We start from the raw sequence: 1,099,908 nt of genomic DNA, 5'->3' as shown, positions 1-1,099,908 counted from the left end.
TGAAACACAGGCATCCTTTGGACATCACAGAAAACTGGTGCACAAGTCCTGCAATATCTGTAGCAGTACTACCTGGGCTGCAAGTACACCTTGCCTGTGATGTCAGAAGGATGTCAGGAGATACTGACATTGGATTCTACACTGTTTCCTTGGCACCAGCCAGCAAGGGCCTTGGATCTCTGCTGTTGCAAGGGATCCTGGAGTGCGTCTTATGGCCCGTGTGACATGCTCAGCCTCTTATCAGCAAAGTGTTCCACAAAGCAAAATCCCATGGAAGAACCAGCCACTGTAGTGAAGAAGTGGGCATGTCTACCCATGGGTGGGTTTATATTTAGTAGCTCTGTCCCCTCTTTACCTACCAAGCCGAGATATCTCATATGGTTGGTTCTTCTCTAAAACCCATGGGAAGTTCTTAATATTTAGGTCTTTGTAAAGGGTCAAGAAATATAAGGGAAGCAGGGGTACCGATCTCTGGAATGCAGAGGCTGCTTTAGTAAAAAAAGGTAGACACATCTGTTTCTTGAAAGAATAAACCAGATGAAAAGGAATGATAAGCCGTGGATATAGCAGACAGCTATCCCTGGAGGTAAAGGACTTGGCTAGGCCAAATCGCACCACGGCTCCATGAATAAATGATGCGCTGTGCTGCGTTACCCAGGTAACCAGCTGTTTCTGGTGCTAATGCCATTTAGAGGCCTTTCAGCATTGGTGTTTTTTCTCCAACATGTTTATTTTCTGCTGACCACATTTACTGCAGTGGTCCCATAGGGGGGTGGAAAGAGGCCATGTGGTTGGGTAGATCCCATAGGCCAGATCTGCCTTTTGAGAACACCGGATATTGATTTAATATGCTTTGCAGCTCAGCGATGGGGATTCATGAACATTATATTCTAGCTGGCCTATCTAGTATGTTTGTTGATCACTCATTTAAGATCCATAGAGGAAGTGTTAACAAGCTGGGACCCAGGTCCCTTAAGGATTTCCCACTCCCATATGAGCTTGCCCCATAAATTTAAGAATCACAAAAGATCCTTCTCCAGGTCCCAATTGCTATCAGAGGTGAAGCAAGTGGTGGACTGATATAGGGCCTTTTTTGGTTGTGGCACCTCAGCTTTGGAAATCTCTCCCTAGGAAGGATTAGGCCAGGCATCGAATTTGATTTCATGATGCTCGCCACACTTCTCTGAGCAGGCAGACGTTCCAGTGTGAAAGTAGCTACCCAACAACAGCCAAGGTCCCTTGCTCTCACATCAGATCTTCAGGGTGACAGTGAGGACTCTAAGATACAGAGCTAAACTTAGCTGAACTAGATGGGTCATTGCATGATTGTAGCAGTGTGGGGAGAGGCACATCTGGAAAGCAGCAGTCCCTCTGATGTCGGTGTTTGTTTGTGGGTAATTCTTTGTTACCACCACAACCACCTATCCTTCTGTTGTTTTCCTGCTAGCTCAAAAGCTAGTTTCAACCAGTAGCATCTGCTAATGGTGTTATTTCCCCATAGTTTTGATTGTATAGAGATGATGTATAGAGATTTGATTGTATACGCTGCTTAGGAACTGGTAGCAATTCCTATACAGTAGGTGTGCCCTTAATCTGTAACACAAGGATCTGATAAGCTATTATAAGATTATTGCTACCAACAAAGAGCCCCATCTACAAAGCTCAGGGTCCAATTAGGTTTTGCATTTCTGTTTGCATAACAAATGGCCTCAAAGCTGGCAAGTATAGCTTGACAAGGAGTGAGATGCATCTATTAAAGCAAGTGCCAGAGCATATCGTCATGCAATTCGGCAAGAACATGTGTGAGAGTGTTACTAGGGAAACGATAGAACATATGAAACAGTATAAAACCTGTTTCATATTACAGCACATAAGACACAGATATTCAGGGCAGTTAACTGCTTTTTCTTTCTATATCAGTAAGGGGTCTGTTTGTATGAGGGGGTGGAATCATCATAAAGTCCTGTTCCTTCAGCATGGGCTCATATTTAGGATTGTGCTAACCATTCAAAGAGGGACGCGGGTGGTGCTGTGGGTTAAACCACAGAGCCCAGGACTTGCTGATCAGAAGGTCGGCAGTTCGAATCCCCGCGACGGGGTGAGCTCCCGTTGCTCGGTCCCTGCTCCTGCCAACCTAGCAGTTTGAAAGCACGTCAAAGTGCAAGTAGATAAATAGGTACCACTCCAGCAGGAAGGTAAACGGTGTTTCCGTGTGCTGCTCTGGTTCGCCAGAAGCGGCTTAGTCATTCTGGCCACATGACCTGGAAGCTGTATGCCGGCTCCCTCGGCCAATAAAGCGAGATGAGTGCCGCAACCCCAGAGTCAGCCACGACTGGACCTAATGGTCAGGGGTCCCTTTACCTTTACCTAACCATTCAAAGTGCATTCAAGTGACCAGATTATGGTCCCCAGGCTAACTTTACACAGGATATTTGTCAGGGAGACACCAGTATGGCAGCTGGTTCCCACTGGGGCTGGTGAGGTAGAATGCAAGGTAGGCAACAGTAGGTGTAGGTGAAGCTAGAGCCAATGGCAGGCAGAGTCAATTAATTCTAGCTTTGTCCCCACCCTCCTCCTTCTGAGTTCTACATATATTTAAAGCACATGGCTTCTCCCAAAGAACTGTAGTTTAACCCTCATAGAGCCAACAAACGATGGGTAATTGCAATGGCATTTCCACTTTCGCTGTGTTTTCAGACACAAAGCATGTTTCCCCAAGCCACCGAAACTGAAACAGTACAATATTTCAATAACAACAAATCCATTTTTTTAAAATGCACACAAACAAATGTGAATTATTTAAAATATGGAGATTCTAGGGAAGCATCTCATGCAGGCAGCTTAGCAAATGAACCCTGCCCAGCTGTCCTCATTTCTCAGTCTCAGTTTGTGCGCAAGTGATTTCATCTCAGGGTGCTTAAGGACAAAGCCTGTCCCTCTTTCTTGCAGAGGATCCAGGCTGCGTCTGCCTAGGTGAAGCAGAGCAGCTTTGTGGCAGGCTGTGAAATTCAGAATATGCTCCTCCAGCTTGCTATTGTTCCCATGGAAACGCTGGGAAGGCAGAGATGAAGTCAAGCCCCTCCTTCCTTTTAATGGTGAGATTGCCTGTAAAGGGAACAAAAATGCAGAAGGTTACATTGGTTGATTTGAAGGGACATTGTCATTACACTTTTAGTAAGACTCTTTTTTTAAAAAAAAAAAAGATCCCAGTGAGCTAGCTTCTGAGTTTCACAGGACTCTATTCCTCAGGCTTCCTGTTAAAAAAAAAAGTAGTACACAAGAGGGAGAGAGAGAAAAAGATATTGCTGGTGTAGGGCATGGCAGAAACCCTGCCTACCATCTGCAACAATCCTGAAATGATACTTCTGGAAGCTCTTGGCTGCATTTTGTTAGCTTGCAATCAGTGGGAAAGATCTCAGGTTGCTGTGGAGGAAGGAGAGAAGGAAAAAAACCCCTCCCTGTTGCTGGGTAACTGGATTGACACTCCCTCACTTCGGGATTCACACCCCTTTTAAAAAGAATGCTGTGCAGAGGAACAGTATTTACATCCAGACGTGCCCCGGTCTCCCCCGCCATCTCCATCCCAGACCCCTTGCAATGTGCTTCCTTTTTAACCAAAAGAGCCCCCTGGCAGTTAGGTCCAGTTGTGGATGACTCTGGGGTTGCGTTGCTCATCTCGCTTTACTGGCCGAGGGAGCCGGCATACAGCTTCTGGGTCATGTGGCCAGCATGACTAAGCTGCTTCTGGCGAACCAGAGCAGCGCACAGAAATGCCGTTTACCTTCCCGCCGGAGCGGTACCTATTTATCTACTTGCACTGCATGCTTTCAAACTGCTAGGTTGGCAGGAGCAGGGACCGAGCAATGGGAGCTCAGCCCGTCACGGGGATTCGAATTGCCGACCTTCTGATTGGCAAGCCCTAGGCTCTGTGGTTTAATCCACAGCGCCACCCATGTCTCTTAGCGGCACCTTAGAGACCAACTAAGTTTGTTCTGGGTATAAGCTTTTGTGTGCATGCACACTTCTTCAGATACACTGAAACAGAAGTCACCAGACCCTTATATATAATGGGAGGATGGGTTTTTTCCTCAGGAGGATAGTAGGAGATGGGTGATTGATTCAGTGGGTATGGTAAACCTGTTGACGATTGTTAATGACTGCAATTAGTCCTACAGGAAAAAGTAAGGGATAGTATGCAGAGGATTAGCATATGTAATGAGATAGGAAGAAGAGCCCTGCCGCTGCTGCAACAACCAACCAGCTGCATACATGGGGAATTGCAAAATAGGGTGAGACTGGTTTCATTGGGGGTGGGGGTGAGGGATGTTCATGAAACAGAAACCACCACTACTCCATTTATGGCACAGTACATCTTAAGTAACACTAGAACAACTTCAGACATTACATGAGACCAGTGGTGCCATCATGGCAGAACTTGGGGGCACAAGTCCAGGGCTGCACTAGAGGGAATAAGTTGGAGGTCCCCAAATACAGAAGTGGAATCTGGCTTACCCCATTTTGGAGTAAGACTCATTCACCTTTAAAATAGGGAGACCCTTAAGACCGTTCCAAGCCTAAAATTGCCTAACTGCTTGATACATGGGAAAATAATATGCAAGGAACCCACTCTTCCTATTGCTTTGTGACGACTTATCACCAGAAACACAGCCTTTGCATCCTGCCAACTTGGGAGACGTTCAAGCTGGACAGGAAGTGCAGGGAATCTGCTTATCCACTTCCTCAATGCGGAGCTTACATTCGAAGCCACCGTAATAAAATTTTACGCTGATGTGCTTATGTCAAAATAGCACTGGTTGAGTGGTGGCCATTGGGGCTGGCAGGGCAGAAGACAGGGAGCCCAACAGTAGGTGGAGCCAGAGCCAAGGACAGGCAGAGCCAACTAATTCTTGTTTTCTCCCCATCCTCTTCCCTGCTGAGGGCTACAAGGGCAATGCTGAAGCTAAGGAGGAAGCTGACAGCTGGCACCACCCTGGACAGATGGTAGGTAAGAAGGCAGGCAGGTGGGAGCTGGCTGAAGGCAGGTGGTGGTGCGTGGACTAGCCCCCGCTGCAGAGTAGTTGCTACAGCTCTACCACACATTAATGAGTAATATCCAAATAAATAGGATCCCAGGGCCTACTCAGCCCATAGAGGAAACTAAGCTTGTACTCTGCCTTTGAGAGAAAACTGCTGCCCACAGTTTTGGAGAAAATGCACAGTAGCATTTTAGAAGCTCATGGAGGGAGATGGGATTCCTTACATTCCAGGGGAGAACCTTTTGACGTCTACCAGCTGCTCAGGACACACACCAATATACCGTATTTTTTGCACCATAACACTCACTTTTTTCCTCCTAGAAAGTAAGGGGAAATGTCTGTGCGTGTTATGGAGCGAATGCCTGCGGGTGGCAGGGGGGGATCTGCTGCAGTCGTGAGCAGAGGATCCATGGTTCCCCTTCCTTCCCTCCTCCGTGGTTACAAAGCATGGATCCACATGGATCCTCAGGATTTTTGCATTGGGCTACTCCAAACTCACTGTCAGATCACATGTCTGTGGCCACAGCATGAACCACAAAAATCATATATCCACTATTTCGTTTAGAATTCCCCCCCCCCTTGTTTTCCTCCTCTAAAAACTACGTGCGTGTTATGGTCTGGTGCGTGCTATAGAGCGAAAAATACGGTATATATATTGTGGAAGAAGAAGGGGAAGGAAAGATGTGGCAGACATAAAAAAATGAAAGTAATATTACAGTCTTAATAATTCAATATGCTATTACTATGCTGTTCAGTATACAATAAAGCACAGCATTGTGGAGATAGGCTGCAAATCTTAACTTTGGCAGCAGAAAACAAACTTGAACTAGCCCTGGGCAGAAAAATACAATGAACTCAAGCAAAAGTAAAGCTGATATGATGTCTATGCCTGGGGTTTCCAGCATAGTGCAAATGGGAGCAACCGTGCCCACAGTGACTTACTTGGTAACTGCAAAGTGCCTGAGCTCCATTCCTGCCCCCTGCTCCCTTCTTGACTTCATCATGAAAACTGCATAGAACTGAAGGAGGGATTTTGAACACGGCCAAACATGGGTGTAGCCAAGGGGGGCAGGGAGGGACAGCTGCTCCCCAATCAATAAAAACACACAGCAAACTGAGATTCTGCCGCAACCCCAATGAAAGGTCTGTCTCCCCCCAACAAAAATCCTGGCTACACCCATGCTGCCAAGTGCAAGTTCCATTCAAACAAGCAACCAAGAGCACATACTTAGCTATGCACTCACGATTGTTCCTTTGCAGCAGGGCTTGGGTATGGTGCTGTTGAAATTTGGCTTTCAGCAGGGATCAGCTCCACTCAGGAGAACCCAAGTTGATTCCAGTGGGGCTTGGATTTAAATTCAGCGGCAAATGCATTTGACAGAGATGGGCTTTACTCAGGAGTTCCTGTGAACTCCCAAGTGGAACCAGTCCCAAAAGAGCTTGTATTGGGTGCCAAATTTAAAAGGTGCCAAATGCACAGTGCAAATAGATGCAATTGTGCTCGCAGGGACTTGCTTGGTATCTGCTGGTTGAAAAGGGACAATCAGGAATGCACTCGAGTTCCAAATTGCTCCTTTGCAGCTACAGATTTACCTCTTACACCATATGACATCAGGTGTGGGACAGGTGGGCACAGCCAGGAAAGATGGTCTCATGAGCCATTTGAGGAATTCTGGTGGTTTGGCTCATGGATTGGGGGTTCCTCATGTCCTGCCTTTTGGCTCCACCCCAAGAAGACAACATCCCTGCTTTCTGCCAGACATGAAAGGTGCCTCTGTATGTACAGCTGTATGCATATAGAGCTTCCATATGTCTAGTAACCCTGTGTGATGTGGAGGCATCACCAGCGTGCCATTCCTTAGCTGGTGTATGCTGGGAATATTGCCCTGTGGATGCTGGAGAGTGGCTGTCAGAATTGTTACATTCTCTGTAGTTAGTAGTGCTGTCATTTTACACTCAACTTTTCTGCTGGGGGTACATAGTCTGCTGACATTATGCTTAGCTGGACCATTGGACTGATTGGCTATTAGGTTACTTAGAAACCTGCCAGGTTTGATAGATGGAAAGGGGACTATTTTGCGCTAAGGGCTCATGTGGCAGCGTAGTTACCTAGGTTCCTTCAAAGGAAATGAAAATGATATGATGGGGAGAATTTATCGATCTCACTCAGGGTTATAAAACATTCTGGTTGAAAAGGCAAGTGCTGAGCTTTTAGATACAGCCTACCGAATTTTTGCTCCTTCAGTCTGTTACTGCAAATTCCTGCTCTTTCAGTGTCTACTTATGGACTGTACTAAGCCCCATAGGACTTCTACATAAGTGCAACCTGGGGCAAGTTGTCCCTAATTGTCCTCAACACTTTCTGGGTAGATCTACTACTTGTTGGACTGTGTTGGCCCAATGTGATCAAGTCCCAATGTGATCAAGGGGATTTATTTCTTAGTGCATAGGATTAGAAAAATAAACAAACCCTTGGTTGTTTTTTTTTTCTTTTCTTTTCTTTTTTTTTTTTTGCATATCAGGCTGCTGCTAAAATCATAGGAACAGAGCCAGTAAAAAGAAAGCTGGCAATTATGCTGCTGTCATGAAGTCTAGAAAGGTGCCTTAGGTTGTACATTTGCTGGGACAATAAGGTAAATGAGCATAAGCCAGGTCCTACCTTCAGCTTGGGAAAACTGGAACTCCTAGTGCTGATTTTAATTGGATTTACTTTCTCCTTCCTACCTCCTAAAAAGCCAAATCTCAAACTGTTCCAAACAAGTTCATCGAAAATGCCATGTTTTTCTTTCCCCCTCCTAAAACAACCCTGTGATTTAGGTTAGACTGAGAGATAGCAGTTTGAGAAGGTCACCAATGAGCTTCATGGCTGTAGAAACTGGAACATGAGTCCTTCGAGTCCTGATTCAGAAAAGGAACAGGAACCTGTGGTCCTCCATATGTTATCGGACTACAACTCCCATAATTCCTGACCACTGGCCATGCTGTCTGGAGAGCCGCAGGTTCCCCATTCCTGAAGTCTTAGGACACGTCCTTTTCTTTCAGCATTTTCCACCATCACGTTTTTGAACATATCTCTGCAAATGTGACAACTACAAACTTTCTCTTTATTTTGAATAGAATATGAGGTTTTCTAATAAGCTACAACAATAGTGGTTATACATGACCCACACATTACTCTTTCATGTTTTACAGGATAAGTTAAATTGATCGCTTCCAGCATACAAATTGACCATTCTAGACCAAAGGAAAGTCTTTATAGCAGGATGCCTGCCTGGCCCGGACCACTTTCATTCATAACCACATATCTGAGAGGGAGACTTTGAAATGCTCTAGAGAAGGATGCCCAGCCACGAGCTTCTGATATCTGTGAAAAACATTTCCAAGTGCAGAAGCCCTAGTAACACGGAACAATTCGTTCCAAGTTTTCCTTCTAAGGTATACTTTCTCCAGAACTTCTTCGACGTCCTCCTGTGGGGGCAGTTATTTATCCCCCCCCCCCCATCATCCCGCACTAGTTCCATCTTGTACGTATTTACATCTGGGCACCATGATGGCTATTCATCTTGGCCACTAATGGAGCCTTCGAGACTCATCCTCTCATCCCGTTGACAGGCACGTTAATTGTCTGCCGCGAGCCGGAGACATTGATTTAGCATGCGAGCTAATTCTGCGGGACGAGACATGCTTCTGGCTTGCGTGGCTCGGCTGCCTCGCGCTTAGGACTTCTTCTTCTTCGGAAAGTCTAACCTGAATATTTGACAGGTGCAGCAGAGGGGGGCCGACCGCGTTGCACCCAGAAATAAAAGACCGCCACGTTCGGAGCTCTCCCTTTATTGTCGCAGAAACAAGGCCTCTCTTCCCTCGCCTTCTCCCTTCCCAGGAGGCTTTGTGGTTTCGGAGGAGAAGCCTGGATCTTTCCCGCGCTGCTGCTGCTGCGGGAGCGAAGAGCACGTCTCTTTCTTTCTCGCGCGCCTGGAAGGGGGCTCCACTTTCCCGGTGGATCTGAATGCGGAGAGGGGGAGGCGGCGGCGGCAGGAGGAGGAGGAGGGCGCAGAGAGGAAGGGAGCGCGAGGGACTGGCTGCTGCCGCTTCTCCTCCTCCTCCTCCTCGCCTACCGCGCACAGAGCCGGGCAGACAAAGGGGGGCGCGAGAGGGAGAGCGAGGGAGCTCCGCAGCCTCAAGGTCACTCGCTCCCCTCCCTGGCACAGCAGAGGGAAAAGAGGCGCGCGAGGGAACGAAGCTGCCCTCCTCCTCCTCCGCCGCCGAGCCCCCCATTCCCAGTGCTGCCCTCTCCTCCTCCTCCTCCCCACACCCCTCGCCCCTCGCCTTGCCAGCCTTCTCGGTTTCCCGCCCCTTTCCCCACCCTGCCCGTTCCCGCTCGCTGCGTGCGCGCCCGGCGGGCTGCGTGAGGTTTGCCGGGAGCCCTTCAGGCGCGAAGCCACCACCAGCTCCTCAGCCCGCCGTCGCCGGCACTTGGGCGGCAGCGGCAGCCCGCCGTGGAGGGTCCCCTCGCGGCGCTGCTCGGCTCTTTCCTCGCCCGCCAACCCCCTTCCCTCAGCCGGGGTGCTCCGGGCTTTTGGGCGACACCATGCCGGGGGCGCCGACGGCTCCCGGGTCCCCACCGCCGCCCGGCCACCGCCAGCCCCGGCGCGACCGCGCGGGGGGCGCTCGTCGGCTCTCGGTGGCGGGATAATGTGCCGTCTTCGCCGCCGCGCCTGCTGGTCGCCCACCCGAGAGGCCCCGAGTCGCCGCCATGTCCCCCCCAGCCTCGGCGGCCGCGGCCAGCAGCAGCGAGAGAGGCAGCAGCGCCTCGGTGCCTCCGGAGGAGGCGGAGGGGGCCCGAGAGGAGGTGAGGACAGAGCCGAGCTACCTGCCCTCGCCGGGCGGCCCTTTGCAAAACACATTGTAACCGTCTGCATGTGACCGGCTTTGCATGGCACGCTCATTGCATCGCGATGAGGCTCCCTCCGCTCCGGCACGGGGCTTGGCTTGCACCCCGGCTCTAAGCGGGCCAGGGCGCTTTGCATACACAGGTACGCAATCTTTCGCTCGCACCGTCGCCTTCCCTGTCCGACGCCGCGCTCGGGGGTCCCTGGGAGCAGAGCAGGATGGCCCCCGTCGCCTTCCTTGCAAAACCCTAACGCCTGGGAGCTGGTGGGGTGGGGGGGATGTGGGGCGGGCGGGTGTCTGGGTCGTTCTTTTCGCCTTGGCTCATTTGACTGTTTAGGATGAACTCATTTGGAACACTGTGCCCTTTCGGTCCTGCGCTGCCAGTTGCTAACAGTTCAGAATATACACTTTGTATGTTCCCTCCAACCTTTAGGAATCTCTGGGCGCAGATTTATATATTGCCTCTTGACACACTTTAGCCGCTGAAAGGGTGCATTTGTGCCACCTTTTCATGCCAGTGAGGGATTTGGGGGTTTTCATCCCCTAGTTGAGTCTTGAACCAATCAGAGGATGGTAACTGATGGTCTAGATACCGTTAAATTAACCTGGGATGATTTGTGTGTGAGTCTGCAAACGGCAAATTTATCTGCAAAAGGATAGCTGAAGTGTTTGAAGAAGGGACTAAACCTATCTGGAGTAGGCAAGCCTTACTCGCTGTGAGGTGGTGATTGTGCTGCTTCTTGGTGAGAATTGCAGGACTGAGTTATCTAGGACTCTGGCTGCAAAGGGGTATAGAAGGAGGCATGGTTGCTCAGAGTGTGGGATGTTGCATGTGCTATTTGGTCACTTCCTTGCACTGTTCATGTAGAAATGTTAGTGATCTCCCACCCCCAATGAATGCCTATTGCAGTGATCCAATCCTCACATATCTGTAAGCATGCTGGTGTGTTTTTAACATATGTATATAAATATGCAACAGGTTAATGGAAATGCATAAGAGAAACTGGGAACAGAGCCAGTTCAGGTGAAGCCAAGTGGATGCTGTAGAAATGGAGAGCTAGGAAGTAAGGGGTGTGGCTTTCCACATAAGTGTTTCAGGCAAATATTACACTGACTTTGTCATCAGATCATCTGTTACTGGATCTTTTTCTTTTTTTTTAATTGGAGATGGCAGGGATTGGACCTGGGACATTCTGCATACAAGGCATTGGTTCTACCACTGAACAGAAGTTTCTCTCCCTAACTGTTTCTATGAACTTCGTGTTAAGATAGGTAGCAGGTACACCACAGTGTCAGAGGCAGTGGGTGTTTTCTATCATCCCTTGTACTATGGAGTCTATGCGTGGGAACAGCTGTCAATGGTGTATCTTGTCAGCATTCCTGCTTTCACTGGAACGAGAAGGAAAACCACACGTCTCCTTTGACCTCCTTTTCTTACATCTTTGCATGCATCACAGATAGTTGGCGGCAGCGCTTGTATGTGTAGATGTAGCTAATTAGTGCTATGGTTTCTATCCCCACATTTTATGTATCTTTGGTGGAGGGGGAGAGAAAAAAACTCAAGTATTAACAGCTCACCGAAGTTCAGGATTTCTGAATCATTCGCATTATCACTTAGCAGTCTTAGTTATGATGCTCTAATTGCTTTGCCCTTCAAGATAGTTAAATGGATTATTTCCTCCAGTTTTTTAAAATAGGAAAGGTATCTTTACTGAGGGATGGTAGTTCTCATCTGCTTTAAGGATCATTGGAACACCCCAGGGTGATTAATCTATAATAATGATGATGATGAAAAGGTTTGATATAAGAATTCCAGGATTTTTGCCTGGGAATGAAGTCCCCAGGAAAGATGTGTGTGTCTGAAGCAGTGCAGTGAATATTGCTTTGCTACTGTAGTAGGAAGTATGTGTAAGGCCATAGCAGTTCTATGGACAGAGCTAGTAGCTGATGTTCCTAGTGAATTGACGCTACCTAATATTTATAGTGAAGGTTTGATGTATTTGAGGAAATGTCTGTGACTGAGTTACTTTTTCTATCTAGTAGCTCCATTAATACATCTCTATACAAACTTCCTGTGTTAATGTAGACCTGTCCTTCATCATTCCCCATCACTCTTTAAATGTGTATTGATCAGTTGGTGTTGGACTTCACACAAGCAGTTCTCTTTCAGTGCACACATACACCTGTTTGCTGTTTCATGCCTAGCACTGCCAGCCCCCTTCTCATCTAGCTCTGCCATTTGGATCCAAAATTGACCAGCATCTTCCCTCCAGTGCTGTTCCACTAGAAATTTTCTAGTAAGGCTTTCGACACATCTCCCAATTCTGATCAGGGTCAGTGGTGATGGGAGTCCCAACAACATCTGGAAGGCCCAATTCCCCCCCCCCCAAACTCTGGCATAGCAAGACATATGGAAGAGTTGGCGGTTTGTTAAAGAGAGCAGGAGACTTTTGCACAACTGTGGTAGAATTGGAGAAGTGAAGGTGATTGGCAAAGATGTAATGGCAGATAAGGGCATAAAGATCAGGTGGGACAGAGTCATTGTGAGCTTTCTATGTAAGGCAAGGCAAATGTGCTGGATGCCCAAGGGGGCAGGAAACAGAGTAAGGATTAGAATTTGGGTAGGCAAATTAAGGCCCGGGGGCTGGATCACCTTCTAAATCTGGCCCGTGGACGGTCCAGGAACCAGCGTGTTTTTACATGAGTAGAATGTGTCCTTTTATTTAGAATGCATCTCTGGGTTATTTGTGGGGCATAGGAATTTGTTCTTTTCTTTTTTCTTTTTCAAAATATAGTCCAGCCCCCCACAAGGTCTGAGGGACAGTGGATTGGCCCCCCCTGCTGAAAAAGTTTGCTGACCCCTGAATTAGAAGGAATGTCGCACAGATTGAACAGTGGGAAAGATGAATGATTTTGTCATTTTGGACAAAGATAAGAGGACGCAAGGCTCGAGTAGGGTAGAATTAGAGGAGTGGAGGTGGCTGGTAAAAATATAATGGAAAATGAGGGTGGTTAAGGTCAGAGATGATCACTTGATAGTTAAACACTACTACTCAGCCTTGAGCCGTTCTACTCTTAACAGTGTGGTCAGAGTTAGGCATTCCTTAGCCCATTGAGATCTATTTTGTTTTGCCTAGTTTGAGTTGTAAGTCTTTTGCCTCTCCTGAAAAGGAACTGCTTTCCCCCCAGCTAAATTATGACATCATTTTGTAATGTAGGCTAATGCTTACTCTGGGACTGAGGCAAGAACTTGACCTCCTTTGACCTGAGCAGTATATGACACTGTAGGTCTGCAAAAGACAAAGTCACTCAGTGTGACTGCCTTAGGAGAAAGAAAGGAAAAAAGATTTCTGGCTGAATTGTATTTACTATTCAGTTTTCTATTTTCAGATAAATGCAGTGGCTGGTGAAAAGGCTTTGGATTGAAAGCCAGCCTGTGGTTACTGAATAGGGACATGGTGCGCCAACTTTGCAGTTCTCTGTTAATGTGTTTTACAGTGCAGTCACACACACGACTACTCGGAAGTAAGTCCCACTGAGTTCAGTGAGACTTATTCCCAGGTATGTTTAATAGGATTACAGTCTTTGATGGACTTTCTCAACATAGTCCAGCATTTTATTTTATTTTGCTGTGCTGGGATGGAGTTGAATTCAGGTCATGCAAAGGAGAGAGAGGAGGGCTTCTCAAAGGCATCACTGTCAGTTTTCTTAAGAAAAATGGAAAGAGCATGAACCTGCTCAGATGTAACACAAAACAAGGAAAGATGGCTTAGGTGCTGGCTGGAGTTCCATGGTCCTTGAGACGTGAACTTGAGGAAGGTGCTTAAAATACTGGCCTGGAGTGGTTAGGAGGAGATTGGGGCTTTACTACTGAATACTGTTCGGGAGTTCTGCCATTCCATTTGAGAAACATGGAGGTACAGAACAGTCCTTTGCTGGCATTAAATAATCATGCAGATATTCAAATCTGCTTTGCAGGGCATAAATCCCATTAACTTCAACACAAGACGCAAGATGCGCAGTATTGCTACCTAAATGTTATGAATAGTGAAGAAAACTCCCCCAAGTTGAGAAGTCCTTCCAGTGTTGCCTCTGTACAAGACAGTTCTGAGATCAAATGTTCCTCAGCACTCTCATTTCCTTTGGGCTTTGCAGGGAAAGCTGCTTGACTCGGTGCTTTAGTAACTAGGGCTGGAGTCCCTCATGGTCAAAGCCTACAGGGAGGCACTGAAAAATAACATTAGGAAGTTGGAAAATAGGAAAATGAAGCCGAGAGGGAGCTGCTGTGATGTCCTAGGAGGCACCTTGCATTTTCAACATCACCTAGCAAGACACTGGTTTTCATGAACTTTTTAAACAGTCCTCAGTGAGATTAATAGGATGTCTAAGCCATTGCATTGCCAGGCAAGATGTGATTCCAATGCATAGTTCACTTTTCCTTTTTACTGGCTAACAATGTGACACAGATACATAAGTGCTGATTCTGCACCTCAGTGCTCCTTTACTTAGGCTATTGAGGAGAAGCTTAGATTACTTCTCTCCCCCACACCCCGAAACACATTCTGCTGTTCCTGATAACAACCAGGACCAGATACCTGGAATGAGCTGTGGGTTTTCAAAACAGAAACATAGGAACTTCCTTTTACAGAGTTAGACCATTGGTCCATCTATCCCTGTACAGTGGTACCTTGGGTTACATATGCTTCAGGTTACACACTCTGCTAACCCAGAAATACTGCTTCAGGTCAAGAACTTTGCTTCAGGATAAGAACAGAAATTGGGCTCCGGCAGCAGCAGGAGGCCCTATTAGCTAAAGTGGTGCTTCAGGTTAAGAACAGTTTCAGGTTAAGAACGGACCTCCGGAACGAATTAAGTACTTAACCCGAGGTACCACTGTATTGTCTAATCAATTGGTAGCAACTCTCTGTAGTCTCAGACAGGAGCCTTCCCCAGCCTTATGTGTGGACAGAACCTGGAGCTTTTTGCCTGCAAAGTTCATGCTCTGAGCAACAGCCTTTCCCTTAAAAATCACATTAACATAAAATCCTTTTTGTACTATTAATGCAAAAAGTGCTTTGCTTGTCCTAACAATAACCATGTGAAGTAGACCACCCTTATTCCCATTTTATAGATGGGGAACTGAGGTCAATGCCAAAGGCCACAAGGAAATTTACGTCTAATTTAAATCCAGTTCCAATTGCTACGTCCAACACAACAGTCAATGAACCCCCTGCTTTGCATGCTGCCCCTTGGTTGTACTTTTATTTTCTTCTGTGCAAGGATGGAACAAACAGTATCTGAATTAGAGACATACCTCATCCCCAGCAGAAGCCCAGCAGGTCATGCTTTATTTTCCTCCTGCACTTAGTAGCACCACTTTGCAATGAAGTAGGCGTTACCTTTGGGGACCATTGATGTAATGCGATTTTCTTAGACAGAGCCCGGCTCTCACAACAGTTCCAGTGTTTACAAGCCTGCTGAAAGTGCAGAAATTTTCTAGAGGTGATTTAAGGAAAAGGTGAAGCTGTTGTGTGCCTAGTCTGACATTTCATTACTGAAGGGGAAGAACATGCCAGATTATGTCTTCCCCTTCACCAAATGAATTTGAAAGTAGAAGGACTGTAGTTTAGTGGAAGGTCCCAAGGTTCAATTCCTAACAACTCCGGGCTCAGAAAGATTCTTGGCTAAAACCAATTAGTGTGAACCAGTGCTTCCCAACTAGTGGTCTGTGGACCCCAGGGGATCCATGACTTGGCTCTTGAAAAACAGGGGGTCTGCTAATTGGGAACCACTGGTGTAAACAGTTCTCATCTCAGAGGGACCAGTGATCTGACTTGGTATAAGGCAGCCCTCTGTGTAAATCAGAACCCTAGAAAGCACCAGTTGGTGCCTCTGAATCCAGTGCTTTGCTGGGAAGGACAAGCCCCTCTTAAGATGTGAATGCTCTGCAATGCCTCCATCTGGGTGCAGGTTGTATATATATGTAAATAAGGCATATATCAGGGATGCGGGTGGCGCTGTGGGTTAAACCACAGAGCCTAGGACTTGCCAATCAGAAGGTCAGCGGTTTGAATCCCCGCGACGGGGTGAGCTCCCGTTGCTCGGTCCCAGCTCCTGCCAACCTAGTAGTTAGAAAGCACGTCAAAGTGCAAGTAGATAAATAGGTACCGCTCCGGTGGGAAGGTAAACAGCGTTTCTGTGCGCTGCTCTGGTTCGCCAGAAACAGCTTAGTCATGCTGGCCACATGACCCGGAAGCTGTCTCTGGACAAACGCCAGATCCCTCGGCCAATAAAGCAAGATGAGCGCCGCAACCCCAGAGTCGGCCACGACTGGACCTAATGGTCAGGGGTCCCTTTGCCCTTTACCTTTTTAAGGCATATATTATAAAGACATCATAGTCACTGATGTACCTCATAAGCGAACACAGACCCTGCTAAGCACTCCTGATACCCCAGGAATCTTTCACTGCTCATGCAGATTGAGGTGGCGTGTAGCAATACTATACTAACTACCCACAGCTCTCCAGTGTTTAAGAGTCTTTCCCAGCCCTGCCTAGCGATACTGTACTAGGCATTGAAACTGGGGTCTTCTGCATGCAGATATATGCTGTACCACTGAGCTATGGTCCCTCCTACTTACCTACTTCATGATTTGTTAACCTCTCTGCTGGAGGTTTTAACTTTACCAAGCCTGTGCTTATTATGTCAGGGGTGGGTTGGTGCATTGATCTGTTTCTGTGCTAAGAAATCGGGTGCAGTTCTGAGCCAGGCAGACAAGGGTATCAGGGAATTTTTATTGTGGATCAGACCATTCTTTTTGTTATTATTATTACTTATTTATTACATTTATTTATATACCACCTTTATCTTCCAAGGATCTCAAGGTGGGGGTGCATGGTTCTCCTTCCCAGTTTATCCTCACAACAACACTGTGAGGCAGGTTAAGCTAAGAGATAGTGACTGGCTCAAGGTCACCCAGTGGCTAAGTGGGGATTCAAACCCTGCTCTCTCTCAGGGTCGAGTCCAACATTCTAACCACTACGCCACACTGACTCTTGCAACAACAACTTGCAACAAGGGTCTGAAAAAATGTGAATCTTCCAGTGAGAATGTATACCAGCATCTGTACTCTCCCAGTTGTGCTTCTCTTGGAATACAGATGGGAAAGCCCAAACTGGGGACCGGTCGCTGCCCTCAGAAACACAGGAGCAGAAACAGAGAATCAGGAAAGCCCAAGGAAGACAGTAGCAGTTTTGCTTGGCATCCAGTTGTGATTGAGAGGAGTAGCCAAACCTAGCTGTGTTTACTGTTCTAAATCGGTTGGCTAGATTTGGTACCGTAGGTGGACTGAGCCAGCCAGGAATGCTCAGCACAGATCTGCTCAGCCACTCGAACGAAGTGCTCTTTCGCCTTTTCCATCTGCTTCGTTCTCTCGGTGCTCTTTCTGGTGTGAAGAAAGTCCCCATCTGACACAGAGCCAACCACTTGCTTTCTGGGAGCAGGATGTTGCCTGGAGACATAATTAACTCAACCCAAGAGGCTGATCTTATTTTGTGTTGATATGGAGGGTTAATGATGGTCTCAACACCTGGCAATCCGGCTTGCTAAGAAGCACTAGATACTTTCCATTCTTAACAAACAAAAAATAAAAAACACAACTGAACAAAACTAGAAATTTGGAGACCTAGGGAAACAGAGTGTTTATATTATTATTATTATTATTATTATTATTATTATTATTATTATTATTTCTACTATCTTTCTGTTGGATAGAAGCATCACTTAAAATAATATTCCCAACAGATAGCCAAACATCAGAACTCCAGAGAGAGGCTCTTTCCTTGAACTTCCAGAGCATGGAAACTCATTTCTCTGTGTCTCACTTGAAAGCTGTTATGTGTCCTTCCATTGTTATCTAGATTACATCACTCTAAGGTACTGGGGAAGAAGACCTGCTTTTGCTCCATTCAAAAAGACTTAAAGAAAGTTTAGCTGTCAAGAGCAAACTGCCTAATAAAAGGAACTAATATGAAACATTTATACTCAAATCTTGCCCCACTAACCCTCTCAGGTCTAACCCCCAGCCTTACAACAGTAGAACAGATGTTCTCAGCATTCCTCCAGCCACCTTACAGAGGCCCTTCTTACTTAAAAAAAATTATATAACCAAAGTACAAAATACATTGCAGTAAAAGAGATACATCCCCGCCCTTTGGTTTCACAATCATTTTTGGATTCACAGTACATATGGAAAAATTAAAAGAAAATGCTAGGCATTTCTGAGTCCAAGAGATGAAACTTACCATCATGTTGTGTGTTGTGATGTTCTCGGGTTTTTGTTATACTTCTGGGCAGATTTATAGTGCTTCAGGGAGGTCCAGCAGCTGTAGTTTCTCATAAGATGTCCCCATCCTTCAATCTCACCTATCAGACTTCTCACACTTTTCTCTGTGGTGAAGCCCCACCTCTTGGATTTGCACTCTTTAGAGGTACAGTTGATGCCAACACTCCATTCTTTTCAGTGCCAGCTTAAAACTCATTTATTTATTTGCTGTGGCTTTTGTTGGTTTCTGTTTAGGTAACTCTAGCCAGCCCTGTGCATGAATTTCCCGACCTCGTTCTGTGGGTGTAGAAATTGGTGTCTTAACTATTTTATTGGGATTGTTTGTGTATTTTCATGACATTATGCTTTTAGGGATGTACTCTGCCCTGAGACCATTTGATGAAGGTCAGTCTAAAAAGGCTTTAAATGAACAAAAATGTCAAATACCATGGTGTGGACCTAATTTCAAAAGCCCCTTACAGGCAAGCCATCCAGACCTCTGAGAAGAGCTATTTGTCCCTCTCTCAGCAGCCAGCTAGGTGGGGGGGGGGGGGAGATGACGTGTGAGAAAGTGTATGAGAGAAACATGGTGGTTCCACCCACTTCTGTGCCACTTACCTGCTGTCCCTCCCACATAGATTAGCCCCAGAGGAATGCAGATGTCCACAGAAAAAGGGGTGGTCAGAGTCAGGGGTGTTCATTTGAATGACTCAGTTTAAAATACTACAGTGAAAAAATATATGGAGACATGCTTTTTGATGTCTGTCTCTCCCCTCCCACAGGAAATCAAGGGTATAAAAGCAGATTTATATTTTGTGTTTTGGAATGTTTCATCCTTTAATATAAATACGAACAGCTCCTTCTAGAGAAATCTGGCTAATAACCCTGAAGATGACAGCCATTCCAATGAGAAGGCTGCTTCTTGCATCCTGTTAACATGGAAGATTTATACATCAGGGCTGGCTAGTCTAGAGTCACTCTCAGAAAATGTGAGATATACAAAAATAGAACAAGCAGCTTTGAAGCAGGAGAGAAACTGTGGTTTGTAAATGCATTTCCATTTCAGTCACCTGCAATTCTATAAGCAGCACATGGATGGTGCTGAAAACAAATCAGTCTTATTTTATTTGTAACCACATCTTTACTGTTTCACCCATCCAGGATTGAAGATGTGGTAGAAATGCAAGTGCAGGAATTTGACCTGTAGCATCAGGAATTATTTATACCACTGGAACATTGTGAGTTTAAAGGGCATGATTTGCGCCCATCTAAGGTACAAAGGTTGGGAGCTCTTTTGAGGGGACAGTACTCTCCAGTATAAAGTACCATCACCTCTTTTTGATGCCCATGGTAGCCATTTTGTGCTGTTGCCAAAGCACTTTTATCAAGATAGGAGTACCAGCATCTCATTTTTCTTCGAAAAAAAGTACTGGAGATAGAATCAAAATGTTTTGGATTGCAACTCCCATCTTCCCTGACCATTGGCCATGCTGGCTAGGGCTCATGGGAAGTATAGTCCAAATTTTCTGGAGGGTAACGCATTAGTTGTCTCTGGAGAGAGTCTTCAGTTCATCTCTTCAGATATCCCCAGTACTAGAAAATAACATGGGGTTGTACTGGGCAGAAAAAAGGGCATGGATATAAACATTCTCAGCCTTCTTTCGCTTTCCAGCAACAGTGTAAACAGAGTTCCTGAAGCATTTGATTACAGGTCTCTCATCTCCTAGTGCACAGGGCATGCACCTCCTGCATTTGTGCATACAGAACATCCCTCTATACTTAGCAGGGGTTCCCAGTACCCTGAGTAGGGCAAAGGGGAGCTTCCCTTCCTGTCTCTGTACAGGAACATCAGGCACTGGAGAATGGTGGAACAATGCAAGCTATTATCTTCTCTTTAGTGTGAGATTCCAGTCCCTTTATTGTGTGCATGATCAAATGGATGAATGCATAAAGAAATGCTTTCAAAATGAATCCTAGACTGGAGGTCCAAAAAGCTTGGTTATTTCCAGGTTGGCTATGTTGATTTTGCTTCTGTTGTAGGCGATACAGAAATATGTGTGCTTAATACTCACCTGACTGCCTTCCTCTCATAGAAGGGCAAGGAGCCATAACTAGGTCTGTCAGGTGAACATAATGGATCCCATCACCATTAATTTTTGTTACTGACTCTTGAGTAGATTTCACTGGACAAGGAGGTAGCTGGCTGGCTGGCCTGCATTTGCAGCAAGGAGTGGCAGTGGATTGCAAGCAGCATTCCCATTTTTCAAGAAAGACTTCAAATGATGGAAAATGTCTGAAGGGAGAGAGGGAGAAGAATGGGGCAATCTTTCCCATACTGTGTTGTAGTATGAGTTAAATAATGGAACAGTCATCCAGCTGCTCCTTTCAGATTCGAAGAGAATCGTAGCTTCCAGACCAGGTCAACATGCCCCAAGGCCACATTTCATGAGCACTTTTGAGGGGAATGTGCAGTGGCAGCCCAAGGATGGCAAGAAGTGGGTACAGGTTTCTTATTACAACAACTGGAGGACATACTATATGGGTCCTAGGAAAGGATGACACATGAGGCAGGCCTCCTTCTCTCGCCTGCCAAATGAGAGGAGTAGCCTTTAAGTGAGATTTCATGCCTCTGGGGATGCCCATCTGTGACTTCTTCTCTAGCTGGTTAGTTGCCAATGCTAATCAAGGCGCCGGTGCAGCTCTGTAGCAATTCTTCTTTCCCTTCACTGTATAGTAATTTCTCTTTCTGTTCTCTCTTTCCCCCGCCCTGGAGAAGCAACGGCCTGTGAAGCAGTCGCTCAGCAAGTCGCTCTGTAGGGAGTCACACTGGAAGTGCCTGGTGCTCTCCCTCCTCATGTACGGCTGCATGGGAGCCATGACCTGGTGCCATGTGACGAAGGTGACCCGGCTGACCTTTGACAGCGCCTACAAGGGAAAGTCCATGATGTACCATGACAGCCCCTGCTCCAATGGCTACATCTACATCCCCTTGGCCTTCCTGGTGATGCTCTACGTTGTCTACCTGGTGGAATGCTGGCACTGCTACACCCGCAATGAGCTCCAGTACAAGGTGGATGTGGAGAGCGTTCACGAGCGTGTCCAGAGGATGCAGCAAGCCACCCCCTGCATCTGGTGGAAAGCCATCAGCTACCACTACGTCAGGAGGACTCGCCAAGTCACCCGCTACCGCAACGGGGACGCGTATACCACCACCCAAGTGTACCACGAAAGGGTCAACACCCACGTGGCAGAAGCAGAGTTTGACTACTCCAATTGCGGGGTGAAGGACATCTCGAAGGACCTGATTGATCTGGAGAACTTCCCGGCCACCCGGCTCCGCTTCACGAAGTGCTTCAGCTTTGCCAACGTGGAATCTGAGAACTCCTATCTGACCCAGAGGGCCCGCTTCTTCACAGAGAACGAGGGACTGGATGACTATATGGAGGCAAGGGAAGGCATGCATCTTAAGAATGTGGACTTCAAAGAGTACATGGTGGCCTTCTCAGACCCAGACAACCTACCTTGGTACGTCTCCCACTATGTCTTCTGGGTTGCTGCTCTCTTGACTTTGTCTTGGCCCTTGCGGGTCTTGAATGAGTTCCGCACTTCCTACGTACACTACCATGTAGAGAAACTCTTTGGGTTTGATTATGTGGCAGTAACACCGGCTGAAGAGCGCCCTTTCTGCCGGAGGATGCCCCGGGTCAACACAGTGGACAGCACTGAGCTGGAGTGGCATATCCGGTCCAACCAGCAGCTGGTGCCCAGCTACTCTGAGGCTGTCCTCATGGACTTGGTGGGACTGTCTAGCTGCACTACCTACTCCTCCTGCCGCTATGGGAGCTACAGACAGAACTGTGAGCAGTGCCACAGGACTATAAGCAGTTCTTCCATCTTCTCCCGCAGCGCCCTCAGCATCTGCAACGGCAGCCCCAGAATCCCCTTCAGCAGCAGCCGCTTCTCACTGAGCCGCCTCTACGGCTCACGGCGCAGCTGCCTTTGGCAGAGCCGGAGTGGGAGCCTGAACGAGCAGAGCTGCCCAACTGAGCAGACCCGCCTGTCCAGCCAAGTCACGGTGGAGGAGGAAGACCCTCCTCCTTACCAGGACGCCCTCTACTTCCCCATCCTCATCGTGCACCGAAACGAGGGCTGCCTCAACCACGACCACCGCCATCTCCATCGGAATGGGTCCTGCGTGGAGACCTCGCTGTGAGGGCATGAAAAGTACCTACAGGAGAAGTGCCATGTGCCCAGAGGTGTGTTTTTTTTGGGGGGGGGGAGCAGAGAAAAAGAGAGGTCCCAACACATCCCATGTGAATCAGAGAGAATGGCTCCCTCTTATCATCCCACAAAGGACTCAACAGCTCCTGAGCTCCGTTCTGGCTCTGTAATGGCTTTGATGTGAGGTGGGCAGCTAACACCACCATCAAAACACTGACAGCCACATGCAAAAAACAAAAAAATCTGAAGGGAAGGGCAGTAACAGCCCAAGTATTGGGTGTGTGTGTCTTTCTTCCTAGCCTCTAGCTAATCAGGCCACCCTGACAATATCTGTCTAGCAGGAGCAGTCCCTGCCCCATAATTAGGATTATTATTGTGGGGAGGGGACATCATCCAATCTTTGTAGAGTCACACACTTTGGCACTTGAATTCATGGCAGTGTAGCGTGTTTCCTTCAGAGGCAAGGCAATTAACTGCACTGGTTTCCCAGGCAAAAGGAGCTGAGAAATAACTGAGAAGCAACTACAAGCCAGGCCGCCTTCCTTTTTCTAAACCATGCTCCGACTGTTACGCTGTTCTCAGCTGCTGGGGACGTGAGATCTTAGGATGTCTCCTTGGAAAGCCTTGATGTTTCACGTCTGAGAATCAGCATCCCATAGGTAAAGCTCAAAGCATTCAAATTACTTACTTCATTGTGGTAGCAGAAAGCAGAAATGAACAGGGAATTTGCAAAGGAAACCCCACACAGTCTTCTTTCCGAACCCAGAAGAAGGGCCAGTACACAAAGGAAAGCAGTTGCATTTGCTAGGCATCTGCTGGTGTTGGGAGAGATGTCATGGGGAGGTGAGGATGAACTGGGAAGCTGGGAGCTCTGAAGTGAATGAAAATGTGTTGTAATGAACGCAGGCAGGGAGGAAGTCTGGTATCAAGGGAGGTTCTGATAGGTTCAGCTGCAGTTTATCTATTCATACAGGAAAAGGTTGGTATGCAAGGCTGAGGAGTGGTGTGCTTGTGCAAGGCTGAATTTTTTACTTAAAAGTCAAGCTTGTCTGCTTGATGGTGTTCTCTGGAATGTGAAAGGAGGCAGTTATACAGAGCATAAAAGAGAAATTGTGTTAGAGAAAGCGTGTACAGTGGTGCCTCGCAAGACGAAATTAATTTGTTCCGCGAGTTTTCTCGTCTAGCAAATTTTTCGTCTTGCGAAGCACGGTGTCGGAAAAGTTTTGGAAAAGCTTCAAAAATCACCAAAAACCTCAAAAAAGGCTACCACACCGCGTTCTATGAGTTGCTCCTCGAAGTCAAGTCGCAAGTGTATTAACAGTGTTAAGAAAAAGGAAACAAACTTGCAAAAAATGCAAGATGTTTTCGTCTTGCGAAGCAAGCCCATAGGGAAATTCGTCTTGTGAAGCAGCTCAAAAACTGCAAAACCCTTTCGGCTAGCGAGTTTTTCATCTTGCGAGGCATTCGTCTTGTGGGGCACCACTGTATATGTGAGAGTGAGAGAGATTCCTGAAACCTGCTTTCTTTCTGGTGGAAGAATGAGGCAATAGCAAGAGAAGTAACTTGTTATAATTCATATCCCTTAAGACAGGTGGCTCCAAGGCGTTTTGAGCCCCTTTGTAATGGGAAGACACTTTCACCCCCCCTAATTAATGGACAGTATAAGGAACCACTAAATAGTTTTCTGAGGTTCCTGGAACCATCCAAACCCTTGACAATACAAACAACACAATCCTATGCACAGTACCTGGGACTAAGCCTCATTACATTCAATGGGACTTCCTTCTGGGTAGACACATACAGGATTGCAGTGTTAGTCAAAGAACAGAAACATGCAAATGGATCCTTTTGCATTCCAGTGAGATTAAGTCCTGTCTATAGTAGGGCATTAGCAGGCAGATCAATTCCTTCTTCACTGGAGGAGAACAACTGTTCCTTTCATTTTCTACTCTGACATTATTTAGCATAAGAAAGATAGGCACTGATCTCCGAACTCTATCATGCTGAACTTGCTTTTAAAAATAGAGTTTTGCTCACATTCTGGCTTATTTGCATTTTGTGTTACATTACTTCATCTAGCAAATAAGGCCTCTGCACTTTTGAGTAATTTTGGTATAATATTGAAACACGTCACCCCAATTTCCACAAGCGGTGCAAGATTCCAGGGGTGCCAGATATACTTACCAGGGTCTGTGTTTCCTTTTGGACAAGGAGGCGCAGCGGAGACTGTAGTGCCCTTATAATATAGGATTAATTTGCACAAAACTTGAGTTTTCCGGAACTGTTATTTGAGCTGGATATTCTGTAAAAAAGGAAAGGGGAAGTGTGAGAGAAAACTGGCTGTTTCGAACACAGTTGCTTGCAGGGAAATCAAGGCTGGCGTCAGATGCAGGTCAGCACAAAGAAGCAGAGTCAGTTGTCAGTGAAGTTAACTCTTTATTCAAGGAAATGGCATACAATTCAGCAACACTTCCCTGTAGGTATTGGCCCCATAGAGCAGATGCCAGGACTGAAGGTCCCTGCATTCTACCCTTTCTAAGACTCCTCCTCTCCCGTATGTTTCCCAAGCAGTCTCAAACTGTGGCTGCCTACCTACCTCTGGCCTCTGTTCTTGGAGACCAGCAGGGAGGGGAGCTTGTCACAGCAGGAGAGGGAGATTCCTGGGATTCTTCAGCAGCCTCTTGCCCCCTCTCCTCTGCTTCAGCCTTGGAGTCTGAACTGCTCTGTCACTGGCTCTTCCTGCTCACTAAACCCTGTTGCCCCTTCGGCATCCAGCCCCTCCTTCCAATCATCTCCCTCTGACCTCTCCACCACCAATCCCCAGACTCTGAGCCATCCTCCTCTGGAACTTCCCTTGGGGGTTCCTTGGCGGGTGCCTCCCACTACGCCTCATTGTCCAGCCAGTCCTTGACACTGTGATGTCATTTAGGATCAGAATGCTAAAATACATGAATGTGGGATTTGGGGCTGAGCATGAAGATAACCTGTATCGAAGTCTACTGTTTGCATAAAGCAGCAGTTGTTATGTCTCTTGTGTGACCGTAAACATTATTTTTTGAAGAGTGTAGCATCTGGAATTGCCGGTCTCGCATTCATTCCACTTTAGAGTAATGTCTGATCTCCAGGTTATTTACGCCTGAGATGACAATTTATTTGGCAACAGGTTTGATGGCCTGATCTGCTCTTAGAGTGACAGCCTGTTCCCTCATATGTAACCTGAGTTCTCTCAGCTGCGTCTTAATCTCATTATTTCTCATTCATTGACCAAATAGCACAACTGACCCTGCTCCTCTGTTCAGCTTCTGGGTCTGGCAGTGCACAACTTTTCCTTGTCTTTCCAGACTTTCCCCCCCACCATACTGTGTTGGACCATCCTGAGCTAGAGGGCTACCAGCATTGGGAAGCTATTTAGGGGTCAGCAAACTTTTTCAGCAGGAGCCCGGTCCACTGTCCCTCAGACCTTTTGCTGGGCCGGACTATATTTTGAAAAAAAATACGAACGAATTCCTATGCCCCACAAATAACCCAGAGGTGCGTTTTAAATAAAAGCACACATTCTACTCATGTAAAAACAGACTGATTCGCGGACCATCCGCGGGCTGGATTTAGAAGACGATTGGGTTGGATCCGGCCCCTGGGCCTTAGTTTGCCTACCCATGAGTTACAGGCTCAGAGGTGTGAGGATTGGCCTGAGGGATGTCTCTTTTTTTAGAACTCTGGTGCACCACTTCAGTGCTTGTTAAGCCATATGGTACCCATACCCAGCTCATGTTCGCCTAATAGCCCATACAGAGGAATCCTGAAGTAATCTGCCCCAGGAAAGGATGCATAAGATCTTGCTTAACATTATACGGGCATTACTTCCTGTTACTTATTTATTTATTTGGGACTTCAATGCCAGACCAGGAGCACAGGATGATCTGCTGCGAGCGGCTTTTCTTGCATACAGTTGCAACATGGCTCAAAGTAACCCATGGTGCAACTAGACAACAAAGTACTGGGAGAACTCGTCATACAGATCTCCCCTTACTGTCGGGTAGCCGATGTCGTGCTCTCCAGATGTGGTTGGACTACAACTCCCATCAGCCCAATTCCGCATGACCAGCGGTGAGGGATGATGGAAGTTGTAGTCCAGCAACATCTAGTGGACATTTTGCTGACTGCCCCTCAGTGTAGTTGTCATGAGCATCACCCACCAATCTGGAAAAAAATGGACATTCAGAAGTTTGAATGTAGTCTTAGTTTTGTTGTTTAAAGAGGTGCGCGTGCATGCACGTGTAAGAGAGAAGTATATTCTTTTAATTTTTTGTTTTTCCTGTGCTGATTGCCTTGAATAATTTGATGTTAGGGCACTGAATTATCTATTGAAATTGTACAACTTGTGAGATAATAACCTCCACTATTACCACGAAAATGTGGCTTTTTCACAATGATGCAACTTTTTCAGTGTTCTTCACCTGATATCTTCACAGCACCTGCTACTGCGTTGCTTCATGTTGTAGATCTATGAAAAGCTTGCAAGACTGTCCTGAGTTCATGTTACCATGCCTAGTCCTAAATGCTGATGCAGAATGCATATTTGCTCATTTTTCACATGTGTTGAAAGTGATCTTTCATTGCAAGAAAGAAATGTGCTACTAGCATGGTTTTGTGACACAAAGAAGAACCCCTGTGAAACCAGGCCAGTTACAAAGGCACATACTATAGTATAAAAAGTGCAAAATAGTCTCTCCTTGCAGTTACAAGTGCCATGCAGCAAGCTTTTAATTGGTTACCATGTGTTTCCTGATGGTCTGTATCCTCTCCTGTAGCCTGATCCTATATATGCTTACTCAGAAGTAAGTACCACTGTGTTCAGTGGTGCCTACTCACAAGTAAGTGGACTTAGGGTTGCACCATTATTTATTTGTTTATTTCATAAAATTTATATACTGCTTGATTGTAGGGGGGAGGACTTCCCAAGTGGTTTACAGAAAAGAATAGTTGCAAAAAGCAATAATATACGTTGGAGATGCAATAATCTAATTCATCCTTCTGTTCTGTTTTTCCTTCTCCCACAATGGAGTCTGTGACCACACTATATGAAGAAAGGAGGTGTGCTGTGCCCATGAATTTAATCTTCCCAGTGCCATCAGAAAGAATACAGTTCTGAAGGTTTGAGGCATCTCTGAAAGATAGGTCTTCCTAGCCAAGATGTGGCTTTGCCACAATCCAAGATCTGAAACAAGTCACTGTTTCTCATAGCTTTCTCTTCTCTTCTTCTGCTCACATTGCCTGTGGAGTTGCATCATTAAGGAGTCCCACGGGGGGTGGGGGGTGGAATCTGCAATCAGTAACAGTTTCTTCTGACTAAATAACATTTAGCCACCTATACAACACTTCCAGGAACTGCTGAGGATCTGTGATCCCATGTTGCTTTCCGGTGGGTGCCACTTTTATCAAGCACATTTCTGTTGTAAGCACAACTTTCACATTTTTGCTTTGCCTGAAAAAGTTTGTTTTTTTTTAATGTCCACCCTAAGCATACGAGTAGAAATGCTCTTTCTGAATCAAATCACACATTCTTGGGACTCTGGTAATTTTGTGGATCACCCACTGTGATTTTATTTTTGTATACTGGTTTGTAAAATGAAGGGGAGGGGGAGGGAACCTACACGTACACTTGGAAAGTCATTTTTCATCAGTGCAAGATGTTTCTACCACAGTCATAGCTGCTCACTTAAGGGGGGGGGGAGAATATAGGTAGAATGTGTCCAGATGATTTAGTATCCATATCACTTACACGATTCAAATAATCCCTAGCGGCCCTGTCAGCTGATGGCTAATGAGGCCTGATGTTGGACGGCATCCCATTAATCAATCAAGGTAAAAAATGCTTATTTATTTATTTTAAAAAGCTGGCCTAGACGCACAAATGAGTCTCCGGAGGCAAGAGAAGCATATTCATAGGACCAGGTGATAAAAGGTGCATTCTGTCCCCTTTCAAAATACAGTAATACGAGATGATTTAGTGTTTTTCTTTTCTCTCTTGCTAAGCAACAATATTTCCCTGGTGCTGTGGGGGGAAATGCACAATGAGGTGCATGTGAATTATATAAAAGCTTTTCCACATCAGCCTTTCATGGTTCCACAACCAAAAGAATTAGGCAGATTGAAAAAGCTGCAACAAAACCCTCATAAAATATTTTAAGTTTAATGGAAAACGGCATTTGGAATGTTTTGTCCAGCTCCAATGAATTTGCAAGGTGTCAACAAAGCATAGCAATTTAAATTTGTTGTCTTGGAGGCATTTCATATGGATGTTGCAATGCAAAGTAGACATGCATGGCTGACATTTATTTTAGGAATTTGCAGAGGATAAAATGTCCTCAGACACACTGGATTAAAAAAACAAAACAAAACATCTTCTGCCTTGGTGCGAGTTCTGAGCCACCTATTTCTTTTACTGCATCTATTTGTTCCTGTGAACGGAAATGCTGCCTGTTGTTTTTGCTAAAGGTGCTGTGAGATCATTGCGGTTTGCACAAACAGAGGACGTTCTGCTGTTTTACATTCACCACAAACTGGGACAGCGCCATAACCATGAAGATAAAATATGTTTTATATGTTAGAGATCTGTAATGCTCTGGAGTCTAAAAATGGTAGAATAGTGTTTAACCTTCGCCAGAATCCAATACCAAAGCTTCCTTGCCGGATAAAATAATGTGCTCACTTATAGAAATTCAGTTTCTGGGTCATAATTCTAGAACAGCAACACAAATCATCAACCTGGTAGTAGAGGTCCAAACTAAAGAACTAGCTGCTAATCTGGTTTATTTGTTCTGATAACAGAACTTTGGGTTTGTTTGTAGATTTGATGCAGGCTGCGCACAGTTCTGATCATAACTACTCTTTCTGATTTAAATTGTCATCTCTATTGATTTCGTGTTTAACATCTCCATTAATTGTGTGTGTGTGTGTGTGTGTGTGTGTGTGTGTGTGTGTGTGTAAAACACATTTATATCCTGGTCTTTCTTCAAAGAGCCCAAGGTAGCAAAAATCAGCATACCCAATTTTGTCCTCACAACAACCCTGTTGTCCCACAGCCAAATGCAAAAATCTTTCTCTCTCAAAGAAATAACTCCTTTTCTTCCACTTCACCTTAATAACATTTCATTCATTTTCTAATTCATTTAAATGCCGAAGCAGCTTCTCCTCACTTAAACTTGTTGCCATGGAAATGACTGGCAGGTCTTTGCTGTCTGTAGGTGAACAGACAAACATAACAGGACACTTGTCTTCCTCGCCTCCCTATGACTGCTATCCTGTGTTACCTCCCTCCCTAGCAGGCAAGGCGTACAGAAAGGTGGGTCAATGCACACATATTTCAGCAGCAAAAATGTGTCAGACACAAGCACACACACACAGAGAGAGAGAGAGGTTGCAAGAAGCACCAGGACAGAATTGGAGGCCTCCCTTTATAATAAACAGAGTAGAGCAGCTGAGAGGAATAATAATTATGTGCAGAGCTTCTTAATGAAACCTCTCAGGCAAACTAACAGGTAGGATTGGATTAAAGTTGCTTAATGCGCCTGGACTGGTGCTCATACAATATTTTATCCCTTGGTCACTGTATCTTAAACTACCTGTTGTTACTTGGAATATACCAGCTGTTAAATAATATGGGGACAAGAAAATGAGCCTAACGTACAACTAGTATACAATTGGGAAATGGCCATAAAAACGTAATGCACCCAGAAACCCATTTAACATCACTAACTTTGCACCTCCCAAATCAGTGTCATTGCACTTAGAGAAAAAGCTAAGAGATAGAGCCATTGCGTGGGAAATGGCCCTTCTGTCATATGCATTCAGTTCAGAAAAGTGGAAGCCGAGTTTGTAATTTTATATGGAAACTACGTACATTTCAGACCACCTGAGTCATATGAAGACTTGCATTTTCTGCCCTATCTTCAGAGTTCAAAAGTCTGAAAAGGCTAACAAACAACTTTGTTAAGCTACACCTTGGAGACGAAGGATTGGCAGCTTGATAGCTCACCCTACCTTGGTTGCTTTGCTATACAGCACAGGTGGGCAATCCCCTGAAGCCCCTAAACCTTACTTTCTGTTGCTTCCAGTACTTCTTGAAGCTGCCCTATTCTGATTTGGAGTATCTTTCTACCTCTTTTTGTGTAGTTGCAGAACAATTGGAAGGAGTCATATCTGAAAAAAAATGAAGTTAGGCAGTTTTGTTTCACTTTTTCATGGCTGTATGGCTTGAGGAAAAGAATCCACCCTGGCTGCCTGAGAAATTGATTTCTGCCATGTGTGTGCAGTAGACTAAAATCAGAAAGGAATTACTCTTGTCCTCCAGAACAGTAGCTGTTGGGTGTTCTGGGTTAAAAAAATATAAATCCTCCACATACTTATTTGAGAATAACCCCATCAGCCCCAAAGGAACACAGGGAATTTAGTTTGATGTAGCTGTGATGAAAATTGAAGCAGAAGAGTCTTTATTCTGGATTGTTTTATCCAGAACTCTTTTGTCTCTGGTTCCCCCAGTACTAGCATGTGACTCCAACAGACTACCTCCAAGGAGATGCCGTCTCCAACAGTAACAAGATGACCCATCCCTGTTGTACACCATAAAATCAGTCTTGGCCAACTGGTCCCTCCAGATGTTTTGAACTACAACTCCCACCAACTCCAGCCAGCACTGCATGCTAGCTGTGACTAGTGGGAGTTGTAGTCCAAACCATCAGGAGAGCACTTGGTTGGCAAAGTCTGCCATGAACCATACATAGAAAAAAGCTAAGTATTGGGAAGAAAAGGAAGAATACCCATTCTAGCTAGCAGCTGACAATTAACTCTGATTTGTAACAATCACCTGGCTAGTTGGCCTATGTTTTCAGCATTTCTTGAGACTCGCAACATCTCGGGATCAGAAAAGCTCCCCCAAGCCTGGGGGGGATATGCATGTGTCAGCCATTTTGTTTTTCTCTGTTTGTTATAGAGCAGCCATTTATAGATAATGCTGAATAAGCTGGGAACAACTCGTAGGGCAGCAGCTTACAGATGTTACAATACTGGCCTGTGACACCCCATCAGTGTTGAGCTAGAGATTCACCAGAGCATAAAGCTTAAGAATGTTTTGGAGGTGTTTTAAGGTTTATCTGTTTCAGTTGGCTCTCAGGAGTTAGCACAAAGATGAGAGCCTTTAGCAGTATTTACTGAATGTCATATTGAATTATATTGTGGGTTTTTTAAATTCTCTTTTAAAATTCTGTATGCTTTTAAATTGGTACTCAACCTGAGCCTTCAAGGCTATAAATCTAAAGTATTCACAGCAGCACTGTAAAGTAGTTTTTTATTATTCCCATTTTTCAGATAGAGAAGCTCGGGCAGATAATTATTTCATTTATGTCTGCTAATGACTCAGTAGCTGAATAGCCTGAGAAGTCTCAAGACCACCCTCCAGTCACAGGACAAGTTTGTTGGAGGGAATTTAGGGAATTCTTTTGGTTAGTTATGTTTAAGCACCCATATGGAGCACTAACCTATTCAGCCATGTGACCTTATCTAGCTCAGAACATCACCAGGACAATTCAACATGCACTGCTTTTATTTGACATTTGTTGCACGTTTTAGAGCAGGCATCCCCAAACTCAGCCCTCCAGATCCCTGACCACTGGTTCTGTTAGCTAGGGATGATGGGAGTTGTAGTCCCAAAACATCTGGAGGACCAAGTTTGGGGGTGCCCGCTTTAGAGTCACAATTAAGAGTCAATTTTACTTTATCTTCTCTGCACTCTGTGGAGGCAGGCTGCTTTGCAGACATCATGCACATTCATTCTCAGATTAAAAACAACCCCAAAGAAACTGATCTCCAATAGATTGCAAGAAGCCGTGCTTACCATGATTGACTGATTTGGGATCTTGGGCCTCTTCCTGAGTGACTAAAAAGATCTCTTAATTCAAGTGTGCAATTTAATAAATTATTTTGTAACTTCAACAAGCCAGCCTGCCTCAGTTCAAGAACTAGGTGGTCAGTGGCGAATATCTGATGTTCTAGGTATGTCTCAGGGGGATATTTTATAGTTGCTGCCATGGGCATATTTCTCATGCTGCTGCAACTCCCTGTGGTTTAAACCACTGGAGCAATCCACTCATGGATTAGGAAGGGGGGAAACACAAGCTTGTAAAGACTATGGGGTGGTGGTGTTGACACCTCTAACACAGCTGCTGCTGCTGCCACCCAAGATAACCTCACACAAGTATCCTTTCTGATCTATTACGGCCAAAACATCAAGCAGCTAAAGCCCCTTTGGCCGAGGGGCACTGCAGGCAGCAGAGCCATGGATGGTGGACGTTTGTATCCATTGCCCACAATGAGCAACAGCGGAGATAAATCCAGTTCTGACAAAACTTTTCTGTGAGCACTGAGAACAGTTTTTACTTTTCAATATGTCCGTACGATCTAGTTCTGTTTGTCTCTCTCTATGTAAAACGGTATATCACAATGTTGCCTTTTTGTTGGAAATATCAAAAGTACAAAGATTGTAAACCAAATCGGTGTAATAAAAGTTCCAGATGATTCACGATGTCCGATGTGTGCCTGGCTGACTTTCTTCATAGAGTTTGTATAGACCCATCAAAAGAGAAGCCACTGTCTTCTGAAAGCCCACCCACCACATTCTGGTTACATATACTTAATCCTCTGCAGGGTTGATCTTGGGGGAGTCGATTGTGGACTGCATTGCGCAGCATGGATTAGCTAATACTGGTGACATCACACCCACCCTCTCCCTCCCCAGAACAGTTGAATTTTAAATATAAGCAGTTTTTTTAAACAAGGCAAGATTGAATACTTGGGAGAATTTTAGAAAAGGAAGGCATCAAGCACATTCCAGAGACATCAGTGAAAAAGCCCACCTATGTGCCAGCAAAAACACACTAATAATTACCGTAGGTCATGACAAGATTAATTAGGCTGCATTTGTCGGTTGATCTTAATGTGCTCACCAGCAATGGTGGGGAAGTTGGTGTTTCATGTAACCTGACCCAGAGTTTAGGGTTTTATATGTAAATAATGATCTTAAAACTTCTTCATGTTAAGCCATGTTTTGGATTAGTGTTGCATGTGAATAAGTGATAGTTGAGTTCTTCATATATAGAACAATTAAAAATGTGACACCATTGTCATTATGACTGGGCTTCTGGGTTAGTTAACAGGGCAAGGAGATTTCAAAGGCAACTTTTGCAAGCTTAGCATTACCTAGTAAGTGTTTTTAGAAAGTCACACAGGCCAATGGAACATACATAGGATTGTGCCTAACATCTTGAACTATTTGGCTATCCAAACAGCATTTCTGAGTTTATGAACAGCAACTGTGTTATGTAAAACAACCCTAAAGAAGTGAGGAAAGACAAGATGTGTAGCAAGGAAAACCATTCTGATGGCAATTGTTACTAGGGAAATACTGAGACATAGCAAGGACCTCAGATTATATAAGCAATAAAGCACCTAGTGGAATTTTAAGTGACTTCACTGCTGTGTGCTAACCTGGGGCAATAGCTAGAGAAAGCTTTTCTGATCCTGTCTTCAGAGAGAAGCTTGAAAAAGCAGGAGACTTTGGAGGTCAGATCAGGGATGTACCCTTTGATGCTAAAAATGAGAGTCTTCCCATTGCACATGACTTTGACTTTGGAGGGTGTTGCCTGCCCTCCCCCTGGCAATCATCACTTGACCCTATTACTGAGAATCTCCTCAGGAGAAGGAAAATAAGATAACAACTGCAAGAGACATAACTGGGTCTTAGAAAGTTTGGATGGCTAAATCCAAAAGCAAATTGCACCCAGGAAGCCATTTAAGTCACAGCAGATTCTGTCACTGGCCTCACATCAACCCACACTTTAGCAACAGCTAGCAACAGTAAGGCACATTTACAGTCACAAGATTTAGATGAGTTGCCCATTGGCTTAGGATGATGTGCTAACAGGCCACAAATATTTATACTACGTAATTGAACAGATGGAAAAAATACACTGCCCCTCCCCAGCATCTAAACTGGAACAAAACTCCAGAGGAACAATTACCAGTACACCTTGAGCACGGCTGTTTTGTGATACATCCACAATGCGCACACACCCTTTTGAAGTTTAGAAGTACAATTAATAGGTTTGCGTTCCTAATATACTCCTTGACCAATGGGGGAGGGGGACACTGATAATGTAGACTGGTGTGTGCCCTGGGGTATAAACCAGAGGATTGCAGGATGTGATCCTGCAATAAGTTTTGGGGCTTCTGTCAGGATTCAGCACCATCAGTTGCAGGGTCAAATGGACAGCTCCCTGCTTTCCCATGTTAATACCACGGCTTGGCCAGGCTGAGAGCACCACTAGACCGTGATGGCAGCAGAAGGCTGAACCTTAGTCATTTTTGGTCTGCTTGCTGTTTCTGCTATTGAGAAGACTTTTGCTTTGGGATCAGAAGGGGGAAAGAGGGTTGATGGGGTGGCAAAGAGAGGAAAAGTTTCATTCAAAGATTTACAAAAAATTCAGTGAATTATTAAACAAGAATCTTGTACCTGATGGATTTTGTTAGCTCTAGCTCACTTTCAACATACTCTGCCTTGCTTAACCTGCTTTTACAGTATTGTCATGTTCAGTTCCCAGAATGCCCTGTGAAAAATGATTTAAAAAGATTTAATCAATGATTAATAATCTAGCTCCATCAGGGTGTACTTTACAGAGTGGAAGTCCCTGCCTTTAGCAGCTTCCGATCTAAAATCTGACAAAGAGGAATAACAGAGCAAGAGGAGGAAGGAGTAAACAGGGAGGCCACGTGCTTTCCGTCACCCCTGCTAGGGTTCGGCCCAGGCTCAGGTGCAATATGACATGGGACCAAGGGACTTGTGCCACAGGCTTCATGGAAAGATGAAGAGGAGGAGGAAAGGAAGCCATGGCCAGCCAAGATCAAACACAGCTAAGAAGGAACTTCTGAGCACAATGCTTAGCAGATAATAAAATAGGCATTTAATCTAACATGGTGAAGACAAAAACACAGGAAATGCTAGCCTTGTTCGGGGTGTTTTTCTTCAACCGTATGTGGGACAGGTGCAGAGGGCGGGTGCTGCAGGCTTTTGAATCGGGCTAGTTCCTGGTTGGTCTTTATGGCCTGGTTAATGAGGTATTCACTCTCTTGGCCCACCTCTGCCAGCCTCAGGTCAAATTCTACCACTGTCTTGTTATCAGTCATGCCTTCCAGCAGCTGCTTCCCTCCATCCTGGAATCAATAAAAAGACTAGGCTGAAGGTCAAAAACACACATGCACACAAGCAACCCTCGGGTTTAAACCACATTGCCCCAAAGCACCTTGGCTGGTTTGCAACTAAGACCTAAAAATGTCTCGAGGAAGGGGCAAACATGCTTCCTTACATGCTATTTTTTATTTACAAAAAGAAAAGACAATGAAATCTTGTGGTGCCCGTAGACCAACAAAGTTATTATAGCATAAGTTTTCATGGGCTGAAGCCTATTTCATCAAACGTGTTAAGTGAAGTCTTAGTTGACAGGTATATAAAGGTATATTCAGAGGATGTCACTACTTGTGATTATAATGAAGTAGTGGCGGATTTATACTGGGCATCCACACATTATTCAACTTCAGTAGTTCTTCTGCAATGCTTGCCCAATATTATCACCTTATCACCATCTAGAGCGGCAAAAATCCCACCTGAACATTTGTGGTAGGAAAAGCTATCAGATTTTAGCAGGAAGCTATGGGACGTGGGCTGTTAGGCTGTTGAGCAGAAAATAACATAGCAAAATTGACTTGCAAGGTGGTGTGTTGTTTGATAAGATTGAGGTTTTTTGGGGGGGAGGGGGGCTTGTTTAATTTCATTGTACACAGGTTGTCCTGTGACAATAAAGGTATTATTATTATTTTGCAAATGAATAAGTATGACCAGCCCAAAACCTTTGCAAGTACAAGTGGTATTGAAAGTGTGATCAGGTCTAACTGCTCCCATAATATCATAAATACAAATTGTGAAGAACGCTCAATAAACAGCATGCCACTAGGAGGTCCTATAAACTGAAGAACTTTCAAAATAATAAATCATCCTGTACATAACATTTATTAAATGTATATACCACCCTTCATCCAAAGATTCAGAGCAACAAAACTGCTTCTGCCAGTGTGAAAACATTTCATATGCTGTGCACATATCAACAGTCCTCTAACGCTCTCTCCAGCACAGAGAATTGGCCAGCCTTTTATTAACCACTGCAAGACTCATAATAGCACAACATTGGAAAACAAAGCTTGCAATTCCATTCTATAACTGGATTAATAATGTGTGGGAAGTGGTTAACTCAGATCTCACAAGATGAAGACCTGTGAAAGGGACAATCGATTTTGGTGACATATGACTTCCCTTTTTTGCTTATGTTAATAAGCAGGGGAAATATTATTCTTCCCCCTCTCAAGAATGCCCATGGAGATGATATGTATCTTGATAACTATTGTGACCTATAAGCTGTATGACCTATAAACTGGGTGTAAATGTTCATACCAGAGTTCTTGTTTTTGATGGAATTGCTTCCTTGGGGTTGTTGTTTCATTGTCTAAAAGTTTAATAAAATTTCTATGGAGGGGGGCGGGAAAGAGTCCATCTTTTGAGCACTGAGTTACTGTAGCAACTCCTACTCTAAAATAGGGAGTGCTTGTAGAAATATATTTTAAAAACATAAAAGAATTGTCCAGTAGCAGTGACCAACTAAGTTTGTTCTTGGTATGAGCTTTTGTGTGCATGCACACTACTGAAGATAGAGAATGCTTGTGCAGTTAAGCTAGAAATTACTGTTTGACTGACTGACACACACACACACACACACACACACAAAGAGAGAGAGAGAGAGAGAGAGAGAGAGAGAGAGAGAGAGAGAGACAGAGACTGGTGTTTCCAACATGCTCCTTCAATAACTACCAGTCTGAGTTCATCATGCATAGGCAGGAGAAAGGGATGGCTGGCAGGAGGACAAACAGGGACAATGACCCTGGGGATAGCAGGAGCTTATGCATGGGAACAGATCACAGTGTGTGTGTGTTAGAAGAGTCCAAGCATGAGGACGGGGATGAGTTCCTTGTGTGGAGGTTGCCTCTGAAACCCTGCTGTGCTGAGATTCCGAGGTGCTTAGAATGCTTAGAATGTGTTGCACCCTCCTTCCCAGTTCCAGGCACTTGTCCCTTTAGCCCGAAACTGTGCCTCTTGGAGTAGAGAGGGATGCTCACCAAAGCAAGCAGATTTGTCAACCTCTCCTGTCACCTATTCATCAAGCTACTGCTGCTTATTGCCAAATGCTCACAGAATGGATGGTGTGTCACGCTCCCCGTTATGAAAGTGTCATTATGACAGTGACATCTTCCTACCTCCTCATTACCATGTCAAGAGATGATAAAGTGTTTGCTTAGGCAATTCGGTAAGATTTTGGCATCCTGGGGGAAAGAGACAAGAAGTCATTAACTCCCTCAACCTCTGAGGCATCTAAAAAAGCATGTGACAGACTCACAGGGAGCAGTATTGGCATGACAAGAACTAAAAGCAGGTGATAGTATCATGATAGATGCACCAGACAGATCTTAAAAGCATGTGATAAAAAGTAGAGATTTCTGAGCTGCGACATGGGCTGACATGTCTCTGGAGTGGCGTTCTGTTCTGTATCCTCTTGCCCCTTCTGCCCTGCCCCGTCCCAGTCTGGATTTTAAGAAAAAGTCATCACTCAATTAGATGAAGGACCCTACTCTTGCAGACACCCAGAATTTAGAATAATTTCTTGGGAAATCAATCATACCATCTTCAGAAATTGGAATATTGCCATTTCGTTTAAGCCCATTAGCTACCTGGAATCTGGCACAAACTAGGAAAAGATGGCAAAGCAGCTGGTATGCTATTTTCTGCAGCAACATTATATAGAAATGAACAGAAATACATACCTAACAGGTTGCATCAATCACCTGTTGCCACATTATCAAATTAAGAAAAGATGTGTAAAATGTAGTCACACATAATGCTGCAATGTAGAGTTCCTGAACACAATTTGAAACAGCCCATTCTGCAGCAGCTTTCTCTGCTGCTAAGCAGAGAAATAAGAACGTTCATCCTTCAGTGTAAGCTAGATATATATTCTGGGTCTATTGCTAGCAAACCACAGAAAGTATTTTAGGGGCCCCACAAGACATTACAGTGGTGCCTCGCAAGACGAAAAGAATCCGTTCTGTGATTCTCTTTGTCTAGCGGTTTTTTCGTCTTGCGAAGCAAGCCCATTAACGGATTAGCGCTATTAGCAGCTTTTAGCGGCTTATCTGCTGATCGGATCAGCTGATAAGCGGCTTAGCGGCTTAGAAAAAGGGGGGGAGGGAAAAAAACCAGCAGGAACTAGCAAGACATTGTCGTCTTGCGAAGCAAGCCCATAGGAAATTCGTTTTGCGAAGCACCTCCAAAACGGAAAACTCTTTCGTCTAGCGAGTTTTCCGTCTTGCGAGGCATTCGTCTTGCGGGGCACCACTGTATTGTACATTCATCACGATTTGTGCTCATCATACTATCAGGGTGGTTATGTGCAATCACACTTTCAATACCATTTGCACCTGCAAAAGTTTAAGGGTGGTTATACTGCTTTGGCTGCAGTCAGTGTGAACGAACGAAGGAAAATGTTTATTCGGCTTTACGCCCATCATAAAGCACAACACAACAAAACAAAACAAATAAAATAAACAAAACAGTGGCTGCTAGAATCCCTTCATTTTTTATACTACAAATGTTCCTACACACACACACACACACACACACACACTTTCAATTTGCTATAGTACAAAATCACATGGACTGTGCTACTTCGGTTTTGAGTTAAACACAAAACAAAATTCTGCAAATTAAAAACTAGCACGAGGAGGAGTGGATTAAGCTAGAAGCTCCCTGTGATGTGACCCTCTTCTGCTAGCAGGGAGTTTAATATTTTCAACCCCCACCTCATTCTCCTACACATGCAGGCCAGTCCAAGTCTATCCCAGCCAAAAATTCACTGTGGGATGACAAGCCACTATCTCCCAGCTTCAAAAGAAACATCATCTGACCTATTTTACAAGGTTGTAAGGATTACTTAAGATAATGCATGTAAAGCGCTTTGAACATTCTATACAAGTGCTATGTGCCCATCCCCCTTGTAGGAAAAGAGATTGCGTACTAGCCCAATGTGGTTGCAGGAGAGGTTGATGTGAGTCAGAGCCGTGTTCTGAGCAAGGACCTGAGAGAAAAGGGTGGCCGTTGGCTCTGACAACTCATTGCCACCCAAGTGAAGATTTGTCAGAGTGTCGTTAGCCAAGAGGGCGTGGCAAATGGCTTGGCCTCCCTCATCCTCAATGCAGTTGAGACGCAGATTGAGGGACGTCAGAACGGAATTCTTGGACAAGGCGTGAGCAATCGCCTGGGCTCCTTGAGCACGGATCCTGTTATCACAAAGGTTAAGGGTTACTATCTTGCTGCGGTTGATCAGTTTGCCAACAGCTCGTGCTCCCCGGTCTGCTATCAGATTGTGAGATAAGTTTAGTTCTGTTAACGAGGGGTGGTCTAATAGTTCATGGATCAGCACACGAGATTTTTCGTCATCCACTTTGCTTCGGGACAGTTTGAAGACCTGCAGCAGAAGAATAAGGTTACACGTTTTGATAAAGAAAAATATTTCAGACAATTTTTATTTTATTTGTGCCTCGAACCACTCAGTTTTCACTGAAAGGCAAGGGATTTGGACAGTTCATTGCCTTAGCTGTTTTTTTGAAAAAGTTCACATATCAGAAGCAATAAGTGTAACCTGTATTTCCCGTAAAAGGCTCTTAAACTGCTCTAACAATCTGGAACCACAAGGAGTTGTCTGAAAGGCTCCGTAGTTCAGACAGTAAGTCTGTGGTTAATTTTGCCTAATTTTCTCAGAAATATTGGAATTTAGAATCAAAGATTTCTCCATTGCCCCTAAGCAGGCTCAAGCTTTTATGTGATCTAAGCTGGCAGGTAGAGGGGTGGTTCAGTCATCAAGAGTGAGATACAACACAAGTCTTTCAAGTGTTGTAAGCCAATGGATAGCTTTTGTACACTACTGGGGGTGGTGTGAGGGTGCAGAGTTGAAAGGTCATTCCACCCATCGTCTTATTTTTTTTGAGGAACTGTAGGTCTCTAGCAACCAGTAGAGGCTATTGCTTACCTTGCTTCCTCATTTAACCCTCTTATGCAGATGTCTACATTATAAATATATTGGGGAGGAGCAGTTTGAAAAGGAACCTTAAGGCTGTTGTTTTAATGCAAGCCACATTAGGACCAAACTCAACAAGATGTGGGAGACCCACAATTGAATCTCTCTTCACTTGTTTTTTTCTCTCTTAAAGAGTTGCTAAAGAGGGCCACCCATGTTGGATTAGGCCTGTACCGCAGGAGGAGGAAGACCTAACTCTTTCCCCCAAGTAATTTTCCTGATCTAGACTGCCACTTGAGCGAGGGATTTTGATCAGAGAAAGATGCTGAAATATGTGGTTAAATGCCCCCTCTCCTGGCACTGTAGCTCCAGTCTGGAGGCTCTGTGGCTGCTTTTAAGTAAAATGGAAATGTCAAGAGATTAAATAGTGGGTCTCCCAAACCTTGCCTTATTTGGCCTTTTTTGGGGAAGGAGGGTTTCCAATTTAAATCCATGGGGCTTGAAGTTGAGATTTAAGAGCTTATTTACCAAGGCTTCATCTCACTGCTTTAATGTTTAAAGCTTTAGTACCATGTCATACTGTCCAACTTTTTAATTTCAAAAAACAGTTCACACGTCTTCCGGACCACGCTCCGGGGCAAGTCGCATGACCCACACTACAATTCCACCCCCTAAAAGCACTTTTTTTCAGCGCAAGAGCGCTGCCCCCCAAATGGCCACCGTGATCTCATACAAAAAAAGGGATGTCCCATTTTTTCCAGGACACTTGACAGGTGTGCCATGCAAGCAGGGTCAATCTTTGCACATCAACCTTGCACAGCTGGGACCAGGTGGGAAGAATCCATGTAGCTGACCCCATCTACACCAGCTGAAGCTAAGGAAGAGTGGCTCCCATCACTCAGTTGTAATGGCATCTAACTTCAATATAAGAGTGTTTGAGATTAGTATACAAGTATGGTGCAAAGGGGGCTCTCTGTGGCCATGGAAGTACAGTAAGCCTGCACCTTATGTACATTTGTGTGCATTCAGCTTTCCGTGCTTAGCAAAAAAAAAAAAGGTTTAAAAAATTAAAAAATGAGTGGAAAGGGGGCAGGCATTTGGGGAAAAAAGACTTTGGCAATCCCACCCGCCATTGAACCTAATGTGCTTTGACTAAATGCAATTTTGGCTTTAGGCACGATCCCCGGAATGTAACCTAAGTTGTGGGCCTACTGTACTGATGTCACGTAATGATTTGGACAAAATTATTCACTAAAGGTTTTAAATTGTCCTCTGACCCTTGGGAACCATCATTCTAGGTTCAGGGTTTCTAAAAAGTATAGAACTGTATATGGCAAGTTACTTTTAAAGTTGGACACTTCTTGACAGCATTGGCCAGGGAGCAGCAGTCCCGGTAGGTGAACTCAAAAAGATTCCACTCAAAATTCATGCCACAATCTTTAACGCCATAAGATAAGTGCAGCTCCTCTAGGTGACAGAGCGCTGGAGTGAGCATACTCATATCAAAATGGTCCATGGAAGGTTCATCCATTCCAGAATCACTTTCTGTATCAGAGGCTTCTTCATCTTCCTTCTTCTGATCTATTTTCACAGGTGGAAGGAACTGGTCGATATCTAGCTTCTTGACATATTCCTTGCAGAGTGGGATGACATCCAGGACCTGGTTGGGGTTAGTGGTGTCTGGAATGTAGAACTTCAAGATGTTCTCCAAGTGACGTTCAAAAAACATCCGCTTCCAGCTGTTTCCATAACGGGACACGTCACAAACTGCCCATCTCGCAATGCAACATCGTTTCCAATAACCTTCATCACTAATCAGGTTGGCAGTCACAGTAAGGGGCAGACTTGTGGAGACTTTGTCCAGCACCTTCCTTTGGTGATCAGGAAGGAGGCTATTCAAAATAGGATTACCTGGTTGGAAAGAAGAGGAGTGAGCCTTTTGGAATGTGGTGTCTGTTTGCTGCTTTTTATAGCTTTTTATAGAAGATCTATTTGCTAGGTTTAGATAGATTATTTGTTTGTCTGTTTGATTTTTAAATTATCCTCCCCAAAGCAAGTTACAGTAACCAATAAAACAACAGAATATGCATCTCAATTATTACAAAAGAATAAGAAAAAACAGCAACACTAAAAAACTCAAACAACAGCAGTAAATAAAACATGCAGATAACCTTTTAGCATTAGAATAGCACCAGCAGATTAAACAATTATTCAGACATAGCATCATATGCTGAAAGCAACACACATTTGAGTTTGTACAAGTTTAGCAGCGCTTCCACTAAATAATCTTGAGAGGAGTAATTTGCTGAGGATGCTAAGAATTCCATTAGGAAGACCAAGCCCTACTCCCAGAACAATAATTTCCAGGATTCCCTAGGAACAAATGAAAGTTTTGTGTTATACTGTAGACTACAATGCTTCAAAACAAGGCAAAAATAAAGGTATTGACTGGTTATCAAGAATCAGCAGCAGGAATGACTTGGTCTAGAGCAGCCAAAGTGGTACCCTCCAAAAGTTGTTTAGGACTACAGTTCCCATCAACTACATGGTCAGGAAGAAAGGGAGTTGTGATGGACGGCACCACATTAGCTACCCTTGGTCTATGGAATAATTCCCTTGCATTTTTAAAGAGCCATTCCACTTAGTTTCATTTTTAAAAACTCAGTCCTCAATTGCATGTATAATTGCAACCTGTGATTTAAAGGTTCATTCTCAGCAAGAGAAACCAGAGGAGGAGAAATTACTTACTTTCAAAGTTGTTGATTATGTGCTGTATGCAGAGCTCTGTGAGCTGTGGCACTATAGCTAGACTCCACTCAGGATCCTCAGCTATAATCCGCCGCATTCGCCGAGGGTTAGCTGCTGGGTTTCTGGTACGGCTTGGGGGAGGGACTGCATTGGGGTCTGCAGCAACTGGCTCCTGCATCTTGAAGTGCTGGGGTAAAACCTCTCTCTCTCTTCTCTCTCTCCCTCTCTTAGAATGGTTTGAAAGTTCTGCGCAAACTGGAACACTAAAGTTCAGGAGCCATTCCTCCTAGAAAAATCCAGAAGTCAGTACCACTCACTGATGCTAATAAAATATTTGATTTGGTGCATTATACTACAAGTGTAGGGAGGAAGAAGTTCCTTACAACTGCATTATTTAAATTTCTGATGTAGTCCAATCAATTATTAGCTCCACCAATGCACATAACAAAACAAGGAAGGGAGACAGACTGTTTCACTGGACCAAGTTCTGAGAATATAAGAACATTTAATAACTGGAAGTTGTTTACATCAGAAGTTTGTTTCACCTTTTCCAGAGCTATTAAATGTCTCCTAAGATGAAGCAATTATATGAAGTGAGTCATACGCAAATTGGATTTATAAGCACACTGAAGTGGTGGTTTCACATCAAAATGCAGCAGGGTGTCAGTGCAGGGGGCTCACATGATGTAAAAATATATTTATACATTAAAAAAAACCCAACCAAGCACAGAAGAGAATCTGGCAGTCTCCTTCTCCTTTCTCTGAACTAGTCTAATTTCACACGCCAATCGCACCTGCAGTACCCATATTTCTTAAGGATCATGCAGACAACATATTTGCAGTTCATCCATTCCACATCCTAGGAGTTGAAGTGCCAAAACAGAGGCACAACACAATAGCAAAGTATAGTCTGCACATTTTGACTGGAGGGGATAGCTCTGAAGCAAGGGGATAACTGGAACTTGCTCCCCCAACTCTCTTTTAAAAAATAAGACTAGAAATGCATGCCATCACAGAACAGAGCTCAGGGCCTCCAAAGAACTGGATCGGTGGTGGGGAAGCTGTGGCCATCCAGATGTTGTTGGATTACAACTTGCCCCCGATCATTAGCTGTGCTAGCTGAGGCAGGTGGGAATTTTAGTCCAGAAACATCTGGAAGTCCAAATGTTTCCCCCTGCTGAGCTAAATAAGCTTACAATTATATTTTAACATGGAAACCATTATAGAAGTGGGCAATCCTGCAGGTCCTTACTGAGATTTTTCATTAAAATGCTAGGTGAATACTGTGGCATAATGGGGGAATGCTCAGCCTCTTAATCTCTTCCAGGTTTAAAATTTGAGCGTTCTCTCATTTTACCAAAGTGCTCATCTAGGCTTTTAAAGAAAACATGTTAAAAAAGGCTGGAACTAAAAAAAACCCATACAATAAGCAGTAACAGTGCATCTCTACCCAGGAGTAAATCCCATTAAGCTCAATGAAGACGGCACAGAAGTTGGATAGGATGTGTGAATTGAGAGTGGAAAATGTTCATGTGCACAAGACGTCCTCGTAACCTTCTACAAAGACACCTGCAGTTGTGCAGAAACTAGTGCCCCAATCCGGCACACTTCTGCTGAGAAGTGCTTTGATCTTATACACTACCTTCCCATTACAAAGAGAGAGAGAAGCCAGTGCCACGGCAGAGATCAAGCTCATTATTTCCTTCCTGTTCATGAAGCTGCTCCATTTTGCTTTCAAGCACACATAAGAAGCAGCCTTTGGTGTGTGAAAGCCCTGGTGCCTTTGAAACCTTTGCAATGGGCAATTTTTCAACCCCCAAACTGTCTGGGGTAGTGCTGATAAAAACAACCTGCTAAATCACAAGAGCAGACCTCTACAAACCCTTTGAAGAATGCAAGGGGGCAAAGCCAAGTTATTCATGTTGTGTTACTGATAATGTGTCTGCAAAGGCTTCTCAGATAGTAGCAGCAAGCAGCAGGTAACAGAGCAAAGCAGAGAACACGGAAATGAAGGGCAGGGAGAGGCCAGGTCAAATGGATACTTAGGTGTCTACAGAAATTGTGAGACAATGCTGCCCGAGGGCCAAATGACATGGAATAATATCCACTGGAGACCAGCTAATCCTAGCGGGGGTGGAAAATCAGCTATTGTGGAGCAATCTTGCAGGCAACTAAGATTCTTAACCCCAAAAGCCACACAGAAACCTCATAACTGTGGTTTCTGCTCTCTGTGATTCTTTCTTCCTGCGTGAAGCCAGCCCAGCGCTGCTCCTCAGTCAGAGATCCGTAGGGCTTCTGCAGATCTGACTGCTGTGACCAGAACCATCTTGTCACTCCAATCTTCATCAATCCCAGAATATGGAAGAGAGAAAACAGTTGGCAATTGCAAGAACAACCCCCTGGGGTCACGAAGCACGAAAACTCAAAAGCTTTCTGCACTTCCCAAACAGTCCAAATATTACTGGACAATAGTAAAAGAACCACTGTGCAACTGTAGCTTCTTCCAAGAGGCAGGCATGGACATGAGTTTATTTCTGTAAAACACCATGAACTGCATAAACGATTAATAATGAGCAGGATTCTAAAAAAAATATTGGGAACAACTGTGAATTTAATTGTCAAAATATGCACATTCAAAATTGTATTAAAAAAATAAAACATCTCATGATAAAATATTCCATAAAGCAAGACAGCAGCTGTAGGTGAATTTCAACTAAATCTCTACTGACTTTTAAAAAAGGAGCCTGCAAGTGCAGAACAGTTCATTAAAACCTCTAATGCCAGTTGTAGCTCATAAAGCCTATGGCTTGAATCCAAAGAGCCACTTTATGCAGGAAAAGCATTTCCACACATGGTCAGGGAAGTATCATTTCTATTTCCGACTGTTCTGAGGAGTACTTCTGAAATTCCCCCGAGTTTTAGGAACAGCTTAAAGGCAGCATGGAGGGCTGCTTTTAAAGAGAGAGGCTCCATCCAAAAGAAGTGCTGCTCTGTAGGCAGTTTACCACACATCCCTTTAGTTTACATGTCCTGAAACTCTTCTAAATTTTGTGATTATCTGCTGCAAAGTGTGATGCTTTGTTGCAAAATTCCCACGGAGTCTTATTGCTGGTGACCAAATGGCAAGCTTTGAGATTTCATGAGAAGAGAAGACTCCCTGGAAAAGACCCTGGTGTTGGGAAAGATGGAGGGCACAAGGAGAAGGGGACGACAGAGGACGAGATGCTTGGACAGTGTTATTGAAGCTACCAGCATGAGTTTGACCAAACTGCGGGAGGCAGTGGAAGATAGGAGTGCCTGGCGTCCTCTGGTCCATGGGGTCATGAAGAGTCAGACAAGACTAAACAACTAAACAACAACAACAACAAAAATGGGAAGCTTTAGGATCCAGCAGTCATCGCCTAGATTTCTTTCCTTTTGTACACAATTCCACTATTCTAGGGCTATCCAAAAATCACTAGTAGCCTTAGTATAGCCAAAATAAAGCCTGGGTTTAAGATTACAGTAGTGCCTCGCAAGACGAAATTAATCCGTTCCGCGAGTCTCTTTGTCTTGCGGTTTTTTTGTCTTGCGAAGCACGGCTATTAGCGGCTTAGCGGCTATTAACGGCTTAGCGGCTTTAAGAAAAAGGAAACAAACTCGCAAGAACTCGCAATACGTTTCGTCTTGCGAAGCAAGCCCATAGGGAAATTCGTCTTGTGGAATGACTCAAAAAACGGAAAACTCTTTCGTCTTGCGCGTTTTTCGTCTTGTGAGGCATTCGTCTTGCGAGATACCACTGTATTTACAATTCAAATCTCAATTAGAAGTGTGACACCACACCATGTTCTTACAATCCACATGACAGGCATGGCACATACACTTGTCCTAAGCTAATCCACCTAAAGCCTGCTACCAACAGTGGCACCACATCTCCTTACAGGAAAAGGGGGCCGTTCAATTTCCTCCTCATACAAATCAAATGGCATCAATTTAGCATCCAACTATTTAGCGTCAACCTGTGCTAGAAAACTTATTTGGCTGCAACAAATTCCAGTAGGGGAGCCATGTTAACCCGTCTTGTGGCACCTTAAAGACCCACAGATTTATTACGGCATGAGTTTTTGTGGACTACAGTGAGTTGTGATTCTGCAGTTTCAATTGCAGCCTGCCTTTGAAAGGGCTGGGAGACTGAAATGGGAAACCACCAAATTACCATTAATCACATGTGGACTGAATACACTGCAAACTGAAAAAGGCAAGTGTTCATAGTTTTGGCAGAAAGTAGGGCTCTTCCCATCCTACGTACAGTAGTGCAAGCTCATTTGGCAATCAGGATTAATAATGTTTTATACCTTGGGGGCTTGTTTTTATTTAGGATTTAAAAAAAATATTAATTGGATAATGCTGTTTGCAATTTCATTGTTTTATGTTAACCACTTAGAGATGTTTACTTTATTAAGTAGTATATCTGGTTTTATAGACACATAAATAAAATAGACTGCTTATAGTTCTAGTAAATAAATAAAACTTTGCTGACTCTACCTATTGCCAGTAATTTCTCCACTAGAAGCTGTTTTCTATTGTAGTCATGAGCTGTGTACACTGTATTATGAAGGGATTGCAATGTTCTAGGAAAATGAGGCAGAAACCCCAACACAGTGTTCAAACTTACTTTTTGCTTTTACAAAGCATGTGTGTTTCACTCACTCCACATTCAGTGTCATTACAAATATAGCAGAGTAAGGTTGCTATGGTGTGATGCAGATTCCACAAGGTGTCTGAATTAACTCTGTGATCAAATGCCTGGGGAGTTGTAAGGTGCTAGGTCTTGCAGTGAGTCATTTATCACACTGAATCAATTTACAGGATCTCCTGACCGCAGCAATCACATATCACCATGGCTGTTCTATACTTCATTTTCTTATTTTGTCAGTACAGACATATATTCCCCTGTACTGCTTTGGGTTCACATTCATATATTCATGGATGATTAGATAACTTTCTACCAAGTTACCACATGTATGTGACCACTTAGTAAACAGATTATATTGCCCTGCCAAAGTACAAACAGGTAGTTTATGCCCCCTCCTCCAGTTTTTTCAGCTTTCCACTTCCAGTATGGAAATGTAAAGTTCTCATTTTTCACAGCACAGTATAGATTACTAGCATACCAAGTGGTTATACGCTCACTGTGATATGCTATTATTTGATAAATAGCCTTTCTTATTCACTCATCATCTCAGATTAAATGAACATTGGCTGAAAACATAACTGCTCCCATAAATGGCACACTGCCATATAATATATGTAGTCTCCTTTCTTGACATTTTGCATTAAACAGCATGTTAAGATGCAGTTAATTAGAAGATAGCATATAAATGTATATGTAACTTTCCACCCACGTTGTGCCTATATCAAGTGCATTGCAAAAGTACTGCTAAAAGAGATGCAACAAAATGCCAAAATGTAGTCAATTTCCAATCTATACAATTTGCACAAGGATGTATAAGCCATAGATTTAATCATAGAAGAAAAAACATCACTGACTTTCTTCCATGTCCTTAAGTACTTCATTCAATTTCTTTATTTTAAGCTGCTTTTTAATAGTCAAGCCCTTTCAATTCAACTTTCTTTTAATTTAAGAAATAAAACCTACTTACTGGGAAAGATTTTCTGCTTTTAGATGCAACACAAAGTCCACTGAAATGAACATTATATAAACCTTGCCTTCTAATAGTGCAGTACTGAGTAGATGCAACACCCACTCAACAATTGCAGAGGGTTGGGCTAGATGACCCTCGTGGTCGCTTCCAACTCTACAATTCTACAGTTCTATGCAAGCAATGCTCCAATTACAGGAGAAGGTGCTCTATTTTTCATGATGTTTTTAGAAGCCTGGGAGGGGCTTGTCTAAATTGCGGGGCAGTCCATGGGAGGTGTCTTGTCATTAAAAGCTCCCCATCTCTCTTTCCCCATAATTCAAGCACTAAATACAAATATTGTGAAAGAGAAAGGGATTAAAATCCACTAATCAATAGCTTTGCACCATTTGCTATTCTCCAAAAGCTCTCAGTATTTCTTCACACGTACACAGTTACTTTAGCCATATTTTAAATGTTTACTGAAAAAGCTCCCCCCACCCCTTTTGCATTCCCAATATGAATTCTAGTTTGCAGTCCTTAGAAACAACAGATCACTTGGAAATACTTTTAGTTACCCCTAAACCACCCCAAACTTCAAGGATGGCAAAAGGGTGAGCTTTCTCCTGGTCTCTCAGTGTGTGTCTGTGGAATGGATAAAGTGAGTTTTCCAAATTCACCGTAACTGTACAAAAAGGGAACCACCAGCCTTTGGCACCTAACCCAGAGTAATTAGAAGGCCAAGATCTCACATTTATGACAGCAGAACTGCCTGCCTCTTACTTTAAAGGAACCCTGTTCTTTCCTCCGTATTATAGCCTGTGAAAATACACACACAGAGAGAGAGAGAATCATAGAATTATATAGTTGGAATATATATCAAAAGAGAGGTGGCAGCAGGAGTGCTGGGGAAAGGGCTTAGGGGTTGCCTTCATCCTCGTTCTTCCAATTGCTTTGTGGGGTCCCCTACCTGCTGAGCTAGTGTGGCGTAGCCTGACTAGGACCTACAAGACCAGAGTTCAAATCCCCACTTAGGCAAGAAGCTCACTGGGTGACCTTGGGCCAGTCACTGCCTCTCAGCCTATAAGCTACCTCGCAGAGCTGTTGTGGGGATTCAGTGAGGAGGGGGAGTCATAGCAGCTTAGAATTGTAGAGCTGGAAGGGGGGACCCCAAGGGTCATTTAGCCATGCAGGGAGAAACATGCACACCACCTTGACTTCCTTGGAGGGAAAAGGTGGTGCACAGATGCGATAAATCAATAAACAAACCAATAAATCTTCGACCTGTTGTTCCCCTTTCACGGATGGCCCCTCTGCACCCCGAGTGCTACCTTCACATTTTGCTAACCCGGAAGTCTCGAGGGTCCCTCTTCTCCCCTTTCCCGACTGGTCCCAGCACACGCCCGTCTCTCGGGCCGCGCTATCCCACTTGCCTGCTTAGTCCTCGGGGGTGGGGGGTGGGCGGTTGCTAGGGAAACGAAGCGTTGCCAAGGGCCGGCGCTAGAGATGCAAGCTCAGCCCCGCCCCGCCAGGGGCTTTTAGCGCAGCCTCCAATCAGCATGCGGGAGCCGCCCATTCCCAGGGGCGGGGCTTAGGACTGCGTTGTCCCCTTTGCGTTTGAAACAAAAATCGTCAGGGCGACGTACGTCCCTCCCCGCCCAAATAATGGGTACCTCCCGCCTTCAGAACTGGAGGCTGCGCTAAGGGGAGTGAGAGGCGCTGGTAAAAACAGCGCGCGCGGTTTTCGTGTGAAGAAGAAGAAGACGGGGCTCCTGCACCTTTAATAGCTGTGCCACTTGCAAGGTGCAGGAGCCCTTGGTCTCGCGTCTACCTGGCCACCTTTTGAGAACCACCCATTCTTCGCCCAGGTGGCATGGGCGTAGCCAGGGGGATGCAGAAGGAGCAGCTGCCCCCCCCAAGTAAATAAATAAAAATACTTAACTAACTAATTGCATCACAGTTAACTCGGTTCTGCCCTCCCCCCCCCCACCCCAACACGAAGCCTGCTGCCCTAAAAAATAATTCCTGCCTACGCCCATGCCAGGTGATTGTCGGTTTTAGATCAAAACATAACCATGTGCCTGACAGGCGTCCATTCATTGCGGACCACTATGACAAACCTAGACAGCATCTTAAAAAGCAGAGACATCACCTTGCCAACAAAGGTCTGTATAGTTAAAACTATGGTTTTCCCAGTAGTGATGTATGGAAGTGAGAGCTGGACCATAAAGAAGGCTGATCGCCAAAGAATTGATGCTTTTGAATTATGGTGCTGGAGGAGACTCTTGAGAGTCCCATGGACTGCAAGAAGATCAAACCTCTCCATTCAGAAGGAAATCAGCCCTGAGTGCTCACTGGAAGGACAGATCCTGAAGCTGAGACTCCAATATTTTGGCCACCTCATGAGAAGAGAAGACTCCCTGGAAAAGACCCTGATGTTGGGAAAGATGGAGGGCACAAGGAGAAGGGAACGACAGAGGATGAGATGGTTGGACAGTGTTCTCGAAGCTACCAGCATGAGTTTGACCAAACTGCGGGAGGCAGTGGAAGACAGGAGTGCCTGGCGTGCTCTGGTCCATGGGGTCACGAAGAGTCGGACACAACTAAACAACAACAAATAGGAGCACTCCAGCGTTTTTGTGGGAGCAAATGCTAACACACCTACTGGGTGGTAAGTCCCCAGTGGGGCAGGCTTTGCAGTAAACTTGCATAGGGTTGGCCTGGAGGAGGGTGTGCCGCCGTAAAAGGTGCTTTCGTCATCCTGGCGGCGGGCTCCGGCATGCCTTTGCCACAGTAAGTATGGGATGGGTGCCACCTTCCGAAGAGGGGTACAACAGTACCACAGAGAGCTTTGCTGTGCACCCAGTCTGGAGAATACAGCCCTATGTGGTAGGAAACAGTCCTGATGATTAACCAGGCTCATATACAACAGACATGCTGTAGGAAGCCCATTGCAAATGAGAGGGAAGACATCGTGCAGAATTGTGAGCCCCATTCCCCTGGAGCGCTGGGAAGTCTCATGGCCAGGCAATCCTCTACCGGGCCGGTTATGAAGAGAATATACCGGAGGGTTCTGCAGTCCCTATGATGCAAATATGCGCGGGGAGCAGCGAGAACGCACTCGGCCAGCGCTGATCTGGAAAGTAGCAGCGAGAAGCTTTCCCTTCTCCCTGGAAAGCCCATTCATTAGCAGCCAATGAAAGGCTGCTTTTACCAGCCCGCTGCAAAACGTAGACTTATTTATTTAAGTATGTATACCGCCCTTCATCTGGAGATCTCAGGGCGGGTTCACAAACTAGTTTCTTTTCTGACACTGGCTACATCCAGAATTGCCAAAGTCCCCCCCCCCCCCGCAAAGGTGGCATATATAACCCAGTAGCCCAGCTATTATCATGCTTGTTAAGTAAACATTTGCCTGTTAAGCAAACTACACATTCCTGATTAGAAAGCCATTTAGCATATCCAAAAAGGCACTTGTCACATGGCAAGTGAAATTACAGGGAAACAAGAAGAAAGCCTTTTTGGTAGTGGTACCCACCTTATGGAACACCCTCCTGTCAGATGTCAAAGAGAAACAATTATATGACTTATTCGGAAGCTTTCAATGTCTGATGTTTTGTTCTGTTGGAAGCTGCCCAGAGTGGCTGGGGCAACCCAGTCAGACGAACGGACTCAAAGAAATAGATATAATATAATATTAATAATAATATTTTCTCTCTCAAATAATCTTAATTTATACCAGTCAAATAACCAGGATGCTGAAAACAGCAAGATACCCAGCAACATAGCAGTGGACTGTAGTGACCGAGCCTGACCATCTACAAAAATCATGCTACCTAAAGGCAATTTTGCCAAAACGAGCAGCTAGGCGCTTTTAATTACTTGGCTGTATAGTGAAAAAGAACTTCTAAGCAAGAGAGACGCAAATGCCACAAGACATTCCTGAGCAAAAGAGAGCAATTGGAAGGTACGGAAGGTCATATTTCTGGCCTAATCCCTTTGACAAGCTCTCCTTTAAGCAAAAAGGCAGCATAAGTAACAGTCAGAAATGCAGCTCGAATAAGGAGACAGAACAACCTGATGTAATGTCATCTTGGGGAAACATCTGCATCATTTTGCTTGCATTCGTGTCCTCCATATGGCCTTCCCACAGGCATGTACTGTAGTTGGGCGACTATGCAAACAGGATGCTGGACTAGATGGGCCTTTGGCCTGATCCAGCAGGGTTCTCTCTAAGTTCTTATCGATTGCTGCTGCTTCTGTGCTAAAGACAACAAGAAAGGGCCATGAAATAGTTAATATCTCATAGGGTTGGTGCAATGGCCTAGGGCTATGGAGGCTGCATCACAATGTAGTCAGTGCAGGACTACATATAGGCCAATGTTCTGACACAGTACAAGGCAGCTTCCTACATAACTTAAAGCTACTATGTGTGCTCCAGCATGGTGTTAAAAGCAAAAATTGATGTCGCTTTTCTTCCCAGGGTTTCTTCCCTGCCAGCGTATGGGGGGAGCCTGGCCAGCTGATGCAGCCCTTGGTGGGTGGAGAGGAGCAGTGGGCCAAGCCACCCCTGGCTTCCTTTCGGAGACTTGCTTTGGAGCAAACAATAAATAAATATTGCAGGGAAGGAAGACTAGGGGTGCAGTGTTAAAACACTTCCTAGGAAGCAAGCCCCACTGAACGCACTAGATTTATTTCTGTGTAAACAATAAAGGCAACTTTATGCTGCAGATAGAACAATAGAACAAAATCACAGTGGTACCTTGGGTTACAAACACCTCGGATTACAAACACTTTGGGTTACAAACTCTGCTAACCCGGAAGTAGTACCTCAGGTTGAGAATTTTGCCCCAGGATGAGAACGGAAATCAAGCGGCGGCAGCAGGAGGCCCCATTAGCAAAAGTGCACCTCAGGTTAAGAACGGTTTCGGGTTAAGAATAGATCTCTGGAACAAATTAAGTCCGTAACCCGAGATACGACTGTATTATAATAAGTGAGTCTGAATCAAATCTAAACCCTTGTTGTTGAGATCCTCTTGGTCAGAAACATAAGGATCAGTGACCTTGTAGACATATTTTTGAAACGGTCCCTTTCCACTAGCTCGGTTCTCTATTGACAAGAAGGTGACATTTGACCTATTGACATGGGAAGGTGAGATTTGGTGCCAGGAAGCTCTCATACATGGAGCAGCTCTTGTAGGAGAAGGATGGGAAGGATACATGCCATTTGTGTTTACTTCTGAAATACCTTTTTTTTTTAATAGCAGAGCAGGTGTGAAATATTTTGCCATTAACATTCCTGTTGTAGCCATGTTTACTTGGAAGTAACATAGCCTCCGTGACTCCAATGAACTTGCTTGCTAGCTTAATGAGGCTATTTATATCCTACCCTCCTGTTTCAACAACATGGCTCAGGATGGCTCATTGCATATTAGGAAAAAAAACATCAAGTACATCATATTAATGCAACTTGAAGGCTGCAACCATTTACCTAGAAGTAAGCCTTGTCAAACTCAATGGGACTTGCTTTTAAATTGACATGCACAGGATTGTGCTGTAAAAACAGACAGACAAAGGCATGGGTCGGCAAGGTATATCTTGCCTGGGCCGGATTGGTCCCGCGGAGATAACTCCGTGGGCGTGAGTGTGCCTGCCAGCGATTTTCATTGTCTGTGCGTGCACACCCGTGATTTTCGGCATCTGTGCATGATTTCTGGCGCCGTGGAAGCGAGTCCCTGCGCCGCGTTGCGCCAGTTTAGCGCAGTGCTCGAGCAGGTGGCTCAGTTTGGGGGTGGCTCATGGGCTGGTCAAATGAACTCCACGAGCTGCTTCCGACCCATGGGCCTTAGGTAGCTGACTCCTGGAGAAGGGCAAGGGGCTCCTCAATAACTCTTCTCAACCCGGCAGGCCAAATGCCTGCTGAAAAAGCAAAGCAAACAGTGGAAAACTCCAGGAGACTTGGTCAAATAATCTGAGAGACGGAACTCCATAACATCAGTGGGGCCACTGAGAAGATCCTCTTCTGCATCCCAGTTGGTCTTACTGTAGCACCCTGCTTGTGGTTAACGCTTAGCTGGAATGAAATATTCAACGCAGCAATAGAGAAATTAAAATAATTATTTATTTGTCAGACAAATAAATGAGAGGCACAGTGGTATATGGTTACCAAGCTCTGGCCTGGCCTCCTGCCATTATGGCCAGCACTTATATTCCCTCAATCCAGCCCCCTTTGCTCCTCCTGTGGCTACCTCTGTCCAATCAGCCTGGTTGAATTTCCTATTGGCTGATTGCTAGAACCAATCCTAGAAGATACACCCATATCCTCCTGTCCTTATATGGAACACAAAGAGCTATATATTGTTACATCTATAAATGACAAATAAGTAGTAATATATCTTACATGTGTCTCAACAAGGCATCTTAATTACCAGCTCACCTCTTGCCCTCCTTGCCCTATTGCCTTCTAAAACAAATGGTTAATCTTAAATTTTTATCTTAAACATATGTCAAGGATCTTGAGTTTCACATCAACATTGAAAGATCTCCCTCATTTGAAGGTTTCTAAACAAATGTTTGACAACTAATAAATCAGGACTGCTCAGGACGGCGTCTCTTGTCTAGCAAGGGGGGCAAGACTGGTGGCTGACTTAATTTCAAAATACAACTCTTAGAACTATATGAAATCTAGCATTTCTTAAATCCTTTGCATAATTACATTTAAGACAATATATTTAATACATAACATAGGTAGCCTTTTAAAAGGAATAAGGCCTTTGTAAAGTAAAAAGGAACTCAGTAAAAAAACAGCTTCAAAAGAAGCCTCTCCAGTTTACAACCCCTCCTTCAGCCAGCTGCTTTTCCCATTAGAAAAAAAGACTTGCCAGCTAGATGCTTCCCCATTTGGTCTTGGCCTTTTAACCTTAGAAAGAAGATCTGGCTCATTTTACTGGGAGGCACATTGGCATTATTTTACTATTTACTCATTCCTAATTATATTTATTTCTGCCTTTTTTATCTTCTGTAACATGTAGGGTCAGTGTCCTCATTCAGTCTGTAATTTCAGCTTTTACGACTTTGAGAATTGTTTTCTGCTATCAATCAAAGGGGCCCTTGTCTAGAAGAATAAACATTACCAAGGTTGTAAACTGCTGGTCTTCTGGCTTGAAACTTTTGAAAATTTAAGCTCTCTCTTTAATATACAAGTCCTGATCAAACATTAATAAAATGCAGGCTTATGCCTGATGCCTCATTCCCCCCTTTCAAGCTCAAGGACCTTCATCCCAAGTGTCCTTGATAGCTTGACCTTCATCATGTTCCTGAGGTAAAGCTCTGTATAGGGCCATGATATGAGGTAGAGTTTCATTTGAAACCATCTTGCTAATTGTACTTCTAAAACATGAAATGATACATGGCATCATACATAAAACCATTACCACTACTGTCAAGAAAAACAAGCAAGACAATAGTATCCCTTTGAGTCCTGTGACATTAGGTAACCAATTGGTGAGCCATCCCATATCCCATCCTTCCCATGTTTGTACTGGGACATGTGCTATATTCTCCATCTTTGTGGCCAACACACGGATTGCCTCACCATTATCTGAAATGTTAAAGCAACAGGCATTCCCTGTCAAGTTCAAGACTCCACATAGACCTCCCTGCTTGGCAAGTACATAATCCATTCCCATTTTCAGCTGCAAAATGGCGGCTCTACTTTCATCCAACTGTTGTGCAATAAGTCTCAAACTCTGGGCCGTTGCATTGGTTACAAGTTCCACTACTGCTTGCAATCGAATTATTCTGTTTAGATTATAAATAGGATCCCGTGCCCCTTGTATGAGCTCACCAGGATTCCAGGAGGCAGGATCATAATAGGCTATAATGCGCTCTGGTGGCCAATCATCAGTACCGCTCCAACTTTGGGTACTTCCTCCTGCTATATGAGAAATATCAGCGTTTCTTCGTGTACGCTTGGCCAAATTAGTGGGCATAATCCACATTGGTGGTAATACCCATCCCAGGAAACAAGTCCCACTCCATTTGGAGGGGAGTTTCTTGTATGCCCATTCTCCACATATCCACCACAACCATCGGGTCTGAGGTTTTTGGTACGTGGAGTACAGAAGGCGAAATAGCAAAAGAGGTAGAGAGTTCACAGTGCAGTATGTTAGATTGCCTTTTTCTGTCACAGTTATGTTCCATACCACTTTCCATGCATGAATAAAAGGAGGTGCACAGGGCAAGGCATTCCGAGTTCGATAGGTAGTACCGTGTGCCCAGGTATTCTTAATATTATCCCAAGTATAGCGACAATGAGAAGAGCCTATCATGATAGAATCAGCTGCATCTGATGATTTATGTACACAGAATTCCCCTTGTACAGGTATAACTCGTATTGGTTTAGTTGAGTTCCATCCGGGGAAATTCTGTATTTCTGTTTGGTGTGGTATTTCGCTTACCATACCAATGGCATCTAATGGTATCGGTAATAAGGGCATACCTCCCTCTGAATCATCTGGCCCAAGAGAGCAAACAAGGCAATTGGTCCTATTTGCAACATTGGCTACCATCTCAGCTAAACCTACCCACATATTGTGGTCATGGCGGAATCCATATTTAGTCAATTTGGTCAGATTCACGGACCCTTCCCCTTTCCAAGGGATCAGGATTAATAATAAAATCATGTTGATGTCTAGCATATGCATTCCTTCCACAAAAGATTACCTTATTGTGATAGCAGATAAATATTAGTCCCAATATAATTCCCCCAGTGACAGAAATGGGGAACCACCAAGACCAAAACATATATCCCGAGGATCCCCAATGAGTAATATCTCTGATAATTGTTCCACAAAGGGGGGGGCAGTCAATTAATTGTATAAGAGAATCTTTCCTTTCACAATCGCTGGTTCAGATGCTCCTCAAGCTTCAGGCGTGCGCAGGTCAGCCAGCTTCCAGGTTGTGGCTGCAGCAGGTCGGTCGTCTAATGTTGCCCGTGACCTAGCCCGTTCCCGGTAGGGCTAGATACAGGGGTTTTTGGAGAGAGTCAGTTTAAGAGGATTAGAGGGGTCACCTTTGCACGTCCAACTGCCTTCGGACTTCTTCAAACGGGAGTGATGAATCCAGGGGGTCACCTCAGCTACCTTCACCGCTGTTGGAGTAGAGAGCAAGACGGTATAAGGTCCACGCCACTTAGGTGCAAGTGGATCACGTTTCCACTCTTTCACCCATACGCTATCGCCAGCCTGGAACTGATGAATCGGCTCGGCAATGCTGCACGGCGTGCGCTCGAGGGCCCACCTGTTAAGAGAAACAAAAACACGGGAGAGAGATTGCACTTGTCCCTGTGTCACATGGTCTCCTATTTGTTTAAGGTCAACTGAAATATCCTGAACAAAGGAGGGCGGTCTCCCATACAGGAGCTCAAAAGGTGACAACTTAAGTCTTTTTGTGGGTGCACACCGAACACGAAACAGTGTTATGGGTAACACATCTACCCATCCCAATCCCGTTTCCTGGGTTAATTTTGCCAATTGGGTTTTCAGAGTCCGATTCATTCTTTCAGTTTTCCCTGAACTCTGAGGTCTATAGGCTGCATGCAGTCTCCATTTCACTTGTAGGACTCGACATACTTCTTGTACTACTTGATCAATGAACGCCGGCCCATTGTCACTTCCAATGCATCTAGGTAACCCAAATCTCGGGATCAATTCAGTGAGGAGTCTCTTAGTTACCTCTCGTGCCTTTTCAGTTCGGGTGGGAAAAGCTTCAACCCATCCGGTAAGAGTATCCACAAACACAAGGAGATACTTGAATCCCTTAGAAGGGACCAGCTCTGTGAAGTCCACAATTAGGCTTTCCATGGGGACATATCCCACATGTTGGATTCCAGGAGGTTGTACCGGTCCCTGCCTGGGATTGTTTTTAGCACAAAGAACACATTTCTGTGAAATGCAAGTTGCTAATTGTGATAGATTAATAATATACAACTTCCGACTGAGACTCTCTCTGGTTGCAGTACCGCCAAGGTGAGTAGATTCATGATAATTTCTTACAATTGTGCCTGCTAGATGATGAGGTACATAAATCCTATTGTCTGGCAGGATCATCCAACCGTCCTTCACAACCGCTCCTTCCTGTTCAGCCCACTTCCTCTCTTCTGGGGTATAGTGAGGTTTAACTTCTTCTGGAACTACCTCTGGTATGAGGGCTGCTATAAATCCTCCCACAGGCTTTTGGGCTGCCTCTCGGGCTGCTTTGTCAGCAGCATGATTTCCTCTGGTTATTGGATCCCTTCCTCGTCCATGACCTTTGCAGTGCATTACAGCAATCTGTTCTGGAGCCCATACTGCTTCTAACAGGATTTCTACTTCAGGTCCATATTTCAAGGCCTTCCCGTGGGCTCCTATTAGACCTCTTTCTTTCCATAGAGCACCATGTGCATGCAGGGTTAAGAAGGCATATTTAGAATCAGTATAGATGTTTGCCTTACATCCGGCTGCCAATTGCAGAGCTCTAGTTAAACCTATAAGTTCAGCTTTTTGTGCTGAGGTGCCAGCAGGCAAAGCTTCAGCTTCCACAACTTCCTCATTGGTGACCACAGCATATCCTGCTCGTCTGGCACCTTCATGCAGGTAACTGCTACCATCAGTATAATATACAACATCTGGATTTTTCAATGGTTCATCTTTCAGATCAGGTCTACTGGAATAAACTTCATCCATTATTTGGAGACAATCATGTGATTCTTCATCATCTACCTCTGGTAGGGGCAGCAAAGTCGCTGGATTGAGCATATTCACTACTCGTAGATGAATCCTGGGATTTTCACACAATAGGCCTTGGTACCTAGCCATCCTTGGGTTCGTTAGCCAATAACTACCCTTATATTCCATGAGTGTCAGAACAGCATGAGGTACATTCACGTACATCGTCTGGCCGAAGGTAAATTTATCAGCTTCTTTGACAAGGCTTGCAGTGGCCGCTACTGCCCTTAGGCATGGAGGCCATCCTTTTGCTACTGAGTCCAATTGTTTTGACAAATAAGCTACTGGACGGTTCCAACTTCCTAATCTCTGGGTCAGGACTGCCGCTGCAATCCCATTCTGTTCATGTACATACAGCTGAAAGGGTTTTTCTGAATTAGGCAGTCCAAGGGCTGGGGCCTCCATAAGTCGTTGTTTGATAACTAAAAAGGCTTGTTGCTGCTCAGGTCCCCATACGAATGGGTCCTTTTCTGCACCTCGAGTGCTTTCATGTAAGGGCTTGGCCAGACTGCTGAAATCAGGTATCCATAGTCTACAAAACCCTGCTGTTCCCAAGAATCCTCTGAGTTGTTTCCTTGTGGTAGGTTCCTTGATAAGGCAAATAGCTTCTTTCCTCTCTGGTCTCAATGCTCGTTGTTGGTGTGAGATGTCAAAGCCCAAATATTTGACCTTTTCTAAACATAACTGTGCCTTTTTCTGGGAAACTCGATAGCCAGCTTGCCAGAGCAAGTGGAGCAGTTCCTCTGTACCTTCTTTACAGGTATCAAAATCCTTTGCTGCTAGTATAAGGTCATCTACATATTGCAGAACCACCTTTTCTCCAGGTATTGAGGGGTAACTTGTTAGATCCTTCGCCAAGGCAGTGCCAAATAAAGTTGGGGAATTTTTGAATCCCTGGGGCAATCTTGTCCAGGTTAGCTGGCCTTTTGTTCCTGTCAAAGGGTCTTCCCACTGGAAGGCAAATATAGGTTGGCTCTGTGGTGCCAGCCGGCAACAGAAGAATGCATCTTTCAAGTCCAATACAGTAAAAAATGTTGCTTCTGGTGGGATCAAACTCAGCAAGGTATATGGGTTTGGTACATTTGGGTGCAAGGTCTCGATAGCCTGGTTTACGAGCCTCAAGTCCTGCACTGGCCTGTATTCATCTGTCCCAGGTTTTCGAACAGGCAAAAGGGGTGTGTTCCATTCTGATTGGCAGGGTTTAAGCAAACCATATTTTAATAGGCGGTCCAAATGTTTCTGGATGCCCTCTGCTGCTCGCCGGGGTAAAGGATATTGCTTTACAGATACAGGGGTAGCCATAGGTTTTAAGGTTACTACAATTGGAGCTATATTCTTGGCCATTCCTGGTGGGCTATTTTCGGCCCATACTCCTGGTGGCACCTGTAGGGTTCGGAGGAGCTTGTTTAACTCCGTTTCCAATGTGGGTTGGACTTGCAGGGCTGACATTAGGCGCCATGATTGTTCCTTAGGTACTGAGAGGGAAATTATTCCTGCTGCCTTTGATGGCAGTTTCATTTCTGGACCTCGAGGAGTGAAGGTGATTTGGGCCTGCAATTTGGACAGCATATCTCTACCTAAGAGAGGTATTGGACACTCAGGTATATACAAAAACTGATGGGTTAAACGATGTCCCCCAATCTGGCATTCCAAAGGTTGGAGGAAAGACCTCTTAGCTGACTGACCAGTGGCACTTTTAATAACTACACTTTTGGATGCCTTTTTCTGCAATAGTTCTGGGAGTACTGAGTATTCAGCCCCAGTATCAATCATAAAGTCTATTAAATGGCTTCCTAATTGAATCGTGACCGTGGGCTCCTGGAAGCCTAACTTTATGGAGTCCGGTCTTTCCTAGTCTTGGGTAAAATCCTCCTCTGCCAGTCCAATGAAATTGTCTCTACTCTGTCCTTGTCCAGGTCTCTGATATCTTCCATTTCGGATCATTCCCCGTCCCCGTCCCTGGTTTCTTGGGCCAGAACCTGGGCCTGGGCCTGGGCGTACTTCTTCCAACCTCAGGGGTTCAGGACACTCCCGCTTCCAATGACCCTCCTTCTTGCAATTCGCACATTGATTCCTTCCCAGTGGTGGATTCCTTCCCCGCCCTCTTCCTCCATTTAAGGGGCGGTAGTCTTGCTTCACTGCTGTGGCCAGCATTACCATCTTTTCCTTCTGCCACTTCTTCTTCTCTTGCTTCTCAGCCTCATCCCTATTCCGATAAACTCGGCGTGCAATGGCCATAATTTGGCTCATCAGCATCCCTTCCCATCCTTCTGATTTCTGAATTTTCTTACGAATGTCAGAAGCGCACTGGGCCACAAATGTAGCAGTAATCATTCTGCTGTTTTCAGGGGCTTCAGGGTCAAAAGGAGTCCATATACGATAGGCTTCTTGCAGCCTCTCTAAAAAGTCTCCTGGACTCTCATTTGATTTCTGTTCTACTTCTGAGACTTTAGACATATTAGTGGGCTTCTGGCATGCCCTGCGGATACCTTGCACAAGCGTCTGGCGGTAGGTGGTAAGCCTGGCCAGATGAATTGCATTGTTTGGATCCCAATTAGGATCTTCCAAGGGAAAGTTGTCTTGGAGATGACGGTCAATATTAAAAACATTTCCCACTCTGGCCTGCTCACGCAAATATATCTGTGCCTTTTCAATTATGTCTCTCCTTTCCTCAGTGGTGAACAGAGTATTCAGGAGCTGGCGGCAATCTGTCCAAGTAGGACTATGAGTATTTATTATTGAAGTCACCAAGTCCATCATAGCCTGAGGTTTTTCTGCAAAAGATGGGGTGTGTGTTTTCCAATTCATCAGATCCGTAGTTGTGAATGGAATGTACTGGAGGGTCGAAGTTCGAGGTGGCCGTGGTCCGGGTTGCCCGTTAACCAGCACAGGCTCCTCAAGTGCATCAAATACTCTTCTGAGAGGGGCTAGTACGTGATCTTTCTCTTCGCTTTGCTCTAGGGGCCTCAAATCATAGGGGATGGTATTTGTCCCAAGGCGTTCTTTTAGCAGCCTGGCTGTATTGCTTGCTGACCGATTAAGGTCTCCCTGTAACTTCTGTAATAATTCTCTAGGACTTGGATGTACAGGAGTTTGGGGTAAGCAATCAGTTATTCCACTAAAAGAGACTGTAGATGGAGTTCTACTGGGACTCACAGGTGGAATAACCACTTCTGCTTGGGCTTTATTATAGGCCTCCAATGCCTCCTGAAGATATTTATCATAATCTATCAAGGAATCAAGTTCTGTGACTCCAGCCCCATTATTCATTCCACTTTCTTGCCTTGGGGTTACAACTGGTGGAGTGTTTGGATTAGGCTCCCTTCGATGTGGAGCATAGGGTGGAGGTGGAAGCAGCTCTTCCTCTGGTCCCTCAAAAATGGGTTTGAGTTTATTTGGCAAGATTCCTTTCCTAGCTTCGGCTTTTACAGCCAATAATTTGCATCGTTGGACTTTGCATTCCCTTATCCATGGAGGATTTTTATTTAATGTGCTCAGCCAAGAATCTATATATGAAAATTGTTCTGGGCACCCTCCAGTTTCTTTGGCGATGTTAGACCAAAGTTTGCTTACTAAATTTATATCAAAGGTTCCTTGAGATGGCCATTCAGTATTTTGCTTCGGCCACTCTAATTCACATAACGTTCTCAGGCGCTCTGGCGTCATTTTGACTCCATACGCCCCTGAGAAGGCTTTCTTAAAATTATTTAACATACATTCAAGAGGTGTATTTCCCCCCTTTGAACCCCCAACTCCCATTGTATGGCCCTGTGAAGTATCCACTCAGTCACTCACACACACGCTTCGTGGGTTTCCTTGCCTGGTGAAGTCGCCTTACCAGGAACCGAAGTACTGCCCACTCCACACTCAGGTCAGCTACAGATTGCTCTGTACTTTCTCACACATACAATGCGCTAGATACTTCACCACACGCTACCTCCCATTCTTCCCTTTTCCCCCACCAGACCACCATCTGATATACCCAACCACCTAGCGTACTCAGTTCCCACTTACTGAGACGCAGAAGTTTGATCAAGACTTCTCTTCCTCCCAATTAATTGGAGGGCCAAAAATCCCTTTGTGCACTTACCCTTGGTTGGTTCCGTTTCCCCCCGGTCCGTCGCCGCCAGTGAGCAGGGTATCAGACAGATGAGACTTCTGCGTTCCCCTGGAAAAAAACTTTCCAGTGCGCGCTGGGTAGGCAGTGAGTGGTCCTCTCTCTTGTACCCTGCCCAGTAGGGCGAAGGGGCTGCGTTCCAGCAGACCACTTATCCGAGTCGCAGGCACCATAAAATGTAGCACCCTGCTTGTGGTTAACGCTTAGCTGGAATGAAATATTCAACGCAGCAATAGAGAAATTAAAATAATTATTTATTTGTCAGACAAATAAATGAGAGGCACAGTGGTATATGGTTACCAAGCTCTGGCCTGGCCTCCTGCCATTATGGCCAGCACTTATATTCCCTCAATCCAGCCCCCTTTGCTCCTCCTGTGGCTACCTCTGTCCAATCAGCCTGGTTGAATTTCCTATTGGCTGATTGCTAGAACCAATCCTAGAAGATACACCCATATCCTCCTGTCCTTATATGGAACACAAAGAGCTATATATTGTTACATCTATAAATGACAAATAAGTAGTAATATATCTTACATGTGTCTCAACAAGGCATCTTAATTACCAGCTCACCTCTTGCCCTCCTTGCCCTATTGCCTTCTAAAACAAATGGTTAATCTTAAATTTTTATCTTAAACATATGTCAAGGATCTTGAGTTTCACATCAACATTGAAAGATCTCCCTCATTTGAAGGTTTCTAAACAAATGTTTGACAACTAATAAATCAGGACTGCTCAGGACGGCGTCTCTTGTCTAGCAAGGGGGGCAAGACTGGTGGCTGACTTAATTTCAAAATACAACTCTTAGAACTATATGAAATCTAGCATTTCTTAAATCCTTTGCATAATTACATTTAAGACAATATATTTAATACATAACATAGGTAGCCTTTTAAAAGGAATAAGGCCTTTGTAAAGTAAAAAGGAACTCAGTAAAAAAACAGCTTCAAAAGAAGCCTCTCCAGTTTACAACCCCTCCTTCAGCCAGCTGCTTTTCCCATTAGAAAAAAAGACTTGCCAGCTAGATGCTTCCCCATTTGGTCTTGGCCTTTTAACCTTAGAAAGAAGATCTGGCTCATTTTACTGGGAGGCACATTGGCATTATTTTACTATTTACTCATTCCTAATTATATTTATTTCTGCCTTTTTTTATCTTCTGTAACATGTAGGGTCAGTGTCCTCATTCAGTCTGTAATTTCAGCTTTTACGACTTTGAGAATTGTTTTCTGCTATCAATCAAAGGGGCCCTTGTCTAGAAGAATAAACATTACCAAGGTTGTAAACTGCTGGTCTTCTGGCTTGAAACTTTTGAAAATTTAAGCTCTCTCTTTAATATACAAGTCCTGATCAAACATTAATAAAATGCAGGCTTATGCCTGATGCCTCATTACCTCTGCCCACTGGTTGGTAGGACAAGAAGAGCCTCTTGTAAGATCTTAACAAGAGGACAGGCCCACATATGGGAGGAGACAGTCCTTTACTTTCTTCCATGTAAACCTAGACTCAGAGTTGGAAGGGACTTTAAAGCTCATCTAGTTCAGCACCCTGCCAATGTAGGAAACTCACCACTACAGCATCCCTGATAGGTTTTTAGACCATAGCTGTCAAGCGTCCCTTATTTGGCGGGACAGTCCCTTATCCCAATGCCATGTCCCGCTGCTGTCCCTTATTGATAATGTCCCTTAAATAAGCTACTGAAGGTAATGGGGCCCTTTCTATGTCCAGCTGTCCTTTGTCAACAACAAATTGTTGCTGTTTTTTGTGTTGAATATATGCTATATGGTAATTTATGGACCTAATAGGTATCTAAAGCCATCTGCATGCAACAAAATATGTATTTTATCAAAGTAATTGTTGATCCCTTATTTTGGCTGCTGATCCCTTATTTTCGAGGCTGCTGGTCCCTTATTTTCAAATCTGTAAGTTGACAGCTATGTTTTAGACAAGAGAGTGGATGGTCACCTAACATGAAGGAGAGTCCACCATCTTCCAAGGCAGTCTGTTCCACCATCAAACAGCTTGTACTGTCATCAAGCGCTTCCTAATGTTTAGTGTAAATCCTGTTTCATGTATTTTGAGCCCGCATGGCTTCAAGTCCCGCCCCCTGGAGCTACAGAAAACAAATGCACTCCATCATCCATGTTGCCATCATGGTGCTCATGGGTGCAATTAAATCCTTGAGGTTTTCCCTGGGTGCCCAAGAAGCCTCTGAGGCTTCCAATTCACAGCTTTCTTGGTTATGAGATGGTAAAGTTAAGTTTTTCACCCTTGAAAAGCACGTAGAGCTGAAAGAGGAAGTGAGAAGAATGACACTCTTTCCTACTTCCTCTTTCAGCTACGTGTGCTTTTCAAGACTTGTGAGTTCTACTGGATCCGAAATCCCTTGGAAAAGCAAAGTATGTACACGTGGGCTTCCTCTCTTCCCATCTCCCTGTGTTGAGGGGACTGATCCAGGAGGGATAGAAGTGATCAGAGGTGACTGCACTCCCTGAAAAATCCATATCATGCCTACAGAGCTGAAAAGGCTGGCAGCATTTCTGCACGATGGCTCTCCAAATATGGGATCGCAGCCTGAATTTCATGTACTTAACTTTACAGTTCATTATGAACTAATTATGAACTGTACTTGGGGTGGCATAAAAAGTATGCTTAAAATATATAAAGATGTGTTTGTTTGGTCTTATTCCCATTTTTAAAGTGGCATGAAATTATTCAATTAAAAAAAATGAGCTTAAACATCCAGAAAATGTTCTTTACACACAACTCTGATGAATGCAAAACAGTTTGTCTCTAGAGAATGGGGAGAGCCCCATCACTTGGCATACTGGAAACTAGACAGGACACGGTCCTGGGAAAGACTGCAGGCAGGGCAGCATGTATAATGAGATCATGCAGCCACATAAATTGTCACAGAATGGCCTTTCTCATTGAATTTGCTGATTTACTGAGCAGCCGCTGAGCTCTGCTTTTAAAAAAATATTGTCCCTTTGGGTTGCAAAATAACTTTTTGAACATAATGCTGATGAGAAATGATACCATCTTCTCTCTCTCTCTCTCTCTCTCTCTCTCTCTGCCTATGCCACTCAGGCAACCTGAGGCCATCTTTGCTTGGGCACAAGGCTGGACTGACCTGCTGCCAGCCAACTTGAATCTTATTTCTGAAACCCTCACATTTCACAGCACTGTGACTGCTGCCAACTTTGGAATGACTTTGCTAGATTTCCCATCCTGTAAATGAGAGGATGTGAAATCCAGCAAAAAGTTGAGGCTTATGATCCCCTCTTTTGAAAGGGGAAGCGATGGTGACTCCTCCCAGGAACAAATAACACACAACGCACCTCTCAGCCTATTCTTACCCAAAAGAAAGGTGGGGTTCCTGCAGGCTGCAATGCTTTGATTCCCTGAAACTGTTAAATCCTTATAGGAATTTGTATTCTTCTGCTACTACCCCACAATACCTGTTTGCATCGAACAATCTGGGAGTGAGCATCTCTTAAAAGGCCATAAAATCCTTTCTTTTTTTCTTTGCATCTTGAAAGAAGAAAGCAAAATCACCTGCACAAGTGCTGGGCTTGTGCCGGTACCAGCTGCAAGTTTCATCAGATGCAGGCATAGCTAGTGCTTTCCACTTTGCCTGGTTCCCAGCAGGTTCTGTGTGCCTGCTGATGACTATTAATAGATGGGAGGGAAAGTAGTGTTCTGTCTCCTACAGTCATCTCTGGGATGAATGGTAATTACCCTTTAATTAGATTGGATTTGGTTCCTCCTCCCTGCTTTTTAGCAAAGGAAGAGATGCTAGCGCAGGAATCATCCCATCTGCTCCTCTTAATTGTTCTGCACAGAATGGTGCTTAGCAGCCCAGGAAGAGGTTTATCTCATGGGGGCTCTCTTGCTGGCACTTGCCTGTGGCTTCTCATTGCACCAGGGGAGGTGGGGTTTACCAGCAGGCAAAGTGGCCTTTTATGAAGTACAGCAGCAACAGGAGATGTGATGCACGCCAGCAAACAAGAATATGCTTTGGAAGCAGAGGCCTCAAGGTCAATTCATGCACCCGTCAACATCTTAAACAGTTGCCCCAGGAGCCTTCTCAATCACTACTGGGCATGTGGAGCCTGCAACAAAATGTTGCGGTGCAGTTGGAAAGCCCTTGCTTAGGTGCTCCATTCTATCCCCCCCCCCCATTTTCTGCCTCCTCCTGCCAACAGTCAGTCAGCATTCCATGGCTGCTGAACATGCTCATTCCACATTGGGCAGTTCCCTCACCCCAAAGATGTTTTTGTACTTCTGCAAATCTCAGGTTCCCAATATCTCCCTCTTGTGTGTAGTTTTGGCTACATGTGCAAGAGACACCACAGCCTGAATATTGAAAATTGTGGGGTGTTGGTGGTGACCATTTGATGCTGGAGAGGCTCATATGACCAAACGTGTAGACTCTGCAATGCTGAGCCCACATTTTGAAGGAAATCCCACTGAAATCTGTGGAAATTGCATACGAACAACTGTGGTTAAAAGGGTGTATTACCTGGGGGGGGGGGAATCCATGCTGTAATTTTTTGCAGAGTGATCCTGCATGTGCTGACTTGGAGGCAAGGCCCACTTGAGTTTAATGGGACTTCCTCTCAAATAAGCGCATAGAGAATTGCAAGTATAAGGTGATAAGAGCATATCTGTCCATTGGTTTAAGAATCTAAAGGTAAAGGTAAAGGTACCCCTGCCCGAACGGGCCAGTCTTGACAGACTCTGGGGTTTGTGCGCCCATCTCACATCTATTGGCCGGGGGCCAGCGCTGTCCGCAGACACTTCCGGGTCACGTGGCCAGCGTGACAACGCTGCTCTGGCGAGCCAGAGCCGCACATGGAACGCCGTTTACCTTCCCGCTGGTAAGCGGTACCTATTTATCTACTTGCACCCGGGGGTGCTTTCGAACTGCTAGGTGGGCAGGCGCTGGGACCGAGCAGCGGGAGCGCACCCCGCCGCGGGGATTCGAACCGCCGACCTTTCGATCGGCAAGCCCTAGGCGCTGAGGCTTTAAGAATCTAGTTAGTAATAATTTCCTATCGCTTTAGAGGTCAGACCCTTATTAGCAGCTTGCCTGAAGGAAGGAGCATGTTCTGTTTTATCGAAACAGCAATTAAAAAATGAAAGGAACATTTAGACGCACATTTATCCAATTGCACTGAAAATCGCAAAGAGATGGTGGGGAAATGGCTTCAAGCTGGCTTGGTGATTAACGTCTGGAGCAAATTTCAAGTCTAGAGTATGGGAGCGGGTGGGGTTAGGGAACACTTAAAAGAAACATAATAGGATCATTAGAGGTAACGAGCAGGCCTAATATCAATAGTGTTGTCAGGAAGAAGAGGCAACATGGAAATGGATTGCAATTTAATTAATCGTTGCACTAAATGGCTGCCTTCCATTTTTATCCCCACCCCACTCCATCCTGCTTCAGGCCTTTTCTCCAAGAACGTGAAGGACAGAGAGAAATGTAAGAAATATGAGGCTCAGGATAAACCAATTGGTGCCAAAGTTTCTCTTCTTGTCTTAGCTCTCAACAGAGGCACAAAGGACCATCAGCGCAGGTGTTTGTTTCAACAATGTGGGGCACAGAAATCCTGGAGCATCAAGGTCCCTCAACATGGGCAGCTGAGCAGACAAAGTACCTCACTCTGCTGCCCTTTTATATTTTGCATGCTGGTTGCAGCATCTGGGCTTGATGAGACATGTGACCCTAACCTGCTCCAAGCCTACTCCACCTGAGGAATCACAGCCCTCCTCCCAGAGCTAGCGAGACCCACCTGGCCAGCTAGGGAGCTGGGCTGTGGGCCCTTGCCTGTCTCAGCCTCCTGGAGCGCCACTCCCACTGCTCCCTACGTCTCAGAGCACCCAAGGCAAGAAGTTATAGCTTGGAACTGGGAAAGGAAGTAGACACCTTCTGCTGAAGCAACAGGTAAGTAGGTGGCTTTGCTGCAGCATTGCTTCTTATACCTCTAACTTGCTCCCATGGCCAGAGTGAGGGGCTTCCCCATCAGTGATGATTCTACTTGAGAACTAGATATCAAGTTAAGCTCTGCCTGCTTCCTCCTTGCTGCTGTTAATAAGGGGACCAGCGTCACCAGAGGCTCCACAGCTGCTTCTATTTGCTTCAGGTTAGGAACCCCCATTCAGCAGGAAGCTCTTGCAGCCCTGAGTGGTCAGATAAAGCGTCTCACCGTATCCAGCCTGGCAAGGACTGTGCCAGTTAGGTTGGAGTGGTGAGGGCTGATGGGATACGACAGCCTGGGAGCTACCAGGGCTGCTGAGTTGACACTGTCCTTTGATGCTCTCTCCCTTGTATCCTCAGCCCCTTCCCATGGTAGCCACGAACGATGGCGGGCCCTTGAAGCCCGCAAGCTACACATCACTGTCCTGGCGAAGTGATTCCCTGCGACAGATCCGTCTCCTGCCGTTGCTTTAACCAGCTCTCTTATTATTCTCTCCGGGTCCCCCACGGAGCTAACAGGCAGTGCACAGCACGGCTGCAAGGGACTAAGTTCTGGTAGGAACCCATCTTCCTTCTTGAGGATGGGAAGAATGGGAGAGAAAGCCCAAAGACAGAAATAGTGTCTGCTTCTTGACAGCAACTGGGTAGGAAACTCAGTTGCATCTGCATCTCAGGCCTACTTTGCCACTTTCGGAACCGCAAGGAGACAATGCCAACCAGGTACTGTAATTTTCAGGATTAACAATCCAGCCTCTGAGCGTAGCTAGATGGACTTCTTAAAGTACAGTTCCTGATTCAGGACATGTTAGGGAACTGACATCGGAGGGAGAGGCGAAGGGGAGGCTCCCAGATGATGCTGGCGAAGGACCCAGCAGCAGGGGGGAGAAACAGCTCAGTAGAGGGGGAAGCCAATCAGCACAACACCAGGGATAAAGGGAGGCAGACGGGGGAATTGGAGAGAGGGCTCCAGGACTCTTCACTGGACATCAGTGAGGAGAGCCCAGGTCCTCCGCTACCCACGCCTTCCCTGCGCAGAAGACTCCCGCGCAGTGAGAGGAGGAGGAGACTGGGTGTCAAGCAACTTTTATGCTGGAAGAGGTTCAAGAAACGCCCACTGACGGATTCTGCCAGTGACTGAGGGAGCCACGATGAGAAGGGGCTGTGCAGTCAGAAAGGTTTAACAAGGCAAATTAACCGAGAAAGGCACCAGCTTACGCACGAGTAACTCATACCTATTACAGGACAGAAATATGATGGCTTATGCCAGTGGTTCCCAAACTCTGCCCCTCCATGGAGCACTTGAAAATGGCTGAGGGTCTTGGTGGGCCACTTACTTATTTTTCTGCCTATTGTAGCAATCCCACTGCACTCTGCTAGATGCTGAATGGTTTCTAACCAGTGCCAGATTACCAAATAGGCAGAGTAGACATGGCCTAGGGACCCCATGTCTATTAGGGGTCCTGTGACAACGGGTCAGAATATTTATTTGATCTTGAAAGAAAATTACAGCCAAGCTTTCTTAGTTCAGTGTTATCCCACTAGAGTGTACACACAAGAGAGAAGGAGGAATTTTGACTGTCTGGGGCCTCCAGAGGGTTTAATCCAGCACTGTTTCTAATTGCAATTTATAACTGGGTGGGTGGGCAGCGGCAACAGCAGGAGAGGAGGTGATAAGGCAAGTGAGTGGTGGGCCGGGGTATGGACCAGTTTGCTGAACCCCCGCCTAAGACCATTTCCTCACCTTGCCTCATGATCAAGCTGGCCCTACTGAACTAAGCCAAAGGGAATCCTCAATATATTCTGTTACTGTAGGGATCTTGAGACAGGTTGAACTTTTTACCTAGTCATCCCTAGCTCAGGAGAAGGTGAGCTAAGGAGGCTGCTTTTGCTTTCCAATAAGGTGAAATGTGACTCCTTGGTTTGTTCCGGGCTGGTGATTTTGACATTCCTAACAAGGCAGAGGGAGGAAATTAAGCGCATAACTAACCAGAAGAGGCAGTTTGAAATAGGGAAATGTCAGGGGCCAAGAGGAGAGGTGCACATGCAGTCAGCCTCTCAATTATTGATAGTGCTTATAAATAAATGCAGGGGCAGAGAGGAGAAGGTTACAGAGCAGGGAGGGAGGCAGAGCATCTCCCAGCCAAGGAAAGGAACCCGAGCGCTTAGTTGTTCTAAAGGTCAGGCGGTTCTGCCTCTCCCCTCCCCTCATCTCTGTAAAACTCAGTGATATTTGAGTTGATGGATAGGCTTCCTTGTGTACCTGCCAGAATCCCGGGGGATTGGGCAGAGAGAAGTGAATTGGGGGTGGGGAATGCCTTTGGAAATGTGGGACAATGGACAATTGAGGAGACAACAAAATTAGTGGAGCAGCAAATTCCAAGCCAAGTGGAAATAATTCCCCTGCATGTGAAAATAAGATAGATGTGCCTTTAGCTTGGTCCCATCCTCCCAGCACTGGAAATTGAGCAAAGTGGGAGGCTTAAACACTACAGGCAGGCTGGCGGAGTCCAAAGAACTTCACTTGGTCGTTTATGATTGCATCCAAATCCATACATTTAAAGCAGCCCCGAAGAATCCTGGGAATTATAGTTTACCGCTTGTGGAGCTACAGTTCCAAGCACCTTTAACAAACCACAGAACCCTGGGTTATTTGGGGGAGAGCCATATTCTTTAAATGGGGCGATGGGATGGAAAAGCCACAATATTTGAATGTTGCTGTTTGCATGAGTAACACAGCACAGGTGCTCTGTTGCTTGATGATGGATGATGGAATGTGAGGGACATTGCACACCACAGCCCATTTCTAAGAGCCCTCTCTCTCTCACACACAGTTGGATTGAGTGACAGTCACTATCTTCTGGTCCATCAGAGCATAGGTAGGTAAATGGGATAGGCAGCTTCTGGAGATGTGAAGATGGCTGACCCTCCACCCCAAGAGAGGATGGCTATTGCTGGTGTAAATTGCCACTGTGATTTCTCAAACTTCCTGCCAGATAAAAGCTTTGCCTGGACTTGAGCATTCAGGAGCTGGTGAGCTTACATGCAGGCAGCACTCAAGAAAAATGGAGGGGTGGGAAAACAGGCCTTTTGTCATTATTTTTTCAGAAGAAAAGGCCAAGCATCTGCTTTGTATATAGACGATTCAATCCCCAGCATCTCCATGAGTGGCTGGAATAGACTTGCTCTGGAGAGCTTCTGCCAGTCACTGCAAACAATACTGAGTTAGATGGACCAATGATTTGAATCAGTATGGCAGATTTTTAGCAGCAACCCCACTATTTGAGCATGGGTAAATTCCAGACTAATTTCAGTGTCTTGCTTTGAACATTGGTCTTCTCCATCTTTTTAACTTTAGGGGGGGATGACAACAACCTGGTGTGCCCTTAGAATTAATGGCCAACATCCTATACCTACACCACACCCACACTTCTTTTCTCGGCTGTTGCTGAGCCTGCGGTGCCAGCCCGCCAGCTTGTTAGAAGAGGAGCCAGGACTCTGCACTGGGTAGGTGAGTGGGAGAGCAGCCCGTCTGTTCCATATGCAACATGACCAGAGAAGACCAGAAATTCAGATGCTGAGAGAAACATGCATCTTGGGAATAGGCAAGAACAGAGAGAGGCTTTTCCAGATGTAATAGGAATTGAGAGGACGCATTTTCTCCTCTTGACAGCACAGCAAGTTTGGAGTTTGGAGCTACAGCAGGGGGGATAGAGCTTCGGGTTGAAGGTGGAGCTTCCTGCATTCTAGAGCCAAAAATTAAGACCAGCCCAATATACCTTGTAGCATTTTCCCTCCGGTTCCTTCAGCAAGTCAAGGTAGTATGTAATATGCAAACCTGACCAAGTTATTTTGACACCTGAGGCAGAACATCCCACTATAATAACAACAATTTGCTACTCTGCTACCAAAGAAGAAGAAGAAGAAGAGTTTGGATTTGATATCCCGCCTTTCACTCCCCTTCAGGAGTCTCAAAGCGGTTAACATTCTCCTTTCCCTTCCTTCCCCCACAACAAACACTCTGTGAGGTGAGTGGGGCTGAGAGACTTCACAGAAGTGTGACTGGCCCAAGGTCACCCAGCAGCTGCACGCGGAGGAGCGGAGACGCGAACCCGGTTACCCAGATTACGTGACTACCGCTCTTAACCACTACACCACACTGGCTCTCAAAAGCAACTGCCTGAGGATGCTACCTCACTCTGCCTAATGGTAGGGCCGGCTCTGTCAGGAAATATGGATAGTTGCTTCTTCCAGGCCAGGGCTATATTCTTAGGCTTGCTCCACCCTCTTTGCACATTGATTATGTGTATATCCCCTCATAACTGCCCAAATAAGTATTTTAAGAATTGAAGGCTCTAATACAGGGGCAGGATTGACAATTTGAGAACCTGTATGCAGGAACCTGTCCCACCTATTCATGTTTGGCATCGTTTGTGAAAGAGCCTATGTGTACACAAACTGTACTTGTGCAGATCTGATGCGTGTGACTGAGCACCCTGCTTTGGATGGGGTTCCTAATCACAAAGCTAGGTCCTACCCAAACAGTTTTATATGTAGGTGGGCTGTTCTAAAAGTCATGGCAAATGCACAGAGGAGAAAACTCGGTGGACATTGACTGACTATTTGCACACAGAATATTCTGGCCCTACGTCACATATAAAAAAATGGTATATGCTTCCAGTAAGAATAAGAAATCAAGATAACAAACTTTTTATAAAAGAATGGAAATGGCTTTTTGAATATTTACAGATAAATAGTAAACAGATAAGAACACTGGCAGGATTATTGTAATAATCTGCCACTTGATAAGAGTATATATTTAAAGTAGATGAATAAATGAGCAAATTAAGTTAATTTGGATATGCAGAAGATATTAAAAATAAATTTAAGGAACTGCAGAAAGAGGGGGAAGGAAGGCAAGTTTTCGAAATGTTAAAATGATTGTTAAATTAGTGAAATGTATAAACCTGAAAAGCATAAATAATTTTTAAAAATATTTTTTATATGCTTTGCCCCTAGTGAAATAATTAGGGAAGTAGCTGTGTAGAACAGGGGTGAAGTGGGAAGCTACAGGCCAAGGGACTGAATATGGCCCTCCAGAACTCCTTACCTGGCCCTCAGAATTCTCCCCAGGCCACACCCTTCACTGGCCCTGCTTTGCAACTGGAGTGTCTTTGCCCAGTTGGAATGCAGCTTTGAATGTCAGCCTAACCTATCTCACAGTTGTTATGAGGATAAAATGGGAAGAACTATGTATGCCACTTTGAGGTCCTTGGAGGAAAGGTAGGCCATAATGGTACGAAACAAACAAACAAACAAACAAACAAACAAACAAACGCATTGATTACAGAAATTCTTCTTAACAGATAATACCAGAGATGGTATAACAACACAAGTGGTATTAGGTGTACGTGATATTACTTACTTCCATTGGAGACACAACATTCTCCTACAAACCTCAGTACTGATAACTGTTGTAATACCATTCTAAGTTGTGTTTGTATCTACTTTTGTGGAGAGCAGGGAACGGCACTTGTTTCGCATGTGGCGTTTCTCAATCAAACTGCAACTGTACTTTCTACAGCCAAAGGAAATACGTACTGGTATTTCCTTCTGCAGTCAGTTTGTTAGATCCCACCTGTGTGGGATTCTACAGGAAATTAATGGACGTCCTAGGAATTTTGAGTGTGAATCTTTTACTCTGGAAACTCCCAGAAGAAGATCCAGGATGAGTTAGAACTGATGCCAGTTCCTTCCTTTCACTTTGTTGTATTTAATACCAGTACTCTTTTGAAGAGGTTTTGTCTGTGATAGGGCTTGGCACAAAGCTCACTGATCAAATGCATCTGGGCTGGTTTTGGGAACAAAGGCAGAAAGAAGCCTGTCTTGGCTTCTGTGTGAAATTGCCGGATCCTGTTTTACCTATTGAACTAGAACTCTCCCATGTTATCTGCCTTGGCTGAATGCCAATCATCAATGCTGATTTGAATTCTTCAGTTTTCTATGTCTGATTCTAATTTCTGTGTCCTTGTATAAATATTCATTGCTTGCTTTAAGTCCCCCTCTTATTTTGCCTGTGGTTGTAAATGTGCTCTGTGTCTCTTCTAAGCTTTGAAATACTGCTGGTCTTTATAAATTTTATGAGCGTTCTCAAGGATGCTCTCAGGGCTCAAGGACGACAGATAGAAACACATCAGAGTAACCACCCTTGCTTGCAGCTTCAGCTTGTGTCTCCCTGTCTGGCTTAAAACTAAATAGCTTTAGGATTAGGACTTCATTCAGATCTGTTTTAATATAAGAGGAAAGAGAGGTTTCCCCAGTCTCATCAAAGGGAGACTTATACTTTCTCCATTTAACCATTTAACTAATGGGTTGGCTTCAAGTTATGGTGCAACAGAGTATGATTGGCACTCCCGAGCTGCCATCTCCTATAGTAAAAGCCCGGAAAATTATCTCCCAGAGGGTAAGTAATTTCTTTGGATGGCTTCCTTTAAACATCTCTACTAGTTATTATTGAATATCTCCTTGTTCTTAACAGGGATAAAAATATGGTTTTTTGTTCTCTAAATAAAAAGGTGACATTTAAAAGTGGGGGTGGAATCAGTGGGGCAATGTGATGACTTATGTCCCTCCTCAGGAAGAGTTCTCTAGGTCAGAAAGCAGCTGGAGGGATGCATTTCATTTGCTTACTCGACTTACTGAACCCTTGCATGTGGGTTTGATACTGCCTTGATTGCATCCTAGTCTTACTAAATCCAAAGTTTTAAAAGAATGATTAACATTCAGGTGTTGTTTGAATTGCTGTGGAATGCTACATTCAGGGGATTGGGGAAGGGGAGAGAAAAAACATCCATTAAAACCCAACACTAATTAGGAGTTGGACCCTTAAAGTCCTCCCACATCCACCTTCCTGTCCACTTAGATCAGGTGGGGGGGGGAGCCCTTTCCCACTTTCCCCAGAGGTTCATCTGATGGCGACACAGGGAACGGTCTTCTCTGTGCTAGTGCCCAGTATGTGGAATCACTTACCTCATTGGCAGTGCTTACAGGCTGTCCAGACCATTTCAGTTTTAACAGGTGATCTGTGATCTGGCAGCCCAGCATTTAAAGGTGGCATAATCCTCCATTTTCTGCTGGTCTTGGATTTGTATAACTGCACTGTTGCTTTCCTTGTTACACTTTTTGTAGGGTTGTGTGTGTGTGTGTGTGTTTAACATTATTGATTTGGGCTCCCCTGGGAGGATATGAAGTTAATGATGATGATGATAAAAAAGGTAGATTTTGAAAATTTTATTTGTAAACCATTTTGCTTATCTTATGATAGAAGTGGAAAGCTGGATATAAATCTTTTAATTCATCATTATAATCTATGAGACACTGGTATTCCGGTTGAGTATTTGGAAAAGTTGTATTACCGAGTCAGGGAAAAACATGCTCAGATCGATAGTTTAATAGAAGTAATTAGCTGTCAATGGTACATTATGTATTCACTGATGGGTACTGTAAGAGAAAACCAGTGACTGAAGATTCAAGGCTGTCACCTACTGGTAAGTTTCAGAACTGATTACACCTAAGTATTGATTATGATAAATAGGGAGGCTTTTCTTGCTAATGAGTTGACCTATAGCTGGTGTAAATTTTATTGTTTCACCCTTTTCCCTTTTCAGACCCACTTGGCTAGGAAGTGTTCTGTCCATGCAAAATGCATAGAAAAAATATTGCCTTCTGTGGGCAAAGTTTTTGGCGTGCTTTTTCTTCCCCTTTCCTGTCTTCTTCCTCCTCTGCTCTCACAGCTTTAAAGGGGGGGGGGCGAGTAGGAGTTTCTAAATTTATTTTCCAGGTGATACTTTGTACAAGCTTGTTAGATATACTTGAATTGTCTCCACAATGGGGAACATCATAGAAAATCTTAAAGATGCCCATTTAAAAACAAGTGCCATGGTAACACATGGTAACCATGTACACCTGCATGATTTTTGGTAGCGGGATTATTTTAAGGTGGGGTGGGGAATCTCAGGCCCAGGAACTGAATGTTGGCCTCAGGACTCTCCCAAAGCCACATCCTCTGTCCCCAGGACACACCTCTCAACATCCCTGCTCTGCGCTCTTGAGAGCATCTGCCTGGCTAGAATGTGCCAGTAAACTGTGACGATGCCCCTAGCTTGTGTCCAAGTTCATATGTGGCTTTTGCGTGGCTGGAGTACTCCTTCCAGTTTTGCCTCTGGTTCCAGCCTCAATCAACCACCGCCACCCAACCACAGCAAGGCTGGCCTTGAGAAACTACAACCCCAGAGCTGGAAAGGAAGCTTCCCATACTGATCAGATAACACTGCCCATTAGCAGCTTTTAAGCATTTTAACAAACCTAGACAGCATCTTAAAAAGCAGAGACATCACCTTGCCGACAAAGGTCCATATAGTTAAAGCTATGGTTTTCCCAGTAGGGATGTATGGAAGTGAGAGCTGGACCATAAAGAAGGCTGATTGCCGAAGAATTGATGCTTTTGAATTATGGTGCTGGAGGAGACTCTTGAGAGTCCCATGGACTGCAAGAAGATCAAACCTCTCCATTCTTAAGGAAATTAGCCCTGAGTGCTCACTGGAAGGACAGATCGTGAAGCTGAGGCTCCACTACTTTGGCCACCTCATGAGAAGAGAAGACTCCCTGGAAAAGACCCTGATGTTGGGAAAGATGGGAGGGCACAAGGAGAAGGGGACGACAGAGGACGAGATGGTTGAACAGTGTTCTCGAAGCTACCAGCATGAGTTTGACCAAACTGCGGGAGGCAGTGGAAGACAAGAGTGCCTGGCGTGCTCTGGTCCATGGGGTCACAAAGAGTCGGACATGACTAAACGACTAAACAAAAACAACAGCAGCTGTATGGAAGCAATCTTTGGCAGAATCCAAGGCTGTCATGTAATAGGAGGACAGAAACCAGTTTACGTGGCTCCTTGGGATTAGCCCTTCATTCCCAAATAACTAAGTACAGTATATGTGGACGCAGCATTAATGCAGAAACCGCGGAGCAGCCAACTGGCTGTCACTTTATTGCTGCCATCCCAAGCAGTGTTTAAACGAGATGGAAACTACCCTTCGGTGTAGTTATATCATGGCCAGAAACTCAATAAAGTTATTATCTGGGTTGACAAGCCCTTGGCTGACACTGGAATTAAGCAAATCAGAGTACAAAAGGATTTGAGAAGCTGTGACTTGCTCTGCCACCCAGTAAGTGTAGGGAAATCGCTCAGCTTAGCAACTGCTGTTTGACAGAGGGAGGTGCCTCAAGCCTCAGCTTAATGGGTTGAGGACTGCTCCGCACTTCACCTGTAAACCATCTGCAGAGCTGCCTCTGCTGGGGACAAACAGGTACTCTGGAAGATTGAGAAGCCTACCTTGCTCCACCCAGTGACTCAGTTGCCACCAACTGTAAATACTTCCCCTGTAAACAGAGCTTCAGTTGAGTGAAAGCAAACAGGAGAGGAGAGGAAGAGAAGTCTTCTCCACAATCGCCCTAAAATGCACGTAACAGAAGGGCCCAGAACCAAGACTCCAGGAACAGGTGAGTATAATTTCTTCTGGATAGGGATGCTGGAGAAGTCAATCAAATGGAAATGGGAGCACAAATCACCACTATTGGCACATTCATTTGAGGTCAGGAATGGAAATCATGTCCAGAAATTTATGTAATCCATTACATTTTTTTCTGCATTGTTTTTCATTTTTCCCTTCCATCGAAATGCATTGAAATTAATTGCACAATTGATTGCTTTGGTTTTGGCCTAGATGAATAATGTAGGTTTTAGCAGAAACTGAACTGTAGCAGAACAGAAAGAGTGCTGATTGTGATAAGCACAGGATGGGGTGAAAATTGCTGCCTCCTTACATTCCTTACTGCTGAATAATGGTCTGATTCAGGGATAAGTGCATGAGTTGGAGGATGAGCCTTTGGAAATGAACTTCATCCTGGGGGGGATGGAGCTGGAATGAAGCTATAGCCACGTAATAGTTTCACAGAACGGCAAGCTTCCTTTTTTTGTGTGGCCATGTCATATATGTGCTTCTGCTCTGGCTTTTGCTCTTCCCAAAAGGGATGTCCCACTTGAAAACCATAGAGAGACATTCCAGGCAGCAGCAGTGAGTGGTTGCTAGGCAACCACATTCTAGAGAACAGTTTAGGGATGGGCAATGTAGCCAAGAAGTGGAAAAAGAGATCTGAGTTTTTCAGCTGCCTGAGAGGAGCCTGTGTTTGGGGGTATGCAGTTTAGAAAGAGATTAAGAAGTTCCAAAAAGATGCAGGATGTGGACTTAGAGGTCATCCAGTGAAACCAATTAACTACAGGTGTGAGACGGACCAAGGGAAGTACTTCTTTACACAACCTATCATTAACATATGGAACTCATAGCCACAAGACATGGTGATGGACCAGTGGTTTTGATGGCTTCAAAAAGAGAGGATACATTCACAAGGAAAGGTCTATCAGTATGAAACTTCCATGTTCAGAGACAGTTAAGCTTTTCATATGGTCATTCGGAGATAAGGCTTGTGCGTCCAAAGGTAACTTGATGAGCGTCTACTCTAAATCAAAGAGTGTAAGAGTGGAATGGCTGCAAGTTACTGAAGGTTGTGTATCTGAAGAAGTGTGCATGCACACGAAAGCTCATACCAAGAACTAACTTAGTTGGTCTTTAAGGTGCTACTGGAAGGATTTTTTTTATTTCAATTACTTATGTTTCTGTCTTCCTTTTCTGTTGTGATCCTTCTTTACATCTGGCTCCTTCCAACAAAACTCAAACTTTCCTCTCCCACCTATTGCCTGTTGAAATGCAGCGAGAAAAAAGGGAAAGGTGCCACAGAAAAATTGAGGCCAAACTCAAGGAGAACATGCAGTTAAATACAATTATCAATCAAAATAATTTATTTCCATTTCTGCTTTACCATATGGTTAAAGATGCTTTGAAATTTAAGAAGGAATATTTACCTTACTGTGTTTTTTTTAAAAAAAAGAAATTTATTTGCATTTTCAAAAACGGGAACAGAGAACATATCTTACTATGTACTAAATAGCCCCTGGATTGACCTTCATGTATTTTAAACTTTCATTTATAGCCCAACCCTCCCTGAAGCTCAGGCTGGCATGCATGGTTCCCTCCTTCCATTTAATCCTTGCAATTATTATGTGAGGTAGGTTAACATAAGTAGTGACTGGCTGAAGGTCACCCAATGAGTTTCATGACTGGAAGTTTTAACCTGGGTCCTCCCAGTTTGATACTCTAACCATTACATCAGAGGGTTGCTATCATGTGCCATCCAGTACCTTCCCAGGCACCCTTGGGCATCCCCATTCAGCTGTAACAGTGTCTCCGTGACATCTCCCCCAAGAATCCCTGTCAAGGTTGACTAGAAGACTCTTGCTGGTTTTCAAATATTCTCAGGGACGGACTTTGGTAATCCTTCATAATATGGCACCCTGCGTGAGGCCAAAATTTGGTGCCCCCAAATAGATCTTCTGAAATGTGGCTCTTCTCAATTTTGTGTCCCCCTCAGTTCGGTGCCCTGTCTGGGGGGCGGAACTGCCTGCACCATGCTAAATCCAGCACTGCTATTCTGTTTGCTGTTACTCCACCCTTCGATATTTTCAGTGCTATGGAATGTAGATATTAGTTCTGCTTATCTCATGCCTTGCTGTGACATGCTCTATGGGGAGCTGGCTTCAGGCAGCAGGCCAATTGGCAGATCAACTCTGCATTACAAAAACCTCTGCAAATGTGACATGGTGGCTAGCAACATCAACCCTGCCTTGTGGGAATCCCTTCCAGATGACCTCAGTGCCTGGAGACAGACAGTCATGTCGTGTATCCATAGCAGTGACCAGAGAAAGAATGACTGCTGGGAGGAGCGCAGAAAGAGAAAACACCCTGGTGCATCTGCAGCAGCCCAACCAGACACCTACATCTGCCCCAGCTGCAACAAAACATGTCTCTCCTGTATCGGTCTCTACAGCCACAGCAGGCTCTGTAACCATCCAGCAATTTGACCCCCAAAGCCACACTCCTCCATTGTCTCCTGAAACAGATGGATACCAGCAATGGCAACAAATGTTGTGGTGTTTTCTCACTATCTGGAACACTGTATTTTAAAGTAGAGTGTTGCTCTATCTTCACTTTCTGATTAAAGGTTTATACATGCTGTTATAATGGTGTCCTTTCAAATTGTTCTTCTTCTTTTTTGGAATAATAGAATCATAGAATTGTAGAGTTGGAACGGGCCCCCCAGGGTCATCTAGTCCAACGCCCTGCGATGCAGGAATCTCAACATGTGGTCCCCGCATTCAATTCAAAACCAGACCAGACCCTGCTTAGCTTTGCAAATGTGCTAGCAGTTTTATTGTGTTGCTTTTAAGTCTGCAAAGCCATATCTTGTGTGTAATATTGTGTGTGTGCGATATTAAATTATTCAGACCAGTTTTGTATGCATCCCCCAAGTTAGTGTTCACATTGCATCTGAAGCACAAGATTAAATACACACAAATCTCATACACCCTGCCCAGCCTTCTTTATTACACACATGGATGGGGTTGTGATATATGGAAAGAAAGAAAAAGCCATCCTCAAAACACACCAAAACTTAAATGAGCATTAGAAGAAGAAGAAGAAGAGTTTGGATTTGATATCCCGCCTTTCACTCCCCTTCAGGAGTCTCAAAGCGGCTAACATTCTCCTTTCCCTTCCTCCCCCACAACAAACACTCTGTGAGGTGAGTGGGGCTGAGAGACTTCACAGAAGTGTGACTGGCCCAAGGTCACCCAGCAGCTGCATGTGGAGGAGCGGAGACACGAACCCGGTTTCCCAGATTACGTGACTACCGCTCTTAACCACTACACCACATTAAAAAATTACCTCACAAGAATTGCAGGTATCCAAATCTTTCAAATCTGAAACCTGAAGAAAATACTGAGAGAGACAAGCCATTTCTCAATCTCAGCAGAATATCTTCCTCATTACGTATACACTTTCCAGAGTGGCCATTTTAGTCTCTTACAGGAAAAAACAACTCATTTTTATTGCACCCGAAAGACTAACCAAACTATTAAGATATAACTTCAGGTGCATCTGATGAAGTGAATTGTAGTCTAGAAACATTTATGCCATAATTTGTTAAGGTGTCACAAGACTCTGTTATTACATGATTTACTTGTGACTATGATATGATACCTCCAAAATGTAGTACTTCAGCATATTTTTTGTGGAGCCATCCTGTCTTAACTGAGATGTTCTGAGCTCTGGCTGCCATCAGCTCCTGTTAAAGTATCCATGAATGATTCCAGATGAGGCTTCCCTTATGCAAACCAATGATATCTTGCTCCTGGGTGTTGCAGAGGTCTGTGTAAGGCTTATAGACCTCAGTGTCTCACATTGCTGCCTTGGTTTTTGATTTTGTTTCAGAGCACGAGCTTCTAGAGGAGCTGCTGACTTATGATGACCTCTTTCTGGAAACATTCAATGCTTTTCTGGCTATGCCTGTGAGTAGAGGTCACATCTTTCCCTGTTATCTGAACTCTGGGTTTTGGCTGGGTTAGAAGGATACTTTCACAGTTGTAACATGCTGTTCTTCTCAGAGAACAGTGCATTGGGGTTTGATTTTTTTTAATGTAAACAGCTGGTGGGTGGGGGATATTTGTGGGAAAGGGCTGCATGCAAAAGGTCCCAGATTCAATCCTTGGTATTTCCCATGTGGGAATGTGAAGTGTTTCTTCCTGAATTCCTAGAAAGCCACTGCTTAGTAGGTGTGGATAATACTGACCTAGATGGACCGGTGGTTTGACTTGGTATAAAGAAGGTTTCTATAAGATCAGGACTGGGCAAGGAGAATTAATCCTTGCCCCACCTCACACTGCAACTCTGATGAATATTGCCCCCTAAGCTGTATATAAATGGAGATTTCGTTCCCAGGGTTAATAATGGCTCCAGGAATGAATTTTCATTGGGATCACAGTGGATGCGGGGAGAAGGGCAAATAGCAGAGGTGGCCAGGATCCATTGGGACTCGTAGGTCAGAAAACTGGGAGACCAACAGCAGGGGGAGCCAGAGCCCATGGAAGACAGAACCAAGTAATTCCATTTGTGTCCCCATCTTCCATTCCTGGCCTCTCACCTCCCATGACATATTTTAAAAAACATTTTATAAATGTGAGGCATGGCTGAAGATATGCATAAGCACATTTGCATTTTTTAAAACAAACAAACAGTTACTTGTTTGATGCAATGGAGTAAGGACAAGACTAAATGCTTGCTCAGTTGCCCTTCCAGCATTCCACTTTCTGGCATATATATTTGTAGCACCAGTTGCAAAGCTAGGTTTTAATAGCTGCTGAAGGACCTGTGGTGAGTGACTGCTCAGAAATACTCTGTGCTCATAGTCTTCTTAGAACTAAAAGTGACCTCTGCAGACACTGTTCTACCGGCCTTTCAGGTGATGTGTCACTTTCCTGCCTAAAGGGATGCTTTTTCTCTTTCAAGTAGGCTTTCCCTCTTAGACTGCATTACGACCGGCTGACAGGACGACTGCAGGAGCTGGATGGCTTCCTCTTGCCAATTGGGTCCAATTCCCTTTGCTATGGAGCAACCGATACAGAGAGGGAAAGGGCCCTGAGCTGGTTAGCGCAGGAGCGCTTCCTCCCATTTCAAAGGTTGAGCACTGGATCTGTTTGCATTTTCCTATACAATGCTCTGCACTATTTCTTACCTTTCCGTTGACCTGTCACATTGCAGGTGTTTTCCATGCTTCAGATATGGGTTCAGGGTTTTGTTCCTGCTGCTGTGAATTCCTATGTGTCTATAACGTGGTTGCAGTCATTTTAATCTTGCAAAGAGGGAAATGGACAGGAAACACGGAAGCCATTGAATGTCATGTAGTGTGTAATATGCCCATTCTACAGATCAGTGAGTCTCTGACATCCAGCAGTTTTATTTGTTTGGCCCAGTCATGATCACAGCTAGAACAACAGAACCAGTTCCTGTGCTTAATTTCATCCCATATTATATTGGGCCCCTTAATTACTTTCAGAAGCGGCACTGAGCTCTGGGACATGACTCCTTCCATGCAGTATTGCATTAATCGCAGGCAACCAAAGAGGATAATTTGAGCATGTAATTTTCCTTCCCTCATAGGTAACAACAGCTAAGAGACTAAGGAGCTTGAATAGATATTCTCATGCTGTGTCCAAGCAAATCTGTCCCAGGTTGCAGTCACGTGGGATGAAGAACCATTGCCTACCATGGACTTCAGAATAAGGGTGCATATGATTGAGATGCAAATCAAGAAATAAACTACTTGAGCATCCACAAATGCAACCGAAGGCATTTCCCATGTTAGAAAACCTGCCAATACCTTTTGGTGCAGGGTTAGGGAACCTGTGGCCCTTCTGATTGTTGAACTCCAACTCCCACCAGTCCCAACCAGCAGGGCTAAGGGTCAAGAATGATGGGAGCTGTAGTCCAGCAGCATCTAGAGATCCCCTCCAGTGCTAAAGATAGAACTAACCAGCCTAAACCCCATGTTGCAATATAAGAACAAATTTTCTGAAGAAGTGTGCATGCACACGAATGCTCATACCAATAACAAACTTAGTTGGTCTCTAAGGTGCTACTGGAATGAATTTTTTCATTTTGTTTTGACTATGGCAGACCAACACGGCTACCTACCTGTAAACAAATTTTCTGTCACAGAAGTGTGTGCATGTAGAGTTTCTGAAGGGGGGGGGAGTTGTGAATCATGTCCCCCTTTTCTAATTTGTAAAAGTTAACAGTTTAACTGTGAATATGATGAATGTACCACCTAAAATAATTTTCTAAATGGTAAAGTGGGCTTAGAATAATGCTTTGCAGCCCTTCCAGCTCTGAGCTGTCGCTGTTTCTGAAGTGTTCATTTGCTGCCTGTTTCCTGCTAGGACTCTTTTTTACCTGGAGTATAAACTGGCAAAGCTGTTGCTGTGTCCTCTGGATGAGAAGTACCCAGGGAGTCGCTACGCAATTCGTGGGTTCAGTCGCCAGTCTGACAGCACTGCCATCTCCAGCATCCCCAGCCATTCATCAACAGAGCGGCAGCCCACTGGAGTCCCAAGCCACGTGCTGCTAAGACTTCCTAGCCAAACACGCAGTACTCCAGCCTGCCTAGGTGAGTCTCCCTCAGCTGCTGTCTTCTGCACCCTCAGGAGTGGATCTCCTCAGCCATATCTTGGTCCCTTTCCACTGCTGGAGAGATGCCTGTCAGTCTCTTCACATGTTTAGCTCTCAGACTGCTATTTGGTTGGCTGGAAAGAAGACAAAACTATGGCGTGTGACTGCACTTGGAATACTGTGTATAGTTCTGGTTGCCTCACCTCGAAAGGTATTTTAGAGATGGAAAAGGTGCAGAAAATGGTAATGATCAAGTACCACCTCCTTTGTCCAGCAATAGCAACCTTTTTACTTAGCTGCCATCTCCTAATAGCCATTGATAGATTTGTTGTCAGTGAATTTGTGGCTAGTTCTTTTTAAAGTAATCAAAAGCAAAATTATTTATGTTGCCTTGACCATGTCAAAAGGGAGTTTGGAAAATGACTTAGATGGGGCCAGCGGCGTAGCGTGGGTTGTCAGCACCCGGGGCAAGGCAAGTAATTTGCGCCCCCTAACCTGCCGCGTCAGGTGATCTGAGGCGAGTTGCCGCTGGCGCTGCCGCCCAAACGACGCCGCTTGCCCGGAGGAGGAGGAGGGCAGAGAGGCGAGGAAAATGCAACATGGCCCAGTAGCTGCAGCAGCAGCAGCGGCGGCGGCGGGGCTGTGAGGAGGGGCTGCCTGGCGCGCCCTCCGCGGCGAGCGCTGAGAGCCACTGCCAGCTCGTCGGTTCCGCGAGACATGGGGCTCTGCTACAGCCTGCGCCCGAGGCTCTTCGGCGACTCCGGAGGCTTGCGCCCCCCCAGATGTTGCGCCCAGTGCGGCCGGCCCCCCTTGCACCCCCACGCTACACCACTGGATGGGGCAGGATCCAAGCCTTTCTACTGTCCCATGAACCCATTGCACTTGCTTCCATTCTACACCTAGGTGGGGAGCAAGCCTCGCCATCCATCAGCTCATCTGTAAACATTTTCTTTCTGATCCCTCTAACCTTCTGTCTCCATGCTTTCCTGCAGGACATTTTGTAAGATCATCTGGCCAAACCTCCACTGAGATATCTTTGGAGTTCCCAGGTATCTTGAGTTTAGCTCTATCTCCAGCCACAGAACATCTGAGCAGGCTTCAGCTCCAGAGACTCCTGTCTGACTCCAGCGTACGAAGAGCAACTGGTAGGAACCCTGCAGCTAGGTTGGGGAAATTGGAGGTTGGGTAAGAGCTAGATGGAAAAGGGTGCATTCATTGCCCTGGCCCCTGGAAGGAAGTGCTTTCAAAGGTCAGCTATTTGTGATTTTGCTTACAGGAAGGCTCAGAAGTGGCTGGACTAATGCTGGTGAGCCAGTGGTAACTCCAATTCATCTAAGCAGAGCTGCTCTTGCCTCCTCGCCTGATCAAGAATTCACTGAACTTCACATGGATGGGTATGTCTGGCTGCTAAAAGTGCCATGACGAGGATACTAAATTATTTCTAACCAAGTTAATGTAATGTTCTCCTGCCAGATGAAATGGTCTTGTGAAACCTGAAATCTGTTGTCCAATGTGTACGGCACAGCTCACTTTTCATGGTGACTATGAATTCAAGTTTTCCATGCTTGTGAGTTATCTAATGTAAAATGCTGTTGCCAGAATATTTACTGGATAAAGGTTATCAGAACAGAATTAGATCCATATTGGTTGATCTACAATGGTGGCCAGTCCATTACTGTGTCCAATTTAAGGCAATTGTTTTAAGCTTTAAAAACCTAAAACCGCTTGGGACCTAAGTACTTTACAGACTGCTTTCTTCCATATGTTCCTCCCTGCATGCCTTGTTCATCTTATGAGAATATGATCCAGATTTCTTGGCTGCCTGAAGCACAGCAACACGGTGTTCTGCTTTATCAGTGGTGGCACCCATTCTGTATATTGTACAGGCATGTTGTAATAGTATGTTTCCTACATCAGACTAAATGAACTTTGATATCCCTTTGAACTATCTAATTCTGTTAATGCCCTAAGATTTGCCTGCAAAAAGCTGTCCCCATCAATTGTCTGGTTTTGACACACTGTTCCATCTGTTCCTTTTGAAGTTGTCGGAAGCCATTTTCAGGTTCTGGGAAGGTTTTGCAGTTTGACTTGAATGAGACAAGGAACTCCCAGGAAGGGGAAGGGGACACATTTCTTTCGCCTTGCTTTGGAAGTGCAGCTCTGCAGCAGCTAAAAGAAGAGATCCTAGGGACTGTGAGTAATGTGGCATCCTGCTGAGAAACTTGGCTTGGAGGCATTCTCTCTATCCAGCTCATTTTCCCCACTTTCTGACTTATATGGATCCATCTATATAGCATAGCTCAATCGGTTAGAGCGTGATGCTGTTAAATGCCAAGGTTGCAGGTTCAATTCCCATAAGGGACAGTTGCATATTCCTTCATTGCAGGGGTGTGGATTATATGATCCTCAGGGTCCTTCCCAAGTCTCTGATTCTATGATCTTGTATTGCGATGGTGACTACCAAAGGCACAGGAGAAAAGGTGGTTGTCTCACTCTGTTCAATGATGATGTGAACTGCAGTGTTAACAACAGTGGCCCTATTAGGGCATTCGGTCTCCATGCATGTAGAACCCCCCCCCCCCACTAGGTTTAGGCTGATTAAAGTTATAGATTGCTTCCCACTTAGAAAAGTCCCAACACAGTTTACAACCAAAATAGAAATGTACCGGTAATAATAATAATAAATTGCACAAACATGTTAAAGACATAGTAAAGAATACAGTGTCATGAAAGAATTAGTTCTCAAGGTAACCACCCAGAACATGACAAACAGTCAGTTGAAAGGAAAACACTTTGCCCGATGCTGAAACAATGGCAAAGTTGGTGTCAGTTGGACCTCCCTGAGGAGAGCATTCCATAGACAGGGGGGCTACTACAGAAAAGACCCATTCAGGGCTGTACTTGGCACGAGGGGCCTCCATGAGTAAATTGGGTAAAAATGGCATGTTAGTAAGGGCAGAGCTTTGAAGCACCCCCACCCCCCACTTCTCCCTGCATGTAACTTCCCCCATTTTTTCCTCTTGTGCAACGTAGCCATAGAATGGGCCCTCAGATGTATAGCTGTGGGTAGGCGGCATTCCCTTCTCCTCTCAGGTGCTTACAGCTCTACCAGCTATTTTCCCCCTCCCTCCCTCTTGTATTGCAGAGGGCTGGCATGGACAACTTCAGGGAGTTCCTCCATGGCACACTGGGAATCCACCTCCTTGACTTCTGGATTGACTGTGAGGATATTATGGAGTACACCACGCGCCTGGAGAAGGCCAGAACTGCATCCCAGGAGATCCAGCTGTTCTTTTTCAGTGCTCTTCGGTATGGATGCAAATGATTTTTTCAAACTAGATGTGGAGGAGAATGGCTATACAGATGTGACATGGGAGATCCCTGACTGGGTCTTTTATAAAGCACTTGTTGCAGTGCTGTAGCTATAGGGAGCAAGGGCCTAGTCATCATCATCATCATTATTATTATTATTATTACCCTGGGTGAATCCACCAGAGGGGTGCCATTGAGGCTTCCAGCCTGTGTGTGTACACAAATGCACACGGGGGTGTGTGAGCCAAATTGGGTCTTTGACCTGGATGAAATAAAGCCTAGTTATGCCCCTGCTTGTTAGCTGGCAGAAGATGCTTAACCCTTTCCTTCATACTGTTTACCAAAACTGTATCACCTTCAAAGCTGCTATTAGCTCCACAGCATGGATAAAAATGCGGGCACCTATGAGATGACTCTGGGGCTAATATCGATGCTGGTGCTGTGTTGCCCCACATGACCACCACTTCAGTGTTTCTTAAACATCTGGGTGGTATCACACTAGAAAAGAGTCCCATGCAGGCTGACGCCATGATGTGTTAGCAACAAATTGGCTCTATGAGTTACGTGGCCCACCCACTTGTCCCACCAAATCTAAGTTTCTGGCTCGGCCAGCTTGCACTCAGCTCAGACTTTTCCTGCTCTAGCCTTTCCCTCCTCTTTTGTTGGCAGGAGCATTCAAGCCAAGTACAAGCTGATGCTTCCTCCTGCCTGTCGAGTGAGTAATGCTGCTTGGGGGGGCAGGTGCCCCTGCGTTTTTCCAGGTCACAGCTTTAAGAGAACCTTTGCTCTCCCCGGGGAAAGTGACAAATCTGCCAACTGCGTAGCTCAGCTGCTAGCCTGCATGGAGGTGGAAGCCCAGGGACAAATGTCTACCTCCTACCACCTCCTCTGTCAGGAAAAGTCTTTGTTTCCTGAAGCTGTAGCCTGAATCTCATGATGGGTGGGGTGTGTGCGTGTGTGTGTTTTGTATCAGAGCAAGCTTCTGTTGCCTCTTTCTATCCTCTCTCTGTTGGCCTTTTTACCATTGTTTCCAACTTTGCATTGTGGGTGCTACCAGACATGGACTATTTTTGCAGCATTCAGTAACGGCTGTTCTGCTTTAAAAACAAAACCTCATTGCAGATTGATTCTGCATCACCCCACTGTCTCCACACCTTCCCATTGTGGGTGGACCTATACCAAAACTGCAATCACCAGCTCTTTGTGTCTCGTTCAAATGACAGTCTTGTCCTTTTGTGTTCTTTGACAAAGACATCTGATTTGTTCCTCCTCCCTGGCTATGATAATCTCTGCCCATCACTTAAGCCTTTTTGGACCATCTTAAGACAAGTCAGCAGAACATGAGAGTTATCAACAGTCTTTTGCAAAGTCTTAAAAAGGCATCGCCTTAGAGCACCCACATGGGTAGTTCTATGTATAGAACTCGGGAAATCTATAAGAATGTGTGAATAATGAGAACAACTTATTTAAGCCTTACCACCTGTGAAAGAGCTTAGGCCCCATTTATATGAAGGGTATCTGGTGTGATTGTTGTTGCTTCTGTGGTAGTTTCCATTCCAATTGGCATATTCCACACCTTTTGAAGTACACCCCTTGCTTAACAAGCTGTTAAAACAGGGCTGGGAAATTTGTGGTCCTCCTGATATTGGTGAATCTAATTCCTATCAGCCCAAGCCAGTATGGCCAATGGGCAGGGATGATGGGAGTTGTAGTCCAATAACACCTTGGGAGCTGTCACACAGGTGACACATCCAGTGCCAGATTTACTTATAAGCTAAAGGAGCTATAGCTTAAGGCCCCACTCTCTTGGAGGACCCCCCCCCCCCAAAATGAAGGAAAAAACAAATGGATGTACATTTCCAAAATATAAGATAAAAAAAACCACCTACATACAGCAACAGTGTTTTTTGTTGTGCAGGCTCCTATTTGTTATGTGCAAATGGCTTTAGAAACCTATTAGGTCCATAAATTACCATATAGCATATATTCAACACAGAAAACAGTGACAATTTGTTGTTGACAAAGGACAGCTGGACATATAAAGGACCCCATTACCTTCAGTAGCTTAGGCCTCATCAAACCTAAATCCGGCCCCAGACCCATCCTTGTATTAGAGGAACTTTGCCTGGACTCAGCCAGTGTGAGAGCAATGAAGGAGGTGGTAGCAACTGCAAATGTCTAGAAGAAACATGACAAGTGGTTATTTAATTTCCATTTTATACAAATTGCATAATAACATTACTGCTTTCCTGACCCTCTGCTGGCAGCAGCAACGTGATGAAACTTCAAGCCCCGAGGAGACTGCTTTTGCTGCCTTGAGCAGAAACCAATACGATGCTTTGAGGCGCTTGCGCTCCTACTGGGTCCCCCGGTTTCTCATTCACCACCAGAGGACCAGGCAGCGCAGGTTTGTGTGTTGAAAGATCATGAAATGAACGGGAGTTTGGGGTGTGCGGAATGGGTTATTTTTTTCAGCTGCACCGGGCAGTAAAATGATATTTCTCTGTGTTATGTACTGAGTTGAATAGGATCCAAAATGCAGCAGTCTGATTGGTCCTAGAACAATAGGATTCAGAATGCAGCAGTCTGATGGCCCTAGAACAATAGCATCCAGAATTCAGCAGTCTGATTGGTCCACAGGAGCCACCCAATCCAACTCCAGGTGAAAGTGAATCCGCAACCTGATTGGCCTACAGGTGAATCCTGGAATTAGCCAATCACGTGGGGCCCATTGTGTAAATAATGTATTTAAAGCAGACATTCTGGGGGAACTTCCATTCCTCTTCCTCTTCACCACAATGAGCTGAATAAAGAGCATGAAATCCAGTCTTGACTCCGAGTATATTTCACTCTGGCAGCAAAATTCAATAACCAGAGAGGCCTTTGACAGGAAGATGAGGCAACGTCTTTTTCGCTTAGAGAAAAGGCGAGTAAGGGGTCACATGATAGAAGTTTATAAAATTAGGAACAGCATGGAGCAAGTGGATAGAGAAAGGTTTTTCTCCTTCCCTTCTAAACACTAGAACTTGTGGGCATAAAATGAAGCTGAATGTTGGAAGATTCGGGGCAAATAAAAAAAAGTACTTCTTCATGCAGTTAAACCATGGAACCACTCCCACAGGGGGCAATGATGGCCACCAACTCGGATGGCTTAGACAAATTCATGGAGGACAATGGCTACCAATGGCTACTAGCCATGATGGTTATGCTCTGCCTAAATAGTCAGAGGCAGAAATGCTTCTGAATGCCAGAATTCAGAGGAGGAGATAGTGATGTTGTGCTCAGGTCCTGTTTGCTGGATTTCCACAGGCACCTGGTTGGCCACTGTGAGAACAGGATGTTGAAATAGATGGGCCATTGGCCTGATCCAGCAAGCTCTTCTTATGTTCTTATGAGAGATCTAGGGCAGGTAAACAGGAGCTTGGATTATTGCACAGAATCACTGAGTTGGAAGGGAGGCCAAAGGGGGATCTAATCCAGTCTCCTACCAATGCATGGAACACCAGAGCAGGGATGGGGAGCCTCAGGCCTCAGGGCCAAATGCAACCCTCCATGTTTCTCTGCCTGGCGCTTGGGACTCTCCCAATGCCACCCCTCTCATCAGCCTAGCTTTGCACCTTCCTTGGGTGATCTTGCCAGGCTGCAATGTGCCCTTGAACTCTGGCAATGCCTCTTGCTTGCCTAGTTGGAGGCCAGAGAGGGATGTGTGAAGAAACTGGCCTTCTGTACAGAAGGTAAAATTCACATTCATTGTTACACATTAACAGCTGCTACATTGAACATTTAAAAGTGATCTTCATGTGGTGACTATAATGTGCAAATTGGCTCCTCAGGGTGCTTGCATTCTCTGTTGTCTTCCTCAAGCTGAGGAGTTTGCTGATGTCCTATCGTCTCCCTCTCTCTCTCTCAAATGGGGAAAGTGGAAGGCTGTTTGTTGGCTCAAAATAATACCAGCCTATTTATGTTAACACTTCTGAATGCTTAGGCTCAGTTCAGGCTTCCCAATCGACAAGGAGCTCTTCCCAAGTACTGACTTCCTGTCCTCTCTTAACATGGCGGCATTGCTTCCTGTTGTGGATGACCAAAGGGACACAATGAGAAATGAAGACTCGAGAATGGTGTGCGTACCAACCCTTTAAAATCACAGAATGCTTGGTTCTTTTTTTATTTCTGACCTATACTGTTATCCTGTGATCATAAATAACTCTCTTGATGTAGTGGATTTCTCCCTGCTGCAACCCTCCTCCCTCCCCCAGCAGTTTGATCATCCTATGGTCTGTAATTGACTAAGTTAAGGTGACTTGGTATTAGGGACTTGTGGGAAACTCGCATGAGAATTTGGGGTGAGGTGGGGGAGGGCTGGCAGCCAGGTCACTTTAAAGCAGGGGGTGGGGAAGCTGTGCCCCCAGATGTTGTTGGACCACAACTCCCATCATTCCTGACCATTGGCCATGCCAGCTGGGATTGTTGGGAGCTAGGATTCAATCACATCTGGATAGCTGCAGATTCCCAGTACATGCTTCAAGGCTTTCACTGGTAGTTGTGGTGACAAGGTATGTATTTAGGGTAACTCAGCTTTATCAAATAAGCTGAGTTTCAGAATGGCCTTGGAGAATCTGGACACAGTTCTAGCCCTTGTTCCACTGCATCTAGCAGTGAGGCCCTGAAGGAACATTCGACTCTTTGCTACGGCTGTGATATCTGTCCATCTTTGCTTCAGCAATTTAGGGGGAACAGAAAAAGTGGAATTGGTCCAAGCAAGCAGTTGGACCTCGCAGAAGACCCCTCTGAAACACTGGCCACCACCCGATTTCTCCAGGTACTGATGTGTGACCTGGGGGATGGTGATGGCTTTCTTCACTACTTGACTCGGTGAGTTATGCTTTTCTTAGCAGCCTGAACATTTACTGTTCTTTGTCGGTGTGTGTGTGTGTGTGTGTGTGTGTGTGTGTGTGTTGCTTCCTATTTGTGACCCAAGGGAGGATATTCACTTGTGGGGAATGTTTTTGCAGCCTTGTGCAGACCAGCTGCCTCCTTATATTCCTGGTTTTATTGGCGGCATTTTTCCAGTTCTTTGTTAAGCTAAGGGAGGCAGCTTTCCTGGTTTACCATTCAGGTTTGAGGATCCTCAGAAGACCCATAACCTGTTGCTGTGGAGGAAGCTGAAGCTCTATGAAGCTGCATGGGTGCAGGAGGCAAGCCAGTCAGAAATTCACCATATTGCTTGGCAGATTTTTCAGACATTTATGGCGTCTTATGCAGGATGCAACACAGGTGAGCTATCCTTGAATGTGGAGCAGCATTTGTTACCTCTGCTCTGTCATATGCCTCTGAGATGGCAGGAACCTAGGTCTGTTAGGAGTGAGAACCCTTTGATCTGTTGAGGGCCACATTCCTTCAGGGTTTATCTCTTGGGGAACACATGCCAGGGATGGGAAAGACCACAGTCAAAATTGCACCTCTCTCTTCTCTCTCTCTCTCTCTCTCACACACACACACACAAAGGAATTTGAGAGGGGTGTTCCAGAGAGAGAAGTAGCAGGTCTGCAGCATACACACCAAATCCTTAAAGCAAAACACCTTTTCCCCAAATCCTGGGAATTGTAGTTTGTTAAGGGTGCTGGGAATTGTAGTACTGCATGGGGAAACTTGGTGTCTAAGTAATAGCTCATCCAAAGAACTGTCATAGCAAGCCTGCACTTTGAAGATGGGGGTCTTAAGCCAACCTTGTGTTCTGCTTCTCCTTTCCTTGCAGGGCTTAGCGCCCTTATACTGGAATACATCCAGCATCTTGAGAGGATGCTTTCCTTTGGCAGTGAAGACCTGAAGCCTTCCACTTTTGAACCAGTGGTTCCCTATGTTCTGGCTGTTCTGGATGAGATGTGGCTCCATTATCTTCGCCATGAAGTCACAACTTTCCTTGAGTGAGTCCCAAGCTGTCCTACACTATCCCACCATGTAAGATGGTGTAGTCTGAGTTTAAACCCAGTTGTTGCTTTATTAACAAAATGGGTTTTGAGAGTCAATAAAGAAAACTTTAAATATCTTTTTCCCAGTCAGCCAGTGCTCTTTGCAAATATTTTTTAAGCTCTTTGATTGTAAAAGGGGGGGAATTGCCATCTAATTTTCTTTTTTGCAGATACTGTGTACCGGAATCTCATGACGATGACCAAAGTATCATGAGTGAAGGCGATAGAGTAAAACAGGAGGGAAATGAGAGGTAATACAGAATGCTGTGGAAACAAAGGAGCAACTTAGATGCTGAATTCTATTTAGTAGAGGCCTGGATTTACGAAGATGCTGTTCTGTTAGCCTCTGTGCCCTTACAATATCCTAATTCATAATCTAATGAATGAAAAATAATATCTGGGAAGAAAAAGGTACTGAAATATACTCAGAGTCGAGAGTGGATTTCATGCTCTTTATTCAGCTCATAGTGGTGAGGAGGGAATGAAAATCCCCTCCAAGTATCTGCTTTATACACATTATTTACACAATGGGCTGCACGTGATTGGCTAATTCCGGAATTCTCCTGTAGGCCAATCAGGTTGTGGATTCACTTCTATCTGGAGCTGGATTGGGTGGCTCCTGCCGACCAATCAGACTGCTGCATTCTGAATCCTATTGTTCTAGGACCAATCAGACTGCTGCAGTTTGGATCCTATTCAACTCAGTACATAACAGGTACCTAAAGTTTTTTGGGTACCAGCAAATGCCTGGCTTACCCCTGGGTCTGCTGATAACCTTTCCATTATGTGGAACTTAAAGTGTAGCAGAAGCTATTAACAGGGCGGTTTTCAACACAATCTAAAAGTATTTCGCTTATTGTGAATTCATTTTCAGTTTATATATTTGAGAGAGAGAGAGAGAGATTCTAGCCCTCATAGGTGTGAAGGAAAGTTTGAAAATACATGTGCAAAATCTGCAAATGGAGCTTGGTCAAGGCTAATGAAATGAAAGAGCAGGGTTTGCTTTCTCTGCCAAGCTCTTATCTCCCTGTCCAGATTGCTTTCTCAGGCCATCCCCACCCATCTTTTGACCTTTCCCACCTCACTCAGTGCCCAGATGAATCCCAAACTACTGCAGTCCCTTTACATTTTGCAAAAATAAAATAAAATGCATCATTCCTTGGTGATTTATTCTTAAAATGGAATTTGCATTTCATTGATACACCTCTGGAATATAGTTCTTCCCCACCAAGTCCTCTGAGTGATAAATATTTATGGGCTAATACTTTGCGAGCAGGGAGGCTTTGTATCGAACGATAACGTGAAGCTGTGATTCCCGAGCCCTGCAATGATCCTCATTTGTGTGGCCCTTCCTGCAGGATAAAGAAACAGAGGCAGAATGCCTGGCCACACCATGACCAAAAAGGCAGAGGGAGACACAGGAAAAGAAGCAGGAAGAAGGCAGCCATGACGTCTCACTGCACAGAAAGTGCTGCTGAGCAAGAGACAACAGGAGAGAGGTCAACAAGCCCTCAAGATGCGCCCACCCCTCAAAATGCACCCGACCTGCTCAGCAACGCTGTTGTTTTAAATGTTTATAGGAAGGTGGCTCATAAAATTCAGGATGTGGCGCTGCAAAGGATTCTGGGGCTGCTCCAGGAAGTGGAGGCTTGCCAGGATGCTGCCCAGAGTGAAAAGCGCCTGGGTTGTGTGGCGAGGCTCCTAGAGATCTGGGACAAGCCAGGGCCTGTGGGATCAAGTGCCTGCTTCCCAGAAGAGCTGAAGATGAGGTTAAAGAAGGAGGTAGCCAGGGGAGGGATAAGTGACTCCAGCTGGAAGGAAATCCGACTTTCTTTGCGTTCCTTTCTGGCCCCTGCTTTTGAGCAGTTCTGGGATGAAGTGAGTGAGGGGCTGAGGAAGCATGGGATGGAGTCCTCTGAGATCCCAGAGGAGCGCTGGGGGAAGCTGGAACCGTTCCTACACTCCATTGCCGCCAAAGTGGCTCTCAGGCGTTTAAAGAGCCAGAAAGCTCGCGGTGCATCAGCAGCCACAGCTCAACCTGTTAAGGGGGACAAGACCTCTTTCTGGCAGTCCCTAAGGAAAGCCGCAGAGGGCTGGCCCACCATCGAGATTCTCCATTTCCTCAAACACCTCCAGGGGCATGCCCCCCCTGTGCTGGAGAGCGGGCTCCATTTTCTACTGGAGGTGCAGAAGTTCAAAAACGCCCACCACGCCTGGCCTGACATGGCTCTTCTGAAGAAGAAAGTCCAAGTGATACGGGACTGTTTTCTCAACTCTCAGATTGAGCCCCGGCTGCAGGTACGATACCTTTCCTGGGTAAGGGGCAGCAAATGTGACAGGGATGCATCCTGCGCAAGGGGCAAAGGCTCCCTATTTTATACCTCCAAACAAGAGGCGTGGCAAGGGAGCAACACCTGCTGTATTCTTTTCTTCCTTGAGCCTGCTCCTAAAGGAGTAAAATTGGGAAGGGAGGTGCATTCAAAGAGCTGTTTGACAGTGGACCAGACGTCCTAGGGAGCAGTGGGTTTTTATTACATATTTTGTGTTTTTATCTTGCATTTTTATGCCGCGAACTGCCCTGAGCTCTACCGATGAAGGACAGTATAGAAATTTAAATAAACAAATAAAAGCTAGTAGCTTTGGCAAACCCGTTGTTGGTGTTGCCTGCAGATCAGTAATTCCAAAATAATGAAATGCTACTATCAGTCTCCTGCCAGCAGAATTAATCTCAGCTTCTCACAGTCCCTGACTCATTGCATCTGGGGAATGCCTTGCCTGAGCGCAGCTGCTGCCTCTCAGCATTCGGGCAGAGAAACCAGATTATACCCAAACAGAGGCCAGAGTAGTACGAAAATGGTGTGAGAGAGAGCACACACGCTTGACCGCAGATTAGTGCTTCTGCTTTACTCTGCTGCTGGAAGAGCCGTGGGCAGGGAGGATGTTTCCTGTGGGTTATCTTGGCATGCTCCCAAGTCCAGGATGCTGAATGTGTGCTTCCTGCCCTCCAGGTTGCAGTGGATACTCGGAGGCTGGGGAGAGCTATTCGGGCAGCTGAACAGGCCGTCCAGGAAGAGATTCCAGTGCCGCCTCCAAGCTTGTTTGATGAGTTGAAGGATTCAGTCTTTAATATTCTGCTGCCGTACTGGGCCGCTTTCCAAAAACACTGGCTCAAGCAGTCCCCTGCGAGTGCACAAAAAGCCCCAGGTGGGTTTATTTTCACTTGGAAAACAGAAGAAAGAAAATGGCAAATGTCCATGCAGAGATCCTGCCATTGGTGTGTGCGCGTGCACATTAACATAGGCAATCCCTGTGGCAAAGCATGTTTTGCGCTCCTGGTTGATGTGTGGGGAAAGTTAAGTGCAATTGTGTAGTACTAATGCAAAATATACATAAAGTCCTAGGTTCAGTCTCTCCGCTGGAAGGATCTCACAAGTGGGAATGCTGGAAAAGACCTCCAACAGAGGCAGCAGATGGCTGGCTACTGCCAGGGTAAATGGGCCTGGTCTCAGTAGCCCGCTAGTCTAATTCAATCTTAGAAAAATGCTTCGGCCTCCTGGCAGAAAGTCCACAAGGCTCCCACTTTCAAGACAGTAAAAGTGCAAGTCAGCTCTGGCCAATTTCTGACTTTGTCTTTGTCTTAGGGCATAGCGTGTTTCATGGAATAGGGAGTAAAGGTTGCACAGTAAAAGCTCTCCAGAGTAACACCCGTGTGTTTTACCAGTACATCACACTGCGAGAAGAAACAGCTTTGATAGGTCTTCCCTCTCTGCAGTGTTGAGAAATCAGCTCCTCCTCCAGAAGAGGCGGGCCATGCTTGAAAAGGTGCAAGGGCCACCAACGCAGCTTCTTCAACCGCCACCGCTCCAGCGGCCCAGGGAAGTCCAGCAAAGCAGGGGTCAGGAGGGCTTTACTTACACTTTCTCCATCAGCAAAGGCCTCACGCTACAGGTCAGTATGCGGCATTGCACTCTTTACCGTTTCCTAGGATTCAGTGGCTTAGAATATTGGGAGAGGAGTGAAAGTACAAACCAATCTGGCAAGAGTGTTGGCTTTTTCCCTGCTAAGTGATACAGGCTGATATTCCCGCAAGCTGCTGCTCATCTAAGAAAGTAGTTCCTCCTCTGCAGCAACTCAGAGCATCACAAGACAAAGCTATCACAAAATTTGGTACAGCCAAGAATTGTGATAACAGCTCCTGGGTGTTGCACAAACAACCCTAACCAGCACGTTCTGTTGTTGTAGCTGAGAGTTATGCTGCCACCAAGTTTTTTCCCCCTTTTACACCCAGATGACTATGCCTGGCAGCCTGTTGCAAATGCAATCTCTGGTTCGTTTTCACACTCAAAGGGTGCCAACAATAGATATAATAATGGTAGTATTTGTTGCCTTTGGAATTAAATAGAATGTAACAGAATAGCCGAAAATATAAGCAGTTCATTGCAGGCTTCATATGTGTGAATGGCATCAAATGCAAGAAATTACAAGCAGTTTTGGAAGCAATGTATAGGACCACTTGCTGGAAAGTTTATGTCACTATTGACATAATTGAATAGTGACTATTGAAAGTCACTATTCAAGGAAGATTTTTAGTCCCATGAGCCTACACTAGAGAACAGGAGCAGATGAATTGAGTTGATCATCTCTCAGAATGCCTACCCTCTGTTGTTGTTTTTTATGGCCTCATAACCTGGTCTTTTTGACAACATTTTTACATATGCAATAGTAGTAATCTTTAATGGGTTGTAGTAGTTCTGCAGAGAATACCATGATCTACAAATGACCCAACACTCAGCAAGTGTCTGAAAAACGTGGGATTCCTTGTTGCAGAGCAGGGATTATAGAAATATCTGCAGGGTTCCCCATCCCGGTTGCAGGGAGTTTAATTTTGGTGGTCTAAAAGCTTGTATGTGTCAACTAGGTATTGCCCTGCAGTTGTTGCAGAAACATTGAGGCACTCCAGTGTCACTTTAGGCTAGAAAATGATAATACGCTAATACAGTAACTGCTTTTCTCCTTAGGGCATGAGCAAAGAACTCATGAGTCACAGCAAGACTAGCTCTTCTGGGTTTCAAAACAGGAAGAGGTCAACTGGATTTCAGTTTCCCTCACTTCCTAATGTGCCGGTGCTCACTTGACCATGAAAGAAGGTACCGCCATTATTCAGATCCCAAGACTTTGCATGAATGCTGAGTGGCAGCCAGAAGCTACTATGGAGCATTTTAGAATGATTTCCCCCCAAAAAGCTAGTTTGATGTAACAGAGGGGCACCCAAGAGCAAGTTCACAGCCAAGATGTTGTGCAGATGAGAACATGTATGTGTTGCATGCACACATGTACTCCTTGCTGGTGGCCAGGAGGATATCACAGAAAATGTAACATATGGGAGACAGTTGAAAATGGGACAAAATAAAGATTAAGTAGCAGCAATAGGCTTCATTTTAATTATGCAATTAACAGTTTGTTGGTCACAAAGCTTTTTTCCCTATTAGATGAAAAGGTTACTATGCATTCTGGGGAAATTATAATAAGATTCAGAGTCTCGAAAATGACTTTTGATGGTTAAAGTTATCTAGGCAATATAGAAACAATGATTTATGTAAAGTAGATTTCCTTCGTATATTGACAGAATTTCCTGATCGAAAGATCTGCATAAATAAAACAGCACAGGGCTGAAACCTCTGTTGCTAGACTGCAGAACAAACATGTATATGCACAATATGGTAGCCTTACACTATGTTGGAATCAGCTACATTGAACGTTTGGCCTTGGTCTCCTGGGAAAGAGAGTTCCCATCTTTCCTCATCCCAAAGTGAATCACGAGTGTGCCTCTCTGCTATTCATTATCATAATGGCAATACTGTAGTTACTTTCCTCTCACCAGGGTGCCCTCAGCCCCACTGATGGGCAGATTCATTATGTCACTGTCTGCTACCTTCCTCTGCATTTATGGGACAGCCTTGCTCCTCTCACACCATTATCTGCAAATGCAATAATAATGCTTCATGAAGGACCAGATGGGCAAGTCCAGACTCTTCTGCCGCCTCAATATTGCAAAAGAAGCTGCAGTCCAAGACAGATCTACTGGTCTGACTACAACAGGTGCTGCTTAGCCACTGTAGACAGATCTTGTTAGCAATCACACCCAAGCAACTGTCCCATCTCGGTGTTCTTGCACAGACATGTTGACCTTGCAAGCAGGAATCAGAGTTTGCTCTTTGCATATTCCAGAGCTGCTGTCAGAACTCCTTGCAAGTCACTGGTTGTCCCGCTGCCCCTGGCTACAACTCCAGAACCACCTGCCTTGCCTCCCATTTGAGTGCAGACAGCCAGGGCCCAGTCAGCAGCAGAAAACACCGGCAAGGAACTCTGGGGAAGAAGACCAAAGAATGGAAAAATTAGCTGAACTGCCAGGAATGGCCCAGTAGAGCAAATATGTAGGCAACTTGGTGTTAGTCATTCCAGTTCTGGACTTTTGTTACTCAAAGCTGATAGACTGGCAACATTACAGGTGCAAAGCCTTACATTCACAGAATGTGCATATTATGCACTCTTAATGGATTCACTCCACACATGCAGAACCTGTATCTGATACAGAAATTTGCATGCAGAAACTTTAGATTTCCTTAAAGTTCAGAGCATGGGGTTTAAATGTCCTCTGCCATGGCTATGATTTCTTGCACCTCTATGGTTGTCTAATTCCAACCTCTATCCTCCTTTTTGCAATTTCTCCCTTTTAGGCAGAGTACAGAATTTGTCTTTCCTTGGTTGTGAAACCTTATCTAGACCCAGTCAAGGAAAGACCATCAAGCAGTGGGCTTTGTGTTTTCTATTTATTCAAACTGTTACGGCAATGACCATCTGCAATGGTTTTTCCACCACTTAATGAAAGCACAAGCGCCAAAATTCAAAACTTATGTTCTGCAATAGGAAACAGTTACAGTATGAGGCTCCTGCATTCCATGTTCCAGAGAACAGTGGCAGCTATTAGCCAAGGGGCAGGATCCTGCTTACCTTGGATACCTGGCAGGCGCAGAACACCTGGCCAGAAGCTTGTGGACTTAGCAACATCACTGAGGACCCTGGTACCTTGTCACATAACTGGTTGACCACTTTCATCAGGACCTAGAAAGAGTATAAGTTAAAATAAAATCCCTTATGTTTGCTACACTGAAATGCTCCCTCAAAGACCTGCAATGTTATATATACAATTTTGATTAAGAAGGTTAAGCATATGAAAAACCACTGGAAGTTTAAAGTGTATTTTGATGTTCTGAAGTGTTTCTGGTACACTTTGGGCAGCCTATGGGGAACTGGATCATAATAGATGCAAAAAAGGAAACTTGTACAGTGGTACCTCGGGTTACAGATGCTTCAGGTTACAGATGCTTCAGGTTACAGACTCCGCTAACCCAGAAATAGTACCTTGGGTTAAGAACTTTGCTTCAGGATGAGAACAGAAATCGCGCAGCAGGCCCCATTAGCTAAAGTGGTGTCTCAGGTTAAGAACAGTTTCAGGTTAAGAACGGACCTCCAGAACAAATTTAGTTCTTAACCCGAGGTACCACTGTACTGGTTATGGGGAAAGAAAGAAAGAAAGAAAGAAAGAGGGAAATTCTCTTCAACAAAAATTTTCAGAGCATGCCAGCAAGCCCACCCTCAACGGATGCCCAATATGCTGAGGAGCTCAAGGTTTACCTTCTCTCTGGCCTTCCAAAATCCTTACAGTATCATCAGCTGTGAGAGCTGAGCTCAATGAATGATCTGCCACAACAGGACAAGTTGGACTTGCTCACAGGTAGCTGATCCAGCTTGGCCCTTGTTGCCTGTTACCTTTGATTTCCAAAAGAAATGCACAACTGGTAGAAACTTACTGAGGGCGATTCAACAGGGATGGTATCTATGATGACTGGCTGGTTGGAATACTTTGCTAGCAGGTCATCTGCTTTCTCTGCAGCCTGGAAAAAAGGGGGGAGAATGCAGTCAGCAGTGCACTGTGTAGCAGACATAAAATTTGTGCCATAGGGGAGAAAATGCTTCCAAATGCACATCCACATCTCTGCCAAGCACCATTTAAAAAAATGATGCCCAGGGGACATGCCTGTTTTGCCCACAGGAGCCATTCCTAGCAACAATTTTTCTAGGTATCTTAAGGGGGATGGGGCAGGAAAATTTAGCACCCGTTTACACCTTGGCTTCTTTAGTGAAGCTGCACTTATTTGACCAAAACCATTGCCAAGTTTGGTAAGGACTGCTCTTCTCTTTCAATACGGAGCTTATTTAGGAATCTTCCTAAAATTTTAATGTTGCTCCTTTTAATGAGTACTATCTAACTGTTCTGGCTGGGAAGTTAGATTTGAAACAGGCAGGCAGTATATGGCAGAAATTTCAGTGTCCAGGGGTTAGAGCAACCAACTCTGCTCTTTCTGCTTCAGGCTCATGGCACGCCCAGCTGTCATTTCACCACAGCTTTCTTTCCTCTCAAGAAAGCTAGCGTCCATTCTGAAAGAGCGCCAGATTTGGCAGAATCCCCAGTATCAGAAGAGATGTAAAACAGTCAACTTAAGCAAAAAATTTCAAGTTTATATAAATGTGGAATTTTTTTTTGCATAAATTTGTTTGCAAAAAAATTGAATTGAGTTTCCTTAGTGCAAATGTTAGGCTTTTTTGATACAAAAGAGTGAAGAGTACACAACAAGCAGCGTGCCAGACTCTCCATTCATTTCTCCCTGACACGCACACTCTGCCTCTCAACTGTGGCAAACGGAAGGCCAACCAGCTCTAGGAAGCTTCCTTCCTTCATGTATGCCAGAAAGAGCACTCGGTTCTTCAGAGCCCTGGGTCTTCAGAGCTCGAGGGGAACTGTGCTTGGAAGCCATTCATCAGGAAGTGGACTAAGCTTGCTTTAAAAGCAATTGAATTAGAACATTAGATAACAGAGCTGCTTAGAGTTCTTTTTCTCTACACAAAGGTTTGGTAATAAATTCACTCCTTTGCAAAGGACAAGCTTCCCATACTTCTGTCATGCCTGCAGATTACAAGGTTGATCTGCTGCTGGATTCTTACCAGTCTGATTTCCAGTTTTCTAACTGCTGTGTTGGCTGTTCGCTGCAGAGTTTTAAGAGTGGCCTGCAGCTCTCTTTTCTGCCACTGAGGTATTGTGGTACTGTCCACGATCTGCAAAACAAATTGGCTCTGTTACCTGTACATGCTTGTGACTGCCGGGGGGGGGGGGAGGGATAAAAAGATGCTCCAGGGATGCAGCTGAAGAGAGGAATTTTGACTCCTATGACCAGAAGAATGAAGCCTGTCTCCTAGCAAAAGAGCCTCAATTACGACTAGCCCTTTGGATGTGATGGACATGCATGCAAAGTATGAACCATGTAGTACATTGCAGTGCTATCAACTGAGAGCTCTCCAATACTGGAGCTGTGCTCCCGTTACTGGTCATTATTTTATTTAAAAATTAAGGAAAGGGAGGATAGGACAGTGGCAGAAGTCACTTAGACGGAAGAAGAGGAGACGAGGAGGAGGAAGAACAAAAGACCATGAAAGTTGCATGTGATTTTTAGGTAGCACTATATACTTCTGATTTTATCACATATTAACACCAATATCTCCCCAAAATGCTGGTGCTATAAAAAACATAAGGGCACATTGGTGGTGGGAGTATTATTCAGTGGCAGCTATGGTGTTCCTAGAAATTAAATTAAATTTAATATAACAAAACAAGATTATTATTTTTAACTACATTTATATACCACCATTCTCATAGAATTGTTGAAAATTGACTAAAAATAAAAGTGCACTAGAGGATAAACAAAGATTCATACGCAACTACTTGGCAAAAATTATTTTGTATATAAATGATGGTAACAATGTTTGAATGACTCCTGTGAAATACGATACTGTTTGGAATCCTTACTAAGTTTTCAGCTTCAAGTGAGAATTTTGTAAGAGCTTGAGGACAGTATTTTAATATACTTTTTAAAGCAAATCTTTTTTAAGAAAAAGAATGTTACCACCCTCCAGCATAAATAACTATTGTTTTTCCCCACAGGGATTGTGAATGAAATGGTCCAAATGTGTATTTTTTGAGATGGTGGTGTATTTAGTTTTCATTCAATTGTGTGTGTTTTTTTTTTTTTTATGTCACTGCATTATATGCTTTTGATCAAATAAAAAGAAATACCAATTAAAAAAACAACAACCCAAAACCCAAAGTGGAGGATAGGCAGTGTTTTATTTCTATTGCGCAGGGCCACGCAGATGGGCTTTTGAGGGAGGGAGTTCATAAGACCTCAACATATTCTTCATTACAGGGCAGAGCACCCAGACACCTCACCCTCTATGCCATGAAACACAGGGCACTTCAACCAGGCTGATACGGTCACTAGAAGGTGAAATAAAAGCCCCTTCAGGGAAAGTTAGCCATTATTTCAACTTCAACAGGAATCCTAGAACGAGGAATGAGCAGGGAAACACGTCCTCAAGAAGCATTCGAAAACCTTTCTTGAGCCCTTGTTAGGGGGAGGGAGAAAGTACTCACAATGGTCAGCTGGCCAACTTCTTTGGAGAGTCTCTGGGCCTCGTTGATCACGGTTCCTCCCAGTTTCACTCGCACCGTGAGGGAGTCCACTTCCTTAGCCAAAGTCTGGCCAGCTTCCCGAGCCTAAGAGAGTAATAAAAATGTCTGACCCCTTTCGGCAGAAACCATACAAAGGGCAAGAGGTTGTGTTTGCAATTCAAAGGGCATAACCATTTTCAGTCACAAGCCTGTTGGGAGTTTATTTCAGGGGCTAGAGCCCTGGGCATTGTGCAATTACTAGATTAGGTTTATGTGACTGCTAATTAACTTTGTTGAGCTAGAGATAGTATCTCAAATTATGCTGGATATTTGTCACCACTAATACATGCTGGCTCAGAAACAAAGCGAAAAATAGGGAGGCAGATCCTTTTCAGAAAGTGCTCAGTGACAGAGTGAAATTAGAGTTATTTCCCTCCACACCAATTTGCCTTTGGGATTATTTGATATACCACACAGGGAGCACACAATCCCCTCAGAAATTGTAGCCTATGGCAAGAGAAAGAGAAGCGCCTTCTGTGAAGTCAGTCTACTGGTCCATCTACCTCAGTACTGACTGACCCTGACTGGCAGCAGCTCTTCAGGGTTTCAGACAGGGGTCTCCTCCAGCCCTACCTGGAAGGACCAGGGATTGAACCTGGGACCTTCTGCATGCAAGTGTGTACTCTGCTGCTGAGCTATGGTCCTTCATTGCTGAGAGCCACCCTGAGAACAGGATTATAGGAAAGATATGGTTTTAGGGAGGTCACGGCTATAGGGAGCCATGACACACAGACACACACCCCTCCCTATCCAGGCAAGCAAGAGGGATGACTTCAGCTCAAGGACACATTCCAGCTAGGCAAAAGCACTGAAGGAAGGGGTAGAGAGCAAGGGCAGTGAGGAGTCTGGTCTGGGAAGAGTCCCAAGGGCCAGAGAGACGTATTAAGCCCCTGGGCCCGAGTTTCCTCAACTGTTTTAAACAAGTAGATAAATATTTGTAGCATTCATTCCACAAATTGTGGTTTTGCACAAAGATAAAAGGCACACGGGATGGATTAAAAAAAAGAGGAGCCCTGATGATTCTATTTGTTTTACTGATCTGCTCTTCATCTGATCGGTTCCTATCATAATGAGAAGCTGATCTCATTCCTTCTCGCCTGCTAGGCTCCATGCGACCGAAAGATGGAAGGGAGCCAATCCACTTTCTCCAGCTCTGAAGTAAGCTAGTATTTCAAAGATCTTGATGGTGCCACCAAATTAGAAAATCAGAGGACAAGAGAAAGTCAACCACTTCTAGATGAGGTGTCTGGTTATACAGTATGCCCATCGATGCTCCTCAGCAAAAAGCCATGTCCTTTTTAAAAAATGAAAAAAGCTTGGGCTGTCAGAAATTTCTGCCACACTTTTTATGTATACTCAAAGCAGAAGATCAAAAGAGTCCAGAATAACCAACTGTGTGAACAGGCCTAGCAGCTGCTGGAGCAGCTTCTTGCTGGAAACCACGGGAGGGGAGGGTGCATTTGCACTCATGTTCTGCTTGCATCCGGCTGGCCACAGTGAGAACAGGATTCTGGATTAGATGGGCCATTGGCCTGATCCAGCACTCTCATGTCCTTAATTAGGAAGCACCCTAACAGCTTGGTCTTTACCACTCAACTATGCAGTACTGTTTTCTGCATGATTTGTGTGCTACATCTGGGACAGGGATGGGGAACCTGTGGCCTTCCAGATGCCGGGGGGGGGGGAAGACTCCATTTCTCATGAGCCTCAGCTCATGTCAGGGAAGATGGTCGTTGTAATCCAACAACACCTGGGGGCAAGGGGAGAAGAAGTTCCGCTCCCCTGACCTAGGAACAGTATGCAAATAGCATTCTACATCAAAGCGGTTGTCCGAATCTGCTTGGACCAACAGAAGAATTAAGCTCCAGTTGCAGGAAATCAGTAGCTGTAGGAGCAGAGCAAGCACATAATTGCCTACTCTGGCTTCTCGCTGCAAGATGTGCTTTGAGTTATCGCTGTAGCTGCTTCCATCTGCTTAGCAAACACAAGCCTGAATGAGAACAGCTCCCTTCAGAAATAAACATAAAAGGGAGCTGCAGGTGAACATGAACCACTGACACAAAGCTGCCTCGGGTCAGCGCTTTCAGTAATCTGGGCCAGCCTGCCCTGAAGCTTTCTCTCCTCCATGGCAGGCTGAACCTTGTCAAAAATGTAACAGTGGAGAAGATGACTTAGACAAGCAGCACAAGTGCCAGAGCAAAAATACGACTCTCAGGAATAATGTAATCTTTTGCTGCCAACAGCCAAGGGGAGGGAAGACAATGCTGCTTGCCCACCTAGCAGGCTCCTAAGTTCACGGGGCCTTTTTGCTCTGAAGCCGCCAGATGCAGTTAGTGATCAGCAAGAGCCAGAGCAAAATAGGAATGACCAGCAAAGTTTGAGGGGGTGGGAAAAGAGAGAGAGGAGGGGTCAAGGGAATCGAAATAAGAGGAGAAGGAGCTATTAGTCAAAAGCTAGCTAACGTGGAATGCTATGACCCTGTTTCAAAAAGGAAGTGGAGTACTACAAAAAGCAGCAGTAGAAAAGGATGTTGAAAGAGCTCCGTTTGTGTCTCACAATGTGCTTGCTCAGTCCTGGAAGACATCTCCTTAATGGTCAGAGCCAGAGAGAGACCTGTATGAAGCTTCCAGTAATCAGGCAGAGAAGCTTCTATGCCCTGCAGAGCTCCTTGTTTGCTTATACACTCTCTCTGTGGTCTACCCTACTCGCCACCCATACAGAATGACCCCACTTGCTTTCACAATCACAGCCTCTGCCACAATAAATGATAACACAAATGAGGCGAACTTGCCCGATTGATTGATTCTGAGTTGCTGAATTTGGAGATGGCGAGGGTGAAGAAAGGGCACAAGGTTCTGGCATCCCTGCCGTGAGATCAGGGGTGAAGGCCAACCAGTGCATCTGCTTGTGAGCAGCAGAATAGAGGCAACTGGTGAAAAATAATTGCAAGTGTTTGTGATTGCGGCAGGCAGGCGGGTGAAGCACTGCAGGAGCCCTCTGAAGATCTTGCAGTGAAGCAGAGCAAAAGAGCAGCAGACAACCTGTGCACATCTGCAACATCAGACAAAAGCAATCCAGCCTTACCTGCTTGGCTTGCTCTCTGGTCACTGCAACAATATGGCTGATTCCTTTAACCAGCTGCCGCTCAGAAACGATAGTGAAGTCTTGTACATCTCCTGTCTGCAGAAGGTGCCTAGACAAGAGAAACAAATGGCAGGTGTCAGCATTGCCATCAAATTCCCTTTTTTATTTTGGAAAGGGGTTATAACTCAATGGAAGAGTACAAGTGTTGTGTACATAAAGATTTCCTGACAAGACAGAAGTACTGTTTTTGGGGGACAGGGGGCGGGCTGGTGTGGAGGACTCCCTGGTCCTGAATAGGGTAACTGTGCCCCTGAAGGACCAGGTGCGTAGCCTGGGAGTCATTTTGGACTCACAGCTGTCCATGGAGGCGCAGGTCAATTCTGTATCCAGGGCAGCTGTCTACCAACTCCACCTGGTACGCAGGCTGAGACCCTACCTGCCCGCGGACTGTCTGGCCAGAGTGGTGCATGCTCTAGTTATCTCCCGCTTGGACTACTGCAATGCGCTCTACGTGGGGCTACCTTTGAAGGTGACTCGGAAACTACAGCTAATCCAGAATGCGGCAGCTAGACTGGTGACTGGGGGTGGCCGCCGAGACCACATAACACCGGTCTTGAAAGACCTACATTGGCTCCCAGTACGTTTCCGAGCACAATTCAAAGTGCTGATGTTGACCTTTAAAGCCCTAAACGGCTTCGGCCCAGTATACCTGAAGGAGCGTTTCCACCCCCATCGTTCTGCCCGGACACTGAGGTCCAGCGCCGAGGGCCTTCTGGCGGTTCCCTCATTGCGAGAAGCAAAGCTACAGGGAACCAGGCAGAGGGCCTTTTCGGTGGTGGCGCCCACCCTGTGGAATGCCCTCCCATTGGATGTCAAGGTGATGGACAACTACCTGATATTCAGAAGACATCTTAAGGCGGCCCTATTCAGGGAAGCTTTTAATGTATGATATTTTAGTGTTTTTGGTTTCTGTGGAAGCCACCCAGAGTGGCTGGGGAAACCCAGCCAGATGGGCGGGGTACAAATAATAAATTATTATTATTATTATTATTATTATTATTATTATTATTATTATTATTATTATTTCAGAGTGAACCCCTACCATCTTTCCCATTAAAAAGAATTCCTGGTAACAGGTGGGAAAGACCTTCAGGAGACACTGTCAGTCAAGGAAGTCCGTAGTGTGCTGAAGAGAGAGCAGATCCTGGCATCTCACACCAGCTGTTTACTACATGCAATGTCACAATTGTGCTCTTTGGATTTCAAGTGCTTGCAAGAAACGTACATACTTTATGCTCCCTGATACTCAAGTAATTCATTTGCTGGAGATGATAAATAGCCAAGGTGAAAAGAAGAAAAAATATAATTCTGCATTTCAACAGCGCTTTTAAAAATCAGCCCCTTTGGCAATATAGCAAGAATGAATCGCCTTCATGTTACTAACGAAGCTACAAAGAAATGGGAAGTGGCTGACCCACCAGAATGCATTTAGTAACTACTAGGTATGGGTCTTTTAATCCACAAACAATACTGGCTGCTTATAAGGTGGTCAGAAATCATATGTAAAACTGTATCAAAGCAATGATGCAGACGCTGGCCTTCCCCTTGGGCCTGAGGACAGCTAGGATTAAGGAAGGGGAAAGAGGCACCCAGGAAAGGGTTGCTAGAAAACGTTTCTCTTATCCGAGAGAAATTAAGAGGAAGAATGACACTTACGTTCCGCAGCAGAGCTCCACGGAGGTGGACGTGGCATCTGGAGACTCCGCAGCCAACGCTCTTTCCACTGGAACCCCGATGGATACTACTCGCACCAGATCTGGGTACACCTGAAAGAGGGGAGGGCAGGAAGGAAGGAAGGCAGGCTGGATTATCTGCAGAGTTATAAGGCTGTGGCAAACTAGACCAAAAGAAGCAGCTACATACTGCAGCCTGGTATGGTGGCCAGAGGTGGCCAGGGTATAGCACACAGGCTGGAAGAGGAAGGATGGAGTGTGCTGCCTCTCCTAACATAAGAAAAGTCTGCTAGAACCAGGCCAATGGCCCATCGAGCACAGCATCCTGCTCTCACAGAGGCCAACCAGATGCCTGTTGGAAGCTCACAACCAGAAGCACGGGAGTGCTCTGCCAACCTGCAATTCAAAGCAAGTGGAGACAGAACATAGCCACTGTGACTACTAATGTGGAGGTGCGGCTCGTAGTCACAGTGTCCATGTTCTATCTCCACTTGCTTGGAATTGCAGGTGGACAGAGGACAGCTGTCGAATCCTCTTTTACAGCCATCCAAGTTGGCGGCCATCACTGTCTCCTATGGGAGCGGGTTCCACAGTGAATGACGACTTCCTTTCACCTGTCCTGAATCTTCCAACCATTAACTTCGTTGGCTGTCCACAAGTTCTAGTGTTGAGACAGAGGGAGAAAAACTCCTCTCTACCCACTTTCTCCATGGCATGCATCATTTCGCGAACTTCTATCATGTCGCCTCTTACTCGCCTTTTCTCTAAACTCAAAATGGTTGCAGTGCTGCAACCTTTCCTCATAGGGGGATTTCTCCATCCCCTTGATCACTTGGGTTGTGCTTTTCTGAACCTTCTTCCAACCCTGCAGTATCCTTTTTGAGGAGAAATGACCAGAATTGTACACAGTATCCTAAGCGTGGCTGCCCCGTAGATTTGTGTAACAGCACAAATACTGGCAGTTTTATTTTCAGTTCCTTTCCTAATGACCCCTAGCGTGGAATTTGCCCTTTTCACAGCTGAAGCACACTGAGTCAACCAAGTGGGCTGTGGGAGGAGGGAAGCCCCTTCCACCAGCCTCCAAAAGTCTAATAAATCATTTTTGCAGGTTAGTTTGTGGGGTTATTTACAAGGCTAGGATACAGAACCGCAAAAGCTGCATAAAGGTTGTAAGCTGATGCCAGATTGTGCTCTTATGTGAAGAAGTGCTTACGACTGGACCCCACTGCTGCAATTGTCACCCCACCAGCTGCATGGTTGCCACTGGTCACTGTCCTCCCCGACTTACTTCATTTAGTTTCCGGAGTCCTTGCACAGCACTTGCCAGCTTGATGGGTGCTTCTCCGGTATAGACTACCTCATTCCTTTTGATCACCTCCTGGATCACACTTTCTACATCCAGCAGCTGCTGTATCGTTATGGGAGCCTGGTGGAGCAGGTGATATTTTCATCAGAATGATGCAATGTTACGCGACATGAAGAATTAAGTACTGTAAGATGGCTAGAAGTCCAGAGGAATAGGTGTCTGGTCTCCAGGGTTCTATTTTGGGTCATACTTTTATGTTTCAATTTCCCCATCTACAAAATAAAGTTCTCAATGCTGATGTCCTGAATACTCATAATCATCTTAGGCTAAGAAAAATATTGGAATTTAAATCAGTTCCTTTATTTGCTTTAGTAAAAGCACAGAGCTTCCATCTGAGGTTGGGCGAAGTCTACTTCTCTGCAGATTATCAGATATTGGATATCGCATTCATTGCTGGCTGAGACCCTATTCTGCAGTTCCAGACTCTAAAATTAGATCCTGTGAACCACTCTTCCTCACTCTCTCCAGCTCTGTGGCTCACACAACAGTCTCTTCCACTTGCACTCACATGGAAACAGTCAAGCAAGCAAATGCAGTAACAAGCCCCTTTCTCCGTTTGTTAATTTACCACAAAGGGACACATGGGTCAGGATTACCAGCAGTTACATGTTCCTCCACCAAGGGAAGCACATTCTGGGCTGTCAGTAGTTTTAAAGGACCCTATTCACCATGGAGCGCTTCTGATAATTTTACCATAGCCAAGCTCAAAGTAGCCTGGGGCTCATAGAACACAGAGCAACCATCAGTCCAGTCCTAAAGCAGTAGTGGCCGGACTCCAGAGTTGCCAGAAGAAGAGAAGAAGTGCTGGGCTGATGCCTGCAGCCCAACTTCCCAGATGAGCCAACCCCCCCCCCCCCGTTGCCCTCACTGCTCTAATGTGAGCAATTTGGAGACCCCAGTAGTCACCTTGGTGCTGGTGGAGAATCGCAGATACTCAGCAGTCACATGGGACCCCTGCTGCTCCGTACCATCTCCCAAGACCTGGCGAAGCGCAAAATTTAGCAGGTGGGTGGCTGTGTGGTTTGTCATGCAGGCCAGCCTCTGGGCCTGAAAGCAAACAAAAACACAATGTTTGGGGTGACAAAGGAGTACTGATGGACATTGCCTGGTTTTCCTGGGCAGGGGAAGAAGAATAGGAATATCCAGGGTTGGGGGACGGGGGAGAAAAGGAGGACACAATGAATGCATAGCACTAGCAGACTGAACTTACAAATTCATAAATCATGGTGCTTTATATTAAGTCAGACCTTGGCTATTCTGGCTGGCTCTTAGGCGGGGGTTTTCGCCAGTCCCAGTAGTTGAGATCGGTTGTAATTGGAGACTGCAGAGACTGAACCCAAGACCTCCTGCATGCACAGCATGTTGTCTGTCCATGAGCTGTGTTCCCATCTCCACCACCACCAAGATTTGACACAGCTGTATGCAAGGGGACAGTGCCTGCACCTATAGTGAAGTCGCACCCGAGAACGAACTACTTTGCTGGCTATGGAAAGGTAGGGGAGGGAGAGAGTCAGTCTTCTAGAGTACAGCCAAAGAAAACCGAGTCCTTGTTATATCCGCAACACTTGTTTCCCAATAAATTCACTAGGTAAGCAGCAATTAATTAAACCCCCTGATAGCCCAAACACCAGCCATCGCTGGTTTAACACCCCACCATCTGAGCTAAATAACAAAAGCAAGCTTGGCTTAAAACAGCCTAAAAGATTTCTGCATTAACATATGGGAAATCCCCGATATGACATTTCACTTCTGCTCCAGAGCTTATTCCTCAAAAGGGACTATAAATAGTAACCTCCCTCAAAGGAAACAAGGATCAAAACCACTTTACCTATTAGAAGTAAATGATTCATGAGAAGGATTTCATTGTTTTGGAAGAACTGAGTTACAGTACATTAAACTGCCCCCCCCCCCGCTAGCAATCCAGCATACAAGCCCACTTTGAATCATTTAACAGAACTGCTGGATTAATTAATAGTCCAGTTCCCATGCATGTTTGCTTCAAAGTAAAGTCCATCCAATTCTCCCTAGTAAATGTGCCTAGGATTGCTGCTGGAACTCTGGTGTCTATTGTGCTGGGAACAAGGAACACTTCCACTGAGAAATCCATTTTTGCATATCACCTATTTTAGTGGGTGATTCTTGGGGATCTTGATTCCTGGATTTCTTAGATACAAATCAAGCTGCAACATCTATGTTTGTTAAGAATTGTAAGAGAAAGTGTGATCAGAGGTAAAATTCTGTATCTTCTGTATCTTGGTCCCCAGAATCCTCTTTCGTGGTTACAAAACAGTATTTTCTTCACTACTTTCCTACCCAATATGATCTGCTTACATGGCATATGTGCCAGTCACGTTGCACAGCACAGAACCAGAAACTCTCTGCCATCTCCTGGCAACGACAATTACCTCATCCACAAAGAGCTGCACTTGGTCCCCGACCTTCAGGGTTTCAGAGACAATCACTTCATGTACCACATAGCCACCAGATACTTGTACAGATACCACGGGGAAAAGCATGTCCTCAAAAGGAGAAACAAGACAAATGGGAGAGTTAGCACAAATTCTTGATTTTCTTCCCAGTATGGGTTTTCAAGGGGAATAAAGGGAATTCAGGTCACTCTGGCAAGCTTGTAAAAAATATAGCAGTCTCTTAGATTCACCTCTGGGACAAACACAAAACGAGCTACAGAAGAGACAGGCTTTCCTGTGCTCAGCATTAATGCTACAACAACAGTCTGTGTGTCTCAAGTTCCTCGCCCCCCCCCACCTCCCAAGGAGCTCACGTGACCAATGAATTCTCTAGCATTTTTCCCAGCAGTGAGGATTTGCAGCAACCTCAAATGGCCCGTGCTCAAGGGTGATCTGCTCGGCTCACTCAGGGATATCAATGAATGTGTAGGGGAATTCCAGTCAACCCTCTACGAGAGCAGGATCATCTACAACAAAGAGCTGGCTTAGGGAACAGAGGAAATAATTCACTCTGCTATTGAAGTGGTGACGGTGCAATAACCTAGCTACAAAGTAAGAGCATCGGAATTCCCTTAGAGCACTGCTATCAAACAGCTTAGCCCTCTTCCTTTCCTAGAGCTCACACAGTGGCTGAGACACAGAGAAGAAAGCCTAGGCAAAGACAAGATGCTGCTCAGTGACTGGAGCCAGGGCAGAGAGTCCTCTTCAGGGAGGTCATGCCCAGCCTAACAGAACAGGCAGGAGGCTCAGGAGGTGCCTGTTTCAGTCCTGGCCAGTGAAGAGCCTTACCTGCTGTGCTGCATGCAGCATGTAGCCTTGGTCAGGTGCCTGGCCGCCCTGCTCAGCATAGAAGCAGGTTCTGTCTAGAAGGACCCCACACTGTTGCCCTCTGCCAACTTCCTTTTGGAAAGACCCATCTCTGTACAGCATCAGGACAGTGGCTTGACATGGACGGAAAACTGAAAAAAGTAAAGAAAATCACACCCCATCCTTCTCCTAGGTAGTCAATGTGCTTGGGCCACCTGGAACCCAAAACGGCCAGCCAATGCACTGCCCTTAATGTATTTATATATTCAACTGCAGAAAATGCAGGAAAGCTCCCAGTTCTTTTAGAGTCAGGTACTTCACTGTAGGAGGATAACAGAACACAGAGCCCCCAGGAGATATTCCTTGGAAACCCAAACTGCTATTCCACTAATCCGAATTCAGGATGGCTGAAGCTCATCCATGTTGTGCTACACAGGAATTCAGAACACAGCCTTAGTATGACTTATTATATTTGTTCATCTGCCTCAGGACTTACTATGAGTGGCAGTGGCCCTCGAGGGTCTGAGGCAAAGGTCTGTCACATCTCCTGTTACTCAGTCCTTTTGTACCCAAAACACCTTCAAAGTGCAGCATGATGGCAGAGACAATACCTTATTACTTTGCCCTCCACCCCAAAGCTTTGGCGGAGAGGTTTTAGGCTCATTTACATCATGTTATGCTTGGGAGACACTCTATGAGATTTGAGCAACTTTGAAACTCAATGTGCCCACCAGAAAAAGAACCTCACCCGTCTCCTATTGTGGGAGGACAGAGTCCTGGCAACCTCAAAACGGGTACATCCCTTATATAGGACAGTCAAAAACATTATTACAATAATCTGTAACAAGAAAGCCCTTAAATAAATATATTGGACTGTACAACTGCAGTCTCAGCAGCACTGAGAACGGCAGTTGTGGTCAACCTGACAGCCAATACTCTCATTTGTCTTTCCCCACAAACAGCCCTTGGCTGAGTTTTGAAACCACTGCCACAGATCAGTTGTTAAGGATCATTCTGCCTTAAGCCAAGCAATTATTTAACAATGAGAGGCAACAGCGATGAGACAAACGTAAATGGATTATGCAAACCCATTCAGCCTTTACTCTTCTGTGACAGTGACTTCTAAACCCACTTTGCGTTATGTATGAAACAGTGACACCTTGAGGCCTGCTGCAGTAATGTCAAACACCCAGCTGGCATCAACCAAAGCCGTTTTTGCCCCCTGCCAGAAAGAAACCTGCTTCAATTGCTGTCCGTCAATGGAAACAGATTGTCCGACAGATTTGTATCTAGCTCAGTTTGGCAGGAGTTTAACACTCAGATACAGCAACCTATTATCTAATAGCACTCCCTGACGTGCCGCTTTTGCTGCTATGGACACAAATCAAGCAGCAGCAGGATGGCCGCTTGGGTGTATATTTTAACCCTAATGGCCATGGCCACTGTTTGCTACTCCATGCATAAACTAAACCTAATACACACCTAAGGGACGCGGGTGGCGCTGTGGGTTAAAGCCTCAGCGCCTAGGGCTTGCCGATCGAAAGGTCGGCAGTTCGAATCCCCGCGGCGGGGTGCGCTCCCGTCGTTCGGTCCCAGCGCCTGCCAACCTAGCAGTTCGAAAGCACCCCCGGGTGCAAGTAGATAAATAGGTACCGCTTACCAGCGGGAAGGTAAACGGCGTTCCGTGTGCTGCGCTGGCTCGCCAGATGCAGCTTTGTCACGCTGGCCACGTGACCCGGAAGTGTCTCCGGACAGCGCTGGCCCCCGGCCAATAGATGTGAGATGGGCGCACAAACCCCAGAGTCTGTCAAGACTGGCCCGTTCGGGCAGGGGTACCTTTACCTTTACCTTTAATACACACCTATCACCTCGTTACACTATGCACTTTCCCCCTAAAGTGAGCTAGGAGTAGCCCACCAATGTGGTGCTCTCCAGACGTTGGACTACAACTCCCATCATCCCTTTTCACAGGCCTTGCTGTCTGGGGCTGCTGGGAGTTGGGGTCCAACAACATCTGGAGGGTACTATGCTGGCTACCCCTGGACAAAAGTGTTGAACCATGACCTGGGACACCAGTGTTCAAATCCCCATTCAGCCATGAAGCTCACTGGGAAACCCTGGCAGCGGGATGCAAATGTACTCAATACAGTGCCCACAAATCTCCCTGCTGGAAAGTATGTGAAAACTGGCTTTATCAGAGACTGGTTGCCACTTTGCTCTGCTTTCTAATAAGGGATACTGGAGGACTATAACACTTTAAACAACAGCTAACATTTACCCAACAGTCATAGATTTAGCATATTGTGTTCATACTTTTTGATACTCAGGAAGAACAGACTTCAGCATCTTCACCATCCTTACCTTGATAATGTAATTTTTGCATATTTTCTTACTAGCATGTAAATTGCTTCCCTAACAGACAGGAAATGGCACAGAACACATATATGTTTGATACACATGAACCAGCAGCCTGCTAACTTTACAGCAGATTATGGGTATTACTTTGGTGAGCTGCGGGAGCCTAAGCAGTTTCTGTTTGGCCATAGGCAGAGTTTATAAAGCAGACACAGCATGTTCTCCACATGACAAATTAACAAATATGCCTGACATATATAAGGTGAGAAGTTTCTTGGATACAAATCTGAAACCCCCATTTCTCCAGAGTGCTTTTTCATACACCTTGTTCAAGCACGGTTAGACCTTACCATATCTGCCATCCTGCCCAAGTTCATAGGCAAACTTTGGAGAGTCGTCAGTAGCAGGCACCCCATCCTGCCTCAACTTGGCCAATGAATGCAGGTCCAGGTGCATCCCAGCTCTCTGCTCCTGTTGCGGCTGAGATTTGCGCTGTGGGGAAAGAAAGGGTACAACTGGGAGACAGCTCAAGTGCACCATTTAAAACAGGCATAGGGAAACTCCGGCCCTCCAGATGTCTGGGACTACAATTCCCATCATCCCTAGCTAACAGGACCGGTGGTCAGGGATGATGGGGATTGTAGTCCCAAATGTCTGGAGGGCCGGAGTTTGCCTATGCCTGATTTAAAACAACAGCAAAAGCTGATGAGCAGAACTCTGAAGTCTTGGGGGATCCCACAAACCATTTGGCATTAGGTTCCCTATTTGGACTCCTGAGAGTCAATGGCCCTAAAAATCAAGTTTCCACATAATTCCCACTTCAGCTTCTCTTGCTGCTGTGCAGCCCTATGAGAGGAAATAAAAATCCAAAAGAAACAGCCATTTCAAAGGGCAGCCCAGAATAAGAAAGGCGGCTGGATAGTTTGTACTGTTGGTCAAACTTCTTGTGAACACTGACTTTGGTTTGATCTTTGACAGTATTTAGATTTCTGAGGGTATTTTACAATTAATCTTATTTTGGACTATTACAACACACTGAGGGGCGTCTTTAGAGAGCCTTATACAGCAGCCTCTATAAGCTGCTGGACCACAACTCCCATGCTCCTTGGGATTGACGGGAGCCCAACAACATATGGGCGGCCACAGGTTTGCCAGCCCTGCCTTATAATTCCTGAAAAGTATTATTATTATTTATTATCTATTGAATGTATATCCTGCCCTTCCTCCCCAAGGAGCCCAAGGTGGCAAAAAGATACACAATTTAACCACAAAAACATTCTAAGACAGAACAACTGCAATTAAAAACTTTTTAAAGTAGTTATTTTAAATTCATTTTTCCCCATACAATGGTCTTGAGGTTGCCAGAAACAGTATTCTTCAGGCACTAAAGGCCTGTGAAAACAATTCCTCCTGAAAATTAATCAGGACCTAGACAGGTGCACCTCACTAGGGAGGGCATTCCACCAACAGGGAACTACCACTGAAAATGAATGCCTTGAAGGACAGTAGTCAGAGGGAATGAAGTCTGAGGTAGTTTAATGTGATGCACAAAAGAAGAGAAATCTGTGCCTTACCTCAGCATCTTCCCAAGCCAGATGGTCCAAAGCAGCAGCATCCAGCTGGACTCCCTTCTCCTTCAGCATCAAACCGACGAGATCCAGCGGGAAACCCAAATTGCTATGGAGAGACCAAGCAACCTCCGCTGCAGGCAGAAGTAAGATCAACGGAGGAGCGTTAGTTTATTTAAACTATTTGCAGGCCACCTTTAAGGATTGAACACACTCAAGGTGGCTTCCAGCATATAAATTCATTAGGAGAAACAAGCAATTATCTCTTCAAATACAGTGCGTTTGGGAGAGAAAGTGCACTGGTAGTAAAGAAACTGCAGTCAGTCAGAGAGCTATTGGCTGCTTGTCTGCCTGCCTTCAGAATGTAAAAAAGAAAAGTCTTGTCAGATGAAACAAAGCTCTGATGAAAATATCACCTTGTTCTTTGTATTCCCAACTGAACACTGCGCTGGACGTACCGTCTCATCAGGAGGTCTGTTCTGACCAGGCAGGATGCAGGCCTTTCATGTGGCAGCACCTAATCTTTGGCGCTCCCTCCTGCTACATCTCAGGCAGGCCTCACTCTTGTTTTTTTCAGCACCTATTCACAACCTTCCTTTTTTCAACAAGTCTTTTAAGTGGACATTCTTATCCTAGGTTCTACCAGTATAGAAACTGTTTTATTGTTTTGTTGTCTTGTTGCTAAGTTAGTTCCAGGTGTTGCACAGCATGTGATTCATAAATGAAATGAAATGAATGAGTTATCCAGCCCAGCGTTCCATTTCCAGCAGTGGCATGGTAGATGCTTCTGGACATTTGCAAGCAGGGTTTGAAGAGCATCCCCCAATGTTTGTACCCAGCACATGTTATTTAGGTGGATACTGCCTCTCTCACTTAGCCAACATGGCCAACATCCATGTACAGACCTATCCTTTTCAAGGGTGTGTGCCATAAAGCCACCTAAGCCAGTGGCTTAATAAAACCACTCCGGGGTGGAGGGGATGTATCAGTGACTCATAATGCTTAATGCTTAACTGGGAGACAGAAAGGAACAAGTCTGGGACCTGAAGTTCAACCGAAAACAGTGGCAAAGTTCTATTGCTGAACAAGTAAGCTGTGCCTTCAGTTACAGACGGTATGTGTTTAATTGCAAGGACCAAAAAGGCAGGGCAACTCAAAAGCCAGGCAGCTTAAAAATGGAAACAGATTGCAAGTGATGCCTCCCTTGTGACTGCATTTTCTCTTGTCCTTTAGCCAACAAGACGAAGAAGAAAAAAATACTTGCCTGGAAAGACTTTGGAATGCTCCATCTGTTGGAGGGTTCTGTTTATAATGCGGCGCCCCCGCAGAAGGGAAGAGAGAAAGGCATCCTCATGCGCACTGATGATATTCATAATCTGTTGGGAGATCAGAGCCAGATTCAGGAGGCAGTTAAACCAATTATTCCAAAGAACTCCAAGAGATACGGAAGTGTTAAAAGGCAGTGGCGGGGACTCAAATCCAGCAGGTGATAAGCTGTTAATGAGATTGGACATGAGACACCAAGGGCTCTGAATATGTGGAATAAAAGTGTCATTCATGAATAAAAGTGCAGTCGTGTCTCATTTGCTTAAACCACTGCCCTTTATGCAGCCCTGTGATGAGCCACTGGGGTGGGGGGTAAATGTAGGTAAAAAGGTGTATGCTATATCCATTCTGCCTCATTTAGTGGGGTCAGCTTTTGGAACAGGCCAGGAATCCAATTGACTGAATACTGTGTACATGTGGAAGGAACGCAGTCTCTGCACGTAGGGGAAAACAGCAAGGAAGTGCATTGTGTGTGTGTGCCTGGGTTCAACCAGAAGGGGAAAGGATGTAGGTCAGGGTTGGGGACCAGTGCACAAGATGTTGTTGGACTCCAGTTCCCATCAGCCCATGCTAGCATGATCAACCACCAGGGATTATGAGGACTGTAGTCCAACATCATCAGGAGGGCCACAGGTTCCGCAACCTTACTGTAGGTTTTGCTTGGTTTTTTTGGTTTTTCTATAACAAAACAGGCTGCTTGGAAATAGGTTAGAAATGTAGCTCTGCTAACTGTGCCTGTAAAATACTTCATTTCACTTATTTCTATGTACATTAGAATTTGCAACACTAGATTGGACGGTAGCAGAAAAAGCCTCTGCTCTGGAAGAAATAGCTGAATTATACAGAATACAGTGGTACCTCAGGTTAAGTACTTAATTCGTTCTGGAGGTCTGTTCTTAACCTGAAACTGTTCTTAACCTGAAGCACCACTTTAGCTAATGGGGCCTCCCGCTGCTGCCGTGCCGCCAGAGCACAATTTCTGTTCTTATCCTGAGGCAAAGTTCTTAACCCGAGGTACTATTTCTGGGTTAGCGGAGTCTGTAACCTGAAGCGTATGTAACCTGAAGCATATGTAACCCGAGGTACCACTGTATTAAGAAAGTTTGGGCTTTGAGGTGCACCTGGTCAGCTTTAGTAAGCGTGGTCAGCTGTGGTAAGAAGCAAACTACAGAGCCTGCTTTCAGATTAATTACATGTGGGAATTATCAACCTGCACCTACTCAGTGTGTTACATTTATTCCTGCTCCCAGCTGCTCTCCTTTAGCCTTCTCCCAATGAGAAGGGGGGAAATCACTTCTTTAGTAGTGGAAGCTCCTGTGCAACATATTCAACTGGAGAGAATTCAGGAGAAAACTTAGGCAAGATGTTCCTGTACACCATCATCCAGTGAGAATAGTTCCTATACTTCGTGCAACCGGCAGCAATTACCAATTAGACACAAGTTTTGACCCACCAGTTCCAGTTGCTCACCGTGTCTGTATCCTTCCTTAGCTCCGGATAGGCATCTCCCTGCAAAGGAAGAATGACGGACTCTCAGAAGCAGAGCTTCCAGCCCCAGCCCTCCTCCCCATGCACTACCAAGCACACAGCTTTGCTCCTTACATCAGTGGCAGGAACTATCCTGTATAAGCAGGATATCCAAACTTGACAATTTAAGCTTTGATTTGCACAGCGATCACCCACGGCCTTTAAACTCACACACCTTTCAAGTCCTTTCTCCCCCCTTCTTAATAGGAGCGTGGCTGTCATTCAGTCAAAGAAGCGGAACCCTGCAAACACAGCCCAAGTTTCTTCATTCTAAATGCCCTGACCAAAGCACCTCTCAGGCACACTTCTCTGGCATGAAGTGCTTGGTGGATTTTGCAGTGAGACTATAAAGAGCAGGTGTTCCACGGTGCACCTAGGAGGACTGCTGCACCTGTTGATGTTTTCCCTAGTATGGAAGGTTGTATGGGAAATACATGCAGAAGACAAAATGAGGAGTTAGGGATCTGACATGGTTACCCTTCCTGCCTGTTCCTTCCCCCTCCCTCGCCCTCATTAAGTTTTTGATGGTGTGAGAACAGTCTTTGGTGTCCTAATCAGTTGGGAGGAGGTGAAACCCCCACCCCACAGCTGCCTTAATCAGCCTGGGAGGATAGTGCTGGAAACTTCCTTTGATGTTCGAAATTGTTGTGGGAAAGTGAGGCATTGGGAGGAGGTGGCTATCTATAAAATCGGGTGGTGTGGGCAGTGTTTTTCAGAAGCTTGTACATGGACTGATCAGCTGCAGGGCCGTGCAAACTGAGGCTACCTGGGGGAGTCACTTTGCTGCTTCTTGAGGGCTTCCAAGTGGCAGATAGAAGTGCATGCTTGCTGAGAAGGGTTATATAGAAAAAGATTCAAAATTCCAAACAGAAATAGTAAATAATGATTGTAAGGTAATCTCAAAAATGTACAAAATGTTATTGGAATGGTATACGATGGACGAGGAAGTTAAGTCGGTAATGATTCGCTGGGCCAGAGATTTTGGTTATAATATATATTTTGAAGATTGGGTTAAAGGATGGAATGATAACTTGAAGTTTACAGCATGCACCACCTTAAAGGAAAATGGTATGAAAATGGTATATAGATGTTACATTACACCAGTTAAATTAGCAAAAATGTTTAAAACTTGTAACAAGTGTTGGAAATGTAAAGAGAAAGAAGGAACATTTTTTCACATGTGGTGGGAATGTAAGAAAGTGAAGGGGTTCTGGGAGATGATATATAATGAGTTAAAGAAGATGTTGAAATATAATTTTGTAAAGAAACCAGAAGCCTTTCTTTTAGGAATATCAAGAAAGGAAATAAATAGAAAGGACCAAAAACTCTTTCAGTATGCAACAACTGCAGCGAGAATATTAATGGCCCAAAAATGGAAGCAGGAAGAACTACCGACTCTTGAGGAATGGAGAATGAAGTTAACGGACTATGCAGAACTGGACAAACTAACTGGAAAAATAAGATACCAACGAGATCACAAGTTCATTGAGGACTGGGGAAAATTTTCTGAGTATTTGAAGAGTGTATGTGATGAGCAAACAACGGTAGTGGGTTTTAAAGAAGCTTTGTGAAAGAATAAGGAATATTGCAAAAATGCAAATATGTTGGTTAAGGTATATTAAAAGGCGATATTAATTTTGGAGAATGCGTAGATAACAAATTTAAATACAGATGATTGTCAGAGAAGCTGAGGGAAGTCCAAAAGATGAAAATATGTTAATTGGGAAATTGTTAATTGGAGATATTTGTGTAAAACTTAATAAAAATTTATTTTGAAAAAAAAGAAGTGCATGCTTGCTATGTATACATTGCTTGCTGTTTAGAAATAAAATCTTCTTTTCACTCACTTGTGTTTTGTACTGTTTCTGGATCTCTTTTAAAAGAACCACCTTGCATTTGGCAAAACAGGGGTCTCCCTTGGATGGCATCTGAGGAAGCTTTTGTCCTCACATACAACCCCCTACTTTGTCACAACTCCAGCAACTATACCTATGGCTGCAGTTATTGAAACATTAAGGAACAGACTCTTTGTAGCTCAGTAAGGTGTCATCAGCATTCATCAGGACCTAAAGCAAACAGTTACCACTCCCCCCCCCCCGCCACCCACAATGTGAAATAAATAAAGGATCTCATAAGTATTGGGCTTATCATTTCAAGAAACTAGGTTGCTTGTCCTGTTACTTGGTGTGTACTCTTGGTCTACACATGAACCAGTGAAATTGCTATAACATTTGGATGGGAATCTGGCTAGAAACAAGTGATTCTCCCCAGGAAAATTCTCGGTTACCAGAATTTCCACCACAACAGGAACCAAGCTGGCCAGGAACCCAGGTGGCGCATGAAGAACTTCAGAGCAAAACCGCACAGCCCTGCGCAAGATCTGGCGAAGGACAAGCCTGCAGGGAAAAGAAATTTCAAGAACAGTTAAGTGTTCTTGGTCAGAATGCTGTTCTTTTTCTAACCAGCCTCCCAACCAGGTAGTGCAGTTAGCCAGTTTTAGATACCAGACTTTAATATACCCTCACGCCATTCCTCTTTACATGGCAAATGAGTACTCCCTCACTTATCACAAAATGTAGTAAGCCAGCCAGGCTGCCTTTGGGGACACCTTCTAATTTTGCTGAATGGCGTGTGGGTCTCCCACCCCAAAGCCTTGCCCTGCTCCCAACGTTCAAACACCCCACCAATAAGATCCCATTAATATTTATCCTTCAGATTCCCCTTGACTCATCACCAATTATCCTCCTGCATGCATCTCACATCTGTCACATCAACAGTTGATTCTTCTGCCTCTTCCACACGTAGTTTCCTGACAAGAGTGTAGTCTCTCTGTGCCAGGAATGGGGAACATGTAGCCCTCCAGATGTTGTTGGACTCCAGTTCTCATCAGCTGCAGGCAGCATGCCTACAGTCAGGGATGATGCAGTCCAACAACATCTGGAGGGCCAGAGGTTCCTCTCCCTGCTCCATGTCCATTTTAGACTCTGCTTCTTCACTCCAGAATCTCCTCCTCCTTCAAAAGCCCCCATCTTGCTCAAGTCTCCTTAAGCTCCCCTTAAGTTCAGAGCCCTTTCTCTGCCCCAACCAACCCTTGTGATTGTGCTTCTTCCTTACTCGGCACCAGACATGCCTGGGTAAACACCATCGGCAATGCAGACGGACAAGGTGCGCACGTGATCTGCCACCACTCTGTAGGCCATGTCCACGCTCCCAGGGTCAGCTTCTCCAACCAAGCCTCGATATCTGGGCCCACCACAGCCCTGCAAGATAAATATATTTTTAGGAAGCCTGAATAGGGGGGCTGCAGAGAAAGCTTCATAGCACTGAATACTGCAGATGTCTCCTTCAAATGATAATTGTTTTTCTGTAACATTTGTTTAAAGTCCTCTGGAAGTTCTTTAAAAGTACAAGATAGAAGCTACCATGCCAAACGAAGGCATAAGCCTCTCTATCAGTCTTGGAAATATAGTTGTAAAACCCGCCCACCCAATTCACGATCCTTGCTTCCTCTTTGTACAGTGGTACCTTGGGTTACAGACGCTTCAGGTTACAGATGCTTCAGGTTACAGACTCTGCTAACCCAGAAATAGTACCACGGGTTAAGAACTTTGCTTCAGGATGAGAACAGAAATTGCGCAGCAGTGGCGCAGCGGTAGCAGGAGGCCCCATTAGCTAAAGTGGTACCTCAGGTTAAGAACAGTTTCAGGTTAAGAACAGACCTCATGTCATGGCTGTGTCTCTTGGCCCTTTACAGTTGCAGTCCTATTCTCACTTACCCAGGAGTAAGCCCCATTGAGCCCAGTGGGAATTATTTCCACGAAGGCATGTGTAAGAATGTACTGTACAGTGGTACAGCTAGTTACAAACTTAATTCGTTCTGGAGGTCTGTTCTTAACCTGAAATTGTTCTTAGCCAGAGGCGCGCTTTCGCTAATGGGGCCTCTTGCTGCTGCTGCGCCGCCGGCACACGATTTCCGTTCTCATCCTGGGGCAAAGTTCTCAACTCGAGGTAACTCTTCCAGGTTAGCGGAGTTTGTAACCTGAAGCATTTGTAACTCAAGGTACCACTGTAAAGCATAAAGAGATAGTTGCAGCTCTGCTGTCAGAAGCAGGATGTCTCTGAATACCAGTCACTGCAAATCGGAAGTGGGCAGCATTGCTGTTTCACTCAGGCTTCCCACGGGCATCTGGCTGGCCACTGTGAGAACAGGATGCTGCACAAGATGGGCCCTTGGGCCTGATCCTGCAGCACTTTCTTCGCTGATTTAGTTAGGAAACTGCTAGGGAACTCATTTCCAGACACAGAAGGAGGGCCAGGTGTTATTGCAACACGTTTTTTAGCTCTCGAGGGCTGCACTTTTCCACCCAGGAAAGAAATGTCACATTGAAAGGGCTGGCAAACTGTTGCTGCCATCTCCCGGAGCCCTTTTAGGGTTTTGACCACGAAGCAGCTGCAACTGCTGTTCTTTTCACCTTAGAAATGACTGCTCTGGTGTATCACAGCTGCTCAAACTATCTCTCCTAGTTCTAAAGAGCCGTGCAGCTAGGAGTGTCCCCCCCGCCCCGCCCCCACAACCAAATGAAAAACCACCAAGAGACCAGGAACTGCCATCTCTCTGCTCACCCAGAAGCAGCTAATGTTGCTAGGTATGTAGCTTTTACATATAAACCCTCTGAAGTTTCAAGTCTGGCTTCCCCTGGCAACTGATCATTACCTTGTGAATGGCATCCAGGAGAGGAGTGAAGAGGTCGGTGTCGTAATTGGAGCGCTTGTTCTGGAGAATGGTCATCAACCTTTCCAGACCCATTCCTGTGTCCACATGATGCTCAGGCAGCTGCTGTAGACTCCCATCAGCCTCTCTGGCAATAGACCAGTCAGTAACCAAGGGGTGGGGGGGAGACAGATATAAGATAGAAGCAAAAGGCTTGATTATTCACCTAAAGCTATGGATGGGAAAAACCCCAGACAGTAAAGGAGATATCATAATTTGGAAATACGGTACTAGGGAAATGAATGAGAGGGGTAGCAGAAGCATTACCAGAATGCTGCAGCAGAGGATAGAAAGAGGATCAAACAGACTATGAAAGTGAGGCGTTACAAAAGTTCTTATATGGACTACATTATGCAGGATGCTGCAAAGGCAGGTCAAATTACTCCAGAGCATTGGCAAGGAACCTCCGCCCTGCTCTTGAATGTTCCAGAACTCTTCTGAAATCAGCAGGGTTCAAGGTGCTACATTCAGAAGGTAGAATAACTTTGAATGCACTCCCAATTATTCCTTTGCAGCCACAGCTTTTCTTCAGTTTAAGGCTGCAAAGGGAAAACCTTTGGAGCCACAGCTTGAACGTGACGGGTCCTCCACTTAACATGTTATTTATTTGCACAATCGTGACTCTAGGTGCACGGCCGAAAATAAATAGAGAGTGGGGGACCCCTGCCATGGGGAGTGCTTTTCAAGTCTTTGACCTTGCTTAACAGCCTCAGGGAAGGAGATATGTGGGCTTTGGGACATTCCCAGGACCCTCACATGACCTCCCAGAGCCCAGGACACCCAGAAGCAGAGGGCATGGCCTGCTCTGGACTGGCAGGGATGGTCCCATGAGGGGCGGGAGGTTGGTTCTGTCGGAATCTCCGTTCAACCGAGCTGATAAAACTCATCTTCCGGAATCACCCTCCGACATGAATAATGACCTGAGCCTTTGATGAGGCCTCCAGGCACATTCCCATTACACAGAGAATCAAAGCAGCACGCAGAACTGATGAGATTTATGGCTACATTGCTATGCTTTATTTTCTAGCTATGCAGACAGAAAAGAAATCATCCTCTCTCTGTGAGAGCAGAGAGCAACTGAAAAACAAAGGAACAGGAAACCAGTAACGTCACACCCATCTCCTGTCTTCCATGAGACTTCCAACAGCCTGGAATGTCTCTGGAATGTAAACAGAGTCTTGTGACTCCAAAGCACTGCACAGTGGCAAACAGAAACTAACAGGTTCTAGGGGTTTCCTGGATTTAGATGATTTTGCCTTTGTGTGCGGACCCCGAACCATGTGGAAGTGGCAGGTCCACTGTATTTTATTTAGAACTGCTTTGCATGCAGAATGTCCCAGGTTCAATCCCTGGCATCTCCAAGTACAGCGGAGAAAGAAAGACCCCTGTCTGAAGTTCTGACTCAGTATAAGGCAGCTTCCTCTCTTCATAAGCCATGGCTGCAAAGGAAGAATCTGGCTACTTCTGGATCCAGTCCGCCAGCCAGATCCAGTTCCCCAACCCTACTGTAGAGCAGCTTTCCCCAACCCGATGCTCTCCAGCTGTTTTGGAATACAAGTCCCATCAGCCCTGATCAGCAAGTTCAATGGTGAGGAATGGCAGGAGTTGCGGTCCAAAACATCAGGCTGGCAGAAGGCTACTGCAGACTCTTGTGATTGTTCCAATGGTATAGAAGCCTCCCACCAAGAAGTGAGGTTCTGGCAAAAAGCTTGGTACCCAAGCTGCTCCACCATTTCATACCTGCTATACTGCATGAAAACCAGATTCCAGATCTCCACGACTTCAGGGTTGCCCTGGTTCACCAGTGCTGCCGCATTCCTACCCCTGCCCACATGGTCATAATGGATTTCTGTGCAGGGTCCACAGGGACCAGTATCGCCCATCTCCCAGAAGTTATCTTTCAACTGAAAAGGAAGCACGTGGCTGGGAGGCACACTGGAAAGCAAGAAGAGAACAGCTTATGAACCTAGGGCAATAAAACCACACTCATTTTTCTTACCCAAAACCTGAGCCTTTGAACCTCACAATAAACAGGGCAGAAAACAGAAGAGGATAATTCTCTATGATGCCTGAGCAACTGCAGCACTACCATTAACTATGAGTTATCATACTGCTCCTCTACGATGGTAGCCTCTTATCAGTAAAAACTAATAAGTAAAAAACAAGAAGTACAGAAAAACTTGGCAAATACTTGGGCCTGGTCATGTCTAATGAATGCTGGGATGCATCCAATCTTTGCACATTCTAACATATTTTCTGTACACTCTATCCCATGTTACCACTTTGATTGCAAGCCTTTGGTCAATGTTTTTTTAAAATATATATATATTTGTGCAGTGCTTACTTTATTTTAAGATCAAAACATACAAACTCCCATCAGGGCAGGGCTAACTGTGACAAGAAATTCAAGTTCTGTACTCAGAATAGACACAATCTGGATAGATGGAATTTTTGGCAGGGAGGGTGACAAGGTGCCAACAAGGATCCAAGCACAGAAAAGATAACGATTGCCAACTGTGCTTAGCAGAGACTGTAACTGAAGTCCTTGTTAGTTACCAAGCTTTTTGGAGACATTTCCTGCACATTTTCAATAACTTATCCTGTAAAAACTATAAACTTTTTTTATGTGTTATTTTGGATGCTGAATTGGACGTCTGCATGCATACCATGTGGTACAAGGCATGGCTACAAACAGCTTTGGACAACATCCAGATCAGACTTCTAGTACGGTGGTACCTTGGTTCCCAAACAGCTTGGCTCCCGAACAAATCGGCTCCTGAACGCCACAAACCCGGAAGTAAGTGTTCTGATTTGCGAACGTTTTTTGGAAGCCGAACATCTGTTTCGGCTGTTGGCATTGTTTCCGGGGCCAATCAGCCAATCAGAAGCCATGCCTTGGTTTGCGAACGTTTTGGAATTCGAACAGACTTCCAGAATGGATTGAGTTCAAGAACCAAAGTACCACTGTATTATCTCTTTTGGCATCTTTTTCATTTACTTACCCCAGGCTGAGCCAAATTTCCCTGCTCTCTTCATCTGCGCTTAGACTAAGTGAGGCATCTCCTCCGAAATAGGTGACATACAGACGGTCCTTGGGGATTTCATAGACCTGTGTTAGGAGCTCCCATGCCATGCTACAAGCTTCCTCCTGAAGACAAGGAAAGTTGTCAAATGATGGTAAATAACAAGCCAATGTTTGGATAATAAGGAAGTTACTTAATTGCAAGGGGGATGGCTTCTATTTTAGTTTATCTTATTTTCAAGGACAGTGTTGCATAGTATACATAATGATAGATTTGAACCAAGGAAAGGGACCTACTTAGTCCCCTTGGGCAGGCTACCTCACAGGGTTGTTGTTGACTCCATGTATGATTTCCCAATGAGTTCAGGCTTAAGGATTAAATACAAATACAGGTGACACCCCACTTGCATGGGGGTTATGTTCCAGGTCCCCACATGCAAAAGTGAAATGTGCATAAGTGGGGAACACCCTGGAGAGTCCTCTTGGGTTGTGAGGAGAGCCTCCCCAGAGCCCAAAGAGGATGCCGAAGAAACCAGAGATGCAGAGGGGCTTTGTTTGTCCTCTTCGGGCCCTAAGGAGGGTCTCCTCACAACCCAAGAGGAATTTTCAGCACTTCTTGGTTCCCGGCGCCGCACGTGAGCGAGGCCGCACGTAATTGGGGAGTTGCATGTAGGCAGATAACAGACAAATAAGTTCATGAATGGCAGAGGACAACTCAGGAACTTCGTTTTTACTGTGTTCTCTCACATTGTCCAAAGCACTTAGGCTAAAAGTATGAGAAAGAAAAACTTGCTAAATTATGTTTGTAAACACAAACACAAACAAGATTAGTTTAGACAACATGCCATCAGGTTTCTCACAACTGATATTTTAATAGCAGCTAGTAACTTGTGCTCAGGAAAACCAAGGAAGCCTTGTATTTCTATGACGGGGTGTGTGTATTGGTACCTACAAAAGCTTGTTCCCCAGTTACAATAAGAGATTTCCTTCTGCTCTGATGTTTGTAGTGCAAGCATGGGGAATTTGTGGCCCTCCAGATGTTCTGGACTACATCTCCCATCCTCCCCGACCACTGGCGACGCTGCCTGGAGCTCATGGGAACTTAAGAGTTGAACAACATCTGAAGGGCTGCAGGGTTCCCACCACTGTTGTAGCTCAGAACAGCCTCTATCTCTGTTGGTCTGGCCTTGCTTTTGATTGTTTTTGTACTGGAGCCATAGGATAGAATGGAGGAAATTCTGAACAATGATTTGAAATGAAGAGTGCAAGAATTGCTCTCATCTTGTGGTACTGATATGCAAGAGTGGATAGACTGACGGTGATTAACAGGTCTTATGCTGCCAGCAAGACTAACTAATAATGATGAAAGAAGAAGAACCAGGCTCATTAAGAAGCATATGAGCTCAGACGCACTGGGCTTGTTAGCTTCCCAATTAAAAATGAAATAAAGGCACTATGCTCTGCTCTTGAACCAATGCAGAGCTGGAAACAGATGTTTTATAATTAGTCACAACCTCCTGCTTCACCATCTCCCGTGTTACCTTTCCAAGGTCTAAAATATCAAACATGCAGCAATACCATATGGCCCCATTTCACCTGCATCTAGACCACTTCATGGTGTGTGGGAGGGGACTTATTTCATATGTGACTGTTCCCCCCACATCAAAATGCCCTGTCTGTGGAAAGCTGGGGACAAGGCTAGGTTGGACTAGATGATCCTGAGGGTCCCTTCAAACTCTACAATGTTATGATTCCCCATGCAAGCAGATTGTCCTTTACATAGGGAAACATACATTCCCCCACTTATTTCAGCCCAGATATCATATTATTATTATTATTATTATTATTACTACTACTACCATATTTATGCAAATCTAATGTGCACCTCAATTTTCAAAACCTTGAAACCAAAGAAGTATTTGCTGGTGCCATCAAATCTAATGCACACCTTAATTTTCATCACGCAATTTGGTCAAAAAAGGTGTGCATTGCATTTGAGTAAATATGTTGTTGTTGTTGTTAATATACCGCCCTTCATCAAAAGACCTCAGGGCATTTCGACTTGCGTAAATCAGTTCTAAAGGCACTGTGGTTTAAAAACAAAACATCACCGCAAAAGTTTGTCTCTACCATACTGAAGCAGATTAAAAATATAAACGGAAACACCTAACGTGTTTTAAAATAAAGCATGGCCTCATCTCTTACTTTGAAATAATCACCGAAGGACCAGTTCCCCAGCATTTCAAAGAACGTGTGATGATAAACATCTCGGCCCACATCCTCCAAATCGTTGTGCTTCCCACCTGCACGCACACATTTCTGGCTGTTCACCACCCGCTGGTAACTTGCTAGCTCACTCCGGGGATCTGCTGAGCCCAGGAAAATGGGCTTGAACTGGAAAGTGAAGGAGAAACACAAAGCAGTTTTCACATATAACAGATGCTGAAGCTGGGATCCAAGGGAAGGCATGCTATAAAGCTGTAATAGCCTGCTAGTGAACTACTGGGCCCAATTAAATGGCAAGGTTTGGCCCTGCTCATGGTGCCTCCATCAAGATCAGACCAGAAGGTGGTGACAAAAGACAGCATCTTTTTGATGGCACAACCTCAGTTCTGGAACTCCCCCTGCTAGAGATCTGGTTGCCCTCCCCCAACTGTTTTCTTTCAAGTGAAAGCATAAAAGTATCTCCTTCTCCAAGCCTATAGCCAAGAGCTGGTGTGGAGTCCTTATAACTCAATGATTGCTGTGGCAGCACTGTATTTTACTGGTGGATTGTATTTTATTGTATACTGAGTTATTATTGTTGTTAAAATTTCTATACTGTACCTCCCTTCAGCCAAGGATCACATAAAAACACAAAAATATGTAACACAGTAACAAAAACAGTAACCCCCCCCCACAAAAACAACATGGATTAATGTTGATTTTATTTGGTTACTGTTACCCAACCACCCTGGGTTTCTCCAAAAGGAAGTAACTTAAGTCTTTGATTTTAAAGGGTGTACTCAAGAGTATGATTTAGTTGGATATGACCCAATATATTGTCTTGATCTAGACAGGATATGGGCAGAAAGGGGATGTTTTCTCCCAACAAGTGAAAATGGTAGTTTTTCTTAATAAAAACAAATTATTTGACTCCTGCGATACTGTTCCTCACAAGAAGACACAGGCCAATTTAACTGTGACTTACATCACTTGAATTCTTAATATATAGCACAGGCTCAAAATAAATCTTGCCATCCCATCAACTAACACGAGGGGCTTCCTCTTCCATACTGTCAGGATGTGGAGCTACCAAAATGTGTACATCCAGAAAGGCATTCTTGGTGGCTGCCCAGGATTTTAGAAATTCACTTTTTGAAGCAATGAGCATCTTTTGAAAGTGTTGCAATACATCTTGAATTCTGGAATCCCCTCCCCACAAGGGTGCATCTGGAACGTTCACTATAACTTTTGGCAAATACTAAAGATGCACCTCTTTACCTTGGCCCTTTCACACTTGAGATGTATGTTTTCATGGTCCTCCCTATTCCTGTGACTGCAATTTGTTTTTAATGTTTTTAATTTAAAATTAGTATAACCCACCCTAGGGCCTGCTGCGATTTTCATTTTCATTTAAATTACTGATGGACTGAATGGGAATAATAGACTTTTATGCGTTAACCATCTTATCAATGCCAGGTAAAAGGTAAAGGGACCCCTGACCATTATGTCCAGTCGCGGACGACTCTGGGGTTGCGGCGCTCATCTCGCTCTATAGGCCGAGGGAGCCAGCATTTGTCTGCAAACAGCTTCTGGGTCATGTGGCCAGCATGATCGGCAAGCCCTAGGCTCTGTGATTTTGACCACAGCGCCACCCGCGTCTCCATATCAATGCCAGGACATGTTATCAATTATGTTTCTTTGTGAATGCCCATCACTAATAATCCCTGCCTGTACTTATCTGCACTGCATTTCCTTCCAGCTTCACTGTTTACAATCTCGTTTATGTGTCCCTGCAACTCAGATGTAGCAAACGGCAGTCTATCAAAGCTTATGCAACCATACTTTTCTTACTCTCTTAAGATGCCATAAGACTCTTTGCTGGTTTTGTTGCAAGAGGCGCAAGGCTATCGCTATGGAAATCATTTTAATTTTGCTTTCTTGTCCAAATGAAATATATTGTTTCCCCACTAATAACCTGTGGGATTTGGCCACCGGAAAACATCTACTCAAATACATTAAGCAAAATATTATTTCCATTTCACTTATAGGCACTGCTTTGATTTAAAAACTTCATCAGGGCGATTAAAGTTTTTCATAGAAAGCTTGTAAAGAAGGAATCCCAGACGAGTCCCATAAGGAAGATTCCCAGTGGAAATGCATTGGATTCCCTAAGTTACTTACTTTATTTTGTTTTGTTTTTATTTCCCCTCAGCTTGAACCTGACACTTTCCCTTCTCTGCCGGAGCTCCTCCTTTTACAGGGCCTTTGCTTCGTCCGGCAGATAAGAGGGAGGGATAGCGGCGGAGTCGACTGGACCTTGAGGAAAAGGAATAACTATCCCAACCGGATCACACCGGGCACGCAAAGCAGCGGTAGGAACCATTCTCTGCAGGGCTGGTTCCTCCGCCGCGCCCTTTTTGAGGACGTACCTGGTTCATGCCCGCGTTCACGAACAACAGCCCGGGATCCCCTCGCGGCCGCACCGGAGCCGACGGCACCACTTGGTGCCCGTGCCGCTCCTTGAAGAACTGGAGGAAAGCCTGGCGCACTCGCGCGGAGGACGGCGAAGCAACAGAACGAGTCCCCTGGCAGGAGCTGCAATACCAGCCAGGGGGCACCCGGAGAAGGCGCCTGACCGAGCCCTTGCCTGCTACCGCCGCCGCCATCTTAACTGAGGGCGGAATTACGGGACTCGTGGCTTCAGGGTTACAATGGCTAGGGCGGATTCGTCTCTGAAGTCCGCCGTTGTATGAATGCCTTCCTCCCTGCAGAGGATGGTGGGATTGTGACGGTCCGGTGGACCACCCTAATAGTTCCTAACCATCGGACTTGGAAGTCCAAGCTGCACAGTTTTTTCTTATGTCCAGTCCAGCTCAAAGGAGGGGTGGACATTTGTCTCGTATGCTCCAACGGCAGTGCAAGATTGGTTGAAAACTAAGGGCCATGAAGTGATGTAAAAATCGGGGTTTGGCTTCAGCTGCCCAACTCCCCATGGGACTCTGAGTCCCCTAAGTCCATGATCAGTCAGAGATATTTATTCTATATATCTCAAGTGCCAAAATGTCTTGGGCAGATCCCCCTGGAAATTGAGTGACATTAACCGAAGTCTGTGTGAACTTCAAGTTTAAAAAGCCAAGCAGCGCCCGCGGGTCTCAAACCGCTGGAAGCGATTGGGGGATCCAAGCAATGCGTTGGTCGATGGAACCGCTGGGCTGAGCTGGCTCCGGAAAAGAACGTCGCTTGGAGCATATAAGAAGCTATTTACGGAGGGGAGCGGCCAGGCAAACACCAAACCACGTCTGTTTCCTCCAATACCTTCAATCTGGATAAGCTGACCTGTAGATCCCGCCGCTGTAAGGCACACCAGCGGTACAGAGGATGTAAAGTCCTTTTTAAAAAATAATCACCATTTGCAATAGAGCTGCGAATCCCAGCTGCAAAGAGCTTAAACTTTGCAGATAAGGTTGAGCTTGGCTGAGTGGGAGGAGACGTTGTTTGCACTGTTAGTCCCACCCCTTGCTTCATAGATTCTTGTATGTTGTAGCTGACCTTACTCCTCGGGCCGGCTTAGCCTAGCGGTTACTTCGACTCTACATTTGCAGAATCTCTAATTGCTTAACGGCAGTTTGATACCCCGCGGGCGCTGTCTGGCCTTTTTTTAAAGTCTCTGCAATTTTACTTGATTTTATTTACATATCCAGGCTTCTTTACTGTTTGCAATACTACCTGAGCCCAAGAAGGCTCTCTTGAAAAAACAGCGACCAAAGTCTGGGGGAACTTCAAGTTCATTGCAGTGTTGGATTTGGACCGGGTTTCGAATTCTGGATCAGGTCCTGTAGGTGAACAGGGAGTGGAAAACACGTGATGCCATTTATCCCTCTGCACCCATCCAGTGTGCCCAAAATTACAACTAACAGACTAGGTCACTTATAGTATCTGCATCCCAGGTGAAATGTGGCCAATCAAAAAATAAACTCATATATCATTTCAGTGTGCAGTCTGTGCAGTTTGGCAATACAGTGCAGTATGGCAAGTGCAGGGACAACGGGCAATTGCAGAAAATGATGCTGCGTGTCCCCATGACTTAATGAAAATGTGATGGATGGGCAAAGTCTTCTTGGGAGAAGGAGAGCATCCTCGTTCAGTGCAGGTCTTTTAAAAAGTCCTTCGCCTTGGGCAAGACAACGGAAGGTCAAGCACACGGAATCGCTGCTCACTAATTGCTGGACTCTGGTGGGATTGCAAAACCTGTAGCGGTTTTGCAATGTAAATATGTTGCCGCAGGTGTAATTTAGACATTGGCTTAGCTGAGAAGGCTAAAAAGCCAGGCAGCGCCCGCGGGTTTCAAACCGCTGTGAGCGATCGGGGGATCCAAGCTACGCGTTGGTCGATGGAACCGCTGGGCTGAGCTGGCTCGAAGGAAAGCAGCTGCTTGGAGTATACAAGAGCGTGGGAGGGCGATGCTTTCTCTCCTGTCCCCATCAGTGATCAACCAGTACTGTATATACATGTCGTGAAATACAGTAATAAATTAAAAAATGAAAATGAAGACGCCACCCTGCAAACAACGAGTCACGTCTCCTCCCCTTCGCCAAGCCCCCTAGGTCTGCATCCATCCTTTCTCGCTTACGGAACTGATTTTTATCCTGCCGTTGCTCTGAAAAACTTTAGGGCGCCCCCCCCCCTTTTCTTTTTGCTGCAGCTCGGATGTTCATGGGACACTTTGCAGAAGCAAGACCGGAAAAGCTTCCTCTTTCTTGGATTCAGGTAGAATTGCAGAGAATCGTGTAGAAGTCTGGCTTTGCAATTTTAAGCATGTTAGAAAAACATAGTGGAAGGGAGTTTAAAAAGCCAGACAGCGCCCGCGGGTCTCAAACCGCTGGAAGCGATTAAGGGGTTCGTGCAATGCTTTGGTCGATGGAACCGCTGGGCTGAGCTGAGCTGGCTCGAGAGAAGAGGCTCACTTGAGGCATACAAGAAGCTATTCAGGGAGGGGGGCGGCCGGGCCACTTCTCTTTCCTGCAACACCTTCTGTCTGGCGAAGCTGACCCGTAGATGCTGGCATCGAAGCAGAAAGACTAAGACTGAAGGGCGGCGCCTACGAGTGTGAATAACTCGCTTGGCGTAAGGTTTAGCAGATCTTTTAGCACACCAGTGATGCAGAGGATGTGAAATACGGTACTTTAAAAACCACCATTTCCAATGGAGCTGCGAATGGCAGTGCAAAGAGCTTCACTGTGCAGATACAGTAATGTCGAGTTTGGCTGAGTGGGTGGAGACTTGGTTCGTTGTTCGCAGTTAGCCTTGCTTAATAGCCTCTTGTAGGTTTTAGCTGATATTGTTTATTGAGCTAGCTTAGCCTAGCGGTTACTTCAATCTTGCAGGATTCCTCAATCCTCGGTGGAGGGTTTGATACCCCGCGGGCGCTGTCTCGTTTTTTACTTCTCGCAATTTAACCTGATTTCATGAACACCTCCAAGTTTTATTTACATATCCAGGCTTCTACACTGATTGCAATACTACCTGAGCCCAAGAAGGCTCTCTTGAAAAAACAGCGACCAAAGTCTGGGGAAACTTCAAGTTCATTGCAGTGTTGGATTTGGACCCGGTTTCGAATTCTGGCTCAGGTCATGGAGGTGAACAGGGAGTGGAAAACACGTGGTGCCAATAATAATAATAATAATAATAATAATAATTTATTACTTATACCCCATCCATCTGGCTGGGCCTCCCCAGCCACTCTGGGCGGCTTCCAACAGAATATTAAAAACACAATAAAACACCCCTCTACATCCATCCAGTGTGCCCAAAATTACTACAAACAGGCTAGGTCACTCAAAACCAATGCTTCCCAGGAGAAATGTGGCAATCAAAAATAAACTCATATATCATTTCAATGTACACTCTGTGCAGCTTGGGGAAAAAACAGGTCCTGTACCTACAAATACGTCAGGGGGTATATGGTGTTTATTTCTCAGCAAATGGCATGTGTCTAGACAGAGCAGGGGTCAGCAAACTTTTTCAGCAGGGGGCTGCTCCACTGTCCCTCAGACCTTGTGGGGGGGGGCCTGGACTATATTTTGGGGAAAAAATAAATGAACAAATTCCTATGCCCCACAAATAACCCAGAGATGCATTTTAAATAAAAGGACACATTCTACTCATGTAAAAACACACCGAATCCTTTATTGCCACAAATAAAGGACAGTAGGGAATGTTTATATTGCATCATCTACATACAAAAGCACTTTCAAGGTAGTCTTTATACACCAGCAACAATTTTTATTTACTGTTAATATATGGATAGGTTACAGGAGCTTAAAGGAAGCTAATTGGACCTTGCTGAGGAATACTTAGTAAAAAACGTACAATTTGAAATGCATCTGAAAGCCAATGTATATTGGGAAATGGGTTCATGAGGTTAGTTGAGGGCTAAAAAGCCAGGCTGCACTTTCTGGTCTCTAACTACTGTTTGAGGTAGATGGAACCACTGTGTGGGAAAATGATTGCTTGTACATGAAAGCATGAGCAAAGTTCTTATTGTTGCAGGGTGATTTCATAGCTAGAAGCATCCTTGGAGCATGAACAGCGCGTGAACAGCTCGTGCTGTCCTATATGATTGGTTAACGTAGCATGGCCTGATGCTCGCATGAAGGTCCTTATCTGCTGGCTAGAACAAATTGCTTGGCTTGTATTTTGTATCTTTCTGATTTCACACAATAAAAGCTGTGCTGCATTAGCCCTAGGAGCAGCCATATTTCGGAACCTATCATGGTGTGAGACTGATTTTTCTTTGGATGCCGAGCTGCAACTCGACAATTGGTGCCCCGTGTGACTGCCTTCGGACTTCACGTTGTTTTTCATTATTCAGCACTCACCAACACGTCGTTCATCCACGTAGTGGATCCCTGGTGAGTGCTCCCGTGTGATTTCTTTCGGATTTCATGCTGTTAAACAACGTTCAGCCTCACCTCGCCTGGCAAGGGCTGCAGACGCGTCGTTCATCCACGTAGTGGATCCCTGGTGAGAGCTCCCGTGTGAATGTGATTCTGGACTACGTTACGGACTTATCAGCACTTACTTCCGCCCGGACAGGGCAAAAAGGCGCCTCCCTCATCCTCCTACGGATCCCTCCGGTAAGTGCTCCCTGCTCTTTTTGCAACTCTTGCAATCATGGGAAAGTCTCTCTCTGCACCACAGAAAAAATTTTTTAAAGACCTTAAATTCCTTTTGGCCAGTAACAACCTTGCTGTTCGGAAAGCTGACCTTAAGTCCCTTATAAAAGCCCTGGACACTCACTGCCCCTGGTTCCCCCAGGACGGAAATTGGGAGTTAGACGATTGGAAAAAAATTGGACACTTCTTTCAAAATCATCCTCAGATTGATGTCAAGGTTTTGCATGCCTGGTGTAACGTCTACAAAGCTATGTCGTGCTTAACTCCTTCAAACATTCTTCTGGCTGCTGCAACAGCTTCTTCGCCCGCCCTCCCGGCTCCCGCTTTGCCTGCCTCAAACCTACCTCCTAAACCGCCGGACATTTTCCCTTCGGCTCCTCCTGTCACTCCCCTGCATTCTTCAAATTCTGCAGCACCCCCAGCTCTCCCACCTCCTCCGCCCAAGGCATTTGGCACCGCTCCTACAATTCCTCTTCAAAGATCTCTCTGTGCCACCGCTCCGTTGCTGCCTTTTGATGCTGATACTCCAAATCTCTTTCCTGTGATTGCTCCTGCACCCTCAGCCCCCGTCATGCTGAGCCAAACCGATGTTCTCGATGGGCTGACGGGAGGAGGAAATTTTCTTCCTATTGCCCAACAGTTGGCCCTTGATCCTATGTATTGGGCAGCCACCACAGCCTCAGCCCAAGAGGCTTTGGCCTCTGTCCCTGATGACAAGAATGAGCGCAATGGCCAATTGGGGAGCGTCAGACAGGGCCCTGCAAAGTTCTATGGACAATTTGTTGATCGCTTGTACAATACCTTCAAGTGGCAAGTTCAGGACCTGGCAGCACAAGAACCGATTGTACGCCAGCTTGTGTTTGATAATGCAAATGAGCACTGTACGCAAGAGCTGCGCCTTCTAATGGCAACATCAAATATAGCCATTGCTGATATGCTTAAAGCCTGCCAGTCAGTGGGCACTGCTAGCCACAGCCTGCTAGCCACGGCCTTGTCCTCCGCCGTGTCCCAAAATCCTGCAAAGGCTACAACCTGTTGGATTGACAGTGGCTAAGGAAAGAATCCAGCGGACTTTACGCATTACGTACCTGGGACACAAGCTGACACCATCTGCAGCCATTCCAGTTACGCCTCAACTACAGTTTCCTGATCATCTTAAACTGGTGGATTTACAACAAATCCTTGGACAGCTGAATTGGATAAAGAGTTATTTGGACCTGCCCACCTCCACTTTGTCTCCACTATTTTCTGCCCTTAAAGGACATAAGGATCCAGCGGACAAGATCACAATCACCTCTGCAATGGAAGAGGCTCTTCCACAGCTGTTCCAGTGTTTCCTGGCACGCTGAAAGGCCATCTTCACCCCTACTGCATTGGCCCCCCTTTTCCCTGGGAAGCCATTTCAACCACCAAACATCATTACAGTTTTGCCTCCTAATAGCAACCATCCCATCTGTGTCATCACGCTTCATTGGGCTTGGACTTTTGACTCAGCAGTACAAGGAGCAATACATCAGACTTATTTACAGCAAATGGGCTCCTGTATCTGCAGAAATGGTTGTGTGACTTCTTCTGGATTGTGGTTTTTACATGCCAATAATCGAGCCACGAAATATCACACAGGTTGCTCAGAAACAGCCATAGGACTAATTTACCATCCTCATCCTTATTGACATCACTTGGATTTTACCCCCCAGATATTTTTTTCTCTTCCCTCAGGAGTCCTGCCCTATGATGTGTTCCCCTGAGCATGTACAGAGGGCTGTCTTGGCACTATTGTGGACTCTTGGCAAGGGAGGGGGTGAGGGAATTTCAGTGTGTTCCAGTTGTTTCATTCTTGTGCTTTGGCATGGTTCCCGGACAGAAAGTTGCAATATGGTTCTTTAGCAAGGCTTGCGAAGACAATGGGCTCTGTTCTCGACCTTGTTGCAATCTTTTTGGTTACAGCAAGTGGAATATGCTTGAAGCGAAAAAAAATATGCTTGGCTAGTGCCTTTTAGCTGCTGAGAAAAATGATTTTAAAAAGCTTCTCAAAGCTTTGAACCTTTTTTTTGGTGGTGGTATTCTAGCATTCCAGTAAATGCTTCATATAAGAATAGCAATAATATGAAGGACAATCGCATAAGTTTACCTCCTGTATTTCTATCGCTTGTAAAAATAGTGCCTTATTGTTTTCGTTTTAATCATAATAGCAAAAAAAATTTAGGTCATTATCCATATTGTAATTGGACATATGAATACATTAATGGATCTTCTTGTTTTCTTAATGTTACAACCATGAGTGGCAGACCAAAGGTTTTAGTTAATAATGTCACAACTTACATGACCTATGAACAACAAGCTGCGTGTAGAGACTTTTATGTTTGGTTCGACTGGATGAGAAAGAGCAGCAGAACTACATGTTTGCTTCAATCTGATTTATGGTTACTTTGTGGCACACGTGCCTACAAAGAAATCCCCTCTGCCTTTTCTGGTACCTGCACGTTAGGTATAGTGGTACCCTTGGTGTATAAAATAGATAAGCTCCCAGCGGTCCGTTTGCGTAACAGAAGGGAAGTACAATCACCTATTTCTCAATATACAGGGACAGCCATCTCTAGGTCCCTTCTGCCTTCTTTAGGTGCAGCCATGAATTACCGTGATTTGCATAAATTGGCAAACTGGACAGAAAATTTGTTCAATTCCACCATTTTGGCTTTAAAAATGATTAACAAAGAAATGTCAGAAATAAGAAATGTAGTTCTTCAACATCATTATGCTTTAGATGTGATCCTTGCTTCTAAAGGTGGAATTTGTGCCTTAATTCATTCTCATTGCTGTATGTATATAACTGATCAATCGACCAATATCTCTGCTACTATTGATCATATGGAACAAATGATAGCCCATAATCCTTTGAATCCACCTGAAGGTTTTGATCCATGGGATTGCTTATTTTCTTGGTTGCTGTCAGGGGTTCAGGAGCAGAGACGCAGAGAAGGGAGGAAACAGAGAGCGAGGGGGAGGAATACGAAGGAGGGATGAGTGGGGATGACGACCCGAGATCCCCGAGCCTGTCCAGTGAGTCCGGGGATTCCCAGAAGGGAGCGCCAGCGGTCAGAGCAAGGGGGGAGAGCAGGGGGAAACCCCAGGCAGAAGGACCCAGAGACGTTAAGGAGAGGCGCAGGAGGTGGAGCAAGGCTAGGGTATTAAGCTGGTGTGCTAGAGGCGGAAACTCAGACGGATCTTCGCCGGCCTGACATAGAAGACGTAGGGCTGCACATTGCAGTTTGAAAATGGAACCTGTATAACGTGAACGCTGGTAGCGTGGTCCTATGTGAGCTGGGACTGGGTAGCAGCCCTGACAGTTGCCTAATGGATTATGGTTAAGAAATATATTTTTGATTGTAATTGCATGTATTGCTGGCTTCATTATGGTGTGTTGTTGCATTCAATGCATACCCTCTTTGATTTCCCAATGCACTGCATGGTGGTACCGACCACGGCCCACCACAGGGGTTACAAGAGGAGTTTATGTTGCAAAGTGTAGACGCTTAGGCAATGAAGTGTACGATTTGGAATGATGGTCCCTCTTTTCCTCTAATAATATAAACAAGAAAAGGGGACATGTGGGAAAATGATTGCTTGTACATGAAAGCATGAGCAAAGTTCTTATTGTTGCAGGGTGATTTCATAGCTAGAAGCATCCTTGGAGCATGAACAGCGCGTGAACAGCTCGTGCTGTCCTATATGATTGGTTAACGTAGCATGGCCTGATGCTCGCATGAAGGTCCTTATCTGCTGGCTAGAACAAATTGCTTGGCTTGTATTTTGTATCTTTCTGATTTCACACAATAAAAGCTGTGCTGCATTAGCCCTAGGAGCAGCCATATTTCGGAACCTATCATGGTGTGAGACTGATTTTTCTTTGGATGCCGAGCTGCAACTCGACACCACTGGTGGCTCTAAAAAAGTCAACTCTTGGTACATACAAAAGGCTATTAAGGAAAAGGATGTGACTGCAGAAACCCCACCATCTCTTTCCCTATACTGTAATTTTCTCTCTTACAAAGCTGATGTGGATCCTGGCATAGATCTAGATGGAAAAAAACTTAATTGGCACATGGGTTTGTTTTCGTTGTGACCTGAATGTTACACTTTGCAAGCAAGTCAACTGTTCACAAGGCCTCTGGGCTCTGGGTGGGTGGGGCTTTTAGGAGGACATTCAAAGAAGGGTACTTTTACCTGCAAGCCCAGGCATCGTTTGCATAGAGATTTTTGCGCATGAAATTCTGCACCTGTTAGAAAATGATGGCGGAGAGGGAATAACTCGCCCCACATTGCTTTAAAGTGCCTTTTAGTAACCCAGAGGTTCAAACTAAATAGAGATTAAAAAAGAAATCCAAAATTTCTAAAAGAGAACGGTGAAGTGATATGCAGTGGTGGTCCTGGGTGAGGGGTGGGGAGCATAGCTGTCAACTTTTCCCTTTTCTTGAGAGGAATCCTATTCGGAATAAGGGAATTACCCTCTAAAAAGGGAAACCGTTGACAGCTATAGTGGGGAGCAACTAATCTTTCCCCTGCTTTTTTTGGAAATGAGGATGCGTGCTAAATCATTCTCCACCCTCATCTGCTTTTTGATCCCCTGGGGGAAAATAGTGGGGTTTTCTGTAGGTGGAAAAAGCAGGGGGACTGGTGGAAACAACAATACGGACAACAGTCAGCACCAAACAGCCTGCAGGGAAAGGGAAATGAGCTGTGTTGAGCGGCCTGCTCTCCTTTCAACAGCTGAACTGCTGTATTTTGAGCTCGCCATCATACTGCTAGTGCTGGTGTGTATGAATTGCTTTGCTGGTTATTAGGCTGCAATTCACAAAATAACCCCCCCACCCCACCCTGAAGTCCAAGGCTGGTGGAACCCCCGGAATAAAATGACATGTGAGAGTAGACAATTCTATGCATGCTTTAAAAACATTCCTTTCCTAGGTAAACGAAGGTGCACAACAAAGAAAGGGAAATCAAGCTACAAGTTGCATCCTCCAGTTAAATAAAGAGGAAATGGCATTACTGGAGTGTAGGGAAATGGGCAATTGCAGCAAAATGATGCTGAGCATCCTCATGCCCTAATGCAGGCACCCTGCAAACTTGGCCCTCCAGCTCTTTTAGGACTACAACTCCCATCACCCCTAGCTAACAGGACTAGTGGTCAGGGATGATGGGAACTGTAGTCCCAAAACAGCTGGGGGCCGAGTTTGGGGATGCCTGCTAATGGGAGTGTGATGGATGGGCAAAGTCTTCTTGGGAGAAGGAGAGCATCCTCGTTCAGTGCAGGTCTTTTAAAAAGTCCTTCGCTTTGGGCAAGACAAGGGAAGGTCAAGCACACGGAATCGCTGCTCACTAATTGTTGGACTCAGATGGGATTGCAAAACCTGTAGAAGTTTTGCTATGTAAATACCGTACGTTGCCGCAGGTGTAATTTAGAGCTGTTCATCGGGTCAGCTGAGAAGGCTAAAAAGCCAAGCAGTGCCCGCAGGTTTCAAACCGCTGCCTGTGGGCGATTGCAGGATCCAAGCTACGCATTGATCGATGGAGCCGCTGGGCTAAGCTGGCTCGAGAGAAGAAGGTCGCTTGGAGCATACAAGAGCGTGGGAGGGCGATGCTTTCTCTCCTGTTCTCATCAACAAGTGCTGTATATACATATCGTGAAATACAGTAATAATTTAAAAAATAAAAATGAAGACGCCACCCTGCAAACAACGAGTCACGTCTCCTCCCCTTCGCAAACCCCCTAGGTCTGTATCCATCCTTTCTCGCTTACGGAGCTGATTTTTATCCTGCCTTTGCTCTGAACAACTTTAGGACTCCCCCCCCCCCTTTCTTTTTGCTGCAGCTCGGATGTTGATGGGACACTTTGCAGAAGCAAGACTGCAAAAGCTTCCTCTTTCATGGATTCAGGCAGAATTACAGAGATACTCTTGGGCAGATCCCCCTGAAAATTGAGAGACATCAACCGAAGTCTGTGTGAACTTCAAGTTTAAAAAGCCAGGCAGCGCCCGCGGGTCTCAAACCGCTGGAAGCGATTGGGGGATCCAAGCAACGCGTTGGTCGATGGAACCGCTGGGCTGAGCTGGCTCGGGAAAAGAAGGTCGCTTGGAGCGTATGAGAAGCTATTTAGGGACCGAGGCACGTCTGTTTCCTCCCAACACCTTCTGTCTGGCGAAGCTGACCCGTAGATCCCGCCTCTGTAAGGCACGCCAGCGGTGCAAAGGATTTAAAGTACTTTAAAAAGGAGCTGCGAATCGCATTTGCAAAGAGCGCGACATTATATGCCCAATTAGCCACACCCCTTGCTTAATGGCTCCTTATATGTTTTAGCTGGCAGTGTTTCTCGGGCCGGCTTAGCCTAGCGGTTACTTCGGATAATCTTTGCAGATTCACCAATTGCTTAACGGCGGTTCGATACTCCGTGGGCGCTGTCTGGCTTTTTTATTCCTCGCAATTTAGCAATTTAACTTGATTTATTAACATCTCCAAATTTTATTTACATATCCAGGCTTCTACAGTACAGTGTTTGCAATACTACCGTCCTGAGCCCAAGAAGGAAGGAGCTGCGACTCAGTTTGTTTCACCCTTCCTTTCTTTTACCCAGTGCCAAAGATAGCAAATTGTAATCGTGCTACACATTGCTTTAAATGTAGTATATTTTGTAATAAACTAATACTTTACTAAAATTAAGAGGCACAGTTTCCGAACTTTTCTCACTCTTGGATCTGGTTAGCATAATAGTTGAGTGTCCATGAAAGGAGCCATATAGACTACACTCCCGCAGGAAACTCTAGCACCTGGTGCTGGCTGGGAGCAACAAGGCCACATTAAGGTGAGGGGGGTGGGTTGGGGGCTTGGTTCATTTCCCAAAACAGACCCTCGCCCAGCTTCCTCCCTTAAAATGCACGAAGCAAGGTACCAGAAAATAAACATAGAGGCATTATAAAGACAAACACATACATTACTACATAAGCTGTCATGGATCACAAAAAGTACGCTGAATATGCGCAGTTTTCATAAGTATGAAACTGTACATGCTTAGTGCATTCTCTTGTAGTTTATAAAGGTAGTCCAAATGCTTTTCCTTTTTGTGCTTTGCTGAGAGTTGTGACGGCAGGCGATATTCCATCCTGCAGCTGCCCTCACAGTGCAATTCTCTACGTGTCTACTCAGAAGCAAATCTTATTGGCTTCACTTCAGTGTGAAACTCGCCCCCTCCTTAAGTCCTTCTGTACTCGGCGTGGGAGACCTTTCGAGCCCTCCGGATGTTGCTGAACTACAACTCCCAGCACTCCAGGGCCACGGACCTGCTTGCTGGGAGTGATGGGAGCTCTAGTTCAGCAACACCTGGCAGGCCAAAGGTTCCCGAAATCTGTTTTGCTTGGATTGCAGCCCCTGAAATATTGCCTGTTTCTAAGTAACACCCTCCCCCCCCCCAACAACATTGCTAAACCTGAGAGCAGCAGCAGCGGAAGCTATCTCCTTAAAACCAAATAAACTCAGACGAGAAAGAAAGTAAATGAATACATAGCAAACGAATTATTATTTAAATAGGCCGGCAGTTGGCAAGACCTCCTTCAAACGCCGCCCCCCCACACTACATTTGCAGCCTGTTTGTGATACAGCTCGCGAAAAAGCTAACGTAATAACAGCGGTTGCAGCGGCTGTCTCTGGTATCGATTGATCTCGTCTGTTTACAGCAGTGGGCGGGGGATGTTTCCCGTTAAAGTGGCCATCTTTGTGAGGGGCAGATGAAGCCGCTCGTAGTTATTTATTTATTTTTTTAAAGGAAAGGGGGGGAAAAAGAAAAGAGCTAGGGCAGGCGGAGCCGATCTGTTCCTTCCGAACCGAGCGATTGCTTCTGCCTGCAGCTCGCGCGGGCCGCGGAAGATGGCGGAGTGCGTTGGCGGGGACAGCAGGGTTTCTCGCCCCTCAGGGGGGCCGGGTCAAACTTGGTGCCTCAAGCGAGTGGGGATGAGCGAAGAGTGGCTGCTGCTGGAGGACGGCAGCGAGGTGAGAGAGAGCGCGGCGAGAGCTGCCCTATTCCTCGAGCGCCGGGGCTTTGAGGGGCGGCGGCGAAGTGAGGGACCGTGTTGGGAAGGGAAAGGGAAAGAGAAAGGAAAGCTGCGCCTCCTGTTGCCCGCTTTTGGAACTGCGCCCTCCTTTGCCTCGGAGGGGAGCGCGCGAATTGCCCTCCTCAGCTGAGGGGTCCGGGTCGGGGCTGTGGGATCAATAAAGCAGCTGGGAGCCGGATATTAAGTTTCTCATTTGCCTCTTGTACCGTATCACTATCAGCCCACTAACTGAAGCTGCTTCTTGCTCTTTCCCCACCCCATGGTTCCCCATAGCCTCGGTCTGAGCAGAATTGTTGTTGTTGTTTAGTCGTGTCCGACTCTTCGTGACCCCATGGACCAGAGCAGCCAGGCACTTCTGTCTTCCACTGCCTCCCACAGTTTGGTCAATCTCATGCTGGTAGCTTTGAGAACACTGTCCAACCATCTCGTCCTCTGTCGTCCCCTTCTCCTTGTGCCCTCAATCTTTCCCAACATCAGGGTCTTTTCCAGGGAGTCTTCTCTTCTCATGAGGTGGCCAAAGTATTGGAGCCTCAGCTTCACGATCTGTCCTTCCAGTGAGCACTCAGGGCTGATTTCCTTCAGGATAGGTTTGATCTTCTTGCAGTCCATGGGACTCTCAAGAGTCTCCTCCAGCACCAATTCAAAAGCATCAATTCCTTGGCGATCAGCCTTCTTTATGGTCCAGAGCAGAATTAGGTCAGCCCTAAAGGGCCAAAATTCAGAGCTGGGGCTGAATGGGTCATCTTCTTCTGTTTTTAAAGCGCTTGTCCCACCTTTCAGTTTAAACGTTTAGGGTAACATTCAGTAAAAAAATAAAGCCAATAAATACAATAAAAAAGCAATGAACTGCAGAAATAAAACAGCAAAAAGCCCTCAACAGTCAGCATAGTGGGCCAAAACGTGGTTTGTTGCCCTATCCTGTAATTTCCACCCAGTATTGTTATTATTTATTAAATTTCTATACTGTCCTTCATCCAGGGTGGTTTACAAGATAAAAACACAAAAGTGCATAACATAGTAACAAACACATGCACACCCAGTTTAAAAGGCCATACAGTACATTGTTTAACTAGCCCAAAGGCTTGGGAGAAGAGGAGTGTTTTTGCCTGACACCTAAAAATATGCAATGAAGGTGTCAGGCGAGTCTTCTTAGCGGGCGTATTCCATAAACAGGGAGCCACCACAGAAAAGACCCATTCTTGTGTTACCACCCTCATATGATGATTGTGGGGTCTGGGTCAGTTCATATGTGTGCCCAAACATTGCTTCATTTCCTTCTAGAATCTAGATTAAACTGATGTAAGAATTTACAGGACCAACTGTAACAGGACCACCTTAAGCATCTTCACTCTGAGCTATATCTTAACTTAGTTAAATGGGACTTACTCTCCTGAATGTACTTAAGATTGTAGCCACATCTTCATCATTAAAGATTTGACCTTCAGTTTAAAAGAAACTTTCCCCTGCCTAACTTAAAACGTGCCCATATGTTGAAATCTAGTGAACAGCTTTGCTGGTTATGACAATGTATCTAGCATAATCTAAAGTTAGCCTGCAAGCTTTTGACACCAAGCGAAATGCAGTTCACTATTCATAAATGAACAGCAGCCTGCAACAGCAGCAAAATAAGCCTTCTGATTTTGTTATCAGTATGGAATTGCAAAAGCAAAGGTGTTCTCAAGCCCATGGATACATTTTGACTTTGAGTCTCAGGCTCCGTAGGTCTGATTAAAATGTTGACCATAATTCTGGGAACAAATGCTGTGGAAGGTTTCAAGCTTTTATTGAAATTTATATCCTCCTTAGTGGCTCACAGTGCATAAAAATAAGCAACAAGAACCAATACAAGGTACTATAATGAAAGATATGACAGATCTTCAAAGGATGGTTGTTCATGTGCAGTTATTTTGGTAGAAAAGTGTGATAACCTTACAAGTGACAGGATGGAGAAAATTTGTGATTTGTCAGCTGTGTCTGTTACTTGGAGGCTCTGTACTTATGAACATGATAATCTCTGAAGCCATATGGTGAGATTGAACTGTGACGAGCCAGAAGGCAGGACAAAGTCTCCAAGAATCCCTGCTCATATAGAAGCCGTACAGCTTGAAAATATATTGAGAAACCTTCCCTCTTTTTAAGTCCCTGGAGATGCTTTGAAAGCCCATGCATCAACTGCAGAGCTTTGGGGTGAAGGAGAAATGAAGCATTTAATGTCACCTGAAAGGGGCTTATCTACAATACTGTATATATTGACATCATAGTCCAGATTGTTAAGTATTACATTAATGTAATTTGAAGTTTGATCTTCATAGAAAAAAATGAATAAATGTCTAATTGCTTAATACAAGCCTAAAGCTGAATTAAATTGGATTTTGAAGAATTTATAATTGCAGTGGCATTCTCAGCTGTTATTGGCTGCTCAGACTTGTTTGTTAGGCTACTTTGGATTTGCCTGCTAGAGTAAATAGCTCTTTTTACAAATAAACAAATACTCATTTGTGGAGAGCTAATGAACAACAACAACAATAGTTCACAGGTTTTGAAAATTTGTTGACTGGGATAACATGTTTAAGTTTAATTAATTAAGAGGTTAATGTTGTAGAGTAAACTTACTTGCCAGGCTTAGCTAGCTTAGCTCTCACCTTAAGGGGAAGGCAATCAGGCCTATTGTTGTACCTCAGTCTACTAGAGAAGCTCAGTGTGTGAAGAGATTTTGAACTGCTTGCTGCAGCTCAGACAGCATGGCTTTTACAAGCCATGATTGTGTTACTATACCAATAATTTACGAATTTTCACCAAGTTTTACCACCTGTGCAACTTTTTCTGAATGCTGTATGGAAACGTACATGAATCTGAGCTTCGAAGAGTTTGTAAGTAAACTATTTTTAACTTCCCAAATGTGTGGTCATTTTCAATGTTAGAGGAAGAGGAGAACTTTGGGAAGAACTTAGAAGGGCATATTTTAAAGGTGTAACAGCATATATTTCCATGCTTTACTTTGCTGCATATTTTGTGATTTTAAATTTATGCTGGGGTTCTCTCACTAAGGAGTACTTGCCCCAAACTTGCATTTTGGCATCCAGGAAATCATCTTTTTATATGCCTGTATTTCATTGCAACCAACATTGACATATCAAGCAATCTTGGCACTGCAAGTAAAATAATGGAATACTTGTATGGTGGCTTAATGTATTCCCTTGAATTACTGTAAGAAACTAATGAAGTACCCATTTCACAGCATTGAAATCCAGAATAGATAAATTGGAGATATTGGTAAAGTAGATTATTAATTGTTTGTTTGTTTGTTTGTTTAGGTAAGTATAGGTCGAGGAACTGGTGCTACTTACCAACTGATGTCAAAATCCTGTCCTTTGATGATCTCCCGGAACCACTGTGTTTTCCAGCAAAATACTGATGGGCAGTGGACAGTGATTGATAACAAGGTACGGAAAGTTACTAAAAATGAATTGACTTGAAAGATGCTGAATGTGGAATCCAGTTTGAAATTGTGATCAGGAAAGCTGGAGTGCCAGGCGAACCACATGAAAAGCTAATTTTGTATGCAGTTTGTGGAACAGTTTATGGCTGTGATAATGTATACCTGATTCTGTAAACTTTCTTTGTGAGAATTACCTCAATAATATAGTGCACCCTCCGGATACGAATTTAATTTGTTCCGGGGGTCTGTGTGCACCCCGAAAAAAAGTAACTAGAGGTCCCACTTATGTGCATGCACACGCGCCAAACCTAGAAGTATACACTTCTGGGTTTGCTGCATTCGTAACCTGAAAGTTATGTAACCAGAGTGGTATATAACTGGAGGGTCCACTGTATAGGATTATTCTCTTTTATTTAGTATTTGGAATTTATCATCTAGACTAGAGAATTGATGAAGTAGCTATAATGAGTGGTATCCTAAGATTATGTGAGGGCAAGGTTTCTCTGTCCAATTTTGTGCAGTTTCTTCCTTCCACTGTCACCCCTTCCCACCAGTGAAACCAGCCACATTGTTGTTCAGGAAGGCCTACAGACTTATGGAAAGGTTTTTGGAGGGAGCTGCCATGGTAGCGGGGGCTGGTTGCCTGGGAAGCCTGTGGCACACAAAATAGTAATACTTGTAATAATAATAATAATAATAATAATAATAATAATAATAAAAAAAAATAATAAACAGCAATCCTACAGCAGCACACATAGGATTTTAAAACAATATATAAAATATACAGTATATACATGAGAAATATGTAGTACTTATAACCTTAACCAGTAAAACACGTAAAAAAATAAGCCACAAGCTCTGGCATTAATATTCTTCAAAAAACCTGAACAAACAGTCAAACTCCTAAAGTGAGATAGAAGTTCCAAATTCCGTAGCTGGGATGCCATCACCAATAAGGTCCTGCAGTTACTGTATAATGAATTTCAGATGATTGTGACACTTAATACTTAAAAGTACTACAGAAGTGTTAAAACATGAATTATCTACTTGTAATCCTTATAGCGGGTAAGCCAGTGTTCTCTTTTTTGCAGATGGGGGCAGGTGGTAATGCTGAGAGAGAGTTTGAAAACGTGGCTTGCATTAGCCCACTTATTGAGTTTATGGCAGCCTTTTCTTTCAAGGAGCATTTGAGAGATACCCCTTTTCATCCACATAGCAGCCCCGTGGACTTGGCTAGGGGCAGCTGTGAGTGGCCATGCATTTAAACCCAGTAATCCCTGGTTCCAAACCCAGCACTCTTGTCCATTTTACCACACTGTGTCTCACATTTTGCTTTGGATGCTATTTTGTCTTGTTGTATGTGCTGTCCTTATAAAGATAAAGCAAATATCCTTTCGATTATTCCCCCCCCACACTATTTTTTGGAAGAGTTTTGTGTAAAGCAGGGGTGGTGAACCTGTGGTCCTCCAGTTGTTGCTGGTCTGCACCTCTAATCATTCCTGACTATGGGCAGTGCTTGCTGGGGCTGATGAGAGTTGGAGTCAACATCTGGAGGGGCACAGGTTCGTGACCCCAGCTTAAAGTGTGGAGATCCCAAAGATTTGGGTTAGTTCAGCTGATGAAGGGAGACTTGTCGCACTTCCAACATATAAATCATGTCTTGAGTGCCATGTGTACCAGGGGCTGTTGTTTTTAAATCTTGATTTATCTTCTCAGGGAGTTGTAATAAATTTTTTGGGGCTACAGTCCCACTTTCCTGGGAGTAAGTCCAGGACTAACGTCTGATTAGATGTGCATAGGATTGCACTGCTAGTTTCTGGACAAATCACTTAATCAACATGGATACATAAAATACATAAAATACAAAATATGCACAGATGTTTCCTGTTGGAGTGGGAAATACTGCTTTTGTCTCATGCGGGATTGCTGTTTTTTGTTTGTTTGCAGTATTATTTGAGGAGTGCCAGGTTTTCTTTGCTGGCTTGCTTTTCTGGTTTGTTTGTTTTATTTTTTGATGTGCAGAAAAACAAGCACCTTTCCTAGCTCTCTCTTATTATTTTTTATCTTTCCCAGAGTCTAAACGGTGTCTGGCTGAATTGTGAACGCATTGATCCATCACGGCCCTATCTCTTACACGAAGGCGACTATATCCAATTAGGAGTTCCTTTTAAAAACAGAGAAACAGCTGAGTATGAATATACACTAATAAGGGAAGATTGGAAGAAAGTCAGTCCATTTCTGGCGCTGAAAAATGACCAGCTGACAGAGAAAACGAAAGACACGAGGGCTAAGCGTAAAATTAGCTTGGAGGAATCTGAGGCATCTGGAGCGGAAGGGCCTTCCAATTCCAGAACCAAAAGAGACAGGGTGTCTTCAGAAAATGACTCTTTGGGGAAATGTGAGGGAGGCAGGACAGAGCTGTCCAGACAAACAGCAGAAAACATGGAAACAGTGTTGGTTTCTCCAAGGCCCAGTAAAAAGGAGAAGAAGAAAAATCACTGTAGCACCATTCCGCCTGAGCATGGTTTAACTCTTCTTTCTAAGGACCATAAAGCCCCAAATTTGGCACAGTCTTGGAATGGTTTGGAACAAATAATGAAAACTCTAGCAGATATGACAAAGCTAAAAGCCAAGATGCAGGAGAAACAGACAGCTGTCCTGAATGTGAGGCAAATGAACAAGTGTGCTCCTGTAGAGATCCAGGTTTTGGAGCAGGAATTGCAGGAACTGAGGGAGCAGTTATGCACTGAGCAGGAGCAGCAACAGCAGCAAGTGGAGCAGTTGCAGAAGACCGTCTGTGAAGAATTGGAGGTAGGTGCAGCTGTGATACTTCACCCACCCACTCTCATGTACCATTTGAAAACTTGCAAGTGTTGAAGTTGTGCCTAAGCAAGAATTATTGGATGGGGGAAAGGTTAGCATTTTTAGCATTACCATAGTCTCCCAAACCACCACACCTTCATTTTCAGCACTGAGGTTTCTTAGTCCTCCATTTAGTGTGCCTAATGAGCTATTTTCAACAGTGTTGCCAACTTGTTTGAAACTATAGTTTAGCTGCTTAAAAATCCCAGCTGGTTTAGTTATTAGCACAGGGTAGATTAATTATGACATTTCTCCTACACTGAAATATCTGACGACAAGGAAAAAGCATGTGCAGCAACATGTACACAGTGTATTGCGGTAACTTATTTCAGGGCTCATACATTGATTAGGCTGCCCAGTCATGTACCATACCTTCTTTCATACAAAAATTATCACATGTATAAAAATACTATGCATGAAGGAGTCAACACTTGTTCCTGTTTCACCGTAGAGTTTGTATTTTTTAAAATAAGTGCAGCATTTTAAAATTCACTGTAGTTGTTTTATGATGAGATTGGCAAAGAGAGAATTGTTTGCTCCCTGTTCTAATTTCCTCGAATTTCTTGTGTTGCAAAAAGCCCATTGATTAGTGAGACACATGAGTTGCATTTCTGCAGATGGTTCATCTTTTGATGAGACTAGGCAAGATAGCAAGATCAGCAACAATGGACATGTTGCTCTCAGGATACTTGATGTGTTTTTAACATGGCTGCATCTACTGGCTTGTGAGCCACAGCTTACTGAGGTCCAGCACTGAGGGCCTTCTGGCGGTTCCCTCACTGCGAGAAGCCAAGTTACAGGGAACCAGGCAGAGGGCCTTCTCGGTAGTGGCGCCCGCCCTGTGGAACGCCCTCCCACCAGATGTCAAAGAGAACAACAACTACCAGACTTTTAGAAGACATCTGAAGGCAGCCCTGTTTAGGGAAGCTTTTAATGTTTGATGTATCAAAGTATTTTAATATTCTTTTGGAAGCCGCCCAGATGGGCGGGGTATAAATAATAAATTATTATTATTATTATTATTATTATTATTATTATTATTATTATTATTATTATTATTACTGTATTTGAATGATGGACACCAGAAGATCAGTACTGAAGTGCAAGGCCTCTCTCTCCTAGAGCTATGGGTTCAATAAAAAGATGTGAAGTGAATGGATTGTTGTTGTCTGATGGGCACAGTAGTTAGCAGAATATTGCTTCACTTCCTTACTAGTTGCTCAGTCACTTCAGTAGAGATTACAATACTGTTCTTTGCTTTGACCCTAAAATACCTCTAGTTCTTCCATCAGCAACTCTGCTTGAAATTCCTGCTGATGAAGTAGTAGCGCTAAGGAAAGTGTCTAGCAGTAAATGAACAATGGAAATACACTGTGTTTAATTATCTTTGTCTCTGTTTGATTCCTCATGGCCCCTGCTAGAGAAGGGATAAGAATAGGATGGGTGGCAAAACAGAACTTCCCCTTCTGTCTGTGAAAGAAAGCCAACGAGTTTTATCACAGCAGGGTATAACACGGCTTCATTTGGTACAGTGGTACCTCAGGTTACATACGCTTCAGGTTACAGACTCCGCTAACCCAGAAATAGTGCTTCAGGTTAAGAACTTTGCTTCAGGATGAGAACAGAAATCATGCTCCGGCGGCACGGCAGCAGCAGGAGGTTCCATTAGCTAAAGTGGTGCTTCAGGTTAAGAACGGACCTCTGGAACGAATTAAGTACTTAACCCGAGGTACCACTGTAGTTTGTAACCACAGCGTAGGCTGTGCACACATTACCCCTTCTCTGGCTCCAGTGCGCTCCCACTGCTGGTCTTTGAACCTGAGCAGACATCAAGTTAGCCACAATCCATAGGTATCCTGGAGTCTTGTTTGCTGTTCTTCTGAACAGCCTCCGTTGATTAAAAAATGAAAACCATGGTGAAGCTGAGGTCTGTAACTCTTAGGCAGCTCTCAGCGACAGCTTCAGTGAATTGGAGTTCAGTGTGGGTAAGCAAATTAGGTAATGGGCATCAGATGACGACATCCCCACTCCTTCTCTGGCATGAACAACAACCTAAAAAAGCAACCTGAAACACTGCCGGAAAACCCCCCTCAATGTATTTCAAGGCACCAATGTGCATATAGCCTGAGTGTGCAATTAAATTGCTAGATCATGGTTAAGGCCCTAGCTATTATAACCATGGTGTTATCCCAGCTCTTTATTTCATAGTTCAATAAACACATTCTCCATATCTGTAATACTTAATTTCCTCTTAATATATTGTAATTCTAACTCACTATGATCATATTAGAATTTTGTGATTTTTGAAAAATAAAGCAGTAAGCTTCACGAATACCAGTTGTTCACTAATTTGTCTTTAAAAATCTGTTTTACTTTGATTACCTTTTTTCATGTTTTTACACATATTCCAGCTCTTTATAGGTTTATAGTTCTATATGAACATATAACAAATTGTTTAGTTATCAAAGGAAGCTGTCTTTTAAATAATTTAATAAACATATGATGGGATCTCTAAGCGTGCTAAATTGCAAAAATATTTTTAATTACCTCCAGGACCATTCTCTAGCATTTTACTCACCTCTGCACATTCCCACTAAGTGTGAAAGAAATCTCTTTTCTGTTTTTGACAAAGCCAACTATTCCTTAGATTTGTGAGCTAAGAGAAACCTACAACTAATAAGGGTTGTCTGCTAAAACACAGTGATTCATGGCTGCTTCACACGTTACTTCAGTGAACGAGCATGTTATTACTTGTGGCAGATGCTCACAAATGATTATGAATGGATAAGAAATGTGGCTTGCAATCTATTGTTTTTATTTACATCAAAATGTTTAATAGCTTTGTTCTATCACATTGTATCATCTGTATTGTATTGCGCTTGTGATGGTAAAACATCACCATTGATAGTGTATGCATGATGGTAGCTTAGGGGCAGTAGGTTTGCTGTGTGTCCTGTCTGTTCCTCTTAGCACCATTGGTGGGACAATCAAGGGGAGAACCATTACATTGACTTCCTGCCACACCCCCAGAACTTTGTCAGAGGTGCAGGAACAAGCTTGTTCTTGAAGAGGTAGAATTGAACTGGGCAGCTTCTTGGGTTGTGACTGTCACATACATTCTGCCATGCTGCCTCAGTCCTTACGGCAATCCTTTCAGGTATGGGGACTGCATTCATTCATTCGTTTGTTCTTTCATTCCCCACCTTTTTGCCTGACAGGGACTCAAGGCGGCTTACAGATAAAGTAAGAATAGCAAAAACAGGGAGTTCCAGAGTCTGGGAGCAGCCACTGAGAAGACCTCTCTGTGTCCCCAAGTCTGCCTATGAGGGTGGCAGGTTTGAGAGAAGTTTCTGCAGCTATTAAGGGCAGTGAAGACAGCTAAGCACACAGTACTAGTTGTGTGAGTGTGTGTTAGCAGCACACACCCCTAACTGTGGCCTAATGTTACACAATTTTTGCTAATTGGAAAGCTCCAATGAGTTTAGTAGAGCTCACCTTTATCATAGTCACCTGCACTTTAAATATTCAGAAACACTTTCTAAAAATGTTTAAACTCACCTTGTTAATGTCCATAAAGACTACACGTTACAGCCAGCAAGCAGGACTTTTAAAACTGCTCTTCCAACAATGTAGAGCAGCTATAACATCCACTGCCTGCAACAGTTATTGTAGGTGACTGCTTCTTCCACCAAGGAGAAAGCCATCAATGATTCAAATTCTTATGATAGCACATATTCTAGCAAGGAGGGAGCAAAGAAGACACTGCTCCGGCTATTTTCCTTCCCTGTTAGAAACATTGGGAGCTACTTTATGCTGATTTAGAACAATGGTCTATCTGTCTCAGTTTTGTCTACACTGGCTGGCAGAGGCTCACTAGGATTTCATATTAGGTTCTCTCCAAGCCCTACCTGGAGATGCCAAGGATTGAACCTAGGGTCTTCTGCACTTAAAGTAGATGCTTTACCACTGAGCTAGGGCCCTTCTCCCTTGCCTACACAACCACAGCAGAGAGAACAAACAAGTGAAGATACTCTAGGCATTACATGATTAGATAGTGCAGGGGTCTGCAACCCGCGGCTCCGGAGCCGCATGTGGCTCTTTTACACCTTTGCCGCAGCTCCGGGGCGGATACTAGCGAGGGGAGGAGGCGCATTGTGCGCCCCGACACTCCCCACTGTGATGGGCGCTGTACTGGCTGTGACGTCGCATGGGGGCGGTGCGTGCGTTAGTCACGTACCGTCCCAACGTCACCTTCCCGCCCGCCCGCTATATTGTAAGGGGCATGTACGCTGGTCACTGTTTTGAAGGGGAGTGAAGAACACACACACACACAAAAAGGTAACTTGTTAATTTAACGTTTATTTATATGAGGAGGAGTAATTCTGAGGGGTCAAACAAAGAAATAATAAAAAAGTGACAAAAAAGTTATTTTTATAATGACGAGTTTTGCGGCTCCTAGTTTTTTTTTCCTTCGGAAACGGGTCCAAGTGGCTCTTTTTGTCTTAAAGGTTGCAGACCCCTGAGATAGTGTATTGTATAGGGGTATGTGTCTCTGATTAGGAATACTGTAAAAATAAAAATAATTGAAGATTTCCTTTTCAGGTTTCAGTTTTGTGTAGGCAGCAGCCATTTTATTGTTATTTTGTAACTGCATGGAAGAAAACTTGTTTGACTCCTTTTAGCATATTTTTCCACTAGCTCTGTTATCCTTCATGTTGTTCTTAGTTCTATATGTCTTTCCTTTACTTGACTGACAGGCTCTTATTTATTGTTTAGGGAGCAAAAGAGGAAGAAGGAGAAGGGAGACTGAAGGAACAACTGACCCAGGTTCTAGTGCAGGTAACGTAGCACAGTGTTAGGTTATTTCCAATGTTTGTATCGCTTGAGGATGTTCAAATGTTACCCCCACTGGCGAATTGCCAGGATGCTTAGTTCTGCCTCTTGCAGCGAGACATGCTTGATTGGCTGCAAGTAGCAAAAATAGTGAATGATTAGGAAGAACAGAAAAGACAGTATCAAAACCACAAGCAATCTGTAATGATGGCTTGTTGAATTTGATTTTTTCTTGGCTTGGTCCCATCATTTTGTAAGTTATTACTGTTCATCCCACTGCTGCAGCACATTCTCTTCCCTCTTGGCACACCTTCACAAAATGTTACCTGGGCCAGAGGGTCTTTTTCTATCATGAGGATCATTTAGGAAATGTGTGGTAAGCTCTTTGCTAGGAGTAGAAACCTGTTGCTATCCAGATGTTGTTAGACTCCTCCACCAATCCCAACCAGCATGGTCAGTGGTCAAGGATTGGAGTTGTAATTCAGCAACATGTGGAGGCCCACAGGTTCCCAAACTGGATGGTCGCTACTTTTGTGACCAAAGGCAGACTTATTTCCAGGTGCTACAATCATGGGAATTACCGCTGGCCTATAAATGTTCATTCAGCTCCTGATGTTATAGTTATATGTATGAGTACCTTCTTAGGGCCAATTCAAGGTGTTGGTATCAGTGAACAAAACGTTGAAGAGCTTAGGACCCAATTCTTGAAGGCACACCTGCCCCAGAACCATCCAACCTGAGTTGTAAGGTTTGTGCACAAGACTCTGCTTGTGGTGTCCTCACTAAGAATAGGCTAGGGAGCCACTCCGTATAGAAGGGCCTCTCAGATGTGGCACCTGTCTATGAAACCTGTAGTAGAAAGCCGGTTGTCTCCCATTTTATGGTCATTCAGGTGACAGCTTCCTATTTTTGCAAGTATTCAAAGCAGTGTCGGCGTGGCCTTATCTGGTTAACTGGGTGTGATACACTGCTGTTAATTGTATTTTATGATTAATTTTAACTTTGTTTTGTATAGTTCATCTGGTTACCTTTGTACAGTTAGCAGCATCCTTACATACCTTTTGCCTATTCATTTTTCTAATCTAAATAAGTTTTAAGTATGTGTATGTTTTACGGATTATGTTTATTTAGAGGAAATGAGTTGTATTCATGCAGTGGGTTGACATATTTTCAGGATGCGAAGTAGAATCTGGCATGCCTAATTGGTATGTTAATGAGAATTTCTGTTTGGTATCTTATTTCTCAGCATCGTGCTTTGATGGAAGAACTGAGCCGTAGCAAGAAGGATTTTGAAGAGATCATTAAAGCCAAGGACAGGGAACTGAAAGAGACTAAGGTATGAACAGAAGAAAAATACACAACAGTCGAAGTTTAGACCTTGCTCCAAAGCCTCACACTTTGCAGCTTAAGGAAGTTGCTCTCTGCTTTTCCATAGGTTCCCACCACCTTGCTTTTATTTCTACACTGTGGTGAAGTGGAGGGTTTTAGCTGTATATAACTTCAGGGGCATTTTGTTTTGTGCAGATTTTTAAGTTTAATAAAGTTTTCACCTTTCGGAAAGTATGTCTCACGTGCCCAATACATTCTCATTCTTCTACCATTGTTTACCTGATGTTTTTGGGTTCGTTTTCTTCTGGGCTACAGGAAGAGAAGGAGAAGGCACGAGCACAAAAGGAAGAGGCCTTGAGCCACATGAATGATGTACTGGAGAATGAGCTGCAGTGTACTATTTGCTCTGAACACTTCATTGAGGTAAGATTTGAAAGATAAAAACTTTAAGAAGCAGTAGTAAGTATACATATATTTTAATCCCCTTTTATTGACACCAAATCAGTTTGAAAGTTGCTGAACCCAGTTTTTATTCCTGGGATTTCTGTGGGTTGGATCCAATGATTCTGTGAGCAGAAGCCTGCTCATGAAACTTCCTGCTCATGGAAGGGATATGTGTGTGATATACACAATTTCCTTTAAAAGAATTAAATAAACATTTGATTTAATGAATAAACATTATACATGCTATACAAACTCCAAAAGATAATACAGATATTAGAATATCATTTAATGCAACACATTCTATTATATAAATACATCCTATGCCCTTTTAAAATGTGTTCTTTTGTGGGAGGCTATTGGGTTGTTGTTTTTATTAGGTATTTTGTGGTTTTATATCTTGATTTTATTCTGTAAACCACCCTGAGACCCCTGGGTATAGGGCAGTATATCTATTCAATAATAATACAGTAATAATAATAGTAATAAAAAATAATAATAATAAACCTTTTCAATAATCCTACAATATCTTACTAAAAGACCATTGGCATCAAAATTATTACTTTTGTATCAAACCTTTAAAATATGTTAAATATCAATCTACTTTTTAAAAATAAGTATACAGATTATTTCCCAAAATCTCAATTTCGAATAATTGCTTCCAAAAATGTACATGTCTAAGTTCATTTCCTTTATAGCGACAAATAAATAATACGTTATTCCTAGTTTTTATACACACACACAATATTACTGGTTTCCATTTATTCATTTCCTCTTTTATCCTTTTATGTGGATGTTTAATAGAATCATAGTTGGAAGGGACCCTGCGAATCATCTAGACCAACCCCCTGCGATGCAGGAATATGCGGCTGTCCCATACAGGGATTGAACCTGCAACCTTGGTGTTATCAGCATCATGTTCTAACCAACCAAGCTATCCAGTTCTGACAGTTCATTTTCTTACATTGTTTTTAGTATTTTCAATTTTATTTTCCATTCTGAGCTGCCTTGAAGCTTCTGTAAATAAAGCGGGATAGAAATCCTAATCTAATGTATTATATATAATATGAACTTTTCAGGCTGTCACTCTCAACTGTGCACACAGCTTCTGCTCCTATTGCATCAATGAATGGATGAAGCGTAAGCTGGAGTGTCCAATATGCAGGGGGACGATATTATCCAAGACACGATCGCTAGTTCTGGACAATTGTATTGATAGGATGGTGGAGAACCTGGATGATGAGACGAAGCATCACCACCTTTCCCTCATCCAAGAGCGAAAAGGTGAGAGGTGGGTCCTCCATTCCTAAGGCATTTGAACATTCCTTGGCACCTGCGTAGCGTAGTGTTTAATTGGAAATATATTGATAGCAAACTACAGTTAGGTTTCTGTGCCTTGCTTTATTTCTGTTCATGAATAAAGCTTTTTCAGTTTCAGATGCTGTTTTGGAGACAGATTTCAAAGCTAACAGCAAGGTTGTTGTACACACACACACAAACACCTTAAGATACAAAAACTTAGAAAAATTTAGATAAAGCAATGTGGGTTAATCTTCTAATTCGGCCACCTTCTTCATTTCATGCTAGCATTACTTACATTATTTATTATATTGACATTCGATTTTCCGTCATGCAGCTGCTGAGAAGACACTGACTAGAATCTAGCTTTGCTCCTTTAAATTCCTGGGAGTTCACCTTAGTGAAGAGCTCACTTGGAAAAACAATATAACTCAGGTGGTTAGGAAGGCCCAACAGAGTCTTCATTCCTCAGGGTCTTGCGAAAGAACAATGTTAAACAATAATTTATGACCTCCTTCTACCGGTCCACAATAGAAAGTGTCCTCTCATATTGTATCACAGTGTGGTACATTGGCTTGACAGCCACAGACAGAAAGTCTTTACAGAGGGTGGTGAACACAGTGCATGATATCATGGGCTGTCCCCCGAGGCAGCTAGATGACATCGCAAGGGATTGTTGCCTTAGGAGAGTGAGAAAAATTCTCAGGGACGATTCACATCCCAGCCAGCACCTCTTTAATCTTCTACCCTCGGGCAGCAGATATAGAGGTCTAATCAGTCGTACCAACAGGCTAACAAACAGTTTCTATCCGTGGGCTGTTAGGCTGCTGAATGGAAAATAATATAGTGCAGCAGACTTTTGGGGTTGGTGTGTTGTGCGACAAGCACACAGAGTGCAATGGGATTGAGTGTTTGTGTTGGGGGGAGGGAGGCTCGGTTAATTTCATTGTACACAGGTTGTACATTGACAATACAGGTATTATTATTATTATACAACTTCAGACTATGCTCTAGGACAGGGGATCCCAAATGGGGTCCGTGGACTACCTGGAAGCTTCATTCAGGTGGTCTGCAGTGGGTCTGTGGATTTGTGGTTGAAGATGGGAGAGAGTACATCTGTTATATGAAATATTCGTATTGATTTTTAATTGTATTTTTATTGCTCCTTTTGTTTATTATCTTGCATTGGGTTGTATTACAATTTGACTTCTATGGAATTCAAATTGTAATACAATTAAATAAAATGCAATATGTAAGAAATAAAAGAAGCAATAAAAACCCAATTAATATCATGTAGCCTCTAGCACAGCACATTATAATTGCAATAACTGGCAGAAAAGACCATTTCAGGTGGTTTGGGGGTGGGAATTTGGGGGCCACCTCCCTAGGAACAACTGATTAACTGTTATGGTCCAAGTGAGGATGGCATGTCTGCTACAAGCAGTCAAGCAGTCTAGAGATCAGCTTAGAGTCCCAGTGATGGCCAAACTTTGCCCTTCAGCTGTTTTGGGACTACAGTTCCCATCATCCCTGACCACTGGTCCTGTTAGCTAGGGATGATGAGAGTTGTAGTCCCAAAACAGCTGGAGGGCCAAGTTTGGCCATCAGTGGCTTAGACAGAGACGCCTTGCATTGCTCCACCTCTGTATTGATTTTATGTTGAGACATTGTGTCTCCTTTGTTTCTCTTTCTTCCTCTTCTCTAACCCTCTCTGTGCTCTTAAGCATGGTCCTTGAGACAGTTGTGTACTTCCTTGAGAGAAGAGTGGGCACTGGTCCAAGGGAAGGGACAGTATTCAGTATGAAAGACCAGAGCTGTGCAGAATATAAAAGTTTTACCCCTGAGTACTGAAAGCAAAGCCCGCTCCCCCTTAGTCCTCATTACCCTTTGCCTTTACTGTACTTTTAAATGTATTTTTCCTGCACCATTGAAAAACAAATATACTCCCAAACTTAAATCCTTTGGTTGGGTATTCCTGCACTTGCCTCAAATCACTTTTGCTTTTATTTTTTTTATCTGTGTATTTTAATTGCAGGGAAGCAGGTTGTTGCGGAGAACCCAGCGTCAGAAAGTGAGAGCAGTACTCTCAGCACGTCCTCAGACAGCGAGAGCAGTAGCATTACCTCAACATTAGACAGCGAGAGCAGTAGCCTTACATCTGTGCAGTCCATCATGTCATTAAGCAGCTTTGAAAGTGATGACTATGAGGGAGACTCTGACAGCCACCATGTTCTCTGAAATGCCTGCACCGTACCCTTGCAGTTGTTTGGAGCCTGCTCTGGATGCTTTCTGGGAGAACGGATTGGACACTTGGAACAATGAAGAGACTGGAATTTGAACTGTGGATTAAAAGGGCTTGGCAGGGTCCTGTTCTTTTCTTAAGTGAATGTGTGATGTCCTCATCTCTGAAGAGTACGATCGAAAACTGTTAGGCTCACACCCATTTTTCATACTAGGTGACTAAACCCGTGTTTCTGTTCTTGCTATGAAATTCTTGGAGTTGACAATGTACCACCAAACTTAAATTTAACTGCTTCCCTCCTAATAGGTTGGAGAGTGCCAGCTCATCAGCTAAATAACTGCTTAAGTGTAACCTGATGTAGTACATATTTGCTTTTTGTGTCAGAAAGCTGTTTACACATGACTCATGGGTTCATAAAGAGAATAAGAATATTTACAGCTGCATAAGTCTGGAGAAATTGTCAAGGTTAAATTTACCCTGCCGTAAGCCCCAAAGAGTTTGATACCAACTTCCCAGAAAAGCATCTTAATCACTTTCTCTCAAGCTCTGTTGCCAAAATTGAGCAGACATAGTCAAAACTGTAGCAGCGCTTTTGCATTTCTCGCTGTGTATGTGTGTGTGTAGAGTGTGGTAGGAGGGCTTTGAGTGAAGAAGTTGCATTTCTGAATGAGCAGAAGGTGGCACTACATATTTATCAGTATTCACAGTATGTTGCTGGTATAGCACTATAAGTTTGCAGTAACTCAGGTTCCATTTCAGGGGCTTTGGCTTCAAATTAGCAGGCAAATTGGATTGGCAGCTCTTTCTGCTTTTTGTTTCCTTGATATGTCTTGTGGTGGTTATTTATTTCTTTGTTTAAAAGTTACAATTTATATAAAAGAACAAAAAAACCTGTCATTTCTGTTCAAGTTGCTTTCATAAGCCAATATCCTTTCTTCATGTGTGGTACTCCCCAGCTCTGTGTGTCTAGCCAATTGAGTCTGGCTACCTTATTTTTATTGATTCTAGCTTTAATGCTAATGAAGAATTTCACACTTTTATAACTGGATAAAGACACTTAACATTCCCCGTTGCAAGGAGTTCTGAGCCATCACAGTAGTTTACTATTGTCAATAAATTATTGCAAGTTCATAAATTCCATATTTTTTTTGTTAATGCTACTTTGCCCTGAAGATGTTGGTAGTGTAGTTTCAAACAGATGAAATAAGATGCAGGGGCACATAGGCCATAAAGCTATGTTAACTTTTGTTATAAATTATATAATAAGAATGTGTGGTCCCCCTCCCCAATTCTAATAAAGTGGCAGTGTTTTCTTACCAAGAAATGCATGATCTGAAAGCACTTCCTCCCTCAAAACCACCTTGGCGCATGATCACCAATTTGGGAATCAGCTGGAACAAGGTTATTGGAATGGGTTAAATGAGGCAAACTGCATTGCTGTATCAACCTTGTTACACATGATGGTGCACCTAGTTCTCATTGATTTCTGTTATTTGGCAATTTTGGACACACTCTCGTTTCAGAAGAGGGAAGCTACCTTTCTGGATGTTCTGCTCTGCTATCCCAGCTGCCGTCCCCTGCCATGACATTGCATCTGCATAGTTGTGTGTCAACTTTGAAGTGTCTGTTTCACAGGGTGTTCACTGTGTATGAATGCGCTTACTGGAGACATGCAGCAGTGTATATAGAATTGATATTTTTGAGGCAAACTGTAGTGGGTGAAGCAACTCTTAAGAAGACCATGCATCCGATCAAAGGCATCTCCCAGTTGACATGGGGATTATGTGTTTTAAGTGAAACACTATTGAAAATGCCTGCAAACACTCCATTCTGCCCCTGCCCCATCCTCCCCCTTTTTGGTGATGTTTTCATGTCACTTTTGGGTTGAGGATGATGTGCACATGCACATTGGGCATGTCTAAAATGGTTGCTGCCTGTAGTAATTTGTTAGTAGAAAAAGCTCCTGGCCATATTTTTTAAAATACCACTCTCCTTATCAATTGTCTCTTGCTGTGGACAAGTCTATTCTTAAATGCTTTCCTGGTGCATCAAGTATTTTAAAGTCATGGTTATACACAAGGGACGGGGAATCTCTGGCCCTCCCATCATACTCAGCCGCCATGGGCAAGGTATAGTGGGTGTTGTTGGACTATACAGGTTAGCTATCTCTGGTTTGCACCGATATGCCCATGTGAAGCTTGCTTCTAGTGTATGTATTTGTTTTGGACTGTTTGAAGGTGTTAACCATTCTGTCACCTACCTGGACTTTTCAGGGGAAAAGATGGAGGACAGAAATTGGAAAGACTTCATCTGTTACATATTTATGCATTCTGCACATCTCTCTTTTTTGGTTTAGGGGCATTCCATGTCAAGTGATCCAGTGACATTTACCTTACCATTTTATATTGCTTTCATTTTTCTGTTTCCTAAAAGTAGTATAAGAAAAGATCCCAGTAATTCAAAACTAAAAATACAAATCTCTTCAGAACTTCATGGGCTTTAATATGATATGGCACACGATGGACTTACTTTAAACTTTTAAGTTAAGTTACAAAATTTAATGTTTTGAAAATTTTTAAATAGTGATATAAAAAAATCAATATGATTAAAGAATTCCAAAAAAATAATATTTCATATTTTAAAGAGCTTCCTACAAAATTTCATCTTGGGATCTCAATGGGATCACATTAAAAACAAATACTTTGTGCATATATGTCTGCCTTATTGGGTTCTAATAAGGATAAATGGGTCTTGGGGGGAAATATGGTTTGAAGTCATGTTTATTCTCTTGTATCAGTTACTCCTTCCCTCCCAGGAGTGGAGGGGAAATAACATCAGAGACCTCTCTACCAATTGTATTTCTATGGTCTGAGTATCTCCCTGAGCAATACAGCCCCGTAGACTTCTCTCCTTATGCTAATTAGCAAGGCTGCTGATCTTCCACAATATCCAACTAGTTACTAGGACATGGGTCTACTCTGCGTGTGAAGCACGCAGACTATTCCAAATGCGCTGCATTATTATTTACAGCACTTTAAAACGTCAAATTAAAGGGAACTTTAATTTGCACTTTAATCGTGCAAGGTGGGGAACAAGAAACTTACGTTTTCGCTTAATACTCCCCTGTATGTACTACAGTATTCATTGCGCGAGGTGCAAGCTCTGAGATGCTTCCCGCTCCCTCAACACACTCTGCAGCCTCCCGCCACGAGGAGGCCCTGCGCCTCTCTAGGACTTCTTCTCGCCTCCCCATTGCGTCATTAGTTTGCGCCGCGCGCGAAGGAAGGGCCCTGTCCCAGTGCGGAGCTGCCGGGAAACGAAACTGAACTGTGGCGGAGAGGAGTTGGGGGGATCCGGCCTTCTTTCCTCTCTCTGTCTCTCGAGCCCAGGCGCGTGTCTGGAGGGGGCTGAGGCTCGGCCTTCGCGGTCTTCTCTGCCCTCATCTCCCGCTCCGGCCTAAGACAGAGCCTCCCCCTTCCCCTCGTGTGAGTGTAGCAAGGGCTCCCGGGAGGGTCGGGGAGAGCGAACGAGCCTCGGGGGGGGGGCGTTTTGCCCCTGCTTCTCTGCCCCCCGCCGCCCCTGTCACGCTGCTTTTCCGATTGTCTCCACTTGTTTGCAGCTCCCGAGAATACTCCAGGCTGGCCGCCCCGTCTGCCCCTCTCCGTCCCCAGTTCCTGCCTCTCCCCGTTATGTCTCCTAGCCTAGCCGAGACCTGAGGGCATCGCTCGATAGGTTTCTGTCTCCCCTGTGTCCTGATACTCCCTCGCCTCCCTTTTCATCTCGCATCTCCCGGTTTCCTCCTTTTACCAAGGCTGAGATGCTAAGCATGTTTCCCAGGAAATAAGTTCTCTTTAGCTCATTTGGACTTACTTCTGGGTAAGCCTGCTTGAAGTCAGATTGCAGCTCTCCACAGACTGTGGATTCTGCACAGAAACACACGCTCCTTTTAGCTTCCACCTGGAATCCCAACTTCTTCCCCTTACCTAAACCACCTCCACCCTTTGCTCTGGTGTTTTCCTCTGATTCTCTCTCTCTCCCCCCCCCCCTCAGTCCTCTTTGCAAATTAGTGTTGTTTTGTTGTGGTGGTGGCTATATTAAGGCCATCTCTCCCACCTCCATAAGGTTTAGTAAATATAAGTACACTAGCTGGCATCTGAATTAAAATATCATATTCCTAGTTGAGCACTTAATGGCTTCGTCATAGAAATGGGTTTTGTTATAAAACCAATCAACTGGATGAAATTGTGAAGAAACTATCTGTTACAATACTGTGCTTTACTTTCTGTTGGGTATTGAAGACTGTGTACATATTCAGAATAAAATTTGAGACTGTCCCCCAATGTATTGTGAGATCTTCTAGCATTGTGCAGTGTTCTTTTATACAATTCATTTATATTTCCAAGTTAATGTGACTCAGTGCTACTGTTCAGTAAAATCCCTCATTGCCCAGTGATGGATGGGCTCAAATCATATATCTACGTACCTCGAAGTAAGCCCCAGTGAACTGAATGGGATTTAAGTAGGCATGTATATGATTTGTGCTGTAAAATGTTGCCCATAGAAGAACTAAAATGAGAATCTTCCCATTGATACTCCTTTTAACTAGCTGCTGTTTCTCGTGCTGATTGCAGGGAGACTGGAAGGGGATGGCTTCATCCTGGAAATTTTACTATGCCTATACAACTTTAAGCTTTCAGTTCTTATGTTTAACATTCAATTTACTCAGTTTTATGATTTGTACAAATGAACAATGCTGTGTTCACCACCGTTAATAAGCATAGCCACAGTGCTGTCCCTGTTGTTCCTCACTTGCCTCAAGAAAATTTGTACCACATAGTTGATGTTTCTTCTCCTAGTATTAGTGATCCCAGGAGTGGTAAATTCAGTGGTGTGTTATTTAGCCCTATTATGCTGTGGTATCAGTGTATCTTCCATAACAAAAAATAATGCTTTTGATGTATTTATTAGCAACTACAGTACATTATTGCAATATATGAGAGCTCATATAAATAACATTATTTATAACCAGGTTTCTCAATGCTCTGGCATTAGAAACTGGTTCTTCACAAATTTGTTAACTCAGGACTACCTGCTAAACTGGTGGTATACTTTGGGCACCTTTTGTTATTTGTTTATGTACTGTGATAACTTAACAAGCTTAGGCTGCAGCCACTTACCTAGAAGTAAGCTGGTGCTGACTCAGTAGAACCTTCTGAGTAGATATGTATAGGATTGCATGGTTACAGCTCCGTCCTGTTCATGCTTACTTATAAATTTGCCCCTCTGAGTTCAAAGGAGCATGCTGTACAGTCATGTGCATGGCTATTTGGCAGCATCTCCCACTCTCTTAATAGGGCTTACTCACTAGCAAGTGTGGTTAGGATTGCAATCTTAAGATGCAGTTGTATGTCAGTAACCTGGAAGTAAGGCTCAATGAGAATAAACAATAGGATTGTGCTGTTTTTTTCTCTTGTGTGTTTATCAGTGAAACCTGAATTAGAACTGTGTTCTACTGGGATGTGTGTATGATGAAAGTGGTGGAATGAAAACATGCTATGAAAATGCCTATTCAGGTGTTTTCATTCTTTTTAAATTAATGGAGAGCAAATTGTTTGCTTTCCTGATTTCCCTCCTATTTTATATGTGCGGTCTTGAAAGTGCACAGAGGAAAGAGTTTTCTTCTTAAGAGAATGTTTCTATATAAGGACTGAAAACCTGAATACTCCACTGCCCTAAAATTATGCCACACTTATGAATGTGTTTGAAACTATTCTGGCACATGGTGAAAACCTTCTTGTTTACTATGACTTTTTCTATTACCACTAGCCATTCTGGGGTTTTAAGAATATTTTTACTGTCCACCGGATTGCATTGTAATCATTTTGACTGTATTTGTATTGTATTTCTTGGTATTGTTGTACACCACCTTGCGATGCCCCTATAATAGGCAATATAGAAATATTTTAATAATTAAATATTTTGTTTCCTCCTTGCAGAGAAAATGAAGCGACGGGCAGAACCTGAATATAGCAGTCCCCTAAAGAGGCAGAAGAAAAGGATCGAAGAGTTGGGTCTGACCCTCAGCTCCACATCAGATGATGAAACGCAACTTGGTAATCATGGAGCTCAAGGTAACTGTAGAGGTAACATCACATGGGCCTGTCCACATCTAAACTTGGTTGTGCTGCAATCAACCTTTCATTGGACATAGAATGGAGTCATGGACTAACTGGTATCATTAGAACCCTGCTTGCTAATTTCCAGAGAAGAATAGTTAAACCATTGTGAGTACCATGTGAGGTCAGAGGCACTGGGGGCTATATAGGGTACAAACAAGTCAGTGGAATTTCCATTTGTTATTGCAGTCTATAAAACAACTTTTCTGACTCAGCTCCATGACTGACGGCCATCCAACTTCTACTTAAAAACCTCCAACGAAGGAGAGTCCACCACCTCCTGAAGGAGTCCATTCTGCTTTTGAACAGAGCCAGTGTGGTGTAGTGGTTAAGAGCGGTAGTCTTGTATTCTGGGGAACCGGGTTTGCGTCTCCGCTCCTCCACATGCAGCTGCTGGGTGACCTTGGGCTAGTCACACTTCTTTGAAGTCTCTCAGCCCCACTCACCTCACAGAGTGTTTGTTGTGGGGGAGGAAGGGAAAGGAGAATGTTAGCCGCTTTGAGACTCCTTCAGGTAGTGATAAAGCGGGATATCAAATCCAAACTCTTCTTCTTCTTCTCTTACTGCTAGAAAGTTTTTCTTGCTGTTTAATTGGAATCTCCTTCCTTGTCACATGAAGCCAGTGCAACACTAAGGATTGTGTTTGAGGGATGTCTGCTTCCTACAGCACTTGGTGGCAGTTTAAAGAGATTTCCAGCAGTGAGTTGAGCTGTAAGGCTCAAGTGCCATAGTTTAGTGGTAGAGCAAATGCTTGACCTGCAAACAGTGCCAGATTCATACCCCAGTATCTCCAGATAAGTCTGAAACCGTGGGGAGCTGCTGCCAGCCAGAGTAGACAGATAGATCTATGTTCTTCTCCATGAATAACTTGATTATGCTGTGGCATAGACGGAGCATTTCTTTCCTTTGTCTGGTTTTCAGAGTCTTCCACCACAAGCAGCAGCGAATCTGACGGCGAGATCAGTGAGAGGCGGCCTGTCCTTGGCTCTTTCAGCAATCAGTTCAGCGCAGACTCCCTTGTACAGGGCACATCCTCCCGATACTCCATGTATAACAGCGTGTCCCAGAAGCTCATGGTAGGTCAGAGCACCCTTTCCTGTGGAAACTGAATCGGGGGAAATAAGAGCACTGTCAGTGGGATCCACTTGGTAGGATTCCCTTTCCCAATTATATTGGAACATGTCTGGGCCAAATATGTGTTCAGAGTGCTCTTTCAGTTAGTTAGGAAAGCTGGAAGGCTGCATAGTCGCAGTCACGTTGCAAACTACATAGTTTGCCTTTAAGTTTCAAGTTGTACCATTTATTTTTAGGAGCTTATTTCTGGCTGTAGTTGGTGGTGGAGAAACTTTTAAAATTTGAATGCATATCTGGTTCAAAATCAAGGAATGGTAATCTGTTTTGAGTAGCACTTCAAAGCCACCATGTATGCTGAAACATATATGCTTAGCACTCCATGTTGTACTTACCTGCCCCGTCATACTTGTTGTCCTTAAATGTCTCCTTACCTGCTCTTTGCAAGTTTCTGGAAAGAGGCATTTCAGGGAAAGGTATGAACCAAAGTTCAGTTTTTCTACATGCTAAGAATTTTAGAGAGGTGGTTTCAGCACTCTTCTTTTGCTTTTAGTATTGCCATTTACAGCGTGAATTGGGACAGAGAAATCTGCATTATAAACCTTTTCACCCATGATTATTATATTTCCTTAGGAGCAAAAGCAAAACTTCTGCGCACCTATGTTCTCAGACTACATCCAAACGTTCATACTCTGTAGCCCCCTTCTTTTTATTTACTTCATGCTATCAGAATTTCAGATGGACTCCTAGTGCAATGAACCTTTAAAATAAATTAGATTCAAATGGAATTCCTTGTTTGGAGCACTGGAGTCATGTTGCTGTTTGGTACCATGTGAGTTCCTGTGTGTGCATAGTTTAAACAACTTTTTTGAAATATGGAATAGTTCATCCTAGGCAAGTGTGCACAACTTCAATGAAGTGTCATGCATGTTTTAGAGCTGACCTTCCAAATATTACAAAAAACTATCTTGCCTTTATAATAAAATGGTCCGTTCTTCAGTATTTTAACAACAACAGCTTTAAGTTGTACCTGATAAGCTTTCAAGGAACCCCAGAGTTCCCTGGAACACAAGTTTGAAAATCCTACTGTTGGCTGAAGGGTTCTGGCTAACTGAATCCCATCTGTTTACTGTTGTGAGGTTCACATGAACTGCTTTGGGCTTCTGACATGTGTGAGACAGAAAGAGAGAGACCATGATCACAACTGTAGTCTCATTACAGACTTTTCTGTCCAGAGTACTTACAGGTTTATAAACTTGACAAATGGCAAATAGCTATTGAGTTCTTCACAGGTTACTCATTTGTAGCAAGGCAGTTCATTTTTGTTGTTGTGTTTACATGTTTCATTCTGTTGATCTAGCTTCATCCTAATTAAGTTGAACACACTTGAAGGAGAGTGCAGAAGTTTTCTGTGAGATTCATTAAGTGCATTCAATACTTTTTAATCACAGGAGCCTAAGATGGCCTGATTTATTTATTTATTCTGCTAGTCCTCAGCCTAAGCACAGAAGGTAGTGTATAAATTTGTTGTTAGACATTACTAAGGAGCTTATTCTGCATTGGCTTACAGGCCAAAATGGGTTTCCGAGAAGGTGAAGGTCTTGGAAAATATGGCCAGGGGAGACAAGAGATCGTTGAGGCCTCCAAACAGAAAGGAAGACGAGGTCTGGGGCTGACTCTGAAAGGATTTGATGGAGAAGTCAACATCAACTGGCAGGATGAGCCAGAGGTAATTATGTGCACATTTTGTTCCTTCCACATGTTTTTTTGTGCTTTCCACTTATCTGATAGGTGTTGTGGAGAGGTCTTTTGGCCACTGGCTCAGGGGAAGTTTGTGGCACAGCAACCCCTGGTTTGAAGGCTTATATCTTGCAAATGGTGCTAACCTCTGGGCAGAAATCAGCCTTTTGCTCTTCTGATCGTTCCATCAGCACAATAATTTTAGCTTGCCAGATGGAATTATTCTCCCTTCTCTTACCCCTGTGTCAACCCCACCCTGCCCCGCAGAGCCCGGAGTGGGGGGAAGAGAGGGGAGAAAGCCCTGATGTGCAAGTGGAAGTCCTTATTCAGGGCTTCCTCTGACAGGATTTGTTAAGTGAATCCTGTCCTCTGTCTGGTAATCTGTTTCAACTTCCTTATTCTTATTTGTCACATAAACATTTTGCCTGCCCATGTGTTATGAAAACACTATGGTTCTCTTAAAGACATTATTTGAATTTCAGCCTTAAAAGATTGTGTTGAGCTTCTGGTTTACTTCCAAGTATTAAGGAGTTAAATTTTGCTGCAGCATACAGTCTTCTTTTTTACTTATCTTCTCTATGTTCACAGGCTAGCGCTTATGAGCAAGTGGACTGGTTCCCAGAATGTACCACTGAAATTCCAGATGCTGAGGAAATGAAGGATTGGATGACTATAGGCAAGGTATGAAGCATGGGGAAGAGAGTTAAGGGCTAAGCCAATTAAGAATTCAGAGAGGCTGGGCACAAAGTCCAGAGGTGCCATTCTGCATGCAAAAGTGTAATGCAGTTTGAGTGATGACCTTTCCCTGACACAAACACATTAAGACCGGGTCAGAATAACCACAATATTGAGTAAACGCTTTAAAATATAATTAGATGATTTTGACTTTCTCAATATTTTTTTATTACCATTACAGATGAGCTCCAAACATTTTATTTTAGTGCATGGTCCACAATGAACTCCTATATAAATGAATTTCTATTTACAATTTATTTATTGCATTTTTGTTTTGTCCTCCTCCAAAGAGTTGAGGGTGGGGTATATGGTTCCTCTTCTATTTTATTCTCATGTTGACCCTGTCAGGTAGTGTTAGACTTAAGAGAAAGTGACTGCCCATGTTCACCCAATGTTTTGGCTAACATTCACTTCCGAACTGTAATAGTTTTTGTAAGAATTTATTACTTAGACCCCACTCATCTGACTGGGTTGCCCCAGCCGCTCTGGGAGGCTTTCAACAGAATATAAAGAACACACAATACATTGGACATTAAAAGCTTCCTGATACAGGGCTGCCTTCAGATGTCTACAGAATGTCATATTGTTGTTTATCTCTAATAATGATAATTTATTACTTGACTAACAACAACCATCTGTTGAGAAGGACCTGTAAACAGTCCAGCTCTTCCGTTTTCTTTACTACAAATGTTTTGCTGGGTGATGTGGGCCTGGGTCCTAGGTCGGTGTGTTTACACTCATTATCTTGCTGAGCTCTGTGTTCTCAACCTGAGTCCATACTTCCATGTGAAGGGAGCAAATTAGCATACTTGGGTATTCGGGGGCTACTCCCTCTGTTCTTCAGTATCAGATTGCAGTGCGAATAAGCTTCATCCTTGTAATTGCTGCATTTGTGAGAGCTTGAGTACCTTGACAAGCTGTTTAATCACAACAGCAGGAAGCCGCATTTTCTGTAGTGATGCTCTCATTTTGTACAGTGTTCTCTGTCTGCCTGGCACAGAATATTGCTGCTCACCAGTGATATAGTTTGAAAGGCTGCAGCCTAGCCAGAAGTGTAAATAACAGCAGTGACAGAGTTTTTCTTTTCCTTGGATACCAGCCGTTTTTATTAATGATATATAGTGGCATGTGTTTGATGTACCACAGTGATTCTTAAGGGTGTTTATACAAAGCCAGCTTCCCCACTTTCCTTCAGGCTGCAAAATGCCATGTTTATTAGTCTTGCCTGGTGAGTATATATCTAACTGTTCTTAGATTGAAAACTGAAGTAGAAATAGATGCATACTCCCAATATGTACTTGTATACTGTTTTCCTGTTGCAGTGAAACAGACTGATCAGCCTTGCTTCTAACCCTTATAAAAAGTGCTAAGAGTGCATTGGGCTTGGACCTAAGCAACCAGGCTTTGATCTTAAATATCAAATAAATTCATTGGCAGCCTTGAGCACGTCACACCAAACCTGTTTCCTGTATGCAGCGTTTCATTAAGTTGCCTTCTTGCACAGTTTTTAAAAATTAAAACTGGGTGAATGTTTTCCATGCTCCCAATAGATTTTTCAGACCCCCAAAATATTATTCAGAAGCCCCCTTCCCAGCATCCCTTTTTTGCATTCCTTTCAGCAGCAGCTTTGGCAACAAGTACTTGCTTTTTGTTTTAAATAGCGAGTGGTTCTTGCAGGCTACATGAGCCTATGAAGTGGAGATCATGTAGCCAGCATGTGATGATGGCACCTAGTTATCAAGTTTGGCTATTTGATGTCAACCCAAAAAGTCTGGAGTGGGTTCACATGTAGCAATATTTGCTAAATGTCACCTCTCAGTGTTTTGATCCAAGTTTTTATTAGCATAGGTGATTTATTTTTAAAAAAGCAAAGCTCTATAAGAAATTAGGCTCCTGTCTGAAGCCATTTCCATGTGCATCACTTGCTTGATCAGCAAGTATGGCCCCAAATCAGATAAGTATTCCATTTAGCCCATGATTCTCTAAACTATTTCTTTTCAAAGTTTGAAAAAGAATCACATGTGGGAAGCTGTTGATGAAGGCAGGTGTCTACAGTTCCAGTCCCTCAGTCCTATTTCTCATACTGAAAAGGTGATGTGTCCGTTATCTGGCACACAAGGAGTAGGTCAGAGTTCCCACCTGAGAGCAGATGCCCCAAACTATTTTCTTGTTATTAGATTTGCACGTTTTCGTGAAAGGTGTCTTGCCACATTGTCTTAATAAAGAGGAAGATGTTCTCTTTGTTTATTCATTTCCCCCATATTTTATTCTCTAGAAAAAACTGGTGATTGATGATGAAACACATTTCTGTGGAGAAGAACTCCTACAGAATATGCTTCAGTGCAAGGTGAGTTTTGTCTGTTGGGGACAGAGCCACTCCATGGAAGAGAAAGGGTGTATATCTAAAATCTGGAGGCTCTGCGAGTTGGTTGTTTTGAGACATTTGGGGTCAAGAGACCTTGACACTTCATCCATGCAATATAAGGCGTTAATTTCGAGGCCAGAATTTAATTCTCAGACTCAACTCAGTGTTTTAAATCTCACTTGAGCAGGCCTTTGTTTCTTACTGGCTTCAAAAGGTTGTTGTGGTGCTGCCTAAGTTATTGCATCTTAATACCTCCAGCTTTGGAATTTTGAGCTCATTGCTATTCCCCTATAGCTAGGTTCCTGTAATTTGATATTACTTAACTATAATTTGACCTCCTTGTCAAATTAGACTTGTTCCTTCTTTTTCCAGAGTGTGTTTGATGAGCTGGATGGAGAGGAAATGCGCCGAGCTCGTACAAGGTCCAACCCCTATGAGATGATCCGTGGAGTCTTCTTCCTAAACAGGTCAATGGAGGATCTCAGATTTGCGGCCCTTGAGTTAGCAAGGGCAGACCCTTAACAAGTCTCCCTCTTGCATTTACAGAGCAGCAATGAAGATGGCAAACCTAGACTACGTCTTCGACCACATGTTTACAAACCCAAAGGATTCTCGAGGGGTAAAGGTTTCTCTATATCTGTAAATCTTCAGTGTCTTCTGTGGATGGGGGAATTGGGTGGAAAAATCCTTCAGAGTTTTACTAAAATAGTTGGGGGGGGGGTTGGGTTTTTAAGTGCCCCGGCAGTCATGGATATAGTATGGCAATGCAGTTGTTGCTTTGGTTAGTTGGTTGCTTCTGTTGAGGTGCTTTGAGTCTCATCCCTTCTCCATTTTTGCAGAAACCTCTGATCAGAGATCGTGATGCAGAGCTCCTGTACTTTGCCGATGTATGTGCTGGCCCTGGGGGCTTCTCAGAGTATGTCCTCTGGAGGAAGAAGTGGCATGCAAAAGGTTTTGGCATGACCTTAAAAGGACCAAATGATTTCAAATTGGAGGATTTCTTTGCTGCTTCTAGTGAGCTCTTTGAGCCTTACTATGGTATGTATAAGCATGTATTTATGGCAACCTTCTCCCCAACCCCTCATCGTTCATCTTCAGTTTTGAATGCACGTGCATTTTTAAATCTGAAACATTTTGGGGACAGCTCTGTCTACAGAAGTTGTATATGTTTTGAAAGTTGATTGCCATTTGATCTTAGAGACAGACAGGCAGGATACCCAGATTGTTGCCACTGTGTCCCATTTTTTTAAACAAAGCATGTAATCAAGTGTGGAAACTACCAAGGATAGCAAGGAATACCAACATCACGAGAGGCGAGAGAAGTGGTGCTTCTTTTACAAAACTTCTCAGATGACTTCATGCAGAAGTGTAGTCATAAGTTTTTAAAATGAAATAATGAGAAACCTTTGGAAATGATTCTGTGGTATGTAATGACAATAATACACAGCAGACGAGAGCAAATTCCTTGCTTTCCTTGCTCACAGGTGAAGAAGGAATTGAGGGAGATGGAGACATCACCCGTCCCGAGAACATCACTGCCTTCCAGAATTTTGTGCTGGACAATACAGATCGCAAGGGGGTACATTTCTTGATGGCTGATGGGGTATGTTCCTTCTCTTTTCCCTTTGTTCCCTGAGCTAAGAGAGGGACCTAGCTTTGTGCATTGTGATGTGACATTTAGCTTGTTATAAATGTGATGTGATGATTCAGAGAGCTTATACACACACACACACAGGATTACCTCTGGATATAGATAATGGATCACTTTTGTTTTGGGATTGGATTAATGGTTTCATTTCAGTACAAATAAAATCCACAAATACATGGTGTGGTGGTTCATAGAACATCACAACATAGATTTGTTGCTGATGTCCTTCGCCAGCATATCTGAACACTCCGTGTACAGCATGAAAGCTGCTGCTACCCTCTGCGGGTGCATCCTTGTTCCTTCTAGTTGAAGAACACTCTCTCTCTGTGTGTGTGTGTGTACATGTACACTGTGTGACAGACAATGGCAGTGGCTCCTTGTGTGATGAGCACTTCCTAGAACTGATAGGTGTGAAGAGAAGGATGATGCAGAGGAGGAACAGACTTTTTAATAAGGCACAGTGCCATGAAGATGACCCCCCACCCTCCTGAGTGTGGGACTGAGGAGGACTACTTCCATCAATTCTCTGCTCACTCCCCACTCCATCCTTACTGACTATTATCTCAGTTACCTCTTTACTGAAAGTGAGAAGCAAGCTTCCTCTTCCCTGACAGATTATGGAAAGGCAGAAGCGTGCATGTGAAGCCCAGGGAGGGAGAAGGCAGCATGCAGCTCAGTGGGCAGGCAGTGACTTGTCATGCTCTCCAAAGAGGGAAGGGTGAATTGAATTTAAGTTTTCCGTTTCATGAAATGTGATACTGGGTTTCAGTTACATAAAATGTGATTTGCATTAAGGTTTTCTGTTTGCTGTGTGTTTCAGGGTTTCTCTGTTGAGGGTCAGGAAAACATCCAAGAGATTCTAAGCAAGCAGCTGACTCTTTGCCAGTTCCTCACAGCACTCTCTGTCGTACGAACAGGTGCTTCTCCACATGCTCCCCCCCCCCCGTCTCTGTATTTCCCCTTCTGTCCCTTGTGGCTTTAGTGTTAACTATTCTAGACTCTCTTATCTCCACCCCCCACCTTGTGCAGTATTTTGTAAGAGACCAGACTCTTTGTTTTAGTAGGTGTTGGTCCTTCTGTTCCTCTTCTATAATTATGGATCACTGTTTTTAAAGTAAGATTTGGATTTGGAAAATCTTGGCATCTCCTCGTGTTTGCAGAATATGAAATTCTCATAGCGAGGCAATGGAGAACTTTATGTTGGCCCTGGGAATTACCAGCTTACCATGGAAACGTTCTGAAGGCAGCAGGCAGAGGACTTTGCTGCAATCCCTTCTGTCCAATCTCTTCCCTTTTCGGGGAATTAGGGGAGAAGTGTTACATGGAGGTGAAAGGGTTGAATGACTTTTGAAAATGACATTGTTAAGTACCCAAGAGAATATCCTGTGAGATTTCCACAACATGGTCCTCCATATCATCTATGGACAAGAATGGCTGCTGTCATAAACCATGTGTGCTGTAGACCAGTGTTTCCCAACCTTTTTTGGGCAAAGGCACACTTGTTTCATGAAAAAAATCTCGAGGCACACCACCATTAGAGCCCCGTGACGTCAGCGCGCAGCGTCATGCCGGGAGGGACATGAATTGCTAGCAAATTACATAATCACCTCCTTGAGGGCTGGCTCATCTTCTCCGAAGGCAGAACCCCATTAATTAACAGCACAGACTCACACCATAGCCAAGACGAGGGGGGGAAACCTCAGTCATGTACAGTCATGCACATGTGGGGGCTAAATGAGGACGAAGACCGGGCAGAGAGCAGGGTTCAAATCACCCCACCTGGCCAGGACAATCCCTGGGTGCTCCCTTGGGCCACTCGCCTGACCCACCTCGCAGGGCTGTTGTTGCGAGGATAACACGGGGAGAACCACGCGTGCCCCCGGGAGCTCCTTGGAGGAGAAAGCGGGCGATGAATGCAATGCACGAAATATATGAGAGGCGACCAGGTTTTGCAGGTGAGGGGCCCCCGCCAGCCTCCGCTTCCAACACCCGGCGCAACGACGCCGAAGTTTTCCCCCGGGCTCAGCTCGGGGAGCAGCGCTGCTCCCCCCCGGCTCCCCTTCGCCCTCCCGGCTCTCTCTGCCGCCCACTGGGGACCCCCCTCACCTGCCAAGTCCGGAGCGCCGGTGGAAGTTGCATGCATGCATGCAGGGCGCCGCGTTGCCATTGCATTGCACTGCACTCCATGCAACACCTGCACGCATGCATTGCCTTGCACGCCCGCCAAGGGGTCTCCCTGCGGTCCAATGCGTCCCCTCTGGCGCGGATGCAGCATTGCAAAAATAAACACCCCCCCGACGCAGCCCTACCTGGGGGGCAGCCTCCGCCTCCGCCGCTCCGCCTCCGCGGGGATCTCCAGGCTCCATCCTGCCGCCCGATCTCCGCGAGGGTGCAGGCAGGCTGCGCGGGGTCTGCGCGGAAGAGCCCCTGCCCGCCCAGCCGCCGCCGCCACTGCGCTCATTCCATGGCCGGGAGAAGAGCGCTTCAAACAAAACGCCCGGCCTGCCAGGCCACGCTGGGAAACGTAGTTTGTGCACCCCGTGCGGGCGCGGAGCCCAAGGGCGAGGGGACTACGGATACCGGGAGCCCCCGCGCCGGGGACGGAGGGGGAGAGGCCGGGTGCAGGGATGGAGGGACGGGTGGGCGAGCGAGTGATTGAGTGGCAGCCGCCAAGCCTTGGCCGAGAGCCAGGAAGGGCCTCCCCGGAGGAGGAGGAGGAGGAGGGAGGCGCAGAGCAGGAGGGAGGGAGGGAACCCCAGGGGTCATCTAGTGACGGCGCCCCAATCGAAAATTTGACTTTAAAAAAAAATCTTTCAAATTTTTTTATTTTTCCCGCGGCACACCACGCAACATCTCGCGGCACACTAGTGTGCCGCGGAACAGTGGTTGGGAAACACTGCTGTAGACAGTGTGTGGGACAGATTGGGGAGGCACCCATCTAGACCTCGGCTCAGCCATTATGTTCATTGTGTAGAAGGTACTGTTTTTCAGCCTAATCTCCCTCACAGGTGCATGTGAGGATAACATGTCATAACCCCATGTGCACCACCCTCAGTGCCTTGGAGGAAGGGTGGGATACAAATATGATTAATAATAAAGTAGTGTGTGTTTCTCCTTTCTCTTTGTAAGGTGTAGCTTCAATTTGCTTTTTCTGCTCCAGGAGGGCACTTTGTCTGCAAAACCTTTGATCTGTTCACGCCATTCAGCGTTGGCCTAGTATACTTGCTCTACTGCTGCTTTGAGCGCGTGTCAATCTTCAAACCTGTGACGAGTCGCCCTGCCAATTCTGAAAGGTGAGACCTGAGCATTGTGGAAGGTGGAAGGTGCCTGTCTCTTTGAACACTGTGGCTGTGATAAAAAAAAAGGTTTGAAGTAGCTGCAGCTTTGCTACAAACTCTATGAGAGTTTAGGTTCTGTATCACATTCAAATTGTTTTGCTAAATATTTGCTGGCACATCAAACTGCTAAATGGGAGGCAATTAAATTTTGTAATGAGAGGATCACTTGTAATCCTTCAAGTTTCTTTTTGCCTCCTACCTTTTTCAAATACTTTTGAAGTAAAATTTCATCAGACAGATAATGACCAGAAATTGCTTGTATACATACCTTCTTTTCAGTGAATTTGATGCCTCTGGGGCCATTGCCAAAAGAAGCCCAGATCACAATAAAATGTTTCTAAAGCACATTCCCAGTTAATTGCAGGATTGTGGCCTAAGGTACTGCAGCTCATCTGGGGCAAGTCAATATCTCTAATTTTCTTGTCCTTAAAATAGGAATAAAACAAGATGGAACTGGGAAAGTGTTTTGCACTAGTGGAAGTAATAAAATATATGATAACCAATAAAGGTTGTCATCACCTCTTGCAAAAGCAGAAAGGGTTTTCTGCAAGCTGTATTTATTTCATCTTACAGTTTGGCACAATGCATCAGAAGGTCATTATAGTTAATGAGCAAATAGTCTGTCTCACCCTGCAGGTATGTGGTATGCCGAGGATTGAAATCTGGAATTGATGACGTGAGAGACTATCTTTTCTCGGTGAACATCAAACTCAATCAGCTACGCAACACAGACCAGGATGTAAACCTCGTTGTCCCTTTGGAAGTAATCAATGGTGACCATGATTTCCATGATTACATAATCCGATCAAATGAAAGGTGAGTTGAAGGGCAGTGAGAAGAAATTGCAGGGTTCTGCTAGTCACTTTTCCTAAGCTGTCTGCTTCCAATAATTCTTCCTTTGCAAAGTCCATATATTGTGGATTAGTTCACAAGACAAAGTGAATGACACACTGTATAACTCGTGTCCTGTCCTTTGTTTTCAAATGCCAATTAGGCACCATTAATTGTAGATGCATGATTAATGGCACATCTAGATTTCCTACTCCTGCTTTGTATATTGTAGTCTCGTGGCTTTCTCTACTCTGCAGTGATAATATAAAACTGGTATTATCAGTTGATCGTAAGAAATCTTGCTAATTTCTGTTTTTTAGTGTACTTTATTCACTTGTTGCATTTCTGTATTATCCTGACCAGTCATTATTCTCTTCTTTTTAACCTGAAAAGCAGCAATAATAATAAAACTTACTTTCTGCACAGATAAGAATAGTCATAGGTTAACATAAACAACAACAACAACACTCAAAACCCAACCTCCTTTTGTGAAGGAAGAGTGAAAATATTCCTCAATACCCTGGCAGTACCATTGCAGCATGGCCAGTTACTGTATTGTATTGAAATTGGTCATTCTGTCTGTTGGTTATTTTTCATGCGCATTCTGATTCACAAGACCTTCAGATAGCTACTTTGTCAATTTAGTAGATAACGCATTCTAAAGCTGGGACCTGCTTTCTCTTCCAGACTCTGCGCTGTTCAGATCAAAGCACTGGCCAAAATCCGTGCCTTTGTTCAAGACACGTAAGTATATTTATATTTAAAGGTGCTCTCGGGTGAGGGCCGAACTGTAATTCAGGTTTGTTGTTTGTACTGTTTGAGATGTTACGGCCTTCATTTGGTGGTGGGGCATGGGAGAGACTTGCATGAAAGTGACTCCATTCCAGGGAATGTCATTCAAGTCAGTGAGTCAAGTTTGTGGTTTGCGGTATTCTTTTATAAATCTTCCAGGTGTAATTTCTGGGGTCTAGAGCAGCATTTCAGAAGTTTATTTGAGGGTCTTCTTCACCTTGTTTTTGTTATTATGGTGCATAAATCACTATGTGAATTGAAAAGAAGAATCCATCTTTGGGGACAGATGTGTGTGTTGGGGGGGGGGGCAAGCTGAATTATCCTTTTTACTGGAAAATTCAGAAGAACCATCACAAATTCTTCTAGGACCTTGAATGAACCACGACAGGCTGACATCCGAAAGGAATGCCTCCGACTCTGGGGGGTGAGTAAAACCACAGAACAGCAAACTATAGTTTTGTAGTTCTCCTTTTTTAATGTGTATAGAAGTCTCTGTATTCTCTGTTGAAGAGGATTATCTTCCATTTAAAGGGCATGCTAGGGACTGTATATATTGTTTATATATAATTCTGTGTATTTACAGAGTGATGGTTGGAGAAAGAGATTTTTTAAAAATCATTTCCCAAAGGGTGGGATTTTCGCTAAACTAAAGATCTTCAGTGACAGAAAAATTAGTACTAAGTTAATTGTGAATGCGAGTATAACTTACTTGAGACATTCATGATGAATGCAAACTGCCTTCTACAGCATCCATATTTTAAATGCCTGTTCCTGACTTACACACCACAATATGTCGTCTTGGACAGCAAGTCTCTTTGGCCTAGAACATGATTTCTGATCATTCTGTTAAGTTGCATTAAAGTAAATGACAAAGCTGCAGGCCATGCTTTTTACACTGAAAAATACAGTGGTCTTTGAGGTATCACAGCACATACGGTCTCAGAATGAATTCTTTCTCTCTTGGCCACCCTACTTTTTTGGGTTAGAAGTGTGCAACTAATGAAGTTCAAACTTCCATCGCTTGGATTTTATTTCAAATTGATATTCCCGTGACATAAGATTTGTATAGTAAAATGAAATAAACAGATAGGCTTACACATAAAATTTTGCTTGTAAGCCGTTGGTTCGTAATTGAGTTTGAGGCATTGCAACAGGCAGTGGAGGCTCTTCAAGTCTGCTTCTTGATATGCAGGCTCTTAAGAGGTTGCCTGCTGTTAAAAATAATTCTGCTGTAATTCTGCTATCAGGATGGAATAATTGTGTCTCTTCTCATACTTCATTGCACTTGTTATAAGCTGCTTGATCGATAGTTTCATGTTAAGGGGCAGCATAGAAATGTAATAAAACAAAATCCCCATATTTCATGAGATGATGCCACCAATTATTACATTTTTCTACTGGAAGAAGGTAAACCTTCTTTCTCCGTGTGTCTTTCTCTTAGTAACATGTAAATGGCTATTGGAGTAACAAGTTGGTTAAAAGAAAATAGCTGTTTAGCTGTAGACTTGCTAAATTTAATAAATCCATACCTGCTTTTAAAGAAAAGAATTCTCTCAAGTGTAGCCTGTGCAAATTCAATAAAAGCATTGAAAGAACTCCTGCCATTCACAATTACCTAAAAACAAAAGCGTAGACTGAAACATAATGTATGATGAATCTTTAAGTAACAGCTCTTGCTTTTTAGTATGCATCCCATTCCTATTATCTGAGAAATATCTCTTTGGCTTAAAATGTTTAGAGGCTGAGGGAGTAAATGTCATCGTGTGTGTGGATGAAAAGGGAATGTCATACCCTAAGTAACCAAAAAGAGCAATGCCACTTAGTACTAGCCAGCTCTTAAGAGTGCTTCAGTATCCCCTTTTGTAGTTACAGTCTGATCAGTTGATTGCACTGTTAGTACATTCTTTAGGTATATTGTTCTAAATGAAGTTAGAGATTGTGAGTAGGGAATCATGGTGCAGTGCTGTTTTTGGTTAATTGGCCAAAATAAGAAGTCGTATTTTGGCATGTGTATGAGTTGCTACTCAGGATACTCCATAGGACCCTAACATAAATAAACATCGATCCTTTTAGACAAGAGCAATTTCTTCCCAAACATAAAAAGGACCTCACTTTCAGCATTCATGGAAACTACTCTCTAGCAAATGGGTGGAAAACTTAGGGTCCTCCAGGAGTTGTTGGACTATAGCTTCTATCCTGCCTGACCAATGACTGGGCCTGATGGGCAGTGGAGTCCAACAACAGCTGGAGGACCACAAGTTTCTCACCCTTGCTCCAGGTGGGGCCACTGGATAAACATATACTTCATCACTCAGAGCCGAGAAGAAGAAAACCAAACAGGAACACAAGAAGCTGCCTAATGCCAACTCAGACCATTGACCCATCTAACTCACTGATTGTCTGTGGCGCACCAGGATTTCAGACAGTGTGTCTTTCCCAGCCCTTCCCAGAGCTGCCAGGAATTGAAGCTGGGAATTTCTGCATGCCAGCAGGCTCCACTATGGAGCTCTGACTCTTCAGCTGCTACCTGTCATCCCCGCATGGAAGTTGGATTGTGGGGATTTTTATGGGAACGTTATTTTGTCGGCTAATTATCTATTGTGCGAAAGAGTACTTTTTTCTTTTTATTAAGGAACCGCTGCTCCCATTGTTCCTATTGAAATCAATTGCCAAAGTCTACTGGGCATTTTGCAGGCATGTTGAAAAGCTGTAGAAGTAGTGTGTAGCAATACTTCAAAAACAATGCATTGGGTTCTTCCATTCATGAGAGGCAGAGAGATTGTGAGTAAGAGGACAAAAATAGCCCGAGTACAAGTTAATTTTGATCCATCAGTAGCTCAGGGAAACTCAAGCTCTTCTGTCTTTTACAAAATAAGTTAATATTTTAATGTGCATCTGCCTTGGCTTTCTTTTTGCTTCTCCATACGTCCCCTTTATTCTATGCCTGATGAACAGCAAATAATTAGAAGCAATGATGGAATAAATGTAATGTGTGAACCAAATCCTTGTTGACTCATTGGCTCTTGGGTTGCTCTAGATTCCAGACCAGGCCCGAGTTGCTCCATCCTCTTCTGATCCCAAGTCCAAGTTCTTTGAGCTAATTCAGGTGAGACTTCCAATTGCTGTTTGTTCTGTATGCTCAGATTAAATTAATGCTATTTATCATGAGACAGCAGAAAGCAAAGATGGAGAAAACACTCCCTGCAAGGCTTCTTGTATTGGTTGCTGTTAACAGCAAAAGGTGAAGTGTATCGCTGTAAGTTTCAAGCTGGCTATTACGGAGAGGTATATCTGCTTTGACCCTTCCCTAAACATATGTATCTACTTATAAACTCTCTGGTTCAAACAATCAGTTTTGCAGACAGCATATTTGTGATCAGATGCAGCATTGTGCAGTTATTTTGACAACTGGCTGCTGGAGGCAGAAAATGGCACTACATCAGTAATAGTAATTTATTATTTGTATCCCTCCCACCTGAGTGGATTGCCCTAGCCAGTCTGGGCACAGAAAAATACAAGGAAACATCAGGTATTAAAAACTTCCCAATAATCTTCAAGTGTCTCCGGAAAGTTGTGTAGATGTTTATCTCTTTGACATCTGGTGGGAGGGCGTCCCACAGGGTGGGTGCCACTACCAAGAAGGCCCTCTGCCTGGTTCCCTGTAACTTCACTTCTTGCAATGCAGGAACTGCCAGAAGGCCCTCGAAGCTGGACTCAGTGTCCGGGCTGGACAGTGGTGGAGATATGCAGTATATGGAGCATGGAAACAACTTCCTTAATTCCAGTCATTGTGATAGCCTTTTCTGGGATAAGAATTCCCTCTTCTTTTTTGTTTTTAGGGTGCTGACATGGAGATCTTCAGTTACAAACCAACACCTCTCAACTCAAAAACCTTGGAGAAAATCCGACCTGTGCTGGATTACAGGTGCATGGTGTCAGGAAGTGAGCAGAAGTTTCTTCTAGCACTAGGGGTAAGTGGTAATGAAATGTAACAATGACTTTCAGTGGGAGAAAAAAAAACCCTGTGTATTTTAAGCAAGTTGGTGCTTGGTTTGCAATTTCATTCACCCATGTGTTGCTCCTGTTTATCTGCAGGAATGGTCTTGTTTTAGATCCTGGCTTAAATCGCCATGGTGGTTGTTTGGTCTGTGGATTACCTTTGCTAGTATCTCACTGATACGTTACAAGCCAATTTTTATAGTAAGCTTTACCTTGTTTTATAAATTCACCAACTACATGATCTTACCATGTTCTGATAACATGATTTCTTAATTTCTTCAGTGAAATTAAGTCCCTCGCTTGTGAGGGCTAAAAGAGAAGCTTGCTAAACAACCTGAATAACTGTTTACTCATTTATTTATTTATTTAATAAAATTTGTACACTGTTTGATTGTAAAAGACCTTAAAGCGATTTACAAAAGATAAAAAAGTAAAATCCAGAAAAACTAAGAAATCTACTTTAAAACATACAAAAGTTAAAATACTAGAAGAGATAAAATTTAAGATTTTCTTCTTCCGCTGACAACCTTTTTAGATGCTTCGTTATAAAGTACATTCCACTGTGGCAATCTCTCTCTGCTGGCCTGGTACTAACTCCAAGAGACTGTGGCCTCTTCTGTGAACTCCTTTGGTCCCTAATCTTACTGCCTTCCTGTTTGTTTACATGCAGAAGTCTCAGATATACACTTGGGCTGGTCGCACATCAGATCGCTGGACCAAACTGGACTTGAAAACAGAATTACCACGGGACACTCTTCTGTCTGTGGAGATAGTTCATGAGCTGAAAGGAGAGGTAAGAGGCTGATTTTTCTTCTGAAGGGGCTAATTTTCTTCTACTAGCAATTTAAAACTCATATTACAAGGGGGAAAGGCCTGACTAGGGCTTTTGGTAAGGATAGTGGCATTTAAGGTCCTTTTGTGGCTTGCTCTTCTAAAGTAGGATCACTTGCACACATTCATATAATCCAGCCAAAGCTCTCCTCTCCAGAAGTGGATCTATCATTTTCTTACCAATTTACCAAGCTTGGAGAACAAATATTGCTGTGGGATTGTTATTATTTTTAGTCACTAATCACAAAGTTTAGAGAAGATAATTTATTCAAGGGATAAATGATTTTCTGCAGGGGATATTTGCGAATGAAAAAATGTAAGCATTCCTGAGACTAGTGCACAAGCAGCAAACAAAATTTAACTACCAGTAATTGGAACACCAATCCTTATAAAATAAGTTAAAAATTCAGTCCGGGTAAATCAAGGCATTGACACAATTTTTCCAATCAATCAATCAATCAATCAATCAATCTCTCCTGCCCTTTCTCCCAGAGAAACCCCAAGGTGGCAAACAAGTGATAAAGCAATAAATCATACACAAAATGATAAAAATTGTCCAAATTAGTAAAATCAGTTTCATCTAATAAGAACAGGATAAAACAGTTCAAGAATAAAAACAATGTGCTGAAATTCTGACTTTTTATACTTAAAAAAAAGATGTGTTAGAAACAGTATGAAGTGCAAAATGAACTTCAGTGAATACGATCAACAGTAGAATCTGAACAATATCAAAATCATAAAAGAGAACAAAGCACTGTGGGTTACAACTACCGTGGGACCAAATTTCCCACTTCCATCAAGCTTGTTACAATTTATCCTAATAAAAATGCTAGTGTTTTCAATTCTATTATGCACTCTTTGACACTGTTTCGGAAAACCTAAAATAATGGAATTTTAATCTGCTTAAAGCCTAATTCACAGTTCAGGGTTCACCTAGTGAGACAGAGAAAGGGAGATTTACCTTGCTCAGCCACATATTCCCTTTGGCACAAAGCTACCTACTCTTTGTAAGCTATTGCAATATGCTTGCTGTGCTCTTGTGTGATCTTTCCATAGCTTCTGACACAGTCCATTTGTTCAGATCCAGTCAGGCTTAGTTGAAGGAACATTTTGGGTGGTGGTTGGCTGTCGCCAGCTTTGTTGGGTTTTATGTGTGTTCAACAGTTTTCAGACTTTTAGGGCGGGAGAACGTAAGAGACTTTGTAAAATAATGAACTGTTTAGAGAGAAATTGCCATCTCTGAAACACTCAAATCCAGATTCATGCTGTGGAATTGATTTAGCAATAGGATTGGGACAGCCAAAGGGCACTATTTCTTCACACGGTGCTTAAATTAAAGGATTTCCTACTGCAGGATGTGGCGCTGGCAACTTGTAGAGATGGCTTTTTAAAAGGATTAAATGAGTTAAATTGGAGATAGAGCTTTCCGTGACAGTTAAGAATGGAATTTCCATGTTCTGCCACAATATGTGCATGCTTACTTAACGCGGAGAACAAATGTAAGGGTGTTTTCTCCCATTACTCCCTGCTTGTGAGCTTTGCAAGGTTACCTGGCTAGCCACTGTTGGGAGTGCTGGCCTAGAAACACCCCTGATCTCCACCAGCTAAGCAGTTACTGCATTCTTTTGGAAGGTTGATTTGATCCATAGATTCCTGACTTTCCCCCACCCCCTAAGGCAGCATGCCAATGGGTTTTATCTGTCAACGGGTGAGCTATGAGTTCAAGATCCAGAAGCGACGGTCCCACAATCCATTGCCCTGGTTTGCTCTCCAGTTACTTCCCCACAAAGTCACAACTTAGTGGTGTCTTACCCAGTACTTGGGAACAATTTTAAAACATCTTAGAAGTGAATTTTAACAGTATAGACTTAAGCATGTGCGGTATCCTTTATGGAGCTGTATATTTGGGGTGGGAGAACCTGGTAACAGCCCAGTGCACATGTCATGATAAGCCATAGTTTGAAATAAACTATGGTTTACCAGAAATGAGCCTGGGACCAGCACTCAGTTTGTTCTTGAAGCAAACCATAAGTGGAAGCCACCTTGGCTTACTGCTCATAATTTGTTTGGGAGAAGCAAACCAAAAGTGCTTGTGGTTTGTTTCCTGGCTCAGGGTGGAGCAAAGCCAACATGGCGGAGCCGTGTGCCCTGGTTTCTTATGGACTATAGTTTATTTCAAGCTTATTGTGACATGCAGCCAAAGAGGCATTTTTTTTTTAGTGTAACTTCTGAAGCAGTCAGTGAGGTGGGAAGCTGTTGCGCATGCAGATGGTATTCTTTGCAACACACTCAGAATACAGCAGCACTTTGTGAGGTGCCGATTTCCCTCTCCCTAGGGAAAAGCACAGCGAAAAATTAATGCCATCCACATCCTGGATGCCCTGGTGATAAATGGTAGTGATGTCCGAGAACAACATTTCAATCAGCGGTAAGCAGAGTTCGGGAAATTACTTGTGTATATGGTTTGATGGGTGCAGGGGGGGTGAGAGAGGTGGGTTCTTAACCTAGAGTCTCGGCTGTTCAACAGAATAACCCCAAATAGACACTTGAGAAATTTTGAAAGAACAAACTTCTGAATGCAGTATGCCTTTTCTTGATCTCCACTCAGTTAGCCAATGCAACCCTGTGGCAGAGAAGACTACTCCATTAGCAGCAAGCAAGCAAATCTTAGCATTTGGGAATATACTAGTACAGAAGCGATCCTTTTTCATGAGAAAAAGCCAACAGCCCTCAGATGCCTTCCTAGCCACATTTTACTCATAGTTTGTCCTATTTTGGGGCTTCCCGTAGGCATCTGGTTCTTAATGGGCCAAACTATTAAATCAGTCAATCTTTAGATTGGTTATGCTACTACCTTGAGTAGCCTCCCCATTGTATAAGACTTTAATCCATTTCTGAGGAAAGCTAAACTAAAGAAATCCTTATTTTTTGGTTGCAGAATTCAGCTAGCAGAGAAATTTGTAAAAGCCGTCTCTAAACCTAGCCGGCCAGATATGAACCCCATCCGGTGAGTGCGGCCTTTTGGATTCTTGCTGGCTTCTGGGGCTGTAATTAAAAATACTTTGTAGGTGGTTTGTGCCATGATGGATTTTCACATTAAGTTGTACGTTAGGAAGCCAGCAAGAGTGATTGTGGGAGGATGCTTTCCTATGAAAGACCATTTCAGATCAATTTGATATGTGAAGAGCTTATCCTTGAAATAAACTGGTTTAGCTCCTTGACAGAAGAATCAGAGACCAAACGATGTGGTTCTCTTTCTGGGTCTAGTTTGTAACTTATATGAAGACAGGAGGGGAGGGCAAAGAAATCAGGGCACAAGAGAGAGCAGCACCAAAGCGTGGTTGTGCCTCTTCAATTTTAATAATTTTGTTTTGGATAACGAATTTAACCTGCATAAAGCTTGCCAGTCAACAGCACCCTTTCAGAATCAAGTTTGTTGTATAGGACATGTGTAATATTTCATTCTGTGTTTTTCTGATGCTGAAACAAAACAGCAGGGTTACACCTCCTATTTCTCAAGCGAGTTGTCCAGCCATCTAAATTCAGCAAGAAGGCTGGTGGTACTGCTGACATGAAGTGCTCAGATCAGTAGAGTTCAGTGATTAGAAGTCATGATCTTTGATAAGTTTTTTTTTCTTTATTACAGTATTCTACTTCTCGATCATGAGGGCTAGAAACTTCCTTTTATAGGAAGTCTAAGATTTTTAGGAGTCTTGATGAGAGCACCTGGGGAGTAAGTTTTTTTAAAAGCAGAATCATCAGCAGTTTTGAAGAGCTTGTAGGAACTCAACCTACAGTTAGATGTTGTGGCCAGCATATTATTCCACTCATGGACTTTTCTCCACAGAGTGAAGGAGGTATACAGGCTAGAGGATATGGAAAAGATTTTTCTAAGGTAAGTCCTCAGAAATCCTGGATTTGCAGCCTTTATTTTGTTATTATTTGGACTTTCTCAGTTGTTTTTTAAAGAGAATATTGTTAATTCTGCATTACTGAGAGGATCTATCAGCCTATCCAAAAGGAACCTATGTTTATTGGCTAGCGGAAGGAAGTTAGTTAGGTTTTTTATGGCCAAGCCTCCAACACTGTTTTCCAGCCCTGCAGAGATCCATCCCATTTCTCCCTTGTGACATAGAAGAGGCTTGCTTGTGTGGCTGGCTGGTGGGAGAAATACCGGCTGCTTTTAAAGATCAGCACATTGATATATTGCACAATGGAATCCATAGATGGTGCTAAAACGACCAGATTTTAAGCCCTGAATCTATCCGTAGATTCTTTGCCTTAGTACTTTACAAAGCTCTCAGATGAACCTTCTAAACCATTTCTGTCTCTCTCTAATATTCAGAGTCCCTTGGTACCCTTTTAACAGGTTCCACAATTTTGTTCATCATGAAAAGTGTTCAGCAGGCCTCTGGCGAGTGTGAGGAACCCCAGGCTTCTACCCAACTGTGGAGCTGCAGGGGGGAGAACTGCCCTTTTCCCTTTGCATCCCCAAAGTTTGGAGGACACCTGGGAGTTATTTAGTGTGTTGGGTGTTCAGAGCACTCAGCAAGGAGATGTCCCAGATGCATCTTTGATTTGGAGGCTCAGCATGAGATCACCAGCAAACCAGCTCCTCTTGGGGGCGGGGCATGATCCTGGCAACCACAATTTTTTTGTTGGCCGACAACCTTCTTCTTATCTTGTTCATCCTCACAACACCCCTCTAAATTATGTCACAGTTATACTTTTAACAGAGAGAAGAATTTGTGTTGGTAACCTGACCACAGTGGAGTTTATGCTTGGCTAGGGATTTGAACTGCACCTCCTGGACCAAGTCCCAGGGTCCAGCTGTTTGCCACATTGCTGAGACCTGTGCTTTGTGCATTTTTTGTTACTTTGGCTATGAACACCCTGTCTCCTGGTTGTTTGGTGGCGTAGGTTAGAGATGAAGATCATCAAGAGCTCAGGCGGAACCCCACGGCTGTCCTACACTGGCCGTGACGACAGACACTTTGTTCCCACAGGATTGTACATCGTTCGGACTGTCAGTGGTATGTCGTTCTCTGTTCAGGGACTCCTTGCTATGATGGCCAAAGTCAGGCTCTGAAATATGCATCTCTGCTTTGGTCAAAACAATTACATGGACCTTTTTTTGCTTTTAAAAAACTGAGAGAGTACATTCCTCTATTTTGTTAGTTGCCGCTCCAATTCTTTTTTGGATCCTGATTCTCCTAGCAGAGCGTAGCATTGTGCAGGGGAACGTTGGAAGCTGGGGAAGATCTTGAGGTATTATTTTTTTGCAGAAAAAGCAGTGCAAAATGCTTGCCGAAGATTGCTGAAGTAGTTTTCTCCTTCCATATGCTCCATGTGCTTTTCTTCCTTAAAAGCCATCCATGATAAATACTACCGAAGCAGCTTCTCTTCCCATGCATTGCTTTTCCTGCCATCACTCAGGGTTGAAATGAGCAGGGTACCCAGTAACTGGATGAGAACTCAAGGGCAGGGCAACTACCTGTTCCCTTGTCCTCTGTCCAGCACCTGGCGCATGAGGCTGCCTTTCCTGCCCCATCATTCCTACAGTGTATTCAGCTAATGAGTACCAGCAGGATTGTAGCTAAGCCAGGGAAGCAAGTGGAAGGCATAAGCATTCTTGGGGGAATCCCAAGATTGGCAGAAGTACAAAAAATCTTCACCTGACTTGGACCCTACCTAGCTTCAGCAAGGTGGTAGCCTCATATGCCTCCAGGCCATATCCTGAATTTTCCAGATGTGCCTTAGAAATGAGGTGCCTTGGTGTACAAAAAAAAGTTTATTGGCAAGTTTTTTCTTCTCATAAGGGTCTTTTAAGACCCTCTCGGACACTGCTGCCCCATAGACTTCACAAAGGTAGTAGAACTGCTAGCAAAAACTCCTCTGCAGATTCAACACCTGGGCAGGGCTATATGGGTGGAGGCATTTCATTTAGATCAGGGATAGGCAAATTCAGCCCTCCAGATTTTTGGGACTACGACTCCCATCATCCCTGACCACTGGTCCTATTAGCTAGGGATGATGGGAGTTGTAGTCCCAAAACATCTGGAGGGCCGAGTTTGCCTTTGCTTGATTTAGATATTGGGGCCCAAGTCATTTTGGGGCTTTGTATGTCAACATGATCACCTTGACCTTGCCTTGGAAGCACAATGGCAACCAGTGCAGGTCTTTTAAGAATTGGTGTGCTATGTGCTTAGCCAGCAGAGCCCACCAGCACTCTGGCCACTGCATTCTGCACCACTTGCAGCTTCTGAACCATCTCTTAAGGACAGCCTCACATGCAATACTCTACAGTAGTCCAGTTATTCTTCTCTTTTTAACCTGATCTCGTCCCCCCCCCCACAGATCCGTGGACCATGGCAGTTAGCAAAAATTCTAATAGGAAATTTTTCTACAACAAGACAACACATAAATCAACGTATGAACTGCCTCAAGAATCTGTTGCACCATTTCAGTGAGTATCATCCAGAAAATACTGCCAGTTTATCTAGAAGCAATGAGGGGGATCATACCAGCACATGTTGCTTTTGTAGTGCATAGATCTCTCTCCAGCATCATTAAACTCTGTAGTGTTGACCTGTAAATGTCCACAGAAGTTACCACTGCAGACTTTGCTCTATTATCTAAGGAAACTTTGGGAGGGTTCTGGACCATGATTTACAAGTCATTGTACTCTTAATAGTTGGCTTTGGGAAGTGGCAAGGTAACCCAGCATGTATTAGACTGCATGCCACAGTTGGTATACTTGGCTGGGTCTGGAGTCTGTGTCAGGAATAGGTCTCCCTGAAAGCTTTTGATCTTCTGAATACAACAGAATTACAGAGGCCTGAAACTGCTTGACGTATCATAGTTTTCCCCAGACAGCTCTGAGGATCTTTGAAAGGATGCTAAGATTTCTTGGTTTGATCTTGGGCCCCTTAATAGAACTACAACTTAAACTTTGTAATATGGAAACACTCTCACTTTAAAGGCTTTGAGATACAGGAAGAAGCTGACTAAGAGACTTAAGAAAAGACAGCACTGCACTAAGGCTTTTGAGGAAGTGGGGAACCATACATACCTGCACTTAATTCAAAACATACTCTTTATCTGCCACCAAAAGCAGAGATGTATGGGTCACCTACGCTTCTGTTCTATGCCCTGTCAGGTTCTGAATTCTGGGCCCTCACAGCAGTCAGACAGAAGCAAGAATGAAATAACCCTCGCTTACTCCAGAATCTTGAATCTGCTGTAGCTGTCTTCTTCTCATTGGCATTCTTGTCTTCCACCTTCAGCCATTAGATGGTTACAAATTCTGCCGCTTGCTTCAGCCATGCTTCCCCTTTCTTCTGTTCTGTTTGCTTTTGTTTTGTTTTGTGGGTGTTTTTGGTATAAAATGTAGACCCCTCTTACTTTGAAGTTCTTTAATCTCTAGCTTTTTCATGCTGCTTTCCTCTGTCTTTAAGGCTCTCCTTATTACTTTTACCAAGGCGCCAGGTGTTTGGATGGCTTTCTATCTAAGCCATTATATGCAGTTGCTAGTGAACCCCAAACCTTTCCCACTTCCTGCGGCGCATGCAGAGAACTTGGAAAAGAGGAGTATCTGCTTTGCATCTGAGTTTCTGCAGGAAGGGCAAGAAGGATGAGACCTGTGGGTATAGGGCAGTATACAAATTTACAAACAAACAAAGAAAGTGTCTTCTGCAGAAGCCTAGCAGGAAAGGACAGAAATTAGCAACCCCCCCAAGTCCTTTCTCCTGTGAACTCAGGTTGCACAAGAATGCTCACCAGAGGGCCAAAATGTCTGTCCATCTCTATTCCTTCTGCCTACCCTTTTGCTGCTCTGTATCTTTGTGATTCTTTCCCACACCCCAAACACGCACACACTTCTAAAAGCTTATTTCTTCTCTCATTTTCTGGAATAAGTTTTCACCTTTACTCATCTTAGTATAGCAGCCCCCTTCGGTGCCCTGCCTGCCCCCTTAGTGTCCCATCTCGTTGATGTAAGCCTATTTCAGCCCTCCATAAACTGCATCCCCCCATTTATAAAGGAGGCTATAATCCTGCCCACAGGATTAGAAGTCCTTAGTTGTAAAGCTGAATCTATGATGTGTACTACATAGAAGAATTGTCGCTTATCCAAACAGAGTTAGCAGAAGCACTTACAGCTTTTTAAACATGGACTATGTAGACAATGGAGGGACGCGGGTGGCGCAGTGGGTTAAACCACAGAGCCTAGGACTTGCCGATCAGAAGGTCGGCGGTTCAAATCCCGGCGACGGGATGAGCTCCTGTTGCTCGGTCCCTGCGCCTGCCAACCTAGCAGTTCGAAAGCACGTCAAAGTGCAAGTAGATAAATAGGTACTGCTCCGGCGGGAAAGGTAAATGGCGTTTCCATGAGCTGTTCTGGTTTGCCAGAAGCGGCTTAGTCATGCTGGCCACATGACCCGGAAGCTGTACGCTGGCTCCCTCTGCCAGTAAAGCAAGATGAGCGCTGCAACCCCAGAGTCGGCCACGACTGGACCTAATGGTCAGGGGTCCCTTTACCTTTACCTATGTAGACAGTGAGAGGCTCATTCTCAGGAGTTCTGTTTACCCTAAGAAAAAGCCAGCCTCGTTCTCGGGCCTGAGCGTGTCTGGCCCTTGGGAACACCTGCTGAGTCGCTTCTAGTCTAGTTTTCCACATCTCTTGCACTGAATAGTTTTTGAGAAACTGTGGGAGCCCTTTGAACTTCTTTTTGTCAAATGCTAAGCAGGCAGTAAGCAGCATCTCACTTTCTTTCAGAAACTCAGGAATTCTTTCCTTTCCCTTCCTCATATTGCATATTTTCTGCAGAAAGCATAACTGTGGCTCTGAAAACAGTGGGAAGGAAGAGGCTTACGTGTGACTTTGATAATGGATGTTTTGCATTATCATTTGTGAACTCTAATACGGTTGTAATTAGGCACGGATATATTTTCTTGTCACAATGCTAATATCAGAACAGTGCAACTAAATAGGCTGTGAATATTAAATGCCAGTAATTGTTGGACTCGAAGGCCGCTTTGTCTGCGGCAATTAGCTATTTGCTTTTTCTCCAGTATGACAACACTGTTAAACAAGGAGGAGAACCTGAGCTCAGGCAGGAATAGAGACCTGATCATTGAGGCTGCTCCAAGAGGATTTTTTAAAAAGATCAGAATGTACAAAACTTATTTATCTAAAATGTCAAGTTTTGCTGAGCAGTCAGAGTTGCTGCAGCTCCTGCGGTTTCCATTCTGGTTGCTGGACTCTTCAGAAGTCTCCTGTAAGTTCTTTTATAGATTCTGTTAAGGGTACTTCATTTTCCTCACCCCCTCAGAAGTCTAAAATTTTTTTGGCTCTGTGTGTGTTGGGTTCCCCCGCTTTCAGACACCAAAGGCATTGATTTCCCCCTTCTAGTCAGTGCTTTGACTTGAGGCAAAAATAAGGCTGTTTCTGTTAAAACAACCTTCTGTACACCTGGCTGTGGTGTCTGTGTCTGCAGTCTGCAAGTCCTTTAATTGGTGGGTCCTGCAGAAATTATCGATTAGGCTTTCTCTTAAGGCATCAGAGTAGAGGGAGCAAACAGGGTTGTTGTTTTTTTTGCCACATGACCAGCAGACAGGCTTTTGATACTTGGGGGCTGCATGTTCAGCTTGAGATTCATATTCCCACTTGAGAGCTGGCAAAAGATCCCTCCTCTCTCTTGTGCTGATTCTGCTGTAATGCGAACATCATCAGCACAGACAGAACACGTATATGTGACCATTTTACACCTGAAGTACCTTATCAGCCGTATCTATTCCGTGGAAGCTGAAGGTTAGACTTTGTGGGCTGTTGGAAGGTGGAATTCAGTGTTGTGCTCCTCCCATCATTTTGTCTGTGCAAGCATTCCAGTTTTCTGGGTAGAAAGACCCGCTCTCTGCTCCCCCTTTGTGCTGTTCGGGGGGGGTCCTCCTGACACTCCCCTTGAGCCAATTTAGGGGGCATGTAGCGGGAGGGGAGGGAAGCCCCATTGCACAAGTAGCCAAGATTGGCTGAAGATGTCGCTATCAGGCTTCTAATAGGACTTCCAGAAGTGAAGGAAGTTACTGACCACACCTGTGGCTACTACTCATCATTCTGTTGTGCCCCCCACGTAAAAAAAACAACAACCCCAAACACCCTACCCATCCCTTCTTTGGCACTGAATCCTCTGGCCAGGCAGGCTCAAGAGATGGGACCACCAGTTCCTCAGAATGGTTCTTGCCATTGAAGGTGAAGCAAACTCTTCTACACTGGGCTTACCTTATGTATGGTCAGACACACAAACGCACACACACACACATAGGGAGGGAGGAAAGAGCTACAGTTCAGATGAACAGTTATTTTGCTACTTTCTCCCTTCTTCTTCACCCAAACTTAACCCTCAGTTGTAGCAAAGGCACAATGCTTAGAGACCCAAATACAGGAAATTTTGCAAAAGAATGTAACAACTAGAAATTATGTTCTAATTTGTATAAAGCTGTGCACAGCATTTGAGCTCTTTTGCTATGCGGTCAGTCTGAAAAATCCCTGGAGATTATTTAGTACATAATCTGGGCTTCTTGGAGCTCCTTCTGGTTTTCTTTTTAATGCACTCTGCTACATTCCTTTAAAAGGAGCCTTTTTGTGCCTTATGAAAGTGAATTGAAAGCACTGCCTTATTCTAAGTCCAGATCAGTTAACCTGGTAATTCTGTGTCTCAGCTTGCTGCCATTCCAGAGATACAAACAGAGGTCCTTGCCTGGAATCCAGGGCTCTTTTAACTAGAGACAGAACTGTGGGCCTTCTATACGCAGCTGTTTGCAACTGCCTGGGTCCAACTCCCTGTGCTGATTTCTGCCTTCTTTGTCCACAGAATTTGCTACTTCAGTCGCCTCTTCTGGGAGTGGGGTGAAGGCGTCAGAGTGCACGACTCTCAAAAAAGGGACAATTCGGAGAAGCTATCCAAAGACGCTGTCTTATCCTTCATCAGACTCCACTCGCCCTACGACCAGCTCCTCACGCGATCCTGGGGGACAGGAAATGAGCCTGGGTTGGAATCTTCAGCAGCTGATTAGAATCAAGTTTCTTCCAGCTGCTTGCAGTGAGCCATGGAGGAAAACTATGGTCAAGGAAGCCTGGTTGGGCGGTAGGGGAATCAGTGCAAAACAAATGGGAAATGGCTTCTGACTGCAAACTAACTCTGTACATAAATATCTGCTCCGGGCAGTTTATCCTGCAAGTACCACAGAGGTAAGATTCCTGGAGCAGAGGACATTCTTCCGGATTGATCCCCACCATCTCTTTCTAGGGCTTTCCCCACCTGTGCGACGACCACCTGGCCTCCACGTAGCAGATGGCACAGCGAGCAAGAGGATGCGCACAGCTCCTCGGTCGTGCTTGTAAGAGTGGGAGACAATCTAGCTGGAGGGAAGAGCGGGTTTTTAAAGGCCTCAGTTTGTCCTCTTTGGTGCCTCTGCTTTAGGAGCCTGGTGTGAATTCACTGGGAAGTTTGGCTCTTGCAGCACTTACTTCCTTGGGCTTGTGGCTCATGCCTAGGGAGTTCTGGATGCTCGAGGGGCGAAAACTGGGCAAATGGGAGGTATTGATTGTAATGGTTCAGGGGTAGTTACTGCCGACAGTGACTTGTGACTATGTTGAAAGCGGGATTTCATGCTTCTATGCAAAGTAAGTTTGTTGCGCTTTCCCACTCTCCACTTTCAGTAATGCAAATGGGTCACCCCAAGCAATTCCATTTTGAAATCCTTGAGGCATGCCTAGTGTTTTTCACTGAGTTCAGCGAGTTGGGAAGATTTGGAATTTAGAGGATTGGTGGCCTCCAACAAGCATGTGGTTTGGTTGAACCATCTGGACTTGATCTTTCCAGGGTAACAGCCAGCCCTCTTCTAAATAGGTCACTTTCCCTTGGCCTTTTTAATTATTAAAATAAGCGCCAGAAATCATTTTTACGTTTAGATCAAAAATTCCGTCTGTAATGAAGGCACAGAGGATCTTCTTTCTTTTCCTTTCCTGCAATGACAATGAAAAGCAACCTTTGCTTTTCTGGCCTGTATTTTGGCACTTAAGCTCTTGTGAGCTGAGAACAAAAGACCAGCTTGAAAGGGCACGATGGTGCTTCCCCGTGTTGCGACTTTGCTGGAGATGGAAGGAAAACCTTTGCTGCGTTTTCTAATGGGAGCCAGTCATTCATACACTGCAAAAGACTATGGAGGCAGTGAAGGCACGGAAGTATTTGCACATGTTGGCAAGAAGGGACAGCGTCAACTTAAGGGGTGGCCTAGATTGTGCCTTAAGAAATCTGCGAAGCTTCCTGCAATTGAAGGCATCATCAGAGTCTCTGCCCTGATAGCAAAGCACCCAGAACAGGACATTAACAAGGGACACCCAAGTCCGCTGTGGGGAGGTACTAGGCAAGGCACCACCACTCCACACAACCCTTTATAAACCTCCTTATAAGCAGAACCTAAATCTTGTGGCCGTTTTTGTGCTTTTATTAGGCATGGCCTTCAAGCCTGCTGTTCTTCAGTCACAAGGTTCACATACATTCATACTTTTATTTATAGCAGTAGTTTAAGCAGTTGTCTAGCTTGATCAAGACTTTGCACCACTGGAACTTGTTTCGAGGTTCCTTTACTGGAATACGGCAACGGGAGTTGCAAGCTGTCCTCTTTGCACAGCGGTTGAAGTCTCTGTTGATCAGGCATGAGGAGGAGGCCACTCCATATACTGGAGGGACATCAGCTGGCGCCAAGGGGTGGTGCCAAACCAAGGTTCTGCTTTTTCAGGGCAATTGTGGCAGGAAAAGGGCAAATTTCAAATCAAAACTGCCTTCCTGATACAGATCATCCTCTGGGTAGAGCGTAGGGCAGTCCTTGACCCATTTTGTTTCAAGTGGGAAGGGACAAAGGTGAATAAATAACCTCTGACTCCTCTAACTTCATGGTGTTGGTTTCTGAAAGTACTTGTTTTGTAGAACAGCATGGTGTGTTTTGAGCTGCCTTCTCCCCTGCGCCTAATATGACACAGCAGACGAGACTAATGAGACATGTAATTAACAGTGGGTATTCTAGCTCAGAACCTCCTTGCCTGCTGGCATAGAATATTTCAGAAAGATTTTATTATAAGACCTGGCTTCCTCTGATGCTAGTCTATATTATTTGAGGGCAATTGATAGGGAAAGTATGAATACTGGGGTAGAATGATTTCAGAAATGTCTATCCTCACTTAATTCACCTGTGTTACAGCTAATTTCTGTTATCGTAGGGCTAGTCAATGGTGTTAATAAAAGATCTAATGGCCTCTTGTGGGGTCAAGATTCTTCCATTGCGAAGTACACTAGCTGGGGAGCCCAGCACTCCCAAGTCATTTCAAGATCTGTTAAAGGCCGCATGCCTGACACTAATGAACATTATAACAGCTTAATTCCAGTATTGGGGAATGGACTCTTGATAAGTTCAGATCATGGAGGGCTATTATCATTAGAAAGACTGGGCCTGGATAATGCAACCTGCTGTTGTTGCCTGTTCTCATACCAGCCCATGGGGCAAGGTGGTCAAAAAAGTCTTGCTGAAAGGAATGTTTACACAATGTGTTCTGTGAAGCTGTGTACCATTTGTGTTTGTTCCTCTTCCCATTTTGTCTGTGCATCACCAATACAATCCTTCTAATTCAGAAATGTGCTGTGTTCTTGGCTTAGATGAATTTCCCAGAGCTCTGCTATGTATACAAAGTGGCCTAAGGAAGGGAGGGTAAAACTGCTCTGGCTTGAACACTTTGTAAAGAAATAGTAAGAGAGAGACTCTGAGTATTAATACAGCTTAACATAAGCCATGGACAATACACTGTTGGTTTCCATGAGACTGTAGCTCTTTTCAGCTCCGCCTGGCAACGTGCGCCCAACATACAGACAGTATCAGGATTTTTTATCAAGCTCATTTTGATCAGTGGAAGATGGGCCATTTCACGAGTCCCATTATTATAAACATAAAAACCAACACAGGCTTCATTCTTGGTGCAATTATTTCCTAGGCACAGCAAAGAGGCAGAAGATAGATCCTCTTCCAAGCGGGAGGATGGTATTTATTCAAATTGTGGAATTAGTTTTATTTGCCCTTTTCCAACCCCAGGAAATTCTTCTGCCCTATACTATTCCCAGATGCTCCACCTATGCTGCTCAGTGGGAAAGGAAGGCGTTGAGGACCATGGAAATAGGAAGAGAGGGAGAGGCTTGGTGTCTATTGAACGCGGGGACTGGGAGAAAAGCTTTGCAGTGGCAAAAGTTTCATTTTCAAAATGCTTGAGCTACTGAAACAATCTGGGGGACCGATTACACACAGGTGGCTTCTTAAGAACAGGAAATGGCAGCATTACTGATTATTCACCACAGAATAACGGGACGGCTCCAACCATACTTCAGCCTCTTCTCCAAAATTTTCCTCATACTTCAACAGCAGGGACTGCCGAGGCCATTATGATTTGGAGGTGTCTAGAGAGCACTGGCTTGGAAAGCCGATCACGCCCTCGAGACAGTCTGGTGAGGGAAAGAAGAGGTTATCACAGTCACGTCATGAGGGGATCTCGGCAGAATCTGCTACATCGTCCAGCAAGTGTAAATAACGACAAGCAGCAGCACGAGGGCCACTGAGAGGGCTGCATTCTTGCTGTTTTCATGGCGAAGTGCTTTCAGTTCTTTCTCTGAAAAGAGAAAAACACAGGTGCTACTTTCGTCACAAAATCACCCACAACCTCTGTTTGGGGGAAATCAAGTTTTCTTGCTCTAGTGTCTCGCCACATTAGCGAGCCTGATAAAAACTGGATTTTAGACCTCTCCCAGACAGCCGCTCATCTAAGACAGGCCTGTTCCATTTCTTTTAGTGCCTCTACAGTGGTGCCTCGCAAGACGAAATTAATTCGTTCCGCGAATTTTTTCGTCTAGCGAATTTTTCGTCTTGCAAAGCACGGTGTCGGAAAAGTTTTGGAAAAGCTTCAAAAATCACCAAAAACCTCAAAAAAGGCTACCACACCGCGTTCTATGAGTTGCTCCTCGAAGTCAAGTCACAACTGTATTAACGGTGTTAAGAGAAAGGAAACAAACTTGCAAAAAACGCAAGACGTTTTCGTCTTGCAAAGCAAGCCCATGGGGAAATTCGTCTTGTGAAGCAGCTCAAAAACCGCAAAACCCTTTCATCTAGCGAGTTTTTCGTCTTGTGAGGCATTCGTCTTGCGGGGCACCACTGTACTGTAGAACTGGCAGTGTTTAAGCCTTCTAATGTTCTTCAAGTTATTGCCTTAAACATTTATATATATTTTTAGAATGTGGTTGCGTTTCTCCATTATAAGTAGATGTGCCCTCCCTCTCTCAGCTGCATGCCTTACTTGCAGGTGGAGAACTCTTAGAAACAGAAGCATGTATTACAGGGCCTGACATAGAAGAACAGGAAGCCTGTGTGAGGGGCACGGCAGAGTCTAGAGGCCTTGTTAGAAAGCACTGTCTGAGCTTTCATTTTATCTCTCTGCCTAAAGTTTTCGTAAATTTTACAAAGGTGGAATAAAATAATCTCTCTTTTAGAGGGGGAAACTCAAGGTGTATAAAATATCCCTCAACCTGCTGCATCAACCTGACTTTCGCAATCAGCCTGTGGCTTTGGCTTAATCCTGTTACGGATAACTGGAGAGCATAAAAAGGAAAGCAGTTCTTGCACAACCACCAAATGTGGTGCTCTCATTTAACCTATAGAATGATTGCAAAAGGAATTATGATGGCGGGATTGCTTTGGTTTGTGAGAATAAAAGTTATGTCTCAGCAGCATGCTCATTGAATTCAGATCCCAGATGGTTGAAATGTAGCTTTTTCTTAGTCCAGCTGCTTAGGAGGTAGGATAAGGAGCTTAAAGGATATTCACAAATCTTTATATTCCTACTCAAGGTTCTTAAAGGAGGTCCACAAATCTTTTTAGAGTCCTGCTTAAGGTTCTTATGAAGCCTTGAGTTTCAAGCCTAGTTTTCATAAACCTGCTTGCAGAAGAGCTCTGTGTAACTCTGTGTAAGTCCTAAAACAATTACATGGCGACATATGAGCTGGCTTTACTGACACGTACAAACATTTTACTTCAATCCACCTCTGTGTCATTGAACGTATTGAGCCAGTGGAAACCTGCTGCTTCAAAAGGAATTACTAGTCGAGGGAGGAAAGTGCCTCTCTGCCTAACTTTATGACTTGTTTGAATTATGGGATGAGAAACTGCGGTCTGGGGGACTGGATGCAACCCTCTCGATGTGGCTCTAGTCAGACTGCATCTTGCTGATCCCGCGCCAATGTCTTAGCTGGAATGCTGTTTTGAGCTGCCTTGCTGCCTGGATGGCGATGTGTGTGGTGTGAATTTTGTGTGGCTAGAATGTAGCCTACTGTGCAAAGGCAGGAGTTGCATTCATTGCTTCTCCCAGTTTTGTCTCTGGCTTTGCCCATCTGTGGCCCCAGCTGTTTGGCTAAAGAAGGCGGAGGGTTCCAGGGGAATTTATGTTGCTTGCCAGCTTCTATGCAACTGTTCCCATCTTAGCCATTCCTAGACCTGAGGGTCCAGGCAATGTCTCAGCCTAGCACTGCCTCGTGGGGTGGTTGTGAGGATGAGGTATTCTGCCCTAAATTCCTTGGAGGAAAGGTGGGGTGTGAGTGTAACATAAAGAAAGCTAGCTCCAGTTTAATTGAGAGCCTCCTCAATAGCTGTGCCGCAGCTGCCTTGCTACACCAACCTTGGGCTGCTACACAGCAATCAAGCCTCTTCAGAGGCAATTTCGGCGCTTTTGTAATTTCTGCGAGAGGTTAGACCATAGCGACTGCTTATTTGACAACAGAATCATTGTCGCTGACTGCAGCGGCGGCAGAGGTCAGAGCGCAGCTCGGCATGCGACTGCCAGAGGAGTATAATTTTAATGGGAAGTTTCAGGTGTTAATACGACAGCTCAGGCGGCTGTCCCTTTGTATTTGCTAGCTCCCCAGGGAGACAGCTTTAACTGAGATGAGCCCATTGCATTAAAATGGGGCGGAAAGGTCTTCAGCCCTTGACTGGAGGCTAGTTCTCACTGCATCTATGGTGCTCTTATGGGGCACTGCTCCCTTCACTGACCGACCGTGCATGCTGGCTATTTAGAAACAGGATCAACTACATCAGGAAAGCAGAGAAATATTTTAGATCAGACATTGGGAGGAATTTTCCAGTTGTGTTCTGTGGCAGGGAGGTGGTGAAATGTCTTTCCTCTGAGGTTTTCTAAGAGTCTCTCAGGAATCTATCATGGATAATAGTGGAACAACTTGGTCCTGGAAGCTGGGCCACATGATCTCATTGCGTCCTTTCTAACACCACAGACCCATTTCACCTGTTGATAAGGTTTCCATTAAAATATAAAAAGGGAATAACTGCAGCCAAGTACAGCTCCCTTAAAAAGTTTACTTGCATGCTACCATGTGCACGCATGCCCATTTCAACCTTTAGATGTACAACTTTGTGCAGTGCAATGTGTGAAGTGGCTTTCTGATAGACCTGGTCCTGAGGTTATTTTCAAATCCAGAGGGTGGGCGAGATCTCTGGAGCAAATGAGATTTACAACAAGCCAGCAGGTGGCAGCACAACCTAAAGAGCGAAGGATAGATAGTGGGCTAATGAAGCAATTATCAGGGGCTTTCCTGACCACAAGCAGAGAGAGTGAGCTTTGAAGTAGCTCTCAGCCATAGTAGCACGGACTAATGGAAGGGAAGCAGTAGTCTTGCTGCAAGGAGGGCTCCCTCTCTGCACCCTTTCTTTGAGACAACTAAGAACAAAGTTTGCAACATGGCGTAGCAGAAGTGCGAAGGAGGTTGCCGTACTAGGGTTTTGCTTTCTTGTATTTTAAAAGGCCCTAGAAGTACGGTCAGAAACCCTCCATATCTAGCCAAGAAGCTAGACATTTTTAAAAATCACATTGGAAAAAAAAACTATAGGAAGGAAGTATGTCACTCAGCCCCAGTGCTGATATGGCCCATAGCCACTCTTGCTGTCAACATGATATCATACATGCAGCAATTTCAATGTATGCACTACTTGAGGAAATGCAATCATGGAATACTAAGGACTGGGTGCTCAGGGAATTGAGTTTTCCTGATGTGGGGGCAAATAAGGGAATGAAGATACTTTGGTTCCTTTCCCAGCAACCAATAATCATATTCCTTGGTGCCAGGGCTTTTAAGTGGGGATGGCAATCTTTGTTTCTCACAATTAGACTGTTAGCACAATTAGCCTTTCCTTGCAGCTATCCATGTCATTTCCTTTTTGCCCCAAGATGCTGGACCATGGTCCTACATGAGGCAGGGTTTACAACCACAGTCTGAAATGAACAGTCACTGTGCTGCTAAATGGCCAGAGCCTTCTTGACCAAAGGCCTTATCCAAACTCTGCCCCCCTGCCCCACCCCACCCCATTATTTCTGGTGCATGTACATTCCCACCCTTCTTCAGAAATCCCACAAAAGCGACTCCTTAAGGGCCATCTTCTTATCAAGAGGCTACTCTGCATTTGATGCAGAACGTATTTAATGGGAGTGCAAGCAACCTTTATTTTTTCACCAGGGGGCACCCAGAACTTGTCTAGCAATTGCAAAATTGCTTCCTCTTTTGTACACCAAACAAATCGAGGCCTGAAGAATTACATCATATATCAACCAAGCCAGCAAAATGGTTAACGAAGCTATCGGCTCTCTCAATGAACAAGAGAAATGTCGCGATTTGACAAATTGTTTTGCATTCCTACTAGTAAAAAGCAGGATTTCTTTCAGGATGTGTAGGATTTGGCCTTACTGTGTCTGAAAGAGGGTTAATTAATAACCTTGGCTTTATAAGGCTCCATTTCAGGGAAATTCTCTCTTTGAATGATGCAGATTTTTAAGTGTATTTGTGTGTGATACGTTCAGCAAATTCTAAAAATCAAAATCACCTTGGAAAAGAGGTTAAATGCATTAGTGGCATTCAGTGAACAGTAGACACTAAAGTTAAGAGGAACAACACCTGCAAAAGGTCCAAGCTACACTTGAGTTTAGAGTAACTTTCCCCCTGGAGCAGTGTAGTGGGTTGGGAGTGTCTGAGCTGGGAGACAGGAAGTACCTGCTTCAAATCTAACCTCGGCCATGCATTTGCTAGGTAACCCTAGGCAAGCAAACATCATTTATCTGCAGCCATTCTCCACCTCAACCCCCCAAACGCAACCTGTTTTATGATCCACTTGCCCTGTTTTTATTTACCCATTGCTTTTCTGCTCTCATTTTACCTTTTCAAGCTGAAATAGTCAACATCCTTAAAATTTACACTGTTTAAATGGAAATGTATATTCTTGCAAAAATTAGGGGGTTTACTGCAGAATTCCAATACATAAATTCTGGCAAGGAGTCCTTGAACTCTGTTTCGGAAGGCATTTATGATCTCTGCATTAAAAAAACAGTTTTCCATGAGCGTATGGGCAGTTGAATGAATTACTTTAGTTTCACAACTCCTCCCTCTCATGAGCCTGTGAATTAATGGTATGTCTTTGGGGAAAGCAGTTTCTAAAGTTACTCATTCCTTACCATAATTTTCAGCTTTGGTTGCTAGCAGATTTCTCTCTCTTTCCAGTGACTTTCTGCAAATATGTGAGAATGATTATTAGATATTCTGAAAGTTGTGCAGTGAAATAAAATCTTCCCCTCGGCTGGCTGAGAAGGTACTCTGGCACCTAGACTTTAAGGCCTCTGTAGTTATCACAAACTGTGTCTGGACTACAGATAGGTAGCCGTGTTGGTCTGCCATAGTCAAAATAAAAAAAATCCTTCCAGTAGCACCTTAAAGACCAACTAAGTTAGTTCTTGGTATGAGCTTTCGTGTGCATGCACACTTCTTCAGATACACTGAAACAGAAGTTGCCAGATCCTTCTATATCACGGGTGTCAAACACAAGGCCCGCGGGCCGAATCCGGCCCACCAGACCTCGTCATGTGGCCCGTGTAGCCACCACCGGCCGCCAGCCTTCACCTTTTATTCTCGCTTTTCTTTTTTTGACACAAGAAAGCCGCCTCTTCAGTGCATGCACAGCAGCCTAAAAGCCAGAGAACGTCTGCCCTCTAGCAGCGCCGGCCGTTCTACACAGGAAACCTCCACTTTACATGCATTCATGTAAAGTCCTACAGATACAACCGGCCCTTTGAGGGTGATCAAACTGCTGATGCGGCCCCCGATAAATTTGAGTTTGACACCCCTGTTCTATATAGTGAGAAGGTGGGGAGGGGTATACCACCCTTCTGAGTAATACCCCTCCCCACCTTCTCACTATATAGAAGGATCTGGCAACTTCTGTTTCAGTGTATCTGAAGAAGTGTGCATGCACACGAAAGCTCATACCAAGAACTAACTTAGTTGGTCTTTAAGGTGCTACTGGAAGGAATTTTTTTATTTTGACTGTGTCTGGACTGTATCACTACAGGTGGGCACCACTCATATGATTATTTTTATTACATTTATTACATTTGTATACCACTTTTTCTTCCAAGGGACTCAAAGTGGTGTGCATGGTTCCCCACTCCACTCCTGCTCATCCTCACCGCAAGCCTGGGAGGTAGGTTAGGCTAAGAGATGGTGACTGGCCCAGGGTCACCCAGTGAGTTGAGGGCTGACTGGAGAGTCAAACCCTGCTCTCCCAGGTCATAGTCCAGCACTCTTAACCATTACACCACACTGGCTCTCCATGCAAAACTGACATGGCAGGGAGGAGGGCTCTAGCCTAGCCTGTTTCTTTTTTTGTTTTAAATGCAGGGACTTCCATCATGTGACTCCCCCATCTGCAGGTCTCAAGTATATTCCGGGGTGGCCAGACTTCAGGCTTGTGGGATCTACTTTATTTCTACTAGAACCTTTACGTGCCACTGGTAGCTTAGACAGGCAGGCTTACGCTAGGTATAAAGTACCTGGTCAGATCAGGAATTTGTGATCAGTAAAAGAAGGAAGCTCATAAATCCTTCTTGCTGACTGTTCTCCAATTGTTGTTTTTCAGCAATCAAATTCCAGTGGGAAAGCTTTTTAGGTTTTGCTACTGTTGAATCGTTGAGCAGCGGAAGCCCTTGCCACTCCGTGACAAATCACAAAGAGATCTGCCCTAGAAAAAGATACCACTGGTTCTGCTAGCTAGGGATGATGGGAGTTGTAGTCCAACAACAGGGGGGACCCAACGTTGAGAAACACTGATCTACAGTATAGTGCAGATACTGGTTTACCTTATCTGCTGCCTGTGAGTTACCCTCAAGTCAGCTCCCTTCCACAGGCCTCTAACAAACTGGGGGAGGTTAAATCAGACTTTTGTAAAAAACCCCACAAAAGTAACTAGCCTGCTGACAGTTGGCAGAGGAAGGACAGAGTGCTGCATTTCTGCACTGGATGAAGAATTTAGCCTCCCCACTTGTTTCCATGCCATTCCAGCTACTCAACAGCATGCAACTCCTGGTTGCCTCCCAAAAGAGTGCTTAAATACACACATTTCCTCATTAGAAAATAAATACATCCTCAGAGGAGGATCTCTCTCAAGGAAATATTATTGCCCTTTCTTTCCAAGTCTACTCATCTCAGTCAGAAATCCTGACTGCTTCATCCCAGACGAAGTTTCCAATCTGCCACTTCTGAGCAGAAAATTGCAGAGTCTTGCATGTGGTTTAATGTTCAAGGGACATAAGCGCATCTGTTTCCCCACATTAGGTCATCTTGCCTGAATCTAGTAGAAGCCCTTACTGAACAGCTGCACTGCTTTTCCACAGCACATCTTCTAAGAAGGGGAACAAATCTACAGCTTTGCATTGTTAGCTGCACAACATGATTAATTAATCCATAGTTTAAAGCACAAGAACAAAACAAATTGCCTGACAGTAGCACCTGCAGCAACAGTACGGTTCCAATAACAGCGGAGAAGACATGCAGCAGCCACTGTGTGGCTAGAAATAAAGAGACGCCAGCAAATTGGCTGCTGGTTCCGAGCAAGCCCTGTGGTGTAGTTGGGGAAGGCAGGGGGCCTAATAGGGTTTATTTCCCCCAGAGAGTAAAGCATGAGACAGGGTGTAAATAGAGCCAAAGTAGACTGCAGAGCGAGTTAAGGGAAGAGCACAGAATGTGTTCATGTTGGGAAGGGCATGCAGAGAAGGACTCTTAGAAGTACGTCAAAGGAGGAAGAAAGAGAGACACCAGCCAGGGTGGGGAGAAATCTAGCCATTTCTAAAGCAGCTGTTGAATGGCTGCTGTAGAAGACAAAAGGCTGGCAAAATTGCATTGGGGGCTTTGAGGATCAGAAAGAAATGGAGCCAACCTCTTAGCAATTTGTTCATAAGCATCCAAACTAGCTAGTCCCTCCTCTTGTTTGCTGCCATCCCCCTCCTTCTGGTCCAAGATTCTCTGGGTGGTCCAAAAAGAATTTATCAAGGAAAGGTGATAAATTAAGAGCATATTGAGGCTCAGAGTGCATCTGCACAGGCTACACCACAAACAAAAAGCAGCAAAGGGCAGGCTTCAGTTTGTTCAAAATTGTCTCCTTTTCAGAGCAAACTGTAGCTGGGGGATCTCATTAAATCTCTGCTCTGTCCAGAGCTGTTTGCAATCAGCAAACTTCGCCCACCAGTGGTTTGCATGAGCAACAGGCACTTGCAGTTCCATGATGTATGAATGAGCTCTTTGAATTCCCACTAGTACCTTCCCTCAGGAGTCAGTTCTTCTCTCCGTAGCTTAAAATCCAACTCTTCCAAGTTCTCTCTGCACTGGGTCAGCTTCTCCTCCAGGGTATCTATCTGAAACACACAGAAAACAACACCAAGAATGAATGACTAGACTCTTCACCAACTGCTCAAAATGCCCACCTTGGGTTTGACTGGAGACTTGAAAAATGTTTCAGCTGTTCCACCCTCCAACAGAAAGAAGCAGGAGAGACAGCTGCAGATTGTATTCCCAGGCTGTTAAAGCAACAGGCAGAGCCTCTTGGTTGCTACTCACCCCCTAAAAACACACATCTCTAGTGTCAAAAGCAGGGCAAAGAGGTTCACCTTCAGCATTCACCAAAAGCTGTATCTTGAAGGTGCTTTGTGGGACACACCTTTGTGGGAAGAGAAAATTCCCCAACTTAGGGGCTGCTGCAGAGAATGCCCTCTCCTGGGCTGCCACACCACCCACAGTGCCAAGCAGACACCCTCTGCCAATCTTGATACCCAAGAGGGTCTGTAGGGAAGGAAGTAGTCTTTTCAGGTATTTGAACCTGAGTTGTTCAGGGCTTCCAATATAGCGTAAGCTCCTTGAATTGGGCCAGGAATTGAACTGTGCAGCTGTTTTAAAATAGGTTGTATTAGATCTGAAGGGAACCTCAGCCAGCAATCTGGTGGTGAAGCTCTACTCAGCATCCCTTCCTGCAAATGGGCCTGCAATGAAGTTGGTTGCCGATCAGGGCTTTAAAGACACTAACTGGCACATCTCCAGTAACAGGGACCACAAAATCCTCCTTTTACAAACGTGGCAGAGAGACACTTAGGCAGAGGATACCCGAACAGCAGGGTAAGCTTGCTTTATGGTGGGTCTCCAGTGCCGGGATCAATATGGCATAAAGGGGCAATAAACATGTGGCTCTCATACTAAATATTAAAGGTGCCCCCCCCCCGCAAAATATTCCAAGAATTGCAGTATCAAGGGATAGGTTCGCAAAAGGTACAAATATCACTTAAGATGCCCGATTCCCAATAAAACTCAACCTGAGATTGGCATTAAAATGTCATCTGTAGCTTTAAAAAAAAAGTTACACTAAGTGATGCTTTGTATTACACTGATAATTGCTCTGTAAGAAAAAGAGAAGACACCATTCCTTATCTAGCAAGAACAGATCCCAATCCAGCAAGGGAGAACAAGGCATAAAGAAGCAGGTTTGCACAAAGACAGAACTGATGGCACTGAGGCTCCAATACTTTGGCCACCTCATGAAGACTCCCTGGAAAAGACTCCCTGGAAAAGACCCTGATGTTGGGAAAGATGGAGGGCACAAGGAGAAGGGGACGACAGAGGACAAGATGGTTGGACAGTGTTCTCATAGCTACCAATGAGTCTGAGCAAACTGTGGGAGGCAGTGGAAGACAGGAGGGCCTGGCGTGCTCAGGTTCATGGGGTCACGAAGAGTCGGACATGACTAAATGACTAAACAACAAGAACTGATGGCAGTGCATATCTGGGTCTGCATTGGGATGATCATCCAGGCTGGCCTGACGTTTGACATAGATGAGAAATAAACATTCTTTTCCATGGACCATGAGTTGTGTGAGACTAGAGCAGAATCAGGGCAAGAGTATTCATTTGCCACCAGTACAGATTGGGACACAAATGTCTGCTGCTCAATTCCTCTCTTTTTAGCAAAATAAGTACTCTCGTTGCACTTCAGAAGCAATCTCTCTCTCTCTCTCTCACACACACACACACACACATATCTGGATGGAGATCATAGAATTGTAGAGTAGGAAGGGACCCTGAGGGCCATCTAGTCCAACCCCCTGCAATGCAGGAATCTCAGCTAAAGCATCCATGACAGATGGCCACCCAACCTCTGCTTAAAAACCTCCAAGGAAGGAGCTACTTAAAGAGCTACTTTCCATGTTAAGATTTAACATCACACCCACTGGTTTAAGATGAGGAAATGAACATTCATAGCCAACACTTAGGGGGGGAAAGACAACTGGAGCAAACCTTTGGAATGTAGATGTACAACTCCTTGAAGTTTCTCCAGGAAATAAGGCACATTTGAGACTATTTATATCTTAATGCAGCCATGTCTTCCAGAAAATGGAAAGTGGCCCAGTGACTTGCCCCAGGTGAGGCAGGCAGATTAACTTGGGCAATTCCGAGTCCCAAGCGGATACTTCTAACTGCCGTGATCATCTTGCATTCAGCTGGAGTTGCGGCAGGAAGCAACTGCTGGCTGCTTAAGATAGTCATCTAATTAGTCTGCTAATTTATTTTCCAGTAAAGTGGAGAGACAAGAGAGGGAGAGGGAGCAGCTGAAGTGCAAGGGAACAGGTGATGAAGGACTTAGGAGTATGGGAAGAATGAGGTCTGAACAAAGGAGGCCCCTTAAGGGAAAAGTGCCTTGGGGAATCCCCCCCCCCCCCCGCATCTCATTCCGAGCCCAGGGGAAATCTGTTTTGCCACCCTACGGGTAAAGCATCAGGAAAGAGATTCCATTAGTATCTGGCAGAAACAATGTGCTCTTTGCTGAACATAGGAAGCAACTTTTCATGCTGTCAAACCAGGGGACCCATCTAAGCCAGTGCTGTCTACTCAGAATGGCAGCTGCTCCCCCAGGTCTCAGGCAACGAGGTTTTTCCCAGCCCTGAAACCTGACATGTTTTAAATTGGAGTTGCCAGGAATTGAACAGGAGATGATCTGCATGCAAAGCCAGCTCTCCAAGCTATGGGCCCCTCCCCATACGGGGGAATTGCAAGGAGAGCTTGTACTGATGCTTGACATGGTTTTCCCATTAGCTTGTCAATCAGTACATGCTCCCTTCCCAATACCCCTTTCCAGTGCGCATGGTGTTGCGCACAAATAGTAGGAAGCCTGGCTAAGAGAGGCCATGTGCCCATCTGGAGCAGCCCTTCCCAGTAGCCCACTGAGATGTGCTCAATACAGAGGATGGGGAGACCTTCCCCAGTCCTGCACCAACTCTGGTTGCTCATCCCAGGGCGGGGAAAGAGGGAAAGGCGTCCCTTCGAAGAGTTGCACTGGGAAATCAATTCTACTGGTCCCCTGATTAGCCACTTTATGGCTCAATTCTGGGCTAATTAGCAATCCTCACACTCTGCTCAAGGAAAGCAAGCAGCACCAGCCTCGGGCAAGGCAGAGGGAAGAAGGAAGGAATCAGGATGCAAGGGACCAATTTATGGCAAAAGAAGCAGACTGGTATGAGGAAAATAGTATTGGCCTGCCTTTCATATGTGTTATAAGGATTATTGACATTATCTTTGTGAAGCACTTTGAAAAATTGAAAGTGCAGTGTATTATTAGTCTGTCTACAGCAAAAGCACCTTAAAAACCCAGCCCCCAAAACAGGTATGGGAAACCTTTGGCTTGCCAGGGGTTGCTGAACTACATCTTGCATCATTCCTGGTGACTGGTCATGTTTGCTGGAGCTGATGGGAGTTGTAGTTAGACAATATATGGAGGGCCAAAGGATCCCCACACCTGCCCAGATAACATTAGAAAAGCCCTGTAGGGTCAAACCAATGGTCCATGTAGGTCAGCATCCTACTAGATGACTCTCACAAGCAGGGCTTGAGGGTAGTAGCTCCCTCCCTGTTGTTGCCTTCCAGCAACTAGTACTGAGTGTCAAACAGTCTCTGAAACTATGAAGCCAACATGGCTAATAATCTCAATTGGTCTATCCTCCTTGAAAGTGTTCAATCACTCTTCTGCAGATTTGCCTATTTTGAGAGCAGATGCATCCTGGGATATGTACCCCGTCTTTGGCCAAAATCAGAAACGGTTCACACAGAAGCAAGATGCAGCTCCCACCTCTTAGCAAAGCTGTCTCTCTCTCTCTCTCTCCTGGCAAAGCAGCAGAAGAACAGGTTAAGCACCTTTTCTTTATTTCAGCATTTCTATAGTGCTTTTTAGGCAAACCTGACACAAGAGTTGTCATTCAGTCGTTTAAAACAACATCCATCAATAAAAATGACACCTTTCAACAAAAAGACAATGAAAACAGAACTGCGGGAGGTTGTGAACCAGATAAAAACATCAGTTGAGACTAAGGCACGCTAAGAAGCTGGAGTAAATTAAAATGCATGTGCCTTGTGCTAAAAAGAAAGCAAAATCTGTGTCAGGCAAGTCTCTATATAGGGAGAGCATTTCAAAGATAATGTATTACAACAGAAAAGACCCTATAGCACAAGCCACCACCTACTTCTCTTCAAATGACCTGAAGAAGGACCCTCTGAGAAGAATATTAATATTCAGGAGGGTTCATAAGGCAAGAGACTCTACTTGAGGCATCTTGGTCTTGCACAATAATTTGGCCTGGAAATGGACCAGAAACCATTCCATCTGTTTTAAGACTGACAACATCCAAATTGGTAGTCTACCCACCATATTGATTTTGTACAACCTCCAGCTTCCAAATGGTCTTCAAGGGTAGCCTCGTGGACAATGGATTGCAATAATCCAAACAAGACATTGCCAGAGTGTCAATAATTGTGGGTAAGCTACTATCTTTTTGTCTTAGGAGAATTTGCAGATGACCCACTCGCAAACCAGATCTTTAAGAGAGAGTACAACATACCACATGTCATACTACCAATCAGAAGCATCTCCCATCTTGTCAGAATTGAGCTTCAGTTTATCCCAGTGCATTACCAATTCCACACACCCAGATCTTGTTCTAATGACAGGCCTTATAGAGTCCATGGAGGCTGCAAACAGAAAACCTTACTGTTTCAGCTGTGACAAAAAAAGGAAGAATGGGAACCACCATTGCAAATTTTATCCTGCACTTCAGATCCATTTTGGATTTTGAGATTTCTGAGGTGAGCAAGTTAGCTCAGGGACAGCCCACCTTTCAGCATTAAAGCTTTGTTGTCCAGATGACATAACTGAATATTTGTGCAGAAGAGAAGAATATGGGCAGATGCAACCCCAGAAGTGGCCTATACATGCTTTAGAGGTGCATGAGACTGATTGCTGAATACATGGCAATTCAAGGGCCTATTTCTTACTACAGTAGTAATACTCTTGCTGTAGATAAGGGGCAGTGGGAGAGTCAGGAGAGATAGAAATGGACAGGAAGGGTTGGAGTAATCGGAGCATTTGGGCAAGAATTACCATTTATTCTCAGGGTTGCTGAGGATGGAACTTCCCAAGGATCTCATATCTGTACAAAAATCACAGACTTTGATAAACAGTAAGGCTTCTGCAAGAACCCCCAGAGGATGCTCTCCACAGAGTGCTCTTTGAAACTGCTGAACACATGAACCCTGGCGTAGATGGAAAGCATTTGCTCTCAGTAAGGAATGCTTAGAAAAGACAAGGCAGACTAGAAACGAGTGGAGGAACAGGAGGGGCAAGGAGGGGATCACGATAGATCATTCTTCCTGCAATATTCTTTTCCTGGCAGCTTCAGCCAGGAAACTATCCTATGCAAACCTACTCAGAGGAATTCACTCCATAGGGCTGTCTCCCAAGTAAGAGAGTGGAGGACTGTAGTATTAGTCCCTAAATGGGACATAAAGGAGAAGAATACGGAAAGTAGACATCATGATGATTCTCCCAAGCATTGGAGATGACCACCATTTTGGAGCAGGGTGAGAGATGAAAACAGATTTATGGAGGGGGACGGAGGACTGTGTGTTGAGATTCCTGCACTAAATGGGAAGTTACACTAGAAGATCCTCCGAGTCCCTTCCAACTCTGCAATTCTATGACTCTATGCTAACTTGTGTTCCTACCCTGCTTGCAATCTATTTTCCAGAAATCAAAAGGATTCTCCATTAACAAATGCTCAAGATAAGACCAGGCCTAGGGGTAATTATAGAAAAGCAAGCTATGATGCCTTTAGCTCTCCTTTAAGATGCCATAACTGATTAGAAAACATCCAGAAAAGGTCTTAGCACTCTTTCCTGGTACCTGGTGGGTTGGGATAAATAAGAAGGTGGAGAAGGATATTATTTGTATGTCCCAGCTATTTGATATAATAGTTTTGAAAGAGACTTGGCCTCCCCCTCCCCCTTACAGGGTTTTAACTCTTTTAGACAGCCAGCTGTTAAGAAATTTAAAAAGGGACAATGACTTGGGGGCTTAAGTTCCTTTATATAACTTGATTTGGCAGGGCAAGCTTGGATAGCAGATTTTGGAATTCAAAATGATGCTATTTTGCCAATACAAATCAAACCTGAACCAGGAACCTTTCTTTTCAGCTACCTCCCCCCTAGTAATAGTCTGTCACTGACCACCAAAATTTGGTCAGATTTAACATCTCTGCTGGAACAGATCAGTCATAAATTCCTCACAGCATTTACTTCTTTGTGGGGATTTTAATGCTCAAATTAGAGCTACTGCAGAGGATCTCTTGCTATCTTTAGGCTTAGACTTCATTATTCTTTGGCAAGAAATATAAGGCACAGGGCCTGAAATTGTTAGAATTTGTATCCCAACATAATTTATATATCCTTCATGGGAGTCCTGTAGACATTTTTAAGGGTGAGTATACTTATTTGAACAAATAGGGTGGAAATGTTATCAACCACATTACAAACTCTTCTTCATTATTCACTTTTAACAATAGGAATTATCCACAAAACCACCATCTTGTTAAGCCATCTCCTCAAAGCTACGTATATGCACAGCATATCCTTCAAAAATTATCAGACTGGTTACAAAGTAACAACATTACTCCTGAAAAACCAGCTGAGTTCAGAGGAGGACACAGTGTTTTACCCTGAACTGTATTTTAAGGATCACAGAATTTTAAGAGTTGGAAGGGACCCAAAGGTCATCTAGAAAACATACTAAGAACAATAAGAATAATATTCATGTGGCCTTTATTGGTCTTTCTGCTACATTTGACTCTATTATCAGAAATAGATTGGGAGAAATTTCAAATTGCCAAAGTTGACTGCAGAGTTCTGCTACTGATCCAAGAACTATGCAGCAACACATAAATGAGGGTCAGAGCAGGTTTAAATGGTGGTATGACTCATGCTTTTAAAATGTCATGAGGAGTGAAGCAAGGTTGCATTCTGACTCCCACTTTTTTCAACTTTTATATTGGCTATTTTGTGTCATATTTAGCCAATGCAAACTTCCCCCTCTACAGTAATTAGGAACAGAAATGTCTCAATCATGATGTATGCAGATGATTTTGTGCTACTCCGTTTCCCAATGGGACCTTTCCATGTAGACCCAAGAAATTTCTTTCTGAAACCTTTGTTCACACAAGCAAGCAGGTACACCCTGGCAGAAGTGGTTTGGTTTCCATTGAGTGACAATAATAGCTTCATAACACCCTCTGTGCACTGGCTGCAAAAATATTAAAATACAAACAAATAAAAACAGGGAAAGGGGATTAGATAAAATTGCTATAAATTGTTGTGATTTATTGATTTGAAATCAAGCTGGATTTGAGTTTGTGGATGTCTTTGGAAACCTCTCTCTTATATCATGGGTGTTGGCTCATATTATGGATGTATGGTGTGCATTGTTTTATTGGTAACGTTGCTGCGGGTTTGTCATGGCCTTTGGCTAAAACAATAAACTTATATTGTATTGTAATACCCATTAAAAAAACATGCTCAGGAGCCCTGACTGGGCTACAGGCTTCCAATAAACATGCACCACTGTTTAAGGATGCATGTTTGTCATTCAAAAGGCAATCTTTCTAAAAGGTGGGATTAAGAAAAATCAATTACTATTAAATAAAATAACATTCACAACATGTTCACAGCAAGAAATACTGGGATAACACCAATACATCTGCAGCAGACGCCATATGAAGTGTGCAGCTAATCTAAAAATTCTTATAATCCCACAAAGCCTGGGACACAAGAAGGAATCAATGACATGGTATGTTGATTGTGCCATCAGGATAAGCATTTCAGCTTGCCTAATTATCAATCAATCAATCAATTAGTATGCCACCCATCTGACTAGGTTCGCCCAGCCAATCTGGGCAGCTTCCAACACAACGTCAAACATTAAAAAATTCCTAGAACAAGGCTGCCTTCAGATGTCTTCTAAAAGTCAAATAATTGTTTATTTCCTTGACTTTTGATGGGACAGTGTTTGACAGGGCATGATGGAACAACCCCTCTCTCCTCCCCCTGCAGGCTATTCAGTGTGTTCTCCTGACACCCCACAGCCAATTTTTGGGGTGCCAGGGGAGGGGGGAGCCCTGTTATGCTCATAGGATTCATTAGTTGAACCATAACCAGAGTTTCCTAAGACATATTTGATATCAAACACCACTCCAAAACAGTAAGGACTGTCCCCATAATCAACTCTGTTTTATGCCCTCTTACATTCCCCAGTTCAATGCTACAATATGCATTTTAAGGGAGGATGGGGAGCCCCTGCATACTTGACAAGCAATCTGCATAAAGTGCCAAAGCCAGAGGCATCCCCTCGTAGGAAGTACACCATCAGGCACAATGCCCACTTCTTCTGAAATTTGGAGACCTCCCAAAACACAGAGGCTTGGGGTTGGGAAATAGATGTCAATCCAAAGAGACACAGATGCTTATTACTGATATTTATTTATACTGTCTCCGGGTGCCTTAAAAACAGAAGGTTGGCGTTTTGATCTGGGCTGAATTTGCTGGTCTTTTTATTTTTATTTTTAACAAAATAAACCAATTTTGTAATGAGTTAATCAAACCCATCCCTCCTTGCTGGAAGGCTGCAAGCAGTTTTGAAGAAGTGGCATCCGGCCTCTATCTTTGTAAATTCCCTAATTAAGATCCTGGCACTCGGCCACATAACACACACACTGACATCCAATGGAGTAAGATAATGAGGCTTTACACCTCCTGACCCTCATTAAACAGATCAGAGCCAAACGAAAAGGGGTAGGGTGGCTTGTGAGAAAAAGACAAATGGAATCATCTTCCTGCTAAGCAGATTTATTTCAGTATTTGTAAGCCGCCTTTCGATATTAGCAAGGTGGCTCAAAACTTATTAAAAGATAAACTTTCATTATAAAACATTCCAACTTATCACCTACAAAATAAAAATAATAAACAATATAGCAATATTATAACAGCAACAGTGAAGCAATTATCAGAGGAATAAAACAGTGTATTTTACAAAAAAAAAAAAAAACAAGCAGAAAAACTAGAGAACCAAACTTTTTTTTAAAAAAATCCAGTTTGATAAACACTGGCTATTTGTCATAACAGCTGTCATGAATCTCCAGGATCAGTATTTGTAAGATTCAAGAATTATAACAGGAGGCGAAAGATAAGTGTCAGAAAACAGCTTCCAAAACGGGCACACTTTTTATTTCTCCATCTCCATCTCCATCTTCAGGGCACAGTTCAGTATGGTGGTACCTTGGTTCTCGAACGTAATCTGTTCTGGAAGTCCGTTCAACTTCAGAAAAGTTCAAAAACCAAGGCACGGCTTCCAATTGGCGCAGACACCCCAGAAACAATAGCCGATAGATGCATCGGATATTCGGCTTCTGAAAAAAGTTTGCAAACCAAAGCATTTACTTCCGGGTTTGCGGCGTTCGGGTTGCGATTTGTTCGTCAACTAAGCCGTTCGAGAACCAAGGTTCCGATGTATTGATAAGGAGACCATCAGGGCTATCTGCTTGGGCAGTTCATTTAATTATGGAGACACTATACATTTGAAGCACATATCCCTCAGCTGGGAACTGAAGGATAGACTATGGTTCCCAGAATTCTCTTTTGGGGTGGGGAGGGGAGATGTGCTTTAAATATATGGTGTGTACATAGCCTTTGTCTCTCTGAGTAATACATCCTTTTCCTATTCTACCATGCTGCCTCATAAAAATAGCTTTTGTTTCTGCTACTGGGATGAGAGATGTGCCGGAGTGAAAGAGCCACCTGCAAAATTCCAAGAAGTATTTGAAAATCTGGCTGCAACACTTGTCAGTGCTACTCCATTGTTCTTTTTTTTGCAGCAGCCTAGATTTAAATTGCCTGGTTCCTTAAATAGGGAAGGAAAAATGATCTACTGAAAACACAGCTGAGGATAGTGGAACATGCTGTCTTGGGAATTTGTAGAATTTTCATTACTGTAAACATCTATCAAGGCTATTAAGAGAGCCATTGGATCACAAAGAATAATGCCAACGTACCTCAGGAAGAACGAACAATTTACCATTCTAATACTACTGAGTGCTAAAGACCTGGGATAATGTATGCAATATGGTGCTCTCCAGAGTACAATAGGGTAAGTCTCTGCCCCAAGACAAGTGGAGAAGGAGGAAGAGGAGTCCTGTTTCAAGTACTGAATCCCCCCTCCACCTTCTAGTTGTCTGTTCTTATTGAAACAATCCGCCCAGAAATGAGTACTGTCTTCAAGGAAGCCCTAGCCAGAGCCAACTAGAGCAGAAAAGTACTACACACTCTGTTCCTGTTAGTGAATCTTAATACAATAATGTATTTTTGGTCACAATGCTTACATGGCCCACATGCGGCAGCCTCAAAATCCTGCTGGCTGGTGCTCTTGGCTGGCCATACACGTTAATTTTTAAGTACTCGCTTATGATGCTGTCACTTCCTATTTCAACAGACTTATTTTTGTTTGACTGCCTTTTAAGAACACAGTAATTTTTAACCCCAAAGCGCCTTTAATCTGCAAGTATGAGGTGCAGTGTTTCCGCCAAAAAGGTTAACTCTGTTACGAAAAGGTTAACTCTAAACGTTAGTGCAATCTAGATTTTTTGGGGGGTCAATGCGAACATGCACCATCTATTGGTGTTAAAAGAGTGAGCTAAAGCTCTCAAACAGCAGGTGAATGCTGCTATTCTAAATTATCTGAGAATACCTATATGAATTGTTGCTGGGGGGAAAATTCCATAGTACCTTTCTCTGCATACCTCTTATTCCAGTGTGCAGAAAATGGACAGAGAAAGGTTTTCCTCTCTTTCTCAGAGCACTAGAAACATAAAAGATGCCAAGAGAATGAGATCAGAACAGTGCCTCCAATACCCATTTCAAGAGGATACCATGGTACCAAAAGCCAATGAGAGCTCTAGAAAGGGCCACAGGGTCCCTCTCCCAATAGAGGGCACCAGGGTGACCAAGGCAGATTCAGTTCCAAACCAGGGTCTGAACCCAGATTGAAATGGGTCAAGATAATCTGTTTCTTCCAGGAATGTCTACAGCATCACCACAACCCTCTTGAGTCCCTTGCCCCCCCCAAGGGGATATATGTATTAGCAGATTTGGGGGGCTTCAGCAGGCCAATACTCCCTTTCCCCCCACCCTCCAAACTGACATCTCAATATTTTGTACATATCGGAAGCTCACAGGTCCTTAACAGGCTGTTGTTAAGATTTTCATTAATTTACAAACTTATATTCTTCTGAATATGCAGAGGGTTCCCCAACTATGTAGAAATTGATCTTATTTTTGTGTGACCCAGTTTCACTACCAAACTGATAGCCACTTGACCTCAAGTGCCATCAACCTACCAAGTGTGCACGGTTGGTGGAGGTGATGATTATAAGGACTACAGGATTGCTGTGATATTTAAGATACCATAGAATTGTAGAGTTGGAAGGGATGCCAAGGGTCATCTAGTCCAGCCCCCCGCAATGCAGGAACCCTGCCCACAGCCAGACACAGTGGCCCATTGTGCCACTGGGGGCTTCTGTGTATATACTGCCACATGTTAGATGATAGCGGACATGAACCATTATCATGTTTATGTGTCTGACTACTCAGTGGGATTTGCTATTCATGCTCTGTGCAGTTAGACCGAGCGACAATTAGGAGCCCATATTTCAAACAGTATTTGATATGTAATAAATTGTTTATTATATAGAGTCCACTCTACCAGCCAGCTTGAGCACACTGACGCTAGAATTAAACTCAGATTTTAACCATTGTTTCTGGGTGATACAAGCAGAATATGCATTGAAGAAGGAAGCGATTCAGCTCACAGCAGGGCCCTCTGGCAGATTTCCATGCAAAGAAGGAAAGTGTTTGCCACTGAAGGTACAGCAGAACAGCCTGCGCCACTTAAGATTAGTGGAGCTTGAGGTCCTATATCCCAGGATTTCCCATTTGCCAACGTTTTGTTGCACTGCTCAGATCAGCAGATACTTTTGATTAAATCAACACATCATTGCCTCTGAACAGGGGGAGTTTTAATAAGCTCTAAATAACTGCAGAGACAGAGTTGAAGACTTTGCAACATGGGGAAACAACAGCAGTGAACAACTCTGGAGAGAGTATGCAAAAGGGAGGAAAGGATGGGATGGAAACACTGAAAGGGCAGAACCAGCAAATTCTAGAAGTCATTTCTCATCCTGGCTTCTTAAGCTGGAGTTGGAGGGGGTGGGCAGGGAGGAAAGAGAGGGAATGGTGACTGAGCCAAGCAACATGGCGGCAGCGGGGGGAAACAGTGATGCCTAGTAACACTGGGGAAAAGTCCAAGGTGCCTTGTCACCCAAGCATTCAGATATTGACCCTGGCTCTTCACAACAAATGTTAGGAAATTTCAATATTTCTCCTCCACCCTTGGCTCAGTCATATGCAGTATTTTCCACATTATTCTCTCAAAATTATTTCACTACACAGAAAGCACATTGAACTGAAAGCCAAGGGACTAAACAGCAGAATAGGAAGGATGTGTAAGAAGTGAAGACATAACACCTCCAAGGCCAACTGCAAAGGTGGAGCAGATATGAACGGCAGCTAGCATGGCAAGCACCCTCAGAGATGGTACCAAGCCAACTAGAAAAAGCTAGGGATCTGTATTCCAGTTGCACCATCCAACTAATACCACCACCTTTCCCAAAGAAGGTGAATTTTATACAAGGACACTGATAGCGAGCTAGGATAGTTATAGGTTTCTCCTTCACTCTTCTCCCACTAACAGGTGAGGGAAGGAGGGAGGGAAAGAGTTTATCAAATAAATTATTCTCCCCTTTTGCCAGTAATTCAGAATTAAAGTTCCAGCATGTCGGAACTAAGGTTCCAAAACCAGAAAACAGAAGTCAAATTATTTGCAGCAAAAACAGCAAAGGCTAAGATTTTATGTGGACTGCATCAGGTGCATGAAGTGCTATGCCGAGGAATAAATAAGGTGCAGAAGTGTTAAAGATCCTGTACTTGAGACACTGGTACAGTGATTAGACTGTCAGCCTAGGACTGGGAAGACCTGGTTTCAAATCCTCACTTAAACAGGAAGCTCATTGTGTAATCTTGGCTTAGGCTACTTCACAGAGTTCTTATGTGGATAAAATGGGCAAGAGTGTGAGAAAACCATGTACACCACCCTGGGCTTCTACAGAAGGGCAACATAAAAGTGCAACAAGTAACCAATTTAGGATGCTAATTAGTATAATAGGCTGTAAAGGCCGTACCAATTAACTTTCTGCCTGCCACATTCTCACTACACCTTTTCAAGCTCTAGCCATACCAACCAGTGTTAGAATTAGCCAGGCGCCAGGTGCGTTTTGCAACTGGCATGTGTCCAATTGGGACTATGTGGAGATCTCTGGATGCCAGGGTGGTGACTGGGGAAAGCAAAATGTCACTTAGAGAAGGATCTGAATATTTTCCTTGAAGCTTGAATTCATTTTATTCTGGATTGTTTTATTTGATGTTTTGATGTGTTGTAAACCACCTTGAGATTTATTCTTAAAGAAAATAAATAAATAAATAATTTCAACTGCAGGTAAAAAATGGTGCCTAGGCATTCCATTGTGGCATTTGATCATCACAATAACCCTGGAAGGCAAGCTAAGGCTAAGACATGACATGACAAGCTTACACCAATCCCTTTCTCCCCTTTTACACAACTATTCAAAGATGCAAGAGCTCTGCCCTTTCTTGCAGTTGGTCACCCTACCTGATATGTATCATGTCCTAAGAATAAGAGATACAACACCTAATGTACAACAGCATACAGTGGTACCTCGGGTTATATACGCTTCAGGTTACACACTCCACTAAGCCAGAAATAGTGCTTCAGGTTAAGAACTTTGCTTCAGGATAAGAACAGAAATTGTGCTCTGGCAGCACGGCAGCAGCAGGAGGCCACATTAGCTAAAGTGGTACTTCAGGTTAAGAACAGTTTTAGGTTAAGTACGGACCTCTGGAACGAATTAAGTACTTAACCCGAGGTACCACTGTAGTTAAAAGAGGCGTTTGCCACAGACACCCATCTGTGTCCGTTGCTTATTTGCTTACTTATTACATTTCGATGTTGTCTCTTCAGCTTACAACAGTGTGGTTGGTTGAAGAGGCATCCTTTGATCAACTATTCAGAGCAATCTAATATATCCACAATTATTTCCTGCAGACATCCCTCTCCACTCCTTACTTAGGGACTACACATCCAAGGACCTTAAGGCAGTGTGCGTGCTCCTCTTCCATTTTTATCCTCACAACCCCACGAGGTAGGTTAGTGCAACACGCTTAGCCACTACCGCCCCCCCATTCTAGCACCAATTTCTCTTCCCATTCTACATGCATCTCCCCCTTTCCAAGGCTGACCCATTTGTAAAACCCGCTCCCGCTGCCCCGCCCCATTCACGCCCATCCCCTCTGCCATCCTTCACGGATTCTTGCCACGCCCTCAGTAAGGTGCTTCCCCCCCCCCAAAAAAAGCCCCCTTCTCCTCCTGGTTGCCCGGGCAACGTGCCGCTCTCCTCACCTCCTGAGCTACACCCACGCGCTCTCCCTGCTTCTTAGGCATTTTCCCCCTCCACGTTGCACAGGTGGGCTGCGCATGCGCACAGCTTTCCTCCTCCTCCGCCTCCCTCCTGAGTCAGGCGCGGGATGGCCACGTAGGCCCTCACTCAAGCAAGGGGGCGGGGACTCGAGTAGCCTCCTTAGCCATCTTTGCCCCGGGTATTCCGGTCCTTTCTCTCCGCTTTCCATCGCGCACGTGCACGCCGCCATGTTTGAGAAGGGCAAAGCAATTCTGGTTTAGTGGGAGACTTGGCTTAAGGAGAGGCTTACTGTGTTTAAGGTTTCTGGCCGGCAGAAGAGCCGCCGAGTAAAAAGTTAGGGGTAGGGCTTGGAAATGTTACACAGCGTTGCGTTTCGACGGCTGAAAGATGCTGCCGCAGTTAAATACCTCGAATAAGACGAATTCGCTACTGGGGGAGGGAGGGCATGGCATGGATTGTTACCTTATTTCTGCCTGACGATTCTGTTATTACCTACATCTTCCTACATCCCCCGCTATTCGTTTTATCTCATGAAACGAGAACGATTTTCATCTTTTAGCTGGCTCACTCCTTCATACAAAAAATAGCATCTATAATGTGTTACTAAATATGGTGTTGGGCTCATCTTTAACTCGGTAGCACAGTTTTATGTCCTATAATATGATCAATAAAGGGACTTTTCAGAAGTGGAATGTGATTTGAAGGATCTGCATACTAAAACTACCACAATCTGCTTCCCGAGTATGATACACATCATGAGGGTTTGTGTCTCGAATATAAAGTTTTGCACCACAACTTGTTTTTTTTTTTGGGGGGGGGCGCATTGGGAAGGGTGACTGATATTTGGAAGGTGCATTTCTGAGGGATAAGATTTGTATTTTAACGAGTATTAATTTTTGCACCATAAGGTGCTGAATCCAGGTTTTAAAAAAATGCTGTCAGAATGAAAAAATGCAAAATATTTTGAGGATGTGGTTGTGTCGTATCCATTTAAAAACATGCACATCCTTGTGCACAAGGTTTTTTGTGAGGTGTTGAGGGATGCTTTTATGGTCCCTGGTGGGGCAGATCCACACCATATATTTAAAATGCAATCAATGCACGTTTAAAGCACATGACTTCTCCCAAAAAAATATGGGAAGTGTAGTTTTCTCACATATTTACCATTCCCAGTACCCTAAACATGCTACAGTTCCCAGAATTCTTTGGGGAAAATCATAGTGTTATGAGTTTGTGGGTGCCAGACCTCTTTAATCCCTGGATCCAGCAAGAAGCCAATTAAGACAGCTAACTTCATCAATCCATTATTTTTAATCATGTAGCTGGAGAATAGTAGCATAGATATGGAGAGAGATGGTTGACATCATGTAGTGTTCAATTATTAATCATCAAGATGGATACCACTTTTACCAAGACCCATAACTGAAGTGGTTGCTGAACTGCCAATAATATTAGGTTCCTTAACAATAATTGCGGCAAGGTGAATGGAGCAAATAATAAAAAATGCTAATGACTAAAACTCCAGATGTTCTAAAAGCACAAGCTCACAAGACTGCATTAAAACTCTGATTTTAGCAGCTTCTTCATCATCTTTTTTTTTTTTTGCTTCTGAGCCTTTAGTATGCACAGCATGCTTTCCCACCCCAAGTACAGGGAAAGCAGAGTTCTAAACAGAGTATTTTTTTACAAGAAAACCAAACTCCCCACCAACTTATAGCATATTTCTTATAATTTCAGGCAGCTAGAAAACACCCAAAATTATGAGTCTTATAATTAAACTAGACAAGGAGGCACCTTTGGGTAAGGCTGTGAAATCTATCCAAAACAACACAAGCTGCTACTGAAATACCACCATTTTGTGTTCTTGGGCGGAACATAGTCATCTGCGTTATAGCGGAGGGTGGCAAAGCAACCTGAAAGGAAGATGAAGGCAACACTACTGCTTAGGGTACAGAAAATGAAGAGGTGTTTAGGCAAAGTGAATTGATAAGTGGCTTGAAATTTAACAAGGAGGGATGATACTGAAATGTGGTTCTTAAAAGAAGGTTGCACAAATCACTTTGAGGGCCACTTTTACCTGTTTATTAATTCAAAAGCGCCACAGTGCTATATCGCTACTGGGACAATGTCACATTTTCAACTAAGTGCTTAGGGGTTTTTTTAGTCCATTTTCTGTTAACTGAATTTTTCTCTGCACCAACATTTCTGTCAGCCTCCTTCATTCCTTTATTTTCTCCCTCTCTGTAGCCACAGTTCTGTGTGCTCTTCATCTGTTACTCCCTTTTACTCTTTCCCCAGTTCATAGGTCTCTCTACACCTCCTTTTAAAAATTTCCCTTTTTCCTTTCTCTGTATTTCTGACTCCATTTCTCTGTTCATCCATAGTACTCTTTTCTCATCTCTACAGCATCACAGATCTCTCTACCTCGTATGTTACCCCACCTGCCTCTTCTCCATTTCTCCACCTTACAGGGTCTCTTTCCCTCCCCCTAGGGCCAAACTAGGCAGGACTCAGGAGTTCACTTCAAAAATGCAAAACCGTATCAGAGGAAACTGAAGGTGTTTAGCATTGCAGCAGGCAAGAAGTAGGAAGTTAACATCTTTCTCCTCTGCTGTGGTCCTGAGGAAAAGCCAAATACAAATACAAATACAAGATGGGGGACACCTGGCTTGAGAGCAGTACATGTGAAAAGGATCTAGGAGTCTTGGTTGACCACAAACTTGACATGAGCCAACAGTGTGACGCGGCAGCTAAAAAAGCCAATGCAATTCTGGGCTGCATCAATAGGAGTATAGCATCTAGATCAAGGGAAGTAATAGTGCCACTGTATTCTGCTCTGGTCAGACCACACCTGGAGTACTGTGTCCAGTTCTGGGCACCACAATTCAAGAAGGACACTGACAAACTGGAACGTGTCCAGAGGAGGGCAACCAAAATGGTCAAAGGCCTGGAAACGATGCCTTATGAGGAACGGCTAAGGGAGCTGGGCATGTTTAGCCTGCAGAAGAGGAGGTTAAGGGGTGATATGATAGCCATGTTCAAATATATAAAAGGATGTCACATAGAGGAGGGAGAAAGGTTGTTTTCTGCTGCTCCGGAGAAGCGGACACGGAGCAATGGATCCAAACTACAAGAAAGAAGATTCCACCTAAACATTCGGAAGAACTTCCTGACAGTAAGAGCTGTTCGACAGTGGAATTTGCTGCCAAGGAGTGTGGTGGAGTCTCCTACTTTGGAGGTCTTTAAGCAGAGGCTTGACAACCATATGTCAGGAGTGCTCTGATGGTGTTTCCTGCTTGGCAGGGGGTTGGACTCGATGGCCCTTGTGGTCTCTTCCAACTCTATGATTCTATGATTCTAGGCAGGACTCAGGAGTTCACTTCAAAAATGCAAAACCGTATAAGAGGAAACTGAAGGTGTTTAGCATTGCAGCAGGCAAGAAGTAGGAAGTTAACATCTTTCTCCTCTGCTGTGGTCCTGAGGAAAAGCCCTTTTCTAAAGGTGTGGCATTTGCAACAAGAGGGAATTCCCTATTGATGGGGGGGGGGGTTACTCCCTAAAGCCAACACTGCCTTTAGTAGAGGAATTTTCCTCAAAGGCTAGCAGGAAAACCCTATGCCTGCCGCAGTCCCAATCATTATAATTCCTACCACCGCTACTTCAGCTTTTTGCATTTTTAAAAACCTGCATGTGAAATGGAACAATGCATTTAATGTCACATCTTATTTGAACCTTAGTCTCTCTTTTTGTTCTGTTTCTGTTCCCCTCTACAGATCTCTGCACTGAATAGCGAGCCACAGCACCAAATGTATTCTCTCCTACCAAAGCAGGACATTTTTTTAAACATCTAAAATATGGGGAAATTTCCCCCAGCCCTCACAAATTCCACCCTGCCCATAAACGTAATATCAACCCACCCTTTTAATTCTGTTTGGATTTGGGGGGAAACAAATGCAGGTTTAAATGCAGCTCGCTTTCTCTTTGTCATTTAGGGCTTGCTGTTCTGCTTTAAGCAAAACCTGTACCTATGTAACCCCTGTGGCTTAATTAGACCTGTTACTTTAAGGAGGTTCAATGTTTTCAAGCTCTTGTGTGCAGATGGGTGGGGAGGAACGGTGGCCTTTGGAAGCCATTTTGACTAAGAGCTGCAGGAAAGGGATTCAAGGACAGGCCTGGCTTATCGAGGTATTTCAAAGGGTGAGTCCCCCTTACATTCTTGTTGTTATTATCTAGGGGGTCACTCAAATCCATAAGAAGAGAGGAGCATACTTAAAATAAATATGTGAGTCTTTTTAATTATTACAGTACTCTTGTTTCAAGAATATTCTAGAACTGAGAGCAAGGAGCTCCATTTACCATCAGGCTGCGCTGCTGGGGCTCTTCCTTTTCCACAGAAATTCTGCCTTTTGGGAGACTTTCTTACAAGAAAGGAGTATTTTTATTTTTTCATTTTGCTTGTTTGGACTCTCTAGTTAGAGCTTTAAAAACCTGCATTGAATGATGTTTGAAACTTTGTTCCCACATAGACTTTTGTAAAGTCTAAACCTAGGTGGCTGGAGGTGCAATCGTAGGGGCTGGGGAGAAAAAGTATATTGGGCTGGTTCTGGCTATTGTATCATCGCCATCCTTATAACAACCCTGTTAGGTGGGTATCGTTATCTTCATTTTGGGGGATGAGCCTGAGGAAGAGTGGCTTTCCTAAAGCCACCCAGTGGTGTAGTGGTTAAGAGCGGTAGTCTCGTAATCTGGGGAACCGGGTTCGCGTCTCCGCTCCTCCACATGCAGCTGCTGGGTGACCTTGGGCCAGTCACACTTCTGTGAAGTCTCTCAGCCCCACTCACCTCACAGAGTGTTTGTTGTGGGGGAGGAAGGGAAAGGAGAATGTTAGCCGCTTTGAGACTCCTGAAGGGGAGTGAAAGGCGGGATATCAAATCCAAACTCCTCTTCTTCTTCTGAATTCATGGCAGAGGCCAGATTTAAGAGGTTGGACAAGAAGTGTTCATATTGAATCCCACCAAATGTTCAGTGAATGCATGGGGGGGGGGCAGGATTTCCACCTTCTGTTCAGCATTAATGAGAAAGGAGCTCAAGTAAACATTGATTGTGAGAGAGTGCTCGTGTGAACACCCTCCAATGTGTGGGGCTTTGAACCCATATGTATTTTCCCTTACCAACCTGCCCATTTATTAAGATTTGAGGAAGAAGCTCTCCTGGTTATTCCCATGTTAAATGTACTCACTAGAGGCTAGCCTTTTTTGTGCTGGCTCCATGTCTGTGGAATGACCTCCCCACCACCTTTGCATTTTTTCAGACACCTGGTATAATAAACCCACCTTTTCCTGCTGGCTTCTGGTGGCAGATGGGTTACGGTAAGTTATTTGAACTGCTTTTAAATTATGCTATTTGTGTAATTTATGAGAATTGTTTTGTTTAGTAGGTATTACGGTATGTTTTATTATCTTTCTTTTTTTTGTAAACCACCCTATTACCATTTTTTGTGAAGAACAGTATAGAAACCTCTAAATAAATGAATAAGTCCAATTTTATTCAAGTCAGCAGCACCTGGAGGTCCTTGAACCAAAACCCCTGAATTTGGGTTGGCAGACAATAGTGGACTGTGGTGGTGGTGACAAGTGTAGTGTCTCAGTATGAGCAGTGAACCAAGTAGTCTTTGCTTCAAAGCTCACTTTAACCTTGAATTTGCTAGGTAGGTCTAGATCTGCCAGCTGTTCTCTTGGCCTCATCTCCCTATAAGCAGCATGGAAATCATAATATTACCTTGTACTATAATACTTATAGGGTTGTTGCAAGGGCTGCTAGGATGATGCACTATGTGTACTTGAAATATGCTTGCTACATGAATGCTAGGTGCCACAGTATTCTTCTTGCATTATGTGTGCCATTTCATGTTATTTTTGCTGCCATGAACCTTTGCAACCTTGCCTGGGATTAAGGTCTGCCTGAACCAAGTTCATGATTTGAAGTATGATGTTTCTACAATCTGAAAGCAGCTGGAGGCTGTGGCCCTGTGCAAGCGTCCCTTGGAGTAAGTCCCATTAAATTCAGGAAGACTTCTGGCAACATGCATAAGATGGGGCTGAAAGATTGCAGAATAGTGGTAGAGAACTCACTACATGGAGCAGATCCAGGGTTTCCCATTTCTGATTTGTTTTTGGTTAATAAATAATGGGAAAATCTGTAGCATTTTCTCAATCTAGCAAAAGCTGGGCTAAAAGAAAATGCATTTTGGGGGAACGCAGCAGGCTCAAAGCTAAAACCCAGCTGAGGCTCCCAGTGGTGTTTTTGAAGCATAGTACGTATGCAGAGAGGGGCATAAAAAGAAATACAGTTTTGCTTCAGACACTATTCTTGTTTGTTTAGCTGAGTGTAAATGCAATTTAAAAATGCATAGAGGTTTGAATGCAGCCCATCTGTCATGGCTTTCGATAGGACGAAATATCCATCAATCCTGCAGAACAAAATTTCTGCCTTAGAAAAGTACATATTGATTCAAGGGTGACGGAGAACTCCCTTACCGTCCCTTGTAAAACACACACACACACACACACACACACACACACACACACACACTTTACAGTGCAATCCTATACATGTATGTTCCAAAGTAAACCCCAAGTTCAGTGGGACTTACTCATGTGTGTATAGGATTGCAGCCATTGTGTCCTATCCTGGGATGGGGTGGGAATGAGAAGAGCAGGACTCTCTTGTACTTCTTCCTGTGTTGCAACAATTCTAAAAGGGACTGCTTCTACAGCTGTAGAAATGATTAATGGTCTAATTTGGTTGTTTCTGTCACTGCCTCTTTAGGAGTCAGCAAACACTATGTTCATCTAGCCCAGTTCTTTCCAGGTCAGCCCCAAAGTGGAACCTTTGCCCTTTGCCTGGGGATAACATGGTTCCTGTTGTTGAAATGTGTTTTTCAAAGTTATTCAAGTTACTGTTCATTCCATGACATACTAGTAAATAAATAGGTGGTGGAGGTATAGAGGTGATTGTTGCTGTTTTGGTGCTGGGGAATACTTGCCTCTTTCTGTCTTGATTCTTGAATAATAGCTTGCAATTTTGTGGTGCGCAAGGACTGCAAATCCTGTATTTAAAAATGTATATATATATGACATGAAAAATGACTAAATATCCTCTGTGCGTTGGCAACAGCCTTCCAATGGCTGGTGTTTTAATACAGGTAGTGGAAGCTGTATAAATAGATCTGAGTGAGAAGAGGGGTGAGCAGAAGGATGTGTGATGGGATTGTATTTATTGCCCTTTATATGGTTTTTTACAAAGCTAATATTCTGCCTGGTCTTCCCAGTGGTGTTGATAGAGTTGGAACTTTGGCTCAAAGCCCTGGGCCTTAAGAGTCTGGAGGCCCTCCAAATGACTACCCAGAGAACAGTAGTTTATGAGGGCAGCAGCAAACAGGTCTGACACCAGCATTGGGTCTGTCTGAGGCTTACTAGCACTGACACTGGTCACTGTAGAATCCTTTCTTCAATTCTATTCAGGGATCACCTGGTCAGGAATGCACATTGTTACAGAAGTTTATTTATTTTATTTTTTTACCTTAAATACATATTGCCTTTTACTAATATAAAATGGTGCTAATTCCTAAGAGTTGTACTCAAGAGTACACACCTGTCAAAATTAATGGTCCTAAGTTAGTCATGTCTTATTATTTTTAGTGGATCTACTATTCAAATTGGGCCCAACCCAAAGTGAATGTGTTTAACATCAGGCCAGCTGAAGCAAACTTTATTTTTGTTTATTTCTGGAGTCATGATGATGCTATGATTTAAGTGAGCTTAAAACGTGAAATTACACATGTTCAGAGTGCCCCCTTTTTAAAAAAAATAAGGGCTGAGAAACTATTTTGTGGTGGTGCTTTTTTAAATTATTATTATTATTATTATTATTATTATTATTATTAAAATTTGTATACTGCCCTATACCCGCAGGTCTCAGGACAGTTCATAGGATAAAATCACAATATAAAAACACAGAATACGTAATCAAAATACAGAACACGTAATCAAAATAAAAACAAGAACAATTATACCCACATGTAGTGTAACACCAAAATGGTCTGCACATTCAAATTCCCTTTGGATCTGGTAGAAATGCACACAAAACTACAAAATTGTGAAGTTTATTAAGAGTTAAACTGAAATAACAGGACGAATGGAGGGGGCAGAAGGTTGTTTCAAAAAAATTAAAACAGTTTAGTCCGAGCCTATCTTTCCTCCTCCAGCTGCTTGCAATCAGCTTTGGGTCTTCCAGTGAGGTGGGGGACAAGGGATGGTATGGCAACAGTTCCCTTTTAAGAATTTCTGACCCAGGTGGGTCTTGATAGACAGCTGGCGTTGTCCAGGTAATCGCAATGCAGCCAGGTAGCTGGGAGAATGCCCAGGGGTCAGAGGCTGAAACATTCAATGTGACAGAAGACTGGAGATGAGCCATCAAGGAAGAAATACGGCCATTCTTCAGCTCTTAGCTGTGACTCCTTCAGGAAGACCAAAAGATACTGCCAATCTTCAAGTGGCAGGGGACCAAAAATGAGACCTGCGCCACAGGCAGGAGTGTGTGAATCCTTACCACCTAGCCAACAGGGTAGGTGAAGCATTTCAATCAGTTCAGGGCAGATGCTGTAATTATCTTTCTGCACTACAATCCCGTTCTTATAACTGTTTTGTGTTTGTGTGCTCTTCTGCTTCTGCTTTCCTCCTGTAATCTCGCCTGCGGCCAGCTAGCCCTAGCCATTTAGGTCCAGGAAAGAGTCTGATCACTGATTATTAAGTCTTGGGAGGCGTTAACTCAAATACAGTTGCATTCCCAATATGGCTTGCCCAAGGCTATGTGCATTCAGTGTGTCCAACGAGTATGGGAATGGCAGAAAACGCTATCAGAGTCCTGCAGGCTGGATGGCACTGCTCTTGATGTCCTCTCCAAGTGACATAAATATACAGAAGCCCCATGAACTCAGTCCCTGGTTTGTCTCTGTGTCACCTTCCATGCTTCCACCTTGACAGCTATGCACAGATTTCCGAAACAGCTTGAGATTACAGAATTAATTAGAATTAAATTAATCAGTACACCCACCACAAGGCTGCCTGGTTCCACGAAATGAGCAATTCTCTTAAGACGTGTTTCCACAGCCAGGGCTGATGCTCATCACGCTTGTCAACACACACTTCTCATTTTGATGAGGTTTTGTCTCTTGCATGTTTGGAATGTGGTGAGCACTGAAAGCTTCTAAAAAAGATATATGGCAGGGATTGCCGTCCTTGTATTTCAGTGGGAGTGGGGGACACATCATGTTAGGAGGGGGACAATTTAAGGAATCAGAAGTATGGGCGTATGATGAATATGCATCTGTTTTTGTCTGGGACTCATCTGTGGGCGCTGCATATTCACTACAGATGCGCCTTCTGGAGGGAAGCCTCTGGATCCTCCAGAACAGATGAGTAACAACTTCACAAATGCCAAGGTTGCAGGTTCAATCCCTGTAAGGGACAGGTGCAAATCCCTGCATTGCAGGGGTTGGACTAGATGATCATCAGGATCCCTTCCAACCCCACAATTCTGTGGATCCATAGGAAGAACCTTATGTCACCGCTGAACATTGTTCATAAGCCGCAGAGTACACACCATACACTGAAAGCACATGTTTTGCCCCAAAGAAATCTGGGAACTATATTTCATGGAGGGTTCTGGAAATTGTAGTTCTGTGAGAGGTCAGCTACAGTTCCCAGAATTCTTTGGGGGATATCACATATTTTAAAAGTCTGGTATATATGCAGCATGGAAGAAAACCATTGCTGGTGTGGCATGTACGTTTGGTTCAGTGAGGGATTTTCATGTGACTTGCAAATGCGGGAAAATGTTTTTCTTAGGCTGCAATCTTCTGGACAATTAACTCTGAATAAACATGTTTAGGACTGAGCTGTTTGAATGACTTCGGCTATATACAAAAGTGCTGAAAATATACCTAATATATGTATAATATATACCAAATAGGATGAGGATGACCAGAGAAGCAAGGGAGTTTCAATTTGCCAGTTTCAAGCCTTCCTTGCTTCATAGAAGCAAGGGCAAATGGTCTGTCTAATAAAAGAAACAGCTCGGTGTCTGCAATCAAGTATGTGAATAAGGTTACCTATATTGGTATGTGATTAATTCTCCCACAAATGACCACTGGCACTGTCTATTAAGTCAAATACTGAAGTAAAATCCACGAAAGCCACATAAAAGCTTCCACCCATCTCAGACTTTTGTGAATCAAATGGAAGAACACGAAGCAGTGATCAGTTGTGCTTCTTCCTTGCCAAAAATCCAGCATAGCAACCCCTTGTCCAATTTATGCAAAAATAATCAGCTACCGGTTCCTTCTCTCCATGCCAGGCCCTCTCATATGTGGATCCCATGAACAGCAAGTGATAAAACTGTTCCCGTACATTGCCGCTTTAGGCAGCAGTCTGGCTAAATGAATGCCCCTCCATACGAAATCTTGTTTATTATTAATATTCCCGTAGGTAGGAAAAACAGATGTCACAAAGAAAAGTTATAGGCTAGGCTTGTGCCTGATAACACTAGTTTTGGATATGCAGGTTTCCTCACCCCACCCTGGCTCCCCCACCAAGAAGCATTGAAATCTGAGGTTTGCGCTTGAAGTGATAGAGTCCAGGAATCACCGTGACACCTCCCCTACTTTTGGTGGAAGAAGCCTTGGTGTGATGTGAGAGGAGTACGGCAAATTGGAGGACCAGAAGGGGCTTCTGCACACCAAAGCCCCCTCTGCAAATGCAAAGTGACAGCTTTTTGCAAACCCAGGGTAGTTTTGTATTTCCTAAATGGGCCGAGTGATTACATCCTTCCAGGTCTCTTTGCTGAGCTCCATGGGAATGCATGGCTCAGCGCTTCCAGCTGCCTCTGATCAAGAAGTTAGTAGGGAGCCTGAAAATAGCATATTTCTCCTGATATCATTTCTCCAGCTCAGGATGACTACTACCAGAATGATCAACAGCGACAAACGTGCTGGAAAATGGGAACCTGGCGAAGAATGTTAATGCCCTCCAGTCCATGAAGCCATGGCAGGCTGAAATTTCACCTCCACCACCCACATGCACACTGACAGATCATTATCCATATGCCTGCTTGTGAAATTAATTGAGAAAATCCCCCAGCTAGCACCCTGCCAGAGCCCTAATGGAAAAACTCTCTTCTCAGTCAAGCCTGCAAATAATAGGAAATAATCTAGACAAACCTCCAGCCACTCTAGGCCCAGTCCTTATCTAACTAACTTGATTCTTGAGCAATTCTTCTTTCTATTATCTCTGCGCACTTACTAGAATAAGCTGCATAGGCATAAATAGATCAATACACTGGGAGATGATGGATATAGAATGTGCATTGTATGCTGTGTGGATCCTCCCTATCTCATCCTCTCACTTTATCCATATGAGTATGCTAACTAAAAACCTATTTATCTGGCCCACCACCCATTTTCTGGGAGACAGCATGGTCTTGTGAATTTTTTATGGCTTCGCTTAGGTTGGAGACAATCCAAAGGTCAAACTCCACGCTATGCCTCCAGTCACCTTGCCAGTAAGCACAGATCATAGGGCTACGGTACTTTCTGAATCCCTGATCACCTACAGGGCACTAAATTACTGCTATTACGCTGCAATTTGCAGTACAATATTACTCTTTGATACACTACCTGCCTTTGTCTGTCTGCATAGCGGTGAGGACTGTATGCATTATTTACCAGGCTAAGCACACTGCTGCGGCTGCTGCAGCTTGCTACGGCACAAACGAGGAGAACTGGAAACTGGTTTTGAAAGTGTAAGGGAAAACAAGACATGGCGACTTGGCATTGCATCCTATTCAAAAATAGAATGCATCATTTCTGCTGCTGGCCTGTCCTGGCAAGGGTGTGCCTGCTGGGACTTCTGGGAGTCATGGTGGCAAACATCTGGAGGGCACCAGGTTAGCAAAGGCTGATAAATGGTGGGTGGATAATCTTTCTCCTGGAGGAGTTTCCTTCCAAACCATTGGCTGCCCTTTGGGACAACCAAAGAAGACCCTGAATTCAATACAGAGCACACTCAAGGCTTTGCTCATCTCCTGTACCCCACTGGGACCAAACTCGGGGAGTTCAGGCAAAGCCCAAAGAATGATTTAAAAGGCCTGCAGTGACTTATCTAGTGGGTAGGAGAGCTGGGAGGGGAAAAAAATATCACATCTGGCAACCAATGCACCCCTATTTCAGATAGTACATGGGTAGATAGGTTTTAAACACCTAGGACCCAAATTTTCATGCCCCCTCTAGCAACTATGGTAGCTCATTTACCAGAAGTAATTTAGCGTTAACCCTGGAAGTGTATACTGTACTCGATTCTGACCAAACTTAGCCTCCAGAGTTCATGCTAAATGCATTAACACCCCCAAGATAGTCTTGAGAGCCAGTGTGGTGTAGTGGTTAAGAGCGGTAGTCACGTAATCTGGGAAACCAGGTTCGCGTCTCCGCTCCTCCACATGCAGCTGCTGGGTGACCTTGGGCCAGTCACACTTCTGTGAAGTCTCTCAGCCCCACTCACCTCACAGAGTGTTTGTTGTGGGGGAGGAAGGGAAAGGAGAATGTTAGCCGCTTTGAGACTCCTGAAGGGGAGTGAAAGGCGGGATATCAAATCCAAACTCTTCTTCTTCTTGCTTCTCTCAGCCACAGCCTTGGAGTCAAACAGGAATCAGGCATGATTCTGTTTCTTCCAGGTTTCAACCTGCAGCTTTGCTTCTAGCTTGCACACACAGTTCCCCACTCTGACCTTTGTCTTTCTAACTACATTTCCCTGTCACTTTCCTTATTGCAAAGAGTCCAGTAATGTTGTTCAGCAGTCAACAATAATTGCTAAACCTGAATTGGCTGGTTTGTGATTGAACCACATCTGCAAATAGACACTCTGGAATCCCCCCCCCCCCAATTTGTTTCAGATTAATGGTTGTCTATTGCTTGTTTTGCTGTTTTGTATTGCTCATTCATTGTTTTGTTTTGCTTGCTTTGTTGGATGGTAGTAAACAGGCTTCTGCACTGGGCTGGCACCAGGGGAAGGGATTGCTGGGCCACCTCCCAAGGCCCACGCTTCTGCAAGGAAGCAATTGTCAGTCTCTGCTGCACCCTAGTCCTGCAGTTTTTTCTTCTTGCTATCGTCTGTTCACCTGCCCTCTCCAAGTAATTACAGTGATAGAATGCTGCTCAGTTGACATTAATTAATTTAATAAAAGCATTTTTAATCCACTCTTCAGCAGAAAAGGCTCCCATATTTATTTATTTTTAAAGGGGGGGAAACTTCCTTCCTGCTCCCAGGGTTGCAATCAAAAAGCCAAAACACAAAAAGAAAAAAAAGATGGGGAGGGAGAGTTTAAAAAGCAGATTCAGGCAACAGTTCTAAAGATGCATAGTTCTTATAACAACCCACTGGGATGGAAACAGTTCAGTGAGAGGAGGAACAAAAAGGAGCTGGCAACTCAATATGGCCAATGGCGTGGCCCTGCTTCTCTTTTCCTGCTTCAGCCTGATGGAATTGCTGCCACTAGGTGATAGCAGCCTGCTGGAAACCTAGGCTGCAATCCTAATCCCATGTTCCTGCGAGTAAGCCCCACTAAATTCAACAGGACTTCTAAATTGACATAGGTAAAGGTGCATTGTAAGTAACCATCCTGGCTTTGCTGCCTGAACGTGTCTGCAAAAATGGGCTAGGGGACAGAGTTGTCAAGCCCCTGACAGGCCACAACAGCTAGTGAATTGCATTTGGCTCGAGTGAAAGAGGAGGTCACGAATTGTGCAAGTCTGTTTTTACCAGAGCAGCCTGTGGGTCCCAGTGTGCTAAAGGCATTTATTTGGATTCATTAAGTTCTCTCCACACATATACGGCAGCCAGACCTTATCAGTGCATACATAGACAAGGCCATTCTGAGATGTGCTTTTGATTCCTCGTGATGCTATTGCAATGCTAGAGCGTTCAAACGGCTCTGTACCAAACCAGTTAATCAGAGGGGAGCAAAGTAATATACAGAGACACAAGTACATAGAGTTCAGCGGGCTCCATCTACCGTGGTTTAGAATCCAGTTCACGGATAAGATAATGTTTCCTCACTAGCTGATTGTCAGGGGAGAGTATAGAGTAGGAGGCAGAGTTGTTATTATTGTAGAGAGCCCGAGAGTGGAATTGGCTGGCACTTCAAGAGGCTGTACTGTTGTTTTCCCTGCTCCAGGCTGTGTTTGAGGGATTTGCTTGCTCTTTCTCCAACAGGATTCCTTGGCCCCATTATTGTTCCACCTCAGGAAGCAGATTGCTGGTTGCTTTTCCAGCTCATCCCCCAAAGCAGTCCTTAAAGGAGATGGGTTTCTGATTGAAATACTCCCCGTCAATTGCTGTAGAGATTCATCTGAAAGAGCATGAGCACCCTGCGGGTGAAATTGCCCAAAAAGAGGGGGGTGGGCTTTCCCCAGGCCTCAGGCTTCCTCTGCCATCCACATGGCATCTGTGCAATGATGTATCTCCTCTGCACTCACACCCTCTCTTCCATATGCTTTCTTGACTCACCCCTGAAAGCCTTCTCAGCAGTGGCCCCCTGCTTATGCAGTGCCAACCCAGGAGGGCTTCGTCTGGCGCTCACTTTAATGCCATTTAATGCTAACGCCTTTTTATTTAAAATTCCATGCTCCTAATGGCTGGTTTTATGATACGTGTTATTTTTTACTTTTTAATGTGATTGTTTTGTTAGTGCTGCTGTTTGTATCTGTGTGGAATTGTGATTTAATACTCTTTTTATTATGTCCGATCATCATTCAGAGAACAATTAGTATAGGGTAGCTATTATAAAGAGGACCTGAGCAATCCCAAAGTAGTGGTGGTGGAGGAACTGCCCCTTCCTAAGGCCTGCCAGCTCACTCAGCCAGGGTGAAAGGTGCTGCTGCTGAATAGATGCTGTAGCAGCCTGCTGGAAACGTAGGATGCAATCCTAAACCCACAGACCTGTGAGCAAGCCCCACTGAATTCAACAAGACTTAACCTCTGAGTGGAGCTGCAGATTTATGTTATCTGTATTAACATCCGATCCCTCTTTGGCAATGTCTCTTCAGTCACCTTGCTCAGCCTGTAGAAGCCTCAACTTATAAGGATAAGAGTGGGATGGGGTCCAAAACAAAAGCTGGAGTTCATCAAGGTGCCAAATGAAAAAAGAATGAGAGCTGGATCTTAGACCTGGGAGTTTCCAAACTCAGGAAATGCTTGGCGGGGAAAACCCACTGTTTGTGATTCTTGATATGTCCAAATGAGCCCAAGGGCACTTCCAGATGGCCGCTATTATCAGGTGGGATTCTATAACATACCGGCAAATTCAGGTTGTGTAATTAAAGTTGATCTGGAGGTCTTACACAACAAACCTGCTGCCCCCGAAAGATTGGCCACTTTGCAATAAAGAAAGTGATGGGGATATACATTAGAATACACTTGCTTGACGCAGCATCGTGTAACATCCAGGCAAACAAATCAGAATGATGCTCACTAAACAAGTCATCTGTAAGCATCCCAATTTTCCACTGCTGGCTCAGGGACTGAGACCATCTAGGAGTCTGTATGGCACACATTTAGGCACAGATGCCTGTCCCTTATTGTTTCGGAGTGTCTTTTTCCAGTCAGGCCTTATGCTGCAAATGTGGCATAAGCAAACTACAGGGACACATTGGCATGGAAGGCAAGAGGTAGTGACAAAAGGTCCCTGTGTGCAAGGCACACATTTTATTTTCTAATTTGGGATTGAAGCTCTGAAAGGCACAAGCTAGTAGGGTTTGAATGCATCATAATGACATACAAATGAGCTCTCCTGTGCCAAAGCTTTGCAACCCAAAGAAAGGACAACAATGAGCCAAGCTAGTTAGCTTCAGCCTCCAATGGCCAGTCCTTGAAATGACATTAAGAGCCCTGCTGAGGTTGGGGGAGCTGTCAAGGCTTGGTGGCAAACAGAGCGCAACAGCAGGGAAGCAGCACAGAAATGTGCAACAAGAGCATCAAGGCAGACCCAGCGGCTTTGTGTTCAGATCTGGATCCAGACTGATCGGGCCTGTCAGGGTTTCCTTGCCAAGCAGAAAGGAGCAAATGCTCTTCGGCTCTGTGGTGCCTGCATGCTGCGCTAGCATCTCCATCTTTCCCCATTCTGGTCATGTCTGAGCCGCCAGGTTCGTGCGTAGCTGTTGCTTCTCTTGCTGAACTGGCCAACAAGCCCACCTGCTTCCAAAGGCAATTCAGGCCCCAGCTTCCAAGGTGGCAACAGCGAATTCAAATTGGAAAGCTCTTGGGCTTGGAGCTCAAAACTCCGCTTTCAGGTTTCAATGTGCTGGAGGTTAATGAGAAAAAGCATAGCCAAAAATGAACAAATGTAGCAGTTGGCTGTTCCCAAACTGCTGAAGATGTGCAGAGAACTGAACATTTCCCAAAAGGATATCTGAATTCCACAGGATGTAAGGTGGAGGCGGAGAACCATTTTCAGCCCAAGGCAGTGCAAGCTTCTTCATTTGGCCAAACATGGCTCTACCCTGCCAACCACAGTCTGCCCTTGGTGGAACCGCAGTCTGCCTTTGGTGGAACCGCAGTCTGCCTGCCTTCTTACTTGCATCCAGTCCAGAGTGTGGCACTCGAAATGTATGTGGCCTCTCTTTTTAAGAGACATGTGTGATGTGTAGTTGAAACTCCCCTCTCCTTTCTGCACATGGCTCCCTCCATAAGTCAGTAGGAACCTTAGTTTTGCCTTTGTAGCAGCTAGCAACTAACTTAGGTGTTGTGTTGCTGTTCATACGTAAGAAAAATAACTATTGAAGTTCCCCTGACTCTTGCTGCTGTTTGGGCAGACCCAATGCAAGATTTCCTCACACAGTGAGTACCTTTCCCAATCCTAAGGGATACTATAGCACTGGCTATTAGCTTCCTTCTCTGTAGTCTTAAGAGTTGCCATTATCAGAACACAGTAGGGGGGTGGATGAGGGCCAGACTAGAATTAGTTGGCTCTGGTTCCCCATTCTGTTGGCCTCCTCTCTGCCTTGCACCCTATTAGACCTAATGGGCACCACCCAAATTGCCATTTGCTCCAACTGAGTTCTAAGAGCGGTTTGTCTTCAGGGAAAAGTAGCGGGACAAGGGGAAGTGTGGATAAGCCCTGTGTGTTTTGTGAAGAAGTACTTTTATTTTGTCTGTCCTGAATCGTCCAACATTCATCTTCGTTGTATGGCCCTGAGATCCAATACTATGGGAAAGGGAGTAAAACTTCTCCCTATCCACTTTTTCCACACCGTGCATAATTTTTCATTCTACTGCCCGTTCCTGAAAGCTCACGGTGGCATTCAGTTCCTGGTACAAAAGGCTTCCCAGCAAGAGTGCTTTGTGCGAAGCAGCTGAATCTAGGACTGTTTGTTTAATTGCATGTGCTTAAGAAAGGATCCCCCTCCAACTCTGAATTTATTAAGCTGTAGAGCTGGCTTTTAAATTATTGAGAGCAATCTTTTTAATAGCTTCTGTTATAGCCCTTGAGTAGTTGCCAGCATCACAAGCAGCAGGGACACAAATATGCTGTTAGAACACCCTGCAGACGGACAATCTGGCAGCGGAGCAAGCTTGGAACAGCCATCAGTAGAAAACAAGCAAATGTCCCAGTGTCTGGAGACATTTTGGTTTCCCTTGTTCCTTTCTCACCTTGCCTTAGCTAACACCTGGGCACAAAATGAAGTACTCCCCTCCACTGCTCCACTTGGAGGAGGCAATAACCTGCCTCTGTATGCAGGATGTCACAATTGGGCAATTTTGGCTCTGGAAGCAAAGATCCCAGCTCCTTGCTAGCATCCCCTGCATTTAATGAACCAGAGAGGAAGGTATTACTACTAGGGAATGCACATCAACCCTTCAGCCTGAGGCTTGGGGTTTTCTAGCAGATGCCAGGAATCATGCTAGTTTTCTGCTGTGTAATCTCCTGGGTGTTAATAGTGTGCCTTTTTCTATGTGCCAGTTCATATTTCTCTCCTTTTAAAAAATCCATGTTGAAGCCAGTCTTGAGTTTCCAATTATCTTGTTATTCTTGTGCATTGTAGAGACCATGTGGATGTCTCACAGCACGCCTAAGTGACAACTCAGCTTTTCCTGGATCAGCAACCTTTTCCAAATATGTTTCTAGCATCATAAGTGGCTGCAACCCAATTGCAGAGCACAGACCTGGATTGTGTAAGGTTCTATGTTCATCTCCTGACACCTCCTGTTAAAGGATTTCAAGGTTAGGAAAGAACCTTATCATAGTCAATGACCAGGGATTATGAGGATTTGTACACCTGAAAGGACACAGGTTCCCCCTCCTTGACAGTTCTGGGTTTGATAGTCAGACTCAATACAAGATATACTGAGAATATAAATATATATTTTGAAAGCATGGTTCTAGAACAGGGGTGTCTGACCTGTGGCTGTCCAGGTGTTGGACTCCAACTCCCATCAGCCCCAGCCAGCATAGCCAATGGTCAGGGAGGATGGGGATTGTAGTCCAGCAGCACCTGGGAGGGGACACAGATTAGCCAGCACTGTCCTGGCAGTGTCTCAGTGGATTAACTTTATATGTAGTAGCAGTATCCCAGAGTTAAACAATTTTAGAATCAAGTAGAGAGATACATTCATAGGATGACAGGTGCTTTTTGAATGTGACGATGGCCATATTGCTTTTTAAAAAAGATTATTTCTTGACTAATTTCTTTCACAGCAGCCAAATTGTAAATGGCAGAAAATGAGAAAATATTAACAATTTGTACATGGAAAATAGTACAGTTCTCTAAACTAACTGAAGGTATGAGATTTAGGGACGGGAGACAATTAAAAGCTCAATTTGAGGAAGCGTGGCAACCTTTTATTGACTTTTTGAAGGTTGGCTATGAGATTAAAATTAATTACTTCTCTGTTGTATGATGACATAGTCGGTTGAATGGCAGGATATTACTGTATTAATTATTGCTACTGTTTATGCCTGCTTTGAGTCAATAGTTTGGAGTTTATTTAAAATAGGAATATGTAGGTTAGATTTAGGAACACAGGAACCTGCATTGTTGCAGTATTATTATCTGTGCAGAGTGGCATTGGTTTTCCAAGGTTTCAGGCAGGGGACACTTCCAGCTGGAGATGCTGAGGATTAAACCAGGGACCTTCTGCATGTGGAGCAGATGCACTACTATTGATAGCTATGTTTCTTCCTTTATATTGTGTATTTATATTGATGTTGTGTATTTATATTTATGATTCTGTGTGTGTGTGTGTGTGTGAATTATAGTCCTTGTTTATTTGTATTGAATAAAAATGTACTCTTCCATTTTCTTTACTTCAACAATCCGTAGTAGGGCCTGTGTCATGGTATAGTAAAGGTAAATGGACCCCTGACCATTAGGTCCAGTCGTGGCCGACTCTGGGGTTGCAGCGCTCATCTCGCTTTATTGGCCGAGGAAGCCGGTGTACAGCCTCTGGGTCATATGGCCAGCATGACTAAGCCACTTCTGGTGAACCAGAGCAGCGCACGGAAATGCCGTTTACCTTCCCGCAGGAGCGGTACCTATTTATCTACTTGCACTTTGACGTGCTTTCGAACTGCTAGGTGGGCAGGAGCAGGGACCGAGCAACGGGAGCTCACCCCGTCACGGGGATTTGAACTGCCGACCTTCTGATCGGCAAGTCCTAGGCTCTGTGGTTTAACCCACAGTGCCACCCACATCCCTGTGTCATGGTATAGAACTCACTAAATTAAAGATATTGAGCTGAATATAGAATACATAAGCAAAACACACAACACAAAACACACTTTGCATTCCAGAATGTACATAATGCTTTAACAAAAGCTCTTCTGACCTTCCTTCAGTCAGTGCATGGCAGAGAGCATTGTCCCGCACACCCTGCAGTGGGGAAACAGCAAAATTCCATTAGTGACTCTGTTGTACCTACTTCTCTCTGTAGAATCACTCTCTTCCATTGCATTTGAATTAAACTCAGACTTTCTGCTATTCCCGTTCCCCACAGGAGTAGTCTTCTTCTTCTTCTTTTTTTAAAGTAATTAATTTTACACACTTCAAACACGCCACACAACAGTAGACAAACAGCAGATAAAAAACCTGCAGTATGTGTCTAAGATACTAAATCCAAGAATACATGAACTGTTGCTAGGACTCAGAACTTTGCATTCTCAAAGGACTGCACCAGCTCCTTGCATCTCCCAAATGTTGCAAAGGCTGCTTAATTTTCACAAGCCATACCTGAGGATAACAGTTCCATTTTGCAGAAGGGGGAAACTGAGGAGAAGTACCGGTAGGTGTTTTACCCAAGCTATTGGAATGCAGGAATATGTGTCTCCTCCCCCAAGGGGTCAGATTTCACTTCCTTTCAGAGTGCAAATTCAAAGATACCGAAACTATTGCAAAAGCAGAGGTGGCAAGAATAATGGACATAGGAAACAAAATCACACAGAGACACAAACAAATTGCTAGTTGTTATAAGTCATTGTGGTAACACAGGGGGGGCTTCTTCAGTAGCAGCACTGGTGCTATGGAATGTGCTCCCTGCTGAAATACGCCGCATCTGCATTGGCCTGTCACTGGCTTTTGAAGATATACTGTTTACCCAGGCACTTCTATATCTCTCAACTTTTCAGCTGCTGTATTGTTTTAATGTACTGTTTTATTGTGTATATTTTAATTATGGACATTTGTATTTCACTGCTTTGTGTAATCTGGTTTTTACACTTTGCAAACCTCTTGGAATTCTATTTTGGCATTGAGTGGTATATAAATAAAGAAAATTAAGTGAAAAGTAATAGATAGCTAACCTGTTCAATATCATCCAGGACCTGCATGTCTTTGGTCATGCAGAGTAACCCCTTTTTTTGAAGCAACCTGCTACATGTCCACTTTCCCATCTTCCCAACATCCCTCTACATTTTTCAGTGCTCTCTGTTCTCCCTGGATCTTCTCCATCACTTTTTCCTTTTGTCTGAGCTGAGAGCAGTATTGCAAGTCCCAGGTCTTAAACAATTAAGCAGTCTGCCTTCCTCTCTTGCAATCTTAAATTAGTCTTAACAATGAACAAAAGATACCAATGGCACAATTTCTTTTCTTTTCTTTTCTTTTTTTAGACTTCAGGTTATGTTTTTGTAATACTGTGCACTAAACCCCTCTACCAGCTGAAGGGCTATAAATTTGCTTTTAGACAAAGAGGATTTTGGGTTTTGGCATAACTGTTGCATAACTGTTTAGCTTAACACAAATCCAGAAAGATCCGACTTGAGATAAAGCCTTGCCCCCAAGAGCTGATATTTGGCATGTAAGCTATTTGTCTCTGTAAAGAAGATGACATATATTATTATCTGATATAGTACACTCTTTATCTGAACACAGATTAGCATCTATCAGTGTTGTAGAAACATGGTGACTGGTGAGAATGTGATCTGGGAGTCAAAAAGTCTTTGGATCAGACTAAACCTCAGCTACAAATTCAGTAGGCAAACTTGGCCAAAACACTATTCCTCAGCTGCCACCTGCAATATGAGGAAAATATTTGCCTACCTCTCAGGGTTGTTGTAAGGAATACTGTGAAATGTTCTGAATGCAAAAAGGATGTCATTGTTGTTATATCTTCCCTTACCCTTTAGTGTCTGAATGTTAAAATAGGTCAAAGTGATTTTGCAGAACCTTAAAAGCTGGAAAGATGCAGGCCTTGGGAATCATAATGCTGTCAATAATTTCTTCATTCTTGGAACCAGATCCTGAATTATAGGGGCAGATGTCAGAGGGGGCTTGGTTTTATTTCCTTTTGGGATGGCATCTTTAGTGACTGTGATTGAAAGATTATTGGGGGAGGGTATTAAGGTCTTTCCTCTCATTCTCCACTGGACAATGCCTATGGACCTTGAAGGTACTGCTGTTGAAATTCCATGATATCACTGCTGAGAGAGTGCTTTTGCCCCAAATCACATACATGCTGTTTTCCAGGCTCACATATTTTCAATTTTCTCTTTCCCATTCAGCAATATTTAATGCCTGGGCAGACTTTACCGTGTTAAGCTGCAGGTACAAGGTCAGTCAAAAGGTGTCCAGGTGCCACTCTTTGAGCAAGCTGCCGACTGGCTTTGCACCGGCCATCTTGAAAACTTAATTGTTCCATACTGAAAACCATATCATTTAACACTGTTAATGTGTTGCCCATGCTATTTGATATCTATTTTGCACCAACATCTGGGTTGTGTCAGACTGGGACGGATGTCCCTGAAGCCCTACCTTAGCTGCATTACTGCTTCTACAAGGCATGATTAGGTCAGGACCAGCTTGTGCCCAAACCCCAAACCCGAAGAGGTCCCTGCAGAAGAGCAGCAGTGCCTCACTGCTAGATAAGGCCCAGATTGGGCTGCCACCTCCAAAGACTCTCCATAAAGGAGACTGTAGAATCAAAGGGCCTGTTGCTCTCAAGTGGGCACTCACCTCTGCTCCAGACCCTCCACTATCACTTCCAGGAGCAGAAATAGTGGTGGGCCTGAGCCCAGACTAGAAGATACAGCACCCATTGGGGAGAACGGCATTTCCCTTTCCCTATGAAAGAGGAGGAGGAAAGAACTAGTATATATTCCAGATCAGGGCCCTGCTGATGCTCCAGGAAGAAGGGAGGCGGTCTGTCTGCTACCCATTAGTTGCTTGTGCAACATCACGTTGCTTTCCTTGCTTCAGCAGCTCCAATCATTAGCTGGAAGCCGCAGAGTGGCATAGTGGAGCCATTGGCTGTTCAGCTCTTTCTCCATGAAGTTCTGCTGCAGATCTCTGTGGTGGGCTTTGCGCACTGCAGATGACTATGTGCTTCACTCTGCAGCCCGTCTAATAAAGGGGTTAAACAGTAAATTAAATTCTGTTATAACTGCCTTGAGTAACACTTTCCTGAACGCAACAGCCTGACGACTTCCTGTATTCCCATACCTCTTTATACCTTTATCTCGACTTTTTAATTCCTGCTTTAAAATCTCTTTAATTAATACTGTCCCAGCAGGATATCGAAACTCTTCTGAGTTTAACCTATTACCCCTGTATATAATTGCCTATGGTAATCCACAACAAGCAGCACAGATACCTAGTTACTTGGGTAATAAACATCCTTCTTTAAGTTTCGCAAGAGGACTGTGTTTAGCTCCTCATTCCATTTTCACTGCACAAGCAAACAACCCCCTTGCTTTATCACCAGTTTCAGGGATGTACTGTACTATTCCCTGTGCACATGATATATTGCACTGGATTGTCTAGCCAGAGTTTGCCATTTTTTCCAGCAGTATAATTGCACTTCACAGAAAATAGCTTTTATTTGCGCCGTATCCTGATCTAAGTTCTTCATGCTACTGTCCATTTTTCACATTGGGGATAGGGTTAATGACAGTGCATTATGATATAGCATCACTACCCATTTATGCGACATTTTACAGAGTTTGACAGGCAAAGACAAGTCTTTGTCCTGAGGCTCTTACAGTCTCCATTTGGATCACTAAGGCAAGGGAGGGAGGGAAGAAGGAAAGGTAATAAGCAAGAGACAGTGATGGGAAAGGGCAAAGCAGTTAGGAATGAATATGAATGAAGGCTGTAACCTAATGTTTTGGATACGTTTGGAGGACTAAGGAGACAGAAGAAAGACTTCATGGAAATGATGGGTTTAAGCAGTGCTTTTTCTGGGGGGGACACAGGGGTATGCATACCCCTAAACATTTTGTGAATCTAAGTTTGGCCTCATTGAGGGGCAGTATTTCAATATGAGTAGGAAAATGAGAGTACCCCTAAACATTTTTTAAGGAAAAAAGCACTGGGTTTAAGGACTAATTGCAACAGGAGAGACATTTGGATCTCTCCACAGTATTCCCGCTAGATGAATGGAAATACCCAGTTGTGAGAATACAGGCTCACAGTTTGTATTGTGGTAAAAAGGTAAAGGACCCCTGGACAGTTAGGTCCAGTCAAAGGCGACTATGGGGTGTGGTGCTCATCTCACTTTTCAGGCCGAGGGAGCTGGCGTTTGTCCATAGACAGCTTTCCAGGTCATGTGGCCAGCATGACTAAACCGCTACTGGTGCACAGAGGACCGTGATGAGAGCGCGCGGAAACACCGTTTACCTTCCTGCTACAGCGGTACCTCTTTATCTACTTGTGCTGGTATGCTTTCAAACTGCTAGGTTGGCAGAAGCTGGGACAGAACAAAGGGAACTCGCCGTGTCACACGAATCTGAACCGCCAACCTTCTGATCAGCAAGCCCAAGAGACTCAGTGGTTTAGACCACAGAACCACCTGTTCCCTTTTGTATTGTATTGTGGTATCTGTAGATGACAGCGACGTGGGTGGCACTGTGGGTTAAACCACAGAGCCTAGGACTTGCTGATCAGAAGGTCGGCGGTTCGAATCCCCGCAATGGGGCGGTTCGAATCCCCGTTGTTCAGTCCCTGCTCCTGCCAACCTAGCAGTTCGAAAGCACGTCAAAGTGCAAGTAGATAAATAGGTGCCACTCCGGTGGGAAGGTAAACGGCGTTTTTGTGCGCTGTTCTGGTTCGCCAGAAACGGCTTAGTCATGGTGGCCACATGACCCGGAAGCTGTACGCTGGCTCCCTCGGCCAGTAAAGCGAGATGAGCGCCGCAACCCCAGAGTCGGCCACAACTGGACCTAATGGTCAGGGGTCCCTTTACCTTTTTATCTGTAGATGACAGATTAGGATGGTTTCAGAGGCTGTGTTTATATCATGTTACTATTTTGTGTTCCCCACTTTTTCCAGTGGTAGGATGATCCAGGAGACCTTGTGATGAGAGGCACCTGGTGTTGAGAGAGTAACAGAAACGTATGGCATGCTATATAAACTGTTCCAGTGGTATTCAATGCTAGTCCTACTAGTGAAAGCTAATGGACATGACTAATTTAGGTGCATTGATTTTTAATGGTCTACTCTGAGTATGACGTAGCTGAATACAACCATTCATTTGCAAATGTACAGGATGAGCAGATGGGAAGCAAGTGAGCATGCACTTAGGCAGTCCTAATCTGAAAGTAGTCCAACGCCTTAGTATCCTAGATGCCACTTCAGCCAGCCAAAAATGTGTTAACAGTCTTCCCTAGCCAGCCCCAGACTTAAATTCAAGTCTTAACAACTCTGCTCTTCTATGTTCCACCCAGGCAGGTGGGATGTAATGGTATTTCCAGGAGTTTCAATTAGCCATTAGCTATCAAAGGCCATTAATCAGGACCTTATTGTTGTCTCTTGTCAAATGCTTCCCTATACAAAATCTGAGAGAAAGAGCCATTTTGTGTAAGCAAAGAGCATGTTAACAATACTCCTGTCTTCCAGGGATATTATCCATTTGTGCTTAGTACCTGACCAGATGTTCCTTTAATCTGCTTATAATACCAGTAGTAGTTTGCCAGTGAGTGCATTTCCAACCACATATGACAGTCCTGCATCTCCAGGGCTACAGCAAACAGAGCTGAACAAACCACATTTTGGCAGCTTAGTATGCTTCTCTGTCCCCACTTGCATGGCTGGAAATGACAAGAGTAGACAGATGGGTAAATCCTGTGGAGATGCACAGAAGGTTTGGCAAAGCCCCATGGTTCCACAGTACGTTCCACTTTTAGATGAGAAGAACAAGGAGTGTTGTATAGTAGGGGTGTCCAACATGGCGCTCTCAAGCATTTTAGACTACTATGGTCATCATCTGTGACCATAGGACACACTGGGGCTGATGGGAATTGCAGTCCACAACATCTGGAGGGCTGTTTCTGTTGTATAGACTTCTTTGCACCAGGTCTGACTGTGGTTCAAAATCAAGAAGGCTAAAACATGGCACCACTTTCTTCAGATTAAGAGGGAGGTCAACACGGGGCATGGGAGAGCTGAGAATGGGAAGGAGACAATAGTTCCATCACTCCATTCTCTGCTCCAGCCAGATTGTCCCCACATTGGGCTAATTGAAACCATCTGCCCTGGGGGAAGGAAGGAAGGATTAAGGGGGAGCAGGCAACAACAACATCAGGACCTGCCCCAGTTAAATAGTTCTTTCCCAATCCCTCAGAGCCGATTTCCTATATTATACCCTTTATTTGTTTTGCCATTTTAAAATGGTCTCTTTGGGTGCCTTGGAAGAAAGGTGATATGCAAATGAAATAAATAAATAACCAGCTTTTAACCATTGGACAATGGTACAATTATAGGAATTGTTACTAACGTTCGGCGCTGTGGTCACTTCCCCCTTTCTTAGGAAGCTGAACATGCAGGGAGATCTGGATTTGTTTTAGGCCTTCTCATAAGCCCCAGTCAGGTGTTTTTGAGATGAGAGAGAGCGGGGTTGAACAGGATAGCTCCATCCCTGTTGCTCTCCCTGTCACCCTCCATGAGCTGGAGAGGCAACTTCTGAAGCAGGGTTTCCTGGGTTTGAAACAGAGTGTGGGTGCTCCAGCTGAGCAGTCTCACTGCTGCAGAGGTTCGTTCCTTCTCCCTGTGGAGGGCGGTGGGAACAGTGACTTGAGGGAAGGTGGAAGGGATGGGGCGTGTCCCTGCTTGCATCCCTTCATCCAATGGAAATGGAATTTGGCGGGAAGCCTGAAGAAGGCCAGAGACCTCCAGCATGGAACCAGACAAGAACTTGGGTGGGGGGAAGAAGAAAGAGATGATACAGCTTGTTCCCAACAAAGGCAAGCCTCATTGATATGAACAATGGTAATGTGTGATGAGATGTTCATGCAGAAGCTGCTTCATGGAGTGCAAAATGCTATCAAAATGTATCATTTAGTTTATGGTCTTAAAATTGGTTGGCACCAATGAGTTTAAGTGTGCGTTTTGTAACATTTCTGTAACCTTGACCTAACGAAATATGATAATGATGTCCATGCTAATGAGAAATTAACATGAATTATATTGGGCAGAGCCTTATTAAAGTCAATGGTCTGCTAAGCTAACTGGGAAGAGAGAAGAATGGCTGTAGCTCCTAGATATTGAACTCTCAATTGTTACATGAGGTATATTAAAAAGTGACTATGCAAGGCACAGGTGTATATTCTTGCCAATATGCCATTGTCCAGTCTAAAGCCACCCTAGTGCTGAGACTGGGAATTCCAGTCTTAGGCCTGCTGTGTTGAGCACACAACCTCAGGGATGTGGAACCTGTGGTCTTCATAATGTCGTTTCTGTCATCGCTAACCATTAGTTATACTGGTAATAATAATAATAATAATAATAATAATAATAATAATAATAATAATTTATTTGTACCCTGCCCATCTGGCTGGGTCTCCCCAGCCACTCTGGGCGGCTTCCAACAAAGATTAAAAATACATTAAAATGTCACACATTAAAAACTTCCCTGAACAGGGCTGCCTTCAGATGTCTTCTAAATGTCAGGTAGTTGTTTATCTCTTTGACATCTGATGGGAAGGCGTTCCACAGGGCGGGCGCCACTACCGAGAAGGCCCTCTGCCTGGTTCCCTGTAGCTTTGCTTCTCGCAGTGAGGGAACCACCAGAAGGCCCTCGGCGCTGGACCTCAGCGTCCGAGCAGAATGATGGGGGTGGAGACGCTCCTTCAGGTATACTAGGCCGAAGCCATTTAGGGCTTTAAAGGTCAACACCAACACTTTGAATTGTGCTCGGAAATGTACTGGGAGCCAATGTAGGTCTTTCAAGACCGGTGTTATGTGTGAGGAGATTTCACCCCTCCCATACCCAAGAATCTCCTGATCATCTCCTGATGGTCTCTGCTGACTCTCCAGAGAAGAGCAGGCGTGTCCTGCCTATCTACTTATTCTGCCCAGCAACATATCTGTGTGAGAGAGAGAGAGTCAGTCAGTGTATCGGAGAAAGTGAGAGTGTTAGAGATCCTAGAGATACAGTTGCTGCTAAGAGCAGCTGCAGACTCTCATTGTAGCATTGATTTATGCTTAGAATATTCAGCTCTGTATATAGTTTTGTATCATAGTTGTAGTTACAGAATAAAAGGAAGATATTCTACAGAGCTGCTCTCCGAGTGGTTTATACTCTGCAAGACTCTGCAAAACTCTGCTGCTCAACGACTGTATTATTGAGACAGTGAATCCGGTGCTCTCAGCTCTAAGCTGTGAGTCCACAGCACTGTGACCTGTTCCTGTGAGAAAGGAGGTCTCTGGCGGTGCTACCCAGCTCGCCTAGCCCAGTCGGGGTTGAGGTGCAAGAGTCCAGTTGGTGCACTGGCTCTAGGGCGATGCTGACAATGTGGTCTCAGCGGCCGCCCCCAGTCACCAGTCTAGCTGCCGCATTCTGGATTAATTGTAGTTTCCAGGTCACCTTCAAACGTAGCCCCACGTAGAGCGCATTGCAGTAGTCCATGCGGGAGATAACTAGAGCATGCACCACTCTGGCGAGACAGTCCGCGGGCAGGTAGGGTCTCAGCCTGCGTACAAGATGGAGCTGGTAAACAGCTGCCCTGGACACAGAGTTAACCTGCGCCTCCATGGACAGCTGTGAGTCCAAAATGACTCCCAGGCTGTGCACCTGGTCCTTCAGGGGCACAGTTACCCCATTCAGGACCAGGGAGTCCTCCACACCAGCCTGCCCCCTGTCCCCCAAGAACAGTACTTCTGTCTTGTCAGGATTCAACCTGCGCCTGATGGAAGTTGGAGTCTAACAACCAGTGAAGGGCCACAGGTTGCCCATCCCTGCCTGGTGTCCTCCATATATTTTGGACTCCAATTTTGTTCAGCCCCAGCCAGCATGGCCAATGGTCAGGGATGATGGAAGCTGTAGTCCAAAACATCTGGAGGGCACCAGGTTGGAGAAGGTTGCTGTAGAGCACTTGCTTTGCATGCAGAAGAAGCTGAGCTCAACCCCTGGTATGTCCAGGTAGGGCCAGGGAAGGCTGCTGCCTGAAACCCTGGAGAGCCATTGCAATGGAGACAATACTGAGCTAGGCACAAGGCAGCTATCTATATCCCATTTGTACATCAGCGTGATGATACTGAGGTGGAGCACTCCAGGGGCTATTGCCATAATTTCTGGACAGATTATGCCATTGTTCTCACCGCCAGCCTTTGAGTGCTTTTGCAGCTGACCATTCCACTGGGGTAATCAGATAATCACAGAGCAGACTTCAGCGACACCAAATTGAAGGTTGAGTTCTGTTTTAAAAACGCAGGCAGCAACAACAAAGAAGATAGCCTCAGTGACATTGCCGCATTTATCCAGTCATATTTGTGAAATAGTAGCTGCCTGTAATGATGACAGCCATACACTGTTGTTTTTGATGTGCCATTTGGAAACTGATCACTTGTTTCCCTTTAATTTGGGTTTAACAACTCAGCCTCTGAGAATGCTTCATCTTTATTGCCAGTAATGAACAGGTCTGAATACGGCATTTATTTTCCCCGAAAGCATCTTCTGTGGTGCAGGCTCGTGAAAAATTAGGCCATATTAATATGTTACAATTGACCACCTATAATAGCTCATGTGAGCGGCCTCCATAAGTAGCGCTGCGCAGAATGAGGGAACTGAGACAACAGCGCAGCAGCAACTTCTGCGAACAGAGGTTTTTATTTCCAAGTGCTCTGTGCTTAGACAAGACGTAGCTATGGTATTGTGAGAGCTCTTTCCTCTCACACTGTGGGGTAGCTCACAAGGCCACTTGCATGGACTGCTAAGTGTGCAAATAAGTGGCCACTTTCACTCTTATCCTCTCACCTGCTCTCCTTCTTCCTTAGTGATGCTACAAATCATCCATCAGCTTCTTGCTTCATATACTGGTACTTATTCAAGTCCACTGTGTATCCATATTGTGTATTCATTTATATGCTGTCTTTCTTCCAAGCTGCACAGGGCACTGTACATTGTTCTTCTCTCCCCTACCTGTGTCTGTACAACAACTTGCCTATGAGAAAGTGTAGGAACCCAGTAGGCTTCATTGCTGAGTGAGGGATTTGAACCCAGGTCTCCCTATTTTTCCTAGTCCAATGCTGTATCTATTGCACCACACTGACTCTGAACTGCATGGTGCGAATGAATGCCCTAGCCACACACGGATCGCATAGCATATTCATACATGGTTGTCTGATACACTTGCTTTGCTACTTTCAATTTATTGTGGCCAACCAAACTCAGACCCTTCTTCTGAGATTGCAGCAACACTGGACTCGTCTACACGTCCGCTTGTGCCTTGCCTAGAAAGCATGGGTCTAAGCGGTTTTTGGCTTGGCCTGTGCTTTGTAGGCACCCTTGACATTTTAGCACCTGAGGCAAACCATAGAATGGCACCCCCTCCCCACCAGGGAAGAAGAGGTGAGTGAAGATCTACATCAGGATCAAGGGGTGGGGAATAAAAATCTATACCAGGATCTGCTGCCCCTGTGGCGAGCATGTATCTCTTTTGGAAATTGCCCCTACGTCCCCAAAGACGCCTTGAAAACTATTGGTTCGGAGGATTGTGAAGGACCCTTTAATAAGTTAAAAGACAATCTAGGATATCACCTCACCCCTGCCCTTGCCAAGTATTCTTCAGCAATTTTGCTGATTTATCCATGTAAGAACGACTTTTAAGGGCAATTTGTTCCCATTTGGTGCATGACAATTTATAATCTGTGTCCGCAGGCTGTTTAATCCTGCAGGTCTACTTATGGTTCTTTATCATCAGTTAGAAGGCTCTATAAGTGAAATGATACATCTCTGTTCATTAAAATGGCGACTCCCATTGCCCGTGATGAGTATGAATGTAAAACATTTTAGCAACCCATTTACTTTCCATTTTCTCATGCTCACTATCTGTCAAATGAAGCTTTAACCTTCTAACACTGAATCTTCCTGTGCACACCTTTTAATAACTTTCTTGATTCTTCGCAACCTCCCAAACGACAAATTCAAACACCTTCATTTCCGACTGCCTCATTTGAGATCCCTTGCCTTAATAAAGAAAATGTTAACTATGTCCCCATGATCCTGCATGCGGGGGGTTATTGAGGAGGGTACCATAATAGTGTCATAACAGTATCACAGTGCTGTCATGTGCATCTGTCGTGCAGCCCCATTTGGAATACTGGGTAGTGTCCAAGAAAAGGTGCAATAGGGGGGAATTACCATGGGGTTGAAACAGCTTCTGCACATAAAAAGGATTAAAGCGTTGGTGGAGAATCTTTTCTTCTGTCAGGGACATATGTTGGTTGTCTGGTGGTGCTGAAGCTACACTCTTTTCTCTCTCTCTTTGCAACCTTTATCTCATCCTCTCTGTAACCACTTTTTGTCTCTCTCCCCTCTCTGCCCTTCTCTTCCTCCTGCTTCCTCGCCCTTCATGTCCAGCAGGCTGCTGGAGGAGGAGCAGAGTGCACTTGCCAGAGGTCTGAATATTCCAGTTGCAGAAGACTTACCCTCCCCATCACTCTCCCTCCCCTGCCTTCTTGACTTCTTCCCTGAATCAAAACATTTGGGCTGTGTGTGTGTGTGTGTGTGTGTGTGTGTGTGTAAATACATGGATGATGACATGATAGAAGTTTTGTAAAATTATGCATTGATAGATGAATAGAAATTTCTCTCTCTTTTTCTATAACTCAGCACTGGCCAATAGAATTGATGGGCAATAGATTAAGGGCTGAGGATGTATCCACCAAACATTTGATGTATGCCAGGATTCACTGTAAAAAGCTGTGGTGATTGCCACTTGCTCCAATGTCTCTGGAAAAGAATTAAGACAAATTCATAGAGGACGGCTCTATAGGTGGCTATTAACCACGAAAGCAAAATGGAACTTCTAGACCCAGGGGCAGTATAGCACTGAATGCCAGTCCCTGGAAAGGAGCAAACAACAGAGGGATACCTGTTGCTTTCATGTCATACTCGTGGGCTTCCTGAAAACATCTGGCTGGCCCCAACATGAAACAGGATGCTGGACTTAGAGAGGCTTTTTGTTTGATGCAGCAGGGCCCTTGTTATGACGCTCTGTTAACTTGCAACACATAACACAAGCAAGCTCTACTGTCAAGGGCATCTCTGAATATAAAAAAGCTAGTCACGCTATTCTTGTCTTCGTTTCCTGGTTAAAGGCAAAGCTGTCTTACAGACAAGGCTGGCCACTGATTTGTCTGGCCCAGAATTCGGGCTGCTGATTCTGCTCTGAATGGCAGCAGCTCTCTATAGAGTCGCAGGTGGAGGACTTTGCCAGCCCTCTACTTGAGATACTTCAATGGAAGATACCAGGGATTGAACCTGAGGCCTCCTGTATGTGAAGGATGTGCTCTACTACTAAGCTACAAGAGCAGATGACGTTGCCTTATACTAACCACTGGTCCATTTAGCCCTCCCAGTACTGGTAATTCCAACAGCTTTGCTTTTAAGTACAGATTTTTGTTGTTTTTTGTGTGTGTTCTGTACCAAGATCCTGTGTGTGTCAGCTGAGTGCTCTGCCCCTTTCCACCCCTTTTCAGTACATCTTTATAATGTTTTGAGAATATTTCTGGGTTCGGCGCTGTGCATGTGCACACGATCACACATCATTAGGATGCGCCTAAACCAGGAGCTACCTGTATGGAGATGCTAAGGATCAAGCTTTGGATTTCTGCATTCAAAGCATTTGCACTACAAGTGGGCTATGGCCTCACTTTCTCCAAGCGGTTTGAGAATCCAGTGGTCCAGGGTTCATGTTTCCTTTTGGAAATGAGGCACAGCGGAGACTGTAGTGTTGCTATGCAATATGGTTTATTTACATATATATACAACCTGAGTCTATGATGGAGTGGTTCCCAGCATTACACTCCAAGAGGGTATCTCATAGGTGGAGCAGCCTTGGATCCAAAACAGAAATAAGCCGTGCATTCTCTCTCCTTTTTACAGCCTGTCACAGTTTTTGCCAGCAACTGCCACCCTAAAAACTCTGGCCTTTTGTCTCCTGCTAACTACCTCTGTAGAGGAAGGAGGGGCTCAGACCCCTCTGCTGTCTGGCACAGAGTAACTCCTTTGTTTATCTCCCTGCCCCTTTATTTGCATAAGGACTCAGCCATTCTCATGTTTTGTTCCCCTAGCGACCCACCCTCAGCAAGCGATCACCAGGCTGGTCTGTCTTGTATTTTTAACATAAGCACTGAATTCAGGGGTTCAATGTTTGGCACAGTTTAACTCCCCAAATATTGATTAATTATAACTTTTATTGAATCCAGGAATTTAGGGTGTCTCACACCCCACATACTCATAACAATATTCTTTTTACACCCCAAGTTGACTTTCTGCTGCGATATCAGAATGGGGAGCCAAATGCTTTTTTATTTTTGGTTATGTGGTCTAATTTCAGACCAGCATGTTTTGGCAGGCTAGATCAATGTGTGTTGGCTGGCAATGTGACTACACATTAAACCATTCACATGACAAGCCGGGGAGTCTCTATAGATGCCCACAACAAATTGATTGCAAAGATAGAATTTGCAGTAGATAGAAATGTACCAATTCAGCCTATGAATGAGAGTAAAAGTAATGTTTAAAGAGAGATGTTATCACAGGAAGTCTTAAGGAGGGATTTTAAGCTTCACCAGGGAGTGAGCTCGCCTTGACAACTCCCTGTTCTCTTCCAAAGGGTAGCCTCTTTGCAGCTGCCATGTATGATGTGTATTCATTTTGCAGCAGTTGACCAAAATGCATCAAAGACCCCTGGCTGCGATAAGAACAAAGGTTATGAAGCAATGGCTTTGTGAGATTTGAGCTCCACTGGCTGGCCACTGTAAGAACAGGTTGCTGAACTAGATGCACCGTTGCCTTGGTTCAACAGACTCTTCTGATGTTACGAATCCTGAATGCATGGCTTCTGGAACTTCCAAGTTGTGCATCTGAACCATGGGGGACCACTAAGAGAGACTCCTCCAAAGATCTGAATGATTGGGTAGGGATATAAGGGATCAGGTGGTCCTTAAGGTATCCTGGACCCAAGCTGTTAAAAGCCTTGTAAAGAACATTCAGCCTGCCCGGTTAACATAGGGGCTGGCAGTGCAAGCTTCTAAGCAGCAGTATTTTGTGCTTGTGGTAGTCTATCCCCATCAACAGTCTAGCTGTAGCATTTTGAACCAGCTGGAGCTTCTGGATCAGGTGCAAGGATTGCCCCATGTAGAGCACACTGCAGTAATCAAGTCTTGAGGTTACCTGTGCCTGAATCATCGTGGCCAGGCTACCCTATCTCTCAGTTTTGTTTTGTTTTTAATGGGGAGAGTATGAATTTATGGATGAGTAAAAATGTACACTTGGTAAGAAAAGTTGTGTAGCTCACCTGGAACAAGGGGGGGGGGAGCATGTCTGATGGGGGAACCAGCATTCAGGAGCCGTATCCTTCTGTCATGAGGAAACCAGGCTCACACCTTGCGTAAAGAATCTGATGCAGCATCCCCTTTATAAATGACACCTGTCATCACCCTCATATTGAATTACTTTAAGATTCAGAGATGTGGGCTTTTTGGCAAGAACAATGCAACAAAAGGGCAGGGAAAGGGGATGCAATGTGTTTTAGGAGCCAGGAGCTGCGAGGAGAAAAAGATTAGAAGCAGTCTTGTGCTATTTGAAAAGAGAATGAAAGTCTGGAAAGGATCCATATCTTGCAGATGAAGGTCACAAAGGGATCAGTATATCTGACTCACTGACCTTCATAATACAGTCTATAGAGTTTTATAGCAGCCAGTCAGTTCCTTACTATTTTGATAACCTGATCTAAACCTGGAACTTATGGAGCTTTCTCAACATTAAGCAGCATCTGTTTTTCCCCCCATTTCATTTTAGCCCCCCCCCCCCCCGACTTCAAACCCACATCAGAACAACATCTTTTCCTGTGGACTTTCCAAGCTATAAACTGGGAAAAGTGCAGCCCTGGCAGAGCTGTAATTCAATTGTCCCTGCTTCTGTAAGCTGCAGTTAACTTCTATTTCTGGGAAATTAAAAACATCACTATAATTGATCTGTGCTGTGTGGCCAGTATTGCCAACTTGCTGCTGGGTATTTGGGATAGAGTATACCTCCAAATGTTAGAAAGTTATCTATTTCTGCAATTTGGAGGATGATTGTTAATTAAGCTCTCTAGGAAAGCATATTGATTCAGCCAGTCCATGTCTCCACCAGGATCCATAGGCAGTTGTGACTTGAGATTAATTCATCTGGGGGAGGAAAGGGGTGGCAGAGAGCCTTACTGGGGGTGTAAGGAATGTTCTACTTCAGATTCTTCTGCAATAAGATATTCAACATAATTGCTTGAAACAAAATGTATTAAAGGGAGAATGGACACTGAATTAATGCTGGTAAAGAACTTTCCTATTGACCCAGTAATGTGCCCTATTTTATTGGAACTTAATGGTTAGTCTTGATGAATTTTCAGTGCTTGAATATCTTCTCTTGACACATTCTAACATTCTGGTATAGTCAGTGATAATTTGCCTCATTCCATCAAAACCTGTATTCTACTTATTTTTATTTAGAAACATACGTGTGTGTGTGTGTGTGTGTGTGTGAGAGAGAGAGAGAGAGAGAGAGAGAGAGAGAGAGAGATGGTGTTTATTTACTTAAGAGATTTTCTTACCTGCCCTTCACTGTAAGGTTGTAGGGCAAGTTACAACAATATAATCATACAATTATACAAGGAAAACAATTCCAAACAAAAGCAGCACAATATAGGTTAACCAAAATGGGAGAGGTGGGTCCCACAAAAATATCTTCACTGACAAAGCCAGGAAAAATAGGTACCTCTTCAGCATACAGTGGAAGCTATACAACAAAGATGCTAGACACACCTTTGTGCGGAGGAATCACCACAGTTTAAGGTTATACACATAAGGGGGCAGAGGGGCTAACAGGATTCCTTGGGTCCTGTAAACTGTGTGTGGATTGGGCCCCCTGCATCCTCCAACCCCCACAATCTATTGGCAGGTACTACTGCTTATGTGTATCTATCTATTGTTAGCCTAGACTACCTCATAGGGCTGATGCAAAAACAAAAAGTGGTGAGTAGAGGATAATGTAAACAGCATTGAGTTCCTGGGAGGAAAAGCAAGATAAAAATATCCAGTGTTATTCAGCAATCAAGTAAATAAAATATGTGCAAAGTCAGGAAAAAAGCCCCTTGCCTTAACTGCTTTCATAATTCTGAAATTTACAGCTAAATACCAAAAAGTTTGTCAGCCCTGATAAATAACAACAGGTAAACAATACTCTTAAGTATGTGCAATTTAACAATTTTGGTGATTGAACTGCCAGCTCTCAGCCAAGTTTACCCCACAGGATTGTTGTGAATATAAAAAGGGAGGAGGGGAAGACAGTGTACCCAAGCTTTAACTCCTGAAAGGAAAAGCAAGGTATAACAAACAATAACAACAAACCTAAATGATCTAAGAATGTGCAGTTTCACAAATCTCAGCAAAACATATGCAAATAAAACCTTTTGCCAAGCTTGATAAACAAAAAAAGCAGCCTACATGAATTTTAACTTGCTGCAGTTGAAGGATGCAACTTGTAATATTTTATGACTATATTTGCTTATTTTTGTTGTGTGGTTGCTGTATATTAGTAAATAACAGCCCACTGATGACTGACAGACTAGTGGTGACTGAATTAGGCATAGGAAATGGTGGGGAGGGCATTGATGTATCATCATTTTCTCTCAGTAGGAAGTCATTTATTTCATGGAAGTTACTTCTAAATAAAACAGACCAAAGGGAGCCAACTGTGTTTTATACTGTAAAGGCAGCATACTTGGAGAGCGGATGAAATAATATGGACATGGAGGAAAGTGCTTAAACAAACATATTCTAGCACAGAGTCAGACTATTCTCCTCTGCCCAGCATCAGTTTGACAGCAACAATAAAGAGTTTCTCCTCTTTTTCTGCTGTTCTGACAGTCCCACCTCCTGAGTCCCAGAAGGAGGTGGTCAGCATCCTTTCTCTGACTGCTAAGCAACAGTGATTAAGTGATTAAGCATCCCTAGCAACAGCAGCTTCTCTGTATCTGCCTCTAATGAGCCTTAGAACATTGCCTCCATGTTTTGCTTTCTAACTCTCTATTAACTGTCTGATTAACTTACTTAAAAAAAAATGAAACCTAAGACACTAGAGCCTGTGCTGGCTTAGGACCTGGTACATGTGTACCCCCTGCAACCCTTGTTCATGGCCTTACAACTAGGGAAGAAACCAGGCTTTTTTCTGGGATTCTTTTCAGTGCTAACTATATCCTGACCAACACATGCAGCAAAACAAAATGATAGGACCTGGAGGTGGTAGAGCAGCCTGTAGCACTTCACACTGCAGGTGAAAGGGATGCTAGTGTTGAATACTTGCTCCTCCATGGTAAAACCACCATTGCAAATCTAAAATTGGCATTTTGAAAGAGAGAGAGGGAGGGGGCGGGCGGGTGGGTTCTATCCCAGCTCTCTCCCTGGTGTGCTAGTCTCACCCTTGCACTTAAAATTGTTCACACAGGGAAGCATTAAAAATATGATCCACTCCCTGCAGGTCTCGACCACCACATTCTGCTGCCTTGATTCCACTTAGGAACCAAAAGTAGTGGGCTGTGAAGGTGCACTTTGCAGCCAGGCCTGCAGGGGATGATTACCTGGGAGAAATATTCTTCCTACACCCACTGAGGATTTCTGGAAGGTGAGTTAGTTCCCTCCCAGTTAGCTTCAGTGGCTTGCAGTAGTTGAGAAAAGGAAAGCAGGCATCTATCTATCTATCTATCTATCTATCTATCTATCTATCTATTATGTTTAATGATTTGCAGGCTCTTAACACTTAATTCAAACTTGGGCATTAATCTATCATGAGTGTTTGACAATTAATTTGCTTTGATTCATGATGCTTTGATGTGCCAGAGTAGCAGGATGGGCAGGCGAAAATATTTTTGGAGAGACACCTGCTACACCTTGCCTCCACTCCCCAGCATTCCCTACCTATATTAAGAAGAAATCTGACACACTTCCTCTGTGCATCTTATCTGTCAGTGTCACTATGCAGTCCCAGGAGTATGCCTTTTTCCAGTGTAAATATGATCTTAGATTGCCATTCCTCTTTATAACGCTATATAATTTTAACAGACCCTTTTTTCTTCGATGGAACTTTTTGACCAGCCCTCGATGCCTTTTCTGTAACAAAAATGGAGAAATTTGAAATTCTAAAAATGATCTATTCTGAGTGGGTTCAAAGGGTATTTTTTACTGCACCCTTTTTATTTGACACAAATTGCCAGATAGTGAACCATACTAACCCCATCAATTTCCAGGCTGACAGATAGAGGGAGAGATAGTCCTTCAAGTACCGGTATTTAGGACCCAATCGTTCATTTATATGTTCACATCAAAATCTCAGGTTGTGCCCAGTAGCACACTGGCAGCCAGTGCAGAATGGGTGTTGTCTTCCATGATAGCCCCATATTTACTATTGAGTAAACATGCATAGGATTTTGTGGATAGTGCCGTTACATAGTTTAGTCACTAGATGGTACTGGTCTTAGTTGTATCAGGCTGGAGCTAGGAGTTTCCTTGTCTCATTTAAGAGAGAGAAATAAAGTTCTTGTCTAGCTTTCTGGTGGGTGTGTCCTCTAAGCTTTCTGTGACAGGATGGGCCACGTCTTTCTTTTCTAGGATTTCACAGAATCATAGATTTGTAGGGTTGGAAGGGGCCCTGAGGACCATCTAGTCCAACCACCAGCAGTGCAGGAATATGCAGCTGTCCCCTACAGGGACTGAACCTGCAACTTGGTGTGATCAGCATCACACTCTAACCAACTGAGCTATCATTTCTTCCAAAGTTAGCAGATCAATGTGCAAAAGCACTAAACATGTCTGATACAGGAACAGAGGCAGACCAGGAAGCAGCTTTCCTGAGCTCTAGACTAGTCGGCATTCATCATGCAGTACCTGTGCACATTGCTGCCTCCCTACCCTTTCTTCTCAGTCTGCAAATTTGTAAATAAATGGATTTTCACAGGCACCATAAGGCTGTGCTGCTCTTTCCCCCTGAAGGATCCTCTAAAGGCTGCCCTGCTTGGGAGTGGGGGTAGGAGAAAATGTCGGGTTCAATAAAGGATAACATCTTTCTAATCCTGTTGGACCAGCAGAGCAATTACATCCTCCAGTCTTCTGATTGAGACAGGCACAGCACGCCATGTAGGACCCAACATGATAATAAGATAATGCCCTTATAGTTGGGCTTACCACCTTGGTAGCGGCACAGCTCCTATTCAAGAGGTACAATGACAGGCCAAAACTCAGCAGGTCAAGCTTGAATAATTCTCGCCTTTATTTTGGGGGAAGCTGCTAAAGGGATTGACTGCCTTTGACAAAATTTTCTGGAACTTCAAGAGCATTGCTGCTTGGCTGCTAGCTGGAATGAGCTCTAAGGTTGTAATTGGCTCAAGGTGACCCTGTTTTCATCTGAAAAATATTGGAGGGTATGTAGTTTGGTTAGTGCAAGCATTTCTGATCACCAGACTGAACAATCACCTTAGTGTAGCTCTGAATTCCACCCAACACCTATTTGTCTGTCTATCAAAATGTATTTGGTAGCAATCCTAAGAAATGTAGGCTGACAGTTCATGGTTTTGCAACATTTATGGATCAAGATATATGGCAAACTCTAAATATTCAAAGCTTATTGGAGCTGTCTAATTAGAAACGGGATCTCCTTTTGGCTGTTCATCTTAATGTGGCTTTCCTCTTAAACAGCTGATCCTGAGCACCAACCAAAGACAATATTTGACTGGGGTGACTTTAACCTGGTTCAGCCAACCCAGTATTCCCACAGAAAGCATCTACCGTAACATTTCTGCTAGGATCCAGGGGGCTGAAGTGTACATTTCAAATCTCCCTTTACAAACACACACACACACACACACACAACAACAACAACTCACTTGCTCAGTCTAACCCTCTGGTACATGGAATGCAGAAAACAAGCTCGAATCTCACCTTTTCTAATTACCGCTCTGTGCTTTTGAGCTTGTGATCTGTCTCTCACATTGCTGGCTGCCACAAAAAGGTGGTGATCTGAAACGGTGATGTATATTGAAAGGGTGTCACCCGGCCTCCTTGCCGTTGCTGCTGTCACTTCTGTTCATTAACAAGGCTGTAGTTCTCTCACGTTAGCAGTAGATGCTGCTGCATGCCTGCTGTCATGCGGTGACAATGATGGAGGCATACGCTCCTGGCAATGCCATACCCAGAGTGAAACTACACTTTCAAGACAACCTCCTTCTCCTGTGCCTCTGAAAAGCAAGGATGCAGATGCTGGAGTCTTAGGAAGGTCTTATTGTTTACTTGTTGAGTCCATAAGGTTCATCTACCTCTAGAGTATCAGGGATGCTATCTGTTCATAATGTTTATTGATTGTTCTTATCTCAAGAATAAGTTGAAAACTTCTCATGGATGGACTTTTTTTGGACGTTTGTTAGCAGAAGTAAATTTTACAGTGATGACAAACTACATGGATGAAGGATAAGTTTGGGATCATTTGCACTTCCCAGAACAATACGCAAATTGAAGTGCAGGTAGCCTTTCATATTTAATAATGCAAGTCATGTATAATACAGGTTACAATGCAGTCATGACTATTCTGTTATTGCAGTCTCTTGATGTCCTACACATTTTGCCCCTTTCATAGATTGCTAAACTCAGGGAAGTTAACCCTGTTGCAGTAGTGGACAGCAAAGTGGGCAGCTACCGCTCAGCTGATGTCCCATCAATTGTGTCACTGCTGCTTGCCAGGAAGTAGAAGGGGGAGGGAGGAAGTGGTGACAAGATGAGCATGGTGCAAACATACCAGCAGAGTCAGTCTGGGCCTCTGGCCAGTGTGTTTGTTCTGCACCAGTCTCCCTGCCACTTCACCCCTTCCCCTCTACCTTCTAGTAAGCAACAGCAATGCAACTGAGCAGAGGTGGGGTGAGCAGTGCTGCGCCATCGTTCTGTCCGCTACTGCCCTATTGGGTAAACAGCAGGGGGTAGGTACCTAAAGCTCACAACGATTACATCAGCATAGTCAGAAATGTCAGAAACAGGCACACACAGAATTAATGCACAGATCAAAGTTAGCCATCTGTACAGTGCATACATCTTTATATTTATTCCTGGGATGATGGTACTGTTATAACTCAGCCATAAGTACATTGAATGCTGCCTTATACCAATCAGACCACTGGTTCATCTAGCTCAGTATTGTCTATACTAACTGGCAGTAGCTCTCCCGAGGTTCAGAATGGAGTCTTTCCCAGCTTTACCTGGAGATGCCACAGGTTGAACCTGGGTCCTTTTGCATGCATAGCAGGTTCTGTACCAGTGAAATGCAGCTCTTTCTTGATCTTCAGCAGGACCTAGACTTTTTCTTTCAGAGAGATAATGTGCCATGCCATAATCTCGAAAGCAGGGCTGCACTGGGTGTTCATCACTTTCATTTCCTGAACTGAAAGTCGTGCTTTTGAATGGGAGGCAGAAGGCTTTGAATATGCAAATGTCCATCATTTTAAGAGGCCATTCTCTACCAATTGTTTCTCATATCTGCTTTTGCTTTGGTCCCATCACCTCCCACAACTCCTTTGAGTGATCCCAGGCAACTGGAGATTGTGAAGTTAATAATTTTGTGCAATGATGTTGCTGTTCTATGTGAGCAATCAAATGTTGCCTCAACCTGAATGAGGACAAAGCCAATTTAGAGTGAAGGCAGTGCTTCCTGTACTGGTCATCTGGGTGATCCTAGCCATACAATGACCATACAATCAACATGGTGGCATCACAGTGTCACATAATGAATGAGAAGGGGCACATGCAGAGGACACTGAAGGGAAGCTAAGTCTATTCAGAGTGACGTCAGTACTTCCATCAAATATGAACACATCATCCCCTTTCACAGCAATCCCAGAAAGGGGCTGAAAAAATGGGTGGCTTTTGACAGTTTGCAAAAAGTGCCACCCACTGCTGTGGAGCTTGGTTCAGCCCTATTCCAAATCTATAAATCTGTATCTATGGTCCACACGTAAAATATTCAACATTTCTGCTGTGTCTATTACCACCAAGGGTTCTCAAATGTGACCAAACTACTCTTCAGGTTCCCCCTCTAAGAAAACTCCTCACAAGTTAACATTTACTTCAGGGGGGCTGGATGAGCTTTGCTAACTAAAGTAAAAGTAAAGAAATCAAGATAAATGAAATTGAGTTTTCCCAGATGTGACAAACTGAAAGCACATCAATGCGCCATATTTGCTTAGTTGGAGGGAGATTGGAAGAAAAGGCTGGGAGCCTCCTCCCACCATGAGACCCCCAAGGACATTCACTAGTGTGCAAGAACAGGAGACTGGCCAATGATCCTTGCAGTCAATACAAAGTTTGATGCCCACGGCCTCTGGCTGTGGTGGCCACAGCTGGGAATTTATTTCCATAGGAATACTTAACATGTGTGCCTAAAATAATTATGTGGGAAAGAAGTAACTGAGTCAAAGCATACAGATGCCTGTAATTAACTTGTGTTCTCTGTGGAAACCATCCGAGCATCCCCACAGTCTCAGGAGTACCCGTATCTTAGATTGTGTGATTACAGCACAAATACAAATGCAAATAGACAAATAATCAGAGCTCTGCATCAGAAAGAATAAGAAGAAATGTGCTTATGTAACTCAAATTCTGTGCTGGGTAAAAACCAGATTCTCGCAACTTGTATGAAGTTGGCGTGTTTGTCTCTGTGGGCTTGTTTTGCATCTTTGTTTTTCTGCTGCAACTGATCATAGAAAGGGGACAAAAAACCATGTAGGGCACCAAAGCCTTTGCTCTTCAAACTGTACTGAAGCTTTGCCTAGGATCAAAGATCTCACCAGACATTGCCAACACACATTCAAGTTGTATTATTGGCCATAAAGTCTAGAAACCTGTTCTCTTAAAAATAAATCCGGAGACTCTCAGGACACCAAATTCTGTGCCCATTGTATTTTTCTGCCCCTCTTCTGTACTAGCAAGCTTTAGACCACTGGTCTTCAACTGATGGGACAGGACCACAACCTGAACCACAACCTGATCCAAAGATGGGTCACAACAGGAGCACTATCACCATGCAAATATATGGTAAAAGATTACGAAATGGGTTCCCAAATCCATGTTTGGGTTAGAAGTAGGTTCTGGTTCTGATACCTGGTTTAAACAATGGGTTATGTTCAGTCTAAGTCATACTCAGAGGAAATTCATTAACATTAATAGACAAGACTACGCTCGAGTCCTTAATTCTACTCTGAGTAAAACTTAGAATAATAGTATTGTAGAGTTGGAAGGGACCCAAAGGGTCATCTAGTCCAATCTCCTGCAATGCAGGAATCAAAGCTAATTTATTAGTTGACAATGTTTACATTCAATGGATAATCATTAAGAGAGGAAGGCAGGGTTTAAAACAGAAGGCCTGTGGGATGCCCAATCTCATATAACCACGTGCTTTGTTGTTGTTTAGTCGTTTAGTCGTGTCTGACTCTTCGTGACCCCATGGACCAGAGCAAGCCAGGCACTTCTGTCCTCCACTGCCTCCCGCAGTTTGATCAAACTCATGCTAGTAGCTTCAAGAACACCATCCAACCACCTCATTCTCTGTCGTCCCCTTCTCCTTGTGCCCTCCATCTTTCCCAACATCAGGGTCTTTTCCAGGGAGTCTTCTCTTCTTGTGAGGTGGCCAAAGTATTGGAGCCTCAGCTACACAATCTAAGTCTAATTAATACACGAAGGGGTTAAGAACATATATAGTAAGCAGTCCTGCCAGGGAGGGACTAGATAACCAAGCCTTCATTCCCCTTCCAATCTACATGAGAAACTCAGCATGTGAAGAGGCTAAGTTGGTTGTTCTAGCTTAGCCACATGGCTCTAGCAAGCCTCTTTTGATTTCCTATATCAATAATTCAGGAACTTCACCACTGTAAGGAAGCCATGTTTTACTGCCTGTGCAACTTTTTCTGAATGCTGTATGGAAAAGCACATGAATCTGACCTTTGGAGTGTTTGTAAGGAAACAATTTCTACCAAATGAGTGTTTTTTTTCTATATTAGGGAAAGAAGGGAACTTTGGAAGGAATTTAGAAGGGTATGTAATAAAGCCAGTATTTCCATGCTTTGCTGTGTATTTCGTGATTTTAAATCTCTGCTGGGGTTCTTTAACCAATGAGTACTTGCCACAAATTTGGATCTTGGCATCCAGGAATTCTCCTTTCTATATTTTATTTTTTCCTTGCACCAGCAAGGCCAAAATTTATTTCTCTTCCTTATTGTGGTGTCGCTATTGACTGTATGTTCTTGCTGATTGCTCACAGGTCCTTTATTATATGAATCAGCGCACATCCAATTGTTGCTGATGCTTGGATATTACTCTCTCTGATCAGGTTACACATGCTTTTCTGAGCAGTCAACCCAACAGAAAACAAAAGCTATCAAACAGGCTTATCAAACAGTGTGCAGGATGAATGCACAGCTGTCTTGTCTGTCCCTCAAAAACTTGGGGGAGAAAAAACAACCCACTCCAAACCATCTCCATGGAAGGCTGGATTGAAGAAAAGGGAGATGCTGTAGAAAGATAGATGGCACAATCAGATCGATAAACACTGTCAACAGGATGAGAGAGAGAGAGCAGGAGGGAGAGGGAGAACTAGATAGACGGATGGATAAAACAAAGCGTTACAGATGCTGTATATATATTCCTTTGTGTCTGTAAGGAACAGATGCAACAATCTTCTTTAAAAAAGCAAATCTTCCTTCTATTTCTTTTTCTTCACAAGTTGCTTTGTTCTCATTGTAGTGCTTGTGTTCTGATCTAGACTGAAATGTCATTTCTGTTGGAAAGATTCATAGCCTGCCAGTTTTTTGACAATTCACAACCTAGAAATTTAAGCCAAGAAAGAAACTGAACCCCTTCTTGTTTTCATTACTTTACCAAGACAAGAAAGTTGGTGTAGATATTTCAACACCTTAATTTGTTCGGACTATTTTTCCTGAATGTATGTTGAAACCAAAACATCAGAAAATGCTTCCTGTTTGCCATGTTTTGGGGTACACAGAAGAATGAAATATGGTTCCTCTCAGTCTGTAAATTCTAAGGCAAGGTTTGGCAAGGTTTACCAGCCATGGGCTGGATCACTCCCATGGAGATCGTCCGTGAGCCAGACTGGTGCAGCGTGACGCTGGAAATCACGTCTGTGCATGTCCGCAGCACTGGAAATCGCTTCTGCGCATGCCCAGACACTGAAAATCGCACCTATTCAGAAGCGCTTTTCGGCGTCTGGACATGAGCAGAAACAATTTCCGGTATCTGCACGTGCGCAGATGTGATTTCCGGCACCGCTCGGCAAGTCCCCTCACCGCACTGTGCCGGTTTAGTGCAGCATGCGGGGGACTCGCCAAGTGGACAGCTCGGTTTGTGGGCGGCTTGTAGGCCGGTAAAACGGGCTTCGTAGGCTGCATCCAGCCCATGGGCCGCACGTTGCCGACCCCTGTTTTAAGGGCAGAGGTGTAGTGGAGGAGGAATGCAAGAGAGCACAGCTTTGGGACCTTTTTTCAGAACTGTAATTATTATGTCATCTGCTGGAGCTCCAAGACTCTCTTGGCTCTGGCAGGCTGATGAGGTGATAATGAGGCTTTCAAGTTTGCTTGTGACAAATTATCATAGAGGAAGTCTGAGAATGAATGAAAATAATCAAGCAGAGATTGGATACTTATTTCCTTTTTTGATGGGGTTCATACTTAATCTCAGCAAGAGTGTTCTAATTAAAGACTAAAGGATGAAGAAGAAGAAGAAGAAGAGTTTGGATTTGATATCCCGCCTTTCACTCCCTTTAAGGAGTCTCAAAGCGGCTAACATTCTCCTTTCCCTTCCTCCCCCACAACAAACACTCTGTGAGGTGAGTGGGGCTGAGAGACTTCAGAGAAGTGTGACTGGCATTTCAGGTAGTTGAAGATCTTTTGTTAAAGCTCTATGAGTTTTACATGTTGAACCAATGCAGTCAGAAGTAAGCGTCACTGAGTGCAATGATCTATTACTAAGTTTTATTTACAGGATGAAGACCCACCCTTGGATAGAGATGGGGGAGAAATTTGATTCAGTTTGCATTCAAAGACCAATCTATCAATTTCACATTTTCTGAAACAAAATGACAACTAGAAAACAGCCATCCTTTGAAATTTACACTTATCCGAACCTTGCAATGCAGTTCTCCAGCCAATATTTACAAAAATAAGTATGTTAGAGGAAAGTATACATGGAAGTGCAAATAACATACAAAAATGCTTTATATTAGAGGAAACAGATTGCAGAAATGTGTACACTAGTCAAGCTTGTATACAAAACTGTTTGCATTAGGAGAAAATAACATTAAAATGATGATGAATCTTCATGAGGATTAAAAAAATCAAATTGCTGCAGGAATGTGGAGAACTGAATTTAACATTGGATAAATGAAAAACTGAAGCAACTTTCATTCCTACTATTGGATACTTAGAATATTAAAAAAAATTCTTGTTGTTTTTTTTAAAGAGCATTTGTTGTGGCTGGTTTTTAATACCTTAACTGTCACAATGCAATAAGTAGAAGTCAAATAGTCACCCCCTTGGGGGTTTTTTGGCAGTGGTTTGTGCCGTTGAGTAAACATGTCTTGTTCAAAGGCCCGTTTGATTGTTGATAGCAATGGTCTTGCAGTGTGTAGAACCAGTGAGTTGGCCATAAACATCGACATTCCTGAGGAATCATGGATTTTGTGTGGCTGACAATTATAAATGCAACCTGCCCCTTTTCTCATTGTGACTAGTGAGGGCAAGGTGAAAACACCCCCCCTCTTCATGCTCTCTTTGACTATGCAGGGGGATCACAGTTTCCCACACGCGTGTAGGCAGATGTTGCAGTTTTGTAGCAATTCTGTCAGAAGAACTGATAGGATAATCAGGTTCTGTATGCAGATAATGGGCAAGCCGGGCCTGAATACCAGTGCTCTGTAGAATGTCGCCTGCCAGTTGAAAGACAAGCTTGCGATAAGCCTATTCACCTCAAAACCACGGTGCCTTGTGTTCCCAGGGAGAGATAACATGGCTGTTTGACAGGCCTGAGGTGCCATCTGAAACGCTGCAGCTGGGCGAAGAGCCCTCACGTCCTATTTACCAGCCTGTGGCTTCGTGACATTGCGGATGCCTCCGGCTGATAGTGGATCTGTTTTGCTCCTCTCCCCCTAGAGCTGTCCTTTCAGTGATCGCCCTCTGTACAAAGGGAGGCTGCCTTCGCCTGCACACTTGAGCTGGCCTGGCCTTTAAGCAGCACAATCGACTCTTTCACTCATTCTCTCAACTGTCTTTTTCACCCACAGTACTTAAAAAAAAGGAGCAGGAGAAAGAACCGATAGGGGATATTTTGATCAGGATGTCTTTCTGGTATCCTTGAGTTCAGAAGCAACAGACAAAGGGTTTGGGGAAGGCATAAGTTCCTTCCCTCATTTTTTGATGTATATTTGGAAGCAGAATAAAGTCCTCAGCCCTTTCTTCAGTTGGCCCTACAGGGTTTTTTGTTTTTTTTACAGTTTAATATCATTAGGCAAATCGTTCCGCAAAAAAGAGGCACAACTGAAAGCAGGAAAGCTTCTGAATATCAGTTGCTGGAAATGGCAGGAGGGGAGAGTGCTGTCACTACTTGTTGGCTTGCCACAGGCATCTGGCTGACCACTGTGAGAACAGGAGGCTGGACAAGATGGGCGACTGGGATGATTCAGCAGGGCTTGTCACATGTTCTTCCTGGACTGGGCTGTCTGTCAGTGGAAAGCTTTGCTGCAGCAGATAGCCAGGGCAACACTTAAAAAAAAAAGTTTGGAGCTGAGTTCTCAGCTGCAGGTGTAGGTTAGAAAAAGCAAGTGTACATTTACTTCTATGCATGTCAGGGTGTTCAAAATGTCAGGGAGAGGAAGAGGAGGGGCCTGGTCGATGTTAATTGCTGAGCCCAATCCAAAAGCCCCGAATCAGTGTTAGGGATCACAGGTGCCAAATTGCACCCTACATTTTTTTTTGGGGGGGGGGGAGTGATGTCACGTGCATGATGTGAAATGCACATTGCATGCATGATGCCTGTCGCATCAGGAGAGACCAACCAGGCCTCCTCCCAATGTGACATTTGTACTCCAGGCTGCGCTGGTCCGTCTGGCACCGCCCAGTGATATGTGGCCCACGACAACATCCAGCCAGGCCCCTTCCCTCTCAAGATGGGGGGGGGGGAGAGGCTGAGCCCCATCCCAGCAGACATGGGGGGGGGTTGTAGAGGCCTCAACCCTGTAGAGTTGATGTGCCTGGTAGGGATCTTACAGCCCTTCAGATATTGTTGGACTCCAGATTCCACCATCTTTTTGAAAAGCATTTTTTTTCCAACACACACATACACACAGCTAAAGATGGCCAGCATGCAAACATTTTGGCATCTGGTTGGCTTAAACATGTTTATTTGCCTGGGCATTTTAAAATGTCATGTTTAGTTTGCTTTGTAGTTTCTAAATGTTATAGTGCTGCCTCTCATTTTACTAATTCATCATGAATGTAGATGTTTTGTTGTTTTATTTTATGTGGATCTGGTATGAATAGTTTTATTCATGCCCATTGTACACCACCTTGGAATGTGTTTGAATGAAGAATAATTTTTGGTAATTAAACAGTACAGAAATAATGTCAGATTTCATGGCATCATTTGTTCATGTCTTTATTTACAAGATTAATGTGCCATCCTCCATATAAATTTCAGGGCCATCTGCAGTTTCAAAATATGCAACTAAATATAACAATAAAGTTCAGATAAAGCACATCAAACAATAAACTATAATAAAATACAGCAGAACCACAAGAGGTCAGAATATTTCTTCAGCTGTCACCTTTGTGGTAAGATGGACAAATCTGCCAGCTCCATTTTCTCTGTTTCTCGGTTTTCCAGTCTTAAAGCTGAGTTTTCCACTTTTCCATATCAGTTTGCAATTTTTTCTAATTCCTCATGAAAATTCACCAGCATTTTATTATGTATTTCTCCCAGTTTACACATTTTGTATGCCATTCTGCCAAATATACACATTTTTAGAAATACTTGTCCCATATATAATACATGTCTGTATGCTATTTTAGAAGGGCTAAACCACAGAGCCTAGGACTTGCCGATCAGAAGGTTGGCAGTTCGAATCCCTGCGACAGGGTGAGCTCCAGTTGCTCAGTCCCTGCTCCTGTCAACCTAGCAGTTCGAAAGCACGTCAAAGTGCAAGTAGATAAATAGGTACCGCTCTGGCGGGAAGGTTAACGGCATTTCTGTGCGCTGCTCTGGTTCGCCAGAAGCGGCTTAGTCATGCTGGCCACATGACCCGGAAGCTGTACGCAGGCTCCCTCGGCCAATAAAGCAAGATGAGCGCCGCAACCCCAGAGTCGGTCACGACTGGACCTAATGGTCAGGGGTCCCTTTACATTTACCTTTATGTTATTTTAACTAAAACATGGATTGTTGTGCACACTTTCTGCTAATATACACCTTTTATCACACCCTTTTTGGTTGAAAAATTCTATCACAAGATTCAGAGAATGGGAATTTCCAGCAACAGTTGTGTTTGTGCATTGTTTCAGGAAGTGGGTAGGTTTGCAATAAAATGTGAAGCAATTCAAATTTCTGCTCCACTCTTGCCTTATGGTAGGCTTTAAAACCATCCTTTCCCACTTTGCATTTAGCAACCTGAGTGCTGGAAAATGATTCTGATCCCACTCCTAAATCAGCACTCCCACTATAAAGCCTCAGAGTTCACAGGCTAGAGAGGAAACTGTAGTTGCCTTTTCTCTTGCACAATCTCTAGAGGGCACGAGCCAGTGTGGTGTAGTGGTTAGAATGTTGGACTAAGACCTGGGAGACCAAGGTTCAAATCCTCACTCAGCCATGAAGTTTACTGGGTGACCCTGGGCCAGTCCCTGCCTCTCAGCCTCATCTACCTCGCTGGGCTGTTGTGGGGATTAAATGAAGAGGGGGAGAACCATGAATGCCATCTTGAGCTACTTGGAGAAAAAGGTGGGATGTAAATGCAACAAACAAACAAACATGGGAATCTTAAAATGAGAGAAATCTTTATTTGTGCACAAAGGCAATGCAAATAGGCTAGAGATGTTTTTGGTGTGATAAATCACAGTGATTTTCAATTTCAAGGCATGTGTGAAGATACTCAGCATAGGCTTACAGGCTCTCATCTTTATCTCAAACTCCACTCCATGCCTTGACCTCTGACTGATATGTTTTGTATCCTTTGCACTGAAAAGTACTAAATCTAGGTTACTAAGTATTTTGTCATTTGCATTCAGGTCACCTTCCTGTATGTATATCTAAAGCAAAAACTCTTCAAGACACCTTGCATGTTTGCAAGCTAAAGGCTAGATTTAAATATCTTTTGTTCTGCTCTGATAGTTCTTCTCTTAATTGACTGGGAAACAAACCCTTGCTTGCTTTTCCTAATTATTAACTCACAAAGGCATTCTCAGAAGGAGCTCTGATTCGTTCTAGTAGCTTGGCTCTTTCGTGATAATCTTCTTCGTTAACATGCAGAGAAGCTGAGCTCTTGCAAAGTATTCTCTCTGGTTTGATTTAGGGTTGCCAGTGAGCAAGAGCAGAGTCACACTAAACTGACAACTGAACCTCGCGATGGATCAGGAGAGGAGTAGAAGCTGGTGAATTGTGGCAGATCATTGGCAAAATCTTGTGGGTCATATTTTTGAGGTTGTGTTGTAAACAAAATCTGTCCTTATTCCCTTATGGGGTACACAAGAGTCCTTATAGAGTCCCTTGTAGATTCTCTATCGGTAGGAGAAAATAACAGAGGCCAACCAGAGAATATTGAGAAGCAAAGCAGCTAGTAAGCCTGATCTTTATTAAAGCTCCCCTCACACACAGGAGAGAGGAGGAGGACCCAGAACAAAGGTGTGCCTGCCCTTATATATCTGAATAAGTGTGCATGCATACAAAAGCTCATATCAGTAACAAACTTAGCTGGTGTCTAAGGTGCTACTGCAGGGGTCTGCAACCCGCGGCTCCGGAGCCGCATGTGGCTCTTTTACATCTTTGCTGCGGCTCCGGAGTGGATAATAGCGAGGGGAGGAGGCGCATTGTGCGCCCCGACACTCCTCACTGTGGCGGGCGCTGTACTGGCTGTGACGTCGCATGGGGGCGGGGCGTGGGTTAGTCACGCACCGTCCCGACGTCACCTTCCCGCCCACTGTCAGTTCGTGGCTCCGGAGATATATTTGTTTTAAATGTCGCAATGGTTTTGTGGCTCCCAGTTGTTGTTTTTTCTTCGGAAACGGGTCCAAGTGGCTCTTTTTGTCTTAAAGGTTGCAGACCCCTGTGCTACTGGAAGGAATTTTTTTATTTTGCCCTTATATAGACATTTTAAATTGCCCACCTTGGAGTCCAAGACCACCCCCAGAAACATCATACATACATCACAGAAGGGGTGTAGCCCAAGACCACCCCCCAGATACATCATACCTACATCACAGAAAAGGCGGTCTACAACAGAAATCTGAGTGCGTTGTTTATCTCCTGTCTGGCAAGTTACCTGATTGCCTTACCTGATTGCCTTTTCTGGTAGTCTGGCCATTCCTTTGAGATGGTAATCACTTAATTCCTGAGACCATGGTAAGGTTCCCTCACCCCCTCCCTCCTTGCAGAGAAACATTTGGTCAGTTTGAGAGTCAAAATGGTTTCAGGACTGTCTTCCTTTGCTGCACCAGACATGTGGTTTATATATTTATGTACGTGTTTGCTTGGTACATTTATGAACATTTATTATATATATATAAGATAAGACCTCAATTTTTTATTACACTTGGAATAATTCAGTGAGTTGTAGGTAGAGCCTTGTTGTGCTAATGACTATACCCCCAGATACACCACACCACAAACTCTTTTGGAGTGACTGAATCAAATAACTACTGCTTGCCCAGATAAACATCACAGAATGCTTGAAGTCCCTACCAAGAGCCATATATATGGATGTTTTCAGGTGGCAATTATTTACATTGCTACTTGCTTGATATTTAGTACTGAACTGAAGAGTGCAGGGAAAACAGAGGCTGAGAGTTGCTCGGGATTTTGTGGCACAATCCTTTTTTGGGGTTGTGTTGCCTGGGTGGTAGCAGCACTGGAAGGGGAAAGAGAGACATTCCAGGGTCAAATCAGAAACCAGGATTGCTTTCATAATTCTGGGACTGTCCCTGGAAAATTGGGACACTTGGAGGGCATGGAAGCCATTAACCATTGTTTCACAGTTCATATGTAACAAGAAATTATGGTTAAGCCACTGTCCTCACTCATACAGAGGGAGGGGCAAAGGGGGCAGCATATGGATGCAGCTCATGCATACCCCAGCTTATTAAATCAGGATTTGATTGTTCCAATCCAGCCAGTGTCTCAGATCAGATGTTATATCCACTGGAACACATAATCACACTCTGCTTTTCTCTACAAACTTTCAAAGATGATAACTGATCAGGACTGGGCTGACTGCACAAACAATTGCTTGGGTGAGGTGGCTTATGTTTGGGGCAGCACCCCGTTATGCTACAGGTAACTGGACCTGCCTCTTATAGGCAGAAAAAGCTAGATATAAATCTCTCTTTGCTGTGCTCTGCTAACCCTCTTAATTGGCTAGGAAACAACCTTTGCTTGTTTTCCTTAATTATTAACTCACAAAGGAGTTCCTGGGAAGAGCTCAGGTTTGTTTGATCTGGTATCTTGGTTCTTTCAAAGTAATTTTCTTAGTTAAGATGCAGAGGGTTAACAGGCTGAAGAAAGCCAATCCCTGCAAGATCTGAGAGGTGTACCCCAGGGGACCTCGGCGATTTTGTAAAGGAAGCTGTGATTCAAGTCTTAGATCATGTGCTCTTGTGGCTATAAGGTGAGATCTGAGACTTGAGTTCTGGATCCCTTGCGATTACGGCTGCAATGTTTAGTCAATTAACTGGTTCAATTAATAGATTAAAAACAATTTGATGTAGTCTCTGATTAATTGGGGAGCTGCTTTTTTGGGTATAATGGGTTAATTAAGTTAACTTAAAAAACTGTGGGTGGCAAAGAGCTGGAAGATTTTCACATAGGATGGGGCAAATTAATGCCTCTTCCGTGATGGTACCTGCTGTGATGTGTGTGTGATCTAAAAACAAAACAAACAAACAAAAAACAACAACACACACACACGGTTTATACATTTCTATGCAAGTGTAATTGATGGATTCACATCCTTAATCAGCTAGGATCCTAATTGGCTAGGGAGACAACCCAACTGACGGGCACAAGGGACATTGCTCTCAGGACAGGCTGAAGTTGTATGGGAGAGCAAAATGTGGATCTGTCCTAGCTCTCTGCCCTGCATCCACGATAAAGAATCTGTGACAGACCATTGAAGTGCTATACATTTTTCTCAGCATACCAAATGGCAACTATCATGTGCCGACCAGAATGGAGGCTGCATCTCCACAGGTGCCAGAGCTGGTGTGGGGTGCCGCATTGTGAGTTCCATCCTAGATAAAGGCTGTTGGCTGACAACAAAGCTTGCGAAGATACGAATGAACTACCATTGGTCACATCCCCATCACACATTTGAAGCACATTTATTATCATTATTATCATCATTATTAATTACCCACCCTTCACCATAAGGTCTGAGGATGGGTGACAACATTAAAACACAAAACAGTTTGAAACAGTTGATTGCCATGTGAACAGACGAAGCTGTGTAGTGCTATGTCTGGGTGATGTATACTTCTTTAATTAGGTTGTTCCTGATATTTTTTTAAAAAAGAACATGCCTTGAGTTTTTCCTGTAATCTTCTTGTTTGCCGCAATATGAGGTCTCAGAAACATAGTTTCAAGTTCCGTAACGAGTGACCTTGCTGTTGGCAACTTTGTATTTCGGAGACTGACTAGACAGTTTGTGATACTTAAAAGCAAATGATTTAGGTTTTCCTTTTCTCGCTCGTGTACAGCTCTGGGCCCCCAACTGACAACAATCCAACTTTTGATATATTATTAATTTCAGGAGAAAGAGGGGAGCCGGAATGGTGACAGCTTATAGTTTTGCAAAGGGTCTTCAGGAGGCATGCTGTTCTGTAGATCTGAGACCTGGACTGGTAATTGATGGAAACAATGAATTGCACGAATCACCCCTTTGAAACGTGAGATTTCATCTAAGCCTAAGTTTAAGGTTCTGTTGTTGACATACAGTGCCCTGAACAGTTTAGGATCTGGGTACCTGAGGGAATGCTTACAGCCATGTAGACTGCCTACTAAGATCTCGGAATGAGGCTTGTGCCACAGTCTGGAGAAACACATCTGGCAGTAGCCAGGAAAAACACTGAGTCATGCCCTGTATCTTCCTTTCTGGCTCTGCCTTTCTAGCATCTGGCTTGATCACCAGCCATGTGATTACAAGAGTCCACCATCTTGATGCCAACCATTCAACCACAATGTGGGCAGCCTTTAAAACTCCTTTAAAGGACCTGAATCCAGTAGGTTGAGTGTCACAGTCTGCTTCTCCTGACTAGAGAAACTGCAGAAGTGTTCGTTCCACATCAATTTATGGCCGGGGATAATCTTTTTGGTTCTGCTGTGCTCTGGGTTCTCCCTTCCAAAGCTTGTTTGTGCATGACTTTTCACCACTCAGGATAGTGCTTGTGATCCGTGTAGCATACCAGATGGGAGAGTTCCTATTTCAACCTTTTTGAGTTCCAGTCATGGAACTAGGGTGAGGTGCTCAGGGCATCTGTCTTGCATGCAAACTGGAGAGGGAGACAAAACAAACATCAAATATAATGTGCTATAAAGGTAAAGGGACCCCTGACCTTTAGGTCCAGTCGTGACCAACTCTGGGGTTGCGGTGCTCATCTCGCTTTATTGGCTGAGGGAGCCGGCATACAGCTTCCGGGTCATGTGGCCAGCATGACTAAGCCGCTTCTGGCGAACCAAAGCAGCGTACGGAAACGCTGTTTACATTCCCACCAGAGCGGTACCTATTTATCTACTTGCACTTTGACGTGCTTTCGAACTGCTAGGTTGGCAGATGCAGGGACCGGGCAACAGGAGCTCACCCCGTCGTGGGGATTCGAACCGCCGACCTTCCGATCGGCAAGACCTAGGCTCTGTGGCACCCACAGTGCCACCCGCGTCCCTTATAATGTGCTATATAGTTATGCAATATTAAATTCTGTAGTGCTTTCCTCTCAACATGAAGAAATTAAATTTGTTTTCAGTATAGTAGATGAGCAGCCAGATTTTAGCTTCTTAAGATGCTTAGCAATGGCAGCAGGTCAGGCACAGTGGAATCACTGCAGTTGCACATTGCCTGCCTGCAGCCTTACATAGCACATCACCTCCAGTAAATTTGCCTGCTAGTGGGTTTAGAAGAAAAACAGAGACACATGACAGTGGTCAACAGCATGCATCATCAGTCCCTTCTGAAAAAGACCAGTCATCTAAGCAGGAACCAAGATCAGCCTTATTTCAGCAGCAGTCACTTTCAGAGCTTAAAAATAATTCTTGGGAGAGGAAGGCAAAATTCCAAGCCTATTGCTGTGCATAGAAATACACAAGTAATTACGGCACAGGCAAATTTTGCAACCTCCTAAGTTTGCATGAAAGTATTCCAGCTTTTGAAGCTGCTGTTGCTGAGATCCAGAACTCCCAGTTCATTGCAATGCTGATGTGAGTAGCTACTCCGGAGAGTGAAGCAAGTAACTGAAAGAAGAGCCATAGCTAAGTGGTGGAGCACTTGCTTGGCATGCAGTATGTCCCAAGCTCAAGCCTTATCAGCTCCAGGTAGGATTGGAGAAGAGCCTCTGTCATTCAGCACACACAATACCAAGCTAGGTGGAAGAATGGTATGACTGGGTATAAGGCAGCTATAAGCAGCCAAGTACAGTGTCTCAGATGGTCAGTGCGCTAGTGAAAAGACCATTTCCCCCTCATCTCTTTGCTCATCACTTATCTGGTAAAGGTGTTTTCTCTTTTTGGCAATATGTCCATGAAACAGCCTTGACTTAATATAAAGCATCCAAACTCTGTTAGTCCTCTTTGGAAATTTCCAAGCCTCTGAAAAGCTGAAAACATTCTGTCCCTTCCCCACCCTGGTTAAGACATCCTTAGTGTCTTCCTATTAACCTCATGTCAAAAAAGGAATATCCTAAAGGATTTGATAAACTGCAAATGAAATTATATAAAATATTTTTTCCCCCAAGCGGTTGAGTCTTAGTGATTAAGAAAACACAATTTCCTGTAATTAAATCTTAACAAGATATGTTATTAAAAACACTCTGTCCCAGCTTCTGTAATAATTGTTCGCTCCCCCAGAACAGTAAACAGAATTAGATTGTGCAACATACACTCTAATCCATGTGTCATTTTGATCAAATTTGCCTTAATAACTTTATCTTGAGAGAAAAGTTGAATCAACAGGAATTGCTCCGCAGCGAGCCTGACAAGGCCCTTGCTTGGTAGAAGCGGCTGGGATTTATGATGATGTATTACCCTGCTGCGTGTGTGCAAGTGCCGCTGACAAACCACCAAACTTTTATCTCTTCCGTGCATGGGCCGCTGTGGGCTTTTAATGCAAGGGCTGCTGCAGTTACCCGTGCACATTAAAATGCCTTCTGTACTTTCTGGTCTCCTGAGAAAATGAGTGTGGGAAGGCAGGCAAGAGTCATAAACCATGATGTCTAAACCGCATCCATCCTCATCCGCCTTGCACCACACTAGACCACATCCCTGCCCTAATGGTGAGATGCGCCCTCTGTGGCTGGCTGCTGCTTTCTACTTTCCAGCTTAGATGCTGTTTGGTGTTCTCGTTAACAGATCTTCCAATAAGCCCTTTAGACACCAAGCAACAAACTTCTCTCCTGCTGTCCAGCATGTTAGGAATTTTCGACTGCAGCGTAATTTGCTCTTCTTACATTTACAAACAATGGAGGTAACAGGTGGGAGGCAAACGCGAGGCAGAGAAACATTTGAGCAGGAGCCATTTTTATCTGACGAGGAGGCACATTTGTTTTGTTTTTGTTTATTTCCAAAGAGCGCCGCGAGGACTCCAGGCACGTAACAACCTTTCAAGTGCAATATTGCAAAGGGAAAGTATACATAATATTGCAACGTGAAAGATTGCTTCCAACATAAAAAGAAAGGATAAAGTATCTCCAGAAAGTACATTGTATAAAATTTACTGCTAAAAATAAAGCCAGGCTGTTGATGGCTTGCCAACATCCCTTCTCCTCCAGCTTTCCCTTTCCAGGCCTGCACAAACTTGCCTTGCTGCCTAATATCACCTCTGCTTTCAGGGTTCTTGGGTACTTCAGTCACTACTGATGCTGGTTTGTTGCCTGCTCATCAGATTGATGTGGCTTTCTTGGGCTACATACACACAACCATTTATTCCAGAATCAATGGGGATGGAGTCCTTGTTTTCCCCACATAGTGCCTCCCACAATCCAGATTGCATCCCTTCCCCCAAACCTAATTGCAGACTGATTCTGAAAAATCCCTATGCTTTGTGCTCACCCATCACACTTACGAAAATGGGAAATCTTGGAACAGGACCTCATAAGTTGATGGAAATTTGAATAGTTCCCATGGCTTTTTATGTTGGTTTGCAATGTTGCCCTGAGCTTTTCCTCCTGACTATTGCTAAAGAAGGGAATCTGTCATTAGTTAACCTCTTTCTCCAATACCCATAGGAAATAATTGTCTTCTAAATGCTTTGACTTGAATTGTGATTGTTACTTGTGGGAAACCTGCAGGAAGTTGAGCTGCAACTTGGGGAGGAGAGATCATGTGTAGAAGCATCTGAAAAACCATCTCAACCAAACTACAGAGAAAAGTCCACTCCAACAGTGATGGGAATCTAGGGATTTGCAATCTGATGGGGCTGCTAAGAATTCCTTAAGCAGAAATCGCTTCTCCTCTACCGCAAACTACAACTCCCAGGCTGCCAGTTTAGATCTGTTGTACTGTAGGTTCACCCATAGCATAAGCCTGCTTACTTATTTTATATTACTACATCCCACCTCGCACCCATGGTCCCAGAGTATATTATCCTGCTTTACCGTGGAAAAGGCATAGATTCCAATCATAACACAGGCCAGAAGGTAGGATGTTTTACCACAGGTGAGAAAGCACTGGAGAGAGATGACATCTTTCTCCATATTTGCTTTATTTCGAAATATAAAAGCAGAGTATAACTGGAGGTAGGCAGGCAGGCATCAGATCTCCAGAGAACAACCTGGGCAACCATCTGAAGGCTGCAGCCCAAGACCCAGTTAATTCAAAACTCCCATCCTTCAGTCTTCAGGTGACCTGTTTACTGAGCATTCACCCTGATTTGTTTAAGCTAAGCTTGCTGAAAGGTGATAGGATATCTGCTCTTTATTGAGCATTCCTTCTTATTTGTTAGTGGGGAGGTTATTCAGCTTCTCATCCATTGTCATCCCACACTTTTGAGTGTGTTTCCTCATCACTTTGCTTACCATAAAATGTCTGGTTTTTAAAAAGCGAATTTGTTGCATCAGAGTGCCTCATAACTCTGTTATGTTGAACTCAGTGGGGTTGACTTCCCCGTAAATAATTTGTTCAGGACCAGGTGGTAAGTAGCAAGTGATGCTGTTTACTGGACTCTCTTCCACCGGTAAGAGTTTGCAAGCCTTCAAGCATAAGGAATAAAAGAACTCGGCTCCTTTTTAGTCGAAACTCTGGCTTATCCTTTCCAGCGGAGAATTGACTAAACAAGGGCTCTGTCAGCTGGCTGACAATTTTCCAGCCTAACCTGAAATCAGCCTGACAGTAGCTGGGCTGCCTGTTCACCTGGGGGCTAATTTTTAAAGCTGGTAATTGGCTCTCATCACTGTCATGTCAGATTACACTATTCATTCTCTGGCAAAGCCTAAAAAAAGAGAGTAGGGAAATAATGTTTGGTGGGAGGGAACGGGAGAGGAAGCCTCCTCCACACCTCTCTCTCTCCCTCTCTCTCATTCTGGCCAGCGTGGCTCAGCTTTGGCCGTGCAGGATCCTGATTAAAAGAGCTAAAATACCATGTGGGACTGGGATGATAACACGGCTGACAGCCGAGCCAGCCATGCCAAAGTTACATGATGTGTGTGAAAGCAAAGTTCTGTGCACGAGGAACCTGCTTTAAAGAAGCATCCGCGAGAAGTGCCAGAGGGTGGGGGTGAGTGGGGATAATCCCGCTGAGATGTCTTCATGCAACTGACAATTTGTAATTTGAAATGTGCAGCTTTTCAGTTGGTGTGAAACTGATGAAGCAAGCTCGGTTGCTGGACCGCAGTTAATTTCATTTAAAAAGCCATGTTTCCTTTCACAGAACAATGCCCTCCTTGTCTAAAGCTGTCCGGCGAGAGAAACATTAAGGGCACAGATGCTCCTCTGTAAGATGCTTCCACATACATGCAGTGTAATCCTATACATGCCTACTCAGAAGTCAGCTTTGTTGTTCCCCGTGTAAGTGTGTATAGGATCGCAGTGTCAGAAGGGCAGTAACTTGTTTTCCTGGCAATCAGAGCCAAAATGAATTTGCATCCCAACGTTCCCCTCTGAAACTGATGGTGTCAACTGTTCTTCAGATACACTTTGAATATTTGTCAAATACTTGCCAAATATTTGGCATCCAGTGACATTTGATATTGGGTGTGAGATAGTATTAAGTAGTTGGCAGCATTTTATAGATGAAACACAGTGGTATTTTTGCATTTGGCGGTCGATAGTTGAGCTTATGAAATTTCATATTTCGGGCAGAGGGGAGGGAGTTTGGAGGGGAAGGTGTCAATCCAGAAATGTAAACAAGCTTAAAGTACTTGAATGTTGAAAGTACATTTTCAGTTCAAAAATGTCGCTGTCAAAAAATTAAGATGTCAACTGTTGAGATTTTGTCAAAATTAGAAAATTTATAAACTTTTTAAAAGCTTTTTTTTAAAAAAAAAAAAAGCTCAGCTGTGATGGTCATCATACTTCACATACTTCAGGCTTGAGACCTAGGAGAATCCACTTAAGTGCTTAACATGTATGCTGTTACCTGCTCCCCACAGGTCTTGTGTTCTTCATCCCATCTGCTACCCACTGTCCCCACATCCTCTGCTGGACCCAACCACTTTGCCTGTGGTCCCTTTACTTGGTACTTGCATCTCCTTCCACAACTCTTTTCACTATCTTTTACCTGCTATGCAATTTCTGCCTTCACTATAGGCATCAGGACAAATCTCTCTCCTGTCTGACTGATGGACTAGCCCTATAATAAATAAGTCACCCGTGGTAATTGCTGGGGTATTCTAACATTATCCGCAAACCTGTGGAGGGGTTGGAAGTTTTTGATGCACCATTTGATATGTGGATGGTGAGACTGTTTGTTTACCTGAGCCATCCTTCTCTCTCCTGGCTGCCTGCAAGAGATGCTTTCCTCCTGACCAATGGATCTTTGCAAAAAAGCAGGATCCGATTGTAATTCTGCCCCAGCAAAAGCTATTAGCTGTTTCTGGAATTAGTCTCACATTATTTCAGGGAGGTGGCAGTGCAGCCTCTGCAGCCTACACACTCCGTCAACACACTTTGCCGGCCAATTTCTTATCTGTCGGATTCTAACATGCCTGCTGCCGACAGAGTGTTTGAACAAACTGCCAGATTCTCTCTGCATGTGACACTGCAGGCATCTGTTGCTTGTTCGGGGTGGGGGGAAGCACCCCACCCTCTAGCCGGCTGATACTGTCATGAGCCAGCCAAACACTCGTCATCCTAGATCAGGAAGACATGCCTTTTCTTTAGAATTGAAGGCCTGAGAAACGGGTTTGTATGCCAAGACAGTGGCAGCATTTGGGGGGTTGTTCTTTACAGCAAACTGTGCCATTCATGATATATGCTGGTTCCTACAGCAACTGATGGACCCAATTCATCTTCCATGTAGCTGTCTGCAAATTGGCAGCCAGGACACCGGCATTTTCAGTACCCTGGAAGGGAGAGGAGAAATAGACTTGTTCCTTCTTCCTTGTGACAGGATCAAAAGCTAAGGACTGAAAGCAGCTTGTCAAAGTCAGCTTTTTTGGGGGGCGGCTGCTGAAGGAATGTAGAGATATATAAATGGCTGTAGAAAATAGGACTTACAGCGCAGATTTTAAACTAAGTACGTTTCAAAACCTCCGTCTAAAGCACAGCTGCAGGATTCTAGATCAGGCCTGCGCAATGTGTGCCTGATCGAACTGAACACAGCCCACCCTCTGGCCTGGGATCCTGCTAGGCACTTTTCAATGCACCTCCCACCTCAATGTTTTTTCAGTTCTAGGCAGGCAGCAAAAGCAAGACATTTCCTGAGCCTTTGATGACCAGCTGTACATGGCTACTGAGCTGTATTTGGTTTGATGGGATGGAAACTCTGCTGGACTGCTGTAGGAGAAGATCAGATTCTTAAAGAGCTCAAAGGCTGTCACTTGAAGACTCTCAGCAGATTCCTTCGGAGACTTGTAGGGATGAAGTGAATGTGGCAGCAGTCGAAGAGGAATCCAGCAGTGCAGTTTTAAGGCTACATTTGCAGATTTGGACAGTGTCATCCATGCACTGGGACACCTCCATCCTCGGACACCTCCTCCAGTTTACCAGAACCTGAAACATAGGAGCCACTTTTAGGTCAGATTCAAACCATACATTTAAAGCACACGGCTTCCCCCAAACAATCATAGGAACCGTAGTTTTCCCCTCACAGAGCTACAGCTCCTAGCAACTGTAACAAACTAATAATAATAATAATAATAATAATAATAATAATAATAATAAATTTTATTTATATCCTGCCCTCCCCAGCCGAAGCTGGGCTCAGGGCGGCTAACAACAATCAAAATAACTCAACATTCTAAAACATTCATTATAAAATTAATTAAATTAATTTAAAATCAAATTAATGGCAACCATCAAGCAAAATCTTGTGCAGATTGCCAGAGGAGGGGGTCAGGCTGCGCCCTGACAAAAGGCCTGGTGGAACAGCTCTGTCTTGCAGGCCCTGCGGAAGGATGTCAAGTCCTGCAGGGCCCTAGTCTCTTGTGACAGAGCGTTCCACCAGATTGGAGCCGCGGCCGAGAAGGCCCTGGCTCTAGTTGAGGCCAGCCTAACCTCTCTGAGGCCTGGGATCTTTAGGGTGTTTTTATTTGCAGACCGTAAATTTCTCTGTGGGACATACCAGGAGAGGCGGTCCCGCAGGTACGAGGGTCCTAGGCCTTATAGGGCTTTAAAGGTTAAAACCAGCACCTTAAACCTGATCCTGTACTCCACCGGGAGCCAGTGCAGCTGGTACAGCACTGGATGGATATGATCTCGCAGCGAAGACCCCGTAAGGAGTCTCGCCGCGGCATTCTGCACCCGCTGGAGTTTCTGGGTCAGTCTCAAGGGCAGCCCCACGTAGAGCGAGTTACAATCATCCAGTCTGGAGGTGACCGTCGCATGGATCACAGTGGCTAGGTCAGGGCGAGAGAGATAAGGAGCCAACTGCTTAGCTTGGCGGAGATGAAAAAATGCCGCCTTTGTTATAGCTGTAATCTGCGCCTCCATAGAGAGGGAGGTATCGAAGATTACACCCAAACTCTTCACGGATGATGCTGGCACTAATTGCACCCCCGCAAGAGACGGGAGTTGCCCCCTCAATCCCATATCGCTCCGTCCCAGCCAGAGGACCTCTGTCTTCGAAGGATTTAACTTCAACCGGCTCCCACGTAACCATCCAGCCACAGCTTCCAGACATCTGGAACAACTACAGTCCCCATGATTCTCTGGGAGAAGCCATGTGCTTTAAATGTATGCTATTGATGTGATTTGTACTATACAGATCTAGCCTTTCTCCTAGCATGCTTTTGGGAAAAGTGTGATTCATGTAGCATGTAGCTTGGCCCTTGCACTATTTTTGTTGTAGTTATGTCATCTCCAGGGGTGGGACTGACCTGTGAGTAATCATAACATTCTCTCCCTCTCTCACCATCTGGTGTCACTCAGTTTTTGCCCGTGTGTCTATGGAATTTACCACTGCAACTTGTACCACTGTACCACTGCCTCATATAACCAACATGCTTAAATCTAGTCAATGCACGAAGGGGTTAATACAATAGAGTAAGCTGTCCTGACAGGCGTAGCTCACCTTGGGAGAGACTAGGTAATCAAGGCTTTGTTCCCTTCCAGTCTATCTGTTGAACTCAGTATGTTGCTCCAGCTTAGATGCATGGTTCTCACAAGTCACAAGTTCCTATACCTGTAATTTAGAAACTTTCACCACCTTTTAACTAAGCCTATGCAGTTTTTCCTGACTGATGTATGGAAAAGCACATGAACCTGACCTTTCAAAAGTTTGTAAGTAAACCAATTTTTAACTTGCCAAACTTGTGGTCTTTTCCTATGCTGGGGCAAGAGGGAGAACTCACAAGGGCATATTTTAAAGGTCTAATAGACTATATTTCTATGCTTTATTTTACTACATATTTTGTGATTTCAAATCTCTGCTGGGGTTCTCATACCAAAAAGTACTTGCTCCAGACTTGGATCTTGGTATCCAATGAATTCTTCATACATATATACCTTGAACTAATGCATCTGTGGTGTGACACCAGTGTACATCCCTATATTCAAGCAGTGTCATCATGACTGGACTTATTAGCAGCCCTATCCTCACCCAGCTGGCATAAAGAAATGATTTTGGTGTGTTAGACATCTTGGATAGATTTCGGCAGGTTGTAAAACTAGGCACAGCAGAAGGAATGACTCCCTGGTGCATATCAGTCGCCTCTCACTTTCCAGCATGGATTGTAAAATTAACACATTTATCCCAAACTGTCTAAATAAAGAGACCAATTTAGAACAACCCATATTTGCAAACATCTAATCTTGAAATAATCCAAACAAGCTGTTGCCTAGTCTTCTTCCATCTTGTGTCCCGAGGGAATAAACAATACCAAAGCACCCGACTTCTGTTCAGCTTTCTGTGCCTCCATGAAAGGCATAGCGTTTTGTGACTTTTGACTTCACAGGAAGCACTACTGGCTGGATGACCAAGTCACTCTCTGTATCATCCATTGTCACCCTTAACCCTCTTGTCAAGAAGAGTCTTTGACTGTGTGCACACTATACCTTTAAAGCACATTTGAAGCACATTTTCCCCTCAAAGAATTCTGGGTATTGTAGTTTACCCCTCATAGAAATACAATTCCCAGCAACCCTTAATAGACTACAGTGCCCAGAATTCTTTAAGGGCGGAAACATGCTTTAAAGATATAGTGTTTATGCAGCCTTAATCCTAAAATGTGGATAGAATCTGATAGAATCATAGAATGATAGTTGGAAGGGACCATGAGCATCATGTAGTCCAACCCCATGCAATGCAGGAATCTTTTGCCCAATGTGGGGTTTGAACCCTCAACCTGGATATTAAGAGTCTCATGCTCTCCTAACTGAGCTATTCAAATGGGAAAACAACTTTTGAAAACAGAGCTTTTATGCCCTTTGGGCAGCTGCTTCCATCATTTCTTGCTCCTTTGTTCTTCTTCTGTGCACACTCTCAGTGATGTAAGATCAAAGGCCATACAAGCTGCCACGTTCAGATTTCATCAGTGTCACCCAATTTGCTTCCAGTTGTTTCAACAGACTCTCTCACTGTCTGCAAAGCTCTCCTCCAAAGTTAAGCTGCACCCCCCAGCAGAGACCCCTGGTATGGACCTTACAGGGGTGGAGGAGCCCAGGAGAAGCCAGGTGCCCTACTTCTTTGAAAAGCCTCTAGACACATCAGCAGACAAATTCATCATGTCCCACAGTTCTGACAGCATCAGATGACAGTGTCACCTTTCATCACAGTGAAGATGGATGATCTGAACAAAAGCAGGAAGGTTTGAATGCAAAGTAATGACTCAACATCTGCAGCAGGACAGAGAATGGACGGGAGTCTGAGGGTCTCCTTCAGAGACCATGTTTGTGTGAGTTGGACTTGTTTGAGGAGCTTGTGAAGATGGAGTTTTTGCTTGCCATTGCGTATGTCTGAATCCACAGGAGTGTCGTTTTACAACTGTGCACCCCTGATGTGGGGTGGGCGATTTCCCCATACAGAGCATTTTCTGGATTTCTTCCCAGTGCTTTATTTGTCCTGCACAATGTTTTCTGTTCCATAAATTTGAGAGTAACAACAAATTGATGCTAATTGCAAACTGAATGGAAATTCTCTCCCATCCCTAAACACTACACAAACACACATGTTTTTTAAAATGTGAGGGGCCACTTTTAGATATCTTGTGTGCTCAGCATTCATGCTGATGTGTCTGCAGGGAGGTTAGATGACATCATGTCAAGCAAGTATAATTCCATACATTCCAGGGCATTTCTTCATCACTTTCCTTACCTGATCTTTTATGGGAGCAGATTTGTTTTGCAAGAGCTCCAAATCATTGAGTAGCCTGAATTTGTAGATATGTGATTGACTTCTGCCTGAAAATAGTAATAGTCTGGAAGTGCTCAAAATATTTTACCCTTCAATATTGCTCAAACTCTGCTTCATGGTAAGGCTGCATCTGGTCTTTATTTTCCCTACTGTTGCATTTCAAGCTATGAGGAAAGCTTTGGTACAGAACAATGAGAAACCACACCCTGGCTTTCTGTTCTTCCTTTCCCCTCAAGCAACCAGTGGGAGGAAGGGGTAATGACAGGACTTGCTGACATTTGTCAGGAATGAAGGGAAAACAAATGTTCCCCTTGGAACTTTGAATTTTTCAGGTGTTCAGTTTGAGTAAATGAGTATTCAAATTTGATGCGTAAATTTTAAAATAGCACTATTTGATTAATCTCCAGGGACGACTTTTCATTCTATCCTTTGCTCCTTGGTTTTCATGCCAGAGCTAAATGCTTTTCTCTGGGGTGACAAATGGCAGCATCTCCAGGACACTCATTGGCTATGCAGAGAACTTCACATCTGAACAAGTAGGCGAATGAGCTGTGAAACGCATTTGATTTCACTTAGTTTCCTGCATGCTGTGAGCACTGGGACACCTGGAAAATGGGATGCAGGCAGGGACAGTAGAAAGGGGAGAAACTGAGATGGAGGAAAAACTAGGATGGTAGAGATGGGAGACGAGACAGATGTGGTGGTGCTGGACTGCAGTTTTTATTATTTCTGACAGCAGGCTAGGCAAAGGCATGAACCACAATGGAAAAAGAAGTGAAAAGAATCCCATTTCTTCCCGGAAGGTACAGTACCTATGGAAGCATCCTAGAAACAATGTGGTTTTAGGGATAGGCTGGTAGAACTGGGGCTGGACCTACCATTAGGCAGAATGTGGTGGCTGCCTCAGGCAGCTGTTTTTGGGTGTCAAGAAAGGATAGCCCATGTCTAGTCATTTCATTTATTGTATTTTCTTTTACCAGGGTGAGGTGCTCATGGGATTTCCTGGCTTAAATGCTGGAATAAGTTTCATTGCTTGAGTACTATGCAAAACGAAATGGAGAATGAGCTTCAGTGCTCACCGATGTAAAACTCTTAGTTGAAGCTTGAGCAACTTAAGAACCAGCTTGAAGAAAGCAATAGAGCAAAAGAAGAAGTAGAGCCCAAGGTTGACAAAACTGGTCTAAGGCAACATCATGCAACCTGATGGTAGACCAGCTCTGCCTCAAGTGGCTTAATATCACTGTTCTAAGCAGTATGTCAAATAAGGAAGGATGTGTTCCCTCCTGTGCTTTTCTGCCCCATCAACAGACTCTTTTCAGGCCATCCGTAGAACCTTGTCAGAGTGAGAACATTTTCCTGCTCTCCAGAGATGGAAGGTGCTGCTTGTTTGACGCAACCAAGTTTGAAAGGCTTAATAATTAATCAGCCATGGAACCTTAGCTGCACTTCGGGATCTCTCTTTTGGCAGCCCTTCATCATGTGTCACTTTCTCCAGCCAATTGGCACAAAAACTGACAAGTATGCCATATTTTATTCCTGTGTAGCTATGCTGGAGAAATTTAAAGGGGTTCCTAGTCTGGAGGTAGCCCTCCCAGAAAAGGGGAGGATGCAGGCTCCAAGTGGAAAAATATGCCTTTATTGAAATACAGATGTGCATAGGGACAGCCTCAAAAATAAGGAGGAGGCTGCAAAGACCCACATCCAAAGCAGAGTTTCTTATACACTTCCAGGTTACACACATGATTGCCAAACAACCAATCAAATGATTACAACTTTCCCATAGAAAGTACAACCCATAGATCCAATCAGAGATTCTTATGCTCGCATTATAATAATATGTGATCATGCATTGCCACCCTTCATGGTCTAATTCAATTAATTTCTGATTCATTACTCTATTCTTTACATGTCTACAAACATCTATTTTTAATAATCCATGATGAATATATCCATTCTCTACATTAACTTAAATTCAATGATACTGTTCTGCCTAGTCATATCTCCTTTTATGTATTCTCAACTTTTCATTCTTTCCCATTAGAATACAGACTGTACTTGAAACATTCTCTTTTTTTTCTACTAGAAGGAGCTGGTGAGAATTCATACATGGATTGCTAAGCAGCGCTGCTAATATCACCTGTGGGGTTTTAACGAACAAAATGGAGAGAGATAAAGGGAGATAGGAAATTCTCGTTCCTTCAGTTGTGGACAGGATTATGTTTCCAAAACCTAAAATTCTGTGCATTGTTTTCAGGTTTCATTTTATAGAATTCAAATAAGCAAATTCATTGTTTCCAGCCTTGGAACAGGTATTAAATGGTAAAGGATGCAAATTGCGTGAAAGAGAGAGAGAGAGACAATAAATCTGCACAGTTCTGCTACTGTGTGTGTGAGATAGAGAGCAAAGTACGTTTATGCACATTTGCCCACAATTATGCAAATATATGTGCAACACAGTCTATGGGGCTTTTTGTTCCTGAACTTTGGCAGGTACAACATTTTAATTTTTGATGTGGTGGGTTGACGTAGCTCCCTGAATAGTATTCAAGCTGAAGGTAATATGCGGATGAAAGAAGGGGAAAAGGAATTGCTTGGAATAGTTAAGAACTGTGCAAACATCAAATAGAGTTAGAGATCATAATTTAATGTTTCGAAAGTAGGTAACCATTTTAAAAAGTCTTCTATCCTGCCCTCTCTTCCAAAGAATTTCAGCTCCAAAGATGGACTGATATGGGATATCAGGGATATAATCAGGGATCTGATATGTTAGAAAGAGAGAATTTCCCTCTCTCTTTCCTCATAATGCTAGTACTTTGGGTCATCCACTTCAGTGGACTGGCATGAGATTCAGGACAGCCAAATGAAAATACTGTTTTAACATGCTACATAAATGAGTCATTAAATTCTTGGGCATAAGATATGGTGGTATAGGAGCAAAGGAATCTGCCTCATGCCTAGTCAGACCACTGGCCCAGCTAGCTCAGTGTTGTCTGCACTGACTGGCAGTGTCTCTCAAGGGTTTCAGGTAGGGGATCTTCCCTGGAGATGCCAGGGATTGAACCTGGGGCCTTCTGCATGCAGAGCAGATGCTTTGCCACTGAACTACGGTGCTGGGGTGGAATTCTAATGCAAGACAGGCCCCTACAGGTGATATCATAGAATCTTATGTGAAATGATGGCTCCACATGGAGCATCATTCAGGGTTAAGCACCCAGTCCAAGAAGCAAGCTAAACAAACATATGACCAAACAAAAAAGACCTCAGGCTGTCCTAGAGCCTGATATAGTAATAGTGTGTGTATGTATATACGGTATGTCTATACAGTGGTACCTTGGGTTATGTACTTAATTCATTCCGGAGGTCCGTACTTAACCTGAAACTGTTCTTAACCTGAAGCACCACTTTAGCTAATGGGGCCTCCTCCTACTGCTGCTGTGCCGCCGGAGCACAATTTCTTTTTTTTTAAAAAGATATTTATTGAGATTTTCAAAAAAGTTACCAAATATAAAAGAAAAAAGAAAAAAAAGAAAGAAAAAATACAAAATAAAAATAGTTAAAAACAATTCAGTCTTTCCATCACATATTTTCATTTGCTTATTTCCCGGACCTCCTCACGCCTCCCTTTTCTGTATTCCAATTCAATTTTTTAATTCAGCAAATCCCTCCCCTCTTCAATCATCTTAATCTTCAATTTTAAAATATTATAACATTAAGTTTTTACCTGTTAATAACCATTTTCTCATATTCTCTTATAACATTACAGCTAAAGACCACTTAGTTTCTATCCAGCATCATTCTAACATTCATTAATTTTACAATATTTCTGAAAATAGTCTTTAAATTTCTTCCAATCTTCTTCCACCGACTCTTCTCCCTGGTCTCGGATTCTGCCAGTCATTTCCCCCAGTTCCATATAGTCTATCACCTTCATCTGCCATTCTTCCAGGGTGGGTAGATCTTGTGTTTTCCAATACTTTGCAATAAGTATTCTTGCTGCTGTTGTGGCATACATAAAAAAAGTTCTGTCTTTCTTTGGCACCAATTGGCCGACTATGCCCAGGAGAAAGGCCTCTGGTTTCTTCAAGAAGGTATATTTAAATACCTTTTTCAGTTCATTATATAGCATCTCCCAGAAAGCCTTAATCCTTGGGCACGTCCACCAAAGGTGAAAGAATGTACCTTCAGTTTCTTTACATTTCCAACATTTATTATCGGGCAGATGATAGATTTTTGCAAGCTTGACTGATGTCATGTACCACCTGTATATCATTTTCATAATATTCTCTCTTAGGGCATTACATGCCGTAAATTTCATACCTGTGGTCCACAACTGTTCCCAGTCAGCAAACATAATGTTATGTCCAACATCTTGTGCCTATTTAATCATAGCAGATTTGACCGTTTCATCCTGAGTATTCCATTTCAACAGCAAGTTATACATCTTTGACAAAATCTTAGTTTTATGTTCTAACAGTTCTGTTTCTAGTTTTGATTTTTCCACCTGGAAGCCAATTTTCTTGTCCAAGTTATATGCCTCCATTATCTGATAGTAATGTAGCCAGTCTCGCACTTTATCTTTTAATTTCTCAAAACTCTGCAATTTCAATTTGTCTCCTTCTTGTTCCAAAATTTCCCAATATTTTGGCCATTTAGCCTCCATATTAAGTTTTTTCTGAGCCTTCGCCTCCATTGGTGATAGCCACCTTGGGGTTTTGTTTTCAAGTAAGTCTTTATATCTTGTCCAAACATTAAACAATGCTCTTCTGACAATATGGTTTTTGAATGCTTTATGTGCTTTAACCTTGTCATACCACAAGTATGCATGCCACCCAAAAACATTGTTAAAGCCTTCCAAATCCAAAATGTCTGTGTTCTCAAGAACCGGAGCACAATTTCTGTTCTCATCCTGAAGCAAAGTTCTTAACCTGAAGCAATATTTCTGGGTTAGCAGAGTCTGTAACCTGAAGCATATGTAACCTGAAGCATATGTAACCCGAGGTACCACTGTATTAAAATTTTAATATAGACATAAAAGGTAAAGGTACCCCTGCCCGTACGGGCCAGTCGTGACCGACTCTGAGGTTGCGCGCCCATCTCGCTTAAGAGGCCGGGGGCCAGCGCTGTCCAAGGACACTTCCGGGTCACGTGGCCAGCGTGAAGAAGCTGCTCTGGCGAGCCGGCACCAGTGCAGCACGCAGAAACGCCGTTTACCTTCTTGCTATAAAGCGGTACCTATTTATCTACTTGCACTTAAGGGTGCTTTCGAACTGCTAGGTGGGCAGGAGCTGGGACCGAACGACGGGAGCTCCGACCATACGATCGGCAAGTCCTAGGCGCTGAGGGTTTACCCACAGCGCCACCCGCGTCCCAATATACATTCATACATTCATGTATACATTCATATACATATATACATTCATTTTCTGACTTTTTAACTAACAGTACTATTAGTTTTCTATTAACCTACTACCAGTAAAATATTAAATACTGAGATTGCAATATAATAATAAGTACACCAGGACCATCTGCCTTCTTCCCCCTCCCTCTCTCCAGGTTCCACTCTGGGGTGATGTCCACTGGCTTAGATCTTTAAAAAAAAAGATCAGATAGCTTTATGGAGGATAGGTTTATCAGCGGTTTTCAAACATAATAGCTATATCATAGAGTTGGAAGGGACCCTGAGGGTCATCTAGCGAAACCCCCTGTGATGCAGTATCCATGACATTTGGCCATCCAATCTCTGCTTAAAAACCTCCAAGGAAGGAGAGCCCACCACTTGCCTTGGCAGTTTGTTCCACTGTTGAACAGCTCTTACTGTCAGAAAGTCGTCCCCCCCCCCCCGATTTTTAGTCAGAATCTCCTTTCTTGTAACTTTATTTCATTGGCTTGAGCCCTACCCTCCAAAGCAGCAGAAAACAAGCTCGCTCCATCTTCTATGTGGTAGCCTTTTAGATATTTGAAGATGGCTATCTTATCTCCCATCAAACCCCTCTTTTCCAGAATAAACATACCCAACTCCCTCAACCTTCCTCAGAAGGCTCGGTTTACAAAACCTTGATCATCTTGGTTGCCCTCTTCTGCACACTTTCCAGCTTGTCAAAACCTTCTTAAATTGTGGCGCCCATAATATATTACCAGACCCTACAAGGGTCCCTATTTTCCAGGGACATCCCTGATGGAGTTTTCTGACCCCTGAGACATCTGAAGGCAATCCTGTATAGAGAAGGGTTTTTTTAATGTTTAATGTTTTATTATATTTTTATATATGTTGGAAGCTGCCCAGAATGGCTGGGGCAACCCAGTAAGATGTGTGGGGTATAAATAGCAAAATTATCATTATGGAATGGGACGTCCCTATTTTCATCTGAGAAATGTTGGAGGTTATGTATTACATATGACCTCCATGTTCAAAGGCAGTGCATCTCTGAATACCATATGCTGGGGACAAGCCATGGCTGGGGAGACTCAGCCAGATGGGCGGGGTATAAATAATAATAATAAATTATTATTATTATTATTATTATTATTATTATTATTATTATTATTATTATCAGGTGTGTTGGTGTGGTTGCGTGTTGATGCCGTCATGCATCTGCTTGGCTATAAACAGGATCCTCAACTAGACAGGTCCTTGGCCTGTTGCAGCCGGATTGATCTTATCTTACTCTGTCAGGGGAAATGTTTTCTCCCTTTACTTTTCACACTTCTTTTTCTTGACAAAGTTACAAGGTAAAAAGGTTGACTAAAAGCCGGCACAGCTGACTATGATGGAATACCTAAAAATATCCAAATTGTCTCTCTTTTTTTCAAATAAAGGATGAAAAGAAAAATGAGATGCAGTGGGAAACAACAGAGAACCATGTAAATCAAACAGAAGTGGAATGGATGTGCCTTATCCAGGATTCAGCCACTAGCAATTACTTATTCAGATAACAGATTATTAGAGTAGAGAGAGAATCACTTCATATATATATATGCATGCCTGAGGAAATATATGGAAAGGCATCTGGCTCTGTGCACGGTGGAACTATTCCAGATGTTTCCATCTGGCACCATGCCGGTTGTTTGTCAAGGCAAAAAATGGGAAATGTCAGAATCCCTGTTGAAAAATAAGAGTAATAGTTAAAGTCATGACTCCCTATGTTAACATGGTTTTGCATTCAAAGTGTGTAGAATAAACCATTATTGACAACTTAATATGTGGATATAGCACTATACTGTGTAAACACCAATGTCATATGTAAATGATTCTTTAGCTGTTTTTCAGGGTTGATCTGCACAATCATTGGAAATGCATTTTGTATCCTTTACGCACTCATCCTTCAAGTCCCATTTTGCAAACAAATGTGTGATCTCTTCGCTAAGGACAATATATGGATGGTAGAGTGAGACATGATTGCCTGTCGGTGAGGATGTTTAGGAGAGGGGTTGATGGGTTTGATCTTACTGTTAGGAATCCCAATAATACTCATCTGGGGCTTGGAAATCCTTGCCAGGCATCCCACACCACTCTTTATGTAGCACTGCAGATTCACCAGGATCTGATGTAGCATTTGGGGCAGCACACAGTAAGCGTATTATGTTTCAGGAGAAGCATGTGCATCCCCGTATACATGCTCAGGAACAATATTGGCTGTATATGGCCGCAGAATGTTTCAATATTTATTTATTTATTAAATTTCTATACTGCCCTTCACCCACCCTATACTGCCCTTTTACAATATAAAAACACAAAACCACATAACATAACAGATGAAAACAATAACCACCCACTTTCCCACAGATATGCTGCACACATCAATAAAGTCCCCCCACATCATTTCTTGTAGCTGGGATAGGATGGATCTGTTAAGAATTTTTAAGAAGGCAAAACATAAACTAGAATAGTTGCATAAGTTACATGGTAATGCTATAAGAAGGAGTAGAAAAAAATAGTGAGACTGGATTTTTTTTTGGGGGGGGTGTTTGTTGGACAAATTTTCAATTGAAAAATAAAAATGCAGAGCCTTCCTGCATTTATTTGACACAGTAGGAAATGCATAGACAGCAGGAGAGTTGAAAATAGTGATGATGATGATTGTATTTTGGATCTAAAAAACATGGGGATACTGAAAAGAGGAGAGTTCTACCATTTGTCACCATTCATATCACAGGTGCTATCCATCTATGCTAATGACCTTTTGCAGTAACATAGAAATAGTGTCCAACAGGCCCTATTCACTATTCATGATCTCCATTAGGAGGCCATGACACATGCAGAACCCACTCCAAATGACAAATGAAAAGCAATTAATGTGATATCTATGAGACGAATAGCATTTTCCCATAGGACTGATGCAACTCATCCTGTGGGGGAAAAGGTACTTTCAACTGAAGCACCATCTCAAGGGAAGACATCTGACCGTAAGCAACAAATAGGCAATAACTAAATGTTTTGTTATAGAAACAGCTCGGCAAGGGAGGCTGCAAGTTTGAACCGATGTAATCTAAGGAGGAAAACCATTGAATTTTGATGGGGGGTGGCGAATTTGGTTGAAGCCTCACCTCAGTCACAGCCTCATGGCAAGTCGTTCTGGGCTCTGGTTTTTCACTGGCGCAGTGAGGAAAGCCTGACGTAGCTCACAGACTTGCACTGAAGACAGACACAATTTGCCTAACATTTGCAAATTAAAGTACACTTCATCACAGAAGGGGATATTTGCTGTGCATAGAAGGGAAGGAGGGATGTAGGCATTACAGAGATGTGGTGATCATGGTAGCATTGATATCAGCTGATAAAGGGTTCTAACACTGCCAGCAGGGGATGAGAACTGGGTTTATCATTAGCACAATGCTGTGTGTCTTTTGCTAAGGGAAAGTGTGTGCGTGCGTGAGAGAGAGTGAGCACATGCAGCAAGAGAAATGATCAGAATAAATACAGAAAGGTAAACATGGAGCTACAATTAAGTCTGTAACAGTTACCATAGTTACCTAATATCAGGGCAAATAAGCCAGTTTAAGTGAGCAGTGCCTGTTCCATGGAGTCCTTGCTGTGAAGCTGGGATGTAGTGGAAAATAAGACATCCATGTTGGACTTAGTGGTCCTGGAATAAGGGCCATTCTGTTAACACCTGGAACACCTTGAGCTGCTCAAGCAGGCTAAAGAGGGACATGAGAAAACGTGCTATGTGATGTTTTTGCTTTAATTTACAGACCAGTTGGAGCCAAACAAGGCAATGGCAAAGTTGGAGTGTGCTATATGCCATTAAATTGGCAGGACCTAGTAGCAGCACGAAAGTAACCTGGTTCCACTCCAATTTGCTCCACGTAGGACTTAGGATGGAATAAACGGACTTTATTTATTAACATCACTAAGATTCTCACATCCAGAACAGCAGTCAAAGATTTGTCACACTGGATGCAAATATTCTGCATGTATGGTCATGAAAGATTAGTGTAAAGAGGAGATGAGTTATACCTGATGCCCGTATCCTCAACAGTGTGGTCCCACTTCTGCTAGATCTCTTCCCACCAGTATCTCCTGTGAAGACCATAAAAAGTCTCAGTAACTAGCCCTCTAAAACCCACAATAGTACAATACTATAGCCACAAGTATTGTGATGAAAATAATTGCAAATAAGTTTGTGTTTTCTTTCTCTAGTTCCATGAAATTATATATAAGACTATTACCTAGTCCTAATAAGAAAATTCGAAGTGGTTTATAAGACATTCAAAACTAATAAAACCAGTAACACAGGTTAAAATATTTTAAAACAGAGATGAAAGCCAACATGCTGCTCACCAGATGTTGTGGACTAGAACTCCCATCAACCCTGACCATGCTTTATTATTTTACATGCAGTTTCAATTTTACTCTCAGAAATTTGAATTTAGCTGTGGTGCCCATATAATTATTATGCTATTTCACAAAGCTACCGATATAGCAAGTTTCAGGTTGTACTGTGCTAACCATTTTAGGTCACTACTGACTTGGGACATATTTGAAGTGACAATTTAGAGCTGAAATCTTCATGGCCCATCAGTATTTTGCCTTCCCAATGAGCTGTAGCCAATCTGTGACAAAATGAACTCTCTGTAGCTGTGCTACTATATGCTTCTTTATAGAGGGCAAATGGGTCTTTACCATTGGCCTTGGACAGGGGTGTGTTGGCTGAGTTGCGCAACCCTAAACTCTCCAGTTGCAAGTGTCATGAAACTCTTCCCGCACCCCCGCCCAAGAGCTTTTTGTCAGAGATCAGTATGCTGTTCCCAAGGGATGACATGCTGTGCCGATTTAATGAAACAGTGCTCAAAATGCTTAATAATTAATCAGCCACCAAATCATAGTTAACAGATAAGAAATAGTTCATAAAAGAGCATGGCTCAGAAGTTCCCAGCAGAAGGAACTCCTCTTAAGCGATGTGGGAAGTTGTCTGGGCAACTTGGGAAAGTTTTGTAGCTCTGGGTTTTAAGAGGTTAGACAATGTGGCTATCTAGTTTCTTTAAAGCCCTAGATGTTCAGATGGAGTTTGGAAGAGTGAAGGGAGGTAAGGCATATTTGAGGCCCCATCTGCACTAGATGCTTAAAGCAGCATCAAATCTCTTAAAAAACCCAAAACACTACTTCATCCAAATACTCTTGGGAGCTGTAGTTCATTAAAAGTGCTGAGGGTGGTTAGGAGGCCCCTATTCCCTTCACGGAAGAACCAGTTCCCAGAGTTTTCTGGGAAGAGGGATTGATTCCTGCAATGCAGGAATCACAACAAGATCTTACCTCCAAGGAAGGAGAGTCCACAACTTCCCAAGGGAGTCTGTTCTAGTTGAGCAGCTCTTACTGTCAGAAAGTTCTTCCTGATATTTAGTCAGAATCTCCTTCCTTGTAGCTTTAATTCATTAGTTTCGGTCCTACCCTCCGGGCAGGAGAAAACAACTTGCACCATCTTACATGTGACAGGCCTTAAGATATTTGAAGATGACTATCATATCTCCTGGGACGAGGGTGGCGCTGTGGGTTAAACCACAGAGCATAGGGCTTGCTGATCAGAAGGTTGGCAGTTCAAATCCCCACGACGGGGTGAGCACCCGTTGCTCGGTCCTTGCTCCTGCCAACCTAGCAGTTTGAAAGCACGAAGTGCAAGTAGATAAATAGGTACTGCTCCGGTGGAAAGGTAAACGGTGTTTCCGTGTGCTGCTCTGGTTCACCAGAAGCGGCTTAGTCATGCTGTCCACATGACCCAGAAGCTGTACGCCGGCTCCCTTGGCCAGTAAAGCGAGATGAGTGCCACAACCCCAGTGTCGTCCTTCAACCATTCTTCATAAGGCTTTGTTTGCAGACCCTTGATCATCTTGGTTGCACTCCTCTGCACACATTCCAGCTTGTCAATATCCTTCATATACTGTGGTGCTTAGAACTGGACACAGTATTTCAGGTATTGTCTGACCAAGTGAGCAGTTCTGGGAATTGTAGCTCTGGGAGGGGAATAGAGATCTCCTAAACAAGTCTCAGCACTATTAATGACCTACAGCTCCCAAAATGTTCCAGAATAGTGATATTTAAAGAACACACACAAAGAATAAAGACACAGGCATTTAGAATTGTTCTTATCACAGTGGATTTTGCTAGATAGCAACAAATCTGATTGTTGCCTCTTTTAAATACTCAGATCCAAGGGCTTAATTCATACATGCAGCTTACGCTTACCCTGGTAGCTGCTTGAAAAGATAACTGCATTTTGCTGGTATGGTTAAAATCACCAGAACAGCATGGGAAGCATCTTCACAGAAATGGTTTGCAGTGTAGAACTGCTTCCACAAAGTTGTATTTTTGAGTAGCTATTTTCATGCTGCTGATGGCATGTACGAATTAGGCCCCAGAATGGCTCCCAAGGAAGCAGGGCTGGGGTGTGTGTCTGAGAGAGTATTTCCAACTTACTCACTATAGTCATTGCACATTGGGGAGGCAGAATGGAATATACTTTACAGTTGACAGCACATAAGCTGCCACTGAAAATCCTTGGCGCTTCTTCTTGATATGGTCTGCTCACAGAGACTTATGGAACCTGATAGATTCCTGCAAGCTCTGGAGGATTTTCCAGCTGACATGACAGGCTCTCCTTTTGAGGCTATTATCACTCTATGGAATGGTGAGATGCACAGTGCCATTGACACAATCGCTCCTCAGTGCTCTTGCTGCCACTGTGGAACATGTAGGGCAAATTGGTACCCTAATGACCTGTGTGCAGTGAAACAGGAGGTGAGTTGCTAGAGTACAGGTGGCATAAATCTTGCTCTGAACTTGACGAAGCACAAGTGAGGCTGCATTCCGACGTCTGTCATGTGGTGGTGAAACAAGCTCACTTCTCCACTTCCCATTCTGTTCACAGCAGCTGTCTGGCACAGCTTTTTCAAGTGGTGACTGCGCCATCTGGCCAAGGAAGTGTTGCTCTGACGCCGGCAGCAGACTGCTTTAACAAATCTGTGAGACACTTTAGGGAAGAATTGCTCAGCTTTGGACAGAGGTGTGTCCAAGGGATAAGTAATGCTTCACTGAAGGAAGGGGAGGCACCATTCACCATTCACCATGGTAGCATGCCCCTTCCTTAAGAGGACCTCCCAGTATCCAGAAGTGTTAAACCACCATGAGTGGTGGATATCTCCTTTTGGGTCAAGGTGCTTGAGAAGATGGTGGCAACTCATCTTCAGGCATGTTTGGAGGAAGATAATTACGTACCTGGATCCTTTTAGTCCAACTTCAGATTCGGTCATGGTACTGAAACTGCCCTGGCTGATAACATGTCAGAAAGCAGATAAAGTAGTGTGACCCTGCTTATTTTCCTTGACCTCTCAATACTGTTGACCACGTATCCTTCTGGAGTGGCTCAGGGAGGTAGGGTAGGAGGCCCTGTACTTCAGTGGTTCTGCTTAAGAGCCATTTCCATCTTTGTCTTCCTGAGCTCCCCTCTTGCTTCTCCTGACTGAAATATTAATGTTCCCGGTAACAGTTGTATTATTCATTCTAACCAAAATTATTTTATTTATTAGCTTGACACTGATAAGTCATTAAGCCTGAAAATGTGTATGTGTGTGTGTTGTAAAAATTGATACTTACAAAGATTTGTGTTAAATGTTCATGTATTGGAAAACAGAGACAACATTACTGCAATTTTATTTAATGGCAGGTGCCTCTGCTTAAGTATGGATGTCACAAAGAGCCTACTCAAAGTCAGGCATGGTTTTAAAACCATGAACAGAATTTTCATGAGTGAAAGGCAAGTTACTAAGATAAAGAAAGGGAAGGAACATATAGCATATTGTTGGCAAATGTCTGGCTCATGGTTGGCAGCTGATAGATGCCACCATTTCATGCTTTGGAATGGCTTCTATATTCCTGGTTTGTTAGAGCAAACAAAAACAACAGTTGCCAACCTAAAAAAGTAATTAATTAATTCAGCGCATTGTCATTTTAAACTTATTTAAATTATTCCACGTAAGTCATTCCACCACCACAACTCCATACACATGTCCAAGGGTAGGCAACTTAAGGCCTGGGGGCTGGATGCGGCCCAGTCGCCTTCTCAATCCGGCCCGCAGATGGTCCGGGAATCAGCATGAGTAGAATGTGTCCTTTTATTTAAAATACATCTCTGGGTTATTTGTGGGGCATAGAAATTCGTTATTTTTTTCCCCAAAATATAGTCTGACCCCCACATGGTCTGAAGGACAGTGGACCGGCCCCCTGCTGAAAAAGGTTGCTGACCCCTGCACATGTCTTGTCTTTTCAGGATTTACTCCATCCCACTCTTGGTTTGTATCCATCTTGATCTCCTTGTTTTTAACAAGTTCATAGAAATCAACAGGTGAGAGGGAAGGAATCAACAGCTTGGAGATGTAGTGATTGGAGAAGCTTAGTCTTTCTCTCAAAAGCTGTTGCCTCTCATGCAGATCTTAAAGGCCTAAATCAATAAATCAATAATTACATATAGGTGGGGCGGAGATTGTAGGCTGATCACACGAAATGAGCCCATTGCTAATGAGAGATTTTGCTTCTCACGATCTCTCAAGTTTAAATGCAGGAAAATATATAGCAGAAGAGCAATGCCAGCCAGTTTGCCAGCACAATGGCTGGCGCTTGCATGATGGCACAGCTCACAGGTTCAACACTATCAGGAGACTGTGGTTTTGCTGCTAGCATTGGCTAGCTTGGAACCGTAACCATGGCAGCAGCAGCGGTAGCTTCTGCAGTGCAAGATGGCTTAAGGAAAAGATTTTATTATTATTATTAAAAAGAAATGATTAAAATTGTAATAATTATAGAGGAACAGCAGTCCCACTGTGAGCCTGATTTCCTTAGGGCTTTCCACCTGCAACAGGTGTTGGGTTGTTCTCCTGGGTGCCTGGGCTGCTGGCACAGAGAGAACATTACTAAGGCCAGCAGTCAGAGGGGAAAGGGCTTTGCAAGATGCCATTTCCCTTCATGGCAGCCTTTCCACACAGAGAGATGTAGGGCCCTAGGATCTGGCACTGGCTGTGGGGAGCAATCCATGTTTCTGCAACATTATCAGGATTTTTCATGTCACTAAAAAGAAGCCGGGTTGTGGGTGAGGAGGAAGCAAATGATTAAATTATTGCTTGGCAACATCGAGCTCCGCAGTCAATTTTTTAAAAATGGGTTCTTTTTCTAAGTCCCCTTACTAATCTCCAACTCTCGTGACATTTTCCTCCTCTGGGTTTTTGGTATCAAGTCGTCACCGCTGCTGCGATTGGGGTGAGAGAAAAAGGGTTGGAGCATGACTGTTTATTCAACCAGGAGCATATGAGACATGCTTGCGACCTATTTCAGGGACCGTTGTGTATTACGGCCAGGTTAACCCAGTCATGCACTGCATAGTACTTTTATGGTTGCCAGTTTGTAGCATATAAGAAACACTGTATGTAGCAGTGTCCGATGGGGAATGAAGCTGGGACGTGGAGAGCCCTCAGTAGGACTGGGGCCCGGTTTAAGTGCCCTCCCATGGATCCTGTCTCCCATTAGTGTTGGGCAGAGATGCTCTGAGCAGCACCAAGATTCTGGGCCGAGCTGCCATTTTAAGTCCCCAATGGGGTGATGCACTGCGATGTGGGAAAATTAAGTTAGATTCAGTCACCTGGCATTGCTCAAAGCACCAGAAAAAGGGTACTACTGGGCCTAGGCATTATAGTAAGAGCATAACCACACCTCACACCTAAATCTCTACTCTCCATTGCTCTCCAGATGCCAAGCCTTCAACTCACAGTCCTTTGTGACCCTGACAGGGCTGCACAATGGCCTCCACCATCTGAGACGTTATGCCTCTGAATACCAATTGCTGGGAATCACAGGTGGGCAGAGTGCTGTTGCGCTCATGTCCAACTTGCAGGCTTCCCACAGGCGTTGGCCACTCTGAGAGCAGGATGCTGGGCTAGAGGTCCATTGGCCTGATCCAAAAGACTCATCTTATGTTCTTCAAACCTTGACGTAAATTTCCAGATCATAGATGCAGAATAATTCTTCCTATTCTTTTTTGACAACTTTCTTTCCAGCTCAGAGTTGGAGCCTTCTCCACTTTTTTAAAAAAATAAATATACTTTTCTTCTGTGCTAGGCACACAGTCCTGTGGTCCAGTTCCTAACTCCTAATAACTCAGCTCCCTACAAGTATACAAAAAGAACCCCCCTCTCATTTCTTTTATGAAGTGGTGTAGTAGACCAGCTGTGAATGCCAGCAGCTATGTGACAAGGTTGCATGCAGCTTGACTGGTTGATAGAATGCTTTGCCATCCACAAAAATGAACTGAGAACTCTTGTCAAGATCAAAGCTGACTCAACTACATGAGATGCAGAGTTTCACCATTCAGATCTCTTCTGTTGTTTCATTGTGTATTCAGTACCATATTGTGCTTGACTACCACTGCCTTGAGGGTCTCACAGTTGAAATCAGATAGACCATGACCAGCCCGCTAACACAAACAGCTAAACAACACAAACAAGACAACAACAACAACAACAACAACAGGGTTTACAAGAAAGACCACAAAACAATGTACAAACCTGTTGGCTACATGCATAATTCAATGAGGATATTTTGTTGCTTGATTTGTCGCTTAGGATGTAGAGGAAAACTCTGTAAGAGACGAAAGCCAGGCTTTGGAGAAGAATTATTACATTTTAGTACATTTGTATCTCATCTTTCCTTCAAGAATCAAAAGGTGGTATACATGGTCCCTCTTTTATCTTAACGATAACTGTGAAGTAGTTCAGGCTGAGAGATGGTGACTAGGCCAAGCAAGCTTCAGGGCTGAGTGGAGATTTGAATCTGGGTCTTCCACATCATAGTCTGGTGTACTTTTAAGTATTACGCCACAGTGTTTAGTCATGTACAGTATACGCTACACCTTTAAAGCACATTTGAAGCACATTCTTTCCCTTAAAGAATTCTGGGCACTGTAGTTTACCCCTCACAGAATTACAGTTCCCAGCAACCCTTAACAAACTACACCAGCCAGAATTCTTTAAGGGAAAGAGTGTGTTTCAAAGGTGCTTTAAATTACACTACCCAATCCTACAGTTTTTCAAAATGGACAAGGCCTTTCGTGGGGTCAGGGACCTGTATTACAAGTTTGTACCAGGCCCAGAAAAATGACACTCTGGTGTTGCCCAGAAAAGAGAAAATTCATATGTTGCTGGGGGACTTGAGCACTTACTCTTGTGTCCAGATGGGTAAGCAGCTGTTTCTTTTGGATGTGAAGTTCCATGTGACCGAGGAAATATTGTCTTCTGTCAGGGTTTCCTTGGAGCTCCTGTGCTGCCCTTCTGGCTGTGAGGAGCCTGCCTGGATAAGGAGTGACATAAACCTCAAAATTCAATTTTAACCATGTCCCTTGAAAGCTTGTTGAATTGGAGAAATTAACTTGAGAAAAAGAGCACAAGGAGGCTGGGGGCTGTCATATCGAATGAAAAGGCCTTCTCCCTCAACGGGTGTGCCTCCCAGCTGACACCATCTCAGATCCATCACTTTAGTTGTGGCCCATTAAAGATTAACCAAAAACATGTTCATCATTAACATGTGCCAGCTTCATTCCTGGAGCTCCTGATGCCCATTTGCAGGGCTTTTGTTATGCATTTTTCAGTACTTTGTCTCTTTAATTGTTCACTCTCCTCTGACATGAGGCTGGGCTGTGGCTTGGAAGTTGCTTGTCGACAGCAACTTCTATTAGGTAAAGGAAGTTAGAGAATGCAGAGGCCTAGTCAAGCCTAGCTCGTTGGCCTGTTTACCAGGATGGAGTCTAGTTCTTTGTACATCACACCACAGGGAATTGTTGTTCTTTCTTTGAGGAAGACATGCACGTGCAAGCTGTTTCCTTCTCCCTACCTTTCATTTTGCGCGTATGGATAGGTGGTTCCAAAGTGCGTGAACTGGGTTGTATATGAACTCTGAATGGGGTTGCATTTCCTTTGAAGGAGCAGGTACGTTGTTTGGGGTTGCTCCTAGATGCATCCATCTCACCAGAAGTCAGGTGACCTCAGTAGCTTGGAGCACCCATTTCTATCTTTGGTTGGTATGCCAACTACAGCTATTCATGGACAGAGATAGCCTTGTGGTTCATACTTTGGTGACCTCATGATTAGAGGCACTGTTAATGTGCTGTATGTGGGGCTACCCTTGCAAGTGGTTTGAAAGCTGTAGCTAACATAAAGATAAAGTTGCTAAGTGCTTAGTAGGACACCCAGTATTACACTGGTGTTGAAAGATCAGTACCGGCTTCCTATTAGCTACTGAGTCGAGTTAGTTGTTGACATTTAAAGCCCTAAACAACTTGGTTCCAGGATATTTTGTAGATCACCTCACTTGGTACAGACCAAGGCAGTCTTTTCAGATTTTCTGAGGAAAACTTGCTGGTCATTGCATGAACAGATTGTCACTTGGTGACAGCACAGAAGCAGGCCTCCTGTGGTTGCACCCACCATCTAAAATGCCCTCCCTTTGATAAATTTCAAAACAGAGACAGTAAGGACCTTTAAAAACCTATGAAAAACTTGTATGTCTACCCAAGCTTTCCTGGAATTGGGCAGCAGACAAGCAGAAGAGAAGGAGATGGGGGTGAGGGGTGGCATTTTCTCTGTTGCCTCAAGCAGCAAAACATCCTGGGCTGTCCCTTATACATTATAAGCGGTTGCAGAAGTAGGAGTAGTGGTGCATGTGCAAAGGAAAGGAGTGTGTGTGCTTTGGGTGACTATAAGGTCTGGTAGGAATGGGGAGTAAGGAATTCCCTAATTCTTCTCCGGCTTGGATTTTGGATTTATACAAGCTGAAGAAAAATGTTGAAGTAGTAAAGTCCTCCAATTAACCTTGGAGAACTTTGCTTTTATCGCTAATACTAATACTCTTTTATGAAGTTTTGTGCCAATATGTTTACGTCTGTGGTGTTTGCAAGCTACTTGGTTCTACCCAGAAGTGATAACTTCTCCTGGTTTTCTGCCAAAGAGCACTGGGAAGATAGCCCATATTTTCTTGGGTTTTCTACAGATTGGCTAATCAATTAAAGCTAAAGGACACTTTAGTCTAAGAGATGGTTTTTTGTTTTTTTTTAAAGAAAAGTTTATGTGGCAAGAGAAAGCCATCACTGCCTCTGGTATACACAACACTGCCTTTTGTCTACTCTTGCCTTTGGTCGAAAGGTTGTGTGTGCTTTTAAAGCACTACAAAAATCTGCCAAACCCTTTTGAACTGACATGACAGTGGGGCAGAAAAATAAACAAGATAATGAAAAACCATTCAACTAATGTGAAGCTGCTAATGGGAAAAAAACATGTGTGGGCTGAAGACTTATAAAAATACTAAGGGTCTGTACTGCACTTTATATTCAGGTTGTGAACCAATGGGTATGGGGAGAACACTGTTTTTCCACTTGATTTTTACTCAGTTATCAGAAAAGCAAGTACTGTAGCAAGGTCTGTTGCTCAATGCTGTATTTTTAAAATCCCATGTTCAATTCCCAACATCTCCAGGTAGGGCTGGGAAAGATTTCTGTGCTGCAGTCACTATGCCTTGAAACAGCAGTTGCTGAAATCAGAAGTGCTGCTGCGCTCAGGTCCTGCTGATGGTCAGTCTTTCCATGGGCATCTGGTTGACCTTGGTGAGAATATGATACTATCCTTGGTCTGACACAGCGGGGCTCTTCTTATGCCCTATTCGAAGATCCTTGCAAGCCTTTGCTAGTCAGTGTTGAGTAGACGGTACTGAGACACATGATTCAGTATAGGCATCTTCTTGTGTTTCACTTCCAAGCACTGTCGAGGTATCATGATTTCTTTATTTCAAGAGTTGGTAAAGTGGCCACTTACCATCTCGCTCAAGAGGAGGAAATGCATAACCCAAGAAAAGAAGATATAGATTTGCATATGCAAATACTGGACTGTCTTTAGAAAACCGGGGTGCATGACTGCCGTAAGAGTTGGAACTCTACTCTATATCTAAGAACCTTAGCACTTTCCTAACCCATCCCCCACAATAAACACCCAACATTTGTGTGAATACTAACAGCCTTTATGTAGATAAGTCCTCACTGGTGCAGCTGGTGCATTATCAAGTAGCTTCTGTGTGTGCAATAGTTGTATGACTCAGCCCTAACTTAAAGCAGGGTCGCACCCACACTTAAAGTACATTTATGCCACTTTAACAGTCATGACTTCCCCCAAAGAATCCTGGTAGCTGTATCTTATCCTTCACATATGTACAGTTCCCAGCACCCTTAACAAACTACAGTTCCTCGGGTTCTGTGTCTGTGTGAGCCATAAGTGACAGTGACATAAAAATACCTTAAATGTATAGGGTGCATGTAGCTCCACTGTTAGGCTGCCCATTTGGGCATCATTCTGTGTTTTCTGTTGGGCTTTAGTGAAGCTTGCCAAGCATGCTGTACGCTTGTGACAGCCACACAGATCACACACTGCCATTTGCCAGGCTGCAGCAAGGATCACAACAGCTATGCCTGCCAGAGGGAGAAAACAAAAGCCAAGCCTGGTGATTAGTTTGACTTTTTAAATCAGCCGGGCCCCATGGGGTCTCTGTAAGCCAGCTAACATATGCTGGCATTTGATTTAATTTGGGTATATTGGTAACCAGATTAATTCTGGCATTCACCCTTTTTTTGTAATGCGGCTGCACGTGTATCCAAATTTTAATTGCTAAAAAATACCTGAGTAGCAAGCACTTTATGATCATCCTGTTATATAAAGAGCCACCTACACAGGAATGTTTACCACTCAGTAACAGGAACAACCCTATCAGAAGGTTGGCGGTTCAAATCCCCGCGATGGGGTGAGTTCCTGTTGCTCGGTCCCTGCTCCTGCCAACTTAGCAGTTTGAAAGCACATCAAAGTGCAAGTAGATAAATAGGTACCACTCTGGCGGGGAGGTAAACGCCGTTTCCGTGTGCTGCTCTGGTTCGCCAGAAGCAGCTTAGTCATGTTGGCCACATGACCCGGAAGCTGTATGCCGGCTCCCTCGGCCAATAAAGCGAGATGAACGCTGCAACCCCAGAGTCGGTCACGACTTGACCTAATGGTCAGGGGTCCCTTTACCTTTATGCTAGAGGCAGCAGGTGGGTGTTGGTGCCCTCCCCTGTTTTCTGCTTTTCATGTTTTGTTTCAGGCCCAATTCAAAATATTGACCTGGGATTAGGATACCTGAAACATCATCTCTCTCTCTCCTTTGCTTGTTTGTGCTTTGAGAGCTTCATCAGAAGCCCTTCTCTGGGTTTAGCTGTCTGTGCTGGCAGGCAGCAACTCTGCAGGGTACCAGGCGGAGTTCATTCTCCACCTTATTAGCCATTATCTATTTTTTTAGTAGGAAAATGAACCTGGGATCAGCAGCATGCACAGAGCTTTCGCCCCCTTTGCTCTCATGTCCAGCTCAGCACTGGGAAAAATAGCATGAGCAATATGGCCAATAGGGAACGTAATGGCAGGAGTGCATTTCTCAGACTATTATGAGAAAACACCTCCCTCCCCCGTTAATGATCGTGGACAAAGGACCTGTACAGTGGTACCTTGGGTTACATACGCTTCAGGTTACATACGCTTCAGGTTACAGACTCCGCTAACCCAGAAATAGTACCTCGGATTAAAAACTTTGCTTCAGGATGAGAACAGAAATCGTGCTCCAGCTGCAGCAGGAGGCCCCATTAGCTAAAGTGGTGCTTCAGGTTAAGAACAGTTTCAGGTTAAGAACGGACCTCCGGAACGAATTAAGTACTTAACCCGAGGTACCACTGTATTATAAAGGCCTTCATAAGAAGCCATCACAGCAGTTAAGTGAGCTGCGAACGTGTTAATGCTGGCAAGTCAGTAGCAAAATGGGATTTGTGGGGTTAAAAGGCCCATGCAGACGCCTTGGAGGAGCTCTCGATGAAACGTAATTGTTGAGCAGATGCTTGTATGTATGTGCATGTTTGTACTTTTAATCATCTATCAGTGTGAAATAATAAGCCATTCAATAATTAATTGACCAGGCCCAAGCTCCATATTCCAGTGCTGTGGCTGAGGGTGGGCACTCAAGAGTTGCCGACAAATGGTGTGCAAAGTAATTGCCTGATGAAGAAAAGGAAGATATTAACACTAGATTTTCCAGGCTCCTCAGATGAATTCATCATGGTGGGTCTGAGGCTTTGGATAGGATTTACGCTGCTAATTCACCACTAATTAATGTTCTAAATTGGGCTGGATGTCGGAACAAGGGGAGGGGGCAGATTTAAGTATTTTTCAGCAAAGAACAAGGATAGAGATAAGACAGAAATGTTTTGCTTCCGTTTTAAGGGATACCTAGGGCTGTGACAAGGCATTGTTTCCTGTTGCACCTGCAATTCGTTGCATGAATCAGAGTTTCTGTTCCGCTGTAGCCCCTCTTTTGTCAAAATCTACATTACCTGTAATTTCGTAACTTTTGTAATTAATTATGTAAATTACATAGGTTACATTTTCATTACGTTATTCCAGCCCATTCATTTCAATGCAATGTGAAGGAAGCACAATGCAAATGTGTAAAAATGTAACCAATTGTGTATCATTTGGGGACTGAAAGCATCAATGACAGCAAATACCGACCATATTCACTGAATTTATTTCCATCCCAGACACAGAACAGATAAGCGAACACCAGCAATTTCCACTCCCATGTCTGTTTTTGTTGGAATTCCTCTACATCTCTAGGTGTGAACAAGTGGTTCTAAAACAGGAGCTTCTAACCTGTGGCCCTCTAGATGTTGTTTGACTCCAACTCCCATCAGCCTCCACCAGCCTGGCCAGTAGTCAGGCATGGTGGGAGTTGTGGTATTCTTTTAGAGTGCTCTTGCCTGGCAGGCTAGCTGTGTCCTTGTACTATGATCGTGTCACTCACTTCCCTGGGTGGAGGGTGGAGAAAGCTGTGTGTGTTGGAACCTCTGACTTTTGTGTGCCTGGGTTTTAGCTTACTGCACAAAGGCACAAGTCACATCCATTATTCTGCCCATGTTTGCCTCTGGCGTTGCCTGCTGCTGGCATGTGTCCCTTGGAATGTTCCTGAGAATCTTTCAGGCTACAAAAAGGTTTCCTGTCCTTGGTGTAGATAATACTGAGCTAGATGGACTAGTGGTCTATCTTTTGCATAAGACCCCAGAGAACCACTGTCAGTATAAACGGTAGCACTTCTTCACAAGATTGTTTGCTTTTCTAATAAAAAAAAAGCTTAAGGTTACATTTCAACTGACTGAAGATATTTTCGTAAAGCTCAGCGGGTTTTGCAAATTTAACCTATGCAGCCAGGACTAAGTGCCACTGAATTCAATGGTAACTGTGTAGGACTGCAGGAGGGCAACAGGGTTAGCCACCCCAGCCTTATAGAATCGATCCAGGTTAGCACTCTGCCTTTACTTAAATAAGAAACATTTATTGGCTAGAGTGCACAGGAGAACACACAAAAACAGTCTCACAAAGAAATAAAAGTAAAACGTTGATTTCTAGCTACATTAGAGAAGAGTCACAATGCAAAATCAGGCTGTGATCCTGTACCTATTTACCTAGGGACAAATCTCACTGCAATTGATGGCACTTACTTCTGAATAGATGCAGAAACCTTAGGATGCAGATCCTCTCTTTACATTGCTGCCAGAGAGGCAGTGGGAATTGCAGCATCCAACACTCATTCTGCCTACACTGCAGTTTGGTCTTCCCTTCATGGAAATCTTTACCTGGTCAACTTTAACTGGATCAAAGTGGTGCAGCAATAACAGTGGCAGCATATTTGCAAAGCTAAGTGGAATCTGGTATGGTTTCACATTGGATGGGGGATCGTGGGTTGAGATTCCTGCATTACAGGAGACTGGAGTAGATGACCCTTAGGATCCCTTCCATCTCTATAATTCTATGATTCTATAAGCAAGAGACTTCTTAAACATCAGGTAAAATTGCTACCTCCTGGTTGCAAAGGAGAGCTGGAAATGGCCCACCTGAAGATGTCTTGGTGCTACCATCTTGGGAAGATTTCTAGAGCTAGCCATGGTAGTATGCTGTAGCATCCATTTCATACATCTTGTTGTTGCTTTCAGGCACATAAATTGCCATGAAAGGGGAAACCAATTTCTGGAAGCCTATGTAGATGCAGTTTCTTCAGCAAGAAGAGTCTGCTTCAGAAGACGATTCCTGCCCATTTAGGCTGAAGTGAATTTGGGCTGCAGTGACGTCTCTCTGCCACACCCACCATCCGCTTTACTTTCACAGATTAGAACCATCTGGTTTATACTCACTCTTCTTCCAGGTCCACAAAGGACGGCTGAATATGATACCTCCATCATTCCAGAGGAAGTTTTTGGTTGCCAGGTTCCTTTAAGGCTCACACTGAGTCACTAAGACATGGGTGAAGGTGGATGGAGAGAGATCCGCAAGTTCATTTCCTGCCTTTCCGGCAGAAGCCCTTAGAGGGATTTTCAAAAGATGTATTACTGACAGCTGGCAACTCTGTTATCCCCAATTTAAATTTATTAGCACTGAGGGCTGCTCTTCTGTCATTAGGCACCCTGTGCTTTGTGTTAATAAGTCTCTGGCTGGAAGTGGGATCTTTTGCACCAGACTGAAGGGATCTAAGGCACTGTCCTTGGCGTCTCAGGAATGCAAAGAAATTCTTTGACTTTCCTGAGTGGGATAATGTCTTTGATACACAAACTGACAAAGGGCTTCTAAATGTATAATCATTCTGTATTTATAAGGCATGTGATTACTTCTCTGTACGCCTACAAAGGTTTGAAAAAGGCAAGGCAAATTGATCCCAAAGCATCTGTTTTACTGAGGACATGTCCATCCGCTGAATAGATTATGTGCTCTGTGCTCTGTGTGTGCACACATATGTCTCTGCTGCACAACGTGTACTTGCAAATTGCATGCCTGTAAAAGAAAACGTAGAAACCAGTCTTAAAGCCAAGAAAGGAAAAAGGACTAATGTGATTCATTCTCCATTCCCTTTCAATATTGTAGTGCCATCATTCTTCAAGCTCTCTTTCCTTCTCACTCTAGGTCTCCAGCTCTCCACAGAAAACAGGGGACTCCGCTTGGGTGTGTGTCCCGCCTCCCCCCATCAACCTTCCTCCAGACAGACCAAGGAGGACTGATGCTCATGCTCAGTTAGTACAGAAGGTGGGCTGACATTTGGTTAGCAAGGAGAAAGCTGATGGGGACAAGAGAATGGAATGGAGTGGCTAGGACTCTGCACAATGCAACACTTTGTTTCGGGTAGGGCACATGAACCAAGGAGTTGTGCCAAAGGCTTCTGGGAAAAGACCAGTTTACACTCTGCTAAGCTGAAACCATCAAACTCCGACGGTAATAAATTAAATTAAACTTACAGCTGTGCCATTGAAATATCAACCACAAATAGCAAGAATTGCCACTATTGATTGCACTTTCAGAGAAGTTGAACTCCACTCCCACCCTTGCCATAAAGAACCCCCGCTGTCACCAAAGTGACTGTCTTTCTGGAGGAGGAAACTTCTCCCTGCTAATGCAGTACGTTAATTCAGCGTTTGGGACGAAGAAGCCCCCCCCCCCGAAGAGAGGGTGTGGGAGAAGGTGAGCGAGGTGGGCGTTTAACAGAGAAAGTGTGATTATTGAAGCTTCCTAGCCGGTGCCAGCAGGTCTCTAACTCTCCTCCTCATAAAGATGCCTGCATTCGTTCATTCAGGCCACTTTGATAGGAAATCCAATGAGCATTTACAAGCTCCCAGCCCATTAACGAATGGGTTCATAAAGCAGGAACAAAAGATAATCGATACCCTCCTTGTGGGCAGGGAGGGAGAGCTGAAAGGCTTTGCTAATCACATACATGCTGCTGGCCTTACTTCACAAGCCTCCGCCGTGCAGGTTGCAGAAGAGTGCCACTCTGCTTGGCATCTGGCTCTGCAGCTCTCATCTTGTGGCATTGTGAGCGCGTCTTTCATTCTCCCTTGTAATGAGTCTTCTGTTGTCTTTTCCTTCTCTCCTCCACACAAGTGAAAGGAGGGGGGCGCCACTAATGGCGACTCGCTGCAGCGATCAATAGAAGAGAAGCATATTAAGCAGGCTCTCTGGGGAGAATATCTGTCAATAGGAGTGGTGGTTTTGAGTGAAGCTCAATTGCACAGCTGTGCCACTTCGTAAATATCAGTTTATAATGATCACCCAAGGGGCTGTGTGGAAGGCCCTTCTGGGGAGTTTATTATATTGATCACATTTGCATCATGTCCTTCCTCCAACAGCGGCATACGTTTTTAGCCCCACACTGATCCTGTGAGGTAGACAAGTCAGTGAGAGCGTGAGTGGCTCAAGGGCATTCAGTGAACTTTAGAATCCAGTGATTTGCACCAAGAAATCTCCGTTCAGTATCCAATCTAGCACTCTTTGCCGCCTTCTTGAGAGATGCGAAGTCCAAACTCTTGCCACAGGTTTAGTGAGGGCTGTTCATTCTGGTAACTCACAAAACCAGATCCTGGTGTGTTATCATATATACTTCTTAAAAGTGGCCTACAGATGACCAGTCTATAAGCCTGTAAGTGGATAGATGCTGTGGGTTTCTCCTGCCCCCTTCATGTGACTTTCTGGAGGCTCTCATTGCCCTAAAGATTCATCTTCTCGTTAAGACTTTGCATTTCGAATCTTCAAATTTGTTTTGTTTTTGTTTTTTCAAAAGGACTGGAGGAAACCTAATTAGCCCACCACAGTGAGCCTGATGGTCCTAGACAGTCAGGAATTGACAGCAAGTGTGTTGCTGGAATTGATACTCAACTCTTCCTCTGAAATAGATAGAAATTAATATCCCTATATATCATGGCTGCCAGATTGCAGCTGTCATCCTGCTACAATGCTTCGTGTTCAGCAGTAATTGTCTGAGGCCTAATTTAAATGTGACATAGTCTGCTCTCAAGGTGTGCTCAAGACAGGAGCATTGTGGGAATGGTACATAACTATGCACTCTTATCGTGTGGGGCGGAAGCTTTATACCAGAGTAGCATGGGATTGCCACAACCAAATGGCTCAGGTAGTGCTTAGGTAAAGGTAAAGGTACCCCTGCCCGTACAGGCCAGTCGTGACCGACTCTAGGGTTGTGCGCTCATCTCACTCAAGAGGCCGGGAGCCGGCGCCGTCCGAAGACACTTCCAGGTCACGTGGCCAGCGTGACGAAGCTGCACTGGTGAACCAGCACCAGCGCAGCACACGGAAACGCCGTTTACCTTCCCACTAGAAAGCGGTCCCTATTTATCTACTTGCACTTAGGGGTGCTTTCGAACTGCTAGGTGGGCAGGAGCTGGGACCGAACGATGGGAGCTCACCCTGCCGCGGGGATTCGAACCGCCGACCTTACGATCAGCAAGCCCTAGGCACTGAGGTTTTACCCACAGCGCCACCCGCGTCCCAGGTAGTGCTTAAGTGGGGTCTAAATCATTAATGTGATATTGTGGCCACTTAGATACCAGAGCCCACTTCCTGAGGATGGGATGGGGCACTGTGGGGACTCTCTTCACCACATGTGGTCTTGGTATACTGAAAGGAAAGTCAGCTCCATTTTAGGAAATATTATTTGTGGCATCCGTATCCTTTGTAAGGAGTTGGTTTGCATATTCATTTAGCCTCAACAAACAGAGAGACTTTGGTCACCTTAAAGGTGCCAAAGGTGCCAAACTATATTGAATCATAAGCTTTTGTGAGCCGGAACCCAGTTCATTAGATGCATCTGATGCAACAAAGAGAACTCTGACCCACTGCATTTTGCATACCTTCTTTCAACATGTGGGGGTGGGGCATGGGGAATCCTAAAATAGGGATGGGCAAATCTGTCCATTTCAGTTTCTTCTTTTCCCCGCCTTCAGTTTTCCACATTCATTTGGAATTATTTTACATCCTCATGAAAAGTCACCAGCATTTTAGTGTGAATTTCTCCTAATAGACACATTTTTGTATGCAGTTTTGCCTAATAAACACAAAATTATGCATTATATTATATTCCTTTATGTATGCATTTATAGGCACACTTTACCGTAGTATATGTGTTTGGTTCACCTTTAGATGAAAACTGAATTGAATTTCTCCCCATCCCTCCCCTGAAAAAGGATTCCTGATTGCACAGAGATGTGAACATACAGTTGCCAGCCCAAGGATTTTGTTTCAAATAAACACATGGAGGTCAGAAGCTGGGACAATGTTCAGTCTTTCCCTCCCACCTTTCAGGATGTCTGAAAAGGGTTAACGTATTCGGAAGTCTTTAATGAACCACTAGACTATTTTGTCATTTTTGCTGCAACAGACTAATGCAAATACCCCTCTGGCATTCAGTCTCAGGTGTGCAGATCTGATGTTTCTGTTCAGTGATGCTGCCAAAGCTTGTAATTACCCAGTTCATAATACAAAGTTGTTCTGCTCATAATGCTTGGCTGCATTGTGAGGCAAATAACCCCCCCCCCCGGGATTGTTTTCTATAACACAGTGAATCTGAGCTGGAGTACTTGTGCTCCATCTCTCCCTGTTACTTATATCATGTAAGTAAATGTTGTTTAGTTGTTTAGTTGTATCTGACTCTTTGTGACCCCATGGACCAGAGCACGCCAGGCACTCCTGTCTTCCACTGCCTCCCGCATTTTGGTCAAACTCATGCTGGTAGCTTCGAGAACACTGTCCAGCCATCTCGTCCTCTGTCGTCCCCTTCTTCTTGTGCCCTCAATCTTTCCCAACATCAGGGTCTTTTCCAGAGAGTCTTCTCTTCTCATGAGGTGGCCAAAGTATTGGAGCCTCAGCTTCACGGTCTGTCCTCCCAGTGAGCACTTAGAGCTGATTTCCTTAAGAATGGATAGATTTGATCTTCTTGCAGTCCATGGGACTCTCAAGAGTCTCCTCCAACACGTAAGTAAATAGGAAGGTGATAAAATTTGGTGGTGGTGGGGTCTAGGAAGCTTACACCAGGCATACTCCTGATGACATCATCAGGAATACAACAGTATCCGTATGAAAAAAGCATCTTAAGAGGGGAAAAGAAGAATAACTTGGTATGCCCAGATCACTCATCAATTCTAGCCTTTTCAGAAAACAGTACAATCAGAGAGAAGCAGTGCCTATAATTCATGCCCTTACCACTCCCCTGCTCTAGCTCTTTTTTGTCAGCTAGCTGCAAAAACTCCCAAGTGGCTACTTTCCAGCTTTAAAATTGTTTCCTTTCAACCCCTGCCCAGACTGTGGAGTGTGCTTTAGCAGCTAGTAGCCACCAGCCATCAAATGCCATCATGCTTACTTAAATACCTCTTATCCATCAGTGCTCACAAAAGCCATTTTAAAATTCTAACATACAAAAACTCCTCAAAAGGGATCATATCCTGCTGGATGGCCACAACACTGTTAATCATATTTATGACCCCACCTTGTTTTGTGGTACAGAGCAAGGAATGCCCCTTTAAAGGGAATGGTGGGGCTGGCAAAAATGTATTTGCTTTGCAGCCCATGACTGAGCCCAGTAGAATAGGCTTATTTTGCAAGTTTATATCAGCAGCACTCTGAGAGATTGAATTGCACTCTAGGCTCTTAGCCGGCACCGGGCACAGGGAGCTAGTGGAGGAAATTGCTTCCAGTCAATTGGCCCACAGCACAATCATGTAGAAATGCTTCTGGCAAAAGCTCCTGATAAGAGAGCTGGGAAAACAAAGATGCTTAATAAGAAACTATTTGTGATCAAGGTGAGGACACAGTGCAGCGGTCCTGTTTATGCGTCGTCTTGATTGGTAGGAGCTACTGCTGCAGGACTTGCTGAAATGAGCTGAAGGAGGAAGACCTGCTCCAAATAGTTGCTCCGGTATTATTAGCCTTGCTTGAGGTGCGCTCTCTCTCTCTCTCTCTGTATATATAAGGAGGCCCTTGCTGTTCTGTCGGACTTGAGAATAATAGAATTCTAGAATTGGTAGGGACACCAACTCTAGATCAACCACCTGCTCAGTGCAGGCATCTTGAGAACATTAAAAATGTCCCGGTGGATCAGCTCATCTAGTCCAATATCCTGCTCCCACAATGGCCAACCAGATGTCCAAGGGAAGCCAGCGAGTAAGACATGGCCACAAAAGAACTCTCCCCATCTGCAACTCCCAGCAACTGGTATTCAGAGGCATACTTTCTCCAATGGTGGAGGTCGAACGCAGCCATAGTAGAGGCAGAACATAGAATCTTGCACCCATAGCACTCCTGACAGATTGCTCTCCAGCTGCAGTGATGGAAAGACCACCACTTCCTGAGGTGGCCTGCTCCACTGTCAGATAGCTCCTACCATTAGGATGGTTCTCCTTATATTTGCAAAAAATAAAAAAATGGCTTCCTTGCCATTTCCACCCATTCGATCAAATTCTGCATGCTGGAGCAAGAAAGAACAAGTCTGTTTCAACTTCCACATGACAGTTCTTCAGTTATCTGAAGACAGCTGTCATGTCATGTCTCTCCTTAATCTTATAGTCTCCAGGCTTAACATATCCAGCTTTTTCATCTGAACGGCCTCAGTCCAGTATATCTGAAGGAGTGTCTCCACCCCCATCATTCTACCTGGACACTGAGGTCCAGCGCCGAGGGCCTTCTGGTGGTTCCCTTAGTGCGAGAAGCCAAGTTACAGGGAACTAGGCAGAGGGCCTTCTCGGTAGTGACACCCGCCCTGTGGAACACCCTCCCACCAGATGTCAAAGAGAAAAACGACTACCAGATTTTTAGAAGACATCTGAAGGCAGCCCTATTTAGGGAAGCTTTTAATGTTTAATATACTATTGTATTTTAATATTTTGTTGGAAGCCGCCCAGAGTGGCTGGGGATGCCCAGCCAGATGGGTGGGTATAAATTATTATTATTATTATTATTATTATTATTATTATTATTATTATTATTAATTCATAGGACTTGCATTCTAAACTCTTCATGCTACTGTTCACTTTGTGCTGTTGTTCATCAGCATCCCTCATAAATGTGGTGCCCAGAACTGGACATGGTACTCCAGATGTGGCCATACCAGGGCACAAAAGAATGGAATAATAGAAGTGGGAAAAATTGTCCCAGAACCTCACTTTGCAGAAAAATGTGTGGAGGTGGCTAGCTTAAAATATTATTTCCTTTGGCTATATACCTCTTGATGTAAAGGATCGCAGAGTACCGTACCTATGCATCCTGCAGAGACACATCTAGGAAACAAAACAAAAACATCTTTAGCAGAGGCTTTGGTTATCTTTGGAAATGCCCACAGTCTGGATCACTGAAGAGCAAAACTAATTCAAAGTGCATTGCAACTGACAAACCAAATTTGAATGTACATCACCCATCAGTTTATTTCTACATGGATAATAACAACTGCTCTCTAAAGTAAAAATATGAGTCTTCTGTTTCAAGTCTGTGTGACAAACCTGTGTGGAAATTTATATTTAAATCCATATGTTTGAACTTATTTTGCCACAAAACCCAGCATTTCAAGACATATTTTCTCTCAGTCGTACCTTGGATCTCAAATGCCTTGGCTCCTGAACAAACTGACTCCCGAACGATCGAAACCCGGAAATGAGTGTTCTGGTTTTCGAACGATTTTCAGAAGCCGAACGTCCGGCACAGCTTCTGTGGCTGCCGATTGGCTGCGGGAGCTTCCTGCAGCCCATCAGAAGCTGTGCTTTGGTTTCTGAACATTTTGGAAGTCAAACGGACTTCCGGAACTAATTCCGTTCAACTTCCAAGGTACGACTGTACACATTTCAAATTGCATTTAATTGTAAAATGCACATTTTTGAATGTATTTTTCAAGCTGAGATGTGCACCGTAAAATTCAGAGTGCAAAATCTTCAGGATGACTAGGTTCCAACCCAGACATTGGTCGCGGAGCACGTCAGTTTGTTTGCATATTCACAAAGAATGAATTCCTGAAGCATCCCTGTTCACAATGCTATATCCACCTAAGATGCCTTTGATGGCTGAACAAAATCCTCACATTATGGGAAATTTGCAGAGAAATGCATACCCCAAGGAGAAATAAATGTCTTCTGCTACAAAGTGAGAGAAATAGATAGCAAGGGCCTTTCAAATGTATGTGGCATTTGAACTTAGTCCCAATTGAGCATCAGTGATGGCAAGATACCCTGCCTCAATGCAATGGATGAAGAGTGGGTGAGTTGCTGCACACAAGCCTACCGTGCCTTTGATTTTAAATTGGGTGTGTTGTATACTGCAGGGCTTGTGAGGAGGAGTACTGTATTCAAACAATTAACTAATTTAAAAGAGAAAACAAAAGGAAACAGAGCAAAGCACAGTGGGAAATTGTTACAGGGGGCAACTTGGCTGCTTTTTATCATTTGAAACATCTTTTATTAGCCTACAGCGGCAGCAGTACAATGTGGGAGTGCAATCTCAGAAGTGTGTGTGTGTGTGTGTGTGTGTATACACACACATTTAAAAAAAAACAAATGATGAAAATATTTAAGGCAGAAAGTGCAGTGGGAAAGCAGTTGTAGTTACTCCCACAGTCAAATGAAATCGCGGACAGGATTCGAGATAGGAGCTGTGGAATAAAAATGATGAAGTAATTGTAGTTGAGGGATTTCTGTCACAGATAAGAGTTTGGCATATAATGCAGCAGAAAAGGGTTTGAACAAAAATACTTTGGAGGTATGGGTGAGAAGTCAATACGCGAAACAACTTAACTATTTAATTTGAAATCAATTTGTGAAAAAATTGAAAATTCAATAAAAATTATATTAGGGGTTAAAAGAGGAAGTAGTCACTCCCAGCACTCAGGAAAACATGGTCCAGTCACCAGGCATCAGACATCTTTGCAATGCACACTGACTGGGAGCTTTCCTCCTGAGACTAGCAGTGTCTGGGGAGAGAGTATTTTCTTAGGAATTCAGAAGAAAGAAGGGGAAGGGTTTCAACGCAAGCCCTGCACCACTGTCCCAGTGCTCCTCTACGGTGGCTATTTAAATAAATGTTATATGGCTTAATTGTCACCACTAAGTTTGGTCCTGGGCAATGAGGAAAAAAATAAAAATAGAAAAAGGCAGGTATTGTGTGTGCGGAGAGAGGTTGTGCCTAATTGGGGGGCGGGAAAGGCTTTCACTTGATTTATTCTACGTGCAACCGCATCTGCCAGTAGAAGAAGCCGAGCCATTCTAGACCAATATCAGCCGCCTCATTCTGGACTGGGCCATTCTGAGCTGCTGGCGTTCTCCCTTGCCTCTGCTCCAAGGCACAGGATATGAAGTTCTTTGGTACAGATTCATTGGTGAGCTTGAGTCAAATTTAATTTTCTAAAAAAAACACACTTCTGCTACTAGCTTCTTGGCAAGCGGCCCAAACAAAGTAAAGATGGAATGACCTCGGGCATCCTCACTCAACCATGGTTGGGACCTGATAGAGCACATTAACACACAGCAGGCGGGGGGAATAACAAGCAAAGGAAAGAGAAAAATCCAAGCCGGGGGTTCAGTGTCTCTTTCCCACCCTAGGGAACATTTCCACTTGGACAAACCTTGGAACGTGATGGTTCAGTTGTCTTGTTTGCGTGGTTTGTGACTCGGTCTGGCTCTGTATTCTGCCTGCGTGTCTGCCTGCCTCTCTGTCTAATCTACTTTATCCACACAGTGTTGGAAGAGAAAAGAGAAGACACAGCTGAAGGGGTGCAGCGTGTATGACTGAAGGAAATACATAAAAACACATCACGGTGTCCATTTCTTTGTAAATTTGCCTCCTGCTCTTCCAGTTCCAATAAAAGTTTTTAATATATTTGGAAAGACTTATAAACCATTTAATGAAAGCGATCTCTAAGTGGTGTGCATAATAAAACTGTAGGTGAAACGCAGCTGAAATCCACAGAACTAATATTCATAAAATGACGATCCTTAAATCACTGCTAAAATCAATAAACCAGCATGGCTAAAGTATGGAAACAAGCAGACAACATGTACAAAAAATGCAAACCTCCCCACCACCACCATCCGAGTTACAAAGAGGTCAACATACGTAGGATGTACATTTTGTTGAGCGGAAATATGTTTTGAACTTCAGGTTGTGTACACATCGCACTTTTAAAGCTCATTTGATGCACATTCTCTCCTGCAAAGAATTCTGGGCACTATTGTTTATACAGAATTACAATTCCCAGCAGTCCTTTACAAACTACAGTTCTTAAAATTATTAGACAGAAAGAATGTGATTCAGATGTGCTTTAAAATAATAGCCTGTATACAGCCTTAATAGCTTTTTATCAGGGAAATATTACAATTGTAAGCAGCTCAGACATTTTAAAGCTGAGATGGAGAACCTGTCACCATCTTTGTCCATTGGCTGTACTGGTTGGTGCTGATAGGAGCTTGAGCCCATCAGCATCTGAAGGACCAAAGATTCCTCATCTCTGATTTAAGGGAAGAGAAAGGAGACGTTAATGACCCAAATGTTTGAAATGCATGAGAGCCTGCAACCTTCTGCTCAGAAATGCATTGGGACCCTAGGGTTGCCACACGTCTGGATTTTCCTGGACGTATCTGGAATACCACAGCTGGCAGCAGTGTCTGGGTGGAAATCTGGAGAATGTCCAGGAAAATCCAGGCATATGGCAGCCCATGTTGGCAGTGCCATTTCCCCATAAAAATAGCTAAAGAACGGTATTTTTAAAAGCGTTTTTGCCTCAAAAGTTCAACAACTTTGGCAAAAAGCTCAGCAACATTTCTGTCTGGATTTTTACTGTTTGAAATATGGCACCCCCATGTTACCCACCTCAGCTGTGGCCAAAGTTGCTATTCAAATAAATGTTGAATTTATTTAATGTGCACACATTAATCTGGAGAAAGAGTTTTGAGTTTTATGATTTATAAATTGGAATTAATTTCCCCAATAATGCAATGTGATCTGTTTTTATTTCAGCAGTTGAAGAGTGTTTCAGAGAACACTGAGTTTAAGATCAGCTCTACTAGGATAAGGAGAAGCTTGTATCAAAGTGCTTTGAATGTTTAAATATAAACTGGCTTAACGATGCATGCCCAACGATGCATGACTGTATTTATAGCTGTCCAAAGCTGCTTAAGCAAAACCTTGATGGTGTGCGGATGACCAAAGTTGGAGGTTGGAGAGTTCCCTGGGCAGTTAGGTGGGCGAAGGTGTTGCAGTACCTCCATCTATTTATTCTCTCCCTCTGATTTGGAAGGCCTATAAAAGCTTACAGGGGAGGCTGGGACTTTGCTAGAGCAACAACAGCCTCCACTATGTTTGTTGCTTGACTCCTAGCTTCTGATTCCTGATCCTTGACTCTCACTTATCGGAGAATAATTTGTGCAACACAGACTAACGTGTGTAAATTTGTTTCACATGTGTCAGGGGTTCAGGAGCAGAGGCAAGGGCAAGGGAGGAAACAGAGAGCGAGGGGGAGGAGGCAGAAGAAAGGATGAGTGATGACGACGACCCAAGATCTCCGAGTCTTTCCAGTGAATCAGAAGATTCACAGAAAGGAGCACCAGTGGCCAGGGCAAGGGGGGAGCCTAGGGGGACACCCCAGGAGGAAAGGGCCAGAGGGGGCTCAGAGGGGAGCAGTTGGAAATCGGGACCAGCGTCACCAACAGAGAGCAGGGGAGAGGAAGGGCGTCAGGTATCAAGCGCTGGCAGCTCACAACAGGAGGGAGGGCACGAGTCAGGAGTGGCCACACCTCCATCGGGGAGCGATGAAACGGTCAGACGGAAAGTGGAAGGTTGGGCGCGCGCGCCAAGTTCAAATGCACAGGAAGGTGGCGCAGTAAGCAGCCCGGAAAGGGAGCCAGGTCCTAAAGCCCGGCGCAAGGAGACAGGAGGGTCCAAGGGGTCGGCGTCAGAAGAATCCAGGAAGGAAGAGACCCCGGGGGGCAGAGGGACCCAGAGAAGAACAGTCAGGCGGAAAAGGTGGAGTAAGGCTAGGATATTAAGTTGGTGTACAAGGGGCGGAGACTCAGACGGAGCTTCGCCGGTCTAACCCATAAGACGTAGAGTTGCACGCAGCAGCTTGAGAATGGAAACTGTAACTCAATAAAGACTTTTACTAAATGATCGCTGGCTAGCGTGATCCTCTGTGAGCTAGGATCTGGAAGCAGCTCTGACAGTAAGCTCCGTCTCCAATTGTGGGCATCTACGGCCTCGCGGAGAGGAGAGAAGGAGGGTGCCTGCGACTCAGCTCACGAACGGCAGACAATATGACGGCCGAACAGCAGATAGGAGAACTCAGAGAAGCAGTGACACGTCTGAATGCCGAGATACTTGCATCCAGGAAGAGAGAGGAGGACGCAGCTGCCGCCTACAGGGATCTCCAGGTCAGGTTGGAAGTGCTTACGAAGCAAGGGCAACTGACACCCAAACCGGAGGGGATTGGATTGGGGAGAAGAACAGGCGGTCTAGTCTCTCACTTTGATGGGAATTTACAAATGTACCCCAACTTTAAAGCAGATGTACAGTGTGCACTGCAACTGCTGAACAAAGACTTTAGAGATGAGCAAGAGAAGGTGGGATTTATCATGTCCCATTTGCATGGAGATGCTAAAGCATGGCTGCGCAATTTGTGGAGGGATAAGGATCCAGCGCTCCAAACCGCGGATGCCTTTATTAAAGCGATGGATGGCTGCTTTTTATCTAGCATAGACGTGGATCTTGCCCGGAAGGAGGTGCATGGGCTGAAGCAAGGGAGGGCCAGCGTAAGACAGTACCATGCCCGCTTTTTTGCATTAGTCAGTGCCTTGGAATGGGACAGAGATTCAGCTCCAGTCAGAGATCTATTTTGGGAAGGCTTGAACAGTGCGGTTAAAGACGAAATTGCAAGGGGGGAGAGACCCCGGACCACGCAGGAGGTCGTTCAGAGGGCGCTGGCGGTGGGAGTGCGGCTGGAGGAACGTCCATGGAGCAGGGACGAAGGACGTGGAGGGCGCAAATCAGCGAGAGGGTTCTCCTTCGTTCCCAGGGAAGCTGTGCGTGCGCAATCCACGCCTCCGCCAGGAGGGGGAGCGGAACCGATGGAGGTTGGCGGTGCCAGGGCTCAGTCAGCAACCAGAGCCACAGTACCGGGAGCAGTCAAAGCGAAGCCTCCTAGAGGGAACAGGAAGTGTTACATCTGCGAAAGTCTGCAGCACCTGGCGAAAGAGTGTCCCCAGAGGCTCCACAAGCACACTGCAGCCTCAGCAATGGTAACTGCAGCAACTCAGCAAGGGGAACCACAGCAGGGAAACGACGGAGTCTGGCTGGAGAGAGAGGCACTGGGGCCCAGCCAGATGTGTCAGTGAAGCAGTCCCCAGAGATTTTGCAGCCCACAGACCCCCTCCCACCCAAACCAGTGGTGAGGCTCACCGCATCGCTCCAGCTACCCAATGGACTCACCATGGACGTGCCAATCACCATTGACTCAGGAAGCAATGCGGACTTTATAGGGCAGGACTTTGTCGATAAACACGCTATACAGCTGCTGCCTGCCACGCTGCCCCTGCAGGTCGTCACGGTGGATGGCAGGGAGCTGCTAGGGGGGCAGGTGGTGAAGCAAACACCACCAATGGTATTGCGACTTGGAAATCACAGGGAAATCATCAGTTTTAATGTCACCAGACTGTCGGACACGCCTATTGTCTTGGGCATGAGTTGGCTGGACAGACACAGTCCGACGTTGGCTTGGTACCAGCGGCAGCTAGTCTTTGGCTCCTCATACTGCGCTGAACACTGCATCCTGCCCCGGCAGGAGGGAGAGGAGGAGGAAGCGCAGCTGCAGCTGGGGATGCTGCAAGCAATCCCCCACAAATACGCGGGATTTTTGGAGGTCTTCTGCGAGAAGGAAGCGGATAAGCTACCCCCCCACAGATCATATGACTGCAAGATTGACCTACTGCCAGGGGCGGCGCTGCCCAAAGGGAAGCTGTATTCCATGTCTGAGGACGAACTACAGGAACTCAAGGAGTTCATAGATCATAATTTGGAGCACGGCTTCATCCGGGAGTCCAAGGCGGTGGGAGGCAGTCCTGTATTCTTTGTTAAGAAGAAGGACACGCCCCAAAAAAGACTTGTAGTGGACTACCGGATCTTGAACAGTGTGACCAAGCCATCGGACTTCCCCATGCCCAGGATCGACGACCTCCTCGCGACGGTACGCAAGGGCCGCGGGTTCACCAAGTTGGACCTGCGTGGGGCGTACAACCTCATTCGCATGCGGGAGGGTGATGAGTGGAAGACAGCCATGTTCACGCCCCTGGGCACCTACGAATACAGGGTTATGCCTTTTGGATTGCAAAATGGCTCTCACTGTTTTCAAGCTTTCATGCATCACGTGCTGGCGGGGCTCCTCTACAAGACGTGCGTCTGCTTCTTGGATGACATCCTGATATTTTCTGAATCGCAGCAGGATCACGACAGACACGTCAAGGAAGTGCTGAGCAGACTACAGCAGCATAGGCTTTACGCCAAGCTGGAAAAGTGCCAGTTCGACGTGACGGAGGTGGATTTCTTGGGCTACAGGTTGTCAGACAAGGGGCTCGCCATGGACAGTGCCAAGGTTCGTGCCGTGTTGGACTGGAAGAGCCCGCGCAACCGGAAGGAGGTCCAGCGGTTTGTTGGCTTTGCGAACTTCTATCGCAAGTTTATCAAGGGGTTCGCTATGCAAACGGCGGCCATCACAGACACGCTCAGTTCCAAGAAGAAGAAGTTCATCTGGACGGAGCAGGCGGAGCAGTCCTTTCAGGCACTCAAGCGTCTCTTCGCGTCGGAAGAGCAGCTACTGCATGTCAACCCCAACAGGCCAATGAGGGTGGAGACGGACGCATCAGACAGCCGTGGGAGCAGTCCTGTTGCAGCAAGACCCACAGGGGGTCTGGAGGCCGGGAGCGTTTTACTCCAGGAAGCTCAGCAAGTCTGAACAGAACTACACCATCTGGGACAGGGAGTTGCTTGCCATTCATGCAGCTTTCAAGGCGTGGAGGCACTTCCTGATCGGCGCCAAGCACACGGTGCAGGTCTGCACGGACCACAAGAATCTGGAGCACTGGCGCACGGCGCAGTTCCTGAACCAGAGGCAGATACGTTGGGCCGAATTCTTTGCGAACTTCGACTTCCGAATAGAGTATGTCCCGGGGGACACCAACGTCATGGCGGATGCCCTATCCCGTAAACCACAGTACCTGGAGGAGGCGACGCCAGCGGCTGCCATGCACATCTTCGCACCGACGGTGTGGGCGTGCGCTTCGGCGACAGTTGACCTGGATGCGGTGAGGAGAGCGCTGCAGGACGACACCTTCGCGCGAGCCAAGATGGCAGAGGCGCAAAGGGGCAAGGCGGCGACCGGCGAGTTCCAAGTTCACGATGGATTACTCCTCCGTAAAGGGGCCATCTACGTGCCGGGGGACGATCTTCGCGCCAAGGTACTGCAGCAGCTGCACGACGCACCCACTGCCGGGCACTTTGGCAAGGAGAAGACGATAGAATTAGTCGCCAGGGACTTCTGGTGGCCCAGAATGAGAGGGGAGGTCGCGGACTACGTGGCGAGGTGCGACACCTGCCAGAGGGCCAAACCAGTACACAGACCGCCGGCGGGACTGCTGGAACCGCTGCAAACCCCGTTCGAACCGTGGGAGAGAGTGGCCCTGGACTTTGTCACGGATCTGCCCAGCTCGAGGGGCAAGACGGCAGTGCTAGTGGTGGTGGACTTGTTCTCCAAGATGGCACATTTCATCCCGTGTGCGAAGGTGGCCACGGCGGAACAAACCGCCAAACTGTTCATAGATCACGTGTTCAGGGTTCACGGTCTGCCGCGGTCTATACTGTCCGACCGGGGGCGGCAGTTCATCTCGAACTTCTGGCAGAAGCTGATGAGCTTCCTGAACGTCAAGATCAACCTGGCTTCGGCTAGACACCCGCAGACCAACGGGCAAGCGGAGCGGGTCAATGCCATCATGCAGCAGTACCTGAGATGTTATGCGAATCAACAGCCTGCGACGTGGGTGGATTACCTGCCTCTCGCCGAGTTCGCCTACAACAACACGAAGCACGTGTCCACGGGGGTCACGCCGTTCTTCGCCAACAACGGGAGGCACCCCAGAACCTTCCCGGGACTGGAAAGAATGGGGGAGGAGGAGCCGCAGACAGCAGATGCGTTCGCGTCGGAATTGCAGGAAGTCCACGATCAGCTTCAGCGGCACCTGGAGCTGGCTAAGCACGCATACAAGGTACAAGCGGACAAACACAGGAGGGTTGGCGAAGAGATCCATGTGGGAGACTGGGTCTGGTTAGCAGCCCACGCAGTGCCGGCCAGGTCGTTGGCGAAGAAGAAACTAGGGCATAAACAACTGGGGCCCTACCAAGTCGAAGAGCAGGTCAACCCGGTGGCTTTCAGGCTGGCGCTTCCGGAGGGCTCCAGGATGCATCCGGTGTTCCACAGATCGGTGCTCACTCCCTACAAGGCACCTCACAGGTTTCAGGAACCAGGAACGGCACCGAGTCCGCTCCGAGAGAGAACCGAGCAAGGGGGAGTGGCACAGGAGGAGCACATCAACGAAGTCACAGAGATTTTGGACTCCAGATGGGGGGAAGAGGGGGTAGAATACCTTCTCGCCAAGGAGGGCACCCCGGCCAGTGCCAACAGCTGGGTGCCGGGCTACGTTTTAGATGAACCTCTGCTCAAAGAAGAGTTTCATGCCCTCTTCCCACATAGGCCAATGCCAGCGGACTTTTTCGACGACTGGCTTTTCACGCCCACGCTTTCAGCCAGCACGTTCCGGGGGTTCGACTCAGACGAGGGACCAACACGAGACGCACGTTCCCCGGAGGGGTCACCCTCGGGATCTGCCTCAGAACCCTCGTATTGGTGGGACGATAGACCAGAGGAGCAGTGGCGCAGAAAGTGGCTGGAGGGTCCAGGACGAGCAACGTCCCCAGAAGGAAGCGAGGGAGAGACGGACATGGACGTATTCGGGGACGACCCGGGTTTCGAGCACGGCGGCACAGAGATGGAAGCGGAGGTGACCGTCGTCAACGAGAGCAGGGAGGAAGAACCGGAAGACTTCAGATGGAGGCCCGCCACGGGAAGCGAACTGTATCCGACATTCGTCCCCCTGACACGGCAGCACCCAGCTCCCGCACCGGAAGGAGGGGAGGGGGGAAGAGGGGGCTTCGAGGGGGGATGGATGTCAGGGGTTCAGGAGCAGAGGCAAGGGCAAGGGAGGAAACAGAGAGCGAGGGGGAGGAGGCAGAAGAAAGGATGAGTGATGACGACGACCCGAGATCTCCGAGTCTTTCCAGTGAATCAGAAGATTCACAGAAAGGAGCACCAGTGGCCAGGGCAAGGGGGGAGCCTAGGGGGACACCCCAGGAGGAAAGGGCCAGGGGGGGCTCAGAGGGGAGCAGTTGGAAATCGGGACCAGCGTCACCAACAGAGAGCAGGGGAGAGGAAGGGCGTCAGGTATCAAGCGCTGGCAGCTCACAACAGGAGGGAGGGCACGAGTCAGGAGTGGCCACACCTCCATCGGGGAGCGAAGAAACGGTCAGACGGAAAGTGGAAGGTTGGGCGCGCGCGCCAAGTTCAAATGCACAGGAAGGTGGCGCAGTAAGCAGCCCGGAAAGGGAGCCAGGTCCTAAAGCCCGGTGCAAGGAGACAGGAGGGTCCGGGGGGTCGGCGTCAGAAGAATCCAGGAAGGAAGAGACCCCGGGGGCAGAGGGACCCAGAGAAGAACAGTCAGGCGGAAAAGGTGGAGTAAGGCTAGGATATTAAGTTGGTGTACAAGGGGCGGAGACTCAGACGGAGCTTCGCCGGTCTAACCCATAAGATGTAGAGTTGCACGCAGCAGCTTGAGAATGGAAACTGTAACTCAATAAAGACTTTTACTAAATGATCGCTGGCTAGCGTGATCCTCTGTGAGCTAGGATCTGGAAGCAGCTCTGACAACATGCATGATTCATTTAGGTTACAAATGGGTCTTTCACATGTCTTCTAAGATTCTATGGTGTTGACATAGGTTTTTGTTCTCTTCAGTGCAGACCAGAGGTAGCCAACGTGGCATCCATTAGTGCAACGGTGCCCTTGAGGTCTTCCCATGAAACTCATGAAGGCTCTGTGCCTCCATGGCCATTGGCTAGGTTAGGGCTTTTTCCTCCATTGAGAAGTATATAAAATTGAAGGAGGAAGTTGGAAGGCTTACTTTCTTCCCCACTTCCACCCTGAGCTCTATGTGCTTCTCAAGGCTCTGATTCTATAAGATTTGATAAGAGCCTTGATAAGCCTTGAGATGTGGCTTTATGGGGTGGTGCCCACAGCACTTGCTCAACAATTCAAATGTGGCCACAGGCTTAAAGCTCTACAAAGTTCAGCTTCTAGTGAATGCTGTGCTAGTTCCTGGGGGTTTCTTGGGGCTGTTTCATTAGTTATGCACTTTCAATGCCTTTATATTTCCTTGCATGTGGTAGAATAACCAATTGTACCTCAAGCAGGAACCAGAAAATGCCGCCTTCTTCAGCTAAGCATCTGTCCTGTATTTCCCTCTTTCCACTACCACTTTATCTTGTTTTTTCTGCCTCTTTCCTTCTTCGCATCCTGTCTCTTGGGCTTTTGTTCCCCTCACTTTTTTATCTCCTATTCGTCACCACTTTTTAATGCCCCCCCTCCTTTTTTCTTTAATCTTATCAACCTCCCAGGGCCTAGTTTATTCTTCAGCTGTGAGTGAAAGCAGCCTTTTGAGGGGAACCTGCCAGTAGAAGCATTAGCTGGAAGCAAAGCTTGAGGGCCTGCGAGCCTATAAACAAAGGGAGCCCGCAGCAGAGGGCAGCGAGTGGAGAGGAGGTCTGCATTAAGTAGCTCTTTATCACTGTATAGTGCAGTGCCTGCGCATTACTTGCTGAACCATTTGCAGAATGGGTTCAGCCAGCCCTGTCTACATTCCCAAATAAAGATGGTTGACGTGAGCCCTATTGGCTACCTTCTGTACAGGTTTCTTTTCATCCCCTTTATTAATAGTTGTTGTGCTAGCAATTCACAGTGCAAGCAATTCCTCCCTGCACCATCCTCCAAAGAATATCAGAAAGAAAGAAAAACCCCCAAACAAATTTAAAACCCCAAGGCTCATCAAGAGGCTGCACACACATATACTTGGAGCTACAGGTTACCTTGTACAGTGGTACCTCGGGTTAAGAACTTAATTCATTCTGGAGGTCCGTTCTTAACATGAAACTGTTCTTAACTTGAAGCACCACTTCAGCTAATGGGGCCTCCCATGCCACCGCCGCGTGATTTCTGTTCTCATCCTGGGGCAAAGTTCTTAACCCGAGGTACTACTTCCGGGTTAGCAGGGTCTGTAAACTGAAGCATCTGTAACCCGAGGTATCACTGTAATACCAATGTGGGCGAGAGGGCATTTTGAGAGAATTGATCGGTGGAAGGGAAGTGTTTAATCTCCCTACCTTCCAGCCATGTTCAATCGAATACACAAAAAAATTAAAAAATTGTCCACCCAACACTATGGTGCTGCCTGAAACCCAAGATAAATCACAGAGTGTGCATGAGTCTCTAAAAGATGAGGAACCGAGGTACTAGCTACAGATTCGGCTTTAGCAAAGACCTGCAGTCAACTGAAAACAAGAAAGGCTTCAGGGCAGGAGTCCTGATTGCTCTGGCCAGTAATTAACAAGAGAGGCTTCTTAACCATAAATGGACCAACTGGAATATCTCTTAACTCCTTGAAGTGGTTCCCTGTTGCTTGGAAGTCCCAGGTATACCAGGTGACAATGAGTTGGGCAAAATAATAGGACATTTCTCACATTAAGTCTCAAGCCATACTAGCCTAGGATGAATCCTAGAATTTCAGTGTGTGGGTGGATTACTCTGGTTGTATCATTGGTTGCTGAACATTAAATAGTTACGGTAATATTCACTGTACATTAGTTCACACCACTCAGTAGGTTCTTAGTATGAAAATGAACTGTAAGCCCCATTGCATCAGAAAGGAAAATAGCTCTAACCCTGATGCCCCAAATCATTCATCCCACTAACCATTGTGTGATAAGCTCATGAGTGGTGAATACATCAATTAACATTACAATTGGAACTATTAACCTTTGATTCATTAAACATCGGGATTCCACAGTGTAAGGCTAGTCTCCTAATTAACCTGCAGTGTAGAGGTGAATCCAAAACAAATTGTGAAACTGAGATCCCTTTCACTGTTAAACTATGCAAAGAATGAGTTGAAAGTAAAGAAAAGGGTGGACTAAAATGCACACAGCTTCCTGCTGCTAAGTTATGTCATTGGATCTTTTCCCAGGGAAAGGGGTAAAAACCTCCATATTTGGAACAGCTTTTATAGATAATGAGAAGCGAATAGCAATTGAAGTGGGCGGTGACAGGAGGTTTCGTTATACCATTTGTGTATGGAGCTCAGTATTGTCTAGTCTGAATGGCAAGACAGAGGCAAATGATATTTCCTATCACCTTCTACCTAATCCTCTTAAACTGGAGATTAAATCTGTGGCCTTCTGCATGCAGAGCATGTGCTCTATGCTTGAGGTGTGGAATTTCTTGTTTTAGCTGCTGTGAACCAGTCCTGAATTTTGCATGCATTGAGACACAACCATACTTTATTATAGGGTCTTTAAGAAGAGTCAAAGAGAAGTTCGTGTCAGGGCTGGAGTCAGACGCAGGTCTGCAATAAAGGAAGCAGATCTCCATTGTCAGTGAAGTTAACTCTTTGTTCAATGAAATAAACATACAACTCGACCTAGTGGTCTTAGCCACACTTCCCAGTAGGTCTTGCCCCTATGGAGCAGTTGCCAGGACAGTCCCTGCCTTCCACCCTTTCTAAGGCTCTTCCTCTCTCGGATGTTTACCAAACAGTCTCAGACTTTGTCTGTGCATCTTCGACTTTTGTTCTGCTCTTCTTGTTACCCTGTGAATTGTTGGAAACAGGGGGGGGGAGGGGGGAGCTTGTCACAGCAGGAGAGGGATTCTTCAGCAGTCTCTTGACTCCTCCCTCCTCTGCTTCAGCCTTGAAGTCTGAACTGTTCCCTGTCACAGGCTCTTCCTGCTCACTAGACCCTGTTGCTCCTTCAGCATCCAACTCCTCCTTCCAAACTTCTGCCTCTGACCTCTCCCCAGTGTCCCACCACCAATCCCCGGGCTCTGAGCCTTCTCCCTCTGGGGGTTCCCTGGCTCAACTCCTCTTTGTCCAGCCAGTCCCTGACATTTGGAAATCCTTCCCCAGCCATAATGTCCTTGACATCTCATCCAGTCTTTCTCCCCTAAGACTACTTTCATCGCAAGTCATTTAAGCACTGGAATCAGCCAGCCTCCTATTTGCAAACAGGGTAGGAGGGAAGCATCTTCTTGATTGTACCTTGTAAACTAGAGTGGGGAACCTGTGCCTCTCTAAATATTGCTGGACTCCAGCACTTGTCAGCCCTGACCACAGGCCATGCTGGCAGTGGCTGATGGGAGTTGGAAGCCCACAATATATGGAGGACCACAGGTTCCCCATCCTTGGCCTAAAGCAAATTTCTGGTGGCATCTCTAGTTCTATTCTGACACAGAGCAATCTGCAATTTTAACTCCTAGGATTTGTTGATTTCTGTGTATGTGTGCACACATATGTGCCCCAACAGAGGTGCTGGGTTTAGGAGGTGTGATGACAGGTCTTCTGACACTCTAGATGGCCCCCTGGCATTGTATGTTAAGTATGTGTTACGTTTCAAAGTATGTGTCTGTGATAAATAGTAATTACTATACTGAGAGTTGTGAAAGGAATAAACTGCTCTTGCTACAACTCCTTTGTGCAGCCAGATTACTGCTCTATCTGTTTATTTAAAATATTTCTACTTCACATTATCATCAGCAAAACATTTATTTTTTGCAGCAAATATCATGAAAATACACAGAGGAATAATATGAACAATAATTTGTACAAGCAGCAACTAGAGCAAGACATAGAGATGGCAAGAAAGGCTATAATTCTTAAAGACACTTATTAGGCAGTAAGTTCCAAAAGAAAGCAGTGAGTTTAAGACTGTTAATCCGAGCCCTGCTTACCTGAAAGTAAGCCCCACTCAATTCAGCACGATTGACTTCTGAGTAAAGATGGTTAAGATTCATTTGTTACTTTTGAGTAAACATGCACAGAATTTTATAAGGTGGCAGCAGATAAAAACCATTAATTGAAAAGAAAAAGTAAAACCTTGTAAGTAGCAGCCAACAACAGTATAATATACTGAATTACAGTGACTGGGCAGGTAAAAACATTTTAACCAGAAGTTGAAAAATCAGAACTGTGGGTGCAAAGTACACAGCCTTAGCCAACAGGCAGGGAACAAGCCATGGGCACAGTGCCACAACAGAAAATGCTCATTCTTCCACAACCACAACCTTACCTCAGCAGGTGAGGAAACCTAGAAAAGAGCCTCTCCAGTGACCTCAGGTGATGGACAACTTTGTGTGGCAGTAGTACTAATTATACTACATACTATCATGTCCAGCTAGTTTTATCCATTGTCTTTCCCAAACTTTCTCTGATCAAGAATAAGTAGGGTTTGACTAAATCAAGCTATACCATGGGGGACCACTTTACATTGCATGGAAATATCTCTGGTGTGGATGGGTCAGAAATCCCACCAACTACACCCTGGAGGAAGGCTGGAATATAAATGTAATAAATAAAACCCTGAGAATCCATGACAGATGGACTGTAAGCTGAACCAGGACTCATTACTGTTGTGTGGGTGTAGACGGTGCAAGTCCACATTTTATGCATGCAAATTGGTTCTGAGTTGCATTCTGATAGAATAGGGGGGTTTGTACATATGGCGCTGGCAGTGAACCAATGAGCACGTTGAGGGGCAAACCACATATTTCAGAGTGCATTTCCAATACTTCAGTGAAGGAATACAATTAATCTTCCTCGGTTATAAATGTGTGTTAATTAATTGAGCTTAATGCTTTTAAGCTTGTGCACGGCTTGCAAATGTGTTCAAATAACTAGTCACACATCTCCCATTAAATTTTTTAGCACATATTTGCCAACTCATGCAGAAAACCATGTCCTTTAATGATGTTGCCCCCCTGAACTGCCATGCTAAAGTGGAGTGGCTACGTCTGAAGCAGGTGGCTTGGATCACAGCTGCAGCTTGTATCTGCTTTGCGTACAGAAGGTCTCAGGTTCAATCCCTGGCATCTCCATGTAGGAACAGGAAAGACCCTGCTGTAAAATCCTGGAGAGCTGCTGATGTTCATTGCTGACATTAGTAAGCTAGATAGATCTGTGGTCTGACACAGTATAAGGGGGCTTCCTATGGTGAAGCTCTCTCTGTATTTACCTTTGTAGGGTTACTTAGCAAGAATTTTGGAAAGGCCAGAGCCAACCCCAAATTCCATGTGAACTGATATGTAGCATCAGGCATCTTTAAGAAGGAGCAAAGAAATGCAGGAGGAGAGGCAGAGGATCAGTAAAGAACTTTGCTTCAGGATGAGAACAGAAATCGTGCTCCAGCGGTGCAGCAGCAGCAGAAGGCCCCATTAGCTAAAGTGGTGCTTCAGGTTAAGAACAGTTTCAGGTTAAGTACGGACCTCCGGAACAAATTAAGTATTTAACCCGAGGTACCACTGTACTTTTAATGTTTTTTTCTTCCAGACTCTTGCCCCAGAATTATCTCCCATTCTATCGACAGACTCACTGAACAGTGGTGGCTACTTCCTGCTCCAGCTCACTACTGAGCATGTGGAGAAGTACCCTCCCTCCAGAATTCTTAAAGGAATATATGCAAATAGGTTATGCACCCACCATTTTAGCATTATTTTTTTTACAAAAAGGAAAACAAGGGAAAAAGGGGAAATCAGCAACTGGTGTCAGCCTCAGACTGCAGCATTTGACAATGGTGCTGACACTGAACCTGCTTTGAGGTTTAAACTGCTTGTTTGTGTTTGTTTTCACAGCAAACTCGCCACAAGGAGATCTTACTACACCAGTTTCATGTGGCAGGTATGTTGGAATGCTCTTGTGTGCTGTGAATGGACATTTACTCATTCAAATGTTTGAAGAGATATTGCAGTTAACACTGAACACATTCCTTAGGCTTCCCATGGTAATGCTCTGGGCCAGTAGCACCCTGCCAGAAGCTCCTCATCTCCCTATAGGAATGTGAGAATAACATAGCTGCATAACAGACCAAGTAACAATACCTGTGGTTGTGTTGTTCCCAGGCCCTAGATTAAAGGGCTGTTGAAATGTCCTCAGATTTACTTCTTCCTGTTGCTTTGCCTTTCCAGATAATTTAAAAGCCGGCCCATTCTCCCAAGGAGCTGGTTTCTGCTGCTCCTTAGAGAATCACATAGCAGAAGGAAATCAAGGAGACAATAACATGGAGCTTCAATTAAAAAAGAATCACCGAACGCTAATGGGAAAGTAATTGAGCTAAATTGAAACATAATTGGGGGGAAACGTGGCAAGCAGCAACTTAATACATTTTGTTTTAATTTGAATGTAAGGTTTTATGGCTTCATGCTAGGATCTTTCCAACTGTCTGGATGCAGTGTTAATCCAATGGTACGGTTTTATCCTGGGGCTGGGAGGGACAACCAAAACTCATTTGATATTTGGGAGACTCCTTTGCCTCGATCTATATTCTGTTATGTGCCTCTATATCAATCGGTTGGTCAGAAAATAGGACTGGGGTGACAAGCAGTGCTATTTTTCTAGAAAAGGAGGTGCCGGAACTAACCCTTGTTCTCTTATAATGGCAATGGCAACCATCTGAGAGATGCCGGAACTGAGTTCTGTTGAGTTCCAGCTGGAAAAAAGCCCTGGCGAGAAGGATTTCCCAATTGTATAACAATGGTAGCAACCTTTCCTCTAAAATTAGGCTGCTGATAAGAAGAAAGCTTGGAGGGAAACCTGGAAGGAATTTAGAATCGCTGAATTGTAGAGTTCGAAGTGACGATGAGGGTCATCTGATCCAACGCCCCGCAATGCAAGAACCTTTTACTCAATGTGGGACTCAAATCCATGACCCTGAGATTAAGTTTCACACTCAAGCAACTGAGCTATTTTGTATGATAAGGACTGTAAGCTTGGTTCTGGTAATGAAAACAAATTCCTGTAAAGAACAGAGCACACTGGATTGGAATGTCAGCAGCCTGCTCCCTGCTATAAGCCACTGTTCCGCACTTGGCTCCAGCTGGTTAGCAAACTAGATGGGGCAGGCTTCAAGTCCGCCTGAGCCTACTCTATATAGCTCTGAATGTCTCACAACAAAAGAACAGTGCAAAGTACATACTCTTTGGTACATTAATGATGCGTAGTTCAAAGGCTGCTCTGTTGCAAAGGTAGATGAGTGGTGGATAAGGCAACAGATGAGGCAGGAGTGCCATTGTGTGGTGTAGTGATTAGAGTGTTGGACAGTGAGAATTCACATAATTCCACTCCCTGTTTGATCATGAAACTTGACTGGGTTAAGTCAAACAGGAGACTTGTTCACGTATTATACCCATCACAGGTACAAGTGTTTGTGTGGAAGAGCATACACTTGTTAATTTGTACAGCTCAGCTGTTGTGTACACAGACACTACATTCTTTGAAGATTTCATAACTTTACAGATGTACAGCCCAGCTACCTGTGTACACAGAAACACAGACTGTACACAATGTGTGAATGCCTCTAGCGTCAGACTAAGATGATGACCATGAATACCTTTGCTCAAGATCATACTGGCATAGCTGCCCTTGTTCTCCACTAGGATTTTTTGAAAACCTCCCAGGCATATATTAAGATCTGCGGAGTAAAATAATAAGCATGCCCTAGCTAGTACCCCCAAAATCCACAATTAAAATAATACCTAAGATTTAAAAACATAATACCCAACCAAGCAGCCATAAATCTTTGCCTCAAAGGGCCACCATATCTCCCAGAAAGGGCTAGAACAATTTCTCCCTCCATCCTAAATAGGGTAGCCCTTCTGCCACCTCCAAAGTGCCTCCCTAAATGTAACACTCTTCAGTTCCACACACTTTGGGTCACTACCAAGGGTGTCTCATCACTTATGGCAGCCTGATAAGTGATAGCATCCCTCCTAGCCAGATGTTGCAAGATGTGAGGAAGGGCTCTGCTGTCATGCAGCATGGCCAGGCTCTCTCTCTCCTCACGCGGGGTTGTGGTATGCCAGCAACAAGGAGCAGGGGCCATGGGCAGCCACATAATTTTTATAGAATGGTGGTGGTCCAAAGTAAAGCACTGAAAGGGAGCAGCAGCCTGGTTTTCTCTCAATAATAAAAATGAGATGGATGCTGTCTGTACATTTTGCTTTATATCTCAGGTTCTACAAATGCTGGAAATGTACTAGTTTTTTTTTTAATGAAAGCTGGGAATTGGAGCATTGTGGTTCATTTGACGTGAACTGCTCCTTTTGCCCCCACCCCCCTGCCAGATCTGCAAAACAAACTCACCTGTTCCTCTCTTCTGCTGTCTTGGCTGCTGCACTCATCGTGCTGGTCTGGGTCTGCTGGATCTCAGAAGTAAGTTCCATTGAGTTTGGTGGAACTTACTCAAAGGTTATCTGCAATGGATGCACTATGTTTATTTTCTTGCTTGAAAGCAAGGGTGAACTGGTTTCTCTGTTAGAATAGAAGGTAAGTCAATTGCATGAACGACTGTCTGGACTTGGCCTCATTAAGAGAAGATGAGGACTTCTTGGACACGGCACAGATGGGGTGGACTATGGTAAGAACAAAAACAAGAAGTGACAGGAAAGAAAATATGAACTGCAGCAGGAGGAAACTTTATGGAAGGCAGTGATTGTGAGAAGCAGTGAAATGGCAAGGCATTATGAACCATTGGAATTCCAATTATTTGCAGTGATCTGTCAAAATTTCATATTCCAAAAATTCCCCTCCACCTCTGAGCCCTGATCCAGTAGAATATTTGCAGGTGAAGGTTCACTGAAGAGGTGCTTCAGAGGGAGGATCAACCTCTTACCCAGCATCCCACTTGACAAACCCTAATGGTTTCATGACTAATCCCACACAAGGTCCAGCCTGCTTTTGAAGCCCCACTAAGCCTTGCTTCTGCACTGCTCTGTCTGCCTGAGTTTCAGTCTGGCATTTTCACAGACAGAAGGAAGGAAGGAAGGTGTAATCTGGCTAACCTGTGTGCACTTCAGCAGGCAGCTAATCCAAGCATGTCTGCAAGGTCTTCCGTTCCGTCGCTCTCTCTCTCTCATTGTAGCTTAACTATTTCTAGCTTTTTAATGTTTGACCTAACACCCCTGGGAGCTCCTTTGCACGATGCCATGTTTTATTCAGGCATACGTCAGCTGAGCTCTCCTCACACTGAGATGGCCAGCAAAGATTAGATAATTGCCTAGTTTGATTGTGCCATCCATTCAACCCACTGTCCTGCCTACATTAACCTTTCCTTTCCATTGCTTCCAATGCATGCCTTGTCTACCTTCATTTCCATTCGCTTTCTCCTCTCTTATCTGGGGAGACATCGTGGCTCATCTGGGCTTTCTGGGCCCTTTTCTTGCCATTTGATCTCTTGTCATAACAAAGTTTTCTTTGTCTGTTTTTATCCTTCAGCAAAGTCACTGTCTTTCGCCATAGGAAGGAGCCGATTATATTACAGATGCACTGGCTTCTCCAAGCAATGCAATGCACGGAGCTAGAATGTATTGTGGGTTTTACATTACCTGCACCCAAGAAACCAATTTAACCAGTTACTGGAAAGTGTTAAAATGATGTTGTGGAGGATGCTGTTCCAGCACCAGTCCTCTGGGTCAGACTGCCATCAATGTGCCCACTGCCTCATTGCTATAGCCACTCTGACCAGTCTCAATTGGGGCACGTGAAATCTTTGTGACTTGCACAGTATTTACCCAGGAATGAGGTGGTTGCAAGTTAAAATCCCCATCTGCAACCAGTCAAGCAACCTCAGCCCACCTTTCCCTCTTACCTGCCATTATTAACATAAACACTGTAGCTGAGGGATAGCTCAGTCAGTAGAGCATGAGACTCTTAATCTCAGGGTCATGGGTTCAAGCCTCATGTTGGGTCAAAGATTCCTGCATTGTAGGGGGTTGGACAAGATGATCCTTGTGGTCCTTTCCAACTCAACAGTTCTAAGATTCATAACTCAGGTGGCCTGGGCAGTGTGGAGAGAACACTATTCTCCGGGTGCTTGGCAGGCCAGTGTGTAACTCTTGGGTCCTTGGGATATAAACGATACTTTGAGGGGACTATTCTAAAAATAAAATAAATAAATTGTTGTCAAATAAAAGTTTCTAAGAAATTATTACGGTAAGCTTTTAGTCTTTGATCAGTTTTGGCAATTCTGCAAGCACTCAGCTTCCAGTCCTTGGTTGTCTGTTGCCTTTATTTCACTCTGCTTTATTTCTTCATGCCTGTTTTACTCATTTTGCTCTCTCTTTACCTCTCTATGTTTGTGTGTGTTTCTATGCTGCATTTCCACACTACTCAAGAGTAGGTTAAAGACACTATACTATTCCACAATAAAATCATCACTGGAATTGCACAGTGCCAGTTAAACCTTAGACTAAATAGACAACTTTTTAAGGGGGGGGAGCCTGTTTGCACCTGGTTTTTTGTGGCACTTGTCAATTTACAAATGAGTTTAAACTCAAGATTAGGCTTGAAAGCCTATAGTTGCCTGAAACCTAGTTAACACAACAAACTGAGCGTATTACAAATGCCTGTAATATTAAGATTTATTTGTCTATTTAGTCTAAGGTTTAACTGGCACTGTGCAATTCCAGTGATGATTTTATTGTGTAATAGTAGTGTCTTTAACCTACTCTTGAGTAGTGTGGCCAGTCTCCATTCAAAAGTCCCCAAAGTCACAAAAACTGTCCCTGCTACAGTTGCAGGAGTTAAAAGCTCATCTTTGTCTTGAGATGGTAATGAGACAAGTCCCATATCTGTGTAGCTGTAGGATTCTAGAACTTTAGTTCCTCTGAAGTGTATGCGCCTTTAAGTCTTTGTTTCAACAATTTCCATGGTACCTTCCTTCAGCTAATTTAATCTGGATCAACCCTGATGGGAACAATCTGGTCCTAAGATCTGGGAGATATGTGGCTGTCTATCATCCTGCCACCCATGCTGTTCCAAACAAAGAATCAAGGAGAAAGAGGAAACTCACTCTGAAGTTCAAGCAGTTTTGACTGAACTGAATACAACTCCCTGACATTTCTGAGCTCTCGCTGTTTAATAGAGAGAAGCAGCCTGATAGTGAGAAAGGATGACCAACCACTTGTTAAAAATTGGAGCAGGTGATCACAGAGATTCTGAAAACAGTCTTTCCTGTTCTGGCAGCAAACACCCCATGCAAACAACATCCCAGCCCAAAAGTCTGTTCAACAGCCTCAGCTTTTGTAGCTGGAGTCAGTCAGAGCCCTGATACCCCAGGCCTGGTGGGAAAAGGCCTGCAAGACAGGGAGCAGTTCTTCCAGGACTCACAGCCAAGATGCCAGTTCTTCATTGTTTCCCATACATTAAGTATTGCTCATTGTGGAGTAAGAAGAACTGCCTGACAGGTTGCAGTATCAATTAGTTTAACTATCAAATTCCAATATGCAGCACATGCATCTTTTCGATTCAGTTCACTAGCCAGTTTCAAATTACATCGCAACTTTGAGGCAAAAACAAACATTTCTCTAACCCTACCATATAATACTGAGAGGAGGCCCTGGGATCTGGGCTATCGCATACTAGAGATGAACTGTGGAATGTATATATATTTATATATTCCATTGGGGTGGCCTGCTGCCCTAGGCAAAGTCGTCACCTACTCCGATTGCTTCCCAACATGAACGAGGGAGCCTGACCCCAAGAAAGTCCTCTGATCCCATGAGCTGCTAGCGGCAGGCTTCCCAGGGAGGCGAGTGATGAAGAGACAAACTTATGGAAATGCCAGGGTATGGAGCATGTCATCTCCAAAATATTTGCGGCATCCTGCAGGGTGAAGAATTCTCCTTGTCCATGTCATTAGGACACTGGGGTGATTCTTGCCCTTCTTCCTTCGCTGGTTCCTCATCATCACTCCTGCAGGGGATGCTGGAGGAGGAATTAGATTTTGCTCTGCCTGGCCTGGATGAAAAAGCTGTGTAAGCTGTCAGCCTAAAGCAAATTGGAAGAGCCTCCCCACTGCGTTCTGACTGTTGATTAAAGCAGCAGCACTTCTTATTGTCATTCCTAACAGATCAACACCAAATTTCCTCAGACTGCTGCTGCTGCAGATAGTGTTCATTCAGCTGGTTAAAAATTATCTGATATTATTGTTGAAGGGGAGGGTAGTTTAGTTCCCCCGTGGGATTTGACCTCGCTCTTCAGGAAAGGCCTGGAATTATGTTCTGTGCTATCCTAGTGTGGATGACTAATGTTGCGGCCTCAAAACCCTGTTTTCTTAGTTATTACAAAAGCAGGTCATACCAATGCAGTGCATATTTTAAGGACTCCTCAGGTGAGAGCCTGTGTAGTAGCTGAAATGTTTGGATTAGGTTGGGATATCCTTGTTCAGTCCCTCACTCAGCCAAAAGGCTAATTGGGTGACTTCAGACGCTCCAATTGTCCCTGTCTTCCAGGAACACCCCTAATTTAGAGAAGCCACCACGGTTTCTGATTTGATCCTGGAATGTCCCACTTTTTCTTAGGATGTCCCTATTTTCATCAGAGAAATGTTGGAGGATATGGAGTTATGCAACCCCCCCCCCGAGGCATCTGAAGGCAATCTTGTATAGGGAAGTTTTTTAATGTTTACTGTTTTATTATGATTTTATATGTGTTGGAAGCTGCCCATAGTGGCTGGGGCAACCCAGTAAGATGTGTGGGGCATAAATAGTAAGATTATCATTATGGAATGGGATGTTCCTATTTTCATTGGAGAAATGTTGGAGGGTATGTGACATGCACATGCTGAAATCTTTCCCACTCTTTCCTCCCAATCCCTATACCTTTTGTGTTGTGTCTTATAGTTTGTAAATCCGAGAGCAGGGACTGTCTTATCATTAACATTTGCAAGCCACTCTGTGAGCTCCTCCACCCTTGATTCTGAAGAGCAAGATTTAAAAAAATAAATATACAAATAAATAAAATACTAGGAGACAAACAGAACTCAAACAGAGATTAAGCCGGTTAACAAAAATCATTCCCATAAAAACAGTTTTAGGATGTTGACACACACTGTATGCCAAGTCATGTATTGACAAGAAACATGAATATATAAGCAATAAGGTCTATCCTCATTTGGAGCCGCAGGATGGTATGAGGTGGATCATAGAATCATAGAATCATAGAATCATAGAATCATAGAGTTGGAAGAGACCACAAGGGCCATCGAGTCCAACCCCCTGCCAAGCAGGAAACACCATCAGATGTCCAGCTACATTTAGGAAAGCAAAACCGTGGACAGAAAACCAATCCAGGTATAAGAACTTGGGGAACATGTTGGGCAAGGCCATGGGCCAAAGGGTCAGTTTTCTGTCCCATAATAGCTTGTCAGTAAAATTCACTGACAGCTGAAAGCACCGCTGTTTCTGTGACCTCTTGTCCTTCCTAGTAAAAGCTCATAATCTTGTGTGCCCCAAATCACAGGCAGTACCACCAGTTTCTGACTTTTTTATGCCAGATGCACAGAGAACTGCAAGGGCATCACGATCAGGAGCCGTGAAAAAGAACAAGAATAGCTCTTTGGCATTTATCATGTTGGCACCATCCATTCAAGGCCTGTATAGTTTTCTCCATTAAAAAAATAAGCAAACAAAAAGTCCCCCCTCCTCCATCTCAACAATTAGCATGAAATCTTAATTTTAACCTTCTTTCCTGGTTTCTTTTTAAGCTTGTTACTTCTCGAAATCAATTAGCATGCAGTCTGGGCATTCCACGCTGCCAGCCAAAGAATCCTTTTATATATTTTTCCTTTTGTTTGGGAGCTGTTGATAGAACGCTTTGTTCACATGAAAGGTAGACGGATTAGACATTGGAGGTGCATCCTTGTGTTTGTATTGTTCTTAGTCAGGCTGCCACAAAGGACAGTGGCGTCTGATTCACTAGCTGATTGCCACCCCTGATCAAGGCATGGAGCACTGTCAGAGCGTCTAAAGGGGGAAGGAGTTTAAAACTACAAAGTGGGGAAATGGGATTTTTGAATCCACTACAGTGGGTGTAAGGGAATGACACTCCCATGCAGGGGCGGAGGAAGGGGGTGCAGTGGGTGCAGTCCACCCCGGGTGTCACCACTGAGGGGGGTGATAAAATGCCGGGTGGCACGCATTGCAGGGCCTGCAGCGCCCGAGCCACACGTCTTGCAGTCCCTGCAATGCGTGCCACCCGGCATTTTGTCACCCCCCTCAGTGATGACACCCAGGGCGGACCGCACCCTGAGAGAGACGCAGTGGCTTGGGCGCATGCAGGCTCTGTGCTGATCCAGTGGTCCATCCGCTGCCTCCCCACCAGCTGTAGGGTGGCTGAGTGGAAGGAGGCAGGCAGACTCTGGAGGCCCTGTGGTGTGCCCTGCCCCTATGGGCGGCTCATCATGCCCTTGCCCCACCCCTGTGGGTGCCTCGCCCCACCCCTGGGCGCGCCACCCCAGGAGCTTGAGCGACTTCCTCCGCTGCTGCTCCCACATGCTGATAATGTAGGCGGATGGAGGGGCAGAAAATAGGATGTGATCACAGAGTGATTTGAAGTAGCTCAACAAGTATTTCTGATTCCCAGTTGTTTAACAGGCAAAACAAAATTGTTCCCTCATTAAATTCTATGGCTGGTATAAAAAAATCTGAGGGTGAACAGAGGTACACAGGAAGCTACCTTATACTGAGTCAGAACCTGGATCTTCTACATTCAAAGCAGATGCTTTACTATGGTGATCCTCGCACCATGGGAGTAAAAAGTAGAGGATTTGAATGTGTGTAAGGGCAGTGAGCTCAGTTCAGTTAAAAATCATAGACTAATACTTTTTAAATTCTAAGCATTTGCCTTTTGTATATGGCTCTGGATAGGGGCTCTGAGCTGACTAGTTTAAAGCCAAGTAGATTGTACAAACCAGAAGGCTGCTTACCGCTGAGGAGTGGTTTTCTCAGCTTAGGTGGGAGAGTGTTTCCTAATGGTTAGAGAGTGACAGGTAACTAGACCTTGTTGGCTTTGACAGGCTAGTATCTGTACTGCCTGAGCTGACTCTGTTGGTCTGTGTGGCATAGCATCAAAAGTAGAATTCTGACAAATTGATCACAGGTAACTGTTGTTCCGAACCAGAACACTGTTAGGGTGCATTGTGCTACGTTGAAAACCAGCCTTATTGTGACTTGTAGGTTTGAATGGTAATTGAAATCTAAACTGTTTATTTATTTCCAAAAAATATTTCTTTCCTTGCAGTCTTCAGCTAGAGTTTTAAGAAAACAGATGGAACTTTTAAGAAAAAGCTTGCATCTTAGATTTTTCTGTGGTCTGTTTTTATCTTTATTTGACTGGTTAGAGAGAAGTGAACTGTTCAGTTTTGCTCCTTCTCCAGGACATTGGAGTAATGTGCCACTGTCTTGTGCTGCAAGCTTCACGTTGACAGTTTGAACCTTGAAAGGTGACAGAGATCTTCAGGTGAACTCATGTAGCGGGAACATTTCCTTGACAGCAAGATCAGTTGGAGTCATCTCCCAAGGGAAGGCGGCTCAAATAAGCTGGAGCAAACTGTGGTGAGTGTTGCACAGATTGGGAGCAGTTGGGCACAGGCCCTTGGGAGAAGGTGTGATTGACATAATAGCTCCACTCTGTTTTTGCATTCTGGGAACACTAACTACAGCTAAATATTGTTGCTTTGGAATAGACCCTTTTCATCTCCCATTTGGATTGCTTTAATGTCTCCCCTATACAACACTTAAAACACTGCTTTGACCCTGCTGGCATATAAATCCACTCATCCAATGAAACCCAGCCATTGTTTTCTTCTTGAATGATATCATTCTTCATAATATTTGGTGGCTGCTCCCAGACTTTGGAACTCCCTTCCTAGAGAAGTTAGACTGGCTCCCTTGTTCTTTTGCCGGCACGCAAAGAGTTTCAAATTCTGACAGGCTTTTGAGAACTGTTTCTAAGGAAATAGCTGGTGCTGTGATTTTATTTAATTGTAATTATTTGTTTGTCTTAATTGTTGTTGTTTAGTCATTTAGTCGTGTCCGACTCTTCGTGACCCCATGGACCAGAGCATGCCAGGCACTCCAGTCTTCCACTGCCTCCCGCAGTTTGGTCAATCTCATGCTGGTAGCTTCGAGAACACTGTCCAACCATCTCGTCCTCTGTTGTCCCCTTCTCCTTGTGCCCTCAATCTTTCCCAATATCAGGGTCTTTTCCAGGGAGTCTTCTCTTCTCATGAGGTGGCCAAAGTATTGGAGCCTCAGCTTCAGGATCTGTCCTTCCAGTGAGCACTCAGGGCTGATTTCCTTCAGAATGGATAGGTTTGATCTTCTTGCAGTCCATGGGACTCTCAAGAGTCTCCTCCAGCACCATAATTGAAAAGCATCAATTATTCAGCAATCAGCCTTCTTTATGGTCCAGCTCAAAATCTTATTCTAGTAATTTTTATTATATTAAAGTTGTTTTTTTAAAAAATGATTCCCTTCCTATGTTTTTTGCTGTTTCTATTTTACCTGTAAGCTGCCTTGGGTCCCTGTCAGGGGAAAAGGTGGGATATAAATAAATATAAACTTAAGAATAATCTTCACAGTCATAGATACATTACATACATACATACATACATACATACATACATACATTACATACATTATACTTTTTACCCAAATATATGTGTGCATTGCAACACTGAAGGTATTTTTAAAGGTTTGTATTTTAACATTTATTTACCCAACTCCACATCGGAGACAAAATGCAGAAGCAAGGTTCAACACACTTACCTTTTGCATGTTTTTTGGATATTGCACACACAGTTCCCCTCCTGATTTAGCAGCTAGAGTGGGGCTGCACCCAAAGATTCATCACAAGCCATGTAAGAAAACCAACAATTGCATCAATCTCTTGTTCAGAAAGGAGGAACAGGATTTAGTTTTCAGCTTCAGTTCATCTTGTTCTCCAGTCAATCTGTATGGTACATAGGGGGCACTGCAGGACAAATATGGGTGGTGGCGTATTCTTGTTATCAGTACAGTGTTATAATATGATATGATATTATGAAATTATATTATATTATATTATATTTTTTAAAAAGTATTAGTATATTGTCCTTCATAATTCTTTTTTTAAATCCCATAGTGGTTTACAATACCATTTAAAACCAAACATAACAAGAAAAACATAAAATAAAATACAGCTGCATATAGGCTCCGGGTGCATTTCTAATGTGGGAGTAATGTGGACCAAATTAGAGGATATAAAAGCAAACCAAAAGCAGTGAACCAAGATGAAACTAAGTAATCAAACAGCAGTGAGTTAGAACCAGTTATGTCCTTACAGAGGGATGCTGTTGTGGTAATTAGCTTTTATTACTGTCATGCAAACCAAAGAGTCATTAGAAGCATACAGGGATCATGACAGCATGGGACTGGGAACGGCATTTGCTTCATCTGATGGTAAGCCAGGTAAAATGCAATTAAGAGAGTATTTTGCAGAGTTTACCTTACTTTTCCTATTGCCTAGCCCATAGTTGGAGAGGAATCTTTTGCTTATGTAAATCAGAATGAGAACTTTTGTGCAGGAAAGCTAGTGTTTAAAGTGACAGCGGGTGATCTTCAAATTCCCATGTTGTTTGAAACATTTCATCCTGCATGATCAATGCAAGTAGAAACTGCCTTATTCCTACCAGGTCAAATTATTTGTCCTTTTAGCCCAGTCCTGTCTATGCTACCAGGGAGCAGCTCTCCAGCATCAGGTCAAGGTCTTTCTGCTACTTGATCTTTTATGGAAAAACACAACTGAAGATGCCTGGGATTGAACTGGAGACCTTCTGTATGCAAGGCATGTGCTCTGAGTAGGCATGGGTGAATTTCAGTTTCTCTCTGGTTTTTCTTTCCCCCCCCATCTTAAGTTCTGTTTTCCACATTTCCAAATCAGTCTGCAATTTAAAAAAAGTAATCGTGAAAATCCAGCAGCTTCTTAGTGCAGATTTATCATATATATATATATATATATATATATATATATATATATATATATGCCATTCTCCCTCTGGAGTGCATCTTTGCATTATATATTTACCAATATATGCATTTTATGCAACTTTTGTGGACCATTGTAGGCATTATTTGGCTGGAGAACTCCACTGTGAAATTCAGAGAAGTGCATTTTTTTAAAAAAAGGCTGTGTTTCAGGTTGCTTATGGTTTTAGAAAGTGTGTGTTGGGGGGGGGTCACCTTTATATGCAAACTGAATTTAATGTTTCCCTCATCCCTAGCTCTGCCTCAGAGCTTCTAATTTGATCTGTGGTTTGTTGGAGGAACTCCAGTGGGGCTTTTGTCTGCATAGAGCTGCATAAGACTGGGAACTCTAATCTGAGGTAGTTGGCATCACCCATCATCAGCTTTGGTTCAGTCCACCACCACCACCATGCCGGTCCCAGCAGATTACTCATAATAGAAGGAATCCTGAAAAGTTGCCAAGCCCACACCTGTGGTACACCTCAAAAATAGGTGCTAGGGATGCACAGTGGAAAAGTGCTGTTACATTTATGCTTGCTTGTAAGTTTCCCAGCAGCGTTTGGCTGACCACTCTTGGACTTTAAAGTAGATAAACCTGACTATTTCAGTTTATCTCAGTTTCTAAATTCAGTTTCTACATCAGCACATTTTAAAAAAAAATAAAAATTCTGCATTTTAGTGCAAATTTATTATAAAGACACAAATACACTTTCCCATAACGTAAAGCATTCTTTGTATGCTATTTTCATGAATATATTCATTTTATGTGCATTTGACCCAATAAGTGTGTTTCATGCACACACTACTTAGAGAACTGCATCACAAAATTCAGATAAGTGCCAGTGTTGAAGGGTAGTTGTGTTTCAGTTCAAACATTGTTTCAGTAAGTACCAATTAGGTGGGTTCACATTAAAATGTGAACTGAATTGAATTTCTCCCTTATCCCTATCTGGACTTTATAGACTTTTGGTCTGACCCAGCAGGGTATTCATTTTGTTGTTGTTGTTCTTTATCTCCTGCCTCCTCAGCAATTTTTGCTGTTTATTAAAGGCCTACTTTTTAAAAAAGCAGGATTCTGGTCTACCCATCTAGGTTTATTTGGCTCCTTGACTCCTTGCTTCCTGACCCTTGAACCCTGGTTTCCTGACCCTCGGACCCTCGGCTCCCTGACTCCTGGCTTCCAGAATCCTGTTCCTGCTTCCACCCCACAGTCTTGCCCCTGGTCCCAACGTCCTCGTCAGGGACTTCAACCGCCCGTAAACTGGACTGTGACAGATGGGAAGGGGCTGTTTCTAGTATGTGGCTGGTGGGAAACCATTTGACACGGGGGGACGGACCAGGCCTTTTCTCTAACCTTCAAAATTAATAGAAACCGATTTCATCACTGGACCAGGGGAACTAAATTGTTCCAGGCTAACCTTGTTTTCATTAAACACTTTGCTTGGGGCATATGTAGAGATGGAGCTAATCTGGAATTCTGGGCCTCTATAAACCTTGCAGAGTTCTATTTTTACACCCTGGGGGGGAAATGTGTAACATGATGTGCCCAAAGGAAGCTTACTGATATGAGTATTCTGAGAATTTTTACATGGATCTCTGAACCTGCCTCAGGCTTTCCACAACAGTATTATTGTTACTTCAGCTTGAATATGTGAGTGTAGCTTCAAAATAAAATTAAAACAAATCTTCTCAATAGGAAGGTATTTAAGTAACTCGTTATGCTTGTAACACAGGTCTGAGACACCAGTAATTTAAGTAGGGTGATGAAAAAAATAGGGGTATTACACCTCTCAAAAATAAAGGAAAGACACTCTTTAGCTTGAGCAGTTACTTATTTCTATATGCCAAAGGAGTGGTAGCACAGAGCAACAGCACTCACAATCAATAGAGAATAAGAGTATCAAATTTCCCTCTTTCTGCTTGAGAAGCCATTGCTTCATGCTCACTGAGCAGCTGCTAATTTTTCTCTTTTACCTTTGAAATAGAAAATCGGGATTTTGGCACAGCTGCTTGGAGTCGTATAGGGCTATGCTTTTTTCCAGGCAATCGCCACGGAAAGTGTCTCAGCATCAAACCATGAGCTGGCTCAAAAACTAATAGGGCAAATGAAGAAGACAGAAAATGTTCTTTGGACAGAGTCAATACGCAGCATTTATGAGACATGATGAGTGCACCCGGCTACCCCAAACTTTATGCCTTGATGGTATAGATATGATATGAGACAGCCTGGTAGGTGTGCAGTAGAAAAAATCCAGAAGGGATGCTGGTGAAACAAAATACATGATTATTTTTTGATAATGACTGCAATGCTAAGCACACTTCCTAAGGAGCAGATCCTACCTAATAGGACTTGCTTCAAAGAAAAAACTGCCCAGGTTCTGAAACCTTTCTTTCTGGCAGTGCTGTATTTGTAGTCTTGACCTTTTCTCTTTATGCTGTAGGGCACTACTAATGCGGTAACGTTTTTCCTTTAGGCTAACTAATAAGGATAAAATTGTTTAATTTGCTAGTGGAAGATTTCTCCTCCTATGTTCAAATAAATTTTAATATTTCCTTTAAATGTGATCAACATTGTTGCACATCATATACAAGTCCTTCCCATCTATGTACTGTATTTCCTGTCTTTCTGTTTAATCAGCTTGTTCAGTATAGACACTGAAGTTTGTACCAGTCTCTCCACTGTTTGGCTGACAATCTCTGACCCTAAAGTAGACGGAAGTTCTAATCATATAAATCAATTGGAAATAAACCATTGTACAACTCTACACTGTTCATCGCGGGCTATGCTACCAAAAGGAGTAATGCCTGCTCCCACATCACATCCTTCCAATCAGTTGTGTGCTTCGTTGTCGCTGTCTTGGATGATTGTACTGAGAGATCGGTTAGGCAACATGTTACCTTTCTGGACTTCTCCCGTCCCTGCGGAATTCAGTGCCCCAGCATGCTGCAATGCCAATTACCATGGAAGAATGAGAAAAGGACTAGACCAATAATAATAGTAATAGTTCACATGAACTGCCAGTAATTCAGATGTAGTGGCAACCAAAGTTTAGGGACAAACATTTAGGAATGGTCATCCCATCAAGCTCTCCTTGTGAGCTTCTCATCAGTATTTCGTAGCAGTGTGCATCAGCTTTGTGTGAGACCTGAAAAATGGGATTAAGGCTATGCAGTGTGATTTGGAGGTCTCCCCTCTGAGTCAAGGCACAGTATAAATACCCCCGCCCCCATTATACCAATGCCCCCACAAATCCACCGGGTGCTCTGTCACTCTAGATTTGTTTCTGCCTTTTGGTATGGAATCACTTTATATGTTCATATCTCTCTGAATCAGTGGCGTATCGTGGGGGGTGCCAGGGGTGCCGGCCGCACCGGGTGCAACATTGGGGGGCGCGCGTTTGGCCGGCCCTTCGCAAGACGAAAGTCCATAGGGAAATCTCCGGGACAGCGGGGAAGCGCAGCGCGTCTTCCCCACTGTCCTCGGACCTCCTCCGAAGGCTGGCGGTGGGGTGGAGAGACCTCCTCCCGCCGCCAGCCTTCGGAAGGCTCCTCCGAAGCCTGGCGGTGGGGCGGAGAGACCTTCTCCCCGCGCCAGCCTTCGGATGGCTGTCCTGAAGACTTGTGGTGGGAGCAGTGGCGTAGCGTGGGGGGTGCAGGGGGGGCCTGCTGCACCTGGCGCAACATCTGGGGGGGCGCGGAAGAGACTCGAGTGCTAAAATCCACGGGTTAGGGGGCGCAAATTACTTGCCTTGCCCCGGGTGCTGAGAACCCACGCTACGCCACTGCTCTGAATTACTCTAGGTCTGTGGGCTTTGCAAGAAGTGAGGCTCTCAAAAATGTTGCCTGCAGAACACTGGATTTCTCCGCCCCTCTCCACCCCTGCTTTTCTGCTAAATACAGAAGCAGATGATTTCTTTAACGGCAAAAGGCTTTATTTAAGGTGTGGTGTTTTTTGTTTTTTGTTTAAAGTGCATTGTTCTCCACTAACTAATAATAATAATAATAATAATAATAATAATAATAATCACTGAGCATGGCAGGCAGCTTTATAGGCAGCTTCACATTGAAAGGCGTATCTTAGGCCTAGGGCCTATTGGAAGACATAGGCAAGGCCGGTGAGATGCATAAATTGGGACAGCCTCACGTTGTAAGGCCTATCGGAGGACACCAGTGCCAGAAAGGAAAGGCCAGTTGGAAGCTTTAAAAAAGGGGGCTTACAAGTAAGAATACACCCAACTCAGCAACCTACCTCTTTATCATTTTAAGGTAAGAAAGAGCAGGAGACAACTCCACTCCTCTAAATAGATTTTGGAGGAAAGTGAATCCCTTTTAATTTTCTCCACAAGAAGGCCCTGGACCTATTTGTCTGCAATTTGGTACGCTTAATGCGCCCTGTAAATTTCACACACTTTAGGGGTGAAAGGGGGGAAGGTTGTGCTCAGACACTATCCTATTCACCATCAGGGGATGTAAGATTCAGCTGCCATTTGGGTTGGCTTTTGTACATGGGGGGGGGAGTGTGTGTGGGGGGGGCAACACATTGTCCTTTGGCTATTCAGAATAGTGAGCCTAAGTTGGTCATGCCAACATGTGCTTTAAATGCTTGGTGTGGGCACAAGTCTGGGATGTGTTGGGTTTGTGGGGGCATAAGTAATATGATGCTCAGATAGGCAGAGGACACAAAGGATTAGCAATTGGGTAGAAAGCGAAAGGTTTTCCATACAAGTGAGCATGTTAATGCCCACATTTATCACATGCCTCGGGACCACAGGGCACGTTCGAGGGGCTAGGAAGTATTCTCACCTTCCTGCTGCCTCCTTGCTTCCCAGAAGCCTTCTGTTAGGCTTTAGGCAACTGAAATACTGTCAATGCATCCTGTGAGAAACACAGGTGCTATGTGAAGTTTATCCTTTTTTACCCGGCAATTTGATTCCTGGCAAGAAGGAAAGAAAAGCTGCTGGAATTTATGCTGAAGATGGATAAGGGAAATAAAGTTTGTGAGATAAATGCTTCTTTCCCACTCCCAATTCGTTCCTGGGTCTGTGCTCTCCTGATACCTGGCCTGTCACCCAGAATGCTCTAGGCCATGTTGTCCTCTTTTGAAAGCGGTGAGGGTGCTGGCAGAGAGGGCTGGGCGATAGCAGCCTGTTTGTAACCCTTGATAAACACTACAGTGCAGCCAGCGTGAAATGAAGAAATATTGCTCCCGGTAAATATTTATTTTATATCAGAAATTAGCATACCAAATGTAATTAAAAACAACTTTATGTGCACGTCCCTCCTCCCTTCAGTCTGTCAAATGACAACTCGAAATAACTAGTCATAAAGAAATGCGGCCTTAATTAGCAAGCATCTCAGCCTACTGTCGCCGTTTGATAATTACACTGCAATGAGCTTCTGAAATTAGGATTTATTTCCCCTTTACCTTTTCCTGGTAGAAGTCACTCCTGGCTGGTTTTTGTACCCCTCCTTTTCCTTTATTTTGAACACCTCTTTGAGAATGCATTATATGTGTGCCAGAGCAGTCATGCAGTAGTCTCAGATATGTTTTGCTTTGTTGATCATGTAAACTGTGAGTGGCACCTGTCAGCTGTTGCCAGTGAGGTTGAGTGGATGAGGACAGAAAAGAACTGTGCATCTTTTTAAGCTTCTCCAAGTTGCTGTGGCCTATTCAAGCCAGTTATGATAACAGTCACTCCCACTTTTGTCTCTTTTAGGCTGCATTCCTATAAGAACTTAGAGGGAAATAAGCTCCATGGAACTCAATGGGTCTTATTTCTGAGTTAATAGGTAGCAGCTTGTGTTGTTAGTCGTAGTTCTGCGCTGGATGTTTCCCATGTGCCAAATTTTAGATTGTAAGCTCCTCCAGACAGGGACTTTTTGCTCCTATATTCTGTATACCACTATGCACACTGATAACACAACAGATGCAAGTAGACTTTGATATGAATAAAGAAAATGATGATGATAAAAATTGTAAGTGAATGCTATATTGTAAGGTAAATGCCTGAAGCGTCTTCGAAATGCTTCCAAAGATGAAAAAGAAAACAGTACTATGTACCAATCAAAAATGGAGTAAGCAAAACTGCTTATTTCAATCTTTTGCTAAGCAGTGCAATTTCTGCACTGGAAGAAAGTAAAAATTGCACATAGAAATTGGACAAGATACTTACCAAGTCCATTAGACATGGTACCTAAGGAAGAAATGGTGCTTTTCCTGCAGTAGGAAAGCTATTGAATATATTTTGGTAACTAAAGCAGCTAAAATGCAAAACAAAACAAAACAAATCAGGTTTCCCCCCTGCAATGTCTTTTGTATCTGTTCATCAAACACATAAGAGATATGACAGTGCGTAGCTCCCCTGTATAAGGAAGCTTTTTAAGGTTTAACGTTTTACTATGTTTTTATATATGCTGAAAGCTGCCCAAAGTGGCTGGGGCAACCCAGTCAGATGGGAGCAGTCCTGCTACTACTATTACTAATACTACTATATTATTATTATTATTATTATTATTATTATTATTATTATTCGTGTTTGAACAGAAAGAGCTCAGTTGCAGTCTAAACTCAGCCAATAACCAGACCAATGTCATATTTCAGCCTAATTGCTTCATAGTATTGTTGTGAAGATCATATGGGGTAACCCTGTGTTTGCTGTCCTGAGTTCTTTGGGATGTAGGTGGGATCTAAATAAATGCTGGATCAGGTCAAAGGGTCATCTAGGCCAGCACACTGCTTCCAACTGCCACATAGCTGGGGAAACCCAGCCAGATGCGTGGGGAAGAAGAAGAAGAAGAAGAAGAAGAAGAAGAAGAAGAAGAAGAAGAAGAGATGTTTAAATTACTACCACATAGGATTTCTTTTCAATATGGATTGGAACACAGGAATCTGCCTTACACCAAGTCAGACCTTTGGTCCACCGAGCTCCATGTTATCTACACTGACTGATAGCAGTTCCTCCAGGATTTCAGACAGGAGCCTAGTCCAGCCATACCAGGAGATGCCAGGGACTAACCTGCATCTCTGTGCAAAGCAGTCGCTCTACCACTGAGCTGCAGTCCTCCTCCATTTCTGCATGTGTACCCCTTTCAGTCTTAGGGCACACACTGTGTGATAATGCGCTTTCAGTGCTGGATGCAGGTGTATTTTTGGGGTGCTGTACACATGATGCCATCCTCATGTCGTCCCTGCCCCACACTGTTTGTCAACTGAAAGCAGATTCTGCTAGAATCCATTTTTGTGCCAAGAAATCATTTCTCAAGTGCTTCCTGCATATGCAGGGAGCACTTTCTCAGTTCACCTTCTATTGGAGAGGACCTGATGAAGTTGTAGAGCTGTGCCACTGTGCCTCACCATGTTTAACTTGTCTGTGAATAAAATAGGCAAAACAGGAAGCAGTGCAGTAACTTAGCCACCCCTGTGGACTAAGGTCTATGGCAACACCAATAGAGGGAGAAGGGACTAGAGAACACCACTGTGCACTAGTTTGAAAACATGCCCACTTGTGTGTACAGACGACAGAGATAGTAGCTGCCATTTTAGATTATTTTCTTGTGGGAAGGTGCAGACAATTGCAAACTATTATGTACAAAAGCACACTGTGAAAAAACGATCCCTGTACATTTCAAAGGTTCCGCGTGTCCATGCTTTGCACTTAACTAGGGCTCTGCTAAAATGATCACTACACACCCATACCCAAAATTCCCACAGAGCAAGCATATTACACCAAAGGATATGGGATTATTTGGGCCTGGACATAGGCCATGGATGCACCTCCCGACCCCCAGGAAGTTGTCTGTGCAAGCACTTCCTAGATGACTTTGTGCCCTCACAGTGGACCACTGATGTCTAAGAGAGTAATTTCACTCATATAACTGAGGAAGACTCTATGGAAGCCTGTTTGATTGAAAAGCATCAGCTGTGGTTTGGGATTGGCGGCAGAGATCAGTCCAGGATAAGAAGCCCCCACTGCCCTGGCCTGCTTGTTAGGCCACAGCATCGCTCCTCTGACAAGCTTTTCTGTGGAATTTCAATGAATCCTAATTGTCCATCAGGAGCCCATGACAGGAAAAGTCATACGGCCTGATTTGCATCTACTTTCCCTTATGACTCCCCTTGGCCTTTATTCTTAATGGCCCCTGCTCCTTTAAAAAGCATGCTGGCCATGGCAATTGAATTAAGTCTCTGTCAAAGGTGTCTTGACAACTTCCTTGAAACCTCTCTCCTATTGGCATAGGAGTCTGTGTGCAGTCTTGGGCCTTTGAGGCTAAGGATGAATGGCAATAGCAAAATGGGGGCACTTAAGGGCATATTCTCTAATTTGTGTCATTCCCCTTATTAGCTTTCTTTTTGCACTTAAAAAAATGTATGTCCTCCTAACCTGAAACACAGAGTGAGAGAGATGTTCATCAGGGGAAGGGCCATAGATATATTCACCGCTTTCAAGAAAAATCCTCCCCGCCCCTGCTTTCCAAGGACAGAGATCCCAGCACTGACTTCATTGAAGCAGAGTCCCCAATTAGAGACTATCTAATTGATTTGAATATCTAGGCTCTTCAGGGAACCCTGCTAAGAGGTGTCAGAAAATAGAGAGGAATTTCATTTAAATTATTAGTAATATCCTTGGAGAGAGAGAGGAGAGGCAAAGGTGGGTGGAAGGTAGGAAATTGGTGCTACTTGGGACAGGGGATGAGGAAAGAAAAAGTGAAAGATAGACTTTGGTAAGAAAAATGGTGGGATGAGGGACAGAATATGAATAATTAAACTCGTACGTTTGTGAGAGATTGAGGAAGGGTCACAGAGTCACAACTGCTACTACTGTATAATAGGGACAAATGTTTTTAGACAGGAAGCACCAGATGCACAAATATAAGATGGGGACACCTGGCTTGCCAGAAGTACACTTGTAAAGGATCTAGGGGTCTTAGTAGACCACAAGCTTAACATGAGTCAACAGTGTTATGGCAGCAGCAATAAAAGATATTCAATGCTGCATAGTGTCCAGATCAAGGGGAGTAATACTGCTCTATTCTGCTTTAGTCAGACCACACCTGGAATACTGTGTCCAGTTTTGGGCGCCAATTTAAGAAGGATATTGACAAGGTAGAACATGTGCAGAGGAGGGTGACCAAGATGATCAAGTGTCTGGAAATCAAGTTGAGGGAATTGGGTATGTTTAGCCTGTTAAAGAGGGGGCTGAGAGGAGATAGGATAACCATCTTCAAATATTTAAAGGGCTGTTTTCACCTGCTCTGGAAGCTAGGACCCAAATCAATGGCTTCTAGTTACAAGAAAGGAGATTCCAGCTAAACATCAAGAAAAACTTTCTGACAAGTAAGAGCTCTTCGACAAACTGCTACAGCAAGTGGTGGACTCTCCTTCCTTGGAGGTTGGATGGCCATTTGTCACGTATGTTCTTGTTGAGATTCCTGCATTGCAGGGCATTAAACTACAAGACCCTTGATACCCTTCCAGCTCTACAAGCCTGTGATTCTATTATTTTTTTCATACAAGTATGAGATGTGTGTGTGTGTGTTTGAGAGAGAGAGAGAGCGCGAGAGCGAGCTCTGCATATGCTGTGTGCTGCTTGTGGTGAGTGTGTATGCATGGTATATATCTGTAGATGTGTGTCTATGTGCAAAAGTAGGAACAACTTGTCACGGCTAATATGGCCGCTGTTTCTTTAATGCGAATAAACCTGGGTCAGCATGACTCAGCGGTCTGCACCAAGTGAGAAATGTTAGTTTGTGCTGTGGCTGGTGTTTAGGTTGGTTGGTTGGTTGGTGCTGGTGTGTATAGTTATTCAATCGTGTTTTGCACAAAGACTTTTGAGAATAAAACTCTGCAAGGATATTCTCATGGACTCTTTTGTGCTGACAAGGGTCCAAGGACCAGGCTGAGGAGACAAAGGGAGGTCAGAACCCTTTCCTTCTTTTTTTTGCTTTTTACAAACACTGACATAACTACTCTGACTGGTGCCATTTCCATGCACAAACTAGCATGTGGCCTTGGGAAGGTTGGCCAACCTTTAATGTGCCCTCTCAGGCAAAAGAAAAAAAAGTTAACCTGTGCTATATACTGATGTACATATTCTGTCTCTAGTTTGCGGTGACCTTCATATCACTGTAGGCATATGTGAACCCAAGAATAGGCACAAGCAAAACTTAATACAGTCATGTGGGGGAAATTTAATGGCACCAACACTCATGTGACCCAGCTCTACAATTCTGTAATAGCCAGATTAGTGACACTATAAATAGTAGATGGTTTTTCCCTGCTGGAATGCTAATATTGAGGATGAGTTCCCCTTATTTAATTAATTTACTAATGAATATATTCTTTTATTATTATCTATCCATCTATCTAAATCCTGTCTCCATTCCTCTGAGGCAAAAGAAGATTGGTGAAACCATCTCTGCATGCTTCGGCCCATTTCCTTCAGAGGCTGGCAGCAGGAAGAGGCTTTATGCCCTCTGCTCCTCTACAGCTGCCCACTGTCTGGCGTGGCCATGCCAGCTTTGCTGCCAAATGCACCGTTAGACATGTATTTTATTTCAATTTGTTACATCATTTAAGTCTTGGACCAACTGATGAGGGTAAAAGAAAAGGTCCTTTGCCTTCAATACCTTTTATTTCCAAATTCAGATTGTTCAAAGTGTTCAAAGTTGATTCCAGTGATCCACTGATTGGTGGAATCTCTCAGGCATTTTAAAGGTGCTGGAGCATGCCCACGTCTCTTAAATCCTTTATCCTCTTCATCTCAGCCAAGCAGATATTTGCAACCATGGCATTTCCTATTGGCAACTCCTTTCTCCAGGTTCTGCTTATCCGCTGGAATTGAGTGCTGCCTGTGTTCCAGTTTCCTAGTCTTCAGTCAACTGTATAGCAGGACTGGCTCCTGTTGAAAGTGCTTGTATTTCTTCAAAGCATGGATCATAACACATTTGTAGTTTTCAGGTACAAAGTAAAACAGCATATGAATAGAGAATCAATTGTGGCCACAACAATTCACCTCTTGCAGTGATTTAATGTTTTGATGTACTTGTGCTGCCACAATAGTGAAGGAAGCTACCTTTTCAGCCACCTTCCTGTCAGTAATAGCAAACAAAAATCTATTTTTTGTTGGGTCAACCAGCAAGGAATGCTTGAAAAGAGATGTTCCCCAAAACTGCGCCTTGCTTCCTTACGAAGAGAGCAGCACAACACAAACAAGGAGGATTATATTCAGCTATGTATCCCAACCCCTCTAATTTATAAAGGTAAAGGTAAGGTAAAGGTACCCCTGCCCGAACGGGCCAGTCTTGACAGACTCTGGGGTTTGTGCGCCCATCTCACATCTATAGGCCGGGGGCCAGCGCTGTCCGGAGACACTTCCGGGTCACGTGACCAGCGTGACAAAGCTGCATCTGGCGAGCCAGCGCAGCACACGGAACGCCGTTTACCTTCCCGCTGGTAAGCGGTACCTATTTATCTACTTGCACCCGGGGGTGCTTTCGAATTGCTAGGTTGGCAGGCGCTGGGACCGAGCAGCGGGAGCGCACCCCGCCGCGGGGATTCGAACCGCCGACCTTTCGATCGGCAAGCCCTAGGCGCTGAGGCTTTTACCCACAGCGCCACCCGCGTCCCCCTCTAATTTATAGAATGGTCTAAATTGACTGTGAAAAGACAGCCAAAGAAATCTTGTGAAACTGTAGCAGGGCAAAAGCTTTCGCAAATAGAAAACACAGCCCAATCTTATGAAAGCTTACTCAGATAAATGTGAATTGGATTGCAGCCTTGGATCTAAGTTTCATGGTTGTGATTATATTTAATTATAACCTTTGAAAGCATAGATAGGTCAGACTGCATCAGGCAGCCCTCTCACAAGTTGCAGTCCCTGTGCACACTTCCTTGGAAGTAACCCGCATTGAACCGTGTGGGATTTGCTTCTGAGTAAACCTGGGATTGCACCCTCTATAGGTCACTATACACTGTGGTCACTATAGCGTCCTTTCCAACTGGTGTTTGTACTGAGGCCCTCTATCCCCTGAGCCTTTGCTTGGGAAACTGAAATCCTGAGGTTTGGTGTCAATTGCTTTCCAAATTGTTGCTGGGAGGTAATTGACATGAACTGTCAGTATTCTGAACTTGCCTCTTTCTCATCTTGGAAGCCCGCAGGACTACTTCAAAGGGCATGCTCAGAATTCCAGATGTGTTCATTTCAATGCTTGGAAGTCCGAGCTGCAGAAACTATTTGTCCTGAATGGAGAATGTTTTGCCTTTGGTGGACCAAAAGGGTAAATATTGAACAGACACTTAATATTCTGTATTTCCACAGAGCATGCAGCTTCATTTAAGCCCTGAACCAAATCATGTTTTGTGCTTAAACTACTGTATTACTCTTCTGACCTTCTCCGAGATGTCAGATTGTGCTGCCTGTTTTGTTTTTTTATGAAGTTCAGAATACAGTTTGGAGGCTTTTAATTAAACCTGTGCGGTGTCATTTTTGCTACTGTAAAAACCTGAAATTTGAATGTGTACAACAGCCCCATTCCTTGCCCACAAACTCTTTCTGCTTTGATTTGCTGTGTGGCCATTGCCCTTCTCCTTACTGACATTAGAGGGTGCTGTGGAGGCTGGATAAAAGCAGAGATGGAAGAAATTTCCTTGCAGTGGGGTTAGGAAGGTAGCGGTGCACAGCTTAATTGCTGGAACTTGGAACGCTTTCTGGAGTTCTGAAACGTGAACCTTAGTAAACGAGGGACAGATTCAACTTAATTGCTCTCCCAAGGCAGATTCACTTCTTAATTAGAAGATATTTTAAAGTCCCTCTCTTTTCCTGCCTCTGATCAAAATGCCCTGCGGTGTGAAACAGAAAACAGCATCATCTTCAGTTGTTTTAGTGTCTTCATTGGTACATAGCACAATGTTCTCTTGCAGCATATCCCAGCTCAAGCTGCAGGCTAATGCAGCACCCCTCTTTTGTTATTCATGGGTGATCCCCCCCCCCCGTGAACCATGCCATATTTGTGCCACAACTACATATTCTCCAGTTGTATCGCTTTGTAGGCACAGTTACTACTTTTGGTTCCAAGAAGTAAAGCATGTTTTGGGGAGATAGTGGGTTTTGTAGGTGGGGGAAGGAAGCTGATGCGATGGTGGAGATTTGCTTGCTGCTGCAGCAAAAGCAGTAGCTCTGGTACAAAAGTCATGAGCATCACTACATAGTTAAAACATTCAGGACACAGGCCCATTACACAATTCTGCATAGAATCATAGAATTGTAGAGTTGGAAGGGAACTCAAGGGTCATCTAGTCCAACCCCCTGCAATGCAGGAAGCTCAGCTAATGCATCCATGACAGATAGTGCATGTGAGCAAATCAAGAGGGTGGGTTGGTGGGGTCTCACCAGCACTGCACTTTGAAGCACACCCAGAGTTGTCCATATTGATTCCCATTAGAGATGACTGGCTGCACTAGTTCAGTGTAAATTCTGAGGAAGATTGGGGGTGGAGCCCTTGGAAACTGCCTGTGCCTCTGTATTTTCAACAAACTTTCCTTTATGGTGATGCCAGAAACTACAGTGGCTAATCAGTAAACATACAGTAGCCATTTCAGTGTCTGCATCTTATACCTCACAACCCTGTGAGTGGTGAGTTATTTAGGCCACTTCCCCAGCCCTCCAACTCTCCCATGTCTGGCCACTTCTTCCAACTGGATGTCTTAAGTATCATTTCTTCCAACATGAATCTTCCTGAATCCAGAGGCCAACCCCGGAAGTGTTAGTATCTTGGCTCACAGGCAGAGGTACCTGGCCTCCCCCGAGGCAATTGAGCGAGATACTGTGTTTACCTTCCGTCTGCAACTGCCGGCAGGCTAGGTCAGTGTTTCCCAAACTTTTTTGGGCAACGGCACACCTGTTTAATGAAAAAAATCTCGCGGCACACCACCATTACAGCCCCGTGACGTCAGCGCGCAGCGTCACGCCGGGAGGGACGCACGAAAGTGAAAGTTTTTTCCCTCCCCCTTGCCGGGGAACCTCCAAGCTTTGGGGGTGGGAGGAGGCAGCAGAGCGAGGGACTGAGGGACGGCGGCAACTGAGGCGGCGGCGGCTGTTGTGGTGGTGGCGGCGATAGCGGGCGGAGGAGGGGGCGGCGGCGGGGCTTGAGGAGCCGTCGCCGGGAGTTGCTGCTGCTGTTGTTGCTGCTGCTGCCCGGACATGCCGGCCTCCTCCTCCTCCGCTGTCTCGCGCTCCTCCCTTTTGCACGCGCTGCCCCGCCGCTCGGCACCACCACCGCGGAGCCACCCCCGGCTCGACGCGGATCCTCGCCGCCGCCGCCTCTCACCGCCCGACTCGCCCGCCTCCCTCCCACGGCACACCAGCCAATGTCTCACGGCACAGTAGTGTGCCGCGGAACACCGGTTGGGAAACACTGGGCTAGGTAAACAAACCCGGCGATTCTTCTCATTAGACGTGAGAAAGAACACACCCTCTGCTTCTCTGCTTCTCTCTCCCTCCCTGCATTCTCCCAGGGAGGGGAAATGAGACAGACAGGAGTCCTTTTTACATGTTTTATTCCTGTCACTCAGCAGTACATAGAAATGCGACTCTTCCCTTCAGACTCCATCAGAAGAGACACAACTCCTCCCCTGTACTTCCAGCACAGGTCACATGACACTCTGAGCTAACATCCGGTGCTCAGTACAGAGAATAGGCTCCACCTTTTCTCCAACAGTACATCTGCAAAACACAACATCCTGTTTTGCATTCCAGCCATCTGGAGCTGGCTTTTGCCTTGCTGCTTTTTCCCAACATCCTCCCCCAAAAACATCAATTGGCAAAACATGATCCAGAGAAGAGAACAAACAGTTGTTATACATATAACAGTCCCCTGTTGTTTCAGTTCCACCCTTGGAACTCCCCACCACTGGTTTCACCAGTGTACCTCTCTGGTTGTCTGGCTTCCAAGGAATGAGTGCTTCTGCATTACCTTGACTAGCTACTCTCTGTTGTGTCTTTGTCTCTGACTTAGACACTGCTTTAACCTGCTTTGAGTTGTTAACAATAGCAACACATGCAACAGCTAAGTTAGCAAACTCTTTTGAGTACCTCTTTGGTGGTACACCCTTTGTAACTCTCTCAGACCTGCGTATGAGGTTCTGATCCTCTGTGCTCACTGGTTCAACCTCTGGACTCTGTTGAGAACCAGTAGCAATCAGTGGTTCTTCCTTCACCTGTGAAGGTCTATCCATTGTGTGAGATTTTTTCTCAATGACTGTTACAACTGAACTCTCTGAGCTATCACTGTCATCGTCAGTACCACTGTAATCTGTGACATCAGAAAAATCATCATCATCATCATCTGAATCGTTTCCTGTGGGAAATGTGTGTTCTACAACCCGCTCTTGCTCTGGAGCACTCTCTAGAAACTTTGTGAGAATCACCTGACCAGATTCAGACAAAATTACTCTGTAGAGACCCTTTTCATATCCCACAAAAATGCCTCTGGCATTCTTTACTCCACCTGGAGCTTCTGTTCTCACATGAGACCCGAAAACCTTAAAATAGGCAACAGAAGGTTTTCTATTGAACAGCTTCTCAAAAGGAGAACATCCCAACTCTGTTGAGACCTTCCTCAGCCACACATGAAGATAGGACGCTAGAGATTCGGCCCAATATTCATGTGGCAAATGTGAACTCAGCAATTGCGCATTCATCCCCTTTTGCAATTCTTTGTTCACCCTCACACAGCCCCCCTGTTCCACGCCTCGGTCGAAACAGCAACTTTGTGGTCCATCCCTTTTCCATCCAGGAACTTCTGAAACTTCTGTAACAGAAAAACTTGCTTCTCATCTGTGAAAAGACTATCAATGTTAGCATCATGCATATTTTTAACCTTGTCACAAAACTCCTGAAAGTTTGAATTTCGGCTAGTTTTTGGTTTGTTTATTGTTTCAGAAAGTGCAAATTAGGGAGGTTCACCGTTTAATAAAACCTGAATTGAATTTCTTGCCCATCTCCAGTAGTGGATTAAGCATTTTAATAATTGGTTTTGGTTTTGGTTTGGTTTTGTTTTGTTTTCATTGATGCCATATTATTTTATGTCTTCAGCTGACACGATTTTTATGGGACAACAAAGATTTCAGAACTTGGATGGAGGAAAACCTCAACCTCTGACCCATCACAGTTTAAAAAGAAAAACCTCCCTCTCTCCCTTGCACCATATGAATGTGTAGACATCAGAAAGAAAATGCTTACCCACATTGCATATAAACTTCTGTATTTTTATATACTTTACCTTAATGAGATATTAAAAGCTTTAATTGTTAATCACATAAGTATATATCCTGAGTCAAGCAAAGGAAGTGTTGTTTCTTTTAAATGCAAATGCTGTTTTTTAAAAATGCAAATATTGACATTTCCTCCTCTGATATCTGACTGGGAGTACTACAGCCCATGCCAGCTTATGCTGTACCGTATCTATTAGACTTTAAAGGTGCCACAAGACTCTGTTTGCTTTTGCTGCCTGTAGCAGATGAACCCAGTGACTGCTTTGGAATTTTCCCTTGCCAAACTGACAACTTTCTTTCCTCCTCTCATGGAGGCTGTATAGCAAACATTGTAACAGCTTTGTTCACCAGTGCTTGAAATACTCCTGACCATTCTAGGTCCTTCTATGTAGATTTCATGGTTACTGTCAGCTCTGCCATTGCTCTTAGGACTGAGTTTAAAACTTCTGCCACTGTAGTTGGGCTTCCTTGTGCAATTACACAACATGCAAGCAACTATTAACCCAAGGGGCTCCTATATCTTCACAACGGCACTAGCCTTTGGATTGTGTCGAAAAGTGTCTGTAGAGCAATGGGGACGAATACAAAAATGAGGAGCTGTAGCAATTGAGTGGAATTCATATTGTAGAGGCAACTCTGACATCTTTTTTGCCTGGATGCTTTAGGGCCAACGGGATTAAACATGAGGTATGCTAAAAAATGAAGGGGAAACTGATTCACTTTTCATGTTCCTGCCAGGTGAAAGTCTCTCTCTCACACTTTCCCTCTTGACTTGGCAACAACATTTACAAGATCCTTTCCATGGGAGCGCAAAGTGGATGTAGCAGCTCAAGGCAGGCGATTGGCGGCAAAGGCCCCTCAGCTGCCTGTCTCTTTCTTCCACCCCAATACCTGCCTTTTCCCCTTACCCAGCCGTCATTTTCCACTCAGTGAGCTCTGCAAACATTTTAATTTCATGCCCGGTTGTCATTGCTGGTTTGTAAAACATCTGAATTATATTAGTGCCGTTGAAAAGTGTGACAGGCCGAGGAACTGCCACCTCCAGTGATTGCTTATTCCAGATGGTTAAGTGACAAATCTAGTTCTGATGTCTTAACTGAAGAAGTAATTGGGACTTAAGGAAAAGAACAAAAAAACACCCCAACAACCTCACGTTTGAACAAACATTATGCAGGGGCCTACTACCTCAAGCTGTGTGGGTAATGGGGGCATACATGAAGTTGAGAAGGAGGAATTAAAGAGGAGTTTCCCAGACATGGAGTATGTCTTCCAGCTTGGAGTTCTGCTGAAGAAGACACTGCTCTGTTGACTTGTGCACATTGCAGAACCTTCTGACTCTTGGGGTGTGCTGGGAAAGATTGCTTCCCCATCACAGCCGCTCATGTGGCATCTAATGTCAAACCCTGATGTAATATTTATTCACTTACTTTAAATATTTATCGCCCACTCTTCATCACAACTATATCAGAGCAGGGCACAGTAAAGTTACATTTAAATTATAATGATAATACAGTAAGTTAACAGAGCTGCTAAATATAACTCAACTGTATTAAAGTGCAGAGTAGATACTTATGTCAATCTAAGACTGACCATTTGCTATATCTTGCAGACGGCAGTCCTAATTTTTGAACAGGGTAGTCCTCTGTTTGAAGGTGTTCTCTGTATGGGGACTCCAAGTCTGGTTTCAAGTTAAAGATCCATAAAAAAGGGGAGCAGAAGCACTGAATTTGCTCTTTAACACTTAGCAGCACCTGGTCAGCAGACTGAGCAGGCACAGATGTCATCTGGCCTGTTCCTCACTATGGTGAGGTGTACTGTACTTCTACTTAAATAACAGCTAATACTTCAAAAAATTTCATATAAATTACCATATTCAATTCTTATGGTCTTCTTTGGTCCTCTTTTTTGGTGCAGCATACTGTATTCTCCTTTCTAACCATGCATAATTGGCCAAATGAATAAATCTTAGGTGAATGCTAATAGCCAGCAAATGCATGAGGGGAAAACCCATTAAAAATAGCCACATTTTAATTTAGCTTGCTGTACCGCAGAAGGGAGGATATTCCATAAGCAGCACACCACCACATAGTGGGTCCTTAGAATTTAATCAAGAAAAAGTCACCTTAAGGTTGTGCTATTGAAAGGTGCTGAAGGCAGGGCCCAGTGAATGCTCTGGGGCCCAGTTGTCTTTGAGGTCAGTTTTGTGGGATAGCTAGCCTCCTATAATCAACATGTTTAAGTCTAATTAATGCATGAAGGGGTTAAGACCATAGAATAAGCTGTCCTGCCAGGCTTCTCTCCCTTGGGAGGGACCAAGTAATCAAGACTTTGTTCTCAGTCTATCAGAGAAGCTTGCCATGTGAAGAGGCTAAGCTGGTTGCTGCAGCTTAAACACATGGCTCTTACAAACTATGTTTGTGTTCCTGTACCAGTAATTTAGGAACTTTCACCACTGTACTAAGCCAAGTTTATTGCCTGTGTTTTCTGAATCTGAAACGTGAATAGGGCATTGGGAGAGTTTGTAAGCATTTTTAACTTGCCAAATGTGTGATCTTTTTCTATGATGGGGGAAGAGGGAAATTTTGGAAGGAACTTGGAATGGCACATTTTAAGGGTCAAATAGCTTATATTTCCACGTTTTACCTCGCTGCATGTTTTGTGATTTTAAATCTCTGCTGGTGTTACCTCACCAAAGAGTACTTGCCCCAAACTTGGATCTTGGTATCCAAGATTTCTCCTTTTATATACCAATTTTTTCCTTGCCATCCAACAAACTTGACTTCAGTTGGAGACTGAAGTGCAGCAAGAAGGTACTGTTTTATTAACCTGTAATTGGCACACAGTATGATGTCTCTGGGTTTTCCGGACCTTCATAGAAGTTGAGGCTTCTAGGCTTGTATTGCCCAGAGGTATATTGCCTGCCAGTGCTGCTGCACACACCTATCCCCATTTTTGCCTGAAGAGAGGCCCAGGTCACCCAAAAGCCAAGGTATTTTTGCATCTGTTTGCATCTGTTTAAATTATTTTTGCATGCAGTAGTGAATATAATAATGCAATATGAATATAATAATAAATATAATAATGGGAAATCAATTAACTAACAATTCTGTTTTATCACACCATAAATCAGCTGCATGAGGTGGCTGCCTCACTCTACTTCATGGTAGGGCTTGGCTGGCCCCAGCTAGTTCACTAGGCTGTGTCTGCAAGCCAAACTAGACATTAATATCATGACTAGAAGCCCCAGCAGTGGATTTTTTTTTAAAGAATCCTAGGCCCAAGGACCTTTGATTTTCACTGGGACCACAAAATGCAGAAAAGAAGGTTTAATCCTCATGGTAATAATAATAATAATAATAATAATAATAATAATAATTATTATTATTATTATTATTATTATTATTATTATTATTATTATTATTTATTTATACTCTGCCCATCTGGCTGAGTTTCCCCAGCCACTCTGGGCGGCTTCCAATCAAGTGTTAAAAACAATGTTAGCTTTAGGAAAAAATGGTAACTTGCTAGACCCATAGCTTTAGACCTTACTGTTCTCAGTTTAAACTGGGGACCTTGTCAGGTTTTGCCTGCAAGATATATGGAAATCCCTTGGAACGTTAGCGTTCATGCCACTCATAAGGGAGGCTATATGTTTGTTTTTTTGTGCTTGGGATCGATTCAAATGTAATAATGTATGAAGCATTCTTGAGAAAAATGGGTTATATTCTTATTCTTTTTCTTTAGCTAATTGCTTGCACATTTGTAGCCGCTAGAGGAAAGACCTGTGATGCGAAGGGCCTGTTACAATATTTAAACCTCCATTTTAAAAAATGTTGCTAAAATGGGGGAGGGGGGGCGACTATTAGGCCAGCAGAGTTGCATACAGTTTTGTAATAAAGTAGAAGATGCAGTTGTGCTTCAAAAATGTCTGTGTTTAATTAGATGAGAGAAATGACGGTCTCGGGAGAAAGATAGAGATCAGGCTCATAAGATAAAATACTAGTCAATCAAGGAATATTGGTTATCATGTCTTATAAAGACAGCCTCCCCCTCCCCTTTTAAAGTACGGTAAACCTTCTAGTACACCACAACAAGCTTGAAAGGATTATTGAATGGGAAATAATTTCTCAGCATTTTGAAGTTTGAGCGAGCAAGAAAAACCCTTAGCACAACATGTTAAACTGAAAGGTGTTTGGTTTTTTTGTCACCATGCATGTACATAGCACTTTACAAAGAGTGAGAAAACAGGTCTCTGTCCCTCTGTCCCAAAGGGCTTACTTGCAGACATGGGCTTACTTACAGAAAGGTATAGTGAGATGTGCCAAAGGCCTCAAGGGAATTTTATTTTGGCGGGGGTGGGGGGGAGCTGCATGTAAATGGCAAGCTACCTTATGGGACTGTTGAAATACTTTGAAGTCTCCAAAGCAATATATAAGTGCTATCATTATTATACATGGCATGCTGAGTGAAGGAGCAGCAAGCTGTTTAAATGAGCATGACCCAGGCACAATTGACGGCTAATTAAAACTCAGATACCTTTTGTGTCCAACTTTGAAGGGCCAAATGACATGTTATGTGAAATGCATAGTGTGCTGTTACATCTATGGTTTTAAATTTAATTACAGTCATGGAGTGACTATTGTAATTAGGATTCAGTACTTGGGGTGGTTTAACCCCAGGGGTAAGGCTTACTTTGCCTGGGCCAGTTCACTGCTGTGGAGCCCCCTCCGTGGGCTGGATCGCAGGCACATGTGAGCGCGCATGCGCGTGATTTCTGGTGTCTGTGTAGGCACAGTTTTCGGCGCGAAAGTGAGTCCCTGTGCTGCACTGCGCCAGTTTAGTGCAGCGCACGGAGACTCGCTGAGTGGGCGGCTCGGTTCGGGGGCGGCTTGTGGGCTGGTAAAACAACCCCTGTGGGCCGCTTGTGGCCCATGGGCCTTAGGTTGCCGACCCCTGGTTTAACCTTTTAATCTCTAGGTGTGATTTTGGTTGGCAGGGATTGTCAAGAGTTCTAGAGATGAGATGAAGTAACATATCATCTAGAGGTGTATATGTCACCACAAGCCAGCGGTACCCCTTCAGATTTTTACCGAGGACAAACCGGTCTGTCTTTGTGTAAGGAAATAAATTGACACATTTCTGACTTCCAGGACACTATGCTGCTGCCCTGAAACTTGCCATATTTTGACAAAAAAGAGAGAAGCCTTTAAAGGGAGTGCTGAGCTATGAATGCATCAGTTCATTTCACTCTGTTCTGATCGGACACAACTGACTCTGTTGACTTCAGGTGTTAAATTAGCAGAGCAATAAAAACATCATTCAGGGATGGATGGATCTGTCACTCTCAGTTTCTCAGTTTTTCAACCCTAATTTCAGTTCTCCAGATCTCTATTTTCAATTAAAAAAAAAATATCATGAAAACTCACCAGCATTCTACTACAAATTTCTCCTAATACAAACACTTCTCTGTGTAATTTTAGGTAATGTACACATTTTTGCAAAGCAATTTCCCCTAATATGTTTTTGTATATTACTTTCACTAATGTCACCATTTCATTTGGCACCCATATTTGCACATTTTTCTTCTCTGTGCCCCCCCTCTCTGTGTGTGTTTCTGCCAAGTGAGGGTAGCATCTCATGCATCTGATGTATTAACTTTAAGTCCTCGAGGTGACCCAATATTTTTTCTTGATATTTTTAAAACAAACTAACAGCACAATCCTATGCTGTTTTAAGTCAGAAATAATTTCCATTGAATTCAATGGAGCTCACTATGCTCAGGTGAGTGAATATAGGATTACACCCCAATACAGTTATCCTTTAAAATCATCCACTGAGAGATGACTTATAGTCCAGTGCACGTTTACACAGAAGTAAGTCCTTCTGCTACTAGTGGGATTCAATCTTAAGGAAGTTTACACAGGAGTGCTGCCTAATGTTTCTTTTGTAAAATTAAAATTGGTAAACAACCATGTAAATGGGCAAAAAGATGGCTTCCTTTCTCCTGGAAAAGTATTGTGGATCTTTAAAGTTTGCAAATGCTTTCAAAAAGAATTTGATTCAAATGATGGCATTACTTTATTTGTATCTTAGATTCTAATAATGTAAGCCAAATTAATTGCTTGTCTGTAGCTTCCCTCAAACCACAGATTCTCTCCAATCACGTTATTAGGCTTTTAACCAGGTTGTTTACCACAGAGCCTCTTGGAAGTCCATGAAGTCACAGTTGCGGCCCTAATTTCCAGTTATCATAATCAGGAGATTAAATGTGAGCTTTGCACTGTTTACCTATGCTTATTATCTTTACTTCTGTCTTCCTCTGGGCCCAAAGGTTCTGTCAGCAAGATTCTTTTGGGAATGCCTGATAAGAAAGTTGTATTTCAGAGGAAGGTCTCACAGTTCCAGCATCCTTGGCTTTGAGAAGACTCAAATCATACATTGTTTCCAAAGCTCATGTGGGAAAGGCAGGAATTATATGATTGGTAGAAAACAACTAGCATAGTATTACCATTAACACTTAGCAGCACCTGGTCAGCTGACTGAGCAGGCACAGATGTCACCTGGCGTCTTCCTCACTATGGTGAGGTGTACTGTAAAGTAAAGGTAAAGGGACCCCTGACCATTAGGTCCACTTGTGGCCGACTCTGGGGTTGCGGCAGACTCTGGGGTTGCGGCACTCATCTCGCTTTATTGGCTGAGGGAGCCGACATACAGCTTCTGGGTCATGTGGCCAGCATGACTAAGCCGCTTCTGGTTCGCCAGAGCAGCGCATGGAATCGCCGTTTACCTTCCCGCCAGAGTGGTACCTATTTATCTACCTGCACTTTGACGTGCTTTCGAACTGCTAGGTTGGCAGGAGCTGGCCCCGAGCAACGGGAGCTCAACTAGTCACGGGGATTCGAACCGCAGACCTTCTGATCGGCAAGTTCTAGGCTCTGTGGTTTAACCCGCAGAGCCACCCGCGTCCCACACATCTATGTAGTGGTGTGTAAAAAAAAGCTGCTAAATTTTAGAAAAATTGGGATATAATTAATAGATATAAAGCAGAAATGGGCCAGTTCCAGGCTGACCATGATGCAAGGTGATGGGGTCACCTCCGGTGGCAGATCCAGCTTCTGCCACCGCTTGCCACCGCCTCCTCCACACCCACCTGCCCTTTTGCAGCTGTGCACCTCCTTCTCTGCATCTGCATGCCTCTGGCGGCAGGCAGGCGCAGTGGTGGGGTTGGGGTGGAGGTGGCGATCTGTCCTTCCACCTTTTATTAGCAAGTTACTAAATACAGTGATGCCTCGCAAGACGAAATTAATTCGTTCCACAAGTCTCTTTGGCTTGTGAGTTTTTCGTCTTGCGATGCACGGTTTCCCATAGGAATGCATTGAAAATCAATTAATGCGTTCCTAGGGAAACCGCCTTCAGACCAGGTCCGGGGACAGTCTGTCCCCGGACCTCTTCTGAAGGCTGGGGGGGGGGGGACAAGGGCTTTTCTTCCCACCCCCAGCATTTAAAAAAAACCCGGGACAGCGGAGGACTTCTCCGCTGTCCGGGCGATCTTAAAATGCTGGCGGGCGGCATTTTAAAATCGCCCCGGGACAGCAGAGGACTTCTCCGCTGTCCGGGGCGATTTAAAAGCCCCTGGGAAGGCAGGCAGGGGGGACAAAGACTTTCGCCCCCCACCCGCCTTCAGAAGGTGTTCCCGCCCCCCCCCCGCCCGGCTTCGGAGCAGCGTTCCGAAGCCTGGCGGTGGGGGCAGGTGTTCCCGCCCCCCCGACCGGCTTCGGAGCAGCGTTCCGAAACCCGGCGGCGGGTGGAGGTGTTCCCGCCCCCCCCGCCCGGCTTCGGAGCAGCGTTCCGAAGCCTGGCGGCGGCGGCAGGATGCGTTCCCGCCCCACCACCCGGCTTCGGAGGAGGTCCGAGGACAGTGGGGAAGACGCGCTGCGCTTCCCCGCTGTCCCGGATATTTCCCTATGGGCTGTCGTCTTGCGAAGCAAGCCCATAGGGAAATTCGTCTTGCGAAGCGCCTCCAAAACGGAAAACCCTTTCGTCTAGCGGGTTTTCCGTCTTGCGAGGCGTTCGTCTTGCGAGGTACCACTGTAAACCAATGTTGTGTATTAAGAGGAACTAGCTTCTTGTGCATGGCGATAGCTTTCTTAAATGTCTCTTTAATGTCACTAAATCTTTTTCAAATAAGTCTTACAAATCTTACTTAGTTAAAAGGGTTGTATCCTGCTAAGTTTTACTCAGAGTAAACCCACTGAAATTAGTGGGCCTAAGTTAGCTATCTCCATTCATTTCAATGGGGCTACTCTGACTACTGTTGGATATTTCATCTCCATTTAGCTGAATTTCCTTTTTCCTTTACGTATTCTTAATTCTTCATATCCACACTGTTAGTGTTCTTAATGTTTCTCATTGTATTAATACCTGATCTATCTCAACACAATTTGGTAATCACTTTTAGACTGTAATAATAATGATGATGATGATGATGATAATAATAATAATAATAATACCCCCAGAACCTACATTGCACACTTTGTGGGCTCGTAAACAGCAGTTTAGGGCTGGAGGCAAATGCTGACCCTCTTGCTGCTTTCCGTGGAGATGAGCATTTGGTGAACTATTAGGCACCTAGCAATTATTTTTTAATCAGCTATTAGGAAGACCAGGCAATGGGTAACTCAGGGGCTGTAATGTGAGTCTTCAACGCCCCAACAAAATAATTTACAGAGCTAGCTGATGCGTATCTACCCCAAAGCAAGCCCTATAGTGTTCAATAGGAGTTACTCTCAGAAAAAGGACAAACTAAATATCTCATTTTTAGTAAAGGAGCACGGCAGGAGGTTTGGATCAGCCTCATTACAACACCCAGGGAAGGGCGATGCTTACATTCATGGTCTCTTGGGATCACATTTATTTAGTCTGTGGGGTGCTGCAAAATGTGGGGTTTTCACTGCAAATCTATTGCCAAACTTTGGCACTGGTTTGAAGTGATTTGGACACTGTTTGATTTTTGAGTGTTAACCACGAACCCCGTGTTTGATGTATCAATTACTCAGTTTGTGGGGTGCTGCAAAATTCTGGGTTTTCACTGCAAAATGCTGCAAAACTTTGACACAGATTGGGAGGGGATCCCAAATTTTGGGGTTCATAGTTAATCAGCCTGCCTGAGCTAGACAAAACAGAAAACAAACTTGCCAACTCCAAAAGGTTCTGACCTGGATGTGGGAAAAAAGCGGGAGCAGCAGCAATACCCTACAAACATCCTGTTCCCCATATGCTGTGTCTCCCGCTTTCTTTGTCCCATGTGCTCTGGGTACCTCCATGTGGAAAGCAGAATGCTTGCTTCATGTGCTGTAATTTTTTTTATAATTAAACAGATTGTCACAAAGATACTAAGGTCCCCAGTCCTCTTTGCATCAAAGGTAACCAACATACATATTATGTGCATACACACACATGCACAGGTTCCACAGGTGAGACAACAGGGAGCAAATAACGACGAGCTATTCCCTTAAGCCAAAGATGGGAGGAAAAGCAAACTAATAACATGAATTTGTGGTCTTGGGCAGTAACATTTCCCTTTATTAGGCAGGTGGATTGGGGAAATGAAGGACCGCCTATTGATTGATTTCAATATAATGCATTATATATATCATCTGGGTATTGACATATTAATAGTGCTATTCCATTAAGTAGAGAAACCATTTAATTCCCCAGAGGCTCCTGTAATTAGGAGCTACATGCTACAGGTGGCATTCAGCAGTAAATGCAATGAGGAAAGAGAGCATTATTTTTCTGACTTCCTCCATGCTGCAAAGAAAGTGGCAAATTAGGGGCTACCATCCCTGAATAAAAGACTTAGAAAGCACAGCATTTATCTGAATATTTGCTCTGTGTTAATCAGTGGAGTAATTTGTTCCCTGTCTTTTATGAAGCATTGGAGCACAGCTGTGGAGCACATGCTTTACATGTAAAGGGTCCCTGGTATATTCAGGTAGAGCTGGATATCTCCAGGTAGGGCATACACACACACTCCATACTCAAAACTGCATGCTTTTATTCTGGATAATTAAACTGGAATAATAGTCATCACCAGAATACAGGAATATATGAAAAGCCCTGCTGGGTCCGACCAAAGTTGTATCTAGTACAGCATCCTGTTTTCACAATGGCCAACCAGATGCTTATGGGAAGCCTGCGAGAAGGATATGTGCCCTCTCTCACTTGTTATTCCCTCTGATATGGAGGTAACACACAGTATATTCATCATAAGCAGTTGCTACTGGTAGTCTTATCCTCCATGAATTTGTCTAACCCCCTTTTAAAGCAATCAGAGTTAGAAGACCGGGATAGCTCAGTTGGTAGAGCATGAGACTCAGGGTTCTCAGGGTTGTGGGTTTGAGCCCCATATTGGGCAAAAGATTCCAGCATTTCAGGGGGTTGGATTAGATGACCCTCATGGTACCGTCCAACTCTATGATTCTATGAAAGTTGGCAGCTTTCACTGCATCTTGTAGTAATGAATTCCATAGCTGAACTATGTGCTGCGTGAAGAAGCCTTTCCTTTTGTCAATCCTGAATCTTCCAACATTCTGCTTTGTTGCATGATCCCCAGGTTCTGGTATTATAAGAAAGAGGGGGGGGGGGAGTTTCTATAATCTCTCTCTATTCATTAATCATGTCCTCCCTTTCTTGCCTTTTTTTCTAAACTAAAAAGGCCCAAATGTTGTAACCTTTTCTCATCGGGGAGTTTTTCCAAACCCTTGAGCATTCTGGTAGTTCTTCTCTTCATCCCTTGTTTCACATAGTCTCTTGACTTCCACACTTGATTTATCTTGAGTACCTTTGATTCTGAGTACAGTAGCTATGATAACTCACAGTTCAATGCATGGACAGACCCTCCCACTGAAAAGCATTGCATTTAAGGTGATTAAAAAGTACCATTGGTGGAACAGGTTGTTACACATCAAATCCTCATTTGATGTTACAGCCATCAAGTTCTTAACATGTATTTGGGGAACCAGCTCCCATCCTTCCTGTAATAACAAATGGAGTGTTGACAAGTAATTAATCTGAATAAAGTGATCTTGAGTATGCACCCAAGCAAATCTTTATACCTGTTTCTGGTAAGTGGAGATTGGCAACCAGATAAAGTCTGCTAAATTTGCTTGTGACCCCTTGCTGCAATCGCCTGGAAGTTGTTAACCATTTGCTATAGAGCAAATGAGTTTGTATGTTTTATTTGGACCAACTAGGGTTCAAAACACAGTATGCAAGCTTTAGAGTTTTTCTTTGGTTAAAAAAAAAATTGCTAAGTCTGGTCATTTTTATGTATTTGCATAGGATATGGATCTTTCGTGCCTTAAACAGAGCTTTTGCTTTGATTTATGCTCTATTAAGATAAGAAGTAGCTTGAATCTTTAAGTCTACTGACCCATTCGATAGAAGCTTGCCCTATGAAACTCCTTTCCCTAGGAAGGCGCATGGATGTTTTCAGACAATTCTGTGTGTATGTCCTGGTTGGGCTTACTTTTAAAGGATGTGGTGAAACAGATGTATTATTATTATTATTACAGTGGTACCTCGGGTTACATACGCTTCAGGTTACAGACGCTTCAGGTTAGAGACTCCGCTAACCCAGAATTAGTACCTCGGGTTAAGAACTTGGCTTCAGGATGAGAACAGAAATTGTGTGGCAGTGGCGCAGCAGCAGCGGGAGGCCCCATTAGCTAAAGTGGTGTCTCAGGTTAAGAACAGTTTCAGGTTAAGAACGGACCTCTGGAACGAATTACCGTATTTTTCGCCCTATACGATGCACTTTTTTCCCTCCAAAAATGAAGGGGAAATGTGTGTGCGTCCTATGGGGCGGAGGCAGGCTTCAGGAAGCTATCCACAAGCCGTGGGAGAGCTGCGCGACTTCGCGCAGCTCTCCCACGGCTTGCGGATAGCAGCCTGTTCTGGGGGCTGGGGTCAGGGGAAGCTTAGGCTTCCCCCGCCCCAGCCCCGCACCTGGGGGGAAAATTACTTCCCCCCCTTTATTTCCCCCCTAAAAAACTAGGTGTGCCCTATGGGCCGGTGTGCCCTATGGGGCGAAAAATATGGTAAGTTCTTAACCTGAGGTACCACTATATTCCGTATATATAGAGAGAGAGAAAGAGAGGGTTGGTTTGTTAGCTTGCTGATTTATTATATTACCTGGCTGGGATCTAAAGATGGGACCAATCATGGTCATTTTCCTAGTTTAAAAAGTTGTCAAGGTGTATAGAAATAAAATGTTCTGTTCCTTGGAAGACTTTTGAAGCATTAAAAGGTTATTTGTTTATTTATTTATTTTAAAAATTGTATGTTGTCAAAATGTCTAAGCAGTCTAAGCAGTATATAGCAAATATAAGATTGTAAGAAAAATACAAAAGCAGAAAACATAATAACAGCTGACCAGTCTATAGAATTCATCCAACTGTGAAGGCTCATCTTCAAGAGATGTCTAAAAATAGGAAGTGAGGATACTTGGTGGATTTCCATCAGGAGGGCATTCCATATTGCTTGACTGGCCACGCTAAATGTTCAATTTCTTGTCAATACCAAGTAGGCCTCATTGACACAGGAGACAGATAGCAACATTCTTCCAGTAGTGACTGAACCGGGATATAAGGGCTTAGGTAATCCTTTATGCTCCATATTCCAATGCTCAGGTAAGTATTAAAAATCTAGAGCTAAAGTGGACAGCAATGAACTCAGTGAGCCAATAGGTAAGTTGGATTTTGAACCCAAATCTGCAGAGCCCATGCCCGCTGTAGTGCATTTAGAACTCTGAACTCTTGTTTACTAGTAAAAAAAAATGCCATTCAACAATTGACAAGAAGAATCTGGAATTTCCAAGTAGCCACCAAGTACTATGAATGCCTCTGGTTGTCTGTAGTATTTGAAAGTTAATTTAATGTGCATGGGATAAAAAGCATTACTTGAATTGCATTGCAACAAGAACCCTTTCCTGAAATTTGATTCTGGCTTTCAATGTGACCTGACGTGTCCCTTATTCACCCTTTACAGCAGCACCTTGAGAACAAAGAAAATGGTGATGGCGAAATTAACAGAGGTTGTTTCAGAATTGATCAAAGGCAATAGCGCTTTACACAATCTGGTGTAGTCCCTTCAAGAGCTATTGGTCATGTCAATTACTTAATGATTCCTAATTTGATGTTTCCTAATTACACTTGTATTTACAGAAGTACTAAAGGTAATAGAGTTGTGGACTCCTGGTGTTGGCTGATCAAAGCTCTATCTCTCAGATGTCTCTGTGCTTATGCTCTTCATGGATGCCTCCAGACGGTCACTATTTTGCCGAAGGGCTTCAAGCACACACTGGAACTTTAATTTTTTCATTTAAAGTGAATTACAGGGCTCTCACCCTAGTGCAGCAAAACCACTTAAAAAGAGAATCAGACTTTTTCAGTCTGGAAAGTGACAGCAAATGTTTTGAAATGTGTGTGATAAAAGCAGCATGAGGTGGAAAGGGGAAGGTCTAATTGAAAAGGGGAGCTGCAGGGGGCTGTTGAGTGATGGGGAGTGGGCAGTTGGGTGAGATGTTTGTGTGGGTTTGATAAGCGGGTAAGTGGGGTTGTTGAGCAAAGTGAGCAGGGGTGAAGCCCTTAATAGACAAATAATATGCCACTTGATAGTGTTGAGATTTACATTCCACCTTAAGGAGCAGACATGGACCTGTTGCGTGTCACATGCGGCCCTCTGCATGCCAACAGAAGCACTGTCTTAGGGCCTCTCTAGGTGACCTCTTTACTGAGCATTCTCATTTGCTTGCACAAAGCTTACATGGAAGTTAGATGATATCCAGTTTTAATGGAGCATTTGTTCTGATTTGTTTGTGGGGTGGTTATATGTCAATGAGCATTCATCCTGATTTGCTTGCAGGTTATTTATATATCTTCCCATTAGTCAATCATCTGCTGCTACAGATCACAAAACTGCTGCCTGCATCAAGCAGGTCCCTCTGAGCATTATCAGAGTGCTCTAACTTGGAGGGAAGGAAAGGCTTGAAAGGCCTGAAGGAGTGAGAGATGCCTCCTCTCCCCTTAGACCTTCTCCCAGGCAAGCCATGGAGGAACCTCCAGCCATGAGCATCATGGGGATGTCTTGGCAGGGCTGGTCAGAAGGGAAGAAGAAATGGGATATAGAACCATATCCTAGGGAGGACCTCATGGTCCAGGAGGCACTGCTCTAGATGTTGAGGAGGGACCCAGAATCCTGCCTCAGTGTCATCAAATGCCCCAACTGCCATGGTAGAGTTGCTTGACTTGACTCTTGATGCCACCTTCCAGCACTGAAGTTCTCTCCACCCCCAGGGAAGTGCCTAAGACTAGATTGCAGCTTCAACAGGGCCATCAGGCACAACCTATTCGTAGGAGTTCCTGCTTGCTTGCCCAATCCCATAGTTTGGGATGGCAATCACACAAATGACTGTGCCCCTCCTTCAAAACAGGAACTCAGGGTGGGGGTGGGAGTTATGTTTTGGGGCAACATCTTAGCTTACATACATCTTAGTGCTCTGTTGTGAACTTCAGAACTGTACAACCTGTTCTGATCTATGTTCAGGCACTGTAGTAAATTTGAGAATAAAGCCTTTAACAATAGCCAAGCCAAGTCAGAGTACTTTGCCAGTGAGTTGGGGCCAGGACATCCCCCACTTGTTTTAGACCTTTTCCCACAAGGAAGGGAGAGGCAGCAGGCAACCAAGGCAAGGTGTGTAGGAAGAGTCCTGTCAGGTTGGGGCAGCTTCTCAGCAACTGCTGCTCATGGGAGAAGGATGAAATAGTGGTGCCATTGAGGTGGGCAGCTATGGCAGTAGAGCAGGACAATTACCGTACTAAGCTGGCCCAGCCTGTTGTGACTGTTCTTCCACAGCTTGCCTGGGCTGCTCACTACTGCCTTCCAACGCTGCTGTGAAAACTGTTGCCATGCTGAAGCTCTCAGCATCATGCAGCGTGAAGACACTCTTTACTTTTTATTACATAGTAAGATAGAAACATTTTATCAACTTGTTTCTCAACTTCTGGCAGTAGAGAAGGGTCTGGCATTCTTGGCTGGGGCAAAAAGAGGCAGGTGGGACAAAGGACCTGTGAATAACCCCTCCACTACCACCACTTTTCAGTTGTGGGGCAGAGACCAGAGTTCCCAGACCCTTATAGTCCCTTTGTGCTTTACACAGCAGTTGTGTTTGCCATTGCCACGTGGATATTGCTTTTCCTTTCAGCAAACACATACAGTACAAGGGACTGACATGTGCTGGTGTGCAGAGGGGTCACCAGTTGAGGAGACCTTATTGGCTGGATGGCTGTCTTCCAAATGTCACTTCAGCAAAAACTGGTAGCTGAGAGCCTAGAAGGTCCAGGAACCTGGTGCTGCTAAGAAGGGGACAAGCGTTGCAGACCCCTATGGCTTAGCACTGCTGCAGTGATAACATAACTATTGTATGCTGAGGTCCTCTGGGATGAAAGGCGACTGTGACTGAGATGAAGCTGCAGACTGCAAGTTAATAGCAGTTCTCTTTCTCATTAGCTTACAAGTGGATCTCACCATGCACGATTCTCTGATGTTGCATGTGAAGGATTCTGGAGAAAGCAAAACAAATTGAACTGCTTTGTAGGCAGTGAGATGCATTATAAAGCCTTTGTAGACACTTTTGTTTGTGTTTTTCTCTTTCAGTTCCAAGTGGAAATTGGATAAAAAGAGAACGAAAAAGCTGCCTCAGATGTGAGAGATTGTTTTTGGTCTGAACAGCCTCCCCACACCCACAAGCTAGACCGTAGGAAATAATGGTGATGGGGGTGGGGAACAGGACAAGCATGGAAGAGAGGAAAGGTTTTTGTTTTGTTTTGCTTTGCTTTTTTTTTAAAAAAAGACTGAAACCTTTCTAATAAGGTATGCTAATGGTTTGAAAACTTGAGCTAGGGTGAAGGAAATAAAGGGAATTGAGAGATAATCTCAAAGAGAGCATCTCTAAATTCAGTCTGGAGTGATGGTACTGATCAGAGCAAGCCAGCTAGTTTGGACTATGACAGTTGGATTGTGTACATCCAGATGATGGGGAGTTGCAATGTAACACTGTATATTTACCCTTTACCTTTGGATGTCCCTGTATTCTGTAGGGTTTACTCCCCAGTAGGTTTCTTTAGGATAACACCTTTAGACAACTTATCATTTCTTGATCTCTAGGGTTTACTTAGATCTAGGGCTCACCAAGATTTAGTCACAGAATCATAGAATTATAGAGTTGGAAGGGACCCCAAGGGTCATGTAGTCTTGCAATGCAGGTATCACAGCTGAAGAATCTCTGACAGGTGGCCACCCTGGAACTTATTTTCTATACTAGGGATCAGCTGTGTGAAGTAAAAGCATGCTTCTGAACATGTACAGAAAATATTTCCAGCATCATCACAACTGATGTGATGTAACCCTTCTCCTCTTGTAAGGGAACCACAATGCTGCTGTTCATACAAAATAACACTAGCGTTATATCGGCTCCTGCAAGTGAGCCTTGACACAACCAGCATCTCTAGTTATTACTTGTGACAGATCTGGTCTCAGTTGCCCATTGTTCTTCACTGGCATATTTCTAATAAAGATAATAATTGCAGGATTACTATGAAAGCAAGAACAGCATAGAGATTATAAAGCACCTAGCAAATTACAATACCTATATAGATTTAAAGCAGACACAAATAAGTAGTAATAGTAGTTAATGCAGCTCTAGAAGGCCACCTGCACCAACGGTGCTACACAGACCCATTTTGTGAAGCATGATGAAGCTGAGTGCTAGCCACTTTGTCCTTGATTTTCCTTGACTTTGGTGAAGTGTTCTCTGATCTATACTGTACATGGAAAAGTGAGGCCAGTAATTAGGGATGGGAATAATACCCTCTTGATTTCTTTCAATGATAATCTGTATGCCTTGAAGCATGAGAGTCAATTATGCCTGTTGTAGCATATCACTAAAACATTACTTACTTGCCATCCAATTTCTTTATTAAAAATCTACTCTGGAAACTCAGTTTGACAAGCACCGAACTCCCTTCTTTGAAACATTAACACTTAAGCTGCTAACTCCACCAAGGGCTCGTCCACACTTCTGCTTGCCCCGTGCTTTCCAGGCATGGGTTTGAGAGGTTTTGCCTTTGCCACGCTGCTTTCCTCCAGAAAACCTCCTCTTTAGCTAAATCCAAACAAACGGCATTCTGTGGAAAACCTGATTGCTGTTTGTTCCAAGTCACCTCTAAATCACAGATTTTCTTGCGGGGGGATATGCGGGAAGTGTGGATGAGCGCCAAGTCTCACTCAGTCATCATCATCATCATTATTATTTTTGTGTTACAGATAGGTAGCCGTGTTGGTCTGCCATAGTCAAAATAAAAAAATTCCTTCCAGTAGCACCTTAAAGACCAACTAAGTTAGTTTCCAGTAGCACCTTAAAGACCAACTAAGTTAGTTATTTGTGTGTGTGTGTGTGTGTGTGTGTGTGTGTAAAAGTAGGCATCTTATATCTTTCCTTTTTATTGGACTACTTAGCTACTGTAAAAATGCCTGCCTCTTCCCATCTTACTCCTGGTCCTAGAGGCAATTTTGCAGCTATGATTCTAGCGTGCTGCAGTATCTCTGGCTTTGCAAAACTGCATCTGCTCAAAGAATCTGTATGTCTCTTTCCAAAGGATTTCCCATCTCTTTAACAAAGGCTGTAGTCCTACCATCCAAAAGTGCAAATAGAAATGGACTGAACCTGGAGGGTGGATTCAGTCATTGACATGTAATGAAGGAAGATGTTTGATGGGAGTTTGGCCTTGACTAATGATGTCTGGACTCTGGAGTTCTTGAGGATGTAAAGAAACTTGTGCTGGAAATTGCAGGTTAGCAGCAAATGTGCAAATGTGCTGTAAGTTTGAAGGTTACACTGTGACAAGGCAGTGAATTTAAGTGTACAGTCATACCTCGGGTTACAGCTGTTTTAAGTTGCGTTTTTTGGGGTTACGGACCGCCGAAACCCAGAAGTACCGGAACAGGTTACTTCCGGGTTTCGGCGGTCGCACAGGCACAGAAGCGCTAAGTTGCGGGTTGCGCAATTTAGACGTGGGTTGCGAATGTTGCGGGTTGTGAACGTGCATCCCACACGGATCACATTCGCGACCCGAGCGTCCACTGTATTCCTTGTGAATATTTCTTGTGCATGTTGTATCTCATAATAACCATAACAATGTTACCAACACGACAAAGAGCAAAAGGGACTCCTGCTTCTGGCATTCTCATCTAATACTAAAAAATTGTCCAGTAGCACCTTAGAGACCAACTAAGTTTGTTCTGGGTATAAGCTTTCGTGCACATGCATACTTCTTCAGATACGCTGAAACATAAGTCACTAGACCCTTATTAATAGTTGTTGTGGTAGCGATTCACAGTGCAAGCAATTCCTTTAGTCACTTTAGCTAATGGGGCTTCCCACTGCCACCGCGCTGCTGCTGTGCGATTTCTGTTCTCATCCTGGGGCAAAGTTCTTAACCTGAGGTACTACTTCTGGGTTAGCAGAGTTTGAAACTTGAAGTGTTTGTAACCCGAGGTACCACTGTATAAGGGTCTGGTGACTTCTGTTTCAGTGTATCTGAAGAAGTGTGCATGCACACAAAAGCTTATACCCAGAACAAACTTAGTTGGACTCTAAGGTGCTACTGGACAATTTTTTAATTTATTTTGACAGTGTCAGACCAACACGGCTATCTACCTCATCTAATACTGTCCACCAACAGCTCAGCTGGTTAGAGCCTGGTGCTGATATTGCCAGGGTTGCAGATTTGATCCTTGTAAGGGGCAGCTGCACATTCCTGCATTGCAGGGGGTTGGACAAGATGACCCTCAGGGTCCCTTCCAGCTCTACAATTCTACAATTCTTTATCAATAGCAGCACACACACACACACACACACACACACACACACTGCTATTACTACTACAGAAACTCAATGTGCATCCCTACACTGCAATTACCGGGATGATTATTAATTGCTTCTTGCTAGAGAACCATGAGAATTTTAGCACTGTGAAGTAGGGCAGAGATCTTTCTTTATTAGTACTTATTTACAATTTTTCAGTTTCTTACAAATCAATGGACATAAACAACAAAATAAACTTAAAGACAAACATATTAAACAAGGTCTGAATTTATAATAAGAAGATAAAAGTCCCATAAAAGCCCCTATACTATTGATCATATTATACTGATGGGAAAGCTGGTGAGAAAAATCAGACAGGGAAGAGTTGGTTTCTGAACTATGTCTGTTTGCATTTACACTTGCAACTCTTTCCAGATGGGTGTTTGTTGTGTAATCAGAGAATCAGAATCGTACAGTTGGAAGGGACCACAATCCTGCATGCAAGTTTTTTTGCAGCATTCAGAGCCAGCCCATATTTTCCCCCATTTAATCTGGATTTAAACCTTTCCGCAACAAATCTCTCTTAAAAAAACAACACACCTGTTGACAACGACCCATTTGTGATATTAAGCCTCCATCTGGAAGTATCTTCTATATAGGGGGAGGCTGCAGAAAGAGGGCACAATGAATTCTAGAAAGAGATACCAAATCTTAGAAAAACTTGCTAGACTTTGTCTCTTATGGTATTATTGGAATTGATGGGTAATTCTTCCATCGCACAAAACACCTCAGAACCTAGAGGTGTGCTGAAGTGTAGTGGGAAGCTGTGCTCTATTTCATATCCTTGAAAAGTCCACCATTGCAGCTATCAGCAAAAATAAATCAGATCCTTTATGTAAGCTGCTTCTTATCCACAACTTTTGAAAGGAAAATTAAGGGTTGATTTGGATATCCCAGAACGACTGCATTAATAAGCATTCCCACCAAACATTGGATTCCTCAAAGCTCTATATCCTTTCCTAAACCGTTTCCCCATGATATGTTTTAAATTAATTAATGTGGGCACCATTTGAAGTGCAATATAGGTGTTTGGATCTGCATTCCACAAACACTTCCAGGCTTCTCATCCATGTCCGCTTCTCAGGACTTAAAAGTTCATTGGAGAATTAGGCAATGATGCCTCCAGTGGTGAGATATATACAGTGGCATAGCGTGGGTTGTCAGCACCCGGGGCAAGGCAAGTAATTTGCGCCCCCTAACCCGTGGATTTGCGCCCCCTAACCCGTGGATTTGCCCTAACCCCAGATGTTGCGCCCGGTGCGGCCGGGCCCCCCTGCACCCCCCATGCTACGCCACTGGATATATATATATATATATATATATGCAGGTTTTGGTGTCTTCGGGTGTCTTCCCGTGTAAGAGTCGGGGTGTCTGTGCGACGTTTCGACGAGGTCTCACTCGTCATCTTCAGGCTGGTGCTTTCGGCTTCTTGTTACTGGAACAGAGCTCTGTTCCAGTAACAAGAAGCCGAAAGCACCAGCCTGAAGATGACGAGTGAGACCTCGTCGAAACGTCGCACAGACACCCCGACTCTTACACGGGAAGACACCCGAAGACACCAAAACCTGCATTCCTGTACCCGTGAAAATCTACGAAAGCAAATATATATATATATATATATATATGCTTTCGTAGATTTTCACGGGTACAGGAATGTAGGTTTTGGTGTCTTCGGGTGTCTTCCCGTGTAAGAGTCGGGGTGTCTGTGCGAGTCCCGTGTAAGAGTCGGGGTGTCTGAAGATGACGAGTGAGACCTCGTCGAAACGTCGCCCAGACACCCCGACTCTTACACGGGAAGACACCCGAAGACACCAAAACCTACATATATATATATATATATATATATATATATATATATATATATATGCTTTCGTAGATTTTCACGGGTACAGGAATGCAGGTTTTGGTGTCTTCGGGTGTCTTCCCGTGTAAGAGTCGGGGTGTCTGTGCGACGTTTCGACGAGGTCTCACTCGTCATCTTCAGGCTGGTGCTTTCGGCTTCTTGTTACTGGAACAAGTAACAAGAAGCCGAAAGCACCAGCCTGAAGATGACGAGTGAGACCTCGTCGAAACGTCGCACAGACACCCCGACTCTTACACGGGAAGACACCCGAAGACACCAAAACCTGCATATATATATATATATATATATATATATATATATATATATATCAGCAGGGATGACAGAAAAAATCAGTTCAGTTCACATTTAAAGGTGAAGCCACCTAATCTGCACTTTGCAAAACAGTATGCGAACCAAAGCATAGTTGAAATTCACACTTCTTCAAATTTTGCAATCCAGTTCTTCAGCCAAGTAATGTGTACAAACATGAATATATTAATGGAAAAATAACATGCAAAAACATTTCATATTAGTAAGAGGTGCTTTGCAAAATGATGTATGTTAGACAAACTGCGTACAAAATGTGCATATAAGGAGAAATATGTGCTAAAATACCAATGAAATGTCATTAAGACTTAACATTTTTAAAATATTTCTTTTTGGAAACTGATGTGGAAATGTGGGGAACTAAATTTAGGATTGGGGGAAAACTGTGAGAATACTACTACTACTATTACTACTACTACTACTACTAATAACTGAAATTGACAGATTTGCCCATCCTTACCTTACACAAGGTTTGTATATAGTACAATGCAATTTTCATCTCTCTTCTACATAGGCCAAACTTCCTAGACTGTAGGAAGCAGCTATAAAGTACTGCAGTGTATGTTGGAGACATCTCAAGTGCAGAAGCAGTGTGTAGGAAGGAGGTGGGGGCCTCATATTTCCACCCTTCAAGTCATTTTTGTCTGATCGGGATTGTTTCAAGACTGGGATTAAAATGGGCTTCCAGCTGGGCAAAAAAGTGCTTGAGGGAGTGTTTGTGGGGGGGAAAGTGGTGGGTGGCGCAAGGGTTTGGCACTTCCCTTCCACCTGCTACTTCTCCACTTGAAACCACCTCGTTTGGCATAAACCTCCATTTGAGAGAAGGGACTATAGTGCTGCCATAATGCACAGACCTCAGTTTGTAGTGAATATATTTTGAGCTTTGAACAAATTGCTGACTGTCAGCCGCTATTCCCTACCTGTAACTCAGGAAAACCAGTGACTTGCTTTATAGGATTGTGAGGAGAAATACTGCTTAGGATCCTAAACTGTTCTGCAAATTGAGCATGCCACCTAGCAGCAGCAGCAGCTCCTGGTGGATTTCAATGTATTAATCTGATCATCTCATTGCTGACACATTTCAGTGTTGTGTTATCAGTGGCTCTGACTCTGAAGCCAGGATTTCAGTGTCACCAAGTGACTTATCTGTCCTTGCCCTTCTCGTTCTGCCCGGAGGCAAGAAATGGCAGAGAAAGAATGAAGAGGCCTGCCGGGGACCGGAGGAGGGCAGCATTAACATAACCTCGGCAGGAGTAAATGAAATGCTTGGCAGAGTTCCCAAGATGGGCAGGAGGAGCTTCACTGTGGAGGCTCCTTAAGGGCTTCGTCTTAATACTTGTCAACAGCTGACTGGCAACAAATCAAAGTTGCTGCACTTGTCAAAGGCTTTGCAATGTTTTCTTCTAACAAAGAGGCAGAGAGAGAGGAGCTGAGCGATCGAGCCAGACAATGCCAGTCAGAAAAAGGGCAAAGAGCCACCAGAGGAACAGTGCAGGCTGCTCTGGGTGCTGGATAATAGAAGCCTAATCCTCTTAATGAAGATCTCTGCGCAAATCATTAAGCTGCTTATTGATGCCGACTCTGGTTGTTTGTTGACTTTTCTGATCCTGAGCATTGTGCTCATTCCAAGTTGACATTTTGTAGGAGACATCAAGAAAAAAAATTCCCGCTGGAGCATTCACTGCAGCCCACAGAAGTTTTGCGCAGAAGGGGGACTCGTTCTGCTCTGTTCTGGGGCAGGTTGGAGTGTGTGTGGTTCATTGCAATGGAAGGACTCCTTTTTTTACAGGCTAATACCCCCATAGGAATAGATGGATGAGTGTATTTTTAGTCCACATCAGTTTTGCATGTATATATTGATAAGTTCGTCTCATCTTGTGCTCACATCATTCTATACTTCTTTAAAAATGCATTAAAACAAAATATGGATTTTTGTACTTTTTTCTTTTCAGCTGTGAACAGTACTGCAAAGCCAGAGAAATGGGATTATTTTATTATGTATTTGTGATATTTATATCCCACCTTTCTTCTAAGGAGTTCAAGGCAGCATATATGGTCCTCTGCTTCCTCTATTTTGTCTTCAGAACAGCTTTTTGAGGTCAGTTTGGCTGAGACAGATAGTGACTGGCCAAAGGCCACCCAGTGACGATCATGGCCAAATTTGAACTTGGTCTCCTCTGCCCTGCTGCATCACACTGGTACATTGTTTACTGTTCCACTTTGCATATTAGTCCAGGAAGTGTCAATCAGGTTGGTTTGCTTAGAAATGTGGACCAGTCCTCAAGCATCCCTAGCCTTCCACCCCCACCCCACCCATTCTGCTCTGCTTTGTAAGCTGAATGTTGGCGGTAAGCCTGCCCTGACCCTGGGATCAAAGCACAGCCAAGCTTTTGAAGAGAGTGAATAATGAATAAACAGAACCACCTACCTCTCATTAGAGAATTCCCTTTGTTTGGCATTGCAAATGGTAATTAATGGATAGAGCCTTTTGTCACTGAGGCATTGGAAGAACCTCGATGGAGAAAGCACCCTTTTCCTGAGTCAGACTTGCTGCATTGGAGAGCTGCCTCCCTCTTTGGCCTTCTGCTGGTGAAACAGAGGCCTACAATTCCCACCTCCAGATGATTTCAAATACTGGGTGCTTCACATGCACAAGGCTTAAATTGTTCTTGTCAAGCTTCTTTTGTGCTATTTATGTTATTTTTCAGGCAGAAGAAAAATAGGAAAGGCATTTGTAATGCAGACGAGTGTGCTGCCTGATGCAGGCTTAACATTGGAGCTGCTGAAACCCAGCTGAAAGAAAAGCCACTTTAACTACCTTATGTGAAAAAGTGCCCACATCTTGGAGATCATTTGCCCAGGACTCCATAAATTTCTTATTACAATCTCTTTACTATGTCTGCATGACTTAAAGCATCCTTTCCATAATTTAAAACATCCTGAGATTTCTGTTGATAGTGAATTCTCTACGGCCCCATAATATATGCCCTATAGGCATTTCTAGGGTTGAAAGTCTGTAGAACCTTACAGCCATGCTTTCTTGTCCAGTGATGTAGAGTTGAACCTAAAGCACAGTATCCGGCCTAGTGCAACTTTGTCCTCCTCCTGTGGCTGCTGAAAAAGATAATTGTCCCAAGACATAGGGCAAAAAGAGGGCAGCGACTCAGATCAGCTGCATACACATTAGAGAGAAGAATAGGCTGGTTATTACCCACAGGAAATTATGTAAGCCAGGGTAAGGAGGCGATTGATCTCAGTTGCACCCTTTCCCCTCTTCCTTGGCTCTTTGTGCATGGATGGGTATGCAAAGTAATAATGAACCATTACTTGTTCTGAGCATCCACACAGGGACACACACGCTTGGGAGATTTCTTACATGCTTGCATACATGTATCTCAGAGAAATGTGGTCAACAGACAACAGGCATGCAAGATGCCCTTTTTCAGCTCAGAAACCCATTTCTTACATCTGTGAATCAAATGCAATTGGTAAAAAGGTGGGGGACACTTCCTGCTTCTCAAAAAGATTTGCTCTTTCTCCCTTGCTGTCCTAGATGCTTGGAACAGCCTTCCAGAACACCTATGTGTTACCTCCTTCAGAACCCTTCCCCAAAATAATACCCCCTGCTTCCCATGCCCTACTGTACTCCTGATCACACTTTCCTTCCTTGAACTTCACCTATGTCAAATATTAGATTGTGTTGTGGCCCCAGAGTCAAGGAGCAGTCAAGACCTGGAGCCAGAGGCTGTAGAGTCAGACCAGGCCTCTGATCCTGCTGCTGGAGATCAGGACATAACTGAGGCTGAGGAACATGGCATTGGGAACAGGTTGGTATCATGCCACACCCAGCAGCATAACTGCCAGGGTGTTGAGAGATAACCCAATGCTGTTCTCTGAAACTGACCCTGGAGATAGGACTGCAGCCAGTGACTCCATTACCTATCTCACCAAGTCAGTTGAGGAGGATTTCATGGTCAGTGGCACCAAAAGCCGTTAAGAGATTAAGTAAGAATAACAGGGTTGTTCCTATCCTGTCATTTCAATAAAGCAAACCCTCCAAATGTCCTTATTTTCCAGGGATGTCTCTGATTTAGAGAAGTCCTCCCAGTTTCTGATTTGATCCCATAATGTCCTGCTTTTCTTTAGGATGTCCCTATTTTCATTGGAGAAATGTTGGAGGGTATGGAGTTATTCAGCTCCTGAGCTACCTGAAGGCAATCCTGTATAGGGAAGTTTTTGTTTTTTTCCAAATGTTTAATGTTTTATAATGTTTTTATATATATTGGAAGCTGTCCAGAGTTCTAGGGCAACTTAATGAGATATATGGGGTATAAATAGTAAAATTATAATTATGGAATGGGTTGTCCCTATTTTCATCAGATAAATGTTGGAGGGTATGAATAAAGGTTACCCACCATGGTGACCAAAGCTGATTTAGTTCCATAACCAGGCCTGAAGGCAGATAGAAATGGGTCAAGATAATTGGTTTCATCCAAGAGTGCCTGCTGTCGTCCAAGGGATCTAGAGGAAACCACATGGGATGAGGTGGGCAGAGGGAGACTGGATTAAATGTACATTTGATTTAAGTGTGTATTTTCCCTGCTTTCCATAGGCTATTAATATTCAGAAGTGGTGCATTACAAACTGTGTGTGAGTGTGTGTGCACATCTGTGTCCATAGCTTCATGTCACTTGTGGAAGATGCACAGTACCTTCCTTTCTCTTGCACACTCTTTTGCAAAGGTGGCTTTTCCGCAATGTGTGGGAAGTTTGCCTCCCAGTTGCCAACTTTGTAGGAGAACACAAGGTGGCATTTCACTTCTTCACTGTCAATCTAACACTTTTCATTAGAAGTCAGCTCCCCTTCAGCAAGGATAACAGAAATTATTTTTAAATTGGAGGAAATTGTTTTAAAGCTACAGCTGACATTAGTACTGCTTAGAAAGTGCACAGTTTTTCAAATAATAGGTAGAAATAGTACCCTAGCTGTACTAGCTTAATTAACTGTACTTTCTCTTCAAAGGCACAATTCAAATGTTCTCGTCTTGCCGCAATTAAAAAAGCATTTACCACACATGTGAACTTTTAATTAGAGCTAATAAAATTAGAGTAAACGAAACAAATATTTTCCCCATTGGTGAAGAGTTTGTAACTTGCTTTTGGAGGCGTCAGATTTCAAATAATAATCAGTCAGAGTTTTCAATGGCCTGATGGGAGACTTTATTGTGAAGTGTGGTTGGGACCAAACTGTTTGGAGGAGTAAACCTCTCTAAATGTTCTTTTGTTTTTGCTTTGTTTGAGAATAAGCAGGAGACCTGGCTACATGAAGTGACTGGCTTAATGTACAATTTGCAGTAAAACTGCAACAACTCCTGCATTTTAAGGAACGTTCTTCATCTGAAAGCTTTTTACCTGTGCTGCCTTCACACATAATGGCTGCGTCTTGCTTCACTGCCTCTGCTCGACAGCACTCTATAGATAATGTGTGTATTATCTTTATTATATTTCTAGTCCACCTTTCTTCCATGAAACTGAAAGCTGTATACAGGGATCTCCCCTCACCCATTTAATCCTCATAACAATCCTGGGAAGTTCAGCTGAGGGGTAATGATTAGACCAGGGATGGCAAAAACGTAAGCATGCTATTGGATTCCAACTCCCATCGTTGGGGCTGATGGGAATCTTAGCCCAACAGCATCTAGAGGACCACTGGCTTGCCACTCTTGGAGTAGACCACAGATACCCAGTAAGCTTCATGGCTAACAGTGTGTGTGTGTGTGTGTTCGGGTGGGGTTGAACTGAAGTTTCCCCAGTCCCAGTCTGACACTCTAATCATACTACACCAAAATAAGAATTCCTGCACTTTGGTATGTTGACTTTGTGTCCATGTTGTAAAACATTTGCTGCTTCACCAATCTGAATGTGTACAGGGTCAAGTCCTAACTTGTCGCTGTTGAATAGTTCCACTTTAAATTAGATTTTTGGCTCAAATAGGTGAAACTGGACAGAGTCAGAAGTTGGGATAAGGATGCAAAAAGCTGGTTTGTCCAGAAGATAGAATGCTAGAGGAAGTTCAAAGTTCAAATCTATGTTAGTCTTGGATGTAGTGATGGCATTGGGCCTCTCTGTTTCCCAACTTGCAGCTGTAAAATGGGAATAGTGCGTTATCTCATATAGTGAGTGTGGACTGTCTCTTCTTCCTCTTCCTCTGTGTGTGTGTGCGCGCACGCGCACAATATATATATGGAATACAGTGGTACCTCGGGTTACAGACGCTTCAGGTTACAGACTAACCCAGAAATAATACCTCGGGTTAAGAACTTTGCTTCAGGATGAGAACAGAAATCGCATGGCGGCAGCAGAGGGAGGCCCCATTAGCTAAAGTGGTACCTCAGGTTAAGAACAGTTTCAGGTTAAGAACGGACCTCCAGAACGAATTAAGTTCTTAACCCGAGGTACCACTGTAATAAAAATATCTTCAGCAATACAGATATTTGTCATTTTTGAGTCAGTAACAGTTATTGCAAAGGTTAATGAACGCAACATAGGACTGTCGCTTTAATAGACATATCTGGTCTGTAATAGAAACACCCCTCCCCTTTCTGGGTATGGTTCCTTCCATAGTTAAATAGGAACTGATTGGAACCTTCACCTTGCTTTTGTAACAGGCCACAGCTGCTATGTTGAGTGTTAATCTGCTGCTTCCTAGAATTGGAGCAGGACCCTTGCAAGGTTTCCTCACACAGTGAGTACCCTCTCCAAACTGACAGGATACTATATCTCAGAAGGTGGTTGTGCAAAGAGTGTGACCAGGTTCTTTTGCATATAGCATACCAGTACCAGCACTTGAAGGTAGGAATGGTTAATTTTGCTTTTTCTCAACTCCTTTTTGTGTGTCTTAAGTTCAGCTTGTTCCATGACCACATCAGGGTTCTCCCCCCCCCCCCGTTTTTTAAGTCTGCACAAAAATTCAATCACTTCATTGGCATTTCTTCTAAGATACTTGTTTTTGTATGCAGTGCATGTACTCCAAGCAATTTCCTGTAATGTATTTTTCTATTTTATTTTCATCAAAACATGCATTTTTGTATGCCCTTTCCCCTAATTTCCCTCCCTTTTTGTGCACATATTTTGGTTGAAGAACTGCATTAGAAAATCCACAGAAGTGCATTTTTTTGAGAAGTAACTGGGCTTCGGTTTGCATAATAGTTCAAGAATTGTCACTTGGGTGGGTTTGCATTAAGATGTGAACTGAATGCATTTCTACCCATCCCCACTTAAGGGCCCTCCATTCACATATTTTGTATGTAGATAATTTGTAAATGGATCATTTGTTTCTATTTATGTGAGAACAAATTTAAGCGCTAAGCACTGCGAGACAATGCATAACAATCTGCCCAAAATTGCAAGAACAATCTTTGGGAAAGCTCTGGAGTCCCAAGTCAAGAGACTTAATTCATCTCAGGCATTGCCCACACTTTTGCCCCACACTTTCCAGGCACAGACCTGCGTTTTAAAGCTCTGTGTCTGAGCGCTCTTCTTTCTGCCCCAGAGCTTCCCTGCAGAAATCAGCTCTTTAAGGCTGAAGCACAACCAACGGCAACTTGGGTATACCATGGATTGCCATTTGCTCTGATTCAGCAGTAAAGAGTGAGTTTTCACATGAAAGCGCCTCTGTTCCTTTTGTATTGCTACCATCACCATTGTGATGGGAGCACTGCAAGTGAGAGCTGAATGCAACAACTTTAGCAAAGGATTGTTGAGACATGGCTGCTGGGAATTAGAGGGATAGGCCAGCATCCAAGGCTCTTTACTTGCTGTTTGTTGCTCATGGTACAAAGTCAGGCAGGCAGACATATTCCTCTGGTTAGTGTAAGGCTCAGGCAGCGCCTGTGATTGAGCTGAGAGTTATTGCTTTGGCATTCATTGGGCATGTTGCTGAGAATCAATATCTCACCATAATTATCTCATTTGGCTGCATTTCGAATTGGATAACAAGGTTGAATCCTTGACCATGCCATCCTTCATTCGTTTATCCCTTCCCCGTCTCTAGCAGGGGAGGGGCAGCCCTTTGCCTCTTAAATAGCGGAGAGAAAAGAGACTGTATAATGAAACCCTCTAACATCCTATAACATGGCCTTACCCATCTTGCGGGGGCAGGAATAGACTATCTTGTTGCCCTTTTCAGCTCCCCCAGTTTTGTAAGAAGCTGCACAGAGCTACAGAGTGATGGAGCACAGGAGGATGAGATCACAGGCTAAGTTGATGATAACAGTCATGAAATTACTCTTGATGTTGTTACTGAGTCAAGCTGTTAGCTGTGTAGAGCATGCCAGTTGCTGTGGCTGATGGGTACCAGATGGGTACCTTTTTGAAGGGCAAGTGTATAACCTTTCCAATGGTTTATTCATACAAATAGGTTTAAATATTATGAATCTTTGTTTTGAAAGGCTGAGAGACAGGTTCACACATGCACTTTGCTTGATTGTCAACACCTGATAATTTGCAGCGGAACTTGCAAAACGTCTTGGGTGGAATTCAATGTTGTGCTTTTGCAACAATTCACTCTGCACAAGCATTGCATCTTGCTAGCTGGAAAGATACCCCCTCCTCTCTTCCCCATGCTGTTCTAGGGGTTCCTCCGACACCCCTGAGCCAATTTTTTGGGGGGGATGCAGAGGCACACAGAGGGAGCAGAGGGCAGGTGGAAGTCCTTCTGCTGATGTGGCTGGTTAGGTGAATTCTGCCCTTTATGCCTGAGGTGGTGGGAGGTTCTTTCTGTGGAGTTTGACCTGTGGTGGTTTGTGCACACATTCACTTGAAAATGATGGGTATACGCTGGGCATGAATGCGCCCTTTTTGTGCTGGTGGAATGAAAAATAAGCATATAAACAGGAGAATTCGTGGATGCCAAGACCCAGGTTTGGGGCAAGTACTCTTTATTGAGAAAACCCTAGCAGAGATTTAAAATCACAAAATATGCAGTAAAGTTAGTGTGGACATGTTTTACTTCCAAGTTTAAGTTAAAAAATGGTTTACTTACAAACTCCAAAGGTCAGATTCATGCACTGCAGAAAATTGCACAGGCAATAGAACTTGGCTTAGTTAAAACAAGGGCTTGATTACATAATCCTTCCCAAGGTGAGGGAAAGTGGACATAACTAAACCTGGCAGGACAGCCTACTCTATGGTATTAACCCCTTCGTGCATTAGACATGAGCATGTCAGTTATACGAGGCTGGTTATCCCACATTCTGTACACATAAACAGGCAGGACTGTTCTCCGAGACACACTTAAGTCGCAAATGTAATGTGTGTACTAGCCAATTACAGATATAGTCTACAGCAATTTTTGTAATTGCCGTGGCCGCTTTTGCCTGTTACTGCAATCAAGGGAATGGCTGTGGATGATGGTTTTGATCTAGAGAAAGTTAGTTGTGCTTAACTCTGATGAAAACAAAGGCCACACAGTTTTAAAGAGTCATAAAATACCATCCATGAATTTATTGTGCTCAGTTTAAAAACTAATAAAATGTTTTAGCTCTTGTGGCTGTTCTAGGGAGATTATTCTGAAAATTCACTCTAACAGTTAGACATTCCTTCTAATCGCCAGCCTAAATTAATGGGCACTTTATATCCATTGTTCCTGTTCCAATGTTCTCTGTTAATCTAAGTAACTCTTTCACATTCTGCTGTATTAATGTTGTATTCGTAAAGTGCAGTTATCTCTCAGCCTGCATAGTAAAATAATTTCCCCTTGTTCTGAATCTCGCCTTCTCTAGGAGTCAATGCAGTAACAAAATCCAGCATTATTTTCCATTATATTACACAAAATATTACTTTCCAAATGCACACTTTATAATTCAGTAATAGTGTTCAAACAAAACCGAGAGGGCCAGTAGCCAGCCAATATTACATGGACTAGTAGGAGCTGCTAGAATACATGTCTGTGACCTTGACAGGGATTCACTTGGGCAGGATTATTTTGGGGAACTGAGATAGACTAGACAAACAGGAAACTTGATGATGGCATCTGCAGTGAGGCCAAGAGTGGGTGTCTGGGGCTTCATATATAGCTTCGATCATGTTTAACCAATGTGATACCTTCCAAATATAGTTGAACTACAGCTCCCAGAATCCCTGGTTTTTGGCCATGTTGACTGGAGCTTATGGGAGTTGGAATTCAACAGCATCTGGAAGATCACAGTTTCCCCACCCTTGATTTAGGTATAAGCATGTTAAGCTGAATCAGAAAAAGGCCCTTCCAGTCCCAAGGCCTTTCCCTCTGACTGGCATTAGCTTTCCAAGAAGTTAAGCTGAGGTTTTCCCCCAGCCCTTCTTCCTGATATCCTTTTATGGGGCTTGCAGGACCTTCTTTGTGGCATAACAATGTACTTTGCTGTGGAGATATATGCCCCCTCTGTAAATGTGCAAGTCTATAAGTATATATGAAAAGCTATTAGTGCAGACTGTTCTCTCACCAAATCACCAAGAGCATAGCATAGGGGCACCTAGCATTTTGCCTGGAGTCCAAAAAATCAGAAGGATACCATATTGGTTATTCCTGGATAATATGGAGGATGATAATAAAAACTGGTTTCCCCAATAGTGATGATGAACTCTGGCAAGCAAGTCTCATGCACATTAAACCCTCAACAGGGGACAGAGAAGAGGTGGTGATGGTGCCTTCTTACAACCCTAATTCTATGAGGGTTGACTCATTATAGGTTTTTATGTACACCAATGTGCTGTGGGAGAAAGAGGGGGCTGACACTGTCATTGGCTGGCAATTGTTCATTGTCATAAGATCAGTTTGACCTAGTACAGGTACCACAGTGTTCTTAATCTGTGATTTAGTGTGTCTTTTCGTTATTGTATTGATATTGCATATTGTTTAATATGGTTTTATTATATTTTATTATATTTTATTTTTATTTAAGCATTTTCCAGTTGCTATTAATACATCACACATTTTCCATCATACATTGTTTCTATACAGACCTCCCAACCCATCTCTCCATAGCGTACATACACCGTAAATAGCTTTGAAACTTTTCAAGTATATATAAAAATCTAATAAATCAAATAATATCTGTATCCCTTTGTGAATAAATAGTGAATGATCATCTGCTTCTGTACTAGATGGAATTCATCTCAGAGTCTCTTGGTTCATGTACCATCATTTTATGGAAGTACTGACTGATCTCTGCATCTTGAACCATTTGCCTATCTTGCCATAGATTATGTCTGTTGGTATGTGGTCATCTTCCATGCTGTGCACATGCCCATGTCAACCCAACATTCTCTGAGAAGATAAAGACGGCTTGCTGTAGTAGCCTATAGGCACCATCTCTTGTTCAGAAGTGTCAATGCAAACAATGGAGATGGAAGCAACTAGAGTGATCCAAGTCAGCTGCTGCAATAATAATAATAATAATAATAATAATAATAATAATAATAATAATTATTTATACTTTGCTCATCTTCCCCAGCCACTCTTGGCAGCTCCCAACAGAACACCAATAACAATAATAAAGCAATAAAATCAAATATTAAAAATTTCCCTAAACAGGGCTGCCTTCAGATGCCTTCTAAAAGTCAGATAGTTGTTTATTTCCTTGACATCTGATGGGAGGGCGCCACTACCAAGAAGGCCCTCTGCCTGGTTCCCTGTAACCTCACTTCTTGAAGTGAGAGAACCGTCAGAAGGCCCTTGGCGATGGACCTCAGTGTCCAGGCTGTATGATGGGGGTGGAGATGCTCCTTCATGTATAATGGGCCAAGGCCACTTAGGGCTTTAAAGGTCAGCACCAACACTTTGAATTGTGCTCGGAAACGTACTGGGAGCCAACGTAGGTCTTTCAGGACATGTGCTATGTAGTAAGGTGCTATGTAGTCAGGTGCCAAGAAGGGAGGCTTGGTAGATCAGTATCTTTGTCCTGATAACTACTTTCGTACCTCAGGACATTCCTGATATGAGTGTTTAGTTCTTCCTCAAGTTGACAGTCACTGTGGATGCAAAATTTACAACCTTAGTACCAGCTCTGTCAATGATTATTATAGGATGTTGTAGAATTACTTTACAGTGGTGCCTCGCAAGACGAAAATAATCCGTTCCGCGAGTCTCTTTGTCTAGCGGTTTTTTCGTCTTGCGAAGCAACCCTATTAGCGGCTTAGTGGATTAGCGCTATTAGTGGTTTAGCGGCTATTAAAGGCTTAGCGGCTTAGCGGCTTAGAAAAAGGGGGGAAAGCGAAAAAAATCGCAAGACTCGCAAGACTCACAAGACGTTTTCGTCTTGCAAAGCAAGCCCATAGGGAAATCCGTCTTGCGAAGCGCATCGAAAAACGGAAAACCCTTTCGTCTAGCGGGTTTTCCGTCTTGCGAGGCATTCGTCTTGCGGGGCACCACTGTATTGTTTTCTTAATGCAGGTTTTGAAGGAAGAATATGTCAACAGGACAAGGACACAACTCACTAGACCATGAATTCACAAATTTGGTGCAGTACTAAGCATATTGCCATATTGGGAGTGGCAATACTTTTTGGAGCTTATACAAGTTGCATCTCCTAACCAAACCAATGCTTTAGTATAATCAATTAAGGGGAGGTCAGGTGACTAATACTGTGCCTTATATTTATCTGGCATTCCAATTTGCTACTGTCAAGTATACACAACTGGACAAATGAATGCCTAACATTTTGACTATTCTCTTGCACAGAACTAACATGTTTGGTCAAGTAGGAAGGAGAGTGCTGCTTGTGTTGAATTCATTCCTTAAACTGCTGTTCCCATTACATTCCCACTAGCAAAACAAGTTACCTGCACTTGATAGTGAGGCAAAATTATACTTTCTTCATATCTTTAGTGAACTGAAGGGAAGAACATTGGAGAGTATTAGTGCTATTCAACTTCTGAATTGAAAGTGTATCCATCTCTGAATGTAGCCAAGAAGTGATTGGATCTCTCCACAAATATACCATCCTTCACTCATGTGCCACCAAAGATCCACATATCAGGACTATTAAGATGTAAAGCATCTCCCAAAATGTCTCTTGAGACAGCCTCCTTGTGGGGAACAAGGTGGGGATAGGGACCTGTCCTGCAGCAGAGCTCCACTTGTACCAAACTGGCGTGTGCTACACGATGTGAGCGGCTGGTTATGAGCCCCAGGGGTCTGGCTAGATTCAGGCTGGGTTATTAACACCATAAATCATGAAGACAGTCCTGAGGAAGGCTGACGAGGCTGGTGCAGGCTGCAAGAAGCATTGAGAGGGAGGGGTGGTGGCCAATGAAGTTGCTCAATGCTGCATGTTATTTTAAGAATCTTTCATTTTTATAACTATGCTGTCAGCTCCTGCAAGGGGAAAGAGAAGAGAGAGAGATTCAGCCAGCTTGATTCCTGAAATTGGAGACTTCTGAGAAAAAGTTGTTTGAACATGTAGGACATTGGCCGGACTAGAAGAACGACACGGTTAGAATTGGGATGAGAACCGAGGAAAAGCTGATTCCAGAAGGACAGCAGGGACGGCCCTATCCTTAGGCAGAGTGAGGCAGCTGCCTCAGGTGGCAGAGGTTAGGGAAGCGTCAGTGAGGTGATGGAGGATGGAGCTGTCTACGCCGGATGGCCCACCTGTTTTCCTCCGCTAGCCTCTTGCCTTCAGACATCGTGGAGGACATTGCCTCATCTCCACTGTTGGGTCACATCCACACTATGCATTTAAAGAACTCATAGACCAACAGTCATGACTTACTCCAAGGCGTCCTGGGAACTGTAGTTCATTGCTGAGAATTGTTAAAAGAAACCTCAGTGCTGCATTTCCCAGCACCTTTAGCAATTGCCACTGCTGTTAAAGTGGTATAAGAGTGCTTTAACTATATGTTGTGGCTGTGACCCTGAGGTGCCAGTCTGGTGGATTTCTGTATGTGAAGTGGAGAGGTGCCACCTTGTCCTTTGCCTCAGACAGGAAAATTTCCTGAGCCAGCCCTGAGGGACAACCGTGGAAAGTGCCATTAAGAGCAATGTACATGCTGGCAGTGCTTTGTATGGAAAACGTCCATGCAAGCAGGTAAGTGCAGGGGTTCTGTGGGAGACTCATAGGACACTAATAACAATGATATGTGTAAGCATAGGCGCCGACTCCATGGGGCTTGAGGGGGCTCGAGCCCCCTCAAAAATTTTTTTGGGGGGGCTCAGCCCCCCCAATAATCTCGGGCGCCCTTCCAGCAGAGCGCCGCCGCCGTCCCCCGCCTCCTCCCCACCTGCTCCTTCGCCAGCCAGCCAGCCAGCCGCGCGCCCTAATGGCGGGGGCTCCTGCCTCGCTGCTTCGCAGCACCACCGCCACTGCCAAGGCACTGCCGGAAATCCCGCGAGAACAGGGGAATCCCGACTGGCCACACCTCCCAGCCAGCCAATCGGCTGGCTGGGGGGCGTGGCTTGCCCTATTTAGGGCCGGAGCCACTTTATTTGCATATTCATGAGCTTATTTATTATTCATGAGCTTTCCCGGGCCCCCCCCAATATTTTTTCTAAGTCCGCGTCCCTGTGTGTAAGGGAGGGTGAATTCCAACTTCCTGCTTTGTTTTGACTCTGATCAAGAGCATCAAGGCACTTTTACTAAAAAGGATAGTGTGTCAAGAAAGCTGCAGAAATCAATGAGCCAGGCAAACTTATCTGCATCTTAAAGACTTTGTGCCCAATAGATACAGCTTCTGTAGCTGAACACCCCCCCCCCCCTGCCCCCAGCCTGTAGCTCAGGCTGCTTGGCACAGGAATGCTGGTCATTATTATGAGGTAGTCTTTGGGTGCTCTTTGATGCACAGTCCACATGGCTGAGGGATGCATGCAGAGGTGCTAGCTTCCGAAGGAGAATGGGGGTGCGGATGTCATATCTGTGATGTCAGGACATTGGGGGAGCCAGGGGTGGAGCCAAACATGGCAGCAGCCTCCTTAACACATTACAATTCCCAGGAGTCTTTGTTGGAAGCAATGACTGTTTAAAGCAACGTCATAGTGCTTTAAATGTATGGGGGGTGTGACCTTAATTCCGAGCGAGAATTACAAATGTCCTCCCTTTTGGACCGTTGTAGTAATCAGGGTGTTGGAATATTTTGGAAAATGACTATATTAATATGTTGGCAGGTTAGGGGTGATTAATAGGGTAGCCAGGTTTGCTGATGATGTCAAATTGTTCGAGGTGGTTAAAACAAAGAGGGAGTATGAGTCGCTCCAAAATAACCTCTCCAAATTGCTTAGAGATCAAGGCTTTCCCCTGGCTAACCCAAAGGGTTTGTGATTTAAGCCAGAGTCTTTCTAATTCATGTCTTATTCTCTTAGCCATGATGTTTTGCTGATTATCTTAAGACAGGAATTCATATGTGAGGTGTGTGAAACAAGGTTCTGTTGTGGTGCAGGAGTATATTTATTGCCAAGCAGTTCTTGCCTTGTTTTGGGGTTTTTTTTTGCTCCTTCACTGCCTCACTTGCCAAGATCAGATGTTGAGCCACAGATGTAGCATAAATATTAATGGTGACACTGTGAGACATTCCAAGCTTCTTCCTTGGGAAATGTCAGCGAGTGCCTGAGACATGTGGAATTCTTGCTGTGATTGTAATTGGCATCCATCTACGGAGCACAAAAACACTCACAGGCTGCTACTAGCTGATGTGGGCTAATCGATCTTTGTAAGGTAGGAAGCCAAGCCCGTTCTGGCAGAGATCTTTTCTGGAGCTGGCAAGGGAGCAACAGGCTGCACCTGTATGCCAAACACGATTGGGCGAAAGGGACTCATCCAGGAGGTGGCGTGGAAGAAGCAGCAAATCACAGAGGTTGAGTGCTCAATTAAAATGGGATCAGCACATTAAGAGTCCAACTTGAAGGCACAGGGCTATGTTGATGTGGCACAAAGGGAAAAGTATTCTTGCATTAGAGCTGGAGAACTGTTGGTAGTTATATAGTGGTAACATTATAGCTGTCTTAAACTGAATTCCTAGACCCAGGAAGGAGATTTTACACTTTGTCAGGCTGACAACATAGCAGGCAAAGAATGACTATTTGCTTTGTGTTTAAGAACATGAGGAGGTGGTGTTGGAAGGGGACTGGGTCTAGGGCTGTACAGGGGAGAACCTTTTCCCTTTCAGTTGTTGCTAGTTTGCAAGTCCCATCATACCAACCATTCCTACAACACCAGCAAGTTTTCCTGAAATGTAAACTTGCCCTTTTGCAGCACTGCAAACCGAACATGGTATGTCCACCCACCAAAAGCAGAGGCTTGGAATCTGTTAGGAGCAGTGCTGTTTGCCAGGGGTTGATAGCTCTCCAGATGTTTGGACTACAATTCCCATCAGCTCCAGACAGCACAGTCATTGGGGATAATGGGAGTTGTAGTCCACAAGATTTGGAGGGCTCCACATTAGCTATGCCTCTCTAAACATTCCCAACCCTTGGCTTATTCAGAAAACCCACTGATACAGCATCCCTGGTTGGCAGCCATCCAGCCTCCCATAAAAACCTCTGACAAAGGAGGAACCACCACATTTCAAGGCAGCCTGTCAAACAACTTGTACCACCACCAAGTGTTTCCTCATATTAAATCTTAAACCCTTTCCCTTGACAATTGTGTAGGCCAGCAGGGGGTGGCTTTTTCCACCTACCTTGTCCATCCTCCAGCCCTTCATGAGGGAGTTGCTTAATGCATACTTTGACTTGGCCTATTGGTAAGCTGTATGTTTACTCAAAAGTTTATCTGTGTTAAAGGAACTGTTGATTGTTGGTTTTCTAGTGTTACTCTGCACAGATTTTGTATGTCTTATTAGGTATTGTTATTGTATTACTGTAGTTATTCTTTGATTTTTGTGTGAGCTACTTTGAGCACAGCTTTCCTTGTAGAAAATCCAATGTACAGTGGTACCTTGGGTTAAGTACTTAATTCGTTCCAGAGGTCTGTTCTTAACCTGAAACTGTTCTTAACCTGAAGCACCACTTTAGCTAATGGGGCCTCCTCCTGCCGCTGTGCCGCTGGAGCACGATTTCTGTTCTCATCCTGAAGCAAAGTTCTTAACCCGAGGTACTATTTCTGGGTTAGTGGAGTCTGTAACCTGAAGCATCTGTAACCTGAAGCGTGTGTAACCCGAGGTACCACTGTATAAATAAATTGACAATGATAACCCATTAGCAGGAGCCTACCCTCTGGGTTCCCTAGTGAAAGAAAACAAGTGTTCTTCATCACATATGTGACAGCCCTTCAGACGTTTGCAGGGACTTCTTCATTGTCTCAGTCTCCAGTCTCAACATACCCAACGTTTTCAACCTTCCTTATAGGACTCGGTCTCTGGGCCCCTCATCAACTTTACTGCCCTGCTTTGGACACATTCCAGTTTGTTGTTGTGTTGATACCCTCCTTGAACTGTGGTGGGGCTGTTTCAGGCCCCCCTCCCCCTCTTCTCAGGTGCTGCATCAGTCTTTGCATTCAGTTTATTTTGTGTATATATATATCTCAGACAAGGCATGCTCTGAGCTGCTGAGGTGGTTGTTGTGTGCCAAGTTTCAAGAGAGAAACCTCATTTCCCCCAGTTTTCTGTTGTTTTAGCTTTTGAGTTAAAAATGCCATCGATGAGCATTTGCCGCAGAGACCTCCTTTTATTGATCTCCCCAAGGCAAGCGTCTGTGGTGCGTTGCCATCTTGGTCACCCTTTGTGTGCCCTCCTTCATTTGGTTGGCTTTTCTCTCCCAGTCAAGTGCGTCTTCGGTTCCCTGAGGCCTGGCACTTTTTAACAACTCTGCCCAGTCATGGTGCTATGGGGAAATGGTGCTGCCGTCCTCCTTGTGGAGAATCTGAGGATGCTACTCTGGAAAACAATGAAAGCTGTGCATGTGGAATACTCTCGGATAGGGCTGGTTTACACATCAGATGCCTTGCTTGCAATATCTATTTTGTGAGATTCACTCATCAGAGCACATTCTCCATGGAGTGGTTTTTGATATTATGAATTTGTAGTGATGGAACATGTGTGAGCTGTTCATGGCTCCTCTTTTCATGAAGTGCGAACTGCACGTTTTTGAAACTTGCACATCTCACTATGGAGGAGATGCATGATTGTATGAAAAAACTTGTTTTTCTCTGTCAAGATCAGTCTTGGATTTCAAGGGGAGCAGAGCCATTCTCCTGTCTCCTCCAGAAGTCAGAGCAGCTGACAGTAATGGCCACTAATGTGGATGGCTTTAGAAGACTATTTGACAAATTTGTGGAGAAGTCTATCAGTTGCTATGCTCTACTTGTATGGTTGGTGCCAGTAATGCTTCTGAATACCAGTTGCTGGAAATCACAGGAGGACAAAGTGCTCTTGTGCTCGACTCCTGCTTGAAGGTTTCCCTCCGGCATCTGGTCAGCCCCTGTGAGAACAGGATGCTGGACTAGACGGGCCTTTGGCCTGAGCCATCAGGCTCTTCTTCTGTTATGTTCATCTAAGGGCACCATGTTGAGTAGCCCTGCCATCCATATTGTGTAGTTGGAGGGGATTCTGGGAAAATATAATGGTGGCTGCCAGGTGCAGCTACCAAAATCACTTTGGCAACAGCAATAAAGAGCCAAAGAAAGTAAGGCAACAACAACACAACAAATACAAATGTAACACAAAAGAATTGCCATTTTAATGAATAAATAATGAAAAGAAAATGAAAACTAATGGAGCAATAAAATGGTTTCTCTCCCCGCCCCTCTTTGCAATTCCCTACTGGAAATAGAAATAGGAAATAGGAAATAGAAATGAGCCTATTAACTCAGTTGCATGAGTGAAATTTCTCAAGGGCTATTAGAACAAGGAGAGGGGAATCTATCCCTCTTGTGTGCTCCACAAAAATAATGGCTGTGGTCTCCTCAGCAGGCTTTGCTGAGCTGATGTCCTCCAGATGCAGGGTGCGGGCTTGGTGAAAGCTACCCTACAATTTCTCTGGAGATCCAGGATTCTTGATCAAAGCTTGTCAGACAAACTCTAAAGCAGCATTTCCCATTTCATGCCTCATTAGGCCTCTGGCCACCTCTCACCATGTATATAAACTGCACCAGTCCGCCTTTCCCTTTATAGGATGATGGATGACTCTATGTTTCCCTATAGGCTTTGGATGCTTACTGATGGCTACTTTGACTGCTGTTAAAAGGGAACTGGGCTGGAGCACATTGGAGAGAGCGCCTGGGGCGTTGCAGGATCTGGAAGGCAGAAGAACATGAGGGGATTTAGAGGGGAATCTCATGGATCCCACCAGGGCCAGTTCTAGATTAGATAGCAGAGTGTTCTCTGGTGGTGCCTCCTGGCAGACTTAACTTTTGGCTGCAGGCAGCAGCGTCACCATCTGCATGCGGTGGCTGTGTTCTTCTGCCCACCGTGTTAATTGCCTACAATGCTCCTGATTTTTTATTTTTTATGTTTGCAGTATTTTTAGTCACTTTTTGTGCTACGTTCTCACAGTGTAGCAAACACACATAATAATTAAATTGCTTTGGAATGCTGAAGCTAAGCACAGTATCTGGAGAAACCTGGAGAGCCTCTGCCGGTCCATGTAGACAACACTGAGCTAGATTGATCAGTTGTCTGATTTGTTATTAAGAAGCTTCGGGTGTTCTATGTGTGTGATATCACTTGCAGTGAACAGCACAACTGCCTTTCTGCATCATTTTTAGAGTATTTACAAATATTTTGTGGATGCTTGGTGCTCCAGGATGGATGCATTCATCTGGGCTTCTAACAATAACCACAAGGCAAACACTAGGTAGGCATCGATTTTCTGGAGTTGCCTCTTCGTCTCCTCTTAATAAATTGAGTTCCTTGAAGGCATTGCACTTCACTCCTCCAGTATCGAAGTCTACATCTTCCCTCATTTTAAGCGAGAACAGTATGGCTTCCTCCTACAAGAAAGTTCCTTTCCTCTGCTGCATAAGGACCTCATGCATAAGAGCAAGTGTGAAAGATGCATGGGGTTTGTCAGCCAGAAAGGCTGTAGGCATCCCCTGTGTCTCTTCTCAGGCCAGTCAAAGATGGCTTATCCAAACGGAGACATGCAACATATTCACAGCAGAATCCCCATAAGGAGCAACCACATGTCTTTCATACCTCTTGATAAACTACCGGAGTATGAGCATTCTTCTGTGTGAGAAAGAGTGTGTAAGTGTGAGCGTAACTGGTGAAGGGAGGCATAGTTTAGCAGAGGCATCTACATCCCTAGCATGTACATAATAACATAACATTTACTGCTGCACTCCAAGCCTTATCAGGAGGCGATATCTCAGTGAGCCTGACATGCCAGCTCCTCCTTGTTTCAACATGTGGGGCACTGAGGTTTGGGAGCAGAAACAGCCAAGACCCATTAGTCCTCTTCTGCTCATAAGGGGCTGAATCCACATGCCACACGTATAAATCTTTGCAGGGGTTTTTTTTTAGGTCACTTTATTCTGACTCTACAAATCCCAGTGCTATCTCACACCTCATAAATCTTCCCCATGTCTCCAAGTCACTTAGTTTTCCTCTCTTGGGCTTGTTAAGCAAAAAGGGTCAGAGTGTTTGAAATCTAGGTTGGTTTTATTTTCAGAGATTGATTTTTCCTCACCACACTTTCTTTTAAATTGAGCTCAGAAGATTCTAAGGAGAGCTTGGAGTTTTGGAAAACCAAAGGGACCTTTTCACATGGGCATTTGCTAGCCATTACTTGACTTGCTGACAATTGCATTGTGGCAGTGTAGCAGTTTCTAATCTGATAATATCATCTCATATTTGCAAAGAATTGTCTCAACGCTGCCCATCCCTTAAGATTTTCTACAAAGATCCTGTTCTTTGTTTGCCCTGTTCTTTCTGCTGGGCCAGAAGTGCTGCGGGTTGGTGTGACAGGGACTTTTCTGTGGTAGCCCTGAAACAATGGAGTGTCCTGCAAAAAGAAATGGCCTAATCCCTCCCTTTGGGTTGCAGTGTGAAGTGGACCTATTTAGGTTTCCAGCCAGCTAACCATGATTTCCATCCTACAGTATACGCCATTCCACCCCCTTCCTTCTGGTTTGCCACCTCTTCCCACAACTGTCAATCAGAATTCTGGGCCCAGTAAGCAGGCTCAGTTTTCATTCTGGTTCATCTTTGTTTTTTGCTTTAAATATATATCACTCCTGCTAACCTTGGAATTCCCCCTAGTCTGCTGATGCTTCCCTTCTGTTCATAGATGCTGGCACACGGATCAACGCTCAAAGAATGAGATTGCTATTGTTAAACAAGACAGAGCAAACATGATTTCTTTCCTTTCTAATAATAATGGGATTATATAGGATAGGATTTTTTAAAATTATGTTTTTATTGATATATTGTTTTAATTTTCCTGTGACTGTTTCCCACTTTGTAGATACATTTTTACAGCGAGACTGAAAATTACTAAATATGCTGTTTGGCAGGAAGAAAGTCAGATCAGTGTTGCTGTTCATTTGGAGGAAGGAACTGAAAAAAATGCAGCATCCAGAACGTGGCATAAAGGGCCAGTTCAAACCTTTATTTATAGGTTGAACAGAATTAGTAGAACAAGCAAAATTTATATTTTGCTTGTTCTACTAATTTGCCTGTCACCTAGGGACAGGTGATGATAAAATGTAAAGAATAAATAGAATATGGTGACTTAGTACAAGCTGATCACTGCAATGCTGAATGGGTAACTCAGGCCACGGCAAAACTGGAACTAGCCTAGGACAACCTTTTCTTGCAGCTCCCACATGCTCGGTGGTTGAGTGACTTGGCCTTGCTTCTTCCTGAAGGGACCCAGGAACTCATTGTGTCCCTTCCTCGCTCTTCCTAATGGCAGCCGCTTCTCCTTGCTCTTCCCTTCCCATTTGTAGACAAGAACAGCAGAGAGAACCGGGAACAGTTGGGACTGGATCTTCCTGGCTCCCTCCAATAAGAAAAACAGTAACTGTAAGTTGTCGTTGTGTAGTAGTAACAAATCAAGCTCTCCAAAGGCTCTTGTAATGCTTCTTGGAATTAAAGGCAACTACAAGTACATGAAGGCTTCTGTAGCTATGGTGACTCTTTAACAGCATAATCCTATGCATGTCTACTCAGAAGTAAGCCCCACATTGTTCAATTTGTGCGAGAACCTTTAGTGTCTGGAAGCAGTTTTGTAAGAGATGTGCACATAGTGCCCCCCCCCGGGGGCTATATTATTTAATTCATGCAGTTTTGTGTTGTGGCAGTAATGATTCATCCCACTAACATCTGAGAGGGGCTGAGGTGTACATTGGCCTTGGTTGGGGAACCTGAGATCTGGAGCCTCCTCCTCTATGAAGACTGCCTTGCTCCTGCCCTCCCAGTCTTTGGAAAGGTGGAAGGCACCATGCCATTTTTTTGTTACACTTCACATCTTGCCTGACACTCAGAGTTGACTGTTTCAGGGCACTGTTCTTCTTGAGTAATTGTGGTTATTGGTTTGATTAGCATTTTCATGGTTGTTTTAATCACTTTTATGTGAGTCATTTGGTGGCGCTAAAAGCACATAGAAACATAGAAATATTTCTATAAATAAGCAAATAACACCATCATTAGGCTGGAAGCTCAGTGTCAGTAATCAAACTTAAAACAACAACAACAGCATTTGAACAGTAGTGTCATAATAAATCAGAACATTTAGCTAGCAAGTGGCTGGACCAGGCCCCAAAATTATTCCTACCCACCCCATTCAGTCAGGGGCTTGCTGAGTCATTTTGGGCCTAGTCTGGCATCTGTAAAGGCTCTTCTGTCAGTCGAGACATGTGCCAAGCAGGCTCTCCTTTCCTTGGGTATAGAGCAGGAGCGGGGAATCTCAGGCACAAGGCCCTCACGCGGCCCTCTGGCCCTTAGAACTCACCCCAAGTCATGCCCTCACTGGGCCTGCTTTGTACCCCAATTGTTTTCGTCTGGTTAGAACAGAGCTTTCCAGACTTTTCATGATGGTGACACACTTTTTAGACATGCACCATTTTGCAGCATAGTAATTCGATTTTACTAGCAATCTGGAGGTTAAACTAACCCCTTTCCAGCCTTGGGAGGAGTGCGGGGAGCATTTGTGTGACACACCTACGCACTGCAGCAGACGCAGTTTGGAATGCATGCATTTAGAACTGTGATAATGCCTCATTTGTCTGCATGGAGGATAGAGGGGTGTGTGTCATTTGTGTGTAGAAACTAGCCTATTGTACAAAAGTAAGACCCACATTCTTTACTCTACCTGCTTTTGCCTCTTCCTACCACAGGCATGTGGCCCTCAGAGGTCTGCCCAGAAGGGAATCTGGCCCTTGGGCTGAGAAAGGTTCCCTACCTCTGATCTAGAGAAAGGCGATGGGTTATAGGACTAGGAGAAGTGCGAGAAGGGCAGGTGGAGATGGCTTTCAAAGTCACGGCCAGTTCTGTAGGAAGAGGAATCGTTTCCAAGCTCTTGTCCAGTCCCTCTTGGGAAAGTCTTGCATGGAGGGAGGAAGGAGAGACTGCCTAGTGCTTAGCAACAGCAGCGAGCTCTGCGGCTTCTAGCCAAGAGAAGAGAATGAGGGCTGATGTTCAGAGACATAGCCACATAGTAATAGATGAGCTAATAATCCACAAAGGATGTTATGAGCAGAGGCAAAGTACTGGGGGGAAACGGGAGCCCACATGAGTTTGCAGTGGCTTCCTTGGGGATTGCAGCAGTTTCCCAGCAATATTCCTAGGCCTCCCATGTGCCCTGTCCCCCTACAACCTTCTAATTGGTTTGCTTCATGGTATTAAACCGCAGCTCTGAACAGAACAGATTGAAACACACCATGACACACACACACACACTTTCTCTCTTGTTTTTGTTTTTTTTTAATACTGCAGCTTTATTTGAATGAAACAGTCCATGTTGAGATTCTATAGGGAACACTGTTGTAGTGGATGGAGTGGGTGGGGAAGGTTTATAAAACATCTCACCCTGTTTCAAAGGTCCCTTGGGTCCCTTGTGTTTTGTGCTTTTAGGGTTCTCCTCCCCCCAAATGTTAGATACTTGCCGGGAAGGGTTGACGCCGTCCCCTTGCTCTGTGTGGTGATGGAAATGCTTCATGAGGGAGCAGAGGATGAGCATACAGTGAAGGTGAAACTGAAGGCAGGGAATGGCGCCAGATTCCCAGACGAGTGTCTCAGAATCCCAGGGAAGAGAGTGACAAACAATGAAGGACCACTTCGCACAATCCATTGACCCGGAGTCCCTTTGTTAACTGTTCCGGCAGTTCACATGATTCATTAGCCCATTTGGCTTCAGAGCAAAAAGGCTGACGGACTCCAGGAACGCTGCTAATGGTTGGCTTGAGCTGCTTCTCCCTTTAGCACTTTTTCCTAAAGTGGAGGATTTAGTTATCATTCCTCTTTGCAGGCTACTGTACAAAACTGCATCATACTGATCTAGGAACGGAGCAGTTACCAATTGCAAACTCGAGCATGTGAAATGCGGCCTCAAGGCAGGTCCCAAATTTCTCTTCCTTCCAGTTCTGAGGTGCCACTGTCAATTAGGTGCGGGACGTTGGCTTCTTGACCTTGTATAACTTGGTAACTGGAGTTTCTATGTGAAGAGTGATTTTGCACAGAACTATTACCTGTGCTTGTAAGTGTGGCTGGGGAAACCCAGCCAGATGGGCAGGGTATAAATAATAAAATTATAATTATAATTATTATAATAATTATCATCATCATCATCATCATCTCTGTTACCTTGGCTAAAAGCAGCTTGTGGCAAAGGTGGAAGCTCAAACTAGGCACAATGCAGAAGAACCATAGTTTTTCTAATTAGTGGCCCCATGAGGTGGATATGAAAATCAGGAAAGCGGTGCTCTGGGAGAGGGTGACTTACTACTCTTGCTCTCTGTACTATTTTTCTCAATATAAAGCCTCAAAGTTGCCGTTAGCACTCTCTGTGGGGAGGGTGTGTGTGTTACATCTCTCAGTTTAGCCCCAAGAATTCAGAAATGGTTCACCTGTATGTAGTTCCCAGCTAGGGAACCTTGGAAATGTAATGATATAGAAATGTATCATGGTGGTTTCTTGAACTTGAAACCAGAGGAATGAAGTCTAGTGAAGAGAAGATACAAAGTTTTGTAATACATTAACATAGTGCATGTGTTACCACTTCTCCATCTATATAGTTGCAAAAGTCAAGCAGTCAGACCTATTTGGCTATCCAAATTCAACTATGGAACATAGGGAGACGTGCTCTTGATTTTGTAAGTGGCAAACCAGCCTTCTGATGTCTGATTTTTTTTCTCTGCTTCCAGAGTCCTAACTCCCAGTACTTAGAGCCATAGAATTGTAGAGTTGGTACCCCAGGGGTCATCTAGTCCCACCCCCTGCAATGCAGGAATCCTGGCTCAGGACTTCCCAGGGTGGGATCGAGCCACCAACCTTCTGGTTAACAGCCAGATGCTATTTGCATGTCCCAATTGATGACCTTCAGCCCTTCCATTCCAAATCCACCCACCGCCAGTCTCCTAGTATTGGTGTGGACTGTATATGCTCAAGTTTTGAAATATCACAGCCAGCCTCAAAGTCCTTGCACCTCAAGGATGTAGGAAACTAACTCCGCTTGTCCTTGAACCACATGGGCGGGCTGGCCCATATCCTGCAACAGAGCTCTCAATTGGCCTCCCCTTGTGCTCTTAAAAGATGCACTCACTGGAGTACCTTCTCTGTGTTGTTCCATATTAGAGGAGCACAGGTGCAAGGCATCTGGAAATACAATAGCTTTTTCAAAGACCCACTATGGGAGCCCAGATCAGAAGACGCAACACACTTTGATGCTGAGCCCTGCAGGGGATCAGACATTTTACAAGCAACCCACATTGAGGGGGAAATATAGCCTGATTTGCAGATTGTGTCACTGCTTCATTCATGCTTTGTGATTTAAATGGGCCATGGGGTAAAGCCTTTGCCCATTCAACATCCACCGTGAAGAGGTGTCAGAATGAGAGCAAGACGCTGCAGACAGAGCATAGGTGAATGGATTGCCTGCTATTTTGGTTATTTACAGTATTTAAAAATATCCCTAAACCACCAGGGCCAGTACAGTAAATGAATCTATCATATGCACACATAAAACAACAGCAGCAGGGCAGGTAAGACAATGAGTCAGCAGTAGATCAAGTACCAACCTAAGCAACAGAAGCCTAGGTGAGAATATGTGCCTTCCCTTGGCACCAAAAGTGTAAGGAAGTTTGTGCCAGCCGTCTCTGGGATGGAAGAGCACTCCAAAGATGGGGCACTGCTACTGAGAAAGCCCTCTCCCAGGCTTCCCGATAACAGAAATTAAAAGGTAAAGCACCCCCTAGACGGTTAAGTCCAGTCAAAGGCGACTATGGGGTTGTGGTGCTTATCTCGCTTTACTGGCCAAGGGAGCCGGCGTTTGCCCACAGACAGCTTTCGGGTCATGTGGCCAGCATGACTAAACCGCTTCTGGTGCAATGGAACACCGTGACAGAAACCAGAGCGCACGGAAACACTGTTTACCTTCTCGCCACAGCGGTACCTATTTATCTACTTGCACTAGCGTGCTTTCAAACTGCTAGGTTGGCAGGAGCTGGGACAGAACAGCAGGAACTCACCTCATTGCAGGTATTCAAACCGCCAACCTTCTGATCAGCAAGCCCAAGAGGCTAGTGATTCCCACGTCCCATAACAGAAATTATTCAACTGACTAACTTTAGAACCTCAAAGCAATGAGCTCCTTTTTACAGGCCTGATACCGGCATGCTACATCCTTGGGCAGCTGTCTGGGTCCCAGCAGCACCCTCTGCCAATGGCTGCCCTGGGATCTCCAACTGGCATCAGGCATTGAGCGCCCGTTGACATTTTTCAGTTTCCCCAATATAGCATCTCTCAAGGGCTTGTTATGCAGTTCTGCCTACATGAAATGCTAAAATTAAACTATTGATTTTTTTGCTGAATTGTAGGTTATTCCGAGGAGGATGAATAAGCTTAACAATTTGTTTGTAGTCCCCCCCCCCCCAAAGAGAAATCACTAATTTAGTATTTGTGTGCATGGTCTGGCTGTGATAACTCAAGAGCTAATTGACATATTCAAAACAAATTTGGGACTCTTGTTTGCACAAGGAAAAACAGATGCTTTTGACTTGCAAGTTGCAACTGGAAGTGTGGGAAAGGAACTTTATTGGGTAGCTTGGCAAAAAATGTCAATTTTTTTTGCTGTGTGTGTGCAGTTAAAATGCCTCTTCGGCCAGCACTGACTGGATCACTACTATGATTGCCACCATAGTAGTGCAAGGCAACCTGGGTACCTTCACTGTGGAAGGAGAGTCACTTTGCCTGAAGCCCCCTTAACCCTGGAGTTGCCTCTGCCTGCCAAGTACAAATGTTGGGTAAAATTTCCTAAAAGTCAGCATTAAGTGGAGCTCATTTTAGGGAGAAGTGGATAGGGGGCAAGCTTTTCCCTTCTGCAGCTACCCAGTCCCTTAGCCTCTTCCCCACTGGGTTCTAGACCATATTTATCCTTGTGTTAGCAAACCGTTTTGCTTAATGTATCAGTTTGGCCTCTTCTGCTTACCCCTTTCCTTGCTATTAGCTTTCTGGGTGAGAATCCAGGCTGTCTTGCCATTTAAGCTGGCCTTTTTGCAGCCTCAGATTCAGGTAGCTAAAGCAGAGGAGACCTGAGTGCTAGACACTGCACTGAGGGGATCTACGAGGAAGATGGGGGCGGGAATTTCCTAATTTATAATTGTGTGGATCTTCCCATTAGCTCCTACTATAGCTCTTTTACTGACCCACAGATTTTCAGCCTCATTATTGTCTGCACCATTCAGAAAATGAACACAATAAAAGAAAGCAGGGTTAAAGAGAGAGCTTCTCTGTCCAGAATCTAAAGCTCTGAATCCCTTTTTAGTTATAATAAGTCATGGTGATGAAGTTCATAATTACTTGGTTCAATATATTAATTTGTCCAGCTCATGATGCTTGGCTCTATTTTGAATCGAGTGCCACTTCCCTCTGAAGTTCTTCTGCGGCTTAGAATGTTAAACAAGATACTTTGTGTGTGTGATCAGCATTCAGCCCAAAGCCAGATGCTTTGTGGGTGTATGCACAGAAAGTATTTAATGTTAATCCCTCACTCTCAACAAAACTCTCACAGATTGCTGTGAAATTCCCTGAACTTCTAAACCGTACATGTAATTTACAAAATATCATGCTGCCAGCAAACAGTCACTAAAGGATAGCATCCACAATGGTATAACTGCAGCCATGCAGGTAGTACCAAATGAAAGTAATTGTGCCAAATTCTCAGGGCACAATAAAGTAATGCATATGCTTGCAGTACCACTCATGTGCATGTACCAAAAATATGAGCCACAGGAGAGCTCCTGGAAAGACAGCTTTTTTTTTAATGAATGCTCAGCAAGGAAGTTCCCATTCTGAATTGAGCCACATATTGTTTTTTAATTGTCACAGGCCTCTCACTGGTACAGTCTGTGTGGATGATACTCTTACTCCCTATCAAAATCCTTGGGGGCAGAGTAGCAACTGAGATAGTCTCACCCACTTTTCATTATTTCTGTCAGGATTGCCTGAATCTGTCCTGAAGTTGCAGTTGGCTCCTTCTGCTTGTAAAGGGCAGACCATGCATGTCTTGCTTAGTGCTGTAAAGATGTGGGTCAGTCCTGGTCCCAGTGGAGTCAGTAGCCAGAAGAGTGCGAAAGAAATATTGGTGCCTGAGGTGAAAAATCTAAATGCCACCCCCAGTGGTGGAGAAAATAAAGAAATGTAAATTTGCTATTTTTGAGCAGTGCCCCTAAACACTGCCTTGAGAAGATCACCTCACCCTGTCTAATGACAGGTGCATCTGAAAGGTTACACATACTCATTTGCTTTTTGTAAGAACTTACATTTCAGAAGCCCCTTTAAAAAAACATTCCTTCTGGGGGTTGGTTCCCCCAATTGTCTTGGAGAACATTAGTCTCAAAGAGCATCATCTCCAAAGCTCTGCACAGTGAAATGCCACTCTGCAAGACAGTATCTAAGAGAGCATTCATAAACTGTATGACAATGTATAGATTTGTGTTTATAGTACAATTTAATTTATTGGAGTTTGATATAGTACACACTTGGGGAATTTATTTGGCTGGATACTAGCGAAGTGGGTTGTGTCATCATAAAAAGTTCAGCTAGTGGCCACACCAATAACACTGTCCAATGTGCTCCACCAGGCATTATCTGCAACTTGTTCGTGTGGTGCCTGAGATATTTGTAACACTAGTTCTGTAGGCAGAGCTGCAATCTAAAAGAGAATGCTCTTGTCCTACAGACATGTATATGCAGCAATGTAGTCAGGGATGCCATTCTATGCAACAGGTGACTACATCACTTGGTGCCTGGAGGCGGGGAGAAATGAAGACGAAAGCAGGAAAAGCTGGTGTCTGGATAACTTTTGAAAGTGTAAAATCCCTCCTCCCTCAGTTGGAGCTCCATCTGAGACACTAGTTATAGCATTGCTTAGCAATGAAGCAAATGGATGTTGGCTGAATGAAGTCAAGTTCTTATCAAGTTATCTGTTAAATGATTTTCTCTCTTGCTTATTATTCTCCCTCTTGTAAAAGATTCTTTGATAAGGACAGGAAAGTCAAACTGAGGTCTGATGTGATCCTCTGTTTGCAGTCTAAAGTGGTATAGTCTGTTCTACTATCTCAGGTTTCCACCACCTAATTTCCATCTCGTTCTGTTGCGCATATAGACCAGGCATCAGAGAACAAGAAGGCAATGCCGTCCACATTCTCACATGTAGGGTGGGCTGTTTCCTCCTGATTCTGCTATTGTCACACAGAGGGCAGGTTATCACCAGTCTGCCACAGTTCTCTGCTTGGGGTAAAACTCAGAAGCACTCACACTATCCATGCCTCCTCCTTCAGCTGCAAAGCAGGCTAAGGTTGTAAGCTTCCTGCGATAACCATGGTCTCTAGACTGCAGTTTATTACCATGGAGTGTAAATTGGTCCTCGTTAAAATGCAATTTTCAAAGGCACTATGGGAGATCTTCCTCTGTAAATGTCTTGCTCATTTATTAAACATCATCCAAGGCCAATCAGGGCAAATGAAAAACATTGGGACATGAAGAAGACAGCGCTCCAAAAACTGGCAGCTCTCATGCAAAGAATGCCAGTCCTCCCGTTGGCTTGCCGGCTGGTGGCTAAAGCCGCCTCTATAGATCTGAGAGAAATGTAGCAAGCTTTGTGCAAGGCTACAAGGGGAAGAAGCGTTCAACTGCTTGGAGCCTGGTCTCAGCAGAGAAAAGCACCTGGTGGAGGCAAAAGACTGCTCCGTGACAAGGCTCTAATATTTTCCTTCTTCCAGCAGAAAAGGGATCTCTGCCTCAGCCTGTCTCCTTGTGAGGCCTGAACAATATTAGGCTAGTCCACACCCTGTACAAATATCATTTTCATCTGCAGGCTGCAAACTTTTCTTACTTGCATTTAAATGCATTTTCTAAGAACTGATTAAGTAAAATCATTTTTACAAGGTGCATTTGAACTCCTGTTGCTTTATATCAAGACCCAAGGCTAAACTCAGTTTGCACTGCATATTTAGGCACATCCTCTAATATAACATGGGCCACTTGGCATGGGACTGCAGTTGCAGTCCTTCACATCTCACATAAAGTTTACTAACCTGGCCCAATGCCAGTAATAACTGCCAAAAGTACAGGAAATTAGTTTTGTACAACAGCCAGAGAGATACAGCCATACAAATCCATAATCTTTCATATATGACCCCCTTTTTCTTTGGACTAATAATGAATCCTAAGCAACAGGCAAGCTAATAATCTAAAATCATTTCCCCATGCCCCACCTGTTTAATTCAGTCCTTTCTTCAAACATTCTGCAGTAACTCACCGTGACCCTTCTCCAGTGGTGAGATAAATCACATAATACAATATCTGTTCCTTGATTGGTTTTGTGAAGCTAACTCTTCAGTATAAAAGGGACACTCGCCTGGCAGGAATACTAGCCCTAGTTTGACTATGTAGACATGGAAGGTTTTAAGTCAGCAGCAACTGTTGTTTAGAATGCAATGGCTGCACAGCATTGAAAAGCAAAGGCTCTCCTGCATCCAATAAGAAGATATGCTGCTTCTGTTCCAGGCTTCTCCTCAACTGACCAACCAGATTTCCCTGGAATGCTCCCAAGCAGAAAGCAAGAGGACAGTGGCCACCCTCTATTGCTTGTCCATAGCACCTGGCAACTAGAAGTATACTTCCTCTGAATATGGAGGTTATAATTATCTGGCATGGCTAAGAGAGACCAGTGGACTTACTGATGGCAAATACACCCCCATCTCATATGCACACACATAACCTAAATATTTAATTGGTTCACATTCATGTCTTTACTTTATTCTCTCCCCCCCCCCGCCGCCCAAAAAAAAGCCTCCATGAGTATAATACTGTATCTCAGATTTTTGTAGTACCTTCCATGATGGACTGGTTTGCAGCTCACAGTTCTTTCCGCACACATTGCCGTTATGCAGCAATGAAACTCACCTGTTGGATGAACGAAATGCCTCATGCAATCGCTGCATCATAACACACAAGCTTAATTAATTAATACATCCAGTTGAATTAATACATCCAGTTGAAATTGCAGGTCTCCTTTAAGATGGCAGAATATTTATAAAATCTTGTGTGTCTAGGGTATTGGGTTCTAAGCTTCTTGTACTCATAAAAAGTACCACTTGAATAGAGCAGAACAATAATTTTATATGTACTTTAAATAACAGCACAGCTGACATCCATTAGGCTATAAGTAGCTGCTGATTCCTAAGTGACTATAACACTCCTCTGGAAGCACCTGACATTTACTTGGAGGTCTAAATGTTCAAGTACTAATGCAACCCAACTCTGCTTCACTTGCAAGTGTTTATGTTTCCAGTATTAACAACTGCGGTGCCAGGTCTAGGGTTTAAGCAGCTGCACTGTCCATGCTACTGTAAAAACATTCTATATTTCCTCTTAACAACAATTTGTACAATGACATGAAACCTGTTGTTTCAGTCTTCATGCTTCTGACGAGCCAAGGCACTTGAGGTAGCAATTTCCCCAGGGAAACCTGATATTTCTAAGCCAAAGAAAGGAAAGAGAATGAAAAGAAGGAGGAGGGATCAGTAAATGAGGCTCCCTGAGACTTATATGATGATTAAAATGCAGATTTATCACTGGTAAGATACCTGAACCAATGACAACTAAATACATGATTAGTTCCTACAAGCAAGTCATATCCCCTATGAATAGATAGGCACCATTGGTCCTTACTTACACATTCTCATATAGATGTATGCTCAAATCATAAAGGTGACGCACTGAAAAAGGGACAGAGAGGACGGTACCAGCCCAGGATATGTATTTTGTCCCCCGTCCCTCTCTACATGGCCAATCCCACACGCCTGTTCTTCCAAATATCACAATGCCTATTTGCAATAAAACTCTCCAAATTTCCAAGGTAGCTCACAACTCTTTCTACCCATAGACTACTAAGTCTCAAAGACAATATGGCCTCCAGGATTAGGGGTTGAGGAGAAATTGGACTCAGTTGGTATTTAAAGGCAAACCTACCTAATCCACACTTTCTGAAACAATACATGAATACAGCCATCCCCAGAAATTCATACTTCTCCCAATTTTGCAATGCAGTTCTCCAGCCAAGTAATCTGCCACAAAATACATATACTAGGGTAGAGTGTGCATAAAAATGTGTGTGTGTGTGTGTGTGTGTGTGTGTGTGTATGCATATGCTTTTGCTGATAGTTGGGAAAGGTTAATTCTCAATGGCTTCAAATATAAGGAGGAAATCTACAGATTTTACCTATCCAATGGCTCTAAGAACTTTAATATCAGAAGGTAAGGGTGATGCAGCCTCCATTCTTTTAAGGGGGGGCAATTAAGGCCAGTCATGGAGGCTTTTAGAAATTTTGAGACCCTGCCACCTTTCTCTTCGACAACAACAATCTCCTTTGTGTAAGAGATAACTGGGGTAGGATTCTTTATCAGAGCCACTAGCAAATGATGGACAGCAAACAATTCTGAATGTTACCTCTGTGTGGCTGTGAAAACGAAGAAAGCACTTGGGACATCTGGGAGGAAAAACACATATAATCCAATCCAGATTAAACAATATGAGGTCGGTATGCTTAATGAATTTCTCAGATGCCATAAACTATGTTTCTCCTCTGCCAGCATTCACACTCACAGCCAAACCTATACAACTATCACCATATGAAAGAACATCTCTTTCATCTATGCCATATGCTCTCCTCAAATCTCCTGCAGCAGTGATAATATTTGCTCAGGGTACCAAAAATATCTGCAGACCTATACATAGTTTATCTGGGAGTAAACCCCTTGGAGCTAAATGGGAAGAATTGTGCTTTAAATCTTCCTACATAAGGGAATGTGGCCATTCCATCCCCTTTCACATTTAGATTATTACAAGCACCAGTATACTTTGACCTGCAAGGAGTTTTGGAAGGAGCAGAATCAGCATATTCAGAACCATCAAGGTAATTCAGGCACAACTTGGCAGTTAAACTGGCTGGGATCCTACTCTGTAGCTACCTTACAAATCTAGCCCTGCAAAAACCAATTTAGGAAACTATTCCTTCCATGTGTGGGATAAAGCTAGGCTGAATCAACAGAAGTATAGTGTCCTGATCAAGGGAAGTAATACTGCTGGCATCAGTCCATCTTGGGAGACAATGGAAGAGTGTCCCTTGAAGGGAGAAGTCAAACCGCTGGAGAGTTACAGCGCCTGCTGTGGCTGAAGTGACTGATACGGGAGAGACATGTTTTGTTGCAGCTGGAGCAGAGAAAGGCATCTGGTTGTGCTGATGCAGGTGTACCATGGTGTTTCTTCTTTCTGCACTCCTCTCAGTGGTCATTCCTCCTCTGGTCACTGCTGTGGATACATACCCTGACTGTTTCCAGAGAAGTAATAGTACTGCCCTATTCTGCCTTGGCCAAACGAAACCTGGACTACTGTGTCCATTTCCGGGCGCCACAATTTAAGAAGGATATTGACAAGGTGGAACAGTTGAGGGAATTGGGCATGTTTAGCTTGAATAAGAGGAGACAGAGAGGAATTATGATAGCCATCTTTAAATATCTAAAGGCCTGTCACATGGAAGATAGAGCAAACTTGTTTTCTCCTGCCCCAGAGGGTAGGACTCAAACCAATGGCTTCAGGTTACAAGAAAGGAGATTCCGACTAAACATCAGGAAGGACTTTCCGGCAGCAAGAGCTGTTTGACAGTGGAACAGACTTCCTCGTAAGGTGGTGGACTCTCCTTCACTGGAAGTTTTTAAGCAGAGGCTGGATAGCCATCTCTCATGGATGTTTTAGTTGAGATTCTTGCATTGCAGGCAGCTAGACTAAGTAACTGTCAGTGCCCTTCCAACTCTACAAGTCTATGAAAGCATTGGGTACTGGGGAAACCAAAACCATTACTAGCTCCTAAATTACTTTAACCTTCCTTCAAATATATAGATTTTGGATTCAAAAAGGCCCTGACTTGCCAAGACAGCACTGAAGGTGGAGGAAGGTGAGATGGGGGTGGGTGGGCATTTCTACACCCAAGGTATTCCTTGAATACGAATGCAGTTCACAAGCTCAAAGTAATGGGTGCACTGGTGCAGAGTGAAACTTTGTACTGAAAACTCCCCTCTGCGAGCTGCTTATGGAAGTAGGGGCAACAGGGTAACATTTATCCAAAGCACCCTACTCAGAAGACCACCTCCTCCTGACTTCATAGTGTATAGTTTAACATACTGATTTAGAAGGGTTAATGCTGCCCAGCTCAAGTTGGGAGCAACAAGCTTGCTTTCCTGAGATCACTTGGTCTCTTATAGTGGTCGTGTGGCATGTCTGAAAACACAAGTCTGCAATCTAATTCCCTTTAAGCTTCCCCACCCTTGTGCATCCACCTGCCCCAACTCCTGTGGGTTTGGTCTGTTTCTTTTCCTGCTTCCTCTGCTCATCACCCGGCTTGAGGGCTCCACCTGTCTCCCAACTTCATCATGCAAACTGAAATAGAGCAGTCTCATCCTTGAGTGGTAAATCAAGCACCATGATATCAGCACCCTGCAATTAGTACTGAGCCACAGGTAGGTACTACAATTAACAAACAACTATTGCAAATTCAGGTGTCATAAGGGCTTAGGAGAAGATGAAAGGTAGTATATGAAAATGTTTTGGTGGGATAATTATGGAAAAAATGGAATGGGAGACAGTTATTATTAAATAATTTGTCTCAGAGGAGATCCTTGCTTTAAGGCTTCTGCAGCTCATGCTTTTGACGCTGCCAAGTGCAGCACCACAATTCAGTCACCTTGCCAAAGAGGCCCCTGACCAAAAAGCCTCTTTCATTCCCTATGCTAGATTGACAATCTACCTCCATGGTGGTGGAAATAACAAGTTCAAAGGGAGGGAGAGCTGAGCAGCTTGAGAAGGGGAAAAAGAGGGAGGGGGCAGAGGAGGTCAACAGCTGATCCTGCAGCTTACGTCTGCCCCAGATTTTTTCCATCCATCTCCACCGTCCGCAACGAGTCTGTTTCTCTGCTTTGCCGAGCGAAAGTTGGGGGGCACAAAGTTGTGAAGGATGGGTCAAAAGCAAATTGCACATGGACAAGTAAATACATGAGAGTCTTGAAAATGCATATGGAGACTCTGAAGCACATGCAGCGGGGGCGAGATTCCGTGGTCACCGGCACGCAGGGAGGAGCAGCCCCCAATGGAGACAAGTGGGATGCTCTTTCGGAAAGGTGAGGTGGTGGTGCTGCAGCAGACAGATGATGGTAGGCAGAGCCAGCCAGGGAAAGGTCATAACACAGAGATCCAGAAGGGGGCGCTGTGCTAGACTGTCTCCTAAACTGAGGCTCTGTGGTAAAGAAGGTAACAGTTCTTGTAGAAATTTGTGCTTTAATATATTTTGTTTTTGTTTAAAACAAAAGTTCCCACTTCCCTGAGGAAGTCCTGTCCACTATTCCCAAGGAAATGTGGCTTTCCCCCGCTTTCATTCATCCTTTTAAATAGCTTTGTCATTCTCATCTTTGCCTTTCGTTCCATTGTTTCCATCTCTTCTTTCCATTCCTTCCTCCCTCTTTCTCTTGTGGTTTGTTTTTTTTAATAATCAAGATTTGTTTTTCTTTTAGACATTATGACTTCCTCCAGGAATCCTTCTATGTTCTGAGCTGGATCCCCTTTGCGTCGTCATGCTTATCAGTCTTTGGTATGGACACTTTGGTGTGCCAGTGAGGAGGGGGAGGAAGAGGAGCAGAGGTGACCAAGTAGGAAAGGAGGAGGAAAGTCTCAGAAGACAGACGTACTCGCTTGCTATCATCTGAGCAGGACAAAAAGGAAGAAAAGTAACGGTCCACAGAGGGGAAATTTGTCTTGGGTGATGGCACCGTTTTCTGGAAGGACAACTGCTGCAGGGCAAGAAAGAAAGAAAGAAGAAGGGTTAGTTAAGGTAAGTGTTCCTGCTTTTGTAGTATAAACAACAACAATGTGATGCCACAGAAAAAGCTCATGCTCTTCAAGGCTGCATCAACAAAAGTATAGTATCCTGATCAAGAGAAGCAACAGGATCACTTAGTCAGACCACACCTGGAGTATGGTGTCCAGTTCAAGGATCTTGACGAGCTGGAATGTGTGCAGAGGGGGGCAACGGAGATGATTAAGGGTTCTAAAGAACAACTTTGGTTAACGAACATGGCAAAGGTTATGAGGATCAATAAACCATTTGCAACTACATATGGAAAATTGGTTAAGCATCGGGTGATTGTGTGGCATGTTTCCCAGTTCTTGTTCCACTAGAAATCTCATCTGTGCCATTGACTCCACTTTGGAATAATAATAATTAATAATAATAATTAATAATTAATAATTAATTATTTATACCCCGCCCATCTGACTGGGTTTCCCCAGCCACTCTGGGCGGCTTCCAAAAGAATATTAAAATACTATGGAACACCGAAGTAATTCAAGTGAGGCAGGTACACGCACCTTAATCAATAATGGACCCTGCTGCTATAAGCAAATATGCAAAACAGTCAAGTCAACATGCAGAATTCTCCCAACCTTTACTTTTGATTTGGGATATTCAAACACTATGCCAAATATAAGCCATTACCTTTGTCTGGGACAACAGGCTTCCTTGGACAATCTCCCTTTTTTAGAGTGACGTCATCAATGGCAATATCTCCCTCTGAGCCTGTGCCACGGACGCCTTCAAAGATGATCTGCAGGCAGAGCACATCAGAGTTGGAAAGGATCTCAGGTAGCAGGCCAGGGACCCAACCCCTTCGGGTCATTTTGTGTTTACCATGCCCTATCCTAAATGTAGGGACCAACTGAGAATCCACTTTTAGGCTTATCAGCAGGTTCCAATAGCAGATGACTCAGAAAATAACCAGGACATAGACAAGAGGGGAAATAGAGCAGCGCTTACGAAGATTAAATCAAATGAGTGTGAGAAGAGGTATGGTTTAGGAAAAGGAAGGAAGCTCATCTGTTGGTGCTGAGTAATGGAACAGTGCAATCCTATGCATGTCTACTCAGAAGTAAATACCACCATGCCCAATAGTGCTTACTCTCAACAGTTACACTCTTAATAGGATTACACACTTAATTGGAAATCAATCCAGTGACACTTATTTCTGAGCAATTACGGGATTGTGTGGTAAATGTGCTGGAGAAGCAATCACATGAGTACAACATTACATTTCAACCAGAACCTTTTCCTGTCTCATCACATCTTTGCTATCCTTTACCTCACCCCCTTAGCACGAGTCATCTTTTACTGAATGCACCTGCCCCAAGCTTGAACATCTTTCAGAGGCAACGTAAAACACTGCAGTTTTTTGTGTCAGTGGTTTACAACAGGAAAGTAGTTGTAGATACTTAAGTATGCATATACTCTTGTATGTCCTCCTCATTTTAATGGGTCATTCTTGTTTCGTTATCTGCCCCAGGCCTTAGGATAGGAGGTGAGTCCCCAAAAGCAACCAGCTAAGGAGGGAACGAGTCAAGCTGCATCTTCCTTTGTTTGAGGCAGGATTCATGCTTGCTCTGGTGCTAAAATATCTTAAAACCCACCACTGTGAAGGCCACAACTTTGTTCCTGCCTCTGTCCTGCTTACTCTGGAATCACAGGGGGCTCCTTCATTCTTGAGGCCTGGCAGTTACAGCTTCATTAGCCCATGCCATGCGTGCTGTTCCTATGGTTACAAGGCTTTACGGGAAGCTTAGGGCAAAGGCTCAGTCGCTTCCCATTCCCTAAGGTGCAAAGCCAACCTCTGTGTTCATATCCTATTATGCAAGAGATGGCTGCAACTCAAGCCTGCCACGAGCAATGTCCATGTATTCAGAAGAAAATATTCGTCTCTACTACGTTCCTTACCTCCCGCTTGCTGCAATTTAAAGGATAAAGTCTGAAGGGATGTGTCTCTCTCTGAGATTTCACCTCCCCTTGTGTCAAGCTACACCTGCTGATATTGCCTCTCCTACACAACCATTAAAGAAAGATGCAAGAGCCCTTTCCTCTTTCACCATACTTCACAGTAAAACTATTCCTCCATCTAGCTACCTATTATGTACAAACTCAAGCTTTAGTATAGCCGCTGAAAAGTCAGCTGGGAGACTGATGCAGTAGCTCAAATGCCTATGAAGGACACCTGATGCGGTCATTTGGAAGTGCCCCAGGTTCATCACCAGTTCTTGAGGGCCCAGCCAAAACCCCCAGATGAGCCAGATAGAATAAAAATAGTAATGTTGCCTTCATAAGCCTTGTGGCATATGACCAAATGACAATGTTACTGTGTGCCTAGAAATCTGGGTTCATGAGTGTTGCTATTTATGCTCCCATCCCTATCAAGTGTAAATGGTCCAGAAACATTATAACAGAAATGAGAGTCAAAGCAGCCTATGAATTAAACCAACGTATGCTGGAGCAGGCTCATAAGCAACTGAATGATAACAAATTAGTTGCCCATCCCCATTGTCATTAAGCACACAGCAATAAGCGAGCTACAAGCCATAAACAGCACACTTGCAAGTAACAAGATTATTGTTTTATGGCACCCCAAAGCATGATACGCACTTCAGAGCTAAGTAAAACAAAGCAAATACACAGACATGCATTCATAAGGAATCATTCCCTGAACAAAGAAAATAAAGATGCAGGGCATAACAATCACAATGAACTCTCCAGGAACAAACACCTGTGGGTTGCCCCTCACAAGAAGCAGCAGCAGCTCAAAATAATAAATAATACCCTTTCAGACCACAGGACCTATTTACACTACAAATTAACACCCCTTTTTTATCTATTCAACACTTACGGCTTTCCAAAAATATTCCTGAGGATTGTGGTCCACCATGGGGTGCTAATAATATTCACAATTATGTGTCCCTGCCTCCTACCTGCCCCTGATCTACAGTTTCCAGGATTCCTTGGGGACGGAGAATGTCTCTTAAGCATGCAGTAAAAATGTATATGTCAAAAAAAATCACAAAACAGCAGAGTTGGAAGTTGGAGCTGCCTCTACATTGAGGGACTTAAAAGTACCGTTTTTTTCGTCCTATAAGGCGCACCGGCCCATAGGACGCACCTCATTTTTTGGGGGGGAAATGAATTTTAAAAAATTATTCCCCCCCCCCAGCCCTGGCTGCCGACCCAAGCCTTGCGCTCACCTGCCCGAAGCAGGGGAAGCCCTCCGGAGGGCTCCCCGTGCTTCGGGGCGACAGGCTGCCGCCCCAAGCCTCGCACACCCGGCGGGACCTCCTGCCGGGCGCGCGAGGCTTGCAGACACTTGCCCAAAGCAAGGGGAGCCCTCCGGAGGGCTCCCCGTGCTTCGGGCGACAGGCTGCTGCCCCAAGCCTCGCGCACCCGGTGGGACCTCCTGCCGGGCGCGCGAGGCTTGCAGACACTCGCCCGAAGCAGGGGGAGCCCTCCGGAGGGCTCCCCGTGCTTCGGGCGACAGGCTGCCGCCCCAAGCCTCGCGCACCCGGTGGGACCTCCTGCCGGGCGCGCAAGGCTTGCGGACACTCGCGGGGGCTGCAGGCTGCTGCCCGCAAGCCTTGTGAGCCCGTGGGAACTCTCACCGGGCTTGCAAGGCTTGCGGATAGCTTCTTGAAGCCTGGAGAGCGAGAGGGGTCGGTGCGCACTGATGCCTCTCGCTCTCCAGGCTTCAGCGAAAGCCTGCATTCGCCCCATAAGACGCACCCAGATTTCCCCTTCATTTTTGGTGTGGAAAAAGTGCGTCCTGTGGGGCGAAAAATACGGTATGCTTCCAATGTCCAGGTTGCAAGATATAGGTTGCAATCCAAATAAGATTAAAGCACTGATAGTGAGTGGCTTCCTAGAGCAGATTGATGGATGATTGCCTGCTCTTGATAGGTTTACATTCCCTCTGAAAGAGCAAGTACATAGCTTGGGGGTACTTTCTGAATCCATTGCACAAGTGCCTTCCATCAGCTTTGGACAGCGATAAGCTACCGTATTTTTCGCCCTATAGGACGCACTTTTTCCCCCTCCAAAAATGAAGGGGAAATCTGTGCGCGTCCTATGGGGCGAATACAAGCTTTCGTTGAAGCTTGGAGAGCGAGAGGGGTCGGTGCTCACCCGGCGCACAGGGCGCCCTGAAGCAGAGCAACCCTCGCGCCAGGCAGACATCCGCAGCGTGGGGAGCCCTGCGGGAACTCCAGTGGGGCTCCTCATGCTGCGGATAGCAGCCTGCCGCCCGGCGCGCGAGTCGCCCTGAAGCAGAGCTCCCCTCGCGCCGGGCAGACATCGGCCAGCCCCACAAGCTCGGGGGACAGCGGTGTTCCCCGACCTGGTTTTGGGGGGAAATAAAGGGGGGAAATTCCTTTATTTCCCCCCCCCCAAAAAAAACTAGGTGCGTCCTATAGGATGGAGCGTCCTATGGGACGAAAAATACGGTAACTACTGTTGTCTATGCTCTGATAACCTGTACCTTAGATTACTTCAACATGCTACACATGGGGCTGCCTTTGAAGACAGTTTGGAAACTTCAGCCAGTGCAGAACTTGGCAGTCAGGTTGCTCACCAGGGCAAGACAGTTTGAGCATATTACACCAATCCTGGCCCAACTGCACTGGCTGCCAGTTATTTTCCATGCACAATTCAAAGTGTGAGTTTTGACCTATAAAGCCTTAAGTGGCTCAAGACTGCAATACCTCAAGGACCATCTCTCTCAGTATTAACCAACCCAGAAGCTGTGATCATCACCTGAGGCCCTTCTTCATGTGCCCCCTCCATGAGAGGTCTTGGAGGGTGACAACATGAGAACGAGCCTTTTCTGTGGTGGCTCCCCTTTTGTGGAATGCTCTCCACAGAGAGGCTCGCCTAACACCTTTGTTACATATCTTTAGGCACCAGGCAAAAACATCCCTCCTCCCCTAGGCCTTTTGCTCATGGAACAATCTGGCCTTTTAAACTGTGGGGTTTATTATTATTGTACATTATTGTGTTTTTATATTGTAAACTACACTGTGATAAAGGACGGTGTAGAAATTTAATAAAATATAGAATTTAGTAACAAAATAAAATACTACATCAAAATAAAGAAATACACACAAAACCTTAGTTACATCCTAAGCACAAGCAAAACCAGTTGCTGAATCACTGCAAGCAAATGTCATTGAGTATAGCTTTGCATTGCTACAGCATCCTGTCTCAATTTGGGCCAGTTACAGAGGAAAGGTGTGGGAGGGGCCTTTCTTAATCCCAACTCTAAACTTAAAGAGCATCATATAATTCACAAGAGAACCTTTATAAACTTGTTTGGCTCTTGAAATTAAACCTAAATGCAGTTTATCCATTATGTATCATATCTTCAGAAATAAAGTGTATGTGAAATAATAAAGATACCTAGAGATGGAGTAACATTCATATACAAATATCCTACAGCTGCAAGATGACAGCTGTCCTTGTATTCACATTCACCACAAATTACAAGGCTGCGAACCTCTCCCTAGTCTCAGCACACAGCCACAGAAAACCCAGTGGTGGCTCATGAAGTGCAGCGATGGAAGCAGGAGTGTCCTCATGGCACCACCACACTTTAAGAACATAAGAAGAGTCCTGCTGGATCAGGCCAGTGGCCCATTCTTGTCCAGCACCCTAGAGTTGAAAGGGACCACAAGGATCATCGAGTCCAACCAGCAGCATGTTTTTGCAATTTTTTTCTTCCCGTGGATCTCAACAGGAGGAAAAACTTCCCCTGCCTAAATTGCTGCATGTTAAAGTGCTTGTTAAAGACACAGGGTCAGTAAAAAAAATAAATGATGACAGCCTCTAAAAACTTGTGCAAAGTAAACAATGCTTAGAGCAAATGTGTGAGCTTATGAGCTTACTCCTATATACCCAATTATAGATAACAAGAGTAATCATGTGCCTGGCTCAAAGGCCACAAGAAACATTCTGCTAACATGGATAGTCCCAGTGCTGGAATACACATTATATGAAATATGTAGTTGCCACCAAAAATTAGTGGTCCAGAGTTTCATCCTCCTTTCTCTCTGACAACATCCAGAAATAAAACTGAATAACGTGGTATCGCTGTGCTATGCTTTAGCTGCTGCACTGCATTGTAGGGTTACCGGTAGCAGTCACACATCTCCCATAACATTTAATTCTACCCACAGTCACACATAAAAATGTAATAAGAGCCAGGGGCCACCTAGTACCACATCCTGTTCTCACAGTGACCAACCAGATGCCTGTTAGAAACCCTTCAGCAGTATCTGAGCACAAAAGCACTCTCCTCTCCTGTGGTCTCCAGGGACTGATATTCGGAGGCAGAGCACAGCCATCAGGGCTAGTAGCTATTGATAGCCTTCTCCTCCATGTATCTGCCCAATCCTCTTTTCAAAGCCATGTAAATTGGTGGCCATCATTGCATTCTGTGGGAGCGAGTTTTGTAGTCAAACTGCATGCTGCATAAAGAAGTGTTTTCTTTTATCTGTCCAGAATCTCCCAACATTCAGCTTCACTGGATTTCTACCGTTTCTAGTGTCATGTAGGCTTGCCATACATCAGGAAAGTTCCTGACACGTCCTGGTTTCTGGGTGTAAAAATGGCGTTGGGAGAATTTTGCTGATTGGCAAAATATCAGGGGAAACCCGGATGGGGAAAGCAGTGGAAACAGCTCCAAAAGCTTTAAATCACTATTTTTGGTTGAGTTTTCCCCAAAAAAGCCAAACAATTTGAATTGGTTCCCCCCAAAAAATCTCAACAATTTTGGTGGGTTTCTTTAAAAAGCTCAGCAATTTTGGGATCTTCCTAAAAAAAATAAATCTCAGCAGTTTTACTTCTTGAAATACTGCAACCCTAGTGTCATGGCAGAGGAATAAAAACTTTTTTTCTACCCACTTTCTTCATGATATGCATAATTTTATAAACTTCTGTGTCACCTTGTATTTGGCAATAACAAGGCAGTTGGCACACAGCAGCTGCTCAAGCCATGTATTAGCAGACAAACGCATAAGTATCATCATGAATTACCACAGATGGGGAATAAAGGCATGTCTGGGTCTCACAAACTGCCCTATAATTAGGAGGCCAATAGCAGATTCATTGCTCTTGACTCAAGCATCAGTTACAAGTTGTGGCCTGGTGCTAAGGATGCCAGAGAAATCTGGTTGAACAAGCAATTTCCCTTCAGTCTGCTCATTCAGCCCCCATTGCATCACAGACTCTTGCTGTGAAGGATATCTCCCTTAGTTCTCCACAATTAACTTTTTAAAAAACATGCACATGTCGTTTGCTATTTACATATTCGTTACATATTCAAGCACCTCTCTGCTTTCTGAAGTATTTGTTGCCAAAGGCAGTCTGTATGCACTAACGGTGTAATCCTAACTATGTCTACTCATAAGTAAATCCTATTGTGTTCAGTGATAGTCAGCTTCCTGCTGTGAAATTTTAAAACCCATGGTATCCAAAGCTCATCATACAATATGGAAATAAGTAATCTCTTTAGTTAGACTTACTTCCAAGTAGGCATGGTTAGGGTCGCAGCCATAGATGGCTTTGTGATGGGCCATTAGCCACTTCATTAACTTTGTATTTAAGATGTAACAAGGCTGTTTGTTGTTTTTGCTGCAAAAGACTAACAGGGCTACTTTGCCTATGGAAGCTAATTAACTTTGAAAAGGATTGGGCAGGAAATGTAACTGATTTGTAAATATCTGTTGATGGCTGAGACATGCTTATCTATCGTGCGTTATGTGAAAAACAACAACATTTTTCTTTATTAGCAGATGACAAGATAGATGCACAGACTTGTGCAAAATAAACCAATTGGAGCAGACTGGAAAATACCGGATGAAAGTGTGAATTAATTTTGGGACAGATTGAGGCATGTGCTTACATGGCTACCTGCTGCTCAAGCAACAATACTAACTGACCATTCATGGAGAGAAGTAGGTTGTTAATAAGCTCAAGGGGCCCTTTGACTCTGGCTTCTTTTCTACAACCACAGCAACTAGGAGCAAACAATTTTTCTGGCTATTTTGCTGCTAGCCCATCTATGTGAGTTGGCATTTGTTGCCTCGGCCCCCAAGGATCTGCTTACCTGGAAAGGTCCTGCAGGGTTGATAGGTACATGTGCTTGTTGCCAGGCATTTCCTTTGTCCCCTTTGAGTGACAAGGCTTGAGTGGGCTGCTTATTCTTCACGTGAACCAAGAGGTTTAAGGAGCCTGTAAGAGAGCGGCAACCAGACACTGGAGTCACACTGCTTCTCCACAGCAACCTCTTCCTTTCTCTTAGGGGCCATTCTATGCCTGCATCTAAACTAGGTCTTGCACGCTAGTTCTCCCAGTGAATTAAATGCATCAGAACGGCAGCTATTCAAAAATCAACACATAGTTTGCCATGCCAATTCAAAAGTTTTCCTGCCCTATGGTTCGTTTCCCCCCTCAGAATCCCCCCCTGGAACCCAGTTAATTCCCAGTCAATCTGAGTCCACTGCAGTACCAACTAGACATAATGTAGATTTGGGAACATAAGAAGAGTCCGTTACATCAGGCCAGTGGCCCTTCTAGTCAGGCATCCTGTTCTCACAGTGGGAAACACAGAAGTAGGACTTGGGTACGACAGCACTCTCCCCTCTTGCAGTTTCCAGCAACTGGTAGGAAAGCTAAGCATTATTCTTCTGAATTACATGTGAACCAAACTGAAACCATTTAAAGAGGGAGAGTTGGTACATTCCATTTCCTACATGCTGGATGTGACAAATAAAAATGTGAATTTAGACTCAATTCTCCTTCTTTTTACAACCCCTTTCCTTGAATCAAGCTGCGCCCAGGGCAGCTAATGATGCACTAAGGCAGAGAAGGGGAGTGCCTGCCGCTCTCCAGAAATTAAAGTTCCACTCCCATCAGCCCTAGCCAGCATGGTGAGTGTTCAGGGACGAGGGGAATTGTGACCCAACAACCTCAGGGTGGGTGCGTAAGGGTGCCTCCTCATCCTAGCATTAAGGCCAGAAACAGTGCATTCCGATACATGTCTTCTGAGAAGTAAGCCTTATTGAACGCACTAGGACTTAAAGACCTGTTCATCTTGTTCTCATGGGAAATGTGCTACGATTGGCCAAAAGTCACGAGAGATGGAAAAATTCAGCAATCTCAATTTGTCAGGTAGTGAATGCATTGACTTGAGTGATCCCTGTGGCATGTTTGACTATACTGCTGTGTAGCTAAATAAGGCTGTTTTGAAAATGGACTCGCAGTTGTTGTTGGGTAATGGTTGAATGTATTGCAGGTGTTAGGTTGCGGCCTAGGATCCCTGGAGAGGCCCAGGTTCAAACTTCCACTCAAGCGCCAGAATTCACTAGTGACCTTAGTCTAGTCATCATCTGCCAGCCTAACCTGCCTCACATTCATTGTGAAGATAAGGGAGGGGAATGTGTACGTGCAAGCCCATTTGAGTTCTGTGGAGAAGCAGTGGTATAAAAATACATTTATTTATGAGACACTTCTTTCAAAATATAGCTATCTGCACAAAGCAGCTTGCCAGTATAAAATAAAAACGTTTAAAAACAGACATCAGTATTACAATTTAAATACTAAAGAAAAGAAAGGGGGGAAGCCATATAAACCAATTAGTCTTCAGCCCTTATGTATATGACTGGGCTGCATTTTACCCGGAAATCTGTTTTTCTCCCTCTCAACCCCCCCCCCCATGTTTTATATGCTTTCTGACTTGCCTCAAATAAATGTTTCTCATTAATGGTTCTGGCTTGGTTCAATACAGGACCTTTGCCTCGAAAAACACAAACACCTTAACATTTGAGGTGTGTTTAGGCATTTGCACATGCAAACCCCAACCCAATATCCTCGCATCCCCTCAGTTACCACCAGGGAAGATCTTCAAGGGGTTCTACTCAGGTCTGCTTGATTGCTAGTAATTAATTAATTAATTGCTAGTAATTAATTCTTGCTTATACCCCACCCATCTGGCCAGGCCTCCCCAGCCACTCTGGGCAGTTTCCAACAGGATATTAAAAACACAATAAAACATCAAACATTAAAAACTTCCCTAAACAGGGCTGCCTTCAGATGTCTTCTAAAAGTCAGATAGTTGTTTATTTCCTTGACATCTGGTGGGCGGGCGTTCCACAGTGCAGGCGCCACTACCGAGAAGGCCCTCTGCCTAGTAGAACTGTCCACATAATTGGGGATCATTGCTCCAACACACTTCAAATCTGAAGCTATTGAGAAATAATAATGGTTAGGGAATGTGGACAGTGAGTCTGAAAATATGCATCAGACCCAGTTTACTCCTGTTTGGCAGTTTCCAGGTATTTGCTACCTAAGTGTGGGAGGCAGGGTGAGGGGTAGGCATTCTCTCATTTGGTAATGGCATTGCTTGCTTGTTGACCAAGGTGGTAGTATTAAAATGGATGGACCTAGTCCAGCTTCGTCCACCTCAGCACAGTACTGTGAATGAGGGTGGAAGAGAAGGTAACATACCATCATAGAGCTGCCCCTGGCTCTGTGACATTGGGGAGAAGCCTAACAAAAGCCCGTCAGACTAGTTTAGTCATTTTGCATTACAGATAGGCTGACTTTTCCTTAAATGGAAAACTTGATTAAAATTAATGCTTTGAACCAGGCCTTTCTGGCTTTGAGATTTAAATCGTTCCACACTGGAACCAATTGCTGTCTCTATCAGCTAAGCAAGTGAAAGATTCGTTTGACAAGGCATTATCCACAGAGCCTCTACTTAGAACTGGCAGATAAGCAACAAGAACATGTTAGGCGGATTCCTTTTGTGATGGTGATGATGATGATATGGCTGGGCACTGTCTTTTCTTGGCTCCTCCCTCTGTCATAAGCTCCACATCCCAATACTGCAGGTGTTTGATTTTACCAGTGAAGACCTTAAATCTAAGAAAAGAGGATGTCTCTGTAGAAGGTTGTGCTACAGCAAAATCCCATTCCCAATATTTTTCGTTCTGCTGTGCTATGAAAGTAGTAACCTTTTGGCAGCTGCTATTTGCACTTGCATTTAATTTCTTGCTGCTGGGGTGGTTCACCGCAAAATAAATTGTGATGACATGGAGCAATATTTGACGGGTTCCCAGTCTCCATATGTACGTACCTTCAGTGCCATGGAGGGTGGCTCTTGCAGCTGAGGCAGGAGGGAAGGTCATTTTAAATTAGGGTTAAGAGGCAAAGACACTATTTTGGTGCTTTATTATAATGAATATATTTAAAATATTTTGAGTGGGATTCAGCTAATTAGTCCTGTCAGTGGAGTTCCACTTGTATAATGGGGTGTTCTCCACCCACCTACATGTCACCTGAATTTTGCTTTGTAGAGGGGGACCCCCAGAACAGCACACAGGAGGGTGGGGCTTGTTCCACCTGGATAGCCAATATGCTTGCGCTGATCGAATGATTGACACACAGAGACACTGAATAACTCCCCATATTACAAACATGTTTTGCAAACATTTTGTATATCTTAAAGAGATGATTTAATTGTAAGCACATATTGGATGTATTTCAATTTGGGAAATTTTAACATTTTAATTAGGCTTTTATTATTCACAACAGCAGGTGTTTATCCTTTCTTGCACCTTTCAGCCCTCCCCTTTCCCCATCTTATCTTAAAAATCTCGACCATGCTGAGAAATGCTTTGGATGATCTCTGGTGAAGTGCTGGCTTGGAATTACACATACCGTATGTCACTGTTAAATGTGGTGGCTCTTCACTGATGGCTCTTCCACTTAAATAACACCACCAGTGGATTTCTTTAACTAGTGCATGGGAAATTTACCTAAATCATCTCTACCTCCCCCCCCCCCCAACTAGGTGTGTTAGCTATAGGAAGCAACAGAGCACACAAATAGAAAACTTTCAGGACTGGGCAAATAATCACATGTAAAATATCAAAATGAGTTGTATTCTTAAAAAGGGCATCCCTCCGCAGTTCTGGAAGAAGTCCATTTGGACACTGGACGCTGTTCTGGCTGCTTTGCTGTCAGAAGACTAGATAAACTGGAAGAAGTTCAAAGGTGTCCAGTAAAGATGATGCATGTGTTGGCTCTGGGTGGATAAGCCAGAAAGAACTGTAGAAAATTGTAGAAAAGCAAGAAATCTCTGCAAGTTGGCCAATAAATGCCAATGGTCATTGCCTAAATATATACTCCCAAGGTTATAACATTAATGAGCGAGAGCGAGAAACAGAAATAAAGATGTATAGATGTGTGTGTGTGTGTGTGTGAGAGAGAGAGAGAGAGAGAGAGAGAGAGGAGAATAGTGCATAGTACAATGCCACATCTCTGATGTGTACTTGATTTGCACTGGGCGCTGCATTCATCTACACCACTGTCAGCTTTGAGCATGGCATAAATATAGGTCATGCCTGTATTTGTCAAAGACATGAGGATGGTGCAGGATTGCTCCACATCCTGTGGTTCCTATTTAAAGATTTGAATATCTTGTCATGCTCATCTCATGCTCCTGCTTCATCAACAAGTGGAAGCATAGATTTGCAAAACAGGCAATATCCTCTTTGACTCTTGTCTATGTTACTGCTCAGATGTCAGCAATACTGATTTTACAAGGCCAGAATTGGTTGTGTTCCCCTGCCCCCCCCCCGCATTGCTACCAAATTGTAAGTAAACCCCATCACACAGCATAGAGCAGGGTCAGCCAACATTTTCAGCAAGGGGCCAGTCCACTGTCTCTCAGACCTTGTGAGGGGCTGGACTATTTTTTCTTGGGGGGGGGGGGACGAACGAATTGCTATGCCCCACAAATAACCCAGAAATGCATTTTAAATAAAAGGACACATTCTACTCATGTAAAAACACACTATTCCCAGACCGTCCGCGTGCCAGATTTAGAAGGCGATTGGGCTTAGTTTGCCTACCCATGGCATAGAGCTACGTCTTGCTCAAAATGTTATTACCGGTCCCCACCTGAGGAGGGGGGGTGTTACTGTTTGGCATTGTCATAAACCAGTGTTTTAAAAAACCTTTTAAACTTCCAGAAAGTGTGCACTTCAGCTATACTGAAGCAGTGTAATTGCACGAATTTATACCTGTATCTTTGCACACTTACACAAGGAACTAGCGGAAACACCAGCCAGTGGAAGGAGATCAGACTGACTTAGCCACAGCATGGCTACCATAAGGATTGGTCACAGGCTAGTTTTGCTTTGCTAAGTTTTAGCAGGGACATTTATGCCTCCAGAAATCAGTCTGATCTGATTTGTGGCAATACACTTTTAACAATACCTTACATTGATTCTCAGATGGTTTCACTGTAGACACTATCTGACAGTTATTGGACAAATCAACAACCCTGTTGTACTGCACTGGCCCTGAGGAAATATAACAGAAACCTGGAGGAAATCATTTACATGAAGCCCGAAGCCTTGATATCTTCAACACTTTCAGGAAGAAAGTGCCAGCGAGTAAGTTCAAAATCCAGCTGAAGGTCCCAGGTTCAACCTCTGGCATCTCCAGGTAGAACTGGGAGACCTCAGTTTGAAAACCCAGAAAGCCTCGGCCAGTCAGGGTAGAGAATCCTGACTCAGTACAATGAAGAATCCTATCTTAGCACACTCTGGTTAGAACCCTCTAGGCAAGGGAACATAGCTGCACAGACAGAAGTGGGTCAAATTATCCAGAAAATGAACTCTGGCACCTGCAGGAAGGAGGAGAAGGCAAAGTAAAGAAGGAAATGAAGCAGTATCAGAAAAGCAAAAGTGATCCAGCTTTGAACTCCTGGCCATTAAGCAAACCAATATACCTGTGCAGAAAGTTTCAGCTCTGCCACAGAACAGAGGGAAGGAGCAAGAGCCAACAAAGTGTCAAATACCTCCACATGGCCTCCGCTGGAGGTGCAGAGAGCACTTTGCAAATAGCAATTAAGGCTGGCGAGTGTCTCTGGAAAGCAGATTAAACTCATTGCTCCTTCTGTTTTCCAGAGGAAGAAACTGACCTGCACAGGGAGGAGGCAAGTGTGTAAATTGGGGAAGTGACCCAGCTGTTCTGTTGATTAGGCTGATTAATTAATGCTTTTTGAATATTGTGCAGCCTCATTCATCTGAATAGCAGGGGGTTACCTAAAACATTTGGATAACAATATATTCTCTGTACTATGTACATAGTTTTACTATGGCTAGCGGCCATACTGAAGAGACATGCTGGTTTGGAGGTCAGCTCTTATGTCTGGCGGTTGGATCATTTGTGCATTGCAACCAGATATCTTGTGGAAGAGGTTCTACTGCTAAACCAAGCTATGGTGGAGTGCCTTCTACCTAATGATAACAGCTGGTCCTACCAGTAAACAGGGTGAAGTAGCTCATTCCTGAATGATATTAGGTTGTTTTTATTGAAAACTATGGAATACTGATAGTGGTGAAACCCTCACCAAATAGTGGGAAAGTGTGGGCTATGCAGGATATTCTCAGCATATTCAAATATAGTAATTCAGAAGAATGAAGGTGGCAAGATTTGCTCTTCTGGCTGCTACTGTCACAACTGTAAACATGCATTTTGAGAGCATTTCCATTACTGTTTTTCCCCTCTAGGGATGGAGCATTAGCGTACTCTAAGGCTCCACCCCTTAGAAATCTCACAGGTTTCCTAGAAGCAGTGTATTACATTTCCCTCCTTCTCAGCTTTCTGATGACTCTTCTACCTACATTGATAAAAGCAGTTCAGAAGGAAGAAGCAGAGGAATGAGCTTACTCACTCGCAAACATCTGGAATGTTATTACCGAGGCGCTGATTCCTCAGTGGCCTGATGGTGGACAGGAATCTAAGGTATGTTTCCTAAACGTTAATGTAAGAACTGTAAGGAAGTGGAAATAGCTGTCCTTCAGCCCCATCACTTATGAAGCAATTGAAACACAGGAGATGCTGAGTCAGCTATTGATTGCTGCCTTGGGCTCCTTTGGGAGGAAGGATGAGGTATTAATTCAATGAAAGAATGAATAATTGCAATCATGCAATTTCCTTTTCAAGATCTTACCTCCTCACTGGCAATTTTTATTTTCTCCTCCTCTTTGGCCACTCCCCCCCACCTGATTTGCGCTTGGATTTTCTTGGGTGCAACTGCTCACAATGCACATGCAAGCGGTTGGTTGCCAGAGGGCAGTTGCCAGCTCCTTGCAAAATATCAAAGCTCACCATGGGAGAGGCCTTGGTATTCCCCCCCCCCATTTGCATTTGTTAGGTTCTTACAACTAAATTGTGGAATTCCTTCTCCACGGAGGTGTGTCTGGCACCATCCCTGTACGGCTCTCAGCTTCACCCAGGCCTTTGACACCTGAGTGTGTTTTAAGACCCACCCTATTCCTGTGACTGTAATTTTTTAAATTGTTTCTAATGCTGATTTTAAAATTGCAATAACCCACCCTGTGAGCTGCTGCCCGAAGGGTGGGTAATAAATTTAACAAACAAACAACAACAACAACTGTTATTAATCAGAAAATGAAACAAAGGCTCATAACAAATGTGAGGAAACAATCAATATATGAGTGAGCAGTGGCTGCTTCTGGCTCTTTTTAAAGTCCAGAGCTGGCATTTAGAAGAGTGCCTGGTACACAGAAGTGCACCAGCTGTGATACTAGATACAGTAACCCAGGGGGATGCATTTAAATGCTAGAGGCTTCTGGATGAAAAGGTCTGATTTCAGTTTCCACTCAATATAAATCTCACTTAGTTAGCCTGGCCAGTAACAATGGTGAGCAGCAGCTGATCATACAGGCAAAGGGGAACATGCTTAAAGCCTGCTGTAGGTGGCTGAATGACATTTAGGATAGCAAAGCAGGAATAGAGATAGCTCACTATTTTCACTCTTCATAGTCACCTACTGCATAACAATCAGGGTGCCTTCCATACTGAAGCCCCTTTCATTTGGAAGTTCTCACTGAGCTGGTGTGTTATTGTTTTTGCAAACGCGGTGGCTGCTCATGGGAAATCCTGCATGGAACACAACTTGGGATGCCAGAGAATTCTGTCAGAAACAGAAATGGGAGTGAAAATTCTTGCAATTCACATGTTCACCAGAGCTCAGGAATGGAACTCATGCAAATGAATACGAGTGGTATTAACTCTTTTTTTTTGTCTGCAAGCAGTAGGTAAAGAATTATGTTATATACACAGGTCCTGCTATTCAACTGCTTGTTATGTGAAAATTCAGGTATCCAAACACAAAGAATTGGTACCCAAACTTTGCTATACACACCACAGATTCAGATATTCGAACAGCCAGAGTTTGCCCACATCCTTCCTTGTTTGTGTTTGCTGGTCAGCAGAAACCAGGCAGACAGGCAGGGAGTAGGGTAGATAGGATATATCAGAGAGCTGGAGATATTGGACAAATCAGGGAGCAAGAAAGGCAAATAATGTATATATATATTTTTCTGGTTGGCTGCAGCCATTTCAGGAAGAAACCAGGAAGGGAGCAGGGGAGAGAGACTGGACAAACTATAGATTTGAAATATTTCCATAAGAATCCGTGGAGATTGTGGACTTGTTATGTGAACGCTTGCCTAACAAACAATTTCCAGGGAACGCATTGTGTTCGGTAAGCATGTATACTGCATTTTTAAAAACTTTCCCGTTCCACTGAAATGTAAATAATTATGCAAATTTCAGCCAAAGGGGATAACAAGATGAAAAACTGAGCTAAACTGAATCCTAGTGGGAAGCAGTGCTGACTGCAACAAACCCAGGATGGGACAGAAACCTCCTTACACCACAATGTATCTTCCTAAAAACAGTCTGTGTCACATGCCACTGTGAAGTACAATAAAAATTGAGGAGGTTTTAAGTCCTGGGTCATCTTTCTTTTTCCTTTCCTACACAGGGGCACATAGGCACACCTCTACAGCCAGTTAAGGCAGGTTAAGGGAGCAATCCCTCCATTCACCTTGCACTGGGAGAAAAGGGGAACGGGCTTCTTTCCCCACACTAGCCTTTTTCAGGCATCCTGCCTATTCCCTCCCCATCATCTCTCAATGCATGAGGTGGGGAAAGTGCAGCACCTGCGTGAAATCTCCCATCACCACAAGGTCCATGTCACTCCAAAAGGATGTGGCAAGAGAGGCTTCTCCCCCCACCAGCCATTTTGGGGATCAAGCCTATTGGCCCCCTCCCCATCCCTTTAAAATTTTATTTATTTTAAAATATTTATAACCTGCTCACATTACAATTCACTTTCCAAATAACACGCATGGGAGGAAGGAAAGAACAACTCCCACTTCCAGGAATGCCTGGTAATGGGGAAATCTCACTCCCCACAAGGACCCTGTTACGTCCCTGGTGTGTTCCTGCTTAGCGGTAGGACTAACTCTTGAAGTATGACTCAACATAAGGCATCCTCTGTGATCTGCTGCAATACTCTTGCGTATGATGTCCGAATGCAATGCACAGATCACTTAAATCCAAGTTAGCATCAGTGAGTGAAATTTATGGGAAGAAATGATCTGCAGACTGCAGCGTTGGTCTCTCAAGATTGGCATTTCATAGGAAGACAATTAAAAGAGGCTTTGGCATAGGCAGGCTGAAAGAAGAGACTGATGATCAGCTCTATAACTTACTCCAGACATTCTAAATTAGATCTAGCAAGCCAGGGATGCTGACTTGGGCCCCAGGTTATGGGTGCCCAATGATGCCCGTGACATAAAGTCATGACGTCACACAGCAGCAGCGGTGTAGCGGTACTTCCGAGGTCTCACAGAGGTCAGGTCTGAGGCCTTGCAAGACCTCAGACATGACTTCCGGTAGAAACATTTAGTACTTTTCTGTTAGCCCAATAGAGAGGCTGAGGTGCCCAATACCTATATATGCAAACCTGTATCGGAGAGTTCCCATGTCTGTCTCTGGGAGATTCCATGCAGGTGTTTATTGTGGGATTGGGTCTTCCTCATAGACACAAGCTGTTTTGCAGCATCCACACAACAGTGTAGGAATCAAAATGCCAGCCTGCATTCCTCCCCTCCCAACTTAATCTGGATTTACCCTTTATAGGGAAAATCCAATCAGTAAAAACCAAACAAAGCAACAAACCCTGTTGTCAGTGATCCATTTGCAATATCTCAGCTACCTGTTTACAGATGCACCCTCCCTCCCATTCTTTCAAAAGCACCTTCTGTGTGTGTGTGTGCACGTGCCCACACACAATAAGTGAAGAAGCAGTGCTGAATGTGTTTGCTCAATCCTTTTCCCATCCCATAGGCTTCTTGCCCAACTTGCCTCCCCAATTATCTTTCCCTCTGCAGGATTCAAACAGGTGCTGTGATGGCAAACATGGAGGATTTAAAATAGAGAATTGTGGGCAGGGAAAACATACCGCTCTATCTTGCTTCTCCAACTTCCTCCCTGCTGAAGCTAGCTTTTATTTTATTTCATATAAAAAAATAACGGCACTGGGTCTTGCTAACAAGTATTTACATGAAATGTGCAATGCGTCCCAGAAAGCCAAAAATGTCCCCAGAATACCAAAAATATGTGTTCTAACTGCTGTTGACCTTTCATATATATATATTCTGCAAACGCCCGTTCAAAGACAACATTGCTATGCTCAGTCTATCTGTAACAGATAGAAGTCTATGGGAGAACAGCTGCAAGGGACCGTCTCAGCAAAAAGCAAAAGTCTATGCAATAGCAAAGCGAGCAAGCAGTGGGATGCGCTGATACTTTCTTTCTGCAGGTGAGGTTGCAAATTAAAGGCAGAGGTTCAGGGCTGGGCAAAAAGCTTGCAAGCTTAATCTTAGATGAAGCGTGTCTTGACATTTATGTGAGAGGTGGGATAGACATTCGTATAAAAGGACAACAAATATAAATAAACATGTTCCTGTTAATTCTGAGGTGCGGTTTTCTATTGTGTTGTTCTGCCCATAATTCTTTCTAAATGCAATGTTCCTTTCCTAAAGTGTTTCAGGAGAAAGCTGTGGATAGCCTTTCCACTTCTTCCTAACACCATTACACAATCTAATGACATACGTAACACCATTATGCAACCTCCACAAAGCACCTCCTTATCCTGCTTTTCAGACAATAGAAGAAACTTTCATACTGATACTGTCTACAGATGATGGCACTCAGGTGGGGAGAAGCATAATGGGAAATTAGAGAAGACTTGAACCCGCCACTTGACATCCTAGTCATTAAGACAAGAGAGGTGATACAAAGGGAGAGGTTAACACATGCTCACATCTCTCTCTCATTCTCCCTTCAGTGAGAACGTGGCATGACAGCGATTTCAAAATATATGCAGTTGTTCAGGAAGAGAACTCCTGAAGCACACAGAGCCTATTGCTTATTTATTATCCTGCCATTCTTCCCAAAGGAACACCAAGCATTACCAAAGGGGTCTTCAACTCTCCAATCCAGCCAAAAGTGATTATTTCCTTTTTATTTTGCTTCAGCCAGTCACATTCTTGGACTTGGGTTTAGACCAGTATTAGAGTTAAAATCAAAATGCACTCAAATATATGTGAAAATACTAAAGCAGTGTGTGTGTGTGTGTGTGTGTGTGTGAGAGAGAGAGAGAGAGAGAGAGAGAAACAATTATTCACTTGACCCCAACCATTAAGAGTCAAATTAGATAGGGACTAAACAGACAGCTGCTTCAGAAGGCAACATTCATCAGTGACGTAGCGTGGGTTCTCAGCGCCCGGGGCAAGGCAAGTAATTTGCGCCCCCTAACCCGTGGATTTGAGCACTCGAGTCTCTTCCGCGCCCCCCCCCAGATGTTGCGCCAGGTGACCCCCCACGCTACGCCACTGCTCCCACCACAAGTCTTCAGGACAGCCATCCGAAGGCTGGGGCGGGGAGAAGGTCTCTCCGCCCCACCGCCAGGCTTAGGAGCAGCCTTCCGAAGCCTGGCGGTGGGAGGAGGTCTCCCCGCCCCACCGCCAGGCTTCGGAGGAGCCTTCCGAAGGCTGGCGGTGGGGCGGAGAGACCTCCTCCCGCCGCCAGGCTTCGGAGCAGCCTTCTGAAGGCTGGCAGTGGGGCGGAGAGACCTCCTCCCGCCGCCAGGCTTCGGAGCATCCTTCCGAAGCCTGGCGGCGGGAGGAGGTCTCCCCGCCCCACCGCCAGGCTTCGGAGGAGCCTTCCGAAGGCTGGCAGCGGGAGGAGGTCTTTCCGCCCCACCGCCAGCCTTCGGAGGAGGTCCGAGGACAGTGGGTAAGACGCGCTGCGCTTCCCTGCTGTCCCGGAGATTTCCCTATGGACTTTCGTCTTGCGAAGGGCCGGCCAAACGCGCCCCCCCAATGTTGCGCCCGGTGCGGCCGGCACCCCTGGCACCCCCCACGCTACGCCACTGACATTCATTAATGTAAATGAATGGTGAATCCCTAGTTTGGGGGCCTGATTTGCGCCCTCAGCAACATTTCTGAAAAGCAAGATCTGAAAAACAAGAATGAATCCAGCCGTCTCCCCAACTGGATATGATAAAAAGCACTCCTGGCCTCCTCAGCAACCTGACTTTCTAGGTGTAATCCAGAACCCAGAAGCATCAGAGTCTCCTCTGGGAGACCAAAAAGCATCTCTTGTGGATGCTTCCCCCTTCCTGTTTGTTGCACTTGTTGCCCTGATTGCATCTCCCAGAAAGCTTATTGTAATGTAACTGGTGATGAAGCACGAGTCCAAGGCTCACTGCAGGAAAATCCCAGGAGTAAGCTAAAGCCCTCAAAAAGAATCTATTACTGTTCATAATCCCGAGAACAAATATGGGCCGCTTTTTCCTCTCGTTTAAATGAATGATAATGAAAAGCAATCAGCAGCAAGCTTGTGTTCTTAATTATGGTTCTGTAATAATGGCAAGTTACCGCTCTGAAAGGGGGAAAGCAAACGAGCGAGAACAGCGAAAACCCAGCCCTGCTGGCGCTAGAGGAAGAAAAATATCAAGCTGCTCCGAGCTTAAATTTTTAGCAGTGTAATTTGTTTCTATGCCACGATAAGATGTATTTACTATTCTCTCGTCTCTAATGATCCTTTGAAAAGCAACATGTGCTTAATAAGCACAATTGCAGGTTCTCAGCTGCCTCCCAATGCCACCAACTCAGTGCTTTGTTTTGCTGACTCCTAATAGCTGGTATTCCGCCTGGACTCCCCAGATGCAAGTCCTGCCTGCCAGTTCAGTCACATAGCATTTCCCACCAGCACCAGAGACATTTCCCACCAGTACAACTCAGGTCCCATTTTCTAAGTGGTCTTGCTTGGTGATCTGATGGATGCTGGTAAGTCAGTCCACTGGCAACATGCACCAGTATGGCAACCCCATGATGGTACAGAATATAATAAAGTGTCCTCTTGGCATCTGCTTGAAACATGATCTTAAAGTTTTTTTGTGAGTTAAGGCTGCATAATTAAGAGAAGCTCAGTTAACTAGCAGGTAGCAATTAAGAAAGAGGTTTTAACACCAGGTAAAGCTGTTTAGGATAAAATGTACCTATCCTATATTGGGACACATATTGCATGTCTATGTTTGTGCCTGCGTTTTCGAATGCAGCTCAGTGGCAAATTCAAAACTGCCACTATACCATTCTGTGATGGGGGGAAATGTCTTGCTTGAATCATGCAGAATGCAAAATGCAGCATGAATGCAATTGTGTGGATTTAGGAGAGATTTTAAGCTTGTTTCACATTACGCCCTAACAGGGCTTGAACATGTAGCAAAGTGGTCATTGATTACTATTCGTGTGACCAGAATGGTTTTCAGTACACAAAGAGGTGATTTTTTCCACTCATCTCATTGTGCAATGACAATTGATCTGGGTCCAAGATGAAGCAATTATGTGATTGCTTCCCTTCCACAGCCAACTGTGGATTCGCTGCACATTGGATTCACTGCACACCTAGGGTTGATTTGGGGGTCACAGGAATCAATCTTCTGCAATCACTGATCTGAACATGTTATTTTACAGGGTGCTTTCCATATATCCTCTAGTTATCTGAAGACAGCTGCAGCACTAATATTTCTGGCTCCTTAATTTCAGGCATGCAGAATGCAAGTTTTAAACTTGATTATGTTACAACCACTATTATGGACTATGTATTCAATTTGGGCCACTATATATACTTCGTAATGTGATGATTGCCATGTGAGATGTGGCTTGAAAGGTCCTCAATTAAAACTTCTGTTGTTGTTTCTCTAGACTGCATTTCTTTGATATATTACAGTGAAAGGGGTGGCCATTGCTAGGTAGACAGCAAATATTGGTGTTTCCATATACATTCTGTGTCAATGACACATTTGACAGATAAGGTACTATTGCTCTGGATAAGTCACCCTTAAGTTTGTCATATGGGATAAAGCTTATAGAAGTTTCTGCTTGTTCTGTTCCATGTAGCTGCCTTAAGCATGTGAATATCACCCACTAGCGGAATCACCCAAACTGTGCAGAGAATTTCCTTGGCATCTCTGTTAATTTCACCGTACTCACACCATTCACTGACCATGAATGAATGACATATATCTCAGGTGTTGTATGAAATAATTTCAAGGTCCAAAGTAGACCAGAACTCATTCATGCACCTAGTAATTGAATGACTGGCTTTTGAAAACCAAATTACAGGTGTGTGGGTGTGACTCTTTCTAGATTGGGAACTTGTCATGGGAGGAAAGGTTGGCTTTTTGCCAGCTGCTATGGTCCAATGTGGGATTTTTCCTCAATGTAAATAGCAAGGGCACGTTCCACAATCCAGACTTGGGAGTGCAGCAATGGGAAACATATAAAGCCTGCCTACCCCTATGATAGAATCAGAATCTGGATCAGCTCCATCCCTGGCTTTTTGCCCCCACAAGCTGTTCACACAATTGCTAATTGTATGAATGAATGTAATCATGACTAGTTTGGCACCTAGTTTGCAAACTCCAGGGCTACTCCACATGGTGTTAGGAAGAGCATAGCAATGGCAGCATAAAATATGTCTCAAGGAAAGGCTTGGGTGCCCTGGAAGGAAGGATTCCAGTGACTGTGCAGAACTCTTTACTTCCCTCCTTCCCAAAATGAAGATCTTTCCCTTATGGCTATACCAATGGTGATAGAGAACAGTCATCTACTATTTGGACTGGAGAGAGATTAAGGGAAATTCCAGCATGGAAGACAGAGATAGACAGAGAAGCTATTTGGGAGCCATTTGGGAGGGAGCCTTAATTCTATTTGGGAAATAAGGAGTAGAAAGGAGGGGGGAACAACCTCAATTCATTCTGGGTCCCACATGGAATGAGGAAGAGGAGAGAGCTTTGTTTTCAAGCCCTGTTTGAATAAGCAAGCATGAAAAAAGGAAAGGCATTGTGCCATTTTGCTGCCAAATATCTCTATGATATTCCTGGATGATTCTCTAAACTGCACTTAACAGTAGTGGCTAGTTTTCAGTCAGTGCCTGGAGAACTGGGATTGGCATGTGATGAAACCAGGGCTTGCTTTGCCATGTAGCAAAGTGGTGCTTCAAATGGCACCATTGGGTGGCAAGTGATACAACTGAGGCAGAAATTGGTCTCTTAAAGGTACATCAAGATATTTCGAAATGTTCATCCTAATAGTGGGACTAGTGGGGAAAACAAAATGTATTGTACCAGTGCTGGGTCAAACTGAGCGTAAGAGGAAAAAAAGGTAATGTACACACATTTGCAGTTATTGTGCATTTTGCAATGTGAATTCTCCTTGATGATTTTTTTTTAAGACAAGGAAAAAAAGGGAGCTGGGAAGAAAACATCACAAAAACAGACCACCGTATGGAGCCTTGGCTGTAAAACAGCAAGTCCACATATCATTTGGCTGCAGACATAAAAGTACACAGTGTCAGTGACAAGCCCAACAAAGCACCACCACACAGGTTTGCACTGCGGAAGGCTGGAGCGTAGACATGGCCTAGGTCTGTAAGTCTCTTCTGAACACCCCACATCCCTAACAGACATATGGAAAGCAAATGATGAGAATGGCTGCCTCCCCCACCCCACCAAATCTCTCAGCTGGATGTGTGTTTATTGAGAATCCTGCAGTGAGGAAAACAAACAGTGGTTTGAATTAAGCAAATTTGCAAACAGCTGCAATCCACAGAGCCTTTCCTCCTCCTGTGATGAAAGGCTGAGAAGTTATGTATCACAGCTCTGCTTGTCCTTGCAGAGATGGCACACACACTTTTGAAACCAGCTCTGTGTGATACAAACTTTTTGCCAACAGCCAGAAGTATGCTCCTCTATGCTAAAGGAAAGTAGGGATGGGAAACCAATGCTGTTCAACTCTCATCAGCCTCAGCCAGCATGGCCACTGGTCAGGGATCATGGAAGTTGTAGTCCCCAAAACTGGGACTACTCAGTAATTTTGTCTTGTATGTCTGCTGCCTCCATTTCCATAACTTGAAAGTTTGGGGTGTCAGTAATCAAATTACTGGATTTTCATGTCTTGATTGGGAATCGGGGGGGGGGGAGAGTTCCTCCCTTTGTTTACCCGCACCCAAAGGCATCGGGGTGGAGAAAGGAGTACAGTACAGAAATCTGTTACAGTAGCCTTTTGAACCATTCAACCCATGCCTGCTATCTTCCTTCCCTTTGAAGAGCTATTTTGGATGAGATCTGAAGAACGACTTCACAGCATAAGCTTGTATTCCACAAGAACAAATGTGACTGCTTTGATTGTTAAGAGGGCTGCAGTGAACCAAAATTGGTGGAAGCAGCAATCCCGCTCACAGCTCTGCATGCACCAAAGACAATCTACAGCTGGTTTGTATGAGAACAAAAAGACCACAGAAGAGAAGGCAGGGAATTTATACATGATGCATCCGTAGAGTGTCTTGCGAGGTTTGGTCTATGCCAGACTTTTAGCACACAATACCCAGTCATATACTTATTTCCATTACATTAATAAATGTTCTGATGTCTTACATCTGCCTGGCAGCAATGGGTGACTGGCAGGTCGCAACACCAAGCTTCAGGCTTGGGCCAGGATGTTGCCAAGCTGAAGTCTAATATCTTCAATTCCCACACAAATTAGAGAAACTCCTTCAAAAATACAAAGTGCCTCTCTGGGAATAGCCAGCCAAGCAAGGAGGAGGGCACAGAGACAATGGAAGGAGCTTAATCTCTTTAATGATAATGCCAGGAAGATGGCTTGTCCCAGGATATTTTACCCTACACATGGAAGAGAGGGAAAGCATGCAATGTCACACATGAAAATTACACTGATTAGAAGCCTCCACCCTCGTACAAGACTAGGCCCTGTCTTTTTATCTGCAGCTAACTCCAGGTGGAAATTTTTCCCCTTCTGACTCAGGAACTCTTAAGACACACTATGAAAGTGAAAATGAGCAGCTGAGTTCTCCCTCCCTCTTTTTTCTTTCTCTTTCTCTCTGTGTGCCTTGCTCCTTTGAACCTTAATGTAGGCCTGTGAAGCAGACTCCTAGTTCAGTTTGACAGTCACGGAGTTGAGTGCAAGGCTCTTGCATGCAGAGGTGGGGATATGAATGGCAGCTGGCCTCTGCCCCGACTGTCTCCTGCGGCGGAGATGAAAGCCCTCAAGGCAGAGGAGAACGGTGGGGCAAAGAAAGGGCTCAATGTTGAACGGCACCAGTGAGAGGGAATTCTTTGGGCAGGAGAAAAGCATGCTGGAGAACTGACACTGGGCGTAAGGAAGGGATGTCAGGATGTGTCCAGTATTGCTAGCCAAGTATATTTCCCCACCTTCAGCTTTTGTCAGAAACTCATCTGGTCATGCAAAGCGCCTCAGTCTATATCCAGAGAGGATACAATGGTACCTCAGGTTAAGTATTTAATTCGTTCCGGAGGTCCGTTCTTAACCTGAAACTGTTCTTAACCTGAAGCACCACTTTAGCTAATGGGGCCTCCTGCTGCTGCTGCGCCGCCAGAGCACGATTTCTGTTCTCAACCTGAAGCAAAGTTCTTAACCCGAGGTAATATTTCTGGGTTAGCAGAGTCTGTAACCTGAAGCTTATGTAACCTGAAGCGTATGTAACCCGAGGTACCACTGTAAATCTACCATTAAGTTCAAAGTGGGATTCGATTATGACAATGCATTATACAAAGATCTTTGTTCGAAGACTTCTTGGAAACTGCAGATAGTTCAAAATACAGCAGCCAAGCAGCTGACTGGGACCAGTTTCAAGAAACACCTCATGCTGGTGTTAAGATAATTTTGCTGGCTGCCTCTCCATTTTTTGATGCACAGTTGAAAGTGGTGGTGCTTGCATTTAATATCCTAACCCAGAGCTTTGCAAACAGTGGTCTGCAAGCCTCTGGTAGTTCGTGAGCTCCATTCAGGTGGTCCACAGAAAGGATGTGGAACCATCAAGTTGGAGTCCAGTAGCATCTGTAGGACACCAGGTTCGGGAAGACTGGGCTGATATCTGCACCAGCACTGGAGTGGCTAGTTGGAAAAAGAGGACAAGGTTCCTGCACCTTTTACAACTGCGTAGAAGAGTGAATTCCAGGAGGAGGAGCTCGTAGTGGAAGCCACAGCTGCAGAAATTTCCTCTTCTGGACAACTATTGAAGATGCAGAATCCCTGCATCTTCTCCCACCTTGCCACCCTAGGCAGTGGTGTCTCTATTCTGACTAAGAAAGGGAGCTCTCAATAGGACTTAGTAGTCTTGGACCCTTAGGCGTTTTAGGGCAGTGTTCCTGTTTTTTCCAGTTCTCAGTGGATGTGAGACGCCTTTGAAATGTTAGCAAAATCACTTCATCTAGGCAATTCATGCTTCACAACCAGCTAATTCACCTGCCTTTTTGGTTTACTCCTTCCTCCATAGCTGGATGGCAATTTCTGTTTGCTTGTTTAAAAAGAACCCCTCCCCCCTTGCACAACTTGAACGTGTGGCTGGCACGCTGTCCAGGTGTGCTGTGCATCCTGAAATTCGTTTCTTAAGCTTGGTGGGCAATTCTAATTTGCACATAGTGAAACAGATTAAAATAAGCAGAGATGCAGTGGTCAGGCTTCTGTTTTCTGGGATGAGGCAGCAAGCTTGGGAGATACAAAGGAGATGCCCGTATGGCTGTTCAATCCATTAGTACACTGCACAGAAGACTACGAGGTGTCCTAGAAACACTGAAGGGAAAGTGGACATGCAATTAGAACTCCAATTTTCCTCTTTATATCTCCTAAAGTGCCTAATAAGTTTTCCATCCAGAGATTTCAAGGACTGAATAAGTAATGAAATGCCTCGAGCCCTGGGGGGCAACCAGGCAGCAGTTATTAAGTCTTGCAGTTCTTCAACCTCCTGAAAATGCAGCTGCCGTCTCTGGAAGGGACCACTCTCTCTGTCAGCACAGCCACTACTCATTGCTGCTGCACATTCAATTTAGGGGAGGGGGTTGCTCCAGAGTGGCTGGGGAAACCCAGCCAGATGGGTGGAGTACAAATAAATTATTATTATTATTATTATTATTATTATTATTATTATTATTATTAGTTTATGTGATTTTTAATGGATTTTTTTTTTTGTATGAACAGCCTTGGGAGGGCTGTGCCCAGAAAGGCGGGCTAGAAGTCATTTGAATAAGTAAATAAATTATACTACTCTGGGGCTAGGGTTGGGGGAGAAATGAGATTCAATTTGCATTTGAAGGCCAGGTTGCCTAATTCACACACTTGCTGAAACAACTCATGAACTGAGCCACAGCCCTCCTTTGACATTCACACTTGCCCAATTTTTGCAATGCAGTTCTCCAGTCAAGTAATGTGAATAAAAATGCATATACCGGGGTAATGCATGCCTATAAATGTGAAGATAACATACAATTGTTCCTAATGTTTTGCAAAATTAACATTCTATGACCTTTCAAATGTATTTGTGGGAGGGAGAGTTGTTTGTGTTGTTCTTTTTTGTGTTGTTTTTGTTTTGAATAACATTTTGTGTTTTTATGCTGTGAATTGCCCCAAGATCTTTGGATGAAGGGCAGTATAAATATTTAATAAATAAATAAAATAAATAAATAACAACCACCTTGCAAAATTTTGTATATTGGGGGAAATCTTCACTAAAATCCTGGTGAATTTTCGTGAGGACTTTTTTCCCCTTTTAATGCAAACTGATGTGGAAACGTTGAGAATTCAAGACTGGGGGAAAAGAGAAACTGAGGGAATCTGAAATTGACATATTCGTCTACCTCTGACTCAGATTTGAAACTCTGCATGAACACGAGTCACAGTGCAATAGTATGCATGTCCTCACAGAAACAGGCTTCACTGAGGTCAATGAAACTTGTGCCAATTCACAGGCCAGCCTCAGCAGTTAGAGATTTTCCTCCTCTGAGACAGAAGTGGGTGAGCCAAGCCAAATATGACTTCTGTTTTTATTTCAAGCAACTCCCCACTTAAGTAGGGGTTACTTTTCAGTGAAAATCATGTTAACAAGGGACATCCCCTAAACACCCTTTAAATGGCCTACCTCCTTCTCTCTCTCTAAAATAGTGCTCTCCAAAAATCAAAAATACTGTACCAAATATATCCACAACAGGAACTGAAGCTCTGGGGCCAGCAGGAGGCTGGAGGATGCGTGAGGCTGGAGGTCGTCTGTATTTTAAAATACTGTGTAGTAATCTTGTGCATATTTACTCAGCAGTAAGTTCCACTATGTTCAATGGGTCTTACTCCCAGGTACCTGTGTGTAGAATTGTAGCCTAGCAGCACAATTTATACATGCCTACTCAGAAGTAAGTCTCACTGAGTATGATGGAGCTCATTCCCGGGTAAATGGGTATAGAACCACAGCCATAATCACCTTTTTATCTAAAAAGACTCTGCAGATAATATGCAACAAATCATCAACTGATAAACAGTAATAAAAAGTAATAAAATAAGAAAAAGATAACAGACCAACTATAAATATGTCTACTATCAGTGAAAAAATGCTACTTTAAAATGCCTAAATATATAAGAAGAGGTTTTTTAGCAGCATGCCTAAAGATCAGCAAAGATGTTGCCCTGTTCATACTGCATACTGTTACCACGGGATAAGGATGGAGGAAGGCAGGAATGGCAATTAAGGAGAGATGGCCTGATGGTAGCAAATGAAGATTAAAGGATTGGTTTGACTGAGTGAACGTGGCATGCAGGCAGCAACAACTAAATCCCTTTCCCTGGCCTGTTCACATGCTCTGCCTTCCACACTGGTTGCTTCTTGTACGCCAGCTTAACTGGCTCCTTTGCTTTCCAAAGCAAGACTGAAATAGTCCTGCCAAAGTCCATGTCTGGCATCATCCTGCCTAAGATCTTGGCCAGGACTGTTGGGGATATCAGAGGTTTCAGACACACATTGGCAAGCCATATACAAAAGCATCAACAAATTTAGATCATGGGGCAAAACACAGGTACCATTCAGGAAACAAAGGTGGGTTTTTAAAATTTCAATAACTGATACCTGCATTTGCTTATTAAACTACAATATCCTAGTATAGCCTACATAATATCCTAAAAAAATAAAAACGCATCTCTTGAGATTCCGGTGACTGAGGTTTGGGTGATAGGTCACCCTAAATCCCTTGGTATGTTACTCAAAATGAACACACACAGCAGATGACAGAACGAGGTTCTGGTGGCCAGTAGCTTCTAAAGCAGGGGAGGCTTCACTGCCCTGGCATTGCTCTCTGCCCTTCCCCGTGAGCAGCAGAAGACACATAAATTATGCAAATATATGCAAAATTACAATGCTTTCTTAGTATCGAGCAGAGAATCCAAAGCTTTGCATAGATTGCTGTGATGCATCGGTGCCTTTCTGGATGAATACTTCTGAGGGTTGGGCAGATTATCAGGCACTGAAGAAGCAAAAGGACAGGCCTGGAGAAGCAGGAGGAGATGTTTTGTTTTCATAGTTAAAATAAGCTTACTTTGCATTTTAAAAAATGTCGTTATATATATTTTTTTGCAGTGCACATTCCACTACATATTGTCCGGAAAGGAGGAGTTTCAACATTAAAAATTAAAACCTGTTCAACATAGGGAAAAGCATTCCTATCCCATTAAATCCAAGCTATCATTGTTTTATAATCTCAGTTGCCATAAAATGCTACATTGCAGAAAATTCAGTGTTCCGTGCTGGGAAGTAAAGCAAATGGGATGCCAGTGGCAGGCAGTGGGTTATCACCATGTGTGACAGATATTGCCTCCCAAGTGCCCTGTGATAAGAAGTGCACTAAAAACAAAGATAATGCTAAGTGCTAACAAACACACACCACCCAACACTGAAAGCAGGCCAAGCAGCACAGTGGAGGATAATGGCTACCATTGTTTAAATGAATGAGCTGTTGGAAGCCCAGGAGGTGGGACTCCTTGAAAAGGGGAGAAGCGTGGCAGAGTCTGACATATAGTCCAAAAAGAGGCTGTTTCAGCATCTTAAACACTCTGAAATCCTCACTCCCCTGACCCCTGAAGGGAGCAGCTGGGCTGTTTGATTCAGCTGCCACTGGCCATCAGTCCCTGCTGAAGAGGAAGAGCCAGGGGAGAAGAGGAAGAAAAAGAGTGACTGAGAGGAGGAATGGTGGAGGAGGGGGATCCTTGTGTATGTGAGGGTGTATGTTTACTTGTGTGGGTGTTTGTGTGGCCGGAGGAGTATCTGTGTGCTGTGGAGTGTTTGTGACCCCTGTCGTGCTCTGTGGGTGCATAAACTAAAATGGCAAAATGTAAGTTGGCAATGGGCACAATACAAACTAAACTCAACAAATTATACCTCCTCACATCTAAAAGTCTGATGGAAGAGGTAATTATTCACCTGCCTCCTAAACGAGTATAATATTGAGGCTAGAGGTACCTCAGTGGTCAGGTTGTTCCGAAGTTCTGGAGCAGCCACTGAGAAAGCCCTACTATGGGCCCCTGCACTGCCAACCTCATCCCTCACTGGGGCTACCAGATAGGCCTCTTGGGTTGACCTGAAAGACCAGACAGGTTGGTGTGGGAAAATATTAATGGCAGCTTGCCCCAAATCCCTGAGCAGACTCATATAGATGTTAAATAGGATGGGTGACAAGATCAAACCATGTGGTTTGATTTCTGATGGCATCCAAGGCTGAGGGTATGAGAGAAGCAAGACCTTCTTGAGATGTTAATGCTGTGAGCTGCTCCACTGTAGGCTCAGGTTGTATATATGTGTAAATAAATCATTCATATATATATATATATATATATATATATATATATATATATATATATATCAAAGACCGCACAGTCTCCACTGCCCTTTATTTCAAGGAAACTGAAGCCTGGAACCCCTTGAATATCACACCACTTGGCGACTGGGGTGCAACACTTATTCCATTCCATTCTATTCATTCTGCTTTTCAGCCCTCCAATATCTCATCGTTCAGCTTCTGAATCTATTGCACTGGACTTTCTGGGATAGTTAATAATAATATTTATTATGTATAAAGTGCCTCAAGGACTGGGCGCTGTATTATAATTACATAAAAAAGGAACAAATCTTGCCTGCAGGTTTATAACCTAAAGAAAGTGGAAATGCCTCTGAAAAGCTACATATTTGGAAACATGAATATTTGCAAAAGAATCGCTTCATGGATGTACGATGTACAAATTTCAAGTATCAGTGATAAGGCATAGATATCATGTGTTGTTCTTGGAGATGCATTATATATTGTTTCTTTGTGCCTGTGTTCAACAACTTCAGCTTCTGTTTCATTGTTTTCTTGGTCTTTGCTCATCCATACCCACTAAACTAGCTCAGTAATTCTAGGGTGAGCAGCAATGTTGCATGAAAAGGTTGGATCTATGAAAGATGACACAGGCACTGTTTCTTCCCCCAGAACCATTCACTATTCTCAAATCAGTTGCATTCCCTATTCCTCTCAATGAAGCTTGTGTCAGAAAATTATAGCAGCATGGTAGGTGATATTCCCTAATGCTGCGAAGCAGATTTGGGGGGGGGGTATAGGAGGTTGCGGGGGCTAGAGAAGGAGAAGGACTGTTGCACAAGTTGTTTTGCTGCTGGGCAGACACAATTGGATGTTATCCGCTGTGTGCATCCTTTTTTATCATTATTTTACACTATTAGAAATACCACCCAGCATTACCTCAATACAAAAACATCTACTGTTTCAAAATAATGACTGTGCCCATGACTATTATCGTTTATGATAAATGCAAAGCTCACTTAAAGTTATGGAAATGTTGTTACTGTTCTTCACAGTCTTTTGGCTGCCTTTTTAAGAGCCGTGCAGTCTGCTTCGCAAGCTAGTTAAGCTGGAGGCATTAAATTCAACTCTCCCAGATTTACTTGTTTATAAAGCTTTGTACAAAAAGGATAGACTTACAATCAGCATTCTTCATTGCAGTTAGCGGTGTGTGTGTGTGTGTGTTTATGTGTGTGTAATGTGCAAGTCACTATCCCAGCTGCTAAAGTCAATGAAATACCCAGGAGGGAACAATCACTTATATGATGATTACTAATTTTAAAAAGAAGAAAGGAAAATCCTATCAATGTATTAAGAGGTAGTTGGAGCAGAAAAAAAAATTAAATGCAAGAAATTACTCAGTGTTTGTGGTTCATCCATTTCCAAACCAGCTAATGCAAAGACTTTAGACTGATAGGAATCATGACACGTGAACAACTCACATAGCATATTACTGTTCTGAGAGAAATGAAAATGGATAAGAGGAGAACTTCAGAGCACAACACCTGAAATTTTGTCACGTATGCCAGACTTCCCCAAGCTGATGCCCTCCAAATGTTTTGTTCTACAACTCCCATCAGTGCCAGCCAGCTGGCTGAGAGTGATGGGAGTTGTGGTCCAAAATGTCTGAAGGACCCCAAGTTCAGGAGGACTGAGGAAGATCCTATTTGTGGCCATTTCTGGAAGATAACTAATGTGGTCCACTTTCTGAGACAATAAAATTACATCACTATGAGTGTGACTACATTTAATTATTCTCTCTAATCAATGGAGTAAAGAGTTTTGTTGTGCCATAACAGCTCTGCTAATTGCTAGCTTTACCTAAACCTATACTGCCTACTGACCCAACCCTGTTTCACCTTATATCAGCTGCTTATTGGTCAGTCCCTTGCATTCTCCATCCATCTTCTTTCTGACCTGTCCAATGGACTAGTGCAGGGATCCTCAACCTTCAGCCCTCCAGATGTTTTGGACTACAATTCCCATCATCCCTGACCACTGGTCCTGTTAGCTAGGGATCATGGGAGTTGTAGGCCAAAACATCTGGAGGGCTGCAGGTTGGGGATGCTTGGACTAGTGAATGAATGAAAGCATTTTTATCCCACAAAGTTCAAGGCAGCTCCCATCAATCAAAACAGCATAAATAAATAAAACACTAGGAGCAATCAATTAAAACATATTACAAGCTACAGAAAAGAGGAAAGAGAGAAAATACCTCTACTGGCAGCATAAATCCACCCAACATTAAAAACCTGAGCAAACAGAAAATTCTTACTCCCGGGATGCTTAAAGCCAGGAAAACTTTGTGACAGGCAAGTGGCCTTTGGAAGAACACCTATTTTATTTATTTAGAAAATGTATAGACCGTTTAATCAGAAAACTCCCTTAGCAGTGTACGCTCCAAGATTCAGACACCATGACAGAAATGGCTGTTTTCCTGGTTGCCACCCTCCCAACTTATGATGGCGGGCATACTTGGAGAAGGACCTCAGCTGATGATCCCAACAGATGGGCAAGATCACGTTTGACTTTGAGTGTCCAAGTTCCAAGCCACATAAAGCTTTCAAGGTTGAAGCCAACACCTTGAATTGTGCTTGCAAATGGATGGGAAGCCAGTGATTGAAAACATTTTCTGGACTTCCACTGCTACGCACTGAGCTCACCAAATGCATGTTGAGTGGCAGTAGTTGATGTGCCCTTCAGAAGTTGACTAACTTTGGATTTATTACAAATTCTGTTCTCGTTCAGTAAACAAGTTGCCCTCAGTAGCTGCCGCTCTGTGGTACAGACTCCGAGATTCTAAGAAGCCTCCACTTAAGTTTCTTGTTATTTCAATTCCTCTGTGGATCACCAGCAAAGGGGAAAGTCTTAATTCAAAGATGGCAAGAGATGCCGAAAAGACGAGCAGAAACACCCAAAAGACAATATGCGTGTGTGTGTGTGTGAGAGAGAGAGAGAGAGAGAGAGAGAGAATGAACAGCAGCCAAATAAATTAAAAGGAATGGGAATGGCCTCTAGAGAGCTCCCCTCCACCCGGCTGTCCACTCAGCTGAGAGATATTCAACATCACCCTAGTCTGTTAGTTACTGAATATTTTATACTCTGGCTACAAACGCTCCATTTGTATTCTGTTTCTCTCTTTCGTCATATCTATTATAAACGAGCAGTGTCTGGGAACTCTCCCAGGGAAGATTTGCCTGGATGGCTATGGATATGTTATAGTCAAATTGTGGAGAGTAAACTAGCTTTTTGAGTCGTGCAGCAAAGAATGGGAAAGGAAAAAAGATAATAAGCGGGTTATTAAAAAATAAATACATGTCAAATTGTATGTAGTTTCATTCCACAGTGTAATAAGACTCATCCACACTGTATTAGTGGTGTGTGTGTGTGTGTGTGTGTGTGTGTGTGAGAGAGAGAGAGAGAGAGAGAGAGAGAGAGAGAGAGAGAACACACATCATGGCCTGCCTGATACACTAGCCATGGCATACAACTGTAAATGAATACAAGGCATTTGGGTTGTGGGTCCATATAACTCTGCTTATGATGAGCCTGCAATGGTGGTGTGTGTGATAACATACCACACAACATTTAAGTCGCTAATGAAATGTGGGACTTGCTCATCTAAAAGCCACAGCTTGATTCACAGTAGCAAGATCCATGAGGATACTTACGTTAATATGAAATTCAACACTCATTCAGGTGGCAACTTCATCCTGTCCACATTACCTGCCATCACTAGAGTTCCACTGAACAGGCTGAAGCAAAAGGATCTCTCGGAAGCCCCAGGAGGCTCTATGCAGCGTGACTTCTCTCTATGATCATATCATGGAGCTTTTAGCCAGTGATTTTCCTTGGGTTAATTTGGATGGGATGTTTTTCCTCCCCAGAAAAAATACATCCCCATAAAACACAGTATGATAGGGTGCACAATCTATGTGAATCTATGTGGACCTTGCTTCTGTAAGCAGAAGCAAGCAGGACACTAGTTTCCTACTCATAGCTCTTCCCTGCAACAGTCATGGCACATTCTGACAGGTAGCAACAAGCAGGGATGTGATGCAGGTGATAAGAGGGGAATCTGAACAGGCCAATGTATGCTTTGGCTCAAAACATGAGACAAAACTGGCCCCATCTCAGAAATAATCACTGTAAATAAATTTTGCAGCGAGGCTTTCTGTGATGTGCAGGACTTCTGCATCAGCAGCACACGGAAGAATCCTCATGGTAGTATATAATGCATCTCTGTATGCCTCTCTCCCTCCCCATATGTGTGTAGGGACATGTAAGAGGGAGATTGAGATGCTTCTGTATCTGGAACAGAGTCAAAGAATGAATGAACTGCCTGGTATTGCCTGACCATTCCTTTTTTATGAAATATTCCCTGCTATGTTACATGTCTTTCCAGTGCTCCAGTCAGGTCCCCTGAGCTGTTTTCTGAAGCTGAATGTTCAGGACAGAAAAAAGCAAGTACTTCTTCACAGCACATAGTTAAACCATGGAATTTGTTCTCACAAGATGTAGTGATGGCCACCTACTTGGAGGACTTTATTAAAAGAGGATTAGACCAATTCATAGAGGATAAGGCTCCCTGTGGCTAGAATCATAGAATCATAGAATCATAGAGTTGGAAGAGACCACAAGGGCCATCGAGTCCAACCCCCTGCCAAGCAGGAAACACCATCAGAGCACTCCTGACATATGGTTGTCAAGCCTCTGCTTAAAGACCTCCAAAGTAGGAGACTCCACCACACTCCTAGGCAGCAAATTCCACTGTCGAACAGCTCTTACTGTCAGGAAGTTCTTCCTAATGTTTAGGTGGAATCTTCTTTCTTGTAGTTTGGATCCATTGCTCCGTGTCCGCTTCTCCGGAGCAGCAGAAAACAACCTTTCTCCCTCCTCTATGTGACATCCTTTTATATATTTGAACATGGCTATCATATCACCCCTTAACCTCCTCTTCTCCAGGCTAAACATGCCCAGCTCCCTTAGCCGTTCCTCATAAGGCATCGTTTCCAGGCCTTTGACCATTTTGGTTGCCCTCCTCTGGACACGTTCCAGTTTGTCAGTGTCCTTCTTAAATTGTGGTGCCCAGAACTGGACACAGTACTCCAGGTGTGGTCTGACCAGAGCAGAATACAGTGGCACTATTACTTCCCTTGATCTAGATGCTATACTCCTATTGATGCAGCCCAGAATTGCATTGGCTTTTTTAGCTGCCGCGTCACACTGTTGGCTCATGTCAAGTTTGTGGTCAACCAAGACTCCTAGATCCTTTTCACATGTACTGCTCTCAAGCCAGGTGTCACCCATCTTGTATTTGTGCCTCTCATTTTTTTTGCCCAAATGCAATACTTTACATTTCTCCCTGTTAAAATTCATCTTGTTTATTTTTGCCCAGTTCACTAATCTGTCAAGGTCGTTTTGAAGTGTGATCCTGTCCTCTGGGGTGTTAGCCACCCCTCCCAGTTTGGTGTCATCTGCAAATTTGATCAGGATGCCCTTGAGTCCATCATCCAAGTCGTTGATAAAGATGTTGAATAAGACCGGGCCCAAGACAGAACCCTGTGGCACCCCACTAGTCACTCTTCTCCAGGATGAAGAGGAACCATTGATGAGCACCCTTTGGGTTCGGTCAGTCAGCCAGTTACAAATCCACTGAGTGGTAGCATAGTCAAGACCGCATTTTACCAGCTTCTTTACAAGAATATCATGGGGCACCTTGTCAAATGCCTTGCTGAAATCAAGGTAGGCTACATCCACTGCGTTCCCTTCATCTACCAGGCTTGTAATTCTGTCAAAAAACGAGATCAGGTTAGTCTGACATGACTTATTTTTCAGAAATCCATGCTGACTATTGGTGATCACAGCATTCCTTTCTAGGTGCTCACAGACTGTTTGCTTAATGATCTGCTCCAGAATCTTCCCTGCTATTGATGTCAGACTGACTGGGCGGTAATTATTTGGGTCCTCTCTTTTCCCCTTTTTGAAAATAGGGACAACATTTGCCCTCCTCCAGTCTGCCGGGACTTTGCCTGTTCTCCAGGAATTCTCAAAGATGACTGCCAGTGGTTCTGAGATCACATCTGCCAGTTCTTTTAATACTCTTGGATGCAGTTCATCTGGCCCTGGAGACTTGAATACATCTAAACTAGCCAAATATTCTTGTACTATCTCCTTAGTTATTCTGGGCTGTGTTTCCTTTGCTGAATCATTTGCTCCAAATTCTTCAGGTCGGGCATTGTTTTCTTTATCGGAGAAGACTGAGGCAAAGAAGGCATTGAGTAGTTCAGCCCTTTCTGTGTCCCCTGTTTGCATTTCACCATCTTCTCCTCTGAGTGACCCCACAGTTTCTTTGTTCTTCCTTTTGCTACGAACATACCCATAAAAGCCTTTTTTGTTGCTTTTAACCTCTCTAGCAAGCCTGAGTTCATTCTGTGCTTTAGCTTTTCTGACTTTGTGTCTACATGTGCTGGCTATTTGTTTGAATTCCTCTTTGGTGGTTTCCCCCCTTTTCCATTTTTTGTACACATCCTTTTTTAATCTTAATTCAGTTAAAAGTTCTTTAGATAGCCACCCTGGCTTCTTTAGGCACCTTCCATGTTTCCGTCTCATTGGTATTGCCTGACGTTGTGCTTTTAGTATCTCCCTCTTAACAAACTCCCAGCCATCATGAACTCCTTTTCCTTTTAGTATTGTTGTCCATGGGATCTCACCCAGCACTTCCCTAAGTTTTACGAAGTCGGCTTTCTTAAAGTCAAGAAATTGAGTCCTAGTATGCTTGGCTGCTCCTTTCCGCTGTATAGTAAACTTCAGAAGAGCATGATCACTCGCGCCTAATGATCCTTCCACTTCTACCCCACTAACCAGGTCATCAACATTGGTTAGGACCAGATCTAAAATGGCTGTTCCTCTTGTTGCTTCTCCCACTTTTTGGACAATGAAGTTGTCTGCAAGGCCAGTGAGGAATCTGTTTGACCTTATGCTCTTGGCTGAGTTTGACGTCCAACAAATATCCGGGTAATTGAAGTCCCCCATTACTACTATCTCCCTTCCTTTTGCATGCTTGGCCATCTGTTCCAGGAAGGCATCATCTATGTCCTCCGTTTGGCTTGGGGATCTATAGTAAACTCCCACAATGAGGTCTCTGTTATTCTTCTCTCCCTTAATTTTGACCCAAATGCTCTCACTTTGGCTTTGAGGATCTAAATCTTGGATCTCTTCACAGGTATACACATCCCTGACATATAACGCCACTCCTCCTCCTTTCTTGTCTGGTCTGTTTCTCTGAAATAGATTGTATCCCCCCATTATTACATTCCAATCGTGGGACTTATCCCACCAGGTTTCAGTGATGCCTATTATGTCATATTTAGTTTGCTGTACCAAGAGCTCAAGCTCATCTTGTTTATTTCCCATGCTTTGCGCATTAGTGTACAGACATTGAAGTCCATTAATCATTCCCCCGTGTCTCTTATTTAAGGATTTTTTCCTCCCACCACTAGGTCCGCGTGCTGTTTTCTCCATTTGGTCTATGACATTTGGATGATCATCTTCATTAATTGATAGGCTCCTACCTTCAGGAGCACTGTCTCCCTCCCCCACATTAGTCAGTTTAAAGCCCTCCTGATGAGGTTTCTGAGATTTTTGGCAAAAACATTTCTCCCAACCGTTGTGAGGTGCAACCCATCACTTGCCAGAAGTCCATCTTCAAGAAACTGCAGTCCGTGATCTAAGAATCCAAACCGTTCCTGTTTACACCATTTGCGAAGCCAGCTGTTCACTTCCACTATTTTCCCCTCTCTCCCTGGGCCACGTCGTTCAACTGGGAGGACAGATGAGATGACAATTTGTGCATTTAGTTGCTTCAATTTCCTGCCGAGAGCCTCGTAGTCTCTTTTGATCTTCTGGAGGCTATTGCTTGCAGTGTCATTGGTTCCCACATGAACCAAGAGGAAGGGGTATTTGTCAGTGGGTTTTATGATTCCTTGCAGTCGTTCAGTTACATCTTGGATCTTAGCCCCGGGGAGACAGCACACTTCCCGAGACATCTTGTCAGGCCCACAGATCACTGCTTCTGTTCCCCTCAGTAGGGAATCCCCTATCACCACTACACGCCTCCTCTTGGGTTTGGTCGGGGTTCTTCCGTGAGCTGTCCGTTCCAAGGTCGCCTGCACATTCCCTGAGGACTGACTTTGCTGCTCGTCTTCATCTACCTGATCGACTGTAATGAGGGAGAGATCCTCAAATGGAGTCTGCTCTTCGTCTTCCATGCTAGGGGAGAGGACCTCAAAGCGATTGTGTATTTCTAAGCAATCAGAGTGAACCCTGGGCCTCCTACTTCTTTGAGTCACGTTTCTCCATATATCTGGCTCCTGTGTTGGTGAACTAGACTCCTTCTCAGGGGAGTCCCCTGTCTCCTCCTTGGTGGAGACGGTGTGCTCTGTTGCTTCCAAGAAGAGCTCCAGCTCTCTAATTCTTTGGAGCGTAGCTACACGTTCCTCCAGTTGCTGGACTTTGTCTTTTAAGAGAGCAATCAACATGCAATTGCTGCAGGTAAAGCTGCCTGCAACCTTTGGCAAGATGGCAAACATTGCGCAGGAATCGCAGGCGACTGCAGCTGTTCCCTCCCCTTCCATCTTGAGATCGTGTCGTTGGGGTTGGCTACAGAGGTCCTCCATCATAAAAAGCTTGAAGACAGGACAAATAACTTCCCCCACACAAAAAAACACCTAGATCTCCCCCCACAAACGTTTGAGACTAGCTCCCCTTAATCTAAAAGATGGATCTAACTGCCCTGCCCAATATGGCTATGCTCTACCTCTACTGATGGAAAAAGTACACCTCTGAATGCCAGCTGCTGGGACTCATACATGAGGAGAGTGTTGTTGGGCTCAGGTCGTGCTTGCTGACTTCCCATCTAATCCAGCAGGGCCTTTCTGGTCCAGCTTTCCCTTTACATATGCTCCAGCCAAGCCCACATTTCAATATACAGTTGGACGAAAATACACAGGGCCATCAGCTTTGTCCCTTTGTTATGTAGAAATTAAATATTTGAGTGACAGAAGGATTGGTGAAGTAGGAAACACATTTGAAAGCATCACACTTCTCTGCCTGTTTGTTTGTGTGATCACAACGCTATCCTGGCAATTTAAGGAAGAGTTGGCTATTTTTAATTTAAACTGATAGGCTGCTGGTTGTCAGGATGACTAGCTGATTCCTTTACGAATGAATGAGGAGGATATTTTTTTGAATGGAAAACCTGCTGGCAGAGTGGGGTCTGAGACTGCATAAGCAAGAAGCAAATTTGGAGGAAGCAATAGAGGGAAGCTGTGAGTTTTTAAAGAGGACTGTGAGTTGAAGGCTGTGGTGGGTTCACACTGTTGCTTTGGGAACCTGATGCATGATGAGCAGTAGTGCTGTCTGCTTCAGGAGTCTGCTTGCTTCCAAAATGCTCTGCTTCTGTATTTGTAAATAGATTTTTCAAAGAGACCATAAAGAGCCATACAAGGAAACAGACCCTGTAAGAGATGTATCTCAGTAACCTCCTGCTGCACAGGAAAGTGAAATGAGATGACCAAGCACCTTTTTGTTAACACCACAAGTGTTTTAAGCTAAATGTGCTGACTGATTCACACAGCATGTGTTACTATACTAAAATCCAACGAAGTCTCGTTCTCAAATAATTCTTGCCATTACTATATGAGGCTGCCCTATCACTTTCCTTTGGGAGTGTTAACAAGGAAATGAACAAGTAGTTTGAAGCTAGGGAACAAAAGCTATCAGTGCCAGTGCCGGATACCCAGGGCTGTACTGGTACATTGCCTTGTCCTCCTCCCAAGGAAGTTTGCAGAATTCATTCACTGGAAACTCCTTTTGACCCTTCCAGTTTCAAGTACAGTACCCCTTAAAAGCTCCCTTAGCAAGTGTGATTTCTTGATGGGAGAATCACTGATGATGAACAGTGAGAATCTCTAGGCAGTGGTAATCAGCAACAACACACTAAATGAGTGCTAGAAAATGCTACCTTTGAACATGTGTCAGTCAGATGCCTGAGGGAAAGAAAGAATAAGGACAGAGCTTAATAATGACCATCCCTCCCACCTACAACACTGAACCATATTTATTGGCGTAAGATAATATAAAAATTATTATCTCTTACTATACTATAAGAAGAGTTAGCATGAATCATGTTTATCTCATGATAATTGAAGCCATTACTTGAGCAAGTGAAACTGCTATCACAAATCTATCTCTTATCACCTCAGGCAATTATCGAACAAGAGACAAGCTGAGAAGTGATCAAGGCAAGCTATCACATGTTTGTGCCATCTCACTCAGTTCATGGGGCATCCTGGCTTATTAGGAACACCCTGGCTTTGGTCCAGATACACTCACAAAATAAATGGAAGCAAAAATGATTAGAAACAGAAATGATGAATGCCATAGCACAACACAAAACAGAGAGAGAGAGAGAGAGAGAGAGAGAGAGAGAGAGAGAGAGAAGAAAGGAATGAAGGATCGAAGGAAATGAATTTAGATATTAGGATTGACCCAATTGACCCAATACTGCCAGTTGTGTTACAAGCTTAATTTTTAACGGGCTGATAAAAATCTCTCCATTTTCTTCATCTCTGACTGCACACCCTGTCTGGTTTCTAAATAATTCAAAATATATTTATGCTTCCCTTAGTGCACACCCTGGGAAACTCAAAACAACATTAAAGTAAAGCCAAAAGAATGCAGTCACCTTGCACGAAAACAGACTCTTGGTATTGCTACATGGAAACAGAAAATAGAGAAATCTACCTAAAATCACAATGGAGAATCAAAACATTGTAAAAGGGGGCATGATGATGGCGAATGTGGAAGAGGATAAAAGGTGGATTTTGTGGGGTCAGAGGCGGTTCCACTGGGTTTCTTAGTAGTTGAAGTCAAAGCTAAACAGACTGCCAGCCCCAAACTGTCCCCAGCAGTGTCCATGCCATAATAATTTCAACATTCAACACCTCTGAGAAATCTCTGAACCATTGAGGGCAGCAGTGGTGGCAAATGGCATACTACCTTAACGGTTTCTTATGATATTCTCTTATGTGACGCCACAACTCTGCTAAGAAATGTAGAAACAGCTCTCTTTTTCTGCAGCATTGCATATTAGCCAATCTTTTCCAGTACAAGAAATACTATATATAAAAATCCCTTCCACAATGGCTGGAGGAACTGTTTGGTCAATGGATAATTTAAGGATTAGCCAAGGGAAAGCCAAAATTAACCAGACGTGAACAGGATGGTAGCCATAAACCATACCCAGCCCAGGCTCAAACCTTTATCAAACAAACCTAGAAGACAACCATGATATAATGTAAATTCAGAGCAACACAAACATATGTCTCTGATGCTGGACAGAATGAGACACCTATCAACCAGGCAGACATGGGTGGTCAGGTTAGTCACCAAAACATCAACTATGTAACTTCAGTAATGAGAACAATTATCATATTGACATGGGAACCTGCCTTATCCAGTCAGATCACTAGTACCTCTGGTTTTGAATAGTCTGCAGCAGGGGTAGTTAACTTGTGGACCTCCAGAGGTTGTTGGAATCCACCTCCTCTAAGTCCCTTCCAGCATGGCCAGGTCAGGGATGTTGGGAGTTACAGTCCAGGAGCACCTGGAGGGACACACATTAGCCACCCCTGGTGTGCACTGACTGGCAGCAGTTCTCTGGGATTTCAGATGTGGTCTCCCCCAGCTGTAACAGGAGATGTTGGGGATTAAACCTGGGCCTTTTTGCATTTAAAGCAAGTGTTCTGCAGCTGAGCCATGGTTCCATCACTAGACGAATGCAGAGTTTGCTGGAAAGCAGCTTACACTGAAATAATTACTTATTTATAGCAGGTGTGGGGAAACCGTTGGTCCTTCAGATGTTGCCAGACTACAGCTCCAATCATCCCTGGTCATTGCCCACACCTGCTAGGGCAGATGGGAGTTGTAGTTGAGTCACATCTGATTTAGAGAGTTTACTGGACCGTGCATCTGAGGACAATTCTCATCTCTTCCCTGTGAGAGGAGAACCAGCGCTTAATGAAATTTCATGTGCTCAGACAGAGGAAAATGTTAATTAACTCACTTTAGCAGCCCCGTTTACCAACAGGCAGACATACTCCTCCTGACTGGGTTCCGATTTCTCAGTCAGGCTCCCGTCCAGCAGGTGATTAATAACTTAGTGGGCTTTCAGAAAGACTGCATTTATTATTCAAATTAATGAAATTATAATCAAGAGGTGACAAATTAGCAATTGCTCCTTGACTGAATGTGGAAACTCATTAGGCACTTCTGTGGCATACGCCAAGTGCTACAGCTTCATCTTGGTGGCTGGAGACAGGAGGTGAAACAAGAGAAAGAGAAACAGCGGGCGGGAGGCTGCCCTTCAAAATGACTTTGCCCCATAAAACCAATTGCTTTTTTCACATTATTTTTGCCATCTTCCTGGGTCTCTTATTTACCCTCCTTAAATTAAAATAGCAACCAGGGAGTCCCTACTGATGCAACAACTGCCCTTGCTTAAACATTCCGTCTAAGCTCTTTCCAAACCACACCCCACCGTTATTTTCATAAATCAGTTTCTACCTACATCATATTCTAAAGTTTCAATAAAAGAGGTAGCAATGAAAAAGGATTCCCTGTACTATCTTAAGGAAAGACCATAAATAAATAAATAAATATGTGTGCAAGATTAGAGGATAACAGGAATTAATTTCATCAAAATCACGGCTCCAGCGCAGAAAACAACAGCTGTCACAATCTTGGCAAACATGACTTCTCCCTTTAAAAAACTCAAATCAAAATCAGTTTTCTAGCACTAGTGATGCAGATACATGCCTGGAAATGTGAAGGATGTTCTTGCAAAACAGGTGTGGGGAACCTCTGGCCCTTCAGACTTTCTGAACTACAGCTTGCATCAGGCTTGGCCAATGTTCAGAGATGATGAGAGTTGTAGCCCAGCAACACCTGGGGGCCAAAGATTCCCCACACCTGTTCTAAATGCTTGGAAACGAGGAGTGATCTGCACAGCTGGCTGCCCATGTTCCATATTGTGGTGTCACAGGGAATGGCTACCTGCCTTCCCAGAACACTTTACACAATCTCAACTGTGCACTACAGCATAAAACTAGGAAAGGGGTGTGTCAGGGTGAGGGGCGTAGACATATCCCAGGAGAGAGGCTGAGCTCCAACTCTGCTTTCCAAACAGCAAAATGAAAAGCGTTATTTGCCAAAACCGAACTTCAGTGCCAGGAAGCAAGAGCCATTAAGCACCAGCAGAAACCAGGTCTGGCATACCTTAGAGGAGGATTGTTTCCCCATAATATTCAGTAAGCCCTTCTTCTCAAAGCATCCTTTCCCCCATCCTAGCCAAGAAGATCACTCACCAATGTGCTTCCCATACATGTGATAATAGAAGGAGACACAGAATCTGGCAGTCATGTTGTACATGGGGCTGATCAGCCTAGCCTTGTCGTTCTTCACCCGGGGTGCAGACGCCTCGATGAACATGTAGTAGCCTGAAGAGCAAGGAAACAAAGGTGGTGGGGAATGCAATGCATCATCACACCTCTCTCCAGGCCAACGAGGTGAGGAAAAGTATGCTCAGAAGGATTTAGAAAGGAAAACCAGCTACCTTTGGGGAGCTGAGTGAGAGCCAGCCACATACTCTCCACCAATACTTCCCCACCAATGTGCAATGGCAAAAGACACTTCACTGTTGGATGCAGCCTAGATAGCACTCTCTATTCACTCTGGGCAACAGCAAGGCCCCAAAGACTGGGTGAGTGTAAGAGGCTACAGGAGGCCAGCAGCTCCTCTAACTGTCCAGCTAAGCATCTTCTCATGGCCACAGTCCCTCCTGCTTTCTTGCCTGCTTGTGGTGGCCTTCTTGGTGCCCTTGTTCCCACCTTTGATTTTCTCTATCTTATTGTACACAGGTAGCCAGAGATGGGATGCTTACAGCAGCCCCAAACAGAATGTGCGCAGGATGGGAGATGGCTTCTGAGGTGGCAGGTTTAAAAGGTGGCTTGACTCAATCCATCTCCTCCAAATGATAATTGAGTGGCACTGTTTTTAACATTGTAATCTCTTCTCAGAGGTGACATGGATTGCGTCCCAGAAGTACCTGGCCCCAGGAGTTGGAGATTTCAGTGGACTCCTGCTGCAGAAACCAGCCTGAACACTTCTGAGTGTTTAAACATGTCTCCCTCTCCACTTGCTTTTCTCCTCTGTGACTTCAAAGCAACTATCAATGGAACAAGGACATTTGGCAGCAGGCAATTAGCCAGTAACAAGGACTAATGCTCTCCTGATTCCCCTAAACAAAGCTGTGGGAGTTTTAATTGGGTATTTAATGCGAATAAGAAACATGCAAATTAACTGCCTGCTCCCCATGCCCAATGCAGAGCAGATGTGTGTGTGTGTGTAGAAAACCAATCTATTTTGTCCTCAGGTTCCAATGCGGAGTATGATACTGAGAGCTAAATCTGTCTTGTAGAGGACTTGGCAAAAGCTAGAGGCAACAATCCTTTCTATATTCTACAAAATTCTCAGAACAGTTCTTGTCACGTAGAGACCTCTGCTATGTGAGAATCTGAGGGTGCCAGGTGGGGTGGGGGGAAAAGGGATGGACTAGAGGGAGGGGTGAACAAAGGATTGCATTGTAGGGTGTTAGGACTTAACAGATGCTGCAATGTTTCTAGCTCCCAGCATGAAAATGAGAGGAAGAAGTACTTAAATACGTGAGAGATGAAAACCTGGACGGGATTATTTCTGAGGAAGTAAATAAAAAGGGAGTGGAAGGAAATATGGACTGCTGATGGCTAGAGCCCATCCCTCTTTCCTAGTTCAGCATGGAATGGTAAATATACAAGGGACTTTAAGGTTTCCACACTCTCTCCCCACTAGAAATCTCATTGAGAAGGAGCCAGGATTGGGGGAGTGGATGGGATACAACTTTGCAAAGGAAGCTGGAAGTTCCATTACCTTCTGGTGTCCCACTGAAATCCATGGTTGGGCCTGTGTTGGCAGAGCGCTTGGGGTCGTGGGTCAGACCACTCTGACGAATCCAGTCAAAGTTGTCAGTTGTGTCTTGTGTATATCCACAGATCTTCTCATCCTCAAAGTGACAGGTGTTCCCTGTAGTAGTAGTAGTAGTAACAACAACAACAACAACAACAACAACAACTTTATTATTATATACCCCACCCATCTGGCTGGGTTTCCCTAGCCACTCTGGGCAGCTCACAGCATATATCAGAACATACTAAAACATTAAACATAAAAAACTTCCCAATACAGGACTGCCTTCAGATGTCTTCTAAAAATCAGATTTATCTCCTTTACATCTGAAGGGAGGGTATTCCACAGGGAGGGCACCACTACCAAAAAGACCCTTCAGTGGACCTTCTGAAGGAAGGGAGGTTAACCAGAATGCCATATGCTAAAATATGAAAAAAGCAAGCAAACAAATATGAAAAAAGCAAGCAAACATATAGAGCCCCTGCCTTGTAATAGTTATGGTTCTGCAGTGATGTGGTAATAAAGCACAAACAGCATCTTCATCACAAGGATGTAAGAGATGCCGTGCTGGCTCAGACCAAAGGCCCACACAGCCTAGCGTTCTCTTTCTCAGTGTGGCCAACCTGTTTCCTCTTGTGAAGTCTGCAGGTAGGCCTGAGCACAATAGCATTCTCATGCTCATATTCCAGAGCAACTGGTATTTGGACTTCTGATCCAGGGGATGATATGCACCCATCCACGTAATAACCTGACCTGACCTTCCACAAGATAGTGACTAGGAAGAACGTACACAAATGAACTGAATGATCCCTTCTTTCCTTTTAAATCAATGGGTAAATGTGGGAGAGAGTAAAATCTATATACCAACAAGAAACTCCCTGCTTGTGTACAGATGTGCTGATAGAACACTTTGTGATCACATTCGTATGACTGATGTATCCAATTAAAGCAGGTAACATTTGTGTTTCAGAAATGCTTTTTGACATTTCCCCAGATGACTACAGACAACCCCCCCTCCCGCCCACCCAACATCCCTTGCTCTCTGTGATGAAGCAATCTGTATATGGCATAATAATAATAATAATAATAATAATAATAATAATAATAATTCATCATTTTAAGGATCGGAGAACTAGAGTCCAAGTGGACCCCAAAGGGGGTTTATTCTTTGGTTTGCCAACAGTGAAGCTACGGATACACTCAGCACATTGAAATATAGAAGTGCCAGAGCTTGATACCAAATGGGCACATGTGTTCACATGGGGCTCCAACCCACAACCCTGAGATTAAGAGTCTACTGACTGAGCTATCTCAGCATACATGGCTAAAAATATTGGAGGTGACCATCCTTGGCCTGGCTTTTCAGTGCTTCAGGCACACATACAATTCAAATCCTGGCTCTTCCAGTTTTCTTTGGACTCCATAACGCCAGGTTAAACATGTGCATGTGTGAAAGCCTTCATGGAAAACATATACGTTTCCAGCTTTCTCCTTTCTCTCTCTTTTGGGTACTTCAGCCACATAGTGTTGAAGGGTACAGGCCAGATTCCACATTAGGGTTTCCAAAGTAGGATGTGTGCCTAGCATTTTTTAAAAAAATGTCTATAGATTTTGTATGAGGAGTCTAGCCTGTGCCCACCCAGAGATGCTCTGAACCTGAAGGAATGGTTTGTAGCAGCTCTGGGCTGAAAGGTTGCCCCTGGTGAAGCTCTGCCGACTGCTGAAGCACGGAGGGCCCCATGGAAACTCGGCTAGAGAGCTCCTGCAAGTGAACACAGCCAAAGGGAGCTTGGCTGGCCACTTAACTGCTAATTAACCCTGACTAAGTGCTCTCTACTCGGTCCATTCATTTCTAATTAGCATCCTAATCCAAATTAGCCACCGTTTGTAATACTGAGTGCCGGGGACTGCCCAGCATCTGGAGCTAGAGGAGAAAAGGAAGCAGGAGATCTGAGACTCTGGGATTCGCAATAACAGTCACTGTGGTTTATTTGATCTGTTCTGTGTCCAGATCTGAAAGGCAGGAGCTGAGGCGCGACGGCAGCTGCTTAGCAGCTCTTCCAAGGCGTTATGTGAATGAGATGGCTGAGCTCCAGTTCTAGCAGTGCCGATCAAGACACACATGGGAGTCCTGCAGCACAGAAAAGGCTGTCGCACAAGGCTTGGTCATTTCAGCAAGCTACTTAACTCTGGCCAGAGGTTGTTGCACTTGGCTTCCAGATCTAAGCCACAATTCTAGCAAACTCAAAAGAAACCCCTATAATCATAGAGTACCACGCCTTTGAAGGCCATCTAATTCAAACAACTTACACTCTGCCCATCTCCAGCAAGCTAGCACTCAATGCAAATTAATTCCCTGTCCTCCACACCAGTTTCACAGATTTCAATTCAAATTAAAGCAAATTAAAACAAATAGGAAAGTTGAGGTTAATGCAGAGCAGAACTGAAGCCACCTATCTCCAGTCAAATTTTTGAATATATTATCATTGGAGAACCTTTGACAAGGCATGATGACCTCATTTGACCACACCACACATTAAGCCACCCTCAGTATGGACCAGAGACTGCATGGGCAAAACAGTGCTCTCAGCACTGGACCAGGAACCTTGGACACAGCACCGAACAGATAGTGAACCATGCAAGCAAAGGGACCACCAATATCAAGGGACCAAATCTTCTTTATGATTTGGAAAGGGAAGAAGTTCTAATTTGGTCCCACTCTTCTCAAACAAGTTGCCAGCACTGTTCAAAGCTGATAGTTCCCACTGTCTGTTGCTTGGCTAGAGGAGCAGAGATACATCCCGACAGCCCATTGTTGTATCTTTGAACTGAGCATTTATGCACTTCATACAGCCAGCTGTTTCATTGTGATCTGCATCTTAGGGCAGAGGTCTGCTGTGTATCTTCAGAGGATGGCATTAAACAAAGTTATTGGGCTAGCTGAAGGATTAGTACTAGCACAACAGGTTTTTCTCTTGCGGGACCAGTGAGTCCGGGTCATTGGGGGATGGAGTGCGCAAAGGAGTACTAAGGACAAGACAAAATAGCTTGGGGATCAAATGGCCATGACTTTATCGATTACAGATGTCAGTAGGTTTTGGCATAGGCATTGGGTGTGTATCCTGAATCACGCAGCTCATGTGCTGGGTGATTATTCCTTCAGGGTTGATCCTGGGTTTTAGGATCATCCTATGATGTGAATCAATTCCAGGAAATTTTTCCAGGGTGCCATCTTTGGGTGTTATATAGCCCATTAGCCCCCGTTTCGGCATTTGTACAAAATACGTCCCCCTGGACCCCTTGGGCAGGGCATCCTGAAAATCTCACTGATGTACTGGGGGTGCTATTATGAGCCACCGCATCTGCCAGACTAAGGAACCAACCCAATGCTTACTGTGCTGCTGAGCGTGAGCCCTTATTGGTCAGAGAGGAGAATGTTGCATTGCACAAGGAGAAATCCTTGCACTGATGGAACATTCACCTTAGCACTGTGTTGCACTCAACCCATCATCTTTGCTTTACAGCACATGGTCTTGAATTAGCCGAACTGCAAGAAAGAAGACGGGTGCAATTTACAAATCCCTTCACTTGAACCTTCTGGGCCATAACATAGCATCTGTTTAGCAACACACAGGAACAACTCATTAAAATTGAGGAAGGGGGAAATTAAGGAGGCAGAATGTAATCAACAGGACTGGAATATGGTCAGGTTATTAGCGCAGGGCATTCTAAATCCATTTACAAGTTGAAAGAAAGATAAATAAGTGAATTCTGGGAACTTTGTTAGGGATCCTAACAGTCAAACAGTCAAACTGGGAGTAATTTCTGAGAATTAGATTTTGTTTTGTTCTGGTCAGGCTCAAGGGGCCTGTGAAATAAGTGTTCTCCCCACCACCCTGTCTCAGTCTCTTTGGGTAGATGATACCCAATGCCTAGATCTTTACCCACTCCACGTACTTGCCCTAACAACATTAAGCATGAACATCGTATTAACCAAAGAGAAAATGGATGAAGAAATAATTACATTAAGCGATTCTCTGAGCCTGTAAATTAATCAACATTATGTACCCCTTGATCAGGCTGCCATGGACATTAATCATATAATCTTTGCCTTTCATTCAAGAGTGCGAGACATTCACACCTAAGATTTTATGTAGGCAACCATGTGTAATGGTTCTTTCACTCTAATAAGCCCACCTCCCAAATTCACCACGAAGAGCAGTTGTGGAATTCAGTGTGGGAGGAGAAAGAGAGAGCTGACAGGTAGGGCATTCAGCTGACTGCTAAAAGGCTCACATGCTAGCTGAAGATGGCACATATCATTCATGGCTTCCTTTTGCTTTTAAAACAGACACAAGAGAAATGAGCCCACTTCATGGCACCAGAATGGCCAAAGAGCACTGGGTTGATATATAGCTGCCTCCACATAGGGCTCTTGCCAGTTTGGGTGTAATAACAGATTGAGAGGTCTTGTGTCTTAATCTTAGGGAGGCTCAGCTCCAAATACACTGAAGGGGGGGCGCAACTTGTGCATGTGTGTGTGTGTGTGTGTGTGTGCGCACACACACACACACACACACACATGTACACATATATGCATTCAATTTGGGGGCAGGATTTTAACTAGAATTCCTCCCCTCCTCCCTCCTCTGAAATTAGCAGTCTCCCGAGGCTGTTTTTGGTAAATGTGGAGAATGGGAAAAGAAAAGCAATGTGGGTGGTCAGCTAGGGCTTTAAAATGCACCTCCTGGGAAGGAGGGAAGGAGGGATTTTCTCCTGGGAAGTCTGATTTTACATGTGGACATTTTAAACACACTGAAACGGAGCAGCTTGTTTGAAAAAGAACACCACCAAAGCAGCACGAGGGACTCTGGGATATTCCAGAGTATGATCTCAGTGCTGGCTTGCATATTTATTTATTATTAAATACTATTGTAAATAATAGCCAGATAGGCTTTCAGGGCAGTTTCACAACAATAAAATCAATGCGATATACAAAAATCACGGTGCACATGGCACATCACGGCTATGCCCAACGACTGGTTGGGAGGCTGGCTGCCGGCTCCATGTATGCTGCCCTGAGCTCATCACAGGATACAAATGTAACAGATACATAACTAATTGTGAGGGGCATCTCACATTTGGCAAGAATCCTCTCTGCTTTGCAAGCGTGGTGTGGCTGAAATGTGTGAATAGACGAGCCTTTGCCAAGTCAATTAAGAAAAGAAAAGCTGTTGCACACAGTCAAAGATACAAAATATTCCTCATAATGAAAGAGGTTAGGTATGTGCTTTCAAGCTGGTGGTTTCTTGGGGTTGGCACGTGTTTTCTTAAGAGAGGATGGTTCTCTTATTTGAAGGGCTGCCTAGTCCAAGTTCAGCTTAAAGATAAAGAACCACAAGAAGGGAAGATCTTGAAGATACCCATTGATGGTGAGCACCTGGAGAGCAGACTGAGCACACACACCTGTCTCTAGTGGCCACCAGTGATTTTCCTTATTCTAGTAAGATGCACCATTGCAGCAATTATTTCCAAATCATATCCATACATATGCATGCTTTTTTGATGACACGTTTCCTTTTCGTGTGTGAAGATACTCAAGCAGCCACCTTAAGGTTTCTAGATAAATACTTGGTAATGAATACCAAACATGTACATAGTAAAATAAACTGAAAGTAAAATGCAACTTACTAAACTGATGTGTGGGGTCCCCAAAAAAATTCTTTTCACAGCATGATGGAGAGTCTACAATCAAGCTGCCAATAGCTCTTGCACTTCAACAACCTAAACTCTGGAAATCAAGGAATCCAAGGCAGGGCCTTCTGTGCTGGGCTCAGCAGTCACAGAGGGCTCAATGGCATAAGGCAGCTTGTAAGATATGCAGGATCCAATCATGCTGAGGTTTAAAGGAAAGTTGGACCAAACAAACCCACCTGCTTTTGCAGGACCCCTTGCTCAGTAACTTAAGAGGATGCAAAATTCAAAAGCTGCACCATATTCCCAGTTCTTTATACAGTCCTGGTTTACTTTTTTCTGAATAAAGAAGTACTAACTTTATCTATATGGCACAATTCTATGGCTAAACTCAGCACAGCTTCCTGCAACTGTCCTAAATAATCTTCTTCTGTTAGCATCACACTGTTCATCTTGCACACCTGGGATCTGATATTTTGAAGATAATGTGAGCTTATTATAGTTCAACAAAAGTCAATATGAACATTAAGAATAGAGTCTCTAACATTAAGTACCTGGGCCAAATCTTGAGAAACTTGGCCTCTAGCTCAGGTGGCCTCAATGGATGATAAGTCAATGTCTATTATTCTTCATATCTATTACAACGGCTAACAAAAGTAAATGCCACACTTCTGAATATTCCATCTTGGCTACAGCAACCTTTGATCTACATCAGAACAACAGGGGAAGGTGGTTGGCAAAACATTTTGCTTTAGGGCTTCAATAGCTCTTTTTTTGTTAGTCGCTGTAATAAATATAATCACATTGTTCTAGCATCCAAAGCAAATTTGTCCAAAGTGCTGTTTGACAATTTCGTCCCTTGCCTCTTTTTCTCTCTCAAGTTGCTTAAATTGTGAGCCTGAAGGCAATGACCTGGTTTGTTTATTTGTGCACAGTGCCCAGCATGTATTAGGGACTTTATTAATATTAAATGTTAATGGTGAAGGTGATGAAAACGGAGCCTCCAAAATCCCCTGAATCTAAAGTTATTTGCCCTGTATACTGTCTCTGTGCATGGTAAGCAACTATAGATGGCTATATGGGTTATGAAATTCCTTAAAGGATTTGCTTCTAGATTTCATCAATATGCAGGTAGCACTCAGTTCTATTTTTCCATATAGCCTAATTTAGAGACCAGTGTCTGGAGGCAATAATGGCTTGAATGAGGGCCAATAAACTGAATATGAGTCCTGATAACAAAAGGTACTGTTGATTGGTGGTTACTAGTGTTCTCCTTGATTCCACATATATGTGGCCTGGCAGTGGTGACTCAGGGGTGAGAAACAGTCACCTGGACAGGGCCAGGAAACAAAAACTTCACCAGACAAGTGCCAAATACAAGTAAGAGAATGTAAGAAAGAATACAGTGTGGGAGTAGTGATGCAATTTTCTGAAAATTTCAATGTTGAGCTTAACTGCAGATTTTTTCCTTCATCTCAACAAACATTTCTAACATATTAAATGCATTATTATACAAGTTTCTGTATTTTCTTAAGGTAACCAACATACGAAGAATTATATAAAATAATGCATATAACTGTATATAAAATAATTGTGTGTTAATGCAGGGTACCATATTACATATGTAAGTATTTTTTGTGTACGTGTTTGTTGATAAATAGTTGGATTTAAAAGGAAAAGAAAAATTGGCAATGCATGAGGTGCTTGATGCAAGAGGTGGTCCGATTTGGACAAAGTGCATTGGGCTGGATACGCCAAATTCCATGTATAAATCCATTTAAAATTGATTCCTCCTCCATCCCTATGAGGAAGACACAGTTTCCATGGTCAGACACAAACGTTTGAAATAAATTTGTGGTCCGATTAAGCCTTGGCTCAGGTCAAGTGCTGATGCTAATTTTTCTACATTCCTGTGGCAGTTATTAAAATTGCTTAGACGGGCCAGCCATATAATTTCTGCATGGCATTCCTGTTTCCCATATAAGTTTAACTTTTGTGTGTGTGCCTCTCTTTCCTATTGCCTGGGGCAATGAAGAAACAGAATTAAAAACTCAGTTTTGTGTTATGTGGCATATTATTGGCTCAAATTAAGACAAGGCTGCATATTGGCCTCTTCCTAGGTTAATGAAGGATTCAGAGATTCAGTAATGCACACTGGTCTAGCTCCTGAATGGGCAGGGACTATGATTCAGTGGTATAGCGCCTGCATTGCATTCAGAAGTTCCCAGATTCAGTCTCTGGAATGTTCCATTCAAATGATCAGGCTGCAAGTAATAGGAAACTCTTCTTCCTGAGACCCTGAATTACGACTGCTAGTCAGAATAGACAATACAGTGGTACCTCAGGTTACAGACGCTTCAGGTTACAGAAATAGTACCTTGGGTTAAGAACTTTGCTTCAGGATGAGAACAGAAATTGCATGGCGGCAGCTCGGCAGGCCCCATTAGCTAAAGTGGTACCTCAGGTTAAGAACAGTTTCAGGTTAAGAACGGACCTTAAGAATGAATTAAGTTCTTAACCCAAGGTAACACTGTACTGGGTTAGATGGACTTATATTCTAACCTGGTATAAGGCAGTTCTGTGTTCTGCATTCAAATGATCACTCCAAGCACCCTAGTCCTGGGTCTTTGATGCCTTCCTCTTATCTTTAGGCACCATCCAAGGCACTATATTTCATCTCTTAAACTTTAAACAGCTTAGGCAATGCATATTTTATAGACCAGCTCCTCCTATATGCCAGGGATTCTATGGTATTTGTGCCAGCTGAACCCTTGCTTGTATCTGCCTTTAGATCTATTATAGGCATTCTCAGCGGTTGCTACCTATCTATGGCTGCTTCCAGACTGCTGCCATTTTACAGGTGGGAATCCATTGCATGCTGGCAAATTCGGGTTGTGCAATAAAAAATGGGTTTGCCTCTGTGGTACATGAAACCTGCTTCAGAAAGAAAGAAAGAAAGAAAGAAAGAAAGAAAGAAAGAAAGAAAGGAAGAGAGAAAGAGAGAAAGAGAGAAAGAAAGAAAGAAAGAAAGAAAGAAAGAAAGAAAGAAAGAAAGATTGGGGCAAGGAAAGTGATGAGAAAATGCACTAGAAAGTGTGGGATTAACAACTGCTTGGCGTAATGTCGTATAGCTACAATAAATGTGTCAATGGTGCATAACCTTCCTGAAAACTTTGTGCGAACAAATCAGGATGAGTGCTGAATAAACGGGCAATCTGGAAGCAATCTCTGAATGCCTCTTTTGCAACTCTGCCAAAGTTCCTATCTGAACATTATCTGTAGGAAATCCAAGGGGGTCAAAAACCTAAGAAGTCATTGAGAAGTTTGTGATGAATGAGGGATTATCTTAGCTTTCTTATATGCATTCTTACATTTATTTCAGCTAAATATTTAAGGCACTTTCAGCATGTTTGATTTCCCTTTATTTTTTAAAAACCCCACTTATCTGAAAAACATTTTTTGAATGTTAATACTCTATTTCGAGTCTAAAGATTAGATCAGCAGTAGGCAACATGGTGTCCTCCTGATGATGTCGGACTCCAACACCCATTAGTCAGCATGGCCAATAATTAGGGATGAAGGGAGCTATAGTCCAACAACAGCTGGAAGACACCATGTTGGCTGACCTTGGATTAGATATACAAAAAGGGTAGATAAAGTTTGGGTCATTGACACTTACCTACTGGGTTGGGGTAGCTGATTGCTGAGAAAGGAAACAGAAAGGGTTGTTTAGATTTTTATTAGATCATATACAAATACAAATACTCATTGGAAGAAAATGTTTGAACTGTTCCCAACATATCTGATTAGTACTCATGCCCCTTAGCATTCTGTTACTCTAAACCAGCCTTTCTCCCTAGACACTGACGGACTACAACTCCCATCATCCCTGACTTCTGGCCCTTCTCACTAGGGATGATGGGAGTGGTAGTCCAACATCATCTGGATACCCAAGTTTCAGAAAGGTGCCCTAGACTGACAACAAGAAATTATTCCATCGTTCAAAAAAGAGGGAAGTAGTTTTACTATATCTCATTCATGGAGCCTTATGGGAACCAAGAAAGCTCAAGAGAATAGGTACAACCAGTTGGGAGGGAAAAACAGTGGCAGCTGATATTATAAGGTTAAATCCCAATGTGAAACAGGATTTATGAAGAGAACTGTATTGAACTGTGACTTAGCTTCCTGTGAGAGAAAACCATGTATCAAATGGATTTGAATCTGAGGCCCTGTGCATAGCACCAAAATTCTGGGTGGTAGAAAAATGCAAAAGTGGGGACTGTTTTATGATTCATGGCAAGGAACCAGAAGCTCATATGTGAGTGGAAAGGACTCTGATGCCCCATTGAAGCTGAAGCTCACCAAATATTTTGCACTTGGGACCCCACTGAAAATCTGCCTATGTGTCCTCCTATCAGCAAAGGATTCATGGATACAAACAGTCCAAAGAATCTGATGGCAGTGGATGAGTTGGACAGCACATATTGCAGATCTCCTGCTTTTGCTAAGGAGGCCTGACTGAGCTCTGCCTGAATATAAAATGGCCTGGGAACCACACAGAGATTACTAAGCTCTCTAGAAGAAGAACAGTGTGTCAAGTGGAACAAGGAAACAACCCAATCTGATGGTGGTATGTGTATGGCCTCCCAAGCCCTTCAAAGTTATTCTGAAAAATGGCTGACAGGACTAAGGTTCTCTCTGGAGAAATACACCCCTTCAGGGTCGTGATACTGCTGTAAAGGGGCTGGTCACTCAGTAAGGTAAGAGAGCAAGAAACTTACGTTCTATATAGTGGATGGTGCGGGTAGCCATGTCCCCAGACCCAAAGCGGGTTAGGGGTGTGAGGCGAACTTCATAGCTCAGAGGCACCTTCAGGTCAGTCAGGAGGTATTCTTGCAGCATGCCCTTTTCCACCTTCCGCACAGAAATGGACTTGGGGGGCAGGTCCCTGTGATTCATCTGAAGAGGCATAAACCAGGTTTTGGTTAGACAAAGAAAAGGGTTTTGAAATCTGAACACTGAAAGCACTTAATGAGTTTTCTAGTCTGGGTGTTCTGTCTTCTCTCTTCTTGCTGATTATTAACTATAACATAGGCTACTACAGGTGCTCTATGCATTCCTGTATGAATTTTTGTTGTTTAGCCGTGTCTGACTCTTCGTGACCCCATGGACCAGAGCACGCCAGGCACTCCAGTCTTCCACTGCCTCCCGCAGTTTGGTCAAACTCATGTCAGTAGCTTCAAGAACACTGTCCAACCATCTCGTCCTCTGTCACCCCTTCTTCTTGTGGCATGGTGCTAAAACTTAAAATATGGAGCAGGATTCTGCATCCTCAACAGTTTTTTTAAAAAAACAAAACAGCCTTCATTTCTAAAATATGGAATGCTAAAGACTCCAAGTGCACCTGAGTCATGGTTCCAGTGGAAAGAATATGAGAATTTTGCGTTTGGGGCAGCAGAACCATTTCCCAAATTACAGAGCAAGTAAGCCACTGTGTAATGTTCAACAGGGTTCTGCAGTTAATACTGCCTTTGCGGGACTCACCTTTCAAACATATGTTTGCTACATTCACAATTCACATTTATAGGTATATATCATATAAGCATAATTGTGCATATGGAATGAACATGCATGTGCAGTGGATCTGCTCAGGCGCTTTAATGAGCCCTCATCGGTCATGAGCAGAGACTGCTGGCTGCGATTCCCCCTTGACCCGGCACATTCACTCTGTATATTAACAGCTGAAAAGGGCATTTAGGCTTGAATCAAAACTAGCTACTTGGCTTTAGTTTCATTGTACTATTTTGATAATGAGCTCCTGCCAGCTGCTTCAAAATATGCCCACTTAGAAATATATTACTGCTATTTCATGCTGAAGGTTGAGGGTGTGACAGCTGGCAAGTTCTGGGCCAAAACTTGTGGCCTTCTCCCTCCTCCTTTCCCCTCTAGTTCCACCAAGCCATTCTGGAGCATGTCGAAGTTTTGTCACACTGCCTGTAAATGTGCAGGGAGATGACGAGGAGGGAGGTCTGTGCATTATGATGGTGGAGGCAGAAAGAGACCAGTGCATACGGACAAGGAAGCACCTACTTCACCTGACCTACTTCAAGCAGTGAAGAGGAACAGAGAGAGAATTGTTGGGAAGCGCTGTATGGACCTGCTATTAAGTGTTAGCCAAAGCCCACAGATGACCCTAATCTGGTCAATAGCTGACCTGCAGTTCAGACGTATAATTCCCAGATGGAAAATTACTACTTCTGGATGAATCTGTGAATTTTGGTTTCTTTCCAGTTGTCATTTTCCCTGCCTTAAGTTCTGTTGTCCACATTTCTGCATCAGTTTCCTTTTTATCTTAAAGACATCCTCATGAAAGTTTCTCAGCATTTTCCTGCAAATGTATCAAAATCTACACAGTTTTTATATGCGGTTTCCCCTGATATATTGTTATTTTCACTAATGTGTATTTCAATGCATACTTTCTCCCGATACATTATTGGGTTAGAGAACAGCACCACAAATTCAGAGAAGTGCAAATTTTGAAGGTTAGCTGAGCTTCGGTTCACATATTGTTTCAGAAAGTTCGAATAAAGTAGGTTTCCATTAAAATTCAAACTGAACCAAATTTATGCCCCATCAATACTACCACTTAACTATTGTTTCTTAAACAAGCTGTTTAAACTCCAGGTATGTCCAGGTTGTTGAAATATACTCAGAGTCGCAAAGTGATTTCATGCTCTTTATTCAGCTCATAGTGGTGAGGAGGAATGAATGAATGTCCCCTCACAGTATCTGCTTTATATACATTATTTACACAATGGGCTGCACATGATTGGCTAATTCTGGAATTCTACTGTAAGCCAATCAGGTTGTGGATTCACTTCTATCTGGATCAGGATTGGGTGGTTCCTGCCAACCAATCATACTGCTGCATTGTTCTAGGACCAATCAGACTGCTGCATTCTGAATCCTATTGTTCTAGGACTAATCAGACTGCTGCAATTTGGATCCTATTGTTCTAGGACCAATCAGACTGCTTCAGTTTGGATCCTATTCAACTCAGTACATAACAGTTGTCTTCCATGCATCTTCAAGTAGAACACTGTCTTGTCTGAGGGCCCATCCAGACTTTTGCCTGTCCTGCTGCTTCCCACAGGAGAATCCAATGTTTACCACTGAATTGGAGCAAACATCTGTTGGGTATTCTGAAGACTGATGCTTGCTAAAATTCACTGCTAAAGAGTGGGTTCGACGTGGCAAACAGAACCGCTCAGGCTTGTGCCTAGAAAGCAGAAAGCTGCTCAGACAAGTGGACGTGTGGACAAACCCTCCCCTACACTCTTCTGTTTTTGTAAGTGGAGATGGTACGACTGAGACCTAGGACAGAGGCAGCTTCTCAGAGAATGAGCCAAATAAAATGAAAATCATATTGTTTCTGGAATCCAGCCAGGATCCATTTTTAATCAGTGTGTGCCTCATCTGCAAACATCCACAATGGATACAGATTTGAACAGCACCCCTATAGATGAGTCGTTCTGTTTGCCAGCTTTCTCACAGTCTCATCCAAGCAAGACAATATCCTACTTCCAGGGGCAAATCCCTTCATATATTTCGGCATGCAACACACTATTTCCTGGAAACAATGTAAAGTGTGATAGCAGAATCAAGAAGAAGTCTGATAGCAGGAAAGGAAGGCTATTTTGCAATTATGAGCCAGGATTTTTGATGGTGAGGCAGCAATCCCAAGGTTAGGGAGAACTGTTCCATTATGTCCAGCACACACCAAGCCATCTCGGGGAAAACCCACATAACATAACTACTACACATGGAATGGCTCCTGTAATATTTTCAACTCCCTCTTGGCTTGCTCTGTTTGCAAATGCACTGTACAAAGGGCCCGTATAGTTGGAATTTACTTTCTAGTAATCATGTGATCTCCAACAGTTCAGGGTCTTGTAGGGGAGCAAACTGCATGCATGAGATAGGCCTCTGATTTATCTGTATCCATCTATCAAACCCATGGAAGGTGTCTGGCATCAAGATATCAATAAATGATTAATATCTAGGATATTCCTCCAGATAACCCAAAATGTGTCTTCAGAGGCAGAGCTAGCTGCTCCGGCACCCGACGCGGCACACATACTGTGCACCCGGGTGCAGGGCTAGCTATCTGCGGAGGTGGGGCTGGCATCCCAGGGGGGTGCCACCCACCCGTCCCAATATTGGCCACCATTTTCTTTCATATGGTGGGATGGAAAATTGAAGAGAACCATTAATATGAAAGAAAATGGTAACCAATATTGGGACGGGTGGGGAAAGAACTGGTAACCTAAAGTCAGTTTTTAAATTGGCATTATTTTTCAAAAAGCCCTCTCTCCCTACTAGCCTGCCCCCCCGTCCCCAGTATGTATCTGCCATGAGCTGATGCTGTTCTTTATAATTAGAAGAGGGAGAGAGAAACGCTAGTTCAGAAGGAGACTCAATATTGCCAAGTACAGTAGCATTTAAACACTGGAAAAACATATGCCCTGCATTTCTCTGTCACTGTCTTTTGGACTCATCTACCTCATGGGATTGCTGTGAGGATAAAATGGGGAGAAGAAGTATATACCCCATTTTGAGCTCCCTCGAAGAAACATTAAGATATAGATGGAATAATAAATAAATAAAAAGTTTCCTGCTAAAGCCCCCTATGTCTCTCATTCATTTTGTCACCTAAACAAAAATTATTTAAGAGCAAAAAGCTACATATAGAAGAGGCAACATTAGCAGCCAAGACATAATGGGTTGGATTCAGACTAAGTTAATCTCACTCACCCAAGACTTAAAATAAGCCATGACCACCTTTCCACACTGATTTTAATGAGAACTAATGTAGCCTGGATCCAAGCCATTTTGTGAATGTATATACTCATGCACATAAATATAAAATAATATCATTCAATATATCAGAGCTTTCAAAACTGTGCATCGCGACATGTTAGTGTGTAGGCTGCAGTGTGTAGGTGTGTTGCGCGAATGCTGCCCACGCTCCTCCCAGGGCTGGAAAGGAGTTAGTTTAACCTCTGATTTGCTAGTAAAATGGAATTACTGAGTCGCAAAATGATGCAAAACTGAATTACTGTGCCGCGGAATGATGCATATCTAAAAAGTGTGTCACCAACATGAAGTTTGGAAAGTTTATATTTATATATAATATAATATATAATATATAATATATAAGCTTATATATATATATATGGTAGTAGGAAATATGCCATCTAAAAACCTCACCAGTCTTCTCCCTTTAACGGTAAGGATATGGGCCTCCATAACAGTCCCACTGTATACTGATCTCACAGTCTGTCCATAGCTAACCTCCTTTGCATCCCAAACTCCATTTCCACCCCCCAAAAAAACCCCTGCCCAAGGTAAGTCTTCTATATGATTTCTAAGCACGAGACCTGAAGCCACACAACGCTCCAGGATAAGCATAGACAGGAGCTCCAAAGACGAGCAACAAATTATTTGTGTAATATGAAAAGGAGGAGAAGCAAGGACGGGATCATTCTCTGTTTGTCTTTTGGCTGCCATTTAATCCACAAGGACTCTAGATGTGTTTTTTTTACCCAGTGGGATATTGCAAAAACATTCAGGCTGAAATTTGGCTCCAGCTGCAGGATCCTTAAACACGTTTCCCCCTCATGATTGATGATGCTAGCTTCACAATGGAGCAATACCACTGAAGGTCTCAATTTGGGAGATTTTTCATCATACAGGCCCCTTGACACCACCTCTGATCTTGCCCCCTTGTTGTGTGTGTTTTGTGCGGCTCTGCCTCGATTGAAACACCCTTTCCCTTCCTGGCCAGGCTGGCCCCAGAGCTGCGGTCTGATATTACTCTGGTACAGTTAATAAAGCACACAAAGGCACCCACACTGGGGGAAATGCGGGCTGCCTTATTAGAGATTCTGAATCCTCGGCAGAGGAGCTTGTACAGGACCCAGCCATGAGCTCATTCATCACTGGGTGCAGTTAGCTGCCAGCAGGGCTGGAGCAGAAGCACAGCATAGCTCTCAGTCTCATCCCTTTGCCTTTACCTCCTTCCATTTCCGAATAATGAGAGCAGGGGCGGGAGGTGGAAAGCACTCTGTTTTCCACATCTGCAAATGGTTTGCAGCAGACACCACACGTGCCGCTCTAGGAAAAGGAGAAAGCCAGCCTTCCCCAAGCTGATGCCTTCTGGACATTGTTAGACTGTAGCTCCCATCAGCTCCAGCCAGCATGTGGTTGGCAAAGACTGGCCTAATAAATCACCCCAAAGGCAAGCTGAGAGAACCACAGGAGGGAGCAAAGATTACTTCACACTGCCTCTTCTAACTTACAGCTTCACCCTCCAAGTCTGAAGCCAGCAGAGGCTGGTCCATTAAGGCAAATGGGGGCACTGCCCCAACAGCCTCAGTCTGCCCTCAGCTGGATCCCCTTTGCCTGTCTTCTTACTTACATCCAATCCATGGGGTGGCACTAGCTGTCAGCTTCCTCCTCTTTAGCCTTAGTGTTGCTTCTGTAGAACTTAACAAGGACAGGGACTGAATTAGAATGAATTGGCTCTGCCTTACATTGCCTCTGGCTCCACCTACTGTTGGCCTCCTTGCCCTACCAGTCCCAATGGGCACCAGCGGAAATGTTTCCCTTTACCTCAGCCAACTCCTTAAACAGACTTCATAATTAATGTCAGAACCCTACCCTGGTCCTTCATGATGTCGAAAGATCTCTTAGGCTCCCTTACTCTGCCTGTTCTCTCTCTCTGCAGCCAGTCAACTGTAACCCCCACAAAGTATTCACAACTAAGGATGTTTCAGGGAATCACAGTTTGCAAATTCCAGGATAAATGGATGTGATCGGCACTTACCGGGGTAATACAACCAGAACTTTGCTATCTACACTTCCCAAATGTTGCAACACACATTTTAAGCTAAAAAAAAAGTATCCAAATGCATTTCAAAATGCATGCTTTGAAAGTTGATACACTTTAAAATGCATTTTTACGCGTAAAAAACAATAAACCTTTTGGCACTTCTAAGACTAATACATTTATTATGGCATAAGCTTTCATGGATTACAGTCTGCTTCATCAAGTACATGGTGAATTGAAAGACTCCTCAGCCTGCTCCATGTAAATCTGGGGGCAGTTTTCATTTGCTACTGGTTGGGCTATCAAAAAGGTATGTAGAAAGGGAATTCTCTATCACAGCCAAGTCATGCTTCATGTGGAAAACAAACAGCTGGGAACAGCTAGGCATGGGGGAGAATTTCAGTCTATTTTTAATTCTCATCTTTCAAACTAATATATGGACTGCAACATAATTATCCTTCACACTGTGCATTTCTCTGGATTTTGTGATACAGCAGCCCTCATCTAAAAAACCCAAAACCAACCCACACCAAAATGTGTGAAAATGAAATGAAATGATTTTAGGGCAAAATATGTTTAAAATTGCACAGTTGTGTCTGTGTTCAAACATGTTATTAAAATACAATTTTTGTACAGCTTTTTTAAAAATGCAGATTAATGAGGAAATGTAGTAGATTTATGAATCAACACATTGACACTGACTGGAAACAGGCTGATCCATCCATCCCTAGGGACAGCTTGTGCCATACTTTGTGAATAAGCTTTGGACTATGGGCCTTCTGAAATCACAGATGCATATACAAGAATTAAATAGCACACCATTTGTTATTGAAGGATGTCAGGTATCTTAGAGGGTTTCTCGGTCACATTTCCTACAATGTGAAGTTTTGAGGAAGTACCTTTGGAAATTAACTGTGATGTTAATCAGTTAATTGGATTAACAACTATGCTGTTGCAACAGAGAGAGCTTCCATTTATACATGAAGTCCTAGAAGATATTTATCCAAAAAAGCATATCACATTCCTTAACTGAGGACCACCAAAATCAGTTCATTAAACAACATAACCAGTTATTTGTACTCCATATGCTATTTCCACAATTCTGGATCAGGTCCTGAAGTTTTATTTTAGTTCATAAAATAAGCTTAGATGTTTATGCTACTTGCTGATTGCCAAGAAGAAGAAATAAAACACAGCAAAGCCCAAGGTAATTTTCAGAGAGGCATGCTTCAGAGTAAAGCAATGAAAGAATAGCAATGAATGTGACATATCATCACATCTAGGCTTCTAAGTAGCATGCCTTAAAATTTCGTCAGAAAAGCTTGGTTTTTTCCAATCTATAAATCAATAGAATAGAAAAACAACAACTCAAGAGTTAAAACCCACCTTTAGAGAGAAATAAGAGTCAGCCACAGTTTTTCAACATTTGAGTATGAGTGTGTTTACTCTTTTGCAATAGGAGAATAAAAAAAACAACAACTAGATGTATTACTCACAAACAGCACTTTAAAAATGCAAAACCCTTTGCGGGCATCCTGACATCACCTATCCACACCTATCCAATCTTGCAATATTGCTTCTTTCTGTTTCACAGGCATGGGACTGCTGCAGAAGTTCCAGGTTATTAAAAAAGAAACATCTGGAGATAGAAACTTAGCATGTTCTGGTTGTCAATTCATAAAAAAGTTCCATAGCTAGCCAAATCCAATGTAACATTTACACATATTTGCTTCTGCAATTTTCAAGCAATGGTCCCAATAAACTACAGTGGGGATTTATTTGTACCGAGGATGCTTGGGGTGGGGTGGGGGAGATGATGGACCCAACAGGGAGCAAATAAATAAGCTTATGTTCTCAACGTCAAGTAAGCATATGTTGTTCCTGTAAATGCCAATTCCCATTCTGCCAAAAGGGAAATCAATGCAGTAACTCACTGAAGTACATGCCTCCAGTAATCCTGCTCTGCTCTGATTTGCTCTTCGAGTTTTGATGTGAGTGTTTGACCATGCTTTCTTGTTAACTATGTTAGCATAGAGTTCATATGATTTTTAGAGTTTCTGTGGTTTGAACAAGATAAGTGTGATGCTAATCATCAAATCTAGTAGAAACTGAAGCTGTAGTTGAGGAGGTATAGAATCATAGAGTTGGAAGAGACCACAAGGGCCATCGAGTCCAACCCCCTGCCAAGCAGGAAACACCATCAGAGCACTCCTGACATATGGTTGTCAAGCCTCTGCTTAAAGACCTCCAAAGTAGGAGACTCCACCACACTCCTTGGCAGCAAATTCCACTGTCGAACAGCTCTTACTGTCAGGAAGTTCTTCCTAATGTTTAGGTGGACTCTTCTTTCTTGTAGTTTGGATCCATTGTTCCGTGTCCGCTTCTCTGGAGCAGCAGAAAACAACCTTTCTCCCTCCTCTATGTGACATCCTTTTATATATTTGAACATGGCTATCATATCACCCCTTAACCTCCTCTTCTCCAGGCTAAACATGCCCAGCTCCCTTAGCCGTTCCTCATAAGGAATATCCTGCATGTTAAGCAGGAGCTCTGCCATGCCCCCGCTCCCACTGGGTATTTTCCTCTTCCAACTTCTCCTTTCATGGGAGAGTACACTAGCCATTCCCGAGGGTAGGTTTCTCCATTTACTTTAGTGGAATAAATTAATTTTTTTGAGCAGAACTGGGATTGGTTTTTGGATGTTCACTTCAAAGTGGTAAAAGGTCCATCCCAGTGCCAACATTCCAACGGACCTTTCTCAACCAAGAATGCTATTTCCTTGTTATCCAATGAGGTCCATAAAACTCTGAAATCACAAGTAGCATGAACAGTTGGTATTTTGTGTTTGTTATGCTAGGGTTTTTGCTGAGATCATTTGCTTTGTTTTCCATTTTTTTTAGAGGGTAAAAAGCATGAACTGTTTCTTTTGGTCTAACTATCTCATGGCATGTTCCCTCAGTGGCTTGTGTTAATTCTTTGGCTGCAGATCCTGTCACTTCATTGTTACTTTCCCCAGAAGTTTCTGTACTTGTAGTGGTAGTTACTGACAACAGTTCTCCTTGTATTGGGAAGCTGCGTTCTGAATCTAAACTGATTGTTCTTCAGTCTGCTCAGACTGCTCAGCATAGTCTACTTGATTTCTTCTTTTTGTAAACACGAATGTTCTGCAACTGAGGGATCATGTAGGGCTGCTTCTGCCATATGACACGATTGGCTTTAAACGTTTTGAGTATTTCCTTCTGTTCTTTTTGTCACTTTCGTTTACTAGCACCGCTTTCATATCACTTACTCATTATTTTCACAAAAAGTTGAAATTAAATATTATTGTGATTCACAATGACATAAAAGAATACTCACTTGTTCTGAAAATGCATGCTATAATGATAGACAGGGATCTGAACACTTGCATTGCTTCATAGCTGATTTTAACATTTGATTCTGAATAGCTTTAAAGCCCCCATGAACTTTATTAAACAGTAGGTATGCACTTGTGTAACTGTTATACAGGCATTGATTCGTACGTCACATATTTAATGTTACTAAACAACTGGTCCTAGATAGTAAAATATACCTGTGTTTTTGTTTCCTTGTTTTTTTAATGGCAAGAAGCTGAGGTTCCCCTAGATTATGAGGCCCTAGGTTGCAGCCTGTTTGACCTGTATGTAAATCTGGCCCTGCCTGCAACATGTGGAGGACCACATTTCTCCATCCTTGACCTGGGCCAGTTGAAAGACTGGATGCAGCCAATGCGGTTAAAAAGCAGAACTCTTTCCTAAGGTGTATACTAACTGCAGTTATCAAAGGCAAAGAAGAAGGGTAGTATCTCAGTCACAGAGTACGTGTATCTGTCCCAAGTTCAATTTCCAGCATCTCCAGGTAGGGCTGGGAAAAGACTTCTGTCTGGAACCCTGGGGAGCTGTTTCCAGTCAGTATAGACCGGGCATGGGCAAACTTGGCCCTCCAGATGCTTTGGGACTACAATTCCCATCATCCCTGACCACTGATCCTGTTAGCTAGGGATCATGGGAGTTGTAGTCACAAAACATCTGGAGGGCCGAGTTTGCCTATGCCTGGTATAGACAACATTGAGCTAGATGGATTGATGGTCTGGTGCAGTATAAGGCAACTTCATATTTTCCTAACAACATGAAGAACTGATGGATTCAAGGTTGCATTGATTTGTCAACAAATGATCCTTCTGTTTGCCAAAAACTCTAGAGTGGATTGTAAAATTTTTTAAAAATGGCTACAAATGGCGCAAAAAGGCAGGATCAATTATCTTGCCATACAGAGACCTCAGTGGATGTATTAAAAGGCTTAGCATGGCCTAGAGATATTGCTCTTACTTGGCTTCAGATGTGTGCTCCAATGTTTGTAAAATTTCAAGGAATCAATGTCATCTTCAGTCCTGAGACAGATAGCCTTTGGAAAGGTACGGAGGCCTAGGAAGACCTGGGACCCAGCAGCCATTGCAGCCATCCTGCTGCAGAGATCCTGGCTAATCAGCAGTTTGAAAGAATGAGTTGAGTCACCCACGCTACCTCGCCTAAACTTCTTCCTGCGCACCACAGTTTCAGAACAAGGGACATGATGAAACTCTAACGACAAGAATAGACTCTAATTGGGATGCCGGTTTCTTACAGGGATGTCAAAAGCTTTGCAAGTGGATTCTGGGCTAAGGAAATAATGTTCAATAGCGATGACTGCCCATACGACAGGCTAGCTAAACAGCAACCAATTAAACAGTGTCTAAAAAAGATGGGATTCAACCAGGCAGCCTGCTTATAAAGCACAACCAAAGGGTGAACAGGGAGAAGCACTACCAATGATGGCTTTCACTATGAAATTACGACAAGAGGTAGCAATTACATTTGAACCTTCTAAGAAAAAAAACACCCAGCAAGACATGAGGTAACACTAGCTGTGTATAGTAAATATTGTTTTTCCTAGACTAGAAAGCAGTAAGACAGAGTCATTATTGCTTACAATATGCTTATACATTGTTGATGTCCTGCATAGTCTCTTGTCAAATTTGCAAAACCTTGCTTGACCAGACCACACCAAGACCCCCCAAAAATAAGTGGGGTAGGAAGGATTTTTTGCACTAAGGGCAACAGCATACTTTAGTTAAGTAACGAAGTCTAGAAATATTATGATCTCTACACATCTTTGAATAAAGAGAGCTCCAGTTCCTCTCAGGTTGCCCAGTGTACAAATGAGCAAATCCATCTGCTGACCGTCTACGTCACTTTCATATGTATTCACCCATAAGGCTATCCCATCACTGTATTAAAAAACAAAACCCTGCATGAATACTGATGTATTTTAAAATGTATATTCTCTCAACCAATGTATTTGCAAACATTTCTCACAAAATGTATTTTATAGGTAGACTATTTGTCTGTCTAACCCAATGCAATAGGGAAGGGGAAACCTGTGTCCTTCCAGATGTTGATGGACTATGACTCCCATCATTCCTAGCCATTAGCTGTTCTAGCTGGGGCTGATGTGAACTGGAGTCCAAAATCATCCAGAAAGCCAAATGGTTCTTAGCCCTCCCTTCCCTACTGACTACTTTGACCAGCAGCATTTCTCAAGGGCCTCAGGCAGAGATCCTTCACATATCTGCTGCCTGATCCTTTAAAATAGAGCTGCTGGGGATTGAACCTGGGACTTTTTGCAAAGCATGTGCTCTACCACTGCACTTGGACTTTTTCTTTACCATAACAAGGGCTTAGCAAATGTCAGCTGCGCTGAGCACTCACCAGCTGATGGTGCAGCAAGTTGGCACGTGTAATATGAAAGGAAGAGAAAACCGCAAGTAACACCAGCACTTTAAATATCCCTGCAAGACATTTAAACACAAACAGCCTCCTGGCCAATCTAGGGCAATTTTACAAATATCATTTCATATAAAACATGGAACCACTATTTGCTCAAGGGCAAATAAACATGGGCCGTTTCATATGTCACAAGCAGCCAAATGCACTTTGACAATGTACAGCCTTCCTCAGTGGTTAACTAAGGTCTTAATGATCCCATGCAGATGAAGCAATAGGCAGAGCACTATCAAGAATTGTACTTGCAGGAAAACATGGTCTCTGACAAAACAATTTACAGTATCCAGACTATGCCTGCCTTGGTGAGCTGAAGAATGCCATCAATTCTCAGTCATGAGGTAAAGCCCCAGGACAGGACGGAATCCCAACAGAAGTGCTGAAAGCCGGCCTCAATTCCTCCCTCGTGACACACTTTCTCTTGAAGTGTTAGAAGCATCCATGCCACCATATGTGCATTGTGACCCTCTATAATAACAAAGGTGGCTGCCATGATTATAACAACTACCATGGAATCTCTCTGCTGAGTACTGTGGGGAAAGCCTTCGTCCGAATAGTTCTCAACAGTTTACAGCCACTCACTGACAGGCCTATCCCAAGTCACAATGCAGCTTTAGAGATCATAGGTCAACAGTCAACATGATTTTCTCACTGCGCCAGCTGCAGAAGAAATGCTGAGAGCAGAGGTGCCTTCATGGACCTGATGAAGGTCACTGAAAAAGGACTTTTCACATAGCACAACAAGATAGGATGCCCAACAAAGCTCCACAATGTGATCGTGTAAGGTGGTGGTCTCTCCCTCCTTAGAGGTTTTTAAACAGAGGATGGGTGATAATGTGTCAGGGATTGTTTAGTTGTGATTCCTTCATTTACAGAGTTTGGAATGGGTGAGAGTTGGGTCCTTTCCAACTCTACAATTCTATGATCATGCTGCCCTCAAATGCACACCCCACCATAGACACAAATTCCATACACACTGACATAAGATGTTTTCTATTTCTTGGATGTTACCTATCCCAACTTGCTGGTTGTTTCTTTATGGTAGGTATGGGGAACCTGTTGCCCAGCAAATGTTGTTGAACCAACTCCCATCAGCCTCAGCCAGCACGCCAATGGTCAGTGATGATAGGAGTTACTGGCAGTGCAAACTCCCCCAACTCGAGTCGATACCTTTGCTTTCAGGTATTATTTCATGAACTAGCAATTGAGCACTATCAACCACTGGGAGAAGCTGCTATCTGGGTTCAACTTAAGAATGAAAGAAAATTAGGCATTTTCTTATTTTCCTTTTGCACTTTAAGATGAATTGGCAGGAAGGAGAATGTTAAGAGATAAGCATAAACATGGCTTGACACACTTGCAAAGAGAGTAAAGAACAAAGTTCTGATCTGGGATGGGGCCTTGTCAGTTCTATGATTTTACTTGTTCAAATTCTATTTCAATTAGTTTATTTTGCTTCTGAGATGAGTTTACCAAAGCACGTTATGCTGAAGGCAGATTTCAATCCCTAGTGCTAGCAGGCAAGCAGAAGGGTATGCTCTCTGCCTACTATTGACACTGAGGTCTTTCTCATCTGATTTATTCATGGCAAGTAAGCAGGAAAGAGAATCAGGCCTTGTGGGGTTTCAGAAGACATGGTTCTGGCGATGGAGGAACAGCTTCTCACTGCTTTAGAAAGTTCTTCCAACACTTGGCATTTTCTTTTCACGAGGGACAGCCCATGTCTTTCTCTGTTGCCATATACCCTTAGCAGCTTCAGCTCTTCATGTTTCACAGACCTAAATGCATTTATAAAATGCAGACAGGAGCCAGATTTAATGGCTGCCAGCACTAGAAATCTGTGCGTTTATGTGAATTGTTCTTTCTCATGCTGATTCGGGCATCCAAAAGCACTGAAGGCACAGATGAGACATTATTTATGTGCAGGCTGTTTTGTGCAAAATGTGACTCACGCAAAGCTGCAGTGCAAGTCAACGGCAAAGCAGCGGCTGGCTAGATTTCAGACCAGGAGAGATTACATTGCTGATGTGCACCGGGAAACTGATCGTGTAGAACATTCAGTCATTCAAATCAAGACTTGCACTATGTGTATCAGCTGCTGATGTGTAATTTGTTATTACGTTAACCACGTGGAGATATTTTTTAAACGAAGCAATCTGTAAGTTTTGTTAAACAGAAATCAATAAATTTGTGATGTTTGCTTCAACACCACAACACTTTCCTGGCATCTATAAACCCATGTACTGAAAACAAAGGTATTTGGGATCTGGATTTAACATACTGGGAAATTTTATTGAAGGGTTGGATAGATAGATATAAATTAATAAACATTTTCTAGGCAAATGAGAAATGTACATTTTTTGAAATTTAGATTCCTAATAAACCAATCCAAAGTATGTGTCAAAGATCACAACTTAAAACTCTTTCAAGGGGCATAATGTAGGGATGTGAGAAACTTTCCCTATGATTTCTATAGATACTTATATGTTCCCAAAGTGACATGTGTTTGGAGGCATTTATGCACAAATGTAGATTTGTAAGCCCCCTCTCCAGTCAAGTACAGCTTACATGCTAGTTTGTACTGTATTATTTATCACCTGTTTTTTATTCCAAGTGCTGGCCAGCATGCTATTGTAAAAACTGAAAGGCTTTTTCTTCAAAAGGTGATTGTGCTTTTGTTCTTCATTTTATGCAATTACCGTATTTTTCGCCCTATAGGATGCACTTTTCCCCCTCCAAAAATGAAGGAGAAATGTGTGTGCGTCCTATGGGGCGAATGCAGGCTTTCGCTGAAGCCTGGAGAGCCCCAACGCCAGCCCCACAAGGTCGGGGGACAGAGGGAGGCGGAACGCCGCCATCCTGCTGTCTCCTGAAGTGGTTTGGAGGCTGGCGGCGGGGAGACCCCGCCGCCAGCCCCGCAAGCTCCGGGGACAGTGGGGAGGCGCAGCGCGTCTCTCCGCTGTCCCCGGACCTGATCTGAAGGCGAGCGGCGGGGAGAAGAGCGCTTCTCCCTGCTGCTGGCCTCACAAGCTCCGGGGACAGCTGGGAGGCGCAGCACATCTCCCCGCTATCCCTGGACCTGATCTGAAGGCGGGTGGCGGGGAGAAGAGCGCTTCTTCCCGCTGCCTGCCCCGCAAGCTCCGGGGACAGCTGGGAGGCGCAGCGCGTCTCTCCGCTGTCCCCGGACCTGATCTGAAGGCGGGTGGCGGGGAGAAGAGCACTTTTCCCCACTGCCAGCCCCACAAGTGCCTGGGGGAAAAATAATTCCCCCCCTTTATTTCCCCCCCAAAAAAACTTGATGCGTCCTATGGGCCAGTGCGTCCTATGGGGCGAAAAATACGGTACACTAATTGCATAACATCTCATGCAACACTGTTTTTTGTTTGCTTTGCATTTCCCCCATTGCTCTACTATAACTGTTGAGAAACCAATAGCTTTAAATAGGAATAGTAATTTGTTTCCGGAAGTGTAAACCTCCCCCAGCTATTTGTTTTGTATATTCTCTGGACCCCATGGAAGTGACTTGTTCAGGGTGCTTTTTTGTAACCTTGATATTATGAGTTACTCTCGTACGTCAGTGCACTTATTTTCACCTAGCAAATATTGTTTGCATATTGAATTTGAAATGCAAAGCATTGAGCATGGGGGAAAGAGATTGAATCAATACAACATTCTGAGAGATGGTGACGAGTTTGCTCAGTTGAATTGGGAAGAGGAAGCAAATATGGGGTTCAGTTAGAGAATCCTGGGGTCAGGAATGACATCAGTGGACACTGTAGTAATAACTTCTCTTCTACAGAGATCAGCTAGGAAGAATTGGTGTTCAGAATCAGTTTGTCAATTTTCTTTTGCTTAGGATACCCTAGAGAAAAGAAAATCCTTTGAAAGATGAGCTTTCTCTTAAAGTAAGGGACCACTGTGCGGATACCTTGCCATAAGCTGAACTATTTCCATACTTCCTACTGTGGATTTTGCAGTGCCCTCATTCAAAAGGGAAACAACAGCAGCAAAGCAAAACCCTCCCTTCAATGGACTAGATTTGAATGGCTGAATCTCTGTTCCCCTAGGCCCCACTGTTAATGGAGCGAACATGATAGGGGCACCAGAGAAAAGTTCATCTCCAAAATGCTGCCTACGTAAAGCTTTGATCTGATTTCTTTGCAAGCTGCCAAACAAACCTCCCTCTCCCAGCCTCTGATCACAGTGCAGTTTTGTGAGAAGAAAAACATTCACTCTGTGATGGAAACCTCCCTGGGGTTGACGAAGAAGCTTGATTTGCTAGCCTGAAATTGTGCCACACTGAAGGCTTCTGTGCAGAGTTTATTGTTTCCTCTGGGCTTCATGTGAGGTCTAATCTGGGAAAGGAATCCAGAAGGACATGCCCAGTGGCCAGGGATGGCTGATTTGGCTTAGATATGAAACCAGCTTCTCTGGGATGCTTCGCAGAGTGTTCTGATCTAACTCCTCATATCCACAAAGGTGGGCGGTGAAGCCTCTCACAAACAACCCTGCATTTTTCGCTGCATGCTCACGGTCTCAGGATGAGATATGTCAGGAGATAATGACTGTGGGTTTTAATGAAATGTTCTGTCCAATTATGTACCCTCTCATCCACTGGAAGAGGATGATTAATGACAAGTTTCCAGGGTGAACAGCCTCACTTGCAAATATAAAATCTGCTTACTGTGGCCAAGCACACAGGTGAGCTTGAAATTCATGTGCTCGCATTCTACAAACTCTAGTGGTAGCAAAAATGTGATGATCTTTATTTCATTTATTTGTTTATTACAAGTGAGGCACATTCTCCTGTTCAACGGCTACTCCCTGAACATTTGTGTGGGCTTTATTTTCCAGGAATACATTGCTATTGTTAATATTAAAGGATTTTCCTTACAGAGGAGAAGGAAACTCCCATTTCCTTCGGCCGGGCAGTCAGGACATTCTAGCACATTCTTGGCCACAGAGAAGTCGCTTTTTCTCTCACCCACCTCACAGACACACAAAATCAGCTGCCCATCCTCATTAGGCTCAGGGAACAGCAGTTTATAGCTTCTCCGAGAAGCCAAATTGGTGCTGTCATGAATTACTGTAACTGCTTGTTCTACACACTTCAATAATGTCTTTCATTAGGGGATGATAAGAAAGCAGTATGTATTATATTAGCATATGTTTCCCCCATGTAAGAGAAGACCAGGCCTAATCTTCAGTTTGTCAAGAAGGAAGTGCAAGTGAATATTTGCCAGAAGGCCATCTGAGCCCCAAGATGCAGAAGGAGAGCAGGAGATAAACTCATGTGCTCTTGAAGCAAGCAGAGTACTGAAAGTGCACACATACCATTTAAATGGCAAAGCCCATCAACTTGGGAGAGGAGTTGGCCCCCTCAAATATTTAATGGGTGAGGGCGAAGGGACCTAGGCCCCTTGGAGTTGGCTCCTATGCCTGATGTCATAATGAGGTCAGGTGATTTACAGGTGGACATGTTTCATACCTGTCCAAGGTGGTCTGTGGCTAGTGGGAGAGGTAAGAATCTCGTCTTCCATCTGGGCTTTGTTTGTTTTCTACCTCTGTCGTACTACCATTAACACCAGAGTGGGGTAACAGAGGAGCAGAAAGGACACATCAGAGTGGGCAGGGAGAATCTCTTGTGACTGACAGGTTAAGCTTGTAATCAGAAGGAATGATTTTAGCCAGAAGTGAATCCCTTTGACTTCTTCTCACTACAAAATAAACTTTAAATATGACCAGTGCAAAAGCCTCTGGACCTATTTGCCTGCAATTTGGCATGTTTCTTACCCTGGGGCACATCTTTTATGTCTGCAATTTTCAGACCAACTGCCCACAAAACACTAAGGAATATTAAGCTGTTTCTTTTTTACCCACTGTAAAACTGTAACGTCTGTCCTTGTAAGAAAAACACTGCAGCTATCTTGAGGACTCACTTCCTCAGAATGGACAACCTTTGCTCTCAAATGTCATTCAATCCCTCTCGCGCAAAAAGGTCATAGACATTTTCTTATTCTTCCTTTTCTCCTTTAAAAATCAAACATTAAAGTCACCCTGAAAAAAAGCTGCTGGGACTATTTGCCTGTAATTTGGAAGTCTTTATGCACTCTGAAGGGGCCAGTATGACTGCAAATTTCATCCACTTCTGTCAAAAGGGCTTAGCAGATCAGCAGTTAGAGCGAGTCCCCTTTCAGTATTATCAGCTTCTTGGAATGCCAAATTATAGGGTGGGCTACAGTCAAGACGGCCCATATATTTTACTTTCTTGCTGAAGCTCTGCAACTGACTTACACCCCAAAGAGTAGGTCCTACTGACAACTGATAATAAGCAGATTGTTACTTGTGGGCATCAAGCAACATTTTAGAGCTCTGCCCATTTTACTGCTGCTGAAATATTCCTTGTTTTATGCACTTCAGCTAGAAATTTACACTGAAAGAAACAGTAACATATTTGGAGATATTTCAAACCTGGGTAATCTGGTAACATTCATGTAGACTGCCAGATAGCCCTCATTTTAAGAGAGTCCCCCTGTATTAAAGGCTTGTCTTCATTCCCGTATGTCACAATCCTATCAAACATAATAGATGCTTTCAATTTCCATACTTCACATTTCGATAAACCACCGTGGCCAATCCTGTTTTCATATATTCTGATACCTAAGTTCCCCTACTCTTGAAATATTGAACTGACAACACTATGATCATGAGATGCACAGGATTTATTTGCATGCCATCTCAGAGTGGCCAGGGGGTGGGGGGAGGGATCCAATTCTATTCATTTTGACCAAGGTAGCTCCTTCAAGTACAGTGGTACCTCGGGTTAAGCACTTAATTCGTTCCTGAGGTCCGTACTTAACCTGAAACTGTTCTTAACCTGAAGCACCACTTTAGCTAATGGGGCCTTCTGCTACTGCCGTGCTGCCGGAGCATGATTTCTGTTCTCATCCTGAAGCAAAGTTCTTAACCTGAGGTAATATTTCTGGGTTAGCGGAGTCTGTAACCTGAAGCGTATGTAACCCGAGGTACCACTGTAATGAGATTTGGTGTTTGTACCATAGGAGTTTATTAGGGCTACTTCATATGTTATCTAGATCTATGATAATCAGGACTTTTGCTTATGAAGAGGGCCAGCCTGGAAGGTTTTGCCGCCTGAGGCAAAACGAAAAATGCCACTTCTCAGTACCAGTAGCTCCTCATTCACAGCCCCCCTCCAACTTGGCTCCAGCTGCCTCCACATCCCTCTCAGCAGCACATTGCTTGCATTCTGGTCTCAGCTCATCTGGGCCCTCCAGCACTGTCTTCCTATAATTTACTTTATAACGGGACAAGCATTGTGGCATTTGTGATGCTTTGAGCTGGCCACCATAGAGCTGGTGTGCTTGAGTATGGTGGTGGCAGGGGGGGCTGTGGAGGAGGCAGTAGATTTGGCCACACTGCCACTGCCCTATTGTCCCTGTTGATCCTGCTGCCTGAGGCAGGCAGGCCATGCTTGCGAAGTACATACAACGGTTGTCTCATTCTGTACAGAACCAGACTAGAGGAACTTGGGAGTGATCTTCGGCCTTAAAACCTCTGAAAATCCCAGTTATCTGCCAGTAAAGTCTAGCTCAATATGAGCACAAGCAATGAACCTCAAAATAACTCTGTTATGGACACAGGTCTGTCATAGCAGTCCCATGTGGTGCTGTTTCCTTGGTGATCATGGAGTCATGCAGACAGCATGTAATCCCCTTGAGCTGACAAAATGTTAACCTATTTGTTTGCAAAGCAAATTCAATCACCTGAGTCTTTCCCAAGGAGCATTTCAGGTTTTTCATTGCCCTCAGGCAAAAAACTAAAAAACTAAAAAAAACACACACCACCACCTTGGCTTCAGTGGCAGCAATTTCCACAGTTTTTTGCCTGAAGCTATGTCTGTGTTGGGAGAAAATATGGGGGACTGATTCATTTTCCTGCTTGAAGAGCCAAACACTCCTACATCAGGCACACGCCCCACTCTGAGAAGCATTCCCATCTTCTGTGGGTTTATAGTAAAAAAATTTTTTTTAGTAATTCCTGGTATATCAAGGCATATAAAAATAACCTCTCGTTAATGAAAACAGTGTGTCTTCTATTTCTAAGCGTTGAGCCATCTAAGCATGAACTCTAGCTCACACACTTGACTTTGTGATTCTTGTAGATATTGATGAAAGAACTTGTAGATATGGATGAAAGAATCTGCCATTTTGAGTTCTCTCGGTTTCTCATTTTTCCAATTTTAAATTCAGTTCTCCACATTTCAGCAGCAATTTGCATATTTTTTTTAAAAAAGAAATATCCTCATGAACATCCTTCAACATTGTAATGTGATTTTTTCCTACTAAGTACATTTTATATATCAATATTTATATATTTATGGAAGAGCCACAACTCAGTGGCAGTGCACATGCTTTGAAAGTAAATGGTCCCAGCTTTAATCCCTGACATCTTTCAGTTTGGCCAAATAAGGCATCTGTCTGAAACTCTGGAAAGCCAGTAACAGCCAATGCAGACAGTTAAATGGACCAGTAAAAGGCAGCTTATTATGTTCATCTATGTTCCAAAATATAGGTCCACTTGTTTCAAATGAAGTGGGGAAGAGGGAAAACAACACAACTAGTTTGGTGCATTTCAGTTATGTGGATTTATTTTTTGGAACAGCGATGGCTGCTCTTTTAGGGTGAAGGGGGCACTGCCACCCCAACATCAGGTTGTCTTCAGCCAGCCTTCACCTGCACACTTGTGTACTTGCAACTAGTCCATGGGGTGGCACTTTCTGTCAGCTTCCTTCTCCTCCACTTCAGTATTGCCCTTGTATGACTCAGTCAGAGGAAGAGGGAGATAAGACTGGATTAAGTTGGTTCTGCCTGTGACTGTCATTGGCTCTCTGCCTTCTGCCCTACCACTCACAATGGGAACCAGCCATCACCAACCATGAGATATGGTTAAATGATGGCATTTCCCCATAGACCAGAGGCAGATGCTGTTGGACTGTTTATTGTTTCTTCAATTTATATTCTGCCCTTTCCCCACCAGGAGCCCAGGACTCCAGCTCCCATCATCCCTGGTCTGGCTAACAACATGTGCAGGGCACCACGTTGACTACCCCTGCCATTGACATTCAGATTAAATGGCAATGAGGGAGAACAAAGCTGAGGAATATCAAAGGAAACAAGGAAAAGAAAAGAAGACTCTTAAAAACAGCAGGAGAGCAAAAGGGCGTTAGAAAACTTGCAGTGTTTTGACATGGACAGTGGCTTTTCCATAATTGAATATGTCACTTTTAAAGCAATGTACAATATTAGTGAATATTCAATATTATTCATTGCAGCCAATCCACAGTCCACAATATGGTGCCACATAAGCCACTTTCATAGGGTGTTGCTGCATGCCACAAAATATTTATGAATGTTAACTTCAAAATATGTTCCCTTACAATCTTTTTCACACTGACATGTACATATTTTCTGTTGGACTCAGGCAATGTCTCACTTCCAAAAGACTTTAGGGAACAGATAGGGCATGCTTACAAAGTTGGGCTGACATGGGCAAGCTGTACTGTAGCATTCAAAAACACAGGGCTTGTTATTTATTTATTTCTAATATTTATGTGCAAAGCCCTCCCAAGGTGACTCACACAAACAATTAAAAACATAAAATGCAATTAAAGCAATCCAAAAGTGATTACGACACTAAAAGCAGCACCCTAAAAACGATACGCAGCACAGCACAGCAATTCAGATAAAACCAATTAAAAACAAAAACAGGAACAGTTTAACCAATTCAATATCCATCCCAATATCTTAGTTAAAAGAAGATTGAAACACATAAGTTTTTATGGTCTGTTTAAAATCTAATATAGATTGGAGCTGGGCTAGACACATATGCCTTGTAGGGCAGTTTCACAGATACGTGGGGATGCTGGAGAAATTTGATTTTCCTGAATCTGGATGTAAACTTACCTGATCTGCACCCGCTAAAGGAAAATGCAGATCAGAACATAATTATGCACATCATGGAATTTCTCAATTAAGTTATTGGCTCAAAATTTACAACAAAATGTCTTAAAAATGCATACTTGAGGATAAAACATATTTAGAAATGCATACAGAGATGAAATGGGTAAATACTGTAAACATTTTCATGTTGATATTTTTAAAATGATGATGATGATGATAATAAGAATTTATTTTATTTATACCCCGCCCTCCCTGGCCAAAACTCAGAGCTGCTAACATCTTGTGGAAGCAGGATGGAACAGTTGAACGAACACATGCAAAATTGACATGTACTGGAAACAAACTGTGCCATCCATCCTTGCAAATGTGGGACCATCACAGAAAAGGCCCCGTCTCTAGTGCTTGCTAACCTAATAGAACTTGATGGCAGACGGTAAGCAGGGCCTCCAAGGCTGATCTTTACAGGCCCAGTCAGGTTTCTACGGAAACAGGCAGGCCTTCAAATAACCTATTCACAAGTGATTAAAGTACTAGCACTTTAAATTGGGTGTAGAAACAAACTGGCCCTACAGAGGTGAGCCCACAAGCTTTGTGGAGGTCACACTCTGTGTAAGTTGACGTTTCTGAGCCATCTTTAAAAGGCAGCCCCACACAGAGTGCATGTAAACATAAGCAACACATTCAATACAGAGTAGCACCCTATATGAACAGTTAGAAAACAAGGAGTATATACCTATTAAATACACATTAATGTCCCTTTCAAAATAAACACAGGGCAAATTTTGACCAATATGAAAGAATACATTTTAATGTCTTTCACTGGCCACTCAGCCACTGCTCTAATTATCGCTGGTACATCTCTGTTGACACCAGCCTTGTCCCACGCAAGTCCCAACAGCTCTGTTGTCTCACACCTCCCTATGTGGCCAGCCTGGACCCCCACTGTCTCAGGCCTCATTAACGCTAGACTGTTTGTCTGATGAGGCAAACAGCAGCCAGCACCAGACCCCCAGACCTGTTTTGTAGGCAGCAGGGAATGTTTATCAAATATGGAGGGGATGAAACGGCAAAAGCAAAGCGAATCGCTCGCCTCCCTCCTGCTCCCAAAATCACTCTGGTGTCTCTCTCATTAAAGACACACCAGGTCGTCTAGTAGAAATTAATCTGAAATGGCAATCTGGTTCAGCGAGGGGCCCCCCAAATGGAGACATTTCTAGTTTTAATAAAGTGGAGATATTCAGTTTATACTCCAGCCTGGTGCGGCTCTGAGGGACATCTTAATGGGATAAACAGAATCCTTGCCAACTTGGGAGGCACATCAGGAATGCATATATCCAGCCTTACCACAGTTCTAGTACCTTTTGCTACCTTTTCCTGCCACAGCCTCAGGTCACAGATGGGTTCTGTCTATTGAGTGTACAGTGATTCCGCCCTGTCCCTTCCATTGCAGCAGCCAGCTTAGCTTGCTCTTTATTCACTTTGCCTCGACCTGAAAACAGCAGAAAGCTTCCCATTTCCTTTTCAAACAGATCTCCAGCAAGGCATAGCACCCTCAGAGAGAAAGAAGTGTCTCAAAAGCTTGTTCGGGTTTTCAACTCCCCCTTTTATTTTAAGCATTGTATTTTCAATCAAGGTTTGGTTTTATTGGGATATTCAGAATCAGAGGGCTTTAAGAATTCTGCCAAGTGCTTTTTCTATGCTGAAGAGAACAAATGCAAATACCCCATGACCTGAGAAGCGCCAAAGAAAACCCCAAACCACCCAATGGCTGCAAGTCATGAGCTCTCACAAGCTAACAAGCATGGCCAGAATTTGGGCGAGATATTTCAAAGCAGGGTGCTGCAGGGGTTTAGCAGTTCTTCAGTGGAGTATGTTCTTCCCCCTCAATCAATACTGATCCCAGTGTGTGGTGAAAAAGGGCACACCATCATTTAGATTAGACATAATGCTCGAGGCTTTTCAAGGAGCTTGAACAACTACTTCAACCAGAGTATTATTTGTTTAATGCCCCTAGCTGTCAAAGTTGGCCTGTACACTCACCCAAGAAGTGGGATGGAAAAATCAACATTCAAGCCAATAACTGAGTTACCTGAAGAATTTGGACCAGCTAAATATTAAACAGATTAAATCCTTAGCTGTGACTAGTATATCAAAAGATGGAGTGGAGTATTGCCAAGCCTACATGGAACAGACATTATGTATGAGGGCACATAATGCAGGTTAATGAAAGAGAGGGCAATCCTAACCCTCAATGCTGATGGCAGTGGAGGGGCCAGAATGACACACTGACAAATCTTTGCTGGCCTCTGTCTGTGGAGAGGAGCACAGCTGTTGGAGGCTCTGCCACCCAGCTGTGCCCTAGCAGGCAGAGAGCTCCTGTCGGTGGCTCGATTCCTGGTGGTAACACGCAGAAAACCCCAAACAGGTGTTTCAGGGGCATTTTGTGGGTGGAGTGCTGGCGGCTTCGGATCTGGTGAATCCAAAGCCACATTGATCCATTGACATGGTCAAGGGCTGTGACAGCAAGGAGGCAGAAGATGCTACCACCTTCTGTCCTACCCTAGCTAACATGAGAAGAAGAAGGAGGAGAGGAGGAGGAGGAGCTTGGATTTGATATTCTGCTTTATCACTACCCGAAGGAGTTTCAAAGCGGCTAACATTCTCCTTTCCCTTTCTCCCCAGCAACAAACACTCTGTGAGGTGAGTGGGGCTGAGAGACTTCAAAGAAGTGTGACTGGCCCAAGGTCACCCAGCAGCTGCATGTGGAGGAGCGGATTACGAGTCTACTGCTCTTAACCACTACATCACACTGGCTCTCCATGAGCTGGGATGTGCTGTTCATTCGCTGCTCCACTCCTCCCCATCCCTAAGATAGGACAGCTCTCCTTTTGTGGTGTAGTGGTTAAGAGCGGTGGACTCGTAATCTGGTGAACCGGGTTCGCGTCTCCGCTCCTCCACATGCAGCTGCTGGGTGACCTTGGGCCAGTCACACTTCTGTGAAGTCTCTCAGCCCCACTCACCTCACAGAGTGTTTGTTGTGGGGGAGGAAGGGAAAGGAGAATGTTAGCCGCTTTGAGACTCCTGAAGGGGAGTGATAAAGCAGGATATCAAATCCAAACTCTTCTTCTCTTCTTCTTGTACTCACATTTAGGCTAGTGAAGAGGTTGCTATATTTCAAAGTGCATGCAGACAGTTTGAGTCAGACAGCTTTAATCATTGTGGGTCAGACATTTGTAGTAAAGAGTGAAACATTATGTATATGGTCTAAGAGAATCTTATGTCGTGACACGTCTAGATGCCACTGAAGACCTGCTAAACTGTTCCATGGAAGGACCACCTACCGCCAGCTGGAGGGAAGCAGTGGTTGAAGTCCAGCATGGTTGCAGCAGTACCAGGTGGTCTTCCAGACTCAGTGAGCTGGAGGAGGAAGTCACTTCCTCCTCCACTGGCTGCTGGAGATCACCCATGGTTGCAGCTAAGCATGGGCTAGCTAGGGTGGATGGTTTGGGAAGCAGACCAGAGGGAAAACTTCTTCCCTCTGGTCTGCTATCTGGCTATAAAAGCCAGTCAGGTCCCAGGTTGCAGATGTGAGTGGTTTGGTGGCGAATCGGCGGGGGGGCTTAACCTTAGTTAACCCTGCCAAATAATAAAACAAGCAGACAGGTTGAATTGATACTGGATATACACCCAATGCCTGTGGCAAAACTTTCTGACACCTGTAATCAATATAGTTGTGAGCTGTTTAATCCCAAAATGGTTGTACTGTGTTTATTGCAACTCCCCATGACTTGACCCTCTGCCTGCAGCTTCACTGAACCTGGCCCCACAAAGCGTAAAGGGGGCAAAAGCACGCCACAAAATTAACAATACAACTCTTATCACACACAGAGTTGCCACAGCTGACGGTGGAATCTTCAGTTTAGGATACCTGACAGCATATATGACAAGAGGTTTTAATTTAAGGAGTGAAATGAATCCTAGAAATGTTCACAAGATAGGTTCTCAATTTACTGCAATTCCAGATTAGCAGAGTACGTTTTCAACTGTTTCCCCTTAAAACAGCTTTCTCCTTTTATCTACAAAATATCAATGTAGTGACCCATAGTTATCTAGTTTTTAATTTTGATTGGTGTAAGGCTATCTCCAGTAAAGAGAATAAATGATCTATGATTGTTTTATGGTTGCATGTTCTACTATGGCTATGGCAATGGCAGCTTATGCCTACCTGAAGTAGAGGTTTGAAGCTATTCTAGTCACTGGCAATAATCATCCACATACCAACACACACTTGTCATTTACCCAGACAAATCTTCTATGTAAGCATTCTTCGAACTTTTTTTGTGCTTTTCCCAGTTGGATTCTCAAGCATCCTTATGTTCTTCCAGAAGAGAGGCACTCAGGGGATAAATAAAAACCGAGATCATGAAGAGGCAGTTTGTTACCTTACCACAAGAAAAAGAGAAATGAAACATAGAGAGTTCAAGGACTATGTTACAAGCACCTGCAACATGAAAGATGGTTATACTTTGAGAAATGGAAAGGGTTTCGTTCAGAAGGAAAAGGTCAGTAGTTCTGTTTTGGCCTTGTTGAGCTCATGGTGAGAGACCAGAGATGAAATGGAATGAAAAGAGCTATATTAGGAACAGTAAGGATTCACCAGTACCCAATACAGAATTACATTAATTTAGAAAATATACTACCTTCCTGCATCCCACCCTATCACTTGTGCTATCAAAGAATTCAGCAACATTACCTAGAAGCATCCCATTTGGGATCAGTTTAAGACAGGAGTAGCCAACATGGTAGGCCCTAGCTTGTTTTTGGGCTATAACTCCTCTCAGCCCAGCTAGCATGGCCGATGGTCAGAGACAATGAAAGTTATCACCCAACAACATCTGGAGGGCACTACATTGACTAACCTGACCTAAGAAATAGCTTTTAATATCAGGCAGAAATATAGAAATTTTCATCTGAATGATGGACTACAGGGCTTGATTTCCAAGGTGTAATCCATTAAGGTCCCATGAAGCAAATCAAAAAGCTTTACAGTTTCATAATGACGTCACCACAAAACATTTAAATCTCTTGACAGCTCACTGCAAGAAAAAGGTTGGTTTTTTTTTTAATGCTAAACAGTGGATTTTCCAGACAATTAAGTCCGCAATCCAAAACAGACTTACTAGGGAGAAAACGCCATTGAACATAGTGGTAAACCACTGTAATACTGGTGAGGAAAAGTGTATAAAGTGGCCGGAGTGTTAGAAATACAAATTTATCTTGTAAGAGATGAAGCAGCCGAAGGAATGTTGTCTGGCTTATGCAGAGCAGATAAAATATTATTGTAGCCTTGCAAATATGCATGACAAAAATCAAAAAAATTAAAAATAGCATAGTGGGACAAAGAGCAAGCAATATTAACAAGAAGAAGGATATGGACAAGCTGGAAGGTGTGCTGAGAAGGGCAACCAAGATGATCAAGGGTCTGGAAACCAAGTTTTATGAGGAACAGTTGAGGGAGCTGGGTATGTTTAGCCTGGAAAGAGGAGCCAGGATAGACATCTTGAAATATCTAAAGAGCTGCCACGTGGAAGATGGAGCAAGCTTGCTTTCTCTTGCTCCAGAAGCTAGGACTCAAACCAATGGATTCAAGTTACAAGAAAGGAGATTCTGACTAACCACCAGGAAGAACCTTCTGAAAGTAAGAACTGCTCAACAGCGGAATGGACTTCCCTCAGAAGGTTATGGACTCTCCTTTCCAACTCTACAATTCTATGATTCTATAAAGCACCTTTCTTACAATATGGTAATTTACTGAAGAACTTTGGAATGTACCAGAAAGCTTTGTATTGTCAAGCGTGGAGATAGAAGACTAAATTGGAGCAAGAATAAACTGTGATTCCGCCAAAGAAATAGGAATCATTGGAGGTTTTGCTGTAGAATAAGGTGCAGATAGAACACAAAGCAATATTTGGCCCAGCTATGGGTGAGAAAATGGAATTACATTTATGTTATTCACTACATCTATCCTGAATACTACCTCTTAGCTCCCTAAGTGGGATGGACTCTTTCTCAGCAAGAGGACTGCATCAAGATGTTGAACTTCATTTGTCTGGAGTCCCAATTCCAAGCTGCCCCAGTAAGGATGCAATCTTCTTTTATCTTCACACATTGTTAGTTGGAAATTGCAACAGCGAATTTCAACATATAGCAAAAGATGCTCTTTGACAAAGCACCTTCATTATAAGAGGCTCCCTTGTGTACTGTACTGCTAAAATTGTTATTATTTGTTAAGTACTGATGATGTGCTCTGCGCTGTATGAGAAACTAATATAGAGGCAGACCCTTCCCGGGAGACCAAGCTATTGGAAGAAAGGCACAAAGGATGATATTCTGTGTGAACCAGTGAATAGACATGCTCTGATCTTCTGAAATGGTTCTGCCTTGTACATATAGTAAATAATACTGTATTTCACTTCCAAGCATCAGCTTAACCTATTAAATGTCATGATGTGCTCTGGCTCCTTTAAAAGCACCAGCCTTAAAATCCATGCTTTAGTGAAGTTTTCATGATCCCCAGTAAATAAGTAAAAAAGAAAGGAAAAAATAAGGCTCTTTTTAGGGTGCCAAGGGCAGGGGGAACTTCTCAAACCCCCCATGAAATACCAGGAAAAAACATTGGAGAGGAATACTCAAGGATTTTATGTCTACACACTAATGTACAGACAACAGGGGTGATGGTGGAACAAGATGAGCTTGAACTCCTAGCAGAAGATAACTGACACTTGACAGGTATAACTGACACTTGACTAGCCAACTTCTATGGGCCAGAAAGTAACAATTGGAATATATTTACTTGCTCAAAGAAAGTAGATGCAACTAAAGGGGAAGTGGTGTTATATGCTAAAAAATCCATACAAGAGAAAGTTAAACAAGGTAGCCCTGTGGAGCCTACCTGGTTAAAAATAAACAGAAATAAATAAAAACAACACTGTGGTCAGAATACTACCGAGTGACGAAATATGGGGATGATGCTTTTCTGTAACAAATTACAGATGTTTAAGAAAAAACAAGAGATAATAGGAGTGAATAGTGATGTGCTGACACTAGAAAGATGGGATTGTATTTTATATAATAAATAACGGGGGACTTCAAGCTATCCTGATTATTTCCTAGAAGATGAACTCTGATAAACAAGGAATCTCCAACAAATGCCTAACATGTCATGGTGACAACTCTCTCTTTCAGGAGGTGAAGGAAGGAATAGGTTGTCCTTGACTTGATCTTAACAACATGGAAGTACCCAAACCTTTGCAGGAAAGTGACTATGTAATGTTGGAAGTGAAGATTTTTTGAAAAGCCAAAGGCAAGGGAAGCCAAAAGTGTACCTTGGATTTCAGGAAGGCTCATTTTGATATTGTTCTTTAACTATCTGAAGGGCTGGCACATAGAAGAGGGCAAAGACTTGTTTTCTGCTGTCACAGAGGGCAAGGCTTACATTGCAGGAGGGAAGATTTCAGTAGAACATTAAGATAAAGTATTTGACACAGCAATTCAGCAATTAACTAGAAGGGAGGTGGTTTTCTCTTACTGTACTGTCTTCAAACAGAGGCTGAGCAGCCATCTATGGAGATGCTCTACTTCTGGATTTTGTGCACTGAGCAGTAGGTTGCACTAGATTATTTGCAAGGCCCCCTCCATGATGCTAAGACTATAAGTAGGATTCCAATGGTGTCACACTGTAAATTTCCAATTTAGTATCAATCCACCTGCAATACAACCCAACCTAACATCTCACAGCATAGCTCCAAGAACACAAAGTTGCCCAATGCACCTGCTACCTTCGGCGATCAGTAACCCAGTTCTAGATGTCACACTTCCATAGGATGCTGTCCCTGCAGTTGTGGGCTCCAGCATATTTGATCATTGTATTTGCTGTGCTTCTATGTCAGTGGGGGCCTATCTTGTTTCACCACCTGAGATAAAACGGGAAAGTGCCATCCTTCTGCCAATGAAACCCCCTGCCCCCCTCCACTGAAGACCCCCTTTACCTAAGTCATACAGCAAGGTCCTAGGAGATCTCACAAGATTTCCATGACATTTCACTGGAAGCCACTTCTGCTGCTTCTCCACCACCAGTGGAGGAGATGGGGCTCCACAACCCAAGGCAGCTGCTGTCACATGTACATACTTTAGGATACATGGCAGCTAGGAATGTGCTACTAATAGTTTTCTGATGTCTAGGTCCAAAGTACATACCAAAAAACCTGGTCTCAAGAAGGAATTACGAAGAACTTCGGCTTGTTTGCATTTTAATGCAAAACTAAGGGCTTGTCCAGACTTCCGCTTATTTCATGCCTAGAAAGCATGGGTCTGAGAGGTGTTCCATTTGTCCTCTGCTTTCTAGGCACACGACCAAATGGTCTACCATTTGTCCTGTTGCTTTCCCTAGTGAAACCCGCTCTTTACTACTAAATCGGAGCAAACACTAATCTACATAAAATCCAACTGACCTCCAAAAGAGAGCGTTTTCCTGGGAGAAAGTGGCAGGGTAACTAATTCACTCTTCCCAAAACAATGCATGAATGGAAGTGCAGCTATCCTTCAAAATTCTCTGAATTTTGGGGTGACGTTCTTCAGCCCAACAAGGTGTATAAAAATGTATATAGTAGAGGAAAGTGAGCATAAAAATGCAGATGTTAATGAAAATAACGTACATAAACCCATTGTTTTAGGGGAAATTGCTTGCAAAAATGAATATATTAGAAACATGCACTCTAAAATGCTGTTAAGTTCTCACAAGGACTGGCATACTAATGCAGAAATGTGGAGAACTGGATTGGAAAAATGAGAAACTGAAGTTGACAGATCCATCCATCCCTAGCCACAGGTATCACAACATGTCAGTCAATAATACAAAAACGATCAATTTATTTTTTACTAAAATTCTAAGGATGCCAATAGCAATATCAGAATAAGCCTTAAAGGTCCATTGATTTCTTATAAATAGAAGTGTAGTATACGGTGAGATTGATTAAGTTCAAATGGTCAAAGGCAGACAAGTATAATGTGAAATATATGAATCCAATAGCTAGAAAAGATCTTAATGAAAGTTGCTATAACTTATGCTAGCAATTACCAGATAAGAATTTAGAAGTTAAATTTGAATTAATATGAACAAGGTTCCTAATTTAAAGATAAAGACCAAAACATATCCTACTTTGGTTTCATCAGACCCAAGGCCAAATACAATTAGAATGCAATGACTGGTTCCAATATTCAGATTTTAGCTGTATTTCTTCTTTGCCATGGAGTCAATTCATAGGCAAACCCCTACATTTTCGCATATTAAAGGCTAAACCACAAAACCTGTCCTAAATAAGCTGGGACTGGTTTCAGAAGCATGTCGCAGCAGCTCCTGAGGCAACTTATAACTGAGAGGTGAAAAACATTTCTAACATTAGTCGTCAAAAGTAGCCCTGTTTTTACCCTTTGTGCAACCAGTGCAATTTTGCATGCACAGCTGTATGTGTGAAAGCTCTGCCAGTACAGACAGCAACACTGCTTCTGTGAAGACTAAGGGGTGGAGCTACGTTATATGTCCCTGTTCCAATGTTATATAGCATGGGGGCATTCATACCAGAAGAGCACTGTGAACTTGGTGACATCCGTTTCTACCCTCATCTTGGAATTGGTCATATCTGAACTTACATGTGATCTTTATGAACACAGGTCAAACACCACTCCCTTTGAGGGCAAGTTAACTTGTCCAACAACAAAACTTAAAATAAGTACAGAATTATCTCCACTGACAAAGCCAAAGGCACAACCCCCAAACATAGATAACTCTTCTGAATTCTAAGATGGCTGTCTCACTGAGGCAAGAAATGCAATCCCAGTGACCACAAGGAGCAGTGAGGTATGTAGACAGCAGGCTCTGGTCCAGAGAGGCCCAGGCCACTTCCAAATTTTTAGGTGTGATAAAAATGAAATATGACGATACATGAAAATTTAAAAAAGGCTTTTCCCAGATCATGTCTCTTCTTTGCTTAAATTTGTAGCTCTAAACTGAAACTGTGTGTCACATTTTGGACTGATGCATCAAATGCCAAAATAAAATAAAATAAACAAGTGTCTGGATGTCTTTTTTTTAAATAGCAAATATGAAACAATCCAATTAAGCCCAGTTTCTTATATTTTACCCAAAGTCATTTCATTGGCTTTTATGCGTAGCAACTGTCTTATAGCCAAGAACTTTAGCTTGACTGAAAACAGAGATGATTCCCTGATTCACAAATCCATTCTTAGAATGCAACCCTCCCGGCACAAAACACTTTTCTATAGCTACAACGTATGGTACCATTTTCCCTCTCCTGGTAGTATCCTTTATTATTCCCTTTTATGCTCAATAGCCTTTTTGTTCCACACCTTGCTCCAGCAGAGTTTAATAACATTCCAGTATTATTATGACAACTTGATGAAGGCCTTTGTGAAATATGAACAGTCAATGACTTCCCCCTGCAATTCCAGCCTGGAGAGCCCTCCAATTTACAATCCTTTATTTGTTCAAAGTGAAGAGTCTGAAATTCCACTCATCTGAATTGTTAGCCTATGAAATCTACAGTGCTGGCTAACGACTACAAAATTTTCTTCCTATCAGAGCCATGTTCAAAGCACTGTGTCTGAGAATTCCAAGCAGACTTATTTTTTAAGCTCTCTATCATTGACAGCATCTATCTCGAAGTTGAGGGCCAAACCACACACCTGTCTTCTCTGCTCTGCAAAATGGGGAAAGAAGAGCCATGCCCTCAGTTCCAGTTTGTTTTGCAAACAGCAGTTCCCACTCTTTAAGTGAGGTGGTGCACTGATGTACTCTCAAACTAAAAAGAATAGAAATGGATTTTGGCACTTAAGATGGTGGTCTTACCTGACGGACATCTAGCCGGTAACTAAGGATGGGGTCAACAGCATCAGGCTCCTTCTGTGTCCACTGCAAAACATAGGAGTAGTTCTTGGATTGCTTTCTGGTAGGATTAGGGGTATCATAATAAAACTCGGGATTGTAAGCTTTAGCTGAGAAGTGGAAAGGGAGAAAAGGGAGAGAGAAAATGGGGAGGAAACTTGTTATAAAACTATGCAGTGAGGATCACAAGAATCCATGTCCCCAACTTATCAAATGTTCTGATATTCCATAGTCACGTGTGACCACACTGAGCTGGCTCTTATTTGCCTTAATTTCAACCATCTGAACTTCTGGGTGGTTGACATGGACTTGAACAAGGCAGCACCAAAGGACAATGAATCTCTCAAGAATGTGTGTAGAAGTATGGTTGAACCAGCTTTGATCTCTCTGCTGCTTAAAACAGTGAGTGAGACAAGACTAAAATGGTAGTGACTTTGTCATTACCTTTGCCTCCCATGTGGCATACTGCTCATTTTAGGTTAAAACTGTCCTTTGCAACATAACAATTTATCTCCAAGATACCCAACACAGAAGAATCTGGCTTTGCATTCCAAAATAAATAGCAGAAAGGGAAGAGGAAGCAGCCAGTGAAGAGTAGCCATACAATCCTTACATTCAAAGAAATACCCGTATCTTAGAACTGCTCCTTGTGGTGGAAGCTGAAATGATGTTGCTGGAAATCACCCAAAGCATGCACTTTGGGCATGTCTTTTTATACTTGATGCTTAGCAAAGAACCCACTTCTCACAGCATTAGTTATGACAGAAGCATAAATGATGCTGTCTTTAATCATGTGTGTGTATCTATCTATATAGAGAGGAAAGTGCATCAAATGATAACAACATTTTGGAATGGAAGCTTCCTGTTGAAGAGAATGTGGTGGAAGAAGTTCGAGTAGTCAGGAGGATGGAACTCGATTTTCAAATGTACAAAGGAGGAGTAGGACAAATTGCTCATAAAGTACAAGACAGGAACATGCAGAGGCAGTATATAGTGAAGGTATACAGAAGGGGCATTGACTATCAGAGAAGAGGATGCCATTTGCAATTAATGTTGAGCAATGGAATGTGCTACCATCAGATACTAGAATATTTTTTATTGCTGGTTTTAAGGAGAATCTGAAAGAACATGCCCATAATTATTTTGGTTTTGTGATTCTTGTTAAGGTAGTGGTTGCACCTGGCATTGATAAAAGTTGTTTACAGTTCTACAAATTTAATCCCCCCAAAAAGTCTATTGAATTACCGTATTTTTCGCTCTAGAAGACGAACCAGACCACAAGTCGCACCTAGTTTTTGGAGGAGGAAAACAAGAAAAAATATATTCTGAATCTCAGAAGCCAGAACAGCAAGAGGGATCGCTGCGCAGTGAAAGCAGCAATCCCTCTTGCTGTTCTGGCTTCTGGGATAGCTGCACAGCCTGCATTTGTCCCATAAGATGCACACACATTTCCCCTTACTTTTAGAGCAAAAAATATGGTATATAGCTCCTGTTCCAAACAACTGCCTTCAGTAATGTAGGCTACATTTAATAAACCTGCTCAAACCAGATAAGCCAAAAGATGTAGCATTAAATAAATACACAGCCACTTTCATATTAGAAGAAATTAAGGGTACATAATGTAGACATCTTTAGACCCATAAGTCCATGGTATGTCACTGTACTGAAATATTTCCATCGATAGATGTCCTTGATTACATGCTGTTGTCATTTCCTAGGATTTGCCCAACCAAAAGCCACAGAAGCTGTATTACTGGAAAGAGTCCAAGATACCCAATATTCCTCATTTCCAAAGTGCCATCTTTTTCCATTCTATTACATCCCACTCCAATCAGAATGGCTCAGCTATTCTTCTCTGCTCTAATTAAATGGAAATGATTCAATGCTTATTTTTATTAACTTACAATGGTAATATTGATGTTTACTTCTGAGCCCCTTTTTCTTATTATTTTTATTGACACAATTTTTTTGTGTATGCCAGATTCAGAGCCACCTTGGAGACTAATTGTTGCTTATTCAACTTGTATTGACTGTGAAGTCAAGTCTCATAACAGATTCAGAAATGAAATTAGAATGGATGATCATCACTAACTTGCATAATATCCATTTTTTAAAAAAATTAATTGATTCCCAAAATGGAAGATCCAGTGATTTAATAATCAAGTACACCACTGGGTCCCTTGCAATTTTCTACCTGTCATCAATGGAGTGTGTTTGCAGCTATTTGGGGGCACAGAAAGAAATGACTGATTGCTCATCTATGCTTCTTCCATCTCCATGCACCAGCTCTAGTGTATATGTGGGGCAATATGTTAAAATGGTCCTTGAGAGGACTGCATCTGTGTGAAAACAGTCATTGCCTTCCATGGATGATGGAAAGGAGTGGCATATGTGAACTAGCTGGTTTTTTAAGCATGCAAGTCATACACAAACACCCAGGACAGATCTACACCATACATTTAAATCAAATCCACAAGACTTCCTCCCTCAAAGAATCCTGGGAACTGTAGTTTGTTAAGGATGCCGGGAAATGTTATGTGAGGAGAAAGCTACACTTTCCAAGATTATTTGAGGGGCAGGATGTGCTTTCAATGTACATGGGAAGTGATTTAAATGTGTGGTGTGGGTCTGTCCAAAGATTCAGGACCAAAAGGGCTTTCCTTGTCTAACATAGTGACAACATGACAGACAGCCATCAAGTAGAGAGATTGGCTGAGATACTCAATTTGGCAAATGGCAGATAGATCTGAAGGTTTATCAGCACAAAGCCGAGAAAAAACAACAGAAATGGATGGTTTTTCTTCCAGTGAGAACAAGCCCAAGAGCTAGTGTCAGACCTGGACTTGGGAAGACCAGGGTTGAAATCCCCACAAAGCAAAAAGCTCACCTTGGCCCAGCCTCTAGCTCTCAGCCTAAACTACCGTACCTCAGAGGACTGTTGTAAGGATAAAATGAAAGTGGGTGGAAAGAACTATGTCCATGGAGGAAAAGCAAGATATAAACGTTGCATGCATAGATAGATGATAGATGATAGATAGATAGATAGGACCAAACAGGGATTCTCGATTCACGGCCTGTGATTTCCCGAATCAACTCTTACAGGGAAAAAAATACAAGAAAATAAGAATACTGTGTTCATGTATATTCTGAGTTTCTAACAGCTTACATGCTATGGTAGACTCAAGAAGCACAACCCAATACAGAGGTAAGCATATCGTTTTCAATAGGATTGGGCATGTTTATTTCCATGCTGTATTGTAGTTTGACCTGACAAATGGTTTGTTTTCTGTTAGTCCATCTGATTGATGAAGCCTAGGAGACCTGTGCCTGCAGCACAAAACTGAATGTGCCAGTATGGAGTATGGCACATTTGTTGGGCTGATGTTTAAAGCACAGTGGGTGACACGATCATCTAATATGAGCTGGATTCAAGGATTCATCTTAGATGGAGGTTCCTAATACAAATGGAATGTATGGGTGCCATGGAATGCAGGAAGCCATCTGTGAGAAGTGGCTCCCTATAAGGGTTGAAAACGTTCCAGTTGCAATCCCATTTTCTAGGCATTGCATTGTTGTGGCTGATGTCACCAGAGCAACACGGAGGATAATGGCTTCCTGTGCAGTTCCCTTTGTGATGGCACCTCACACAGCAAAAGCAGGCATAGGAATTGGGCCTGGGTTATGCACCATGAAGAGAATGGCATTCATGGAGCGTGGTACAGCACAGGACAAGTAGGTCCAACTACAATAACAGGCCTCTTAGGCATGGTGACTTCTCTCACCTCCTTTTGCAAGCTATTAGCCAATTCCAACCACATTGAAATCTACTAAAAAGGAAAGAAGTTGGCTGATCTTTGCAGGACTTACCAGACACCTGGAAGAGGCAGGTTGCCACCCCGACATCATTGGAGATGCTACATTCATAGTTGCCACTCGTCTCCCGGCTCACACTGTCCACCTTGTACTCGGAGAAGTCCTGCTGCTCTGTCGGAGGCACTGTCAGGAGACTCCCATTGAATCGCCAGACAGCTGTAGCCACTTTCATGGGACTTCCCTTGAGCATGGTGCAGCGAAGGGTGACACTGCGCCCTATAGCTTGCCGGATATCCTGGAAAATGGGCTCCACTACTGGAGGGACTAGAGGACAAATGACAAAACAAAACTTTCAATTAGAATAACAGTACCAAACGCAAGCCTCAGTGATGACGAAAGCATTTATTACTTGCTTTGAACAGCCCACCCTGTTCTGTGGATTTGGAGTAGTCAACAGTTATTTTTTTCCAAAGATGGATCCATAGTGACTCACAAAGGGCTTGCAATGTAATGAGTGTAGAAGAAGCTTTAAGAGAAACTAAATAGGACAGAATAATAAAAAAGTGAAACAACCTTCCTTTCCACCCAAACATTTCCTTACTCCTGTAGCTTCCTTTTGTGTCAAATACAGCTCTCATATGCAACACATTTGAGGAAATGTCATTTATTGTCTGCTCTGATCTTCAGACTATAAATAGAAATATAGAGTAATAATATACCTGAAAGTTACCTTGACCCATGACTTTTTCTTTTTTTAAAATTGTACGTTTAGCCCCTTAATAAGACTGCTATGAGAGGGACTCCAATTCTAGCTGATAAAATATAACATATAGAGGTACAATATTACGACGAGAAATACAAACATTCAGAGGAATCATGTTGGACACTGAAGGTCCAGACCCTGCAGAAGTCCATTCGCTCAATTGTAATGATGAGTAAAATTCCAGGAGGAGGTCCTGAAAGAACAGGGCTCATTTTCTGCAGTCTGCAGTAATGTGGCGAGATAGGCATCCTCCGACTTATGTGAGGGTTACGCTCCAGGCCCCTGCGTGCATAAGCTCAAATTGTGTAAGTGGGGAGCACCCTCTAAACACCTGTTTTCCCCCTGCTTCCCAGCCTCCTGTTCCCACACAACTCTGAAGCTCCGGAGCCAGCAGGAGGATGTACTGTATGGAAAAGCAGCAGGCGTTGCTGCTTCACTACTCTGCGCATCTGCTGTTAGGTAGTGGGGCTAAGCAGCATAAACAAAGCCCCTCTGTGCAACAGGTCTCTTTGGGGCTTCCTCCACCTTCACATAGGTCCTTTTCAGGCTCCAGGGTCTCCTTGCGAGCCATGAGGACTCTCAAGCTTCTCCCCACCATTACCTAGTGTGAATCTATTTATTTCCCAGTATTGCATACATACCTAGCTAGCCTCATGCGAGTCAATCATACATATATGGTGTGGGGGGGGGAGATGCCTGTACATTGTTTGCGTATTGTTTCTAGATATCATAACAGGACTAAATCTGAAAACTAGTCATTTGGCACAAACCATAGAATTACAGGGGTTGGAGGGCATTTGTTTTAGCTGGAGAGATGTACTAAATCAGAGTTTCATTATACACACTCAGATACCAATCAAATTAGACTGTGTCATATACAAGAACTGGAAGGTACCAAGGGGTACCATGCTATTATTTTGTTATTCATTTAGAAAATAATTTGTGTGCTGGCCTTCTCAGCATAGGTGGCCCAGAGCAGTTCACAGCATCAGAAAACAGTTCATATATAAAATACAACAAACAACAGTGTTAACAATTCTTTAGAAACCTAAACCATTTTTAAAAAGTTTACAAACACAGATATAAATTACCACCCAACTCAAAAAACTATTCTTAGTAAAATAACCCATTTTTAAGAGAAAGATTGCTTTCCGTTGAGCTTTAAATGCTATTAAACTGTTCATGCTAGTTTTCAGGCAGGATGTTGAAGTGACTGATATTTAAGGTTTTAACTGAACTTTGTGTGAACCGTCCTGAGGATTTTGTTGATTTGGTGGCCAAGAAATGCTCTGAGTAAAGAAGGAAACCTGGGGGTTGGAACACCTGTTTCTGGAAAGACCTTTTAAAAAGAAATGACAAGGCGTCCTAAAAATACACTTGTGCAATTGTACCTGCACTTGTTGCTAAACCAAGAGCAGAGGAAGACACTCACATTCCCCTTAAATGTAAGGAAACCTCTTAAGTATGATAAATGCACTGCCGGTATTCCTGTGCCATGGATTCCCAAGGACAGAGGAAGCGGCTGCAAAACTTTCTGGGTATTCAGCAAACTACAGGTGCCTTTGCTGAAGGCTCTTTCCTTGCAAAGATATTAATCAAAAGAAACGGAAAGGTGAAAATCAATTCTATCCTCCTAACCTGCTTTGGACTCTTTAAAAAGGAGGCACTTTTGAGGGAGCTGACCTTCAGGCTCTTCATCTTAGCATATGACTCAACAGCTTCATTAACTGAGTCCCAAGAACAAAAGGTTGGCTAAACAAATTGACCAGCACCACCCCTCCCCTCGCCCCCCAGTCAGTGCTCACTTCAACAGGTTCAGAATAGGGCAATCCTTCAAAAGTAGACCTTAAAAAAGGGGGGGGGGACCTCAACTGGGTTGGCATTAAGAACTAGCAACCTGTATGCAGAGAGGCTTTTTCCTGTTTTAATGCTATTTCACAAAGTTGTCAACTGACTAGAAAAACATGGCCTGGCTACTCTTCTGCCTTTAACAGAAGCTTGACATGGAAGGATTAGTACATGGATAGGCAGACTAAAGTCTGGGGGCCGGATCCGGCCCAATCACCTTCTAAATCCGGCCTGCGGATGGTCCAGGAATCAGCGTGTTTTTACATGAGTAGAAAGTGTCCTTTTATTTAAAATGCATCTCTGGATTATTCGTGGGGCAGAGGAATTCTTTCATTCCCCCCCCTTCAAAATATAGTCTGCCCCCCCAAGGTCTGAGGGACAGTGGACTGGCCCCCTGCTGAAAAAGTTTGCTGATCCCTGGATTAGTAGGTCAAGCTTTTCACAACAACAGAGGCGAGCAGGGGTAGGCTAGGATGTTTTGCTGCTGTAGGCAAAACGCCCCACACACCTGTGGGCCCTTTCCTACCCCCATTGTTGCTACCCTGTCACTGCACCTTTGCCAGCACCCACACTGTCACAACAACATAGTTGTCAAGGGTGCAGCATTAGCGGTGGGGGCAAGGGCGCTGTGGCAGCAGGGTCAATGCCCTAGAGTGCTCAATGGTCAAGGATGAAGGGAGATGGACTCCAGCAATATCTGGAGGGCCACAGGTTCCCCACCCCTGCTTTAGCACAACACCCATTTGGCCTCTGAAAACGAAGAGCAGCCCCTGTCGCTGTCCCAGACTCAGCAAGAAACGCTCAGCTACAAAAACTTCCCAATTGCTCTTGGCAGCTTCCAAGATAAAGGGCCCATCAGAAATTACACAATCCTTCCGCCTGCTTGTTTTCCATTTCCCACAAATAATGTGCCACAATATGCAAATATCGCAGCCTGGGTATTGTGAAGCTCATATATGGGACCCCACACGCAAGCCTTGAACTATTCAAGTGTCAGTGACTCTTCTCGCTCGTCTTCCCTCGTTCAAAAATTAAACCGCAAAAGCAGCTAATGTGGTGAGTGGTAATATGAAAGGGGTGAAGAGGCCAGAGCATCAGCCAGCAGCCCGTAAGCCGTGCTTCTTCCTCAGACTTGTTAATATTCTGCTACTCCAAAAACAAAGGGCAGCAAAACAACTTTGCAATAACACAAACCGTAATAATCCTCCTGCTCTTTGGGAATGAATAAAAAGATGAACGAAACTGATGTGGCCTGCTCAGTCTTGCCCAGGAACCAGAGTGCCTTGATTTACACATCACCCTGACTAGAGAAGGACCCAGAACTTTGCAACATGAAAACACACACCAGCTCTGGGTTCAGGAAAATATGGAGCATGTGGCAATGAGGGGCAAGCGCCAAGCAAACAAGGGCAGGATTTGTCAAGTGTGAGACATGTATCGCTGTGCCTCAAATAACCTTTCACTTTCCCACTTTTACAAGATTAGCAAGTTCTGGATTTATTCTTCAGCAGGAATGATGCTCCAAAACCTAAGGGTCACTGGAGCATGACCGAGTTCTAAAACCCATTTTAAAAATCTATTTTTACTTTTGCTTCAGGGAAAGGAGAAGTCTTGCTTTGCACCAAGCAGACAGACTCCTGCGGAGAGATTCTATGGGATATACCAAAGTGAGTGATGTGGGGTGGGAATTTCCCTGCAAAAGATTTTCTGGAAATTTTCCCAGTGCTTTCTTTTCTGTGAAAAATAGATATATGGGTTTCATAAGTTCATTAGTAACAATGAATGGGTGCCAATTCCAAACGAAGTATTAGGCAACCCAGGCAATTTGAAAGTTTTGAGCTTTGTTTTCTAAACGGAAGTAAAATAAATTACATTGCACTGCAGGCCAGGGAACCTCAGGCCTGGAAGCTGAATGTGGCCTTCTAGAACTTTCTATCAAGTCTCTGGACCTCTCTCCAGTCCACACCTCCTTCCTAGCCCCACACCCCTCCCTGCAGACCGCATTATCAGCCCTGCTTTGCACTCTCCTTGGCTAAGATGTTTATGCGAACTCTGACAACGCTCTTGCTTGCCTGGATGGGGAACAGAGAGGGTTGTGTGAGTCTGTGTAGAAACCAGTCCACTGTACAAAGGTAAAATTTACACCTGCTGATCCACTCACCTTTGTTTCTGGCCCAGTCCATGACTGCAATGTGGCTCCTCCCAAAGTTTACTCAGAAAACCTGAGTGGCTGGTTGCCCAAGCACCTAAAAATTGGATGCCAGGATTTCTGCGCCATCTGCAGAAGTGAGTGGCTACCAGAGACAAGGCTTTCTAGATGGTGGCTTCAAGTTGGCCAGCTGAAAAAGAGGCTGGGGCTCCTATCCCTTTAATAGTTCTGTAGAAAAGGGAATTTCCAAATGTGTAGCCCACCATGACTATCATACAATGCCAGAAGCCCTGTCTTCCTCATGTAATTGGCCACCACAGGTGACTCTAGCTCTGAGATACCCTCTCCTGAAAAGTTCACTTGGCACCTGCCTCATTACCCTTTCGATTCCAGACAAAGGCCTTTTTTATTATCTTGAGCTTTTTAGACGCCATTTTAATCCAGCCGACTGTTTTTCTGTGACTTCTGTGATTTTGTGGCTTTTAGTATATTATGTTGTTTATACATTTTAATAGTTTTCTTCTTTTCTTCTTTTCGTAAACCATTCTGGGAATATGATTTAAGGGCAATATAAAAACACTGACGAGGATAAATCAAAAACAGTTTTACAGTCTTCTGTTGGGCAAGCATCGAGAAATCTGTCTCTTAAATAATGGGAATTTTATTTATAGATAGATATACATACTCATTCACTTGAGTTTTCTTAATTAACTTGGTGCAGATTGCAAGCTAATGTTTTTTGCATGTGGGGGACGTATTCAGAGAGGGATTCTGCAGCATAGCAAAATGATGTTCTTAGAGGTCACACCTGAAACCCATTCATTCCTAGTCATCCAGAAGAAACAGGTTCCCAGCCATGTTGACTTTTGCATGACCTCAAATGAACCCGTGTTCCAAAAGTAGCTTTTAAGAATGTTGTGCTGACATATCACAGGAGTTCTTTCTAAGAGGCTCTGGATATCTAAAGCGTTATGTTATAGCTTGTCCCAACTTGAGTCAGATGCAAATGAAAGAACCATGAAATAAAGGAACGGTCCAACAACTGATAGCAGTCTGTCAAGTCTTTGCAATTCTGCTTCACACAATCAGCTGAGGGTTTTCTAGACCCTGGAAAAAGTCTACAAGCCATCCTACAATGGGTCTACTTGAAAATGGCACACTTTTTCTCTTCCTGGTCATTGCTCCTTCCCTCTTCATTCATTGTCAGAGGTTGAAAAAAGGGGTGAGTTTGTCCCACAATACCAAGGCACGTATTTAAATAGTAGGAGACAACTTGCTAATTTTACCCGTTCATTTCTTCTAACTGAAGCAGAAACTTTACACACGCAGCAGATTAGCTGTAGGGCTAAAGAAGCACAGGTGTAATTGCACAAATTCAGTGATTATTAACGAGCTCATTTCCAGAAAGAAGAAAAGGGGAAATGGCCTTTCTGAGACAGCAAGGGACAAAAAGGAATGTAACGATTTGAGGGGTAGGAGAGAAACTTGATTCAGTTCACACTGAAAGCTGAGTCTAGCATAGGGCTTGTCTACACTTCTGTTTGTCCCATGCCTAGAAAGTATGCTTCTTTCCCAGGGAAACCTGCTATTTAGTGCTAAATCGGAGCAAATGTCAATCTAGAGAAAACCCCAAATGGCCATTTGGTCAGATGGAGCACTAAAGAGGAGTTTTCCCTGGGGAAAAGCAGCGGGACAAGAGGAAGGGTGGATGAGCCCTTAGTTTCACTTTCTTAAACAATGCGAGACCAAAACACAGCCATCCTTCAAAATTCACACTTCTCTGAATTTTGCGTTGCAATTTTCCAGCCAATGTTTACAAAAATGCCTAGATCAGGGGCATTACCATTAATATACCAGTGAAGTAACATATATAATGCCTTTTATATTAGGAGAATTGGTTGCAAAAATGTGTAGTCAAAACTCCATTCACACATGTTTCTTAGGGGAAATTCTCACTAAAATGCTGGCGTATTTTCACATGGACCTTTTAAAACAGAATTTGCAAACTGCTACAAAATGTGGAGAGCTGAATTTAAGATTGGAAAAATGAGAAACCAAGAGAACCGAAACTCACAGATCTTTCCATTGCCAGTGATGGCATGGGTCAGACACACTCTCACTCTGTAGCAGCAAAAATATAATAACGACTCTTGCCTTTCATATAACAGAAATGTACAGCGTGTTCCTGTGCATGTTGACCAGAAGCAAGTTGCATCAAGTTCAGTGGGACTTATTCCTATTAACTTTTTTACCGAGGCAGGAGATTTCACAGGCAACCTGATTTCCTGACATTTCATATGCAGAATGTGTTAACGTTGAGATTATCATTCATTTCATTTCTACCCTGCCTTTCCTCTAAGGAACTCAAGGCAGTATGCTATGGTTTTTCACCCACCCCTTTATTGCCACAACAATCTTATGGGAAAGGTTAGGTTGAAAGTGCTGGTCTTAAAGTCACCCAGTGATCTTCATGGCTGGGTGGAGGTTAGAACCTGGATTCCCCCAATCCAACCATTCTACCTCTATACCATTAAGGCACACTGGCTTTACTGCAGTAAAGGGGGCTCAAGGGACTTTGGGGACAATCCTGCCAAAGTTAAACACATTTTAAGTCCTTGTTTTTTAAACTACAGAGTTGAGCTGGTGCTTGAGGCTCCAATTAGGAGTTAATGGCAATGAACTAAAAAACAGTCGCCACAGCCCCTCTTCACAATAGCTTCAAGCAGGTAAAAGGTAGGACATGCCATCATTATGGTTTCAATTTCCCCCTTCCACTCCACTCCACTGGCTGCCACATAAAAAGCTCCAGGAAAATCTAAGGCAGGGATGGGGAAACGTTTGCCCTCCAGATGTTGGATAGCAATCCCCCATCAGCCTCAGCTAGCACAGCCAATGATGATGGGAGTTGTAGTTAAGCAATATCTGGAGGGCTACAGGTTGACCAAACCACGACTAAAGCAATGACATCACGTAGCATATTTTTTAAATGAGAGGAGAAGAGAACCACCATAACAGACGACTACTTTCAGTGGCAGCCCCAGGCCTCTTATAAGCCTATTGAACCAACCAAGGTATTCTGTACTTGGGATCAGTCACTGTATCAAGCTACATCCTTCTGTCATTGAAATTCATGAGACTTGAAGCATTTCAATTTGGCTCTGGATTGTGTTCGTCAAGGGGGGGCCGAGTTTGACACCAAAATTTATAAGTTACGAAACAGAGACTGTTCAGTGGGTCTCTATAAGGTCAGCGCAGAATTGTGCATGTGTGAATTTTGAGCTTCACAGAAAAAGATCCAAGCCTCAATTTAATTAGCCTTTTCCAGAGAAGTGACTGAGGATGGTGAACAGCCCTTGACTTTAGAGCTCAGTTCCCTTACACCCGCCTGAGCCAATTAACACAACTAGCCAAATCTTCTTCAAGAAAGAAGGTTAGAGGCACTCAGTGATTTTCTGCGGACGGTTAATATATCACACTACAGTTTCTGCTTTACAACCGTTGGAAGATATTTCACCCTGGGTGGGATTATGCTGACCTCTGTGCCCCTCTCCCCCGATCACCTCTCCTCGAAGCAGCTGAGAGCCAGGCATGCTGAATCTCACGCTTAGACTCCATGCCCAATTAAAGCATGCTTACAAGGCACTACAAAGAGAAATACTCCCTTGCAGCCAAAGCATTCCTATGGCTCAGCACCCTTGAAGTCTTGGGTTTCTGAACACCGTTTCATTAACTGAAAAGGATGTGTTGGGGAGGGGGAAATGGAACACGTACAGAGGAAGACAAAAAAGTGAAGTCAAACAAGACCCTCCTACTCATCCTTTGATGAGTGCTGTTTCCCCCCTAGTAAGACAAAGTGCATAGCTCCCAAGACTGGTCACGTATTTTTGGCACACGAGGAAGAAAAAACCACAAATCACCTCTCGCTGATAGCAAAAGCACAACAGTAAGTTCAATAACCAACAATCTGCTGCCATTTTATGACACCCAGAATCCACTGCCTGAAGTGGTTGCCTCACTCTGCCAAGCGGTAGGGCTGGATCTGCAGGGAGTCACGGTACCATATGTATTAGGCGTAATTGGGTGAGGCATAGAGCCTTGCCGCAGAGAATCAGCAGAATTCATAGAATCATAGAATCATAGAGTTGGAAGAGACCACAAGGGCCATCGAGTCCAACCCCCTGCCAAGCAGGAAACACCATCAGAGCACTTGCTATCAGCTGAGGGTCAGAACGACAGAGCAGTAAATCGTGTGACCTCCTGCATAGGCAGGAGGAGGACTCTCTTTGTTTATTTTGGTGTGGTACCAATTTCTCTCTGATAGCACACTACTGACCTGGTTCACATGACATGGTAAGCCACACAATGGTTCACCAAGACTGTGTGAGTGTATCCAAGGTTTGTCTTGTCTACAGCTCATGGTTAGTGAGGAGAGAGCTTAAGCGTGAATCCTGGTTCAGACGGCATGTTAAGCCAAACTTTGCCCTAGCTTGGCACGGGGAAGGACAAGGGAGGAGCAAGGTGGATGCCAGCTATGGTTATAAAATCTTTTGTAAAAAGCAGCTGCAGGCTCCTCTCTGGTAACCCACACATTCATGTAGTCTCAGCTGAGCCATAGTTTGGTTTACTGTATCACATGAACCAGATCACGGTGTCTGAGCATGCTGTTTGGCAATTATTGGGCTAGGAAAGGAATGTACAGACTCCAAATTCCCAAGCCTGTATCAAACCCTGCAGTTTAAGATTGTGTAGCTTAAGTAATGCATGTTATTTCCCTGCCCTCTTCTTCCTCTACTGTCTTCCTATGTAGAACTTTGACCAGTAAAGCACCATGCATGCTGGTGGTACAAATAAAAAAAAGAGAGGGGGGAATGTGTGTAACTACACTTGGACTGGGGGGTAAATCCAATTCAGTCTGCATCTAAAGGCAAATTTATTTAATTTGACACTTTCCAAAACAATCTGCGAACCAAAACACATACATTCTTTGTAATTCACAATTCTCCAGTTTTTGAAATGCAATTCTCTGGTCAAGCATTGTGTACAAAAATGCATATTGTGGAGTAAACTGTGTATAATATGCGTATATTCATGAACATAACATACAAAAATGTACTGTATTCAGGGAAATGGTTTTACAAAAATATATACATTAAGCAAAATTGTAAACAAAATTGTGTATAATAGGAGAAATTTGCAATAAAATGTTAATGAATTTTCAGAAGGAATCTTTTTTCAAAAATAGCACCATGATGTGGAAATTTGGAGAACGAAAGACTGGGAGAATGAGAAAATGAGAGGGAGGAATTTAGTGTCATGCTAAGGCAATTGTTCTGTCAGGCCAAGCATTTTGGCTTGCCAGACAGAATGATCGCCTTTCTTCCTACTAGACAGAAAAAAATCCCACCCATGCACACAGTTGCCACCAAAAATGGCTGCTCCATACCTTGTTCCCATCTCCTCTCTTCAACATCTGCTAATACTTACCTACCTTTGTCTGAGATAATTGTTTTTGTATATTTCCCCACTTCTTGTGGCAGACAATATACCAGATCAGGGGTGGGGAAATGCAAGTTGTATCAGATGTTCCAGAGGTGAAACTAGGTGTGTGGCTGTCATTTTTGGCATTAGCCAAGTATATAATGCAATATCTAGGTTTGGCCTTAAGATAACCTACAGTGCACAACATTCCTTCAGAAATACCTGCACATCACAAACAAGCGAATATTCTGAATATTTTTTTTAATGTCTGAGCCTCGCTAGTCAACACCCAAGTGAATTCACACCTCTCCATTTTACCACGGGCAAAACTAAACTAGCAGGTAATGTTACGCCAATGGAAAGCAAGTAGCTCTTCTGCATTAACAAGAAGTACAAAAGGAGCTTTAGGCCACATTTCACTCTCTAAAGAAGCCCTTGACAAGATCACACTGGCATTTATTCTAGCTCTTAACATTTCCCATTCCTGTCTTCTTTCTCTGATCTTAAGCACCCAAGAGTACAACGTTTTATTTTGCATTTAGGTTTAATTTCCTCTGGGGAGAAATGGTGCCTCAGGTTCTAAATGCCAGCAGAGTCACACACAATCAAAACTGCATCCTTGGCTCTTATCACTCATCCCAAGCAACATAGACGGGGGCTGAAGAAAGACCAGGTCACAAAGGCAGGAGGTTGGTGGTGGAGGTATACAAAAGAACCAAACAACCGGACAATTTTATTCACTGTGTCTGAATTTCATGCAGAATTTTAAAAGGCGCTAGAATCTATGTGTGAACTTTTGCTGTGTACACATTATACCATTAAAGCACATTTGAAGTGCATTCTTCCCCTTCTAATAATTCTGAGCAATGTAGTTTGTTCAGGATTGCTGGGAATCGTAACTATGTGAAGCGTCAACTACAGTCCCCAGAATTCTTTGAGGGGGGGAATGTGTTTTGAATGTGCTTCCAAAATATATTGTGTATGCAGCCTTTTACTAATGTCAGACCAAGTAGCCCCATTTCAGCATACAATACATGTGGAATCGCCATAAAGAGTGCTAAATGAAAGGAAGTATCACATGTATTCACTTATTTTACACAACTGTGTTCCATCCTTCCCACAGTGTACATGGGATGAAGCATACTCTGGCCTCTGCCATTGGCTAGGGATTGTGTCCCCTTGCCTCACAAGACAAACATCATGTAAAGGCCACCCTGTAAATGATATATAAAATATAATACAACTAGTAAGAATGATAAAACTGTGACCCCACCCTGCACTCAGCTCCCACCTCCTAGAAGGTGTCAAGATGTGACAGCGACCATACTCTGGGAAAGGCTTTGACTGGCCAGCTAAAACAGGTGAGCATAGCTGATGGGTATCAAACCCTCAGTGAGATAGGGGCTTCCCCTGCATGCAAAGGCAGACTCCAGTGGCCTGAGTGGATGAGACCATTAGTAGCTTCAATGATCAAGAACACGGTTACTGCATGCGCTGTAGAGGGAAGTGAGGGGCAGATAGGGCTCATCAACCTGGGAAGGTAGCCCATCCAGGAGAAGGAAAACTCTTATCCTAAACCTCTGGTGCCTTGCGGGACACCTTCAGGAAAATAAAAGGTGAAGGAGCAAACCTTACACACATCCTGAGTAGAGTCCCTAAGATGGTTGGATGGTACCTTGTATGCCTCCTTCCAGCATCTCTGGCAGCCAAGCTGGTGCCAAACAGATTGCTCTGCTTTCCTTTAGACCATATCAGTGAGGCCGTGTGTGTGTGTGTGGTCATCTGGGCAGCCCAGGACCTCCATACACACTGCCCAGACTTGTGCTCTGGGAAGGTCACTTAAGTGCTACTAATGCAGCAGTTTTGATTTCACCCTCGGAGGAGCCCTCCAGTGTCTCTTAAGCCAGATGGATACCAATAGCAGGAATGATGCCAGGAGACAAAATTAGAAAAGGAATCTAGCAATACAATCACAGAAGGGAGGCACTGGCAAGGAAAGATTAGCCTGGCATGCAGTGGATGTAAATGCCCACTAATACCTCACCAGGGCTGGCATCATGTGTTGGCATGGTTGGATCTGCCCCATACCTTTAACACAGCTCCCCTCAACAATAAATGAGGGTGGTAGGGAATAGACTGAGGCCCTGGCATCACAACCCTGCTGATAAGTAGGTCTGAGTGCCCGGGAGGGAGCCAGAAATGAGGGGCTCGGTGCTGCTCATTCTAGGGATTCTTCATAGACATAAATGAAGTGGCCCTGACTGAAGGTAACTTGGGATCCAATGAACATAACAGATGCTTCCTGTACAGTAAACTACTTGTGCACATAAGCCCTTGATCACCAAGCATTTTAAAGATTAATTGCTGTTGCCAACAAATAATGAATGCAATTGTTGACTATGACTATTGCAAGTTATATGGAGTCCAACTGGGGTGCTCTGGTTTCATAAATAATCATCAATAAATGCTATTGTTCCTTGCTGTTTAATATTGCAGAATAGTCTCTTCTGCACAATTCTTCCTCACCTTCTTCCTGACACTACACTGCAAATGATTCGGAAGGGCTCAGAAGATGGATGGTGGCATAGGTACTTGTGCAAGATGAGCCAAATTACAAAACCTGTCTGCCCAGACTGCCCCCAAAGTGCCATTTCTGCCTTTGATCTCTGCAAGGCACACCGCTGCCCAATAAGGAATTGCACACAGACCTTTGCTCCCTGAGCACTCATTTTCACACATTCCACTGAACAGCCATCCACTTGGAATGACTTTCGGTCATTACGGCACTGGCTGGAATTCAAAGAAACATTCGGAAGAAGAAAGACTTCGTAGCTGGCTACCTACCAGCTGTCTGAGCAATCCAGTCGCTGCCTGTACAGTTGCTTCTCTTTTCGTACAGTAATTGAAAGTTAAAAGCAGCTAATGCTGCAGGTAAAGTGAGGCTGAAGACAGCAGAGCCCTTCAGAGGGGAGGAGGAGATGCTCAGCTGTGTGACACAATGATCAGCAGAATCCACAGGTGGCCAGGGCCTTCTGTCTTGCAGCTGGGCTGGAGAGTTACCTTGCCGTCTGTTTCCAGCTCGAAGGCTAAATTAGGAGCACTAGGCATTCCCTTCACAGATGCTTCCCTAATAGATGGGGGAAGGAAGGCCTACAGCCAGAGGCTGACACAACTACTGTGCTAGCAACAGAGGTGCATCAAATTAAAAAGAAGAACTAGGTGCATGTGGGAGAGACCCCACTGAGATGACACTCGGGGGGGGGTGTACATACGTTTTGTGTAAAATTGTGACACCATTTATCACATCAAGGGAGTAACTCAAGTGTCAACTACCAGGCAGGATGAATGAAAACAATATAATTCATTATTATTAAAAGAACAACTACTACTGCTATTGTGTTTTTTCCCCCCCATTCACATTGTTATACATACCACTATGATTAAGTATTTTGCTTAGGGAATAGGGGTAGATTTATCAGTCTATTCCCAGTCTATGCCAGGGTCAAATATGTTCATTCATAAATTCCTTATTTCCCATTTCTGCTTCAACCCACAGGTGGCTTTTTTTTTAAAAAAAGCATGAATTTGTGTTATTTTTGAACTTATTTCCCATCCAATATGCATTCTGAATGAGTTTTGCCAAGGCACGCTTTTTGGTATGCATTCTGTTCTAACATTTGCTCAGGGAAATCATTCTCCTGAATTGCCAGGCTCCCTTCTACAGCAGGGGGGATGAGGAAAGAGGCCAGAGACTAGACTGGCATCCATTCAAGCTCTGCAGTCTGCTACTCCTGTCTGGCCCCTCCTTCCACAGCTGCCCCACCTGGACAACAGTTTGGTCCCTGTTCTATCTGGACTCTCATCCAGAGAGAGGGATTTATGATCTCGCCCACACGGCAGATAAGCATATTCTGACATTTGATGTCTCGGGCTCCTTTGGCGACAGACTTCAATCAGACCGGCTGGCATCAAAGGAGCCTCTCAGAGCAGCCAAGTCCACTTATCGCAGACACAGCAGCACCTCGCACCTTCACCCTTTTAATGTCAAGTGGGGAAGATTTTATCTGCAGAAGAGGGGGCCATTTTAGGCCAGTGGCAGGAAACACAATTCCCAGCAGCAAATTGGAGCACCTCCTTTTTCTCCCCGAAGTCTTCCCTAGCCCACAGACATTGAAAGGTCTTTTGACTAGGAGACAACACAGGGGTTAACGTGGACGTAGGTAAGGGTCCATGTTGCTGGACTGCATAGTTGGCCCTCCAACCCCTCCCCTCTCTCTTTGCATTCTTAACTATACTTACTCTGAAGCAAGGTTCGCCATTCAAGGCTTTAAAATCAATGCCTGAAGCGACAAAATTTACATCCACACCATAAATTTAAAGCATATTGAAAGCACTTGACTTTCCCTGCAAAGAACCCAGGGAACTGTCAATTTACCCCTCACAGAGCTACAATTCCCAGCATCCTTAGCAAACTGCAGTTCCCAGGATTCTTGAGGGAAACCACATGCTTTAAACGTATGGTTTGGATCCAAAATGTGTTAGTTTTAACCACAGCTAAGGCCCATGTGTGAAAAGCTCAGAGATTCTGCCTCGGATAAGAGAAGGTCTGGTGTGGTGGGGAGAAACAAGATCCCAGGATTTGCTGCCTTCCGGAACAGCTTGACCAGGGAGTGATGTCTTGAATAAATGATTTAAAAATTTCACTCAGCTTTATTTTTAAAGCTAGCTCTTCTGTTGCACAGAGAACTGATGTGGCTGTTGCTAAGGAAGCAGATTAAATCACAAGATTGCTTACCCCAAGGTATAAATCTCAGGTTTTGCATACATAAAGGTATGCATACAAGAAAAGAGGGGGGGAGGGGAGTGATATAGTTATCAGTGCAAACCTGCTGAAAACTTTGCCTCAAGATGTCATCCTTTTCTTTAGAGCCAATTAGTGGTTGCGATTTTTCATCTTTCCCCCAGTTCTTGCGCATTTCTCTCCAGCAATGTCTTCTACAATGAATGCATCTTCCCCCAAAGCCCCAGTCTCCCATTTCACGGCACAGCAAGCAATTGGCCAGGAGGTCCTGTATTATGCATATGCTATGAACTGTTAAAGGAAATCCCAGCAGAATTGTTCCCATTAAATCCATCTATATTGCATTAAACTCTTATTAGCTGCTATATTCTGGCTCACAATTAAGCTGGCCAAATACATCTTCATTATAAATGTCCAATATGGAATTTCCTAATCAGCACAAATGTGATTTTCATTTACTGTCCCATGACTTGGCCTTCAACTATGGTTATGGCTGTATTGGTGGTCAGAAGACTAGCTCTGACTGGAGCCAAAATGAGTACATGTTTGGAAAGTACAAGATATATTGGCTTTGCCTAGCTCTAAAGTGTTCTGTAGAAGCAGTATTTTCTCTAGAGGATTAAGAGGAATTCCTTTACATTTCCTGCCAATACGGTTCCACCTTGGATTATCATAGAACAAGGTCAGGGAACGCTTTGAGGGATAATTGTGCTGGGGCTGGTCCTACCATTAGGCAGAGTGAGGGAGATGCCTCAGGTGGTGATTGCTGGAGGGTGGCAGCAGACCCCCTGTTGGCGGTTCCTCCTGAGCCACTCTTTCCTGGCCATTCCCAACCCCTTGAACTGGAGCCCTGGCAGTGGTGATGCTTGCTCATTGCTCACCAGGGCTGGCTAGCTGTCTCACCTTGTTGCCTTTCCTCAAAATGTTGCACACGGAGCCATTGAGAAAGGTCTCTAGCCAAAGCGCTGGCTGAGAGATGGCCAAGCCAAGATAACACATGCCAGCACTGCCACTGTTGCATTGCAACATTTGTCTGAGTGGGCATTAGAGCAAGCACCAAAGTGGGAAATCAAGCGGTGGCAAGGTGTTGAGACACAGTCTGCCCTGCACCTGCTAAGTTAGCCTGCGGACTTCATGTGCATTGCTGGAAACTATCCTATCACTGGTGCTGAAGTAAGATTCAACTGCCAAGTCAATCAGCTTCTGTACATAGAAGGAAGAAGGGGCACCATCTTGTTCTTCACTCCACGCAGAAAATGCCTTGTGCTGGCCCTTAATTCAAGCTGATGCAAAGTGTGGAGGAGAAGAAAGAGCATGGAAGATAATGTCCAAGGAGAAGGGCTTGGAACTGAGGTGCTAAAGATCAAATCCTAATTCTGCCATGGATTTCTTGGGCAAGGAACTATATCTCAGCTGTCACTACAATATGGGAGAAAATGGTGCTGTGAGGCTGTATCAAGACACTTTGCAAACCAAATGTGCAATTTCAAAGATAACCTTGATGATGATGAGGTGGTCTTGGATTCAGATCTCGTGGTCTCTCAAACCCCTCCTTTCACCCCCAACTCGCTAATCTTTATCTCCATGACCTTCAGTAAATTGGGGCTGCCTTCAATTCAGCCTCAAGTCCACAGGGCTCCTTAGCAATCAATTTGTTTCCTCTTTCTACCATATAGTGTCACTTGCTCAGTCTTATTTTGCTGCCGCCACGCCACACCCCCAGCTGCTGTCCCTGAACAAACTAAAGTGCAGTTCAGATGGAAAAACCAGGTTACTCTCTGCAGCAAAAGTGTTTGGCCTTAGCAGAAGCCTAAATTTCCCTAGTGATCAGGCTCAGCTAAATGGTTCCCTCTGCAGAGGAACGAGGTGTTCCCATGACACAGTCCAAACAATTTAGGAGGGAAGAAGGCCAACCTGGAACAGGAAATTCCAGCAGGAAATGGTCTCAACTTAGAGCTCAATCTGACAGATCTCAGCTAGACAAATTATATATATTCACAATCACATTGGAATCCATATAAAATATAACAGGTTCCCTTATAAATATGAAGTTCTCTGTAATGATTGATGGTAGTGAGTCCCCGGACTGGATTGATGGCCTTGCAGCAAAAATAATATGCAAGATGAAGATTTGCATAATTCTGAGGAAGAACCTTGTTGCTTTCCTGGGTATTAGAAGGATCCTTCTTTTGTCCAAAGTTGTCTAAGCAAAATTAGGGGAGAGGGAATGTTTTTGAAGAACGTCATACGTCATATTCCCACTTTTATGAGTGATAAAAGGCACAGGGAGGAGGAGTTTTCTTTCCAAAGCTTTAGACAATTTGAATATTCTCCATTTATCGTATGTTTCGCCCTATAGGACACACTGGCCCATAGGACGCACCTCGTTTTTTTGGGGGGGGGAATGAATTGAAAAATTTTATTTCCCCCCCCAGCCGCGGGGCTGGGGCGGGGGAAGCCCGAGCTTCCCCCAACCCCAGCCCCCAGAACAGGCTGCTGCCCGCAAGCCTTGTGAACCTGCGGGAACTCCCCCCGAGCGCGCAAGGCTTTCGGATAGCTTCCTGAAGCCTGGAGAGCAAGAGGGGTCAGTGCGCACCGACGCCTCTCGCTCTCCAGGCTTCAGCGAAAGCCTGCATTCGCCCCATAGGATGGACACACATTTCCCCTTCATTTTTGGAGGGGGGAAAAGTGTGTTCTATAGGGCGAAAAATACGGTAACTTCCTGAAATGAGTAAAATATCAATTTTTTCCTCATGTGCACCAGTTCCTGGTATGTCTTATTAAACATTTAGTGTGTATCCTCCAAGTGTTAGGAAGGCCAACTTTCACATCTTGCTGCTTTGATATTACTCAAAATATTTCTTAAAATCATAATACGCAACAGGTAGATTTCTATGATACCTTTGCAAATAGGCAAATTTATGGTGTGTGTGTATGTATGCATGTGTGTATGTATGTGTGTGTGTATATATATATATATTCAGAACAGGATCCATCTTTCATAGAGACAGTGCATATGGAAATACTCTCATAGGGTTCAGGAGAGACCACTGTCTATTTCTCCACTCCCCTGCTCCCCCTGGGCTCATACACAAGGTCTGGCCATGTGATAGACTGTGCTGGAGATCAGAGAAGATCTATGTTGGCTCTCACATTTCTATTCAGCTCTCCCACCACTCAGCTGTGCAAGCTCCAGAGGGAAAGGGGAAATTATGTGAACTTTATCAAGGGGTGGTGGTGCTGGATAGCTGGGGGGAGGGACATGTGGTAAGCATGCCCAGGGAAAGATGGGGTGAAGAAAGAGGCGCCCCTTGAGCTCTATATTGATCCCTCAGCATCTGCATGGAGGTGTTGCCTTGCAATGGAAAAGCTCATATCCATGTGCATTTATTGGAAGAAAGAGGAAAGTCTTCTTTGAAGTTAAGGTTTCTATTATTTCTCTGATGTGGAAGGTCAGGCCCAAAGAAAATAGAAGTAGATCAACACAGTGGGATGTCCAGCTAGTTTGCTAGTGGCTCGCTGCACAACTTATTTGACATTTCTCTGTGTTGATGAGGTGCTTTCTTATTTAATGCAAAGCGAACACATAACTGCGGCTGTTTCCTTTAGTTCTTGTTTTCAGTTTTAGCATAAAACAAAGACATGTGAAGAAAGACATGATAAAAGATTTCAGAGTGGATACAGAGATGTGATTTCTCTTTTAAAGTATTAAGATCCAGGGCTGGTCTACACATGCAACATTACGAGGTGGCAGATTGAAGAGGCATTGGAATTTTACTCCAACCCTGTGAGTACTTGAGAACAGCAAGCTAACATAGGCGGCAGAGGGCTGGGTCTGTGGGGCACACAGCTCTGTCTACCAACACACTGCAGCTGTTCCCTGCCTCTCCCTACAGCATCTGCCCCATAAACTAAGGTAATGCCCCCTGTGGTATCTGTCTAATGGTGCAGCTTGCCCTGAGACAGAATCCTGGAAGGATATACTTGATATACTTGAATGTACCTATTTTTACACAAGTAATAGGAAGAACGTGGTTAAGGTGATTCCCCTTTCTCAAACTACCTACAGCTGAAAAGAATGGAATGCAAGTGGTTAATGCATTTTGGAATATTAGAGTTACAGAGTATTGCAATCAACAGTAAAACAATTTTGCAGTGTCCTCTACCCTTTTAGTGTTAGAATAATCTGGAGGCATGCTACAGACCTAGAGCCTCAGACCTTGTCACAAACAGAAAACTATACCCGCCCTCACAAAAAAAGTATATGCCCATCATTCAATGTGGACACCAGTGCATCCCAACAATATGAAAGGAGGAGGAGAATTTGCATGCAAAAGAGGGCAAACGGGTATCCAGTCAACAAATCAGATAATATAATTGGAACATTTTCAATGGTAGCCCATTCATGGCAGAAAACAAACAAAGAAGTTCAACGGGTGTCAATATTTATAGACACACACACACACACACACACAAACACACCATCAAAGGAAAAGTACTGCCTGCCTTTCAAAATGGAACTTGAAAGGAACTCCTATAAACTTTTCTAAGTTGGGTTCTCTGAGAACAGCTGAAATTCTTAGCTTCCTCGCACAATAGCCAGGACTCAGAGGAGAGAGACTCAGAATATTATACATGTAAGAGAATCCATAAACATTCTGCAATATAATTCTTATGCAAACAATCTCCCTTTGGGCAACAGTAATTGGTGAAGCTCCAGAACTGTGGGTCACAAGCGGTCATGGCTCATTAGAATTCAAAAATAACTCTGCATTTGTAGCTTCCTATTAGGGTTTCTGTTCATCACAAGGATTGTCCCAAGAGGTGTTTCCCTGAATAAAATCTCATCATGTATACCCTTCCAATAATTTTTGTTAATATTCTAAAGACGTATCTTGGAGGTAGGTGTGAGTCATTATGGGGGTTATCTGAAGGAAAGGGCTTCTGTGACACTGCCCCCTTCTCTAAGAGGAAAAAAGGCAGTTCTGGAATCCCGCCAGAACTTGTTGAGAATTCATGAGCCCTGTCAAACCGAGCAGAGTTTGGAGGAGGTGTAGGAATTGTAGAAGTTCAAGGTATGGAACCAGGGGAAATAAAGGTGGAGATGTGTGCCAGACTTTGGTAGAAATGTGAGCATTTGCATAGCTTCTTTGTACAGCCTCCACTGCTGCATATTATGTGGTGTAAGCCACATATATAGAAAAATCTGTTCTAAAAATTTAAACTCAATTAAAATAGCTTTGGTGTGGTAAAATGCATTGTGATGAGCAGCTACGCACAAATAGCTTGCCAGATGGAACAGCCTATACACGAATTGGATTCCAAGCAGCTACTATGAGTCAACTTGTTTTGGTGAATTTGGTTCCACACTGTTCTCAGTGAGAGTCATAGTTGCAAAACTAAACCACAAACAGCTTTGCTTATGTTTCCATCCATGTAAGTGGGTGGTGAATTAGCCCTTGTGGGCTGCGACCTCTGGCTGCACCTTGATCCATTACACACTAAGAACATGTGTACACACACACACACTACAGTTTTCCAGGGTTTTGAAAGGAAACAGTTAACAAATTTTTAATTATATAAGCTGGAACAGACACCTTCTGCTTTAAAATGGGCACAATGTAATTACTAGAAATACGCAGAAATGAGGTGTATTTTAAGGTGGCCATCACTTGTGGCCTATTATGGGGATGCTTTTAGGCCCTTGGGAACCAGTGTTCCTAAGGAACAAAGACTTGAAGAAAAGAACAGAAAGAAAGAAAGAAAGTGTTTCATTACACTCCCAGCGACAGATTAATGAGCATAATGACCCAGTTCCAAACCACAGTATAAGATGTAACCCTGTCATCTCAAGAGTCATATTCTGCTTATAGATTCACAATCGTCTGTGAAAAACATTCCGTTTTTCATGATGGGCAACCAGGATATTCAAATTCCCCATAGTCCCTTGCCTCATAGGGAGGGAATGACCACCAATTTCTTGGGAGATTTTAAACGAGTCCACCGTAGCTAGCAAAATGAGCCTATCCACTATGCTAGAGAGCGCCCAAATCATTTCTTTCTCGCGGGGGATCCATTGTACAGCTGACTTTCTCTGATGGCTAAATCAAGCCCTGCCACACATCTCCTGCATGGATTCAAATAACCGTCAGTCACAGAGAAGACACTTGAAAGTGCATAGCCTGCTTCCCTGTGCCGTTAACAGCGCCAGTGGCCTGCAGTTCTCATTACCACTCCATTCAGCATTACTACCCTTTTACTTACCTAATTTGCGAGTGTCTGTAGAAGATAATGCTGGGCTACAGACAATCCCCTTCCCGTGCAGACAGTTATTAAGCAGCTAGCTACTTGTGCAACTCCCGATCTTCTGAATCTATCCTTAATAGCCCAAGGAAGGGAGACAAGATGAAAATAAATATCTACCCATCTATCTAAATTCCTCCCAAGTCTAAATTTTTAAGCCCCCTGTTCCAAACGCTCCCTTTGCTAAGACTAGTGAGCAAAAGGAGCCACCTCTGCACTGGATATATGTCTCAACTGTTCAGCACTCACAGTGGTCTCCTTCCTCCTGAACTAGCATCAATAAAAGTTTGAAATTTCCCAGGCAGCGTCAACTTAAGTGTTGTGGCAAGGCTCTCTGCCAGAAAGACTCATGAGAATATTAACAGAGCAATTAATAGCTACACTCTTGCTTTCAAAAGAGACAGAGCACCCGTAAAACTCTGGTGGTTGAGAGATGGCTTCAATTGCAAGCCAAAGCAGAATTTAGTGCATTTCCATTTCCAGTGATGTAGATCCACTGATCCGTCATGCTTATTTACTGTCCCTTCCACATACGCCATTCCTGGTCTTATGTTCGCTGCACAGATAACAGGTTAAATTGATGGAGACTATTATTTGCCTGACGTACAACACTGCAAACTGCTCAGCCAGATACCAAAGGAGATTAAACATTTGTTCGCAAGCCAGAATAACATTTGCAGAGGAATGGTCTTCTAAAGAGACTTATCTGCTGCAAAGGAAGATCAACCTTCATGCACTAGTGACCTACAGCAGGGATGGCCAAAGCCTTTAAGCCATGAAGGCACCTACCAAAAACGTTTCGTATGCCAAGAGCCAGGCAGACATGCATTGCTTTCTATTTTTAACAGACACAGACACCACTGATCTCCACCTGTTGCTTCTTCTGGGCCTTACTATTTCTCCTCCAGTACTTTGACTTCTTCCTTTCCAACACATATTACTGTGATCACTCCCCCAAACAGTTTTATCTACAGAAAGAGACTGGAAACAGAGCAAATATTTGTTTTAAGCAAATGCATGATTTTGATACGTATTTACAGTGGTTCCTTGGGTTACAGACGCTTCAGGTTACAGACTCTGCTAACCCAGAAATAGTACCTCGGGTTAAGAACTTTGCTTCAGGATGAGAACAGAAATCGTGCTCCGGTGGCGCAGCAGCAGCAGGAGGCCCCATTAGCTAAAGTGGTGCTTCAGGTTGAGAACAGTTTCAGGTTAAGTATGGACCTCCGGAATGAATTAAGTACTTAACCCGAGGTACCACTGTATATGTTTTAAATTGTCCTTTGGTGTTTTTTTTAATAAAAAAGTCCCCAAGGAAGGATAATTTGGGCTGAAACATGTTGGAAATTGATAAAAAGTGAATGACTCTTCAGCATTTTTGAGACTGATCTTCTTTTTGCCATTTTCATTGGATGCTTACTGTTTCTCATGTGTGTGGTTTTACTGCCCCATGAACCATAACTATATAATAATAATAATTTATTATTTATACCCTGCTCATCTGGCTGGGTTTCCCCAGCCACTCTAGGCCGCTCCCAATTGAATATTAAAAACACAATACAGCATTAAACATTTAAAAACTCCCTAAACACAGCTGCCTTCAGATGTCTTCTAAAAGTAAAATAGTTGCTTATTGCCTTGACATCTGCTGGGAGGGCGTTCCACAGGGCAGGCGCCACTACTGAGAAGACCCTCTGCCTGGTTCCCTGTAACCTCACTTCTTGCAGTGAGGGAACTGCCTGAAGGCCCTCGGCGATGGACCTCAGTGTCCAGGCAGAATGATGGGGGTGGAGATGCTCCTTCGGGTATACTGGACAGAGGCCGTTTAAGGCTTTAAAGGTCAGCACCAACACTTTGAATTGTGCTTGGAAACGTACTGGGAGCCAATGCAGATGTCTCAGGACCAGTGTTATATGGTCACCTTCAAAGGTAGCCCCACGTAGAGCGCATTGCCGTAGTCCAAGTGGGAGATAACTAGAGCATGCACCACTCTGGCAAGACAGTCTGCGGGCAGGTAGGGTCTCAGCCTGCGTACAAGATGGAGGTGGTAGACAGCTGCCCTGGACACAGAGTTAACCTGTGCCTCCATGGACAGCTGTGAATCCAAAATGACTCCCAGGCTGTGCACCTGGTCCTTCAGGGGCACAGTTACCCCATTCAGGACCAGGGAATCCTCCACACCAGCCCACCCCCTGTCCCCCAAGAACAATACTTCTGTCTTGTCAGGATTCAACTTCAATCCGTTAGCCACCATCCATCCTCCAACCGCCTCCAGACACTCACACAGGACCTTCACCGCCTACCTCTGATTTGAAAGAGAGGTAGAGCTGGGTATCATCCACATACTGATGAACACCCAGCCCAAACCCCCTGCTGATCTCTCCCAGCAGCTTCATGTAGATGTTAAAGAGCACGGGGGGAGAGGACGGAACCCTTAGGCACCCCACAAGTGGGAGCCCAGGGGTCTGAACACTCATTCCCCTGCACCACTTTCTGGACACGGCCCAGCGTGACCAAGGCAGTTTCAGTCCCATAGTGAGGCCTGAATCCCGATTGGAAGGGATCCAAATGGTCTGCTCCAGGCATGCTTGGAGTTGAAAAACACCACAACCTATGATGTCAGAACTGGATGCCTTCCTCTCACATCATCGTCCCATGTGATATCATCTGCTAGCAATGCTCCTCTGCAGAGGAGGAAATAGGTGAGCCTCTATGCAAAAGGATAAATAGGCACGAAACTGGCATCAGAATTGATTCCGATGACATTTGCATCACAGTGCTGCACCATAATTCAGGTATGGGGTGAAATCTTCTTTACTTATGATGCAATCACTCTCTCAAAAGTTCATAGATATAAATCACTCTTTCTCCTTACCAGTTCCTGTAAGGCCTCTTCCTATGCAGCTTTGAGGGACCTTGGAATAAAAATAGAGGAAGGTCTGTTTTGGCACTGAGGTGACAGACCAGAGTTTACTTCATTTCTGAAAAACCAGCAGTGTTTTCACCTCAGCAATGCCAGAGCCATAATGTGAACCTTTTATTAGGGGTTTGAAAAAGCTTTCTGGACACACACTGCTGCTCCTGTGGAGGAGTGCATATCTAGCCTTTTCCTTCCCCAAAATGCAAGCAGCATCATGTCAGTTTCCTCCGGGTAGAAGGCTATTCGCCTCTGCTGTGATATGGGCTATCATGCTGTTGTCACTGGGGGGAAAATGCATAATGGCTAAAATGAAATTGTAGTATGCTGTCAGAGGTTATGCGGAAAAGTCTTCAAAGTTTAACTATTGTGGTCACATATTTGGAATTGTAAAGCATTCACTGGCTGAGAAAGAGACTTTCAATTTGCTAGTACAGTACAATTATTTAACTATGCAAAGCTATTTAACATTTGTTTTGCAGATGAATAGGGGTGGGGAAACCCCTGTGAAGTCAGTATTTTTCTCAACTTTTTCTGCAATAAGTGCAGGCTTAAATTATCTAGGTGTGTATTTATCAAACATATCCTGTATCATACATCTGCCACTAGCATGAGGTACCTTGCTTTTGCTCTCTGTTTCTGACACACAGTTAAGTAAGGTAAAGGTACCCCTGCCCGAACGGGCCAGTCTTGACAGACTCTGGGGTTTGTGCGCCCATCTCACTCAAGAGGCCGGGGGCCAGCGCTGTCCGGAGACACTTCCGGGTCACGTGGCCAGCGTGACAAAGCTGCATCTGGCGAGCCAGCGCAGCACACGGAACGCCGTTTACCTTCCCGCTGGTAAGCGGTACCTATTTATCTACTTGCACCCGGGGGTGCTTTCGAACTGCTAGGTTGGCAGGCGCTGGGACCGAGCAGCGGGAGCGCACCCCGCCGCGGGGATTCGAACCGCCGACCTTTCGATCGGCAAGCCCTAGGCGCTGAGGCTTTTACCCACAGCGCCACCCGCGTCCCGTACAGTTAAGTACAGAGGTGGAATAAATTGGAGGACTCAATGTGATGCCCTTGGGCTACAACTCCCATCATCTGTGCCACTTGCTATAGTGGCTGGGGCTGATGGGAATTATAGTCCAGCAACATCCAGAGGGGAACCACGTTGTCATCCTTGGAATAAATGATCTCTAGGCTGTTTGCGGCTCTACAGTTCTATGGATCTTTGAAGAATTTGGCCGTTCTCAGATAATGTATTTGTGTCCAATAAGGGAAGTAGCTATTTTTAAATTCAGATGATAGCTGCTTCTGCAACAGTGGTGTAGATCTTCAAAACTTTCTTTATTAAGTCACCAATTGGTATATTTTGGCTCAGGATTACACAGCACTCTGATTGCAACCCCCCCCCCCGAATGTGTCCTTGGCTGCATTATGGTGTTTCCTGCTTGGCAGGGGGGTGTTTCCTGCTTGGCAGGGGGTTGGACTCGATGGCCCTTGTGGTCTCTTCCAACTCTATGATTCTATGAGATCATGGACATGGCAACCTGAACATTCCAACTAGCTGTATATGAAGGAGAAATGAAACCATGAGCCAGCACTTCTTTAACTAGGACCAGCTGACATTTGGATTCTCCCCATAATCACCATTCCATAATCACCTCAAAAGGAGAGGCGTGAGAGCTAGATCCCCTCTCCGCTTCTGCTTGGCTAGGACCAAAAGCCCTCTGGCTCCTCCCTTTCTCAACCTGTCTCATGCAATGGTCACAATACCCAAATCTGTTTGTTTTCCTCTCCTGCCTTGCTTTTCTCTTTTGTATCATTTAAATTAAATTGCAAGACGTTATTTCACAGCCACCTTGGGTGCCTTGGCAGAAAGGCGGTATATAAGCGAATTGTTCAAATAAACGGACAAACACATTAACATCTGACCATGTATAATGTATACTGGAATTACGTTACTGTGCAATTGTGAGCCGTTTTTGCAGAAGTGGCCCTGCAGGAGCTCAGCAACTCGAACAATGGATGCCAGACAGGGATGCTGTTCGCAGTTAGTATCTCATGGGCTATAAAATGAACTGCATAGACTAGTCCAGATCCTGTTTATCTGCCATCTGTCGGCCTCTCGCCTCCTTCCATGGGGACGATTTCCAATACTGAAACGTTGCAGGCTGGCCTCAAAAACCTTTCTAATCTCACCTGCCTGCCACAAGTTTTAATATGCATCATGGTGGCTGATGCGTTTAATTTCACTTGTGACTCCATGACCTGAGGCGTCTGGTAGATGGTGTTTATAATAATAATAAACCTTGCCTCATCTAGTGTGCCTTTTATTAAAGGATTTCAAAGTGCTCTGAAACCACTAATTAAGTCTCAGAAACCTCTAGTGGAAAGGGTCAGACTTATCTCCACTTTAAAGATGGGGAAATTATAGCACAGGGAGTGCAATGCATCTTCAAGCATATCAAGCTGGGTTCAACATTCACAGGTCTTTCCTTGTTCAGCTACTTGTTATTATCCACCCCCTCCTTCATTTAAGCAATAGAAGAAAGAGACCATAGTACTTCTCTGATGCCTTTTCTGCTGTAAGTTGTATTTATTTATTGTATTTACAGTATGTCCTACCTTTCCCTCCAAGGACCTCGAGTAGGCATACCTAGTTTTCTTCCCCCGCCCAACACAATAACAACCTTGGGTTGGGCTGGAGAAGCCCAAAGTCATCCCCTGAGCTTCGTGGCTGAGTGGGGATTTGAACATAGATCTCTCTCCAGTCCTACTTTGACACTAACCACTCCACTTTTCTCCTAGGACCCCAGAGAACAGCATATACTAAGGTTACCAGATGCCTCCGTTTCCCGGGGACAGTCCCTGGATTTACAGCTTTCTCGGCATTCACATGTATATAGCGAACAATAACTGTCCCCAAATTCATTGAAAAAAATCTCGTAACCTTAGCATATGTAGCTGTAGAGATATTTGTCAGACTGCACAAATGTTCACTCAAAGATAAGAGAATGCCATCTCGCATACACACCCCAAGCCATTTTGTTAATCTTACCAAGCCCCCTCCCCACAACTGGTGTTTTATTGTGGGTGTTTTTTGCACCATGTTCTTGATGATAGCGCATTGGTGGTAGATTTATGCTGCTTTGTTTTGTTCTGGGGTGTTTCCCTGATGCTACTACGGTATTGCTGTCTGGAGGAGCTATAGCACAAGAAAAGCAGAACAAATGTAAAGCAGAACATATGTGGTGTGAAAAGTTGCAGGATTTCAATAGGAATTTACAAGATATGCACTGGTTGGAAATGAAGCAGTATGACCACCCCCCAAACTTTGCAGGCACAAGCAGAAAGTGGGATCATATATTACTGCCCCAATAACATCATGAGCACAAATAATTATGAATGTGCAATACAAAGGATGTCTGAAGACGCCCTTTAATTCTTTTAACCTCTCTAAAACTCCTACAGATGTTTTGATATAAGAGAAATTTCAATTTTGCCTAATGTTTGGTTTCAGCTTCTTCTCACCCTGACTGCTGTTATAAGTTAGAAAGTGGGGAGAAGATGACTGCTCTGATCCAGGAACTTAGAAGAGACTGGATGTATGCAACTCCCTGTCTCAATGCAGGGAGGAAATGCTTTAGACTGGAAGATTTGCTACTCTGTTTTCGGTCAAGATGCTGACTCAGGCATGTCATCTCAGAGGCCTACACTCAAGCTGAATCTATACAGCAATTTCATGTATTGCTGATGATTGTGTGATCTACTGTGTAAAGGAGATTACAGAAAACTGTATAGCAGAGAAAGACAGATAGAAAGAGACAGACAGACAGACAAGGGAGGGTATGAGGTTACCCTGGATTTTGCCTCCCCCCCAAGTTGTTTGTAGTTTGTGAGACACAAAGCAGCAAAGTAGGTTAAATTTAAAATGAGGATTAAAATGTGGATTGAGACTTTTCTTTCCCTCCAACTGTAAATTGCTTTGCGCTTCCTTTATACACTTAAAAAAAAGAAGTAGTAAAAACTTGAACTAGAATAATCTTATGACGTTTAATCAGCGAAGTGGGAATCAGTGGGTTTTCCAGTGCATAATTATTTCGCATAAAAGTTCCCAAAGCTTCATTGGTAACAATGAATGGATGCCAACTGCAAAGAAATATTAGGCAAGTTTCACAATTTCAATGTTTTTAGCAGCTTCCTAAATACAAGAAAAATAAACATGCTAAGTTGGATCACTTTCTAAGACATCTGAAAAATTTCTGATACAAACTGAAAATTACCTTCCGTAAATTACCCTAACTTGCATGGGAATTCTCCCCCCCCCCCCAGTTTCCCCTTCAGAAAACCAATATCACTGAGTTTAATGAATTCCAAATAAATAAAAGAGAGTCATAGCACATTCCTGTATCTGTTTGTTCAGAGGTGAATCCTGTTGTACAATAGGTCTTACTCCCAGGTAAGTGTGTTATTGGATTGCAGCCTTAAAAAAATAATAAAATTAACTAGCGGATTAAGAGGATTGGATGAGAACCAAACTAAGTTGTACTTGCCTTCCACTAAAATCAATGTAACTTAAATTAGTCATGACTCATCCCACTGATTTCAACAGGACGTCAGTTCAACTAATTTAGTCTGGATCCACCCAATACCCTATAACAACTTATACCCCTATCCTTAAAGTTTTATAGCAGGTACACAAATCAGGGGGGGAAGTAATCCAAATAAGTTATTCTAGAATTAAGGAAAATGCATCCCAAACTAATGGCAACAGTTTTCGATACCACCACCCATGGAGTTGTGTATATATTATGAAGAATAAAGGAAACAACATTATATATTTAATTTGGATTGTGATAGCCATGCAGATCCCAACTTATCATTAGGACTGGAGGATTGGGGAGGACCTTTTCCTCTGTGTGGTTTGCAGATGTTGGGTGCTCTGAGCCAGCCCCATGAAATTCAGGAAATCTTTTATCTGAGAGTCCCTGAGGCAAGCCAGGATGGGAAGAAGCATGCTTTTGAAAGACGCATGGTGTTGCTATAGGGGAAGAGCTTTTTTGGAGTTGGGAATCCAAGCTGCAAAATGCAGGCATCAGAAACCCACCCTAAAGAAAGAACCTGTCTACTTAAAAGGATCACCTTATGCCTACAGTGGTACCTCGGGTTACAGATGCTTCAGGTTACAGATGCTTCAGGTTACAGACTCCGCTAACCCAGAAATAGTACCTCGGATTAAGAACTTTGCTTCAGGATGAGAACAGAAATTGTGCAGCGGTGGTGCGGCGGCAGCAGCAGGAGGCCCCATTAGCTAAAGTGGTACCTCAGGTTAAGAACAGTTTCAGGTTAGGAATGGACCTCCAGAACGAATTAAGTTCTTAACCCGAGGTACCACTGTATTATAATTATAATCATAATTTTTATTATTGAATTTTTATACTTCCCTATACCCAGAACAAAATCAAAATATCAAACCACAAAATATATAATCAAAATGAAAACAACAACCCAATAGCACCCCCCAAAAAACCCCCACTTTTTAAAAGGGCAAAGGATGTCAATCAAAGCCACTAAAGGCATGGTTAAAAAGGAACTGTTTTTTGCCTGGCACTCCTTTCTTCCCAGGCACATCCCACATAATGCCCTTACAACTCATTTAAAAACTGTTAAAACACTTTTTTAAAAAAAGAATTTAAAAGGATATAAAAAACAATTTAAAAGAAGAAGCCCTCTCTGCTGAGCAGCAGCAGCAGTTCTTATAAAGCTTGTCAGGCCCTGCCCTGGGTCAGCTGGTTAGAGGCAGGAGCAGGGCCTGTAGAGTTAGAAGGGATCCCCAAGGGTCATCTAGTCCTGTTTCCTGCAACGCAGGAATCGCAACTAAAGCATCCCTGACAGAGCACCAACCAACCTCTGTTTAAAACCTTCAAAAACAACTTTCTGAGGTAATTCATTCCACGGCTGAACAGCTTTTACTGTCAGAAAGTTCTTCTCTCTCTCTCTCTCTCTCTCTCTCTCTCTCTCTCTCTGTAATTTGAATCCATTGGTTTGGTCCTACCCTCCAGAGCAGCAGAAAACAAACTTGCTCCATCTTCCTTGTGACAGCCTTTCAGAAATTTGAAGGTGGCTATCACATCACATTGTGGCATCTGAATATAGACTGCATTTTTAATCAAGGCATATATTGGCTTATATCTTGATCAGGTTCCTAAATTAAATGGGCTTAGATTTTCAAAAGTTTCATGCCAGGCAGACCAGCTGCTTAAGAAAACACTGGCAATGTTTTCCTCCTAGACAAAGGGGCCCCTTGATTGATAGCAGAAAACAATTCTCAAAGTCGTAAAAGCTGGAATTACAGACTGAGAGTGAGGACACTGACCCTACATGTTACAGAAGATAAAAAGGGCAGAGACCAAACATAACTAGGAATGGGTAAATAGTAAAATAAAACCGTTAAACTTGAGCCACAGGACAAAAGGCCAAGAGCACATGGAAAACAAAGCAAACTGGCTGGAGAAGGGGGGAAAGTGTAAACAGGGGAAGAGGCTTTTTTTCCTATTTTACTTTGAGGCTGTAAACTGTTTCTTCCTTTTTACTTTGAGGAAGTTTATCCTTCTAAAAAGCTATGAAATATGCTGGCTTAAATAGATTCTTATTTCATATAGTTGTAAGAGTTGTAATTAAGTCAGCCATCAGCCTAGCCCCCCTTGCCAGACAAGAGACGCCATCCAAACAGTCCTGATATATTAGTTGTCAGACATTTGTTTAGAAACCTTCAAATGAAGGAGATCTTTCAATGTTGATGTGAAACTCAAGATCCTTGACATATGTTTAAGATAAAATTTTAAAATTATTAACCATCTGTTTTGGAGGGCAAGGAAGGCAAGAGGTGAGCTGGTAATTAAGATTCCTTGTTGAGACACATGTAAGATATATTACTACTTATTTGTCATTTATAGATGAAACAATATATAGCTCTTTGTGTTCCATATAAGGACAGGAGGATATGGGTGTATCTCTTAGAATTGATTATAGCAATCAGCCAATAGGAAATCCAACCAGGCTGATTGAACAGAGGCAGCCACAGGAGGAGCAAAGGGGGCTGGATTAAGGGAATATAAGTGCTGGCCATAATGGCAGGAGGCCAGGACAGAGCTTGGTAACCATATACCACTGTGCCTCTCATTTATTTGTCTGACAAATAAATTATTATTTTAATTTCTCTGTTGCTGCGTTGAATATTTCATTCCAGCTAAGCGTTAACCACAAGCAGGGTGCTACAACATCACATCCCAGTATTTTCTTTTCCAGGGTAAATATATCCAACTCTCTTAATCATTCCTCATTATATCTCTGATGAATACAATAATATTAAAAAAATACTTGGAAACACGTTTGCCCCATTTGGATTTTCCACTGTTAGGCAGACACATTAAAATAAAAATTCCTAGATGTGCACCTAACCCCCCCCCCACCATAACTAAAGTCTGAACATTTTACCATTAGCTCATTCCTGTAAGTAGCGTGCAGTGATTTATTCCTATTTTCAAAACACATGGATGACAAATAACCATCTCCAAGAGATTAGAAGTTTGTAAGCCTCTGCCCCACTCCCCCCCCCACTTCCCAGTGTAGCAGTATCGCTAGCAAAGCTAATTTCAGAGCTTTGTGTGCCACGATACAAAACTATATATTGGTGGGTGGAAAGGAAAAGGAAAAGAAGAAGAAAAAACAAACAGAGAAACAGGTTCTGACATCTAATCAGATCTGCCGTATTGATTTCCCCCCCCCCTCTCTTTTTTTGCAACTTTAGCTTTGGAACAAATCAGCAAAACAACCAAATTATCACCCAGAATTCACTTTCCCCCAAGAGAGCCAGTTCAAAAGCAAGTCACAAGCGTGCACAGGCACAAATATATACCTATAACACACACTCATCATCAGAGCAGATTCTCAGTTGGAAAGAACAAGTGGAGGAAAAATTTGCGCTCTCATCAGAGAGCCTTCAGCAACCACACGATTCCTATTTCCGACAAGATTAGAATTCCAGGGCAAGTCATAAAGCTAATGAGCTGCTCGTGCTGGAGAGCAGTGGCTCAATTAAGTGGAGCACATGCACGCACCCGTCTATAATGCCTCACTCCCCACATGAGAAGGAGAGGGACCAGCAACGGGGGCATGGAGGTGACCCCGAGTGTTGCGGCGCTTTCCAAATAATGAGGCTCTCTTTTAAAGATCAGAAAGATTTGGAAAATGATCCAGCAGATGGTCCTAAAGAAGGAACTCCAAGGTCTCTTGACCAAGACTGTGCAGGGGTACGATGGCTTGCCCTTCCCTGAAATGACCAAAATCTGCATGCGAGTTCATACAGCCATTTCAGTTCGTTTGCAATGCAATGAGATCAAAGGTATGGCAAACCTATCCTGGGATTCTTTCAATAAATACATCTTTGAATCACAACTCGCCACGAGATCCCTGGAAACTTTCTGGAACAAGTTTTGAGTAGGGGTATAATAAGCTGCAGTTCAAAGGCCCATTGAAAACACCGCACTGTACACTGTCCACTCATGAGCTGATAAATTCTGTTTGCGATAGTTCCACCAAAATGAACCTTAAAATGATAATTTGAACCATCCCTTATTAAGGGTGCCTCGATTCTGTGATCTGGTAGAAACACAACGTTGGTTCCCTGTTTGTAGATTGGAAGCCAGCCTTGAGAACACACTCCTTTCATCTTCCCTCTTTGCACAATGTGTGACAGCTTTGAAATCCCATCCTAGGGGTTGTAAATAAGACTGCTGATATCGTAATGCTACCATGCAAGTCTATGTTGCAACCACATTTGGAATGCTGTGTACAGTCCTGGTCACCTGATCTCAAAAAGGACACTGTAGAGTTGGAAGAGTTTCAGAAAAGGTCAATCAAGGGGACAGAGCGACTGCCCTATGAGGAAAGTTTGCAGCATTTGGGACTTTTCAGTTTAAATAAAAGGTGCCAAAGAAGTGGCATAATTTAAGTTAATAAATTTACGAATGGCATGGGCAAAGTTCCCTCGTGGAACTCATGGACACCCAATGAAGCACCCAAGGCAGTGATGACCACCAACTTGGGTGGCTTTTAAGGAGGATTATACAAATTCACGGAGGATCAGGCAATCAATGGCTGCCCCTCCGGTTGCTGAGAAATGAAGGACAGAGTGCTCTTGTTGTGCTTGGGTCCTGCTTGTGGGGTTTCCTGGTTGGCCACTGTGAGAACAGGATGCGGGACTAGATGGGCCATTGGCCTGATCCAGCAGGGCTCTTCTTCTGTTCTTGATGTGAAACCATGCTTAACAACAGGAAGCAAGTATCGCATGAAAGAGAGGAGAAGGGAAGGGGAACAGGGGCCTGTTTTCAAAGGCTGGGTCCTGAGTTGAAAAGCATGGCTTGCAGGGAGCAAGGGTTATGCTAGCACAAGGCCTGTGTTGCATTTCGTGTATGCTTTCTTCTTCTTCTTCTTCTTGATTCACTCAGGTAATATTATATTTGTGTGTGGAGGGCGGGTGTCTGTGTGTGTGTGTGTGTGTGTGTGTGTGTGTGTGTGTGTGGAGATATGCTCATCAGGATCCAATTGTAATTTGAACCTAGCATCTTTAAACTGCACCTTGAGTTGTTTGCTCTGTGATATTGCTTTTCAGGGAGATTTAGAAAACAAAATTGAGGGCATATGCTCGGCTCTGTCCAGGTTTTCAGTACAGATTTCTTTATTTCTGCAGGAGAAAGGGGGGAGTGCATAGAAAGAACGGCTGGTTTCTAATAAGCGATGCTGTGTGTGCTGTAAGCATGCTATTTGGTGACAGCAGCCCAGGGATGGTGCCTGATGGTGCAAATTAACATTCTCTCTCTTAATCCCACACCTGCCAGCTTCTCATTCCCAAAGCCACCTACATTCCACAGGAAATATGGTCCTGAAATTCTCCTGATGGGAGGCTACCTTTGCAAAAAGAGTTATCTCCACATGCCTTCAACTCACCACTCCCATTAATAACATCAAGCAATGACTTCATCCCAGACCTGGAGAGTGAAAGAGCCAAATTGCTTTCATCCTGTCTCAGGTATTAAAAATTCTGCCCGGTTCAGCATTTGATCACCTGCAAAGAGCGCATTATTCACATATGCTATCAAGAAAGCTGCTACACTATGAACGCTAGGGAAAGATCCATCCTTAAAATACACACACACCAAACATATTGCTTTGCTACAGCTGTGACTGATCCATGTCCGATGTGAGTTGGTTTTGGGCCAGCCAGAAGGCAACATATTTGGAATCACATTGCCTTCTGGCTGACTCCCAAATAACTTGGGTCATCCAAGGTCATAGAGAGTAACTGAGTGGCATCTTTCCAGAGCACAGAGATTAAATATCTCCTCTCATCATGGGCAAACAGGCCTTACACTGTATCTGACCAGACTCCAATAAACGCCTTTCAGACTCTGCCATTGACCCAACATTGGAATGCTGCTAAAATTATGCTCCCAGATGAGAGTCTAAGTTATCTGCTTGCTGCCTCACAATACACCAAAATATAAAAGGAAGTCTTATTTTTGAAACAGTCCTGAAATTAAAACATCCATGACTTGTGAATGTAAACAGAGCACATGGTTTGCAGTTTGTCATGTTTACTGTAGTGTGAAGATGGGCATGAGAAGGACCACAGAAACAGGGTTAACCCAACTTCTTATCTGGGTTTACAAAATACAATCAATTCATATGTTCTCCCTATTTAAGTGAAGTACAGCAAAACTTCACCTAGGTAGTCATGGTTTTCAAGGGTTTCTGTTTAGAATCTTATTATGGAACAAGAGGGCATCACAAGGCCAACAAGAAAAAAGTCAGAGTTGCACATCCAATTGCAAATAAGTCACAGCAATCCTAGCCAACAATACTAATAATAAAAGCCACCTGCTCACATCTAATGCTTAAGTCAGTCATTTGTGACACACCGATAAACCCAAGGAGTAAAAAAAGAAATGGAGGTGGGAAGAGACAGCAATTCTTTCTTGCCAAAAGAGTCCAAGCAAGGAGATTGGAACTGGCAGACAGCTTCAGTTCCGGAAGAGTTAATTCAATTATTGGTGAAATGATGGAAAGCACATCATTTCACCATCTTTCAAATATGTAGGTTGTTTCAAGTTGTAGTATCTCAGTTGCACTCTTCATGCATGTGGATTTTGTTATTCCAAGGGAAAACAGAGAACAACTAGGTCCAACAAGAGATGCTCTTCCTAGAGGCATGCACTTTCACCTCCGAAGCAACTAGAACACTGATGCACACTAGCATAGAAGCAAAGAGCAATGAAATTCTACAGCTGTACTCACACTGTACATTGAGCTGCACCAGGGCTTCCCGGGGTCTAATGTTGAAGCCATTGTACCTGGCTGTCTGGCACTTGTAAGTCCCACTCAGTTCTCGGGTGACTTTCTCCAAATGCAGCTTCCCGTCGCTTGTCTCCACTGTCATGGCACCTGAGGGCATAGGAGCCTCCTTATCTACTCTGGACCAAAGGATGGGAGGCTTGGGCTTCCCCCGGACTTCGCACTGCAACTCTGCCCTAGAGCCTTCGCGCACAGTGATGGTGGACTGACCTTTGGGCACCATGATGGATGGAGGCACTAATGGGAGAAGACGACAAGAAAGGACCATTCACACACTGTGCTGCACCTCGCTTGCTTAGCACAACAAAAATACTTAGGAGTTGGTTAAATGGGTGCATTGCAATAAGGTGGTGGTGATAAAAAAATAAAATCCAAATCCTTTGTTAAGGGTCGCTGAAATCTGAGCTCCCAGAGGAGTAGAGGTTAAATCCTTTAACCTGACTAAATTATCTAGTAAATGCACACAATTCCTTATTTTGCAAAATATCTGGCTTTTGCCAGTCACAGGGAGGAGGTTTCCTTTTTCTGCTAGGTTTTACTCAGAATCCACCTTAGTTTGGAAATGTTCTTAAAAATCAGTACTTGCTGTACTTATATACTGCTTTCACAGAATCGCAGCGTTTGAAGGAACCTTGGAGGTTCCAGATGTTGTTGGACATCAACTGCCATCAGCAGTAGCCAGCATGGCCAAAGGTCAGGGTTAGTGGGACAGGTAGTCCAGCAACTTTTGGGGGTGGAGTGGGGTGGTGGGGCTACAGATTTCTGACCCCTGCCATCAAGATGAAACTTGGGATTCATCTCTGCTGCCTGAGTCCTCTACCTCTGCAAAAGCCAAGTTTTGCCAAGCCCAGGGATGGAACACCTGAAGATCACAGAAAGAAATGTCTTCTCCTTCTCTAAAATTTCCTTCCTCCAGCTGCCTCTTTTGTTTCCATATGCAGTACACTGATGCTTTCATGTGCCAGAGGGCTTGTATTATTCCTCCTTAGATGAAACTCAGAAGTCCTGAAGTCATTTTAACCTGCACTGCCCAGTGATGGCTTAGTGTGACCCATGTATAATAGGGCAAGGGAGAGTGTGATTATTTTAATAACACACAAAAGGAGTACATAGCTGCCTTAAGAGTATATTTAGGCTGGCTCCAGCCGCCAGTATCTCCAGCGGCAACTTTGCCAGGCAATAAGGAGGTGAATTTTCAATTTGCAGGTCTCCCGTGGGTTGAGGAATCTCATCAGATCCTCTTCTCTACGGTGCGAAGACGGAGCTGCACCCTTCCAGCTCAGCACCGCTGGCACACGCTCACCTGGCAGGAGACAATTTTCTCCAAGGGGAAAACGTGTAAATTACATTTGTGGAGTTTTTAATTAAAGCTGTCTCTCCAGGGCCTCCTACTGTGGATGGCCATCTTGATAAGCTATGGCCTCACTTGTGAGATGAAGCCAGAGAGACAGGGAACACAGAACTGCTTCCCTCTTCCTAGCCCACCATTGTGGTCCACTGGCCATGAGAGGAAAGAGCTGCCATTCAATGCAATCATTCAACATTTCTTAAAGATCACATAAAGGAGAATTTAAGACCACCTCTTCGTTTCCCTGTGTTAGAGAGTAGGAAAGGACTGCCAAGGATCCTGATATGGAAATTCTCTCTGGAGCATGCAGCTCTAATTTCCATAATGTGCAAATGATGGCCTTGGTAGTAAAGATGCTTCAAAATACCCTGTACTCCAGCTGCCCAAATGCTTTGCCCCTCTCAGCTACAACATTGAGAGATATAACCCTGAGGAAGAATGTAATCAGATTCTCTCTTTTTAGGTCTCTCAGAGCCAATCTGCATAGCAAAATCTAGCCTAGTCTAAAAGTCTTCTCCTTGAAATGTTATTGTTCTATAAACAGACTTAAAAAACAACAACTCAAAACACGGGGAAGCATCCAGACAGGTGGTACCTCACTTTTTATCTGAAGAAGTACAATCCCACAAATGAGGCCACAATTTACCAAGATGATCTTATATGTACTGCACACATGCTTATTCCACAATGGTTTCACTCAGAAATATGAAGTGACTAGACCCACCTGCTACCTTTGGACACAGACTGGGTGGAAAGCCTTCTTTAAGGACCTTTTTAATCAAATTTGGAAAGGGGAGGAAGAACTTCACTGTGGTGCACTTATCTAGCTCCTCCAATGGAAGATATATTCATTTGCTCCTGTGTGCCTATGCATGTGCCATGCGATTAAAGCAAATGTACCAGTTTGATTGATTAAACTTTGCACTCCTATTCTTGGGCTGCTTTTTCAAAATTTCCCACAAAGATTTTGCTGAGGTATATGAAGTTCTTTAACTTAATTCAACCTCCTCAATAGTCCAAGAAGGCCCATGCGGAAGGCTCACCTGTTTCTGAAGAAATGTTCACCTCAACACTGAGGTCAGGAATGGGTGCTCCTTGAAAAGAAGCAACGCACAGGTACGTGCCATAGTCAGTGAAGCGTAGGTCAATTATCTCCAGGCTGCTAGTCACCGGAGGAAGTTCTGGATCATTCCTGATGACAACTAGCCGGTCTGAGATCTTGGCCAGCTTCCCATTTTTGTACCAGAAGTAGAAAACCTTCTCTTGGGGGACAGCATCCACATGGCATGAGAGCTTCAGGTCCTGCCCTAGCTGGATGGTCTCGCTCTCTTTGATCACGTCAGGAGTGATCTGGAATGTAACATTCCTCATGGCTGTAAGAGACACAAATGCCAAGCTGGTGAATAGTCACTTAATGCAACGGCACTATGTACCTTCTAAGGCAGGGGTGGGGAACTGGATCCAGCCCATGAACCAGACCATAATTCTCACATACCTGTGTGCCACCTGCCAAAGCTCAAAGGGTTCAATTTAAGTGCTCAGCAGCTGAGCCCCTGAGAAGTCTGGTTGCAGGCATGATTTACATTCAACCTGCACCTGAAAAAGGACATAGAGCAGGGAAAGGACATAGCGGGGTTTGCTGACTATACTGTCCAACCTGATTCCCAATAGGGGACCTCCTTAGTGCAGCTGATTCTAGTGGGGCTCATTGTTAGTAAGCTCCACTTGGTAAGGAACAACTGGGAGCTCACTTTAAGCTGCAGATTGTTCATTACTTGCCATGTCCTTATTTATCCACACCTGACATCACATATGACACGAGGTGAAGGGGAAGTGGGCATGGTTTGGTGGGGGGAAACAACTTTGTGGGCAAGTTGGAATATGTGCTGGGCCTAATTGCTTTTAATATTGAACATTAAATTGGTGAAGGGCAGACAATAAATTGAAATAGAATAATATATTTAATATTATTCTCTAGCCCATAGTGTTAGTATTATGTTTAGAAAGCTGAGGTAATTTTAATCTGATTTAGTATTTTAACTTTTGCAAGATTTTAAGTGTGGTTGTGAATTTTTCTTGATTTTCTTGTTTTATCTTTTTGTAACCATTCTGCGGTTTGTTTGTTTTTACAATCAAGCAGCATGTGCGTGTGTGTGTTTGTGTGCACTAGGCGTGCACTAGAGCCAGTCTTCAGCTAAGCCCGCTGAAACACGTACATCGCACCAAAAGGTTCACTGTCTTCTTGGCTGGATTCCCCACGTTGTTGATGGCCGTGCAGTTGTAATACCCTGAATCTTCTGCACGGATGCTCCAGATGGTGAGGTTTCCCCCTTGGATAAGGCTGTTGCGGGGCATAGGGCCAGGTGAGTGGGACCAGACGACCTGGGGCAAAGGGTCCCCACCAGTCAACAGACACTGAATGGTGACATTATCTCCCGGGTTCACCACCAAGGTCTCATTGACAGACAACTTCAGGGCTGGTGGAGCTGGAAGTGTGAGAGAGAGAGAGGCGAAGGTTAATTGTGCTGGTGTAGTTTGCTTTATTTACCAAAGGAGGACACTTGGGTTTTTTTCTCTTTCATTTATAGGGAAAATCTGGACTAAAGATGACATGTCAGAAGGCAGTATTTCTCAAATATGTGATTCTAAGAATGCAGTTCCATCTTATCTGGATTAAATATGAAGGTATATCTCATCCCAAAAGATTCAATTATATTTATGCAATCAATTTCCAGAACAGGCAGATCACCCTCTTGTAACTGCAGGACAGCTTCCAGCTTCTCTCGTCTCTCCTTAGTAACGTAAGAGGCTGCTGCATCAGGTTAATTGTCCATCTGGGCCAGAATCCTGTTATCACCGGAGGCCTATAGGAATTCCACTAGCAGGACTTGAGCACAACAGCACTATTCCCACTTGTGATTTCCAACAAGTGGCATTCAGAGGCATTCTTGGAAAGGGCTAGCTGCCGTTCATTGCCTTATCCTCCATGAATTTATCTAATTCTCTTTTAAATCCAGCCAGGTTAGTAGTCATCACTACATCTCAAGGCTACAACTTCAGGATGGGACCATGGTGCTTTCTAGGCACTGGTGTAGCTTCTACGATTTCCCCTGGGGCACTGTTGGTTTACTCCAGGATGCTGGACAAGTTCACCCAAGCAAAGTTTGGGGACTTGGAAAGCCTGCTGAGCTGGAGAAGAATGTCCCCTGCCCACCTCCTAGAAACACTCCTTGCTGGTTAAATCTATCTGTGGGAAGCCCCAGAAATCTCACCCGACACTATTCCTTAATACAGAATTCCACTGTAGAATTCACACCAATCCAGCAGTAGTTCAGTGTTAAATTACTGCTAGAATATCCAACAGTAATTCACTGCTGGCTTCTCAGGGATGTATGACAGAGACAGTGCAAATGGTTTGTCGAGTAAAGTAGCAGTTCTTTTCTGCTGGACAGACAAAGGCTGCACATGCTAAACCATGGCTGCCTCTGCTGTCATGCTTTTGCCCTCTCTGGGCGAAGGGAGGACATTAGAAGCATCCGATCACATTTTGTGGCAAAACGGGTCTTTTCCAAATCCCCACATCTCATTTTATTTCTGAAAGCAGACTCCTGATGTCAAAAGATTTTTCCTTATGGATTTAATTCCCACAAGCTCAGGCCTTAACAACAAAAGAGTAAAACTCCTTTAGTTTGTTAATGCCACCCCTAGCAATTGGTGCTAACCCATTTCCTTGCCCTGTGTACATATCAAACACTCAACTCTAACCCCATTCACAAATCCTTGAGCCTTCTCCTTTATGCAAGGAGTCACATTATGAATGGGCAGCTCCTCTCCTTTAGAATGCTTAACCTCCACCCTTCTGATTAATTCCCCCCTCCCACATCCCCAGACACAGATCCAAAAGGCATCTCTCTATGTTATTTCTGTCTAATCTCTCAAAGGCCCTTTAAAGCCCCTTTAAAGCTTGTCAGTACCATCAGAGACTCCAAACAGAGCTCAGAAAGCACCAGTCAGAGGTACAAAGGCTGAGAGCATGTTTTAAGTAACAATCGTAATAATGCAAAATAAGGTGTTGTTACATATTCATAAAGCTTGATTTAACGACATCATTATTTCTGCCATCTCTTCTCCTTGGACCCTGTGTTAATGAGCTGTGCTGAGACTGCCTTGAATTTCTGAGTTACAGCTCATGCAAACAGAAAGTGAGAGGGTTGTTCTCTCAATAAAAGGGCAGCAACATATATATTTCAGAGCTGCTCTCTTTTTCCACATCCAGACTGATTGTTCTACCTCAGTGCTTCAGAAAGCAGTGCTCCCCATTTACTGGCCAAATATGCAGATTCACTCAAGTGAAGTGCCCCCAATTTCTTTCAACTCAGTATTCAAGGCGTTATATTAAAACTGGATGTACCTAGTAGTGAGACAAATGTTATCATTTGAGAACCACTCCAAGCTGAGCTCCAGTGGGGCCCTGATATATCTGGAGAGTGATGTGAAATGTACATGCACTCACCACCACTGAGACTCCACTCCCAACAGCCAATTTTTTGGAGGAAAGGAGGGAGGGGAATTATGACTTTCATTCAGTGGCAACCAAGAGGCGCTCCAGCAACAAGCACATGCAAATTCTTCCCTCTGTGTAAATTTGCAGAGATGCCTCTCATTTTGTTGCTCAGAGGTGGGGGAGCAAAATGGGGAGATTTACTCATTCCTAGATGTACTCAAATCTAGGATGGGGATGTGTGTGAAGCTAGAAGCAGGAGAAGGCTCAAGTCCAAAACACAGAAGGCACTACCTTGTAAATGGTTCACTAATTATTTTGCTTTTAGGTAATTGCCATTGAAGCTGTTCTTTTTGCATTTTGTTTTACTCTGACCCTACTCTTGTACATTTTCCCACTACCAGGTGTATAAAAGCCTGCCAATTTACTATTACCATGTATCTGATGAAGTGGACTTTGGTCTACAAAAGGTTATGCCATATCCAATTTGTTCATCTTTGATGGGGCCATAAGAGTCTTAGTTTCCTCTGTTGAGGAGGCTCTTGATATTTATTAGGGAACTTCATACTCTCTTCTATTTACAAAGGTCCCTATTCCTTTCTACACAAGAAGAGGGCCAACATCACTTTATGTTGTATTAACACAATACGTATGTCAAAGAATAAATAAGTTATGGTGCCACTCTACACCATAGCTGAGGTGTTGTGCTTAATTCTTTTGTTTTCCAATCCTGTTAAAGTTTTTAGATTTTAAAAGATGGTGTGAATCCCGTTGTGCTTAATTCTTTTGTTTTCCAATCCTGTTAAATTTTTTAGATTTTAAAAGATGGTGTGAATCCATATGTCATTGGTTCATGCAATGACAAAGACGTCCTCAAATCAGCACCACAGAGATAGATCTGGATGACCCTAGGAGAGCTTCAAGGATGCTAAAGAGTCTAGAAAGAAAATTCTAAGAGAAGAAGCTGAATGAACAGGATCTGTTTTGCTTGTGGAAAAGAAGGTGGTTATAATGGGGCTTTGAACACATCTGTACCTCATTTGAAATTATGGATGGTTTTTGTTAGGTGTGGTACACAGCACCGTTTCTACGAACTCCTGTTCAGATATGACTTTTCTGAATAGTGATCAGAGGATAATGGACCACTTAGAAGAGGCTCACAGATTTATCTTTCAGCTGTGCATTGATTTTACATGTAAACGAAAATGCCCTTCATTTATCAATTTATATGACACTGAACAACCAGTACCATCTGTATCTTTGCGTATGGCAGATGGACATTTGATGCAACCCTGGAATGTGAGAATATAACTGGTGAGTTACTAATATTTTCTAAAAGCCTTCATAAAGTATAGGGAGAACATCTACCCAAATTCATGACCAAATGATGGCATCTTAAACCGAGGATTTTCTCTTCTTGTTGGCCCCCAGCATCTTTTCATTTTGTATTTTTATGTTGTGAGTTTCCTTGCGATCTTTGGATGAAGGTTGGGATACAAATTGAACAAATAATTAAATAATAAATAACCTGTAATAATCACAAGTGTGGGATTTCTCCTGCATTTCGCTGAATTTATAGTTCTCTTATTTTCCTCACTGCAAATAAAATAATTCTTTCACACCTATGGGCTACAGATAGTCTTCATTTCTGAAAACCAACATGGATCAATCAGGATGCAGTTCATCCTATAGGAAAAGACGTAAGTTGTTGCCCTTGAAGAGGCTCCAAGTAGCATTTTTCTCAACATAACGTGCCCTGCAATGGAGTGGGGGGGGGGTTGTCTCTGAAGCTCTGGTTTAGACAACAATTCAAAATTATACTTTTTATTTTATGTCGGTTTCTCAGCCTTAATAGCTAAAATCCTGCTGAGCAACAACATTTTATTTTATCTTTCTCGGTAATGTCAGAAAATGTGACCTGATGGTACCGGCGGTGCCTTGGGGCAGCTTGTTTATATGTATGACTGGGAGGGAAAGTGCCTGTAAAACTGCCACCTGCACCTTGTAAAAGTGCCAGCAGCACCTCTTCAGGCAAAAGAGCTCTGGCTAGACAGCGCAAAATCCAAAACCAGCTTTGGGGCCCACCTCCATTCACATCCTTCCCTTGCTAGCGGATGGAGGCTAACAATATGCAGTCATTGTTATGCAGCAGATGAATCTCATTTATTTGTAACCTGTGGCGATTCCTTTTGTTCTCGGCTCAGAAAACTTGCTGGCGAAGTCTGTCGTGGAAAGGGAGGAGGGCAACACAAGCAAGAGTCACTTTCAATTCCCTTTGAAATCCAATTTGCTGCAGTCTATCTGCGGGAGAATTCACTAGCTGTGCTGCTTATCCTATCTGAAATCAATTGGGGGACACACAGCACCCTTAATTTCCTCCGCCCGCAGCAATGGTACCTAAAATGCAGGGTTCTGGGCTGACAACAGTCCTGTAGCTGGCCCTTGACGCCTCATTAATAAAAGAATACAAGGGGGAAGGATGAAGGGGCAAACTTCTTTCAGAGCTCAGTCAACCCTTAAGACTCTCTTTCATATTCCCAAGCAGGGCAATAACAGGTGATTTCCACGTCTCTCTCCCCCCCACCCCAGGTTATGGAGGCAACACTGATTCTAATGGTTTAGTGAGTGAAAGTACAGAACAAAAAGGTGGTGGTTTCCTCTAGATAAATGTATGCTATGAAAAGGAGTCCTGTAGCCTTGAAGTTACAACGTCTGGCCAAGCTTAGCTTGACCCCTTTGAGGAAGAAACTTCCCAGGCGGCTCATTCCCCAGCGAAGTACTCTTACAGCTAGGAAGATCTTTCTAATGTTCAGCTATTAGAGTTGCCTAGGAAGTGCCAGGTTCACAGTTCAATCTCTTAGCCATTACTCTGCACTAGCTTTCCTGGCTTGCTTTCTAAGTCTCTCTCCTGCTTTTCCACTCCCCATCTACGAATCCTTTACTTTCTGTTAACACTCTTCTGGACAAAAAGACTTGGGAGGGAACATGATGCATTGGCGGGGGGTGTCTAACCGTTACTGGGCAGAGTAGTATCGTGACTACCATCTATGTCTTAAATAGGATGCCTTAAAAATATATACATGCTGGAATTAGGCTTTTCAACTCTCTGGCTAAATCATTGTCTCGTTAAGTCATGCTCAATTTGTTATCTAGTATTGCTTCTAAAATCTTGCTAGCTGTCCTAAAGCCTTATGCTATTAATTTATTCCTCAAGGGTCACAGTTCACTGGTAGAACACTTGTTTTGTATACATAAGATCATCCCACAGATAGGGATGGCCAAATATGTCCATTTTGGTTTCTTATATTTCTCTTCTTAATGTAAAGAGACCCAAGGTATTATTGGGCTCAGGCTTGGATTGGCAGGCTGTGACAAACAAGGGGGGACAAAGAAGAGGATGAAATTTGTGGGGGGGGGGCTGAGACCAGAGAACAGAGGCTGCAGAAGGCAAGTACTCCCTTCTCCCAGAATCTGCAGCTCTGGATGGAGAGGTGGGAATCTTGCCTTCCCTCTTCTTCCCTCCTGGGGAAGGGACAGCATCAATGGGGTCCAGGGCATCGGACGGGCACAGCCTGGTCATCCAGAACCACTACTAGTAATAGACCCATCATCCTTGATGCAGTGCACATGTGCACACTTGACATTTCCTCAAGGCACAGGAGTATCCCAAGGAAGCTTACCTCACCTTTGAAACTTGGCAGGTGAGTGTGTCAATCTATTTAAACAACTCGGTTGCTTCTATGCAGTTCTTAACTCCTTGCCCTGATTTTGGACTCCTTCAAAATGTGCTTCTTCTTCTAGCCCAGCTAGTCATGCTGTTCCCATTTCCTAGTCCAAGTTTTGAGGCTGCTGTGACTCTTTGCCTGTTAAATCAGCCTCAGTAAAGTTCTCTTCCTTAATATCAAGTAAGAGCATCTGTCATCATGGTCTGAGTGACAACCATGACACTCAAAGTCAGTACTCCACACCACTTTGCAAATTGTTTTTGAAAAAGTCCTCATGAAAAGTCACCAGCATTTTTGTGCAAATTTCTCTTAATGTACATGTTTGCATGTAATTTCCCCAATAACAAGTTTTTTCTAAGGCAATTTCCTGTAATATAATGCGCTTTTGTATGTTATTTTCACTATTATGTGAATTTAGAAGCACCCTTAATCCCAGTAGATGCACATTTTTTTTTTTACACATAACTTCACTGGAGAAGTAGACATTGCAAAATTCGGAGAAGTGGAAATTTCAAAAGATGACCATGTTTTGGTTTGTGTATTGCTTCGGAAAGCACGAATTACCGGTAGGTACGTTTGCCTTTCAATGTGAACTGAATTTATTTTTTCTCCCTGGCCCCTACTTACAGGTCATAGGCACCATTACAAAATTCATGAGGGGAAAGATTCCGTGAGGACAAAAGGACCTTTCCTGAATGCAGTCATGAGAAATTGCAGTGGTGGTAGAAGTGGGGGCAGTAGATATTTAAAGACAATTTTTTATGGTGTTTTTACATATACTTCTTAAGAATAATAGCAATGTTCAAGTCAAACAGGATTCTCTCTGTTTCAAATCAAAGGCATGTGTGCCTTTAGAGTTGCACTGCCTATTCTCCAGTCAGACATCGTTGCAAAAGGGACTGAAGGCTCTAACATTAAGAAAGACCTCAATGACAGTGACAGAACCTTTAGTCATACACCAAACATATATAGAGCAGCAGCAGGATGGTTGGGCTTTAAAAGCAAAAGTGTTGGACAAGTGGGAAGGAGATGTTGGCCCAAAGTATTATCTCCCTGCAAAGCTTATTTCCCTGCAATCCCCCAGCACTTTCCTCCCAGACTGACTCATTTCCCATATTGGAGTAGAGCTGAAGGAAAAGCAATATCGTGTATGATTTGATCTGTCCCACAGCCCCTTCTGGTGTAACATTTTGTCTCATAAACACACTTTAAAGAAGTCTTATAAGGGCAAACATGTGGAAATGTGAACTTAGAATCAGTTGTAGGAAGATTCCCAAGAATCAGTTGTAGGAAGATTCCCCCAATTCACAGTAAAAAATGTAAGTTCCTGCTCAAATATCCTTCCTTCCCTCCTGCCAGCAAAGCCTCTGCTGCTGATCTTAATGGGTGGGACTCATATGCTGACACATTTCCTACTGACATTACCCATTGGAGGTCTCTCACTTACCTGTTGTGTTCGTAAGTTCAAAGGTGATTGACTTGTCGGGAATGCCACAAACATTTCTAACAGACACCTGACATGTGTAACTGGCATAGTCTTGGGGTCGCAGATTTTTCAGCTTCAGGACTTTGGTTTCTCCCTGGATTTTGAGGGAAACAGGAAGAGGGAGGGGAAGAGGGAGGGAGAGAGGGAGGGAAGATTGTCAGACTTTAATATGACCCAGACTGTTTCCATCAAAGAACGTTAGGATTGGTTTGTACATGCAAACAGTCCTGTCCAATTTCCTCTATGTCTAAGCGCAACACAGGAGAAGATTATTTTTGAGGCTGAGGGGAGAATTACAGCACACAGAGTGGCAACATTTAACCCTTCCTTCCTTCTTCAGTTCTAAAAACAAACGTCCCAATTTCACCAATGGAAATCCCCCAAACCCTTCCCCCCACCACCGTAACTGCTGGGCCATAAACCAACAAAGTACAGGGCACAGTTTGTAGATGTGTGATGCCATAACATTGCTGCAACTTATGCAACTTTGATTCTGGTCAGGGCATGGCCAAGAGGGAAATCACATGGGAATCCTACGTACACTACATTGAGTGCCACAAAAGGAAGATGGGATGGCAATATTATGAATCAATACATCTCCTGCAACTCTCTTTCCCAAAACAATTGATCTTATATGCAGAATATCATTGACAGATGTGTGTCCAGTCTTCCAGGGAAGGAGATTTCACTCTCCAGGCAGCTTATTCCGAATGCTCAGCTGCCCTGTAGTTTAAATATCAGCGCTTCTTGTCCTTTATTCACCAGCTAGGGCAAACAGCTGTTCCTCTCATTTTCCTGGAATGCCTTTGAATATTTGGAAATGGCCACCATATTCTGCCTTTTGAACTTACACTCTAAAAGGTTTCCAAAATGTTTCATTCACATATTTGATAATCCATTACTTCAACAAACCTTGAATATGCAAATAGTAGGAGTGTGCATTAGCTCAGCGTACTTCACAAATTACTAGGTGAACAGGAGTTATTCTCCTGAGGTCTTCACATTGCATCAGGGATTCCCTTAATGCTCCGAATCATTCTGTGGATTCAGGGGCACCAAAAATGCTGCATTTAAAAACAACCCTATTTTTCTCCCCTGATTAAAGCAACTATTGTATTTTTTTTAAAGTGAAACCAAGCTGATTGGGAAACACCCTGAGTTCTCTCCAATCACAGTGATTTGGAAGAATGTTGAGGTGAATATTACAAACGTTTTTTTATGTAGATCTGTGTCTTCCCATAGGCAGTCAGTTGAAACAATTCTCTCCCAGAGAGAATAGGTTGTGTCCCTCAAAATCCCTGGTGTGTGTGTGGCAAAAGCCAACTCCCTACCAATGACCCTTTGGGAAACAGGATTCTTGCTGGGGAGGGATAACGTTTTTCCCCCACCAGTCTTTACCAGGAAACTATTCTGATCTGGTGGGTAACCCCCCCCTCCACAAACCAGCAGTTTGAGGTGGGTCCACAGGTGAAGCCCAGAACAAAAATGGAATCCTATATATGTGTGCTCCGAAGTAAGTCTAACTGAGTGCAATGGAACTTATTCCTAGAAAAGCAGATACAGAATTCTAGGATGATTCATTTAGGACATAACAGCTTTAAATAGGGCCTTTGACAGGGCTGGGGGGAACAGACTTTCCCTTTTGCTTTAAGCAGAAAACTGAACAAGGCTATCTTTTTCTTCATGTCACTTGACAGCCGAGGGACAATAAACTATATTGCTAAGGTCCACCTATATCATATGAAATGAATTTCATTAGTCTACAAAATGAGTTCCTTATTTCTTGCCCTTACTCTTCTGCACCACCAATAGAGTCCTTCTTAATAATCTGCACTTAGTGCTATCTTGCCAAAGTTTCCATTTTGATTTTTGGATCATTAAAAAAATACCCCACTAGTTTATGATGATTCTTCCTTCCTTCCTTCCTTCCTTCCTTCCTTCCTTCCTTTCTTTCTTTCTTTCTTTCTTTCTTTCTTTCTTTCCTCCTGCAATGTATGGTTTTCCATAACTTATCAGTCCTCTTGACCTCCTGTTTCCATTTAGAAGATCTTTCCAAAGGACTTTCCAGACTAACCTTTTGAGGCTGCCATGCCAAGTTAGGCATGCAGCATTGGATATGTCAACATTTTGGTCAAGCAGCATACTAATTGGGAGCTCTCAGCAACGTTGCACTGCTTGTGTTAGGTTCCACTTGCCTTTTTGCTTCAAGAAATTCTGTTTTAGAAAGAGACTTCTGGGGTGGCGCCTCCGGTGATGGCGGACTCCCTCTGAACAGGAGGGATAAGCTCCGCATGAAACGGGTCTTTACCGCTGCGGCGTAGCGGGGACCCTTCTGGAAATCACAGGCGGATGAAGCCTGTGACCGTGGGACTCGGCGGGCACCTTTAGCGCCCCCCCAACCCACTAAGGAACCCAGAAACGGGCTCCAAAGTGAAGAGGGGGAAGTGGCGCTGTGCTGTGAGTCAACTGCTTTTTCTGCGGAGCGAAGCTGCATAGCTGTCACCGGAGAGCGCTGCCTTTTTCCTGAGACAATTTGGCACTGAAATAACCAACCGTGAGTACTGGAACATTAAATATCTGGATTTTAAACAAGTATTGGCGAAGCTAAAGGAATCTGGACTTTAAAATTTACCCCAATTTGGTACTGAAACGGAAAGAGCTAAACAGGAAGTCGCCTTTCCGTTCCCTTGTGTTATAACAAAGCAAAGACAATGCAAACTAGAGCCTTAAAAACCTTTTTTAAAAGATCGTCTTTCACCATTTAAAACAGTGGAACCCCCCTTCGGAAGCAGGAGAAGAAGGGGGTCTTTTTATTGACTTGTTAAAACCTGCGTAAATAAAGTGAAAGTAAAGTAATTTTCCACCGTCCTGACCCTGGAGCGGGGGGTCAGATTTGACATTTGAAGCCCATTGACCAGAAATAAATATTTTGACAGGTAGTTAAAAGGAGGGAAACATTGTGACTCCATTGTTTCTTTTCGCTTTCAAAAAAAAGAAAAGAAAGAAAATGGACAGAATATTTTGAGGAAGATACTTTGTTCCTTGGGTACTCGAGGTAAAGAACAATCAGAAGCTTCTCCCCCTAGAGGGGAGCTATGAAACTGTAACCTGGGAACTGCAATTGTTTACTGATTTTGATCGTGGGAAGAGTTCTGTGACCTTGTAAGACAATGCCTTCAGAAGCACTGTTGGGTGCTCTCTGTAACATAAGTGCCCTATTGGACCAATTAAGTCAGAAGATGGACTTTATGACAAAAGCTGCCAGTGATCTTGATCAGGCAATGGAAAATCATAAGGAGCCTATTCAGGAATTAAAACAGGAGTGTGCCAAGACAGAACAACGAAAAGAAGAGGACTTTGTTGAATCTTGGGAGCCAGAGATGGAGGGACTTTTGGCCCAGCAGGAAAATGAGCCTTTGGATCTGATAAATGAATTTGGGAAAAACCAGACCTGGAAAGATAAAGTCTTGATTGGACTAGAAATGGGGGGGTTGGATTGAACCCCCTATGCTGGGATGTTTGGACTTTCAGAGCTTGGAAATGGGCCGTCAGAGATTTGGAGCTGTTGGGTTTTTTAAGTTTGGAGGGAATCTGAAACATGCTGTAAAACATTACATGGAGCTTAGTCTGGATTATGTGAAAGGGGCTGATTTGTCGAAAAGGGTAAAAAATACTACAAGGCTGGAGTTCCTGCGACTGAAAGGAAGAAATGAAGAAGAGCTGCGAAAGGGACATGGAAGAGATTTGAAGGCCTCGGATATAAGGGCACCAGGTTAATGTGCTAGACTAATGGGGAAAAAAGACTGACAACCCCGGGACCGGGGGGAGGGGACGCTGGAAGAAGATTGAATTGAACCTTTTTATATTATTATTACTATTATTAGAAAAGTTTTATGAATGTTGGGAAAATGCTGAAATGAAATTAATTGGCTCTGGTTAAAATATTTAAAGAATCTGGTAAAAGGGTTGGTTTTGAGAAATTGATAAAAAAAGATTTGAGTTTTAAACTTTAAGCTTGTTTATAAAAGATAAAATGAGATTAGAGTAAGATAACATAATGATAAAATATTATGAACTATGGAAAGGATTTGCTGGGACAATTACTAATCAAGAAACAAGAGATGGGAGGGGGAGGAGGTCAGGGAAAGAAGGTAATGAAATGTGGAGAATTTGGAAAAAATGGTTTTATTGTTTCTTTTTCTTTTTGTGTTTCTATTATTCTTTTTTTGTCTTTTTGTGTATTTTTTAAAAAAAATCTTGTGTTTCAATAAATATCATATTTTTTTAAAAAGAAACTCTGTTTCAGAGAATATCTTTCATGAGACCGATCACATATAAAGCCACTTTGGATAGCTCAGTTGGTAAGAGTATGAGACTCTTGATCTCAGGGTCATTGGATTGAGCCCCACACTAGGCAAAAGATTTCTGCATTGCAGAAGGTTGGACTAGATGTCCTATAATTCTACTACAAATTCACTAGAGCTTATACAGCTCAGAACATGATGTTCACATAACAGTATGCAATGGAATGTGTAATATATGAACTGGATGAGTAAAATAAATACCTAGGAGACCAATACCCCTGTGAAAAACACCTCCCTGGAGAATGGTTGCTAAGCGGCATGAACAATGGCATTTACAGCCTGCCTGTCAACAAGTGATTTATGCAGGGTTCGTATGCGTCCGATTTATTGATCAGTAAACGTTGAGTAAATGTGTAGAACCAGGGATTGTAAAGCCTAAACTATTAAGTCTACAATTCACTTTACTCCACTTGTTAATGTAACCAACTGTCTAAGCTTCATTTTAAAGACCCGTATGCAGTCACAAAGCTGAGATGGCAGAAGGCATACAGATGAGTGTGACACTGTGCACACAAACTTTTCTGTCTCATCTTAGCCATACAATAGTATAAACTTAACACAGTGTTTGTATTTCCTAGTTACCTGATCCTATGAAACTGCTGGTTCAGATATGCTCCTGTCATAGGTCATCAAACTTGGCTAGTCAATGGAATGTGATAGTTGCTATCCTATCATACAGTTATTTATAGTGGTTATGTGAAATAAGGTTTCTAGGACAGGAACTAAGCAGAAGATCATCCAGACTTCCTTTTGTTGCAAATAGGATCAATGAATCCACCCTTCTATTCTATGAACTGTTTTGAGCAAGGTAGAGTGTACTATAATTTCTGGAAGCAGAAAGGACTAAGCAGAATTTATTTTTGTAAAGGGTGGTTGAAGCAACAGATTTAATTGTGTACGGTATCCAGATGCCCATTTGTGAGTCGTTGTACAGAGAAATATGTCCAAACAAGATAACTGTAATTAATAATATGCAAAAAGGTTTGTAGGAATGATCCTATACATTCTTGGGGTGTAGCTACAAGAGAAAATACCTGTAAATTGTTGTACTTATTGTATTTTGCACCTTTGAGATTACAAACAAAATGAATACATTATCAAATGCATCAGTGCTCTTTTTCTAGAAAAAGAGGTGCCAGAAATCACCATGAACACCTTCCTTGTTCTCTTATAATGGCAATGGCACCCACCAGAACTGAGCCAGAACTGAGTTCCAGCAAGTTCCAGCTGCAAAAGCCCTGGGTATCATGTTGGGCAAGATGGCCACATCTGCTCCATACATTTACATCACAATTATACCACTTTAACAGTCATGATTTCCCTTAAAGAGTCCTGAAAAAAATGTAGTTTTTAAGAGTGGTGAGAGTTTTAGGATACTCCTATTCCCCTCACCAAGCTACAAGTCCCAGTGTTCCTTAGGAATTGACTGTTCAAATATTCTGGGAACTGTAGCTCTGTGAGGGGAATGGGGGTCTCCTAACAACCCTCAACAGCCTTAACAAACTACATTTTCCCGAACTCTTTGGCAGAATCATGACTTATAAAGTGGTAGAATAATGGTTCAAATGCATGATGAGGATGGGGTTGTCAAGACTTTGCAGGCTTTTGACGTATTTGGTGGTTGTGCAAATATATTTAAAAATTGGTCAGATATAACTATTTAGAATATAAGTGGGTATAAGGTAACTATGAGCCAATGATTCTTCAGTTGGCAAAACTGGAAGTTTCGGTATGGAGTTTTAAAGGAGAAAAATATTGCCAACATCAATTTTAATGGATAAAATATGGAAGAAAAAAATTATAATTACCATCTGTAAAAGAATGTGAAAGTAATACCTGGCATAGAACAGTGACGTTAAAGAGTTCCTGTTTTAAAATATTTTGGGAAGGATGGGTTATGCAAAAATGAGTCACTGGAACAGTGGGATAAGTTTTGTTCAATATTGGAAGTGCAAAAAATAACTATTATGGTATAAGCAAGCAGGTGCTAGAGGCTATATGATAAAGCAGAGAGATGAGTTGTTATGAGCCTATTATATTGATTTGTTGGAAGCCACCCAGAGTGGCTGGGGCAACTCAGTCAGTTGGGTGGGGTATTATTATTATTATTATTATTATTATTATTATTAGAGATGAGAGACTGTTGATTGATTCATGTTATAAATGGATTAATCTCTGGTTTAGTTTGTGGTTTTCCTGATGGTTGTTTTTTGTTCTAACAGCTCCAGGATGGCACAGCAAAAAGCCCTCTTCTGAGAATGGCTGAGGATCTGGGAGTTCCAGTGCTAGACCTGCTCCACCCCTACCCTGCCCTTTTAACATCCTATTATAGGGGCTTGGGCTGACTAATGCTGGCAGGAATCCCACCACTGGTAACTTCACAACTGCCTGAGCTTCCAGTGGCCACAGCAGTGGAAGACCCAACACCATCACTGGCAGAGGGAAACCTCCGTCCAATCCTTACTCTCTCCAGGAACACAGATTGGGGGCTACAGTTGCTCCCTTATATGCAGTTATAACTGTTACGTTCGATTTGGCTATGTAAGCTACACCATGGAATGGGAATATGGATTTTATATATGTATGCACAGTGCTTTTTTGTTGACAGTACAGAGAACTGTCAGCTCTTTGTAAAATTTTGTGTTGGTATCCATGGCACTTTTACAAAGATATGACTAAAGGTACCTCAGGGTGAAAGAAGGAAAGAAAGAAAGAAAGAAAGAAAGAAAGAAAGAAAGAAAGAAAGAAAGAAAGAATTGTGTACATATGTGTGCATATCTATATCCATACTAATACTTCTTTTTTGTCTATTTGGATGAAAATAGCAATTTAAAAACAAACACACTCTCTCTCCAGCAGCCATGTTACCAAGTCTTCCAAGTCCACAATATGCCTTACGAAGAAACAGATGAAGGGCAGGGAAGTGTTTACAGAGCAAGCAAGCGAGCCAAGTTTCAAGTAACAGCCAGAAGATAGGATAGGGGAGAACAACTCCCGGGTGTCCCATTTTGAGCATCAGTATAATCCATGCTCAGAGCCACCTAAAAAAACACACCTTTAAAACTTTTTTTAGACCAGTGCAAGTGGAATCACCAAGAAATGAGTGTACGAAAAGAATAATGGCACATCACTGTCCTTCTAGTTTGTGGTTCCTTTACTAAAATGGCCCACCTCCCCCAGAAGTTTTTTGTTTCTTGTTTAATCCAACAACAGAATCATTGCCAAGAGTTTGATGATCCAAACAGAGGAGCTTCACATTATTATTTATTATTATTTATTGAACTGATATACCGCTCTATACCTGGAGGTCTTCACATGACGTGCTAGTGAGTCTCTGAGCACATTTAAGAACAACCAGCCCTGATATGAAGGTCCCACACTCAACGCACACACACAAGAAATGATATTATATTTTAATGACTTGTTTTCTTACCAAACACTGCCACGGTCTCTTATTCAGAACACCAGTACTCACCCACAGCATATTTTTTATCTACCAGAATAGATCAACAGAGTTGTCTGCATAGGGTATCTTCAGATTTCATAGGGCAAATGTGAGAATGGATGTGTGTTTTGCATATCTATTTCCCTTGCTTCCTGTGTAGCAACTGCAAAGAACTTGTGCGTGTGCCCTAAGATTCACATCTGAGGCACACATATCTCACTGCAAGGTCTGGTGTAAGCCTTCCCTGTCTGGATACTGTGCTGGAAGTATGTTTTTAAAAAATCATAGGCATGAATCCATTGTGCATCCATTCTTCCTGACATCCAAAGGCATGCAAGTCTCTCTTTCATCTAGCTGCCTGCTTCCTCTGCATGCAAGGAAGGATAGTTTTAATAAGCCATGTACTGGGCTATATTAACTGAGAAGCTGCCTGGGGCACACCAGAAAAATCAAACTCAGCCAGAATCCACACAAGAGTCCAGCCTGAGGTTGGCAGATAGATGTGTGGGATGAAGCTTTCCCAAAAGAACTGCCCTTTCCTTTCTCCCTTCTAGGTTATTTTCCTTGTGCTTCTTACGTCGTTTCCCCGGCAGAAGCTCTGAAATTAACTATAGTAGTGCATACAAAGGAAAGGCTGGAGGCACCATTTCCCAGACTGCTTTCGGCAGCCCAGCCACAGCTCCCTAAAACTATCCAGGAATTCAGAGGAAGAGAGAACCACTAATAAATGATTTAAGGAAAGAACGCACACAGGAAATCTCGAGAGTTTTGATCCTTTCTTTGTTGAGCACGAAAGAAACACCACATTCACCCTGCAAACTCTTCTCAAATTGTACTTCCTCACCAGATGTTTCAGCATTTTCAAGCAACGACAAACATTTGTTAAAAACAAAAGAGGCAGTGCATTCACGAAGCACAGGCAACCTAGGAAAAAGCAGCTTGCCGCTTTATGGTGCTATAGGTCTCATAACATGGTCTGATCACTTGCAAACCAAGTGCTTTTTCAGTCCTCAGCAAGATTTGCCCTTCTTCATGGAGCTCTTAACTTTCCAGGTGGAAATAGGAACTTCTTGTCGTCGTCATCATCATCATCATCATCATCATCATCATCACAATCATTTACACAGAGATAGGTTTCTATCTCCTTCTGAGCTTCTTATCATCCAGCAGGGCAGGGAAGTAAGCCTGCTGTTTTCCCCAGGATGTACCACAATGTCTGTGTCACTCTTGTTTGAGAGAAAAGGTGAAGATGTCAACTGCAAGAGGGAGGCCAGGCCCAAAGGACAGCAGAAGCAGTATACTTTCTTCTGGTATCTCCAAACTTGACCAAAGGTCGCCAGAAGAAGGGAAGCAGCACTTTACAAGCAACAGAAGCCCCACACATTTCTCTCATGAAAGGTGGCAGCACCTTCTAAGCACAGAAACACATCTTGGATTTGAGTATTGTATGTGCCAGGATTATTATGCTGTAGACTGACTCTCAGTGTTCCCCCAAATTGCCAGTTTCTTGGAAAAATTGTAAACAAGTCCTTGGGGGGGAGGGAGATGAGGGGAACACTACTCCCCCCCCCAGTCTTCATATTTATAGTCACTATCTCTGGTACACTTTCCTGCCTCTACTACACTTTCACCACCCTTCAGATGAAAGAAGAGAACAACATGGCAAGACCTTTTTCTCTCTGTGGTGTCAACAGTTGTCCGCTGAGGAGCTAGAAGTGGGAGAGAGGCCTGGGAGTATAATAAAACCTCTCCTCCTCTCAGGCTCTAGGCTGGCAGCCCAAAGCAAATAATAATAATAATAATAATAATAATAATAATAATAATAATAATAATAAATTATTATTATTATTATTATTTATACCCCGCCCATCTGGCTGAGTTTCCCCAGCCACTCTGGGCGGCTCCCAATCAGTGTTAAAAACAGTACAGCGTTACATATTAAAAACTTCCCTGAACAGGGCTGCCTTAAGATGTCTTCTGAATGTCAGGTAATTATTTATCTCTTTGACATCTGATGGGAGGGCGTTCCACAGGGCGGGCGCCACTACCGAGAAGGCCCTCTGTCTGGTTCCCTGTAGCAAACAGAAGTCTCAACAAGAACACAAAGTGTTGTTGTTTTTAACAGGTAGCATCCCTCTCACCTGTGTATATAACGGCTCATAGATATCCACTCCGTTATCCTGGCTGTGGGAAAGGGTCTCGGAGCCCCGCCTCCAGATGAAGCGAGCAGGTGGGTTGGAGTTGACTGTGCAGCGAAGGAAGACTGTTTTCTCCTGATAGAAACTGCCGCGTACGTCACTGATGGTCTGGTGAACAGTGAGGATGGGCTCGTCCAAATCTGCAAGGAAGGGAAGGAGCCCACAGCAGCTATTAGCGCAGCTTAGGCCAGGATGCACCAAGGTTTGCTGGTCAGCCAGAACTCCAAGAAGGAAGGGCCTGTAGAGCCCCACCACAATTCACTCCAATAACAACAACAGCTGGTAGGCTTCCAGGTGCTCCTACAGAAGAGTGTCCTGATAGGTACCTGAAGGCAGGTACACCAGTGACTCATCACTCATTGCTACTGCACTGAGGATGGACAGACAAGGAATAAGATTAACCATTCATGTGGCAAATATATAGGCTTCCCATCATCATAACAGATCCCAGGGCAGGTTACAATACAAAAAAAATACCACTTAGAGCTTTTATTGCAACCAAGCGGTATATAAATAACAATCCACCTAATACTAGAGACAATCCAGTTTACCAGTGGTAAGGAGAAGCACAGGTGACCTGGTAAGAATGGACTAGCCTCCCTCATCACAGGATACCTGGGATTCTCAAATTAGCGCCCTCCCCAAGGAGGCTTAGGTACCTTATCATTCGCTCTATAAGACGCACCAGACCACAAGACGCACCTAGTTTTTGGAGGAGGAAAACAAGAAAAAAATATTCTGAATCTCAGAAGCCAGAACAGCAAGAGGGATCGCTGCGCAGTGAAAGCAGCAATCCCTCTTGCTGTTCTGGCTTCTGGGATAGCTGCGCAGCCTGCAATCACTCCATAAGACGCACACACTTTTTAGGAGGGAAAAAGTGAGTCCTATAGAGCAAAAAATACGGTATCTGCTTTACAACTACGTAGCACCTAAAAATGCCGATTTCAGGAATGGGATAAACTTAAAGAGTGGGCGGGAAGAAGGAGGGAGAGACAGAGAAAGAGAAGAATAAACTGCTGAGATGGAGAGTCATTTTACAGGCAGAAAAGAGGAACGTGATACAATATTGATCATGTAAAATATGAGAAGCAAAACATAAGGAAGCACACAAATTGCCTGCCTTCTGCTCCTCTTTCTTGTTCCCTGTTAAATAGTTTTTTGCCCCACTCATTAAACTTACGGGCCAATTTTTAAATTTAGGATTTGAAAGATTCACATATAGACACAGAACATTTTGCAATGAATGGCATTTTTATTTTTCTGCGCTTACCCTGCCTTCCCTGGAAAAATAAACTTAAGGCAACAACACTTCATTTCTTCCTTAACTGTATCTTCCCATCCCTGCCTGTCCAGTGTCTTCTCTAAAGGGGACAAAGACCACTCCCCGCAGCTCCATGTGGCCAGGTTTGCTCACATTTTCTCTCTCTCCTGCCATTCCACCAGCACCTCTCTAATTCCCCCCCTTCCTCTGATAGTGCCTCCCATTCAGATTAGGGCTCCTCCTTCTGTTCTCTAGATTGTCTCCTTTTTGCCATCTGCGCATGGCAGATTGATCATTAATTAATACAAGACAACCTGGCCCCAGTAAGCTGGAAGGGGTGGGGTGGGACATGCCACACAAACCCCTTAAATAAATTTTGCATTATGCTTCCTCACTGTTAACAAACCATATGGCAAAAGAAACCTGCAGATGTAATATTTTTAACTGTGTTCTGATATTTTAAGAACCATACCTATACTTGTGCCAGTTGACAGAATTTAAGTAGCTTGTAGTTCAACTGCAGGTAGGGAATTAAATTTCTAAATGACCTCCCAATTTCTTCCTTTTTTAAAAAACCTTCTTACATCCAAAAATCAGAGAAGAGTTTAGGAGCAAGATCCTTTCTCCTTGATGTGTTAGTTTTCTACATGCATAAGATTTCTGGGGAAATCATTGCGGGGGAAACATTCAAAATTGCAACCCTGCCCACTTTTACTGTGAAATGGCACCATGCAGGAAGAACTCTACAATGTGATACCACTAAAGGCACTGGTTTGTTTAATGAGCCTCCTTCTTCCAAGGTATCTCCAAGATCAAGCAGGCAGAGAACCAAGGAGCCCTTGAATCAAACACCATCATTCTTACCATCCATCTATGTTACTGCTCCATTTAATGATCTACTAATATGGAGAGACAGGGCTAAATCAGATTAATGAAACTTGTCATCATGTTTCATATGCTGCTTCTCCCAGACAGTTGGAAACGCCGATGGGGGAAGGGGATAGCCATTGAACTCAGTTGGTGGATCCCAGTCTTATACTGATGTGGACCAAAATCAGTCCCTTTGTTTTAAAGTGAAGGATCTACAAAATTAAACTAGTTAGAAAAAAATTGCTTGCATAATGGAGTTTGGTTCCTACGGAACCCATTAAAGCAGAGCCTGCTTTCCCTTTCCCCCCGCCCCTACCATTTCCACCAAGCTCTTTTACGCTACTGGGTTTCAAAGAAATTGATTTAGATATATACAAGCCTGGAAAATCTGGTTTCAAGGGGAGAGATGACTTTCTGCTAAAAGCAGACATTTCCCATCAAGACACTTGCTTGGACCAGGCTATTTGCATATTTTAATGAGGCGCGTGTTTTGAAGAGACAGTGTTTGTAATGGAGGCTGAGATTCGTTAGCCTGATAATATGGGTCTGCAGTTCAGACACACGGACAGAGTTGTTAGCTGGGAGGCAACAGAGACAGAGAGAGGAGAGGAGAGACACAAAGAGATGTACAGCCAGATTAAAGCCCCTTCTGAAACACTTGGTTAGGAGATTTGCCCGATGTGTGCTAACTCTCCGCACTGCCCCAATTCCTTATTCTGTGCCAAACCCTTTAATATCGCTCTCCTATTTTCGTTCTAAGTGCCAAGGCTCCCTCTTCCCTCTACAAATCTTTTTGTGAGAACCTGTTGTGACCCCAGATAGAGGCGGCAGACTCATTTGGAAAGATGATTAAATTCCCCAGAATGGTTATGGCTCAGAACTACACATTCCCTACAATGTGCAGAGGGACTCTCATTTATATTAATGGGAGAACGAGACCTTTGTGCAGTAGCTAAACTTTCAGTTATTTTATTTTCCCCGTGCCTTGAGATCATATCCACCATTCAAGTGAGAAAATATGCTTCCCATTGGACTCATCACTATTTCTGTCCCTGAGCAGCCTCTGCATTTTGCTCTTTCTATTCCCTTCCTCGCTGCATTTCCTACTCGGATGGGGCTTCGGGGCCTGCGCTCTTCCTTGTTCCGCGAGCTAAAATATAAAAATAAGAATCAGTGACAATGAAACAGCTGAAATAGCATTACTGGGCTTCAAGAGACGATAACGCAAATTGGGCTACAGTATAACTCACCTGATGTAAATCTCAATTATCTCCAGGCCTGATTCCCTCATTCATTTTTTTGACATGATAAAGTAGCTATAACAAGGTGACTTTTCCTTCCCAATTTTGCCAGGCAAGTTTTTCTTCCAAATGCTCCGTAGTGTGGCGAGTCCTCATCTTTATCCGCTGCTGGAGAATCTGAATTCTCTATCAGTCTCCAGGATGTGAAAACTATCATCTCTGGCCATGCTGGGGAGCATTCAGGAAAGACCTTGCTGTGCCAAAGTGGCAGAGGAAAGTATAGCTGTAGTGGCTCAATCGTGTCAAAAATAAAAGTAAGAAATGAGCATGAACCTCCCATTTATCCAAATTCACGTCTTTGTGATTCAATGGGCTGGTTTGAAATTAAGAGGGCTTTGTGGGCTCTATCCTTGGATAAAGCAGTTAACATTACCCTATGATGATGTAATGGTGGGCCAAACATTTTTTGTTTGGGGGGGAGGAATCTTGCCTTGTGCACTGATGGGTTTGTAACAAAAATGCCCCTGAAAGGGCAGGAGGGTTCCAATTTGCTTGAGTCAACAATGGTCTTGCCAGCATCAAGCAATGTAGAGCTCTGGGAGTGGAGCTGTTTCAGTGTAATGTAGGGAGGGAGGTGGCTACATGGGTTTGGGTATCAGGAGAATCTGGCAGCCACATGAACAGAGCTGTAAGTGGCATGGTGGGATCAGTGTGGGCGGGGCACAAAAGGATGACGTCATACTAAAGATGGGCCAAAAACCACTCCCCACTTTCTTGGCTCCTTTCATCTTCCATTAAATTGGGGAGTGATTTCCTATAGCTTTTTTTTTTTAAGGGGACAGGAGAACTGAAAATCCCACCATAATTTCCTGTTCCTCAACTTGTCTGTAGGAAGATGCTTGGAGCCCCAGGAAGTTTGTATGCACCCTGAAATCTGGCACCACAAACTCCTTGCTTCTCTGCAAGACTCCATTCCACTCCAGCTAAGCCTCGACATCTCCCTACAATAGGTAGAATAATCCAAAGGCTCAAATCTTAGCAAAGATAAGAAATATTACTGACAACTAACATTTACATAGCGCTTTTGAGAGTTCAAGGCACTTCACAACAGCTCCCTACTAAAATGGCCTACCCAGTAGAATAAAGATTTCATCTAAGCTATGTTACAAATTAATTCAACTCACAGGTTGGTGACTTGCCAATTGATACAACCATGTGGGATGTTTCAATACCAACATAACTTTTAAATGTCCCTTCCTTCCATCTGGCTTCCCTTTTTCTTTCTCCCAACATGGAAAGGCTCCAAGCAGCAGCTTCCCTGATTAATGCTGATAACTGGGGACTTTGTGCTAGTGACAGCAGTTTCCTACATCCCCAGCACACCTGCCTGGCTGGCATTAATTGAAACACAGCAGCAGGCCGCCTGGCTTTCTCCTGCAGGGGTTTATGGGAAGCTTTGAAAACAGATCTGGGTGGGGAAATGGCAACACATGACCTAATGCTCTCCTGCAAACTGAGAGCTGCTTTGGAATTCAGTCTACAAACAACTTTGGCTCTTCTGGAAGGGCACCATCTTCTGAACAAGGATGGTCAACAAGCAAGACGATGCTCACGGCTGGTGCCATTGCTATTACTTCAGTGGAGCCACCTTAGGAATCTGTGGCTTGTTGTCTACTTGTGTTTTAGTCTTTCTTTGCTAGCAGTGATTTGGTCTCAGTCCCAAGTGGGGACACGAGAGAAATTTGGTACAATTCACATATGAGGCCTGATTTGTACTTTCAGAAACAACAGACAACCGAAACGCTGACATCCTTTGAAACCTGAACTTCTCTGAATTTTCCAGTGCAGTTCTCTAGCCAAGCAACGTGTACAAAAATGCATATACTTGGCTAAAGTGTGCATACAAATGCATGTGAAAATCACATGCAACAATGCATTAGATTATAGAGCATATGTTTGCTAAAAATGTTTATATTAGGAGAAAATTTCAATAAAATACTGATGAACTTTCAGGAGGACTTGCAAAAACAATTAATGGACTGAGGTGGAAATGTGGAGAACCAAACTTAAACTGAAAGAAACTGAAACGGACAGATTTGGCCATGTCAAAGTCAGAGACACACACTACTGTCATCTCAATTCTGGCTAAACAGAATCGATGCCCAGCGTCTATCTCCAGGATCAGGGGCACCATGAGTCTGAATACCAATTGCTGGGGAACAACAGTGGGTAAAGGCTCATGTCCTACTTGTGAGTTTGCTAAAGGCATCTGGTGGGTCACTGGGATGCTGGAAAAGACAGGTCTTCAGTATGATCCCACACTCATCTTATATTCTCATCTGCTGGCAGTGGGATCATGTTCTACAAGGTAATCTGCAGGGTCCTTCTCCAGGTCAACAGTATAAAAATGGATCTCTGTGCTTTTGTGCTACATTACACTATGTGGTTCAGAAGACACCGTATGTTAGCCTTGCGTCTAGCCACTAACAGCTGAAAATCTACAATCAAGAGTTACACGCTAATGGCAGGAGGGAAAGACATTGTGCCAAACAGTTGAACATGCAGTTAAAGGTCATCTATGTAAAGGATTAACTGGGACCTTCCCAGTCCTCCCATTCATGCATCTATGAAGCACTCATAAAATACAGACTCTTCTGCAGGGCAGGAAAAGAAAAAGTAGTAGAAAGGAGGCAGCATATTACCAAGTCCATCTGCGGAGTAGATGTTAGTATCAGAAAGCCCTTGGCCACCCAATTTACCCCATAGCTCTAAAGGTCAGAGATGCATGAAGAACAGCAGGAGTCTGCATCAGCTTAGATCCAAACAGCATCCTAGAAGCAAAGGGAAACCCCACAAGGATAAAGCCCCACTTTAGTTCTCAACTAAAGTGCCCGGCATGAGTTATCAAGTTCAGATAAGCAAGGAGAAGCACAGAGGAGAGGAGGGGAGAGCCTAACCTTTCTAAGAGAAGCTCATGAATTTCCAAGAAGGACCACAGCTGGCGTCTATTGGGATTCTGTCACCCCATCTATGGGGGCAACAACAGCAAAATGGATCACTTGACTGTTGGAGACACATCTGTTTTGAAACGTCATGATCAGGGCTAATGAAAGCAAGCCCTGCCATAGGACAGCAAAGATTCTGGAAGAGGAGGGCAGATAAACAACTCTGAATGGGGTCCTGCTTGCTACCAGTGGGACCCCATGAGAAACTCACCGAATCAAATTTGGGTGTGTACAGTGCAGCTGATTTGAGTGCTGGATAAGACAAAGCTGTAGGCAGCCTGAGAAAGCTCCATCAGACTTTGATGCCTGTCCATAAATCCTAGAGTTAGAGACTAGGGTGATGGCATATCAGCAGGCTCCAGGAATTCTCTTTGGTACAAGATTCGGGTGTGTGTGATATGTGCGCTTGTTTGGGCCCTGAGTGAGAACTGGAGTGGACCAAGTAAGAGCTGGGAGGTGTTGAGTAGAGAAGTATCTACCAATATATAAATACCGATATAAACTCTGAATGATATTGAGGGTTTTAATTGCTTATTTTTGTAACACTTGTTAGTTTGCTACCCATCATTTATAGATTTTTTTAAATAGATTAAGCAGTATAGAAATTGCCTAAATGAAATAAATAGGGCTCAGGTGGACTTCTAGGAGGGGCAGGGGGAAGTGGATTTTAAATAATTTTCCTATCTAACATATTTTGAAACCTAGCAAGTTACAACATTGTTTTTCAAAACCTGCTCTGAGGCTGATTGGCTGGGAGGAGGCAGCAGTGGCTTTTAGAGCCCTATAAAATTCCCCTCCCAGGCTGCTGTGATTGCCACTAGGCACCTACAAAAGGAAGCAATAAGTATTTGTAGACCAAATAAAAGTATTGCATCCCATGCAGATGGGATCAATCACCACTAAAAGCATGTGAGGAGGAGACTATACCAAACATCCCCTCAAAGCATCAACTTGTAGGGATATAAAAATGGGGAGGCGAGGGTGTGTTGAATCACACGTCTGATATATGAGGCACCCAAGCTAAGAAGCCAGAGGCTTTGAAAATATCAGAATGGAAGGTCCTTTTAAATTAAAGGGATAGTGAGCTTCCTTCTTATTGTAGTCTTACATTTATTATGTTATTTATTTGTCACATTTGTGTGACTATGTGAGTTGAGGGTGATAAACATGTGAAGTGGGTTAGGCTGAAATAGGGCAATACAAGATTATTGTTTTTTTAATCATGGTGACCTCATACAGCGATTAGGCTGGCATACGGTGTCCTGTTTCAGGCGTAATGCTAAACCATGGTTTGGCATGACATGAATGAGCCAAGCCAAATGTCAGGTTCATATACTCTCCATCATACAGCCATGAGGAAGGCATCCAATCACTGGTTTAAGTTAAGCATTACATCCGAACTCGGGGAACGTTGGGTAGTTTAAACAGTTAAGTACACCCATGTAGGACAGGATCATAAACTATGGTTTGATCTTTGCTTCATTCAATAAAACATAGTCTAAACTAATGAGAGTTTCCTCCATTCAGACATAAGCTGGTTAATCTTTTCCTTGTGCTCATGAAGGGATAGGATGGAAGCATATGAGCCTGAGGTTCACTTCTCTTAATTCAGGTCACATCAAACCATGGTTTAGCATTCTTCTTCAAGGACACCCAAACCTACCTGATCCAAGTCCAGCACTCCACTCAAGACACCACTCTCTTTCTTATTCATATAGTCATTCATAAATAATTTAGTCCCCAGTTAACCACATTAAAAAAATGGTCCGGTATTCCAAGATCAGCACCTTCAGGTAAGTGAGTGTGGCAGTAGCAGTGCCTGTCCCTTTGCCTCTGAGGTATGAGGATGCTTCTAGGTCAATGCAGAATTTCACTAGCCAAGCGATCAGATACCGGCACGCAGTAGAACTGTGGGAAGCTTTGGATGGCCACAAAATGACTTACACTGCACATCTACTCGAATGGACTTGATGGCAGGGACCCCAACCCCATTCTCTGCTTTACAATAATAGCGACCCCCCTGCAGCCTCTGGATCTTCTCAATCCGAAGGGTCTCATTAAACACCGATGTCTCTTGGAATTTGTCCGAGGCGCTGCCAGCAGTTTTGGTCCACCTCACCTAAAAGAGGGAATGAGAAAGACAGAGAAAGAGAGAAAGCACAGCTATAGGACACAGACAAACTTACCATTGGGGCCTAACACAGCAAATCATTACCAGCTCTCACATCTTGTGCTTGCTATCTATCATCTATCTATATCTATCTATCTATCTATCTATCTATCTATCTATCTATCTATCTATCTATCTATCATCTATCTATCTATCATCTATCTATCTATCTATCATCATCTATCGAAAATATGTGCCTGCTTTGACCCAACCACCACAAGAAAACAAAATTCTCGGCAGAGGGTCTTTCAAACTAAAACTCATCTCTTTAAAACTTTACAGCAGCTCTGAATGCAGCTTATTTCCCATCTGTTAGTGCCCTAACCGAAGCCTGAGCAAGTCTTTTTCATATGCAGTTTCACTGGTGGAACGCTCTGCTGCAAGAGACCAGGGCCCTGCAGGATGTGACATCTTTCTGCAGGGCCTGCAAGATGGACCTGTTCCGCCATGCCTTTGGTTGGGACCCAGTCTGACCCCCCTCCTTTTATAAGATCCTGCATGTAAGTGGCCTCCCTAACTCTTCCCACTGGCCCATATAAGACTAACACAAATAGTTGGCCCTGGTGAGCACTTAATGTCCCCAACACTTAGTTATAATTTGTGGGTTGTCATCTGATTTTATTTTGATCTTAATCTGATTTTAAGCTGTATTTTAATTGATTGTTTGACTTTATGTTTTTAACGTATTATATATTTTGATGTTAGCCGCCCTGAGCCCAGTCCTAGCCAGGGAGGGCGGGGTATAAACAAAATTATTTATTATTGTTGTTGTTATTGTTGCTGTTGTTGTTGTTATTATTATTATTGTTATTGTTGTTTTTGTTAGGCTGCTGGTGAGAAGCCGAATCACATGGCTTCCTGGACATATGAAGGACCATGGCTTGTATGAAGCTCTGTAGCTCAGTGACAAAGTATAACCTTTGCAAGCAGAAGGCCCCAGGTTCAATCCTGAACATCTTCTGGCAGGGCTGCGCAAGACTTAAAAGCCACAGCCAAAGTAGACAGAACTGAGATACCGTATTTTTCGCCCCATAAGACGCACCGGCCCATAAGACGCACCTAGATTTTTTGGGGGGAAATAAAGGAAAAAATTTTTATTTCCCCCCCAGGTGCGCTGCGCTACACCAGGAGCTTGGGGCGTGCTGAGCTCAGCGCGCCCCAAGCTTCTAGGTGCGCGCAAGCAGTCCGCTGCCGCCCCAAGCCTCGCGCACCCGGTGGGATCTCCTGCCGGGTGCGCGAGGCTTGCAGACACTCGCCCGAAGCAGGGGGAGCCCTCCCGAGGGCTCCCCGTGCTTCGGGCGACAGGCTGCCGCCCCAAGCCTCGCGCACCCGGTGGGACCTCCTGCCGGGTGCGCGAGGCTTGCAGACACTCGCCCGAAGCAGGGGGAGCCCTCCCGAGGGCTCCCCGTGCTTCGGGCGACAGGCTGCCGCCCCAAGCCTCGCGCACCCGGTGGGACCTCCTGCCGGGCGCGCGAGGCTTGCAGGCATTCGCCCCATAAGACGCACCCCGATTTCCCCTTCATTTTTGGAGGGGGAAAAGTGCGTCTTATGGGGCGAAAAATACGGTAGATGGATCAATTGTCTGACTCAGCATAAGGTAGCTTACTATGTTCTGAGCAGGTGGTTTAGCCAACAATAGCCATACCTTCACCCCAGATACCTGCAGGCTTCACCAGCAAAGTTATGGCTAGTGTGAACTATGTGAGCAGGCTAGATAAATTCAACTACCCTCACAGCTGTGCGAACAATGCTTTGGGTTCCTTGTGGAGACCATGCCACCCAGGCTGGCATATGAACCAAGCCAGGAAGGTGAGGGGGAAAGAAGTAGGCGGGAAGACTCAGGAAAACAATACTGTAACATCTTCATGCATTTTCACAAAAATACGTAACCCAAAATATTTGGGAAATTCTGGAAGAAAACATTGCAAACATTTGTGTGAGAGAGTAGAGGGGGAAGCCATTTCTACCTCAGGCTATAACTGCTTATCACTTGTTCTTTCTTAGTAGAATAACACTGAGAGCTAGGGCACAATTATCCCCGTTTTGCAGAGGATGAAGCAAAGATCAAACGTAGTGATTTGCTAAGGGCCACACGAAGCCTAAGAAGGGTGGTGGAGAAATGAGTGTGGGTTCATACTGTATACTATGAAGGAGAACAACAATATCAATAGCAGCCCACAGTCCTGACTTTGATCCGACTCCCCTCCTTTTCTACAGACCTATGTACTAGGGAAATTCAGCTTGCAGATGATAGGGTTCTATGGCCTCCGCCCAGCACCCCACATAGTTCAGTGTTTCTCTGCTAATGGGTGCCCATGAGGGATTTATTTAGCCTTTGTCCTCTCATTAGAGGCCTGAAGCCTCTCAAAGTGCATTCTGTTTGCTTGGCTGCTTCAGTCAGTTCTTTAATCTTTCCTCAGCTTTTTTCATTTCAGACTCATTTATTTAGTTTGACCACATTTTGGAGCTTTAATGACTAACTGAGAAAAGAGAAAGGAGAGGATAAAACAAAGGTTAAGAAAAAGAAAGCTTTGATTGGGAAATGCAGGGGGTGTCAACAGAGAGAGTGAATGAGGGGAAGCAAGCGGCTGTTCCATTCACAGTGGTCATTGACCATTTGCTTATGTTAATTCATTTAAATGTGTGCACATTTTAAAATTGCCGGCTGGCTTGTGTGGAGGAAACCAGATGAGTAAAGTGACAGAGGTGTATGGGGGGGGGTGGATAAAAGAGAGTAGAAGGCAGGAATTGGTGGCAAACATACTCATGTTCAAAAATTCAAAAGTCAAGTGTGTAAATCATTCTTCTGCGGATATGCCAAGTTGTTTATTTATACATTAAGCATCCCACATTCTGCAATACCCAGATTCCTCCTGAATCTTCAGTTTCTCTCTGTTCTTCTATAATAAATGGAATCGTTTATATTTCTAAGCTCTCTGCCTTGATGGTATCTAGGTCTGGTAAACCATGCTCTAAGCAGAATGTAGGTGTTAACTCTGCATAGCTGTGATTCTCATGTAATCTTTATAATCCTTATTTATGTCTACAGAAAGAAAATAGTCTGCATAATCATCCATATTTGTTACTATAGATCAACTGCCCTCTGCAATGGCTATAGCTAAGGATTGATTCACACGGTGAAATCTTTCAAGCACCACTTTCCCACGCACTCAGGCTAAAGTCATCTGGTGCTGTTGTCTTTTGAAGCTGCATTTGTGGTTACAAGGAACAAGGCTTTCTCTGTAGTGGTGTTTCCCCAGGAAGGTCCACTTGTATTTCAAAATGATTTCTACCTTCTCTCCCCGCCACCACAGTGGGATTATAAACTACCTTTTGAGTCTGTTTTGAGTCTAATGCAAACAGGTGGGATTCTAATCTTTTATCATTTTTGTGACAACAGAACATGGAGAGGATATTAATCCCAGATTAGTAAGGAATCAGAAAGACACATCTTAAGAACACCATACAGGGCTGGTCCAAGGCATTTTGCTGCCTGAGATGAAGTACATTCCACATTAAATGCTGGAGATAGAGCAGCTTTCTCCATAATGCTTGAGGGCAGCAGGCTAGCTTAGGGGGTGCAGGTCAGGCCATGTGCCACAGCACTGCTTCTTTCCTCACTTTGCCTAATAGTAGGGCCGTTCCTGAGGGAAATGGGTGCTTGCCCAGTGAATAGCTCTCCCAGCTTGAATTCTTTTAACTAGTTTGCCCTCTTAGGTGCATTGTGTCCTACATCCTATTTTGCAAATAGCTACTTGCTTGTGAATCCACAGAGAAGATGACTGGCAGTCACAGCGATTCAGCTTCTGTGACTAGTAAGGCTATGCAAGAGCAGGAGGGAAGTGCTGTGATTTCTTCTGCTCTTAATGTACCTTACTCCCTGGACGCCCCTATCCAATTCATGTCATGTTCTCCCGGGTCCATTTAGGCAAGCACTGGCTGGCTTTTAGTGATGGTGTCCCTAGGATGAGAGTCTTGTCTGCACACATCATTGTCTACTATGTTGGGAGCGTCTCTTACCCTCGTACCATGGGACTCCAGTAAAGGTCAGTAACGCTTCAAAATCATATCCTTCTGGGAAATGGGTTGACTTAGCATGGTCAAGTATCTGAGTCAGCAATCTCCAAATACAAATGGGCAGAGGTGGGCTCAGAATTTCTACAAAAGGGAATGCTTGAACTGAAGATGGAACACTACAATATCCAGCTGTGGCAGCAGAACAATGATTTCTGCAAAGCATTTCATTAATCAGGACATTGGCTATTTCTGAGCTCCTCACTCACAGATGTTCTACAGAACATCTACACTAACATAGAGGGGAATTCCTGGAATTTGGCAAAACAGCAGATAAAGAGTGAAAGTGCTGCAGGTGGCAAAAGGGACAGAAAGGTTACCTGTGGCCGTGGGTGCCCCGTAACCAAACACTGCAGAACAAGGGTGTCACCCTCCCGAATCGTGTACACTCGTTCACTGATGTTATCTTCTTTTACAACGCATGCTTGCCCAGCATGGATGATTTGGGCCTGAGCAGGAGCTATGAAGAAAAAGAAAGAATTAGGGATGCTAATATCCAGTGCAACCCATGCCCACTCAATGAAGCTCTATTGATGCATTACTAACACATGGGGCATATCCATGTTGATGTGGAGCAGGGCTATACTTTCAGCCCCTAACCCCAACGGCCAGGTCTTCGTTCTGCAGCACCTGTGGCTATATGGACTTCTCTGCAAACATGGGAGCCCATACTCATGGTTATGGGCTCCGTGCAATTGGAAAACTAACACAACCATGTTTCCTCATCATGCAGAGCTCCTGCTTGTGAGTAGGTGTTCGTGTTGAACTACTCGGCAAATGGATGAGCATTCTGCTGTTGGAGCATTTAACTTTAGTGAGAGACTGCTACAGTGGCTAAGCTATCTGGCCCTGGGCTTTTATTGCAAACACTGCAAAGGCTATAGCAATCTCTAAAAGAAAAGAACACCAGACTGCACAGCACAAATAGCTACAAGAACCACCACAGCTCAAGCCTGCTCAACCACCACTGCTATTTCTAAGTTTGCTCCCTTTTGTATGCATTTTAAAACACACAAAAAGCAAATCTCCATAGGTATTCGTTCCTTTGTTTAGAGATATTAAATTTCCAAGGGTACAAACATTCATGCTACTTTGCAACACATGAACCCACCTTCTATGAGTCAGACAGTTGTAACTAGAACTGTCTAGCTGTCCAAGCTCTTGAGAAGAAATGTTCCCTGACCTGAGATCCTTTAGCCAACCTGGGACCTTGTGAATGAAAAGCATCTACTCTGTCGCTAGCAAGTTGCTGCATTATTGCAATAACGCAAGCAACCACCACCAATGGATGCAAAATACTTTGAATGGGTAATGTATTATCACTTTTGTGGTAGCAGAACAACAGTACAAATGGTGGATTAGTGTTTAATCTGGACAAGCTACCTTTCCACTTTAAACTAGTGCCCATGGTGACCAATGGTCACAATTAAATGCAATCTAAACAATCAATATTAACTACTTCATTATTTTAAAATTGCTAAAAGGATTAATTACAGACAGGACAGAAAATTTTAAAAAATTAAATATCAACCAAATAGCAGTCAACTAGACAAATTAAATGCCTGCTTGAATAAAAATGTATTGAAGAAGTATCAAAAAGGGAGTGAAGAAGTCAAATGGATTTCTCTGGGCAGAGTTTCATAACCTGGTTGCAACCACAGATAAAGCCCCCCGCCAGATGAACCTCAGATGCAAAGCTTCCCTGGGTGAGCAGGATTATAGAGTCCTTAGATACTCTGGTTCTAAACCATTTACAGCTTTAAAGGTAGTACCCAACACTTTGAACTGAGCCTGGAATAGACTAGAATAGTCAGTACAACTGGTTCACTGAAGGGATTCAGAGGACCAGCCTTAGGTAACCAAAATATAGCTGCAAGTGTAACTAGGTACTCTTTACTTCACACTGGTTGTGGGAAAGAATGATGGGGTTGACACAACTATTGACACCCACGATTCACTGTTATAAAGATTATGCATTTATGGTGTGAGTCAACTACCAGCACCTGGAGACAAAATGAGCGATAATCATCTTCAAGAGTGTTTGTTTGGAAGAATTCTTATCTACATCACATTCCAAACATCTACTGCAGACTTTGCTTTCTTAATATGGTGTGGCATCTGTTTGTTAATGAAACAAAGTAAATCCAGAAGGAAAACAGAAGGATAAATGTCTCAGGAGGCCTGGTGACAAGACTACAAAGAGATGACTATGATGAAATCTTGTAAGTGTGATGTATGGCAGAATCCTCTAAGGCTGCTGGAAAGATACAATACTCATATTTCCAAATAAGCAAATGCAGCAAGCACAGTCTCATATAATAGCTCCAAGGCATTCAGAATCTTGAATAAAATTAAGGTAACCTTAACATGAATGACATATGGTAAATTCAGATGATTTTGGATTATGGTGTGGATACTGGAAGATTCATTACACACGTGATGCAGGAGCCTCTGACTAAAATTATAGTGCCAGGATAGAGACTCAGCTCCAGGCCTGCCATGAATGATTTCAGTATGATTGGAGCTTAGCCCTCTTCATCTTCCATGGGCGAAGGCATAGGAGGACCATGTTTAGATACAGTTGCTGGTTTCATTCAGAAACAAGGTACTCAAGAGTCGAGTCCTTCTGTGCTCCTTGAAAAGGTGTGCTTAGTTTCCAGTACCATGTACAGGCTGGAAGATGGTGGGTGATTTCCCACTAACTACTTGCACATCATATAAGCACTCTCTCTTAGTTTCCTCTAAGCCCTGACTCAAGAAGAGCTGGTCCTATGATTGCAGCACAAATGAAAAGCTGGGAATTGAACTTATACCATACTTTTCTTCCAACACATGCATTTCTCCTCCCACCTACATAAACAAATTTCAATTTCAGAGTGGGGGAGAGGCTTTGTAACTGAAAAGAATGCTATTTTTTCATCACACCAGGATGCAAATTGGGAATGCCAGTTCTACGCCTGGATTGGGGCCAACTGAGTCACACTTTGAGAACAGACATTAGATCTATACAAGCTACCCACCCACTGTATGAAATGTGCTAACAAGCTCTTCAAAAATAGACTGGATCAATTGCAAACCCTGGTATCTGTCAGATGACAAATGAAACCTGTGTGGCATTTTAACTGCTAGTAAACTTGTTGTGAATTAACTTGTTCTAACTGGCAGATATTTATGAATGGATAGCAGTTCTCTATGGATCACCACCACAATTGCTACACAGGAGCTCTCTTCCCTCCCTCTTCTCCTCTGTTTCTCTTTCCAGATGACTGGTGATTTATTGGCAGGATTATTCCACAAGTACTATCCAAACAATTGTGGATTAATAGATTCAATGTGTTTACTAGAACGCCTTTACAGCAAATACGCTGGAGCTCATAGCTGCCCCTCCTTTCCCTGCCTTCAACATCTGCAGAGACCTCCTGCTATTATGCTCACAAGAACCTCGGCTGTCATTAAAAAACAAACATGCCCAAGACAGAATGCAAAGCTGAGCAGATGGGAGGCCTGCCCTTCCCAGGAGGACGAGGGATTAATGTTTACTAAGTACACCAGTATTGCGAGGATGAAACATTTATATAAACCTAGAAAGGGGGATTTGGGGCTTGTGGGAATAAAACTACAAGGCAAAAAAAGTCAAAAGGACACTATAAAATAGCTCCACGACAAAGCTGCCACATCATTCCACCTTCAGGCTCTATGGGATCAAAGTTAAATAAATCAGTGGCTGCTTCCTTGCTAGCATCCAGCTTGTTGGTGGCAAGGAAAAAGAATATGCATATAGAAAGGAGAATTCCCTGGATACCAAGATCCAGGTTTGGGGCAAGGACTCTTTGGTGAGAGAACCCCAGCAATTTTTTATCAATATTTTCATAGTTAACAGATGTGGCATATCCTTTCTTAAACTCCACTAGGTTAATAATCAGCCATTTTCTTAGTTAAGCATTTACCAATTATTTTATTTAATAGTTTGTACATATGCAACAAGAGGCTTATCAGCTGATAATTCCCAATTTTTCTTTTGCTTATTTCCTTTTTTGAACACTATTACGTCCTTGAAATTATTCCATAAATTTGGGGCCTTACCTTGCTGCAGGCATTCATTTAATAAGTTTTGCCAATATCTCAGCCATCTCCTCTTTCGTTTCTAACTTCTTGTATTACCTTTTGTCGGGGGGTTCTGTTCATGGTCATTCTCTTCTGTAGCTTGGGATTCATAGCACACCTGCATAGAATCCTTCCACAGTCTCTAACATTTGCTCTCTACTTGTTATCATTTCTCCATATTTATTCATCAGCGCACATTCACAAGATATCTGACAGTTCAAGAGACAGGTATCACAGCCCTAGTCTAAGAGGCTTGTGGCTACTGCTACTGATTCTCACTTTTTACATACATGCTATGGGATACAGGGGATTGTACTGTACAGAGGCTGCTGCCTGAAGCATTAGTAAACAAACTCAGCAGATGACTGGCCAATGTCACTGTATGGGGATCTGGTGTATTTTTTTTAAATGAAAATAAAATTAAGAAATAATCAGCTTAAAGCTAAGAGCAGCTCACAGAGAATCTGACTAGCTTAGCTTAGAGCAAAGTGATTTTAAAATAAATCTACTCTGAACTGGTCTTGGCTGAGAGGCAAGTAGACTTGCCAAAGTCTTGCCACAAAAAAGAAATAGAGATGCTCTGAAATTCTCTTCAGGAGAATGGATTTTTTAGCAAAGACCTATGGGCAGGGATGCAGAGGTGCTGGGGTTAGGCTGTGGAAACTTAGGCAGCAAGGCATAACAGCCTTTGTGTCTTGTTATTGACTGCAAGAGTCATGACAGCCAGAGCTTGACAACCAGAGCTTTTCACAGCGTGGAGCTGATGCTGATGGGGAAAGCTTCACCTGTTGATTTCTGCTTTGTAATGCAACTGCTAAAGGCACAGAGCCAATGTCTATATATTTATTAATGTGGCAACTCAAAACAAGGGGCTTATGCATGCAATAGACTCCTACTTTTCCAGTTTTGTGCTTCAGCGTACAACAGAACATATGGAAGGCAGAGAAACAAATACAGTATGGTATGGGACTTCTGTGCACCAACAGCTCTCCATGTGTGCGTTCTTTGACATGTGGCCAGCCCACAACTCCCCATATTGGCTATGTGAATGGAAGACTCAACTCTCTTTAAGAACATACTCACACACCAGACACTGCATGAATCCCTCAAAATCCCTCTGTGCAGTGGGAGGTAATGTAGTTGTAACTCCTCCTGTCCATTCTCTCCCCTGTTCTGTTTGTCTCCTCCCTTAAGTGTTGTGCAGCAGATCTGCTGGCCAGGGCAGGTACAGGAAAGGGTGGCTGATGGGAGAAGGGAAGGAACAGCAGGGAAGAGCTGCGGTTGCCTCCCCCCCCCTGCTGCACTGAGAGATTTAAAGAGAAGTCGTTGGTATCCGGGCTGCAAGATGACCATTTCCCCTGGGCTATGTCACCCAGGATGTAGCTCAGTAATAAGTGAACACTAAATAGTTGTGAGGTTGGTTTGTTGCTGTTGTTTTTTTGGTACCACCCAAGCTCCTTTCTACGCCATTAATCCTGGATTTCCCTCTCTGCTTTACTTTAATCAGGAAAGTGCCTGCATTCTGATGGCCCGTTATTGCATTTAGTCCGGCTGTTATGTTGAACTGAATGTTTTAATTCTAACTTATAATAGTTAAAATGTTGGCTTGATCATTGCCAAAAAAGCACTTCTTTCCCCAAAGCTGCTTTTTATGAACATGACCATCCTTTCAGTAGCAGAAGTCTCATAAACCTCACATATTACGGCAATAATAGTATTGTACAGTACATTGCTTTAGGCATAAAGGTATTTTATTCACTTCAGTTTCCTTTCATTTTAATGTATATATACATCAAAGGAAGGGCTTGTTAGAAACCTTACCGTGGAGGTCAAGTGCATGTGACGGCCAGGCATCTCCTATGCTGGCTTAGCAGAAGCAAAAAGCTGGGACGTAGTAGAATGTTTGGAACCTTGAAAGGCTTTATGTTTCCTTAAAAGCTGTACCTCCACATATTGGCAACTCATACTTTTGCTTCCAACATTTTTACTTTGTTTAACACAGCCTTCCCCAGCAGCCAGCATAGCTGATGGTCAGAGAGGACTCTAAATATAGGCCAAAACATCTGGAGGGTGGTGGCACCTCTGTGTTTCTTTAAATAACTGTTATTCCATATTAAGTCATTGTTTTCCTCCACCAAAGAATCTTGGAAACAGTAGTTAAGTAAGCTGAGAGTTTTTAGGAGATGCTTAACAGATCACATTTCCCAGGATTCTTTGGGGGGAACTGTAGGGGAACTAAGGGTGCTGGGAATTATAGCTCTCTATGAAGGGGTAAACTACAAGTCCCAGGATTCTTTGGAGAAAGCCATGACTGTTAAAATGGTACAAGGGTACTTTAAACATACAGCAGGGATGTGAGCTTCTAGTATTGTCCATTATTCAAAACATACAATGTACTAATTCCCTCACTGTGGTCCATTTTTATATTTTATTATAACTATATAAAATAAAAATATTGCTTATTTGTTCTAATTTGTTATGTGCTTTCAGCAAATTTTTCTTTCTGCGTGGCTGCTGCCTCTGTAGCTTTTTATCCCTGACCACTTTTGATCTAAGCAGCCTGCGATCACTTCCTGCCTCAAACGAGTTTAGTACTGTAGCATTTTGAATAATGTGTTTATGATTGGTTAGGAATCACAATAATGCTAAAGCAACCATAGAAAGTAAATTAGAAGTACTACAAATTCACGAACAACTTCCTATAAACATAGAACAAATTAATGAACAAGTAACAACAGTAATAATGGAAAGTATTAAAGAATTAAGTGAAAATATAAACATAAGAAACCTGAAATTGATTAACAGAAAAGCAAAGAACATTAAACAACATAAAAAGGGATGCTTGAAAATGTAGATAATAATATTAATGGAATACAGAAAAAAGCAAAATGAAATAATAATAAAAGAAACAATAAAGGAAAATAAAAACATAAAATGTTTGAGACCTAATCTGGGACAAAAACAAATACACACTCTGTTGAATTACCTTCCTTTTGTTCTCCATGATGGCTCTTCTCCCAGGCAATTTCCTGAGCATGGAAAAACTGGTTTGGCCTGCATTTTGACCCTGCTAAATTCAGCATTTGACAGCCCATCTCAATACTGCAACCTAATTGCTTAAACTCCAACACCCACTAGACCCAAGAATTTAGTGGAGTCAAGGCACCCACAAATCCATAACAACATCTTACTGCTCTACATTATCCAGAAGCATAGGTAGAAATGAGATACTCAAGGAGGTATTCAACTTCTGCTAACACTGGTGCAATAACATGTAAACCGTCAAAAAATCACTTCTGAGATACAGAGCTTGTTCACACTGTGAGATATTCCTGTGGAATAGCACTAGAGTGAAATTCAATGACTATGCTCATAACATCTGGTAGTCAGATGTAGGCACTAACAGATGTTCCTTTTGCAATATTCAAGTTGTTGTCCTTTCAGGAGGAACAAATGTTCCTGCTAAAACTTAATCAGAAAAAAACAACAGCAAAGGAAGTAATTTAACACAGCCCCATGCTTGACTGTCATGGTTGCTTTGTGCTAAGTAAGAAGATCAGCAGTCTGGTTGCGTTCATATGTCATGCTAAAGCATGACAACAAGCCTGATACATGGGCACTCCCTACAAGGGAGTAAAGCCACAAGACATTTGGGAGCTTTCACTTCTTTTTTCCCATTAACCACTGTTTAGTGTTTCAGCTGAACCTTAAACTGTGGTTAATGTTAACAATGGTCTGTTAAAACAAGCCAGTTTTAGAAGCATAGTAAACAGCAACCAAGATTGAGGGCACAAGGAGAAGGGGACAACAGAGGACGAGATGGTTGGACAGTGTTCTTGAAGCTACCAACATGAGTTTGACCAAACTGCAGGAGGCAGTGGAAGACAGGAGTGCCTGGCGTCCTCTGGTCCGTGTCCATGAGGTCACGAGGAGTTGGACATGATTAAATGACTAAACAACAACAACAACAACAAAACAGCCACCACAGTTTGTCAATTTGCACAACACAAAAAACTATAGCTAATGGGAAATGGAAGCAAAAGATTCCTAAGTATGCCTCATGGCCACTCCAGAGACAGGTGCGGGAGAGCTCATGTACCTTGAGGTTCACTGTGGTCTGTTCTCACTCTGGGCATTTTGGTCAAGGGTACAGCAGAGCAGCCATGGTACTCTTGGTCCCATTAGCACCACCTGTTGCAATTTCTAGCTTCTTGCACACCATATTGTCTTTGCTAAGAACCTAAGAGCCTGCTGGATCAGGCCAAAGGCCCATCTAGTCCAGCATCCTGTTCTCACAGTGGTTGACCAGATGCCTGTGGGAAAGCAGCACAAGAGCACTCTCCTCAAGCAACTGGTGTTCAGAAACATTGCTGCCTTCAACAACGCAGAGCACAGCCATTGTGGCTACTAGCTATCGATAGATAGAAGCATAGAATCACAGAATTGTGGAGCTGGAAGGGAACCAGAGGATCATCCAGTCTAATGCCCTGCAATCTCAACTAAAGCATCCATGAGTGTCAGGGAACTGACATCGGAGGGAGAGGCGAAGGGGAGGCTCCCAGATGATGCTGGCGAAGCACCCAGCAGCAGGGGGAGAAACAGCTCAGTAGAGGGGGAAGCCATTCAGCGCAACACCAGGGATGAAGGGGGGCAGACGGGGGAATTGGAGAGAGGGCTCCAGGACTCTTCACTGGACATCAGTGAGGAGAGCCCAGGTCCTCCGCTACCCACGCCTTCCCTGCGCAGAAGACTCCCGCGCAGTGAGAGGAGGAGGAGACTGGGTGTCAAACAACTTTTATGTTGGAAGAGGTTCAAGAAACGCCCACTGACGGATTCTGCCAGTGACTGAGGCAGCCACCATGAGAAGGGGCTGTGCAGTCAGAAAGGTTTAACAAGGCAAATTAGCCAAGAAAGGCACCAGCTTACGCACGAGTAACTCATACCCATTACAATGACATTTGGTCACCCAGTCTCTGCTTAAACACCTCCAATGAAGCAGAGTCCACAACCTCCCGAGGGAGTCTGTCAAACCAGAAAGGTCTTCCTGATGATTAGTTGGAATATACTTTCTTATAACTTAAAGCCATTGGTTTGAGTCCTAGCCTCTAGAGCAGGAGAAAACAAGCTTCCATGTGACAGCCCTTGAGATATTTCAAGATGGCTATCATATCTCCTCTCAGTCTCCTCTTTTCCAGACTAAACATACCCAATTCCTCAGCCGTTCCCCATAAGTTTGGGTTTCCAGACCCTTCGTCATCTTGGTTGGCCTCCTCTGCACACATTCTAGCTTGTCAATATCCATATTAAATTGTGGTGCCCAGTTAAACTGTCTTGTCAGTATCCTTCTTAAATTGTGTATATGCTGTTCCTTGCCCTTCCTAGAGTATGTATCAAGAACGGTCCTCTCCATTCCATTATACCTACTATATTTACTCTCTCCTTTAATAAGCAGCACTCCTGCTGGCCTGTCTTGGCTCGGAGGCTTCTTGTATTAGCATGTAAGCATCTATACACAATTTCTCTCTCCAGAGCTGCACTCCCCCTGTTCCTGCTCCACCACCCCACTGGCTAGGCCAGGTGAGCCCAGTCTAAATGAAGGCTCTTCTCTTCCCTTTCATCCTACTGCCCTTATCCATTCCAGCTGGCAAACTCCAGGGAAGTCTATTCTTCATGCTGTTAATGGAACGGAGGAGCAAAGGGGGCTGTTTTGTACAAGTGCTCATTCTTCTGCAAGAGTTCTCTGTAAGTTTCTTGCAAATGTCCACATTTTAAAAGAAGGTAGTAGTGGTACAATCTACGACGGAAACAGACAAGCAAGGCAGCTGCCAGCAGTCTTGAAAAAATGACAAAGCTTAGTAGGACATCCTTATTTCAAGGCTAAGCCTGTTGCTGTGCAAACGCAGGATTCACTTTATAATTTGGCAGCTTTTGAAAGAATAGCCAAATAACAAAGACGCAGAAAGCCATGCCATACAAGTCTGAGCGGCAGGGCCCCGTGGAGCAGACAAGCCCAGTGAGCATTGCAAAGAAGAGAGTGAACCTGCCGCACCGGCTGTACTGGAACCATCTGCTCAGGCCCTCAAGACTTTGCCTGCTGGTTCTCCTACAGCTCTGATCTGAAGCAAGAGGCGGCCAGTGCACAAGCTTTGCACCTGGCACCAGGAAAGGAGTAAATCCTAAAGCCTGGGGATTTTGGCATTTAATAATAAATCCATTCCATTTCCTCCCACCCCAAGTTGCTATTTTAGGCTGCTTTCAGGTGTCTTGTAATCTCACGGCAAAGTAGTAATAAATCATAACCTGGTAGCAGTTCCCCAGCATTCCATATGCATGTGCTTGTTATTGGGTTGGTAATATGAAGGTACTCATGGGGGTATGTCTCTGCCATCAAAAAGATTCCTGAGCCACATTCCATAATGTGCCATAAAAGGCCTCTACTGTCTCCCAAGGAATATAAACAAGTAGGCTCTGTATCGAGTTTGCCATTTTCCAAAAATTGAAAGAAGTGGGTAAAAAAAAACACAATCAATGCAGATAGGCTTGTAACTATGGTTACCATGGTTTTGAATGCCTGGCCTGTGGCCTAATCTGAACCCCCACCCCTCAAAAAAATTATGCCCCTTGAAGACGCCACTATTTTGAGGCAAAAACAAAAATGAATACAGTGGTACCTCAGGTTACATACGCTTCAGGTTACAGACTCCGCTAACCCAGAAATAGTACCTCAGGTTAAGAACTCTGCTTCAGGATGAGAACAGAAATCATGCTCCGGCGGTGCGGCGGCAGCAGGAGGCCTCATTAGCTAAAGTGGTGCTTCAGGTTAAGAACAGTTTCAGGTTAAGAATGGACCTCCAGAATGAATTAAGTACTTAACCCGACGTACCACTGTAAAGTAGATTCAGCATTGGGGTGAGCACAGAGGTTTATACCTCTGTGTCTAGCCCAGTGCCAACTAAGGAATGCAAATGCTTGTCATCAGATTGATCATTTGAAGAGTAAGGAAAGGAGGTAACCTCCCACCTCAGCTAAGCAGCATGGATCAGCTGTGTGTGTGAGGGAGAGAAAGAGTGGTGACACCCATCTCTAGCATCTTTTCAGATGTTTCATGGGGTGGCCACATCCATCGCTCACATGTAGCCCTGGATGATCTGCCAAGGGTAAATGCAGGCCTTGGGCTGAAAGAGATTAGCCCTGGATTAGGAGAATAAGGAATTGCCATAGATGAGAAGGAAATGTGGCAAGGCCCATTTATCATTTTGGGGGGAGCACATCATTATGTCAAGAAGATGAACAGAAATTTGGTAACACGTTGAAACAGCTGTAGCTGTGGTAGATCAGACATTTTGTATGTAGAAGGCGGCACGTTTGTTTGGTGGCATTCTAAACAAAAGGATTCCCAAGAACAGGGTTGGGGAGGACCTCTGAATGATATTTGGTAGAGCCACTGCCAAGTTACGCTGGAAAATACTTGTCCCAATGGCTCAGTTGTTTCAGTGTACAATAGCTTCATCTTTTCATATGCTATCTCTTTTTTGTGGTATGCTGTAATCTCCCATAGCCTAAAACACCTGGGAAAAAATGCAAAGCAACTGGCAGAAGGAGTTTCCATTTTAGTGGGCAAACTACGCCTCCGGGGAAATCTGTAAGAAACTCAAAACAGCAGGTCCCTGATCTCTGGTATTAGTTCGAAATGGTTGCTGAGTGCTTTGTGTAAATGGTATAATTAGCAACTTACGTTTCGTACAATGTGACACAGAAATGTTTTATTTTGCTTGCTGAAAGGACTACAAGAGTTTTCAAGGGAAGTATGGTTCTTTAGTCTAGGACACAGGACAGCTGTTTCAGGAGGGGCCGTCACTCAAGGGATAGCTATAGCTGAGGTGCAGAGTACATGCTTTGCGCACACAAGGTCTCAAGTTCAATCTCTTGGCACCTTCAGTTAAGAAGGACCTCAGTTCACTTCCAAGGACTTTTACCTAATACCCTAGTGAGCTGATGCCATTGAGGGTAGACAGAACTGGGCTAGATCCATGAATGTCTTGTTTCAGCCTAAATAGTAAGTTAATTCGGTTTGCATTTTAAATGTGAGCTTTCCTAATTTATACTTTCCAAAACAATACAGGAATCAAAACACAGTCATCCTTCAAAATTCAGGCTTCTCCAAATTTTGCAGTGCATTTCTCCACACAACTAACATCTACAAAAATGTAAATACTGAGGTAAAGTTTGCGTAGAAATGCATGTATTGGAGAAATTAGTAAATAAGAAGGCATTATAATGGGGTAAATGTTGGACAAAAACTGTGTATATTAGAAGAAATTTACACAAAAGCACTGCTGATGAATTTTCATGAGGATTTTTAAAAAGAATTCTGCAGACTGATGTGGAAATGTGGAGAACTAAAGATTAGTAAAATGAGAAACTGAGAGAAACTGAAATTGACAGATTCACTCATCCCTATGGATAAAGCAGTTTCATGCTTTTATAGGCTACAAACAAACAACAGTTCTTAAAAGATCTGAAAAGAGCCACCATTGCCTGTGGTGTACAAACTCACATTATTATTATTATATCACCACACTTCATCCAAAGATCACAAAAGATACAAAAGAATGGGGGTTGCAAACATTTTAGTCAGCAATAAGCAGTCCCTTCAGTTTGGCAATTTAGCTATATCAGGTTGGTCATGTGGTATCACGCTGTTGTGACTGGCTAGGACCACTTTAGGGAGGAGACAGAAATCATGATCAGAATTTTTAAAAGGGCAAACATTTGCTGCAGTCCTATTAGTCCCATTACTGTCTATAGTCAAATGGTATATATGTTTGCAAAGCACTACAGAACCTTCCAATACCTGTTGGCCAAAGATGATAGACAAGTGTACATATCATGGGGAATGATGGCTTTGCGGGGATACTTATAAAAGTCTGTCTCCACTCTAAATTTTCTTGACCTGTCACATACTGCCTCTAGTCAGACTATATACATTCATTGTTTTCAATAGAACTTGCTTCGACATTAAGTGTGTTATGCATCCTGGAAATTTTCTTTCTCAATCTTACATGAGGTAACACACTAACCTCAGACACCAAAGTATAATGGGCTAATAGAGTGAAGATGCATCTCTGTTACAAAGGGAGCAGTTTTGCATAGTGACTTTTTCTGACTGCCTAAAGATGACATAGTTAATTTCTTTCTAGGAAAGGTTGGTGGCTGCATCTCTAAGGAGATCTTCTTTCATTATTCCACTGGTGACATTCATTACCCTATCAAGGATGAAGGCTGCAGGCACCACCGAAATTTTAAACAAAAACAAATAATCAGGTTTCTTTCCCTTCAGCCTTAGAAAGCCAAGCACAATATTGATGGAGCATTTGCAATGGGAAACTCACTCCGGCTTCAGGCTGATTATGGAAATAATAATACACGATCAGTGTCCATTAACTCCATCATGAGGGGTGGGGATCAATAATGTATTAATGGCTGAAGAAAGACCATTCTGTGCCCATCAATACAGTTAACACCACAACACAAATAGGGGAAGAGGGAGGAGGCAACAGGCAGCATGTAAATGACCAAGACTGCTGATATTTTGATACTGACAGGCCATACTGTTTATCATCATTATGCACAATTTTCAGAATGAGTCCTGGCATTTGGTGCTTCTGGAATCTCAGTTCAGTCAACTCAATACATTTTTAGTTGAGGGAGGCTGAGAGAGGGAGGCTGAGGCAGACATTACGAAGAAGAGCAACACTGAAGCCAGATTACCATACGTAGGGGACGTGGGGCCATGTACAACAGCTGTGTCCCCAACATCCTCTACAACACAGAGACAGGGGCAGAGGCAGGGGCACTGGGGTGGGGGTCCCACAACCCCCTACTCATGTTGCAATTCCCAGTAGTCATGTGCCAATTGTTTAGAATGGGATGCAGTCACTATACTTGTAAGAGTCCAGTGTGTGTCAAACTGGGGCTGTCAGCAGCCAAGCTCCAGTGGGTTATCCTCCTGTGATCCCAGAATTGTGTTTCTGACTTAAGCGTTGCGACCACATAGGCTGCAGCGCCAAGTCCCACCACCCATCTGAGCCCTGTGTCAGTTGCTATGACAAATACATCACTTTCCACCAGGCAGAGGTGGATTTAGGGGAGCACGACTGGTTTGGTCACCCTGGGCATGGAGAGTAAGAGGCGCCCAGTTTTGGCATTGCTCAGGGTGCTGCTGAAATTTGAGACCGCAAGGTCTGCCACTGCACCAGGCCCTATGAAGCTGCAGCCTCCATGTTTGCTCCTTGATTCTGAGCAACCTGCCATAATTGATTGCAGTCTTTGGAATTGGCCTCCTGCCTGCCCTGAATTGCTCTATTTGCCTCTGGCTCTTATGGTCTGAAGCTGCTGCTTTTGAGCACTGGCTTCCTGCCTGACTTTAGACTATGTTACCAGCTTCTGGACCTTCTGGCCAGGCAGTCGATGCTCAATGAATTTGACCCTTGGCTCCCTTGGATTACACTCCCTGCCTCTGGCCTCACAGAATAACAGCTGGACCCAAACACTGAAACATGCCTATTTCAGGCCCAATCCTGCTTGGACCATATCAGCACCTTACTTACCATATTTTTCACTCTATAACACGCACCAGACCATAACACGCACGTAGTTTTTAGAGGAGGAAAACAAGAAAAAAATATTCTAAACGAAATAGTGGATATATGATTTTTGTGGTTCATGCTGTGGCCACAGACATGTGATCTGACAGTGAGTTTGGAGTAGCCCAATGCAAAAATCCTGAGGATCCATGTGGATCCATGCTTTGTAACCACGGAGGAGGGAAGGAAGGGGAACTATGGATCCTCTGCTCATGACTGCAGCAGATCCCCCCCGCCACCCGCAGGCATTCGCTCCATAACACTCACAGACATTTCCCCTTACTTTCTAGGAGGAAAAAAGTGAGTGTTGTGGTGCAAAAAATACGGTAAGTTATTCTCTACAATCACTTCATTAAAATGACTGCCACCTTCCTCATAATCTCCAGTTGTTTTAGAACAAAGAATGTAGCAGGTGAGGGATGGCTGATTTGTGTGCATATGTATTTAACAGCTTTCTGCTACATGTGAATGAGGACTATATGTACCTTAGGCATATGCAGTATCTATTTCAAATGTATTTTACCACATTGCCTTTGCTTTTCCATGCATGCCTTACACACGCAGGGCCTTTCAATGTCCTGACAATTAAGGCTTCTTGAATCAGAATACAGTGGTACCTCTGGTTGCGAACAGGAGGTCCGGCCGCATCCTGAGGAATTTGTAACCGGAGTGCCGCTTCTGTGCATGCGCGTGGCACAATTTAGCACTTCTGTGCATGTCTGCATGGTGAAAGCCAGAAAAATACTTCCGGGTTTGCTGCGTTCACATCCCAAAGTTTACGTATCCAGAGGGATACGTAAGCAGAGGTACAACTGTATTTTGCAACCCCGCCTGGCACACACTCCCAAGAAAGTCGAAACTGCATTAAATCTCTGGGAATTTTCAAAATCCTATCATGAGTATTCTCTAAAAAGAATCAGTCCAATATTCTGAGCAGCAGTTTCTACAAAGGGGTGGGCCACAAGGCTGAAGCTCACTGGAGATAACTATGCTAAAGATTGCAAAAACAATGCATATGTAATACAACAGCAATCCTTTCTCAAGACATACTCCTTTTAAATGGAGGGCATTACATTAATAGTGGTCACAGTGCCAACACAACACAAGGGTGAGTGTGACATGCAGCAAATGTTAGTTCTCTCTGCTACAGTCTCTCATCTGTAAAAACAGGGATGAAATGACACTCTGTTTATGAAATTTTCATTCCTGTCCTTTCCCTATATTTCATGGCTAGGTTATATATATGCATGTAGCTCGATCTACAAATGTTGTAAAGAGATATTAATCTGACTAAATTAAAAATCCAAGCCATATCCCTTACCCTCCCAGCACTAGCTCATCCTTATGTGAGTCTCTGATACAGATGTTGCAAAGATAAATGCATTATGCAGTTATCAAGTGTCCATATATTAAGAGGATTGCAGCGGGATAAGCGATGGGGTGGGAGAGGGAGAGAATCTCACAGATACGGAAAAGATATTGGGATTTCTGACAGCTGCATAGAGACTTCTAGCTGTTCTTTTCCTTGGATTTCTGGACAGCACACACATTGTAAATCCAATGCTAGCTGCTCAAACTGGCTACTTATTGGAAAAGTTCACCGGTTGCTAATAACCTTTTTATAAGCAAACATTTTTACTGCCTCTGTCCCATGTGCTTTGTCACTCCGTCTCGTCTCATGCCTCTGTCTGAGATCAGATAATTCCCAAGGTCAATGTTGGCACCGTTTGTTTTATTTCCCCTTTTTCTTTTTTACTTCCTTTGGCGCAGCAAACAGTGACTCCTCCTCCCCTTCTACAAAGATGTTTGTGTCTATGGATCCAGAAACAGGAGCGCTTTGAAACTCAGCTGCTGTCTTATTGCAGGACTATTCCACAGAGGACATGAAAGAGGAGCCCAGACACTCTGGCTTTATCCTTTCAAAAGGGAAAGGGAAATGTCAGTTTGCTAATCATCTGTCAGCTGGATTAGTTGCAAAGGTACATATGTGTACCCTGATCAATGAGGGCCAGCGAGGCAGTTTCCCCCCCAAATCAAAAGTCATTGGGCAACAGCTGTGGCTTCTGTGCTGGAAAAGAGACACAAAAGGCAGAGCGAGGAGTGCCATACGGCAGTCCCTGGCAGGCAGGACAGAAAACATTCAGGACTTTGCTAAAGATAAACAAAAGCTTCAGCATCAAAATTAAAAGCTAGCTACTCTGTTGTATCGTCCAACATTTGCCAGCTGCAGGTATTAAGGTTGAAATCCTACCTATATTTACTTGGAAGTAAATCCCTTGACTTCTGAGTAAACATGCATAGGACTGGGCTAAGAGAAAGCAGAGTACATACGAAATAATCTGCTTCTGCTGCACAAACTTTCACACCCTCCTTAAAGCAGGAACAGCTATCCTCTGTTGGCCTGTGGCCCCCATTCACCCTTGGCCAACCGTCTGAAGGCCACATGCCAGCAATGAGGGCGTAACCCCCCCCTCACTCTGGCATGCAAGGCACACAAATGCACAGAGGACATTTCACAGCTCTCCTCTTCAGCTGATGCATGCAGGTAAGTTGAGAAGAAGGGTTATCAAATGATCAATCCAATGACCAAGAAGGGGGAAATTGTATCCCAGTCAGGGCACTGAGGGTTTAGATCACCCCAGCTCTGTGTCTACTCCCTCCGCTTTTAGCTGCCAACTAGTGGAGTTGGAGAACAAAAATGTATAGTTCAACACAGGCCCCATGCAGAGCTTGTCTGAGGCCCGGGGTGGCAGTCTTGTTGGTGCACAGGAACACAGGTCCTGGTTTCACTTTCAAAGCCTTGCAGTGCATATGGACATGCATGGGCGTTTCATCCATGACCATTTTGCCCATGAAGTCCCTGGTCAGATAAGAGGCAGGGGGCATTCCTGGCATGACAGTTTAAGTCCAACAGGTCTCTGGCAGCCCCCACCACTGGCTTAGCCCTCCAAGACTCAGGGCAAATGTACTTGGCTGCCCCACCCCTGCACAGGCCTGGTCCAACACCTGTCTCCAAGAAATCCCAATCACCTACCACCAGCAAATCAACTTAAGCAATGCAGAACCCACGGGCTGAAAACTACACAGAGGTCCCTGGGGCTGTCTTCCGTTTTCCCGAATGCAGGGAATACCAGTAGGTAGCTGATGAGAAACAGAATCCAATATGCTGCTGCCTTCAGAACTAGCTAGCCCCATTCTCTGAGCAAGTTGCTCCAATAGCAAACCAGCTGCTGCCCACCTAATCTGCAGGTGTCCCTCCCAGTGGGAAAATGGATGATCACCCTGAGCCATCTGTAATGACATCTCAGGTGACCTCCCCTTTCTCAACAGTCCTCGACCGGAGCATAAAACCTAAGAGCAGCTTTTGGTCCAGCCAGCACTGCATCTCAGGTGAATGTGGAGGTGGTGCTATAAAGCCCAAAGCAATGCAAAGTAATGGTTTCCCCCCTCGGCCGGTGCCCCATTGTAGTAGGCTATGATTGTGTCTCTCATCTGCCTGCTAGGAGGGATGTCTGCTAAGGGAGAAGCAGCCCCTAATATGGTATAAGGATGGGTGCAGGATGTGCCTTGTGGGCGACTAATTAGCCATTATCTGAATTAGACAGGTAATTAAAAAAAACATTTAAAAATATTAAAGCACAACGGTATTTTAAAAAAGAAGATAGGCAGTCAGAGGACTGGGCAAAGGGGAACATGAAAATATATTCATTCATAGACTGTACTGAGAGGTCAAAGAGAGAAAAATGGGTAAAGAACCTATAATTTCCATTGTGTGAGGATGGGTATTACCTAAAATACTTGGCACATTAAGTCTCAGTGAGAAAATCTCAATGAACAGAAATATTTCACTGCTCTTGTACTATAAAATGCTTTGGCAGAAAGCCAAGCTTATCTTCAGTGCAGTGGGAGAAGGATGGAAGGAACAATTCTTCCGTGAATTCAGGTATTCAAAGTGGGCTTTCATGATTTCCTTACCACGTGTGACAAAGAAACAATGTTAATGTATATTTGATGTTTGCAATGGAATGAAGCGGAACTTGTTCCTATGGGCTTTACGGCAGAAGACTGAGACCCAACCCAATAGCATGAGGAAGGGGGCTGCCAAACATAGTGGGGCTACCTTAGCAAACTGCAAAGTATGTTAAATAATACAGAGAAGGGGCCCTGTAACATTCAAATCCTAAATTAGCAATTACTTAACTGCCTGCATGAAATGAATTAGATTGTCTCATATTAACTTTTAGAGTACATAGACGGCTTGCAAATTATCTAGTCTTTCCACTGTCAGATTTCAGCAGGAATTTCAAGGCTGAAATAACCTTCTGTTCTAACGTGAGCTTGTGACTTTTAGGTGTCCAGATAGCTCCAGAATTTCAAAATGTGTATCCCAGAAGTTCCAGAATTCCAAGTGGCCTCCTCTCTGTAACAGCCTTGTTTTCATAAGAAGCATCTAAGCAGCTGATGGACCGCAGTCACCAAACAGTTCATGTTTCAATGCCTTGCACTTAAGCTCCTAATACAGTCTGTCATAGAATCCCTAGAATGCACTACTCTCAGAGGGACAGAACATCCCAGGGTGATAAGGCACAGATCAGCATTCTTTTTGAACGCATGGGATTAAGCAGATTCATGGATGAAGTCTGTGTGTGTGTGTGTGTGTGTGTGTGTGTGTGTGTGTGTAGGGGCAAGTGGACTGGAGACATATTTGGTTGCAAACAAATAGATTATGGAACAATTCTCAGTCTGCTGTAGCTAGAAATACAGCTCATTGCAAAGCGGTATTCCTTTGCCTGACAAGACATGGATACTGGTGGTTGTGCCAAAACCTTTTAGCATTCAGACTTGTGGGCATCATTTGATTTCTCAAGCGTCTGATGAAAAAGGGATCTAGGTGTAGTCAAAGGGGTAGATATGAATGCCAGAGTTAGACAAATCTGTCAGTTTTGGCTTCTTCATTTTTCCAATCTTAACTTCAGTTTGCTACATTTCAACATGTGTATGCATTTTTTATTTTAAAAAAGTCTGTATATAAAATTGTATGCATTTTTGTGAGCATTTCTCTTAATATACACATTTGTGTACACAGTTTTGCAGAATATATGAATTTTTTGAAAGCAATTTCCCTAATATAATGCATTTTTATACTTTTATTTCCTACTCAATTACAGTTGTCCATTGTGAATGCTGCCTTTTGTTGCTTAAGCTGTTTGGAGAGTAATTAAAAACAATGGACATGATCCAGCCAAAGTTAAGATAATTTTTAAGCCCTACTTTTTTGAGGGAAAGAGTTCCATTGATCATATCTCTCATAACACTCAGATACAGACATAAACATGAAAACATGTACCATTCAAAATAATCCAAATTCTAAACTTATGGAACTTGAGTGACGGCTGCTATCATATTCTAATGGCCCTCTTTTATTAGCGCTTAAGGACTGTTCAATCCAGAGCTCAGTTCATGCTCACAAAATGGGGAAACGTGCCTGTGGATTTTCAGATTATCAAACAAACAAGCAAACAAACAAACAAACACTGATTGTCTCTGGATTTCTGCTGCTTTCCTCTGCAGTACGGTTAAACCTAAAGAGCCAGCAGCGTCTGGCAGCTTGGGAAACTGGCAAAGTCAAATATTCCAGCCGAGTTTCATCAGCCAAGCTGTGTTTGAAATATAACACAGGAAAAAGGAGGAGGGAGAGAGATGTAGAATATCAGGAGTGGCTGAAGATAGCTTGTGCTCTGCACCTCTGCATATTCTGCCAAATAATGTTCATCTTCACATCATCCCTTTAAAGATCCTAAAAAACCTCTGGAGTGAAGAAGGCCCGTGCAGTATCCCATTCCTTTACTCTCACTTGCCAAAATTTAAATAACCATGGCCAGGAAAGCAGGGAAAGAAAGATTCCTTCTCCCATCAGTAAGAGGAGCTGACACCCCCCTAACCCTGGCCATCTTCATTGTTTTATTCTCTTTATGTTTATTGATCCTTTTATGCACATAATGCAAATTGACATTTAATAATTCAGCCAAGTTAATGGTGCTTAAATATTAAAGGGCTTTTCTCTTTTAATTAGCTGCAGCAAAAGAGGCAACAAAGGAATGCAAGGCAGCTATTTGCTCAAAGGGGCTGTCTCCAGAATCCTGTTGCGGCTTTCGTCCAAGGGGATTCTGCTGAAGGCAAAAAACAGAGCCTGGCTCAGTACTAAGCCGCTGAACAGAATGAAACCTTTCCAAGGGCTGTTGGCCTCGTTGAACGGATTCATTTTTGTCAACTCTTTTGTTTTCTTTGTCGAAAAATAAGTTGTTCTTTAAAATCAAAAGGGACGCGGAGTTAGGGGCTCACACAGTTTTTTTGTGCAGGGCCTAACCTGCCTTCTAGGCAAACAGGTAGAATCTATTTTCCTGATGTAATTGATTCTACAACACAACATTGGAATATCTATATCCCAAAAGAAGCACAAACACACACACACACACACACACACACACACACACACTGCCCTTTCTGTTATTATTAGAAGGATGAGGAAAGCTTTTCTCAGTCCATTGCCTTTTCAGAGGAAACTGCCGGAGAGTTCAAATATGTTTGTGGGTTTTTTTGCCTTTGTTTTTAGGGTTTCCTTAGAACAGACATGTTTTTGTAACAATCTGCTATGAAAAGGTACCATTTACCGAAAACACTCACACATCCATCTATTCCACTCTCAAGCCCTTTTTCTTTGTTGAACTTGATGGATCAGTTTTTGAAATATCTCTCTCAGTTCATTTGGAGGTTTTGGCAGAAGAGAACAGTAAGAACTTCATACGAGGCTGTTGTTAGCCTCTGTTTATTTACCTGCTTCCAGGATGTAAAGGTATAATAAATAGAAGGCAGCAAAGAGTGCAGTCCCAAGCACTGATTGTTCCAAGAATCCAATAAACATTGAACACACACAGCTGCCTTTCCAAAGCTCAGTTTTCAGCATTTAACATGGCCAGCTGAAAAATAAACATGCTGTTCCCACCTGTAGCACTGGGTGTCTTCCAGGAAAGCCTTACATGTTTTATGTAGCAAAGAAAAGCAAAAGTGATTGTCAAGGGCACATAGATTGGAACTAAAATGGCCACTTGAACTATTCCCATTACCAGAACGGTTCCACTCTACATAGATTTACTTCTGGGGAAAGGGACTTACATGTGAAACAGCAAGCAGAACTGTGACAATATGTTTCTTCAAGCTTTACAGAGCAATCTGAAGTCTATGAAGCTAGGCAAGCTGAGCTGAGGATCTCGCTCATCCCAATGGATCTTAAGCTTGGACTGTCCTCTTAGTCATTCAGTCAGCTTTTTGATCCTAACTCCAGCTTACAGGTATAAGAAGGCACTAATTTCTGTTCCAACCCATGTTATCTGACAAGCACTAGCAGTCTGTATGTACATCTTTAAGCACCGGAGAGATAATAATAATAATAATAATAATAATTTATTATTTGTACCCCGCCCATCTGGCTGGGTTTCCCCAGCCACTCTGGGCGGCTTCCACAGAAACCAAAAAACACTAAAATATCATACATTAAAAGCTTCCCTGAATAGGGCCGCCTTAAGATGTCTTCTGAATGTCAGGTAGTTGTCCATCACCTTGACATCCAATGGGAGGGCATTCCACAGGGCGGGCGCCACCACCGAAAAGGCCCTCTGCCTGGTTCCCTGTAGCTTCGCTTCTCGTAATGAGGGAACCGCCAGAAGGCCCTCGGCGCTGGACCTCAGTGTCCGGGCAGAACGATGGGGGTGGAGACGCTCCTTCAGGTATACTGGGCCGAAGCCGTTTAGGGCTTTAAAGGTCAACACCAGCACTTTGAATTGTGCTCGGAAACGTACTGGGAGCCAATGTAGCTCTTTCAAGACCGGTGTTATGTGGTCTCGGCGGCCGCCCCCAGTCACCAGTCTAGCTGCCGCATTCTGGATTAGCTGTAGTTTCCGAGTCACCTTCAAAGGTAGCCCCACGTAGAGCGCATTGCAGTAGTCCAAGCGGGAGATAACCAGAGCATGCACCACTCTGGCCAGACAGTCCGCGGGCAGGTAGGGTCTCAGCCTGCGTACCAGGTGGAGTTGGTAGACAGCTGCCCTGGATACAGAATTGACCTGCGCCTCCATGGACAGCTGTGAGTCCAAAATGACTCCCAGGCTACGCACCTGGTCCTTCAGGGGCACAGTTACCCTATTCAGGACCAGGGAGTCCTCCACACCAGCCCACCCCCTGTCCCCCAAAAACAGTACTTCTGTCTTGTCAGGATTCAACTTCAATCCATTAGCCGCCATCCATCCTCCAACCGCCTCCAGGCACTCACACAGGACCTTCACCGCCTTCACTGGTTCTGATTTGAAAGAAAGGTAGAGCTGGGTATAATCTGCATATTGATGGACACCCAGTCCAAACCCCCTGATGATCTCTCCCAGCAGCTTCATATAGATGTTAAAAAGCATGGGGGAGAGGACGGAACCCTGAGGCACCCCACAAGTGAGGGCCCAAGGGTCTGAACACTCATCCCCCACCACCACTTTCTGAACACGGCCCAGGAGGAAGGAGCGAAACCACTGTATAACAGTGCCCCCAGCTCCCAACCCCTCTAGACGGTCCAGAAGGATGTTATGGTCGATTGTATCAAAGGCCGCTGAGAGATCCAGCAGAACTAGGAAACAACTCTCACCTTTGTCCCTAGCTCGCCGGAGATCATCAACCAGTGCGACCAAGGCAGTTTCAGTCCCATGATGAGGCCTGAACCCTGATTGGAAGGGATCCAAATGGTCCGCATCCTCCAGGCGTGCCTGGAGTTGTTCAGCAACCACACGCTCAATCACCTTGCCCAAGAATGGAAGATTTGAGACTGGGCGATAGTTGGCCATACTGGCCGGGTCTAAAGATGGTTTTTTAAGAAGCGGTTTAATGACCGCCTCTTTCAGCGGATCTGGGAATGTTCCCTCACAGAGGGAAGCATTCACCACCCCGCAGAGCCCATCGCCCAGCCCTTCCCGGCTTGCTTTTATTAGCCAGGATGGGCAAGGATCAAGGAGACAGGTGGTTGGTTTCACGCGTCCAAGCAGCCTGTCCACATCCTCGGGGGTAACGGATTGAAATTGATTCCATGCAACTTGACCAGACAGGGCTCTAGCACTCTCCCGCCCTGGCCCTGCTCCCACGGTGGTGTCTAGCTCCTTCCGAATATGAGTGATTTTATCTGCAAAAAACTTTGCAAAATCGTTGCAGGAGATCTTGGGGTCTTTACAAGGCCCCGGTGGTAAAGGTGGTTCCGTTAAATTGCGGACCACCTGAAAGAGTCTCCTGCTACTATTTTCTGCAGATGCAATAGAGGCGGTGAAGAAAGTCTTCTTCGCCGTCGCTATCGCCACTTGGTAGGCTCGACGTTGAGCTCTAACCTGTGTCCGGTCAGATTCAGAGTGAGTTTTCTGCCACCGACGCTCTAGCCGTCTCAGCGATTGTTTCATCGCCCTCAGCTCCGAAGAAAACCACGGGGCTGTCCGGGCTCCATGCAATCGGAGAGGGCGCTTCGGAGCCAGACAGTCGATAGCCCTGGTTAACTCCGCATTCCAGCGGGCCACCAGGGAATCAGCTGAAAGGTCATCAACATGGGATAAAGCATCCCCTACCACTCTCTGGAAACCATTTGGATCCATTAAGTGGCGGGGGCGGACCATCCGAATTGGTCCCACCTCCCTGCAGAGGGGAAGGGTCGCGGAGAAGTCCAGTTGCACCAGGAAGTGATCTGACCATGGCACTTCTTTGGTTTCACTTTTACTTAGTGTCAGATCACCCACGTCACTAGAGGTGAATACCAGGTCTAAGGCATGTCCATGACTATGAGTTGGGCCCAACTTATTCAGGGACAGCCCCATGGAGGCCATGCTTTCCACGAAGTCCCGAGTGGCCCCTTGTAAGGTCGTGTCGGCGTGGATGTTAAAATCCCCTAGGACAACCAAACTAGGTGTCTCCAGGAGAACATCCGCCACGACCTGAAGCAGCTCGGACAGGGAATCCTTGGTGCAGCGGGGAGGTCGGTACACCAAAAGGAATCCTGTACTGCCCCTATTGCCCAACTTCCAGAACATGCACTCAGAAAACTGGGTCTTCCCAGTAGGACGCCTGGTGCAAACTAATGACTTCCTAAAAATCACTGCAACCCCCCCTCCCCGCCCACATGACCTGGGTTGCTGTGCATAAGAGAAACCTGGTGGGCAAGCGGCAGCAAGGACAGGCCCATCTGCCTCATTCAACCAGGTCTCTGTCACACAAGCCAGGTCAAATCCTCCGTCCACAATCAGGTCGTGGATGGCAGTGGTTTTCTTCATCATTGACCTGGCATTACACAGCAACACCTTCAGGTTATGTGGGTTTCCCCTGTTGATTCCAGTATCCATCCGGTCAAGGCCAGACCCGGAGGCAGGGATAGTCCTCAAACAACGACTAAACCTGCCTCCTCGGTAATGACATGGTCTGGTCTTAGCGTAACTCCGCCTCCTGCCCATGATCACCGAGATCGGATGTCCCAGTGCTCCCCCCCCCCCTGTGGAACTTGTTCCAGCCATCATGTTGGCTGGGGCCACACTCCCAGGCAGCCCTGATCCCGCCCCTTAAAAACAAAACACAAACTATACAGAACCAACAAAACAACAGAAAGCTAAAACAGAACAATTATACTAAAATTAATCCCCAACCAAATATCCATTACACCCACCCACCCCCAACAAAAGAAAAAAGGAAAAAAGAAATACAAATTTAAATTGCCACCGACTGCTTGAGGACATTTTAAAACACATTGGAACAGGGAAGCAATTGCAGAACACTTCCCAGCTTCCCCAAAAGTTTGTTCCCAATAAGGGCCTGGGCCACGCCCCCTGGGCCAGTTGGAGAAGGCCCTGGAAGGGAGCAGGCCCTGCAGTCCTCACCCAGCCGATGGTCCGAGGCTTCCCTGCAACAGGAGTCCCTTTATAGCTGGGAGAGAGGGCCTGGGCCAGTTGGAAAAGGCCCTGGAAGGGAGCAGGCCCTGCAGTCCTCACCCAGCCGATGATCAATACAATAAATTCCAGTCAACAACCTAGCTGCTGTGTCTGTTCCGCTGCAGGTCAGCTTCTGTCAAAAACTACATGATTTCGCTTCCTGTCTGCTGTGGCATAATGTTACGTAATTATGTAATTAATTACATTATTCCACACCATTCATTTCAATGCAAAGGAAACACAATGTAAATGGAGGGGGGAGAAATGTCATCAATTGTATATTGTTTACAGACTGAACTCCCTAGGTTGATTTTTGTTCGATACGATACGATATGATACGATAATCTTTATTGTCATTGTCCCATACAGAACAACGAAATTGAAAAAAAAAATCTACATAAGACATTCAAAACCAACAAGCCTGATATCCCAGTTATCCCAACCTGGTTAGCCCCCTAAAAACTCTGATACCCCATTTTAAAAATACAATATACTCCAATAGAGACTCTTACACTGCATTTAAAACCAAAATCGCATTTGGATAGAAACTGCTTCTCAGGCAGCTAGTCCTAGTCTTTATAACCCTGTACCTTCTTCCAGAAGGCAGAAGCTGAAAAAGATCATTTCCGGGGTGTGCACTATCCTGTGCTATCTCTGCAGCTTTCTTATAGCACCTGGAAGCATAGATTTGATCCAAGGTGGGAAGAGTGCACCCAGTTATTCTCTCCACAGTCTTTACAACCCTGGACAGTTCGGACTCATTGTGTGGCTCATGTTTCAGTCAGAATTCTCCTGCATTCCTACTCTAGCTTGCCCTTTGTTCCTGGTCTTTACTCCTTATTTGACCTTGGCTCTGACATCTGGTACTTTGCCCATCACTCTGATGTCTGATACTTTGCCCTTTGGTTCTGGTTTCTCTTTGTCTCACTGCTCTGGCTCCTACCTTCTCCCTTAGCTCTAAACCCCACTTGCTTTTTAGCATCAAACTCAGTTTGCTTCTTAGTTCCAGTTGCTGTTGGCTTCTTGGTCCCATCTCCCTTTCTTAGTCTGTGGCTTCTGACACAGGTCCAAATGGTGTTTCCAGCAGCAATGAGAAGAGGTTTCAAAGAACAGCTTGATGCCTCTAAGATCATGGCAATGACATAGTTTGCCAAAGAGTAAATTCCACAAATGGGACACCATCACCAAAAAGGCTCTCTCACTGATGCTCACCTACCACCTTTGAAGGGAACCTTTCTCAGCATCATGGGCAACCTTTTAGGAGCAGCATGCCAGTGGTACACAGAGCCAAAGGAAAAAAAGTGGATGGGACAATGTATGTGACTCCTACTTTTGTATGTACAGTATAGACTATATTCCTGCCACACAATAGCCAGAGGTTTCAACACACACCAGCTTCATCCTCAATCCAGGTGAGCAAGAAGTTATTATCACCTTTCAAGGAGACATTCTTGTCAACCAAAAGCACTTGAGTGGGGCATGCAGCAGGGTCAAAGAAAAGCGTGGCCTAGGGAGATGAGGTGCCATGTGGGAAGGAAACTGGCCTGGGAAGAGCCCCAAGGCCTTATGGGGTACATTTCAGCCCCAAGACTTGAGCTTCTCACCCCAGGTCTAGCACCTTGGGCTGTTCTTTGGCACGAACTAGTAGTCAGTACATACATCTTTAAGCACTGGAGAGATAGGATCAATACAATAAATGCCAGTCAACAACCTAGCTGCTGTGTTCTTGAACAAGCTGACGTTTCTGAGGCTTTTCAGAGAGGCAACACCAACACCAGCAATTGAGCCTGGATGATACCAAAGTATGGATAATTGTGGCAAAATAAATTCTTCCCTCTTAACTCAGAAAAGCTCTGCTACACAGCAGAATGCAGACGCAACAGTAGCAGAGAAGTTGTGAGAATTGGTTTAGTTTCATTATTATTTTTACTATTTACTATGACTATTACTATTGTTATCGTTATGATATGAACATGCCAGCTAGGATATTTCTGGGGTGGCATTCAGCTAAGTTTTTCTCAGGGAAGGCCACTGAAATTAATTAACATGACTGAGTTTCATTGCCATATTTATCCGTCTATAAGACACCCCCATGTATAAGACACTCCCTATTTTGGGGGACTCAATTTTAAGAAAATGAGGGGAGATGGACCAAGGTTGTTGAGCTTCTCCCTCCCACCTACCCCATGCAGCTGCAGGCAGGTTTTCCTGCTCACAGCGGCATTGGGGGAAGTTGCGCTCCCACCAACCGGCTGGTGGGTGGGCGCGCCACTTCTCTCTCCCCCCCCATGCCACTATCCATGTATCAGACGACCCGTTTTCTGACACAATTTTTGAGTCAAAAAACCTCGTCTAATACATGGAAAAATACGGTAATGGATCTACTCTAAGTAAAACTTAGTTAAATACCACACCCTGTTTATTTTTTACCTCAGTAACAAATTTCTTAGGTGACTTTTGGAAAACTACTATTCTCTCCCACTCAGCCCTCTAATCTGAAATATGGGGTTGGATTGTTGGAGGAATTACCAAGATAACATATATACCGTACCTTGAGCACTTGCAGTGCACTATATAAATGCTAAATGTTATCATTTAACCAAGACTGGAAGCAAGGTAGGAAGTTGCCTAGTATTCCTGTAAACAAGCCCTGAGTTATGAGTCACAGCTATTTCTGAGACAATCTTCACATAGAATATTTCACTCTACATGTAAACACTCATGGAAAACAACATTCAAACATTTTGCATTTGTATTTCAATTTACACTTGCAATGAAACCTTTGCAGATCCTTCCTTGAAGAATAATGGTGATTGCTTGTATACGAAAGTTGCTCACTTGAAATGCTGCAAGCCAACTAATCATTTACTGACTGTCAGTTACCAAACCCCTTACTAGCACTTGCGTAAGGGAACTCTGATGCTTCACCCTGACCCCTGGAAAAAGCTGCTTCTGAAGGGGGCAGTACCGGGCAGAGAAGAGGGGCAGGGTATGGGGTGCCTAACCCTGTCCCTGCCCATGGCTACTCCAAGTAACCCCTTTCAGTCCTCCTATGACTATTCAATTTTAACAGATGCCTAAGAACTGATATGGGAAATCTTCCTTTGCTGGAGCCATCTTGTTTTACCTGACTGGGTTTTGGAGATAGCTACAGTGCAAACCCATAAGCTGCATTTTAAGGTTATGTGTACATGCATCAGTTCCAACCATCTCTTGTTCTTTAGGCACTGTGATGGTGAACCAGACATCCTGTTGGATCTGATGGGGTTTTCAGCTAAGGGGTATAAATTCAGGTGGCTTTTTTCAAAGAAGGAAGATAATCATCTGCTGTGGTCCACAGCCAGTTGGGGCTTCAACCCATCCTGCTCCCATATCTGCCCATATTGCAAATGGCGGCCATGATGAGATCAAAGTACCCGGTAAGGCAAGACTTGCGCTAAAAGCCTGCAAAGAAAGAAAGAAATTATACCCATTCCCCTCCGGAAAGTTTTGCTTTTTATGTTTCCAGTGTGCATTCCAAACTGAAAGCAAGAATTTATCTCAATAGCGATATAATGACATGTACTGAAAGTGGCTCTTGGGGGTCCAGTTTCCAAATGGGAGTTCAGAAGCATAAGAACAGAAGATCTGCTGGATCAGATCAAAGGTCCATCTAGTCCAGCATCCTGTTCTCACACTGGTCAAGCAGATGCCTATGGGAAGCCAACAACAACAACCACAACAACTTCTTATTTATACTTAAGCAATTAGGGCTTAAGTGCAACAGCACTCTCCCTACTTGAAATTCTCAGCAATTCGTACAGATGCAGACTACTTATGACAATGGAAGAAGAACACAGCCATCATTGAACACCATGATTGCCTGAATTTTTCTTCCAGGAAAGAGGCAGATAACTTTTCTCCCATGAAAGGTGGACCATGGGACTCATGGAAGTCTAGCTCTATGGACTGAGCAGCTCACACTGAGCCTGCCATAGGCTACAGCTCCCTGCCCATGTGTTCTGAGGTAGCTGGATACTTTGGAACGATGCATCTGATCCCCTAAATGAGGGCTGCCTAGTTGGATACTAAAAAGGTCTATGGCACTGAACTGACACTTATCACGTGAAAATCATCTGTTGCATTTTGTTCCACTCACAATAATGCTACATGCAAACAAGCCAACATGTTAAAAGTCTGAACCAATCATTCTGAAGTGGCACAAAAGATCCAAAAAGCAAAGTTGACATTCCTGCATAAAACTCCCATATCCTGTACCACAGCATTATCGGCTGCATGATCATGCAACAAAACATTCTCAGCACCATAACAGTTTGCATTGTGTCCCATTAATAGATTTTTCCATATGCTCCTCCAGCTGTGCAGGACAGCTGGCCAAGCTGCAATAACTGTGCAAATGCGAGTCATTCTTGTATTCCTGCTTGTCAACATTCAACCCCCAAAGAGAGCGCAATACCCTGTGGGTACGCAGCTCTTCTAAGAGATGTCAGAAGCAACAGCCAGCTTGCAATTTCTTAAATATCTGTTTATCAGAATAGGTCTTCTGCCGTCATTACCTGTACCTAGGGCTAGTGCTTGGTGCAACTGGACCTGCTGACTGAGTATATACCATTAACCATCAAAACACTGTAGTATCTATTTTGTAACTGGAAATTGCTTTGGGCCATTCCCTGATGTGACAGACTTGCTCCACACAGCATTTCCAGCTGCTGCATTCTGCAGCCCACAAAACAAGCAGCAAGCAGAGCAGAGTTAGGTATGTTGGTCAGGATATCAAGAGTGATCAGAGAAGCTCGAAAGATTCGGCTGTCTCTTAACAGAAAATGACATATCAACCAAAGAGGAAACATTTCTGATGTGAACTGAGTAAAAGGGAATTGGGGGTGCGGGGGGGGGGGAATGACTCACAATGAAATCAAATCTAGCACAGTTCTGATGCTTACATAGGCAAATACTGCAGAGACCCTCACATAAGCAAGATTTCTATACAAAGGGAGGAGAGTGTTTGGTGCTATTTATACTAGGCTTACTGGTATTGTTTAAAGACTGGAAACTTCAACAGGAAGCTGGAGAAGTTTTAGGTGGAGAAAGGCAGGGAAAGAAGATATAAATAGGAAGGTATTTCTCACATAACTTACTGAATGAAGAAAGAGGCCACAGATTAACACTTGCCCCAAGACATTTCGCTTCTGCAAACATTATTGTCAAGACTCTCACAACAAATGGGACTAAGGGACTAAGTTAGCTCCATCCAGAGTGTGTTTGACAGGTGTGTAAAGAAAGGAAGTTTATCACTGTCTGACACCAAGGAAACGGAGCTCTAAGATCCTGAAGTGAAGACTAGCACATGTATTTAAGAAACATCTTTACATATGTAGATATTTCACACACACACACACCCCTAATTTTGTAAGCAGAAGAGGGTTCTCCTTATTAAGAAACTTGGATAGAAATGGGTGAAATTTTTAGGCAGAGGTCTTTCCCATCACCTGCTCTTTAACTCTCCTACTGGCGATGCCAGGGATTAATTTAGAAACCTGTTGCATGCAAAGCACACGCTCTCGCACTGAGCTATGGTCCCTCTCTGCAGGAAAGCCACAACTGGTCTCCAAAGGACAATAACAAGCAAAGAGAAGAAAAGCAAAATAGTACCAAAGCCACAACAGAACTAAATTCTTCACCCAGTAAAAAAGGTAATTGGAAACACTCTGTGAGGGGGAGAAACAGTGAAACTGAGTTTTGCAATAATCTGGAATGCCCACACATGCATACATGGTCTGGAAGTACTTACTCTGAATGCACCTTCTACTCCTGCCCTGACCTCTGTGAGCTCATTGTGAACAGAACCTACACATATACAACTAATATGCACTTTGCACGTTTCCTGCTTCCACAAGCACACCCTATATGCACATGCAACTTGTACATGCACAGACTCTGTTCACACACACAAAACAACAACATGTACATGGAGGCTGGAAAAGGAACAGTGGGCATAATCTCTCTCTCCTTCCACACATCCAGCATATATGTGTCCAGATCATGTAACAAGAACAAATTAAGTCAGCCATGGATTAAAGCCACAGGTTTCATTGGAGATCTGCAGAGTTCCTTTTCCAGTTGTTGTTGTCTTCAATTTCCATCCTTGGGCAAACCTTTTCCACTCCTTTACTTCTCAGTTTCCCCAGGTGAGTCATGGGAAATAATAGCACTACCCCTCTCTCTCATTTTATATTTAAAAGCTCATTGTTGGAATGGCTTTTGTTGAACATGCAAAGTGTTGTATAAATTGCTCTGTATTATTGCTGTTATTAACTTCCTCACAAGGGGATTATGCAGCTTCATAATTAATGTTTGTAAAACAATCCCAGATCATCAAATGGAATGGGCTGGAGAAGTGCAAAGGATTAAAAGCCTTCTGTAATCCGATGTGGGCTTTAATTCTCTGTGCAACACTTAATTGAAAAGGGGGGAAATGAAAAGCAAATCTGAGATGGTGGCCTCCACAACAAAAAAGGGAGAGGGGGTGGATTAGTGCATAGACTTCACTAAGAGGGATACCACCCTTCTCCAAAACCACAGCAGAGTGATTTCTGGCTTCAGGCAATGAAGGTGCAGCAACGTTAATGTCATTTGAGGCATCTAAGTTTCCCCAAAAGAAGCTGTCTAAAATTAAGACAGGGTGAAACGGTCCTGCTCCCTCCCCCGTTCCCATCATGTGAGGTTTAGAGGCCTGGAAAGGGCTTCCAAGACAATGGAAGCTGCTAACAACATTTTTGTTTACACAGGCCTATCAAGGTATGTAGGATGTTTACAGGTATTTTAATCTGCTTTTATCTGTTTCCTGATTGCAATTATTCTTTGAATGTTTTTCATAGCATTTTTTTTTATGATACTGCTTTTTTCTTTTTGTAAACCACTTTGAGGGTTCCCCCTGCCCAGTCAAATTGCATATAAATAGTACGGATTAAATAAGCAAACCACATTGTGCCACAACCACTACCTGAGGTTTTGAGCTGGAGGTAATTCTCAGCTATTAACACTCCCAAACAAAGATGGTTTCAGAGCATCCTGACTTTTAGCTATCGTTCAAGGCCCCAATTTCAAGCTAGTGAACTATGAAAGTGGAGCAGCTTTAGGGGTAACACAAGGTGCAAGGTCAGGTCTCTAGAGCAATATAAATTTAACAGTCCTGGAGCCTGGCACCCTCCATTTCCTTTCCTTTTCCATTTAGTAGAACATGCTACAAGGCCAATGTGAATAAATGTCAGCTGAGGACATATGATCGGCTCAAAAGGATTTTGGGATCTGCTTCAGCTCTAACATGCTGCTGGTCAATTTAGGAGATTGGGATATATGAGAATATGTTTTTTGTTTAACACACCAAGACTGTAGACAATCCTTATTGGAGGGGGAGAAGAAAGAAATTTTCTTCCAGGTCTAGTTGGCCGGCAAATATGGGTATCACTTTCTTCCCATATAGCGAGTGGTGCAATTGGGTAATTGAAGACTCTGAATGTCATGATCTTACTGGGAGGCAGGGATAGTATTGTGCGTTGAATCACTTACTTTAAAATACCACAGGCTCGCCCTCCTGCATTTGGGGGCCCTCCTTCTCATTCTGGCAAGTGGTGTCCTGGAAATCTCCCCTCAAATTGTGCCTTATGGCACCAGTGCATATAGGAATGGTTGGAGGATATGGCAGTCAGGAAAACACACACGGCTATTCTACAGACCGGAGTCATTTTTCATATAAGCTGACTGTAAACCCATCAAGTCCCTCAAAGCAGCTCACAATATGTATCAGTTAATTTTCACGGCGTTATCTGTCAGTGTGCACATTAATAAATGGTTGGGCACAAGGAAGCCTCCCATGCTACTATTCATTCCAGAGGGACTTGCCCACAGAATATTTGGTAGTAGATGGAACCCAGCCACTCTTTTTTATGACCAGTCTAGCAGTATTCTAATTTTGTTTGCTACTGAGAACTTCAGCCCTTTCAATGACAACCACCATCCATCTGCATTAAAGAGCATTGTAAGCAGTTCTCACCCTTTCCACCTAAACTCCCCAAGGAATGAATCATAGAGCTCCAGGCATGTTGGAGCTCCATGCTGTCAAGTTCTTAGCCTATCAGTTAATGCAAGCCTGCCAGGAATATCTCAGCTGGACAATGGGAAGTCTTTAAATAAACTTATTGGCTTACAAGTGTTTCTGAAGTTAGCACCCTCCTCTTGACATTCCTTCTCTCTGTTATAAAGCAAGCCTTTTTCAGACAATCCAATTGCGTAGACTGAATACATGAGTGGAAGGTTGGGGCCTGTGGGTGGGGAGGGAAAACCAGGATTGCAGCTCCAAACTCTTCTGCTCCTGACTACACACCTTCACTTGAAAGTCAGAATAGATCTGAGGACCGTGAAATACTCAAGGCTCTCTCCATATGATCAGGGACAAGACATGTGATTGCCACCATGGGCTCCTTTGGGAAGAGGAGGACGGGGGTAATATTAAATAAACAAAGGAATAAATACTCCATCCCATGCATGCTGATTGAACGCCTGCAAGGGGCAAGTGTCTGTTCCATTTTAGAGTTTGTTTCATAGGTGTTAGGCACCAGGGAGAGCTGGTTCTCACTGCATGAGTTAAAACAGATGACTCCCATACAGCAGGGATGGGAAACCTGTGGCTCTCCAGATAATGTTGGCTCCCAAGGGATCAGGGATGATGGAAGCAGGAATCCAGCAACATCCAGAGGGCCAAAGAGCTAAAGTGACATTGTAGTTGGATTACAGTTTGAATTCTTGAGTAAAAAATTTAAGAACATCATACTTATCCGTCTCTCCAGGTGCCATAAGCACAAGTTGGCAATGTAGCCTTCATACCAGCTATTAAAAGTTTTTAAGAAAGCAATTGCTGTTGCATTCTAACTGTAAAATATTGACCACTACAGAGTACCAACTGATCGCCTTGATCAAATATTAAATGTTGAACTGTAATATAATCAGACGTGAAATACCAACAAGGAGGAAGAAGCACTATGTTTACAATGCACACAGATAAACTGTTCCCACAGGATAGTGGGTTGCCACCTACTTGGACAACTTTAAAGGGTCAAATGGATTCATGGCGGGGAAATGCTATCACTGGCTGCTAGAACCAAAAGGAGTATGCCTCTCCATACTGCTTACTGAGGAGCGAGGGAGTGGGTGGCGTTGTGGTCTAAACCACTGAGCCTCTTGGGCTTGTCGATCGGAAGGTCAGCAGTTCAAAGCCTCACAACAGGGTGAGCTCCCGTTGCTTTGTCCCAGCTCCTGCCAACCTATCAGTTTGAAAGCATACCAGTGCGAGTAGATAAATAGGTGCCACTGTGGTGGGAAGGCAAATGGCGTTTCTGTGAGCTCTGGCTTCTGTTATGGTGTCCTGTTGCGCCAGAAGCGGTTTAGTCATACCGGACACATTACCTGGAAAGCTGTTCACAGACAAACACCAGCTCCCTCAGCCTGAAAAGTGAAGATGAATGCCACAGCCCCATAGTCGCCTTTGACTGAACTAAACCATCCAGGGGTCCTTTACCCTTTTACATTTACTGGGGAGCACAAGTGGGGAAGAGAGGTGTTGCACTCAGGTCCACTGTTGACACCTACAACGAGAGGAAGATGGACTATATGGGCCTTTGGTCAGATCCAGCAGGGTTCTTCTTATGTAAAGGTAAAGGTAAAGGTACCCCTGCCCGAACGGGCCAGTCTTGACAGACTCTGGGGTTTGTGCGCCCATCTCACATCTATTGGCCGGGGGCCAGCGCTGTCCGCAGACACTTCCGGGTCACGTGGCCAGCGTGACAACGCTGCTCTGGCGAGCCAGAGCCGCACACGGAACGCCGTTTACCTTCCCGCTGGTAAGCGGTACCTATTTATCTACTTGCACCCGGGGGTGCTTTCGAACTGCTAGGTTGGCAGGCGCTGGGACCGAGCAGCGGGAGCGCACCCCGCCGCGGGGATTCGAACCGCTGACCTTTCGATCGGCAAGCCCTAGGCGCTGAGGCTTTAGCCCACAGCGCCACCCGCGTCCCTTATGTACTGAATTGCAAAAGCCATGGGTGTCTGAGGTTAGGCTACAGAAGCAATAGCATGCAGGTGACAGCATCTGTCTTTCTGCTGAGGTTTTGTGATGGGGAGTGGGCAAATGTTGGGCCTCCAACCCACAACTTAAGAGCAGTGGATTGATGGGTACAACTGGGGCTGGGTTGTTAGGCAGAGTTTCTGTGAACCCAGGTTGGGGCACTGGTCACTGCTGCATGTAGCTGAAAGGTAGCTAAAAAAACATGCCAGACAGGAAAGCTGGGGGAAGGAGCGAGAGAGATGAGAAGGGGGAGGGAGTGGAGGTGTAGGAGGGCAAAGCCACTGGCAGGCTCTAAGAGAATTATTCTTATCAGAGAAAGGAAATCACTGGCAATTCCATTAGCTACTCAAGTACCAGCTGCCTCCCCCCACACACATGGCAGATGCTGCAAAGCTGAACAATCTCACTGCACACACTAAACAAAATAGCCCTCTGGACGCGTAATGCCACGAATCATCAATAACACCCTCCGTGCTCACCGGGGAAGGAGATACAGAATGTGTCGTACCAAGTCTGCATTTCAAGAAGCCGTCATGATGAATCCTAGTTATATAGCCACACATCAACAGGTCATCTAAATGATAGCAGAGTTCCAAAACCTATTACAAAACATGAGTTGCTTTGCTCTTGCTGTGCCTGCTCATAATTCCTTTTGGTGCCAACCCTTCCTGGCAGGCTGCCGTGGCAGGTTTGGTTTGCTGAGGACAATCTGCTTCTTGAGGCATTCGGCATGAACAGGAGCTGATGTTTTGCACTCCACCTTCTAAAAGGTGTTTCTAGAGGAGGATTTTCCAAGGCCCACAGTCATCAGCATGGAATTGCTGCATATTTCAGTCAGAAGCCTGAATGCCCAATCAACATCCAAGCAGTGCCACAAATAAGCTGACAAAAGTTACTAGCTCTCAAGAATGTTCCCTAGTGCATCTGCCTGCACATTACAGCGCAGCCCTTTAAAGGCATGCTGACAGCCTTATGAGAGAGCCAACCATCTAGCAGCTGTCAGAAACGTCCCTGCGTAGTCGCCTGAAGGCACTTCTTATTATTCACCACAGGGGAATAGGCTAGCGCACCTCCTCCCAAACCTGGAGCCATCCAGATGTTGTTGTTAATAGTTAATTTATTTAATTATTAATATCCCACTCCACTGTACAGTAAAATAAAAACGTAAAACGCAAACGAGGTTAAACTACAGATCATAAATCCCACTCACCACATATACAGATGGGTAATACTAAAACCAGTGTGTGCAGAGGTAAAATAGTTATTCCTGGGTTAAAGAAGCACACACGTCTTTCTTGTGCACCACAATGTATACAGATTTGGTGTTTGCCTTATGCACACAGGAATGGGGTTCCATAAAATGGTGGCTCAGCTGAAGGCTCACTACTGTGTTACATCCAACTGGGCGGTGGCTGCACATCATGTCTGCAACAAGGATTCCTAGGCTGAACGTAGTAACTGGGCAGGGGAGAGGCGCTCTGGTTGCACTACAGCTTCTATTAGACCCAGGCAGCATGTCAAGGGCAGTGAATGTTGGAATCCAAAGCATCTGGAGGGCACCAAGTTGGGGAAGGCTGGTCTAGTGATCATTCACAATCTGGATTCAATTGCCATCACCAAATCAGACTTTCCCCCACCACACCTAATTTTTTTACTTGTTTCTATGCTTTATTATTAATCATAGGAGCGTCTCCACCCCCATCGTTCTACCTGGACACTGAGATCCAGCGCCGAGGGCCTTCTGGCAGTTCCCTCACTGCGAGAAGCCAAGTTACAGGGAACCAGGCAGAGGGCCTTCTCGGTAGTGGCGCCCGCTCTGTGGAACGCCCTCTCACCAGATGTCAAAGAGAACAACAACTACCAGACTTTTAGAAGACATCTGAAGGCAGCCCTGTTGAGGGAAACGTTTAATGTTTGATGTATTACGGTATTTTAATATTTTGTTGGAAGCTGCCCAGAGTGGCTGGGGAAGCCCAGCCAGATGGACGGGGTATAAAAATAAATTATTATATTATTATAAATTATTATAGCAGCTCAATATAGGAGAGGGGTCAGAATCCTTGCTGTTCCACTGCAAATCACCCAGAGATCTAACAGCAGATCCTGACTTACCCACCCCAGTTGTACCCATCAATCCACCGCTCTAAGGTGGACCGATGCTAAGCTAAGGAGGGCAGGACCTCTGTACCTTTAAGGGTGGTGCAGATAAGGGCATTTCCAAAAGAGCTGCTTTTCTCAGCCTTGCATGGCAAGCTGTACCTGCCAGAAACCCTTCCTCTGCACCACTGCTATCCTGTGTAGCTACAGCTCTCCTTTCCTCACCTCGGCAGCCTTCCCCATTCCATTCTAGCGGCACAGGCAGCGTAACATCCTAATAAAATAAGGCAGGGAGTCAGAGGAACTGTTGCGGGGTGGGGAACCAAAGAATCCTTCTGGAATGAAGCCTCTTTAAATCATCCTGCTTTCTGCGCCACTGGACCGCTTCCAGATTATTTGGTGTCACACACAATTGGGGGCAGAAGAAAGCAGCACTATGGGCACAATCTCAGCTATGATTGTAGCATATTTGAGAAAGGAATTTAAGCAAAGCATAGTCCTATGGCTGTCACCGAGGATATCTGTGTGTCGAAAGATACAGTACCCACGTGTTTAAGTAACCTGACCGAACGGAAGCCTGAAAGAGCATTTGGATTGAAAATCCCATCTGAACAGAAGGGATTATAAACAGAATAAAGGCTGGGGGATGGAGAAGCCCTGATGATATTATTCAATACAGATTATTTGCTGAGCTGTACTTGATAATAGCTTTGCTGATACGGAATGTAGCTGACGAGAAGCAATTGAAAGATTGTTAATAGGACCCAGAGAGCGCTCCCACTTGGAGATTCCTTAAAAATGCTCTTTGCCGTAATGCAATCTTTCACAACACAAAAGCAAAACAAAACAGACTATTTAGGTATATTTTAAAGAGTCACAGGGATGCTATATTAGCAGAAATACATTGGATTGTGGGGAGGCTACACTTGACAGCAGGCACCCCCGCTTGCTTCAGAGATTAGTGGGAGTTTTTCCAAGGCGCTCTCAATGAGAAAATAGCAATTTCTACAGGATTGCATAGAATGAAATGAATCAAACTCTGCTTACATCCAAGTGGTTTAACAATCAAACCGTCTTCCCAGGGAACATTGGGGTACTGTTTAGGGGGGGTTGTTGGGGGGGGTTGTTGCTGTTGTTTATGCTATTTTTTGTATTTTTTATTTGGGGTATTATGATTTATGTGGAAATTGTTCAATCTGGTGGTGTGCTTTTTGATATTTTATCTATGACTTGCTCTTGCTATGTTTATAGTTATGCAATTGTTTATATCTTGTAAGCCTCCTTGAACATGTTCTTAACTTTGCTTGGAAAGGTGGCATACAAATAAAATGACTGATTGATTAAAGTAGTATGATATGGCTTCAAATGTATAGTGGCCTCTGTCCTGAGTTAGATCTCAGCAGGCCCACAGCAGGAAATGAGCCTGGGTGGGGGATAAGTCTAGGGTACAGGAATCATGATCTCTAGGTGTGGAGTGCCAGCAGCGCCTGCAAAAACCAGACACAGGGGAAAGGTGACAGCCACAGAGGTGGCAAGTTAGGAAGTTGGCTACCCTACCCCTCCCATCATTAAATCAATGCATAGAGTTAAAGTGCTGTTCATTATTTCAGAAATGTGTTCACAACCCACATTAATAAACCTCTCCCCAGTGCTACTGCTTTCCCACAAATGATGAGTTAACATATTTTGGCATCAAAATCACCATCCCTGTTGTCCCCAACCCACTCCAAATAATAAACATCCTTCAGAAATGCTTCTTATCAAAATAACTCACAATTTACACATAAGGGAAATAAACACGTACAATTACCTATTTATATTACTAGAGGATTTACAGATTGTGCCACAGAACGAAAGGAAGGAAGGAAGGAAGGAAGGAAGGAAGGAAGGAAGGAAGGAAAAGAAGGGCTCTCCACTTTTCAGCAGAGCAAACAAAAACCTGTGTTATCAAGGGATGTGCATATACGTATTCAAAGTCTCCATCAAAGGAACCAAACACTTGAATTCACATGACTCACAAGTTTGGAAAGCACCATTTGTGACAACTGCTATTGCCTCCCAGCGTGAGTGAGGAAAGGAAATAGGAGGCACAAGCAGCAAAGGGGAGTGGGCTGCTGCAGAACAGGCTCAGTCATGCTGCTAAGCATCCTTTACAGCGAGGGAGGCCTCCAGGCAGGAAGCAGGCGAGGAATTCTAAGGATGAATTAAGAGCATTTGAGCGAGATTCTGCATATAATTCATGTCCCTCCTTACAGGGCCCGAATCTCCATTCTCTTCTCCCCAGAGAGTGCTGAGTGAATGTTATTGCATTCAATTCAGCGTCCCTCCTCTGCTGACTAACAGTAACTCAATATCACTGGGCCCTGCGGACTCGCATGATGCATTGTTCTCACTGCGCGGAGATTACATTGTTTAGTGGACATGTTAGCCAAACAGCATAATTTTATTAGCTGTCAGCAATGATGACGGTAGACTATCAAGAGGAAAAAAATAAAGGAGAGAGCGAGAGAGAAGAAGGGAAAACGAAGGAGAGAGAGAGAAAAGGAGAGTTTCAAAGAGCAGGCCGATCTGTCTTCCTGGAAGGGCATCCAGCAGAGGTACCCAAGTGGAAAAAAAGAGTCTTGCATGACCTTGGCACATGCACAGAGTCATAGCCTTTCCCACTCATGAGGACTGAAAATTACCAGCCTTGTTCCACTTCTCAGTCCCTGACACTGTTAAACAACACACTCCATCCACTGCACTGGGGGAGAAATGGTAAAGTCTCATTGTTTTATCCAGCTTTAGCCACCTTCTGTTATTACGGAAAACGTTATAGCAGAAAGACAAGTTATGGGGCATTAAGGGGTGATCATGCGTTAATCCAACCTGCATTGGATGATCCAGACTATGTGCAATTAGGGAACAAGATTAATCTTCCCTTCCAGTCCAAAATTCCCATCTGTTCTTGTTCACTGCCTGAGTCTCATTTGCTTTCTCTTTAATGTGGGTCTGTAATTGTGAGCCGACAGAATACCTTTTGAAATGTAAAGATATCTGCTTCCTTGTGAAGAAAGGGCCCTGATCTAGTCCCATTCTCCTGTAGCTCTATTCAAGCATTCAGCATCACTGGCAGTCTGAAGGGGGGCTGCTTCATTGTGCACAGGATTTCATCCCACAAGGAAACCCTGACTGGCCCTTGGATGAAATCTTATGCGGATAGAAGCAGCCTCCTTCAGATCACAGATCAATGGCAAGGGGGCTAGGCTAGTACACACACACACACACACACACGTATTCACATGTTGGGTTCTCACAGGTATTGAACACCTGGGTAGTGTTAATGTAAGGAACAAAATGAGAACTAAAAGGTCCTTTTGTCCTGAATGTTTAGGGTAGTCATTTCAAGTGGTAAAAGGGAAAGCCAATCTGAAAGGGGCATTGCTTTCACATACACATACTAATTCGGCATCAGAAGCAGCAATCTGGCACACCACCACACAACAGTCAGCATGGCGTAGCTTGGCATGTCCAGCTAGGACCTGGAAGGCCAGGGTTCAAATCACCATTCAGCCACAAAGCTCACAGAGTGACCTTGGGCTCAGTCGCTGCTTCTCAGCCTAACCTACCTCACAAGGTAGAGATATAAATGCAGTAAATAAGCTGCGCTGCTGTGCATCACTTTATCCATACTGCCGCTTTTTGCACATATGTGCTTTAAACACACAAGGAGATACAAAAGAACAAATCAGGGACAAGAAAGACCAAAGTAGGGACACACACACATCAAGCTCTCCAGAGGGGCCTTGATTCAAATCTTTCCTAAAAGCAGATTGGGAAATGACTAGGAGACGTCCCACTGCAACGTAGTCCATTTATCTTATCACAGACTGTGTACATTGGTTCGCAATAGTGCATAAAATACTGCTAAGAGAAAGATGCTAGGTACTATTTTTCATCCCGAACTTCCCTGATAGATGATGCAACCTAAGAACCAAAAGACAAGAGACAGGCAGGAGTGGGGAAAGTGTCATTAATACAGACAGAGTCTTGTAGCAATCACATACTGAGAATCCTTGGTGGCATTCTTCGTATAACAAGGAACCTTCACAAAAGCAATTCAGCCTTTCAAGAAAAGAACCGACACCTTATTAGATCACACAAGCTGTGGGTGACTTGTCTCCAGAAGAGCTTCTGAATGTACTGACAGCTCCTCTTGCACTAACTCCAGCTGTGGGCCTTTCACTTGCAGCCCATTTTGCTGAAAAGTCATATTAGCACCAGTGAACCCAACTGCGTCGTGAATCTGCCTTGCCTTAGCCTTGCCCTTTTCTAGTCCTCCATCATGTCCAAGCAACGGTTATGTCTCCTCTCCAAGACACATGCTGCAGAAATCTTACAATCTAGCAGGAAAGCTGTAATTAATGCTGTAGAAGCCCTATCTCCTGGCTTCCAAAACTATGTTAACAGTACCTCCCTGGCTATGTCTAGCCTCTCTGATAGGCTGCTTGGAGCCACCTGTCAATCAGATTCCACCTGGGTCAAAAGCCCTTATAAGTGGAATAATGCCAACACTCCTTTGTCCATCAACCTGCAACCAACAAAAAAGTAAAGTATTGCTATGTTAGCTTGCCTAGCACAGGATCAGCTAAGTCCAATAATCTGGTTTTGTGTTTATTTCATTTTTGTTTGTGCATACTCCCCCTCTCTCCATATTTTTATGCTCCTCTTAAATAAACTGCTTTTAACTGGATTCCATGACTGTCCTGGTTCCTGGAGAAACTCAAAGACTTGGGAGTCCCCTCCCCCCATATATATATATATATATATATATATATATATATATATGCAGGTTTTGGTGTCTTCGGGTGTCTTCGAAATATATATATATATGCTTTCGTAGATTTTCACGGGTACAGGAATGCAGGTTTTGGTGTCTTCGGGTGTCTTCCCGTGTAAGAGTGCACAGACACCCCGACTCTTACACGGGAAGACACCCGAAGACACCAAAACCTGCATATATATATATATATATATATATATATATATATATATATATATTTCTGCTTACAAAACTGCATTTGGGGTGGAAAGTGGGAATCAGACAGAACAATGCAGATTAGAGACACATATAAATCAGTATAGCTCCTTGATGACAAGTAGGGTTATTTGTGGTGAGAAAACAATTGCAGTCATTTTTAGCTTTTAATGGAAGCTTTTAATGTTTGATGTATCACAGTATTTTAATATTCTTTTGGAAGCCGCCCAGAGTGGCTGGGGAAACCCAGCCAGATGGGCGGGGTACAAATAATAAATTATTATTATTATTATAGCTGCATGGTGGAAATTTTTCATAACTGAGCACAATATAGATGGGAAGAGAAGGCGGAGCAGGAAGGTGAGGGCACACAGAACTGGGAAGAGCACAAAGTTCTTGACAGTGGTTAGCCAGAGAGCCTATTCAGCAAGGATAAGGATTGAACAGAAGGGCTTCTCTCTGCTTATAACTTCAGAATCTGCCTCAAGGTGTTTCTTTGGCTTAAGCTCATTAAAAAGCAGCTTACTTTCCTAGCTTGCCTCTCAAACCTCTTGGTAACTGTAGCTGCACACATAATAAAAGTCACAGTTCAGAGAGCAGACAAACATGTAGTCTTAGCACTTCATTTTCTTCTGGCCAAAAACGACCCTGGGGCAGAGGATCAGATCAGTCAAGAATTGCTCTGGCCTGAATACTCCTAACTGGCTATGGACCTCCAAGTTTTCTCGTTGACCTTACAAAGAAAATGAAGACACAATTTGTTTGCGTGTGTTTGTGCTAAAGTGAACAAAAAGGTTTCAGAGGCTAACCAGGGTTGTCATTTTGATTCTCCTGATTAGTGTCTCCCAGGCATTCCTAATTCATACTCATTTCAACTGAAACAAGGGGGCCAATTCACATGTGGCGCTCTATGATCTATTTGCCAGAACAGAGTATCGTGTGAGTCAGAAGCTCCAGGGTAACAGGCACAGCAACATTTCCAACATTGTACCTCTTAGATTATGAAAGTTGCCTTGGTTTACATCCATGAACTTGAATAGACCATTACCATGAATTAAAGCAAAGAAAGTCAACATAGAGATATTATTATTGGATTCTAATACCCATCAGTCCCAACCAACATGACCAACCGAGAGGGATGATGGGAGAAGTAATCCAACAACTTCTGAAGGGAGCTGCACATTAAAGTAATGGATGACTTGATTCTCAGAACTTTTGCATAGATAACATGTATTTATTAACTTTCTAAGGTTCCTTATAGTTTGAATGGGACCCTCAATAAGGTGCACAGTAAACAACTAAAAATCACAAAACACCATGCAGACAAAACTCCCTTACCTTCCCCTACCTGGTATTTCAGGATAGCTACAAGAATGAGGCGGGACGCGGGTGGCGCTGTGGGTAAAACCTCAGTGCCTAGGATTTGCCGATCGTATGGTCGGCAGTTTGAATCCCCGCGGCGGGGTGAGCTCCCGTCTTTTGGTCCCAGCTCCTGCCCACCTAGCAGTTCGAAAGCACCCCTAAGTGCAAGTAGATAAATAGGTACCGCTTTATAGCGGGAAGGTAAACGGCATTTCCATGCGCTGCGCTGGTGCTGGCTCGCCAGAGCAGCTTCGTCACGTGGGCCACGTGACCCGAAGTGTCTTCGGACAGTGCTGGCTCCCGGCCTCTTAAGTGAGATGAGCGCACAACCCTAGAGTCGGACACGACTGGCCCGTACGGGCAGGGGTACCTTTACCTTTACAAGAATGAGCTCTCTATCCAGCAGTTCCCATGGAGAGCAAAAAGCCAATTGATGGAAACAATGAAGCTTTAAAAAAATAATAATTAAAGAAACACTGTCCATGGTCCTAAATTGGCTTGAGTGCAATAGGCATGTTCAGTGGGGATGTGGGAGAGGGCCTTCTCTGTGGCTGCTCCCAGACTTTGGAACTCTCTCCCTAGAGAAGCTAGACTGGCTCCCTCTTTGCTGTCCTCACTCCAGCAGGTGAAAACATTATTGTTCCAGTAGTCTTTTGAGAATCGAACTGCTTTTAATTAAAGGGCTGGTGTCACACTGTTTTTATTGTAATTGCTGATATGTTTTAAACAGATTTTATATATGTATATTGTTTCAGTTCTATCAATTTTTAATTGTATTTTAATGGTTGTCTGTTCTATGTTTTTAGCAGTTCTTCTTTTCAATCTATAAGCAGCCTTGAGTCATGTCAGGAGAAAAGGTGGGGTATGTATGTATGTATGTATGTATGTATGTATAAATAAATAAATAAATAAAATGATAAGCCTACAGATGATGGAATAACTTCTATACTGCCTTACTATGTTGTTGTTTTCCCTTTAAAAAAATGTCTTCACTTGAACATATAATTATTCATGAGGGTTTTGGTAGTTTTGTTGTGCAGAACGTGAGAGCAGCCCTGCTGGGTCAGAACTAAGGCCCATCTATATACTGTAAACCATCCTGTAATACTCAGATGAAGGGTAGTATAGAAATTTAATCATCATCATCATCATCATCATCATCAATATCTAGTACATCATTCAGCTCCCACACTGACCAACCAGATGCCAATGGAAAGCCCATAAGCAAGACAGTAGCACAACAGTATTGTCCCACTCGTTCTCATAAACTGGTATTCAGTGACATACTGCCTCTGATCCTTTCAGTACTACAGTGGTACCTCGGGTTAATTTCTTAATTAGTTCCGGAGGTCCGTTCTTAACCTGAAACTGTTCTTAACCTGAAGCACCACTTTAGCTAATGGGGCCTCCTGCTGCGCCACCGGAGCACGATTTCTGTTCTCATCCTGAAGCAAAGTTCTTAACCCGAGGTACTATTTCTGGATTAGCGGAGTCTGTAACCTGAAGCGTATGCAATCTGAAGCGTATGTAACCCGAGGTACCACTGTATAGCCATCATGACTAGAAGACAATGACAGCCTTATCCTCAATGAATTTGCTTGACCCCCCATTTAAAGCCATGCAAGCTGGTCGATGCTACAACATCTTGGGATAATGAATTCCATAACTTCCATGTGCTGCCTGAAGTAGTACTTTCTTCTGTGTGTCCTGAATCTCCCCAACATGTGGTGGGTGGTTGAAGTGTTGGACTAGAACCTGGGAGATGGGGGTTCAAATCCCCACTCAGCCATGAAGCTCCCTGGGTGACCTTGTCACAGTCACAGACACAGTCTCTCAGACTAACCTATGGCACACAGTTATTGCAAGGATAAAATGGGGGCGAACGATGTACACCACCCTGAATGCCCTGGAGGAAAGGTGGGGTTAAATGCAATGAATGAATGAATGAATGAAGAACAAACAAACAAACAAACAAAGTATGCCCCCCCAAATGTTGTTGGACTCCTATCACCTTGGCTAAGGGTTAGGATTGCTGGGAGATGAAATCCAGCAACATCTAGAGGGTCACAGGTTCCCTATCCCTGGCCTGGAACTATAGAATAATGTGAATGCCATTGTATGTTGTCAAGCAACAATAACCTTCTCTAGCTTTGTGTTTAGATATTAACGGGGAGGGGACTTGGAGTTTATGTTTTGCTTCCAAAAAATCCTCAGGTTCAATTCCTAGCATTTCCAGTAATTATAGTTATGATTTGATATTTTTCTTCTTCAAAAAATGAATTCAAAGCAACTCACAAAAACAAAGATTAAAAATAGAACAAAAACAACCTACAATAGTCACAGTAAAGTACATAAAACCGCAAATCCAACCCAATCCCCCCCACAAAAAATTTGCAGAGAATTAAACCCCAAAGCCTGGATGAATAAAAATGGTTTTACCTGGCACCTAAAAACAGATAGCAGGGTCACCAGGCAGGCCCTCCTGGGCAGAGCATTCCACAACCAAGGAGCTGTCACTGAGATGTCACTGAGATGCCTGTTCTTGTGGCACTGCTCTTCTCACCTCCTTCAGAGGTGGCATACAGAAATCCAGGTTGATGGTCCTTGAAGTACTGATGTTCTGAGCCACATAAGGTTTTATACGCCAGAAACAGCACTTTGAACTTGGCCCAGAAGCTAACTGGTAGCCATTGCAGCTACACCAGAATTGGTGTCATATGTTCACTTAAGAGGCAAGTGCCTAAGACTCCAGAGGGATGCTGCCAGTCAGAATAGACAATACTAGTCTAGATGAACAGCTAGTCCGACATGGCATAAAATAGCTTACTATGTCCCTAAATAAAAAAATTCCTTCCAGTAGCACCTTAAAGACCAACTAAGTTAGTTCTTGGTATGAGCTTTCGTGTGCATGCACACGAAAGCTCATACCAAGAACTAACTTAGTTGGTCTTTAAGGTGCTACTGGAAGGAATTTTTTTTTTTTTACTATGGCAGACCAACACGGCTACCTATCTGTAACTATGTCCCTAAAGAACATTAAACGGCTAAAAGATGCTTGCTCAATGTCTTGAGATTGGTTCAAGAGCAACCCAGCTTCCTTGGATTAGTGCAGGAGAGAAACAGTTGGTAGATCGAACTTAGTGATATAGTTATTTAGCCAGCAAAGGAGACAGTTGGCTGAGTTTTGCAGCTGGCTGGGGTCTCTGAGCATATGCCATTCGCTTTGTGGGGGAGTTGATGCTTTCCTGAAGACTAGTACTGTCTCACAAGGTGCATGCCTGTTCCCCATACGCCTATCTTGTATATTTGCAAATGAACATATATTTCAAAACCACAATTCTCCACTGCAAGGAAAACGAGCCTGTAAAAATCCACCCCCAGAACATCCTACAACTTGGGGAAGCAGGGAGCCACAAACAATAGCTGCCTTTCTGAATGCTGATGGATTCATGTTTTCTAGTCAGGAATCGGACTATTAAAAAACGAGAAGGAAGAGTTTAGTCCTCCCTCCCAGCATAGAAATAAAGAAAGTGCTTTCAAATGACAGCAGAAATAGAATACAAAGATGGCTTGATACCTTTGTTCTCTATTGCGGCTCTTAAGTCATTCTAGTCCCCATTAAAACTTTAGGGACTGGTCATTCTCAAAGCAAAATTCTAAGAGTTATTGGATCAATTACGTGGCGAGCAATGCATAAGCTTGTACTCCTGGTGGGATGTAATCAATGGCACTTACAAAGCAAGTATCAACTTGGAGTTTCATTGTTCCCTATTGCTTTCAGAGTACCAAGTCTACGTTGCAGTTATGCCATATTCCCCAAACTGTGTGAGTGAGCAAAAAAAATGAAGAGAAAAATCTATCTCCTCGGTATCCAGCCGTGTAACATCCCTTCTGGCTGAGCAGAGGGAATGCAGCTTCTCTTGGCAATCTACCTTTTCCAGCTTTTTCAAATACACCCACCCACACCTTCAGTGACCTATAAAATCAGCAGCAGCACAATCCCCAGACCTGACACTGTTAAATACTTCCCTTAAATATTACAAAATGTCAGCTCTCCCACTACTCTCCTCACATCAACCCCTGTAGGGACCTCTGTTTGACTGCTTTAAAACCTCGTAAACTCACACACTCTTTCCTGAAGTAGAGTTACAGCTCTCCCTGGAATTCAGGCCGGTTCCCTGGAAGTTATGGCTAAGTCAAAAATATAAACTTGTTATTTAAAAAACTGAATGGACTTAGGATTTAAGGTTCTTATTTATTTCCCCTCCCCTTGCTGTGGCAATCCTTCTTTCTCTCGTCGCAGGTCCAGTTGCCATGAGGATCAAAGCAAAACTAAAGCCAAGTGCTATGGGCAAGGCAATACCCTTCCTCCCTCATCGCAGGAATTACTGGTGTCTACCTGCCCCTTCCCATATTTCCCAAACACATTCTGTTCTCTTCCATCATAACTTTTCTCTTGTTTTGCACATGCAAGTGGGGACATTTTGGTAACACGCATTGGAATGCCACCTCGCTGAAATACAAGCTCTACAGCTGGAACCGGTTTAGCATGATGGCTGAGAGCATGACTGGAATGGTTAAAATCCCTCAGTCTTCATCACGGCCATGTGCTTTCACTGCTCTCCTTCCAACACACTTCCCCGTGAGTGCTTCTTTGAGCTCCAGCAAAACTCACAAAACACTCTGGCATTAGCATCTTTCTCATGTTCTTCAGAGCAGAGCATGATCAAACATGCATTAGCAGAGCTTGGTCAGATCTGAAGAAACCTGGCAGTCAGCTAGTGAAGTCTCTTTTTTTGTCCTGAGAGGTTTAGCTCTTGACAAACACACAAAAGCCTGTGTTTCTATTGATTTATTTTTTTTTAAACAACAACAACTAGGAAAGGAAGTGCCACCAAGGTCAACACACTGTTGTCCCTCCTCTATCATGTCAACCCCTTACAAACCTGTCTTTTCTACAACCAGGCAATGCCGTCTGTAAGCTGGAATGTGTCTCAGCGTTCTCCTGTGGCATTTCTCCTGCAGGGCTGGCAAACCTTGGCAGCCAGGGCTGTAAAAATAAATTGACATCTGTCAAGCTGGCAACTTACACCAGCACAAAAACCAGGGGAAGGGTGTGCATCATTAAAAGACACTACCAGGCTTTTTTGGTTTTTTTAGATGAATGAGTTCTCTGCAGTGTCACCTCACTTGGCAGATTGAATAGAGATAATGCTTTATACCTTCCCACGGCCAGCTCAGGGGCAAGAGTTTTGATGTTTTGCTGGGAGATAACGGGCTTTCGGATGCAGAGGCCCGGTAATTAAGAGGGATGAATAGAGGGTGCAAAGCTCCGAGTATTAACTGGGCTTTGTTCAGCTGGTTTACCTGGCTCAAGCATGACGAGCATCACCCAGCATAAACCCCATCAAATGCCCCCACTGAACATGGTGCAAATTGGAATACAAATCAGAGGAAAAAGCTTTCCCCTGTTTGAACAAATTGCTATAGATTCACCCCCGTCTCAGGTCAGAGCCCCCGATGGGAAATATTTTCACTGGCTGACTGCTAATAGACTCTGGAGCAGCCATTGGATCAATAACTGAATAAGAAAATTAGCCAAAGCACACAATCTGATTTCGCCTTGCTTTAAATTACAGCAGCTTGGTGGGCCTATTTCATTCTCTCCCTTTCTTTCCAGCTCCTCTCCCTCCTTGCTCCCTGTGCACCTATCTTTCAAACGGAGTCAGATTTGTGGGAGCATAATAAAAAAATACACACCAGAAGATGTAATGCCTTTTGAAAAATGTTTACATGCATTAATATTTCCTGGCGAAGAGGCAGGGTTGCCATTTCCCCAAGGAGCAGAGAGAGACCCGGGATTTGCCACACATATCTGCATTGCCCCCGAGCAGCTAGACATAAAGTCAGTGTGCAGAGGCAGTTATCCATACGGCAACGGAAGGAAAATAGCTTGCCTTTTCTCTCTTTCCTCAAAGAACACCATAGAAGCAAGAAGTATTTCGATTATTATAAAACAAAGGAGACCATTATGGCAGAGACGTGGCCATATCACAAAAGGACTCATTAGTAAGGCACAAGGAGAGAAACTTCAGATGGAAGCTGAATTATAACCAAACCAGCAGCCTCGCATCCGACATTGCTCAGGAATTCTAGGAAACAAAAAAATTATCCAGTTTTGAAATCAGTGATTAGTGGTCACGTTTGGTGTTTTGAAAGATTCAGTCTCCCATCTTGATTCAAAGGCAGTTGCCCAATCTTGGTTAAAGTGCAGTTTTGAAAGGTTTAATCTTCCATCTTGATTTAGAACAACGTCCAGTTGTAACCAAAGACAGACAAAAAATTGCTATGGGGTCTCAGGAACCATCATGCAAAGTTTGATTAAAATATCATAGCTCAAATGCATAGCAAATAGACAAACCATTTTTGTGAAATTTATAGATGACATATGTGAATACACACATAGACATCCAGCTGAATCTCGAAACAGGTATATGCTAAGACTAAAACCTGTTCAGAAATTGTGGGCTCTGTCCAAGATGCCCTATACTTTAGTTGAGGTATGGAATAGATTTTAAACACCCCATTAATGTTAGAACTTTCTTCCATTTTAAAAATAATCTAATTTGGTCTGAATAGTAGCATAAACATGAGCCAAAAATTCTGGCAGTCATTCTGAAATTTGCCATGTTTTTGATAAATCTGCTTGTGAGTCATGCTTACATGAATTAGACTCATGTCTCTGCATTGTCTTGACATTTTCAACTCTTTGCACCAAACCATTTTTCATCCTTACAATATTTAACTCTTTCACATGTCTAATGTGAAAAGGTTTTACAGTTTCATAATATGTAAAAGAAATCTTTATTCTTATGTGTAAAATAAGCATGTACAACAGTAAACAATATCTTACACAGCCTAAATACCACAAACCCCATGATGCAGTACAGCTATAAACAAAACATGCATGTATGCTGGGGGAACTGACACAGCTGTACTTAACCCCTCCCTGTATTTTCATTCTCCAATTATAAATCACATTCTGGCCTCTAGATGTTGTTGAACTTCCACTTGTAGAGGCAGTGTGCATGCACACAAACACACACACACACAACCCTTAGGAACAGGAAGGAAGGAAGGAAGGAAGGAAGGAAGGAAGGAAGGAAGGAAGGAAGGAAGGAAGGAAGTGGACTAATGCAACTGCTAATAGTGAACCCCAGCTCCTAGAATAACTTCTCCTCTGCCTGAAGAAATGAAATGAAATGTTTTCCCCAGTTTCTCTCCTGAAAAATAGAGTGGAGAATTCCAAAAAGAAAACCTGAGCAAGCGCTAGTTTCTTTGCAAGCACCGGAGGTTATTTCAAATGAAATGTTCAGGCCCAACTGGTCAATCCTAGGAATTGATGCCTTGGTGCAGCAGTTGTTTTACTTACTTATTTACATCAGTATGCTGCATTTTGACCTAACATCACCTAAAGTGGCTAATGGTCATCAATATGAATACATAAATAACAATCAAAATGATTTAAATAAAATATGATAACTACAGTAAATCAGCAGGAGATAAGATAGCATGAATTTGAGATAATTCCCAGAGGTAGGACTGCACAAGGTCATCACAGAAAGGGCATTGCATGTAGCAAATGACAATCATAATTCTGACGATAGTAGTGTCGGAAATGCAGCAGTAGAGGCCATTCAGTTAGCAGCCTAAATGTTAATTCTGTTTACAGCTGGTCAGACAAGTGGGGTGGTGGGGATGCCCAGCAACCAGAGCGGCATGATGCTTACAGAGGTAACTTGGGCTCTGATTCACTGTGTTGCTCTGCAGACACCTTTCTGCCTGTATATGCAGTTATTAAATGTCTCCCTGCCGTCTCAACAAGGCCTGAAGAAGCATTTCTATGTTTATTCCTTTAAATATTATGTGTATGTCATGTTTGGTTCTGATACCTGAAGGAGCGTCTCCACCCCCATTGTTCAGCCTGGACACTGAGGTCCAGCTCCAAGGGCCTTCTGGCAGTTCCCTCATTGCCAGAAGTGAAGTTACAGGGGACTAGGCAGGGGGCCTTCTTGGTAGTGGCACCCACCCTGTGAAACACCCTCCCATCAGATGTCAAGGAGATAAACAACTAGAAAACTTTCCGAAGACATCTGAAAGCAACCCTGTATCAGGAAGTTTGTAAACGTTTGACATTTGCTTTGTTTTTTATGTTGTAAGCCGCCCAGAGTGGCTAGGGCGACCCAGTAAGATGTGTGTGGTATTAGTAAGTAGTAGTAGTAGTAATAATAATAATAATAATAATAATAATAATAATAATGTGCTGTTTTTTATTCATTTCACCCAGTAAGGTATTATTAGCTTCTTTCTCTTATTCAAAGTTATCTTACTAAGGGCTATTTAAGAAAGGGGGGGGGGGAGGTGCTGGAACTCACAATGAATTCCTCCCTTGTTCTTTTATAATGGCAATGGCGCCCACCTGAGAGGTGCCAGAACTCAGTTCCGGCAAGTTCCGGCTGAAAATAAAATCCCTGGTGGCACCTGTATGCCCTCAATTCATGTGTGTGTATGTTCATTAATACAGGAGGTTTTCCATCACATCCCAGAACAAGGCTATTTAGAGCCAAACATGGGGGGGGGGGCTCTCTTGTGCCAGTGGCATCTCTTTGGCTCCAATGGGGGGGGGGGAGGACATCCCCTTCAATTAATGCAATCTGACCCAGAGAAGTGTGTGCCTTGCCCTTGAAAATCTGAGAAGGCCTTCAGTTCTGAAGAGAAATCTCTGATCTTCTTGACATAACACAGCATTTCCAAGACATTTATTATTCAACTTGCTGGAATAAGTGCCTCAAAGGCAGAAGTGATATTAAGACCCTCCAAAACAGGTCCTTTGTCTCCTTATTAGCCAGGAAGATTAATTGTCTCACAAATTTTCAAGATATCAATAGCAATTATAAGAACACCGTTTCCAATCTGTCATATTTTGCCACAAGATGCAAGTGAGCTGCAAATCAGTATGACATGCAAAGCAGGTTTATGGTGTGATATCAAAGTAATGATCCATTTATAAGTTTACTGGTTAAATTGTAAAAATAACAACACAGATCCTTTTGAGGTCTAATGCACTAGGTACTAAAAGAGAGCTTTAAGAAGGGAATGGGCTATCACATATGATCAAATATAGTTGCACTGTAACATCTTAGTAATGACTCACATGAATGAAAATGCTGTTTTTGTTGACTCCTCTGCTACTGTTAGACATAGAAAGGAAACTTTTCCTCACCCTCAACACTTCATTGCTTGTCTCTTCTCCAATACTAATGGCAGCTTTACACATTAACTGCTGTGGGAAACAGGCGTTACTCCAGAGACACATTATTATGCTGGATCAAGTGGGGTCACACACAGTTACGTGGACCCATCTCTTTAAAAGAAGTATGTGAGAAATTTGAGCCTTATTCAGAGGTTTCTCACTTTTAGCCCCATCTCCATCACCATGAGGCTCATCCCATTTGCCCAGGTGGTCTGGTGTAACTTCTGCTGTGAGGAGGAAGCTTTTTCTAAATATGATAGGGTCTCCATATATACTGGAAAATTCCGGTAATGTCTGGGGGTGGGTGGGGGCTAACTTGACACCGGGGTGTGTGTGTTTAAATTTAATGATAATGCTCAACAACTTTTTGAGCAACTGTGTCCAGATTTGTACTTCTTGAAATATGACAACCCTAAAATATGATTCCTAAGATCAAGCAGCAGATTTTTGTCTATGTTTGGACACCATTTTGAATCATGTTGGAAGACTTTCATAACTGAACTGATTTTAATCACTGATTTTAAAATTGCACTGATTTTGTTTTTGTTTCTTACACCTCCCAAGCAATGCTACATACGAGGCTGCTAGTGTTTAACAAAATATGTATCTTACCATGGATCTGATTGCAGAACAGTTGCAACTGAAAATCGTTTTCATCAACCTCTCTCTCTCTCTCCCTCTTTCTCTCAATAAATGGAAAGGAAGCAGTGTGGTGGCATTTTGGATTCATGTGGACCCATTTAGAGGCATGTGCAGTAAAGGCGAAATGCCTTTGCCCTCTACTCATATATTTTATTAAGAGAGCATGACTGGGGTGGGATGGGGTGGGGGCTGAAACCTGCAGAACAGCAACTTAAATCAGCAGGGTATTTAATAAGACATCTCCATAACGCTCTCCAAAAGACAAAATAGGGGCAAGGATTTACCAGGGGCAGGGAAAGGAAAATAGGATCTGTCCCTGATAAATAGAAGCAGTGCAACTGCATGGAGATATACAGTATTTTAGTCACATGGAGCCCAAGAAAATGTTTCAACAGAGGTTTCTCTCTTGCCTATCCATCTGAAGTAGCCTTCTTCAACCCGGGGCCCTCCAGATGTTTTGACTACAACTCCCATCAGCCATTGGTCAGAGGTTGCTGACTCTTGCTTTCAGTGCTCCTTGAAGTTTTTTTTTTTTAATGTCACCAGGCATATGCAGTTATTTAAAATTTTATTGAGTCATTTAATGATTGTTCTGTATTGCTTTTAAAGGCTTTTTAAAATCTTGCTGTACTCCCCCATCTGATGTTTCACGAGAGGACAGTATATCGTTTTATAAATAAATATATAAGTTGCAGTCCAACAGCAGCTGGAGGAGACCGAGGGTGGGGGGAGGTTGATCTAAAAGATGTAGCACTACAGAAATGTACAACTGGACTCTCAATGAAGGCACGAGTGCATACAGATGTACATTCAAAGAATTTCTAACCCGGACACAGGCAAAATACAGCATATACCGGTACTTGACATTTGTAGAGCACGTCCAAATGTTCAAAGCACTTCACATTATTGCAACACTTTACAATAGTCCTTTAAGGCAAGTCAATATTATCTCCCATATTGCAGAATGGGGGGAGGGGGTTTAAAAGCACAAATTTACCGCCAGACAAAGGAAAAAAGAGGGGGGAGCCGAACGAATACAAAGCATGTTTTGCTCCTTGTCTACACCCTGCATTAGTAGCTGCTTCTGGATAGGAGTAAGTAGATCTGGAGACCAGGCTGGAAGGAAATAGCTTAAAACAGAGTGCAGCAAGGCAAGGCAATTAGAGGTTTCACTCCCATCCCCCACATGCTCTGGTTTGACCCCAAAACAAAATATGCTCCAAGGCTCAAACCTGTTGAATTCTACTTCCAATGAACATGGTTCCATTTACGTCTCATTTGGCAGTCCACTATACTAATGGATTGTACTATGTGTTTATTACAGTTATCTTTATCCTGCCTTTACCATACGAAAACCCTTCTAAAGCAGCTTACACATAACCAAAAATAAATAAAATAAATGGCAATAGCCATATTAAAATATAACAGTTCAGTTCTGTGCCCTTCCCACAAGACAAATGGTGGTTGATGACTTGAGTTGCCAGGGGGAAGCAGCTGGAGAGGAAAAGTCCAGGTGGAGCAGCCTCTTTGAGGTGGTGTTCACCACTCTTGAGTGGTTAAATGGAATAAGAGTGGATTTTGCCTTTAGGCCTTTTACATGGAAGCACTATCACAGCATCCACAAGTGACTTATTTGACCCCACATCCTGTGCAGCCTCTGAAAGGTACATACACACACAAGTCCCATAGAGAGATGAATCCCACATAAATCTGGTGGCACAGGTTTTCCCAACCACCTCCCTGTCGGTCTTACACAGACCAAGGAATCCTCACAGTACAATGCTATACACGTCTTCTCAGAGGTTATGTCCCAATGCATTCAATGCATAATAATAATAAGTGAGCTAGTATAGGACTGAAGACTGCATTACTCAAGCTTCAGTGCAACATTCGGAACTGCTCCAGGACTTAACTCAGTTTATCCTCCTGCAAAGTTCAACCTCATTGTACATATACCTAACCTACTTTCTTCTCAATCTACTTCAAGTGTCGGAAGAATTTGCCATTGCCTTCAAAAACTTGCACCTAATGAATGAGTTATTCTCTAAAGGTGCCACAGAAGTCTTCTCTCTCTCTCTCCTATAAACAAGGCAGCTCTTTTTTCTGGAATCTGTTTCTTGGATATGGGGAGATATATATATATATATATATATATATATATATATATATATATATGTGTGTGTGTGTGTGTGTGTGTATATAACATTCATTTGTGCAAACTCAAGCCAGGATCTGATCGGAACACCTAACCATTCTTCCTGCCCGTGCCATCATCTCCTGTCACATAGTCAGGATGAAGCTGCTGCTTTCCTTGTTGATGGCCAATCTAGCAGTCACCAGCTCACTCTGCAATAGCTATTTCAGCTCCTGCAGGGCTAATGAGAATAATAATAAAAAATGTTTCAAAGAACTTGTTTGTGTCAGTTAAAGTGAGCAGGTGCAACTTCAAGACTTGCAAGTAGCAAGCCATTATATCTTGGGAAATCCAATAAGTCAAATATGCCTTGCAAACTAATTAGAGCAACCTTAATTGGATCAGAACAAAAGAGAGCAGAATAAGACGAGTTAGCACAGTAAGGGGGTTGAAATCTATAGTCCCCCGACCCCCTCTCTCCCTTCCTGAGTTCAGCTTCCTGCCTCAAGGTTTGTCGGTGAGCACTGCTTATAAATGTGCAGATTTTAAAACTCACCCACGAAGAACGGTACAGCCCCTTAAAAAACATACTGGCATCGCATCTGGCCTTCAGAGTTCCCATATACCACACTCCTCCCATGTCATTTTTAAGGTTACAGATGAATCTGTGTGTGGGCCTAGAATTGTTTTGGTGAAACATTCCTGCCAAGAAGAATACTTGCTGCTCCGTTCCTTAATTTTCAAATTCATTTTCCACCGTAACACTGTCATGGATATCACCACTCAGCTCGTAAAAAGGATAAACATCCTCTCGCGGTAATTACACCGTCGCCATCAATTCCTTCTTTATTTTTTCCAGGCCGCTGCCTAATAGCAACAGCCAGATGATATTCCTTCATCATTTTGCAGTTTTACCTCTCTAGGTGTGTCATTGGCCCAAGCACTTGTCTGAAAAGCAGTTTCTCAGAGAGGCTTCCTCACCTGCAATTAACTGGTTTGGTCTAAGCGCTGAAAACATTGCATACAATCTGTATCATGTCTATCTTTTGTTTTTGCCCCTCAACGCAGCCTAGCCCCTTATTTTGCTAAGCAAGGTTGAAAATCAACCCTTTCCCATAAGCCATAATCTTTTGGCCTCAGTAGCCAGAATGTTTCCTTCACCTAGCTAGGGATAGGGAATCTCAGCCTCCCTTCCAGCTTCTCCCCCTGGCCTCAGGGCTTCTTCCAGGCCATGCCTTCAGCCCAGGGCACACCCCTTCCTGGACCTGCCTAGCTGGAGTGTGTCCTTCAGTTCTTGCTTGTCTGGATGTAGACGTGTGAGTGTGCACATGGAAAGTGTGCAAAAAGTACATTTCACAATTGTTTCTTTGTCCACTTCCTCCTCTGGAAGCCAGGTGGTTGCCCAGAAGGGAATGTCCCCCTAGGCCACACAGACACCATAAATCTAAAGCACTAGGATACCACTTTAAACTGTCTTGGCTTCCCCCAAAAGGATTCTGGGAGTTCTAGTTTGTTAAGGGAGCTGTGAGTCGTTAAGAGACCCCATTTCTTCTCACTGAGCTACAATTCCCAGACTGATTTAACAATCAGGCCCCTCTTTCCAAGGGAACTCGTGGGAACTGTAGTCAAATCTGGAGGGTGACAGGTTCCCCACCTCTGCAACAGAATGTTGAGAACTGGTTTAAATCGAGAGATGAACACATTTGTATTGTTCCATGATGGAACTAGGATATATATTGTTCCTGTTCAGGGTGTATGACATTTTCAGTTCAGAATTCAGGAACATTGGTCAAAGGTCTTCAAAAAAATATGCCATAAATGTTAGTATAGAGTACGGCCTGTTACCTCTACTTCACTTTCCCTGTAGCATTGTAGCTTCTGCAAAAACCTTTCTGTGGCCCTATGTTAAGTAGAGATAAGCAACTGATGCAATATGTTTTCCTTATCCTAAGCAATCTCTTAAGCAAAGGCATATGCTGTGGACAGAGTCTGCAATGCCTCAGCAACATGAGCAAGTCAAGTGTTCAGCTATATATCACTGCTGGCCACCTGGAATAAGGAATGAAGAAAATAAAGTACATATTTTAAGGGTTTGATGCAAAATCAGTGTGCTGCCATGGCCTATGCTCAATAACCAATGGCTGCACATTTTAATAAACTACTATAGAGCTCACAATGACTAAATGATCCATATCATCTCAACAAAACTCTACCCATTAAAAAACCATTTAAAAACTGGCTTCTAATAATTACTATTCTTGTTAATGGTCATTTAGTTGATCTCATGTTTTGTACATAAAAGGATCTCTGGTTTCACTATAGATTTTGTCACCGATAGTCACTGTTACTATCAAATCCACAAGGCTCCTACCAGGAACAAGAACAAAACTTTGGGCCTTCTATACATTGTGATTAGCCAAAAGCAAGACCTGATGTTACTCAGCCTTGAGAGAAATTATTCATTTCTGCATTTCTCTTTCAAGCAACAGAGTGAGAATCCCCAGATTCTGTTTCCAGTTGCACATTTTCCTTTTACACTCTATTTGGATAGCAAATTAGTATTGCCACCTGCCATTAAAGCTGGTACACGAAATGACAATGATTTGGGGATCTGAAAATCACTTGCGAACACCGCTAAATTTAGCAGTGGGTGGTCTCCTCTCAGCTCTATCCAATTTGGAATTGATCTGTTAAAAATGGATTAATTTAAGGGGACATCCACTGGACAGCTGAAATTAATTGGTGTTGTTTTTCTTTTAATAGATCTGTTCCAAGCCAGCGAGGCATGTGCATCCTGATAGATTCCAGATGACATCATTGAGAAGATGGTGAGGACTAGATGCTTCTGAACCTGTCCTATCTGAACCTCCCTTTGCAGATTTGGCCCTCCCTGTTGCATTGCCACCCAAGGGCAAGGGTGTGTGGAGAGAATACCCCAAGTTCTTGAATTAAGGGTGTGATACATATATTACAGAGGTGGTGCTGTGGGTTAAACCAGAGCCTAGGACTTGCTGATCAGAAGGTTGGTGGTTCGAATCCACATGACGGGGTGAGCTCCCATTGCTCGGTCCCTGCTCCTGCCAACCTAGCAGTTCGAAAGCATGTCAAAGTGCAAGTAGATAAATAGGTACCGCTCCGGTGGGAAGGTAAACGGCGTTTCCGTGCGCTGCTCTGGTTCGCCAGAAGCGGCTTAGTCATGCTGGCCACATGACCTGGAAGCTGTACGCCGGCTCCCTCGGCCAATAAAGCAAGATGAGCGCCACAACCCCAGAGATAGCCACGACTGGACCTAATGGTCAGGGGTCCTTTTACCTTTACATATATTACCTTAAAGAGATTACCTCGAAGCCTCAAACACTAGGACTTTGTCTTTCCCATAGCAGTTGCTGTTTCCTTCTTCCTCAGTGACCCTACACTATTCCTTCTCAAACATAAAGATCCCACAGACTGGACAGCTGCTGTTGTTGCTACAACAACTGTCACTTTCCTTCTCAGATTCTGTTTTCTGCCCCTGAGAGCAGAGATCAGAGAAGGGGCATAGCTCAATGGTAGACCATCTGCTTTACCTGCGGAAAGTCTTAGGTTCAACCCCCAGCATCTCCACGTAGAGCTGGACATGTCCCTTGTCTGAAACCTTGAAGAGCCATTGTCATTCAGTGAAAAGTGACAGAATGAATTGTTGATAGCAACAATCACAGATAACAATGGCTCTCAAAGTGAACCATTCACAGTAGGATCAGGTGTTAAACAGGGTTGTGTTATCGCCCTATTTATTATTTTCATTGCCATGATCCTACACATTGTCAAAGGGAAACACCCCATTGGGGTAGAAATCATATATTGAACAGATGGAAAGCTCTTTAACTTGAGTAGGCTGAAAGCAAAGAGTAAGGTTACCATAACTTCCATCATGGAGCTTCAACATGCTGATGACAATGTAGGGTGTACAGAGGATGACCTACAAACCTTCTTAAATTTCTTCGCAGAAGCTTACGAAAAGCTTGGCCTGTCACTCAACATCCAAAAAACCAAAGTGCTGCACCAACATGCACAAAACAACCCCTCTGCAGCACCACAGATCCAACTCAATGGTGTAACATTCTAAAGTGTCTTTCACTTCTCCTACCTGGGCAGTTATCTTTCCAGAAGGGAATGTGGAATGACATTGATGCCAAAATCCAGCATCGCCTGAGCTTGGTGAGCGCAGCTTTCTCCCAATTGAAGCACAATGTGTCTGAGGACCGGGACATTCACAGGGAAACCACAATGCTTGTGTACAAAGCTATTGTGCTATCAACCTTACTGTATGCTTGTGAAACATGGACCATTTATACGCGCCATCTCCAACTCCTCTAAAGATTCCATGAATGGTGTCCCCGGAAAAAAATAATACATATCACTTGGGAAGACAGGCGAACTAATGTCAGTGTACTCGAAGAAACAAAGATCACTAGTGTCGAAGTAATGATTCTTCAACATCAACTTTGTTGGACTGGTGATGTTGTTCGGATGCCTGTTTATCGTCTTCCAAAGCTACTATTCCGAACTTAAAAATGGAAAGTGTAATGCTGGTGGTCAACAAAAGAGGTTTAAAGACTAACTCAGGGCAAATCTTTAAAAATGTAGTATAAATACCGACAATTGGGAAACACTGGCCTCCAAGCATTCCAATTGGAGAACAGCCTTCACCAAAGGTGTCATGGACTTTGAAGACACTCAAACTCAGAACTAAAAGGATAAACGTGCTAAAAGGAAGGTATGCTTGGCAAACCCTCACCATGATCAACTCCCACCCAGACTCCCTATTTACACACATTTCACTTGTGGGGGGGGGCAGAACACAGCCCCCACATAAGTGGGGAGTTGCCTGCACATTCTTAAGCCATAGGGCACTATCCAGCTAACAAGTTCTGAGTGTCCAAGAATCTCCACTTGTCCACTCGAACACTTCCCCTCCTCCCCATGTGCCCCTTGCAGCTTCCCTAAATCTGCTCTGTAGGATTGGAGGAAGCCTCAAAATAGATTTCAGGATTTGAGGGGAAGAAAGCAGAGGAAGTTCCATTGTAATTAAGTTCCATTTTTAAGTTCCATTGTGCAAGCAGAAATCCTTGTGATGACAGAGTGTGTTTCTTGGTGCTAGATTGGATGCAGCCCATACTTTGGACCACCACCACCACCACGTAACCCACCCACCTTTGTTCCAGTGACATCCTTTGCTTGAATTCAGTGAGCATTCATTTCTCCTGTCCCACACGACATCAAATCTCAGTAATGCTTCTCTTTTGTGTTTTTCGCTCTCCCTTCTTACTTGAAGCTTTGAGAGTTCAAGCAACCCTCCTTCCGTTTATAAAGCTGGCTCTTCCAAACTAGAGCTTGGCGCTCCTGATCAGTTTGGATCTACTGCAAAAGAGTTAACATCGCTGCTTGCATGTCAGCCAAGGCCCTGCCCCACTCCGTAGTATTTATTTCTCTTGGAATTAGTTTTTAGAGCAGCGGCAGCAGCAACAGCAGATCCAAGCAGATGCTGCTGCTTCAACTCACAGCCTTAGATAATAAAGACTTGCTTTGTTGTGTTGTAAATGAAATCTTAAAAGGTTTGCAATACAACGTTCAAAAATAGAGAAAAGGGGGGAAAGGAGCATCTATTCACCAAGCTCCTGTGCATCAAACTAGTTTTATTATATAATTGCCATCCTGCCAATCTTTAACAGCTCAAGGCAGTGTTTACACTTATTAAAGAAGGCGAGCTGGGAATGAAACCCTGTGTCTTAGAACAGCTTACCTAAAAATATGCTCCTCAAATAAACATTCTAGGATGCTGAGAGATCCTTAATTTCAAGTAAGGCATACTTTATCTACCATTTTTATTATTTGTACTCTTTCCCAGCCCAAGGGCCACATTTCCTCATGGGCAAGCTTTCAGGGGCTGCATAGTACAGTGGTACCTCGGGTTACATACGCTTCAGGTTACATAAGCTTCAGGTTACAGACTCCGCTAACCCAGAAATAGTACCTCGGGTTACAAACTTTGTTTCAGGATGAGAACAGAAATCGGGCAGCGGCAGCACAGTGGCAGCAGGAGGCCCCATTAGCTAAAGTTAAGTTCAGGTTAAGAACAGTTTCAAGTTAAGAACAGACCTCCGGAACGAATTAAATACTTAACCTGAGGTACCACTGTATAGAATTGAATGGGACTCCCAGAGTCATCTATTCCAACCCCCTGCAATGCAGGAATCTTAACAGCACTGTATTCAAAACACAACGATCAAAGTTATTAGTCACTGAACAAAACTGAGTGCTTAATAATAACAGAACTCAGTGCGGGTCACACAACCAAGGTGGAACAGATGTTATCAATTTCTATGGTTGCATGATTTAAGTATTTCATTTCCATGAAAATAACAGAAGATTCCTTTAATGCAGGCTTCCTCAAACTTGGACCTCCAGATGTTTTTTGCCTACAACTCCCATGATCCCTAGCTAGCAGGACCAGTAGTCAGGGAGGAAGAGAATTGTAGTTTCAAAAACATCTGTAGGGCTGAGTTTGAGGAAGCCTGCTTTAATGGAAGCCATTTAAAAGGAAGAAGTTAGATTTGGGATTTTTTAGCTGCTGGAGCAGCATGGTCCATGTAACCAGAAGTAATAGGAAGTCCAAGCTTGTGAGCCTGAAGTCAGAAAAATTCATAAAGTCTTGTTCCAGCCTTTGCTTCACTTGTATTGTGTGGGTTAAATACTCAAAGGAGTTTGAAAGCATCCGTTCAAAGGATCTGAAAAAGAACAAAGGCAAGAGCAGGTGGGGCCAGAGGCAAAAGTAAGCCAAATATGAGAGCCAGTGTGGTGTAGTGGTTAAGAGCAGTAGACTCGTAATCTGGTGAACCGGGTTCGCTTCCCTGCTCCTCCACATGCAGCTGCTGGGTGATCTTGAGCTAGTCACATTTCTTTAAATTTCTCAGCCTCACTTACCTCACAGAGTGTTTGTTGTGAGGGAGGAAGGGAAAAGGAGAAAGTTAGCCGCTTTGAGACTCCTTCGGGTAGTGATAAAGCAGGATATCAAATCCAAACTCTTCTTCTTCTTCTTCTTCTTCTTCTTCTTCTTCTTCTTCTTCTTCTTAACTTTGCAGGGTAGACTACTTCACACACACACAAGTCAGAGGTTTCTACACCCCAACACAGCTCTCTGTCCTCCATCCAGGCAAGCACAAGTCATTAGCTCAATTCAGAGACACATTCCAGCCAGGTAACAGTATGTGCGGAGCCAGTCTGCTGATGGACAGGGTTGGGAGGGAGTCCCAAAGGCCAGACAGCAGCACATAGCCTCTGGGCCTGAGTCTCCCCACCCCCCAATTGAACAGGAAACAATATATATGCCACTTGGTAGAGCACCATATACAAGTGAGTCCCATAGCCGAAATGCTCACTATCTATACGTGCCATGCACACAGAAGTAATTAAAAAGAAACATTTTTCTTTCATGGTTTCAATACTAGAGTGATGTACAGTGGTACCTCTGGTTATGTACTTAATTCGTTCCGGAGGCCCATGCTTAACCTGAAACTGTTCTTAACCTGAAGCACCACTTCAGCTAATGGGGCCTCCCACTGCCGCCGCGCCGCCGCCTCACAATTTCTGTTCTCATCCTGAAGCAAAGTTCTTTACCTGAGGTACTATTTCTGGGTTAGCGGAGTCTGTAACCTGAAGCGTATGTAACCTGAAGCGGATGTAACCCGAAGTACCACTGTAATGCTTTTAGATTCTGTTAAGGTGTCTCTATACTGTAGTTTATTCTAGGAACTTTTAAACTAGCATACAAAATCCAGAGACTAGGAAGCTACGCTAAATATTTCTTTGAACATACACCTACAACCAAGAGTTCCCTTTGGCCCCACAGGCTTCTAATGTTATGAACACTCATACTTCCTGCATTTCATTCATTAAGCTCTCCACAGAGAATTTCACCGTGTCTTCATTGTGATTTCTGTGCCTTTTTTGCTTAAGAGACACAGAATGGATTTTAAGAAAACATGGAATGGCATTTTGAGTAAAAGTCATTTTTGCAGTTCACTGAACTCATATCTACAGTGGAAACAGATTTGTGTTTCGCTTTACATTTCCTCAACACTTCCAAAAAAATGATGTCCAATACTCCAATCCAAATTTATCTTGTTAAGTCAATTTCTGCCAATTAGTGAAGGACCATTTCCTTCTGTAACAATGAACAGTGACAGCAAACTGCTACCTTTGCATTTTGCCTTCATCTGCAAACATCCCAAGACCTTCATCCTGCATCTTCTTGACTATAATTTTCAATATTACATCAATTTCTGTTAACGTAACATCAGCAACTTTTCCTTCCCGAAATTGCAGGGACTGCTGCTGCTGGGGCAATTTCCATTTCAGTATGGAACTACTTTAAGGGGGATTTGGTTGTGATCAATATATTTAGGTTCCTAATTTTGAACCATTTGCCTGTGTGGCTTTAATCTGCAGTAGGATGGTGTTGTTTGTTGCTATAATATTGCTGCATGCCGCCCCAGTCTCTGAGCAGTGCAAGATTCCAGGAGTTCTAGGTGATTACCCAGGGTTCATGTTTCCTTCTTGGACTCGGTCACAGTGGAGACTGAGGTGTCTTTATGACATAGGATTTATTTACACATCTACACAACCTGAGCCGGCAATGGAGGGGTTCACAGCATCAGCACCCCAAAAAGGTCTTCTTTCTCCCACAGCCGCAGCCTTGGATTCAAACAGAAATCAAACATTGCTCTCAGCCATTGCTCTGACTCTCTCTCCAGATTGCTGCTTTACTGTTAGGTCACATCACTCCTAAACTCTCAACCCTGGCTTTTTTGTCCTTCTCACCAGGTACGTGCAGAGAGGGCAGGGATAGGCAGGTACAGTTGCCACAGGCCTTGGAGGGCTAAGCCAGCAGGGCTCCTGCCAGAGACAAGCTGCTTTCCCCCCTTTAGTTTATACCTTTTAGTTTATAACAAGCTCTACATGCGAGTTGAGGAAGGAGCCCACCCATTTGTCATCTCCCAGAGCCCCTTCTTTTGTTCTCCTGACACCTCACCAGGAGGCTAGTCTGTCTATTCCAAGAACTAGAAGCCTTGATTAGATTTTAGCACTTGCTGGATCCAGGTATTAGAAGGGTCTGGCATACAATTTAACTAACACACACAAACACACGCAAAAAAACCTCATAGCACTGCCAAACACTGGCGCACTCCATAAACAAACACATTCAATGTACTGATGAAAGTACTGGGATTCTCCATTCTCGGCACTTAGCCTCCCAACCTCCGTGGAGATCAGGAAATCCTGCTGCGCTTATGTAACACAGCAGAACACTGATGAAAAGGTTTCAGAAGGGCAGTAAAGGGATGGGGAAGCAGAGGAGCCAGATATGGGAAGGAAAACACTTTATTCAAAGCCTCCTTGGCAAAAGGAGCTGAAGGAGAAAAATGTATTTTTATATCTCCTGCCAGCTTTTGGCAGCGGAAAAATCTCTTTATGAGGTCTGAAGTTTAAGGTGTGTGCTAATGTAAGGATTATTCCCTCCCCAATCAAGCGTGTGTACATATAAATAGAAGACAGGGCCCTGCTCCATTTTCCATGCATACAGGCACGCAGGTCGACTCACCAGGGCTGCCCTCCATGCTCATGTGGGGGCTGTATTACAGACAGCTTCTGCAGTGGGGACAACAACTATGTCTGAAATTGGTCCTCAGGAGAAATTATGGGGCTCACCATGTCAGGGACAAAGCCAGCATCCCTTGCTTCCCTCTGCCATAAAACACAGTACAGTCTAGCATTTTTCGAATAGTGGGGTTTTAGGCACACTGAACTGTATCCAGGCTCTGCCTGCCTTGGAAGAGCTGAGTGTCCCTTCCTCCTTCAGTGAGCTGAAGAATGCCATCAACTCTCAGGAATGTGGTAAAGCCCCAGGACAGGATGGAATCCCAAGAGAAGTGATGAAAGCTGGCTTCAATTCTTCTCTCGTGACACACCTCCACTGCCTCCTCTTGCAGTGTTGGGAAATGCCACAAGACATGCATGACGCCAGGATTGTGACCCTCTACAAGGACAAAGGTGACCTCCAAGACTGCAACAACTACCGTGCGATCTCCCCGCCGAATACCGTGGGGAAAGCTTTCACAACAGCAGCACCTGCTGTGGTTGTAGAGACCGATATGGAAGAGCCATGCTTTGTTGCAGCTGAGGCAGATGAAGGCATCTGGTTGTCCTGCTGCAAATGCACCAGGGTGTTTCTTCTCTCTGCACTGCTCCATTGTCCACCAAGGCAGACAGATGACAACCATTGTGTCCAGTGGTGGTCTGGCACTGGCATAATACACTTCCTTTCAGGGCATCCCAGTTTCCCTTGCATCTCCTGAAAAGCAACTCCTGAGTGATGGGAACAGTATGGGATATGGCACAAAGGGATACAGTAGGATGTAGAGATGTGAAGGCCCGGGGGAGAAATGAGCAAGAAGCAGGTTCCCCATCCCACAAAAAATCCATTTCCCCCGCCACCTGGCCTTCATGTATCTAGTAAGGCTTTCAGGTCTCTAGTATGTTCAGACTTGCACAAGTGGAAGTGCTTTCCAATAGTGCAAAGACACCACTGTATGCAACCCATTTTTCCCAGTATCAAACTGAAGTGTCATAGTTGCACACAGAGCTCTTACCTTGTCCAAAATGTGTGAGACACTAACCCTCATCCTGAACTACACATTCAATTGGGCTTCTCAAGGGTGAAAGACGGGGTCTTAATGCCTTTAAATAAACAAGTGTCTCTCCTTGGGGTAATTGTCTTCTAGCCACCCCACCCTACCAGAACATGGCTCCATCCTGCACAACATCAAGGGCCCAGAGCCCACATGGGAGTTGATCATGTTACAACTCATTCTCCAGTAATGGTTGGGAAATTTACCTTCTGATAAATGGGGCGATGTGGGCATGGCCCAATACCTGATCTTCATGGTATGGGAAGAATCCTTGTTGCAGCAACTCCCTTGCTGCCAACATGACATGGGACAGGGGAAGCTTGCTGCTGTCTCATTTACCTTACAGCAGAAGGTGGAAAGCAATTCTTGCTGCTCCAAGGAGAACGCCTATTTGATCTGAAGCTCCTCTCCAGTATCCTGTAAGCCTGGCAGTAATATGGTTTGCCACCAAAGCTCCTTCTAATCACAAAAAGAATCCCCAGCAAGATGAGCAGACAGCAAGCCAACCGTCCTCATCTCTCTGTTTTCATGGGAACCTAAGTGCTCAGCACTGCACCCTCAGATTACAACCACTGACAGCTCAACATCAGCGAGCCGGCAGAGCACTCCATAAATCAGGGGTGCCTCAACATGGTGCCCTCCAAACGCTGCCGGAATGCAGTTCCTTTTTTTATATATATATAAAATTTTTATTGGTTTTTCACAATTTTTATAAACACAAACATTACACAATAAAAACAAACAAACACATAAACAAACATGTATAATTTCAAATCCTTTTTTCTTTAACCTTACTTCACCGACTTCCCCATACCTCCCCTTTCTGCATCCCAATTTCCAAATTTGTTTCAGCAAATCCTACCCGTTAATTTTATCATAATTTTCCCCTATTCTTTTCCTTTACTTAATCTTTTACAGCTGTAATCCCCTTTTTTCAAAAACCTCAACATTTTAACATTCATTAATTTTGCAATATTTCTTAAGATAAATTTTAAATTTCTCCCAGTCTTCATCCGCCGTCTCTTTCCCCTGGTCACGGATTCTGCTGGTCATTTCAGCCAGTCCCATGTAATCTATCACCTTCATCTGCCATTCTTCCAGGGTGGGTAGATCTTGTGTCTTCCAATACTTTGCGATGAGTATTCTTGCTGCTGTTGTGGCATACATTAAAAAAAATTCTATCTTTCTTTGGCACCACTTGGCCGACAATGCCCAAGAGAAAGGCCTCTGGTTTCTTAGGGAAAGTACATTTAAGTACCTTTTTCATTTCATTATATATCATTTCCCAGAAAGCCTTAATCTTCGGGCACGTCCACCAAAGGTGGAAGAAAGTACCTTCAGATTCTTTACATTTCCAACATTTATTATCGGGCAGATGATAGATCTTTGCAAGCTTGACTGGGGTCAGCAGTTCCAGTCATCCCGAAACATTTGATCATACTGCCTAAGGCTGACAGGAAGCGGCATCCAACATCTGCCTACCCCTGCCGATCCAAATACAGGAAACAGCTAGGATTCTCCACTGTACCCATGAAACTTTGGACCATGTGAAAAAAGGGGCACAAGCTCCATCACTGAAGACTGCCATCCTATCTACCTGCCAGACTGTTGAAGCACCAGTGAATTTAGGGTAGTTCCCCAGCCCAGGGCACAAAGCCAATGGGGTGCAATATTATTACTATGATTATAATCATCATTATTACCACCTATATTTATGCAGGTACCTACTCAAAGTTAAGGTAAAAAAGGTAAAAAGGTAAAGGACCACTAGATGGTAAAGTCTAGTCAAAGGCAACTATGGGGTGCGGCGCTCATCTCGCTTTTCAAGCCAAGAGAGCCAGTGTTTAGGCCCAGGTCAGACAGGCAATTGAATTGCTGCAACTATGACATAGTGCCCTTGAGCGCATGCACAAAGCAAAAGGTGAGAGAGGGGAGGGCAACAAATTTTGTCCTCACTCAGGGTGCCATATTACTCCAGTCTGCCCCTGGTTGCAGCCTTCTTGACCCAAAAGTCTGCCTCCATCCACTGTACCTTTTCCCTAAGGTACGACATTGGGCCTCTCCTGAGTTGAGATTCCAACACTTGGAGGAATAGAGTCATACACTGGTACCTGAGATGGAACATATGAGGGGGTTCCTAATACATTATTAAAGAGAAGGCTGAAAGTAATTTAATACTGTCTTTAATGAAAACCCATTAGTTTGAGTATGTTTTTATTTCTCTGGCAATAGGCATAAGTGCGTTTTCAAGTACACATAAAAGTTGATTTGAAAATTAGACTAGCTTTAAATAAAACATCCGCTCCTAATCACAACCAAATTGCATAATCCAGCAGTATATTCCAGTGACCAAAGTGAATGTGGAGAAGAATGGCAGCCCTGCAAACACCAGCTTGAAAACCCCAGGAGACAGAATCATAGAGTTATAGAGTAGGAAGGGACCACAAGGGCCATCTAGTCCAACCCCCTGCGTTGCAGGAATCATTTGCCCAACGTGGGGCTCGAACCCACAACCCTGAGATTAAGAGTCTCATGCTGAGCATGGAAGGACAACTCTGGATTCAACCTCCAGAATGTTCAAAGTGCTCTTTGGCCACTGGCCCAGGCGCATCTAAACTAATCCTCTTTGCTCTCACAAACGGCAGTTCTCTATGATCTTAGGCAGGGGATCTTCCTCAGCTTTTGCTCTTTTAGATCCTGCTTCACTGGTGGTGCCAGGAATTGAACCTGGGATCTTCTGCATGCAAAGCATGTGCTTTGTTGCTGAGCTTCAGCAAATAAATAAATAAATAAATAATGCCTCATCCATCTGACTGGGTTGCCCTCTGGGCAGCTTCCAACATAGTATAAAACAACTATGCATCAAATATTAAAAACTTCCCTAAACAGGGCAGCCTTCAGATGTCTTCTAAAAGATGTTTATTTCCTTGACATCTTGATGGGCACCACTGCCGAGAAGGCCCTCTGCCTGGTTCCCTTCACTTCTCAAAGTGAGGGAACTCCCAGAAGAGGCCCTCAGAACTGGACCTCAGTGTCTGGGCTCAACCCTTCAAATATTGCCCCAACCTTATTTCTTGATATCCCTTCTTTCCCACTGCCATGCACCCTTCAAAGTTCTGACAAATGAAGGTTTGCATGCTCCTCTCCGCAGAAAACAAGCATGCCAAGGAGAAGGCTGGCACTAGAACCCTTATTTTTGGCATGCTAGTTTTGTACGCAAAGGGGAAGAGATTTAATGTTCCTACAGAAGAGCAATGGCAATTGTGTGAACTCCCATTCGCTGCTTGATGTTGTGCAGTCGAGACACCAGTGTGCCAAGGACTTGCCCTAAGCCCTATAAGTCTCCCAATCTATTGCTCTTTCGGTAGCTTTCCTTCCATAGTTTTAAGTATTATTAGAATGGCATCAACTTCTGCTCTGGGTTCCTCCTCCTCTGCTCCAGCTATTGATTCCCTTCATAACTCATTTCAAATGTGATTTTGATATGATCTCTGCAGAGCAACACATACAGTAACTAAAATGAAAATCTCCACTATGCTAATTTTCTGCTTGGGAGAAACATAAATCTGCAAGAATCTTCAATAAAAGGAGGACTAAAGCAGGTTTTTTTCTGGATCCTTAATAGTTCATTCTAATTAAACTTTGCTAAATGTTACATTGTACTCGTAAGCACTCTCACACCCCTGGAACTTGGAGCAAAGATGGAGGCTTTCTTGATGTGGCTCCCATGAATCACAGCCCGCATGGCCAATGGTCCCATCAATGGATGACAGGAGCCGAAGTCCAGCAATACTCAGAGGATCCTGCTGGGTACATGACCTGCTTCAAGACTCCAGTTCTATATACTCCCAGCACAATCATCATTATAATAAGATTTCTGCCAGTCACCACTTGAGGAAATGGGAGTTTTCTCTTGCAGCTCTCCAGTGCACAGCTTCATAGGTCCCTCTGTGAAACATGATCCATCATGAGTGCCGGGTGCTGCCGAATGCAGACAAATGTCAAATGCAGACATGCAATTCCAGAGGCAGTCGAGTGACTGGATCTCTGCTTTTAATAACCGCTGTGCTGTTTTGCATCAGGACAGAGGAGCACTTTACAAAACAGATACATCACTGCAGCTACCTTGAGACAGTGGCTGCGGGGGGGGGGGAGTGGCGGCCTGGATGAGACAAACATTGAGAGAGAAATTTAAACAGGAACATTTAAAACCTGGAGAAGCGACAATTAAGAGGCAGCAGCCGTCGTCTAGTATTTGAAGAGCTGCCACATAGGCGATGGAGCAAAGTTGTTCTCCTTTGGTCCAGTCAGCAGGACCAAGAGGGGTCTAAACAACAAGGTAGGGGTTGGGGGATCTGGAAGAAACCTTAGGAAGGGCTTTTGGGGGGGTACTAGCAGTTGGGGAAGGGCTGTAGCTCAATGGCAAAGCATCTGCTTTGCATGCAGAAGGTCCCAGGTTCAATCCCAAGCGTCTCCAGGTATGGTTGCGAGAGAACCCCGTCTCAAATCCACAAGAGCAGCTGGCCAGCAGTGTGAACAATGCTAAGAAAGAACTAATATTCTAACTCAGTGAAAGGCAGCTTCCTATGTTCCAGTTCGACACTGACACAGACTGTTTCACAAGATGCTGGGGTTTCCTCTTTAGCTGCTTTTGAACAGAAGCCAGGTGGTCACCTATCAAGGACACAGTAGCAGGGGATTTCCTACACTGGCAGGAGGTTAGACTAGAGGTCCTTTGGGATCCCAATTCTATTAAAGTTCAGCATTGCTTTCTGATGTCATCTTTAGAAACTAGACACTGTGTGTGCAGCGACTGCCATTTGCGCATGTGCAGAAGCAGCGATCACCATTCACACATGCGCAGAAGCGGGGAATTGTCACTCACGCCTGCGTACAACAGCACCTCTCCCAGCGACCCGTTTCAACTTCTGGACGGGCCTCCGGAAAAAATTGTGGTTGTGAGTAGAGGTTCCACTGTATTGTTCAGCTAGTCAGGAATTACTGGCAAAAGGTTCGACAAACCACGAGCCATTCAACAAAACAAGTAAACAAGCCACAACTTGCTTTGTCAAAATTTGGTTGGTTTTCCAGCTGCTCTTGCCTTGCATCTTTGCAGCTTGGCAAATGTTTGTGGTGGGCTGGTAGAACGGAATTGTTCAATTCAGACATAATGCTAACAAACCATGGTTAGTCTGCTGAGCCTGCTTGGCTAAAGGGACTACAGAAGACCAGTTTGTACATGTTTAAGGCACGTGTAACTGGTCACACGTGTGCCGTGTTCAGACCTGGGAGAGGGTGTAATGGAGGCATAACGGGACGGGCTTACGTGTGCTCTGCCATCACATGTGATGACCCAGAATGCAACCCCAAACAAATCAGGTGTTGCCTGTATAGCTTAGTACTTTGTGTGAACCAGGCCTATTCTACAGGAAGCTTGGGGGGGGGAATCTTAGCAGCAGCCAATGAGACTCACCTAAATTCCTTCCCAATTTCATCTATGGTGATTTCGTATAGCCCAAGGATGAAAGCAAACTCCATTCTCAGACCATCATTCTAACATCCCATTTTGATGATATGTAAGCAAGGGAGAAATACTTTGTCCAAAAGATCACTGCTAACATGTCACATTAAAACTCATACAAAATCCACATATTTATCTAACTTGGTTTTCTAGTTATTGAAGCTCCTGGCTCAAGGCAGACCATCTCAGAGTTTAAGCTCCAGCCCAAATTTGTTCTTACTCCCATACCATAATTCCAACTACTTCCCTAGGATCTTTTTTTCCTATTTTATTATTTTTATGCATTTTTGTTTCATCAGTGGTTATTTGAAGGCAACTTATCTCACAAGCAGTAATCTTCTGTCACCATTTATTCAGTTCCCAAATTGGATTCTAGTAATATCACACTGATATGACAACTGAGTTTATTCATCTTCAGCATGTTTAATAATATGCTTCGAGAGGATGCCATCAAGTAGCTTGTGTGGAATGCCACAAAACTAATGAGGTGCTTGAAGCATGAACATGTTCTTTATCAGGGCCTGAGGTTGAACTATGACTTGCAGCTCAGGTTCCAATGAAGAATAGCATAGGCATTTGCCACATTATCAACACTCTCTGAAGTTGCTGTCACTCACCTACCCATGCCCTGTTTCATTTGATGTGCAACAAATGGCTTCCTACGAGCTCCTCTATACAAATAGTTTTTGTTTTGCTTTGTTTGTTTTGCTTTGTTTTCTTAAACCAATGTCTGAACTCACTTCGGTTTCAGATTTGTTTTTCCAGCTAAGAAGTTATAGGCTGGAAGAGAGATCAACCACCTCTGCGTCATATGGGGGCTCTTGCATTTGTCTCAGGATAAGTGACCATTCAAACAGCAGTATGGACATTATCTTTAGGTATGCAAGTAGAACAGGCAACTTAGCACAAGCACACCATGATCCAAGAGTGAGCTGAAATAGTAAGCAGGAGGTCGCAGGTGAGGCACCGAGGAACACCCTATGGTGCAAGTTAACAATCCTGAAGCAACCTCCAAAATGCCATAGCAATTTTCAGTTGTCTAAACATGTCCTAACTCCATCTGGAGAAGCTATATATAAAGACTACTTGCGGGAAAGAGCATCCTTTCTGAACTGCCCAAGCTGCTAGCTGTAAACTTACAAGTTTTTCTTTGGTACTACTCATCTCTCTCTCTCTCTCTCTCTCTCTCTCTCTCTCTCTCTCTCTCTCTCACACACACACACACACACACACACACTACCCTCACTCACTCTGCCTTTTCAAGTTGTCTGAAATATGCATTTCCTCAAAAACCTGACAAAAACCTGACACGGTGATAATTTTCTAAGCTATGTTGCTCATGTCAAATTATTCAACATCTGTCTTCATGCTCACAAAAATTAGCATAAGATAGTGGTTTCTGATGACACCTCTAGTGAAATATTTTGACTTGTACCAGTAAGTTGCAAACAACCTGTCGGGTGGATAATGTCAGCTTCCAAGTACTGCATACTGTATTAAAAGATGGCTCTGTGGGTTGTTTGGGGTTTTTCAGAGCGAAACCCAACTGACCTAATGCTGGGTTTGGGCTATACAAAGGGCATAGGTGATTAGGCTGTACAACAACACCACAAACAGGCAGGAGAAGGCATTCATAGCAATACTACACAAGCTAAAATCCATGTTTGATGCTGAGCATGTTTGGTGCATAGAAAATGAAAATCTGATTGAAAAGAGGAAAGAAGATCTTGGGGGAGAATTATACATTTATGCAGCACTGAGCATTCCTGCTGTAAGATAAGGATGGCATCCCTAGAACAGGCATAACCAAAATCAAACAGACAAGGAAGACTGACTGAACACAGGAATAAGGAAAGTTATATATTACCACAAGGAGTATTATACGTATTTGACTACTTAGTAGACTCCAAAACCTAGCCATGAGATTTCTCTAGGCTAAAAAAAATTGATTCTATCGGCTAGGATGAAAATGGAAGAAAGATTTATGAGGGATGCAATAAACGGTTTGCTTGTTGTGATTTTTAAATTGCCCTTCATCACAAGCAATTCCGGGATAGTGTGTGTACAAGTAAAACAATTAAATTTAAAACCACAAATATGCCAGAACTGCAAAACAAACACCACAGTGAGGAATCTAATTCCACTGACCATGAACTGGTGAAACTGTTCCAAGGCCCTGAAGAAATAGGTATGTCTTGAGACAACACCTGAAACATAACAGTGAGGAAGACAAGCAGACTTCAAGAGAGGGGAGTCCATAATAAATGGGTGCCACAACCAAGTAGGCCCTACCTCACATCACCACACAGCAAGCTGAGTTTGTCAGTGAGATTGTAAGAAGGACCTTTCCTGCAGATTGTAAGGCCTCAGCTAACAGATATACACTTCTGGAATACACATTTTGATCTTGTTTCACAGCTGGTGGGACATCTGAACAATGGAAAAGGAGTTTAGATCACCAGATTTGGGAATGCTATTCACTCTGGGCATGTGCACATCGTAGGAAACCCACACAGTGTACTTTTTTACATATAGGACTCACTGGGTCTCACTAAAGCAGGGCTCTCAACTGCCAGGGAAAAAATGGTGTGGCCCTGCCTGCTTTTGTGCCTTCAACTTCAGCTTAGCATATCAGTGGCGGAGCTAGGGGCTTTGGCACCTTGAGCAGGGACGTGGCACAACTGCACGAGCATCCCAACAGGGGTGCCGCCTGCGGCGATGTCAACCCCCCTCAGGGATGAAAACCGGGGCAGGCTGCCCCCTGCCCCCCTTCCTACGCCACTGAGTATACTGGATTTAGCAAGTGAAGCTTTCCATGGCATAAACAGAAGTGGGGAATCTGTGGCCTTCCAGATGTTGCTCCCACCACCCCTAACTGGGCCATACTGACTCTGACAGGAGTCCAACATCTGGAGAGCTACACAGCGTCTAGAGAAAAGTATTGTCACCTACTAATGTACGCACATCAATCTACTAATAAAAGGTACAGGAAATAAGCTAGCAAAAAGACTACGGCAAAAACAAACCTAGCACATGTTCCCCTATGCTACTCACAAGGCAGTAATATACAGGCAGATTATTCCACTAGGCACCCTGCCAGCATCAGAAATATAGAGTTGACCCCATAATCTTAGAAAATGGGAAATCATTCACTCAGCCAGATCCTTTTTTATTTCTTTTTTTGTCGTGAGGGAAGAATTGCTCCTTCCTGTGCATATTCTGTCTACTTTTCCTTGTCTCTGGTGATGGAGATCTCCCCACAACATTTCTGTCCGATTGCACATGAAGGATATTTTCCCTGATGCTCAGCCTATGTACTCCTTTGAAGCTCATCGCTTCACTTTCCATCTCCCACCCTGGAATGTTTCCTTGAAGGTGTTGATTTGTTTTCTGCAAGCAGACAATGATGAGGGGCTGCCAACTCACAGGGCCTTTTCCTCAGCAAGGGAAGAGAAAGTTGGGCTGTCAGCTGCTCCATGTTAGCAATAAAACACTCCTATCAAGGCTTGTTAAATCCTGTTTCTAAAGTAAACAAAGCAGGAGCCCAGTTTCCACCAGCCAAAACAAAGCTACTCAAAAAAGCCTGCTCTCAAAAGACTGTAGACTTTATAAGATGGGCTTTAAAATAAGTATTGAAAAACAAAAAACAAAACTCCCCCGTCTTTCTCTGTATACATACTTAAAGAAAGAGAAAATATTTGCCACAAACTATTTGTAGAGGAAAAGAGACAAACCCATTTCTTTTTCTCAATGACTATCTCCTTTCCACCCACCTCTAATGTATTTTTCACCCTATTTGAGACATTTGTTGCTAAATGCTTTATTAAAACAGTGTTTCCCTTAGGAAACCTACGAGATTGCACTATTGACACTTTCTAGGCCCAGAAGCTGTGGCTGCATTCACATGAACAAAAGCATACAACCAGGGAATTATTTAGGGTATTTCTTTTTTATCATTTTCACAATGTAGAGCAGTACAGCCTGACAAGGAGGAATTAGAGTTGTCAACCAGTTGTTGTCTTATTTGCACACCCAATACAACCGTGTTTGACCAGGCAAACATAACAATGGCATGAAAATTCAATGGCCACCTGATCTAATTTTTTCACCATGGACTTTACAACAGGTTCCACCAAGTTCTTCCCTGATCCTGTCATTTGTCTGGTTTGCACAAAACTCACTTAGTTTTGTTTGTTTACCCAGAGAGTGGCATGTTTGAATGTCCAAGCTCAGTTCAGCAGACTAACTAAGGCTTGTTTTCCGGTGACAAGTCATGACATGAAGCCATGTTGACTTACAAACCATGACTTGTTTTAACTAAGGCATGGTGTTTGGACATAACCCAACTTGCTTAACCATGTCTTTTATGGCCTCCCCACTCAAGAAACCTGCCAAGCAACAGCAGCACAAAGCATGAGCTGCGGAAAAACTTTGGAGAAACAACATGTGGCTTTTTTGCTTGGGGCTTGCTGAACAGACCATGGTTAAAACAAAACCATGGTTTGGCATTGTTTGTGAAGAGTCAGTGTGTACCTCAAACAACCCTAGGAGATAATGCTCAGTGAAAACAATCTAGAATTCTCATCTGCCCTACTTGTGGTGGGAATAAGTTTTATAAGAGTCTTTTCCGACTAGTTCAAGAGTAGAAAGGTCAGACTGCTGCTCTTATCTCATTGCAACTTCTCTTCCAGGACCCATTTATATATTACAACCTCCACCATGGTTGGCCAAGGTATTTTGTTACCCGAGGCACAATAACATATGGCATTCTCCCCCTCCCCTTGCCCCCAAGTACAAAGTACCCAAGGCTGGACAAGTTACTTTGACACCAGAGAAAGAAAACTCCACACAAGCGCCACACCCTGAGATTAAAAAGACAATAAAAATAAATTAAGCGTACAGCCAAAAAAACAGCTCCCTAAGGTGGCTGCCACACATGGATGTCCCTCTAAATCTTGTCATATGCAAGTGGCTATGGTATGGCAAGCCATTCATACAGCGTACTTCACTATGGGGTTCAGGGTGATTTCCTTTATGGCAGCACAAATCTCTCTTTGGAGACACGGCAGCAATCCCCCTCTCCACACGCAGCAATTTTCGGTGGCCTCCACAAAGTATAAACCAGCTCACAATGAGAAATGCGTAGTAGGAGTCAGATCATATGAAAGGGAGAGGAAACTGGCTTTCTATAGATGTGTGAATGTGGTCAAAGTCGGCACAGGGATTCTGTTGCATCACCAGCAGCTCATGTAAGATTTGACATTTGCCAGCCCTTCTTTAAACAGCTATACAGCTTTTAATAGGAGAGGGGTGTGCGCACATGCAATTTTCTGTGGCCAGCTTAAGCTGAATGGAAGGAATCAGATAACGAGGGAAAGGAAGATTATTGGGACTCAGACACCCTTCAGTCATCGTATCAAACACCAATTTGTGTAACAAGCCTCTTCAGGCAGCGAGCAAGCTAGATGTACTTTGGACTCCCAATTATTCCATGTCTCCACTCCAAGTGTCTCCCTGTAACATATATTTTATTTATTCCATCCTTTGCAATAAACCTTGGCAGAGGCCTTTCAGGAAGGCCCACGTGGCCTATTATTTAAAGGGTACGTCAAATGGATATTTTATCTGGTTTAATCGGATTTAAACTTACTACATTCAGATTGATAGAATGTATTTATAGCCTTCATGCCAGCGCATGTGACCCCCCTCCTCACCGTCTGCCTTCCTTGCCTCTCTAACATTCAAGGGTGTGTGTGTGTGTGTGTGTGTGTGTGTGTAAGCGTACTGAAATACAACATTTGAATTCCCAACCCTTCCACATTTAGTGCCACAAGAGGCAAACATTCAGAACATGAAATACTCCAACTATATATAGCTTGAGGCTCCAGCTCAAGACCAGCATTTAGGGCAAAGGGAAGGAGGATTGTGGGGTGGGCAGGGGGTTGCAGAGTCTCTAATCCTGCTTTAAGTTTCTTTGCAAGTGTAACAGCTTTGATACAGCACCGCCAAAGCGCCATTAATAGCTGGTGCTTCACCTTCTAAACAAGCAGCTGTGATCGGAGAAAGCTCCTGGAAAGGAAAGGCTTGTGAAAAGACAAAATACTGAAAGTTTGCAGTGTGCCGATAGAATAGCCTGAGCCATACACACAGAAAATTCTGTTCTATATTAAAACCAGCATTCACTCAATAGATAGTTGAAAGAGGGAGAGAGAAAGCTGATAGATTTTTGTTCGTGTTTGTACAACCAGGGTTTGGGGGAGCCAGAGAAACCCTGCAGAATAAATGAAAGTCTTGTGTACAGTGCAAGCTTTAAAGAATGCCTCCATTACAGCGAAGCTTGTTTTCCCCCACCCTGCATTCTCTTTCTCCCTAAAAAATACCATCAGGATGTTGATTTAAACATGGAGAGGGTTGAAAGAAAGAAGGAATCAACTAGAAAAGAAAGAAGCCTGAGTCTGAGGAGTGAAACCCAGGGTCTAATATTAAAAAGAAGCCAGAGGTGTAGGAAGATTGACAATCTTAAAGGGCCTGAAGAGGCCTTTGAAAGCAAGCCCACCAGTAGTTCTGCTTGGACTGCAGCAGCCAGGCTAATTAAAAATAAAAAGTTTGCCTGGGAGCATATAAAACACCCATGGGGATGTAAAAACCTGCGCACACAATGGTTCTCTCGCCACAAAGACATTATACACCCCGTCTCACTGCTCTCGGGTGCTTCTCCTAATTTCCCTCTGGACCTTAAATCCCCCCCATTCTCCCTTCCCCTTGACAGACACAGAGATACAGGGGCTGAGGAGGAAGCTGGAGCAAAACAGCATCTATTTAAAGCAGTTATTTCACAAAACAGAACTAGACTCCAGCTAACAACCCCAGCCCTAAGGGAGGAGAATAAATTCCTTTTTTAAAAAGAAAAGAAAAGCATAATTAAAGTGACCTACAAAGACTTTTAGCTGCAGTGGGGAATAGGCTGCACCGAACTCAGCCTTAATGGTATTTACACATAGGTAAGTTCCAGCTAAATGCTGGTTCAGCTGTTATTGTTTTAACTCTCCCTCTCCCCTGTGGGGATATGAGAGACACGCTTCTTCTGAAGGGTGACTTTATTACGATGAAGTGGTAAGGCAAAACAGGGCTTTGATAAGTCTGGCAAGTTCTTCTTTTTAAAAACAACAACACACAAAACCCATAAGCAACAAATATAGTAAAATAGGAGTTTCTGAGATGCAGAAGCCGGGGCAGCGTGAGCGCACCTGCACACGCAAGCGTTGGCGGAAGCGCCGCATCCCTTGCGCCGGATAAGTCCCTCACTGGCCGGCCCTAGATGAGGCCGACAGGCAACGACTCTTGCGCTTGTTTGGGGCCACAGCGGTGCGCGCCGGCTGCCCGGCCAAGTGCACGTGTGAGCGCGCGCGCGAGTGCATCCATTTGCAAACGGGGGGCGTCAGCTGTAGTGGGATCGTGGAAAAGGGGTAGGGGCTGGGAACGCTTCTTTCACAAAATAAATAAGAGCCGGGGAGGCAGTGGAGAGAGGAAGGCGATCGAAGCCGCCACCCGAACGACCCCCCCGCCCCACTTTTTTTTTTTAAGCCCACGGAGCCAGTCAAGGAGTGGCTGGCGGATGGAAGGGGCGCGCTTTCTCTTACCCCCACGGCCCTCGCCGCCTTGCGCAGCGAGCATCCATCTCCACACCGGCTCCCCAAACGTCCCTCGCAACTCCCGAGGGGCTCTCCCAACAGCAACAGCGGCCGTGCATGCGCGTTGCCGCTTTGCAGAGCCCGCTCGCATCCCGCTTCATTTCAAAATCGCGGGAGCTCCGTGGCGACTGGGTCGGGCTGCCTTCCCTTCTGGCGATCCGGCCTCCACGAAAGAGCTGGAGGGGAATCGGGCCCCTGAATATACTTCCCCGGCCGCCCCCGCCCCCCCTCCCCCAGACAAGAAAGGGAGCGGGGTGCGTGGGTATGATTCCCCTTCCCCGGGCGCCGGCAGAGCGCGCGCGAGAAGTCGCTGGGGGTTGTCTAGAAGCATAAGCCGGATTGCAACCATATTAGACTTTGGCAATGTGGTTCTAATAACCGTTTAGGAAAGCCCGTCTGGCGGCCGGTCTCCAAAAGCAGCAGCGGCGGCGGCGGCACTTCAGGCCCGCGCTTGGCTTGCAACCCCGCTTCTGTGCGGGCACAGCGTCAACAAGTAACCGAAGCGGGAGGGAGGGCGCAACAGCTCGCACCGGCGGCGGCGGCAGCGGGTGCTTCGCCCGAGGGGAATGGGCGACTCAAAGCGGGAGGAGGAGGGCAATATTGAGCAGCCCAACGAAATGGAAAGCAGCTTCGTCTCCCAAGAGGAGGAGGAGGAGGAGGACATAGTTTTGTACACATTACGCACGCAAACCGAAAAGTGCATCTCTCTCTTTACCAACAACAAGTTGAAGGGAGCCGAGCCATGTGGGCACGGGTATCCTTGTGCCATCCCCAACCCACCGCCTCCCCTGTTTTGCCCAGGACGAAGCTCTGAAAGGGTTAATCGGCGGCGTCTCTCTCGCCTCGTAAATCTGGGAAAGGGAGCGGGGGGAGAGAGGCGGCGGCGGCGACAGCAACAGCACACAGGCAAGGAATTACGAAGTCGCGAACCGGGCTGGTGGGGGAACCTATTGCTACATCCATCCTCTCGCTCCTTCCTGCGCTCTGTGGGCACCATTTACTTTCTCTTGCTGCTGCAGGTGCTTGGAGGGGGAAAAAAACTTTGATCCGAGCCTAGCTAAGCCCCCTCCCTGCACGCCCCCAAAGCAGGAAATCGTGCAACACACACACCGACCCCGCGTCACTTACCGTAGACCCCTTGTCCCCTGGTGTACACCGGGACCAGAGAGAGGAATAAAACCCAAATAGTCTCCATCTTCAAGGCAGAAGCTTCATAGCCTGCGAAGAAGAACAGCCCAAGCACCACCTCCAAAAAAAGCCCAGACAGCATCAGGCGGTGGATTCGAGAGAGGCAGGCGAGGAGGCTTTTCCTGAGCCGGCTCTGCTGTTTTGCGCTTTTGTAGATATATAGATATACTGTATATTAAAAATGCCCACCACTTCCTGGGGCTCGAAGCAGGAAGAGATGGATCCAGCGAAAGGAAGGGAGCCTTGGCCGGGCACGGGGCGCCTCAGCCCGGCTTAGCCAAGTCAACTCCAGCCAGTGCTGCTCGGGAAGCTCGCGATCTCCTCCACGCACGCACACACAACAGAGCGAGGGAGCGAGTCAATTTGAACGAAGAGAAATATCCGCCCTCCCCAAACGGGGAGCAGTAATTGCAAGTGTAAAAGGTGCGAGGAAGGGAGGAGAGGAAAAGCCAGCGAGGGATCTGGTTTCTTCCCCCCCTCTCCTCCCCCCTCTCCTCGCTCCCCGTCTTGCCTTTCGCCGGATCCCGGAGTCCTCCCAGAAGAAAACAAACAGAACTTCACGCCCAGACGTGGAACGGCGACGAAATAACAAGGCGATTCAAAACCAGAAGGCACAAGACCAAGCGATCCAGTGGCGACGCAAAATCCACAGAGAACTTCCGCGGGTTTCCCCCCCTTTCTGGCTGTGCTCCGATTCCTTTCAAGCAGAGGGAGTCGTATTTGTTGGGGGGGGGGCGGAGGGAGAGAGACGTCAAGTGCTTTCTGAACTCCCCAGCTTCCCAAACTCAATCGCCTGCCAACTGGGGCCAACTTGAGAGGTGCAACGACGACGGAGAGCGAGGGAGACACACGGAGTCCTCGCCCTCCCTCCTACTAATGAGCCTCTGGCTGCAACCCCAGGAGCGAACAAGGGGGCGCGAGGAGGGAGGGGAGGCGGGTGCGCGCGTGTGTGAGAGATGGGGAGGGAGGTGCGGAGAAGGAAACCGAGAGGCAGCTGCTGGGGCAATAGGTAATCCTCCTCTTCTTGCCTCCAGCTGTTTTCTCTCCCTTTCCCCCCGATTTTGGAATTAATTAAATGCAGGGATGACTTTTGCTGCCTGTGGTGGTTTTGTGTGTGCTGTTTTCCCCCCTCCAAAGAAGCATCTCTCGTTCCCAGCTCCTTCAAAGCTGCCGAGCTCCGCTCTCTCCAGGCTGAAGTTGCTCAGTTGCAGTGCATCGCATGCCGGCCTGATAGTGGAGGAGGAGGAACGAGGGCCAGACACAACACTCGCTCCGCTTGTCGCGCTTTCCCTCCCTCCCTTCGACCTCTTTGCCCCCTTGCTCTCGTTTTTGCCCGAATCAGCGGGTCAGATTTATCCAAAGTTTTGGCGCGTTGGACTGACGTTTTGGCAGCTGGAAAGTTCCCTCCCTCTTCCCTCTCCTTTTGCAATTTATAAAATCTCTTTTTTCCTAATGTGTTGTTTTCGCTTTGTTCTCTACAGATGGGAGACAGAAACGTTCCATCTTGGATATAACTTCTGAAAGAGGGGAGGTGAGTGAATAGGGCAAGAGGACTGCGAAACTTGCAGAAAGCGGCTTTTCACTGCAAAGGACGGTCTGTAATAGGGGCGTGGCAAGCCTTGGCTCCTCCCCCTTCCTAGAAGAACGTGTATATATACATAGCAAGCGCACAACTACAATACATACTGCACCCCCAGTTCTGTTCCGCTTATAGAAGAAGGCTCTGCGCGGTGTAACTCAATACCTGCTTCGCCCTGATCTGCTTTAGAAGGCAGTTCAGCCTTCCAGAAACTTACGGGTCGCTCGGCCGGGAGAACTCGCTCTCTTCTCGTACTAGCAGTCACCTTTCCCCCAGATCGCCAAGATGACTCGGGAGGAAAGTCCGATCTCCTGAGCCTTTTACTCAGCTCGAACGCGAAGCAGGCGCCCTCTTCTAATCGCAGTCCCTACCCTGAAGTAAGCCTGCAATCCTCCAGGATCTGCCTGTTAACCCGGCTGCCTCCCTCCGTCTACCCTCCCCACCCCTCCACTTTTGCTCGTTCTCCCATCTTCACGAGTCCCTTCTAGTTTTGAAAAAGAAAGGGAGCCAATTAAATCAACTCTGCTCCAGCGGAGTCCTGCCTCCTACCCAATTCTCCCGGCCTCCCCCAGGGCCAATTAGAGAAAACAAAACAAGGCTGACAGAAAACGGATCTATCTGGCTATATCCCCCCCCCCACCTCCCCGCTTTTTCATTCCTTTCCCCTTCTGCAAGGAAATGCCAGGAATCGGCCGAGGTTTCAGCCGTCCACGCTAAAACGCACAACGCGGTCGGGTGCACCTCTTCGGTGCCCGGCCTCGTTCTCTGGAAGAGCGTCGCGGGCGGAGAGCCAGGCCGGAGGAGCAGACCGCGGCGGCGGCGACTGTGGGCGTCTGGGCTCCCCAGCCACCGCGATCTATAGGTTTGTCTTGCAGGGGGTGTCGCGAGGGGCACGCGGATCCCGCCGGGGAGGAAGGATCCGCACGGTGCGCTCTGCACATTCCCCTTGCGCTTGCTTGCTTGCTTGCACCTGTTGTGTGGCTGCTCATTGCGCGCTGCGAGAGCGCGGAGGCTCGCTGCGCTTGCAAAGCCCATCAGCGATGCAAGGGGCGTCTGTAACCCGCTTGCGCTGCTGCTGCTGCTGCTGCTGCTGTACTGGTGCACGTTCGTCCACTCCGCTTTGTACGTGTCTGTGTGTCTGCGCGTTACGCCGCTCTAGCGCTCCTGCGAGGCTTTTGCGCCCGGGGGAGACGCCTGGCCCGTGATTCCTGCATGCATGCATGCACCCTCGGCTTGCGTGCTGGAGAATCCCAAGCAGCGGTGCCGGTGTGTCTGCTTTTTTCCCCTTTTTTATTTCCCCACCCCCACTCCACTTTGCTGCAAATCTTTCTCCACAGGCGGAGATCCGAGGCGACCATTTCGCCGTTCGAGGCCGTCGGGGGAGGACTTCTCTCAGTAGGCAATTCTGGCAATGGAGCAAGTCCTTCCAAAAGGCTCTGTAGCCAGAGTCACCCGCCTTCCTCGCAGGTGGGCGTCTGGGCAGGATTATGCAAGATGTCGTGTCCCGGGTGAACAGAGCAGAGCAAAACTCCTGGAACGCCGTCTGGCTGGTCCCTTCCTTCAGACTCTCTAGGTTTGGTTTCCATTTTTCAGGATTTTATTTTGCAACTTTCCTGCTTCCAGCGATTCCCCCTTCGCCTGTTCATTAGGTCAAGAGGATTCTCCTCCCCACAATCCTATTTTAATCTTTTTACAAATGAACGTTTTTATATTCCACATCCGAGATGAGGGAAGTGTTAAATCAAAATTTCCTCAAGGAACAAACCCTTAATTTTCAAATTACACCAAGATCCCATTTTAAATGATCCCATTTTAGAATGATGGGGTGAAGATGTGCAGACAATGTAAGCGAGGCTGTTAAAATATTAATCAAGAAGTGCCTACTTGCTTTATAGAAACTGATGATGCAGAAATAGTTCCGTTAAGTTTTACTCTCTACCCAGCCCAAATACATTTCCTGAAATAATTGAACTCCCATCAGCCAGTCCCTGTCTTAAAATAGCGCTGTAAAGCATTATTTTCTCCCATCACAATAAACGGATTTGAGCTACCTGCAAGTAATGGGGAATATATATTTCAGCATGAGACCTTGTGATGGTGAGGAAATGGGGCTGTTATTGCAAACGTTTATTCTTTCTACTGAACTCCTAGCTGTGAGGAAATAGATATTTTTGATCATTGTGCAACTGAGTATCTGGAGGTGTGTTATAGATACACTGATTATTTTCCACTTTTTCTGTAACAAGCAGCATCAGTCCACCTGGGTTTGTTGTTCTTGTTTTTTGCACAAATAAATAAGTCACAAGACATCTGGGGTTGAGAAGGAGGGAGCGTGTGCTTCTTGATTCCCCCCCCCCCATATGTTTGTCTCTGTTTCATTTTTACCTATCTAATGCAATCTCATCTGTAGTGAGATCTGTTGATTGGGGATCCAAATAAGGGGCCCCTGCAGACTTGTCATTGATGTAATAGTAATAGTGCATTCATGCTGGATTTATATTGAACCATCCACACATCATCCCACTTTATTGTTGTTCTGCAGTGCTAATGTTAACACTTAATTGCCGTCTGTAGGAGCACTCTTACTCCGTAGAGCAGAACAAAAAACAACCAGGAAATTTGTGGTATGGAAAGCTACAGGATTTTAGCAGATTTCTCCACCTCTTGCAAACAAAGCTGCATGACCGCCCAAAAACATTTGCTGTCAAAAATAGCACTGTGTAACTGCCCTGGTAACCTTATGAGCACAACTCATTATGAATGTGTGACGAAAAGGATGTCTGGAGGGCCTGAAGCAGCATTCAGCCCAGCCTCTTGTTTGTCTTCAGTTTCACTTTTGCCAAGAATCCCAACTTCCACAGCTGAATTCCTAATAATCTTTTCTCATTCCACGAGGAAGAAGTGCAGCTGCCAGGACATGTGAACACAAGCAAGCTGGTTGGAACCAACAGTAGCTGAACACTGGGGTTTTCCAAAGCGGCAAGCCCTGCGGGTCACATGCAGCAGTTATTGGGCACCATTGAAAGGGATCAAATTTCCAGGTGCCCAGTGTGTTTTTGGATTTTCTGCCTCAGGCATCAAAAGCTTTTGAGCAGGCCTGCAGGATAGTGCACCTCTACACTCTAAGCACTCTGTGGGACGTGGGTGGCGCTGTGGGTTAAACCACAGAGCCTAGGACTTGCCGATCAGAAGGTCAGTGGTTCGAATCCCCGCGACGGGATGAGCTCCCCTTGCTCAGTCCCTGCTCCTGCCAACCTAGCAGTTCGAAAGCACGTGAAAGTGCAGGTAGATAAATAAGCACCGCTCTGGCGGGAAGGTAAATGGCATGTCCGTGTGCTGCTCTGGTTCTCCAGAAGCGGCTTAGTCATGCTGGCCACATGACCTGGAAGCTGTCTCCGGACAAACGCCGGCTCCCTTGGCAAATAAAGCGAGATGAGCGCCACAACCCCAGAGTCGGCCACGACTGGACCTAATGGTCATGGGTCCCCTTTACCTTACACTCTAAGCACTTGAGTGTCAGCAAAACATTGGCTTTCAGTGAGGCCCAACAGATTTATTTCACCAAAGACTATTTCTGATTTCATGTAAGAGACTCGAGACACACTTTTTACTCATTTGTATGGCAGTTTGAATTTAGTTCTCATTTGTATGGCAGTTTGAATTTAGGAACCATGAGGTTCCTAAGACTATGTAGTCCCAAATGCATCCACTGACCAGACTCAGAGCTGCTTAGCAAACACACAGAGCCAGATGTCTCATTAGGCAGACTCCATCAGATGATGGAGGTGGCAAGGCATCAGAAAATGGAGCTGAATGTGCCATGTGGTCTGCCCTCCACCCCATCACCCAGTCTGCTGCTTTCATCTGGTCATTTACTGCATGTGGAATGAGGAGGCAGGGGTGGCACAGTTTATTTGTATGCTGCCATTCCTTAGTCAAACCATACTCAAGGCAGCATACAAGATCAAAAGATTTTATGTATTTCCAGAAATATAACAGAAGTTAAGTAATCAGAAGCAATACATGGAAACTTGTCAGTAAGTATATGGTAAAATTAAACAATCCACACATAATTCATAGTAAGATCTATCAGTAAATATGCAAATATAACGACTAAGAGCATAAAAAGGATCTTCCTAAAGTAAATCTTGACCCCAACAAAAAACACCTAAGCAATACTCTACCCCAGGAGTCTATAGGCATCTTGAGAAGCAGAGCTCACAGGGAAGCAGCTTTTGCAACTGGAGTCAGACAGGGCCCTGCCCTTCCAAATCTGGTGGAAATAGGCCAGAAGAGCTGGTCTTGTAGGACTTGCAGCAAAGAGAGGAGCAGGACTAGAGCAAATGTGGTCTCTGGGCCAGATCTAGGAAGCAAAGTGTCTGCATCATGTAATGCCAGAACATGCCCAATTTTTTACAGCCTTTGACTTACCTGTTTACAAGGACGCAATATTACTGTGCCCTCAGCCGCTTGGTAAGTAACTGGCTGTCCAAGCTCAGCACACTGCCCATTGGACCATACCACATTAGGTTGCCTTATCAGTTACAGAAATTGGAAATAACATCTTGGCACCCGTCATGTTCAAAAGTGCCACTGGGTACCCCTCACTGACTAATTCATCTATGGTCTACACAGAGCAGCAGCACCTATACCAGTGATGACCAAACTTGGCCCTCCAGCTGTTTTGGGACTACAATTCCCATCAAGGATGATTGGAATTGTAGTCCCAAAACATCACTGACCTATACTCTATATATAAGCTTTGCAATATATCTGTGGCAAAGGTAGCTGTCGCAACAATCACACCCATTAATACATCACTGTGCACAATGGACCATCCGCTACGAGGTGTTGCCACCATCACTCTGCTTCGTCTCGCTGGAATAAGAAAGCATGCTGCAAAAGAGATGTGATGCCCTGGGGGGGGGGATGTATTTGTAAAAGGTAGGCTGGCAGGTATTGATTTACTCTATGAACGAGAATTATTCCTAGGGTTATGGAGCGTTATAGCCCAGCCAAAGGCTGGTTACTAATTCATGCTCTAACAAATAAGCAGTTAACAGATATAGCTGCTAATTAGTAAGCAGTTATTTCTATTATAAATGGCATTCAGTCGTGGAAAGGAGCAGTTAGCTTGCATCAGCAACGGGCGAGCAAGAGTTGACTGAATAGCTCTCACAAAATGACCAATTTCCCTTCAATGGAGGAGGTGGAGCACATAGGGCTTGTAGCTGAGACCGCTTTCTTTCTTCAAGCTGACAGAAGGCTTAAATGATTTGCAAAAGCCCACATCTTAAATATTTTAAGATGCACTACACTTACAGGTACTGCTTGATAAAGGGTTGGGGGGGTTGCACAGGAGGGGGGTGGATTTAAATTCTAATGTACTTCTAAAATCCCTTTTTGCCTTTGCAGTCTGCGATATGCAAACCAACTCCTGTGGTTGTTTCCAAGGTTTGTTGTTGGATTACCAGTCATGACTTCTGTGAAGAAAGCAAACCATGAATGCTGGTTCATGCAGCACAGTAAACCAAGGCTTGTGGCTTGTTGCGCCTGGTTCCAGAAAGAAGAGGAACAGAATAGAATAGGAGAAATTTAGTAGTGTGGACTAGTACACAGCTTGTGATACAAGAATGGGTCCATTGTGTTTGCCTAAAACAGCAAAATAATAGCGTGTTTGATAATAGTGATAGGCATTCCACATTGTAACTAGAAGGTTTTGAAAGGACATGCGCAAAAAGGGCAGCCATAATGATCAAGAGGCTGGAGCAACACCCTTACAAGGAAATTTAGTTTAGCAAAAAAGAGAAGGGGAGACACCTGCTGAGAGTCTAAGGGTCCTGCTCCAGCCTTTCTCCACCAGGCCTAGCGGGGAGGACTGCTGCTACCCAGCAGAGAGTACTGTTTACATCAGGCATAGGCAAACTCGGCCCTCCAGATGTTTTGGGACTACAACTCCCATCATCCCTGACCACTGGTCCTGTTAGGGATGATGGGAGTTGTAGTCCCAAAAATTCTGGAGGACCGAGTTTGCCTATGCCTGGTCTACATTCTTTTAAACTGCTTTTTAATTGTGTGTTGTTCTTTAAAAAAAAGGTAAAATTGTTTTTGATGGTTTTTATGTGTTTGTGTTTTTGGGGGGTGGTGGTGGCATTTGACTGTTTCTATTTTGATTCCCATATTTACTTGAATCTAATGCTCACCTTTTTTGGCCAAATTACGTTGCAAAAATTAAGGTGCACATTAGATTCGATGGCACATTTACATTTGCCATTATGTTTTTGGTTTCAAGGTTCTGAAAATTGAGGTGCGCATTAGATTTGATGGTGCATCAGACCCAAGCAAATACGGTTTGTATTTTGTGTTTTGTCTTGTGAACACCAGAACACGGACTCATCCCATGAAACTTAAAAGTGGGAGATTCAGGACACAAAACAGAAAGGACTTCTTCATACAGCACATGGTTATAACTATGAAATTCACTTCTGCAATATATGGCAATGGTCACCAGTTTGGATGGTTTGTAAAGGGAATTTATTTCCTGCCCTTCACCTTAAAAACAACTTACAATAAAAAAATAAGCTGGTTTTAAAACACATACACCTTGAGTATTTTAAAAGTCAGGGTAAAATGGAGGGTCTTCAGCATTCTCTTTTTTTTTTTTTTTTTTTAATGCTTTTATTAAATCCAACTCATTATACATTATCCATTTTACAACAAATCATATGCATTTTCGACTTCCTTCAACGTCGCTGACATTCTTTCATAGTTATTCTTTTAGTACACATTCCATTCTTCCATATTGCCATTTACACCTCCTTTCCTCCTATATTTCTATTAAACAATATTCATTAGTTCTTTACAAAGCCTCTTTAAACCCCACCAGCGTTGTATTTACACCATAGTTATTTTCCAGATAACACACAAATTTCTCCCAGTCTTTTATAAATTTTTGATCTTTTGTATATCTAATCTTCCCTGTTAATTTGTCCAATTCTGCGTATTCTATTAACTTTGCTCTCCATTCTTCTACCCTTGGAATTTCCTCCTGCTTCCACCTCTGAGCCAATACTATTCTGGCAGCTGTTACAGCGTACTGGAAAAATTTTTGGTCTTTTCTTCTGATGTCCTTCCTTACAATACCTAATAAAAAAGCCTCCGGTCTTTTCACAAAAGTGTACCTCAATATCTTTTTCATCTCGTTATAGATTTCTTCCCAGAAGCTTTTAACTTTCTTACACTCCCACCACTGGTGGAAGAATGTACCTTCTTTAAGTTTACATTTCCAGCATTTGTTATCTACTTTGTACATCTTTGCCAGTCTCACAGGTGACAGGTACCATCTGTAAAGCATCTTCATCATGTTTTCTTTCAATGTCATACAAGCTGTAAATTTTATATTCTCTTTCCACAACCTTTCCCAATCCCCCAGTTGAATATTGTATCCCAAATCCTTTGCCCATTGCACCATCACTGACTTCACCTCCTCATCCTTCGTGTGCCACTCTAACATTATTTTATACATTTTTGATAGGTTTTTAAATTCACTATTTATTATCTCTTTTTGAAAAATTGATTCCTTTTCTACATACCCCCTTTCCTTCAAATCTTTTTTAAACATTTCGTTTACTTGAAAGTAGTGCAACCAATCGTATGTTAATGCTTTAACTTGGTCATATGATTTCAATTTCCATTTCCCTCCTTCATTAATGACCATTTCTCCATATGTTCCCCACTTTCCTCTCATATTAATTTTCTTAACACACATAGTTTCTAACGGAGATAGCCAATGTGGGACTCTTGGTTCTAAAATGTTTTTATATCTATCCCAGACCTCTATTAATGCTCCTCTAAAAATATGATTTCCAAATCCCTTATGTAACCTCTTTTTATCACACCATAGGTACGCGTGCCACCCAAATTTGTTATTGAACCCCTCCAAATCTAATAGTTCTTTGTCTTCCAATTTTACCCAATCTTTCAGCCAACACAGGCACGCTGCCTCATAGTATAATCTCATGTCTGGGAGGCCGAAGCCTCCTCTCTCCTTTGCTTCCGTCAATAACTTGAATCTAATTCTGGGCTTCTTTCCTTCCCAGACATATCTTGATATTACCTTTTGCCATTCCCCAAAAATTTTTGTGCCTTTTAATATGGGTAAAGTTTGGAATAAAAATAATAACTTAGGGAGCACCATCATTTTTACCATTGATATTCTTCCCCATAGTGATAGTTTCAATCTATTCCAAACCTCCAGATCCTTCTTTATATCTTTCCACATAGGGATGTAATTGTATTGGTATAAATCTATATTCTTATCCGAGAGCCAAATTCCCAAATATTTGATCTTCTTGACTACCTCAATTTCCGTTTGTTGTTTTAATACTTCAATTTTATCTTGGTCCAAATTTTTCACTATCATTTTAGTCTTCCTCTTATTCAATCTAAATCCTGATAGTTTCCCAAATTGTTCCATCTCTTCCAGTACTTCTTTTATACTTTCTATCGGTTCTTCCAGAGTTACAACCACATCATCCGCAAAGGCCCTTACCTTATATTCATTAACACCTAATGTCACCCCTTTAATTTGCTTATTTTGTCTTATTGCATTTAATAAAACTTCCAGGACCACTATAAATAGTAATGGCGAAAGCGGGCAACCCTGCCTTGTTCCTTTAGATATTTTTATATCTTCCGTGATGATGTTATTTATAATCAACCTTGCCTTCTGTTCTGTATATATTGCCTCAATGCCATTAAAAAATTCTTGACCCACCTCCATAGCCTCCAAATTTCTCAACATAAATTCCCAGATCACGTTATCGAAGGCTTTCTCCGCATCTACGAATATTAAACTTGCTGGTTTGTTACACCTATCGGACAAGTATTCTATAACATTGACTATGTTTCTTATATTATTTCTTAATTGTCTGCCCGGTAGGAAACCTTCTTGGTCTCTATGTATAATTTTTACTAATATCTTTTTTAATCTCTTTGCTAGAATTCCTGTGAAGATTTTATAATCTGTGTTTAATAGCGATATGGGTCTATAGTTCTTAATTTGGGTCAAGTCCGAATCCTGTTTTGGTATTATTGTAATAAATGCCTCTTTCCATGTTCCTGGGATGTCCTTTTCTTTCAAGATGTTATTCATTACTTTGATTAACGGGGCCATCAACGTGTCTCTCATTTCTTTGTAATAGCTTGAAGTAAACCCATCCGGGCCCGGTGCTTTCCCTCTTTTTAGTTCTTTTATGACTTCCTCTACTTCTTCTTTGCAAATTGGTGCGTTCAACTGTTCTTTTTGATCTATTGGGATCTTCCTCACCATCTTCTCTTTCAGATATCTTTCTATTTTCTTCTTATTATTCCTTTCTTTATTCCTATATAGTTGTTTATAAAAATCGACAAATCCTTTCCTAATTTCTTTTGGATTTGTTATTTCTTCTCCATTCACTTCAATTTTGTTGATTGTATTTTGTTCTTTTCTCTTCTTGACTTGCCAAGCAAGCCATTTTCCTGATTTATTAGCAAACTCGAAATTTTTTTGCCTTAACCTTTTAATATTCCATTCAACCTCTTTATTTATTAACATCGCAAACTGAGTTTGAAGAATCTTTATTTCCTGTATTATCTTCTCGTTGTTAGGTTTTTTAATCAGTTTTTGTTCCTTACTCATAATCTGTTCTAAGATCTCCTTTGTCTTTTTTTCCTTATTGTTTCTTTTCCATACATTCTGCTGAATACAAAGGCCCCTCATCACCGCCTTACTCGCATCCCACACCACACTCATTTTTGTCCCTTTATCCATATTGTCTCTGAAGTAATTGGATAAATTTTTTTGTGCTTTTTCTACAAATTTTTGATCATCCCATATATTGTCATTCAGCCTCCACCTGAAAGTTCGCTCTTCAAAGCCTTTTAACTCCATTTCTATTGGGTTGTGGTCTGAAATCACCTTTGCCTGTATTTCTATTTTTTGAATTCTTGGAGTTAACTCATTTGATACCCATATTTGGTCTATTCTTGACATTGTTTGATTTGATTCTGAGTGGTATGTGAATTGCTTCTCCAGAGGGTGTCTGAGCCTCCAAATATCTACTAAATTACAATTCTTCGTCATTGCAAAGAACGTTTTAGGTAGTTTTCCTTCCTTATTTTTCGTTTTCCTCAATCTGTCCATTTCTAATGAAACCACCCCGTTCATATCTCCCATTATTATAATTTTTTGGTCCATGTATTCAAGTAGTTTCTCCTCCAGTAGTTTAAAGAACTCCTTCTTACTCCCATTTGGTGAGTAAATCCCAACAATTATCAACTTTTCACCTTGCCACTTAATTTGAACCATTATAATTCTACCTTCTTGATCCTTAAATAATTGATGAGATTCAATTTTATTTTTAATATATAATACAACACCTCTTTTTTTCTCTTTGTCCGAGGATACAAATTCATTTCCCAACCTTTTGTTTATTAGAATTTTTCTGTGTTTTTTAATCACGTGGGTTTCTTGTAAACATATGATATCTAGATTTTTCTTTTTTAACATATGTTCGATCCTATTCCGTTTTCTCTTATCATTCATTCCGTTCACATTCCAGTTCCACAATTTTAACGCCATTCTTCTTGTCCCTACTTGAATTTAGGTTTACCTTATAGTCTTTCTATTTCTTCTCCTACCTCGTCCTCTTCCTCTTCTTCTGATTCTCTCTCAACCTGTTCTTCTTCTTCTCTTAATTCGAATTCCTCCCTTAAATTTAGTCGGGTCTTCAGCATTCTCTGGTAGCTGTATAATGAAGGTGCCAGAGGCACAGCCCACAGCTTAGGGCCCTCCACAGATAATGTCCTTTTTCCAGGCTGCTGCCCCATAGCCTCGAAGGACAGAAGGATGGATAGCAGGATCAGAGGCACTGAATGCCACAGTGGTGGTGGTGGGGAGCTGTTAGAAGAAGAAGAAGAAGAAGAAGAGTTTGGATTTGATATCCTGCCTTTCACTCCCCTTCAGGAGTCTCAAAGCGGCTAACATTCTCCTTTCCCTTCCTCCCCCACAACAAACACTCTGTGAGGTGAGTGGGGCTGAGAGACTTCAGAGAAGTGTGACTGGCCCAAGGTCACCCAGCAGCTGCATGTGGAGGAGCGGAGACACGAACCCGGTTCCCCAGATTACGTGACTACTGCTCTTAACCACTACACCACACTGGCTCTCGTGTTAGCCTCGTGCCCTGCTTGTGAGTTCCCTATGAGTGTCTGGTTGGCCTCAGAGAGAGACAAGATGCTGAATTAGAAAGGCTCTTATGTTTAGAATAGCTATATGCTAAGCAGAAAAGGACAGAAGGAAGGAATGGAAAGTGAAACAACATGTCCACAAAACTTACTGAAGTGGGGAAGTGGCACAAAGCATTGGAACCCCCCTTTCTATCCAAAAACAGGCACTCGGTGTTTGACTGTTTTCTAAGGAGCAGGGTGGCAGGTATTACCGGTAATTTACTATATGCAATGTGATAACCAATAACATGGGAATTAATTTTCATGATGCTTGCTGGATAGATTTTGCCATAGAAACTATTGCTCTGGTCTTCAATACTTACCTGTGGATTGGCTGCTAGTAACAAGCTTACTAACCGAGGTGAATAATAGAAAAAGGTGGAGGGGATGCACCAGTATTAACTGAAGTGTTTTAAAAGTAATTTGTTTTGACAGCATTTGTACATAGCTTCATGACTATCTACATGTTTCGGTTTCAAGGACAAAAATGACAGCAGAAAAGAAATTTAAAGGCTATACACACTTGCAGCAACCAACCCATTATATTCAATCACATGAATATTTCATAGAATCATAGAATCATAGAATCATAGAGTTGGAAGAGACCACAAGGGCCATCGAGTCCAACCCCCTGCCAAGCAGGAAACACCATCAGAGCACTCCTGACATATGGTTGTCAAGCCTCTGCTTAAAGACCTCCAAAGTAGGAGACTCCACCACACTCCTTGGCAGCAAATTCCACTGTCGAACAGCTCTTACTGTCAGGAAGTTCTTCCTAATGTTTAGGTGGAATCTTCTTTCTTGTAGTTTGGATCCATTGCTCCGTGTCCGCTTCTCTGGAGCAGCAGAAAACAACCTTTCTCCCTCCTCTATGTGACATCCTTTTATATATTTGAACATGGCTATCATATCACCCCTTAACCTCCTCTTCTCCAGGCTAAACATGCCCAGCTCCCTTAGCCGTTCCTCATAAGGCATCGTTTCCAGGCCTTTGACCATTTTGGTTGCCCTCCTCTGGACACGTTCCAGTTTGTCAGTGTCCTTCTTGAATTGTGGTGCCCAGAACTGGACACAGTACTCCAGGTGTGGTCTGACCAGAGCAGAATACAGTGGCACTATTACTTCCCTTGATCTAGATGCTATACTCCTATTGATGCAGCCCAGAATTGCATTGGCTTTTTTAGCTGCCGCGTCACACTGTTGGCTCATGTCAAGTTTGTGGTCAACCAAGACTCCTAGATCCTTTTCACATGTACTGCTCTCAAGCCAGGTGTCACCCATCTTGTATTTGTGCCTCTCATTTTTTTTGCCCAAGTGCAATACTTTACATTTCTCCCTGTTAAAATTCATCTTGTTTATTTTTGCCCAGTTCTCTAATCTGTCAAGGTCGTTTTGAAGTGTGATCCTGTCCTCTGGGGTGTTAGCCACCCCTCCCAGTTTGTGTGAGAAGTATCTGTGTAGTCACCCAGAAAGGAAATGGAAATATCATGTGGACTTACGTTTCTTTATTACTCAACTGTGTCTTGTAAAAAGCAGACTGGGAGTGCACTGTTCATAATCCACCTGTAAGTTTTAACAAAACATTAATGGAATGATAAAAAATGTAGAGGACTCTGGTCTGTTTGCAGATATTCTGGGAGGTGTAAAAATGACTACATTTGCTGGTAAGTTATGAATTATTTGCTCTGGTCTATCACTTTGTAGCACTTGTTAAATATTATCTTTCAGTATTCCAATTGCAAAGTGAGACATTTCTTATAATTTTTCTTACACGTTTATAAAGAAACCGTTATCATGCCAGTTTCCACATGTTATAAACTAAAAAAGGAAGGTTGTTGCTTTTTCTGCTGCTAATTTATATACAAAGAACATAGTCAAGCCAACCTCTGGTTAGGAACAAGTGCTTACTTGTGCTTGCTTTGGTTTAAACCCAAACCCATTTCTCAAGTTTAAAGCCACTTCTTTATTTTAAATATTTATAATTACTTTTCAGCACATTTTTGCATGATGTTGTTACAGCCTCTGGAACAGATGTGGTGTTCAAAGGGGAAATCGTTCATAGATATTTCACAGTGTCACTGTGGGAAAGACGACTGATGAACTGGGAGATGCCAAGGTCCAGTTACTGTACTATTAATTTTCTTGTGCTGATGTTTCTAAGCTATAACCAAGGGCACTCCATCACTCTCTTTTCTTTCTCGGTGACAGTTGGATGAAGCTGCTATCTATGTGCCCCAGCCATCTCTTCATCTGACATTTCCATCACCTGCCTCTAGTATATTTCGCTCTCAGCATAATTCCCAAGATTCTATCAAATGGCTCTTAAATCTGATTTCTTTTGCAAGAACCCAAACACAGTTCAAAACAAAATCAGAAGCACTTAACCAAGCATCAGAGGGACATGTATTGAGTCCACACACTAGGGAGAGGACGGGGAAAGAGTGTCTATATATGTGCTCCTATAATGCTGCAGCACAGCTCTGAACTAAGGTGCCAGTAATGTGTGAGAATTCTGAAAGGTCACAGAATAGTTGAGGAAAGAGAAAAGCAGAAAGCTCATCCTGAACTAGAGGCACCAAGGAAGCAAAATGCACTGGGAAGATTCATCAACAAAGTCCTTGAAGCGCAGGACTAACCAGGTCCATGGTTTGCTTTTTGTCCTTCAGCACTCTGTTCCATATACGTCTTCCAGTGAAAGACTGATAATAATAGGCCGATAATAGTAGTGTACCGTTCTGAAGTGCTGGAATCAGCAACTGTTGTCAAATGAATATATAAATCAAGCTGAATTCCCCCTGTTTCTCCATGAAGTGACATCAGAGTACTGGAATATCTCGCTCTCTGCTGAGCGAGAGCACATTGGGTGTTAGCCCTTTAGCTCTCCCCATGTTGTTCCTAGCGAAGGGCAGCAGTGGAATATTAAGACTGAGAAGAGCTAGATTTGTCTCACAGGTTCTCACCTTGCTGTCTTGGGAAAATGCCTTGCATCTGTTTCTGTAACTTTTGCAAATGCATTTTACAGCATCATCTGTGTTTCATCTGTATTTTCTGCCTCTGGTTAATGCTTCTTCAGTACACAGAGTGTTTGCTTTGGAAATAACCTAAGAAGAATGGGCCTGCTTCATCACCCTACCCTACATTGTTCGCTCCTCATATTCTCATTGCTTATTACCTCTCAGTGAGAGGGGGAGCTTTCCAGCTGACCCCCCCAAAGAAAAACCCCTGGATTTTTGTTTTTAGCACTACATACGTGCAAAAACCAGTCCGCCATCTATAGTGCCGTATCCCATCTGCATGTCATAGAGTCCTGACCCAGTTAAAGTGAGTTGTGACTAAGTTCGGGTCCACAGAAAGCAGCGGGAGTTAGTCATGACAAACTTGTTCTGACAGTTTGAATGGGTTTTAGTCACAATTAACTAGCGAGATCAGAACCTGAAGTGTGTGGCGCAGGGATGTAGCCATGCTGAAAAGGAGAGAGCCATTTTTCTTTTTCAGTTCTTAGTAACTAGCTTAATGCTGCAGTGCTGTTTACGTTCCATCATGGAAGGCAGGTAGCTCAAAATAAATATTGTTTTTAATTATTTCCAGTTAAAAGCTGTTTAGTTTTTATAGAACACTGTACCAATATTAATATTAATATTGATACTAAAAATGAGTATTCCAAATATGAAGTTTAGAATGTGGTTGAAGAAGCCACTTTTTGCCTTGACTTCTTGCAAGAACGGTGGTTCTGAAATACATAGTTACTTTGTAATGCAAACCTGTCCTGCACATAATACTTGGTGACATTCCAAGATGGCTACCATTGTCTGTAAAAGTTCTTCTCTGGATTGGATTGCAATCTAAGCTGTGCTTTCACCTTTGGCACTGTCAGGAACTGGAGTCAGGCCTATGTTAGCAATAAAACAATAAAGTGCTCAATTCTCGTGAAGTTAATTCTTTATTCAAAGAAATAAAACAGCTCAGTTCTGGTGGTCACAGCAACACTTCCCAGTCTTGCTAGAATGAAGCAGTTGTTGAAAGTCCCCACCTTCCCACCACTCTTTAAGGCTCCACCCTTGGTTCCTTCCCCAACAGACTAAGGCTCGGCCATCTTGTCTCTCTTTGCTCTGCCCTCTTCATTTCTCTGCATGTTCAGGGGGAGAGGGGAGCTGGTCAAAGCAGGAGGGAGAGACTCTCTGGATTCTTTAGCAGCCTGTCTCATCTCTGTAACCCCCCCACCCATCTCACCTTCCCCTGAGTTTGGACTGCTCTCTGCCACATCCTCTTCTTGCTCACTAAACCCTGTTGTGTCTTCAGCTTCCAACACCACCTCCTCCCAGTCTGCCCCCTCTTCTACTCTGACCACTCATCGTCATCCCACCACCAATTCCCTGGCTATGAGTCTTCTTTCCTTGGGGGTTCCCCAGCTGCTCTCTCCCACCTTTCCTGTGCATTCAGCCAGTCTATGACAGGCACCTTGCACACTTCAGGACCCTGAGTAAAGATGTCATGCACCTGGAAACTACATTTCACTGGCCTCTCTTGTACCTTGGATGTTGCTGAGCAGGAATCAAATTGCTAGCATGATTTCCAGTGATCTCATTAGTTTCCAGGATTCTTTGGGGGTAAGGCTTGACAGTTGAACTGCTGCAAAATTAATTGGGATGAAACCAACAATATCCACCCGTCGGCAGACTAGACACTTTGGCTGGATATATTTTCTCTCACCCTTGTATCTCCTTGCTTCTTCACAACTCCAAAATCTGATCCAGTGTAAAGGATAAAAGTAAATGACCCCATGATGGTCAATTCTAGTCAAAGGCGACTGGGGGGTTGCAGCGCTCATCTCACTTCAGGCCAAGGGAGCCAGCGTTTGTCCACAGACAGCTTTCTGGGTCATGTGGCCAGCATAACTAAATTGCTTCTGGCGCAGTGGAACACTATCACAGAAGCCAGAGCTCACGGAAACCCCGTTTACCTATTTATTTGCACTGGTATGCTTTCTAACTGCTAGGTTGGCAGGAGCTGGGACAGAGTAATGGGAGCTCACCCCATCGCACAGATTTGAACTGCCAACCTTCTGATCAGTAAGCCCAAGAGGCTCAGTTGTTTAGGCCACAGCACCACCCACGTCCCTTTGCAAATGGGGGGGGGGGGACAGGGATGCAGAGGGAGGAAAGAAAGATACTCCCCAAAAATGTAGAGATAGAATGTGGGGCGTGGGGGTGTCTGTCTGGGCCCTTTCAATTATTCCCAACAGCGGCTTTTGCACTCAAAATCAAACCTTATGAATATTTGGCACACCACTAATTCAAATCCCTCCTTCTCTTTTTGTCTGTTTTAGATGTGTGGCCTACATTGTCTCGAGGACTGAGAGAAGATAATAATAGTAATTTTTCACCAACAGGGATATTTTTGTTGTGACACTGGAAAGTGAGCCTTATAGATTGGTGGTGCTCCTGATCTATACAGACCTTGATTCTTTGCTCCTTTCCCAGCCCTGCCACAGTCAGCAGATGGCACGTCAGTTGCAATGCTGTTCAATGTGTGCTGAATGATCAGAGTCCCCAGCGTGCTGCCTTGTTGGGGAGCACAGAGCAGAGCTGCCTCCTGAAGCAGATGGCTTCAGCCCGAGCTACAAGCTCTGATGCCGGCATCACTGTAAGAAGTCTGCACAGTTTGAGCTGCGTCTGGTAAGGCATCCGGAATCCACCTCACAACAGGAAACAGGTGGCACAGACTAGTGCAAAGATCACCGGTGGAGAACAGTGCAGTGCCGACTGTTCAAGTCTGGCCCGATAAAGGAGATCCTTGAGACTCACATTATAAAGCCACTTCTAAGTGGGAGGGGGGGGTGTCCTAATACTATGTGCAGCGAGAATAAGAATCAGTAGGATCAACAGGTGCACAATGGATATTTTCAAGGGAGACTGGTAGTGCTGCCACCCATGCATTCTGAATGTATATTCCTGGGAAGGGAAGGGCATCTTTTGCAGTGAAGGCTGATGCCCATTGGGGCTGGCAGTGCAGAAAACAGAGAGGACAACTGGAAGGGGAGCCAGCTGATTCTAATTTTGAACCTCATCTTCCTTGCTGAGTTCTGCCCTGGCAACATTGAGGCTGGGGAAGAGGAAGCTGCCAGTCAATGCTGGACAGGTTCGAGTTACAAGGCGGGCTGGCTGAGGGCAAACTGAGCTTGGGTGGGGCAGTGCCTCATTCAGCCTAATGGGTCAGCCTCCACTGATCTTTATTTTATTTTATATTCTTTTCGAATCACTTTTAAGGGTACAAACCCTCTCAAGATAACTTACTGAATAAAATAAAGTAGAACCACCCCTACAATTAGTGAAATCCCAATCAAAGAAAACCCCTGGCTCAAAAATGCCAAAATCAAATACATAAATGCAACTAGCAGCTACAAGATAAATGCAACTAGAAGCACTAAGATAAAGCCAAAGAAATCAAATGCCCCCCCCCATGCAGATAGAGGAAAAATCCAATTCTGTACACAGTTAAAGCAGAATCTTATCAAATTGACACATTCAAAAACAAAGTGTAAACTGCAATACAGCTATCCTTCAAAATTCACACTTACCTGAACTGCGCAGTGAAGTTCTCCAACCAACCGATGCTTACAGAAATGCTTGACTAGGGGAAAGTGTGCATTAAAAATGAAGATATTATTGACAACAATATACAAAAATGCATTAGATTAGGGAAAATTACTTTGCAAAAAATGTGTGCATGAGGCAAACTTGGATACAAAAATTTGTTTATTAAGAGAAATCCACACTAAAACACTGATGAATTTCCTTGAGGATTTTGCTGCAAAACATTGAGACCTGAATTTAAGATCGGAAAAATGAGAAGTGGAAAGAACTAAGATCGACAGGTCTTTCCACCCCAACCCGCCCTGTCTGCAAGCTTGCAAGCCCAACAGACTCAGGTGGTAATGCATTCCAAAGGCTTGTGGAAGCTGCATGCTAAAGATGGGCAGCCGTGATCATAGGCCCTGTTGTGCCTTGGGGGAAAAGGCAACTAGAATAAAAGTGCTGGACCAGATAGCTGATTCTCATGTTCTTATAAGAACATAGTCTGATTCTCATGTTCTTATAAGAAGCACTCAGTGCAGCTAGTGCACAGACGCACACCTGTGCAACTGGAATACAAATTGGTTGGCTGAGCAGCTATCTTGATGAGAGAAAATAAAGAGCCAAGAAAAAAAGGGTGTTGGGCAGAAGGAAAGAAATGCAGGTCGTGCTGCAGGGTGGGACCGTTGGAGAAGGTTGCTGCCTTGAAGTCCTTTTACATATCTGCTTTATGTGGGCGCTCCCAGGGTTAATTTCTTAAGTGCAAAATTAGTAGCATGGTAATGGTTAGCGGGTTAGCAGCTAAGGTGTATATTTGTCTGCTATGCAAGCAGAGACATCTAGTTGTCTACCACCCAAGTCTCATCCTGACTCCTGAGATCTTCTTGATTTCATGCAAGAACTTGCAGGAGAAACTCCTCCACAGACCCCAGTGGCCTCCTGGGCATGTAAGCAGTAAGGCAGTTTCTCAAGTCCCCTTGTCCTGAGATGCATAGGGCCATATATTTTAGCCCCAACACCTTGAACTTGACCTGGTAGCAGATTGGCAGCCAATGCACATTCTGCAAGCAAAGTATTATCTGCCTTTGGTAGTTTGCTCCCACAAGCAACTTAGCCACCACATTCTGCACCAGTTGTAGTCTCTAGGCCAACCTCAAGGGTGTCCCCATGTACAACACACTGCAGTAGTCCAGCCTTGAGGTCACTAATGCATGGACAATGATGACCAAGTTTTCCTGATCTGGGAATAGGCATAGTATTAGTATTAGTATTAGTATTATTAGTATTATACAGTGGTACCTCGCAAGACGAATGCCTCGCAAGACAAAAAACTCGCTAGACGAAAGGTTTTTCCGTTTTCGATTTGCCTCGCAAGACGAATTTCACCTATGGGCTTGCTTCGCAAGACGAAAACGTCTCGCGACTTTGTTTCCTTTGTCTAAAAACAAAGACATGTTTTGTTTATAAAGTTAATTTATTTTCCCTTCAATTTTTGAACTGCTCTTTACAGTATGTGTGACTTTAAAGAGCAGTTAATAAACTGTTGTTGTACCAAATTTGGCTTTGTTTGGACTTTTTTTGACCATAGGAACGCATTAATTGATTTTCAATGCATTCCTATGGGATTTCGTGATTCGCAAGACGAAAAATTCGCTAGATGACAAAACTTGCGGAACGAATTAATTTCGTCTTGCGGGGCACCACTGTACTGTCCTTCATCCACAGATCTCAGAGTGGTTCACAACATAAACTTACAATATAAAAACCACAAAATGCATAGCAAAAATAAGAACAAGTAATCAACGAGGCCTCCTCCCACAACATATTTAAAAGGGCATCGGATGTTAATCAGCCTGGTTGAAGAGGAATGTTTTGCCTGGCGCCTAAAGGTATATAATGAAAGGGGCAGCCAAAGCTCTCTGGGGAGAGCATCTCACAAATAGGGAGCCACCTCAGAAAAGGCCCAGTCTCGTGTTGCCACCCTCCGGACCTCTCATGAAGGAGGCACACAAAGAAGGGCCTCAGATGATAGCTGCATGTTCTGGGGCGGTTCATATGGAGAGAGGTGGTTCTTGAGGCATTGCGGTCCTGAGCTGTAACCAACCAAATTTGGTAAAAGGTAGTCCTAGCCACTAAGGACACTTGCACCTCCCATAACAGTGCTGGATCCAAGGGTACAAAACTTTGCAACTGCCCCATGTGTGGGGTGTGACCTTATCCACAGCAAGGACCTGCTTTTAATTCCTTGTAGTTGTAGCATCAGTGGCTCCCCTCTCCTCAAGAATGTGCATTTTCTCCTCTGTTTCAGTTGTTCTTGACATCCTATTGTTCACATAGCAGAGGCTTGTTTTCCTTGGTAGGCAATTACTTTCCGTCTATACACAATGGAGCTGTCTCCTTGGGTGGTAGTCCTGTGAGACACGGTTACAAGCTATTTAACAATATTTATAATGCACTCATCATAGTGGTGTAGATTGTTTCAGAACACAGTCTCCCAGTGGGAGCAATGAGGGTATCCCACATAGTTTTCCATCTGGGAGATCACATTGCTCCAGCCCTACAAGTCTGTAGTGGCTAAGGTCTCCTTTAATGCACATACGATCCCACATTAAATCACTAAGCTTTATTCCTGCACATTTTTATGCTATTGCCCTATTATGCCCTAAGGGGAACCAAAACCTTTGAAGACGGATACAGTTCTTATTACAATACGTTAAGAGAGAGAGAGAGAGAGAGAGAGAGAGAAGGAAAATCCCACCTCCACCATGCATTCATTTTCAAAATGATTTCCAATTTCTGATTGACAACGAACATTAGTAATCTGTCAGACCACACATAAAATTCAAGTTCTATAATGCACAGATATTAATAGTCAAGGATGTGACGGATTTCACACTCCCTACATACCATCCTAATTATCCCCAGCAAGTTTAATAAAGTAATGCATATTTCATCACAACAACTCACCGTCCTCCACTCTATAAGAATGTTATTCATTTTTGGGGGGTGGGGTGGGGGGAGGTCAGGGTTTAGATGGTTATGCTGTGGTTAAATATACAAGGAAGTATAATGGAGATGTGCACTTTTAGCCAGGCCTTGTGCAAGGACACCAGCTGTCACAGCAACTGGGGCCGGCCCTACCATTAAGTGGAGGGAGCCTGCTACCTCAGGAGGAAGATGCTGAGGGCAGGGAGAGGAGCAGGCAGAGCTATCTATCTGTCTTTATGGTGCCTGACAAGCTGATATTACAAAGCCACTATACAAAGTATGGGACACGGGTGGCGCTGTGGTCTAAACCACAAAGCCTAGGGCTTGCCGATCAGAAGGTTGGTGGTTCGAATCTCTGCGATGGGGTGAGCTCCCATTGCTCGGTCCCTGCTCCTGTCAACCTAGCAGTTCGAAAGCACATCAAAGTGCAAGTAGATAAATAGGTACCACTCCGGCAGGAAGGTAAACAGCGTTTCCGTGTGCTGCTCTGGTTCTCCAGAAGTCACTTAGTCATGCTGGCTACATGACCTGGAAGCTGTATGCCGGCTCCCTCGGCCAATAAAGCGAGATGAGCACCGCAACCCCAGAGTTGTTCGCGACTGGACCTAACAGCCAGGGGTCCCTTTACCTTTATACAAAGTATGCAGGGTTCACTTTCATCAAACGCAAACTAACTTTTGTAGCAGTTCCCTGGAACTTGCTGCTCAAGGAAGCGGGGAGCACATTCCTAGGCAGGTGCCATGGAAACTTCCACCTCCCCAATTTAGGGACTGGTAAGTGCAATACCCCCCTTCCTGTGCTTTCAACTCTTCCCTGTTCCCAGCATCTGCTACTCTGAGGTACGCTGTTCTTAACATGGAGGCTCTGCTTAGCTATCAGCCTAGTGAAAGAACAGTTCTCTTGGAGCTTAAGACAAATTAACCTAAGGAAGTTCAGGCAAGAAAACGTTCTTATTTCCTCCTTTCCTCTGCAACCATTGTGCCCCATAAAAAGCCTCTCTGGCTAGTAAGGGGTCCCTCCTGGACAATGTCAGATGGGGCACAACAAGGAGACTGATGGAGGAAAACCTAAGAAAGTTCACAGAAGGAAAGTTTCGCTTCCTTCCCACTGCAGCCCCATGGCACAAGATTCAGAAGGGAACCCCTGAGCCACCAAAAGGATTTTTAGGATCCAAGTCTGTGAATTACATGAATTCACCTAACTCATAGATCTGGTTACTGCATTCGCTTGGGTGACTTGAAAAGGGATGAGATGCTCTTTAAAAGTCATCCAAGCTAATGCTGTAAACAGAACGCATGGCAATGAAGTATCGAAGTTGATTACGGTCCTGTGAAAAAAGGAGTACCATTTGTTCCTGCTGTTCAGAACCCAGTTTTATTGGATGACCTTGAAATCTATTGTTTTAGAGAGAAAGAGTTCCATTCTCTCTTCTCTCTTTTTCTTTCCACACTACGCATAATTTTATAAACCTCTGTCATGTTCCCACTCAGATGTTCTTCTCGAAGTGAAAATTCTCCAGCCCCTTCAACCTTTCTTTATCTGGTGTTCCAAACCCTTTGTTCATTTTAGCTGCCCCCTTTTTATACATATATATCTTTTCCAACTCCACAGTATCCTTTTAAAGAGGGAATAAACAGAAACGAGCACAATATTGTAAATGCAGACACATGATAGATTTATAGAACGGCATTACAATGCTTCCCATTTCATTTCCAGTTCTCTTCCTAGTAATTCCTAACACTGAATGTGCCTTTCCCCCCTTTCCGCTTCACTGCATCGAACTGACATTTCAAATGAGTTTTCTATTATGATCCCCATATCTCCTTCTTGAGTAATTACTTCTAATTTAAACCCTGTTGGGACAAGTATATGAAGTCAGACGTAGGTATCTTTTGTCCCAATGCGCATCACTTAACTGTGAATTTCATCTGCTGTTCTGTTACCTAGTCGCTCAGTTTGAAGGTATTTATTTGTGGCTTTCCATAGGATTAGCATTTTATCAGTCCAAATAATGAGATGTCCTCGCCACTTGACTACCTCACTGTTAATACTGACTGCAGATCACTCATGGTGGAATTTAACAACTACTGGTCTCACTTCAGCTCTTTTCAGCAGACTCCACTGTATACTTTTTACCACTGTGGAAACGGTAAATAAACTTCCTTTGTTCAGACATCAGCTTTAACTCATTTCCAAAGACCCTGCATGCCAATGAAATGTGTAGTTGTTACAAGTCCAGCAAAACAGTATATTTGACCATACTGGGTTGGTCTAATTTCAACAGTGATCTGGTCCGATAACTGGCATGATAACACTGGTCAACAACAAATTTGTTGTCTGTGTTTTTTCAGTTGATTTAGTACGAATCTGATGCGCTGAATCCAAAAATCACATTGGTTTTGCTCAATCAGGTCAAGTTTTTGAGCTATGGCCACATGTCGGGTTTTTTTACGTTTTTGTTCACATGTACGCTTGTGTGGAGCATTTCAGAAGAAGTTGGTGGGGGTAAAATGCCATGTTGAATAATTGTTTTGATTGGAAATGATTATTTTAATGACAAGAAGTATTCAGGTCCGATAGTTCTGGGTGATTATGTTGAAAAGGGATCAGTTTGAAGCCATAAAACCTCGAAATCTTCCATAAATTGGTGCGGCAAAGCATAAAGTTGCTTACCATGCTTATTTTGCTATTAAACTTGGTGACCAGGATAAAGCTTGGGCGCCACACATGGTGTGCAAGGCATGCACCGAGACTCTACGTGGGTGGACCAATGGCAAGAGGAGTCTGAACTTTGGAATTCCCATGGTTTGCAGGGAGCCGACAAACCATGTCACTGACTGCTACTTCTGCACTGTTGATGTGACTGGGATCAACAGAAACAACCGGAGCAGCCTCAAGTATCCTGATCTTCAATCAGCACGTCGTCCTGTAGCTCATTGTGATGAAATTCCAGTGTCTATCTTTGGAGGACATTAGTGACGAAGATGCATCCAGTGTTGAAGGACATGAAGAAAAAGAAGTGGTTCTTGAAGATGATGCTCCACATCCATTTTCTCAAAAGGAGTTGAATGATCTAGTTCGCGACCTCAGCTTGTCAAAGGACTCTGCCGAACTGTTGGCATCCAGATTGAAGGGGGGAAAAACCTCCTCTCTGACAGTGCTCACATCAGCTTCTTCCGCAACAGGTATCAAGAGTACCTTCGTTTTTTCTCAGAAGAGAAGGACTTGGTGTACTGTGCAGATATTGCGCAGCTTCTGCTCAAGCTTGGAGTGCCACAGTACAAACCCAAAGATTGGAGACTGTTCATTGACAGCAGCAAGCGATCACTGAAATGTGTTCTGCTGCACAACAGCAACCAGTTTGCCTCTATACCCCTCGCTCACTCGACTACACTGAAGGAGAACTATGAAGTGGTGAAGTATGTGCTGGAGAAAATTGGTTATGATCAGCATAAGTGGTTTATTTGTGTTGACCTGAAGATGGTGAACTTTTTGTTGGGACAACAGTCTGGCTTCACCAAGTACCCATGTTTTCGGTGCATGTGGGATAGTAGGGACCGTGCTCAGCATTACACGAAGAAGGACTGGCCTGTGCGGGAGGAACTGGTGCCTTGCAAAGAAAGGAACGTCATCAACGACCCTCTGGTGGACAGAGACAGAATACTCTTCCCACCGCTGCACATCAAGCTCGGCTTAATCAAGCAGTTCACCAAGGCTCTGGACAAGGATGGTGACTGCTTCACTTACTTGTGCCAGGCTTTTCCAGGTTTGACCATGGAGAAGTTGAAAGCTGGCATCTTTGACGGTCCTCAGATCTGTCAGCTCGTCAGAGACCCAGAGTTCGGAAACTCAATGAACGAAGTGGAACTGGAAGCATGGAAAGCATTTGTTCTGGTAGTGAAGAACTTTCTTGGCAACAATAAGGCCAGAAACTACGCAGAACTTGTCAACAACATGCTGACTGCTTTCAGAAACATGGGCTGCAACATGAGCGTCAAGATGCACTACCTATTTTCACATATGGATCAGTTTCCTGAGAACCTGGGTTCAATGAGTGACGAGCAGGGGGAGAGATTCCATCAGGACATGAAAGAGATGGAGACCAGGTATCGGGGTCGCTGGGACGCAGTCATGATGGCTGACTACTGTTGGACTCTGAAGAGAGACCTCCCTGCCGCTGAGCATTCCAGGAGTTTCAAGAAACGGAAGTTCAAGCCCTGAAGTTTGAAAAATGCTGAAGCAACATGCAATTTACGTGTACTTACCTTTATCAATGCCCACCATTCAGTTTACAGAAATCAATGTTTCTATTAGGTAATCAATATATGTTGTTGGAAAAACATTTTTTCTCTTAAAAACATATTTAGGATGATATGTGTTGACAAAAATCAGCTGATAATGCCACAAAAATGTAATCAATTTTGTCACAAGATCTGATTTTTTTCAAATCAACATACCTGACCTGATGGAGAGAAACGGATGCCCTTTCCTGATTCAGCAGTGCAAAAATACCCTAAATCAGTTGTAGAAATCTAGACAACATTCAAAAAGTAAAAAATTGTTGCCCAGTGTAATCTGACAGCAGTCTACTAGGCAGGGGCAAAGGATAGACATGAAGAAAGGTGGGGAGGCAGGGATGGCCATCCCCACTGTTAACTCTGGCTCCACCCACTATTGGCATTGACCACGTCCCCTACCAGCATGATCCCTCCCCCATGGATTACCCTTTCTACAGAAAAAAAGATTGCTGATCTTACCCTGCTCCCTGCCTATACAGTGGTACCTTGGGTTACAGATGCTTCAGGTTACAGACGCTTCAAGTTACAGACTCCGCTAACCCAGAAATAGTACCTCAGGTTAAGAACTTTGCTTCAGGATGAGAACAGAAATTGGGCTCCGGCGGCACAGCAGCAGCGGGAGGCCCCATTAGCTAAAGTGGTGCTTCAGGTTAAGAGCAGTTTCAGGTTAAGAACGGACCTCCAGAACGAATTAAGTTCTTAACCCGAGGTACCACTGTAATAAATGATGTGATGTCTTGTGCACAATTTTTTGGGTCACATAGCAAATAGCATAAATGTCTTCAGAGTCTTCTTGTTTACTCCTATTTTTAATGCCTTAAATAGTAATAAATAAATAAATAAATGCCCACAAACTAAACGGATTGTATTTATTTTCATTGAACAGGCAGGAAGACACAAAAGAAACACTAGACACTTTGCCAACATTTTGAAAAGGAGACCATTAAAATTATTTTAATTTCAAAACATGCCTACGCAATTTATTCAGAAGTGTCAGGAAATGTTCTGTTGTCAATGAGATGCAACTAGCAAGATGTTTACATGCTGGATAGGTTTGAAGAAATGCGAGGCAGAATTCTAAGCAGCAGGAGTTGTTTTGGTTGGTCTGCGTGTTTTTTTAACACGGAGCTGTAACAGAAAAACAATGTTTAAAGTTTCTCCATAAACTTTGTATGGGGTGTGTGGGGTGTTAGGGCAGGGGTAGTACTTCTGGTGGTGGACACAGTGTGCTCCTTCTGGTGTTGTCTGTCCACCCTGGTCCCCACCCTGCACTCAGCTCTCACCTGTGGCTCCTAGAAGCTGTCAGCATAAGACTGTGGCCACGCCCTGGGAACAGCTTCAACTGGCTGGTTAAACCAGGTGAGGGTAGCCAATGAGTCTCAAACCCTTGGTGAGTTAGGGACTTCCCTGACATGAAAAGACAGGCTTCAGCAGATTGAGTGGACAAGACTGATAGTGGGACCAACGGTCAAGTTTCTGCATGTGCTATAGAGGGAAGTGAGGGACAGACGGGGCCTGTCAACCTGGGAAGGCAGCCCATCCAGGTGAAGGAAAACTCTGATCCTAAACCTCTGCTGCCTTTTGGCTATACTCATTTATGAGAAAGTCTTCAGGAGTAAACCCCAACGAACAATCCATACCCACTACCTTGCGGGACAGTTTCGGAAGAAGAAAGGGCTAAGGCGTAACCCCTACATTGTGGCTAGCAGCTTTGTCCTCCATGAGTTTGTCTAATATTTTAAAGCCATCACTGTGAGAATAAGTTCCATAGTTTAACTATGATCTTCATGGGAAAGCACTTTCATCTGTCTTGAATCTTCCAGCTTTCAGCTTCACTGAATGTAGAGAGAAAAACTTTTCTCTATCCACTTTGCAGAACAGATCAACCTGGCACATGTTCTCTTTGTTAGGTAGGCTAGACTTGAGAGCAGGAGCAGACAGCCCAGAAGGGCACTGATGTGGACCTGGCCTCTGTTAGCAGCATCACTGCTCTGTGCCTAGATGGAGCTTGGGTAGGGTGGGGCAGGAGAGCTGCAAGGCTGGGGTAGTACAGGTGCTCCAATGGAGCTACCTCAAGCAGGTCACGTCTTCCTGCCCTGCTTACTAGAGCAGGCCCTAATTTCAGATTATGTGGTCCTCAAATGCCCTGACACCTGCCATCTATGCATCTACCGCCATTGCATATTCATGTATTTAATCTGAGGGAAAGGAAGAGATAAATCATTCAGATCAGCAGGTGTCAAGTAAATCATAGTGATGTACAGAAAGATCCACCTAGGCTATGTGAAAATAAATTTGGGTAATCCTGGTTTAAACTGTACACGCACCAGGTTACAGACATTGGATTTTACAAGGGAAACAAACAAGGCAAGTTCCCTAGAGAGCAGGATCTTTGTATTTAGTCTATCCTAAGGTTCCTTATAGCACCAAGAATATCTTCCACGATATGTAATAAATACACATGAATATATGCACTATATTTAACTGCATATTTCGTTCTGCTTGGCTGACAGAAAATACTGTAAGGAGATTTGTTGTATGAAAGTAAAATAGAAAGGGGGTTGCCATGCCCCGGGCAGGTTTTTGCGAAATGTAATCACTGCTAATCTGAAAAATAATGAAAGGGGTCAGGAGGCATCACTGTGGATTGTATTTATCCCATAATATGTAATAATACAAACCTATATGAGAAACCACATCATAAAGTGTGCTGACAAGGAGCCTGCTTTGGCCTGCTTTTATGTTACAAGCAAGCATATTGCTTTGTAAGGATAGGAACCTTGCAATTCTTCCTCTACTCTTTCCAAAAATCTTTTGAGACCATCAACCACTGGCCACAGAGAAATGCTGTGCTAAAGTTCTATGACCCTCTTCCCCCAGAAACTACAGTGTTCCTTTGCTGTGTACATTAATGTCTTCTGGACAACAGTAATACCCCCTGTGGACCAGGTCTCTCTCTCATGTGGCTTCCACAAGGTCACATGAATGAATCACTTTTCATGGAACAAAGTGGATGGGAAGGGAGGGGAGAGAAAGGGAGTCAAGTCTTTGTAGACCACAGTTGTATTTGAGTCAGATCTGTTAGAAATACAGTGGTACCTCGGGTTAAGAACTTAATTCGTTCTGGAGGTCCCTACTTAACCTGAAACTGATCTTAACCTGAGGTACCACTTTAGCTAATGGGGCCTCCCGCGGCTGCCGCGCAGCCACTGGGTGATTTCTCTCATCCTGAAGCAAAGTTCTTAACCTGAGGTACTATTTCTGGGTTAGCGGAGTCTGTAACCTGAAGCGTCTGCAACCTGAGGTACCACTGTAAAGCAGCACTCAGAGAATAAAACCAGGGCATTTTTATTTTTTATTTATTGGCCAGGGGAAATAACAAGCTGTGGACCATGATTAGAGAGAACCAGATGGTAGTGTGTAAAGAGGACACAGGCTGCTTCTCTGCTGCCGCCATTCTGTCCTCTGCTGCCATAACCGCTGTAACTCTGCTCCCTCTGCATCTGACAGCAGCAGGGTCTCCGTCTGTGCCAGGAGACATGAGTCAGTTTCACATGCATTGCTTCCGTGCCTAGGGAGAAACCCAGTTGCTTCTTTTACTTACTTCATGCCAGGTTCAAAGTGAGCAGATTTCCACCTTTGATTCAAGCATTCCTTTGCTCTTTCCATACCCTTTAAAGAACTCGAGTTGCAGACAGAAATAAGTGTTATCATGTTGTTTGGGAATGTGTTATGGCAATGCTGACCCAACAAGGTGAACTACACATTTGGAACATGCCAACAGTAATATATGCTTGCACGGCGACATCACAGTGTAGTGCGAACCTGAGATCTGATAGGCAGAAGTGTGATGTGTTAGGGACAGGACTGGCATGAGTGGTAAAGCCATACTGTGCCACTTCTCAGCGCCTTGGGAGGGGGCACGGTTGAACCGGTTGCCCTCCAGATATTACTGGACTACAACATCCATCATGCCTGGTCACTGGCTATGCTGGCTAGGGCTGATGGAAGCTGGAGTCCAACAACAAATACTCAAACAGCATAATTCTCTTGTACTCCCTGTAATCTCGGTAAGTAACTGATCCTGCAAAAATGTGCCCTTAATGTCTTAGTTTTGGGGGAAGTGTGAGTGTGAATATGACAATGACTGGCTGGATGCAGAAGAGTGGTGGGAAGCACCAGCTGGGGAACGCTCAAGGGAAGAAGGCTCAGAGCCAGGGAATTGGTGGTGGGATGACAATAAGCGGTCAGAGGGAGAAGGGGGGCAGACTGGGAGGAGTAGGTGTTGGCAGCTGAAGAGGCAACAGGGTTTAATGAGCAGGAAGAGCCTGTGACAGAGAGCAGTCCAGGCTCAGAAGTAGAAGAGGAGGCTGGAGAGGAGAGGGCCCAAGAGGTAGAGATGAGGCAGGCTGCTGAAGAATCTAGGGAGTCTCCCCCTCCTGCTGTTACCAGCTCCCCTCCATGCTGGTCTGCCAGAACACACAGAGATATGAAGAGGGTAGAGCAATGAGATGCAAGGTGACAGAGCCTTAGGCTGCTAGGGGAGGAACTGGGAAACGAGCCTTAGAGAGTGGTGAGAAGGCAGGGACCTTTAGTCCTCACAACTGCCTTATTGGGGCAAGACCTACCGGGAAGAGTTGCTGTGATCACTAGGCCTGTGCTGTTTTGGTTTCTTTGAATAAAGAGTTCACTTCACAGACAAAGGTGTTTTTTTATTGCTGACCTACTCCTGACAATTCATGGCTCAGAGAGTTGCTGGCAAATGACCACAGGCTCAAAGCAGCTCAACTGACAAAGGAGCAAACTATGAAGGCACTGGGTTGCACCATCTTCTATCTTGAACCAAGAGACACTGTGTCGTATAAGGAGATTTGTTTTACGTAGAAAGCTGCTGTTTTACTGAGTCAGACGGTTGGTCCATCGAGCTCAGTGCTGTCTATACTGGCAGGGGCTCTCTGGGGCTCCAGACAGGAAGTCTCCCCCAGCCCAACCTGAAGATACCATGGGACCTTCTGCATGCAAAGGCTCCACCCCTCAGCCATGGCCCTTCCCCTCGTGTGGTACAGTCTCAGTGAGGTGCAATTCTACATTGAAAATTATTGTTGGTACAGCAGCTGCAGTCTGAGAGAGTATTGGGGGAAAGCCAGGAGAAACTGTGGCCTGATTTTCCTTAAGGCATGGTGCCAAATTAGGTGTGATGTTAATCATGTGGCTGGTCTTTGCCTGTTTGCTTTCTGCTCACTAAATAGCAGCTGCACACCATCCACCCCTGAATTCATGATTGTGATGCAGGGGAAAAAATACTTTTTCCTTTTTCCTTTTTCCTTATGAGGCAGGGAAAAACAATATCCATTCCAACATAAGTGATTCTGTGTCTCATATCTCCTCCTCCTCATTTGCCAGAAATAAAAACTTTTCAACCAGTGGAGAGAGGAGGAAGAGAGGGGCATGTGAGAGGCAAGAGAGAGAGAGCCAGGAATGATGGGGAAGGCCTCCTCATAGGCTTGGTTTGTGGCCCCCGGATTCTCTTGCTTTCTTGTCTTGCTTGAAAGGCCCTGTTCTGACAAACAGAGCAGCAGGTCGCGAGGCATGCCCAAACAACGATCTCTTAATTTAGGGGGGCACTGAGTGTTCATTGAAAGAAAAATGCTTCTAAACAGGTAGGCACAGTGGAATTAATTGCCGATGACCTCTCACTAGAGAACTTTGGGCAGGCTCTGAGAAGCTAAACACTGTCAAAGGAAACCTTTCACAACTCACGAAACTGGCTCTGGAAGTCCGGGTCCTGGGTCAATCCAGAGCTGAATTTATGATTTGTACAAATGTCAAAACCCAAGCCTATACTAAGAAAACAGCATGCACTTTTCACCTTACAGGATGACTTTTTATTATTGTTATTTGCCACAGGGTGGAGAGGGAAAAGTGCAATCTTTATTTATTTTTCTTTTTATCATACAGAAGTCCCCATCTCAGAATACACACACACACACGTATATTGCTTGTTCTCCTATATTATGTCATTTCTCTTCCTTCTTGGCTGTGCCATTTCTGGGTTGACAAGGCAACAGTGTGCATTGTGTAAATAAAGTTTGTTCTTCTTTTGAAGTATTTGGGAAGGCTTTGAAAATCTGGCTGCAGCTGTTCCCAATAATCTCAACTTTCTGCTCTATTTCTCTGGTTAACCTTGCTGACTCAAAACAACAATAACAAAAAACAAAAAATGTAGCCTGAAGGAAACAGTGCTAGCTGCTTTCTTCACTTTCCTGTGGCATATTTACTGGAGATCTTTGATGTCCGTTGCTCTTTCTCTGCAAGGATTCCCATAGAGACAGGGAAGAGCTCACACAAGTGAGTTTCCGCAGACAGAAAGGTGGGAAGCCTGACGGCCTCCTCCACATTCAAACCATCAGAGAGGCAGTGGCAAGGGGCTAATAATATGCCAAAAGATATTCCTTCTCTCCTTCTCTCCCTCCCTCTCTCTCTCTCTTTCTCTCTCTCTGTGTGTGTATTTATGAAGATCTGGATACATTTCTTCTATGAATGAAAGCAGCATCAATACAGTGTTACTTCTGCATTCGATCTAAAATGTTATGGCTGCAATCTAACCTGGGAGAAAAACTCATTGAACTGAATAGGTATTAGTATGTCTGAGTGGTCATGCATGGGATTGTACTGTAGATCCCATTTAGGATCATCATTAGTTTGACCTTAAATTCAATAAATTCAGGTCAAATCTAGGTTTGTAAATGGCAAAAAATAGCCTCCAATTTTCTTCACTGCTGCAAGTCTGAGATCAGCGTTGGTGGTGGTGATTGGAAATGCTCTTTACTCTTAGTTGGTTTCATCATTTGCTTTTGGAAAGTATTGCTTGAGAATTTGAAGAAACCATAACAATCAGTGCAGTTCTGAGATCATCAGATAAAAACAGTGCAGCTTAGAAAGTCCACTATCATGATTCAAAGTGGCATCCAATTGTACCCAGATGTAGACAAAAACCTGCCCATTGATCTCAAAAACCACCATGCAAAATTTGGTCACAACATCTTAAGTGTTGTCGAAGTGCATAGAGAACAGATAAACAACTTTCCAAAATATAAAGAAGATTTTAAAGTTGATTTCCAGTCAACTTACATAGGCCACAGGGACGCGGGTGTCACTGTGGGTTAAACCACAAAGCCTAAGACTTGCCGATCAGAAGGTCGGTGGTTTCAATCCCCGCGACGGGGTGAGCTCCTGTTGCTCGGTCCCTGCTCCTGCCAACCTAGCAGTTCGAAAGCATGTCAAAGTGCAAGTAGATAAATAGGTACCACTCTGGCGGGAAGGTAAATGGCATTTCCGTGTGCTGCTCTGGTTTGCCAGAAGCAGCTTAGTCATGCTGGCCACATGACCTGGAAGCTGTATGCTGGGTCCCTCGGCCAATAAAGCGAGATGAGCACCACAACCCCAGAGTCGGCCACGACTGGACCTAATGGTCAGGGGTCCCTTTACCTTTACCTTTACATAGGCCACATAGGAAATAAAGAAGCCACCTTCTACTGAGTCCATCTGGCTCAGTAATGTCTACACTGACTGGCAGCAGCTCTCCAAGATTTTAGACAGGGAATATTTCCCAGCCCTACCTAGATAAACCAGGGATTGAACATGAGATGTTTTGCACACAAAGCAGATGCTTCATGTGTCCATTCCAAGAGAAATGCAGGGGGTTGCTCTGTAGGGCAGGATAGTCCCAGCAGCAGCAGCAGCAGCACCCTGTTGACTTTTAAGTGGCTGGCTAAGGTAGGGTTTCTCTGTCATATCTGTAGATTTGTATAGTGCTCTAGTTAGAGTCATATTCATTGCTGCTGGAAGTTTCTTTTTTTGTTTCATGCATTTCTTCTGGTTTCTACTTTGCCATTTGAATATGCAGTTTTAATTTTTTCACTTGCATGTTAATGATTGCTAGCTGTGTGTAATATATAGATACTAATATAATGAAGACGTGAGTTCTGACTGTTTAAAAAAACATCAAGGCCAGCAAAACTCTATGGACTCCTGAATATGCTATTGAAAACCAACCAACCAAATGAATCTCTCTCTCTCTCCTTCATAGAAAGACTACTGCCACCCAATTTAGCATAAATTGTAGCTTGTTTGGAGAAGGGCAAAATATCTTCTTGAGAATCATATCTGGGCATAGATTTATCCCACCTTATTGGTACATGAAACTTAGTATGCTCGCTGTGAAACAAAGAAAGAACATTTCCCACTGTGTAAAATAACATTAATGCTGTGACAAGGAGGACAGGTTTTGGGAATGAAAATGTTTCCAGAATTAATGTCCTGACTTCCATGCAATTACCAGTATCCCACAAAGCATTCAAACCGAAACCTGCATTACAGCAAGAAACAGTTACACTGAGGTTCAAGCTCATCTAGAAACACCCCCCCTCCTTCTGATCTGGAAACTTTCCCCCTTACTCCACACTGCCTCACAGACACTTTTCCAGCTCCATGACAACACTAACCTAGGGAAATGGCCTCTTGAACTTAGGGGGACTTCCATAGCACTGGGCTCCGAAACATGTTTTTTCTTGGGGGGGGGGAATTGCAACCGTCATCTGTGGCCTTCTCTGTGTACGCCTTCCATGAGAGGTCCTGGCAACACAAGAATGGGCCTTTTCAGTGGTGGCTCCCCACTCGAGGAATGCTCTCCTCAGGGAAGCTCATCTAGCACCATCATTGCTTGTCTTTAGACACCAGGCAAAAACATTTATTTTCCACCAAGCCCTTTGGCTTTTAAATAGCTGTGGCATCTTTCTGTAGGTGGGATGTTTCAGTCCTGTCTTTTAAAAATATGAAAGAGTTGTAGATCCCTTCCCCACAGTTCTGTTTTTTTATGCTGGTTTTAATGTGTGTGTTGTTTATTTATGTTTGTAAATCACTTTTGTAAAAAAAAAAAAAGACTAATCACTACTGTAATTTAAATACTAAATAGTTGAAGATAAAGAATTGTACCCTCATCTAAATTCCAGGTCCATCCCCAACCCAAATAGAGCTAAGGTGCAGAGGAGACCAGAATTAACTGTGGCAGAAATACTTTCTGTGGTGTTTTTTTGTGTGTGGCGTTTTTGGGTGGATGGAACCCTACACAACGGCAACCCACATTCCTTGAAGCATAACACAACATGTACAGACAGCATCAACAAGTGACCTTATGAGAAAAAGAAAATTAGCAGCAAGAGGAGAACAAATTCAAACCTACCTCAGAGGCTGAAAGTGATTGAAAAGCTTTGATTTGAAATTCTCTCTCTTTCGGTCCTTTTACTCAACTTTAACAGAACGGAAGACAAAGACAAATGTTGTATTGCTGTTTAAAGCGAGTTCATTGCTGTGTTCTCAAAGATGCCCCAAATCTATGTAAGGAACGGCAGGTTCTCAGAAGGAAAGGGACGCTATATAGAGCAGCAGTGGGGAATGGGAGGCAGGCAGTGGGCTGGATCATTGTCTCCCTCCTGCTCACAAGCCAACTTTAACAGGTAGGAAAGGCCACACACCTGCCAGTCACCTAAAATCATAATGGTATCAATTATATACCCCCCTTAAAATAATAATAATATTTGATTGATTCTCAGATATATCAAAAGTAAGGAAAAAAGGTTGCCCATTTTTGCCTGCAGGGTTTTAAATCAGGCCAATAAGCAGAGCTGTGTGCCATCAGAATATTGCTGACAACATACTCCAGATGACCCCACTCAGTGGTTTCACTCAACAAATTAGATCCCGATGAAAATTCTCCCATCCTCATGCCTGGTTTGTTTGTTTTTAATGATATAATAACAACCAACACATGGTTTGGTGTTGAGGTGATTTACTCACTTTCGTGAGCATAAAAAAATACGTTGGATTGCATTTTTGGGGTGGCAAGGTAGGGTGGAGAGAGACCAGGGCAGCGAGTATCTTGATATTTTCCCCGCCCTCCCTATGTAGCTTCCCTTCTCTTTATATGCCCCCTGTCCCTTCATTGCATCCTCACCAAACCAAGAGAAGCAACCGTTCAAGCAGGTTCTTCTTTGGAAGCAATTGCTGAATGAAAACCTTATTTGGCTTGTCTTTGTAATGGGCCAGGGCTGGGCACCAGGCTTATGCAACAGATAAAGATGAGTAACTACATAATGAGGTTAAAATATTCATTAAGCTAATTGCACGTTAATTAAGTAAAGTACGCTATTAGGGCTTCCATTGAGCTCCATCTGTGTGGGCAAACAGGAGTGAGAATAATCACACCAGAAGAAAACCAAGGGAGAGACAGGCAATGGCACGGCTAGAGGGGCTGCATCACGGGAAGCGTTAGAGCTGAGGTCATCAGCATGAAGCTCTCTGTGCTGAGTCCATGTTCCCTTCCCACCAACACCAGATCATAGCTGTCAACCTTCCCTTTTTTGGTGCGAAATTCCCTTATTCCAGCGCCGTTTCTGCTGCTTCCCGCTGCTATCCCAGATTGTTAGATATCCTGTAGACTGTCCCCGGGACAGGTGAGGCTGCTGATCCCTTATTTTCAAATCTGAAAGTTGACAGCTATGCACCAGATAGTAAAATCTCCACCTGCCTACTTTGGACTGCCACGGAGAGGAAAACAGGGGCTCACTTGATGAGAATGTTTCTCCACAAAATAAATTGCCAGCATATCAAAAGCAATTATGTTAAGGCAAAGGTTGGACTAGGACCTTTTCCTTCCTCTCTTCCTCTCTCTCTGTTATATATAATATTAAATTTTTCTGTTTTACAATTGAGAATATTCATTTAGACAACCTTAAAATACCAGTGACTTTGCTTCTTCTCTTTCCATGGTTCATTTTGCATAGCATAAATCCCTGCATATTTTATATAAACTAAACCATTCAATATTCCATTATTACTTCCATCAAAACTTATTTACACTGTATAATTTATCTTAATGCTGCCAACGTTTTCAAGTGTACACAATTTCCCCTCATATATTCAACAAACATTTTCCAATCTTCTTTAAACGAATGTTCTTCTTGTTCTCTTGTTCTATAAGTTAGATCCGCAAGCTGCGCATATTCCATCAGTTTAAGTTGCCGTTCTTCTTTGGTAGAGACCTCGCTCGTTTTCCATTTTTGGGCTAACAAAACATGGGACTAGGACCCTTTTCCTACAGCAAGTACTCTTGACAGTTTAAAAGAAGAACAGGGTTAAAACTTTTGGGAATTATAGGGACACAACTACCCAAACTGTATAGAAATTTATTCATGTATGCTACTACAGCGGCAAGAATGTTACTTACCCAAAAATGGAAAGAAGCAGAAGTCCCAACAAAAGAAGAATGGATACAAAAACTTATGGAATATGCAGAAATGGTGATACTTACAGAAATCAAGATAAACTTTTTATAAAAGAATGGAAATGGCTTATGGAATATTTACAAACAAACTAAAAACAGATAAGAACACTGGCAGAATTATTGTAATAACCTGCAGTTTTATTTAAAGCAGATGAATAAATGAGCAGATTAAGTTAATTTGGATATGGAGAAAATATTAAAAATAAACTTAAGGAACTGCAGAAAGAGAGGGAAGGAAGTCAAGTTTTGAAAGGTTAAAATGATTGTAAAATGATTGAAATGTATAAAACTGAAAATCATAAAATGAATGAATGAATAAAAACTTCACAGCCTAATACTTTAGACTTGTTGGTACTGGGGCAAAACAGCAGCAATGCAGGTATTCTCCATGGCCACCTCATCTACAATGCCCCACTCTGGAAGGATCCTTGCAAGATGGTAGTTTCCCAGGCCCTAGAGATGCTCACCCCACCTGCACTGCTGCCACCTAAGCAGTGGCAAAATCCAAAGATGGAGGAAGAGGAAGAGGCGGCAGCGTGTGAGCCAGCCACTCTGTCTCAGGTCGTGAAATGTCTTGCCTCAGCTGTGAAGCACAGTTCCCTTTTGAGCATGCTCGGTTTCAAATGGGTGCTTTTTCTGACTCCACAAATATTTCCAAGTGGCAATGCTCACAGTCTCCAGCTGCAAATGTTCGACAGCTCTGCATAGCCAGGGTGAGGTCTTACATGCACTTCCTGGGCTTTGTACAGCTGTCTACTGTACTCTTTGGATAGCGGGGAAAGAGAGTAACTTTGGGAAAGGGGGAACTGGCAGATAAGATGAGCAGCATCAGTTTTCTGTTACTCCAGAGGGTTCAAGCAATCCTTGGACCCAAGGGATTTAATGTACAAGAAGAAGAATTTAAACTAAACATTTGGAAGAAATTCCAGATGGTACAACCCATTTGGCAGTGGAACTGGCTGTGGGCTCTCCCTTATTAGAGGTCTTTCAGCAGAGGCTGGATGGCTACCCAGCAAGATTGATGTATTAGTGAGTTTCTTGCATCATGAGTTGGACTAGATTATATTTGAGGTACCTTTCAATTCTACGGTTTTCTGAATTAATTTTTGAGCTGAGCAAGTGGGGAGTCATCAAAGTGTATGTGTGGAAGGTGTGTGTGTGTGTGTGTGTGTGTGTGTGTGTGAATTTCTCAAAACCTGGAATATCGAAAGAGCTCCAGGAAAAATAGAACAGATTGCTGCTCCATTTAAAGCACAATCCAGGGCACATCTACTCAGAAGTAAATCAAACTGAGTTAAACTGGGCTCATTCCAGGTAAGTGAGCATAGGATTGCAGCTTTAAACGTCTTGTGTCAGGGCCACAGAGGACAGATTTGTTAATAAATACCTCTTCAAAAAAGAAGAAAATTTGATCTGACATAATTACGACCAAGGCTCCAAAAGGCAGAACAGGGGAAGTGTCTAAATATTTCATGATAAAATTCATTAATAATGGAACATAAGAACTAAATTACATAACTGCCACCTTAAGTTAAATAATATTTTTTTCCATAGAGGGAGAAGCAGATGGGATGAGTTCCACAGCCAATACTTTTAGTTCAATATATGAATAATTCTGGCAAACAAAAATATTAAGATTTACAGAAAGCGGGGGTGGGGTGGATTCTATCAAGAAAGAGGATTTGGAGAAGGAAAAATTAGTGCTGCCACCAGTGATTGGGCATGGGGAAAGTAACTGGAATATTGTGCCCTTAATCTTGCAACTTGTCTGTATTCAGAGAAACTGTATTCAGAGAAACTGAATACAGCCTCTTTCCGTTTGTTGGTTTCTCGTCGTAGAAATGACACCACTTATTGTTATTTTTAATTATTGTTCTGCAGAATTGAAGCTGGCACAGCTTGTGACAAAGGCCTGTGACCTCCAGATGGATTTCTGAAGGACTCAAGTATCATACTGTAAATGTCCAGCGCCTGAAATTTGGGTGAGATCTTTCAACAAGCTCACATAATTGAGTTCCCCAAGTTCCTAAGCCTGATAATTCAGGCTTGTTATCCTGAGTTAACCTCACTCACAATTAATTTACATGAAGCAAAGTTGCTAGGTAAGATCCCTGGAGCCTCAGTGCTCTAAACTGGAATATCATTCGGAACCCCTCTATCCTTCATTAAAGATTTTAATCCAGTGCACATTTATCTGGAAGCAAATCCAACTGCTTTCAATTAGAATGACTTCTGGGTAAACATGCATAAGCTTAGGCCACAAGCTGCTTGTACGCAAGGGCCTTGCTTTGTTGTTAAATTGGTTTAAAAGCTAACAAACATTCTGCTATGTGTACCCCAATCTTTGAGCAATGAGATGCTTTAGGGGAGCCAGCACATACTTTATGTTGGGATTCCTTGGAATGAAGGTTGCCAGAGACTGTGGTGTCTTTGTGATAGATGGTTTTATTTACATATATAGAACAACCTGAGCATAAAATGGAAGGGCTCACAACATTGACACTTCAATGGATCTTACTGCCCCATTAGGTTTCCTAGTCATTTCTCCCCACCAACTACAAGCCTTACTTTTGGTTTGGCACAGAGAGCAAGTCAAACCTCTCTGTCTTCCTAGCTTCAGGCAATACCAGGCAATACCAGGCAATACCCTGGCCTATTCTTCTCCCACCCCTAGGAAGCACCACTAACTAGTTGTTTCTATGGCAACACACCTGTACTTGAATAACTCTTTAGTCATGTAAAAAGGATGCCTAAGAGACTTAGCTAGGGACATTAAATGGTTTAGCCACTTCAGCAGTTACCTTCTACTACAGAATCCCATCTTACAGCTATAAAAGCACAGACCTGGATGGACTTCAAAGATGGCCTCCAAAGTAGCCCCCATCCTATAACAATACTAAGCATGGGAAGCTGTCTTACCCTAGGTCTGAGTCTGAGCTCCACGTCTTTCCCATTGCTTACTGCCTGATTCTTTCTAAATGAAAATGCAAGGCATGTGCTCTTCCCCTCCTTGAAATGGGGGAAGGATCATGGATGAGTGGTAGAACGTATTTGTTGAGTATTAGATATCCCAGTTTGGTCCTAGGAATTGCCAGTGCAATGGAACTTAGGTATAAGGCTGGCCCAAGGACATTGGGGGTGGAATTCCACTAATGAGTCCCATCAGTGCAAGGACCTCCACTTCCATGACAGGGCTCCCCACCTTCACCCTACACCCTCTAATTGCTTGGGGTGGGGTTAGGAGAACTCCCAGAGCAGCGTGCAGGTGGAGGAGAGAATGGATCACCCCCCCCCCCCGGCAAGCCAAAATGCTTGCCCTGATGGAACAATAGCCTTAGTGTGACTTTGAATTCCTCCCTTTGCTGCCTGAACTGAGGGACAAGGATACTAGATCTCCTCCAGATGACCTATTTCAATCTGCAAAAAACAACAACAAATCGGTGTTTCCTCTGATTAAGCACTAAAGAGTGGGTTTACACAGGGAAAGCTCCAGGCAAAAAATAAAAATGTTTTAATGCTCAGACCCAGAGCTTTAAAGTGCGGGCCTGTGCCTGGAAAGAGTGGGGCAAAAGGTAAGTGGATAAGCCCATCTTCACTGAGCATTTATTCTGATTTATTTGCAGGGCAGCTTGGATTTGAATTCCTTCTACTAAATAGTGACTGTCTGGCGATACCCCTTACTTCAGACCATGATGGGACAGTGTCCACCCTGACACATAAGAGAAGCAGGCTGGCTTAGGGGCAACTGTGTCTTACAACAGAAGATAAGGACTAGGAGGCTCAAAAGGTAGAGATGTAGCTGTCACCACCACTACCACAAAACACACACACACACTGCTGCATCTTGCACCTCAGGCACCTGCTTCTCTCTGCTTCCTTTTAGGGTTTTGATCCTGCCAGGCAGCAGAGCCAGGAAAGACATTTGCCAGGGGCCTTGGATTGCTGAATTTGCCACTCAGAGTTGACAACACTGGGCTAAATAAACCAAATGGTCTCTAACTCTGCTTCCAAAATGTACATATGCTCAGACTCCGGCAAATTTGCAAGGAAATAAAGTGAAGATGCTCACTTTTCCACTGGCCATTGCTTCTCTCTCTTTATCAGCACCAGTGGTTTTACAGGCATTAGCAGGCGAAGCATGGAGACAAACATTATCCCCCGCTAATATCTAAAGATGAACCTGCTGTTATGTGTACAGTGCTGGGGCTGGCATGAAGTCACTGGCAATCCTACAGTAGTTGGAGGTCTATAATGAGGGTGGCCAGATACTGCTGAAAGTCCCCCATCTGCACAACTATTCAAGGTGCAAAGCCCTGTCCTCTTTTGCCATCCTACTGATAGCTGCTTTTTTCTGGGGGTACGCAGGGGTACGCGTACCCCTAAACATTTTGTGACTCTAACAGGAGAAGAAACTAATAATAATAATAATAATAATAATAATAATAATAATAATAATTTCTTCTCTAGCATGGTGAATCATCAGTTCCATCGCTACCCCCGATGGCGGCCGCATTTCCTGTCACAGTGTTTCCTGAGTCTCAGACAGAAGCAAGCTTTTAATGTGTGAAGTAGGAGTTGGAATCTAGCACAGTGATTAGTCAGTTTCGTTGTTACCGCCTCCGAAGGTGACTTCCTTTTCTTTCCTTGTGTTTCCTGAGTTTTAGACAGAACCCAACCTCATGCCAATGTGGAGGTTACTGTGAGCTGTCAGCTGTGTAATATGAGGTAATGCATGTTCTTTGTACTTTTGTCCATTTACTGTATTTATTTTTCCCAATTGGAGCTATGAAGTGGTGATTTTCTTGATTTTCTTTTCCTTTAGAAAAAAAAGGCGCACTGGGTCTAATCATCTGGACAATTACAACACAATGCTATACATGTTCCCACAGTGGGACTTAATCCCAGGTGACTGTGTATAGCAGGGGTGGGTAACCCCAGTCCCAGGGGCCGGATATGTTCCACCCACAAGCGATTCCTCCCCCTCCAAGACCCCACCAATGTTGCACCGTTCAGACACCAGATACTTCCTTCATATAGTGCAGCCACCACCATTATGGTGTTGCCTATGGCAGGACTTCCCCAACTGCAGGACAGAGCCAGCCAGAAGAGGAATTTCCCTCCCACATTGATCCAGACTGTGTATATGCTACACTGTTAAAGGACATTCTAAGGATATTCTTTCTCTTAAAGAATTCTGGGCACTGTAGCTTGCTGCTTGCAGAGTTACGGTTCCCAGTAATCCTTAACAAACAGCAATGCCCAGAATCCCATGAGGTAAAGAATGTGCTTCAATGTGTTAGAATTCCTGCTCCATGATTGCAGTCATGGGATTTTTGTCTTTCACATGACAGTATATGTTTTGACTCCACAGAGTGGGAAGTGACGGACACAGGATGTTTGTGTTACTGTGTTCCATGAAGTGGGACTATTGTCCTTTGTTCTTTTTCTCTTTGCTGTCTGATGCTAGAGAGAGAGTGTTTGTACTAACTAATGTTGCAGTGCTCCGTGTGTGTTTATAAGTAAATAAAGTAGATTAGCCAAAATGCTGAGTTGCTGAGGTCTGTCACGCAATGCTGTGCAAACTCTGCGGATCCCTAAGTGTGCTGGTGTTGGTTGGCATCAGTCACTGTGATTTTCGGGCTGAAGAAAGCTAATGAAGCTCCCGAATGATCGACCAGGAGGGAGAGAACATGCCAGTTGGGCATGTGTCTCTGCCAGGGTCCTACTCGAGTGTAGGCTGAACTCCTGACACAATGTGCATTAAAGGTATAGTGGGTGCACAACCCCTGGATTAGTAATTGGCACATGGATTCCCATATATCTCAGAGATTCAAAGTTGCTGGAAATTTTGAAACCATAGAGTATTCTCCTACTTTAAGTTGGGAACAGCGGTGGTGCAATTCTGCCCCCTGAAGTAGTGGCCTCATTTGCATCATGGCTGGGCCAGCTCTGAGTAGCACAAAATAGGTAGCACAAGGAGGGCCTGGAGGTCATGCCACACCGTAGTTGCATCCCCATTTGCAATGTTCCAAGGCTTAGAGGCTTCTAGGCAAGACCAGCACTGCCCATAAGCCTAGATGTGTTTTGCATTGGACCCTGAACTGGCTGAAGTCTGGTCCAAGATGCATTGCTGATGGTGGACTCCCCAAAACCCAGTATTTTGCAGCAGCTGCTTGCAACCTCAACTGACCATGTTAACCAACTTGAAAGTGTCAGTTATCAAGTTTCATGGTATCCCGTCTGATCCAAGGATGCCCAGCAACAGAACCCAATGGGATAGGAGGTCTTATTTTGTTTTCATTTTATAATTTGGCAGCAAGAGTTGAGCATTAAGCAAAGTTATCAGAGGAGCTCATTGCACACTGTGTGCAGGGGTGTGGGTTCTATTAAAAATCCATTTGGGGAAGAATTTGCCGAACACGCCAAGCGGGAGAGTGAATGCAAGCAAAATAAAATTGTTTACAAATTCAAACAATTATTCATGAAAGGTTATTTTGCTGTATTAGCTCAGCTGTACAGACAGTGTGGGGGTTAAGAAAAGAATCTATTAATAGCTCAATAAGAGAAGTGACAGCTGTGCCATTTTCTTTAGGTTCTCTGTAGCCAGCGGTAAAACCCACATCTTTTATAGTGTTATTAAGCATATTTTCAGATGGATGGAACACTCTCAAGAGCACATCTCCACAAAGCTGATTTATTTAAAAACAACAACACTGTAGCCTTCTTTTCTTTGTAAAATAAACAGCTTGCAAGCACCTCCCTCCAGTAAAATGCACTGAAATAGTTCAAATTACAAGACAGTTCAAGTTACTAAAATCAGATTCAAATATTAAAACCAAGAGCAAGGCAAAACAATTCAGTATAAAACAGGGAGACAGACCTTTAAACCAAAAGCTCTGCAAATAAAAAGGTGTTAGTACCTACATTGAAGCTTAAAAGGTAGAGGATGTGGTTCAACTAAGCTTTGCTCAGAATAGATCCATTGATGTTAATGGATCTAACTTATCCATGCTTACCTTTTGCCTTGTGCTTTCTGGGCATAGGTCCACACTTTAAAGTTCAGTGTTTGAGTGCCAGGGCTTTTTTCAGCCAGAACTTGCCGGAACTCAGTTCTGGCACCTCTCAGGTGGGCGCCATTGCCATTATAAGAGAACAAGGACAGTGTTCATGGTGAATTCCAGCACTTCTTTTTCTAGAAAAATAGCACTGCTGAGAGCCCTCCCCCTTTTTTTTAGCCCTGGAGCTTTCCCCGCAAGAACCTGCTCTTTAAAGCTGAAACACAACAAATGGCAAATCAGGTTTTCTGGGAATTGCCATTTGCTTTGAATCAGTGGTAAAGAGTGGGTTTTTGTGGAGAAAGTGTCAGAGAAGAAGAAGAAGAAGAAGAAGAAGAAGAAGAAGAAGAACAAGAACAAGAAGAAGAACAAGAAGAAGAACAAGAAGAACACAGAGCTTTAAAGTGTGGACCATGCCTGGAAATCCAGGAGGAAAGGTAAGTGTGAATAAGCCCTTAGCCATGTTCGTTAGTTTCAGTGGATCTTAGTTGAAAGCAACCAACCCTGAGAGGAAGTTCAACAACCTGAGTGAAACAACAGAAAATCCCCTTTCTCTCATCCCAATCAATTATACTTCTAAAAAGTGATGGGTTACATAGAAATCAGGCAGGAGGACACAACCTATATCAAGTACTGTCACCTTCTGCATTCTGGAAGTAAGACACATGGACATCCTAATTTAATTTTGTAAGTAAATACAAATTGCATTGTAAGCCTTCTTAGGAGAGTTTAACTATGGAAAGGTGGCATGCAAATAAATGATGCTGAGGATAGCGATTGTGAGCTGAAGGGGAGCATTACAAGCCACTGGGAATCACATTCTGAATCAAGGAATCGCAAACTTCAGTGACATCACCATGGGAAAGTGGTTTTTACCTACAATCCTAGAGGGCAGGGGTGGAGAAATCGTGGTCCTCCAGTTGTTGTTGGCCACCAACTCCCATCATCCCTGCTCAGTGAACATACTGACTACAGCTGGAGTCCAACAAGCTCCCCACCCTGGTTGATGGCTGCTGGCAGAGGATGCACTATTTAACTGGACTAGACAGACCAATGATCTGACTCAGTAAAAGTCTGTTTCACATGTTCATATATGCTCGAGCTGGCTTCATAATCCATTTTATTTCTTTATTCAAGCAGAGTTATAGTCCGCCTTTTTATTGCATCCATGATTCTCAGGGAGGCTAATAACAAACATTAAACAACTATAAAATCCATGCATAAAACATAATAAATACAAAACAGCAAAGGCATGAAAAGGATGCAACACATAAAAGCAGCTGAAAACAGAGAGGTCAGCTGGATAACGATCTCTGTATCTATACATCTATGCACTAGTCAGATCACATACAGTGCACTGTGTTCAGTTTTGGGCACCACAGTTTCAGAAGGATGCAGGCAAACTGGAATAGGTTCAGAGGGGGGCAATGAAGGTGGCTTGCAGTATGGAAAACAAGTGAAAGAAGCTGAGTATGTTTAGCCTGGTGAAGAAAATGAGAACATGTTAGTATTCTGCAAATACCTGAAAGACTGCCACAATGAAGAAGGTAAAGATCTGTTCTCTACTGCCCCAAACAAGAGGACTAGATCTAGTGGGCTTACGCTGCAGGCTAAACTTTGGGAGAAAGTTATTGACAGTAAGAGCAGGTCAACAACATGAAACCAGCTTCATAGAGTGGCTTTCTCCCATTGGAAATCTTCAGACAGAAAGTGAGCAGCCATCTACTGGGGATTCTTTATTCCAGGGATTGGACTAGATCATGGAATCACAGAATTGTAGAGTTTGAAGAGACCTTGAGGGTCATCTAGTCCAGTCTCCTGAAATGCAGGAACCTCAACTAAAGCATCCATGACAGATAACCATCCAACCTCTGCTTAAAAGTCCATTACCTTTCGAGGGAGAGCATTCCACTGTCAAACAGCTTTTAACATCAGAAAATTCTTCCTGGTGTTTAGTCAGAATCTCGTTTCTTGTAGCTTGAAGCCGTTGGTTTAGGTTCTGCCTTCTGGAGCAGGAGAAAACAAACTGATCTCCAAGACCCCTTCCAGCTTAGAATTCTATGATTCTACCACTTTCTGTGCTGCATAATGACTTCTTGCACTGCTCCTGTGCCAGCCCTGTTGATGGTAGATAGCACCTCCAGTCCATCAGTGTTCCCATGTGATTACAATATTTGGACTCAGCCAACATTGATGGAAGACCATCGTGACTTGTGATATCCTGTGAAAGTTCCAGTGCATTGCTGATCCCATGCTCATGCTGAGGCGGTAAAAGGAAGTCAAGTCCACATAACATTCACATTCCTGGGGGTTGGAGGAAGGGTATATAATTTAAAATATTTAATGTGGGTTGGGCGGGGGGGAGCAAAAAGTTATTTTAACCAAAGCAGTTTATGGGCAAGATGACCTAATACGTCTTTTCCATTTCCAAAGTCTCTCAACCTACCCTAAGTTTACCATTAAGGAATCACATGCAAATTTAATTAAGTATTTAACGTTTTCCTTCCTGTAGCTCTCCGCCTCATCAACTCTTCATCTCATTTCAAATCTCAGCTGACTCTCTCTTTTCTCTCTGACTCATGTTTCACTCCCCCTGTGCTATTATCCCAGTAATTGTATGATTTAATTCTCTCAAATGTTTTGGGTTTTCTCTTTATGGGGAAGTTGTAATGCTGCATATTAGCCTTGCTAATGCTTGGTTTTTAGCCTGCACACAAGGCAATTTGGTGCCGGGTCCTTTGACCTCTGGAGACCTTCGTTCAGATTAGGGCAACAATAAGAATGAATGTGGTCGATTTATTCTTCTGTAGGGAAAAGCGTATTTTAGAGTCAGTCATGGTTTATTCATATAAATTCCAAGACACTGAGTGCTGCAGCATCAGCCTGAGAGTCACAATGGTACTACTTGGAGAGCCAAATCCAAACACTTACCTAGCCAGAATTGACAGCTTGTTTTACATGCCGGCAACTCTAGGTGGCTGCCTAGAGCAGTATGTTGAGCAGTATGTTTTTGCTGCTGCAAGGGATGGAAAGGACTCCTATCCCTTTTCAGTCAGTGGTGGCACTGATGAAATATAGTGAGGAAGACAGTTAGGAAGCAGGTTAGGAACATACCCGCCATACACTCTTTCAGGACATTGGTCCATCTTGCTCAGTGTTGTCTGCATTTACTGGCAGTTGCTCTCCAGTAAACAATGGGCCCCTGTGACTTTCATCCTCACATGTGCAATGGGAACTTACTCTCGGCTTATTTTCATTCTGTGGTGGCCCCATAAATAGATGTCAATATGTATGAGCCTAAAGCTATGGTTTTCCCAGTAGTGATGTATGGAAGTGAGAGCTGGACCATAAAGAAGGCTAATTGCCGAAGAATTGATGCTTTTGAATTATGGTGCTGGAGGAGACTCTTGAGAGTCCCATGGACTGCAAGAAGATCAAACCTATCCATTCTTAAGGAAATCAGCCCTGAGTGCTCACTGGAAGGACAGATCATGAAGCTGAGGCTCCAATACTTTGGCCACCTCATAAGAAGAGGACTCCCTGGAAAAGACCCTGATGTTGGGAAAGATTGAGGGCACAAGGAGAAGGGGATGACAGAGGACGAGATGGTTAGACAGTGTTCTCGAAGCTACCAACATGAGTTTGATCAAACTGCAGGAGGCAGTGGAAGACAGGAGTGTCTGGCATGCTCTGGTCCATGGGGTCACGAAGAGTCAGACACGACTAAACGACTAAACAACAACAAAAAAGGCTCGTTAGCTCTTACTCTTTCTAAATGTAAAAGGTCATTTCCACAGACTAGACAAGCTGTCCCAGACAGAGCTCTTAAGATCTATGATTCATGGGCTACTAAGGAAACATGAGAACCACATTCACACAGCTCATCCTCAATACAGTGGTACCTCGGTTTACAAACACTTCAGGTTACAGACTCCACTAACCTGGAAGTAGTACCTCGGGTTAAGAACTTTACCTCAGGATGAGAACGGAAATGGCGTGGCAGCAACGGGAGGCCCCATTCGCTAAAGTGGTACCTCAGGTTAAGAATGATTTCAGGCTAAGAACGGACCTCCGGAATGAATTAAGTTCATAACCAGAGGTACCACTGTACAAGGCCCCTTGTGAAAACAGGATGCTGGACGAGATGGGCCTTTGACCTGCTCCAGAAAGGGGTCTTCTAGCGTTCTCATGCAATATGCATTACGTGCACCTAAAATGCAACGTGTAAACGTGCCAAATAAGTGTTTGAAAACGTCTCACACAGGAACACTCTTCAGAGAAACGGGATCACTTGCAGCTCCCTCTTGAGTGTACAGTTGATGGCAATGGTTGGTTTGGAGCTGTGCAATCTATTTACTTCATGTGCCAACAGGCAACAGGTATGGCAAAGCAAGTGGAAGCAAGAGAAAAATATCTCTGACCAAATCCGACCTACCTGTATCGGCATATAGGTGGTAGTAGCTGTCCTGATATGCAAAGCAGGAACAAGATGCTAGCAAGGATCCAGGAGCAAAGCTAAGCTAAGTGCATAATTATATGGTACTTGGGGTAATTTTCCTTTTCCTCTGAAAATGCACATTGGCTCTGATTTTCCTATCTGCAGATTGTAAGCTCATAATTAGCAGCAAATTACTCACACAAGTGACAATTTTTGTGCTTTCAAGTAAACAGACAAAATACCCGCAGTTCTCAAATTGCCTCTTGGTGCTGCAGACACCTGGCTCTTTCCGGCCTCATCCAGTCCACATGTTGGGGAAAGTGGGGGGAAATGAGATGGGGGGGAGGGATAAGGAGGAAACGTCTTTTCTCAAGTAGCTTAGAGAAGAGTGCTTCAAATATAACTTCAAGGGAAACAGCCGTGACTTCCTTAAAACCACACTGGGGGTGTGTCATGGCAGTTGTCCCTTGAGAAACAGAGGCTGGAATTGTTTTTGCTGCCGAGTCACAGCATGCCAGTGAAACGGGACGGGGGGGGGGACAGCCTAACTCCCCCCCTCCCAGTTGCTAGATGAAATGAAATCCACAGAGAAACAGACTGCAGGGAATGTGTGCCTGGTTTGACTGGGGAGTAAAATGGATGCAAAGTTCTCTTTCATCTCCAAGTTCTACCTAACTTGAGATCTCTGGAGAAAGCTTGTTTTCATACATGAGACAGAGAGGGAATGAGCAAGTGAGGGAGGGAGGGGCTGAGCATAAACTGAAGCTAGAATTCAGCAATGTAACAGCTTCACTGTAGAAAAAGGTCTAAGGCCTGTGTAAGGCAGCCATCCTTCACTGTACGTCCACTCCTGTGTAGCTACTCACAGCTTTTTCTCAACCTTCTTAATGTACTTGATAAAGTTGCCAGTTGCTGAAGACACTCAGCTCTATTTCTAAATAATAACTGAAACAGTTGAGGCTGTGTGGTCCCTGGTCCTGGATGCAGAGGTGAGGTGGATGAGGAATAGCAAGATGAGCTTGGAATCCTGGCAAGATGGAGGCACTGGCGGGGGGGAGTAGTTCCTGAAACCCGCAAATTGTTGAGCTTTTCATTTAGGAAGACCCCAAAGTCTCCCCCTAGAATATTGATTTTAAACTTTTGGAACTCTTTCTGCTGCTTTTCCATTACATTTTTGCACCCGAAAACCAGGACATGTCAAGAATTTTCCTGACGTGTGGAAGTGAGATCTCATCAGCATATAATACCTGTGTCCAGAGATCTGCACTGGTTCCTGATTTGCTAGCAAACCAGGTTCAAGGTGTTGCTATTACTATACAAAGACTTTAATAACTTGAGCCCAGTCTACCCACGAGATCTCCTTACTACAAATCTGCCCTCTCACCTGGCAGTATTACAGGTGCCGCATTGATAAGAAATTGATCTTTTGGTGTGGGGTACCATCACTGTGCACTTTCCAACATCTGCTAAAGACCTTATTTGCTAGACAGATATTTGGAATGCGGATGTGTTTTTAGTTTATTGGTAGTTTAAATTTTTTGAATGCTTTAATAGTTTTTACTAATAAAAACGGTGTATTGTTTTTGTAAACTGTATTGTTTTTGTAAACAGCTTTGAGGTTTTCTACAATCAAGCAGCATACGAATTTTATGAAATAAATAAATAAACAAATAAGACCCCTGTGGGGTTGATTAATGTCAGCAACTGGAAGGAAAGATATGGCCTCGGCCCAGTATACCTGAAGGAGCATCTCCACCCCCATCATTCAGCCCGGACACTGAGGTCCAGCTCTGAGGGCCTTCTGGCCGTTCCCTCACTGCGAGAAGCGAGGTTACAGGGAACCAAGCAGAGGGCCTTCTCAGTAGTGGCGCCCGCCCTGTGGAACGCCCTCCCAACAGATGTCAAGGAAATAAACAACTGTCTGAAATTTAGAAGACATCTGAGGGCAGCCCTGTTTAGGGAGGTTTTAAATGTTTGATGTTTTATTGTGTCTTTAATATCCTGCTGGAAGCTGCCCAGAGTGGCTGGGGAAGCCCTGCCAGATGGGTGGGGTATAAGTAAGAAATTATTATTATTATTATTATTATTATTATTATTATTATTATTACTATTATTTATTATTAAGTTCAAAGAAGAACAATGAAAATGAGCCAATGGTTAAACACTGTGTGTGGCTGCTGTATGGTCTGGATTCACAAAGACTTTCTAGGCAAGGTGTATATATGAGTGTGCACTTTTAAACATAGGAGAATAGGAAGTCGCCTTGTATTGAGTCAGACCATTCGTCCATCTGACTCAGTACTGGCTACACTGACTGATGAAGCCTCTCTGGGATTTCAGACAGGAGTTCCTGTCTACTTGGAGATGCCAGGCATTGAACCTGGGACCTTCTGAATGCAAAGCAGATGCTCTACCATTGAACTACAACTCTTCCCACTTTGTTGATAATTGTGTAAGGTATTCAGAGGAGGCTGTGTGTGTGTGTGTGTGTGTGTGTGTGTATCTGTGTCAGACTCAGCGCATGCAACTGGAGCATTTATAAAAGGGATGAGTTCACAGTGGGTATGTCTTCAGGTCCTCACACTCCACTCCCAGGATCAGAAGCACTTCATGATGGCGTCTAATCCAAACAATTTGTATGTGGCTTGATCTGAATCCCCGCTGGTTCCTTGCTCAGCTACACTTCATTGCCAGAGCAAGATACATCAGAACAGGGGATCATCTGGTCTGCTGACAGAAGGGCAAGCTATGCACTCAGCCGTTTGCCAATCCTAAGCAGCCTGCCTGCTGCACAAACAAAGCAGTAAGGATGGCAAAGCGCCGTTGCAGTTTCAGCGCTGCTGGAAATTTCAGGAATGAACAAGCCCAATACCCTAATCTGTTTGGCAAGTGGCAAAGTACCAATGAGGTAAGGGGAAAACAAGATTATGGGCAGATGGCCTGGCGCTGCCATCCTTTGCTTTACTTAATATTAATATGCATGCCATGCTTGCAAGGGAAAAAGGCAGGATGAAACAATTAATCTGGAGCATCCAGCCAAAGAAAGGCAATAGGAGTCGCAATCTGCATGCAATTCAATTACTTGCTTTTTATACCCACCCACCCCCTGCCTTAACCAAAATGATAAAGTTAAATTTTCAGATAGGTTTGTCAGTTTCTGATCTAAAGTTTGTTTCTGGGAGTTAATAGTGCCAGTGCTGGACAAATCTTCACGCTCCGCCCCTGCTTTGAACTCTCAGCTCAGAAGGAGAGGATACTGTAGCTTCTATGGCTCATACTTAGAGGAGAGCATGGATAGCAGCTGGAAAAAAATTATGTGGGACCAACAATGGAGCCCACTTATCTTTTTCTCTGGTTTAAACCAGAGAAATAAACCAATGTATTTATGTGGCATTCTGGTTCAGTCAGGTGCATCCTAAATAATCAAATAACATGATTTCCTGGTTGCCTCATCTTCTAGAAAGTTTGGAAGAAATAGAAATAGTTCAACAACTCCTCCTAAAGAGGCCTTTTCAGACATATGAAACAACCAGGCAATTCTAGACTTAGATGGTTCCTTTCATTGTGTTAATATAGCCTGTCCCAACCTTGTGCCCAAGACCAATATACTGATACTTGGGAGCTAATGTGAATTATGAGGAGAATGAACAAACCTTGCCAGATGTGGAAGCAGAGTCCCTGGACTCCACACCTGTATATGGTGAGATACATGCCAGAACATGTAACCTATGCAAAACTATTAAACCAGCTGGTCCTTCAGGAATCTGGAGTCATCCCCCCCCTTTGGTGTTGAAATTTATTGCTTATTCCTATACATTCTTTTTTTCTGCTTCCAAATAGTTCTAAGATCTTGGCCAATACACAGATGCATAATTTATGGAAATAAATATGCATTTTAAAAAGCCCCTATGGCTGTACTAAAATAAATCCAGGAATGCAGATTTAATAAGTCCACGGATAATAAACATACTATCAACTGTTATTAACACAGCCTTCCTCAACCACGTAACTTCCTGATTACCTGGATCTTACTGTGGGTGTCTGCTGTAGACCTCCACGACAGATTGAAGAATTGCTTGATGCCTTCCCACAACAGATTACCAAACATTTGAAAAGAAGAGATATAGTAGTCATGAGCGATTTCAACTACCCGATATTTGTTGGAACTCAAACTCTGTCAAGCATGTAAGGTTCAACAGATTACTCCATTGCCTCACTGACAATTTCATTTCCCAGAAGGTAGAAGAAGCAACAAGGGTGTCATCTTTCTATCCCTGGTTCTCACCAACAGGGAGGAACTGATTGACAAAGTGGAAGTACTGGGAACCTTGGAAGAAAGTGATCATGTCCTCTTGGGTTTCATGATACATGATACAGTAGTTGGACATGCACTGTGGACTTTAAGAAGACTGATTTCAAAAAGCTTAAGGAACTACTGGGTGAGATCCCATGGTCAGAAATACTCACTGAGTCCAAGATAGATGGGAGTTTCTTATGCAGACAATTCCAACAAGAAAGAGAATTGGGAGGCATCTAAAGAAACTGGTGTGGCTGCATAAGGAGCATACAGATGAGCTGAGATATAAGAAGGGCATGTATAAGAAATGGAAGAGGAAATCACAAAGGAAGAGTATACACGGGTAGCCAACTGTCGCAGGGAGAAGGTCAGGTGGGCCAAAGCTCAGAATGTGCTCAGGTTTCCAAGGAAGGTTAAAAATAATAATGAATGGTTGCTTCAGCTGTGCTTGAAGCAAGAGGAAAAATAAGCAAGTAGTAGGTTCTCTGCATGGAGGAGAAGAAATGCTATTGGGTGACAGAGAGAAAGCAGAAGTGCTCAACACCTACTGTGCCCAACCTGGTGATGCAAGGAGGGAGCTGCAGCCCAAGATCAGACTTTAAATAAATTCAGTTCTCCAGGGACTGGTGAGCTGCACTAAAGGAGCTTGTGGATGTAATCTCAGAGCTTCTGTCTAGAATCTTTGAGAATTCTTGGAGAACATGTAAGGTCCCAGCAGGCTGGAGGTAGGGAAATGTTGTCTTCAAAAAAGGGGAGAAAGAAGACCCAGGTAACTACTGACTGGTCAGCTTGATGTTGATACCTGGAAAGGTCTTAAGACAGATAATTTAAAATTCAGACTGTGAGCACCTAGAAAAGGATACTGTGATTACTAAGACCTGGCAAGGGTTTCTCAAAAACAAGTTATGCCAGACAAATCTCATTTCTTTTTTTGATGGAGTTTCTTTGTCAGCTATATGTAGAAAATTAGTCAAAACATCCACTCCAAGATAATACCCAATAATTCTGTTTTCTATAAACCAATATTTTATTAAGTCCTCAAACCCAAATATTGTAAGTTCATTTACTTTTTCAAACAAAAAGTCTATAGGGAGTTTCCAATATTTAGTAAATATTGACAATGATTTTTCTCTGATTAAACACATCAACTTTGCCATTTCAGCTAAGTCCAATGATTTTAACAACCATTCCTACATGGTAAGTAATGATGAATCTTTCCATGATTGTGCATATAAAAGTCTCATCCTCGTGATCATGTATTGAAATAATGTTCTATAGTCTTTTTCTAATTGTATATCCATTTTTCCTAGTAGGAAAAGTTCTGGCTTCAACAGAATGTTAAACTTCAAAATCTTCTGCATCGGTGTATGTATTTGTATCCAAAATTTCTTAGCTTTTTTACAAGTCCACCAAGCATGATAAAATGCCCCTTCATATTTTTCACACTTCCAGCAAATATTTGGAACATTTTTATACATTCTAAATAATTATACCACAGTTAGACGCCATCAATGCATCATTTTATTAAAAAAATTAAGATCATAGCACAATGTAAATTTTATCCCTTTAATCTATATATGTTCCCACTGTTCCATCTGTATATTATAACCAGGTTTTTTGCCAATATAATCATGCATTCTTTAAATTGTTTTTGAATTTCAGATTTCAACAAAAGTTTATACATTTTCACAATAACATGTTCATCATCATACAAAACTATATTTCAAAATTTGGCCTTCTTTGTTCTATACCAAAAGTCTTTTTATCCATCTTGAATCCCTCTGTTAGTTGAAAATGAGAAAACCACTGGAAGCTATAACCTTCTACTATTAACTGTTCCCTTGTTTTAATTTTACAATCTTCTTGACTCTGCTCTAATAGCTCTTGATAGGTCAACCATTTCTCTTTGCCTTTCTCCTCTTTTGTATAAAAAGCTTATTGTGGTGAAATCCACAAGGGAGTCTTTATACATAACCTAGCTTTATATCTATTCCAAATTTTTAATATGGCACATCTAATAAAGTGATTTTTGAAATCCACATTAATTTTGATGTCGTACCACAAATATCCATGCCACCCAAATTTTAAATCATGTTCAAGTGTCATTTTTTGGAGAGAATATGGTTGGAACTGGGTTACCTGAAAGACTGTCTCACCCCCTTATATAGCCAATTGATTAATGCACTCTGGAGAGGAGGGCCTCCTGCAGATATAATCTTATCGGGAAGTCCATTCCACACAATACCAGAATTGGGTATTTTGTATTTTACACCTGCTCCTTGGAATTCCCTCCCCTTGAATATTAGGTATGAATAATCTCTGTTGCTTTTTTGGCACCTACTGAAGACCTTCCGTTTTCAACAAAACTTTTAGGTTGAGATTTTTCTCAGTCAGCATACTTACTGGAATTAATTTTAAGAAGCTGTCCTGGGCTCCATTGGAAGGACAGGTGGGATATAAATCTAATAAATAAATAAATGTGTCTTATAAATGTCCAGCCGAATGAATGAATAAATACAGGGGATTTTTTTTTTAAAGTAAGCACTCAAGTCTCAGAGAATATAATACAATGATCATTGTGCCACAATGGGTGGCTCAATAGATACCTAAACAAAGAAAATGCTAGGGTGAGTTGGAAATTGGAACAGATAACAGGTAACATTAAAGCATTAAGCACCTCTTAGTTGAATCAATGTTGTACTTCCATCTAGTGAAGTATGTTTAGTTCCCGATTTCTTTGCTTCAAACAAAAATATATTAGAACTACAGAGGCTCTAGAGACAGTTGACAAAAATTATTAGAGACATGAAAAGCCTATTGTGTAAGGGGAGAGTGAAACACTGGGACCATTTGCTTTACAAAGTAGATGAATGAAAGTAGACGTGATGAAGGAGCACAATTAATGGTATAGAAAAGTAAACTAAGAACTCCAACTTAATATATTTGGTAATCCCGGCACGAAGGGGCAGTCAGTGGAATGAGAGAAGTGATGATCAAAGGACAGCTTTTTATTATTATTTTTAAACACAATACATAATTAACTCTTGGGACTCCCTGTCACAAAATATCACTGAAACCAGAAACTTTGAATAATTTCTTATTTAAAAATTTTTTTGAAAAAATTCTAGGGATATAGAAAACAAGTTGTTGAGCTGCTACTTTTTTTTAAAAAAAAAAACCCCACTCATTTCTTTGTATCTCAATTTTACCTTTTTTATTAAAAAATAATAATAATTAACAATACTAAAATTGGGGAACAAATAACTTTTTTTTCCTAAACAAACTTATTTCATCAACGACATTCTCCCCAAATAGTTCTAAGTTGTCACATGCCCACCACTTATGCTCAGTGATTCCAGCCTCTTCACACACTTTCCATCAAAGAGGAGAAATAGCCTTGTTAATATGACTGCAGTTGAAGGGTATTAAATGCCACCTGTGTAGAAGCTTCAGAGTATTTTTTTTTTAATTGTCTTTAAGAGCTACTTGGCCCACAAGCTCTCCCAATCTACCACCTCAATCACTGTCTCTGGATCTGATTCCCAAGTATATTTTATCAAATTTGTTTGGCCTAATTGCATGACACTTGGAATCAAATTTTCAAATGGTGTGCAATGTCTAGAAGTGTGGGCAAAACATTCTGGATTTGTTAGCATCTATATCTATGTAAATAAATGCAACCCAGTAGTGAATGGCATGGTGGATGGCAGTGCTCACGTGACCTCCTGACAGCTGAGTCACTGCTGCTTTCCGGGGGCGGGGGAGGGCAAGGAGGCAAGGAGGTTGGACGGGTGCAAATGCACCAGTGGAGCCAATCTGGTGCGCCTGCTGATACATTTGTACTGTGCCAACCTCCCCTCTGCCTTGCTTCTCCCCCTTCTGATAAGCAGCAGTGACTTAGCTGTCAGGAGGTCAAGGTAAAGGTAAAGGTACCCCTGCCCGAACGGGCCAGTCTTGACAGACTCTGGGGTTTGTGCGCCCATCTCACTCAAGAGGCCGGGGGCCAGCGCTGTCCGGAGACACTTCCGGGTCACGTGGCCAGCGTGACAAAGCTGCATCTGGCGAGCCAGCGCAGCACACGGAACGCCGTTTACCTTCCCGCTGGTAAGCGGTACCTATTTATCTACTTGCACCTGGGGGTGCTTTCGAATTGCTAGGTTGGCAGGCGCTGGGACCGAGCAGCGGGAGCGCACTCTGCCGCGGGGATTCGAACCGCCGACCTTTCGATCGGCAAGCCCTAGGCGCTGAGGCTTTTACCCACAGCGCCACCCGTCAGGAGGTCAGGTGAGTGCAATTGCCCCATAGCTGCTGAGTCAATAAAACCAACTGCATAAGCAAGTGTTACAGGATGTGAGAGTTGTTTATTACAAGCACTGGCACTTCAGAATTTCTCCCTATACCATTGGGGTCTCCTGTATGTTCTGCGTGCACCTCCACTCCGTGCCAAAGCGAAGAGAATTTCTGGGCTGGCCCACAAGAAGATATTGGGTTGGCTCTTACATGGCCATGATCTTGCCATTTTTATTAGCCAATTTCTCCCACACCTACATTGATTGACACCACCAATGAAGGACTGCGCATTTTTGTCAGCGGTTTCTTGGTTCTGTTCAAGCATCCACTTTTGAGTTGCCCAGCGGGAACAGTCCTGCCAAGTACGAATTGCCCGTGTTACAGTTTTGAGAGTGCCAAAGCTGCAGCTCAGATGGAAGTTTTAATGATGTTAATGACAAAAAGTGAAAGCAATGCAGCTTTTTCACCTGAAGAGTTAAAAGTGCATATTTAATTATTTGCCAACCTGCCTCTTGGCTTCTTTCTACTTGCCCCAGGCAATCACTTAACTGAAGTTTTTGTCTTTCATGAAGATTATTTTTGAGACAATTTTCTGCCGGGAAAAGGCCTTGGATTGACAGCTCTGTCACAAAATAGAATGTTTCAGTCTACAGATGTGGAAAAAAATCGTTAAGAGTTTTTATTGGGTGGCATAGTTCATGGCACTGACAATGCAAGAAATTCTGCTGTTACATATCTTCAGCAAATTTTCTTGCACATTTAAATGCTAGTTCTTATATATAGATTCCTAGAGTCTTTCCCCTCTTTGTTATGCTATTCATCCCTATTTCTTCTCATTACAAGCCGGAAAGGTATGTGGGTGTGATTTAGTGGATATGCCTACTTGCCTGCCCCAATATCCCTTACACACACACACACACACACACACACACACACACACACACACACACACTATGCAACAGTATATGTCTCATCTGTTCTGATGTCATAGTGAGTTTGGGTAGCTGAGAGATAAGGAGGACTTTGAAGGTCTTAGAATTTAATGTCCTGGAGTAATTTTCTGTTAATTTAAACTATCAGATGATTATTACCAATAGCTGTGGGCTTTCCAATGACACCTGGGGAATGCAAATTGTTTGAATGGCTTTCAGACCCTCTTGAGGAAACTGATGGTCACAAATATACAATATTTATGGCTTAGGACATGTGATTGTGGGTGTGATGCAGAAAATGAGTGTAACACAATGTGTCTGAGTTCACCACTGAAATGAATACGGTTAAAGCACACAGTGAAACCTTTAGATGTAACTCTACAGGAATGGGCAACGTGGGCTGGAAATGGGAATGGACTCCAACTCCCACCAGGGTCCAACATTACTTGGAGGGCCACAAGCTACTCATCCCTGATGTAAAGGATGTTATTCTTTCGTGAAGTGCTGCACTTACTTAAAAACGTGTAAGGTGTTGGACATAAATGGGGGTGTTTGTTTTTTTTTTTTTTGCCAGTCTCCAATTTCTTCTACTTCTTTAAATTGAATGCTTTAATAAATAACTTTAATTAGAAGCCTAGAGTTGAGTAATGAATTTTACCTCAATACTTCACTTATCCATGAGCCTTGTTCCTCAGGCTATCAAGTTGCTTGGCGAAGGTGTGACACACACACACACCTGTCTCAAGAACACGGCCACTTTGGGATCTACATGTCCAGATTTCAAGTATAATTAAAGCAAAGGTAGCAGCTGTTGTTTATGAAAGAGAGAGATGCAAGAGGGTGGGAGCAGGAGGCCCTTTGCATCACCCGCTTTCACGCACACAAAAATTGTCAGGAAGGTGAAAAGGTGAATTCACTGCCTTCAGCTGACCCCGGCAAATGGAAAGAGAAACACTGCTCAAGTAGCTTCTTCCAGTGACTTCATTTTATTTTTATTGCAAGTCATGAGCGTGACTGCTGACAAAGTGACATGAGATTTACAGTGTGTGCATTTCTCCTTCGGGGAGAGCATCTTTGAACATACTGAAGCTGCTGTATACCTTGCCGTATACAGAGCTTTCCTTCAAGCCAAAGGACCGTGTCTGCGTGTGTATTAGTCCATCTAAGAATGTTCCTACATCACAATAATCGAGCATGCTCTCCTGAGAGGGCTTCTCAACATTAACAGGAGAAGCAGCTCTGATGAAGTCATGAGGAGAAACTGTGTTTGAAACCAAGAGTTGGATAGTCGTGTCGAAATACCTGAGATTCCAGAAAATAATCCCCAACTGTGTCAGGTGGGGCAGCACAAGCTATGCCACATGGCCTCCTTCTGTCCAATTTTGTTATATTCTGATTAGCAGAACAGGCCTTGGCCAGCCATGCAAAAGCACCCTAAACCTGCTGTAACTGCAAATGTAAACCCTGGGCTTCTTTCTCTCGGCATATTAAACAGAAGGACGAGGACACGAATTGGGGGGAGCCATCTTGTCCCTTTCCCCTACCACTCTTTGGCACATCTCATTCCCACACCATCTCCAAGCAAACTGTTTCTTGTGAAGTGTCACCATAGGTCTTTTATGTGTAAATATTTCATTTTCCAATAGAGGTTTTTTTTTTTTGGCGGGGGTGGTGGTGATTATGAATTCTAGATGTGCTGAGGGGCCTTGCTATGCATGAGATGCAGAGGAACAGCAAGGACTTAGCAAGGAGGAAAGGCACCCAAGAATAAGAAATAAGACAGTATGAAGCAAACTACTGATAAAAAGGAAGTGGAGTGAGAACGTTGCTGCCTTTCCATCCATCCTCTTGGGTGATTTTTACAGCCTTGCTTTGGACCCTGATAGGGTCTGACAAGTACACATATAAATCAGCTTTGGACAGAAATGAATGTGAATATCTTCCTCTCTTTGAGCTCCTGTGGGCAGAGGTAACAAATGAACAGGAGGAGTGACTAAAGGAAGCCTTTGGGATGCGAAGCAACACAACCTCCCACTTGCTCACACAAGTGAGTTCAGCACAGTTCTTTCCTGTCCAGTATCATCAAGCAGACCTAACCCTATCACATTGCTCTTGGGGGGGGGAGGCATGTGTTATGTACCCAGTTGAATAGGATCCAAACTGCAACAGTCTGATTGGTCCTAGAACAATAGGATCCAAAATGCAGCAGTCTGATTGGTCCTAGAACAATAGGATTCAGAATGCAGCAGTCTGATTGGTCCTAGAACAATGCAGCAGTATGATTGGTCCGCAGGAGCCACCCAATCCAGCTCCAGATAGAAGTGAATCCACAACCTGATTGGCCTACAGGAGAATTCTGGAATTAGCCAATCACGTGCAGCCCATTTGTATAAATAATGTATATAAAGCAGATACTTTGAGGAGACTTTCATTCCCTCCTCACCACTATGAGCTGAATAAAGAGCATGAAATCACTTTGCGACTCTGAGTATATTTCAGCATGCATATCCAGCTTTCACAATTAATGTGGATTTGGTGCACTTCCATTTTTAAACAGTTTAAAAACCAGAGATTTTGCAGTAAGGAAAGTGCAGGGGAATAGCACTGGAAAGAGTGGAATAACAAATGATTGATAAGACGCAATATAACCGAAATGCAAACATATCAGGAAGCATGCTTAATAAACAGATTCTCTGGAAGATGACCCTGTGGTCATTGCTTGCCCCGTGGCAATCCCCACCCCACACCCCGCTGAAAACCTGCACCCATTTTGTTGTTCTTCAAGACACCCTTTCCAAAATGGCTTCTCTGTGTTTGTACTAGTTGCCAGGCACATCTTCATTGCTTCTGAGATCACCTCGATGGCAACCCTGTACAATTTCTTCCAGTCTTTTGCTCAGATCCCCGTCCTTGCCCTAGATGGGAGATCACAGCTCTAACACCGCCTTTGTTTCTACATGTGCTTCATGGCTTTCCAAGAAAAAAAGAGGAATTTGTGCTACGGTTGTGCTGATGAGAAGCTGAGCACGGGAATCAGATAACAGAAGTCGTGGCTTTTATTTATCTAAAGATTCGGTGACATACAATTTTCTTTTGAAGCATGCTTCTACCAGCCAGCAGCGACTAAACAAAAAGAAAGACCTATTCTGCAATGTACTGTGCTCAATTAATTTTTTCATACAGTGCTGCACAAGAGGCAATTTAAAAAAACATTTTTTTGGGTTAAAAAAATAAAATTGCACGTATAATATTACTTAATAATAATAAAGGTAAACAAAGGACTCACAGATGTGATAATTCTGATAGTACAACAATCCTAGCCCAGATTCGGGGCTCACTCACACTTCCACTTGTCCCCTGCCTAGAAAGCGGCAAATGGGGTAAAGTGGTGGGGCAAATGAAAGTATGGATGAGGCCTAGGCCTGCCTGGTGGGACAGGGCCACTCCTGAATTCCACCCTGCTTGTGAAACCTGCACTAAATGCCATACCCCTCAAGCATCCCATTTTAAGCAGGAAATCCCAGAATTACAGAAGCTATTGCAGCTTCTGATTAGATACTGAAATGTCCTTTTTTTGGTCTTGGGCTGTTCCACAAGTCTGCTGGCTCCCACGAGAGATTGAGACCAAAAAACAAGCGTCCCTGTTTTGATCAGTGGGATATTGGAGGGTACGAAATGCTAATGAATTTTCAAGGTTTATTTTATATATATATATAAATCATCATCATCACTGTGGGGAAACATGAACTGATCTTACAACTGGAAAAACGAGATACTGAGGGAAACCACAATTGACAGATTCACCCACCCCAAAGTCAGACCCCTGGTCTGCTTAGTTCACTATTGTCTACACTGACTGTCAGTGGCTCTGCAAGATTCCAGGCAATAGCCCATGGGTAGGCAAACTAAGGCCCGGGGGCCGGATCCGGCCCAATCGCCATCTAAATCCGGCCTGCAGACTGTCTGGGAATCAGTGTGTATTTACATGAGTAGAATGTGTCCTTTTATTTAAAATGCATCTCTGGGTTATTTGTGGGGCATAGGAATTCATTCATTCCCCCCCCCAAAAAAAATGGTCCGGCCCCAGACAAAGTCTGAGGAACAGTGGACTGGCCCCCTGCTAAAAAAGTTTGCTGACCCCTGCAATAGCCTTTCCCAGCCCTACCTAGCAATGCCTGGAGTCAAACTTGGGATGTTTTACATACAAACCATGTGTGGTACCACTGAGTCACACCCCTTCCCTCTGAGGAAGCCCTGGCAATTTCCCCAGAAAAGGTGCTAAAATACCTTAGGCTGTCATATCTGACAGCATTTGATGGTGTGCAACCGTCTTTAATATTTGATAGTTGGCATGTAATATTTTAAAAAGAAAAGAAATAAAGATTTGAAATATCACATACAACAGTAATTAATATTTGACACTGACAGCTCATGAAATTTGTAACTGAAGCCTGCCAAAAACAAGCTTATTGAAATATTTTGGGGTAAAATATCATATGCAAAATGAGATCCCACCCCCACCCCCAGATTAGAATTCTCTCGTTCAAAAACGAAAGAACCAGAAAAGAAAAGTGTGGCAACTTTAAAATTTGTACATTTTAAACGCTTGAAAATATTTCTTTCTACCTCTGTAGAATACATAAAGGCAGTTACCTGCACAATCTTATGCATGTCTATTCAGAATTGAGCTCCACTCAGTTAAGTGTGTTTTATTCCAAGGTAAGTGTGTATTGGCTAGGTTTTCGGGTGTAAAAATGGCAGCAGGGGTGAATTTTGCCTACTCGGCAAAATGTCAGGGAAAATGTATGTCAATGCGATGGAAAAAGCAGCGGAAACAGCTCCAAAAGCTTAAAATCACTATTTTGGGGTTAGGTTTCACCAAAGAACGTCAACAATTTCTCCAAAAAGCTGAACAATTTTGGGGTCTTCCTAAAAAAAACCTCAAAAGCTTCGTGTGTGTCAGGAATTTTACTTTTTGAAATACAGTGGTACCTCAGTTTATGAACTTAATCTGTTCCAGAAGTCTGTTTTTAAACTGAAACCGTTCTTAAACCAAGGTGCACTTTCCCTAATGAGGCCTCCCACTGCCGGCGCCCTTCCACCGTTTGGATTCCCTTCTTAGACTGATGTAAAGTTCTCAAACTGGGACACTAGTTTTGCAGAGTTCATAAACCAAATCGTTCTTAAACTGGACCTTTCTTAAACCGAGGTACCATACAGTGGTACCTACACTTAATTACCTGGAAATTAGCCCCATTGAACTTAGCAGAGAATACTTCTGAATAGACATGTACAGAACCACACTCTAAGGAATTTATTTCATGGAACTGCAAGTTATGGGCACACTTGTGGTATTGTTGTTTTTGAGTTATGTTGGTTCTGATGTGTTGCACTGATTGTCACGATAGAAAACATTAAACATGGCCTTCTCATCTACTATGTACGAACAGCTTTTGCTGAAGTATAAATTATCTCACACTTCCTTCAGTGTTGCAATAGGAATCTTTACAAAGGTTTTGGCAATATGCAAATTTATTTAAAATTGCTCAGTTAATGGACGTAGATAGATCTAAAATGTCTTAAATCTATTGACAGCCCAGATTAATGGCCCCCTAAGACAGCTTCCAAACAGCTTTGTACTTGAGAATTCAATGTCTTCTAACTCTAACCTCTAATTCTGCTCATGTATTCCTTGCCAAAGAGTATTTCCAGCTTCATATACAACATTAGACATAATTTGACAAGCTCTTTAGCAATCAGGCTCCCCTGGGTATTTGACCGCCCACCGACCTCTCAAACTCCAAAGCAACTCGTGCAGCAGGTCTCTGAGAGATCGGATATGCTCCAACTCCTCCCAACACTAAACGGAAAGACTTCTTAAAAAGACTCCCATATTAAATGAAAAAAGAAGGGGGATTTAATAACAAAGGGGGATTAGCGAATTTATTTGGGCTGGGTGCCATATGCTTCAGTCTGCTTGAAGCTCAGGAGCAGCATTCTGCTTAAGTTCTCATTTTCACTCCAGTTCCTTCACCTACAAAGCCTCACTTGTAAATTCTCCTCCATGACAATAATAATAATAAATTATTATTATTATTATTATTATTATTATTATTATTATTATTATTATTATTATTATTTATACCCTGCCCATCTGGCTGGGCTTCCCCAGCCACTCTGGGCGGCTTCCAAAAAAATATTAAAATACTGTAATACATCAAACTGCAATACAGGCAAAGGAAGCAATACAGAACAGGATATAGGGAGTGGCGGGGATAGAATTGTTTCTCTTCTTAATAAGTATAGCTCAGTGAGAGCTATACCTTTGAAAAACGCTTTCCCTAGTTCTTCTGCAATGTTTGCCCATCTCCAAGGAAGGGGTCACCGATTTGCATAAAATTTGAACATTTGTGCTAATTTATGTTCATAGATACAGATGTAGAAATAAATACTGTAATTTAAACAGAAATACAATACATATAGGGACGCGGGTGGTGCTGTGGGTTAAACCACAGAGCCTAGGACTTGTCGATCAGAAGGTTGTTGGTTTGAATCCCCGCGACGGTGTGAGCTCCCGTTGCTCGGTCTCTGCTCCTGCCAACCCTGCAGTTCGAAAGCACATCAAAGTGCAAGCAGATAAATAGGTACCGCTCCGGCTGGAAGGTAAACGACGTTTCTGTGTGCTGCTCTGGTTCACCAGAAGTGGCTTAGTCATGCTGGCCACCTGACCTGGAAGCTGTACGCCGGCTCCCTCGGCCAATAAAGCGGGATGAGCGCCGCAACCCCAGAGTCTTCTGCGACTGGACCTAATGGTCAGGGGTCCCTTTACCTTTACCTTTATAATACATATTGTTATAGTGGGGAAGGCTGTAAGCAGCCGTTCTGTGTTCAGTCAGCTGTCCATCCAGGTGTTAATTGTTGCTGGGCAACTTCAAAGTCAGCCCTTCAAATAATTATGTTTATTTATTTATTTGTTGCATTTATATCCCACCCTTTTCTCCATGGAGCTCAAGGTGGTTACATAGAGGACTGCCTTCTGGGGCAGTAGCTCAGGGGTAGGGCATCTGTTTTGCATGCAGAAGGTATCACATTCAGACCTCAGCATCTCCAGGTAGGAGATGCTGGGAATGTGCCTGCGCTGGAAACCTGGATAGCTGCTACCAGTTGGTGTAAGCAGTACTGAGCTAGATGGAAGAATGGTCTGACTCGGAATAAAGCAGCTTCCTATGTCCCTGTCACCCACATACACCCAGTGGCGTAGCGTGGGTTGTCAGCACCCGGGGCAAGGCAAGTAATTTGCACCCCCTAACCCATGGATTTTAGCACTCGAGTGCGAGCGCGCGCCCCCCCAGATGTTGCGCCCGGCCCCCCTGCACCCCACCACGCTACGCCACTGGGGCTGGGGGCGAGCGAAGGAGCCAAGGATCCCCCCCCAAAGGCTCAGCAGGAATTTATTAAATTTATTATTTGCGGAGCCCCCGCGGGCCAAGGCAGCCGAAGCCCCCTCCCCTCGGGCGCCTCCCCGCCCCCTCCTCTCCTTGGGCTGTAGGTGGAGCTCCAGATCCGGGCTTGGCGAGCGCCTCTCCTCCTCCTGGCCGGGTCCGGGGGCTTCCAGCCGTGCTCCGTCCTTGCTCCCCCCTCCCGCGGCTGAGACTTGCGCTGAGAGTCGGAGCCAGCGGCGCCCCCTTCTGCCGGGACACCCTCGCCCGCCCGCCGGCTTCCTCTCGGAGGGTTTTGGGGAGCGCAGGGCACGGCGAGGCCCCTCGGAGCTCTCCTCCCTCCCAGTCGGCAGAAGCAGCCGCCGCCTGTGGCTGGGCCGAGGGGATGGCATCGGCGTCGGGGTGCGGAGGCTGCCTGTGCCCGGCCAGGCGTCTGTGGCGGCGTCGGCGCTGCTGCAGCGGCTGCTCCTCCTGCAAGCAGTGAGTGGAGCGCAGCTGCAGCGGCGGCGACGGGGGCGCGCGCACGCACTAGGGTGCAAGGCTGGCGGTGGCGGCGGGGAGCCCGGTGGAGGAAGGAACTTGTCCCTTCCCTCTGGACTCGCGCCCCCCCCCAGATGTTGTGCCCGGTGCGGCCGGCACCCCTGGCACCCCCCACGCTACGCCACTGCATACACCTGTACTGTTCCCATTAATTTCACTGTGGTTTCCACAGAACCTCCCAGTGAATTATGCCTTTTGTGTCTATAGTAGTAGTAGTAGTAGTAGTAGTAGTAGCAGTAGCAGCAGCAATCAATTGTATACTGCCCTTCATCCATAGATATCAGGGTGGTTCACAATAGGGATCAGCAGGAAGGCAGTGAATGTAAAGATCAGCTGATCCCAAAGACGTTTTAGAAAAGCCAGCTTTTTGCCTGAGACCTGAAGGTACTCAGTGTTGGGGTTTGATGGGTTTCCCTGGAGAGCTCATGTCATAAGGCACCAGCCTCTGCTGAGAATGCCTGGTTCTTAGAACATACCTGCCACACTTCAGCTGGTAGGGGCAAATGGAGCAGGAGCTCAGATACAGAACAGATTTCATATACAGGAGGAGACAATGCTCAAGGCATGCCCATAGGCTGTGTGTTTGTATTTGTTGGTCTGAAGTACCTTTGCCCTACCTTTCTATTTAAAAGAAATGCTCAAGCCACTCTACTATCTAAACAGCATGTTAAATCCCAAAATAAAATACGCAGCGAACCACAACCAACATGTCAGGGAGATTAAAATTAACAGTTCAGGAAGCCAAATGTCAGCTTGGAAAATAAAAGTCTTGGTACAGTGGTGGAACCAGAATCGGTGTTCAGCATCAGCATCTTTTTATTTGCATGCCGCTTTTCTAAAAAAATAAAAAAATAAAATCATGCCCAAAGCAGTTTATAATAAAGGAAACAGAAATGCACTTCAAAATCAAACACTGCTAAAAAAAATCATAATAACATACTAAAACAACAACACAACAGCAACACACAAACAAACAAACAAACATACATACATACATACATACATACAAAACAACAACATTTCAGTACTATCAATGTTGGACTAGATAATCCTCAAGGATCTTTAACAAGTTTACATTAACAACTTTGAACAGTAAAAATAACAAGGGAGCTTGGCAGATCCACCTTGCTCCCCTTCACGGTCTCGCTCCCTGTCCCTCTCTTGCAGCAGCTTCTCACAAGGTTTGAAAAGGCAAGGGGTGGGAAACACCACTCCCATAATGTTGCTCATGTTCTTCATCCACCAAGAACCAGGACAGTGACATTGCCATGTGCTTAACGCTCACCTATTTTCAGTGTCAACTAGAGGAAGTGATCGAGAGTGAACACATGCTTGTTGCAGATTAAGCCTACAAGGAGATTTCACGCTGTGTTGGTTGGTAGATGTGTATTGATACGAGTATGTGGGTGCAAGACACCCTAGATTCCAGATCAAGCTAGTGTTAGAATTGAATGAAGGCTTAGTGTGTCAAAACTGTGTGTCAGACTTCCATGAGTTAGAATCAAATCCAGACCCATGTGTATTAAGCTGTGTGTCAGAAACCCCTTTAATCCTACAGAATCAACAAGTACGGCTAACTAAATAAGTCAGGCTACTTTCCTATGAGGTGATAGCCTGGAGATGAGCCAACAAGACAAAGGCCAAATCTCATTTGCAAAGGAGTGGGCTGCCTCCCTCAACTGAGAGTTAGTTTAAAACACAATGCCAGCATTTTCATTTTGAGTTTTAGGATGGCAGTTAGAAGTTATACAACAGAGATAATGAGCAAGAGGCTGGAGCGAGAGTCAGAGAGCAACAATTGAGAGCCATGGTCGGGGACTGCTTAAATCCAAGGCCGTAGTGGCTATGGAAGAAGCCAGAACCTCTTAGGGTGTGAATGCTGTGAACTCTGCCATCGTAGGTTCAGGTTGCCTATATGTGCAAATAAACCATATATCATAAAATGCCACAGTCTCCACTGTCCTTTCATTTTCCAAAAGGAAACACAGACCCCAGTTAAGTACCTGGAACCCCAGAAATCTCATACCACTCAGAGACTGGAGTGGCATGCAACAGTAAGTCACCTATGTTGCATCATCTGGCTATGGACAAGTCAAGAAAACCTGACCCTGATAAGTCAGCATGAGTCAGCTAAGACTGCCAGACCCTTGTAAAGGAACCTGGGCCACACTTCCTGGCTGGCTGGAACCATTAAGAGACCTGCTCTGGCTGCCAGAAGACTTCACTTGCCCACCCACAATCCCTACCCAACCTTGAACTGCAACTGCACTGGCAGAGGCTCTCATAAACCACTAAGTAACCATTCCTTGCACTGCAGTTTTAGCAGCAGATTTCTGGTGAACATGCCTGTGTGGATTCCAAGTATACTTGCTGAACCCCCAGCATCAGACACTTTGAAAATTAAGCACAGGAGGCAGCCTTAGCTCTGAACTGCATGTCTGAGCTTTTAAATATTTGTCTCAGTCTCTGTTTTCCAGCCCCCCAACCCAGCTGGCAGAACGTGATGGAGGTCAGAGAGGCCACATGTTTAGTTGTTTCGGGCTGGAACAACCAGATTAACCCTGGAGAAGCTGATTAGTTGAAGAAACAAATTTCATCTGTCTCTGTGGGTTTATTTTGGATCTGTCTTTTCTTCCTAGGCTAAGTGTGATGCCTTCCCCTATTCTCTCTCCCTCCTCCCATGCCCCTGGTGTCTCCCCTCTTAGCCATTCTTGTCTGCATTCATTTCATTGAGGGTCTGTCACTGCAATGAGGCTCGGGAATGGGTAATTCAAATTCCCACTCCTCTAGTGTTCTCTCATTTTCCCACTCACCCTTATCTAATCGGCAGAAGATCCAGGATTTGTGCTTGAGTTACGGTAATCTCTCATTTACTCATACAGCGCTTTAGCTGCCTTCATGCCCCCCCCCCCGCTTTTGTTTCATCTTGCTTTAGTGTTTGATGTATTACAGTATTTTAATATTTTTTTGGAAGCCACCCAGAGTGGCTGGGGAAGCCCTGCCAGATGGGTGGGGTATTTAATAATAATAATAATAATAATCACAGTTCTATGTGTGCAAACTTACTTATTAACCTAGTATTTTGGCACATGAGGGGGCGGGGAAGAGGCATACATTTGTACTGCGCCTGTCATCACATTCTCCCGGCTTTCCCAAGATATTGGACAGTGTCCAAGATAGATAGATGATATGGATAGATGGGTATCACAGAGTGGACATTGATATAACGTTGTATATAATGCAATGCAATAGATATTCCACCTATACCAAATGACTATGGAATCTCAGCAGGGCTATGCTTGCCCAGCAAAATCAAGTAAGGTGTTTACAGGCATAGTGCTGCTGTCCTCTAGTTTGGAATTTGCCTTTCAAGTGTGCACAGCTGCCACACATTCAACAGCAAGTGGTCATGGCATGCCAGAGACCATTAAACATAAAGTTTGACCATTTGGGGTGAGGGGAGGTTACAGCACTCCTGAAATGAAAATATATATATATGGTAAACCCTCCTTCCACTGTAGCACTTCAGAATGCAAGTAGGGGTTTGCATGCTTGAATGATGCTACCCCATAGAAATCATTTTCTATAGGTGAGAAGTTCTTGCATCTTGCATCAGGAAGAAAACAAACCTCAGCCTAGCCTTCTTCCTGATATTCTTCTCTTGCTATGCAGAGACAATTAAAACACAAAATCTACTACCTGCTATGCGAAGTGGTGTAGTCTAAAAATCAAAAAGGGCTGTACAACATGGCTTTTCTTGGAGATATAAGATTAGGTTTGGGACAAACTAACATACAGATCGTTCCAGTTTCCAAGACAGCAGGTTGGCTTTTCTCTCTCTCTCACACACACACACGCCCCCCACCCATACCCCATCTTATTTCTTATTTAACTTGTTTTGAACTATTGTTAATATTGTGTTTTAATTGTTGTAACCTGCCCTAAAACCTTAGAGGGGAGGACAGGTTAATAACAAAAATAATAAAAGTCAATGATGGCGATAATCATAATACCACCACATAAACACCATTTTATTGCCCATTATGGTGGTCTGCTGCAGATCTTTTCCACATCCTTCTTCAGTTCCTTTGGATAGTGCATGATTGCCTTGGAGCATGACCTTATCTCTGCTGCCCTTACAGTGAAAATGTTACCGGAGACATGGCTTGCAATTTATTATTAGTACCGACTACCCACAAAAATAGCAGGAAATGTGACACTGATGTGCTGTGAAGTCAAATGCTCACATGTTTGGAAATGCTAAATGCATATGAATTCATGGAGTATTAGCTCTGTTCCCAGGTGCATCCTCCGAGTAGATCGCACACCTTAGCCAGAGCCCACTGAAGTCTATGTGCACAGCCCTTTGGGGACACTGAATGGACAAGTCTTGTTTATTTCAACATTCCTTGTACAGAATAATTTCCCTTTGAATTGTACTTCAAGAACAACAACAAGAAAACCTCATAATTTCAGAGGAGCTAAAAGAGGCAAGGACTCAGCTGGGGGGGTAAAGGGACTAATTCTAGAGGCTTAAAATAAAAATTGGTAAGAAGCTAATATTATGTTAAATGATTTTTCAGGATCCTGAATGCAATATGAATCTCTTTCTCACCAAACACTGCATTTTGAATTTGAAACAGCAATTAGCATTTACAGTCTTTTTAAAAAACTAAACCTTCCTGGGTAGAAAATCTACGTCAATTTAAAATGCAATTATTCAACCATTATCTGTCAGAAATCATGGGGAAAATAAAAATAAAATGCCTCTTTCCCCCTTCATTATTTATACGGGAGCCTGGGACATTATTTATATGTGAACTGTCCCATTAGCTATTATTCAAGAATTCATGCGTCAACAAATATGTCTCTTGAATGACTTCACAATAGGTTTGATAGCACCTATACATGCCACCTCCATGTCACATGTCTGGTTACTTAACAGGTGATTGCTGGGACGAATCTTGAACTTAACAGGTAGTTTTAAGGAAGCACCCCACCCCACCCTCTCAGACTCAGCCTTCCATCTATAATATGGGGCTGATAATACTGCTCTACTTTATGCAGTTACAAGAAAATAATATATGTTTAGAACTTCAAACACCCTAAAGCAGGAGTTCTCACACTTTCTACCCCCGGGTCCACTTGAGAGGACTGAAAATTACGGAGGCTCACCATTCACAAAATGGTGGTGCTGGGGAAAGCTGGTAACAAAATGGCAGCAGATGGAGTGTGTGTGTGTGTGTGTGTCTAAAAGACGGGCCAAAAGACACAGGTTCCTTTCTTTCTATTGGCTCCTTCCCTTTCCTCGCCCCCAACTTTGCATGCTAGAGCATCACCCTTGCTTTGCTCTCTGAACAATTCCTGCTGTCATATGTGCCCACACACTGCACATGTGGGGAACAACAAGGCAACAGTGTGGTGCTGAGCAGGGCAGCCCAAGACATTTTTGTGCCTCAGATGAACCACAAAAGGTGCCTCCCTCCCCATCAGGGAAGAAGGAGTGAGTGAAGATCTACACCAGGAGCAAGCCGGCAATAACTCTGTACAGCAGGACCTGCTGCCCCTGTAGATCCTGCCACTTGAGGCTGTCACCTCACTTTGCCTCATGGCGGGTGGGCTGACCCTGACGTCCACTGGGGATCCCTGACCCACAGTTTTAAAAAGCACATAATCACCACCACCCACACCACGTCTTCCTCCTCCTCCTCCTCCTCCTCCTCCTCCTCTTCTTCTTCTTCTTCTTCTTCTTCTTCTTCTTCTTCTTCTTCTTCTTCTTCTTCAACTTATTACCAATCCCAAGTGCCCTGAAATGATAACACATTCCTTCCCTGCTTATTCCTCCACGACCTCCTTTTCTTCTACCCATAGTATCGATGTTCAACTTGAAAGACCCTCTCCTCTCATATGTGCAAAGCACCATGAACATTTTGGATGCTCAAGGAGGAGAAGCAGAAGAAGGTGGTAACAGAGGAATAACTAACCCCTGCAAAGTTAACATGATCCACGGTGGCCAAAACTACTCCTTTCCCCAGTCTTTGACTCTCATCTGGGCATCTGCACTCCAGCTCACTTGTGGCAAATAAGCCTTTCCTGGTGAATCCATAGAACAGAAAAGCAACTCTGTACAAACTCCGTTTGTCTCTTCCCCCTTGCTCCCCGGTTGCTCCACCAATGCAGCAACTCCCAAAAGTCTTAGCAGGGAGAGGCATATGTTTGTGCAAAGTGGAGAGCTGGCAAAGCTGCCCCAAACATATAGTCCTAAGTGGCATTATTGAATCTGTAATTTGCTACCATTAGCAAAGGTCACTGTGTGCTGCTTACTGCCACTTTATGAATTGCTCCTGTTCTAGCCTACCATTTCATTAAACAGTGTTGTACTGAGGGGTCGGGGAAAAACCAATCAAGGGACTTCAGTGCAAGGAGAACATCCTCAGGTGTTTTGTTTTTTTAAGGAACCTCCATCTCCCACTCCTGTTTGAGGATCTCCTCATATCAAGGTACACCTTGTCAGTTCTCTCTCTCTTCTGTTATATGTTTTCCGCTTGTGTTCCCTCCCCATCCTTCTCCCCATGCCGTATCCACTGTTCCAAAGAGCAGAGAGAATATTTGATTGCAGTAATTAGCTAATCAGTAACAGGCATAATTTCCCACTGATTAATGCTTTGAATAATCATTATAGTCCTAACTGTAGGCAGTTCTCTTATCAGAGTCACTTTGAAAACAGCTTTGAAAAAGATAGAGCTGCACCTTCGCAGATAAAATTAGAGAGGTCAGGTGCTCTGCCCTCTGGAATGATGGCAGGGAAGGGAAGCATGGAGACCTGAAGGGTCCTCTTCCAACCCACTTCCCTCCTCTTTCTCTCTACCCACAATAGATGCCATGATGCGGGGAGTGCGGAGGGGAAGAAAAAGAAGAAACTAGGGCAAGGATGCTATCCGCAAGTGCTGCTTTCAGCTCACAAGAGAACTGCTAAGCAGGAACGTTGCACCATTCTTATGCAGCAGCAAAGGGGAAAGAGGAAAAAGTTTGCCTGTGAAATGAAGGGCTTATCCACACTTTCCCTAGCCCCGTTGCCATTGCTCCTATTGAAGCAAAGGAGAGGGTTTTGTTCTGTGCAAATGTTTATGTGGGACCCCCCAATCCAAATCAAGATCATAGCAAAGAGCCAATCCCCTCCCCACCCCACATGTCAGGGTCCAAATATAGATGAAGTCACACATACTGGCGACTGGTCTTCAATTTCATGAACTTAAAAACTAACATAGATTTTCAAGGGAACTCCGTTGCCATTTTGTGGCAGGCTAAACACTCCTGGCAGTTCAGCCCATGCCAGGAGACACTGTTATCCACACTTCCTCTTGTTCCTCTGCTTTCCCCCAGGGATAACAGTTCTTTAAAATGGCAATTTGGATTGTCTCTGGATTAATGTTTGCTCCTGGATTAATGTTTGAGAGCCAGTGTGGTGTAGTGGTTAAGAGCGGTAGCCACGTAATCTGGGAAACCGGGTTCGTGTCTCCGCTCCTCCACATGCAGCTGCTGGGTGACCTTGGGCCAGTCACACTTCTTTGAAGTCTCTCAGCCCCACTCACCTCCCAGAGTGTTTGTTGTGGGGGAGGAAGGGAAAGAAGAATGTTAGCCGCTTTGAGACTCCTGAAGGGGAGTGAAAGGCGGGATATCAAATCCAAACTCTTCCTATTTAGAGCTGAAGGGGGGGTTTTCCCTGTGAAAGGAGCCGGGCAAGCGGAAAACCACTCAGACCCGGGCCTAGAAGGCACGGTTAAAGCAGAAAACAGCTTGGACCTATGCTTACTAAATAAGGGACAAGTGGACGTGTGGATGGGGTCTGTTGCTTGGATGCTGAATCCTTTGGTTAGAAGCCCATTCAAAGAGGAAAAACAGCAACAGTATCAAGCCGTATCTTAAATTCCTGACGTGTTTAAGCACCAATCTGGGTTTGTTTGTTTTTAATGATACTTTGACCTAAGTAACATAGCGAATTTGAGTTCAGTGGTATAATGGTCAGCTATACAATCAGAATGATAGCATGCAGAACCTTGGAACAGAACAGCAACTGTATCTGGAGCCAGGCCCTGCAACATTTGGCAATGGCACATTGCTTAGGTGTGGTGTTGAAATGGATGCAGTTCAAGAGAAGTCTAGACAAGACAGGGCTTTGGATAGGAATAGAAATATCCACCATGGATGGATTTCATCTCCTTCAGGTCATTTGCTGTGGCTCTGCAGTTGTGACATGAAGCTGGAAAGCGGATGCACAAGTGACTTGCTCAGTAACCTTTCATCCAACATTGTGTCACCTTAAAAGAAAACTCACACATCTCCCTGCAGGAGAGAGACGTGGCTTTCTTTTTTAGTGAGACAAGCAAACAGCATAAGGGTGATTCCCTTGCACATCCACTGCCTTGCTTTGTAAGATGTGAAAGTAATATGGTCCGCACATTCATACATGAGCAGAACGGAAAGAGAAATAGCCACAGAGCGATGGCTCCCACCCATTTGCAATAACTAATGAACTGGTCCAATCTCCTCCTCTAAATCAGGGTAGCCAAAGTTGTGCCCACCAGATGTTTTGGACTACAACTCCCATCAGCTCGATCAGCATGGCCAATGTTCAGGAATGTTGGGAATTGTAGTCCATAACATCTGGAAGGCATCGCATTGACTATCCCTGCAGTAGAGGAGGAGATTAGACCAGTTTGTATGTTACTGAAAATGGGAGTGATCCATTTCCCATTCTAGATGAGAAGTGTCCTCATTTTTTATACCATTCCAACAACCTTTGTAGCTTCTGCCTGATTATTTCTGTTCCTCCAAACTGTTTTTCCATGCCCTTTATGTTTCATGAAAGTGGTGTCCCTGCTGTTTGGATAGTGATTTCTGCCCATTCATTGGCTGTTGAGTCATTATTGGAATTCACTCAGCATGCATGAGCTTTAATTTTCTTAATGAGCTGTAGGCCTATAGGGTTACCAGTTGGTTCCTTTTTTGACTGTAACAGGGCTGCTCAGACAAAACTCAGATAGCAAAAGAAAAGAAAAACAAGTCAGTCTCATTTGCATGTTGCAAAAAGCTACAGCTTGTATTGAACAAAGGGGGAAGTGGAAGAGTACAGAAGGAAGTCGCTCTCTTTCCACGTGGGTCCTTGCACAAGTTATCTTGCCCCCCCCCACATGACCCAAACAAACCACACTGTGATCTGTCATATCATCTGAACCTGAACCATGGTCTGTTTTAAATAAACCAAGAGTAGTAAGCTAGAAATAAATCAAGAAATTAACATCCATGGCATCATCCATGTTTAGGTGACATTGCAAACCATAGCATGGCTTGTTGGAGCTGTGAAAACACTGTTGGGCCACAAAGGAACCCGCTCAGCAGCGCAGAAGCATGTTCATGGTTAAACAGTGGTTTAAAACCAACTGTGACCATCACAATGAGTGAACAAGGCCATTGTGTTTGGCCATGTGACACAGCAGATCCAGAGTGATTCTTCATGTTGAAAATGAGAAGGCAGTAGAATTAAGTCTCCTAATACAGATCTAGAAATAGGTATGTTTTCAAGCTAGTTGCTCATTATAAATGAGATGAGGATTTCCCTTATTGGTTTGTAGGGCATGCCTACTGAGCATTTAAAGGCTGATTACTCTAAGTAATGAAGGAGCAAGCATATTGTAACAGACCCTCAAGCTGCCCTTCGCCTCTGCGTACATGGGAAACTGGGGCACATGGGCAGCGAAGTCAGTAATGAGACAAAAGATGATGACGTATTGGCAACTTTCATTTGTACTCGCATGCTTTCCCAAACAAGCCTTGTCATTAAAAAAATGTTTCTGCCTTGGTGATTTCTTGTTACAAATATATTCAAGCTATGGAAAATAAGCCAGGGGTGTCAGAAGAAGGGTTTATCAGTGTAGCCTCCTAGGGTACAAATACATCAGGAGAAAAGAATAACATGCATGCACCTCCTAGACTGTGATCCTAAGACTCACTTGATTTCTGTAAGAAAAATCAACAGTGTTGTCATGCAACAATGGGCAATTATAGTCATCTTGCTCTTTGTTAATACGTATAGAGGAATAGAAATTCCATGCACAGATCTTGGAAATAATGACCCAATAACTTAAAATAAGACACCTAGTTTCCCTACAACAAATAAGTAATAAAAACCCCACACTTGGGGCACAACTACACAACAGACTTCAAATGGTTCAACGCTGCAGTTATTTCTTCTCCCCAGGGAACTCTGGAAACTGATGAAGTTATCTCTGGCAGATGGATCTCAGTGTCCTCACAAAACTATAATTTTCAGGATACTTTGAGAGAATCCACGCCAGTTAAACATGTATGAAACCAATGTGAGGTTTTTTTTAGTGTAGATAGATCGATGAACGTGGAAGGGCAAATAAAATGTTACATCCAAAGAGTTGTGATTTTCTTGCCGTTTCTAGCTTCACACATTTTTGCATATTTATTCTCTATTATTTGACCCCAGAGACTGTCTATGCTACCCAAGCAGGAGAGATAACAGGATGTGGGAAGGGTGGAGGGTGGAGGGGAGAAAAAAGGGAAGGAACAGGGAAGGAAATGGTTTGTAAAAGAAAATGTAAGTGTACTGTGTTCTACTTGTGAAAAATAGGCAATAAGAACATTAGCCTTTGAATCTTTTCTTTTTAATCACCAAGTTCTTCTGCAGGTTTTTCCTGGCTTTGGAAGGTCCTTCATAAACCAGTCATCTTATTAGGAGACATCTAGGTGCCGGCATGCACTAATGGCATCATTGGTCCATGTTGGCTCTGATAGACATCTGCCATTCTGGAAATTCTGTGGTAAAACTTTCCTACTATCATTGCATTCACGAAATCATTGGTCTTCAACTGGTAGATCAGTGCCCACTACTGGATCATAGCGTGATCTAATGTGAGTCGCAACAACAGTACCAGCACCATACAATTTAGGTTGATGCACCAGCCACTACTATTCCCGAGGAAGTCAGAACTGGCTGTGGTAATGTACACCTTTACTAATATCAAGGCTGGATTATTGCAATGTGATCTACATGCAGCTAACTTTTAAGAGGTTTGAAAGCTTCAGCTGTTTTAGATTGCAGCAGCTCACCCCTGGGAGCTAATTCTTTTTTTCTTTTTCTTTTGTAAATAAATATTTATTGTTTTTCACAATTAAATTCCACATTAACATTGGTAAGTTAAAAAAGAAAGCAAAAAACATTTTCACCTCCCAATCCCCATATATTACAATATCCTTTTTGAACCTTTTTTGAGATTCCATGAATCTCCGGACTTCCCCCCCATCCCCTCTTCTGGTTCTATAAATGAACAAAATCCTCTTACATTTCCATACCCATTTGCCCAATTTTCTAACCGGTATACTTAGTTAATCAAAACTTACTAATGCTTCAAATCATTTATAACATTTTGCACAGATATGTTAATTATTGAAACAATTTTCTCCATTATACATTTCACATCTATGCTTAATTATTATTATTTTTTCCTTTTATCCCCATTTCAACTAGTTGCAAGCATTTAATCCAGGCCTGCTAATGTACCAACTTATCTACAGTAATTAACTCGGGTCCGTCAGCAGATTGGACCTGCACTCACTGCCACCACTAGCAAAAACCGGAAGTCCTTGCTCTCAGGCACTATTCAACATGTTAGTGGTTACCTTTAAAGCCTTCTGTGTGTTAGGTCCAAGATTCCTACTTCTTCCCTAACAACCTGCTCAATCCCTAAGATCAGATGGAAAGGACCATTTAGAGGGGAGGCATCATTGATCATGACAAGGAATAGGGCCTTGTTGGTGGCTGCACCATTATTGTGGAAACATTTGCTTGATGAGCCTTAAAAAGGTAAAGGACCCCTGACAGTTAAGTCCAGTCGCGAACGACTCTGGGGTTGCGGTGCTCATCTTGCTTTATTGGCCGAGGGAGCCGACGTTTGTCTGCAGACAGTTTTTCCGGGTCATGTGGCCAGCATGACTAAGCCGCTTCTGGCGAAACCAGAGCAGCACACAGAAATGCCGTTTACCTTCCCGCCGGAGCGGTACCTATTTATTTACTTGCACTTTGACGTGCTTTCGAACTGCTAGGTTGGCAGGAGCTGGGACCAAACAATGGAAGCTCACTCCGTGGCGGGGATTCGAACTGCTGACCTTCCGATTAGCAAGCCCTAGGCTCAGTGGTTTAGACCACAGCGCCACAGCCTTAGGTAGCCCCAATTCTAGCTGTCTTCTGTTATACTATGAATACTTTTGTTATTATTCTGAGCAGACTTATGCCTTGCGAGGAAGATGATACATTTAGTATTGATTGTATTTTATCTGTTGTAACAGTCTCCTTTGTATTAACGTTGTAAGTATTGTTTTATAATGTATTGTGATTTTAAGTGCTGTAAGTAAAGCTTTGACATTGGAAGGACGGAGAAGGAGATGATAGATAGATGGAAAGGTAAATATTTCAGAGGGGGGAATTTATCCACCAAATATCTGTTTCACCCAAACTTAAGTCTTAAGCTGTGCTGGCAGATTTACAGGCCAGAACTACAGCAGAGACCTACTCTCTCACTACCTGCTTACAAGCAACCACTTTTCCAAGAAAATATCCCCAGACTGTCGCTCTGCCCTTTCAGTTACAATCAGTATTCAAGGCACGCCAAACTTTTAAATTTTATTTATCGAGGGACTGATTTGCACAGCAGGGCTCTGCTTTGTTTATTCAGTGCTATTATTGTTACCTTTAATGAAGACAATGAAGAATTTAAAATAATAATTAAAAATATTCCCCTCAGTTACCGTGGCAACGAGCTGCAATGTTTCTAATGGCACAAAAAAAACCATCTGTTTCTTTATTTGACAGGACGAAAAACACTTTCTCCCCTTCTTCCATTACAGGAGGTTTAGTCCTTGAGTCCTCAGGCAGCCCTGAACATGGAGCAGTCCCTTCTCCAGGTTTTGGGGGAGTTCTCAAGGGGCCCTATCCACTCAGCTAGCCACTTCTTCTCCCTCCTCTTCTTTATACATTTGGACAAACAGCTAGAAGAAGAAGAAGAGAAGAGTTTGGATTTGATATCCCGCCTTTCACTCCCCTACAGGAGTCTCAAAGCGGCTAACATTCTCCTTTCCCTTCCTCCCCCACAACAAACACTCTGTGAGGTGAGTGGGGCTGAGAGACTTCAGAGAAGTGTGACTGGCCCAAGGTCACCCAGCAGCTGCATGTGGAGGAGCGGAGACACGAACCCGGTTTCCCAGATTATGTGACTACCGCTCTTAACCACTACACCACACTGGCTCTCAGTGAGCAAAGCTTCCTGCTCACCTTCCCTGCTGCTTCTGAACTTCCGAGCCCAGCAATAAGGGGGGGGGAGGTCCTGTAGCTAAGTTGTAGAGCATCTGATTTGCATGAAGAAGGTATTGGGCCCAACATCCTGCATCTCCAGGTAGCCTGAAATCCCAAAGAGCTGCTGCCATTCAGTGTAGGCAATACAAAACTAAATGGGCTGACTCAAAATACGGAAGTTTCCTGTTCTCTCAACTTCTTTTACCTTTTGCTCATACCTATGTGTATATATACCTGGCAACTGTATTCCATGCAGTGGTTCATGAAATAAAGTTTGTTAGACAATAGTGAGCCAGATGGAGCAATGATCTGGCTCAGTCTGAAGAGAGAAGAGCAAAAAAGTGGTTTTTGCCACTTTTGCCTCTCTCCTGCCTGAACAGTTGGCATAGCAAAAACCTGATGGCAGAAAGCAGCAGGCAGTGGGAAGCTGAGAGTCCTGGGGCCTTGGGGCCTGTCCAGTAATGCCAACCTCTGTGCTTGGCAGGGAGGCGTGGGTTGAGTCTAGCAACAAGGACACACTACAGACCAGACAAGCAGAGGTGCCTTTTGAACATGAAGAGGCCAGCAGAGGTCACATGGTGAAGGTAAACCTTATGAAAGCATCTACTCTGTGGCCTAATCTGTGAGAGGACTGTGTTGCATGCTCTCTGGTTCTCATCTTTCCATACCAGACTCAGCTTTGCTTCATGCTCAGGACCTTGCAGAAGGTGAGAGAGGCAGAGCTTCAGCTACCCAGCTCAAAAGCATGTGAAACATCAACCAAATCGACAGAGGGGGAAGGTGTCCCGCTTAAGTCCTGAAACAACTGGAATGTGATAGCATAAATCTAGAGTTTCTTCCCTGCTTGCACACCAGACTTATCTGGTAACATTTGATGCCACAACTTCCTTGAAGCTAAGCAGACATGTTGTTGTTGTTTAGTCGTGTCCGACTCTTTCTGACCACATGGACCAGAGCACGCCAGGCACTCCTGTCTTCCACCGCCTCCCACAGTTTGGTCAGGCTCATGTTTGTAGCTTCGAGAACACTGTCCAACCATCTCGTCCTCTGTCGTCCCCTTCTCCTTGTGCCCTCAATCTTTCCCAACATCAGGGTCTTTTACAAGGAGTCTTCTCTTCTCATGAGATGGCCAAAGTATTGGAGCCTCAGCTTCACGTTCTGTCCTTCCAGTGAGCACTCAGGGCCGATTTCCTTAAGAATGGATAGGTTTGATCTTCTTGCAGTCCATGGGATTCTCAAGAGTCTCCTCCAGCACCAGAATTCAAAAGCATCAATTCTTTGGTGATCAGCCTTCTTTATGGTCCAGCTTTCACTTCCATACATCACTACTGGGAAAACCATGGCTTTAACTATACGGACCTTTGTTGGCAAAGTGATGTCTCTGCTTTTTAAGATGATGTCTAGGTTTATCATTGCTTTTCTCCCAAGAAGCAGGCGTCTTTTAATTTTGTGACTGCTGTCACCATCTGCAGTGATCATGGAGCCCAAGAAAGTAAAATCTCTCACTGCCTCCATTTCTTCCCCTTCTACAGTGGTGCCTCGCAAGACGAAAAGAATCTGTTCTGTGATTCTCTTCGTCTAGCGGTTTTTTCGTCTTGCGAAGCAAGCCCATTGAAGGATTAGCGGATTAACGCTATTAGCGGCTTTTAGCGGCTTATCTGCTGATTGGATCAGCTGATAAGCGGCTTAGCGGCTTAGAAAAAAGGGGGGAAGGAAAAAAACCCAGCAGGAACTCGCAAGACATTGTCGTCTTGCGAAGCAAGCCCATAGGAAATTCGTTTTGCAAAGCACCTCCAAAACGGAAAACTCTTTCGTCTAGCGAGTTTTCCATCTTGCGGGGCATTCGTCTTGCGGGGCACCACTGTATTTGCCAGGAGGTGATGGGCCCAGTGGCCATGATCTTCCTTTTTTTGATGTTGAGCTTCAGACCATATTTTGCTCACTCCTCTTTCACCCTCATTAAAAGGTTCTTTAATTCCTCCTTCATGGATCACTGCCTTGCCGTGGCGAAGGGGCTTGAATAACTCAAAGAAGCTAAGAGGTATGCCATGCAGGGCCACCCAAGATGGACATGTCATAGTGAAGAGTTTTGACCAAACGTGATCCACCTGGAGCAGGAACTGGCAAGCCACTCCAGTATCCCTGCCAAGAAAACTCCATGGACAAAGACAACAAGCAGACATGGCCTGGTCTCAATGCCTAGATGGGAGACTCCCTGGAAGTTATGTGTTGAGTCACACTGAACTTTCAAACGTAAGAGTTTGAATTAAAGTGAATGAATGAATGAATGAAATACTGATCTCAAGAGCAATTTGATGTACACATTAAAATGACTGCCAGTTTCATCTCTGTCCACCCGGTGGTCAAAATACCCGAGAAAGTGTTGAAAAAGCTTAGAATTTGAATGGAATTCATATATTATACATAGGTGCATTTTGGAAGACCAAGAATGAAGTTTGAGAAGAAAAGCTGTTGGAAAATGTTTCCAAGCTCATTTCAGAGTGGGGAGAAAGAAGTCATTGTATACAAGCTGAATGTCTCTAAAAGCCTGGGCCTGAAATCTACAATGCCAACAAATGAGTGCTGAGGGTCTCTTGTTACTCCTCAACTACATCAAAACCAGCTGGAAGGTGCCACCATCACAAGGTATTCCTGGCTGCCACGTGAGTGCCACATGCAAAATCAATGCCACTAGCTCAAGAACAGCTACTAACAGCAGATGTGGCATAGCAGCATTGCACAAAGTTGTTTCCATTGCACAAAACTGCACATCAAAGAGTATGGTGCAAGAAAATTGCAAGATAACCTTATAAACATAATCGAGGCATGTTGTTACCCTTTATTTATTTAAATTATAAATGGCTTCCCATAAAATATCCCAAAAGTGATCTAACAATAAAAAACATGCATTTTTAAAAAGTAAGCCCAATACAGACGGGGATTAAAATCCCCACTCAAAAGGCTTGTTGAAAAAGGAAGGCCTTTGATGGGGTTCAAAAAACTGGAGTCAGTGCCTGTCTGATATGTAAAGGGCAAGAATTCAAGAGGATAGGTTTTGCCACCCTGTAGGTCTGATTCCTATGTAACACGGAATGGAACTCTTGATGAAAGATCTGCAGATCCCCTTCTGCAGAAGGTGGTGAGAAGGGGTGGGATGACCTTTTGCCTTCTAGAAAGCTTCAGCACCAACCCATGAGCCTGATGTACTGATTGGGAGTCTTAGTAATCAGACAAGGATTCACTATACCTTTCCAACCACATTTTCCCTCAAGAACAGAGACGGGGGAGGGGGGATCCCTCTTCTGTTATTACCGTTATCTCTCTGTATAAAACAGGTTCCTTCTTGTTCTTCTCTTACTCGGTTTCCTAGTTAATTCTGAATAATATACTACTCTACTCAACGTACACTCCTGTATCTGAGATCAGAATGTAGCACAGGATGTGCTCTTTGGCCTGGCGGTCTATAATATCAGTGAAAGATGGGCTAGCAGAGATCAATAATTTATGCTGAGACGGAAGGCAAAAACTCAATCAAGTGCCTCGTCAATTATGTAGTGATTATATCTACGGGGAAAGAGAAGGAATGGCTTCCTTCTATCATGTGGTGCCACACACTGCTCCGATCTAATCTTTTACTCCCAACAATAGTAGCCATCTGCCAACTTCACACTTGGACACAAAAACGCTCTTCGTTCCCGTTTGTAGTGGCCATTGTTAGGTATGTCCGACCTTACATTGGGGACATTGCTCCAGTTCCTGCAGCTGCCAGCTTCTAGAAGTTATTCTAGTTAGATGATCTTGTTCCCAGCCATTAAGCTCTTAGCTAGTGACCCAGGCATTAATAATAGTAATAATTTTAATAATAATAGTTTTGTTATTTGCCCATCTGGCTGGGTTGGCCTAGTCGACCTGGGCAGCTTCCAACATATATAAAAACACAACAAAACATCAAACATTTTTTTTTTTAAAACCCTCTCATAACCCTATATGTATTTGAATATTTCCAAAGCTGACATCTGAACCAAAGGTTCCCTGCTCATAAGAACATAAGAAAAGCCCAGTTAGATCAGACCTATCTAGTTCAGGGTATTCCAGGTGTGGTTGCACCAGAGATATGTAGAAAGGACTTATCCACGCTTACTGTTTGCCCCTCTTTCCAGGCAGAGATCTACGCTTAAGAGCTCAGTGTCTGAGCATGTCTTGTTTTAATTTTGCCCTGAAGCTTTCCCCATGAAAACCCACTCTTTAGCACTCAGTCAAAGCAAGCATCAATTTGTGCTTTCCACGGATAGCCGTTTGCTCCAATTGAGCTTCAAAGAGTGGGTTCTCACAGGGGAAACTCTGGAGAAGAGAAAAGAGGCTGCTAGGACATGGAGATTTAAACCATGGGCCATGCCTGGAAAGAACAGAGGAAAAGTAAGTGCAGATGAGCCCAAATGCAATGAATATGATATTGGTGCCTTTATTTTGGATCCCTTTCCTAATTTCATTTCATTTCACTTTTAATTTGTGTACTGCCTTTCAATATTGCTGTACACACGTAGGTTTACGAGCCGAGGAAACTTCAAAATATACAACACACCACTGATATCAATCCAACGCAATGCAGAAAATAGCAATAAAAAGGTGACTTTAAAATAACCTATATCAAATAAAGTAATATTCAATACTCCCTTAGAATATAATAGTACACAATAAAAACTCTCAAAATATCAGCAAATATCAGAGAAATTCACTCTCAACTAATAATCCCTAGTATGGAATTCATCTTTTTCACAGCTTTCACACATTGGCTTGATATTTTTAGTAAACTATGCCAGGACTCTTGGTCAGTCATTGCTAGCTCAAATCCTAATTAGTGTGCATGTGAAATTACCATGTATTTATATATTTTTGCCTCAATGTGCATTACTTTATGCTTACTTACACTGAACCACATTTGCTATTTTACTACCAATTCACCCAGTCTGGACAGATCATTCCAGAGCTCAGGCCTGCTTTTTCTGAATCCACTTGTTCTCAAGGAAGTCAGGTCTCTCCCATTCTTCTATCTCAACTCCTTCACCCTTGTTCATTTCAATCATTGATAAACTCTCAGCTTTTGATCTTGGCTTTTCTCTGTACTATGAACTAGAAGCCTCCTGCCTATTTGCTTATTTGACCTTTCTATGAACTTGCCCTCCAGCTTTGATCCTGTCAACAATCCTCTTCTCTGAATGGGCCTCATTCTGCATAAATGTACAGTGCTTTGAGTAGGGATGGATGTATTTGTCCATTTCAGTTATTCTTAGTTTCTCAGTTTTAAGTTCAGTTCTCTACATTTCCTCATTATTTTGAATTTTTTAAAAAAAAATCTCATGAAAATTCATTAGCATTTTAATGCAAATTTTCCCTAATATACACATTTTTTGCAAAGCCTTTTCCCCCATTATAATGCTGTTTTATATGCTATTTTTAATTAACTTACGTATTTTAATGTATGCTTTACCCTAGTACATACATTTATCTTAGTGGAGAACAGCATTGTGAAATTTGTAGATGTGCAAATTTCAAAGGATGGTTTTGTTTCAGTTTGCATATTGCTTGGGAAAGTGAAAATTAGATAGGTTCATCATTAAATGGTAAGTGAACCAAGCTTTTCCCTCATCCCTAGCATTCAGAGACTGACTAGAGGATCCGTAGCTAGAAGCAATTCAAGAATTAAGTCTGAAACTTGTTGCTTACTATAATCTTTTCTGGCTATCTGCCCCACACCACAACAGAAGCAACTACACAGACATGCAGTGACAATTCAGCTGAACTATCAAGTATCCTCTTAATGTTGGCTTTCTTGCTGTATCCCACCATCCCTGGAGATTTGTCAGTGCAGCAGGGTTGCCACTTCAATAAATGATTAGTTTGTGTTTTTTCTACCTCACAGGAGTATTTATTTTCACTTCCATTCGTCTTCTGGTTTGATCAAGCTATCTGGATTCCTCCCCAACCTTTTTCACAAATAAGCTCCTTGCTCTTTGATGCTTTGCCTGTAATCATGCAGGAGGTTTGCTTCCGTCCTCTGATGTAGTTGGTAGCAAGCTCTGTGAGGGGAAAAGTGTGATGCCCTCCTGCAAAGATTTTAAGAGTTCACATGGCAACAGGGCACAGAAACGGATATGATGGCAGAGTGCTTGGGACGTTGTATGTTCACCTCTAAATTCTTTTAAGTCACTATGGATTGAAGTACTGGTGATATTCTCCACAGCAGTGAAGACCAGGACTGGAACGAAAGGATTCAGGGATTCTGTCAACATGACTGTTGAAATTACTTTGTAAGTGAGGGCAATGACTTAAGAGATCAGTGGCTACGGGGGCCATCGGTGGTAGGGACGGGAAGTAGTAGAGGTCAATCAAAGTACAGAGTCTGCACAAAGAGGATGCTAAGGCAAGGAGGAAACTTTCACAAGGCATAGTTCAGTCTGTGCCAGGATTTAACCACTGGTGTCACTGCAGAATTTTTATAACAATTTCATAATGAAAAATGGAAGGGAAATGGCTGAGTGATTTCAGCTGCGTTCCCTAACCTACCAAGTTTCAGATTCCATCAGTCTCCAGGTTCCAACAGCCCCAGTAAACTGATGATCAGGGATTATGGGAATTGCAGTATTTTATTGTTGTTAGCCGCCCTGAGCCCGGCTTTGGCTGGGGAGGGCAGGATATAAATAAAATTTATTATTGTTGTTGTTGTTGTAGTTGTAGTCTAGAAACATCTTTTCTAGAGGGAACCATGTTAGGGAAGACTGGACAGGAGTGTTAACTGAGGATATCTAGGTTCATCTCACTACCACAGGTGTCAAATATAGCCAGACCCCTACCTGTTGCCAGCAGACTGACAAAGCCACTTTCAAGCATCCACTGTATGCTGCAAAATGGATCCCTGCTTATTGTCTGGATTGGCCATTGTCCAGTCACGATGTGGGTCTGTTGTCAAAGCTTCAGATTTTACCTATTTGCACTGTGTGCAAATAGTAGCCATATAGTACATTAGTAGTCATAAAATGCATTAAGGTAGCCATATAGTATGTGATCACAAAAACAGGTCTAGAACAGACCTAACTATAAATAGGCCGGTTCAATATGTTTGCCAATCACACCCTACAGGCCTCGATTATAAACTGGAGGCTTCCTTCAATGGGTCATCTTTTTATAAGACATTTATAAGACATTTGGGGCAACTTTTCCTCTAGATGTTGCTGGACTACAACTATTGAACTAGCCCCTGCCAATATGGTCAGTGGTCAGGGATGATGGAAGCTGCAGCTCAGCAACAGCTGGAGGGCACCACGTTGGCCAACCCAGCTTTAGTAGCGACTTCTGCATGAGAGAAAGCAGTGCTCTGTCTTCTCACACACCCCACTTTCAAAATAATTCAATATGAGCCAAGAACAAAAGGCCAACACTAACTAAATGGCTTTGTGAATTATCTGAGAATCACATAACATAAAGGTTCACAGATTGCGCATCAGATTCATCCGGATGCTTGGTCCCCACTCACTTGTTCATGCCACTGCTATGTCAGCTGCTGGCATCCAGGTGCAGAGAAAGTGTTGGAAGGGAGCTCAGGATTTTCCTCTTGTGAGTAAGAACTGCACGCATCCAAACTATCTGGTGTGCAGGAGTTAAGATACGGCATTTCCATCCCCACTCCTGAACGCAGACTTTGGCTGGTCCCCCTGCTCTTGTTATGCTGGATGGCTGTAGAGCGTAGGAAATCTTGCTGTTTAAGACCCTGCCATTTTTAGTAATGACTCTGCAGTGGCACCGGACAGAGACATATGGTTTACAGTAGAATATCCATCTCACTAGATCTGTTTTCCATGGTTATTTATCACATTTGTCCTTCTCTAACGGCACAACCATCGGTTATACAGAATGTAAAAAGGGGAAAGCAATAAAGCTGCCGGGATATTGTACACCAGTGTTCTTGTCTCTTACACAGAAACTGCCAATAGCTGATCTAGCTCAGGATTCTGCCTCCCACAGTGGTTACAATTGTCGGATGCTTCAGAGTAAGCTTGCAGGCTCCCCTTTGTACTATAACTTGCATATGCAGGAATGGAGGGCTATTCTGGCATAGAAGAAACTATATTCCTGCTCATCAAATGGTATCCTCGAATGAAGAAGTCTAATAATAAAGGTAAGTCACAGTGTAAACTACTGTAGTTTTTAATTACGCCGAGACAGACTTGTCAGGGCCCAAGCTCCCAAACCTATTTGGCTTTCGGATATCCCGTATCTAAACATGTGGCATAGAATATTGAGCCACTATTATTAATATGCTTACCAGAAAGTAAATTTCAGTGAATGCAGTGGGACTTAGATCTCTATTTGTTTTGCGTACGATTGCACTGTTGGCCTACGATTGGAGTCTGATCTTGTTTTACAATGAGATGTGTGCCTGAAAGTTGGAGGTTGTACACACAGAAGAGAATTTTGCTAGCTGATTGCACCCATTAGTGTATAACTTAAAGCTCATTGATAATGATATGTTCAGGTCAATCCCAAATATTCAACATTAGGCATGAAATGGAAGAACTGTGTGCTTATGTTGGTTTGAGATAAGAGTGACTTTGAGCATGTAAAGAATGTTCTTCCTACATCCCTGAGTCACTTCAGTCACTTCTGTACTTTGTCAATAAGGGGCAGAAGACGTGACCTCCATGCAATGGCAGCTTTATCCAGAGAGAGTGTGTCTAGTTTGCCTGCCCTGCTATATCTCAGCCCGAAACAAGCACAACTGAAACAATGGCACATTCCTTACCTGTTTTCTTCTGCCTCACTTCCCTTCCTTTATGGATTCCCCTGTGTTGCATTGTCAACTGTGTGTTCCTTGGGGCAGGGACCTGTCTTCCTGTTGTCTGTACATACACCATACACACCAATGGAAACATCAGGTTCACGTGTATTTCCCACCCCCTCTTTCTTTGCAACCAGTAGGCTGGGGGGACGGGACAAACTGTTATTGCAAGGCCTGAACTGTGTATTTGCTTGCTATTTTCCGGCCTCCAGTATCCATTTCTCTGTCTAACAAATGTTTTAAAAATGAGCTGCAGTTCAAAGAGGGGGATGGATCAGGAGGTGTATCGTTTTGACAAGCCATTACCACTGTAGGTGGTACAAAAATGCCCAAGTCAGCACAGTTTCCGTGAAGGCATGAAGCCTTCCTTTTGTAAACCAGCACTTGAAGAAGGGAAAGGAGGGGAGGTAAGAACATAGCATAAGAACATATGAAGAGCCATGCTGAATCGCACCAAAGACCCATCAAGTTCAGCATCCCTTTCAACATGGGTGACACACTTTCAATGGCTATTGTGCATGATAGCTAAAAAGAGCACCCATGCTCAGAAGCAGTCTGTCTCTTGAGTTTCAGATGCTAGAGACAAAGTGGAGGAGGGATGAACCTTCATGTCCTGCTTTAGGCTTCCAAGAGGCATCTGCCTGGTCTTTGTTATAAAATAGAATGCTGGACTAGAATGTCCTTTGGTCGGATGCAGCAAGGCTGCTATGGCTCTTATGTACATAGAGGTGGTGAAGTTATTGAAACAGTTTCCAAGGAAACTTCTTAAATCCAGACTTACCCACAATGAGCAATGGGAACATGGCTATTGACCCATCTGCTACTGCTATAGCTAGAGCTATATTCCTTTATGCTTGTTTTATAAGTTTCAGGGATGAAAGGTTGACTCATCTAGTTCACGATGCATTGATTGGCAACCTGAAACTACTATGTACCTTTCTGCAGTTGATCAGTTCAGTTCAGTTGCCTAGCAGATGCCACCCCTATGGGAAGCAACAGATCTCTCCCCACTTGAGCTGTCTAGAAACTGCTATTCAGAGGCATAATGCGTCTAATACAGGAGGCAGTACATAATCATAATAACTAGTAGCCGTAGACAGCTTTATCCTCCTTGAATTTATCTCAACCCTATTTAAAGCCATCCAAGTTAGTGGCCATCACTACATCTTGTAGGAGTGAATTCCATAATTTCACCATGTATTACATGAAGAAATACTTCCTTTTGTCTATTCTGAATCTCTAGCATTCAGCACCATTGAATGATCCCAGCTTCTAGTACAGTGGTACCTCGGGTTACATATGCTTCAGGTTACATACGCTTCAGGTTACAGACTCCGCTAACCCAGAAATAGTGCTTCAGGTTAAGAACTTTGCTTCAGGATGAGAACAGAAATTGGGCTCCGGCGGCACGGCAGCAGCAGGAGGCCCCATTAGCTAAAGTGGTGCTTCAGGTTAAGAGCAGTTTCAGGTTAAGAACGACCTCTGGAACGAATTAAGTACTTAACCCGAGGTACCACTGTATTATGAGAGAAGGCGAAAACAGGCTTTGCCACTGGTAGTCTTCATGTTTTTAGCAAAAATGTGTTCCTTTTTTGCATCCCTTATTGCCTGCTTGCATGTCTTTTGCGAAAGTCTGTGTTTCTCTTTGTTCTCCACATTTGAACAAGACCTCCAATTTCTGAAGGAATCCTTCTTGACCGTAATGGCTTCCTCAACTCTGCTTGTTAACCACATTGGCATTCTGTTGGCCTTCATGATCAATGATATGCATTCTAGCTGAACTTTTATTATTGTGGTTTTGAACAATCCCAAAGAACTGTGCAGAGATTATGGTACTTTTAACAGTACCTGAACATTTCCTGTTGTGATTTAAATAGCAGCTATGGGGGTGCTGAACATTTTAGCTAGCACTGCAGCTAATGCCCCAGTCCAAGTTGGGCCCTATCTCCATGTCTACTTTTTATTTTTATTTTTTTAAAAAAGTGTCTCCCATCTAGTTTGGCCTTGTGTGCTTCAGGTTACACATCTGATGCCCATGAAGCAACTTTGTATTGTGCAAACAAAATGTGTGGTTGACAACATGACTTTTTTGTTGAAGCTGGGTGGTTCTTCCCCACTCTGTGAGTCTGAGTGCTCTCTGAGCATTGAATTGTTTTGCCTGACTTTTGCAGAAAAAATCATGGAATCCCCACCTAGATGTTGTGCAAAGCAGTCAGAGCTTTCATTTTTCTAGGTTTGAATACTTGGGAGGCTTTCTTATTCAGCCCAGTTTCAAGCAGATCAGAGTCTGTCCTTGTTCTCACCAGCAGGAGCTGAGGTGACTTGATTGCCCCACTTCAGCAATCCCTCATTCAATGATTCCTAAACATAGGAAGCTGCCTTAAACTGAGTCAGAGCAATGGTCCATCTGGCTCACTATTGCATGCACTGATTAGCAACAGCTGTATAGGGTTCCAGGCAAGAGTCTTTGCCCTACTTGGAAACATCAAGGTTTGAACCTGGGACCTTTCGCATGCAAGGCAGAGATATTCTACTGCTGTGGTATGGTCTTCTCTCATAAAAAGATAGCATGGCATGGTCTTTTCTCATAAAAAGTAGCTAAGCCAGAACTCTTCTTCTTGACATTTATTTTTCTTTGCTCAGGGATTATGATTGTGGTATTATGTTGTTGTTATTGTTAGAATCAAAGCATCCTATAATGTCAATTCCCATCTCCTGCAGCCTGAAGTGGTCCAGTCCACATCCAGGTTTACCAGTCCATCTGCCTGTTGTGAGAACGTGGCCTCTATATGACAGAAGAGAAAGAACAGGCTTTGCCAAGGAGCTGTCAAAAACTCATGCTAGATTAAGCAGCCGCTTGACTGCCAAGTGCTATTAGTGCAGCTTTTTCCCTATGATCTGGATGGAAAGGTCACTGTCTCATCACCTTCTTCTTTTTGGCACTTGAATAGAACTGCATTAGTGGTCCCTGGCACCTAGCCATCTCACTGATTAACAAACTGGAAATCAATGGAAAATAGGAGATGCTTCGTGTGTGGTGCTTAGTTAGAAGGATCATGAAAGATAGTGCTGTTTGTTCTTAGGACCAGACAATCATCCGGTCCATTATCCTGCCCCTAAGAAATGCCACCTACCACCACCACTGGGAGCAGCAGCTTCCTTGTAGAACAGTCTACATAAGCCAGCAAAGGCTGCTGCAGTAGGGCAAACGCAGGACTGCTCCACTACTCGGCCATTCTACTTACCACCAGTCAGGGTGGCCCTGCCTGTCAATGGCTCTGGCTCCATCTCTTGCTAGTCTACTGGCCTTCCATCCCACCAGTCCCAATAGGCACCACCCATCACTGCAGACCACAATATACAACTACCAGCTATTGCGATGTCAGTTAGGTGCTCAGAGTGACCATTGACATCATTCCTTATTGAAGGAAGTTAGGACCACCCAAGGAATTTGGCTATTTTCACTCTAATGGAAAAACTTTATTGCTCCTACTTTTTAATCCCAAAACAATTGCATCTGTTGCTGCATGCATTGTGGGATTGTATAGTAAACACTGAAAATTACTGCTGGGTCTGGGCCCTCCAGTCTAGGCCCTACCAGATTCTCCATGTCGATTGTAGCTCTGTTCCAGAGCTACATCCCTCAAGAGAGCTGCTGACATGGAGATTGGTTTATCACACAGTTTGGCCTATTCCCTTGGGGACCCAGCTCCACAGCTCGCAACATCTGGGTAGATCCCCCTCTTCTGGAGACATTTTCCAGCAAACACATAGGCACCAGCCCACCGGTTTCCATAATAGCTACTTTGCCTCTGATTTATTTGGGGTCGGTTTGAATATTTTCCATTTGCTCCTCTGCTTTTGATAGCCAATCTTCACTGATGGACAGATTAAAGAATATTGGGCTCATGGATCAAATGATATTCAGAGGGCCAACATCCAGATGTTATTGAACCACGTCTCTTTTCATGGTGAGCTGGGGCTGATAGAAATTGGATACCAGCAACAAATAAAGTTGTTTTTATTACAATCAATGACCAGTATCAAGAGACCAGCAACATCTGGGAGGCCCATAAACTCCTCATCTCCATCTAGACATATGGAGTTGGATACAAGTAAGCTCTAGCACAGGCATCCCCAAACTCGGCCCTCCAGATGTTTTGGGACTACAACTCCCATCATCCCTAGCTAACAGGACCAGTGGTCAGGGATGATGGGAATTATAGTCCCAAAACATCTGGAGGGCCGAGTTTGGGGATGCCTGTGCTAGAGCTTACTTGTATCCAACTCCATATGTCTAGATGGAGATGAGGAGTTTATGGGCCTCCCAGATGTTGCTGGTCTCTTGATACTGGTCATTGATTGTAATAAAGTGCAAGGGCTCCTGCTAGTACAACAGGACTTTTCCCCCTCTCCTGTCCCTGTGTGCCCTGTGCACCCCCAAAATCCACTTTGGAGGTTCTGGAGAAGCCCCAAAATAGCATGTGGGGGGAGGAGAGGAGAGATAATTCCATCTGGTCAGCACAAATGCTTGCGCTGATGGAACGATCATCATAATCCGACACTGAATTCCACCTGTGGTCTCCATTCAAGCACAAAAAGGATATCTCTTCATTTGGCAACTATCTTCTCCTTCCATGTCTAGATAGAAAGTTCAGGACAGCGTCTGCAGACTCAGCTGCATATGTAGGGGAATGACTTGGGGACATACAGTGTCTATAGGGAAAGAATGGTGCTGGGGCAACAGCAGAAAGCATAAGGAATGTTAGTCCTTGAGCCAAAGCAATGCAGACCTCAAGCATCAAGAAAGCACTGCCAAGCTTCTCCATCGATTAGCTAACCCAGCAAGTTCAATAAAACTCACTTTTCCTTCAGGCCCAGCCAGCAGCCCCTCCCTGTCTATGATTTCTCAGAGAGCCATATACATTCAGTATGGCTGGCTGGCCAAACGAGCTGAAGGCCACCTTGCTACTGTGAAATAGTGACTTGGCTCAAATGTCTGCCATTAATCAGAGGGTCCTCCAAAAATGAAGGTAGTTTACTGCAGTGTTTTTTAAGGCCAGTGCATATATGAAAGATGGGGCTCTCTGCCCTGTCCTCTGACCCTTCACTGCACGCCAAATAAACACCTTCACTCCTCTGTCTTGAGTTTCCAAAGGAAGAGCTAATAATGGTGCCAGGAACAAATAGAAATAATTGCAGAATAAACAAGAAATTAATACATACATAATTATGTGTATAATTAAATTTCATGTTTATTTCTCAATTAAACCTCATCACTGCTGTCAGGCCACAACTGTTCCAACAGGAAGAAAGTGTGCTACATCCATAGAAAATATGATCCACAATCACAGATAATTAGCAGAAATGACAATAAGAAAATAGAAAGAGCTTTCCTCACTACTACTAATTCTTAACAAGTACTGCCATAGGGCTAGTTCAGATGTTCTAACAGCTGCTTTTTTCCCTCCGTGCACAGCTCCCTCGCCTAGTATATGAATGTGTGCATAAATGCTTGTGTGAACCAGGCACTCCTTGACTACAGCATGCAGTAGCAGGGACACATTTCTGCCACCAAGCAGGGATAAGCATAGGAACATATGTAGAGTCTGCTGGATCCAGCCAATGGCCCATCTAGTCCACCTTCCTGTGCAACCATATGCCTTCTTGGTTGTTGTCTGGCAGGGATCTTTAAGAACATAAGAGTCGTGGTTGATTGGGCCAATGGCCTATCTAGCATCTTGTTCTCAGTGGCCAACCAGATGTCTATGGGAACTCAAAACAAAAACCCGAGTGCAATAGCACTCTGACCACTTGTAATTCCCAGTATCTGGCATTTAGAGTCAGGCTGCCTCCAACAGTGGAGGTAGAAAATAGCCTGCATGGCTGCTTTCATGGAGAGATAAAATATGTGGCTATTGGAACAGTGAACTAACCCATAGGACTATAAGGAGGTGGCTAACCACCCAACAAGGGATGCGGGTGGCGCTGTGGGTTAAACCACAGAGCCTAGGACTTGCCAATCAGAAGGTTGGCGGTTCAAATCCCCGCGACGGGGTGAGCTCCCATTGCTCGGTCCCTGCTCCTGCCAACCTAGCAGTTCAAAAGCATGTCAAAGGGCAAGTAGATAGATAGGTACCGCTCCGGCGGGAAGGTAAACGGCGTTTCCGTGCGCTGCTCTGGTTCGCCAGAAGCGGCTTAGTAATGCTGGCCACATCACCCGGAAGCTGTATGCTGGCTCCCTCAGCCAATAAAGCGAGATGAGCGCCACAACCCCAGAGTCGGCCACGACTAGACCTAATGGTCAGGGGTCCCTTTACTTCTAACCGCCCAACAGGTGCAGGCAACCCCACATCAGATGACTCCAAGTTGATTCCACCATCACACTTGTTTATTTGTCTGCTTGGGTTGGTTTAAACATGCATGCAGCTCATTTGATTGTTCCACATAAGCGTTGGTTCCCATATGCATGTTCGTTATTTGATGACTGCAACACCAGCTCATGACTTGCACTTTAGAAATGGATTGTCACAGTTGTTTTTATTTTTAAAAAGCACAGCTAAACTTTTCACAGCAGCATATTGCTGCTCATGAAATGTGTTCTCACATTCATCAAGGGTACCATAATAAGCAAGCATGGGAAAACCAGGTGTTTCTCTGCAAAATTCCTAGGACTTTGTCTGCCCCCACCCTGCCCAAGAAAAGCAGAAACCTATCTTCTCCTTTTGTTGGAATGAATAGAACAATGAAAGTGAAGGGTGATTCCCTCCCCACCATAACTTGAAATTGCTACAAGTTCCATGGGTTGCCAAGGTGAGCACAAATTGCCCATTCTTTTCTCGGTGGGTGGGGCGGGGCGATGGAGGATGGGGAAGAGTATATCCATGGCTGCTGAAATATTTAGTTCTTTTGCAGCCCAAGAGAGAGTCAGATATTCAGCTGACGCAAGCAACTGTTGTACGATGAGGAGTAATATAATATTGCTAAAATGGCTGCTGCTGCTGCTGCTGTAAGGAGAGATCCACTTCTGAATTCCCAAGTCAGCTAATCAGGTTCTTCCACTAGGACCTGCAACATCAGGCCTACTGCTTTTATAATGAAGAAGCCCCTAAATTGGCCTCTTATTACGTGCTTTGTTCTTCATGGTCACACTGGTGCCTTTCTTCTTCTGCCAGAACCCCAGAGAGGTTTACAGGCGAACACTGAAAAGAATAAGCACTTGCTTCTCTTTGCTAAAGCAGGAGTAAGTAGCAGGTACAACTCTTAAATGCATTTAACACATTAAGGTGTGTGCCCCCCCCCCCGCCTTTTTAATCCTCTCTCCCACTTAGGAGCAGCTCCATCCAGGCCTTGCAATTTAATCTTAGTAGCAGCCTTGACTGCTTCCACTGCTATTGGATATATAAACCCTCTTGTCCCAATCTGCCAGTTCCTTAAGAACACAGGAGTTCTGATGCAGAGATAGTGAATAGGGCAGGTCTACATGATGGAAGAGGTTTGCACAGAGTGAAATCTCTGCTGAATTGAATAAGGATACCTGTCCGTGCAGGTGAGCCACTCGGAGGGGGCACACAGAAGGAGAGGGCAGACATTTACTTTCTCTGGTGCATTTGGGTTTTGTTTTCCAGCACGCCAAGCAGATGTAAAAGAAGAAGAAGCATGCTATTGTCAGGCTGAAGATAATGCAGACCTAAAGGGCTCTTTTTGTTCTTGGGATTGATTCATCAAAACACAAGGCGTTTCCACCCAGTGGAGGATGGGTCCCATAGTGCGAATGAGCCATTGCACTACCAACTTCAGTCTGCCCTCAGTCGGTTCCTACCTGCCTGCCTTCTTACTTACAACCAGTCCAGAGGATGGCACTGCTTGATCGTTCCTCCTTAGCCAAGGTGTTGCACTCCTAGAGAGAAAGAGGGGGGGGGACTAAATGAGTGCTACCTGCCATTGGCTCTAGCTCCACCTGCTGTTGGCCTCCTGCTTTGTACCCTAACTTACCAAAACATAGCTATCCTTTGGAATTTGCGCTTATCCAAATTTCGTGATGCAATTCTCCAGCCAAATAATTTCTACAAAAATGCATGTAGGGGAAAAATTTGCATAAAAATGAATACATTCGTGAAAATAACATAAAAAATGCAGCATATAAGGGGAAATAGCTTACAAAAATGTGTGCGTTAGTTAAAGCAAGATACAGAGATGTGTTTATTAGGAGAAATTTGCACTGACGTGATGGTTTGTTTATCAGGATTAAAACAAAAAAAATCACAAATTGCTGTAGAAATGTGGTGATCTGAATTTAAGAGATAGGAAAAATGAGACATTGAGAGGCCCCAAACTGACAGATCCTTCCACCCTGAAGGAATAATTTTTTTAAAACCACCTTGCACAGAGCTTGGAAAAAAGATTCTCTTCCACAGATGTGTGTACGAAAGGGCAAGTTGGAAGCACAGTGAGCCCTCAGGAAGCTATTTTGCATTGAGTCAGGAAAGATCAATGAGAGGGTTGCAGTGAGGGAGAGGTGGCGGGGAAGCAGTGGGAAATGACAGAGAAAACAGCCAAAATGGAGAGGAAGGGGGAGAAGCAGCTGAAATGACGTGATGAGTGAGTCTTGCATGATGTGGGGTGGGGAAGAATGAACAACTTGCATTTATCATGGGGAGAAAGGCTCTGGCTTGCATGGCGCTGCTGGCAGTGCTGGTGGGGGGACAGGACAAAAAAATGGAGAAAGGGGGTTAAAAAGAGAGAAATTGCGGATGGACAAAACAATGGAGCGAGGGTCCACAACTGAATGCAGGACAGTTTGCACATGAGAGTTGGTAGCTCTGAGACTGGCAGGTCTGTCCCACCCAACAACTTAATTAATCCATTCAAAAGCAGCCTAGAATGGGAATGCAAACATTATTTTGCAGCAGGATATGCGCGCCAGTAAGGCATCCTTGATGCAGACGCGGACCCCTTTGCCCTTGTTACTTAGAAACCTCAAGCACTTTGCATTTTCCCTACCATTTGGAATATATACATCAGCTATAAAGTGATATACTTAAAGAATCCCTGCACTTTGTACAAATGGCTATTTATGATGTGCCGTCAATACTACTCTGCGGAGAGGAGAGCGTGGGGGATTGATGGAGCGCTGAGCTTAATCCATCAGTCACTTCACTACAAACTCTAAACAGATTTTAATTGTAAGGCCAGATTTACTCCAGCCCATCTGCATAGCAAACATGTCTCCTCCATGAAATAGAGAGATACTTTATTCCAGATGCTCTTTTGCAACGTGTATATTGTGTCCCTGCTGATAAAATATTTGCCACAGAGCAAATGTAAGCCTGCCTCCTAAATAACACAAGACTTCTCTGAAAATGCAGGGTTACAAAATTTAGCACCGACTAAACTCCTCAATTTAAAAATGCAATGAAAGGGGCTGTGGAAGAGTTACCAAGTTAAAAGCAAAGGACCCTCTGTCATGGCCCGAGCCTTGGAGTTGGAGGCAGGGGATGGCCTAGGTGATTCAGAGGCTAGAGTGACACCGGCTGGAGAGCTGGACCACATTCCTGGCTGATGTTTGGGAGCCCAGTGAACCCAAAGCTGGCAAACAGTGCGTCAGGGCCCATATAACCAGAGACAGGATACTTGAAGGCACCTTCCTTTGAGTGCCTCTCATGCTACCTCACTAGTCCAGTGATGAAGAATGTCTATAGATTGATGGGCACCCATTTTCAGGCCAAAGGACTGACCCTTTGCCATTCTCCAGCAAAGGGGCGCATGTGGACTGGAGGCACAGGCTCAAAAGTCCCCAATTCAACTCCAGCCCTTGCTAGAGGAAGTCTTTCCATCAAAGCTATCTGCAGTACTGCAACCCGCCCTCTGCCTTACTGCCTTAGGCCTTGTGGGTTCCTCATCAGGACCAGGACAGGGCATCTTCCTCCAAAGTTCAACCACTTTTATTACTGGAAGGAGACTTGTTGAATCCTAGGCGAATAAGGACATCAGAATTCTTTGGCTCTGTCTAAATACACATGAATTGCCAATGAGCTGTAGACCAAGGTCCTAAAATGTTTTAGGAGTATTTCCACATTCTTCAGAGATGTCATTCTGAAGTAAGTGGTGATGCTGGCAGCCTTAACCTTCAGATCAGAACCATCTCCTGGGCCGAGTTCATTCCCTTCCATCCTAGGCGCCTGGGCTGTGAAAGCCAACATGGGAGCCAATTAGAGCTAGTCATGATAGTGTCTTGACAGTATTGCTGCCTGTGGACTGAGAACCATCAACCTATTTCAAACCGTCCCCTAAACAACCATCTGACAGAATCCATCACCACTTTTGCCTAGCTTAGGTGGTTTGGATTAGAATTATCCTGAGCTAGTTAGTCTGCACCGACTCACACAAAATCATATCCTTATTGTGTCTTTTCACTGACAACAGAATTGCTGGAATGGTAGAACCTGAGGAAAATGGACATGCTTGGGAATATGAAGAGGGAAATGTTTTTTGCAACTTTGAAATACCTGTAACTGTGAAAGATCACCCCATTTAGATCTCTTCCTCACTGCTTTTAGACCATAAGTAATCACTTCCTTGGTGGCAGGAAAAAAGTGTCCTGAGAGGCTGTGGCAAGGGAAATATTCAGGCAAATTTACAAATGCTTTGGAAGAGAGAAGTTGCTACAGCTCCATGCTTTAGTACTATGTTGTAGTAACTCCCCTTCTATTAACAAGGTGGAGGAGACAGAGACAAAATATTGTCCTTCTCATGTGGTGTCTGCATAACTAGGGGATTAAGCTGCCAGGGTGTTTTAAAATTTCATGACACATATCTACAAAACGAAAGACAAATACACGTCAAGATAGCAATTATTTGATGGATTAATGGAGGTGATCACACTGCTCATGCATACCCATCCAACACTTGATTGCCAATGTCACTCTCACTTGTTACTTGATTAGTGAATACACATGAAAGAAAATTATCCTCATGACACTTCCAAATTGGGTCAACACAAGAACATTTTGCATTGTGAAATTACCTTAGTTTAAAGGACTGGTAGACTGTTTGTATGGCTTGCCATACAGCAAAAGTAGAAAGAAAACAATCCTATTTATTTATTTTTTGCTGGCAGCATTTTTTTTTTTTGCCAGTGAAATGGAATGAACAGTGTTTGCTTTGCTCAAGGGTGATTCACATCTCCATTCTGACATTGCGATGGGACTGTGGGTTGACTTTTTTATAGGGTGATCAGTCTTACGAAGACTCCACCTGTCTTCAGACACATATCAAGACCACAGTTCTTCTCTGCAAACTTGTGGCTCAACTTATGAGTGACACACTGTACAAGACAAAATTAGTCAATATATGGTTTTCCCATGCCACCATCAAAAAACTATTCTGATCTTAGTTTTGAAGAATTTCTTTTTTCAGCAATAGCTATTCCTTAATGCTAGAACATCAGAGCCAGCCTTTCACTCAAAATAAAAGACAGCATGGTTTCCTAACCACAGGGGTAGCAAGTGTGGTACCATTCAGATGTTGTTGGACTACAACTCCCTTCAGCCCCAGCCAACACAACGCATTTTCATTAATGGTAGGAGTTTTAATCTAACAGTGTCTAGAGGGCATTGGGTTGCCTTACCACCAGCATGCTGCTGAAGAAGTAGACTAGCCTCTCAATCAATGCAAGAGGATTTTCATGAAGACCCAGAATCCTGGAAAGCCTCCATTTCCCCTGGAGATGGCCCTGTCCTCAGACACTGGAACCCAAGGTTGGGACGCCACCACTAGAGAAGTGAGAAATAGTGGTGGTGGCTTCCTGATTCCAACAAGAACTTGCAAGAAGTGGCTGCTTCTCCTTCCTACCCTGGTGCCATGGTGGGCATCCCCCACCCCACTGGAGAAGTGAGAAGCAGCTGTGTCTTCTGGGTTTCACTGAGATATCACTGGAAGCTACTGCTGCTGCTTCTTTTCGTAAGGAGCAATGGCTGCAGCAGTGGCTTCTGGATCCTAGCAAGATCTTGCAGGGCTATTGTGAGATCTTACTGGAACCCAGAAACCACAGCTGGGCAATCTGGTAAGCTGAGGCTTCAGCAGGGGCGGTAACAGCTGGGGGCAGCACCTTCTCATTTTGCCTCAGGCTGTGAAATGGGACACACCGTCCCTCGAGCTAGCACTGAAACAGAACAGAACTTTTAACCAAGGGAGTCAGTGTTTTGGTTCTGTGTGTGTGTGTGTGTGTGTGTACACACACACACACACACACACACACACTTATTTTATGATGCAAGAATTGCTGGAAGCTATTCTCCAGTTGGGACGTGGGTGGCGCTGTGAGTAAAACCTCAGCGCCTAGGACTTGCTGATCGTCAGGTCGGCGGTTCGAATCCCCGCGGCGGGGTGTGCTCCTGTTGCTTGGGCCCAGCACCTACCAACCTAGCAGTTCGAAAGCACCCCCGGGTGCAAGTAGATAAATAGGGACCGCTTACTAGCGGGAAGGTAAACGGCGTTTCCGTGTGCTGCGCTGGCTCGCCAGATGCAGCTTGTCACGCTGGCCACGTGACCTGGAATTCGGACAGCGCTGGCCCCCGGCCTCTTAAGCGAGATGGGCGCGCAACCCCAGAGTCGGACACGACATGCCCGTACGGGCAGGGGTACCTTTACCTTTACCTTTATTCTCCAGTTGATGGGAAGCTGGAGAAGACTTCATGAACATAAAGATAAATGACATCAGGAAAGGAGATCAAAGGTGGGCAGTTAAATTTGCCACTATATGCACCTAGATGAGTTCTAGAGGTCCAGAAACACATTGCACATAAATATAGCTAGGAATATGAAAGCAAAGCAGAAATTGATCTTGATTAGCCTCCAAACACCAGGAAGTAGCCTAATGGCTCTGCCACACAATTCCAGCAAGTTCGCTGGTGGTATATAGATTTATTATCACAATACTGTGAGGTTGATCAGGCTGAGAGATGGTGAACTTGCCCAAGGTCATCAAATCACCCAGTGGTTTGGACTTAGGTCTCCCATGTCCATTCTGAAAATCCCATACTGCATCTGCATATCATATTAAAATGAATAATGGACTCAAAACAATGATGGGGGGACTGGTTCTGAAGGAATCTGTTTTAATTAGATTGTACATCTAATTAAGAGAAACATTTGTATTGCTTGTAGAACTTTACTTTATTGATGAATTTATTTGCCTGGGCAAAACCTTTTGAGACAACAGGACAGCATAAATGTAAAGTGAAGTGATCTCAGGAATGGAAACTGGAAATGGGCCATTAAACAAGGACATCAGAAGCTGCCTTGTTGTGAGCCAGAGCATTGGTCCCTCCTTCACCTTAGTATTGTCTGCCCTGTGAGCAGCTCTCCAGAGTTTCAGACTAGGGGCATTCCCAGCCATATGTGGAGATGCTGGGGACTGAACCTGGGACCTTGTGCATGCAAAATAGATGCTTTAGCATTGAACTATGGCCCTTCCTCTGAATTTGCCATTATGTGCACCCAAATGTATTCTAGAGGCACTGTAAATACATTCACTAAACATAGCTGGTAATGTGAAAGCAAAGCAGAAATATGGCTTTGATTTGCTTCTGGGTGTTTTATTGCTCTGCCCTGAGCACTGTAAAACAGATGGAAAATCTGCAAGCAAGTTTGAGCATTATACGGCGGCATGGCTCAATCGGTAAAAGTCTTGCAACAGGCCAGGGAGGTTTTGCTTTCCCTTCACTCATTACCAAAGCTATAGTGTAGCACTAAAAGGAAACACTTCCTTTTCAATGAGGTATTATTATTTATGATTTCTTTAGCTTTATATCCTTTCCTCTGGGTGGGTTGTGCAAACGTTTGTAGGCTAACGATAAAAAGCGGGTAAGGAAACAAACTGGATCTCATTCCTTCTATGCATGGAATACTATGGACAGAGAAGAGACGTATCTATGGTTTTCAAACAACAACATTCATTTACAAATTATACCCAAAGCTGCCAAGAGCATTCTTTGAATCAGCCATTATGAACCTTTGCCATCTTTGATAAGGAGCATCCTCCTGAGTCACTTGGCATTAATGTGTCTTGGGCAGTCATGGGGTATGAGACCTCACAGGTATTCAGTCTCCTCTGGGGATCAGCCTAAATTTGGTCCACATCAATTTCACATGTGACCAGCAGTTAACATGTTCCATTTCATTTCTACATGTTTGTGCAGATTATTTTTTAAACCACATGAAATTCTAGAACAGGAGTGGGGAAACATTTGGCCCTTCTAATGTTACTGAATTATAACTCCCATCATCACTGGCCATTGCCCATGCTAGCTAGGGCTGATGGGAGTTGTGATTCAACAACATCTGAATAGCCAAAGGCTCCCCACTCCTGTTCTAGAAGAAGAAAAGTATTTACAATTTTATGAGGTGATCTAAAGGCTGCTTTTTATTCCTCCACCCCCCTGTATATTTACAGATTATAGCTACTTGGAGCAAAAAAGGGGGTACCTTTGGCTTTGTCCAGAGGCTCCAGCTGGCATAAACGACTGAAGTGGACTAACTATTGCCAGCACATAACACCTATGCTTAAACACTTGAAGTGGCTGCTCATTGGTTAGCAGGCCTGGTCCAAGGTTCTTGTGTTCATTTACAAGGCGCTTAACGACTCGCGCCCAAAGTATCTTAAGGATTGCCTGATCCCTTATAATACTGAATGATCTCTGAAATCTTTGGGGATGTCTCTGTTGGTGGAGACGCCATGGCTCAGATGAATGAATCCTAACTACTGGAAGCTGTGCATTCAGTTTTGTGGGCCCAAGCCTGCAGATGGCGCTCCCCCACCTTCCAACAACTGAGATTAGATAAGCACCCTCCCTGCTGAACTTCAGGTGCTTGTCAAATACATTTTGAGTAAGTTGTACTATGCTTATTCATTGAACTCAAGCCTGTTTTTTGTGTGTGTGTTAAACACCTTATAATTTTGATGGATGGTTTTATTGATGGTTGTGTAAATGACTTTATGACCATCTGTGGTGAAAAGCAGTCCATAAGTACTGGAAATGAATAAATACATGGGACAGTCATCTTTTCCTTCATATACTGTCCCCGGGAGCAACAGCATTTCATTGTATGCATCATCACATTCTCAGCTGCGGTTTCAAGGCACATGGCAGCTTCTGCCCTCTTGTGCTGCATGAAACAGCTATAAGCTGTAAAAAAAAACCACACACAACAGCAACAGGCAGAGAGCCCACAGATAATCTTGTAAAATTTGTTTGGAGCATAGATTCCAAAGCAGTACGCATTTCGGACCACACATTACTTCAGGAGCTGCAGAGCTGGTGAGTTTGCTTTAGAATATGGACTCCCTGAATTCTTCAAATCTTAATCTCCTCTTCCATATCAAACCCTCTTCAAATAAATTTCGTGTTTTTTAAGGGTTCAACCCAATAGCAACTTATATTTTGCTGCAAATCATATCTCATAATTGAGATACCATTTTTTAACTTTTGCCCACAGACAGCTTTCTGGGTCATGTGGCCAGCATGACGAAACCACTTCTGGTGCAACGGAACACTGTGACGGAAGCCAGAGTGCACAGAAACGCTATTTACCTTCCCACCACAGCAGTACCTATTTATCTTTCGAACTGCTAGGTTGGCAGAAGCTGAGACAGAGCAAGTTGCCTTTGACTGCATTTAACCATCCAGGGTTCATCTACCTTTTACCTTTATTTACCATTTTCTAGCAAAAATAATGGCTTACATTTCCTTACAGTTTCCAATGAATTATAGTCCCCAGTAAATCAATCAGCTAATTGGGGAAACTGGAGGATGAGAAATATGTCATTTTTCTTCCTTTCAAGCAATGCAAGATCAAGCTACAGAATAAATACCAAGATGACTTTCCTTTGGCACCCAGCAAACGGTGCATAATGCCAATTAGAAACATAATGACTGCACACAGCTAAAACAAAAACAAAAACCCAAGCCTACAAATCTATTCAAGATCTATGAAGATGTCAATGAAATTGTGGATAAAGAAGGGGGAAAGATTGTGTGGGAGGATTGTCACTCACTAGAAACTATAAGGAAAAGTAAGCTATCATAAAGAAAACAAGGTTGTTAATCAAAAATTGGCTTGCAAGAAAAGGGTAAGAAATAATCAATCGTCCTCTGGACAAGCTCAAAATGAACCAAGTCCAGTTCTGGGATCTTGGATTAATGAATGAATATATTAATCAGCCTTGTAGAGAAGAGAATGGGGAGCTGTTTGGCATTTGTCTGCGTATGTGTTTTAAAAACAATTGTGGAGATTATAAGTGACTGCTTGATGAAAGTGTAGCCTGCTATTTATGTTTAATTGTTTTTATTTATTTCAAAGGGATCTGCATAACACACTTTGTCTTGGATCCTGGAGACACAAATAAACCCAATCCTCTTCATCCATCCATCCATTGGAATTTCCCTTTAGTTCAATACCTTTGGGGCTTTATGCTGTCTTAGAAATCTTGACCTTACATTATGGGAGCAAGTTTACATTCATGTATGTCCAGGGTTCATCAATGCCAGGGCTCACAAGGGATGGTCTATTACAGCTGTTTTCAGTGCAAGGGCACACCTCTGGTTATATGATGCACTAAGGACTACAGAACCATTGAGCATGCACAGAAGGCTCCGCAATCACTGATGAGTACCCTTATCTCCAGATGGTTAGGATTTGAAGAGAAGATGCAGGATGTACCTTTATACAGGTTAGACCACAGAACCTTTCTTCCTTATAAAATGACAATTGCATGAGCTTCAAACACTTGTTGATAGGTATCTTTGTACTACATTAAGTTTTCCATGCATTCATTAAAGAAGAAGAAGAAGAAGAGTTTGGATTTGATATCCCGCCTTTCACTCCCCTTCAGGAGTCTCAAAGCGGCTAACAATCTCCTTTCCCTTCCTCCCCCACAACAAACACTCTGTGAGGTGAGTGGGGCTGAGAGACTTCACAGAAGTGTGACTGGCCCAAGGTCACTCAGCAGCTGCATGTGGAGGAGCGGAGACGCGAACCCGGTTACCCAGATTACGTGACTACCGCTCTTAACCACTACACCACACTGGCCACATTGCAGTCAATTTGGTCAGCTTTTAAAAGAGACTGCAGTGTGCCAATATTGGCCTTTTGCTTGCAAACTCTTTGACTTACCTACTCACTCAATTTCTTCAATACGGTGTGTATATTTAGTGTAATAAAGATATACTTGGTGGGATTGCTAATCCTTCCAGAACCATGTCTTCTTTATTTTATGTCTTGCAGCTTCAAAGATAATGGGTTCTTTCAGATACACTCATGCCAAGCTTATCATGTGCTTTTTGTTTTGTTTTAATGTCTTTTGATACGAGTTCTCAGTTCCCAAGATGCCAATGTGATCCAAAAGTCAACTCCATTCCCAGAAGCTGGCATCAAGAAGGAGAACCTGGGTATATCTGTGCATCATTTGCTAGCTGTCAAACCTGGCCCCAGGTTTGACTGCTGTTCTGCAAAATAATTAACGCTCCGTTTTGGAATCTACACAGAGTGGATGACAAATGCTCCCTGACCTCCGATGAATATTTCATTGCAGGAAACAGGGAGCTGACAATTAAACCTCTTTGCTGAGGCCCCTGAAGGGCTTTGCTTCTTTTCCTAGGACTTAAATCCACATTCCTGTAAGAAGAAATTAAAACATTGTCCAGGCTATGGAAAGAACATACTGCATCATAGTGCCTCCTGGCCAATAGCTAAGAAGTAGCTAAGAAGTAGCCTAACAGGCTAAGACTTGGTGACTGGTCCAAGGTAATTCAAGTGAGCATCATGGCTGAGTGAGGATTTGAACCCAGGTTTCCCCAGTCCTAGTCCTAACTGCTATACCTGGGAGCAGTAAATGGTGAGGAGCTGGCCTCCCATCAGCAACACTGCAATATTGAACATTGCAACACTCAGCAGGAAGAAGGAGGAGAGAGGTGAGGCAGCAGGGAGGTCAGGGTGGGGGTGCTGAATTGGCTCCGCCGTTGCATTCACACCGACTGCAGTTGCAGCAGCCCCCCTCCCCACTAGCCACTCCTGACTACATCCCACCGGCTCTTTGCATAAAATAACTGCATAGATGGAGTGGTGGATGCCTTAACTTACACTTTCCATGCTTTCTGCGGTATGAATGAATTAGCAAATGCCTTAACTCTTGCTGGTGGAAACAAAGGGCTTCTCTCTCTCTCTCTCTTTTAACTCTTTCTTTCTAGCATCTTGTTCTCATAGTGGCCAACCAGATGCCCACAGGAAGCTTGCCAGCAGGAACGGAGCACAACAACACTCTCCACACTTGTGATTCCCCAAAACCAGTGCTATTCTTCTAGAAAAAGAGGTGCAGGAACTCACAATGAATGCCTCCCTTGTTCTCTTATAATGGCAATGGTGCCCACCTGAGAGGTGCCGGAACTGAGTTCTTCTGGTGAGTTCTGGCTGAAAAAAAGCCCTGCCAGCAACTGGTATTCAGTGCCTTGCTGCCTCTGAGTTTGGGTGGAGAACATATATGTGATGGCTAGTACTAACTCATAGTGTAATCTCACTGTACACAAGTTGTACAAGTGACAATAAAGTATTTCGTATTTTGTAAACTTATCCTCCAGAGGATAGTGTAATCCTATTTTAAAGTCACCCAGACTGGTGGCCATCCTGTGGGAGCAATTTCTGAAATCCAAGTGTGTCCTTACGTTTGTTCTCAGAGTCTCTGGAATTACAAACCATGAAGTTCCCAAGTCCACAACATGTAGAAGCAAGCAGCCATGCCAGCCTCTTTCCCGCTCTGAATTCCCAGTGGAATAGGACTCAATGTTCCCAATGATGACGATGAAGAAGAAGCACCACGGAAACCAGCAGTACGCAAGGCTGGTAAGAACAGCTTGAGCTATCCCCTGACTTCAGATTGTCCACTCCTCCCCCCCCCACCCCCCAAAGCCTCCAGCAGTAATGCAGAGAAGATTGACAGGGCTGGGGAAGCTGAACAGGAGAGATTCTTTCACCAGAAAACTGGGGTGGGGGGAGTTTAGAGTCAGTCAGGCTGACACTGGCCCATCAATCTCCTTCCCTGCTAGCGCCAGGAACAGCAGCGATGGGCTGGCTGGAGAATGACACCTCAGAAGCAAGATGGATATTTGGGGCCTGTGCTAGATGACAAACTGTCAACAGGATTGAAATACAGCACAAAAGAATGGCCAAGTGGGCATGGCAGTGGGACAGAGACGTGCTGATTGATGTCGTTGTGCACTCAAGGCTGGGAAAAGCAAACAACTGCCCTCATCACTTCAGCAGTGAGGGATGGCAGAGGGAAGCGGACTACTTTCTCCTTCCTATTACTTCTCATGTAAACTGTCCCTGCTTTAGAGAGAGGTCAATGCTTCCAAACTATTAGGAGGCCTGGTTAGTTGAGATGCTCAGGGAGTGCCATCCTTGCTATTTTAAAGGAACCAGCTAAAAACAGGGATGAAGAAAGTTTATTTCCAGTAACCAGAGTCCGACTCACAGCATGCATTTAAATCACTCTGGTACCACTTTAAAAAGTCATGGCTTCCCCCAGAGAAATCTGGGAGCCATAGTTTGAGTGCTGAGAGTTGTGAGGAGACCTCTGTTTCCCTGACAGAGTTACAGTTCCCAGAATTCGCCATGAGACCAGTAAGTGCAGAGGAAGCCATGTGTTTTTACTTCTAATCAGAATGGAGTTTGGGGTGGGGTAGCTGCACTCACATGACCTCTTAACACTTGAATTGCTGCTGCTTGCCAGGAATGAGAGAGTGAGGGGCAAAGTGGAGGGGAGGTTGGCATGGCATCGAGAGGAGGTTGGCATGGCATGGAGGTTTGGCTGACTGACCGAACCCAAAGGGTGCTCATCAATGGTTCCTCTTCATCCTGGAGAAGAGTGACTAGTGGGGTGCCATAGGGTTCTGTCTTGGGCCCAGTCTTATTCAACATCTTTATCAACGACTTGGATGATGGACTCAGGGGCATCCTGATCAAATTTGCAGATGACACCAAACTGGGAGGGGTGGCTAACACCCCAGAGGACAGGATCACACTTCAAAACGACCTTGACAGATTAGAGAACTGGGCCCAAACAAACAAGATGAATTTTAACAGGGAGAAATGTAAAGTATTGCACTTGGGCAAAAAAAAATGAGAGGCACAAATACAAGATGGGTGACACCTGGCTTGAGAGCAGTACATGTGAAAAGGATCTAGGAGTCTTGGTTGACCACAAACTTGACATGAGCCAACAGTGTGACGCGGCAGCTAAAAAAGCCAATGCAATTCTGGGCTGCATCAATAGGAGTATAGCATCTAGATCAAGGGAAGTAATAGTGCCACTGTATTCTGCTCTGGTCAGACCACACCTGGAGTACTGTGTCCAGTTCTGGGCACCACAATTCAAGAAGGACACTGACAAACTGGAACATGTCCAGAGGAGGACAACCAAAATGGTCAAAGGCCTGGAAACGATGCCTTATGAGGAACGGCTAAGGGAGCTGGGCATGTTTAGCCTGGAGAAGAGGAGGTTAAGGGGTGATATGATAGCCATGTTCAAATATATAAAAGGATGTCACATAGAGGAGGGAGAAAGGTTGTTTTCTGCTGCTCCAGAGAAGCGGACACGGAGCAATGGATCCAAACTACAAGAAAGAAGATTCCACCTAAACATTAGGAAGAACTTCCTGACAGTAAGAGCTGTTCGACAGTGGAATTTGCTGCCAAGGAGTGTGGTGGAGTCTCCTACTTTGGAGGTCTTTAAGCAGAGGCTTGACAACCATATGTCAGGAGGGCTCTGATGGTGTTTCCTGCTTGGCAGGGGGTTGGACTCGATGGCCCTTGTGGTCTCTTCCAACTCTATGATTCTATGATTCTATGATTAAACATACTGGCAGAACCAACCTGGCATCTGCCCCACACTGACCGCCCCTCTGCCTCATCCCCCACATACCCCTTCCGGGTAAGCAGCACTGACTCAGCTGCGGGAGGTTGAGCTCCACCGTGCTGTCTGCTACTGCTATTAACTTCAGAGTCTAATGTTACCTAACTGACCAGAAGAAAGGCTTTTGTGGCCTTTAAGGATGAGTCAGCAGCCAAACTGCCTCCTGTAACTCGAGCCCTGAATTTGGAAAAAATACAGATGGTGTAATACGGTCAAATTAAGCACTTTTAAATACTGTGAATTTCAATGACCTTATGCGTTGACACAAAGCTGGGGTTTTTCTTATTATATAAATGAGGGGTGTGGGGCTCTGTATCTGGCCACACATCCTCTCCGCCCATCCCTGGCAATACTCCTCACAGGCCCTGCTTTGCACCCCAAATGTTTTTGCGTGGCTTCAAAACTCTGATAATGTCTCTTGCTTGCCTGGATGAGGGATAAAGAGAGAAGTATGCTTATTAGAAACTAGCCTACTGTTAAAAAAAGAACTTTTTGGGGGTACTGCCACTTTTGCCTTTGGCCAAGACCACCACTGGCATGTGGCCCTCAGAAGGTTGTCCAGGACAGAATGCTGCCCTCAGACACCCTAACCCTAGCTCACTTCTTTCCCCCTCAGTGTCTGTGTGTGAGGGCAACCTCTGTACCTGCTGTGCACCGAAATGCATACCGCCATGTGTCAGTACACACTGATGGGTGCTAATAACATGCCCTCTGAGAGCACCTCAGCTGCACTTCCAGGTGGCAGATCACTGGGGTCCAACCCTGTATAATGTACAACTTATGCAATGTGCACATCACTGTCTCATATTTTCAGTGGAGAGGGGAGGGAAGCAGGCAGGGGTGATTCTTAGCTGTAGTTTTGCAAGAGCTTGGAGAGAATATAAGCTTGCAGTAAGATATCCATTGCAAGTGGAGTGTGGAGGCGCACAGGTGCCTCCTGGGCCTTCTTAAACACAAATCAGGATTAGGATCACAGTTACTAATTGCTTGGGATTACACTTTGATTATATCCCCTTTAAAACACATTAAATACAACCCTTTTACCTCCAACACAATTCCCTTCTTATGATTAAAAGGATGTGTGCTTTCAGATGATTACATCTATTTATATATATATATATATCCATTTGCAATTCTTTCTTTCTATTCTCAGCCCAGTCTGGGAAGGGATGTAGTCAGCTGCTCCAACAGCTGACCATCCACAGCTGATGGAGGCTGCCCTGCAGTCAGACTTCTTCCCCTGCCCCACCTCCATGCACCAAGCAAAGTACAACATAATTTCACATGTGTCACTTCACAAGCTCCTTCCCAGCCACCCTGATTTGTGATTTCTATTTCAGGAGCTCTGCAAAGGAGCGATGCTGATTAATTCCCCCTCTGGAAACTAAAAGTAGCTCTAATCTCTGGGTGCAGAGAAGAAGAGGGAAGGAACCTTGAGCATCCACCATGTAGCCAGCATTAATTCTGGCATGGAAACAGCACTTAGGCTGCCTGAAGAATGACTTAATTTGTTTCCTAATGGACACAATGCTTTGTTGATAAAAGCCCTAAAGTGCATTTGTTTTTAAAAATTAAAAAATAGTTGCTCCTTCATTGCCCCCCAGAGGAATCCTTTGTAATCTTTACACTCCAGTCTGGTTCTCTCAGAGGAGAAAGGCAGAGGTACAGTGGAAACCAAGAGACTAAGCATTACTTGTGTAAACAATTTGTTAAGTCCTGTGTGGTTTTTTTATAGACCTGGTTTGCACAACACGGTAAACCGTTGTTTAAATAATAATTATTTAGTTAATATGCCATGGCTTAGTGTAATGTCTTAAGGCCATACAGTGCCTTAACTATGATTTATTAACCATGGTTTGTTTGCAAAAACAAGCCATGGCTTGTTGTTGGCATATGGACCTTAACTATGGCTTAGTGCTATGTGCAAATGCAGGCACCTCTTTAACTATGGCTTAAGATGGTTTGTTTCCACCCAAATCACCCACCAAGCAATGGAGATACTAGGCACAAGCAGCTGGAATGTAAAGCCACTTTCAGCTCCTCTCAGTTGTACTTTCCCCAAAGCTAACAGAGTTCTTTTTGCTACCCAATCCCACCCCACCTCCCCTTCACTTCACAGCTGATGCTCAAGCTGGAGCTGAAGAGAGAATTTCTCTGAACTATTGTGTTGAAAGGCAAAGGCATGGAGGTGGTAAAGGTGACAAATGTACTTTCTCCAAGTAGATAGAGCTCACAGTAGCAGCAGCTATATGCCTTAATATAGATTCAGAGATGAAACATGGAAGCAGAAGAGTGGGTGTTGAGGAAGGGGTGGGAGTTCAAAATGGAGTTCCAGTCATTACAACTTAGAGGAAACTACTTAAATGTGCATTAGTAAAAGCAGTATTTCAAACCAAGAGCAACAGAGGGTTAAGGAAGAGATAGGAGGTCGGGCCAGCATAGGTGAGGTAAACTAAACCCAAAGCATAACTCCATGGTAATCACTGATTACTGGATGAGGAAGGAAAAATAAAAAGCTCAGCTGCAGAGTGGACAAGTAGAAGCAAAGTGTTAAAAAGATGACAAGTTGCCCAAGAGGATGATTGGTGGTTTTTTGTTTTGGTTTGGTTTTTTTAAAAAAAAATTGGAAGGGACAGAAGGAGAAGGTGGCTGTTTGATGACAGCTTCTGAAGATTGCTGAGAAGGTTGTCACACCCTCACCTTCACTACCGCCCAATGGAAGGGGAACTGACCATTTCTCACAGGGCTGTCTCACTACATTTTAAAGTTGGTGATGCAATACACACTACCATCTAATGAGGGGGAGGGGGTGGAGGAATGATAATTTGAAATAATTGAAATGATACACATTACCCTCTAAAGAGCAGGGCCATTTAAGACCATTAAGTCCAGATTGGGGGCGGAAAGCCATTAAGTCTAGAGCCTAAAATTACCTAACTGCACCATAGATGTTCCACTTCGGAATGTAAGGTGGGTGGATTACATGATTCCTTCATGTCTAAACTCCCTGCCTATGGAAACTACTTTTAAAAAACACACCCAGTGCATTTAGGGCAAAAGTTGTTTCCCTGAAATGAGTAGCTATCTATATGCAAGGACATTTGAAGCGTATTCCTTTGATGTTTTTGCTTACTGCAGCTAGGATTAGGAATCTCACACTTAGGCACCATAAACTGTGCACATTCATGCCATTCATGCAGACAAGGAATCATAATTCTGCAGCAAAGGCAGAGATTACAGGGATGTGCAAAAAAACCCAAAAAAACTTTACAGAAGGAATAGCCTGTTTTGGACTACAGTTCCCATTTGCCTCAACCAGTGTTGCCAATTTTCAGCGGTGATGGAAGTTGCAATCCAAAACATCTGGCGGAACCATGTTCTCTATTCCTGCTTTGCAAATATGCTCCCACATCTGGAGAATGTGATTCAGATTAGGTCAAAATCTCTGCTGTTCAACAACGCAGATTCTTGTAGAAAATTATATCTGCACTTATCACAATGAATCCATCTCTTGACCCAAACCTCAAATTCAGCAATGCCTCGAATGTGAGGTCCTTGGCTGCCACAAACAGTGTTTTAATTGTCAGATTAGAAGAATTGTAAAGACTATGTTAGGAGAGGCTTTGAGGCTGCTCTCTCAACATATAGTTTAGAACCAGACATCCTCACGCCACCTTCGACTTCTTTGTCATCCGATTTAGGTCAGGCCAAGCTCGCAAACTGAGGCCTCTGCTCATCCCTTCATCCACCTTGCCAAGCTGCAGCGTAGCCACTCACATGATGACATTCTTTCATCATTGTTCACAGTGGGGTGCCCTTGCTCCTTTCTTTGAAGCGTACAATACTGGCCACTGCCAGGCAAGGGATGCTAAACTAAATGAAGAACTCCTCTGATACGAGATGACAGGTCCTGTGTTCCATAATACTCAGCAAAGTCCAGGAGACTGTGTGGCTGCTGTCCAGGCTGAGTGCCCATTCCCTGGTGCCTGGAGGGATCAAACACTGCTGCCCACACACAGAGCCACAAGCTCTATTAGCCCAGAGTAGCTGGGCAGCTGCCAACTAGCCAGTATCTCTGTAGCTGGCAGCAGCTTTGAAACATACATTTTTCAAGGGCTCTGTCTCTGAGGTTTTGTTGTCTTGGTTTTGCTTGTGCTTAAGTATTTCTGTCCAAGGCTATCAGAGCACTTTCTTCTGCCTTTCCGTATTTTAAAATTCATGATTTATTCTGCCTCCATCCCCACACACACACCGCACGATCCTTTGCTGGAGATTTTATTTATCCTGGCCTTTGCAACACAGCAAAACATCAATGGAGGCGTGTTTCCTGCTACTTTCTGTCTTTCTCTTGCCACAAATGATGAGAGAGACTGAGAGAGAAAATAAGAGGAGCAGGAAATGGAAATTAAGAGGCCACGATAACATATTGTGGTGGAAGTCAAATAATGCAAGTGATCGACATAAGTAAGTAAGTAAGTAAGTAAAAATCTCACCCTAGTTTGAAAATAGAAACACCTGGAGCATATTCTGCATTAGAGTAAAAAAAATCTAAATAAATAAGCTAAGGGCATTTCTAGACACCGGGCCAGCCCTGCCATTAGGCAGAGTGAGGTGACCTCCTCAAGCATCTGATTTTCGGTATCATGAAAGGACAGCAAATTGCTATTTAAAATGCAGCTCTATGTTTCCCCATTCAGTATAACAGAAAATCTTAAAATGGCCCCTCTAGTATAGATTAAGCCCATCAAATTGCAGACAAATAGGTCCAGGGCTTTTTGTGCTGGGAGTAAAAGGAATTCATTTCCCTCAACAGTCTCATGCTGGGAGGGAGTTTGTCTCTTGCTCTTTTTATTGCCTTAAAATAATTAAAAGTTGGTCAAGGAGTATGTATTTTTGCATGCAATTTTTAAAAAAACTTTGCAGCTTCACAAAACCCTTTTCTTTCTGGTACTGATGTCCTGCGACAGGTGTTACAGGCCTCTCATTACAGGCCTTACAACATGAGGTTGTCAAAAGTGTTGCCTGTATAATTCTGAAGAGCTCTGGTTTGTTTTTTGTTGCTAACACAGAGGAATAATGTAGTTTAAAACTTTTTTTAAAAAAAATCTTCCACAGCTGCATTTTAACAAATAATAGCCCAGTGCTCTGAAGGCAACATTCTTGACAGCCTCACTTCTTCCAAAGCCCATAGACCTGGAGAAACACAGAGATATAGGAAAATATAGAGCAATATAGGGAGGCAAAGTACAAAATACAAAGTGTAATAATAATAATAATAATAATAATAATAATAATAATAATAATAATAATAATTTATTTATACCGCGCTCTCCCCGGCCAAGGCCAAGCTCAGGGCGACTAACACCAAATATTTAATACATTAAAAACACAAAATCAAACGATTGATTAAAACACAGCTCAAACACAGTAAAATCAAAATAAAATTAAGTGGCAACCTACAAATCACAGCCATGAGGGTAGGAATATGAGGCTTTGTGAGGGCTCTGATCCAATTCAGTAGAACGGTTAATTCATACCATGCTCCCAAATCACCCTATTCACGGTCAGCCCCCCCCCCCCATGAGTCATTGCACATCCTTAGTGTTTCATGTGTTTTGAGTTTTATAATTCCTGTAAACTACTTATGGGTTTTTGCCAAAAATGTTAAGCAGTAGTTAAACTAACAAACAAGACCAGGGGCACCAGCTCCTGGGGGCTGAGCCCTTTTGGGGCTCCTCTATATTTGGGGGATAGGGGCTAGCCCCCCATGTTCAAACAGCACAGGGGTGAGGTGCAGAGCTGAGCATGGTGCGGCTCCAGTGGCTAGATTCTCCTCCTCCAGTCACAGAGGGGAAGGAGGGTTTGAAGCAGCCTCCCACCAGTGACAGACACAATGTCAAGACATTGCAAGGTCACACACACACGATGTTGCCCACCCCAATCACCCTCGCAAGCTGGAGTCTCTGAATGAGACACAGAGCAACTGCTGTGATGTGTGTGCTAGCCCTACCCCATCATAGTTCCTGTTGCACTTTATGAACTGGGGGTGAAACCAAAGTTGTAAAACCAAGGCTGTAAAACACATTCAGACCCTTCATGAATACCCAAGGTCACCCTCTAACTTGTGGCAGGCTACAAAAATGACAATTTGGGGTGGGGAAAATGGTAGCAGAGAAGTGGTACACTTGCCCCCCCCCCCCGGCAATGTATTCACTGAAGAAGCTGGTGCAACACCTAAAGAGGTCTTCCCTGTATGTAGATGCACACCACATTTTCCACCTCTAAACCCATTTCCTAACTTTGGTTTTGAAATTTCCATGCACCTTGAGGAGACCAATGGCACTTTTTGCTAAAGCAGGCAGCAGGGAGCTTGGAGTGAGTTCCCATATCTATTGCCTCAAACAATAAATAATGTTTACGTTTGTACATGACAGACACTGAATCTCGGTTACTGACACCTAACTCATCCTCTCTCCCCAATCTATCTCCGTAACAAAATGCCCAGACTGGCTGAACTGAAAGGTAGCAACTGCAGTGCTGAAAGACCCCTGCTGTTTTCAACATCCTCCTTTACTACATCCTCACTCTGTCATTGCCCATGATATGTCCAGAATTTAGAGTGAGGCTTTTCGCCTTGAGCTTTGGTAGTTTTAAGCTGGCAGACTTAGCATCCATATGCACCCACTTAAGTGCAGGCAATTGGGTTAAGGGGGAATGGGAAATATTGTACTTCTCTCCTTCGTCATGCTGATTCTCTGGCAGGATGAGAAATGATGTCTATTAATTTGTGGATGAGGCTGATATCTAGTAATTGATGCCTCATAATTCGCTGATACAGGAAGTCTTAATATGATTACAAGGGCTGGTCCTCCCCCTAATGTAAGGTCACATTTTCAATAGGATCCAGCCTTATAAGTACTCAGGTCAGTCATGGAAGCATGATTAAGGTGTCTTTAGTTTTCTAGGTCAGAGATGGGTGTAGGATGTGATCTCTGGCTTACTACCAATACAGGAAGTACTTGCCACAGTCCAATAGCACTGAAAATCAGCCATCTCCTGCTTCTTTTCTCATGTGTTGCTTGGAAGCTGGAGACATGAAGCCAAGGGAGCAAAAGTTGAGCTGTCAGGTCAGCAGGGCAAAATCAGATCAACAGCGTCAACAATTAGATCATGAGAAATAATAGTTCCACTCTATTTTGTGTTCTGGCCACATCCAGAGCACTGTGTCCAGTGAGGTGTAGTGGTTAAGAGTGGTAGATTTGTAATCTGGTGAACCGGGTTTGCATCCCCACTCCTCTACATGCAGCTGCTGGGTGACCTTGGGCTAGTCACACTTCTCTGAAGTCTCTCAACCCCACTCACCTCACAGAGTGTTTGTTGTGGGGGAGGAAGGGGAAGGAGAATGTTAGCCACTTTGAGACTCCTTCGGGTAGTGATTTTGTTTTGTTCAGTATTTTCATTGATAATGTCTTATAATAACATTAAAACTTCCTGAATGTTTTGAGCAAGGTATTGGTGTGGCAGAGCTCGCTCCATCATAGCTTGCCCTATATGTTACTAGAAATGGGGCAAACCATGGTGTATGAAAACAGGGGGACAAGTTTCCAGCCTTTAAAGCACAGCATCCCCATCACTTTCTCTTTCACTATTTGACTTCTTGCCCCCTCCTTGGAACAAGCTCTGCCATCCAGTGTCTCTTATCTAAAAGAAAGTTAGGTACCCACAGAAAGGTTCATATTGAGTGAAGAGTTGGGGGGACTTGCAGTGAAAGATTCTGTAAACCCTTCTTAGAAATCAATCTTGAATTTAGAATCAAAGAGTTGGAGAGCTGAAAGGGACCTTGCAGGTCATCTTTTATGAGCCCTGACAGATATCTGCTCAGCCTCTGCTTTAGTACTTCTGGGAAATGAGAGCCCTGTACCTCCCAAGACTGTTTCTCAAACAGCTCTTACAAGTAAGCAGTATATCTTATTCTCTAGCTGAAACCTCCTTCCCTGTTATTAATACCCATATATTTATTTATTTACATACTGCGAACCATGAGGGTAGGCATGGTGTATTTAAGTGAAAATCCTGCCTGACTGATGGCCACCTTCTTGATTTCAACAACTCTTCCCAGTACCTCTCCTCCAAAGTAATTGCATTAGCAAGCTGTTCAAAAAATTCTGTGGTGTTGTTATTTCTTGATAGGCTGTTGCCTAGTTCTGGTCATTCACCAGCCTAAAGGCCGAGTAAAGTTCAGTGGTGCAAGCTGATTTACACTGGTATTACCAAGATCAGAATCTAATCCCCTGTAATTACCCAGCATGAGGGAAAGTTTCTCTCCCCACCCCCGCTGTTTTCCAAGTGTCCTGTAATGTCATTTGCTAAATAGATTAGATTGCTCTTTACCTTGGTCTGATCTTTCGAGACCTTTCAAAACACTCCCTCATGTCTCTCCCTCTGTGGGAATTTCACAAATCACTGTTGATTAGCCTTGCCTCAAATAGGATCGTGTATCATTATCCAAAAACCTTTCTTGCCAAACCACCTTCCAGCCCAAGGACAAAAGATGATTTTTGAAAAAAGAGAACTCCCTGAGGCCAGTTGGTGTCTCACTGCATGAGGCGGCTCCACAAGGCAAGAACTCCAGATGCAGCAATATATTGATCTAAATTAAAGACACTCAAATACTATCTAATTGAACTGACAGGGTATCAGTGTTTAAAAGCAGAAAATTAAGGCTGTTAATATAATAATGAACAGTTGTGCTCACTGCCTGTACCTCTGACATTTCATATTGTCATCCCCACCAGTTAATCGCCACCTCTTTCCACTTTGTGGGAGTTAATGTTTTTTCATCTGCTCACCCAATGAGGTAGCTCTCCCTTCGTTTGACAGGTACTAATACATTCCACCTATTAATGAGCCAACAGATTAAAGCAGCTCTAGAGACAGAGTAATAATCATCCCCTTCTCTATAGCTGTAAGGAATTTGCACATGTGGTTCTAAATGCCTTTTCTTTCTGGCTTTCCCCATGGCTGCAATATGAATAGGCAATTCATGGTGGCTAGGACAGATGGGGGGAATCATTGGTCAGCAAGCATGGCCAATGGCAAGGGATGATGGGAGTTGTAGTCCAGCAGCATCTGGAGGGCCAAAGCACACTTGGGCTAGGATGTGCCTCTGATTTTAAAATGGCTCTCTTTTGATTTCTGTGTCAGACCAACAACTTTCACAGATGCATAGAAATAATGCAAGCAAGATTCCTTTCCCACCCTTCTGCCAAAAATCTGGAGGGGCCTGCAACCATCAGGAGACCAGGTGGCCCCAATCTCTGTTTTCACCAAATTATTCAATACTCTGTTTCAAACAAACTAGTGATTTCAGAGATTCTAGACCAGATAATCTTTTAGAAGTCTGCATTGCATTGAAAAGAGAAGCATAACAAATGCCTTAACTCCAGGAATGCACAGATTTCAGCCACCTTTCTGAAATGTGTGCAGATGGCAGAATGTGGACTGAAATTCACAAAGATGCAATGCAATATGCTCAAAAGTAAAAAGGCATCCAAATGTGGGGGTTCTGGATTCTTGTTTGTGATTATTCTGAAATTTAGTTCACAAATTCTTCAAAGCGGAGCTGAGCATGGGGTAAAACCACCTCATGGAGCAATGACAAAGCAGAACGAAGTCAATTGTTTATTCTAATCAAAAGCTGATCTAAATGCCTAGTCTTATACCTATCTCAGATATGTGATGGATCAAGTTCTAGTGGTGAAGGGAAGTGCTGCTCCAGGGCATTTTTTTCAAAGTGGGCACAATGATATTATGTGTCAGAACCAGGGTAATTCACAAACCCTCTGTATTCTGGCAAATGAATGAGATGGTAATGAGGCTTTCAGATTTCTTTGTGACAGACTAGCGTAGAAGAAATTAAAGAATGAGGAAAACCATAAAGCAGAGGCTGGATACAGCTTTCCTTTTTTTAGATGGGGTTCCTTCTTCACACTAGCAGTTTATGTGGTAACACGTCCTTCCAAGATTGTTTGCATTGCATTCCACGAGTTGAGCATATGCAGTCAGATGCACCAATGTGACATTTATTCACAGGAAACCAAGCACAGGATTTCAGTGATGGTGATCCTAATAAATTAAGTATTAGGCTGTGCACTAATAATCTCTCTCTCTCCCTATCCCCCCCCACTCTCTCTGTGTGAATTCAGCTGCCTGCATTTTTAAATATTCTTCGGGGCGTTGGCTATGGGGCCTCCTACACTTCAGCATTTACTGCTATACTACTGTTCACATCAGGAGTGCTTCTGCCTCCATTTTGAGTTCACCTTGATCAGCTAGCCACTGAAACTTCCCTTGCATTTAACCTCATGGTACATATTCTCAGGCCAGGGTCAGCTTCTTTTAATGTTCTCTTATTGCAATTTTCTGCACTCCTCCTCTGGTAATGCTTTGTCACTGCTAGAGACACTCGCCTCTAAGCCAAAGCCTTCTGGAGCCAGCTACTTGCTGCTTGCCTCAGGCCTAAAGGCCAAATAAATCTCTCCCCCTCTCTCTCTGTATCTGGAGAAAGGAAGGGATATTAAGTGGGTGACATTGAGTCTGCTGTGACAGGGGTGGTGGCAGCGTAGAGATCACTGAACTCACTTTGCCTGCTGCCTTACAGCTTCCCCGCTGCTCAAGCCAGTCAGGTTTCGCTCGAGTGACCTGGGCTGATAAAATTCAGCAGACAGTCAGCAAAGGCCACTGAGCAGGCGGAGAGAGCAGAAAGAATCATTCCGAGAGGGGAAAGTGAGGCACGGGGGAGGGAGGAGGGAGGGAGGGAGGGGATGATCCCCAGGGAGGAGCACTGACTCAGCAACTCGACACAGAGAGCATTAGCTCGGCATGCCAGTCCCCAGGGAACAGTCCTGTTCCTCTAGGGAGATATTCTCTTAATGTTCTCATTCTGCCCAGCACCTGCACCATCAGGGGCACTGCAGACAACTGGGAGGCAGAGGGAAAGGAGGAGGAGGAGGAGAAAGAAATGGATACTGCTGGGTGACTTGAGGCAGGATGAATCAGCTGTTTTGCCCACCATGCTCCTACTTAGGGGAGTTGTGTATGAAGATCAGGAGAGCTATTCATCCTCATAACAGCAGAAGACAAGTCCTGCTGGATCCGGCCAATGATACACCTATTCCAGCATCTTGTTCTCACAATGGCTGACCAGTTGCCTTTGAGAAGACTGCAAGCAAGACCTTAGTGCAAGAACACTCTGCCCACCTGCCAATCCCAGCAGCTGGCATTCAGAGGCATAAAAAGCAGCCATGTGTGCTATTTCTTTTCCTTTGAAAATGTTTTTATTGCTTTTTGAAGTGAACCAACCAACCAACCAACCACAGACATTACCTTACTTTCCACAGGTATTACTGATTCCTTAGAGATCACGTCTGTTAAAAATGATGTAAGATGCATAGGGAACATAAAACTTGCACCCCTCTCTTGATTGCCTATATGGCTTTCTGGCAAAATACCCTGCGAACCTATGTACATGAGGCATCTGATCAAGACTTGTATTTTAAAATGAGCTTAAAAAATATATTTGCAAATGTTTGTATGTTTTATGCCAGACATAAAGCAGCTGACTGAGTACTCTGGCAGTTGTTTATCTTCTTGATCAAGGGCCCCCCTGATCTATAGCAGTACCTCAGGGTTGTAAAAGGAAATTACAGGCTGGGAGCAGAGGTCATATTGACCATACAAATTAAGGAATACAATCAAGCTGCAAAAACACTAATTAAGAGTTGGTAAATAGTGAAATTTATTGTTTAACAGAAAATACCATGTGCCTCCCATCAGACTCAAGCCACATCTTCCTAAGGTTAAAGGGCAAGAGCTAATGGGAACAGCAGATGGCTTGAAAGGGGGTTGTAAACCGAAGAGGCTTCTCTCTGAAGTTGCTTTTGGAAACTGTTTTTACTAAGTTCCTTTCCTTCTAAAAAGCTATATATGTTAATGTATGAAATATATTGGCTTAAATGTAATTATGCAAAGGATTTAGAAAGTAAGAAATGTTAGATTCTTATGTTAGATTCTTATTTCATTGATGGTGTGTGAGAAGGTGAACCCAAGATCTCTGTTTAAGATAAAAATTAAAACCATGAGCCATCTGTTTTAGCCATCTGTTTTGGAGTGAATGGGGCAATAGGGCAAAGATACTCTGATAATTAAGGTGCTTTGTCGAGGCAAATGTAAGATATATGGCTACTTGTCTGCCATTTATGGATAGAAGGAAATATAGCTCTTTGTCTCCCATTAAAGGTAATAGAAAATGGGTGTATCTTTTATGATTGGTTCTAGCAAACAGCCAATAGGAATTTCAACCAGGCTGATTGGACAGAGGCAGCCAAAGGAGGAGCAAGGGGGCTGGGCTGAGGAAATATAAGTGCTGGCCATCAGGGCTGGAGTGGGCAGAGCTTTGGTAACCATATACCACTGTGTCTCTCATTTATTTGTCTGACAAATAAATTATTATTTTAATTTCTCTATTGCTGCGTTGAATATTTCATTCCAGCTAAGCGTTAACCACAAGCAGGGTGCTACATACATATTGAGTCAGAAAGAAGTCAGATTGAGTTCAGGGCTCCTGTCTTGCTCTGGGACCAGGGTCCCCAGGCACAGGAGATGTAAGCCTTTCGCCAAAGGACTCACCAAGGACAGGGTTCCAGATCCAAGCAAACCAAGGAAAATCAGACTAGAGTACCTTTTGTAAGTTTGCATGCATTTGTTTTGTCTTGCGACTTATAAGCAACTTAGGCAAGGAACGTTCCAGTGGCTAGCAGTTCAAGGTGATACTGCTCACAATGGCAGCATGAGCACTTCTGATGTGAATATTGGTGGAACAGTAAACGTTGGAGTGCAGGAGCCCTCTCAGCCACCACCCCCCCAAACAATGTCCAAAATTGCAGGCAGCTGTACTGATCCACATAGCAGTGCATAGCACAATACTCGGTTTATTAGGCTCACCCTGCCTGCAATTCTGTGCTTGGTTTCCTGGGAGTAAGCTCCATGGAGCTTGTCTGTGCTTCTGATTGTGCATGCTCAACTCGTGAAACACAATGAAACTCTGTATGTTTATACACCATACCTCAATGTCCTCCTCTCCAATCTGCTTTGGACAAGTCGTTGTGTTGCAGTGTGTTGTTTGATAACCAAGATCAACTAGGCCCCATTAATTGGGTGTGAAGTTGTCCTGAGAGGGAGCTCAGGGATCCCCAAAAGACTAGAAGGAATGTGTTTCTTTCCGATGAGTGTACTGAAAGCAGCACGAAACCTCATTTCTAACATCCACAGGAAAAAAAACTTTACAGAGGCAAAGGTTACATTAATTGCACAGCTCACTTTTACTCTGGCCCTTTCCACCTCTGGCATGTGGCCTGCAGAAGGAAATGCAACCCTGGGGCAGATAAATGTTCTCAACCCCTGCTTTAGAGTTTTAGAGCTACTGTCATTGCTGTAGGGATATAAATTAGTTGAGCATGTAATTCCTTTTTTATTATAATATCAGGCTGTGTAATTGAATCAGAGTACTGCATGAAATAAATATATTGTAAACATGCATAGATTTTAGAAAACCTTCCCCCCTCTATTTGTATGTAGGAAGAAGCAAAGAAATCCAGTGGATTACTGATAATTTAGAGTTCTCCTTACTGCACAAGATAATCAGTTTCATAGACAGTGCAGGCAAATATGTCAAGCAATTTCTTGGTTCAGTCAGCTGTAGCTGTTGAGATTTAAGTATTAATGGTGTTGGACCAAATGTCGATTCGGTTTGGATAATTTGGGAGGTAGGGAGGAGAAGGAGCAAGGGGGATATTTATTTTCAAGAAGAGCATGCATTGCAAGAGAGAACAGATTGAGTTGTGTTATGCTTCCGCCTGCTGTTTTGTCTCTAGGCTTAATATCTTACCTATTGAGAGGAGTAGTTTTGCCATTGTGGTTTTTGCTTGTATGTGTGAATATACAAAAACAAAAGGTATTGTTATGAGTTTGGTGTGTGGGTGTGGGTGTTTGGGTGTGTGGGTGAACTGCATGCCAGACCCTTCTGATCCCTGCCTCCAGCAAGTGTTAAGAGCTATCCAAGTCCGGCTAACTTCCTCAAAACCTGGATCCAACAAATATTAACATATAAGCCATGCTGGCTTCCTGGGTGATGGTTAAGAGAGATCATCAAGAGAACAAAGGAAGGGGGCTCTGTGCAAGATGACAAATGGTGGAGGCCCTCCTTCAACTCGGAGATAATTAGAAGGACAACGTCTTAGAGAGGAGAGTGAAGCGATATGACCTAGAGGGAAAAGCAGCAAGCTGAAGAGAGAGTCAGACAACAATGTCTGATGTCTGTTTGAATCCAAAGCTGAGAAGAACAAGACCCTCTTGGAGTGCTAATACTGTAAAACCCTCAGGTTGTATATATGTATAAATAAAGCATATATCATAAAGACACCACTGTGTCTCTGTTGTGCCTCCTTCCCAAATGAAACACGAACCCTCGGTAAATAGCTGGGACTCTGGAATCTCACACCACGCAGAGATTGAGGTGGTGTGCAAAAATAAATGGCTCTACCTTAGAACAATTAGTCATGGACCTGAGTAGAGGGGAGCAACTGGGTGGTTCACAGGATCTGGGTAAGATGTAAGTGTTGTTGGACTGCTTGGGAACAGTGGCCAAAAGGCAGTCAAATCCAACACAACTGTAAGTGGGAAGTTGCCCAAGAATTATGACAAGGACACGTTAGATGTCAAAATAGGAAACTTTTTCTGAAGTGAGGGGATGAGTTAAAAAGGAAAGCCAGGAGATAAAATGTCTTCTGGACAGTTGGAGGTTATTTAAAAGTTAAACCATTAAAATAATGCCTCAGATAAAATGTACACCACAATTTCAGATGCCAGCATGGTTAACAAGAAGAGTCAAGGAAGCTAAAAAAAGGAATGTTTCTTTTAAAAAGTGGAAGTCTTGCCCATATGAGGAAAAGAAAAACTCTGTCAAAACAAATGTAAGCTGACAACAAGGAAGGCAAAAACAGAATTGAGTGCTGCTAAAAACATTATCAACAATAGTAAAACAGGTTTGCCAATCATGTCAATATATTGAGGATTGTGAAAAGCCAAGTGACCTATGAAAGGCTCCAATAGGATCTCTCCCCGCTCCCCCCGCCGCTATAGTCTACTGTTGTGAGCAGGCAAATATATGGGAGAAAGAAGAGGAGAAAACTGCAGCAGCAACAATGGGGGAACTGAAGTGGTGATGGAAGGCACTACATTGCCTACCCCTGTAGGAGACATTTTTGAGTCACTTAAGGAAATGGATTTTTAGTAAATTCAGGACAGTCTCCACCCATAGATTAAAAGATTTAGACAAATTCCACAAGATTTAGTTCTGAACATTAAACAGAATGCTCATGTTCAGAAATGGAGTACCTCTGGAAACCAGTTGTTACTGGGGATAAACAACGGGGGGTTGTTGTTGTCTCAGGGCCCTACTGGTGAGTTTCCTGGAAGCATATGGTTAGCCAATGTTGGAAACGGGTGCCAACTTGAATAAAATATTGGGGCCCCAGGTAAGCACCATCCCACATAATCTATCACATGATATGGTGCACACTCACCATTTGAATGGCAATGCCCATCAGTTTGGGGAGGGGGCTCAAATATTTCAGGGGGAGTGAAGATCCCTCAGTCCCTAGGAATTGGCTTCTATGGTTGGAAAGAAAATGTTGGACTCAGTGAACGCCTGGGCTGATTCATCTTTTGACGTCCAGTCACTTACACACTGGAGCAGACTGCCACTCTCCTCCAAACTCCTGCCTGACACCTATGGGAAAGAAATAGCTACAGCTTCTTTGCTTTTAGGAGGTAATTGATGCAAGAAGCGACCCAGCAGATCTTCAGCAACAGGGCTTCCCATGAGGCACACAGAGCATATTTACAGGCCCGACATTATTAGTCTCTCCCTCCTTCTCTCTCCAGTTTCACTGCCTCTCAGTTTACCTGTCAATCAGCTGCCCTCTTTTCTGCAGCTAACATGAAATAAATATGGATGGGAGACAACACATGCTGCCACTTCCCTGATTTGCAAGTGGCAGAAATGGATCCACAAGCCCGATATGCCTATGCTGAGCAAAAGTGAAGTCCCTTGATCTCAAGCATATCATGAAGAACTGACAACTTCGAAGGCAGACCTGGACAGGTGATCCCAGCGATGGTGGTAGGAGACCTTTTGTAAGGAACCATATGGGAAAGAAGAGGAAAATGTTTGAAGAGACCAAAGTCTGCTATGTCCATTATTTGGCCAAGACCGTAGGGTATTTGCAAAACACAATTTCTTTCTTTCTTTCTTTCTTTCTTTCTTTCTTTCTTTCTTTCTTTCTTTCTTTCTTTTTCTTTCTTTGGAATATGAGATCTGGTACAGAATTTGCTGGCTTTCACTGAACTCAAAGAATGCCCTCTGCCCACAGAAAACAAAGTGGCAAGACCCTAAACAGGGGGTAGGGCTCAATGCATTAAGTCCTGCACAAACCCCAAGTTCACTGACCCTTTGAGGAGCTTATAGAGTTGTCATGGACTCCAACCCCATTTCTTAGGAATGTAAATGGAAAAAGTCAAGAAATATCAACACATAATCATCTACCACTATTACCAGGAATCTCAAAATGTAAACAAAATAAGAGCATTGCCATCCTTTAAAATCTTACCTAATGAGACAGATGGGTCTGATGGGCTTTAACAAGTATATGTGGCTCAGGACCCCAGCACCTCAAGCGCCGCCTCTCGCCCATGAACTGACCTAGACCCTGCAATTGTCATCTGAGGCCCTTCTTCATGTGCCCACTCCATAGAAGGTTTGGAAGATGGCACGTGAGAATGGGCCTTTTTGGTGGTTGCTCCCCACTTGTGGAATGTTTTCCCCAGGGAGGCTTGCCTGGCATTGTCATTACATATCTTTAGGCCAAAAAACATTTCTTTTCTGCCATGTATGGTGAGCATCTTCTGCCTGGTAGCAGCACACTTGCTGCTTTCCTCTGCTTGTCGTTTTGTTATCAAACCAAATATTACAAAAAGGCCCATACTGATCTTTCCTCCAAAGGATGTCTAGTGGAAGTTGTGGTGCCCTGGAGCAACTCACTGCCTGGGGAAGTGGAGAGCATGCAGCAACAACAACAACAAGAAGAATACGATGATGATGAGAAAGTGCTGGATGTCCGATGAAAAGGAGATGTGTTTGTTTTGCTTTCCTGGCCAGGCACCCGAATGAATTTGCTATATCTTATAGCTCCCTCCCAGTATATCATTAGCTGAGATATTACTGAACATGTTATGATAGGCCAGCCAGTGGCAACAGAGAATAAAGTGAGTGTTCTAGATTCTGATCTTGAATGGAAACAAGCTGAAGTGCCCATGATCCCTTGCCCGCTATCCCCTTCCTTCTCCTGCTTGGTGATTTTCTTTGTAGGCTCAAAGCCACAGCCTGTACCAAACTATTTCCCAAGTCATACCTGAGTAGTTCAAAGTTTTATCTCCCAGAGACATAAATTACCATGACAGTTTGTAGTGAAACTCAGCCCTTTTGTCTCCTGCTCATTTCCTTTCCATCTCTTGCCATTGATCAAACCTGCAGAGTTTTAGACTTTTCAAAAGCAGGGATAAAGAGAATCCTGGGCCTTGTCTAATTGAGATATGAATAATATTTAGAGGCATTTTCCATGCATGAATTCCTCATAATTAAGTCACCACCTTGATATTTCTGATCACTTTGCTGTCCTGCTTTTTCAAATGGTCCCCCCCCCGTCTCCCCAGCATTATGATTAATGTCCACAGTGATTTGCTGCCATTTCAGCTTTGCAATACTTGATAGCCCCCTTTAGAACATCAGGGCTTAAGTTTCTGCTTGCGAGGAGCAAGGAGACCACAAGTTGTACTATTAATCAATGTGTAATTCAGCCAGCCTTTGGGGAGATATCAGAGCTTGGCTTTCTCTAAAAATGATATTCCCCATGGAATGTAATAAATATTTTTATTGCATGTGCTTTGTTGCTGAGAGCAGGGAAGCTGAGCTGGAGGGGAATGCAAGCTTTAAAACCATCTCACTGTATTGCCTGAAGGTCATTAAGTACGTCTGGGTGAGGAAGAAAAGGCAGTGTAAGCCAATGCTTTTCCAATGTGTGGATCGAGGGCTCTAACAAGCACTAAAAAGCTGATGCTGAAGAGTGAGAGTCAAGTTTCTACCCATTAAGCCCTGGTCTGACTTACAATGTCAAAGAGGAGATGGATCAGGTATTGACTAGCGGCAGAGATTCTCGAAGCAAAGTCTCTGAACCCGTTAGGTGAGCTTTAAAGGGGAGGGAATTAGGGGCAAGACAAAAATCCTTCTGAAATAACAAAAGCATCCTTTTATTTCCCAGATGCAGATGATCCCAAAGGACACCCTCAAGATTCAAGGAAGAAAAATGCAGTATTAAGAGCTAAAGGGAGGCCGTCACCATGTTCATCTGCAAGTGAAAAATGTGGTCCAATATTCTGCCCCTATGCCCCTCTGGACCAACTTAGATTGAAGCAGCATGTGCAGTAGACAGATTCAGAGGAGAGGGCTGTCGAAGACTGCTAGCCAGTATGGCCACACTCTGCCTCCACAGCTGGAAGCAGCAATGCTTCTGAATACGAGTTGCTGGAAACCACAGGAGTAGGGAGTATGTAACTTAGTCATGCCCAGTAAGTAGTACAGGTCAATTCTGAGTAAAACTTGAGTTGAATACCACCCCTTTAATTTAGTTATATATATTTTCTGATTTAATCTGTGTACTATTTTATATTGTGTTAGGTACACTACTTAGGGATGTCTTTGATTAAGCAGTTTATAAATTCTTCTAAATAAATCAAAACAAATGCCTTTCTTTCTCATTACATTTATACCCCACCTTTGCTCCAAATAATGCATTTGGTTCTCCTCTCCTCTCCGGCCCACATTTATTTTTAGATTTGCATGGATAGTTGTGCAAATATTGCATGCTTATTAATGTGAAGATCCAGAAGTAAGTGACTATGGAGCATTTCAGATGGCACCAGGATCAGATATTTATAACATCCCGTTTATAATATACGAGGGGGGGGGATGTCAAAGGAAAAAATGCTGAAGAAAGATCCAAAATAACAAAGACTAGGAAAAAAATGAATGGAGTTTGTATATGAAATGTGAAGCCTTTGGTGGATTCCACAGCCAGCCAACTATAATGTTCTGTACTTTTCCCTATAGGGGTTCTGCACAATCTTTTGTGATTTTGCAATGATAGCCAGAAAGCTCAATGTACTGCTATAAGGAAATATTCTCAGTCTATGACATTAGTAGCAGCTGCTCTGCCAAAGGTGGGGGTGCATAAAGAGTCCAGGCCAATGGAGCATACAGGCAGAGAGCGAAGCTGTCCATTCCTTGGCTTCCTGCCTCGATAGTTCAGCACCAAAGGACGATGGACAGCATCCCATGCAGCCTGAAAGTGCCAGCTAAAGGAACTGGAGGTTATTCTATCAGCTGTTGGGTCTTTTATGCAACAGGACTGTAAGAGCTTGCAACTGCGCAGAAGGTCACCTTAGTATATACAGGAGATGTAATTAGGAGGCTGAAACAAAGAGGAAGAAGCTGCAACTTGGATCCTAACCTGGTGTTCATGAACAAAATAGCTCCTTTCATTCTTGGGCATGACTGAGATCCTGCGAAGGATCCTGCAGCTTCCTGAACTGACTTTCATGCTGTTCCAGAGAGGCTTCCTGACCATCTGGAGCAGATTTTGGGAGTGGCCACAAGAGGCTTGTGCGGGAGGGGGTGGGAAGAATTGGGGAAAGGCACCAAACCTTTTCTGCTGACAGGAGCATCATGTGAGGATATTCTCATCAGTTGAAATCTAGTTAGTAACTTCATCTTTAATATTTTATGTTGTTGTTGCTGCTGTTGCTGCTGCTGCTGGTGGTGGTAGTGGTGGTAGTGGTGGAAGCAGTCAAACCCCCTACCATCATGGGAGTTCATAATAGTACTTAGTACTAAGTAAGTACTCAAATCTAGGCTTAAGCAAATTAGTCCTGCTATTGAATTGCATAAAAATGGTACAAAGTATGGCAAGGCATCTGTGTGCAGGTGAAGTCTTGGCTGAATATAAACACCTGCCCTTTGCTGGAGAAATAGAAAAGTGGCAAGTCCCCTCCTTCCTGGCACTTAGATATTCCTATGTGCCCTTTTAAATCCCCTCTCCAGAAAGCCCCTGTCTTCCTCCAAGCCGGCTTGCATCCGGAGTCAGGACAGTCATGCTGTGTTGACACAGCCTGGATAAAAGCCCTGAGATCTATAATAGACTTTCCCTGTGACATTTACTAAATCTCTTAGAAGTTTTCACTCTTTCTGCACTAAATATCAGTTGCTTAAGATAATCTGTGAACCTGTAGCCTGCCCATTAAGCACTCCCTTGTGACTGGGTTAATTCACAGCAAATTACAGTCACTGCCAAAGAGATTGTGGAAGCGGCAGGCAGCAAAGTGATGTAACATTTACCCAAGAATGGGAGAAAAGAAAATAGAACAATAGTCACATTCACTCCCTCCAGGAAAAAAAGGGGCCAGGTAGCTGAAGGCGACTGGAAATGTAGTCATTAACAAGCTTCTGGATTTTGGGATCGGGGCTTTGTGGTTTGAGAATGGCAAACCAGACTTCCCATAGCAAGAAAAGACATTAGCTAGAGAAGGCTTTATGCCAGCCAAAAACACATTGCTGCTTCCCTTCCTTTTTCTGAATCTTCTGACTGCCTGCTCTTCCCATTTCAGTTATTTTCTTGTTTGGAGAAGAGTCGTCACTCAGTGGTGCAGCACTGGCTTTGCAAGTGAAAAGTCCTGGGTTCAATCTCTAGGCAGTGCTGGGGAAGACTGAAATCCCCAAGAGTCACAGCCAGTCAGAGCAGGCTACAAGGAGTTAGAGCAACTGATAGCTTCCTGTGTTCTCCCCTGCCCCACACAATGAGACCCATGATATTCCCAAAGATTACTGGATTTACCAGACTTTGGGAAAGCAGCGTGAGGGCTCTGGCCCTGGGAAGCTCTCAGCATCCTCCCACAACCTTCCCAGACCCTGGTTAGAAGCTCTCTCTGGTGTGGCTGGGTCTGCTTTGGAGGTAACCAGGATTCTACCACCAAATGCAAAATGTGCCAGCATTTCTTTTCTCTCCTGTTTATTATTCAGCAGAAAAGGTTCTTCATCCTTTGTTAATATTCTAGTCATGATGCAGAAAGATAATACCCGCACTCATTTTGCCACCTTATGCTTCCAGTGGGAAAAAAGACAAAGTATAAATTAAGAAAACAAATAAAACAGAATGTATAGTATTCACCCAGGCCTCTTTGACTGGCCCTCGGGACACTCCCTAGACCAGTTGCCAGATCCGGCCCAATTCTAAATCTGGCCTGCGGATGGTCCTGGAATCAGCATGTTTTTACATGAGTAGAATGTGTGCTTTTATTTAAAATGCATCTCTGGGTTATTTGTGGGGCATAGGAATTCATTCATTATTTCCCCTTCAAAATATAGTCCGCCCCACCCCCACAAGGTCTGAGGGACAGTGGAGCGGCCCCCTGCTGAAAAATTTTGCTGACCCCTGCCCTGGACCATACCTCCTCTCCACAGAACACCCCCTCACCAGCCCTGCTCTGCACACCCCTTGAGTGCTTTTGCCTGGCTGGAATGTGCCCTTGAATGGTGATTATCTCTCTCATCTGTCCAGACAGGGGGTGGAAGTGTGTGTGTGTGTGTGTGTGTGTGTGAGAGAGAGAGAGAGAGAGAGAGAGAGAGAGAGAGAGAGAGAGTGTTTGTGTGAACACTACCCACCATGGATTCTTTTCCCCATTCCCACTGTTGGATTGAATTGCCGGCCACCCATAGAAGAGGATGTAAGATCTTTCAAAGGCAACTGTGTAAGACTTCATTTCCATAACAAACATTTTGCTAATATCTGGAGAAGTAAAATCTTTAGAGAATGGTATAAAAATAGACTTTCTAAAAAAAATCAAAAAGTACTGAGGGGGCCTACACCAAGATAATATCAAGCAATATAAAGAACTAGACCCGAAAATTAAAAAAACACACCACTTTAATAAATAACAGCAACAGCAACAGCAACAACAACATAGCTAAATATTCCAGAAACAGCAAGTTCTGCTCTTTTGTTCATTGGAGAAAGGATTAAATTACACATTACTACTGTGGGATGAGTGTTGTTACAAAACCACTTCTCAGCTCCCACAATGCACTGGTTATGCATGAAGGTGTTGAGCATTCTGATTTTACCAGAGAATATGTCCAGGCACACCCCTTGACATGTGGGTGCCCATTTTCTGAGGTGTCGGGTAGATTGTGTTGGGTAAGAATCGGTTTAAAGCTAAGCGATGAGGGAGATATTTCCAAGATACTACCTCCTTCCCTACAGAATCTCTTGGATATTAAGCTCAGTAGAGGGGCCATATTGGTAATTCAGCTGCCCTCAGAGGTTTGGGAGGGGGTTGGCCCATGAGAAGGCATTTTCTGTGGCACCCCCTAAGTTGTGGAACTCCCTCCTCACATTAAAAATGTGCCTGGCATCTTCACTATAAATCTTTCAGTGACTGAAGATGTGCCTCTTGATATTTGTGTTTTTAAGAACCACCCTGCTCCTGTTACTGTGGTTTAACTGTTTTAATAGTGAATTTTAAATTGTTGTAGCCCACTCTGAGACCTGCTGCTAAAGGATGAGTAATAAATGTAATGATAATGATAATAAATTATGGTGATAATGATTATTAATAATCATATTTCTTTTGGTTTGGTTCACATTTTTATGTGCTTCCGCCTAATTTGAACTTTCTGAAATAAAACACAAACTGTATTATACAGTCACCCTTCAAAATTCCAATTTCTTTTAATTTTGATATGCAGTTCCCTGACCAAAAATGTGTACAAAAGTGAGTCTATTAGGCAAAGGTGTGTATAAAACACATATATTAGGGGAAACAACATTCAAAAATACATCATATTGCGGAAAATTATTTGCAAAAATGTGTATATTAAGCAAAATTGCATGAAAATGTTTATATTAGGAGAATGGATGCTAAAATACTGGTGAATTGACATGGTGATTTTTATTTTATTTTAAAAAATCATGAAGTGTTGCAGAAATGTGATGAGCCAAATTTCAGATAGGAAAAGCAAGAAACTGAGCAAAGCTGGAAAATGAAAGATTCATATATCAAGTCATTTTTATGGATCCAACAAATATGACGCCTCAGGTATATTTCCTTATATAGATGTTGTGCCCTTCAATCGTGCCTGGTACTTATTATAAATAATATTATCTGTGTGATTTTAACAGATCATATATGTGTGTTTTTATTCAATTAATGTTTGATTATTTTTTTAATGATTCCCCCTTATGTTTTTAACTGTTCCTATTTTATCTCTAAGCCACCTTGAGTCCCTGTCAAGGAAAAAGGCATGGTGGTAGTAGTAGTAACAATATAGTAGTAGTAGTAATATTTTGAGATTATTTAAAAATACTAGTCTGGTCATTATCCATCAATCCTTGCTTATAGGTAATTCTGGAACACAAAGTAAAACATTCAGTAAATAAAAGTGTTGCAGCATTAAGCTGTATAATGGGCCAAATATTTTAGAGCATATTAGTGTATCCTCCAAGGTAGGCTAAAGAGTTTTACATTAGTGTGCATGCTCTGCTTAATTGCGAATGAACATGTATTCATGGTTATATCAAGCAGAGAGAATGTTTCTGCCTTTGGAAAATAACGCAAGAACAAATGGGAAAGTTGATTAAAATTGATGATTTAAATCGCAGCTCCACTTGGTGATTTAAGTCACTAATTTTAAATCAATCTACTCTGATTGGGACAGAAGGCATTTCAGCTGCTACCACTAATAAGTCCCTCTGTGGCAATTAGGAGGTTTCCTGTAAGCATAAAGTCACATCTCATCCACTGAAGAGGGGAACAACCATGATCAAGGAACAGTTTTAGGAGACAGCCTATCAGAGGAAATAAATATGAGGCAACTAGGATCTACTATGCCACTGGGCACTAAATTGTGTTAATATGAACTTTCAGCTCTGTACCTCCTAAAATTTAACGGCTCCAAAAATCTAATTTGTGTATCCTTGTCTTCTTCCCGGAAATACACATATTAACCTGTTGGGACAGCTCCACTTTTCCTGCCAACCAGTTATCAACAGTCAATCAGAATCTGTCAACATAGCAATTGTATCATTTTGAGCTCTGGTACCAAAGAGGTTGCCATGGGAACCACAAGACTAACTGAGGAATCTCTGCCTTAGCTACAACACTAACCCCTCTCCCCCCCACCAAAAAAAAAAAATAACAACAACGTGCTGATATACAGTTTGCAGCTCTAGCAGTAAACTTCCACTAACGTTCTTCAGAAATTAAAAGAGGTGTTTATTAAAGTGACTCCTCTGGAGAGAGAAAAGGGACCTTTTCGAGTTTTGCAAAGTTCTTAGCTTGCTGGGCTTGGTTCGTTCTGCTTGGAGGCCAAATTTCTCCTCACTTTGGGTTTGCTTTTTTCTAATATAAACAACACATAGTTATGGATGTTCATGTCCTGCCCACGAAAGCAGGCCTGGCTTTCCTGCCTGATTACTAAATTGAGACATTTAAATGCTGCAGGGGGACTGCCGACAATGGAGCAATGAAAGGAAACCTTCAAAGCCAGCCCAGAATTTGGTTAGGCTATTATCGTTTCTCAGTAGTGCATACCATATGCTTGAAATGACGGATGGCACAAAACTCTCATTGCCTCTACTCAAAAATGCTCTACATGACCAAAGAGAGGAGAAATCTTTCAGTATAGTTCACGGTCACCTTAATCTCCAATTTAGGAAAGCCACAAAGTTCAAGCAAGTTTTTCCCCCCCCTTGTCCTCTCCAGTTTTAAAAAATGTTGCTTCATTTGGTCCATCATCCCTCTCTCTTAAGAATAAAATTAGAAATTCAATGTCAAAATGTATGCAGGCTCTCAGGATGGTGCTTTCCTCAGCACCAGGTGAGCACTTCCTTTTCTGCAGGCAGAAGAGGTGACTGCTTAATACTCAGGCCTCCTTCTTAAGGTGGATACTTTACACATCCCACTCCACAAAAGGAGGTATACCGTGCTGAAAAAAAAGGGTGGTGGGGCAGAGAAGACAAACGTGCATATACTATCTTATACATACAGGTGCAAATTTTGAAATAACAGTTAGCATTTGAAGCTCACAAAAGGCACGCCAATGAATTTGCCAACTCAATCATCCCAAGCAAGTTCTTCAATACATTTGCACCCCTTCCCAGATCATCCAAAATGTTCCTCTCTGATTAAGTTGTTGTTGTTGTTTAGTCGTTTAGTCGTGTCTGACTCTTCGTGACCCCATGGACCAGAGCACGCCAGGCCCTCCTGTCTTCCATTGCCTCCTGCAGTTTGGTCAAACTCATCTGATTAAGTTACCCTGCAATTAATATCCCAGCACCACCCTGCTCCAAATCACTTCCCTTTCTTCAGTTAATTGCCACCATTCAACATTACCTTCTCTAAATTAAATTTTTAAAAAGTGGGTGCATAATTCTGGGGAGGCCTACACTGACCGCACCCCAGCACCACCCTGCCCTGCTTCTGCAATGACCCATTACATGGCAATGATGATGCTGTCAGGAAGTCAGGTGCACAGCACTGCCCATGCCCACCAACTGCTGCTCTTCATAGAATCATAGAGCTGGAAGGCACCTCAAAATCCATCCTTCTTCAGGAAGACTACTGCTGTGGCAGGAAGACCACTAGTACAGCATCCTTGGTACACGGCCATCACCCACTGCTTAAAACCATTGAAGAAAGAGGAAAGTGGATAGATAAAAGTTTTTATCTCTCTCTCATAATACTAAAGCTCAGGGACATCCAATGAAGTTGAATGTTGGAAGGTTCAGAACTAACAAACAAAAGTACCTCACACAGCATATAGTTCAACCAACGCACTCCACTCCAGCAGAAGCTCACACACACACACACACACACACACACACACACACACACGAACTCCTGCTAGCACAATGGGGTTTTATCCCCTTTCCTCCCCTCACCCTGGGACCCCCATGCCTCTCCCAAATCTGCTCTGGAGGACAGGAGATCCCCCAAGAGGGGGATGAGAAGGGAGATAGTTCCATTGGGCAAACAGAAATCCTTGGGCTGATGGAATGATCTCCGTAGCACTGCTTTGGTTTCCACCCTATGGAATTCTCTGTCCTGCATTCAAGTTCTCCTTGCAAGCTTCTCAGAGGCATCTAGTAGGCCACAGTGAAAGCAGGAATCAGTATGAGGTAGACCTTTGGTCTGACCCAGCAGGGCTCTTCTTATCTTCTTCTGCTGAGTCCACCAGCTTCCAAGGCAGAATGTACTGTATTATAAATCTGTTTCCCCTAGTTGTGCTTTTCATATTCAGTACTAGCCTCCCTACAAGAGGTAGTTGTGGGGTTTTTTTTACCGTCACTGCAAAGTATTACAGCATTCAAATAACATGTTTTGAGGCAAAATAAGATGATGTACATTTTAATATCATTATTTGTCTTCCCTTGTTTCAAAAGTGATATATGCTGCTGTCCCAGATTCCTATACCAACTGAATTCATCAACTGGCGAGTAGTTGCTCAAAAAACCCTCCTCTGGCGATGAGGCAACTGAGACAGTCTGTCTGGGACAACAGCTAGTGACCAAGAATCAATTGCCTACTCTAATGGATTTTCACTGCAAATAAAGGGAGAGAAACAACAATCTCCGTGACCTTCACTCCAAGAGATTTTGCTTGTGGTGATGACTTGCCTTGAAAGATTTGAAGTATAATAAAATTATTCTGTATAGCTCAAATTTCTAAGCCGGTTACAAACTAAAAACACTGGAATGCTGTGGATCACCCAGTACTGCCACGCTTACAAAGAAAATCCATTTTCAGAGGGGTAGCCATGGGGCCATCTGTTGCAGCAAAAAAGGCTTGTGGCACCTTAAAAGGCTAACCTATTTTATTTTATGGCATATGATCCTCAGCTGCCACATACACATAGGTATAAAGAGTGACAAAAGGTAAAAGTTAGGAACACAGGAAACCTCCTTATAGTGAGTCAGACTACTTAGTTTAGTGTTGTCTGCACTGATTGGCAGCAGCTCACCGGGGTTTCAGACCAGGGATTTTCCCCAGCCATACCTGGAAATGTCAAGGATTGAACCAGAGACCTTCTATATGCAAGGCAGGTGCTCTATGGCTCTTCCCCCATGTTTGCAAGATGCATACAGTGGCTCTTCCAAGCAACAGTGATCGGTGATAACAGAATCGGAATGTGCAAATGAAGGGACGTGTTGAAGGGGCATTTGTGACGGGACCAACCTTAGGAGCAGCAGGGATTCACAATGTGAATCTGCGACGTGATGGAGCAAACAAACAACCCCTTTCCTGCTACACTGAAGGAATTCTCTCAGGTTGCTAGGACACTGGTGAGAAAATCTCCATGCCCCACTCATGTCGCTGCTGGCCTGGTTCAGCAAGTAGCCACACCAGTTATAAAAAGAATGTTGACTGTGGCAGCAACATCTCTGATTGGTGTGGGCTTTTTGGTCAGACCAGGGCTTGAACCACTAAGGCAGCTTTGGGCAACCTTCACCCTTGGTCTAACTTCATGCAGGCGGGGGGGGGGAGTGGCAGACAGCAAAGGAGCAGGGGAAGGGGGTGCCCTGCCCACCTCTGACTCTGAGAGCCCACTGCACAGTCTAATTGTCAAAGTGGCTTCTAAGCGGTTTACATGTATTTTAAAAAATACAAAAAATATATAAACCACACAATTAAAGTACAGTGGTACATCTGGTTGCAAATGGGATCTGTTTCGGAGGCCCATTCACAACATGAAAAGAAAGCAACCCGCAGCGGCGCACCTGTGCACGTGCGGGTTGCGATTTGCCACTTCTGCGCATGATGTCATTTTGCACCTCTGCACATGCGCGAGCGGTGAAACCCAGAAGTAACCCTTTCCGGTACTTCCGGGTCACCACGGGATATAACCTGAAGCAGATGTAACAAGAGGTATGACTGTACACGATAGAACAATTGGATCAAAACATTAAGATGAAACATGTAGTTAAAACATGCAACATGAGAACCCATTCAAAACATTGCAGCAGTTAAAGCAGCACGTCTGTTCTTTTGAATCGGGGTCATGAGGCCACTTACCTTGTCAAAGAAGAGGAAACATGTAACCAAAAAAACAGGACAAAAGAGGGCACAGAGTTGCATAAATTTGCATATGTTCACTTATAGGTGTAGCCACAGATTTTGAAATAATTAATATAATCTAAACAGAAGTACAAGACAGCTCAGTCTAGAGAAGAAGACTGTGCCCAGCTGGTGCCTCCTTATTCTCCTGCCCAGATGTTTAATGTTGATAGGCAACTTCAAGGCTCTCTCTGCTCTCTCTCCTTAGGGTTCTGTATCTTTGCGCCAGACTTGGGTTGGCCAGTCCTTCAAAGAGAGGACTGCTCTCTGTAAAGCAGGACACATGACCACCCTAAAGCAGGGATATATACCAAGCTCCTACATGTATGAAGTAACCTCAAAAGTTTAAGTTTCAAAAACTTTTTTTAAAGCCGGGAATGGGGTTGGGGGGGGAGCACACATCCTGCCCAAATGATGTTTCCTTTTGTGCTATCCGTATTCTGTCATGCTATCCAACAAAAGATGCTTCTTGGGGTTGACAGGCAAAGGCTGCCTTCAAGACCTTAATTGCTCAGAATTGATGGCGGTAGATTTCCTTTTTCAATATTATTTCCCTAGAGCCATCAAAAAATAGAGGAGGGAGATTCTCATACAGATGTTGTAAAAGGCTTTACGTTGTCCCAGAGCCTTCAAATACCGTGGGTTGGTGATGAAACATGCAGACCTTATTTTATATTGAAGTGAAGGGGGCATAATGTGAGAGGACCAAATGCAGGGGAAAGAAAGGGGTGGGGTATCTGGGTGCAAATAAATAAGTTTATTCCTGACACATTTCAAGAATCCTCTTCATGGGCTAAGGATGGGCAGATTAGGCTATTTTGAGTCTAGTCTCAGTTTTGCATGTGTTCATCCATGAGCTTATTTCATCCCATTTCCTCATTAATTTGCCATTTATTTTCATCTGCCACAAACCTTATACCTCCCTTAAAGTGCATTTTAATACATTTTCTTGTAACAGGTGCATTTTTATCCTCTCAAAGCCCACATTTCTAAAACTCACATTTCTGAGCCAAAAACTGTATCACAAAATTCAGAGAAGTGCAAAATCTGAAGAATTACAGTGGTCTGAGACACGCCGTGGACCATGTCAATTCAATTTGGAATTCACAAAGAACTAATCACTCAAACATCACTATTCAGGACACTCCTGAGCACAATGAACTTGCATCTTTGCCTACTACTCTGTTGCAAAAGATACAAACACACCCAGGGCCAGAGAAAAAGAAACAGGACCAAATGACCATGGAATGGAATGACTACTATTTCTGACCGTTTCCTGTGTCACAAAAAGTGAGCACACATCAGTAGCATTTGGTGATAACAAAATCAGTTCCATCTGTGTCAATTAAACACCTGTGGTAGGAAAGGAAACAATATATATATATATATGACCAAACATGTAGAGAGGTTCCAGTTTAGGAACACTAGAGTCTGCTTTTGAAATTCCTTTGTTGAAGAATGATGACTTCCAGGGTTAGCCAATGAGATTATTGGTGTGTTCCACAGCTAGTCCTATGCTCTTTGTGCATAGTTAACACTTTGGAATAGATGGCATAAAAAGTGTGCTTTTTATTCATGTAATATATTTCAAAATGTTAATTTTGCATACAGAACACAGAAATCACTGTGTTATTACTACTACTACTAATCATGGTAAGGAATAGTGACATGAAATTGACATTTGAGTCATGCAAGTATCATTACTCCTCTTGCCATATTTCTTAACTTGGGAACCTGATTTCAGATTTTGATTAAGGTATTTAAAGAGAGAGGCCGAAGAAGTAGTCTCTTAACTCACTAACAGGGAGATGGTGTGACAGTCTTAAAGAATAGCCTGCAGCATTGAGCCATGGAGAAATCAATGACACAGGTAAAAATAGACTGGAAGCCCTGAGACGAAAGGTGTGAAGACTTAGGAAGCAAGCGTGGCCACATGGATATTTTTCTCAAGTGTTCTTAGTGAAGCAAACATTCAGGTCAGGTGAAAGAAGCTGAACCTGGTAAGTCAGACAGCGGGTGGGAGTATATTGGGCATTTGAGCAGAAGGGAAATCAGTGAATAGACCAAGGTGGGGGTTGCCAGTCTGGATGGCAGAAAGGTGTTCCGATTAGAAAACTATGATATATAGGAAAAGAAACGTGTGAATTATGAGGGAGGGAGGAAAACCACCTGTCTTAAGAAATCTGAGGAAACAGCAAAGGTTGCTGGAGAACTATAATGACCCAAATATTCCACAAAATAAAGTGGGAAAGTGGAATTTAATATTGTAGATCTGGTGTGGGCAACTCTTGGCTCCTCAGATGTTGCTGAATGACCACTCCCTGCAGGGATGATGGCCAGGGATGATGGGAATTTTCTCCTGCCCTTTACCCTAAGATCCCAGGGCAGGCATTAAAACACAATATTTACAGCCATTTTAAAAACTTACATAAAAGTAGAAATACATTACATTATTATGTATTTAACACATGCAGTTAATACAACAACACAGGGTTGTGTGCAATGAAGTTGCAACAATTTCTGCTTGCCCAATGGAACATCTCCTTCCTCTCCTCCTCCCACAAACTCCCATGTTTATTCTGATCACATAAGGAGAATTATGAATTATGGTGCTGGAGGAGACTCTTGAGAGTCCCATGGACTGCAAGAAGATCAAACGTATCCATTCTTAAGGAAATCAGCCCTGAGTGCTCACTGGAAGGACAGATCGTGAAGTTGAGGCTCCAATACTTTGGCCATCTCATGAGAAGAGAAGACTCCCCACTTCCGGTCGGCGCCATCGGCTAATGGCGGATTTCCCTCCGAGCTCCGGAGGGAGTCTGCTTCACAAGTTCGGGTACTGTCGCTACGGCAAAGCGGGGACCCCTAAAAATTACAGGTGCGGAAGCCTGTAAGCAAGGAGACTCGGCGGGCACCATTGCGCCCCCCGAAATCACAAAGGAGCCTTTTTAAAGGCTCCGGAACGGCTGCGGGGGTGAAGCGCGGTGCTGAGAGTCGTCACACAGTCTGTGGAGCGAAGCCGCGTCGCCATAGTCGGAGAGCGCCGATTCCTTCCTGAAAATTTGGATTACAAATCAACAACCCGTGAGTAGGATTTAAAAGACTAATTTGGAAATTACAAATATTTTAAGAAAAATCTGGCCGGAAACGGGATTGGCATAAAGTAAGGAAGTCTGCCTTCCCAGACTGCAGAAGTATACAGCAAAGAAAGTACAAAGCTGCAATCGTGAAAGATCTTTGGGAATTAAGTGAACTGGACATTTGACTAAAAAAACCCCTCTTGCTGGCAGGAGCAAAAGGGGAGGAATGTGGACTTTGAACCTGCAGAAAAAGGGGTTTTAAAAAATTTCTGCCGCCGTGTCAAACCCCTTGAAACGGACTGCCTAAAATAAGGATGCCGGAAAGAGAGCTGTCATTCTGCTAAACTGTTACTTTGAAAGTTACCTTTGTATAGAGTTATTGGGCTCTTGAAATATACTAAATTACTGGACTGTTAAATTTTGGAAATACACTGGGGAACTGTTGCAATTGATTTTTTGGAAGACTCAGGGGGATTGGATTAAAAGACATTTTGTTACAGAAGCCTTGGAAACTTTTCCCCTTAGAGGATTCTGCTGAAATTGTTGCAAAGTGGACTATAATTTCTAAGCTACTGGAATTTCCCTTTTAAAAACAATTCACAGGCGTGGGAACGACCTTGACTGGGACATGAGTGGTGCACCAGAAGAGACAACAACCAGATTTGGCAAAACATATAAGGCAAAAATTTTACAACAGCGAAGAGTTTCGGTCTCAGGCACTCCAGTGGCAGCAGCTGCAACTGGGCAGATAAAAACAACAATGTCAACAGACCCTGTGACACAAGCTCTAGTCAAAATAAATGAATCTCTGGAATCTCTGACAAAGCAAGGTGCGGAAAATAGTAAAAAATTGACAGAGCTCTCTACAAAGCTTGATTTGAATACGCAAAGTGTTAATGAATTAGGGAAGAGGGTGACCTCTAATACAGAATCTTTTAATAAACTTCTAGAGGACTCTGTTACTATTCGTAAGATTGCAGAAGAAGCTAAGGTTTCGGCAGATTCCACTCAGGAAAAGATAATACCAGTCTGTAAAAAGTTAGAAGACCATGAGCTGGCTTTGTCCATGCTCGAAATGCAAAGGAAGGAGAGGAACTTAAGATTGAGAGCAGTGCCTGAAAGTGAGAAGGATAATTTGGTGGACTTCCTTTTTAAAGAGTTTTCGGATTTTTGGCAACAGGAGTTGGAGAAGGAAGAGATTAAGATAGTGTCTGCTTTTAGACTGGGCAGGAGACAAGGCAGAAAGAAGCCAAGGGACTGCTTGATAACTTTAAGATCAAAAGAGGCAAGAGATAAAATATTGAATCTCTATTTTCAAAGAACTTTGGAGATTGAAGATTCTTTTGTGGAGATTTTTAAAGATATACCAAAACACATTTTGGATGCAAGAGCCCAATATAAAGAGCTGGTCGAACTACTGAAAAAGAACGAAGTACTATTCAGGTGGGAATTTCCTCAAGGCCTATCTTTTAAATATAATGGTAGGAAAATCAGAATAAGATCAGCCCAAGACAAAGAGCAATTTCTACGAGACAACGGGGAAGACCTTTTGAAAGGAGTGGTGGAAGTGGAACCAACCCCAGTGACAAAGGAAGCATCAGACATTTTGAACCTAACATTTGGACTGAAATCACCGACAGAAGACGAACAACTACTCGGAGCGACAGGAGGTAAAAGTTAATAGCAACAGGATGGCTCTGCAACTTCTTTTTTTTAAAAAAAAAACCTTTATTATATTCCAACAGTTAAAAAACATATATACATCTTCCATAAAAAACAAAAACAAAAAGCAAAAATAAGGATATACAAACCAAATTTAAGTTCCTTGCTGCTTAAATACGCAAACCTTATACAGATCCATTACATTATTTGACTTCCCACCACCACGTCGAGAGCCATAACTCAACAATATATTCAGCAGTGTCTTCATCCAATCGTTATTGCTACCTCGCGGTTTTTATATCATACCGACTGAGACTTTAACATTTCCTAAAATCGATTCCATGTATGAGAGAAATTTATTCCAATCATTAATAAATTTATTGTTTCTTTGTTGCCTGATCTTCTGAGTCATCATTGCTATGTCCATGTATTCAATTAATTTATTCTGCCAATCACTAATCGTTGGAATGTTAGGTGTTTTCCAACTCTGAGCTAACAGTATCCTTGCGGATACTGTTGCGTATTGGAAGAGGGTTTGGTCGTCTTTTTTAATTTCTTCTCCCACCATTCCTAAAAGGAATGCCTCGGCCTTTTTAGGGAATGTGTATTTTAGGACCTTTTTTAACTCATCGTAAACCAGCCCCCAAAACCTTTTTACTTCTTCACAGGACCACCACATATGAAAGAAGTCTCCCTCTTTCTTCTTACACTTCCAGCACGTCTTTTCCCCGGTTTTATACATTTTGGCTAATTTTATTGGGGTGATGTACCACCTGTACATCATCTTCCCCATATTTTCTCGGATTCTGACGCAAGCTGAAAATTTCATGTCTTTAGTCCAGAGTTTTGTCCATCTTTCATATTCTAGGGGGTGTCCTAAATCTATGGCCCATTTAATCATAACGTTTTTGATTTCCTCATCCATTGTATCCCACTCTAATAGCTGGTCGTACATTTTAGATAGGAGTTTAGACTTTCCTTCTATTATTTCTAGTTGGAATTTAGATTTGTTCTTGCTCATTCCGGCTTTTTTATGTTCCCTCCAGACAGCATTGATTTGGTGGTATTGTATCCATCCCGTTAATTTATCTTTTAATTCTTCGTAGGGTCTAATTTCCCATCCTTTATCCGATCTTCTTAGGAGGTCAGCATATGTCCACCTTTTACCTTCCATGTTTAGTTTCTTAGTTACTAAAATATCAACGGGTGACAGCCACCATGGGGTATCGTTTTCTACTAGTCTTTTACACCTATTCCACACCTCCAACAGTGCTCCTCTTATAATGTGGTTAGAAAATCCTTTGTGTACTTTCCCCTTATCCTGCCACAGGTACACATGCCACCCATGTCTAACATCAAAACCCTCCAAATCCAATAAGTCGGTATTGTCCAAAACTATCCATTCCTTGGTCCAGCAAAGGCACGAAGCCTCGTAATATAGTTGCAGGTTAGGGACCGCAAACCCTCCTCTGTCCCTCCTGTCAGTGAGCAACTTATACTTAATTCTGGCCCTTTTACCCTGCCAGATAAATCTGGAAAGGGTCCTCTGCCAGTCTTTGAACATTGTTGTGCCCCTGACTACTGGGATATTTTGGAATAGGAATATCATTTTTGGAAGGATACTCATTTTAATGGCAGCCATTCTCCCCTCCCAAGAGGGTTTTAATCTGCTCCAGCTTTCCAAGTCTCTTTTACACTCTCTCCAAGTTCTATTGTAGTTATCTTCCACCAGATTTATATTTTTTGGGGTGATCCAGATACCCAGGTATTTAACCTTTTTTGATACCATTATCCCGGATTCCAACTCGATTTTATTTTTTACTTGTTCATCTACGTTTTTTACCAACATCTTCGTTTTAGTTCTGTTCAATCTAAAACCAGATAGTCTACCAAACGCTTCCATTAACTCAATCACTGTGTTAATCCCTTTTGCGGGGTCTTCTAATGAAACTACTAAGTCGTCGGCATAAGCCTTAACTTTGTACTCTTTTGTGCCTATTCTAATCCCTCTTATTTCCGATGTTTCTCTTATCTTGTTTAGTATAACTTCCAAAACCAAGATAAATAACAGGGGTGATAAAGGGCACCCCTGTCTTGTACCTTTGGTAATCTTAAATGAGTTAGTCAGGTTACTATTAATAATTAGTTTCGCTCTCTGATCTGAATAAATCGATTTTATACCTCTTAGGAATGGCCCTCTTATTCCTACCTTCTCCATACACTTTATGATGAAGTGCCAGGATACATTATCGAAGGCCTTCTCGGCATCTATAAAGACTAAGGCTGCGGGGATATCGATTCTGATATCCAAGTATTCAATTATATTAATTATATGCCTTACATTATCTTTAATCTGCCTGCCGGGCAGAAATCCGGCTTGATCTCTGTGGATCGCTCTATTCAAGTATTTTTTTAATCTGCTCGCCATTATTCCTGCAAAGATCTTATAGTCAACATTGAGCAGTGATATTGGTCTATAGTTCTTTATATCGAGCGTATCCGAGTCTGCTTTAGGAATTACCGTAATATATGCCTCTCTCCATGAATCAGGTATTTCCCCCCCCCTGTAGAATATTGTTCATTACATTACACAGGACCGGGGCCAGATGTTCCTCTAGAATTTTATAATATTTTTGAGACAGGCCATCCGGGCCTGGAGCCTTCCCCGGTTTCATTTTCTTAATTGTAATCCTGACCTCTTCCACCGTTATTGGTTCGTTTAAAAGTGCCTTTTCTTCTTCTAATAGTTGTTCGCCTCTACTACTTTCCAAATACCTTCCTATCTCATTTAAATCTTTATCTTCCTTCTTTTTATACAGGGTTTCGTAATACTGGAGGAACTTTTCCTTTATCTCATTAGGGTCATCTATTGTTTGAGTTTCCAATTTAATTTTATTGATCACTCTCTGTTTTTTCCTTTTCCTCAGTTGCCACGCTAGTAATTTACCTGTTTTATTTGCCGATTCGAAATATTTCTGTTTCATCATTTTTATTCCCCATTCTATTTCTTGATTTATCAGTGTTGAGTATTGGGTTTGTAATAATTTACCGAGTTGTTTAGCCTTCTCATCTCCAGGGTTTTTTGTTAATTTTCTCTCTACTTCTTTTAGTTGTTTAACTATTTCGTCCTTTTTGGCCTCTCTCAAGTTCTTTCTATATTTATTCTGTTGGATCAAGAAGCCTCTGAGTACTGCTTTACTTGCATCCCAGACCACATCAATTTTTGTTCCTTTGTTCAGATTTTGATCAAAATATTCTTTCACGGTGTTCTTAGCCTTATCGATAACGTCATCCTGTTCCAATAAATAATCGTTCATTCTCCATCTATAAGGTCCTAATAGCTTACATTTTATTTCCAGAAATATAGGATTGTGGTCCGAGAGTGTTCTGGGGTCTATTTCGCATTTCACCGATCTTGTAGAGAGCTCTCTAGAGACCCAGATCTGGTCTATTCTACCCCAGCTTTGATGGACTCCTGAGAAATGTGTGAACTGTTTTTCTGTAGGGTTTTTGAGCCTCCAGATGTCAATTAGATCTAGATTTTCTTGGAGGTCATCAAAGGTTTTGGGGAGTTTCCCCTGGTTCCTTTTCCTCTTTTTTTCACTTCTATCTATCTCAGGTTCCGGGACTCCATTCATGTCACCAAGTAAAATTAACTTATGATTTTCCAATTCTAGTAGTACTTGTTCCAATTTTCTAAAGAATTCAGTTTGATTTGTGTTAGGAGCATAGACTGATACTACGTTGATTTTTTCCCCTTGGTAAGTAATTTGGACTCCCAGAATCCTCCCTTCTTCGTCTTTACAGATTAATTTGGGTTCCAGTTTCTCTTTCACATAAATTACCAAGCCTCTCTTTTTATTCACCTCAGAGTTTATAAATTCCACTCCTAATTTTTTGTTAACCAATATATGCTTGTGTTTTTTAGCTACGTGTGTCTCCTGGCAGCAAACCACATCACATTTTTTATTTCTCAAGACTTTCTCTATTTTATTTCTTTTTAATTTTTCATTTAAACCGTTAACATTCCATGTTAGAAAAGTTAAAGACATTGCTAAAATTAAATATCGAGTCTATTACGATCTTTCAATTCCTAACTTCCTCCTCTTCTTCTGTATTCTCCTCTTCCACCTCACCTTCCTCCTCTTCCCTCCCCTCGTCTACCTCTCCCTCCCCCCTTCTCAACCTTGTCCTTTCCTCCTCTTCGGCTTTCCCGTCTCCTACTTCCTTTCTATCTATTGCTCTGTCCTCCTTTTTGCCCAGCTCCCTTTCGTATCTCCTCAGAAACTTTTCTATCTCTAAAGGATTAGTCAATTTAAATCTTTTGTCCTTGAAAAAAAAAGCAATTCCTTCGGGGAATTCCCATCTGAATGAAATATTATTCCTTCTGAGGACACCTGTTATGTATCTATATCCCTCCCTTTTACGTAACAGTCTAACTGGGATCTCTTTAAGTACAATTATTGGTCTGCCACCTATTATTAATTTTTTGTGATAGCTCGTTTTAAGTATCAAATTCCTCATTCCTATTGAGTTGAACACTACTAAGCAGTCCCCAAGGGGTTTCTTAGTCCTGTTCTGGTACGTTCTTATTTTAATTCTGAATGCGTTGTCTATCGTGTATGCAACCTCCTCCTCCTTCACCTCTAGCCACTTTGCTAGTTCCTTTGTTATTTTCTCTCTAACGTTCTCATTCATCTCCTCTTCTATACCTCTAAATTTTAGGTGCATTTGCCTTTGTCGCATTTCTGTCATTGCAATGCTATCCCATATCTGTTCCTTTGTTTTGTTCAGTTCTCGCATCTCCTCTTTCACCTTTTCTGTCTCCCTTTTTTGTTCTCTCACCTCTTTTTGAATTTTTTTGTTAGTTTCCTCGAATGTCTTGGTTTTGACTGCTAGCTCTTGAACTTTGTTTGAGAGCTCCCCTATTGCTCCCTCTATTCTCCTATCTATCCTCTCCTGTAGTTCCTCTAGTTTGTTTTCTATGTGGTTTTCATTTTGCTTAAGTTCCTCCTTAATTTTTAACCACAAAAAGTCTAAATCTTTGATTTCTTCCTGTCTGGATATTTTCCTTTCACCTGGGGTGCCCCCTCCCCTTTTTCCATTCTTCCCCTGCATTTTAATTTTAGCTGTCTGCTGTAATCTTTTAGGGCTAGTTCTCTCCCCTTGGGGGCGCAACTTCTAAATTGGAACTGCAATGGTTTGAACCTTCCTCGTAAGAGGAGAAGTGTGTTTCATTTATTGAAAAAAGAACATTTGGACTTGATTAGTCTGCAAGAAACTCATGTGACAAGACTGCATAGAAAACTACTCATCAATAAGAGACTAGGACAAGAATTTATTTCATCTGATAAAGTTAAGAAAAGAGGAGTGGTAATCTATGCAAAGGAAAAACTTTCTCCGAAATTGATGTTTAAGGATGAACAAGGAAGATTTTTAGCAATTGAAATTCAAGCTCAAGGTGAAATTTTTTTGATATTAGGGATTTATGCACCAAATGAAGGGAAGTCGGAATTCTTCAAGAAGTTGCATGAGATATTATTGGACTATTTGGACTACAATTTAATTATGATGGGAGACATGAATGGAGTAGTATCTACAAATATGGACAAATCACAAAGACAGGTAGTCTCCAAAGATGGAAGACTACCAAAGACTTTCTTTGAAATGACTGAAAATATGGATTTGATTGATATTTGGAGAACAAAGAACCCTCTTGAGAGAGAGGGAACTTTCTTTTCTGAAGCCATGCTGACATGGACCAGGATTGACCAAATATGGGTTACTAGTGGGATGGCTCCAAAGATAAAGAAAGTAGAAATCTGCCCAAAGACTTGCTCCGACCATAACATAAAGATGGAGATGAAGTTAACAACAGCTGGATCTTTTAGATGGAGGATGAATGACACCTTGTTTAGAGATGAAGAGGTCTGTAAAAAGGCCCAAAAAACTTCGAGAGACTATTTCGAAATAAACTTAAAAACAAATGTAGAAAAAAGAGTAATCTGGGACGCAAGTAAAGCTGTTATGCGAAGATTTTTAATACAACAAAATTCAATAAAGAAGAGGAACCAAAATGAGAAGAGAGACAAGATCCTGGAAAAGATAAAGGAAGGAGAAAAGAAACTGAGATCTAAACCAAAGTCCCAGGAGATCTTGAGAGAAATTAAGTTATACCAGACACAATATATGGAACTGATGAACCAAGAAATAGAATGGAAGATTAAGCAAATGAGACAAAAGACATTTGAATCTGCGGACAAATGTGGTAAACTCCTGGCTTGGCAATTGAAGAAAAGGCAAAAATTAAATACGGTTACAAGCCTAGAGGTGGAAGGAAAGAATATTTATAAGCCAAATGAGATAAGAAACTGTTTCCAGAGTTACTTCAAAAAATTATATTCACAAGGGCCGCAGAATGAAAGGGATATCGATGAGTTTCTCAAGAAATTTGGCCTACAAAAAATTTCTCATCCAAGTAAAAGGGACCTGAATCAGAAAATAACTGAACAAGAGGTAGAAGGTGCCATTCAAAATATGCAATTGGGCAAATCCCCAGGACCAGATGGGTTGACTTCCAAATATCATACACTCATACCAAAAACAGAGACTGAAAAGACTCAGCTTAAGAACTACCGCCCTATATCACTACTTAATGTGGATTACAAAATTTTTGCAGACATTTTGGCAAAAAGATTGAAAAAAGTATTGGTGGAAGAGATTCATAAGGACCAAGGAGGCTTTCTCCCAAGAAGACATTTGTCAGACAACGTGAGGAACATAATAGACATTTTGGAATTATTAGAGGTGAATATAAACACTAAAGCAGTTCTGATATTTGTGGATGCGGAGAAAGCCTTTGATAATATTTCTTGGAGTTTTATGAAGAAGAATCTACATGGGATGAGGGTAGGGCAAGAATTTGAGAATGGTATGGGTGCAATATACTCTGAACAGAAGGCTAAGTTAATTGTAAATAATGTGGTAACGGAAGAATTTAAAATAGAAAAAGGGACAAGACAGGGGTGCCCAATTTCCCCACTGCTTTTTATATCAGTCCTGGAGGTTTTGCTAAACATGATTAGAAGTGTCCAGCTGGTTAAAGGGGTTCAGGTCGGAGCCAAACAGTATAAGTTAAGGGCCTTCGCAGATGACTTGGTACTTACTTTACAAGAGCCAGACACTAGTACGAAAAGGGTTTTAGAGCTAATTCAAGAATTTGGTCAAGTTGCCGGATTTAAATTGAATAAACAAAAAACTAAAGTTTTGGAGAAAAACTTGGAGGTTTATAAACAAGACAGGAAAATTGGCTTCCAGGTGGAGAAATCAAAATTAGAAACAGAACTGTTAGAACCCAATGCTAAGAATTTGTCAAGAACGTATAACTTGTTGCTGAAATGGAATACACAAGATGAAACAGTTAAATCAGCTATGATTAAGTGGGCACAGGACATTGGTCATAACATCATGTTTGCTGACTGGGAACAGTTGTGGACCACCGGGTTGAAATTTACGGAATGTAATGCCTTAAAGAAAAATTTATAGGTGGTACATGACCCCAGTCAAGCTAGCAAAAATCTACCATTTGCCTGACAATAAGTGTTGGAAATGTAAAGAAATTGAAGGTACTTTCTATCATCTTTGGTGGACGTGCCCAAAGTTTAAGGCTTTCTGGGAAATGATATATAACGAAATGAAAAAGGTACTTAAATGTACCTTCCCTAAGAAACCAGAGGCCTTTCTCTTGGGCATTGTCGGCCAATTGGTGCCAAAGAAAGACAGAACTTTTTTTATGTACGCTACCACAGCAGCAAGAGTACTCATTGCAAAGCATTGGAAGACTCAAGATCTACCCACTCTGGAAGAATGGCAGATGAAGGTGATAGACTATATGGGACTGGCTGAAATGACTGGCAGAATCCGTGACCAGGGAAAAGAGACGGCGGATGAATCATAGAATCATAGAATCATAGAGTTGGAAGAGATGAAGATTGGAAGAAATTCAAAATTTATCTTAAGAAATATTGTAAAATTGAGGAATGCTAAAATGTTGAGGTTTTAGGAAAAAAAGGGGATTACAGCTGTAAAAGATTAAGTAAAAGAAATGAATAAGGGAAAAGTCTGATAAAACTATGGGCTAGGATTTGCTGAAACAAGCTTGGAAATTGGGATGTAGAAAGGGGAGGTATGGAGAAGTCGGTGAAGTAAGGTTTAAGAGAAAAGGATATGAAATTATACATGTTTGTTTGTGTGTTTTGTTTGTTTGTATTGTGTATTGTTTGTGTCTATAAAAATTGTGAAAAACCAATAAATATTTTATAAAAAAAGAGAGAGAGAGAGAGAAGAGAAGACTCCCTGGAAAAGACCCTGATATTGGGAAAGATGGAGGGCACAAGGAGAAGGGGTCGACAGAGGACGAGATGGTTGGACAGTGTTCTCGAAGCTACAAACATGAGCCTGACCAAACTGTGGGAGGCGGTGGAAGACAGGAGTGCCTGGCGTGCTCTGGTCCATGGGGTCACGAAGAGTCGGACACGACTAAACGACTAAACAACAACAACAACATGAGGAGAGGAAGGGCAAAACCCACCGGGCAAGCAGAAGTCATTCTGCACATGGGGCACCTTCATTGGATCCAGCCCATACAAAGCAATCCTAAATAGCAGCTGCAGCAAGCTTCAACACCACTACCAAAAGCAGGGAACGTCATTATAGCCCACCAAAAGCCTGAAAGGAAAGGTACATTTTTACCTGGCACTGAAAAAGTGTCAGTGAGCATGCCAGGCAGACCTCAGTGTGAAAAATGTTCCACAAACAGGAAGCCACAACTGATAAGGCCCTTTTATGGGCTTTAGATCCAAATGGGCATGTCATGCAACACTGACATAGTTGGAGAACCTAAAGCCCTACAGTTGTTGTCATCCCAGACCATCAGCTACCCTGGCTGGCGATGGTGGGAGTTATCGAGAGTAACAGTGGCTTCCATATCCCTATAGTGCAGAGACCAAGCCAACGTCACAGAACTGAATGGCTATAGACAACTTTATTTAAAATTCTATACCTTAAAGTAAGAAACTAGTCATTCCAATTGCATCACTAGTTCTGCAAAGAGTTACAGAGTTTTGTGTACTCCAAACCCCCTTCCAGTTTTCCAGTAAAAATATCACTGATGTATTTACCCTTTCTCTGACTCCTTTTTTGTGTTTTGTTTTTTTTTTTTTTTTTTTGCCTCTGAGAAATTGCCAAGCTGTCTATGAGTTGCTGATTTTAATTATTCTTGGCCCTGGAGCCAATAATAATTTATACCTCCCTAATGCATTACAGTTAAAAACCTAATTGGAAACTACATCTGGAGCACAATGCTGCCACCCTTTTTCTTAATGATCCAGAATGACATGGAATCAAAGGACAGATTTATTCATTACTATTTTTAAAAAAAAATCTTCCCCAAAATAAGCATGAGAAATAAAAGCTAAACTTTGACTTTGATTCACTTTTTCAACATTGTTGAATCCCTTCATTGCACACTATTATTGGTGTAACTGAATTCGTCTATATGCCAAAGGGTATGTAAGTGAAGCAGTTAATGTGCATAACAACCGGCACTTGTGCACATTGACCAGACCTCATGGAGAATGTTAAATAATCCTTTCATGAAGAGGGAATTTTGCATATTTCTCAGACAATTTACATGATCTTCAATAGCCTTGGAAAATGTTCGTATATCTGCTGAATTTTTTATATTCTCTGGACATTATGCATAATCTCTAGGAACCATGCCTTTTACTCTTATTTCTTATTCAAAAGTGTGCATACTGCCCTGTCTGGGCTACTTCTGGCCCACTCCCTGATCTTACATGGCCTGCAACATATCTTCCCACTAATCAGTCAAGCGCAGGAATAAATTGGGGGGGGGGGCGCTCAAGGTAAAGATCAAGGGGTGTGTTTTTTGGGTTTGAGCCCCTCATTGGGCAAAAGTTTCCTGCACTGCAGGGGACTTGATAACCCTCACGGTCCCTTCCAATTCTATGATTCTATGAACTCTATGAACCCATAATAATAATAATAATTTTATTTATACCCTGCCCTCCCCAGCCAAGGCCAGGCTCAGGGCAGCTAACAACCAATAATAAAAACAAGTTGAATGAATACAACTTTAAAAGCAAGATTAAAATACAACATTAAGACATGCAACCCTCCCAGCTGTTCCTCAGTCAGCTGAGCAGCACAAAAGGAATTTCAGGGAGAGGGGGAGTTCCACCCCCATGGCTAATGATAATGATAGATACACCCCACCTATCCCCAGAGTGGCTGGGGAAACCTAGCCATATGGGCGGGGTATAAATAATAAAATTACTATTACTACTACTACTACTACTACTACTACTACTACTACTACTACCATCTGACTGAGTTGCCCCAGCCACTTTGGGCAGCTTGCGACATAATAAAAACACAGCAAACATTAAACATTAAAAACTTCCCAGTACAAGGCTTCAAGGAAAACTTACATTCTCCTTAACATATATATGACATACTTGTGGGCAGCAGTTTCCTCTTTGCTGAAGCCTCTGCTTCTATATATTGTACAGGGTACAACCCTTCCATGAAGAGGCAGAAGTCCCCAGCGTCTTGGAGGCTGAGAGAGATTGTGCACCATATAATTTCAGAGCCCTCGGATATTGCTCCTGTAGAAGAGCCATTTTAGCCCCCATATCCCCACAGAAATGCAAGGCATGCTCCTTGCCCAATCTTTCAGATTCTCTCTGCAACAATGAGGGGTAGAAATATAACATTGCCGACAAATGAGAAAATCAGCTAATACTGTAACTACTAAATGTACTCACATGCTTTTTTGAATTTGTGTTCCCTGTTGGTAAAAGGAGAATTACTATGGAGGGGGCTTCCCCCTTGACATATTCATTCATGTTGTCTTAAAAGAGAATTGAGAGCTATGGTACCGAAATCTGCACATAATTGCACTATTGTGTATTGCGCGGTATCGACCCATGATTACTTTTCTTGACCTACATGACTTTAATTGCTGTATGGACGACATCATGTGTCAGGTCATAACACGACCACAATCCTGACATGACACTTTATTGGATGCCTAACATGGACAATCTGGAACATTGGGGGGAGGGGAATTGCTGTTCAAGAAACATCAACAGCTATTTGTTAAAAGGGCATCTTCCCTGCTCGCCCACCCCCCAAAAGGTCAGTCTGGGCATCTGGCAATAAGTGTAGTTCTTGCAGAAAAAGGAGGGGGGGTTCTCAGACTGAAAGCTGAACTTTACAAATATTTGGTATAGCCATAGAGCGTTCATACTTTGGGGCGAATCATCAAAGAGAGAGAGGGAGCAATAGTGGCCAGTGAGTTGAGGTGGGCAGAGATTTGTGGAGCCAACCCCAACAATGGTGTTGCTACAGCTTACCTGCATGGGGCAGGGTGGCAGCAAGGTTAGGGGTGCATGGGTGCACTGCTCAGAGTTTTTGGAAGTGCCCCTGTGGAGTCCTGATCTTGCTGACACCCTGTCCCACCCCAGCCCCAGCCAGATAAGCAGATCCAACACCAGTGTTAAGAAGACAGCTCCACACTAGGTCATGGGCTGTTAGAAAGAGAGGAAGAGAATGGCGTGTATAACATATTGCAGATATTAATGTTGCACTGCTTGAAGCAATTGGATGCATAAGAACTGACTTCTTTGGAAATAAAAAATGCCCAGACCCATAAATATATTATTCAAAGCTTTACTAACCAGAACATCTTCAAAACAGATACAAAACAATCACTGATACATCCAAATAATTCCATAAAGCATATTCCAAGCATAGGTTCTTCTTCTTTCTAAATATACAACATAATTATGATCAGAGCAAAAAAACCAAAGCTCTGTCTCTCCCATAGCTTGCATTAGCCTGCATCCAGCCTAAAGCTATGCAGCTCCTGGAGATATTTCATTAACTCATCCTTCTCTGACTGTGCCTGGGAACAAAAGTCCAAGAGGCAGCTCCCTTTCAAAATGGAGGTTTGCAATTGAATAGCTTCATCACATGAACTAAGATTAAACACTCACACGAAGGCTGCCAGAAAACAACAACTGTCAGTTATCAAGCCAGTTAGAAGTTTAGAGAGCTTCAGGATGCTTCAATGGAATTTTCCAAAGATTAACCCCTTTCAGCAACATACATACACACAGTGTGTAGTAATTTTATATATATATATATATATATATATATATATATATATATATATATATATATATATATGCAGGTTTTGGTGTCTTCGGGTGTCTTCCCGTGTAAGAGTCGGGGTGTCTGTGCGACGTTTCGACGAGGTCTCACTCGTCATCTTCAGGCTGGTGCTTTCGGCTTCTTGTTACTGGAACAGTATATATCTTCCCCCACCCCCACCCATCTGGCTGGGCTTCCCCAGCCACTCTGGGCGGCTTCCAACCAAATATTAAAATACAGTAATACATCAAACATTAAAAGCTGCCCTAAACAGGGATTAAACAATTATACTTAACATAACAATGTCTAGTTTAGCCTTGAAATTGAAAAAGGGGTTTAGACAAATGAATAGAGGATTAGTGTAGGTGTGCGACTAGTGACAATGGTTCCTGCCACCGGGATCAAGGGTAAGATGCCACTGAATACCAGCTATGAGGGCAGGACAGCAGGGGGCAGCTCTGGCACCCATGCCCTGTTTGGGGGCCAGAGGCGGATTTAGGGCGGTGCAACCAGTTCCCCTGCACTGGGGGCTGAGCATAGGGGTGATGCAGGCATCACAACTATGACGTAGTGAATTGAGCAGACCAGAAGGTAAGAGGTGGGGGGTGCTGAATTATGACCTTGCACAGGGCACTGCTGAAATTAGAAAGACCAAAGTCTGCCTCTGCTGGGCTTCCTAGAGGCACCTGACCAGACACTGTAGCAGACAGGATGCTGGACAAGCAAGGATGCCCCTGGTCCGATCTAGCAGGGATCTGCTAATGTTCTTGTGAAAGAGTTTTCACTTTCCCTGGAGCATTTTGCTACACTTTTTATGTGCAACTCTTGTTTCCCAGCGCTCTGTCTCTCAGACCCTCAGAAAGCCACCCTAGTATTGCCACCCTAAACACAACCTGATTGTAAGGAGACCTTCCTGAAATCTAATAGGCTTACTTGTGAGTGAACATGGTAATGATTGGGCTGCATTTATATTTCGTCATGAGATGGAATTACGGAAAAGTTGCGCACAACAATGGGTCATTTATGTACCTTTTTATCTTTTGTAAAATGACACCTCAGGGAGTTACAGATGCCTGAAATTGAAACAGTATTATTTCTAGCCAGAGAATGGCTGTCAACGTTTCCCTTTTTAAAAGGGAAATTCCCTTATTCCGAATAGGATTCCTCGCAAGAAAAGGGGAAAGTTGACAGCTATGAGCCAGAGCCATTCTTGCCCTTTTAAAAAATTGTGTTGGTGACTGTACAGACTAAAACAGGAATCCAACATTTTGAAGCATTAACTGTGCATGCCGCTATGCTTGGGCACCTCTGGGTGCTATTCCTTAATGCTAGCCAGCTGCAGCTTGGCATTGTGACTATGTCCTAGTTGGACATGGGGAATGCTGAGGCAGGCCATCGCAGGTGTTCATCTTACCTGCAAGCTCCTGGTTGTTCAGTCAATGGCGTAGCATAGGGGGTGCAGGGGGGGCCGGCCGCACCGGGTGCAACATCTTGGGGTTAGGGTTAGGGGGCGCAAATCCACGGGTTAGGGGGCGCAAATTACTTGCCTTGCCCCGGGTGCTGACAACCCATGCTACGCCACTGTGTTCAGTGAAAGGAGCATACTATCCACCTGTTGTGTGAGATGAGGCACAGCAGGTGTGCCCCTGTTGTTTGCAGACCAGGGTTGAGCATTCAAGCAGCACGGTTGTAGCTATAGAATTGTATGTATGGTAATCTGTAATCACATAGATTTGCAAGGTGGGAGCAAACATATGAGATGGGACAGCTGCCAAGCATTTCTGCAATTCCATACGTGACTCTCCCCACACCGCTTCACTAATTATTACAATTTTGGTAGATGCCAATTTGCCAATGTGTAGATAATATGTTGAGACAATTTGGCACTATGCATAGAGTGCTTTACTATGACATTTTAGAGTAGTGTGGGTGGCTGAGAGTGTTGAGCAGACAGTCTTTGTGATGATGGGAGGGTTTAGGAAGGGGAAAGAGCAAAGAAGACACCCTGCTTAAATTTTCCAACCAGCTTGATTCATTCTGGATATTGTAGTGAGTGCATAAATAATTTTCTCCTGGGATGGGAAGAATAAGAAAGATCTATGAAAGTGTCTCTTCCACCCATTATGCTAGAGGACTTTGTTTCATACGATGACTGAAGTGTATGCCTCAAAACGTATATAGTGGCATGCATCTGTCTGTATCATGAAGGCAGATTTCTCATGGAGTTGTGATTGGCTGCAAATCCAGCTAGCTTCCTTCTGAATATAATTTCAGTGACAACTCCAGATTGTCTCTTATGAATTCCAGAGTATAGTTGCCAAATGTACCATCGCCATCATGTATCATCACATTCGTTTCCCACTATGCCTCCAAGTTGCTCAGGACACAAGCTTCTTCCCACCCTGCACCACACACACACACACTTCATTTTACCCTCACAACAACCCTGTGAGGGAGCTAGGCTGAGAGAGGGTGCTTGAACCAAGGTCACTCAGTGAACTTCATAGCTGAGTGGGGTTCAGTCCTGGGGATCCGCCAGGGCCGTCTTACCCATAGGTGCTAGGGGTGCGGGGCACCCGGGTGCTGGGCTCTAAGGGGCGCCAGGCCGAGAGTCCAGGACCCGAGAGCTGAACCCGCCCGTCAGCAGGCTCTTCTGCTGCGGGTGGCTCTACGCCACCGGTTTGGGGGCAACTGAGCCAGTAAGATGCTGAGGTGGCCAGCCTGCTCCACCCTCCTGTGCGCCTGGGACTGGGCAACTGGGGGGGGGTGCCGGACGGATCTTTACACCTCGGTGCTGCATCTGCTTAAGACAGCCCTGGGCTCTGCTATACTAGTCAAACAAGCTCCTCCTTTCAAGTTGCCACAGTATCTCCAGGTGCAGGCCACCCTCATGATTTGGGATGGGGGAGCACAAACGCTGTAAGGGCTTCTCTTTGCGAAGCCCTTACAGAGTCTCCCCAGGGTTCCCTCCCCTTGCTCAGTGATGGGGCTCTGCATTGGCTTCTCCCTTCAAGAGAGGTTGGTGCAAAGCCCCACCATGCCACCAGGTGTGTGAGGAGATCTCCCCACCTGCCCAGCAGCAAGGCTGGGGGGAGGAATTGGGGTGCTGTGACTGAGGTGGCCATCTCACGCCACCTCATAGGCAGGCCATTTTGGATTTGTCCATCCCATACATGAACTTCTAATTTATTGGAACTGCTCTGGGTTCAAAGAGAGAAATATTCATTTCATATATAATAACATATAATAATTCCTAAAGGGGCTATTTGAAGCTACTATGCTCTGAATATTCCAAGGTCATTTCCAAACAGCACATCTCTTTGAACTACATTATCTGGGAATGAAAGTCTCATAGGCCTTGAAGCTAAATTTCAGTTGTAGAGTCCCTTTTCTCGAGAGACCCAGACTGATTTTGGACTATATCAGCCTTCCCCAACCTGGTGCTCTCGCACTGTTTTGGTCTACAGCTTCCATCCACAGCCTCAGGCGTAGCTGTTCTGTGCTGAGACGGGGTCAGGATGAGGGAGAAATTTGATTCACTTTGCATTTAAACTGAATTCATACTTCTCTAAATTTTGCAGTGCAATTCTCCAGCCAAGTAATGTGTGCCACAATGCAAATGTTAAAGCGTGCACAAAAAGGCATACATTTCTGAAAACAACATGCAAATATGCATTACATTGGGGAATATTGCTTTGCAAAAATTATACAGAATTGCATACCAAGATGTATATATGAGGACAAATCCACACTAAAATGCCCCTTAACTTTCACGAAGACATTAAAAAATCACGAATGGATATGGAAATGTGGAGAACTGAACTTATGACTGTAAAAAATGAGAACTGCCATACAAAGGTCAAATTTACATTCATCACTCAGCTTTGGTCCCACCCAGCATGGACAAAAAATGGGAACGATGGGAGCTGCAGTTCAACAAAATCTGGAGGGCAGCACAATGACTACTGCTGCCCCTAACTATTTCTACTGAGTGGTTAGGTTTCTAGCATGCCCCTCCTGCCGCCACACACACACCTTGAAGAAAAGGCAATGTGCAAGTAAGCCCTTGCCTCACACATCACTTGCAAGAACATTCCCCCAACACAAGATGCACCTGTGCCAGACAGTTGGCCCTTGCTGCCTCTTATAATTCTCTGCAACCTTTCAAAGTGCCTCTTGACAGAAAAATTACAAACTTTAATGCACTTGTGACTTAGCCAGTTAATTTGCACCTGTATCTAATTTCAGACTTGCTGGAATAACAGGGCAATTCTGTAATCAAAATATTGGGAACAATCGTCAGAGCTGCCACTCAGCAGCAGCTGCAAAAAAAAAAAAAAAAAAGGTGGTGGAGGTGCTGAGAAGAAAAGCCTTCTGGTTTTCTACGGGGAGGCGCAGGGAAGGCTTTCGAAGTGGAGAAAATCACTGATTCTGCTGGACAGGAATAAAGGCAGAAATTTATTAAATGCGGTTGTACACGGTGCTCTGATTTCCCCCTCTTGCGTGCAGATCTATTAAAAGCAGGCTTCATTAGAGCACAGGGGCAATAGTGGCACCGTTCTGGCTAGACTGCAGTTTTGGAAACTGTAGAAGTGAGCCAAAATAGGGTTTTGTCTTGCTTTTCAAAAAATGTTTTGTTGAAAAACAGCTCTGTGAAAGGGTTGCTTTAGACTGCCACTTCTCTCTCCCCCATCCCTTCATCCAAATGCTGGATATTTGAAGGAAGTGTTCAAAACCCAGAAGGAAGAGGGGCATTTGAAAATATAGGTAAATGTTATGGTACATAAAACATCAGAGAGCAAGGGTCCCTCCAGACATCATTTTTATTCGTGATTATTTGATGCTATCAGGACAGCCACATGCAATCCCATTTTCAATACAGTTTGTGACTGCAATGGTTTTGGGGTGGTCATACTACTTCAGTTCCAATCAGTGTACGTCCCTTAAGTTCCTGCTGCCATCCCATAACTCTTCATCCACTAACTAATGTTCTGTTGTTTGTCCTGCTTTTGTTGCACTGTAGCACTTCTGGAAACATTGCAGACCAACAAATAAAGCAGAATTTATCTAATACACTAATTATTTTGCCAAGACTATGTTGCAGAATACACCCACAATAAAACAGTAGTGTGGAAGGGTCCTAGTGAACTGAAAAGCTGCTTTTGCAAAGTTACGATTCAATGAGTTATTCTGTCTTGAAATAAATGGCAGAAACACCAGATATATATACGATGCAAAGAAATCATCATCACCAGCCATCCTATTCCTCCTCCCTTTTTAGTCCTCATTTACAGGGCCATTGAGCACAAAACCTAGTGGCTTAGATCGTGAGTCACCCTTCCACAAATGCGAGAGAAGCCCGTGGAAGCTCCCATAGCCAGAGGCACTTTATCCCCAGTTTCCTCCTCTTCCCCCTTTGGTTCCTAGCACCACCTCCCAGTGCTGGTCCAATGCCCCACTCCTACCCTCGGAGTGGGATTGCATAGGGCACAACAAGAGGCTTCAGGGAAACGGTGAATCAGCAAGAATTGCCTTCCCTGATTCCATCAGCTGGAATATTCCACGAGCACAGATCTGCTCACAGGATGTTTGGGCCCAAGGCAATATTTTTGCATTGCTTTGTAGCAGCTAGCTATCCACATTATAGGATATATTTTGAGGGATATTATAGAGTTGGGAGGGGGGCAATCAGAAAAGGGCAACCAAAATGATCAAGGGGATGGAGCGACTCCCTATGAGGACATTTCAGCATTGGGAACTTTTTAGTTTGGAGAAAAAGTAAGAGGTGACATGATAGAAGTTTGTAAAATTATGCATGGCATGGGTAGAATAGATAGAAAGTGGATAGAGACACACAAACAGCCCATAAAACTAGAACATGTGGACAGGCAATGAAGCTGAATGCTGGAAGAATGAGGAAATATACAGGGAAGCACTTCTTCGCATAGTGAACACAAGGCAGAAACAGCCAGCAACCTGGTTTTAAAAGAGAATTGAACAAACTCATGGCTATCAATAGTGTCCAGCCACAATATCTTATGTTCTACCTCTTCTGTCAGATGATGTCAGGCATCTGAACATTGTTATCATCCTTAATTTCCATCCTAGCAGCTAACAATAAAGACAGAATCGCTTCTCTATCCAAACCACATTCATTTGGCCCAACCCATAATCCCAAGAAATGATCATGAAGGGATTGAGATCAATTCTTGTTTAGTTATTAAATTAATTTCTAGCAACTGTATCTCCCCAAAAGCTACCACTGCTATGTTTCTCTCAGTTTCTTCCTTTTTCCAGTTTTAAGTTTAGTTCTCCACATTCCAGCATCAGTTTGCAGTTTTTTGGGGGGTGGGGGGGGAGGAGTCCTTGTGAGATTTCAATAGCATTTTTGTTCACGTTTCTCCTAACAAACACATTTTAGTGCATTTCTGTCTAACATATACATTTTTGCAAGCGTAGTTTCCTAATACAATGTGCTTAATGTGTTATTTTCACAAATATATGCGGTTTTACGCACATATGCATTTTTTTGGTGCACAGAATTTCATTGGGAAACTGCATCACAAAGTTTGGAGAAGTGTGAATTTTCGGTTTGTGCATTGTTTCAGGAAGTGCAGATTAGATGCTTTTGCATCAAAATACAATTTTCAGGAAGTGCAGATTAGATGCTTTTGCATCAAAATACAAACCAAACTAAGTTATATTGCCCTCTGTACATGTAAGCAATGTCTGCTGTTTGAGACTGAGCAGAGGTGAACAGATCCTGCCTGTACTTCTCAGTCTTATGGGACTAAAACCCATAAGTAACTTTACACTCATGCTTAATTAGCCATTTATCAGCCCCTCCCGGCAGATCAGGCACTCTGACGCTCTTCTCACTAAGCATTCCTTGGCTGTCTGGTTTCTGGACTCAAGAAAGCTCACTGGACCATGGTAGCAGGGAGTTCCCCTACTCCCTGAAGGGGCGTTTTGTAGAGCAAAGCTGGTACAGAACATGCTCACTGTGCTCAAGTCTCTTGGGCTATCAAGGTCACCACCACACGCTTGAAATGCCACAACTTTAATTAGATTTTCCAGCTCTTGCCATGGCGAAGGCGGATGTGACTGCTGTTCATGATAGGGCTAGTTCTCCTTATTTAAATTCCCAAGCCAGCCCCGCCTTTAATGAAGTAGCATAACTATAGCAACTGAAACCTGCAAGGCGTCATTTAGTTCTGCTGGGGTAAAGGTCTCATTCTTATTTTCTTATTCTTTTTCTTGCCCTTTGGCCCACAATGCCCCCCTACACAAGGAAACACAAATCAGCCCACCTCTGTGCCTGCATAGCCATGTACTGCTGCATTTCAGCGGATATGCGCCTTATGAAATGAAAATTGTATTGGCTTTTCCATTAAAAATGGGTATATCTGCAGTACATGCACCCCGTGCTGAAGAGATAGTGTGCCATTTGTTTAGTTATCTTGCAGAAGATTATTTCTGTTATCATTAGTATGTTGATTATTGTAATTATTGAAAGAGAGAGGGCTGGGAGAAAAGTAGCGCAAAGGGGAAACGAGGGAATTAAAAGATAATAGTAAAAGATAATAATAGTCTCCTTTGTTCGTATTTGTCTCTCTTGACAACCTTCTGTACATACTAAGTTTCAGCTTAATACTAGAGTCGATTCCTCCTTTTGCTAACACGCCCCCACCAATCGAAATAAGTCATTATCCTCTGGCTGCCAGCAATTAGCTGCATGCTAAAGAAAACCAAGAATTGTTACAACTCTACGCATCTTTCCTTTCCCAAAGTCAGTTCTGGAGCCCCTTTTTCAAAGATCTTCTGAAAACACGCAACTGATGTGTACACAGGCATGCACAAAGATGAATGAGGGAAGAGAGAAATCCAAGCCACACAGGCAAATTATGTACATGTAGAAATGAAGAATTTGATCTCTGTGGATCTAGATGAGAATTGACCTGATCCAGACCTCCTAGACTTCAGGTTTGTCAGGTCCAGGACTGGCCTGCTCATGAGGCAGAGGGAAACAGCTGCCTCAGGCTGTAGAATCCTGCAGGGCAGAGCGCCTGCAGGCATCCTGCCCACCCCTGCCACCACTGCTGGGGTGACGTGGCTGTGGCAACTACTTCCAGTGAGATCTCATGAGATCTCACAGAACTCTCACGAGATCTCACAACTGCACAACCCCCAGAAGTGAAGCTTTAGCAGGTGGCAAAATGAAATAGGCCACCCCTGATCAGATCTAATTTATTTTTACTAGAACCCCAAGAGTGATCAACCAGGGCCAGTTGCAAAAGACAGAGAGTTAGACTGAAAGAACAGGGTGCCTTTTGAAATTGTTTTCAAAAACTTACATGTGTGTTTCACCACATGAATTCCAGACATGTAACCAACAACACATTTTGGCTTACCGTACGTTGTTTTTTTTTTGTTTTTTTGTAGTTTTACTACAGACATACAATGCATGTGTATGTAGAAAGGACATTACTTGTATAAAGTGAAGCTAAAGTAGCAGGATTTATTGTTACAAAAAAATGTTTTTTAAAAAAAACAATATGGTCCACAACATCATAGTCCCGCAACACAAACACACACACACACACACACACACACACCAAATAGGGATCAGAAACCTTTGCCACTCTATTACAAATCACTCTGAGATCTACATACCAAATTATTCCCATCTACCTTCTGTTTCCTAGAGTGATGTGCAGAATGAAATGTAGTTTAGTCCTTTGGACTTTGCCTTGCTCTGATTTTGCAGTGCATGCACATTTCCCCCCAAAATGTGTTTTAAAAAGCACATTTTAGGACTAAATACATTAGGAAATGTGTACCTTAAATCAAAACACATTTAAAAGTTGATACTTTGTAAGATAAGGTGTTCAAAAGTGTGTATTTGAATACAATTTTTGTGTGCATGTTTTTAAATCAATCAATCAATCAATCAATCAATCAATCATTCAATCATTGACTGATGTAGGAACAGGGTGAAATGCAGTTACGAAACTGAGACAGACAGGAAATAGAATGATCCACCCACCCTAGCAGCGTGCCACACTGTTTTCATAGTTACCTGATGTCAGTAAGTCAAGTGCCTCGGAATTGTTATCCTAGCATTCATCTCATCCCACTGAAGTAAACAGCAAGATTCCCATTGAGAGCAGGGATGCAGGGTCTCTGCTCCACAGATTCTTCCTGGCACCCTGCGGTTCTATGTCTTATACACTACGTGTGGGATGTTTTGACTCAAGGTGTGTGAGCCTTCCTGGTCTAATTAACAACTATATCCCCCCATCATTTCAAGTCACTGGTCATGTCAGCATCTGCCCAGGAATAACTGAGCTGATTCGAATGAGTGGATCATACAAACATCCACTATGCAATTGGCAGCTCACGCAACTGTGAATGAAGATAACAGAGGCTGCTGTTTCGACAGTGCTGCATCCTTGCCTGAGGAGCCAAGCAGCCAGCCATCCTGAGCAGGGGTAGGGGGCGGTGGCAGGGGGGGGGAGGCAGAACTAATGCGCTGAAGTGTGTGAAGATAAATTTCCTCACCTCTTTTGCAATATGAAAAAGGTGGCAGCTGGATGTGGAGCTTTGCATTTGTATTTTTGAGATGCTGAGCTTCCCATATGCATGTTTAATGTGTTCAATTTTAGTGGAAGAATGAATGGCCTGGGTCTGCATTGTGAGAAACAACATTTCCTTATCCTGGAGTGTGCAACATATTGTTTGAGATGCTGATCAGAGTCTGTATGGACCTAGTTCTGTAGCTGATTGTGAACTATACAACCCTGGGGGGGGGGGAGATCCATTTTTACTTTTTATGCTCAGTCTTTACTTGCTAAATTCTTAGCATTTTTTATTGTAACTATAGTCTTACTTTCATATATGCAAATCACCTTGATAACTGAGATTATGACTAATACAAAGCTAATAAATAAATAAATTCTCTTGATTGCCATTGGCTGATATACAGCCATTAAGCAGTATATCGTTATAGAGATGGAAGATAATTATAGCCAAGTAAATGCAGGACAGATGACTAAGATGGTCTACCATCAAGGAGCACATCTGGGAGTTTAACCCAAGCCAACAGCCAAGAACACAAATACTGTACCTTTTTTTTTTTTTAGCAACTGGTATAAGCCCAGAGGAAGGACTGATGTCTGGCCCAGAACATTCATGGATAAAATCAGCTGGACTTGTCCTAGTCATCAGCCACTGTTGCTTCCACTGGCTCACAATGTGAGGCTGCTCATTCATTCGGATGGCTTTGGGCAGAAGAACTTTGCTGTAGCCTGTTTTTCTCAGAGCTTAAACTTTAGAACACACCTGATGAGTCTGATGAACATGAAATTCAAAGACTCCTTTCAATAACAAGTTACAAACACTAATCTGCATGAAGACATTTAACAAGTATTGGACTCTTAATCTCAGGGTTGTGGGTATGAGGCTTGACAACCATATGTCAGGAGTGCTCTGATGGTGTTTCCTGCTTGGCAGGGGGTTGGACTCGATGGCCCTTGTGGTCTCTTCCAACTCTATGATTCTATGATTCTATGAGCCCCATACTGGGTGAAAGATTCCTACATTGCAAGGGGTTGGACTAGATGAGCTTTAGGATCCCTTCCAACTCTATGATTCTGTGAAATAATATGCCAAACTCAGACTCCTTTTCCAATAAAAAGTAGGATTTGGTTTTGTTTCCTTACACACTTGTCTTCACAAAAGCCTTCACAACTTTTGTCAGTTTCGTTCCATTTCGGAGATTGTATTGAAAGAATGGGCTATCCAGCGCTGCACTGGAAATCCTGCGAGATCTGCTAGGGGCTGTGGAAAAGGAACAAACCATCAGCCCACGCAGAAGATGCCCACATCACATAGTATGAAGCTGAGACAGCTATGGGAATGGTTTGTTCATACTCATCCCTAAACAGATGCAAGGGAGCTGCACAACGGCTTTGCTTTTCTCTCTCAGAACCAGGCACGGATTCTTTGGCATCATTTTTTAATGCAACACCCTTTATGGTCTCTGGCCAGTTGAAGCAAAGCTGTTCCTGCGCCTCCCCACATATTGCACTCTCTGCAAAAGATAAATAAAAGATGATGGGGAGGGTGGGGGTTAAAACCCAGCTCCTTTTCTAAAAATCAGAACACTGCAAAACCTGAAAGAACAAATCTAACCTGCAGTCAGTTTTTATTTTTCCAGGCTGATTTGCTTGTAGTTGCCTTTGCCATTTTAATATTTTGTCCATCGAGGTATAGTAAAAGGAAAACAAGTAAGAATGAAATTTGGAAAGTTTTATGTCTATTGCAGGAAACTGGCCTGCGATACCATTTGTTAAGATCTTTGTTGTCCCTGCGGCAAGCGTGTCAGCTTTGCGTTACGTTCAGTCACTGCATTACAGTTTTATGATTGCAATTTATAGTGTTATAAGTTTAATATAGTAGTGTATTGTAAAAGGGGACCTTTTTTTAATTAATATTTTAGGCCCCGGAGAACACCACATCGCAACATGGCAGAATCAGAAAGATAATTTATAAGGTATTTAGTTAGGGACTGGTCTGGAGAGTCTGTTCCCCGGCATGGATCACAAAAATGATTATGTGGGCATATAGACTCCTGTACCTGCAAGAGAAAAACTGAATACTGAGAAAGAAAACAAGCTTTTGCAGATCGGGAAGGGGAGCCTAACTTTAAACTCTCCTTCCCCACAAAAGGATAAGAGAATTGGGAGGCATTGTATTACTGCCCAGCATAACAGCCAACTTCTAGGGGCTTAGGTCCCTTCAGCCTCCCCCCCAAAAAAATATTTGAAGGGGCCAGGCAACACCTAGGTTGATGGGCATTGCCATTCAAATTGTGTGTGTGTGTGCTGAGTCATTTGATTGATTATGTGGGGTGAGGCTTACCTCCCCCCCCCATATTTTATTCAAGTTGCCCCCCCCCCTGCTACCCAGGGGTTGTCTACAGGCAGAAGGAGCTGTAGAGCACTTGCAGCAAAAAGATGCTAACAGGGGGATCCACCAAAAGAGCTTTCACTTTTACAGTACCACTACATTCATTAACACATAGGTGGGGAACCTGTGGTCCTCCATCTGTGGTGAGATTCCAGCTCCCATCAGCTCCATGGAGTATGGCGAATGGACAGGGATTAAGGGAACTGTGCTACAGGAACATCTCAACTTTAGATGTTCTGAACCACAGGTCCCCAATCCCTGACCGTTGGTCATTCTGGATGGGGCTGATGAGAGTTGCAGTCCAACTACAGCTGTAGGGCCACAGCTTCTTCATCCCTGACACGAGCTCTTCATGGCCCTGTGATATGGTGTGTGAAGGCCACTCTGTTCAAAACTCTGCTGCTCTGATGGAGAGATGAAGGTTAAGGGAGATCACAATGAAGCAGTCCAGAGGCACACATTATCTGGCAAACACTAGGAACCAATTTGGCTCCAGGTAGTATTATCAAGTACCCACCCTCTGGATTCAGCCTGAGGTGTGAGGCTTTTGCAATAGATCACAAAGAGGTCGTTTTGATCAGAATTTCAAACTGGGACATTTGAGATCTGATGAGGACTGTATTGATTGCCAACAAACTGCAGCTGAGAAAGAAATGAACAGATGTTTCTGGAATCATCCCATTCACCAGAGAATTCCCAGTGTAAGGTAGGGGGTCCCTAAAGTTATGACAGCATGATTGGGGCCATATATTCTGGTTAGGTTTCAGGTTGTGAAGCTTGTGCAGACATCTTCTTTGAGTACACTCACTCAGTAGACACTTGTTGGTAGGACGTTGTGCTTCTGAGTACAGAATTCAGCCCCTCTCCCCGGCCACTCTAATTAAGCAGATTGTATCTGTCCTTCTTTGCTTTATGCTCTTGTATAATTTCCACACATTGTGAGGAAAGGGGACACAGAACGATTCTTCCTGGCAGCAATAGAGGGGGGAGACTGGACATGTCTCCCTTCCTTTTCCTCCTTCAACTTCTCCTTCCTCCCATTGGCTTCATTATCTGTATCCTATTTAACCTCAACCCAGTCCCTGTCCCCTAGAGCATTCTGTATTGATGAGCAGTCCCTTCAGATAGTTATTTGGGTTTTATATCCCCTCCTTTGGTCTCTGAGGCTCAAAGGCCAAGTATCTAGACCTGATAGATAGAGTTAGAACTGGAATACTAGCTCGGGGAATGGTGTGCTGATAGTGCAGGCAGACATCATCCTGGGAGCTCTACTGTACAATGCCGTTCAGATCCATAGGTGCTGAGTGGAAGAAATGCACTTACTCTCTGCCCCTCTCTCCTCCATAAGTGAGGCGCATGAAAGAGAACACTGGGGGACGTGTTGTGTTGTGCATATATTAGAAGGAGCCTGCGGCTAATTGCAAGCCTAGAGGGGATGCAAATCATATTAGGGGAAAATGTGATATGGAAAATACATAAACAGTACATTAACCTTAAAGATCTAATTTATACCGACAGCAGCAAGTTACCAGGCCCGTAATTCTTTTGATTTGCCTGGGCACCGAGGGAGCTTCCAGGTCTCCACAGTGCCTAGGCGCATAAGGGTGTCAATTGGTTTGTGTGTCTATGCAGCATTGCCCTCTGCTGGCTGCAACCTATCAGGCCAGCTCCCACCTACCCTGCATTTTGTACATATGTTCCTTTCTCCAGCGAGTAGCAGAGCACCTTGCAGCCAGAGCTAGCAGGGAGGATTCATGAGCAGCGCTGGCCCACCCAGGAGGCAAGGCGAGGCAGCCGCAGCAGGCAGCAGGATCCATGGGGGCAACAGATCCAGCCTCCAAGGAATCTCTTGCCTGCTGCTGCCACTGCGGTGACAGCAGTGGCTGTGGCATGCTCCTTGAAGGCCATGTCTGCCGCCTCCTCAGAAGTCCACCACCACGATGCTGCCTCTGTAGCGGCCTCTTGGCAAATTGGAGGTGCTGCTGGTCTCCTCCCACCACCAGGAAGGAAATGGCTAAGGCTGCCATCCTGGGCTCTGCAACCACTCGATATAATTCAATCAGGCCCTCTCCCCCTTCCTAATGTTTAAATGAAATCTACCCTGACTTAACTCAGCTATTAGATCTAGCCCAGCCCTCTATCATCCATCAGTATTTGCCCTCTTTTACAGAACAGCCCTTTGGGTAGTTGAAGAACGATATCATCTCCTCTGTCAGTCTTCCCTTGTGTGATTCTCTGTAATCATTCTCAGAAATCCCTCATTCTTAAGTTTACCTTGGCCGGCATCCAAATTTGGTGCTTAGCTTTTAGACAGTGCAAAGAACTCGCTTTTGCCTTTCCTTCCTGCTAAGGGAGACTGTGGTTATGGCTCCTGAGTGACCATCCTTGGAATGATTGCCAACAGCCAGGGAACATTGGGTTGATGTTTACTCAGTGGGAGCTAATGACTGGAGAGGCTTGTCATGTTCAAATGACTGCTAGCTCCCTTCCAGCACTGTTGCCGCCTAATCAGATACCCTTTGTTGGTTCATATTGTGCCTTGCCGCCTGGAGCAGAGGTGAATAAAAGAGGCGGATCAGCCTCCCTTACTCTGTTCTGAGAACATTTCCCTATCAGTTCCCATGCTTCTCTGTTGTGCACCACAGCACGGTTTGCTGTTTATTTTGCTGAATACTATATTATTTATGTATTTAATGTATTGAGAAGATTTATAAACTGCTTGATCTTTTTTTATTTATTAAAAAATCCTGATTGGCTGGCTATCTGCTTGGCCAATCACAAGCGGGTAAGGGGGCGGCCCACCAGGGCCTAGCGCTCCTTTTTGCCATGTGTGTTTCCTTGGAGCAGTCCTAGTTGGTTTCCAGTGGGAGAGGGCGATTGCTGAGTCTCCCACTTTGACCAGGGCCTGACTCTGCAAGGAGCAGAGTGAAATCCACCCCAGTGCCTAGCCGAGTGGAGTTGTCTGGTGCTGCTGACTAAATAACTAAGTGTCTTCTCAGAAGAAAGCCGCACTGAGTTCAGTGGGCCTTACTCCCAGATCTATGGGACTATAGTGTTTTATCTAGGCAAGGCTCCTCCGGATGACAAGATCTTTTTGCACCAGGCCAGTGAGGAGCACTTGCTGTTAAAAATTCTCCCATATATACAAAACTCCCTGTGCACCTTTCGGACTGTATCTGTAGGTTTGTGTCAAATAACTAGAGTCAAAAAGGTGCTGTTTACTTCTTATAATACATGTATTATAAAATGGATCTCCCTTGGGAGGTTCAATCTGGACTATCCTTCCTTGAAGGTTTCTAAGCAGAGGTTGGATGGCCATCTGTCATGGATGCTTTAGTTGAATTTCTTACAGGAGGTGGGACTAGAAAGATGACCATTGGGGTTCCTTCCAGTCCTATGATTCTATGTTTTTTTCTGCTTCAACAATATTTCATTATGCTCCTATTATTTTATGTAATTGTATTTTGTATAAATTATAAAAATTATAAATAAAACATGTTCTATTTCCAAACAAAACATTTAAACAGCTACCTTTCTACTGGTATCACGTGGGTGGGGCATGGGCATAGCCAGGGTTTTTATTAGGGGGCAGGCTTTTGTTAGGGGGGCAGAACCTCAGATTTGTATTGATTTTTACTTATTTGGGGAGCAGGTGCCCCCTGCCCCCCCTGGCTACACCCATGGGGGGGCCACAGGAAGGAAACAAGGTTGGGAGGGGGCCACGGCTGGGGAAAGGTTGGGAAACATTGATGTGGGCAACCTGATTATTTAAACCGTAATTCATTGAACGCTCACTAGCATTTGCTATTTAAGTGAATGTCTAAATGTGTTTTGTTTTATTTTTTGCTTGTGCTTATCATGTTGGATGTAAAAAAACAAACAAACAAGCAAAACCTATCAGTGGATTATGGTACCAATCTCCAGCACAAAACTCTAAAGACAATAATAAAAAAAACAGTGGCTTCAGCAACAAAGGAAAATAGCCTGCTATTTGGAAAGGAAAAGCTGTGCTGCGGACATGCTGCTCTCCCTGTGTAGTGCAGTTTCAATGGAAGCAGGTGCTGCTTTTCTTTGGGCCCCTTGTCAGCGGTCCTTATCTCACCCTTCCCTTTACTGTGCTATTGCTTCCCTAGAACAAATTCCCCTAAGTGCCTACTGGTTTATTGACCAGAAACTAAACCTGTCTGCTTCACAACTGTGTGTGGCAAGTGCTCTCTTGCTTTTCTAGCAGATTGCATCAAATATATCAGGCTGAGTATTTGTTTATTAATAATAGCTAGAAGAATTCCTTTTCCAAAAGTTCAGATATATGGGAAATGCTCAAAGATTAAATGGAAGAATGAGTGACAAAAGTGAAGTGAAATGAAATGAAGTGAAATGCAACAAGACTTGCAGTCTGGATGCATGCTGAAATGAACAATTTCAAATACTGGGGTGTGCCAGAATTATCTAGCGCCAGCAATATCGCAGGCATTGAAGACTCTATCCCTATTTGCAAGGCTCTCCAGCCCTGACTCTGTCTCAGAGGCTTCCCATTAATGTTGTGGAATTCATCTGAGAAAACCGGCTTTCTGCCTTTGATAAAAATAGCCAGATCAGTGTCTCTCCTTTAGACAAATTGTCAGTTGAAAACCTTTTAAGAAACCATCTTGCTGTGAAATACGCTTTTATTATCTGAAATAAAGGACCCAGACAAATGCCAGAGCTGATAATACAAAGTGCCCACTCAGTTCTGTGTCAACACAGATCATTTTTACACAACAATAACAGACAACACAGAGTGTGGTGGTGGTGGGGGAGATGGAGAAGGCCTAGGGAGAGAAACAAACGGTTGATGAGAAACATGAATCTTAGAAACTAGAACACTGGAGAGAGGTGGGTTGTTTTTTTCTCATTGACCCCTCCTCTCCCAGTCACACAATAAATAGAATCCCCAGAGGTGGAGGTGTAGGAAGACTCATAGATATTGATGCATACTACCATACCTACTGGCTAGTAGAAGCTCATTTCAGATGGAGGAAAGTGTTTGAGGAGGATTGTGCATTGGGAATCAAGATTGCTGTGAATAATGCAGAATAACATGTTGTAATACACAGTTAGTGACTCACATTTGCATGCATGAAGCTCAGATTGGCAGTGGTGCTGGAGCTTAGCAGGCTCCCTGCAACCTTTCGTTTCCCCCCTCCCATTATCCCCCACCCTTTCTCTTTGTGCTTCCTGGAACAAGCAAGAAGCCATGTGGCCATGCATGGGTCCCAGAAAGTGAACCAAATCTCTAAAAAATGATATTTTAAAGTCTGCCTCTTTGCTAACCTGATGTTTGGAAGCTTTTTCATCTTTGTTTTACTGCCAGCAGACAGTGACTTGTTTGCTGTAACAGATAGGTAGCCGTGTTGGTCTGCCATAGTCAAAATAAAAAAATTCCTTCCAGTAGCACCTTAAAGACCAACTAAGTTAGTTCTTGGTATGAGCTTTCATGTGCGTGCATGTATCTGAAGAAGTGTGCATGCACACGAAAGCTCATACCAAGAACTAACTTAGTTGGTCTTTAAGATGCTACTGGAAGGAATTTTTTTATTTTGTTTGCTGTAACTTCTGGAAACTCTGTTAGTAAAAGCATTCCCTTATATTTGAAAAGCTAAGTGTCTGTGATTTATTCTAGCCTAGGTATTTTTGTGGGGAATGTTTGCTCAAAGGTGCATAAGCGCAGATGTAAGACTAACCAAGTTTTAATGTGCTTGGATATAGTGTTTCTTAATCTTACAAATATGGCTGTTCACCACCCTCTGCATATGCTCAGATGTGGACTTATTGATCTGCTCCTCCTGCTTCTATCCAGTAAACAGACAAAATTTGGGGGCAAATGATAAAGATGGTACATTATAGTGTACTGGAAAGCTTCATTCCTAGTCTTTCCTTGGAACCAATATGTACCTTTATTCTCAAGGATGCTATACATATTACTCTGTAATCTTGGAAACCGCAATAAATAGAGCAAGTTGTGTGTTCTGCTCTTGTATTTCTTTCCCACTTTAAATTTGATAAAGAAATATATGCCCAAAAAACCACCCAGCAGAAAAATAGCGTGGCAATCACACATATGATGCAGATGGCATGCAGCATCAGCTAAGAGGCGGAACAATGGTGTTATTATAGAAGATGTTAGCTGTCCAACCAAGGGCTTTTAGAAGAGATTTTAATATAGCTCAAGATAACAGGCCACAAATTAATGTCAGCTTTGGGCTTGGCCCCAAAGGTCTATATCAGTGGTTCTCAACCTGTGGGTCCCCAGATGTTGTTGGACTACAACTCCCATCATCCTTGAGCTCTGGCCTTGTTAGCTAGGGGGTGATGGGAGTTGTAGTTCAACAACATCTGGGGACCCAAACAATTAATGGCTCAAGATCATCAGAATGGGGATGTGCCTAAAAGATCATACTGAGACCTCATTCCTATGGGCAGTGGTTGCTATCTAAGTACTCTGCAATAAAAAAACTTTGATAAGCAAACCCTTAGGACTAGTTTGTACATGAATACTATCACTTCATGACTGCTGCATAAAGTGATGGTCTCTGAAAGTTCCTTTACGCATGCAGGTCATAGCAGAGCCCCTCATACCTAGCCCAGTGGGGCTCTGGCCGAAACATGCTACATATTTCCCTATGGAGCATTATTGTTACGACCATTAGAAAGCAGTTGTTGAAACTAGTCAACTTGTGCCCCAAGCTGTGTTGGCAGATCAAGGCAATTCCTTTAAATGAATATGTGTTGATTCATATGCTGTTAATATGATAAATATTTTTTTTTAATTACATGCTGTTTTAAGAGAAAAGGGAAAGATGTATAATTATTTAGCTCATTAATTAAACAAGCTTTCCCTGCAATGAAACTTAACAGTAGTCTATACAATGCACAATAACTTGAAATATACCATTAGACAATATCCTCCCTTTTTGTATACTTGTTAGCAAACTTTCAAAACCAGTTATTGACCAGGTTTTAATTCAATGAAGGTAAGTTTTTAGAGCTGCAATTTTTGCACAATTGATTTCTTTTTCCTGGAGGGGATTAGATCTAGTGAAAGCTTCCACGTGGAGGGCAGAGATAGGGAACATTTGGCCCTCCATATGTTGTTGAACCACAACTCCAATCAGTCACATCTAGCATGGTCAATAGGCAGAGCTGATGGGACTTGTAGTCCAACAATATCTGAAGAACTAAAGGTACCCCAGTCCTGGTGTAGGGAGACAGTTTTCACCAATTCCTCCTGTTACTGCCTATGTTCTCCTGAAGGGTCTCCGAATTCAGATCAGATATCTGGGGAAGCAGAGGGCTTCAGGGGGGTTGGTGGGGGAGAGGGAGGCACCCATTCCATGAACAGAACTCCATGCCCCATGGGGCAAGTTAAATTTGGAATTTTCATGACACCATATTTGGCATATGTGCCCCTAATGCTATGTAACAGTAAAGGATTCTTGTGTTGGCATCCAACGACTAGAAGTGGATAAACACCAAGTGATAAATGGGACTCTAAAGGTGTCTGGGTTTTCCCCCCTACAGTTTCCCCATTGACTTAAGTGGAGCAATTCAACATTGTCAAAGTGCAAACTGCAAGGGGAGGCTTTCACATTGCATGAAGCTAATACAAAGCCTGGTTTGAGATTCCACATCCAAAAGCTAGATAGTTTCACTGAAATTCTTTGGTCCAGAAATAGGACAGAGAATCTCATGAGGGCAGCTTCACTCATGAAATATTCACAACCTTCTTGTTTCTGATGCAAGCGCTGCCTACTAATGGAGCAGCATCCTCAGGGTCTGTACCCCCAATGTGCACACAGGAGACCTATTGCAGAAAGGCTGGAGCTAGCAGTGGGACAGGAAAGGCAGCAGCATCCTTCAGAGCTTCTTGCCACAGCTTGCCAACTTAACAAACTTTAAGTGTCCCAGTACCTATAACTCAGCTACCTTTACACCAGACAAGGAAGTCAGTGGTGGGAATGGCAGCTGTCCCAATGAGCTCGCACCTAACCAGCAGAGCAAACAGCTTCAATCTTCCTAAAGAGATCCTCACTTGACACAGCTTAGGGCAGCCACAGTCACCATCACCAGCATTGGTGACGCGGGTGGCGCTGTGGTCTAAACCACTGAGCCTAGGGCTTGCCGATCAGAAGGTCGGCGGTTCGAATCCCCACGACAGGGTGAGCTCCCATTGCTTGGTCCCTGCTCCTGCCAACCTAGCAGTTTGAAAGCACATCAAAGTGCAAGTAGATAAATAGTTACCACTCCGGCAGGAAGGTTTCCGTGTGCTGCTCTGGTTCGCCAGAAGCGGATTAGTCATGCTGGCCACATGACCCAGAAGCTGTATGCCGGCTCCCTTGGCTAGTAAAGCGAGATGAGCGCCGCAACCCCAGAGTCGTCCGCAACTGGACCTAATGGTCAGGAGTCCCTTTACCTTTATGCAATCACAACCGCTGCAACTATTTCCGTGCCACACATGCAGTGTGTGGTGTCTCCCAAGGCTCTGTGGACACTGTAGTTTTGGGAAGGTGCTAAAAACGCCCTGCTCGAGAGCGCTCCATGCAGGGCAAACCATGGGTCCACTGCTTTAACTTTGCAAAGCGCTCGTGCCCTTTAAAAGACCTATGTGGCAGGCTATTCATTCTCTAGACAGTCACATAGATTACAAGGGGATAAAAGCTGCCATCTGCTTTCTGGTTGCTGAAGAAGAGCCAAGGGGGAGCCACAAATGGGAATACAGTGCAAACATTTTTGAGTGCCCTGCCAAGCAGAGGTCATGGCTGGCAGGCAACCCTAATTTGAACTCAAAGCAGCAGCACTGAGCTGGAAAGCTGCCAGCTGCTACCACAAGGAGCCAAATACAAAGCAAATACACATTGCCTTGGAGCAATGGGGAAATCTCGCAGTTTGATGTCATATATAGGCCAGCTTCTAGGCATGGGGCTGTGTTGATTGTAGAGGGGTTGCAGCATTATGTTAGTAAGAGATAATCAAGGAATGGTATCAAGGATAGGAATGGATGAAACATCAATGTGGATGAGGTGAGGTGAGATGGTTCAAAAAAAGAAACAGAGCAAGAGAGAACAACAAAGAGTCTCCCAGCATCTTAAAGCAGCTACCTCCAAGTGTTTTGGACTACAACTCCCATCAGCCCCAGCAAGCATTGCCAATGGTCAAGGATGATGGGATTTGTAGTCCAACAACATCAGGAGGGCACTGTGCCTTAAAGACTAACAACCTTATAATTGTATAAGCTTTCATGGACTACAATCTACTTCATCAGATGAAGTGTTTTTCTGAGTCATCAATACATATATACTTGGTTGTATATATGAAGGTGAGAAAAAAGTATGGATAGGGGCAAGCATTTGAAAATGAGGAGGGGGAAATGCTTTAAATATCAAGTGAGACCCATTTCATGTCGGTCCAGATTCAAGACAACCTGGACCAATCTCTCTCTCTCTCCCCCCCCCCATCCTTACTGAGTTACTTAGCACCCCTAAAGGTCTGCTCCTTGACAGTTCATCAGCTGACTCCTATCATGAAAAACCTGAGCCACTTCCACAAGGTAGAGACTTTCATACATAATAAACAGGAAGCAGGCTGCCAATGGAATCCCAAGAGACAGATACAATATTTATTTATTACATTTCTAAACTGCCTTTGCTTCAAGAAGCTCACAGCAATCCTGTAAGGGTAGGTTAGACTAAGACTAGAGTTGGAGTCCAGCAACATCTGGAGGGCCACCAGTTCCCCATTCCTGCTCTAGCCCTGCAACCCCAGCACAGAAGAGGTAGAGGTGGAAAGACAGGGTAGAGACTGAAAATATATATTCTCTCTCGGTGGGAGAATGCTCCAGAGACAGACACAAATGAGCAAAAGGGGAGATGAGCAGCATCTTCCAAGGCCTCTGAAATATCTGGTGTGGCAGCAGAAGAACAGCTGGAGAAACCAAGGAACTGGGGAGGGCTGTGAATGACATTAACATGCTATATAGGTCTGCCCCCTGGCCTCTCTGGGACTAGATCCAGATCTGTCAGACTCTCAAGCTTCAAGCAAGACAGATAGCCAATCTCTTGTGCCCTGACTCCCTCCCTCCCTATCCCCCGCTCTCCATTTTTGATTCATTAGTGAAAGCAAGATGTCTGTATTGCCCAGTGTGGGATCACACATACCACCCAAATGCCAGAGTAAAAGTTCTTACAGAACTGCTGTTCCTGAAACGATCTGGGTTAACTCCCTGTGTCTGTTCTATTGCCCAGGGGCCAGATGTCCAAACCACTGTATCTCAGTATAATCACAGGATAGGCTAGCTCAGGGATGAGGAACTTTTGTCCCTCCGGATGTTGCTGAACAATAACTCTCATCATTCCTGACCATTGGCTGGCTGGGGCTGATGGGAGTTGGAATCCAACAACATTGGGAGGTTGGGGTAACTGGTTTGCAATCTATGGGCTATATAAAATGAAATAAGGGCATTAGAAGCATCTTGGAATTAGTGGGATACAAATGTGCCAAATCAAGAAAATGAAATCAAGGAAAGGAAAGGTAAGCAGGATGAAAATTATATCTTTTTTTTTAATCCATGTGGGGTCTGAGAAGAGAGCACTAGATACCGTGGGAAATTAACTCTACGGCTTTAAAGGAAAGACGCCTTTAAAATCTCATTAGATGTTTTGTTTAAGGTCTAACCCATTTAGGAACGGTAAAACCTAACCATAATATCATGTTGCCTGTCCACCAAATCATATTAGACTGCAGCAGTGGGATCTACGGTCTACTTTTCCCTTGCTGTTCCTGCTTCTTAGGAGTTGGCTTTTTCCCTCTGTCTTTTAAGCACACTTTGTCAGGGGCTAGTGTTCGTTCTAATTTTAGACTCTTCATTTGTCTTGGAATGGTCAAGAGATTTCTTTGAAGGGATGACAAGGAGCAAAAAGGTCAAAGTTTTGTTTTTTTTAACTGAGGCTCATTGTGGACAGTGAACTGGCCAAAATTAAAGAAACAGACTCCTAATGTATAAGAAGAATAAAATCAGAAGACTTTCTTTCTGTCAAACACCTGCTAATTTATCTTATTGCGGTGGTACCTAGAGACTTCAAATGTAATATAGAAACAAAATTTGCAAGCTTGCACCATGAAGGCATTTTATGTAAAAGTTTAGATCACTGTTGTAGTGTTTAGCAAATGCACACAGAGTAAATGAAAGCATTTGTAGTCTTTTGAAGAACAAAAACGGCCGCACCAAAGAACAGCTGACCTTATTAGTATTTAGATTTGAAGCTGATCCTATCACCAAAGGCACAGGGAGGGTAACACATGCTAAACAGGCAGAACAATAATCAAGTGGCCTTCCAAGACATTCGGCCTTTTTCAGGTGGTCTGAGGTGGGGTGGGGACAGTTTGGGAACCATTGCTGTATAGCGCTTCCAAATTCCCCATGAATTTCACCTGGCGTCCATAACAAATGAAAACCTTATAAGGAAGTCCCACAAAATAGTCTTTAAAATGCTCCACTAAGAATTATTGAATTATCTAATAGCCAGAACTGGGAAGTGGGTCCTTAGCCAGGAAAAAATATGCTTCCTAGATACTTTTCTGGGGAGGGGAGAGGATGGCGTTGAGAGTCTTGCTTGCCAGCTGTTAATGGATGGGATTGAATTACACTATGCATGCTAATGAGCCTATTATGAAGCACACTTCATCATGTGACAGAGGTGTATTTAATGGTGTTGAAAGGTTTCCAGAGTAGATTTTAAAAGACCCTAATAGTGCAATGAAGACTCCATTACCGTATTTATTAATTGCAATGTATCTAAGTCTTACCCTTGCAGATTTAGGAATGGGTTATCCAGAGCTCCCAATGAAAGGATGTAGCAATTATGGATTAGGTGTTTATCACACACACACACCTCACAGTCAGTGATGTAGTAAAATTTTGAGGTGCAGAAGGTCATTGTGATAGCACCCATAGTTGTGCCCTCAAGGGAAGTCCAAAATGCAGGGAGGTACAGTGTGTACAGACATGCATACCCACATACATGCAATCACATGTACACACACACAGAGAGAGAGAGAAAGAGAGAGAGAGAGAACAGTGAAACCTTGGTTGTCAAACACCTTCGTTGATGAACAAATTGGTTCCTGAATGCCGAAAACCTGGAAGTAAGTGTTCCTGTTTTCGAATGTTTTTCGGAAGCCGAATATCCAATGTGGCTGTCAGCTAGTGTTTCCGGGGTGTCTGCGCCAATCAGAAGCCGCGCCTTGGTTTTCAAATGTTTCGGAAGTCAAACGGACTTCCGGAACAGATTACGTTTGAGAACCAAGGTACCACTGTAGTGGTTTGTGAGGAGGGGCAGCAGTGCATACCTGATTCATACACCCCGCTCACTGGTGTCACTGTAGCTTACAGGGAGGGCTAAGTGTCATCAGGGTCAGTGTGGTGCAAACGCACTGCTGGAGCCAATTTGACTCTCACACTGTTTCGTTTGCACCATGCTGACCTTACTGCTACCTCGTCTCTCTCCCCCTCTTCCTCCTTGTGAGCTGCAGTGGTGCCCAAGGCAGGAGGCCAGGGAAGCGCCACTTCACTGCACCACCAACCACAGAGAGCAGAGCAGCAGTACATAGCATATTATTCAATTTATTAAGATCAGCTGACAGTAATAGAATATGACTTCCCCCATGCTAATCCGTCACAAGCAATAATAAATCTTACTTTAATACAAATCTTACATTAAAGGCCACATACTGTGAGGCAGAAAGATGCTCACGAGCAAGCCACAGAGAATAACAATAACCAAGTTGGTGTCCAAACAGTCAAAGTTTCTTATGTTCTGTTAGGGGGGCGGGGAAGAACATGGCTATCCCAGGCCTGCAAGCACTGCTGGAAGGCCAGACAGCTACAGATGCACCTGTGCCTTTATGTACCTTTCCTGGTGTAACTCATGGAAATTCTGACTTGTTTCATGGGGAGAAATGATAAGCTTCTTGTTGTTTGTCAGGTGTGACGGGAGAAGCACATAAACCCACAAATAAAGCCATTTGTACTGCTAAATGAGTCTTGAGCATCATGGGTTTTCAACAAAATATAAATAATAGAAATTAATTTGTCAGCCTGGGTTTGGGACTCAGCCTGCTCTGTGCCGGACTGCTGAGGGAAGCTGGTTGAAATAATTATTCTAGACTTAAGCAATCATTCTTTTTATTTCTGAAGGCTAATGGAGTGAAAACACAGCTTTCCATACCTTTGGTAATGACAGAGTTAGAAATAATGATTGGGGACCCTTATGTTCCTCTCATAATGAGGAAAGCAACATGAAATGATAGGGATTTTGAGCCCTGAACAACTGCTTGCTCTTTATTTCAAAGACAAATGGAGCATTCAGACCAGTTCTTTAGGTTAATGGAGCTACAAATAGGGTTTGGAGGCATGGATTTTTCATAGATAATGCGGCGAGGGGCAGATATCCTCTCAGGTCCGGGACAGAACTATTTACAGATGCTGAGGCTTCTGTGGACCAGAGAGCTCCAGGTAATACAACTTGAGGAAATGGGGGGAAACCATAACATATTGCTCACTTCCTTTGCATGTACACTACCACCATAATATTGTGCAATTTTGTGTTAAGCAGAACAAATGATACCAATTACTGCTAATTATGCAAAATCTATTAGATTAATTTGATCAAATAAATCTATCAAAAATGATTTATTACAAACTTTCTTTGGTATCTTCAGAAGTGGTGCATACGCAGTGTTGCACACATTTGTTTAAAGTGTTTTTTAAAAAAATGTGCCCAACTTTTAAACTGAGAGATCCAAAACAGTTTCCAAAGCAACATAATTTTTTAATAAGTATCCATAGGAATCCAAAAGGATCAATAAAGAGCAGACACCAAAATACTATGAGGTGGCAACACTTAAAACTCAGTCGGTAGAGCATGAGGCTCTAGGTCGTGGGTTCTAGCCCACACTGGGCAAAATATTCCTGCATTTCAGGGGATTGGACTCTGTGATTCTACTAGACTGGAAGTCTGGAAGTCTTAGCCTGACATCTACATTTAAGCCAGCTTTCCTCATGATGCTGCCCTCCAGGTATTTGGAACTACAACTCCCGTCCATTGTGCTAGCTGGGGGTGATGGGAGCTGTACTCTAAAACCTCTGCATGACCACCAGCTTAGCAAAAGCTGATCTAAGCAGACTAGTTGTTGGGCAGGCAGCCCTGGGGAGAGTATTGCCGTTACCAGAGTGCCACCACTGAAGAGGCCCTGTCCCAGTCCCACTTCATAATAAATGGGCAGGTTCATGTAGGAGGAGGCAGCCCTTCAAGTAGTCACAGCCCATTTATTTGTATACTGCTGTTTGCTCAGATTCATTTGTGCTCAAAGCAGTTCATGGAAACTAAGCATAGAATAATAGAATCGTGGAGTGGGAAGGGATCCTGGGGGTCATCTAGTCCTACCCCCTGCAATGCATGAATCACAACGTAGAATTATAGAATCATAGTCTCCTACTGTATATTTTGGATTGTTTGTGTCCTAGTCTGTTCTCTGTGAATTTTGTCACCATGTTACAAGCTGTATAAGACACTGGCTCTTAAAGCCAGCACTTTGAAGGTGCCCAGAAACTGATCCAATGAGATTGACTGGTTCTGAATTCTGCACCAATTATAAGTTCCGAGGCTGCCCCACGTAGAAACCATTGCAATAGCCTAAACTGGATGTTACTAAGGAAGGGATAACAGTGTTGAAACTAACTGCCCCAAAGGGGATGCAGCTGCTGGTGCAGCAGTCTTAACTGATGAAAGTTGCATGACACCACAGCTGTTCCTTGGCCATCTGAATTAATGAGCAGATCGAACAACACTTCCAGGATGCAAACTGGATCCTTTAGGACTGGCATGGGGAAGTTGTGGGATCCTCCATATACTGTTAATCCAGTTTCCATGCTGGCTGATGGGTGCTGGAGTCCAACAACATCTTGAGGGCCACCCTTGCTTTAGGAGGAGTACAATTCTGCATCTAGAACAGATTGAAAATTACCTCCATATTGTTCTCTAACTTCTTATTATGAAGTAATTGACCAGAACGAAATCCATGGGGTGCATGCATGAGAGACAGTAGAAAGGAGATGGGGGCTAGTCTTGACACCCTAAAGTGCACACTCAACTTGAAAAGGTTTCTCCCATTAGTCTCTTTGACCAAGCCTCTTCTCATCTCAGAAATGTCAGGTGATTCTAATCCCAAGTGCTATTCTCTTGTGCACCCTTAGAGATGTTGCCTCCAGTTATTCTAATCTGCACAGCTCCTTGCGAAGATGTGCAACCTTACGCAACTCCTTATGGGAGTCCAGTGTACATGAAAAATAAGAACAAGTCCCTGCTCTGCTTTCTTACTCTACATGGGTATTACAAGGATGTCAACATGACGAAAATGCACTACAGATTTCAATCTGTTCTCCTAGCTTCAGTACATCAAGGCTAAAAGACATCTGTGTCAATATACCATGTGTGGAATTAGTAGAAATCTGTGCTTTTATATGTGGTCTTCTCTGGACTAAGCCACTTGCATTGACTTTATCTTGCACGATAAAAACCAGAAACTTAAAAAAAAAAAAAACCCTGGATGTGATGATTCTCAGACAGCTAAAAGATGCAACACATACAGCTCCCTAAGCCAGATTCCACTGTTCTCAGTGCAGTGGCGTAGCGTGGGGGTGCAGGGGGGGCCGGCTGCACCGGGCACATTATCTGGGGGTTAGGGTTAGGGGGCGCAAATCCACGGTTTAGGGGGCGCAAATTACTTGCCTTGCCCCGGGTGCTGACAACCCACGCTACGCCACTGTCTCAGTGTGGACATAGTACAGGGGCCAGGAATGTATCCATAAAATCTCTGTGGCTTTACTCCAAGAATTCTCATGAGAAACAGTTGTACAACAAGCAACAATGGGGGTCTCATATAATGAGTAGCTTTCCACAACACTGTTTATTTAACTTATACTGCAAATCATTCCTTTGAACAAACAATAGGTTTGGGGCAAATAGCATCTCTCCAGTTTTGTTCCCATATATCTTACTGCCTTCAAGGAAAAGCTGGATACTGGCTTGGCAATAAAGCCAAGACACAGCTGCTAATCTCTTTTATTGATACATGACTTAGTAAAAGAGGTTCATATTTCATGCATGATTCTTTTTGCTATCAGCAGTCAAATATCATGTAACAAATATATTTAGGTTCCATCTGAGTGCCTATCCTGGCGTTCTTGCTCTTACATTCGTCATCAGGGAGCAGAATGCACACAATGGCCCTGTCTTCTAGCCTTCGCATCAAAAGCGTGACTGTAGTGATAGAGCTGTCATTCATGCACCTGCATGTGCAAAGCCTTCCGCATAATCTGGAATCCAGCATGAACAGGGTTCCAGGTCATGAGAAGCCTTTGCACATTTAAGTTTATGCATGAAGGCTCCATTACTATCAACAGTCCCATTTTTCATGTGAAGGCTGGGGCAGTGGCGTAGCGTGGGGGGTGCAGGGGGGCCGGCCGCACCGGGCGCAACATCTGGGGGGACGCTCGCACTCGCAGCTCTCTGCCCCTACCGGGTTAGGGGGCGCAAATTACTTCCCTTGCCCCGGGTGCTGACAACCCACGCTACGCCACTGGGCTGGGGGCAGGACTACTCCCAAGCTGACCAACACGGGAGCGACAATGCCCATATAAGGCTATTTGTGCAGTTTCACAGGGCACCTTTTTTGGAGACCAGATAATACTCACAGAAGGTTCTGAAGCCTCGCACGCCCAACAATCATATAATTGTATATATGTACTTCTCTGGAAACAGTCTTCCACACATTAAAACAGAAACATCACTGAAGCAATTTTCATATTCATAATTGTCAGGGGTTCAGGAGCAGAGGCGAGGGCAAGGGAGGAAACAGAGAGCGAGGGGGAGGAGGCAGAAGAAAAGATGAGTGATGACGACGACCCGAGATCTCCGAGTCTTTCCAGTGAATCAGAAGATTCACAAAAAGGAGCACCAGTGGCCAGGGCAAGGGGGGAGACTAGGGGGACACCCCAGGAAGATAGAGCCAGAGGGGACTCAGAGGGGAGCAGTTGGAAATCGGGACCAGCGTCACCGCCAGAGAGCAGGGATGAGGAAGGGCGCCAGGGATCAAGCGCTGGCAGCTCACAACAGGAGGGAGGGCACGGGTCAGGAGTGGCCACACCTCCATCGGGGAGCGAAGAGACGGTTAGACGGAAAGTGGAAGGTTGGGCGCGCGCGCCAAGTTCAAATGCACAGGAAGGTGGCGCAGTAGGCAGCCCGGAAAGGGAGCCAGGTCCTAAAGCCCGGCGCAAGGAGACAGAAGGGTCCAGGGGGTCAGCGTCAGAAGAATCCCGGAAGGAAGAGACCCCGGGGGCAGAGGGACCCAGAGGAGAACTGTCAGGCGGAAAAGGTGGAGCAGGGCTAGGATATTAAGTTGGTGCACAAGGGGCGGAGACTCAGACGGAGCTTCGCCGATCTAAGCATAAGACGTAGCGTTGCACGCAGCAGCTTGAGGATGCAGACTGTAACTCAATAAAGACTTTTATTTAATGAGCGCTGGCTGGCGTGATCCTCTGTGAGCTAGGATCTGGAAGCAACCCTGACAATAATAATGAAAAGGGAAATATTTTTTGGAACTATTCTACCTTTAAAAATGTGTGTGTGTTGCTTGTTTGTACAACAAACTTCATTGTAAACTTGTATCTGACACTTTTTCTCAGGCATGGCTGCCTTTTTTTATATAAAGAGGGGTTTTTTCCAGGCTGATTCTGGAACATGAATATTGTAGCTTATGAAGTCCTCTGAAAGGGCACTCACACTGATTAAAAATGGAAGGAAATGATATAAATGGTGGTGATTATTTTGGATTCATTTCTTTGTCTTCCTGGTGTTTTTTCTGCTGTTTTTACTTGGATCATTTGCCTTTTAATGGCTGTATTGCTGTTGTTCTTGTGTTTTGGTTTGATACTTGTAAGCCTCTTTGTGGAAGAGAAAAGGGGGTAAAATTTATTTATTTATCATGGTGGTGGTGATTTCATGTACTATCTTCACTTTCTAAAACTTCATTATTTTATAAATCAGTTTCTTCAGGTTATGCCTCCTGCTTCTCAGCTTTTGTCAACATTGCTTGCTTTTGTCCTTGATAATTTGTTGATATTTGTTGTTCTGGAATCTTAGGGTGTTTTATTTCTCCCTTTCCCTTTGCACTGCTCTTTTCATCAGCTCATTTTGCCTTCACTTTCTTCACATACTTCCTTTTAGACCTTGTTCCTCTCTATTTAATGTCTCTCCTTTCATAGGAAAGCTAGTGTGTTGTATTTGTTAAAATGTCAGATTTGGGAGGACCTGAAATCTTACAAGGCAGTTGTGAAGACAATGGGAGAAAGGGACAGAAAATCCCACCCAGTGTCCTGAGATCCTTGTTGGAGGAGAACAATATAAATGTAATCTACCATTTAGACATCTTTAAAGACAGCATAACTAAATTTTGTATGCTGGTTCCTGAGAGCAGGGAGCACATTTTTGTTTATGTTCGGACACAATTGGATGCCATTTTGAATCAAGATGGAGGACTGAGCCTTTCAAAGCTGCACTAATTTTAACTACAGTGGTACCTCGGCTTAAGTACTTAATTCGTTCCAGAGGTTCGTTCTTAACCTGAAACTGTTCTTAACCTGAAGCACCACTTTAGCTAATGGGGCCGCCTGCTGCTGCCGCGCCACCAGAGCACGATTTCTGTTCTCTTCCTGAAGCAAAGTTCTTAACCCGAGGTACTACTTCTGGGTTAGCGGAGTCTGTAACCTGAAGAGTATGTAACCTGAAGTGTATGTAACCCGAGGTACCACTGTACTAATTTGAAAACTGCACTGATTTTAACTACTGATTTCAAAGCTGCACTGATTCTTTTTGGTTTCTTCATATTCCCAAGCATCACTGGGTACAAGTCTTCAAGTAACTTCCTTCAAACTTTCACCTTACAGATATTGCTGTTCTAGTTATCTTTAAGTTTACCCTATTGTAGACATGTTATTTCTATGTGCCTAGTATAGTAAAATATTCCTTTCCTCCTGCATTTTTGGGAATTATTTCTATCTTCCCTTTGCTTCTAAAACAGACTATAAGACCTGTTTATAATCAATCACGCTTCTCTCCCTCTCTTTCACGCACAAGGCTAAAGGTCTGTGCCTGGCACAGATCCTTTTGTATATCATTCCTTACATACCACACTTGTCTCTTTTAGTTCACCTTTAGTTCACAATGATGTGTAAATCACAATGATGTGTTAATCCTCAATGTATAATTAATTGTGTGAGTTTATATAACAATATAAACATTAGTAAACACCTTAGTCATAACATTATCAATCTTAAGTCATAGGTGGATTAAGAGTTTATATGCCTGTCTAAATACAGCTCTAACATTCTGTCTTTCATGTGCCAAAGATCTATGGAGCTATGTAAGCCCGCCTTACATACAAATGAGCCAATAGGATTTCAGTTTCTTTGTCTTGTATTGAGCCAATCAGCCACTGGCACATTCGTGGCCATGCTTGTTGTAACTTTGAATAAAAGGAGATGCTGTGAGGCTGGAGGGGAAGAATCTCTCTCTCTCACTTTCATCTGGCACACACGCAAGCTCTCTGAAAGAAAACATCTCGTTGTCTGTTTTTATTCATCTCTACAAACCCCCAAAATCCACATCTGGTGACCCCTTGACGTGATCCTGAAGAAGGGTAAGTAATCAGATCCCAATAGAGATCCCAATAGAGATCCCTTTAGAGCCAAAAGCATTCCTCATACTAATCCGACTGGGAAAAAGTCTAAAGCGCTTAATTCGTTAGTATGGGAGGGGATTTAAGTAAGGTGCAAAAGGCTCATGCGAAAGAGCTTCTTTCGTTAGTAAGACAGACAATAGACAAAGTCCAAATTTCTCTAAAAGAGATTGAACAGCTGCTGCAGGAGATAAATCATCAATGTCCTTTTTATAAAGCAGAAGGCACATTGCAAATTAGCACATGGGAGAAAATCGGCAAAATTTTATTCTCTGAGCCACGTGCCCAAATCAGCTGCCTACTCACGTGGCAAAAGTGTGCTACCGCCATAGCGAAATTAGAACAATCTTCTCTTTCAATTTCTTCACTGCTGGTAACTGAAGGAATCACTTCCCCCCCGCCATATCCCCTGATTTTGCCCCCTTTGTCCCCTTCATCACCTAGCCAAAATCCCCCTCCCTTTTCTCCTTCCCTTGCTCCTGCGTCGTCTCAGCTTTCTGAGACCCCTCCCCCTCTCCCTGCTGTAAAAGTTGTGGCTCAGCCTGCTGTTTTTTCTGCTGCTGCTCCTTCTCAGTTTACAAATTCCCCCCCCCATCCCCCTCGGCCCCCCTTCTCTGCCTGAACAAGCAAATCAGCATGCCTTTGTCCCTTCCTCTTTGTCTCTAGACCATGCTACTTTGCCAAAACAATATGGAGCCGTCCGTGCTGGGCTTTTACAGGCTAAGCAGGATGGGCTTTTTTCATTGGAAGAAACAGCTGCATGGGCTGGTGAAATGCCATTAATTTTTCCTCTCACATATCAAAATGCTCCTGGAGGTCAGCAATTACAAGTTTATCATGAAAAATTGCCTTATGCTGTCATGAAAGATCTCAGGAAAGCCATTAGTGATTCAGGTCTTAAATCTTCTTATGTAATGGGAATTTTAGAGGGCATATCTACCTCTTATTCAATGATTCCGATGGACTGGAAAGATCTGATGAGGATGATGTTATCTCCAGCGCAATTTTTAGTTTTTGAAAATGAATTTAAACATGCCGCCATCGCTCTGGCTGATCAAACGCATACAGCAAGCCAGCTTTTCGGCGCTCCTCCTTTTGAGACCCTGGCTGCCCAAGCCGTGTTGTCACCTTCACACTTTCAGCGCACTGCAACTTGCGTGCAGCGTGCATTTCGTAAAATTCCTGTCTCAGGACAGCCACTGAGTTCTTTTGTAAATGTTAAACAGCAGAATACAGAGCCATACCATCAATTTGTGGACAGATTGAAGGAATCTATCTGTAGACAGATTGATAATGAAACGGCTCAAAGTGAGTTGCTAAAAAAATTGGCATATGAGAACTCGAACACAGATTGCAGAAAAATGCTGCAATCAATCGTAAGCCGTTCAACATATTCCCTTGCAGATTTGATAAAAGCGTGTTCGGAAGTAGGGAGTCAATCTCACACAATGTCTTTGTTTGCCAATGCACTTCACGCTTCCGTGATACAAACAGGAAACTGTTATAATTGTCACCGGCCTGGTCATTTTGCAAAACAGTGCAAGGCCCAAGGTGGGACTGCACAGAAGAATAATAATGCAAATACCACGACCAGACCTTCCAAAAAATGTCCAAAGTGTGGGAAAGGCTATCATTGGGCGAATCAATGTAGGTCACAGGGAAACTTCAGTGGGCCCAGACTCTCGGGCCCCAAAGAATAGAGAGTTGTCAGCCTTTGGTTTCTGCTGCTGCAAAAGTTACTAAAAATATGCCTTCTGAATTTGCCATTGATTTGATTAATCAAGAGACCAAAAACACTGCATTGCCTGGTGAAATCATAATCATGGCCAGCCAAATGGCAGGTCCACTTCCTCCTAATATCACAGGTTTAATTTTACCAAAATTTTCTGCTGCAAAACAAGGCATTCATGTCATCCCAGGTGCCTTGCCTCCTGACTATGTGGGCACAATCATGGTTCAATTTTGGAGCCATATGCCCATGCAGTTAACAAAGGGTGAATCCTTTGCTCATTTGGTGATGCTGCCTTCACCACCTGATGTTTATGCAATTGACACTAATCTGCACAAGCTCTCTTTATCTTTTTCCCCTCAGCTTCTAGCTGTGACCCAACGTATTGGAAGAGAGAAACTCCTTCGTAAGTATAAAATCAATGGAAAAATATTAGAGGGTCTGATAGACACTGGTGCGGATGTTTCGGTCATTTCGAATAATTTTTGGGAACAAAATTGGCCGCTTGAAACTTCTCCTGAAGTGTGGGGCGTGGGAGGTAATCAGACTTCTTGCAAAAGCGCACAATGGCTGCCTGTCTCTTTGCCTGATAGCTCTGAAGTTATTGCATATATTCAGCCCTGTGTGCTCAAAATTCATCTTAATTTGTGGGGAAGAGATTTGTTGCAACAATTACAAGCATCCATTCAAATAAATGAATAAGTTTGTGCTTCCACTTACTTGGAAGTCCACTGATCCTATATGGATTCCGCAATGGCCTCTTACTACAGAGAAATTGATTGCTTTGAGACAATTGGTCGATCAGCAATTATTAGCTGACCATATAGAACCTTCTGTCAGCCCTTTCAATAGCCCAGTCTTCGTAATTAAGAAGAAAAATGGGAAATATAGATTTTTGCACGATCTGAGGTCCATAAATAGCATCATTGAACCCATGGGGCCTTTGCAATGTGGTATGCCTAATCCAAATATGATTCCACATTCATATCAATTGGCTATAATAGATCTGCAGGATTGCTTCTTCTCTATTCCCCTGCATGAAAAGGATCGCAAATTTTTTGCTTTTACAATTCCAGAATTAAATAATTGTACACCATCTAAAAGATACCACTGGAAGGTTCTGCCACAAGGCATGATAAATTCCCCCACTATGTGCCAATATTTTGTGGATAAGGCACTTCAATCCTTTCGTCTTAAGTACCCACATCTTAAGATTCAGCATTATACGGACGATATTCTTTTTTATTCTCCAGTCCTTCCCCCCAATTGGAAACATGATTTAATAACCTGTTTGTCTTTGTATGGTTTAAAAATAGCTCCAGAGAAGGTTCAGGAATCTCCCCCCTTTCAGTATCTAGGACATAAAATGATAGCTAGTTATTCTATTCCAATAATCCCTGAACTTCATATTTCAAAAACAATGAAATATGTACAACTGCAACAATTGCTGGGAAATATTAACTGGATAAGGCCTTATTTTAAAATCCCTCTTGAAGTGCTAAGGCCACTGTTTTCAGCCTTAAAAGGCCATCAATCTCCAGGTGAGCAAATCACCTTGAACTCTGATCAACTCAAAACTGTTGCACAGTTGAAAGCACTCATGCGTATTCATTGGGTGGATAGAGCAATCCCTAATGTTATGCCTGATTTGGTCATAATGACGGATTCTGTACAACCTTTTGCTGCAATTATTCAGAAAGGTCCATCAAAAGTTCATATACTAGAATGGCTTTATTTACATCATGCACCAAGAAACACAGTAAACCCTTTAGTGGATCTCCTTGCTCAGCTCATTAGCAAGGGACGACGACGTTGTAAGCATCTTTTTGGTATTGACTGTAATCAAATTATTGTCCCTATGCCTTTAGAACAATGGGAAACAGCTCTCTCCACTAGCATGGATTTACAGTGTGCGTTCGCTGATTTTGTGGGTCAGGTGGATTGTCATATTCCACCCGATACGCGCCTGCAAATGAGCAAGCAATTCCCTATGTCTTTCTCTTCTATCATTTCCCCTGTTCCTTTGAATGCCCTGACTGTTTTCACTGACGGGGCTCCTTCTAGAGGAGTTGTTGCTTGGCAACAGAATGAGGAGTGGCATAGCCTGTACACTCTCCCACAAAAGTCTGCTCAGCGTTCTGAACTTGCAGCTGCTATAAAAGCTCTGCATTATTTTTCCTCACAACCAATTAACTTGATTGTTGACAGCTTATATGTTTCAAACGTCATATGTAGAATGCAAGGCAGTTATGTAAGTCCTTTATTAGATGATAACTTGTTGAGTCTTTTCCTGTCTTTGCAACTGCTTCTTTCTAATCGTTCTCACCCACTCTTTGTAGTGCACATTCGCTCTCACCAACCTTTTCCAGGTTTCATTTCAGATGGAAATGCAAAAGCAGATTCTTTGCTAAAGATTTTGCCTGTCTCTCCTATAGAAAGTCATGCTTTTCATCATCAGAATGCAAAAGCCCTTAGCCGCCAATTTCAAATTTCATTGGAAGAGGCGCGTGCAATTATTCAGCAGTGTCCTCAATGCTCCAATCAGATTGGCCATCCCAGCCCTGGGGTTAATCCCCGTGGACTGGAAGCAAATCAGTTGTGGCAAATGGATGTAACTCATTTTGCCCCTTTTTCACCCTGGAAGTTTCTACATGTCTCTGTCGACACATACTCTGGCTACCTTTGGATTACGCCTCAAAGAGGAGAGCAAGTTAAGCATGTTTGCAATCATCTTGTTCGTGCAATGTCAGTTATGGGCAAGCCTCATTCTATAAAAACTGACAATGCCCCAGCGTATTGTGCAAAAGGCTTTGCAAAATTTTGTGAAACTTGGGATATTCATCATCTGTTTGGCATCCCTTATAATTCTCAAGGTCAAGCTATAGTTGAACGCTCTCATCGTACCCTGAAAACTGCATTGAACAGGCAGGAAAAGAAAGCAGGCATTCCAAACTCACTTTCAGAAAAGGAAAGTTGGTTGTCAAGTGTGCTTTTCACTCTTAATCATTTGAATATCTCCATACAGGATCACCAATCTTACACACGTCTTCAAAAGCATTTCCAGCAAAAGGAAATTCTTCCAGCTCCACTGGTGCGCTATAAAATTCTACCCTCCAATGAGTGGAGTGAACCAGTGAAATTAATTACATGGGGTAAGGGTTACGCTGCAGTTTCTACTCCACAGGGTGCTCGGTGGGTTCCTGCACGTTGGATTCGGCTGCACCATGGCGTGGCGACAGGTTCTTCCGGATCCATTGCCTCAATTCAACCACCAACTCCAGATCACCCACGATGTGACGTCCAGCCCCCCCAGGATTCGTAAGCGGGGACATCGCAATCCCCCAGTGACGTGGGGCCAAATAAAATCGCTCTCTCTTCAAGCTGAACAGTATAGGAGAGAACAGCAACTGGAAGCAAGCCCTACTAACCAGCTTCTATCCCTCATTGCTTGTCTTAATATGAATTCCATGATAATTCTCATTTTCAGTATTTTAATTTTGCCTCTCTCTACTTCAGCTCTTCCTACTGGTGATTCCACATCGTTAAATGTATGGGAATCGTTTGCAAGGACGCTCAATGTCTCATCATTTTGCCTTACTCAGCAAGTAGCCATTGGTGATATCCTTGGCTCTTGTCTCATTCCAGTTTGCCATGATCCTCATGACATACAGAATGATACTTGGTTTTTCTCATTCCTACCTCAAAATGATTCACTTCGTACCCTTGGGTATAAAGGTTATCACAATTGGGGAACGCAATTGCATAAACGCCCACCTTTAGCTATTGATTTGACAACACCATATGTAGCCTCTTATAATGCCACTTGTGCACGTATGGTCAACTGTAAAAAGACAAATTGCATAAAAATGGGCAAAAATAACTTTAATTGCTCTGATTATGTGAATATTTCTTATATATATAAGTACACAGAACTGCCAGCAGGCTGGTTTTGGTCCTGCCCAGGTTACACTTTCAATTACATTCCGGCAAACATTAGTCACGGCACACCTTGTTGCTTAAGCCGTCTGTCTATCATATTGCCTGAGAAACACCATTTCTCTTACTCTAGACATCAGCGTAGTGTTGAATTGTCTGATGACTGTGATGATCTTGTCTCTCTCCCTAGCAGGTCTGAATACATCTCTTTACTGTCTCTCTCTTAGGTGTTCCAGGTTTGGCTGTGCGTAATAGCGCAAATATTAATTCTTTAGCTTGCTCTGCAGCAAAATCCCTGAATATTACGTCTAAGGCGCTCCATCTTCTCAACACAGAGCAAGCTGAACTTCGCAACGGTTTATTAAGGTCGAAATCTACTTTGGACTACCTACTCATGGTACATCATTATGGTTGTGAACAATTCGAGGAAATGTGCTGTTTTAACATCACTGACAATTCTAAGGCCGTTCAAAGGCAAATTTCTCATTTGCAAAATCTCACTCACCACATCAAAGAGGATATCGGATTTTCCGGACTCTGGGATTCCTTTTCCTTGTGGTCGACGGCGTGGCTACCTAATCTCAATTGGCTACGCAATGCCTTTTCTTATACCATTATTATTGTATGTATATTAATTTTGTTTTGTTGCTTTCTCCAATGCATTCCTAGCCTTACAAATCTTTTTTCTCGCCTTCTCTCTCCTCCACCACCACCTAGCGCGCTCCTTGCAGCCTATTATGCGAAATGGCAACGCCACCAGTAAGTAAAAAACAAAAATAAAAGGGGAGATGTGGGTAGGATTATTTTGAGATTTGTTGGCACACCACTAATCTTGAAGTACTTTTGCCCCATCAAGCCTAGCAGTATTATTTCCGGCATTTGATGGCAAACCACTGATCCGGAAGTATTGTTGCTTTATTCACCGAGTTGCCTTACCTCGCAAAGAAGAAAAAAAAGGAGGAGATGTAGACATGTTATTTCTATGTGCCTAGTATAGTAAAATATTCCTTTCCTCCTGCATTTTTGGGAATTATTTCTATCTTCCCTTTGCTTCTAAAACAGACTATAAGACCTGTTTATAATCAATCACGCTTCTCTCCCTCTCTTTCACGCACAAGGCTAAAGGTCTGTGCCTGGCACAGATCCTTTTGTATATCATTCCTTACATACCACACTTGTCTCTTTTAGTTCACCTTTAGTTCACAATGATGTGTAAATCACAATGATGTGTTAATCCTCAATGTATAATTAATTGTGTGAGTTTATATAACAATATAAACATTAGTAAACACCTTAGTCATAACATTATCAATCTTAAGTCATAGGTGGATTAAGAGTTTATATGCCTGTCTAAATACAGCTCTAACATTCTGTCTTTCATGTGCCAAAGATCTATGGAGCTATGTAAGCCCGCCTTACATACAAATGAGCCAATAGGATTTCAGTTTCTTTGTCTTGTATTGAGCCAATCAGCCACTGGCACATTCGTGGCCATGCTTGTTGTAACTTTGAATAAAAGGAGATGCTGTGAGGCTGGAGGGGAAGAATCTCTCTCTCTCACTTTCATCTGGCACACACGCAAGCTCTCTGAAAGAAAACATCTCGTTGTCTGTTTTTATTCATCTCTACAAACCCCCAAAATCCACACCCTATCTTTTCCTCATCCATATCCCACCTACCCCTTAGTAAAATGCCGTTTCACCCTTCACACCCAACTCTCCTCCTGTGTTACTATATTTAAATAGCCCATTAAGACATATTTGTTCATCCTGGCTTTTAACAATTGCCCTCCTTCTCATTTACTTTACTTTCCTCCCTAGTGTATCTCCTATTTAATTTTAGACGGGTTATTTATTTATTTATTTATTTATTTATTTATTTATTTATTTATTTTACAGACTTTAGAAATAGATACATAACATCCAAAACTGCACAATGGCAGTTTTAAGTGTACTTGTAAATTGATTAACGTGTGCTTCATTACTTCTGCACTGACAGAGCTGTTGACTAGAGATTTTTCCGCAATAGTGATATGCAACAATTTCCTACATTGTATTCAAGATGTTTTAGATTTTAAAGGGCATTTTAAACAGTTGGCTATGCTTTTGAATAAAGCTACTTAGTATAATTTTCTGCTTCAGCTCCAGAATATAATGTAATGTGCACCACCAACCCAGGACAATTAAGGAAGCATTAGAAGTTGTGTAGGCCGCATAGCCCATTTTGCACCTTCAAAGGAATGTCCTAGCAGAAAAAGTTCCGCGTGTTCTAAGGCCCCTCCTCCACTTCCCGCATGTTCAAGAGTGTAGACAGATATCCTGCTGAAGCACCTTATTTGTTGTGGGCATTGACATGCCAAATAGAATTCCTCTGTTTATTTCAATATAAGGAGCAGGTGCATATAAGCAACACAAGCCATATGCAGTTCTGCATTGTCCTCCCCCTCCCTTGGAAATGAATGGGACAATAACATGCACATGCAAAGGTCATATCCACTGCAGAGAGCGCACAGGGCTCTGGACTGAGACTGCATAGCTCAGAGAACATATAGGGCTATGACTAGAGTTCAATTTCTTCAGCTCTGGGGCTGTCCCATTCGGAAAGTGTCACTAAAGTGTTTTTCAATGATGATTTTATTTTTAATCCAAATCATGTGCAGTGTAACGCAAACAGGTCTACTCAGAAGTAAATCCCTCTGCGTTCAATAGGGCTTGCTCCCTGACATGGAAAAGCATGAATAGGACTATAGCCCTATTGATTATTCTGAAGCATAAGACAGTAAATAATCCATTTAGCAAATTCTGAGAGATACATAGTTAACACAATTAACAATGGCAGGTAATACATTACCCCATTCAATACTAGACTACGGCAGAAAGTAGAGAAGGAAAAATGAAGCTTTAAGCAATCAGTGGGACATTTACAACTCATTATGGGACATGATTTAGTCTCCTGGAGAGAATCTCTTGTTCACTTGATTTGGATCTTGAAGTTCAATTCCAACACAGCCATGTCCAATCCATGCAATTTGATTTTGTAGCAATGTGGAAAGTTACTGTACATCTGTAGACCTGGGTGGAGAAACAGTACAGCAGGTGTCTTTTGGCAAGAGAAGCACTCCTTCTCCATCATGTTGAGAACCACTGCTATTTCTCTAGAAAAAGAGGTCCCAGAACTCAACACGAACACCTCCTTCATTCTCTTAGAATGGCAATGGCACCCATCTGAGAGGTACCAGAACTGGATTCCAGTGAGTTCCAGCAGAAAAATAGCCCTGTTGAGAACACAGATTTTCAGCAACTGTTTGCTGTGCTGACCCACTCCACCCACTTTCAGAGGACTTCTGCCTCTCTTGTGCAAAGACTGGGTCGTGTGTGTGTGTGTGTGTGTGTGTGTGTGTGTAGGGGGAACAAAGATTGTTCACATTATAATTATCTTATTCCTTTAATTATCTTATTCCTTTAATTTTGAAATGGTAATCCCTTGAAACAGGAAAGTGGGTGGAAATGATACATTGAGTCCAGGGTTTCCCAATCTTGGGGCTCCAGCTCCAGCTGTTTTTGTAGTCAAAAAGCAGCTGGAGACACACATTTGGGAAACCCTGATCTAGTCTAATAAAATAACTTTTCAGTGAGCAAAACTGGTGTGTTGATAGCGTTCGTTGTACATTGAGTCCCTCCAAGTTCCAGAAGGATATCATGTCATACCAGCTATAACAGTTAAACCATGGTGTGGTTGATAAGTGGATGGGACATGATCATTTGGATTCAGTGTTCAAAATATGGTCTCAGGTAGAACTTCTCTTGCTTCATTGAAGGGCCATTGTTAGTGGGTGAGCCAGTGGCCCCAAACACAGAGACATTTGCAGTAGGCTTCAGAGCTCCTGATTAGGCTTCAGAGCTCCCTTTCAAATAAGTATATATATTTCTTTTCTCATGGGGTGGCTGGATACCCTGCAAAGAACCATGCTGATGAGACCCAGTCACCAACCATCTTAATTTCCCAGAGGAATCTATACATACAGTATAAATCAGCATATGCGATTTTCATGTAAATTTGTATGAAGCATCTGTGCCCCGAATCCTTTAAATGCCTGGTAAAGCCCCTATTTCACTCAAAACTACAGGAAACTATTAAAGTCCAGCTTCTCAACAACAGATAAAGTAATCTATCTGTGGTGCTGATGGTTGTCTGATAATATAGCAAATATTCTTAACACTGCAGTCATTTATCAAGAAGCATTCCTATTGAATACAGCGGTACCTCAGGTTAAGAACTTAATTCATTCCGGAGGTCTGTTCTTGACCTGAAACTGTTCTTAACCTGAGGTACCACTTTAGCTAATGAGGCCTACCACTGCCACCACGCTGCCGCCACACAATTTCTTTTCTCATCCTGAAGCAAAGTTCTTAACCCGAGGTACTATTTCTGGGTTAGCAGAGTCTGTAACCTGAAGCATCTGTAACCTGAGGTACCACTGTAAAATGGAATTTACTTGATACTTGTTTAGAAATAAGTCCCACTATATTCGGTGGGATCTACTCCCAGTTAAGTGTGCACAGGATTGAAACCTTAGTTTAATGGAATGTGTAAGGTTTTTCTCACTTCTCCCATTATGTTAAAAAGCAACCTTATTATTTCAGGTTTCAAGGGAGAAAACATGAATTAACATGAGCAACAATAAAATAGCTAGCTCTCTCTTTTTTTCAAATTAAGTGTAAAACCAAGGCACTGGTAACTTCTGTACATAATTTATTTATAATGACTCTAACTCTGACAGATGTTTAAGTTAATGAGATAGTGTCAACTTAAAATTGCGAAATGTATTTACTTAGTATATTATTACATGTCACACCCACACAATTAATCTCAGAAGATTTCAGAAGGAAAAATAAATATCCTACTTTTAACCCAATAGCTTCAATTTTATCTATTTCGCACAACACTGGTTTTCCTTGAATAGTCTTTTTTCTGTTGCACCCTTTCTGTGCCCTGATCTAGACAGGATCAGCTGGATCAAGTTCTGCAGGTGCAAAATGGTAGGCAGATAGAGATCTTCTTGCCCAGTGCTTTCTTTTCAGGGGGTAGTCAAGAAAACACAGTAACGACACCTCTTTTTTGTGTTAAAAAGTGTGGCACTTACTGTAACAACTTCATGGTGAGTACTGATACCTCTTTTTCTAGAAAAAAAACCTCTGCTCTGCTCTTGCCAGATCCCCACTTCCTGTAGTGGGGGCTGCGCTTGCCTTTTCATTTGCTAGTTATGGGGCCACTCACAAAGCACTCAGCAGATGGTTCTCTGGGCTCCCTTTGGCCCTAGACACTGTTTGGGAATGTGATGGTGGTGGGACTGGGGATATGGGTGGCACTGTGGTCTAAACAACTGAACCTCTTGGGTCTGCCAGTCAGAAGATCAGCAGTTCAAATCTGCCGTCAGGGTGAGCTCCCGTTGCTCTGTCCCAGCTCCTGCCAACCTAGCAGTCTGAAAGCACGCCAGTGCACGTAGATAAATAGACACCGCTGTGGCGGGAAGGTAAACGGTGTTACCATGCGCTCTGGTTTCCATCATGGCGTTCCGTTGCACCAGAAGTGGTTTAGTCATGCTGGCCACATGACCCGGAATGCTGCCTGTGGACAAACGCTGGCTCCCTTGGCCTGAAAGCAAGATGAGCGCCACATCCCATAGTTGCCTTTGACTGGACTTAACCATCCAGCGTGATGGAACTGAATCTAAGCCCCCTCTCCCTCTGTCCTGCAAGGTATCAACACTGGCAAAGCCCACAGCAACACAAGAGGATCTTTGGATCAGGGCCTGCCAGCATCTTCCAAATGGCTAACCCTTAAGCAAAAAACCCCACACACCTGTAATTTTAAAGACTAGCAAAGGGACTCAGGGGCTGACAAATCAACCGAACGACTTAACTTTCTTTTTGAAACTGCCTGAATTGTAAATTAGCTTGGTCCAGATTTAGAGGGACATTTTATTCCCAGTTGGTTTAATTATGGGACAGTGACAGCTGAAGGAAAAAGCAAGGACAAGCTCATGTTCACTTTAGAACTGAGCATGAACATGTTTCCAGAGGCAGAATGCCATTCTTTCTTTCTGCTGTCCACAGACCTGCCCGTCTCCTGCAAGAAGCCCTCGCTCTGTCCATGAAGCTTGTTCTGTCGCCAGTGGGATACATGTCATTGGCGCCATGCAACCGTGCGCGGTTTTCAGTGTCCCGCTCTTCTGCGTCTCTGCAGTCACTTCTGCCTGCCTTAATCAATCTCCTTCCAACTATGCTGGGTAATGCATTTTAGTAACAGTATCCCAATGCTGCAATCTGTCTTAACATTTTGACTGGTTGCTGATGTGTTAAATTGCTTTGTGCCGTTTATAATTTTGGGTTTAAATATATTGTTGCTGATTTATATTTTCTTTGCCACCTTGAGTATTTCTCTGAAATGGAAAAGTAGGGCAAAAAAAGAGAGAAAAGGCTTTTGAAACGAAGGAATATGCCACTTTCCTCATTTTCTTATTGTGCCATAAAAAAACACACATTTTGAGCAGTAGCACACAAACACTCATTATTTCATATCCGAACTTGCTACACAGTTAATGAGCTTTTATTGTCAGCCAGTTACTGAAAGCCTCTATGCACATGCAAACAAACCAAAACAGGAACCTTCAAAAAGCATAAACCACATGTCATTAGTAATAGCAGCAGTAGTAGTAGTAATGCTTTTTTTCCCAGTCAGAGCACGCTGGAGTACAGTTCTAGCAGTGGCGTAGCGTGGGGGGTGCCAAGGGTGCCGGCCGCACCGGGCGCAAGATTTGGGGGGCGTGTTTGGCCGGCCCTCCTCGAGGAAGCAGGAACCCCACTGTCCTCGGACCTCCTCCGAAGCCTGGCGGTGGGGCGGACAGACCTCCTCCCGCCGCCAGGCTTCGGAAGGCTGCTCCGAAGCCTGGAGGTGGGGCGGAGAGACCTTCTCCCCGCGCCAGCCTTCGGAAGGCTGCTCCGAAGTCTGGCGGTGGGGCGGAGAAACCTTCTCCCCGCGCCAGCCTTCGGAAGGATGCTCCGAAGCCTGGCAGTGGGGCGGAGAGACCTTCTTCCCGCGCCAGCCTTCAGAAGGCTGCTCCGAAGCCTGGCGGTGGGGCGGAGAGACCTTCTCCCCGCGCCAGCCTTCGGAAGGATGCTCCGAAGCCTGGCGGTGGGGCGGAGAGACCTTCTTCCCGCGCCAGCCTTCGGAAGGATGCTCCGAAGCCTGGCGGTGGGGCGGAGAGACCTTCTCCCCGCGCCAGCCTTCGGAAGGATGCTCCGAAGCCTGGCGGTGGGGCGGAGAGACCTTCTCCCCGCGCCAGCCTTCGGAAGGCTGCTCCGAAGCCTGGCGGTGGGGTGGAGAAACCTCCCCGCGCCAGCCTTTGGATGGCTGTCCTGAAGACTTGTGGTGGGAGCAGTGGCGTAGCGTGGGGGGTGCAGGGGGGCCTGCTGCACCTGGCGCAACATGGGGGGCGCGGAAGAGACTCGAGTCTAAAATCCATGGGTTAGGGGGCGCAAATTACTTGCCTTGCCCCGGGTTAGGGGGCGCAAATTACTTGCCTTGCCCCGGGTGCTGAGAACCCACGCTACGCCACTGAGTTCTAGCACCTCTCAGGTGGGCGCCATTGCGGGCCAGCACCCCTCCCCACCCCCCCACCCCCGGTGCTTCTTGCCTTTATGAACTTCTGAAAAGCCCCAAACAAACATTTCAAGTCAAAAAGGAAGCTGGGCAGCCTGTGCAAGTCTCCTTTTTTTAAATCTATAACTCCACCTAGCTCCTAGGTGGACTGGGACCAACTACAGGGTGGGACCAATTCATATTTCCTTTTCTTCCACCTGTCTCCCATGTAGCAGCTGTGGGCTTTAAGCTTTCCAGACAGGCCTCTATCGTTGTGTGAGGGCCATTCTGAGCTGCCCTAGCCATCTGCCTGAATCTAAGAGAATGAGGAAGGTGAGGCACACGTATTTGACTTGCACCAGAACTAGGAGCAACCCCCAAACCAGCTAGGGAGACAGACTGCAGTCGTTTTAGCACTTCTGTGTGTGGTGAGCGTGGCTTTTGTCAAGCAGGCATCTGTTCAGGGCTGCCTCGAGTCGCCCATTGACTCACTGTAACAACTCCATAGTGAGTTCTGGCACCTATTTTTCTTGGGAAAGAAGCACTGGTAGTAATAGTAAATCTATTTTCTGCCCTCGCTCCAAAGAGGAGCCCAGGGTAGCAAACAATATATGATAAAACAAAACATATTTAAAACATCCCTGAGTATCTAGATTAACCTGGTGCCCTCCAGATGTTTGGAAAAGAAGACGTGGCACAAACTGTTCCATTTTTTGCTTTCCTGATAAACTTATTGAGGTTCTAGCACATACAGTGAGTGTCTATTCAGAAGTGAGCCCCATTGGGTTGTATGGACCTTACTGCAGGCAATGACTACAGCCTTGAAACATGAACCTGATGCATAAAAAAATAAAAACTGTAAGTTTATTTGCCCCATCAGTCCAAGGGGCAGTCTTAAAAAGTAAAGGGACCCCTGACCATTAGGTCCAGTCGTGGCCGACTCTGGGGTTGTGGCGCTCATCTCGCTTTATTGGCTGAGGGAGCCTGTGTACAGCTTCCGGGTCATGTGGCCAGCATGACTAAGCCACTTCTGGCAAACCAGAGCAGCGCACGGAAATGCCGTTTACCTTCCCGCCGGAGCGGTACCTATTTATCTACTTGCACTTCGTGCTTTCGAACTGCTAGGTTGGCAGGAGCTGGGACAGAGCAATGGGAGCTCACCCCGTGGCGGGGATTTCAAACCCCCAACCTTCTGATCAGCAAGTCCTAGGCTCTGGGGTTTAACCCACAGCACCACCCATGTTAGGTGCAATTTAAAACCTGTACCAAGCCCAAGCCCGTTTGATTGTCTCCTACCTCCTTTTCCATTCTGTCTTAAGACTAAATGCTGATCCCACCGGCTTCCATACCCCACCTCCTACCTCTCAAAACAAGTCCCTGTTTTGCAACTTTAGATTGTTCCTAATAATGGCATTGCCTTGGTGGGGGTTTTGGCTGCTCCCCACCTGCCCCTAGACCAACATGACTTCCTTTGCTTTTTAAGAAACAGAAAGTTAGGGAAGGAGAGCAAAAATAAAGTCTCTCCCAGAAAGAGGATGTCAGAATGGGAGAGGGAAAGGTAATGCCATGCACTTGGATTTGCCGTGTTCTGGAGAGGTAGGCGGCTCTCATTCAGAAGGCACTAGGCATTGCTAGGCAGCCATCAGGTCTGCAGCTTCTGATCATTATTATCCTGTATATGAGAGCCTGAAGCTCCCTTTTAGCAAGGGGAAATTAATTTCAGCAGTGGCTTTCCAGTCCTGATGCCTTCCTCTTATTTGGCACTTGATTTGATTATATTTTTATCTAAGGGGCACACACCTGAGCTATTTTACTTGGTTCATTCATCTGCCCATCACTCACCATTGCTTCTCCAGCAAATGCCCCAACTGGTCTCGGAAAGCAACGGAGCCCTATTTGGGTCAGGAACCATTTGAATTACTCATCAGCTCTTTCTCATCCATCCAACCTCTTCAAAACCCCAAGGATTTTCAAATGACAGCAGTAGTGACAGTAGATTGCATAGACTTGAGAAATAAATTGATTTACATGAGTGGGCTTTGGCTTTCTTTCTCTCCCACCCACCCCACCGGCGCCGTGAGTTGTTTGGTCAATCAACACTTATCAGACACGGACATGTTACCCAGTCCTGCGTACGGTTCTCAAAAGCTCTGCGTTTCTGGTTGTCGACAAATGTAGCATGTGCCACAGTGCCTACAGCAGGTTTTGTGTGCCATCAAGGTTTCTCACCATTCATACTGGCACTCTCCCATCAAGAATAATGGTGATGGGTTCATTATTAACTAACGTTTAGAAATGTGTGGAATGAGCAATGTTCATTTACTGTGATCCTGTTTTGTCATGTATTTACATCCCAATATCTCTTATAACATTCATTTTCCCTTTAAAATAAAAAAACCCTAATGCAGATATAAAATTATGCATAAAAATCAGACAGCCCTGAAGGCCTGATTAAAGTGTATTAAAATCATCCCTGGGAAATCTCCTATTCGGTTTCTTAAAGTCTGGATGAGGCTCTGATATGTAAAGTGGCACATTCAACTCCCTTTATTCATCCTGAGCTGTACAGAGTTAGGCAAAGAATCAATCCCTCACTGCACATCTTTTTAGTTTCACTTTTTTACTTAAAATATTTATATACTACCTTTTCAGTACAGGGCACTAAAGGCAGCTAACAAAGATGTTTTATATTCGCAACATAAATTTCAGTAAAATAATAAAAGCAGTAAAACAGCAGTGGCAAAATTTTTAATTTATTGTCCATTCAATACTGAAAAGAGGGGGGAAATGACCTTCAGTGGGCACTTAAAAGATAGCAAAGCTCCAATTGCCCTTGCCAGGCTGCTTTGGCCCCAGCAGCTGCCCAAATATCCTAAATGTTGGTGCCCCGCCTGCCCTCCTCCCTGCATTCATTTGTACTCAGGTGAATGGATAAACACTCCAAAGTTAACACAGAAATGGAAGATTGATTCAGAGAAGAGAAAGGGTTGTTATCATCCCTTCTTAAAGCAGGGATGTGGATTTTCAGATGATGTTGGACAACAACTTCCATCATCCCTGACCATTGGCCATGCTGAGAGGAGCTGATGGATCCAAAAGCATCCCCAAGCCTATTGAATGAGAAACCAGAGATATGTGTGATGTCAGTGTAAGGAGAGATGTTTTGCAGAGACCCTTTCCCAACCAACAGCCAGGGAAAATATGCAGTTTCTGTACTGCCCAGTATTATGGCCATAGAATGTAAATAGAAAGTAGGCTCAAGAAAAGCACTGTATAAGCTTTGCACAAACAAAACCGGATAAATGCTCAATAGACAGGTGGTCTGGTGGAGCTTGGAAGAAAAATAGTGGAAGAATCATAGGGAAAATACAAGAGGACAATGAGTGAATGGTGGTGTCATGTGAATGTTTGGGGGGGGGGAGGAATAAGTGAATGATGGCAATTCCACAGTAAACACAAAAAGCTGAAAGCATCCCAAGTAATACCAACCACACTTAAGCATAGGGTAATTTGTAGGAAGTCCCATACAGGACATCTGATGCAAGGAATCAGGAACACTTCTTCATCCCTGCAAACTACAGGAGACCTGTCTGAACCTATTCTGATCCCCAGTCCATCTACATGAGAAAGGGGGGGGATTAGCAGGACCAGAGCAGGATGTGACATACAACAACAACAATAATTTATTATTTATTATTTATACCTCGCCCATCTGGCTGGGTTTCCCCAGCCACTCTGGGTGGCTTCCAACAAAAGATTAAAAATACATTAAAACATCAGTCATTAAAAACTTGCCTAAACAGGGCTGCCTTCAGGTGTCTTCTAAACGTCAGGTAGTTGTTTATTTCCTTGACATCTGATGATGGGAGGGCATTCCACAGGGAGGGCATCACCACCAAGAAGGCCCTCTGGTTTCCTGTAACTTCACTTCTCGCAGTGAGGGGACTGCCAGAAAGCCCTCGGCGCTGGACCGAAGTTAGATCTGACTGTGTGCTTTACCACATTACTTCATACTTATTTATACAGGAGGAACTTCCCCCAAAGTTGGCGCTAAAGCTCTGAACCCAGAGGCATATCTGTGGTGTAGACATATCCACATCAGCACCTAAGTTGTATTTGCTTAAGAAAAGCAAAATACGTTTTCCAATTCCTTCTACTCTGTTTTCTCCTTTTAATTCCAAACTTAGTCCTGATGGTTCGCTAAGCATTTGCAGTCACAAATGTGGCCACTGATTGCATTTTTTTTGTTTTGTTTTTCTATTTGAACTGTTTTGCAAAAGAGCCAGATTTCATTTGCATTAAAGATGCAACTCTGTGCAGCACAGCAAGCAATGCATCTGTGGTGTATCCTTGCAACATGCAAAGTTGATTCGTTGTCAGTGATTCATACTTTCCATTATCAGCAGGTGCGCAGAGACATCAATGATTCTCCCATCTGCCGTTTGTACTCAAAATGCAGTGTAAGAATCGACACCCAGGAAGCCCTTTCTATCCTTCAATCTTTATTCCAGACTGCCTGCCCTCTCTAATCTTCACTTCCACACTCCCATTCAAATGAAAAGCTTTCCAGTACTGAGGATAAATATCTGCTATGTGGAAAAGCTTGTTACAGTAATAACACATTCACTGCACACTTGCTACATCCTAATAACTAGAGACATACAGAGAAATCCTCTTAAACCAAAAAAGAGGGAAGCGTGGAAATATCACAAGGAATAATGAAAATGTTCAACAAAACCATCTGAAGCAAACAGGGAAATGGAAAAGATTACTTGACCTTTAAATACTGTACATATATCCACAAAGCCCAAAGAACCGTTGTATCTCAGAGCTTCCTGAACAAATACATGAATCCCACAACCACCACTAATATAGATTTTTCTCTCTATGCCTCTAAACTGTTCCTATTCACTTCCTAGCTGGTGGCTACGGTCCTATACACAGACTAAGCCCCATTGAACTCAATGGGGCTTACCGTACTTCCAAATAGACATGCATAGAATTGCACTGTAAGACACACACTCCAAAAGAAGAAGAAGAAAGAAACAATGTGCATTGTTGCATTTGCTCTACCTGATAACACAGAGTATTGGTGGTTTTTTTAGTGTGTGGTTCTGGTGCATCTTTTTCTGTTTTATAAATGTTGTTAGCTGATTTGAGGGCTCTAGTCAAAAAGCGGGATATAAATCTAGTAAATAAATTCTAAGGAGTTCAGGGTAATAATCCCTATACTGTATTGCAGATGAGGCGTGCAGTGGAGAAACCACACACACACACACACACACACACACACACACACACACGGGCTGATATTTAGAAACTGGGAAGGAGGACTGGAGAGCAAATCAGTAATGAAGGACAAAGGAGGAGACCAACCAAAGGATTCAGGAATGCCTCAAAACTCAGGAAGACAGTGCTATTCAGGCAAGCTTAACTGGCTGATCATAAATTTGCGAGTGTCACTAAATGAGACCTCCAGACCCCAAAATATCCTGTGCGTGTTTATGAATAAAATACTCTCTTAGGAAATAGCTGTGGACTGGAGTAATACATTAACGCCCAAGAAACTAGATGCTTGTGCAATGTTACTGATCTGAATGGGAAAGGAAGAAGAAGAAGAGTTTGGATTTGATATCCCGCTTTATCACTACCCTAAGGAGTCTCAAAGCGGCTAACATTCTCCTTTCCCTTCCTCCCCCACAACAAACACTCTGTGAGGTGAGTGGGGCTGAGAGACTTCAAAGAAGTGTGACTAGCCCAAGGTCACCCAACAGCTGAATGTGGAGGAGCGGAGATGCGAACCCGGTTCACCAGATTATGAGTCTACCGCTCTTAACCACTATACCACACTGGCTCTCAGGATAACAGATGCAGCAACAGCTCTGTTCTGGCAGTGGGAGTCACCTAGGCTGTTCACTTATTATCCCTCCACATCTGTACTGTATGCACAGAGGCAAGCGTGTAACCCTACTCTCATCTCCAACAATGACATGCCCTACTTAATCACTTCACAAAACAATCCTAGCCTAGGGCCTGGGAGGAGAAGAATGATGGATCTACCACCTCATGTGTTAGCCAAGACTGAAGATAGGAGGCAGGAGTTTCCCCCATTATTCCAGCTCCAGGTTGATGCAGCTAAGAGGGCCCTAGCAGGACCCGGGGGTTTCAGATACAGCACCAGGGCCAAAAGCAACAGCTTACAGCCTGCCCAGGTGTGGCTTGATGCCCCTGCAATAGCAGAGCCCCCACCATCAGCAGAAAGAAGACTACACGCTGTCCTACACAGTCCACCATGGGGATAACATAGGTAAACATCTCTTCCAAGTGTGTGAGCAGATACAAAAGCAAGGGAAAGCAGCAGCAGTCTCTGCTGCACTGCTTTTTCTGGGGAATGATGGGAATAAGTCACGGAAGAGGAGAAATGCGGCAAAATGGTTTCAGGGAGCATGATTCAGCCACCTCAGCTAAGCAGGTTTGGTCTAGTCAGTGCCTGCATGGGAGACACCTGAGTTCCATCATGGAAGAAAAGGAGAATAAATTTAAACATTTGAGGAGGTCCACGCAGGGCATCTGAAGGCCCAGACCCCTCCCAATGGACTTACAGCCGTTCCCTACCATTGATATGCTACATTTTTTATAACGCAACTACATGGATCTTTGGCCTGATCCAGCAAGGTTCTTCTTAGGTTGGTTTACAGTTGTTAGCCTCTCTGGAGAGTAATGACTGCATCCTTTGGACTGACAGAAGATGCTGAGTGGGACTGACTTTAGGCTTGTCCTGCAATTGTAACCAATGTCCTTGTAGGACAAATTGCTTCGAATCATTTTGATCCAGCTGCCTTTGCAAATTTTGCAACAGCAATGTAGGGAACTAGAGCTGTGCTTGTGTGACTGTGTTCTCGGATCTCATCAAAAGATTAAAAAGCCCCTCCCCTCCCAAAAATAAAATAAACAGTCTAGAGAAAGCAGCTTACCTGAAGGTATGAGTGTAAACCCAACTGCCAAATGTCTGGTAGAGATTTAACTGCTTCCTGTTGCAAACAGTCCAAGGTTCTTTTTGGGTGTCTTTCTTTCCAGTCCTGTATCTGAAAGATAAAGGAATTAACAAACGGTGCTAAGCTTTGTGTTCACCCAGATAAGTATGTTGCAGGAGTTTTATGGGCTATGGAAATATTTACTTTGTGTTAAAATTAAAGCCACATCATGTTGTGCATTACTGTATCACAACCAGAGTCCTTACTTCAGCAGTCACCTCTAATTGAGGGATGGGGAAAAGTAGGAGGGAGGGTATCATTCCCCTCTAAAAAGTTAAGCAAAGATTTAAACAATGGTGAAGGAATAGGCCTTCCTTCAGATGTAATTTACTTCAGCAGCAGAATGAAATATATGTGGCTGTGAATCCCCTGATTTCCTTTTCCTTTTAATTGTTCTAGAGACCTTGGGCCAGTCACTGTCTCTCAGCACAGCCTACCACACAGGGAAGTTGTGAAGGTGAAAGGTAGATGGTGAGAGTGTGCACATCATCTTGGAGGAAATGTGGGATATAATTAATAATAATAATAATAATAATAATAAGGCAGGAAATATGAGAATTAGTATCCAGTAAGTGAAGAAGCTGAAGGAACATTGCCCAGACTGGGAATCCAGATATGAAGAAGAACAGAGAGCAGAATTACCTATGACATATAGGTCTTTGATTCTTCTCACGGACTTTGGTTTTCATTTTATAAAAGTTTATTTTCGTATTAATTAATTCCATTCATAAACCACCCCTCATCCCAGGCAGTAAACATACATAATAAAACCATAACATTAATTTGAACATCATTAAAATCACATTAGCCCCCAAAAAAATTCAAAAGAAAAAAAATTCAGCAGCATCAGCATCTAAAGGAGCCACAATCAATCACAAGCCTCCCCCAAATGCTTGAGTGTAGAGGTGTGTTTAGAGTTATCATCTAAAAACTATCCAGTAAACAGAGAGAGGTGCTTCTTCACCTTGGGCCATTTCCCCACCAAATATTGCTCCCTCAAAGCTGCTTTTGCCCTTGCGAGGTAAAATGTGTGAGTACACAAGCAGAAACGTAGGACATGATTTTCACGGCTCAACAGCTTCAATAAAAATGCAGAGAGCAAAACCAACCCCTGTATATGGTGTTTATTGACTTGACTAAGGCATTTGACACTGTAAATCGTAATGCCCTGTGGACTATCCTTCTGAAAACTGGCTTCCCAATTTTGTGAACATCCTTCAGCTCCTCCATGATAATATGACAGCAACAATTGCAGATAACAATGGCTCTCAAAGTGCACCATTCACAGTGGGATCGGGTGTTAAACAGGGTTGTGTTATTACCCCAACTCTATTCATTATTTTCATTGCCATGATCCTATACTTTGTCAAAGGGAAACAAATGGAAAGCTCTTTAATATGAGTAGGCTGAAAGCAAAGAGTAAAGTTACCATAACTTCTGTCATAGAGCTTCAGAACGCTGATGACAATGTAGTGTGTGCACAGAGGATGACCTACAAACCTTCCTAAATATCTTCTCAGAAGCTTACGAAAAGCTTGGCCTGTCACTCAACATCCAAAAAAACAAAGTGCTGCACCAACATGCACAAAACAACCCCTCTGCAGCACCACAAATCCAACTCAATGGTGTAACATTCTAAAGTGTCTTTCACTTCTCCTACCTGGGCAGTTATCTTTCCACAAGGGCCAACATTGATGCCAAAATCCAGCATCGCCTGAGCTCTGCGAGTGCAGCTTTCTCCCAACCGAATTGCAGAGTGTTTGAGGACTGGTACATTCACAGGGAAACCAAAATGCTTGTTTACAAAGCTATTGTAGTACCAACCATACTGTATGCTTGTGAAACATGGACCACTTATATGCACCATCCCCAACTCCTCGACAGATTCCATCAATGGTGTCTCCAAAAAATTTTACACATCATTTGGGAAGACAGGCAAACTAATGCAAAGATCACCAGTGTCAAAGCACTGGTCATATTGTGTGGATGCCTGATTACAGTGGTACCTCGGGTTACAGATGCTTCAGGTTACAGATGCTTCAGGTTACAGACTCCGCTAACCCAGAAATAGTACTTTGGGTTAAGAACTTTACTTCAGGATGAGAACAGAAATTGTGCACCGGCGGCGTGGCGGCAGCAGGAAGCCCCATTAGCTAAAGTGGTACCTCAGGTTAAGAACAGTTTCAGCTTAAGAACGGACCTCCAGAACGAATTAAGTTCTTAACCTGAAGTACCACTGTATTGTCTTCCAAAGCAGCTACTCTATTCCGAACTTAAAAATGGAAAGCATAATGCTGGTGGTCATCAAAAGAGGTTTAAAGACTCTCTCAAGGCAAATCTTTAAAAAAATGTAGTATAAACACCAATAATTGGGAAACACTGGCCTGCGAGCGCTCCAATTGGAGAACAGCCTTTACCAAAGGTGTCATGGACTTTAAAGACGCTCAAACTCAGGATGAAAGGGAGAAACATACTAAGAGGAAGCCATGACCACCAGCCTTCTGATTGGCAAGCCCAACAGGCTCGGTGGTTTAGACCACCGCGCCACCTGCGTCCCACTTCAGCCCTAGCAACCTAGCCCAGTAGCCATTGTCTTCAAACCAAACCAAATGAACAAACAGATTTATGCTTGACTCATCCCTTTAAAATCCATTGCAGCTTTGTGGAATCTGCTGGGTTGGATTTCCCTTTACACACAGCCCTTGCTCACTCATTCCAGCAATTGATTGGCAATGCTTTTAAGTGTTCCTTTTGCATGCATTAATTTTGTCCAGATTGGATTTGTTTTGATGAAGGTGGACACCTGAAAGTGCTGCTGGCATGTCTGGGATACTTTTAGAGTAACTGTTTTAATGCCTCTGAAGGAATGCACTGCTGTGACTCTGGTAACTGACATGGCTGGATGGGAGAGCAGGCAGAGAAGATGTAATGGAGGAGGCAGAGGATTGGTAATCACCTATCCATTTTCAAAAAGGCATTAGCAAGTGATTGCCTTCATCATCTTTCCTGGTGTGCATTGCCCGCCTGCCCCCTCTGCTTTTTCTCCATGTCTCCCAGTAAAACAGGCATTTTGATCAGGCCAGACTGCTAGCAGATAATAAAAACACTCTGGGAAAATATGATCAAATGTTTGAAATGCCAATGCAGTTAGCTGCCCTCCCAAGTAGGCTTGGTGGAAGCTATAATATTATGGGCTATGTTGTATGGGCCATTTTGAAGGGCAGTCAGATACAGACTGTTTTTTTGAATTCCTCTCTCTGCTTAAGCTTTCCTATTTCACATATTGTTGCACGCCACCCCCATCTCCAAGTGGTGAGAGGTTCCAGGGGTTCCAGGCACTTATCATGTGGAATCTTTAAAGACTGTGGTGTCTTTATGATATATGCTTTATTGACACCTATATATAACCTGATGATGGAAGGGATGTGATGGAAGGGCTCACAACATTCACACCCCAAGAAGGTCTTGCTTCTCCCATAGCCACAGCCTTGGATCCCAGCAGGAATCAGGCATGGTTCTGTCTCTCAGCTGCCCAGCCTGCTTCCTGCTTTAAAGTTCACACCCCTCAACTTGGGCCTTTGTCTTTCTAACTAAAAGACAGAGGACCATTTGCTCTCTGGCACAGAGCCGCTTCCTTTGTTACCATAACAACCCGTTCTTAGCCAGGCATTTCCAAGAAACCTGTCTGGCTGTTCCAGCAATTGAATCCTAGTTGGAGCTAGGAATAGGAAGGGACTCAGGCACATCGCCTAACCCCAAACTCACAACACTATTAAAACCTCTTGCCTCATTCCAACAGAGAATAGTTGGAAGTGCCATTCACTGTGTTCCATTACTGGGCCAGACCAAAGATTTTTGCTTCTCACTTACTTAGAGCATAAATTTGTGACTGAGTGACTTAGTGACAGTGGCAGCTCCAGAAAAGGGGGTGGGGGGACACACAGACAAGGTGTTAGGAGTGTCCTACTCTCCTGTAGGACCCTGGTAGAGACACATGCCCGACTGGCATGTTCTCTCCCTGCTGGTCGATCGTTCGGGAGCTTCAAAAGCTTTCTCCAACCCGAACATCACAGCGACTAATGCCAAAAGGCATCTGCAGGGATCTGCAGAGTATTCACAGTTTGTGTAACAGACCTCAGTAGCTCAGCATTTTGGCTAATCTATGTTTATTTACATATAATACACTTGGAGCATCCTGACTTAGCTCCTGCCTCTTTCTCGTCAGACAGCAAAGAGAGAAAGAACAAAGGACAATAATCCCACTTCACGGAACACAGTAATACCAAAACATCCTGTCTCCGTCACTTCCCACACTGTGGAATGAAAACATACACCATCATGACTAGAGACACGGGAAATGAATCTCCAACACAAGGCAGTGTGTGTGTGTGTAGAAAAATAGCAGTATATGTTAATGAAAAGTCCAGTAATGGGAGGGCAAGCTCCTTGTTTGGGGGAATGCTTCACCTACCCACAACCCACCTCTGATGCCACCCATGCTTGGTGCCATTGGCACAGTACTTTGTGGTGGAAGCCCAGAGCTCTACTCAGCAGAATGAGCAGAAGGGCCCCCAAATGACAGGGGTCAGCTTGCCACCTGCTGAAGTAAGGCAAGTCGTGCATGTCCAGAGTCTAAAACTACCTAATTGCACCATATTTCTTGCACTCTTGGGGGAGACGGTCATTGATGCCCTTTCACATCTGACAATGGGCTGATGTCACCCATCATTTATTTAGCTTGCTAAATTACATTTATTCTTGATTCAAGGGGAATTAAAATACAAAACAGGTGATCTGCACAACGTGCATTGTGTGGACTGGATTATTACTCAATTTCTAAATTATAGTTCCATCCATGTAGACCTACTCCCGGGAAAAATAACATGTGTAGCTTGTAGTGAAGGAAAAGCCATTCCAGTGTACTTTTCATTCTGATCCATGCATTAGAAAGCTGGCCTGCATCTACTTCCTAATGTGTACAAATGGTATGTACAGCTACTGGTGCAATTATTCCCATGTTGCAAAATGAATGTGGCCTTGTATTTAAACTTGCATGCACACATCTCTCTCTCTCACACACACATGATGAAATCTGGATGAAAAATATATAAAAGGCAGAAAGAGATTATATGCCTTTCGAAGCTAAATATTATGTGTATTTCTTTTCTATTTTATGACGGGCGGTAGTAAATACCCAGGTCCAGTTGAGGTTTGCTAGCGTAAACAGGCTGTAATGTGCAGCCCTAGTTGCAGTCATCGTCCTGACCATTCTCATTGACAGGGCAAATCTGGAGGGAAATGGACTGTGGCTGGCAGCCAAGGAAAGCCATTGCGAGGCTCTTGGAGAGATTGCACTTGGCACAGTAATATTGGCCTAAGAAAACCATTCACATCTTTTTGAAAAGCGACCCCCTCAGCTCCCTCAGAGCTATTCCACCAAGTCATAAAATACAAATCAACCATATGTATAAAGGTCAGTTTTAAGTGGGGGAAATTTTCAAATCTTTCTGGATGAGGACATTTGTTGTTTACAGAAAAGGTAGCTTTTATGAATAGCAGCCTGCATTTCAAAATTAGTTTTCATCTGGAAAGGTGCTTCATACATTTTTATAAACTATTCAACATACAAGAATCAGTTCTCTTTGCCTTGAAGCACAGACTCCTTGGGGATGGCTAGTACTAGCTGCAAAACCATTTAGAGCAAGAATTTGGTCAGCAGTGTAATGAGCCAAAACTTCAAGCAAACACATGAAGACGAACAATTATATTTAATTGTTGGCCCTAATGCTTTACATTAGGGCCCAAATATAGCTAAGTGTCTCAATGCATTTAACACATACATGGAATCATAGAATCACAGAATTGTAGAGTCGGAAGGGGCCATTTAAAACACATGCAACTAGCAATCCCTGATGGGGTTAAAAATGAGCAGGATCACACCAGGTGTGGAATGAATCCCTTCCACGCCTGCTGCAGTCCCAGTAAGATAAGGAACCCACTGTATAAAAACATACACAAACAGAAAAAAACAGGGGTTCAGGCCAGCATAAAAAGACACAATATATGGCTAGCAAAGTTACAACCACAAAAAGCGGCAGGGGTGTGTGTGTTTTGGGTCTGATATGTATTTATATTGGAAGTATGTGACTGTAAGATGTGTATTTGTAAATTCTTGAAAACTGAAAATAAAATTCACTAAAAAACAGAATAAGGCAGCTGCCCATGCTTGTAGAATGAACCACACAAAATTTGCACATGCAATAGATAAAACGCATCCCTGAATAGCTACTAAGCTCCTAATGCTGGTTATGTAAATACTGTCTGGAAGAGATGAGTTTCCACACCTACCTACAGACTTTGCCAACTTTTCAGCCAGCTTCTGTACCTGTGCCATTAAGAAGAGCTTCAAATTTGCCTAGCAAGTTGCTGTTAAACCAGGCTGGTTTGTTAATTTTTTTTCTGGCCATTGACAGCTGGCAACCCAAATACCTTGGCAATGTGTGAAGTGGGGTCAGTCAGTCCAGAGGGGGAGCTTAGGGACATATAGTGAGGGGTAGCTGAGTCAGGCTGTCAGCACGATGAGGCCACTACAGAGTGAGTCTGAGCGTTATTAAAAAGTGGAATGGCAACTCGCATGCATATTGTTGGGTGTTTGGAGCAGGGAACTGGTAGAAGGGAGGGGATGCTCAAGCCTTTCCATACCCCTTCCCATCTCCACCCTCCATCCAGCTGCTTCACCCCCACGTGGAGTCCCAAGCTCATATCCAATGTTCCTTTGGAACCCAGCAGAGAGGGGAGGGGAAGCAGCTTTTCTCGACTCCAAATCCCCCATACCAATTATCTACTCCAAATCTAGCTGTCAGGTTATTGTTGCATGTGTTTGCATGTAATTATGGTTCAGCTCAGAGAGGAAGAAAGGATGGCAAAATGTCATGTCCTATCATGAAATCTGAGAGGGAGCCAAAGGCCTGGGGAGCACTGCAGAGATGCAGAGTGGAGTCAAATCTGTGCATTTTTTAAATACGTGGCATGGTGGTCAGAGTGTTGGGCTGAGACCTGGGAGACTAGTGTTCAAATCACCACTGGGTGACCTTGGGCCAGTCATGGTCTCTTACCCCACACCGCTGTTGTGAGATTAAAATGGGGAGCAGGAGAACTATGGATGCCACCTTGCATTCCTTGGAGGAAAGGTGGAATATAAATGTATAAATAAACAAACAAGGGAGGCAAGTATCTCTCAAGTGATCATTACTTGACAGCATTACTTGATACTCTTGTATCAACATATACAGTGGTACCTCGGTTTACGAACTTAATCTGTTCCGAAAGTCCGTACTTAAACCGAAAGCATTCTTAAACCGAGGCATGCTTTCCCTAATGAGGCCTCCTGCCGCCGGTGCCCTTCCACCGCTCAGATTCCGTTCTTAGACTGAGGTAAAGTTCTCAAACTGGGACACTATTTCCAGTTTTGTGGAGTTTGTAAACCAAATCATTCTTAAACTGGACTGTTCTTTAACAGAGGTACCACTGTACTCTGACAAGAAGCAAAGGGAGATTTAGGGCAGAGTGACTGGTTCTACCATGGTCGCTGAGCCTAGGGGGCGCCGCAGGGTATCATGACTATGATCTAGTGAATTGAGCAGAACAGAAGACGAGAGGAGGGGGCGCCGCCAAATTTTGGCCTTGTACAAGGCAACACTAAAATTTCAAAGACCGAAGTCTGCCCCTGCATGAAGTTTGATGGGTGGAATTCAATGTCACACTCTTCAGGTTGTTCCATCTGCACAATCCTTGCAGTTTGCCGGATGGAATGATCCCCCCTCTCCCTTCCTCGTGTGCTGTTCTGGGGGTCCTGCTGACCTCCTGCCCACCCCAAGCCAATTGTGGGTAGGAAGGCGGAAAAAGAGGAGAAGACTGTTACACTAAGTCCTTGCAAGGCTCCCACTGCCAAGGCTGACTAGCTGAGTCCCACCCATTTATTTTATGTACCATTTAACTATAGGCGACTCTAAACGCTGTACAGATGACTCAGCACAATGGAAGTAAAAAGAGTTAAAATGATAAAATCAGGATTCAATTAAAAACCCTGCTGGAAGAAAAGGTCTTCAGTACTACAAATGTTAGAACTTCAGCCTTCATCATATATTAGCAATGATTTGCTAAGTCCAAAACTAAGTAGAAAAATTATATTCTGCTAGCTCAATGGGCACATTCTGGAGGATTTCTTTATTCTTATATTCATCACTGCTGATGAAAGCTGTGGTTCATTGTAGCCATTATCTCATTGCAACCAGCTTGGATTCAAACTTAAGTAATGTTATAAAAGTCAATGGAACTAACAGTAAATTCTTTCAATACATATTGAAGGAATTTTGGAAGGAAGCCTCCTTGACCTCAGTGGGACTTGCCTCTAAGTAAATATGCATAGGAGTGCAGGGTAAATCAACTTAACTCCAACACTCCAATTTAACTGGGGTAAACATTACAAAAAACCATATGCACCAGGATCTTTCCGGACACACATGAACTCCATTCCAGCCAAGTGCCTAGTTTTTGTGAAACAGGTGACAGCCCAGGTTGCTCATGAGGTTATCCAAATGTGTTTCTAATCACTTTCCTCAGCAGCTGAATCCAGATCAAACCTTGCAGAAACCTAACTGATTGATCTCATTGGACATTCAATCTGATTGTGGTAAGTAATAAATTTTAATACTCCAGACAATATAAAGCAAGAGTAAATTATATTTACACCAAAGTCCAGTCTTCTGCATTGGCTGAGTAATGTAAAGTGTTTATGAAGTGAATGTTAACTGAGTCCAAAAAAATGAAGAATTCACCAGAGAGCTGGTAAACAGAAAAGACAAGCTGAAGCAAGAGAAAAACCACTGTGAGGGAAAAAATGGAGATAGATGTCACTTTTCCCCAGGAAACTGGAAGCAAAGAGAGTTCATGGCCTGTGGTGTCTATGCTCACCCTGTTTTTGCCTCTGACAGACAAGCTTTCTATTTGTTTCAAAAACCTGCAAAGCCTCTTTGACCTGGAGCAGCAGTAAGGCTAACGGAATATACATGTACAGTATACACCATAGAAAGCAATAGCTCTGGCACACCACTCGCACTGTTGAGCACCACTGACAGTTTCCTCTATAAAAAACAGGGGTCTGGTCCCCGCCCCCCTCTTCCACAGAGCCACTGATGTTTCCCTTCCCCCTTTTCTCCAATGGAAATGGGAGTTTCTCTCAAGCTCTTCCTTCCCCTTATGTCGCTAGTCTTTTTTCTCTTTTTTCTCCCCAAGAATCACAAGCGACAAATGGGAGGCTAGGCTGGTCCCCATCTGCTTTCCTTTTCTTGTTAAGCACATACTTTTTTGTTTAGAGACAGGCCTTTGGCCACTAACAGGCTGTTGCAGCAGGGTCTTATAATGATGAAACTTCAGTTGGTCCAGAATGTGGTGACCGGATTACTAGCTGCGGTTCCATTTAAAAGAGCTGCACTGGTTGCCAGTTTATTTTCGGCCCCAATTCAAGCCCTAAATGACACAGGCCCCAAATACCTGAAAGACTCCCTCCTTCCCTACAGACCCTCTCAGGTGCTAAAACATTGGCAGAGGGGGCCTTCTTGGTTTTTCAGCTAACTGTGAAGGCTTGGGCAGGTGTGGCCCAGGAAAAAGCATTATCTATGGCTGCCCCTAAAGTTGTGGAATTCAGTCCGCAAATAGCAGGACAGTGGGGGCCACTAGGGGCGCATCGGAAGATGGATGACAATAACATCTCTCCGACCCACGGGAGGTAATTAGGAGGCTGTGATAGCAGTAAATAGCCTCACTACCCCCCCAAGGTTGTGGGGGTGCTGCCCTTGCCTGCTGTGCCCTATACCACCCCCGAATTTGTGGGGATGGGGGCTCTAGGCAGAATGCCCTTCTGTGGATCTCGGTGCTCCTGGACGCTGTCTCTGATCCGCGCCGCTAGCTGCAAGAACTTCAAAAGGAACAATTAGGAAGAAGCGAATGCACATATTTCAAGGAAGGAGGGGGAGTAAAGACTGCTAACTGAAGAGTTCTCTGATAAACAAGACGAGTCGGAGGAACAAGAATCAATCATGAGAAGATATGCCAAGACTCGGTATGGCAAAGGGACTGGATGGGGGGGGACTTTCCTTTCTTTCCTCTATGTGATTAAACAAGAATCCCCCCCCCCACAAGTAAGAAATGCCGTTTTAATGACTTAAGCTGTGTGGAGATAAATTTTCTAACCAAAGCATGTTTTAAGAAGAGCGTGGAAGGTTTAAGAGCTCTGGAATGACGCAGTTAAAAATACCGTCGCCATATTGGCAAGCTCTGCCGGAGGACTTGAGTCTGGGAGGAGGAAAAGAGCTGTCTTTATATTGTGGGTGAGACTCCTCAGTGGGACTTAAGAACGACAGATCCTGAGATTAATGATGGAAAGAGCGATGTTATTTATGAAAGTGATGATATATGGAAACCATCTCGATATGAGGATTGGACGAATGGAAAAATCCACACAGGATATAATTGGTGTTTTTCTGCTTAAGGAGATTATCAGAAGAGATCTTAAAGAAAAAAGAAAAAATATATGAACAAGATGAGATGTGGAAACAGCAAGTTAAGACTGGATAGAATTATGAACTTTATTTGGACTGATTTGGATACGAACGCAGTAACAAGATGATCGGAATCCCCCTTCGGATCTTGAAATATGGGTCCCCTCAACAAAAATTTAAAATTCGGCTTTGTAATTCGGAATTTATGTGATGTGATTTGATTTGATTTGATTTGATTTGATTGGTCGGTTAATAAAAATTATTTTTTTAAAAAAGCAAATAGCAGGACAGCAGGGAAAGCCTTGTTGAGATTTCCATTCCACCTTGAGGAGCAGACGTGTGGAACTGTTACATGTCACATGTCTGTTTACATTCCAGCTCAGCTTGCTGGGAACTTCTGTTGTGTGTATGGTTTTTGTTTTCCCCCTGTCTCTCTGAGAAGACAGAGAGAGAGAGAGAGAGAGAGAGAGAGAGAGAGAGAGAGGAGACATGTTTCTTTGTCCTGATTTATGATTAATAAATCTGTAGTTGTAGTATGCTTTCACAAGCCTTACGCCAGTTCAATCTGCTGATAGTGTGCCCTGGCTTTGAAGCCCAGGTCTCTGATTTATGTCAGAGCAGAGGCCGATGCGTCTACGCTGGAAGGAGACGGCCCAGCTGGGGCTAGCCAGCTGGCCTTATGGCCCTCTACATGTCAACAAGTATTCCATGGCCTTCAACTAGCGGAACTAGCTAGTTTAATCCCACCTCATATTATTTTGATTAATGAGTTGTTTTATTGACAGCTATGTAAATCATATTGTGCCAATCTATGGTGAAAAGCAGTGTATAAATATTGGAAATAATTTTAATAGTACCCCTAATAGTCACATTGTTTGCATACTGTGTGCTAGAAACTAATAGTGTGTGTGTGTAAAGAGAAAATATTAACTATGGTTTATTGAGATAAGCCTCCTTTATAAACCAAGGTTTGAAGTTGGCTTGACCACAGTCAATGCTAATCACAGTTTGCCCTGATTCAGATATAATGCTAAACTGTAGTTAGTTAAAAATGGAAGTGAGAGCTTTTCATATCAGCCATTACCAAAGAAGGAGAATGGAAAAGGGGAACTGTGAGCATAAGGATCTCCTAATTTTTTCCACAAAATAATAAACCATAGTTTGTCATTATGTCTGAATATGTTGAACAGCAGCTGAGCAAGGGGATTAGATGACAGCACTAGGGAGGGAATGTGCTGGAACAGCCATGGAAGACTAACCATAGTTGCCTTTTCTCCTTCTTCAATGGGATATTTAATAAAGTTCATGTCCAGGATTAAAAATGGCAATTCTAAACTGTGACATTTCTTGTGACCTTGGGAAATCTGGAGAAACGGTGCAATATAACATTTTTGGAGTCGTAAAAGGCTTCAGGGCAGAACACCAAAGCCGCAACTGCTTCAGGAAAAACTGAGCAAAGAAAACAATGATTCAAGGTGAATGTGCAGCACCATAGCCACCAATACACTCATTGCCTGCCTGCAATTCAAAGACACACAATGTCCTGTTGCTCTGCTGATGCCAGAAAATGAGAGTGACAATAGGTAAGGGTAACTTACCAGGGGACCCATTTCAGAGTAGAGAAAATCTCCGGGTTTTCAGATTCCCCACTGCTTTTCCTGATCTCCAAATGTCTCCAATTCTCCCAGAACAAGAGCCCTTAGAAGCTCAAGAGCTTCAATATTTATCATCACTGACATTGATTTAATAAAAAGTTGCCGGCTTTATCTGTCCCCTGCAGCACAAAATAGCTTCAGGTACTGGTGGCTCTATAAAACAAAGCAATACAAGGATTTCTACCTGGATGGTTGTCAGCCAGACTAACTGGTTTTGTTTTGTCATCTGGTTCTTTGTTCATTTTTAGCTCAGGAAGGCCTCAGTGTGAATCAATTTCAAATTTGCATTATTACCATTACTAAAAGCCTGCAGTCAAAGAACTGGCAAGTTGGTTCAAATCAATACATGGAATTCAACTCTCTCCCCTGCATTGTTTCTTGATGGTTGTTGCCCCTTTAGGGTTGTCAGTCACAATGATTAAGTAACAATAGATGCCATAGCGGTCATAAAACCCCTTCTGTGCAATTCAGACCACTTTCTCTTCCACCTTCTTTCCCTCAGGTTCCTGTTTTTCAGCCCATTACCTACTTTGCGCTATTCTTTCTGCCTTGCCATTTAGTTTCCCTGTTCTGCGGGAGGGGGCACTCTTCTGAGTCCTCAGCTAGCCACATAAACGTACCATTTCCCCCTAGAATCTGTGAGAGATTTCAGTCCAAGCCAAACTAACAACATCCCCTTCTCTTACATGTTGGACTGCAAACGTTCTGCTGGCTCTGTGCCCTGAGCAGGTGGGATATTTGTGAACCATTCTGCGCCTTCACATCAGCTCAGCCAGTTGTTGCCAGGGGCTTCCTTGCCACAAGCATAATACAGTGGTACCTCGGGTTACAGACGCTTCAGGTTACAGACTCTGCTAACCCAGAAATAGTACCTCTGGTAAAGAATGTTGCTTCAGGATGAGAACAGAAATTGCGTGGCAGCAGCGGGAGGCCTCACTAGCTAAAGTGGTACGTCAGGTTAAGAACAGTTTCAGGTTAAGAACAGACCTCCAGAACGAATTAAGTTCTTGACCCAAGGTACCACTGTACAGTGGCGTAGCGTGGGTTGTCAGCACCCGGGGCAAGGCAAGTAATTTGCGCCCCCTAACCCGTGGATTTGCACTCCCTAACTCGTGGATTTGCGCCCCCTAACCCTAACCCCCAGATGTTGCGCCCGGTGCGGCCGGCCCCCCCTGCACCCCCTACGCTACGCCACTGCCACTGTAAAATTATTTACACTGCAACTGCAAGTGTGCTGGGAAGCGGCACAATTTAAAATGGGTATGTGGATGAACAATAGGTGTTTTCCCTCCCCCTGGAAGCAGCAGCAGTTCTAAGTGACAGGGTAAAAGCAATCCGCTTCCCCAATTGATGTCTTTTCAGTCTTTCGTTCCAATTATATTCACATGAGGAGTCCCAAAAGGGAGGGTGGGAAGGTGGGATCATAAAGGCCCCTTTACCACCTTAGCCTCTGCTATACATGATTAGATATTACAGCGGCAGTAGATTCTGAATGAGATCTGTTGTCCTGTGCTACAGTGAATGGCAAGTGGCTCTCTAGGGTTTTAGGCAAGAGTGCCCCCCCCCACATGACGATGCCAGGGATTGAACCTGCATGCAAAACAGGCACTGTATTACTGAACTATAGCCCTTCTCCTTACTTTGACTTTTTAGTTTAGCTTAAACTAGCTAAGACTAAGTTTAAGGAAATGAAAATGGTTGAGCATGAACTAAAGTAGATGTTTATGGGAAGAAAACAACATCATGTTAAATACCAATTATAACAACTGACCTCATTCACACTTTTCTTCCCAAGTCTATATAAAGATTCTAGCTTCCCTCAAGCCTCTATTAAGTTGTCGATGATATGAAAAAGTCTGGGAGATAGTGCACCCAGGATAGAGCCTTTTCTGTAGTGGCACCCCATTGAGGAATGCCCTACCTTTGCAGGCATGTCAGGTGCCAATACTGTTGTCATTGCAGCACAAAGGAAAAGATACTCATTTCTTAGGCTCTTAAGATTTTTGATGAACGGTTTTTAAAATCTTCTGCTCTGTGTTTAGCTGATTTTAGCTGTCTCTGTTTGTGTTGCTTATGGGAATTATCTGCATGTTTTATTGATTTGGTTATAATGTATTTCATGTTGCACCCTGCCCTGGTATCAGTTGAATGCTGCTCTATTTTTATTAGATATCTTTGCTTGATTTTGTGCTCTAATGTTGTCTTTTGATATCTAAGCATGGCGTGTTTCTATGTTGTGCCTGCTCCATTTTTGACGACTAGAAAATATTTTGTTTCTTTGGTGCTCCTTTCTTGTTTTGATGAGCTTTGGCCTTTATCTGCCGGACTGCCCAAGAAATCGGAAGCGCAAGGTCTGCCTGGGGACATCTGCAAGGTTAAAGAAGACACTTTCCATTTTAATGAATAAATGGCCTCTTGTCTGCTTAGCATCACTCTCATGTGTCTGTAACAAATACAGGCAGAATCAATTTTCTTCCCTTCTGAGCTGCTAATTAAAGGCCTTTTGTGATGTGACGTTACCAATGAAATGGCTGCTTGGATCATTTCTACTTTCCTATACTGCTGTGCAGGTCTCTCTTTTTTCATGACAGAGAACTTAAACAGAGCAATTTCTGAGAGAACCGAGAAGTGACACAAAATCGGGGCAAATGGCTAATGAGTCTAAATAAAAACTGTCTTGAGAGCTTGCATACACAAACTGTGAGTGATAAGATAGTCAATACAATTCCACAGTTTGTTGCCAAGTGTACCCTCACATGCCTAGTGAGTGGGAGCATGCTTGCCCTAGTTATTTATTGCTTGAAGCATCTATAATTTCATCTAGCCTGTGTCATTGTTTTTGTCGGCAGCGTCATAATCAGTGCCTTGTACTGTCTGCCCTGACAACATGTGTACCAAAGTACAAAAATGCTGGAAATTTTACTGGGATCATAGAATCATAGAGTTGGAAGGGACCCAAGGATGAAGGACACATTTCTGTAAAAAAAGGACGAATCTTCAGAACTGACTGCCAAGGACGTCTTTCTCACCACTTTGCATGAGTGAAATGCAGCCTTCTATTCCATCCCTTTCCCTTCTACTTTCCTTTTTAATAACATTTCTGGGCATTATGATTTTGGTAGCTTACATTTGGATCATGAGAATAGTGTTGTACAAGGTCCCGTGTAACCAAAGGGGAGATAATAGTGAGAGACCTACCTTCCTATTGCATTTGACGGCTAAATGTCATCTGCTCCAAAGCGATTGAACACAATTTTGCACATTTAGTTTATTGGTAACTCCAGTTGCTGGAAGGTGCGATTATCAAGATGTATCTTTTCTGCTACGTCTATGACAGTTATAGAGATTGTCTTTTTATAAAGACCAACTACAGCCTTCCAGCTCATTATGTTTCTAGTAAGAGGCCACCGGTGGTCAACAGTTTCCGTATACAGGTATATGTAGACCTGAAATATTATATAGAAAGAACCAATATCATAAGGGGTGGACCAGGAGAGGGGGGACATAGTTCTGAGGTACTGGGAACATGCTTTGCATGTATAATGCCCTACAATGATTTTGGATACCTCTGTTTAAATATAGTCCTGGCCCTACCATTAGGCAGAGTTGGGTGAGTGTTGCTGGAGGGTGGGCAGGGAGTGGTGAAAAAGAGCAGTACTTGCTGTGTGTGTGCCACACAGTTTGCTGTATACCACCACAGCTAGCTGATCTCGTGGGAAGTGGGAGGTGCTATCCTCTTGCTAGTGCTGAAATACGTAGAGTTTAACCAGCAGTGCAGGTAGCATCTGTGCAGGAAATAAGAGGCGTGTCATCTTCTCCTTTCTCTCCAGTAGCCGAACATCTTGGGCCAGCCCTGGTTATAAAAATATTAACTTGTATGTCTAAGGATGGACTTCTGCTTGAAATTCTTGAAAGTCATTGCCTGACAGAGTGGACAGTACTGAGCCGTTCATTGGATCTGTCATATGGCCAATCTTTTATCTTTATACAAATCGTGGCAAAGTTGCAGGTGCAGCAATCCTCAAGGTCAGCCCCAGTGGTGTGTGCTTAAAAACAACAACAACAATGAACAATAGCTTTTAAAGAATATAAAATATGTAAAGTAATATCATACTCTAGTATAAGGTATCCACTTACCTATTCTGCAATTTTAAATGACCAGAAACCATTTTGATGTCTCTGTTGCTCTAAATGATACCTTCAGCTGCGCTCATATTTCCTAAGTGAGGACTCAGTTTAAGCAATAAGAAATCAGAGCTATCAAAAAGCATAACCTCTTTGAATTTGTCCTCTCTCTGTCCACCCTGCTGTGTAATAAATAAATAAATAAATCCTGAGCCATCTTGTTCTGGCCACTGTCAGAGACAGTGGGACTAAATAATACCCTTTTTTGCCCCAGTAGAGATCTCCCTGTTATTATGGAGAAAACTGTTTTTTAAACAGCCACTGCAATATAAACATTGTTGTTTAAATTAGTCTCTTGCTACCTAAAAGGTATCCAAATATCTTACATTCTAAAACATATACATACATAAATACATGGTTGCAGGTTTTGGTGTCTTCGGGTGTATTCCCGTGTAAGAGTTGGGGTGTCTGGGCGACGTTTCGACGAGGTCTCACTCGTCATCTTCAGGCTGGTGCTTTCGGCTTCTTGTTACTGGAACAGAGCAGGATCTTAGTGTTTGAGTTCCTATAAATACTGTTGAGGGGGTGTGGTGTATAGCCTCCAACGTTCTGGGCAGAGAGGAAGTTCCTAGATTAGTGTGCCTTTTCTTCTTTTGTTCCTTAATTACTTGAGGGATATCTTGAGTGATTTCATGAGTGATATTCTGAATACCACTTAGGTGGGTCATTAAGTGTGGATTAGTTGCTAAAGCTTTCGTGTCTTGACCTCTTGAGCTTGTGAAGAGTTTTTCGAAGATGGCTGTGCTGCATTTAGTTGTGCTCTGGCTTGGCTTCGTTTCAGGACCTGTTTCAGGACACGAAATTAATTTTGCAGATTCCAAATTGCTCTTTAACATGGAACATCACCACAAGAGAATAATCATGGAAGCCATCGAGATAGAGAAACACCCTCACAACATGAACAAGCGTGACGACACGTCCCGCCTGCCAGACATCTGGAAATTAGCCCTCCCCACAAAAACCGACACCAGAACCAGAGGCACACAGAACGCCGTCACCAATCAACCACACCAGACCCAAACCCAGACCCTCTCCACAGATAAATTACAAACTCCATCCAGTAGCCAAACTATAGTGGCACCTCCGGATGCTGCACCCCCCTGCAATCCCTACACAGATCTGGCTGGCACAGGGCACAAAACCACAGCTCGCCCCTATACACGAAGCCAAGCCAGAGCACAACTAAATGCAGCACAGCCATCTTCGAAAAACTCTTCACAAGCTCAAGAGGTCAAGACACGAAAGCTTTAGCAACTAATCCACACTTAATGACCCACCTAAGTGGTATTCAGAATATCACTCATGAAATCACTCAAGATATCCCTCAAGTAATTAAGGAACAAAAGAAGAAAAGGCACACTAATCTAGGAACTTCCTCTCTGCCCAGAACGTTGGAGGCTATACACCACACCCCCTCAACAGTATTTATAGGAACTCAAACACTAAGATCCTGCTCTGTTCCAGTAACAAGAAGCCGAAAGCACCAGCCTGAAGATGACGAGTGAGACCTCGTCGAAACGTCGCCCAGACACCCCAACTCTTACACGGGAATACACCCGAAGACACCAAAACCTGCATTCCTGTACCCGTGAAAATCTACGAAAGCATAAATACATGGTGCCTATACAAGAGGCAAATCATATAAAACAGTGACATTTCATTCAACATGTAAAAACGAGAAACATCACATGCTCCCCAATAGTGATAAGAAGCTTTGGCAGCATGCTGGCAATACAGGAGAAAGTGTGGTTAGAGTGTTGGATTATAACCTGGGATAGCAGAGTTCAAATCCCCCACTTAGCCATGAAGCTCACTGGGAAACCTTAAGCCAATCACTGTCTCTCAGTGACAGGGTTGTTGTGAGGAAAAGGAGCACCATGTACCTTGAGCTCCTTGGACAAGAAGGTGAGGCACAGATGCAATAAAAATAAATACATACAACAAACATGCTATTATTTTACAGTGCTCCTTTATATCATTGTAATGAGCCACCTTACTAAGGTTTAGAAATCAGAAAGCAACAATATTAACCTTTGATTGATGCCTTAAAAACCCCATGAAGGGTTCAGATTAAGACTGTAATCCCAACCATGTCTACTCAGAAATGAGTCCCATTGAATTCAGTGGGGTGTACTCCCAGGTAAATAGTGTTAGGAATGCAGCCTGAATTCAGGTCTATGTATGCAGCAAAATAAGGCAGCAGAATCCTGGAGTGATAAGAGTTCAGAATTCAAACCGGGGGTGCCAATTTTTAATACTACACCATGTGTCAAAAAATAAATTAAAAATCCTTGCAAGTAAATAGGAAAGAAAATCCTATCAGGCAGATATTTGTGGGCAAGCCTGCTTCCTGCTGTGCTGGTTTTGCATTTGAAGTTAGTTTTTCATGAGGTGAGAGAACATTAAAACCGTGTCCCAACATTTGTGGTCTGAAGTGTCCAGTTCATTCCATTTTACCGTCTCTAATACTTCCTTCCCACCTCAGTCCACACATGCATAGACTCTGGCTGTGCACGAATTAGTGGCTTAAAACTGCAAGGTAATCCCAATCCCACTGCTGAATTTCAAGTTGCATTTCAATGTTACACATAAGAAAGGGGGCAGAGATATCTTCACCTGATGCACATTACCTGTTTGGTTTCTTTGCACCTGCAACCCCTATTCATGAAGTCGTTGTCTGTGCACATGTAATGGCTGTCTCAAATGTACACGCCTCTGCTTAACTGTGAGGTGAACGTGGCTTCCCTTTTCAAACTGGATGGAAGCTAGTTTGAGGGGAAACACGTCAAGCAGTATTTCTCAATAAACTAGAGAATAGGTATGAATTGTGGCTAGCATCATGTGTACACAGCTTCAAACAGCAGCAGTGGGAGCCCACTGGAGCCAGAGTAAACGGTAATGTGTACACAGTCTCCGTTTTCTATCAATTTCCTCTTGCTCTGCGTTCAAAGATAGGGGAAAGACATTAGAGCAGGGCCTTGTGGTCAGCCACATCACATATTAAGGTTTCCAAAAAAAGAGGGAAACAAACAGCACACAATCTCATAGACGTCTACTCAGAAGTAAGCCCAGCTAAATGCACACAGGATTTCAGCTTAAAATCCTACAAACCTTTGGATAAAATGTCAGTTGTATCTGTTGGAAACAGTATCATTGGCCCTCACTGTTGACCAACATATGAAGTAGAGAACCCACAACCCACACATTGTATAGTTTGAAGGTCTGGGGCAAGGGTGGAGTCAGCAATCCGTAGGCTTCCTCAAGGAAGACACATTGAATCTCTATTAAGGGGAGGGTCTTTGTGCCCCCACTGTCAGTTGTCTGTACCTCCTCACATTGGCTCCTGCTCTGAGGATACAGTTCCAGCATAGGAGTAAAGGACTGAAAATGATTGAGAAATAACGAAACCCGCCTGCTCATCAGTATGCCTTTACATGAGAGCTGACATTTCATCCTCTACTATGCCAGCTTGTTAAGGCAGTTAATTATTGTTAATTATTGTTTTAAATATGTTGGTGGCATTTTGAACAGTATTATGATTCACTCTTTGTACCTAGCTGGAAAAGTTATTGTGCAAAGCAACCCCATTGATTGAGTAAGCATTGGCGTTTTGCTTCCTTCTCCCTGCTTTCTGCCATACCATTCTTCATAGACCTAAGCAGTCTCCCCCATGCCTGCCTATTAAGCCTAATTCTTCCTCAGTATCCAGCCAATTTGCACATCAAGGTAGCAAACTTCTTCCTACAGGGTCGGCTCTCATTTAACCCATTTGTCTAATGAAGGACAGGCAAAAGCATGTATGCAGGTACAACAACACATTGTTAGCTTTGCTGCCACCCACCAGAAGTGGCATCATGATGGCTGGGGGTCAGACAAGAGGAGATCCCTAGCAACTCCCATAAATGGCTTTTTAAAAGAAAGAAAGAATAAAAATAGCAAGGAATGGACCTCCTGATAAGACGGTATCTCCAGGAAGAATCTGTATAGGACTGTGTACCTTGATGAAGAGCAGTACATTTTAGCAAATGACAGATGAGGAGCCATAGATATAGCAAACTGTTTGCCTTTGTGCTCTGCTTGTGAGCTTCATGGGGTTATTTGCTTTGCCACTGGGGGAAGTAAGAAGCTGACATACTTTTAGCCTAATCCAGCAGGGCTCTTATCATGCTTTTATGTTATTCCCTTATACAGTGGTACCTTGGGTTAAGAACTTAATTTGTTCTGGAGGTCCTTTCTTAACCTGAAACTGTTCTTAACCTGAGGTACCACTTTAGCTAATGGGGCCTCCCGCTGCCACCGCCCGATTTCTGTTCTCATCCTGAAGCAAAGTTCTTAACCTGAGGTACTATTTCTGGATTAGCGTAGTCTGTAACCTGAAGCGTCTGTAACCTGAAGCGTCTGTAACCCGAGGTACCACTGTACCAGGGATGGGGAAACTGTAGCCCTTTCATGACACCCAAAATCAGCTGTCTGAGGGAACTGCCACACCCTGCTTAACAGTAAGACAACCCTCCTCTGACCCTCCTTTCCTTTCACCTTCTTTCTTTGCTCTTCCTCTGAATTGAGGAAATTCCTGGCAGTTCTAAGAAAATGTGATGGGGCACAGGGCAAAATGAAGGCAACAATTATATACATGCCTGGGTGAAGCAGGCCTAAGTGACTCCCTCCTCCATCATTTCTGATTCTCCCTGCTCACCGCTCCAATCCATAGACTACAGCATTTCTGATTTCAGCATGTTCCATCCCCAGAACTCTAAGACTGGCGAATCCTTTGCCGCTTCAGATATTAGGCGGTCAGGGCCGCTGTGCTTCTTGTTGATTAGCAACAAAGCATTGCAGTGGCCGAAGATGCAATATAAATAAAAAAAGGTAATGGAGGTCATTTAACTCCAGTTGAAGAAAAATGAAGCTGTAAGAGGTGAGTGGCTCCCCCCACCTCTCCCTGCCACAAACATTGCCCTTCAGTGTCTTAATATTGCTTTAATAGCAGCTGCCTTATGGGAACATCTGGCTTACTGGTAAACACCCGAACTCATCAAAGGTGAGCAGTTATGGGGATTGCTCATTGCAGCCCTGCCAGGTCAATCACCAGGGAGCACAGCAATGAAACAATTTAAGGCCTGCCCTCCCCACCAACACCACTGCCACCCCTGTCCTAGTTACTGGAAAAAGCAATGAAGGTTGCCAGCAAATTAATCTTGCTGCAAGCCTGTTTAAAGGGCTTGGATGCAAGCGAGGCTGCTGATGCCATTTTCTGTACATCCCTGGCCATTAAGTGTCAGCGCTATTGACTCAGGGGAACACTTAATGCGCCCATTTATTTTAATTTCATATCACTTTGCACCGGTTCTTTAGAAACACAATTGTAGGCTTTGCTTTATGTTGAGTCAATAGCAACCAGACAGCCTGCAGTCAGCAGTGACTTCTTAAAGTCATTGTGTCATTGGCCGCAACCAGCGACAGGAATTCTACTAAGTAGGCGCAGGGCAGGGTTCTTGGCAAAAGGGATCCAAATGGAAGCACTGTGTGTGTGTGTGTGTGTGTGTGTGTGTGTAAACACACACAATAAGTTTACACTTGTTGCATATACAGGAAACCCCCCATTTATGTGGGACTTATGTTCCAAGGCAGTGTACAAATCAGTGAAATTGTGTATATATGAAACACCATTGAAAAACCTGCAAACACCCCGTTCCAACCCATTCTGCCCCTTTTTTGTGACATTTTTGGGTCATTTCCAGGTTCAGCACAGTGTGTGTGTGCATTGTCCCACATATATTGACCACGCTAAAAAAAATGGGGCTGGAGGGAAGGTTGCCTGATAGCTGTAATCTTATACAGACTTTTAAGTCCCACTAACCTTAATGGGATCTTTAAGCAGACATGCATAAGACTGCGCTAGTCCTGCTAGTCTTACTCAGAGAAACCCCACTTAAATTAATGAACCTAAGTTAGCTGTGATTGTTAATTTCAGTGGGTTTAGCTTGAGTAGCATTGAATACTGCCCTCAGGGTATGAAGGATGTGTACATGCAGACATATGTGTTTTGGGCACTGGGTTTCCCCAGCAGTAGCAAACAGCTGCTGCTGTGCTTGGAAAATGCCTTTTAAAAATAGTAGAAGTAGCAACAGCCCAGTAAATGACAGAATCACAGAACTGTAAAGTTGGAAGATAGGTACTCTAGTCCAACCCCCTGAAATGCAGGGATCACAGCTAAAGAATCCTGAAGACATGGTCATCTAACCTCTGCTTAAAAACCTCCAGTGATGGGAAAGCCCACTACCTTTTGAGGTAGTCTGTTTCACTGTCAAACAGCTTTTACCATAAGAGAGTTATTCCTATGGTTTGGTTCATAGGAAGAGAGCTTCCTTAGAAATGCACCAAAAAAAAAGGTCAGTGGGGAATTCTCAGGGACCCAGATATGGTCAGACCTTTCAGACCACCACTGGCAACTGGCATAGAAAAGACCACACCATCGCTGTTCCTATTGCTTTGGAAGTCTCAGAACAGAATCAAAGAGAAACTTCATTCACAAAACATTAAAAATGTAAAATGAATGGAGCTCTTCCTTGGCTGAGATCAACTCGGGGGAAACATAAAGCTTGTCATTTCTGAAGTGCAGCTTACTATACACTTAAACAGGTGACAAATCAATCTAAATCCCACCCAGTGAAACTTGACTAGCTCCAACTAATACTGTATTATTATGTCTGACAGGCTCCCTTGCAACAAATCCCTTTTTGGAGCCCTGCATAAAAGACATTTATGTAGCAAAGCAAAACGCATTTGAAGAGACCTTTTCCCATTTCAATAAGGTTTCCCACACATCGCCTATTAAGTCAGTTGCTGCTACAAACACAAACTCCCTGTTCTGCACAGATCAAAATCAAACAGAAGCTCATCTTAAGGGGCCGCCCCAGGCTCAGTCAAACACAACAGCTTCCCATGGAGGATGCCAGAGTTCCCTCCTAATCGCCACTGCTGCCGTAACAGTGTGCTTTGTTCTAATTTGACACCGTCTCATTATTATGCATATCACAGGATCTCTGGAAGGAGCTATCGCTGCTAGGTGTGTTTATTTTGCAAGCGAGCAATTCTCAGGCTCAGCTCAGGAGGAAAATTCCCCACCCTGCAAAGAGAACAGATGGACAGTTTCCATATTTACCATATTTTCTTTAGCTCCACCTTGACTCCTGCCGTGGAACAAAACTCACTGATAATTATTTTCATCTGCTTAGAACCAGCAAGAGAATTTGGCTACAGAAGAAGAGCTAGGAGTAGGTGGCTAGCCACCAAGGACAATACTTGCCCCCCCCCCTCCTGATCAGGCATCAAAACTATGCTGGGAGGAAAGGGGGGCGTCTTTTCTTGTTGTACATGCTTCCTCCTGATCAAGAACAACAAGCATTAAAAGAAAGATTGATGCTGTTGGCAAGCAAAAAAAGGGGGTGAGGGCAGTTAGCAGCAAGTGAAAATGGCAATTGAAGTCCTCCATTGGATGTTGGACAGGTGTTGTGAGTGGATGAGCTGCAAAAATAAATGTCTAAGACACAGGGAACAAAACTTGCTGAGATCTTCATTTGGGTTGAAAAGGCACTATTCAGTGCTCTAGGGCACTGAAACACGGTAAAAAAAAATAGACCAATACAAAAGCTATGCATTATTTGGAAATATCAGTCCTGTAGACATGTCCTTGGGAGGGAGAGTGAGGAACAGGCTTAACTGCCCCTTACAGAAGGTGATATATCCTGTATTTCTGCTTCTCTGGTTTCCATATTGCTTCCACATGCATTGGACACCTTTGGACAGGAAGCTGGTTAACACATCAAATATTTCATTCTTCATCTCACTGGATTGCAGAGAACATAGCCTATTCTAATGAACCTCCTAGCACATGGGAGCAATTGACATGCCCTTATTATAAACATCCTATTTGCCCTTATTATATTATAAACATCCTATTTGCCTTTATTATAACATTTGCCCTTATTATAAAATAAGAAAGTTTTGCTGAGTAAAGAAGAGAGAATGCTTTAGTTCATGACACATACCCTGTTTAGGCATTATAATCTCTTTTGCTAGTTGCATCACATGGGAGACAATGGGGAGGGTGGAAGTAAACTCCACATCTACACAACTTGGAGAGTATCATGAGTCCTGAGGTGTTACTGGTCCAGGCTTGAAGTAGCAGACTGAAACGGATGGAGAACAGGGGGATGACACTTGGGGGTGGGGGCTGAGACAGAGGCTGGAGGAGGCAGGTATTTCCCACCCCTGGGATATGGCTCTGGTTGGAAAAGCAGGACTCCCAAGGGAACGGAATCCAGGGAGGGTGTCAACCAACCACTAAAGGTGGAGGAACCAGAAGGGGAAGGAACAACCTGGTGGCACAGCCTGATTGCCCAGGATCAAGTGGTGCTCCCGTCACTGGAAACAGACCCATCCCTCCAACACAGTGAGCATCTGCATACTTGACATTCGCATAAGGCGCAAGAGTTTCATGAGCTCACCTCGCCCTGTCTTTAAAAGCTTGGTGGATGTGTGTGCCAACCCTCTGGGACAACTCCATTGCTTCTGCACAGTTTGTCCCTATCTTAGACTCTGTAAGCCTCAGTTAACATCTCTTCCTCACTCTTAAGAAAGAGCCTCTGTCATCATGGTCTGAGCAGGAGTCAGGATGGTGGGGAAACATCTGAAACAGGGTGTCCTCTGTGCTTACAGAGGCTCACCATGTGACTTAGAATTTTGATCTTCCAAAATTCTAAATTATGCAGAGAACCTCTATGGGAAGGGGAGTCTTACCCACTTCAGAAATACCCTGTGAACCTCCTGTGCCCTGCCATTTGGGATGTATGTATTTTTGAGATGGGGGAGAGTGTTCCTGTGCTTAATATCTGTATGGTGCTTGTATATTGCAGACCCTCTATTCACCACACTCACTAGTTGCATGGATCTGTGTAGACCCCAGTTATCTGCTTCTGTGTGAGTAGGTACAAAAGCTTGTTTTTCTCCTCTCCTCTATCCTACTCTCCCCTCTCTCTTTTGGATCATTGAGATTTACCCTGTTAAAATGTATTAATAGGGACTTTTATTCATAAATTGTTCAGCCTATATTCAGTCTTGCAGGACACGTTTTATTAGGGAATTACTCAGTCTTGTATCTTGTAATTTCTTCTTATTCACTTGCTGCCTGTGTCATTGTGTTTATCTTTATTCAGTTTTATTCAGTAAAGGTTTGCAAGCTTTCATTCTTCTTATTATTAAGCAGTATAAGTTCTTGAGCTTTTGTTCCTGCCTGTGTCTTTTGTTGGGTATAGCACAGTATCTCTCAAGCGGAGAGACTGGTAATAATAGTAAAACCAGCTGTTGACAGCAGCCTGACCTCATGAGCTATTACTATTATTTAGGTGGCTATCCTTAATTCCTTGACTTCTGCTAACAATACCCTGTAAGAGCATATAGCAGTACAGTGGTACCTCGGGTTACATACACTTCAGGTTACAGACACTTCAGGTTACAGACTCCGCTAACCCAGAAATAGTACCTCAAGTTAAGAACTTTGCTTCAGGATGAGAACAGAAATCGTGCTCCGGCGGCGCGGCAGCAGCAAGAGGCCCCATTAGCTAAAGGGGTGCTTCAAGTTAAGAACAGTTTCAGGTTATGAATGGACCTGCGGAACAAATTAAGTACTTAACCCGAGGTACCACTGTACTACAAAATGCCACATCTCTGCCCCAGACCTTCCTCAGCCAGAATCCCCTAAAGAGCCAATACTAAGTCACTGAGTTATTTTGGTTTTGCCCCAGTATACAAGGAAACATCTGGGAAAGATGCTTCACCACATACACTTTTCAAAGTCACTTCCAGGCAACAGAGACTTCCGGTCGGCGCCAGCATTAATGGCGGTCCTCTTTCCGAGCTCCGGAGGAGGACTGCTCTGCGAGTTCGGGTCTTACCCGCTACGGCAAGTGGGGGACCCCTAAAATCACAGGCGCGGAAGCCTGTGAACAAGGAGACTCGGTGGGCACCAGAAGCGCCCCCCTTTACTGCAGAAAGAGCCTTTTTAAAGGCTCTGGAACGGCATCGGGAGAGCGCGGTGCTGAGAGTCGTTACCCAGCCCGCAGAGTGAAGCCGCGTCGCCATTGACGGAGAGCGCCGATTTCTTCCTGTAAATCTAGGACTGAAAAACCTGTGAGTAAGACTGAACGCTAATTTGGAACCCTTTAAAATTGAAAATTTGGCTGAAAACGGGGAAGATAAAAATTAAGGAAGTCTGCCTTCCCCCGACTGTATGACAGCTAAAGCAACGGAAATTTAAAGCTGCATCTGTATGAAACATTCCTTGACTATTTAAACCTGACATTGAACTTGGATCTCCCCTCTAGCAAGCAGGACAGAGGGGAGGAAAAAGGGACAATAAGAACTGCATGACTTATCTAAAAGGGAAAAATCTTCTGCTGCCTTAATACCCTGAAACGGACTGCCAAACAAGATAATAGAGCACTGAACTGTCTTTAAATTCTTGGAAAAGTTACATGGTTGAAGTTTCCTTTGCTACAAAGTTTTTAGACCTTGTTGCTACAGTATATTGGAGCCTGTTGAAATAGTATCCACTGGAAAAAGTGCTGTAACATATATTTACAAGCCTCCTGATATACTTGTTTTTAACTTCTTTGTCTCTGTACTCGGACATTTTGCTTTGCTCCCCCTAGAGGGCTTAAGTAACGGTTGTAACAGTCTAGGACAGTGGAATTTTCCATCAGAGGACTGTTTTCGTGGGAACGTCCTTGGGACATGAGTGGTCCAGTAGAAGAGATAACCACCAGAGCCAAGGCCAAGCAGCAACAACACCAGCAACAGCAACAAAAGAAAAGAGGCTCAATTACTGGCGTAACTCCTACAGGAACAACAGGACAAGAAAAAGTGACAGCTGCCTCTATGGAGTCAGTGACACAAGCGTTACTCAAGATAAATCAATCTTTGGAGACCTTAACAAAGCAGAGTACAGAAAATACACAGAAATTAACAGAACTAACAGCAAGACTGGACTTGAACACAGAATCTATAAACAGGCTGGTTCAAGAAAATTCTGCAACACGTAAGATTGCAGAGGAAGCTAGAACTATTGCTGGAGAGACACAAGAGAACTTAGAACCGATTGCTAAAAAGGTTCATGAACATGATGCAACTTTGGCTTTGTGGGAACTACAGAGAAAGGAAAGAAATCTGAAATTGAGATTGATTCCCGAGAGCGAAGGAGACAACCTCGTGGAGTTCCTAACACAAGAGCTTGCTGATTTTTGGGAAGATTTGGAGGAGGAAGAATTTAAGATAACAACAGCATTTAGACTGGGCAGGAGACTGAACAAAAAGACCCCGAGGGATTGTCTGATTACTCTTAGATCCAAGGAAGAAAGAGACAAAATATTAAAACTACATTACCAAAAGGCCTTGGAAATTGAAAAATCACCTATACAGATTTTTAAAGATATCCCTAAATATTTCTTGGAGGTGAGAACCTTCTACAAGGATTTGGTCCACCTGCTGAAGAAGAACAACATCCGCTTTAGGTGGGAGTTTCCACAAGGACTGTCTTTTGACTACAAGGGAAAGAAGGTGAAAATAAAGACAATCCAAGATAAAGAGAAGTTTCTGGAGAGAAACCAAGAGGATTTACAGAAGGGAACGGTGGATCCAATCGCAGAACAAAGGAGAGCACTAGATATTCTGAATTTACCATTTGGACTTAACCCACCACCATCAGAGGAAGAGCAACAACTGGGAGCAGTTGGAGGAGTAGCAGAAAAATAACAAGATGGCCCTGCAATTCCTTAGTTGGAATTGCAATGGGCTCAACATGCCTTTGAAGAGACGTCAAGTGTTTCATATTTTGAAAAGAGAACAATTGGACTTGATCTGCCTACAAGAGACCCATGTAACCAGGGTACACAGGAAACTACTTATAAATAAAAGATTAGGACAAGAATTTATCTCATCGGACAAAGTTAAGAAAAGGGGAGTTGTGATTTATGTAAAAGAGAAATGGGCTCCAAAAATGATGTTTAAAGATGAACAAGGAAGATACCTGGCAGTTGAAATACAAGTACAAGGAGAAAATTTTTTAATAGTTGGAGTTTATGCACCAAATGAAGGCAAGGCGGAATTCTTTAAGAAGCTCCATGAAACTCTGATGGACTATTTGGATTACAATGTAATAATTATGGGAGATATGAACGGTGTGGTTTCTTCAAATATGGACAAGGCACAAAGACTGACAATCTCCAAGGAAGGGAGACTTCCGAAGACATTCTTTGAAATGACTGAAAATATGGACTTAATAGACATATGGAGAACAAGGAACCCTCTTGAGAGAGAGGGAACTTTTTTCTCTCAAGCAATGATGACCTGGACCAGAATTTATCAAATTTATCAAATTTGGATCACTAGTGGGATGGCCCCAAAGATTAAGAAGGTAGAAATCTGCCCAAAAACCTGCTCCGACCATAACGCCGTGAAGATGGAAATGAAACTTACAACAACTGGTCAATTTAGATGGAGGATGAATGACACCCTATTTTGAGATAAGGAGATCCACTTGAAAGCCCAAAAAACCTTAAAAGACTATTTTGAAATAAACTTTAAGGCCAACGTGGAAAAAAGAGTGATCTGGGACGCAAGTAAAGCTGTGATGCGAGGATTCTTAATTCAACAAAATTCAATAAAAAAGAGAAAGCAGAATGAGAAGAAGGAAAAGATTTTGGAAAAGATAAAAGAAGGAGAGAAAAAAATGAGATCAAAACCAAAGTCCCAGGAGATTCTGAGAGAGATCAAGTTATATCAAACACAATATATGGAATTGATGAATCAAGAGATTGAATGGAAGATAAAGCAAATGAAACAAAAGACATTTGAATCGGCAGATAAATGTGGTAAACTTCTGGCCTGGCAATTGAAGAAAAGACAGAAATTAAATACAGTTACAAGCCTAGAAGTAGATGGAAAGAATATATCTAAGCCTAACGAGATTAGAAACTGTTTTGTGAGTTATTTTAAAAAACTATATTCTCAAGGGCCACAAATTGAAGAGGATATAGATGAATTCCTTAATAAATATGGACTACAAAAAAATCTCTCATCAAAGCAAGGTGGATTTAAACCAGAGAATAACAGAACAAGAGATAGAGGGAGCCATTCAGGACATGCAATTGGGCAAATCTCCAGGACCAGACGGACTGACTTCCAGATACTACAAAGCTTTGAAGGAGTGGTTGGTTCAACCGTTAAAGGAAGTCTGTAACGAGATTTTAGAAGGGAAAAGGGCACCAGAGTCGTGGAAAGAAGCTTATATTACACTCATACCAAAGACAGAGACTGAAAAGACTCAACTTAAGAACTACCGCCCAATATCATTACTTAATGTGGATTACAAAATCTTTGCAGACATTTTGGCAAAAAGATTTAAAAGAGTGTTGATGGAGAAGATTCATAAGGACCAAGCAGGCTTTCTCCCTAAAAGGCATTTATCAGACAATGTAAGGAATATAATAGACATTTTGGAATTGCTAGAGGTGAACATTAACACCAAAGCAGTGTTGATTTTTGTGGACGCAGAGAAAGCCTTTGACAACATTTCTTGGAGTTTTATGAAAAAGAATCTTCATGGGATGGGGGTAGGTCAAGGATTTGAGAATGGTATGGGTGCGATATATTCTGAACAAAAAGCTAAACTGATTGTAAATAATGTGGTAACTGAGGAACTTAAGATAGAAAAAGGAACACGACAAGGGTGCCCAATTTCCCCATTGCTTTTTATTTCTGTTCTGGAGGTGTTGCTGAATATGATTAGAAATGACCAGCAGGTTAAAGGCATACAGGTCGGAGCTAAACATTATAAGTTAAGGGCCTTTGCAGATGACTTAGTATTGACCCTACAAGAGCCAGACACTAGTACGAAAAGGGTGTTGGAGATAATTCAACAATTTGGCCAGGTAGCCGGATTCAAACTGAACAAACAAAAAACTAAAGTCTTAGAAAAAAAAATAACAGTCATGGAGAAGGAGAAATTTCAAGAAGAGACAGGCTTGACAGTGGTTAAGAAGGTGAAATACCTAGGGGTTTACCTGACATCTAAAAATTTGAACTTGTATAAAGACAACTATGAAAAATGTTGGTCAGAAATTAAAAAAGATCTAGAAATATGGCCAAATTTGAAACTGTCAATGTTAGGCCGAATTGCAGTTATTAAGATGAATGTATTGCCTAGAATGTTATTTTTGTTTCAAACTTTGCAGATTCTTGACAAGATGGACTGTTTCAAGAGGTGGCAGAAAGACATTGCGAAATTTGTCTGGCAGGGCAAAAAGCCCAGAATAAAATTTAAAGTACTTACAGATGCAAAAGAAAGAGGGGGATTTGCCCTGCCGGATTTAAAACTGTACTATGAAGCAGCAGCATTTTGCTGGCTGAAAGACTGGATGCTCCTCGAGAACACAGATATCTTGGATTTAGAAGGTTTCAATAACACATTTGGTTGGCATGCATATCTATGGTATGACAAAATCAAAGTGCATAGGGCCTTTAAAAATCATATTGTCAGAAAAGCGTTATTTAACGTTTGGATAAGATATAAAGATTTGTTGGAAAATAAAACCCCTAGATGGTTGTCACCCTTGGAGGCTAAGGCATTGAAGAAACTCAATATGGAGGCCGAATGGCCAAAGTATTGGGAAATCTTGGAACAAGACGGAGATAAACTGAAGTTACAGAGTCATGAGAAATTGAAATCCAAAGTACGAGATTGGCTCCATTATTATCAAATAATGGAGGTGTACAAACAAGATAGGAAAATTGGCTTCCAGGTGGAGAAATCAAAATTAGAAACTGAACTGTTAGAACCCAATACTAAGAATTTGTCAAGAATGTACAATTTGCTGCTGAAATGGAATACACAGGATGAAACAGTTAAATCGGCTATGATTAAGTGGGCACAGGACATTGGTCATAACATTATGTTTGCTGACTGGGAATGGTTGTGGAACACCGGTATAAAATTTACGGCATGTAATGCCTTAAAGGAAAATATTATGAAAATGATTTACAGGTGGTACAAGACCCCAGTCAAGCTTGCAAAAATTTACCATTTGCCTGACAATAAGTGTTGGAAGTGTAAAGAAACCGAGGGTACCTTTTATCACCTTTGGTGGACGTGCCTGAAGATTAAGGCTTTCTGGGAAATGATATATAATGAAATGAAAAAGGTACTTAAATGTACTTTCCCTAAGAAACCAGAGGCCTTTCTCTTGGGCATTGTCGGCCAATTGGTGTCAAAGAAGGATAGAGCTTTCTTTATGTATGCTACAACAGCAGCAAGAATACTCATCGCAAAGTATTGGAAGACACAAGACCTACCCACCCTGGAAGAATGGCAGATGAAAGTGATGGACTATATGACACTGGCTGAGATGACCGGCAGAATCCGCGACCAGGGGAAGGAGACGGCAGAAGAAGAATGGAAGAAATTTAAAATTTATCTTAAGGACTATTATAGACTTGATGAATGTTAGAATGTCGAGGTTTTGAGAAAGAAAGGGTTACAGCGATATAAGATTAGACTGAAGGAAAGATTAAGAAGACATATGTTTGACAGATTTAATTGGAAGTTGCTGGAAAACTTTGGACATTGGGATGCAGAAAAGGGAGGTATGGGGGAGTCCGAGAAACGAGGTTTATGAAAAAAAAAAGTTATCAAACTATACGTGTTTGTATGTCTTTTTATATGTTCGTATTGTTTAAAATCTTTGTAAAACCAATAAAAAATTATATTAAAAAAAAAACAAAGTCACTTCCAGGCAATAAACTATGTGCTAAGTACCACAATGAGTGGGTACAGGCAAACCCATAGACAGTCAGAATCCCATCGATGTGGATATTTATTCCAGCCTCTCCCTCTCTGAGAGTCACCCCATAAAAATAGCACATTTTTGGAGACTGTGGTTCCTTCTTCACTGAACTGGGGGAACCCCACTTTGATTCAACGACTAGTCCAATGCTGGCAGCGTGGTAGGCTAAAGATACTTCTGAACTCCTAAGTGTAAAAATAACTTTTAAAATTACAGCAGTCTGGTTTTAGTTAGCAAATGCTATTATCCTTGTTTTCCATGCAACCTATCATGTCTCTATCTTTGCATTGGTTTCTTAATTTGGTTACTGCACTTATGTTCTTAAGATGAGACTGCTGGATCAGGATAATTGCCCATCTAGTCCAGCATCTTGTTCTCACCATGGCCAACCAGATGCCTGTTGCAAGCTTACCTGAGCACAACAGCCTTCTCCCCTCCTGTGGTTTCCAGCACCTGGTACCCAGAACCATATTGCCTCTTACTGTAGAGGCAGAACATAGCCATCAGGGTTGGTAGCCACTGAAAGTGGACCTCTTGAATGCTGTGCATATACAGTGGTGCCCCGCAAGACAAAATTAATTCGTTCCGCAAGTTTTGTCGTCTAACGAATTTTTCGTCTTGCGAATCACGAAATCCCATAGGAATGCATTGAAAATCAATTAATGCGTTCCTATGGTCAAAAAAAGTCCAAACAAAGCCAAATTTGGTACAACAACAGTTTATTAACTGCTCTTTAAAGTCACACATACTGTAAAGAGCAGTTCAAAAATTGAAGGGAAAATAAATTAACTTTATAAACAAAACATGTCTTTGTTTTTAGACAAAGGAAACAAAGTTGCGAGACGTTTTCGTCTTGCGAAGCAAGCCCATAGGTGAAATTCGTCTTGCGAGGCAAATCGAAAACGGAAAAACCTTTCGTCTAGCAAGTTTTTTGTCTTGCGAGGCATTCGTCTTGCGAGGTACCACTGTATAGGTCAGGAGCTAACCCACTCACTTGCTGAGTAATGCAGTTCCACTGCAAGACTTTTAAGGAGAGGGAAATGGGAATAATAGGCTGGGCCTGGGCTGGTGGTAACCAGCAGACTTGGAAGGTATTATCTCCTTAATCTCCTGCTCAGAGATAGGAAATAATCAGGTCTGGTGGCAGCTACTCCTGTATCAGTAAATGCTCTGTCAATTGTTGCAACAAATCCATTTTTAATGGACTTCTTGTGGTTAGGAAAATGACGTGGAAACACATTAAAAAGTGTAGAATAACAACTGATCAACAGGAAGACGTAGAACCTGTGTGCAATGAAGTCAAAAGAAATGCTGATTGTCACATACAGTAATTTCCTCACAAACAAATCAGAACAAATGCTCAATAAAGAGGAGACATTGTATGACTCCCTTGCAAACATTGTGCAAGCAAATAAGTGAAAATGCTCCATATATGGGTTGTCTGAAGGGGGCCTGGGAGTGGAACTGCAAAATACTGCTGATATATGCATACTTTTCCACACATGTAATCAGCATGCATATTACAATTGTGAGGCACGTTACTCAGAACGGTTGGATCAAAACCATGGCTGTTAAGCCCAGATAGCTTCTTGCAGATAGGGAGAGAACTATTATGTCATTTACATGGATACAGACTAGCATAAAAACAAACGTTCATTTAATAGGATTTCATTCATACTGTACATATTCTTCCTGTCTGCCCAGTGAAAACACAATAGTAAATAGCTAGTTCTGGCCTTGATTCAAAAGCCTTTTAATTGTGGGTATGCATAAAAATTGCTTTCTTTAAGAACTGCATAATGCAATGGCTGATTTAAGGGATACTATTCAATTTCTAAAGAAACAGTTGTGCAAGGTTATAATCCCTTTATGGGATGAGGTTTTTGAAATCTTTGTTATCATTTGTATGTTTTGAAATTGAGCAAATCCTCAACAGATTACGTTTTGCATTTAGGAGATTTGTGACTTCATGCTAGTTCGACAGGAGGGCGTTTTTGATTTTGTTTTTTAGTGACAGGCAGCAGGCAAAAAAATAATAATAATTGAGTTCAAGAGGAAATACCGCCTTGCATTTGCTATGTTAATAACTCCTGCGTCAATGTTTCCTTTTGCACTTCCATAATGATAATTCAGCCCTGAGGGCAGATAACCTTTAACTATGCCTCACTTCTTACACTCTGTTCTACCACTCACTGTTTCATTCCCTTCCTTGGCCACCATAAGCAGGCCTGCTTTAAACAAATACATTTAATCTTGTGATTTATCTACTCTTGATTACTGCTCTCTTGATGACTGGTAGCTGAATGTCTGAACTGACATCACTGTAAGCACTGCTAGATGAGATGACACTTTTGTGTCTGTATGGTCCATCTTTGTCCGCACATGCAAGTCACCACCAGTTGCTGCAGTCGTTAGGTGATGAATAGGCATGTGTAAACCTGCCCTAGACAAGTGGCAGCTGACTCTGTGAACTGCCTTGACTGAAAAGATCTTGTGATTTGAGATGCCATGGCAAATCTGCCTGTGGTACAGTCATACCTCGGGTTGAAGTAGCTTCGGGATGAGTATTTTCGGGTTGCACTCCGCGGGTTTCGCCGTTCGCGCATGCACAGACACTCAAAATGACATCACACACATGCGTGGAAACGGCAAATCACGACTTGTGCACGCAAAGACGCGCGGACATGGGTTGCGTTCGCTTCAGGATGTGAACAGGGCTCCGGAACGGATCCCGTTCGCATCCAGAGGTACCACTGTATTAGATATATGATGACCCACCTGTAAAAATAGTCATCAATAATAATAATGTCAGGGTTGCTTCCAGATCCTAGCTCACAGATCCTAGCCAGCCAGCTATCATTAAATAAAAGTCTTTATTGAGTTACAGTCTCCATTCTCAAGCTGCTGCGCGCAACTCTACGTCTTATGCTTAGATCGGCGAAGCTCCGTCTGAGTCTCCGCCCCTTGTGCACCAACTTAATATCCTAGCCCTGCTCCACCTTTTCCGCCTGACAGTTCTCCTCTGGGTCCCTCTGCCCCCCGGGGTCTCTTCCTTCCGGGATTCTTCTGACGCTGACCCCCCGGACCCTTCTGTCTCCTTGCGCCGGGCTTTAGGACCTGGCTCCCTTTCCGGGCTGCCTACTGCGCCACTTTCCTGTGCATTTGAACTTGGCGCGCGCGCCCAACCTTCCACCTTCCGTCTAACCGTCTCCTCGCTCCCCGATGGAGGTGTGGCCACTCCTGACTCGTGCCCTCCCTCCTGTTGTGAGCTGCCAGCGCTTGAGCCCTGGCGCCCTTCCTCATCCCTGCTCTCTGGCGGTGACGCTGGTCCCGATTTCCAACTGCTCCCCTCTGAGTCCCCTCTGGCTCTATCTTCCTGGGGTGTCCCCCTAGTCTCCCCCCTTGCCCTGGCCACTGGTGCTCCTCTTTGTGAATCTTCTGATTCACTGGAAAGACTCGGAGATCTCGGGTCGTCGTCATCACTCATCTTTTCTTCTGCCTCCTCCCCCTCGCTCTCTGTTTCCTCCCTTTCCCTCGCCTCTGCTCCTGAACCCCTGACATCCATCCCCCCCTCGAAGCCCCCTCTTCCCCCCTCCCCGCCTTCCGGTGCTGGAGCTGGGTGCTGCCGTGTCGAGGGAACGAATGTCGGGTACAGTTCGCTTCCCGTGGCGGGCCTCCATCTGAAGTCTTCCGGTTCTTCCTCCCTGCTCTCGTCGACGACGGTCACCTCTGCTTCCATCTCTGTGCCGCCGTGCTCGAAACCCTGGTCGTCCCCGAAAACGTCCATGTCCGTCTCTCCCTCGCTTCCTTCTGGAGGCGTTGCTCGTCCTGGACCCTCCAGCCACCTCCTGCGCCACTGCTCCTCTGGTCGATCATCCCACCAATACGAGGGTTCTGAAGCAGATCCCGAGGGCGACCCCTCCGGAGAACTGGCGTCTCGTGTCGGTTCCTCATCCGAGTCGAACCCCCGGAACGTGCTGGCTGAAAGCGTGGGCATGAAAAGCCAGTCGTCGAAAAAGTCCGCTGGCATTGGTCTATGCGGGAAAAGGGCATGAAACTCTTCCTTGAGCAGCGGTTCGTCTAAAGCGTAGCCCGGCACCCAGCTGTTGGCACTGGCCGGGGTGCCCTCCTTAGCGAGAAGGTATTCTACCCCCTCTTCCCCCCATCTGGAGTCCAAAATCTCCGTGACGTCGTTGATGCGCACCTCCTGTGTCCCTCCCCGTTGCCCGGTTCCGTCTCGGAGCAGACTCGGCGCCGTTCCTGGTTCCTGAAATCTGTGAGGTGCCTTGTAGGGAGTGAGCACCGATCTGTGGAACACCGGATGCATCCTGGAACCCTCCGGAAGCGCCAGCCTGAAAGCTACCGGGTTGACCTGCTCTTCGACTTGGTAGGGCCCCAGTTGCTTATGCCCTAGTTTCTTCTTGGCCAACGACCTGGCCGGCACTGCGTGGGCTGCTAACCAGACCCAGTCTCCCACATGGATCTCTTCGCCAACCCTTCTGTGTCTGCCTGCACCTTGTATGCGTGTTTGGCCAGCTCCAGGTGCCGCCGCAGCTGATCGTGGACCTCCTGCAACTCCGACGCGAACGCATCTGCTGTCTGCGGCTCCCCCTCCACCATTCTTTCCAGTCCCGCAAAGGTTCTGGGGTGCCTCCCGTTGTTGGCGAAGAACGGCGTGACCCCCGTGGACACGTGCTTCGTGTTGTTGTAGGCGAACTCGGCGAGCGGCAGGTAATCCACCCACGTCGCAGGCTGTTGATTCGCATAGCATCTCAGGTACTGCTGCATGATGGCATTGACCCGCTCCGCCTGCCCGTTGGTCTGCGGGTGTCTCGCCGACGCCAGGTTGATCTTGACGTTTAGGAAGCCCATCAGCTTCTGCCAGAAATTCGAGATGAACTGCCGTCCGCGGTCAGACAGAATAGACCGTGGCAGACCGTGAACCTTGAACACGTGGTCTATGAACAGTTTGGCGGTTTGTTCCGCCGTGGCCACCTTCGCACACAGGATGAAATGTGCCATCTTGGAGAACAAGTCCACCACCACCAGCACGGCCGTCTTGCCCCTCGAGCTGGGCAGATCCGTGACGAAGTCCAGGGCGACTCTCTCCCATGGTTCGACTGGAGTTTGCAGCGGTTCCAACAGTCCGGCCAGCGGTCTGTGCACTGGTTTGGCCCTCTGGCAGGTGTCGCACCTCGCCACGTAGTCCGCGACCTCCCCTCTCATACCGGGCCACCAGAAATCCCTGGCGACTAATTCCACCGTCTTCTCCTTGCCAAAGTGCCCGGCAGTGGGCGCGTCGTGCAGCTGCTGCAGTACCTTGGCGCGAAGTTCGTCTCCCGGCACGTAGATGGCCCCTTTATGGATGAGCAATCCATCTCTCAGCTGGAACCCATCGGTCGCCGCCTTGCCCCTTTGCATCTCTGCCATCTTAGCTTGCGCGAAGGAGTCATTCTGCAACGCTCGGCGCACCGCCTCCAGGTCCACTGTCGCCGCCGCGCACGCCCACACTGTTGGTGCGAAGATGTGCATGGCGGCCGCTGGCGTGACGTCCTCCAGATACTGTGGCTTACGGGAGAGCGCGTCCGCCATGATGTTGGTGTCCCCAGGGACATACTCTATTCGGAAGTCGAAGTTCGCAAAGAACTCCGCCCAACGTATCTGCCTCTGGTTCAGGAACTGTGCCGTGCGCCAGTGCTCCAAATTCTTGTGGTCCGTGCATACTTGCACCGTGTGCTTGGCGCCGATCAGGAAGTGCCTCCACGCTTTGAATGCTGCATGAATGGCCAGCAACTCCCTGTCCCAGATGGTGTAGTTCTGTTCGGACTTGCTGAGCTTCCTGGAGTAAAACGCTCCCGGCCTCCAAACCCCCTGCGGGTCCTTCTGCAGCAGGACGGCTCCGACGGCCCTGTCTGAGGCGTCTGTTTCAACCCTCATCGGCCTGCTGGGGTCGACATGAAGCAGCTGTTCTTCCGACGCGAAGAGACGCTTGAGTGCCTGAAAGGACTGCTCCGCCTGCGCTGTCCAGATGAACTTCTTTTTCTTGGAGCTGAGCGTGTCCGTGATGGCCGCTGTCTGCATAGCAAAGCCTTTGATGAACTTGCGATAGAAGTTCGCGAAGCCGACAAACCGTTGGACCTCCTTCCGGTTGCGTGGGCTTTTCCAATCCAACACCGCTCGAACCTTGGTGCTGTCCATGGCGAGCCCCTTGTCAGACAACTTGTAGCCCAGGAAATCCACCTCTGTCACGTCAAATTGGCACTTCTCAAGCTTGGCGTACAGCCTATGTTGCTGCAGCCTGCTCAGCACTTCCCTGACGTGTCTGTCATGCTCCTGCTGCGATTCCGAAAAGATCAGGATGTCATCCAAGAAACAGACGCACGTCTTGTAGAGGAGCCCCGCCAACACGTGATGCATGAAAGCTTGAAAAACGTGGGAGCCATTTTGTAATCCAAAAGGCATAACTCTATATTCGTAGGTGCCCAGGGGCGTGAACATGGCTGTTTTCCACTCATCTCCTTCCCGCATGCGAATGAGGTTGTACGCCCCTCGCAGGTCCAACTTGGTGAAGACGCTGCCCTTGCGCACTTTTGCGAGGAGGTCATCGATTCGGGGCATGGGGAAGTCCGATGGCTTGGTCACACTGTTCAAAATGCGGTAGTCCACCACGAGTCTTTTTGGGGGCGTGTCTCGCTTCTTAACAAAGAATACCGGACTGCCCCCCGCTGCCCTGGACTCTCGGATGAAACCGCGCTCCAAATTATGATCTATGAACTCTTTGAGTTCCTGCAGTTCGTCCTCAGACATGGAATACAGCTTCCCTTTGGGCAGCGCCGCCCCCGGCAGCAGGTCAATCTTGCAGTCATATGGTCTGTGGGGGGGTAGCCTGTCTGCCTCCTTCTCGCAGAAAACCTCCAAAAATTCTGCGTACTTGTGGGGAATCGCTTGCAGCGTGCCCAGCAGCAGCTGTGACTCCTCTTGCTCCCCTTCCTGCCGGGGCATGATGCAGTGTTCAGCACAAAAGGAAGAGCCGAAGGTCAGCTGCCTCTGGTACCAAGCCAGCGCCGGGCTGTGCTTGTCCAGCCAACTCATGCCCAATACAATAGGCGTGTCCGACAGTTGAGTGATGTTGAAGCTGATGATTTCCTTGTGATTTCCAAGCCGCAGCACCATAGGTGGCGTCTGCTTCACCACTTGCCCCCCTAGCAGCTCCCTGCCATCCACCGTGACAACCTGCAGGGGCAGCGTGGCGGGCAGCAACTGTATAGCGTGCCGGTCGACAAAGTCCTGCCCTATGAAGTCTGCATTGCTTCCCGAGTCGACGGTGATTGGCACGTCCATGGTGATTCCATTGGGTAGCTGGAGCGATGCGGTGAGCCTCACTACTGGCTTGGGCGGGAGGGGGTCCATGGGCGGTAAATTCCCTGGGGACTGCTTCACTGACACGTCTGGCTGGGCCCCAGTGCCTCTTCCTCCAGCCAGACATCGTCGTTTCCCTGCTGCGGTTCTCCTTGCTGCGTTGCTGCAGTCACCATTGCCGAAGCTGCAGTGTGCTTGTGGAGCCTCCGGGGACACTCTTTCGCCATATGCCCTGGATCCTCGCAGATATAACACTTCCTGTTCCCTCTAGGAGGCTTCGCTTTCACTGCTGCCGGTGCTAGGGCTCTGGCTGTTGACTGAGCCCTTGCACTCCCAACCTCCATCGGTTCCACCCCTCCCCCTGTTGGAGGCGTGGATTGCGCACGCGCTGCTTCTCTGGGAAGGAAGGAGGAGCCCCTGGCTGGTTCGCGCCCGCTGCGCCCTTCTTCCCTGCTCCACGGACGTTCTTCCAGCTGCACTCCCACCGCCAGCGCCCTCTGAACGACCTCCTGCGTGGTCCGGGGTCTCTCCCCCCTCGCAATCTCATCTTTAACCGAGCTGTGCAAGCCCTCCCAAAAAAGGTCTCTGACAGGCGCCGAATCTCTGTCCCATTCCAGGGCACTGACCAAGGCGAAAAAGCGGGCATGGTACTGCCTCACGCTGGCTCTCCCTTGTCTTAGTCCATGCACCTCCTTCCGGGCAAGATCCACGTCAATGCTGGATAAAAAACACCCATCCATCGCTTTAATAAAGGCGTCCGCATTTTGGAGCGCAGGATCCTTATCTCTCCACAAATTGCGCAGCCATGCTTTTGCGTCTCCATGCAAATGGGACATGATGAACCCCACTTTCTCTTGTTCATCTCTAAAGTCTTTGTGCAGTAGTTGCAGTGCACACATTACGTCTGCTCTAAAGTTGGGGTACTGTTGCAAATTCCCATCGAAGTGAGAGACCAGACCGCCTGTGCGTCTCCCCAACCCAATCCCCTCTGATTTGGGTGTCTGTTGCCCTTGCTTCGTAAGCACGTCCAACCTGACCTGGAGATCCCTGTAGGCGGCAGCTGCGTCCTCCTCTCTCTTCCTGGATGCCAGCGCCTCGGCATTCAGTCGTGACACTGCTTCTCTCAGTTCCGCTATTTGCTGTTCGGCCGTCATAGCGTCTGCCGTTCGTGAGCTCTCTAGTAGGCACCCGCTTTCTCTCCTCTCCGCGAGGCCGTGGATGCCCACAATTTGATGTGACGGAGCTTACTGTCCGGGTTGCTTCCAGATCCTAGCTCACAGAGGATCACGCCAGCCAGCTATCATTAAATAAAAGTCTTTATTGAGTTACAGTCTCCATTCTCAAGCTGCTGCGCGCAACTCTACGTCTTATGCTTAGATCGGCGAAGCTCCGTCTGAGTCTCCGCCCCTTGTGCACCAACTTAATATCCTAGCCCTGCTCCACCTTTTCCGCCTGACAGTTCTCCTCTGGGTCCCTCTGCCCCCCGGGGTCTCTTCCTTCCGGGATTCTTCTGACGCTGACCCCCCGGACCCTTCTGTCTCCTTGCGCCGGGCTTTAGGACCTGGCTCCCTTTCCGGGCTGCCTACTGCGCCACTTTCCTGTGCATTTGAACTTGGCGCGCGCGCCCAACCTTCCACCTTCCGTCTAACCGTCTCCTCGCTCCCCGATGGAGGTGTGGCTACTCCTGACTCGTGCCCTCCCTCCTGTTGTGAGCTGCCAGCGCTTGAGCCCTGGCGCCCTTCCTCATCCCTGCTCTCTGGCGGTGACGCTGGTCCCGATTTCCAACTGCTCCCCTCTGAGTCCCCTCTGGCTCTATCTTCCTGGGGTGTCCCCCTAGTCTCCCCCCTTGCCCTGGCCACTGGTGCTCCTCTTTGTGAATCTTCTGATTCACTGGAAAGACTCGGAGATCTCGGGTCGTCGTCATCACTCATCTTTTCTTCTGCCTCCTCCCCCTCGCTCTCTGTTTCCTCCCTTTCCCTCGCCTCTGCTCCTGAACCCCTGACAAATAATAATAAATAATAATAAATTTTATTTATATCCCGCCCTCCCCAGCCGAAGCCGGGCTCAGGGCGGCTAACAACAATAAAACAGTACAAAAGTACAGCACAAACAACACTCTAAAATCATTTATTATAAAATTAATTCAAATCAAGCCACTGGCAACCATTGGGCCAGAGCTCCGTGAAGATTGCCGAGGGAGGGAGTCAGGCTGTGCCCTGGCCAAAGGCCTGGTGGAACAGCTCTGTCTTGCAGGCCCTGCGGAAAGATGTCAAGTCCCACAGGGCCCTAGTCTCTTGTGACAGAGTGTTCCACCAGATCGGAGCCACAGCCGAAAAAGCCCTGGCTCTAGTTGAGGCCAGCCTAACTTCTCTGTGGCCTGGGACCTTCAAGATGTTTTTATCTGAAGACCGTAAGTTTCTCTGTAGGGCATACCAGGAGAGGTGGTCCCGTAGGTACGAGGGTCCTAGGCCGTATAGGGCTTTAAAGGTTAAAACCAGCACCTTAAACCTGATCCTGTACTCCACTGGGAGCCAGTGCAGCTGGTGTAGCACTGGGTGAATGTGATCTCGCAGCGAAGACCTTGTAAGGAGTCTCGCTGCAGCATTCTGCACCTGCTGGAGTTTCTAGGTCAGTCTCAAGGGCAACCCCACGTAGAGTGAGTTACAATAATCCAGTCTGGAGGTGACTGTCGCGTGGATCACAGTGGCTAGGTCAGGACGAGAGAGGTAAGGAGCCAACTGCTTAGCTTGGCGGAGATGGAAAAATGCCGCCTTTGTTGCAATCTGCGCCTCCATGGAAAGGGAGGTGTCGAAGATTACACCCAAACTCTTAACGGACGGAGCAGGCACTAATTGCGCCCCCGCGAGAGATGGGAGTTGCCCCCCCAATCCCATATTGTCCCTTCCCAGCCACAGGACCTCTGTCTTCAAAGGATTTAGCTTCAACCGGCTCCCACGTAACCATCCAGCCACAGCTTCCAAACATCTGGTCAGTGTGTCTGGGGCCGAGTCAGGATGGCCATCCATCAACAGATTGAGTTGGGTGTCATCGGCATACTGATGGCAACCCAGCCCAAAACTCCGGACAAGTGATGTAGATGCATGTTAGCCAGCTTCCTTAGCCTAAGGCCCTCATTTCTTTCACCCAAGTGGTTTTCCTAATACTCCACCCTCTGTTCTGCACTGGGAAAGGATGTGTGTGGCGATCACACAGGGTCCCCGGACGTTTGACGGTCTATTGATCCCTGTGCCACCACTGTGCTCACTTCCCCACTGCCACCAACCCGTTACTCTCAGGTACACACTGAGTCCAGACAGTTGTTAAAATTAAACAACACCTAGGAGGGCAAACGCCACAATGCGTACAATGAGTTTCTCAGTTTTCACATTGAGTCCCTTTTGAGCTCTAGCATTCAGTCCCCTGGACCCATGTTGCCTTATCCTGCAATAGGTTTAAGCCTGGCTTTTGGAGAAGTGTCTGAAGAGACTCTTTGTGACCCCATGCATAGCCTTGATCCTTCATTGTTATGTTAAACATCGCAACTATTCTGCATCAGTTACATTAGCTGCCTGTTCATTTCCAGGCACATTTCCAGGTGCTGGTTTTGCCCTTTAACGTTCTGAATGGCTATCTGTGGGACTGCTGCACCGATATGCCTGAGCATTGGATCAGCATCTAACACCCTCCTCTCTGGTCCACCAGGGAGAGACATTAGGCTGGCAGGTACTGAGGACAGGGCCTTCTCAGTGGCGGCTTCCTGGCTTTAGGACTCTTTTCCCATAGAGTGGGGTGACCTCTCCATTTCTATTAAAAAACAAACTCTGAAGACACATTTCAGTCTGGGTTTGGCTGCTGGGGTAGTGCTCATGTGCTGTAATTTAGAGTCCTGGTGAACATTGGCAGGATTATTGTAATAACCTGCAGTTTTATGAGAGTATATATTTAAAGCAGATGAATAAATGAGCAAATAAAGTTAATTTGGTTATGCAGAAAATATTAAAAATAAATTTAAGGAACCACAGAAAGATGGGGAAGGAAGTCAAGTTTTGAAATGTTAGAATGATTATTAAATTACAGTGGTGCCTCGCAAGACGAAAAGAATCCGTTCTGTGATTCTCTTCGTCTAGCGATTTTTTCGTCTTGTGAAGCAAGCCCAATGACGGATTAGCGGATTAGCGCTATTAGGGCTATTAGCGGCTTTTAGTGGCTTTTAGCGGCTTTTAGCGGCTTATCTGCTGATCAGATCAGCTGATAAGTGGTTTAGCGGCTTAGAAAAGGGGGGGAAGGGGGAAAAACCAGCAGGAACTCGCAAGACATTGTCGTCTTGCGAAGCAAGCCCATAGGAAATTCGTTTTGCGAAGCACCTCCAAAACGGAAAACTCTTTCGTCTAGCGAGTTTTCCGTCTTGCGAGGCATTCGTCTTGCGGGGCACCACTGTATTGAAATGCACAAAATCATAAAGAAGAGTCTTAATGGTTAGGGAGTTGGACTAGGACCTGGGAGACCAGGGTTCATAGCCTCACTCAGCCATGAAGCTCACTGGAAGACCTTGAACCAGTCACTATCTCTTAGCCTAACCTCCCTCACAGGGTTGTTGTGAGAGAAAAAAGAGGGGGGACCATGGAGCCACCTTAGGCTCTATGGAGGACAGGTGGAATCCAAATGTAATAAATGAGCAAGCAAGCAAGTAGCCTTGTAAGAGCAGTGTGCCCTGAAAGGCAGGTTAAAAACAAATAACTAAGCACTATTTATCAAGATCCACTTTGTGGCAACTGCTTCAAGTGTAATACCAATGGGAGCATGGAGGGTTTCATCCAGCAGGCAATGCTTCCTTTTGGATTTGAGCTCTTGGGATTCAGCAAAAAGATGCACCCCTTGCTTTTGAGTACCTTGCGTTGTCCCATACCCATTTGGTGTTTTTTTAAACTACACACACACACCATTCACATTTTGTGAGCATATTGAAACTAAGGTACAAAAGGTAAAATAAGAATTGCCACCCCCGCCAAAAAAAAAAATAGTCTGTTAATTCTCTCGGACTAACATATAATGAGAATTCCATGTTTACTTTTGGAGTAAAACACACACACAGCTCAGCTGTGGTTATTTTTAAATCCTTAATTGTCTGGCAATGAATTTTAGCAGCTGTAGGAGAAAGTGTGAGTTCACTGGCAAAATTAAATTACCCTGGGGGCAGTTGGCTGGGATGCAACAAAGGCAGCTCGGCTAGGCTTTTAGAGAGTGAAATATAACAGAATTGATGGCTGTGAGAAGTTCATCCAGCTCTGCCAAGGCTTCTTTTACAGGAGCCAGAGACCTCCTACTACTATTCTATTCCTGGGCGCTTCACACAGCTCTGCCGCCACACTCAGATCCAGCACTACCTTGCAGCCTGAAGTACTCGCCTCTCTGCGCAACCAGCTTTGTGATCTGCAACCAGTCTTGCCCACATTTCTCGTCTCACACACACAGACAAACACCTAAGCAATCACAGCTATCATTCTGTATAGCCACGACAGTATATATCCCCTTAAAACCCCACTATTAGCAACAGCATCGCCAAGCATAGAGTCCTTTCGTAGATCAGCTAGTGCCAGGTAGCAGAAACTTAGGCATCTTTTTACACAGAAGTAAATCTCACTGTGCTTAATGGGAAGTAATCCAAGTAAGCCGTCCTCCAGCGACTGCCCGGTGGGAAGGACCACCCGATTTGCATGTGGCTTCTGCTTCCGTGGGGCTGCTTGTTTTGCTTTGTGTTGTAATAATAATAATAATAAATAATAATAATAATAATAATAATAATAATAATAATAATAATAATAATATATTTATACCCCGCCCATCTGGCTGGGTTTCCCCAGCCACTCTGGGCAGCTTTCAACAGAATATTAAAATACAATAGTCTATTAAACATTAAACGCTTCCCTAAGCATGTGGTTCTTTCTTGCTCTGCCTGCTGTGTTTTATAAACATTGTTACCTGCTTTGAGGACTGTAGTCGAAAAGCAGGGAACAAAATTACTGAATAAATACAAACATGTGCATCAGACTGCAGGCTGGTTCAAGATGGCATAACTCCTCCATGGGGAAAGGCTGCAGCATTTGGGACCTTTTCGTTGAGAGAAAAGGCAAGTAAGAGTTCAAAAAGTTCATTAAATTATACATGGCATGTAAAGAGTGGATAATGCTAGAAATTGTAGGCATTCAATGAAGCTGAATATTGAAAGATTCAGGACAAAATGTCCACTGCCTGAACCCTGAAGAGCGGCTGCCAGTTAGTGCTGACAATACTTAGCTAGTAGACCAGTGATCTCATTCCGTATAAGGCTGCTTCCTATGTTCCTGTGTCCCACAACAGCACCAGGCAAGGACCCACAATGCAAATCTCCATTTTGCAGGCAGTGCTGGTCTGCGACTGAAGGGGAGCCCTAATGTTTGCCTTGTCTGGGACAAACACTTAAATATATATACGGTGGGCGCTCAGGTTGCAAACATGATCCGTGCGGGACGCATGTTCGCAACCCGCAGCTGCATGTCTGCACACGCGCAGGTTGCGATTTAGCGCTTCTGTGCACGCACGACCGCCAAAACCCGGAAGTAACCCGTTCCGGTACTTCTTGGTTTTGGCAGTCCGTAACCCGAAAAAACGCAACCTGAAGCATCTGTAACCTAAAGTATGACTGTATATCTTGCTCCACCATTCTAATACTGACTCCTGCCTCCATCTAGCCCCCTGCCTCCATGTTGCCATCTCAAGCAGGTGTCTTGCACCTGCTGTGTGTCAGGAGCAGCCTTTTCCCCCGGCTCTGGCCTTAAGGTCCTAGCATGCTGTCAGCACTGGAGGGGGGAGGGTCTTGTCGTTCTCTATCAGTATGTCACGAGCATGATGTTGCATAATTATCTTCCAGGCAGCACTCCAAATGGCAGCAGGTCTTCCACTTGCAGAAATAACAGTCAAAAGACATAAATGCTCCCTTTATGGGTGAGCCCTGGATCTCAGACACCAAACTCATGTAACAAAGCTGAACATTCATTGCACAATAACCTGATTGTCTTGAAGGGACCTTTGCAATCCTGGCAAAGCTATTTCCCCTCTAGGTGTCTCCATCTCCCTATCCTTAATATGGGGGGGGGGCACATATACAGAGTAGTCTCTAGCTCCTAGTTTTGTGAGACTGAAATTCATTAATGTGAGAGAGGGTTTTAATCAGGATGTGATTAGAAGGTGCCAGAGGATTGCAAAGTGTTGTTAAATATCATTGGCCCGGTGTGACTTTAAGTGCCGTTCTCCTGTTCCAGCAGACAAACAGATGTTGCTTCCTCATCTTGACCACACTCGAGAAAGCTGTGCAGGCACTTTAGAACAATATGCTTTTGAAAGTGATGACAGCCTGCACCTCACAGTCTGCATCTCAAGAACACTGGCTATGCATACACACCTCCCTGATTCTCCACATGGTCTATATTGCTCCAGTGTCATTGCTGTTCATTCTGCTGCACCAAATGAGCAATCAGTTAAAACAGAGGCTAGGAGAGGACTCAACGAATGCTTTTCCTCTGAAGGACACATACCTGCCGCCGACCACACAATTGCATTGAAAGGAAAAGCTGCAGGCAGTCAACTGTTACTTTAGAAATCCTAGCTTGGCTTCACTGTTGCATTCAATCAGGGGTAGAGGAGACTGTGTCACAGGGTCCCAAGGGCAGACCCACCCTAGCAAAATGTATATTATGTCATCAGACGCTCTGACATCACTTCATTGCCTTGCCCACTTAAGAGGCATCATAATCTGTGCCCCTGTTCGATTTCTTTGTTTAGTCAACATACAAGTTGCGGGAGAGGAGGCGGGGCTAAATGAGCAGTGCTAGCTCCACCCCTTTTTCTCATCCTCCTTCACACATTTGAAGGATAACTTCTGCAGTGCATTTTCTACTACTGTAGAACTTTGGTTTCCTAGGATTCTAAAATGGTGGTGGTGGGTTCACAGGAAATGTATTTACTTGCTGTATTTTTCGCTCCATAAGACGCACCTGACCATAAGACGCACCTAGTTTTTAGAGAAGAAAAACAAGAAAAAAAATATTCTGAACGAAACAGTGGATGTGTGATTTTTATGGTTCATGCTGAGGCCACAGACATGATATATGATTTGACGGTGAGTTTGGGGTAGCCCAATGCAAAAATCCTGAGAATCCATGTGGATCTGTGCTTTGTAACCACATTTTTGCGCCACTGTGGCCCCACGAAACAGTGGATGCGTGTGTTTTTTGGTACAGGCTGTAGCCATGGACATGCTATGTGATCTGATGGTGAATTTGGGGTGACCCAATGCAAAAATCCTGAGGATCCATGTGTTTTTACCTCCCCCCTCCCAGGCAGCCTCCTTTATCGCTAGCGTCCCTTATCTCCCTCCCGACTGCTTGCCGATCACCTGTTCAGCAGCTTCGTTTCAACACTCCCTTCCCTCTTGTTTGCCTTAGCGCCTTTTCCTTAGCTGGAGCAGTTTTTTGCTCCTCCTTTTCTTTTAATTTCTCTCCTCATTGTTTTAGTATTCCTGTCTCCTCTCCTTGCAAGTTTTCTGTCTTTACCTCCCCCCTCCCAGGCAGCCTCCTTTATTGCTAGCGTTCCTTATCTCCCTCCCAATCGCTTCCCGATCAGCTGCTCAGCGGCTTTGTTTCAAAAAACCCTTCCCTCTTTCTAAAAAAAAAAAAAAAACCACGACTTTTTGCCCCTGGTGCAATTTGGCTGCAGAGACCACGCATTCGCTCCATAAGACAGACAGACATTTTCACTTACTTTTTAGGAGGAAAAAGTGTGTCTTATGGAGCGAAAAATACGGCACTTACTGAATTTATTTAATTTATATAACGTCTTGGATGTAGCTCCATGGAAAAAGCTCATATTGCATGCAAAAGGTCCCAGATTCAATCCTTGCTGCCTCTAGGTAGGGCTGAAAGAGACTACTCCTGAAACAATACAGTGAGAAGAGCTGGTGGTTTGACTCCGTATAAGGAAGCTTCTCATGTTCCTTTATTCTTGACACAAGTTCTCTGAAAATAGAGGTTACATAGTCTCCTGAAGTTCTTCCTCTTCACGCCAAGACGTGTTGCTTTAATGGCCGTCTCTTGAGAGGGTTCTCCCACATTTTCAGGGCCCTTGATGTCTCAAGGCTCCTTTTATGAAGCAGGAGTTTTGCCTGAGGTTAACATCACAAACTTTTGCTGTTAAAAATACAGGTATAGAGTGAGCAAAGAGGTGGCTTTTACAACTCCTACCTCCCAGCCCTGCTGCAGAAAATGCCTGCCATCTCTCTCCATTGCTTCTAATCTCAAAGAATCTCTTGCTCAGCAGGCATTAAGCACTGATCAGGGCCATCCTGCTCCTGAATAAAAGAGCATTTATTTTTGCGAGGCCTTAGCTGCCTCTCAGTTCATAGCCCATGGCCTATTATTCACAGTGTTCTTTACGCTAAAAGGTCCTTATATGCCTTATTTCAGCAGCCAGGCAGCAGCAACCTGCATTTAGGCACCTTGGAGTCTGTTAATCTGCAGTGGTCATAAGGCCACTTATCTCCTGCTCTTTTCAAATAGCTCAGCAGTGGATACAAAAGGGAAATGGCAGGCGCTATTCATCTCTGGAACTGGAGGGCTTTTTTTCCCCTGCACCGTTGCTACATTACCAAATGTCACATGTAAAAATAATGGCAGCGTTTGCAAGCAAGATAAGAAATTCATATCTCCTGGGTTACGGGGAGTGCAAAATATTCAAGTCTAAGAGGCCAGACACTTACAATGTGGCTACATTCTGCCAGGCCAAGAGCCCGGTTGTCTGTTTGCTGGTTGATGGAGCGTTAACAGGAAAATCTCCAGTTGTCCCTTAGACAGGAGTAGCCCACCCATAAGCCTGTTGAAAGGATCCTGAAATGTTTGTTATAAGTTGGTATTTTCTGTTGTGCTTTTAAAATACGTAATTGAATGTTGCTTGTTAGGCACTTTGAGTCAAGGGATTTAAGCACATACCCCAAAACTTAGGTTTGTACAATTAAAGTGGATTAAAGCTCCGGCATAGCAGATCCACTTTTTTTAATTAAAAAAAATGGACATTTTGCAGTTGGAAAAGTGAGGAGAAAATGCACTGCAATGTGTGGGATGAATGAATGGGAAATGGGGAGATATGTAAACACATCACAAGCAAATCAGAACTAATGCTCAATAAAGACCAGACACAGTCTAACCTCTACATCAGGTTTGTGCTTAGGTTGTCTAGAGGAGAGTCTAGTAAGATTTATATCTAAGTGCTTTTAAATTTATTGCTCCCCACCAGTTCTTTTCTGTTGGACATAGCACCTCTGTATAACCCAGAAAAAATAATCTACCATTTACTTCCTGGGCTGCATTTCCAAACCAAGGCGTAAGAATTAGATAGGGATATAAATAGCTGTAACAAGCTGGAGGAATGGGTCATCTGTCCATGTTAATGGGTTGGCTTCAGGTACTATGCATCCAATTCCTGAATAATAATGCTGTCATCCTGTCATCAATGCTGTCATAATGCTGCCTGCAGCCTTAATTGGTTAGGAATCAGTTCTTTTTTAAAATATTTTGATATTTTTTAAAAAACAACAACCCAAGAATCATGGGAATAACAAATGATACAAATAAATAGACTGTCTTTTCAGGTCATTTGTTTTGTTTTTTTTTAAATTTTTAAAAAACCTTTATTGTAATTCAGCATTTAAAAAACATCCATACCTCAAATATAAAGAAAAAATTAAAATACAAAACCAATTTTGAGTTCCTTACTACTTAAGTACACAAACCTTATACAAATCCATTACATTATTGACTTCCCACCACCACGTCAAGAGCCATAACTCAGCAATATATTCAGCAGTGTCTTCATCTAGTCGTTGTTCAAACCTCGCGGTTTTTATATCGTACCAACTGTAATTTTTACATTTCCCGAAGTCAACTCCATATATGAGAGAAATTTATTCCAGTCGTTAGTAAATTTATTATTTCTCTGTTGCCTGATCTTTTGAGTCATCATTGCTATGTCCATGTGTTCAATTAATTTGTTCTGCCAATCGCTGATCGTTGGGATACTAGATACTTTCCAGTTCTGTGCTAACAGTATCCTTGCGGATACTGTTGCATATTGAAAAAAGGTTTGATCGTCTTTTTTAATTTCTTCTCCTATCATTCCTAAAAGGAATGTCTCGGGCTTTTTAGGGAATGTATACCTTAATATTTTTTTTAACTCATCATACACCATCCCCCAAAACCTTTTAACTTCTTCACAGGACCACCACATATGAAAGAAATCTCCCTCTTTCTTCTTACACTTCCAGCACGTCTTGTCCCCGGTTTTATACATTTTGGCTAGTTTTTTTGGTGTGATGTATTTTCAGGTCATTTGTATATCACAAAAATAACATAATAAATTTACAGTTATATCTACAACAAGGTTCATTATAAATGGTCAATATATTGGTTCATGAATTGATTTAAACAAAAACAAGGCTCTATCACAGGATAGAACAGAGTAAATGGATTACATTCAGCATCACATAGCTAAATGCCTAATCAGGAGCCCTTGTGGTTGTGAGTAATAGTCATTTTTCCTCTTAGGTTACCAATCAAGCAGTACAGTGGTACCTCTGGTTAAGAACTTAATTCATTCCGGAGGTCTGTTCTTAACCTGAAACCATTCTTAACCTGAGGTACCACTTTAGCTAGTGAGGCCTCCCGCTGTTGCCACGCGATTTCTGTTCTCATCCTGAAGTAAAGTTCTTAACCCAAGGTACTACTTCTGGGTTAGCGGGGTCTAAAACTTGAAGCATTTGTAACCCGAATCGTATGTAACCCGAGGTACCACTGTATAAAGTGTTGGTATACTAATGAACATGGGAGCAGGGCTCTAAGTGAAGATAATAATTTATGTTTAAATTTAAATTTAGATCAACCAGATTGAGCCAAATTCTGATGGGGGAGACTATTCATTTTCTGGAATACAGGCATATGTTATGAAATTAACCATCTTTCTTGATCTGTCCATGTGTCAACCATAGTTTATTTATCAATCTCTCAAGGAGGGCTGTTTCCCAAACTGTTTTTTAACAGTTGCCTACCGTTGTGCCAGAAAGGTCTTTCCAGTGTCTGATTATGTTGCATCTCGCCACTTGTAATAAAGGGCTTATTAATTCTTTATTATGTAATTCCAAATTGTTGTCTTGAAATATATTTAATAAAGCTACTTCTGTTTTGACTTCCAGTCGTTGCTTTCTTAGTTTATTAATATCTTGGAATACTGAATTGCTGAAAGGCTGGTTTTGTGTACATTCCCATCACATGTGAAGGTATGCACTGGATGTTAGGCAGCCTTCCAGCATCATGGCAAGGCACCAAGGTGGGTCATTGCCAGCTTCCCGGGGGTTAGGTGCTGTTGCTTGCCAAGATACACTTAAAGGGACTTTTTGTCCAAAGTATATTCCATGGATCTGAGTCATGTTCCTAGCTAAAATCACATTCCCATTGCTGTTTAATAGGGTCAAGTGAACCCGCTGGTGCGCTGAGTAGAATTTTATAGGAATTAGTTCTTTTAAGGTATTGCATCCATTTCAAACGAGGCTCCTCAGCCTATTCAATAATAATAATAATAATAATAATAATAATAATAATAATAATAATAATATCTTTATTGTCATTGCCCCCTTCAGGGACAACGAAATTACTTAATAGAATCTGATGTGAAAACAGGGATGCTGGACTAGGTGGGGATTGGCCTGATCCACTTATATTTGGAGTTGTGTTTTTCCTTTTAAATAAATGACACCTGGGGTGAGATGGAGACGTGGCCTGCACCTTTACTTGGGCTGGTAAGTTAAGCCGCTGCTTTAAAGTTTTTTGTTTTTTTTAAAAGCATTTAACAGAAATGCAGAAAATGACAGAGCAGTTCACTGTCTGTTTGTTTGTTTGTGTGCAGTAAATTGGTAGGAGGGAAATACCTAATAGCTGGAACATCATGACAAGAATCTGTATAAATCCTGATTTCACAGACCACAGAGTCATGTTGTATTTGAAATCAGATTTGCCAGGTGGAAACATGGAGGAGGCTGCACCTGCGCCTCAGGAAGTGAACTGCTGGAAGGCCTGTTCAACATCCCCTATGTTTTCAGAGCTTTCATCAGGCAGTGATGGAAATAAACTTTTCTCATGCCCAAACTTTCCTGTGAAATCACAGAATTGTAGAGCTGGAAGGGACCACGAGGGTCATGTAGCTCAACCTCCTGCAATGTGGGAATCTTTTGCCTTATGTGGGGCTCGAACCCATGACCCTGAAATCACGAGAGCCTGGATCTTGACCAGGACATGGGACAGGGGCTGTGCTTTATTACCGTATATGTACACATTTGGTTCAGAGCAACTTGGCATTTCTCGTGCAGCTCAACAGACGGATGCCCACAAAAACCAACAGCAACCAAAGGTTCTGGGCTAATTTCACTGTTCCTGTGCAGGGTGGAGCATTTAAATTGAAAACTTGGGTGTTTGGGGTGGGGTTTTTTTCCAGGGGACAGCACAGAGTGCCTTGAATGTGGTATTTGTGAGAAGACCGAGATCAGTTTACATTAGTGGCCACTGCTTCCTGTAATTGGTGGCTTTCTATATACATTTTTTTTTTAAAAAAAACATTTTTATAAGCAAGGGGCACTAGATCAATATGAAGAAGGTCAGAGCTTCAATACAAAGTGTTTATTGAACAGCACAAAGCCCCTCTCCCTGCCCTATTGGCTCATTTGTCATATTGTTTTAATGAAACAATGCTGGTTCACAAAAGCACAATAGAAAATGGGTCTGGGGCCTGTGCCAAAAGCTCCAGTATAAAGAGAGGAGCTTTGCAGCCTCTAGTGTAGAATTGCTGGGATACAGCAACAATGAGAATTGGTTTCAGCTCTCATACTTTCAAAGGTAACTTTCACTATGTCTCATGGACACCTGCAGCTCCCATGAGACATCGAAGTACGTATATTCATAATCAGTTCTGGACATCAGAGCCCCTTCCTACTTTTGAAATGCAGAATTGGAGCCGGCCCTACCATTAGGCAGAGTGATTTGGATGATGGAACGGGAGACGTGTAGTAGTAGTTGCAAGGTGTTGGTGGACAGAACTGTGAGTGGTCTACTCCATGTCTCCCCACCCTGTGCTATATCCTGTTGCCCTGAGATGTACTGAAGGATGCTGTCCCATCACCAGTCTTGAAGTAAGATTCAATGGCTAGTACATCCAGCTTCTGCATATGGAAAGGGGTGTGGGTGTGGGTAAAATCTAGTCTTTTGCTTCAAGCAGCAAAATGTCTTGGGCTGCTCCTGTGCAGAATCTGAAAGGGTGAAATCTGGTTGACTAGAAGGAGCAGAATGTTGCTGAAGTTGTAGCACATGGAAGAAAGGAGAACAGAATAGCAAACCTAAATCTCAAAAGATTGAAATCAGAAGCAGAACTTTATGGTGGCTTGAAACATCCTTGATCTGGATATTGCAGCTGCTAGTTTCCTTTTTCATGAGTGCTGTTTGTAACCTCAGGTTACAGACGCTTCAGGTTACGGACTCTGCTAAGCCAGAAATAGTACCTCAGGTTAAGAACTTTGCTTCAGGATGAGAACAGAAATCGTGCTCCGGCGGCACGGCAGCAACTGGAGGCCCCATTAGCTAAAGTGGTGCTTCAGGTTAAGAACAGTTTCAAGTTAAGAACGGACCTCCAGAACAAATTAAGTTCTTATCCCGAGGTACCACTGTAATCAAAATGAGACAAGGTTTCTTTTTTTTAAAAAAAGAATAAAGGCAAAGAGCTTTTGAAAGGGGTTCAGCAACCTTAAGTAAATATGTGCTTTTCTTACTATTGATCACCGTGCCTGTCACAGGGCTTTCATTCACAGACCAATTTGATTGAAGAAATGAATATAGCTATGCTTTGAAGGTATCTGGGGGAAATAAGTTCAGTCTGGAGAATGCATGTACCTGAAAAGCAACAAACAGAAGCAGAACTGGAAGAGGTTGCTTTTGGTGGTCGTGGTGCTTATAACCCTGTTTGTTTTGTTTCCTTAAAATAACTTTAAACTTTATTCTGCTCACAGAATGTCTCTGGGGATTGTCCTTGATTATGTTAGGATAGGACTTCTGAGTCACGTAAGAAGCAGCTGTTTAGGGGAGTCAGACCCTGGGCTCCTTTAGCCCAGTATTGTCTGCAGTGACTGCGCATAGCTATGCATAACTATGCAGCGCATAGTTCAACTACAGGAGATGTTCCCTCAGAAGGCAACAGGGGTCACCAATTTAGAGGGAGGAGAAGGCTATCAATCGTTACCAGCCACTGTGAGATCAGAGTGATGGACTAGGGCCATGGGCCTAATCTAGCAGACCTTTCTCATATTCTTGTGACTGGCTGCAGCACTCCATGATTTCACACCGGGATCTCTCCCAGACCCACCTGGAGATGTTGGGGATCCAGATCAAACAATTCTATGCAGAATTTAATTTCCAATATGATGTGCACAGGCCCAAGTGCATATGGAGGAGCACATAGTCATTCCGCCCCGGGAGCCCTTCACCCTTAACCTAGAAGCAAGGCAAGAACAGGATTCAGTTACTCATGACCTCCCTGACCCATAAGATTACACCCCATTATTGCTGTTTGCTTTTAAATGCTGTTTTTAAATATTGATTTATGTTCATATCTTTGTTTTCATGCTTCTGGTTGTTGCTTTTTGTGTCACATTTCTGTATACCACTTAGAGATTTTAGAATATTAAGCCATTTGGAAATGCTTATGTATCATTTTATATATATCATATAATATCGTGTTGTATCGCATTATACACCCACCCCACACACCTTTGAAGAGCAAGTGCTTTGCCATGGCTGCTGTTGCTGCCACTTTCTTATAGGGCAGATGTCAAAAATGTCATCCTTTGTGAAAGCCAGGAGGAATAGACAGTTTCAGAGAAAGATGTGCAAGGATAGGAAGGAGAACTGTCGATAAAGGCCCCATGTTGCTAACAATACATGAAACAGCATAACATTGGGGAGGCAGATCTTTGAGGATATGGGAGTGGTGGGATTCACTATTCCCTTAGGCACTTACTAGGCTGATGTTACGCCAGCCTTACTATTTTCTATCCTTCCAGGGATTTAACACTGGGAGGAGAATCCTTCTGCACAGTGGTCTGCCCCACCCTAAATACCTGGTGCTCTAGAGTGATCAAGATTGGAGTCTAACCACCTTATCTGTACATGCATGGTTGGAAGTCCTGCTAAGTTCAGGGTCACCGTGAACGTTTATTTAGAAGGAAATCTCATTGGGTTCAGTGGGCCTTGAGCAGCTTTTTACAGCTTGAGGGCCTTTACAGCTGGAGTCAGTTGCCGAGAAATGCAGGAAGGGATGCTTGGGTTCTGCTTGCGAGTTTTCCCCAGGCATCTAGTTGGCCACTGTGAGAATAGAATGCTGGACCGCGTGAGCCATTGGACTGATCCAACAAGCCCTTTGTATATTCTTATGCTCCCAGCTAAGCATAGGAGCCAACTTCTAGGGGGTGAGGTCCCTTTGCCTACCCCACAATAAAATAATTGGGGCTGTCCTCCTCCCCAAGTTGATGGGCATTGCCATTCAAATGGTGTGCTTGTGCCACATCTTGTAATCAGTTATGCAGGGTGAGGCTTACCTGGGCCCCCTCACTTTTACTTCTTAAGTACATGTGCTGGACTAGGCTGCAATCCTTAATCAAGAAGTGTGTCCTGTGGAACTCAGTGAACTTACTTCTGAATGAATATGTTTAGAATTCATTACATGCCCCCGCCAACTAAAGTACCTTTCATTTTCATAGGATGGTTCGACATCATTGGTTATATTTAGGCACAGCTGGACACCATCTCCTTCTGCTCCATATAAGAAGCCAAGAAGTGCAAAGGATAAGCAAGCAAGTAGTAGTCTCCAAGCACTTTGCCTACATCCTCAGGCTGAAAATAATTGAAATGTATCCAAGAAAATTAGACTAAAGAAGCCTTCACCAGCCTGGTGCCTTCCAAATGTTTAGAACTACAATTCCCATCTGCCCCCGTCAGCACAGTTTCCCCAATTCTACGAAAAGAATCCTTTAGTGACACCTCTTGGATTTTTGCCGTCCCTCTTCAAGCAAAGCGTTGTGGCAACACAAGAGAGAGAATAACATCCAAAATAAGTTTAGCTATGGAACTCCTATTGAGAATAATAGAATAGAAACCATAAATCTCTGCCAGCCAGTGTGAAGGGACATAAAACTAAAATTAAAAAGCCAAATTCATCCTGGTGTAATTCCACCCATTTCTATAGATTTGCAGCCCGAGGTGGATTTGGCCATTATGCGCCTATTATAGCTGCATGATTCTGGAAGAAATGACATTAACAACCTGCTCCAATCGCGCATGGAAGGGCAGGCTGAATTTGCTGGGCGCATCTTGTTTCATTTGGGATTCACGTGCAACAGGGAGCAATTCGTTGGATGCATTTTATAGAATTAAGGGGAGCAAGAGGAAGGACTCGAAGGGTCTCATCAGATTCATGGGACAGAAACCTACTTAATTATTTCCCAGAGTGTTTTATTTTCTATTTGCATGCCATCTCTCTCATTTAGGCTCTGCTCCTAGCAGCTCACATGGAGCCTGGTGGAAGATGTATGTCATTTTCAAGAGGATCCTGCTAGATGCCACCAGCCGAGAGACATTTCACACTCAGCAGTTTCACATTTCAGAGCAGCAAAACAATTTAAAATAATTTCTGTGACCATTCAGTTAGAATCAATAGAAATAACCAGATTTTCAGAGTCAGAAAGGATGGGAATTATAAAGACATAGCGAGCCACAGCGGGATGTTAGGAGACTAATAGCAACCTTATCCCGGACTTGCTGTCGTGATCTGGTTTGAGTTGATGGTCAAGTAGCCCAAAACAACACCCCAGCCAGCCAGGGCAGTGCGGTTTAGAATGCATCCAGCCTTCTAACAAGATACTGCATGCTGCTAGCAATTTGGAGAGAAGATGCTATGAGAATGTATGGCATTTGGTTTTTGTATGCAGCTCTTCCTGCCATTATGTGTATCTTGTCCTTTGCTATGGGTGGTCCACCCAAGAACTCCCATACTGTGGGCAATTGCTCCTTGCCTGATATTGTCAAACATTGATATCTATTGCATGTCACAATATTGTAACATTTTACTGGCTGCTGTGTGTCAGGTGCTGTCAACTGTTAATTGCTACTGAAGCATTTTTAGATGTAAAGCCATCATGTAGATGACCAATGATTCACTGAACATTCCAAGAAAACTCACTCCCTGTTTGGAGAATATTAGAATTTGTGGAGGAGAATCCGGAGGTGGGTTGTAAAGGTCAAATCACTTCAGCTCTCAAAATTATAGAACTTTCATCTGCAATGTTTAATATTTTGTGGTGGTGTGACAAGAGGCCAGTGCCTCTTTCTAGATGCAATGCAATACTTACCACCAGGGAACACATCCAGGATATTATTATTCATCTATTTGGAAAGGTTGTTTGTTGGTATATTGTTGTCAGCAACCAGAATCCGATATAGGTCAGCAATAAATAAAAAACAACACTGGTGTAAACTTCACTGTCCTAAATCTCTTTGTTCAAAGAAACCAAACAGTACAGGCCTAATCATCCCAGCAACTCTTCCCAGTAGGTTTTGCCCCAGTGAGGCAGTTGCGAGGACTGAAGGTTTTTGCCTTCTCACAGCTGCCTAAATCCCCTCGTCTCCAGGCTTCCCCATCCCCATGCATCAGCATGCAACCAATCTCTCCTATTTTCATTTCTCTCTGCATTCTGGGAGCCCGGGGGAGAAGAGGGGAGCTGGTCGCAGCAGGAGAGGATGACATTTTTCAGCAGCCTGCGCCATCCCTGTCTCCTGGCCCCCCTCATGTCCAGCTTCTGAATCAGGACTGCTCTCTGTCCCAGCTTCTTCCTGCACACTAAACCCTGTTGCCTCTTCAGCTTCCACCTCCTCCTCCTCCTAGCCTGCCCCCTCTTCTCCCTCTGACCACTCATCGTCATCCCACCACCAAGCCCCTGGCTCTGAGCCTTCTTCCCCTGGGGGTCCCCTTGAGGGTTCCCCAGCTGAATGGGTCGTTGGTCTGATCCAGCAGGGTGCATTGTATATTCTGATCCCCTTTCCCTTCCTCTTACCTGCCTAACAGACAACAGTGCTATCAGCCTAGACAGCAGCAATTGCATCTTAGGAGACCAGGCTCCATCTGGGAGGCTTCTGCTAAGCTCCTGTTTTCCCTGGATCCAGGCCAGAATGCCCCAAGAGACAAAGTTTAGATAATGAGGATTTCTATAATGCTAATCTTTGTCAGGTCCAATTGGTTAGTGAGAGGTAATGTTCATTCTGAAAGAATACAAAGCACATCTGGTTTTGGAGTTCAACTTGCCCATTAGAGAAGCAGCAGCAACCGAAAAGGAGACTAGGGTATTGTTAATTCTGTCTATAACTAAGCAAGCAGGTGGGTTTTCCCCCTAATTAAATTATATGAAATGCCGCCTCTGTGGCTCTTTCAGGGCAAATACCAGACTCGGAGCAGCTTCCTTAATGCCCTCTTCCTGTTGCATAGCTTTTTGTCTCATTTAGCAGTCAGTATCACTTCAAACCTACTGCATTTGTAACAGGAGACAAATACAGTAGCATTAATTTAATTTTATTTACACTTCAGAGTCATTTAGATGGAATAAATTGAACCAAAGTTGATTGAAACCGTCCTGCAGGACTGACTTTAAGCACATTCAGATGCAGAGTCCTTTATAAATAATGGCAGCATTTTTAGTACACAAAAGGCACTCACTTGGAAGGAAGGAAGGATTTGCCGGAGTTATTAACCGATGAGAGAAAATAAGCAGTGCCAGGAATAGAGCTATACTAAGCTCTTCTGTTATTATGAAAAGCACTTTTATGGATAGAGTATTTGCCCACTCGTAACATGCATATAGATGTTCTATATAGCTGGGTGAATACACACATGCACACCATAAATTGAATGAAAAAGAAAACGCAGTTGCTAGATGAGTTGGTTGTTGGCATAAAGACAATTAAGTCAGATATCAATATGATGTTACATTGGCAAAGATGAAGAAAAGCTGGGCTGGTTTATCATCTTCAGGGTAGCAGAAAACTAGTTTGGATACAATGGAAAGGCTGAACCTATGAACAAAGCTCAAATGTAATTAATCTTGGTAAATATTTTTCCAGGAATGGAATAGCATTTTCACTTCAGCCGCTCATTCAGAACAATCATACAACACACACAGCTGGAGTTCTGCCTGCTGTGAGGCCAAGCAGACTTCAACATCTACATCAAGGGGTGGGGATGTTTGAAGGTACCATGTGCAATGAGACTGGGCAGGATATTGCATTTCCTGTATTCCTACTAACTGGACCATGCAGAAAACCTGCCTTCTGTATATGAAACTATTTACAATAGAGCTCTCCCCTTCCCACACCCAGAAAAGTTACTTTTGTGAAAGTGACCTTCCCCCAAGTTTGTCCATCTCCCATTAGAGGAAATAGAGGCATTCACCCATGCCCACACTTATATTTAAAATACATTTATTGACTGCTGAAGGCCATGTACAAAAAACAAATAACCCGCACACCTCAACTCATTTTCCAGCCAACTTTAAGCACAATTTCTAAGCTTTGTTGATTACTGTTAAAGAATTAAGTGCACATTTAAATCGGTCCAATCAAAATAGGTGGCATTTAAAAGTACTGTACAGTGGTACCTTTGTTTGCATACATCTTGGTTTGCATACGTTCTGGGTTACAAACACGTCAAACTCAGAAGTGCATGTCCCGGTTTGCAACCTTTTTTTGGATTACAACCCTCTTTTGGGGGGGATTGCGAACATATTTTTTTTTTGAAGCCCCATTGTCGAAAGCGTGCCTTGGGTTACAACCTGTTTTGGTTTACAAACGGACCTCCGGAAGAGATTATGGTTGTAAACCAAGGTACCACTTTACTTAAAAATTATCTGGAATGTGTACTTAAAAATTATCTGGAATGTGCCCATTCTTTGTTATGCTTCCTTCTGGGAGTGGAGGTGGGGAGATCTCTTGGCTGGAACACCAAAATTAAAGGCACATTTCAGAAGAGGCTTCCAATGGACTACTCTCTGCTTTCCTGTTCTGGGATCATAGAGATGTTGTATACCATATCCCTGTCTACAGAAGAGGCCATGTCATGAAATTATGATAAAGACCCAGGACTTCCCACAATTCCAGTGGTTGGGGATCTACTGAAAAAAGATTTAAAAAATTAAAAGCTGTCCTTCCCCCAAAATAACACTTATCATTACACTTTTCAATCTGAAAAGTGTTTTTTAATTCCAGTTTGCAGTTAATGCTTTTCTATAGCTATTTTAAAAAATCTTTTCAAATTATATAATTGCATATTGTCTAATTTTTTCAGAGCTTCAATTTTTTATTTTCAAAATGCTCAGTTTGAAGATATTGATAAAATAATGGTTTCTAGTCCTGCATTCTTTCTGTACCACTTTAAATGAAATTATTATATTTGCTAAAATTACATCTTTGAATTACAGAAACCCTGCGACTCCAGTAATACAGTTTCCTACAGATTTCCACCCCCACTGAAGGATTTGTTGAGTATTAGAGAGGCAATAGGGGAGATGTTAGAGTCAAGTTTCAACATTTATCACAATGTATGAGAATTAGATACTGCTGTGCGTTTTTAATTAGTCTTTTCCAATTACTCTTATTCATCCAAGAAAATGCACAATGTGGCATAGATATTAAAAAATGTTCTCGTACCATGAAGTTGTCAAATCAAACAAAAGCCATTGTACTAACTATACTAACTGTGTCATGACAATAATAATGACATGAATCAAGATCCTAGCATGACAGGTTGGAGACTTTAACCCTTTACCACCTGCTTTGAGCCAGATTGGGTCCTCTTAAATGGCAGTTTACATAGGGTGGCAAAAAAAAAAGGCTTGCACAGGGCGCCACTGAAATTTGAAAGACCAAGCTCTGCCCCTGAACTACACCTCAAACTTTAGATATTTTCAAACAAGTGGGGAGGAGGAAAATTCAAGACTGGATTGCACTGCAATTGTGGCAGTAAAGTCTTGCAATTAACAGCACATATTTTGGAGAAGAGGGAGAGGAGAGAAAAGGAGGGTAGTAAAGACAGAGGCAGGAAAGAGGAAGTAAGTAGGCAGGAAAGGCTATTATGGGATGGGAATTTGAGAAGAATCCGGAAAGAGAGGGGATGGGTGTTAAGCTCATGTGGGAGAAAGAAGAAGCTGGGCAAGAAAGAGAAACCATTGGAGGATAGCATTTACCAGCTCCAACCCTGACTAGTGGTGTATTTTAACAGGATACCTACCCCGAAGGTTGAGATATTCCAGCAGACACAATTCTGTATTTCACATTGATACCAAACTGAACCCTAACATCCCTTTCCAATGGGGCAAAGAAAGTTGTAGAACACGCTGTAATGTGGCTATCTGTTGTTTCCCTGGTTCTGGTGAGATGGTGGGTACAAGGAACCCGACGTCTGTATGGCCACAAATGAGAGTTTGCTAGAGAGCCCAAGGGAGGTGTTGCAGCACACTGTCCTTGCTCAGGGTGAGACCACATGTAGGAGCTGGAGAATCCACCTTTTCCTGGTTCTCAGCTGGGTCCAGATCATCCAACATGGGCTTCCTCTTCTTCCTGAGTAGTCACATAAGATAAGACAGGCAGCCTCATGTGGCTAACCAGGTATCTGTCGACAGCCCTGAAGTCTCTGTCTGGTTCATTATCTTCTCTATTCTTGTGGTGAAAGGATGCTTGGAATATGTATGGGAGCCCAACAGCGGCAAGAGTCTGGATAGCACAAGGATGGAAGAATGAGGAAATCCCAACGAAAGAACAGTGGCAAGAAAAATTGATGAGTTACACAGAGCTGGATAAATTGACATACAAATTGCGGCACAAAGACAACTGTGACTTTAAGGAAGAATGGGAGCTTTTTACAATTTATCTAAAAAGACAACAAAATGAATTGGACTCCTTGGCAGGTTTTGAATAAACATACACAAATTTATTGGTTGATAACATGGTAGATAGATAATGTAAGGATATGTATAATTTTATAACAGAGAATTTTATAGCAGAGAATATTATGTGCTGAGAAATCAGAGAGAGGAGCTGAGGGAAGTATTGGGGGGAGGGGGGGTTGAAGGGGGGGAAAGGGGGAAAATAATGAATATATGTTTTGATAAATTGTTATTAAAAAAAAGCTAATTTGTTATGTTGAAATTGTTAATAAAAACATTTTTTTAAAAAAAGAAATGCCATCATCGCCCCATTCCGATGGACAGGGCTGATGTCATCTAAGATCACGCTTAGCATCTTGAAGGCAAATAAAAATGCTAGACGGCCAAAAAAAAAAGGGGGGGAGGAATATGTATGGGAGCCTAGGCAGCTTGAATGCTTGGGTCTTAAGGCTCTGTGGGAATGGTGGATGCTTCTGAGGCCACTGACAGTGGCGGACCTCCCCAGAGGGCTCTCCTCCCCTTATTCCTCCTCCTCAGGAGAATATCTCAGGTTTAGGGTTTGGAATTTGGCTGAAACCTGACAGCAACGTCTGCATGAAACATTGGAAGATTCAGGTTTCAGCCAGGTACAATTCTAGCACTGCCAAGAGTCCACTACACATCAGATGTTTTAAAATAAACATTGTGTTTTTATCCCCACACCTATTTGGCTCTTCTGAATTGCAGTAGTTTCCTTTGTAGCTTGTAGCTTCCTTTTTCTGGGAGGAATTTAACATAAAATGCATTTTCTGGGAGGAATTTAACATAAAATTCCTTTTTCTGGGAGGAATTTAACATAAAATGCATCCCAGCCACTAACCAGAGAGAGAGGGAGCATATTTTTAGCACGCAACAGAATAACAGCAGTAGCCCAGCACTCCCTGTGACTCCTGGGTTCTGACAGCAAATATAAACCTCCTGCCTACAGCATCCTATAAAGAATATAAGAATGGCCTAATGGATTCAGCCCAATTTTATGTATACTTGTTTTTAATATTTGCTCATTTTATCTTTGTTTTGCGGATTGTTTTATATTGTTTAGTGTACCCTGACTTAGAGTTGTGGTTTTTTAAAATTACTTTGTTTATTCAGTTTTCGCTAAATAAATTAATACAAACACCTAGCCTGCTTACCTCACAGAATCTGTCAGGGACTGGATTGAGGGGGACAAGATTGAGGAGGAATGGTGGAGACCCCCCCCAAAAAACCTTCCAGAGAAGAGGAAGTGTCAGGGAGGATTCGGAGGAGCAAAGGACAGAAGAGGCAGAATAGGGGCTCAGGGATGCTGAAGAGCCCCACAACCACCCAGAGACAGAGGAAGCGGAAGAGAGGGCAGAGAGTAGCCAGGGAGAGCAGGGACTCAGGGATGCTGAAGAGCCTTGCAACCACCCAGAGGCTCGGGAAGGAAGCTCAGACTCAGGAAGGGATGGGGCTTTCAAATCAGCACAGACATGGAGGGAAATGAAACGTAAGGATCAAAGACGTCTCACGCGATTCCCACGCCTACTTTGCTGGCGCGGGAATCGTAGGAAGCCATTCCCCGAATCTGACTCAACGGGTTCAGACGTGTAATTCTAAACTGTAGCTGTTTCTTGTATATATGTAATAAAGACTGTAAATACCACACTGACTGTGCCGGAGTGCTACTGCGAAGGGGAAACACCAGCCTTTACAGGAAGGCAGTGCTGTACTGAGTTACAGCAGTGGTTTGAGGAAGGTCACAGCTCAGAGACAGGCAAACAGAAGAGTTGGGAGGTGTTGGGAGAAGAGAAGGGAGAGACAGAGCAGCCAGATGACACGTTATCACTGGAGAGTATTTCTGACACACACACCCCTTCTCCCAGAACCCGGCGTGCATTGAAAGTGGAAGAGCAAAGGACTGGTGGCCGCCATAAGGGGAAGTGTTGTTGCTAGGAAGGGAAGGAGGAGGAGCTCAGTTGGAGCAACACCATTATTCTAAGAGGCAGAGTACAGGAGCCTCTCGTTGTGTATACTGAATAAAGACTCGGTAAGAGCTTCCTTGTCTACTCCTTGGCTGTCTGCTGTGAGGGGGGAGGGGGAGGATCAGAATTCACTGAAGCCTGACAGAATCATAGACTTGTAGAGTGTAAAGATCCCCATTGGTCACCTCACCCAACCTCCTGCAACACAGGAATCACAGCTGAAGAATCTCTGGCAGATGGCCATCCATCCACCACTTAAAAACTTCCAGTGAAGGACAGTCCACCACCTTCTGAGGGAGTCCATTTACATATAGGTAACTGGTTGGTTTCCGTGAAAACAGAATACGGGACTAAATGGGCCTTTGGCCTGATTAACAAGACTGCTTTTATGCTCTTAAGCAATGGCAGACTTTGGGCTTTGAAATTTCAGCGGTACCCTGTGTGATGCCAAAATCCCCCCCCTCCCCGCCTCTTGCCTTTCATTGTTCATCCCTGCTGCATCCTCTCAGCTCAGTGGCCAGTGTGGGTGAACCATTCGCACTCCCCTAAATCTGCCTCTGTTCTTAAATAATTCATCAAAAAAGTGCTTCAAGTTAAACGCGTTGTAAATTTAAACAGGGAAATCCAGTAAGGAAAAATGTCGCCATCTTGTGGCACAGTGTTGTATCGCGCATACAACACATATAAATTGCTTCCCCTCACCCCCCCCCCCAATCGAACTGAGTCCCAGTTCTCTTCCCTTGCACAGTTAAGGGCTTATACAGTATGTGCAACTACGTTTGCCCTTATTCATCCCTTGTTCTATTTTACTTTCTCATCCCTCCTTCTGTTGTTTGTTTGCTACCCTTGCTGCCACCCCCCTCTGCTGCCTCTTCACATTTGCATTGTATGACTGGGAGGAATACAGCTTAAGATTTAACTGATAAGACAGCACTATCAATGTACATAGTGCCAAATACATTGATTGTGCCATATAAATTATATAATCAACCACCAGCTTCATCTATAAATTATTGCAATTTTGGTGCATTAGGTTATTTATTTTATTGATTTATTCATCTAAAACAGAACTATGGCGGTCAAGTGGAAATTAAAGGTTGCCATACAAAGGCTAAGGCTACATGTATTCAGTCCAGTGCCTCCCACCTGAATATTTCAATTTTTTATAGTAAAATATTTTAGAAACAAAGCACACAATTCAGCAGTCGTCAGAGTTGGGACCAGCTGTGGAATAGTCTCGCTTGGCTCTCAACCAATTTAATGCCTCAAGCACTGTGCTTACTTTTTCATATCAAAAGAGATAAGGGAATATACAAGTTACTTTATCCGTATTTAATTATCCTTTTAAATAGCAATATCTACATTACTTTATTCATAATAAATGGATAATCCTATTCTGATTCATACTGATCTCTTAAGCTGAATTTTACCTCATGGGGATGAACTAAATTATGCATTGAGTAAAAAAAAAAAAAAATCAAATCTTTTTTCTCTTTTCAGTATAACTGAACATTTTCTTGTTTTTTCATATATATTTTGGGAGAGCATAAACAATAATATTCACATAAGAAGAGTCTGTGGTTCTGACCAGTGACTCATTTCGTCCGGCATTCTGTTATCACAGTGGCCAAGAAGCCGACTGTGAGAAGCGGGCAGGCAGGACCTAAGAGTACCAGCACTCTTCTCTCCTGCAGCTTCCAGCAACTGGTATTCAGAACCATGCAGTCTCCAACAGTGGAAGTAGAACATAGTCATCAGTAATTTATCCTCTATATAGCTCATGACTTGGATGTACAGGCCTCGGTCCTATATACCTGAAGGAGCATCTCCACCCCCATCGTTCAGCCCAGACACTGAGATCCAGCGCCGAGGGCCTTCTGGCGGTTCCCTCATTGCGAGAAGTGAGGCTACAGGGAACCAGACAGAGGGCCTTCTCGGTAGTGGCGCCCGCCCTGTGGAACGCCCTCCCATCAGATGTCAAAGAGATAAATAATTACCTGACATTCAGAAGACATCTTAAGGCAGCCCTGTTCAGGGAAGTTTTTAATATGTAACACTGTACTGTTTTTAACATTGATTGGGAGCCGCCCAGAGTGGCTGGGGAAACTCAGCCAGATGGGCGGGGTATAAATAATAAATTATTATTATTATTATTATTATTATTATTATTATTATTATTATTATTATTATTATTATATCCTTGTGCTCTCTAGAAGCAAACAACTCGTCCATTCAACTCTTACGGACTTTTCATAACAAGAATAGTGTCATCCTTTTTACCAGAACAATGTGAACTTCTAATTGACTTTCCTTTTTTAAATACCGTATTTTTCGCACCATTGGACACACCGGACAATAGGACGCACTTTGTTTTAGAGGGGGGAGAACAAGGGGAAAAAAATCTCCCCCTCTCTGCCCAGCGACCCTTCAGTGAAGCGGCAGGAGGCACTGCACAGAGAGGGGGAGAACTTTCCCCCTCTTGTTTTCCTGCTCTAAAACAAGGTGTCATTTAAGGTGCGTTCAGGCGGCTACCTTGGAAGCCTGGAGAGCGAGAGGGGTCAGTGTGCACTGACCCCTCTCGCTCTCCAGGCTTCAGGTTCCTTTCGACCTGCTCTTTGGGGCTGGCGGGGGAAGCCACCACCAGCCCCAAAGAGCAGGTCAGGGATCAACGGAAAGGCGCAGCGGAGAGGCTCCTGCCATAGCCACGCGTCACCTCTCCAGCCAGGAGAGGGTCGCAGGGGTTGCTTTAGCCCCGCGAGCGCTCTCCCGGCTGGAGAGGTGACGCGCGGCTATGGCAGGAGCCTCTAAAGCTGCGCGTCACCTCTCCAGCCAGGACAGGGTCGCGGGGTGCTTCTTTAGCCCCACGTGCGCTCTCCTGGCTGGAGAGGTGACGTGGGGCTGTAGAGGTTCCAGCCATAGCCGCACTTCACCTCTCCAGCCGGGAGAACGTGCGCGGGGCTAAAGCAGCCCCCCGCGACCCTCTCCCAGCTGGAGAGGTGACACGCAGCTATGGCAGGAGCCTCTATAGCAGCGCGTCACCTCCCCAGCCGGGAGAGCGCGTGCAGGGCTAAAGCAGCCTCCCGCGACCCTCTCCCAGCTGGAGAGGTGACACGCAGCTATGGCAGGAGCCTCTATAGCAGCGCGTCACCTCCCCAGCCGGGAGAGTGCGCGCGGGGCTAAAGCAGCCTCCCGCGACCCTCTCCCAGCTGGAGAGGTGACACGCAGCTATGGCAGGAGCCTCTATAGCCGTGCGTCACCTCCCCAGCCGGGAGAGCGCGCGCGGGGCTAAAGCAGCCTCCCGCGACCCTCTCCCACCTGGAGAGGTGACGCGCAGCTACGGCAGGAGCCTCTATAGCCGCGCGTCACCTCCCCAGCCGGGAGAGCGCGCGCGGGGCTAAAGCAGCCTCCCGCAACCCTCTCCCAGCTGGAGAGGTGACGCGCAGCTATGGCAGGAGCCTCTATAGCAGCGCGTCACCTCCCCAGCCGGGAGAGCGCGCGCGGGGCTAAAGCAGCCTCCCGTGACCCTCTCCCAGCTGGAGAGGTGACGCGCAGCTATGGCAGGAGCCTCTATAGCTGCGCGTCACCTCCCCAGTCAGGAGAGGGTCACAGGTGCTTCTTTAGCCCCGCGTGCGCTCTCCCGGCTGGAGAGGTGACGTGGGGCTGTAGAGGCTCCTGCCATAGCCGCGCTTCACCTCTCCAGCCGGGAGAGGGTCGCGGGGCTACGGCGTCTTCGCTCCATAGGACGCACACACATTTCCCCTTCATTTTTGAAGGGAAAAAAGTGCGTCCTATAGAGCGAAAAATACGGTACTTCTGCAGGCCCTCCAAGCGTCCCTATTTTCCAGAGACAGTTCCAGATTTACAGAAGCCGTCCTGGTTTCTGGTTTGATCCTGGAACGTCCCACTTTTGATAAGGACGTCCCTATTTTCATTGGAAAAATGTTGGAGGGTATGGTAAAGGTAAAGGTAAAGGTACCCCTGCCCGAACGGGCCAGTCTTGACAGACTCTGGGGTTTGTGCGCCCATCTCACTCAAGAGGCTGGGGGCCAGCGCTGTCCGGAGACACTTCCGGGTCACGTGGCCAGCGTGACAAAGCTGCATCTGGCGAGCCAGCGCAGCACACGGAACGCCGGAGGGTATGGTAGGATGTCCTTATTTTCATCAGAGAAATGTTGGAGGATGTGGAGTTCCATGACCCCCGTCCAAGGAGCTAAGTAACTACACAACTTTTAGAAGAGATCTGAAGGCAGCTCTGTACAGGGAAGTTTTTTAATATTTGGTTTTTTATTATGTTTTTTATAGATGTGGGAAGCCACCCAGAGTGGCTGGGGCAACCCAGATGGAAGGAGGAGGAAGAAGAAGAAGAAGAAGAAGAAGAAGAAGAAGAAGAAGAAGAAGAAGAAGAAGAAGAAGCTGTCCATATTTTCATCAGAGAAATATTGGAGGGTGTGCTCCTGCTGCTGAAGCAGAAGGCAACATACCACCTTGCATAGAGACCTTGCATAGTTTCAATGTTATACAGCCAATTGGGTAGGTCAATTGCCACTACTATTGAGGCCCTTTTGAGCAGCTCATGGGTTCAACAAGGATGCCTTCCAAAACTGCTAGTTAATTTAGAAACCATTTATGTAAATGATTAGTTTAAAAGAGTGCATTTACCTTTGAGTTTTTCACAGCTAGATTTTTTACCTGTCACCATCTTGTTCATTCAGCAACTACTTCATTAGCTTCAACAGCTGTTGTACGTCGATTTTAACCACCTCATTATTCACTTGCTTCCCCAAACCTTTAATAGTAAACACTTGAAACATGCAGCAGTTCATTCTTAGCATTGGAACTTCAGCCATTTATTGTTGTCTTTTGCTTTATCTTTCTTAAATAGCTCTTGACCCTTGACTTTGCTTCTTGACCCATGTTTACTTGTCATATGTAATTACTGTTTTCGAGGGACCTTGGGCCTTCTTGCAATCATAGACGGATGATATCCATGCACTTTGTTTTTTTATTATTCATGCTTTTAGAGGGTTTTCGAAAGTTAAATTGCAGCCAGAGATGAAAACAAGTAGCAAAGGAGAAATGAAAGGTAAAAAGATGCAAAAGGCTCCATTGTGTAGCAAACATTGTGCATCCACACACAATATCCTTGTTGAAATGTTCCTTTGTCCCCGATAGTTCCAAAATAACATTCTTTCATGATGAACAGAATTCCTCAATGACATCTAGATTGGACTACTACAATGTACGCTATGTTGAGCTGCCTTTGAAGACTGTCCAAAAGTTACAGGTGGTGCAAAAATGAAGTAATTGGGTTTCTACCTGGCTCGAGTGTTAGAGAACATACCTCACCATTTTGAAGGAGCTACACTGTCTGTCACTCTGTTTCCAGGAGGATAAAGGTCTAGGAAGAAGAAGAAGAAGAAGAAGAAGAAGAAGAAGAAGAAGAGTAGTTTGGATTTGATATCCTGCTTTATCACTACCCAAAGGAGTCTCAAAGCGGCTAACAATCTCACTTCCCTTCCTCCCCCACAACAAACACTCTGTGAGGTGAGTGGGGCTGAGAGACTTCAAAGAAGTGTGACTAGCCCAAGGTCACCCAGCAGCTGCATGTGGAGGAGCGGGGAAGCGAACCCAGTTCACCAGATTAGGAGTCCACCGCTCTTAACCACTACACCACACTGTTTTAAGCCTTGCTCAGGTGTTTCTCTCCATGCAGTTGAAACTCTGTAAAGAGGGAGAGAGACAGTGGACTGTGTCTGGGCATCCTGCTCACACTGAACCCCATGTTGACTATTCCCCAACATTGTCCTTATGTTGTGGGAAGACATGAAAGAGAGATGACTGCTGAAGGCAAATAGGCTTTCCATGTGAACCAGACTCCCCTACACATGTCCATTAAGATTCTCTCCCAACACACTGATGGCATAGTAGCAATGCCATTGTGGCATGCAATATAGCATTTTCAAGGCATGTCTGCAGCTCTGCTGTCTCTTCACTGTAATTTTACTGTCCTGCTTTCTTTTGGCAGCTGCTAAAAACATTTTGGTTTAGGCAAGCCTACTTAGATGCTTAGACAGCTGAGGTAATTTTAATCGGTTTTAGCCTTTTAACTTTTGTATGGTTTTTAAAGTATGGTTGTGAATCTCTCTTATTTTACTTGATCTTATTGTTTTGTTTTGTTTTGTAAACTGCTTTGAGGGTTGTTGTAGTTGTTGTTACAGTCCAGCAGTGTAGAAATTTTATTAAATAAATAAATAAATGATCACAATCATTTTGAGAGAAACGCACAAGCGGTGCTCTACTCTGATCCCAAACTATTTACGGTTGTCCAAGAGACTGCCTGCTCCCACGTATCACAAGATCATCTTGGAAGACCCTACGCATAGTGCCCAACCACTTCTTGAAGGAAAGTGGGTGATGAGGAAGGGCAAGGTGTGTCTCACATCTTGAACATCTCTACTTTGAGAGATGGGGAAGCTGTGGCCCTCTTGAAGTTGTTGGATTCCTACTTCCACTGTCCCCAGCTATGGGGAGACATTGCTCCCCTATGTTTGAGGTTTTATCGTGTTTTTAATATTCTGTTGGGAGCTGCCCAGAGGGGCTGGGGTAACCCAAGCAAATGGGTGGAGTATAAATAAGTTGTTGTTGTTGTTGTTGTTGTTGTTGTTGTTGTTGTTGTTGTTGTTGTTGTATTATCCATTAAGCCTGCCCTGATTGTGCCCCATGCTGACTCCTCCCTGACAGTATTGGTGGAAGGGGTGAAAAAAAAGGCCACTGTTTGCATATGCACTAATTGCCAGTGGATTAACATCATGCAGATGCGAGTGGAAACTGTTGTCCACGCAGGCATTTCAAAGCTGCAAATATCTATCACTACCTGGGAGGAACTCATTTTAAATTCAATGGGATTTACTTCTGAATGGACAGGTATAGGGCTGCACTGTAAAAGGTGGGACAGAAACAGCTTAGGTAACTAAATAATGCTTCTGCTCATCCCATCCCAAGCAACAGTGTTTGTGATATGACCTACCAGATCCGTAATTGGGCAAATGGCGGGGGCGGGGGGGGAATAAAACTAAACAGATTAGGGGGTGAGGGAGAGCAAAGAAAGATGGAGAAAAGAGATAAAGGTCAGGGAGGTAGAGTGTGGCAGCCGATTCTGGCAGCTGATTATGGATGTCATAAAAGGGCAGCAAATTGTTAGTTATTTATTAGTATTGTGTTACTCTGCCAGGGAGGGGGAAAAGTGCTTGTGGAATTTTCTGCCTCAAGTACCAAAATAACTTGAGCACTATTCATTTCGACTTGGTAGAAGAGGACACCATTTATTGTTCTAGTTCAGGCAGCAAAAAAAAAATTGGGGGGCTGTCCCTGAGAGTCGCACATGTAGGGGACAGAAAGGGGGGGGGACTTACTGAGGGCATCTTATTGAAATCTTCACACCCCACCCATTCAAACTGGCTCTGGTTCCAGCACATCTGATTCCCACAACATTTTCTTTAACAAATTCCTTCCGGGGGGGGGGGGCTTTCTGAGGAACCTGAATACAACCTTCTCTTACTGAACATAGCTAAAAACTTGTAGCAAGCTGCAGGAAAGGCACCTAGCAGTTATTTGGATCATTAGAGAGGCATTTTGTTGTGCCTCCTTTTCTTCCTTCCTTTGAATTTGGGCCATCTGACAGTCCCTGAAAGATCACTCTTAATATACTTTAATAGCAGCACAACACTAAACTTACCGTATATTAGCACCTGCCATGCCAATGTGTCCCAGCAGGTGTTCCAGAGATAGATGAAAGGTTTTGCTTTCATGAGCCAATGTAAGAACTTTAGAGGACAAAAATTAAGTTTGTAGTTTTAAAACAAAGACAGCCTTGGCATTATTAGTTTCAAAGTTGTCAGTACCACAGAGAATTCAGGTGGATCAATCCAGAGCAGAATTAGACACAGGGTGTGGGGCTGCTAAAAGTCAGGGTCGGGAAGGATACAATATTTTTGCTTCCACAGCTCCTGGCAGTTTTATCTGGCAGACAAGCACCAAAGAATTGGATTTAAAAAACAAAACAAAACGCAAGTAAACTTGGTTCTTTTTCGGTCACTTTGTAACTGCAACCTGCTTCAGAGAAACTGATGCTTTCCCTGGCATAGGAATGCTTTTCTGTACGTCAAAATTTAGTTTCTGCTGTTGGAAACACAGTAGCAGCCATCCCTCCAATAAACCTGGCAGCCCACCATAGGAAATCAACAGCTGGCAAGCTTCTCAGCTGCTAGGGGCAATTAGGCATGTCAATAAAATAAAGGTTCTGTGAGAGTTCTGTGTGATGGCAGACTTAGAGGGAAGACCTCTGGTAACCGGTTGCGAGGGGACAGAGAGACAGCCACTTGAGGACTTCCGGGGTTGGCGCTATCTGAAAATGGCGGATTCCCTCCGAGCTCCGGAGGGAATCGGCTCAGCGGAGGATGGGTCTTTGCCGTGCCGGCGACACGGGGACCCTTAAAAACTGCAGGCGCGGAAGCCTGCGGACTGAAGACTCGGTGGGCACCTAAAGCGCCCCCCCCTGATTCACGAAGAGCCTTTTTAAAGGCTACGGAGAGGATACAGGGGGCGGCGTGGCGCTGAGAGTCGATCGCTACCTCCGCTGAGTGAAGCCGCGAGCCATGACTGGAGAGCGCTGACTTCCTTCCTTGAAATTCGGACTGAAAAGAAGAACCCGTGAGTAAACTGGAATTGGATTTTAAGAATTTTTCTTTTTGAATTTGAGACGATCGGGGGGTGTGCTAAAAGGAAGTCCGCACCCCCCCCTTGCAGACGATCTAGAGCAACGATACAAGAACTAAGCTGGAGAGCCTACCCTGTAAAGGGTGAGTTTAAAAAGACAGTAACTTCCAAGATTTGGAAAAGTAATTTTGAGCAGGAGAGTGGAGTGTTGGAAGTTTCTTCTTTTGCTGTAAACAACCCTCCCTCCCGGGCCCGGGAGCGTCCTGTTTTGGAGCCTGTGTAAGAGGTGCAGAGTTTGACAGCTGTCAAAGCTGTCAAACAGACAGTTTATAGTGGAAAAATTGCTACTTAAGATTCCTCTGGATTAAAAGGAGTTACAATTGAACTAAAATTGTTGGAAACAAAGAAACAACAATAAGATAGAGGATTGTTGGAGAAAAGAACACTAAGTAACCAGATTCCCTCTAGGGGGAATTCTGTGGAATTACAATGGCTGTGGATGGAAAGATACTGGGGGAAATCGAAAGGATGTTTTATTTGGTGGGAATCTTACAAGAGCAGACTTCGGCTATGAGCAAACAATTGATGACCTTGACTTCTGAAACAAGTAGTTCTGCTGAATGTAATGAGGACCTGAATGAGAAAGAATCCACAGCTGAACCCGAAATGATAACTAAAGAAGAGGAAGAGACAAAACAAGAAAGAGAAAAAGTGAAGCTGGAAAACACTAACCAGAAGCTGACACCTGCGGAATATAAGCAAGGAGACTATTGGATTAAATCTACTACAAATCTACGAAAGATGCAGAAGACGAAAGTGGAGGCCCTGGGAGTTTATGAAATCCAGGAATTTAAAATAAAGAAATATAATTGGGGCCTCCACATAGACTCTGACTTTGACTACTTTCAAGATTTATGCCTTGTGGAAATTCTTCAGCAGCTGTCTTTAAATATGGGAAGAGACTATGGACTGATTGTGATAGAATTCTTTCGAGATTTGATGACCGACATAAAGGATTACCAACAAGACCGGCGGAGAGGGACTGAAAGAGACTTGAGAGCCTCGGACGTGAGGAACCCAGGCTAAGAACTGTTATTTTGGACATGTTTCGGGAAGGGACGCAAATCGGGGATGGGAGGGAGGGAAGGATTTAATTTTAACAACACTCAAGACCATGGGGTTTAGTTAATAAGATTATTATTCAAGACAAAATGAGAAATCGATGGAAGGGAACTGGGGTCCAACTTAGAAAAAATTTATTTTTGCTTTTCTCTATAAAAGGACTAATATTAAGATGGATAAGAGGAGAAATGCCAATTTGCTGACATAAATTTGGGAATAGGGATGCAAGGGAGGGGGTGGGGGGAAGTCAGGGACTAGGGTTAGAAAATAAGATCTTCTGAAATTATATATGTTTGTTGTTTTCTGTGTTTGTCTTTGTGTTTGTTTTTGTTTATATAAAATGTGAAAACCCAATAAAAAAATTTTTTTTTAAAAAAAAAAGCCACTTGAATATATTACAAATTTTCTTCCTTGGTTTCTACTCAGATGCCCACCCCATAGCACTGAATTGGGGCTTGCTCCCAAGTAGAGATAGACAAGTCTGTAAATTTCTGTTTTTCTTAGTTCCTTATTTTTCCTATCTTAACTTTGATTTACCCAATTTCTCCATGCAGTTCTTAAAAAAAAAAGTCCTCACAAAATTAATTAATGTAAAATTCCCCTAACGTACACATTTTTGAACACAAGTTTCCCTTCTACACGCCTTTTCCGAAAGCGATGTCCCATAATATAGTGCATTTTTGTGCACCTATTTAAATAAATAGAGTTAAAGTTTTGACCATGAAACGGTCATGATCAACTTGCAATAACATCGCTTTCCACTGCGGGAGATCTCCTTCAGAATAAAGGATTGCCTCATGCAGAATTTATGGAAGGAGGTTTGGGGAAGAACCATAGCTTGGTGAGAGAACATCCGCTTTGCATGCAGAAGGTTCCAGGTTCAGTTTCCAGCATCACCTATGGGAAACCCTAGGGAGCTGCTTCAGAGGATCGCAGGCAATACTGAGCAAGGCAGACTCAGTGTAACACAGCTTCCTCTGTTCCTTTCAGCAGAGACTGCTGAGGAGGCTTCGGCTGTGGATTTTCTGCTGCTTGTAGGAATAAAAGTCCTGTAACACCCCCTATAGCATGAGCGTAGCCGGGGGGGCAGCTGCCCCACCTAGATCAACTAATTCAATGAAATACTTAACTCACCAATCACATCAGTTCTGCTCCCGTAACAAAAGTCCTGCCTCCCCAACCAAGTCCTCCCCCCCAACAAAAATCCTGGCGATGCCCATGCCCTGCAGCCCTGGGTTTCTATGAGCAAGGTTTAGTGCAGCGCAGCACAGGTGTGTGTTCAGGTGGACCTTAGATGGTGGTTCTTGGTGTGGGGCTAGGGGTGTTATTAGTACCCCTGGTTTTATCTATGTGATGTTAGACACGAAATCAGTGTGGGTGCCAGTTTGGGCTTTGTTTATGACAGGTGTAGGCAAACTCGGCCCTCCAGATGTTTTGGGACTACAACTCCCATCACCCCTGACCACTGGTCCTGCAACTAGGGATGATGGGAGTTGTAGTCCCAAAACATCTGGACGGCCAAGTTTGCCTATGCCTGGTTTGTGAGCAGCGGTGTGCCACTTTAGTTGGGCATGAAGCTTGAGCCTTGAACGGTAGAAAAGTATCGGGTTGGTTGTATCCTCTTCTTAAAAAACGTGAAATTCAGCAGGTTAAGTCTCTCCCCCCCAATCACAGCATCTTCACGCTGCATCTAACTTTGTTGTCCAAAGCTCAGTTTCTATGTTTGCAGAATGCTTCACGATTTTGAGAAGCAGCCTATACAAGTGAAACAGAAGAGGGGATTTCAGAAGGTGCCTCACCACCACCACCTTAGAACCTGCAATGGTGGAACTTCCTTTTTCTATACAGTAACTGTTAAAGGTCCAGGATAAACATTATTCTGTGTGCAATAAATAAACACAGAATCAGAAGGCAAGAATTGTTGGTTTTAAATACATTGTGATGTACTTTATTCTTTTTAACTAGCTTGTTATTATTTTGTCATTTATAATTTATAATGTTTTCAAATGTTCTAAGTTTCCTTAAGAAATGTGGGATATTTAATTAATTAATTGATTGATTAATAAGGAAGGCTGCCAACTGGCTAGTAGAAATCTGGCCTATGCTGGACCTTTAACAGTATCTTTAAAATTCAGTTATCAACTGGCCAAAGGTGAAGCTTTATACAACATGAAGATAAACAGTATTACCCAGTTATGTTTGCACATCAAGCTGATCTTAAAAGTTATCGCTACAATGGTCATTTGAAGAGTTGGCAAACCTATGCAAAATACACTTTGTTGCTGACTTCTGTAATTTCTTAGTGGTTTGGGATGAAATCTTGGGGGTGGCTTCTTAGCTGAAGATTCTCCAACCAATCATTAACTCCTGATTTTTGTTTGTTATTGAGCATCGGTTCAGATCAATTAGCTACTTAACTGCTCCACCATTGGTTTCAACTAGCTTTCTATATGCACAGGGCCTGAAGCACATAATTGAGAGTCCAAATACACAATTTTATTTGGGATAGGGGGTATTGACATCATCTTGTTATCACCTTTTTTGTGCTGGTGGTAATGGCAGTTGTGGTCCTATTCTACCTGGCACTTGATAGGGCAGGCTCCCCACCCATCCTCCTAGCAGGTGGAAATTTAGTAAGTGAAACTTCCCCATCGTATCAGAAAAACTTTACTTGCTAAATTCCAGTTGTTAAATCCACAAGAATGTACCTGGAAAAAAACTTCAGCTAGTACAGAATTCAGCAGCCAGGTTGCTCACCAAGGCAAGACAGTTTGAGCGCATTACTGTGATCTTGGCCTGATTGCACTGACTGTCAAATAGTTTCTGGGCCAAATTAAAAGTGCTGGATTTGACCCATAAATCTTAAATGGCTCAGGACCACAATACCTCAAGAACCACCTCTCCCCATAAGAGCCAGCTCAGACCCTGTGACCTTCTTCACATGCATCCTCTGAGAGGTCTGGAGGGCAGCAACATAAAAGAACAGGTCTTTTCTGTGGTGGCTCTTCGTTTGTGTAATGCTCTCCCCAGGAAAACACCAGGTCCAGCTCCTTGAAAGATTCCATCAACGGTGTCTCCGAAAAGTTTTACATATCACTTGGGAAGATTGGTGAATTAATGCCAGTGTACTAGAAGAAGCAAAGATCACCAGTGTTGAAGCAATAATTCTTCAATATCAACTTTGTTGGATTGGTCCTGTTGTTTGGATGCCTGATTATCCTTTTCCAAAGCAGCTACTCTATTCCAAGTGTAAAAATGGAAAGCATAATGCTGATGGTCAACAAAAGAGGTTTAAAGACTCTCTCAAGGCAAATTTTAAAAAATGTAGAATAAGCACTGACAATTGGGAAACACTGGCCTGCAAGCGCTCCATTTGGAGAACAGCCCTTAACAAAGGCAGGGGTGGAGGAAGGTGGGTGCGGTGCGCCCCAGGTGTCACCACTGAGGGGGGTGACAAAATGCCGGGCAGCACTGACAGTGGGGCCTGCAGCGCACCCGAGCCACACGTCTCTCCTGGGAGTGACATGTTGGCTTGGGCGCCCGCAGGTTCTGCGCTGCCCCAAATGGTCTGCCCGCTGCCTCCCCCCCCCAGCTGTAGGGTGGCTGAGTGGGAGGAGGCAGGCAGACTCGGGAGGCCCTGTGGTGTGCCCCGTCTCTACAGGCAGTGTGCCCCGCCTTCGCCCCGCCCCTGGGCAGCTTCCTCTGCCACTGACCAAAGGTGTCATGGGCTTTGAAGACACTTGAACTCAGAACGAAAGGGGAAAACGTGGTAAGAGGAAGGCATACTTGGCAAACCCTCATTGTGATCAACTCCCCCCCGGAAACCTATTTCCCCACTGTGGATAAATGGATCCAGAATTGGACTCACTGTTAAGACCATGTTCACGGAACACAATTTTACCTAGCTACGAGTGATCGCCAAAGAAGAAAGAAGAAGAAAGAAGATAAGATAGTGCCCAGGAGCTGAGAAAACAACATTGGACTTTATTGTCCATGCTTTGGTAACACAGTTTAAACATGCTGTTAGTTAAATTTATGCTGCTTTTACTGAATGTTTTCACCTAGATATGTAACAGAAGTCTCTAATTTGCTTGATCCTCCACTTAAAATGGCTGGCCATCCATTTACAGGAAAGCCACAGGAAGGCAGGGGCATTCTAAAGCTCTCACACTGATTAAATTCTCAGGACCCATTACTGTCTTTTCAGGAGCTGCAAAATAAATACAATCTGCCTAATAGTGAAAAATAGAGATATAATCAGCTAAAACATCTCTTAACAGCATTATTTGGCCTGAGGCATATGCAGTTTCCGAGAGGCCAACTCTTATGGATGATCTATAGATATGTCTATTGCTTCCAAAAATTACAGTTCTTTTATATTGCCTCAATGGAAAGCCTCGTACGTGATTTAGGCAGAAATATGCTTTGCATAGAAAGCAGAATCAGAATTTGCCATCAAACCAGTCTAGTGGATAATCAGGCTCACAAGTCTATAGTGACTTTCACACTTCATTGAAAGACCAGATTCATACAACAGGGTGGGGACATGAAGAATGCACAAGTCGCCAACAATAATGGTCAAGTTTAATTATTCTGAAAATGCCCACTGGCTGGTGATGTAGGGGTCAATCAATACTTCTGGCTGGCAGTAGCAGGGCTTAATGGAGTGGTTTAGCTACCACTTTTTCCACAGCCCACTACTCATGCTGACCAAGGCAGATTGGCAGGTGGAGGGAGGACACCCATTTGCTGCACCAGCTCCCAGATTGGAAAATTTATACAGAAAAGGCTAAAGATCTTCTTGATTTAGCATTTTAAAAAACAGTATCCTGTGGTAACCAATGCAGTGCAAACTCAAGGAGTGCGACAGAGGAGTGGGGAATTAAGGGGGAAACTAGGTGGGGGTGGGTTGTGTGAATGGGAGATGCCATTCATCCCAGCTGACTCTGCATGATTTCTCCCAATCCCCCCCCCCCATATTCCAGACCTCTGTCCTTCTTGGAGCACGCCAGGGTTGCAATGGGGAAGAGAAGGCATGAGTCTTCTTCTACCATACAGAGTGTTAACCAAAACACATAGCTGAACATCTTCAGTATATGTAATGACATACAGAGTAGCTTCTCACTGTGTGTTTGGACTGCAACTGTTGTGATGCTTAATATGCCCAAATTTTAAAAGCAAACAAACTGGGTTTGGTACATTTGCTCAGTCACCTTAAAATCAGTCTATTATTCAAGTTACTCTTCAGGGCTATCCTGTCATTTGATTTTTTGTTGTTCCATTCACTTACCTGGATTCAAGGATGAAGGCAGTTTCTACAATATCCTATACCAATTGTGTAAAAAAGAAAAAAGAAAGTCCACGCTCTTTAATATGTTTTCTTGATTACTGCAATTTTTGAAGTAAAAAAAATGAATAAACGTAAGTTTTATCATTAACTCTGACTTTTACAGAGGAAAAAGTGGTAGTTTGCTCAAAGATTAAAAAAACAAACTCACAATGAAGCCAGGTCATTCCTTTTTTTGTTCTGGGCATGTTGACAACCCTCCGGGGACGGGCCCTAACACCTTCAAGCTGCTGCTTCAAAACAACTAGACAAGAGTTGTGCCTGTATATAATCAATCCGTTTCTTTCTTGTTTATTTTGGTTGTGATATGATTGCTAATAGAGATACACTATAGAAAACCCTAAAGAGGGGCAGGTGAAGTGGACGACAAGAGGCACCCATCTTCCTTCCCATCTTGAGGGCTAAATTACCGTAAAATGAGGAAAGCCACTCATATGGTTCCAATCTGTTAAGAGAGACCCTTCATCTGATTGAAATAATCGCTTTTTAAAACACACACATGCACCAGTAAGTTGGCATTCTATTCTTCTCCCTCAGATCACATCTCTCTTAGAATATCACCCTTTTAAAACACTGAAGGGAAATGGCAGGCAGAAAAGATTAACAGGCAGGACGTGATTAAATTGTGGAAATTGAGGAAGGAGAGAGAGAAGGAAACCACAGCAGTGCTTTTCTTTCTTTTTTTTAGTTTATTTTAAAGGCTTTTATAATGCAGAATCTACACAGATTTCTGTTTCTCCAAGACGCTGCTGGCAACAAAGCAATTAAGAGAGCCCAGACAGGTGCTATTACACATGACTCATGTAGAGTGGCACTGGTGACAGGACCTACATAAAACATGTCATCTTAAACACACAGGTTTGAATTACCTGCAAATAAAAAGATACTAGTTGCAACATGTGGCTTTACTTCAGGATTTGTGTTCGGCTCCCAGCCTAGTGCCTGGACACTAACTTAGCAGATGAATCACACAGAGTTGGTTGCAAGTTGTCAGGGAACTGACATTGGAGCTAGAGGCAGAGGGAAGGCTCTCAAATGATGCTGGAGAAGGGCCCAGCAGGGAGAGAGGCAGCTCCGCAGATGGGGAAGCAAATCAGAGCAACACCAGGGATATAGAGGGGCTGATGGGGGAATCGGCGAGAGGGCTCCAGGACTCCCCAGCGGGGAGAGCACGGGTCCTCCGCTACCCACGCCCACCTGGCGCAGAAGACTTCCGCGCAGAGAGAGTAGGAGGAGACTGGGTGTCAAACAACTTTTATGTTGGAAAAGATTTAAGAAACACCCACTGACGGATTCTGCTAGCGACTGAGGCAGCCACGAAGTGAAGGGCTGCCCAGACTGAAAGGTTTAGCAAGGCAACAAAGCCCGGAGAGGCGGCAACTTACGCACGAGCAACCCATACACATTACACAAGTGTTGGTCTTTTGTTGTTTTACAATATACCTCTGAGGCACCTGATGCACAGGAATTAGGACTCAGCTGCAATGAGCTCTGGCTAACTTAAGATAGGTAATCAGAAACAAATTGGAAAAATTATAGTAAAAAGCTGGGGGATCTGAAATATCAGGAATGACTAAATAGTTCAATTATGTACAGCTCGAATGAGGACTTTATCACACTGATGATTAAAAGCCAATGAAAATTAAGTCTTACATGTTGCTTAAAAGGCATTAAAGGCAACAGTAATATTGTCAAATAATCTCAGAAATGCAGTATATGCTGCCCTGGGCTCCTTTGGATATAAATTCATAATAAAAATAATATATGGAATACACCCAGTTAGAAGAGTATGTGTATGATTGGTTGCATTATTATCAGGTTAACGAAATGTTTAAAAAGGACTTAAAAGAAAGAGGTTATGAGGAAAAAGAATCGAAATTTCAAATAGAAATAATAAACAATGAAAATAAAATTTTTTCCAAGATGTATAAAATCTTGCTAGAATGGTATACAAAAGATGAGGAAGTCAAATCGGTTATGATACACTGGGCCAGAGATTTGGGTTATAATATACAGTTTAACGATTGGATAAAACTGTGGAATGAAAATATAAAATTTACGGCATGTACTGCGTTAAAGGAAAATGTTATGAAAATGATTTATAGATGGTACATCACACCTGTGAAACTGGCAAAAATGTATAGAACATGTAATAAGTGTTGGAAATGTAAAGAAAAAGCAGGAACATTTTATCATATGTGGTGGAGTTGTAAGAAGGTGAAGAGCTTCTGGGAAATGATATATAATGAGATGAAAAAGATGTAGAAATATACGTTTGTTAAGAAACCAGAGGCTTTTCTTCTAGGAATAGTAGGAAATGAAATAAATAGAATGGACTGTAAACTTTTCCAATATGCGATAACAGCAGCGAGGATATTATTGGCCCAAAAATGGAAACGGGAATGGAGAATGAAACTGATGGAGTATGCTGAACTGGACAAACTAACAGGAAAGATCAGATATATACGAGATCAAAAGACTGGGGAAAATTTTCAGACTATCTGAAATGTGTATGTGATGAGCAAATAACGCTAGTGGGATTTCAAGAAGTTCTGTAAATGATAGAGGACTATTGTATTGATGAAAACTAAGTGTGTGAAGGTTTATAAAATGCAATATATAATTAGGAAATGCGTATTTAAAAATTTGAATAATGGATGATTGTCAGAGAGGTTGAAGGAAGTCTAAAAGAGAAAATATGTGATAAATTTAGATTGGATACTATAAATATATGTTGGAAAATTTAATAAAAAAATTAATTAAAAAAAAAAAAAGAATACACCCAGTTAGGGAAGCGCAATGTCTCCCTTGCTTGAAACATTAAATTCAAGAGCTGAAGCTTTCCTCAAATGCAGTGATATAATCCACTAAAATGGTACCATTTATGGGCTACTTTGAGAGGCGGGTGGAGCTGCTCACCTGTCAATCATCTGGTGTCATATGACATTGGCAATTCAATTTGAACCTGTGGCTTGCAAAGGAAGGATTGGGGAGCACACATAAGAATGCTTCCGGTTTTTCCTTCCCAGCTGTGATTTGGCACTTTTTGAACATGGCAGCAGGAAAAGGTGCCAAATTCACAAAGCACTAAAACTACAAAGCACTTCTATTTGAGTTATCACACCTACCATATTTTGCCTGGATACTTCAACAATTCCTGTCCAGACACTGTTTGTGAGAGCCGAATACCGGTTATATCCAGGAAATTCCGGATATATCGTAACCCTCAGATACCCTACTGTTGATTTAGCAGATTGAATAGGCTGTTTCAGCACATCCAGTGGCGTAGCGTGGGGGGTGCAGGGGGGCCCGGCCACACCGGGCGCAACATCTGGGGGTAGGGGCGCAAATCCACAGGTTAGGGGGTGCAAATCCACGGGTTAGGGGGCGCAAATTACTTGCCCCGGGTGCTGACAACCCATGCTACGCCACTGAGCACATCTGTCGGAGCCAGCCGTCACAATGGCGCTGTTTAGCATAAAATAAAGACACAGAGAGCCAGCAATATTTTCATGGATGGAGGGCAGCTCCTTTCGAACTTCTCTCCTCTTCCGTAACTTTTATTATCTTTTGTTCTCTCCTCTTGCATGGCCGTTTGCCAATGTCTCACATTACCTACATGCGGTCATGGCTTAAACCCACCCATCGCCAAATAGGGTCATCACTGCCCAGAGGAAACACAACTCCATTTAAGGTCAATACATTCCAATACATTGTAAAGCTCAGAGTGCTGGTCAGCCGAGGTCAGGGGGCACCCTGCAATATTACAAGCCTTTGCCATGGCTTTATGACTCCCACACACATCCATTCCCTACTATGCACATGTGTGGGACTCTTGAGTCAGCACATGCTTGAGGGAGCACTACTGACAGTTGAAACACAAGCAGAAATATTGTGGAGAAATATTAGTTCCACTATCAAGAGGAGCTTTCTTTCATACAACCAAACCAGAAGTGGAAGATGTGTCATTGAGTCCACCTGGGAATTTGGGGGGGAAACGGCACCAACTTCTCCCAAAACTTAACCTAGGTGCAAATGAGCTCTTGGGACAAACATGGAGAATCTGTGTCCTGCTACAGCTTACTATCTCTGAATCTTGTTGGATTTCAAAAGGTAAACAGAAACACACAAGCAGCAGAATCACAGCAGGAGCTGAAGTGGCACTGATAAAACTGAACTCGTTGTGGGAATGGTTCCACTTGAAGTACATTGAATATATCCAGCTGCTACTTAGAGACAGAATTCTGAGGGGATAAAATGGCACCATTTATCCATGTGATTCCATCCAAGTTTGTTGAAAGGAGTATATTTTATAAGAGACATTGACTCTCTAGTTGATGGGAACTAATACAGTAAATGAAATGTAAGAAAGGCCCATTTAAAATAAAAATACGGCTTTCTTTTTTGTGTTATATTAACACATCCTTTCAAGTTTCAACCTTTACCTGGTTATTTGAAGTGCATTGGTTTCAGTCTGGTGCTGAAGGCAACCAACCCTAAAGGCCAGTTAGATTTCTAGAATACATATAGATTAACAGGATGGCCTCACACACCGAGTTTGGGAAGAAGGAGAGATACAGCTCATGAATCATTAGGTCAGGCAGACTTACATCGCTGTGGATCACAAATAGCAATGGGTCAATGCTGGTGCTCCATGATTTCAGAACTACGGGGCAGGGTAGGGAATAAGCAAGGAAATGAGGTTATTATGGGAAAGGGATGCACCAGAATACAATATTCAGAAGAGACAGCTGGATAATACTGTACGGTTCTAACAATAACTGGAACCAGGTGCAATTCAGAACATCTCTGCCTAATGACACAAACACAAAAAGGAGAAAACCTTTCTGCTACAAAACACCCCCCCCCAAAAAAAAACCCTTCTGATTTTCAAAAGGCACTCTAAGGCCTCCATCTGATCACAACCACCAGAAAGGCCACTTGCAAATGAACTGTAAAACTGTGGTCAGCTGTGATGTCACAAAGGCTCACTTGGGGTACTGAACTGTGATCTATTCTGCAGCTATTATAGGCTTTGTACAGACCACAGCTTCACAAAGACTTGGAGACTCTTGTCACAGCTGTATCTTACTGTCTTTTGTGGGTGTGCCTCCCATCATAGTATCTGGTGCACCACACATTTATGAAAACTCTTTGAGCAATGTCACGGACAAGCCTAAAGTAGTTCCACAGATGTGTGGCCCGTTCTGCTGTAACACTCATCTTTGGATAATTAAAATTAAAAATAAAAACTTTACCAGTTCTATACTCCAGGTGTAGGAGTGGACAGGACGTCTGGGCATCTCCCGTGCAGGCATCGTCCGGCGGCCACCCATCCACGCCACAGCATGCCCAGTCAGCGAGTCCGGGGCAGAGCCAGTGGTGAGCGAGTGGGAGTGGAGGAGGCGCGCTTGGGCTGGATCAGCTCGTCTCCTGCTTGCCTCTTGTCCGCGATGACCAACGACAAGCTGGCTGACAAGCGAGCCGCTGCTTGCAAGTCGAGGAGCACAATGGCGAAGCTGAGCAGCAGCTGCAGCCGCCCAAGCACCAATTGGAGACTGAGACCAAGCCGGTGGCCTTGGGCAGCAGTGCTGACGGCAAGCTGAACGCCAGGTTGCAGTGGTGCACCGAGCTCAACGACCCCACGCAGCTCTCGCCCGGTGGCGGCACCCAGCACTGCATCTTCAGCCCCTACAGCAAGTCCCCATATGATGTCTCTTGTGCGCAACACATCATATGGGGACTTCCAGCAAGGCAAAATGTCGGGTGCTACGGCAGCGGGCAGCTCCTGAAGCCAGCCAGAGCCAACTGCACTACCAGGCTGGCTCTGGGCTGCTGAGACTGCCACTGCCGCTGCCACATTTCCCAGGGACATTAGATGAAATCTGGAGACATTCCGGGGATGGAATTTGTCCAGGGACAAATTTGCAAATCCGGGGACTATCCCCAGGAAACGGGGACATCCAGTAACCCTATAATGAGTTATTTTTTTTATCTGCCAATAATGCCTTCTTGCATTCTACAGTGGTGCTTCAGGTTACATACGCTTCAGGTTACAGACTCTGCTAAGCCAGAAATAGTACCTCGGGTTAAGAACTTTGCTTCAGGATGAGAACAGAAATCGTGCTCCAGCAGCGCGGCGGCAGCAGGAGGCCCCATTAGCTAAAGTGGTGCTTCAGGTTAAGAACAGTTTCAGGTTAAGAACGGACCTCCGGAACGAATTAAGTACTTAACCCGAGGTACCACTGTACATACATAGGAATTCAGACAGACCCATCTCTCTACACTGCAGTACAAATGGGCACAAAAATGGTATCAGAATCTGCTGGTTACCTGAAAGTGGCCATACGAAAGAAACTTTAATGGCAGATTCAGGTATGAGACTGAGGAATGTCAAGAAGTTCAAATTGAGTTTAATACACAAAATGGCCTACAACCTTCCCCTCAACTTTCTTTTCTTGGAATCAAGGGCATGTCTGCTCCACCATTTGCTCATAAAGAACTTTTAATGTTCCTCCTTGCAGTGGCGCATATGGAAATAGCGATGCAATAATGTACTGCTTTGGGCTTGAACACTGAATTTGTAGGACCAAAGAGAATTCTAACCCCCACCTATTCTATAATGTGTGGCAACCACTTTTGGATGATATACATTGAGAAGACCGTGTTTATAACCCCCAGATATCTCATGGTAATATGTGGTAATTTTTTTTGGCATGAACTGTAAGAATCGGGTGTGATATTTTAAGCAACGTGGTTAATGTGTTGTTTGTTATGTTATGTGTGATGTGCAACTTGAAAATGAATACAGATCTTGTTTAAAAAGAAGTTCACGTGTATATCTATGGCTATAAATGTAGTGGTTTTCTATCTAACTACATATATTAATTAACATAGCAAATTAAGGCCGATTGTGTTATCACTGATTACTTTTGTTGTGAATGATCACTGTGTTTATGTTGCATACTTTAAACTCAACCACTTAAGAGATTTTCTTTACAATTGGCATGCAAATTCTGCTGAATACATGCATAATAATCTCAGCCTATATTTTATACATTCCATAGTCATTTTACTCCAATGTTTAAAACATTTTAAATGTTGGTATTGCTACCTATATGACTTATTAGTCACTTACTGCAAGAAATCTTTAAACAACTTCTAAAAAAGTTAAGGCACAAATGTGTAGCACAAAACCGTAACAATAAATTTCAGTAACACCATTTCAATAATCCATAAACAGACCCAGCAGAACCCCCTCTCTGCAGAATATTTCATCAAACAGGCCATTAGCAAGCTAATCATAATCCATTGAGTTTTAGCTTAGTGCCAGAAAGATGGTTTATGATGGTGCTAGGTGGACCCTTAAATAAATTTGTTAAAGTGGTCCTGGATTCTTCATTCTTTTAGCAGCTTCAGGTGTTTTAATACAACATTAGTACTAATAGGGGGTCTTGCTTCTGAATAATCACTCATAGGATCACATTTTACACCTATTTTAACACCTGCAAAACAGAACCTTTTCCATGTTTCTCTTTTTTAAAAGAAATGTCATAAGATCCAGTACCACAAAGCCATCACAAGGCACTAGCCAAAAGCAGGTTTAATAATGGGACGGGCGCTTGTAACTTTAACAGCAGCAGCACAATACAAAATTTAGGTGCAGAACGTACAGCTGGGAGACCTCCGCCTCCACCTGGGTTGTTTTTGTGTGTGTGTGTGGTTGTTGTCATCACGCCACTTGGTAAAGGTGCATTAAGTTCTGTTTAAGGAAAAGAGGAGAAAGCCATCTATCCTGGCTCTTCCTTTTAAATTGGGGACTATTATCAACGCAGCCCCTACAAATGTTTACTCAGCAAGTAAATCCAACACACTTCGACCGGGTTTACTCGCGGGGAAGTGTGCATAAGCTTGCAGCCTGGCTCCTCCAACCCTCTCCCTCTAGTGCTAAGGCTGAGGAGAGGGAAGAAAGCAGCCGCGAACAACGCCAGTAGGGCAGCCCCAACAGGAATTCCCGGGATTGCTCCTGCCTAGACAGGGAATTCCACCAGCGCGGGGGAGGGGAAACTCCTAGGAGTGACTCTTTACTTCACGCTTACTTCCGGGTTTCTGCTCACCCGCATGCGCAGAGCCTTATCTGCCTCACCCCGGACTCAATCTCTTCAGACCGTACCATTAGCAGATCATGGTGCGGGGGGTGCCAGGTCTTTCCCCAACCACTCTTCTCGAGCTTATTCGCCCCTGGAAGCTTTCCGCTTTAAAGCTGTGGTAACACTAGCCTTCGCTTCAGCTCCCCGTTTCGGCTTTGGCCTCCCCACCCGTCCCCGGCAGCCCCCCACCCATTTCCGGACGTTGGTACACTCCTCTCCCAGCAGATCCTGTGGCCGGGCAAGACCACCTCACTCACACCGAGGGGGAGGAGCCGAGGGCATTGTTGGGTCAGGGGGCGCGCGCCGCCCGCGGGGCTAGCGTGTTGCGGGCCCGTCACAACCCCCCGGCAGCCGCCGCCCGCCGCTCAGTGTCACCTCAAGCACCACAGGGCGCGGCCGCCTCCTTTTCCGCCGCCGCCGCCTTCGCTTCAGCTACCCACCCGCCCCGCCGCTGCCGCCGCAGTGGTAGCGCCCGACTCCAGCTGACCGGCCTGGAATCCCGGCTTCGAGCCCCGGCCTGGACCCTCCGCCTGGAGCTGCCCCTTCCTCCTTCCCCCGGCCTCGGCCCTGAGATCCGTCGCTGCTGCGGCCGCCAACGTCGCCGCCATGGGAGACGCCGGCAGCGAGCGCAGCAAAGCCCCCAGCTTGCCGCCCCGCTGCCCCTGCGGCTTCTGGGGGTGAGTACGTGGTCGGGGAGGGCAGCGGGCAAAAGGGGCCGGGGCTGCCGGGCTGGGGTCTCTCCGGTCCCGAGGGCCTGGGTGGGGAGGCCAGGCCCGAGGGGAAGGGCTCGGGGAGGGGAGCCCCTGTTTCTCGGGGAGGTCGGGCGCCCTCCTTCCATTCACCTCCCCCGACTGGAGGAAGAGGAGGGCGGCCCTTCTCCTCCTCCTCCTCCTCGTCCTGCCACTGGGATCCCTTCCCGAGGCCTGTGACTGCCTCGGCTGCATCACAGTAGCGGGGGAAGCCGGGGGCTTGAAGGCCTAGTCGCGCTTCCTGCCAAGCGGGGGTGGGGGCGAGTGGCCAAGAAAACCCACGATTTATCTTTCATTCTTCACTCCTCTCTCTACGGCGGTTTGATCTCTAAGCTGCTTTCCCTGTTTTCCCCTCACCTCCTACTCCTTTCCTGCTTTTTTTTTTTTTTTAAGCGTGTGCCCTGTAATTTTAATTCTCAGGTATCGCAGTGTGTCAACTTTACTCTATATACTCCTCCCCGCCGCCCCAGGTGTGACATCTATGTGTGGTCTTCCTCGTTGGGGATAAGAAATGGCAAGACAACTTTCCAAAAGGGTGTGGCTTTTAAGTCCTTGCTTCCAACTCTCCTCACATCTGCTTCTCCCATTGCCCAAAGTTAACGAGAACCTTTGTTCCAGTTTTGTGACTTTCAGAGGGATAATAATGGCACAAGCTGTGTGGCGCAGTGTCATCAGATCCAAAGGAACTCTTCCTTCCTTTTTGGGGTTAAAGGCAAAAGTGGTAATCTTGCCTGTGAGGAGCTTGTAGGCCACTCCTGTATAAAGGTTATTCCTTTTGGCCTATGTAAAACTAGGATAGCCATGCTAATGCTTGTGGTGGTGATCTTGAGTTCTAGTTTGTTTTTTTTGCTTTTTTAAAAAAAGGAACATGGTTTCTGAGGTTAGCTGTAGATTGTCTGAATTAGGAGTTATGGACTAAAGCAGGAATGGCAAAACTATGGCTCTCCACATGTTGATGGGCTAAAATTCCCATTGCCCTTGATCATTGAACATGCTGCCAGGTGTTTGGTGTACAAGAACAACTGGATGGCCACAGTTTTCCACTCACTGCAATAGAGGCATCCTGCAAAAGGAGAAGATTGAATAAAAGACTTGGTTGACTTAGTTATGTGCATTGACAATAATTTACATTGTATAGCAATGATGGCCAAACTTGGCCCTCCAGCCGTTTTGGGCTACAACTCCCACCATCCCTAGCTAACAGCACCAGTGGTCAGGGATGATGGGAATTGTAATCCCAAAACAGCTGGAGGGCCAAGTTTGGCCATCACTGGATAGCCTGTCTGAAGTCAGGCTGTACATATAATTTCACATGTTAATTATGACAGATATAAATACCATGTGTGTATATGTGAAGTCAATAAAGCATTGTATATTTGAGTGAAATTTATAGTCTGTTCTGCCTTAAGCATGTTAATGAAGATAATGAAGGAGTTGAGTGTTTCACTCAGCATTTGAATATTGCTAAGCTTTCTGACGCGGGTGGCGCTGTGGGCTAAAGCCTCAACGCCTAGGGCTTGCCGATCGAAAGGTCGGCGGTTCGAATCCCCGCGGCGGGGTGCGCTCCCGCTGTTCGGTCCCAGCGCCTGCCCACCTAGCAGTTCAAAAGCACCTCCGGGTGCAAGTAGATAAATAGGTACCGCTTACCAGCGGGAAGGTAAACGGCGTTCCGTGTGCGGCTCTGGCTCGCCAGAGCAGCGATGTCACGCTGGCCACGTGACCCGGAAGTGTCCCCGGACAGCGCTGGCCCCCGGCCAATAAATGTGAGATGGGCGCACAAACCCCACAGTCTGTCAAGACTGGCCCGTTCGGGCAGGGGTACCTTTACCTTTACCTTTAAGCTTTCTGAGCTTGGTGTTTTGTTTGTGTCAGTAGCCATTCAACCTGAATCAAAGCTTTGGTACAATCATTTTTAATGTTGCCTATTGATATACCACAAATAACATACATTTGTCTCGGACAGGTAGTAAACATGAAGGTGGGTATATAGCTTGAGAGAATGTAGCGCCTTAAACATGGTCCGCTCAAGAAAACGTGCTCTTCAGTGAAAGGGATACGTGTAACAAAAACTTACACTAAATAAATCAGAGGAAATCTCAGCAGCTGTCAGGCCTACTGTACCCAAATACAGTGGTACCTCGGGTTAAGAACTTAATTTGTTCCGGAGGTCCGTTCTTAACCTGGAACTGCTCTTAACCTGAGGTACCACTTTAGCTAATGGGGCCTTCCGCTGCCGCTGTGCGATTTCTGTTCGCATCCTGAAGCAAAGTTATTAACCTGAGGTACTATTTCTGGGTTAGTGGAGTCTGTAACCTGAAGAGTCTGTAACCTGAAATGTCTGTAACCTGAGGTACCACTGTAACCTTAAAAGCTGGTTGTCAGGTTTTTAAATAATTTCTCAAAATGCAAGATTTAGGCAAGTTTATTTTATTTTAAAAACTTGGAGGTCCTTTAATATATACTTCTTTAATCAGTATGCAGTGGTCTCTTGCGCTATACACGTAAGAATGGAAGAATAATTGCTTATTTTTCACACCCCACTTTAACTTTGCCCTTCATAGTTCCTTCACCTTTTATCCAAAATTTTAAATCATGCGCTCTTTGCTTTTATTTTAATGTTCTTTCAGTTTGCATTGTTTAACATGGACATACAGAAGAAGGGCAATTGGTTGCATTGACTTGGAGTGTGTATGTTAAATTTGGACAGGCTTTATATTTTTAAGTTAACATAACACTTCATCTGGATACAAACTAGTTTTAGCAACCAGAAGTTTTCTCCCAACCACTTTTGCTCTTAAACTTTGCACAATAAGTAATAAAGAGAACCAAAAGAGAGTAACCAACAGCAGTGCATTTTTATCTGATTACCATTTAATTTCCCAAAATCATCTCCAGCAGTATGGTGGCCTACATGTTTGCTTTTCCTTTTGCGACTATCTCATTATGAAAGTTTCAGTTACTTTCTTCGCATCCAGCTTAATATCTGAAACGTTCAGGAACACATTAAAGTGCCTGTATACAGGCTGAGGTTCCCATGCAGTTGTGTGCAAACCCGAAGTGGCAAGCTACATTATAAACTGGTCATTCATCAGTGGGAACTTCAAGGCATCCTCCAATTCCATGTGCACTTCTTCCTGCATACTGTTTGATAGTATTTCACCTGTATTTTAATGTTCCTGCATCCATTTATTAATAGCAGTGTTGAACAGTGATATTCTTGTAGAGGTACTGTTGGAGCTTGATACTTCAACATTAATAATAAGTAAATTATTGGACTTTCTCTAGTTTGTATATACCTGTTTTAGGGTAGCATTGTTGGCCATTCTCCCCCCCCACGCACACAGACTACGTGAAACTTCTGTAGGACCTCATCAAGTCTTGCTGAAGTGGTCATATATAATAATAATAATAATAATAATAATAATAATAATAATAATAATAATAATAATATAATATAGTGTTCTGTTTTTTCCTTCAATTAGCTTCATGATTTTTGCAGAGGCATTGGCTAGGTGGCTTTTTTGCTACTTGATCCATCTCAGCGAAGTGCTTCCTGTGTTTCTTGTATTTATTTATTTATTGTATTTATACTATTTATATTCTCCCCACCCTCCTCCACCTTCTATGGTGGTTAACTGTCAGGAGAGTTCTGAAAGTAAAAACAAATAGCTTCAGGGTCTAGACATCCAGGGCAATACTGAAATGAATGTTTGAACTAGTGCAAGGATTAACATTAGTGCAGCAGGACTTGCCCTCCCCCCCCTTTGCCCCCTGCCCCCAGATTTGCTTTGGGGGGTTGGGAGAACCCGTAGAGCAGATTAGGGGTGTCTGCTAGAGGAAAGGGGGGATGTTCCATCACACAAGAATTACATTCTTCTCAGCACTATGTTGACAACAACCCTTTTTTCCATATCAGAATCTTAGAACTTTGAATCATTCAAAATGATATAACAACCACTTTGATCTACTACCACCTTTTTGAAACCCTCACTGGCATCCTTATTTGACTTTTAAACCTCTCTAGCTTAATCTTTACAGTTGTACAGTGGTACCTCGGGTTACAGACGCTTCAGGTTACAAACGCTTCAGGTTACAGACTCCGCTAACCCAGAAATAGTACCTCGGGTTAAGAACTTTGCTTCAGGATGAGAACAGAAATCGCACGGTGGCAGCGGGAGGCCCCATTAGCTAAAGTGGTACCTCAGGTTAAGAACAGTTTCAGTTTAAGAACGGACCTCCAGAATGAATGAAGTTCTTAACCTGAGGTACCACTGTACCTCCCTTTTCAATAAAGAAAATGGTGAGCAATTTGTTTTGTCTTTTAATGGCTTGCCTTCTTTTTAAAGCACAATTAACACTGTTTCTGTTGTCTGTTAACTGTTTAATCCTATGCATGATTACTCAGAAGTTATTCTTACTGTGTTCACTCATTCACACTCTTGTAAGTGTTTAGATTGTAGCCTAAGACTATTGCCCAAATTACCACTCATCTCACAATTTGGTTGGCTGAATGCCACCTTTAGCTGAACTGAGGAATGCTGATGGTCAGGCATCAAGACCACATACTTACTGTCTACCTAGGTTTTGAAAATACTCAAAGTGAGTTCTGTTTATCAATAGTATCTCTCAGGATGCATACTTTAGAAGGGAATGTTTAAGGAGTGGGGAGAAACTTCCAAGTAAGACCAGATACCTTTAATTGCTCAGATTTCTGAGACTGACTTGTTTACTTGTGTGTTTCTGAGGCCTTAAGACAGAGCACAATCTCTCTTGGCACTTATTGCAGGGCCTATGCCTGTTTTCAAACTAAGCCAAGCCCCAGAATAGCATAGTTCCAGCTATATAAACATGCTTTTCCTGTGGTACATGGCATGGCTGCCGTATTTCAAGACTGGCAACATAGCCAAGCTAACATCTGAGGTAGAAAACAAAATTTGGACAGTCCTAAATTCGGGGGGGGGGGGGAGTTTACTGAAGTATCCCTCTAAACAAACACCAAGTTCGAAACACGTTTGAGACAAGTGGAGCATGTTCATCTAAAAGACATATTCAGACTTGTACTTGAATTGTTCACTCTCCTCATTTTTCTGTGTGCACATGTCTGCTTGCCTGATTGCCTTTTCACCAACTTGGTTGTCAGCAGTGGACATTTTTCTTAAGCCTAGATTGCATATCTGAAGGTATTTTCAAAAGTACTCTTGTATTTACTTGTAGAGAATGGGATGTGTGTAGAGTTTTCAGCAATCAAAAGGAGTGAGAAAAGGCTTGTGGTCTTTGGCATTTGCATTGAGGTTTTTGTCTTGAAGACATCTTAAATTCTTTTCCAAGCAATTAGTATATTTCAGGATACTTTGAGTTAACTTTCTGAATCTAGCTTTTGTTTCACGAAGAAAAAACAGTTCATTTAGTCTTGAATATGAAAAGACTGTTGTTGCATTTGATGATGCAACTGAAATTCTTGGTAATGTTTGGGTCTAGTACCTGCCAAAGGTTACTCTTTGTAGGGCAACACAGTGGTATTGTAAGGGAAATGCCTAAAGGCACACAAATAAATAGGCCTTGCATGCAGAAGTATTTACTCTTGCTTTTTGTACTAGGTCTTAATTTGGAATGTATTCTAATTGGATTGGTTTTTAAGGTTTCTGAAATGTATCTGTGAAAGTAGTATGAGTTGTTCCAATGCTGCCTAAAAGAAACATTTTAAATAGTCAACATAAAACAAAAAACATTTTTGTTGCAGTTAGTGGTGGAAACTCTAGTGCAATTACTCTGGCAACTGAAGTACTACCATTTTAGTACTACTGTAATGGTGGCATTACAGAAGATGAGAGGGAAGGGAACAAATGTTTTTCCTGTTACAAATTGTGGCTCACTTTTGTTTGAATGGCACGGTGAAGTTGTTTTGTACTTGGACATGAAAGGTCACTGGGTAACCTGTAGCCCTGGGAATGTCCCAGAGGTCTAAGGTCGGGCTATTGAATTTGAGCATATCTGGAAACAACTGCTTCCTGAATAGCTTATTTCTCTTTCATGCAAGAAATTTTATTTAGAAGAAGGTTTAGAAGATTGTTAACTCTTGTGAATGGCCTAGCAGAATATCAGATATTTGTATTGCATCTGAAACTTAGGGCTCAGCTGAACCAGATTCATATGTCGCCCAGCAAGCTATGTTGGTAATCAAGTTACATAGAATAAGGGTTCTTTTTCTGAATTTAAAAATAAGCATATAATTGACAGTCTTCTGTAAAAAAAAAAAAAATTAATCCAGGAATTTGCAAACTATGGTTGTACTTTGTAGCAGGCCAATGTTTTATATCTCTCGTGAGAAAGGTGTGGGGTCTTGTATGTGACATCATACTCAGGTTTGGAGATGCTTCTAGTCCTAGTGGAACTACAAAGTCAAGACTCTGTTCAGTTCCAAGCTTCCGCTTTCTGAGGCTGTGTAATATTGGAAAGAGCTCTGTCCTTCTTCAGGCTCTGGAGACGAGTAGAGCTCTTAATAAAAATACTTGCTTGGCAAGCCCGTGAACATCCTACCATTGAAGTTTCCGTGTGGATGTCACTTAAATCTACAAACTGGGCAAGTCAAGCGGTCCATTGTCCTCCAATTCAGGATTAAGGAGTAGTAAATTTATATCAGTGTACAAGCCTATTCTTGATGTGTGAAACCAGAAGAAACATTTGGTGGAAACTATCTGATGCCCTTGCATTCTTGGGATGGCAGTTCTTGAACATTCCCATCCTCCCTGGAGTCCCCAGTGCTCCATGAAAATTTGTGTTAGAGTTGACAAGACTCTCCAGGACCAGGTAGATGGCATCATGAGACATCAGAAAATACCCAGTGTTTGAGCTCAGTAGGCTTCTTAGGGATAAGTGTGAGATTGGTGCTACCACTGAAAAGGATGTGATCTTTGTGGATACAGGCCACACTTCACTCAGCAAGGAAGCACAGAGCATGATCTTAGATGTTGAACTGACAACCTAGCATAGTTAAAATGAATGAAAGAAAAACAGCTTAACAACCATTGAATGAATAACAATCATTGCAGTGATACATTTTTTGGCAGTTTGTTGTGGAGACATTCCTCTGTTTTCTAAACAAGATTCAATAAGAATCTGCTGGAAAACTTTAGGTTCGCCATTTGGGACTGCAGCTGTTCCTTCACTGGAGTTTTGGGTGCTTGTACTTTCTTTCTAATATTGTTTCCATTTCTGTTTTTAACTGGAGTAGAATTGTCCTCTTTCGACATCCAAATGAGACTGGAATAGGCAATTGAATTTATTTGTACCTTTGAGGAAATGGAACTAGTATAGTGGTGAAGAATATGAACTGGGAAGTACCTTCTTTTGAAAGGTGTAGTTTGCATGGAAGCTGTAGTTCTCATTTGATTTAATCAATTCTTCACCTCACTAAGTAGCCTTAGGCCAGCTTTTTCCAACTTGGTGCCCTCCAGATGTTTTTAGTTACAGCTCCCACACCTTTAGTCAGAATGACTCATGGTCAGAGAAGATGGTAGCTGTAGCCCATAATATCCTGAGAGCACTGATTTAAGGAAGGCTGCCTCAGGAAAACCATTATCTCTCTGATGGTCTGCACTGCAATATGGATGTAATATGGACCTGCTGTTCAGGGTTACCATAAGGTTTACAGAGCGGATGTGTTGAAAGTTATTTGAACATTCTAAAGTTGTTTTTAAGGTTTCTGATTTCTAAGTTTGGATTAGTTGGGAAAGCTGCTACACTTGGCAGATTAGCAAAATGTGTGTGTAGTCTGTAGGTTGATAGGAAACTTGTAAAGTATAAAATTGAGCTGTTGGTAAGGATTTGAAAATTTGAAGCCAAGATAGAGCTGTGAACAAGAAAAAACGAGTAGTCAGAAGAACGTTTGCTGACTGCTACAGACCAACCTGGAGCTGTGGAAAGATGTTTATTTTAGCTATAGCTGAATTTTGAAGTTATTGGGTTCTTAATGTTTATACACAATTTGCTAATCATAATTTATAACAACAGATTGTGAACTAGTAGCAATAATGATATAACTTGCTAGTAGTGTTCTGCTGCTTAATTTTTCTCAAATCATTCCAACTGAGATACTCCAAGAAATCAGAAAAACTAGGGAAAAGATGACCAAATCGTATGCATACTTAGTTTGTGAGCAATTCCTGTATAGAGGAACTTACACCTGAGTAAGTATGGAGCGGATTGATCAGCAAGACCCGACTGACACCCAGGAATAAGGTACTTCAGGGCAGACCAGAAGAGAAAATTATAGAGCATCACTTGTTGCTACCTCTAGCTCCTACCTAAAAGAACCCCAGTGTTTCATCAAGGATTTATAACCCATCCCGGACAACAATAACTCCTCTGCTAAGCTTTGGATAGCACGCCTGTTCTTGCTTACAGACAGCACCCTAACCTGAAACAACTGTTCACCATCAAGAGGGCCCAGAAGGAATCAAGCCCAGGAACCAAATCCTGCAACAAACCTGGGTGTCAATTCTGTCCCTACATCTTCTTTATCAATACCATTGCAGGACATGATAATGTTGGGCACAGCACCAGCTCATTCACCTGCTCATCATAAAATGTAATATTGGTCATCAAATATTACAGTGCTCTTCTGCATTCTGCATAGGACAAACAGGCCAGTCCCTGCATAAATCAAGGGATACAAATCTGAGATGGTAGTACTTGAACAAAGGAATTTTAAAAGGATGCTCCAGGGTGAAACTGTTGAATTACAAGATTTTCAGCTCTGTTCATCTTGTTCTGAATAGAGACAATGACTTCCTTTCCCACTACAGTGTTTAGTTAACTCAATATAAACAAGTTGGTTGGTGATAAGACATGCAAGTGTACCTTGCATACATAATACATTCCTTTTCAGATTGAATTGTCATTTCCTAGTTTCACTGCTTGCAACCTCCCCCTTCCATCACCATGTGTGTGCATGCGCACAACTGAGGATCATACTTCATGGATGTGATAAAGTGGACTCTAGCTTGAGAAATCTTACGTCATAATAAAACTGGCTATTCTGTTGATTGAGAGTGACCTGTTATAACTGTTAGACATTTAAGTTGGCCACCACTCTTGTATGTGTAGGTAGGACTATTAGGAGTTCTAATAAAATCTTTTCATCTGATCTTCAGTGACAGGATTTCCCCAGATACAACCCATTATTTGTATATGTGCATTCATTCTCCTCTTAGGTATCCCTTCAGGCAAAAATACACTGTAGTCTCCTTGAGTAACTTGTATTCTAATAATCTAATAGCCAATTTAAAACTAGTTTGCTACCAGTTGAAGATCTTGGTGCGTGTCTTTCACCTTGCTTACCTTTCGCTGCACATGAATTATAAAACTAAATGATTATTGATATATTAATTGTTAGAACTGTACTTGCTTGCATAAGCCTATTCACTTGGGGGAAAGTGCCAACCCTTTCAAAATTAAGGCTGGTGCTGAAGAAGTGCTGATATAGTGTGAAAGCTGGGCTTGAATTTGGAGGTGTTGCCTAATGTTAGTGATATTAGCAAACAATCTAAAATGCCATTGGTTCAAAATCTGAGAAATGTTAGACATGACTTTGAGCTGTGAAAGACTTGCTGTGATGAACTTATTGAATTACAATAATAAGTATGTATAAAAATACATAGCAGCTTGGATTCCAAGTATATGATTATTTTTGTATGCCTAAGAGGGCATTCCACAGCAGCCCCTTGTTGCTCAGCAAGCAAGTTGAGATTCAGCTAGTTTGAGAGGTCAGAGTCCTTATAGAGACAGTTGCCTATCTATGTTACACAAAAGAATGCTAGTCCCCGTTCTTCTTGTATTTGTCTCAATCTTGGGAGATCAGTTAGATAATGTCCATTTCACATGACGCATTGATTGTCAATAATCTTTTCATATGAAAAGGGCTTTCGTTCATAAAAAACAATTAGGTAAAATCCAGTAGAACAAGCTTCTACTTGCACAACAGGACGTGTCTCTATCCTCCCATGGAGCCTGTAAACTCTACTTTAGAGGGTTGAGGGACCCTTCTGTGCAGATTTGCAGGGGATGTGGGAAGAAGTAGAGGAAGGATTTTGCTCATTGATTGCATTAAGTTTTGCAGTATTTTATACGCAACAAAGATGGGTTTAGCTTGTTTTTCATTTTATCTTAATTCAAAAAGCAGTTTTTTGTTGGATTAATACTTGTAAGAGGACTTTATGTAATCCTAAATAAAATGGTATAAATGTTGTTGAATACATTGGGAGTTGTCCTTGGGCAAACATACAGCACCGCACTGTTAAAAGCTATGGCATGTTTTTTCTAAGAACTTCGAATAATATGGTTTTTGGGCCTAATATTGAAGGTCACAACAGTTCAAATTTAAACCCTACGTATTTGTAGGCCAGTTCTCATGTGTGCGGGAGATTACTGGAAAATGTACTGACATTTGAGGAGTTCACAATCTGTGCTCATTGTAGGGGCCTGGCTCCCCAGCACAACCACTTGATCTTCTGTCTCATACACTTTTCCTTGTCAATTCTGCTGCTAGTCTTTGGTCACAATGCTCGTAGTTTTGGTGAGAGGCTCAGAATACTACAAACACCAGAATAGTCAAATTGAGATGAAACAAGGCAAATAAGTTTATGAATGGATTATATGATTTTCTTCAGAAGGTGTGTGGTAGACTTTTGGATACAAACTATGAGTAGCCTTGCTTGTAGTTCCTTCAAGAGTACTTTAAAGCCCATGAGTTAAGTTCATGCAATCTCTCTTGCAGGGATGAGTGTTAGTTTTATCTGAGGATGTTTGTTGTGTAAATTGCTCTCAAATCACTCTTGACTATGAAGGTACCTTCAGTCAGACTTCATAGCACACAGCAGCCCATGCAGAATTTCTTAGGATGAGTATTGCATGATTCCATCTTACTTCCCCAGATGCCACCCTGGCAGTTGCATTCTGCACTTGCTGCTGCCTCTGGACCATGTTCAAGCTGAGCTTTCAAAATGTGTTGCAAGCAACCCAAATGCAAAGCATGAGTTAATGATACTGGGCTGTCTTTATGTCAGCGCATTCATGGTTGTGATAGAGCAAATGTTTAAGGGAAAACTAGTCTAGCAACTTTTAATATTTATTTCTGATAGTAGGCACAATCCAAAGAGATAAGAATGCCTAAATTCTGCTGAATTGCCCCCATGATTAATGGATCGTTGGTGACGTAACTGGGCAATTCTTATTTGCAAACAAAAGTTTTAGCATTCTGCTTTCATTAATGTGGAACATGTTTGTCACCAGTTTAACCCATAAGGAACAATGGGCAGTATCCAACTAAATAGATCCACTAGTGCAAGGACTTTGGGCTATGCAAAGAAACTTTCCCTCCATCTCCTTTCACTGCCCCCCTAAATTTGTTCTAGGGGTTCCCACAGCCCCCTTGAGCAGATTTGGAGAGGGTGCAAGGGGAAAGGAGGGGAAGTTCTGTTGTTCAGGCAGAAATATCCTGGTAGTTGACCGTGAACAGGCGCTTCTTGTTTATCTTGGAGCAGTTGTGGTTGTTTACCTTAAGCCTATTTAGTTTTCCTTCCCCCCTTTAAGGTAAGGTTGGTTCAATTAGTTATTTGCAGTCAGAATACACATTTTGCTTTCAGACTACATACTGTATCTGAATCACTATGAGTCAAATCTTAGATACTAGTTGTGCAAGTTTGCACATATCACTTTCTCCCGATTTTAATAGTTATGTTGGCCAAGCCCCCACTGTACCATAAAGCCAAGTATGCCTCTTAACAACCAAGGAGTACCAGGGATGAAAGTTCTGAGCTCAGCCTGCAAATTCTTGCCCTGTTTGATACTGGACAGTGTGCGCACATGTTTATCTTTATCGGCAGCTTGTGGCAATTATGATTGTTTCAGTTTGTCTGATAGCATTTATTCCTTGTTACAGGTGATTGTGTAATTCCTACATTACAAAAGTGTTTGACTACTGATCTGAGATCAGTAGGCTTTGCCCATCTTATGGAAATAGCACTCAACTAATATTTTCCATCCCACATTTGTCTTGCAGCAGTTGCCCAATATTTAATTGCTTTCTAGTTGGAAGTGAAGTTATTCCTTGGTTCATTAGCTGCTTGAGTGGGGCAGCGTTGCTCTCCTGTCTTCCCAACTTTGCACATCACTGCTGTTTACCAGGAGGGCGAGGACCAGGAAATGGGAGCTTAGTGTTGGCACAATATTGGACTGGCTCTACTGCTGTGCCTGTGTAAACTTCTGATGGTCAATAGTGACTTGGATGGATCTGTTCAAAACAGTTTTGATTATTATTTAGTTGATTTGATGATTTCCTTAGAAAATAATATTTCCATAATGTTTCCATAATGCTGACAGTGTTCCATGTAGCACAGCCCATCTATGGAGAGGTTACAGTTCATATTAACAAGGTACAATAATTTAATCTCTCTTTGCCTCTGGTTATCCCACTAGTAGGTACAGTGATACCTCGGGTTAAGTACTTAATTCTGAAATGGTTCTTAACCTGAAGCACCACTTTAGCTAATGGGGCCTCCCGCTGCTGCCGCAACGCCGAAGCATGATTTCTGTTCTTATCCTGAAGCAAAGTTCTTAACCCGAGGTAATATTTCTGGGTTAGCGGAGTATGTAACCTGAAGCGTATGTAACCCGAGGTACGACTGTACTGAAATAAGGTTTGAAGAACAGTCCTGATTTAGCTATTGATAATAGTGATTTTGTGTATACTTACTCATAGTTTCCCCAGTGTTTGTGTGAATATTCAAACAGCTTCCTGTTGTCTCCACGTTTTAACTGAGTTTGCTGCTCAATTAGAATTAAGTTATTGCAGCCTGTTAGAGACATTCCTGATTCTTGTGAAGAACTTAATGACTGCAAGTACTAACTCTTAAGCTAGCATTGAAAGTGCCAGAGAACAGAATATGCATAGAACATTTTAATCAAAGAGTAACTTCATCCAATTGGCTTGAATCCCAAACATTCCCCATATTATGAATATGGACAGTTAATTAATCCTGTTACTATGTATGTACGTGCATGCTTGTCACCCTTGGGGGAGAGAAAGAGAGAGAGTTCTCCAGTGGAGTCTGTAACATTTATCCTCCAGTGACTATTCTCAAATACTTTATATCATTGTGATGGTTGATAAAATGCTGTTTTCTTGGCAGGTATCAATATCATCTGGTCTGGCTCAGTAGACAAACAATTGTGTCTTTAAAATCTTACTGCTTTAACAAACATCAATATCTGATCAATAAAATGCATTTTTAGCTGAAGAAAGAAGCTTACACAAGTTTGCAGGAGAAGATATTGATTTTCTGTTAGATTCAAAAATCTTTTATTTTTAGATCTTGCTAATGCTGTTAGTGTATATTGAGGATGAAGGCAATTAGAAAGTTTATTTTTGTGGAGCAGAAGCACTGTTATACAATTCATTTTTACAGAAGGAAAGGAAAAAGCTAGCTGGGAAAGAAGCTGCTTGTGAAGCTTAAGAAAGAAACTTAAGGCTTCTGCTACAATATGTAAACTAGAATTCTTGCTAATCTACACAAGTTGAGCATCAGCAATGTTCTGTTGCTGTGTCTGGTCTCACAACTCTAACCACTACACCACACTAAGCTTATTGTTAAAACCTACCTACCTTCTCTGCAATGTACCCATGTATTTTCTATTGTGTCTCTTTATTTTTCTTCCTCTGATCATTCTTACTCCATTTAACAAAGGTAGGCATTTTCAAATACATTTTCTGTCTTCTAGAAGGAAATACCTTTCATTCTCTTTTCCTTCAGCTTAGCTTTGTCTCATATATACGATTTCCCCATTTTTCTTACTCCTTCTCTTACTTTTTTGTGTATAAAATAGATGGCAAGCCTGCAGATAATTTATGTTGACAGCATATTAAATATTGCTGCTTATTAATGTGCACTTTGCAGGCCAAGTAAGCATCATAAGAGCAGTAGTAAACATACTGACCTTTATTGATGTCCTCTGCACTTTTTTTTTTAATGTGGAGATCACTTAGCAGTATCTACATACATTTTGTCCAGTAGCACCTTAGAGACCAACTAAGTTTGTTAAGCCAAATCATAGCTTAGCATGCACAAGTAAATGTGCAACCTCTCGAAGAGGAAGCCATGGCTTAGCTTAGTGTGTGTCATCTGACCTCAGGCTTGTGGTTTAGCTGCCTCCAGACAAACTATGAGCTGTAACCAAGGTTTGTCCTAGGATTTGCAGCTCATGGTTTGTGTGGGAAAGCTACACGTGAGCCCTTGGTAAGTCAAACCAAGCCTTAGCTCAGCTCCACACAGCAGCAGAGCAAATGAAGGAAGAGGAAAGTGGCTACAATGTCTTTCTGAGAGTCCCACTCATGCCAGGTTTATGCTAAGCCATAGTTTGGTGTTATGTATGATCAGGCCAGAGGGTATTTCTTATCTTATGCTTGCAAGTCATTATACAGTGGTACCTCGGGTTACAGACGCTTCAGGTTACAGACTCCGCTAACCCAGAAATAGTACCTTGGGTTAAGAACTTTGCTTCAGGATGAGAACAAATCGTGTGGCAGCGGTGCAGTGGCAGTGGGAGGCCCCATTAGCTAAAGTGGTACCTCGGGTTAAGAACAGTTTCAGGTTAAGAACCGACCTCCGGAACGAATTAAGTTCTTAACCTGAGGTATCACTGTATAGCAAAGGGAAGAGCAAGCACAATGCCATTGTACTTTAAGCTATTAATGTTATTCTTAATAATAATATTCTGGAAGCAGGCTGTGTAAAGTAAAACTGAGGGCAGGAAGTGAGACTGTTTTCAAAAACATGTGTTAAAGCTTTTCCCCTAGTCAATGCAAGCATTTGTTTTCACTTTTTGTATATAATAGGCTGATCAAATGGACAATACCTCTCATTCAGACATTTTTAAATCTCAGTTTGTTTTTAGTTCAGTGCAGTTACTTTTTAAAAAATGCTGTTGTGATGTGAGCCACTTTGAGCTCAACATTTGTTGTTGGAGAAGCGAAATACAGATATTAAATACAGTGGTACCTCGCAAGACAAAAAACTCGCTAGACGAAAGGGTTTTTTTGTTTTTTGAGCTGCTTCGCAAGACGATTTTCCCTATGGGCTTGCTTCGCAAGACGGAAACGTCTTGCAAGTTTGTTTCCTTTTTCTTAACACCGTTAATACAGTTGCGACTTGACTTCAAGGAGCAACTCATAGAAGACGGAGTGGTAGCCTTTTTTGAGGTTTTAAAAGACTTTGGTGATTTTTGAAGCTTTTCCAAAACTTTCCCGACACCGTGCTTCGCAAGATGAAAAAAATCGCAAGACAACAAAACTCGCGGAACGAATTCATTTCGTCTTGCGAGGCACCACTGTAAACAACAACTCAGCTCATCAATATGTTTGTGTTTAATAGCTGTGGAGCTGGAACGGGTTGGTTCTGTATTAGTGATGATAATCGACAAGTTTTACTCACAGTAGACCAAATTAAATTAGTGGACCTAACTTAGACAGGTTCATTAATATCAATAGGTCTACTCTAAGTAAAGCATAGCTGAATAACACCTGAGTTCTATAAGGAGAATAGGTTTGAGGGCTATATGTATACACATGAATAGTTGCTGGATTTATTTACTTGCATGGGAACTTATGTTTTGGCTCTGTAATTTCTTTTTGTGAAAGACAGAACACAGTTGTTAAAACATAAGAGAATTTAGTTTTAAATACAGTCTTGGTAAAGCTTTGAAGAGAGATTTCAATAGTGGTAGCTCTTAACCTTAACCACAGCTTATAGGGCCAGGTTTTGCAAATGACAGCTACTTGTCTCTTCCTGGCAGAAATACTGAACGCTCAATAAAGTTTTAAAGAATTTGCACCTAGGTCATATTTTACTGTATAAATTTCACAGAAAACAATATGTTTAGGGTTATGCTTTAGCAAAATACCACAAGTGTTTATTCTAATTTGGCTCTTTTCGTGTTTTGAAATTTACACAGGCGTGCTGGAATAAATGCTCATTATTGTAGATTTTAAAAACATTTTGATTTAAATTACACTTGTGTCTGTGATAAGCCTACACCATTTAACTGAACAATTAATGGAATTGTTGGTGCTATTGCAGTTAAGCTATCATCTTCCCTTTGCCAGTTTTCAGTTATTTAGTTTTGACAGCTTGTGATCTTCACAACTTGTCTTAAGGTTTCTATGGCAACACAGTGTAAATGGCAATTGACACCAGAGATGTGCATGTGCATATATGGTGAGCTAATATTGCCCTGCAAACTAGAAACTTGTATGCAGGGTGCTTCTTGCTTTTCATGCCATTCCCACAGATTTCTAATGCATTTTTGCAATCGCTGCATACATTGAGTCACTTTGTAGTTATGGCAAAAAGTAAATAAACTTGAATTGACCCCTTTAAATAAATGCCTGCTGATTCCTTACTTCCAGTTTGCTTTGATGCGAGTCTTTCGTTTCCTTGTTCCTTATCTGATCTTCTGGTTAGACAGAATTTGGTGTGGGTTGAGGCAGTGAGGTATGAATTTGGTGGCTTGTCCTAGGAGTTGCCTGAAGATGCCAAAGCCAGGATCACAACCCCTGTATCATAGCTCGTGTAGTGACTTGAGCCTATTTAACTTTTGTATAAGGCAGGGTAATGCTTTATGTTACGGTTGGGTTTTTGAAAAGGCAAAGTAATAGGAAGCCCAGGCTGGACAGAATTAGGCCAGATAAGCCTCCACATTTCTCCGATGCATGATTTAAACCGGCTTTTGCCTGACAGACAAAAGCTGCAGATTTTTATTATAATATCCAACTTTTTCTTACAACACCCCCACCCCACCCCCATTTTCTAAATCTATGTAGCTGAAACACCATTAAATTCTTGGAAGTGCTGACATAGGAAACTGGCTGTGCTACCTTAATGATACAGAGAATCATTTTGCTGCCCTCACCTCAATTTGCTGATTTACTAGCCTGCTTCTGACATCTGTTTAAAATATCATATTTATAGAGAGCTAGCTAGCTTTCATAGTTAAAGCTACTTTTAAAAAAGAGAATTGTATTGGGATCTTAATTACTCATAAAGGATGATCAGAATGAAAAATGCAGTGATATGTATTCCTATTTTGAAAATCAGGCCTGACATTAAAATAGAAAAGCTGTTAGGCTTTCAGTTTTGTCAAATCCATTGCAGCAAGTAGGCAGCCTTAATGAATTCAGAATATACTAATAGTGTTTCAGTATTGTATATCACTTAAGGAAGTGTTTTGGTTTTTAATCAAATCTGTCTTAAGAGGAGGCTTCTTAAGTATGGCTGTACCTTGTATTGTCCGTATTTTAGTAATGCAAATATAACTATCAATTCTTGAAGCCAAATACCAGTTATAAAGTAGGCAAGGATATCTGGCTGTTTAAAGTTTCTTACAGGGTGAATTTGGGGGTGGTGGTGGTACAGGAGTTGGACTTCAGTCCGCTAAACAGATCAGAGTTCTACACCCCTGCTCTATGGTAAAAATCTACCAACTTCACAAATTCTGAAAGATTTTATTGAGCGCTCCGTATTTTACACCCAGCACACACTTGAAAGGGCCTCCTTTTGTCTGATGCAGACTGAAAAGCGACTTACAAATTTACAGAGTGAAGTCTATGTCATGTCCATTTCCTCTATTGGAAATTCAAGCATTGTATTGAATTAGTTCTACAAAGGACTAGAGGTGAATTATTGGTTACCACACATTTGGAGGTTGATAGTTCAGCAAAAGTTGGGAGGGGAAGACGCTGCTCCTCCCCTTGCTAATAATTACAACATAATATTCTGTACAAGACAAATGAACACTGCTCTGCTCTGGTGTTGTTTGAATTTGGCTGCCCTTAATGATCTGTGACTTGGTTAAAATTGACACAGAGTTCTGTTTGCCTCTGGTGCTCAGTGATTGATTATAGTTGAAATAAGTACAGTGATTGTGGCAAACTTCTTTCTGTTCTCAATAATGCAGAATTTGGTTTCTGCACTATTCCCATAATAACAGATCAAAATGACTATATCAAGGGGGTTAGTAGCAATGCATACACTGTAGTGGCTAACACTTTCAGGTGCACCTCTTAAATATGTGAAATAACTCAGATAAAAGGCGCTCATTGAGATTTTATCAGAATTGTAGGTGATCAGCCCCAGGTTGGGCAAAAAAATTCCTGCATTGCACAGGGATAGACTAGATGACCCTCTTGGTCCTTTCCAACTCTGATTCTTTGAATCTGTGGATTCATATGCCTCTCCTGATGCTGAAATTAAGGAAATGAAAGTAAAGTAAAGAGTTGGCACATTTTGAAATCTCCAACATGCTGCCCAGTTGGCTTCTAACTTGGACAAATAATTAATTATGGGTTTGCTACAGTATTTAACTATTTTTGAAAGTATTTGTTAGCACTAGGTATAACCCTTTCTACTGTGCACTGTATTTTAAAATACACTAGCATGCTTCTGGCAGGATCTATATTTAGAATAAAACTTGACCTGACAGACGGTGTGTAAATTGTTCTACCTTTACTTTGCAGAGAACTGTCTTTTGAACGATCACCGACATTTATCAAGTACAAGTTATGTGAGATCATAAAAGCAATGATCTAGTAGAGTACTCTATCCCGGAACTTATCCAAGTGCTAAAATGTGGAGTAGCTGAAATAATTGGGTAGGATTGATTTACATAAATGTAAACAGGCCATTCTTAATCTGAGTGTGAGATGGTTCAGCTAGCCTCTTAGAAATTGGGTTTGGTTTAAAAGTGGTCTTGGCCATTGTAATATTTGAAATGCCCTCCTCCAAGAGACTCACTTGGCACCTACGCTGTGCTCTTACAAGTGCCAGGTGAGTGTGTGTTTTTCTAGGTCTTTTTAAAATTACAGTTCATTGGGTGCTTCAGTTTTTGCACCAAGTTCCACTTTGCTAGGTTTACTTTGGCTTTTTGCTGGGCTTTTTACTTTGCGATTTTGCTTTGTTTTTGTTCAAATTGTGAATCATATTTTTAATCCTACCATTATGTCAGCTGCTCAGAAAACTTGGTGGAGTGGATGGTTTAGAAGTGTTAATTGTCATAATAATTGGAGGCAGCAAATATATATAAAGTGAACAAAAAGGAAAGGTAGCTGTGTTGGTCCATAAGAAAACAAAAACAAAATGCATACTGGGGCAATACCATAATTAGGCCAACCAAAATATCACAAGATAGTGTGTGCAAGCTCTTTAGTTATCCAGAATTCTCTATCAGGCTAGATGGTGAAGAAAGCAAAGGTGGGGGGAGGGGAAGAGAAGGCGAGAGAGAGAAACACAGTAACGAAAGGCAATATATAAATGTGGAGGCAAGGAAAACATAACTCAAAGGGTCATAGAAGCTTGTTCCTCAAAAATGAAATTAAAAGGTGATTTGGATAACTTAGTATTCCTCATTTTGGAATATATATAAATCAAAGAAGGTTAAATTACATCCTTCTATCCCAGCACAGGAAAACCAATATGGAGTTCCTGGAAAATGCTTAACAAACCAATGCTTGGTTTTTGAATAATAGGGCTCCTCTGAAAGTAGAGGTAGGTCAATCCTATGAAATGTATTTGGATCATTATCTATTGAAATTCAGTAGGAATCTGTTTGTTTGAATTATCAACTCTCTTTTATCTGTGTAAGTGCTGCATCATTTTTTGCATCTTGTATAAATATTTTGTTACCTGCTATCAGGAATCAGTAACTGCCGTAGTCAAGTTGGAAAAGAAAAAGGGAATTCCTTGAAAAGGTGGCAGTTGAAGATGAAATCAAGACATTGACAAGAGCACCTAATTTCTTGATATTGTCAGATAGATTTGTCTCATGTCTTTGCTTCATCATGTGCATTATATTGCAGAATTTTATCATGTCACCTCTTATTTATTACTTTTCAATATTGCAGTGGTTTAACTTTGTGTTAGAATGGTGTTTTCTGCTTATAATATTGTTGAGTAGGTAGCAATAAAAAGATACTGACATTTGATATTAAAGCACTTGGTATAGTATTTTTGGTTCATACCAGACGTCTACAATTAAAAGGTTTTTAGTTAGCTAGCTAATGCTAATGAGTTGAAAGACTGGTAAAAGTAGCTTATAGTATATCATTATCACATGTTTATAAGGTTTGGTAAATGAAATTGCCATACACTAGTGCATCATGTATTAAAATGTCCAAAAAGTTTTAATATAATATAATTTTAGTATAAAGGAGATCTATATTGATTGAAAGGACTGCATTTAAAATAAAAGCAGGGAGGCATTTTGTCCCAAATGTTGCAGGGCTGTTTCTTCTGAAACATTTTCTATTGCCTGAATAGGTAGTAAAATGGAAATGTTTGACCTTGATATAAAGGATATTATTTCCTAAAGAGTTTGATTTTTCCATCAAGTGATAAAATCGGAGGACATTTTTGTTAACGTTGCAGGTTACTTTTTATATCTGCATTTGCTTGCCACTTACCCTCTAAGTTGCTTCTTCAAGTCTCAGATGCTGTGGTGCTGAATCCCAGATTGGCTATTGAAACTAAATAGCTGACTAGTCAGAAAAAGACACAAAAATATTAATCTTCAGCTACAGAGAGAGGCAAGTCAAGGGTTGCTGTATGGAAGACACTCCTAGTTAAGTGGTTCTCATGTGGTTGGAAGAACATGTCAAGGGCACTACACACTGCCCTCACTATAGGCAGGATTCTGAAGTGCTGCCAGTGACAATTTGTATGTTAAAGTGCCATGCCATTATAACATCTGTTTTGCTGACGCCTCGCTGCTTCCCTTTCTTCCTTCATTCTCCTAGCATCTGCTTATGGTTCCTTAAGTGGCCTGACAACTGTTTAAGGCCTATGGAAATGAATTAAGTCACACTTGGTGGTAGCATTTTAAGCATTTAGTGCTTCGTATACACAACTGGTTTGTTTTTATTTGGTTCTTTGTAGCTGCAAGTGTTACAAATGTTGCTTGCTGAAGGTAATCATATGATTGCTAAAGGTAATCATAACAAAGCTACAATATCTGAGAGTTTCCCACGAACTGAAAGAATAATATAAACCTCTAGTTCATGGGAAACTCAAAATACTGAAGATTTGTTATGATTCCCTTCAACAAAACCTCCCGTGTAACATTGAACCTTTAGTTCCATCATCTAACTTGGCAATCTAAATATTGTGTTAATGCAAATTAGTTAGGATATGACATGCAGCACAAGTGTCTATATAGTATAAATAAAATATATTCCACTTAAGGAAAACCAACAACTTGCTGTGTGTCACACAGTAATGAGAATCTCTGGATCTTGATTAAACACCAGCTGCCACATCTGAAAAAGCATCCTGAATGCCTAGGAACAAAGTGGTTATGTTGTGCACTTATGGGATATACATTTGCTTACTTGGCTTAAGAGGAAATAGGCACCCAGGAGTCAATCATGTTGTCCATGTTCCATCCTCGCTCATGTGTAAATTAGGTGAGAAGAGGATAGCACACAAAACTTAAGATTTGTCATCAAAAAACAGCAAGACACCCCCTGTTGAAGGAGCAATAATATAATTGTAATTGTATCCTTGTAAACTGGAACTGTTACTGGGATGAACCCATTCTGTTTCTTCAATGGTAAGCTTAAATGGTGGCATTCAGAAATCCTGTTTACTTTACATGCCAGGGAACTGTTAGAACAGCTTTTCCATGCCTTGGGGTCTCAGATGTTGATGTTAGATTACAAACCCCATCATCCCCAGCCATCATGGCCATCGATCAGGGATGATAGGGGTGGTAGTCGAGAAACACCCAGGGACCCAAAATTGAGAATGCTGTGTTTGACAATATAAACTGAAAGCATTTGCAGATGACTTGGTTTTAACATTACAGGAGCCAGAACCTAGTACAAAAAGAGTTTTGGAATTGATTCAGAAATTTGGTCGGGTGGCGGGTTTTAAGCTGAACAAACAAAAAACTAAGGTGTTAGGGAAAAACTTGACGGTTACTGAAACAGAGGGGTTTCAGAAGGAAACAGAACTAAACATTGTTAAAAAAGTGAAATACCTGGGGGTCAATCTGTCTTCTAAGAATTTGAATCTATTTAAAGATAACTATGAAAAATGCTGGTCAGAAGTCAAAAAAGATTTAGAAATTTGGTCAAGATTGAAACTATCCTTGTTAGGACGAATAGCAGCTATAAAAATGAACGTTTTGCCAAAAATGTTGTTTTTGTTCCAGGCCTTGCAGATTGTGGACAGAGTGGATTGTTTCGGAAAGTGGCAGAAGGACATTTCTAAATTTGTCTGGCAGGGCAAAAAGCCCCGAATAAAGTTTAAAATACTAACTGATGCAAAGGAGAGAGGGGGGTTTGCCCTGCCGGACTTAAGGTTATACTATGAAGCTGCGGCCTTCTGCTGGATGAAAGATTGGATTTTATTGGAAAACACTGATGTCCTAGATCTGGAAGGCTTTAATAATTCGTTAGGATGGCATGCGTATCTGTGGTATGACAAGGGGAAAACATATGGAATGTTTAAAAACCATATTGTCAGAAAAGCAATATTTATGGTCTGGAAAAAATACAAAGACTTATTGGAAAGTAAAACCCCGAGGTGGATTTCACCAATAGAGGCCAAAGCTCGGAAAACATCCAATATGGAGGCATATTGGCCGAAATATTGGGAAATAATAGAAAACATTGGAGGTAATTGGAGGTTGCAGAGCTTTGAAAAATTAAAGGATAAGGTGCAAAATTGGCTACATTATGCCCAAATTAATGAGGTTTTTAAGCTAGATAAAAAAATAGGATTCCAGGTGGAAAAATCGAAACTTGAGACAGAGTTGTTAGAACCAAAGACCAAGGTAATATCGAGAATGTACAACTTGCTGCTTAAATGGAACACTCAGGATGAGACAGTTAAATCAGCCATGATAAAATGGGCTCAAGACATTGGTTACAATATTATGTCTGAGGACTGGGAAAGGTTATGGACCACCGGTATGAAGTTTACGGCATGTAATGCCTTGAAAGAAAACATTATGAAAATGGTATACAGGTGGTACATGACCCCAGTCAAGCTCGCTAAGATATACCATTTGTCTGATAATAAATGTTGGAAATGCAAGGAGGCTGAAGGGACATTCTTTCACCTCTGGTGGACTTGTCCAAGATTGAAGGCCTTTTGGGAAATGATCTATAACGAGTTAAAAAAGGTGTTTAAGTACACCTTTCCCAAGAAACCAGAGGCCTTCCTTCTGGGCATTGTCGGCCAGAAGGTGTTAAAAAAGGATAGAACTTTTTTTATGTATGCTACAACTGCAGCAAGAATTCTTATCGCCAAGCATTGGAAGACCCAAGATTTGCCCACACTGGAGGAGTGGCAGACGCAATTGATGAACTACATGGAACTGGCCGAGATGACTGCAAGAATCCGAGACCTGGGAGAAGAGGCAATGGAGGAGGACTGGAAAAAATTTAAAGACTATTTGCAAAAGTATTATAAGCTGTATGAAACATAAGACGTCGTATGATTTGGAACGTTAGCCCCAGCAATGAAATTTAATTATCTATGAAATTGCTAACATTTGTGAAAGAATCAAAGTTTAAATGGGTAAAAATGATATTTTTAGAGTAAATGGAGAATAAGAGATCTAAACTTAAATTGCAACTGAAAATATAAAGAAACACACGAAATAAGGGTATAATTTGCTGATGACTTTATTATCAAGAATGCATTATGCGGGAGATGTGGGGAAGTCCAATGGAAATTTGAAATAAGCTATTGAAATGGATGTGATTTTCTGTTCTTTTTCCTTTTTTTTCTTCTATTCTGCTTTTTCTTTCTGTTCTTTCTGTAATTTGGAAAAATGTAATAAAAATTATTATAAAAAAAAAAGAGAATGCTGTGTTTGAAGCTTGCTTTGTTACTCTGCAAGTATGCATGCAATAAACAGAGTATCAGTTCTGTGGATCTCTGCATTCCCAAACTTGGGAGGTTTGATTTTAAATTTAAGCAATCATTCTAGTTTAAAATAAAATAGGTTTAGTAGTACTGCAAAGATTCTTTCTTGTGCAGTTTGTGAGATCATACCCGTATTTCTGCTTTCAATGTGTATTAGGGCTTATACAAAATATGTCTTGGCCTCTGGTGTTGCTCTTGATCTGTAGCTAGTATAGCGCTACAAATATTTAGCTTTCTGTTGACCTTTTGAATTGTTTGCACCTTGGTAAAAGTGTGTGTGTGTGCATGATATAAAATATTTTGCCTGGTACTATAAATGCCAAACGTTCTGCCATGGTCACTAACCTTCAACAATGGAGAGGTCAGAGAAGATTTTTTCCAACCCTTTAGGACTCTGTATAAAGGGCATTGCATTATACATTGGGGAAACTTCTCCAAAGCCCAGAATGTTCACATAGTAAGTTGGTCCCATTCAGACAAATTCTTTTTAAAGATCTGCAAGGACTTTGTATGAAGTAGAATGTGATAAAAGAATACAAAACAAAGTGGTCACCTTTAGAAAACAAAAGGCAGGAAAAGGGGGAAGAGAAGGTATGACAGGCACACTAGGAACACAGAAGAAAGAAATTGCTTTGAAAACCATGTTCGTATTTCCCCATAAATCATTCTGCTGAGATCATTTCAAAATGGTGTTGGACTTCCCTGTGTGCTTTTAGAATGAAGTCCTCATGGTGTGCTAGAGGAACAAATCGCCTTTGTGTTACTGGCTTACTGTGGGTGACAAAGATTGAAAGACACAGGCTTTCTTAATATAGTCTGCTCTGATTTCATATCAGAAAATGCATAAGGGTGTTGGAGGATTTTACATTATTTTTGCTTTGCTTTGCTTTGCTTTTATTGTTACTTTCTGTGACGAAGTATTGGCGTTCTAGTATTATTCCCTCTGACAGGTGAACATAAATAAATGGCAGGAAATGATAGTGAAGCAATTAAAAACAAGCCTTAGTGTTTATTTAGCTTAGTGGTAGAGCACATTCTCCATTCTTTCCATGATGCTTCTTTTGACCGTAGAGGGATCTGCAACACAAAGCAGAACAGATGGGAACTCGTGTGTTTAAGAACATTAGAGAAGAGTTGTATGTTAGTGGCATAGCAGATGCTTTGCATGCAGAAGGTTCCACATTCAATCTCTGAATAGTTCAGATAGGAATGGGAAAGATTCCTGTCTGCAGCCCTGGACCCCTTCAATGTAGACAGTACTGAGCTTGATGAGCCAGAGGTCTGACTTAGTATATGACAGGCTGGTATGTTCATATATGTTCAACTGATTCCCTTCTCCTTCCTTAGCTTCCTTTCAGTGGTGTCCAGACTTTGAAAAGAGGGCCAGATTTGATGAAGTGGAAGGCCGTGAGGGCCGACCACAGGGCCAACCAAAGTTGTTGACCTTTAGGATTGATTAGGATTTTACCCCAGGAAATAAACTGCCACAGGGGCCGGATTAAACCGGCCGGCGGTTTACTAGAGAGGATTATTTTAATTTCTTGCTGGTTAACTTGCGTCATACAAATGTTACTAGACTTGGCTAAATGCATCTTCCTCGAAGGGTCTGGAGCTGTGGAGCCCATGAAAACATGTCAAAGAAAAGAAATTGTTTCAATTCATTCCATCCTTTATGCAATCTGAGGATCAATCCCAGCATATTAATATAATATACTGACAGGATTCCTACTTTATCTTGTTGCTTCTGGTGTACCAGTATCCTCCAGAAGGTTTCATATCCCTGACAATTTTACAAGACTGGAATATAGGCACTTAAGATGATCTTTTTGGTTTTATCTTTCTCCTACACCTTTGACCCTACAGATGTTGCTGAACTACATCTGCCATCATCCTTGGCCATTGGCCATGCTTCTTCTTGAGGCTGAGGGGAATTGTCATTCAGTTACATCTGGAGTGCCAAAGGTTCCCCACACCTCTCCCACATTAAGGAATACAATTAATAGGTTAATTCTCCATGAATCAGCAGAGATGTCTGCAGGTGCATTGTGGGGAATACCGTATTTTTCGCCCTATAGGATGCACCGGCCTATAGGACGCACCTAGATTTTTTTGGGGGGGGGAATAAAGGGGAAAAATTATTTCTCCCCCCAGGCGCGGGGCTGGGAAACTCGGGCTTGGGCAGCTTTGGCATCGCTCTGGGAGCTTGCGGGGCTGGAGGAGGGGAAAGCCCTCCGCCAGCCTTCCAGCCAAATCGGGGGACAGCGGGAAAGGCGCGCTGCGCCTCCCGCTGTCCCCCAGTTTGCGGGGCTGGCGACGGGGAGGAGCAGGCTTCTCCCCCCCTGCCAGCCTTCTAGCCAAGTCGGGGGACAGCGGGAAAGGGACGCTGTGCCTCTCCCGCTGTCCCCCGAGTTTGCGGGGCTGGCGAAGGGGCTCTCCTGAAGCCTGGAGAGCAAAAGGGGTCGGTGCGCACCGACCCCTTTCGCTCTCCAGGCTTCATCGAAAGCCTGCATTTGCCCCATAGGACGCACACACATTTCCCCTTCATTTTTGGAGGGGGAAAAGTGCGTCCTATAGGGCGAAAAATACGGTAAGTCATCTTTTTACTCCCTTATCTGTATTACCGGGCAGATTTGGCAAGTAACTTTGGATATAAAATAACTCAGGTTACAGCATACTGTGCAGTTCATGGTAGGAGATTTCAAGGATTGTTGAAGGCTATCTGTTGGGACTGTGGATTGAAGTGAAGATTATTTGAAGTGGTTTTAGGAGGAAGAAGTTGGAAAATTGCCAGTCTTCAGAGCTTAGAAACCCTATCAGTTTCAGGACTTTGAAAGCAATTGAACTTTGGGTGTGGCTGTGGCCTTTAACACAGCAAGGACTTTGAAGCAAAGAACCCCCTCTGGACTCAGAGAGGGAAGACTATTTACAACGTCTGTAAATAATGTGTATAGTGGTATACGTTGGTGTTGGCCTACTAAAGGCCAACACTTCTAAATGGCTGTTTCCTTTGGTGAGCTTAACCATTTGACTGAGTTTCCGCAGCACATGTAGCCAACAACCCCAACATCCCATACAAATAACTTGAATTCCAAAATGAGTGGTAGAGTTGTGTACCAACATACTGGTGATACCTCCAAGTAGCAGTGTAGTTTATAAGGAACAGAGGACATGCCGAGAAATTTGCCCACATTTGTTGATTTATTTGAATGGCCTAAATTTTTCAAAAGAGTAGCTGGGCCAGAAAAATTACCAGAACTTGTATGTTGTTTCATGCATAAGTATCACTATATAGAAGGTGAATATACAATATGGCCATTGTAAAACATAATAGTGTGGAACATTATCCTTATTGTTTCTTTTTCTTATTCCTATTAATCTGATATCTAAAATGATTCTTCAGTGTTTCCAAGCTCAAACATTTCTTAATTTAAGAGAAATTAATTCTCTAGACCACTGAAATGAATTTGCAGTTAATGTCACCCTATATCCTTGGGGCTAAAGACTATTTTTGTATAAAAATTGCTTTGTTCTGAAAAGTAAAGGAAGAAATTAAGTTGGAGATTAGAACATTTTCCCCAGGTGAGGCTGATCAGACAGTAGAAGGTCTGACAAAGAAAGGCCAGAAATGTTTTGTCCTTAGAAGCTGAAGAAAGGAGCGAGGAGAAGAAAAAGCACTCTGAAAAAGCACTCCGGAAGCAATCTTCCACTGATGTACTGGGATAAACTGTGATCCCTGAGAGAGATGGCTCCTGCTTCTATTCCCATCAGCGAAAAGCCATGCTTGACAAGATTCTTCTCTAGAGATTGGTTTTTCAAGAATTAGAAGTTTTTCATCTTGGATGTTTTTAATCATAGACAAGAAAATTAAGCTATAGTAATATACCAGATACAATGAAAGCTCAAACATATATGCTAGCCCACAAAAGGAAAAGACTTACTTGTATACAGTAGTACCTCGGGTTACATACGCTTCAGGTTACATACGCTTCAGGTTACAGACTCCGCTAACCCAGAAGTAGTACCTCGGGTTAAGAACTTTGCTTCAGGATGAGAACAGAAATCGTGCTCCGGCGGCGCAGCGGCAGCAGGAGGCCCCATTAGCTAAAGTGGTGCTTCAGGTTAAGAACAGTTTCAGGTTAAGAACGCACCTCTGGAACGAATTAAGTACTTAACCCGAGGTACCACTGTACAATAAACTATTTAAAAATGGTCCTGCAACAGATTGACACAGTTACCGTATTTTTTGCTCTATAAGACTCACTTTTCCCCTCCTAAAAAGTAAGGGGAAATGTGTGTGCGTCTTATGGAGCGAATGCAGGCTGCACAACTATCCCAGAAGCCAGAACAGCAAGAGGGATCGCTGCTTTCGCTGCGCAGTGATCCCTCTTGCTGTTTTGGCTTCTGAGATTCAGAATATTTTTTTTCTTGTTTTCCTCCTCCAAATACTTGGTGCGTCTTGTGGTCTGGTGCGTCTTATAGAGCGAAAAATACGGTACATCTCTCACTGATTTTTAAAGAACTTTTGGGCCTTTTGTTTGAAAGTGGGGCAACCAGTGTTATGTCAGTGGTAAACAAGTTAGTGAGAATCTGTCTTTTTATATGTTCCATAGTCACATTGTCTTAAAGTGTTAGAAGGGTGAGCCATTAGAAGGGTGAGCCATTTTATATATTAGTTGACAGTATTGTGGTAATTTTTTTAAAAACCAAACATCCCTTTTCGTCTGACATAAGTTGAAGCATTTGTGGGGCACATTACACACCATTCATATTCTTTGAAAATATGTCTGGACAGAGTTCCTGGGAAGAAGATAATTCTGCTGCTTTGCCCACATCCCTTTAATTCAGAAGACCAAATTCTGAAAAGTGTGACAGTGATTCACTTAACTCCAAAATTTGATCATGCCTGAAGCTTGAGATTTTTTCCCTTAGCATAGAAGATGAGAATAAAGAAGCTGAAAAATTATAGGGTTCCTCAGGGCTAATCACAATCACATTCATGAGGGTTAGGCCAAACATGATTGCATTTACAAGTGCACGTTTTTCCAGCTGATGCTTTTAAAACTTTTTAAATCATGTAACTTTAATTAAAACTACTGCAGTATTTATACTGGAAGGTTGAGTGCACTTGTGCAAAGCAAATGCTAACTCATTACAAGAGGTTTATTCCTTTATAAATTACTTAAATGTAAATAGTTGTAGACCAAAATGGACTTGTTTCCTAGGCTTATGCAGCTAATCATTACCTTTGATTTGTCACTTGGAATCTTAGCATTCTGATATTTTCTCTTAATGGAGAATTTATTCTTACTCTGTTCTCATACACACAACCTGTCTGAATTTGGTTTCTCCTTGTGGTACCGCAAGCATGTGCATTATGACCCCCCCCCCGGAACATTTTGTAGTACCTTTCCACTCCAAATATATGGAAAAGGCATTGTTCCCCCACCCCAAAACCAGGGATTCAGAAGGCTCAAAGGTTTATTTGTTGGATTATTTGATTTTTAAAAGTCACACAAGTAAAGACTACTACTCAAACTTTGAGAAGCTATTTCCTCAGCTGGTTGCAACAACAGTACAGTATTCAGAATTTCAGAAACTGATTCCTTGAGCAAAGTGGGCTGAAAGAGCAGATACAGTGGTGCCTTGCAAGATGAAAAGAATCCGTTCTGTGATTCTCTTCATCTAGCGGTTTTTTTGTCTTGTGAAGCAAGCCCATTGAAGGATTAGCGGATTAGCGCTTTTAGCGGCTTTTAGCGGCTTATCTGCTGATCGGATCAGCTGATAAGCGGCTTAGCGGCTTAGAAAAAAGGGGGGGAAGGAAAAAAACCAGCAGGAACTCGCAAGACATTGTCGTCTTGCGAAGCAAGCCCATAGGAAATTCGTTTTGCGAAGCACCTCCAAAACGGAAAACTCTTTCGTCTAGCGAGTTTTCCGTCTTGCGAGGCATTCGTCTTACGGGGCACCACTGTATTTCCTTTGTAGTTTAAGTGTTTATAATCCACACTTTCATAAAAATATATCATGGTGGTATACCACATACATAACAAAACCCGTTAAAGCATAAATAGACATCAGTTAATTTCTGCTGTATAGATTAGAACATGCCTCTGTAGACTAGATCATGCAGTGCCAATTTGTACCTGTGAATTATTTGTGAGCAGAGTGGCTTGGCCAGGCAAATACCATGTGTGTGAATTGGCAGATTGCGCAAACAGCTGGCAATAGTTTAGTGATAACAGCAGCACTTTCTAACTTTTTAACATGGAAACTTGCTGCTGACTGTATCTGTGAAATTCTGCCACAAATCTTTGTTCTAAGGATGATGAATATCCCACAGATAGGTGCTGGTATGCTTACTTATTTCATTAACAATTAGATTATAACTTTGTGTGCATTTGATTACACATGAGTTTGCCCTACAGACCTATAGGTTCATGCTTCCTGGTCTATATCAGCCTAGTTCACACAATGGTAAACAAGAAACTATGTCTTACTATGAATAGGCAACAAGCTCAATTGCACCCATTCCTTTCCCCCCTGTGCTATACAGGAGATAACCAGAGCACTGTCTTAGTATCGCATGATTATCAATGCTTATGGTTTGTTTCACTACAGTTAACCACAAACAGAAAACAAGGGTTGTTCTTGGCTTTCTGATTCTGGCTTGTTTGAGGAAAACAATTCATACTAATCCAGTGCTCTCCTTTGTTTCCTCCTGGTGGAGTACAGGCGGGGAGAGGGGCTGGTATGATTAAAAGAATGTAAACTGCTTGTTCACAGTAAGCCATGGTTTGCTTTAGACCGTGGCTTTCCATTGCATGCGGACAGTGACATTGTAAACTATGCACACTTAAGCAATAATGCCAATACGTTGGATTAGGAGATCATACAGTTTCTGAAGTCTTGAAGGTGATGGAATATCAGTCCGCACTTTCAGAAATGTGCATAGGAAGAAAAAAATGAACACCCAGTTCTCCTCCCCACCCTGTGAGTCAGTGACTCTTAATGGGAAAAAGGAGCCCTTACTTGTTTAAGCACTCCCTACAAACCAGGATCAGTTATGCTTTATGTATAGAACAAGGAATGAGAGTGTACTGCTAGCTCTGCCATCAGCATATATTCATTGAGTGCTAGCTTTAGAGACCTCATACATAGAGAGAGACTCCTCTTGTTCACACACAAAACATGAACTTTGGGGGTGGGACTTCCCCAACAGTGTGATATTGGGTTAGGCCAATATTCACTACTTTTGTAGAGAGGCAATTGCTGTTCAGAGCAGAAGGGTTCAGCCACAAGCAATTATTGTTTTTTGTTTCAATTAACTTTTCGACAACTTTTTTGTTTGGCTTGGAAATTTGATGTTTAAGTTGATTGATGTTCCAAGAAAGCAGTCCAATTTACAAATTGATGTTCATGTTAATATACAGTGGTACCTCGGGTTACAAACACTTTGGGTTACAAACTCCGCTAACCCGGAAGTAGTACCTCAGGTTGAGAACTTTGCCCCAGGATGAGAATGGAAATTGCGCGGCAGCGGGAGGCCCCATTAGCAAAAGTGTGCCTCAGGTTAAGAACGGTTTTGGGTTAAGAACGGACCTCCAGAACTAATTAATTTCGTAACCTGAGGTACCACTGTAATAGCAGAAGTATATATACATTATTTGAACTCTTAATGGTACTTCTTGGCTGTAAACTGATTTATCATATGCCCTTTGACTGGTTAACTGAGTAAATAAATGGTGTATTATCAAAGCCTCAACAAAGATAGTTTCCTATCCACTCATCCTGAGTTGCTGGCTGTTTGAAGTAAAAACCATTTTTAATATTTAGCATTTCTGTTCCCTTTTAAAGTAATAAACTAGAATCAAACAAACTTCCAAAAAAAGAAGCAAACTTGTTTTTAATTCACAACTTCACAGATTGAACTGACTAAAGTTGGTGACTACAAATTAATAAACTAAACGTTTTCCTGGATTAAGGCTTGCTGCATACTTCAACTATTAAGAATATATTTACCGTAAGTGTTTCCTAACCCTCTTTACTTAATTTACAGGGGCACATATGTTAGCAAAGAAGTAGCAGCAATTTATAAATTATGCTTGTAAATCTGTTACATGAACTTCTTGCCATTGCTTTTGTGCCCTTTCCCAAGAATATAAATGCAGTGTGCAAGCAAGCAGCCTTCCTATTACTAGTTGGGCCTTGACATTTTACGGTTTCAAGTGTTTTCTCAGTGTTGACTGTTTGCTGTTTTTATTTTACTAAGAAATGTATACTCCACCTGATTTAAAGAAAAAGTGCTCGAAGTATGTCATAAATGAGCAATAAAAAGGAAAAATAAAACCAAAAAATAAATTAAAGCAACCAATTTGAAATGTTTTGGGTTTTATCTGCAGATTAGCAAAAGACACATTAGGACTTTCCACTGTGCTCCCTTTCTTTCTGCTGCTTTGAGCTGGCATTGAAAGCTGCATTGAGAAGCGGTAAATTGCTTAAAATTGGACAGATGCTTGTGAGACTAGGATATCTTCTTATGTAGGCTGTTCCCACCCTTTACCTGAGGGTCTCCATACATTCAGGTTGTTTGGGGAGGAGGGTGCAATAAGGACAAGGGAGTTATTGCATGAGATGCCTTTTAGTTACAAAACAAACTGGTGCTCTAGAATTAGTTGAAACTTGCTTTGTACCACTTTAAAAGATGGTGCTTAATACTCTGAATCCATCAGGTAAGCCGAAAGGTTAAATGACTGTTAAGTAGAATCGCATACATGCATGATAAGTCTGAGATGTGATGAAGGGACTAATTAATAAGATCTAATTATTGTTCTAATAAGATCTAATTATCGTTCATATACAAAGCAAAGTTTTGCCACCTTGTGGACAGCATAAATGGAAATTGACAAGGAAGTGATGAAAGGCTGTTCAAGTTTGGACCAATTTCCTGTTAATCCTAAATTTGGAAGACTTGGGTGAAAAGCATGTCCAGGCTATAATTTTGCTACTGTGGTATTTCAAAGCAAATAACTCATCAAACTTATAAAGTATTGGAAGTTTGAAGTTTATAGTGGACATGTTGAGAGGTCATATTTGTGATTTTAGCATACATAACTGTCTCAGTAAGCCCTACTTATTGCATATACACTTGAAGGATATCTTGTATAGTCTTGTTAGACTCCTAATTACTAATGAAACTTGCCTTTAGATGTGTGACCTTTCACTTGGTTAAGTGCCATTTGGTATTCTTGTAGGCTATAGAGCAAAACCAATAATGTGTTTTGCATTTAATCACAATTCCAGTTAGCTTACCATACTATCAGCAGTGAGGTGTGGTTGAAGATTTTCCATGGAGGGAAGAAACCGAAACAAAATATTTCATAAGATTAGTAAAATAATGAATAGATAATACCAGTCAAACTGGGAACTTTTAAAGTAGTGATTCAGTGGATGGTATTCAGCCATGTTTTACTCGGGGAATTAATTAGCACGAATCTAAGTTAGATTTATTTTAGTAGATCAATTCTGATTAAAATTTGGTTGAATACTATCCACTGTGTTTTTCAGCTTATACTTTTGCAAAAGTCTATCTAACGCATAACTCTCTGGGCATGTTAAAATTAATGTGTTAGTTGGTTTCAGTGCTTTATTCTTTCTTAATTTAAGCCACGCAAAGGAAGCACGTGCTATTCAGTTGTTGTGTCTTACAGTATTTACAAGGATTACAAGCAAGAGTTTCCAATTAAAGCTTTGAATATAATAATTAAACCAAAATAGTTTCTTTCTCACATGCCATCCACATGTAGAGCAAACATGTAAAGCAGGGTTTCTCAGCCTTTTAAACTCACGCCCCTTTTAAGCGAATATAAAAACCCCCACAGACCCCCTTCAAACCTGGCTCCCAGAATTGTTTTATTTTGATTTTGATTTTAATTTTCAAAAGGATTGAAACATGATCTTTAATTATAAATAATATGTTGGGCTTGACAATAAGAATGAATCAAAGTATTTTTAATTTTAAAAAAACATTTATTTTTTAAAAAGCCACATGAAATTTTAAATTTGGCTTCAGTTATTATTAATGTGAACTTTGATGCTGCATGCTTATCACAAACTTTTGGATTTTTGACTTTCACATCAGCATGCTTAATAATTTTGTGTGTGTGAGTGAGTGATTAAGACACAAGTTTTGTTTAGCATTATAAACACTGTTAGACTGCAGTTTTCTCACCCTTAGATGAAACACAGGTTCTGCAATTGTGTTGCTACTGTAAAAGAAAAAAGACTTCCCCGAAGAACCGCCAGTTCTGGAGGAGGAGGCACAGAGCAGATGTCTTCCCAGATAATTTTGGTAAATGGGGAGGAGAATATATTCATATCAGTTCCCAGTGTTGCCATGGTAGTTTTTGCCGCCGATCAGCTGTTGGTTCCATCAGTTTCAGCTCTGCACTGATAAACTTTTTAATCTAAGCAAATCAATAGTTGCTTGGATAGCTCATTATAGACACCATTATTCCTTTTTTCTTTTAAAGCTAATACTTGGAAAATATTGCTTCCAGCAGAACAAAAGCTGGAAGTGAATGATACCCGTACTTTTACGCTCCCTAACCTTTTAGCTTCTCTTTGGAACTACTGTATCATGTCTATAGTTGGTTTTTCACTTTACCAATGTTTTCATAGGCATTACTTTCCTAAGCAGAGCAATTCCTCAGCTTCCCTCTTTGGAGTCACTCTTAAATGTATGTTTATGGTTCTCTTCTCCCTGTGCCTGTTGCTGCATGAAGGGCCTTATGTTCTTCATCACACACCAGTTGTATAATTGTTTTAATCTTAACAGTTAGTACAGTTGTGTTAACTCTGCTTGTCAGCTCATTAATCACTTAGTATAAAAACTTGACTACTCTGCTTCATAACAGATTGCACAGAGTTTGTCCCTTTCAAGGACATGCCTGCAAATGCTATGAACTGAACATGCCCATAAAGGCCAGGAAATGAATACTTAGTTTTGTCATTGTCACTTTCACTCGTAGATTAGACAACTTTTTTGTACTGCTTATCCTTGCATCCTGGGAGCCTCTCTGAATTGGAAATCATTTGAAGATAGTGACATAGAAGATATGCTGCCCTTGGCATTATTATAAAGTGTTTATGTATTAGCAGGGAGTTCTCCATCGCTTTTTCTTCTCTTGTTGAATCTTAATTTTTTGCCATAGTACTTTTGAATTAGTACTAAAACAGATCCTGCCCTGGTTGGTTTTATACCTTTTCAACTTTGTAATTTGACAGTAGTTCGAAGTTGATTTTAAGATGCTGGTTTGTTGCAGTTTGGTAACTATAGTTTCCAGGTTTAGACATAGCAGGAAGCTGTGGTTAATTAACCAGGAGATTTTCGATTGTTGCAGACTCAGAAGGAAGAAAGGCCACAGAATGACGTTAACAACAGAAGTGCAGGCACAAGGCTTGTGTGTGTGTCTTCATTTATTTAGCCTAGATCATATACAGTGGTGCCTCAGAAGACGAAATTAATTCGTTCCGCAATTCTCTTCGTCTTGCGGTTTTTTCGTCTTGCGATGCACGGTTTCCCATAGGAATGCATTGAAAATCAATTAATGCGTTCCTAGGGAAACCGCCTTCAGACCAGGTCCGGGGACAGTCTGTCCCCGGACCTCTTCTGAAGGCTGGGGGGGGGGACAAGGGCTTTTCTTCCCACCCCCAGCATTTTAAAAAACCCTGGGACAGCGGAGGACTTCTCCGCTGTCCGGGGCGATCTTAAAATGCTGGCGGGCGGCATTTTAAAATCGCCCCGGACAGCGGAGGACTTCTCTGCTGTCCGGGGCGATTTAAAAGCCCCTGGGAAGGCAGGCAGGGGGGACAAAGACTTTCGCCCCCCCGCCCGCCTTCAGAAGGTGTCCCCGCCCCCCTCCCCACTTCGGAACAGCTTTCCGAAGTGGGGCGGCTGGGGCAGGCGTCCCCGCCCCCCTCCCCACTTCGGAAGAGCTTTCCGAAGTGGGGCGGTTGGGGCAGGCGTCCCCGCCCCCCCTCCCCACTTCGGAACAGCTTTCCGAAGTGGGGCAGCTGGGGCAGGCGTCCCCGCCCCCCCGCCCCTCTTCGGAACAGCTTTCCGAAGTGGGGCGGCTGGGGCAGGCGTCCCCGCCCCCCCGCCCCACTTCGGAACAGCTTTCCGAAATGTGGCGGCTGGGGCAGGCGTCCCCGCCCCCCCGCCCCACTTCGGAACAGCTTTCCGAAGTGGGGCGGCTGGGGCAGGCGTCCCCGCCCCCCCTCCCCACTTCGGAACAGCTTTCCGAAGTGGGGCGGCTGGGGCAGGCGTCCCCGCCCCCCTCCCCACTTCGGAACAGCTTTCCGAAGTGAGGCGGCTGGGGCAGGCGTCCCCGCCCCCCCGCCCCACTTCGGAACAGCTTTCCGAAGTGGGGCGGCTGGGGCAGGCGTCCCCGCCCCCCCGCCCCACTTCGGAACAGCTTTCTGAAGTGAGGCGGCTGGGGCAGGCGTCCCCGCCCCCCTCCCCACTTCGGAACAGCTTTCCGAAGTGGGGCGGCTGGGGCAGGCGTCCCCGCCCCCCTCCCCACTTCGGAACAGCTTTCCGAAGTGGGGCGGCTGGGGCAGGCGTCCCCGCCCCCCCGCTCCACTTCGGAACAGCGTTTTAAAATGCTGGGGGTCGGGAGCGAAGCGCTGCCGACCCCCAGCATTTTAAAATCTCCCCGTGTCCCGGGAAGATTTTAAAATGCGGGGGGTCGGGCTGCCGACCACCAGCATTTTAAAACCTCCCCGGGACACGGGGAGATTTTAAAATGCTGGGGGTCGGCAGCGAACGCTTCGCTCCCGCCCGCCAGCATTTTAAGATCGCCCGGGGCAGGCGGGGGGAGAAGGCAGGCGGGGGGAGCAAAGACTTTTGCCCCCCGCCGGCCTTCAGAAGAGGTCCTCTTCTGAAGGCCGGCTGTGGGCGAAAGTCTTTGCTCCCGACCGCCAGCATTTCCCTATGGGCTTTCGTCTTGCGATGCAAGCCCATAGGGAAATTCGTCTTGCGAAGCGCCTCCAAAACAGAAAACCCTTTCGTCTTGCGGGTTTTCCGTCTTGCGAGGCATTCGTCTTGCGGGGTACCACTGTACCTCTGACCAGGCCACTGTTTCCTTTGTTGAAGGCTGCTTCTACAATTTTTAACAGCCTTTTCAAAGGGGGCTTGGAACACCTCTTTTGTGAGAGATATCCCAATTTTGTGAGAGATACTTTGCCCGCCGTAGAATACAGAGATTAGCACAGTGCTTGCTTTAGCAGGAGCCAAGATGTGTTTGGGGTTGCCGTTTAGTATACCTTCACTAATAAGGGAAAATAATGCTGCCCTGGGAGCTGTCAGATTGAAGAATGAGATATTACAATGAACAAATTTTAGTCTTTGGAAGAGTAAATGGCTGTTAGTAGCAAGAGAAAGGTAGATGACGGCATGCCTCATTCACAAAGTTTCTGTCCTTAAGTTCCTTAAATACCGTATTTTTCGCTCTATAGGATGCACCGGATCATAGGACGCACCAGACCATAGGAGGGGGAGAACACGAAAAAAAAATTTTTTCTTGTTCTCCCCCTCTAAAACAAGGTTCGCTCTGTGCGTTCAAGGTTAGTTCACCCGAAGCCTCCGGAGCCCCGCCTTCCCGCTGCCCCCCGAGCTTGTGGGGCTGGTGGTGGGGGGAAGCGTTGCAGCCTTCCCCCCACCTTCGTACAGCCTTCGTAGCCTCCGCAGGGCAGCGGGGTGAAGGCACCCCGCTGCCCTGCGGAGGCTTTGCGCAGCTAACCCCAAGCTAGAACAGCGAGACAGAGCGCTGCACAGCGCTCCGTCTCCCTGTTCTGGCTTTGGGCTTAGCCGCGCAGCCTGCATTCACTCTATAGGACGCACACATATTTCCCCTTAATTTTTGGAGGGGAAAAAGTGCGTCCTATAGAGCGAAAAATACGGTAGGTTTTTTAATCATATCTAACCAATTCCACATGTGGAATAACTTCAGTCAGAGTTTCCCAGCCTATTTGGACCAGGGGGCACATCTAGAAATCTTGGAATTGTGGGCACTGTAAATTCCCATATTGCAGAAGAAACTGTCAGTGCTCAGAACACCTCCTGCCAGTGGCGAAAACATGCACACACACCCTAAAACTGACCAAAAAGCAAGTAACACTCTCCTTCAATAACACCCCAAAGCAAAAAAAAAAAAACCCTCAGCCTCAAAAAATAATAATAATGGTTTAAGCACAGGGCCCAGGCAAGCTCTAAAGAGTATGTTTGAGGATGTTGTGGTGCCCATGGGTGCCAGATTAGGAGCTCAGGCTTAAGTAAAGTTCAAGATACTTAATATTTTATATTGTACTTTGATATCTGAAATGATCATAAAATAGTATTCTAATATTAAATACTTAATAAAATTTCTGTAGTTTTACTAGAATAAAATTATTTTGTAGCATTTCTTAAATAGTCAATTTTTGGATTTTCCTGGGAAATGTATTCCATTATTCCCATATGTGGAAGTTTGTTGTGTGGGGATAGAGGTAGATAAGTAATAGGTCAGAGAAGAGATATGAATGTGGAAGCGTGGTCTGGAACTATGAGGAAGGGGCAAGTTGCCATGCACATACATATTCTAAATCCCCTAAACATGGAAGATATTAAGGTGCTGTCTTCATGTTTTATGTACTGCAGCTGCAAGGATGAAAGCCGAGTGTCTGGATTTTATGCCATGTACTTCCTAATGCATGTAAAAATAGCAGCGCCGCTCCCTGTTGCTGAAGAAAATGCTTCCCTTATCCAAAAATTTCATTTTTGTAGGTATACAGCTGCATCCCTTTCTGTTTTGCTTGTTATAAATTGAGGAAGGCATTGCAGAGTTCAGTTGAGGCTTCCATTATAAGAGAATCTAATGTTATGTAAAATTGGATTGTAATGATATGAACAGGTTCTTGCCACTATCAGCATCTGTGTAACTTCTAAACAAATATGTAATTTGTACCATCCAAAGAAAGGAAAAAGAAAACTGTTGTTTCATAAAATAACTGTCTTTTCAATTTCTTGAAGAAATTAGTGACCTCTACATATCCTTCAGCTGGACTTCTGAAAAATGCAGAAAGCAATACTAGCAATAGCATTCCATTCTGTAGTGCAGTTGTGCTTGCTACTAGCCACAAAAAAATGGTACTAGCCCACCTGCCTAAATGTTCAAAAATAAATAAGGTATGGCCTATCTCGTTCCTTCCCTGGGCTTATGTCTTGCAGAGAGAAGAATTTGAATATCCTCACAAGGATATCGCGTCATGACTCAGTCAGCACAACCCTCTGATAGAAAAGTTGCACATAGTGGCCATAAACCCACAGAAACTAAAACAGCAAGGAGTCCTCTTGCCTCAGAGATAAAATACCTTTTTTATAGCAATAAGGTTTTGTGGACTAGTGTTCACTTTACCAGGTGCATGGAATGTTATCCATGGGTTGGCAGGTACATCTACACAATAGCCAAATTGAAAGGAAATGCAATAAATTCCATGTTGGTTGGGTTAAGTCTTATGTATAGAAAACAATTCATTATTACCACAAAAGTGTTGATTTTAAGTCCACAAAAGCTTGCACGATAATAAAGTTCTTGGACTCTTGTAATACGTTTAGAGACTATATTTTTGCTGCCACAGGCTAACATGGGTGCTCCTCTGGAAATTGTGGAAGGCACCAGCTAAGCTTCATGGTGAATAATTTCTTCCCTTGGTATCAGTGGTACTTGGTAGTGGTTAGCTTTTGCTGGATTAGTGCCAGCATGTGGGAACTACAGTATACAGTAATAAGGTACATATTCCAGTGATCTGGTTTGCTAAGCCAAACCATGAATTTGCACAAAAATTGGGCTTATTGGCTCTTGGAAGACATGATCGCAGCTGCTTTACTCCTTTTCACTTGTTTTGTTGTTGTGCTGCACTCAGCTAAGCTTAGTTCTGCAAGACAAACTGCAAGTTGTAACCCTAGGACAAACTTTGGTTACAGTTTGTGGTTAATTTGGAGAGAGCTAAACCAGAATCCTGAACCTGGATGTCACAGCAAGTCGTAGAATCCTAGCAGGAGAAAACAAGCTTGCTTCATTTTCCATGTGACAGCCCTTTAGGTATTTGAAGATGGCTATCATATCTCCTATGGGATGTGGGTGGCGCTGTGGTCTAAACCACTGAGCCTCTTGGGCTTGCCGATCAGAAGGTCAGAGGTTCGAATCCATGTGACAGGGTGAGTTCCCGTTGCTCGGTCCCAGCTCCTGCCAACCTAGCAGTTCAAAAGCACTCTAAAAAGTGCAAGTAGATAAATAGGTACCACTCTGGCGGGAAGGTAAACAGCATTTCCGTGTGGTGCTCTGGTTCAGTGTTCCGTTGTACCAGAAACGGCTTAGTCGTGCTGGCCATATGACCCAGAAAAACTCTGCGGACAAATGCCGGCTCCCTCGGCCTGTAAAGCAAGATGAGCGCCACAACCCCAGAGTTGTCTGTGACTGGACTTAACTGTCAGGAGACCTTTACCTTTATCATATCTCCTCTCTCTTCTGTTTTCCAGGCTAAACAAGTCAGATCATGGCATAGCTCAGCAGAAAAGAGGAACAAATTGGTTGCATTCTCCTGTCCAACAGCTTGCATGTTCTCACTAAGCTATAGTTTGGTTTAGCATGATGTGTGAATCAGGCTACTGTGCAGAAAACCTCTGTTGATATATAATGCAGAAAATTGTGCCATTTAGTATCATCATTTCTTTAATAGGAAGGGAGCACAAGCAATTGGAATGCCATTAAAAGTTCCTGATTCATGAAAGCATTTCATAAAAAAGATTTAATACTACTACATAAATGCAAGGCTTTAGAAGTACAAATGCTTCAGTAACTATTTTTTTCTGAGGCCTAGTTGTTAGGTTGCTGATGAATGGGCAAATCTGTGTCTGGACTTGGAGACTGAGGGAGGAATTCAACACCAAGCTGTTAACAAATGTTCCATCTGTGCAGCATATCAGCTTGCCAGATGGAACAATCCCACCTTCCTTCTCCATGTGTTGTTCTGGGTTTCTCCTGACCCCCCCCTGAGCTTATTTCAGGGGGTGCACAGGGGGAGTGGAGAAGCCCCTTGTACAAGCAGAAACCCTTGTGTAGAGCTTCAACTGATGGAGTTCATTAGGAGAATCCTGCTCTATATGTCTAGACAAGGCTTAGAAGTATCCTCTCTGACACCTTTTGTAACATGTAGGATGTTATTGTATGGAGGGAACAATTAATAGTCATTTATCTGAATATTATAGACCAGTGTTTCCCAACCTTTTTTGGGCAAAGGCACACTTGTTTTATGAAAAAAATCTCGAGGCACACCACCATGTGGGGCACGTTACAGCCCCGTGACGTCAGCGCGCAGCGTCACGCCGGGAGGGACGCACGAAAGTGTAAGTTTCAATTTTCCCCCCTCCCCCTTGCCTTCCTTCTGTGCCAACCGCCAAAAAGCCAAGAATCATGGGACTGCCGGCGGAGGGGGGGAGGGCGAGCGGAGGCAGCGGCGAGCCCCGTTCCTCCCCATCCGCCCCATTCCGTGCAAGGAGCGCGAACAGGTGTGAGAAGGGGGTCAAACCTGCGGGTCGGCGCCGGAGAACCTCCAAGCTTTGGGGGTGGGGGGGAGGAGGCAGCAAAGCGAGGCAGGAAGGAGAGCGCGGCTTGGCTGGGTGAGCTTTGGCAGGGCCAGGGAATGAGAGCTGCGAGGCGGGCGCTGCGGACGGAGGCGCTGCCCGCCGAGCTCGCAGGCAGGCAGACGGCGAGAGCCCTGCGCTGGGCGGCCTCTCCTCGCCGCCGCCACCCCGCCTCTCGCCGCCCGACTCGCCCGCCTCCCTCCGGGGACGGCGCCCCAATCGAAAATTTGACTTTTTTTAAAAAAAAAATCGATTTTTTTAAATTTTTCCCACGGCACACCAGGCAACATCTCGCGGCACACTAGTGTGCCGCGGAACAGTGGTTGAAAAACACTGTTATAGACTGTAGATATTATAGCTGTGTATAATATAAATAATTTTATAATATAAATATTATAAAATATTATAAAATAATACAAATAAGACAGAGTAAAATCATTTTCTTAATTTGGTTACCTCTTTAGTATTTTATTCTTGTTCTTTTTATTATAACAGCTTCTGTAAGCTTTGAAAATCAAGAAAACACATTTTTTGAAAAACAAACAAACCCCAAAGTCTCCAAATAAGGAGTCCATACCTGAAATTCAGATAGTGCAGTCTAGGTTTATCATATCGTCTGCTGCTTTGAGAACTAGAATTATTTTTAGATGTAAGAAGGTAAACAGCAAACAATTTATGTTCAGCTGAGAGTTATAATAATGGCTGAGATATTGTAGAGTACTAGAGATTGCTAGCAGTATGGTGGCGCTAAAGCATACTTCAAAAATAGCAATTGTCTCCAGTTGATAGGTCCAGCAAAAGGCAAGCAATGTATAAATACTATTTTCCATCATGAAAATGTCACTGAGCTCTGGTATGAATATTGTAGGTTACCTTCAACAAAAATGTAGTGTACCTATTCTTGATATACTTGTACATCACTTTACATAAAGCCATTAGTGTGCAAATATTTCTGGAACTGGAGTCCATTACCCTACCCTTTTTCTCTGTGACTTGAAAATTAACCTATTCATTTGCTTCATAGTGTCTTATTTGTTTCCTTACTGTTTGTTTCCTTGTACTTACATAATGATTGACTTTTGAAACTCAGTCAACAGCGTTTAAACTATTCTTTGCCTTAAATGATGACACACAAGCTGTTGCTTTTTCCAGAATTGATAGCCCTGTTATTAAACACATACACAATGTCTGTCTTGCAATTTTGGTACCAGAATATGAATATTTGAAAAAATTCTATGGAGACTTAAAATTGAAACTAGCCTACCTTCTTAATGCTCAAAGTTGAAAATATCTCTGTCTGAACCATTTAAACTCTGCATCTTCCTTTTTTAGCTGGTCCTGAGATTTAATGGCTTCTCGGGGAAGCTGCAGCTTACTGAATTACTTCAAACAATCTAACTTCCAAGCAAATGGCACAAAAGTGCAGCATACTAACAATGCAGGTGTTGACTTAGCCTGCTGGTTTCATTTTTGTGATTTTTCCTCAAGGTAGATAATCTGTGCAAGTTGTTGACACAGAGTGTTTGTACTACTTGAGTGGAATAAGCACATTAGAAACTTTGAAGGTCTATGCTTGATTTTAATATTCAAACTGAGGCGTGTGTGTTCATTATGGCACTTAGAAATGTTATGTTTAATGCTCCTTTGTTTCACTTTGTGCTGTGGTAGGTAAATAGTATCACTGGGTTTCCTGCACACAGCAGAAGGCAAAGTGTTTGATTGAGAAGTAGGGTGGTGTAGGAGTTGGAAACTTCCATTGGCCCAGTTCTCTGAGGTAATCTGCTACGGTTACCTTGTTCAACCTACATTTTACCAGCCTTAATGGAATCAAGATACGCTATGTCCACAGCATTCCCCTGATCCATCAAACTTGTAACTCCATAAAAAAAGAAGAAATTAGATTTGTTTGGCATGACTTATTTTTAAAAAACCCGTGCTGGGTCTTAGTAATCACAGCATCCTTTGCTAAGTGCTCAAAGATGGACTGTTTAATTATTTGTTCTAGGACTTTTTCTGGTATCGTTGTCAAGCTCACCAGTCTTAGTTACCCATGTCTTCTCCACACACACTCTTTTTGAAGATGGGGACAACATTTCCCCGCCTCCAGGCTGCAGGGACATCACCTATTCTCCATTAATTCTCAAAGATTATAGACAGAGGCTCTGAGATTAAATCCTCAAGCTCCTTTAGTATCATTGGGAGCAGCTCATTAAGTGCATCAGGTTGTTTACATTCATTTAAAGTAGCTAGGTCTTCCCTCACCACCTCTTTTCCTATCTTGCACTGCAGTTCCCTTATTGCATTGTTTATTCTGTTCTCACCAAGTTCAACACTGCTTTCCTTTTGGGTGATGCCTCCCACTTTTCTTTCTTGTTGGAATTGTATGCATTTGTGCCTTCAGTATTTCACCTTTAAGAAACTTCCATCCATTTTTGGATTCCCTTAGCTTTGAGTATTTCTGACCATAGGAGTTCACCCAGTAGTTCCTTAAGCTTTTTGAAACTGGTCTTCTTAAAAGTCCAGACTGCATGTGTGACTACACTTAGCTTTCCCTTGCCTCTGCATCACAAAACCCAAGAGGATATGATCACTTCATCAATTAGATGATCTCTGTTGGTAAAGGCCAAGTGCAAGATAGATGGCTCCTTTGTTGCTTCTTCCTTCTTCTGGGAAATGAAATTATCAGTGAGGCAAGGGAGGAATTTGTTGGACCTTACATTCTTGGCAGAGTTTGAGTTCCAAAAGATGGGGCAGATGAAGTCTCCCATGACACCAATATCTCTCCTTTTAAAGTGTTTGGTAATCTGTTGTTTAGTATGTTGAATATTTGGTAATTTGTCTGGATCTGCTCCACAGTTCCTACTAGGAAAGTGATGGGAAGAATACAAGGTTGTTACCAAAGCCTTCTTACCCAGTAGAAGTACTTTTTGCCCAGTAACAGCCCTTGTGCTGCCTGATGAAATTTCAGAAGTCCATCTACATTTTGAATCTTAAATTATCTTTGGTTGTAAGGGTGAGAGATGAGTTTCATTTTAAAATAAATGTTACAGAAGAAAGTCATGGAGATATTTACTGTAGTGGTTAAAATGGAAGCTCTGAATTAGAAGACAACATTGGTCTGTTTCAGAGATATACTAATGTTGTGTTGCTTGTTGTGGTGCTAGGTAGTGATACACCACATCTGTGGAGAGTTGTAACATTCAAGTGAAATAATTAGTCTTTCTGTCATGTGTCGCTGAAAAGTGTATTTATGAAGATGATTTGGCTACTTTTATTTTTCTCCAACAGAGCACAACTATTTACTTCAGCAGTTGTTTACTTTTATTCTTGTTCTAGTCTGTCTCTCTCCCCCCTAAATAAAATAAACCGGTACTAACTACCAACAGGAATATTAAGCTCTCCTTTTCCCCCCTCTTACTCCAGGTCCAGCAAGACTATGAATCTCTGTTCCAAATGCTTTGCTGGTAAGTGGAATGTAAAGGTTTGGTTTTGAGATCTCTCTCTCTCTCTCTCCTTTTTAAAATAGGCAATCTAAAGCACATAGTTGGCATCCCCCTTGGAGTTTATGTGTGGGTGTCTGTTTCTTAGTGTGTGTGCATGAAATCAGATTCTCCTCACTCCGGTGCTTCATTTATTTGCTCAAGTTTGTTGAAACAATCTCCAATGTGTATAAAAGCAAGAGCCTCTTGCGTACAGGCACCAATCAAGCCTTCACTCAGCAAAGTTTACAGAACTCTGGAATGCCCTTGAACTAGACAACTCCTGTCAAAGCTACTCACATTAAGAGTTCAGATTGCAGTTTTAGAATTTCTAGTTCAATAGAGCAGGCTTTAATTATGTTAATTGGAACTAAGAATTGTGTTTGTAGCTCCAGTACTGGATGGGAAAATATTTCTGTTCCACCTGTAAGTCTCTAGCAATAGAAATATATTTAACTATATTGTCTAATGGTGGAAAATAACTCAATTTCCAACCTACAGCTTTGTTGCCTATAATCTCTTGTCACTATATAAAGTGCTTTTTACCGTGTTTCATTTTATCCTCTCATAACAGTAGTCACTATTATCCGCGTTTTACAAATGGAGGGCAAAGGCAAAGAGACAGACAGATATTTGCTCAGACGTGTGCAATACTGCAGTTGAGCAAGATTGTGAATTCTGTTCTTGTTGGTCTCATCCAGCCCTCTGACTTCTTTAAGTCTGACCTCTAATTTGGAGCAGAGATTCTTAGTTCCCATGTTCTGCAGCCCTGTAACATTATAGTCATATGACCAATGGAAATAAACCATTATAGAATTCTGTGGATTGACATACATAATGTAATATATCTACAAGCTAAGTCACTCTTGGCAAGTCCCATTATGTAAAGTGGAGGAAAGAGTGGTGTAATTTAAAGAGCGGTTGTGAGGATAAATGAATGAGATGAGTATTGTAAAACCTTTGAGTACATAAAATGCAGTCTGCAATTGAATGAACAAAGCCCTTTGTTGTGCCTTTGCTGCTTTTAAGTTACTAGGCTGTTGTAACAAAGTGCTCTTGAGATATTTAGCTTTTGCTGCTCTTGTTACAGTATCAGAATTACAAGGTAGCACTATATTAGTAGGAACACTTTTGTAGATAAGTATAGTTGAATTTGGTTGTGTAATTACGAGTGTTGATTTTTAGAATGTTGAAGTATTTCAGAGGCAGGCACAAGATATCAGCTGTTTCTCAAAGAAAGAAAATATGTTAAAGAACCATGACAGATTAAATATTAGGGTAATTGTTTTGTTTAAAATAGGCAGGAGCAACAGAGACAATAGATTTCCATTGAGATATAACCACACTTTTTATCTCTGCAGGAGATAGGCAACTTGGAGTATGCAAAGAGGAACATCCTATAAAACCCCATCACCCAATATTGGATATTTTGTAGCAGAAACCATAAGCCTTAAAAATTTAGCTTTGGAACTAAAGCAAATTTTATGAAATGCACTTAATATTTATTACTATTTATTAAAATACCTCAGTTGGTAGAGCATGAGACTCTTAAGTCTCATGGTCATGGATTCAAGCCCCATGTTGGGGGAAAAGATTCCTTTATTTCAGGGGTTGGACTAGATGACCCTTGAGGTCTCTTCCAGCTGTGATTTTGTGAAATATATATCCCATCCTTCTTCCCAAAGAAGTCCAGGGTGGGTGTAGGCCACAGATGCTTATGCTACAATAAATTTGCCTACCTTTTAAAACCCTACGGTATTCCTTTTCTGGCAAAACCAGATTCAGACAGACACCATTTTACATGTTGTCCATGTTTACATGTAACAATAAGTTATGAACCTTTACTTAATAAACTCTGCTAGTGTAGACAGCTGGATCACTTCCTATTTGCTCCTCCCTTCAGACTAGTGAATAAACAAGCCACAAAAGGGTCAGCTTAGTGCTGTGTCCAAACCCAGGATTGTGGTCTTTTTTTTACACTTATCAGAGAGTTAAGCAAAAACGTTTAGTGCAAATATAATGTGGCTGCCTAAATGCCAATTGTGTTCCATCATCATATTGTGTAAGAAGTCCTCTGATAGTATTATGACTGGCATTTTGCCTCTGAGACTTGAAAACAAGTTAATGTAGCACCCTGGGATTTTAGCCAGGCCACTTAAATAAGAAAAATGTTCAACTTTAATACAATGTAGAAGGTTAAAGGAATGATGGGCTTTACTTCTCATATACTGAAACACTCTAAAATGGGTATTTTTATAGTGAAATTTTTTCATGTTTACATTTAATTAGAATATTGCAAACTGAATGTATAAAGGAAAACCTGAGAGTTCTTGATTTTCACTTCATTTTCTTTCTCTCTTTTTTTTAGAAAAAAGAAATCCACACAATGAAACAGGTTAGTAAACCAACAAAATTAATTGAACTCCTGTAAAACAATTGTGCTATCCATGTCCATTGCACAGCCCAACACCCTTTGCTCCAGATCATAGAAATAAGAATGGAAATATGTAAATGATTAGGTCAAGTGAATTACACAAAAAGTGGTTGTTTTAATCCTTCATACTAATTTTTCCATATTTCACATTTATTGTGATCTCATACATCCTATGGTGTTAGGGAATATGCCTAACTGTCCTGAGGGTTTGCTGTACATCACTCATGGGACAATCTCTTAAGACTGGAGTAGGTAGGAAAAAGGAGAACTCAGGAAACTGGTTTCAGATTTTTGAAATGGCAAGTAATAAGCGACAAGATCAAAAGCTGCTTGGCAACCCCATTTAACTTGCTGTAAACAGTAGGGGCTCAGTATTCAAATAAAGGAAATAATGTAAAGTTTCACATAGAATTGGCTTAGAGTATTGGTGGCACAGGTGGTAAGGTTTTGATGTCTGGTTGCTGGAAGCCCCTGTTTGAGACCCTTCTCAACACCTACTAAATTGCTTAGTTGTGTCACTTTAATAAGGTCACTGGGCAGCTGGAGTGGCAGATCTTCTCGCCATAAACTGCTGACCTAAGAAGTTTACCTTTTTTTTTTGGATAAACTTGCATACTGCCCTTCAGCCATAGATCTCAGGGTGGTTCACAACATGAAAATACAAGATAAAAAACACAAAATATATAATAAAAGCAGGAAGAAAAACCAACCAATCCCCACACTCCCCATTATTCTAATTTATTATGCTCACACAATTATAAAAATAAATCAGAGAATTGCAGTTGATACAGTTTCAGATTAGTGAGTTGAACCTAAATCTTTGCCGTTACTCTTTTTACTTTATTGTCTTTTCCTTGTATTCATTGGGCACTATCTGTTTTGCAGAACAGGTATTTGTGCTTGTGTAATGGAACTTTCTGAGGTTCCCACAACCCTCCAGAACAGATTTGGGAAGGGCATGGGGTGTGGTGGGGAGATAGGAGTTCTGTTGTTTGAGTGTCGATCTTTATGCTGACACAAGTTAGTTGGATACTGCCCACTGCAGCCTTCAGGTAAATATTTAGTCTTGTTTTGCATTAACTGAAGTACTGAACCTGATAGAGCAATTTGGTTACTACAACAGACACCCTACATAATAGTAGAGACAGGGTGTGTGGAGTGATGGGAAAGTTTTAAATGTGCTGCCTGAGTTACTGAGCAATTGCCCCATACAGGCTCCCTGCATCCTGTAGGTTATCATAAAGGGGAAACAGATAAGAGTGCTATACTCTCCCCACCCCCAATTCTCCAAATCTGGACTCTTTAGCCCAACTACTTATGATGTGATGAACAACAATAAGGCTGAGAGAAATGTTTCTTTACTTTCCTTTACTCTGAAGGAATGGGAAGCGGAGGGGGACAAGTGGAGATGACAAAAGACTTAAAAGGGAACAGACCTACTGTCTTTCCAAACTATTTCCGAGCCACAGCAGTAGATTCTGAAAAATATGCTAATGTGTTCATTGAAAATATTTTATAAATGTGATGGTTAATTAAGCAGCTTAAAGCTACTGCATCTCCAGCGGATCTTTTCTTTGTCAGTTGTTAATAGATTACACACACACACACACACACACACACACTTTACCAATGTTTAATTGTTTTTTAAAAATATTTTTTGTGTTTTTAACAGCTTTTTTTGCTGCAATCCACCTTAGGTCTCTGTCAGGAAGAAAAGCAGGATATAAAGTGTTGTTGGTGTTGTTGTTGTTGTTGTTGTTGCTGCTGCTGCTACTACACCAACAACAACACAGTTTTTTGACCACAGAGTAAGGAGAGGCATTTAAAGTAGAAACTGAGGGCATTCTCAATTTAAAAAGTGACACATTATAAACACTGGAGAAGGGAGAAAGTAGTTTTGTAAGATGATTAAAGGGAGAACAATTCATTTATTGTGTCGTGAACCTTCATAGGCAAGTCTTTCAATTTGTACGAAGCTTCAGTAATTTTTAATGTTTCAGTTTGTGCCTTCTGATGTACAAAATGCTTTGAGATCATTGCTCCTTTCAGTTGCCTTATGAAGTAGATCACTATTGTTGTTGCTCTAAAACATTGGTTTCTGAGGCCTGAGGGATTGTAAGACATTTTTCCAGCGAGTCAATAGTGTGCAGAGATAAAAGCCCCATACCTGATCCACTGGTTGATACTTGATAGCAAGACTTTTTTATCCATACTGCTACATAATAGGAGTATGCATTGCAGCTGCACAGCATGCCCTAAAATAGTAAGCCTGAATAATGTGATTGATTTGCTTTGAGCTACATCATGAAATCTTCCCTTTCGGCCAGCTGTTCTGGCAAGTTAAAATAATATCAAATATAAACAAATTCTACAAGATAGAAGAAAACATTATTGTTGACAGTGGAGCGAGTTTAAATGCTTTATTCCAGAATAGATTTTTATTTCGGCACCTTGGCTTTTTTCTATATTAGTTTATGTATGTCTGCGACAAGAAAATAGAATATAACTGTGCGCTAAATGGAATCTCTCCTGTAAAGTGGGTTTACTTAAATCAAAATTGTCGTGGTTTTATCTTCACTATAGGTTTAGAAAACTATAAAAGCTGCTTTAGTGCCCAATCATTATGCTTCAGATTAGTGCTTCACCTCTCTTTGTGGCAGGTTGAAGGACTCAACGTGTCATTTTATGGGCTTATCAAATTGGCTCATTAAGTGACTAAAGGCATCATTCTCTTCTTTAATAGAAGAACTTTGTGCGCTCTTTCATCTCTTCCACCTCACCCTGCCACCTGACTCCTGAATTGTTTTTAGATTCACAGTGCTCCCTGCTGCTGGTACAAGAATCTAGAACTGTGTAGGACTTTATATTCATCTATCACTTTAACAGGCTCTATTCAAAAACCAAATGTGGGTGTGTTACGGAGATAATGTGAAGCTATTGTTTAACCTACATACAAGCTTGACCCTCTTGGTCCTGGCACTAGAGTCTTAAGTTTCAACAATGCTATCCACTGCAATGCAAATATAGCACAATTTGCCCTGTTAATGTTTCCTTAAGAATTTCCAAATACTGGCAATTTGAATATTTCAGATCTCCCATTCTATATTGAAATTTAGTAGCTGGCTGTCAGCAGAAAGAAATTTCCAGATGCACAATAGCAGAGTAGGACGTGCTTGCATTCCATGAAAGGGGGAGTTGTGCTCTGAGCTGTCTGTTCAAGAACATCCTCTTGTGAATAGGAGGGCTGCAGTACAATTTCTCCTGCATTAAAGCCTGATAGAAGTTGGCACCTCAATTTGTGTTTCTCCATTAGGCCAGTGCTTTGTGGTGTATTTTAACAGCATTCAGGCTTGCCTTTATAGCCGTAGCCTGTTGAGTGTCTAGTGCAAGACTGTTGCTGAAGTCATTCTCCGACTAGCATTGTGAAGCTGGCAGTACTCTGTGTTCCTGTCTGTTTTATACGGAACTGATTTAGCATGCTTTTAAAAATGTTAGCAGCATAACTATTGCTTTAAATGGTAATAAATGTACCCCATAGCTGTATAAGTGTAGATAACAGATCCATCTTTCCACTCAAAATGTATGTAGGTCTTTAAAATATCCAAAATGCTTACATTATATAGCTGACTTGTTGTGTTTTGCTCACAAATTAACATTTTTAGATCAGGGGAAGGGAACAAGTGGACCTTCAGGTATTGTTGGGCTCCCATTAGCCCCAGGCAGCAATGGCCAGGGATAATGAGAGTTATAGTCTGACAACATCTAGAGGGCGCCACATTACCCATCCCTGTTTTAGATTAACAATTGAGTTACAACAGTGCAGAATGAGAAGTTGAGAGGGGGTGAGTATATTCCAAATCTGATGATAAAATCTATTTAAAGTAATACCTCTGGTCATCACATTCGGTTCCCAGATGGATTACAAAATGGAGATAATAAAGCCACACAATAAAAACAGCCAGCAGATAAAACCAGAGCAGTCAGCAAGAGTTTAAAATGCAGAAAAATACTTTAAAAGCCTGAGAGACTAAAAAGGGTTTTGCCTAGCACCAACAATGAAGAAATGTTGGTGCTAAGTAAATGTTCCTGAGGATGGTGGTGCATTGATTGAGTGCCATAGCCAGAAGGGCTCTCTAGTTGGCATATGCTTCAGGTCTAATAAGGGAGAAGGAGACAGGGTGATATCTTAGGGTTACAGGATAAAGGGTTGAAAGCATTCCTTCAACTACTTAGATTCCAACTATCAGAAAGGAGAGTTGGATCCAATTACCCATTCCATGGATGGGTCCCCCTTTATTAACTTCCTTGAGAACCTTTGATATGTCGTTGGAATATCATATCAATATGGCTTAATCTAGGACATTTTAATTCTGTAAAATGTTACATATTTACTGTTAAATGGTAACTGTTGGATGCTAGCCATCCTAAAGGTCTGAATCCTGCTTTAGCTTTTTGACACTTCCCCATTCTGGTCCTTTGAATGCCTGGCAGACTTCACAAACCATCACTGAAGTTTTGTGGTCAAAGACATATGGAAAGCCTTTCACAAATATATGTGTATGTGACGCTGTGCATTCTCCTCTCCAATTAAGTGTGTCTGATTTGTGTTATGACTTCGTAATAGTCTCGCTTCATACTTCTTCTTAATATCGTGTTCTCAGTTCTTGACCATTAACCTTGCTCTGCGCAAGGCCTGCTGAAACATCATATCTAATTTAGTCCCCTGTGTGTGCATGTTCTCAGATGACTTAGTTGTGAAGAGACTTTTCTATGTTGACAGTGTGAAGGAAGCTAAGGGCTGGTCAGTATGATTTCTTTAGTTCACCATCATTATTATTATTATTATTTTGGTAGCACCTGTTCTTTTGTTGCATGTATGCTGACTGGAGTGGGAGAGAAGGAATCTTCTCTTCTGTCCATGTTTAGCAATTTAGTTGAATTATGGAAAAACTTGTCCTCTGTTTTCTGTATTTGCTCATTTGGAAACCTTGTATAGTTTATAAAGACACTAGTGATTTGTTCCCCAGCCTCCCTGTAGAGTTGGTTCCATATTACAATCTAATTCCACGTCCGTGTCGTGCACTCCTGAGCCGTTAATTTGTACATTTCGATGCAGTTTGTTTCATCGTGTTTTTGTAATCCAAACTGAATGTAACGAGCTGTGTGCTTTTGGGACCTTGCCTTGCCTTGCCAATTAGAACAAGTGGTTACTGAGAGAGAGTATGTTTTAAATAAAACATGGCACCGCTGAGTGGGATTAAAATCCTTTGGGAGTAAAAGGAACTGTTTAACTCTTTCTCTTCAAAAAGGAGACCAACCTATGAGAGAGTGAATTTCAAAATGCCAATAATACATTCCTTTTTTGAAGGGTAGCCAAATTCATCCTTTCTTATTGTCATAATGTTTGTCATTAGAAACATGCATTATTCAGAGTTGTTTGTGGTTTATAGAAATACAGTACAATGCTCCATGTCTTCAAGGCTTCTGCTAATTGATAGCAAGCGGGGTGGGTAAGCGAAAGACAAGAATTACCTAAACACCCTCTTTCTTTATTGCTCTCCCGACTTAGAATGACAAGCAATTAAAATACTAACCTTGATAGACCTAGAATCATTGTGGCCTCCAAGAATTATGGTGAGAAGATTAATTTAACTTGTTGCTGGCATTAATTGGCTTGTAATGAGCACTGGCCTCCTGTGAACACTTTTAAAATAAGAAGGTCATACTGAACTGCTAATAAACCCTGTTATAGGTGGGGTAGGAGGTGGCCCAAGGTGCCATCATTTCAATTCAGTAAGTATACCATTCCCAACAAATTTCTTGACTGTTACATACTATTGTTTGTCAAGACGGAGATATATATATATCTATACAGGACTTCAGGGGGTGTATCTTCTGTGCTGACTTCTTGCAGCATTGCCAGAAACTAGCCACTGGTGTCTTGTGTACATTATGATTCACCAAAAACAAACTTACCTCTTGAGAATGGTAGAAAGTGTCAAAGAATTACTCAAGGATACACAGAGTAAAATAGAAACCATTTATTTTCTTGTAAGCTCTGTTTACCTCAGGACAAAGTTGTTTCCAGTGAAACAATATGAACCATATTTCTTCTTTACTTCGATAATGGTTAGTAGGTCTTAGGCCTTGCCCTCTTCCCTGAGTTGTTTATCTTCTTCTAAAAGGAAGACACAGGCAGTGTACTTGGAGGCAATGCCTTTTGTGGGTTACCTTTAAAGCACAAAAATGCAGTTCATTTCTGTATAGCCCATCACCCATTGTATTCCTGACATGATTGTGACTGCATCTTTCTTCTTATTTGTTAAACTGTAATGGACACTCCTGGCTTTGTGTATAATGTAAAATGATGACCCCAAATGCCATTTACCCACTTCGTTTTAGGGGCCCTATAACACACCACGCAGAGGCAAAGCCTGGTTTGTTACAGTAATGCACACAGGCAAGTACAAATTAAGTCATATTAATTTAAAAACCTGCTTTCTGATCTCTCAAACATTTTTTCTCCATGTGTGGAAGGTGCCTAACTGGAATTCACAAGTTTGAGTTCAGATACTGGAATATAAGAAGTACAGTGGTACCTCGGGTTACATACGCTTCAGGTTACAGACTCCGCTAACCCAGAAATATTACCTTGGGTTAAGAACTTTGCTTCAGGATGAGAACAGAAATTGTGCTCCATCGGCGCGGCAGCAGCAGGAGGCCCCATTAGCTAAAGTGGTGCTTCAGGTTAAGAACAGTTTCAGGTTAAGTACGGACCTCTGGAATGAATTAAGTACTTAACCCGAGCTACCACTGTAGTGCCTTTGACTGCAACTGGTGTTCATAAGTGATGTACGAAAGACACATTGAGGCCTTTCCTCCAGCTGACCATAGGCATTATTAAGGAATGTAGGTGAAGTGTTGTTTCTTTCTGAGCGTGTTTGTGTGTGAGAGAGAGATGGGGGGGGTAGTTTGCAACTTTAGAACAAATATCTAAAGTTGTGCTAAAAAGCAGTTACGTAGGAAGGAAACCAGGACACAGGCTTGAGCATTGGCTAATGGATCTCGGCAGCCTACTGCTTTAGGAGATGAGTTGCCAGATGCGCCAATAGTTCACTACACAGTGCATTACACTCTTCAGGTCATGTGCTTGCAAAAGCATGAAAAACTGTTGCCAGGTCAGGGCAGAATCATAGCAGAGCATTTGTCACTTCAGGAATAAAATTTGAATTCCCTGCTTCTGTTTCCCTCTTGTGGTGCTTCTTACAAGAGCAGCAAAACACCTATCTGATAACCTATATCCATTTCCGCTCCGCCCAAAGTGACTGGCTGAGAAATTATCTTGAAGATAATAACCAGGCAGTGGTGCTTTCTGAAGTATATGTTTATAAATCTCCCAATAGTGTGGGCTTAGTTAACAGTTTTAATGCAGCTTTTCTGAGCATGTTTGCTATTCATTGTCTTAACTACAAACCTCATTGATGTATTGTGTAGTTTGATCCATAAAGAGAATTTCAGGATCTTTTTAAGAAGATGTTTTTATGCAGCTAGCATCTTAAATTGACTAACTCCCTTAAAAAGAAATATGCAATACTTCACATTCACTAGTCTATGCTTGAAAGCAAGATCCTTCTGAATTTTGTCTTTATTATGCCAATTATAAAGTTTAGTTACCTCAATTATGAATTGATATTATTTAGCCCCATTCCTTTGAATGCAAGTTCTCTAATATTGCAAGATATCATATATCAAGTATATAGTTAATACTGCCTCTATCTTCTTTCATGTTTATATCTGGCAAATGTGAGATGTCCAGAATTATACTAACCAATATTAGTTTTTATTACAGTTATGTAACTCCCTTAGCTTCAGTATTGTAGCACACAAGCAGAGACCACCACTCATGTCTCAGGGAACTCAATTGATCAGTTTATTGTTTGGTTAATAACACTGTCATTTTCTTGGATACCACAGAGTTAGGCACTTGCTAAAAAGAGATCAGTTGCCAAAATAAGGAGCAATGCTCTGTACATGAGTTCCTTCCTAAAAGAGCACTATGAAGGTAGCAGTACTGTGTCCTCTCTTTAAGAGGGCATACTTGGACCCAGGAGTGCTTAACAACTATTGCCCATGTCATGGAATTTGAATCAAGTAGTATTCATCCTTGCTCATGCCACATCACCAATAATAAAGATTCTGGAATTGGCCCTTCATTACAATTGATGCAGAATTGTTCTTTGATACACAACTAGATCGTGTTGTCTCAGCAATAGTGACTGCATGATAGTTTCATAATACGTGTGTGTGTGTTTTGTTAACAACACTATTTCTTTTCAGATTTTGTTGGAAATGCAGGTTTTGACTTTACTTGGTTTTGCTGTTTCATCTTATTGCAGCCTGTTTTGATGTCATTAGACTCAGTGGAGGACAGTGATAAGGCTGTGCTTGAATAACCTGATTACCTTTTTCGTTACACAGATGAATTACTAACTGTTGATTCATTTGCCATTTGCGATCCATGAAAAGGGATAGGATTTCATATTCTGCCAGCGTTATGCAGTGTAAAATGATGTAGCGATATTAAGGCAAGCCGTAGAATGTTTATATACATACCAGAAGAAACTATATTTGGTATTAAACTGAGAAGTGGCTAAACTTTACTTTGCCACGTGTTAGCAACCTGATGCGCTGTTGTAGCTGCTTTAATTAAACCTACAGTCTTACCAGATTTCTGGCTGAAATTTTCCAGAAGTAGTTTAATTCAGCGCCCTTCCCTTCAACCATGACTCTGCATTTTTGGCTGTATAAGACACTTGACCTTAAAAAAACCCCAAAAAGCTCAGAAGCAACATGGGCTGGAAGCTTAGAATGGAAATAGTTCTAATTAAAGAGCAACATATGGCCTTATTCAAGAGTAAAAAGCTTTTGATAATAGTTCTGAGGGTTTAAAAGTCAAATTAAATATGCATAGTCAATCAGTTTTTGTTGTTTTGCATAATGCATAGCAAGGACTGCTTCACTGTATACATTAGGACTTTCTGTCTAAACACAAAATGTTACAGAATTACTGGTCTTGCTTCAAATACTGAAGACAATTGTATTTTAATGCTTACATTTTTACTTTCTATATTTAGCATGTTTAATTTTAATAATGCCTCTAGCCATTGTGTTGGCTCCCACAGATGAAACTTTTATGTGCTGACCCTAAAGGCAAGCATGCTTAGGAAGTAATATTGCAGTTTAACTCACATTTAGCGTTACCAGTGGCCTCACAACTACACACATATAAAAGTGATGCATTTCCTACCCAGCATTCTTACGAGTGTATCTGTTGGTCCTATCACCCACAGCTGTGTGAATCAACCCTTTAGCTTTCTGTAGCTTATTAGATATAACTAGTAGTTTTATGCAGCACAAGGGACTCTTCTCAAACATAAATATACCATTATGAAAAGGAGTTGAGGGCCTTCAGATACTGTTTGACAATTAGATGTTAAGACCCCTATAGTATTTATTTTTAAATGATCCCTTGTTTTCCCCCAGAAATGCTGCTTCCAGATGTGTGTATATAATCAATAACCCTCTTTTTATACCATCCGTGGTTGAAGGCTACTGCTGTTGTCTGATAAAAGCACCTCTCTGTGTCACATAACTATAAGCAGTAGACTTTGCTAAGAAGTCATAGTCTATACAGTCATACCTTGGAAGTCGAACGGAATCTGTTCTGGAAGTCTGTTTGATTTCTAAAACGTTCGGAAACCAAAGCGTGGCTTCTGATTCCTGCAGCCAATTGGAAGCCACGCCGGACGTTCAGCTTCTGAAAATCATTTGAAAACCGTAACACTCACTTCTGGGTTTCGATCATTCAGGAGCCAATTTGTTCAGGAGCCAAGACATTTGAGATCCAAGGTATGGCTGTAGTTTACATTTACTTGATTTTATGATGATCTTGTCCAAGGTTTTCTGCCTTAAATATGTACATACCACACTGAGTTGCTTTCTGAGAGTGGTGTGGCGAAAGCAACCTCTCAATTCAAGGCAGGCTCTCCAAAAGCATTCATCACCTCTCTTAAAATCTGGCTTCCTCATCACTTATTTATGTATGTATTTATTTGCTACATTTGCATCTTACCTTTCCTGCAAGATATTCAAGTGTCACCCATACTCTCCTGCCCTTCATTTTATCCTCTCAGCAACCATGTGAAGGAGGTCAGGCTAGAAGTGTGTGACTGGTCCAAAGCCACCATGTGAGAGTTTCATGGCTGAGTAGGATTTTGAATCCCTGGCACAACTTACTCAAAAGCTCCTTAAATCACAGTAATGGACATGGCACAGCCAAGGGAGGGCAGGGAGGGGCAGCTGCCCCCAATCAATAAAAAACCAATAAAAATACATAGCACTGAGGTTCTGCCCCCACAACAAATTGCTTTCCCCCCAATAAAAGGCCTGCCCCTAATAAAAATCCTGGCTTACGCCCATGTTGCTCAGTGTAACGATTTTAATCTGATCACCTTTTCCCCCTCTGTGTTTACATTTGAATAAAAAGTAAATAGCGCAGTAGTAGTAGGCAGCTTTTCACTCTGGGCACCAAAGAGCCCATCAATCCATCTCACAAACCATCTCACAACAGGTATGCCACCTAGTTATTGCTGTTCTTTCCATTAATGCATAAGGCAAATCTCCTTTCTATCTGGGTTCTTACAGCAGCCTGATACCCCTTTTCTTGTGACCTCACCATGCAATTGATTTGACACCATCTGATCTGCTAGTGTGAGGCAGGTATGAGATTTCCAAGGGAATAGGGCAAGACTTGGCTCAGAGGGCTAATGACAGGGAGTGAAAGCAACTGGGGCATCTGGTAGGACTGCTTATTCCTTTCCCTTCTGAGTTGCAGATGTCTTTTGAACATGTTTGGAACAGTTCACAGCCAATGAAGACACTGTCCTTTTGCCAGCTGAAGCAAGGTTTATGTTGCCTTAGAGAAGGCTGCTTCTGGCACATACTGTTCTGGTATCTGTTGACAATTAGAAGCTAAAACCTCTGTAGTTGCACTCCAATGGCTTTCTTGGCACTTAGACTAATATTTTTCCTTGATAAAAATGAATTTGTCTTCTGAATTATACCTGTTGATCTGAAGCAAATGGAAAATGTTCTGCGTGAAGTCTCAACCTTTTACCTTTCTGATTTTTCCTGCTGACTGTAAACTGAAATTATTGTTGTTAAAAGAAATTCTCTCCTGTGTAAGTTAATATTGGATTGTACAGAAAAGGTATTAACAGGCTCTCAGATGTGCCCTGCCCTATTAGCAAGAATATACAGTGATACAAAAATGAATTTGTCAAGAGTTTTATAGCTCTATGATCTATGGTACAATATTAATCCTGCTGCAGTGTTATTAAGTCATTTTTCATCTCCTCTCAAATTAATGTTGACGTTCAATTACTGGAATTGTTCTTGTCCCCAGATTAAAACAAAAAAGGAAAAAATCTTCCCTGCTAGAATATTAAAATTAATTGTAGTATAAGCAGGGCCTTGCTTGAAGTAGAATCCTCCTACAAAGATTATAGTGTGAATTTATTTCTGTACTTTGTGCTTGCTTTATTGCATGAAGAAATTGCTGTCTCACACCATCAAGGGTATGAGGCATGAGAGTGGTGGAGGACATATTACAAATGTTCAGGTTAAGAGATCTTTTATATTATTGTCCATGTCAGATCTAGGTAACCTAGCTGTTAATACTTTCATCTTTAAAGAACGTAGTGTAAGCAGAGTAACTTTGATTGTGTGTTCGCGTGCCACAGTTTCCTTCTTTTTACCTTCAAGTTTTCTTAATGTAATGCATATGACAACACTCTTTGACTAGAAGAGGGTGGGGTTGTTGTTTTTTTTGGCTCTTTTGTTTATTTGCAACTTGATCAGCCTTGCTGTTCAAACATACATTGGCACTGCCATGAAAGCTTGGATTGCACCTTGTTCCAGTAGTGAGATGCATGCCAGTCGTCTGCAACTAGATCTATGGCTGGCATCCAAAGAACAACTTTAGGCATGCCTCATGTTTTATTTAAACAGCAGGTCCTTATGCCATAAAACAGATTTTTGAAACTCTCCTCTGGTTCAAAGTGAGTGCTACATGGCATGAAAGCCAAAAGCCCTTTAGACACACACAGTGAGTTGTGCATTACATTACGAGTTGAGCATTACATTTCTTTGGACCTTGGCCTGTGTGAGTATTGTATAGTTACCATCCTATGTTATGTGCCTGCCATGGATGAGAACATTCAGCCCATGGCTGCACATCTGGGTGGTCTTCACATGAAGTGAATAGAAAGTTAGAAGTGAAGGGAAACCCACCCCAACCTTTATAAGTTGAAGTGAATCTAGACTTGCTACTGTCAGCTACAAGCTGTAGCAAATAGGCTGATGGATGTTGACCTCAGGTCCAACTTAAGTGGCTAGATAGCAGGCCACTTGATCTATTATTTGCAGATTTTGGAATGTCTTTTTAAATGTGTTTGTCACCTGATTAAAGAAACTTAGATGATTTATTATATGACCTCTTAATGTATTAAATTTGAAAAAACACAATAGTTGAACAATGAGAAAAAATAAATATTTGTATTTAATTTGACTTTATTTAGAATATTCATTTCCTGCCTTTCAACAAAATTCTTAGGGTAGCTAACACTCAAATAAAAGGGTAAAGGTAAAGGTACCCCTGCCCGAACGGGCCAGTCTTGACAGACTCTGGGGTTTGTGCGCCCATCTCACATCTATAGGCCGGGGGCCAGCGCTGTCCGCAGACACTTCCGGGTCACGTGGCCAGCGTGACAAGCTGCATCTGGCGAGCCAGCGCAGCACACGGAACGCCGTTTACCTTCCCGCTGGTAAGCGGTACCTATTTATCTACTTGCACCCGGGGGTGCTTTCGAACTGCTAGGTTGGCAGGCGCTGGGACCGAGCGACGGGAGCGCACCCCGCCGCGGGGATTCGAACCGCCGACCTTTCGATCGGCAAGCCCTAAGCGCTGAGGCTTTTACCCACAGCGCCACCCGCGTCCCAACACTCAAATACATGAATAAAAATACAAAGAAGGCAAAATATCAAAAATACAAGATAAAAATGCAAATTCCTAGAAATGGAAGTAGCCTCAAATCCCATGACAAAGATAAACTTTAGGTGCATAATATATTTTAGGCATGGGGGAATGAAAAGCTTTTTAGCTGAATCCAAAAAGATATCAAGGAAGATGCTGGGTGACCCTCCTTGGAGAGGGCATTCCAACCATTAAAAATGTTCTTCCCCAAAGCCACCTGCATTTCACTTGGCAAGGGGGCACATAGAGAAGAGCTCTCAAATTCTAGAAAGATGCATGTGGAGACAGACAACCCTTTAAGGTGGGATGAGGAACATGTGTCACAACAGATATGGCTGCATTTCAGCTCCCATCAACTCCAGACAGCATACCGGGGTGATAATATCTGGAGGAACACAGGTTCCCCACTTCTGCTTTAAGGTGACCTGGTTCTAAACAATAAATAGGCTTCAAAAGTTAAAACCTGTATTTGGAATTTGCTTGGAAGCAGACTGGAGCCAGTGCAGTTGGCAAAGCACCCGCATGAGATGCTTCTACTGTTCAGTCCCAGTTAGCAAAGTTCTATATAGTCTGCCAGATTGATTGCACGTTGTGTCGTGCTGAAGTAGAAAATATGTATAAAGTATAAAGTTGTGGGTTGGTTTTTTATTTTATTTTGATCTTATTGCCTTATCAACTGACACATATTTTACAAGACGAATCCCCTTGCAGTTCAGTTTGCTAAAGCAAAGCATGGTATCTGCACAAGGAGAGGTGTGTAGAATTGAGGATTAAATGTTTCATCTCTACATGGCTGTGGTTTATGCTGCCACCTATCTGGCTTATTGTTTCCTCCTGGATACATTATTTCCCCACTAAGCAGCTTTTCATATCCTTGCTTTTAGATCTTGCTTCCAGAAGTGAGTGATGTTTGCAGAGCTGTCTGTTTGCGGTACACTGCAGCATGCATTAAGCAGAAATCTCTGTTATTTGGAGTTGAAGTTTTCATCTTAAAGCCTTGATGGAGATCCCTGTCTCATATTATCAGTGTTGAGAATTCTTCACAAATCTGAAGAATTCAGCAACCTTGTCTCTTTTAAATCTGCATGTCCCAGCCCTGTTGGGGTATTATAATGGCATATATGGGGACTTCCTGTAAAAACAGATTGATATTAATTTATTAAATAGCTTCCTTTTTGGTATTTACTCTTAAGAGGGAGGAAATAAGCAACATTTTTATTCTTAAGTTTGTAAATATCCTGTAACCTCCCCTCTCTTCTGCTGCCTTCCCATATTTATCTGTGGGAAATGTGATCTGCATTTTTAAAGTACCAGCCTGCTATTTATGCTGTCTGTTATTTAAATTGATTGGGTCTTTTCTTTTAACTCTTGTAATGGGGTTTCAGAACTGTTTTGTTTCCTGGTCTAAGCTTTTTAAATTTGTTCACCCTTGAAGAGCACTGAGCTATGTGCCGAATAAATAGTTTGTGTCTCTGCTTATTACCTTTTCTGAGAAAAGAAAACAAGTTTTAAAGCCGTAGCTGACAGTGCTGGTTGGATCTACATGATTTTTATTTTTTTTAATGATGGAGGGATGAAAAATGGAAATGGGAACTAAATTCAGTGAATAGTCAGAAGGTGACTAAAACACGATTTAAATTTTAGTGATGTTGCCAGGTTCTGTCACTCCACTTATTCTGCTCAGAAATATATTATCAGATCAGTGTTTGGAAGAGAACTCTCATCTAGTTTGGCTGTTTTTAATTAGGGTAAAGAAATTGGAGTGTAATGTGATATTGGGTGTTCTTCCCTCCCATTACCAATTATATCTGACCCAGGTTAGCCACACTAAGTGCAGATATAATAGTGCTAAAAACCTAGCTGGTTCCTAAAAGGATGTGGTAGAGTAGATGGATTGGGGTAGGGCGTTTTGAGGTATGTGTTCCTGAGATTTCAGCCCTACTTAATAATGGCAATATAGTGTTGTGTCTGTAGTGGTCCTCCTAAAGCATATATTAACTTCCTTTCCACTTTATTGTGTAGTGGAAAAGATTGAGGTGACCAAACGGATCCCCCCAGTATTTTGTACCCCCACTATCCCTTCTGGATTTCACTGAAAACTCACTTAAAGTAACAAGCCAGGGTAGGCACACAACCCTGTAGCACTAGTAATTTTCTAGGTAGGGGGAAATCTTGTAAGCTGCTAGATGGCAGAATCAATGCTATACGAAAATCCAGCATTCACCGGGAAACAATTAAAAAGCAAATGCTTGGAGTGGCCTGGAAAATAGAAAATATAGATATATTTTTCTGAGGTGGGTGGATGTTCCCCAGATGAAGATGCACTGTGTCTGATTGGAAGGGCTGGTAGGAAAGGATGTCTACTGCTAGATACCCACTACTCTTGTCAGGGGAGCCAACTTGGGCCCCAGGTTATGGGTGCTCAGTGCACGTGACATCATGACAAGACGGCGCACCCCCCAGCCTTAGAATATGAATTGTGGTGGCACCAGAAGTTGGGTTATGTTATGAGGTCTTGGAATGCCTCGGCCTCAGAGATGCTATCTGAGGCTTTGCGAGACCTCAGAAATTGCGTCAGGGGCCATGCGGTGTGGGTGCTGAGCACCCACAACAATTTTTTGTGGGTGCTTGGGCACTCAGAGCGCCCTATAGTTGGTGCCCCAACTCCAGCAAAAATAGTGAGGCTTGCTTTCTGTATAGTGGATTGTACATGTATCCCTTCACTCTTCCCAATTGGGGGGGGGGGCGGGCCGCAGGGCGGAGAGATTTAAAGTCAGTTAGTTGACCTAGGGCAGGCTTCCTCAACCTCGGCCCTCCAGATGTTTTTAGACTACAACCCAGCATCCCGGACCACTGGTCCTGCTAGCTAGGGATCATGGGAGTTGTAGGCCAAAAACATCTGGAGGGCCGAGGTTGAGGAAGCCTGATCTAGGGAAAATCTAGGGTTGGGTACCATAATGTCTTCAGATAATGTCTTCTTGGAGCCTGCCAAAGTTCCCTGTAACTTATAATTTTTACTTTTAGGAATGGGCCTTTTTTGGCATTTTTCTTTGGTTGGATGGGTTTGCCTGTTTGGAGGTAGAGTAGCTTTATTTTTCTTTTTGCCTATACTTTATTTGGTTTTGGGGAGTTGTAGTTGTTTTGCCTGTTAAAAGGGGGTTCTGAGCATGAGTAGTTCTTGTTTGTGAAATTCGTATATTGTGGTGCCAAATGAGAGTTCCTTAGATTTCCAACTGTGATCCTGGGCCTTGAAATACTGTGTAAATAACTTGCTTTTCCTAAGAGTTAGAAGTAAAAAAAGCTCTCCTATTTCTAGCTCAGACTGGTTAACCTGAATAAAAGATCCATGCTGTTTAAATAAGCTCTTACATTGATAGCTTCATAAATTATCACTTTGCTAAATAGAGATGTTAATATGTTCAAACAAGATGTTGTTCTTGAGGCAAAAGCAAACTGAAGTGGTCTTGGACTTAAAATACATTTTAAAGAAATGTTTATACTGTCACTTGTCAGTGGCAGATGCACAGTTTTCTTAAGCTTCCTTCTGTAGCTAAGGCCACTTTACATAAACAATTGCCCCGTCGGGTTTCTTGAAAGGCCCAAAATAGCTATTGGACTGTCTATTGGTGGCTTGCAAGTGCTTTGTGCAGTTTTTATTTTGTTAGTCTGCTGATGGAAAGGCAGGCTGTTCAATAATATGTGGTGTGAGCTGTTGCACACAAATGGCTTGGCACATGGAATAGCTAGCACATGGAATAGCTGCTACATTGACACCTTCTCAAGTGGCTTCTGTGCGGCTGTCATCTTTAGCAAAGTAGGGGACACTGAAGGCCTGTGCAGAGAGCAGGAGTAGCTGGGTACACTTGCCTCGGGACTTGGAGGGCTAAGTTGGTCAGGGGCCCCAGCCAGGGTCCGGCTGCGTTTGGGTTTGAGTTTATATGTGGCAACCACTTGTGTAGGGGTTCAGTTCCTGGCCCCTCACATTGATGGAGTGTGCACAAGTCTGTCCTGCCCCTGTTCTGACCTGCCCCTGTTTCACCCCCTTTCTGCTCTTCCAGGTCCAGAAGGACCTGCGCATTAGCAATCACACATCAATTGAATGGGCCTGAAATGGTCACCACCTGTATAACTTTATCCTAACAAGACTCTCACCCCAGAGCCTCAGATAAGCTTTGCAGGGATCTGGAAACATGAGTTAGTTTTTTTTCTTTCTTGTTCTAGTCTCTGACTTGCTGGACACTTTCACCAGAACATTTAATTTGGTGGGGGGGAGTATTTTTTTTTTAGTAGTGGTAGGTATAGTAAAAGAAGTGATGTACCACCCATTAATTTTTCCCAACTGTGCAGATACTTTGAAAAGAAACTTGGATTAGGACAATAATTTTACCACTGTGTTGCATCCATTTTATATAGATCCTAGTCACAGAATATTGCAGCACCTCTTTTATAATTCACATGTGATTGTAAGCAATTCTATCTCTTTGTATCAATAACAAAAATCCTCTGAGCATGTGTTACCTTTCCGATCCGTGCAGTAATGGATGGCTGTGAATGTTTTATCAGAATACTCAGTATGCCTTGGTGCATCCTCTTCCCCCACCCCATCTGTATGTTTCTCAAGCCATGTGTATTCTGTCATTTTAAGGAGGAGGGAAGAACTGTTTTCAACATGTACATCCCTTCCTGATTTGACAGCTCTAAGAGGAAAATCTCTCTCTACTGCAGCTAGTAGAGTAACAGTTGACCAGCTCCATTGAATGTGACAGTGAATGAATGGAAAGAGAAATGTGAGAGTAGAAAAAAGAAGGTGACAGCATCATAATGCAGGAGATACTTGTGAGAGAATATTAGGTCTATCAGTATATTGTGCGGTGTCAAGGGCACAGAAAAAGCTATTGACTCTTGTACAGATCCTGTTAACTAGCTCTTTTTGCTCATTTTTAGAACATCCTTGGTTGAAATTTAATTTGTTAGGTTCATATAAAAGCTTTCTCCCTCCCCCCCCCCCGCCATCCTTCCATACCATGTAAGCGTACGGAAATGTATTTCCGTTGTATAGTTTTCTCCATGGTTTGTAGAAGGCTGTTAAGAAACCTGTCCCATCTTCTCTATAGGAGATAACAGTAATTCTTCCAGACCCACTTCCTAATTTTTCTATGCTGTAATTGTAGACATAGTCATAGGCTGACAATTACTTTGCCTTTAGAGCATGCTTCCAGGTTGCTCCTGACATTATGTGTATTTTTTTCTCATTAGAGCAGTAAATGTGACAGTTACTCATGGCACACAGTGGAGAAATCAAGAGGTTTGTCACAGATGAAATTTGGCAGCAGCATGCTGTTATCTATCCACTCCAAAAGTAGAAGCAAAGTTAGGCTCTATTGTATAAAATGATTTTTGTCCTTAAGTTGTTATTTTTTTAAAGTGGCCCTGCAGAAGAGGAGAAATAGGCTCCATCATGTTCAGGGGTAGGTGGATAGTTGAGTTTATTAAAGTGTCATGTGTCCAGTTCTGCTGGGACCTGAGACATACAGGGGAAATGGAAGGAAGAAGCAGGTGAGGATCCATAAGCCCTGCTGGCTGAACTTTGAAAGATGTCATAGCAAAGAGCTGGGGCCACCTGAGGCCTTATGTAGTCTGCCAAGGCATACCTTGCCATTGGTTCCTCAGAAGGTAGCTTTGGTGCCCATATTTGCAGATGCTTCTGCGCGTGCTGATTTCTGCACTGAAAGGGATGGAGATGCTATTGGGTATGTTGTGCTCTGTCTGAGAAAGGCTGGACACTGATGTGCTCAGACCAGGAGGGCCCAGGGTGGGGGAGAGTGCTGAGTGCCCCCTGTAGAATGTAATGGCTTGTACCACACAAGCTCATAAAACTAGCAGTGAAACTATATTGTGTGTGTTTGTGTGTGGCTGGGAATTAGATTAGGCCAGAGAGTGAGATCCTTTTCATCTCCAGCCCCTGTGAGTCAGAATGATGCTGGGTACCCGCTAACTGATTGGAGATGCAAAGCATTACACACAGTGGTATTCAAGCCTCAGTGATCAGCTGATAGTTTGCAAAGTTAAGTGCATGGGGCTTTTAAAAGGCCCAACAATCAGCTGATGGTCAGCACTTGCAAAGTATTATGCCTAGAGCTTTGCAGGTGCTGCCAATCAGCTGGTTGATGGCACCCACAGACCTGTTTTGGCCCAGCTGCATCTTTACGTGCCCTACACCTAATGTTATGTATGGTGTTACATGTAGGGCACATGGGCATGGTTTGAGCAAAATTGTCTTGCAAATCAAACGTGGCTGGCAAGCCTAATTAGGCCTGTGGGCATGGGGTTCCTCACTGCTGGTTTAATTCCTTCCACTGAGAGCCCTCTAATCAGAAGCCACTCTCCTGACATCAGAAGGACATCTTCAGAAGGTGTTAATCAGGTCACAGCTTATGTGAAGAATGCTGCCCTTTAGATACCTAGGCTGTTCAGGGATTTTTCTCCCAAACTCAGCACCCTGAATAAAGGTCAAAGACCATCCTTTGTACTGAGTAATAAGATCAGTTTCAATTAATAAACTGGCTTGCACATTCTTCACCAGTTGAAACTTCAATATGTACATTTCCCAAGGCAGCACTGCCTGGCATAATGCATATTGTAGTAATTAAGCTTGGATGTTAATAGCTTGGATTACTAGAGCCACTTTATCTGCTTCCAATAAGGGATGTAGCTGGTGGATGAGAAGCACTTGATGCCACCAGTGATTCTCTGGCAATGATGGATCTAGAAGTACCCTCAGGATACCTTGATCAGGAGATATGAACCCATATTCGAATAGGCTGAATGTTCGTTGGTTTGATAAGTCATTAACCAGCATCACCTTTGCCTTATCTGAATTGAGCTTCAGTCAGTTTGCTTTCATCCACCCCGGTACTGACTCCAAGCATTTTCAACTAATAAGATAGGTAAAATGAGGAAGAGGAAGTAGAATAAAATAACTTTGTTATTTTATTTAAGGCTGGCACACACAGAATGCCTATTTCAACAGCCAATCAGCATCTATTTCGATCTTGAGCCATATTCTTCTTGTTTATGGTTCTAATTCTGATATAGTAGACGATTAGCCATGAAAACTTAACAAATCATCCCTTTTGCAAAGCCAGTGTACCGTTGATTACTGGATGCTGAGGACAAACAGGGTTTCACTAGCATGCCTCACTCAAAAGCTTTCCAGAGGCATCTGGCTGACTACTGTTAAAGGCAGAATGCTTAATGGTTGGTATCGCATGCCCATTGTTAAGTTAATGGAATATAAATTTTTAGACAACAAGCATCTTAATTGTCATATGATACATCTTAGGCCAAAACTTTATTTGATTTCCCAGAGTTTTACTGTAAGTGTTTGTCTCAGTGGAAGCACTGATAACGTTTTTTTAGCTCCTGATATTTCCCATTATCTCATTTTTTTAAAGTTTCAAATTGAGGTTAGGCAGCTGGTTATGATGCTGTCCCCCAAACTGAAGACTACTGTCTAGAGAACTTCCAGTACATGTCCTGGAGCTTCTAGCAATTTTCTTCTAACAATTGAAAAACATTTTTAATACCCCCCCCCGCCAACTTTTTTATTTTAAAAGAACCTTGTTGTGCTCCACACTCTGCTCCAGAGACTCAGAAGACCTGTGTGTTTCACTGTGCATGCATATGTGCATCTTCCTGGTCAGCTTCCCTTCCCCAGGTTATATTTTGTCTTCCAAGTGGGATGGACAATGGGCAGAGGAGAGGGAGGAGCCATGTGCACTTCTTTTCAGCTTGCTCTTTAAAAGTCTTGCACTTCAAGTCAGTGTTCCCATTGTTGAACACTCACATGTCTGCATGGCTCTCTGCTAAAACTATTGTTGTCAGCCTTGTCCTTGATATGCATTGCATACTTAGCATTCATTGAAGTACTGTGTTGATAAAGTAGGAAATCTTCCAAAAAAAAAAAAAAAGTATGGCCATCTAACACACAAGGATGACAGCACATGAAATCTGTAAGCTTGGATCTAATTGATTTTAAAGTCATTTGCTTATATAGTTATACATAGTTTGCATAGTTAATAAGCTGCTGTTTTCTAAAAGGCAAGCACTTATAACTGTCAGAAATCTGTTGAAATTAGTTGGCAATGGAGAGTTAAATATTGGCTTGGTGAACTGTGTTCTTCCATCCTTAATTGACCTGCATGATGTGTTTAATGAGCTGTATGTGAAAACACTTTTTTTTGGTAAAAAAAATAATGAAAAAAGAATAGGGTTACTTAAAAAAACAATGCCCTTGCACACTTTCCTCTCTCAGGATGTATACAGCTACTTTTTGAAAGTGATTCTGGATCCCTTGGTAATCCATTAGCCATTCAACTACTGCCCTCAGTGCTATGAAGCTCTGAAGTCTCTTGCGAATGTGGCATGTATGAGCTTCATATTTTATCAGCAGAAATTTGAAACATATCATGCCCTAGAGAAAGGTCAACTTAATCCTTTTGTATTGTGAGTAGTAAGTAATTTATATTTTCTTCCACTAGAAAAGCAGTTTAATGGCCCTTTAGGTAATGTTTAATAACTGAGAATGCAAGTTAAATTGACCAGCTGCTACATCTCTGCCCTCTTTGTAATGACATGTGAGACTGTGAGAAATTTCACACTCATTTTGTTTGATTATTCTAATTGTTTCTTTTAAATGCAAAGCATGAAAGAGTTCCCACAACTGAGAATAACCTCTCTAAATCAAATGTAAATCCTATGGTGTATGGAAACTTGCTAATGTTCAGGATGCTTAGACAGTATTTTAGTGGACCGGTTAAGGAGGGATGTATTCAGAATTCCCCTGTGCTTGGATGAAATCTGTGATACATAGCAGAGCACCTAGTGCTTCTCTGTATTCCAAAAGAAACTTACCCAGGTTGCTTGTTCAATGAAGTGGCACAGCATATTTTGCTATGCTGAATTTTTTCTTCTTCTCCAGCACATGTTTATATTGCTTAAGATGCTTGCAGGCAGCTGCATCACTAAGAAGTTGCCCATTCCAATCACTCTCTACAGACAGAATCAGGTTCAGACACGGGAACAGTTGGATTTTTGTGGGGGTTGAATGCCTGAAAAGCCGTGTTACAGTTCCACCAATAAAGAACAACTTTTATTTGTTAATTAGGGCGACAGAAAGGCAGCTATTGAGAGAATGGTTGCTTGCTTTTGTCACAGATATTGGCGACTTGCTTACATTACTAACTTACTTACTAACTTACTTATTACCAGCCTCCCCCGCCCCTAATGACCTTCTACTAGGGAAAATATGTACAGTGGTACCTCGGGTTACATACGCTTCAGGTTGCAGACGCTTCAGGTTACAGACCCCGCTAGCCCAGAAATAGTACCTCGGGTTAAGAACTTTGCTTCAGGATGAGAACAGAAATCGTGCTGCGGCGGCAGCGGGAGGCCCCATTAGCTAAAGTGGTGCTTCAGGTTAAGAAGTTTCAGGTTAAGAACAGACCTCCGGAATGAATTAAGTTCTTAACCCGAGGTACCACTGTATATGTTTCATTTGTTGTCATGATTTAGCAGTGTCTTAAAATTGGGGGGGGGTGTGTGCTCCTTTGTTAGGAGGCTTCTAGTTGTCCTATATCTATTTAATGTTATTTATCATTACTTAAAATATGAAGAAATCAAGATGTTACTATCAAACTGTGTTTTTCTAGTTCTGTACACACTGGATGTGTAATTCTCAGCTCCTGTTATTCCCAAACTGCTCACTGCATCTCCTCATCTCCTCATGAGGCAGTGCTCTGACTTTGCCTTCTAATCCAGGATACATATACCCAGAGAAGAAACTCTCACAGAAAACGTGGGGGAGCTTAACTCTGCTGCATGCTAGTTTTAGCTCACATTCCATCTCGGCCAGATCCTTGTAGCTGGTGCTACAAGGACTGCTAGAGCTCTTCTGTCATGGCGTGTAGACTGAGGGAGGTCATATTGGGTAAATATCAAGGCAAGAAGAGAAGGAGAGAACACGTTAGCATTGTTTCTGTCCTGTCCAGTCCACCACAATCTCATACCACTGCAGAGCCCTAGAATTCTGTTTACCAAGCCGTTTTTATCAGTATTTCATCCTTGCTTTTGACCCTTTGTACACACACAATCAAGTGCCTCCTTTGGAATGATTATATATGTAAAAGAAAACCTCTTAGAAGAAATTAGTACATTTCTCAAGAGAGAACATCTTGATCATTATGTCTCAATTATGAAAGTTCCATATAAGTTTCAGGTACCACCATTACTGCTCTTTGGGGCCAGATTAAAATTGTTCTGATTTCCTGGACATTTTATGATAAACTGTATTAATCCACTGAATATCTCTGATATTTTATATGTTTAGATTTTTAGGGTATATATAGTTGTGACTGTTGTGTCATTCACAAACACACACACACACACACACATATGCAGAGAGAGAGAGATTTCAATCATTAGCTCCATTAAATACTTATTTTGGTAGAAAGATAAGTTTTTGTAAAATGCACACTTTTAGTATGTGTAGGCATACGGGATATCAACAATTTTAAGTCATAAAATATCTGCTAGGTATTAAACCAGCCTTCCCCAGACTCTTCAGAAGGTTTGAGCTACAACTCTCATCAGCCCCAGCCAACATAGCTAGTGGTCAAGAGATGGTAGGAATTGCAATCCAAAACATTTGGATCAACATAGGCTGAAAGAGGCTTATTCTACCTTTAGGATGCACCATGCTATGAGTTTGCACAGCTGGTCTTTAATCTGATTATATTTATCTGAATTGACATTGATCAAATAACAGAAATAATATGCTGTGTGGTTTTCATATTTTAATTCACCAATATCTTCTGTTTTATAGGTGTTCTTCTAATCTCTCTGAAGTAAAAATTACCCATTAACAGTTAATGTTAAAACATTTCCCCCCTTTTATCACAATCTAGGTTTTCTACTGCTTACAAATGGTAAATTTGGTGCACTCCTGTCAAGTTGCAGTTAATATTGGGACTTTATCATTTTTCCACTGCGAGTCTATTGTTTAGTTCCAGAACCCCAAACTATTATTTAGTAAACCTGCAAATAAAAATCTTAAATCTGTCACGCATCTGTTGGTTCTGTAGCAGCAGCCTATGAAAACTTGCATCTCTGCCTTTACAGGTCCCTGTCATACTCCACAATGCGTACTGACCTTTCAGATTTCATTTAAGCTCACTTTTGTGCTTGGAAATCAGATGCATAAAACTCCACGTTTTTTTTTTCATTTGACTCTGCTAGCCAGAAACACCAGTTCTTCTGTTTAGTAGAGATATTGTTAATATTCACAGGACTATCAATAGCTAGTGGCTCTCATACTGCTTTCTGCCTTCAAACTGCAATTTGAAGGAGTCCAGTAGAACTGATTAACTGAAACGTGAAATTTTGGTTTACAATTTCACCAGACTAAAACAAATGATATGACATGTAAAGTTAGCCAGGGCAGGTTGAGAGGGGACAGTTTGGCTGGAGCAGGCATTGATGTTGTGTGCGCACTTCCTCCCACATGCTCTTCTATGCTGATGACTTATCTGTATTTCTTCCCCCTGGTATTAATGCATTTATTTGCACTATCCTGTTTTAACTGGGGTTTTGTTAGCCCCACTGAAGGCCGTTTTTGCAGTGGGAGGTAGGATACATAACATAAGCATAGATAGATAGATAGATAGATAGATAGATAGATAGATAGATAGATAACATAAGCATACAATCCTTATCTGCATAATTTGCTTACAATATTTGAAGCCGCACTATAGCACTCTGTCACAGTCCCAGGTACTGCTATGACAGATCTCTTGCAATATGTTATACTTCCAAGTGCTTTGGAATAACATTGCAGCCAACCAGGCTTCACTCTTGAGCCTTGCTTTGGATCACTGCCACTATGTCTGCCGACATCAAGGTGAGTGGGAGTTCCACAAACATTGAGTTAAGAGAACACAAATCTACACACATCTCAGTTCCAGTACTTTTTTTTTTTTACTAGAGAGAACACTGTTCGAGGCAGTGTTTTATGGGTGGCAAGAATGTAGAACAATCCCAAAAACAAAGGGAGAACCTACCAAATAAATGTATGGCTTATTCAGAAAGAAACAAAAAGAAATGTAAAAACAACAAATGAATATTGTGATGGCATAAGCATTCATAAATCAGTCCAGTTTTATTAGACACAACAGACTTGGATAGCTATCCCAAAGGCAAAACAGTATCTTAAGTAATACAGGTTACTCTCCGCTTATACTTGTTCGACTTGCGCTTGACCGCGTATACGCGTGGTGCCAGGAGATAATTCAGTAATTCAATTCATACTCAGAAATGGCAGGAGAGAGCTGGAGAGTCCTTGTGGCTCGTGAGGAGACCCTCCCTGGAGCCTGAAGAGGATGTCAGTAAGGGCGGAGAAAGCCCCAAAGAGACTGGAGGCACAGCGGGGCTTTGTTTAGGCTGCTCAGCCTCTCCGCCTATCAGCTGACACGTGGGGTAGCGGAGCATCTGCCGCTTTTTTGAATGTCCTCCAGCCTCCTGCTGGCCCCAGAGCTTCAGTTCTAGTAGTGGATACAGTGAGAGTGGCACAGAGGGCTTTTAAAGGGTGTTTAGAGCTATGATTCTTGTTCTTCTAGTGACTAGCTGTGCATATAGCTGTATTGGGTATCACCCAAGGATTGGGGAGGAGTGGGGCATCACCACATACTTCATCAAGCTCCAAAGCCTCTAGAACCAGAACATAGATTTGGCACCAGTATACAACTGTGACTGAATCTCAGTTAGGCTGCATGGCAAATGGAAGAAAGGACACTGAATTTTGCATGGATACAGAATATGCCAATTCCCATGCAACATAGTACCTTCCTGCCCAACCGTCTTGGGTAATTGTTTCTTGAACTTGTGTTTTTGTGCAGGCATATTCCTAATGTAAATTGGAAGTGCTGTCTCTTTTATGCAGATTATGGGTTTTATAAACTTACTTGCCTTGTAGGAGGTTTGGCTCACTGCATTATTTAACAAGATAGAACTCTCTGTTTAAATACCAAGTAGTTAGTACTATATAGTTTTGCATGCTTTACATCCCAAAGTTAAGCTTAATTTTAGTTCTCAAAATTCATTAACCAAGGAGGAAAACAAAAGGCTTATGCATCAAAGCATCTATGCAGAAGGAAACAGGACAAGTGAAGAATTAAGCTCCGTTTCCTGTTTGTCATTCAGTTAGTCTGGCTGCATTTCCATTAGAGCTACTTCAGCTGGTATTTCTAGCTGGTTATTAGTGTGCCCAGCGAGCCATGGTTTGCTGGAGAAGCTCAGAGTTTTCAAAAATAGTGCCTGAAACCTTGATCATCTTAGTTTTGCTGAACTGGTGCTCCTGATTCTTAAAACACTTTAAGATAATTATTATTATTATTATTATTATTATTATTATTATTATTATTACATGCAGATCAAAATAAAAGCATTCAGGAAAAGTATACAGTAATAATTTTCTGTCATCTCTTTGTGGAGGAAATTCTGGTAGAAGAAATAAATACATACCTCTGTCTTCCTTCCTGCTTTATGTGAAGAGGAAAGATGGGAATTAAATGATCTGAGACGGTTTCAATTTATTTCCATTTGTTTATTGCCCACACTTCTCCAGGGCTTTGCATTCTAAGATTTCTTATATTATCACTTTATAGTTAGGTACCTGGATGCTTTTCCATATTGTCTGAAAGGTAAGGTGAGATGTGTATCAAAGCATGACCTCTAATTCCGAAGGTTCTCAAATTGAGCTACACTGAGATGCTCTGCAGAAAGGTTGCAGTACAATTGATAATATCTGCTGGGCTCTGCATTTGATTTATTTTTTCTGTTTGAAAAATATTTGAGTTTGTTGTTTGTTTTTTGTATCCACACCCCCCCCCAAAAAAAAAACAAACTGGATTGTGGAATAGGCTAGCAACATGCTGGTTTCAGGCCTGTGGCTTTCACCGTATGTAGCTGGTGCAGTTTGCTGATTTTTCCCTAAAAAGTTTCTTATGGAGGGGCCTTTCTCAACAGCTTGGCCTAGGGTCTGTGACTTTTATACCATGGTGCTGTTTTATCAGCGAAGTTTATGGAATATTTCTCTCTTTCCTTATTTAGCTAGCATATTTAAACCCCTCATTGGGATTGAAAATATTCAGTTCAATTCAATTTGCCATATAAATTTAAATGTGGTAAATAAAAATGAATAAATAAAACTACAGAAGTGCACCGAGCTCGTTAGAAAGCTAACACTGCAGCTACTAGAATGAGTTATGTACATATATAGATTTGTGGAACCAAAACTAATGTATGGGGGGAGAGTTTTGAGAATAGCTCAACGTTTGCCTTTCAGGCGTATTTTATAATGTTGGCCCACATCTGTCTCAAGAGACAGTGGACTGTGCCTCTGGGGGTAAAGTCAAACTGCTGCATTGGTAGCACCAATATGACCTCCCCAGGGTGCAAGCCTGAGTAGTGTGCGTGGAGGTTCTAGGCTGCCCAGACGACAAGACCCCACACTTGGCCCCGCTCATGTAGTGCTAAGAAAAGCAGAGCAATACGTTTGGCACCACCTTGGCTGCAGGTGTTGCTCGAAGGAGGAATACAAGGTGCCATCAAACCATCTTAGGGACTCCCCTTTGGATTTATGTAGGATTTACTCCTTAAGCTTTTATTCTCCCGAAGATATCCCACAAGCCATCAGAGGTCTAGCATCAGAGTTTTCCTTCTCCTAGATGGGCTACCTTCCCAGGTTGACAGGCCCCGTCTGCCCCTCACTTCCCTCTCCTGCTTTGAAATGCAAGCATTAAAATTCTTACAATGTTGAATGCATGTGACGTTCCTGTCTTGCTTGTAATTAAGTAGTTAAAACATTTCTTCTGTTGATAGCTGTGCTTCCCGATATGGAGCACTTAGATTTACTGCCAGTTAAAAAATTCTGGATTGACAGCAATTGAAATTTAGATTTTGGTCATAAATGGAAATATAATTTAGAGTGCAGCCACGTCCAAGTGTATCTGAAGGAAGCATCAGATAGCGGAACCGTTATTAACATGAAAACCTCTTTGAGCTTAAGTCTTTGACATGCTTTGTCTAAAGTGTTTAGAGAACTGGACAAAAAAAGCTTGTTCTGTGGAGTGTAGGCAACTACTGGTTTGTACACTGAAACAACACGCTAAATAGAAAGACCTGTGAAATTAATGACCACCTTCTCACTGGAAAAAAGTGTAAGAGGGTTGTCTTCCCATTTCTCTTCTTCTCTCTCCCCTCCACCTTTCCTGCCCATTACAGAGTTTCATATTATCCAGATTGCTATGGTTCGCCTTGCTAAATGAGCTTTGTAGCACTAAGTTAATTTTCTGCCAGTATTGCTTCTGGCTGATGACTGTGGGTGTTTGTATATCCATTAAGTATGCTGCCAGGATGCATCCACCATTTTCCACCTCTTCCATTAAATGGCTGTCAGCAGGTTTACAGAACTGCTCTCTTACTCTGCACTAATTGCAGAAAGGCTGGTGGATGTGATGAAAAAAACAACCCACAAAAAAGGAGCAAGATCTTGTTCAGAGATCTCAAAAAGTAAATAGAAATGCCATCAGCAGTTAAATCAGACTTCGCATATAGTCACAGTGTGATTAGCAGGATGATGATATAATTTCTTTTTAAATTCTTACTTTGCAGAGCAAACGTATCTACTACCACAACTCCACATATCAAATAAAATATGTTCAGGCATACACAACTGAATATAGGTAGAGTTGTGGATAAGGCATGCCTATTAAAGTAGTGTACATTCCCTGCTGGTTTTACAGTTGATTTCGAAATGGAAACCTGTTAAAATGGCATCAAATGTTATCTAGCTAAGATAAATGAACATGAAGATAATGAATGGATTTTACTTATAAAATTCAGTATGTCAGAAACCCCCTGCTGGCAGGGAGTATCTAAGGAAAGACTGTATGAAGCATGCAGACTTTGGTTTTAGGCTTCAAGCCTAAACAATAATAAAATAATTCACACATGGAGTTTTGTGTTTGGTTACTTTGCCTGTGTGGCTTTTCAAGTCCAGGTATGTTTCCGTTTTGTATATATTTCAAAATAAAAACATATGTTTTACAGTGGTACCTTGGCAGGTCTGTTCTTAACCTGAAACTGTTCTTAACCTGAAGCACCACTTTAGCTAATGGGGCCTCCCGCTGCCGCCGCGCCGCCGGAGCATGATTTCTGTTCTCATCCTGAAGCAAAGTTCTTAACCCGAGGTAATATTTCTGAGTCTGTAACCTGAAGCGTATGCAACCTGAAGCGTATGTAACCCGAGGTACCACTGTATATTGAATTTAAAAGTTATTAACATGAATCTGAAAGATGACAAGGTTTGTTTGCCTGTGGTTTTGTTTTGTTAAAACAAAAATAAATTTGTTTGCAAGCAAAAATTAATTAGCTTGCATCGTTTTTGCTCATTTCTGACTGGACTGGCTCTATCAATTATTGGAGGAATAATATGCTGCATTATTATAGGTAATCTATCAGAAAATGCCATGTTTCTTTTTAAAAAAATGCAAAAGCTAATAAATCATGCTCCTGAAAGATGCCGTTGCTGTTGGCAATTTGGAAGCCACTCCCATATGTAAGACAATTGGACTTTCAGCCTCATAGATTGAGTGGTACCCAACCTGAGGTCCTTCATATTTTCTTAGATTAGAACTGCTATCACCTCTGATCATTGACCAGGTTAGCAGGGATGATACTAAGAAGCGTGAGTCAGTTGGAACTCCACATGTGGCCATATATTTTACTAGGCTTTACTCATGAGTAATGAGTGTGGTGCCATTGCAGAGGAATCTGACAAACGTACATTGGCTTAAGCCAAATCTTCTCCCAAAGCAGGGAATTGTATCTTTGCCTGAGCTACAACATAAGGGCAAGCCTAATTAGTCCTCAGAACCTTTGCCATGTTATAAAAGCATTATTCAGCTCTGAGAGATTTCACCAGTAAATGGATTTAGGCTATTTACATTTCCTGGGAAATATCCCCACCTTTCCCCGCAGGGTACACCTCAGCCCCCTTGCTGTGAGCTCAAGTTGGCCAGAGACCTCTTGTAACCTCCACTACCACTGTATGCTGGGAAACATATATTGATATGTCTGATTCAGAACTTGCGATAATTAGCACTCGGTGTCCTTTCCATCCATCACTGTCATCAAGGTAATCGCCCTGTGTGCTAGAACTAATGTCCGCCAGGAAGCTTCTTTCTGGTAACTGGGCATCTCACAGATACTCAAACTACTCAGCTTTATGAGTGCTCAGGAGGCTGTTCCACACTTCCTTCTCTGCCCTGTGGATGCCTGCGGGACCAGACCTTTCTTCAACTCGCCCACAACCCTTCTCCTTGCCTCATCTCCCCCATCTTGTTGCCTCTCAAACCATGCTTGTTGTTTTCTTCAGGTTTAGATGGAAACCTTGAGGTAAGCACAAGGCAGCGTTATCCCATAAGGAAAGCCTTTCTGGTATTCTGGGGAACTTCATCAGAAAGATCTTTAGGAGCCCTAGGTGGGAACTGGACTTGGGATTGGGCAGTCTTATGGGCCACCTCACTTGAGCCTGTCAGGTACCTTTTTAGAAAACAAAGTCAGCTAGCTGTGTCTGCAAACTTCAAGGAGCACGCCACATGCATTTTGAATTATCCCAATCATGCACACTGGGGCTGCATGCACACTGTACATTTAAAGCACATTCTCTCCCCCCCCCATGGGAATGGTAGTTGATCCATCACAGAACTACAACTTCAGCACCCTTGTCAAAGAATTGTTAGGGTGTGATTGCTTTAGATGTATGTTATGTACGCAGTGTTACCCCCAGTCCAGTGAAACTCAAACTGTCTCTTCTCTTTACTCTCTCTTCTCTAGGACAGATAGATATTATAGCACATGGTTTAGGGAAGTCTTTAATGTTTGAAGTTTTATTCTGTTTTTAGTGTTCTGTTGGGAGCCTCCCAGAGTGGCTTAGGAAACCCGGCCAGATGGGCGGGGTATAAATAATAAAATTCCATCCATCAACTGAAAAATTAAGAGTTACCAATTACTGTTAATCTAGAACACAACAAGGGAAGATTAGCCCGGTGTGTACTTGATATGAAAGTTTGTAGCTCATCCCTTTGTTTACGGCCTTGAAGAACTGATCTCCCTCATCTGCCTTTTTCCACTACTCTCCTGTTGTGTGACTTGTTTTTGTTTGCTTGTAAGCCTATTGGCGCTCGCGCTCTCTCTCTCTCTTTATTGACCTTGAGAAAAAATACAGTTAAATAATACTAAATCTTATTTCTAAGCAATATATTGAGGTTTTTTTAAAAAGGCATTGTTGCTTGAACACAATATGAAATTGCAACCTCTTATAGGATAGTTGCCTTCATAGAAAAATAGTAGGAAAATGATCCTTCAAGGTCAGTTAAGAACTCCTTTGAGAGAGCAATTAATTTACCAATTCAAAAGTAATTTGAATCTGTGCTTTAAGTTAGTTTACCGTACTCAAGTAGATGAATACTAGTTTAGATATTGCAGATCTATCATAATTCTGATATTTATCCATTAAACAAGACTATTCATTTCTGTTCTCTAAGGAAGTAGAATTCAATGACTGAAATATCAGGCATAATCAACAATAATGACTTGAACACACAAATGTATGAAGTGCATAGTAATGAAAGGTAGTTTATTTAGAATTAAATAAGGAAAAGTTCTGTGCTGTTGAATCTGATGTTTCAAAATTAGCAAATGCTAGTGTAGGCAATGACCGATTTACACATGTACGATATGTGCGTGGCTGCTCGTGTGCACATCGGAGCAACCCAGAAGTGGCCAGAAAAGGGGGAAGCATGGGGCGGAGTTGGCTTAGGCATGCTTTGACCCAGAACGCAACCCCAACACAAATCAGGGGTTGCCTGTACATAGCATATTTATAAAAACAAGCCTGCCGCATATTTCTGAGTTTGCTTTATGATTTAACCATGGCATGGATTTTAAGCTTCTGACTTCCATTCAGATGGAAAATGTCTTAGGGATGGATGTAAATTGATTGAGCATAAGGACAAGAATCTAACAGTCACCATTGATATTTCTGATGTAAATGCTTAGGAATCAAAGAAAGAAATGAGCAATCAAATCAAATCCATGCCCTCAAGAGTATTTTTTTGCACCTAAAGCAGGGATCGGCAAACTTTTTCAGCACGGGGCCAGTCCACTGTCCCTCAGACCTTGTGGGGGGCCAGACTATATCTATTTAGATATATATATGTATATATATATATATGAACGAATTCCTATGTCCCACAACTAACCCAGAGATGCATTTTAAATAAAAGGACACATTCTGCTCATGTAAAAACATGCTGATTCCCGAACTGTCTGTGGGCTGGATTTAGAAGGCGATTGGGCCAGATCTGGCCCCCGGGCCTTACTTTGCCTACCCATGACCCCAAAGCATATCTTGAAAATACCTGTCCAACCTTTTGCTTCGACTTCTTCAATAATTTTTTTCCTACTATTCAAAATGATTTCTTTTTAATCATAATTATGATAGTTACCCACTCCCTGCCCCATGTCACATCTCATGCCATTCAGGTTTCATGACTCTTGGGAGTGGCTTTTGAGGGGAAGAATGGCAGAGAGCTCCATTGTGCATGTTAAGCCTTGCTTCCATTTCTTTTGATCCAAGACAGTGGTTGGATTCTCCACGAAACCACCATGTCAGAAAGCAAATGCATCTCCCTGCTTGTTGCTTCTAATGTCATCTTTCTTGATCCCCAGCAACCAGCCTGCACATTTAATGCGGTTTACAGCAGATGAAATCTCAATGGCTTCCCCATTATAGACTATTGCTTAGTTTTTTTGTTGCTTATTTTAGCTTCTCCAGTATTTCATGCATGGCAAGGTACTTGCTGTGGTCAAATCCTATGGATGTTGAATTCCCCGAGGAATAGGTCTAGCTGAAATTAGGAAGCAGCACCGCTGAATATCTTCCTACATAATTACCTGAGTTCTAAGGCTGGTACCTTTTCAGAGAGCTAAATTGAGTTTTTATAGTTTCTATTCAAGGTAGAGGTATTTCTTAATTTCCTATTCATTTTTAGCAAATTGCTATCCTTTCAAATTGTTCCTCGTAGCATTGAGAAATCTAGGCCAGTAGGGTGTGCTTAAAATACAATCTCTGGAAAGACGTTATAGAACCGGTGTCTAAATACAGGTTCTCTCGCTCTTCTTGCTGAATTCTTTTAATTGTTTATTGGTCTAAACCAATAAAGTGTTTTTAAAAAGCCAAACACCATTTCCCTATCTCTTAGTTTTTATAACTCGTACAATATGAAAATAAGAGTAAGTGTAGTTTTGCTTTTTCTAGTTGTTATAGAATGTTTTAGGGTATTGAAAACTGTAGTTTGTCGAGAACCAGCTCGACATCAGTAAGAAAATCAGTAAGAAATCAGTCTCACACCAAGATGACTTGAAGAAGAAGCTTTGGCTTCAGCCGTGCCATGTTTATTGTGTGCAGTAAGAAATAAATCATCCTCTCTCCTCCAGCACTGCGCTTGTTCTGCCTGGTACTCAAAAGTAACAATCAAAGGAATGCAACCTTGCCCTTGCCCACACAGACAAAGAGAGTGTTATGCTACGTGAGCCAATCATTAGTCTAGCATGAGGTGTTCACGCGCTCATCATGCTCTTAACAATATCTCGTGCTGTAAAATCACTCTGCAATAATAAGAACTCTGCTCATGCTCTTATGTACAAGCAATCATTTTCCCACAGTAGTTGGCTTTCTATTCATTTTATAAGTACTGAGTCAGACCAGCTTTGAGCAGATTCAGTTAGCGGAGTGTACCTTTTTGTCTCTTGGCACATAGGATGAGATTTGTTGTTTTATGTGGCTTCATGCTGCTAAAACAAATTTTGGACTGAATCTTAAATTGTTAATTTTATATTTCTGCTTTGAATCCAGTACAAGCACACTTGAGAGTGTGACTAAACTTATCATGGTGGCTTTTATATTGCCTTGTTATCAACTTAAATCGCTGCAGGTAGGAGTCATGGGGCTTTATTTTTACTTAAAATGTAACATTGACATTTCTGAATTTACCAGCCATACCATATTTTAAAAGGTTAATCACCTTTTCTAATATAGGTTGGGGGTTTTTTTACTAGTCATATTGTTCAGACGTTGACCCACTCTTGGTGAATTTTATCATTAGCACTTGGTTCAGGGCATAGCTGCAAATAAATGCCTCATTGAAGATTTGAGCAGAGTCCATCAAGGGCACGTGAACCCTATTAAACTTGGCTTTGTTACCAACAGCTTTCTGGCTCTCTTGTTTCTTTGACAACTGGGCTTACTTCTCTTTTGTGTCATTTGTATGGTTCTGCCTTGCTCGCTACCAGATGAGCAGTGTAACCTGCTGAACAGCACCTTTCCCCTTTCACTGAGTGATGGTGCTTCATGTTAATGAAAAAAATTACCTTTGGATCTGTTAAACGCATCTGGAAGTAGCTGTCTCAATTTCATTTAATATTCTAAACCTAAGGTAATACACATTTCAAATTGTCTGAATTTGAAATAAAATAGAACTTTTGAGGGAGAAATCAAAACACATGGGTTCAAATTCATATTTATATGATTAAGATAATGGCCACATCCAAGCATTGAAACATAGTCATAAGAACACACTGCATTCACATATTGTAACAATCATAGTTTCTCATTATGTCTCAACATAGGAAAACACTGATTTGAATCTTGTTCAGTATCTTTGTTAACAAGCTCATAGTGTTCTAAATTGAAGCTTTTATTCTCCTTCCCTTGAACATGGGGGAAGAGGAGAGGGGCTGTGCAAGTCCAAAGCTTGATGTGGTACATATCTAATTCACGGGTGGGTAACCTGTTGTCCTCAAGATGTTGGACTCTCAACACACTAGCCTCATCTAGCATGGACAAAGATGGTGGGAGTTCCCCAAGTTTTAACTGCAGTAAAAACAGAGTATTCTCTTAAAACATGACCCAAGATAATTTCATCATTTTTCAAAGCCATGAAATTGATCTTTTATTCATATTTCAAGAGAAGGGTGTCTCCCCAGCATGACCGCTATGTAATCTAGGATGATTACTGCAAGTATTGCCTATTCTCTACAAAGTGAAACAAAGGCTATAGGATGAATGAATGCCATTTGCCTTATTTAAAGCAATTCATTACCTTACCTTAACATACAATGCTATGGCAAGCTCTGCAGGTATCCAATTTCTACTGTTCCTTAAAGAACCAGTTCAGTGTAGCAGATCAATGTAGAAAGTTTAAATGTGACCTTAAGTTCATATATTTGGTAATCTAACTGTGTGGCTTTGGCAATATCCCTTCTGTCATACTTGAACTTACTTCTTTAAGCGCCTTGAAGAACAAATCAAACACAAATATTAAGAAATAAAGCACAGACCCTATTTACCACTTATTTCTGTGCATATTGTGTTATTTTGTGAGCATTTCCATTCTAGTTTGGGAAACCTTAAGCCAATGACCATAATATGAATATTTTTGTGAGTGGAGATAAGTGCTATTTGCATGAAGTATAAAGCTTCATTAAACACATACAACTGCCATGGTCAACACATTTTAATTATTTTGCTAATCAAACAAGGCCCCACATCCAAATATAGAGCAAACCACCAACAGACCACAAATACATCATCATTGTCTTAATCAGAACTTGCATTGGCATGGGGTTCCAATTTACTTCAGTGATCTAGAGTTTTGTATAACCTAAGATTCACAGAAGTAATGAAGTCATTTCAGTACTCCACAACCAACCAGCTATGGAGGAAATCATTTTACTGCTGCTTTGATGCCATTTTATATTACGGTATTTGGGATAATGTTGGTAGTGAGTGGTCTGTTCCTCCACCACATATCCCTACCACCACATCTGCTTAATTCAAAATATAGATTATGCTCCATCTTGAAATTACCTGGCACTTCTTAAAAAAAAAATTAAAGTGTTTTGAATTCCAAACAAACACCACTGATAGAAAATTAGGCAATAGTTAACCTTAATTGGGACTCCGTGGGTTAGTCTAGATAAATTAATTAAAAATAATAGACCAATGTTCTTAAATGCTAGGATTCTCCCTAGACACCTAAAAGGGCACCTGAGTGAGGACTGTGTAGATGCTAGCAGTGCTAGAGGCACTAATTGATAATGTGCTTTATTAAAAAAATATATGAAATTTTGCATGCTCTTTTATTTGAAGTGGGCAAAGTAAATATGAAACATAATTGAATTTTGCATCCATTGGTTAGTAAGCCTACTTCTGAGATTGCACTAGGGGTTCTTTTAGCCTACTCAGTTTCTCAGTTGCCCCACACTGGCAACTTGCTGTTTCAGTATATTTAACAAGCTCTTATAATTTACCTGAATAGATTTTATTCTGTCTGCTAGAGTATTTCATTTCTTTTAATGAAGTAAGTAAAATTAGTTGTTTCTGTTCATTAGTAGTCTAGGTAGAAACATGTGTTCCTGATATCCTCAAGGAGAAATTGGAGAAAATCAGAATAGGTAAACGACCCTTGTATTTTAGCAAACAAAACAATGATTCAAAGGTGTGTGTTTACTCTCTTGTTTGGTTGGCCATGTCCCCTCTAGGCATCTCTCATGAACAAGCCCTGTTGAGTTTACCCATTTCTAAGGTATTTTTGTCACTTGGGTTTATTGGGCATCCAAAATTTATTTTGGTTTCCCAGTATTTATAAACCAGCAGAGATAAGAGACCAGTTATTGTTCATAAGAAAGGTAAGAGACACATTTAGAGGAGTTCATAAATTTACCTGGACTTGTAGTAGCCAGGAGCCTTCTATTTCAGTGCTGTCCTATGTGCTTCATTAGGAAAAGACCTATTAATACTCTGAGACTTTCTGAGGAAAGAATTTGGTTCATACAACAAAATGGACTTGTCTTGAATGGGAAAAGATTGTGTGCTGTGCTACAAACAATTGCTTTCCTTTACTACAATTTTTGCTGTTACTTATGAAATAGCTAGCCTTTATTAAAAGTAGCTGTTTACAAAGTTATACAACTTGCCCGTAGAAAGCAAGATGTTTCTGCTTGGAATAACGCATACTGGGAGATGCTTATAAGTAGGTTATTTTCCTAATAATGCTGTATCTTAATAGTTGTCATATAAATGTTCCATGCAGTATCTCATCTTGCGGGGTGTGCTGTGTGGTAAAGGTAAAGGACCCCTGGATGGTTAAGTCCAGTCAAAGTCAACTGTGGGGTTACTGCGCATCTCGCTTTCAGGCCGAGGGGGCCGGCGTTTGTCCACAAACAGCTTTCTGGGTCAAGTGGCCAGCTTGACTAAACTGCTTCTGGCGCAATCAAACACTGTGAAGGAAGCCAGAGCACACGGAAACCCTGTTCTGTAAAATTAACAGAATATAGAGCAGTTGTAAGGAAAATGGGATTGTTAAGGCTGACTCCTTGCTGTAGGATGAAGCAGAAAGAAGTGTAATGAAAGGCTTCTTCATTTCATTGCATAATTTGTATCTTTCATGTTAAAATTCCTAAAAGGAATAACAAACTGGAATAAATTAATTTTGTGCTGGGGCATGTGTTTTAAAAGAAATAGTATCAGGTCCTCATTTGGTTCTTCCCTTGTTCTACCTTAAGCTGTTCCTGTTGAGCTTAATATAGTATAAAACAGCATTTTATTGAATTTAAGATCTTGCAGATTCTGAAGAGCAGGCTGTTTTGTTATCAACTTGGGCTTAATAAGCTCTAGTTAAAGGCATCATTTCATAATTTATTGCCAATTCTTAGGATATAGGAGTGAAATAAAATTGAAGCATAGCTTGTGTTAACAGAAGAAACCAAAGGCAATCCTTAAAGTACACATGTGGAAATCAAGCTAAGAATAATTGACACTGGTATAAATCTGCATAGCAAATGTAAAGGATTTCAGTGGGCTTAAAATGAGACAACGTATTTCCAGGCTTCATGTGATTTTCCTTTACAGATAGGTAGCCGTGTTGGTCTGCCATAGTCAAAATAAAAAAAATCCTTCCTTCCTTCTACTGGAAGGAATTTTTTTATTGTGATTTTCCTTGTTGATGTTTCTTATTTCCTCATTGAATATGGCTATAATGTAATATAAAACTCAGAAATGAACTACTGGTTAAGTAGCTCATGATCCAGAGGAATACTTTGTGTACAGTACCTTCATTTTTCTAGGTTTTTTTCTTTCCAGGACTTGCCTTTACAGAATTCACCAAAGTTTTCTCTTAATTTCAAATGCAAACCATTCTCAGTTTTTGTTAGGGACTTAAACCTGAAATTTTGAAAATAAATGGAGTTCATTAGAATTGGTCCAGTATCAGCACAGATGAAGCTGAACATATCATGATGGGTTTTAAAAACATGCATAGTTACAGATCTAAGTTGTTTCCTGGTTGATATCACAAATAAACAAGTTTGCAAAATCCTTTATTGGCATTGAATAAATGCTGTGGTGATAGTCATGCACAAGAGGATAAAATTATGCAATATTTACATTGGCCAGTTGCTTTTTCTAAATAAGGATAATAAGGCTTTAGCTGCCATGCCAATCAGACACCTTAGAAAGAGGTAATGGCTTGGTGGAAGTTACCGATCAGTTGATCACATAGTGTTAGTTAGGTAGGAAGAACTGATATTGATGTTTTGTCTTATAAAGAGAGCCTTTGCAAAAAATGAATGGTTATTTGTTACATACCTTGGTTAAATTCAGTATTCATTTGCAGTTCACAAACTGTATTCGCATGACACTGTAATCTGAGAACCAAGTTAGTTAACGACCTAGCCTCGTTTTAGGAGGCAACAAGTAATTTTGCCTAGTTTCCTCATTAATTGCATTGTGCATAGAAACTCTCACAACTAATGTCAACTAGACAGGATGTTTGTCACATAATTTGCCTTTACCTGGTTTCTTCTTTAATTAACTGCTGGTGGGAGAAGCCACATAAGAATTGTGGCACGGCAAGGGAGGTAGCCCTTTTCTCTGGAACAAATTTTTCAGGGGCTTTGGATGTGTGTGTGGAGGAAATCAGCATAAATTTCTGTTAGTAGCTCCAGTCCACTGGAGCCAAAGCACTAGTTGGATTGTGCACTAAATGTGTATCTTGCCATTCTACTGGAACAGCACTCAGTGATTATACCAAGTTCAGTAATAATGTATTGGTGCAATGAAGGTAAGTTTAATATCTTAGGGCTTAGACTAATAGGATTAAATCACAGTTTATAGGGATGATTATATTGTAAAATACAACATATTGTATGTGCCCCAGTGGACAGAAACATGTTTTGTAGTCAATAATCCCATCTCCCCAATTTTGTGTCCTGTTAGATTTTCAAAAGAAGCAACCAGATGATGAGTCCACTCCCAGCACAAGCAACAGCCAATCAGATTTGTTCTCTGGAGAAACAAATAGTGACAACAGTAATACCTCCCTATCTACGCAGACTGTTAACTCCAACCAGCAACTTTCGACAGAACTGAATGTAACTTCACCGAGTAAAGAAAAATGTAAGTGTAAGGAGAGCAAAGTAGGCTCTGCTCTTTTCTAGCATCTGTAGTTTTCAGCCTTTAAGAAGAATGTAGCGATTTCTTTGGGAAACTGTAGAAAACTGCATGAGAATGATAGTTGTGTGACAGTTGTAGGAAGAACAAGGGAAGGAAAGCATTTTCTATCTTGATTGAATAGAGCTCAGTTTGCATAGCTTTATCATTTTCATAACACTAATTACTACATTTGTCAACCTATAGCTTAACCGTTGGCCTGTGCTGTGGAAACTAGAGCCCATATTACCGCAATAATTGTGATGATGTTCTTCAAATAAGTACAGAAAATTAAGTATGCAACATAGGGTGTCATCCAATTGTTAGGGGATCTCACACATGGTGACTTGTGTAGAATAAGCATAAATACTTCCTGAAACATTTGGGTCTTACAGGCATATATCTTGCTGATTCTTTTATCTTAGTCTGACAACTTCCTTTAAAAGTAAAGTATTGTTCAGTAGTTTGAATTCAGATGCCATCAGTGCTATTTCATGGAAGTTTCTGACAAAAGTTGAAATTTCATTGTGTGCTTCTTTGCAAATCTCTCTCCTCTGAAACACAAAGCCTTATGTATAGATATATATCTATATGTTGGGGAAAGGGATGTAGATCTAGTTATTTATTTGGAATAAGTGCTAGGAAGCTTTGTACTTTCTCACCATTTTCTTTGGGACAATGTGATAAAGTGCTCTCTTTCAGCCACTTCTTCATTTGGAATGAAAAGGATTTTTCTCTAGACAGCAATTTTGATAAGTCACTTATTGTTTTTCAGTGGTGCTAAATACGTTGTTGGATTAATCTTGTTCATTGCATTTATATTCTGCTTTGCAAATAAAACTCAAGGAATGGGAACAGGAGATAAAATCATCTTACATCTTAGAATTGGAACCTCTTAAATAATGTAGGGAGTTTTATAAAAACAAGCTTTTAGTCTATATCCACTTAGGAGCTCTGAAAAAGGCCAATTACTATTGTTGGTTGCAAACATGAATAAATTGTTCCAAGTAAAAATCTCAGAAGAGACAATTGCAGTCAAGAATACTATGTTCAAGTATGCTAAAACAACCATGAAAGAGATTTAAGTAGAAAGTAATAGTGTTTTATGTGATAAGTCATGTGATAAGACCACTCCTAGACTGTACCAGTCGAGATTTCAGGTGGAGGACTGCACAGTTGAATGGCTGCCCATTTGGGAATGGGGGAATGTTACACACAGAAAACTAGCACAGTGGGAAGTAAAGCTAATATCAAACCCTTTACCATAGAACTTTGGGGCTCAGGAGAGGATGTGGGTACAGTGTGCAGGTTTCTGTATAAGAGAATTCAGTTGTGCAATGTCCTACCTGCAGTCTGAAGAAGTACAGTCTAGGGACAGTTTTATCAAATGCAACTATCATTTCTCATCCCCCAAAGATAACCTCTTGAATTAAGAATTATGTAAACACAGTAAATGACCAATCTTCAGAATTTCATTTGAATCTTTGCATTTGTTTACTTATAAATGCATTTCTATACTGCCAAACCATAAAATATCAGGGCAGTATACAACAACAACAACAAAACATTTTTAAAAAATCATTTTAAACAGTACAAAGCTACAAAGTCTGTCGGCATAAAAAAAGTTTTCAGAAGAAGAAGATGCCAGAATGTCACAATGAGGGTGCCTCAATCACTGCAAAAGGTCTACTTGGTTAAAGTCCAGTAAACTGTCACATACTGCACTGTTTACTTGCTTAATGATTTTTGCCTCCCCTGTCTGTCTGTCTGTCTGTATGTGTGTGTGCACAATGTGTCTGCCTTACTCGTTTATTTGCAATCTCACAGGTTGCCTCTATTCCATCCATTCTTGCCTAGAAGCACCAGGAGGGTAATACAGAAAAAGTTCTAGATGCACTTTTCTCTGCAAATGCCCCCAAATACTGTTTCTTCAGTGGCTTAGCAGCTTCAGTCCATTATCTCTTGGGATTGTCCATTGTCTTCCTGAGCAGCTATTTCATTGGACCAGATTTGTCGTGCAATTTTTTTTTCCTAGTTTGGCTGTAAAGATGTACGAAAGGGAGAACTTATTTCAAAAATATGCTCTTCTGTTCTAGGCTTCTGTACACTCACTAATGCATGCTCCGAGATGATAGATATTAGGCAGCACAGCCAGCAGCGCATTTGAAAATATTACCTATAAAAAATTCTTTATGACTTCCTGCTGGGATGGCTGTAAGTGAAACAGTGGTTAGATTTATTTACAGTTCTAGCTATCTCTCTTTCCCCCCCCCCCACAACCCCCAAACAGTAGTTCTCTAATGTAGCTCAGATTAGTGTCATTTATCAGAGCTAATTATACAGCAGATGGAGCTTTTCTGATTGATGATGGTCTCAGTGTGGAAGGTTCTTTCCCATAATGAAGAATGCCCAAACTTTAAATGTCTTTTTTGATTTTAATTTAAGGGTGGCTTTTTCATATTATTTATTTTGTTTTGTAAGGAGTTCTATAATACATACGCTGCTTTCATTATAGCAGTGTTTCTTAAATGATTGATATTTTTTCAGTGCAGTGAGATGATGATGTACAGCTGCATACTTTTACTGAATAGATTTGCTTGTATTTCAGTAAACAAAAAACAGTGTGGGATATCATTGAGTTAATCCTTACCAAATTGTGCATAGATCTTACTGCTTAGAAGTGGTGTTGTTAATAAAAACAATTCAGATGGCAGCCTTTTGTGATCTTTCTCCGTTCCAAACCAGCTCGACTTCAAGGTGCTAGCTGTGGTTAATTGCCCTACAGGCTAAGCACACTATAATTGTAGTAAGCCATTTTATTCATCATGTTGCAATAAAGATCTATCGTGTTAATAGTCTTGCTGAATGGGAAGAATTTTAAGCATTTTTATGAAGAGTCAGAATATTCTAGGAGGGGGAAAAATCGATAATTATATTTTGTGGCAGTTGGGTCTGGCAGGATATTAATGTGATTGCATGCATTCCTGTAATTCCAGTCATTCTTCTTACAAGCTAAATTTTTTTCCTGGGCCTGCTTGTATACAAGCCCATTTATTTCCTACAAAATCCGTATCTGAAAAGATGCCTCAAAAGTGCAAGTAATTCTTAATTAGAGTTGCACCAGTTGCCAACAGTATACTTTCTCAGAGGAGATGCTGCTTCCGACAGAGAAGGAAGTGGCCAAATATGAATTTTCCAAATGCCAGATTTAACCCTGACACATGACTTTCCTCCATGCCACATTCCTGACTAACCCTCTACCCACCCACCCCCAATGTTAAGAGAATAGGGAAAGCTGACTGGATCAGGCCAAAAGCCCAACTGAACTAGCATCCTGGTCTCACAGTGGCCAACCAGACCCCCATGAAAAATCCCCAAGTAGGACCTGAGCCAGGGGATGGTGCACCCCATTTTTCACTTGAGGTGAAACTGGATGTGCTGCCCGCTTCACTGCCCCCACTGCCAGTAGAGACGAGGTACTGGCATTGGCATCAATTTCCAGCAAGGTCTGAGAGCAGCAGGACACCACAAGCATCCCTCCTCAGGGGCTTCTGCCACCTGAGGCGGCTGCTTCGTCCTACCTCATGGGTGGGCCGGGCCTAACCTGAGGACAACAGGACTTGCCTCCCCGCCCCCCGGTTTCTAGAACTGGTATTCAGAAGCATACTGCCCCCAACCATGGAGGCAGAGGATAGCTATTGTGGCTGAGAGCCATGGACAGCTTTATCTTCCATGACTTTGTCTAATCCTGTTTTAAAGCCACTCAAGTTGGTGGCAATCAGTGTTTCCTGTGGGAATGATTTCCATAGTTGAGCTGTGCACACCATGAAGAAGGACCGGATCCCTCCAGTGAGCTCAATGTGGTATATATGGCCCTCCCCCTCCTCATTTAATCCCCAGGACAACCCTGTGAAATAGTTCAGACTGAGAGACAGTGACTGGCCCAAGGTCACACAGAGAGCTTCATGGCTGAATGGGGATTTGAACCCAGATCTCCCAGGTCCTCGTTCAACACTTAAACCACTGCATGACTAGCTCAATAGCATAAGAATACATTTAGGCTCTATAATAATAATAATAATAATAATAAATTTTATTTATATCCCGCCCTCCCCAGCCGAGGCTGGGCTCAGGGTGGCTAACAACACTAAAATAGTGCAACATTATAAAAACATCATAAGAATTAATTAAAATCAAAATTGATGGCAACCATAAACTAAAGTATTGTAAAGATTGCCAAAGGAGGGAGTCAGGCTGTGCCCTGACCAAAGGCCTGGTGGAACAGCTCTGTCTTGCAGGCCCTGCGGAAAGATGTCAAGTCCTGCAGGGCCCTAGTCTCTTGTGACAGAGCGTTCCACCAGGTTGGAGCCGCAGCCGAAAAAGCCCTGGCTCTAGTTGAGGCCAGCCTAACCTCTCTGAGGCCTGGGACCTTCAAGATGTTTTTATTTGAAGACCGTAAGTTCCTCTGTGGGGCATACCAGGAGAGGCGGTCCCGTAGATACGAGGGTCCTAGGCCGTATAGGGCTTTGAAGGTTAAAACCAGCACCTTAAACCTGATCCTGTACTCCACCGGGAGCCAGTGCAGCTGGTGTAGCACCGGATGAATGTGATCCCTCTATTGCCTGTTGGTTATTGTTTGGGCCTCCTAGTGTTTGTATTTATTAATTTATTTTTCTTTTTAAATGGCCTATCCTTCTTTCCCAAAGGGAGCATCGTAGTAAGTGGTTCTCTTTAACAATGTGGATCATGAGGATAGGAAAGAGGGAGCCAAAACACATTTTTCTTTTAACCACTCCAGAACCCGCTTATTAGGGAAGTCTGTGTGTATTTTATTAAAGGTCATGCCATATACTTTAACAATTTCATTTAGTTTGAGCCCTTCATCACCTTCTCTGGGGCTGTCACATTGTTTTCCTTCCCTCTGTGCAACTGCACCTCAAGCTGACATGGTGCAGGTTTAAGTGAAATCTGAATTGTAATATAACATGAAAAATGTCCGTGTGGGAAATTTGACTTTGGCAGTTAGATCAGGTTGATATTTCAATAGCACTTCACTACACAGGACATGATGTCATTTTAATTTGTGCTTAACTTTTCCCAAGACCTTCCAAATTTCTATTCTTAAGCATGATTTAGAATGTTTTGAGGAACTGTCTAACATTATATTCCTGTAAAATGTTCACAAGTCCTTTGTTAATGAAGTGTGCAGTTGGGCTTAGATGTATTCTCGTCTCTGCAAGTGGAATTAACTATGGATATTCCTCTTGCCCAGAATGTATCCATGTGTTTGTGTGGCAGCAGAACTGTATTCCCTAATCATTTTGGTTTCCGTCTTAATGCACATGGTCAAATACCTCGCTTTAAGCCATTGAATATTCATTGTTCTTTACAATATTAGCCCTTTAAAAATTCCTATTGTAAACATGTTTTCCGATGCTCAGGCTTTCTTCTGCACGATCAGAACCAAAGAAATGAGAGGGAGCCTAAAGGAATATAAAGGTATATAGAATAATGATATTGCACATCAGGATTGCTTTGGGGCACAGTCATATAGCATATAGTACTTCCAGAGAAATGAGTGGAAAAGTGGAGCTTTTTTGAGTTGCTTTTTGATGTTCTGAAAGGACCCCAAATAGTCTGAAATCCTTGACAGCCGTTCCAGGTATTCCTCTGTAGGCCTTGACATAACTGCAAACAAATTTGAAGTGATTATCAGGGCCCATATAAGCCTTGCATTTGTTACAAGACATTGGTTTTGCATTCCATTGACCATAGAGCATTTTTTAATCAGGGACCCTATTTTAAGTAGGGAGTATTGTATTTATGTTACAAATGGGAATAGTAATGCAAAACGAATTGTGTTGACACAGATACCTTCATCTCAGTACCCTGCTTTAATGTATTCCCTACAGGAGACAAATGTATTCGGGAAATACAAGAAAGGTTGTAAGGTTTGGCAGCGAGAGATTGCATAAAAATGTGTACATAAAAATCTGAATGATTAAATCTTCATCCCTTTAACTAATTTTAACAATACAAGTTGATTCTCTAGAAGTGGTTGAAGCTTGAACAGCTAAGTAGTTTCTGCACGTGACAGAATGTTACCCATACATGCAGAAGAAAAGCAATGTGTCTCTGAAGACTTCCATTTAAGATTTAGCTTCCTTCTAGTTTATATCTCTTATATGTTTGTGATTCTAATTCATGGCTCTTTTCAAACTTGATTATGTAGATAAATTAGGGATGTCTATTCCAATTACACACATTCACAGCTAGATTCAGGGTTTAAGCAGGCTTCCCAAAACACCACTGTTGCTTATACTTTCTAGAGGTTCTTATAAGATTTGTTGCTGCCAACTCTCACAATGGGGATTCTTTTTAAGCTTGGCTACTCTTAAGTTCATGAAAAACCTTTTGGGTTCTGCTCTCTAAAGCCTCCAGCCCAAAGCATTTAAGTAATTCATAGCTTGTTAGGAAAGCAGTTTTTAGAATATTGTATTTTAGATATTCCAACATAACATTTCCTAGAGTGAAGATCTCTTAAGGGTGCTTAGAAACAGGAAGTCCTTGTGGGCACGGCAACTATTATCATCTTGTTTCCATGATTGCTGCTCAGTCTTCCCAGCCCTGCTTATTCTGCCACTTCATTTAACTAGCAATAACTGGGTTGAGGATTGGCATAGTTGACATCTACCTTCTAGATTTCCAGCATATACTTGCTTGTCAAAGCACTATGCTTGCATTTGAAAGCCAGGAATAGCTTGGAAAGTATACTGCACGGCACTGGGGGCACATATGTGCATACATTTGCAGTTATAAAGTTATGGAATATTCAGCAATGCTCTTTAAACTGCAGTTAATGTTGATTTGAATTTAATTTTTGTTCTTCATTGTTGATAGAGTCCCCTAAAAGACCATCATTCTAAAGTTTCTACAGTGCCCAAGGATACTGGCTTTTCACATCATTAAGATTGGACTAATTGCCTCTCATAATAACGATGTGAAGTTTCTTACCATGAGGTTGAAATGAATATTACTCCATTCCAACTGGAAACTAATATCTGGAAAAGAGGAGGCATAATCAAGGGACAAGAAAATGCCCAGGCGTGTAGATTGTTTTTGTGTTCTATCTTTGTTTATAATATGCCGTGTGTGTGTGTGTGTGTGTGTGTGTGTGTGTATACGTGTATTGTCATGTATAGAGGAAGGATTATGTAGTTCGTAAAGAAAGCTTTTGGCTTGTACTGCATGTCATAAAATAAGAAAGCATGCTACTGGTCATAACAAACATGCAATGCATGCAAATATTTTTTCCTTGACATCTGAATCGAGTGAGGCTGTGCAGGCGCTGGACCAATGACTGGAGGCAGTGAGGCTGAACAAGATGGAGGTGCTGTGAATTGACTGTTTTCGTGTCCAGGAATTGGGTTGACGGTCTGTTCTGAATGGAGTTGCACTCCTCTTGAATGAGGAGGTTTGTTGCTTGGGGGTACTTCTTGATCCAGCATTCTCACTGAAGGCTGAAGTGGCATTGGTAGCATAGAGTGCCTATTTTCAGCTACAGCCATTCATGGACTATGACAGCCTTGCCACAGTAATCCGTGTTCTGATAACATCCCAGTTAAATACCTGTAATGTGCTTTGTGTCGGGGGCTCCCTTAGCAGAAAGTTCAGAAGCTGCAATTTGCACAAAATACAACTTGCACAAGATAAATGAAAACCTGCCCTGGTCCCAGTATCCCATCAGTGTGAGCAGCTAACAATTCAGGAGTAGTTTGTCATCATCCCACCTACTGAAGCTTAAAGCAACTAACTTGTAGTCCACAGCTGAAGCCTTCAGGACAACCATAGGGCAACTGAAAGGCAGCTCTTTGTCTGCCAACAATGGATGTGGGGCTCAGATAATTTCACCAATTACCTTGTCTTCTAGCTCTCCTGTTCTGCCTTCTGTAAGTGTCAGTGCATCATAACAACAACAATTTATACCGCGCCCATCTGGCTGGGTTTCCCCAGTGCATCTCCCATAGGAGAAATTCAGTCCACCTATCCAGCTTTCCTCCCATCATCTGCCCCTCCTCTTTCTTTCATTCCTTCTCCTCTCCAAAATATACAGAAGAACTGCCACTTGTTCATTGTCTGCTTGCTTGTTATCAGTGCAAAGAGCTAAGTAGCTGTAGGGACTAGGATTATATGGAGCTTCTGTTTCTTCTATGTTCTTGGAACAGCTGCTCTAGTAGTCATTGCTACTTTACTGACTTCTTCACTGGCTGATGGTTTTGAGACACCTAGAGCACTCATATTTTATTTATTAATTCAGAGTTTCTCCAAAGTACAGCATAAAGCAATATTGGCCTGTCCTGCTCTTAGCTCCAGAGTCCTTTGTATGTATGAGAGGACTCAGAATTGGTAAGGTCAGTTGTTACTGGCATGCTACCATGACCAGCCCAAATTTGTAGACCTCTTTCATGTGGCCTCAGTGAACAAAAGAAGATGTAGGTATTGTTCTTCACTGTGCATCCTGTAACAACCAGAAGTCACAGAGAGAGGAGGGTGGTTGAAAGAACCAGGAGATGAATAGGATGGAAATCACAGTAGCTGCAGCCTTTCTTAGTGCCTCAAAAGTATCTACAGGCAGTTTCTTGGTGGTTATTTAATCTCACCCACATTAATGTTTCAGAAGAAAGTAGATTGTCAAAGCGATTGTCAAAGACCATGAGTGATATCTAATTAAGACCCATTGAATCAGCTTAAGACCATTGATTACAGTGGGTTTACTCTTGAGTATGGCAAACATTTGATGTTACCCATATGAATATACTATTTTCCCCCTTTTCTGACTGTGTAAACTTAACCCAGTCAGACACTCCCTTTTGCAAAGTTATTTAGTAAATATTGCAGGAATTATATATTCTCAAGAAAGTATTGAAACTTGATGGAAGTAGTCAAATAGATTTGTTAATCTAGGGTCCCTTCCAGGCTGCTGAGAAAATTCTGGTGAAGCATTCCATATAGTGGCTTTAGTATTATTACAGACATGGGAAATAATGTATTGCACACATCTGCATACCGAGGGATGTTATAGCAAAAACTGTATTATGGAAACTTACTAATGTGTGTACATATGCTTTACTTCTAATTTAGATACCCAAACTTTATCTTGTGAGATTTGGTATGTCAGTATGTCTAATCCTGCAAAGGTAAAATCATCAAGGAGATTATGATGGGAGTGAAATTGACAAGGTATTTAATAAGGGATGATGCATTTCTAATTAGTCCACAGCGCCTGTAGTTGAAAATTAATTGTGGTGTTATGTAAATGTCATGTTAATTAAGAGAGAATATTGGAAGTACAATAAATCTTTAAAAAGTTACCCATTTTAGTTAATATTTATGCAGGCTTCCAAAAGAATGATAGCAAGATATCTCAACTTTTAGATGTCTGTTCAGCAACCTGATTTCTTAGTTGATATGGGCTTCCTTTTTTTAATTGCAAGCATTCCAAAATACAGTTGCCATTATAATATGCAAAAATTCTGCCTGTGCCGAGCCTTATAAAGGTTGGCAGTCATATGATTTATTCAGCTGGAAATCAACCTAGACTGATTCTAAAACAGTTTCCACAACTCACTGAGTGATATGGAAATGGGGCCTTAACATTGTGCATTCGTATCTACATCCAAATGTAATTGTTGAAGCCTTAACTAACACTTTAGGTTAGAACATGCCTTAATGTCATGTTGAATCTAGTGCCATGCTTCTCAAAATGTGAGGTGTGTGTGTTGGAGGTACCTGTCGTTGGTAGAAGAGGCTTGACTATCAGGCCATAAACCTTTTTCTGTAGTTTGGTTAAGCCATTTAAGTATCTCTGTGCTATATTTTATCAGTTTCTCCCCTTCTCTTCCAGTATTTGTCTGCCTTTTTCTAGGATTGACTTAAGCATGAATTTTGTTAAGTAGTTCGCCTTTCTCATCTTGTGTACAGTTGTGAGATATCAGAACAGGTTTTTCTCTCTAGCATTGGGAGGCTTTAGTAGATACAAAGGTTGAAAACGACCAATCCGGTACCAATTGAATGCGTAGTACAGGCATAGGCAAACTTGGCCCTCCAGATGTTTTGGGACTACAGTTCCCATCATCCCTGACCACTGGTCCTGCTAGCTAGGGATCATGGGAGTTGTAGTCCCAAAACATCTGGAGGGCCAAGTTTGCCTATGCCTGGCATAGTACTTACTGTGGTAGCAATCTGACAAAGAGCAGGTGCCTAGCACAGATCAATTGGCTTCATTCTAAACTGGGGCAGTGGACTATTTCAAACTCAGATTAGATTTAATGCTTTGACTCCTGCTGTGGTTCTGATACAGATCAGTGTTTCCACATCTGTAGTATACTGGGGTGGGTGGGTCCTGGGAGCATTTTTGTTCCAGATCAAAGCCACAACAGGCAGGAAAGATCCCCCTACAATGGCAATTTGTGTGGGGAAAGTTTGTACTCAGTGGCAAACTATGTGTTCAACATCTCATGAGGTTTGACACATAGATAGGAGAATACTTGATCACAGAACAACTTCATTCTGTCAGTGAGGGGCTTAAGCAAGCATGTTTTATTCTTCATCTACCTTTGAAAAATTTCACAGAAACTGCTGATTTGTGGCTAGAGGTAAGAGCAGTTGCTGGAAATACTGCTGCTTAGTTGCTTTTCAGTCAGTGTTTCTTATGAAATATATGATTGGACAATACACAAAGCATTTTTTATTACAGTTCTCAGCAAAAGAGTGCAAAAGAACGATAGGTGAAGTTCTGCATTAGAGGATAATGACGAAGGCCTGGATATGCTTTGATGTTTAAATCTACAGTGATTGCAACTAAATGTTTTACCCTACAATAAATGTGGGTTCCTGGTTATTGTTTTTTCCACAATAAGATGAACTTCTTCCATTATATGAAGTCTAGAATAAGTTCTATCAAATTTCACTTCTGAAACCTGATGAAGTATAGAACTACTTCATCACAATTCCAACTCAGGCTATGTGGTGCCTGAATTGTAGAAAAATAATGTTCATCTGTTCTTCAAAAGAATATACAATCAGATTTAGATAAAATCTGAACACAAAATACATTATACTCCTACGTTCTATTGATATTTCATAGTAAAAGCACTTTTTCTCACGGCTAGCCTACCTGCACTGTAATTATTTTACTCTTCTATTCAGAAGTATATGGTGGCTAAAATTTATTTGAACTGCACTTGCAAGATATTTATCATTTTATCGCATCAATTAAGTGTTTTAAATTTGCTGTTAGCCGCCCTGAGCCCTGTTTTCTGAACTGGGAAGGGCGGGGTATAAATAAAAAATTATTTATTATTTATATCATAAATAAATAACACAACAATATAACACAACAACCCCCCATATAATGAATCCAAGATCAGATTCCTTATAACCATAACCAAGTAGTTGACACAGGTGGGAAGAATTCAGTTTTGAGATTTCTATGCCTCAGGGTCACAAACATTATTTAGGACAGGTGTGGGGAACCTTTGCCCCCCCCAGATGTTGCTGAACTACAACTCCCATAATCCCTGATCTTTGGTTGTGCTTGCTGGGGCTGATGGGAGTTGTAGTTCAGCAACATCTGGAAGGCCAAAGGTACCCCATCTCCGCTTTCAGACTGCTGATATATATTTCCACCTGTATTTCTTGAGCTTTATCCTATTTTGATAAAGGTCTAAATGTATAGAAATTGTATTCATGGTTACCTTATGTAAACAATTTCATATTTGGCTGTTAAATTATTCCGTACTGCAGTTCAGGAAGATAAGTAGCAGGATTTCTGAAAATGAAGGTACATGGTATTGTTAGCCTAGCAAGCACCTCATTTTCATTGCTTTATAATTTGAGTAAACTCTTGCAATGTTGCTTACAGTAAGGACTCACTAGGGTTCCATTTTGTTTCACTGGTTGCCTTTTAAGCAGCAGCTTGAAATGTGCAATGGGAAAGCTCCCTAGAAATTGTCTTCTAATGTTGGTGAATTCCTTGGAGGACAACAAAACCAGTCTCTCATCAGTGCCCGCTAACTGCTGCAATACATGTTGCATTTCCCACAGGGAATAAGTATTCATGATGACTTGTTCGTACTGAGACATCTATACATGCAGGTCCCATTTTACAAACACAAGTGTGTTCCCTGGAAACAGTTTGTTAGGCAAGTGTTTGCAAAGTGAGTCAACAATTCCCATTTGCATAACAAATTGACAATTTCCATTGATACCTATGGAGAAATTTCTAATGTGTTCCTGACCATGGAATCTGTGGTGCGTACAGCAAAGTTTGGGCACTAGTTCCTTGTGTTCGGATAAATGGATTTTTGCACAGCAAGCATTCATAAAGCAGGACCTGCCTGTATTGGAAATAGTGTGTGTGAAGTGGCAGTGAGGGCAACTTACACAGAGGCATTTCCACAATTTAGATTATTCAAGATGTTTAAGAAATCTGTAAGAGGAGGCAGTTTTACCCATTTATTGCAGATGGAGGGTTAAGAAAATAGTGACCTAACAAGTTAATGGCCAAGGTGAGATTTGAACTTGCAGCTTCTGATTCACAGATCACCCTCTTAACCAGCTGTGTTGATTTGTGGGTGCATGCATATTGAATATGGTACAAGTAGAAGCCCATTGACATAACTAGAGGCATATTTTCATAACACTATTTTGCATTCAGTTATTGGTACTTGGGGACTCACCTTTTACCATAATGACTTAATTTTAAGCTATAAGGTTATAATCAGTTATCAAAGCTGCAGTGTTGCCAGTTACATTTGCTGTCAATTTATTTCAGCGTAACTGATCAGGTATGTGTGTTTACTGCAATATATCAGACAATTATTAGGCAGCTGGCTTAACAAGCTCCCTGGAGAGTTCTGCTCTGGTACATGTTGAGGTCTGCTAGGAAATTTAGAAGCCAGTCACTAGGCCAATTGCTAAATGGTTAGGGCATCATTTTTTTTAATTTAATATTGGTTTTAAATAATATATGTAAAGTTATATAGAATTTATTGTAGCATATGTTGCCTTGTTCAACAGTGTTGGCCATGACTGTTATCACACCTCTCCACTTTATTATCCTACTGCAGAATTTTCATGATGTCCTTTTTTTGGTGTAGGAGCAGAGAGTTCCATCTTCAGTATTATTGTTGTGACTCTTCCACAGCATTTGTAGCATGTCTATGCAAGTTTGTATTAGTTACCTATATGCCTTTGGATATTATACTGTTCTGGATGACCAACATAGCAATGCAAAAGTAATTTTCTGGAACTGACTTATTTCTCTGTTTTCAGGTGGGCCATGCACAGATACAGCTCATGTCTCCTTAACCACAGCAACCAAAAGATCCTGCGATTCAGGTAAATCTTAATTTCTTTTTAAAAATCACATCAAGCTATATAGTATGCTGAAGGAGAGAACAATATTAAAAAATAACACTGGGAACCAAGAGCTGCACATTCACCACGCAGGTGTAAATAACCACAATCACCCACACTCACCGAAACATCAAGAATTACCAAACCTCAAAAGACAGCTGAACAAATTGTTAAGGTTCCCAATACCTTTTAAAAAATCAAATTAGAAGTTACCATTTATGCTAAAATATACTACCGTGGAGGGACACTCCTTACTTCCTGCAACAAGCAAGAGAGTCCTGAGCTGTCCTAGGCCATGACAGGTACCACTGCTGACTACTAATGTTCCTTTTTTGGCAATGAGCACAGCTGTAGGAGATGGGCAGTAGAAAAGCTTTGCTATGCTGCAATGCATGTCACTCAATTTATTCGAGGCTGAAGGGCAAGTAGTCCTCACTCCTCCTACCTTTCTAACAAATGATACCAAAATTAAGCAAAATTATAGCTTCTACCTTTGCAATGGCAATATTTGAAATAATAGTCAGTTATTTGGCATCCTAGCCATAGGAGATACCCACTGAAACATTCTGGAATTGAACAGTCTACACAAGTGTCTTGGGGTGCACCACCTTATTTACTGGCCATCTTAAGCTATGCTTTATGATCTGGAAATAGCACAAGTGTAGTCTTAAGATTTTCTTATCAGCAGGATATCAGGATCCTGTCCACTGCAAAACCAGTATGTGACTTTTCTCTCATATATATGTGTATATATGAATCCCCAGGACAAATGTTGAAATTCTTTGGTATCAAAAACCTTGGGATCTCCATTGCTAGATTTAAGACCCACCCCAGCAAGATAATCAGCTGAGTTACCTATACTCCATCAGAATTCCTAGTTTCCAAGTGTTTGAGGGTGGGAAGAGATTACTAGCTCTGTACAAAAATAAAGTTTACTAAGATATCATTCTTATTTAGAGTAAGAAAAATAATAGCAAAACAGATTTTGGATGAAGCAAGCACAGCGCCCACTTCATCTCTGGGCAGAAGCTGGATACTGAACAAATTCTCCCCCCCTTTTTTTTGTTCTTTTTTGCTGTGGTCTTACTTCCATGAACAAAGAGAATGGCTTTCATTGACCATCAATACATGGTAGCAAGCAGTAGATGCCCCTTGGTGTCTTAAGCTTGGGGCCTCGTTGGGCCATGAAGCCTCTGTGCTTAATTGCCCACAGTGTCTCAAGAGAATGCAAATGTGTAACACGATGGTAACCTCCTTTTTGAGTAAATAGGTTCTGATGTGTGCATAGGTGTCAAATTAAGGGCAGTGGCATTGATTTTGACACTCAGTGTAGCTGCATGAAAACTGATATGTCATTAGCTTAGGGATATGCCTATGAATGCATCTAAACTAAAGAAACAGAATAATTTTGGAAAGGGGGAGGCAGGAAAACTTCCCCATTTCTGAAATTGCAGCAGCTAATAGTGATTCTGCTACATTCACTAGCATCATACGAAGCCATTTATGTTAAGGTAGAGATAAATGAAAATGCCCCTTAATGGTTAGCTCCAACATTCTCAGTGCTAAAATATTTTGCGTCTAAAATAGCTGTGAAGCCAATCTTCTCTATCCCAGTAGTCCGGCCTTGTATTTTCTGAAAAGAAATAACCACATAAGATTCACAAAGGAATGGAACGGCATTTCCTGCTTTATTCAATTTTCACCTCTGGTAGGTTTGGTGTCTATAATACTTTCACACTATTAAAATGTTTATGTTGAATATATTGAATAGGAAAAGTGTTGGGGCCCCGTCCCTTTTCTGTGTAAGTACTTATGCGGTAAATTTGGCCTTGGCCTTGGCCCTGGCTGCATTCACATGTTTGCAGATAGCATTTATTTTGACCTTTATAAATAGGCATGGGCAACATTATTTGCATTTTAATACAAACTTACCTAATTTGCACTTCCCAGACCAATACAGAAACTGAAACACTGTTACCCTTTGAAATTTGTACTTTTCTGAATTTTGTAATGCCATTTTTGGACCAAAAAATGGAGACAAAAATGCATATTATTATAGAGAATTTTATAGAAAAATATGTGTGTTAGTACAAAACACAGTTTATTAAAACATTACTTTCATAAATATATGTATTAAGCAAAATTGCTTTAAAAATACATACATTGTGAGAAATGAGAACAAGATGTATTATGTACCACTTAATGCCAAAACAGGCTTCTAAGCAGTTTTGAGAATATAAACACCAGTTTCACAACTTTATTGAAATACACTGTAATTAAAATGATAGGGTTATTTTGTGCAGACTTCTGTGTCAGTTTACGAATCTAAGCAAACTAAACTTCAAAACTGGGAAAATGAGAAACTGAGAGAAACAAAAAATGGCAGATTTGTCTGTGCCTACCTTCAAGCTTAATACATACCTTCTAGCTTCTTCCTGCAAGAAAAGTAGTCCCAGTCAAACAGGACATAATTCCGCCATAGTTTGTAGAGATATTTATCTGTTAAGTACAGGGTTGTGCTTTGCTAGATTGGGAGCAGCAGCTATGATTGAGCCTTTAAAGCTTTTAAAGGTGTCAATTTGCTTGGAAATGCTAGAAAGTAAGTGCAGTGGATATACCAAATCCAACGACTAGCTTCTTGGCTTTGGCTGTTATTTTTTTTTAGCTTCTTTTACGCTCACATTTTTATCATGCATAATATGTGCAGCAAGGACAAAAAAAAACAAAAACCCCACAACCCTCTGGTTCCACCATTAATTAGGTATGCTATTGCTCTGCAGTGGTAAAGTGTCTGTGCTAACAGTATAAAAAAGGTTAGTGAGGCCTTTTATTATAAAAACAACTTTGAGAGAGTTTTGTTGTTTCATTTGACCTTTAAGGTGCTCTTTAAGGAGCTCTTTAGTATTTGACTGGTGGCGGGCACCATGTTACAAATTCAGCTCTCTTTGGACCTTCTCACTGGAAGGCATGTGATGATGGAACACCGACAAAGGTGTACTCTACATCATAGGTCCTGGCAGTGACAGCGCCCATTAATGACACTTTTTTACCCTGCTCACTGCTCCGTTGTACTAATAGAACAGCACATCAAGCAAGGCTGTAAATAAAAGTTATCACCTAATAGGCGGGCACTGAAGTGGAACGTACAGGAGCTGAGGCATAGAGGCCTTATTACCGCTCATCAGCAATTATAAACAGGATAAAGTGTCCAGGACTTGCACTGACACAGCAGAGGCTAATAGAGGGTGGGAGATGATAATGTACCAAGATAGCATGATGGATGTTGATGGAATTTTACTGTCTGGTTTTGCTGCCTATTTCTGATATCAATTGTATTATCTCCTCCATATTTCCATATCTTTTTTCCGGAGGGGAGGCAAAATGTGAAAGGATGCTATGCATTTAGTACACTGCACCCCATGGATTGCATTTAAAAGATTTGAGGTTACTATCGTTATGGTTACTATACATTAAAAATAACTAACATTGGCAAAGTGTCTATCGTAGGCCCCCCTGCACCCTAGGATTTTATTTTCTTTTTTTGTACTTCTGCAAATCTTGTTGATAGCACCTCCTTGGTTCTCAGGAACCCAGTTTGGGTACAATCCTGTCAGTGCTCACGAGTTCAGCTTACTATTAGAGGAAATGATAGTGTCTACACAAGTGCATAGTGCCTTCCTCGCACCATTAAGCAACCACAGCCAACCAAACTATGTTTCACTATTTAAATTAGTTCTTTGTAGAACTCCATCTGCTGTGTGAGCATGCATGTGCATCTCTTAACATACAGAGCTTACAGTAACTCAAATTGGAATTGCATCTTGTCTGGTTCAGTAAGGGGCAGGTTAGAATTCTCTCCAATATTCCTGCACTATATTAGTGTAACATCTCGGAAAATGAAATTGAACTGCAGCCATGTTTCTGAGGGTGCATGGGTCCCACCCCCGTATTTCATTATATTTATGGATCACTTCCTATAAAACACCTTGCAGTGATTTAACTCTAAAAAACAATTACATATATAAAAAGTAAAACAATTTCATATATAAAATATTGACATATATAAATAACATATGATGACATATCAGCAAATATGCTTTTACAAATACTTTGGGTGATATTCAACTTCTTACTCATATTAGATCTATTGAAATTAATGAGTATGACTTGGTCAGGTCCATTACTGCCCTGGGTGGTGATCACCTATTATCTTTCCTCCTGCACTGCAGCAGATGATTTCTAAATCATTTTACTCTGTACTTTTGTATTAGGTATTCTCTTCAGTTCTACAATAGTTGTGTACAACACTTTTTGTATGCTTAATTTTTAATCATCATGCCATGGTTGGTATATCATTGATTTACCAGTTATAAAGCTGTTTCTCTGGGGTAGTTTAAGTCAATGGCTGAATATTAGATATTTCTCTTAGTCAGCAGCAGAGACTTTCTTCGGAATAATTTGTTGTTGAGGACTGGTTAAAATCATAAATTGGCTGTTTCTATGCAAACCAAGTTTTCTGTTTCAGCCTTTCTCATTGCAGAAATAATTCAAAATAAGGTTAAGTATAATAAGTGTTTTATTTTTAAAAGCAATTTTCAAATTCTCTATTGTAAAAGGGCCATTTTAAATGTATTTTTTAAAAAACACAAATGGAAACTAGAAATGGAATGTGTGTACAATCTCTTCTACACAGCTATAGCTGGGAAATAAGCAATAACTTCTTAAAAATTGTTGTCTTATGTTTTTAGTTTCTAGCAGCTACAAGCAAATGCAGATTTCAAAGGCTATGATTTCGCCTTTGAAATACACATCACATACCTTGCAAAGATCTTGGTTCCACAGTTCCAAGTTTGTAGCAATTAAGACTCAAGGCAAAATATTGTTTGTTAATAAATTGTGTATACATGAAAATTGAAGTAGCGCTTGTTCTGAATAAATTTCTTCAGTGGGCCAAGCAGATTCCTCTAACCAAAAGAGTGTTGCCTATTTCTTAAAACCATGAGCTGTCTACAGACATTTTTATATGGAAAAGTATAGATTCTGGTGTTTGTTCTTTGTCTTCTCTCATTCCTCAGCAAACCACCTGATCAAGTCATTGTTTGTTCATGGCCCAGCACTCTTACTGTCGCTTCTTGCTTCTGGTTTCCTGTGTCTTTTCCTTCCTTTATTTTTCTTCTTCCATCCCTTCTTCCCTCTACAACCAGTGCCTAATGTGCAGAATTCTTGATGGATTTCATTTTGATATCTTAAGTTCCTTTTTTAAATAGTCGGAGGAACTGTGGCAGTGATGTTTGAAGGCTCATTAGTTATTGCCCTTACTGATGTTTGCACAGTGGTTGGGATCATAAATGTCAATCTCTCAGGCTATGATAGGTCTTTAAAAAAAAAAACCTCCCTTGAAAGCCATGCCTCAAATACTGTCATCATGCCAGAGATTAATCTAACGAGTCCTTTCTTGAGAAGCAAGTAGAGATTGAGGAGTTTTTTCTCCCTTGATACTTTCTATCTTTTTCTCTCTTCCTTCCTGTTTACATATTCCCTTGTTCATCTTCCCCATTCTTATCTCTGTTGAGGAAAATAATTCTCTGAAACATCAGGGAAGTGCCACAATTGCTGTTAGGGAAGCTATGTGTGTGCATGTTGTAAACTGTACTGTGTCAGGAGATTAAGAGATTGAAATTCAGCACTGACAAGTCCTGACACAATTCATTTCAGAATTATGAGACGAGAACACTGAATAATAAAGGCATGAACAGTGACCGTAAGGAACAAATGTAACTTGCAGCCAGAGACAAAACAGTTTTTAAGGCAAGTCCTCTGCTTCAAGAATGCATTAGAAATTTTGATCTTCTGAGTGACTTAATTTCACCTTTTTCCAATATTGCAGAGTATCTACAATTAGAAGAATGTGCATCCTTAGAAACTGTACACTAGTGAAATCCTTCTTTTCACTTGTGTTGTGGCAGCAGTACACTGTGGTAAAGACCACCCTTCCTTTCTCTCTCTCTTCCCACCCCCTGTTCTCCAGTGAGATCTCACCAGGTTCCTCAGCATAGTGTTACCCCAACCTGGCCTCATGGTTTGGATATCACAACTCAGACTCTGGCTTGTATCTAGGCAGCTGAGGAGGGCATGGAGAGAGAACTTTTAGCAATGTGCAGCAACATGCTGCGCTTTTACATTTCAACCTTAGTTTGTTTTTAACTACGGTCTAATGTCATGAGTGAACCAGGCCAGAATCGACATTAGTTTAAGCATGTCATTTGGGGCATGGGGCTACATAACAAAGAAGCAGAGGTGAGTGACAGTTGTAGAAATTCAACTTTTCTATGTTCATGCCTGTCTTGATTAAAAAGTATTTTGCTTTGTATGGAAAGTGAGGATAGGTGGATAGATTCTCACAGTGTGACATAATCTCTGGACACTGGTTTGTCCACTACCTATTCTGTTTGTTGTTGTTCCTTCCTGGGCATGGGAGCCCATTTCATGAACACAATACAAGCCCCGGCTTTCCTCTGTGTCTTGACCACTGAAGTCAGCCTTCTTGGCACAGGGTGAATGAGCACAGAACTCTGCCTTGCGCTTACAGCCCCCCCCAAAAAAAAAAAACACCTGTGTTGTAACCAGCCTCATTACTTGCTTTCTAACCATGAAGAGTGGGGATGGGATCTTGGGATCTCCTTGTATGGAAATTCGCTTCCATTAGTATGAATGGCCAGGTGAGAGGCAAATGGCATACCTGTTTGTGTTTGTTCACATTTAGGAGTGTTTGAGCACATGTTATATATGTGTTACTTTCAAAATGAAGGTGCCGCAAGACATTGGACACTAGCAGCAATTCTTTGGTAAAACAATCATATTATTTATGTGTTCTTTGAGAAATAGAAAAGTGGAATATAAATTTATTTAATAAATGAGATAAATGTAGGCATACTCCAATTATACTAGGTGCCTGTTGTTGTTGTTGCTGCTGCTGCTGCTGTTGTTGTTATAATACCCTGCCTTTCTCCCTAGCAGGGACTCAAGACAGCTTACAGCTAAAAATAAGAACAATTAAAAATGTAAAAAAATAATCATAGAAACAATTAAACATTGATAGTGTGTATATATTATATATAATCTATTAATATTAGTCAACTCTGGCTTACAATGAAAAGATCCACTAGAGTGCTGTTGCTTTAAGCTGCTTAATTAACCATTATCTATTTATAAAATATTTCCAATGAACACATTAACATATTCTGAAGCCTCTACTGCTGTGACTTGGAAAGACAGTAGTCCCATTCCCTCTTAGTCTTTTGCCATCTCCAGATGTCCCGCTCCACTTCCCATTCTTTCAAGATACCTGGATGGGAGAGTAAAGGAACATTTCTCTCAGCATCATTGCTGTTCATCATATCATAAGACTAAAGATTCCACACTAGGAGAATGGGGAGTATGGCACTTTCATCTGTTTCCCCTTTATGATAACCCAGAAGATGCAGGGAGCCTGTATGGGGCAATTGCTTAGTAACTCAGGCAGCAAGTTTAAAACTTTCCCATCACGCCACACACTCTGTCTCTACATGCTATTATGTAAGATGTTTGTTGTAGTAACCAAATTGCTTTATCAGGTGTATCCAGAGACCTAAAATCTTACTGAACTATTCTCACAGAGCTTTAGGCATGCAACACATTGAATAGTTAATGTTACATATAATCTCAAAGTCTAGGGCTGAATATGCCATTCTGCTTTTAAAAATACTATTGGATGATAGCCTTATGTTAGCCCTCTCGTGGTTTGAAATGCAGAACGGGGAAGTGCTGGCTTATCTAGTTAATGCATAACCTTTCACTTGCACTACGTTATTAGAAATATTTAGAAATTTAACTTGCAGTTAGTTTGTACACTTGATTTTGATCAAAATGTAATATACTACACATAGAAAGAGAGAGAGAGTAGAGTAGATTAAATACAATGGCCTGCTTTGCATGTAATAAGCCAGAGTGAATGAAACTATGGTAAGGGGAGAGAGACTTTGTGCTGGCCACCAGGCAGTGGCCTTTTCCACCTGCCTTTCCCACCCTCTGGCCCTAGGAGCCTTCACAGGGAAGCTTCAGAGGAAGAACAGTGAGGGAAGAGAGGAACCTTTGGAACAGAGTTGTTGCCACATGCATTATGTGCACGTGTCTTTTAATAAACTGAATGAATAGAGTGGAAGAATATGAGTCATGGGGGTGGGGAGTGTGTGTATATGAATTAAACAGTGCTTAGTTTATTTTATTGGTTGCCATTTCGTTAATGTTGTTAATACTGTTTTATGGATTATGAATTCTGTAGTACTTTGTGAATCCTATGATATGACTTTTGTTGTAATTGTGCCGTTGCCTATTTTTGTTGTTGTTGTGTTAGTAGTTTTTTATAGACTGTAGTTGTTTTACTGATGATTTATAATTGTTTTACTAAAGATTTGTTAATTATGCTACATGATTTATGTTGTATTTGTGATGTTCTGTTCTGTTATTGCTATTTATTGTTTGTAAGCCGCTTTGTGATTCATGTGAATAAAAAGCAGCATAGAAATATAATAAATCACATGAAGAATGCTAATACACAGTACGCAAATCACACCATATGACACCCTCCTCACTTTGCCTTGCAGTGTAGAAAACATCCCAAGCACTGCCTTAACATTGTATGTAAACAGGCATTCGTAGTTTGTTTTTTCCCAAGCACACCATGAGAAAAAGCAATGATGAAACCATGGGTCACACATAATACTAAATCAGCATTCTTATTTCTTTCCTCCCTGCATGACAAAGTGGGGCAGGCAGGCGTAATTTGAGCAACGTGTTCGATCCTGGTAAACTATTGTTTAACTATGGCTTACTATTACAAGCAAACGAGGCCATTATATAGATTCCAGCTGGGCAGTCTAATCACTTGGTCCTCACTCGACACATCTTTTGATGTGGATTGTAGGTTTGAAAATGCCTCTTTCCACACTGTGGCATTCTGAATGTTATGGGCATTAAATGTGTTAGCTTCCCTCTTCCTGTAGGTGGCTTACCTGAAGTACCTTTCAATTTACAGCTTTGTAAAGCAATTTTTTTCCTATCTCCACTCCTTCTCAATAACATTAGTTTTCCGGGAGAGCAAAAATTACAAATAAGGTTATTAAAATATGTAGTACCTTGACTGGCTTTAAAGAGAGATCCTCAAAGGATTTTGGATCTGTAGCGGTAGGTACATGTTGTGTTTAGTTTATCTTGTCTGTGTATAATCATTTACATTTAAATTGTTGTTCTTGTAGAGAGAGGGAGGCACAGTACGGTGCTTTCATGTGCCGTCGTGGTTATTGGAGCTGCAGCTAGCACACTGTGCCCTAAAAATCTCTCTCCCGCTCAGCCAGGAAATAGGCTGAATTTGCGTTCAATTGTTTTTTCTTCAGAAGCAGAATTGGTTTGTATGTAGTCATGACAGTGGGGAGGCTGAAGATGTATAGGAAAATCTACAAATGAAATGAAAAGCAAGGCTTGTAGTTGCCTAGGCTGGTGTTTTCTCTCCATGTGTCATCACAAAGTCAGAGCCACAACCAATTGAGAGTAAGAGTACGCCAACTCATTTTGCATTTGGTTTTGTAAACCAGGAAGGGGCCTTGTGGGGAACAAAGCTAATAGCATCTTTACCTGGTGCCTGTTTTGACTACTAATTGGGTTTATATATATGCAAGGGGATAAAAAGAAACACACAGTTTGCCAGCGATGCTATATGCACATCATTAATTCGTGACTAAAGTAAAGGCCTCACGGAAGAAAAGCTAACACTGTGCTCCAATGTTTCTCATAAAACAACAGATTCACAGTCGGAGAACGAGGCATCTCCTGAGAAGCGGCCACGATTATTGGAGGACAGTCATGACAGGCCTGAAGAAATTAGCCGTTCTAAACAGAAGAGCAGACGCAGGTGTTTCCAGTGCCAAACAAAACTGGAGCTGGTACAGCAGGAACTGGGATCATGTCGCTGTGGTAAGGACTCTTACAAACTGCCCCACCCCACACTTGTATGTCGGGGGGGGGGAATCTGGGTCATGTTGTTGTGATGCAGCTTGCACCGGTGTAGAGAAAAAATAATGAAATCTGTACAGTATTGGAAGTGGCTGCAACCTTACAAAAAGTCCAGACTCTTAAATCCCTTCACAAGTATACTAAAGCTTTGTACTCCATGTGTGAAGAGGTAGGTTATAAAGGTCAATTATACATCCAAGTAAAGATATATCAGTTTGTTGGATTTTCCTTCTGGGCAGTAGCTCCGTGTTTCTGCTTTTGTGCCAACAAATGCATCATTCATCTGATATTAAAGGCATGGGTCAATTCTAGTGACTCCTCACACATGGGGGAGTCCCAGTGTCTAGTCTTGAGCTTCCATTCTTGTAAAGGTTTCTCTGCTCACTGCAATGTGAAGAACAGCTGTGTTTGAATTCAGGGATCTGTACATGGTACCTTGAGGGGTCATGCGCAGATAGTTCTTTATTGGAGGAGGGAGGATCAAACGCAGTGATTCATCAGGAAACCAAGGGATCCTTTGCAACATAGCAGCAATTATAGGAATTGCTTATGAGGCACCTTGAACTACATAACAGAGAAATACTCCAGTTCTTTTTTCCCCAATAGCAATGTACACCCTGTCTCCAGATGTCAATACTCTGTTAGAGGAACCAAATTTGTTGCTGTGTATTCAGAGTAAAGGGGCGCGGGTGGCGCTGTGGGCTAAAGCCTCAGCGCCTAGGGCTTGCCGATCGAAAGGTCGGCAGTTCGAATCCCCGCGGCGGGGTGCGCTCCCGCTGCTCGGTCCCAGCGCCTGCCAACCTAGCAGTTCGAAAGCACCCCCGGGGGCAAGTAGATAAATAGGTACCGCTTACCAGCGGGAAGGTAAACGGCGTTCCGTGTGCGGCTCTGGCTCGCCAGAGCAGCGTTGTCACGCTGGCCACGTGACCCGGAAGTGTCTCCGGACAGCGCTGGCCCCCGGCCAATAAATGTGAGATGGGCGCACAAACCCCAGAGTCTGTCAAGACTGGCCCGTAAGGGCAGGGGTACCTTTACCTTTACCTTTATTCAGAGTAATCTGTGCATTCGCCTAATATTATTCTTTCATGATGTGCATTAGGTATGAATTAAATGGCCAAACTGTCTGTACAGTTATAACTAAGGGTTTTTACATATGTCTAGTTAAATCAACATAATAAAGCAGGCCATCACTGCAGAACATTTAGTGCATACAAGCTTGTGATTTAAACATTTTTTGGGGGGCTTTCTCAGTAAAATGTGAGCTAAATGATGAGAACCGCCGTCATTGTAACATGTCTCTGTACATTCTGTTTGCCAAGCATGATGTTTGCACTAGATGCTATTCTATTATTGCTTCTGTCACAGTTTGAATGAAGGAGCTTGTTAGTGTCTCTCTGAAGAATATACTCACAGATAATAAAAAAAATCTATTTATTTTCTTCTTCAAACTCTTAAGTTTTAATTGAAGAAGTAATTTTTTTGTTTCATATCACACTGGAAGCAACATGCTGACCTTTTAACTTCGCTTGGTCTGTGGGTGTGTTATATATAAAAATATAAATAGAAATTACAGATATTGAGTGTTTGTATCACACTTTAGTAGAAAGCATTTTCCTTCTCTTTAAGCAGTCATTATGTGCTAACTAAAATGCACCATAAAGACTTAAAGATACTATTTTTAACAGCCTGCTTCTGGTCTTCCAGTAATATCTTCAAATCCAAATACTTATGGGTTTATATGTTCAATCCAGCATAGTTTTCTTTTTCTAGGCAGTGTTGTCCTTTGAGGTTCCTTTGCAGGCACCTAGTATCCTCACTGGATATGTTCCTGTTTCATTTAAAGTTCATAAACTTAATTACAGTTACATTTGCAGAAAAGTCCACTTGAAAACATGCAAATAAATTCAGAGTGACAAACCAAAGAACCCCCATCCTGTTCTCTGTGTGCAAGTTGCATTCTTTTCCAAAGTAAGAGTTCCTTGATGGCCTTTTTGAGCTCCCAAATGTTTGTTGATGCATTCAGAGATGAGAATAGAAGATGCTAATTTGCAGCTTAGTCAGCATGTTAACCACAGGGTGCTTAGCAGACCCATTTCCAGACCTATTAACTGCACTACCATAATATTTTAATAACACAACACTTTGTAAATTATCTACTTTAGAAAATACACAGCAGGAAAGCTTGATAAATATGGATTTTGGAAGGGCACATGAAGCATGGATAGGGCAGTGGAGATTATAATTATTAGGCTATATCTGAAGTGGGCATGTCAGGGACTGCTATAAGCCAGGCCGGTGCTTATGTTGAAACTACCTTGACATGTTTGCAACTATTACATTTTAAGTTCCTCAAGCAGGGATGGGCCATGTAGTAGCTTAATCTATACTACCACATTCATGGCCTGACAAATATTATTCCTGCTGCTTCTCCCCTCTACCTCTCCCTCCCGGTAAACAACAGCACCCTGCCTGCTGGGAAGCTAACAGAGTGGCTCCACCCCACCCAGGAAGCAGCCTCTTGTTTAGTGTGATGTCCATAACTCCGTGCCAAAGAAAAAGCACTTCCTGTGCCTAAATAGGCTGAGCTCGAATCCTGGCAAAACAGAGCCACGGTGGTTGAATGGTTCCCATGTCTGAAATATGGGTCAACTGCTGGCCCTGGATAGGGTTGCACTGCCCTCAAGGAGCAGGTACGCAGTCTGGGGATGCTTCTGGATCCAGCTTTTTCACTGGAGGCCCAGGTATCCTCAATGGCTAGGAGCATCTATTACCAGCTACACCTGATACAACAGCTGTGACCATTACAGGACCAGGAGAGCTCAAGCACGGGTGACTTTAAGTTTGGATTACTTCAGTGCTCTTTCTGTGAGTCTTCCCTTGCTGTTTGGCCCAGAAACTAAGCATATAGCACTTCTGCTCAGAGGTCTGCACTGGTTCCTGATTTGTTACCAGGCCAAGTTCATTGTGTTACTATTGGTATGTAAAGCATAGCTGTCAACTATTCCCTTTTTAAAAGGGAAATTCCCTTATTCCGAATAGGATTCCTCGCAAGAAAAGGGGAAAGTTGACAGCTATGATAAAGCCCTTAACAGCTTGGGACCAATTTACATGTGAGATCACCTTACCCCATATATGCCCACTCAGCCACTTAGATCTGTGGACCTGGCACTATTGCAGATGTCACATGATGCTCATTCCACAGTTGTAAGAAGTTGATCTTTTAATGTAGCAGCACCTGCCCTTTGAAACTCCCTGCCTGTTGACATCACATAGAGCCAGTGTGGTGTAGTGGTTAAGAGCAGTAGTCTCATAATCTGGGGAACCGGGTTCGCGTCTCCGCTCCTCCACATGCAGCTGCTGGGTGACCTTGGGCCAGTCACACTTCTTTGAAGTCTCTCAGCCCCACTCACCTCACAGAGTGTTTGTTGTGGGGGAGAAAGGGAAAGGAGAATGTTAGCCGCTTTGAGACTCCTTAAGGGGAGTGAAAGGCGGGATATCAAATCCAAACTCTTCTTTGCTACACTAGTCTACATTACCTTGGACTTAGATGACGCTTGGAGTCCCTTCTCACTCAACAACTCTATATACGAAAACGTTTTAAGCAGGAAATGAAAACTTTGTTTAAGCTAGCCTATCCAGACATATATATGTTGATTTGTTTTAATCTTTCACTGTTAATTTTAATTCTCTTTAAAATGCTTTTAATTACTTGCTTTTTAATAGATAATTTTAATATTTTTTTACAAACCGCTTTGATGTTTTATTAGTCAAGCAGTATATACATTTTGTTAAATATAAATAAATAAATAAAATGCTATATTGTTTGTTCAGTGCATTATAAATTCAATAAACAGTGCACTGCCATTGGGGAGATTTTATGTGTTGGTCATGGCATATACAAACAATATTAGCAGAGTCCATGTAAGCAAAAAGCAAATCCCGGGAGCTGGCCCTCTGTTGTTAGCTGATTAAATTCTTTGGTATCTTTTCCATTGCAGTAAGTCCCAGACAATGGAGATACCGAAACAAATTACTGAGAACATTATTAAAGAATGTATAGACTATTTTAAAAATCTGATATTTTCACTATTAATATTTTCCAGCTTTGTCTAGTTGAGGATGCAAAGTTATATACAGAACAAAATTATAAGTAAAAAAAACACCCCTGAAAGGCTAACTGTGGAAGTGTTTAGAATAAGGGTCAGCTTGACCTTGTTGCTCCTCAATTTTTAAAACAACGTAGAGGCACCTTATGTCAGGTCTGCTGAGAAATTGCTAATTTTGATACTACAAGTGTTTCAAAATATCTCTCTGTGTATTGCTGCTTAAGAAGTTTGAAGGACAGATTCCATTTAGGAGTCATCAGTGTGGGGTTAATAAAAGTTGTGACTTACCCGTTCTACTGGCAAGCTAGTACAAGCCAGAAAGATTGTTATTATTATAGTATTCTTTGGGAATACTACTCAGCTGCTGAAGAATGAATTTTATTTATCTTCTGTGGGTACAAGTTCTTTCTACATATATGTCATAGCTGGAAGGCAAAAAAAGGAAATTATCCATACCAATACAGGTTAGGCTAACATTAATGAAGAATTTGTGGATTTCTGTATATTTCTGTAACTTTGAGCAACTATAGCAGCTGAATTTAAAATTTAAATAGCAGAAAATAGTAATAAACATTGAAACTCTAAGTTACTCATTTCTGTGTCAAATAATAATAATAATAATAATAGGATTGTCTTTTTCAGATGTATAATTCTGATTTCTGGGGTTCTTAATTTCCACCACTTTATCAGGACACATTTTAGTTTTGTACCTGCTCCCCTCCACCACTCCAAAACATGGGGCTATATCTGTTGAAAATATTTTTAAAACTGAAAAGTTAATTTTTGGAAGGCATACCTTGATTTTGTTTGTTTGCATCTGTGCATATAGCAAAACAGATAGCTGGAACTTTGCACTTGTACATTTTTGCCTTTAAGTTTTTATTTCAGCTTTTATATTGTCAATTTTCGTTAAGGAAAATGAGTAATACTTCCCCGACAGCAAAATATGGCAAGAATTAGTTCTTTCGAAAGGAGGAATTTCTACCTTCTTTATTTCCATTTTGTTTTTTAACTCTTCTCTAGGCATTATTGAATGTCAGTTATTATAGAAAGTTGATAACATATGATTAATCTGTTCTGTAAGTTTACCCATGTTTGTGTTATCAACACTGCTTAATAAATGGTCATTGTACCAATTTCCCATACATTAAAACTTCAGCATAATTATTACAGCCAATACAGTGGTACCTCGGGTTAAGTACTTAATTCGTTCCGGAGGTCTGTTCTTAACCTGAAACTGTTCTTAACCTGAAGCACCACTTTAGCTAATGGGGCCTCCTTCTGCCACCGTGCTGCTGGAGCACGATTTCTGTTCCTATCCTGAAGCAAAGCTCTTAACCTGAAGCACTATTTCTGGGTTAGCAGAGTCTATAACCTGAAGCGTATGTAACCCGAGGTACCACTGTACCTGTTGCATTTCGTTTTCTTCTGACCTCACTTCTTTCAGCCCAAACCACCACCCCAGAAAATAGAATAGCCTCTTCATGCAGCTGACAAAAAAGGATCTTCGGCCATGAAAGCTCTTCATGATCTTTTATTCTTTATTTGTCATGAGGCTCTTCATTGTGCTTGCTTCCTCTCTAGAGTATGTTAAATGACAGTGGCTGTGTTCAAACAGTCTCATCTGGGCTTAATAATTCTTATGTAAACTATTGTTAACAACTTCGCAAAAAGCCAAGATCTGGTTTAAGGTTGTGGCTCATTTTGAAGTTAGTAGCCGTAGTTAACTGTTTCAGAGTAAACAGGAAGCTCTGGTTAATTAGAGACTTCCTGGTTTGATGGCTCACACTGAAAAAGGAGTGAAGAGGCTGCATGCACAGGCAAAAGGCTTGTTCAAAACTCTCTTTATTAAGCCAAGGCCACTATCTGCTCTGCATGCACAAACAGCAGGGGCAAGATTCTCAGTAGTGGAAGCCCTGTGCAATGACTTGACTTGCACAATGGGGTCCCCCCTCCTTAGTCCCCCCCCCCGTGCCCCCTGTGAAATTGGCTTGGGGAGTTCAGGAAAACCCCTAGAACAATGTATTCCGGGAAGAGTGAGGGGATCATTGCTTCTGGCAAACTGAAATGCTTCCCCTGACGGAACATTCACCTTAGCACAATGTTGTATTCCTTCCAAGGTTTCTCAGATACCTGGCCTTTATCCTTCCTGCCATGCTGTGAACTTTTAACTCTCAAAGTAGTGTCTAAGAAGTGTTTACATTTATAGCATTGCGTCTCTGTGTTAGAAGATTTGCTTTTGCTTCCAACTTCAGTGTTAAGTGTCACTTCACTTACTGCTCATCTCCTGGATTGCAAGAGTGCCTCAGGTGGCACGGGCAACAGGAGTTTATGGCACACTTTGAGAGGAGCAGGAGGACTTCCGATTCTTGGCTCTGATATCGTCAAGCCTGAACCACCAGCCCCTCTGCTGACATGCCAGCAGACTAAAGGAAAAACTGCCCCCAAGGCTCTGGTTGCTGCTTGAGTACTGTAGTGACTGCTTAAATTATACTTGTAGTTGTCTAAATTTGTGACCCATGTCCCAAAAACTGTTAGTCCCTGTGATTTGTAATCTGTTCTAAGGAGTGCTGCTTTTAGATGTTTTCCTGGTATGCAACATGGTGACAATCCTAATAGATTTGGATCCCCAGAAATACAGAATGTAAGTACAGTGAACGCTCGGGTTGCGAACGTGATCTGTACGGGATGCACGTTCACAACCCGCAGCAGCACGTCTGCGCATGTGCGGGTTGCAATTCTGTGCATGCGCAAAGCACGATTTAGAGCTTCTGCACATGCGCAACGGCCGAAACCCAGAAGTAACCCATTCCGGTACTTCCGGGTTTCGGCAGTCCACAACCGGGAAAAAACGCAACATGAAGCGTCTGTAACCCAAGGCATGACTGTACTCTAGAATCTACCTTGGCCTCTTCATGACCTTTAAAACACCATTTAGATTGCTGTCTTTAACTCCTGGAGCTAAAAATTATTTTAAAGGCTTAGGTCTGCATAATTTATAGATTGCCATTTTCCATACATCCTACTTTGATGTATTGCTTATGCTTTTATAGCTTCTGAATCCTAATAATTTAAGAGAACCCAAAAGATCTCCTGCAGGTGAAAAGCAGTTGTGCTCTGATAATGCTTACGTTTGAGTCAAATTTCCTTCCCTCTTAATGCTTTCAACAAAGAAATTAGACAACTCAACCTTCTGCTGGCAAAAAAAAAAATATTTATTTTAGTGGGTGGTGGGAAGAATGCAAGTCTACATTGTCAAAGGCCATCTTTCCTGGATTCCTTTGGCTCAGGCCTTCTTCACCATGAAGAGGTGTTCACAGGACATTTACCTTCTGTGTGCTTTGGGAGATGACACTTGATGAGGGTTTTTGTTGTTCAGTGCTAACAGTGGGGCATGGCTACTTCTGTTTATTCTCAAACCTTCCACAGAGCTTTCATGATTATGATTTCAATATCTTCCAGATCCATCAGCATTATAGCTACCATTTCATCCTAGGATACTAGTTGTATTTAAGAGGGTTGTAGGACTGGCCGGGGGGGAGCCACCTCTTAACAGTTTAGTGGAGATGAGAGCTACTGCAAATGCGCTTTAAACATGAACAAGGCATCTCTTTGCTGCTGAAATATTTTCTTGTGTGTGCTCACAGTCTCTTTTCCCCCATTCTCTTCTTTTCTGTATAGGTTATTAACTGCTGACAAGAAATTCACATCTCATAAATAATGCTTAAGAGCTATTGCCATATAAATTGAATGTGTTATGAATTGTGATGGGGCTTTTTGTAGTGTGCTGTGCCTAGAGCAGTAAGAACAGAGGGTGTCATTTTCATTAATTTCTAATGAGGTGCCAATTAAAGGCAAGGAAGGCGCTCAGAAGGGAAGAGTCATAGAGCTCCCCTGAATCCTCTATCCTGGGGCTGTCATAGGAACATGCCACCAAGCCTTCCCTGAAAATTCCATTAAATTACAATCTCATCTAGTGCACACATAGACAAATTCAGCTTTCCTTTGATCTTCAAAAGAGCAATTTGTAAGATGAGTTCTGAGCTTTCTCACACAGCGAACTGGGAGAGGTGAGAGGAATTGCTAATTGCCAATGCACTTTGCAGGCTTTGGTGAGGAACAGAAATGTGAAAGCAGATTTTCATTCTGCGTCTCTCTGACTGGCTAACCTTTAAATCAACAATACTGGAGCAATGCCACTTTCCTACAAGACATTTCTACATGGCAGTTACGCCAGCCAAATGTTCAGACAGTGATAATTTCAAAGCGTTGAGTGGAGTGTTTGGGGGCTTGGCTTCGCATCGTGGATACTCATTTCATAAATGCACTATTAGTATCAAGTTTCAGTGGGCAAAAGTTCAACTACTAACATAAAAAACATATTCCACAATTTTAAAAAGAACCCTGCTAAATCTGAGCTGTTCCAAAAACCCTCTTAAGTAACAATATTAGTTCTAGCTGGCCACATTGTCAAGTCACACAGAACTATGGCTTAGCTTGATGTGCATATGGGCCAAAGCAAGCCTTGGGCTCCCTCTGTCTCCCTTCTTCCCCTGTTGGCCATGCAAGAGGAGAAGAATGAGGAGTTCATAACTTTTTTCTTTCCATGAATCAGTTTGTAATGTTGGCACGACAAACTGTGGTTAATGGTAACTGTGGTTAATTTCAAAGAAGTCAATCATGCTTTCTGATGCTTTCTTTTTGAAATTAACCATAGTTTCTGGTTTGGATGACCCAGACACCATGATTAACTAAAAACAGAAATGAAAGCTTCCAACTCTTCTCTCAACTGTGTGGGAGGAAGGGAAAATGCAGGTCACATTAAACCCAGGATTTTAGCATGATATGTGAATGCAGCTGTTGGCTACCTGATTTGAATTCAAGATTTAATGTTCACATTATAAATGATTACATTAGCTGTTGCAGTTGCCATAGCATTGCGCTTGAAAGGGAGATTTTAGGTTGCTTGAGTTTCAGGCTTGAGACATATTTCCAATCTTGAAATCAAATTTCATGAGCAGAAGTGCTCTTCACCTCTTAAAACAGATTCAAGGCCATTTTCTTCCCTGAATCCAAAAAGTGATTCACTGATTATGGATTTTATTGGAAATTTTTTTTAATCAGCCGATTTTAGTGGAAAAGCTAACTTTACCAGTTTAGTTTAGTTTAGTTTAGTTTAGTTTAGTTTAGTTTAGTTTAGTTTAGACTTAGATTTTTAGGACGTGTGAACATTGAGCTGATTAACAGTGAGCTAATCCTACTAAGGGACGCGGGTGGCGCTGTGGGCTAAAGCCTCAGCGCCTAGGGCTTGCCGATCGAAAGGTCGGCGGTTCGAATCCCCGCGGCGGGGTGCGCTCCCGCTGCTCGGTCCCAGCGCCTGCCCACCTAGCAGTTCGAAAGCACCCCCGGGGGCAAGTAGATAAATAGGTACCGCTTACCAGCGGGAAGGTAAACGGCGTTCCGTGTGCGGCTCTGGCTCGCCAGATGCAGCTTGTCACGCTGGCCACGTGACCCGGAAGTGCCTTCGGACAGCGCTGGCCCCCGGCCAATAGATGTGAGATGGGCGCACAAACCCCAGAGTCTGTCAAGACTGGCCCGTTCGGGCAGGGGTACCTTTACCTTTAATCCTACTAAATCAGAGACACTAAAGACACTAAAACTCACAATTTGAAAATTTTAAAGGTTATGAAGGATTGGATTTACAGTGACTTCCTAGAGTGGCATGAAATTGCCAAAAACTCTTAAGCTGAGCTGCTTTCTGCAGTAGTAAAGTCTTTACAAGGCTTACAGGAATTGCTTAGGGGATTGGTAATGGGATGTGAAGCATTTCACCTCTGTCACCATGTCAAATCCAGCACTGGTCAGGAATGACAGGGAAAATTACCACCATCTGCTGGCTCTTTAGCAATCCCTGTACAAAGCGTATGCAGCTTTCAGTCCAGTTCATAGTGGTCATACATGGCCATATCAGAAGAATGACATTCCAGCTTGAGTTAATTGGCTATCAGTATCCAGAAACCACACAAATTATGAAAACTAAGTATTTTTGGTACTGAGCATGTGATGTAAAAATGCCCTAATGTTCTTTATTGAGCTATTTCAAGTAACTGCTAATGGGCAAAGCATATTAAGATGTTAATGAATGCATGACAGTTTGATAAGTTAATACATATGGCAACATCAATATGTGAAACAATTGTACCTTTTAATTTCTAACGATGACCTATTGTTTAAAGCACGGATGGAATCCTTAAACATGTTGTGCTTTGCATTAAAGGCTTTCACAGCATATATCCAAAGAATCGTTTAGTTTTTATCTGCATAGCCCTGGAAGATATAATCCCTAACCTCCCATAATATTGCAGAATGCCATATAAGCGTCATTGCTCAAGGGAATGCTGTTTCAATTAAGCAGAATTAGAAGTGTACTTACTTTCATTGGAAAGGTGGCACACCCTTAAGATACAAGATACTCAGGCTGCCCAACTTAAAACCATAGGGATTTCCTTCTCATTAGAAACAGATACATGTGCATTCAGACGGAGACCAGATGGTATAGATAAGCTTGGTTGGGTTTATTCAGAGGACATTATGTTGAAGAATAAAGATAAAATACCTTTTTCAATTTTATTTTTAAGAAGTAACAAATAAAAACAAAACAGTTGTGTAGCATTACACATAATGATATAGCTTAGTTCAATAAAACACACAACACCAACAGAGTTAAAAAATGCTCACCACTTTCCCAAACAATATTAGGTTGCAAGCAGGAAGTTGATTAAACACTGCCCATACAGTTTCTTCTGCTGTGGCATTCATTTCTTAGCTCGTGATGCACAGAAAAAGTTGACCTGAACAGGTGGTGAATCACCTGAGTCTGTACCTTTTCAAGTTTCAGCCTTGCCTTCTAGAGAAGCCCGGCTTGCACTTTGAGAGTTGTTGGAGTAATATACTGTGAACTACTAGGCATGATTGTTGGCAACTATTAAAAAGCACATTTTCTTTTTGCTTGCACATGGTAAATGAGCAGCTTTTTTTAGTAATAGAAGTGGGGCATGAGGTAACCAAGTCAGCCCATTTGCAGTGAGAAACAGTATGGTTTTGGGACAGAGATCTGGCAGGTCTGGGCCATCAACTTAATATAAACCAGCCTTCCCCAAATTGGCGCCCTCCAGATCTTCTGACCACCAGCCATTGTGGTCCAGAACATCTGGAGGGCACCAAGTGGGGGAAGCTGATACAAACCTAAATAGCCTGGATAGCTTTGTTGGTTACAGCATAGTGCTGATAACACCAAGGTTGCAGGTTCGATACCTGTATGGGACAGCTGCATACTCCTGCATTGCAGGGGGTTGGACTAGATGACCCTCAGGGTCCCTTCCAACTCTATGATTCTAGTCATTCTCAGCTTTGGTTCCCATCTGCCTAAATGAAAAAAGGATTCCCTTGGGAAAAGTACAAGGTTGTAACCACCTTTCCTAATTAGAAGGGCTGTATAAAAGAAAAGGGAGATTTCTCAAGGTTTGAAAACATTTCCTGATCAGCAAAAATATAACATCAGAAACAGACTGTATTTTTCCGTGTATTAGACAAGGTTTTTTGACTCAAAAATCATGTAAAAAAAAAACTGGGGTCGTCCAATACACTGTTAGAGGCATGGGGGAGGGGGGGAGAAGCGGCGCGCCAGCCAGTTGGCAGGAGCACAACTTCCTCCGATGCTGCAACGAGCGGGAAACGATCTAGGGAGTGTTTTCTGCCCACCTGGGGAGAGAGGCTCAACAACTTTGAGCCATTTCCCCTCATTTTCTTAAAATTGAGTCCCCAAAAATAGGGGGTGTCTTATACATGGGGGCATCTTATAGATGGAAAAATATGGTACATAATATCATCTGTGGATTAAAATTCCTTTTAGTACATAATATTCCTGAGGTAAATTCTCTTTGGCCAGAGTATGTCGTCGTTCAGAGCCTAGAATGCAGGTGACAATTTTCGCATTGGCATGGGGAAAATGCTTTTAGGAGAGAATGTGCTTAGAGCAGGCTGTTACTGAAAAACAAATAAATAATGAAGAGGAAATGGCTAGGTGAATTGAAAAGTTTCCCCTTCATAATCAGCAGGTCTTTGTAGTACTTCAAAGTTAGCAATTAGAGTTTGAGAATGAAATGTGTGTGTGCGCACACACACCTCATAAAATCCACACTGGACTTCTAGCAAAGCCTGAGGTACAGCTTCACTTGTGGCCTCCAGTCAAGATTTTAACATTGCAAACTTGCATGAAGTTTTGTCTCTGTTTTTTCAACCATCATGGTTCCTGGATTAGAGCAAAAATAATTAAGTACACACACACACAGACACACACAAACACGTACGTGTGTGTTTGTGTGTGTACTTTATTCTTCATGCAAACTTCATGCAAAACTGTGTGTGTGTGTGTGTGTGTGTGTGTTATAAGGTAAAGGACCCCTGGACAGTGTAAGTCCAGTCAACGGCGACTATGGGGTGTGGCGCGCATCTTGCTTTCAGGCCAAGGGAGCCAGCGTTTTTCCACAGACAGCTTTTCAGGGCATGTGGCCAGCCTGACTGAACCGCTTCTGGTGCAATGGAACACCACGACGAGTGTCAGAGTGAACGGAAATGCCATTTACCTTCCCACCATAGTGGTACCTATTTATCTTTCACTGGCATGCTTTCAAACTGCTAGGTTGGCAGGAGCTGGGACAGAGCAACGGGAGCTCATTCTGCTGTGGGGATCGGCAGCAAGGCCAAGAGCCTCAGTGGTTTAGACCACAGCTCCTACTGCGTCATATACCCAGCATGTTAGAACTGTTTCTGTGAAATTATATATATTAATATTCTTCTTTGTTTAAAAGAGCTGAAACTATTGTCCAGACTTCAATATAAAGACTCATAAGTTTTGAGGGCAGTGGTAGTATGTGAACTGTTGTTGCCGTTGTAGTACTTATGTCATGGGAAGGCACTTGCAGCTGAACTAGTCTAACCATATGTTAGCAGAAGAGAGCAATGTACAGATACAAAATCTTAGTTGCTGGGCCTGGACAATATATTGAATGAGGAGTGCAAGCTTCATTTGAATTAGATGACCTATAGATCTGAAATTTGTTGTGCACTGATCTACTATATCTGCACGCGCACAAACCACACCCATGTGCGTGTATGTATATAGTCCAAGGCACATGAATATTCTCTGCTTCGTGACTGAGGGATTACTATACTTCAAACTATTAAATTAGATCCTAACATAAGGGTTTGAATTTGGAACACATAGACCAAAGCTCTCTTTTTACGAGAAAATATTTGATGATGGTGGAGGAACAAATTGGGCACATTTGCTTGCTAATGTATCAGCCACTTTGACACAGGTGATGGCTCAAATAGTTTCCATTGCAGCAGATGTTGGTAACTATTTTTGTCAAGAACATAGCAAAGCTTAATTGCAAATACACTGAAATGTTTAAAACATGAATCTGTAAAGCCTGTTACCACTCCTGAGGTTAAAATACATGGACCTATGTAAATGCCTCTGGAGCTTCTGTAATAGACAAAGTGTCTCAGCCTGGAAACTCGGCATTATTTATTCTTGTTCCTTATTAATGTCTTATCTGCCTTGCATTTTCATTGGGCTGAAGCAAAAAACAGATGATACACATATATTATCAGGCTGCCTAGTACTGCTTACTTGTTTTAATTAAATTTTTGGATACACTTTGGCTTTTTAATTAAATCCTCAGTGTTGGGGAGGCATGTTAGTGTAGATAAATGCTCCATGCAGAGACTTCTAGAGGTATAAATACTACTCCAGGAAAATGTTCTATGTCCACAGATTGTAAGAGATGAGTCCAGAACTGAGGCTCAGTGAGGTAGCTCAGGGTAAGCTCTGGTAGTGTAGCTGTGTAACAAAATTCACAGCTATTTTGAATTGAGATAAGGGGCAAGGGCCTTTCATGAAACTTTCATCACTGTAAAAAAGAAGGACAAATTATCAGTCATTTTGATGGCATTGCTAGGAAAGAGGTGCAAAAGTGTTTGAGTCACCCCTGATTGAAGTAGATGAGGATAGGAAACATTTCCCTTACTCTAAATGAGCTTCATTTGCCCTTAGTGACATTGCCATGGAGCCAAATCTGATTGACCATGTAGTGCAGTGATTTCATTGCATCCAGAATGTGACCCCTGATTGGCCAGGGTAACTTGAGGAAGCATAACAGAGAGAACACAGTTGACTTAAATAAGCATCAGTGACTGTGAATAACTGCAGAGAAATATAGTTATGATGTCTCTGAACTCTCAAAAGAGAAGCAGGGAACATCCAGTCCAGGCCTACATCTACTCTGAGATACAGGTATGCTGAGCTGCTTCCAGAATTATTAATATAAGGTCTGCCTTGTAAGTAGAGGCTGGTTGTCATTTCACAATTAGTGGTGTCATTGTTATTGTGGAAAGTTGCAGTATACTCCCCACCGCTTATCCATATCCTAGTATAGCCAGAGGAGGGCATATATTGAACTCTTTGATAAATCCTAGTTCAGGTATTGTTCATACTGTATTGTTTTGGTTATCAGTAGTATATCTTTATTCCTCCTGTCTCATATATGTTATTTTATATTGCTGCTCAATTTTTATTGCATTTATTTATTTCATAAAATGTATACACCGCTTGATTGTAAAAAAAAACACACACCTCAAAGTGGTTTGCAAAGAAATATAACACAAGGGTTAAACCATAGTAAGAAAGGCACCATAGGCAAATTAGTTTCTTTAATGAATTTATCAAGTATGTACTGAGATTGAGGTGATGTTCTGGGTTTTGTCACACAATTAGAGCAGTGCTGAGATTAAGCATCTCAGGCTTTGGTGGCCAGCTCTGTTTTGGAATACCAAGCTTTTTGGTGGTGATCATTTCTAATTGTTCAATTCCTGGTAGCAGATTTCTTTTTTCTAAGTTAAACATTCATTCTTCATTCACACTATTCACAGTTGATTCATAGTTATATCGAGGGCATTGAAAACAGATATACTTTGAGAAAACTAAAGGCAGTTTATAAAGAAAAGATATAGAACTTATACTTAGAAGTTTGACTGGCTGCATTAAAGGCCTCTTATAAAGAGGAAGAACATAAGGAGTAGATTGCACTACTTGACATAATGAGGAAAGTGCATGAGCACATACATCATAAAATGCTTACCGAAAGCCGGCAACTAGGGCTTAATGGGGGAGTACATGCTTTGCAATGGAAAAAGATCCCAGGTTCAATTCCTAGAATTACCAGGTACAGCTCAGAAAGGCTCCTGTCTGAGAAATAATGTATTAAGGTTTATTATTTCATACTCTGCTTACTATGCAAAATCTCTAAGTGGTTTACATAGAACGCAGTAAGATTTTAAAAAATCTCTATCGCAACCAAAAATACAAATCAGCCAATAAAAATATCAATAGAAACATTCAGTAAATTATCAGTAAGACATTAAAACAAAGCAGTGTGTTGAGTCTTATGACCTACCATCTGTCAGTGTAGTCAGCATTGAATTAATGGCCTGATTGAGGCTATGGCAGCTTCCTTTTTCCGTAACCATTGTTGCTGCTACATTCCATCTTTTATATGATTAGTATTTTCACATCTACAACTTTTCATGAGGGCATGAAAGGAGGTCTAGGAAAATATTTAACATGGTCTATATCAGGGATGCGGAACCTCCAGTTGTTTTTGAACTAAAACTCGCATCATCCTTGACTATTGGCCATGCGGCTCAGGCTAAGGGGAATGATGATGGACTCCAGTAACATCTGGGTGACTGCAGGTCACCTGCCCCTACTCTATATTCTGATCCAAAGGTCAGCATTTCATGTCATGTTGAAAGGCTGCAATAAGTTATGTGCTTATATTTTGTATTTCTCTCTCACACACACATACTTATGTGAAAGGAACCTCCAGTTTTCCATGGTGGCCTTGCACCATTGAAAGCTCTTATTCTTTTAGAATGATGCTTTGCAAAATGGCTGCCTTTATAAGAAAATAGCTAGTCATATGGAAAATTCTTCACTGTACTCTTCTTGTTGTTGTCCTGCAGTACTTCTGCTCATACATCTGGGATGGGGTAAAACACATGCCCTTTTTCTTATCTAGAAGTGAATTGTAAGCAGTGGGTAAGCTTTCCAGAGCTTTGCGGCAGGAGCACCTACTTTGCATTGTAGATATCACATGCTTGCTGGGTGACTCCATTAAGAGATATGTTGTCTGCAGCATACAAGCACTATGGATCTAAAGCATGGGTAGGCAAACTAAGGCCCGAGGGCCGGATCCAGGCCAATCGCCTTCTAAATCCGGTCTGCGGACGGTCCAGGAATCGGCATTTTTTTACATGAGTAGAATGTGTCCTTTTATTTAAAATGCATCTCTGGGTTATTTGTGGGGCCTGCCTGGTGTTTTTACATGAGTAGAATGTGTCTTTTTATTTAAAATGTATCTCTGGGTTATTTGTGGGTCCTGCCTGGTGTTTTTACATGAGTAGATTGTGTGCTTTTATTTAAAATGCACCTCTGGGTTATTTGTGGGGCATAGGAATTCGTTCATTTCCCCCACCCCCTCAAAATATAGTCTGACACACACACACCCCCCAAGGTCTGAGAGACAGTGGACCGCCCCCCTGCTGAAAAAGCTTACTGAGCAGGTAGACCAAGGGAAATATTCCAGGCATCTCTTTCAGTATAATTTTCCTGTTGTGCCTGCAGTTCATTTATGATTTCCTTGGTAGTTCCTCATAGGTATGCAGTTGAAAAGAAAATGCTTTTTTGTTTTTTGATTTTTTTAAACACACACACACATATGAACACACTTGTGTGGGTTTTGTTTTTTCAAAAAACAAAGCTTGTGGAATAAACACATTCACCAAAATACTTGAATACTTGTTGTGCAACCCGTGGAGCAACACTATATGAATATCACAGGGAGGAAGTGAAATGCCTTGGGACCTGCTGATTCAATCTAAGGCAGATTGTTTTTAATATGAGAAACTATAACTCCAGCACAAATGAGTTAACACTTCCCTCTGGCATTTCATTCCAACAGGCGAATGCCACTATGTTGGCAAAATCTCATACTTTATTATTTGCCTCGAAATTCATTAAAAAATACATTTGAATAAAAGTGTATATGAAATTATACACATGGGTGATTTACATGTTGGAAAACATGACCTTTTGAATTTCAAGACTACAATTAATATTTTGGGTGAGCTATGCAAACTAGACTTGCATCATTATCGTCAGATCCTTCTTGAAAAATTCATGTTTCACTTCAGTTCCAAAGTAACATTTCCTACAGAGTATTTCTCTTTCAGGAGCATTCTGGCATTCTTAACAGAAAGCTTGATGGTAGAACCAGCCCACTCAGTTCCAATTAAGGCATTTCAGATGAAGCTGTATAGTCATTCGTCCGGCTTGTCTCAATTCTCCTACATTATTGGCTGTAGGAGGAAGATGGGCATTGGTTTGTCTGTTACATTACTAAAATTGGGTTGAAAGTATTGCTTTGAAATGCTGGCTTTGGAGTGAGGGTAGAATTGGACAGAACACACAGTGTTCTAAGGACACAGAAGAAAGCAGTAATTACGGTTTGTGCAAGGACCGAGCTGTCTAAAAGCAGCAAAATAAATTTATCTCAAGTTTAGATTCTGAACTGTTGTGGGAGCTCTGTTAAACTGGACTGTAACATAGCTTCTCATAGAACATGTATGTGGATCTGGGTTGGCATCACTTGTTATGTTTAGTGCTCAAATAACCCAATGTTCTACAGTGGAAGCTTTGCTGAGAGTTGTTTCTAATGAAAATTCAGTGGTTGGTCCTACTGTTAGGTGATGATGGTGATGATGATTTATACCCCGCCCATCTGGCTGGGTTTCCCCAGCCACTCGGAGTGGCTTCCAACAAAAGATTAAAAATACATTAAAACATCAGTCATTAAAAACTTCCCTAAACAGGGCTGGCTTCAGATGCCTTCTAAAAGTCAGATAGTTGTTTATTTCCTTGACATCTGATGGGAGGGTGTTCCACAGGGTAGGCACCATTACCGAGAAGGCCCTCTGCTGGTTCCCTGTAACTTGGCTTCTCGCAGTGAGGGAACCGCCAGAAGGCCCTCGGCGCTGGACCTCAGTGTCTGGGTTGAACGATGGGGGTGGAGTTGCTCAAACTGGTTAATTGTTGAAGAAACTTCCAAGACTGATTGAATAGATTTGTGTAAATACTGTTTGCTGTGGGTTTTTTAATTGCTTCCTTATCATTTAATCCTTATCATTTAATGCCTTCCTTATCACCTTGGAAGGTGGCACACTCTCCTTCACTAGGGAGTTTTAAGCAGAGGTTGAATGGCCATCTATCAGGGATTATTTAGCTGTGATTCCTGCATTGCAAGGGGTTAGACTAGATGAGCCTTGTGGGTCCCTCCTAACTCTAGAATTCTATGATTGCATTCATTGATTCTCAAACTGTTGAGTCACCAAACTGACACACACAATTTCTATTTAAAAATGCTTTTTAAATAAATTAGCTTGGAACTTTGAATTTGGAACAGCCACACTTCATCATAATCATCACAATTTTTTTGTAGTTAATGTGGTCTTGGAAACTGATAAGTCAGTACCTCTTGTACCAGACCCCTTGACCTGAGACTTCCTCTGTGATCCCATGAATGGTGCTTCCTGAGTCAGTTTTGTAAAGCAAAGTCAAGCTTCTTGATCTTCCTTTATGAAGCTGCTGTTCTGTGGAAGAAAGAAAGCATGCCAGCCATTCCCAGCTCAGATTTAATTACTTGAATCATAACAATGAGAAAATATTCTCCGCCTGCAGTTGCTTTGCTCTGCCACAGGCATGGTGGAAAAAAGGTTAAGCCCCTTAATACATTTGTGTGTCTGTGACAATTGCACCTTAGGCAATGGGTCAGTAGGCACAATATCAGTCAGGATTTTGTTTTGCTGTTGAGCTATAAACAGCTGATACTTCCTAGAAAGCTATTGTCTGTAACTTTTACAAGTGCCATGAGCTTACAAATGAGCTTTTGGCCTTTGCCAAACAGCTTTCCATGTCTCTAAATGTCATGTGTGTAAACAGCCAGATTTGTGCCTGTTAGTAATTCAGCCATGTGGTAAGAGCTCAAGTATACCTGAAGGAGCGTCTCCACCCCCATCGTTCAGCCCAAACACTGAGATCCAGTACCAAGGGCCTTCTGGTGGTTCCTTCACTGCGAGAAGTTAAACTACAGGGAACCAGGCAGAGGGCCTTCTCGGTAGTAGCACCCACCCTGTGGAACACCCTCCCATCAGATGTCAAGGAAATAAGTCACTGTGCAACCTTTAGAAGACATCTGAAGGCAGGCCTGTATAGGGAAGCTTTTTAATGTGTAATGTTTTATATATATGTTGGAAGCAGCTCGGAGTGGCTGGGGCAACCCAGTCAAATGGGTGGGGTACAAATAATAAAATTATTGTTATAAGTGGTAAGACAGTTGTGAGCAACTCCTCACATGCTTCAAAATTAATCATACCAAATCATAACCTCTCATTTGGGAGGCACTTAAATTGACTTGTTTTAAATTCTGGCTCAGTTGTTTGAAGCTGCTTACGCTAACCAGCTTCCATGGCTGCCAGGAGAGGTCTGAATAGCTGGGTTGAAGGGAAGGAGTTTTTTTAAAAAGAAGAAGAAATATCTCAGTTAAACACTCATGACCAGTTCTACAAAAGTCGTTGGTGCAAAGTGTTACATTTTTCTACTGCGGAGTGGACAGTTGTTCTACTCAGATTGTAAATTACTGCCGGAAACAGTCACTTTCTGTGAACTCTATATCCTCATGTGTCATGGGAATATGCTATGAGGAATAAATGGATTAAAACTTTTATGAATCCATACTCTACCCACAGAGATTCTTCATATGATTTTCTGCTATACACTGTTTTTGCCTCTTCCCAATAGGCCGTGTTTCAACACTGGCTCTGATTGGATTATTCAGTCCCTCCTAATAATGCCTTGCCCCCAGCGGCGGCTGCCCATTGTCTCTCTGCATGAGTTACCAATCTTGTCTGGTCCTTTTCAAAAGAAGAGACATGTGCACAAACACAAGGGATTGTTTCTGTGAAGGCAGATAATTCTTATTCTAAACATAAACCTTGTGAATGATGGCAGGAGAGTACACTTTCATTTCTAATCCAGAAAATAAATTATCAGAAATTCGGAGAAACACTGACATACCATTGCATGAATGGTCGTTAATCAGAATGGCTGTCATTTGCCTTAATGTTTGCGCATATCTCTGTTTAAATGATGGATGCTTACAAATTTCTCCCCACCTGAATATCTTAATGTTGATGCTTCAAATTGCCTAGTCTTATTTGTGGAGCAGGATCAAAGCCTAGGATGCCGATATTCTTTCCTTCTCCTGTCTGGACGATGTAGATACCACTACACATGCAGCTTGCCAAAGCTTTAATTTCATTTTGTTCATTCGGATCATTTCCCCCTTTTCTTCCTTTCGGATATACACAAGTGCTTGTACAAGTTGATAAAACATGGTGCAAAAGGGAATCTGGATGAGCTTGTCTGAAACATGCTGTACTGTTTCACTGATCACTTGTGTGCATCAGTTATGTAAGGGAGAAAAGTAGAAGAACAAATGGAAAGAAGAAAAGCTGCTGCAAACTGCTGATTGCAGAAAATTCCTCCATGCTTAAATAGGAAGGAGCAGAATTCCAGAATGAGCAAACCCAAAGAATACATATATCCTCTGTTTCCATCTATTGAGGCTGTGAGTGCCATTGCTTATGTAGCCAAGCAACTCCACTCACACAGGAGGGTGATATGAGGTATGGGGAAAAAGACTGAGGTATGAAAAAATCTTTAGGGGAGGGGAATCCTAAGGGGGAATTGCAAATACAGCCCAAAGTCAACTGGGTACTCAGTGGCCACCAACTGCCTGCTGTTAGTCAAGGGATGGAAAATAGTGGGTGAGAAGGAATGGAATCTTGAACATAGACTCCACACTGCAGCATTTTGCTGCAGCTCCCACATCCAAGAATGCCAATGTTCTTGGATTTGCACCTCTGTTCTGGGATTTTGAAGGTATGCAAAGACTTCTGTGTTCCAAGAATGCTGCACTGAAGCATACATTCCTGAATAATACATCACAGTGGCACAAAACTATTGCAGTGCCTTCAGTTTTGAAAGTTTCTAGGTATTTTTAGGTGAAGCATTAGCCTTTGTCGATTAGAATTTCAAATCAGTAGGAAGTGTAAAATTTCATGAGAGAGGTGAAGGTGACAAGAACTTGAGTGGAATTCTGTACAGGAATAACTGTGTCATTATTAAGGTTAGTTTTGAAGTGGCTCCAAATGAGTTATCTGTAAAGAAACAAATGTTTTATTTAAATTTGAATCGTGACATGAGCTGCAGATTATGGGTGATTTGAACTCTTGTGCCCTTTCACTCAGAAATAAAGTTGACAACCAGCAACGTTTGCATGAAGCCAGGGCTAAATTTAAAATGTCAAGTGTCCTGATTTTAGATGAGATTATTGGCTCTGCTCCCAAGCCCATAAAAACCAGGAATATTTCCTTTAAATGTTGCCACTGCGGTCACTGAATACTTATGGGAGTCTGTGTTCCAAATTAATTGTGTGTGTAGTAAAAACCCTTGTATTAATTTTTGGAAATTTAAAGATTCCTGCCCTAAGGCTGTGTTTGGGGAGGGTTTTCTTTCACTTTAGGCAGTGAAGCAGGAATTACTCTAGCACTTCTCACAAACAGTTTTATTGTAATCATATTCATTCTAATTACAGATAGTTACATTATTTTTAATGTACAGCTTACCCTTCCTTCAGTGTTGCTATTCTCATGCTGCAACATTCCTACGTGGAGATTTTTGTGTGGAGAAACACTCAGTCATGTGAGGCACTCACTTGCAGTGTGACATGGCGAAGCCGATATTCAATTCATTATCACAGTGGCAACTGGCCACCAGCAGGCTTGTGAAAAGCAGCTGGGGGCGCTGTTTGGATCAGGAAAAACTCCCCTACTCGCACTGTGGTCTCACAGTTTACCCAAATGGCTGCCTTTGAGGGGGGGAAGAGAAGATATCAGTAGAACTGACTATGAACTCCCACATTTTGTCTAGCTTGGTTTACTAGCCTGGCTATGCTCACCGTGCTCTAGTAATCTTCAAGTCAAGACTACAACAATGCATGGGACAATACAACAATACAACAACAATGTGGGACAGCCTTTGAAGACTTCTCAGAAACACAGTTGCTACGTTACTGATTGAGGTCCAACAACTATATTGGTACCCAAAGGTCTGTGTTCTCTCACATAAATCTCACATAGTCCAATCATCTAGTTTTCTACGTGGGTGTTGTTTTGCTTTTTAAGAGCACCTACCTGCAATCTGAAGTGGGTACAGTTCAGCTCAAGCACAGATTTATCTCCTTAGTAAAAAAAACTAGATCTAGTGTGGAAGGCAGAATGGAGCTTCCTTATGATGTGATCAGTCATAATTTATGTGTGTGAACAGTGGACTTGATGCAAAAGGCACAAGAAAATGTTGTATGTAAACAATATTCATTCTCGTTTTGGTTGTATAATTTTACGGATGGTTCTAAGGCATATATGGCAGTTTGAAAATCACTTCGGAGAAGTCCTGCTCTCTGAGGCTCATTTCCCAATTAGAAAAATGAACAGCTTTATATCCTAGTTTCTCACTTCTGATAACAGAGACTCCCTTCACTCTTTGTAAAGGTTTAATGGCAGGCTGTGTCGGAGTATGAATAGCATTCCTTCTCATCTTGTCCCTGCACAAATCACTGTTCTTCAGAGGTTCTCTGTCAGGAGTGAGTCAGGGCCAAACTAGATGAGATGCCATTAGCCATTTCATGGATGACGTAAATTGAAGGTGCAGAGGCCCCAATCTGGGCCGATACCCTGACAGGGAGGGGGCTTTAACCCTTTCCCCATGCTTCAGTCCCAATCTGGGACAGGAATCCCACACCTGCTGCTTGCTTTAGGGCACAAAGTTCCCATTAGAGCAAACAGGTAGGTTCTTTCCAGTACAAATAATAGGCTCAGTGAGGCTGATCTAGGCAAAGCAGGATAAAGTCTCTCTATGTTCTATGCCAGGATCCCAGTCTAAAACAGCCTTCCCCATGCCTGTAATTTATAAAATTGCTAATTGTGCAAATGCAATCATGTCAGTTTAGCCCTTAGCAATATTTTTTGCACTTGATGCAGCAAAGTGGTCAGCCCCAACAGAAGCTGACTAGAAAGCTAAAGCAATGAATCGTGTGGAGATGCAACAGACAGCTGTCTCCAAGTGTGAGCTCACAGGAGGATTTGACTGTTAATTAATTCATTTATTTGTGTGGAGCCCAGTTTGTGAACTGCAACCCTAGATGTTGCGGTCTTGTTGCTCTATAGAATTCTGGGTTTTAATGCTGTGTTCTCATTTTTCTCTTTCTCTTTCTCCTTCCCCCACTTTTGTCCTTGCAGGTTACGTGTTCTGTATGTTGCATCGCCTGCCTGAACAGCACGATTGCACATTTGACCACATGGGACGTGGGCGTGAAGAAGCCATTATGAAAATGGTGAAACTGGACCGGAAAGTGGGGCGGTCATGCCAGCGCATTGGCGAGGGCTGCTCCTGAGTTGCAAGACTCTCTACAACCAAATGCCGTTCTCTTAGTTCACTAATGTTAGCCTTATTTAGGACAAAGTCAGCCAGACACCTTGTACTGGGCAAGTTTCAGACTACAGCCAATCAATTTCCTTTCTTTAGCCAACCATCCTGGTACTGTAGTTTAGGGGTTAATGGTGATTGACATTGATTTCTGGCTGGTTGTTAAGGTGCCTACTAGCCACCATATTAAAAACGAAAAAACAAAAACCATGAAGAAATATTTTTGAGCATGGCTAGTGGATTTTAACAGAATTCTAAAGGCTTCTATTATTGCAGGAGTCAAGCTCTTAAAAAAAGAAAAAAAAGCCTTATGCTGGTAAGCTTCCAGCAGCTGAGTAGAAACTGATGTAAAAGACTGCAATGTGCACACCTGTCTGGAAGAAAGTACCCTTAATAGCCTGGTTTTCTTATCCTCACTTCTAGCTAACCTTGAAGGGGTGAAACTCTGCTTAGAGCTGGCAGTGTAGCTGCTGAACCTAGAA

General features: G+C 43.4%; 10 protein-coding genes and 3 long non-coding RNA genes across 40 annotated transcripts; 8 read left to right on the top strand and 5 right to left on the bottom strand.

Annotated features, from left to right (window-relative positions):
* Window positions 1–4,832: 4,832 nt before the first annotated feature.
* On the top strand, window positions 4,833–33,049 carry TMEM151B (transmembrane protein 151B). 3 transcript variants are annotated; one of them, XM_082216255.1, is made up of 3 exons: window positions 4,833–5,001; window positions 21,026–23,129; window positions 27,536–33,049. In XM_082216255.1, the coding sequence occupies exons 1-2, from the start codon at window positions 4,999–5,001 to the stop codon at window positions 22,460–22,462; spliced, it is 1,440 nt and encodes a 479-aa protein (XP_082072381.1). In that variant the 5' UTR covers window positions 4,833–4,998; the 3' UTR covers window positions 22,463–23,129; window positions 27,536–33,049. The 3 variants fall into 3 exon arrangements, with proteins under 3 accessions (XP_082072381.1, XP_082072379.1, XP_082072380.1); XM_082216253.1 differs by lacking the exon at window positions 4,833–5,001 and adding an exon at window positions 9,781–9,885; XM_082216254.1 differs by lacking the exon at window positions 4,833–5,001 and adding an exon at window positions 9,895–10,069.
* A 2,411-nt stretch (window positions 33,050–35,460) lies between these two features.
* Window positions 35,461–50,515, bottom strand: DRC5 (dynein regulatory complex subunit 5). 5 transcript variants are annotated; one of them, XM_082217038.1, is made up of 6 exons: window positions 50,333–50,515; window positions 43,443–43,728; window positions 42,037–42,605; window positions 39,696–40,145; window positions 37,882–37,947; window positions 35,612–35,733 (listed from the first exon to the last, which is right to left on the bottom strand). In XM_082217038.1, exons 2-5 carry the CDS (start codon window positions 43,618–43,620, stop codon window positions 37,897–37,899), a joined length of 1,248 nt encoding a protein of 415 aa, XP_082073164.1. In that variant the 5' UTR covers window positions 43,621–43,728; window positions 50,333–50,515; the 3' UTR covers window positions 35,612–35,733; window positions 37,882–37,896. The 5 variants fall into 5 exon arrangements, with proteins under 5 accessions (XP_082073160.1, XP_082073161.1, XP_082073162.1 ...); XM_082217034.1 differs by lacking the exon at window positions 37,882–37,947 and having other exon boundaries at window positions 35,461–35,733; XM_082217035.1 differs by lacking the exon at window positions 37,882–37,947 and having other exon boundaries at window positions 35,461–35,733; window positions 50,348–50,515.
* Window positions 50,516–79,341: 28,826 nt separating this feature from the next.
* On the top strand, window positions 79,342–109,068 carry LOC309528630 (uncharacterized protein). Of its 4 annotated transcripts, XM_082216229.1 has the most exons (20): window positions 79,342–79,479; window positions 83,364–83,440; window positions 84,441–84,607; window positions 85,868–86,094; window positions 87,089–87,241; window positions 87,373–87,490; window positions 88,139–88,289; window positions 89,242–89,405; window positions 90,078–90,123; window positions 91,676–91,815; window positions 93,394–93,526; window positions 94,129–94,280; window positions 94,525–94,682; window positions 95,164–95,332; window positions 95,548–95,628; window positions 96,736–97,675; window positions 98,386–98,581; window positions 99,150–99,325; window positions 100,396–100,524; window positions 107,106–109,068. In XM_082216229.1, exons 1-19 carry the CDS (start codon window positions 79,437–79,439, stop codon window positions 100,510–100,512), a joined length of 3,408 nt encoding a protein of 1,135 aa, XP_082072355.1. In that variant the 5' UTR covers window positions 79,342–79,436; the 3' UTR covers window positions 100,513–100,524; window positions 107,106–109,068. The 4 variants fall into 4 exon arrangements, with proteins under 4 accessions (XP_082072355.1, XP_082072356.1, XP_082072357.1 ...); XM_082216230.1 differs by lacking the exon at window positions 107,106–109,068 and having other exon boundaries at window positions 91,679–91,815; window positions 100,396–100,551; XM_082216231.1 differs by lacking the exon at window positions 107,106–109,068 and having other exon boundaries at window positions 93,400–93,526; window positions 100,396–100,551.
* AARS2 (alanyl-tRNA synthetase 2, mitochondrial) lies at window positions 100,533–134,914 on the bottom strand. The gene is made up of 22 exons (XM_082216281.1): window positions 134,663–134,914; window positions 132,234–132,422; window positions 130,009–130,154; window positions 128,747–128,941; window positions 126,950–127,094; window positions 125,350–125,495; window positions 124,523–124,631; window positions 122,179–122,217; window positions 120,647–120,758; window positions 119,389–119,516; window positions 118,165–118,306; window positions 115,442–115,611; window positions 114,590–114,703; window positions 113,091–113,231; window positions 112,107–112,244; window positions 110,802–110,911; window positions 109,086–109,194; window positions 105,924–106,046; window positions 104,441–104,551; window positions 103,249–103,332; window positions 102,389–102,499; window positions 100,533–101,743 (listed from the first exon to the last, which is right to left on the bottom strand). Exons 1-22 carry the CDS (start codon window positions 134,897–134,899, stop codon window positions 101,579–101,581), a joined length of 2,964 nt encoding a protein of 987 aa, XP_082072407.1. The 5' UTR covers window positions 134,900–134,914; the 3' UTR covers window positions 100,533–101,578.
* Window positions 134,915–147,151: 12,237 nt separating this feature from the next.
* Window positions 147,152–164,092, top strand: RNF8 (ring finger protein 8). Of its 2 annotated transcripts, none has more exons than XM_082214851.1 (8): window positions 147,152–147,445; window positions 150,822–150,950; window positions 153,020–153,757; window positions 158,585–158,647; window positions 159,888–159,977; window positions 160,286–160,393; window positions 161,491–161,702; window positions 163,746–163,927. In XM_082214851.1, exons 1-8 carry the CDS (start codon window positions 147,323–147,325, stop codon window positions 163,783–163,785), a joined length of 1,503 nt encoding a protein of 500 aa, XP_082070977.1. In that variant the 5' UTR covers window positions 147,152–147,322; the 3' UTR covers window positions 163,786–163,927. The 2 variants fall into 2 exon arrangements, with proteins under 2 accessions (XP_082070977.1, XP_082070976.1); XM_082214850.1 differs by having other exon boundaries at window positions 147,153–147,445; window positions 161,491–161,695; window positions 163,746–164,092.
* A 3,159-nt stretch (window positions 164,093–167,251) lies between these two features.
* Window positions 167,252–201,169, top strand: CMTR1 (cap methyltransferase 1). Its single transcript, XM_082214815.1, has 24 exons — window positions 167,252–167,437; window positions 169,949–170,083; window positions 171,050–171,204; window positions 172,770–172,928; window positions 173,528–173,620; window positions 175,950–176,021; window positions 176,412–176,506; window positions 176,586–176,658; window positions 176,879–177,077; window positions 177,524–177,642; window positions 178,508–178,604; window positions 180,848–180,980; window positions 181,662–181,841; window positions 182,544–182,600; window positions 183,015–183,072; window positions 185,686–185,754; window positions 186,488–186,619; window positions 187,318–187,440; window positions 189,815–189,906; window positions 190,417–190,485; window positions 191,326–191,373; window positions 192,399–192,511; window positions 193,836–193,944; window positions 198,350–201,169. Exons 2-24 carry the CDS (start codon window positions 169,954–169,956, stop codon window positions 198,549–198,551), a joined length of 2,577 nt encoding a protein of 858 aa, XP_082070941.1. The 5' UTR covers window positions 167,252–167,437; window positions 169,949–169,953; the 3' UTR covers window positions 198,552–201,169.
* Window positions 199,971–225,024, bottom strand: CCDC167 (coiled-coil domain containing 167). Its single transcript, XM_082214922.1, has 4 exons — window positions 224,895–225,024; window positions 210,215–210,309; window positions 207,082–207,134; window positions 199,971–202,188 (listed from the first exon to the last, which is right to left on the bottom strand). Exons 1-4 carry the CDS (start codon window positions 224,934–224,936, stop codon window positions 202,085–202,087), a joined length of 294 nt encoding a protein of 97 aa, XP_082071048.1. The 5' UTR covers window positions 224,937–225,024; the 3' UTR covers window positions 199,971–202,084.
* A 3,262-nt stretch (window positions 225,025–228,286) lies between these two features.
* Window positions 228,287–440,850, top strand: LOC309527894 (uncharacterized protein; the record flags this gene model as incomplete). 10 transcript variants are annotated; one of them, XR_014217404.1, is made up of 8 exons in its annotated part: window positions 228,287–228,414; window positions 229,147–229,195; window positions 230,225–230,282; window positions 337,861–337,906; window positions 423,684–424,000; window positions 431,818–431,979; window positions 437,341–437,487; window positions 440,684–440,850. XR_014217404.1 is itself a non-coding variant. In XM_082214919.1 (5 exons), exons 2-5 carry the CDS (start codon window positions 228,988–228,990, stop codon window positions 423,784–423,786), a joined length of 330 nt encoding a protein of 109 aa, XP_082071045.1. In that variant the 5' UTR covers window positions 228,287–228,414; window positions 228,687–228,987. The 10 variants fall into 10 exon arrangements, 2 of the variants coding, with proteins under 2 accessions (XP_082071045.1, XP_082071044.1); XR_014217403.1 differs by lacking the exon at window positions 229,147–229,195; XR_014217406.1 differs by lacking the exons at window positions 229,147–229,195; window positions 423,684–424,000; window positions 431,818–431,979; window positions 437,341–437,487; window positions 440,684–440,850 and adding exons at window positions 228,687–229,110; window positions 360,885–361,024; window positions 366,159–366,276.
* MDGA1 (MAM domain containing glycosylphosphatidylinositol anchor 1) lies at window positions 416,547–669,161 on the bottom strand. Of its 5 annotated transcripts, none has more exons than XM_082214811.1 (17): window positions 668,250–669,159; window positions 587,077–587,216; window positions 582,457–582,631; window positions 574,079–574,275; window positions 564,090–564,222; window positions 556,633–556,902; window positions 555,460–555,789; window positions 553,012–553,305; window positions 517,464–517,733; window positions 513,561–513,706; window positions 480,710–480,887; window positions 479,608–479,631; window positions 470,199–470,351; window positions 468,599–468,730; window positions 432,132–432,256; window positions 424,664–424,772; window positions 416,547–423,959 (listed from the first exon to the last, which is right to left on the bottom strand). In XM_082214811.1, exons 1-17 carry the CDS (start codon window positions 668,389–668,391, stop codon window positions 423,868–423,870), a joined length of 2,910 nt encoding a protein of 969 aa, XP_082070937.1. In that variant the 5' UTR covers window positions 668,392–669,159; the 3' UTR covers window positions 416,547–423,867. The 5 variants fall into 5 exon arrangements, 3 of the variants coding, with proteins under 3 accessions (XP_082070937.1, XP_082070938.1, XP_082070939.1); XM_082214812.1 differs by having other exon boundaries at window positions 416,547–423,956; XM_082214813.1 differs by lacking the exon at window positions 668,250–669,159 and adding an exon at window positions 667,071–667,145.
* Window positions 669,162–669,969: 808 nt separating this feature from the next.
* On the top strand, window positions 669,970–676,505 carry LOC309527900. 5 transcript variants are annotated; one of them, XR_014217415.1, is made up of 3 exons: window positions 669,970–670,750; window positions 671,226–671,461; window positions 672,463–673,523. It is a non-coding gene; the product is annotated as an uncharacterized lncRNA (long non-coding RNA). The 5 variants fall into 5 exon arrangements; XR_014217416.1 differs by having other exon boundaries at window positions 669,974–670,750; window positions 672,784–673,523; XR_014217417.1 differs by having other exon boundaries at window positions 669,982–670,750; window positions 672,788–673,523.
* Window positions 676,506–710,283: 33,778 nt separating this feature from the next.
* Window positions 710,284–754,669, top strand: LOC309527918. The gene is made up of 3 exons (XR_014217434.1): window positions 710,284–710,366; window positions 711,017–711,077; window positions 754,639–754,669. It is a non-coding gene; the product is annotated as an uncharacterized lncRNA (long non-coding RNA).
* Window positions 754,670–963,488: 208,819 nt separating this feature from the next.
* LOC309527904 lies at window positions 963,489–964,255 on the bottom strand. Its single transcript, XR_014217421.1, has 2 exons — window positions 964,000–964,255; window positions 963,489–963,662 (listed from the first exon to the last, which is right to left on the bottom strand). It is a non-coding gene; the product is annotated as an uncharacterized lncRNA (long non-coding RNA).
* A 207-nt stretch (window positions 964,256–964,462) lies between these two features.
* ZFAND3 (zinc finger AN1-type containing 3) lies at window positions 964,463–1,099,633 on the top strand. The gene is made up of 7 exons (XM_082214900.1): window positions 964,463–964,727; window positions 1,009,878–1,009,918; window positions 1,012,302–1,012,328; window positions 1,051,916–1,052,095; window positions 1,065,464–1,065,529; window positions 1,075,385–1,075,555; window positions 1,099,240–1,099,633. The coding sequence occupies exons 1-7, from the start codon at window positions 964,657–964,659 to the stop codon at window positions 1,099,392–1,099,394; spliced, it is 711 nt and encodes a 236-aa protein (XP_082071026.1). The 5' UTR covers window positions 964,463–964,656; the 3' UTR covers window positions 1,099,395–1,099,633.
* Window positions 1,099,634–1,099,908: the final 275 nt, after the last annotated feature.

The sequence above is a fragment of the Podarcis vaucheri genome (genome assembly GCF_965113315.1).
Source record: "Podarcis vaucheri genome assembly, chromosome: 3".
In the NCBI taxonomy this organism is placed as follows: domain Eukaryota; kingdom Metazoa; phylum Chordata; class Lepidosauria; order Squamata; family Lacertidae; genus Podarcis; species Podarcis vaucheri.
Note: the sequence above shows the minus strand (reverse complement) of the source record. Positions and strands in the feature narration are given on the sequence as shown.

What these genes read in the sequence shown, in the direction of transcription:
- MDGA1 (XM_082214811.1), bottom strand. Translation starts at nt 668,391, where the DNA reads ATGCTGTCTGGGCTTTTTTTGGAGGTGGTGCTTGGGCTGTTCTTCTTC. An exon ending in CAGCTACCCCAACCCAGTAG is followed by an intron (nt 470,352 to 479,607) that starts GTAAGTGTCAAT and finishes CTACTACTACAG; the next exon opens with GGAACACCTGTCACTTTGAG. An exon ending in GCCTGTTGTCCCAGACAAAG is followed by an intron (nt 423,960 to 424,663) that starts GTAATGGCTTAT and finishes CTTGCCCTGCAG; the next exon opens with CAGTTGTCCTTCCAGAAAAC.
- TMEM151B (XM_082216253.1), top strand. Translation starts at nt 9,790, where the DNA reads ATGTCCCCCCCAGCCTCGGCGGCCGCGGCCAGCAGCAGCGAGAGAGGC. An exon ending in CGGAGGGGGCCCGAGAGGAG is followed by an intron (nt 9,886 to 21,025) that starts GTGAGGACAGAG and finishes GCCCTGGAGAAG; the next exon opens with CAACGGCCTGTGAAGCAGTC.
- RNF8 (XM_082214850.1), top strand. Translation starts at nt 147,323, where the DNA reads ATGGCGGAGTGCGTTGGCGGGGACAGCAGGGTTTCTCGCCCCTCAGGG. An exon ending in CCGTCTGTGAAGAATTGGAG is followed by an intron (nt 153,758 to 158,584) that starts GTAGGTGCAGCT and finishes TTTATTGTTTAG; the next exon opens with GGAGCAAAAGAGGAAGAAGG. An exon ending in CCTCATCCAAGAGCGAAAAG is followed by an intron (nt 161,696 to 163,745) that starts GTGAGAGGTGGG and finishes TTTTAATTGCAG; the next exon opens with GGAAGCAGGTTGTTGCGGAG.
- LOC309528630 (XM_082216229.1), top strand. Translation starts at nt 79,437, where the DNA reads ATGCACGTAACAGAAGGGCCCAGAACCAAGACTCCAGGAACAG. An exon ending in CAGTACTCCAGCCTGCCTAG is followed by an intron (nt 86,095 to 87,088) that starts GTGAGTCTCCCT and finishes GCTTTCCTGCAG; the next exon opens with GACATTTTGTAAGATCATCT. An exon ending in GAAGTCACAACTTTCCTTGA is followed by an intron (nt 95,333 to 95,547) that starts GTGAGTCCCAAG and finishes TCTTTTTTGCAG; the next exon opens with ATACTGTGTACCGGAATCTC.
- DRC5 (XM_082217034.1), bottom strand. Translation starts at nt 43,620, where the DNA reads ATGCAGGAGCCAGTTGCTGCAGACCCCAATGCAGTCCCTCCCCCAAGC. An exon ending in CATAATCAACAACTTTGAAA is followed by an intron (nt 42,606 to 43,442) that starts GTAAGTAATTTC and finishes CTTTCCAACCAG; the next exon opens with GTAATCCTATTTTGAATAGC. An exon ending in AGAAGTGTCCAACTTTAAAA is followed by an intron (nt 40,146 to 42,036) that starts GTAACTTGCCAT and finishes CTTCTGCTGCAG; the next exon opens with GTCTTCAAACTGTCCCGAAG.
- ZFAND3 (XM_082214900.1), top strand. Translation starts at nt 964,657, where the DNA reads ATGGGAGACGCCGGCAGCGAGCGCAGCAAAGCCCCCAGCTTGCCGCCC. An exon ending in CTGTTCCAAATGCTTTGCTG is followed by an intron (nt 1,009,919 to 1,012,301) that starts GTAAGTGGAATG and finishes TCTTTTTTTTAG; the next exon opens with AAAAAAGAAATCCACACAAT. An exon ending in TTCACCGAGTAAAGAAAAAT is followed by an intron (nt 1,052,096 to 1,065,463) that starts GTAAGTGTAAGG and finishes CTCTGTTTTCAG; the next exon opens with GTGGGCCATGCACAGATACA.
- CCDC167 (XM_082214922.1), bottom strand. Translation starts at nt 224,936, where the DNA reads ATGCCTAAGAAGCAGGGAGAGCGCGTGGGTGTAGCTCAGGAG. An exon ending in GAACTGACTCCTGAGGGAAG is followed by an intron (nt 207,135 to 210,214) that starts GTACTAGTGGGA and finishes ACATATTTGCAG; the next exon opens with AAAGTCACTGGAAAGAGAGA. An exon ending in AACCAAAGCTGAAAATTATG is followed by an intron (nt 202,189 to 207,081) that starts GTAAGGAATGAG and finishes TTCTCTTTTCAG; the next exon opens with AGAAAGAACTGAAAGCACTT.
- AARS2 (XM_082216281.1), bottom strand. Translation starts at nt 134,899, where the DNA reads ATGGCGGCGGCGGTAGCAGGCAAGGGCTCGGTCAGGCGCCTTCTCCGG. An exon ending in TGAACGCGGGCATGAACCAG is followed by an intron (nt 132,423 to 134,662) that starts GTACGTCCTCAA and finishes TTCACTTTCCAG; the next exon opens with TTCAAGCCCATTTTCCTGGG. An exon ending in AAGTTGGCCAGCTGACCATT is followed by an intron (nt 104,552 to 105,923) that starts GTGAGTACTTTC and finishes TTTGTTTTGCAG; the next exon opens with ATCGTGGACAGTACCACAAT.
- CMTR1 (XM_082214815.1), top strand. Translation starts at nt 169,954, where the DNA reads ATGAAGCGACGGGCAGAACCTGAATATAGCAGTCCCCTAAAGAGGCAG. An exon ending in CGCCCTGCCAATTCTGAAAG is followed by an intron (nt 180,981 to 181,661) that starts GTGAGACCTGAG and finishes CTCACCCTGCAG; the next exon opens with GTATGTGGTATGCCGAGGAT. An exon ending in AGTTTCTTCTAGCACTAGGG is followed by an intron (nt 186,620 to 187,317) that starts GTAAGTGGTAAT and finishes GTTTACATGCAG; the next exon opens with AAGTCTCAGATATACACTTG.